This window comes from Lepidochelys kempii, chromosome 6 (assembly GCF_965140265.1).
Source record: "Lepidochelys kempii isolate rLepKem1 chromosome 6, rLepKem1.hap2, whole genome shotgun sequence".
Lineage (NCBI taxonomy): Eukaryota > Metazoa > Chordata > Testudines > Cheloniidae > Lepidochelys > Lepidochelys kempii.
The window spans coordinates 64,319,274-65,461,450 of NC_133261.1; the positions used below are offsets into that span (position 1 = coordinate 64,319,274).

The window sequence follows — 1,142,177 nt, forward strand, 5'->3', positions numbered from 1 at the left end:
ACTGCGGCTCAGCCACTTCTGGTTGCCTCCTTTTCCACCTGCTTGGACAAGATCCGTTTACTCGGCCTCCACTCAATGCAGGTTCACCAGCATTGCACCTTCAGCTGCAGCTCCGCCCAAACGCCCTGAGGCATTTTTGGACACAGCTAGGCAGGCTGGGGAACTCCCCCAACCTAGCAGGCATGTCTGGAGGGCAGACTCTTCTTCTTTGCCTCTTGTATACCGGGAAATAAATCCAGCGTTGGTTCCTTGACTGCACCTAGAATCCCCTCTAAACTCAGCAGCATGAGGTCCCTCGTCCATAAGAGTCACAGATCCCAAACCTGTACTGAAATAGTGAGTGTTCTGCAGCCAATCCCTCCAACCTAAGGAGGAGTTTCTGTGCTGGACCCTGGGTGGTCACAGCAGCTCACTTACCCCATTCAGTTGTGTACACCGTTGCAGCTTGGGCACTAGCCTCCTCCAAACTTCCATGCCCCATCGCAGGTTATGGCAGTAGCAGGGCCCTGGGGTCTAGCAGTGGGGTTGTGGCCTGAGTTCAGGCTGCATTAAGGTGCAGGGAAAGGGGATGCGATTAAGTGGTTGCTGCGTGTTATAGCTGAAGTCTACCTCTGGTTAACAATCCATTAGAGGAACTACCCTCCCCTGCATGCTCAGGCCATCCAGAACAATGGTTATAGAAAGTCTGGGGAACACAAGTTCATGATTTACAAAGTTTTTGGGGGTGTCCACTCTAACATGCCAGATGTTTTACTGGGGGAGATGGGCATTAGCAGCCATCTCTTCAGATCTACAGAACACACTTGCTGGATACTAGGGCAGGCTATATTATTTAAACAGAGCTCGAAGGCTACCTGTCTAGCCTCCCTCAGCAGCTTGCTGAGGTGCGTATGTGTGCGCACGTTGCTTGCTACTGTCCTCTGCTGGAAAGCATATATAACCAGCCTTCCTTGTATGCTTCTAGGGGCTGTTTGCAGAGTAGCTCTTTTAGTTCACTGGAGTCTGGTGTGTATGCAGAAGAGAGTTGGGCCTAAACTTAAAACCAAACTTCCTCAGACTTTGTAGCTTAGGCCACCCATCTCTAGCTTGCAGCAAAAAGATTGTGAATTCTGGTTCAGGTGTTGCACTTCTGTAGCAGTTACCTTAGCAGGATCCAGATGACTTCCACCAATTAGATAGTTTATAATAACAGCAGAAGTTCCCATGGGCATAGCCAGCTGCAAAATAATTTTCCCACATTAAATCACACCAGCTGACATACATGTGCTTTTGAAACCAGGGAGTACAACTTTGTCTCTTGTCTCCAAAGGGGTGTGGTTTGGCAAAAAGAGGGTGTGGCTTGCTGGGGAGTATGTACAAGCACAAAGTAAATTGTAATGTGACTGTAAGGACAATTCCTAAGTTTAGATTGCTGATGAGATCATCCATGTACCACAGAGGCAGAGCTCTGAGACAGTATGAAATAAACAGAGTTTAGACAATAGAACTGATTTAGGGAAGAACAGGGATGAAGAAAGGAGCTAAATCAAATCTTATTACTCTAAGCAACACTGTACATTAAACATACTCAGGTAACATCCTGGTTACAGTTATCCAACCCAGGGATGTCAATCAGTCTACCCAAGTTCAATTGTAGTCTCCCATCTCATGTTTGCAGCACAGTTCTGCCTTCTGCTGGAATCCCAGCAGAGAAGCAACGGGCAGCAAGTCAGGCACTCAGCACTAGTAAAAAGGCTGATCATGTGATGAAATCAGTAACATATTAAAAACAATATTAGAAGATTTTCAAACTTGGGTGCCTAAAGTTAGGCTCCTAAATCCATACTTAGGCACCTAAATAAGTTTGATTTTAAAAGGGGCTGAGAACCCATCAGCTCCCATTGACTTCAGGGAGAGCAGACTCAGGCTTACCACATTTTCTGGATTCCAAGGGGCATTCTGCATGTTAGTTGAATCAGGCAGCCTGTCCTGCTGCATCAGAAAGGCAGACAATGATCCACAGATGCATGAGAAAGGTGGGAAGGAAGCTGGGCTGAGACAGGCAGAGAGCTGGGCAGAGTTTGGAAAGGAACTGGCAAGAGACAGAAGGTGAGGGCAGGAACCTGAGCAGAGATGGACCTGGTAATGGCAACATTACCACTTTCCACCCAAAGAGATTCCCCCAGTGATTCCCACTTCTGCTGCCAACAGTACCCGGAAGAAAGGGACTCTGGTTGCTAACAGTATGTTTATGTTAATCATTATTCCTGTTGGTTAAAGTATTGTAATAAATAACCAGTGTCAAGGTACCTAAGATTTGCCCAAAGGGTTTCCTTTTAGGGGAGAAAGGAACTTATTGTGACTGAGTTATTTATTTTTGTCACCCTGGTCCAGGTTCATAGAGTTTAAGACCAGAAAGAGACCTTTAAGATCATCTAGTCTGGCATTCTGCACAAGACAGGCCATAGAACCTCACCCAGTAATTTCTGCATCAAGCCCATAACTTCTGGTTGAGCTACAGCAATTTGTTCAGCAGTTGGCATTAGTCTGGGATTATTAATTTTTGTTGCTCTTATATTTTATGTCCATTTGATTTTTTTTAAGGGAAGATTTAATGCTAACAATTTGGAGTTGCTGGCTACTGACCCTGTTGTGTGACCGAGGTATTTATATTTGTCACCCTGGCCCAGGTGCATAGAGTTTAAGACCAGAGGGAGACCTTAAAGATCATCTAGTAGTCTGACTTTCTGCACAACACAGGCCACAGAACCTCACCCAGTAATTTCTGAATCAAGCCCATAACTTCTGGTTGAGCTGTAGCATATCTTCCAGAAAGATGTCCAATCTTGACTTAAACACGTCATGTGATGGAGAATCTACCACATCCCTAGGTAAGTTATTCCAGTCATTAATTATCCTCACTGTTAAAAAAAATGCACCTTAGTTCTAACCTGAATTTGTTTAGTTTCAACTTCCAAGCATTGGATTGTATTTTGTTGTGCCTTTTTCTGCTAGATTAAAAAGAAATCTACTGTCAGAAATCACTTCTCCACATAAATACTCATAGGCCGTAATCAAGTCTTACCCTTCTCTTGGATAAACTAAGTAGATGGAGCTTCTTAAATCTCTCCCTATTAGGGTATGTTTTCCAGACTTCAAGTCATTCTTGTCAATGACTTGGTCATAAGACTGGGACCAGGAAATAAAGTCCAGTTTCTTATCAGCACTCCTGTATGTGTCAGACCTTTATTACAGGACTTGTCTTCACTGCTAAATAAGATGTACTTTTTTACTTTGTGGGTAATTAACACATGTGAGCTATCCCAAGGTAAAAGCACAGTGAAGACCAGGCACTTTAGTTTTTACAGGTTAAACTCCCTGAGATCAACCCCTGGCGGGCCTATAGGTCTGTTTACCTCTTGGTTTACCTCATGATAACACTAACATTTTCTAAAGTGCCTAGTTTTTACTGTGTTTTTATCTCAGAATAGGTCACACTCATTAGTTACCCAAAGGGAAAAATGCACCTTTTTTTAGCAGCAAAGACAAGGCTGCAGATGGTAAAGAGGAGTAGGCAATGTGGGAGTAGACAGGCAGAAGAGGAGGAGAATGGTACTTGGTAGCATATTTGTTTTGTATGATCATTGTGTGTCTGGTATTAGGTGGTATGCAGCATATTATGTTTTCACATACCAGAGTACTCCCTGCACCTTTCTCTGAGTCCACAGGCTACAGAGGTAAATGCTGTGTAAGTGATGTCATGCATTATATATCACATGGAAAAACTGTATCAAACTCCATTGCTGTGGGTGTCGAGGTTGCATGTAACCACCCAGAGGGATGAGAAACTCAATGAGGGGATGAGACCAAACTCAGCTGAAGAGGAGTAACAAAAGGTTCTGGTTCAGGGGACTGGAAATAGGATCTAGAACTTTTCATTTCTAGATTGCTGGTTCAAATTCAGACCATCCTGTAGAAAGCAAACACTGTTGTGATCTGATGGCTGTTAGGGGGCTGATATGAAAAGCTGTGGTGGTCTCAGTCCAGTTTTTCATAGCCAGATGTCCACACCACAAAACCTGCAAATACAATTTACACTTCTGACCCTCCCAGTACAGAGGCCAAGGCCTGAGTGGATCCTGGAGACTGAATTCTCCTCTGAACCTGACAGGTGTTTCTTGGAGGTAAGGGGTCGGGTAAGGTGCAGGAGGCACTGTTGCTGTCTATGTACCTGTTTAGAGGATGCATAGAGGATTTCAATTTCCAGAGCTGTCAAGCCAGTACTCTAAACAAGTAAAGAGGAAAGTAGGTCTTGGGGTGCCCTTCTGATCTGTGATTACCTCAGTTCTCAGTGCAAACAGCCTGCAGCAGCACAGTGCTCAGAACAGAATAGGATTTGGAGATGAGCAGAATTCCCTGTTATAGAATCCCTATTTACTGAAGTCTATTTCACTGGAACAAGTAGGTTGGAGTGTTTTGTGTGGGTGAGGGGAGAGAAGAGAAAAGTTTCTAGAACAGATATGGCTGGCTTTGTTGGAAGGGCTTTTGGCTCCCTTCCTGGTCTGACACAGGAGTCAGACATGCAGCTGCCAGATGTTTGCATTCCCTGCTCTGGTATCTTTCAGGCCTGTCAAGGAAATGTGTGATGGGAAGGAATTATCTCACTGGGGGCTTGGGGGAGAGTTTGTATGCAGAGTGCCCCTGCTGTGCTCTCCTCTGCCTGAATCACCCAGGGGAGGTCATTCTCAGGTTTCTTGTAAATAACCATGGAGACAGTGCCAGCTAGAACATTGTCCCAGACAACTGTGCCAAAACAAAGTGGTGATAGAGCAGTTCTTCTTGGGGCTCCCCTGACATGGGACTCCTCTCTCATTAGTTTCCATGGTGACTCACAAAGGGAGCAGGAAGACAAATACTGCTCTCCTAGAAAAGAAGAATAACAAATAGGTTAGTGACTGGCAGTGCTCTTGTTGTGGTGTCCAGCGGAATACCTTAGATTCAGTGCCAGTCCTAGTGCCTTGCTCCCTGACCTGGCCTGGAGAGTTCTACAGTGCCATGCCATGGTGGCAATATTTCTGAAGGCAGCAGTTGATGCTGGCAGGTGGCATTAGGTGGCGCTACTACAATGATGCCAAAGTGGTGTTACTAGGCAGCACTGGCAAATGTAAGCAAGTGGCACAGGCAGGTGGCATTACATGGCAGAGGCAAGTGGTATCCCTGAAAGGTGGCATTAGTTAGCACTGTCAGGGGATACAGGCAGTTGGCATTAGCATATGGCATTGGCAGATGGCACAATAGTGTGTATACATGCACATATTCTGTATAGATTTAGCATGCACTCTCTAGGCTTTCTGATATCTCCAAAAAGGTTTTCATATCAAAATATCTGAGGTTTAATCTTTGTAGTATATGAAAAAGATGTGTGCAAAGAATGGTCCGCTAGAACATCCAGTTCATCAGATCCCAGCAGCCTTCACCCACAGACACTGTCCTGAAGGTCTCACCATGACCTGCTCTCCATTACAAAAGCAGCAGACATTACTCTGCACTGTACCTTTCAGTCCAGCTTGTCAGCTGCTGTCTGCCTCTTACTCTTCAGCCCCTCCATGGAGCAACTTGTGATGCAGCAGTGATCAGACATAGAGCAGGCCTCAAGGGTGAAATGAGACAGAGGAGGTGGGTGAGTGGTGAATTTCTGATCTGTATCTGTTTTGTTTTGTAATGTAAGATTTCCGGGAGAATTCCAGGGAAAGGAGAGGAATAGAGGGGGCTAAAAGGTAAGATGGCTTTTAAACATGGCCAAAAACTTTGGGGGGGAGGGATAGCTCAGTGCTTTGAGCATTAGCCTGCTAAACTCAGGGTTGTGAGTTCAATCCTTGAGGGGGGCGTTTAGGGATCTATCTGGGGCAAAAATTGGGGATTGGTCCTGCTTTGAGCAGGGGGTTGGACTAGATGACCTCATGAGGTCCCTTCCAACCCTGATATTCTATGATTCTAAAAATAGCCACTAATCTGTGGTGCCTCCATTTCTGGCTGACCAATTTGAAACGTGATAGGCCATATTTTAGAGCTGCTGAGCACTCCCATAGGCTTGCTCGGTGTCTGGTTTTTGACTAAAACACCAGGTTGAAAAGGAACCCTGGTGGCTCTGGTCAGCACTGCTAATCGGGCCATTAGAAGTCCAGCTGGCAGGCTCACTGCCCGGCTCCGCACAGCTCCTGGGAAGCGGTCGGCATATCCCTCCGGCTCCTAGGCTGAGGAATGGCTACAGGGGCTCTGCACGCTGCCCCCACTCTGAGCGCTGGCTCCACAGCTCCCATTGGCCAGGAACCACGGCCAGTGGGAGCTGCAGGGGCAATGCCTGTGGACAGGGGCAGTGCGCAGAACCCCTGGCCACCACTCAGCCTATGAGCCAGAGGGACGTGTCGCTGCTTCCTGGGAGCCACCTGAGGTCAGCACCCCGAATCCCTCCCACACCCAAACCCCCTCCCCCAGCCCTGAGCCCCCTCCTATACCCAAACTCCCTCCCGGAGTCCGCACCCCCTCCCGTATGCCAACCCCTAGCCCCAGCCTCAGAGCACCCTCCCGCACTCTGAATCCCTTATTTCTGGCCCCACCCCAGAGCCTGCACTCCCAGCCCAGAGCCCATACCCCTCCCACACCCCAACCCTCTGCCTCAACCCAGAGCCCCCTCCCACACTCTGAACTCCTCAGCCTTATCCCCCAGCTCGGAGCCCCTTCCTGGATCCCAAACCCCTCATCCCCAGCTCCACTCCAGAGCCTGCATTCCCAGCCAGAGCCCTCACCCCCCTCCCACACCGCAACCCCCTGCCCCAGCCCAGTGAAAATGAGCAAGTGAGCAAGGATGGGGGAGAGCGAGCGACGGAGGGAGTGGGGATGGAGTGAGCGGGGACAGGGGCCTCAGAGAAGGGTTGGGGCAGGGCCTCGGGGCAGAGGATAGGGCAAGGGTGTTCAGTTTTCTGCAGTTAGAAAGTTGGCAGTCCTACACTCACAGTTTCAGTGAAGTCAAGGGGAGCTGTGGGGACTGAGCACTTTTGAAAACGGAACTCAAAGTGTTTCCAACAGGTCATGGAAAAATAATGGCACCCCAAATAAATGGCCACTTATAAAGATGTTGACCTAAATATTTAATCATGTAACATTGTGAGCAGGGCAAGCCTCCTCCTCACAGTGGTTAGAGTCTGTGACAATAGCACCACCTCCTAATAAGTGTCTGTGACAGCAGCTTCTCCTAATGGTATAGGGATAGGGTAACCGAGGCCTGGTTCTGCCTGGGTTATGAACCAAGGGCCCTCTTGAGCACTTTAAGGCAAATGTCCACTACCTACAACCCAGTTAACACTCTTCCCTGGAAAAAGAAAAGGAGTACTTGTGGCACCTTAGAGACTAACCAATTTATTTGAGCATGAGCTTTCGTGAGCGACAGCTCACTTCATCAGATGTTTACATCTGATGAAGTGAGCTGTCGCTCACGAAAGCTCATGCTCAAATAAATTGGTTAGTCTCTAAGGTGCCACAAGTACTCCTTTTCTTTTTGCGAATACAGACTAACACGGCTGTTCCTCTGAAACTCTTCCCTGGGTCTCTTCCCAGCACTTGGCCCCTCCTTGGGGTGCTTTCTAGTTCGTGGCTATCCCTGGCAATCTGGTTCATAGGCTTCAGCAGGCTAGGGAGTCCAGTGTTGTGCAGCAGCCCTTTCCTGGGGATGCCCTCCTGGCAGAGTTCCTCCCTAGCAGTGAGCACAGATCTGCCGTCTCTCCGCCCACCACCCTGCTGTGCTGAAGACACTCCCTTTTAAATCTCTCCTCCAGCTGGATCATGCCCACAGCCCCAGGCCTGAGAGGTTGGGGCTCCCAGGGCCCAGAGTTATTTCTGCATCCTTATCTCTCCAGTGTGGGGTTTATCTGCTCCATCACAAACCTCCTTTTGGCAAGTGCCCCGGCTACAGGAGGCATAGGTATGAATTCCAGACCTGTTCTCTCACTCTGCTGGGAAGCTGGGATGAAATTGTTAACTCACTGAAATCAATGGGAGTTTTGTCATTGACACTCCTGATGATTAGTACACTACAGGAGACTCACTTACAAGTTTCAGTCCTCTTTTCTCATTCCTCTGACGAGGGCTGATTTGAGCACCACTGGAAATCTCTGAAAGCCAACTTGTTTGAAGCCCTCTTTCTGGGTCAGTAGTTGCGTCCTGTTCCCCATACCCTACATATTATTATTAACTGTACAATAATTATTAATAATTAATATACAATAACTGTTCACACCCTGAGCACCCACATACCTAGAGAGAATAATTCTAGACAGATGGCCAATAGAAAAGACTCAGACAGCTCCAAGCATAAAAGCAAACTGGGATTCTTTACGAGGCTGTCATATCATAATGCCACATGGCAAGAGGGCAAAATGACAGATTCCAAACAGAAAATGGATAGTTTTAGTCAGGGGGAGATATGAGTTCCAGACTCAGTCCAGATCTCTCACACTTCTGGGAATCTAGTGTCAATGCCAAGTGAGAGTCATATCTGCTTTACTCACAGATATGACTCCTTCAGTAATAGTAAGGAAATAAATCCCTTGGAATTCTCTAGAATGGGGCCAGAAGAAAGAGAGAGAGCTCAACACTAGGAGAATCTCCCAAGGGTGCCCTCCTGGGTGATCCTTCCAGGCTTCAGGGCTCTGAACCAGAGTTTTTCAATGGAGTTTTTCATGCATTGGTTGTAAAAAATCACCTGCTGTATGTAGCTGCAAGTAGGGCTGGGAGAACATTTTCTCCTGAAACTTTTTTGACAGAAAATTAAGTTTGTAACTAAATGAAGATTTTTTTAGAAAGTGTCTGCTTTCCACAAAGAAATTCAATTTTTAGTTGGAAAACCAAAATTTTTTTTGGTTTTTCAGATGAAAAATTTGGGTTTTGATTGCTAAAAAACAGTTCTTCATTTTGTAGGGGTTTTTGACAAAAGTCAGTTTTTATGTGGGGAGAAAAACATTTCCCAAGTAGCTCTAGTTATAAGCATGTTGCTATATCAATCTGAGTAAATCCCTATCTTTCTTTGTCTCAAACACAGATTCTTGTTTTTTATTTTTTTTTAATGTATTCTGGAGTACTTGGAGCTGTGTTTAAAGCTCTCTGCTGAGAGTTCAGAAGCAAGACCTCCTCAAGTAGTTTATTCATTCACCCTCCTCTGCACGATTACTGTGAAGCTGTCTCTTAGTGGCACCTTAGAGACTAACCAATTTATTTGAGCATAAGCTTTCGTGAGCTACAGCTCACTTCATCGGATGCATACTGTTCTACACTTTCCACAGTATGCATCCAATGAAGTGAGCTGTAGCTCACGAAAGCTTATGCTCAAATAAATTGGTTAGTCTCTAAGGTGCCACAAGTACTCCTTTTCTTTTTGCGAATACGGATTAACACGGCTGTTACTCTGAAACCTGTCTCTTAGTGCCATCTAGCTGCTGCAATTATTCATGGTTTCTCCATGGTGCCCCAGTTTCCCACTGTAAGGAGGAATGAGTGTCAGTGCATAACTTCATGCCGGGAAACTTTCTGCCTTATAATAACGGGGATAAGGAATTAAGGAAAAATCTAGGCAAGATTCTATATCAGGCATGGCCAAACTGTGGCTCGTGAGCCGCATGAGCTCTTTTACAGTTAAGGTGCGGCTCATGGAGCCCCCCCCCCCCCTCCTATTCTCTGCCTACCAGACTGTGGGAGGGAGCTTGGGGCTTCTGCCCTGTGTCAGGGTGGTGGGTAGGGGCTTCTGCCCTGCAGGGAGGGGAGTCTCAGGGCTTTCACTCCATGGCAGGGGCACTGGCGCTCAGGGTTTCAGCCAGGTGCATGCCCCAGCAGATGCCACCCCTTGGGGATGAACCCCCGAGCCCTAGCAGGCACCGTCCCATGGGGATGAAGCCCCAAGCCCCATCAGGTGCTGCTCTGTGGGCCAGGGTGTGAGTGTCTTATAGCTCTCAAACTTTTGAATATTATCGAATGCGTCTTGGAAAGTCAGTAAGTTTGGCCACCCCTGTTCTATATTTTACTATTATAAAGATAGATACCTAGATTCCATCATTGGAAGCAATATATCTAGGAATTAAAGCAGAGGATTAGCAATCAGGAAACTTGGGTGCTATCTGGTTCTCCCTCTGACTTCCTGCATGACCTTTGGCATTAGTTAAGTCACAGCCAAATTTTGGCAAGTAGTCTCCACTTTTAGATGCGTCAGTTTTTGGGTGCCATATATGGGTGCCATATATATGGGTGCCATATTTTTGGGTGCCATATATGTCTGCAGTTAGGCACCAAAAATTGAGGTTCGCAAAGTTAGTGGCCACTCTTGTGGTCTTAACCTTTCTGTACGTAGATTTCTCCATTAATAAAATGGGTATGTATTTAGCAATATGTAAGCTGGTGTAATTTCAGTGGAATTGCATCCCTTTATAGCAGGCTGGATGGGGCTCAGGAATGCAGTGTTGTAGCCACGTTAGTCCCAGGATAGAGAGAGACAAGGTGGGTGAGGTAGTATCTTTTATTGAACCAACTTTTGTGGGTGAGAGAAACAAGCTTTAGAGCTAAACTCTGTGTAGCTTGTCTCTTTCACCCACGGAAATTGGTCCAATTAAAGATATTACCTCATCCACCTTGTCTCTCTACCTCTGGAAGGCCCTCTGAGATCTCTGAATGAAAGGCACTGCAGAAGTACAAAGTATGAAAGACTCACTAATTTGCACTTTGCTAAATGGGACATCAAACACTGCAAACCAAACAGAGCTCTCTCTTCACATCTCAGGGCTTGTCTACACCACGCAGCTTTTAGCGACAAGGCTTTGTCAACACAGCCTTGTCGCTAAAAGTCAGCGTGTGTAAATGCACTTTGTCGGTACTTTGTCAGCACTTTTGCTGATGAAATACTTCCAGCCCTGCAAGCGTTGTTAGCTTTGTCGGCAGGAGAGCGCTTCTATCGACAAAGACGTGTTCACACTGCCACTTGTGTCGGCAAAACTTTTGTCTTTCGTGGCGGCGGGGGGGTGGGGGGGGAGCTTTTTTAAGTACCCATGAAAGACAAAAGTTTTGTCTATAGCTTTGCAGTGTAGACATACCCATAGTGTGAAATGTAAGTTCTGCAAAGGAGAGGTGCCCCTGGGGCAGGGAGTCAGTGTTTTGTTTACAAACAGAGGCAGGGTGATTAAGATAAGAAAGGGCTGGTGATTAAATTAAGGATATGGAAGTTTAGCCTGTAAAAGAGGAATCCCTCTGGGGGGGAGGGGGGGTGACTCAGAAAAAATACAGCAAAGCATTGAGCCAAGATTGCATTCAGAAAAAAGGGGAGATTTTGGGGCATAGGTGAAAAGAAAGGGTCAAACCCAGGGAAAGGCTAGCAGTGTATAGAGAAGTTCCCACTCTACCTGAGGTACTTATGTGGCCCCATCACCATAGTATCTGAGGCTGCGCCTCACAATGTCTAACCTATTTCTCCTCCCAGCCCCTCCGTGAGATAGAGCAGTGCTGTTATCCGCATTATACAGATAGGGCACTGAGGCACACACAGACTAAAGGCCAGATTTTCAAAGGTATTTAGGCACCTAGTGAGATTTTCAAATGCACTTAGAAGGTTAGGTGATTTGTAAACCCCACTAGATATGTAGCAGCATCTTTGGGTGCCTAAAAACCTTTGAAATTCTGTCTTTAAAGCACTGGCCTGGGGTCAGACAGGAAATCCATAGGGGGAGTGGAACCCAGGTCTTTCAGGGATAGCTCCCAATCCAGCAGACCAGCCTCTCTCTCTGCTGCATACTGCAAAAAAAGAGGACTCTGATAGCTGGGAGCAAAACCAACGTGGCCAGTTCTCTGAGACTCCAGCAAAGGGTCTCAGGATGGATGTCATGGTTGACAGCATCAAAAGCAGCACAGAGGTTAGGAAGGATGGAGAATGAACTCCCAAGGTTCTGCCCCATGCTGGGTTGTACAACAATGGCTGCTGTGCAATTTTACATTTTAACTGAAAACCATTTTGTTTAGTCTTTTTTTGTTTTGAGTTTGAGAAAAGGAAGGAATGAGAAGTGTTGTATGAAGAAAAGGAGTACTTGTGGCACCCTAGAGACTAGCCAATTTATTTGAGCATGAGCTTTCGTGAGCTACAGCTCACTTCATCAGATGCATATCCACGGTATGCATCCGATGAAGTGAGCTGTAGCTCACGAAAGCTCATGCTCAAATAAATTGGTTAGTCTCTAAGGTGCCACAAGTACTCCTTTTCTTTTTGCGAATACAGACTAACACGGCTGTTACTCTGAAAAGTGTTGTATGAGTATCAGATGTGTTTATGCCTCAAATTCTTAGGGTGTCAGCTGTATTCAGGCCAAATCAAGAACAAAGAACAGAAACTGCATCCACAGAGGCCATAAAGTTGACAATTATTGTCATGATTTGTATTATTCACTGGGCACCATCTGTGTGCTCAGCACTGTTCAGAATATGCCAGAAAATCCAGTCCCTGAGCCAATGCATATAAGATGTGTAACTCTGGATAAGATGGCTCAGATATTTAAATATGAAGTGTATAGTTATTGACCACACATGTTATCACATGTTTACTGTGATGTTTATATCTGTGAGTGGAGGCACAGATGGCAGTAGAAGTTTTACTTGATCAAGGACTAGCAGATTTGACCCTCCAACTTTCTTTCCAGAGGAAGAGCTGCCCAGAGCTCCTGTGCCTGTTTATTTTCCTTTCCTGCCTGCAGTGGCCCTGATATACCTCAGAAGTCGCAGTTTTTTTCTCAACTTTAAAATATAGAATTTTCTTGGTGTTTGGTTTTAAATATTCTCCTGTGAGAACTGCAACTCAGTCACTGTAGTGTTGTGTTTAGAAGCCTTCTGGAAAGTAAGTAGCCTTTAAACAGAAGTAAAAGCACTGTTGCCAACTCTCATGATTCTGTCATGAGTCTCATGATAATTGTTTTCCTTAAAGACCCAGCTCCTGGAGTCAAGTGGATAGGTGATGATTTCAGCCTGCATTCTTAAAGAAAAATCAAGTTTCTAGTCCTCGTGGCTGTGGAGAAAGCTTCAAAATGTGACCCTAGTGCACTCTAAAGGCTCAAAAAGCAGAAGGCAAATAAAAAGAACCCCAAATCTGTTATTTTTACATAATCTCATGATTTTAAAACCAATCTCATGATTTTTGGTGAGCCTGATTCATGATTTTTGCACATTTGGGATTGGCAATTCTGTGAAAGGGACTTGAAAGTGTCAGATTCACTCCTGTTTAAGGTTTAGTTTCTAGTCTATTATTTGTAGTGAGGTAACACCTCTAGAGCCCCAGGCAGATGCAGTATAAACTCATGGGGCCTTGCCCTAGTAGGATGTTTCCAAAGTTAAATGATCTATTCCAAGCTTGTTGAACTGCAAAAAAGTGAGATGAAGTAATCTAGGTTTTTCTATAATTGTTTCAATTGTTGTATTCAAGAGTTAGTAACAAAGAATATACATTAAAATTTTAAACCTAACCAGTGTCCCTTACATGACTTGACACAAGATGTGAGAACATGTTAGTATTAGAGCTGAGTGGGTCTAATATTTATTAAATCCTCTGAAATGGCGCCCCTGTGCACTGGACAGCCTCATATCTACGAGAGGACATTTCAAAGGGTATTGCAGCAGCTGTACTGCCCTGGGATTCCCAGAATCATCCCCTCTGCGGCACAACCTCCAGAATTGCCTGCTGGGGCAATGCCCCTCTACATCACTACTACCACGGGCTGTTGTTTACAGCCATAATTTAGCCCTATGTGTCATCAAGTCACATCTGTTAACTCCATTGTCATAAAAGGTGTTTTCTTCTATTAGCCCTGCAGAAGCCAGTAGAGCTATGGGTCTATTCTACCTCCTACAGAAACAGTAAGATTGCCAGCCAAGTGGCAAATGCTGAATCTTCCATGAGTTTTTGTGCTGTGAACATTATCACCAAAATTGATCATATTTGTGGCACTCACAGTTAAAAAAATAATCTATGGACTCTTAAACTGAGCACAATTAATCTGGACTCACTGAAAAGAAATGTGGGAGCCTGTTGTGTCATTGATTATGCAGACACTTTCCTGAGTGTAACTATAAGTTTGGGCCAGCATGAACATCCTTCTTTAAACAGCAAACATCAGAGTTAAATAGTTACTCTTTGCCTTTGCTGTTTGGCTCTCTTGCATACCAAAGCCTTAGCTCTTAGCAACATGAAAACCCATCCTAATTAGCCTTTGCTTAACAATAACTCTCTGTACCATTCTCAGGATGCCAAGATCCTTTTATTCTGGGGCTACAAAAGTGGGAAACAGTTTATTTAAAGCTCTGGTGCAGAGTTTTATGACTCTTTATGTGAAGTGAATTGCACTGTTGCTGTACTTTGGACCTAGCAGACTCAGCTTGAAAACTAAAAGCAGCACTTGAGATATAAAAGGTGTCAGAGTAGCAGCCATGTTAGTCTGTATTCGCAAAAAGAAAAGGAGGACTTGTGGCACCTTAGAGACTAATCAATTTATTTGAGCATAAGCTTTCGTGAGCTACAGCTCACTTCATCGGATGCATATTGTGGAAAACACAGAAGATGTTTTTGTACACACAAACCATGAAAAAATGGGTGTTTATCACTACAAAAGGTTTTCTCTCACTCCACCCCACTCTCCTGCTGGTAATAGCTTATCTAAAGTGATCACTCTCCTTACAATGTGTGTGATAATCAAGGTGGGCCATTTCCAGCACAAATCCAGGGTTTAACAAGAACATCTGAGGAATGGGGGGGGGAGGAAAAAACAAGGGGAAATAGGAAATAGGTTACCTTGCATAATGACTTAGCCACTCCCAGTCTCTATTCAAGCCTAAGTTAATTGTATCCAATTTGCAAATGAATTCCAATTCAGCAGTCTCTCGCTGGAGTCTGGTTTTGAAGTTTTTCTGTTGTAATATCGCAACTTTCATGTCTGTAATCGCGTGACCAGAGAGATTGAAGTGTTCTCCGACTGGTTTATGAATGTTATAATTCTTGACATCTGATTTGTGTCCATTTATTCTTTTACGTAGAGACTGTCCAGTTTGACTAATGTACATGGCAGAGGGGCATTGCTGGCACATGATGGCATATATCACATTGGTAGATGTGCAGGTGAATGAGCCTCTGATAGTGTGGCTGATGTTATTAGGCCCTGTGATGGTGTCCCCTGAATAGATATGTGGGCACAGTTGGCAACGGGCTTTGTTGCAAGGATAGGTTCCTGGGTTAGTGGTTCTGTTGTGTGGTATGTGGTTGCTGGTGAGTATTCGCTTCAGGTTGGGGTGCTGTCTGTAGGCAAGGACTGGCCTATCTCCCAAGATTTGTGAGAGTGTAGAAGCCCTCTACACCAACATTCCACACAAAGATGGACTACAAGCCGTCAAGAACACTATCCCCGATAATGTTGTTGGGGACACTGGGGCATGGCCACTAGGTAACTCGAGGGGATGGAAGACCACGAGTGTCGATGAAGCCCCCTCGCACTAGGCCCAGGTGTCCTTGGCCCCCCACTCCCGCCTGGAGGCACTCGCAGCAGCTCTGCGTACTGGGCTCAAGTATCCTTGCCCCCGCACCCCCGGAGGCACTCACAGCAGTTATGCTGAGGATCTGCAACAATATGTTGCAGAGTCAGACTGCCTGAAACTAAGCAAGACCGAACAGGGCAGATATGGAAGAACAATGCTGAATAAAGCAGCTTTATGTATAGTTTAACAAATGATACCAAAAACAAGGGAACTAGCTGGTAACTGGATTGGCTGGCTATATGGATACTTAGGGCAGCTTGCTATTGGATAAGTATGCTGGGAAAAAGGATGTATAAAAGCCTGTGTAACTTCCTGTTCTGTGTGCAGGATTTGAGATCTTATTCTCCCTGTACCTTTTTGCAGCTGCAAATAAACTTTTCTGCTTCTCCACCCCATTGTGATTATTGGGTGTAGCACACCGGGTAGCCTCTCGGCACTGGGTGCCGGCAACAATGTCACAGCTAACCTGGTGGCTGAACTTTGTGACTTTGTCCTTACCCATAACTATTTTACATTTGGGGACAATGTATACCTTCAAATTTGCGGCACTGCTATGGGTACCCGCATGGCCCTACAGTATGCCAACATTTTTATGGCTGACTTAGAACAACGGTTCCTCAGCTCTCGTCCCCTAACACCCCTACTCTTCTTGCGCTATATTGATGACATCTTCATCATCTGGACCCATGGAAAAGAAGCCCTTGAGGAATTCCACCATGATTTCAACAATTTCCATCCCACCATCAACCTCAGCCTGGTCCAGTCCACACAAGAGATCCACTTCCTGGACACTACAGTGCTAATAAACGGTGGTCACATGAACACCACCCTATACCGGAAACCTACTGACCGCTATTCCTACCTACATGCCTCCAGTTTTCACCCTGACCACACCACACGATCCATTGTCTACAGCCAAGCTCTGCAATACAACCGCATTTTCTCCAACCCCTCAGACAGAGACAAACACCTACAAGATCTCTATCAAGCATTCTTACAACTACAATACCCACTTGCGGAAGTGAAGAAACAGATTGATAGAGCCAGAAGAGTTCCCAGAAGTCACCTACTACAGGACAGGCCTAACAAAGAAAATAACAGAACACCACTAGCCGTCACCTTCAGCCCCCAACTAAAACCCCTCCAACGTATTATCAAGGATCTACAACCTATCCTGAAGGATGACCCAACACTCTCACAAATCTTGGGAGACAGGCCAGTCCTTGCCTACAGACAGCCCCCCAACCTGAAGCGAATACTCACCAGCAACCACATACCACACAACAGAACCACTAACCCAGGAACCTATCCTTGCAACAAAGCCCGTTGCCAACTGTGCCCACATATCTATTCAGGGGACACCATCACAGGGCCTAATAACATCAGCCACACTATCAGAGGCTCATTCACCTGCACATCTACCAATGTGATATATGCCATCATGTGCCAGCAATGCCCCTCTGCCATGTACATTAGTCAAACTGGACAGTCTCTACGTAAAAGAATAAATGGACACAAATCAGATGTCAAGAATTATAACATTCATAAACCAGTCGGAGAACACTTCAATCTCTCTGGTCACGCGATTACAGACATGAAAGTTGCGATATTACAACAGAAAAACTTCAAAACCAGACTCCAGCGAGAGACTGCTGAATTGGAATTCATTTGCAAATTGGATACAATTAACTTAGGCTTGAATAGAGACTGGGAGTGGCTAAGTCATTATGCAAGGTAACCTATTTCCTATTTCCCTTTGTTTTTTCCTCCCCCCCCCCCCCCATTCCTCAGATGTTCTTGTTAAACCCTGGATTTGTGCTGGAAATGGCCCACCTTGATTATCACACACATTGTAAGGAGAGTGATCACTTTAGATAAGCTATTACCAGCAGGAGAGTGGGGTGGGGTGAAAGAAAATCTTTTGTAGTGATAAACACCCATTTTTTCATGGTTTGTGTGTATAAAAACATCTTCTGTATTTTCTACAGTAAGCATCCGATGAAGTGAGCTGTAGCTCACGAAAGCTTATGCTCAAATAAATTGGTTAGTCTCTAAGGTGCCACAAGTACTCCTTTTTCTTTTTGAGATATAAAAGACTTTGAACCAAATGCAGCCTGGCGCAAGTAGGAAAAACTGCCGTAGGAAATTTTGGGCCAATTTCAACACTGTTGTAAAAGCTGGTATGGATGACACAGAAAGTGTGTAGTAGTCATAAAACTGCTGTAACATAGTATAAGTAGTAAGGCTGTGTAATTTGCTCTAATTTGTCTCCAATTTGAGTGCAAAATGATTGTAACATACTGTACATACTAATGGGACAGGAAAGGTGTGTAAAATCAAACAACCCCTCCATACATACGTACAACCACCACCTCTACTTTAATTTACACCTGTACCATTCCCAACACTTCCCAGAACAAATTTAGCCCTTGTGCATGTTGGTACTACTTCTGTTCACTTCAATAAGAGTTGAGCCTGCTTATGCCAGAGTCCCATGTTATCTATGGTCCCCAGGGGATACTGAATCAATGAAAGTTACACTGCTTTGCATCTTACACCGACTTGCACCTATTTTCTGATCATGATACACCTATTATGTAACTTCCACCAGCAGTTAGGTTTACTGCTGACTTTGACTCACTGGTAAGAAATACACACACACACATACACACACACTCTGTGGATGAGTAGAAACTCAGAGACTTTTTACTGAATCTTCTATCTTGCTGCCCTCAAAGCAGTGGCACAACTGCACTGGCATAACAGAGTAAACACCTGCATTTCTACACCCCAATTTTTCAATAACTTAGGCCTTGTCTACACTGCCACTTTACAGCACTGCAACTTTCTCACTCAAAGGTGTGAAAAACACCCCCCTGAGCTCTGCTAGTTTTAGCGCTGTAAAGTGGCGGTGTAGACAGTGCACCGGAGCCAGGAGCTACTCCCCTCGTGGGGGTGGTTTTTTTACAGTGCTGCAAGAGCCCTCTCCCAGTGCTGGTGCCGGGACTACACAGCCATGTTCAAGTGCTGCCAGGCAGTGCTTTAACGTTGCTAGTGAAGACATACCCTGAGGCACATAACTGCGCTTGCAAAATGCATGCACAATTATGCACCTAATTGGGATAGAAAATTACCATGATTACAAATGCAAATTGGCCACTGAAGATGCCAATGGCCACAGGTCATTTGCATGTGCAGTTGCCCAGGTAGTTCCTCCTTAAGCTACTGTAAACTGTTCCCCTCCCAGGAAAGTCTTTGATCTGCACTCAGCCATAAACATGCAGAGAGTTTCACAGCCATCCTGCTCCACCAGGGAAACCACTTGCAGTCTGTTTCATTCTTTTTTCTCCGAAACTTTGACCTACTTTCCCTCCCACAAATCTCCTCCTCTAATTCAGTTTGCTCTGTGCTAGTGAATAATGCATGATGTCCTTCAAATCATGTCTATCAGCATTTGCATCAAGAGACTTTGTGGTTCACTCAGCCTCACCTCCATCTGACATCTCTCCTCCATCAAGAAGCTATGCAAGCGGCATGTTCACTAAAGGAAGGTTCATGGCTGCCAAATTAAGCAGGAGAGTCCCTTCATGGAATGAGTGTGATACATGTTCTTAAAAGAAAACAGTAGTGTCATAGCACAGTTCTTCTGATCATTGCCACTCATTATAAAGAAGTAGGGCTGTCAAGCGATTAAAAAAATTATTTGTGATTAATTGCACTATTAATAATAGAATACCATTTATTTAAATATTTTTGGATGTTTTCTACATTTTCAAATATATTGATTTCAATTATAACACAGAATACAAAGTGTACAGTACTCACTTTATATTTATTTTTGATTGCAAATATTTGCACTGTAAAAAACAAAAGAAATAGTATTTTTCAATTCACTTCATACAAGTACTATAGTGCAATCTCTTTATTATGAAAGTTAAACTTACAAATGTAGAATTATGTACAAAAAATAACTGCATTCAAAAATAAAACAATGGAAAAATTTAGAGCCTACGAGTCTACTCAGTCCTACTTCTTGTTCAGACAATTGCTCAGACAAACAAGTTTGTTTACATTTGCAGGAGATAATGCTGCCCGCTTCTTGTTTACAATGTCACCTGGAAGTGAGAACTGGCGTTCGCATGGCACTGTTGTATCCAGGGTCACAAGATATTTACATGACAGATGTACTAAAGTAGGGGTTGGCAACCTTTCAGAAGTGGTGTGCCAAGTCTTCATTTATTCACTTTAATTTAAAATTTCGCGTGCCAGTAATACATTTTAACATTTTTAGAAGGTCTCTCTCTATAACATAACTAAACTATTGTTGTATGTAAAGTAAATAAGGTTTTTAAAACATTTAAGAAGCTTCATTTAAAATTAAATTAAAATGCAGATCTTATCAGTTTAGTGTGATCCTTGCCCTTGCTTTTTCCTTGCTGAGTTTTCCAGTGTCTGGCACGTATTTGGATAGTTTAAGCTGCACACAGGCTTCTGAGTGATCAGTTGTTAACCAGTTCCGAGAGGGACAGAGGACAGATTTCATGTGTGAAAATACCTGTTCACACAGGTATGTGGATCTAAATGCTGAAAGCATTGCAAACGCAATTTTCTTCAAACAGTTAAATTTCACTGACAGGGACGCCCCGTCCAGCAGGTCAGACTAGAGGCCCCATGATCTCTCTAGGTAGCTTTAAGTGCACTCCACAGATCTCCAAACTGATGCCCACTATCTGAGCTTTTTAACTGAACGAGCTGCATTTCAAAATCTTCAACACCCATCCACTGAAATACAGATAAATCCAAGTCGCTTTCGTTGAACTTTTCAAGTTTAATTAGAAAAGAAAGCATTGGACCAAATCGCTGGAAATCTTGAAATCTGTCAGAAAATTCTGATTCCAGTTCTTGCATGTACATTCCAATCTCATCGACACTGACAGTGCAACGTGTCGATAGTGCTTTTATGTGTTGGGAGTAGCGGAAAGTCGAAGTTTGAATATCCCGAGAAAAAACTGCTAGTTTTACAACAAATGCCTTCCAGGTTTCACAAAGATCCAGAACCGTTTGCTCTGCACCCTGGAGACAGAGGTTGAGTTTGTTTAGGTGAGCAGTGATGTCAGTTAGAAACATGAACTTACACAGCCATTTGTCATCATCCAGTTTGGGGTAGTTTTATCCTTTTTCAACAAAAAGGCCTTGACAGTTTACAAAGCGCACCAAAACATTCCACGACTTAGCCACCAAATGTTGCTGTGACGTGAAATGAATGGAATCTAACTTTGCTTTCTTAGGAGCTGACATTTTGTCAAATGTACCCCTCAACTTACAGTGGGAAAAAAAATCACGACAGACGGCACGCACAAGGTCAAACACAATGTGCTGCTCCACGTGATGTGATCGTGATGGAAGCAGCAAATCAGGAGTTAAAAATATCCCAGTACAGTGGTGCTGGAACAATTTTTAAGGTGGGGGTGCTCAGCTGTGTCCCCTCTTGCCCCTGTCTGCACCCCTCACTGCCCCAGGCTGAGGCCAATGGGCCACAGCTGGAGGCAGCTGCAGAGCCCCGGGCTCGCGGCCGGGACTCCAGGATGGCAGCAGAGCACCCGGGACCGGTGGCCAGGACCTGGGGCCAGCAGCGGGCTGAGCGGGGGCCGGCGGAAGGGGTCCCGGGTGGCAGGGGGCCGGCGGTAGGACCCCAGGCTGGCAGCAGAGCCCCTGGGTCTGGTGGCCGGGACCCGGGCAGTGTGAGTGCCACTCAAAATCATCTTGTGTGCCGCCTTTGGCACGTGTGCCATAGGTTGTTGACCCCTGTACTAAAAGTTCATATGTCCCTTTATGCTTCAACCACCATTCCAGAGAACATGCGTCCATGCTGATGACGGGCACTGCTTGATAATGATCCAGAGCAGGGCGGACCAACACATGTTCATTTTTATCATCTGAGTCAGATGCCACAAGCAGAAGGTTGATTTTCTTTTTTGGTGGTTCGGGTTCTGTAGTTTCTTTTAAGAGTTCTGAAAGCATGCTCCACGCCTTGTCCCTCTCAAATTTTGGAAGGCACTTCAGGTTCTTAAACCTTGGATCGAGTGCTGAAGCTATTTTTAGAAATCTCACATTGGTACCTTCTTTGTGTTTTGTCAGACCTGCAGTGAAGGTGGTCTTAAAAACAAACATGTGCTGGGTCATCCGAGACTGCTATAACATGAAATATATGGCAGAATGCGGGTAAAACAGAGCAGGGGACATACAATTCTCTCCCAAGCAGTTCAGTCACAAATTTAATTAATGCATTATATTTTTAACGAGTGTCATCAGCATGGAATTATGTCTTCTGGAATGGTGGCCAAAGCATGAAGGGGCATACGAATGTTTAGCATATCTGACATGTAAATATCTTACAATACCGGCTACAAAATTGCCATGCAAACACCTGTTCTCACTTTCAGGTGACTTTGTAAATAAGAAGCAGGCAGCATTATCTCCTGTAAATGTAAACAAATTTGTTTGACTTAGTGATTGGCCGAATAAAAAGTAGGACTGAGTGGACTTCTAGGCTCTAAAGTTTTACATTGTTTTGTTTTTGAATGCAGTTATGTAACAAAAAAAAAATCTACATTTGTAAGTTGCACTTTCATGATAAAGAGAGTACACTACTACAGTACTTGTCTGAGGTGAATTGAAAAATACAATTTCTTTTGGCTATCATTTTTACAGTGCAAATATTTGTAATACAAATAGTATAAAGTGAGCAGTGTACACTTTGTATTCTGTGTTGTAATTGAAATCAATATATTTGAAAATGTAGAAAAACATCAAAAAATATTTAATAAATGTCAATTGGTATTCTATTGTTTGACATCGTGATTAATCACAATTAATTTTTTAATCGCAATTATTTTTTTTTATTTAATCGTTCGAGTTAACTGCGATTAATCAACAGCCCTATAAAGAAATGTAAATTCCCTGCATAAAACACTTTAAGGGGAAGTCATGGTTGCACACGTCTAGAGTGGTTAAATCACTCTACATTTAGTGTTGCAGCCCAGTTCCTATTGTAACCCCTGTTTTTTAATTTCCTCTAAAACTCGCAAATAAAGACCTTGGGGGCTGACAATTAGTAAGTTGCCTCTACAGTCAAGACAGAATTTTGCTAACATATTTCACACAAACTGAACAGGGATTCTGGAGCTACAGAGCCCCCAGAATCTGGCTGGCACTTGCAGTTTAGAAATTCCTATAACTGTTTGGCACAATCATTATTCAAAAAGCATATGGAGTACAGACATGAAACATACATGTGAGTGACACCCAGCTCTGTAAATCTGTTGGATTAGTGTCAGATGGTACAGTTGAAGGACCATGTGTCTAGCTAGGATTTACTGAAGTAAACCTTGACCCACTGGGGGAAGCAATCAGATGACATGGTGGAGATTGTATTAGATCCCCTGACTGAGGGAGCTTACATTTATTACTCAGGTTTGTAATCTAAGGGTCTTTTTGGATCTCTTGTTGATTCTGGATTTCTACACACGAGCAGTGGCTAAGACCATGTTTTTCATCTTTGTTTGGGGTGGGGCTGCAGACTTTCCTTTTGGATGTAGACCTTGTCACTGTGACCCACGCCTTTCATAGAATCATAGAATCATAGAATCATAGAATATCAGGGTTGGAAGGGACCTCAGGAGGTCATCTAGTCCAACCCCCTGCTCAAAAGCAGGACCAATCCCCAATTAAATCATCCCAGCCAGGGCTTTGTCAAGCCTGACCTTAAAAACTTCTAAGGAAGAAGATTCTACCACCTCCCTAGGTAACGCATTCCAGTGCTTCACCACCCTCCTAGTGAAAAAGTTTTTCCTAATATCCAACCTAAACCTCCCCCACTGCAACTTGAGACCGTTACTCCTTGTCCTGTCCTCTTCTACCACTGAGAATAGTCTAGAACCATCCTCTCTGGAACCACCTCTCAGGTAGTTGAAAGCAGCTATCAAATCCCCCCTCATTCTTCTCTTCTGCAGACTAAACAATCCCAGTTCCCTCAGCCTCTCCTCATAAGTCATGTGTTCCAGACCCCTAATCATTTTTGTTGCCCTTCACTGGACTCTTTCCAATTTATCCACATCCTTCTTGTAGTGTGGGGCCCAAAACTGGACACAGTACTCCAGATGAGGCCTCACCAATGTTGAATAGTTACCTCAGGAGTGCCTTTGGGCTCAGAGCTGCAAATGTGGCTGGTGAAGAAAGTGGCCACACACCCACTTAGTGGTAATTCTCAGAGAGAGCACATTGCCCATGCGCTCCAGAGTTTGCACTGTCTTCCACGTGATTTCTGGGTGAAGCCTAAGGTGTTGATTTTGAGTTATGTAGCCCTCAAGTAGTTCTTTCGACCTGAAAGGCTGCTTCTCTCTTCATGTGATGCCACAACACTTGTGTTCAGTATGGTGCTGAAGCTCACAGTTCTGTGATTTAAATTGGAGAAGTTTCCTGGCAGAAGTTTTCCTGTTCTCAGAAAAAGAATCTGGACTTTGAAGTTTACTCATCCCCATGGTCTCACACAGCCTGGATTTGATTATGGTGACAGTCTGCTGCAAAGCTTCGTCTATTGTGCAAGCCTTTCTGAGAGGGAATGTGCTGAGCTGTGGCATGAGTGGGCAGAGAGGTGATAATTTTATCCTGGTTGGCTGACAGTAATATACTGATCTAGTAGTATATTTTTGTATGTATGTGTTTTTATAGATGATCTATAAAAGCCCAGAATTTAGATATATGTTTCTCTGCTCCTGATTATGATGGGCGTCCCACATCCTGCTGGTGGGGCTCTCAGCATGAAAGCACCATTTTTACTTTCTTTGATTGCAGGGATTTCTCTGAATTGAGAAGTCACAGCAGAGCATGGACCACGGTGAGAGAGATCCCACTCTTTGCACAAGAGCTGAAACTCTGGTCAGCGGTAAATCCCACTGCAAACTTTCTTGTGCTGTGACTCTCTGCATAATGAGTGTCTGCACTGCTATTGTCTCACTCAGAGGCTGAGATCGCCTTCTTGGGGGATCCAGGAGTTCTGTTAGGAGGGAGGTGACAACTCTGCCCCTAGCAGCTTTTCTTCATCCATCTGGGGGTTGAAACAGTTCTTCACCCAGATTATTTTTCCTATCAGTTTTTGGCATCTCTAGAATTGTTTCTACAAACAGAAGGTTTCAGGACCCCTTCCAAGAAAAATTATTCTGGCACTGTGAAAATGACTTGAAAGCAGATTTAATTACCACAAGCTGATGGAAGAGCTCTGCTGGAGGATGTCAGCTCTACTGTTAGGCTGTCCATCTGGCAGCACAGCCTTGGTCATTTTTGCTTCCTCAAATCATGGGATGGAGACATTGGGAACAGAGGGGATTTTAAACATTGGGGGAAAGAAGATGACTAGCTGCCCTAGTGCAGAATATAAAGAGAAGAACACACTAAACTGTTAGAGAGCTTTTTATTAACCTCAGCTAGACGAGTGATCTAACAGTCTGAGCACAGGTGTAGGAGCCAGGCACCTCTGGGTTAGTTTTGTACTGATATTTGCAGGTAAGTACACAGCCAAGTATTCATTAAATACATAAGAGGGTATGGAGGTTTGAGGTGTGGTGCAGTGGAGCTATGGCAGGGACTCGAAAGTTAAGCTAGCATGGCCTGATCTGTACGACAAAAAACAGTCTAGCGAGAGCACTTCGTTAGAATAGTTGGCCCCTGACCGTGTTACAGGCTTTGGTCCAATTTCAGAATGTGGTTAAAGCTGTATCTGCAAAGTGGACTCTTTCCAGTTTTTTCACCTCTTTTTTAAACGGTGGTGCTGAAAACTGGACACAGTACTCCAATTGTGACCTCACAGTGCCATGTTTAGTCACTTTTCAGAGTAGACACTTGTTAAGACTTATTTTTAAAGTTCAATGTGCTGTACATGAGCAAGCAGGCATTTGCTAATGTTATATTATTATATTTTCTTATTGAAAATGTCGTGAACTGACATTCCCCAATGCTGTGCAGTCAAGTGACTAGTTTTTACAGCTATTTGTATTCAGGTGGATTTCTTCACAAACAGAAGAGCTACGAACACAAATTTTTGTAATAAAATCTTAGATACTGTGGAAAACATGCCCCTCCCCAAACCACCTTTGCAATCCATGTTGGGGTTATGCCCACTATGCTTTCATTACACAGAGGATATATCAGAATTTGGTGGGAGGTTTTATTTATTCAGTATATCAATAAGAAACTGATATCTTTCTGTACTGACTGGGCCTCAAAGATGGGCTCCCTTTCTCAGTCAAGCAAAAGATTCTGAGAACAATTTGGAAAATCACGCCAAATTGTCTCCTTGCCATCTCTTGAGATCAAGTATTTGGCACACAGACATTGTATGAAGATAATCGAAACAGAAAAGGAAAAGGAAAACTTATTTATATTATGCAGTTTAAAAGGGCCACGACCTTCCTGATTTAGCACTCTTTGACCCATGTATATTTATTTGGGAGACAAGTGGTTAGGTTAGAGAACTGTGAGTCAGGACTCCTGAGTTTTATTCCCAGTTCTGCCTGATTGGCTGTTTGACCTTGGACAAACTTCTCTGTGCCTTTGTCATAAACATACAGCTAAGGGTAGCATAAAATCCCTCCTTTACCTGTAAGAGGTTAAGAAGCTCAAATAACCTGGTTGGTACCTGACCAAAAGGACCAATAAGGGAAGAAGATACTTTCAAATCTGTGGAGAGAGGTTTTGTTTGTGTTCTCTTTGTTGTGTTCTCTCCGGGACAGAGAGGGACCAGGGCAGGAAAAAAACATCTCCTAAAACCCTACCTGAAATAAGCATTTAAGATTACAAAAATTATAAGTAAAGCAAGGAAATGCATTAGATTATCTTTTGTTTTAGATTGTGAATTTTCCCTATGCTAAGAGGGAGGTTTATTCCTGTTTTTTGTAACTTGAAGTTTTGCCTAGAGAAGAATCCTTTGTGTTTTAAATCTTATTACCCTGTAAAATTACCTTCCATCCTGATTTTACAGAGGTGCTTCTTTTACTTTTTTCTGTATAATAAAGTTCTGCGTTTAAGAACTAAATTGGTTTTTAGCATTCTAAAAACCCAAGGGTCTGGTCTGTGCTCACCTTGTTTACCTATTTTCTTGGTGTATTATTCTCAAGCTCCCCAGAAAAGGGGGTGAAGGGGTTTGGGGGGATATTTTGGGGAAACAAGAATTCCAGGTGGTCCTTTTCCTGCATCTTTGTCGAACTCACTTGGTGGTGGCAGCAATACCGTCCAAGGACAAGGAAGAATTTGTGCCTTGGGGAAGTTTTTAACCTAAACTAGTAGAAATAAGCTTAAAGGGTCTTTCATGCGGGTCCCCACATCTGTACCCCAGAGTTCAGAGTCAGGAGGGAACCCTGACAGCCTTGGTTTACTTGTCTGAATAACAGGTATATTAATATATGCCTACTTCACATGGGTGTTGTGAGAATCAGTTCTGATAAAACTTGGGGATGATAACAAAGATTGGGAAGGAGTGGTAAGTAATGATGAGGACAGGGCAGTCATGTGGAGTGATCTGGATTGCTTGCAAAGCTGGGCCCATTCAAACCAAATGCATTTTAATGGAGCCAAAAGCAAGGTCATTCATCTAGGAATAAGGAGTACAGGTCATATTTACAGAATGGGAAACAGTATCCTGGGAAGCAGTGACTCTGAAAAGGATTTAGGGGTTATAGTGGACAAGCTCCTGAACATGAGCTCCCAGTGCAATTCTGTGGCATAAAGGACTAATGTAGAACTGGTTGAAACTCCAAATTTTCATTCTGTGGGAAATTCTGACATTTCAAAAAAGTTTTCATTGTAAATCAGAACAAAACCTAGAAAATCTGAAATTCCTTCAGAGAGAAAATTCTGAAAAAAATTGTTTAGGAAAAATCCAACTGCTTCAATTTTCATTTTGTTTTTGATCCCCAGCTTGAGCTGGAGTTCTCAGGGCTTCCTGGCTCCCAGCTGTAAGTCCAGAGGTCCCATGCTCTGAGATAGTCAGCATGGCACGGCAGGGCTTCCCTGGAGCCATGGACCCTGGGAGCCCTTGGGTTCCTCTCCCCAGGGCTGTCCACATGTTAGGGGCTGCCTTGGGGTCACAGACCCTAGAAGTTCATCCAAGTTCACACTTCCCAGCAGCCAGTTCCTCAAAACCAAAATCCTTCCACAAAACATTTTGGATTAGATAAATCAGTCTTTTCTAATGAAAAAACATTTCTTAAAAAAATTCCTGACCAGCTCCAGGTGACTGCAATCCTTGGGATGTATAAACAAAGGAGTAGTGAGTAGGGAGGTGATTTTACCTCTGTACACTGCATTGGTGAGACCAATACTGGAATACTGAGCACAGCTTTTAAAAAGGATTTTTTTAAAATTGGAAAGGGTGCAGAAAAGAGCCACAAAAATGATTCAAGGGCTGGAGAAAATACTTTACAGTGGGAGTCTTAAAAGAGCTCAATCTGTTTAGCTTAGCAAAAAGAAGATTGAAAGGTGACTTGACTAGGGTGACGAGACATCCTGATACTATCACGATCATCCTGATATTAAGGGCTTTGTCTTATATAGGCAACTATCCCCTTCCGGCCCCCCTACCCCCCGAAAAAAAGTTTCCCAACTTTTCACACTTGCTATCTGGTTACTAGTGTATAAGTAACTTCATAGGTAGAAAAGCACAGCTCTTTAGTGTAGTGGAGAAAAGCCTAACAAAAAGCAATGGCAGAAAGCTGAATCCAAACAAATTCAAATTAGAAATAAGGTACAACATTTTAACAGGGGGGTGACTAACCTTGGAACAAACCACCAAGGGAAGTGGTGGATTCTTCATTTCGTGATGACTTCAAATCAAGACTGGGTGCCTTTTGGGAAGATAAGCTTTAGAGAAACACAAATTATTGGGCTTAATCAGAGGTAAGTGGGTGAAATTTAATGGCCTGTGACTTACAGGAGGTCACACTAGATGATCTAATGGTCCCTTCTGGCCCTAAACTCTATGAATCTCTGAGATCCTTGGATGTATGGTGATGCAGAAGAGAAAGATATTGTTAATTATTAGTATTTAATGAGCTGCAACTAAACATACAACATTCCTTTTGTTCTGTCCTTGAAAGCCATTTAATGATAATAGAATGAATTAAACCTGCCAAGATAACTAATGGAAGGGACCAGAGGACTGAAAATCTCCACAGAGCGATTTTCTGTGTTTACTTAGACACCTCAGCAGATGGTCACCTTGGCTGGTAGATCATTATAATAGACATTGCAATATCAGGGTCATCACACAAGCTGAGACCTGTTCTTCACTGAGTAACTATGCCTCTCCTCTCCCTTGTTCCTCCTTGCAGAGAGATTTCTTTCCTTGGTTGTGACACACACACATACACTGACTTGATCTTGTGTGGAGAAGACTAGATGTGCACAAAATACCAAGAGAAAACTTGCAGAGGTTAGTGTTCGAAAACATGAATGGAAGTTGGTATTCTCACTAGGAATGGAAAATATATTATAGTCATCATGGGCCAGATTTTTAAAGGTAGTTGAGTACCTAAAGATGCAGTTAGGTGCCTAATGGGATATTAGGCTCCTGATTCACATTTATTTCAGTGGGCATTAGGCACCATGGGGCTTTTGAAAATTCCGCTAGGCACCTATCTGCATCTTTAGGCATTTAAGTACCTTTAAAAATCTGGCCCATTACGACTTTCATCCTGAAGGATCCTAAAGCACTTCCATTGTTTCTGTGTACAGGAATCTCTCATTGCACCTGTAGGGTGGAACTGGCAGGTGCTAACAGCATGCAGCAACAGTATATAATAGTTTAAGAAAGAAAGTGAAGAACCTCATCAGCAAGAGAAACTGCAGGATAAATTTAGGGAGGCAAGATGGAGAAGAGATAAGTGAATAATTTGAAACAAATAATTTATTTGATAAATTTAGCTGCTTCAAAATTGTTTGTAAGCAGCTTCCATTTGTCTCAGACGTATTCACTATTCAAATCATTCTTGGTCTGTGGCTTATTCATGAGCAGTTCGTTGCGAGTATTCGATATCAGAAATTCAAGAGTCAAGCTGCAGTACTTAGCTTTGAACAGCCTTCCTATATCTCTTTGCCTCATCAGCTCCCCGTTTCATTTCAAATTTCAGATGAAAAGATTTTTTCTCTTTCACTTATACTACTTATTTTCTCTCCTCTTCCTCCATTATTTTTTCTTTTCCTGTTGTAAACCTTGTCCTCATTCCTCCATCCCTTACCACCATGCATTCAATCATGGTATGTTGTCATCTGTTGTGTACTTTGTCTGAATTACATTGCAAACACTGCGGGGTAAGGACTTGTTGTTTTACTTGTTGTGTAAAGCACGCTGTACACATCTGGTGTTGTATAAATAAAATATACAACAGAGATATAAAATACAGAGATATTAACTCTCTAACCCATTTTGCAATACAGCATGTATAAAAGACACTATAGAGAATAATATTGTACAATATTTACGTATTATAGTTATCTTAGCTCTGCCACCGACACCCTGGGAGACCTTGGGAAACTCACTTTACCTGTCTATGTCTCAGTTTCCTGACCTAGATCAGAGTCATAAATGAATCAATAGAAGAGCCAGATATCCTGATGCCCAGCTTTAACCACAGATTTTACAGATAGGGAAACAGAGGCACAAAAACATGAAGCCAAGGTCACCAGGAGATAGAACCTAGGTCTGCTGAATTCTAGTCTGGTGCCCGATTCACTGGGCCACACCGCCGCTCAGAATAGATAATTGCATTGAATTGAAATTTGGCTTTGCAGAATGACCCTTTCAGCACGCATATCAACTCACCTCAAAAGCAATGTCTGGATTTTGCTAAACTGGTGAAAAATAATAGAAAAGAGAGCTACCACCAATCCTTGCAGTATCTGTCGTTTCCACATATGATATTTTCTTTTCAGCAACGAATCCAGAACAGAAAACATGAGGGAGTCTTTTGTTTTCATTAAAAGTTAAAACAAATGCAGAGACTTTTTTATCCTTGAATAACAGCGAGGAATTGGTTGCAAATCTGAAGGCTGAATGCAGTTTGGATTAAATGACAGATTTCATGAATCAGAGTCGTAAATGAATCAGTAGAAGAGCCAGGTATCCTGATGCCCAGCTCTAACCACTAGACAGCACTGTAGTGATGGGTGCTATAGAAAACCCTCAAATAGATAATAATACCTTGGTCTTATATGGTGCTTTACATCCATAGATCTGAAAGCCCTTTACAAAGGAGAGAAGTCTCATTATTTCCATTTTACGGATAGGGAATCAGAGGCACAAAAACATGAAGCCAAGGAAGGAGTGAGAGCAGCAGAATGAGGATGTTGGACTTCAAAAAAGCCGACTTTAACAAACTCAGAGAACTGGTAGGTAAAGTCCCATGGGAAGAAAATCTAAGAGAAAAAGGAGTTCAGGAGAGCTGGCAGTTTCTCAAAGAGACGATATTAAAGGCATAACAGCAAACTATCCCGATGTGGAGGAAAGATAGGAAGAATAGTGACAGGCCAATATGGCTGCATCAGGAGCTCTTTAATGACTTGAAAATCTAAAAGGAACCCTACAAAAGTGGAAACATGGACGAATTGCTAAGGAGGCATACAAAAGAATAGCACAAGCATGTAAGGACAAATTCAGAAAGTCTAAGTATTGTTACAGAAGGAACTGATTATTATTATTTTCTCAGAAATCTATGACTTAGCTCCCTTAGAAGATTCTTCAAACAATTCAAGAACTAGTAGGATTGTGCAGGTAACTATGGCTGGATCCCCCCTGTAGCTGCCTAGAAGCAGCCATGGAGGGGAATCAGGAGTAGTTAATTCAGCTGCAAACTGTCCCAACCACATTTCTGCATGGAAATCTGACCGCTCTGTTGGAGATAGTGCTGTTGAAAGGCACAGCCAGTCCCATGCTCAGTCCTCCACCACCCCAAGCTCTCAGACCTTCCAGTGCTCTGATCCCATGAAGCATGCACTGTGGGCCAGTGAAAGGGTACAAGTGTGGGGGCAGTACCAGAAGAGTCATCCCTCCATTCCTCATGGTTCGTCCTCCTGCTGTTCCCCCCTCATTATAGCCCTCATCCCATTTATCTTCTCCTCTCCCACTATTGCCTCTAAGTCTAACCCTCCTACCTGGCTCTCCTTCCCTCACTGTGACATTCTCATCTGTACTAATCTTCCCCACACTCACTCTGCCTCCGCCTTCCATTCTCCTCAGTGTAATAGCTCCTTCCTCTGCCCGATCACTGTAACTAGAGGGAAGAATATAGATTTGCATGTTCATCTCTCCTACTTTTTTTTCTTTTACTCTCTTCCATTTCTGTACATTGATTTCCCCTTCCTGCCTGTGGGTGAGTCTTTCTTTCTAACTAGGGAGCATTCTTTTCTTACTTCCTCACTGATCTTTCCCTCATCTCTCACTCCCCGCACAGCATACTCCTTTTCTTCTCACGCTGCAAAATGGTCTTGGATACTTTCCGAAAGATGCAACCCAACAATAAATTGCATTGCACTGTATCACATTGTGGTCCTCTTTCTGACTAATTTATCATCTATTGTATTTGTAAGGGGCATTTCACTGTAATAGCTAAACAGCCTCCTTTTCAGATCTCTTGAAATCTATTCAAAATAATTATTTTTTTTAAATCAACCACCATATCCTAAATGTAGCAATAATAGCCCAGCTTGCAAAGGTCAGCCGCTGAGTTATAACTCAGCCATATGCTACATTTTATTTCCCCATCAAAATGCTCCATGTTTCTGATACTCCTGTTCTTGCAGAGAAATTGGTGTGGTCAGGTGACTCTGTAACAGGCTGGTTTGCTGCATTGTGGCATATTAGGAGGAATCACATTCCTTTGTGCATAGAACTACCTGAGTGAATATTCACTCAGAATGAGATCCTAATAACACAATATTCTTCTCCAGTGTAATCTGGGCTCTGATATCTGCATGGTGCTGAGCACTTACTGGCTCTGCAACTTCTCTTTGATTCCTGACACTTTTATGCTGAAGAAGTTGTCTGTGATAGATAAGAGTATCTATTGTGGCAGAATCCTTTGATGGTCCCTCATTATAGGGCATCCCTTAATTGCCTCTGTCTGGCACAAACCTGATATTGCCTCGCTCCTCTGACATCAGAATGCAGAGACATAAAATTAAAGTTATAAAAGTGTTCTTATTCTCTCAGATACATTAACTTTGTGCTTCCAGCATTGTTCATAGGTCAGAGGGGACCCCAGTCATCTAGTCTGGCCTCCTACGTAACTCAGGCTATAGAGCTCCCTGAAATAATTCCAGTTTGAATTAGAGCATATCCTTTAGAAAAACATCCACTCTTGATTTGTAATATCCTGTGGTGGATAACTCACCACAACCCATGGTAAATAGTTCCAATGATTAATGGCTCTCACTGTAAAAAACATATGCTTTATTTCCAGTTTGAATTTGTCTAGCTTCAGTTTTCAACCATTGGCTCATGGCTTTGTCGGACTGAAGAACCCTTTATCCCATGAAGATACTTACAGACTTATTAACCATAGAAGCCAGGAGAGACACCTGAGGACTATGAAAAAGAAACATGGAATCTGTTGTTCAGATAGTGCTTGAAGGAGAAAGAAAGAGCCACAAAGGGAGTGGCTGATTGGAGAAGAGAGATCATGATTAAAACATGAGACTCAGAAGCAAGTGTTTTAGATTCTATTTCCAGTTCTAGTACAGACAACCTCAGGTGGTGACACAGGAAGTGTCATTTTATCCATCTGTACCTCACTTTCTCTCTCTGTAAAATAACCAAACCTTGTACTTCCCCGCCTTCTATCAGAGGACCTTAAAAACATTTGTGATGGATTTGGTCACAGAAACTCCCTCAAGACTGTCTCTAGATGTGCTGGGAAACCACTGAGAGCAAGCCCCCCTGCCAGAGAAGGCTTCCCTCCACTCCCATCTTGCTGAGTTAGACACTCTAGTCAGCTACAGCACAGACCAAGAGGTTGGGCCACACACCCCCTGCAGTGCACAGAAACTAAGATTCACTTAGCCCAGAGGCATCTCAGGTAACAGGGACTTTTCCAGCACCCAGTATTCAGTCTTTCTGGGAACCTAAACCCCAAATGAATCCGTTTTACTCTGTATAAAGCTTATACAGGGTAAACTCATAAATTGTCCACTTTCTATAACACTGATAGAGAGATATGCACAGCTGTTTGCTCCCATAAGTATTACTTACTCTGGTTTCATTAATAAGCAAAAGTGATGTTATTAAATATAAAAAGTAGGATTTAAGTAGTTCCAAGCAATAACAGACAGAACAAAGCAAGTTACCAAGCAAAATAAAACAAAACGTGCAAGTCTAAGCCTAATACAGTAGGAAACTGAATACAGGTAAATCGCACCCTCAGAGATGTTCCAATAAGCTTCTTTCACAGATTAGACTCCTTCCTAGTCTGGGCCCAGTCCTTTTCAGACCAACGTTGTGGTTTATGGCATGGGTCCAGCAATCACTCACACCCCCGTAGTTAGAGTCCTTTGTCCCAGTTTCTTTCAGGCATCTCTTTGGGGTGAAGAGGCCATCTCTTGAGCCAGCTGAAGACAAAATGGAGAGGCTTCCAGGGCCTTTTATATTCTCCCTCTTGTGGGCAGAAACCCCTTTGTTCTTCTGTGCAAAATTACAGCAACAAGATGGAGTTTGTAGCCACCTGGGCAAGTCACATGTTCATGAATGATTCAGCTTTTTGCAGGCCAACGCCATTGTTTACATGTTAGTTTGAATGTTCCCAGGAAAGCTCAGATGTGGATTGGCATCTCTTAAAGTCCATTGTCAGTTAAGTGTTTCTCGATTGGGCACTTACTCACAATAGTCCTTTTTCAAGAAGCTGACCAAATGCTTTATTGATGCTACTTAGAATCAAACACATCAAGATACAAGTACAAAGCCAATATTCATAACTTCAAATACAAAAATGATACACACATACAGACAGCGTAATCATAACCAGCAAATTACAACCTTTCCATAGACACCTTACTTGACCTCCTTTGTACAAGATTTGGTGCAACTATGGGACCTTGGTTGCCACAATGATCTATGCAGTCAAAGTTCATGTTAATAACATCACAACGTTACCAATGTTAACTAGCTAATCCTCCTCTTTGGAGACTTTCTTTCAGATAGATAGGTATTATTTCCATTTTACAGATGAGGAAACTGAGGTACAGGGAAGTTACATGCTTGCCAAAGGTCACACAGGAATTCTGTGTCAGGAGCCAAATCTCCTGACTTCTAATACAGTGGTTTAATCACAAGAACATTCTTCCACCATGCAAAGAGCAGGCAATTTTGCAGAAGAGTTAACACAGAGAAAGAAGGGAATCTGATTCTGTAACTTTAATTTATTTTCATTATTCTCCATCGGCAAGCTTAGTCAGGGAATAATCTGAAGAGGACTTTCTGGTGGAAATGGAAAAATGGTAAAGAGATTGTTTCAGCATGTAGCAGTGAAGCCTTCAAATATATATTTCTTGCTATGTGTGTCTGATCTCATACACTACAGGGTGTCTGATCTCATACACTACAGGGGTGTCAGTGACAACAAATGAGATTGGGATCTAAGTTCCCTCCAAGCTGCGTGGCTGCCTATTAAGCCCCATACAGTGGCTCAGGGCTGCAGCAGGGAGAGGCTCCCCTCCTTGCCGGCCCCAGCATGGACCTGTCCCGGACTTGCCATGGCTGGGGGAGAGGAGCTGCCAGGAGGTGCCTCTCCCCTGGCCCTGAGCTGCCGAGGTGAGAGAAAGCTGGGGGGAGTCCTCTCTCCCCACCGAAGCCCGCACCTCAAACCCCTTATCCCCAGCCCCACCCCAGAGCCCGTGCCCCCTCCCACATGCCAACCCTCTGCCCCAGCCCTAAGCCCCCTCCCACACTCTAAACTCAGCCCCACCCCCACCACATGAATTTTGTTATGTGCACCAATATGAAGGTGATGTGTCACATATGACCTCCATATTGGTGCACGTAACAAAATTCATTCCGCACATGGACGTAAACAATTAGAGGGAACACTGCTTGGGATTATATTCTTTGACCTTTTTTTTTCTTATGTTTCTTAGGTGTTTTATACATAAATTATTATTAATCAGAAATCATATGTGGAATCTGTCTTGTATCTACATTAAGGAAAAGTATTGAAATGACTGTGCAATGCCTAGTGTCCATTCACAACAGCTGACCCAGGCCTTTGACAAGCATTGGTTACCACGTCTGAGAGCAGGTTTTTAGTTAGAAAACTGAGCGGAAAATATTGACCACTTTACAGAGGTGTGAATGAGTGTTTGCAAAGGACCTTGAGATTGTAACAGGTTGGTTTGCCCCTGGGCTGGAGAGCCTGGGGCTAAACCAGCTGTGATTACAAGATGAGCCAACCTGAGAGGAATCAGAAAATTAAAGTATAAATGGCAGTAGGAAGGTGAGGAGGATAGGGTAGTTGGTTGAGGGAAGTAGTAGAGCCTACTAGAAGTAGGAAGCCCTGAAGTAAGTGAAGGAAGCCCAGGAAACAGGATGCTGCGAGCAGCTGGAACTGGTGAAACACTTTGTGTTTGTTTTCGGATTTTTGAGTTCTGTTTTTGATTAAACTCTGTTGGCCTCCAGGAGCGGCAGGTTTGTAGAAACTTTGGTGATGCCCAGAGGGCCCCCCCCCCCCCAACTAAGGCTCTGTGAGGGAGTTTGGGTGGGGGAAGGAGGTCTGAGATGCAGGTCCTGGGCTGGGGCAGAGGATTGGGGTGTAGGATGGTTGAGAGGTTGGGCTCTGGGATGGAGTCTGGGGTGCAGGTTCTGGGGTGGAGTTTGGGTGCAGGCTCCAGGCTGGGGCAGGGGGTGGGGGTGAGGGTTACAGGCTCTGGGATGGCGTTTGGGAGCCAGAGGGGGTGTGTGGGAAAGGGGTGGGGGTGCAGGCTCTGTGGGGGAGGGTGTGTGTGCAGCGCTTACAGGGAAGGGACTGCCATCACACGTGGCTTCCTTCTTCCCCTGCTGCCTCTCACCATAGCCTCACTGGGGGTGGGGGATGGGGCTGCTCCTTGCCCAGCGTTGGGCAGGGGGGTGGGGGCAGATCACAGGGTCAAACACTCACCAAAGCCCCAGCAGCTGCTCAGGTGAGTGAGGTCCACTCCAGATGTCTCCCACCAGAAGCCCCCTCGGTGTCTCCTCCTGATGCATGCACAGGGAGGGGAGGGCTGCTAAGCATGTGTGCGCCTCTACCTCCTCCTGAGGTGCAGCCGGCTGCCTCAGCCTGCCACCAGCAGGGCTCTTGTGCTGGGCTGTAGCTGTAGGCGGCGGCGGCAGCAGCAGCCGCCAGTGCAGGCAGGCGAGGGAGAGCTGTGCCGCTTTCTTTCAGGCAGGGATGCTCTGGGGCCTGGGTGAGGTGCGCGGGGGTGGGGTGGGGCCGGTGGGGGCCGGGGGCTGCTCCAGGCAGGGCTGGGGGAGAGACCCAGCTCCAAACACTGGTGGAGCAGGGGCCCCAGCCCTGAATATTCCGGGAGCCTGGGCACCACGGGCCCATACAACTCCTTGCCCCTGCCTGGTAAAGAGTGAATTAAAGGATTTTGGATTGAGAAGGTGACTGGAAACTGAGACAGGAGTTCTTAAAGGCGCTCTCATGAGGGGGAAATTGAGGTAGGTGGCAGACACTGTACTAGAGATCATCCAGTAGAAGGTCAAGAGCCTAGGATCTATTCCAGCTAAAGAACCTGAGTAGATAATAAACCAGACTGAGGCAGGAATGATTGAGGCCTGCAAAGATTAGGTGACCCAAGTGCTCTCTTCTAGCTCCTATTTTTGTGTCCTTTGTTTTGGGCCTTTGTCCCATATTTTGGCCTTGGCAAGCAAGGAGGTATGTCATAGCTGGAATACTGATGGGAGGGAGGTGTCTATTTTTCCTGCAACCCCTCATGGCAACTACAGCATGTAACACCAGGATTCTGAAGCATCACCAGGAAGTCAGTTACCTGCCTTGGTGGACCAGCAGTCTGATGGCGCCTAGCAAATCTTAAATTCTCAGGAGCTGGTACCTGAGTTGCTTCTGTGTTTAGCAGCTACAGATGATGCAAAGTCCTTGCGTGTAAATTTACCAGGTAAATTATTAAAAATTGGAAGAACTGCGCAGAGGGGAACGGTGACCTGAATTAACCCTTAGCAAGCCAGAGAGAGTGCGCTGGAAAGCCGATCCTGCTCTATAGGAGCTGCTGTAGGTGCAGGCAGAAGGCCAGGGGGTGGGAGCAGGTGAGCTGAGGCCTGCAGCCAGATGATTTTCCCTGCTAAAGTCCCCTCCACCATCACCTCCCTGTACCGCAGCTGGCTCAGGACAGCAGCGAAGGAGTTAAGGGCTGGTGCGGGAGAAGGCCGGCTGTAAGGAGGGAGCATGTGCAGTTTGCAACCGCATCCATGCTACGGGTTAGTGTCACTGGAACATTTAATCTCCAGCCGCCGCCGCCTCGAGCCATCCATGGAGGCGAGGAAGACAATGCGCGGCTGAGCGGAGGAGGCGGGAGAGGCAGGAGCGAGGCAGAGCGTGGCCGCAGCAGCTGCCCTGGAGCGCTCTCTCCCCATCTCCGCCAGGGTAGGGGCAGTGGGAGCCAGTCCAGGCCTCCCGCAACGGAGCTGGCGGATGCTGGGCTGGGCGGGGGGATGCCGGGCCGGCGTGGGAGCCGGAGGGAGGGCTCTGGAGCCCGGCCTCTGTTGCTTTCGGTTTCTCGCTGCGCGGGCTCCGGCTCCGCTTCCTGCCGCGGGAGAGGAGTTGGAAGGGGGGTGAGGGGGCACCTCGCACCCGGAACAAAGCGGGCTCCGGGGCAGAGGCGGCGGGGGAGGGGGTTGCCCGGGGCAGCGGAAGGCAAACCCAGCGGGAGGGCAGCGCCGGGGGCTGGGAGCCAGCGCAGCTGGAGCGGAGTTGCGGGGGGTTGCGAGAGGGAGCCGGAGCCGGGGCCGGCCGCGAGCGGGGCGCTGGAGCCACACGGACGATCCCGGGTCAGGGTCTGTCGCCCTCTCCCGGGAATCGGCATCCGCGTGGGGCACCTGGCAGGCGCTGAGACCCGGCTCCCAGCGAAGGGAAGGCGCCTCGCCTCGCCTGCCCCGGCAGGCTCCGGCGCTTGCCCGCCCTGGCTGATCAGACGGCAGGGCACAGGCAGGAAAGACCCCTGGCACCTGCAGCGTCCGGGGTGCTGGGGAGGGTGCTGCACCTCTTGGCTTGAAGTGGTTTCTATCATATATATATATATATATATATACACACATACATACAGGGTTTACATTTGATTCAATGGCTCTCAGCACCCACAGTATACAAATTGTCCCAGCCCCCCTGCTTCTGCTCTTTCTCTGCGCCTTCCACGCTGTGCCGGTCTTCCCCTCCTTCCTTTGTCCCCTGTGGCTGTGAAGAGCCGGGGCTGGCATGCACTGTGGCAGGTGGAGGGTAGGCAAAGTTTCTTTGTGTGTTTCACATTCAGCCAGAGCTGATTGAGATGAGGGGCAGGGACCCTCCTGCGGTGTACTGGGGGCTTCCTGGTAGAGCTGGCTGAACAATGTACATTAACCTGGTCCCTTCGGCAAAGCAACGGGTCACCTTTGACACACAGCATTTTCTGTTGATTTGGGGAAATTTTTGTTTTGGGAAACAAATGAAATGGTGTTTGAATAGTGTCCATGTACCCTGATTTTTCTGAACAGCATGGCTCAATTTTTCTCTGCCCAATGCCATTCATTGTTTTGACATGAAACTAGTTTTTCAAAAGGTTGGATTGGGAATCAAATGTTTTGATTTTATTGAAATGAAGAAATTTTCAGAATTTTGTGTTTGCAGAAAACTTCTTTCCTGTTTAGTTTTTTTTCCTTTTTCGGAATGGGGGGGGACGACATTGAAATTCTTGAGGTTCCCACTAAACTGAAAATCTGGCTTCTGCCCATCCCTAGTCCTTGGTACCGGGATTTTTTAAGCTACCCTTAGACATTTGTGATGGCTGGGATATTAAGAGGTTCCCAAGCCCCTGTCCAAGCTCGTGTGTCACACCAGGGCTTCCTTGTCTGGTTTTGGCATCCTCTTGCGCTGGACCTGATAGGAGCCAAGGTTCAGAAGCTGGACCTGCTCTCCTTCCCACCAGAGGCAAGGAAGCTTTCCCAGCTTCAGTATTCCTTTCAGTTTGTTGCATTGCTTAATAACAGGAGGATCCTCTTATTTCCCTCTTGCCCGCTGGAAAAGATGGTCCCTCCAGGAGCTGAAAATATTTATAGGCAGGATGGTGAATTTGATTACCTGAATTATATTTATCCAGTGTCTGTAAAAGAAATAAAGCACTCAGAGTGCAACATCCTTTCATTTTCATGTATGCAAATACATTAATACTTATACTGCATTGATCGGGGACTTGATAGCAATAGATGATTCTATGATAGATAATAAATCCCAAAGGAAAATTTTTCAAAAAATTGAGTGAGCAGAAAAACAGCAATTGTTACAATGAGACCTCTACTGGCAGCAGCCACTGCAGGCTACAAGTCAGGCAAGCCATTCACTATGTACCAAATGTTAAGGACATACTTATGTCCTATTTACATCAATGGGATTTTCACCTCAGCTTAAGTACTTCCCTGAAGTGCGGTCATAATGAGCTGGTCCAACATATTCCACACATAGATGACAGTAGTGAACATGTTCCCAACAATGACACAATTCATTGCTGCTGGGAAAAATGTATTACACTTCAAAGTGGATGGGGTATGGTAGGGAATCTCCTCCCTGAGTTGTGTTGTACATGTTGATGGCCTATTCTGCACTGCTTATGCAGAGGACCCTTCCATTTGAGAGACACTATTACCATTTTGTAAAAGGGGAAACTGAGGCACTGTCAGTAGTAGATCTGGGCCTACAACCCAGGAATTGACTCCCATGCCTTGGTTTAACCATTAGTTAACACTGCCTCTCAACAAAGGATAACAGGGAGAGCAAGGCTCACTTATTATTTTTTGTTGTTATTGTCGGGCCTAGGAGCTCTAGTCATGTGTCAGGACCCTGTTGTGTTACATGCTGTACAGACACAAAATGCTTTGAGATCCTCCTGATACTTTGTACTCTATGTGCATTTTATTAGCTTATCTCCCCCTACCCAGGAAAAGTGGTATACAGGCACTGGAAAAAATATTTACTTTCTCCTTTATTGAGGTTGTCACAGCATGACCAAAAGGGAGGTCAGTATTATTGTATCTGTTCTACACATGGGTGAAAACTCAGGCAGACAGAAAGTGAGTGACTTGCTCAAGGTCACACGGTGAATCAGTGGCAGAGCAAAGAATAGCCTCTAGGAGTCTTGCCTCTTATAGCTACGCTGCAATCAGGCATTGTCATTGTAGCACCTATAGATGTGCCCGAGCTAGCTCAAGTAACAATGGCAATGAAGCCACAGCAATCTGGGCAGCTTCATGGGCTAGCTCTGCCAGTCCAGGAGCCTACATTTCTACTTGCGTGGCTGCTGACTATGCGCTAGTTCCTTGTGCTAGCTTTGACCTAGCTTAGGTCAAAGCTAGCTAAGGTATATCTACACATGCTGCAGTCACATCTCCCAGTTGCACTGCAGACACCCCTCCAGTGGCTTGCCCATGTCACAGTACTACATATAATATAAACTCCAGAACTGACACAACTACGGCCCAGTTATAACAAACAAGCAAAACACCCTAATCAAACAAAAAACAAATAAATCCAGAATAAATGGTTGATCTATTTGATTAATAATGACTTGTCATAGCAGCAGTTCTGCCCGTAAGGGTCAAATCTTGGCATTCTCACAGTACTGCAGATTAGTGTAAAAAAACTCATGGAGGGTCATACAAATGATCCAGGGGCTGGAAAACAAGCCTACAATGTGAGGCTTAAGGAGCTCAACTTATTCATCTTATTGAAGAGAAGGTTGAGAGGTGACTTGATCACTGTGTATAAATGCTTACATGCGGAATGAGAGAGCTGATCACCAGGGATCCTAGTTTTCTGTGATTGAAAAAATACCAAAATTCTCTGATTTAAAAAAAATAAAAATTTGCAGTTTTCCATGATTAAAATGAGACACTGAATTTTAGTTTCCCTAGCCACAATACATACAGGTATCAATAAAACGTTGTATTCAACTGGTATACAGCGGAGCCCCATTTGTCCAATGTAATTGGGATTGGGGCCAGACTGGATAATCAAAAATTCAAATAATCTGGAGAGTTTCATCCCCGGGTGGCAAGGCTCAGGGTGTCAGCCCTGGTTTGTAGGGAGAGCTGGATAATGGAGGTGCAGATAAACAGGGTTCTTATTGTTTTTATTTTTTCACAAAATGTAAAAACTAAAGATTTTATGTAAAAATGCAAAATCTGCGTTTTTCCATGGCAAACGGATTTCTAGGATTCCTGCTGATTACAGAGGGCTTTTCAACCTTGCTGACAAAGGCATAAAAATATCCAGTGGTTGGAAACTGAAGTTAGACAAATTCAGCCTTGAAATAAGACACAGTTTCCTAGCAATGAGGGAAATTAAATATTAGAACAGCTTACCAGGGGTGGGGGGGGGCTCATCATTAAGAAGACATAGGATATCTTTTTTTAAAAGATATACTTTAATCCAGTTTCTGGGAGAAATTCTACAGTCTATGTATGCAGGGGGGCAGGCTGGATGGTTGTGGTAGTTCATTCTGGCCTTGGAATCTGTGACTTTATGAACCATTGTGTCCATTCCCTTCTTTTATGGGCCATGGAGACAATGGGAAGTTCTCCATTTCCCTCAACATGCTCATAATATTTGCAACTCTGCAGTAAGACAATGACAATCTCATGCTTCAAGGGCTTCAGCCATTTGCCTGCTGGGGTCAGGAAGGAATGTTTCTTTTCTCTAATGCACAATTGTCTAGATGTATTCTGAGGGGTTTTCCCCATCTTCTTCTGAAGCATCAGCAATTGGCCACAACTGGATACAGGGTGGACCCGTGCTCTGAAGTGGTACAGCGAATCCTCCGTCTTGATGCCTGGCGGGTGTGTTTTGCTCATCTGCTCAGGTTCAAACTGATCACCAGATTTGAGGGCAGGAAGTAATTCTCCCCCCAGCCCAGATTGGCAGAGACATTGGTAAGGTGCGGGTTTGTCTTCGTCTGCAGCATGGAGCATGGATTGCCTGCTGGATCTTCGGGTCATATCTCACCTAATCATTTCCCTGCCATTGCAGGAACCTTGGGCATCGATGGCATCTTGGTCTCCTGTTTTCTGCCTGTGGTGCACATTATTAGTATTATTAAATGTATTATCATGGCACCCAGTCGGAGACAGGACCCTGTTAGGCTAGGTGCTGTACAAATACAGAGCAGAAAAATACCCCCTGCTCCAAAGACCTTACAATCTATGTATAAGACAAGAGACAACAGTGGGATACAGACAGATGGGGTAGTACAAGGAAACAGTGAAACAATATTGGTCAGCATGATCACCAGCAGTCGAACTGTTGTCAAATTATTTGTAGATATCACAGAAAAAGGAGTGTTTTGAAGGAGGATCATGAGTTAGTTTTGCAGATGTTTACAGGTAGCTTCTCCCATACATGAGCAGCAGCATGGGGGAAAGCAAAAAGGTGCTTGTTTGAAAATTTAACAAATGGGTGATGGAATCCGGCTTCCTGAGCTAATCAGAGGGAAGAGTTGACCTTTCAGTACTGAATGAGAGATGATAGGTAGGGTAGGGATAGGTCATGAAGGGCCTGGAAAATGAAGACAAGCAGCTTACGTTTGATGTGATAGAGAAGGGGGAGGCAGCAGAGGGATATAATGAGAGGGAACATGGTCAAAGTAATGGGCTAGGACAGGGGTTCTCAAACTTCATTGCATTGTGACACACTTCTGACAAGAAAAATTACTACATGACCCCAGGAGTGGGGACGGAAGCCTGAGTCTGCCTGAGTCCCACCGCCCAGGGTGGGGGGCCAAAGCAGAAGCCCAGGCCTGTAACCTGAGCCCTACTACCTAGGGTCAAAGCCCTCGGGCATCAGCTAGGGTTGCCAACTTTCTAATTGCACAAAACTGAACACCCCTGCCCTACCCCTTCCCTTCCCTGAGGCCCCGTCCTTCTTGCTCCATTCCCCCTCCCTCTGTTGCGCACTCTCCCCCATCCTCACTCGCTTTCACCAGGCTGGGGCAGGGGGTTGGAGTGGGGAGAGGGGTGAGGGCTCTGGCTGGAGGTGCAGATTACGGGGTGAGGCCAGGGATGAGGGGTTTGGGGTGCGGGAGAGGGCTCTGGGCTGGGGCAGGGGGAATAGGGTGAGGGGGGGGTGTGGGCTCTGGGTGGGGCCAGAATTGAGGGGTTCAGGGTGCAGGAGAGCGCTCCAGCCTGGGGCGGGGTGGGAGGGGTGAGGGCTCTGGCTGTGGGTGTGGGCTCTGGGGTGGGGTTGGGAATGAGGGGTTTGTGGTGCAGGATGGGGCTCCAGGCTGGGCAGGAGGTTAGGGGGGTGCAGGCTCCGGGAGGGAGTTTAGGTTTGGGAGGGGACTCGGGGTAGGGGGTTGAAGTGTGGGAGAATGGTTGGGGTGTGGGGTCCCTGTGGTGCTTACTACAGCTCCTAGGAAGCAGCCGCCAGGTTCCTGTGGCATGGGTGGCCAGGGGGACTCTGAGTGCTGCCCTCATACTTGCAAGTGCCACCCCCACGCCTGCAGGTGCCACTCCCGCAGCTCCCATTGGTCACAGTTCCCGGCCAATGGGAGCTGCTCAGCCGGCACTTGGGGCGTGGGCAGCACGTAGAGCCTTCCTGCCCGCTCAAGCATCTGGGGCTGCAGGTACTTGGCAGCCACTTCCAGGAGCTGTGTGGAGCTAGGGCTGTCTTAGCGCCGGGCCTCTGCTGCACCGCTGACCAGACTTTTAACGGCTCAGTCAGCGGTGCTGACCAGAACCGCCAGGGTCCCTTTTTGACCAGGTGTTCCAGTCAAAAAACGGACTCCTGGCAACCCTAGTTGCAGCCCTACGCCCCAGTGAGTCTAATGCCTGCCCTGTCACAACCCACTTTGGGGTCCCAACCCACAGTTTGAGAACCGCTGGGCCAGGAAAATGATCTTTGTAGCGGCATGCTGAATGGATATAAGTGGAACGAGATTGCATCTCTACGGACCAGAGAGAAGAATGTTGCAGTACTTCCAACACAAGATAATGGGCGCCTGGATGAACATTTTAGCTGTGTGGATGAATAGGAAGGGCCCTCTCTTAGATATGTTATGCAGAAGGAATCTGCAAGACTTAATCATAGCCTGGATGTGAGGACCTAGAGAATGGTTCAGGTCAAAGATGATAACCAGATTATGGGCCTAAGTGACAGGCAGGATGATGGAGTTGCCTGCAGAGAACAAGAAAGTTTAGTCTCCTGAGTATGGAATGGTTTAGTCTAACCCAAGTTATTGGGTTCAAAACAGGGGTAACTAGGTGAAATTTAATGGCCTGTGATATGCAGGAAGTCAGACTAGATAATCGAATGGTCCCTTCTGGCCTTAAACTCTCTGAAACTATGAAGGCAGAGAAGCAAATTTTTCACGGAAAATGAAAGGAAAGTGTCCTGAAAAGACGGCTACAAAACAGTAAAGATTTGGTAAAGCCTACTATTTGTGAGGAGGTGAAGGCTACAGTGGCATATGTTAGAGAGCTTATTCCTTCACTCTCCCACTTCCCTGGTCCTTCTCGCATGAACAGAGAGCAACAATACCCGAAGTCCGAAGGTGCAAACAATTAGATGTTTATTGGGGTGAACTTCCAGCAAGCTTAAATACAAGTTCCTTTTTCCTTATTTTCGAATCCCAACTTACTTCCTGTTTGCCCCTAATTTATATAGTAATATTCTTAGCTATACCTTAACCAATCATTCTACTGAAATTTAACTAACCAATCCTAACATATTGTAACATGATTAGCTAACCAATTATATCCCACCACAATAATTAGATTACACCCAGCAAAATTAACTATACAGCAGACAGAAACAATCACAGAACCAGACAGAGACCATGCCAATAAACAATAGCAAAGTGGGAACTATAATGACAAAACAATACCGAAGTGGGGATTTCACAACTACATCTATAAAGACATAAGAATTTCCCAGCTGTGTCTATTGATAAGTGAGTTCTTACCAGACAGAAAACTATCAACCTCAATTTCCTTTTACATCTTCTAGGCACTTCCCTTTCTCTGGAGGTGATAGGCACTATCAGGACAGGATTGTATTCCTAACAGCCCAATAGCACCTTCTTTCAATGTGACTAGTTTGGAATGTGAGGATGTGACCGGTCGCTTCCCAGCTTATGGCTGCCTCTGTCGCTTAGCCAAAGGCCTTAGCCTAAGAACAGGGCCTCAGACTGTCGCAGTAAGAGAAGGACCTTACACTGGCAGACAGTGATTTTGATTCTTTCTTTTATACCTCTAACTAGCCAAGTGATAAGAATACACCTAAATTCTTAAAGTACAGGCCTTTGCAGACAGGCCTGAATATCTATATCCTAACAGCATAGAAAAGGGAGCTGTTTGTCATGGCACTAGAGCCATACAAGTAGTAGGGTAGTGGTTATTTCTGTTGATGCTATGTCACCCTCAGGATTTTGTGTGTTTCTGGATTTCATTTAATAAAAGTCATATTTAAATAAATAAAGTGAAGGGGCTTCCAGACATGGCTTTCTGTGCCAAACTGCCTGCCACCCTCAGCAAGATAGACTAGAAAATTTGTAATGCTAATTAAAGGGAAGGAATATTCTTTTCCCCTTGGGTTAATTATTCTGGGGAAACAGGGTCAATTGCTCTGAGTAAACTTGTTGTTTACTAGTGGGAGTCAGATTGAGATATTTTTTCCTTTCTCCACCTTCCCCTACTGGAGAGTTTTGTATATTTAGATATGTTCTGGGGCTCTTGCATCTTTCTTTGCGTAAGGCATTGGCCACAGATGGAGACAGGATCCTGACTAGAAGAATGATTGGTTTGTTCTGCTTTGTCAGCTCCTATGTGGCCTGAGAGTGAAGCAAGACTTTACAAAGGTACTTTTGGTTTTGGTCTAAACTGAAGTGCACTGGGGATGAATTTTAAGCATCCAGCAGTAGGAGTTCCACCTTCCAGAGAAAAACCTATGTGTAACAAGAAGGTGAAAGTGGCTATTTTCTCATTTATTTTCAAAGGAAGATTTAGCACCAAGGGAGCTAAATATACTGGCAATTCCTGTGCTCGTCATAGCCAACAAGTGAATATATAAAAATGGCCCCATTTTGCTTCTCAGATCTGCTTCCCATAAATACCTTTGAGTAAGGTCTGCTGCTTGTATCATCACAAGAAATGTTTCCTCCTGTTAGCCCTGCAAGCCCAATACAGATGTAGTAGAGTGAACTGGAGTCTGTTCTGCATTCTAAGTCAGCAACAGAGTTATCTGGTCAGCTTCTAGTCTCTCCATTATCCATGATGATGTGTAAGGCAAAAAGACCCAGATAGTTTTTCACATCCTAGATGAAGGTTGTGTGCTGGCAGCCAGAAAAAGCACATTCTTTTGAGAACTGAGCGAGCTGGATTTGGAAGTCACACAAGAATGGGCATACTGTGTCAGACCAGTGGTCCATCTAGCCCAGTCTGTTGTCTTCTGACAGTGGCTGGTGCCAGGTGCTTCAGAGGGAATGAACAGAACAGGGCAATGTATCAAGTGATCCATCCCCTGTTGTCATGGAGAGGGGATAAATATGATGTTTTTTACAGCTCCACTTTTCTGCCTATATCTGCACTTTAAGGTACAAATACCATCTGTGCTGGACACTTGTGACATGAAGTTTAGGCGGTGATTCTGTCTGATAGTGAGTAGGAAAGAAAGCAAACTGAGTTGAAGCTCTGGCTCTGCAGCAACAGATACTAGCACCTGTGCCAGTTTGGAATGATGCGCCCCTTTCTGGTTGGTTAGCATGCCACATTCCTGTTAGCTTCTTTGTAAGTGATTGTGGAAGTATAACATTGTATAAGTATAACGTTGTATAAGGGGACATGCTGGATACATTGTATATGAGAGGGCATGCCAAAACATGTTACAAAGTATCTGAGGGAGCACACGTAGGGACATTTAGCTTTTGAATGGAGAAGCAATTAAGATAGAGCCAGCATGTCTAAGAAGCAGACATCAGAATGGAACGTGTGAAGGGCAATTAGTTAAGTTAACTGGAAGTTGTTAAAGGAGATTGTTAAGGGTGGCAGGTAATTGAAGATATGTGACTGGTCTCAGGGATCTCGAGGGGTGGTGACTAAAATCTTTTTCTTCTTTTGTCTAACTTCTCTGTAACTTGTTCTCCAAAAAACTGTATAAATTAAAAGACACAAGCCCCACTCGGGGGGCTCACTTCTAAATGTATTAGCAGAGCAGCTTTGCTAATAAAACAGAGTGGTCTGATAAGTTGTGAGTCTGAGTCAAACTTTGACATGATACACCCATTGATGTCTGTTACAAGTCAAAGGTTGTTCATAAACTCAAAGGCACCTAACTCCTTCCCACCACCCCATCCCACAAAATGCAAAAGATATAGGTAATTTCCGAGGTTGCATGTGTGCATGTTCATAACTGTTTTTAATGTAATATTAGCCTGAAGGGAAGCTGAGCAGCTTTAGAAGTTTCTCTTGTACACTGTAAATTCCACTCTGAGTGGGGAATCGGAACTGGTTCCCGTTAGTGGAGGGCAGGGAAGGATTTATGTCATCCTCTGCTTGCATATTGCCATTAAACGCAGCTAATCAAATCTAGTACAGTAGTTCAGAGCAACCCCACTCCTAAACCTTCTCCTTCTCCACAATCTTCTTTTCAAGCTCTTCATAAAAGTTGGATTAGCATATAAAGAGGCTCTTGTCCATTAAGTCTTCACTATCATGTGTTATCTTTCCTTCAGTTGTACAAGGCTAGAGCATTAGTGCTCATTAGATCAGCATTGATGGGGTAAGCTGGCAAGTCTTGAATGATCAGTGAACTCCTTTCTTGCTGGATCATCCCCCTCAGGCTGATATGTTTGTCTTGAATTAAGGCAGCATCTACCAGAAGTACATATTATAAAGAAGCTCTGAAAATCAAACTTCTGTCCTTGAGTTCTGCTGCTCCATCGCGGCTAGTGGGGGAAAAAAAGGGATTCTAAGTTGCTTTGTGCTGTCAGATGGCTGCAGTGCTCCATTTCGGAGGTGATGCACTTCAGTGGTGCTTGTAGTAATCTCTGTATAGGTGTCCTAGATGTAAAATTCAAGGGGGACAAACTCTAAAAGAGCATAAATGGGCATAGCTCCATAAATCTTGTCCAAGGTATTGATTTAGATCTATAAAAGCCAATATTAGCCTGGGAGCATAACGCAGTAAAATCTCATTCCATGGGCAAGTTAGTGATAGAACGGTAAGGGAGGTGTCATTTGACTCGTAAAATTCTACAGAAGCATAATTTAAATGGTGTCATTCTCTGTAGTGTGGCAGGGGAGATTCAGACCCCCACCTCCCAGCTTCAGGTCCTCCAGTTGGTGGAAATTTTAATAATACGATGTTGTCGGAAATGGGTCAAGTTGGATATCATTCAAAAACCCTTTCTGCATGAACACAATGGTACCAAACCAGACAAACCTACTACAATTATGTAGTTATGTATTTGAGAAAATGTATAAAAATCAACTTTTTAAAATTATACTTTAACACAGTGATGCAATGCTTATATAAAAAAGATATTGATCTTTGGTAATCCAAGGATAGTTAGTCTTGACACGTAGGAGTGAAACCATTTATTTATCAAAGTCATTATACGTGTCCTCTCTGTCTAGGGCACCACTACTAGACCTGTCACACTGATCCTCATCTGCGCCACACTCTCACATCTCTGTGCAAGGCAGGCTGCTGGTCAAACATTTGCAGGACAGTGAACATCCTGGTCTTTGCATACGAGCTTTTGATTACCTGAAGGATTGATTTGGGAGCACGTGATATTTCACACATAACTGGTTTGATCAGTGCATCCCGCAAGACTCATCCATGCCTGATAGTGAGAGTTTCTGGATCCGCTCAATCATCCCGGAGCTATTCCATTGCTTGATAATTTGGCCTCTTGATAGCAGGTATGAATGCATCCCTTGTCAGTGGCAGTTTTTCTCCATTTGTCTATTTCTTGGAAAACATCCACAAGCCTAGCTCTGCAAGTGTCATAATGTTGGTCTTCAAATGGTAAACTCAGTATATGAATGCCTCCAGTGCAGTTATGACCTCATCAGAGAGACTCTCAGCTGTTCTGAGGATCCTGAGAGAGAGGAGAGTCTTTGGAAGCTGAATCAAATGCCTTTCAGTAAGATAATTTGTTCTTCCCTGCCAGCCTTCCAGTAGTGTCACATCCTGAAAGGGTGAAGAAACCTGGCAGTGTGGTGGCTTTTAATGGTGTGAATGATAGGAACACACCTTCTGAGAGAGAGACAACGATTCTATTTCCCAGCAGCAGGCACAAAACCAGAATCTTGCAAAAATCTTGGGTAGTGTCTCACAGAAACACTAGAACATCTGTGTCTTGTGCAAAGATCTGGAGTTTAGTAGCATTGATTTTTCTATGGCATTGATGACATACAAGATAACTTTAGTGTCAGCTTCCTCATGAGAACTATGAAGAAACTCTACCAAACAGTGCAAGGCAGCAGCTTCATTATGCCATCCAGTGTCAAAATTCTTAGAGCAATTCTTCATATGCTGGAGTATTTTTCCTGTAAGGTATGTGGTTAACTCATCCTTTGTGTGAGTATGAGACAGTAACTTCTTCACTGTGACGTTGGAGATGTTCATGAAGTCAGTGATTTTTGTATTGGACAGGTGCAATATCATGGAGTCTCTTCTTTCTGGTAATATTTTTAATTAATTCCTCTGTATATGTATCAAACACCAGGTGGACTTCGCCATAGGGCCAATATTTTCTCTGTAGCCTCATAATGAAGTGTTCAGCCAAATCTCAGCAGGTATTAACAGTTTTTGGTTTGTCAAGAGTTTGTACCTCAGCCATACCAACTATGATTCTATGCTGAAAGGCCTCTGGTTCATAAGATACTGGTCATGTTGTCAGTAGATGCTGGCTTAGGAAGCCATGCAGGATACGTATTAGTTTGCTTTTTGCCCGGCACATATAAATTGTTCTGTCATATTGAAATGTCCATTGTGGCACCACGGAAAACTCATACTTCAAGTCTCACATAGATCAAGCTCATACTGAGATTTGGACACAACCAGGAAATGAGCAAACAACGACCTGTCTGTGGTTAGCCCTGTAACAGTCCTGCCACACCTTCACTTTGACTTTCTTCTTTGCATTCGAGCACAGCTTTAGTCTGTTTTTGATCAGAGCCCATAGATTGATGGAGCCTTGGATAATTCTTTGAATTTTGAAGGTTTCATACATGTGGTGACCTAAAGTATCCATTTGACTGACATCTTTAGCTATCATATCCCTGAAGACTGCTTTCATCATGATATTAATGAGCTCCTGTCTGTCGTACTCGAATAGTTTGCCAGTATGAGTAAACTCATCCTGTAGCTTTAAAATTTCCCCTTCTTGGCATTTAACAATGCCTAATGAGTCTAGATGGTGCTTGCTTACTTCTGGGGACAACATCCCAGCTATACTTAATGTTTTGTTCTAAATTGGATGGACTTCTGCGGTTGACAGGAAACACCAGGAAAGAGTATTTGGATGCTGTGCTACCAACCCCATAATGACTTTCACTGCTTTGTTTTCCTGTTCTAGGTTTTCAGCTGAACCAAGTACACAGAAGGGAACTGGCGACCTTTTTTAACAAGTCAATTTCCTTTTTGAAATTCCTCCCATGTGTCAGGGTCAGACTTTTCTCCACCTGCTATTTCAGTGAGGTATAGGGCAATCATTGCAGAATAGTTGGTTAAATCTAAAGCAAAAAACTATTTCACAAACCGCAATGTTCCCTCTAATTTTTTCCATCAATTTGCGGAATGAATTTTGTTATGTGCAGCACCAATACTGAGGTAATGTGTGGATGTGCACTACCAGTAGAAACAAAAAACCTAAATATAATATATATATTTTTTAAAAGCCCGCTCTCCCTGTCGCAGCCCCGGGACTGGGGGAGAGGCCTCTTTCCCCGCCACAGCTCTGCATGCCCCAAGCTCTCCCATCACTGCCCCCCATCTCACCCCACTGTCCACACCTACCCCGATTCCCCACCTCACCCTACACATCCTCCAGGCCCACCTGTGCCTACGCCCCCTGTGCTGGGTGTGTGCCTGCACTAATCAGGTGTGTGCCCCTTGAAACCTCTTGTGTGGTTGCGCAGGCATGCACCTTAGAGTGAACACAGTCACAAAGTCTTCCAGAGGTGTGAGGTGCAAATTCAAATTAGCCGTCCTGACAGATCAAATAAAGAGCAGCAAACACCTGTCAACAGCTGGCATTTGTCCCGTCATCTTCATGTTTCTCCTGATCCTTGATGAATTTCCTCAACCTGCCTTGCCAAAGCCAATTTATGGGCACACTTCTCATAGCATGTAAGATGCCACTGAGTGCTGTGTTTAAGTAGGTCCTCCACTGTGGTATTCTCCAAAGATTCTGCTACTAGTTGGTACTCTTCATCTCCCCACTGATGCCTAAAAATGATTGAGACAAAAGTAAAAACAAGGATTTTGTAATAAGTTACTTTGAGATTGTAATTAGTTACTTAACATACATTACGTAATTTTGTGCATGCTGTTCGATTCTTGTAATTTTTGGCTTGATGCTGATGTCTTAACCAGTGCCTCATTACAACTCATTTGGCATAATAAACAAAGCTGACAATCAATACCGCTGGTCCCCTTTTTTTTGCTGATGATGGCAAATGAACTTGAAGCCCTCCTTCCATTTATATTAATCTGTCACATTAAAAAAATTAATTGGGTATCATGTTCTGAGCATTAATTGATAGCACAATATTGTTAGTGAAGGACCATAATTTAACTTTTTGTGAGGGCTGCATGTTTGACGTATCTGTGCTAAGATATAATTAAACATTCTTTCAAATATATATCTACATAATTGTTCTAGGTTTGTCATGGTTGGTACCACTGTGTTCCTGAGAGAAGGGACTTTTGAATGAAATCCAGCTCAACGCATTGCCAATGACATTGTGTTATCAACATTTCCATCTACCAGAAGATGTGGTGCTGGGAGCTGGGGAGGAGGTGAGGGAGTATCCCTGCAATGCCGCAGAGGGTGACACCATTGAAATTCTGTAGATGTTTGTGAATCAAATGACTGCTCCCTTACTTTCCTATCATTAACTGGCCCATGGAATAAGACATGCTCCCAGACTTTATTGTGTGTGGTTCTTGGCTACCTCCGAGACTCCCATTCCCTTGTTACTGTATATTTGCTCATAGTGCCTAGGTCTGAATGTCTGGTTGCTGGGCATTCTCAGTGGAGGGTTTGCTATTCTGGAATTCTTGCTAATCTGACAAAGCCCAAGCCAGTTGAGTTTCAGGGCACCCTCTTGGGACCATGTATCGTCTCAGACTTTTGCATGAGCAGGTGATTGTGGGAAAGACATTCCAGGTAAATTCTTGAGGAGGAGGAAGTCTCCTTCTTTGTTTTGTGATTTTGGTGTTATAATGTTGTGTACATTTTCTTGGAGTAGCTTGATGGGTGCAGTGTAAGCAGATCGAAATAAATAAAGGGTCTGATCCCGCAGTCCTCTCAAAGGCACATTATCCAGTGAGGCTTTTAATTGGCAGCCCACTGGAGGGACTACAGGATCTGGTGAATAGTTTGTGAAATACTTTGAAATCTACCAGGATGAGATCAGCTAATATGAGATAGCAAGAGAAGCAAGACAGTAAGGTATGGTAACAATTCCATAGTGATGTAGGACCTCACTGTTGCCACTCTGATGCTCTCCATGGCCATTAAAAACTTCACAAAGACAATAGGGAGAAAATTCAGATTCCCACCACCTTCCAAAAGCGCAAGCCCTTGCTGCTTGGGATAAAGGAGAATATCTGTTATATGTGAACAACATGGGGGCTATCCTATGGAGTTGAGCAGTTCAGATGCCAACCAGTAGAGGGTAGTGGTAGATGTATAAAACAGCCAGTTTATTATAATATTACGATAATATACAGTTTGGAGATAATTACATGTTTTGGAAACAAGGTCTGAGATTTGACTTTGACATTGTGAGGTATTAGTGATCACCATAAAGGTAATAAAAGGCATGATACTTTTGTAGGTTTGTTAGAATTAGATCAGTTTTCAAAGATGAAGTCCATAAGTAGAAGACATCCATTTCTAAAAATGTTGCACAGCTACTGAATTACACCTGTTCATCAGAGGGGGAGCTCCATTAATTTTTGTGATTGCTTTTACTCCAAGTTTAAGTTTGTGTGTTACTCCATTTTTTTGGCTACATCCCAGGGATGGGAATGAGGGAGGGTATCAGATTCCGACCGGAGAGACATACTTTTCATATTTTGGTACTTGAGATACCAGTGAAGGAAAGGTTTCAGAGTGGTAGCCATGTTAGTCTGTATCAGCAAAAAGAACGAGGAGTACTTGTGGCATCTTAGAGCCTAACAAATTTATTTGAGCATAAGCTTATGTGGGCTAAAACCCACTTCATCGGATGCATGCAGTGGAAAATACAGTAGGAAGATAGATAGATAGATACACAGAGAACATGAAAAAATGACGGCTAGTGGCGTTCTGTTACTTTCTTTGTTGGGCCTGTCCTGTAGTAGGTGACTTCTGGGTACCCTTCTGTCAATCTGTTTCTTCACTTCAGCAGGTGGGTATTGTAGTTGTAAGAACGCTTGATAGAGATCTTGTAGGTGTTTGTCTCTGTCTAGGGGTTGGAGCGCTGTCTAAGGGTCTAGGAATCTCAGAAAGCCCAGATTTGTGCTGTAACCACTGATCTCTACTTTATTATCAGTAAAGAGATTAAATGGGTTGGTTACTTGTGGCAGTAATTTTTTTTGATTGGGTAAGGAAACATAAGAATGACAAATGATTATGTGACAATGATATCTAAAAGTGTATGTGACACTTAGGAAAAGGTTATTCAGACAAGTTTCTAGGCAACCGTGTCCTGCCTTTGATTACCAATCAGCCAATGAGAGTTTGTTCTGATGTTGTAATGTTTGTACTCTAATCCTTGATAGAGCATGTGTGGGTCGAGTTTTGTGACAACTGGTCACTTTGTTTAGCGAACACCACAGCTCTCATCCTGCTAAATTAATTTTATTTTAAAGACACACTATTAAGTCAAATTTGACCTCCAATTTAAATTTGGCAACTTAAAAAAGTTTTTATAAAACCTAAGAGCAATAGAAATGTTTCAGTTATTTTAAAATACCGTAATTCAAAAGTAAATTTTTATAAATACATAACCATTCCTTTCTGCAGTGTTTGCAATCCAAACATTTCAATGTTTTGCTGGTGCCTGAGAGCACAAATGTGAAACAAATATGAAACTGACCGGTCTATTATTATTTTCATTGTTGAGCAGAGAAAAATTTAAAAAGTGAATAATATAAACAGCAAAAAAGTAATAAGAATTTAATAATTGAAGGCACTTAGTAGTAATAGCACTTAGGAAAATATGTGTTTGTTTTTAAATGTTGATTTTAACTGGGCTACGTCCTGTGTATGAAAACAGTTGTAGTCAGAATTTTTTTTTTTTTTTACACTTAACTATTACTTGAAACACAGGAAAAGTCAGATTTTGCTCCTGGCAGCAAACTGCCAGGAAAATATTTGAAGACATTATAATTCTTCTGTGATACAGGCATCTCCCCAACATTTGTGACACGCAGGGTGGCAATGAGGCAGTTAAAAAGAAATGTTGTACTCTGAAGTGCTACTATTGTGATTCCCAACTCTTTGCCTCAAGTTTTCACTTGGGCTGCTGTACCTAGTAGCATTTAGGAAAAAGGATAACTCGTGCATAGCACCTACGATTGTTTGCTTTCATCATTTGCATCTAGAAGTTGTCGTCACTGTACAGACTTGGCTTGAAATGTACAGTAGAGCAATTGTTCTCTTTGGTAGGTGGGGAATGTGTGGTAGCAGTATACGGCAGATAACTTGCAGATTCGAATTCAGGGCTTTCATAGGGAAAACTCAGCTGTGAATATGAGCTCATGTTTTGCCTACTAGTCGAAGTTTACAAAAGTTCAGATTCCTGCTGATCGCTATACAAATTTCAAAAGGCATATGAAGAACTTTGGGTGTCTAATACACTGTGACACAGCGCTCTCAACCGTATTTTCATAAGAGACGGGGTTGAGTTTCTGAAAACAGGACTGGGAACCAGGAATTCCTGGTTTCTGTTTCCAGCTTTGTCAGTAACTCACAGAGAAACATTGGGCAAGTCACATAACCTCTCTGTGCCTACATTTCCTATTTGTAAAATGGCACTTAATACTCTCTCATGGAATTGTTGTATGGACTGATTAGTTAATTAGTTTTGCAAAGCACTTTGAAGAAAAGTTCAAAGTAATAAATGAACCAAAATACAGAAAAATACGTGGAAGAAATACAGAAACTCCCACTTTCCAGTCAAGAATTGACTCCCCTTTTTTGTTTGGTTACTGCAGATACTCTTATTTGGTGAACAGAACAAGTGGTTAATCCTACAAATGTGCAATCTCCAGCCTTGTTTACATTGGGAACGTTAGTGCCCATATTACAACAACTGCCAGCAATGGCGCATCAGTGCGAATGGTACAACAGTGTAAGTGCTAGTGGTTCATTGGGTTCCTAATAGATGCCTGAGCCTGGCCTACGCTAGTGGATTTTATTTATTTCTGTCTAGGTATCTTGATGACCCCATCACCATTATCAAAAGATGCCTTCACAAGCATTTCACCTTTTAAGCATTGATATTGCAAACATGTCAGCTTCGTTACAAATTGAACGCAAAAAAAATAAAATAATTTTGGACCCTTACAGTTGCATTACATGCTCCAAGTATGAGGCTGAGCATGCATCCTTGTCCGTTCTACTTTACTCATATGCTTTACGATATACTATTTCTCAAATAATATTTTTCATTCAAATGTAGATACACACATGTGCTTAAGGTAATACAGACTGTATTGTAGTGCAGCTGCATTATTTTAGTGAAAGGAGGTGTCTCTAGCATCATTGTGCCCCCTCATCCCATGATAGGCCACTGGTTACAATTGAGTTGTAGGTAAAAGTGCTCCCTACTGAACCCGAAACACCACTTCCTAGAGCATTGAGTTTTTCCGTGGCAGTGGAGGCTCTCATCTCAGCACTGTCCCAAGATGTCAAATTCCACAAACTTAACAAGGTCAAGATCACTGGTCTAGGTAGTAGAACTGCAGGTTTTTTTATTCCTGGTCTCTCATCCTGAAATATCTAGACCTATCTTTTTTTTTTTTTCTTCATTCTTAAATGGGGATGGGTGGGGTTACAGACACCAAAAATGTCTGTGGAGATCCAAATATATAGAAGAGAGCTGCCTTCTGCTCCCCTCCCACTAACCTAGTTTTCAGAAGATAGACTTCTGACCATGAGTTCTGTCCTTGATTCTAGGGCAGCTCCCAATACTGTTTAAGTAAATAGCAACACTCTTATTGGCTTGAATGGAAGCAGTGACCGTGACAATATGGTGCAAAAATATAAAGAAGAAATTCATGCTATGGCCAAAACTTTCAAAAGTAGCCACTGAATTTGGGTGTCTAAATTGAGACACCTTGGACCTGATTTCAGAAGTGTTGAGCAATGCACAACTGCTGTTTAAGTCAGCTAAAAATCAGGCACAAGGCACCCAAAATAAGTGTCCACTTTTGAAAATGTTGGCCTAAATTTTTCATAAGTTTTGCCCCTGTTTCGTGCTTCAGAACTGGCAGTCAGGAGCTCTAGGCTATTTGTGTGCACAGGAACTGTTTCAACAGTTAAAAGCTATTTCACCTTTAAACGAGAGAGCAAAACTAAGGGAATGAATTGGAGTCATAGCCATTAGTTTAAGTACAGTAGTGCATTTTCCATATGAGAGTGAAAAGTACATTCCCAAACATAGAGGATGGATTTGCGCAGTGAAGGAGTTCTGAATAACTGCAAACCTTTCTGTTCGTATGTTCTTTCTCCTCATTTTTTTACAAAATTAATTATGGACTGATAGATTTGGCTATCTAAAAATGTTCACAATATTCTCATTGTTTTGGGGAGAACAGTTATATGCTTTCTCTGCATCTCAACCATACAAAGTTAAATACAAAACCCTATAGCCAACTGAGACAAGATATGTAAAATTAAATTAACATACAATTAAATTTTTTAAAAGCATTATAAAATATATAACAATATAAACCACAGTTAACCCAGTTACAATAGAAAGGCCTTTTCCATATCTGATCCACTAACACAATCTTACTATAATAGCAATGTTATTCTCAGAAAGAGAAGCCTAATTAGATTTAACTCTATCTAAGTAAATATGAAATGGGTGCCAACTCTGTGTCTCTAATTCCCATGGCACATTGATTTAATTAAATGTTTATACTCTTATTAATTATTGTGTAAATCTTGGTGGGAGGGTTTTTGGAGGGGGAGCTTAGTCATTTAATCTGCATTCATTTTATTGGAATACTTTTTTACATTACTACTGTATAAATTAAAGCTGAAGTTTTTGAAGGAACCTAAGGGGCTTAGGCACACAAATCCAATTCAATTTCAATCCTAAATCGATTAGGCTCCTTTGAAAATCCCAGCCTGTATGTAGTCTGATACGTAGGGCTTGTCTGTACATGTAATTGTTCCTGATTGAACTCCATGTGTGGACAATCTTTTTTCACAGTAAAGTGCCTTGTTCCTGTTTAGCTTAATGCACAAACAAGGCAGTCTTATTCTGGAATAAGTGGGTCCATATGTGGAGTTAATCATGAACATCTCCATGTGTAAACAGGCCCTTAGAAGATCAGGGACCATCCTGTAATGATATGTTTATACTGTGTCTAGCACAATGGGGCTTGGACTGCTAGACACTACATCCGTACAACTGCTATTACTAGGTAACTTAGGACAACATCATTCTTCACATACTGGCTGTTGTCTCTGTTAGTCACCTTTTGGTTGGGTTTACATTCTTCTGGACAATAAAATAGGGGCAGCAGACAACTGTAGGGAAAACTTTGAGTTAGTATGGGAGAGTTTTGTGCTGATTCTAGCTGATTCTGATTGTTTGTTACTTGGTGTAGGGAGGCAGAATGGCCTCATCTAACCTCGCTCTGCCCCCTCTGGAGGAAGTGCAGGGGCAGAGCAGGAAGTATAAGAACAGGGCCCTGCAGTAGGGTTGCCAGGCATCTGATTTTTGACCAGAACACCCAGTTTAAAAAGGACCCTCGCAGCTCCAGTCAGCACCGCTGACTGGACTGTTAAAAGTTCGGTGGTGGCGCAGTGGGGCTAAGGCAGGCTCCCTGCCTGCCTTGGTTCTGTGCAGCTCCTGGACCGGGAGCCTCCTGAGGTAAGGGCTACCAGGCTGGAGCCCACACCCTGAACATCCTCCTGAACCTCAACCCCCTCCCACACCCTAACTTCCTCCCAGACCCCGCATCCCGACCTGCACTCCAACCCCCTGCCCCAGTCCTGAGCTCCTTCCCGCACCCAAACTCCCTCCCAGAGCCTGCACCCTGAATCCCCTTCCGCACCCCTCATTCCCGGCCCCAGCCCTGAGCCTGCTCCCACACTCCAAACCCCTTGGCCCCAGCCTGGAGCCCCCTTCTGCACCTCAAGCCCCTCATCCCCAGCCCCACCCCAGAGCCCACAGGCCCAGCTGGAGCCCACCCCCCCCCACCCCAACACCTTGCCCCAGCCCAGATCTCCCTCCCCCACACTGAACACCTCATTTCTGGCCCTACCCCAGAGCTCGCACCCCCAGCTGGAGCCCTCACCCCCTCCCACACTCCAACCCTCTGTCCTAGCTCAGTGAAAGTGAGTGAGAGTGGGGGAAAGCAAGCGACTGAGGGAGGTGGGCTGGAGTGAGTGGGGATGGGGCCTCAGAGAAGGGGCAGGACCTCAGGGCAGGGACGGGGCAAGGGGTGGGGCAAGGATGTTCAGTTTTGTGCAGTTAGAAAGTTGGCAACCCTACCCTGCGGTGCAGCCCAGATAGGGCCGGACAAGGGAAGGAGATGGATGTCCTTCCAAGGGAGCTGATCCCTCAGCCGAGCCCGTGACTGGGAGCAGAAAAGAAAGGCAAACCACTGCCTCAGGAGACGGAAGGCCCCGGGGGGAGACTAGAGGAAGGACCACCTGATCGTGACACTGAGGGCCAGGTCCCAGTGGTGACGGAGTACTGCCAGCAGGATCCAGTAGAAATTAGCCCAGGGAAAAGAGATTTTGTTCAGGGTGTGCTGCCAGGCAGCGAGGCAACTATCACATATTTCCCTGCTGATCCCGGCTGGGATTGCCTGCCATGTCTAGGGCCCTGGGCTGGGACCTGGTGGAACAGGGTGGGCCTGGATCCTCCTCCCCCCAGCCTCATACAGGGTCTGGTTGCACTCTAATCTTTAGGCCAGAAGGCCGGCAATATATACTGTTTAATTGCTCAGCCCGCATTCAGAGGGCCTGAGCCATAGAGTATTGTTGTTCACCCCACACCAGGAGGCCTGAACTACCAGCCAGCTGGTGGTTTGCTTAATCCTCCTTCAGAGGTTTGAACTGCTATTTGGGCAATTGTGCAGCTGCAGTCCAGGCTGCCTGACAAAACTGCTGGTGGTCGTACTGACTCCTCACCACTGCCGGAGGAGGCACCCTGGCCCTGAGAGATAGGAAGGCTACACTTGGGCTACAAGAACATTGAAAGGCTCCAAACAAGATTGGGACCCCTTTGTGCTAGGTGCTGTACAAACAGTTAGTAAGCTTTCCTGGTCCAAGGAGCTTACTGTGAAGGACGTGGGGCTGTTCTGCAATAATTTATGAATTATTGACTTTCTTGGCTGCAGCCAAGTTACACAGATTACTTACCAAGGCTGGGACCCAAAAGATCAAAGGACAATAAAAATTTAAGACTCTCTGCCCAGAGACGAAGTGAGGGAAAAAGGCCTAAGACCTGTGGGCAGCACTCAGAGAGACCAGAGAAGGGGTCTGAGGTGCAGGTGGCTTGGCAACTGTGGCGCTTAGAATCTAAATAGATGATATAACAGACAAAGGATGGGAGGGGAAACAGAGGCACAGAGTTGAAGTTACTTGCTTAAGGTCACAGTGCAGGTCAGTGGCAGAGCACGGAACAGGATTCAGGTCTCCTGAATTCCAGTCCCATGCCTATCCCACTGGACCATGCTGCCTCTGATTTTCTTTCTTTCCTTTTGGATCACATTGTTCTGGTCACTCATAATTAGTTGCTTAAACAACTGTGATGTTACTATCTCTTTAATGCAGCATAAACAGGTGCACTCAGGGCCAATAAAAATAAGCACAGAAAACAGCAGCTAGGGACTAAAGGAAAACAGCAGGTAAAGAGTAGAAGATCTTGTGGCTAAAGCACAGGGGTGTGTCAGAAGATCTGGATTCTATTCTTGGCTCAGCAAAAAAGTTGATGTATGATTTCAGGGCCTGACTCACCATTGTGTTACTCCAGTTTGACACTAGTATAAATCCACTGGGCTCAATTCACCATTGCTCTGTGCCTTATGTAGTCATTTATACTAATTGCAGAGTGGGCGTAAAATGCTACCGAATCAGAATGGTTGACGGACACAGTCGACTTTATGTACTTGATCCAGGCAGCTGTGGTTGGCATTGCAGGGTAAATGTAACAATCCACAGACTCCACAGTGGTCGCAGAGAGTGCTTGGTGGGGCTGCAGTGTGTTTTGTGCACCTAAAACAGGAGGCCTAGTATGGATGATCTGATCGTTACAGCCTGCAGCAGTTCAAGCACACGGTTATTAGCTGCACCAGTGCAATTCTATAGTGTGGACCAATTTTCATTAATAGCTCCCAGTACTTGCAGTACTTCCTGGTCGTCTTTATCTTACCTTAAAGAAAAGGAGTACTTGTGGCACCTTAGAGACTAACCAATTTATTAGAGCATAAGCTTTCGTGAGCTACAGCTCACTTCATCAGATGAAGTGAGCTGTAGCTCACGAAAGCTTATGCTCTAATAAATTGGTTAGTCTCTAAGGTGCCACAAATACTCCTTTTCTTTTTGCGAATACAGACTAACACGGCTGTTACTCTGAAACCTGTCTTTATCTTACCTTATAACTCTGTTTATAACAAGGCAATCCCCCTAATATCTCGGTGTGGAATATGTGCAACTCACATGGACCCAACTCTCCATTCCTCCTTTGATTTATCCTCTGTCCCAATGGGGCTCATTCTTAGTGGCTCTCTTCAGGAGATCCTTGGCTGTGGCATTCTTCACTTCTACTACTGGGGGAAATCCTGCCCAAAGAGAGACTGTGATATCTCTTAACCTCCCAACCAACCTCTCCCGTACCCCACAGATACTTCTCCTTTAGTTAACAATTGTTTTACATAGCACATCTGAACTGCATTGTGCAGCTGAATTTGCAGTTGGGAACCAGGTGATTCTCACGCATCCCCATCAGCTGGGGAGGGAAAGAGATGAGGTTGATTGCAGAAATGCTGACATGGGTAAGCAATATGAGCCTAGGGCTCCAAATGTGATCTTGCTGCCCTTTACTCAGCTGAAAACAGTGCTTCAGTTGGTAGAAAACTGTCATCCACTGAACTGTAAAGTTCAGGTCAGCACTGTGGCAAGGTTACAATAAACCAGGTGTCAGCAGGGTTCCTCAGAAAGCTGCTGGTGGTCTGAGCTCTTGGAATGAATCCAAGGGTTGTGTCCGTGATGAAGCTGTGAGCATGGTTATTAAAAAAGCTGGTAGGAGTAGTGCAAGTGCTGCTTCTCGCTTGCCCTCAAGAGCCATTAAAGGAAGCACAGACATCTCCCATTACTGTTAAAACAAAAATCAAGCACCCGGGTGGGCATAAAACCCCCCAGAGATGTTGGCAGCTGAACAAGGCTATGAATAATTCATCCCTCAGATGCCTCCTGTGTGTTCCATCCATTTAGGCTGCTCAGAGTTCTAGCCACTGAATATGCAGACAGATCTACTTCCAAAGCTACAGGGACGAAACCCTACAGACTGTGATTGCCGCTTCTGTGAGCTTGTCCTCCAGGAAGCTGTTGCAGTGACGTTTCCCAGGCCAAGAAAGTGATTCTGTGACCTTTGCTCATCCTGCAAGCCGTGCTGTTTTTTGAAGCAGTGTCACTCAGCAAAATTGGGACTAGCCGTTTTCTGGGTGAGTAAATGAGCTGGGGCTGAGCTGGGAAGTAGTAGTCTGATGTTTTCTACAAGAAGGTGTGTGATGGGCTAGTTGGGCAGTGGCTCTTTGCTTTGGGAATTTGCACCTTGAACACTAGTTTATGTGCCAAGCAGTCTCTTGTGAGTCCATGTTTGAAAACAGTCTAGGTGGCCCCTGCTGAAAGTTCCCGAGACACGAGTAAGGATTTTTCCCAGCCCAAACTGTCTCAGTGGAAGAGAAGATGTTAAATGGTTGTGCCACAGCCTATGTGAAGTGAGATAGTTGTTTCAGCTCATTTGCTAGTGAGCGGTTGTAAGCATCATGCTTGGCCACCTTGTTGGCAGCCTAAGCAGGGAGGCTGAAGATTCACTCGACTACAGAGTCTGATTTCCCCTCCCACTCCCACAGAAGTTCCTCTTCGATCAGGAGTGAGTTTTTTTGCCAGGGCAGAATGAGGGAAGGCTGCACTGAAGAGAAAAAAGGGCTTTGCTTTCCAGGGCTGTCAACCTGGTACCTGTTCCTCAGCACAGAATTCACATATTAGGCTGCAGAAACCTTTCTTATAATTTACCCCTTCCCTGCTGCTGGTTTATGTTAAAAATCTCTCCAATCATTCTATTCATTGTCATCATCATCCTCATCCTGTTCCCATTTATGGCTTTGACATTTAGGGCAGCGACGAAAGCACTCTATTAGCTCTGGTCAAAGGATGCTGCCAGTTAGGTTCATCAGCATTCCCCCATCTCTCCTCCACATCCCCCGGAATTCCTGTTGACCCAGAAGGCTTTTTCCCAGCTTGCAGACTCTCAGCTGGCTTTCCCTCACTGTAATCACAGCAGCTACAGAGATGACTGACTGCTTAGGGCAAGAATTTAACCCTTTGCATGTCATGCTTTTTGAGATATCTATCATCTCAAGGACATTTCAACTGACCTGCCTTCCAGAGCTGCCTTCCCCCAAGAAAAGCTTGGGGAGGGGGAAAGGTGGGATGACAAACTGGTAAAGAGAAGACCACCTCTTAGCTGAAAAATATTTCATGATTTCGTTTTGAGCCAGCTGATAGGACGTGTATCCTGGACTTGCCTTGCTCCTCAAGCTAATGAAGGTAATATTCTGGCTTTCTGGGTGGAAGGACTGCAAGTGTTTTCTGGTTTTTCTGTGTAGGCAAGGACAGGAGCCTCCGAAATGGGCATCTGATGGCACGGGAAAAGAGGGATTATTGATGGTACAGCGGGAGAGAGGGCTGGAAGGATTCATAAAAACGGCTGGGGGGACCGGGCGCCAAATTGAAATGGCAGGTGCTTGTGGGTGTCAGGTAGTCTGGAAAGAGGTGAGAAGGAGTGCCATGGAAGAATACAAAAACAACGAGGCATCCTTGTGGCACCTTAGAGACTAACAAATTTATTTGGGCATAAGCTTTCGTGGGCTAGAACCCACTTCATCAGATGCATGGAGTAAAAAATACAGTAAGCAGGTATAAATATACAGCACATGAAAAGATGGGCGGGTCAGTGCTAACTAGGCCAATTCAGTTAGGGTGGATGTGGCTTATTCCCAAGAGTTGACAAGAACGCCACCAGCCATCACCTACAGCCCTCAACTAAAACCTTTCCAGTGCATCATCAAGGATCTACAGCCTATCCTGAAGGACAATCCCTCACTCTGAGACCTTGGGAGGCAGGCCAGTCCTCACTTACAGACAGCGCCCCCCAACCTGAAGCAAATACTCACCAGCAACTACACACCACACAACAGAAACACTAACCCAGGAACCAATCCCTGCAACAAACCCTGCTGCCAACTCTGTCCGCATATCTATTCAAGGGACACCATCATAGTACCTAACCACATCAGCCACACCATCAGGGGCTTGTTCATCTGCATATCTACCAATGTGATGTATACCATCATGTGCCTGCAATGTCCCTCTGCCATATACATTGGCCAAACAGGACAGTCTCAACGCAAAAGAATAAATGGACACAAATCAGACATCAAGAATTGTAACATTCAAAAACCAGTAGGAGAGCACTTCAGTCTCCCTGGACACTGAATAATAGACTTAAAGTGGCCATTCTTCAACAAAAAAACCTTCAAAAACGACTTCAATGAGAAACTGCAGAACTGGAATTAATTTGCAAAGTTGACACCATCAAATTAGGCCTAAATAAAGACTGGGAGTGGATGGGTCACTACAAAAAATAATTTTCCCTCTGTTAATACCCCTTCTTGTTAACTGTTGGGAATGGGCCACATCCACCCTGATTGAATTGGCTTCGTTAGCACTGACTACCCACTTGGTAAGACAACTCCCATCTTTTCATGTGCTGTATATTTATATCTACTTACTGTATTTTTCACTCCATGCATCTGATGAAGTGGGTTCTAGCCCATGAACGCTTATGTCCAGATAAATGTGTTAGTCTCTAAGGTGCCACAAGGACTCCTCATTATTTTTGCTGATACAGACTAACACAACTACCCCTCTGAAACATGGAAGAATACATTACTTATTAGGAGAAGAAATACACAGACAAAGCAAGCCGGGTTTTTCATTTGTGTCTGGGTGGTTTCCATAGCAATGTAGCTGTGGAGCCCTTTGTGCTGCTGGTCTTGAGCCTCACGGCAGTTCCACTTAATAGTTTATAAGTGCTCAACTCTCATACCAAGGGAAATGTATCCAACTCAGAAGTGGGATGGAAATCCCAAGACAGGCAACTGTGGATACTTATGTTTATTGTGTTTGCTGTGTCCCCTGAACAAACTTTAACACCAGAATGTTGGAAACCATGGCTCCTTTGCTTCCAAGTGTGAGGCACTGAAACTTCACATGGATTTTGGGATAATACAGTAGCTTCAGCAGCAGCAATGATATTATAAGCACAAGGTTCTGATGACCCATGACCCATCCCTTGCTCTCACACACACTACAAACCATTAGTACTCACACCTAAAACATTCAGAACACATACACCAATCTCAAACATACACTAATCACAGGCACATACCTAACGCATTCAATACACATTAATTGATCACAGGCATAACCTTTGGACACACATGCTTCTGTCACACACACACATCTATCACCTCACTTGCATATGCGAGTCGTAAGGGCAAGAGTATGATTATGGCTGCAGGTAGGTCATGAAATTGTGGATTCTAGTATTTTCATGGGGGGGTGGGGTTGTTTTTTAATAGCCGTGACTTCTGACATTTGAGGATTTTTGTACAGAGTAGGGTGGATCTGACTGTTAATAATTGAAGGTGAGAACATTTTAAAAATGGCTTTCAGGAGAGGCTCAGAGAGCATCATCTTTCTTTGTTTCAGCTAGTGGTTTGTCAATTGGTCATAGGGATGGAAGGGCACAGAATGTGTGGTTTCTCTGTTTTTCTTTGGGTGTGGGGAAAGTCCTTGAGCTAACATAGCTGGTTTAAGAGGTGACTGTACAATGCTGCTTTTTTCAAAGGCCGAGTTCAGGACGGGGATAGAATCATAGACTTTAAGGTCAGAAGGGACCATTATGATCATCTAGTCTGACCTCCTGCACAACACAGGCCACAGAATCTCACCCACCAACTCCTGTAACAAACCCCTAACGTATGTCTGAGCTACTGAAGTCCTCAAATTGTGGTTTAAAGACTTCAAGATGCAGAAAATCCTCCAGCAAGCGACCTGTGCCCCATGCTGCAGAGGAAGGCAAAAAACCCCCAGGGCCGCTGCCAATCTGCCCTGGGGGAAGATTCCTTCCCGACCCCAAATATGGCGATCAGCTAAACCCTGAGCATGTGGGCAAGACTCACCAGCTAGACACCAGGAAAGAATTCTCTGTAGTAACTCAGATCCCACCCCATCTAACATCCCATCCCATCACAGGCCATTGGGCATATCTATCGCTAATAGTTGAAGATCAATTAATTGCCAAAATTAGGCTATCCTATGTTGAAGAGTGACATTCCTCTGCCTTTCTCACCGGTGCACACCCCACCCCCATTATACACCAGTCACAAACATGCATACACCAGTGGCACCCAGTCATGCACTTCCCTGTGACTGCCACATGAACTAACACAAACAGCACACCCACTTATCACACTGACTTGCACACTACCAGAAGTATCAATCTTGTGCACACAAATCACACACAGAGACACCAGTCAGACATGTCCTGACTATACTCCTATGACTAATGCAGCCATGCCACACAGAGCCTTACATATGCGCTATGCACCTGCCACCTTCTTGTACAACACTTACCCGCACACCAACACCTGACATACATCAACTAATCATATGCCCAGATGTTTACAACAACCAACCACACATGTACCACTCCTCCATATCCACCTGCATGCACTGATCTCTCTGAGCCCCAACATCACTGCACAAGTTGAATTCAGTTTGGATGGCAGCCTCCCATCCTGAGGCCTGTCCATTGTTTTCCTAGGTATGAAACATCGGCATTGTTGTTGGACACTTGTTTTTCCATTTTCCTGAATGGAAGACCCTCTTCTAGGGTCTTTGTTTTGCTTGTTTAGAGCTGATGTAATGAATGTAATGGGTGCGCTGTTCTCTTTGTAGAAATGAATGTTAATTATTTTCAGCACACGAATTACACTGCTAATAAGAAGCTGTACTGCAGTGATAGTCCCTTTAATTACTTGTTCTTAAGTGCTGTACCGAGCTGCTTTTGAACATGCTATTAAATGCAAATGCCTGTGTGTCAGGGTTCCCTCCCTACTCTGAACTCTGGGGTACAGATGTGGGGACCCGCATGAAAGACACCCCGTAAGCTTATTTCTATCAGCTTAGGTTAAAAACTTCCCCAAGGCACAAATCCTTCCTTGTTCTTGGATGGGTACTGCTGCCACCACCAAGTGAGTTAGACAAAGATTCAGGAAAAGGACCACTTGGAGTTCCTGTTTCCCTAAAACATCCCCCCAAGCTCCTTCACTCCCTTTCCTGGGGAGGCTTGAGAATAATGTACCCACCAAATAGCTTAACAAGGTGAGCACAGAACAAATCCCTAGGTTTTTAGGACATTAAAACCAAGCAGATTCTTAAAAAAAACAGAACTTTATTATAAAGAAAAAAAAGTAAAAGAAGCACCTGTGTAAAATCAGGATGGAAGGTAATTTTACAGGGTAATCAGATTCAAAACACAGAGGATTCTCCTCTAGGCAAAACTTTAAAGTTACAAAAAACAGGGATAAACCTCCCTCTAAGTATAGGGAAAATTCACAAGCTAAACCAAAAGATACTCTAACGCATTTCCTTGCTACTACTTACCATTTCTGTAATTTTAGATGTATCATTCAGTAGAAGCTGGATTACTTGCTTGGTCTCTCTCTTTGTCTCCCGAGAGGACAACAACAAAAACCTTCCCCCACAGATTTGAAAGTATCTTCTCCCCTTATTGGTCCTTTTGGTCAGGTGCCAACCAGGTTATCTGAGCTTCTTAACCCTTTACAGGTAAAAAAGGGATTTTATGCTACCCATAGCTGTATGTTTATGACACGCCTCCCAAATCATAAATGGTGCTGGAGAGCCTGCTCCACACTGAATCAGAAAAGATGGCCACATCATCAAGGTAGGCAACTGCAGAGTCTCCCAATCATGCTAGGAGACTATCTACAAGTTTCTGGAAGGTGGCAGGTGCATTTCGCAGCCCGAAAGGGAGCACATTAAATTCATACAGCCCTACATGGGTGATAAAGGCTGACCTTTCCTTGGCGGATTCATCCAGAGGTACTTGCCAGTACCCCTTGGTTAAGGTAGAGATGAACTGGGCACACCCAAGTTTCTCCGATAGCTCATCTGTGCGTGGCATTGGATAGTTGTCTGGGTGAGTTAGAGCATTTAGCTTATGGTAGTCCACGCAAAAGCGTATCTCCCAATCTGGTTTGGGGACTAGAACCACTGGAGACGCCCAGGCACTGTTAGAGGGGTGGATTACACTCATCTGTAGCATGTTTTAGCTTGAGGAGACACCTGGTATTGTTGGGCTCTAATTGGGCGAGCATTACCTGTGTCAATGGAGTGGTATGCCCGTTTGGTCCATCCTGGGGTGGCTGAGAACGTCGGCATGAAGCTAGTGCACAGCTCCTTGATCTGCTGTTGCTGCATACGTCCAAGGGTCATGGAGAGGTTCACCTCTTCCACGCCACCATCACTTTTTTCTTTGTAGTACACACCTTCAGACCACTCAGCGTCATCTCCTCCCTGGGCTGTAAACTGACAAACCTTTAATTCTCTGGAATAAAAGGGCTTTAGAGAATTAACATGGTACACCTTAGGCTTTAGGTTTGAGGTGTGGGATGCTATGAGATAGTTAACAGCTCCCAGGCGCTCTTGGACTGTGAATGGCCCTTCCCACGACACTTCCATCTTATGGGCCTGGAGCATCTTCAAGACCATGACCTGGTCCCCTACTTTGAAGGAACACTCTCTGGCATGTTTACCATACCAGGCTTTTTGCTCTTCCTGAGCATCTTTTAGGTTTTCTCTAGCAAGAGCTAAAGAGGTTCAGAAGGTGTTTTGTAGGTTGGTTACAAAGTCCAGAATGTTAGTTCTTGGAGAAGGCATAAACCCCTCCCGTTGCTGTTTCACCAACTGTAGTGGCCCCTTAACCTCATGGCCATACACAAGTTCAAATGGTGAAAACCCTAAACTGGGATGTGGTACAGCTCTGTAGGCAAAGAGCAACTGCTGTAACACTAGGTCCCAATCATTGGAGTGCTCATTCACGAATTTACGTATCATGGCCCCCAAAGTTCCATTAAACTTCTTCACCAGGCCATTTGTTTGGTGGTGGTAAGGGGTGGCAACCAAGTGATTCATCCCATGAGCTTCCCAAAGGCTTTTCGTGGTCCCTGCCAGGAATTTAGTTCCTGAATCCATAAGGATGTTAGAGGGCCAACCTACCCTGGCAAAAATGTGCGTTAATGCCCGGCACACACTTTTAGCCCTGGTGATGCATAGAGCTACTGATTCTGGCCATCGGGTGGCAAAATCCATGAAAGTCAGTATGTACTGCTTTTCTCTGGGTGTCTTTTTTGGAAAAAGACCCAGAATATCCACAGCTACTCGCTGAAATGGAACCTCAATTACGGGGAGTGGATGGAGAGGGGTTTTAACCCAGTCTTGGGGTTTTCCCACTCTTTGGCACACCTCACAAGATTGCACATAGGTAGAAATGTCCTTGCCCATTCCCTCCCAGTGGAGTGACCCCCCCAAATAGTCTTTGGTCCTGTTCACCCCAGCATGGCCACTAGGATGATCGTGGGCCAAGCTCAAAAGCTTTACTTGGTACTTAGTTGGAACTACCAACTGTCTTTGAGGATGCCAGTCCTCCTGGTGCCCACCAGAAAGAGTTTCCTTGTATAAAAGTCCTCTTTCTAGCACAAACTGGGATCGATTAGAAGAGCTGAGAGACGGTGGGTTGCTCCGTGCCACCGTCTAAGCTCCCTGGAGGCTTTCATCTGCTTCCTGCTTGGCCTGGAACCGTTCCCTTGATGCTGGAGACATGGATTCACTGGATTGTGGACTTGGGCTTGGTCCCTCTGGAAGTGATGTAGGTGATGGGGCTGTTTCTGTTTACCGTGAACCGCTCTCCGCTGGTGCACTATGTTGTGTTTCAGGCTCCAGTTGAGCCTCTTGCACAGGTTTAGCTGCTGCTGTTAGTGCGGGCTTGGGGGTGCCCTCTGGTGTTGGAGTTGCCGATGGATTTGCAAGCTCTAGATTCAGTGCTGGCAATGGTTCTGGTGCTGGTTGATCCACCAGTCCCGGTTCTGGGAGTGGCTCTGGCTGGGTCTCTGCGACTGGATTCACTACTGCTGTCGCAGACGTTGGCATGGGGTCTGGTTCCATCCCCTCACTCTGAGTCTCTGGTAACACAGACTGAGCCCTTGTAGCAATCTCAGGAACAGAGCTAGGTGCGACAGCTTGTTTAGCCTGGCTGCGGGTGACGATTCCCACCTTCTTGGCTAGCTTCACATGGTTGGCCAAGTCTTCCCCCAGCAGCATGGGAATGGGATAATCATCATAGATTGCAAAAGTCCACATTCCTGACCAGCCCTTTTACTGGACAGGCAACTTGGCTATAGGCAAGTCAAAAGAGTTTGACTTGAAGGGTTGAATCGTCACTTGGACCTCTGGGTTGATTAAGATAGGGTTCAGTAAGGATTGGTGGTCCACTTGTGCTCCAGTGTCCTCCATGCTGTAATCTTCTTCTCGTCCACACTCACAGTTTCCCTTCGCTCTGAGAGTATCTGGGAGACATCTGGACCTGAGGACCTTTGGTGTGACCCCAGTACAATGAACTGTAATCTATTGGGGTTCTTGGGAAAGTTGGCCTTTACATGCCTCAGCTCGTTACATTTAAAACATCGCCCAGCTGACTGATCACTGGGGCGAGGTGGGTTGCTGGAGAATGGTATGGTGGGACGATAAGGTGTCTAGGGTTTTCCTTGGGGTGTAGTTGGGGCCTTGGGCTGGTATGGTGTGGTCTCGGGGTGTCCCTTCTGATATCCATCCAAACTGCGACCAGGGTTGTTCCTCTCTGCTACCTCCACCCATTTTGTTCCGATTTTTTCTGCCTCTCTGGCAGTCTGGGACTGCTCGTATTGATCAGCATAAGAAGCAAGACTTTCTGCTGAGTCCATTTTCTTATCCCATAACCACTGTTTTACATCATCATTGGTCATAGTCAGGAACTGCTCCTGTACAACCAAATCACACATTCCTTCAAAGCTAATTACAGCCCTTCCTTTGACCCATTTATCTAAGAGATCCTTCATCTGGTTTACATAAGCCACATTACTTAGTCCAGCCCCTCTCTTAAGGGCTCTAAATTTTACTCTGTAAGTTTCAGGTGTAATTTGAAATAGTTTCAAAACCAAATTCTTAATTTTACCATAGTCAGAAGCATCCTCAATAGGCATCTTGTTGAATATGTCCAGAGCTCTTCCAGTCAATTTTGCTACCAGTGTGGTCATCTTGTGATTGTCAGGAATTGCATGGAGGGTGCACAGTCTCTCAAAGGTGAGGAAATATTCAGCAATATCACTGGATTCATCATACTGTGGACATAGTCGCTCCCATTTGTGGATTTTTGGGGAAGTGGAGCCAGCTGCTGAAGGGTTCCATCGTTTCCACTCCATCACCTCCAGTTCATGCTTCCTCTCTTTTTCCCTCTCCTTCTCAGCATGCTGCCTCTCTCTTTCCCTCTCCCTTTCCCTCTCCTCCCTAGCAGCCTTTCTCTGGCCACTTGTGCATCAATCTCCATCTGTCTGAGTTCTAGCTGTCTTTCATGTTCCTTCTTTCTTTCCTCAGCTTCAAATCTGGCTAATTCCAGTTTTTTCTGGACGTCACTTTCTGTCATCCTAGCTTTTCTGCGCTTATCTTAGCTTAACCTGAGAGCTAGAAAGGGGGGGAAAAACAGCTTGTGAATTCCCTTGCAGGACTTAACTACTCTGCCCTGAGGCAGAGAAAAAAAAAACCTCCAGCTGCTCTCAGCTAATAGGAAAAAAAAAAGTGTCCTTTTTTTAAAAAAAAAACAACTCCCTCCTTTCCAAGCAGACAAAAGAAAGAAAAACAAATCCTTTTAATATCCTGAGGTTTGTGCTTCTGGTTCAAAATGATCCCACTGCTACCACCATGTCAGGGTTCCCTCCCCACTCTGAACTCTGGGGTACAGATGTGGAGACCCGCATGAAAGACACCCCGTAAGCTTATTTCTATCAGCTTAGGTTAAAAACTTCCCCAAGGCACAAATCCTTCCTTGTCCTTGGATGGGTACTGCTGCCACCACCAAGTGAGTTAGACAAAGATTCAGGAAAAGGACCACTTGGAGTTCCTGTTTCCCTAAAACATCCCCCCAAGCCCCTTCACTCCCTTTCCAGGGAGGCTTGAGAATAATATACCCACCAAATAGCTTAACAAGGTGAGCACAGACCAAATCCCTGGGTTTTTAGGACACTAAAACCAAGCAGATTCTTAAAAAAACCAGAACTTTATTATAAAGAAAAAAAGTAAAAGAAGCACCTCTGTAAAATCAGGATGGAAGGTAATTTTACAGGGTAATCAGATTCAAAACACAGAGGATTCTCCTCTAGGCAAAACTTTAAAGTTACAAAAAACAGGGATAAACCTCCCTCTAAGTATAGGGAAAATCACAAGCTAAACCAAAAGATACTCTAACGCATTTCCTTGCTATTACTTACCATTTCTGTAATTTTAGATGTATCATTCAGTGGAAGCTGGATTACTTGCTTGGTCTCTCTCTTTGTCTCCCAAGAGAACAACAACAAAAGCCCAAAACAAAAACCTTCCCCCACAGATTTGAAAGTATCTTCTCCCCTCATTGGTCCTTTTGGTCAGGTGCCAACCAGGTTATCTGAGCTTCTTAACCCTTTACAGGTAAAAAAGGGATTTTATGCTACCCGTAGCTGTATGTTTATGACACTGTTTCTGGCTTGGAGATGTATCTTTGGACTCCCTGGAAGAAATGCTTTGCTAAGTTTTGAGTCCATGTGATACAGGCAATTGAACAAATGGGCATAGTGCTCGGAGCCACCTAGGCAGGAACCCTCCAGAACAACCGTTTGCTTTATTTTCTGTATGAATTCTGTGCTGGTGAAAATGAAGGATTGTTATTTCTATTCCAGTAGTGCCTGGAGGCCTCAACCAAGATCAGGGCTCCACTGTGCTAGGTGCTGTAGTACTATATAACTAGACATGGTCCCTTCACCAAAGAGCTCACAGTCTAATGAAGCAAGACAGGCAAAGGGTGGGTTGGGAAATTGAGGCACAGAGAGAGATGAAATGACTTGCCCACGGTAGTGACAGAGCTGGGAATAGAATCTAGGTCTCATTAGTCTTAGGGTGATCTATCCACTGAACCACATTGCCTCTAACGTTATGCTTATAGCCAGTATGACTAATAGTTTGACTAGAGCCAGCAGACATATTGCACGCTCGTAGTGCAGGTCACCTTCAGCCAACTCCACAAGTACACTTTAGCCCTGATCCCTACGTGTTCCTATGCTTCTCTCCCTGAATCCTGCAGGTCTTCTCCTTATGTCCCCCAAAGTCTTTTCTACCTAAACTGCTGACAAAATGGCATAGTTTATGTCTGTTCTGAGAGAGTCACTGTACTGTAGCTGGTATTCAAGTCCTGGTGCCCTCCCAGCAGCGCTGGTCAGTCTGCATCTGCAGCACCTCCTTTTATCCGAATGCTGGACCACCTCTGCAAAGGTACCTCTTGTTTTTCTGCAGCACCTTCACCTGTTCCAGTCCTGGCCCCTCTCACCATTCTCCCAATGCACCTCAACCCTGACCTATCTGATGCCCATAACTTGAATTGTGAGACTCCGAACACACAGTAAGCTCTGCCAATGCACCTTAGTGTGGTTATTCCAGTCACAGGGGAGACGTGGGAGGGGGTGGTACTGTATTACTGTCACTTGCCAGGGAGGAGGAAATGCTTGTACAATGACCATGTTAGGAGCCAGTGAAAGATGGAGTGTTGATAGGATTCCAAAAGTCCAGTGCATCTCAGAGTTACAACAGGCAACTTCATGTGTAGTTAAAGCAACTAAAAGTCAGGGGATTTTTGGACCTTCAAAAGGAGCAAAGTGGACCCCAGGAGACAGAAAACCCTACCCAGGAGGGCACTTTCAGCATGATGTGCTGAGAGTTGTCCCCAGAACTCTAAATGGCCCAGCGTGTCTTCTGGAATAAATGTGGACACCGGGTATAAAGAGCACCCTCAGAATGGTTGCTCTCCCGAGTGTGGGGCATCCTAGCAAACTGGGCTGATCTCCTTCACGGGGCAGTTCCCACCTTTGTTTGGGTTTTCTGAGAGGCATGTGTCGAAAGCTCAGTTCAGTTTTGTCAGTTTGGCAGGAGAATGCCTTTTCTCTCTCCTGGCAGGCACTGCACCTGCCCCTCATGTTCTCTTTGGAGCAAAGAGGTTGCCGAGCTCTGGGAGGCTGAGTGGGTGGGTAATGAGTTTGAGTCTGCATCGCTGGTATCAGACTTCTGAGGGGACGATAATCCCTGGGGGGGAAATTCTTGAGAATACAAGTAGGTCATTTGTTTGTGCTTCTCGAACTTCCTTTACTTTTTCTTGTCTTCCCCTCCCCCTCCCCCACTGGCTGTTGCTTGGCTGCTCAAAATGCTCTGAAGCAGTTTCACAGTGTTACTTTAAAGCTTGCTGTTGAGATAAAAATTATGGTCCAGGCCCTCCAATGCAGCGCAGTCACTTTGTACCACACTGCTGGCATAAACTGCCCCGACAGCTGGTGGAACAGGCCCAGGCAGGGTCACCCCAGCGCAAGGGTGATCCTCCAGTGGTGCAGAGATGACACAGGAGTTTATGCATCACTTCCTGCTGCTGTGGTCGGAGGGGAAAGAGGTGTGGCCAGAGGAAATGGGCATGGCTAGGACACCCCGTTGCTAAGCCAATCCTTTGTTATGTTTTTGCTCTCTTGATGCTATTTACAAACAGCTGATTAAAGCCGATTGCAAATGGCTCCAATATGTTGAAGGTGGGGAGCTAGGTTGGTCAGAGGTAGTAATAGGATGAGGACAGTGCACAGATGGTCATTTAAGCCACCTTTGGACACAAACCTCTGATGTGGACTCCACAGATCATCTGCTTCCCATATTGAGGTCCACATATATACCATGTAAAGTTCCCTTACCTGCCTGACTAATAACACAATAATATTTTTGATCATTACAGTGGAAAGAATTTTGAAAATCTTTGCCCCACTGAAGCCATTTGTCTATTCTTTGGACTTTACTCATCTCTGACAGTGAAACTAGACAGCTCAGTTTCATCTTGTAGGTTGCAAGCCAGCGCTAGGCTAAGTTTAAAGGGAGTATAAAAACCTACTAAATCTGAATGATAGCCTTTTACATTGACTTTGCACAGGTGTAAATGACTGCACAAGCTCCAATGCAGTGGAGAATCAGGCACTGTGAGGTGTCTGTATGATATGAGGATTGATTGCATATATTTCAAAATTAATGATTTGGGGATCCATAGGTAGCCTGGTACTTGTGGATTTTATCAGCATCACTTCCTTTTAGTGTGGATGGAGCCGAACCGTTGAATTCTTGCTTGTCACTGATAATGCACCTCTTAGAATAGGCAACATAACACAATATATTCATCTAGTGTGTTATACCTACTTGGTTTCATGTAAGCTCCTCCGCACTGTGCACATGCCTACCTGAAGAGAAGAATGGGCAAAATGCCCAATGCCAGCTACTTCAGGGCTGTCAGGGTGCAGTTTGAGAGCCAGGACCTCCAGGACTCAAGGATTCAGGCACTGAAGCTGCAAATCTTTTGTCCTTTGTAAAGAGTGGGACAACACTGGCTCAGTGGCTGGTTCCATTTGTTCTAGGTTAACAGATGTCATGCTTGCTTAACAAGTTTTAAACATGGGCTAAAACTAATTGAGGCTAATTTAGTTTAAACACAATTTGGTTGGCCAGGCTGGACAGGACCAAACTGTGTTTCACTGATGTTTAGAAACTGTATTCTGGTTTAGATAGCTATCAGGAGCCCATCACCATAGCATTTAGGTGCCAGTGTCCCCATGTTCACTCAGTCCCCTGCCCAGAAAGACATTGTGCAAGTTGGTGTGCACCAGGAAAAGAAGAAAAAAGAACAGTCTCATTGTACAGTGAGTGAGTGTTGAAATAAAAGGTTTGCTTAGACTTCGTAAGTCAGTTATGACCTGTCAGGTGAATAAGTGATCAATCAGAATGGTACCAAGGCGTAATATTGATATGTTAGAGACTGAACCTCAGTAAATCTGTCCCTTGGAGATGCAGTTATCAGCATTCCTAAGAGCTATGTGCCTGCATTAAGGAAGGAGCACGGGTCCTTAGTGTTTAGCTACCAACTAAATGTATCTTTTTTAAAATAATGAACGAAGTGGTTATTTAGATGTTGAAGGTATTAATTATGTCCATTGCTAAGTAAAACTCAGGGGCTGAAGACTGAAACCAGCAGTTAAGCTCACTATAACTGCTGTAGGCATATGGATGGCAAGATCAAGGGCAGGAAATACACCTATCTCTGAGACTCCTACTACAGAACAGTGCAGTAATTAACAATACAAGATACCTGTGCCATAGCTGGCTGAGACTATTCTTTCTCTGTATAACAGCTGTTAATTATATGCCACCTGGCTAAGATTTATGTTACAGTTCAACAGGTCAGCTGATCTGGTAGTTCAGTTAAAGGGCCAGGTGTCCTTATATGATTCAAGAGCTTCTCGGTGCTGCAAGCTCAGCACTGTGGTGCGTCCCTTCCTTCCAGTGCAGAGTGTGGCACAGCCATAGCTGCTGCCTTCTCAGGCAGTTAGGGTCTGATTCTGGGAAGAGCTGAGTGCCAGGTGAGGAGGAGACCCCCAGCCTCTCTCAGAGGGCGTCCGCTGAAACTAATAGGAGTTAAAGTTGCTCAATGCTTTTTTTCCTTCTCTTAACAAAACTAATTTTTTTGGGAGGGTGGTAAATTTCCTGAGTGGCCAATTAAATAAAAATGACTTCAGCTGCAGGCAGGAAGTGGCCTTCACACCACTTCCTCTTGGGAGTTACTGTGCAGAATGAGCTGCTATGTAGTACGAGCACTGACAGAACGGGGTTCTTTCTTTCTACCTTCCAGCCAACTGGGAGCAGCCTTTGCAGTGGGATTTAGCCTCCAAGATGCTGTGGGGTGCCTGGAAACTTAGCCTCTCAAGAGAAGTGAGCAAGGTACATTATGTCTCAGTGTGCTGGTGGGTTTTCTGAATGAGAAGATGTTCAGTTTGATACTCTCCCTGAGACGTGACATAGCCTGATACCAAGATGATCAGATTAAAGTAATTGAGCAAACAGTGTAGTTCTCTGGTAGACCTTGGACTTCTTCTCTTTTGCCCCTTATGTCCATGTGTCCAGAGGGCCCCTGGGTGACTATTGTTAATGTTTTTGTAAAGTTAGTTCAGTGTTTGTAAATGGTGTTGGTTTGACAGTCCGGAAGATTCATGTGCTCCGTTTATACAAAAGAAAGCAAAGCACCAGCAATGACTGAGTCTGTTTTCCCTATAGCAGTCTGTCGCAAGGCTGCCCTGGAGAGACCTGCCTTTAGGGGCAGGAGAGGGAACTCAGAACTCCAGTCAACTATGGAGACTGGCTTCTCTGCTGAGGATAACAGTGAGAGCCAAATAGTGTTAACTGTGGCGATGGTTTGATTATAGAAATATGGGGGTGTCAGTCATTGGGACTGAAACGTATACAAGAAAACCAGAGAGAGGGAGTCAAATGTGCTTTGGGATAGGGAGAGGGGCTGACAAGACAAGACACTCTCTCAACAGCCTCACTCAGAAAGCAAACAGGATTCTAATTTTCAAATTCCCCTTTTCTAAAAGGAATCCAACACTGACTAAGAAACGCTATTAGTACAGAAAGCTCTCTGGGACAGGGACAGTCACTTTATGCCTGCACAGTGTTTAGCACAATGGGGCTCCCAAACTGGTTGAGATGTCCAGATGTACTGCAGTATAAATGCTGTAGTAATAATAAGGAGCTTTATGCTTTGCTCTGGAGTATCTGGCACTAGACACAAGCGGAAAGGATAGAAGACACAAGGGAATATTGTTCATTCCTGTGTTTGTTAGGTTTTAGCACACTTTTATTTTGAAAAGGTTTTCTTTTTGGTTGATCTATAATGTTTGTATTCTATCCATCCATTTTAGGAAACAATGGCAATAGCTGTGTTTTTGTGAGCCTCTGCTGGGTGATGGTGCTAAGATTTAAGATCCCAGTTACGCTACAGAAGTCTGAGCTAGAAAATCACTTTTTAAAACTAGCTAGTCTTGAGAGTGGTTTCCAAAAGCTGTTTGAATCAAATTATGCCACATCTATTCAGGTAGCAATGCCAGATTACTGGAAACCATTTTAAAATTGATATTTAAGAACAATTTCCTAGCATAGTCAATTTTGTAGGGTAGAAGGGACTGCGTGAATGATACAATCCTACCTCAGCCATTTTATCTTTTATCTGCACACAGCAGCTGTTGCGCTGTGGACAGAAGGAAGGGTTGCAATAGTCCAGCACAGAAACACTTACCTGAGAAGCTGTAACAAACTTCCTTTCAATAAAGCTGAAACAGTGGCTTGTACCAGGAGAAATTACTGTCTCCTTAACCTCCCTGAGCAGGTCTATTGTCTGTACAGTACTCTTCTCAACCGTGACTTGCCTGAACACCTTTTAAATTGGACTTTTCTGGCTGTCCAATAGTTTATCCAATCAAGGGAAAATGTTCTCCGGTCACAGTGAGATACCCAGTCATCTTCCCACCAGCCTCTGCCTCACTTCCTGTGTTTTCTTCCTGCAGCCTACAGAGCAGAGTGGTGCTGGTCTGCCAAGGAGGAGCCTCAATGGGTAGTTGCCCAGTGGTCCAGTTTGGAATTATACTTCCCATGTTAGCTGTGCAATTGAACAAAATACTCAGATTAAGGTAGTCCTAAACAGGCTTCTAAACACAGCTGTATTCTAATTTAAGGGACTAAATTGCTCAAATGTATCACTTTAAAAATATTTCTTTACTCTCTGTGTTCACCTGTTTGGACATGCAGCAGCTTTGTATCTCTCCTGCTCTCTTCCTTTCAATAGATGCCTGGTTGATACTTGAGCGCAGCTTGCTCTCGGTGATCCATCAGCAGCCCAGGAATGAGAGGAAAATGGCCTTTGCTTTCCAGACCAGTTAAGGTTCTCAGGCAGGTTTGTTTGAAGGATCCTGATAAGAAGAGAGTGGAGTCATGAAACAAGTTGAAATATTCTGGTATTCCCATATTTACCTGGGCCCTGTAATAGCCACAGAAGAGCAATGCATCTTCACTAGCTCCTTCTCACAGAAGGGATCTCCAAAGGTGACTGACTACCTAAGTATAGCAAGGGTGGGGGAGGATTCACTAGCTTGTCTCCCAGATAGCCCACCCCAGGAAGACCTCTACAATAGTAGAGGTTACATTTTTAACAGTGAGGGTAGTTACCCACTGGAACAGCTTACTACGGTTTGTAGTGGCACAGATAATTTTTAAATCATGGCTGGTTGTTTTTCTAAAAGGCATGCTCTAGTTCAAACAGGAACTAATTCAGGGAAGTTCTATGGCCTGTGTTATGCAGGAGGTCAGATTAGATGATCACAATGGTCCTTTCCACTTTATAACCTATGAAACACACCTTCTGTCTCACTCCCTCCAGTGTGTTCCTTCTTGCTCCTCCATTACACAATCACTGCACTTCTCCATCCCACCTCCATTAATCCACTGCCTCAGATCACTCATCTGTTTTGTTCTGCAGCCTTCCCAAAATGGAGGGGGCTTCAGCTCCCCACACTCAGCCTCTCATTTCCTTCTGTGCCTTCTTCTCTGTGGTCATTGAGAAGCTAATAGAATTCTGGGCCTGTAGTTAGCAGGTTGGAGGAATCTAAAGCAGCAGTAAGGAAAGTCTCCCCACCTTCTAGCAAGGATCAGTCCTATGTAACAGGGCTCAAACCCCAGTCTCCATTTCCCACTGCATCCCTGCCTTCATCAGGACTGCGCTAGTCTCCTCCATCGGAGCATGGGTATTGGCTCCTATTTGGAGTGCTAGCTAGTGGGAAGGGAGTGAGAGTTCAGCATGACAGCGTTCCCTGCCCCTCGGGAAAAGAAGGCTTCCATTCAGTGACACCCGTGCTAGCCCACCCTGCAAAAGGCTGAGAGTCGGATTAGAACTAGCAGCCTTGGAAACTTTTGCCCTCTGAGGCACAGTTGTTGTCAGTACTTCAAGGAGAATGTATTGCAGATATTTTGTCATGATTGGTGAAGTTGCATCAGCCCTGAAGTTATTTCAGGACTTTCGATGCCCCAGGAAACTGCAGGATAGTGTCACACAAGGCTGGACGTTCCCATCAAAGATGAATTGCCAGCTAAGCTTCAATTTTAGAATCTTTATTTCTGGAAAGAATATGAAAGGCAGAAAGGCACACCTGGATTCTGCAATACTAGGAGGAGTTCATGGCACCAGAAGCTAGAAAATGATCTTTAGATGCATAGGCAGAGCATGCTGGCTCTAGAAATCACAAAGAGAATCAACATGGGATTCAGTCTAGAGCCAGACTGTTGGCCCAAGCCAAAGTGCAGAGGGTGCAAGTAGGGATGGCAGCATCTGTGCAAAGGTGGCTTAAATCTCACCTTGTGCTCTTCTTCATGCAGGGGCCAGTCCCTTTGCACTTGGAGTAGCATGGAAGGTGCCCTAAGTTACACCAGGCTGCAGTGGCCCCAGTGGATAAAAATGCAGCTAAAGATCAATAGAGGTCAAGTGCAGGGGCATCCCGGGCAGGCCATCTTTCTCCTGCTACGCTGGCAGCAGGGAGGAAGGGTGGTGGGAGAGCCCCTGCAGTGGCTCTATGCCACTAGAGCAGGGGTCGGCAACCTTTCAGAAGTGGTGTGCCGAGTCTTCATTTATTCACTCTAATTTAAGGTTTCACTTGCCAGTAATACATTTTAACCTTTTTAGAAGGTCTCTTTCTAGAAGTCTTTAATATATAACTAAACTATTGTTGTATGTAAAGCAAATAAGGTTTTTAAAATGTTTAAGAAGCTTCATTTAAAATTTAAATTAAAATGCAGAGCCCCCCCGGACCGGTGGCCAGGACTCGGGCAGTGTGAGTGCCACTGAAAATCAGCTCGCGTGCTGCCTTTGGCACATGTGCCATAGGTTGCCTTGCCTACCCCTGCACTAGAGTATCCCCCTTGCACTGGGAGGATCTTCCCCTGGCTAGTTAAGCCAGCTTTAGAGCCACTTTTCACTGACAATGTAGAGCCAAGCAGCTGTCCTTTACTGGGGAATCTGTCCTGTCATTTATACAATGTCTTTTCTGATTTTACCTGCCCCTTCTGTCCCTGTTCTCCACTGTCCTGGTCCTTGTGTACTTGCTTGCATCACGGCACAGTGAATGTGATGTTGGGTAAAATGCAACTACTCTGATTTGGTAGCATTTTATGCCGTCTTTGCAAATGACAGCACAAGGCAGTGGAGAATCCAACTCACTGTGTGGGACTACTCTCCTGGATCTCAAGTTCCCTGCAAGAAGGTCTAAAGTTCCTTGCCCTCCTTATCCTTTGGACAAATGAGCATTGACTGTGTGGTGGGGCCAGCTGTATCTAAGCCATAATAACTGGGGATTCGCGGGTTGCTCATTGTTCTCTATTTTCAAGTGTCTGCATTGAAGAGTGCCTGGATAATAGAGAATAAAACTCCCCACTAATTCCTCTGACTGTACAATATGTTTCCACTGCTAATGATACACTTTGAAAACCACGGAGGCAGTGAACTAATCCTTGTGGTAAGCTAATTGCTGGAAGCCAGCAGGAGAGTGGTTTATTCCCACAGAAACTGCTTAGGGGACCTACGTTTCCCAGTTGTAAACACAGTGGCTCTTTTCAGAAATGTATCCTAACAGTCATGCCCACCAATGGCAAAACTTCAGAGTCAGTTTTTATGTTGCACATTTGTTTGTTTTAAAGTAGAGGTCCTGTGCTCAGTGGTTGTGATGTTTTGTTTTGTTTTTGTTGTTTTTATTAGGGAGAAGGAACCTTTACTGGAATTGGCCAAGTAGCTCCCAATCAGAAAAGGAAGAAGGAATTTTAAGGTCTTTGGGGACAAATTGCAGTAGCAAGGAAAGGACGTATTTTAATGAATAGTCAATAGGTTTTTGAAGTGTATCCTCTCCTCATCCCCATCCAGGAACTATATGATATTTGTATCACCTAGAACCTGTGAACTAGGACCTAAGAACATGGCAGAACTATGTTACTGGAGACTCTCAAGGGACTGTCTGGTCAGAAAGAAACACACAATACTTCGAGGATTATTATGAGGAATTTCAGGAATTTACCAGATTGGTAAATGGCAGCGAATACAAAGGTTCCTGCGCTGGTATTCGGAGGAACTGATTCCGTGGCATCTCAACCTTCATGTGATAGAAGGAAGATGTGCTTTTTGGGGCGTGGGGGAGGGTGGAGGAGCTACCCTTGAAGGGTAATTATACTGTATGAGAGAGCTCTGGAATAAGATAAATATATTTCACAGTGGAAAGGATTTAAAAAAAAAATTTTTTTTATAATGTCTTTGCCTTGGATGTTCAGAAAGGTTTATAAGAGAGAAAGTTCTGGAGAGAAGAAAATTTGTTTCCCTCAGTTGTACCTTTACTTGGAAAGCGGTTTGGAAGCTGTCATTTTGTTCTCCACTAAATAACAGGTACAACTGTAGAAGCCTAATTTGCCTGAGACAAGCTAATAGAGTTTGTCAGTTCAACATTTCTAAAATCAATCTTTTACTCTCTGCTTCTAGCTCCCCAGAAGCTTAACATCCTACCTATTTTACCCTTTTCTATAGCACTTTCTGTCTGAGAATCTCCAGGCATTGTACAAATGTCAATGAAAGGTTTCAGAGTAGCAGCCGTGTTAGTCTGTATTCTCAAAAAGAAAAGAAGGACTTGTGGCACCTTAGAGACTAACAAATTTATTTGAGCATAAGCTTGCGTGACGCAAGCTTATGCTCAAATAAATTTGTTAGTCTCTAAGGTGCCACAAGTACTCCTTTTCTTTTTGAAATGTCAATGAAGTAAGCCTCACAGGACTCCTGAGAGGGAGGGAAGTTGTGTTATCCCCATTCGTCAGGAAACAGGCAGAGACAATTTAAGTGACTTGCATGAGGTCACACTAGCAGAGGTAGCAATTTAGATGCTCCTAATTTTGTGCCTTAGCCATAAGACCCTATTTCCTCTAGAGCACCCTTCCTAAAGCTGGTATGTGTTTTCATTGCCAAATGTGGCTTTCCTCCATTGCACACTGATACTGGTTTTGATTATCACAGTTTGCTCAGAAGAGCTGGGCTGAACATGTTGATTTATTATTGTAGGGTTGCTCCTGAGCGCTGGCTTGCTCACGTTGATCAGTTATTGTAGGGTTGCTCATGAAGGGTGGGCTGGTGGAACTGATTTTCTTTTTGGAAAGAAGATTTGTATCTTTTCTGAACAAATTTCCCACATTTAAAAAGAACTTTGTGGATTTCCAAATGGCTTTAGGAAATCACACAAGATAGGTGACAGTGCCCTGAACTTGATGGTGTCCTCCCTTGAGGTCTGCTAGCTGCAGTGACAGTGCAGAAGGTGATGGGGACTGCAGTGCTTCCTAGGTGGCTGGATGCTGTCAGCTCCAGGATTCACGCATCATTTTGCAAAAACAAACCAATGAGCCGTGATGCACGTAGTACTCAGCTGATTGCTACGCTTGCTGCCATCCACTAATACAATATTTAGGCTCAAACTTTCAGAAGTTGCTACTGATTCTGATTGCACCAATATTTGGGTGCCCTTCTTAACAGACTAGGGGCTTGATTTTTCAGAAGTACTGAGCACCCACTTCTCCAATTAGGAGGTCTGAATGCTCGGCTCCAATGACACAAAACAGCCCTAAAGCTGGCTTGGAAAGCTACTGGAGGATTCCCCTGATGTCAGGGGATCCCTGGGTGCTGTTAAGCCACTATCGCAGCTCCTGGGCCCAACCACCTGCGCCTGACCGCTCGAGCAGGAAGAATAGCATCTGATATTAATTAGAACAGCCCTGGCCCTGAGGGACCTTTCTGGCAGCTGGAGACTACTAGGCTTTCTTCGTACTCCTCCAATGCTCCCTTCCGCTGCCAGTCATACTGGTTTATTGTATGACAGGGGTCAGTCCAGAGGCCGCTGAGCCCCAGCATCGGAGGGGGGCAAATGCCTTTGTACACCCCCCCTTTCAGCTCTGCGGAGTGCTGCTCAGCTGCAGCTGAGGCTTTGGCCTAGGGAGAGCAGAAGTAGGTCCTCAGCTAACATTATCTTTCTTAGGCTTTTTCTACATTTACAGCAGAGTGCAGCGTATATACGCTGTATGCCCCCCAGCATGAGTATAAGTAGCAGTGTAAGTGGGGAGGCACTGCTCAGGCGAACACACCAGAATCTTAGGGTATGTGCCCTACGCAGCTCTCTACGTGCCCCTGCCCACACTGCTATTTTTAGCAGGGCAGTGTCTCACTGTCAGAGCCTTTTACTGCTGCGTGTAGCTACACACTGCAGTGTGGACACAGCCTGCTTCTCACTGTGGCATGTAGCTTCAGGTACCCTCCACGCCTCCACCAGTGTAGGCCAGGCCTTAGACTCTTTGTTCATTGCTGTGCTGTGAATTTTCTCTCCTGGGAATTACACTGGGCCTGTCCCCTGTGAGCACCTGGAGGTAGCCAAGCAGGCAAGCTTTGAATGGCCAACCAGTGATATAAACAGAATCTACTTGTTGAGAAATAGACAGGTGCCACAGCATAACCTATTAAATACAAGAAGTTATCTAAAGCAATGAAAACAGTGACATACATAACTTTTGAAATCCAGTTCACAGCAGAGACTACCACAGACTTTGGGTCGAATGCTTCTTCGTAAAGTTACATCTGTTGTTAGGGAGAGCCAGGGATTATATTTTTATGGGTCTGTAATTCCGATTTTGTGTACATTAGGATCCCAAGGTGGATGGGATTTCAGTTTTTTATGGGTCTTTCATGTGAGTCTGGCACTTGCAGGACTATTAGAAGGTCCTGAAATTCGTAGGCATCCTCCTTGCATAGAGCTACACGCTATGGTCTTTAAGTGTCCCCACTCTTCTTACAGAGACCATGCAATAGTATGCAGGAGTGCCGATAAGAGAGTGAACTTTATTTCCTCTCCCCAGTCACCTGACCCGGGTGAGAGATACAAAGGTTAATACACTTGTGACATAACATGGATCAGTATCCACTGACTCCTGTGGGGGGGCTGTCCCCCACCCTACTGCCAGTGAGTGACCGTCATGAACCCTTGAAAATATTCCAACTTGGCCAGGCCATTCATTAGTGATTAAGAAGCCTTTGGGGACCAGAGTGGAGTGCTGGTAGGAGCCAACCCCTCACTCAGCAGCACTTTGCTTTAAGTAGCACAGAGTTTCTCCTGATAACCCCCGCACATGTGGCCAAAGGATTTAAAACCTTCCTGCTAATACTATGCCTGCAATTCGTCTCCAGAGTAGCCTGGCTGGCTGTGAATGAAATGCCAGTCTCAGCCAAGGAGTCAGTCTGTCCCAACAATTCTTCATAAGCTGCTGGATTGCGTGGACAGGCACACATGCATTATTTAATATGATAGTAGCAATCAGGAGATTAGAATCAACCCCCCATTCTATTAGGCTCTGTACAGATACAAAACCTTGGTCTAAGAATGTATGTGGGCCATGCATGTGTATGACGGATTACATGTGAGCGTGCATAGACCAGGGATGAGCACATGGGTGCAAGTATTCAGAGGTGAAGACATAAATAATTACATATATTTGTGGTTATATTCATGCCTGTCAGTACATGTTGGTGCACATGTCAATGTGGGTGCATGCCTGCTGGTGCATTTATGAACGTAGGGTGCAGGTGTGAGAGTTCATATATGTACTTGAGTGCCTGCAGACATGTGCATGGGATGTGAGTGTGTGCCTACAGTACATATGCCAGACAGTAGAGTTATCTGTATAGTAGCAAGCATCCCTCATCCTATTGTAAACATAGAGCCTCTGTCTTCATGGCTCCCAGGTTAGTGTTGCCATCTGCCAGGCTTAGTTGCAGTTTTCATTCTCTGCCTTACATTTCGTAGCCCCTGCATGAGGGTAATGGGAAAGTGCAAGCTTTATATTCTTCTACTGCCATTCTCCATCGTTAAAGTCAGTAAAATCACTATATTAATGATGATGCCTTCATGTTCTCCCTTTACTCTGGGGGCAATCACCTAGCGAAATGGACTGGGGCTGCCTTACTGCTCCCTTGCAATGAATCGTGCCTTCTGGGCAGCATGAATGGAGGAGTATTACTGTTAAAACCCACAAGGACTCAACTCCTTTGACTTAGCTGGTAATTGGATTCATGTAATCTTCTTTGGTCGTCATTCTTTTTTATTGTATTCATATTCTCTCTGGGAGAGATTTGAGAGATTGGCAGAGATCAGCTGCTGCCACCAGCTACAGGATGTATTGGACAAGACACTAGAAGTGATTGGGAAGGTGTGGGCCCTGGAATGGGAAAGAGGCAGACATTAAGAGGCAATTACACAATGTAGGTTTGGGGTCTTGTTTGTATCTTTAAAAAGTGTATTCTTAAAAACATGAACATATATTATAAAATTTATTCTCACTTATTTTGGTGAACTTCCTTAAAAATTTAAACTTAGTGATGATTGATTTAAAAAGAAATCTTTGAATAAGGAACCAACTTCAGCCTTGTTAAAATTCACCTGAGCCTACATACATACATACATCCCAGCTGGGGGAACTCTCAGCCTCCAGTCCCCCATAAATTTGAAGAAATGTCCCATGAAAAACTTAAATAAATAAATATTGGCAACTCAGAGGTAGGTAAGTTACCCTGAAAAGCATCCAAGGTAAGCTTGCCAGCCCCTGTGGGGGTGCAGGGTGGATACGTAAGATCCAGGAGAACCTTTGGAAGACCGGGCACAGATCAGCTGATTTGGCCTTGCTCTCCTGCTGTGGTGGACCTTCTAGGTAGGAGAACTTTGACAAGTAAGCAGACCATCTTCTCCATTTTTGATCACACATGCACATGACACACATTAGCATGTTCCACAAAGTGCTTATGTGTGGCAAATCTGCCCTGCTCTGTGGGTCCCACATCACCACACTTTCTGATCACTTCTCTACTGCTAGCCTGGATGCAGCTTGGGCAATGGATAGTGTCCAGCATCAGAACAGAATGTCAGCATCATAGTTGTGCTCGCTCTCAGATATGCACACATGCAGAGTGGGCTTCAAAAGGGAAAGTGACTATGACTGCATGATCTCTGCATATAGCTTGCTCTGTGTAAAGGACCACATCTCAGGTTGTTAGACTGCATCGGGGTATTGGCTTGTGTGGTGCAAATATTGGTTGGGAGGGGGCAAGATAACCTTTTCTTTTTCCCAGTGTATTTCTTACGATGGGAGGAAAAGGGAAGAATTAGCTCGCTCCTACTTTTAACTTCCGGAAGCATTTCTCTAGTCGTATGTGAGGCAGAAAGATGCTATCTTCCCCCTGGGAATTCCCCCTGAGGAATTCCACCATCATTTCAACAATTTCCATCCCACCATCAACCTCAGCCTGGTCCAGTCCACACAAGAGATCCACTTCCTGGACACTACAGTGCTAATAAACGATGGTCACATAAACATCACCCTATACCGGAAACCTACTGACCGCTATTCCTACCTACATGCCTCCAGCTTTCATGCTGACCACACCACACGATCCATCGTCTACAGCCAAGCTCTGCGATACAACCGCATTTGCTCCAACCCCTCAGACAGATACAAACACCTACAAGATCTCTATCAAGCATTCTTACAACTACAATACCCACCTGCGGAAGTGAAGAAACAGATTGATAGAGCCAGAAGAGTTCCCAGAAGTCACCTACTACAGGACAGGCCTAACAAAGAAAATAACAGAACGCCACTAGCCGTCACCTTCAGCCCCCAACTAAAACCCCTCCAACGCATTATTAAGGATCTACAACCTATCCTGAAGGATGACCCAACACTCTCACAAATCTTGGGAGACAGGCCAGTCCTTGCCTACAGACAGCCCCCCAACCTGAAGCAAATACTCACCAGCAACCACATACCACACAACAGTACCACTAACCCAGGAACCTATCCTTGCAACAAAGCCTGTTGCCAACTGTGCCCACATATCTATTCAGGGGACACCATCACAGGGCCTAATAACATCAGCCACACTATCAGAGGCTCATTCACCTGCACATCTACCAATGTGATATATGCCATAATGTGCCAGCAATGCCCCTCTGCCATGTACATTGGTCAAACTGGACAGTCTCTACGTAAAAGAATAAATGGACACGAATCAGATGTCAAGAATTATAACATTCATAAACCAGTCGGAGAACACTTCAATCTCTCTGGTCACGCGATTACAGACATGAAAGTTGCTATATTACAACAAAAAAACTTCAAATCCAGACTCCAGCGAGAAACTGTTGAATTGGAATTCATTTGCAAATTGGATACAGTTAACTTAGGCTTGAATAGAGACTGGGAGTGGCTAAGTCATTATGCAAGGTAACCTATTTCCCCTTGTTTTTTCCTCCCCCGCCCTCTTCCCCCCCCCCCAGACATTCTTGTTAAACCCTGGATTTGTGCTGGAAATGGCCCACCTTGATTATCATACACATTGTAAGGAGAGTGATCACTTTAGATAAGCTATTACTAGCAGGAGAGTGGGGTGGGAGGAGGTATTTTTTCATGCTTTGTGTGTATATAAAAAGATCTTCTACACTTTCCACAGTATGCATCCGATGAAGTGAGCTGTAGCTCACGAAAGCTTATGCTCAAATAAATTGGTTAGTCTCTAAGGTGCCACAAGTACTCCTTTTCTTTTTGCGAATACGGACTAACACGGCTGTTACTCTGAAATTGGCAAACTGACATTTGAAGCCTCCATCTCAGTGCCATCTTGCAGTCCTGAGCCAGAAAATCTAGCTCTGATCCTAAAACCAGGTTTCTGTACGGTAACACAGCCCTTTAAATGTAGACTGTCAGGCATTTTGCTTTGAAAGTGCCCTTGTCAACTGCAGATAGAGGTTCTTGGCTTCTGTCCTGTCAACAAATTCTATGATTAACCACAGAGGCCTTGCCAGGCAAGAAAGGGAGTTCGGTACGGTCTGTTCCCAGGTACACAGTGGGGGAGGATGATGTGTAATTTCAATACTTAGACCTTTTCTCTCTCTAATTCTATCAGCAGATTGGGAAGGTAGCTCCTAAAAGGAAAATGGTAGCAAATGCTGCGCTAGGTTAGCCCTGTTCAGACAAAACATAGAAATGTAGGCCTGGAAGGGTCCTCCATGGGTCATCTAGTCCAGTCCCCTGCAATGAGGCAAGACTAAGTATTATCGAGACCATCAATGACAGGTGTTTGTCAAACTTGTTCTTAAAAACCTCCAATAATGGAGATTGCACAACCTCCCTAGGTAACTTGTCCTACTGCTTAACTACCCAGACAGTTAGGAAGATTTTCTCAATGTCTAACCTGAATCTCCCTTGAGGCAATTTAAGCCCATTACTTCTTGTCCTGTCATTAGTGGTTAAGGAGAACAATTCATCACCCTCTTTATAACAACCTTTTTCATACTTGAAGACAATTATGTCCCCCTCAGTCTTCTCTTTTCCAGACTACCCAATTTTTCAATCTTTTCTCATAGATCATGTTTTCTAGACCTTTAATCATTTTTGTTGCTCTTCTCTGAACTTTCTCCAATTTGTCCACATCTTTCCCAAAGTGTGGTGCACAGTACTCCTGCTGTGGTCTTATCAGTGCTGCGTAGAGCGGAAGAATTACTTCTCCTGTCTTGCTTACAACACCCCTGCTAATACATCCCAGAATGATATTAACTGTTTTTGCAACAGTGTTACAGTCTCATATTTAGTTTATGATCCACTGTAATGCCCAGGTCCTTTTCTGCAGTGCTCCTTCCGAGGCAGTCATTTCCCATTTTGTATTTGTGCAATTGATCGTTCCTTCCTAAGGCCAGGTCTACACTATATAAACATCCATCGGTATAACTACATCGCTTAAGGGTGTGGAAACTCCCTCCCCCCGCCCCTGAACAACGCAGTTATACCAACCTAACCCCTGGTGTAGACCGTGCTATGCTGATGGTAGAGGTTCTCCTGTCAACATAGCTACTGCCTCTCATAGATGTGGATTAACTACGTTGACACAAGAAGCTCCCGTCGGCACAGTAGCATCTTCACTAAAGTGTTACAGTTGGAGCTGCGCCAAGGTAGCGTTTTAAGTGCAGACCTGCCCTAAGTGGAGTACTTTGCATTTGGCCGTATTGAATTTCATCCTATTTATTTTAGACCATTTCTCCAGTTGATCAAGATCATTTTGAATTCTAATCCTGTCTTCCAAAGCCCTTGCAAACCTTCTCAACTTGGTGTCATCTGCAAAATGTATAGGTGTACCTAATATACCGTAATGCAGTCATTTATGAAGCTATTGAATAGAACCAGACCCAGGACAGTGAATCATTGATAACTACTATCTGAATATGGTTTTTCAACCAGCTGTGCACCCACCTTATTGTAGGTTTGTCTAGGCCAGGGGTTCTCAAACTGGGGGTTGGGACACCTCAGGGGGTTGCGAGGTTATTACATGGGGGGTTGCAAGCTGTCAACCTCCACCCCAAATTCCACTTTGCCTCCAGCATTTATAATGGTGTTAAATATATTAAAAAGTGTTTTTAATTTATAAGGGGGGTTGCACTCAGAGGCTTGCTATGTGAAAGGGGTCACCAGTAAAAAAAAGTTTGAGAGCCACTGGTCTAGGTTATATTTCCCTGGTTTTCTTATGAGGTCAGGTGAGACAGTATCAAAAACCTTACTAAAGTTGATATATATCACAGCTACTGGTTCCTCCCCACCCCGGGACCACATGGCTTGTAAGGCTTATTATCCTGTCAAAGGAGGTTAGGTTGATTTGACAAGAACAAATCCATGTTGACTATTACTTATTACTTTATTATCTTCTAGCCGTTTACAAATTGATTGTTAGATTATTTGCCCCATTATCTTTCTGGGTAGCAAAATTAAGCTGTCTGGTCTATAATTCCCTCGGCTGTCCTTATTCCCCTTTTTATAGATAGAGTACCTATCTGCCCTTTTCCAGTCCTCTGAGATCTCTCCCATCCTCCATGAGTTCTCAAAGATAATCACTAATGGCTCGGAGAGCTCTTCAGCCAGTTCCTTAAGTATTCTAGGATGTATTTTGTCAGGCCCTGCCAACTTGACATCGAACTCGTCCAGCTTGGTCTATGCTGAAGTGCTACAGTGGCCTAGTTGCAGGGGTGCAGCTGAGCTGCTGTAACATTTTAAGGGTAGACGTATCCTAAGTAATTCTTAACTTTTTCTTTCTCTATTTTAGCCCGAGATCCTACACCATTTACACTGATGTTTCTTGTGTTAGTTGTCCGATGACTGCTAACCTTTTTGGTGAAAACTGAAGCAAAAGAACCTAAAGAAGAGCTCTGTGTAGCTTGAAAGCTTTTCTCTCGCCAAAAGAAGTTGGTTTAATAAAAGATATTACTTCACCTGCCTTGTCTCTCTTATATCCTGGGACCAACAGGGCTTTAACACTGCATGAAACAAAAAAAGGCACTTAACACTTCGGCCATTGCTGCATTTTCATGCTAAGTTTGAAGGTACCTTTTTCACTTTAAACATCTGAAATGTAAAGTGAATCTAGTGCTGGAGAAAGGTGCCAGTTTCACAGCCTTGAATAATTGAAGTCCTCCGTTTTTCCACTCAACTTTCTAGAAAACATCTCATACTGAGAGCTAACTTTAATAGCAGTGGTGGCATCTGGTCAATTAGGAAACAAAAAAATTATAATTAATTCTTATTATAACAATCCATAGCCCACTAACAACCCCCATCCCAACTTCTTATGCTAAACAGACTGTTCCACCTTGTATTTAGCTGTGACACTCTGTGTATATCTACACTGCAATTAAAAACCCAGGACTGGCCTGTGCTAGCTGACTCTGGATCACACGAAGTGGGTATTTAATTGCTGTGTACATGCATGGGCTGGAGCCCGGGCTCTAGGACCCTGTGAGGTGGCAGGGTGCCGGAGCTCAGGATGCAGCCCAAGCCGGAATGTCTACACTCCAGTTAAACAGCCCCTTAGCCCAAGCACTGTGAGCACGAGTCAGCTGGCATGGACCCGCCATGGGTTTTTAATTGCCCTGTAGATGTACATTTCCCAGACCTCGGGAAGAGCTCCTGTGTAACCTTGAAAGCTTGTCTCTCTCACCAACTGAAGTTGGTCCAATAAAATATATTAACTCACCCACCTTGTCTCTAGAACTAATTTATATCAATCTTTGCAGGCAGCTTTCCTAACAAAAAAGTGTCCATATGTGACATCCTGGGAACAGGATGTGGCTAGACAAATTACTCCAGAGGAATGGGGTTTCATCTGGAAGAGGACCAGCAACATCAGTAGGTAGCACAATAAAAGAAAATGTCTTTAAGATACTGTCAATGGCACCTTGCACTAGTCAGGTTAAAATAGAGAGAGGGATTGAATGGGGATAAATGGTGAAGAAATTGTGGTGAAAAAGAAGATTTTAATGCTTATATGGTGGATATGTCCAGTCTTTAAAGAGTATTGGGTTGCAGTCTGTAACAAAATACCACAAATTGTTAGATGTTTATTACCAAATGATCCGCTGGCAATGCACCTTGGGCTTCTTATTGGAAATGGTCAGACACAAAGAGGAAAAAGAATTAATCTCTCATCTTCTAGCAAATGCTCAGCTATTGGTAGCCTTTCACAGGAAAAATAGCTCAACTATAGAGGAATGGCTTAAATAAAAAGGGGGTGGGGTTGTGGTTATGGAAAAATGAACACACCAATTACATACCCAGCAAAATGGACAGAGGACAAATAGATACGTAGATATTTGGTTACCTTTTATTCAATACTCAAAGTGCGTTCACTTTCAAAAACAAAACTACACCTGTCCAGTTTTTTAAATGTTAATATTTGATATTCAACAGACCTAGTATGTCTATGTGTAATCAGAGAGTTCACTCCATTTCATAGAATCACTAGAAACAACTTTGGGGTTTTAATGATGCTAACTCTGTAATTTGGCAACACCCTGTTAAATAGGAAGCTCTGATGATGACTGTAGTCCTGTATAATATCTCTTTAAACAAAAGCTCACTGCCATATAAATATCAGAAACAATCATTACAACAAAGATTTCTAAACATGTGAGAACTTCCTAAATAAATAAAGGGTTGGGTTTTTTTTGTTTTTTTTTTCAGTGCAGCATGAGCAGTAGCAGAACAAGCTTTGCCTATGCTGCCCACTGCCAGGGGGACCTGAAAGGATGACCGCCAGGGGTTGGAGAGGAGTGCAGTCTGTGCCCCATTTACTTTCAGCTGTAAACAATCAGCAATGTGCCATCTGTGGGGCTGGCTTTGGGGAAGTGGACACCTGTCTTGCTGGGAATTGCACTGATATACCCCAACTCATTACCCACCAGTCACAGAACAGCTATCAACTCTTAAAAGCTTTTTGATCACTACTGCTGTCATTTCATTAGGAATCCTGTCATCACCTTCAAGCTTCTCTTTGCCTTTAAGACTGTTCACAAATCTGCTCCTTTGTTCTCATCTCTTATCACATCTAGCTTCCATTTCATAGATTCTAGGGCCAGAAAGAATCACTGTGATCATTTAGTCTGCTTCTTGCACAAATGGCTCCATGCTTTCTTTCAGGATGCCCCTTGTGCATAAAATGCTGTCTTTGAATGAATCTATAAGGCCACTAATCTCTCCTCCTTCCTGTCCCTCCTCCAGAGCCACTTCTGCTGTGATATTTACAAGAAATCAGCAGGGCTAGGGGTGTAGTGCTTGGGGATTAGCTGGTTTTTATAAACACTTAGATGATTTAGAACCACTGTGTTGTGCAATTGCTAATCTGTGTAATTATGTGATTTTATTGTTTCTTACATCTCCCCCTCACATTTCCCTTCTGTTTGTTACTCACATGTCGCATCTTGTATAGAATAGAATGTAAGTACTTCAAGGTAAGCGCTGTGTCTTCCTATACATTTGCACAGTGCCTAGCAGGAGGGGGCCTGATTTCATTTGGGGACATTGGGCATTACCAAAATCCAGGAAAAGAGAAATGCAGGCCTTGTTTTGGAATGTTTTAATCAGCAAGGAATCTCAGGGGTCAGCTGTAGAGCTTGTCGAAAATTTTTCAATGGGCTATTGTCCCATGGGAAAATGCTGATTTACTGCTGTTGAAATGTTCCCTGGGAACATGTGAATTGTTTCAGATCTTCCTCAGAACATAGGCAGGTTTCAAAACCAGCATGGATTTTTGCCATCCTTAGTAGCCTCAGTGGTGGACTGCCCTGGAGTTGAGACTCTTGGGCATCCAGGCCCGATGGCTGCACAGCAAGGCGTCTGGGAGCCAGGGCTGAGCCGAGAGCTTCAGAGCTTTGGCTTCTAAGAAGATTTTGATTAGAAATTTTCTAAATGAAATGTTCAGGTTATTTCAAAATGTTTTTTTCAGAATTACCCTTCTGCAGGAAATTTCAAAGTTGCTACTTTTCATTTTGAAACAGTGACTCTCTCCAAAAATGTTGGAATTTCTCACAGAAAGGGGCATTCTGACTTTCAAACAACTCTGGTTAGGAATTGATGGGGTTGTCACTTGAGGCATATGCATAGGGATAATGTCTCCACAGAATTCGCTGGGAGTTATGTACATAGGTGTGGCTGACACTGCTGTCAGTTGATAAGTGCATGGTTACCTGATTCATTCCCAGCACAGCTGATAATTGTGGGCAGTTGAGTTTTCATTCGTGATTGTCACAAGGCTCAAAAAAGACCAGTTATGGTCTGTCTGGTGAACTAGTTGCCAGTGCAAAGTATGGCCTGCAGGAGGCCTGTGTTCAATTTCTGGCCTCAGTCTCCCATTGTGTGGACTAGATGCCTATTTGGAAAAATGAGAGAGAAGAGAAGAGAGAATGTTGACTTGGCCTTGGGTTAGTCACCTGGATGGATAATTATCTAATAAGTATGGAGTGTATATTATCAGTAAAGAATGACTTTCCTCTGAGAGCACCACAACACAGCTCTGGGAATGCTGGCTGTGCACTGGAAGGGGTGAAGTTTTAGTCTGGACAGCAGTTACAAACCAGATGCACCTGCACAGCAAAGCTGGCCACCAGAAGGGGGCACTGCTAGGTGGACACATCTCCCCAAGTGTTTGATCACCAGTGGGCAGGCATAAGGCAACTGGACTTGAACAGAAGCATTTGTGACTTTGAGAGAAGGTGCTTACTGCATCTTTCAATGCTTCTCTTTCTGAGTTTTATTTCGTAAGGCCCCAGAACATTTTGAAAAGACATTTTGGAACTTACTGGAAAGAAAGACCTGAGTATGCAGACATCACTGGGGGTGTGGGAGTTCTCAACCAACAGAATGCAAACACAGCTCCTACAGAGTGGGGGGAAAGTTAGAAAGGCTTGTGGAAATGACTTTAGAAAAACCTCAGCCCTGGACTGTGTCCTCCCTTCTACTAGGTGGTGAGGACTCCCCGACTCTTCTCCTCTCCAGACAGTGGTAGCTCCCTGTGGCTTGTCTTCCCTGGATAGGAGTAGTTCCTCTAATCCTTCTCATAGCTCCTGTCGTCCCTCAGACACTGTCCTGGCCTCCCCACACTCCATCTCCGACTCCTACCTCTAACTAGTGGGTGTATATATATCTATATATATATATCAGTTTGCTCTTCAAATCATGTGAAAATGGAGGAATGATATGAAAACTTATTGGCCCAGGTGTCTCAGCTGTGCTGAAAAGGAACCAAGTAACAGCACATTGAATAACTGCTGGCAGTTCCCCTGATCACCCTCAGGAACATTAGTGACATGCACTGCATTGAAGCTCTCATGGATGTTACACCTACACATGTCTCAGGCTACAACCCTATTGCCCTCTGATCCTCAGAGTTTCTTGGCTGATTAAATCATTCTTAGGTTGGGGTCTGAATGGCTCAGAGAATTTTCGAATGACTTTGTAGTCCTTCACTTGTAGGTCAACCAGTTTGATATTGACCCAAAGTCTGTAGCACCTGAAGGCTGGTCAGTGGCCTTATGTAAAATGAGTTAGTGGGAGGCACGGTGTGCCTTTGCAGGTATCCTGCCCGCAGCTCCCTCTGGCTTCTTGGAATAATTTGTTCCCATGCCAGAATACTTAAAGTAAGATCCCCCTAGTTGGTATAATTTATTAAGTCTTATTGGCACTTTGTTCACCCAGTTCCAAACCTTGTTCCCTGTAAATCAGGAGTCCTACAGCCATCCTTCTTTGGCTTGTGCTGTGATTAAAGCAGGGGTTTTTCTCCATGACTGAGGAGTCCCACGGCCTTCCTGCTGGGGGCCTATACTGTGATTAGAGCCAGTTTCCAGCTCTACTTCACAAAGCACCTCTTCTCTCCTTTGGTTCCGGGGCCTCACAGCCCTCCTGGGGCTCTGCTTAGCAGACAGGCTGTCTCCTTTCTGAGCTGTCTGTCTTTTCTGCTCCTTTTAGCTTTCTGGGAGCCTCTCTTTTCTCTAGGTCTGGACTGAGTTTTAAGCACATGACCTACCTGTTATGTCGCTACACTAATTTTTCCCACCTGAGGAGGAGGGTTGAATGAGTCATAGGTGAGGCTGGACCCATTACCTCATAAAAGGGCCAGTCACCCTGTGACAGTGAGTCTCAGTTCATTGCCTAGTGGGACAGGTGCGCACTTCACAAAAAACATCATGACAGTGGGCGCTGGTTGGTCATCTTAATGGCTCTCATATAAGAGTGAGTGGGCCATGGGCACTCATCTGTCTTCCATATGTTCAGTACTACCCCGATCCTTCTCCTTTCTCAGAAACAAATAGCAGAATAACCTCCTCTCCCCACAATAATTTTCCTTCCCTTTATGCCATTTTTAGGTAAATCTCTTCCCTCTGTCCATTATTTGGCTGCCTTTTCTCCTTTGGAAGTCTTCCTTCTCTCACTCACCTCCTGTGCAATTTCATACTGTATAGAGAGAGGCATCATGTTACAGAGCAGGGCGGTTTTACGCTCTCTCTCTCTATGGCATTGGTAAGACCACAGCTTATATTCTGCAGTCAGTTCTGGGCATCTTGTACCATAAAGCTGTCCAGTTCAGAGGGCGCCTGAGGAAGGAAGTTAGAAAGCAGCATCTGAACAAGGGACTGGAGAAACTGATTTGTAAGGATTAGACTTTTAAAAACTGAACTGGTAAGATTCATTTCTGGTATAACTCTACTCAAGTCAATGGAGTTACACCAGGATGAACTTAGGACAATGTGTATAGCTTGGCTAAGTAGTGATTAAGACATGATAAATCTCCACAGATATTTGAAGGATGTAATAGTAATTGTTGGGGGGAGGGGTGTTGAACTTGTTCAGGGTGATGAAGAAGTTATTCCCTTTTGAAACCTTTTTCTCCACCCTCATGTCTATTCCTGTAACTTACACTCCAGTATACAGACACAGAGTCCTTGTTCCAAACCCCCACTCAGCATGACTAACTATATCTCTACTCTCAACTTTCCTTTTTATTCTCACCCTTTATGCTTCCTGTCCAGAAGCCAAATCTGAATGTATTTCAGTAGATCTCTTGTGCCTTTTGACTGTAAATCAGGCAATTCTGTATTATATCAAATGCTTCCCTGAATCCCAGATATCTTATGTCTGCCAGTTCCTTAATGTACAGCAACGGTTCAGTTGAACGGGACAGGTGTAACAGCTGAGAACACTCCTCTTTGTTCCTCTCACTAGCCAGTTTACAGAGCACCCTCAAATCCCTGTTTGCTAAACTGAGATTTCTGGGGGCATGAACCATGGAGGGCACCATAAGGGTCTAAGATTATTTCAATACCTTACTTTCCTCATCTGTCCCACATTGCCTGGGATTCAGCAAGGGGGAAGAGGGGTCAGTGCTACTTCTTTCAGAACTAAAGGACTTTTTCCTCCTGTATTTTTCATAGTAATACTTATTTCCAGTAAGCTGATTTGTAGTCACGCTACCCTTCATCTCCCTCATTACCACTGAGCACCAGCTCGATCCAAGTCCTCCTGGTAGGGCAGTGTCCAGGAAACCTGCGGTGCTGCTGCCTGATTGCCAGCCTCTTAGTCACCAATCTGTCAGCTTTCACCAGCTCTGGTTTTGCATCTCTGGTTAATCCTGTCCTCAAAAGGGATATGTCTCATTTCTTGACTTCCCTCTTGTCGATGTTGTTAATTTACTCGTATTCCTCCCAATGAGATGAGACCCAGTGATGTCCTTATTGATTTCAGCCTGTCTTTATTCCTTTCAGAGTTCCGGCTGGGGATTGTGTGGAATGATGGCTGCTGCGGAACCCCTGACTGCCTTCTCACGGTGGTACCTCTATGCCATTCATGGCTATTTCTGTGAGGTGATGTTTACGGCTGCCTGGGAGTTTGTGGTCAACTTTAACTGGAAGTTCCCAGGTGTCACCAGTGTCTGGGCGCTCTTCATCTATGGCACCTCCATCCTCATCGTGGAGAAGATGTACCTGTATCTGAAAGACAAGTGTAACATTTTAGTGCGATGCCTCATTTACACCCTCTGGACATACCTTTGGGAGTTCACCACTGGCTTCATCCTGCGCCAGTTTAATGCCTGCCCTTGGGACTATTCACAGTTTGATTTTGACTTCATGGGCCTGATCACCCTAGAGTATGCCATCCCATGGTTCTGTGCTGCATTCATCATGGAGCAGCTGGTTATCAGGAACACCTTGCGCTTGCGATTTGATGAAAATGCTGAGCCAGGGGACCCCAGCACCACAATCGCCTTGGCCAATGGCCATGTCAAAACCAATTGAACAATAACCCAACGCCACACTTAAAGTGAGAGAGCCCGCCCACATCCCAGACTGGTCTCAAAGACTGATACATCCTGTATGATACACAATCCCCTTTATGATGGGGTCATGCATGGGATATAGCAGAATAAAAATGGAACCAATAGATTTTCTATGGATTTTACATTTTTGGCCACAAGAAGCAGTGTCAGCTACTTCTTGGTTAGGTAGTTTCTGACTTTTAACTTATTATGGGAAAAAAAGGCCTGTAAGCTGCATTTTACTGTATGTGGAGAAATGAGAGAAAATGCTACAGTTGAAATGTATACAAAAAACAAACTAGTGGATGGGCATAGACACTCCGGCTAAATTAGTGATTTGGCTTACTCCATTAGGCAATATTCAGGTGCTTGCTTGCAACCAATACCTCCCATGGGACCTGAGATGCTGCAGGATCAAGGAAAATCCATCTGCTGTTGAGAACGACCCAACAGTGGTGCTCTACTGGGGAGGTAGACAGCGCCCCCTCTTTTGGTTTCCCTGACCTTCCCCTGAGGTTCTTTATTGCACCATGGTATGTTATGGTGCTGGACATCTTGCTGGATTTATATGAAACTTGTACTTTTTGAATTCTCAGTCCTGATACTCACTCGAGAGTTTTCCCCACTCCTTTTTATAAATAAAAGGCCTTTTCTGCCGGGTGAATTCCACCATACTCTGTGCAATCCGAATCACGGCAAAGTGGCCAAAGAGAGAAAAAGCTGAAGTCTTCCCCTCACAGTGGAACTCATCACAAGGGCTGCTCCAGGCTCCAGCTCCATTTCCAACCAGGCAAACCCAATGGAGATGCCACCTGGGGTCTTCTGCCTTCCTTCCCAGGGATTTCTCTGTCACTAAGGATGCTGATGACTTAATTCTGACTGCAGCCCCTTGCACTGCCTGATGTCAGAGTCCTCATTTGACTAAGGCAGCAACCAGGAATCAGTCGGAGTCCTCTGGAACAGACTCTATCGCCTGTGTCTATTTCCTCCTGCACCAGTTGATCTTGTCTCAGCTTGGTCCAGTGTTCTCCTCCGAGTACTGACTTTATTTTTCCTTCCCAGATGCTATTTTAAACTAAGTACAGCAAACCCTCTCCATAAAGCTGATTTGGGGCAGCACAGGATGTGCCTGAGTGCCCAATAACAGGGAGTATGCTAAAAAAGAAAGTTTCTAAGGAGCACAGTAGGACTATTCCTCGATTTCCTCCAGTTGAGGATGGGGTTGGGTTGCGAGAGGGGCAGCAGAGGGGCAGCAGGGAGATGGAAGGGCTGCAAGGTACTGTTGCTCTATTTTAGAGCTATCTCAGCTAGAGAGAGTTTCAAATTTAGCCACTTGGGAACAATCCTGAGGCTGTGGGGGAGGTGGTGGCATGAAAGATGCATAGCTCTGGCAGCCACAGATTAATTGTCCTGAGGACTCTTCTTGGCTGCTGGCATAAGCAACAAGGATGCACTGTACCACATGTTAGTCTTCTCTCACTCAGAGCTTTATGAGGAGGGTGTGCTGTAAATAGGTATATGAGGCCTGATTAATTCCAGGTGTCATTCCACTGAAGTCAGTGGCATTGTACCAGCAATGAATTTGGTTCAAGATGTGAATGTGTGTGTGATTGTGGAATCTAGCTTTTCTGTTGTGTTGGGAATGGCTGAATTATTACCATGTTGGTCCATGACTGTTCTCTTTAGCCAGTACTCAGCTCATAAATCTGCCCATTGGTCTGTGGAATTCCATTCCAGAGGGAAAAGAAACTCTGTTGCTATCAATGGAATTGTTTGTTGGTAATGCTGCTGCTTCTGAACAAGAATCAACACACACAGTGTTAATTTTTTCTGTACTGCACAGAGTGCAATTGTTTTATTCCTCCCTATGCCCCATTTCACATGACATCCTTTGCCGGCAACGGACATGTGAAAGCAGTGGAAACAAGGAGTTAATCAGCTCTGTCCTGTGGTATGCAATGCCTCCGGAAATACCCAGAACATAGAGAGAGGTATTAGTATTCCCTTTTTGTAGTTCATTAAATTAAACCAACAAACAAAAAACAGAAAACAGAAACGTGTTTTCCATGCTCTGATGCCACTACCATGAAATCAAAGAAATAATAGGTTCACTTTATCAGCCAGGTAAATGATGGTTTCAAATATTTAGATCTCGGCAAAATAATCACTTTGGGTATACAAATAGCATACGGGGGCAATTCATAGGCAGTAGAGTCAGATATTAGGGGGTGGGGTGAGGGAGAGGAGGTGCAGACAGGAACTGAGACATGCCTATCCATTGTGACCGTTGCATTCATGAAGAGAATGTGTGAGGGTGACTAACGTCAGTGTCTAAATCCAAGGACCCTTCTCGCTGCCCAGTTGAACTCTGGTGTAGCACTGCCTTCCATGCAGCATGCAATGTCTGCGTCAGGCCACGCCCTCACTTTGGAGCAGGTTGACCTGGAACTGTGCCGTTACAGAAACATTAAGAAGGTTTAAGTGGCTTAGTGAATTGGCAGCACAACCAGTGACCGCACAGTTATGACTCCGTGGTGGGGGCAGCTATCCACGGTGGTGACCAGCACCTCAATCATGTGTTCTTTGGCTTTAGAAACTCCCCAAGTGCAACTGTTCTTGCACAGCCACATAACAATCAGTGGTTCACTTAAGGAACGGTCCCTGAGTGGCCTTTTACATGTGGTTATATCATGCAAATCAGACCCAGTTGCCCCCAAGTTACCACTGTGGCACCTATTCAAGCTTATTTTTCACCAATGACTGACAAATACCGCTCAGCTCGTGCATCCTCATGGGGCTCTAATTTACCCACAGAAGTGCACTTTACTTGCAGTTTGCACAGCAGGAACTGAATTGGACCCAGTACATTATTAAATCACTGTGTAGCATCCACTGGATCACTCTCCCGCTATTACTGGGTACCCTTGCACCTTCCAACAAAGACACCATTGGCCACATTTCCAAAAGTGCTGAGTGCTCTACAGTTCCTGTTTTCAATGGCACCTGCTAGGTGCTGAGCACTTCTGAAAAGCTGGCTATGTATCTGCTGCTACACCATGCAGGTCTCATTTCTCTTTCTGAAGAGCAATGCGGCTGCAGTCAGAGATTTAATCTCCCCTTTAATACAAGTGAATACTACTGATAACATTTTACAACAAGGGCGCCCAAACTGCATGACAGCGAGGCCCACATTAGCAGCTCCTCAGGAACCTGGGAGCTATACCTAATTTGCAGAGACATTTACCAACACCCTCCCCCTCCCCTCCCCCCACAAAGGCCTAATATTTGCTTGTACATGTATCTTCTTCAATAGATTAAAATTGCCTGTTTGAGTTCACCAGCAATAAAAACTTGTGATTTATCAGCTTTGTCCTCACTCTGCAGCTATTGGGAGAGGGTGGCCCAGAGCTGCATTTTTGGATACGATGGGCCACATTTAGCCCTTGGGCTTCACTCTGGGCACCTCTATCTTATCTTTCAAAGCACCTTTCATCCCAAAGAATCCCCAAGCACGTCACAAAATATAGACACTGGTGCCTTGTGCACGTGATCGTTCCTGCTTCCAAGAACTTGCCAGTGCAGAACGGCTGATATTAAAGCCAAGTTAGCTAAACTGTTTAATTTCAGCATTATGATCTAGATGCAGGGATACCAATGTACCAGGTTCTGGTAAGTCTTCCCACTGCTTCTGGTCTAAGTCTGTTTTGTAATTGAAATCCTCCTTGCATAGAGATAATCCTGTCAAGGCTTTGCTTGAACTACAAATAGTTGTTTAAAAATAAAAGTAGGCGAAGAAAGACTGAAAGCTTGAACAGGTTTGGAATTAGCAAACAGGTAACCTGAGACCTGCTGGGTGCAGCAGCACTGGTCGTCAGTAACCAATTTACCAAAACCTGCACTGAGGGAAAAGGGATCTCATATTTAATTTGAACTTCTGCCCTTTCTGCATTATGAATATAGTACACAAGTCACTAGTAAGATGAGACTTTCAGATGAGTTTAAACAAAATGTCCTTTTGTTTCAGCGTGTCCTGGCTTTTCTGAATTGATGCAACATACCATGCAAGAGGTAAGTTTACAGACCACTGCTCTCTGCTTCCCATTCCTCCTGGCTTTTAACCAGGATCTTCTATTAACAAACAAAATGCGTTTTTTTCCCCTTTCCCCCTCACCTGTACAATAGAAGGATACCATTACAATCCCTGCTTTTGAAAACAGAAAGTGTCACTGCTTTCCTGGACTCCCTTCCAAGTCAACTGCTGGTCCTGCAATGCCACACCTCCATCCAATGGCTTTAGCATTCACCCTACAGGGGAAGGTCACGGAGCTGAGGAGAACTCTAAGAGCGTAGTTCAATTTTTAGCAAATAGCTAATTACATTTCTGTCTCTTACTACCCCAAAATGGGCTTTTCATGATCTGGAGCCATTGAGAAGGGGCTTTCCACGATCTTTATGTAACCCACACTTGCAGATTGTGGCATTCTATCACTGTCTGGAGCAGGGGTGGCCAACCTGAGCCTGAGAAGGAGCCAGAATTTACCAACGTACATTGCCAAATAGCCCCAATAATACATCAGCAGCCCCCCCATCAGCTCTCCACCCCCCGCGCCTCCTGATCAGCTGGTTCGTGGTGTGCAGGAGGCTCGGGGGGGGGGGGGAGGTTGAGGAGTGAGGGCATGGCAGGCTCAGGGGCAGGAAGAGGTGGAGTGGGGGCAGGGCCTGTGGCAGACCCAGGGGTTGAGCAGTGAGCACCCCCCGGCACATTGGAAAGTTGGCGCCTGTAGCTCCAGCCCCGAAGTCGGTGCCCATACAAGGAGCCGCATATTAACTTCTGAAGAGCCGCATGCGGCTCCGGAGCCACAGGTTGACCACCCATGTTCTAGAGGGTGGGCCAGGCACAGAGGTGGATAATTCTGTTTTAGCTCAGCCAGTACAGATTCATGCTTTTTGATCCAGTGCTCTCTGCTTCAACCCCCACTGTCAACAACCCATGCAGGAGCATCATGTTATGTGCACATCAGTGGGATTAGCTTCCCTTTTCTCTAAGTTGCCTAGGGCTCAATTCACCCAGAGTCTGCCCTCCTGGCACTGAGTCTTACGGCTATCCAGTTGGAGAGGGATTACAGTGGCACAAGATGCCCTCGGTCCCTGCTCTACCAGGAGCCCACAGGCAGCTAGCACAGCCCCCAAAGTAGGCAATGCTGCTTTGGAAGGGCCAAAGCTAGGGTAGCTGGGGATGCATTGATTAGTTACTGACCTATGGAGCCCCTGCTGCAAATGGAAAGTGGTCCTTCTCTGGTGGAGTGCCCAATGAATATGGCAATGCAAAGGCTACCTGTCCTTCCGCAAGGGCAAAGCCCTCCTAAAATGCCAATACTTGCATTGTCTCAGAGAAGGAGGGGAATCTCACATCTGTTAAGTCTCCTGTTTCCCTGGGAGACTCCTAGTTCTATGAGTTCCCCAGTGAGTGTCTGAACCACCTGGGGAAACAAGGAGGCTTAAACAGGAAGTGGGGGTGAAATGCTCCATCCTCAAACCCTCATCTTTATGGTTTTAGCTAGGTTGCTCTGGTTTATGGATGGAGCAACTTAGCTGAGACCTTAAGGACCAGAGGTGGATGGGGTAGCGTTCACCCTGACCTCATGTCAGACCTCAGAGCTGTTCATTTCCTGTGTGAAGCAGGGAAGGGCTTTCACAGGGTTAGCTGGGGCTGTAGCGAGATGAACAGCAGGAATAGAGCCAGCAGTGATTGCAGAGCAGGGGCTGGAGATAGAGTGACCAGATGTCCCGATTTTATAGGGACAGTCCCGATTTTTGGGTCTTTTCCTTATATAGACTCCTATTACCCCCCACGCCCTATCCCAAATTTTCACACATGCTGTCTGGTCACTCTAGCTGGAGATGGCATCTATGATTCCAGCTGTCAGAGGAGATGGACAAGTGTGTCTGAAACAGCCCATTAGTGATGGAGTCTCCCACTGAAGGAACTTGGCTCCTCCTGCTTGGGGCTTGTTTGGAGTCTAACATTATTAATGGCATTAATGTGGCATTTTTCTTGGTTTAGCTGAAGGAATACAGGTCTCATCCCCTCACCCTGGTGTCTGGGCTCCTCGCTCCCCCTCCATTAGTGGCTGTTGGCATTTCTGATAGGAGACACTCCATCAGACTGCCAGCCAATACTATTTTTAAACAATAAATCCAAATGTTTGACTTCAGTTTTTATTTATGCTTCAGTTTCATTAGGACTTAAAAGACACCTAACTATCTAGTAAAGTTATTTATTTTTACAGATGTTATAACATGCCTATCATGGTTGGGGTGGTGAGCAACTGTTACTGCATGAGGGAGCAGGAGTGGAAAATAAAAACAACTTGTTCATTAAAAAGACTACTTATGCAGATGAGTCCTATGCATATTAAATATGCAAACTGCAACATTGCATTATTTGCATAAAACCTGCAGATAGCTGGGTCATCGGATTTACCAGACACAGGGATATACTTTACACCCAATTCTCCAATGAGGGAAGTGGAACTAATCCCTGGAACAGAATGTTCCCCTCCTACCGTTACCACCTGGGGTGGACTCTCTTTTCCATAATGGCTACCCCATTCCCAGCATAGCCACCATAATCTGAAACAGACTTTCCCTGGTGTTTTGTTTAGAGTAATAATACTACTTAGTCTTTTTGTGGCATCTTCCATTTCAAGGGATCTCACAGTGCTTTTCACACATTAAACCTCATGTCAGCCCTGTGATATAGGTCAGTATTATCCCCATTTAACAGTGAGTGAAATTCAGGCATAGAGAGTATTGCTCACATGTGGGAGCAGGGGCCCTCCAAGCCTCCCAAAGATCTTTTCAGCATTGGAAAAGTGGGCTTATCTCTGCCCATCTCCAAAAGATTCTAGATTTGGAGAACAGACAAATTCCATCCCATGAAAGTCCTGGGATGAGGGAGAAAGGCCACCTGACTTTGGACACATGGAGCTGAGTTGGGAGCAATTTGCTACTCATCTCTCAACTTTTTCCATCTGAAGACTCAGGTAAGGCTGGGTGAGGGCTATTCAAGATACTGCCAATTGTTTTTCATTTATCCAGTACTGCTTATTGGGTAAAATTCTGAAGTACTCACTCAGGGCCAGATTGACTTCAATTAAACTATGCTGATTTACACCAGCTGGGCATCTGGGCCTCAGACTTCAGTGGGGACTTAGCTTGAATAAGGGCTGGGTGAGAACTTCATGTGGTCAACCATTATAATTAAATGTTTCTAAAGAGCCCACCATTGTAATCCCTTGGGCCCCTGCTGAATGTTGATTAACTCTTAACCAGTATACATTTAAACTTCTTAATCCAGTCCAATCTTGCCCACAGAAAGACATTTGTCTCTTGATACAACAATGGTACAATTAGTAGCTGTTCTTGACAGTTCACTTTTACTGGCATTTCCCTAGTATTCCTATCCGCTGTGTGGTATAGTTTGTTTTCTGAACCACAATACTGCATTGTAGCTTACATATTCTGAATTAGCTTTTGTTATATTTTCCCAGTAATGTTTAATTGCTGTCCTATTAACTATTTCCATTTATTTGTATTTAATCTTTATATTATGGTAGTGCCCAAAGACGCCAGTTACGATCAGGGTCACATTGTGTTAGGCACATGAGCACTGGAAGCTCCCTAGAAGTGAGGGGCCACTGGCGCCTGAAGTCCCATCCCCCCTGTTCCCCCAAAGCCCCGCCTTTGCTCCGCCTTTTCCCATGAGGCCCTGCCTCCTGCTTTCTCCTCTCTGACTCTTCCACCTCATTGCTTGCCTTTAAGGCAGGTAATAAGCTGGAGGGCATAGCCTTCCCACTTTTAAAAGTGATGGGACAATGGCCCTCTGCCTGCCGCCCCCAGCTAGGTGCTGTACAGACACATACAAAGACACAGTTGTTGCCCCAAAGATCTTACAGTCTAGTGTTTATGACACTTCATTACCAAGTAGAGTTGTACATACTATGTGGCTAGCTTCAATCCAGGGGTAGGCCAATGTAATCCCAGAAAGAAAGGCTGCTGCAGGGAGATTGTGGCAGTGTGAAGACAGCTAGGATACAAAAAGCACAAAACAGCTGGGATTTAGTGTACTATGTAGGGCAGATGGCACTTATAAAACCTGGGGCTCAGAACATTTTGATGTCTGCTCGTTGAGTTACTGCATGACAAGCCAGGGTGTGAATCTACAACACACCAGTTTGCCGCATACCAAGTCACCAAGTGGACGTTGCTACCGTGCAGTGAAAGTCCCCGAGTGTAGCTAGTTGCTGTGCTGTAAATTTGCTGTGTAGACAAGAGACACGTTCTTGCTGCGAGAGTGGAAGGAAGAGCTTTGTCTTCTATACTAGGTGTCTCTATGAGGTTTTTGTTGTTTTATGAAGGAGCTCTGTATATCCACCTTCACAGTGACCTTCCCTGCATTTAAATGGGTGCTTTCCACTTTTGGACATGGTAACTGCTGCATATAACTTCCTTGTTTCTCTGCAAAGCCTCCTTACTCTAATTCCTGGGCCTGCTTTAGAGGTTGTCTGTACATTTCTGGTTCTGATACTGTGTTAGACACACTAGGCTCCCGGAACAGGATCAGCTATAGGAGGTTGCCCAAGGCCCTGCATAGTTATCAAAGTTTACAACTGAAAACATAGATATCCAGATTCTGCATCAGAAAAGGGCTACACTTGCAGCAAGCTCAACATAATTTGTTGGTCGGCAAAACTGGCAAACAAAGGGGACAGCGAATTTATAGCAGGGCTGTGTCTGATTCAAAACAAGATAGCTGTGCCCATTGTGTCTGCCAGCCCACCTCATCTTCCTCAATGGAGTACTCTCAGGTGAAGATTTTGAGTTGGGGCAACCAGCCAGGTTAGTGGATATACTGTGGTGACCATCTGCTCTATCAATTCATGTTGTTGCTGTTACTGAGCCCACTATATGTCACAGCTTCTGTTGCTGGATCACTCACAATCTGCAAGCAGGAGCTGTTGGTCTGTTTCTCTACCAGCCATACTGGCAGTCTGTCCATTTCCAGACCCTCATTAACCTGGTTTTCAATCATGGGCACTGTGATGGGACATGCTCCCATCCCTAGCAAACTTAACCAGTGTCCCTTCACTCAGGCGGTGCCAATTAGGTGCACCTGCCGAGCATGCGCTGCCCAGAAAAGGGGAGCTTACAAAGGTGAAGCTGGCCAAAGAAAAAGTGGGGAGTTTACACAAGAGGAGAGGCTGGTAGAGCTAGCTCTAGGCAGCAACTGGCCTTCCCGCCAACCGCCATTTAGGGTAGACAGACACTCTAGCCCTGAGAGGGGCTCTCCATCAATGCCCTACAGCTGGACTTGAGGAGCAGCACCAGGGACTGGAGGTAACTGGAGTCAGAAAGGACCCTAGGAGTGAGCTTGCCCAAGAGTGGGGTTCTGGAGAGGATGCAGGGGCAAGAGATGATGGCTGAGCCCTGGCTGACTACAGGCATTTAAAGCTGGATATATAAATCCTTATTTAGGCAGCTAAATAAAAGTGGGCTGCTTGCTGATCAGCTGCAGGTTCCACAGACTTCAGTGGGATTTGGAAGTGCTCATACTTCTGAAAATCAGGGCACAAGACACCCCTATTTAAGAGCCTAAGTTTAGGCACCTGAGTTTGAAATTGTCATCCTGTGTTTGCGTTAGAGTGTCTGAAAAACTGAATGTAAGCAGTTTCCTCTATCCTCTGTGAATCTGTTTGTCCTCCATAATTAGTTTCAGCTGAGTCTGCCTATATGCCTACAGGGTAAGGGTGCTCTGCAGTCTCTGCAATGAAGGAAGACATCTGCTGTATGGTAGTTCTTCCCTCAAAAAAGGAGTTTAACAGTGGGCAGGGCTCATATATGCAGGCCCATTTTTGTACGTGCAAACTGGAGAGAACCTGAATCAAAGCCCAGCATGTAGATCTAGATTAAGATGACAGTTCATAGTTTAAGAGGGTCTGTAACTAGCTGAATCTGAACACATTAGCATTGAGGAAAGCTGCTATTCATATCTGCGTTTGAAATCTCCACATTTGGGGTGTTTGGTTCCTCGTATGCAGTTAGACCCTTGGAAAAAGAGATGTGGTTTGGACACACGGATGGAGTCTGCATCAGGGGCTTTGGTTCAGGCTCCTCTCGGGGGTAAATGTATAATTCTTTTCTGCTTCATCTCTAAAGGAGGAGGAATCTATGCTGCTGGCTTAGGGGCATCTTCCAGTGTCTTTGCTATGGGTTTCATTCCCCTCTTCATGAGCTTAGGGGATGTATACTATCGTTAATGAGAACTATGTGCACTCGCCTAAGGGAGAACAGACCAATCTGAATTCCCAGATTCATTCCTCTTGTTGGACTGTTCTTGGGAGCTTGAATATGGATAGAGTCTTTATACTGACTATCCCACTAGGGATACAACAGTGTATTTTCCACAAAGTCCTATTGCTACTCAACTTCAGCTGGTGTCTTAAATGTGCTAGATGGGGAGATCCTCCAAGGGAATTACTATGAGCACAGGGAACTCAGTTTAACAGGGTAGATAAGACTCTAGCAGGAATATGGTAGGGATACTGCTGCAAAATGTATGGGGCATCAGATTGGATGATCCAAGTGGTCTTTTCTGACCCAATCTGTCTGACTTTAGGAATCCCCATTACAGAAACAGACATGCTAATCAATGAAGCAGGGGTATTATGCTAGTAACATGCAAAACAAGCTTCCTTGAGCTGTAGGGAAACAGCCTTACTACAGAACATGGACCAATGACCTAGCTGCAAAACCAGTTTTTCCTCAGCCTCATTGGCTAGAATAAAGTTTTCCCAGTTATCCTGTCTGTCCTTAAATTCTATGACTCTAAAATGTCTCTCAAAGCCCTTGGTGCCAGAACTAAAAATCCAAACTCAGTTCCATTAACAAAAGAATTTGTCCAGCATTTTCCTGCACGGTAATGAGACATCTCTATCACTTTCCATCTAGCCTCTTCTACCAATGTCACAGCGTAAGGAGAATCTTCTCTGCTAATTTAATCAACTCAGCATGAAAGCAGAGAAGAGAATTCAGCAACAAATACTGTAAACAGACAACAAAACTCATCTACATCTGACAGATGGGTACATGGATTAGCAGATAGCAAGATATTTTAGCTGCAGAGATATTTAACAGCGGGATATTGGTCTGGTTCTTCAGCTAAGGGAGACTGGAACTAGCATGGTAGTCATAATGATGTAGCGTGACACAATGTTGTTCTTAAGCTCACAGGGAAGGCAGCACTGCCCTGGCATTGCACTTTTGATAAAGACAGTGGTGCCTTTGAAGCTTCATGAATGGTGAAGACAGCACTGTCCCTGGCAGCATGCTCTGAGTAATGGCTGTGATTATCCTATCACGGCATTCTCAGCAAAAGCAGTGGTTACTCCTGGTGCCAAAGGCAGTGTGGCTCATGGCGCTACCATGAAGGTAAAATTGCTCCAGCACTGTGTTTTTGGCAAAGGCTGCATGTGAGCTTCTGGCTTCCCACCTCGACCATAAAGCAGTTTTAAATCTTAATTTTGGCTTATGCTGTGTACAGCCAATTAGCCCCCCATTTCCTTTAACCTTCAAACTCGCTGAACAAGCAGTTTACTTTCATAGCTTCAATTCCATTCTTGATCTTCTCTTCACTCAACCAAAATTCCTCTCGACAAGGCTTCTGACCAATTTGTAGCTGGCCTCTGCAACATTCTCATCCTCTGTTTGCCTGTTTTGCTATTAGCTGCCCTTTACAAATAGAATGTCCTTCCTGAGGTGACCCACCAGGAGCTACCCACTCCATATTCAGGTGCTTCAACAAACCAGCTGATTAACTGATCTATTTCACTTATTTATCCTATGAGTGATCTGTTTATTGTGAAGGAGTCAATTGTCACAGGGGAGGGAAATAAGAATACTGGAACTGAAGTGGGGTATGAGTGTGAAGGTATATAAGAACACTGTGTGGGGGTGAATTTTCTGTGTTTAAATTAAATACAAATAACCAAAACAACACAGACAAACATGTAGCAGAGAAGTCGTGTTCCTATCTTGCCCCGGCTCACTCTGCTTGTATGTTGTACCTTTTTCCTCCTTGGTACATTGTGTTCTTTTCCTCTTCGTTATGTCTGTCCCCGTCTTCGGGGCAGGGACTTTGTCTTCCTCTGTGTTTGGAAAGTGCATACCACATTTTGGGCACTGAGGCAATAGAAGGACATACATAAGACACCCCCTTCTTCGGTGACCTCAAAGTTAACGGACATTTTTTTGTCAGACTGATTAATTTGCTATGCTCCATTTGACCTCTTTGCAGCTATGTGACTTCCCCAGTACAGCAGAGAGGCCATGTCTACACTACGAAATGAGGTCAAATTTATAGAAAGTGGTTTTGTAGAAAGCATTTTTATACAGTCGATTGTGTGTGTCCCCACACAAATGCTCTAAGTGCATTTAGTCGGCGGAGTGTGTCCACAGTACCGAGGCAACCATCGACTTCCAGAGTGTTGCACTGTGGGTAGCTATCCCACAGTTCATGCAGTCTCCACCGCCCATTTGAATTCTGGGTAGAAATCCCAATGCCTGATGGGGCAAAAACATTGTCGCGGGTGGTTCTGGCCCCTCCCTCCCTCCCTCCCTCCCTCCATGAAAGCAACAGCAGACAATTGTTTCGTGCCTTTTTTCCTGGGTTACAAGTGCAGACGCCATACCACGGCAAGCATGGAGCCCGCTCAGCTCACCGTCACCATATATCTCCTGGGTGCTGGCAGATGCAGTACTGCATTGCTACACAGCAGCAGCTCATTGCCTTTTGGCAGCAGACAGTACAGTATGACTGGGAGCCATCCTCGTCGTACTCCAGGGTGCTCTTTTAGCCGACCTTGGTAAGGTCGGTCAGGGGCACCTGGGCAAACATGGGAATGACTCAGCCAGGTCATTTCCCTTTTAAGTTTTGTCTCATGGCGATTCAATCCTGCCAGCAGTCCTATTGCACCGTCTTCCACCGAGCACCCAGGAGATGACGATGGCCAGCAGTCGTACTGCACCGTCTGCTGCCAGCAAGATGTATAAAGATAGATGAAGTGAATCAAAACAAGAAATAGACCAGATTTGTTTTGTATTCATTTTCTCCTCCCTCCCTCCGTGAAATCAACGGCCAGCTAAACCCAGGGTTTTGAGTTCTATCCTTGAGGAGGCCATTCTGTTTCTCCTTGATGCAAAGCCACCCCCTTTGTTGATTTTAATTCTCTGTAAGCCAACCCTGTAAGCCATGTTGTCAGTCGCCCCTCCCTCCGTCACAGCAACGGCAGACAATCGTTTCATGCCCTTTTCCCTGGATTGCCTGAGCAGACGCCATAGTACAGCAAACATGGAGCCCGTTCAGCTCTCCGCAGCAGTTATGACCATTGTAAACACCTCGCGCATTATCATGCAGTTTATGCAGAACCAGCACCTGAAAAACCAGGCGAGGAGGCGACAGCAGCTCGGTGATGAGGACATGAACACAGATTTCTCTAAAACCGTGGTTCCCAGCAATTGGGAGATCATGGTGTTACTGGGGCAGGCTCATGCCATGGAATGCCGATTCTGGGCCTGGGAAACAAGCACAGAGTGGTGGGACCGCATAGTGTTGCGGGTTTGGATGATTCCTACTGGCTCCAAAATTTTCACATGTGTAGGGCACTTTTATGGAACTTTGTGACTTGCTTTCCCCTGCCCTGAAGCACAAGAATACCAAGAGGAGAGCAGCCCTCACAGTTCTCAAGCGAGTGGCGATAGCCCTGTGGAAGCTTTCAACGCTAGACAGCTACCGGTCAGTCGGTAATCAATTTGGAGTGGGCAAATCTACTGTGGGGGTTGCTGTGATGCAAGTAGCCAACGCAATCATTGAGCTGCTGCTATCAAAGATAGTAACTCTGGGAAATGTGCAGGTCATACTAGATGGCTTTGCTGCAATGGGATTCCCTAACTGTGGTGCGGCTATAGACGGAACGCATAGCCCTATCTTGGGACTGGACCACCAGGGCAGCCAGTACATAAACCACATGGGGTACTTTTCAGTGGTGCTGCAAGCACTGGTGGATCACAAGAGACGTTTCACCAACATCAACGTGGGATGGCTGGGAAAGGTTCATGATGCTTGCATCTTCAGGAACTCTGGTCTGTTTAAATGGCTGCAGGAAGCTACTTCCCAGTCCAGAAAATAACTGTTGGGGATGTTGAAATGCCTATAGTTATCCTTGGGGACCCAGCCTACCCCTTAATGCCCTGGCTCATGAAGCCGTACACAGGCACCCTGGACAGTAGTAAGGAGCTGTTCAACTATAGGCTGAGCAAGTGCAGAATGGTGGTAGAGTGTGCATTTGGACGTTTAAAGGGTCGCTGGTGCAGTTTACTGACTCACTCAGACCTCGGCGAAACCAATATTCCCATTGTTATTGCTGCTTGCTGTGTGCTCCACAATCTCTGTGAGAGTAAGGGGGTGACATTTATGGCAGGGTGGGAGGTTGAGGCAAATCGCCTGGCTGCTGAATATGCGCAGCCAGACACCAGGACGGTTAGAAGAGCACAGCAGGAAGCGCTGCGCATCAGAGAAGCTTTGAAAACCAGTTTCATGACTGGCCAGGGTACTGTGTGACACTTCTGTTTGTTTCTCCTTGATGAAAACCCACCCCCTTGGTTGTCTCTAAATTCCCTGTAAGCCACCTGTCCTCTCCCCTTCGATCACAGCTTGCTTGCAAAGGAAATAAAGTCACTATCATTTAAAAAACATGTATTCTTTATTAATTGATTATAAAAATAGGGAGATAGCTCACAAGGTAGCCCGGGTGGGATGTGGGAGGAGGGTAGGAGGGAAGGAAAAGGCCACTTTAAAACTTCTTGAATGACAGCCTTCTGTTGCTTGGGCTGTCTACTGGGGTGGAGTGGTTGGGTGCCCGGAGCCTCCCCCACCGTGTTTTTGGGCGTCTGGGTAAGGAGGCTATGGAACTTGGGGAGGAGGGAGGGCGGTTAAACAGGGGCTGCAGTGGCAGTCTGTGATCCTGCTGCCGTTCATGAACCTCCACCAGATACTGGAGCATATCCATTTGATCCCACAGTAGCCCCAGCATTGCCTCATGCCTCCTCTGATCTTCCTGCCACCACCTCTCCTCACGTTCATCGGCCACTTTGCTGTACTCTGCTATTGTATCCCTCCACACATTCTGCTGAGCTCTGTCAGTGCCAGACGACTGCATGAGCTCAGAGAACATTTCATCGTGCGTGTGTTTTTTTTCACCGCCTTACCTGAGATAGCCTTTGGGACGGAGGAGGGAGGCTTGAAACATTTGCAGCTGCTGGAGGAAAAAAAGGGAGTGAAGTATTTTAAAAGATACATTTTACAGAACAATGGCTATACTCTTTCACGGTGAACAACACTATTCACATTACACAGCACATGTGATTTTGGTACAAGGTCGCATTTTGCATCTTATATTGAGTGCCTGCGGCTTTGGTGTTAGAGATCACACACGCAGTGCCAGGCAACAGAATTCGGCTTGCAGGCAGCCATGGTAAGCCACAGTCTTTCGGCTTCTGCAACCTTCATAATAGCAGCGCCCTCTTCTCCCATACCAAGCAAAGCACGTTGAGTTGGCCATTTAGTGCTGAGGTTTTCCTGTTAACGTGCAGCAGCAAAAACCAAACTAACCCCCCCAGATCCAACTCTCTGGGATCATCTGTTTACCCCTCCCTGCACCGTGTGGCTGGTATCAGGGAAGATCCCTGCTAGCCAAACACGAACAGCTCAGCACCAATCCCCCGCCCACCCCCACGTGGCTAACTGTGGGGAGGGTTTCTTTTCAGCCACAGGCAAGTAGGAACGTCCCCTTAATTAAATTCCCCTATTTCAATCAGGTTACCATGAATGATATCACTCTCCTGAGGATAACACAGAGAGATAAAGAATGGATGTTGCTTGAATGCCAGCAAACACCAGGACCATACGCTGCCAGGCTTTGTCATGCAATGATACCAGATTACTTGCTACTAGCATGGCGTGGTAAAGTGTCCTACCATGGAAGACAGAATAAGGCTGCTCTCCCCAGAAACCTTCTGCAAAGGCTTTTAGAGTACCTCCAGGAGAGCTTCATGGAGATGTCCCTGGAAGATTTCCACTCCATCCCCAGACACGTTAACAGACTTTTCCAGTAGCTGTACTGGCCACGAATGCATCCCAAGTCCTCAGGGCTACTTAATCATTAAAAACGCTTGCTTTTATAACGTGTATTATATTTAAAAAGGTACACTCACCAGAGGTCCCTTCTCCGGCTTTGTTGGGTTGGGAGGGTGTTTCAGTCAGGGTAATAAAAAGATCCTGGCTGTCGGGGAGAACAGTGTGCGGTGTGCTCTCCTCAAGCTCGTCATCCTCCTCCTCATCTTCCCCATCCACAAAATCCTGAGGCATGGCGGAGAGTACCCCATCATCAGAGTCCACGGACTGGGGTGGGGTAGTGGTGGCGGCCCCCTCTAGAATTGCATGCAGCTCAGCATAGAAGTGGCATGTCTGGGGCTTTGTCCTGGAGGGTGCGTTTGATTCTCTGGTTTTCTGGTATGCTTGTCTGAGCTCCTTCAGTTTCACGCAGCACTGTGTTGCATCCCTGCTGTAGCCTCTGTCCCTCATGGCCTCAGAGATTTTTTTGAAATGTTTTGGCATTTTGTCTTTTGGAACGTAGTTCTGATAGCATGGATTCCTCTTCCCATACAGTGATCAGATCTAGTACCTCCCGTTCGGTCCATGCTGGAGCTCTTTTTCGATTCCGGGACTGCATGGTCACCTGTGCCGATGAGCTCGCCTGGCCAAACAGGAAATGAGATTCAAAAGTTCCCGGGGCTTTTCCTGTACACCTGGCCAGTGCATCAGAGTTCAGAGTGCTGTCCAGAGCGGTCACAATGGTGCACTGTGGGATAGCTTACGGAGGCCAATACCTTTGAATTGTGTCCACACTAACCCTAATTCGAAATGGCGATGTCGATTTCAGCGCTAATCTCATTGGGGAGGAGTACAGAAATTGGTTTTAAGAGCCCTTTATGTAGAAAAAAATGGCTTAGTTGAGTGGATGGGTGCAGGATTAATTTGATTTAACGCTGCTAAATCCGACATAAACTCGTAGTGTAGACCAGGCCAGAGACTGTGCAGCTCCCAATGGGCAGAAGGATTTGCGTGTAATGTTGTTAGAGTGATTTCCCTAAACTCAGCTCTATTTTCCATCTGTTGTGTGCTATTACTTTCACAGGACACACAAGGAGGTGAGATGTTGGCCGGGCACTACAGAAATCTCTTGGGTCACCATGCTGAGCACTAGATAAAAGAACCCTACTTAGTCCAACAGAAAGATACTGTTTTGTGTGTGAGAACTCTTTTCAAATTGGGTTATTTTTGCCTTAAAGCCCCAGTGATTCATTATAGGATTCTGCAGTGAATGATTTTGGGCTCTGATGGCTGAGCTCCATTCAGATTTAACACAGCACATGCAGCATACACTGCCAAAAGATGACAGTTCTTCATGTACAGTAGGTCTCCTAGGAGATGATACGTACAGGGCCAGCATAGCAGAGGGGTAGCATTGGGCTGCCTCTATGGCTCCCGAGGACGGTGATATACTGTTACAGTGCGAACATCTGTAAAACACAGGGCATTCCTGAGGGGGGGTCAGCAGTTGACTCTCTGATACTGAGAGGTAGGTGAACCCCTCTGATCGCTCAGTGGAATTGTACCTCAAATGCCAGGTGACTTTTATAGTCAAATCATAAGCATTAGTCAAATAGCTTGCATTTCTGTCGTGTCTTTCATCCCCAGCTTTGGGCACAGCCTCACTTAGATGAGCAGCTCTTACTCACGCACACAGCCCCTTAGTCCCCCCCTCCGGATTCCAATGGGACTATACACATGAGTAAAAAGTACTTGCCCCAGCAGAGGTTTGCAGGAGCAGGTGCTTTTTGTACAGTACAGTAGTACGACTCTACTATTGAAATGCAGACATATCTGGTGAAGACGTCCTCATCACCTGGCCAGCATATAATACACTGCGCAATACAGGCAGGAGAGGAAATGCAGCAAACCTCTACTACTGCATGAAATGCCATGGGATCATTAATGCACACACAGAAAGGAGCTCAGTTTTTAAGATGTTCTCAAAAAACTCCAGCTCTGCATGACATTCAATTTATCTGTTTCAGATAATGAAGGATTAAAAGCTGAATAAACCCCACTGGGATATGAGCTTCTGGTTCCACAAAGTCTCAGTATTCCTATCCTCAGCTCAGGCCCTTAAAACACCTTCAGGCTATCACACCTGTTAACCAACCAGGCATCAAGTCGAGACTATGCTATAACATGATCTTGCTTCTAATGCCTTGTTATTGAAAGACATTGCAGGACAAATTCTGGCAATTCTGGCATTCTTCAGGACCAGATTCTCCATTGCCCTGCACCTTATATAGTCATTTACACCAATGGCAAGTGGGCCTAAAAGGCTACCAAATTGGAAAGGTAATAATGATCCATACCTACTTTGCACTAATGTACTTGATGACACATGGGGCAGGGCAACCGAAAACCTAGCCTTCAGTGGCTATTCAGTCCCAACTTTTTGACTTCACTGAGAGTTATGCCTGAATAAGCACAAAGCAAAAACTAAGGCAGGATTTCAGAATTTAATTCAGAGTGCTGAAAACTGAGCCAGAGAAAGAGCTGGTTTCAGCAGGTGCATCTCAAAGCCTGCAAAGCCCTATCCAGAGATCAGTTTTCAAGCATTATGGAGCTATGCGCTGCAGCTGACTCTCACATACAAAATGCCCCATCATCTTTTCCATGTGCACAACTTAATACCAATCAAAGGTAAATGGCAGGAAGCGTTAATATGTAGGGATGTAATAAATATGGTTAGGTAACCTAGTGAGCATTATGGGGGGCTGTAAGGGCTTATATATAAAAAGCTCTAAAAAAGACCACAAAAATACCTAAAATAACCCCATTCCCCCTTCACTGTGCAACAGCAGCCCTGTGCTACAGACACGCTATCCCCCATGTACTGTAAGAGGGTAAAATTAATAATGAATATAGGGTTGGATGTCCTACCTGTGCTATCCTGGCACCTGCCCCCTTATTGGCTAGTAGCAGCATTGCAGTATTCCACATAGGTTTGCCAGACATCATGGGTGGGATGACATGAACCAAACATTTATTTCTAAATTACTGCTAGGTAAAAAAGCAAAACTCCCAATGTTGCAGAAGTCGAGACAGGTCCAAACTGCAGAATTTGGATCCAGATCTGAACTTCTTCAAATTTTGGATGGCTGGGGCTGGGAGTTTAGTTTGAGCCCACCTCTGGGGAGAAGTTTGTTCAGAATCAATCTGATAATATCCTGGTCACTGGTGCCATTGGTCTTCAGACACAAGGTATCACTACTGTTGCCCTTGTTGTACCTTAGCTAAAATAGTGGGGCTAGGAGTGGTGGCAACACCAGATTTTTCTCTCTCTTTTAAATAGGAGGAAGAAGAAAAGTGTTAGACTGGGTGGAGTCTGGGGCAAGTAGGGGTGGGTTCACAGTGAGAACCGCCTGTATGGGAGGATGAAGAAGCTGACCTCCACCACAAGTATGTCTCCTGTTTTCACTAAAGCACGTTACATTTATGTTATTTATAGATTTAGATTTATGACAAAATATACTTAAAATGTGCCTGTCCATTACTCTAGGCACTTTTGGCAGATATTTAGGAGAACAATCCAACTAAGATCCACAGCTAATCCACAACACAACTCAAACCCCAGCCAAAAGCTTCATCCAAGCGAACCAAACATCAGCCTTCCTCAGGCGCTCTGGGCTGATGACAGGGCTCTCAGCCTCTTTAGTGGCTCCAGAATTGCTCTTCAGAGACAGCACGCCTGCTTGCTTACTGATTTTGAAGCAGCTCTGATGTGCTTTGCGGAGGATTTCACAGCTCTTCTTGATGAGAATGGCCCATGGGAAGCAGGGCTGGGAGGATGGGGGAGCTATGGAGCAAAAATGGAAGGGGGAAAAATATGTGTGAGTTACGAAAGGGACATAGATAACAGCTTGGGGAAGGCTGCTATGTCATTTCACAATTGAAAGAAATGAATCTGTTTTTCCTAGCAATTCAGGAAAAGGAGGATGAAAAAATTGTTTAGGTTTATAAAATGTTAACTGGATTGGTGGTATTTATACTGCACTATTTAGCTAATGGTCCCACAAAATACTACAGAGTTTGAGGTTTTCATTCTTTGTAGGAAATCAGTGTTCTGGTTAATGGAGAGATTGTGGCACTTGCTATCTGGGAAGTGCCAAGTCTCTATAAATAAGGCAATAGAAGCCAAAAATGATCAGTAGTACAAGAGGGAAAATCCATTCCTTGCCTTGACTTGAAAACCGCTGCCCCCACACTATTTCAGTCTCTGTTCCCTCCACATCTCAGATGATACATATGAGTCCTGAACTGCAAAGTACCACCCATTTTTCAGTCCTCGGAACATGACCACAGCTCTTTCAATGCACCTCTGTCTTGTCCTACAGCATATTCTACTAGCCAGTCCTTGTTTACGAAGGGAAATTGGGAAGTCTATGATTTTCTTTTCAGTTGACATTCATTTACCCTCCCAGTTTCTTTTCTCTCTGACCACTTGGGAAAAAATGGCTGAAATAAAAGATTAATGTGTTTATCTCCTATATTACTAAGCCCCCAAAGGCTTGAGTCAGTTCACACCAGATGTACATCTGTGTAACTCCATTTATTTCACTGGACTTTCTCCTGATCTACACCAATGTAAGTGGAAAATCAGGCTGTTATATTTTAACATATATTCCTCATTTAAAAAAAACAGTTTCAGGAGTTAAAAATAAACTAGTCTCACCCTCCTCCTTCCATCTCCCAGCCCTGGTGATTTGTATTATAACTTCAGGCCCAAATCATCAACAATTGCCACTGATTTTGCGTGCCTCAATTTTTGGATCCCCAGGTGGGGACATTTTAAAACCTGATTTTCTAAAATTCTGAAGTCAGTGGCAGCTGGACATGCTCAGCACCTCTGAAGAATTAAGCTTAAAACGTCTCAAATGGAGGCACCCCAAAAGAATGGTCCGTTTTGATAACTGGGGCCCTAGTGTCTGGTACCAAGTTCCAGCTGAGAGGAGGGGAATACCCTCAACTACCAATGAAAGCAGCTGAGACCTTCTGCAGCTGCTTTTGTGTGGCTATGGGGGGACAAACACAGCCAAGGGCAGGACTGCCCCTGCAGAAGCCATGCTTGCAGTGGGAAGAAGCAGCCAGAACAGCCACATACAGGAAATCATTTGTGCAGAATGACTAAATCCTCTGTTGACTTGAAAGTGCCTTTCCTTGTAGAAGCCTTTAATCTGTTCCATTTCCCACTCTCTGGTTCCATGTCCCAGTCCCCTAGTCCCATATTCAATTCCAGTCTGCCCTTGGGTCCATGTCCCAGTCCCACACCCTCCTCAGGCTCTTTTTCCCAATGCCCCACCTCACTCCTTTTCCTACTGGCTCCTTGTCCCCTTGCCACCCCCCCAGGCCCAGCTTCTCGCTCCTCTGCATGCCATCCAGCCTCCTTCCTCCTCCTGGCTGTCTGGGCCCCAGCTGGGGTAGCACTGAGAGCATATGTAAGACAGGCTCCCTACTATCAGTTCCTGTGGCCTGTGCCAAAGTGGCCCAGAGCAGCCAGGAGGTACCAGTATATAAAAAAAATCCTGCTCAGCCCCTGCGACCCTGGGATGGAGCATGCTCAGTGCAGAAGGAACCACTGGAGAAAGTTAGCTGCCACACCAGCACGTTTCTACTGAGCGTGTATGAATTGAGAATTTTTGGCAGCTCACAACTTGGTTAAATTTGAGCAGATTTTCACAGAAAGAGCAAAAGGCACAAATAGGACTACATTAATGCAAACTAGGTATCTTTTAGTCCACACTAGGAGTATCTACATGGGGCAGATAAAGCACAAAATGTTAGTGCACACTGCAACTCACACCCCCATGGTCTGCATTATGGGGCTGTGTAGACAAACCCTTAGCTCCCTTTGAAAGAGAATTCCAGAGTTCACAATAAATGCAGAGTCAGTGCACTACAATGAATTGTACAAATCTCAAAGCAGATTAACTCAAAAGGCTGCGAATTAAATCCCAGTGTAGATAAGTCGGAAGCCATCTTTGTCTGTGCATAGCGTTCCTTCCAAGTTTTGTCATGGACTAGTTAGGAGAGGAGGACAGAAGCACACAAAATATCTATTTAAGCTGCAATCCTCCCAGTATTTAAGGGCTGGACACCTCCCCCGTAAAAAATCCGGAGCACTGGATTTTATGTCTAGCACTGCTACTGACTGTGTGACCTTGGGCAAGGCACTTCACTTCTCTGTGTCTCTCAGTCTTCCCATCTGTGAAATGGGGGCCATGATATCTGCCTAACTCACAGGGGATTTACTCGGCTTAATTAACTAATATTTGCAAAGCACTTGGAGGTTATTTGACAGAAGAAGCTATAGAAGGGCACGAAATATCATTTAAGTCCAAGTTCTATTGGCCAGACTTTCCCCCTCCACTTTTCATCTCCAGGAGAACAAAGGCTCTGTGACATGGTGCATGGGCACTGCTTGCTTCCCAGTATACAAGAGGTTAACTCCAGCTTCCCCTGCCCCATTCCTGGTACAGGTATCAGGAGATGGGCTATAAGAAGGGATGCTGGGGAGGCAGAAGAGGGAAGTATCTGTGAGAGAACAGAGTTAGGCTGGTTCTGTTATATTTGTTTTTACATAAAGTAGGTTGTTCTTAATGCACGATTATAAAGATTTTCTCCCTCTCACAAGAAATCCTTGGTGATTATTGTGCTGTCATCCCACCAGTTTACAGCCTCCTCATCTAAGAGGACTTTAATACAGAGCTATAAAAAGCCTGCAGACATAAATAAGGTCTGCTGCTGTCCCTTTAATCAAAAAAACCTAAAGGAAGTAGGAAGAAGCTTTTGGAGGGCAATCTGCTTAGAAGAGTAAAGGCTAAATGTGGAATAATCCTTGAGGCCTCTTATTTAGCCTGTTATGCTTTGGCCAAAGAGTAAACACAACTCTCCCTCTAATCAGTAGTCCTTCAAAGCTGTAACATGTGAGTTGGTCGGTCACCCTGTGTGTACAACGTGCATCTTCTTGTCTAGCAGCGGCAGCTGTTCTGGTTTGCTTTAGCAAAGGGGCAGGAGATACAAAAGTTCTTTTTTAAGAAAGTAGATAACTAATGAGAAATGCAAAACTTATTTTTGGGGGGAGATGCAAGATGCAACTTAATAGTGATGCACTAAACAGTGCACAACCCATACTTCCAGTCCTCTGCACGTTGGGGTGGAAAGCAGGGATTTTGGGAACTGCCCCATCCGGAAAAATCTGTTTCTTTAGGTCCCACTTTGAGAGGCATCCCTATTACTTATTTTTTGTACTACCACAGGGCCTAAGAGCTGTAGTCCTGGACAAGGACCCCATTGTGCTAGGTGCAGTACAAACTCAGAACCAAAAAGATAAGGAGTACTTGTGGCACCTTAGAGACTAACCAATTTATTTGAGCATGAGCTTTTGTGAGCTACAGCTCACTTCATCAGATGCATACCGTGGAAACTGCAGCAGACTTTATATACACACAGAGATCATAAAACAATACCTCCTCCCACCCCACTGTCCTGCTGGTAATAGCTTATCTAAAGTGATTATCAAGTTGGGCCATTTCCAGCACAAATCCAGGTTTTCTCACCCTCCACCCCCCCACACATAAACTCACTCTCCTGTTGGTAATAGCCCATCCAAAGTGACAACTCTCTACACAATGTGCATGATAATCAAGGTGGGCCATTTCCTGCACAAATCCAGGTTCTCTCACCCCCTCACTCCCCTCCAAAAAAAAGGGGGGTGAGGGTGTGAGAGAACCTGGATTTGTGCAGGAAATGGCCCACCTTGATTATCATGCACATTGTGTAGAGAGTTGTCACTTTGGATGGGCTATTACCAGCAGGAGAGTGAGTTTATGTGTGGGGGGGTAGAGGGTGAGAAAACCTGGATTTGTTCTGGAAATGGCCCAACTTGATGATCACTTTAGATAAGCTATTACCAGCAGGACAGTGGGGTGGGAGGAGGTATTGTTTTATGATCTCTGTGTGTATATAAAGTCTGCTGCAGTTTCCACGGTATGCATCCGATGAAGTGAGCTGTAGCTCACGAAAGCTCATGCTCAAATAAATTGGTTAGTCTCTAAGGTGCCACAAGTATTCCTTTTCTTTTTGCGAATACAGACTAACACGGCTGTTACTCTGAAACCAAAAAGATGGTATCCCAGGGACAATTGCAGCCAGCGGAAGCCCTGGTGACATGGCTCTGCTGGAGCTGTACTGCTAGGCAGAGGAGGCGGGATTCAGGGTCTTGTAGCTGGGGTGCAGGTATAGAGCCTCCCTGCACATTACTGGCCTCCTGTGGAGATGTGCAGGACTGGGAATAGATCTGCATCTCATTCAGGAAGTATAGCTGTAGGGAGAATACTACTCTTCCCTCATGGAACAAAGTGGATTCCTTTGTGGAATTTTTCATTCTCGTAGGTAACCTCTGGTGGGTTTTATCCCAGGAAAGCTTGATCTGGCCTGTAACGATTTCCCAGGACAGGAGAATGTATTTTCTCCTCCATAAAAATGTGCTAGGTATCAGTCAAATAGTCTAGTTCTTTGGAGATGTTTATTTCTAGACAGGTTTCAGAGTAACAGCAGTGTTAGTCTGTATTCGCAAAAAGAAAAGGAGTACTTGTGGCACCTTAGAGACTAACCAATTTATTAGAGCATAAGCTTTCGTGAGCTACAGCTCACTTCATCAGATGCATGCATCTGATGAAGTGAGCTGTAGCTCACGAAAGCCTATGCTCTAATAAATTGGTTAGTCTCTAAGGTGCCACAAGTACTCCTTTTCTTATTTCTAGACAGCAAGAATAAACGGGAGAATGATCCATCCTGTGCATTTTGTGACTGAACTGGTTTTGGTCTGTCTACACCAGGTCTGTTTCTGCATTGACATGAATAAACTGAATAGCACTGGTTCGTGCAAAGGCAATGGGAGTACTCTCGTGAACAAGTGCTAGGCAGCAGGAGTCAGAGCTGCAGAACTGGGCACTTAGTAAGCTCTGGGGTAGGGACTGTGGGTCTTCTGAGCATGTGCTTAAGTGTTCTCCTCCCACACTGTATAACTCTAAAGAAATAATGAATAAGTAGAAGATAATCTTGAGAGATCTAATGAATAGAGACTCTGAGATTTACCTTCGTTTTTCAACTGGCTGAATAATCTGAAACTTTTTGCTACTGTGTAAAACTGTTTGCTGAAGATACATGTGGCAGGCTGCCTTGGGTTACCAAGAGAAACTGTTGTGCCGATTCCTGTTCAGGAATTTGCTGAATGGGTCCTGTCCTTTACCTAGCAGGAGTCCAGCAAAGTCATCCAAATGATGAGGGATTTACACTGACAAAAGCTGTTAAGTATTCTATCCTCCACCATTCACATCAGGTTAATTCCCCACTGGTTTGCCCTTAGGCATGCTAATTACTATTAAATTCTTGATGGTAATTGATCTGCTTGACATTAGAACACTTTGCTCCTTCAAAATCTCATTTGTTGTTGCTGTTGTACTTTGTTTCTTTGTGACAATCTTCCTCTGGAGCCTCAGTTTAGTGGAAGCTCCTTGAATGAGTGCAGTGAGACTCGATGTTCATGCAAGTAACTCTCAGCTTTATTATCACCATTTTATTATTTGTATTCCAGTTAGGGTGACCGGACAGCAAGTGTGAAAAATTGAGATGGGGGTGGGGCGTAATAGGCGCCTATATAAGAAAAAGCCCCAAATATTGGGACTGTCCCTATAAAATCGGGACATCTGGTCACCCTAATTCCAATAATAGCACCAAGAGGCCCCAGCCAAGATCAGGGCCCTCTTGTGCCAGGCACTGTATATATACATAGTGAGAGAGAGTCCCTGCCTTGAAGAGTTCACATTCAAATAGACAGGAAAAAAGGTGGGAAGGGAAACATAGGCATGGAGAGATTAAGTTACTTGGCCAAGGTCATACAGCAGGCACAGCTGATATTATCATAGAATCATAGGGTTGGAAGGGACCTCAGGAGGTCATCTAGTCCAACCCCCTGTTCAGAGCAGGACCAACACCCACTAAATCATTAGAACAGGAACAGGCAAACTTTTTGGCCTGAGGGCCCCATCAGGGTATGGAAATTGTATGGCGGGCCATGAATGCTCACGAAATTGGGGGTAGGGGTGCGGGAGGGGGTGAGGGCTCTGGCTGGGGGTGCTGGCTTTGGGTTTGGTCCAGAAATTAGGAGTTCAGGGTGCAGAAGGGGGCTCCGGGGTGTGGTGTGTGTGGGGGTGAGGGCTCCGGGGTGGGGCTGGGGGGTTTGGGTGCAGGAGGGGCTCCAGGCTGGGACCAAGGCATTCGGAGGGTGGGGGGAGATCAGGCTGGGGCAGGGGTACGGGGGAGGGGTGTGGGCTCTGCGGTGGCCAGAGACGAGGTGTTTGGGGTTTGGAGGGGGATAAGGGATGGGGCAGGCTGTTGGGGTACTGGGCGGGCTGAAGGCTCTGACTGCATGTGCAGGTCTGGGGTGGGGCTGGGGATGAGGGGGCTCTGGGCTGGGATTGAGGGGTTCAGAGGGCAGGAGGGGTTCAGAGATCAGGGCTGTGGCAGGGGATTGGGGAGCGGGGGGCGCTCAGGAGTGCAGGCTCCGGGCGGTGCTTACCGCAAGTAGCTCCCAGAAGCATGTCCCCGCTCTGGCTCTGAGGGAACTGCGGCCAACGGGAGCTGCAGGGGCGGCACCTGCGGATGGGGCAGCGCGCAGAGCTGCCTGGCTATGCCTTCGCGTACTACGTAGGAGCCAAAGGGGGGTATTGCTGGCTGCTTCCTGGGAGCCACGTGGTGTGGGGCAAGCCCCTGGCCCCGACCTTGCTCCCTGGCTGGAGTGCGGCAAACTCCCGACCCTGCTCCCCAGCTGGAGCTGAGGGCCAGATTAAATGGTCTGACGGGCCCGATGTAGCCCACCCCTGTATTAGAACCTAGGTCTCCTGACTCCCAAACTGGGCCCCTATTCAAATGTGTGAAACCCCTGGAAAAGGTTAGTGAGTCACTCCTAGGCTTGGTTGAAAGGGCATTTGAAAGCTTTGTTGACCATTAGAAATATGTGGATGTTTAACACTTCTTACTCCTTTTTTTGTTTAATAAATATCTTTTGGAGAGGTAACATCAACTATGTAGTAGTGTATAGGGAAGAAGGAAGATGCGCAGTTACATGTCAGTGTTTGAAAGCTGTAAATAGGGATATCTGGGAAGTAAACAGGGGCATGCCTCTTGATCCGTTTGCTTGGATCTCCTTAACAAAATGGTTCATTCTTCTTTAATACAGAAAGAAAAGTTCAAAGAGCCCCCCAGCTGTCAAAACAGCCAAGCTCACTCTAGTAACATTGCTTCAATAACACATCCTTAAGTTCTCCAAATAACATCCACATAGACTAGGGGCTTCTGCCCTGTAGCATGGTGGTGGGGCTATGGGCTTCTGCCAGGGACAACTGGTGCCTGCTGAGAGTGGGGAGGCACAATTTAAAGGTTTGGACATTCCCCCCCTCCCCTTACTCTCAGCAGCCACTCCCTGCAGCTCCCAACCATTTGCTGCTGCCTTTTCACTGGGAGCTAACAGCTGGGCGCTGGAGGGAGGGGCCACTGCTTTAGCTCTATGGGGAGAGGGAGCAGCAAAAGCAGTGGCTCTCCCTGCAGCTCCCAGCTTGCTGGCTCCAGCAGCTGCCCTGCAGGGAGGGGGCCTGGCAGCTGCCCCATGTGACCTAGTGCGGCCAGCAAACCGTGGCAAAAATCTGGGGGACATGTGGCCCCCACACACATTGTCTCTGGCTCTTCTGCCCAGTGGGAAGGGGCGTATCGGAGCTTTAGTCCTATGGGAGGCGCCTGCCGGGGCTTGGGGCTTCAGCAGGAATGAGGCTGAAGCCACAAGCCCCAACAGAGGTCTTCCACAGGGCTGAAGCTCCGATACCCCCCTTCCCACTGGGCAGAAGCCTCGAGCCGTGGCAAGTGCCTCCTGCAGGGCTGAAGCCTCAAGACCCCTGGCAGGTGCTTCCCATAGGGCTGAAGCCTCAAGATCCCTCTCCCCACAGGGCAGAAGCCCCTAGCCCCACCGTCCTGTTGTGGAACTGAAGCCCTGAGCCTTGGACCAGCAGGGTGCACCTCCTGTGGGGCTGCAGCCCCAAGCCCTCCCCCACTCCAGCAAGGCTGAAGCCTTGAGCCCCAGCATGCGCACCCTGGCTCTTGAACCTCTGAAGATTATATGTGGCTCAGAGGGTCAGTAAGTTTGGCCACCCCTGAGGTAGACAAACACGTGATCTGGTACACAAGGAGACACTGCTGGCCAAAACCAGGCTAGATTTGGCAATTGTAGAATGAATATAAAATAAAAATGGCAAACCTTTTACCTCTTGACAGCCAGGCACCTCTAGCCTACAGGAATATAGCAGCTCTCCTTGACTCATGGGCATATCAGAATTTATTATTCCTTTTGGCTTCTAAATTAAATTATTGTGCATGCCATATTATATGTGGAGCTGGCAGCACTGCCTATTATTACAGTTCCCCAACACTTCCCATTATAAGACCCTCTTTTCAGTTGCTTATAATTTTGCTAAAATTTGGGCTAAAATATTTCATACCAGCTAATTTATAAGCTGATCTCGTGAGTATGATTATGTCTCCCTTTAGTCACTGGTCCTAGCAACTACACAGCCTATTATTGCTACCTCTTAGCCATACCCCTGTCTGCCCCCCCGGATCTGGCAGCCAGGACCAGCGGGTGGGGAGCCAGAGGGCCAGGCCCCAGGGCACTGGAGGCTGGCAGCAGAGCCCTGGCGAAAAGCTGAGGGTGCTGCAGCATGCCCTGCACCCTCATCCCTGCGCCTATGCTTGTAGGTAAAGGAGTTCTCTTTTAGCTTGAGCATTAGGGACCTGTGCTTTTGTTGTTGAAGGCCTGAGGTTCCATACCTACTGATGACCATGGTGTCTGTATGTGTATGTGAACTTAGTTTGTTTTGCACACCCACATAGGGCCAGAATAAGGGAGCCCTAACTGCTGGAGGCATATGATTATGTCAGAATCTTAAGAAAAACTTGAAAATCTGACCCAAATGTAATCAACACAGTGATATCTGCCCACAGCTGCAGATGGCCTGGAATAGTAGCTCTGAGAGGGATGAACTGCCCTATGCATCTTAATGGGGTATTAACTGCAAACTTCACTGCTCTGGGAGAACCCTGCCAACACCACCTTACACTGGTGTGGACAGGAGGAGAAGAGTGCTATAAATCCAGCCCATGCCCCTTGCAGATACCCCTATATACTGGGGGATTTGCTGCTGCTGCTGCAGCTATCCTGCCTTTCTGGAGGAAGAGAGAGAACGCTGCTTCTCCTGAGGTGAGGGGGAACTCTGCATCTGGAGAAGACAAGGAGACCTGTGCTACTGCCACTCTGGGAGAAGTGGGGGGCCCTTGTTATTGCCATGCCAAGTGGGCAATGGGGCTGTGATAGCGCATCCCAGATTGCCTTAATCTGGCCCTGGGTATCTCTATACCCTGCCCACTCCAGTGGAATATGCAAACAGCTTTCCCTCCCTTCTCCAGCCTTTTTCATTGCAAGCCCATCTTAAAGTCCATTTTTGACTGCAGACTTTTTTACTACACTAGGTGGCACTCTTTCTCCATTTCAGAGGAGCAGCCGTGTTCGTCTGTATCCGCAAAAAGAAAAGGAGTACTTGTGGCACCTTAGAGACTAACCAATTTATTTGTGCATGAGCTTTCGTGAGCTACAGCTCACTTCATTGGATGCATGCAAATAAATGCTCAAATAAATTGGTTAGCCTCTAAGGTGCCACAAGTACTCCTTTTCTTTCTCCATTTCATCTCCCATCTCCTTATTCTGCTAGTTACTATCTAAGGCTGTATCTCTGTATTTGACACATTGCGTGCTCTTTTACCTATTCCTTAAATCCTCTGTGGTATTTCTCATTTAAGACAACTCCTTTCTTTCTTAGTGTGAACTCCATGTTCCATTCACTTTTTTTGATTGTATATTTGTTGGCTTTCTCATGGCTAAGGCTACATTTTAGTCACAGGTATTTTTAGTAAGTCATTGACAGGTCACGGGCAGTAAACAAAAATTCACAGCCCGTGACCTGTCAATGACTTGTGCTATACCCCTGATTAAATCTTGGGAGTGGGGCTGTGGGTGCTGCGGGGGCGAGACCTGGGGGGGGGTGTCATGGGTGCTGGGGGAGTGCGGGTGCTTGTGAGGGGCAGCCTGGGGGGCTCCATGAGTGCTGTGGGGGAAGGGCAGTCTAGGGGGCGCTGTAGGTGCTTGGATGGGAGCAACCCAGGACCCCAGCTAGTGCTGTGATGGGGGGAGTTGGTGGAGCTGGCAGGCTCCCTACTCGGCTTCTCGGAAGCAGCGAAGTGGCAACATGTCTCCCCCGAAGCTCCTAGCTCCGTGCGCTGGCAGCTCCACAGCTCCCATTGGCCGGGATCCGCGGCAAATGGGAGCTGTGGGGACATTGCCTGCAGGCAGAGGCAGTGCATGGAGCTAGGAGCTGAGGCAGGGAGGGACATGTTGCCGCTTTTGGGGAGTCCCCCCCAAGGTAAGTGCCGCCCAGTGCCCTCATGCCCTCTTGTGCCCCTAAGTCCTCTCCCACACCCAAACTCCTGCTACTTTTGGCCCGAGACTGCCCCAGCAGTGGGCAGTGAGACGGGCCCAGGGGCTGCCTAAGCTGCTTGGGCAGCCCCGGAGCCAGCCGCGTCGGCTGTTGCAGAAATCACGGAATCCGTGACTAACTCGCAGCCTTACTCATGGCCTCTTGCTATATCATATCTTTCACCATGTTTTTATGACTTGCTGCAGATATGGATTAGGGGTTTGTGGGACCCTGGGCCAGAACAAGTGGGAGCCCTTCCCCACCCCTTCCGCCTGCAGTCCCCCACCCCATCATCCCTCTCTCCCGGCATTCCTGCTGGGAAAATGGGTTGGGGCATGGGGGCTTGCCCCACCCCCCCCACCTGGGGGCGCTCATTTTCAGGAGGCCCCCAATTGGCCAGGGCCCTTGGGCACAGGCCCTGTTGGCACAGCGGCTAATCCACCACTGACTTGCTGGTTTTATAAAGTATTGAACTTGCTATTGTATTTTTTTTCAATTCCACTATATTTTTTTATTGCACTACACACGCATAAACATACAGTTCATGGCATGTATCTCCCTCAATATATATTCCAAATGATGTCAACATATTTTTTCAATCAGCTAGGTTAATCTTTCGGACTAAATATTATGACAATGATTAATACTGTAGATAACACAAATAATACTCTTCACTTTTTAGGTGTCTTCCACCTGACGATTCCAAATTACATTGCAAACATTAATGAATTAAGCCTCACAAAGTAGTTGTTTTAGAGGCGTCACCGAGCAGCTAATGGATTTGTCCTAGGCTGGAGAGGGAGTCTGTGATAGGGCTGGCTGGCCATAGAAATGAAATCTCTTGACTCCAAGTCCTGAGTTTGAGTCAAAAGATAATCCTTCTCTTATTATTCATTATTACCGTAACTTTATATTTTATACTGAATGCTCCCAAATGATTTGTAGACTGTACATACAGGGGTTGTATATGCTAACTTACTCATGGAATGCCCGAACTCTAGGGTAGGGCATGGCAGACACTCTGCCCCAGCAACGATATGAATGTTTTTCAGAGGGACACAGTAAAGACTAACTTTGGCAACTGAACTGCAAGGAGAATTTAAGTCAACAGAATGTGATTATCCAAATGGATTTGAACAGGATATTTTCTAGCTCCCTACTAGATCTTTTTTCATGTTGCTTTTTCTGAACAGAGGATGCCAGTAATACCAAATTGTGCAGTGGCTTTGTGAAATAGACAAATGAGGACTAATTAGAGACCAACCAAATTATTTTTATTTGTGACCTATGTCTGGGTTCTGAATCCTGTTCTCAATCATTTAGGATTTTGACCAAATAATGTGGAACTTAATGGAGATTTCCATCAATTATGTTACCATACTGTTTTTTTATGAGATTCAAATGATGAGAAATAACTTACCTGATTGTGGAGTGAATCTCATTTCTTTTAAAACTTCAGAGAGCTGGACCCCTAGAATGGTTAGTATTTAGTGTAATCTAAAGCATAATTCCTCTTTCTGTTAGCAGTTCTACTTTAATATTGTGTAATCAGTTAGAATCCAACCCTGCCTTGGTCCTTGAAGGCAACCTTTGGCTTTGCCTCCATTACTTGAATAATTTCTTTGTGGGTGTTTCCAGAATTCCCTGCAGGTTGATCTGACAATTTTCTCAAAAGTAGATTAATGTAAAGCTCTTTCCCCTCATGTTGTAATGAATCTGAATGCTTGTGAATAGATTACTCTGCCATTAGGGTCCCCCCCTTCTCAAGAAGGGAACACTCTCTTTAAAATTACCATGCAAGAATTTGCTACAGGTAGAGACAGCTACCTGCTAACTGGTTTGTACCACGATGATTATTTTATATGCATTTATAATTTGAAATTGCACCAGTGGCTCCACTGTCAGTAAACAATCTTTCAAACATTTTTATGGCTGACTGAGAACAACGCTTCCTCAGCTCTCGTCCCCTAACGCCTCTACTCTACTTGCGCTATATTGATGACATCTTCATCATCTGGGCCCATGGAAAAGAAGCCCTTGAGGAATTCCACCATCATTTCAACAATTTCCATCCCACCATCAACCACAGCCTGGACCAGTCCACACAAGAGATCCACTTCCTGGACACTATGGTGCTAATAAGCAATGGTCACATAAACACCACCGTATACCGGAAACCTACTGACCGCTATTCCTACCTACATGCCTCCAGCTTTCACCCAGACCACACCACACGATCCATTGTCTACAGCCAAGCTCTACGATACAACCGCATTTGCTCCAACCCCTCAGACAGAGACAAACACCTACAAGATCTCTATCAAGCATTCTTACAACTACAGTACCCACCTGCGGAAGTGAAGAAACATATTGACAGAGCCAGAAGAGTACCCAGAAGTCACCTACCAGAGGACAGGCCTAACAAAGAAAATAACAGAACGCCACTAGCCATCACCTTCAGCCCCCAACTAAAACCTCTCCAACGCATCATCAAGGATCTACAACCAATCCTGAAGGATGACCCATCACTCTCACAGATCTTGGGAGACAGGCCAGTCCTTGCTTACAGACAGCCCCCAAACTTGAAGCAAATACTCACCAGCAACCACACACCAGAACCGAGGAACCTAACCTTGCAACAAAGCCCGTTGCCAACTGTGTCGACATATCTATTCAGGGGACACCATCATAGGGCCTAATCACATCAGCCACACTATCAGAGGCTCGTTCACCTGCACATCTACCAATGTGATATATGCCATCATGTGCCAGCAATGCCCCTCTGCCATATACATTGGCCAAACCGGACAGTCTCTACGTAAAAGAATAAATGGACACAAATCAGATGTCAAGAATTATAACATTCAAAAACCAGTCGGAGAACACTTCAATCTCTTTGGTCACTCGATTACAGACCTAAAAGTGGAAATCCTCAACAAAAAAATTTCAGAAACAGACTCCAATGAGAGACTGCTGAATTGGAATTAATTTGCAAACTGGATACAATTAACTTAGGCTTGAATAGAGCCTGGGAGTGGATGGGTCATTACACAAAGTAAAAGTCTTTCCCCATATTTATTCCCCCCCCTCCACTCCCCACTGTTCCTAAGTCGTTCTTGTCAACTGCTGGAAATGGCCCACCTTGATTATCACTACAAAAGGTCTCTCGTCCCCCCCCCCACCGCTCTCCTGCTGGTAATAGCTCACCTTAAGTGATCACTCTCTCATTACAGTGTGTATGGTAACACCCACTGTTTCATGTTCTCTATGTACATATATCTCCCCACTGTATTTTCCACTGAATGCATCCGATGAAGTGAGCTGTAGCTCATGAAAGCTCATGCTCAAATAAATGGGTTAGTCTCTAAGGTGCCACAAGTACTCCTTTTCTTTTTGCGAATACAGACTAACACGGCTGCTATTCTGAAACCTTTCAAACTCTGTACATCTCAGTCTCCCCCATCAGAAAATGGGAATAATGCTTACCCACCTTTGTAAATCAATTTGAGATCCTCAGATTAAAGAGGCATATTAATGCTAAGTAACAGTAATCACATTTTAAAAGTACCTCCATTTTCCCAGTGTATGTAGCTTGAGCTCTGCCTTTGGACCAGTCTCTACAAGGAAAGTAACTTTAGTGGTCCCTTGACTTCTAACATTCCGAGCCTCTGGGCAGCTTCAAACCATCATGTACTTGTATATACACAACCACAGCCAAGAAATTATGGGGGAAGAGGAATTCTCTTATCTTCCACCCCTTGAAAACAAGCCGGGGCGGGTACCTTCCACTCTAGATACACTGCAGGGAGCAAAACCTCTGCACACCTCATACCCACACTTCACTGCGCGCGCCTCCCCCAGAGAACTACACTTCCCAGCACGCCCCGCGCTTGGCTAAACCATAACGCTACAGTTGATTGGTCGGTGGCTTAGGGTAACGGGCCAATCGCTACCCTGGATGTTGCTCGGTAGCTCCACCTCTGACTCGGGGAAGTGGGACACTTTGAAAAAGTTGCCAGGTCAGGGCGCGGGGCAGTTGTGGCGGTTGGATGGTGGAGCCCAAGGGGAGGGGCTCGGCGGCCCCAGGGCAGGAGGAGTGGGCTGCAGCCAGCAGTCGCCGGGCGGGGCAGGGGGAGCCTGGCTCGGCGCGGGAAGGCAGTGTGGCTGCCCTGGGGCGCCCTGCACTCCTGCAGTGTGTGTGCGGGGCATCCCCGCACTATCCCACGGGGGAAGCGGAGTCGGGGCAGAGGGAGGGGCGCCCCCCCGCCGCCTGTTCTCTTGGGGGCGCTGGGGTGTGTGCGTGGAGCGACTCGCTCATTACAGCCTTCTGGGCCATGCAAGAAGTGGGGGGTAGGTGGGGAGGCCTCTCCCCCCTCTGGGGGCATTCACAAAGGAGAGGGAACAGCTGGGTGATGCAGTTGCAGGATCCGCGCCATAAACCATGTCGGCACTAGCAGCATTAGGACCTGTAATTCGGTATCGGTGCAGCCCCGCTGGTGGAAACTGGGGTTAAACTGAGGCTATGTATGCACTACAGTTTACCTCGGTATGCGTTATGTCACCCAGGAGTGTGAATAAGACACCCCACGAATGACATAAGTTACATGACCTAAGCGCCGGTGTGGACAGCGCTATGTCTGCAGGAGTGCTTCTCCCACCAACATAGCTACTGCTGCTCTCCGGCTGGAGTAAAGAAGTGGGCGGGAGAACTCTCCGTTTGGCTTAGAGCGTCTGCCCTGACAATGCTACAGTAGCACAGCTGAGTTGCTGTAAACTCTGTAGTGTAGCCATAGCCTCAGGTGTCATTTTTGTACCATAGCATCATCTGAGTAGGGTTAAATAACATGGTGGAAGTAACACTTGAGTCCTGTCTACAGGTTCTACTGTATCCATGATGAATTATGAGTCCTGTAGACAAAACCTTAATGTCACAATGCAAACATGGCAATGAATTTTCAGAGTATCTTGGCTTTCTGGAACTCCCAATCAGTATTTTCCTTCCTTCTTGTCTCCCTGCTAATCTGTTTCATTTTTTTTTCTTCGAGGCTGCTTCGGAAGCAGCTCTTGTCCCTTTGCCTGGTGCAATGTCATGTGCCAAGGGTTATGGGTACCATTCCTGTGACTAATTGTTTTCTTGTCTTCCTGAAACTAAGACAAGTCACAGAATATCTGATCAGACACATGGGTTTTGCAAGAGCAGTGTGAGAGAGACATGAGAGACTGTTGCTACTCTAGAGCTATGCGCTGAGTGTGTGGATGTTATATTAAAATGGAAAAATATTTACTAATTTAATTCTTTTCATGGCTGTCCTTTTAACATCCTACAAATCCTATTCTACGACCAACCTTCTCTTCTCGATCTCCAGGACTTTTACTGCTTTCTCTGGAGGAACCGGAACATGTAAAGATGTATCCTCTGTAGTTGCAGGAGGAATTTAGCTCTTTAATAAAATTTCATGGCAGCCAAATGACAAAGATGTATGTTTTGAGCTCTAAAACCCTATAGTGAGATACATAACAATGAACTCCATTGACAGTTTCTGCACTGCATGAGTCTTCACACAATACTAACATAACCCCAAGGCTTGACCCACCATGCACCAAGATCAGTGGGATACCTGAGGGACGTTCAGAAGAGCCAGTCTCTTTGAAGTCCTTGTTATGAACCCCAGGATATTATGTGTGAAAGAATAAAATGATTGAATATATGTGTAGATAGGAAGACAAATGTGTATAGTTGCTTTAGACGATCTGTGACATCTGCTTTTCAATTGCCAGGCATACTGGTATCTTTTATGCCCTGGTTGAGAGATTAAAGAACATGAAAAATGGTACAATTGTAATATCCCAGCTAATTAATAGATTTAAAGGCCAGAAGGGGCCATTGTTATCTTCATGTCTGAGGTGCAGAACACAGGCCATAGGACTTCCTTGAATTCCTTCTTCGCGTCCAATAGCTGTGGCTGAACTAGATCATATCTTTAAGAAAAACAACTAATCTGGATTTAAAAATTGCAAGCGATAAAGAATCCACCACAACCCCTGGAAAAATGGTCTAATGGTTAATTAGCCTCACTGTTAAAAACATGCACCTTTTTTCTAGCCTGAATTTGTCTAGTTTCAACTTTCAGCTATTGGATTGTGTTATACCTTTGCCTGCAAGATTGAAGAACCCTCTATTATCAAATTTCTGTTCCCCATTTAGGTACTTACAGACTCTGATCAAGTCACCCCTTAACTTTCTCTTAGATAAGCTAAATAGATCAAGCTCCTTAAATCTCTCACTGAGGCATGTTTTCCAATCCTTTAATCATTCTCGTGGCTCTTTTCTGACCTCTAATTTCTCAGCAACCTTGAATTTTGGATACACTATTCCAGTAGTGGTTGCACCAGTGCCAGATACTCTCTACTTCTACTTGGTATTACCCTACTTATACATCCCAGGATTTTATTAGTCCTTTTAGTTACAGCATTGCAGTGGGAACTCATGTTCAGATGATTATCTTCTATGGACCCCCCCCCCAAAATCTCTTTCAGTCACTGCTTCCCAGAATAGAGTCCCTAATCCTGTATGTATGACCTACTTTCTTTGTTCCTAGGTGCATGGCCTTGCATTTGGCTATTTATGGGTAATTGTTATTTAACAGGAGTTGCTCTGTGATCACTTACACACTCCAATAGTACAAAGATTTGTAATGTCTGATATATTTCCATTCTTTAGAGTAGAGAGTGTGTGTTTGTGTGTTGGTATTGTTTGTGTTGGTATTGCAAACTGCTTTTCTAGATTTGTTTTGCTGTACTGTGTGATTGTTTTTCTGTTCACCAGATGTGGGAGCATGGCCACTAAGAAATTAAGAAGAGCAGGGTTATCTCAGGAACTTTGTGACAGGTTGAGTCGGCATCAGATCAATACCTGTCAGGTGAGACTTTCGCTTAATAGATTTATTTTACGTTGGGTTATGTGGCACTTTGACACATGTATGGCCTGCTGCCTTGTAAAAGTGTAGTCTTGAATGTGTGCAGAAATATAACTTCCCCACAAGTTCATACTTTACATTTATATAGAGCCTTTCATCCCAAAGATCCTAAAGTAATGTAGAGATCACTTCTGTCACCAGTGAAATTCAGCTGCCACTTGGGTGGAGCAAGACAATTGTTTAACTACGTACAGCAACACAGTACAAAAGGAAGTGAAGATGGTCAGATTAAACTGAAACTAAAAGTGACGTTTTCGCATTCTCTTCTCAAATCAGAGTTGTTAATCTGGTGTTCTGTGACTTTGTCTGATACAGGATGATTCAGGGCTAGATCCTGCAAGTGTCTGTATGAATGGATCCATAAGCAGATCCAGGGTCTCTGTGCAGAGGCTGCAGTCCTCTGACATGAATCCAATTGTAGGATCTGGCCCTAAGTCTGATAATCAGAAGATGAGACATCATTTGAGGTGGTCTGTGATCATTTTTCAGTTAAGGCAGAGGCTTGTGAGGAAGGCAATATTGTTGTTTCATACCACCCCAAAATGACAATAACTGAATACTTAATTTCTTCCGCCCTCCCCACACCCACTCAGCCCTTTAAAATGTGAGGCAGCATTAATGCCTTCTATAATTCCATTGTCTTCAGTTGAATTGTATCATGGGAGAATTTGGAATATGAACTGATTCTTTATAAATATATTAAATGAATGAAATCTCTTTTCCCCCTTCAGTCCCCAGATTGAACTCTGTTCCTTTTAATCATCTTTCAGGACTTTCTGTGTCTTTCACTCTTGGAGCTAATGAAAGTGACTGGACAAAGTTATTGGAATGTACGGAAGCTTCTTTGCAAAGTCAGCTTAGCTTGTGCTCCCAAAATGCAGACTGTAAGTATCCTTGCGGTGATACTGTTATGAAATCTGACTACAGTCAGTTTTATTTTTACCTAGCAAGGGTATAGTGTAGTATAGGTTTGTTGCAAATAAAATGAGATGGTGTGCCATCCAAGATGTAAACAGTGGGATTCCATTATAAGGATCAAGTCAGGCTATGCCTGTGTTCATTGCTAAATTCAGATCCATAAGACAATGAATTTCTCACTTCAGAAGTGTATAAAAAGAAAATTTTCTTGTCAGAATACAGTGAGTTCAGCTAGGCATTTTAGTGCTTAAGCAGGTTGCTCAGGTTATTACAATAGGATATAAGTAGCACTTCTACAAATGATGTATGTATGCTGAGAGCCACTCAAGAAGATAAGGAATTCTTTCCTACCTTTGAGAATATCAAAGATATTGCTGCTTCCAATCTGAGCCTTACAACTGAAAGTGCCATTGATTAGTGTAGGTGAAGGGTAGGAACATCAGTGCCCATAGAAACTGGTTTTTAGAAAGTAATGTTAGTGCCATAGAGCAGAGTGATCATTAAAGCTATATTCTGCTCATTTTGGAGAATCTCATATTCTCTCATCCTAGGCAAATGGGAATGTGAAGTGGCATGAAGATGATGCATCTGGTGTTAGAGAGTTGGTGAGAGTGGAGGGAAGGAGACAGAAGGTGTGGGCTGCACTCCTGTTGACTGGATTATTTTGGCTACTGTAAGAGAACATGTCTGAATAAGACTGTTGTTGTGTCCTTCCAGCCAGAAAGAAAAGATGCTAATGATGGTAGCCCTCTTGTGGCAGGAGTGGGGAGATAGGGCAGAGAAAACAGGGTGTCAAGATAGTGCAGGTCCAGGTAACTTTTGCTGCAGTTTAAGAATTGGCCAAGAAGCTCTCCAGATAATCAATGTGAATTTTTAATAAATCTTGGGCAACTGGGGAAGTTGCAGAGGACTGGAAGAAAGCCAATGTTGTGCCAGTATTCAAAAGTTAAATGGGCTGACCTGGCTAGCCTGACCTTGATCCGAGGAAAAAATAATGCAGTGGCTGATATGGGATCCTATCAGCAAAGGAAGGAAATATAATTAATGCCAATCTGCATGTATTCTTGAAAAACGGGTCTTGTCAAATGAACATGAAATTGTTCTTTTATCAACCACACTTGCAACCTTGTGAAAGGTAACTACTAATATAATGAACTTTTGTAAGGCATTTAACTTGGTGTCACATAAAATTCAGATTAAAATTAGCACTATACAAAATCTAAATAGCACATATTAAATGGATTAAAACTGGCTGATAAATCTCAATGAGTAACTGTTAACTAGGAATCATCAAGTGGTGAGGGTGTTTCTAGTGGGGTCCCACAGGGATTGGTTTTCAGACCATCCTTATTGAATATTTTTATCAACAAGTCTGGGGTGTATTTTGTCAAACAGTGGTTCTGCAAAGGATTTGGGGTCTTGGTGGATAAGCAACTGAACAGGAACTCATAGTGTGATGCTGTGGCTAGTGTGATCCTTGAATGAAAAAAACAAATACTGAGTATGGGTAAGAAGGTGGTAGTCGTAACAACATTGTTCTATACTGGGGTGGGCAAACTTTTTGGCCCAAGGGCCACATCTGGGTATGGAAATTGTATGGCGGGTCATGAATGCTCATGAAATTGTGGGTTGGGGTGCAGGATGGGGTGAGGGCTCCCGCTGGGAGTGTGGGCTCTGGGGTGGGATCAAGGGGTTCAGGACTGGGGGTTGGGTCGCGGGAGGGGGTCAGGGGTGCAAGCTCCAGGTGGTGCTTACCTCAAGCAGCTCCCAGAAGCAGAAGCATGTCCCCACTCTGGCTGCTACACGTAGGCATGGCCGGGCAGCTCTACGTGCTGCCCTGTCCGTAGGCACTGCCCCTGTAGTTCCCACTGACTGCGGTTCCATGGAACCATTGGTGGTGCTTGGGATGGGAGCAGCATGTGGAGCCCCCTGACTGCCCCTATGCGTAGGAGTCAGAGCAGGGACATGCCGCTGCTTCCAGGAGCCATACGGAGTGCGGCAAGCCCCCGATCCCGCTCCCCGCCTGGAGCGCTGGAGTGGAGCAAGTCCTGGACTCCGCTCCCTGATGGGAGCTCGAGGGCTGGATTAAAACGTCTGAAGGGCTGGATGTGGCCCCTGGGTCGTAGTTTGCTCAACTCTGTTCTATACAGACATACTACTAGAGTTCTGTGCCCAAAGATATTGAAAAATTAGAGAGGATTTAGAAAAGAGTAACAAAAATGGTTTGCGGTCTGGAAAATTCCACTCAGAATGGGAGACTTAAGGAGCTGAATCTATTGAGTTCATCAAAGGAAAAGTTAAGAGGTGATTTGATTGGTGGCCAAGAAGTACCTATAAAGAGAGAAGTTATCTGATATTAGAAAACTCTAATTGAGCCTGCAAAAGCATAACAAGATCCAGTGGTTGGAGTTGAAGTCAAAAAAATTCAAAGGGGAAATAAGATGGAAAATTTTTAACAATGAACAGACTAAGGGATGTGGTAAATTCTCTTTCACTTGGAATCTTTAAATGAAGACTGAATGTCTTTCTAAAAGATATGTTAACAAAGCCACAATTTCTTAGATTCAATACAGGAACTATTGGATGAAATTCTATGGCCTGTGTTATGCAGGAAGTCAGATTAGATTATCATAATGATCCCTTTTGACATTAGAATCTATATGAGGCAGATCCACAGCTAGTGTAAAATGTCATCGTTTAAAAAAAGACAAATTTTGTATTAATGAAAAAATGTGTGCAAATTCCTTATCACTCCATGCATTCCTTTTTCCAATTAACCTGAACCCAAATCCATCAGGACGTCACTGGAGCCAGTTTTGCTTTGTGGTGTTTTGTGCCCTGAAAAGATCAAAACAGATGTTTTTCATGTACTTGGTACAGTTCAACTCTCTAGAACCTTTTGGCTGAGGATCTCCAAGTTCTTTTCAACTATTAACTGGTTAAGCCTGCTGTCCAGTATATGGGGAAACTGAGGCATAAAAAAGGGTGAGTGACTGGCCTCATATCTTAAGTCAGCTGGAAGAAGAACCCAAATTTCCTGCCAGTCCGGTGCCATACTCACTAGATCAGGCTCACAAAACCCAAAAGCTATGCTTGGCTCTGGTATTGACCTAGGCTTGTTCAAACAGTTTACAAATCTTAATGAACCTTTCAGTGAACTCGAATGGTTTTGAGATGCCAAGTTCAAAATCAGCCAAATTCTTGGTTTTGGGTTTCATTGTGAATGCTTTGCACAGCTCTGCTGACCACAGGGTTAGTATTTCCTTGTTCAAAAGTAGTAGTTTGGCAGATCAAAAGCAGCACGTGTTGGCCAGGGGAAAAAAAGCCATCACTTTTGCAAAGTTATTGTAAAGTGCTTTTTATAATTTGACATTGTGATGTGGGAGAAAAGTTCAAAGCTAGAGTGCAAAAGCCTCAGTGTATACAGTAAACTCCTTTAAATCTACTTAGTGGTGTCTGCATTTAAGTGTGGTGGAGACTCAGGTGAAGAAAGAACACAGGGAAGGATGAGAATATAGTTTAGGATTTGAACAGTAAACTTGTGGGCAAGTATTAAATCATGCTAGATTGTTGGGGAGCAAATGCCAGAAATTTCTCTTGTCAGCTGAATAAAACTTTTTGTGTGTGTGTGTGTTAATTTTTGCTGTTATAGGCTTATGAGATGAAAATGAAAAGGGCTATCAATCCATCCTCAGCCTTCTTATCCACTACCCTAGATGGTTTGGATAAAGCCCTGCATGGTGGAGTGGCCTGTGGATCCCTCACAGAGGTAAAATTAATATTTACAGTTTTTACTGCAGTAGCACCTAAATGCCACAACCTTTAGTGGGGGTCCATTTGGGCATTATATAAATGTATAATAAATGACAGTTCTTGACCCAAAGAGCTTTCAGTCTAAAATGTATATGTGGGACTCTTCACTCGTACAGTATGTTAAATATATTTTGCTTCCACTTTTCAAGGTAGGTAGGACAACAATATTTAAGAGATGTTTGTGATTATCTTTTCTGCTTAAAAAATTGCTGTTTGAAAATTCTCCTAATGGTCGTAAATGATAAACACTTCATATTTTTTGTAATATGAATGCACCACTCGCTGACACTTTTGAGTGAGGAAAGTTAAATTTTGTAAACAGCTAGTCAAATGTAATTTTGTAACATGATAGAATAGGACCATAGCATATCTGTTGGTTAGAGCTCAAGACTTGAAATCATGATTTTATTCCTGATCTGACATTGACTTGTCATGTGACCTTGGCAAGTCACTCTTTCTCTGACTACCTTAGTTTACCTATCTAAGTTACTAAAGATATAATGGACCATTACAACAAACAGAAGTGTAAGAATGCAAGGATGAAAATTATTTTTATAAGGAGGATCATGTGTAGCTAAGGCTGTAAAAAAATGTTATAACTTTATTATTTGAAAAATACATATGATAATGTAATTAAAGACTGGATTGTAATGTGTATGCACAACAGGACAGAATTAAAGTTGTATGTAAACCCTTAACTTTGTCACTTTCTGACTTTTAAGTTTAACTTTAAAGTTTTCTTAACAGAGCTTTTGGCATGGCATTTCCTGTGTGTGTGTTAAGATAGAGCTTCATTATCCAGTACTTAGAAACTATGCTGTCTTGCAAAAAGTTGCCAGTAATTGATATACATTCTGTAATTTGCAATTTGCAATGTTGTAGTAATGTGTAATGACAGAATTTGGCAATATAAGGTGCACACAAATTGCTCCCTTAAACTTTTTGTACCTTTTGAATCATTCAGGGGCTGAGGTAAGCACTTCTAGTGACCTTGTTCTCTGAAAACATCCACTCAATGTGCATCGGCAGTCAAAAAAGTGAACAGAATGCTGGGAATAATTAAGAAAGGGATAGATAAGATGACAGAAAATATCATGTTGCCTCTATATAAATCCATTGTACACCCCCACATCTTGAATACTGTGTGCAAATGTGTCTCCCCATCTCAAAAAATATATATTGGAATTGGAAAAGGTTCAGAAAAGGGCAACAAAATGATTAGGGGTATGGAATGGCTTCCGTATGAGGAGAGATTAATAAGACTGGGACTTTTCAGCTTGGAAAAGAGCCGGCTAAGGGGAGATATGATTGAGGTCTATAAAATCATGACTGGTGTAGAGAAAGTAGATAAGAAAGTGTTGTTTACTACTTCTCATAACACAAGAACTAGGGGTCACCAGACGAAGTTAATAGGCAGCAGGTTTAAAACAAATAAAAGGAAGTATTTCTTCAGACAACGCACAGTCAACCTGTGGAACTCCTTGCCAGAGGATGTTGTGAAGGCCAAGATCATAACAGGGTTAAAAAAAGAACTAGATAAATTCATGGAGGATAGGTCCATCAATGGCTGTTAGCCAGGATGGGCAGGAATGGTGTCCTTAGCCTCTGTTTGCCAGAAGGTGGGAATGAGCGACAGGAGATGGATCACTTGATGATTACCTGTTCTGTTCATTCCCTCTGGGGCACCTGGCACTGGCCACTGTCGGAAGACAGGATACTGGGCTAGATGGACCTTTGGTCTGATCCAGTAGGGCCGTTCTTATGTTCTTGTCTCAACCCATAAATATCTTAAATAGATTGATAACAAGTTGCTCAAGATCCATCTACCTTCTTATACTGTGCCCATCACTTAAGTATCCAAATGCCTGCTCTCCTTAACCCCTGCACACCTCACAAAGTATGTAGGAGCCCTCCTTCAACCCTTGCATTTTTTTAAGCTGCCAAGGTGCTAAGGGAGGCCTCCTAAGCACTTTAAATTGCATAGGAACGCACAATATATTTGACTAGATTCTATGCACTTGAAGTAAGTTAAAAACCCTACTACTCGGTATGTAATTTTCAAATGCTCAGAGCTCAATCAAGTCCAAACCAATTTTCTCTGGATCACTGACAGTCACTTCTACTCAGTAAGGGCCATTTCCATGCCAAATTTCAAATTTCAACTCAGACATTGTGGTTGTAGAGCTGTACAAATAAGAAGATTGCAAAAATTCTTTTATCACAGGGGAAAGTATATTTTTCCACTCTTCATAATTCAACATGACTGAACTGTTTTTGCTCAAACTTAAAAAGAAATCACCTTTGAAGCATGAAAGTAATAAGTGAAAATGGGCTGGAATGAAAACAGTATTGCAACTTAAACTGTAGTGGTTTCTGCTTCAGTAAATGCTTATATAACAGCGTTGGGGCTGTGACCTTAGAGACATGAAAGAGACCTGTTTTCTTTCTGCTCCAGGTGTAGACTGATGCACAGATTATCTCCATAGAAGTGCTCAAGAGGGTATCTTGTGAATTTATTTTGTCCCTCATTGAATTAATGAAGGTTTTTTCAGATGTGGGTATTGATACCTGTGTTGATAACTGGCCATAAGGGGGTCATGTTGCACAATCCTGCCTGAAAGTGATCATCACTGTGGCTTAGACTGCATTAGGAAAAAAGAGCATTAGGAAAAAAGAGCAATGTTTCATGGCTGGCTAAAGATGAAACAGCTGCTCTTTGGGCAGATAGAACTAGTACTGAGTCAGATGGGATCTTGAGACTATGCAGATGTCCTCAATAGTGGATGAGCACTTAATTCCTGAAAATACTTCTCTCTGTCTAGCAGTAACTGTGGTTACTCACCTGGGTTAAATCAATGCTTTTCATCCAGATTTTAGTTTCCTCCAGACACTGGGACAGTTGGTGAATTCAACACTATAAATGTTTGAGAAGGAGATTGCAGAGCTACCTTTTATCAGATTATTGATGACACTGGAGCCACTGGTATCTCCCAGGCTCCACTGTGATTATGAATGAGAGGTGACAGGAGTGAGCTATGAAGGATTGTATAAGTGAGCACTCAGGGATAAGGAAAAAATACCTGTCATGGTTCTGGGATCTGTCTAAGAGGAATGAGCAAAACCAGCTTAATGTGGCTCTACATCATGCTGAGTTCCTGTAAGTGAGTTAGAAGTACCTCATGATCAGTATAAAAGGCTGCTGATAGATTTAATAACATTATCTGGGATGCTTGTCTTTTTCCTTCAGCCATAAAGTGACTGTCATTCAGCTTGACCAATACATTCTCCAGGCCATACCTTCACCTGAAGGAGGGCTTTTAGATATTAGCAGAGATTAGGTTTTGCTGGAATTGGCTAGCTACTATCTTTGACCTTGCTTAAGATTAAAGAGATTAAAGACAAGTGGTGGCTACTGAGTCAGTGGGAGTTTTGCTTGAGTTAAGAGACTAAGTTATGAATTCTGCGTCACAGAGTTACAGAATTTAGGACCAGAAGTCATTGATATTCATTTTTGGTCTTTATCTGCATGCACAAAGTGCTGCTGCAGTAGCAAATGATGGGTCCATTTTGTGCCAAAGGCATAAATTTTCTAAGGTGGGCTCAGAGAATGCTCTTTTGGACATGAATACAGATGTACAGTTTTGGAAAATTATTTAAACGTTTTGTAAATCTTTAGGGCCACTTTCCGGTTGGGTTAATTATCACATTGCCTAATGCCCTAATGCAGGTACTTACAGTACATTAAATCTGTGCATTATAGTACTGACTACATGACATGCTGAAGTACATGTCTTCAAAAGAGACACCTATTAGCTTAGACTGGAATTGCACTTGGAATCTGCTCTACAGCAGTAGGCTGGCCTTGGCTGCATTGCTGCTCCAGGGTAATTATATTATATTGTCAGTATTGCACTCCTAAACGTTAAAAAATCACGAGTCGGGCCCCAGAAAATCATGAGACTGGCTTGAAATCATGAAATTTATGAAAGAAAATATAGGGCTCTTTTTATTTGCCTTCTAGGTTTTGAATCTTTAGGGAGCACTTGGGTCACTTTTTCAGGCTTTTCTTCACAAGCATAGTAAAACATTGGTTTTTATTTAAAGTAATCTCCAAAACAGCAAAAGTTGAGATTTTCACTTAATCACTTGACTGCAGGACCCGGGGCTTTAAGAAAAACACCAGATATCATGAGACTTTCAACAAAATCTCAAGAGTTGGCAAGACTGCAACTCTTCTTTGTTTAGTATTAATATAGGTGTTAGTATAAGTCTATCCGCATTCTATTGCTGCTGCTTAATTATGGAGGTGAAGCTTACAAAGAGTTCAGGTCCCAGTCTACAGTACTCTGTATTAAGTCAAGTGATCCTGCAACCTTTAATCTCTCTGATCTGCACCTCCTCTATTAAAATGAGCACCCCGGTGAGCAACATACTAGAAGTTCTTGGGCCGTGGCACAGTTGACCTGAATGTTGCACTTGGGATACTTTTGCTTTTAGACAGTTGGTTCAAGCCTGGGAGAAGTTCTCACAAAGCATGTTTCTTGGAGCATGTTTCTTCCCCGTTGGTGTGGGTAAAGCTTTTACTGTTTTCCTTCCCATTCCTCTTATACTACGCAACAGCAATTGTGGTTTGAAATTTGGAATTTGAATACATGAATCATGAGAGGATGTCAGTGGTATCTTCTACAGCCAAATCTTGTCCTAGCTTTTTGAGTGCCAGAGGCAAATGACTTACACTGTTCTGGCTCTGACATCTTTTTCCAAATCACCAGTGGTGTTTAGGTTAGAAATTAATCATAACTGAAATTTTGTGTTCAAATATCAGAACTTTTGACCAAATCGTTTGAGCAGAAATTTGGTTGTGGCTATTTGAATGTTTAATCCCCTGGGTAACTCTGAAGGAGAATTATCTCCTCAAGACCTTGCCTTCTCCTCCATTAATCTCCCCCCCCTCACAACCCCCCCCCCCAAAACCCTGTTCAGATGTGCCTGGGAAAATAACATATAATGTACTGAAAAAGAAAAGTGCATTTTTTTAAAAGTACAGACACATTAAATACTGTTGTAGTTCTGAAATCTCTATTATCAGGATGGACTCTTGATTTCAAAACCAAGCTTAAAAAAAGACAAACTCATGGACTTTAAGGCCAGAAGGCCATCATAATCATCTAGTTTGACCTCCTGCGTATTGCAGGCCACAGAACCTCACCCACTCACTCCTGTAATAGACCCACAACCTCTGGCTGAGTTACAGAAGTCCTTAAATCATGATTTAAAGATTTCAAGTTACAGAGAATCCGCCATTTACACTAGTTTAAACGTGCAAGTGACCTGTACCCCATGCGGCAAAGGAAGGTGAAAAAACCCCCAAAGTCTCTGCCAATAATCTGGAAAAGAAAAACAAGCTTTCCTGCTTTTTCAGGTCCCAAACAATTTCTCAGTTTGGAATGAATTAGTCCAAAGGAAGAAAATATTCTTTCTACACTGGCAGAAGAAGCTACCGCTGTTAAAAGTGAGATTATCACCTCAACCGTCTCTGAATCCAAGTGCTTAAGTGACTTCCACCAGTTCACTGGTGTGACTTTCTTTAAAACAGCATCAGCAAACATATATTTCTTGAATGGTTCACCCTTAGCTCTGAAGTTTATTATAGTTGGCATTATGGAGGGATGATTGCTGGATGTCCATGTCATAGCCAACTCCTCTTCTTCAGCAGTTAAGGTTTGACCCTGGTACCGAGTATTGAGAATATTTGCAAGAAAACGAGCTGGAGATCGTGTTTGTCCCATTCATTTTTTTAATGCTTGTAATTTAACTCTGTCATTGCATATTTCTCTTTTTGAGATCTCACTCAGTTCCTTCCAGATTTCAACAGGGTCAGCAATAAAACAGCTATTTCCCTTCATTTTGTTCAAGGCTACAGAAATAGGTTTCAGGGTACTCAGCATGGTTCAACATTTCTCTTAAGCCCAGTGCTGAAAACTTTGGCTGTTACAGTGTGTGGCAGGGCAGGGGTAAAACCCCCTTTAAAGCCCTGCCAAAATGCTGGCTGCAGATGGCTGTCTGGTCAAAAGGCCAGGTAGGGAGACATGGGTATGCAGCTGTAAGCCCTAATGAGGGCTAGCTCAGAGCAACAAGCTGGGCCGAGTGGGAACAGCTGGGCTAAGGACTGGGACGGCTATAAAAGCCCTGGGAAAGCCTCAGTGAGGGGGTGGACTGGGAGGAGACAGGAAGGTTGTTTCCCTGTCTTCTTACCTACTGGAAGGAACCTCAAGGGCCAGAAGACCCTGGGAGGGGTCTTGATGTGATTGTTGTTGGGGGAATCCAGGACTGCACAAGAACACTGTAAATAGAGACACAAAGGTGAAACCACTGAAGAAGGTGGTGGGACTCTTTATTGTATGAGCCTAAACACAGGGTGCAGACACAAAAGTGGGAGTGCCGGCACAGACCCTGTGACACAGTGCCATCTATTTTTTCCCGATTTTGTTCACAACTTGTCATCAGATTAGGCCAGTTCTTGATTCAGTGCTCAAAACAGTCCACTGCTGAATTCTATCGCACGTCTTGTGGGAGAGTTAGCTTGGTTCCTCCCACTTTTTTCAGAGCAGCTGCTGCAAAGTGGTTGTTATGGAAGTATTTTGCCATTTCAACAACATTAGCCTTTATTTCTGGAACACTGAAGTCTTTGGCTAGGGGGTGCATCAAATGAGCACTGCAACCATATGTAATTAGCTTGAGACTCTCTTCTAAATTTCTTCTCATCTTGGATACATCTGTAGCATTGTCTGTGACCAAGCTGCATAGTAGTCATATGAATTTTTTTTCACAGTTTGTTATAGCTTTTACTGCTACTTCTTGTAAGTATTCTGCTGTGTGTGCATTTCCTGATGTATCAATTGTTTCTGTAAGGAAGACATTCCTTTCTTCTGTTGACACACACGCACATACAACAGGATCATTGTGGACATTGCTCCACCCATCAAGATTCAGGTTAACAATTTCACCCTCTAGACCTTTTGCACATTGCTCAATTTCTCTTTCATACACTTTATCTAGCAATTTGCCTGCGACATATGCTCTGTTTGGGTGGACTGTATCCTGGTCTTAATGACTGAACCATGTTAATGAAGTGTGGGTTCTCCGTCATATGGAAAGGAGAGTTTGCTGCATAAACAAACTGGGCAATTTTTTCATCAATTACCTCTTTTTGTAATCTACTGCTTCTTATCACAAACTTATCTATGGTTGTTTCTGGATGATGGAGTTTTGCCACAGGTGGTATACTGTGGCTATGTGACCTACATGATGTGACTGAAACACTATAATTGGCAGATAACTCTGAAACTATAGAAAGTGATGGTGATCTTGAAGGTGGATAGTCTTCACAATCCTGTATGTTGAGGATGGATTCTCCTATACAAAATAAGTCAATGCAATTATTTAATTATTATTACCATACTGCTCATTTAGTATTACTCATTGCATTCACTGACACTCAGTACTACTTTAAAGGTCAAATTGTAAAAGGAAGATCTGCTTATTTCAGCTATTTATTTTTTATCACAGCTGCATCTAAAATGATAGTACCATAGAGTAACAACTATATTTTTTGCTCAAACATGAGAATTCAAGAATGGTCCAGAAGGAAGGCAGGCAATCCTTAAGAAAGAAGTATGAAACACAAAAGTTTACCAACCTGAAGATCCTGCATGTTCAGACATGTTCCTTTCATCATCTTCAACGCAGCGTCCTCCTAAGAAGGAACACTTCTCATGATGTTGTTTCATTTGGGCAACCAGGCCTTGCATTTCTTTGTTGCACTGTTTGCATTTTGCATGTATGCCTGTCTTACCCGCAGGTAGAGGAACTTCATTAAAATATTCCCAAACTGGGTCTCTTTTATGGCCTGCTGCCAATATGGGTTTTCCCTTCTAGTGAGAGAATGGTATATAATAGATCTCAAATCAATGAAGACTACACTCAGAAGGACCTCAAGACTTCTGGAATATGCTGCTCAAACAGTTTCACTTTTGTTTCTACTGCCTGTCCCTCCCTTCCCACATTTATCTCCAGGCTTCTTCTCCTTGTCCAGATCTATTCCGCCCCCAACAATCTTTCTATTCATTGAACTTTTTGAAACTTTGCACTTTTAGAGAGAGGTACGGGATTGACTCTGTGTAGACAAATTTGCAGAGGGACAATAGGGTTGATGTCTGTTATTTCTCACCTCTATATATTATTTATTTATTTTAAAACATTTTTGCTGTTAACAAGCACGTTATCTCTGGAGACACAAATCCACAGTTTGAGAACTGCAAAACTAAGCATCTCTGATGGTATCTTCTAGATTGAGCACTGAGTCCCATTGGGTAGATAGAAAGATTAAACTAAATAATCTATACAGAAGCTCCTGGAACCCCATAAGATTGGGTCCCTAATCCATGAACTATTGGAACTCCTTTACAAAACTTCTCTTAAACATTATATGACTATATTGTCTCATTAGAATTTATAATCCCTCTTCCATGATGAGATATCTTTGAGCTATAATGTATCTTAATTAAAACTATCTTTAGATAGGTTTTTTCCACAAAAAGCATTTTATCAAAAAAATCCAGTTTAAATAAAAAAAATCTGATTTTTTTTTAAAACCATTGATTTTTATCCACCCTGATTTTAACCTATTATGCATCCCTATTTCTTTAGACCAGGAGTGTCAAACGTATAGCCCTCTGACCAGATGCAGGCTGCTTGATGTACAGGCTTCCAAAAGTGACCTGAGTGTAACTGATGTAGTGATGTCTGTCTGAAACAGTGACTCGGGTTGTGAACACGTTGACTCCCTTTATAATCTCACTGGAATGTCAGTTCTAAAACTCAGTTATGGAACTTCAGTAACAGCAGTAATTATTTTGTTGCTGATCAATTTAAGAGATGGAAAGACAAAGAGGATAGGAGTGAAGCCCATAGGGGAGAGAACTGGGAGTGGCTGCAGGGAAGGCAATGCAGAGGGAAGAACATAAGAGACTCACGGTGACACAGCAGAGGGAGTGAAATAGAAAAAAGAAGATGGGAAGGAAGTGAAACAAAAGGCAGGAATACCACTAGTCCTGAAGCTGAGTGTATTTTCTCATCGAGTGATACTGAATATGACAATAATGAACAAATAAAAAATGACAAATTTAGTCACCACATAAAGGCCATACCTAACCTTTGTGTAAACTCCTCGCTGATATCAGTGGGAACTGTGTTGTAAATTGAAGAGGGGCGCGTGGAGTCCTAACTGCTTATTCTGACCCAGGGGCTGTAATTAGGCCCTTTTTCCCAATGAGTGTAACACCCCTAGTTTATATGAATACTTTTCTTTTTAGGTAACCGGCCCAGCGGGTTGCGGCAAAACTCAGTTTTGTCTTATGATGAGTGTACTGGCTACTCTGCCTATCAGCATGGGAGGACTAGATGGGGCTGTCATATACATCGACACAGAGTCTGCATTTGGTGCTGAAAGGTAAGAAGTATATGTTCTAAAATAATACTTTCAGTTTCTCTAGCACATTTTATCACACAGCCTTAAAATGTTTTCCAAGCTTTAATTAATTAAGCATCACATCTCTGTGAAGTAGGGAGCTATTTTGCAAATGGGGAAGCTGAACTGCATAGTCTGTGACTTCTGATATATTCACTGTACATTGCCCCATAATATATCATAAAGTTTGCAACTAAAAAACTACATGTCCAATTTTTTTCATTTTGCATATTAGTTTCTGGAGTTAGCAGGGAAATTTTTGGGAGGCAGAGTTTCACAAAATGAATCTTTTGAATACAGGAGAGATCTTAGATCTTCTAGATAAGAGGTTTCAGGAACTTGGCCTGTGTACTGGATGTGCTGCTGTTGATGTATTTCATGTGGCCTGACTCTTCAGCATCTGAAGTATGTGTATTTATGTGACTCAGATCTCCAGCATCTCAAGTTTTCATTTAAAAGAAAAAAGGAAAAAGTGTGACCTAGATACGTCTTGGTGCCAACTGGCAGAAGGCACAGGGAATGCACAGGGGTTTACAGGGATCTATGGGCCAGATATGTGCATAATTGTTCACCAAAGCGTGGTATGTGCAGTCTCTACTGAGAGCCAATAGCCCACTGGTTGACATAATCATTGTGAAATGTATATATAGATAATATTTAAGGCATATGTATCTATATTAAAATCTATGTTCTTAGGATGTTGGCATTAAGGCAGGTCACATACCTCAGAAAATTCCTTTCAGTCAGGAGGCAGCAGTCACCTATCTCCTTGTCTGGTCATTTCTGTGTATTGTATGCATCACAATATAGGCCTAATTGCATATTGAGCCACAGGCAAGAGAGGAGAGTGTGAAATTGATAGGAGAGGAAATTGACAAAGGATTGTTAGGGTCTATGTCTGGGTACAAGGAAACACACAGGATCCTTCACCTAGGAGGCAAGCTGACAGTGTGTCTGTCTCATGAAAGGAGGGTCACAACTAATCTGTCTGTGAAATGTTGCAACGGTATTGGGAGAGTAATATTCTGCAAGACAGGAGAGTATCTTATTAATTAAGTCTAGGTCTAGAATGCATGCTATGATTTTGTTTTATATGTAACTGTTTCCAATGCTCCTACTTACTATTACTTGAATCTCTATGCTTTATTAAATAAACTCATACTTGATTTCACTAAAAAAAAATCTAAGTGGTGTGTGTTAAACGGAGCAGTGATCTGAGGTGGAACTGGTAAGATGGGGTGTACTGGTTTTTTTGGAAGCAGCAAATCTGTGAACACTGCACGTGTCCAGTAGACCTGGGGCTGAACACTCCAGGGAGGCGCTTGGAGGGCTTGAGGATAGGCACACTCTAATCATTAACCTATAGAGAGAGAGCAAGGCCTAGAAGGGAGTGCTCATGTTGCCAGTGGCCAGTGGAGTAAGGAGCTGACCCATGGCAGGGACAGGTGGTAGCAAAGTGCCTCTCAACTCTGGGTACTCCCAGGAAGTGTCACAGTAAAGTTCTATCCCCCATGGTTGTCAGGTTAACCTTGCAGATGTTTGAAATTAGTGCAAACTGATGCAGTGTTGTCTTTCTGAGTTGACAGATGGTCTGAAATAGTTGTACTGAAAAGTATAAATTCCACTGCCTCTATTAATATTAATGTGCTAACTTGGATGATGACCAGTTGCATATAAGCACTGACTTTCATTGCAGATCATCCTGTCGGAGGGTGGGAAATGGGGTGGGAATGAAGCCCAGTGCAGGCTGCAGTTGCTGTAGTGATGCAAATGCAGAATGAAGAAAGGAAAAATGGGACACACATACACACACACACAGATATGGAAGTGGGAAAGAAAGAGAGAGGAGGATGGGGAAGGGAGAGAAACCCTTCAGAAATAGCAGTGTTTCTAAATGTGAGAATATAATTTCCACTCACCAATGCTAAATGTGATTTAACAGAGACTAATGGTATTTAAAAGTTTTGTTTTACTACAGACAGGCCATAATCTACATTTGATCTTTGATCAAACCTCACATTGACATGCATGGAAAATCCACAGAGAGCTGAAGATCATATGTAGTACTGAGTTTAAATATGTACCATCATAACAGTGGAATTCAGTCCTTTCCAAAATTCACTTTAACATAACTGTTCTAGAAATGTCAGGTGAAAAAGGGCAAATATCAAGTGTATTTAATAATAATTTTTAACAAATAGATAAGCAGGGAAAACCTTTCCTGTCATTCTTTATCTAGACAAAAATTCACTGTATCAGAAAGTCAAGGATAATGTTCATAGCCCTGCTGTATTTTAGGAATAGGGGAAATGGAAGTATATACTGCATCTGCTGTGCCACAGGCTTTGGTCCATGCTTCATGAAAAAGACACTCGTAGGCAGTTGGCTAACTCCCCCACCCTCGCCCCTTTGAGACATTCTTTTTGTCTTTCTGGTTAGGAATTGATCAGATGGTGTGAAAGACTTAGTTCAGGCACCGCCCCCACAGTGTTGCAACTTTCTCACAGGGGTGGGAAAAAACACCTCCCTGAGCACTGCAAGTTTCAGTGCTGTAAAGTGGCACTGTAGACAGTGCACCAGCGCTTGGAGCCACTCCCCTTCTGGAGCTCTGTCCCCGTGCTGGTGCCGCGACTACATGGTAGTGCATGGCAGGCTGGGGTGTAAATCTACAGTGCATAGTTTGCTGCCCACAACTGACCATGATGTAGGCCATATTACTATGCAGTAAAAGTTAGTGCACTTTGACTTACTACTGTTTAAACAAAGTGCACTAGGGAGCTTTTAGTGCATGGTAGAAAAGTCCACTTGCAGGTTTGTGGGCTGTAGATTTACACCCCAGCTTGTGGAGTACTAACTCTCTGGGTGGCCAACCCTTAACTTACTCCTGGGGGAATTCTGCGGGACTGTGTGCCTGCAGAAAATGCCCCTCCCACCACACAATTCCTGTGCTTCCCTGCAGAAAATGGCAGGGAAGCAAAGGGAAGCCACGTGGGGGGATGATCATGGGTGCCGTTTTGGGGGGGATTGCCTCCCCCAAACAGAGGTGAGGCTAGGGGGCGTACACAAGGTTATGTGCCACTGTCCCCCCCTCATTTCTGTAAGTGCAGAGCTGCCCAGCTGAAGGAGGCTGAGTCTAAGGGATACTGAACTGGAGCTGAACGCCGCCTCCTGGGTCCTAGTGCCAGTCATACACTTCTTCTGTGTGCTGAGAGCCTTCCTATTTTCTGTGCAACAGTGAGTGACTGTGGTGGGGCTGGATAAGGGAGGGTGGGGGAAATGGGAGAAGTGGGGGTGAGGGGCTCGGGGGAAGAGGCAGTGGGGAAGGAAGGGGAGGTGGAATAGGGAAGGGAAATGTGGGAGTGAGGGGAGGGTGATGGGGCAGTGGGTGAGGGGAATGAAATAGGGAAGAAAAGGGGCTAGGGGGAAGTGGGAGCCTGGCATGCAGCATCCCCTCGGCAGCAGTTGGGGCTCCCCTGTTAAGCAGGCCCATCAAACCCTAACCCTGACAAACCCTACCCCCGTAAATCTGGACCCCTCCCACTAAGCCCCCCACACCCAGACCCTGCTGATGAGCGCCATCTCCCCACATCCAGACTCTCACTGCTGAGCCCCAACCACCTTCACCTGGATCCCCTGCAGAGTTCCATTGCCCTGGCATCCAGGATTGGATACCTAAGCAATGCACTGTTGCAAGCTTCTTCAGCAGTTTGTATAATTTAAAATCATAATTTAAATAATAATAAAATCTTAATAAATAATAAACAATAATAAATCATAATAAAAATCCATATCAATGCAATGGATATACTGCATCTTCATCAACAAGCTGTCACTAGAACAGGTAGGTGAAAACATCTCTGTTAATACAGTAAACTGAAGTTGTTTTCAGTTACGTTCTTATTTTTTTGTAGCAGTTCAGTACAAAAGTAACCAGTTAGTGACTGAGGAATCTGTACTATATTTGTCTACTGAGTGTATGAAAAGCATGTTCTCTGTTTGTTCTTTCTTTATCTATGTTTATGGTTTGTGAAAAACACTGGATAAAATCACTGGAAACCAAAGCCAAAGGCATTGTGAGGTTTTCCACCCTGTCTGGGTAAAATGCCTCAACCCTGGTCTTCAGGGAATACAATTAAGCTCCTTTCAGTCCTTGGCCTCTCATAATGAATAGTAATCCTTAGCTCTTACAGAACTTTGCACCTACACTGTGCTGTGCAAACATTAACTACATCTCCCTGAAATTGCCAGTACAGATGTCATTTTAGATTAATCATACTGGTGTTTTTTGTGATGTGGACACCTGTCCTTTAGGAGGTGGATTGAAGCCAGCAAATCTTTCATCCAGACCACTCACTGAATGGCTGCCATATGATAACATCACTCCTTATGAAGAGTGTCCTATCCAGAGTAAGAAAATAGTGGTGTTTTAGAACCAATGTACATGTTAGCAAATATATTTTAATGTTTGTAGCCATCACTTAACACCTTCTGTCGAAGCGCTGAACACCTTTAAAATGTATTAGGCAATGTGAAAAAAACAATGCTTTTACCCTGCTCTAGACAGGGCCTTGGGTTAATAATGAGTTGAACAAGACCCCGAAGCTCTGTTCCACTTTGACAAACAGAAGAGTGCGGGGAGGGATGCCCTCTCTTGAGAGGGAGGCCAGTATGTCAGGTAGTTGAGTGAAATTTCCCCTTTTGACCAATATTCCTTTGGTCTTCCCTGGGTTGAATTTGAGCTGCTTCTCATCCAGGTGTTGATCTCCTGTTGGCCTTGTGATATCCTTGTTATGGCATGGTTGCATATGTGAAAAATGAGTTGTTCATCCAGGAGTCATGGACATGTTTTTTGCAATGAAGCCTGTGCCTTCTCATCAGCTTTCAAACTGTAAATGAGAGTAACTCATGTGCCGAAGGAGGTGAGGCAGGATGGATAAAAATAAAAAGTATTTGTTTGATTTAAATTGGATATCTTTTATGGATTTGATTGAATTAGATACATTTTAAAAATCTATTTAAAATTAAATTTGAAATTATGATAATTTGTTAAGGTCTAAATTTACTATAATCTTTTAAAACCAAGTAATTGAAATAAAAAAATAGACAAGCAGTACATGTTTGCTGTCCAAGTTGTAAAGAAAGTCAGACCCCTGACTGGTGAAAGTCACTGGCTAAAAACCTGGAACCAGAGTTTGTTGAATGCCAAACCAGCTTTTGACAGCAGTAGCTTTTTTTTTGTAGGTACAAAGAGAATATTTTCTTCGTGCCAGTTTATTCAGCTAGATCAGTTGAATGACTAGTTCATTCAAAGTTCAGAAACCGATTGGGAGCTGAAAAAGCAGGAACGCTTGTTTTCCTCTTCCAGTCTATGAATTAAAATGAGGTGTGAGAGAATGAGATTTACTGGTTCTAAAATCTTGAAAGACATTGTGACTACAATCAATTCAATTCACTAATTACAGATAACGTTATCTTTGTTTAATAAATTAGTTCATTTTAAAAGCAAAACATGTTTTTATAAACTACTTTTTCCCTTAGGTATCCAGCACATCTAAGATAGTTTTAACTAATAAAAATAATTTTACAGTGCTGGTTTTGTGCATTTTTAAATAAATTCATATTTTCAGCCAAAGGCAGCTAATCACAAATCACGAGTAAAAAAAAAATCATTTTGTAAATAAGAAATGAATCAGTCATTGTTTTCTAATATAAAAATTAAGAATCTGAATACATGTACCTTAAGCTATAAAAAAATTAATTAAACATTTATAGATATAGTGTATCCTCCTGGTAAGCAAAAAGAAGTACTAAATTATACCAACCATTGAGAAACAAACTTTCTTTAAGAAAATAACTAAAAAGTACAAATGCAAAATAAGTTAAAATTGATTATTTAAACCAAGGTATCCTGCTTGCTGATTTAAATCATGATTAAAATTGGTGACTTCATTCACTTTGATTTAACTCCATCATACCTAAAATGAACTAGGAAAAGCTAACAGAAGGACTTGCCTTACTTCCTTTTATCTGTTGTTTTTTCACGCTACTTCCCCCTCAGCACTCAGCTTGCATCAATTTGGAGTTCAGTTGTGGTGCAGAGTGAGTAAGTTATTATTGAACATTGTTACAGTGCTCGAAATGTGCTGTGCAATATACTGGGCTTAATTGAAAGACAAGGTCTCTGCCCTGAAGAGTTAGCTCTGATCTTCTAGATGCAGCAAGTAGTCTTAGTAGTACATAGAGGAAGGAGATTAATGAGAAGGTTATGTTAGTAAGATTACACTGTTAGTCAAGATGTGAAAATGCCTAACCTAATGGTTCAATTAAGAGTTTATTTTTAAATAAAGTAAGCACAAATTATAATGAAAAGTAACATACATTTCCAAAATAGCTTCAGTTTTAATAATATTGTGATTTCTTGTAAAACAGAGGAACACATTTTATAATATGATTTTTATCTCAACGGTGCAGTGTTTGGGAAAAAAATATCACCCACCAGATGTCACTCTCTTCATACATACAGTATGGAGTGTAAATACTACCGAGCAAAGTTAAACAGTTTCTCTTCCTTGTTCATTTTGAACATTGCAAAACAATTTACAATAATCATAGGGATAAAAATTTTTAAACACCAGTGCCTAAAGTTAGGCTCCTAAATCCGTATTTAGGTACCTAGATAAATGTGGCCTGATTTTTTTTTCTGTGGCTGATAATAGCCCACCTTAATTAATTGGTCTCCTTACAGTTGGTATGGCAACACCCATTTTTTCATGTTCTCTGTGTGAATCTATATCTTCCTACTGTATTTTCTACTGCATGCATGTGATGAAGTGGGTTTTCGCCCATGAAAGCTTATGCCCAAATAAATTTGTTAGTCTCTAAGGTGCCACAAGTACTCCTCAGTTTTTGTTTTCGTTTTGCTGATACAGACTAACACGGCTACCACTCCGAAAGGTGTTTGAGTCCTTCCAACTTGCACTGACTTCAGTGCAATTTGTGGGAGCTCAGCATTTCTAAAAATCATGCCACTTCCACCTCTGTACCTGAGTAATTTTAAGCACCTGAATTTGAAAATGTTGGCCTTTGAAGACTGAGAATTATTTAGTTTCAGAGTTGTGATTGTGGGTTTTTGTTTTTTTTCCAGACCCTGGGTTTTGAATATAATAATGTTTGGGACCAGGTGAAAAACATTCATTGTGCTCTGGATTTTTTGGTTTGATCCATTAATGAGATGCACTTACTAGCATGGCAATAAGCAACTGCAAATCTTAATAATGACAACTAATGGACTGGATGGGTCAGGGACTTGCTAATGGGGTATAGAATATTTCATCTCTAGGCCACTCATTTAAATCAGTCAGTAGTATCTCAAAGTTGCTGTCATTTAAAAACTGTTAAGTGACCTATATCGGTGTTTCTTAACAACCGGTCCATGGACTGGCACTGCTCCCTGAGATCTCCCTGACACAGGTTAGGAAGGCAGCAAGCCGATCTTGGTATCAGAAAGATTGAAAAACACTGACCTATGTGAAGCGAGGTGATGGTGAAAGACCTGTCTTAGTGACCCATCACAACCTCCTGCCAGCCATCTCGGGTAACCTCTTGGTTGGTTAACTATATTGTGTCTGTTTTGTGGTTAAACGGAATATTTTATTTGCTGGAGCTGTCCATCTAATGATCTTTCACTGTGGCCTGAAAAATAAATTTCCCTTTTCTGCTTTAGGCTTTCACATGTCTTTTTAAAAATTGGGTAAGTGGCAAAATCAGAGAATTGTCCATTTGAGAAATTTTCATGCTGAAGCAAACTTTTAAAACAGCACATAAATGAAAAACCATTTGACTTGGTCAAGAACTCTCTCCTTATCTGTGCTGCTGTTACCAATTTGCATTTGAATCATGATATCTTCCTCCCAGCTCCACCGTTTTGTCCACTGGATGTTGCAGTGATGTCATAAGCCTGTATATATGACATCAGCTTATTGCCAAAGAAATTTCTGTGATGACACAAACTCAGCTTTATGACCTCACTACAGGGTTGAGGCAGAAGAGAAGATGATCTGGGATCATCAATACCCGTATTTAAATGCAAATATCATTGATAATCAGAACTATAGCAATAATACTTTGCACTTTAGTAGTGACTTTTATACAAGAATCTTAAAGTACATTTCATTCAGGCCTGGTCTGCACTACAGAGTTAGGTCGATGCAAGGCAATTAACGTTGACCTAACTATGTAAGTGTCTAAAATTTTGCTCCTGCCAATGTAATTGCCCCACTACACCAACTTAATAACTCCACATCCACGAGAGGTGTAGAGTCAAAGTCGATGTAGTTAGGTCACTGCAGTGTCAGTGTAGACCAGGGGCAGGCAAACTTTTTGGCCTGTGGGCCACATCGGGTTTCCAAAATTGTATGGAGGGCGAGTTAGGGGAGGCTGTGTCTCCCCAAACAGCCAGGCGTGGTCCGGCCCCCGCCTCCTATCTGGGCCCCCCAGGACTCCTGCCCCATCCACCACCCTCTGCTCCCTGTCCCCTGACCACCCCCAGACCTCCCACTCCGACTGTCCCCTGATGCCCCATCCAACCCCCCCCGTCATTCCTGACTGCCTCCCGGGGACCCCTGCCCCATCCAACCCCCCCTGTTCCCTGCCCTCTGACCACCCTGACCCCTATCCACACCCCCAACCCCTGACCACAGCCCCTGAACTCCCCTGTCCTCTATCCAACCCCCCCTGCTCCCTGCCCCCTTACCGTGCTGCCTGGAGCACCGGTGGCTGGTGGTGCTACAGTCACGCCGCCCAGAGCACCGGGTCAGGCCGCGGCTCTGCAGCTGTGCTGTCTGGCTGCCCAGAGCGTTGCGCCGGTGGTGCAGCGCGCTGAGGCTGCAGGGGAGGGGGAACAGCATGGGAGGGACTGGGGACTAGCGTCCCAGGCCAGGAGCTCAGGGGCTGGGCAGGAGTGTCCCACGCGCTGGATGTGGCCCATGGGCCGTAGTTTGCCCACCTCTGGTGTAGACACTAAGTTGCTTACATTGACTGTTACTGACTTTCAGAAGCCATTCCACCATGCCCCTCACTGACAGTACAATCGATTCAAGCGTTTCTGGTGAAGAGACACATCGCTTACACAAGGAGCAAAATCTAAACACGTACCAGTGATATAATTACTGTAGCGGCTGTATGCTGACCTAAGTTAGGTTGACTTATTTTTGTAGTGTAGACATGCCGGTAGTAACTAAACCTTACAATTCCCCTTTGACTTAGGGAAATGTTATTACTTTTATTTTATTCATAGAGGAGCTAACACAGAGAAGTGGTGTCTTGCCTAACTTCACTAACGACTCAGTGGCATAACTGGGAATAGAACTGTCATCCCCTGACTTCTAGCACTCCACTCTGGCCGCTTGAATGTGCTTCCTCCTTGGAAAAGGAAGTCAAATTAGCTTAAAATCTACATCTGCTCACTCTTCCTCTATTTAGTTAATCAAATATCTCTTCCTTTGTGTACTTTGAATTTATGGGGGTGGTGGAAATGGTACAGGAAGGTTGCTGTCTTGTTAGCCCAGAATTTGCTGTGATGTGCCTTTTGAATTTTAACAGGTTGGTTGAGATAGCAGAACACCGTTTCCCTAATTATTTTGGCACAGAAGAAAAGTTGTTTTCAATGACCCGTAGCATTCATCTCTATCGGGAGCTCACCTGTGACAGTGTGCTGAAAAGGTATTGTTTGCTTTGGAGTGCAATGAGAAGCCCATCATTGCTGAATGGACTGTAATGAATGTAATGTTTTACATCTCAAGCTTTATGTACAGTAGTTCACTTCTTTGGCCTTTACATTTCAATAACTAGGCAAGTCTGACTAGATAAAATTAGTGCAAAATGACCAACAACCCTGTATCTTGATGCATGTATTTGATCCCCTTTATTCGGAAGGTTTTGAAAAAGCTTTCTGAGATGTCTCGTTTAGCGTATGACCAATTGATATTAATGTTGCTATTTTTATAATGCAGCAAACTCTAATACACAGCCAGCAAAATGTGGTTTGCAGGAATCCCTTCATAATCCTAGATGTAGCTCTGATGGAGTTTGTGCAGCTGATGGGCTCCTGGCTTTCTCTAGCTCAGATTAGGGTAGAGCAAAATCATCGAAGTGCCTCCTAATTATTCCTCCTGAGTATCTTCCTCCCATCCCCACATTATGAGGGAGGAAGAAAAGAAGATGGTGGGATCGTCCTGCAAATAGAGAGAGGAGCCCCACTCATGACTGTCATCCAGGAAAGCTTTTACATGATGATCCTGTGTTGCCATGTTACTTTGTCAACTTGTGATGATACGTTGTCATGAAGACAGGTTATGATGTGGCAAGGACGTTTTGCCATTCTTCTTGTGTGTATCTGCAAACATGTTAGTAGCAGACTACTTGTGTTGTATACTACCTACAGCCCCATCAGAGAGGATGAACTCTTAGCATATTATTAACCAAATATATTTTGACATGTATATTACATTGCAAGTATGTAGAAAGGGACCTGGCCCAGTGGCTGTGGAGGGGACCCACGGTGGTAGAAATGGGATGTTTCTCCTATGTGAGAAATGAGACAGGGCACAACCTCTGTGTATGCATATCTCCGTGATTACCCCCATGACTGCATGGGACAGAGCAGATCCATATTATGTGTCTCCTCCAACCCTCCACTTTGAAGGGGGGACTTTGGGATACAGGAGCTATGGCAGCCTGAGAGCTGTGGTAGTGGTTACGGAGCGGGATTCCTTCCCCCTTCCACATCTCCTTAACCTAGCAACGGTGACTCTTGACAGAGGGGCTTGGCCATATAGAAAGGTTTTAGTATAATTTGGTGTAACAAATTTATGCTTCTAAAATATTTTTTGTGTGTTAATCATAATATTTATACAACTAACATCCCTCTGTCTGATGTTACTGCTTCACCTAAGTCAATACTTATTATTATTATTATCTTTTTTTTAAGGATTGAGACTTTGGAAGAAGAAATCATTTCTAAGAAGGTTAAGCTTGTAATAATTGACTCTGTTGCTTCAGTGGTCAGAAAGGAGTTTGATACGAAACTTCAAGGCAACCTGATGGAGAGAAGTAACTTTCTGGCTAGAGAAGCATCTTTGTTGAAGTACTTGGCTGAGGAATTTTCAATACCAGTAAGTTTTTCCTTTTTTTTTTTTTTTTTTAAAGTCTCTGGCCCACAGTATCATGTCATAAAATTAGAGAAGCATGAAAATGACAGGAAGATAAAAAACAGATGACCATTTTAACAGGGATGGACAAGCCAGTTACCGTAAGCACATCTGTGGAAAAAAAATCATTCTATTTGGGCAGTTCAGTTGGTGACTTTGTTGTGTTTTCCTTAATATTTATTTCAGACTTTAGAGATGACTTTACAAGATTCTTTCTACCATTTCTTTTCAGTGTTTCATTTTCTTTAGCTTTTTGTAAGGCTGTTATCTGTGTTGCTTCAATTTGACTTGGCTCATTTAGTTCCATAACTTCCTTTTGACACTATCGTCTAAACTAGCAGTATTTCCAGTGCTTTTTGGTGAGTCTTACCTGCTGATGGTCCATTTCCTGTCCCTCCTGTTAAATTTTGTGGCGTCTCAAATGGAGGTTGGCTCTTCCAGGCCCAAGTTCTGTGATTGTGAGTTTGGGATCTGGAGCAGCGACCTTCCTTTATGAGTTGAAGTACTCACAGATTTGTGGGAGGAAGGTAGTGACAGTGCACCAGGACACAGGCTTATCAGTAAGCCTAGAGTACCACTCACAAAAAGCTTCAGAACCATACCAGGATTGGGTGAGGTTGATTAAAGTGGTATTACAAGATGTAATGGCTTTGAATGAAAGAAGGGAAAGTTCAGATATAAAGAAAAGCTTTTAATAGTAAGATCAATTTGAGAACGGAAAAAGTTGCCAAGTGATGTCAGAGAGACTCCACCAACAGAAATAGTCGAAGTATAAGAGAGTAAACTGCTGTAGAGACTTTAGAAATGTGAGGTCTTGTCCATCGGTAACTTCTGTGGTTTGTATAGCTGCCCTCTCAGTCAGAGTTATGCATATGTCAGGGGGAGAATCTATCCCTAGCTTAAGAGGAATTGGATTCTGTTTACTCTGTAAAATATCAAGACATTTGGATATCTTGAGAAAATTAAAAAACCCTGCATCTGTGCCTTTAAAAATTGTGTGCAAATGTAGTGTCCCAAATTCCTGCACCCAATGATATTTATAGAGCTAAAAAGAAGCCAGGAAAAATATGAAGTTTGCAAGAAAGTGTGTATTTAATGACACTTTTATTCATATTTAGGGAAAATGTGAAGCAGTTCCCTGGCAAAGAAGAAGATTATAAAGTTTATACTGGAAGATGTTCGTTTCTCTCTCTCATATTTTTTTAAATTTTGATTTTAGTTGTTAAAATGGTAAATTCGAGCTGGCTGTGAGCCATCCAGAGACCATGCTTATGGCCCTGCTTAGAAACAGGGAGACAGAATATTAATATTCATGGAGCTTCTAATGATTTACAGAGACACTGAATGAATGGAAAAGTTAAGGGTTGTGTGCTTATATTATATATTTCATCCTTTGGACTTGTTTAACCCCATATAAACCATTTACAGTTGGTTAAACGAAAACAAAAGTTCACCATTTAAAGTTCTTCAGTGTATCCAAACTGCAGGGTAGTGTTTTGAGGTACGTATTATACCTGCTGTCTGTTGGTCCTTTCTTGATTTCAGGGTTCTGTCCATGTTTACCCATTAGAAACCTTCTGTGCAGAGGTTTAGAATTCCAGCCATAAATTTCTGCCTCTGAGTTAAACTTGATATTTGCAGCTTTGGACCAGGAGAGAATTTAAGTTCACAATTAAAAAAAAAAAATGTAAATGGAGGGTGTCAGAAGTCTTAGAACTATTAATAAAAAAGTTTGCCAAATTGTCATTTGAGCACTAGTAGTCCTCAATACCAGTATTGACTGATCAGTGGCTAATTTACTATTATAATTGCTTTTGAAATCTTGTAAAGAGAGTTGATTTACGATTGTTGAAATATTTGTCCTTAGAAATGGACTAAGTCAGAAAATACACCTCTTCATTGTTTTTACTCCTTATCATATCAATTATTATTGGCTAGTTTTTTGTATCAGTTCACAAGGTGAATGCAGCTGTCCTTTTATTGTCTGAATATGTACAGCACATGTATGGAGTTGCTGGGTTACATTAAAAATGTTTAAATTTGTATTGCACAACAGACAGGAGGGTCCCCTGTAAATTAGCATATTAAGAAGATTGGGTTTTGGATGAGAGGAAGTAGGAGGGGTCAGTAGCACTGTCTGTTAAGGTTGTCTGACACTTAGCATTACAAGACCCTTTTTTCAGTTGCTTTTAACTTTTCTAACTTTATCTGTTTGGACTAAAATTTTCTATTTTGAATGGTTGCCTCAAGCAGAATTTTTTTGGAAATTTCAGCTAAAAAAAGAAAATAAGCTTTTTGTTCATATTTAAAAAAATCTGGTGACTTTTTTTTTTTTTTTTAAAAACAGCTCCAGGTCCACTATGCTTTGGAGTAGGGGTCTGGAATGGCTCAGAACTGTGAATGCCAGTCTCAGGTCAGACTGTCAGAAAACAGGGCGGACACCACAAACCGGTGGCATATTCTATAGTTAGATTTCACCAAGCCAGTAACAAATGTAATTTCCTGGATCACTATATTAGCCTTACCATGGAGACAAGGACAATCCCCCTTAGACTCTCCAGCCTATCTTACCAGCCAGAAAACTGGACTTTGTGATACTAGGTTACTCCCAACTCCAAAGAATTAGTCACTTACCCCAGGTCAATGAATACTTTTGATCTTACATCAAGACAACGCTTACAACCAATTTCTCTAGTAAACTAACTAAAGGTTCATTAGCTAAGAAAAAGAAATGAGAGTTATCGAGGGATTAAAGCAGATAAAATACATTAACAGATAAGTCTAAATTTGTACATCCACAATGATAGTAGAGATGTAGTAATTTGCTAGTTTTCCGTAAGTCTCTCAGAGTTACCCAAAATAACTTTGAGGATCTCTCTCTTGCATCTGGAACACTTTCATTTGAATGTCCAAATAGTTCAGAGATACTAGATCCTTTTTTGAATTCATATTTATAGCTTTTCCACACAGAAAGCAATCTGATAAGTGTCTTTATTCCTCCATGTCCACTTGCTTTGAAAATAGCATTTCCTGTTACAGCCATTAAGTCCTTCATTAGCATTTCCAGGGTTCCATTCCGATATGAAAAAAGAAAAGGAGTACTTGTGGCACCTTAGAGACTAAATAAATTTGTTAGTCTCTAAGGTGCCACAAGTACTCCTTTACTTTTTGCGGATACAGACTAACATGGCTGCTACTCTGATTCCCATTTGATGAATTAATCACAGGGATATACACAATATAAAATGTAATGTAATAGGAAACAAAAATCCATTAGTTTTCATGAAGTTTACACATCAGGTACATTCTTATCTTAACACACATTTGATCTAGAGTTATTTAATTGTCAGGATATACATACTGTAAATGTAATTATAGGGGTATATGCAATGCAAATGTAATGTAATAAGAGACAATTGCTTACTGATAAGTGAATACAGTAACATTAGCATCTCTCTTTTATCTCTATCAGCATATGAGTGAGCTAGTCTGACCGCATACTTAACACTTCTTTGATATTCAGACACAAGTGAGTTGGCCTATGGCTCTGATCTGAGTTGCCACCCTGGTAGACAGCTTCACACTAAGTATAAAATAAAATCCATCAGATGGACACAGACTGACAGGAAGTACAAGGAAACAATGAATGGTCAGCTTGATAGGCAGTGGAATCAGCACACTCGAGGCCTGATCATGGAAAAGGACAGTTTTAAGGGATTTGAAAGAGGATAATGAGGTAACATTGCAGATGTTTATGGGGAGTGCCTTCCAAGCATAAGGACCAGCATTGAAGAAAGCACAAAGGTGCTTGTTTGAAAAGTTAACAAATGGGTGATGGAGGGTGACATCATGGGGATTGTAGCAAAAGTTGACATCTCAATAGTGAATTCAATAAGAGATGATAGGTAGGGTGGGACTATGCAGTAAAGGGCCTTTAAAGTGAAGATGAAGCTTATGGGGGAGTTAGAGGATGGATTCAGGGAGAGGGTGATGTGGCCAAAGCCATGGGGTAGGAAAATTATTTTTGCAGCAGTATTCTGAATGGATATGTGTGGGGCAAGATCGCATTTGTCAAGGCCAGAGAGAAGAATGCTGAAGTAATCAAGACAAAAGATTATGAGAGCCCAGATGAAACATCTTAGAGATGTCTACATCTTGCAGATTCTTTCTGCATAACATAGCCTGGATTTGAGGACCAAGAGAGAGATCCAAGCTGAACAAGATGCCTAGGTTACAGGCCTGAGTGACGGATGTAATGTAATGTAATGTAATGTAATCCAATCCACAGTGATCAAGAAAGGAGATAGAATGGCAGGCTTGGAGCTCTATTTTAGCCATGCTGACCTGAGGGCTAAAAAACCATGAGGAGATGTCAGAGACAGGCTGAGATTTTAGTTTAGACAGAAGGAGACAATTCTGCAGTAGAAAGGTAGATTTCTGAGTTGTGAGCATAGAGATAACAGCTGAATTTGTTTGCAGATTAGATTACCCAGAGATAACATGTAGAGGGAGAAGAGAAGAGGACCAAGAACAGAACCCTGTAGAACCCTTGCAAAAAGTTGGAGGAGGGTGAGAAAGATCCTCTGAAGGACACACTGAAGAAGCTATTAAAGAGGGAGGAGGAGGAGACACAGGAGGGGGAAGAGTCACAGAAGTCAAGAGAGAGGACAAGATTTCAAGAAGGCCATAATTGATGGTGTCAGAGGTGGCTGACAAGTCAAGGATGGGGATGGAGTACTGGTTATGAACTTTAGCTAAGAAGAGGTCACTGGTGACTAGACTCTGCATGCACCATCCCTTGAGAAACTGAGCATGCTCCTATCAGCTCAGGACTAAAGGGTGAAGCCAGAAGTTCCTTGTAGTTGCTGCTCCTGCACTGGGACTGAGAGCAGGGAGCCTGTCTCTCTTGTGCTCTCAGTGATTTCCCTGCTTGCAGCTAGACAGCATGGAGGAGGCAGCTGTCTGATCTGAATGCAGTGGGGACAAAACCAAACTAGGAAAAGGGAAATGAATAGATTAAGACAAGGACGCTGGTGAGACTGAGATGGGAGGGGAAAGGAGGATGGGTCTGAGAGCCAGAATTGATGGTGGTGGAACTGGGGTTGGGAGCTGGAAATGTGGGTGGATGGGGGAAGGGAATGAAGCAGGAACTGGTTGGGCAAGAAAACTGGGAGCCATGGGGAGGGGGACTGGGTCTGGGAGTCGGGGGGGGGGGAATAGTGATTTAATTGATTGGGGTGGGCGGGGGGAGACGGGCATTGAGATTGGAGGAGGAGAAGGGAAGAGACTTGGCCCAGCTGCATAAGGAGACTGGGAGTAGGAACCAGTGTGGCAGGGAGTGGGGAGACGAATCTGGTAAGGAGTTGTGTGCAGAGGGAGAGCTAGGAATGGCTGGGTAAAGAGACTGGGTCAAAAAGTCAGGGAAGGAGGAGATTGGGTCAAAGAGTCATGAAGCAGAGACAAAGATTATATGAGGAGCCCAATGAGGGAGACTGGGATTGTGAACTAGTGGTGGGGGCAGGTAGGGGAGAGAGAGATTGGATGAGGAGCAGGGAGGGGAGAATGGAGACTGGCTGGTCAAGGAGACTTGGAGTGGGATGAAAAGCGTGAGCAGTGGAGACTGGGACTGGGTAGGCAAGGAGAATGGGAGAAGGACAGGGAGCCAGGGGTGGGGAATAGACAGGACTGGGACAGGTTGGAGGGGATGGGGCGGTCAAGCTTGGAGGAAAATAAGCATAATAGTCTGTGTGCTCACTAAAGTGTGCTCCTTTCCAGAGTTGGGAATGGAACACACAGCAAATATCTGTGAAACCCACTGGCAAAATGTGTGTCATTCCCCTCCAGTGTCATTATCAGGTATTCTTTTAGCTCAAGTGGCAGAGGTCTGTGCAGTGGATCTAAAGATTGCAACCCTGCTGATGAACCGTTTGGATGTCAATATGGCACAGTCTTTAATTACATGACCATATATGATTTTTTTCCACAGGATCCCTGCCTCATTTAGTTCACTGGATGGACCTGCTCTGGGGATGAATTGTGGTTATGTAGTGAAGGAATCTCTTATCTGTAGGACCCTTGCCTCATTTGTTGCAGAAGTTGAAAGGTGTGTAGTGAATGAGGCAGGGGATTGCAGGAAGGGGAAAGATGGTCTCATAATTAAGGCAGTTGAATGCTACCCTGGAGATCTGGATTCTATCCCTACCTCTGCCAGAGTGCTTATGTGATGCTAGGCAAGACAATTAAACTAAATTTTTCACAGGTAGTCATTGAAAGGAATCCTAAGGTGGTTATCGATCCATTACTAAATGGAAATGGTAGAACTGTCAATAATAATATAGAAAAGACAGAAGTGTTCAATAAATATTTTTGTTCTGTATTTGGTAAAATGCAGCATGATCTATTCATATATGATGATGGTGAAACACTTTCCATTCCAACAGTAACTCAGGAGGTTGTTAAACAGCAACTACTAAAGTTAGATATTTTAAAATCAACAGGTCCAGATAATTTGCATCCTAGAATTTTAAGAGTTGGCTGAGGAGCTGGCTGGACTGTTAATGATACCATTCAATAAGTCTTGGAACACTGAGGAAATTTCAGAAGACTGAAAGAAAGCTGATGTGCCAATTTTCAAAAAGGGCAAACGGGATGATTGGGTAATTAGGCCTGTCAGCCTGACATGGATCTTGGGTAAAACAGTGGAAAGGCTGATATGGGACTTGACTGATAAAGAATTAAAGGAAGGTAATATAATTAATGTCAATCAACCGGGGTATAGAGAAAATAGATCTTGTCAAAAGAACTAGATTTTTTTTGGAAGATTAGGAGTTTGGTTGATAAAGATAATAGTATTGATGCAATAGACTTTTGTAAGATGATTGACTCGATACTGCATGATGCTTAGATTAAGAAACTAGAACAATGTACAATCATCATGGCACACATTAAACAGATTAAATGGCAGACTGATAGGTTTCAAAATGTAATTGTAAACAGGGAATCATAATGACATGGCTGTGTTTCTAGATAGGCTCTTCATAGAGTGGTTACTGGCCCTATGCCATTTAGCATTTGTATCAATGACCTGGAAGAAAACATAAAGTCATTACTGATAAAGCTTGCAGATGACACAAAGATTGGTGGAGTGGTAAATAATGAAGAGGACAGGTCACTGATACAAAGCAATCAGTTGGACGCAGGCAAACAGTATGTGTTTCAGAATGGCCCAATGTAAAGTCATACATCTAAGAACAAAGAATGCAAGTCATACTTACAGGATGGGGGACTGCATCCTGGGAAGCAGTGACTTTAAAAGTGTTGGTGCCCACAATAAAAAAATGTTTAAAAATTGGAGCGGGTTCAGAGAAGAGCCACAAGAATAACTAACAGATTGGGACTCCTTGTTGTTTTTGCTGATACACACTAACACGGCTACCACTCTGAAACCTAACAGATTGGAAGACATACTTTATAATAAAAGACTCAAGGAGCTCAATCTTTTTAGTTTATCAAAGAGAAGATTAAGCGGTGATTTGATCAGTTTATAAATACCTATATGGGGAACTGAAACTGGATAAAAAAGGGCACCTCAGTCTAACAGACAAAGGTGTAATGAGATCCAATGGCTGGAAGCTGAAGCTCGACAAATTCGGTCTAGAAATAAGACTGAATTTTTTTAAGTGAGGGTAACTAACCTTTGGAATAGTTTACAAAGGGTTGTGGACGATTTTCTATTGCAAAATTTTAAAATCAAGAATTGAATTTTTTTTTTAAAAAACATGTTTTAGTTTAAACAAGAATTAATTCAGGGAAGTCATATGGCTTGTATTATGTGGGAGGTCAAATTAGATTATGACAATCTAATCTGGTGAAGTGAGCTGTAGCTCACGAAAGCTTATGCTCAAATAAATTGGTTAGTCTCTAAGGTGCCACAAGTACTCCTTTTCTTTAATCTGGCCATATAATTTATAAATTTATGAATTATTGTGTTCTTCATTTTCTGGGTGCCCAAATTGAGTCTCTGGGGTCTGATTTTTTTAAGAAAAAAAAAAGATTTGCAGAATTGCTGAGGACTCACAACTGCAACTGAAGTAAATGGGAGCTGTGCTTTGAATATATAAAGTGCTGTATAATTCTTTGAAAAATCAGTTCCTAGGTCTCCCTAATTGGGCACCTAGAATTAGTGAATACTTTTGACCTTAATCTCCCTGTGTCTCAGTTCTCCTTTTGTCCTCAAAGGTAGGTATGAATTGTGTGCAGTAAGGAATGGGGGCCATACATTAAACAATGAAGTAAAAGTAAAATATTGAATAGCTCAGTGGTTTTCAGTCTGTGGTCTGCAGACCCCTGGGGAGCCTCAGACTATGGGGTCCGCAAAAGGTGGTTGTTACCATAGAACAGTGGTTTTCAACCTGTGGTCCGTGGACCCCTGGGGGTCTGCAGACTGCGTCTAAGATTTCCAAAAGGGCCTGTGCCTCTAAATTTTTTAGAGGTCCCCAAATGAAAAAAAGGTTGAAAATCACTGGAATAGCTTCTTAAATGAGCACTGTATAGTCTGTGCACTGAATGAGGCAGGGGTCCTGTAGAAAAAATAGTATGGGATCATGTAATTTAAAAACTGTATCATAATGTGCACCAGAGGGCTGAATTAATTCTTAACTTTTGAGTGCTTGACTTTATAAACTTAATGTTCTTTCAATGTCTTTTTTTGTTTCTGATATACATATAGATTATCTATCTATCTATGTACACACACACACAAAATTGGTTAAAAATCTATTGTTTGTAGAATACATTGAAGATATAAAACAATATAGAAAGCATTTTTTGTGTTTATAAAAGCTATTAAAAAAAGGGAAATTAATAGCACGGTGCATTAAAGGGCATTTGGATCCAAATGAATGTACCCAATATTGATTCTTTAATAATATACAACAATGATTTAGACTAACTGATCACTAGATTATTAGTATTTTTCATGCTAAAATATTTAAACAATCACCACAGTCTCTCAGATACAAAATTAATTTTTCCCTCATGAAAAAATGGCAGGGCCTAAGCAATTTGAGAGAATCTCTGGATGTATTATTTTGGACTTAACATGGAGTGTGAGTCCTTCTGAGTATATGCCACAGCAAAACATGGTGTTGTATGTATTCTTTGGCTTTTCCATGTTGTACACACTGCTTCAATGTGATTTTGTGTTTTGAAACCATTTTATTAATAAGTCGCATCTTCATCACTCGATGAAGGTGGAAGCCAAAACACATTCTGGATTTACAGATGGGTGAATTTTGTTTGTTTTTATTGTGTGTGTGCATCCCATACTTCACACAGGTATATTGTGCCAAAGTTTGGAGACATTACTAAATCACATCCGAGGAAATGTTCATTCTTGCATTACGTGTTTTCTGAGTAATTTTCCCAGGGAGAGTATGTGGCTGATGAGTTTTACAGCTTAGGTTAATTTTTATATGAAATGCATGTGGTGCTTGTACTGGTCTGGAAACAAGTGATATCACTATTCCAATGAGAGAGAGAGAACTAGACTTGAATATATAGCAAGAATAGTACTGATCATATTGCTTTTCTTGTGTCAGATTTTTAAGTAGTTTTCTGATTACCTGCTCAACTTCTGTAAATATTAATTTCTCTGGGCTAGCCTGCTGATTAGTAGTAACAATTAACAAAATGCATGTGGGTGGCTAGCCCTTCTCTCTAGATAGCATTTTTAAAAATGGTACCTGCAAATGTAAACTATAGGAATAATTCTGTTTAATAAATAAAAGTGGAAAGAAGACTGAGGGAGGCTTAGGATGAAATTCAGCTTTTTGTAATGCCATTGATTTACGGCAGAGATGAATTTGGCTCCTAGTGCTTTGTCCTAAACATTGTGGATGATCTCTTCACAAATCTCAGCAAATGTGTCCTTCTGCATATGTTGAGAACATTGGTCAAAGCTGTTACAAGAAAATGCATATCAGTTTGTTTTTAAAGGGGGGGGGAAGTCCCCCTCCTGCTTCAAAGAGACAAATAGGCTTTGGAAGTGAAATAATTTAATGAGATGGAGAGATTTCCCTTTATCATCTATGAATATAGTGTAAATGAAAGTGGGACATTTTGGGATCAGGCTCTTATGCTGTTTATAATTAACTACTATAATTGTGAGAGTTAAAGGAATGCTCTGGTTAAAAACATGTTTTTTTCACAAATACATTTAATTTCATTTGAGGTTGACACTGTAAAATGGAAAGTTTTAAAAAGGCAATGTACTTATCACTATTTGTTCCTGGTTTATATTTTTATTTCTCTCAGCATGAGTAATTAAAATTTTCTGGTCAGTTTCCCTCTCAGGCTCTCATGCACTTAGCATAGTGCTATATGTTTGCTTTATGAATCCTGTGAGGGAAAATTTAAATGCAATAGGCTGCTTTCATTATAATTTAAAAAGAAAGTCAATGAAAAATTTTCTTTCTTCGTTCTCAGGTTTTGTAAACTCTTGTTTTCAAAAATAATTCAACTTTACATATCATTTTATGCCTGCAGCGACTCTCCTCTGTCCCCTTCTCTGTCTGCATTAACCAAATAAATTTATGGTATCATCTCAGCTTCATACAGCTAAATGTCTCCAGACCAGAAGTGCTTCTATTGGGCAAGAAGAAGATCTTGTATCTTCTTCTTCTCTAAAAAAATAACAGAAGTACTTGTGGCACCTTAGAGACTAACAAATTTATTAGAGCATAAGCTTTCGTGGACTACAGCCCACTTCATCAGATGCATAGAATGGAACATATAGTAAGAAGATATATATAGAGAGAGATATATAGATATATATACACATACATACAGATAAGTTGGAAGTTGCCATACAAACTGTGAGAGTCTAATTATTAAGATGAGCTATTATGAGCAGGAGAAAAAAACTTTTGTAGTGATAATCAAGATGGCCCATTTAGACAGTTGACAAGAAGGTTTGAGGATACTTAACTTAGGGAAGTAGATTCAATATGTGTAATGACCCAGCCACTCCCAGTCTTTATTCAAACCCAAGTTAATGGTATCTAGTTTGCATATTAATTCAAGCTCCGCAGTTTCTCGTTAGAGTCTGTTTTTGAAGCTTTTCTGTTGCAAAATTGCCACCCTTAAATCTTTTACTGAGTGGCTAGAGAGGTTGAAGTGTTCTCCTACCGGTTTTTGAAGTGTTCTACTGGTTTTTGAAAGTTATGATTCCTGATGTCAGATTTGTGTCCATTTATTTTTTTGCATAGAGATTGTCTGGTTTGGCCAATGTACATGGCAGAGGGGCATTGCTGGCACATGCTGGCATATATCACATTGGTAGATGTGCAGGTGAATGAGCCCCTGATGGCATGGTTAATGTGATTAGGTCCTATGATGGTGTCACTTGAATAAATATGTGAACAGAGTTGGCATCGGGGTTAGTTGCAAGGATAGGTTCTTGGGTTAGTGTTTTTGTTGTGTAGTGTGTGGTTGCTGGTGAGTATTTGTTTCAGGTTGGGGGGCTGTCTGTAAGCGAGGACTGGTCTGTCTCCCAAGATCTGTGAGAGTGAGGGATCATTTTTCAGGATAGGTTGTAAATCTTTGTTGATGCGCTGGAGAAGTTTTAGTTGGGGGCTGAAGGTGATGGCTAGTGGCGTTCTGTTATTTTCTTTGTTGGGCCTGTCCTGTAGTAGGTGACTTCTGGGTACTCTTCTGGCTCTGTCAGTCTGTTTCTTCACTTCCGCAGGTGGGTATTGTAGTTGTAAGAATGCTTGATAGAGATCTTGTAGGTGTTTGTCTCTGTCTGAGGGATTGGAGCAAATGCGGTTGTATCATAGAGCTTGGCTGTAGACAATGGATTGTGTGGTGTGGTCAGGGTGAAAGTTGGCGGCATGTAGGTAAGTATAGCAGTCAGTAGGTTTCTGGTATAGGGTGGTGTTTATGTGATCATTGCTTATTAGCACAGTAGTGTCCAGGAAATGGATCGCTTGTGTGGCAGGGGATTGGTCCTGCTTTGAGCAGGGGGTTGGACTAGATGACCTCCTGAGGTCCCTTCCAACTCTGATATTCTATGATTGGTCTAGGCTGAGGTTGATGGTGGGATGGAAATTGTTGAAATCATGGGGGAATTCCTCAAGGGCTTCTTTTCCATGGGTCCAGATGATGAAGATGTCATTAATGTAGCGCAAGTAGAGTAGGGGTGTTAGGGGATGAGAGCTAAGGAAGCGTTGTTCTAAGTCAGCAATAAAAATGTTAGCATACTGTGGGACCATGCGGGTACCTATAGCAGTGCTGCTGACTTGAAGGTATACATTGTCCCCAAATGTGAAATAGTTGTGGGTGAGGACAAAGTCACAAAGGTCAGCCACCAGGTTTGCTGTGACATTATCGGGGATACTGTTCCTGATAGCTTGTAGTCCATCTTTGTGTGGAATGTTGGTGTAGAGGGCTTCTACATCCATAGTGGCCAGGATGGTGTTTTCTGGAAGATCACTGATGGATTCTAGTTTCCTCAGGAAGTCAGTGGTGTCTTGAAGATAGCTGGGAGTGCTGGTAGCATAGGGCCTGATGAGAGAGTCCACATAGCCAGACAATTCTGCTGTCAGGGTGCCAATGCCTGAGATGATGGGGCATCCAGGATTCCCAGGTTTATGGATCTTGGGAAGCAGATAGAATACCCCTGGTCGGGGTTCTAGGCATGTGTCTGCACAGATCTGTTCCTGTGCTTTTTCAGGGAGTTTCTTGAGCAGATGGTGTAGTTTCTTTTGGTAATCCACAGTGGGATCAGAGGATAATGTCCTGTAGAATGTGGAGTTAGAGAGCTGCCTAGCAGCCTCTTGTTCATATTCCAACTTATTCATGATGACGACAACACCTCCTTTGTCAGCCTTTTTGATTATGATGTCAGAGTTGTTCCTGAAGCTGTTGATGGTGTTGTGTTCAGCATGGCTGAGGTTATGGGGCAAGTGATGCTGCTTTTCCACAATTTCAGCCTGTGCACGTTGACGGAAGCAATCTATGTAGAAGTCTGTATCTTCTCTTTCCTTTTATGTTAAGTCCTCCCTTTTATCTCTGTTGTCAGTAACTTTTGTATTATCCTTAACACTGCACTTTCCTTCTCTGTTTGAGTGTGCAGTTCGGTTAACACCTCTGCAAACTCTATCTCTGAACAAATTAGTGTGTTGGGGAGGCCCATATAAAACTGGAAAGAATTTGAGGAAAAAATATGGAAAAAAAACAATGTTACACTGCCACTGGATATGAATATGGGAAAAATTAGGTAGTCTGTCTTTATTGTGGCATTGATAACCTGTATGTTCTGATATTTCAAACAGCATAGAGATATGTTAACAAATTTGAATTTCAAATGGCCTTTAATTGAGCAATGTCTAGATTGTAAGTTATTTGGGGTGGGACCTTGTTTTCATACTTGTCTGTATAGCATCTACTAGAGTACCTTATTGATGTTATACAAATAATCACATTTGCCTGTTGTTGTCTAGTTCAGGGGTTTTCAAACTTCATTGCACCGTGACCCCTTTCTGACAACAAAGAATTACTACATGACCCTGGGATGATGGACTGAAGCCTGAGCCCCGCCACCCTGGGCGGGGGGACCAAAATTAAAGTCCAAGGGTTTCAGCCCCAGACAGGGGGCCTGTAACCTGAGCCCTGGCACCCAGGACTGAAGCTAAAGCCTAAGCCCAGCTGCCCAGGGCTAAAACCCTTGGGCATCAGCCCTGGGCAGTGGAGCTTGGGCTTCGGCCCTCGGCAGTGGGGCTTGGGCTTTGGCCTGAGGCCCCAGCAAGTCTAAGCCAGCCCTGGCGATCCCATTATAATGGGGTCCTGACCCACGGTTGGAGAACCACTGGTAGTTTTTCCTCCACCTTTTTCTTGAACAAACCTATGTCTGTTTTCTAAATGCCTGCCTCACCATGCCCCTTTTGAGTCTGTCTAAACAGTGAGAACTGTTTTTGTATGTTATGTCGTACAAATGTTTGTTTGGTTAATGTGGTGCTGACTAAGAGGGAGAAGCATTTAGAGAAACTTTACTGTCAGTTTGAAAAATGTACCAGCCGTGTTCTAGCCAGAGGACCAGGCCTGTTACCCAGAAATTATTGTGTACAACTTGGCTTCAAACAGATAGTTTCACAGGCAAGATCTCAATGAGAAGTCCACTTCCTCTTCTACCAGCTGCTGGCAAGAAGGACGATGCTGGGATTTTTAGCAGAGTGCTCTCCTTGGACCTTCTAGTGGGTCCGATCTTTTATATCAGTCTCTGGTATGTGTTGTATGAATTTGAAGCCTCTCTTGCACAATTGCTAGAAGGGAGGAGCTTTCTGTCTCTTCTCCCCCACGCTCAGCCTCCTGGCTGCTGCATAAGTAGAGTTTTCTAATCTAGTCCTCATCCAGCCATTTGGTTGCTGCAAAGGAGATGAGGTCTCCTTGATGCTCTATCCCTTCTTCAACCTCTGGTTTTTCAGTCCTTCTCCCCAGTGAATAACTCCAGTGCCTGACTGCGCTGCTGCTGCATGTAGCTTTCTTAATTAAATTGACATGATTTGTGATAAATTCCTTGTAGGGTTCTCAATAGCAGTTGTGAAGCTGATAAGTTTTGTTAATTTTACTCTGCTGCTTCTTGGAAAAGCTAAGGAGCAGCAGCAGAAGTATCTCTTCAGAATCAGGAAGATGAGAAGATACTGTTGCTTTACAAAAAAAGAAAAGGAGTACTTGTGGCACCTTAGAGACTAACAAATTTATTAGAGCATAAGCTTTCATGAGCTACAGCTCACTACAGTCATTGTATTTGGAAGGTTATCTTTGCAACTGTAAGGGCTCGAGATTTGATGTTTATAAATGATAGATTCCTTAGAAGCTGATGAGTCTGAATATTATTCATGTTTATAAACTAAAGCTATATAGATTTTCAATTACCCCGATTTTATATATACATTTTAATTTCTGCGTTGCATACCTATTGTACAGGGAAGAAGGATGGCCTTGTAGTTAAGGTAAAGGATTGGGAAATAGAAGTTTGGATTCTATTCCCAGCTCTTCCATTGCTTCCAGTGTGACCTTTGCAGAGTTACTTAAACTTTGCCAATTTCTCTGTCTATAAAATAGGATAAGAATACTTGCTTGCTTCATAATTGTGTCGTGAGGCTAAATAAATGTCAAGGGCACAAAGATCTTCTGATAGAAGGTGATATATAAATGCAGCGTGTTAAGGCATCTATGATGGTGTTTTGTGTTAATTCTGTGAAAAGACTAATACAAATTAAATCATTAAGAAAGATCACTCACAAAACATGACTTCTGAAAGATTAACACCAACCATACTTGGACCAATAAAAAAAATATTAACTTGAGCATGTGCTTGGATCACGTTTTGGCACTGTCCCCACCAACCAGGGAACCAAACTGTGTTAGAAAACAGGACAACAAGAGCTGTATTTGAACCGTGTTTTAATATGGCTTTCAAATACATTTTTCCTTTGATGTAGATAGACCCCCTTCAATGCACTTCAACAGTTCCTGTAACAAATTCTATAAGAAAACATGTAAAGCATTTTATATTCAACTGCATGATTTTTTTCTTCTACATTATAAACTTGTAGCAGTGTTTTCATTCAGGTAGCTGAGTCCATAGGTTTGTTTTTGGTTAGCCATTTCTAGTGTACTCAAAACAGACATTGTTTTTTCTCTCTCTCTCTCTCTCTCTCTCTCTCTCTCTCTTTTTTTTTAACAAACTGTTGAAGTATAATTGCAGTGAAAATACCTCACTTATGTATAGGATTCACCTTGGGAAAGTATTTTTTGGAATCAGCTTCCAATTGCATTATTATGTACAGTAATAAAAACTAAGAACTTGAGGGAAAATCTGTCAACTGAAGAGCAATGTTCTTACTTTTTCTACATAAATTTTCACTAAATTACTTTTTATTATTGACACAGTGGCCATGTTTAAATTGTGTTCCTCCGCTCCATAGTATTGTGCAAAAACTTTTTAATGAAGGAGAATTATTCTGGTTTACTACTGAATGTGTCAATACAAAGGGAATTGAGATGCTTTTGTATTCCAATGTTGATTGTTAAAAAATTATTCTCAGAAAGCACAACTTTGTGTTAGTTGAAAATGACTAAAATGTAATTATTACTATTTTCAGTACCGATGCAATATGCATTCTTTGTTATAGACCTCTGGAGAATATGCATTTCTGCAGTTTATGGCCTGACACAGTGTTCCTTTTGGAATATCCACACTCATAAAATGTTTAATATTATTGAGAAAAAGGAATGAAAACCACTAGAGCAGTATTTCCTGTTTTCATGGCATGGTGAAATATATAGAAGGAGGTGGTTTAATGTTATAAAATACTGGAAAGTAATTTTTTCTTTGCTTTTAACTTTCACCCCATTATTTTTTCCATTTTACAGTACAAATGACCCTGCCAAAAACTAACATCCTGCATAGATGCAGGTACAGCGTCATGTGGAAGGAAGGAAGCGAATGGCTTTGTGGATAATGTGCAGGCATGGGAGTTGGGAGACTAGGGTTCTATCCCCAGATTTTCCATTGGCTCACTGTGTGATTTTGGGCAAATCTCTTACCCTGGAAGTGTATTGATTTCCCTATCTGTAAAATTAGAATACCTATTTACTTCATGTGGGGGCTATGAGGCTAAATTCATAGGCAGAGTTGGTAGCCTATTCTTAAGGTGGTTGGAACATTAGTATAAAGCCCTGTTTTCAGTTGCTTATAATTTTGCCAGACTTGACTTGTTCAGGGTGAAATTTTCCATGCTAGGTATCTGCCTCAGGCTGAATTTTTTAAAAAAAATTTCAGTAAAAATGGTTCAGCAATTTCCAAGGACAAGATTAGAGAAAAATATGTTTTGTTCAGGATAAAACAATTCTTACAGTTGTTTTTTTGGGAAGCTGTAACGCCTTTCTGCTTTTGAGCAGGGACTTGAAGAGGGGGAGGGGCTTTGTATCAGCTATGTGCCTTTTGCTGTTTCTATGAAAAATTGTCCCAATTTGACCAAGTTATAAGCCTTTAAAAAATCTCAGTTTGCGTGTGCTCAGTAGAGATTTGTTGAAGTTTGACATGAAAATTGCCAAAGATTCCATCTGCACTGAGCAAGCTCCACCCCAGTTGCTGCTGCCAGTTGCTGTGACACTAGGCAGCAGAACTGAACAGTACAGGTGAAAAGAGATGAAGGTATCAGTGGAAATGAAAGTGAGGCAGCACATATGATTGCTGTGGAGCTGTTGTTGATAAGCAGATTTTTCAAAAAGGACCATATCCTCCCAAGGAAGAATGAAAAGAGTAAGCACTTTCTATCATTTCCTGGAAACTGACAGAAGAAAAGAAAGGAAACTAATGTTGCAATATCTCCTCCTTCTGAGTCTACAGAAACCCCTTTATGAGAAAACTACACTAGTAGGAGCTTTGGATATATTGCTGGGGTACAGCTGTTTCATACAGTGTCATCTCCTGACAGCCCCATGGGAGAGTCTCTTTCAGAAGTTAATGCTAACCTGTCAACACTGTCTCTCAGAATTTCTACCGTGTGGGTTCCCTCCCGTGTTTGGGCAGTTGGGTGGGAGTGGTAGTATCTCCAGGGACAGGCAGAGAGACAAAAGGTTGAGGGGAGATATGATTGCTCTCTATAAATATATCAGAGGGATAAATACCAGAGAGGGAGAGGAATTATTTAAACTCAGTACCAATGTGGACACAAGAACAAATGGATATAAACTGGCCACTAGGAAATTTAGATTAGAAATTAGACGAAGGTTTCTAACCATCAGAGGAGTGAAGTTTTGGAATAGCCTTCCGAGGGAAGTAGTGGGGGCAAAAGATCTATCTTGCTTTAAGATTAAACTCGATAAGTTTATGGAGGAGATGGTATGATGGGATAACATGGTTTTGGTAATTAAATATTCATGGTAAATAGGCCCAATGGCCTGTGATGGGTTTTTAGATGGGGTAAGATCCAAGTTACCCGGGAAAGAATTTTCTGTAGTATCTGGCTGATGAATCTTGCCCATATGCTCAGGGTTTAGCTGATCGCCATATTTGGGGTCGGGAAGGAATTTTCCTCCAGGGCAGATTGGAAGGCCCTGGAGGTTTTTCGCCTTCCTCTGTAGCATGGGGCATGGGTCACTTGCTGGAGGATTCTCTGCTCCTTGAGGTCTTCAAACTACAATTTGAGGACTTCAATAGCACAGATATAGGTGTGAGGTCTTTTTTAGGAGTGGTGGGTGAAATTCTGTGGCCTGCATTGTGCAGGAGGTCAGACTAGATGATCATAATGGTCCCTTCTGACCTAAATATCTATGAATCTATGAATGGCAGTACGGTGCTTGAGGGAGCCATACTGCCTTGAGGACAGGAAGGCCTGAATAACAGCATAGATGTTGTTAGCTTCTGTGAATTTACCTTCTGATCTCAAAGATCTTGTGCATGTGAAGAGCCATGAGCCCTGCCCTTATTGGTGGTGCTCCAAACTCAGCCTTGTGATAGGATGATGAGTCAGGAACTGTGAGTTGCAACTTGAGGAGTTTCCTGAGTAATTTCACGCCCGACTTTTTTTTTCTACTGGAGTGTTTGATCTGATCCATACTTTGTATGTCATTTCTTACTTTAATAATAGAGAAACCTATATTTTCATTTTAAACAAAAATATACCTCTCGCTTTTTCTTTGCAGAAATAGGCCTTGTAGTGTAACCCAATTGCGAAGGAGGCTTGTCAATAAAAAGACAGAATTTTTCCCACCAAAAGACTCACAAGGCAGGCTCCTTTTTTCAGTAGAAAATTGGGGTGAAAATATTACACATCTGGGTAGCTGTAACTAAGCATTTCAATACTTTTGGCAATATTCATGTAATCAACCACTACAAAGAAACTTTCTAAATGCACAGTCTCCATCCATAAGTCCATTTGATTTTAACTCCCTTATAAAACATTGTTTGCATTGCTTCTCATTTAGATATGCATAGCATTGTCCCATGTGAGACTTTTGGGTTTTTGTGGTAATATTTTGGGTTATAGGTGCTGACTATGTGGGTGCTCTGGGGCTGGAGCACCCATGGAAAAAAAAGTAGTGGGTACTGAGAACCCACCAGCCACAGCTGTTTGGTGGCTGGGGGAGGGGTTTGGGGGAGGGTGGAGAGCAGCAAGCTGGTGGGGGCCTCGGGGAGGAGGCAGGGCAGGGGCAGTAGGAGGTGAAGTGAATGCAGGGCCTTGGGGGAAGGAAGCAGAACAGGGGTGGTATCTGAGGTCTTGACTTTCTTTTTGGCAGTCTCCAGTATTTTTTTTTCCATCCTATGTTAGTTAGTTAAGTGACTGTTAATATGGGAACCACACACTTTTTTTCTTTTTGGGTCATTAAAAATAACTTTTCATATCCAGAAAAAAAAGACTTAGTTTTCTTTTAATACCTCATGTTTGGGCTCTACCTGCTATCTGGAGGTTCTCAAACTTCAGTGCACTATAATGCCCTTCTGATAACAAAAATTACTACATGACCCCAATTCTGAGCATGCCTGAGCCCTGCCGCCCCGGGCAGAGGGGCCAAAGCCAAAGGACTTCAGCCCCAGGGAGGGGGCCTGTAACCTGAGCCTCACCACCCAGGGCCGAAGTCTGAGCCCCCCTGCCCAGGATTGAAGCCCTCGGCTTCAGCTCTGGGTGGTGGGGATCGGGATTCAGCTTTAGCCCTGGGCCCCAACAAGTCTAATGCCAGCCCTGGCGACCCCATTAAAACAGGGTCGCGACCAATTTTGGAGTCCCTACCCACAGTTTGAGAACTACTGTGCTATACCATACATTCCCTCATGAAAAAACTTGTTTAAGGCTGCTGGCACACATCAGTGGTTTGGTTAAAACAAATAAACCTGTAAATGTTGGAAATCAAGGAAATGCAGAGCTAAAGTTATACTTCTCAGACAAGGCACACAAATTACCTTAATGTAATGTTCCCTGATTAGATTGTGAGCCGTTAGGTACGGGACCATATCTACTTCTGTATTTTGAGGCTTAGAAGGGAAACCTTTGCACCACCTAAGGCTCATTAATGACAGGTTTCAGAGTAGCAACCCCGTTAGTCTGTATTTGCAAAAAGAAAAGGAGTACTAGTGGCACCTTAGAGACTAGCCAATTTATTTGAGCATAAGCTTTCGTGAGCTACATTAGGTGACCTGTGAAAAGAAAAGGAGTACTTGTGGCACCTTAGAGACTAACCAATTTATTTGAGCATAAGCTTTCGTGAGCTACAGCTCACTTCATCAGATGCATCCGATGAAGTGAGCTGTAGCTCACGAAAGCTTATGCTCAAATAAATTGGTTAGTCTCTAAGGTGCCACAAGTACTCCTTTTCTTTTTGCAAATACAGACTAACATGGCTGTTACTCTGAAACCTGTCATTAGGTGACCTGTGATATTAGGTGTTCTCTCTCCAGTAAACCTGAGAAGGTCCAAAGGAAGGTGAGAAATGCCCTCTAATCTCCTTTACTCAATCCACCACCTACATGGATTTCCTAAAGTCTGCAAGAACAGTGTGCTTCATTCTTGTGAACCTCAGGAGGTCAACAAAAATGGGCGGAGAGCCCTTGGGCGGATATCAGAGGTGCATTATCTCCTCTTCCATATCCCAATGGACTTCCTAAGGGCTGCAGGAAGAGATAACACCCATGGAATCTTAAAAGGCTTATCAGCCTGTCTCATGAGCCTTTTGGTGGGAAAAATTCTATATTCTTTTCATTGATGAGTCTCCTTAGTGAGTGGGTTACATTTTGAGGCCTGTCTCTTCAAGGAAAAAAGCCAGAGTATATTTTTGTTTAAAACGAAAAAAATATAGGTTTCCAGAAATCCTCTGCTGTCCTGTACTCACTGTGCTGAAGTTATACTCCCTAACAATGTTACTAAGGAAAATATCAATTACTTTGGTAATCTAACTTTAACTACTGGCCTCTAGATCTCTGCAAGAGGAGCCTAGTAAAGTAGGGAAGTAAGCAGGGAAGGGACATAATAAGAAATCCAGGAGTCTTGTGGACAAATCTGAATTGCTGCTGCTATTTGCTTAAAAAAGAGAGAGAGAGAGGCACAGTGCAGTTGGCTCTGACTAGGGGAGAAGTCAGTCCCAGGAAGGAAATAATCAGGTAGCAATTTTCAAATTTTTGTTTATGGTACATAAAACAGGATTATAATGCTAATTCAGCCGTGCTCATTATTTTTCTGTGATCTACAAGGTGTTGTCTTTCTAACATATTGATATCCAGTGAATTGTTTTGCCCTCCATCTGCAATGTTCACATATGAATCTCTTTAATTTTAAGGAGAGGCATGTCTGGAAGGTAATAATTATAATGAGTACTTATTCAGAACAAGAATTGACAATGTTGTGGTTTTTAGGGCCTGGTTGTGTCAGCAATTGTGTTCCAAGAGGAAATTGTTAAGTCAAAAAACCTTTAAATGTGTGTAATAATAGAATTTCTTATGATGTAATACATGCAGTTCAGGTTGGTGGATGGTGTATCTCACAATAATGAAATGGTGTTCTTTTATAGATACTCTGTATGGCGGGGGCGGGCACACTTTTTGGCCTGAGGGCCACATTGGGTTTCCAAAATTGTATGGAGGGCTCCCCCCCACCCCCCTGGGACTCCTACCCTATCCAACCCCCTTTCCCCAATGGCCCCCCCCCCCGGGAGCCCTGCCCTGCCCCCTGACTGCCCCCTGCCGCCCCATCCAACCCCTCCTCTCATTTCTGACTGCCCCCCCAGGATCCCTGCCCCCATTCAACCCCCCTGTTCCCCACCCTCTGACCGCCCTGCCCCCTCACCACCACCCCTGAACTCCCCTGCCCTTTATACAATGCCGCCCCCCCCCCCCGCTCCCTGCCCCCTTACCGTGCTGCCTGGAGCACTGGTGGCTGGCGCTGCTACAGCTGAACTGCCTGGCTGGAGCCAGCCATGCCACCGCGCAGCACAGAGCACTGGGTCAGACCGGGCTCTGCAGTTGCGCTGCCCCAGGAGCTCACAGCCCCGCCACCCAGAGTATTGCGCTGGCAGCGCAGTTATCTGAGGCTGCGGGGGAAGGGGAAACAGCAGGGGAGGGGCCGGGGACTAGCCTCCCGGGCCAGGAGCTCAGGGGCCGGGCAGGAGTGTCCCGCAGGCCGTAGTTTGCCCACCTCTGCTCTGTGGGTATGTCTACATTGCAATTAGGCACCTGGGGCTCAGACTGCTGGGTTGTTTAATTGTGGTGTAGACATTCCAGCTCAGGCTGCAGCCCAAGCTCTGGGACCTTCCCACCTTGCACGGTCCTAGAGCCTGTGCTCCAGCCTGAGCCTGGAAGTCTACAATGCAATTAAACAGCCCCTTAGCCCAAGCCCCGCGAGTTCCAGTCAGCTGGCCCGGGCCAGCCCCGGGTTTTTAACTGCCGTGTAAATATACCTTAAGTGCTTTACAGACATTAAGTCTCACAGTACCAATGATGAGGGATCGATAAGTAGTGTCCTCATTTTACAGACAGGGAAACATAGACAGGTTAAGTTTCAGAGTAACAGCCGTGTTAGTCTGTATTCGCAAAAAGAAAAGGAGTACTTGTGGCACCTTAGAGACTAACCAGTTTATTTGAGCATAAGCTTTCGTGAGCTACAGCCTCCGATGAAGTGAGCTGTAGCTCACGAAAGCTTATGCTCAAATAAATTGGTTAGTCTGTAAGGTGCCACAAGTACTCCTTTTCTTTTTATAGACAGGTTAAGTGAGTTTCCCAAGGTCAGAGCTTCAACTGGGACAGAAAATTCTTGAATAAAAGGCTTAGTATAATTGAAAGAGACATCTAGGGCATTTTTCAGTGTAAATGGGCAAAAAAAGCTATGCTAAGCATTAGTATGCCTTTTAGAACCATAATAATTTTATGGAGAATTCAATTACATGCATTTCTGTGATGGTTTCTGCCTTTGACAAGAGGCAGTCAAATCTCTGGCTGTACTGTCTGTCCCTGCATCTCAAAAAGGTTTTCTTACCCCTGAGGACAGTTTGTTAATAATTGTAACTCCGATTTAGTATGTATGTACTGGTTTAGAAATGCATCGCAATCTGTTGTGTTTGTAGGCTGTAAGGAATCCATGCATAAAGCATTATAATTGAGGTTAGGGCCGGCCTTAGGGAAAATGGCACCCTGGGCGAACTTGTATTTTGGCACCCACCCTGTCACCTCTGGGCCCCGCTGCTTCTCCCGGTGTTTAATTTATATTGAAAGAGATGCCAGAGGCTAGAGCTCAGCCCTGGCACAAATGAAGCACTGGTAGGGCATCATATACCATGCACCCAGCTCTGAAGGCAACGCTACCGCCACCATCAGCGCAGAAGTAAGGGTGGCATGGTATATGATGTATTGCCCCCTTTCTGTGCTGCTGCTGTGGCTTATGGCGCCTGATGCCTGGCATGTGGCTCAAGGCGGGCTTCATGCTGTCACATGGGGGCTGCATCTTGCCAGAGCCCATGGCCTTCCTGGCTCACCCAGGGCGTCATCTCAGATTTGGGGGTGGGGGAGGGGGAGGGGGAGGAAACTTTAACCATGATTCCATGAAACTTAGGCATCTGAAAACTCTAAGTTTTTGCAGATAATAGCTTAGGAATTAGCTGATGGGAGCACTGTATCTAATTGTTATATAAAGAAAGAAAAATATATACAAACTCCAATTAAAGCCACATTTAAAGTTTATATGTACATTTGGAATGATCAGGAGATAATACAGCAAGATATTCCCAATCCCAAGCCTTGAGGTATCAATTCTAGAGCTTTAACACAGATATCAGAAACACAACATTTGATACTTTGTACACTATCTTTATTAGAGATACATAAAAATAAATAAAATCTGCGTTACTGCCATTATCTACTCTATTTTAGTCAGTTGTTTTTCACTAAAAACATAATTTTGACATATGTGATTAAGGGTTTTTTCTTTTTTATTAAGAAGAGAATTTGTTTTTCTAATTATTTTGGCATTTATGTTTACCAATCACAATCATGTATGTGACTCACTAACATTTTACTCCATCATTGCTATTGGTATCATAAGTGGAACTGCATTTATTTTCATGCAAATTTTAAGTTATTTTACAGATATAACTAAAAATACCATTTGAAAATAAGAAACCTTTCTCTGCCCGGTGTCTAAAGTTATGTGTTTAGCTAATGTTTTTTAAACTGGCATTACTAAGGTTAGTACAAGCTAAAGTTACATTCTAGAAGGAGACAATTATTTGATCGTACCGCTTTAAATAATGAATGACAAAGCACAATATGGTAAAAGTAATAATGATAATTACTCCAGCCAGGACAGGTTAGGCATTTTAGAACTCAATACTCAAAGAATTAAATTTAAGCATGAGAGAGAAATAAAATTGTGAAATGCACAGACCAGTCAAAAAACTAAAATAACAGCACTTTGAAAGAATAAAATTACAGAGAACATATATGCATTGCAGAAAGTACCAACAAGTAACAACAACAATATAAGTATCTGTTGGGAGGGGGGGGTGCCCTGGGCTTTTGTCCAGTTCGCCCTTGTGTAAGGCTGGCCCTGACTGAGGTAAAGAATTTGTGCTGAATAGCAGATTTTCAAACCATGTTATTTCTCCCTATCCTAAAACACAGAATAAAAATGTATAACCATCAGAGAATACATGACTGAATGCATCCGATGAAGTGAGCTGTAGCTCACGAAAGCTTATGCTCAAATAAATTTGTTAGTCTCTGAGGTGCCACAAGTACTTCTTTTCTCACCACAGAATAGCTGATGAGATTGTAACTTGTTTACCTTCCTTCATTATTAATAGTTTATATCCATCTGTCAGCACTCTATGGCTACAAGATTAGCTAAGTTCTTGCAGTAGCTGTTGTAGGAGTCCGGAGAATATGGTTATCTTCTGCTCCTGAGTTTTGTTTACTGGTAAGAATGAAGAGATTTTTCAGGAAACATGTTAAATTGTCCAAGACTGCAAGTTCAGCTACAGGTGGACATTCTGTTATCTTTATAATGCAGCTCAAGCTGCTTTGTGACATTAACATCTTTGTTTGCTGCAACAGCATATGGGTTTTTGCCCTTTGATTTCTTTTGTTTGAACTATACAGGTTGCATCAGTTAGAATCATAGAATATCAGGGTTGAAAGGGACCTCAGGTGGTCATCTAATCCAACCCCCTGTTCAAAGCAGGACCAATCCCCAACTAAATCATCCCAGCCAGGGCTTTGTCAAGCCTGACCTTAAAAACCCCAAAGGAAGGAGATTCCACCATTACCCTAGGTAACTCATTCCAGTGCTTCACCACCCTCCTAGTGAAAAAGTTTTTCCTCATATCCAACCTAAACCTCCCTCACTGCAACTTGAGACCATTACTCCTCGTTCTATCATCTGGTACCACTGAGAACAATCTGGATTCATCCTCTTTGGAACCCCCTTTCAGGTAGTTGAAAGCAGCTATCAAATCCCACCCCATTCTTCTCTTCTTCAGACAAAATAATCCCAGTTCCCTCAGCCTCTCCTCATAAGTCATGTGTTCCAGTCCCCTAATCATTTTTATTGCCCTCCGCTGGACTCTTTCCAATTTTTCCACATCCTTCTTGTAGTGTGGGGCCCAAAACTGGACACAGTACTCCAGATGAGGCCTTACCAATGCCGAATAGAGGGGAATGGTCACGTCCCTTGATCTGCTGGCAACTCTCCTACTTATACATCCCAAAATGCCATTGGCCTTTTTGGCAACAAGGGCACACTGTTGACTCATATCCAGCTTCTCGTTCACCATAACCCATAGGTCCTTTTCTGCAGAACTGCTGCCTGGCCATTTGGTCCCTAGTCTGTAGCAGTGCGTGGGATTCTTCCTTCCTAAGTGAAGGACTCTGCACTTGTCCTTGTTGAACCTCATCAGATTTTTTTTGGCCCAATCCTCTAATTTGTCTTGGGCCTTTTGTATCCTATCCCTACCCTCCAGCGTATCTACCTCTCCTCCCAGTTTAGTGTCATCTGCAAACTTGCTGAGGGTGCAATCCATGCCATCCTCCATATCATTAATGAAGATATTGAACAAAACCGGCCTGAGGACCGACCCTTGGGGCACTCCACTTGATACCTGCTGCCAACTAGACATGGAGCCATTGATCACTACCTGTTTTGCCCGATGATCTAGCCAGCTTTCTATCCACCTTATCGTCCATTCATCCAGCCCATACTTCTTTAACTTGCTGGCAAGAATACTGTGGGGGACCGTATCGAAAGCTTTGCTGAAGTCAAGGAATAACACGTCCGCTGCTTTCCCCTCATCCACAGAGCCAGTTGTCTCATCATAGAAGGCAATTAGGTTAGTCAGGCATTACTTAGTGAATCCATACTGACTGTTCCTGAAGTTCTTCAAAATTGATTCCTTGAGGACCTGCTCCATGATTTTTCCAGGGACGGAGGTGAGGCTGACTGGTCTGTAGTTCCCCAGATCCTCCTCCTTCCCTTTTTTAAAGATGGGCACTACATTAGCCTTTTTCCAGTCATCCGGGATCTCGCCCGATCACCATGAGTTTTCAAAGATAATGGCCAATGACTCTGCAATTGCATCCACCAACTCCTTTAGCACCCTCGGATGCAGTGCATCCGGCCCCATGGACTTGTGCTCATCCTGCTTTTCTAAGTAGTCATGAACCACTTCTTTCTCCACAAAGGGCTGGTCACCTCCTCCCCATACTGTGCTGCCAGGTCCAGTAGTCTGGAAGCTGACCTTGTTCGTGAAGAGAGAGGCGAAAAAAGCATTGAGTACATTAGCTTTTTCCACATCTTCTGCCACTAGGTTGCCTCCCTCATTCAGTAAGGGGCCCACACTTTCCCTGACCTTCTTCTTGTTGCTAACATACCTGTAGAAACCCTTCTTGTTGCTCTTAACATCCCTTGCCAGCTGCAACTCCAACTGTGATTTGGCCTTCCTGCATGCCTGAGCAATATTTTTATAGTCCTCCCTGGTCATTTGTCCAATCTTCCACTTCTTCTAAGCTTCTTTTTTGTGTTTAAGATCAGCAAGGATTTCACTGTTAAGCCAAGCTGGTCACCTCCCATATTTACTATTCTTTCTACACATCGGGATGGTTTGTTCCTGCAACCTCAATAAGGGTTCTTTAAAATACAGCCAGCTCTCCTGGACTCCTTTCCCCCTCATGTTATTCTCCCAGGGAATCCTGCCCATCAGTTCCCTGAAGGAGTCAAAGTCTGCTTTTCTAAAGTCCAGGGTCCGTATTCTGCTGCTCTCCTTTCTACCTCGTGTCAGGATCCTGAGCTCGACCATCTCATGATCACTGCTTCCCAGGTTCCCATCCACTTTTGTTTCCCCTACTAATTCTTCTCTTTTTGTGAGCAGCAGGTCAAGAAGAGCTCTGCCCCTAGTTGGTTCCTCCAGCACTTGCACCAGGGAATTGTCCCCTACACTTTCCAAAAACTTCCTGGATTGTCTGTGCACTGCTATATTGCTTTCCCAGCAGATAGCGGGGTGATTGAAGTGATGAGAGCCAGGGCCTGAAATCTAATAACTTCCGTTAGTGGCCTGAAGAAAGCCTTGTCCATCTCATTCCCCTGGTCTGGTGGTCTATAGCAGATTCCCACCACGACATCACCCTTGTTGCTCACACTTCTAAACTTAATCCAGAGACTCTCAGGTTTTTCTGCAGTTTCATACTGGAGCTCTGAGCAGTCATACTGCTCTCTTTCATACAATTCCCCCACCTTTTCTGTCCTTCCTGAATAGTTTATATCCTTCCATGACAGTACTCCAGTCATGTGAGTTATCCCACCAAGTCTCTGTTATTCCAATCACATGATAATTCCTTGACTGTGCCAGAACTTCCAGTTCTCCCTGCTTGTTTCCCAGGCTTCTTGCATTTGTGTATAGGCACTTAAGATAACTTGCTGATCGTCCCGCTTTCTCGGTATGAGGCAGGAGTCCTCCCCTCTTGTGCTGTCCTGCTTGTGCTTCCTCCTGGTATCCCAGTTCTGCACTTACCTCCGGACTTTGGTCTCCTTCCCCTGGTGAACCTAGTTTAAAGCCCTCCTCATTCAAATTGTTACTCAAACTGTCAGTGGATTGTGTTGTTTATCAAAGCATTTCTTTATAGATTCTGCTCATAGTTTTCATAGTTCTTGAAACATTTTTTTAAGTTAGAATTATGCTTGTGAAAGTTGCCAATTTGACTTTCTAAGGATCCTGACTTGGAAGGCCCACCTCTGGGGAGGGAGGGAGAGAGAGAGAGAAAGGGAGAGAGAGGGGAAAAAAAAAAGCATTTATTCTTTGTGGGCCATTCATTTTTTGATTCCTCTCCACTCAGGCCATTGAGAAGGTTGTAAGTTGTTTGTAATTAAGATATTTGTTCATTAGAAACTGGACTGAGACTCCAAAGTCATCTTGTCCGGGTTGCCGAACAGCTATTGAACAGCAGCAATTTTATTTACCGCTGATGTGTTCTGGATTCAAATCTGTGATCTGAAGGTGACCTATTGCATTCACTTGTGCAGTCCAGTGTAATTTACATACTTCCACTACCATCTAATACACAAGGCACTAGTTGGTATCACTTGGGGACTGATGGATGCTTCCAGCCTCTACCTACCCATTCCCAATAGTGGCACTAGATGAAACCTGTCCAGACATGAATGGAAAGTTTTCAGATGAAGCGGTGTTGCTGTATGGTGTGATGGGTTGGATCACAGAAACCCCTTTGGGGCTGCCAACTGATGTGCAAAGACTGCTACTGCCCCTGATTTCCCTGCCCTCTCAGCTTGGGACTTCAGTGCCCTGCCTGGTTTGAGCCAGACCTGCTAGCCTGCTGCAAACCCAGACCCAGATCTGAACCACATCCCTGAACAGCTGTAGGGTTAAACTGAAAGCAGCTTAAGAAGTGTTCCCGTCTTTAACACTCAGATGCCCAACTCCCAATGGGGTCCAAACCCCAAATAAATCTGTTTTACCCTGCATAAAGCTTATAGAGGGTGAACTCATAAATTGTTCGCCCTCTATAAGACTGATAGAGAGATATGCACAGCTGTTTGCCCCCTCCCATGTATTAATATATACTCTGGGTTAATTAATAAGTAAAAAGTGATATTATTAAATACAAAAAGTAGGTTTTAAGTGGTTTCAAGTAGTAACAGACAGAACAAAGTGAATTACCAAGAAAAATAAAATAGAACATGCTAGTCTATGTCTAATACCCTAAGAAGACTGAATACAGATAAAACCTCACCCTTAGAAGATGTTCCAGTAAGCTTCCTTTTACAGACTAGTCACCTTCTAGTCTGGGTCCAGCAATCACTCACACCCCCTGTAGTTATTGTCCTTTGTTCCAGTTTCTTTCAGGTATCCTTGGGGTGGAGAGGCTATCTCTTGAGCCAGCTGAAGACAAAATGGAGGGGTCTCCCAGGTGTTTAAATAGACTTTCTCTTGTGGGCGGATACCCCTCCTTCCCCCTGTGTAGAATTCCAGCTACAAGATGGAGTTTTGAAGACACATGGGCAAGTCACATGTCCATGCATGACTCAGTTTTTACAGCCAGCAGCCGTTGTCCACATGCTACCTTGAATGTCCTCATGTAGACTTCTTATGTGGATTGGAGCCTTCCAAGATCCATTGTGCTTTAAGTGCTTCTTGACTGGGCACTTAACTTGCAAATTCCTTTCTAAAGAAGCTGACCAAATGCCTTACTAAGGCTATTTAAAGTTAAACAAGTATACAATCAGTATTCATAACTTTGAATACAACAATGACACATGCATACAAATAGGATGAATATATTCAGTAGATCATAACCTTTACATAGATATGTTGCATGGCATATGTAGCATAAAACATATTCCAGTTATGTCATATATACATTCATAAACATATTTCCATAAAGCCTTATGGAGTGCACCATTACATATGTTTAAAAGGTGTTGTGTCCTACCACTGTGTCATTTATGTACGTATACCAGTACCTCAGTAGTCGTGATGAAGTCCTTACTGGGTTATAAAAGGCAGAGCCATGTGGTAAATTACATTTATCATTCACAATTGGCTGTCCCATCTGCATTCAGTCCACTCATGCCTTTATAGCTGGACTACGAGTAACATTCCAAAGCTCTGAGCAGTTTCTTCAAACAGTTGTTGTTTAAAATAAACAGAAACAAGCTCTGTCAAAGAAATGTTTCCATTTTTACTTCCAAAAATTCCAAGGTCCAGAACTCGCCCACGATGAGTAGGTTTTTTGAAGTAGATTTTTTTTGTGCAGGAATGTTCTGTAATATAAATATAATGATAGCTTGAAGGAAGTTCCTATTCAGGTATTTTAATTTCTACCATCCCCTAATTTAATTTCTCTTTTGTAAATTGCCCTTAAATGCTACTATTGTTTACAATAAGATGAAGTTGGTTTCATAGTTACTTATGAGGAAATCACTCTCTAGTAGTAATTAGGAAACAGACATCTGTTCTCTCAAAGGAGACAAAGATAAATGTGTCAGCTGACACAAGGGCCAAAGATTTGTAAAACCTGTGATGTTCCCTCCCAAACTGTATCCCAGAAAGCATGGACACCATTTTGGATGCAATGAGCAAATAGCCTCTGGATATAGGGTACAGTCATGCGGTCATGGAAAAGTACTAATTCCTATATCAATATGCTGTGTATGTTACCCTTGACCTTTACCGGGTGGAAAGTCAGACCTGTTCAACTATGTGTGATCATGTCACTCCCTGTTGGCTGGAGTACACAGATGCTATAAGGCCTAATACTACCACACAAGTGTAACTGTGTCATGGGCTATCACTATTGTTACGAATCACATTTATTATGGTAGCACCTAAGGGCCAACCAAGATGGGCCCCCATTGTGCTAGGCACTGTACAGACAGAGAGTAATAGATGGTCCCTGCTCCGAAGAACTTACAATCTTACTACAGATAGTCAAGACAGACACAGGATGGAGGAAGGGGCAGGACACACAGACAGAGCGAATAATGTGATGATAGCAAATGGCATGTTAGTGCCAGGATTTATTTAATTCAGGGGTTCTCAAACTTCATTGCACTGTGACCCCCTTCTGACAACAAAAATTATTTCATGACCACAGGAAGGGGGACTGAAGCCTGAGCCCACCCAAGTCCCACTGCTCTGGGGGGGGCCAAAACCCAAGCCACACCGCTCCGGACAGGGGGGCCAAATTTGAAGCTCAAGGGCTTCAGCCCCAGGGAGCTGGCCTGCAACCTGAGTGCTGCCGCCCAAGGCTGAAGCCCTCGGTCTTTGGTGTCGGCCCTGAGTAGTGGGGCTCAGGCTTCAGCCCCAGGCTCCAGCAAGTCCAAGCCAGCCCTGGTGACCCCATTCAAAGGGAGTCCCGACCCACAGTTTGAGAACTGCTGATTTAATTTATTTGGGGGAGAATCAGCTAAATAGAAAAGAAAAGAGCAGGGCAGGGCAGAAGGTGAGGTGGACCAGGCAGGGAAGGAATTGGTGAGAGGTGTGGAGTGAAGCTGAGATGAAGAAACTGGGTGGGGGGAAGAAGGAGGGGGACGGTTGGAGTAAACAGCCAATTAGCGGAGAAAGTTCAGTCAACGCTGTAGAAAGTTCTTTGAATGTCCAGAGTCCCTGCTTTGGCCTCTTCTGCCCCTACCAACTGGAGTCGGGCTGGATCCCCTTTGCAGTGGCTGATGCGGGAGTCACCACCGAGTTCCAGTTCCCCGTGTGTTCATGAGGGGGGGTCTTCTCTGCACAGTTCTTGGTACACAGGGGCGTTGGGGAGAGGTGGGCCCAGCTGGTCTCCATTTTATCCCCTTCTCCCTCTCGTGCAGCAGTCCCTGTTTTCGCTGCTTTTTCTCCTGCTGGATGGAGTCTCTAGTCATTACTCTTGAATTATGGAACACAATGAAAACTGTTGAAATATCAGTTAAATGATGCGCTTTCAGTAAGGGCCAATAGCATGTGCAGTACCATTTTTTTATTATTATTATTATTATTATTATGTGGTGTTGGGCTGAGCATGCTGAAGATTAGAACGTTGCTCTTGGTATTATCTAGAGTGGTTGCATTGCTAACCTGCCTTTATTTCTGTATTATAAGTTGTTTTACAATAAAATAGTAATTCTTCCTTTGGAGCTAGAGGCCCTTTTCATCCTTGTTTCAGACACTGGAGAAGCTAGGAGTATCCAGAAATTTTTTAGTGGCCCAGTTACAGTAAATAAAATTGGGTTGACACAAATCTCTGAAAGGAAGGTTGGAAAATCTTGAGTTAAGTCTCATTACATACACACAGAAGCTTATGTAATTGCTGTGGGGGTGAAGGGAAGTATAATGTTTTGGACAGTAGGATCTGAGGTGCTTGCACAATGCTTATAAATGACTAGATGTGGAATTTTGCTTTCTTCCTCCTAGATAATTTCCATGTAATAGAATCATTTTGTTGGACTGAATGATTTACAGCTTGTCTTGTGCTTGTCCCTTACATATGCTACCCTGCTCCCTCTCTTGGATGCATGCAATCTCAGAGGAAATCTGAAAATCTGATGTTCCTGTACAAAGACATTGGGTCTACAGCTATTTAAATATAAAGGCAAATAAGTCCTCCTCTCCCCCACCCCCCAATGAAATAAGGGTTGAATACAGGTGAGCTGGGGAAAGAAGACAGGGCAACAGAGGACTCAGCAGCAGCTGGTGGAATGCTGATATCACCTCTCCTCCAACATAGTGCTTGTGCACTCGGGAGGTGGGCAGGCTAGTATTCCTGGCAAGGAAGCATTACCAGCCAGGAATGGCTCTGGCCACGCTCTGGAGCCCCTGCTGACATCTGTAGGAGGCATAAGGTGTGAAGCACACACCACACCAAGTGTATATGAACAGCTAATGTCTCAGATAACCTCTGCTTGGCTACTACATCTGTAGGTGCTCAGAGCTCCTCAAAGAAGCAAAGTCATGACTGGACCCACTCTGTATTTTTATTTTTGAAAAATGCATACCAAAAAAAAAAAAAAAAAAAGACCGTATGTGAATAGTAAAGGTGAATACTAATAGTCCCTATCCAGGCTCTCATCTTTCTGGCCTCACCACTTTGACAAGTTGCCTAGCTGTCAGTGGAGTATGTTGGCTGCAGATTTGAGTTAGTAATGCAATCTAAATGTTAAGAACTAGTGGAAAGTGTCACCCATAGGTGAACCTGGAACCAGGGCCGTCCTTACCCATATGCAAAGTACACAGCTGCGTAGGGCACCAGGAAATTTGGGACAGCCCTACGCAGCTGCGTGCTGCTCCAGCTCCTGCTCCGCCTATTCCTGCCCAGCCTCTGATCCACCCCAGCTCCGCCCCCACTCCCCTAAGCTCTGCAGCAGGGCTGGGCCTGTACTCACCAGTGGTGGGAAGTGAGTGACCTGGCCCCAGCCGCGCCACTGTTGAGTGCTGCGGGGTGGTTCCCCCCGACCCCTAAGCCAGCCCCGTCCCCCCTGCCGGGGGGCTGCATAAAACCCCAGAATAGCTAGGGCCAGCCCTGCCTGGAACTATAAAATCCAGAGAATACCTTGCAGTTTTGAGCATACATTGTGGAATCTTGTTTGCTCCTGAGTTTGAAGCGTATGCCATCTATGCAAATAGTCTTCTTTGCTTTGCTAAATTAACCTTACATAGTTGCATAAGTAAACTATACGGCACCAAACACTGATAATTTGTATACTAAGTTTAACTGTAAAAAATGCAAATAACTATAGGACATCCCTCAAATGGTCCAGGTATTTCAGTGGTTTGCACGATATACTAGATAACATCCAGTGATCAGTTGGCATCCTGTTAATCTGTCAAGGGCTGACAGCTTTTAACTGGATCAGCATACTCAAATGGGCTCATGTTTTTGATAATTGGATATATGGTCTGTAATTAGGATACTGTTGTATAAAATACACTGTATAACAGTTCTAAGCATTTCATACTCAATAGAATTCTAATTCAGCTTCAGTTCCCATCCTTTATCTCCCATCCCTATTTATACACACATTTTGTTTCAAACCAGTTAGTTTAGCTGCATATAAAAGAAAGAATGGATAAAGAGAAAATAATTTTAAAATATATAATTCACTACATAGCAAAGATGGCTGGTTCATAATATTGTGCTGTGTATTATAGATGGCATTGTATAAGCAAGAGTCACTGCAATGATACAAGTCAATCTTGTTCTACATATATAAACTAGATGATTTTTTTGTCATGCTTCATTGCACGATCAGAAGCTCTAGATGAAATTGTAGCTTCCTAATTTATCACTGGCCCATGCATTTTCCTGTATTCCCTCATAAACATTTATACACTGAAGTCTTTGTGGCAGAATAAATGTCAGACTTTACAGTAAAGTCTGACCAGTGCACAGACGCTATATTCTAAAGTCCTAGATTGTAATTGTCACATCTTTTTGAGGCGCCTCAGTGAAGTCTGTTACCTATTTAGAGTCGGGGGAATTGCTAACAGGCTTTGAAATCTGTATTTGAGGGTCAAGGGACAGAGTACAGACATTAAAGCCTCCAGTGTTTCCTAACCAGAACCCCTGCTTATCTGACGGTTTCTTTTGCTCTCAAATAATTAAGATTATATTGTATATTACAAAATTTTGAACTCTTATTGTAATTTACATGTATATTGCAATCTTTTTGTGCTGGTATAAATGATATCACAAAGTACAAGCCCTTAGTGCCTTCAAAATGTCTCTTTAGTCACTGAAAATGTTTCTCTTACCACCCGTTAGGGAAAGGTAGGTATCCAGTGAAATGATACCTTAAGAGAAGCACAATTACTTAAATGGAAATTACACACCCACTTGTTCCAGGGCTGAATTGCCCCTGGGAGCGGTAGACCAGATGTGGGAGTTAGTTAAAGCACGGATTGAGCCTTCTTGTTAATTATTTTTACCCAGCACCTTTCCATTCCCTCTTTGTACAAATTACTCATTTTGCCCACCTATTGGATGCCAAATTGGTACAAGTTAGACAATTTTTTGGAACTTACATCCACACTCTGACCAAATTTACACCATTTTTTTCAATCACTGAATTTGGTCTGGAGGCTTCCATGGGAGTTTCATATGCTTACTTCAAGGCTGCATTTTGCTGAGTTTGGCCTGGAGAATTTTGCTTTGTTTCCTCATGAAGTGGCATGGAAATGGTGGGTGGGTGGTGAGTACATGGTGTCCATATCAGAGTTAATCAAACATGACACATGAGATATCAAAGATCCTAAGGCTTGCCTATCCTTGTGGTTATTTTTATTTGGATCATGACATATGTATTTTTGATTGCATATGTGATAACTGAATTGAAGTGCATTATATTTCATTTCCGATTTATTTTCCATAAATATAAGTGCATTGATGGATGGGATGGCAATGACTTACAGGAAAATAATTTCATCCAGGGTTTCTGCTTACATCTTAAACTTCAGGAAAGGACTTTAGATCATTAGAACCCTGAGACAGAATGTAACTCATCACAATCCACTTGTTTCTTTTTAATCTATTGATTTTAAACATATTACAACTTCTTAGTGAATCAGTTACACTAGAAACGATTGTATCTATGGAAAAAGTTTCAAGAATAATGAATGTTGGCTTAATTTATTCTCATACATTTTAACTGAAGTTATTTGATCTACACTTCCCAAGATGCTCCAGTAAATGATGTCTGAATATTCTAAAAATGTCAGTTGATTATGTAGCTGATATCAGTGTGGATTTTGATTTTCTGATGTCATGGCAATTGAATTTTTAAAAAGCTATAAACATTTATTGCCACCTTCCATACTGTGAGCCGTAGGTGTATTGATTTCATCAAGGCATATCATGATGTTTAGTTTGCTAGTGTTGAGAGCCCCATTCCATTGTACATCAATATTTCCTTTTTTGAGATATGTTTTCAGTCACTTAATGAGAGTGTGTGTTTTTTAGTAATTAGGATTTCTGGCTCCCAGGCTTTCTCGGAGTCTTGTTCCCAGCTCTGCTGCTAACCCTTCTGTGTTTGTTTACACTTCTATAAAATATGGATATTTACTAACTCATGGGAAAGTTGAGGCTTAATTAAGAAATGTAAGGAAAATGGTCAGAGATGAAAGCTGCTACAGAACTACAAAGTATTGTGGATTTGTTACTGATTTCAATTTGTATAGAAGTAACTGACACATAACTATGTGAGAAAACCTGGATTTGTGCTGGAAATGGCCCACCTGATGATCACTTTAGATAAGCTATTACCAGCTGGACAATGGGGTGGGAGGAGGTATTTTTTCATATTCTCTGTGTATATATAAAGTCTGCTGCAGTTTCCACGGCATGCATCTGATGAAGTGAGCTGTAGCTCACGAAAGCTCATGCTCAAATAAATTGGTTAGTCTCTAAGGTGCCACAAGTACTCCTTTTCTTTTTGCGAATACAGACTAACACGGCTGTTACTCTGAAAACTATGTAAATGTGATCTTAGCAGGTTTCAGAGTGGTAGCCATGTTAGTCTATATCAGCAAAAAGTTAACAGTTAGCCTCATTCTTCCTACCCATTTTCTTCATGTTGTTGTACAAACAGTTGGGAGTATCTTGTTCTAAATTAGATTGTAAATGTTTTGCTGTGGGGATTGTCTATTAATGTGTGTTTGCACAGCATCTAGCATAATGGGGCTGTGATTCTGTTTGTGGCCATTGTGTTATTCTAGCATTTGACAAATAATAGTAGTCCTCAACACCGAAGCAGTAATTGTGAATTAACTTGCAGCATTAGCAACAGTTAATGCTGTTTGTTACAGAAGTGATAAACGTATAGATGGGATGCTGGAGAAGCTTGCTGTCCTATTGTAGGTTAAACAAATTCACATTTTGGGGTATTAGGATAATTGGGTTATTGTGAGGGTTGTTTTTTACTAGCCACTTCTAAATCAAATACATTACAGCCTTAATTATTCACACTTGTTATGCAAAACTTCCTATTATCTGAAACATGCCAAGCCCTCATACTGATAATTTTAATTACTGATAATTTTCTCATTATCCAAAGGTATTTGATGTCCCCAATGACTTCTGGATATTTGGGGTTATGTTGTATTAGAACTGTTTCTGCCCATTGCTGATGCCTCTTTCACAGGGAAAGCAGCCACTAGATGGTGCCTTTTCATCATGCAACTCTTTAAATTCAAGAGGAAAGTGAGCTAAAAGATGTATAAAGGATTGCTGGCTTTTTGCCTGCAGTTTGGCAGAAAGGAAGAATTTAGATAGCAAAGTAATAGTTTTGACCCCTTTCTCTCTAAACAAAAGTTAACACCATCATTCTGTACTGTTTCAAACACTGCTCTGTTGCAGAGGTGTCAGCGTGTGAATGGTTTGAGTTGTGGTACTCAGAGGCCCAGAACTAGAGAATAGGATAGTGACTACTGTAAATCAGGATTGAGCTGAATTTGTAGAGCTATGAAAGAACCAGCCCTGGAATAAGAGAAGTTCTGCAGGTCAGGTTTGAGGTAAATTGCCAGAGCTGTTGGTAAGACCAGGAGTAGAACAGCAAAAGTTGCTGCATGTCAGGATTAAGCTGGTGTATTAATTCAGTGGTGTAAAACCCAAGGATGGAAGATCAAAGGGTGCTGTAGTCCACTGCTGTGGCAGAGGATTCAGAGGGTAGTTGGCATAGTGTCTGTAGGCATATTAAGTCTGATTTAGCCAGCTTGATCAGTCTTTCACTCCAGTGCAGAATAATCAACACTTCACTCCAAAGATTGCCACTTCAGTTACATTTAAGTTTATCTTTAGAAGTTTGACAGGTTTCAGAGGAACAGCCGTGTTAGTCTGTATTCGCAAAAAGAAAAGGAGTACTTGTGGCACCTTAGAGACTAACCAATTTATTTGAGCATGAGCTTTCGTGAGCTACAGAGGCGATACAATTAATAAATTGCATAACATGTTCTCATCTCTTGTTTAGTGAGAATTGAAACTAGGTATTCAAGGGGGGAGTGTTTTTTTTCACTTGACCTATATGTATTTCCCATCTGTGAGCCCCCTGGCAACATGCATAAGAACCAAAACACAACTGATAGGTGAAAGGGGCACTGCCTGAGCTGACAGACCAAACACTTAAATACTCATCTGCTCAGTACTTTAAAAAGAAACTGCATGGCTAAGCAATTATATTTTAAAATCTTTGCAGGATCTTCCTATTAGATGTGCACAGTTTCAGACACCAGTGCTGTCAATGGGGGGAAAAAATCTGTTTCTCTCAGGTATGCGCTGCATTGTATCAATTTTCATTGAAACTAGCAAACCTCAGACTCCTTTCTTACCTCTCTGCAAAATTTCCTGCTATAAATTGGTCATGTGTTTGCTTGTGTGTACCTCATGACCATTGCAGAATATTTGTGGTATTTTAAACCCTGCATTGTGTGCATGATGGTGTTTAGTTTGGAAATGAAATTTAGTTTAATCACACATGTTGAGCTTGGTGTTTATTTTGGAATCCAGAAGTGGGAAGGGTCACTTTTAGTATTTTATAAGTGTAGACACAGTCTGTTACTTGATAACCGTGTGCGAGATTGAACTCAGAAATCAATATTCAGAACAGTGTTGAAATGCTGATGACGTTTGGGTATAGCCTCCCATTCACTACACAATTTCAGTATTTTCAGATCTCTCTCACAAGGAACAAGACACAAAACCCTAGGAGTTAGTGACAAAATGGCTATTTGTTTAATAGAAGATTTTGAAGTATTGTGCTCTACATGCTACTGGAGTGGGATGATTTGGAAACAGTAAAAAGAACGGGAGTACTTGTGGCACCTTAGAGGTTAACAAATTTATTAGAGCATAAGCTTTCGTGGGGTACAGCCCACTTCATCGGATGCGTAGAATGGAACATATAGTAAGAAGATAGATAGATATATACACACGCACATACAGAGAAGGTGGAAGTTGCCATACAAACTGTAAGAGACTAATTAATTAAGTTGAGCTATTATCAGCAGGAGAAAAAAACTTTTGTAGTGATAATCAAGATGGCCCATTTAGACAGTTGACAAGAAGGTATGAGGATACTTAACATAGGGAAATATATTCAATATGTGTAATGACCCAGCCACTCCCAGTCTCTATTCAAACCCAAGTCAATGGTATCTAGTTTGCATATTAATTCAAGTTCAGCAGTTTCTCATTGGACTCTGTTTTTGAATTTTTCTGTTGCAAAATTGCCACCCTTAAATCTTTTACTGAGTGGCCAGAGAGGTTGAAGTGTTCTCCTACCGGTTTTTGAAAGTTATGATTCCTGATGTCAGATTTGTGACCATTTATTCTTTTGTGAAGAGACTGTCTGGTTTTCCCAATGTACATGGCAGAGGGGCATTGCTGGCACATGCTGGCATATATCACATTGGTAGATGTGCAGGTGAACGAGCCCCTGATGGCGTGGCTAATGTGATTAGGTCCTATGATGGTGTCACTTGAATAAATATGTGGACAGAGTTGGCATCAGGGTTTGTTGCAAGGATAGGTTCGTGGGTTAGTGTTTTTGTTGTGTGGTGTGTGGTTGCTGGTGAGTATTTGCTTCAGGTTGGGGGGCTGTCTGTAAGCGGGGACTGGTCTGTCTCCCAAGATCTGTGAGAGTGAGGGATCATTTTTCAGGATAGGTTGTAAATCTTTGATGATGCATCTACTACAGGACAGGCCCATCAAAGAAAATAACAGAATGCCACTAGCTGTCACCTTCAGCCCCCAACTAAAACCTCTCCAGCGCATCCCTCACTCTCACAGATCAAACTGACTCTGATCAGGAGCACTTCCCTACAGAGCCCCCTGCCTGTAACAGGACTAGAGAATTTAAAGTGATACATCACAATTGTAACACAGTTTAATACACCATCACTATCACAATATCAATGTTTGAGATAGGTTTCAGAGTAGCAGCCGTGTAGTCTGTATTCGCAAAAAGAAAAGGAGGACTTGTGGCAGCTTAGAGACTAACACATTTATTTGAGCATAAGCTTTCATGACCTACAGCTCACTTCATTGGATGCATTCAGTGGAAAATACAGTGGGGGAGATATATGTACATAGAGAACATGAAACAATGGGTGTTACCATACACACTGTAACGAGAGCGATCACTTAAGGTGAACTATTACCAGCAGGAGAGCGGAGGGGAAAAACCTTTTGTAGTGATAATCAAGGTGGGCCATTTCCAGCAGTTGACAAGAATGTCTGAGGAACGGGGGTGGGGGTTGTGGGGGGGGAAATAATCATGGGGAAATACTTTTACTTTGTGTAATGACCCATCCACTCCCAGTCTTTATTCAAACCTAAGTTAATTGTATCCAGTTTGCAAATTAATTCCAATTCAGCAGTCTCTCGTTGGAGTCTGTTTTTGAATTTTTTCTGTTGAAGAATTGCAACTTTTAGGTCTGTAATCGAGTGATCAAAGAGATTGAAGTGTTCTCCGACTGGTTTTTGAATGTTATAATTCTTGACGTCTGATTTGTGTCCATTTATTCTTTTACGTAGAGACAGTCCAAAACCAATGTACATGGCAGGGGGGCATTGCTGGCACATTGATGGCATATATCACATTGGTAGATGTGCAGGTGAATGAACCTCTGATAGTGTGGCTGATGTGATTTGGCTGGTGTCCCCTGAATAGATATGTGGATACAGTTGGCAACGGGCTTTGTTGCAAGGATAGGTTCCTGGGTTAGTGTTTTTGTTGTGTGGTGTGTGGTTGCTGGTGAGTATTTGCTTCAGGTTGGGGGACTGTCTTTAAGCAAGGACTGGCCTGTCTCCCAAGATCTGTGAGAGTGATGGATCGTCCTTCAGGATAGGTTGTAGATCCTTGATGATGCATTGGAGAGGTTTTAGTTGGGGGCTGAAGGTGATGGCTAGTGGCGTTCCGTTATTTTCTTTGTTGGGCCTGTCCTGTAGTAGGTGACTTCTGGGTACTCTTCTGGCTCTGTCAGTCTGTTTCTTCACTTCAGCAGGTGGGTATTAGAATCATAGAATATCAGGGTTGGAAGGGACCTCAGGAGGTCATCTAGTCCAACCCCCTGCTCAAAGCAGGACCGATCCCCAATTAAATCATCCCAGGCAGGGCTTTGTCAAGCCTGACCTTAAAAACTTCTAAGGAAGGAGATTCCACCACCTCCCTAGGTAACGCATTCCAATGTTTCACCACCCTCCTAGTGAAAAAGTTTTTCCTCATATCCAACCTAAACCTCCCCCACTGCAACTTGAGACCATTACTCCGTGTTCTGTCATCAGCTACCACTGAGAATAGTCTAGAGCCATCCTCTTTGGAACCCCCTTTCAGGTAGTTGAAAGCAGCTATCAAATCCCCACTCATTCTTCTCTTCCGTAGACTAAACATCCCCAGTTCCCTCAGCCTCTCCTCATAAGTCATGTGTTCCAGTCCCCTAATCATTTTTGTTGCCCTCCGCTGGACTCTTTCCAATTTTTCCACATCCTTCTTGTAGTGTGGGGCCCAAAACTGGACACAGTACTCCAGATGAGGCCTCACCAATGTCGAATAGAGGGGAACGATCACGTCCCTCGATCTGCTGGCAATGCCCCTACTTATACATCCCAAAATGCCATTGGCCTTCTTGGCAACAAGGGCACACTGTTGACTCAGTGTCTTATGGTACTTGTAAGAATGCTTGATAGAGATCTTGTAGGTGTTTGCCTCTGTCTGAGGGGTTGGAGCAAATGCGGTTGTATCATAGAGCTTGGCTGTAGACAATGGTTCGTGTGGTGTGGTCTGGATGAAAGCTGGCGGCATGTAGGTAAGTATAGTGGTCCGTAGGTTTCCGGTATACGGTGCTGTTTATGTGACCATCGCTTATTAGCACTTTGCTCACTTCCTATTCTAAACTTCTGCATAGTGATATCTCCAACAATGTTAGATAGTAACTGTTGACAATTGCTGCCATTTCAATGGTACCACTGTGGGACTTTTCCATCTCTAATTTATGTGATCTCAGGTTGGCAGATGCAAGAGCACTGTGAAAATGGTATCCCCATAGGGGGAAAAAGCTGAATAGCATTCCTCTGAGTGGCTGCAATAGTATGTGATCAACCATACTAGAAGTAGATTGAGGAGGGAGTGAAGCAGAGGAAAATGTTGGGTCAGAAGGAAAGGGCGTGTGAGAGAATCTGAAGATCTGTCTTGGACCAAGATAACTTGAGTTCCCTGCCTGAGAAGGGTGACAGCCTGAGTCTGGTTGGCATATATGCCATGTGTCGGGATAGTGGGTGAGACTGGGCATACTGTATCAAATTTATTTGATATAAAAAGGGCAAATTTCTTCCTGGGTGTAGCTGACATTTGTCAGCAGAAATACTGGACTCCTAAACAGATGCAGTAGATGGCGCTTTAGTTCTGATTTTGAAGATACAGAGGAGATTAAGGCTAACTCAGCTCTTGAAGAAAGAACAGGAGTACTTGTGGCACCTTAGAGACTAACAAATTTATTTGAGCATAAGCTTTCATGAGCTACAGCTGACTTCATCGGATGCATTTTCCACTGAATGCATCCGATAAAGTGAGCTGTAGCTCACGAAAGCTTAAGTTCAAATAAATTTGTTAGTCTCTAAGGTGCCACAAGTACTCCTGTTCTTTTTGTGGATACAGACTAACACTCCTGAAGCTCTTGAAGACTTTTTTTAAACAGGCAATATTTAATCAGAAGAGCAGTTTCAAAGCTTTTGCGTTTGATAAGATAGGCACTCCCTAGAAGATAACAAAAAATCTTTTTCAGTACAAACATGTTTTCTCAGAGTCCTTGATTTTCTTTCCATTTGCCTCTTTGAAAATAAGACATTTTCAGTTTGAACCATAAGTACATAGGGGCTAGTGGTATGCTCATTTTCCTTTTAAATGTTGCCAGCCTTTTTTTAAAATAATCTGTTCCTTCCATCAGTTTCTCCAGTACTCTTTTCTTTTTTTGTTTCCTGATCTCTTTCTCGCTCTACCTCCCCCATCCCCTGCCCATCTGCAGTAGTAACAGAGTTTCAGAAATTTGTTAACGAAGTGGGCTTTTAGGAATAAAACTTTTTAATAAAACAGCCAGATTGTTGCACAACAGATTCCCTTATTCTAGCAGTGCCTGAATGCCAGAGTTTTGTCTTAAGGGTCTGTCAGTGTTTCTGTTAATCGGAATGTAAAATACAGGGATGAGGACACGGGTGGCAGGTTTGTAGAAATTTTGGTGGTGCCCAGAACCTGCCCCCGCCCAAACTCCACCCCCCACCTGCCCAAGGCTCTGGGAGGGAGTTTCGGTGGGGGAGAAGGTCTGGGGTGCAGGCCCTAGGCTGGGGCAGGGGATTGGGGTGCAGGCTTTGGGAGGGAGTGATGGGAGGGGGTGCAGGATGAGGGCTGTGGGGTGTGGCTGCAAATGAGGGGTTTGGGGTATGGGAGGGGCTCAGGGCTGAGGCAGAGGGTTGGAGTGCAGGGGGAGGAGGGCTCTGCCTGGGACTGGGGATAAGGTGTTTGGGGTGTTGGAGGGGCTCAGGGTTAGGGTAGAGGGTTGAGGGTGCGGTGGGGGAGTGAAAGCTCTGGCTGGGGGTTTGGGCTCTGGAGTGGGGCAGGACTAGGGATGAGTTTGGGGTGCAGGCAGGCTGCTCCAGGACAGGGGCCAGAGAGGAGGACTCCCCCCAGCCCTTTCCCTGCCGGCAGCAGCGAGCTCTGGGGGAGGAGCCCCCCTTTCCCGTCCCCCCAGCAGCACACTCACCCCCACCACTGTCACTGCATGTGCTCCTAGGGCCCCTCTCAGGTCCAGGAATCTCCCTCGCCTCCCCTGTGGTGGGTGCTGGGGGTGCTGTGTGCGCCTCCTCCCTTGCTGTTGCCCCTGACTGTAGCCTCACTGGGGGTGAGGGATGGGGCTGCCTCCTTGCCCAGCATGGGGCAGGAGTGGTGACTGCGTGCGGGGGGGCCCCCTGTGCTGGTGGAGGGTCCCGCTGGAAAAGGGAAGGTTCTGAGGTGGAAGGGCAGGCTCAGTCAGTCTCCCCTGGCAGTTGAGATAGGGGGCACTAGGACCCTGCAGCAAGGCAGCATGGAGCTGCAGGGCAGGGGCAGGGGCAGGGGCAGGGACGCTCTGCTCCAGGGCCCCGGGGAGGCGTACGGGGGGCCGGGAGTAGCAAGAGTGGGCTGGGGGACACTCAGGAGAGGCCCGGGCGGGGGCGTGGCAGGTGAGGGCAGGGGGGACACCCGGCCCCAAATATTGGTGGAGCTGGGCCCCTGGGTTTTGAATATTGCTGGTGCTAAGGCACCAGGTGGAGATATAACTCGCTGCCCCTGGATAAGGATATTCTAAGTCAGTGGTTCTCAGCCTGCAGCCCAATTAGCAGAGAGCTGCAGTCCATGTGACATCCTCAGGTCCATAGAGGTAGTATTGGATGCAGTCCACATAACACATTGTGGTAAATAGGTTGAGAACCACTGCTCTAAGTGCTTACCTAGTGCTATCTTCAGTGCTGCCCTCATGGCCAGTACTATCTAGTCTTTTATTTCTTTTCAAATATCCAGTTTTCGGTACTGGTGAAAGGTACTGGACTAACAGCCCTGAAAGCTGAAGTGGCAGTAGACATTTCTCCCATAGAGCTCTGCCACCAGGACTCAACTCTGATCTGCAGGGACCCTTCAGGGAATAAGAGGATAGCTCAATCTCTGTTGCCCATTCATGCCTTTGGCCTTTCTTTCTCCAAGTAGTGTTGGTGTGATGGACACATGCAACCCAGAATGAAGCCCCTAATAATCATAGACTCATAAATTTTAAAGTCAGAAGAGATCATCATGATAATCTAATCTGACCTCCTGCATGTTGCAGGCCACAGAACCTTGCCTACCCACTCCTGTAATAGACCCATGACCTCTGGCTGGGTTAATGAAGTCCTCAAATCATGATTTAAACCTTCAAGTTACAGAGAATTCACCATTTACTGGACTGAAACCACGAAACTCATTTCATATAGATGTCTGTGTTGGTGGTGGTGTTCCGTCATTCTGCCAATTCTAGTCTTTTCTAAGGTGATAGATATCAACTTGTCAAAGCTGAAAGAATGTCTATACAGCAGTCTGTCTGCAGGAGGGCAGAACTTTTCAGCTGTATATCTTTCATTTTATTGATAAAATGGCTCATTAAGTGGAGATGTTTGTATTTGGTTAAAAGCATTTATGTGATAGTTTGTAATTGCATCCTTTGGGGGAATGCTACATATTATAATAGTGTTAAAATAGTAAAGGTCAGTGGCAATTAATATTATTGGGAATATCTTGGTTTGGTTTTTGGACTTGACTACTCCCAGGACAGAGAGGGAAAGCTTCATATCTGTGGGTACTAAAGTGTTCTGGAGGGGAGGGCACCTAGCACTGAAGAAGGAGTGAGAAATTCAGGACACTCTGTGGTGCAGAGCCTAATAAAAACTTTTTTTAGCAGCTTGTTAGTTGTGTACATAAAGTCCTACTTCTTTCTTATTTTGAATGAGGCTTCCAAATGCACCAACAGAAGGTACCTCTTTGCCCAGCCAGTTGGCTAAAATGCACATCCGTATGCAAGGACTGCCTTGGAAAAACACATACATTTCATTTTAATTCCAGGCTGCCTTCCCGCCATGGCTGCCTTCAGAAGCAGAAGAAGTGAACTAATCTGGAATCTTGAAAGTAAAGTACTTAGAGAAGCCCTGGGGTTTACTGTAATTCCAGTTGGCATAATTGAGGAGAGGAACTGTACACCCTGTACCTGATATTTTAAATTAGTCTTCCTTTGATCTGGTCTCTCAGTTAAACTCAGATCCAAATCAACACCCTGCCGCTATATGTTGTTTAGCTTCACTCATTTCTAAAGTCTGATGAGGAGAGGGGAGTTCTTGCCTTCACTTTCTGTTTTTGATAGAGAAAATTATCTTGGCTGCCCTCCCTCCCAACCTGTGATTTTATATTGGAACTTTAACCCTGAATAGCCGCCTCCTTCTTCTAGTGCTTGCTCATGTCCATTCCACATTAGGTGTGTGTGTGCTGAGTGCACTGTTGCCGGAGATTTTTCCCTCAGTGGTATTCATCAGGCCGGCTATAGCGGCCTCTGGTGCCACACACTTATGTGCTGGTATAAGGGATGCTGCTGACCCTCTCAGTTCCTTCTTACTGCCCGTGATCGTTGCTGGAACAACTCCTTTTGCTTTGGCAAGGCATTTTTCAGTGATTTCTTCTCTGTATCCTAATTTATTAGTTTTAGTATAGTTGTAGTGTAAATGTTGTAAATAATACTTGTGTAGGTAGATAGAACCTCTCCTTTATCATTGAGGGGCTCCCTTCGCCCCTGAGATCGGGCATGCCCCGGTCCTGGGCTTCCTTGTGCCTCCTGTGGCAAGCCTATGCCCATAATCGACCCACAGTCCAGTTGTCTGAAATGTTTGGGAGAGGCTCACATAAAACAGCGCTGTCAGATTTGTTGGGACTTTAAGACTTGTACTATGAAAACCAGAGGCTAGACTGAGGGCTATCCTAATGGAAGCCGTTCTTAGTCCAGTTTTGGAGTCAAGCTGCTCGGATTTGGCATCGAGCACTTTATCCTTGGTGCGAAGAGCTCCTCTGGTACCACACACATCCCGGCACTGTTCCCCATCTCCGGTGCTGAGGAAGAAACATAAAAAGCAGCGCTGTGAGAGAGGGCACTTGCTGGTACTGAAGAAAGGCAAGCAAGGAGAAGGCAGTGGAGTGCAACTTGTGTTGGGCTGCTCCTCCTATCCCGGTCCCATGGCGGCACCATTGACTCCACCCAGAAGGTTGAGTGCAGTGCAAGACCCCCTGCTGACACCAGGCAGTCATTGCGGCACCAGCGGAATCACAGTGTCTTCAACCCCAGAGGCTTTTGTTGTAGCAACCAGGAACTTCTTATTGCTCCCAGTACCACCGACTCCGGTGGGCCAACTTCCAGCTCTGATGAGCATAATCAGGAGAGAGCATGGTGCTCTGAGCTCCTTCCCAGCACTGGGACCTTCAGTACCTTCCAGGGCAAGCCAATCCTGCTTTCTTCTGTGAGGTTGTCCCCGGTCTGGCACTGGTCCCCAGACACCCAGCTGATCGGTGGAAGTGAGGGGTACTGGCCCCCCATGGTCACTTCAGGAGAACTCTGTATCGGAGTCCGAGGTGGAGCCCTATACCCATCCCAAGAACTGCCACCAGTACCCATCTTATGTGACACTGGACCCCTGTGTGAGACCCCTGGTACCTGGCCAGATGGACTGTGGTCTATGCAATCCTATGTGGTCTATGTGGTCTCTAGAATCCATGGGGATTTCCCCTGGTACTTGGACCATCTTCTCACTGATCATTCTCAGTTGCTTCTGAGAGGAGGGCCCCTGCATCGCTCTGGTCGGCACCAGACCCTGACTCTGGTACCGAACCCTGTATGGATACACAGAATGTGGGCTGCATGGAGGTAGTTGAGGTTGAAGTAGAGGAAGAAGCCTCACTCTGGTACAGGCCTCTTCCTCCTCTTCCCCAGACAAGGCCGTCTCGGGACTGAGCAGCTCGCTGCCACAAGATGACTTTAGAGCCCATCATGAGCTTCTAAAGAGGTTAGCAGCTAATCTGGGGCTAGAGGTTGAGGAGCTCAAAGAAATGTCCCATAGCCTTACTGACATTTTGGCTACAGCAGCACGATCTAACGTAGCACTACTGATTAACAAGGCTGTAATGGGTCCTGATCTTCTCTCCTTCCCACTTGGAAGAGGTGAAGAAATACTATGTGCCAGCCAAAGGGTACGAGTAACTATACTCTCACTCCCCTGAGAGGGATAGACAGGGCCAAGCAACTGCTACTTCCAAACGGAAGGATGCAAAGAAACTCTAGGAGAAAAATTTATTTTACAGGTGGACTACAGCTATGTATCTCAAACCAGCAAGTCTGGCTGGGGAGATACAATTACAACTTGTGGGACTCATTGTCCAAATTTAAAGACTCTGTGCCTGAGGACTCAAGGCAAGAATTCTCTGCCCTGTTAGAATCCCCAAGCTGCTGCTATTTATTTTGTATAGAGTGCTATTAAGTTAAAATTGATTCTGTGTTGAAAAACAGATTCCTTTTACTATGATGTAGATTATATATATAGTTATATTCCTTGTTCCACCCTTTTTGTATGTTGCTTGTTGTCTTATATTGTAAATTCTGCATTGATTTTTTTTCTGTATGTATTAGCATAGGCGCCGACTCCGTGGGTGCTCCGGGGCTGAAGCACCCATGGGGAAAAATTGATGGGTGCTCTGCACTCACCAGCAGCCAAGCTCCCCGCTTTGCCCCCCCCCCAGCTTGCCTCCGCTCCGCCTCCTCCCCTGAGCGTGCTGTGTCCCCGCTTCTCCTCCCAGTGCTTGCCGCTGCAAAACAGCTGTTTCACGGTGTAACAAGCTGTGGGAGGGAGGGGGGAGGAGCAGGAATGCAGCGTGCTCAGGGGAGGAGGCGGGGAAGAGGCGGGGCCGGGGCGGGAATTTGGGGAAGGAGTCCAATAGGGGCAGGGAGGGGGCGGAGTTGGGGTGGGGACTTTGTGGGAGGGGTTGGAATGGGGGCAGGGCAGGAGCAAAGTCAGGGCGGGGCAGGGGTCGAACACCCACCAGCACCAGGAGAAGTTGGCCCCTATGTGTATTAGGATAGTGCCTACCATAATGGGGCCTTGATCTTCATTGAGGCTTTGGAAAGCTGCTCCAATATAAATACTATATGATAATATTGGTCTTACATTTTAGGAAAACAAGCTTTTGCAAAACCTACATTTTAGGCCACATTTTAGTGTCCATTTAATTTTGAAAAGCATGGAATCACATATAAAGTATTACATGGTCTTTGCATACAGATATCAAAAAAAGAGGAAAGTAGGCCAATTTTGGGGTGTTGCAACCTTCGCTATATTACAAATTAACCATAGAATACCTACTAGTGATACGCAAGCTTCCCCAATTAGAATGAACCATAAGAGGAACATATTTAAAATGTCTCTTTTTTTTTTTACAGGAACATTTTTATGTAAACCATTGTATAATGTTTCTATGTGCTGTTAAACAGTTAGCATACTCTCTCAGAGGTGTCTGCATTTCCTTTCTGACAAGAATGATTCCTATATGCATATGTGTGGAAAGTGCTTTGCATTCCGTAGAGAGGAAGGGCACTCCACTCTATAAAAGTATGCTCTACAAATTGTTCATTGTTTTGATCATTGTACTTCTAGTTTTAATTATTTACATGTAATTGAAAAACATATTTTTTTAAAGTTACATTAAATACAACAAATTGGTTGAGTTAGGATTCAGTCACTTACACTGATGCTGTTTAAATAAGTGAAGTTAACCAATTGTGAACTCTGAGTAAACTCTGCTAAATGCATGTAGAGATCAAATGAAACTGTTAGACAAGCACTGTGGTAAGCATACAAAATGCATCCATCATTGCCTTGCATAAGCAATCAGAGTTTAAATTACAAGTCCATTTCAGTTTGTTGCTTCCTTAAGTGAGCATGAGGAATCTCATCATGATTACTTGACAAACGCAGTCAAGCTTTTTGGCTTTTCCCTAAGTATTGAAAAAACAGATGCTTTCAAACTTGCTGGCTTTTAGAGAATTTGTGGGGAGATGATCAGATATTCTGCTCATGATGCAAGTACATATAATTGGTAGATAGAATTCCTGACACCCAGTGTGCAGTCTGAGTGGTTTGGTTGGACTGAAGATCTCTTAAATGGGATTTGAGCAGTGGAGGGGAATCCTCCCAATTCCTAAAGACTGGGCCACTCAGAACACCCTGGTTGTGACCTGTAGCCAGAGCCGGCGAGGGGCACTGCGCCCCAACCTCGGGGAGGGTACCACACCGAAGGCGCAGGACCCTACCATGGTGGGGAGGGAGCGCTGAGGGGCACGGCTCAGAGAGGCTGTGGCCTCAGACCCAGCCAGTGAGAGGGAACCGGGCCCCATCCCTTCCCCAGGCACTGAGTTCTAGGCCGAGTTGCAGAAAGATCCCTCCTTGCGGAAGCTCAGGGACCTGGCCGACCTCAGTGTGGTTGGTGTGTAAGTGCCTATTGGATCTACATAGCCACAGATTTGCTGGCCCCATTCCCTGCTTCTCACCTATTCTGTTTTCCTCTACCACAAAACTGAGTGTTGAAACACAAGGGACCCACACAGAGCCCCTTTGCAGCAGAACTGCACTGCTTCTGCTGGGCAAGAGCCCTCTGAGGATAGTAATGCACATAGGGGAGAAATTCGGCCCAGATTGCAGTGAATACAATTTAAAACTTGAAATCAAAACAATTAGAGATGATAAAGCCCCAAAGGAGATCTAATCCATCACCTACCAAGGGCCAGTGCAGAATGATTCCTAATTGTATATTCTCCAGAGTTTTGTCCTGCCATTTTAAATGTATGTAGCAAAATGCAATTTAAAAACCTGGATTTAAATTCTGCCCTGACTTTCAACCTGTGATGCCCTAGTTAAAAATCAGTAGGATTGCACAGGATGTGAATCAGGGCAAAATTGTCTTGGGTTTGATTGAATCAAAATTGGCCCAAACGTGTCAGGAAGTGAGAGATTCGGTGGAAGTAAAGGCTAAATGGACTCTCTATCTATTGTAGGTCAATATATACTACCAGTGTTTAATTTGTGCGAGGGCTGAGCATTTCATAGCCCCAGCACCTCTGGGCTTGCTGCATCAGTTATGAATATAAAAAAAAATTCTCGAGCCCAGCACCCTTTTCACTACTGACTCAATGCCTTGTCAAAACCAGCTCTTGGATGAAGAGCAGCTGTCTAAACCTGTACCTGGGCAAGCCTAAGGTTATGTTTGTCAGTCAGAGCCACTGTAAATAACTCAATTCTTTTGAACACCGCTGCCCCTCCTAATATAGATGCCATTTGTTCTCAGATTGGTCAATTGGTTGTCTGGGGTTCTCTTGGGCTTCTCAGTGCTACTGGTTGTCCAGGTAATTATAGTGGTTTCACAAAGTGGCTGTCCCCAGTAAAAGAAGTAGGTCCAGCTCCCTGTGCCAGAACAGGTGCTCCAATTTGGCCAATTAAGAGGGCAGGGCCACACCTGGGGGCCATAAAGGCCTGAGGAGAATCTAAGGGAGGAGACCCACTTAGAGAGTGACCTGGTGAATCAGAACTGCCTGCGTTGGGGTCAAGGACAGGTGTTTTCCCTGCCCATTCTTAAAAATGTCCAAGGATGGGGTTTCATAATCTCAGTTCATAACTAGTTCCAGTGCTTTCCTATCCCTATAGTTAGAAAGTTTTCCATAATATAGTAGAACCTCAGAGTTACGAATGGAGGTTGTTCGTAACTCTGAAATGTTCGTAACTCTGAACAAAATGTTATGGTTGTTCTTTCAATAGTTTACAGCTGAACATTGTCTTAATACAGCTTTGAAACTTTATTATGCAGAAGAAAAATGCTGCTTTTAACCATCTTAATTTAAATTAAACAAGCACAGAAACAGTTTCCTTACCTGGTCCAATCTTTTTCTTTAAACTTTCCTTTTATTTGTTAGTAATTTACATTTCATACAGTACTGTGCTGTACAATATTTGCTTTTTTTTGTCTCTGCTGCCAGACTGTGTTCTTCCAATTCCAAATGAGGTGTGTGGCTCAACTGTATCTGAGGCTCTACTGTATCTAACCTAAATCTCCCTTGCTGCAGATTAAGCCTGATTACTTCTTGTCCTAGCTTCAGTTGCTGCGGAGGACAATTGATCACTGTCCTCTTTATAACAGCTCTTAACATATTTGAAGACCGTTATCAGATCCCTCCCTAAATGTTCTTTCCTCATAGGTCAGGTTTTCTAAATGTTTTATCAATTTTACTGCTGTCCTCTGGACTCTGTGCAATTTGTCCACATCTTTCCTAAAGTGTGGTGCTCAAAACTGGACATAATACTCCAACTGAGAACTCATCAATACTAAGGTAAAGTGGGATAATTACTTCATGTGATTTACATACGAGGCACCTGTTAATACACCCCAGAATATTAGTCTTTTTTGCAACTGCATCATGTTGGCTCATAAATTCAAGTCATGATCCTTTTCAGCTGTACTACTGCCCCGCCTGTTATTCCCCATTTTGTAGTTGTGCATTTGATTGTTTGCTTTCTAAATATAGTACATTGCACTTCTCTTGGTTGAATTTAATCTTATTTCAGACCAATTCTCCAATTTGTGAAAGTCATTTTGAATTCTAATTCTGTCTTCCAAAGTGTTTGCAACCCCTCCCAGCTTGATGTTATCTGTACATTTTATATGCATACTGTCCATTCCATTATCAACACCATTAACAAAAATATTGAATAGTATCAGCTCCAGGACAGACTCCTGCAAAATCCCACTAGATGTGTCCTCCCACTTTGACAGCTAACCATTGATGCTAACTCTCTGACTTCAGTTTTTCAACCAGTTGTGCACCCACCTTGTAGTAACTTCATCTAGACCACTTTTCCCTAGTTTGCTTATGAGAATGTCATATGGGACTGTGTCAAAAGTCTTATTAAAATCAAGATCAATGTCTACAGCTTTCCCCTTATCCACTAGGCCAGTAATCCTGTTAAAGAAGGACATTCAGTTGGTTTGGGGGTGATTTGTTCTTAACAAATCCATTTTGGCGATTACTTATTACCCTATTGTCCTCTAGATATTTACAAATTAATTGTTTAATAATTTTTCCAGTATCTTTCCAGGCATTGAAGTGTGGCTGACTATAATTTACTAGGTCCTTTCCCTCCCGCCTCCTTTTAAAGATAGGTACTCTATTTGCCCTTTGTGAGTCCTCTAGGACCTTATACATCCTCTGAGATCTTGAAGATAATTTCTAATGGTCCCAAGATTGCTTCAGCTAGTTCCTTAAGTACCCTAGTGTGAATTTTGTCAGGCCCTGCCAACTTGAATATTTATCTAAATATTCTTTAGCCTGTTCTTTCCCTATTCTGACTCGTGTTCCTTCCCCCTTGTTACTATTAATCGTGGTAAACATCTGATCACAATTAGCCTTTTTAGTGAAGACTGAAGCAAAATAGGCATTAAACACCTTAGCTTTCTTGATGCCATCCATTATTAGCTCTCCTTCACCACTAAGTAGTGGACCTACACTTTCCTTCCTTATATACTTAGTGTCTTGTTTTGAAATGCAAATATGGAAGGCAAGTATAATTACATCTTATTTATGCTGTTTCTCTTCTTTACTGAAAACAAAATCCTTAGTACTATCAGATTTTGAGCTCTGGAGACTCAGAGGCTGATTTTTTTCTATTTTTTTTTGGAGGTGGGCTTGGTGGTAAATGGGGAATCGAGAGTGTGTGTATTTACTTGTCAAAGAACTGAAATTCACAGCAATTACAGAGATTAAAATAGAATTGGCTAAGGATTAAAAACTTAAGCAACACAAGTTTATATGCTTCTTTGGGAAGACACCGTTTTCCCTGTAGGCGCCTGGGTGCGGGTTTCAGAGATTGTTTCTTTGTGTTGTCTGAAATGATTTATTTAGTTATGATTTCAACATGCCCCCAGGGCTAAACCCCGAAAATGTTTCATAACAAAGTTAACCAGAACAAATGGTGTATGGCTTCTTTATTCATTTGCAAACTGTGAACCTGAAAGGAAGCAGCACTGTTTTTCATGAATGTTTAAGTGATATCTAGTGTGTTTGACTTTTGGGTGTTGCAAGTTCCAGTCATTAAAGCAGTGGGACAGGTTTCAAAGAGAATAACAGTAAGTGAAAACACTAGTCTGTCCAGTTAGATTTTGGAACACTCTCTGTAGGCCTGATCCAAAGCCATTAAAGTCAATAGCTGAGTGCTCATCACATTTGAAAATCAGGCCACTTATTTGGGTGGCTAAATATGGATTTAGGAATTGAAATTTAAGCAGCCATTTAAAAAAATCTTAGCCTCAAAGTTTTAAAACAAGCCCAAACTGAAGAGGTTTCTTACACAATTTATCATTGTTTTTAGTACTACAAGGGGGATGAGGGTGCAGAGAAGAGGGGGAATGGAAATTTACGCAATCAAAACAAACGTGGTTTTAAAATCTAAAACAAAGATAAGATATTCAGAATTAAAACGGAAATATTACATGGGATATTGAACAGAGAACTCTCAGTAACACAAGGTATACACTGCAATATTAAGGCACAATGGGACAAGGAGAGGCTGCATGTTACTTCTCAGCATTTCTGGGTATAATTCAGATCTTTAATTTGCTTTGTACTTATTGCTTTGCTTGTTGTATTTCAGTACTCTGTATTATGCTTGTAAATGTGCACCAGCTTCTTTAGTTTACTTGTAATTTGATCACTAAAAGGGAGACTGCTCCTCCTTCGTTAAAACAACATAACCTGGTTTTATGACACTGAACTTCAGGCTGTAATATTGCATTTTACATTGAAATACTTGTTTGATCATAATCATTTGAGACTTTTTATTTACTGTTATAAGCACATTTTCAATTGACATTGATATATTTTACAAAAGCTACAGAAAGGGAGGCTATTTTTTAACCTCATAAATCTAACTTGGGTCATCTGGTTACAAGCTCCGCATCAGTTTTGAGATGACAAAGATAACAAATGTCTTGTTGACCTTTAAAGCACCTTGGATGCTTAACACACACTGTCAAGACTTGAAAGGCCCTAAATTTTACCTTTTTTTTTTTAATCAGTTGGTAAAGCCTATGTAATTATGTACCTGTATCTTTCAAAACAAATGGTTCTTTACATTTTTTTCTTAAAATAAATAAAAGGCCTGTAAACTAGAGCAGCAATATCATACAGCACAATTTGTTATAATAGGGTTTGGGACATCGGTTGTCCCAATCTGTGTTCAGTTTGGACAGTTGGAATACCATACCCATGTCTTAATCTCATATTTTAGAATCAGAAAAATGTAGGTCTGAAAAGGGACCTTGAGAAGTTATCAAGTCTAGCACCCTGCACTAAGACAGAACCACATAAACCTAGTCCATCCCTAAAAGATGTTTGTCCAACCTGTTCTTAAAAACTTCCAGGGATGGGGATTCTGTACCCTCCCTTGGAAACCTATTCCAGAGCTTAACTTCTCTTATAGTTAGAAAATTTTTCCTCATAACTAACCTAAATCTCCCCTGCTGCACATTAAGCCCATTACTTCTTGTCCAACTTTCAGTGGACATGGAGAACAATTGATCACAGTCCTCTTTATAACAGCCCTTAACATGTTTGAATCCTGTGATCAGGTTCCCCCTCAGTCTTCTTTTCTCAAGACTAAACATGCCCAGTTTTTTTTAACCTTTCCTCATAGGTCAGGTTTTCTAAACCTATTTTCATTTTTATTGCTGCCCTCTGGACTTTCTGCAATTTGTCCACATCTTTCCTAAAGTGTAGTGCACAGAACTGGACACAATACTCCAGACAAGGCCTCACCAGTGCTCAGAAGAGTGGGACAGTTGCCTCCCATATCTTACATATGACTCTCCTTTTAATACACCAAAGAATATTAGTCTTTTTTGCATCATATTGTTGACTCATTGTGATGCATGGCCAGAGAGAGTTAAACATCCTGTAGAATAAATGACTCAAATTTAACTTTAAAGATATATGGGGAGATAATGTTTGTGTTTTTGTATATGGGTAGTGGTCAGCAATGTAAACAACAGTCCCTGTCTATGCTGTATTCTGTTAATTCAAAGATCAAAAGAACAACCTAGCATTTAAATGAATTGTAAAAACGCGATATCGCTGTATTCATCTCTCTTTGAACTGTATAGCAAATCACCTGTGAATGGAAAAACAGGCCATTGCCTTATGTTAATCTGTGAATAATTAGCAAAGATGCTTAGGAAATGAGGGCCTATTGTTCCCTGAGGGACTCCAATTTGTCAAAGAAGGCCTGAAATTGTATAAAAGATCCTTTGGACCTGATCCTTTTTATCTCAGATCTGCTTAAGCTTCATCAGGGGAAGTTTGCGTACCACAATTGAGGTCCCAGTTTTGCTGGTACTCTCTGAAGGTGACATTGGACTATAACCTATGAACTAAATTCTAAAATAACTCTTTGCAACTACAAAGCTCACCATCTCTGCTATGTATTTGAACCTCAAGAATTGAACTCATGTCTTTTGTATGTATATTGATCTTTTTGCCATACTCTCTCTCTTTTCTTTTTTAATACATTTTAGTTTAGTTAATAAGTCTTGGCCTAGATTACACAATAAATCAGTGGCAGAGAAGGTAATGGAATTCACTAACTACCCATAAACCCAGTCTGTTGCTCTGTGCCCTACTTTTAACTATTTACGTGCACTACAGTAGTTATCAGAGGCCCCGATTCTGACTCTACCCTGAACAAGACCTGAGTGTTCAAAAGGGGTGAATTAACCTTGTGACAGGCTGATAAGGTCTAATTGATGATGAAACCCAGCTGGGCAGGGGCAGGCTGAGCTAGTATAAAATCAGGAAGTTGGTGGCAGAAGATGGGCTGCAGGGAGGAACACTCTAGTTGCTCCCTAGATAGGAGGGGAGTTGGCAAGAGACAAGGAGGAGTTCTAGGGGGTAGTAAGCTCTGGCATCCTGCCTGGGAATACAGACACTGGCAAGAACCTGAGAGGCAGTGGAATAGCTACATGGAGTAGAGGAAGCTCCACAGGTAACCTGGGGGGAGGCAGAGCTAGAGAAGAAAGGTAGGAAGGAGCTCAGGGTAACAGCAATAGGGTCTGGGATTGCTTAGTCCATGGTTGCTAGTCATAGGGTCCTTGGGCTGGAATGTGGAGTAATGGGTGGGACTGGGTTCCCCTACCAGCCACTGGATAAGTGGCACAGTCTGGGTAGTGGATCAGAAGACTGCCTGAGATGTTTGTCCAGAGGGACTTTGATACCCCCGAAGGGGAAAACTAATGATCTGGCTGCAGAGCCCAGGTCCAAAGAGGGAGCACCCTGAGTCACGAAGATGGAGTAACCTGATTCCAGGGTAGGAGAGAGACCATGGGGCAAGCCACTGAAGGAGGAGGCATCAGACTGGTTGGGAGCTAATCTCCAGACAATGTAAGAAGGAGGTGCCATAGCAGTTAGTAGTATACCCCATGACGGTGCTGTACAAACATAAACTAAGAGGTTAACCCTGTCCAAAGAGCTTATCATCTAAAAATAGTTAAACGGAAGCGGTTTTAGTGTAATGAAAAAATCAATAGAAAATCACCATCTTGACAGCAGATTGTGGAGATAGACTTCTTTGTGCAAGGAACCGCACCATATTTTGTAAAAGAGCAGAAGCCTTGTGAATAGATGCCTGGTAAATGGATAGAAGGGAACTGGGCAGAATCTGGCTAATTGAGCTAGGGGCCTATGGTTTCCAAAACTTTTGGCTAGTCCGTTTCATGTTTGCCTTTTTAGGATCAACTTTGGAAGTGGGGAAATTTCCAAAGACTTATTCCTGTACTTGGGTTTTTGTTCCAATTTGCACTGAAAGCTTTTTTTTAATTGCTTGCTCTTTTTCTCTCCACGTTGCTCAACACCATGAAGTAAAGATTTATAGCCTTCACCTGCTGCAAGAACCAAGCACGAGGTCACCCTGACTGACTAGTTTTCTCAATCGCTATTGTTAAATTTTGTTTTTCCAGGTACATTTTTGTTCAAAACCTTGTCTTTTGTCACGAGCGTTTCAGCATCAACTGACAGTCATTTTTGTTTTCACAAAGAAAAATAGAGTTGAAATCTGCCACTAGTATTTTGTTGGGGCTGGTAGTGCACGAAAACTGTGTTCTTCCACTCTCTGCTGACTGAAGTCTTTCTTGCCAAGGATCTTTTTACTGAAATCTGCAGTCGTAATCCTTCCTGTGATGTGTCACTTTTTTCATAAATTAATTCATCTTTCAGTAGGTTGGGGTGCTTGCTGGGCCCACACTAACACTCTGGATATAAACACCTGCAGGCTTCCAAGTGTTCAAAATCCAGATCTGAATTTTACACACCACAGCTGTACTTTTTCTTCAAAAATAAATAAATAAAAGCCCACACCACCAAACATAACAGTTGCTGGGAAGAAAAGTGAGGCCCTGTCCATGCTGAGCTCAGAGTCCTACAATTTGTAACTGCCTCCACTTAGGGCTTGTCTATAGGAGAACATTTTTCCAGTTATACTAGTATAATCATCCTAGAATAGTTATAGCGCTGGAACTCCCCCATGTGAAAAATCTTTTTCTGTAATAAGTAGCTTTTTTTAGCATGGCTTAAACCAGTCTCAAAGTGACATAAACTAAACTGGAAAAAGGCATTATCATTCTAAGTGTCTGCTTGGGGAGGTATACTTCATAACCATCTCTGAAATTAATGTATGCTGAAATTAGGGGATGCCCTATTCACCAACTCCAGTGGCTCATAAACTGTTATCTATCAAACTCGTGAAGTTGTATCTACCAAATTCAGTATATTCAATGTTTGGAGTGGGACACATACAGCAGTATCTGAGTACATTTCACTTGCTCTGTATCTAAAATCCCCATTTATGTAAATAGACAGTTTCACTGCAAGTTTAGTTTTGTATATATCTCTAAAGCAGTAAGGAATATTCAGCCAGTTCTCAATTAGCTATACATTCCGCACCTCATTAAACTATAAATAGAGAGGCTACAGTTGTAGTCCCTTCCCTAATAGCAAAATCTCATATTGCTTGCGATGGGGTTGGGAAACCCCATAATGGGCCAGGACAGGAATGGATTAATGGAGTGCCATGGAGAAAGGAGTTTAAATCAGGTGATGAAACACCTGTGAAGCATGAAGTACAGACCCATCAGCTATGGTTGGTAATCAGGTAGTGCATCAAACTTAAGAATAGGAGTACTTGTGGCATCTTAGAGACTAACCAATTTATTTGAGCATGAGCTTTCGTGAGCTACAGCTCACTTCATCGGATGCATACTGTGGAAAGTGTAGAAGATCTTTTTATATACACACAAAGCATGAAAAATACCTCCTCCCATCCCACTCTCCTGCTGGTAATAGCTTATCTAAAGTGATCATTCTCCTTACAATTCTACACTTTCCACAGTATGCATCCGATGAAGTGAGCTGTAGCTCACGAAAGCTTATGCTCAAATAAATTGGTTAGTCTCTAAGGTGCCACAAGTACTCCTTTTCTTTTTGCAAATACAGACTAACACGGCTGTTACTCTGAAACTTAAGAATGTATATCAGGACCTACAGGCAGAATACAAAGGTGAACAAATGGGAGAGATGATTTGTTTACATTATTACAGTAAAAAAGCAATCGCAACATGACACAAAGGGGTCCAGCACAGGTTGTGTGGTGTCCTGTTTTCAGTAAAAGCAACCATTTGACAAGATTCAGAGTGGTAGCCATGTTAGTTTGTATCAACAAAAATAACAAGGAGTCCTTGTGGCACCTTAGAGACTAACAAATTATTTGTTAGTCTCTAAGGTGCCACAAGGACTCCTTGTTATTTTTTCATTTGACAAGAGTGTCACAAATTGCCAAAAAATGCATAATACATTAATGAAGATACAACTGGAGGACAAAGCTCTGGTGATAATATAAAGTTTTGTTGGGTCTAAAAAAGCTAAGTCATACAAGCTTCAGTTTGTGACACTGGAGATAAATGAATAAAAAAGTTAATTTCAGAATAGAAGCTCGAGATTAGTGTGGTGTCCTCACAGTTGGTAGGTTGGGCCTTCATTGCTGTGACACCTGCATAGTGATAAATATTGAAAAGCTTATGAGGCATATGCATGCTTCATCCAGTTAAAAGTTATCAGGAGTGGATTTGGAGCATGAGAAGGTTGTTAAAAGAAATCAGTTAACTAAGTAAAATCTCCTATATTTCAAAATGTTTCTGAATGTTGTCTGTGTAAAGGCATACATGAGGTTCTGCTGACAGTGACTATGAAGGAATAGCAGACTTCACGCATGTTCTGTTTTGCAGGGAGCTGCTTATCTTTGTTATCTCTAACCGATGGCCAGAATATTCAGAAAGCACCTTATAATTAAGCGGTAAGGACCAAGAGGCAGCATCTTCCTGGGCAATTTATAGCATGGCTCTGGTGTTGTCATAAAGCATGGTGTCAAAGGCTGGCTATCTATAGCCATTCAGTGTAAAAAATAGTCTAAGAATGCAACACCTGATGTATCCAATTGCTATTCATACCAAAAATAAGATGGAAAAAGTCAGACTTGTGTACTTAATGTGGGCATAACTAACAAAGGTATGATGCCACTGATGGCCAATCATAATAATAATTTGCTCCAGTTTTTTCCACTGAATGTATCCAATGAAGTGAGCTGTAGCTCACGAAAGCTTATGCTCAAATAAATTGGTTAGTCTCTAAGGTGCCACAAGTACTCCTTTTCTTTTTGCGAATACAGACTAACACGGCTGCTACTCTGAAACTTGCTCCAGTTGTGTCTGCAGTCCTGAATTTGATTCTAAGCCCTTTTTGAAACCCAATAGTAAAACAGAAGAAGGATTGGGTCCTGATGTGCTGTTCACCCACAATTCCCATTGAAGTCATTGGAGTTGAGTGGTCAGTATATTTCATAATTGAGCCCAAGATTATCACCCATCCAAATAAGCATGGTTTGGTTGCCAGATTTGATACTGATGGGTTGAGTGTTCTTTCATGAATTTTGGATTATGAAACCATGAAGGTCAAGTCATCTCTTTGATTTAGTCAACCTTGATTATGATGTGGACATGTCTGCTTTTTTCCCTCGATAATCCATTCTTTGCCTGTTTAGGGGCTGAAATTCTCACTCTCTGGACTGGCACAGAGGGATAGTTTAACTTCTTAATTGTTAATTGGCATCTGCATGTCTCTGTCTTGTAGCCCAGACATGTCACTCAATTTTAGTTGTTTTGGTGAAGTATGGATCTTCTTTTCAGAAAAAATCTTAAGTATTTCTTTAGAAATAACAGAAATGTTATCACTTTGAAAGTCTAAGTGAGCAGATGCAGTCAGCTCCCTTCATATGGGGAGTGATAGCAAGTGAGTTCCCTTTTTTTATCTCCATCTGCTGGTAAGAGAACTTAAACCGACTCTCTTGAAATAGAGGATCTTGGAAAAATTCAAGTTTACAGGTAAGAAATTGCCATCATCCTTCTCCTTGCCATAAAAACTTTATATAAGGTAGAGATGCATCTTTCCATGGTTACTGAAACAGAAATACAGACAATCAGATTTTAGTGATCTGGTAAAAGAAAGGAGAATGTCACAAGCAGTAGACAAAGCTTTTAAAATCACCTTTGTTAAAAGCCCTCTGGCGAATGCTGTGTAAGTAATATTAAACGCTTACAGATGTGTACTTTCTCCACAATAACAAATGAGGATGAACTTGGTCTCCAGGGAAAATCTGGGAGCAGTGTTTTATTGTCTTGATGGGGAGTAATGCCATATGAAACGATTTATCCCAGAAATGTTCCCTCCGGCTAGCTTGCAGCACTGGCTTTAAGCCTTAAACTATCAAAGCAGAAAGTGTCAGAATCTCAGAGTATTACAGGTATTAAATAATGAACAATTCACGTGGTCTGATCCTTACTGTGCCTCAAAGCTATGCTTATGGCCAAACATTTTGACAGAGGTATAAAGATAAGGAATACATGTCTATATCTTTTGTGGGTGAGGTGTTTAACAGAACGGAGATGTGTAATTTTTCAGTAATGGCTTACCATTTGTAAATGGAAAATACCGGTCATGAAATGTTAGAGTTAAGTACTGAAATGCATTCAAGACAGGAAATCAAAGTTAAGGTTCTTATAGCAATCTAAAATTGTCCTTGTGTGTGTATAGCATTTTCTATTGATGTATTGTACATAATATTGAATATATGTTGCTTACTACAGAAATAAAATGTAGTCAGGTAACAGTTTTTCTGAATCTATAACTTGGAATTACTTGATGTCTGTGTAGTCTTCAGTCACTTTCTCTAACTGTTGTGTAGTGTTGAAGTGTGCTGTTAAGCAGTATCTGCATTCTACCACAAAGGCGGTTGTGTTTCATTTATATGGATCCCTAAACTCTTTACAAACTTGAATAACTGTTTGTACTAGCTACACACCCTTTCACCCACCAATGAAAGAAGCTGTATAAATGTAAAATTGCTGTTTTATCTGACCAAATTCTGTGGTATTTTATGATATGTAAACCTACATTTTCTTGGATAAGTCATCTACCCACACTCTTCTAAGAAAAATAAGGAAGAGGATCAAGCTTCTGTACTGCAGAGCAAGGGCTCGGAGAATGGAAAATTAGAAGGCGCCTTGTATATTTACTTGGATTATTTGGGGGATTTAAAATTTGAACTGTTGAACCGATACTTGTCTGGTTTTGTAGCCTATACTGTTAACTTACTTCAGATTTTTCTTGCAAATAACTACTGTTTCTATCTGATTTTGAAGTCAGATTTGTGTATGTATTTTTGTCCTAGAATCTAATTCTGTGAGCCAGACACATTTGTTCTCTTTTGTGTAAAAGGGGCACTGTTAAAGTAAAAATTATGGTCTTAATCCTCTGGTCTGGTTGAACAGTGCATGGCATAGGACACAGAAAAATTGGGAGGTAAAGTTTGATGTATGTGAATTAATATTCTCGTGATCTCAAGGGCTGCTGGAAGCTGATTTGGCCCCTAGCATGTTAGAGCAACATCAGGGATTCTCTAATCTATGGGCACCTGCACTTAACCCCTTGGGAGAGGGGTGTTGTAGAATTGGCTTTGTCAGCTCTTCACCACCCCAGTGATTCCTCTAAACTATGGGATTCCTCAGATTGCCACAAAGATTACCTTAAGGGAGCTTTTGGTAATGCTGGTGTGATGCAAAGCAGCCTTATTAGGGCTGAGAATCTGGCCCCATATCTAAAAATAATTATCACAGAATCATAGAATATCAGGGTTGGAAGGGACCTCAGGAGGTCATCTAGTCCAACCACCTGCTCAAAGCAGGACCAGTCCCCACCTAACTCATACCAGCCAGTGCTTTGTCAAGCTGGGCCTTAAAAACCTCTTAAGGAAGGAGATTCTACCACCTCCTTAGGTAACCCATTCCAGTGTTTCACCACCCTCCTAGTGAAAAAGTCTTTCCTAATATCCAACCTAAACCTCCCCCACAGCAACTTGAGACCGTTACTCCTTGTTCTGTCATCTGCTGCCACTGAGAACAGTCTAGATCTATCCCCTTTGGAACCCGCTTTCAGGTAGTTGAAAGCAGCTATCAAATCCCCCCTCATTCTTCTCCTCTGCAGACTAAATAATCCCAGTTCCTTCAGCATCTCCTCATAAGTCATGTGTTCCAGCCCCCTAATCATTTTTGTTGCCCTCCGCTGGACTCTCTTCAATTTTTCCACATCCTTCTTGTAGTGTGGGGCCCCAAACTGGACAGATTACTCCAGATGAGGCCTCACCAATGCCGAATAGAGGGGAATGATCACATCCCTCGATCTGCTGGCAATGCTCCTATTTATACAGAACAAAATACCATTAGCCTTCTTGGCAACAAGGGCACACTGTTGACTCATAATTCCTTATTTTACCAACTGATCTTATTAAATCTGAAGTAATTTTAAAATACAGCTTGTCTTTCACCATTTATTCAGTTCATTTTAACATGTCATTCACCTTGGATAGTGATAATACATGTGTCTGATTCCCTTTCAGTTAATAGTCAGATGTTTAACTTCCTTATTGCGGGGAGCTAATATAATGCTGTTTTATTTTGGGTTTCCACAGTGTTTAAAAACGGAACAAAAACAGTTTTTATTTAATTTAAATTATAATCACCAAAATCTTGTACTGTAGGTTTTTTAAACTAATCCTAAATTTTTGGTCTAAACTTCTTGAAAAAGTCCTATGTATTGAATATCCTATTTCATTAAGCACATTACTTGTGAACATAAATTATTTTCAAATTCATATTTTTTTCATTTGAAATTACAAGAGTACACACATAAAATTAGAGCTGAAGGATGACATTCTATATAGATGAGTTTTTCACCTTCTGTAATTTCCATAAAGTTCACACAAGAACATAGAGTGACTAAATTGAGGAGTCAGTGCTAATGTTTCATACTCTACAAATCTAAAAAGACTTATTAATCAATAAGAAATACACAGCAATATATATGAAAGAAAATAATCATTTGTCTTCCATAGGCTGGAACATTAGATTTTGTCTCAAACAGGCATAATAATGGAGGTAAATCTGAAGTATACACATCAAACAGACTGAAAGTCTGGAATAACAGAATTCTTCTTCATTGAAATGTGATGAAAGGCCTATAGTTGATATATGTTCCATTCACTTCAGTGGGAATATTGCCTATATAGGGAATACAGAACTGGTCTTTCATTAGATTTAGATGAATTGATGAGAAATTCTATCTATGACAAGAAAATCCCAAATATCCAAAACCTGGGTGTGGCGGTGCGCTGGGCAACAGCAGCTGAGCACGCGCTCTGGTCACTGCAACACTAATTGATGGGCTGAGGAGAGAACTAAGAGGCTAATAGGCTGATGATACAAAAAGTACAAGAAGGAAGTGGGAAAGGGAGGAAGTAGAATGCTCTTTTCTGCTTGCCTCAAGAGATGGGGGCTCTAGGGCTAAGGCTTTATAGTGTATAAAGGTGGTGGAAATTAATATTATAAATAAATTGCACCAGGTGTTTTACTAGCAAAAAAGGTCTCTGAACTGTTTGTGGACTTGCCCAGAAGCAGGAGCAAGTGGGCCCTTTCACACTAGGTTATCCTACATTTATCCCTTGAATCTGAAATTTGTTTGACACTTAATTCAGTACTGGCTCAGGGAACAGTTGGGTTGTGAGTCATTTTCCCTGCCTCTTCTCTTCATTGAATCATAAGTGTTAGGAAAAGATGGGACCATTATGATCGTCTAGTAGTTTAACCTGCATAAAAGTGTGACAGGTTGGACCACCTGGGATGTCACCTGATGTGCTGGGACGCCACTGAGTCAGACTATTCTGCCAGCCTGGGCCCCCTTTTACCTGGTCTTGCTGGGCTAGGCTCCCCAGCCTTTTCCAGCCAAGCACACACGCAGGGCCACACCAGGCTGCACAGAGAGACAGAGCTCTGTTCTGAGAAGGCTTAGTTTAAGGGGCTTGCCAAGGCACCCAGATGTCCACCCTCCCTTGGGGTACAAACCCAAAATTATATGACATTCACCTCTCCCCTCAATGCAGAGGAGCGTGTGCACAACTTCCCGCCCCTCTAGTTAGAAATTACATAAACTGGGTTATATTATAAACCAGAAATAAATGTATTAACTATACTAGGTGTATTTTAAGTAGTTAAGGATTTAGCAGACAGAACAAGGCAGATTACTAAGAAAATAAAACAGAGCACACAAACTAAGCTTAATACACTAAAGAAACCTGTTTACATGTAAATTCTCACTGAAAATGAGGTTCTAATAATCTTCTTCACAGGCTAGACGTGCTTCCAGCCTGGGTCCAGTTCTTTTCCCCAGTTCAGTCTTATGGTTAGTCTACTTCGGCAATGCTAAAGCGCTGCCGCTGCAGCGCTTTAACATGGCTTGTGATCGCAGCAGAGCTTTTGTGGTCTCTCCCAGCACTCTAAAAAACCCACCTCCATGAGGGGCGCAGCTCCCAGCGCTGGTGCACTGTCTACACTGGCGCTTTACAGCTCTGAAAGTTGTTGCGCTTGGGGGTGTTTTTTCACACCCCCAAGCGAGAAAGTTGCAGCGCTGTAAGTTGCCAGTGTAGACAAGCCCTTAGTTGTTTTCAGCCCTTAGCGTGACCAGACAGCAAATGTGAAAAATCAGGCCAGGGGGTGGGGGGTAATAGGAGCCTATTTTAGAAAAAGACCCCCAAATCAGGACTGTCCCTATAAAATCAGGACATAGGTCACCCTACCAGCAGTCATCTTGGTTGGGGTAGCAGGGGAGAACTGACGACCTAGATTACCTCACTCCCTGCCCTTAAATAGGATTTGCATAAGGCGGGAGTCCTTTGTTTCCTAGTTTGACGCCCCCCATCTCCTCCCCCAGCTTCTCGTGGAAAAGTACAGAATTCAAGATGGATTTCAGTATCAGGTGACATGGTCTCATGCCTCTGTAGGGCCCCTGTAACCATTCTTCACAGGCTGACCCACACATTCACAGGAAGATTAAGCTCTTTTACAGTCCATTGTCTCTTGTTGATGGGCCATCAGCACTGTCCGGCTTTTTCATTGTTGTACCTGAAGTGCTAGCAGGGGGCATCTCCCAAAGTAACAAAGTTGAAATCTAGATACATAGTAAATATTCCTAATTTCAGATACAGAAATGATACATGCATACAAATAGGATAATCATAGTAAATTATAACCTTTCCAATGATACCTTACAAGAGTTATCTTGCATAAAGCATATCTTAGTTTTGTCATATTCCTACCACAAGCATATTTTCAGAAAGAATATGGACTACGTCACACACAGGCCATGGGACTTGCTTGAGGCACCTTAAGGAAATCTGATTTTCAGGTGATTGGTACTCAGCAGTTTCTGAAATTGAGGCCCAAAATGTGTCAAGTTATAAACTGAACACAGAGCAGGAGGAACAGATGTAAACATGGCTAATGGATAGTACTGCTGAATTTATCCTTCATGCATATAAAATCAAAGATCCATATCTCTACCCCAAATCTGTAGGTAGTTATTACAGTTCACTGCATTAAAATGGTGGGAAATTATGGAAGTAAAAGCATGAGACAGGAAAAGCTTAATTCAGAATGTCAGTTTTTAAAAGACCTACACTCCTGTCCAGCATCGATCGATGTGTGTTTTTAGCATGTGTAGTTGATTTTGTTTTAACTTGTAATAGGCAAAGTGTTTGAAAAAAAATCGGTAAACATGCATCTAAGTGCAGAAACAAGTGGTAAGGCTAGACTGGGAACCTGAATATAGTGTTCTTAGGTTTTCTGAGGCCCTCCTCTGATGACACCTTGCTCCCGGGTGTAGAAATCTAGGTGCAATACAATGTTAATGAAAGCATACATAACTCCAAGCAGTTCTGTCAGAAAAAGTCTTAATAAATAGAGAAGATTTACAGGGAACTGTGGTCCCATCAGATTGAGGAATCAAGGTATGGGTCTCAGAATTGAGGTCCTCTTTCCAGAACACCTTGCCTCCAGATGTATAAATCTAAATGCTCAGATATTACAGCAAGGTCAGAACCAAGGTAGACACTGTTATCTCAAGAGTAAATCTGATCTTAGCTGCAAGTTAAAATGTGAATTATAGCTGTTTCTAAGTAATACAGAACCCAAACCATTATTAAATTATCTAGACAATCTAGTCAATGGCTACAGAAAAATTAAACTTATGTTTTTCTATAGTAGGGATAGCAGGTCTTTGAAGACATGCCTTGTAGAAGTATTACTAGAAAATGTCATATGAGAGAATGATTAATTTCATTTAGAGGATATTGGTGCCAAATGGGGAGAAACATTGAATTACCTAAATAATTAACAGATTTCAAAGAAGTTTTGGAACTGTTTGTCTTCTTGATAGAATAAACACCGTCAGGGGAGTCCAGTATAAGGGTTTTACAGTAGGTCCCTTAACTAACTACTGTCTGGAACAATTTATCTTGTATGATTATTTACCTTGGAGCACCAAGTTAGAATCCACATCACAGTCCCTTTATTTAAACCTAAAACAAAACTTTTGCTTACTCAGCATATACTTTAGTGAAGACTTTGTTAGGAGTAAAAAGAAAAGGAGTACTTGTGGCACCTTAGAGACTAACAGATTTATTTGAGCATAAGCTTTCGTGAGCTACAGCTCACTTCATGATATTCTCCACAGTGTGGTATTGTGCGTGTGTGTCTTTGAATAACTTGGCAATTATATTCTGTGTGAAATAACGTTAAGGGGTAGTTCAGCCAAAGTTTATTCAATGGAACGATTGAAATTGGAACATTTTTATAACACTGTGTAGGTAACATCTATGGTACACTCACAGCTTTCCATTAAATAGCCAAATTATGATTAAACACCATGATAGTTTGGATAAAAGGCAGCAAAAATCAAGAAATGCAAAGGTAAGTCCAACAAAAGCTGCTGTTCACATATGTTATTGTATTAATCTTAAAATTCCAACCTTACCTCAAATGCGTTTTTACATTTTTAAATTCACAAAAAAGTAATTTAAACCAGTACTCTTCTGAAGAGTTTCTCTGTACAGACCTTTGAGGAAAATTGCAGTGACTAGATATAATTAAAGCTGTGCAAATAAAACATAGTAAAACATAGTAAAACAATTTGTTAAATGTAGCCCCTTCTCTGTTTGCAAATTGGCCACAAAAGACATTACATTTTCTATACATTTGTTCAGTGTTTGCATTTACTTGATGACTCCTTGGTGGGGTATATTTCTATTTATGGATTCTTTTGCACACTGCTGCAAGTACTGTATTGCTGTTAGCCCAAATATTGAATGTGAATATCAAATACTGAGGTTTGCCACCTAAGTCATGTGCTACCATTTCAGTTCCCTGATTGAATTACTTTTGTAAGAAGGAGAGGGCCTGAATAAGTTTTGATACTCATTTTTCCTTCAGTATGTGTGGTCTGTTTGGAAAAAGTACAGCTAAGGCTCCCAATGGAGTCATAAGAGTAAAATCTTATATCGATGCAATATTTTTTACTACTTCACCTAATCTGTTGTGTAGTTCATTGAAAGTGTTGTGTTTTTTGAGTGCTTGCTCATGTCCATTCCAATGTAGGTGTATTCTTTCCCCAAGCAGTGCCTATGGAAAGTTTTCCCTCAGTGGTGTCCGTCAGGTTGGCTTTGTTGCCCCCTGGAGTTGCACCCTCATAGTGCCAATATATAGGGCCCACGGTGCCTTCAGTTCCTTCTTAACACCCATGACAGTCGCTGGAACTTCTGCTCGTTCTTGCATTTTTCCTGCAAGTACCTTCTCTCAGTGGACTTGTATTGTAGATTGTAAATAGTTACCTTTTTAGAGTTAAGTTTTAGTTAGTTAATTAGCTAGTTAGTAGTATAGTCAGCAGCATACCCTGCTTAGTAGGGCTAGTCCTTCCCCAGCACCGAGATATGCCTTGGTCCCTGAGGTTCAAACCATGTGCATTGTGCCATAAACCAATGCTGGTTAATGACCCACACTCTAGCTGCCTTAAGTGTCTGGGGGAAGCTAATGTGTAGGAGTGTTGCAGGAGCTTCAGACCCAGAACAAAAAAAGACAGGGACACCAGACTGAAGTTCCTCCTCATGAAGGCAGCGCTCCATCCCCCTTCAGAGCTGAGTCATTTAGACTCGGCACCAAGCACTTCGATTTCTGTAAGAAGCGCCCCGCTGTCTCTGAGGGAGGCGCAGCGGCGTTCTGCCTCCCTGGCACTGAGGAGGGACTCTGTGTCTACGGCCTTGGACTCCTGACACTGACACACATTCCTGGTGCTGAGGAAGTCAATTCAGGCATGGGACTCTCGGCACCACTCTCTATCACCGATGGTGAGAGAGGCTCGCCAGGGGCATTCTCCATCCTCAAGGTCCATGGGCCATAGAGATGCCAATAGAGTGAGACTTGTGCCAGGCCACTCGGAGACACCAGCGGGGCATGCGGTACTATAGACTCTGGCTCTGGGAAGGGCGTCATTGAGTCCAGTACCATTAGACTCTCTGCCAAGTGAAGCCATTGGGGTTTGACAGTCCTGGCACTACCATCGATGCTGGAGGCATTTGCGGCAACGAGTAACTTACTGTCCCTCCCAGTACCACTATATGTGGCCATTCGGGAAATGACAGTGGCAGCACCAGGAACGAGGACCACCGTGGCACAAAGGCAGGTGCTGTCAAAGGGTAAGATGATCAAGTCGACGCAGTGCCAATCTCCTCCCCCCAGCACTGTTCTCCAGCACCAGTCGGTACTCCGCCCTGGTTGCCAAGAACTGACTCCTTGGACTCCAGTTCTGAAGCGGAGTCCTACACTTCATGCAGGATCAGACACCATTTTGATCGGCGATATCCTATGGCTGACATGAGCTAGGGCATGCTGCCAATAGCCTGGCCATTGAACAATGCCATCCTGAGGCCTATAAAAGCTCTATGGCAGACTCCTGCATCACTCCAACATCCTGCAAAGAGGATGGAGAAGAAGTACTTTGTCCCTCCCAAGGGGTATGAATTTTTGTATTCCACCACCACCACCACCACCACACACACACAGACTAGGTTTAATGGTTGTTTCAGTGGCAAACAAAAAGCAGAGACAAGGTCAACAGGGGCCGACTCCCAAGGCTAAAGATGCAAAAAAACTCTACCTTTTTGGTAGAAAGTTCTGTTCAACAGGTGGTCTCCAGTTCAGGATTGCTAACCATCAGGTGCTCCTGGGCTGGTATGATTTCAACTCCTGGAGCACAATGGTGAAATTTAGGGAGCTTTTTTTCCCTAGCTGAGGAGGAGAAATTAGTGGCTAAGGCGTCCTGCCATGTAGCTCTGGATGTGGCAGACTCTGCAACTCATTCCCTGTCTTCAGCGGTGGTCATGAGGTGAAGCTTGTGGCTTCAGTCTTTGGGGTTGCCCTATGAGGTCTAGCAGACACTTCAGGACCTTCTGTTTGAATGCAAGTCACTCTTCTTGGGGCAGACAGACTTGAAGCTGCATAGCTTAAAGGACTGTAGAGCCAGCCTTAAATCCCTGGGGCTGCATACACCAGCCCCCACCAGGAAGAATTACAAGCCTCAACCCAATGGCCTGCTTCTGTCCATCAAAGCAGAGACAGGAGTACAGCAGGAGAAGGAACAGAGGCTACAAGAGGAGGCCTCCACCCCAATCCTCATCTGCCCCAGTGCTTCCCTCCTCCTCCCCCCTGTACCGAGACACTTGGCGGGGTCTAAGCAGGCCTGTTGATGGGACACTCAGGGACGACATACCAGGACACTGTAGGGATCTGATTCCCCTACATTTGTGGACTGGTTTTCCCACTTCTATCAGGCATGGGTCCGCATTACCTCAGACCAATGGGTGCTACGCATGATAGAAGTGGGATACATCCTTCAATTCAGTTGTTCCTCTCCCTTTCCGTCCCTCTTCAGAGACCATCTCATGAGACACTTGTAACGTAGGTGGTGCAGTCGCTCCTATGGGTGTGAGCAGTGGAAGAGGTTGCACTAGAACAAAGGGGCCGGGAGTTCTATTCCTGCTACTTCCTAATCCCAAAGGCCAATGGTGACCTCAGACCGATCTTGGATCTGTGAAACCTCAACAGATTCATGAAGAAACTGAAGTTTCACACGATCTCCTTGGTCTCCATTATCCTTTCTCTGGATCCAGGGAATTGGTATGCTGCCCTCAACTTGAAGGACATGTATTTCCATATTGTTATCTTTCGGGGACCCAAAAGGTTCCTACGATTCGTTGTAAACCACAGGCACTACCAATTTGCAGTACTCCTATTTGAGTGTCAGTGGCTTCTTGTGTGTTCACGAAGTGCATGGTAGTTGTTGCAGCCTTTCTAAGGAGATAAGGAGTTCAGGTCAGCCAGTTGTCTAGATAAGGGTAGATCAGAGGTCAATCCAAGGCCCGGGTGAGGGCAAACATAAAGCTAGTACAGTCAACTTTCCAGGACTTGGGGTTGTTGATAAACATGCAGAAATCTACCCTTTGCCTGGTTCAAAGGATAGAATTCATCGGGTCCTCTACTCGACCCATGCCAGAGCCTTTCTCCCAGAAAACTGGCTCAGAGCTCTAGGGGTTCATAGAGAGAGCCTGAGGAGTCACCCCATCACCACAGCAAGAAACTGCTTAAATCTTCTGGGGCATATAGCATCATACACCTATGTGGTGCAACATGCAAGACTGCAACTCAGACCTCTCCAATCTTGGCTAGTGTCGGTATACATACCAGGTCAACACTATCTGAACAAGGCGGTCTTAATGCCCCTGTCAGTGATTTCCACCCTCCTTTGGTGGCTGGACCTGGGGACAGTATGTATAGGAGTCCCATTCTCAAGATCCCAACCATCAATGTCTCTTGTCACAGATGTGTCCTCGTTGGAATGGGGGGCTCACTAGGGGACCCTCAGAACTCAAGGCTTCAGGTCCCCGGAGGAGCTTTCATTATACATCAGTGTGAGGGAACTGAGATCCCACTGGTGGACACTTGGGTGCATCTGTTGTCAACCTTCAAGGCAGAGGCAAGGCAGGGGTAGCCCAGAGGAGAGAGTTTGAGTGGCTAAGAGGCTGGTGGTCTTAGGGAGCTAACACCCATCTAGTACAGGCAAGACTCCCTTGTGCTGGAGGCTGATGGCAACAAAGTGAATCACAGCCCTGGGAGCCCCAAGAAGTGTCGCTGGTTAGTGAGCTCTGATCCATACGCCTTTGAGATACACAGTATAGTTCACCCATACATCCCATCCTTACATATCAGCCACTTAAAAAAAACCCCAAACAATTAAAAATAAGGCATAAAAAGCCAACAGGCTGAGAACTAGGCTATGGAAGATGGCCTGGTTCAGTCAATGTTGGGGATGAAGAGGAATTTGCATGGATCCTGGAGGAACTCCATGTAGGTAGGCAGTGCTGATGGCAGAAATAAGGGAATCTAGCAACAAGAAGCTGTTGGTCAGCTAGCAAGGATATGGGGGTGACAGCTGGTGCTTAGCAGAAGGCTTGAGGTGGATTAGGAAGAGGAAGGGGTCTTACCCAAAAGGGAGGGAGTAGAGTAGAGTGTGGAAGGAGGTAATGGGGAGGCAGAGAAGGAAAGGATCTGGAGTTTGTTTACTTTGCTCCTATAGATGCACCAGAATGCATTTACTCCTTCTTAGGGGTCTATGAGCTAAAGAAAAATAACACTGAAAAGTGAATTCTTGACCATATGCAGTAGCTAGTTGGCCAGGTTTTATATCTGAGGTTTTATTTAATTTCAACTTGTATTTTTATTTCAATAACTCATATTTCACAGTGTGTAGGCAAGAAGATATATCACACTGTACAACTGATACATTGCAGAACAGATACTTAGCAGACAATATCCAGAGACAAAAGGGTTTTAGCATCTTACATAAGAGTGCTGTAGTGATTTATCTTTTGGTTTAGGTGTAAAATCGTAGTCCTTACCATTTGTGGCCATTAAGCATTCCCTGTCAACTTCTGCAAGAGTTTAGAGATGTTAGCCCTGGTATCTAAACTGCAACTTTGGTAACCACAGTCTGCCTTCCTAAATCCCATCACAGTAGTTTGTTAAATATTGCTGCTGTGCTATTAAATAGCTGTCAGTCTATCCCAGGTGTGATTGCATTTCAGTGGTGGTTATCAAATTCTCTCTACTCACACATTTAAAAATTCAGCTATTTCCATTAAAAGAAGAAATGCTTACAGGCTGCAAATGTGTAACTCTGTCTGGTCTCACCTGCTCTCCTGTATGGGGTTAGCGTAGTTATGGAGATTTGGTTTTAAATTGCAAATTATAGGTAGAAAAATAAATGTAAAAATGAGATTGTGGGGTTCCCAGTTTTCATTATTAATGATTTTGAAACCCTCTTTTCCCTCCCAGATCACCTGGGAGCAGGCTCAACACTTTTCTAGGGACCTGATGTTCTTGAGGATAATGGAGATTCTGGGAAGGTCCCTGTGGTAGTGTTGGATAGTTGGAAATCTTCTATCCACCCATCTGCAGCAGCTCTCTACTCATAGGAAGAATAACAGTTGGTGGTGCCTCCACCTGGATATATACTGCATACCTTTGTTAGAGTACCTTGGTAGCTTCCAGGAAATACTCTGGCCTAGCAGATAAGGGCAAATAATACTTACTGCTCTAAGGCAGGGGTTCTCAAACTTCATTGCACTGCGACCCCCTTCTGACAACAAAAACTACTTCATGACTCCAGGATGGGGAGCTGAAGCCTGAACCCACCCGAGCTCCGTCGCCCGTTGGAGGCCCAAGCCCAAGGGCTTTAGCCCTGGGCAAGGGGCCTATAACCTTAGCCCTGCTGCCCAGGGCTAAAGTCCTCAGGCTTGGGCCCTGGGCGGTGGGGCTTGGGCCCTGGGCGGTGGGGCTCAGGCTTTGGCACAAGTCTAAGCCAGCCCTGGCGACCTCATTAAAACGGGGATGCGACCCACTTTGGGGTCCCAACCCACAGTTTGAGAACCGCTGCTCTAGGGAGATCGTTAAACACATAAGTTGGAGCCAGGATCAGCTTTACTTTGAAGTAATATAGCAACATACAATGATAATACAATAGAAAAAAGAGTACCTACTGTAATGACTGACAAGTAAACAAATGGCATTGTAATGGTTCAGCTAATGGTGACTGCTTATAAACATTAAAGTAAACATATCTACTACTCACTACATCTGAGGCTTATGTTACACAAGAACATTCACCATTACACTGTGCAAACCCTGAGTGTGCACTCCCCTGTAGTTTTAAAATCCCAGACACATTCTTGTGATGGCATGCTTAACGGACAGGAGTTCAAGGGCGGCACTAGGTATTCCTGAATTTCCAGAGGTTGTCCAGATAATAGGAGTGAGACACTCTTGCATAGAGCAGATTAAAATTGACACAGCAGTAGCTGGTAATAATCCTGGTTATTAAACACGAGCTACCAACGCTAAGCAGGCAGTCACTTTTCTTACAAGCTTCTTGGTCTTCACCTCAGCTAACCTGTGATGAGACACTGTCCCTAGCACAAAGACTTTCACTCCAAACCACCACGGCGACTGACAGGGTCTCCCCAAACAAGGATAGTCTCTGGAGTACTCACACTTTCCACAATTGCCTGTGGGCACACCTCAGGATCTGCCTGCAGCTTTCAGTGGTCAGCTGCTGAGAACGAGGAAATGTGATGGAGCTTGTTGCTAGTAGGCCTGTGGGTGCAACATTGCCTTAATACCGATTGTGTGGTCTCAGCCGGGACAACTTGACAGCAGAGTCTCCTAAATCTCTACTTCTAAACATAGGCAACTGCTAATAGTTCCTATTCTGCCAGATGCCTAAACCTGGTAAATTAGCACAGCTAGCTCCAGGTCTAGACTTCCTTTCTCATGAAACTTCTGACATTCTTTTTCAGGTACTTGATATCCCCTGCCCTCTCAGCCTTATCTGTCTTCCAGCTTCCCTTTTCTAACTAATGGTACCACAGACTCCACCCAGACTCTGAAAAACCAGCTAGCTTTCTTTTGCCTCGCATCATCAGAAGTAATACAATTTAGCAATCAGAATGTAGACTTCACAAATTCTCTTGCTGATGTGCAAAGTGGAGTAGAATTCAGGTCATTTCGCCAAAGCTGTACTGATTGCAGCTGCAGTGCTGAGGAATAAAATTATATCAGTGTGACCTGGACACAGAGCCAAATCCTGTTCACTGTATCAAACTCTCCCATGGTGAGCAGTTTTGGCCCATGTGGAGCAGACATATGAAGTAAAAAGCTGCCATTTTAATAGCCATTTTATTGATTAAAACTGTGCTTTGATTGTAACTGCTAACAGTGACACTTTAACACTTTTTATTGTTAAAGGCTTGGGATTGGCACTGTTCTACTCTGGTGTGTGTGAGTTTGGGGTGGGATATGTGTTGTAAACACTTTATCCAAAATAATATAACCCATTTAAGCTCTTCCTTTATTCTAAAGTAATTACAGTACTACAAGTAAAATTAAAATCCTTAAAATGTTTCTTTGCTGAAATGAGTATACATAGGACTAAAAGAAAAGGAGTACTTGTGGCACCTTAGAGACTAACCAATTTATTAGAGCATAAGCTTTCGTGAGCTACAGCTCACTTCCTGCATCTGAGGAAGTGAGCTGTAGCTCACGAAAGCTTATGCTCTAATAAATTGGTTAGTCTCTAAGGTGCCACAAGTACTCCTTTTCTTTTTGCGAATACAGACTAACACGGCTGTTACTCTGAAACCTATACATAGGACTGTTACTTCTCTGAAACCCAGATTGGTGGGCATTCCTTAACAATGAGACTGTCAAAAGCTCTCTTCACAAGACGACCCCCTCTTCCCCATGGAGTAAAGCAGTTATCTTAACTTCTAATGTCTTTGTGTCATTAGCACACAATTGGAAACAATCACTAACACAGATGTTTGCCTCCTGCATACATATGTAAAAGACACCACAGATCTATGAAGCCACTTCAGTCACAACTGCAACTTCCACTGCTATTCCAGTACTAAAGTTCAGCTCCATAGTGACTGACAATTATGCAAAAGTATACAAAATGGTGTGGCTCTATGGCAGGGATTAGATACAAGGGTTAGACTAGCTAAAACTCATTTCATTTATATTCATATGTATTTCACAGATCTCTGGAGCAAAGATAATATTTTAATTCAATAAAGGCATGCCAGAGTGTAATGCATTGAGAAGTGTGTAAATGCTCACCCTTTTATTAAAAATGTATTTCCTCTACCCTTCCAATAATTCACAGCATGAAATAAATTCTGTACTTTAACATCTCTCCATTTTAGTTGGAGCTCTATAAGTGGCACAGTGCTTATCCTCACAATTGCTATGGCAGACTTTCAGGATTGCTGACTTTATAGGTTTGACTAAACTCTGCACATCTGTGACAGGATACCCCCTTGTGTTGCTTAAGCCCACCCGTTGCATCTACATGGCTATTTTTAGCCATGCTAGCCTGGGTAAAGCTAATACAGATATGTCTAACTGAGCTGCAATCACATCTTGACTTGCAATATACCTGTACCCTGAGTGATTGCCTACGGTATGCCTGTGTGGCTGGCTGAAACAATCATATGTCCGGTTTCAGAGTAACAGCCGTGTTAGTCTGTATTCGCAAAAAGAAAAGGAGTACTTGTGGCACCTTAGAGACTAACCAATTTATTTGAGCATAAGCTTTCGTGAGCTACAGCTCACTTCATCGGATGCATACTGTGGAAACTGCAGAAGACATTATATACACAGAGACCATGAAACAATACCTCCTCCCACCCCACTCTCCTGCTGGTAATAGCTTATCTAAAGTGATCACTCTCCTTACAATGTGTATGATAATCAAGTTGGGCCATTTCCAGCACAAATCCAGGTTTTCTCACTCTCCGCCCCTCTCCCCTCCCAAACTCACTCTCCTGCTGGTAATAGCCCATCCAAAGTGACCACTCTCTTTACAATGTGTATGATAATCAAGATGGGCCATTTCCAGCACAAATCCAGGTTTTCTCACCCCCCCCCCCCCTTTTTCCAAAAACCACACACACAAACTCACTCTCCTGCTGGTAATAGCTTATCCAAAGTGACCACTCTCCTTAATCAAGGTGGGCCATTTCCAGCACAAATCCAGGTTTTCTCACCCCCCAGCTCCATACACACACAAACTCACTCTCCTGCTGGTAATAGTTCATCCAAAGTGACCACTCTCCCTACAATGTGTATGATAATCAAGGTGGGCCATTTCCAGCACAAATCCAGGTTTTCTCTCCCCCCCCCCCCCCACAAACTCACTCTCCTGCTGGTAATAGCTCATCCAAACTGACCACTCTCCTTACAATGTATATAATAATCAAGGTGGGCCATTTCCAGCATAAATCCAAGTTTAACCAGAACGTCTGGGGGGGGGGAGGGTAGGAAAAAACAAGGGGAAATAGGCTACCTTGCATAATGACTTAGCCACTCCCAGTCTCTATTTAAGCCTAAATTAATAGTATCCAATTGGCAAATGAATTCCAATTCAGCAGTTTCTCGCTGGAGTCTGGATTTGAAGTTTTTTTGTTTTAAGATAGCGACCTTCATGTCTGTAATTGCATGACCAGAGAGATTGAAGTGTTCTCCGACTGGTTTATGAATGTTATAATTCTTGACATCTGATTTGTGTCCATTTATTCTTTTACGTAGAGACTGTCCAGTTTGACCAATGTACATGGTAGAGGGGCATTGCTGGCACATGATGGCATATATCACATTGGTGGATGTGCCGGTGAACGAGCCTCTGATAGTGTGGCTGATGTTATTAGGCCCTGTGATGGTGTCCCCTGAATAGATATGTGGGCACAGTTGGCAATGGGCTTTGTTGCAAGGATAGGTTCCTGGGTTAGTGGTTCTGTTGCGTGGTATGTGGTTGCTGGTGAGTATTTGCTTCAGGTTGGGGGGCTGTCTGTAGGCAAGGACTAGCCTGTCTCCCAAGATTTGTGAGAGTGTTGGGTCATCCTTCAGGATAGGTTGTAGATCCTTAGTAATGCGTTGGAGGGGTTTTAGTTGGGGGCTGAAGGTGACGGCTAGTGGCGTTCTGTTATTTTCTTTGTTAGGCCTGTCCTGTAGTAAGTGACTTCTGGGAACTCTTCTGGCTCTATCAATCTGTTTCTTCACTTCCACAGGTGGGTATTGTAGTTGTAAGAATGCTTGATGGAGATCTTGTAGGTGTTTGTCTCTGTCTGGTTGGAGCAAATGCGGTTGTATCGCAGAGCTTGGCTGTAGACGATGGATCGTGTGATGTGGTCAGCGTGAAAGCTGGAGGCATGTAGGTAGGAATAGCAGTCAGTAGGTTTCCGGTATAGGGTGGTGTTTATGTGACCATTGTTTATTAGCACTGTAGTGTCCAGGAAGTGGATCTTTTGTGTGGACTGGACCAGGCTGAGGTTGATGGTGGGATGGAAATTGTTGAAATGATGGTGGAATTCCTCAAGGGCTTCTTTTCCATGGGTCCAGATGATGAAGATGTCATCAATATAGCGCAAGTAGAGTAGGGGCTTTAGGGGATGAGAGCTAAGGAAGCGTTGTTCTAAGTCAGCCATAAAAATGTTAGCATACTGTGAGACCATGCGGGTACCTATAGCAGTGCTGCTGACTTGAAGGTATACATTGTCCCCAAATGTGAAATAGTTGTGGGTGAGGACAAAGTCACAAAGGTCAGCCACCAGGTTTGCTGTGACATTATCGGGGATACTGTTCCTGATAGCTTGTAGTCCATCTTTGTGTGGAATGTTGGTGTAGAGGGCTTCTACATCCATAGTGGCCAGGATGGTGTTTTCTGGAAGATCACTGATGGATTCTAGTTTCCTCAGGAAGTCAGTGGTGTCTCAAAGGTAGCTGGGAGTGCTGGTAGCGTAGGGCCTGAGGAGGGAGTCTACATAGCCAGACAATCCTGCTGTCAGGGTGCCAATGCCTGAGATGATGGGGCGCCCAGGATTTCCAGGTTTATGGATCTTAGGTAGTAGATAGAATATCCCAGGTCGGGGTTCCAGGGGTGTGTCTGTGCGGATTTGATCATATGTCCACGAGCCCCAAAATAACTAAATGCAAAGAGAAAAGGAGTACTTGTGGCACCTTAGAGACTAACCAATTTATTAGAGCATAAGCTTTCATGAGCTACAGCTCACTTCATCGGATGCAATAATGCAAAGATCTTACCTACTCTTAAGAGTTTATTGGTTATCGTTGATTTACTGAAATACAAGAAGAGTCTGTGGCCTTGTCTACACATTAACTTGCCTAGGTTTAGCTAAAGATGTTTTTCCAAGCACACTTAATTAAACCAGTGCAAGTTTGTGTGTAAATATTTTTTATTTCAGTTCATCTTAATCCATCTTGTTTACAGGATCAAGATATATTGAAGTTAGACACGCTTAAACGGAAATCAGTGCATTTACAGCCTGTATAATGTTTGAGGTGTCCTCCCACTTTAGACATCCAAGTGAAAATTTTGGCGATTGTAGGTTTTACAATAGCATTGGGAAAATTGTTGAGTGTTGGGGTGTGCATGTCAGTGAACTAGGATAGGGAATAATCAGTTTTCGAATTATTAACCAATGTAAATTAGCTACTATCCTATAGCTTTGGAGAAGAGACACCTACTGCATCTTTTACTTCATGAGATGGAGTGAGATAAAAAGCAACATAAGAGAAAAGGTTTGTTCCAATGGAAATTATTTGAACCTATTTTCTTTACAAGTCTAGTTGTGAAAGCATTCTGCCTGCTGTTTCCAAGCAGTTCTCTGTGAAACAGTTAAACATCAACAAAGGAAGCCACTATTGCCATGTAAGCAGTTTTCATCATTTGTTTTAAATGCCTCCAGGTGAGAGAAACTGTTTCTCAGCATAACTGTCTCTGACAACTATATGAAAACGACTCACCTGGTGATAAAAATAACCTACAAACATTAGCTGTGTTTGTTTAGAGACAAATGCTTGGGTGTTTTTGGTCAGGTGGCTCTGTAATCACTATTTCCTTTGTTGACATATGCTAATACAATATGTCACTCTGACTGCACCCAAATGCTATTTATAAAACTGTATAGACTTTACAAATGTCTGTTAGTTAGGGGCTTCTGGCCTTGTCTACACTTAAAAATTTGTGGCTTTATCTATGCTGCCAGCATAATTTAAAGCGTCCAAAAAGCCCACCCTTGTAGATGTAGTTGTACTAGTATAAAAATTCTTATAGCTATTCCTGCTTGGTGAAGCGAATTAAGCCATATGGGTATTAAATGTACTGTACTGGTACAACTGTGTCTACAGTAAGGATTTAGCTGACATAACTTTGCTGTTAAAAATTATACACCTTACTGGCATAGTTATGTGGCAGAACTTAAGTGTAGACCAGGCCTCTGTCTCTGAGTCTGTGTAGTGGCACTAATTCTGTGGAGGGTCTCTGTAGAAGATTGCTTCATTGGATTTTGGTTTTAAATGAAACTCATGCTGAGTAAATTCATTTGACAGCTGTTTTTTGCTAAGTGATTACATCACTCTAATTGCCTTATTGGGCTCGATTCAGTGATTATGAAAAGGTTGGTTCAGTGATTTAAGCAAAGGGAAAATAGTCACCTAGGATATGTGAGAGAGAAGTGTTATTTGCACATTGGGGCAGTTCAGTGGTAATAAAACTGTGGTCTAAATTCCCTTAGTCAGAGTTGGGGTGGTGAATGCAGTGTGAGAAAGGAAAAAGGAGGTTCATGGCGTCTGTTCATCCTTTCTGGTAGTGTTGCTCCATATACACTGTTTCACCAGCTCAGACATCCAGATTTGAACTTGATTACACTGGAACACCGTTTTCAACAGCAGTTGCAGAGGCATAATAGAATGCAATTTGTTTTTCTTAAAGCAAGTTGACAATGTGTACAATAGACTCAGGCCTAGTTTACACTTAAAAGTTTTGCTGTGATCAGGGCCGTTCCTAGGGCAGTTCAGGGCCCCAGTACACCCCCCATTGCCCCTATACTCCAGCCCAGGCTCCGTCACCACTCCACCTTTCCCCCGAACACCCTGCCCCGCTTCTTTCTGGCTTCTGCCCCCTCCCCCAAGAGATGCTGTGAGCTGGTGGAGTGGGGCGGGGTAGGCTAGGACCAGGTCACTTATTGCTGCTGGTGCCAGGCCCCCTGCTAACTGCACAGGGTGCCCTGTACCCCACGTCACAAAGCACCGGGTCCCCCAAAGCACGGGGCTTGGGGCAGTTGCCCTGGTCTGTCCTACAGACAGGACGGCTCAGGCTGTGATACCTATGTTGGTTAGGAGTGTAAAAAAAATCGCACCTTTATCAGACCTAGCTATGCCAACTAAAGCCCTAGTATAGATGCAGTTATACTGAGATTTTTTTTTTTCCAGTAGAGCTCGTAATTCTTGGGAAACTGGTATAGACTACATTGGCAAAAGATGTGAAAATGGAACATGAAAACTGAAGCAAAAATGTACCTGCAGTTGTCAAGAGCAACAGTTTTTCTTACTTTTTCATAAAAGTTTTAAATTTTTAATATTTGCTTCCCTTTTTATGTGGGAAGGGGAAATCTTCTGCCTGATAGTCCCATTATTTTCTGGCAACTCATTTGGGAGGAAGAGCCTTAGGGCCATGTGAACTCTGTAAGGTTCCTTCTGTTTAACTGTTGGTCAACCAGGGAAGAACTTGCATCCATACTGGGCTATCAGGGAGACTTCCTCTGATGTAATTCTCTAGCACCTGACTTTTAAGGCATTTGGATGGGATAAAGGCATGGTTTCTGCTTCGGGAAGTCAGGAGTGGGGAACGGCGTAGGATGTTATGTAAGAGGTAGGCAGTAGTCCCAATAGGGAGGTGATCCTATGTTGTTGGCCTCAGGAGAACAGAGTGGGGCAGAGAGTGAAGAATGCATGCAGCTGCTCAGCCCAGGGCTGCAGCTAGGCAGGAATCTCCAAGATGGAGAGAGCAGAGTAGGGACAATGGGAGAGGGTAATAGCTGGGCATACGTGATTGGGGATAGAGTGGGGTTACAAGCAGAGGGTAGTGTAGGGCTATGTGTGGGAGAGTGATTATGCTCTTCCAGTGAAGCCAACCAATGGCTGTCCTCTGCAAGAATGCACTGCAGGGCTCCCTGCACCACCTTCTCCCTCAAGCACAGGGCCATCTCTAATTAAATTCTTTAAACATTAAACACAAAGTTCTTGAGATTGTTTAAGAGTAATATGTATGAAGTATGTATTAATAATTAAGAGGCAGTGTGGTGTAGAACAGTCAGATGACCTAGTTTGCATTCCCAGCTCTGCCCTGACATGCAGTGATATCAGGCATATGACTTGCCATCTCTCTGTGCCACTGTTTCCTGTGCCACTCCTTCTCTGTTTAGATTGTAAACTTGTTGGGTTATGTGCTGTCTCTGACTATGGACATGTACAGTGCCTGGCACAAATGTGGCACTCGTCTTGGTTGGGGTTTCTAAGCATTACTGCAATGCAAATAATAATAAAAAGGAAAAATATTTAATCCAGAAATTCCTGTTGAAATTGAACATAATTACTTCCATGGATATCCTGGGATTTAAAGCAGATGGAAACCAGTTTACAGTTTTACTTTAGGTACTTCCCAGAGAATAGTGGTGTCACAGATGAGGTTGGTTTTTCAACAAGATGTACAATGCCAGCAGACAGCTTGGTGATGCCAGTGTTAAGCAGAGACTCTAAATTCAAATATACTTTAAACCTTTTACTCAACAGGAGTGCTCCTTGCTGTGTGAACTTTCAGAACTCTGCAGGGGGCAAAATTGGATGCATCTTTCCATATAGATTCGTTAAGCTTTTATTTCCCGTTCTCATGTCTTTTCATTTTATTTAACACTTTTTTAAGATGCCTGTCATTCAGCATCTAAATGCTATGCAATAAAATGAAACATAAAGATCCAACTAGCCTGTATGGATTAACAGCCAGAAGTCGATGTTTGCATGGGCAAACACAGTAGGCCTCAGGCAAAAGCATCTTGCCAAAAAGGAGGAACATAAAAAGGGAGCGTTAAAAAAAAATAAAGAAAGAAAGCGATTGGCATATAGAAAAAGGAAAAATGTGAACAAGGAAAATGGGTCCCAAATAAACAGTCCAAAGCAAGCTTGCTGAAATTGCATTGTTTATAAGGACATGTGCATTTTATTCCATTAATGGCTATGGTAGTTTTTCCTGTGTTTTGACATAGTGCCTTAAACAGGTATCCGTTTTTCAGATTTAGTTGGCGTTAGAATGAGTTGGAGCATATTTTTCCTGAGATCAAGAAACCTATGCTATAGCTGTTGTCTCCACTGTAAGCATGTGTACAGAGCAGAGTACAACTATCTTATGGCATTCATGTGAACACAGTTTTAGAGCCTGGAGGAAGGTAGTTTTCCTGCAGCTGGCACAAGATTGTAATTTTCTTTTGATGGTTAATTTCATTACAGTTATGCATTTTCTGTACAAAGTCCAGTTTAAAACAACTGGATTCTGAACCCACTTCTGTACTGATTAAGAAGTTTATTTATATGGTGTGGGATATGGAGGCACAACCTGTTAACAGCTGCAAATTTTGTTGATTAAACTAGGTGCAGACAAATTTACAAGGGAAACTGTTCCCTGAAACATTCCAGTTCACTGACATATGAAGGTATCCTGGCCATTTCTTACCAGTTTCCACAGTCTCTTGCCAAGAATAATAAAGGGTTTCTTGCGAAGTGTTGACACCAGAGGTTTTAAATGCTAAATGTTTTATCGATCATTGTGGGTTGTCTTGAATCCCGATAAACAAACAGACGTATCTATGTAGACACCTGGAGATGCTCTTAGTCTGTGAAGATCGTATTCTTTTTAGGCAGACATTCAGATCCCTATGTGGCCATAGTGCTAAGTAAGTTTGTGTCGACTGCTGAGAGGCACCAAATAGTAATGGAAATTACAGAACACTGGCCTATATTTTGTTTGTTACACAGTCAGTGAAACTCTTGAATGGTAATATTCACAATGAATTTGGCCTGCAGGTAGTACAAATCCTATAATTTATTAAGCTGTGTTATATATTCTGAAATCTTGATATGTGATTATTTGTGTAGTGTCTTTCACCTATGGGTCTCAAAGCACATTGCAAACAATTAAATCTCTCAAAACCCCTATGAGATAGGAAAGAATTACGAACCCCATTTTATGGATGAGTCACTGAGGCACAGAGAGGTTAAATGACTAGCCCAAGAATAGAGTGAGTCCATGGTAGAACCAGGACTAAGACCCAACTCTTCTGATTCCCTGTCCTTTTATCTAACACTAAACTGTTTCCTCTTTGAATCCAAAGTTAAAAGGACAGTGTCAAGTTTGTCATGCCCAAAATGTTGATCTGCTTTTTTTCATGTATGTAATTTAAAAGCTCATGCTCATCTTTCAATGTATTTTTTCTTACTCAAACCAGATGTTTAGAAACTTTTTAAAACAAACAGTCCAGTGCTCATGATTTCCTTTAACAGACCAGTGTGTACATCCCAGTTTGCAGTAACAAACCAGTGTGTGAATACAGTGGAAGTATATCTTCATAAGGAAATGGATTGTAGTTTGTAGCTTTCAGGATGTTGTTATAAAGGAGTAAAGAACAAAAGAAAAAAAGACACCCTCCTCCCGCCCAATCTGATGAAATATTTTGTTCCATTTAAATTAAAATCTGTGTGTGTGTGAGAGAAGATTGTATAGAGCCAAGGTGACGGACAATTCTGAGTAGGATGTCAAAATAGAACTGTAGCTCTTCCATACAAATTCTTTATTGTGAATTACAGATGGGACTTTTATTATTTGGGTATTTTGAAAAGAAACATAGTCTGCTATTGCATGTGAAACACATCTGCTTTATCAGAAACACATTATTTCCTTGTTCACCTATATTCTTGACTAAAATAGTTCTCTAGATATATAGATTTTTTTTCTTTTGTTCTGAGACAGTAACTTTAGACAGCTAAAGATTAAGGAAAGTGAGCTCATTTAGCAGAATAATCCAACAGGTGCCAAGCATATTTGCTGATAGCCAGATTTTAATGCCTTGTGGGAGGGCAAGCTAAATGATAGAAAACACTGAAGACTATTTCATGAAAAGACGCAAGTCTGTTTAGGTCACCTAGCAAAGAAACATAGCAGAGAACAAACAGTATACTATTTTAAAATCTTCTTAATCCGGGGACTGACCATCTCTGCAGATTGGTAATATGATATCAAGCTTTTTACCTGGAAGTCAGCAATTCACATCGAGACCAGTTGATCAGGTACCACAATGATGGGGTGCTGTATAAAAACCAAAGCATAATATTACACACACACACAAAACTACTTTGAAAGAACATTATTAAGGCTGCAAAGTCAAGCACTGAAAAATTAGGAAATGCCAGAATTAAGGTTGCCTATGCCCCTGTATGAATTTACATTATGATATAGTCTAATTACAGGATCTCATACAGTTTTTTCTACAGGGCTTCTGCCTCACTCAGTGCACAGGATGGATGACTCTCCCTTAATGAACATCCATTCAATATTTTGTTCTTCTTCAGTGTGTGGTCCAGTGCTTTATTTACTGTTCACTATTCAAACCTTGCTCTGAGGACAGAATTATTAATTTCCTTGTGGGCTTTTGTATTCACTTCTCACTATAGTGTCTGAGTGCTTCACAAATATTAAATTTACCATCACAACACCTCTGTGTGATGAGGGGGTATTATTATCCTCATTTTACAAACGGGGAACTGAGGCACAGAGTAATTGAAGTCAAAGGTTTTCACTAATGTTGCGTGCCCAATTTGAAACACCTAGAACTTGATTTTTCAGAGTACATAGCACTTAATACATTTAAAGTGCAGCTGCCGTTGATTTCAGTTTCAGTTGTAAGCGTCCAGCAAGTCTGCATATCAGAACCCAGGATGAAGTCAGGCACCCAGAAAATGAAAAATGCACAACTAGTGAACACTTATGAAAAGTTTTGGTTTAACCTAGCATCACATAAGAACACTGTGGCAGAGGCAGAGATAGGATCCAGTTCTCCATGGCAGGATTCAACTGTTTTAACTAGGAGTCTGTCCTTTTTCTTGCTGCAGTCCCCTGCCTCATTCACTACACGCTCTTCAGATTTTTGCAACAAAAGATGCAGGACTCCTACAGTCAAGTCTATTTCATTACACAACCCTGATTCATCCCCAGAGTACCATCCATCCTGTGCAGCAAATGAGGTGGGGACGGGGAGAACTAGTATGTGATCAGTAATTAAAGACTATATCATAATGCATATGCATGGGAGGGGGAGGAATTAAGGTTGCACAGACAACCTTAATTCTGGTTTCAGAGTAACAGCCGTGTTAGTCTGTATTCACAAAAAGAAAAGGAGTACTTGTGGCACCTTAGAGACTAACCAATTTATTTGAGCATGAGCTTTCGTGAAGTGAAGTGATGAAGTGAGCTGTAGCTCACGAAAGCTCATGCTCAAATAAATTGGTTAGTCTCTAAGGTGCCACAAGTACTCCTTTTCTTTTTGCGAACCTTAATTCTGGTATTTCCTAATTCCTGAGTGCTTGACTTTGCAACCATAATGTTAGGCTTTTTGTGTAATTTGCTAGATTTTAAAAAAGCAAACTGAAAAGACAAATTCCATCATGCAGCATCATAATGACAGGTATGTGGGTCATCAGTAAGGTTGGGAACTTCTAGCTCAATGGCTCTCAACCTTTCCAGACCACTGTACCCCTTTCAAGAGTCTGATTTTGTCTTGTGTACCCCCAATTTTCACCTAACTTAAAAACTACTTGCTCACAAAATCAGACATAAAAATACAAAAGTGTCACAGCACACTATGACTGAAAAATTGCTTATTTTCTCATTTTTATCATATAGTTATAAAATCAATTGGAATATAAATATTGTACTAACATTTTAGTGTATAGTATATAGAGCAGTCTGAACAAGGAATTGTCTAGCTGAAATTGTAGTTTGTACCGACTTCACTAGTGCTTTTTATGTAGCCTGTTGTAAAACTTGGCAAATATCTAGATGAGTTGATGTATAACCCTGGAAGACCTCTGTGTACCCCCAGGGGTACGCATACCCCTGATTGAGAACCACTGTTTTAGAATAACCTCAAAGATCTCTGACACTGCTAATCAAGTAAATGATAGCAGTAGTAGGTTATAATCCTCTATGTGAACCTGTCCTAAAGGGGATGGGACTCTTTACCAGAGAGCTTCACAGATACTTGCTGACAGCAGAGGAATAGTGAGACAGGAATCCTGGACTCCATTCCAGGTTCTGGAAGGGAGTGTGCTCTAGATGGCACAGACTCTTCTGCCCATTGCTCCAAAGTGTAAGCCTTTCTGACCCTTCCCCTCCAACCTGTTCATGTCCCAGTTCTATTTCTACTGCACGCCTGGCTCCTCATCCTATTCCATTCTCATTTAGCCAGTCTCACTCTCCACTTCTTGGGCTTCCCATCTCAGTTCTAATCTCCTTCCCCAGCAAGTTTTAGCCTCCCCATTCCTTGTCCAATGTATCTTTCCTGCACCCCTGACCTCCAGTCATTCTCTCATCCATGTTCCCTGTCCCCACTGGCTCTCAGTTATGGTCTCTCTCCCTGGGGTCCTCATCGAAGCTCAGTATCTCATTTACCCCACCCACATCCTAGCTCATTGTCCTTGACTCTTTGCCCAGCCAAGTTCTCCCCCCACACCTCGATTCCTCATCAGATCTGTTTCCCCTCACATTATTTTTCCCTAGCCACCTTCTTGGAAGTTGTTGGGAAGAAAAAAATCAGCTAGAAGTAGACACCCAACATGGAAGGTTCCAGCCCGGAAGGTAAAGTTTGGCAATATAATGAACAACTGAAAACAGGATCTTATAATGGGAAGTGTCAGCCGACGTTATTAGGCGGTGCTACCAACACAACTATAATTACAGAGCATGTTGGCTAATAATGATAAAATATGATGGCTGCTCATAATTTCGGTTAAATGAATCTTAGGCCTTGTCTACATTGCCACTTTACAGCACTGAAATTTTCTCGCTTAGGGGTGTGAAAACACCCCCCCCCGAGTGATGCAAGTTTCAGTGGTGTAAAGTGGCAGTGTAGACAGTGCACCAGTGCTGGGAGCCGTGCTCGTGATGCTGATAACTACTCCCCTCATGGAGTAGTCATGCTGGTGCCGCGACTGCACAGACGTGTTAAAGCACTGCTGCGGCAGTGCTGCCATGGCAGTGCTTTAACGTTGGTAGTGAAGACATACCCTTAGAGCCTCAGCCCAGTTTATAATGAACAGGTGTGCCCTTTACAACCACTACTGCCATGTTTAGCACTCTTGACACTCTTGCTAAAAGGCCGGACTAAGTGGTCACAGAGGCTGAATTGTCTCCTAAAATACACAGACTACCTGTTGGTGTCATGTGCGATAAAGTTTTTGTGGTACTTATTTGGGATTACCTGCAGGTTGTTCTCACAGGCAAAGACTTTCAAAACTGGGTGCCTAAATTAGGCTCCTACTACATATTCAGACACTTACATTTGTGGCCTGATTTTCTAAAGTTCTGAATATGCAGCAGCCCGCATTTACTTCAGTTGAAACCGTGGCATGCTAACTACTTTGGTAAATCAGGCTTGTTGGGTGTCTAAATAAGAACTCAGGAGCCTAACTTTAACTATGCAGTTTTGAAAATGTTGCACAAGAACTGGGAATGAGTTGTACCAGTATAAGAATGTGTAGAGTGATCTCTTCATCTGACAACTTTCCGCTTGTGCCTAGTAGTCAGAGTCTAAACTAGGCATAGAATTCTGACATTGGTGAGAAACTTGAATTTAAGCCTAAAATGTAAATGCTGGTGAAGAGTAATGTATGGGATTGATTGCCCGCCGCAGAAAGCAGAGATATAGAGTGGTTTTATGTTTAATGTTGGAAAGAGGTTACAGAAGGACTTCTGAAAACAGTATGATGTACTCAAACTCTTCTATGAGGAGTCTTAGTTTTTCCCAGGTTTTTTCCCCCACTTCAAAGGGTTTACACTACAGGTGGGCAAACTACGGCCCAGGGGCCGCATCTGGCCCTTCAGACGTTTTAATCCAGCCCTTGAGCTCCCAACGGGGAGCGGGGTCCGGGGCTTGCCCTGCTCAGTGCGTGCCATGGCTCGGTGCAGCTCCCGGAAGCAGTGGCATGTCCCTGCTCCGGCTCCTAAGCGGAGGTGCAGGCAGGCGCCTCCACAGGCTGCCCCGACCCAAGTGCCACCCCTGCAGCTCCCATTGGCCGAGAACCATGGCCAATGGGAGCTACAGGGGCGGTGCCTGCAGATAGGGCAGTGTGCTGAGCTGTCTGGCTGTGCCTCCATTTAGGAGCCGAAGTGGGGACATGCTGTTGCTTCCAGGAGCTGCTTGAGGTAAGCACCACCTGGAGCCTGCACCCCTGAGACCCTCTCGCATCCCAACCCCCTGCCCCAGGCCTGATCCCCCTCCCGACCTCCAAACCCCTCAGGCCCAGCCCGGAGCACCCTCCTGCACCCCCAAGACCTCATCCCCAGCCCCACCCCAGAGCCCTCACCCCAACCTCCTACCCTACCCGGAGCCCCCTCCTGCACCCTGAACTCCTCATTTCTGGCCCCACCCCTGAGCCCACACCTCCAGCCAGAGCCCTCACCCCCTCCCGCACCCCAACCCCTAGTTTCGTGAGCATTCATGGCCCGCCATACAATTTTCATACCCAGATGTGGCCCTCGGGCCAAAAAGTTTGCCCACCCAAAAAGTTTACACTGTTGAAGCCTTGTGTTGCAATTGCTTTGATTTTCTTGTGATTGGATCTTTAAAATAGTTTAGAAAGAATCCTAATCTCTTCCCCCCACTGAAGACAGAAGATTCTGATCTTTGGGGAGGACTAAACAAGGAGAGCAGACATGGGGACTGGAAACTAATCAACTTGCAGTTTTGCATTGGGAATACAGGAGAGGTAGAACAGAACCATGTTTGCCTCTGGAAACACTTAACTTTGGCACCTAGCAAGAATCACTTTGCAAGCATGTTCCTTCTATAGGCTATGTCCCAGGTGATTCATTACATCACAGTGCAAGTTTCTTCAGAGGAAATCCCACAGTAACTTTGCCTTTCTGATTGTCTGATATTAACCTATCACTATCTGGAGGAAAGTGGGGAGAGGTTATTGTTTAAATCTTATTTTTGCTTTATTTTCCCTCCCCAGGTTATTTAAATCTGTTTTGGAAGAAAAGTTTAAATGTTAATTATCCAATAGAAAAGACATGAATTACGTAAATGTATCACTTTCATCATCATTATGGGGGCATCAGTCTTAGCTCTGTAGCTAAAGTTGATTTCATATTGCGCTTAAAGCAAGGACTCAGCCTCTTTTTTATATGAATGGTATAGTGTATCCTCCCCAAGTGATCAGCACTTACTTTTCGAGTATAGAATGATTTTTTTTGAGCATTTAATTGTAGATCTGTAAATTAGTTTGTTAAAATTTGTAAAAATAACTTTACAAGAGTAACACACACTCATTATACTTTCCATATAGTCAAAATGAATTGAAATTATATGCATAGGCTATATTTGAAGAAATTAAGTTGTAATTAAATTATTAATGTTTGTATCTAAATATAGACTACAGACAGGGTCAGGATCAACTCTGCATTTCTTGATATGCTTTGTTGTGGAGTAATAATAACAGTCCTTTAATATTTTTTACCTTTTTAAAGGTGTGTCTTCACTACAGAGTTTCCCTAGATATGGGAACCAGGGTTAGCCAAGCCCAGGTTCCCATATCCACACAACTAGGTCACGCTTGGGTCATATCCATTAAGCTGCGTCCACACTGGCACTGCACTAACCCAGATTAGGTGCTAGGATTTCCAGGGAGATATCCTGTAGCTCTTAGTGCTGCACTAAGCTGCACTGCTTTATTAATTGTTTTGTGGCATATTGTGGGAGAACTTGTCTGTCTTTCCCAAGTCCCTGTGTGGAAATTTTATCAGCTCACCAATTCAGTGAATGAAAGTGCTTTCAACTGGGCATGCTCTTTACTTCTGTCCACAGCCCGCATTGCAGACAGTAGCAAGATGTTCATCCAGCTCAGGACAGTGACCTGTTCCAGCTGTTGTCACTGTTAATGCAATGCTTACTTGGCAACAGAAGACAGCATCATGCCTTGGTGAGGAGATCACACGGGCTGCCAGCAGACATGGTATAGTGCAGAAGTTGATGCAGGTTTTAACAGCTGTGAAATCCTTCTGTGCTGATTGGTGGTTCTGGCAGAGCACCACAGGTACAGAGTGGCAGGACTACCTCCTCATCCAGATCTGGGATGGCCATCGGCGGCTCAAGAACTTCCATATGAAGGAGGACATCTTCATGCAGCTGTGTGAGGAGCTTGCCTTGAACCTTCAGTGGCAGGACATGCTTCTATACTCTATAGCCTCCCTTATCTGCAGGTTGCTACCTTAGGCTATGTCTACACTACCTCAGTAAAACGACCTAAATTATGGTACTCCAGCTACGTGAATAACATAGCTGGAGTCGACATAGCTTAGGTCAACTTACTGTGGTGTCCACACTGCGCTGAGTCGACAGGAGACACTCTCCCGTCGACTTACCTTACTCTTCTCATTCGGGGTGGAGTACTGGGGTCAACCAGAGAGCGATCTGCAGTCAATTTGGTGGGTCTTCACTAGACTGTCTTTATTTAGTAGCGGTGCCTCATGGTCTCGGACACCATCCGATGGTCCAGGGATATCTATATCGAGCACATCACCAGCCACCGACAGTACCAGGAGGAGTGAGCCGGTACGACGTGCACACACTGTGGGAAAGAGACTGAGAGGCCTTCCCCATCAGACCGTATGAACTGGAACCGTAAACCCACTGAACATTAAACCCCACCAAATGAGGGTAGACCCATCCCCACCCCCGTATTCACTCACTATACCAAGCATACTGAACATAGCCGTTGTGTGGATAACTTACCCCATATCTCGATGTCTGTACTCTGACCGGTTAAACTTTTCCCCCAGTCGGGGAGATTGCAGATTATTATGTGATCCTTGCTCCACTAGCTCCTAAATCAAATTTTGCACCCCTTGATAATCTGTACCTTATCCCCTGACAACCAGAAACTTTTATGCTTGAACTCTGTACCGTTCCTTATTTCAACATTATCTTAATTAATCTGTTCTTTGGTTAGCTGTGTTGATCACAGCCATGCACTTTGTGCCTCACTCTAGGAATTTTATTTGCATTTCTTTATGTTCTGCTGCTTTGCATGTGAATGATGCCTTTTCAAGTATAAGGTGTGTGTCACTAAGGATATGTCTACACTGCAATTAGACACCTGTGGCTGACCTGGGCTTGTGTGGCTCCAGCTAAGGGTTCTGGGTTGGGCTGCAGGCCAAGCTCTGGGGCTCTCCCACCTCTCAGGGTCCTAAAGCCCGTGCTCCAGCCTGAGCCCAAACATCTACACCACAATTAAACCTCCCCTACTTAACCCAAGCCCCACGAGCCCAGACAGCTGGCATGGTCAGCCACAGGTTTTTAATTGCAGTGTAAATGTACCCTTTGTAGCTTTTCTTGTACTTTTATACTGATATTTAATGAAGGGAGTCTTCTGATATTCCAGATTCATAAGACTCTGGAAAATATATTTTTCATAGGTAACACAGGAACTAGAGTTGGCTGAAATTTTTTCAACGAGTAATAACTTTGCAGAGAAATGCATTATCAGGACACCAAAACTATTACTGAATTTGGGTTGAATATGGCAAATAGTTTTGGCTGGGGGGAAAAAGACGTTTAGTTTTTACACTTCATTTCAAAACAACATTTTTGAAATGGTTCGTTCCACCTGAATGAATTTTTGTTGTTTGTTTCAGCCATCAAACCAAAAAATCTATTATATGCTCAGCTCTACTAGGGACACACTAACAGTCACAGATTTTCATTGCTCTCTTTTCTTTCATTTCAGACTGACTGCATTGTAAATATGTAGATCTTCTCCATCAGCTACCATCAACAGCAGTGCAGTTTTTAGCCCAACTTCCATTTTACTACCATCTACATCTTAAATTGCAGTTTGAATCTTTTCCAAGTTTCAGAATTCTCCATGAGATTTATGATCGGTGGATTTACATGTTGCAGTTGTACAAGCTCAACAGTAGCTATTTTTTGTTGCTTTTCAACCTATTAGTAGGCAACATGATTTTCCTCAAGCATTTGCAATCTGGCTGTTTTTCTTCTGGATTTTCTAGGAATCTGCGTCTTCTATTTCTGGAACCATGGAGTATTTCAGTAGTGATCTAGGCAGCACTTAGGGTAACTTATTTAAATAGCAGCAAGAAATACAGCAAACAGTTATGCTGCTGCTGTAATCTCTCCCGACTATGTTCACTGTCTCCATCTCTATCATTGTTTCTTCTGTGTCTGTGGGAGTCAGCAAGAAATGAGTCACTGGATAGTGTCCCGCAGGCTATGTGTCAACTCTGAACTTCCTTTGGAAGCCTAACCATTAATAGCACATGGCCCTTTATCTTTGCAGTATATGGTCTCTATCAGATTCATACTGCACATGTCAGCATCAAAAAGACCCATTACAGTTGGCACTAATTGGCTCCCATGTTGGCAACTTTGCCAAAGGCTGACTTGATCATAAACTCTGAACTCTCTTCTTACCTCTATAGTTGGTCCTCTTAGGGTAGGGTTGAGAGATTGTAGCAGGGCAGTGCCAAGTAGTTTTCAGTAGAACTGCCTCTACTGTACCAAATCTGTGGAAAAACATAGGACTTTAGTCTCCAGGGGTGTCCATCTGGCAACTAAATTCTCTTTTTAAGGATCCAGCTGAGAATTTTCTTTTTTGATCTTGTTTATGTAACGTAGCACTGGATCTGACAACTCCTAAGGGTGGTCACTGTAAACAAGTACAGAAATACTTGAAAAATGCTTTTTGATAACTGCAATGGTATAAGCAAATCTCCTCTGGCTCATAAATGTGACCTTATTATCTTAAGTGGATTTATTAGATTTTCCATAAACAAGCAACATGATAAAATAAAACAAAGGTAAATATAGGAAGAAATATATTGTTGCAACTATTCAAATACAGGTTTCAGAGTAGCAGCCGTGTTAGTCTGTATCCGCAAAAAGAAAAGGAGTACTTGTGGCACCTTAGAGACTAACAAATTTATTTGAGCATAAGCTTTCGTGAGCTATAGCTCGCTTCATCGGATGCATGCAGTGGAAAATACAGTGGGGAGATTTATATACACAGAGAACATGAAACAATGGGTGTTACCATACACACTGTAACAAGAGTGATCAGGTAAGGTGAGCTCTTACCAGCAGGAGAGTGGCTCACCTTGATTATCACTACAAAAGGTTCGCCCCCCCCCCACTCTCCTGCTGGTAAGAGCTCACTTTACCTAATCACTCTTGTTATACTGTGAATGGTAACACCAATTGTTTCATGTTCTCTGTGTATATAAATCTCCCCACTGTATTTTCCACTGCATGCATCCGATGAAGTGAGCTGTAGCTCACGAAAGCTTATGCTCAGTTAAATTTGTTAGTCTCTAAGGTGCCACAAGTACTCCTTTTCTTTATTCAAATACACTGTCCTCAACAGGATATGAAGTAAGCTTCAGCTTTACTGGATCCATGGTACATTGTGATTACATTTAAAAGTCATAATTTCGTGAGGGAACCCAACATCTTGTCCCAGAACAGGCTGCCAGTGTAAAATGAGGAATACAAACTCATTGTATTCTGTGCTATTGCAGTAAAGCAATGCGCACATCCCCAAAACACATCAGAGAGGAGGAGTACAGTAAAAGCTGTGTTATCCAGCACTTTACCAGCTGAAAAGCTCTATAAACCAGCATTTCTGATCTTCATTGAAAATCCGGTTAATAGTCCAGTTGATGTGGGGCCAGCAGGCTCCCTTCCTGGCTCCTCATGGCTCCCCAGAAGTGGCGACATGTCCCTGTTGCTCCTAGGCAGAGGAATGGCCACGAGGGGTTCGGAGTGTGGGAGGCAGTGCAGGAAGCGGGCTCTGAGAGGGAATTTGGGTGCAGAAGAGGGCTTGGAGCAGAGGTGCAGGAGAGGGTGTGGGGTGCCAGATCTGGGCAGAGCTCACCTCTGACAGCTCCCCTCAAGCACCGACCTATCTCTGGTGCTCCTAGGTGGAGGCGCGACTAGGCGGCTCTGAGCGCTGCCCCGTCCCTGTCCTGAGTGCTGGTTCCGCAGCTCCCACTGGCTGGGAACCAGAGGTCTTACAGTATATCTACACTACAATTAAAAGCTCATGTCTGGCCCATGCCAGACTCGGGCTCGTGGAGCTCAGGCTAAGGGGCTGATCAATTGCAGTATAGATGTTTGGGCTTGCGCTGGAGGACCCTGCGAGGTGGGAGGTGCCAGAGCCCAGGCTGTAGCCCAAGCCCAACATCTACACTGCAGTTAAACAGGCCCTGAGCCCAAGTCTGAGCCAGCTGGCATGAGCACACCGCAGGTGTCTAATTGTGGTGTAGATATATCCTAAAAGACCTGTTGATGTCTCCTGGCGGGAACGTACAGGTTATACATTATTTAGATAGGTTTCAGAGTAGCAGCCGTGTTAGTCTGTATTTGCAAAAAGAAAAGGAATACTTGTGGCACCTTAGAGACAAACAAATTTATTTATCCACTGAATGCATCCGATGAAGTGAGCTGTAGCTCACGAAAGCTTATGCTCAAATAAATTTGTTAGTCTCTAAGTTGCCACAAGTATTCCTTTTCTTTTTATTATTTAGATACTTTTTTATATATATTGTTATCTATATTCCTTTTCCTATCTTCTTGTTGTTGGAACATTTGCCTGAAAATAGGTTATTTCTTCAGGTTCATAAACTCTTGTAACTTACTCGTCACCAGAAAACCATAATCCACTGTGATGGTATAATTGGTTGTCATGGAAATAATTATAGGTTGAGTTCTTATTGATGATATTTATATTGCTCCAGGCAGGGGTGCTGGAACAATTTGTATGATGGGGGTTCTGAGAGCCATTGAAGCAAAATGAAAACCCTGTATATGATGGAAACCACTTCAAACCAGGGAGTGCGGTAGCACCCCTAGTTTCAGCACCTGTGGCTCCAGGATCAAGGAGCATCCTCATTTTTAAAATGAAAGAATCACCTCTGATATTTCATAGGAAAGACTAGAACACCCATAATGGATCTAATGAAGCAAGACTGTAGTATACTATATCATGTAGGGAGATGATACCCTCAAAAAATAGATTGGTGAAGTATGATTTCTTAGAGCAATTGCTCATGTGCATTCCATAATAGGTTGCAAGTTGCAATGGGGGAGGTTTAGATTGGATATTAGGAAAAACTTTTTCACTAAGAGGGTGGTGAAACACTGGAATGCGTTACCTAGGGAGGTGGTAGAATCTCCTTCCTTAGAGGTTTTTAAGGTCAGGCTTGACAAAGCCCTGGCTGGGATGATTTAACTGGGACTTGGTCCTGCTTCGAGCAGGGGGTTGGACTAGATGACCTTCTGGGGTCCCTTCCAACCCTGATATTCTATGATTCTATGATTCTATGACTTCCTGGCTGAAGCCAAAGATAAACTTAGGCCTAGAAGCATGAGACTTTAGAACCCTTGTAAATTCCATGTCTTCAAGCAGGTCTTTGGGATTCAATTGTTATTCCTTGTTTACAGGATATGTCTGGGATGATTTGTGTAACTTCCAAATCCTATTTGGTATTGCTTGGGTGTGTCTGCATCCAGAAACTGCCTTTCAGAAGTAAAAACACAAATTAGAAGAGGCAATATGGACAAAATTCATGTAAGAACAATAAGAGGAGAATATTTTGAGGTTTGATCCAACTGCTCTACTATAAAATAATCTGAGACATATTGAATATTCTAGCGATAATATAGATGCAGGTCAAGACAACAAATAGTAGAGATGGGAAGAGATCTAACACACAGCCCCTTGACTTGTCCAAAAGTTTGTAAAAAGAACAGGAGTACTTGTGGCACCTTAGAGACTAACACATTTGTTAGTCTCTAAGGTGCCACAAGTACTCCTGTTCTTTTTGCTGATACAGACTAACACGGCTGCTACTCTGAAACCAAAAGTTTGTGGGTCTGGGAGTAGCAGTATATCACAGACAATATTGATACTTCGCACTTATATAATGCCTTTCATCCAAGAAACTCAAAGCATTTTACAAAGTTAGGTGTGCAATGTTGTCTCCATTTTACAAATGGGGGTACTGAAGCACTGAGTTGATAAGTGGCTGGCACCAAGGTCAAACAGTGCTTCCGTGGTGGACGTAAGAACAGAATCTTGTGACTCAATAATATTCTGTTCTAACTACTTGACACACTGCCTTCCGATAGGATTTGGAGCCATTTGTTATGGAGAGTTCAATTTATCCTTCTACATATTTGCTCAGTAAGGGCAAAACCTTGCTGCCCACATGGACAAGCAAGGTTATGAACACAGCAGAACCAATGTGAGAGGGCAGGAAGGAATCAGTACAGTTGTCACTCTTCCCAAATATGCTGGAAGAAATGTGCCAAAGGAGGAGTAGGGATGGGGCAGATGGGTCTGCCATTTTACCCCACAGTGTGTATGTGTATGTTTGTGCTTCATTTGTGGGAGTTATGGCTTCAACAACAACCTGGAAGTGATTAGCGGCATGAGGATTCAATCACCCCTGCTAGTTCCCTTGAAGGGCTTCTTTGGGCACAGCCCAAGTACTTAACCTGTGTGTTATAAGGTGGATAGAAAGTTGGCTAGATTGTTGGGCTCAATGGGTAGTGATCAATGGCTCCATGTCTAGCTGGCAGCCGGTATCAAGTGGAGTGCCCCAAGGGTCGGTCCTGGGTCCGGTTTTGTTCAATATCTTCATAAATGATCTGGAGGATGGTATGGATTGCACCCTCAGCAAGTTTGCAGATGACACTAAACTGGGAGGAGAGTCAGATACGCTGGAGGGTGGAGATAGGATACAGAGGGCCCTAGACAAATTAGAGGATTGGGCCAAAAGAAATCTGATGAGGTTGAACAAGGACAAGTGCAGAGTCCTGCACTTAGGACGGAAGAATCCCAGGCACCGCTACAGATTAGGGACCGAATGGCTCGGCAGCAGTTGTGTAGAAAAGGACCTAGGGGTTACAGTGGACGAGAAGCTGGATATGAGTCAACAGTGTGCCCTTGTTGCAAGAAGGCCAATGTTATTTTGGGCTCTATAAGTAGGGGTATTGCCAGCAGATCGAGGGACGTGATTGTTCCCCTCTATTCGACATTGTTGAGGCCTCATCTGGAGTACTGTGTCCAGTTTTGGGCCCCACACTACAAGAAGGATGTGGAAAAATTGGAAAGAGTCCAGCGGAGGGCAACAAAAATGATTAGGGGTCTGGAACACATGACTTATGAGGAGAGGCTGAGGGAACTGGGATTGTTTAGTCTACGGAAGAGAAGAATGAGGGGGGATTTGATAGCTGCTTTCAGCTACCTGAAAGGGGGTTCCAAAGTGGATGGCTCTAGACTGTTCTCAGTGCTAGCAGATGACAGAACAAGGAGTAATAGTCTCAAGTTGCAGTGGGGGAGGTTTAGGTTGGATATTAGGAAAAACTTTTTCACTAGGAGGGTGGTGAAACACTGGAATGCGTTACCTAGGGAGGTGGTGGAATCTCCTTCCTTAGAAGTTGTTAAGGTCAGGCTTGACAAAGTCCTGGCTGGGATGATTTAGTTGGGGATTGGTCCTGCTTTGAGCAGGGGGTTGGACTAGATGACCTCCTGAGGTCCCTTCCAACCCTGAGATTCTATGATTCTAGGCTCCCTGATATGCTCCAGTTGAAGAATCTGCAATTAGAGAGTTGTATTATCATGTGGTTAGCAGATAGTTGAATCTTGTCTGTTTTTGTATTTGGCATCTGGGCCACCACAAGGTAGAAAAACAGTTTTAAAAGGCATCACATCACTCACTCATTCTCAGCAGAAATCCCTCTCTGCACTCCTGCAGAACTGGGCCATGAAGTTTAACTTTATATACATGCACATGCATACACACACACTACAGACTGTCGTGATTTTTAACTGTGTATCTGTAACATGGCATTAACTGGACCCAGTGATGATGATGATGTACCATTTGTTGATGCTGTATAGCAGGGGTCGGCAACCTTTGAGAACTGGCGTGTCAAGTCTTCATTAATTTAAGGTTTGGCATGCCAATAATACATTTTACATTTACACAGGCCAACGGACGGAACCCCAGACTGGCAGCAGGGTGAGCGGGGGCTGGTGGCCAGGACCCCAGGCTGGCAGTGGGCTGAGCCGCTCAACCCGCTGCCAGTCTGGGGTTCCGTCCGCCTACCCCTGCCAGTCGGGGTCCCGGTCGCCAGCCCCGCTCAGCCTGCTGCCGGCCCGGAGTTCCGTTCATCCAGGCCAGCAGCGGGGCCTGGCGACCGGAACCCTGGCTGGCAGCAGCGTGCCACCAAAAATCAGCTCGCGTACTGCCTTTGGCATGCGTGCTGCAGGTTGCTGATCCCTGCTCTATAGAAATGTACATATTTCACAGGTTTAAATTTTGAAATAGTTTTGTTGTGATGCCTGCACAAAATCAGCCATACAACAAGGTTGAAGGATGTAGCTGATACTATTTTTTAATTATTAAAGAAACAATCAAATCCAGTGTCACACACTTTCAAATGATTTGGACCCATTAAGTTGCATATATAGCTCACCTACATAACCACATGATCTTGTTGCCTGCCACTTTCATTCTCCTTTCTCTTTCCCTCCTATTGTGTGTTTCATTCATTTGTTGCATGTTGGTTTAAATCAGATTGTAAACATTTTCAGGGCAGGGATCGTGTCTTCCCATATCTTTGTACAGCATCTAGCACAATGGGACTCCAATGTTGTTAATAAAGCCCTGTGTACATTAAAACAGTAATAACATTAAGAATCAATTTTTCACCATATATGTTGTTTAACTTTTTGCATTCCTCTTGCTTTGACCGTGAAAATAGACGGATCTGTTTCACTTTTCCTACTCACTATCTCTTTGGGTTTCTTCTTCTGTGCTAACACAGTGCTATTGTGTTTAGGTTTACAGTATTGCAATGGAATGTTTAAATTAAAAAAAAGTATAAACTTCACACTGTTTAAATTGAGCAGGAACAGCTGAATATATTATAGACAATGTGTAAATAAAACAAACAAATTCCAAACCCTTCCACCTTGCTCATGTACACATAATTCTTTAAATGCTTGTGTGAATCCAGCATTATAACATAGATTCATAGATATTAAGGTCAGAAGGGACCATTATGATCATCTAGTCTGACCTCCTGCACAACGCAGGCCACTGAATCTCACCCACCCACTCCTGCAATAAACCTTTCACCTATGTCTGAGCTATTGAAGTCCTCAAATCATGGTTTAAAGACTTCAAGGTGCAGAGAATCCTCTAGCAAGTGACCCGTGCCCCATGCTGCAGAGGAAGGCATAGGAAACATCCACACGTTTTTTGTGTACTATGGTAAAACTTGACAGTCTAAATTTTTCTGTAAGCGATATCTTGCATTGATAATGTGATGTTCACTTTCCCAATCTAAAAACTTTTATTTAGTAACAAACATTTCCATGCGGTACTTTGGAAAGGCAATCACTCAGTTTTGTTCTCCATGCTGGAAAGGTATCTAAATATAACTAAATACATCTAAATATATTACATGTCAGATATGAATCAATATAACTCTTCTAATATTTAAGGGACTAACAGTAGGGTATCTCTTTTTTTAAATAGTGCATTCCGAAGCTGTTAAGCAATGTTTGAAAGTGATGGGGTTTGTGTACAGTGGAGTAGAGAGAAGGGTTGAACCTTGGAATAAATCAAGTTTTGTAACTCTTTGAGGTATACCTTTGTGTGAAGAGGTTGGTAAAAACAACATTTGGTTCTGTTTTTCACTTCTGTTGTCCTGTACAAGTCCCTAAAGACAAGGTTCAGATTGTAGAACTTCTATCCATGTTACTGTGGTTCAGAGAAATCTTGAAAAGGTCATGTAATTTTTTTTTTAATGCAAGAGCAAATAAATCTGAAAGGAAACACAATCTTTACAGTTTGTTCCTCTCTCATTGTTAGTTTTATAAACTGAACCTACACTGCATGTTTTGTAGGTTGGGGAAGGGGACAAATTGTCTGTAAGCCTTCCAATAAAGTGATCACTTCTGATTGTCCATGGACAACTTTTTCCCCTATCAAAGCAATCTGGATGTGCCATACATCAGTCAAAATGACATAATCCATATATGTCAAACATGGCTTTTCCTTTTTGAATAGGTCAGCTGAATGCCAATGTGTACAACCAATGGTTCATACATGTCTTACCAGTTAAGACAGTTTACTATGCACAATTTGTGGAGCACAAGTTCCTTCAGCAAAATCAGAGCGACTGGTGTTTAGGCAATGGAGTTTTCAGTTGGGTTCCTTATGTTAAATCTTTCTTCTGTCTGAAACAATATAATTTTTTAGAAGTTTAATATGACCTGCGTTTAACAATAAATCTGATGGAAAGGTACATTAAAAACACAAGTACTGTCACAGTCTGAAAGCTGAAATATATTGAAGAAATATGACTTGACATGCTGACTATGTTGAACTATCATATGACTTGTTGGTTATAATGTCATATGATGGGTCTTCTGCTAGTGAAATTGTGTAATTGAGTGAAAATGATTACATTCAATAATTAGGACTCACAAACAAAAGTGCCCAAGTGTTTATCTTTTACAGTGGTAGTGTCAATTGCTGACACTTTTCTCAGTTGGTATAAATAGATCTTATTCAGAGGTCAGTGCTTCATGACCCAAAACATTTTAGCCTCAGCTGTTTTTGAAAGTGCTCTATAGTCATTCAGATTCTAGTTTACATTGTTCATCTGCTACAGTTCTATACATGTATGCACACATTTTCTCACAAAATTGGCTATGTCAACATAGAAAGGAAAGAGTCCCACTTTGTGAATGAGGGTAAACGTTTCTTTAAGAGGCATGACTTCTGTTGTTTGGGAAAGCTCAGTGTTATCAATGTGTGTCTAATGAGAAAGGTGAGTAAATTTCCCAGGGTGTGCCAAGTCAGCAGTTTGTGCATGTTGAGGCCAAGGAGTGAATTAAATAGACTGCAAAAGTTTTTAACAAGTCAGAACGTTTTCACTATTTCCATATTTATCAAACATGTCACGGAATGTGGTCACAAGGCTTCCAGGGATTAACTGCTCTAGTACTTTGATTGTTTTTGTTACTGTGAAGGAAGCCAAGTTCTCAATGTGCTACAGTACTTTCATATCCTCAAGTCTGAAAATGAAGACGATTGGGTGTTGTTGGAGATCCTTTCTAAACAGCAGGCAGATTTCTCTTAATGCTAATTCATTTACCCCTTGAAATTCATGTTGACCTATGATATGGGAGATGACTAATATTTTGGCACATCTCCCAGGACCAAAAGGGTGGAATGAATTGTCTGAAGTGTCTGCAAATGCTTTTCCTTGGATCAACCAGTGGAGGATATTTTAAAACACACACCACCACCCCAGTGGATGAGCAAGTTACGATTTATAGCCTCGGCAGTGAACTTTAATCTCCACGAGCTTGCAAAACCATTCTGAATATCTGACCATCAGTTCATACAAGATTTTGAAAATCAGGAAGAACAATTTCACTTCCTCCAAAAAGATAGAGAAGACTCACCAGAAGAGAACAAGAAATGAAGAAAGCAAACACAAGATTGGGTCTAGAAAATATTGATTCAATTAAAGCAAAACATTTTGCAAAAACATGTCAATTTTGATGAAATTTCTTTTCAAAGGAAAAATTGAGAAAAAGTGTTTCAATAATGTCAAAACATTGTTTCAACACTTTTGGAATGGAACATTTCAATTTTCCATTTTGACCTAAGTTTCCATTTAATTTTTCTTTTATATTATAATAATAAAAAAGTTGAAATCAGAATGAAACAGTGTGACTTTATCAGAATGAAATGCTTTGTTCAAAATAATTTTTTGGTGGGGGTGGAGGGAAAGATTTCATTTTGTGGGAAATCTAGAAATTTTCTGTTTTTGAAATGGAAATTTCAAAATCATGGATTTCCCTGCAAAAAGAAAAACCTGGGTCCTGCCCAGTTCTAATATGGACAAAAAGAGATTTGTGGCATAGAGTTGGCTTGTGGGCACTGTGATGGACAATTACGTGCTTGATATAGGAATCACATGGTGAAATTCTATAGCCTGTATTATGCAGGTCAGACTAGATGATTGTAATGTTGTCATCTGGCCTTAAAATCTGTGAAAGGTCAAGAATGAACCTCTAGTTTTAGAGTTTTATATCATTCTCCAGAGCAATATTGAGAGATAAGTGGTGCCTTTATTATTATTGTGGAAACATCTCTGTCAGCAGAAACAAGAAGAATAGAATAAATCTGACTTATTTCTTTACAGAATCTAAAGAAATGAGAAATCTAAGGATTCTAGTGGTGACCCAAATTTTGCTTGGGTGTAACTTCAGAGTAACACTGGAATTACTTCAAGTTTACATTGGTGTAATTTAGCATAATTTGGCTCCAGTATTTTCTGAAGTATACCAGGGACAATACCTTTCTTTTTGTGTGTGTTGTCTTCAGGTGACGGTGTTTATGCCCTTAAAATTGGTTTTTGATCTCAATGAAACTTTGTCTAGAAAATTGTAAAATACTGTGTATTGATAGTCAGTTTAAAATTTCATTTATGTGCTTCTTGGAGCAAACATGGATTATGTCTTTTCTACTTGTATGCTTTGGCAGTGTGAATGTGGAAATATATATTGGCAATGCTGGATGAGGTTGGTCTTATTTAGTGATAGCTTCAGTAGAAATAAGGGTTTCAATAGAATCTCTTCAAGTTTTCTTGGTGTTAAGTCCTGTCTGTATTACAGTTCTTATAGTGTTAGGCAGTTCCATATTTAATGCAAGAAAGGTGCTAAAATGTTTTTTCTGGCCAGTATGGGAAGACATAAGCATGCTATAGATTGCTGGGAACAGGTAAATCTGTCTGTAGTGTTTTTTTGTTTTGTTTTTGTTTTAAAACTCCTTATAACATAGTTAGGGCTTGTCTGTCCTGGATAGGAGAAGCATTTTAGCACCTTTCTAGCAAAACCTGTATTTTAACACAGTTCTGGCTAACAGCGTTAGAACTGTAGTGTATGCAGGGCATGAGGTTTAAAGAAATATTTACTAATAAAAGTCTGCTAGAGGAAGTAGATAGTAGTAATAATACTTTCCCCTCTATAGTACCTTTCACCTGAAGATTTCAAAGTACTTTATGCCTCACGCTTCTGTGTGATGGGTATGTTCCTGTTTTACAGATAGGGAAAATAACTATCAAATGCAGTACAAAATGTCACAAGAATCTTAAATCTCAGTTGCTGCTCTATGCTCAGATCCTGCAAACAAACAGCTGCTTAACTCTGGCACTACTCAGTGCTCAAAGTTAAGCACTTGCAAGTTCCTGGCCTTAATTATTCGGCAGTATTATGTTTGTTTATGCTGAAAAGGATAAAAATGCCAAACTTTTTTCAGGCTGCTCATGGGCTTCCGGTTCTGAGAACATAAATATTTTAATTGTGTTGAATAATGCCTGTAAAATTGTACTGTACAACATTGCATTTGTTTCCTCCAAAAACCCCCCTCCTTACACAAAGAAATAAAAATGGAAACACAGACACCCTAAATATGTTGCACAGAACACAATTGTTCTGAAGTTTGGTAACTCTGAATTGAAGGATGTTGAAAAATTGTTCAGATTGCTAGTGAAAATGGTTCAAAAATTCCTCTCCATTTTATATTTTTCTTTTTTGTTACACTTTATTTATTAAAAATGTTCCATGCATACTTCCAACTGAGGAACTATTGATAGTATACTACTGTAAGGAGGTTTGAGTTCCTATACTGCATTAGTCTTATGTGCTTTCAAAATAAGACAAGTTCATAAGCTATTTCAGTTGTGTGTTCACTTAACTTTTCATAAAATCAATGGAGCAGATCTCTAGTTGGTGGAAATTCTCATAGCTCCATTAGTGGCCAATGTACATAAAATGAAGATCTGCCCCAATAATTTTAATAATTTTAGCTTTAATAATTTTAAAGTCTTGGACCCGTATCATGAGCCATGGCTGAGGAACACTGAGTGCATTTCATGGGTCTGTGCAAAAGTAGCCTTTAGCCATATTTGTGCTACCCTAATCCTGTGGCTGTTCTGAGCTAAGGTGCTTCCTGTCATAAATTAGAGCGGACTGAAGGTCGTTCTAATATATGCAAGCTACCAAGCGCCCCATAGGGCTACTTTGGCAGCTGGGGATTAGCCAAATAAAAGGGACTTTTGCCTGCCCACACTACATTGGTGGCCAGGAGGAGTGGTGGTGAAGGAGACCTGCAGGGGATCTGTGCTGTCCAAGGATCCTTCTGTGCTGAGGGAATCCTCCAATGCCTTTATTAGCTGGTTTTTGGGCAACTTTGCAACAGTGGAGAAGTGATAAGCTGATGCTGTTTAAAAAAAAAGGACTTAAAATCCCAGTATTTTCCCAGTGAGTTGGTTAACTGATTTGAACGTACTACAATGTTTATATTGTAACTACAGCTAATGTTAGATAATTGAGAATTATAGCTAGTTACAGCTTAGATGTTAGTAAAGCACTTTGCATATGAAAAGCACTAAATTTTATTAACACTATTGATGTGAGGATAGGGATTGAATGATCAGTTGCTGTATGTACATGCATTAGTGTTACTGCTGAAAAGACTTGGATTTTTCCTTTCAAAATGAATAAATAAGCCATAAATATGAGAAAGGAAGAGAGAAGTGGTTGGGGGGGAAAATCATGTTATTGTTGGATCAACAAAAAGCAAAAATTTCTTAATCACAAGACCAGAGATTGGTAGTAATTATATGAATTGTTTATTCCAGTTCCAAAGTCAATAATTATAGATGCAGGAATATCATTTACTGTACTAAAATTATTAAAATTTTGTTTTCATGGTTGAGGTAACAAGCAAACTGATAGAGGGATCACTTTTTCTGGTTCTGCCACCATGAAGAATCACTTTACCCAGTGTCTCTAGGCAAAAAGGGTGCTGCATGTAGCCAGAAATAATCCTATGTCTTTGACAAATCATTCAGCTTTTTAAACGTCATTGTTCTGCTTTTGTCCATGGGCATGTAACATTGGATTCACAGACGCTGCAGTGAATATATAGGACAAGTGCCTAAGTAGCTTATATCTGTTTATGACACAACTTGCAAGCTAAAAGCAGAGAGAATTTTTAATTTGTGTTCATTTGAGAAATACAAGAATGGGTGGAAGCAGCCACAATAAGCAACGTATTTGGTTTAGATTTACAGCAGTAAAGAGACTGGTTAAAACTAAAAATAATTATTATAAAACAAATTCTCTTACCTGTGTTACTGATACATGTTGGATTATTAAACCTGAGAGAATTTTTAAAATCTGATTTATTTTTTACTATTTTATCTACTCTTTTGCATTTTTCTCAGCTTGGTCAGTGGAAATAGATTGATTAAAAATGACCCGTTTCATTTTCACTCTCATTCAAAAAAAAGCATAGTGGTTCAATGTTTAGGTTGCAAATATGGCTGGGGCAGCCCTGCCAAATGTCATGCACTTAGCATGGCAATTGCACTTGCAACACCATCCATTTTTATTCCTGTAGCTCGGCTAGAACCTCATGGATCCTACTGAGCTGCAAGTTTTAATCAAAAGTACTCCTTCTAGCTACCGGGGTGGTTGTGGCATCAGATATGAAGGCAGCTGGGCTCTTTGGAGCCACTGTTGACTTGCAGCCTTCAAGGAACTTTCAGTCTTGAAGCATCCCTAGACAGCAGGGAGGAGGAAGAGGAGAACATGGCAAAAGCCCGCTGCTTCAGTGCGCTGCTCTCAGGGGAAATAAGATGGGTAGATTGGAGACAAAGGCTAAAGGGCTCACAGTGATTTTGGCAAACAGAATAGAGTGGAGGCTAATGGAGTGGCTGGGCCTGCCAAGGCCGTATTGTATGACAAAGACCCACAATGAGGGACACTAAAATTATTCATGCAGGAAATTTAAAATGCAGATTTATGCCTGTAGTGTAAATAACTCTTTCCATAATCAGTTACCTGATTCCTTATTTCTGATTTAAATAATTTTTAATGATAAAAGTGAGGGGGACACCAAATTTGTGTGGAATGTAGGGGCAACTTTGGGGCTAAAATGAGCAACATCCCTCAAAGTAAGGGACTTTACAGGGGCATGGCTGGCTTGGAGAATAGGATGGGGTCCAAAGTTGAACTGAGTGGGTTAGGAGCTGAAAGCATCAGGAACAAAATATAGCTAGCTTAATAGGGTGCAGGAGTACAATGGGGGAGCCTCCCACAATTCTCCCTCCTAGCCCCAGCATTCCAGGCTCCTTCTCTCGCTCTGAACAATCTTTAATGTGCTCCTCTCTCTCCCTGCCCCCCCCCCCCGATTCCTGACACCACTTCTGGTGGTTTACTCAAAAAAACCCACAGACTCCCTCCTGGCCAGAACATCCTTATTCAGATTCACACAGTTACCTCTGGTTTTCTGCAAGCTGCCTCTGCTCCCCCACCCCAAGCTTCCTGACACCATTTCAGCAGGGTATAGAGAATAAACTCCTGTTTCCCCATTCACTGCCTATTATGGAAATAAGTAACTTGTCATCAGTGAGAAATGTCACACATGGAACTGCACAAAACTTGGCAGTTCTTCCGGCAAAGCAGTTGTTTCTAAAAACTTTTTATTTGATTTTTTAAAAAAAGCGTGGAAACATAGTTCTGTTGGCCTTGTGAAACCAAGCTCATAATAAGTCCGCCATTTTGGATGGCAACAGTGGAAGTTGTAAATTTTCTCAGTAAATGACTCAGTGTGAGAAATCACTGATTCAGTAGAAGTAAGGGAATGAGACTCCTCAGGCACTGTTTACGTAGATTTTCCACATGGGGTGGGTCCAGCAAGACTGATCTCAGTTTCCTCTCTTCTCCCAGGAGCAGCATAAAGGAAAACACATAAGCACTGGAATCACAGGCAAGTATACAGACAGGAGGTTGCTGAGGTGGCAAAGTGTTTTCATCATATGAATTAGTAATTTCAATTAAACTAGCCACAGATTCTCCTTGTCTCTGCCTTCCCAAGCTGATTGAGCATCCTGTGCTGCTATGAGCCTTCTGTTTGCACCAGTAACCAACTACCTCACTCAGAAGAAATTCCCTCTTCAGCAGCAGGACCTGCCCCTAGTTGCCATGGTGGATCTTCTTATAGGAAATTACAAGCAGATCTGTCTGTGATGCCAGCAAGAACTGAAAGGGGCGGGGGCAGTTGTTCTTTTGGCTGAATAACTAAGAAAAAGGTATTAAGTGGGAGTCTAACATGGAGGAACTTCTAAAATGGTAATAAATTAGAGCCTTGATGGTGCTATGCTTAAGGTTAAGCTGAGTTTTTTTGTTTGAAATGGGGTACTATTCCACCTTTTACTGAATATTCAAATAACGTGGTCACATAAGTATTTGCTCTCACAGTAGTAGGATATTGTTGTTTTATTACTTTCTTTGTATTATAGTAGTGCCTAGAGGGACCCCTGAGATCAGGGCCCCATTGTGCTAGGTGCTGTCCATATATACATAGGAAGAGAAATTTTCCCTGCTCTGAAAATCTACAGTTTAAATGAACCAGACAGCCCCACTGAATTTCAATGGGAATTGGGTGCCTAACTACCATGGATTCCTTTTGAAATCCCAGTGCATATGGATAGGGTGAACATCTGCAGTTACAGCAGTAAGAATTAAAAGAAGTCCTTAGAATTAAACACTTGTACTTCAGGACATAAACCATCCCACTAACTGCTGGGAGTTAGGAAGGAACTTTTTTCTAAGAACTGGTTATTTCATAACTGACTACTGCAGGGTTTCTTATACCTTCCTCTGAAGCATCTGGTACCAGCCACTGTCATAAACCTGTTACTGGACTAGGTTGACCATTGGTCTGATTTGGTATGACACATTCTATGTTCTTATGTTTGTGTTGTAGCAAAACCAATCCGAGGTCTCTTCTGGTAGCTCATTATTTAATAAAAATGGTACATATAATTCACCTTGTGTTTCATATTATGTACTGTGGCGGGATAGATTGCAGTTTACCTCAATCTATCCTTCCCAAGGAATATTGGCCCCATTCCCTTCTCAAAGGTCAAGATTCCCCTCCACTCCTAGTAATTCAGTAAATGTTTGCTTTTGCACAGGGGGTAAACAAATGCCTTTTCATCTAGTTTAGATTTAGGAGACTCACTTGGGCATGTGATTCTCACAATGCACTTTTCAGAGTAACAGCCGTGTTAGTCTGTATTTGCAAAAAGAAAAGGAGTACTTGTGGCACCTTAGAGACTAACCAATTTATTTGAGCATGAGCTTTCGTGAGCTACAGCTGTAAGTGAGCTGTAGCACAAGTGAGCTGTAGCACAAGTGAGCTGTAGCTCACGAAAGCTCATGCTCAAATAAATTGGTTAGTCTCTAAGGTGCCACAAGTACTCCTTTTCTTTTCACAATGCACTGTCTTTGCTTTATCTAAGTACCATGCATCTAGACATATATCTCCAATTAGCTATGCTCTCCGGTTGTGGTTCCAAAGTAGTTGGGTTTTTTTTTGAAGGCTTGTTATTTATGGATCTGAAATATTTCTTTCTAATAATGGTTAGTAGGTTAGAGTTGATCCCATTGTTTGGATTACTTTGATTGTATGGTCACTATCTGTGACCTGTTTTTGCCACTACTTGTTTCCCAATTCCTGTGTTCAGTTCCTCATTTTGCACCCTGCTGTATCCAGTATTTTACTGTCACATAGATGATGGTGGTTGCAGCAACCTTTTGGACGCTCCCCGAGTACAATAGTGGTAACGCTATCTTTCCCTGGTCTTTTGAATTTTCCCCATAAATTCCCTTGCAGCAAATATTTGACCTGGGCTCATCTTTACCAGTGAAGCCACATGAATGGCTAGCTCTTAATATAATTGTTGTTGTCTTCCCATTTCTGAAACAGTTTTCTTCCTTGTTGACTTTCAGATCTGCCAAATATTGTCTCAAATATTGGCTAATTTCAGCCCAGATATGATCACTGCATGTCCTTGTCATTGTTCGTTAGCATTGGCTCTAGACCTGTTTTAGATGATAGTTCTCATCTGCTTGGCTTCGTCAAGTGCAGAGATAATGCACGGCAGCAGATCTATCAGGTAAACAGCCTTAAGAACGAGGAGTACTTGTGGCACCTTAGAGACTAACAAATCTATTTGAGCATAAGGTGCCACAAGTACTCCTCGTTCTTTTTGCTGATACAGACTAACACGGCTACCACGCTGAAACCTGCAAATAGCCTTGTGCACCAAATCTGCTGCAGGAGGATGAGGAAGTTTCCCCGCTAGTTACTACCCAGTTCCAGTCATAGGTTTATAGACTTTATTAGAGCATAAATTTGTTAGTCTCTAAGGTGCCACAAGTCCTTTTCTTTTTGCAGATACAGACTAACACGGCTGCTACTCTGAAACCTATGCAATGTTAGTCTTTCCATAATACTTTTGTATCTTGGTCTAATTTAGTGCTCCAGATTACTTACTGTAGCTGATCCAATCTTTTGACAAGTTTTTCCAATTTGTTCAACAATTACGATCTGCTTAGGGAACATTTGGTACCATAATTGTTGTATTTGTGTTTTTAAAATTCAGCTTCCGATACCTTAGTCTTAGATTTATAGAATTTTGGGGGGAATAATATTCACCTCTCTTAAAGTAATCACAACTATTTATATAGGAATACCTTATTTCTATTAATAGTTCTAGAGGGTTCAAAAAAGGCTTTTAATGGACCTTCTGCTTTCAAACTTAAATATGGAGTTGTGTATATGGTTGCATATAATTTCTATAAAAGTTTATAAATTATAAATGTTATAAATTATAAAATTAATTTTTAATATTACAAGTCCATATAACCATAATTTTTCAAAATGAATCATGGAGACTGCTTTTATTTATTATTGAATACCTCCTGTACTTTGAATACCTCCTGTACTTTGGTTTGAAAAAGTATGAGAAATGTTTCTGGCTCACATCAGAGTTCACATCTCATTTTCCTCTCTTTCCCCTTCCCCCATCATTGTGTTGGAAATGTTTGACAAGAGATTATGAAGTGAAAGAAATAGGACTGACATGTAGGTGCAGAGTGCTTGGCTTAGATGTATTAATGGTTCCTTTCCCCACCTAGGGAGGAAGAAAAAGGGGGTCAGTGGGTCATTTGCAAGAGGAGTGCATGTTTAAACCTTGTCAAGTTAATTAGCTGACTTGGACTGAAAATTCCTTGTATGTTTTACAAAAGGATTTATCCGGGTTTGTTATTTGGGGGAGGGAGAAATATTCCAAAACAAAGGGGCCTATATTTTTGTTCTCCAACATGCACATGTCGTAAGAGAAAGCATGTGCAAGGTATTTATTGTTGACATTCTTTTCTGTGGAAAAAGGTTATCATGAATTCCTTTAAGTTGTGTGACATTATGACGAGATAACTGGTTCTGTGGATGAAGGGAAAGCAGTGGACGTGTTGTTCCTTGACTTTAGCAAAGCTTTTGACACTGTCTCCCACAGTATTCTTGCCAGCAAGTTAAAGAAGTATGAGCTGGATGAATGGACTATAAGGTGGATAGAAAGCTGGCTAGATTGTCAGGCTCAATGGGTAGTGATCAATGGCTCCATGTCTAGTTGGCAGCCAGTATCAAGTGGAGTGCCCCAAGGGTCGGTCCCCGGTTTTGTTCAATATCTTCATAAATGATCTGGAGGATGGTGTGGATTGCACCCTCAGCAAGTTTGCAGATGACACTAAACTGGGAGGAGAGGTGGATACGCTGGAGGGTAGGGATAGGATACAGAGGGTCCTAGACAAATTGGAGGATTGGGCCAAAAGAAATCTGATGAGGTTCAACAAGGACAAGTGCAGAGTCCTGCACTTAGGACGGAAGAATCCCATGCACCGCTACAGACTCGGGACCGAATGGCTCGGCAGCAGTTGTGTAGAAAAGGACCTAGGGGTTACAGTGGACGAGAAGCTGGATATGAGTCAACAGTGTGCCCTTGTTGCCAAGAAGGCCAATGGCATTTTAGGATGTATAAGTAGGGGCACTGCCAGCAGATCGAGGGACATGATCATTCCCCTCTATTCGACACTGGTGAGGCCTCATCTGGAGTACTGTGTCCAGTTTTGGGCCCCACACTACAAGAAGGATGTGGAAAAATTGGAAAGAGTCCAGCGGAGGGCAATAAAAATGATTAGGGGACTGGAACACATGACTTATGAGGAGAGGCTGAGGGAACTGGGGATGTTTAGTCTACGGAAGAGAAGAATGAGGGGGGATTTGATAGCTGCTTTCAACTACCTGAAAGGGGGTTCCAAAGTGGATGGCTCTAGACTGTGCTCAGTGCTAGCAGATGACAGAACAAGGAGTAATGGTCTCAAGTTACAGTGGGGGAGGTTTAGTTTGGATATTAGGAAAAACTTTTTCACTAGGAGGGTGGTGAAACACTGTAATGCATTACCTAGGGAGGTGGTGGAATCTCCTTCCTTAGAAATTTTTAAGGTCAGGCTTGACAAAGCCCTGGCTGGGATGATTTAGTTGGGGATTGGTCCTGCTTTGAGCAGGGGGTTGGACTAGATGACCTCCTGAGGTCCCTTCCAACCCTGAGATTCTATGATTCTATGAAATCTGTAGAAGGAATTAACATCCTTACCTGTTGTTTTCATTGAGGTAGTATCCCACTACCAGCTTGAATTCAGAGAGAGATTGTAAAGAAGTATTAACTCCAAAAGGTTGGTCTGGTTTGTTGTTCTTCATGTAGTCAAGGGAATATTACTCTTTAGGATAGGACTCTCCTAAATGCAGTCAGTAGAATGTGTGTTTATGGCATATCTCTATTATAAAATGTCCTGGTTCATGATTTTATTTATTATTTACTAGGCACAGGTGAATTAAATAATAAATGTACCAAATGGCATAAATATCAGCCATATTCATGAAGACAAATATTAAAAAAAGAAAACTATTTGCCTGAAAGGCATGTGAGAGAGTACACATAAGGAAAAAATGGGAGGTAAATTTCCCAGTTTCAGTATAACATTCCAAGCAATCCGAGGCCAGATTTAGATTATAGTGCCGACATTTTCAAACTTCAGGCCTACTTAAAGCTGCTCAACAAATACTTACATTGTGAATAAAGATATTTTTTCTTTACTGTCTTCATTCTCCTTTTTTTAAAAATAAAAAAAATCCTCTTTCAAGCAGAGACACCACCTGGAAAATTTGTTAAAGTTTTACATGACTGAAAAAAGGCCTGAGGAATGGAAATGGTTCGTTCAATGGCTCTCAACCTTTCCAGACCACTCTACCCCTTTCAGGAGTTTGATTTGTCTTGTGTACCCCGAAGTTTTACCTCACTTGAAAACTACTTGCTTACAAAATCAGACATAAAAATAGAAAAGTGTCACAGCGCAGTGTTGCTGAAAAATTGCTTACTTTCTCATTTTTACCATATAATTATAAATCAATTGGAATATAAATTTTGTACTTACATTTCAGCGTATGGTATATAGAGCAGTATAAACAAGTCATTGTATGAAATTTTAGTTTGTACTGACTTCGTTAGTGCTTTTATGTAGCCTGTTGTAAAACTAGGCAAATATCTAGATGAGCTGATGTATCCCCTGGAAAACTTCTGAGTACCCTTAGGGATATGCATACCCCTTGTGGAGAACCACCAATGCAGGTAACCTTATCGGTAGGTATTACTATTTACTCCAGCTGTGACACACTTCATCATTGTCATGATAATGATCTTGTTGTTCTGTTCAATACTTCTCAACCAATTATGTTGAAAAGAAAGGAGCACTCAAAACCAAAATAATAAAATTATTGTGAAATATGTATTCATTTTACTGATACAAGTGACAGCACTTGGTAAATATGCAGCATCTTTCATCAGTGGATCTCAAATCATTTTCCAAATACTTTAATTAGGCAATTATTTCACTTAATTTAAAGATAAATAACGGAAGACAGGGGCTAAGTGACTGGTACAATATAATACAGTAAATCAGTAACAATCTGAAATGGAATCCAGGAGTTTCGGCTCCCAGTTCCCTGGTGTCACCAGATAATGGCAGTGGAGTGCCTCATTTTGCATCTGTATAGCATAACGTTGCATAAAACAATGAATAATTGCAGAGCTTAAGTTTTCAGAACTGTATTGAAGCTGATAATTTCTTATACTTTCTCTACACTGGTGTCACAGAGTTCGTTTGAAGTTCTGGAAGCAGAGTACGTCTGCTTCTCCATCCTCCACAGAATGAAGTAATGCCACTGTCATATAGGCTTTGGCAAAAACTGGGAGGGCCAATGTATTATTGTAACAAAGTGAAAACTGCAACTCTTTTAAATGGAGTCCTTCCTGGGAACAGTCTCTATTAAATAAACATTGACTCTGATGGGTTCCTGTAACTCAGTGGATTTCTCATTATTTGAGGTTATATACATTTTTGTCTGATATATATTATTTTAAAAGATCTTTTGAAGATTACATTGGCCCTGAATTCTTGGTGTTTATCCCTTCCAATGTTTAGTTATACAACATTATAACAATTTTTCCTCTTTTTATTCAATAGAGGAATGGACTAGAAGTGGTAGTAAAGTATCCGGCAAGAGGAACACCACTGAGCATGATTTGTTACCCTTCTTTTGTACTGTTCCCTTTGGGGCTGAGTAGGAACAATAGTATAGATCTTCTGTTGTATCTGGTGTATTTAACCTTTACCTTTTTGCTCTCCCTAGTAAAGAATAATCTCTTATTTCCTGGAAGCATGCATGTATCTGTTGGCAGCCTAACAAAGGCTAGAATCTGTAAAGCCTATTCCTTAGAGTGCCTGCAACACCTGCTTCCAAGGTTGTGGCATATAGATCCTGCTACCAAATAGCCAAAAGGCATTAATGTGACATAGTACATACACAAACCCTCCAGAGGGAAAGCTACTGTAAGACTCTTTGTTCTCTTTTGGACCCATTCTTGGGACTAACCTTTTTGAAGGTTCTGAAATATTTCTTTCTTCCATCTTACTCCTGGTTATTTTCTTATGACTTCTGGGGTCTATTTGGAAGTGTCAAGATACAATGAGAGAGGTTGTTACTAGCCCTCTTGTGAGAGAGCTGCTTCTTCGGAAGTTGTGGTCAAATAGTGCAGATTCAGGAGGTTTGGAGAGCTCAGACAAACTTTGGGTAAACATTTAAAGCTTCTGAGCTCTTATTTGAACAGAGTAAACTTTGATATTTGATCTTTTAAAAGACTGCACTTAGCACATCATAAATCTGGATGCATTGGAACTTTGGCATTTATGTGCAAGAAAATGTCTAGGCATGTCCGCCATTTGTTATGAAGGACTAATGCATCAGAATGAGGGGTTGGCCATATGGAGACTTTGAGGTCAAAGCACACTACAGAAGTGCTAGCAAGGTCCACATGACATCTAGTGTGCATCAGACTAGAGTGCTGTAGATTTACACTGGCTTGCCATGCACTAAATCTCTGGGTAAAGAAGCCCTTAGAAGACAAACCTTTTGTATTATTTTCCTCTTACATGCAGTGTTAGTTTCATTTTCCTGAAGGTGACTAATAACATAGAATCTCAGGGTTGGAAGGGACCTCAGGAGGTCATCTAGTCCAACCCCCTGTTCAAAGCAGGACCAATCCCCAACTAAATCATCCCAGCCAGGGCTTTGTCAAGCCTGACCTTAACAACTTCTAAGGAAGGAGATTCCACCACATCCCTAGGTAACGCATTCCAGTGTTTCACCACCCTCCTAGTGAAAAAGTTTTTCCTAATATCCAAACTAAACCTCCCCCACTGCAACTTGAGACCATTATTCCTTGTTCTGTCATCTGCTAGCACTGAGAACAGTCTAGAGCCATCCTCTTTGGAACCCCCTTTCAGGTAGTTGAAAGCAGCTATCAAATCCCCCCTCATTCTTCTCTTCCGCAGACTAAACAATCCCAGTTCCCTCAGCCTCTCCTCATAAGTCATGTGTTCCAGTCCCCTAATCATTTTTGTTGCCCTCCGCTGGATGTTTTCCAATTTTTCCACATCCTTCCTGTAGTGTGGGGCCCAAAACTGGACACAGTACTCCAGATGAGGCCTCACCAGTGTCGAATAGAGGGGAATGATCATGTCCCTCGATCTGCTGGCAGTGCCCCTACTTATACATCCCAAAATGCCATTGGCCTTCTTGGCAACAAGGGCACACTGTTGACTCATATCCAGCTTCTCGTCCACTGTAACCCCTAGGTCCTTTTCTGCACAACTGCTGCCGAGCCATTCGGTCCCTAGTCTGTAGCGGTGCATGGGATTCTTCCGTCCTAAGTGCAGGACTCTGCACTTGTCCTTGTTGAACCTCATCAGATTTCTTTTGGCCCAATCCTCTAATTTGTCTAGGGCCCTCTGTATCCTATCCCTACCCTCCAGCGTATCTACCTCTCCTCCCAGTTTAGTGTCATCTGCAAACTTGCTGAGGGTGTAATCCACACCATCCTCCAGATCATTTATGAAGATATTGAACAAAACCGGCCCGAGGACCGACCCTTGGGGCACTCCACTTGATACCGGCTGCCAACTAGACATGGAGCCATTGATCACTACCCATTGAGCCCGACAATCTAGCCAACTTTCTATCCACCTTATCATTCATTCATCCAGCCCATACTTCTTTAACTTGCTGGCAAGAATACTGTGGGAGACCGTGTCAAAAGCTTTGCTAAAGTCAAGGAATAACCACGTCCACTGCTTTCCCCTCATCCACAGAGCCAGTTGTCTCGTCATAGAAGGCAATTAGATTAGTCAGGCATGACTTGCCCTTGGTGAATCCATGCTGACTGTTCCTGATCACTTTCCTCTCCTCTAAGTGCTTCAGAATTGATTCCTTGAGGACCTGCTCCATGATTTTTCCAGGGACTGAAGTGAGGCTGACTGGCCTGTAGTTCCCAGGATCCTCCTTCTTCCCTTTTTTAAAGATGGGCACTACATTAGCCTTTTTCCAGTCGTCCAGGACCTCCCCCGATCGCCATGAGTTTTCAACGATAATGGCCAATGGCTCTGCAATCACATCCACCAACTCCTTTAGCACTCTCGGATGCAGCGCATCCGGCCCCATGGACTTGTGCTCGTCCAGCTTTTCTAAATCGTGCTGAACCTCTTCTTTCTCCACAGAGGGCTGGTCACCTCCTCCCCATGCTGTGCTGCCCAGTGCAGTAGTTTGGGAGCTGAGCTTGTTCGTGAAGACAGAGGTGAAAAACATGAGAAAAGCTTTCTTGAAAATTTCACTGCAACAATTTTAATTGTTTTTTTAATTAATGGGAGTTACCTGGTTTGCATAAGAAAGTTAACAGAGTTACTTGGCAGGATTACTCCTTTTCTTATTGCATTGTTGTTCATGTAGAAATAGAAAGCCAACTGAATTTCTCATGGGAAAAGTCACACTGATGGAAATACGTAGCAAATCAGGACATTAACTTGAACTATGCTGAAATTAACTTACCTGCAGGACAAGGCAACATGAATCATGATAAAGTGTGATGAGTTAGTAAGGAAAGTTAAAGAAGATTGTGGCCTGATCAGAAAAGTTACCCTAAAAATAGTTACAAATTATTGAACACCGCTGCATTATATGGATTACTATTATACATTTTGGTGCTTAAATAATAAGCATCTTACACATGATCTATGAATGCATATTTGTTCATTGAAGACAGATTTGCTGCTTTTACACTGAATAGTACCATACTTTGCAATAAACCACCTTAGTTTCAGTGGTGCTGCTCACAGCGAAAGGTACTAATTAACATCAGTAAAGATGGCACAATATAGCTCTCTGTAGTTTCAGAGTGAGAGGCTCAATGTGTTGACAAAATAAATCTATACTTCTTTTGGGCCTGCAGAGCCAGTGTATCTGCTAAAGATTGAGCTGGATTGTACTGTCTCTCACACATCAACAAAATAACTGAGTTCTGATTTTGGACTCATTGTGTGTGGTGAAGTACTGGGCTTAATTTGCAGAGATATTGCTGAGCTTGTAATGCTCTCACAGCTAGAAAAATCTGTTTTTAACTTGTAAAATGAGCAAATTTGCTCAGGAGTGAGAGGGAAGAATAATGTGAAACCAGAAGATGTCATTTTACAAAGTCACTTTTTGAACCCACTTTAATTCAAACACATTGTGTAAAATATGTGTTTACTTGAGTTAAGATTGGTCTTTGTTCTGATGATTTGGCTTGATTTGCAAAGGTCTGTTCCCTTGTAAATTGGTAACCTAACTGATGAAGTCCCAGGAGAGCTGTTTGGAAGGAAGGCAGGAGACCTGTTTAGTCCATTGAGTACAGAAAATGGACAGGCTTTTATCTCTTCTTTTTAATGCCTCCCTACTTCATTTCTATCTAGTGCAGATCACTCTCTTCTCAGGAAGAAGCATGTATTTTAATTCAGAGGGATTAAACTCTGAATTAAACTGGTCTGTGCTTCAGTTTCCCTATCCATAAAATGCTTACCTAACAGCAGGATTGTGAGCCTCAGTTCATTAATGTTTGTAAAGAAGGAAGGTGCTGTAGAAGTGCAAAGTATTATCAAAGTATTATCATTTTAGCTCTGTTTGCATTTCTTCTTAGTTCTGGATTTCCAGTGTGAATGAAAGCAAATATTTTCCTTATCATTCAGACCCATTTGGATCATAAGTGCCACAGCTGGAAAGTAGTTTTCTTTCTCACCCAAAACTTTTAATTTTCCCTCCTTCCTCTTTACGTATTTTGGAAACATTCTCATGTTGCTGCTTCTGCCTCTGTTGGTTATGCCAGGACAACTATTTGCATGCCAACACTTTTGTTTATGTTTAATGTAATAGTTTTTTCCGCTTCAGACAGTCCTGAATGTCTTCAGGGCTCAGCTTTGGCTGCCCTGTGTATGTAACAGTAGAAGAAGGGGGCAATTAAAAACCTGAACAAATTGACTAACAGCAACAGGTTCTTTACTGTTCCTAATAAAATTGTGAAGATGCGGAAAATATCTGTTAGTGTCATTTTCCTCCCTGTATTCATGCTCTTCAGGGAGCTCTGACCCAACAGATCCTTCTTTCAATAAATCTAGCTGAAACTAAGAATGGCTTTTTATTGTGCAACATTTTTGTGTGTTTGAAAGATCTCCTAAACCAAAGCCTGCCCTTTTTACTTCTTTTCACTGAAATGTTGTTCGTTTTTCTCTTGCAACCTCTCTACCTGCCTCTTACCTGGTCAGTACCTCAGTTCTGCCTTCCTTTTGTATACTCTGCTTTGTGTAACCACTGGAAAGCAAGGTGACTAAATGGTCCCCAAATACAGACATGCTAGTTGTCGTTTTTATTCCTGTTTGATTATTTAACGTACTGTGTTTGTTCCCATATAATCTTTTATTACTCTTATTTATGGAAAAGATTGCTCCTGTTAGGTTAAAAAAGTGAGGCAGGAGGTGAATCCTTTTAACATGTTTCATTTTAGCACTCAGTCTTCATTAATAGCTCATTTTGGGGGCTGGCGCCATGCTGGGGGTGACTGTTAGCCCTCTTATGGTGCATTGAAGACTTAAACACTTGATACTCTGCTATAAAGATAGAACAATAACTCAGCTTCAAACAAGCTCTTGATGGAACAAATCCATGCAGCCACCTCAATACAGCGCTATTCAATTACTGGCCTTGCTAATGGTATTTCATATTTTTTTCTGATTGTGGCTCTTTTGATGGCTTGGAAGAACCATTTGATTACAGATTAACATGCTCTGCAGATGTGAAAAATACCACAATTCTGATTCCTACTTGGGTGTTCAGATTACAGCACCGGATTACTTGGTAAGGGTTTCAAACAACAAACATATATCAATAATGTTATGTTGTTTGGTTCCAATGGCAGCTTTATAGAACATCTGCTATCTGTGAGAGTATTGTCAACACACGCTATTAGAAGACAAACAGCTGCAATTTACTTGCTATCAATTAGAACCTACTTATTATCAGAAAATAGGATTATTTTTGGTCAGTCTAAGAGAAAGGAAGATTAATTTTGGTAGATGGGTAGATGGTACCTTTGTAGATGGGATCAGTTCTTGTTTTCAGTGTCCATATTATGTAATTATCCTTTAAAGTCCTGGAAATACCAGGAAAGTAGCACAGTTTGGTAATCTTGTGCTGCCTCCTCTGCAGTGATGCCAGACTTTGCCTGTTCATCAACTTTTTGCGCCTATGTTATCTTGACTTCTGCCACGCTGCCTTTTATATGTGGACATTCTCCCTGACATAGTCCGTAATGCCATTATCCGTTCCTTTTTCAAAACCCTCCTCAAGAACCATGTATATTGTGACCTATAAAAATCAGCCAAATAATGATGACTAGGTAGAAGCCAATGGCGTTAATTCACACGTTATTAATAATTATTGGGGAACAGCACTTGTAATGTGATTGAACGGAGGTGAACTGCATTCCTGACAGTGTATGGAAAAGAGAATGCCAAGTACCTTTGATCATAATCTGTCTGACTTCTTTCATTACCATTTATTATTTTTAATTCTGATCATCTTTGGTGGAAAAATGGACTTTCTTCTTAACTAAAAGTATAGAACAAACATAAAAAGAACCAATAAAGCAAAATTATTGATTCCTATCAACTGCGGCTCCTTTTAGACAATTTTTCAAGTTCCTTATGAAATTAAACCCATAACACAGTTGTCCTGATTCACATATGGTGTCTGGTTTGCCAGATATGATCCTCCAACTGAGACCATATCTACACTGCAGAGCCTATGTTGGATCGCTATGCTGGCATGGCTGTCTTCTGTTGCAATAGCTGCATGTACACCGGGGGTTTTGTTGACGTAAATATCTCAAGGCACAGTGTGTTTTCACACCCCTGACTGACATAGCTATTCCAAATTTTAAGCCTAGACCAGGCTTAACTTTTAGTTCATGAGGGCACTGAAGAATCTAAAGTTGGTTAGTATTTCATCTGCTTTTTCTGTTTAGCATCAAGAAAGTAAGATATCTACTCTTCAACAGACCAGCCATTACCCAGCAAGTATCATTAAAAGACAAGGATTTATGGATGGTTGAGGAATCAGGATCAAGGAAGATAGTTTGGATTTCTTGTTTTCAGCTACTGAAAATGGGAAGATCCACCTCACCTGCTCTTCCTTCCCCAAGTCAAGATTCAGGGACTGGAATTTTTTAAAAATCCTTCTGTCTGTTAATTTGGGATTGTATATAGCAAGATTATGTTCCAACATGAGGGAAGATCTTTAGACTATCCCTGTAAGCAGGTGTGTGGATGAACTAGTTCAACAAGTACATAAAAGATTGTTACAAGGAAGAGGGAGAAAAATTGTTCTCCTTATCCTCTGAGGATAGGACAAGAAGCAATAGGCTTAAATTGCAGCAAGGGCGGTTTAAGTTGGACATAAGGAAAAACATTCCTACCTGTCAGGGTAGTTAAGCACTGGAATAAATTGTCTAAGGAGGTTGTGAGATCTCCATGATTAGAGGTTTTTAAGAGCAGGTTAGACAAACACCTGTCAGGATGGTCTAGATTATACTTAGTCCTGCCATGAGTGCAGAGGACTGGACTAGATGACCTCCTGAGGTCCCTTCCAGTCCTATGATACTACGAACAATGATAGATCAGTCCTTCATTCAGCAAGTTTTCCTCCTGAAGGTTTTATTCCTGAGGCTGTAGAGTGCAGGGATTACAACAGGAGAAGCACAATTTTTTTTTTAACATATTAAACAGAAAAAGAAACCTGGCCTTGACTACAACCTAGCTCTGAAACAAAGTGGGTGTTAGAGCTCCACCTTCTGAAAGTCCTTTCCCTTATAATTTTCAAATGGCTTTTTTAGCTTATCTGTACAGACACCCAGATTAGGCCTTTGGTCTTCTTCCATACTCTGCCCATATGGCTGTGTCAAAGCAGGGAGTTAATTTTGCCTTCTAGTTTGCTGAAAAACAAGCAAGTCATCTGGACCCTGTCACAAGCATGCACACTCAATGTTGTTAGATCAGATGTGACCTAGTTTGACAACGGCAAGTATGTCCCCACTGATGAAAGTAATTGAAAAGCTGTTCTAGCTGATGTTTGCTTTAATGATGATGATTAATTTTCACTTGTTCCAGTTCTTTCATTCAGGGATCAGTTTTGTTCCTGATTTTATTTTCAGTTGCTTTGTATTCAGTTGAGAACTCATTGATAATTCAACACTAAAAATTTAACCTGTTTCCTAATTAGCCATGTGCAAAAAGATATCCTTATGTACAAAGACACAAAGAGTTTTCATTCTTATTTTACTTAAAACTGGTTCTAATGATTTGGTTGAAGGTTTTTTTAAATCACCTTTGTGTTAAAACTGAGCATAAGACATTTCATTGTAAAGTTAGAACGTTAGGAAATGTTACGAAGGAACAAAAATGAAGGTTTAGAAGGGAAGCGATGTCTCTTCCTAAGGCTGGGAGGTTGTGAGGTCATATCCTTTCCACAAGAAGACTGCAGCTGAGATTCCTCCACATGTAAAGGTGGGAATGATTCTAATATTTGATTAAAATACAGCACTGCTAATTTCATTTTGTAGAGGTACCTGTAGACTGTTTTCCTTTTGGGAGTCTTACCCCACGTGGTTGCTAAATTTTGTAAGAAACCCTTTGTAGTTCACCTTTAAGTGTATTGGTCTGTAATTTCTTGTTTAAGTTTTTGAACCTTTTTAAAATTAATGGAGTTATGTTTGCTGCTTTCCCAAGCCTTGAGAATTTTGCCTGAATCTCAGGAATTTCTAAAAAGGTTTGTTAATTTCCCTGAACACTTGGGGCTAAATTGTGTCAGTTAATCTTTGGCCTGCCTTGTCAGATAGTGTGGAGTTGCGCTGCCTGAGTGTAGCTCAGGGAGGAATTGTGGCTGAGGTTATGTGCAGAGAGGGTACATAGACTCTACTGTCTTTTAGAATGGTGTAGCCTGGTGCTGAGTGGCAAAGTGAAGGATTGTAGTCCTCTCTCCTTTTTCCCTGCATTGGGGTGATGTGTGTCCCTGGGGACAAATAGAGGGAGCAGTCCCTGCACTGCCTTGAGTGGTACAGAGGGGAAAGCCCCTTGTGCCCTTTATCCCCTCTATGCATCCACATTGAGAGCCAGTTGCAATCTTGTCTTTGGTATATGCACATGATGCTGTCAGTCACTATTTGAGGGACTGCTTCATTTACAGAATTACCATGACACCGCCTCTGGTGTATCTTAGGAACATCAGAACACACTTCTGTTAAATATAATGGTACAGTTATGGTCTACGATTTCAGCCAGCAGAGCAAACAAGGGAAGTCAAGTCAGGATGTAAACTTGTGGAGTTTACCTCTGTTTCAATCTGATTAAGCTCATTTTACAGCAATGGAATTTATTCCCAGTGTGAACCAGGCCTTTGTTTTTAGAGGAAGGGTCAGAGAGTCAGGGTTCCTGAATTCAGTTCTCAGCTTTTCTGCTTTGTCACTGTATGACCTTGAGCAGGGCACTTATTCTCTCTGAGCCCTGGTATCCTCAGCTGTACAATGGCAATAATAATACTGACTTGCCTCACGCATTGTGTGGGCTGGGGAATTGGGATGCTAAATTAATTAATGATTGTAAAGTGCCCTGACATGCTCGGATGCTGATTGCTTTAAAAGGCCAGTGTCTTATTATTTCTCTTGGATTTTGTCTGGAAGAAAACCATTCCTAGGAAGTCTGGGTAAATTTGCCTTTCTGTTGAGGCATTTGACAGGTGGACTGACAGCACCACGTAACACTGGTGCTGTTGTCAGAAGTGAACCTGATATTGTTATTGTTCCACTTAAATGAAATTGTGTGAAGAAATGCCAGCTCTTCTATTGAGAGAACGCAATCAAGTAGAAGAGTTTTCAGTTTCTTGCATTAGGAGCTGCCAAACAAATGGGGAGAACTAATTAAATCTGAATATGGCAGCTAACTTGACAAGCCTCTGAAGGAGTGGAACGTAAATAAATTTTGCACGTTGCAGGGGAGGTTCCTGGCATGTAAACCACAGGTGGGAAACATTCCTATTCAGCTGGTTGATTTTCTTTGTGTGTGTTACAAAAGCCCCTTATTTTTTAAAAAATGATTAAATCATTGCAGGGTGTTGAGAATTAGACAACACAAAATTTCACTATAACTGTCAAGAGAAGGGGAAGACAAGGCTGTTCAGACCAATTAAGGATCATACAATGGAAATTAAAATAAGTGTTTTCTTATACAGTGTAATCTTCTCTTACTACTCCTGCAACTAACCATACTGCTCACACGCTCTACCGGCGAAACTTCAGGATTCAGGCTTGTTGTTTTCTTGTGGGACTTGGGGGCTCCCCCAATGTCTTTATTTGTGAAGACCAAGACTTTCCAAAATGGGTGCTTAAAGTTAAACTCCTAAATCTGTATCTATGCTCCTAAATGAATTGTCTTATTTCCAGCAATGGTGAGCATTCAGCAGCTTTCATTGACATCAGTGCTCAGCAGTTCCGGAAATCAGGCCACTTATTTAAACATAAATGTAGGGGATTAACTCAAGGCACCCACTCCTGGAAATTTTGGATGAAATTTCTAGGGAGCTGAGAAGCCTCTTGAAGTTGCAGACCAAGTTTTATAGTACGTCATAGCATAGTTAAAAGAAAATAATGCAAACTACAGAAAAAGGAAGACATGAAGAGGGAACAAGTACAAGTTACTGTTTAGAGTCAGGAAGAAAGAGGGTGTTTTGGGAGGTTGGAGAAAATGCTGGTTTCAAGGGCTTCTGCCCTTTGAAAAAATTATTGGGCTAGTGCTATATAAAATCCTGCTACCAATACTGCTTTGCACTATTATAGGACCTTCCAATGTGAATCATAATTAACTTTACAGGCATTAATGAGTTAAGCCTCATAATACCCAATGAGGAAGGTAACTATATTAGACCATTTTACAGTTGGTTAAACTGATACACAGAGAAGTGAAGTGTCTTGCTTGAGATTATACAGGAAGTCTGTAGTAGTGCGGGGAATAGAACTAATCTTTCCTGGCTCTGTCCTGTTTTTGTAACCACAAGACCATCCTTCCTCTTCTCTGAAATGTTGCAACAAAATTCAAAATCTTGTCAAACTCATTGTTCAGAATTTTTTACACATATTTTAAACTAGCTCAGATTAGTGAAAAGGTCCACTACTGTTCCCAAACGATTTGATAGAACCTGGAACTATTCTGAGCAAATCTGGATTGATATGAATCAGTTACTTTCACAGAATTTTGCTTTGAGTTTTAAGATTCCAAGTGAAACTCAGCAGTGGTAACTGAAACAAAGAAATAGTTCACAAAAATCTCTGCAGTCTAAACTGCAGAATTTCACACACCTATATCTGAAGGGTAGTGTATCTTCGATTTGATCTGGTTCTTCTCCTGATTTGGAAACTGCCTCTGAAAATTAGAAGTGTTGTAAAATTTTAGTTCAGGGTTTAGATCCAAATATAAACTTTCCCAGAGTGGGTTGATGTTTTGACTTAGCCCATTTTAGAGAGAAATCTGAGTCACAAAGTTTGGTTCTAGGTCTCAGTTTTCTGAAGTTTTAAGTTCATGCCCATCTTTAACAATTGATGTGAATAGCTTCCCTCTGAAACCAGATTTTATGGGTTGAAATGATCATGGGCAAGTCGTCTTTTCCCACTTATGTGTATTTGCACATGATCAAAAACTTTTGAAAGATAGGCATGAGTAAAGTAACGAAAGGGAAGAAAGGAGAGCAGCAGAATACAGATCCTGGACTTCAGAAAAGCAGACTTCGACAACCTCAGGGAACTGGTGGACAGGATCCCCTGGGAGGTTGGGGAAAGGAGGATGAGGGGGAAAGGAGTCCAGGAGAGCTGGCTGTATTTTAAAGAATCCTTATTGAGGTTACAGGGACAAACCATCCTGATGTGTAGAAAGAATAGTAAATATAGCAGGCGACCAGCTTGGCTTAACAGTGAAATCCTTGCTGGTCTTAAACACAAAAAAGAAGCTTAGAAGAAGTAGAAGATTGGACAAATGACCAGGGAAGAGTATAAAAATATTGCTCGGGCATGCAGGAGTGAAATCAGGAAGGTCAAATCACACCTGGAGTTGCAGCTAGCAAGAGATGTTAAGAGTAACAAGAAGGGTTTCTTCAGGTATGTTAGCACCAAGAAGGAAGTCAAGGAATGTATGGGCCCCTTACTGAATGAGGGAGGCAACCTAGTGACAGAAGATGAGGAAAAAGCTATTGTACTCAATGCTTTTTTTGCCTCTGTCTTCACGAACAAGGTCAGCTCCTAGACTGCTGCACTGGGCAGCACAGCATGGGGAGGAGGTGACCAGCTCTCTGTGAAGAAAGAAGTGGTTCGGGACGGTTCGGGACTATTTAGAAAAGCTGGACGAGCACAAGTCCATGGGGCCGGATGCGCTGCATCCGAGAGTGCTAAAGGAGTTGGCAGATGTGATTGCAGAGCCATTGGCCATTATCTTTGAAAACTCATGGCAATCGGGGGAGGTCCCGGACGACTGGAAAAAGGCTAATGTAGTGCCCATCTTTAAAAAAGGGAAGAAAAAGGATCCTGGGAACTACAGGCCAGTCAGCCTCACCTCAGTCCCTGGAAGAATCATGGAGCAGGTCCTCAAGGAATCAATTCTGAAGCACTTAGAGGAGAGGAAAGTGATCAGGAACAGTCAGCATGGATTCACCAAAGGCAAGTCATGCCTGACTAATCTAATTGCCTTCTATGACGAGATAACTGGCTCTGTGGATGAGGAGAAAGCAGTGGACGTGGTTATTCCTTGACTTTAGCAAAGCTTTTGACACGGTCTCCCACAGTATTCTTGCCAGCAAGTTAAAGAAGTATGGGCTGGATGAATGGACGATAAGGTGGATAGAAAGCTGGCTAGATCGTCGGGCTCAACGGGTAGTGATCAATGCCTCCATGTCTAGTTGGCAGCGAGTATCAAGTGGAGAGCCCCAAGTGTCGGTCCTCCGGCCGGTTTTGTTCAATATCTTCATAAATGATCTGAAGGATGGTGTGGATTACACCCTCAGCAAGTTTGCAGATGACACTAAAGTGGGAGGAGAGGTAGATACGTTGGAGGGTAGGGATAGGATACAGAGGGCCCTAGACAAATTAGAGGATTGGGCCAAAAGAAATCTGATGAGGTTCAACAAGGACAAGTGCAGAGTCCTGCACTTAGGTCGGAAGAATCCCATGCACCACTACCGATTAGGGACCGAATGGCTCGGCAGCAGTTGAGTAGAAAAGGACCTAGGGGTTACAGTGGACGAGAAGCTGGATATGAGTCAACAGTGTGCCCTTATTGCCAAGAAGACCAATGGCATTTTGAGGTGTATAAGTAGGGGCATTGCCAGCAGATCGAGGGACATGATCGTTCCTCTCTATTCGACATTGGTGAGGCCTCATCTGGAGTACTGTGTCCAGTTTTGGGCCCCACACTACAAGAAGGATGTGGAAAAATTGGAAAGAGTCCAGTGGAGGGCAACAAAAATGATTAGGGGACTGGAACACATGACTTATGAGGAGAGGCTGAGGGAACTGGGGATGTTTAGTCTGCGGAAGAGAAGAATGAGGGGGTATTTGATAGCTGCTTTCAACTACCTGAAAGGGGGTTCCAAAGAGGATGGATCTAGACTGTTCTCTGTGGTAGCAGATGATAGAACAAGGAGTAATGGTCTCAAGTTACAGTGGGGGACGTTTAGTTTGGATATTAGGAAAAACTTTTTCACTAGGAGGGTGGTGAAACACTGGAATGCGTTACCTAGGGATGTGGTGGAATCTCCTTCCTTAGAAGTTTTTAAGGTCAGGCTTGACAAAGCCCTGGCTGGGATGATTTAGTTCGGGATTGGTCCTGCTTTGAGCAGGGGGTTGGACTAGATGACTTCCTGAGGTCCCTTCCAACCCTGAGATTCTATGATTCTAAGTCCTTCATTCATTTAAAAAAATCTGTGTCCAATATTTTTAAAATGTGTTTGTCTTAAAGTTAGACACCTAAACAAAAAATGGTCTGATTTTCAGAGGTGCTGAGCAGCCACGCCTTCTAGTGACTTCCATGGCACTTGTAGATTATAAAGGTAGGATACTAACCATTTGTGGTCAATAGAAAATGATTCGAGTTTTTTGGTTTTTGTTTGGTTTTTTTTGTAAGATCAGCAGTTTTCTCTCTGGTATTCTGGCCAGATTTGAACTCAGGAAACTTTTTTATGCTTCCTTAAATTTCTGCTTCAGTTTCATTTGACTATATTTATCTTCAGTTATTTTTTTCACATCCTAAATTGCTGCGTAGCATTGCTTTATGCTATTCAGTAATGGGTGACGTGATTCCTATTTGCATAGCACTTTGGGATCCCTTAGCATGACAGGTGCTATAGAAATTGATGGTAACATTTTATTTAGTTTAGAATATTAAGAAACTTGGGATTGCCTTATATATTAGCAGTTAATTGTTTGAAATACACAGTACAGCTAAAGTAAATATGCTGCTGATGTTACATATATTTGACTGTGCTGAGGGTAGAAAAGAGAAATGCAACAAAACAAATGGTATTTTAAAACTCTAAATTTGAATATTTATTTTAAACAACAGCAATCCCCATGGTGTAGAGCAGGGGTGGGCAAACTTTTTCGCCCGAGGGCCGCATTGGGGTTGAAAAACTGTATGGAGGGCCTGGTAGGGAAGGCTGTGCCTCCCCAAACAGCCTGGCCCCTGTCCCCTATCTGGCCCCTCCTACTTCCCGCCCCCTGACTGCCCCCCTCAGAACTCCCACCCCATCCAACCCCCTCCCACTCCTTGTCCCCTGACCGCCCCCTCCCGGGACCTCTGTCTCTAACCGCCCCCTGGGACCCCACCCCCTATCCAATGCCCCCTGTCCCCTGACTGCCCCAACCCCTATCCACACCCCCGCCCCTGACAGCTCCCCCCGGGACTCCCACCCCCTATCCAACCGCCCTCTGCTCCTTGTCGCCTGACTGCTCTCTCCACTCCTAACTGCCCCCTGAAATCCCACCCCCTTATCCAACCCCCCTGCTCCCTGTCCCCTGACTGCCCTTCCCAACCCCTATTCACACCCCTGCCTCCTGACAGGCCCCCCGGGAATCCCACTCCCAACCCTCCCTGTTCCCCGTCCCCTGACTGCCCCCCCCAGAATCTCCACCCCATCCAACAGCCCTCTGCTCCCTGACTGACCCCCGGGACCTCCCCACCCCCTTACCATGCTGCTCAGAGCAGCAGGAGCATGCCACCCGGCCGGAGCCAGCTGCGTTCCCTGCGCTGCCCGGTAGGAGCTGCGGACCAGAGTGCTGCCTGCACAGCGGCGTCGCTGCGGAGGGTCAGGGGCAAGCCTTCCCGGCTGGGAGCTCAGGGGCCGGGCAGGATGGTCCCGCTGGCCGGATGTGGCCCCCTCTGGTCTAGAGAATGTCCTGTGGATCAAGGAACAGCTGGGATTAATTGGCCCCTCCCAGATGCTCATTAATCTCCAGGAAGTACTATGCATTTTGAGCGCCAGGATTAGTTTACAGTTTTCAGCTTGTTTTCTCTAATGTGGGATTGATTTTAAGGTTTTAGTTTGGTTTCAGTGATTATACCTTTCAGTCTCATAGGATTCCATGGTCTCATATTATATGGCAAGTTATCAAAGTCCTACCCAGGAAAGTTTCCTTAACAGTCCATGATATCAACAATATTGATTATCTCCTAGTATCTCATCTACAGTTAGATCTCAGCAACTCATCAAGCAACCTGTAGGCTGTTACCTATTTTCCAGAAAAAAATATTTCTTTCCCGTGATTTTTAAGTTGTGGTGTGAAATGACTGTTGATGGGTTAATTGGAAGTACAAGTCATGGAGGTTCTTCAGTGTTGGACAGGACAGAAACCATGTGGATCTGTGTGATTAGTATATGTGCATATTATATTATCCCTTCTGTTCTTAAACCCATAGTCTGAAAAAATATTAATCTGATATTCTACTGGATGGTACAGGGACTCAAAATTACACGGGTCCAAGATTTGCTATATTCAGTCCTATGAAAGTATTTGTGGGGGTGTGGGGGAAGCAGTGCTTAGATAGAGGGAGGAGAGGGGGCACTTAAAGCTTAGCATACTTTTAATTAAATTGCCTGATAAGTAGCAAGAACCTGGCCTTAAAATCATATTATTCCTGCTGTTATCTGAAAAGTGTGAGATTCCCCACTAGGTGATTTGTAGGATCCTGCATGCTTCTACAAGATTTTTTCAGGATTTCTCATCTGATTATTTAGGAGAGCCCCTCATGCTGCAAATTCCAACAGTGTATGCAAGTTGGATATGCTTATCAGCCTTGTATCACTGTACTTTGAACTTTGACAACTTATGGTCCATTGAAGTATATGTATTTTTATATTAGCAAACATACAACTAGAGGGAAAAATATGCCCACATTTTTCCTAAGACTGTATTACAAGATATTGTGATGTATTAAGGTGGAATTACGATGCCATATCTTGATACACATCACCAAGATGACTGCTGTTATTTTAAGGACATAAGAACTGTTATATTGGTACAGACCAGAGGTTCATCTGGTCCAATAGCCTGTCTCCAAATATAGGCAATGCTGGATTCTTCAGAGAAAAGAGTAAAACCGGAGTAATGCTGCTAATTAGTTAATATGTGGGTTTTATATAGTTTCCTCCTGTCCTCAGCTGGTGGTAGTTGATGCCCTGCAACATGAGGGTTAAAGAGCTCTTGCAATTTTAATCACCATGTAGTCTAGTCCCACTGTAGATGTTCTTTCCTGTGTCAGCATTGTATTCATTTTTTTAAACATTCTAAGATGTTTCAATAAGAGCTTGGGACAGTGGGTTCCCTGCAGATTGCATAAACACATATTTAGCTTTATTTGTTTGTTTTTTAATTAAATCATAGTTTAAAAATAGACTCAAAACAATTTAGTTTTGCAACAAAATTGGCCTATGTTAACACATACTCTTATTACTATTTACTTCATCCTCCCTCACTTACCTATTCCTAATGTTTGTTGTGTCTTGTCTTGAATCAGATGGCAAGCTCTTCAAGTCAGGGACAGAACATCTCTTTGATGTGGACATAGCAGCAAAATGAGGACAGAAACATACATGGAATTAAGTGGCAGGCCACAACTTTTATTAAACTTTAACACAGGGGAGGGTGCTACCTGCCAATCACCCATACTCTCCTATACTAGGCATTTAATTGGTTCCAGGGGTGTTACAGGGCTCCTTACCATATAACCCATAACTGGTGCCAGGGTTACATGGTTTCTTACCATATAACCAATAACATGAGGTAGGCTTTCCTCAGCCTACCCCACAGGACTCAGCTCTCTCTGTGAGAGGGGAGAGAGAGTGCAGCGAGTGGCTACCTCGGCCTGCGAGGGCCACAAGGCCTGACCCTATCACATGAGCCCAAAACCCAATGCCCAAAACCCAACACCAAAATCCCAAGTATTTTACCTCTGAGAACCATTCATTTTATTCTCTTAACCCACTGGAAACTGGCTGCAGGTTGTGATGAATGAACTACTACGCCCCAGTACCTCAGTTAGGTACTAAGCCTGTTCCTACTCAACCCACTGTGGCTTGCAGGTTCTGCGAGGAAGGCAAAAAAACTTCTCTGGTTCTCTGCCAATTGGCCCATGGGAGGAAAAAATTCTTTCCTGCCCCCATAAAGAGATGATTGGCTAGACTTGCAGCATCTGTCAGGCTGGGTTCCATTCCTACTTTGGGTGGGTAGAGTGGGCTGCTGGAACAGAGCCGAAAGAGACTCCGCATGGCCCTGTGCTGGGCTAAATCCTGAGAGCTGGGGGATGCTGGCCAATCAGAACCTCTCTTCCTCAGCTGGCTAATGGGTGCCAGAGACTTCCAGGGGGAGGAGCTACTTTTTGGCCCTTGGTGAGTGTCTCCTTCTGTTGGTATTGGGACTGTCCCCCTTTCACCGCTGGCCCCATCCATTTCCCCCACCTGTTGATGCAGGTGGATGTCATGTATTTATACAGTGCCCAGCACATGGGGACCTGATGTTGCGTGCTGATTTCATTGTGTGTCCCCTCGTTCTGTACAAGGAATGGATTCCTCCCTACCCTGTATTAAAGTGTAATGAGTCATCCATGGCTTCCAAAACCACTGACACGCCATGGATCATTTAGACACTCACACTATTAAAGCTGGAGACAAATCCCAGAAACACAAGCTAATAACATCTGCTTAATGGGTTCATGAGACTTTTTTATTTGGTGTTTTTTACAGCCAAAAAAGCACTGAGGTTCCAGAGTTACATTCCAGGTCAATTTTAAAGGGCTGCTTCCTTTTCTGTATGCATGGCTTCCAATGCCTTCATTGACATTGGGCCAAATTCATCCCTGCTATAACTCAGATGAAAGGAGGGAATTACACCAGTGATATATTTGGTCCTCTTGCTTCTTCATAACCCTAAGTCTAAGTGTGTTCGTTAAGATTATTATTTATATTATGGTAGGATGTGGAATATTCAAGTTGCCTTGAAGGGGATACAGTCCAAAAGGACAAGGACAGAAAAAGGGTAGGGGAAAAGGGGTACAATGTTTAAGTCGAGTGATCAGTGTAATAATAGTCACATGACTTGCTTGTTACAAGCGTCAAGGGGAAACTGTTCCATGGAGCAGCACTAGTTTCTGGAGCTGGGACTTCTGGGTGGAGCTCTTCCTTTCTGTTGCTCAGAACTCCCATGCCACATTCTGGTCTGCCTCCCCACACTGTCTCATCTCCCTTTAATTGTCAGGTCCTGCTGCTTGCTTGGGCAGCTGCAGCAAGGGGCAGAGAAATCCTTATCTGGAGCCCAGATAAATTCTGTGCTAAGGAGACAATGGTCAGGTGGGCAAGGTTTAAGAGGCTCTCTACCTACTCAGGGGGCACCTTTCAAATGCCTTGCCTGGGCAAAGAAATGTGAGGGGTATCACTGAGAAGCTGGAAGAGGGTGAGAGGCTGGGGAAGGAGAGAGGAAACTGAGTTACCTCTGCTCCCCTTCCTCATTATAACCAGATGTGTTCCAAAGTTGCTGTATTTTTCAGAGCAACAAGACTGTTACCCAACTAAACAGGAATAGTGTAATCTCTCACGGTTCCCATCATGGCGTAACTTCATCAATGATGTAAGCCAATGCAACACCACTGACTTTAAAGAAGCTGCAGATGTTATCGCCAGCAATGAATTTGTCTCCAAGTTTCCACTCAGACACTAGCTGGCTAAATAATGGTACACAAAGTTCTTATAAGTGGATTGCAGCAAAGTTACAATGGGTTTTATACAGTCTTGACAGACACAAATGGCTTCATTTTGGAGGCTGATAATGAGATTTTCAAACACACTGAGGATTCAGGTCTGAACCTGTTACAACTTTATAAGGTGGTATTGCTCCACTTGTATACCTAGCTGAATTTATAAGATAAATATTTTCAGTCTGTTCATTTGTGAGGTATTTAACCCATGTAGATTAGATTTAGGACCAGATAATTAGGGTAAGGACTGGAGCTTCTGGTGTCCTAAACGGGACTAAACTAAGTGCTGTCAAACCAACATCTTTCACCAGCACATAATGTTTATGGGGAAAAATAAAATAACAAATTCTGATCTCTGAGTATGTCCCCTCTGCCTTGGCGCTTACTCTTATTTTGTAGGTGTGAAAGGCTAGCCCTGCATGCAGTTCCCATAGTCTGTACATGTGTTTATATGAGGCTGAGCTTTACCCCAGCCTGTCTTTCCCAGGCTCTGTATACATGCATTTTGGTTACTTTATTTGTATTACAGGGTCAAATGTGACCTTGGTGCACAGGGGTCTGTCTTAAGCAGAAATCCCCTTGATTTTTATTGAGATTGCCCCTGTCCTTCCCCCAACCCCAAGTCATTTTTTGACAACTGATATGATTGGAAATGGGCAGAATCTGGCATGAAATGCTATTATGTCATTTTTGTTTTTATTTCCTACCACTCATTCGTTTTTATTTAATGTTATATTAATTTTTCAACAGAGAGTGACATATTGTTATAATTACATCATTTGGAAATGTGTTTATCCCTAAGAGCCCAGATTTGATTTAGGAACTGTTTTTCCTGCTTTCAGTCTGTTATTCATGGCATGGCATGACCAGCAGGCTTCTGCAGCAGGACTTGACACTTACACCACTTTAAATGACTGCAAGCCAAAACACAAGAGTCTATTGATGCATATTGCGGGTGGGGTTGATTTAAGGTTTGATAAAACCCCTGCTGGTTGAATAAACTTTAATAACATCTTGGTGGTTCAGTGTAGACTATTAATTCATTCGTATCTCTTTGCTTTTTGAACAGGAATGTGTTTTTATGAGTGTTTTTACGTGTTTATATAGGTTGCTTATATGGGGTTGAATGTCCGGCCCTCAATCTTGTGCAGCAGGAAGCAATATCTCTTGAGGTTATTTGTTAAAGGAAAACTGCAGTGAATTTTAGAACTGCTTTAGGTGGCTACAAAAAAGCCATTTAATTTGAGTATGTATGGTAAGGACATTTCAAAACAGTATTTAAAAATACAACAAAATATGCCAAAATCTACGAATTTATGAATTAAGCAGCTGTGTAAACCCTGGGAGCTGCCTTTTTAGTGATAATTACAACAGGAAGCACAGCTGGATGATATCTATCCGGGCAGGAAGATAAGAACTGCAGCTAGAGACACAAGAGAGAGCAGGAATTTTCTGAGGTATAGAGTTCAGAGGCAGTCAGCATTTTCTGGTATCTCTGGACTCCTTGCTCTGATAATAGGTATAAGTATCATATGCATACTGAATACACATGAAACAGAAAATCCCAGAAAAAGATACAGAATGTGCCCAAACAGAGAGAGAAACTCTTGCTCCTCTTTGAGGGTCTGTCCACTGTCCACTTGGCCTGATAGATTGTCAAAATGACAATATGGCAGCTTAATTAGTAGTTACATTTTATAGAGAGAATATTTGAAACAAATTATTAATAATTTAGGGCCCAATCCTGCAATCTCTTAGTTTGTAAATAGTTCCTGAGATTATTCATCTGTAAGGAGGTTTTCAGGCTTGTGCCCTCAACCATGTTGTACATTAGATCAGATGATTAGAAATTAATTTTTATGCCAGTCGCCTTTTCCTAGAAGAAAGAAACAAGTTTTTATTCTGGGTAAGGTCAGGGCCTAGAGGTCATGTAACAGAGAATTAAGGCTCTGCTCAGTATCAGCCTGTGCACAGTGTGTCTAAGAATGGAACTTCAAAAAGTGATTGTTAGTGTGTTGGAGGGAGGGGTTATTGCCTTGCTGTAATGCACAATTGGTTTTCACATGCATCCTTCTATATGCTTTATATCCCTCTTTTCAAATGAATTTGTATGCTTTTGCCAGATGGAATGCAAAATCTCTTACTATTCACATTGGGTGAATAAAAGAATTTTGAATCATAGCTTCAGCTTTATCACAATTTAAGATGTTAATTTTAACCAGTTGGTTTACATTGCCAATGACTCCCAGTCTCCTGGACACATTGATTTCCCCATGCACTGATTGCTCAGCTTACAAAATGAATTCAAGTAAAAGCAGCAATGGGACACATAGTAAAACTGATCTTTATTTCTCAGCCCTGCTCACATAATATGTGTGATGGGTACAAAAGATTATACCCTTCTCACTTGGCTGGAGTCAGTATCCACTTACTACATTGGGACTGTGACATCTTTTCTTTAAAAAAAATCAAATGCAAATAAAACATAATGTAAACTAAAACTATAAACCACAAAGGAATACAGACATTTAATAAAACATGCAGCTAGGATAGTGAACAGAGCAAATGTCCTGAATACCTATGCACTGATGAGATTATGCTCTGCGTTATTGGACACCTGTTAATAATTAACTGTTAACCTCAGTAGTTTTGTGATCGCACATCCAATAGTTGTTCTCAGAGAAGTTCCTCCTGGAGTGGCCTGCTTGACTGCTGCAGTGTGTGTTTTTCATTGTCAGTGAATGGGTGGGCATGTATTATTCTGACAAGGATTGTCAGCAGCATTCTGGATGTTCTCAAGTATCAGAAAGCCAGTCTGTTACAGTAGCAGATTACTTTCCCCACTTCTCATAATGTTATTGTTCATCTTTACTCTAGATCAGCATAGCAACAATATTTACTTCCCCCACCGATCCTGATCCTCAACGATGTGGGTCATGATGCTTTGGTACACCTCACATGATGAGGCAGACTCACAGGGAAGTTGCTTGAAAAGCAGGAGTTGCACGGTTTGGCATTTCCTGTTCCAGATTCTGTCCTGGACCAGAATACAGTGAGCATTGGCTTGGGGAGAGGGGGAATATCAGGGAGCCAGTTATGCCCTCCTGATTCTTAAGGTGCCCTAACCCTGATGTAAATAAGAACAACCTGTGGGCTCTTTTATTAACACACCTCTAGTCTTCTAGAAATGCTCAGTGTGCTCTTGACTGGAGTGAAGGCTACTGTCATGGCTTGCCTTAGACATATTTCCATATTAGAAATCTCATGAGCTACTGCTTGGAGCTCGATTAATGTTCTGACAAAACAGTACTCCTAGATCAGATGCATAATTGGTAAGCAGTATTAAAATAACTTTTATTTAATTATTCTTTGTCCCAGCACCCAGAGGGAGGAGTACTGCTTGCCAGAGTCCCAAGGGTGGGAATGTACAGAGGCCACTCGAAGAAATGAAGTTCCTCAAGATAACCTCCTCTGCACATTCACACTCCCCACCATCCTTTCGCTCTTCCTCAGAGTCCTAATTTCAGTTTTGGACTGGAGAAAGCATTGGAAAGAACTGAGGCGTTTGGCATGCCACACTGTCTTTGATAGCCCCACCCTCTGAGCATCTGGAGCTACAATGGGAGGGGCCGGAGGCACAAAAGCGCTCCATTGGGCAAAGCTACTAGAAGGTTCCATTGGTCCAAGCTATGCTGCTGTTGTATCCCAAGAGTGTGAATGTATAGAGGTCATCTTGAAGAACTCCAGTTATCGGTGAGTAACCTTCATTTCCTGATGCATCCCAATTCATTAAGCTCTCCAGAAAGTTCTTTAAGACTACGTTATGCATCCTGTTTGGTGGATAGTTTATAATTCTATTTGATCATCTACATTTGCAGACTGCTCTTCAACCCGTGAACACATTGGGCTTCCTGTTCCACTGTATCAAAACCCACTTAGCATCAATCATGACAGCTATGCAACATAGATTAATTTTGTCCCTATTATATGAAATAAATTTAATTCTGTATTTTCCCATTGTATGATCGCTAACCTTTTTATATGTTTGCTGAGATTGTATTGCACTCACTTCCAGTGATCTATCCTGAAATAATTTTTTTGGTCAAGTTTTTCATGTAACAAACCAATATTTTGGAGAACTTGGCTTTATAAATGTATTAAAAGAGCCAACAAATAACTTTGTTTCTGTATTATCAGGAGATGTTTGTCCAGCTCTATGGTTATGAATGTGTTTTGCTTTTTCACTTCTTTGCAGTATGTGCAAAATGTTACCCAGAAGGTTAACAAGATAGTTGCTTTTACTTCACTCGTTGTATTGGGCATTTTTGGTGTGGGTTGTGATACCCTCCACTTTTATTGCAAACAAATCACATCTGATGTTTACCCATGTATTCAGTTTTGAGGTCTTGGTTTGTTATGATTTCATTTGATTAGCTCAGTGTTTACTAGATGCTTCAAAGAACTAGACATTTGCAGAGGAGATCAGTTTCTTGCTATAATCTTCCTTTGACCTGGTTTACACTTAGACAAATTAGAGACCCAGTTTGTGGTATATCTGTGAATTCTTTACATTCACCTGACTTAGCTTTATTATGTAGGTCTGTAAAACAATGGTCAGTGATCTCACTTGGCAGCTGCTCTCAAATGAAGAAAATGTGCCTTTTCCAAATCACATTCTTCCATGGATCAAAGTGTTCTTGAATGTTTTTAATGAACGTGTTTAGCAATTTGTAGCTCCCAAGGAATGTACCACTGCTCTGCAATTGCTTTGGCCTGCTGTATGTAGTAGCATGGAAAATTTCACCTTCTCTGATTTCTCTTCAATATCACTTTCTTCCAAGAAAACCTGGAAGTACTGCAACTACCTCCCAGATTCCCTTCCAGAATGAAGGATTAAGGTGGCTTCATTTGGTCCATTTTTGCCGCAGTTTTCTTGTGACCCCAGGTAACAACAATGTGATATGGGAATGCCAGTAAAAGAGACTGATCTTAATTTTTTGGCCCCAAGTCACCTGACATGGGTGAATGAGAGTCAGAAAAGGTTTATACTTTTTAAAAACATGCAGGAGTCAGCATTCACTGATTTCAGTGGCTGCCATTACAGTAATACTTGCCTAGTGCCTGATCCTGTGAAATTCTGGACATCCTCAACTACTATTGACGTAAATGGGAATTGAGGGCACTCTGCACTTCACAGGATCAGGTTCATAATATTCCCTACCAATTTTACCACAAGCAGAATTTATTCACTCGTGTTTTCCCTATCCCCCCATTTGTTCTTTCTGTTTTCCACTATAATTTTGAAATGACACTGTAAGTTATATGTGTTTCCTAAGCTAAAACTGATTATTTTCTCTTTTGGGGGTGGGTACGGTTGAGGGGCGAGACAGTTTTCAGAGTGATGCTTGACATATGTTTTGAACTTTTACTGTCTCTCTGAGAACAGAGAAAATGAATTATTCACAGTTGATTAAATAGGAACTTGAAATGATTTTATAAATTACATACAATAAAATGCAACACAGCTGATTGAGAAAGAGTTGGTCAGAAGTTGATTTTACTAATGCAGATGTGCTGGATAAAAAACACACATGGTGCTTGATTAACAAACTTGGACTGATATTCTGTCAAATAATATCAGAAGATAAGAATGTTAAAGGGCCACTGTCAAAATTAAAGTTATATATTTTTAAAAAAAATCCTTGCTAATAGTATATCACTAATTATAATGTTAGATAATAAAACTGAAAGACTTTAAAGATCTAAAGTACTCTTCATCACTTATGCAGGTTGTTTATCTTTTGTAGCTCATTGATCTTGGAGGGGAAAATTAGGATGGTGAATTTCACTTTTCTTTAAAGAAAGCTCAATTTATTGGTCTCCACACACTAGCACAATGCTACTATGTTTGGGTTTCCAGTGCTAGTGGGGAACATTTTTGAATGCCAAAATCCTGCTTTCTTTTAAATAAAAAGTATTTAAAACCCCTAAAAATGTTTTTATCCTCTTAAAATGTATAGTCGCACCCTTTTTAAAAGAACGTAAGTTTCAGACCTACTGGAAGTTGTCTCTCTTTAAAGAATATATTTGCTTCCTGAGGTTTGTACAGTATGTCTCAGCATATCCATCATTTTGTCATTAACTTCTAAATTAGAGTCAATCCTATACCTAATTGTGTGTAGCCTAGAGTTTAGACCTGAGGACTGGGAGAACTTCTGAATTCAATTTACAGTTTGGCCAGAAACCTTGAGCAAATCACCACCTCTTTGTGCCTGAATTTCCCCTATCAGTAAAATGGGATAAGACCCACCTCTTCCAAAGAAGGTATGCTTAATACTATTAAAGAGAAAGCACTTTTATTATGGTGAAGAAACATTTTGTGTAAATCTGTGTACTGTTTGTCATTGTTACCTCATTTCTGCTCTGCCTGTCTGTGAAAGAATATTCTGGAAAGTCATTATCTGGAGACAGCTTAAATGAGAGGAATGGTCAGAATAGGTCAATGAGTGTTTTTGTGTGTCAGATCTTTAGTGTGTGGAGCATTTATATAGAGTGAAGACTAGTCCTAACTGGGGCATGATTAAAGGGAAAGCAAATCTATACAGCAAAATTCCTATTTGAATGTGAAGAAATGTTCAGATCACATGATGAGTTAGTGAACTGATGTCTGGATCTTGAGTTACTGAGGTAGGAGCAAACACGTTTTTGCTGTGATCTGACAAAAAGGCTATCAAATACTAAAAGTAATGCGTGAAATTCTGTGATAACAAGAACTTACATAGGTAGACAAATTCATCCTTTGTGAACTCTGTTGAAGTAAACAGGGTAGCTCTAGATCTGAATTTGGCCTGCTGTGCCTAGTTGATAACTACCCACCTCCTCAGAGTGAAAGAGTGGTTAAAACCCACAGAACTTCTACGTTTTTCCTGAATGATCCTTCATACTGTCACGGCTGCCTGTTTGCAATAAACTTTCTTCATAGTGTTTTCCTAATGCAAAACACAAGTTTACTGGGTGACAGAAGTGAAAGATGCAAACTACTTTCAGTTCACTTGTTATTTCAGAAACCTACAGCTTTGAATTAAGGATAACACTTCCAGCTGTGTTATAGTTTGCTAGAAATTGAATTTCAGCACCTTTCAAAATCAGGCCACCCTAAGCCTCAGTTCCCACTTCTGTAAAATAGATATAATCATACCTACTTCATAGGGATATTTTGAGTTTTATTCATTGTTTGCAAAGTGCTTTGAGGACCTTGGCTGGGAGGCACTAAGGATGTGCAAAATATTATTGTTACTAAAATCTGTAGGAGAAGTGTACTGCATTAGTAGATGTATATAATCCCAAGCTCTTCAAGCTTGTGTTTATTGTTATCCTCAAGCTCTTGGCTAATTTTTAATTGTGTGTAATGTCTCAAACCTAGAATTCTGTAATTCAGAGGAAATTATCATGTGATTGAACTGTAGTTGTTTTAGTGCAGACTTGGGAAATAAAAACTGACAGCTGTGTTCCAGCTGCATTCCAGCTGTACTCCATTAAGAGGAAGCATGGAGAGGCAGCAGCAGCTTTGGGGTTATTTTTCCATCATTGCTGAGAAAACTGAGTTGCCTTATCTGGTTGACCTGTGAAATATTTGCCAGGTGATTTAAGGCCAAAATAATAAGAATGGGAAAAGAAATGCAGTAAATAGATGGAAATATAGTAATAACAAACAACACGCAAATACAAGTACGTGCCTGTGGCTATTCTGAATATATGAATGATCAGCTTTAAACTCCTTGAAGAGCATGGGAAAGATTGTGTCAGAGATGATAGGAAATTTGTAATAAAGGTTGTAATAAAAGCTCAAATTTAGCATTTAGTGACCTCCATGTCACTACTTATTAATTATTGCCAGACATCTGATATATAGGAAAACAAATAGTTGACTGTTGGTGCCTTTACTAGAGTTTAATTTACAAGGATAAAGTTGATTAGTAAATCTCCTTTATTTCTAAAATTGAATACCCCTGTTCCTTAGGCAAGGAGAAGCTCCACTAAGAAATACATATTAATACTGGTACTTTTAACTATAAAGTGATGTTTCCATGTTTGTTCCTACTATGGTGTCTTGAGATAGATGTAAAAGTAAAGCAACTCTGTAAATCTGAATGTCAGATCAGAGGCTGCCTGTTCAAGGAAAATCCAGGACTAGAAAGGGGAGGTGATGCAAATCAGAGCTGAATTGCACGATGAATGATTTAAAGCTACTTATTTAAAGATATTCGGTTTTACTTCTACCCTTAGAAGTATTGGATGTATTGGGTCAAATTTTCAAAAGTGTTGAAGAGGCTTAGGAGTTGAAATCCCACTGGTGTTAAGTCAATGCAATTTAGGCTCCTAAGTCACTTTGGTTTTGAAAAGTTGTCTGTTTTGGTTTTATGATTTTTATGTTAAGGCAACATGAAGTCTGTGAACATCTATATACTTTGTAACCTCATAAGAAAAAGACATAATCATCCTTATCTCATAAAGGGCATATCAGAAATAGAAAAGGTTCAAAGAGGATACAAAATATTACTTTGTTCTTTATTGGCGGGTCTCAACTATTTAGGATTACAAATGTTAATGAAGTAAGCCTCATGACAATATGTAAGATAAGTTATTCTTAACCACGTTTTTGAGATCAGGTAAGTGACTTGCTCATGGTTACATGGTGAGTCTGAGGCACAGCCAGGAATAAAACCCAGATCTCATGATTCTCAGTCCTGTGCTATAGCTAATGGACTGTTCATGCCTCACAAAGACCACCTATGCCAAAAATGAGTAGAGAGACAAGGTGGCTGAGGTAGTATCTTTTATTGGATCAACTTCTGTTAGTGAAAGAGACAAGCTTTCGAGCTTACACAGAGACCTGAAGAAGAGCACTGTGTAAGCTCGAAAGCCAAGTTCTGACAATTTAAATAGTTACATTAACTGTTTGCACTGCTGATATGCATTCTAGCAGAAACATTACATTAGTGTGTTTCATCACACATCTGAAGGTCCTGACTCAAGAAGGCACTTGAATGGGGAGGAATTTAAGCATGCATTTAAGACAATATGTAAGGGTGTGCTTAACTCCCATTTATTTAAACACGTGCTTAGAGTAATCACGTTTAAGTGCTGTCCTGAATTAGGGCCATTTTTTGTGTCTTCTCTTGTGCCAGAAACATCAACTGTCCCCTAGTCGGCTAGCCAAATCCCTAGATTTCCCCCTGAGAACCTTCCAGTGCAAGAGATTCTGCCTTCTTATAAACAGAAGTGCAGCATTCCTCTGGGCTTCATCTATGCTGACAGAGGATTTCAGAAGTGGCATGGGCGCCAGGAGAAATTCTGGAATACAGTGGGAGAACTGATGGATGTTGTCCCCCAACTTCCCTATTTCCTCTGAAACCCAGGAAGATATTTCATACTACCCTGTGAAAATTGCCCAGAATGTAGCGAAGCTGGAATCCATGTAAAGGACCCTAAAATAGCTACCTGCACTGTATTTAATTAGCTGCAGTGTAGTGTTGTGTGGACGCAAGGTTTGGAATGTGCACACTATCAGTTTTGCTGGATCAGTTTAACATATAGACATGGCTTTTGAACGAAGTGTGGTCAACACAAAAATAAAATAAAATTAGTTTGATATCAAAATAATTAATCTAATAAACTAAAGGGCTGCAGATTTTGGGTCCAGCTTGTTGCAGGGTACATGTTCTTCCAAGACTGTTCAATGTGTACTGAACCATGGTTTGCAATCCAAGTTAATGTGGACATTGCCTTCAGTATTTCTCAAATGTAAATTCTTTCCATTAACAGATCTCAAAGCCTTGAAAACTCTCTGCCTGCTGGTTTTCTATAAGGTCAGGAATTCTTTCAGCTGTGATATGTGTTTCAGATGTGACAGCTTGTTGCTATGGAGTTCTGAACAAGCTTTCTGATCTGAAATAAGAAAAACTCTAGCAATCTGAGCGTCTGAGTTCTTAGACTAGATTTGCAAGTGACCTATCAGTCTGTCTCTCTCTCTTGCTGGTTATTCACCGCATAAAAGAATAATTAACCTACTACAGGCAACATTGTGCTGAACTGTGATTTACTTACTACAATGAAAACTTTGTTCTGATGCTGTGTGAGCAAATATTTTACCAGTTTGCCTATTTTTTACATTGGGACAGTGGAGTATTGCATGAAAATAGCATTGGTTTGCATCTGGAATCAGTGCAATGCCTGGCACCCTATAGAAACTGCCTTTTGAATGCCAACCAAAGGGCAATGATTAGAAATTTCATGTGCTCTCCAGAGTGAAGACTTAAAGAGTGGATGTGGTTTTCTGGACAGAGTATACTAGCATCATCAGCTACACAATGAAAACAGATCATAAAAACAACTAGAGATGGAAAAGGCCTATTAGATCATTTAGTTCATCCTCCTCCCCACTCACCTCCGGCCAGTTTAGGATTACTCCCAACATGTGCTGCAAGCCAAACCAGTGGTCACCCATTTATTTGGCTTGTAATAAAATTTCATCCCAGTTTTTGATTGTTATGGAAACCTTTCCAATTGAGAGATTATAAAAGGGAGCCAACAAAATGATTATAGCTGAAAGGTTAGAGACACCAAGAGAGGAAAGTCAGCCCAGTGTTCTTTTGAGTTTGAGTTTGGGTGGAGACAGTAATGTGTATTTGACAGCCCAGTGTTCTTTTGAGTTTGAGACTTTGGAGAATGGCCTCTGTGTGGTGTGTAAATGCCAAATAACTTAAAGCCTGGTAACTTATGCAAAGTCTGCCAAAGTTGGAATCCAAGCCCACCCTGTGATGCTCCGTTCTAGAAAGCACTTTTAGTGACTAACTAGTAACACCAGACTATAATCCAGTATCCTTATTTCTCAATCCAAGGCTCAAATTCATGGGACACTGTGCTTCTTGGAACTTTTTCTCTTTGTATTAGTTTATTTGAGTAGAAGGAGTACTGTGTGTCACTGCAACACACTCCTCATTGTTACAGGAACATGATGTGTGAGTTCTAAAGGAATCCCACATAGACTTCTTTGGTGAGGGGAAAGTTCAGGAGAGCACGAGGCTTCACTGTGGGTAGTGTGGAGTTCTAAATCAGAGGAAATTGGCGGGTTCTTCAGGGCTGCAGGAGGGATGTAGAGGACACTTCCTAAACCCCCAAAATGCTGTTGATGTACTATACAGATAAATAGCTCTGTGGAAGTCCTTGTAATGTAACTTGGAGACACTGCCCCAGGAAAGCTTAAACTCCAGCTGCCTCAGTGTATCTGCTACATTGGACATTGTTAGTCACATCTTCCTCCTTTCTATTTGATGGTCTTACATGACTGGGTGCTTGAATAATTCTCCTCTTACTTTCTTACCCGCTCCATCGTCACCCTTCTTGGTTCCACCTTCTCCCTTGATGTCCATCAAGGCTCTTCCTTGGCCTCCTCCCCTCCACCCTTTATATTATGTTCCCGGGTGAGCGCCTCATCTAACATGAATTTAACTTCCATTTCTAGACTGGCAACTTCTAAATCAACTGCCTTTGACCTCTCTTTTTCTGTTTAGTCTTGGATCTGAAACTGTCCATCTGTTGTGGGGACAGTTTGACCGTGTGCTCGATTGGGAGATGCTGCAGCAGGGAGGCTTCCTTGATGGGACTCCTATGTGATGGGATTTATGTGATATAAGCTCCCCCACCTTGCTAGGGACCACCGTCTGATGCTTGCTGACCCTGTCAGTGAGAGCTAAACAGAAAACTGTCCATCTGACATCTGATCCTGGACATCATGCCACAAACTCAGCATCATCATGGCAGAAACAGAAACAGAAATCCTTATCTCCACTATCTTCTCCTGATTCCTGAGTAGAGGAAGATGGGGACTTGGCAGCAAGGGGAGAGTAGCTCTCACTGACAGGGTCAGCAAGCATCAGACGGTGGTCCCTAGCAAGGTGGGGGAGCTTATATCACATAAATCCCATCACATAGGAGTCCCATCAAGGAAGCCTCCTTGCTGCAGCATCTCCCAGTGGTCTCACCACATCCATCTGGGATCTTCATGGTTTCCTAATGGTTAATGTTGTAAGCTGGTAGTTTGGATCTGGAAGTGCAAACCTACAATAACTAATATGTTTGGAGAACAGACAGCTGTGGGATATGCAGTAGCTCTTTAATTCCTTTAGACCCACCTTCCCACATCAAATTCAACATATGTTCCAAGAGTAGAGGGAACAGTTCATTTTGAAACATAAGCTGAGAATTCTGAAAATTTACTAAAGCAAAATACAATTCAGAGCTCCACTTAGGCTTTATATATGACTTCTGAAAGAGCCCAATCTGCCTCCCAGTTTTGTTGCTATGATACAATAACCTTATGTTGTATTAAAGGAAAATGGTCTGTGTGTGATCAGTTTATAGTGGTGCCACCTGAAAGTGCTGTTTCTCTTCAGACCCTATGGGGAATCAAAGAAAAACTGACATGACAGGCCCTGAACAGTTTCCCTGTACTGCTCTTCCCAGAAGTCTTCACTTTGATACACTATTATTGTTATTTATTATTAAAAAGCCAAGGCCATGGAGCAGTGTCATAGTCCCTCAATGTTAGGTGATGAAATTATTGGTTGCCTATACATGTACATGGTACTTTACAGTCAAAAATGGCAGGTCCCCGTTCTAAGAAGCCTGCAATCGAAACTCTCAGTAATCTGCATGGTAGTAGAAAAGTGTATTTCTAGGGTTTATCATTTCAGGTGGTAGAAACTTTGCATAGGGCATTTGGTAATTGTCCCATATGTACCCCTCTTCCACTTCTATTTACCAGTTAAAGCTGCAGTTCCCAACAGAAAATATATGTACATGAATTGGCACATCATGCTTTTGCCAGTGGTAGTTTGCTGGATATCTGTTGCCCTCTGCAATACACTTTCCTACCTTAAATATAACTTACACATTGAATTGTGGTATGGCATTGCTTCCCATCTCCAGTTCATTTTGACATTATTCTGATGCACAATGAAGTTTGGGCTGCTGCAACCCAAAATTCATGCTGTCTGGAAGGCTCTAGGACTTGGGTCTCCCCAAGGTCCATGATGCATATGGGAGTGTACAAATGGATGGACAGGAGTGGCCCAGAAGCTGAACTTCGAAATCACCACTAATGGGATATAGGGGAAAGAGACTGCTGACAGCAGTATTCTTTCTCACTTCCTATCTAAACTGTTGTGTGTTGTTACTGTGAACTGCTGAACAGCTGTCATGTTCCACCCTAGAAGTGGTTGTATTTCAGTGGGTGAAATGTTTTTGGACCCATTGGGATGAAAGATACTATTGAAATAAGAGTTGCTATTGTTACTTTCACCTTCTGCATAATTAATTCCTCTTTAGGGAGGTAGAGCAAGTTAAAAAAATAATTTAACCTCATCAGAACTGAGGCACAGGACCATATGTCCCAGTAGTCTGTGTTATCCCAGACACAAATATTCCAACAGAGAGGGGAAAAGTAAAGTAATAGCAAATGGACTGTGCCATTCGTCCCTCCTCTGCCTGAGAGCAGGTAATGTATTTATTTAAGGAAATGGTTCTGTTGAACTAGTCCTGATGCTGATCCAAGTCAATTGGTGATTGCCTTTTCCATGGGGAAGTGAAGTGAATGTGTTATGTTCTAAAGTAAGCTCTTTAGCTGCTGCTGTTCACAGGTTCAGTCTATTAGTTGTTTGTTCAGCTGGGCATGACAAACTTCTGTCTTAACTGCACAGAGAGAGCTTAGCTCAGCTTCTTCCCCCACTTTTATTTTCTCTTCGTCCTCAGGCTGCTGTGATTAATTTTCAGGATTTCTTTCTAAATTATGTATCCATGTCTGAGATCTGTTCCTCAACTCTGTACTGTACACTGTATCTATAAATAGAAAAGGAGTACTTGTGGCACCTTAGAGACTAACCAATTTATTTAAATTGGTTAAATAAATTGGTTAGTCTCTAAGGTGCCACAAGTACTCCTTTTCTTTTTGCGAATACAGACTAACACGGCTGTTACTCTGAAACCTGTATCTATAAATGTTACTTTCTCACTTAAAAATGAAAGGTCATTCAAATACTGTTTAGTCTCAATGGCTCTGAATGGAATGGTACAGTAATTAGTTAGATTAAGGAAGATGTTATTTGCTGAAGCCAAATAGTGGGAAGGGAGGGAGAAACAACAGATGTAACTACCATTTTTTTTATTGTAATTGACCTACAGTTGGGCCTAAATTGCCTAGCTCAGATATGGAATCTGTCCCAAATCTGAATTTGTCCAACGTGTGGGGGATATTTGGCTCTAGGAATCTATTCTGAGAGAAGACTGGACTCTGAAAATGGAGGCCAATGTCTCAAAGTCAGAGCTGCCCAGAGGGGTGGTGGGGGCAAGTGGGGCAATTTGCCCCAGGCCCCAGGGCAATATACTAGAGTATTGCAACTTTTTTTTATGGAAGAGGCCCCCGAAATTGCTTTGCCCCAGGCCCCCTGAATCCTCTGGGCGGCACTGCTCAAGGTTCAGAATTGGAATCAGAATCAGATGTAGAGTTGCTAAAAGTATGAAGTGAAATATTAAGGCACTTGATCTCATTTTCTGGTTCATGCATATCTCTTACTTGACCTGCTAATATAACAGGTTGTTTGTCATAAAAAACAATAGTCAGTTAGATGTTGAGTTAGTTAAGTTAAATGTTGGCTTTTCCTATCCCATTTTGTTAATTACTTGTTATTGTGATCCTTGCATATTATGAAAAACCCACTGCAGATAGAATAGCTACTTTTGATTCAACAGGCATTCAGTACCAAATCCCTAATCACAGTAAAAGGTGGTTATTTCTGTTTTCTGTTAAAACATTTTGGCAATTAAATCTGTTTAGATTTAATTTAATTTAGATTTAGAAAAAAATGTACTTTTCTTTTATAAAATTAATAGTTTTCTTTCTAAAAAGTAATAAAGTGGGCTCAATGCACTCTGGTAAGATTAAAGATTGTAAAAAGTCATTCTTGGCAGTGTCATTGGTGCCCACATGGAGAAGCAGGAAGGGGTAGCGATCCGAGGGCTTGATGAGTCTCGGCAGTCTCTCTGTCACATCGTGAATTCTAGCTCCTGGCAAGCAGCAGACTTCTCGGTTTTCCCGGTCAGAGCGGCAGATAAATGACTCAGTCCCCCTGAGGAGAGAGTCCCCAACCACCACCACCTGCCTCCTTCTCTTGGAAGCGGTGGTCGTGGAACCCCCAACCCTAGGACAGTGCATCTCATGCCTTCCAATCAGTGGAGTCTCCTTCTGTTCCCTTCCCTCAGATGTATCATCTAGTCCACTCTCTGCATTAGTACCTGTGGAGAGAACATGAAAACGGTTACTTACCTGTATCTGCATTGCTGGTACATGGACGCTCCCCTTTCTTCTTCTGGAGGTCACATGCTGCCAAATTTCTTCACCATCCTCCTGTCCCCTCAGTGCAGCCTGCTCTGAATCTTCAGAACATTGTGTCCGTAGAAGCATATCCTGATGTCTGTCCAGGAAATCTTCAGTTTCTCTTATGCAAGGCAGGGTCAGAGCTCCAGACCTTGAACCTTCTCTTCCAATATGGAGACCAGCTTGCACTTTGTACAGACAAAGTTGCTTCTGTCCTGTGGAAGAAAGACAAACATGGCACATCCAGTGCAGGTCACAACAACTGAACACTCCCCATCCATATTACCTTCCTTCTACAAGCTTCCTCAGGAGTTGTAGTAACTACTCAGAGAAGCCGGCAAGATGTAAGCTTCAGTGGGCTCTCCCCAGGCGAACTCCCAGGCAAACTCCCTCTGTTAACCTGTCTGCTGTTCGCTGCTCAGCTGGTTCGCAGCTGACTGGCTTTTTATAACAGTCAGGCCCACTCAAGGCTCACCTGGAACAAAGCACTCCCAATTCACACTTTTCAAACAACCAATCGAGCACACGGTCAAACTTTTTAAACTGTCCCCACAACAGACACTCACCAACACAGCCTCCTTAATGCAGCCCTTAGCGTACCTCCTCTCAGGCAGATCCCAGGCAAACTCCCTCTGTTAGCCTCTCTGCTGTTCACTGCTCAGCTGGTTCACAGCACTTAGAGGACAGGAAAGTGATCAGGAACAGTCAGTATGGATTCACCAAGGGCAAGTCATGCCTGACTAATCTAATTGCCTTCTATGACGAGATAACTGGCTCTGTGGATGAGGGGAAAGCAGTGGACGTGTTATTCCTTGACTTTAGCAAAGCTTTTGACACGGTCTCCCACAATATTCTTGCCAGCAAGTTAAAGAAGTATGGGCTGGATGAATGGACAATAAGGTGGATAGAAAGTTGGCTAGATTGTCAGGCTCAATGGGTAGTGATCAATGGCTCCATGTCTAGTTGGCAGCCGGTATCAAGTGGAGTGCCCCAAGGGTTGGTCCTCAGGCCGGTTTTGTTCAATATCTTCATAAATGATCTGGAGGATGGTGTGGATTGCACCCTCAGCAAGTTTGCAGATGACACTAAAGTGGGAGGAGAGGTAGATACGCTGGAGGGTAGGGATAGGATACAGAGGGCCCTAGACAAATTAGAGGATTGGGCCAAAAGAAATCTGATGAGGTTGAACAAGGACAAGTGCAGAGTCTTGCACTTAGGACGGAAGAATCCCATGCACCGCTACAGACTAGGGACCGAATGGCTCAGCAGCAGTTGTGCAGAAAAGGACCTAGGGGTCACCGTGGACGAGAAGCTGGATATGAGTCAACAGTGTGCCCTTATTGCCAAGAAGGCCAATGGCATTTTGGGGTGTATAAGTAGGGGCATTGCCAGCAGATTGAGGGACATGATCGTTCCCCTCTATTCGACATTGTTGAGGCCTCATCTGGAGTACTGTGTCCAGTTTTGGGCCCCACACTATAAGAAGGATGTGGAAAAATTGGAAAGAGTCCAGTGGAGGGCAACAAAAATGATTAGGGGACTGGAACACATGACTTATGAGGAGAGGCTGAGGGAACTGGGATTGTTTAGTCTACGGAAGAGAAGAATGAGGGGGGATTTGATAGCTGCTTTCAACGACCTGAAAGGAGGTTCCAAAGAGGATGGCTCTAGACTGTTCTCAGTGGTCAGCAGATGACAGAACAAGGAGTAATGGTCTCAAGTTGCAGTGGGGGAGGTTTAGTTTGGATATTAGGAAAAACTTTTTCACTAGGAGGGTGGTGAAACACTGGGAGGTGGTGGAATCTCCTTCCTTAGAAGTTTTTATGGTCAGGCTTGACAAAGCCCTGGCTGGGATGATTTAGTTGGGGATTTGTCCTGCTTTGAGCAGGGGGTTGGACTAGATGACCTCCTGAGGTCCCTTCCAACCCTGAGATTCTATGTTATTAGTCACCTTCAGGAAAATGAAACTAACACTGCATGTAAGAGGAAAATAATACAAAAGGTTTGTCTTCTGAGGGCTTCTTTACCCAGAGATTTAGTGCATGGCAAGCCAGTATAAATCTACAGCACTCTAGTCTGATGCACACTAGATGTTATGTGGACCTTGCTAGCACTTTGGAATTTAGAATGAGGAGGAGTCTTGACGGTGAGATCGATATTTACCTCCTATCTACCAAAATTTGTTGGTAATGGCAAAAATGTAGTTTAAAATACAAGTTGTAAGAGTGAGGCAAGGGCTGGGGACTTGCAAACGGCACAGAATGGTGGAGGGATGGAAGGTTACTTACGCCTCTCTCCTGCTGAATGTCCCTGCAAGAGCCATGGGGCAGGATCAGAGAGAACAGTTATTGGAAGCAGTATATACATAAACATGTAGAAATGAAATATCCTCTCCCTAATTGCCCTGGAACAATTTTCCAGATTGGTTGGGTTGCATTGTATTGTGCTGAGCTGGCCTGCATGAATGGTACATGTCATTTGAAAAAATATGGCTTGCAAATTGTTCTGAAGTCAGGTGGCTACAGATATTGTTTTTTCAAAGAGCTTTGTTATAAGTGGGTTATAAAACTTTGCCATGGAGTGATTGTGTAGCGCAATTGGTCTGACGCACCTTTTGGTGGAAAATGTCTATTCATGATGGCCAAGAAAACCTGGCAACAACTGTGTTTCAGCCATGGTGTTGACAGGTGGCTAGTGTTTTGGTTTTTTGACTGGTTATGAGTAAGAAAAGATTCACTGTTATATGTAGGGGGACAGAACTTAGTGAAAATGTTGGTCAGATTATAGAAAAGGAAAATCCCCTTCTTCTCTCTCCTGCAGGGAAGAGTAGAACAATGTGATAGCAGAACTCCATGGACACTCTGGAAGATGAAAAAATTAAACTCCAATTTTCTGCCCCCCTGCTTGGGTGTAACATGCACAGGGATGTGCAGAGCCTTGAACTAGTTAAATTAAAGGGGAGGTGATGCAGATTTCAAGATGAGTATTTTTGCTACAGTTTTGATTGTACTGATCACTGACCCATCAAATGAGATTGTAAAACAACTCTGTAAGAAGGACCTCAGCTATTCAGTAGTCACCATGCTTTCTTCTGAGTTACCTCTCAGTCAGTGCCTGCCCCACAATGATGGAAGCTTAGTCACTGGGTGGTGTGTAACCACAGCTACCCATTAATGGAAGGCTGAAGGAACAGGTCTCAAGCATAGTCAAAGCCCACAAAACTAACAGCTTTAAAAAAAAAAGTGCCAGTTTAAAATCAACGCACAACTTTCTTGGCAGACAGTGTATACCAAGCAAGGTATAAAATTATCTTCATAAATTACATGAGTGAATAGTTATTCCACTTGAAGATACTGCAAGCAACAGGGCAGCCATACTGAGGGCCCTGTATAAAGGGAATTTTACAATTGTTGAGTCTCATCGTCACTGGGGCCTTTGTACTTGGTGCCAAGATAGCAGTACCTGAGATCAATGCCCAGTATCATTAGATTCCCAGTGGAAGATCACAAGCATCCTTTATTTTGTGGGACTGAGTATCAGCCTTAAAATAAAAAGATATTGCTTATCAAACTGGATTGACTGCCAGTTTTAGGAAGTGAACAAATTAGGAATTCTTGCATTTTACAATTTAATAAGCAGAGGCAGGGTTCCCTTGGAGTCCTGGCCTTCTCCATGCGACCAGTGGAGTTGCATTTTGGAGGAGGCAGGCACCATTCCACTTGCTAGATTAATTAAAAAATAAAGCTCTCCCATGTTCTTCACAGAAGGCCAAGAATTATTTTACCCATTTTACAGATAGGTAAACTGAGACAGGGAGAGGTTACATTTTGTCCAAAAGCATGCCTTGAGTCAGAGACAAACTCATGTGGAGATTCCAATCACTTGTAGAGCGCGGTGCCAACAGGAGTACTTCATTTCAGAAAGAAATAAATTATATTAATATATTCTAACACTTGGTGGCTCAAATCTCTTAATGCTACTTATGTGTTATTTTTGTTTCACAATAGATAATTTGAAATTTAAAGTTTCCTGTATGAAGAGTACAATACTGATCTTGGTGACAGTGGTAATTAGAAATAGATCTTTGGAAAATGAAATTTGGTTTGCATTTCCATTGTGCAAATATAGCACACTAACGAATATTTGTTTTCTCCATTATTTGTATCTTTTACGTAATACTGGTTCTATTGAGCTTACATAAGCAAAGCAAATAACTTAACAAAACAAGCCCATTTTAAATTACTTGGATTGTAGTTATTTGCACATATCAGTCACTCTTGGTATTATGCATGTCCCTGCATGTTTACATTTAACTTGTCTGACTCCAGATTCTTTACGTGCTTATTCCATATTGTAAGATATTTGTTGGGTGAAAACGTTTCCTCTGTTGTGGCATTTTCTACTAAGACCTTGAAGCAACTTTGTGGCTAGATAAGGTATTCTGCATCAGAAGCTGAGGTTGCGTGTGCTGTGGTGCAGTGGTTCCCACACTTTTTCACATAAGGCAAAGATCCTTTCATAAACCACCTGTCTTCCTAATCCCCACCCCACCCCTTCTTTGCAGTAACTCTAGTTTTGTATACTTGAAAAAGTGTTACTGGGACATTATCCAGAAAACAAAGAGATGACATGAAAATAAACTAGTTGTAATGCGACTGGTGCCCCTCCTGATTTGTATCTTTGCTGTTTATTTCCTCTCCCTCTGTGTATGTGGGAGTCAATATCCCCTTTCTGCTTGCAGTCCCTATTTCATGTCACTGTGACCTTCTCTATTTTTGGCTCTGATCCTTGGCTCTGGCTGAGTCTACAAAAACAGCCTTAAGCCACATCTATGTATCTCTGACCCTGAGCCGGTTGTTGCCAAGCCAGTCTCCCAGCATCAGTTAGAGTAGACTGAAGACTTCTTTGAGTTATTCCAGCTGTCCATGTCCCTAAGAGGTTGATGTGACATCAGGATCATCAAGTTGCCACATCGCCTTTCTCCAGTCACCACCTCTGCAGGGCTAAGAGTGACATATGAGCTGTGGTGCTGTCTCTATACTGCCTGAGGCTCCCTGTGTGCTGAGGTTATCTTCTTGTGGCTGATTCAGGTGGCTTCCGGGCCACTTTGTATTGGTAGTGTGATGCAAAGCAGCCATTAAACGTGGGAAAAGCTGGGTCTTAGTCATATGCTTAAATTGGTTTGTGCTTGAATTTACACCAGAGAAACACCCAACAAAGAAATACATTGAGTTCCATTGCTCTGGTCTGGATTTGGGCCCCAGACCTGAGAGCAGGAAGCCTGTGTCTCCTGTGCTCAGTGTCCCCGCTGGGCCCAGACAGTGTGGAGGAGGAAACTGCCTAAGTCACATCCAGAGAGGACAACCTCCAGATCTGGGGAGTAGAGTGGGAAAAGGAGCTAGGGGATGGGGAGAAGATTGGGACTGGAGGCTGGCATGGAGGAGGGAAAGGGAAACTAGAATTGGGAGTTGTGGGTAGACTGGGAGGAAAGAGACTGAGACTTGGAGCCAGGGAGGTGAAGCGGGGAATGGACTAATATCTGAATAGCAGATGGGGTGCAAGTTGTCCTGGCTGGGAAAGGAGAGTGGATTCAGGAACCGGAGGGAGGGGGTGGTGGGGGAGAGAGGAGGAGGAGGATGATAAGAAGGGGCAGGGGGACACCTTTGATGAGAAGCCTGGTATGGGCTGAGAACTGGGATTGGGCTGGGGAAAGAAAATGGGACTAAGATCTTGTGGAGAAGTATTGGACTCTGAGATTGTAAGGGGACTCTGGGGAGCGTGTTTGGGACCAGAAGTCAGTGGGAGTCGGAGTGACTGGAGGCTAGTGATGGGAGAAAAGACAGTTTATCCGAGGAGATAGGAAATGGGGACTGGGACTGGCTGGGCAAGAAGACTGGGGACAGGAGTCGGGGGACTCAGAATGGGTGGGTGTCACAGTTACAGGGTAATAGGCAAATCTGATTCTTTTTTGGTCATTCCTGAGTGTAATCTTAAGTGACAGGCCCTGTGCATTCACTCATCTCAGAGTGGAATCCTGTGATTCTCCTGCTCACAGACCCAGGTTCCTGGGCTGCAGCACTCTTGTTTACTAACAGTGTTTTCTCAACAGGTCTGGCTGGGTTTGACGCTTTCCAGAGACTTCCTTTTGGGAGATGTGACCAGTACGTTAATGCAGTGACTCAGAACAGTGTCTTCAAAACAAAGTATTTATTTAACCATAGGAACATAGCATTCAGAGGGAAAAGAGTTAAAACAACAAAAGACTCATGGGACCTAACACATCTTAGCTAAACATTAGCATTTCCCTCAAAGCTTAGGCAGGCTCTGTCTCTGGGGACTGAGTTTCATTCTGCTTCCCTGCAGATGCTACATCCGTGTCACCATCTACCCTGAGCTTCAGAAAGTGTCTTTTTATAATAGGCTGGCCACTTTGTTCTCTGTGTTCTTGGGCTGGGACCAACTTCCCTTCCCTGATGAGCACACCAAGGGTGGAGGTAGACCATCAAAGAGGACAGTCCAGTCATTGTTTCGTGTTGGTTAGATGTCTGGCTTTCTTTTCTGGGGACTGCTTTCCTGTGGACATGTAAGTAATTCCTGCAGGAATTAAACTCCTTGTCACTGTATGGCAGACCACATCATAACAATCAAATCTCATATATACACAAAATATTCATAAAAATAATACACATCTCCCATGATCTTCACACAGACTAGGATAAAAAGAATAGAGAGTGGCCTGAAGAGGAGAATGGAACTGGGACGAGGAGCCGTTAGTGAGGAGAGTCAGGACTGGAACAGGGACAGGTTAGGGGTAGAGGGGTCGAGCTTGGGGGAACAGGTAGAAGAGTCTGTGCCCACTCTCTTTGGGACAAGGATTATCTGCTACTCTCTGTACAGTGCCTAGCATAATGGGGCCCCATGCGTGGTTGGTCTTTAGGAACTACTATAATAAACATGATTAATAGTGAGGTTGAATCAGGATTTGTAGGGAAGGAGACTCACTCTGTCTGATTGCTTCATTTGTTGCAGAAGTTGGAAGGTGTGTAGTGAATGAGGCAGGAGTTTGAAGGAAGAGAAAGGATGGTCTTGTGGTTGAGGCAGTTGCCCTGGAAAATTGAATTCTATCCCTGCCTCTATCACAGAATTCCTCTGTGATGCTGGGCAAGTCAAATAAACCAGGATTTTCATAGGCTATGACTAACTGTGCATTCCTCATTTTCTGGGTGCTTGACTTGAGACACTGGGGACTGATTTGCAGATTTGCACAGTTGCAAGTGCAGTCAATGGGACCTGTGCTTTGAACATACAAAGTGCTATGTAATGCTAAATTCTTTGAAAAATCAGGTCCTAGACACCTCAGATTGGGCAACCAAAATTAGTGGATATTTCTGACATTAATCTCTCTTCCTCATTTCCCCATCTGTAAAATGGTGATGATAATGCCACCTGACCTCACATGGTTTTTGTGAAAATAAATTAATGTTCAAGAAACATTCAGGTACTATAGTGATGAGCATCATAGAAAAGCCCACCAGGAAATTATATTTCTGTGTTCAGAGCAGGGTTTCGATAGGGCACAATAAATTCGTACTGGGGGCACACACTGAACAATAAGAAGAGAGCAAAATACTGAACAGCTTCTCATTCAGTGAGCACCATGTATCTTGTGCAAAGAATGAGTCAAGGATCCTGTGGAAAAATAGTATATGATTTTGTAATGAAGGACTGTTTTATAATGCATATGCACAAGAAGGCATGGGCAACCTTAATTCTAGCATTTCCTAACTTTTGAGTGCTGAACTTTGCAACCTTAATAATGTTCTTTTAACATTTCGTGTGTGTATGTGTTTGTAATATTTACATATACAAAACCATATAAGAGCATTAAAACATTGATTTAAAGAAAAAAGGGATAATAATACTATATGATGGAGACATAGCTATTGTTGCCCAAGACACCAGAGCAAAATTTATTCCTGGTATAACGCCATTGAAATTCAATGAGTTTGTCTCAATAATTGTAATATCAGTAATTGAAGCATCCCACCGGATATAATAGGTCTTTACACAGATCTGTATCACTTAGAAGTTTTCAAGATTTGTGTTTTGACCACTGCAAATTGAAACAAAAGAGCCAAGGAAGAAAAAGAAAAGTTTTGCTTTTCATTTTTATTATTCATTAGGAATCAAGTCAGAAATCACATGTAATCCATCTGACTCCTTGATTTTTCTTCTGCTCAGCTGGGCTGCAGGTGTTGTGAATTTTGGCTGAGTTTTCAGTATTGGGAGGTTACAGTCATTACTAAAATTCACTGGCACAGCATCCCCTTGGAATGCTGCTGATGTCATGGAAAGACGGGACCTGAGTGGTAACCCCTAACAACCAGAGCTGCAGTAAACAGAAAATGTTACCTCCACCAAGATGCTGGTTTTTAAAGAGATTTAACAGGATGATGTTTGCCTGCCAAGCATCATAAAAATTGTACTTATAATTTTATCATAATGTTCCTAAAAACACCAGCACGTTGCTGGAGTTTAGCCATGTTATTTGTATGCCTAGTAAAAGTAGAAATAATTCTGTTTGTCTTCAATAGAAGTATTTGATTCTTCCACCACCTAAAACTTTCTTGGCTTTTCAAATTGTAGAACAGTGTTAGTGTGTTAGTTACAAGGTAATTAGTAAGGTAGTTTTCATAATTTTAAAAACATAATTTCTTGCCAAAATATATTTTTCCTGTAATCAGATGAGTGCATTAGTTTGTTACTGTAGGGTTAAGAAAAAGCACTGCACCGCACATATTTTTGTTTGTGCTTTTGTAGGTTCCATTCTCAGCCTTGAGCTTTGTTTTGTATGGTCACTCCTGAACGTTGAGCTGTGCCTCGTGGTTTGTTGTTCATGAAGCATAAATACATTTGAACTGCTTGCATTGATTTGGTTTTCCTTTCTTGGAAATATGGCAATGCAGCATTTGTGAACACTGCACCACTCTGACTCCTTCCCCCATATAATATTTACTTGGACTTTGTAAGTAAATAATAGTGTGGGGGAAAAGACTGACTAGTTTAAAATATACCTGGAAAGGGTCCTTTTGATAATACGTTCATATTTCTCATGGTGCTTTCTAATGATAGGACTTAATTGACTATGGTTCTGTTTGATGCCATGTTCACATTCTGTGTTCTTTGGCCTAGATTATGTGCTGCAGTTCAGTTACTTTGTGCTTCTAACGGGTGCATATCCATCTATGGGAAGATCACAGTTTAGAGGGATGCTAGTATAGTGTTTCCTACCCTACTTGCCAGCAGAGGGCGATTATTGCTCTTCTGCAGACCCATAATTAAGCAGTGATGTCCTTGGGCATATCTGGGGATCTGAGCCCTTGATTTCCTGTGTGCAAAAGCAGGTCTGAATTTGTGTAAGCTCAAGAGCTTGTCTCTCCCACCGACAGAAGTTGGTCCAATAAAAGATATTACCTCACCCACCCACTTTGTATCTCTAATATTCTGGGAGCAAGACGGCTACAACAACAGTGCATATAAATGTATAGCATAAGAAAAGAAACTGCAGTGACAAGATTTTGTTCCTTAGGTGCATACAGGTTTCTGCATTTCCATGTGCCGTCCTGCTGCCATTTGTATTTCATCCACATTTGGAAAAGCTCTGAAGAAGAGTAAAAGCTGGGGCACAATTTTAGGGGCCATCCTGAATGTATAGATGGCTTGGAAATCTTGGCTACTACACTTACAGGCATTATCTAACAAGATTAGGTCCCAGGAAGAGCAAACCCCATGACTAGCACAAAACAGCATAATTGTCATGATTTAAGGTCTGATATCTGGGGACCTGCCATTTTAGCAACTACTGATATATGTCCAGTTGAAAATCTAGAAATCTCCCCTTTCCAATAGTCTAAAATTCTATTTCTAGTTATTGTAGAATTTGGACCCTAAAAGTGTGTCTGGCCCTGGACTGACTATTTCGTCTCTTGGACCATGGAACAGAACATAGTGAGAGTTTAGGGAAAAAGTAGACACTTGTGGGCAGAGCAGGGATGGAAAAGGAACCATTTCTGTGGTTGAGGTATTTTTTAAATGGTGGCTGTTCAAATTGTTCAGAAAGTTGAAATATTAGAAATGCTCCTGGTGTAGATACAATGGGCAAATTTGCAGGGGAGCCTGTCAAATTGCATAATAAATGCAATGTCACTTGACTTTCTAACTGCTACCATTAAAATAAAAATTGATCTGCTAATTTAAAAATATCCCCCTGACCCCCCAAATTATACCGATGTGAAATGTCGCACACACAATGTTCAGTTGTGGAAAAATGTTTTATTTAAAGTCCAATGTCTCATCACCCTGCAGAAAGGGCAGACAGAAACTTGATTAATTTTTTGTCACTTTTTAAAGCATTTTCTGTTAAAATCATTGGGCACCTAGGAAACAGCGATGAGTCTGTTGCCCCACTCCAGAGAGTTGGCTGGTGTGCTTGCCCTTCCCTGAAACTCCTGCAAATAGAGCCTGCAGTTTTTGTTGTTCTTTTTACAAGTTTGTATCTGCATTCTTTTGCTTTTTGTTTACAAATGTCCTGTGGGATATTTGGTTTCTTTCAGATTGTTTGCCAGACAGCTTTTTCCACATAAAACATTTTCATACATGTAGACACAGCAAGATGGATGAACTTAGCTCAGTCAGAATCATAGAATTTCTTTTCCTACTACCTTTCGTCTTCCCATTTTGATATATTCTCACCAGTTTTTCCCTGCCTCAGTACCAGTGAAGGCCTCTGGTCAAGTTCACTATCACAGTACCTAAACTGGCTATCAGTGAAAGTGACGAGACAGGCACCCAGGCCGTGTAGGTTTAAGAAGCGAAAGGTTGTGTATAAAAATCAAGAACAGTTCTCTTATTGTGGACTCCTAGAATAGCACTGCTGGAAAAGTCACCAGTCAGTGTCTTCATTTTTAATGGTACTGCTAGTATGACAATTTCAGATTTCCTGATCCCTCGTTTGGAAGTCGTGATAGTAATAAATCAGTTGTTTCATAGTGTACTACCCAACTGTCCACTGTTCCTTTTATTACAAAATTCCTCAGCTTTCCTTTTTTTAAGGGATACTGTTGTGAATATCTTTTCAAGTTGAATGATGGCATGTCAAATTACTTTCTTGACAATCCCAGTGTATCCACTTTTGAATGTTGTTCTTTGTTTCTGAATAGTTTTAGGGAAAAATATGGCCAAGATATTAAAAATAGGAGCCTAAAGGTAGGTTCCTAAATTGATATTTATGCAACTGATTTATGGGGGAACTCACAAAAAGAGAATATTAGTTTTACCAGCTTTTCAAATAGAACCTGTAAAACTACATATGTGGATATGATCAGGAGAACATTTACAAAAGATGAAAATGTCCCTGTGCAGAAGGCTGGCACATGGCTCTATGTACCATTTCAGCATCTCTTAAGGACATAAGTGGGACTTTAATAGTGCAGAGGATTTTCAACAGTGTCTTTGTGTTAGGATGAATTTGTCCCAAATGGAATAGGTAACTCTATATTTTAAAGAAATGTGGAATTTGGGAGTTCAAACTGCTTAACAGCATCAACTGGGTGAGAGAAGGATCAGAAGGTTAAAAAGTATTTATTGCATTATATTTGCCTTCAGTGTGGTGCTGGTGCAAAGAAGCAGGCTGTATTTAGAAACTGTTTCTGCCCTTCTTTTCTTGCCATTTGCATCTGAGCCTGGCTGAATTCTTTGCTTGTTTTTCTTTGTATATCAGTCAGGAAGTTTTCAAAACATGAATCCACCATAGAAAACTGCCTGAAGTACCCCTTTGATTTGAGCTCTGGTTTTCAGCTTGTTTAGCAGAATGTTTATAAAGCCAAAGCTTCACTTCAGGGAATTCTAAACACTATGATAATTTAAAAAAAACAACCAAAATTACTGTCATGTTCTTTTTAAAATCATATTTCCTTTATCATTAGTTTAGATTACCAGGGAATTTTTATGTAAATAAAATCTCTTTATTGTCATCCTGGAAATGATTGTATTGTTCACTAATTAAATTATATTTTGCCATTACTACAGCAATTTTTAACTGGGCTTTTTAAAAACCTTAATGAATTAAATTGAGACTCCTGCCTTATCCCATGAGGCAGTTAATTAGTATTTCCATTTTACAGATAGATAGTGCAAGTAGATGTGAAAAGACATGCCCACCATGAACCATGTCAGTAGCAGAGACAGAAATAGAACCTAAGACTTTTGAATCCCAGTGCCTTGCAACATGCTTGCCTAGTTTTTCGGAGATACTCAGCAGCAATGGTGAATGATATCACTTAATTATCAGGGCAATTTAGAAACTAATGCTCCTGTTTAAAAACTAACAAACAAAAACCCTTGGTCACTTACCAAATGAGTGTGTGTGAGGGGGAGAGACAGTTAAATGGAAAGTCCAATAAAATATTAAATTCAGTGCTATTTGCCAGAGTCCCAACAAAAGCTCTCTCGGGGCCTGATCTGCAAGCACTTATGCATGGGAGTGACATTACTCTCCTATTGAATTTATTAAGGTTACTCACCTGAGTAAAGTTGCTCACATGCATAAGTGTTGCAGGCTTGGGCCTTAAAATAGAAAACATCACTATACCAGCTGTATAGAAAATTGTGATACACTATCAGAATACATTAAGGGGTGCTAACACTTTATGGTAGTTCCATCATCTTTGTTAATAGATGCTGGATAAGAAAGAAACAGAAAATAGTTAAAAAAAAATTTTTTTTAAAGCATTGGAATTTTTCCATACATGGAACAGGAGGGAATAAGGATTTGGTATCTGAAATGAGTGATTAATATGCAATCAGTGTTGTTAATCCACCGTTTCAGCAAAGCGTGACCTGCCATGCATTGAATTAAAAAAAAAAAGGGAGGAAAAAAAAGATGGAGAAAAATTGTTCTCCCTTGCCACGGAGGGCAAGACAAGAGGCAATGAGTTCAAACTACAGCATAGCAGATTTAGGCCATGACTACACTACCACTTATGTCAGCAAAATTTAAGTTGCTCAGGGGTGTGAAAACACCCCCCCCTGTGCAACATAAGTTTCCTGCATCATCACATTTTTCTGAGCCAAATGTTTTGAGGTTTCATGTTGTTGGCCTAGGAGGCATTAAGGAATGGTAATAAATGTGTTTAATTTGTTGTTTCTTGTATTTGTGTGTTTATCATCATGGAATAATTTCCAGTCGCGCGGCAGGATATGTGCTGCTGTCTTGCACTAGAGTGACTAGTTACTGCTCCTGCTGACCTTATCTCCTGAATTGGGGGGAGAGTTCTCACATTTTGGCACTGAGACAGCACTTTCAAGCACAGTATCTCAAGGGGCTTAACACAGCACAGGTCTGCATACCTAAGATACTTTATTGAAGTCTAATGCCTACTTGGCAGTTTTCAAAGGCCTCTGTCAAGTCATATTTATTTTTACTCAGTTTATTATACATTCATAGATAATCATTACAAGCCAAATATCACTTAGCAATCTATTCTGTAGATGAACAGTAATCAAACAGAAAAGGAGTACTTGTGGCACCTTAGAGACTAACCAATTTATTTGAGCTAAGGTGCCACAAGTACTCCTTTTCTTTTTGCGAATACAGACTAACACGGCTGTTAGTCTGAAAATAATCAAACACTGGACCTTTAAGTGACTCCCACCTCAGAAATGCTAGAAGTGAACAAAAGGAAAATTCAGTGTAGAGTTTCATTTGTAAAGTTTTAATCGAAAGCCATTTATGAACTGAGCTCCAGATCAGCATCTCCCACAGTCAGAGAGCAATGTGGAAGGGAACCTTTGCTAGGATCCCATTGTGGAGGTTCTCCCACATCTCTCTGTCACAGGTGTGGGGTGGAATTTAACTCTCTGACCCTGTCATGGCACAAGTGTGGGACCTCTCTCAAAGATCTTGGGTTTTGAAGGTTCCACTGAAGGCCAGGCTCCTGGATTGAGATTTTCAAGAAGATGACTAGAGAAACCCCCTGTAGTTGCTGTGGGGCTAAATTTTAGTCCTTTGAAAATCTCAACTCTGGTCCCCACTGGTTTCTGTGGCACCCTGGCTGTATGTTTCCCCATTGGAAATGTGCTACCAAGGACTCACCGTAACCTTCTGGGGGCTGCATGAAAAATATAAAACACCTTCAGTTTGTATTTTCTTTTCCAGGGAGTCCCTGTGGGGTCAGAGTGAGTGTTACTTTCTACCGCAGTCCGCCCACACCTGCACACAGCCTATGCAGTCTCTTAATACTCCCCCAGTGTAGATCCTAGACACATACAGTGCCCTCTGTGCAATCTGGAGGGAGATAAGAGGGAATGGTGCCATGGAGGAAGCAGAGTGTTTTTCTGTGAAGGAAGAGGAAGGCAGTGGGAAGGGGAGCTTTACAGAGTCCATATATGCTCAAGGAAGGGTGAACAATGAAGGTCCTAATTCTGAACAACCAACTTTAGATCAGTATATCTGATAGTTGTGGGGAAGGTTGAGGTTCCTGAATGAAGGCATGGAAAGGAACTTTTTTTCTGTTTGGTTGTTCAGTGCTTCTGGCGAGCTGAGTCTATGCTGCTCATATGAATGTTCAGGGCTGGTGGGTCATTATGATGTTTTTGTAAGATTCATTATTAGGATACCTAGAACTCTTTGTGTAGGCTTTTCTAAAACTATTGTTTAAATGTAAATAAATAAGGAGCCAAAATGTATTAAAACTCTGCAGACAAGGCATTTTAAAAAATAGTTTGTATTCGGTTAAATTCTCAAAGCTCCCTTGTTAATTTGGCCTTTTTAATTTGGATATTTGTTTCCTGTGCCTAAAATAAGGGAAGAGCATATGCTACACAATTTAGTAATGAAAAATAAAACAAGTGGTGGAATGTGGAGGTAGTAGTGGGCTCATAAATCTGTGTACATGGGCTAACCACTAGATGGGGACAAAGAGTAATACTGTGTTAATGTAGTTTTACGCAGGCATATAATATGACCTGTTTCTTCCGGAAAACAACTGGTAAAGTGACTTGGGTTTCTCATATTAGAAGGAGGAGTTCAATTCTCAGCTCTGCTTGAAATGACTTTGTCTAATCTCTCAGTTATTTTATCTGTGGAATGAGGGAAGGACAGCTGCCAGTCCTAAGGCCCTGTGAAGTGCACAGAAATATTAACAGCAGTCAAAGGCCTGGAACTAGAACTAATGGTCTCTTGGTTTACAGCTCATTATGCATTCCCCTAAACTACAGATATTGTGTGGGGTATGTCTGTCCTTTTAAAAAAGTTAGAAAACGTGAGCATCATGTGAGATGTGTGACACTAGCCAGTTCTGTATTAGTTTTTTAAAAAGTAGAACATTCCTTACTTAAGTTTCTAATAACCCAACAGTTTATCAAAATTGAAAGAGCTGAAAATTCTAATTGATTTTTCATTATCTGAAAGTCTGTTTGTTTTTTACTTCATTCAACTGGGACAGTAAGGGCCAGATCCTTGGCTGCTTTGTGTCACTCTATTGGTACAGAGGTGCCCTAACTCTGGGTTTCCTGGTCACTTTATGATTACCCTTGGGGATCCTCTCTATCATTTGCTGTGGATGGAATTTGGGATTTCAGAGAGTTGCAAGAAAGATAGAGTGACGGACAGATCTTGGTGGAACATCAACTTAAGTTTCCCCTCTATGTTCAGGACAATTCCATGGATATCTTCCCAAAAATCAGACCTGGTAAGATAGCTGTTGTCTCTGGACCCTGCTATCTTAGTGTTCCCCTGCTGTTTGAATGTCTTTAAAAATTTCTTTATTTTTAAAGGTTCAGAATCCATTTGTGTGCTCTGCATAGCCAATGTGTGGCAGAGGCCTTGTCTTACTTACAGGCCTCTCATTTTTCTCCTCATTTTCATTAGCTCCTTAAAAAGGACAAAAACAAATTGAGAGCCCACAGAACACTGCAGATGAAGAGAGAGTTTTCAGACACACAATATCAAGTGACAAAATAAACTGAAGTGAGTCAGAAGTTTGAGCAATTTATGCTCTCCTTCTCTATTTCAGTCTCACCTAATAAAGTATTCTCCTTAAGGATATTAAATACTTGTGGGTTTTTAAAACCTGATCTTCACTCTGCATCTCAATATTGAAAATAACAATCACTAAAATTAAAATTACAGTTGGTTGCTTCCTGTGGATCTAGTGGTCTTTCTTGAAATGATGGGTGCTCCTCTAGTGATCTATATACTAAGTACAGTGCCGCTCCGATTTCTTCCAACATTTTGTGAGAAATCTAACTTGGAATATCTCCGGAATAATAAAATAGCTAGAGTAGACTTACAAAGTGCTCCTGTTCCCAGTGATTTATTTATGAAATGTATAGAGGGTTTGGATGGGGAATCACAGTCATAAGAGAATGAAAAGGCTTATTAGATCAATTATTCTATTGTGGAGCCCAGTGCAAGATTGTTTCCTACCATATAGTTTTCAGTGCTTTCTTCAGGCCAGTATTAAATAACCCAAACAATGAGGCTTCCACAACTTTTCCTGGTAAAGTATTCAATAGTTTAATAGGTCTCACTGCTGTGAAGTTTTTTCTGATTATACATCTACATTTTACTTGGTTTTAATTCATCCTTTTACTCCTGGTCATGCCTCATGTTATCACAGCACTGCCAACCCCAGGCATTCAAAAATCATGAGACTGGTTTAAAAATGAGATTTCTGAAAGTAATAAAATTTGGGGTTCTTTTTATTTACCTTCTGGTTTTTGAGTCTTTAGGAGTTCCCATTTTCCAACTTTTCTCTGCAACCACAAGGGCTGGAGCCTTACTCTCTCTCTCTCTCCCCTCCCTCCCCCATGCACACACCTTTTTCTTCCTTTAATGAAAAGTGGGGCTTCAAGCGAAATACTAAATATTGGTGACTCCTAAAATCACGAGAGCTGGCAATATCGGTACCAATCTAAACAATTCTTTCCCATCATTGATGTTTACAACCTCAAAATACTTATAGGCTGTTATCGTGTCCTCTCCTAGTAATTGTTTAGCCAAGTTACTCATATTTAGCTTTTTTTATTCATTCTTCCAGTTCCCAGATCATTCTTTGCTCCTTTCAGAACTCTCTCCAATTTGTCTCCATTTTTTTTGTTTTGAAGTATCCAGAGTTAAATGCAGCCCACTAACACTGTATAGGCAAAAAGAAAAGGAGTACTTGTGGCACCTTAGAGACTAACCAATTTATTTGAGCATAAGCTTTCGTGAGCTCAAATAAATTGGTTAGTCTCTAAGGTGCCACAAGTCCTCCTTTTCTTTTTGCGAATACAGACTAACACAGCTGTTACTCTGAAAACTGTATAGACAGTTGTTTCCCGCTCTGATTCCTCTGGATATACAGCGCCAAATTGTATTGGCCTTTCTGCTACCCTGCTGCTTTGCTGAGAAACAGAGCTCATCATAAAATATACTGCAAGCATAGAAAACTATGTAGTGAACTAGAGTGTCTCGTTAGGAAGTTATTGAACATCATACGCCAGAGAACTGTTTATTTTCAGACGGTGGCTGGGGCTGAAATTAGCCTGGCTTTTCCCCCTTCTCCTCAGAAGTAAATTTCTGTCTGTTCCCTAAATATGTTAAGATGAGAGTTAAAATTCCATATATCTCTTTTGCAAATTAGGATCCTGATCCTGCAACTACTTTACACTTGAGTAACTTTACACACATGACAGGTATTTTCCACTGAATGCATCCGATGAAGTGAGCTGTAGCTCACGAAAGCTTATGCTCAAATAAATTTGTTAGTCTCTAAGGTGCCACAAGTACTCCTTTTCTTTTTACACACATGGGTAGTCTTATTGTACTCATTGGGGTTGTACTTGTATGTAAAGTGATTTGTGTGTTTGCAGAATTGGGACCTAGGCTTTTAATAGTGGTACTATCTAATGATATAACACACGAGTGTTTTCCTTCCCTATTGTCAATCCTATGCTGCAGATCTTTCCTAAATGTCTGCTCTTCTCTCTAAGCATCTTCAAAATGGCATTTTGATCCTTTGGTTTTATGAGCTACAACAGAAAGACAGATTCCATATTTGACTGCCTCTTTAACTCACATTTTAACATTAATAAGTCATGTGTTTGGGGTTCCTGGTTAAACAGAAGAACTTGCCTTCCCAGATAAATTACTATAGAAGGCAAATTTCAAGAAAATCTGACATCCTAAACAGGTTGTTTTGAAATACGTCCAGCTGGGAATTTTATTATTTAGATTTAGGCCAATTGTCTAATATCTTCTTTTCACATCAAATGTATGTCAATAATAATTTTATACCATATCTCACAATTGCTATACTTTAAACAAAAATTTATGTAATCACATTTAGATGTGTTAACAACACACAATGGGTCCAATAGAGAGTTTATATAATTTTATTTTCATGTGTGCACTAAAAATATTGAACGTATCAAAATAAAGAGAGAACTATTCAGAGGAGGTTAAAGAACAAATGACATTTTCTGCTTCATGTTTTTCTACAACATTAACCAAACATATTTTTGTCCCTTTGGCCCAAGTGGGTAGCCAGTATCCAGGGCCATGCAGTTATGATGAGAAATTTGTGGTACAAGTAAAGTGTATTTTTAGTGTAATCTTGTTTATTCACAAAAATGTGCACATGGTGCTTTTTCTCTGAATTACAGTAGAAACAATAGCAGGAAGTTTCTATGCTCAGAATTTCCCACATCTGCCACTATAGCAATCTCTGTGCCCAATAAGTCATACCCTCTGCTTCCACTTTGTGTCACATTTGCAACTCTGTGTTTTAGCTTTCTGCCTCCAGTACATACAACCTATGTCTTAGCCCTGCCTTTATAACCAAGGAAATGCCCCAGTCCACAAGGTTAGCTCTAACCTTTCATGTGACCTATTGTCTTCAGTTGTTGCCACCATGGTCTGCAGCTGTCTTTACTACATAAAGAGGCTTTATTGCTCCTTCTGTGGAGCCTGAGAGTGTGCTTGGCTCATTGGCTTTAATGAGTGCTGTGATTATCTTTATAACTAAGGCTGGGTCTACACTAGAAACTTTTGTCTGTATATAAGCTGCATCTACACTAGGAGGTTTGCTGTCATATATGTAAAATCAGCAAACCTTTTCTAATGTAGACTAGATCTAAGACTCACCTGCCATCAGCCATTAGCATCTTTCAGCACAACAGTATAACTCATTGGGTAATATGCACCTTTCCAAAGCTCATGCTGGAACATATTTAAATGTGAATGACCTGTACAAATTAATACGTTATCTGATCATGATTGCAGGTTTAACCATTAGGTAGATCCTTATGGATTTATAACAAATGTCCTGTTTTTCTGCACTGGATGCAAGTTGCTAATTTATTATGTAATAAGGATGAGAAAATGCTTTTAAATTCCCAGATCTCAAATTCCTTTACCCCATAAACAGGTTTGTGATATACCATGTTCTACACCATCACTCCAGAAGATGGTGACTTCTTTTTCATACCTGTACTTCAGAAAGAACTGCAGATTTTACATGTTCTTATGCTTTTATGTGGATGTTAGAGCCAAAGTATCCAAACATTTTGTGTGACCCCAAAGAAAAAAAAATACAGAAAGATACCACTTCAAAACAAAGAGTTGTCAGTAACACAAGTTTCCGAAATTCATGGATGCTTTCTTCTGAGTAGGGGAGGAGAGGATATAATATGTATAACCGATATTGCATTAGAAAGCAGTTAAAGCCAGAAAAAAGGAGATTGTGGGGGTCTCATATTCATTCTCTTTTGGTGAATCTCAGATTATATGCAGAGAGACGAGGTGGGTGAGGTAATATTTTTATTGGACCAACTTCTGTTGGTGAGACAGACAACATTTTGAGCCACACAGAGCTCTTCAGATCTGAGAAAGGTACTCCCAGTGTCACAGCAAAATGCAAGGTGGAACAGATTGTTTAGCATAAGTAGTTAGCACATATTGTGAGGGACCATTCAAGGTAGAGGGGCCCATTAATACCTCTGCAGTCATAGGACAAAAAGGGGGGGTTAGTGGGTTACAGATTGCTGTAATAAGTCCTATGATTTAGGCTATGTCTACGCTGGCAATTGAATGACAAAAATTTTGTCTTTCAGAGGTGTTAAACCACACGCCCCGCAAAGACAAAAGGTTTGCTGCAACAAGTGCCAGTGTGAACAGCGCCTGCTGACAAAGCTAACCCTGCTCGTTGGGGGTGGAAGTTTTTTGTCTGCAGGAGAGCCGACAAACAGCAGCTACACTGTGTCGGCTCTGTCGCTAAAAGCTGTGAAGTGTAGACAAAGCCTAAGTAACTTTCAGCACCAGAACTATCCCCCAGTCCAGCTATGCTATTTCTGCTTCCCTCACCAGGAAGAAAAATTCTGCAATCAGAACTTGGCTGACAACTCTTATGCTGATACATGATGCAAATAGAGTCCAGTTCACTCTCCCACAGCTATATCGGCTAGTTCTGCAAGGCTAACAGGAGGAAACATCATTATGTCAGCAGGAGCAGCCCTATCCATGTTGGCAGCCAGGGCAAAAAATGTTTTTGGGCTCTCCCCCCACCTCCAAAACCAAGAAAACCCACAGTCAGCCAATCAGTATGAAGTAAAAATGTCTGGACAATCAAAGCAGAGCAAAAAAACCAAAAAACCTTATCTAGTAGCACAATGATACAGCACCCCCGTGGAATTTGGTGCTCAGAGCAACTGCCCTGCTCTCTCACCTGCACATGCTTGCTAGCTTGTGCTTGCTCTCTCTCACCCACCAACCCCCCAAAACAGCCCTGTGTGTCAGTAAAGTGAGCAGATCTGATTTGACGATTGTAGGGAGCAGATAGGTTGATTAAGAACTCTGTAATTTTACATTATCAGTTTTTGGACCATAACTGCTGGGGGTAAGAGATAATTGCAGTGGATAGGTACTTGCTTTGAAGCTCCCAATGGTGCTGCAAGAGCATGAATGCCAACCTCAGGGCAAACTGTTAAAAACCAGGGCACAAACCTCCAAATGGTTGTGAGTTCTAAATTAGGATTTCACCAACAAGATAGATAAAAGTTGTTCTCTTTTGCTATAGAGGGCAGCACAAAAGGTAATGGGTTCAAACTACAACATAGCAGATTTAGATTAAATCTCAGGAAAAGCTTACCATCTGTAAGAATAGTAGGACAGTGGCACAGACTGTCTAGGGAAGTTGTGGAAGTTCCTTCACTGGATGTTTTCAAAAAAGGAGGCTGGATAGCCATCTGTCTTTGGATGATTAGGCACAACAAATCCTGCATTTTAGCAAGGGGTTAGACTAGATGATCTTTGTGGTCCACGATTCTAAGTGCAAACTCTTTGTGCATTCTAACAGCCTTCTGTAGCTCACGAAAGCTCATGCTCAAATAAATTGGTTAGTCGCTAAGGTGCCACAAGTACTCCTTTTCTTTTTGCAAATACAGACTAACACGGCTGTTACTCTGGAACCAGCCTGAATACGGAGTCACAGACAGTCCCCTGAGGGTATTCTGGTCTGTCTTGCCTCCCTGGTATGTGTATCTTTGTGATAGAGGGCCCCTTACAGTAAGAATCACAGCAATATTCAGGTTATTCCTAATCCCAAAGGACCAGTCACTTACCCCAGGTCAATTGCGCTTTAGATCTCAGGCCAATTGTAACTATTTCTGAAGAAGTGCAGTTCTTCACACTAATTAATATAGATTCATACAGCCACAGAGGCTTGCAATACAACTGCTCAAATATTACATTACAGAATAGAATACAGATATTACAAGTAACATTAAAGTATGCAGCAATTCAAAAGCAATCAATAGAGACTAAACACTTTCTTATAACTCGAATGCCTGGCTTATCAATAGTAACCCAAAAGTGAGTCAGACAGATTCTAGCTATGTATCTGTGAATGTCCAGTTGAGACATGGGGCCCATGGCATGAGCTTGCATGGCTGGGGCTAATGTTCTTTGACTTTCATGAACATTATGTTTGCTTAGGGCTTATTAACGCCCTTCCCTTCCCATTCCCTCCCACCCCAAGTCCTGCAAGTGCATTTTGGTTGGTGACTGTAGTGTAGCTGAACTAAACTGTAAAATAGTAGTTCTTGCAAGGTTTGGTATTCCAGATTTTGTGGAATGTCCCTCAGGAGAAAAGGAATAACATCCAGAGGATGTTATGAATATGCGTGGGATAGGCTGTCAAATTTCTCCTACAAAATGGGGACTTTGTGATACAGGAAGAGTGCCTGCTTCTCTCTCCCTGTGGAATGCGTTTCATATCCTACAGCTGCTGGTTATTTGGTCTGACACCTCAGAGAAATCAAACTTTTTTTAAAAAAAAAATTATACGGTTGATCTGACAGGGTTTGATCCCATTCGTTACTCCAAGTACATGCGGTTTCTGAATGCACTGCAGCTGTTCTGCATTCAGAAAGCTGTTGGGCTACTGTGTTCAATCAAAAAAAAAGTAAAGTGGTAAAAATATTACTTTGAAGTTGTGGAATGACAGCAGTTTCTTTCTATGGGTGTTATGAAATTTCAGTTACATAAAGTGGTGGTTTTGTTCTATTTTTTAGTCATAATGTTGAGTATAACACATTGATGACTGAGATTTATTACTGGACAAAGCAAGTATTTTTGTTTGGTTGTTTTTTTAAACTTTTTAGGCAAACCGAATTCCCATGAACTGAGGGACTATTAATACTGTACTGGCTAGTGGCAGATATAACTTAGATAATTTATTCACTTCAAGGTCCAAGAGACACAAACAAGGATTTCATCTCAAGGCCAAAAGACCAAAAACATCAAGACACTTGATCACAGCCTTTGATAGGCCAAGAGACTACTTACACTTGATCTTTAGTGTATGTGTTCCCAGTGGACTTCTCTCATGAACAGCTTTGCCATCAAGCTTTGGTCCAAACCTGTAACACCTGCTGCTTCAGTTCTGAGCCTACTCCAGGTCTTTCAATATAATTAGGTACTGATCTAAACTATCCTTTGCTGTTCTTATCCTGAACCTGTTCTGACTGAGATTGATAGTGTTGTGTCAGAGATCCATTAAGGACAAGACCTGTTCCAGAATTTGAACTCAGATCTCCAAGGGTGAAAGGTTAATGATCTCATTCCCTCTCGGTTAAAGAAAAGTTTACCAGTAGGATCACTATGCATTCTGTGAGATGAAGAGGTAACATGCTGGAAAATGGGTAGTAATGTGTATAATCTGGACTGTCGGACTGTTCTTGATTCTAATGTAGCCATGTATACTTACCTTAGTAAATGCAATTCTGGTATAGGTTTCTGGTCAACCTAGTATGGTACTTTGTCTCTGATTGGCAGCTGCTTTACAAGAAGTTTAAAATCCCACACTGCACCTGATAGTGTAGTATAATTCCATAAACAATTCTTCAATTAGAAGGACTCAGGGTTGGTTAAATATGACATACCTAAGTGTAAATTAAACAGCAAGAAAATCCGTATTATGGGGCATCTCTTAACCCTAATACCCACAAAACCTTTCAATTGAATACGTCAAAGACTCCATATCTTCACAAGAAACTTTATTCAGCCACCAACAGAACACAGTAATCTCTCTTACAGTAAAAATGGAAAACCTTAATTACGTCCTCAGCAGCATTGGCGGGTGTTCATGTTTAACATACATGCACAGGTTAAGTATACAATGTGTTATGTGTTTATGGTAGAAGTGTGAAGTTTTAAATAAGGTTTTGGATAGATGAAAGGTGAAGGAGAAAAGCAATATTGGTATTTAGGTGGTTGCACTTAAATTATTTTACTTGTTTCATTGGTAGATAAGATATTACTGGTTGGAGCAAATGGCATCTGTTTAGCACACACATACCAGCTTTAACCAGATCTGTAATTCAATCAATCAAAGAACTAGTTCAGTGGTTTTCAAACAGGGTGCACATACCCCTGGGGGTACGGAGAGGGTACATCAAGTCATCAGGATATATACCTAGTTTTATGACAGGCTACACAAAAAGTCTAGCAAAGTTAGTATAAACTAAAATTTAATACAGACAAAATGAGAAAGTTAGCAATTTTTCAGTTATCGTGTCCTATGACACTTTTGTATTTTTATGTCTGATTTTGTAAGCAAGTAGTTTTTAAGTGAGGTGAAACTTGGGGTATGCAAGACAAATCAGACTCCTGAAAGGGGTACAGTAGTCTGGAAAGGCTGAGACCCGCTGAACTAGTTGATGTCAAGCATTAATACTTTCCATCATAACAACACTCTCCAACTCCGCTCTACCCATCTTTCTAGTTTAACATTTTTACACCCTGAATAACTTATGTCCCAGATAGAAAAGAAATAATAATGGTGGGTGAAAGGGAAGAATGGGGAGCACACAGAGTCGATAGAGAGGGAGAGGGAGGGGACACACAGGGCCCTGGGCATGTGGAGAAGGGAGGAATGGGGGCACACAGAATCCTTGGCATGAGGGGAGAATATGAGACAATGGTAGGGAGTGGAGGAAGACATGGGGGACACATACAGCCTCTGACATGTGGCAGAGGAAGGATTGGGGACACGCATACAACTTCTAGCATTGGGGAGAAGACAGATGTAACAGATATTGCAATTCCATGCAATATCTTTGGGAACGATGTTGTATTATGTTTATGTATCATTGTGGGCCAAGGATTATATGCAACTCCAGGGGGGAGGACTACAACAGTTCCTCCAGGAACCAAAAACAGTGGGGGGGAGATTAAGATGAATCACTTAGTTTGTAAACACCTCCAGAGAAGTACCACACCTTGTGATGTTTGCATATAATGGTTCACACTGGGTTATTCAGAGACTCAGACAAAGAAAGGGATTTTGGTATGCAAAGGCTGACTTTGAACTGGCTCAGGGCTCTCTTTCTAATCCAGCAAGCAGACGGGATCTTCTGTCCAGAAGAGGCCCTAAACATTACAGAAGGGTTAGAAAGACTTTGGCCAACTAGGGCCCCATAAGAGTGGTGGTGATTCCTGGTATGTTTAGTATGTGTTTAAATCTGTTTTTTAAAATATGTTTTCTCTGTAATGCTTTTACCTTAAGAATAAATGAGCTTGCTAAGAAAGAACTGAGTGGTAACTTTTAACTGCTGGCAATGCACTGGTCAGAGCCCCTGAGAGAAAGCAAAGCTAGCCTTTTGGGGAGACTGGCTTGCTGGGTATATCACAGTGTAAGGCAGGGATGGATAAAAGCCCTGGTCACAAGGCTCCCTGTCCGGGCTGGATGGCTGGAGACCTGAGACCTGATTGGGGACTATTGGAGTGAACCATGGAGGGGAATACATGTGCAATTACCTTGAAACGGTGACAGCAGGAATGGAGGGCGATGGGAGTGGGGGGTGGGAGGTGGGAGGTGCACAGAGCCCCTAGTGTGAGGGAGAAGGTCGGGGTGTTGCAGGGAGTCCCTGAAATAGAGCGGGATGGGACGGTTGCACACAGACCTTATGGGGCACAGTGGATGAATGCAAGAAGCCCCTGGTGTGCAGAGAGCTCAGCTTACAGAAGCAGAAACAAAGGGCATGGCTACACTTGCAGATGTAGAGCGCTGTGAGTTAAACCAGCCTTCAGAGACCACAGCAGGGAAAGTACTGCTGTGTGTTCACACTGTCAGCTGAAAGCGCACTGGCGTGGCCACATTTGTGGCACTTGCAGCAGCATTGGGAGCGGTGCATTATGGGCAGTTATCCCACAGAGCACCTCTTCCCATTCTGGTGCTGTGGATTGTGGGAAGGGGGCGAAGGGGGATGGGACATTCTGGGTTCTGTCCCAATGCCCCGTGATGCATCGCTTCACATCTCAGCATTCCCTGTGCTTACGTCCACATTTGGCGCCATCTTTCAACGTATTTTTGTACTGCGTGCTCTGTCTTCCCTTTCAGTCCGTGGGAATGTATCCTGAACTGCTGAGGAATATGCTGATGGGTCTCGCCAGCACATCACAAATTGTAGTCGAGTTACTCCTTAAGCTACAAACTGATGGTGAGGAGTCTGACGATGATGTCGACTTGCAAAATGCATATGACATGAGATTCTTGTGGCATTCACGGACATGCTCACCACAGTGGAACACTGCTTTTGGCTTGGGAAACAAGCACTGAATGGTGGGATCACATCGTCATGAAAGTCTGGGATGACCAGCAGTGGCTGCAGAACTTTCGGATGAGAAAAGCCACTTTCATGGGACTGTGTGTGGAGCTCGCCCCCACCCTGCGGTGCAAGGACAGGAGATTGAGAGCTGCCCTGACGGTGGAGAAGCAGGTGGCTATTGCAATCTGGAAGCTGGCAACTCCAGACAGCTGTCTATCAGTTGCTAACCAGTTTGGAGTGGGAAAGTTGACCGTTGGAATAGTGTTGATGCAAGTTTGCAGGGCCATAAATCGCATCCTGCTCAGAAGAACCATGACTCTGGGTAACGTGCATGACATTGTGGCTGGCTTTGCACAAATGGGTTTCCCTAACTGCGAAGGGGTGATAGATGGGACGCATATTCCAATTCTGGCACCAGCTCACTTAGCCTCCGAGTACATAAATTGGAAGGAGTATTTCAAGGAATCCCTGTTGAGGTTACAGGGACAAACCATCCCGATGAGTCGAAAGAATAGTAAATATGGCAGGCGACCAGCTTGGCTTAATGGTGAAATCCTAGCGGATCTTAAACATAAAAAAGAAGCTTACAAGAAGTGGAAGGTTGGACATATGACCAGGGAAGAGTATACAAATATTGCTCGGGCATGTAGGAATGATATCAGGAGGGCCAAATCGCACCTGGAGCTGCAGCTAGCAAGAGATGTCAAGAGTAACAAGAAGGGTTTCTTCAGGTATGTTGGCAACAAGAAGAAAGCCAAGGAAAGTGTGGGCCCCTTACTGAATGAGGGAGGCAACCTAGTGACAGAGGATGTGGAAAAAGCTAATGTACTCAATGCTTTTTTTCCCTCTGTCTTCACTAACAAAGTCAGCTCCCAGACTGCTGCGCTGGGCATCACAAAATGGGGAAGAGATGGCCAGCCCTCTGTGGAGATAGAGGTGGTTAGGGACTATTTAGAAAAGCTGGACATGCACAAGTCCATGGGGCCGGACGAGTTGCATCCGAGAGTGCTGAAGGAATTGGCGGCTGTGATTGCAGAGCCATTGGCCATTATCTTTGAAAACTCGTGGCGAACGGGGGAAGTCCCGGATGACTGGAAAAAGGCTAATGTAGTGCCAATCTTTAAAAAAGGGAAGAAGGAAGATCCTGGGAACTACAGGCCAGTCAGCCTCACCTCAGTCCCTGGAAAAATCATGGAGCAGGTCCTCAAAGAATCAATCCTGAAGCACTTGCATGAGAGGAAAGTGATCAGGAACAGCCAGCATGGATTCACCAAGGGAAGGTCATGCCTGACTAATCTAATCGCCTTTTATGATGAGATTACTGGTTCTGTGGATGAAGGGAAAGCAGTGGATGTATTGTTTCTTGACTTTAGCAAAGCTTTTGACACGGTTTCCCACAGTATTCTTGTCAGCAAGTTAAAGAAGTATGGGCTGCATGAATGCACTATAAGGTGGGTAGAAAGCTGGCTAGATTGTCGGGCTCAACGGGTAGTGATCAATGGCTCCATGTCTAGTTGGCAGCCGGTGTCAAGTGGAGTGCCCCAGGGGTCGGTCCTGGGGCCGGTTTTGTTCAATATCTTCATAAATGATCTGGAGGATGGTGTAGATTGCACTCTCAGCAAATTTGCGGATGATACTAAACTGGGAGGAGTGGTAGATACGCTGGAGGGGAGGGATAGGATACAGAAGGACCTAGACAAATTGGAGGATTGGGCCAAAAGAAATCTGATGAGGTTCAATAAGGATAAGTGCAGGGTCCTGCACTTAGGACGGAAGAATCCAATGCACCGCTACAGACTAGGGGCCGAATGGCTAGGCAGCAGTTCTGCGGAAAAGGACCTAGGGGTGACAGTGGATGAGAAGCTGGATATGAGTCAGCAGTGTGCCCTTGTTGCCAAGAAGGCCAATGGCATTTTGAGGTGTATAAGTAGGGGCATAGCGAGCAGATCTAGGGACGTGATCGTTCCCCTCTATTCGACATTGGTGAGGCCTCATCTGGAGTACTGTGTCCAGTTTTGGGCCCCACACTACAAGAAGGATGTGGATAAATTGGAGAGAGTCCAGCGAAGGGCAACAAAAATGATTAGGGGTCTAGAACACATGAGTTATGAGGAGAGGCTGAGGGAGCTGGGATTGTTTAGCCTGCAGAAGAGAAGAATGAGGGGGGATTTGATAGCTGCTTTCAACTACCTGAAAGGAGGTTCCAAAGAGGATGGCTCTAGACTGTTCTCAATGGTAGCAGATGACAGAACGAGGAGTAATGGTCTCAAGTTGCAGTGGGGGAGGTTTAGATTGGATATTAGGAAAAACTTTTTCACTAAGAGGGTGGTGAAACACTGGAATGCGTTACCTAGGGAGGTGGTAGAATCTCCTTCCTTAGAGGTTTTTAAGGTCAGGCTTGACAAAGCCCTGGCTGGGATGATTTAACTGGGAATTGGTCCTGCTTCGAGCAGGGGGTTGGACTAGATGACCTTCTGGGGTCCCTTCCAACCCTGATATTCTATGATTTCTCTGTGGTTCTCCAGGTGCTTGTGGATCACCGTGGGCGTTTCATTTACATTAAAGCAGGCTGGTCTGGAAAGGTGCATGATGCACGCATCTTTCGGAACACTGGCCTGTTCAGGAAGCTGCAAGCCGGGACTTTCTTCCCAGACTAAAAGATCACCATAGGGGAAGTCAAAATGCCCATTGTGATCCTTGGAGACCCTGCTTACCCTTTAATGCCATGGCTCATGAAACCCTACACAGGGAGCCTTGACAGCAGCAAGGAGTGGTTCAAAAATAGGCTAAGTTGGTGTAGAATGACTGTGGAGTGTGCTTTTGGCTGTTTAAAGGGCCGCTGGTGCTGTCTGTATGGGAAGCTGGACCTGGCCAATGACAGCATCCCCACAGTTATATCTTCATGCTGTACCCTCCATAACATTTGTGAAGAGAAGGGTGAAAGATTCACTCAGGCATGGACCTCGGAGGTTCAACACCTGGAGGCTGAATTTGAACAGTCAGAGAGCAAGTCTATTAGAGGGGCCCAGTGTGGGGCTGCAAGGATTAGGGATTCCTTGAGGGAGCAATTTGAGGCTGAAAGCCACCAGTAATGTTTGGTGCCCTGCACGAGAGTGAAGTGCAGTGGTTCCAATGTTAGTAGGAATCTGTGTTTGCTACGTATGATGCACTGACTTGCAGTGCCTGTTGCTTTCCTGGGCTACGGTATCTTTTACTTAATGCAATAATAAAGAATGTTTTCAAAGCCAAAAAATTCATTTATTGAAAAGAAACACAACTGCTTGGGAAACAGAAAGGGCATGACACATCTGTGCTGTGTGGGACGAGGGAAGGGGGTGGGGTGGGGAATGGGACAATCACAGATTTGCGTATGTCCTGTTATCATACTCAGCCTTCCTGTTTGGAGTGCCATGCAGTGAGTGCTGCACTTCAGGCTGGCTAAAGTGCATGGTGGTGGGGGTTGAGTGCAGTGGGTAAGAGTTGTAGTTTGCAGGGCTGGGTGGTGAAGCTACAAGTGCTAAAGGCAGCTGGTGGCGATAAAAACCCAGATGTTGGGGAAAGTGGTTGGCAGTGACATGGGGGCACAAGGGAAAGAGTTTTGGGACAAGGGCTGCTGTGGGGGCAGGCACAGAAGTGCTCCGCCTGCTTTGCTATGAGCGCCTGTATTGAGTCCGCTTAGAGCTCCATGATGCTTAGCAGCTGCTCCGTGCTTTGGTGCCGGTGATCCGCATTCTGCTGGCGGACCCTCCTTTCACTCTCCTGCACTTTTTGATTTTCATTAAGGGACTGCTGCATGACTTTATGCAGCATGTCCTCTTTGCTTCTTCGTGGATGCTTCCTGATTCTTTGAAGTCTTTTGGCTGTTGATAACAAGGATGTCTGGGATCTCAAAGTTGCATCTGTAAAGCCAAAATGCAACACTTAACGGAGGCAGCATTGTTCACACCAGACAGAGCAATGATTCAGCCATACTTAAAGACAAGCACAGTGTACACAATAGCAGAAATTGCCCCTCCCAGAGCGAGCGCACATAACCCACAGGAGCCCCAAAATGGTGAGTGAGCACAGGGGTAAGGGGGACTGAATGTTTCACGGCCATACTGTCCTCTGGGGTTCTGTGCCTTGGGGAAAGCCAACAGCTGCTGGGGGCCCCTATACTGAACACTGTCCCCACATTTTCCACAGGAGTTCGTCCTGGAAGATATCTCGCTGCAGAGGGTGACCTGGGAAGCAAGGGAGGGTCTTCTACTACAATTCGGCTTCCACCCTGGCCCATATGCAGCTTGCCTGTGTGCAGCAATGGTCCTCCCGCCCGTCACGGCACAGTGGTGCGGACATGGTAGCCTTACTGGGACAAGGAGCACAGTACCTCTGCCAAGGAACCTGCGCAAGCGGATTGCCTAGTTTCTGCATGAGACTTTTGAAGAGATCACTGAGGCTGATTACCACAATGTGAGAGAGCACATCAACGCCCTATTCCGTATCTAGGCATGCAGGCAGCCCTAACCCTCCTTGCTCCAAGAGCCTGCACCGAACAACTTCCTTCCCAAAATAAAAGCCACTTACCGGGCACCTCCTCTGCTGTTTGTTCTTTCCCAAGCACTGTTTGCTGCGACTGGCTACCTTCCTCCTGGCTCGAAAACAGCTCCTGGCTGCATGCATCTCAGGATTCCAGGCTATCCCCCTCCTCCTCAGCACCCTCACTCCCGCTTTCCTCTTCCTGCCTTGTTGAACTGGGCTCTGAAGTGTCCATGGTGGTCTTCAGGCTGGAGGTGGGATCGCCCCCAAGTATTGCGTCAAGCTCTTAATAGAAATGGCAGGTTGTGGGGGCAGCACCAGAGTGTTGGTTTGCTTCCCGCTCTTTGTGGTAGGCATTCCACAGCTCCTTCACTTTAACCCTGCACTGCTCTGCGTCTGGTCACGGCCCCTTTCCATCATGTCCCTTGATATCTGCCCAAAGGTATAGTAATTCCTATGGCTGGAGCGCAGCTGGGACTGGACAGCTTCCTCCCCCAAAACACTGATGAGGTCCAGCACCTCGCTATTGCTCCATACTGGGGATCACCTGGCGCATGGAGGCATGGTCACCTGGAAAGGTTTGCTGAGAGCACTCCACGCCTGGCTGAGCAAACGGGAAGGGGATTTTCAGAATTCCCAGAGAATTTAAAGGACGGGTCTGACTGTTGGTCACCTGATGGCAGGGCAGTAGAGTTCAAAGTGATGATGAGAGTGGCTAGAACAGGCATTGTGGGGCACTTCTGGAGGCCGATCAGAGCGCATTAATAGACCAGGGAGTCCACACTGGTGCCACAGTGCTCCAGCCGGGGTGCAGCAAGCTTTAGGTTCTCGTGCAGGTGGATTACCAGGAGTACTCCAGCCGCGGAGTCCGGGCACTCTATGTGCCTTGCCAGTGTGGACGTGTCAGGAGTTAGGGTGCCCGGGGCTGCTTTAATGCGCTCTAACTTGCAAGTGTAGCCAAGCCCAAAGTGTGTGACCCCTTAGGATTCCCCATTACAAGTATAAGGATTACCTGCTGAAAATGCTAAAACCTTACCTAATGGTAAACAGCTAAAAGAAAACTGTTCAATGTGACCTAATGTGTTTTTAATTACAGGAACTGACATTCATTTTGTAAAAAATGCTCAATTTGCTGACCGAGAACAATCTCATTTATCACATGTGCTTGGATGCTGCATAATTACAAAACATACATTGGCACTTAGGAATGTACTTCCATCTCCTAAATGATTTACATAAAAATGTAAATTAGAATCTATCATTTCCTGGAAACTGACAGAAGAAAAGAAAGGAAACTAATGTTGCAATATCTCCTCCTTCTGAGTCTACAGAAACCCCTTTATGAGAAAACTACACTAGTAGGAGCTTTGGATATATTGCTGGGGTACAGCTGTTTCATACAGTGTCATCTCCTGACAGCCCCATGGGAGAGTCTCTTTCAGAAGTTAATGCTAACCTGTCAACACTGTCTCTCAGAATTTCTACCGTGTGGGTTCCCTCCCGTGTTTGGGCAGTTGGGTGGGAGTGGTAGTATCTCCAGGGACAGGCAGAGAGACAAAAGGTTGAGGGGAGATATGATTGCTCTCTATAAATATATCAGAGGGATAAATACCAGAGAGGGAGAGGAATTATTTAAACTCAGTACCAATGTGGACACAAGAACAAATGGATATAAACTGGCCACTAGGAAATTTAGATTAGAAATTAGACGAAGGTTTCTAACCATCAGAGGAGTGAAGTTTTGGAATAGCCTTCCGAGGGAAGTAGTGGGGGCAAAAGATCTATCTTGCTTTAAGATTAAACTCGATAAGTTTATGGAGGAGATGGTATGATGGGATAACATGGTTTTGGTAATTAAATATTCATGGTAAATAGGCCCAATGGCCTGTGATGGGTTTTTAGATGGGGTAAGATCCAAGTTACCCGGGAAAGAATTTTCTGTAGTATCTGGCTGATGAATCTTGCCCATATGCTCAGGGTTTAGCTGATCGCCATATTTGGGGTCGGGAAGGAATTTTCCTCCAGGGGAGATTGGAAGGCCCTGGAGGTTTTTCGCCTTCCTCTGTAGCATGGGGCACGGGTCACTTGCTGGAGGATTCTCTGCTCCTTGAGGTCTTCAAACTACAATTTGAGGACTTCAATAGCACAGATATAGGTGTGAGGTCTTTTTTAGGAGTGGTGGGTGAAATTCTGTGGCCTGCATTGTGCAGGAGGTCAGACTAGATGATCATAATGGTCCCTTCTGACCTAAATATCTATGAATCTATGAATCTATGAATTAAGTTCAAGCCACAAAATTCTGATTAGGAGCCACATTTCAGATATCCCAAAATTCAGGATCCTAAGTTTTGATTAGAGTCCATCTCCAATTTAAATGTTAGTACAAAATGAAACACTCAGAAAAAAATACATTGATGTGGCTTAATATACTTGCAGTATGTGAGTATGATTCAGAATCTGGATTGCATTCTGATGGCAATCTGAAGGTGATGCTAATGGACTGAGAGACAGCCCTCTTTAACACTTGCCATAGCATTTTTACTAACATATACCAGATGTGGGTAGTTAATTGTTCTCAGATGTGATAAGTACCTACCAGTGCTAATTTTGTTTTTGGTAAACAGTGGCCAAAGGCTCTTGCTGTTCATTTGATAAGCTTGTGACTGTTTACACTTTATCTATTAATAAAAGTGTGACACTCCTTTAGTTTTCCTTTCCCAGGGCCACTCAAGGTACCTGTCTTAAGTACTCAGACAAAGTAAATAAATGAGGCAGGTTAACTTTGTAACCTGGTTCAGTGTTACCTTTGGAGTTCAGCTCAGTGCCATAAAAACTGCATTAACTACATGCCATTTTAAATAAACCTTATAGCATGAACCCTTCTTTCTTTTATGGATTTAGTACATTTCACAAGTTCTTTCAGCTTTCGAGCAGTCATAGTACCTTTCACTGTGTTCCTGGTGCAAGAAAAATAATGTTTAAGATGACTGATTTGATTCAGGTTTCGTTTGTTTTTGTGAGTTTTGAGAGATTTTTTTTAAGTGCTGGTGAAAGTGCTAAATTGACAGCTGTGGAGACTGAAGTTCTCTATTCACAGAACAGGTACAACATTGGCAGTAACCCCATGCTGCTGCTTGACATTTTTGCCCCAGCCAGAACTTGGAAGGATCAGCTATTGGTATGACTTGAGAGCAGAATTGTCTCAATTGCTCATTTAGTCTCTGTCCTTTGTTGAGACTGCTAGCAATTTGTACTTGTCCTGTCCCCTAGGAACTAGACCAAGACATGCACAGTATATATACAGTGTATATGAGGCATCATGGTCTTGTAGTTTCAGAAAACGACTTGGAGTTCTGTTTCTGGTTACATAGTAAGAATATGGTGAGGATTAGAACCAAGAATTCCAGAGTATAGGATGGCCCAGTGGCTGTAGCATGGCGTAGTAGTATGTTAGAGAGGGAGAGGAAGAGGAATCAGTTGTGTTTGGGATGGGCTGCAGCAAAGAACTATTTGATAAACCTGCCCAAAAAATGCAAAGACCTACTTTACAAACACGAGTCAGAACAGTAGAAAAAAGAGACAGTGCTTGTTAGCATTGCCACCCACAAATCTCAGAACAATTGTATGTTCCTGTTAAACAGTCCACAGAAATATACTTCAATGGAAAGGTTTCAGAGTAGCAGCCGTGTTAGTCTGTATCCTCAAAAAGAACAGGAGTACTTGTGGCACCTTAGAGACTAACAAATTTATTAGAGCACAAGCTTTCATGGGCTACAGCCCACTTCATCGGATTCATAGAATGAAACATATAGTAAGAAGATATATATATATATACACACATACAGAGAAGGTGGAAGTTGCCATACAAACTGTAAGAGGCTAATTAATTAAGGTGAGCTATTATCAGCAGGCAAAAAAAAACTTTCGTAGTGATAATCAAGATGGCCCATTTAGACAGTTGACAACAAGAATTATTCCCCTAAGTTAAGTATCCTCACACCTTCTTGTCAACTGTCTAAATGGGCCATCTTGATTATCACTACAAAAGTTTTTTTCTCCTGCTGATAATAGCTCATCTTAATTAATTAGCCTCTTACAGTTTGTATGGCAACTTCCACCTTCTCTGTATGTGTATATATATATCTTCTTACGATATGTTCCATTCTATGAATCCGATGAAGTGGGCTGTAGCCCACGAAAGCTTATGCTCTAATAAATTTGTTAGTCTCCAAGGTGCCACAAGTACTTCTGTCATTTTTTCAATGGAAACGTTATTAAGTAGTCACCATTAGGATTCCGAGTTAACACCACATCAGCATGAGGGCTGCTCACAACTCTTGGAACTCTTGTTCAGCCTATCAGAGTTGCTGAGGCAGACTTTCACATGGTCACATTTAGATGGTTTTCTTTGCAACCATAAGACTGCTAGAAATTTAACTTAAAAAAAAAAAAGCTTCAGTTCTTCAGAAATGGATGAAGCTGCCTGTAAAATGCTGGGACAGCATAGTACCACGTAACAGAACAATCTTATCCCTGAGGGCAAAAGGACAGAATCCCAGGAAGGGTCTCAGTGGTGCCGTTTCTGACTGTAGGCCATACAGGATATTACAAGTGCAAAGGCTGTATAATGTTCTAGCCAGTTGCATGTCAGTCTCAAAAATAAAATGAAAAGCTCAGGGAAGCAATGACACAGTGATTGCTCCCCAGTCCCTCCAGAGTATAAACCTGTTTCCTCAAGTGTAATACTCAAAATATCACACTTATGGTCGTTGTTAAACACATCTATCCTCTTTCAGGAGAGAATGTATTCTCGCAAATGTAGGTCAGCTATAATGATAAAGCAGGTGAGGTGTCAGTTTCCTAAATGTCAAGGATTACAATTTGTGTGTCTGTGGAGCGGGGGCTGATGTTGTGATGGAAGAGAGATAACAGCAGGTGTCTCGGGACTCACCTGAAAGGGGTAAGAAAAAACAACTGTTGCAATGTAAACTGCAAATAAAAATAAAATGCCACCCACTCTGAGTCTCAGTCCCCTACTGAGCCATGCAGGTGCTTTCTACAGCCTCTTGCTAGGTCTCTGATGCTTATCATTAGGACATTTCCTTTAGATTTATCTTAGGTCACACAGGGGTCAAAGTGCTCTACCTAAAATCACGGTTTATGCCCACCTCCTCTGGCTGTTTGATTTGGGTGGCCTTCCATTGTCTCTTGACAGATTTGTACTGCGTAATGTGACGAACCTGGTGTGATTGATACACAGCCATCATATCACTGAAATAAATACAACTGCATAAAGGTTTTAAATGAGTACATTGTTCTGTCCACTGACTCCTGGGGCTATTTATATGTCCCGTTCACTGGCAGTGGCAGTATGATTACCTTCTGTAGGGAGCATAATTAGTGATGGAGATACTGCCTCAATGTCTCTCTTATGCATACAGAATTGGTTTAAAATTTCAAATTATCCTAAATCTCCAGAAGGTCTCCATGATGATGTACCTCTGATTTAGAATGGTTGAACACTCTTCCTCCATCTTCCTTAAAATTCATGTGTTCATGAAATTTACAAACCTGATACCTGGAGATATTAGTGGTACATCTCGTAATGTGTTCCTATTGGGCGGCCATTTAGAAGTACAGCATGGTGTTTATGGAATTCACGTTTCAATTACCTCGTAATAAAGGACAGGAGAGGCAAATTTAAAAATAGCTCCCCCTTTCTGCCATTAAGAACCCCAATACTGTAGACACACCACTGTTGTTTTTTGAAACATGTTGGCCAAAATTGTGTAAGATCTTGCAACAAAGGAATAAAATATATATAGACTGTAGCAGAACTATGTGACTACCCCCAGCTGCATGATTTAGATGAGAATTTTAGCTGTGTCATGTGCATATCGGGGGGGAAAAGCAGGGCCTAAATACTCCTCTTTTCTATGGGATCTATATGTCTTCAGTAACTGCTCCAGATTCTAAAAAGGGATTAAGGTACCCTGATATATTTGTGACAGCTCCTAATTAGCTGGCCAGTTGTGAAGTGCTGAATATGGGATAAGGAAGGAATTTGTTCCCCATGTAGGGCACTGCACAACAGGCCCTAGATTGTTAAGTGTTTTATCCTTCCTCTGAATCTTGACATATTTGTCACTGTTAGAGGCAAGACAGCAGATTAGATGGACCAATGATCTGGTTTATCCTCTGTCTGTGATGATAAGGATAATGAGGGAATATTGGCGACAGCCAGGAGTAGCAGGGTTTGAAGGGCTGCTCTTTGCTTACAAATCTAGACTCCACCTAACTAAGTTCTCCCTAGCCAGCATTCTACCTCTTAGTCATTTGTACTGTATACCAAGGAGCAATAAATAACCTGGAAATGGTTACTGCTGCATGGCAGCAGTTTCTAATTTTAGATACTTTGCTTCATTTTAAAACCCAGAAACAAATATATTTCATAGGCATCAAATACAGATTCCCTTTTCTAGACTGTTTGCAGCGGTCTAAGTGGAACATTATTACATATCAGTTGAGGAATTCATATTAAACAGCATTCATTCTCAAAATCTTACCACATCATCCAAACATTGTTATAAATAAGCTGATTGATGGGGACTGAATCGCTTGTGGCCTTGTGCTACATGCCTTTCGCTTACCCGGTGTTTAAACCAGACTTTATAACAGACACACAGTAAAAGGGCTCATGAATCTTAATAATCTAAGTCAGTTTTTTAGAAGTGGTTCATTTGGATGGGTCATATCTACTTAAGTGATCAATCCATATACTTTTCCAAAATAGGTCAATTAGCTTAATAGAAATAATGGGATGCTATAATATTGGCATGCAGTTAGCACAAAAGAAGTTTTTTAGGTAGTGAATTTGGTGCTCATGACATGGAAGGATTAATAACATTTATTTCAATCAAGCCTAGTGCAGGAAGGCATTGTTCAAGCTTTTCCCACCCAGCTCCAGCAACATGTTATTCCTGTTTAACTATTCCACTTCCAAAGCTAATTTGGAATAAGACACTTTTATTCCAGAACAAGAGCATCCACACATGGAGTTAATCTGTTTTAAATTTACACCTCCTGAATCTGGATTAATTATTATTAGGGCTGTCAAGCTATTAAAAAAATCAATCGTGATTGTGTGATTAATCGCACTGCTAATAATAGAATACCATTTATTTAAATATTTTGGATGTTTTCTACATTGTCCAATATATTGATTTCAATAACAACATAGAATATAAAGTGTACAGTGCTCACTTTGTATATGATTACAAATATTTGCACTGTAAAAAAATTGTATTTTTTAATTCACCTGATACAAGTACTGTAGTTCAACCGCTCTTTATCATGAAAGTTGAACTTACAAATGTAGAATTATGTAAAAAAAAACCTGCATTCAAAAATAAAACAATGTAAAACTTTAGAACCTACAAGTCCACTCAGTCCTATTTCTTGTTCATCCAATCGCTCAGACAAACAAGTTTGTTTACCTTTGCAGGAGATAATGCTGCCTGCTTCTTGTTCACAATGCCACCTGAAAGTGAGAACAGGCATTCGCATGGCACTGTTGCAGCCGGCATCTCAAGATATTTACGTGCCAGATGCACTAAAGATTCATATGTCCCTTCATGCTTCATCCACCATTCCAGAGGACATGCGTCCATGCTGATGATGGGTTCTGCTCGATAACAATCCAAAGCAGTGCTGACCGACGCATGTTCATTTTCATTATCTGAGTCACATGCCATCAGCAGAAGGTTGGGATTTTCTTTTTTGGTGGTTCGAGTTCTGTAGTTTCTGCATTGGAGTGTTGCTCTCTTAAGAGTTCTGAAAGCATGCTCCACACCTCATCCTGCTCAGATTTTGGAAGGCACTTCAGATTCTTAAATCTTTAGTGGAGTGCTGTAGCTATCTTTAGAAATCTCACATTGGTACCTTCTTTGCGTTTTGTCAAATCTGCAGTGAAAGTGTTCTTAAAATGAACAACATGGCTGAGTCATCATCCAAGACTACTATAACATGAAATATGTGGCAGAATGTGGGTAAAACAGCCAGAGACATACAATTTTCCTGCAAGGAGTTCAGTCACAAATTGAATTAATGCATTATTTTTTTAACGAGCATCATCGGCATGGTAGCATGTCCTCTGGAATGGTGGCCGAAGCATGAAGAGGCATATGAATATTTAGCATATCTGGCACGTAAATACCTTGCAATGCCAGCTACAAAAGTTCTATGCAAATCATAGAATATCAGGGTTGGAAGGGACCTCAGGAAGTCATCTAGTCCAACCCCCTGCTCAAAGCAGGACCTAATCCCCAACTAAATGGCCATTCTCACTTTCTAGTGACATTGTAAATAAGAAGTGGGCAACATTATCACCCGCAATGTAAACAAACTTGTTTGTCCAAGCAATTGGCTGAACAAGAAGTACCACTGAATGGACTTGTACACTCTAAAGTTTTGCATTGTTTTGTTTTAGGGTGCAGTTATGTAACAAAAAAATCCACATTTGTAAGTTGCATTTTCACGATAAAGAGATTGTACTACAGTACTTGTGTGAGGTGAATTGAAAAATACTATTTCTTTTGTTTGTAATCAAAAATAATAATATAAAGTGAGCACTGTGCACTTTGTATTCTATGTTGTAATTGAAATCAATATGTTTGAAAATGTATAAAAACATCCAAAAATAGTTAATACATTTCACTTGGTTTTATTGTTTAACAGTGCAATTAAAACTGCGATTAATCATGATTAATTTTTTTGAGTTAATCGTGTGAGTCAACTGGGATTAATTGACAGCCCTAATTTTTGTGAGTGAACGATCTCTGTTTTGAACTGTAGAACCCCCAGCTATTTAAGCCTTGGCTTCTTTTACACAACTCTGCCAATATGCCTCAACCTTTTCCTGCTTTGCTTAACTCCTTGCTGTTTTAGTATGGGGCCCACATAGCTCTGCCAATGCATCTGTATCCTGACCTTCAGCAGCACTGACTTTTGCTAGCAGCAAACCCTGTGTAGCTTTGCTAGTTTTTTACGGCAGTCATTCCTGAGTATGAGAACCCCTGGCTATTTCAGTAATGAGTCCATATGACACTCGGTCAATGCACCTCAGGTTTCACCTGCAGCACTCTTCTCATAGCCAACCTGAGCCTCTCATGAGCAGACATTATCAATTATGCTAAATGCTGCAGTGGGTCTGGGACCAGTAATTTAAGGTGTAGGGAAGGCTGCAGGCTAACATAAAGAACTTGAGAGATTTGAACTCTTGGGAATACATCCCTATTCCTTTCTTCTTTCTGCAGTGGCTGACACGTTTTTTTGCTTGCCGGGTGTGTTCACAAGTAATGAGACCTGCATTGTGAAAGAGAAATTAGACACTTATCCTGTTAATTATTAACCTCTGTGGCCTCATTCACTTCCTCTGTCATGCCTTTATTGTAGCTTATTTGCTCTGTTCTAAAAAAAAGGCTCAGTGGCATTTTATCATAGTTTTCAGACATCTGAGTACATGGGGAATGAAACTATCAGGTTCAGCAGATGTGGGAGCTGGGTTTCTTTTTCTGAGAAGTCACCTGTATAAACATCTATCAAGAATATGTGGAATCCATTAGTGAGAGTGGTGGTGGTGTGGAATCATAAATAGTTTTCCTATACATTGCTTGATAAAAGAGCCTGTATATCCTCTAATCCAAAGATTCTCAACCTTCTTCTTTCTGAGGCCCCCCCAACATGCTATAGAAACTCCATGGCCCAGCTGTGCCACAACAACTGTTTTTCTGTATATAAAAGCCAGACCCAGAATTAGAGGGTGGCAAGCAGGGCAATTTTCTGGGGCCCTACACCACAGGGGGTCCCACAAAGCTAAGTTGCTCAGGCTTTGGAGTCAGCCCTGGGTGACGGTGCTCGGGGCCCTGGGCTGCAGTCCGCTTTCTGCCCTGGGCCCTAGCCAGTCTACCACCAGCCATGCTTGGAGGACCCCTGAAACCTGCTCACAGCCCCACAAGGAGCCCCGGAACCCTGGTTGAGAACCACTGCTCTAATTTCTAATTGTATATCCCTGATAGGTGCCCTTGTTTCCTCCAGCCGGGCAAGGAATGGATGAAATGCCCATCCATACAGTTGTTTAATCAGTTCTGGGCCTGGAGCAATAGAAATGGGATGTCAGATCTCCCATTTGGACAATTAAGGACCATAAGAATGGCCATAGTAGTTCAGACCAAAGGTCCATCTAGCCAACCATCCTGTCTTCCAATGGTGGCCAATGCCAGGTGCCCCAGAGGGAATGAATAGAACAGGTAATCATCAAGTGATCCATCCCCTGTCACCCATTCCCAGCTTCTGGCAAACAGAGGCTAGGGACACCATCCCTGCCTATCCTGGCTAATAGCCATTGATGGACCTATCGTCCATGAACTTATCTAGTTCTTTTTTGAACCCTGTTATAGTCTTAGCCTTCACAACATCCTCTGTCAAGGAGTTCCACAGGTTGACTGTGTGTTGTGTGAAGTACTTCCTTTTGTTTGTTTTAAGCCTACTGCCTATTGATTTCATTTGGTGCCCCCTAGTTCTTGTATGAGAGGAGTAAATAACACTTCCTTATGTACTTTCTCCACACCAGTCATGATTTTATAGACCTCTGTCATATCCCCCCTTAGTCATCTCTTTTTCAAGCTGAAAAGTCCCAGTCTTATTAATCTCTCTCCTCATATGGAAGCTGTGCCATACCTCTAATAATTTGTATTGCCCTTTTCTGAACCTTTTCAAATTCCAATATATCGTGTTTGAGAAGGGGGGACCACATCTGCATGCAGTATTTCTAGTAATTGAAAGGTGCCAAATAGACAGATACTGAAATCCTCTTTATCAACAGAATGGGGAGTGCAGCATGGGCAGCATTAATGAGAGTTTCCCCAGAATGTCCTATCAATATGTCTCAAGGCAATTCAGAACAATTTAGTCTTTGTGGCCCAATCAATTCTTGGCTTCTCTGCTGATGCTGCCACCAAGGGTGCTGACTGATTTTTGTGGTCTTAACACTTCTCCTAGGAAGTGGATTGCAACCAGCAACTCATCTTGAATAGGTCACCAAATCATCTGCAAAGAATAAAGATAAATGATTAATACCAACCTCATTTTATTGGAAGCACTAATCTGCTATCTGATCTTTTTGTGTGTTTTGAATAAACTTATCACCATGGTACCATATATGGTGATGTACGGATCCACGTCTCACCAACATTTTGGTCCGCCCAGTCCCCCTCTTTTGTGTTAGGTTTATTGTCATGGTCTCTAAGCATTAGTTCAGATTGTTTTTGTAATCTCTGTAGCAAAGACAACTACTGGGTGAAAATTTTTTAAAAAGACATTCTTAGTACTAGATTGAGACTGTGCAGATGGATCCACCCAAACTATAGATTAGTACAGTAAATATAATAGAATTCATATTTATAATGATCACTTAGCTAAATGAATTAAATCTTACTTTCCAGAAGTCATCTCCTATTGTGCCTGATGTGTTTTCTCCTGACATATAGTATAACTGAGGATTTGGTTTAATATGTCATATAAACTTAACTACCTTCTTCCCTCCACCTCACACCCTTTCCCACACTAGTGGGTTATTTAGCAGGGAAAGTTTTCACAACAGTTACCTGTTTACCTCTTCTGCGGATAATTGGTGGAATCTGGGGTCATGTCTCACAAAATAATTTTATGAGCCCTAGTGTAGGTAAGACTCCAAAAGCAGAGGAGCATCTTTAATTGGGATGGTGATAAAAATGCCAGAAGCCATCAGAACTTGTTTTGTCTTCATTAGAGCTGCCATTGATGCTTGCACTGTTTCAGCTGAATCAGTGTGACTCAGCTATGGTGTGAATTTGTTTTGTAAAATCCTCTAGTGTAGAGGAGGTCTACTAGGACTAGAAATCCAGCCTTCTTCACTTGTTCTAAATTCATGTTTAAAAGAGAAAGAGAGCTGTGTTGTTTTGTACCTGCCATGGGCACCACTTCAAAAAAGTGACACAGAGTTAAAATATTTCTCCCACGTCGTCATGTCTGGCCAAGGAGTGACCTCAACCCTCTCCTTTTTGCTTTGAGTCATTTCTAAGTTACCTGGGTGCCCAAAACAGACTCTGAGGTAAATTGCAGTGCCAGAAATTGTTTGTTTTTTTTGAGTGTCTTGGATGGCTACATGCACACAACCTTGGCATTGTTAGTAAGGGCACTGTTACACCCAGGAACTGTAGGTGTAGTAGCAGATTAACTACTCCAACTACTTTCATGTTTGTAATCTTTCTAATCTTGATCTGGTAGCCATGTTGTTTGTCTCCTTCTGCACGTAGGCAGAACCTGGCCGTGGGATTGTTCCCCAGGCTGTTTTTTATAGTGGCAGGTACAAACTAAAATACACATTTATTCTAAAGAGTGCAGATGCCGCATGAAATGTTATGCTAACACTTACATAGGAGCTGAATCTGAAAATCCCTGCTCTACGGCATATTCAAGTAACCAAAATACATTATTAAAATGACCCTTTTAGGAAACATAGAGGATAAGTGCTGTTCATACAATTGAAAGTAAAGCTTTAAACTTCTGTTCTCCACTGCCCTAAAATAGCATATGTACATTTGTTCATCAGGCTATTGATGTGTCATACCCAACACACTGCCTCCAGCAGTGGTCAAACTGGTGTTTCAGAAGAAGGGGGAAAAAAAAAAAAAGCCAACAATTGTATAGTGTTGGCTGCATACGAGGCAAAAAAGGATTATTTCCTGATCATTGCAGCATTCAGTTTATGCCCTGCAGCATGAGATTTGATTACACTTATTTTAGCTTGCCTAACTACAAATGTTACTAATCATAAAACTAGACCTGAAGTAGAGCTCTGTGTAAGCTTGAAAGCTTGTCTCTCTCACCAACAGAAGTTGGTCTAATAAAAGATATTACCTCCCCCACCTTGTCTTTCAAATAAAAACTATCCAAGCTTTTTTAAAATCTAGTCTCAGTATTAGACTTTAAAGTGTGAACAAGAATTTTTTTTCTTTCAGGAGCCAAAAAGGGAGCTGTTTTTAGACCTTGTATCAATGTGAATTACACTATTTCCAGCAAGGCTGTTTTGGTTTGCCAAGGTTTCTACTGCAGCGTGGAGAGAGGAACCCTTTTTTCCCTTGGAGCTTTTAAATGGTGATGGACAGTGACACCCTTCTAGTGGCATTATTCGTATGTTCCTTTACACATCTTTATGAGAGAACCTCTGGAGTGGCAATGATGTCTTTGAATGACAACAGCAGAATTCATTGAACTTCCTTGTTTTCCCTAGGTGGCAGCCCCTGAACTTTTGGGGATTTTTTTGTGATAGGATTTTGCCCACTCTCGTTCTTCTCTGAGATATTTTCCTCTACCTGGAGGGCACTGACTTGATAGAAGAATTAGTTTGATAAATGGAGACACATTCCATGGCACCCAACTAAAATGTAGTCATGCCTTCTGACCTTCAGGCCAGTTAACAAGGACAGGGTCTGCAGCAAGAATAACATTATGGTGCAATGTAGTTACACAGCCTTGTACTATGTTAACATCATGGCAGTATAAATAGTGTGGTAGCTGTACCTTACTTGTATTCCGAGACACACAAACTTAAGGTGGAGAGTACCTATCATCTGGGTTTAAATTGGGAAAAATACAGTGATGATTGTCACAGAAGCTCTGCCCACAGTCTATGTTCCACTTAGAGTTCTTCCTGCCATATGGCACATCTACCCTATACTAGTCTATATAGGTTCTAACACTGCACTCATCACTATTATATCTGACAGATTTCAGAGTAGTAGCCATGATAGTCTGTATTCGCAAAAAGAACAGGAGTACTTGTGGCACCTTAGAGACTAACAAATTTATTTGAGCATAAGCTTTCGTGAGTTACAGCTCACTTCATCGGATGCACTCAGTGGAAAATACAGTGGGGAGATTTATATACATAGAGAACATGAAACAATGGGTGTTACCGTACACACTGTAACCAGAGTGATCACTTAAGGTGAGCTATTACCAGCAGGAGAGCCGGGGCGGGGGGGGGACCTTTTGTAGTTATAATCAAGGTGGGCCATTTCCAGCAGTTGACAAGAACCTCTGAGGAACAGTGGGGGGTGGGGGTGGGGGATAAACATGGGGAAATAGTTTTACTTTGTCTAATGACCCATCCACGTGACCCCCTTCAACCCCCCCGCTTTCCTGCTAGTAATAGCTCACCTTAAGTGATCACTCTGGTTACAGTGTGTACGGTAACACCCATTGTTTCATGTTCTCTATGTATATAAATCTCCCCACTGTATTTTCCACTGAATGCATCCGATGAAGTGAGCTGTAGCTCACGAAAGCTTATGCTCAAATAAATTTGTTAGTCTCTAAGGTGCCACAAGTACTCCTTTTCTTATTATATCTGAGTACCTTAAAGCCCTGGTCTGCACTGGGGGGGAATTGATCTAAGTTACACAACTTCAGCTACGTGAATAACGTAGCTGAAGTTGATGTACGTAGATCGACTTACCGTGTTGTCTTCACCACAGTGAGTTGACTGCTGCCACTCCCCCGTTGACTCTGCCTGCACCTCTTGTGGTGCTGGAATACAGGAGTCGACAGGAGAACACTCGGGGGTTGATTTATCGCGTCTAGACTAGATGCGATAAATCGATCCCCGCTGGATCGATCGCTGCCCGCCGATCCAGCAGGTAGTGAAGACATACCCCTAGTAGTGGATTGAGTGACATGACTAGCATCTATCATGTGTCATTTACTCTCTCATCCTCTTCCCAGGGGGAAAATTGCGTGTGCAGTAGTGTTTTGTTTTGTTTCGGTGTGTGTGTGTTGGGTTTTATATGCACATGCCGCTTTGTGTTTATATTGGAGAAGGTAAGTCAAAGAAATGTGCCTTGCACTTGGAGTGGAAGGGGGTGAAGTTTGTGATGGTCCTTAATTCCTGTGGGAGTTCATGCCACAGTCTCAGACAGTGGCCATGCTCTTTTGACCATATCCCTGTCTGCATTGACGTGCTCTCCAGCTTATTTTCCAGTGGTCATCTCCATCATTTCTGAGATGAATTAAGAGAGTGAAAAAGAGAAACCGTGAGAGTTTGGAGGATTGGGTGGGCAGAGAGGGGAAAATCATAAGGGAGGGATGCCCTTTCCTTTTGTTAGCCATGCAGATTTTAGAGCATTTAAAGTCCAGCTTCAAACACAAAGCTCATTTAACCATTAACTGTAGTAGACCTGCCAATCCTCTATAATATAGCTGTTGGGGAACATCTAACGCCAGTCAGAAGTACAGTGTTAGAAAGAGAACATGCCACAAGCTTCAGCCTGGTGCGTTTGTGCTGGTGCACTTACTGCATTTTGTATCATGCAAGCCTGGGGCACCAGTTAGTCATACCCAGAGGAGGCGCTCTTTGAGAGAGCGTCAATATGAAAGCGAATAAGGTGGATTGTGAAAAGATTTTGCCACCTGTTCTAAAACCAAATCAGACACTGCATTTTGTGCCAGAGGTAGTAAAGATTAAAGTTGAATGTTTACAGAGATGATCTGGGTTTATCCTGGGACTCTTGAAGGTAATCAGCGTGATCAGTATTTTGGGAACACTGCACCATGTATCTAAGCTGCTAAATAACTGTGAGTTTTTGTAGGGAGACATTGTGAGAGGCTTGTAGGTAAAATTCTTTACTTCTTACTTCTCAAATAGTAGCTCTCTTTAATGCATTCCAGGAGTTTAGCCTGCTTGGCTTAAAGTAGAGCTTTCATACTCGGGAAGGTAATTATTCCCAAATAATAATACTTTGCACTTCAATACCAAGATGTGTATATAAAGTCAGCTGGTCAGAACTTTGCATAAGGAGGGGCTATAATATTTCACAAACTTATTTTTATGTTAATGTTTGGTTTGTTTCCAATATTCTTACTCACTCAGTGACCCAAACACCTTCTTTGTGTATACAGTGCATGAATGGAAACCTGAACAGGACCAAAAGCAGGTGTTCATGGCACAGAGGGGAGCTTTAGAACAATATTTATAGGCTATTCAATTTGTTTTCTTTATTTAATTTATATGTAGTTCTTGCATAAGGTTGAAATTGAAACAGAAAACAGAGTAAAAGTTCAGCTATATCCACAGAGCCAAATTTAACCCTGGTGTAACTTTGCTGAAGCCAGAGGACTTTCACCAGGAACTAATCTGAATTTGGCCCTTTCCACTGGCTGACTGATATGTTTGCTTAGGGCCTGATTCTGCCACGTGTACTCACATTACATAGTACCTTACTCTAGGATTAGAAATCATTGTGACTACTCTCCATGAGCAGTCCTGTTGAAGCCAGTGGGACTACTTATGAAATAAGGCAGGTCTTTATATGTGGAGCGGTGGCAGAATCAGGCCCTTTGAAAATAGAGTAGGAAGCATACAAATCCCAAGCTTCTGTGTTTAAATCTCTTTCCATCCCCTGCCTGATTCCATCTGTATGTCAGTCCTTTAATTGTGATTGTACATTAAAACTCAGGGCCATGAGAAAATGGAAAAGTTTGGCTGACGTTGAACATCCTGAAGGAAAGCATGCCTTGTGGGTGGTGTTCAGCGCTGCTGTGTGCACAAATCAGGTTTGATGGTTTGTTCTGGTCTCTCCTTCCCTGTGCTAACAGGAACTGGAAGTGCTATGGATACTGCTCATTTGTCCCTTTGGAAATAATATTTTAAGTTGCTCAATAGCAGTCCTTTGAGCTGATTTTGGAGTAGTGGAGGTGCATGCCAAGGGGATAGAAAGATGGTGGCTGAGAGGAGGGACACCTCTGATTGGAAGTTTAATTGCTATATGGGGAAGGACGGGGTAAGAACTCTATTAGGCATACATAATTCTGTTTCAAGTAACAGTCAAATATCCTTACATTTTTGTAGTAAGAGTTGTGAGTTTAAAGTGTTGATTTGGTCAGAAAAGTGACTTATCTTGTAAGTTAGATATGCTGGTTTTACTCACAATTATACATTTTCCTCCTATTAGCCCTGCAGATCCCATACAATTATGAGAGAGCAACCAAGCTGGAATATATTCTGCCCCATTCATCATCTGTTAAATTCCAGATGATGAATCTCTATTACCGGAGTGGATGTCAGAGACAGAGGGCCCAGGTAGGGTTTGTAGCAGCACTAGTATTTAGAAATATCATATGTTAATTTGTAAACTGAGTATGTTCTGTCCAGAGTCATTGAGAGAGAGAATGTGGAGTCTTTCCCTGTCATTTATCCAGAGTCAGTTTTCTGATGGAAACCACAACTTTAAGTTGTAGTCAGATTCATGAGAGGAAGTATTAGCATTCTTCTCTTAAGATGGTATTGAAACCCATTTAATTTAAATGAAAGATATGATGAAGGTATGTATAATCCCATTTCACCCATTTAATATCCGGTCAGCATGGATTTCCTTTTAAAGAGCTGCCCTGCAAAAGCCGGGTAACACCGTTTGTGACAAGTAATTTATTGAAATCCATTCCTAAATGTTCTGGTTTCCATGATGCCATGCTTTAGGGGCAGCAGACCTCTTATGGGAGACTTAATTTCTTTCCCTTCCAAAGATTTGAGTCTCTGAAACTTCCATTGGCTGGTATCCAGAAAGAAAAAAAGATTTGTTGGTACAGCCTAGTGTCTGCAAATGTGTGGTGATATAAATATCCACTCAGCTGTTTTCATTGTGGTGAGAGCTGATAAAACACTTGTGGCTAGAGGTGAACAGAGTCAAATTCTGCCCTTAGAAACGTGCACTTATTCCACTGAATTTTGATGGTTAGGATTCTATATGGGAGGTCATTTCACTTGTACACGAACTCCCCTAGTGGGAAAAATGAATAGCTTTTTTTAAGGGAGGAAGAAAACAACTTAAATCTTTTTTCAAAAAAAGTTTTAATGTTATAGTTGGTATGGAGTGAGTGCAGAGCAAGTGAGGGTTTATGCTGCGGCAAGAAAAGGATTGTTACTCTTGGAGCTCTTTAATGAAAACCCAGTTCACTCTACATAGTTGTACAGGGTTGAAAGCCCTCCATGTCCAGAACAGTTTGTAGACAACTCTGCCACCTCAATCCTATGTACTTTTAAACTTTTTATGACAGCAGAGAGGAGAGCAAACACATTTCACTTGCATGCAAAACCCAGCCAATCTGTGGCAAAAACATGCTCAGTGAAGATTTATCTGCTGACTCTGAAAAGTGTCCCTAAGCATAAAACTGACAAATACCTGCTTAATTTATGTTCATATAATCCAGTTTTTGCTTAAATAGATATTATTTCACTCTATCAACTCCCCTGAAAGTACATTTCACCTCTTCACCACTCCATATATGGTCTATTGTAGTGGTTCTCAACCTTTTCCCTAGTGTGACCTCATCTTACAATGCAAAAAAATTTTGGCTCCCTGCCCCATCTAGCAATAAAGAAAGGAAGTGTAAGGTCCTGCAGGTCTAGAACCCAGGGCTGCAGAACAGTCAGGCAGCTGACATCTCCAGGCTGTGCATGACCCACTGTGAACACAGACTATGGGAAGTCCCACCTCACAGAGTTTGACAGGCAGCAGCCTCATAGCTCCTGATTGGCTCTGCACCCTGTATAAATGCAAGGGGCATTCCAGGAAGTATCCCGGCAACAGAATGGATTTCTTGTAGCTGCCACAACCATTTCTGTCCTTGCTCTTGAACTCTTGGCTTTGACCTCAGTTTGATTTGGACTTCGCCTTCTGACCCAGACCCTGAAACGTGACTTGGTCTCTGACACTTGGTATCAGCCCTGGCCTGGAACCTGACTACAGACGCCTTTGCTACTCTCTTACCGTTGGTCCTGACTGTCTTTGTTAGGATCCTGACAGGAAGGGTGGTCACTGCCCTTTGAAACCTGTTTGTGACCCCTGGTGATCACAACCCTCATATTGAAAACATGTGGTGTAATTGCTAGGATAGGGAACTGTGAGAGTTCAGAGACATGAATTTTGTTCCTGGCTGTGCCGCACACTTTCTTTGTAACCTTGGATAATGTACTCAGTCTTTCTGGTCTCAGTTTCCTGATCTGTAAAATGGGGTAATACCACTTCACAGTGACTGTTAAGGAACTTAATTTATTAAAGTTAGTAAAGTGCTTGGAGCTCCTTGGCTGGAAGACCCTTTGAGATTCCAAGTACGTTTAACACTTTATTTTTACACACATTCCATACTAACTTAAACTCTTAACATATTTTAATGATTTTAGATTTAGAAACTTTCTATTGGATGAAACACATATGACATGGAGCTTTTTGTCCCAGTGCTAATGCTTGCAAATCTATCATGCTAAAGGTCCCAGCTTCCAGGAACTCTTAAAAGCCTTATAATTTGAGACTTTAAGAACTAGACTAGACAAAGTACTAGAAAAATGTACTACAGAGAACAGTTCTGCATTGTTAGGGAGATGGACTGGATGATCCTATAGGTCTTGCCCATTTATTTTTAATGCAATTCTAAGTGTTCAAGATTTTAGTTCAGCTCCTTTGTCCAGTATTGTCAGGTTGTACTGGACCTGGCGCACAAAAGCTGACTTTGCTAATTCGGAGAATGAAACTTCAAGGGTGTAGTTTAAGAAAATATTGATTCATTTTTTCTTCCAGATAACAACAAGCAGGCATTTGCCCAGTAGGGTGGGGTAGTAAAATTATCTTGACTCTGTAGTAATAACTTCAGTCTTTGGCTCTGAAACCTTGAGAACACTTGGACAACATTTGACAGGTGTTTGCCGTCAGCCAGATAGAATTGTTGTTTCTAGACTTGTACCATAGATTGACTTTTGCACAAACCAATAGCACGGGGATTTCCTACACTTGCAACATCACTGGTTTTCCAGAAGTATGACATACCTTGTGTGCAGAAGAGTTAAATTTCAACCCAAGTGCCTCTTACTAACCCCAGTTACTCATCCGTTGGACAAAGCCATGTTCGTTACTCAAGCCAGCAGAATATCTTTCTCAGTGTAAGTAAGCACTATATAGCTATCCCATTTTGAAATACTACATCACATATAAGTTACAGGTGTTATGTTCTTTTAGCTATGTGTTCTTAACCAGCTGAATTCTAGTTCAGTGTTTTAAACGTTTTCCTAGTGTGGATGTGGCAGAGTAATCACCTGAGAGCTAAAGGAACAGAGGGCCTGGTCTGAAGTCAACAGAAACACACCCATAGATTAAATTGGACTTTGGATTAGGCCTTGAGAGAGCTACTGAGTACATAGTATATAACAAATCTTGTTGGTCTTGATTGGAGTGGAGCATTTGGAGGCCTAGTCCACCTGTGGCTCTTTGGGCTCCGCCTCCACTTCTAAAATCCTCAGTTTGGGAGCTTTCTGAGGGGCATACCCTAGAGATGTTTCCCCAGGAGGGGTTTGCTTTCCAACAGGGGGTTTTCTACCAATGGTTTTGTCTCAGAGCTTGAAGCTAGAGGAGGGTTTTTCTTGGTAGTGGCCAGGAAAGAATTGATGTTTTTGAGTTGGGGTTTGGGAATTGATTTAACCCAGTTAAATCTCCTAGGGAATTTGCTGAGTTTGGAAATGTCCCTTTTACTTGAGGATATGGATTAAATGGCCTGTAAGTAAGGAAATTTTAGGACCTGACCACTTCCCATTGAAGTAAATTTCAATGGGCATCATCCAAGTCCAGTTTTTCCAGTGCAATATCTGAGTTTTAAAGTCTTACCCTATTTTGGTGTTACTGATTAAAAGCTTGTTCTGGTGTGTAAAGATCACTTCTTCATGGAATTAATGTTGGGGGCAAATTAGTTTACCTCCAAGCAATAGTGTACCACTTCATAATAAATAAATTGTTCACATGTTATCAGTGAGGAAGCTGAGGCATAGAATGATTTAAAACAAAATTTCCAGTGCCCAGTAATTTTTGGTGCCCAACAGTAGACTCCTTTAGCTTGATGTAACCCAGTAGGTTTCAGAGTTGCTGAGTACCCACTGCTTCCCCTGAAATCTGTCCATTTGGATTGCACCAGAGTTGAGCAGTAATTTAGCATTTTTTTTCAGTTTGAAGCAACACAAACTTATTGCATTCAAGACAGATTTGTTTTGTAATGTGCACGTCCTTGGATGATTACAAACTGTTAACCACTGAGTGAATGAGAGTGTTTTCTTTGGAGGGATATGGTTAAGAGAACTGTGCGCTGTGAAGAGCCATTGAGTAATTTGTACTTTTAAGAGGTAGATATCTTCTCTTACATTCTCTATTGTAACTCCCTTCTTGCTGACCTCTTCAAGTGCCGGCTCTCCAGACTCCATTTTGTGCAGAATGCAGCTGTGTGAGATAACGATCATTTATGGCTAGGTTTTTCATGCCCTTCCCACCAAAGGATCAGAAAGTTCTCTGGTAATTTTGTAGATGCTATAGCTTTGGAAAATATCTCGGTGCCACAGAAGGGAGTAATCTCTGCTCTTTGATGTTTATACTGGCTGTTTTTCCTTTTTAATAATCAGAACAGGAGGAAATGTGGTGAATTAGCCGCATGACAGAAGCAGAGGAATTCATTAAAGAAACTAAAATGAATTCTACTCAAGTTTCAGGCTTTAGGGTTGGAGTCACAAAGCAGTAATCGTCTTTCAGTTGTTTTTAATGATTTCTTTTGTGGTACCTTCCTTGTCCATGAAACTGATATTTACCTTGGTGTGGGTGAGCCTGAGAAAATGAGCAGTATAGTGGAAGCTTTGAACAGGGATTTTTAGCAGCATTAATATTAACCAGTTCCTTTCAACTGTGTTCTCTGATGTGGGTCAGGACTATTGACAGTGTAAAGGGAAAGAGAAATTGGATGGTTGAGGGGATTATATGGGATTAAGTAGCCCTTCATTTGTAGCCCAGGTTGGTAGTGATTGGAACTTTTTACCATCTGATGGCAGTTTTGTGGCCTATGTGAAATGAGTTAGTGATTTTATAATGAACAGGTTTCCCCATCATGTCTGGCACTAAGCAGGCCTCTTGTTGGGCTGTCTCAGCAGAATACTGAGTACAGTACAGAATACAGCAGTGGATGTATTGTTTCTTGACTTTAGCAAAGCTTTTGACACGGTCTCCCACAGTATTCTTGTCAGCAAGTTAAGGAAGTATGGGCTGGATGAATGCACTATAAGGTGGGTAGAAAGCTGGCTAGATTGTTGGGCTCAACGGGTAGTGATCAATGGCTCCATGTCTAGTTGGCAGCCGGTATCAAGTGGAGTGCCCCAAGGGTCGGTCCTGGGGCCGGTTTTGTTCAATATCTTCATAAATGATCTGGAGGATGGTGTGGATTGCACTCTCAGCAAATTTGCGGATGATACTAAACTGGGAGGAGTGGTAGATACGCTGGAGGGGAGGGATAGGATACAGAAGGACCTAGACAAATTGGAGGATTGGGCCAAAAGAAATCTGATGAGGTTCAATAAGGATAAGTGCAGGGTCCTGCACTTAGGACGGAAGAACCCAATGCACAGCTACAGACTAGGGACCGAATGGCTAGGCAGCAGTTCTGCGGAAAAGGACCTAGGGGTGACAGTGGACGAGAAGCTGGATATGAGTCAGCAGTGTGTCCTTGTTGCCAAGAAGGCCAATGGCATTTTGGGATGTATAAGTAGGGGCATAGCAAGCAGATTGAGGGACGTGATCGTTCCCCTCTATTCGACATTGGTGAGGCCTCATCTGGAGTACTGTGTCCAGTTTTGGGCCCCACACTACAAGAAGGATGTGGATAAATTGGAGAGAGTCCAGCGAAGGGCAACAAAAATGATTAGGGGTCTAGAACACATGAGTTATGAGGAGAGGCTGAGGGAGCTGGGATTGTTTAGTCTGCAGAAGAGAAGAATGAGGGGGGATTTGATAGCTACTTTCAACTACCTGAAAGGGGGTTCCAAAGAGGATGGCTCTAGACTGTTCTCAATGGTAGCAGATGACAGAACGAGGAGTAATGGTCTCAAGTTGCAGTGGGGGAGGTTTAGATTGGATATTAGGAAAAACTTTTTCACTAAGAGGGTGGTGAAACACTGGAATGCGTTACCTAGGGAGGTGGTAGAATCTCCTTCCTTAGAGGTTTTTAAGGTCAGGCTTGACAAAGCCCTGGCTGGGATGATTTAACTGGGAATTGGTCCTGCTTTGAGCAGGGGGTTGGACTAGATGACCTTCTGGGGTCCCTTCCAACCCTGATATTCTATGATTCTATGATTCTAATACTGTAGCTAAGGATTGAATGGGCTCTGGAGACTAAACTGCTCTCTCATCCCTAGAAGTTGTCCCTCTAGGTCAGGGTTGCATCACATTGGTGGGGGTGTGTGTGGAAAAGCTTGCAAGTGGGCTTCACTCTTCAGGACTCAGAGACATTTTAACATCACTAAATATTTTGTTTGGGTTAGAGCCAGCTAAGCAACAAACTTCTGTGAACCAAACTTGAGCTCTAGACTTGGAGGGCTGCATATCTTGAGCTATCAATGAGAGACACAAATATTTTCTTATTACCTGCTAGTTAATTAGAGGCTCTCCTTTCTCAGCAGCTATGTTGCCATATTCTAGACCTGATTCAAATTGCCTGCACAAACTGGTCATCCATTTCTACAAAAGGTAAAGATATATGGGAAAGAACATTATAGAAATATAAGGCCAAATTTCTAATGTTACATGCATGTTGTTGTGGACACACATTTTCACATGCTTAACTTGTGAGTCCGAGAATTATGTACATGCACAGTCAGCTAATTTACACACGCACGCATGCAATAATCAAGCAGTCAGTTTCTGTACATAAATTGTGAAAGAGGTACTGTTGTCCAGTGGTTAGGACACTAGCTTAGGACTTGAGAGACCTAGGTTCAAGACCCTACTCTGCCACAGGTTCTCCTGTGTGACATGGGTAAGTCATTTAGCCTTTCTATGCCTCAGCTTCCCATCTATAAAATGGGGATGACAGTACTTCCCTATCTCATGGCTTGTTGTGAGGATGAATATTTTAATTAAAGATTTGGAAATGCTACAGTAATAGGAGGGGCCATGTAAGTATCCAAGATAACTAAATTGTGGATCGGATTTTTGAAAGACAGTTGTATGCCATGATATATAGATACATTTGTGTACACCAAAACTCATATGTGCAAAACCCCAATATACATGTGTACGGGACATTATATTTATTTTCCTGGAAATAATGACACATATGTAGCCCCACCCCTGTTTTTATTGAACAAAGCAAGCATCACACTGCAATACAATGTGATGAATCAGCTGAGCTGCAGGGCTGACTCGTCCTGTTCCAGCTTTATTGGCTCTGTTATCTTTACTCTGGCACCCATCGCTATATGAACTTCATTCAGAGAAGAGTTAAAGTAGATGTTCCCCAGTTCCCAACTGATTCTATTATGTGTAAGCTTTCTCCACAGCTTTTTCTTTTGAGTTGAAAATTTGGACAGGTTAAGTCTCGTTCAAGAGAAACTGGTAGTCTAGTAGGAAAAGGGGAAGGAAAGACTTGTGCCACTGATTACTGTTGTTGCTCTTCTCTTAACTACAGGAGTATTACCAGGAAAGTCCTTAATACTGGATTTTCTGTCCATTACTGAGAATGAAAAAAGCCTCAGATTCATATATTTGACAATAGAGGTGCTATTACTGCAATCCTACACACAAACATCCTGCTACATGTGCAGAGGTCCACAGCAGAATCAATACAGTTCTGCTGCATGGGGAGAGGGGACCAATTTCTGGGGAACTTGTGCAGAGCTTCTGCACCCACTGAGTGCCATGGATCTATAGGACTGCAGACTCCAGTTTGCCGGAAAATTTTGGAGTAGGTTCTCAAGAGTGTGCAGGGGGTTCATCACAGGATCAGTAGATTCATTATTATGGAGATCCACCTCTTACTCACCCACGAAGAGCAGGTGTGGCAGAAGTTTGGCTGAGTGTAACCATGAGGTAAGGGTGCAGATCAGCTCCACTGCCACTCCATGGCCAAGGATATTCCTTCCTTCCATAGGTCCTGAGGGTTTCATCAACACACAGCTCAGCTTCTCAATTTGTATACAGAGACCATGATTTGTCCTTTATAACGTACCAGTTTTTCAGTTCTTTTTGTCTTCAAAGTGCTTCAAAGTAACTAATACTCACAACATCCCTGTAAGATGGGCAAATAAATATGGTACAAATAATTAAGTACACTTTTCTGTATAATACAAGCTTTATTTGGAAGTTGGTAGAGTGGCTTTCCCCCAGAGATGGCATATATTTAGTTGTATGTTCCGAATTAAGTTCTGTTTTCCTACTGGCAGGACCGTCCTTAGGCATACGCAGCTGCATAGGGCACCTGAAAATTTGGGGCACCACTCCCCTCGCTGGCCATGCCTGGTATTCTCTCTTCTCTGGCCCTTTCCCCCGTGCTGGGCCAGCGGGCTTCTCGCTGCCCCCAATCCCGCCCCCTCCCTCACTCGCTCCTCAGCTGGCTGACTGAGGGCTCCAGCCTCCGGCTCTGCAGTCCCAGCCCCAGGGAGCCCAGAGCAGCGTGGCTGGTCACTGGCGGCCCAGCCCACTGCTGCCTGGAGCAGAGTCCATCCCTGGATCCTGCCTGCCTGTGCCACTTGGTCTCCAGTGGGGGCTGGGCCGGGGCCAGGACAGGAGAAGCGAAACCGCCACGTGAATCAGTGGGGGGGAGGCGGGGACTTAAAGTCACAGTGCGCTGACTGTCTCTCACACTTCCCTAACACACACACACACACACACACAGGCTCTCACAGCCACATATACTCTGCCTCTCACGAGTCACAGTCCCCCAACACACAGTCACATACACACACACTGGCTCTCTCTCTGTCTCTCTCAAACGCATTGGCTCTCTCTCATACACACTCATGCACACACACACACTTCTATTATTATTGTTGTTATTACTGCTTGTTACTTCCCGTCAAAATGCTCATGGTGAGGCAGGAGTGGCAAGGGATTGCAGGAGGGCTGTGGGCTCTAGCAAGATGCCGCCCCCATGTGACAGTGCGAAGCCTGCCTTGAGCCACTGCCGATACGAAGTTTGGTGTGTGTCAGCAATGAGTGGGGAGGTGGCTGTGCCCTCTCGACACACTGGGGTCAGCCGCGCCGGCTGGGGACTGCCTTCAGTGGAACATAGGGGCACCAGTTTAATAATACTGCGTAGGGCCCCATATATCCTAAGGACAGCCCTGCCTACTGGTGCTGGTAATAGCAAATAGCTAGTAAAATGACTTAACTGCAATGCTTGACCAGATTATAATCTATTTCCCAGTGTAGGTCTAGAGTATCTCTACTGGCCTAAGTGTAGTTAATCCAGATTTATATGAGTGTAAATGCAATCAGAATCTGGTTCCACCATGGCTAGTTGTATTTGAGCCTTCCTCTAGTTGACATAAATATAAAAATTGAGAAGGAATCTGTCTGTAGAAATAGAATCTATCTACACAGAGATCTTAGGTTTCAGAGTAGCAGCCATGTTAGTCTGTGTCTGCAAAAAGAACAGGAGTACTTGTGGCACCTTAGAGACTAACAAATTTTTTAGAGCATAAGCTTTCGTGGGCTACAGCCCACTTCATCAAATTCATAGAATGGAACATATAGTAAGAAGATATATATACACATACTGATAAGTTGGAAGTTACCATAGAAACCGTGAGAGGCTAATCAGTTAAGATGAGCTATTATCAGCAGGAGAAAAAAACTTTTGTAGCGATAATCAAGATGGCCCATTTAGACAGTTGATAAGAAGGTGTGAGGATACTTAATTTAGGGAAATAGATTCAATATGTGTAATGACCCACATTTTAGGTTTTAGGTACTTCTGTGGTCCCCATTATAGTAGTATCTGAGAACCCCAAATCTTTTAACGTATTTATTGTCAAAGGGCCCATTTGATGTAAGGAAGTACTATAATCGCCATTGTACAGATGGGAACCTGGGGCCCAGAGAGACTAAGGCATAGATTCACAAAGGTACTTAGGCACCTAAATCCCAATTTTAGGCTCCACTGTGATTCACAAAACTCCTGCTGAACCCTGTAGGTACCTAAACTCACTCAGCACTTTTTGCAGTTAAAAAGTTCCCTTGGTACTTTTTTCCTGCATCTGGGCATGTGCACTGCTGCCTCAATCTAGTCATAAGTGATGTATTCAAAGTCTATGGTGGAGCAGGCAAGTGAACCCAGATTTCTTGAGTCTCTGGTTAATGCCCTGACCACTGGCCCATCCTACACACTGCTAATATTGATTAAAATATTGTTGGTACATTTGTGTATTGTGCAACCAGTTTAAAAAAATGAACTTGAACCAAAAAATCAGCTGCCTTTTATAGCAACACTGTAAATAGAAGTCAAATTAGTTATAAATATATACAAATTTGCAAAGTTTTCCTTGAGGTGCCAGCAGCTCATTAATTAGAAATTTGGTAGTTTTGATGGAAGATGATTGTAATAGCCTGCCAAAGCTGTACCAGAAAAACGCTTTGTACTTGATACTAGTTACTCCTGAGTAAGTTAAAGAGGCTTCCTTTATGGATGGTGCAGAACTACAGCAATATCTTGAGCACACAGGGTGTTAGAGGTTATATAATTTTATAGAATTATATAAAAAGAAAGTGAAAGAAAGTGTTCTTTATTCAAAATGGAAAGATATATGAACTACTATCAATATTTTTTCATCAGTACCTTCATAGAAGTTGTGGGACTAGAAGTAACAAGAAAAACATCTCAACAGCTAGTAAATATTTCTTTTCCATATTAGCTTCCAGAATTCAAATAAAGTTATTTTAACCTGATATAATTTACAGTTAGAAAGCATTTTCGAACATGCATATGCCCAGCGAAGAATGGTAGTGGTAGGATGGCTTTATAGTCTATGCATCAGGTTTGAAATACTCACACTTCCTGGAACTACTGGCTGAAATCCTGGCATCGTCAACTCAACCGTACATCCTTCCATGGTAGCTTGAGTATTGTACAGTCAACTAGGTGTCTGTCATTTCAATGAGCCCTTAAAAACTGAGGTCAGGTATGCCCTGAGTGGATTTTAATGATCCCATGACACTCTTATAAATGTATGATGGGGAGAGTTTCCAGGAATCCTTGGCCAAATTGTCCCCTTCCTAATCCCCTGTTGTGCAACATTGTGTGCTCCAGTTGTTTGTTCCCCTCCACCCTGTTTCAGTGATCCAGGTGATATGTACAGCTATCTGGTATTCTTTGGAATGAAAGGCACTTGATATTCAGTCCCAAAAGAACATTGCTTTTAATATTGCTAATATTTTAAATTTGTCCTTATAGTAGCCATTTCCTATTGGAATTGTGAAATTGCCAAATTCTACAGCAAGTACAGTACTGTAGCTTGTATGTGACATTGTATATGTTGCACTTAGTGACCTGTGCATACTAACATAGATAGTACATTCCCCCGGGAACTAGTGTTTCATACAACACTGTGGGAAGTACTACGCAAGGAAACTCGAACTAGAGAAGATCAATTAGATTTCTAGTCCATCACCCTGCTGTTCTATAGTACATTTTTTAGTGCATGGATTGGTTTAATTTTTAAGTGCACGTTATGGTGTTAATACAGCCTAATGCATTTAGTTGTCAGAACGTGTTTCCTGATATATTTTCTCTTTCTTAGTTTTATCCATTGTTCCTAGTTCTAATTCTTTTTATTGCCCGAAATAATTCCTTTGACTGTTGGCTGCTTGCACACTTCAAATATATCTAATCTGTTCTTCTTCGAGTACTTGCTCATGTCGATTCCATTATAGATACATGCACTCCCACGTGCACGGTCATCGGAGATTTTTGCCTTAGCGTTATCTGTAGGGCCAGCTGTGGTGCCCCCTAGAGTGCTGTGCTCATGCTGTGGTATAGTTCCTTCTCACCGCCCGTGGTGGCCAGTCAAAGCGTCTCTGTCCCTTGCTTCGCAAGTGGCCAGCGGTTCCTTTTCCTGTCTCAGCCTCGTCAACACTGGTTTGCCAAGTTGCTGAGTCGGTCAGCAGCCACCCTCCTGCAGCTGCCTCTTCTGCTATCTCAGAACCACGGCAATCTGCTGCATCCGAACTGGCTGGCGCTGCACTTGACAGCCTGGCTGCTGCATGGCTAAGTGAAGAGGAATGACAGTATTCCAACAGTGTCCAGCAAGTTCTGCTGGGCAGCAGGAAGCCTTCCACCCAAGCTACTTATGCGGCAAAGTGGAAGCAATTTATGTGTTGGGCCTCGGATCGTCACATCTGTGCAGAAGAGGCCCTGCTGCAAGACATCCTGGACTATTTGCTGCACCTCAAGCTCCAGGGCCTATCACTTTCTTCAGTCACGGTGCACTTGGCAGCCATTTTGGCATTCCATACTCCGTTTCAAGGCAGGTCGGTCTTCGCCCACCCTATGACAGCACGATTTCTGAAAGGCCTGGAGCGCCTTTACCTGCATGCCTGGGATCCAGGACACCCTTGGGACCTGAATCTTGTGCTGTCAAGGTTCATAGGTCCCCTTTGAACTCCTAGCTTCCAGCTCCCTCCTGCTTCTCTCCTGGAAGGTCTTCTTTCTAGTCGCCATAACTTTGGCCCATCGGGTGTCCAAAATCAAAGTGCTAACATGTGAACCACCTTACAGGGTCTTCTATAAGGACAAGATTCAGCTGCGTCTGCACCCAGCCTTTCTGCCCAAGGTCATCTCCCAGTTCCATACTGGTCAAGCCATATACCTGCCAGTCGTTTGTCCCAAGCCCCATGCGACGGATGAGGAATGCAAATTGCATACCCTGGATGTCAGACGGGCTCTGGCCTTCAACATAGACAGAATGAAACCGTTCTGTAAGTCGACGCAGTTGTTCGTCTGCCCAGTGTCTGCCCAAAGAATATCATTGTGGATCATAGAATCATAGAATATCAGGGTTGGAAGGGACCCCAGAAGGTCATCTAGTCCAACCCCCTGCTCGAAGCAGGACCAATTCCCAGTTAAATCATCCCAGCCAGGGCTTTGTCAAGCCTGACCTTAAAAACCTCTAAGGAAGGAGATTCTACCACTTCCCTAGGTAACGCATTCCAGTGTTTCACCACCCTCTTAGTGAAAAAGTTTTTCCTAATATCCAATCTAAACCTCCCCCACTGCAACTTGAGACCATTACTCCTCGTTCTGTCATCTGCTACCATTGAGAACAGTCTAGAGCCATCCTCTTTGGAACCCCCTTTCAGGTAGTTGAAAGCAGCTATCAAATCCCCCCTCATTCTTCTCTTCTGCAGGCTAAACAATCCCAGCTCCCTCAGCCTCTCCTCATAACTCATGTGTTCCAGTCCCCTAATCATTTTTGTTGCCCTTCGCTGGACTCTCTCCAATTTATCCACATCCTTCTTGAAGTGTGGGGCCCAAAACTGGACACAGTACTCCAGATGAGGCCTCACCAATGTCGAATAGAGGGGAACGATCACGTCCCTCGATCTGCTCGCTATGCCCCTACTTATACATCCCAAAATGCCATTGGCCTTCTTGGCAACAAGGACACACTGCTGACTCATATCCAGCTTCTCGTCCACTGTCACCCCTAGGTCCTTTTCTGCAGAACTGCTGCCTAGCCATTCGGTCCCTAGTCTGTAGCTGTGCATTGGGTTCTTCCGTCCTAAGTGCAGGACCCTGCACTTATCCTTATTGAACCTCATCAGATTTCTTTTGGCCCAATCCTCCAATTTGTCTAGGTCTTTCTGTATCCTATCCCTCCCCTCCAGCGTATCGACCACTCCTCCCAGTTTAGTATCATCCGCAAATTTGCTGAGAGTGCAATCCACACCATCCTCCAGATCATTTATGAAGATATTGAACAAAACTGGCCCCAGGACCGACCCTTGGGGTACTCCACTTGATACCGGCTGCCAACTAGATATGGAGCCATTGATCACTACCCGTTGAGCCCGACAATCTAGCCAGCTTTCTACCCACCTTGTAGTGCATTCATCCAGCCCATACTTCCTTAACTTGCTGACAAGAATACTGTGGGAGACCGTGTCAAAAGCTTTGCTAAAGTCAAGAAACAATACATCCACTGCTTTCCCTTCATCCACAGAACCAGTAATCTCATCATAAAAGGCGATTAGATTAGTCAGGCATGACCTTCCCTTGGTGAATCCATGCTGGCTGTTCCTGATCACTTTCCTCTCATGCAAGTGCTTCAGGATTGATTCTTTGAGGACCTGCTCCATGATTTTTCCAGGGACTGAAGTGAGGCTGACTGGCCTGTAGTTCCCAGGATCCTCCTTCTTCCCTTTTTTAAAGATTGGCACTACATTAGCCTTTTTCCAGTCATCCGGGACTTCCCCGGTTCGCCACGAGTTTTCAAAGATAATGGCCAATGGCTCTGCAATCACAGCCGCCAATTCCTTCAGCACTCTCGGATGCAACTCGTCCGGCCCCATGGACTTGTGCACGTCCAGCTTTTCTAAATAGTCCCTAACCACCTCTATCTCCACAGAGGGCTGGCCATCTCTTCCCCATTTTGTGATGCCCAGCGCAGCAGTCTGGGAGCTGACCTTGTTAGTGAAAACAGAGGCAAAAAAAGCATTGAGTACATTAGCTTTTTCCACATCCTCTGTCACTAGGTTGCCTCCCTCATTCAGTAAGGGGCCCACACATTCCTTGGCTTTCTTCTTGTTGCCAACATACCTGAAGAAACCCTTCTTGTTACTCTTAACATCTCTGGCTAGCTGCAGCTCCAGGTGCGATTTGGCCCTCCTGATATCATTCCTACATGCCCGAGCAATATTTGTATACTCTTCCCTGGTCATATGTCCAACCTTCCACTTCTTGTAAGCTTCTTTTTTATGTTTAAGATCCGCTAGGATTTCACCATTAAGCCAAGCTGGTCGCCTGCCATATTTACTATTCTTTCGACTCATTGGGATGGTTTGTCCCTGTAACCTCAACAGGGATTCCTTGAAATACAGCCAGCTCTCCTGGACTCCTTTCCCCTTCAAGTTAGTCCCCCAGGGGATCCTGGCCATCCGTTCCCTGAGGGAGTCGAAGTCTGCTTTCCTGAAGTCCAGGGTCCGTATCCTGCTGCTTACCTTTCTTCCCTGCGTCAGGATCCTGAACTCAACCAACTCATGGTCACTGCCTCCCAGATTCCCATCCACTTTTGCTTCCCCCACTAATTCTACCCGGTTTGTGAGCAGCAGGTCAAGAAAAGCGCCCCCCCTAGTTGGCTCCTCTAGCACTTGCGCCAGGAAATTGTCCCCTACGCTTTCCAAAAACTTCCTGGATTGTCTATGCACCGCTGTATTGCTCTCCCAGCAGATATCAGGAAAATTAAAGTCACCCATGAGAATCAGGGCATGCGATCTAGTAGCTTCCGCGAGCTGCCGGAAGAAAGCCTCATCTACCTCATCCCCCTGGTCCGGTGGTCTATAGCAGACTCCCACCACTACATCACTCTTGTTGCACACACTTCTAAACTTAATCCAGAGACACTCAGGTTTTTCTGCAGTTTCGTACCGGAGCTCTGAGCAGTCATAGTGCTCCCTTACATACAGTGCTACTCCCCCACCTTTTCTGCCCTGCCTGTCCTTCCTGAACAGTTTATAACCATCCATGACAGTACTCCAGTCATGTGTGTTATCCCACCAAGTCTCTGTTATTCCGATCACGTCATAGTTCCTTGACATCACCAGGACCTCCAGTTCTCCCTGCTTGTTTCCAAGGCTTTGTGCATTTGTATATAAGCACTTGAGATAACCTGTTGATCGCCCCTCATTCCCAGTATGAGGCAGGAGCCCTCCCCTCACAGACATTCCTGCCTGTGCTTCCTCCCGGTATCCTGCTTTCCCACTTACCTCAGGGCTTTGGTCTCCTTCCCCTGGTGAACCTAGTTTAAAGCCCTCCTCACTAGGTTAGCCAGCCTGCTGGCAAAGATGCTCTTCCCTCTCTTCGTAAGATGGAGCCCGTCTCTGCCCAGCACTCCTCCTTCATGGAACACCATCCCGTGGTCAAAGAAACCAAAGCCTTCTCTCCGACACCACCTGCGTAGCCATTTGTTGACTTCCACGATTCGACGCTCCCTACCTAGGCCTTTTCCTTCCACGGGGAGGATGGACGAGAACACCACCTGCGCCTCAAACTCCTTTATCCTTCTTCCTAGAGCCACATAGTCCGCAGTGATCCGCTCAAGGTCATTCTTGGCAGTATCATTGGTGCCCACGTGGAGAAGCAGGAAGGGGTAGCGATCCGAGGGCTTGATGAGTCTCGGCAGTCTCTCCGTCACATCGCGAATCTTAGCCCCTGGCAAGCAGCAGACTTCTCGGTTTTCCCGGTCAGGGCGGCAGATAGATGACTCAGTCCCCCGGAGGAGAGAGTCCCCGACCACCACCACCCGCCTTCTCCTCTTGGGAGTGGTGGTCGTGGAACCCCCAACCTCAGGACAGCGCATCTCATGCCTTCCAACCAGCGGAGTCTCCTTCTGCTTTCTCGCCCCAGACATATCATCTGGTCCACTCTCCGCAACGATACCTGTGGAGAGAACATGAAAGCGGTTAGTTACCTGTGTCTGTGTTACTGGAACCCGGACATTCCGCTTAACTCTTCTGGAGGTCACATGTTGCCAAGCTTCTTCACTGGCCTCTTGGCTCCTCTGTGCAACCTGCTCTATATCTGTAGAGCTTTGTGCCCCTAGAAGCCTATCCTGAGTTTTGTCCAGGAAATCCTCAGTTTCCCGTATGCAACGCAGGGTTGTTATCTGTTGCTCCAGACCTTCAATCTTCTCTTCCAATATGGAGACCAGCTTGCACTTTGCCTGTATCCGCTACTGTTATGAGGTGGCGAAGGTCCCCCCATGGCAATCATGACAGCTCACTCAACTAGGGCACAGGCATCCTCGGCAGCCTTCCTCACTCAGGTGTCGACCCAAGAAATCTGTTGGGCCGTGACCTGGTCGTCCATCCACACATTTGCTTCACGCTATGCACTGACCCAGCAAACTCAAGATGACGTTGGCTTCGGCAGAGCAGTGCTCCAATCTGCAAGTCTGTGAACTCCGAGCTCACTTCCAAGGATTCTGCTTGTGAGTCACCTACAGTGGAATCGACATGAACAAGCATTCAAAGAAGAAAAAATGTTACTTACCTTTCGTAACTGTTCTTTGGGTTGTGTTGCTTATGTCCGTTCCATTCCCTGCCCTCTTACCCTTCTGTCGGAGTTGTCGGCAAGAAGGAACTGAGAGGGCATAGGGCTGGCAGCGCCTAATATACTGCAGCATGAGCGTGGCACTCCAGGGGCCCCATGGATACTGCTAAGGCAAAAATCTCCAATGGACACACACATGGGCACACACACACCTACAGTGAATGCACATGAACAACACATCTTGAAGAACAACAAGTACGAATGTTAGGTAACTGTTTTTTTCATGTCTCTCCCCCTATGTCCTAAGTTATCATTTAGATAAGCTATACATATTTAGCTCTTTAAATCTTTCCCCATAAATAAACTAGGGCTGTCAAACGATTAAAAAAATTAATCGCGATTAATCACGCGATTCGTCACACTGTTAAACAATAATAGAATACCATTTATTTAAATATTTTTGGATGTTTTCTACATTTACAAATATATTGATTTCAATTACAAGAGAGAATACGAAGTGTACAGTGCTCACTTTATATTTATTTTTATTACAAGTATTTGTACTGTAAAAAAAATAGTATTTTTCAATTCACCTAATACAAGTAATGTAGTACAGTCTCTTTATCATGAAAGTTGAACTTACAAACGTAGAACTGTGTATAGAAAAAACTGTATTCAAAAATAAAACAATGTAAAATTTTAGAGCCTACAAGCCCACTCAGTCCTCCGTCTTGTTCAGCGAATCACTCAGACAAACAAGTTTGTTTACATTTGCAGGAAGTAATGCTGCCCACTTCTTGTTTACAACGTCACCTGAAAGCGAGAACAGGCATTCTTACAGCACTGTTGTAGCCAGTGTTGCAAGATATTTACGTGCCAGATGCGCTAAAGATTCATATGTCCCTTTGTGCTTCAACTACCATTCCAGAAGACATGCATCCATGCTGATGCTGGGTTCTGTTCAATAAAATCGAAAGCAGTGCGGACTGACTCATGTTCGTTTTCATTATCTGAGTCAGATGTCACCAGCAGAAAGTTGATTTTCTTTTTTGGTGGTTCAGTTTCTGCATTGGAGTGTTGCTCTTTTAAGACTACAGAAAGCATGCTCAACGCCTCGTCCCTCTCAGATTTTGGAAGGCACTTCAGATTCTTAAGAATGCTGTAGCTATCTTTAGAAATCTCACATTGCTATCTTCTTTGCTTTTTGTCAAATCTGCAGTGAAAGTGTTCTTAAAATAAACAACATGTGCTGGGTCATCATCCAAGACTGTTATAACATGATAATATAATAATATACAGTGATTTCAATTACAACACAGAATACAATATATATGAAAATGTAGAAAAACATCCAAAATATTTATTAAATTTCAATTGGTAGTCTGTTGTTTAACAGTGTGATTAAAACTGTGATTAATTGTGATTCATTTTTTCATCACGATTCACTTTTTTGAGTTAATCGCGTGAGTTAACTGCAATTAATCAACAGACCTAAAATAAACCCCTTCAGCCCTCTAACTGGGGGTTTTGGCTCTAGTTTGAACTCCCTCCCATCACTACCTTTTATTTGCCCAGAATCAAATGCAATATTCTATGTGTGGTCTCTTTTTAAAAACAAACATTTCCCGCCTCCACTCCCTCCCAGATAGTCAAAGCTGCCTGCAAGCACAGGATTCCTGGTTTTCACCCAGGTGGCCTGGGTTCCACTCCCAGTGTGGGAATAGTGCAGAGCACACAACCTCAGGCTTTGATCTCGCCAAATCTCACAAGCTGAAGAGGACAGGTCAGGTTAGTACTTGGAAGGGACTAAGAGAGATCTCCAAAGAAACACTTGGGTGCTGCAGGAAATAGCATTAGTGAGTCAATAGACTGGGAATCAGTAGTATAGCATGGTAATAGAGAACCCCAAATAGTTTACATGCTGTCATTGTGGGGTGTGTTATGAAATCAAGGACCAGAGCAGTTATTGTAATTAAAATACTCACTGAATTTCTCCCATAACTGGAGGTGTTAGCTAAATTGTTTCCGTGGCTAAATTCCAGGTGGAAACTATGCTGCATTTTGCCTACTTATATTCTCCTTGCAGTTTCAGTTGAATACAGTATTTTTTTTTACTTTCTCCCCTAAATTATTGTGTAATGTTGTATGCTGTTTAAGAGCGACTTCCCTCAAACCCAGAGGTTGCTATATTTCATTGGAGGCTGAAAACTTTCATGTGCATACTGGTTTCATATAGATTCTCATAGTATTACAAACATCCATTGTTAGCTCAAATGCAGGTCTCTTGTCACAGCACAAGACTCAGTTCTCTGTTCTCTACTCAGGCAAATATCCATTGATGTCGTTGGGTGTTTTCTCTGTGTGAGGACTGCGGAACTGAGCCCACAGTATCTAAAGCACTTTGTGATTCTACAGGATGAGAGGCCTTGTACATTTGTATGAATACTGTCAGCTTGTCATATTATAAAATCCAAAGCACTTTCCTTTTCAGCAATATATGTAACACCTGTGATGAATTGAAACTGAAAGAATTTTTAAAATCTAATTTAATTTTCACCATTTTATAAACCATATGGTCTCCAAAGGCTCAACCCAAGTTCCACTAAAGTAGCTAGAAAGATTCCCATTGTCTTGAATGGGAGCTGGATCAGATCCTGATACCATGTTTTTTTTATATTCGTCTAGCACTAGTTTTGCTTAATTTTAGCACATGTGCCTTAAAGGGAGAACATATCCCTTTGTAGGAAGTTAGATGATGTAGAGTAGTTTACATTTATGGAAAATAATGCTGCCAGCTTCTTATTTACAAAGTCACCTGAAAGTGAGAACGGACGTTTGCATGGCACTTGTAGCTGGCATTGCAAGATATTATGTGCCAGATATGCTAAATATTCGTATGCCCCTTCATGCTTTGGCCACCATTCCAGAGGACATGCTTCCATGCTGATGACACTTGTTAAAAAAATAATGCACTAATTAAATTTGTGACTGAACTCCTTGGGGGAGAATTGTATGTCTCCTGCTCTGTGTTTTACCTGCATTCTGCCATATATTTCATGTTATAGCAGTCTCGGATGATGACCCGGAATGTTGTTCATTTTAAGAACACTTCCTTTGCGTTTTTGATGGTACCAATGCGAGATTTCTAAAGATAGCTAGAGCACTCGACCCAAGATTTAAGTATCTGAAGTACCTTCCAAAATCTGAGAGGGATAGGGAGCATGCTTTCAAAAGTCTTAAAAGAGTGACACTTTGATGCGGAAACTACAGAACCCGAATCACCAAAAAAGAAAATCAACTTCTGCTGGTGACATCTGACTCAGATGACGAAAATGAATATGTGCTGGTCTGCACTGCTTTGGGTTGTTATTGAGCAGAACCTGTCATCAGCATGGACGCATGTCCTCTGGAATGGTGGTTGAAACATGAAGCGCATCTGGCACATATATACCTTGCTACGCTGGCTACAACAGTGCCATGCGAATGCCTGTTCTTACTTTCAGGTGACATTGTAAACAAGAAGCGGGCAGTATTATCTCCTGTAAATGGAAACAAACTTGTCTGAGCGATTCACTGAACAAGAAGTAGGACTGGGTGGGCTTGTAGGCGCTAAAGTTTTACACTGTTTTATTTTTGAATGCAGTTATTTTTTGTACATAACTCTACATTTGTAAGTTCAACTTTCATGATAAAGAAATTGCACTATAGTACTTGTATTAAGTGAATTGAAAAATACAATTTTTTTATTTTTACAGTGCAAATATTTATTAAAAAAAATATAAAGTAAGCACTGTACACTTTATATTCTGTCTCGTAATTGAAATCAGTATACTGAAAATGTGGAAAACATCCAAAAATATTTATATATTATTGTTTAAGAGCGCAGTTAATTTCTTTAATCGCATGACATCCCTAATCATTAGCTACCAAAATGTGATCAGATTTTGTGATAACTCTGCTGTTTTGCTCTTCTCTACCTGCTGTGCCCACGTAGTTTAAAAATGCTATAGTATCTTTCATCCGAGGATTTCTTAAGTGCTTGACATACCATAACAAATTAAGCACACCTACACGTATTTTTGTTATACACTTGAGAAAAATAACAGCTCATCACTGACCAAACACAGTCATGTGGCTAGTGAATAAGCTTCTATCTTTTACCTCCTAAGAGGTTTGGAAATAATTTTAATCAGAAAAAATATACGCAAATTAGTGACTTCTGACTTTCTGTATTGAAATCAGATAAATCTATCATCTCCCAGGAGGCAAGTGATGTTTTTTACCAAACCCTTTAATTTCATCTCTATTTTAGCATATTAGTTTAAATGAAGAAAACTATACTTTTGAAATACACAGCCATAACACAGTAATTATCAGATATTTCTGATGAAGACATTTAGAATGTATGAAACAATACATGGTAATATTGATATCTGGTTTTGGTGAACAGAAGTTTTAGTGTCCATCAAGGAAAACATTCCCTCTACTTTTACATAAGTCAGTATTTCCCCCTTGCTCAGTATCCCTCGATAGGCATCTTAAAAAATAAAAAAGGTGTTATATACTTGTTCATGTTTCTACATGTGAAATTAAAGCACAGAGAGTCAAGGTATGTCTATGGTGGAGCTGGACGTGTTATTTCCAGCTCTGGTAGACGTTCTTGTGCTAGCTCTGATCAAGCTAGCCTTCCAAAAGTACCATTGTAGCCTCCACAGCGTGGACAAAAGGGAGAGCTAACTGCCCGAGTACGTATAGAGGGTCTCAGAAGGGATTGTATTTGGGGCAGCTAGCCCATCCTGCTGCCCACGCTGTGTCAGCTTTATACTGCATCAGCTTTACACTGCAAGTATTTTTAGCACAATAGCTCTATCAAAGCTAGCAGGCACACATCTGTCTGAGCTGGAAATTACAACTACAGCTGCAGTGCAGACATACTTGAAGGGTATGTCTACACTGCAGATAAAAACCCGTGGCTAGACCAGGCCAGCAGACTCGGGCTGGCAGCGCTCAGGCTAAAGGGCTGTTTAATTGCAGTGTAGATGTTCGGGCTCAGGCTGGAGTCTGGGCTCTAGGACCCTGTGAGGTGGGAGAGTCCAAGAGCTCTGGCTGCAGCCTGAACCCGGACATCTACGCTAGAATTAAACAGCCCCTTAGCCCGAGCCCTGTGAGCCCAAATCTGCTGGCTCGGGCTCAGGCCAGCCGCAGGTGTTTAAGTGCAGCATAGACATACCCTAAGAGAATTGCAGTGAGTCAGTAATGAAGCTGAGAATTGCATATAGATCTCCTCTATCGACAAGACTAATATGGGTCAACCGTATGAATAGTTACAATAGTAGCCTTTGTATTTTGTGCACTTGCAATATCACATGCCTTCTGTAAAGCCTCATTCTTGATTTATAGCCGTCACTGGTGCAAAATAATTCCCTTGGATATAGCCCTAGCTGTAGTGCAATGTCTAAGCACAGCAAGGCCGATTTAAGAATACTGTAGCCGTGATAGCTGAAGATGTCCTTGCCTTTGTTAATTTAACTTTAAAAGGTCACTGTTGAGATAAATACCATTTCCTGACTTTACAATTCTATTTGGATTTAACTGTTCTGCTGTGCCATTAACTTTTCTTCCAGACAGTGCATAGAATTCTTCAATACACTTTTAGTATGTTCTACTTCAAAATTCACATGATAGGGTCCCATATGCATTTACTTTCAACCTTCTGCAATGTGCTCAATCAAGTCAGAAAATGTTTCTTCTTTCTGCCAGCACCACAAGCTCCCCTGGGACCCTGAGAATCCAGCTGCATCTTTCTGTCTCATTAAGAGATCTTCATAAACTTCAAAAAAAACCATATTTCTGTCTCAAAATGTTTTCCCAACTATAGTTACAAATTGTACCTAAGATTCGTGTAATAGAAAGAGGTTAGAGGAAAATGATTTTTCATTTCACTTTGTGCATTTGACAGCACTTTGTGTACAGTTAGTTTCAGTGTTTCATCTGAGTAGTCAGACACTCTCCCCAGTTATTTATGTTGTCTTTCACAGGGAATCAGGGGAGAGACATTTAAAAACCAGAAAAATATGATTGAAACCCACAAAAATTCTCTTTAAACCCATTGTTTGAAAATGATGAGATTTCAGGTGAGTCCCTTTCATAGTCAACAATTGGTACTTAGCTGAGAATGCTTTCCCTAATATTGGAGACAGAACAGAATCCAGCTTGCTTTTCTGTAGATCTATGGGACACAGCTGAGTTAACAGAACCAAACACTTGTTCTCATTCATATACTGCTATTGAGCAATGACATGAAGACACACTCTAAGCAGATATTGTATATTGAGTAAAAAGGTTTTCATAGTTAAAGGGTGACATTTCAGACCATATCCACATTTTAAGTGAATATGTTTTTTAACATATTTTGCATAATCTACAAATCCAATTTTGAACCGTCTGTAAATTTAGATTCAGACTGAAAGCATTCCATGCTGTTAAGGAAAGGGTAAGACTCTGCCTTCACCATATGGTTTCCTTTAAAGGTATTTGTGTTTTAAAAGTCTGCATTATATTAAGTTTGAAACCAAACTTAAAAATGCTGGAGTATTTGGCTTTCATTCAGAAGAATAACCTTTGAAACGCAATTCCCTAATGTAGAAAATCTGTTTTTAAGCATTGTTTTCATCTATAAATAAAGTTTTATGAAAATATTTCACTCTCCAAAGCTTTTTATTAAAACAAATTTTAACATAGCAACAATACCATAGTGTGTGTCATATGTTGAAATGCTTATTCCCTCCTCTAGTGAATGTGTTGCACTAATACTCTAGTGCAGAGGCTGAGCTTTTTCCAAACCATGATCCACATAACAGCAGAATAAGGTTTCAGGTTCTCTTTCCCATCTAACTATAAAGAAAAGGAGGATTATTGTGAGCCCTGGACCTTTTCTTGTTACCCTAATGCCTATGGCCCCCAAGTTGAGAACTGATGTTGTATTGAATCTAGTTCAGATGATAGGTATTGGATTGGTAGCCCAGAGATGGAAGTTCTCTATTTTTATCCACAGATCAGGTACAGCACAAACAGTGGGTTCCTCCCTTCACACACGATCTTGCCAATATACTTCACCCTGAAATAGTGACCAGTTCTGTAGGGATGGCAGGGAGTTCGGTCTTGAAATTTGTTCAGTCCTTCATCTCTTTCCCTAAAAAGGGCAGCAGTTTGTTGCCAATTGCAACGAGTTTTGGATTTTTTTGTGATACAGAAATATGTCTGCTAGGAACTAGACCATGACCACCCACTCATTTCACATAAGCCATGGATCACTTGTCAGTTGGCAAAGGCTAAGGAAGTAAGATTTAACATACCAGATCAGACTCTTAATTTTGTATCCCCCTCGTCTCAGAGTAAGGCAACATCCTCTCACCTGCCTTTCTTGCTATGTTCATGTGCATCAGAACAATGTGCAATGCTATGCATGGATGAATGAATGGGTGGGTAGACATGCACCCCTCATGGCTTTGACGATCATTTACACTATGAGGCATGAGGTTTGATTACCCTTTTCTCAGTTTGCCTAACTACAATGTTGTTTTTGGTCATAAAGTTGTGTGGCCCTTTCTTAATTTGGCCCTAGCTTCAAGTTTTGTAAAAATATTCATTTGCAAAACCTGAAACCAATAGAAATATTTCCATCTTGTTTAAAAAAAATTATGTTTGAAATGTTTTTCTCTAAACATATAGGCATTCTTCTTAAGTGTTTGCCACCCCGATGTTGTTACATTGTGATAGTATGTGAAAGTGAATTGACGAGAAATTGCTGGAAAATTAACTAGAGTAGAACTGATCAGCTTGCCATTATCCAAGCTAAGTGAAATGCAAAAAATAATAAGTAAATTGATCGTTAAATCTTCTGGGTTTGAATATCCTAATATACTTAAATAAGCCGATCTGTGATGTTTTTTATTTTAATACACAATGGTGCTGATCCAGGAAAGCACTTACTCACGTGCTTCACTTTAAACAAGTGAATAGTTCCACTGAAGTCAATGAGACATAATCACATGTTTTAACCATATGTTATGTTCTTTTAAATCTAGCTCTTTTGTGCTACTTCATTACTTATGATTCTGGTCTATACAAGTTGGAAAAGCAGAGGCAGCACAAATAGTGAAAAATAAATTTAAAATAATGTACATCTTTTAAACGCCAAAAGTTTCAGTTCAAGTTTGTGTCAAAGATTCAAGATATGGTCCTCTAATATGTCTATCACTATGCAGTCTTGCTGCCAAATACAAAAATTAAAGGAAGCATTAAGTTTATTAAAAAAGGACCCTGTTCTGCCTCACTCTTTCACTCAGCAACTGCTACTGAAAGCTTTTTTGTTTGAAGAAAGATGCAGATTCATTCTTGAGCTCTCTTGATTAAGAGGAGGCTCTTGTGAAAAAGATGGGCTTTGCCGTGCATTCTGAAAGCAGTCAAACTTGCAGCAGAAGATCTATGTCTGGGGCCCCACTGCAGAAAATGTTGGTGATCTCAGACCAATATCAACATTGCAAGAACTATCATTACCACAATTCATCCCTTCCGCAGAATGCCGAATTACTATGGAAAATGAACTCCTCCCTCAACCCTAGAAGTGGCTTCTCCAGAATAGGGTTTGGCAAACAATGCTAAAGTAATGTGGGGGAAGCTTCCACAGCTACTGCCCATGCTATAATTATTCTCTATATTTCAGACTTCATTTTCTAAGGTAGTCATGGGGCGGCTTTGTGATGTTTCCCTGGTGTTACCTGGATCAGTGATCTGCTAGGTCTAATCCTCGACTCTGGGAGCCACCTGCTCTGCTGTGAGAACGCTCACTCTCGGGCTGTTCATGCACAGCCTCTAGCATGTAAGCTGCTCCCAGTTACGTGAGTGAGCACATTTGGCCAGCCGCTGCTTGGATTGTACAACCAAATGACACTAGCCAATATCTCCAGTCCCAGATACAACCTAGAAACCTCCGTCTTGCAGTGTCCAGTTATGCCTGCTCAACGCTGCAAGCTTATATGAGTTTGTCAATTTAACAAAGAAATTGATATGTACCAGGCTTGTTATCCCAAGGGGAGTCTCTGGCACGCTTCAAACCAAAAGCACTGCTTCAGGTAGAATAAACAAACTAATTTATTAACTACAAAAGATAGTTTTTATGTGATTATAAGTCAAAGCATAAGAAGTCAGATTTTGTTAAATGAAATAAAACTAAAGTGCATTCTAAGCTGATCTTAACACTTTCAGTGCCCTTACAAACTTAGATGCTTCTCACCACAGGCTGGCTGGTTGCCCTTCAGCCAGGCTCTCCCCTTTGATCAGCGCTTCAGTCGCTTGGTGGTGGTGTATGTAGATGGAGGTGGGAGACAGAGAGCATGGCAAACGTCTCTCCCTTTTATCGTGTTCTTTCTTCCCTCTTGGCTTTGCCCCCCCTCTTCAGAGTCAGGTGAGCATTACCTCATCATAGTCCCAAACTGGCCAAAGGAAGGGGGGGGGCGACTCACTGGAGAGTCCAACAGATCCTTTGTTGCTGCCTAGGTCAGCATCCTTTGTTCCTGTAAGGCTGGGCTGGGTTTGTCCCATACATGCCCTGATGAGGTGTGAACTGCCCCTGTGCTCCTGGAGAGTTTTTCCTGGGCCTCTGCTCCTGGAGAGTTTTTGCCTGGGCTTGTTTTAAGCCATGAGGACACATTTTCATCCTCATAACTATATCCATGAAATTACAACCTTTATAACATTACTATAACAATAAGGCTCAGTGCCTTCCAAAGACACCCGGAATGACAAACTTTGCATTGGATTTCACACAATCATATTATAAGGATGAACATGGGGGTGCAGGGTGTTCCCCCAAGGTACAGAGCATCACAAGCTTTCACAAACACTAAACTCACTTTAAAAAAAGATTAGGAAAAATGTGATACATAGAGATATATTCATAGGTCTCCCTCTACATATATATCCTTCCTATTGTCTATATAACTTATACAACAAGAGGGATTGACAGCAAGTACTCTCATCTGAGAGAATGCAGTAGCCCAATAAAAGAAAAGGCTTTTTATTGATGATGGAGCACATTTCTCCAGCTGCGTGTACTTATTCCTAAATATTTTGCCTTTTGTCCATGTTTTCCCTATGGAGTGAATAGCTAAATGTCCACTAGTGTGCTCTCTTTGGTTTTCAGAGTTTGTGTCACATTGGATAGTCTATAGACAGACAAGGTATTTAACAAATTTACTGTTTAAAAAAACCTGCTAAAACAAGACAGTCCACTGCACATGCTTCTCCCTCTGGGGGAGGATAAGAGAACAAACAACACATAACAAATATTGCTTAGAGCACTATTGGAAGGTGCTTAGATATTACGGGGATAAGCGTGCTATAAAAATGTTTATACTGTAAAAGGTAATATTTGCCTCTTACTCAAGCCTACCTACAGCACCCCTATGGGCGACGGGTGGAGCCCCCCTCTGGGGAGGCTAGCCCTGGCTCTGCCCCTTCCACCCACACCCTCCCCATGGCTGGAGCCCCGAGACCCCCTGTCCCCATCGACAGAGCCAGAGCCACAAGTCCCACCCTGGCTGGAGAGCCCCCCCCCCACCAAACCACCACCCCTGCTTGGAGGAGACCCAGGCTGGCTGATGCCCCAAGTCTCCCTCCCTCCCCTGCCTGGATGAGGCTGGGTTGGCCGAAGCCCCGAGCCTCCTACCTCCGCCCATAGGAGCCCAGGGCTGGCCGCAGCCATGCTATGCCTCCCCTCTCTGGACACAACCCGCCCAGGGGAAAAGCGTCTGTTGTTAGAAGACACTTTTGATATACCCCATGCCGGTTCCGGGGCAGCTGAGGAGGCAGTATGTTCCTTCTCAGCCGCCCTGGAACTTACATGGGGCATAATAAAGCAAAAACTTCACTGCCAAACCCCACAACCAGGGCTCCAGCGGCCACTGCAGTGCTGTGGAAGGCAGAGCCTCCCCTGGCCTATTATACTCGCTGCCTATGGCACCCCCTGCTATTCCAGCCCCAGGCTCCTCACACAGCTTTTTCAGTCATAACATGTAACGAGCTCCTGTGAGAAAACTGTAATGTGGTACAAAGGCTTTGAGGCTGGGATTCTTGGTATAGTCTGTGGAGCTTATTTCACTGAAACCTTGTTAAAGAAATAATTCTGTAACATAGAATATGTTTTCATTCTGTCGCTCTGCTATAATACCAGATAGAGAAGCCTTAAGAAATGGATCCCTGACAAAGGACTAGAGATGTGACCTGAAGAAAACTCTAAGGTCCCAAATGGTAAAATGTAGAAAAACATAAGAATAGCCCTACTGGATCAGACCGAAGATCCATCTAGTCCAGTATCCTGTCTTCTGACAGTGGGCAATGCCCAGTGCCCCAGAGGGAATGAACAGAACAGGTAATCGTCAAGTGTTCCATCCCATCACCCATTCCCAGCTTCTGGCAAACAGAGACTAGGGAAACCATCCTTGCCCATCCTGGCTAATAGTCATTGATGGACCTATCCTCCATGAATTTATCTAGTTCTTTTTTGAACCCTGTTATAATCTTGACCTTCACAACATCCTCTGGCAAAGAATTCCGTACGCTGACTGTGTGTTGTGTGAAGAAATACTTCCTTTTGTGTGTTTAAAACCTGCTCCTATTTATTTCATTTGGTGACCCCCTAGTTCTTGTGTTCTGAGGAGTAAATAACACTTACTTACTTTCTCCACACCAGTCATGATTTTATAGACCTCTATCATATCCCCCCTTAGTTGTCTCTTTTCCAAGCTGAAAAGTCCCAATCTTATTAATTAATCTCTCCTCATACGTAAGCTGTTCCATACCCCTAATCAACCTTAATACCCCGGACTATGCAAGCCCTGGGTCTCTTCTGAAATAACATGGTTAATAATACAAATTTTACAAAAAAGAAAGTATTTAAGGACATAGATATAAATGGTAATTGGGATAAAACACAACATGGTTTCACAAATGGTAGATTGTGCCAGACCAACCTGATCTCTTTCTTTGAGAAGATAACTCTTTTTATTTTTTTTAGACAAAGGAAATGCAGTAGGTCTAAGCTACCTGGATTTCAGTAAAGCATTTGATATAGTTCCACACAGGAAATTATTAAGTAAATTGGAGAAGATGGGGATTAATATGAGAATTGAAAGGTGGATAAGGAACTGGTTAAAGGGGAGACTACAATGTGTCATATTGAAAGGTGAACTCTCATGCAAGAGACCAATCTTATTAAACATTTTTATTAATGACCTTACCTAAAAGTGGGGTGTGCTAATAAAATTTGCAAATGACACAAAGTTGGGAGATATTGCCAATACAGAGGACTGGAATACCATACAAGAATATGGACAATCTTGAAAACTGTAGTAATAGAAATGGGACAAAATTTAATAGTGCAAAGAGCAACGTCATGTTCTTAGGAGTTAACAAGAATTTTTGCTATCAGTTGGAAGCAACAGAGGAGGAGAAAGACCTGGGTGTATTGGTTGATCACTGGCAGTTCATAGTCATGCTATGTGATACAGCCATGAAAAAGGCTAATGCAATCTTAGGATGCATCAGGCGAGGTATTTCCAGTAGAGATAGGGAAGTGTTAGTACCATTATACAAGGCACTGGTGAGACTTCATTTGGAATACTCAAAAAGAAAAGGAGTACTTGTGGCACCTTAGAGACTAACCAATTTATTGTTATGCATCCGATGAAGTGAGCTGTAGCTCACGAAAGCTTATGCTCAAATAAATTGGTTAGTCTCTAAGGTGCCACAAGTACTCCTTTTCTTTTTGCGAATACAGATTAACACGGCTGTTACTCTGAAACCTGACATTTGGAATACTGTCTGCAGTTTTGGTCTCCCATATTTAAGAAAGATTAATTCAAACTGGAACAGGTACAGAGAAGGGGTACTAGGATGATCAGAGGAATGGAAAACCTACTTTGAGAGAAGACTCAAAGAGCTTGTCTTGTCTAGCCTAACCAAAAGAAGTCTGAGGGGAGATATGATTGCTCTCTGTAAATACAGAGGGATAAATGCCAGGGACGGAAAGGAGTTATTTAAGTTAAGCACCAATGTTGGCACAAAAACAAATGGATAGAAACTGGCCATCAATAAATTTAGACTTGAAATTAGATGAAGATTTCTAACCATCAGAGGAGTGAAGTTCTGGAACAGCCTTCCAAGGGGAGCAGTGGGGGCAAAAAAACCTAACTGGCTTCAAGACTAAGCTTGATACATTTATGGAGGGGGTGGTATGATGAAACTGCCTACAATATCATGTAGCTGATCTGCAACTACTAGCCACAAATTATCTCCAATGGCTGATTATGGCACACTAGATGGGGAAGGCTCTGAATTACTACAGAGCATTCTTTCCCGAGTGTCTGGCTGGTGGAACTTACGAAATGCTCAGGGTTCAACTGATCTCCATATTTGGGTTTGGGAAGAAATTTTTACAGAGGCTATATTGGCAGAGACCCTGTTTTGCTTTGTTTTTTGCCTTCCTCTGCAGCATGGGGCATGGCTGTCTTGCAAGTTTAAACTAGTGTAAATGGTGGATTCTCTGTAACTTGAAGTCTTTAAATCATGTTTTGAGGACTTCAGTAACTCAGCCAGAGGTTATGGGTCTATTACAGGAATGGGTGGGTGAGGTTCCGTCACCTGCAATGTGCAGGAAGTAAGACTAGATGATAATGATGGTCCCTTCTGGCCTTAAAATCTATGAGTCTGTGTTTGGTGATTTGCACAAATGAGCGCTAGAATGAGATCACTATTCTTGTTTTCATCTGGAGTCTAAGCCTGTGCATAATTTGGATCTCCAGAAATAATGGCAGAAAGGTGGCAGTACACTACTGCTCTTGCTCATGACAAATATCCCAAGAGCTCAGCAGGTGAGGCTGGTACAAGGAGATAGAATTTACACCTCTTTGCACCAGCAAGAGTTAATCTGGTTCAGTAGCTTGATTTCTGCTCTCTTTGGCTGCTCACTATATGCATCTCAAAGCAAATGTGTTGTCAAAGTTAAATAATCATTGTGGGTCTTTTCTGCTTTGTCATAAGGTCAAGGGTTAAATAAGAAGGGGTCCAAGTGTTTTTAGTCAGCGGAAAACCCCTGAGTTTCCAAATGTTGCAATCCTCCTTTCACATGGGCCTTAGTCAGAGTTCAGCACTCTTGTAACTCTTTAAACTCTGTGTTGATTAATCATTTGCATGCCCTGACTCATTCAAGTCTTGAGGAAATAGCTTCAGATTCTGGCTGCATCTCACTATAGATCAGGCTGGTTAGATAATAAATAGGCTTATTGTTGGTGTCTGGAGAAATGGGATGTATTGCCAAAAGTGTATAGGCATGCTGTGCTGAGATGTTAGTGGGCTCTTGCCAGAGGCTGCTGCAGATCAGTCATGTATTCAAAACAGGATGTTAATTGAAAAGCCTTTTCATATGTATTATGAAATGTTAGTTTATTTTGAAAGTATTTAGGTCCTTCAAGATGCATTCATTAAAGAGTTACTCCATTTACTTTCTTTTTATGACTTTGTTACAAATAATAACAAATAAATATGTGTATCATGTACTAAATATGCAACCATGCCACCTCAGGCTGTGATTTTTCTCACAATTCACAGGCTAAACAAGGTTGGGCTTGGTCAATAAATGGATAGGAGACCACCAAGGAAACAGGAACTGGTGTTGGTAGGTGGGTAGGTGACTCAGGACTGACCCAGAGACAGGGTTTCCAGTATCCCTGCATAAAGGGGCCCTGTGGTACCGGAAGTGCCATCTGTCTGATGAGATGCAAAACAATGGTCGTCTCTTATGCTCTTTGAAAAGCCTCTTGAATTTTTCACAAGATTTCGGTGTCTTGGACAAATTCCAATTCAGTACCTGCATTCCACCTTCCTAAAATACCCCCTGCAATTTAATTTTGCAAGGGTATTCTTCTCTTCCTCTTTAAAACTGTAGTGACGGGTTGCTGTTTACTGTTTAATAGCTGTCATATTCAACTATAGAGGTGGCTGCAATTCACTGGTGGATAAAGTAGTCCCTTTACTATATATCGTTTGTAAAGCATACTGCAATCTGTCTGTATGAAAGAAACTATATAATAAATGTAAGATACTACTATTACTATATAATTTTAAAATCTGAGTCAAATTACCTTTTCTGCTTTTCCATTAACCTCTTTTGCTTTATGTGCAAATGCTGTTGCATTCCTACAGTGAATAAGCTATTGTATCAGAGTTCCTGTGCAAAGAAGCCTGTCTTGGACATATGAGCTAATAGCTATGCTCTATTACAGCCAAACCACCAAAAATAGAAAACCCTGGAAAGACAGTCTAGGCCTTTTCTCTGGTGAGGGTGTGTTATAGAATATCTCACAGGGTTTTGAAATTGTAGAGGGTTCTTAATTAAGTGATCTCTTGAAGTATTGGATTTCCGTTTTTCCTTCAGTCCCACTTCTAGTAGCAGACTAAGCTGAAGTGAATGTTCTCCAGAGGTACCTTCACGTCTGTCCCATAGAGATCTAGCATATGGGGCTCATGTCACTAGCACATTCAAGACAATGAATATTTGAAATCACTAGGCTAATTCAGTAATGATATAAATCTGCTAATTTCAGTGGATTGGCCTCTACTTACATGAGGTCTGAATTTGGTCTTGTCTTTTTTTCAAAGGTAAAATGAACTTCCCCCTGTGGTTTAAAAACATCAGTTTGATTGGTCCAGGGTCAGAGAACAAATTAATCAAATCACAGGGTGAGACCTGCCCGGAGATCCATTGGTAATTCTGTTAATTCTACCAATAAATAAACCAGCATTTCCGAGAAATAGGGTCCAGTTATCTCTCTTGTTGACAGCAGCAAGGATTATATAACTGGGTAGTGGAAGAAAATAGTACTCTTTTGCATTGTCACATGGTATAACAAAATATGGGATATAGCTGTGCTGAAAAACGACCCCATCAAGTTCGAATCCAAGGTAGATAAAAATCAATGGCATTTGGCTTCCATTTATTGATTTTTAAGTCAGGGAACATTCATGTACTGTGAAAAGGAAAATGTCTTGCATGATTACTTTGAGTAACAACTACAAATATTTATGCAGCAGGAAAACAAAATTCAGGAGTGAAAAAAGATACTAGGTTTGTACATGAGGACATTCCATTAAAACTTCTGAAGAGTAGACAGGCCTTCATTAAATTCAAGACTATTACAATGCATTGTTCTATGAAATTAAACTTTTTATAAATGCATGAAAATAATGTTTTGCTAGCTTGTTAATGTTAATTATGAAGGAAGGATAGACTTGTTGTCAAGGTATTGGATTGGAACTATGGAGTTTTGGATTAGAGCCCATTCTGCTACAGGCATCCTTGGTGACCTTGGGCAAGATGCCTCAATTCCCTATCTGTAAAAACAAGAACAGTAATGCTTTCCCAACTCATTGAAGTGTGGAATTAATTATTTTGAGGCTCTTTGATACTGTGGTTATGGGGCTTATATAAATACCCAGATATCTAGCTAAAATATTATTGTCCATAATATAGAAACTGTTGGTATCATTTTAAAATCTGAAATTAAAAGCTCTAATCAAAAATACAAATTTGGGCATCAGACTCAGTAATGAGTCCAATCTGCTGGAAGAAAAGGAAACAAAAGACAATAAAAGTTGTAAATCCAGCCAGTAAATCCATCACTGCATTCCCACTGTACCATAGATATTGCTGAAAACGCTTCCAGTCACATTACATATTGAAGAGTTGGCTGGCTTCTCCTCTGGCATTCCCTTCCATAGATTTCCTAGAATACCTCCTGGAGAAATTCTGTAGGTGGGATGCAGAGGTGCTGTCTTGATAATTAATCTATGCTTGACTGAAACAAAAACAAAAATACCCTCTTCCAAGCCCTCAATCGTAGGAGTGTAAAGCTGCTAAAAATGTTTCACTTGGAGAAGGCAATGTTAGTTTGTCTAATGTATACTAGGCAGTTGGAAATGAAAGGCCTAGAGGACCCAAAGGAGGGAGTGTATGTTTATTGTAGATGGCAATGGATAGCCACCAAAACTAACAAGGTATAACAAGCCTTCAGTGGAGCTTTAAATGAAGGATAGACAGAATATGTCGGTTTAATACAAAGAGCAGTTAACCATACTACCTTGTGCTGTGATCCCCGTAAGTACAACATTAGTCCAGGGTAGTATTTGATCAGGAGGCCACCCATGACTGTAATGGCCCAATAATGTAGGTAAACTTCTGATAGGACGTTACGGGGAGAGGAGTTCCTAGTTCATTGAAGGCATTCTTCTCTCTGAGGAAATGCTTTCCCACTGCCTATATGTGGAGATAGGGTCTTTTTCCTCCTAGAAGTACTGAGTTTTGGATGAAATGTAAAACAGGAATCCTGACCACTTGTGATAATTAAGAATCCCATGGAACTTTTCCGCATGAGTTTTGGATTTCTGACGCATCTACTTATGGCCTGGCTCTCTAATTTCCCTCTGCAGTTTCAGTTGGATAGCATATTCTTTTTCACTGCTTTCCATTTCACTGTTGTGATGTTACTGTTAGCTGTTCTGTTCCATTCCAAAGACAGATATTCAGCAGTGGCGAAGTGGTACTTGTGCATAGTTTACATTTGTAAAGTGCCAAGAGGTCCTTTGGTGTGAATGGTGCCATAGAGCACAAATGAAAGATCTAATTTTTTTGTTATTAGATCTCAAAACAGTAAGGCATGGTGAGAACTCCATGATTAATTTAATTCATTTTTGGGGAGTAGGGAGAGGGAGTCTTCTAATTTCCTCTCCATTTCTTCCTTTATTTGTCAGAGTGGTCTCTAAAGGCATTTCTCAGCCCTCTCTTCTCTCCTACTCGGTGAATTCCAGCTCCTGCTGGGATAGTATTCTGGGTTAGACTCCGCACATATCTAAGTGTTCTACTGCCACTAGCCAGTTGGGCTGGCCCATGAACTAATTGAATTAATATATTGTGTATAGGACATAAATAAGAGGGAAGAGGATTTCTCCTTTAAAGAGACAAATCCTGTCCTGGCGAGTGCTGTAAGAGAGAGTGGAGATGCTGTTAGATGCTCTGCAGTAGGAATCCTTACACTTTCCAGGCTACCAGGTTACATGCTGGAGTCACCTTTATGTTGCTCTGCTGAAAATGAACAGTGTGTTCTCTTGGCTAATGTGGGCAGATGATGGCAACTTACACTAGAGGTTGCTGGGGATTGAATACTCTCCTACCCAACTGGTAGACTGTACCCTTTTGTAATTTGCCAGTTATAAAAGGACTTTGTCAGTCATGATAAATCCTTAGTTATGTTGCTAGTAACACCTGAGATTCTTATAATCGAAAGGGTTTGAAAAATGTAGTTTAACTTTCCCTATTAATGCAGTTTCTCTACATTTACACTTCAGCAGCTGGGACAGTGAATTTAGATTAGTCAGTTTCACTTTTTAAAAAATCAGGCTACTGTCTTTCATAGCATCATCTGGAAGTGTTTGGATTCACAACCACACAGGGAAATGATTTTTCCTAAAGAACTATTTTCTGTGAGACAATATGAGCATAATCCTGAAAATATTTTTCATTATTATTATGTTTGTATTTTTCTAAATGTTGGACTTTATTGTTGCTGACCTTGGCAGTGGATCACTTTTAAAATTATAAGTGGAAAGGGAGGTAGGAAGGGAAAAGGAGTGTATCATATAGATTACTGTAGTGTTAATGGCTTTGTCTCTGATAAAAGTGAGTAGCTGTTATTTTTACAGACAGTGTGAAATATCTGTATTTTATATTGGCATCTATAGAAAAATTGAATTTGTTTTTATTAGGGTTATTGTTTTAAATTTGCAAAGACTTGCATTAAAATTTCTAACGTATCCATAAGAACAAACAGTAGGTGGCAGAATAACTGCATCCAAAGATCAAGTTCCTTAGCTTAGCCCACCCTTCCCTATGTGAATTTACACATTAGAGAAAAACAGATGTACCCATATGAGATTTAACCAATTGGTACCCCAGACAATTTTTTAACAGAGAATGCACTGAGGGAATTCCAAAACAGATGCTGCAAGATTTTCTTTACTTATCTTTTTTAAGATTCTCTGCTCCTTGATTCTGTGCAACAGCTATGTATTTTATTTTCTAGAATGTTTTCAAAGAGAGCTCATACCTATGGTTTACTGCTGCAGAATACACTTTTGTTAGCAACATGCTTAACTTAGAATAAATGCTATTTTAGAAGGTTTGTGTGTCTATGTAAATACACACACAATTCTTTTTTTTTTAAGGGTATGTAATTATGTTACCAACAAATGCATGTTCTGCACCAGTAAGCCACAGACTAATACTGCTGTCAGTTTTATAAATATATGAAAGATCATTGAAAACATTCTAGTAAATAAAGACTACAATTTTTTGACAATTGAAGAGTAAAGAATCTAAATAAGTTATTGAGGGGGTTGGGAGGGGGGGAGGAGAGTGTGACAGCCATGAGACAAATAAGATTTATCATGCACTTCATACCAACCCTTCTACATTCTGCCCACTAATCCATCTCCCCGGGACAACTTCTCACGTTCCAAAACTCTGAGCAGCTTCAAAGAGTGCCATTTAAAATAAAGACAGGTTTCAGAGTAACAGCCGTGTTAGTCTGTATTCGCAAAAAGAAAACAAGCACTTGTGGCACCTTAGAGACTAACCAATTTATTTGAGCATGAGCTTTCGTGAGCTACAGCTCACTTCATCGGATGCAAAGTGAGCTGTAGCTCATGAAAGCTCATGCTCAAATAAATTGGTTAGTCTCTAAGGTGCCACGAATACTCCTTTTCTATTTAAAATAAATAAAACAGTCTACTAGCTGATTGTTTCCTTCCCCTCTCCATCCAAAAATTACATTGCTTTAAGGTGTACAATAGGCCTTGTTCAGTCCTGCAGCAGTGACTAGTCTCTGAACTCTTCAGATCCATCAGGGCTAGAAACAGAGGGCCTGATTCTTTTCTATACTAAGGCCCCTTTACACCATGCTAGCATGAGGGTAACTTTAAGGCCATTTTACACTGCAAGAGACATGACAGTTAGGCCTAGGATCATTGTACCATTGGGAAGGGGAGATTCTCAGCACTTGCTTCTAGCCCTGCTTGATCCCTTCATATAGGACCCAATCTTGGATTTTGTGCTATTTAGAAAAAATAACAGAGGTAACTTTTAGAGCTTTCTAACATTTTCAGGGTATATTTTTCTTCCTTGGATGCCTACACAGTTGGACTCACGAGAGAAGTGGAGGGATATGAAAAATAGTACCAAGACTGTTTTCATATTGTCTAAAATATTTCTAAACTAATTTTTCTGTAAAAAACATTCCTTATACAAAAAGAAAGGAGTACTTGTGGCACCCTAGAGACTAACCAATTTATTTGATGCATACGATGAAGTGAGCTGTAGCTCACGAAAGTTTATGCTCAAATAAATTGGTTAGTCTCTAAGGTGCCACAAGTACTCCTTTTCTTTTTGCAAATACAGACTAACACGGCTGTTACTCTGAAACCTGTCATTCCATATACAAACTACATGAGGGTGCAGTGGGGTCGAAAGAATTTATCAGCATTGGTTTGGGATGCCAGCATCACATGTGAGTAACTGCACCACTCATGAGTGATACAGCCATTCCAAACTCAAATTGATAAAACTTTTATAACATCAAATATTCATATATTTATATGGACACATGGAGTAAAACTTCACATAATGCAACAAGTAGTACGAAAAGCAATGATAGATTGGTATTGGGCTGTGACATTTTATCTGGATCTGAAGAGGAGGTAAGTAGTAGTTTTGCCTTCATTGCTCTACTGAATTCCAACATGGTGGTTGCTGTAACATCCTCCGACTGACTCCTTTGTGTTGAATGCTACATCACAAGATGGCCATCTGCTGCTCTGTTCTAAACTAAGCCTAAGAGCAGTAGTACTGTAGATGACTCTGCTATGCACACAAATATGAGAAACAAAAAATATTGTATGCTGTAAAACCAGGCCACAGATGAGTGCAGAGGAAGGGAAGACAGCCACGCTATAAACAGCAACACTATGTGAACAAACACTACACTAATTGAATAGAACAATGGTGGGGACTTTGGGTATCATCAGACACATGAAAATGATGTGGTGGGCCAGGCAATTTAAAGTGGGGCTTTTAATGCTCCTCAAAATGAAATTCACTAAAAAAATCCATTCAGAGGTGAAATTTTGTAGAGAGAGCTCTTTTATTAGTATTATACTGCTACTAGGAATTGCCATATAAGATTTGACTAGAGGGTTATCTAGTCCAGTTTGGATTTTTACTTGCTGTTCCACATTGAGCAGGGGTCTTCATTGAACTGTCCACAGTTAGGCCCAGATTTTGAATTAACCTCTCACAGTTAAGTTACAACCTAGAAGTTTGTGTGAGTAGTTCAAATTATTCCTTCCGTCTGTCTACACTGAATTTCATCTGCCGCTGTTGCCAATTCATCTAGCTATACTAGGTCCCACTGACTTTCATCACAATTCACACTGGCCTTGACTATGCTAAATAATTTTGTGTGTGATCTGAAAATTTTGCCACCATGATGTTCAACTCATTTCCCAGATTGTTAATAAATAGGCAATTTGGGTGAAAGTGATCATGAAAGGGTAGAGTTCATGATTCTAAGGAAAGTAAGGAGTGAGAGCAACAGCCACCACACAACAGAACCGCTAACCCAATAACCTATCCTTGCAACAAAGTCCGTTGCCAACTGTGTCCACATATCTATTCAGGGGACACCATCATAGGGCCTAATCACATCAGCCACACTATCAGAGGCTCGTTCACCTGCACTTCTACCAACATGATATATGCCATCATGTGCCAGCAATGCCCCTCTGCCATGTACATTGGTCAAACTGGACAGTCTCTACGTAAAAGAATAAATGGACACAAATCAGATGTCAAGAATTATAACATTCAAAAACCAGTTGGAGAACACTTCAATCTCTTTGGTCACTCGATTACAGACCTAAAAGTTGCAATTCTTCAACAAAAAAACTTCAAAAACAGATTCCAACGAGAGACTGCTGAATTGGAATTAATTTGCAAACTGGATACAATTAACTTAGGCTTGAATAGAGACTGGGAGTGGATGGGTCTTACACAAAGTAAAACTATTTCCCCATGTTTATTCCCCCCCTCAACCCTCCACTGTTCCTCAGACGTTCTTGTCAACTGCTGGAAACGGCCCACCTTGATTATCACTACAAAAGGTTCCCCCCCCCCAGCCCTGCTCTCCTGCTGGTAAGAGTTCACCTTAAGTTATTGCTCTCGTTACAGTGTGTATGGTAACACCCGTTGTTTCATGTTCTCTATGTATATAAATGTCCCCACTGTATTTTCCACTGCATGCATCCGATGAAGTGAGCTGTAGCTCATGAAAGCTTATGCTCAAATAAATTTGTTAGTCTCTAAGGTGCCATAAGTACTCCTTTTCTTTTTGAGAATAAGGACACTGGCCTTCAAAGAAGGCTCAGTTTACCTTTGCAGAAAAGGTACACTCATTGGTGAGTGTTTCAACCAATTCCGTTGGTACTGAGTAAGACTGGCTAGTCTGCATTATCATTATGATCTCTACTGCTTTTTCCTTCTTTTTTTTAAGTGCAGCATTTCTACCCTCCAGTTCTCCAGCACAGTAATTGATTTTTATGAGCAAGTGCATAATTTTTTTAGCTGTTTAGCCATTTGACATAAGTTTTGTCACTGTTCTTGGGTGTCTGCCATCCAGTCCTGGTAGCTTGTTGCTCCTTCACATATCCATTTGGTCTAGCATCTTTCCCTTCAATTACTAGTTGCTGGTATTATGTCATCTTTGTTACCCAGAAAGAGTAGGTCCAGGTCAGGTATTTCCCCAGCGTTCTCCATGGTGAAGACTGATGCAAAGAAATCACTTAGTTTCTCCTCATGGTCCTTATCCTCCTTAATTGCTACTTTTTCTCCCTTGTGATCCAGCAGACTCATGGATTCTCACTCAGGCTTCTTCCATTCAATGTATTTTAATAATTTCTTGTTTGTTTTTATGCCTTTGGCTATTTGCTTTTCAAGTTCCATCATAGCCTTCCAAATTTCCTTCTTACATATTGACTGCTGAAGTTTATTCTCCTTTCCATTGACTACACTAGATCTGGATTTCAATTTTTTGAAAATTACTTGTCTAGCTCAAATAACTTCTTCACGTTTGCCATTTAGCTCTACTGGCTTACCTCTTGCCTTTCTGTTTCCTTTTATGTTCAGGGGCATGCATGCCATCTGAGACTGTTACAGTACGCTTTTAGGTAGCCTCTATGTCAAAACTACAGGGTTTGGGTTTGTTTGTTCTTTACTTTTAATTTTAGAGCCTTTTTCACTAGCTTCCTCTCTCTCTCTCTTTTTAAATCCCCCTTTCTTTGAAATTCCTCTTTCTAAAGTTTAAAGCAACTAGGCTAGTTTTTGATATGTTTTCCCTCCCCAGATGATGTGGGATTGTGGGCCACTTATCTAGTGGCACAACTATAGTGACTCAACTTCTCTGAGTTTCTTAGGACTGAGTAGAGGAAGAACCTCTTGTGCTCTAGCTATTCCAGAAAGGCAAGATCTTGAGAAATTGCTTCTCGAAACCTTGTCCTGGTTGACTTTTGACCAGTTTATGTATGGTAAGATGAGAAGTCACTCATAATTACCATTGTGTTAGACTTACTTTCCTCTTTGATCTTCCTCAATGTTGTGCACTCAACATCCTTTTCCTGAGCTGAAGACCAGTTGTATATTTGTATTCTAATTACTTGGATTTATGTTAATAAAGATTCTACTGTGATATCTTCGACTTACACTCTGTATATCAATAGGTTATATGGAATCATTTAGGTATAGTGCTACTCTACCACCTCTGAGACCTTGTCTGTCCTTCCTTTATAGTTCATAGCAAGGCATTGTCATATGATATTGACTTTTGTTATTCTACTGTTTCTCAGTAATGTCTATTATGTAAAAGTCCCCTTCTGTTGCCAAGTGTTGTAGTTTGATAATTTGTTGCTTTTGAGCTTTTCACATTGGTATACAGACATTTATAATATTTATTTTTGACAATATGCCTATTTTAATTTAACTGCTTATCTCATACCCTCTTAATTATCAGAAATAATTTCTGTGGTCTACATATGTCCCCATTACAGTTCAGCTGTTATTTTATTTTTATGTATTATTTGCAATCCAGGAGGGTTCTTAATATGTTATGTGCAATCTACGCATACAGGAAGATTCAATCTCTGCCCACAGTATTTTGTTTTCTAATAGTCCCTTCACTATTGCAGGTATTAAGTAAAGCTATGTGAATACTGCCAAAAATTTACTGTTAACACCCATTTGAATTTCTAAGAAAACTCATGCTGGCCCTGATTCAGGAAAGCACTTAAGCCCATTGAAGTCAATTGTTCTTAAGCAAATGCTTAAAATTAAGCATGTGCCTGCTTTCCAGAATAGTGGTGCTTTCCTGAATCAGAGTATTTGGCCGTGTTTTCATCCCTTATGATGTTTGTTTTTTAGAGATATTTATAAATCTTGCAGGTCAAACGTGCTTAACAATGTCCATTGTATTGGTCAAAGTCTTAGAACAGTCCGTTGTTAGATACTTTCTTTGATCTATCCTGGTGCTTGTGGAAAAGAATGTGGTTCCCTTTTCATTTCTGAAGTTTGAGATGAAAAATTGTATTTGAGGTGATTTTTCTGGAGGAGGGAGGCCCTGGTTTGGTCTTTGCTTTGAATGTTATATAAATAATGTATTAACTTGTCAGCCAAAATTGATTTTAAAGATTTTTTTCCCAGTCTTGGTTGCATGCCCTGAAAGTAGATGCAGTCAGATGAATTACTGAAAAGAATAAAATATACACATTTATGGAGTAAAGTGCTATACAGAGGAAAGAAATACCTTGTTTCACTTCCCCCACTGGTTACCTTGCAGTTGTATCATTCTTTAGGTCTGCACAAAATTCTTGGGGGTTAAATCTGGAGAGACAGATCTGAACTTCATGGCTCAGGCCTATCTCTACTCAGCAATATCTAGAGTTCTCAAAGTACAATGGATTCCTGAGCCGCCCCCCCCCGAGCATGTTATTTACCTGGATTTGGATTCAGGAACATTCCTGCCAGGAAGGAAAATGGCAGGTAGAAAGGTAGCCTGAATAGAGCTACTTGTTAGTTCTACTTTAAACTTGCACAGTAATATCTTCTGGGGACCCAGAGAAGCAAAGGAGGTTGAGTAAACAAGTCAAAGGCTTTTTGCATCACACTCTCTCCCATTCTGCGTAGATATCACAACTCTTTGAAGACATTAAAGACAGAGTTGAAAGACACTGATTGGGACTATCTCCTTCTTTTCCATGTGAGACCTAACAAAGAATTTCTAAACCCAAGTATTCAAAAGTCATGATGCAGGCCCCCAAAGTCATGAAACTCTCTTAAAGATGAGATTTTTAAAATACATTTGGAGGTATTTTATTTGCCTTCCAGTTAGAGTCTCAAGAGTTCACATTTTCCTGCTCTTCTCTGCCACCAGGAGAACTAGAGACTTTTTTTTTTAAAGGAAAGCTGAGATTCTCACATAATCAAATATTTTTAGGAGCTGGGCCTCAAGAAAACCACCAGATATCACGAGATTCACTGTAAAATCATTCAACTTGACAGCACTGCACCATACCACTTAATGTAGGTAAAGTTAGTCTGCTGCAATTAGGCCTGTTTGCGCTACAAATTCAGCAGTATTGGGGGCTTAGTTACAACACACTTCCATTTTGCAGCCCTTTCCCTTATGTCAGGGGTGGGCAAACTTTTTGGCCTGAGGGCCACATCGGGGTGTGAAACTGTATGGTGGGACATGTAGGGAAGGCTGTGTCCCCCAAACAGCCTGGCCCCCGCCACCTTTTCACCCCCTCCCACTTCCCACCCCCTGACTGTCCCCCTCAAAACCCCTGACCCATCCAACCCTCCCCGCTCCTTTCCCCTGACTGCCCCCTCCTGGGACCCCCCTGCTCCAAACCGCCCCCTGGATCCCACCCCCTATCCACCCCCCTGCTCCCTATCCCCTGACTGTCCCGACCTATCCACACCCCTGCCCCCTGACAGGCCCCCCAGGACTCCCATGCCCTATCCAACCCCCCCATTCCCCGACCCCTGACTGCCCCGGAGGACCCCCTACCCAACCTCCTCACCGCTGTGCACGCACCGTTGCGCCCCCTTACCATGCCGCTCAGAGTGGCAGGAGCTCACAGCCCTGCTGCCCACACAGCGGTGTGGCTGCATGGGAGGGGGAACAGTGGGGAAGGGGCTGGGGGTGAGTCTCCTGGGCCAGGAACTCAGGGGCCGGGCAGGACGGTCCCGCGGGCAGGATGTGGCCCGCGGGCCATAGTTTGCCCACCTCTGTCTTATGTAATTGATTCCTCGAATAGGATTAGTCTGCAACCCTGCTATGTCTGATGAAAAAAAGCACACACATTCCTCCCCCCCAAAGCACCATTGGTCCTAAATTGAAACAGCTGACACCACCTATTAGCTAAGATTTAGAGACAGCATGCAAACAGCCATGACTGAGCCTAAACCTTTTTCCTAATTGTCTTACAAGAGTGACAAGAAATACAAGGAGTATAATAATGTACGTCAACATTGCAACCACACAAAGACAGCATAGCCATTCAAAAATGATAAAAAGGTTTGTATCCTTGCGTAGTAGAGGAAGGACAGTTGCAGTTAAACTTACTCTGTCTGAAGGCCTCCTTGTAAACATGGTTCTGGTCATGTTTTGATTTGGTTATCAAAACATACACAAAATAACTGTGGTGAACCTGAAGAAAACATGATGATAATACTTGTCCTACTAGCCCATCTTTCATCAGAAGTTCTCAAGGTAGGAATTATTATATCTGCCTTACAGACTGGGAAACTGAGGCACAGGGATGTTAAATTACCTCCTTCACGTTACAAGACACCACTTTCTAGGGCACCCTCACCAGTGGCAATGGAGAGGCAGTAAACCCAGGGAATAGAAGACTGTATCCCAGTTACACTGAAGAGTGATGTTGGAGATAAACTGCCTGCTTCTCAGATTATGTTTATGAGGAATGTGTGGGGAGTTGAAGGACCTATCAGCTGAACACCCAACATGCCAGTGGGAGGAAAGAGCTACTTGATTGTCCCCCAAAGACATCAAAGGTGGGGGAAGGTTGCAGTTTACCCCCAAAAGACATAAAAGGGTATGGCATGGTGTGCTAAAGATTGTTTGGCGGAAGAAGGGTTTTGTCTGTTCTGTTCCAAAATTTTCTGATATATAGTCTCAGCCCAAAACCAGGCAAAACCTTAGTTTTGGCTGAATTTTCCAGCTTCATTTAATGGAACTCTTAGAGAAATCCAGAGGGTGCAAAGCAACACAGACTAAAATCAAGGAAAAGTTTGCCAGGTGAACTGAAACATCTGAGCTTTGCACTATCCTAGCCCCAATTCCCTGTCCCCAGCTCTCTCCTTACATGGGAAAGGGACAGTTAAACACCACCTCGTCCCCATATGGGGAAGAAGTTGTTATCTCTTAGCTGACAGCTCTGGATTAAAATGAAGAGAGTTTATAGAGGAAAACATCCCAACTCAGCTGACCTAAGTTGTTCTGGCTGTCTGAATAGCACAGTCAGACTTGAGACTTTATGTGGCTGTGCTGGAAGAAAAGGGCTGTTAGAAAAGAATGCATTCCTTTCCCAACATGATCTGGGGAATAGGAAATAAGACTAATACAGTATCATTGTATTTGAGTAATTCAAAAATTGACCTGTCAAATAATTATTTTACACGATGCAATACAAATAAAAAGATGCCTTAGATAGACAATTGGCTTGTGTTCTGTTCTTACTCAGTTTATAAGTTATTCAGAATTGATGGTATCTTATGGGGGATTTTTTAGTCCAGTAAATTTTCTGGAATAATCCTCTGTCACAAACCATGTGACAATGCTCCATGTTAAACTTATCCTCATGTCAGCAGTCGCAAGCTGGCAAGAACTAATGGAGCTGTATACATTTCTTTGGTACGGCTCATTAAAATGTTTTGGTTGTGGATTAACTTTTCTTTGCCCATTGTTTATTATTACAGGCTAACGGGAATGTTGAGAGACAATTAACATAATCTGGCTAATGTACAAGGCATTAATGCTCAAGAAATACCTTGTATACACCAGCTGAAAATACAGCAGCATTAATACAATCCATGTAATTTTCATCTTATAACAGCAATAAAATCACATTTTAGGGAAGGTGTACAGCATGCAATTCCTTGATTTAGGAGAGGTTTGTAACAGCAGTGTTTGTTTTGTTCTTTCTCATAGGGAATTACAAGACAGTCCTCTCTAATGTACAGGGACATGCTATTACTCAGCACTTGGTATAGGGACATGCTATTACTCAGCACTTGCTTACCACACAGGAGTGTTCTGAAGTAAGCATTAGTCCTATTTTACAGATACACAGACTGAGGCACTGAGAGACTAAGTACCAAGATCTCAGAGGGTGTCAAGGACATAATTAGAACTCCTGAGTTTTTGGCTTCCATTTCTGTGCTCAGACCTGAGAGCCTTTGCCACTGTAACAGTTTGATTAGTGGGGGAGCATGTACTGTAAATTATACAACAGTGTTTAAGCAGAGGCACTTGCAAAAGAGACAGTGAAACTGAACAGATGCATTCAGGTAGTCAAAGTGCCCTCAGTTTCTTTTTCAGACAAAGGAAACAATTAAGGAACATTCAATTAAATGCATGATATTCCTTGGGAATATATGACTAGTTGGGAGGAGGAGGATGCCCTGAGGGGCAGCCAAGGGACCCACAGATTGTCATTTATTATCCAGAAATTATGTACACTTCAGATATCATCACTAATTGTTTCATCTGCCTCAGATTGGAAACTGCAGCTGTTATAAGATGATAGAACAGTTATCTAGTTTCACTTATCATACCTAGTCTTTGATAAAACACAGTTTAACTTAAAACAAAAATTCCTCAGTCAAATATAATGGATACATTTAGAAGACAATGCCAAGCAGGACTGTTTTCATCTCTCTCATACAGTGGAAGAACTTTACAGTCTCAAATCTTTACTAAATGAGAGCCAAACTTCCTGCAAGTTCAAGGACATTTAGATAATTGATTTGGGCCCAGATCTATTCTTGGTGCTTTTCTCAGTAGCTTTAAGTTTACCATACTTTGAAATTCTTCATAATCCTGTTGGTGACTGTTACACAGTCATTCATAGACCTCTGTGGTGGCCTCATGCCATGCTATTTTACTGCCCATAACAGGCACACTTTCATCAAGTTCAACAGATTGGTATTTTGGGAGAAATGGCTTCTTGCAGAGAACAAATCTTTTATTTATTGCCATGTTACTCACAGTGTAAGGAGGATAGTAAGTCTCTGGAACTCCATGCACTTTCTGTGGCTCCAGCAATAGGGCCTGATGACCCATCTTGTCCTAGAAGTGCTCTATTAATTGAAGTGAGGTCTGCTCATTCTGCTGTTCCCATTTATGTTTGGCACCAGTCTTCCTGAACAGCAGAACATATTTTCTGAAACAACCAGATTGTAGTAGGGATTTGTAAATGGGTGCTAACATGCTTCCCTGCATCTCTTATCCTAGGCTGCAGTGGTCTCTTAGCATTGTAAATTCTGTCTTTACAAGATATAACAGCTGGTCTCTTTTCAGGTATGACATGTTCATGTTTCCAGGTGATCAGGCTCCACTGGCTTCCTGTCCATTTAACAGTCCAGTGCAAAGCCTCCCTCCTAGCTTTCAGGATCTTCCTTAAACTAGGCCCCCAATTGCCTCAATTTCTGCATCAATATTCCCTACACTTCTCAAAATGCTTATAAGGAAGCTCCAAGCCACAGAGTTTAGATCTTGATTCAAACATCCAAACTTTGGGAAAGTTGAGTTATGAGGAGAGGCTGAGGGAGCTGGGATTGTTTAGCCTGCAGAAGAGAAGAATGAGGGGGGATTTGATAGCTGCTTTCAACTACCTGAAAGGGGGTTCCAAAGAGGATGGCTCTAAACTGTTCTCAATGGTAGCAGATGACAGAACGAGGAGTAATGGTCTCAAGTTGCAGTGGGGGAGGTTTAGATTGGATATTAGGAAAAACTTTTTCACTAAGAGGGTGGTGAAACACTGGAATGCGTTACCTAGGGAGGTGGTAGAATCTCCTTCCTTAGAGGTTTTTAAGGTCAGGCTTGACAAAGCCCTGGCTGGGATGATTTAACTGGGAATTGGTCCTGCTTTGAGCAGGGGGTTGGACTAGATGACCTTCTGGGGTCCCTTCCAACCCTGATATTCTATGATTCTATGATTCTCCTCTGACATTTTGGTTCAGCCTATTAAAGAGGTCAGCTAGAATTCACATCTGAATCTGAGCTTCCTCAAGCCTTCCAGGGTGTTTTGGTCTGGTGTTGTGATTTGGGCTTTTCTCTCTGGAATACCAGATTTTTTTTCCCCCTCTCTCTGCAATGGGATGCAGTCTTCTCCCACACTGCCCCCACCATCTGCAACTGATTCCTTAACTAGCCTGATAGCTATAAAACTGCTGTGAGGTCAAAATCAGGCCCATTTCAGTCTTCAGGACCCTGGAAGATAGGTAACTATTGTCTGCATTTTACAAGTAAGTGAATCGTGGCACAGAAAAGATATGACTTTCACAGGGTCACACAATAAATCAGTGACAGAGCTAAGACTAGAAACCAGGAATTGTGCCTCTCTGCCCTACTCACTCAGTTCTTCTAGCTATTATGCCTCACACTGGTTCTGGTTATTTCATAACCTTCACCACCCTGGAACTCCCAAATTCCTCCCTGCCTTGCGAAACAGTTAACGCTTCTCCAAAACACCCTCCACAAGAGAACCACAGAAGGAATTCACCAAGTCAGAACCACAAGCTAAAACTTACATTAAAAAAACCCTAATATTATTTTAATAAGGAACTAACATTTCACAGCCATGTGCCCATGCTAGAGCAGAAAGGTACAAAGCCAAAGGCAAATTTTCTCCATTTTCCCTTCCCAACCCCCAATACATGCAGTGGTGGTACTGAGTCTATGCTGCACATTTCAGGGAGTGGGGAAAGATGTTAAGAACTTCTGTTACAGTGCTTAAAGGCCTGCAGCTACACCCACAGAACATACAGTACTGGGATACTATTGCTTAAACTACAAAAAACACCTCCACATCAACCATGTTGAGGGGATTACAAGAGTAATTTCTCCTTTGTGACAGGGTTGGGCCAGATGGCTACAAGAGAGTGATAGACGGCAGATATATTAGCCCCAGGTTAAGTAGGTTCCTTTTCCCTGGGTAAGGTAACAGGGAAGGTTCCAGAACAATCAGGAAATTTCTGGAAACAATTAAGGCAGACAGGCTGATTAGAACACCCACAGCCAATCGAGAAGATGCTAGAGTCAATTAAGGCAGGCTAATCAGGGCACCTGGGTTTTAAAAAGAGCTCACTTCAGTTTGTGGTGCACGTATGAGGAGCTGGGAGCAAGAGGCACTAGGAGCTGAGAGTGAGAAGGCGTACTGCTGGAGAACTGAGGGGTACAAGCATTATCAGACACCAGGAGGAAGGTCCTATGGTGGGGATAAAGAAGGCGTTGGGAGGAGACCATGGGAAAGTAGCCCAGGGAGTTGTAGCTGTTGTACAGCTGTTCCAGGAGGCACTCAAGACAGCTGCATTCCACAGGGCCCTGGGCTGGAACCCGAAATAGAGGGCAGGCCCAAGTTCACCCCAAACCTCCCAACTCCTGATCAGACACAGGAGGAGTTGATCTGGACTGTGGGTTCACGAAAACGGCCAAACTGAGGGCTGCCGTGAATCTCCGAGGTGAGCAAATCCTCCAATAAGCGCAAGACCCACACAGGTAGAGGAGGAACTTTGTCACAACTGGTGTCAAAAGTGGGATTTGGTGTGCACAGCGCGGCGGAAGAAGGAGGGTGATTTTAAAAAAACAAAACAAAAAAAAAACACAAAAAAAAGGAGGAGAGGGTTTATTTTTTTCCCCCACCACAATGGAGGACATAGTGTGGGCACTGATACAAGCCACGGCTGCCCAGCAGGAGGCTATCCGTGTCCAGGCAGCTGCCCAACAGGAGGCAGTGCGGCTGCAGCAAGAGACTAATCGCCTGCTGATGGACCAGGCTGCTCAAGACTGGGAACTGATAAACCAGGTAAAGGCCCTTACAGAGGTGAAGTGTGGCCATGATGGAACGCAGGTCATGCAGGCCAGCAATTGGTTGCAGAAAATGACGTGGGAGGATGATATAGAGGCGTACCTCCTGGCCTTTGAGAGGACAGCCCTGCGGGAGGCTTGGCCCCAAGAACAGTGGTCTGGCATCCTCGCTCCATTCCTGTGTGGGGAGGCCCAGAAGGCCTACTATGATTTACCTGAAGAGGCTGCGGCAGACTACCCCCAGCTGAAAACAGAGATCCTGGCCAGATCTGGGGTAACAACCGCAGTGCGGGCCCAGCGATATCATGAGTGGAGGTACCAGGAAAACAAAACCCCTCAGTCCCAATTATATGACCTCATCCATCTCACACAAAAGTGGTTACGAACTGAGTTCCAGAGTCCGGAGGAGAAACTAAAGGTTCTTGTCATCGACCGGTACATGAGAGGACTACCGCCAGACCTTCGCGCCTGGGTAAGCCAGAACGACCCCTCCACCTACGACGAGGTTGTCACACTGGTAGAGTGGCGAAGGATGGTGAGGGAGCTGACCCGACCATTTAGGGAAGAAGCACCCCAGGTTAAACGAGCAGCACCAAGCCCCAGAGCTCAGGTGACTGGGCCACCAGGAGAGCCCAGGTGGAAAACGAGAGGGGCTGAAGGCCCACCAGAAGCCACAAAGAGTCAGAGCACTGAGGGGGAAGAGGATCATGATGTTAGACTGCCCAAACTAAGAGTCCGGGGAACGTCTAGGGCTCCATACAGATGTTACGCCTCTGGGGAGTGGGGACACATAGCTGCACAGTGTCCCAATGCTGAGGAGCCTATGCATTGTAACCTGGGGAACTGGGCAGACTCATGCTCCCTAATCCACCTTGTGCGGGTCTCACTAACCCCACATATGTTCACCAGATCAGTGAAGCTAAATGGGGTAGAGACCACAGCACTGGTTGATTCGGGGAGTGCTATCATGCCTGTCTCGGGGAAGCTCGTGAAGCGTAGTCAGCTGCTGTGGGCTAAGTGTACGGGGATAACATGTGTCCATGGGACAGTTGGTTATTTCCCAACATCCCAGTAAAAATCGAGATTCAGGGGAACACTACTGAGGTAGCAGCAGGGGTAGTCCCTAAACTCCCATACCCAGTGCTCATAGGGAGGGACTTCCCAGGGTTTGGAGACTTACTCCCGGTAGGGGAATTGGAGAAAGGGGGAAACCCTGAAGTTAGTGAGGCATCCACAGTAGACTGTCAACCCCCAATCTTCTCTGAAATATCCCCAGATTTGTTCTCCACTCCCAGACAGGGTAGGAAGTCGAAAAGGGAAAGGAGGGCAGCTAAGGCATTGGGAACCTGAATACTGACCCAAAGCCAGAGGGTCACTCTCATAGGTAGGTGGACCCGAGCAGCTGAAAAGGAGGCCACCCAGGAGGGAGAAGCACCCGAGTCTGACTCACAGCCGAATGCCTCTGAACCAGAAGAGGCAACAGAGACTGGCCCCCTAGATCTCGGGCAGATTAGCCCCGGGAGAGGAAATTTTGGACGGGACCAGGCTGAAGACCCAAGGTACGACCACATTAGGAAGGAGGTGACCGAAATAGATGGGGTCCCCGTGGAAGGGAAAACCCATGGACCAGGACCCTACTTCATAATGAAGAAGAATCTCTTATACCGGGTTGCACCAGTACAGGGGCAGAAGGTACAGCAGATGCTAGTACCTCAAAAACACCAGAATGCAGTATTAAGTCTTTCCCATAGTCATCTTTTTTTGGGGGGGGGGGCATTTTGGGGTAGAGAAGACCCTGGCACAGGTCCTGTGATGATTCTTCTGGCCCGGAGTACATGAAGGTACTCATGCATCCTGCCCAGAGTGTCAGCTGCACAGTCCCTGTCCCCACTTGATGGCACCTTTAGTACCCCTTCCCATCATAGAGGTCCCCTTGGAGCAAATAGCCATGGACTTAATGGGACCCCTGGAGAAGACTTGTCGTTCTGGATTATGCTACTCGCTACCCAGAAGCCGTCCCCTTGTGGAACATGGCCTCTAAAACGATAGCTAAAGAGTTGGTGGGCATCTTTGCTCGAGTGGGGCTACCAAAGGAGATATTAACAGAGAAAGGTACCCCATTTATGTCGAAGTGAATGAAGGACCTCTGTATGCTGCTCTATATGCATATCCTGAAAACTTCAGTCTATCATCCTGCAGACCATTGGGCTGGTAGAAAGGTTTAAGCAAACCCTCAAGGCAATGACAAGGAAAGTGGTAAGTCGAGACGGGAAGGATTGGGACACCCTACTACCCTACCTTATGTTTGCAATCTGGGAGGTACCTCAGGCCTAAACTGGGTTTTCCCCCTTTGAGTTATTATACGGACGCCACCCCCACGGCATATTAGATATCGTGAAAGAAATCTGGGAAGAGGAACCCAATGAGGGGAGAAATATAATTGATCATGTGTTGCAGATGCAAGAACAGATAGCCTGGGTCACCCCTATTGTACAGGAACATTTGGAAAAGGCACAGGAGGCCCAGGGAACCCATTACAATTGCCAGGCAAAAGTCCGACAGTTCCAATGAGGTGTTCGGGTGATGATGTTGGTATCCACGGCAGAAAGCATGCTTTTGGCCCAATGGCAGGCACCCTATGAGGTGGTTGAACCCGTGGGGGAAGTAATGTACAAAGTGCGGCAGCCAGGACGCCAGGAACAAGAACAAATGAATCACATTAACCTCTTAAAGCCTTGGCACCAACGAGAGGCATACGTAGTGGCCCAAGAGACCCCGATCCAGGGAAATAACATGCAGGAGCAGATCAGGATATTCACTGATCTGACACCAAACCAGAAGAAGGAGGTAACTGAGATGATCAACCGATACCAGGATGTGTTTTCAACCAAACCAGGCACTCTAGACAGGTGCATTCCACAGGGCCCTGGGCTGGAACCCGGTTAGAGGGCAGGCCCGAGTTCCCCCCAAACCTCCCAACTCCTGATCAGACAACAGGAGGACTTGACCTGAACTGTGGGTTCACGAAAACAGCCCAACTGAGGGCTGCCATGAATCTCTGAGGCGAGCAAATCCGCCAATAAGCACAAGACCCACCAAGGTAGAGGATGAACTTTGTCACACCATGTACAGGCCTTTTCTCCCAAAGATTTCAAAGTACTTTGAAAACATCAACTGTTAAGCCTCACAATACTCCTGTGTGGTAAGTATTAGCCCTGCTTGGAAAACTGAGGCACAAAATTTAAGTGACTTGCTCATGGTGCTACAGCTGCTCAAGGTCAGAACCAGAATTAGAACCAGGAGTTCTGACTCCCAGACTGCTCCTATCACTACTAGATTATGGCTTCAGGTGAAGAATCAGGAATAGGAGAAGATGAACTCTAACCAAAGATTCTCTTTTTTTGCAAATGTCTTTAATAATAAAGAATGAAAGCAGAGAGAGACAAGCAATGGATCAAACATTTCCTTGGGTTAACTCCCTTCAAGTCCATGGAGTAAGAGCTAGGATTAACCTGGCTCATTATGAAATATAAACTGAGTAATTTTAAAAAAGAATATCAAAATGTTTTCCCCAGCACATCAGCTCTTCTGTTTATCCTGGCCTAAATTCTATAGCCAGATACATATCAAATGTTCTTCTGGATAGGTGTGTTAAAGATGAAATAGCAAACTTCCCTCTCTGTTTCCATGTGCTTATAAATTTACATACATCTTTTTGATCGCTACATACACAGTTACTATGCAGGTCAGGTTTGTACAAAACGCAACAAAATGTGGCAATGTTTGCAGGAAAAAGGTAAAACAAACTACAGTAGGTTGGTTGTCCTTAATAATCCTGGGGAGTAACCAATGGCTAAAGGGATTTTTCAGTGTTATTAATTCCAACAAACAGTTTTCTAGTTGATTCTTGTTTTGATGATCTCAGGAAAACAGACAGGATAGCTTGAAGCATCTATTGCAATTGCCATTATGCTTGCAGAAATTGCAATGCTTATATCATACAAGGCATTTTGCAAAATTAGCACATAGCTAAACATTTGATGTGAATGTAGTTTTCATGATAAACTTTAGCTAGACTCAGATGTAGTCAGGCAGCTGCTGTTCAAGCTGTTACACACACTGCTCTGCTAATGCACCCCACTAAACTCTCAGCACTTCCTTTATTCCAGTGCTGATGACTTGTATCTGTCTGCCCATACATCTCAGTCCTGACCTGCAGCTCCCCCTTACTATTCCAGTGTTGGATTCCTACACCTCTCTGCCAGTATGCCTCAAACCTGACCTGTGGCACCCTCTTCTGTCCCACTGCTGGGTTTCCACACATCTTTGTCAATACACTACATTCCTCCTGGCAGGTAGCACAACTTGCTGTTCCAGTCATGGGGGCTACATGAAGGTCTACCAGTGCACTTCAATTCTCCTGATTTACAGGATAATTTACTTTTCTACTCCTGCACCCCCACAAAACTTAACCAATGGACCTGAGTGGTAACAGGCAGCATCTCTTGCTAGTCCAGTGCTGGGCCTCTTCTGAGCGGAGACTGCCAATTGAATCTAACTGTGTTGTGATTTTGTGAGGAAGACCTTGGAGTAAGCAAATGCAGTGGAGGCCAATGAAAAGCGCTATCCTGTCAAATTTGCAGCAAACAAAAGAAATTATATAATACACTGCTAGCAGCCTTGAGCAGTCAATCCTGCAACTCTGCAAAAGCCTAGTCTATTAACAAGGAAATGCCAGACATTTTTTACTGCTGCCATTAAACATAGTTAGTAAGATATGCAGCAAGAGAGTCAATAGGTGACGTTCTGCTCTGATGTTTACCCTGTGCAACCCCATTAGAGCCAGAGCAGAACTTGGCCCTATAAATTTAATTCCCAGTGCACATTCCCTTTGGAATTCTGAAATATCCTATATCTAGCACTATCACAAAATGTTACCCTAAAGCAGTGGTTCTCAAACAAATGTACTGGTGACCCCTTTCACATAGCAAGCCTCTAAGTGCAACCCTCCTTATAAATTAAAAACAGTTGTTTATATATTCCATACCATTATAAATGCTGGAGGCAAAGCGGGGTTTGTGGTGGAGGCTGACAGCTCGCAACCCCCCCATGTAATAATCTCGCAACCCACTAAGGGTTCCCGACCCCGAGTTTGAGAACACCTGCTCTAAAGGATAGCATCCCTAAAACTGCAGCAACATAGTTACTTTACCAGAGCTCATGACCCAAACTTGCTGTAGTTTCAGTGTCTTAAAAGAAAAGACAAGAAAAAAAGACATGCAGGTATGTATTCAGAGAGGTATATGTTGTACTAAATAAAGGTGATAAGGTTTATGTTCTTTTCAGTCATTATATATTAGTTCTTAATATGTCAGTTGAACAGACTAATCATTCCTATAGACCCCTCTTCTGAAAGTCAGAGGAGTGACTCCCATTAACTTCAGTGGAATCTGAATCAAGTTCTTTCTGTATATTTCACTGTTAGCAACCTTTCAATTGAATTTAACATGGTCCAGTGAAATGTTGGTCCAAACAGCCCTGCAGTGTGCAGTCCTCTGGGTGTCCTGCAGGCGACCAGCTTGGCTTAATGGTGAAATCCTAGCGGATCTTAAACATAAAAAAGAAGCTTACAAGAAGTGGAAGGTTGGACATATGACCAGGGAAGAGTATAAAAATATTGCTCGGGCATGTAGGAATGTTATCAGGAGGGCCAAATCGCACCTGGAGCTGCAGCTAGCCAGAGATGTCAAGAGTAACAAGAAGGGTTTCTTCAGGTATGTTGGCAACAAGAAGAAAGCCAAGGAATGTGTGGGCCCCTTACTGAATGAGGGAGGCAACCTAGTGACAGAGGATGTGGAAAAAGCTAATGTACTCAATGCTTTTTTTGCCTCTGTTTTCACTAACAAGGTCAGCTCTCAGACTGCTGCGCTGGGCATCACAAAATGCGGAAGAGATGGCCAGCCCTCTGTGGAGATAGAGGCGGTTAGGGACTATTTAGAAAAGCTGGACGTGCACAAGTCCATGGGGCCGGACGAGTTGCATCCGAGAGTGCTGAAGGAATTAGCGGCTGTGATTGCAGAGCCACTGGCCATTATCTTTGAAAACTCGTGGCGAACGGGGGAAGTCCCGGATGACTGGAAAAAGGCTAATGTAGTGCCAATCTTTAAAAAAGGGAAGAAGGAAGATCCTGAGAACTACAGGCCAGTCAGCCTCACCTCAGTCCCTGGAAAAATCATGGAGCAGGTCCTCAAAGAATCAATCCTGAAGCACTTGCATGAGCGGAAAGTGATCAGGAACAGCCAGCATGGATTCACCAAGGGAAGGTCATGCCTGACTAATCTAATCGCCTTTTATGATGAGATTACTGGTTCTGTGGATGAAGGGAAAGCAGTGGATGTATTGTTTCTTGACTTTAGCAAAGCTTTTGACACGGTCTCCCATAGTATTCTTGTCAGCAAGTTAAGGAAGTATGGGCTGGATGAATGCACTATAAGGTGGGTAGAAAGCTGGCTAGATTGTCGGGCTCAACGGGTAGTGATCAATGGCTCCATGTCTAGTTGGCAGCCGGTATCAAGTGGAGTGCCCCAAGGGTCGGTCCTGGGGCCGGTTTTATTCAATATCTTCATAAATGATCTGGAGGATGGTGTGGATTGCACTCTCAGCAAATTTGCGGATGATACTAAACTGGGAGGAGTGGTAGATACACTGGAGGGGAGGGATAGGATACAGAAGGACCTAGACCAATTGGAAGATTGGGCCAAAAGGAATCTGATGAGGTTCAATAAGGATAAGTGCAGGGTCCTGCACTTAGGACGGAAGAACCCAATGCACAGCTACAGACTAGGGACCGAATGGCTAGGCAGCAGTTCTGCGGAAAAGGACCTAGGGGTGACAGTGGACAAGAAGCTGGATATGAGTCAGCAGTGTGCCCTTGTTGCCAAGAAGGCCAATGGCATTTTGGGATGTATAAGTAGGGGCATAGCGAGCAGATCGAGGGACGTGATCGTTCCCCTCTATTCGACATTGGTGAGGCCTCATCTGGAGTACTGTGTCCAGTTTTGGGCCCCACACTTCAAGAAGGATGTGGATAAATTGGAGAGAGTCCAGCGAAGGGCAACAAAAATGATTAGGGGACTGGAACACATGAGTTATGAGGAGAGGCTGAGGGAGCTGGGATTGTTTAGCCTGCAGAAGAGAAGAATGAGGGGGGATTTGATAGCTGCTTTCAACTACCTGAAAGGGGGTTCCAAAGAGGATGGCTCTAGACTGTTCTCAATGGTAGCAGATGACAGAACGAGGAGTAATGGTCTCAAGTTGCAGTGGGGGAGGTTTAGATTGGATATTAGGAAAAACTTTTTCACTAAGAGGGTGGTGAAACACTGGAATGCGTTACCTAGGGAGGTGGTAGAATCTCCTTCCTTAGAGGTTTTTAAGGTCAGGCTTGACAAAGCCCTGGCTGGGATGATTTAACTGGGAATTGGTCCTGCTTTGAGCAGGGGGTTGGACTAGATGACCTTCTGGGGTCCCTTCCAACCCTGATATTCTATGATTCTATGATTCCTTCAGGTTCAGTACAGGCAGTGGCCATGCATGCTTCACCCACACTGCTCTTCATGCATATATTACTGCAGTGACTGTAGAGGTCACCTCTAGGGGTGAGAAGGTAGCTAGTGCACATCTTTTTTATGGTTCTGAACTGTTTCTCAGACAATCTCAAATGCTATTTTTATTTTATTATGCAAGAGGAAAACCAAAAGGGGAAATGTCATGCTGCATTCTGAGCACAAAAATGACACTCTGCATTTTTCTAAGTTCACTTTCCATCCTAAGCTCTAAATTTCAGAGGTCTGGGGTAATTTACATTTCCAGAGTAAGGACTAGCTATCTGCTTGGCGAGTTAATTAATAGAAGGTTGTCATTTTTAAAAAAAACATAAGCCCCAGTGTTATTGGGAAAGCACTAACTAACTGTGATTCTTAATAATGGAGTTAGAAATAAGCCAAAGAACCTCAAGAAAATGCCTCTGATGAAACCCCAGAATAGCTTAACCAGCAAGACCATTTTTTTGTTTCTGTCAGGAAAGGAAACTTAGAATCATAGAATATCAGGGTTGGAAGGGACCCCAGAAGGTCATCTAGTCCAACCCCCTGCTCGAAGCAGGACCAATTCCCAGTTAAATCATCCCAGCCAGGGCTTTGTCAAGCCTGACCTTAAAAACCTCTAAGGAAGGAGATTCTACCACCTCCCTAGGTAACGCATTCCAGTGTTTCACCACCCTCTTAGTGAAAAAGTTTTTCCTAATATCCAATCTAAACCTCCCCCACTGCAACTTGAGACCATTACTCCTCGTTCTGTCATCTGCTACCATTGAGAACAGTCTAGAGCCATCCTCTTTGGAACCCCCTTTCAGGTAGTTGAAAGCAGCTATCAAATCCTCCCTCATTCTTCTCTTCTGCAGGCTAAACAATCCCAGCTCCCTCAGCCTCTCCTCATAACTCATGTGTTCCAGTCCCCTAATCATTTTTGTTGCCCTTCGCTGGACTCTCTCCAATTTATCCACATCCTTCTTGAAGTGTGGGGCCCAAAACTGGACACAGTACTCCAGATGAGGCCTCACCAATGTCGAATAGAGGGGAACGATCACGTCCCTCGATCTGCTCGCTATGCCCCTACTTATACATCCCAAAATGCCATTGGCCTTCTTGGCAACAAGGGCACACTGCTGACTCATATCCAGCTTCTCGTCCACTGTCACCCCTAGGTCCTTTTCCGCAGAACTGCTGCCTAGCCATTCGGTCCCTAGTCTGTAGCTGTGCATTGGGTTCTTCCGTCCTAAGTGCAGGACCCTGCACTTATCCTTATTGAACCTCATCAGATTTCTTTTGGCCCAATCCTCCAATTTGTCCACTTGGCCACTTCTGTTTTCCCTCTGGGTAATATCATAGAAGACATGCTTGTCAAGCAATCACGTATACTCAAGTCTGTCTTCTGCTTTTTTATGAGCTGTCCAGCTATATACCTCTGTTTGTGTTATATGCAGCATATAGCGCATGTGGTGGTGCAGTTGCAATGGGTTGGGGGTTTTTAGGGGGTTTGGGATGGACACATTATGTATAAATGGGGGAGCTAGTCATGTCACACAAGTGAAACTAAAATCTTCACCCCACACCCCACATCAGCACACGTTCTGTATATGACACACATTTTGCAGGACAAGAGCTTTTAGGAATTCTTTATAGGGTTTTAAAAATTGTATTGAGACTCTACATTTTAATATTTTTCTGCTTACAAAGCTAGCTGTCTTAGTTATCACCATCCAACTGTAGAAACTTTGGAAGCAGTGAAAAAAATACCTAAACAACTTTTCTTTGCACAAAAATATTGCAACTTTATATTATAGGGACTTTGATATCTAGGCTGGAAGTAATGCGAGTTATCTCAGTGGAAAGTTTAAGAAATTCTCTGTTCCAGTGGTATAAAGTTCCCATTCCCAGCCCCAATAGATCACGTGGTATTGGACATGTCAGTGGTGCTGGACTGAACATTGCCTGGCCTTTGCACCACTGATATTTGGAGTGGGGTGGGGAATTTCATATTTTGAGGAAGTGACGGAAACATCTTGTAAGTTAATTTTTTTTTAATGGTGACTGAAGCTCCTGAGAGGTCTGGAATAATGTAAGTAGTTCTGGCAGAGATGGAATAGTGGTCAGAGTGACAAAGGTGCACGATAAATGCAATGCAGCGCATAGATATCAGCACATTAGGATCATAGAAATATAGGGCTGGAAGGGAACCTCAAGGTCATCAAATCCGGCTCCCTGTGCTGAGGCAGGACCAAGTAAACTTAGACCATCCCTGGCAGGTGTTTGTCCAACCTGTTCTTAAAAACCTTCAGTGATGGGGATTCCACAACATCCACTGGAAGCCCATTCCAGAGTTTAACTGCCCTTATAGTTAAAAGATTTTCCTAATATCTAACTTAATCTCCTTTGTTGAAGATTATAAACCCATTGCTGCTTGTTTTAACTGAGCATGGACATGGAGAACAATTGATTTCCCCATCCTCCTATATAATAGTCCTGAACATATTTGAAGACTGTTATCTGGCCTCCCTCAGTCTTCTTTTCTCAGGACTCTACATGCCCAATTTTTTTTGACCTTTCCTTCTATGACAAGTTTTTTAAACCTTTTGTCATGCCTGGGAAAGTCATGCCTGACTAATCTAATTGCCTTCTATGATGAGATAACTGGTTCTGTGGATGAAGGGAAAGCAGTGGACGTGTTATTCCTCGACTTTAGCAAAGCTTTTGACATGGTCTCCCACAGTAGTCTTGTCAGCAAGTTAAAGAAGTATGGGCTGGATGGATGCACTACAAGGTGGGTAGAAAGTTGGCTAGATTGTCGGGCTCAACGGGTAGTGATCAATGGCTCCATGTCTAGTTGGCAGCCGGTATCTAGTGGAGTGCCCCAAGGGTCGGTCCTGGGGCCGGTTTTGTTCAATATCTTCATTAATGATCTGGAGGATGGTGTGGATTGCACCCTCAGCAAGTTTGCATTTGACACTAAACTGGGAGGAGTGGTAGATACGCTGGAGGGGAGGGATAGGATACAGAGGGCCCTAGACAAATTGGAGGATTGGGCCAAAAGAAATCTGATGAGGTTCAACAAGGACAAGTGCAGAGTCCTGCACTTAGGAAGGAAGAATCCAATGCACCGCTACAGACTAGGGACCGAATGGCTAGGCAGCAGTTGTGCAGAGAAGGACCTAGGGGTGACAGTGAACAAGAAGCTGGATATGAGTCGACAGTGTGTCCTTGTTGCCAAGAAGGCTAATGGCATTTTGGGCTGTATAAGTAGGGGCATTGCCAGCAGATTGAGGGACGTGATCGTTCCCCTCTATTCGACATTGGTGAGGCCTCATCTGGAGTACTGTGTCCAGTTTTGGGCCCCACAGTACAAGAAGGATGTGGAAAAATTGGAGAGAGTCCAGTGGAGGGCAACAAAAATGATTAGGGGACTGGAACACATGAGTTATGAGGAGAGGCTGAAGGAACTGGGATTATTTAGTCTATAGAAGAGAAGAATGAGGGGGGATTTGATAGCTGCTTTTAACTACCTGAAAGGTGGATCCAAAGAGGATGGATCTAGACTATTCTCAGTGATAGCAAATGACAGGACAAGGAGTAATGGTCTCAAGTTGCAGTGAGGGAGGTTTAGGTTGGATATTAGGAAAAACCTTTTTCACTAGGAGGGTGGTGAAACACTGGAATGCGTTACCTAGGGAGGTGGTGGAATCCCCTTCCTTAGAAGTTTTTAAGGTCAGGCTTGACAAAGCCCTGGCTGGGATGATTTAGCTGGGATTGGTCCTGCTCTGGGCAGGGGGTTGGACTAGATGGCCTCCAGAGGTCCCTTCCAACTCTGTTATTCTATGATTCATTTTTGTTGCTCTCCTCTGGACTCTCTCCAATGTATCCACATCTTTCCTCAAGTGTGGCATCCAGAAATGAACACTGTACAAGAGCTGAGGCCTCACCAGTGACGAACAGAGCAGGACAATTATCTCTCATGTCTTATCTAAGACATCCTGTTAATACATCTGAGAATGATATTTTCCTTTTTTGCAACTGCAACAGATTATTGAGTCTGATTCAATTTGTGATCCACTGTAACCCCCAGATCCTTTTCAACAATATTGCCAGTATTCCCCATTTTGTAGTTGTGCATTTTATTTTTCCTTCCTAAATGTAGTGCTTTATAGTTGCCTTTATTGAATTTCAGCTTGTTGATTTCAAACCAGTTATCCAATTTGTCAAGGTTGTTTTGCATTCTAATCCTGTCGTCCAGAGTGCTTGCAGCCCCGCTTCCCACTAGCTTGGCATCATCCAGAAATTTTATAAGCATACTCTCCACTGCATTATCCAAATCATTAATAAAAATATTGGCTAGGGTCTGACCCAAGACTGACTCCTGCAGGGCCCCACTAGGTGCTCATGAGAATGGTATGTGAAAGTATGTCAAAAGACTTATCATGTCTATTGCTTTCCCCCATTCACTAGGCCAGTTACTAGGGTGGTACACACATATGGCATATACACAATACAAATGATTGACTGTTATTCCTTCTCATTTCCTTCCATGTGTATTTCTGAGCATGAGAATAGAGAGAGGCAAAACTGACAGTGGTTTTGGATAGAATATGTTTATTCAACAACTAACTATTACTGAATGAGGTAAACCCTCCATCCTTTCCAGCTGATGGTGGCTGAAGTGTTTGCAACACTTTGGGGTTACCAGAGAGAGACACTGTTTCTCCAGATGGGCCTGATTATACTGACTGATGCTGTATTCACTTGTACAGCTCTTATTTTGTTAGTAACTTTCTTTGCGTTTTGTGGAAATCATTGGTGTTTTGATGGGATAATCATACTTTTATACAGTGCCTTTCACCCCAATGGATTCTCAAAAGGCTAGAGAGATGTGGTAATCTTACCTTAAATAAATAGAGAGGGGGTTTGCAGAATTCCCTGTTCTTCCCTATATTTAATGTAGGGAATACTACAAATGTTGAAGTCATGTTACTTAGCTGTTTAGGGCAACTGGCAAGTTTTTATGGGTAACCACTTTATATACATACAGAACTCCATTCTCTCACCCCTGAAATGCGTTCAGTTTTCAATGCAGGGCAGCAGGTACAGTAGTATAGTGGGAGAGGAAGGAGAAACCTCCATCAAGGACATTATGGAAAGCCCCTATTATGAAAAGCACCCTGGAAGCCGTAACATCATTTGTAGACTAAATAGAACTTAACTACTGTACTTCAGGGAGGCTATGAGGACACGTTAATAGTAAAACAATGTGAACTTTTGCAGAACAATGAAGTATTTATTGATATTACAGTTGGTGCCCACTTCAGCTTGGAGGAGCAGAGAGCAGTACTGGGTAGGGGAGAACAAACATCCCTACAGTTATCTGAGTTCTGCTGCCTATCACAAAAACTTGGAGAACCCCAACCCAGCAGACTCAGGACACAAAAAGAGGGGTTGAATGGTAGTAGAAGCTTTATTGGGAGTACGGGGTGGTGCATACTTTGTCATGAGATTCATTTAATTGTCTAAGTCTGGATCCAAGCAGGGAGAGTTGCTAGTCAGCTGTTCATCTATCACTTCCCTCATATTGTACAACAGCTTGTATGCGGTTTGTGAATTTTGGAAACTGCACATGCACCGTGTGACATCCTGCCAGAAGATGAGACTGTGCTAGCCCTGCCCACTCCTCTGCCAAGTTTCCTACCCCAAAGCTGACCTGATGAGTGTGCTCACATGTACCGTACAAGGTTACGCATCTCAAAACTAGTCCCTGGGCCAGAGTTGAACACCTTCTTTACACTGCTCCAGTAGCAAACACTGACTGTAAATGGGTGTGGGTTGTCTATGAGGAGGATGCCCACAGCACAGGGGCAGCTAAGTCCAGTGTATATAACTGTACACTGTCCCCCTGGCATTCCCTGGCGTAGGAGAATGCTGAGGGACAATGAGGCATAAGGAGAAGTTGTCGATAGGCAGTTGAGTAAAGCTGCTGTAAATCAGAGTACCCCAAAGGCTGCTCTGACTTATACCAGAGACCTTATTGATCCCCAGAGTAGCCCAGAATCTGGGAGGTACAGAGGTGAATCAAGCCATTCTAATTCTGGGCCATACCATTTGTGCTCTACCTCTCTGATCCTGTGTGTGTGTGTATTGTGATAGGAAGTGTCTTTCCCACGCACTTCTCAGAGTCAAATAAGAATGCCAGTACATTGTGTATCAGTTTTGCAATAAGCCAGATGCTCATGATAGAAGCTAATTAAGTATTTTAGGAAAAAGTGTGAAAGTGGCCACCAACAAGTAGACTGCCTAGAGCTACTCCAGCCTGGCCAATATCAGTTGCCTTATTGTAGTCCCAAAAATGCAAAGGAAAGAGCTCCATTCAGAAAGCTGTGTCCTTCTGCAGAGATTTCTAGAGGGGAGGGAAGGCCTGTTCAAACTAACCCAGAGCTCTGGGAGACTGGCAGGGTGTAAAAGCAGGTTGGCAACCTGAGCCACCCTGGCCCTTGGGGGAATGTCTTGCGTATGTCTCTGCAAACAGGTCTGTACAGGCTGCAGAAGCATGGCGTGTTGGATGTGACACCTGTCCAGGCACATAGATCTTTTTGAGAAGCACAATGAAGGGGTGCCAGAGCCTAGATTTGGAAGGTTACATTTGTGTTGGCTGCGTTCCTTGCTCAGAGAAGAGGAAAGGCAAAAGACCTTGGGCTATCTCTGGGTGGTAGTTGTTTCAGCTTGAAGACATGTAGCTGCCTGACAACCACACATTTTTGTGTTTTGTTTTGTTTTTTTCTTCCTGTGGAACTTTTATTAATTTTTTGTGATTATTTTTAAGCACTTGGCACAGACTTGCAGCCAGTCTCTGCCTCTCCAGCCGTCTTTTGGAATGGAATTGCATAACTCTGTACTTTTCCTGTATAAAACAGAATAAATTGGAGCTAATATACAGTGGCCATTTGGGTGTTTTGTTTCTGAAAAGTTCCTTGTTTTCTTCCCTATCCTATTTATACCCAATGAAGTCCAGTGGCTCTAAGTAGCCTGTGCCATTATGAATTACCCTGCTGAAGGAGAAGAGCAGAGGAACTTGAGTGGATGAGAGGTGGTAGCAAAGTAGGAGTTCAACTTCCATCACAGAAGTCTAATAAGATCAGTTTCCCCCAGCAGCCTTGGGCAAAGTGCCCTGAATGCTAGATTTCCACTGTGTCAGTACAATTCCTTTAGAAGTTACTCATTATGCATTGTTTCTCAACTATTGGACTGTCTAATCAACATTTTTTATCTTGATGAGACACAGCTGAAAACACACACAGATAAAACTCAGCTCAGACAAGACGGGTGGTGCTCACGGGGAGAGGAAGCAATTGAGTTGGTTTTTGTTGGTTTGTGGGTGCCTGCAATTCAGGGAATTATACCCATTTCTAGGGAGACAGCTTTGAAATTTGAGGGTTACTCTCTTGTCAGCTTTCAGCATGGAGGCCCCAGCTTTTTCAATGGTTTCAATTGTTTGTCACGTCTAAAATATCCACCCACTTACCTCAGATGTGTGCCTCGTGCCTTTGTCACATCTAGGTAAAACTGCTGTAATGCATTGTTTATCAGACTTTCCTTTAAACTCATCTGGCAACTGCAACAGTTGCAGAACATGGCAGCTTGTCTGCTCCTTAGGACAGGAGCAAAGGACCCCTGTCACTTCCCTCTGTGATCTACATTGACTGTCAATACAGCACTTAAAAGCATTGCTGTATAAAGCCCTTTCTAACCTGGGCCTTGATTAAGCAAAGCACTAACGCACATGCTTAATTTTGAATATGTGATTAGACCCATTGACTTCAAGGGCTTGCCCTTCAGTCTAGTTCTCTAGTTCTGGCTGATGATCTGCCTGGGCTGGTTGTTCTTATTTTTTTATTTTTTGTGTAATGTCTAGATGGTTGCTCCTATAATTGCACCAGGGCACTATGCCATCACAGTAGTATAGTGTCAAGATCCAGAGATACAAAGTTATCTCATGAAAATTCAGTACCAAGTCATAAAAAGTGGGATTGTCCTTTGAATTTCAAGATTGGTGGTGATACTGTTTGGGTATGGTAACCAGTTTATGGTAATCCCTCTCGAAAAGCTAGTGGGGCTGGCCAGAGATTAGATATGAGACCAGATGGACACCTGGGAGAAGAGAACTGAGCTGTTGTGGTGAAACAAAGTCTTTTTGTTGCTTTGGGTTTGGACAGGGTAATAATCTGCTTTTTCATGTGTATTTGATTCATATGAGCCAAGAGAGATTTTAAATTTCCTGAGAATATGAAGGACATAAAATCCTATTTCTGTAAGTGCACATGCATTTGGCCTGATTCCCTAGAACAGTTCTGCCCCAAACACACTTCCTCTGAGATATCTAAACTCTACCGTAAGGGTAGAGGCTGAAGAAGACGAACTCGGTGTAAGCTCAAAAACTTCTTTCTTTCACCAACAGAAGTTGGTCCAATAAAATATATTACCTCACCCACATAGTCTTTCTAATGGGAGGGGCTGTTGGTCACATAAACCTGGGTTCCCCTGTGGCAGCATGACTTGCCATCATCACAACTCTGAGCCCTTGAGTTCTTTCAGGAAAACTCTGGTATTGCTTGGTTGTTCTGATACTTCAACTCCAACTTCTCTCTTTCTATGTCCCTTACACCTTCATTCCACAGAAGGTACTGATTTTTTTTTGTTTTTTTGGAAAGGCTGCTAATATGGTGATTTACAGTAAGTCTCTCTGAGGTCATGGGCAACTTTTCAACAGTCTCTATGGCTACTAATCCTGACTCTACCTGAAGAGAGACTGGAGCTGAAGGAAATGCTAATCCAGTGTCTAGTCTGAGTTCTGTGTCGTCAGTAAGTATCCCCTTTCTCCAATGCCTGTGCTAGCTGGGATACAACGGCTCCCCTTGTACAGAGGCTGAGGCTAGTCATCATCACAGTGAAAAAAAGCTGTAACAGGTTCCCACAGGAGGGCTGAAGTTCTCATCAGTCTTTGAACTGTGTCCCACCTCAGTGTTGTCACCACTCCATCTTTCCATTTGTAACCCCAGTGCTGCTCCCATCTGGCACTATGCTGTTTCCTTTCCTGCTTTGTGCACATTCTCCACCAGAACCTAGACAATGGTCATCATTGTTTAAGTCCATTATAAACAGTACTGACTATACTTGAATGCGGCATATTAAAAGCTGTCTGCTCTAGGGCAAGGGAGAGGTGCCTCTTTAGTGACAGGAATGGAGAATGTTAAACTCGGATCTGCTCGATAGGGACAACATTGAAATGTTGGGGATTAAAAAAGCTTGTGTCCCCCTTCTCCAGCATGCTAAGTCAGCATCCTACCTTTGCAGACTGACTGTCACTTATACCGCTTTATCTCTGACTGCACTGCCAGAGTGCAGTAAAAAAACACAAAGAACATGCGTTAATGAAGGACAGAGTCGTTTTGGATTTTTGTTTGTGTTTTTGTGCTTGCTCTTCCAGCTCGACAGGAAGCCTTTAATAAGAGTTTTCCTAAATGATGCTGCATGTCAAATGGCAAATTTTACTCTGTTCTCTTAACAAACAGCCATTTCATGAGACAGTTTTTCTGCCCCTCTCAGTACATTCCAAAAGGCTTTATACCTCTTCTGGTTACTGATTGATGGCTCTGTGCTGAACTCCCTTTAATTTTGCAATAAACCAACTAGGAGGCTGAGACCACAAGTTTACAGAGAATGACTTATTTACTTAACTGCATTTACAAGGATGACAAAGTCAGATTTAGTAGTTTCAGTGTGGTCCTTGGGAGGGCAGGAGGAGTACTTGAGGAATTATACTGTATAAATAACCAAACAAAAAATTGCTTGCTTATTCTTCCATGTAAAAGCAGTCATATTTCAGTTCCTAGGCCAACTCACTCCGAGGCTCTGCAGGGGCTTTACACTTACAAAGGCTGTTCACTGAGGCAAGCAATTTCAAACTTGGGTGCCTGAGCTTAGGCACCTAAAAAAGTCTTCCGATTTTTCTGACGTGCTCCCAGACCATCAGCCACTGCTGAAGTCAGTTAATTTGGGGAAGATTCTGTTGGCATGATGAGCTGTACAAGTGTTGCCAAAGCATAAAAAAGAGATGTGCACTTCAGGTATCTCTTACAGGTAGGTAAGATCCATCCAGGCTATGGCTACATTTTGGGGGGCTTAATCCCCTATGTTCCTGTTTACAGTGGCAGCACCTCTGAAAAGCAGGCAAATGATTTAGAAGCCTTAATATTTCTTAAATGCCTTACTTTAGGCACCCAAGATTGAAAATTTTGCCCTTTCTGTCCCTCAGTTTCCCTATCTGTAATAGAGGATTGTTATTTCTGTAACACCTTAGTTGTTCATAGTGCTTTACAGATAAGAGCAGGAAGGAAGATGTGGATCATTTCCCAAGGAGCTTAGACTCTAACGTTAATATGCTGCTACTAATACTTAGCTTTCTTATGGGAGAAACTAATTGCAAAGTATTTTAAGATATTAAGAAGTTCAAACTTTTCCAATAAATGGCTCTGACATTTGAATAGATCTAAATAAACTTTTAAATAGTATTTGCAATCTAATCATGTTTTGCAGCCTCTGGACTGTTAAACTGTTAGCCGTACTGGTCAAAATTGGCCATGCTCAAAGGTTAAGGGGCAGTGGTTCACTGAACTCAGCAGGAAAGTGAGACAAGTTTCTAGCAGCATTGACCTATACAACTGACCTTTTTAGTTTAGTTGCAGAGGGTGTTTTCTATTCATGTACAGTCATTGGCTGGGGAAGCCCCTCATATTGATTTTACCATGAACAGGGAACAGAAAACTGTAACACAGCCCACTGCCTATTGCAGATGTTTGGGGTTAGCTGGGGCTGGAGGAGGGAAGGTGGTGTTTCCTGTTCCCTTGCTCTGTAATGATTACTCTAATAAGAATGAGACAGAGCTTTGTTGGGTTAATTGATACCAGACAATAGGATTGGTCATGCGTTAAAATGTTGCGTAACAGAATTCTCACCGTTGAAAGCTCTGTTGGAAGATAATGGACTAGTAATTTGAGTTGTGCCTCTTAAGTTGAAGCCAGGGCTGCATGGTCTGAAGTCTATTATGTGTTAGGAGAGCCCACAACAGAAGGGACTGACTCTTTCTTTACTCACTTGGGCTGGGATCCTGGCAAGTCTCATGAACTAAACAGAGTAAAATATGGTCAATACTTGGATGGGAGATCGCCAAGGAAGATTGCAGAAAGTTGCATGGTGACTCGATTGAAGGCACTTCCCCCCACTAAATCAGTTCTGGATCAATGCTCCAGCATGTTATTAGGAAGCACTGCATAGTTAGAGATGACATCTTTCAGGCAAGAGATATAAGAGATGAAAGATGGATATCCTAACCTTTCCAGCTTTCTCTGTATATACAGCCCTTATGTTTATCCCTGGTGATTTGTGAGATATTGGACCTTAAAGTCAGGCCAGCACTAGGTTTTGTGGGTCCTGTCTGAAGTACTATGTGTGTCCCTCCCTATCTGTAAGTGTGGCACCCTACCGGGAAATCGCATGGCCATGTCTCACCACCCTTCCTTTGTCTATCTGAATCTCTCCTTCCTCTCAGGCTGTGGTGACTCCCTCACGCACCTGTTTGTGAGGCTCAGCACCTGCTGGTCAGCCATTTATATGTATCAGGAGGTGAAGATGAAGTGCACTTCTAAAGCTGGTGATGAAGACATTGAAGGAATATAATACTTGTGGCCTGCTGACACCAGAGTAAAGTGGGGGTGGCATTCTGGTTGGTGAATTGAATGTGTCTGTATGCTGAGGGACCCCGGGAGATGTGGGGCCTCATGTGCTGCTGCTGTTTACAAATGGGATGTTCTGCTGTACCAAAATCTTATTTTAGAAATGCAAAAAACTCTAATAAACTCATGAGTCCATATTTGAAGCCCTACATTTTCAGAAATGTCTTCATTTTTTTTGCTGCCCAGCATGAGACTCTTTGGGCCTGGTTGCCACCCTTTGCTGAGTACCCAAAATTCCAATTTAAGCCAAGAAGAGCTGAGGGTACTCAACAATCTTGAAAATCAGGCTCAAACTGGGGAGGCTGGGGACCTGGAAATGTATTACCGGTTGATGACATTGGAGATACGCAGCTATAACTGGGGGTAGACGTTGCAGGCAATGGGGTTGCACAAGTGTAACTGAAGCAGAATTTGGCGCTACATTTGGTACTTAATTACCAATTGTGTTAATTTATGCTTGAATGTCGCTTCCAGCTCTGTTAGGCCAAGAGGAGTAAAGAATAGCGTCACTTTATTTTTTTCACAGAAATAAGCTTTCTGAATACTCATGGGGCTCCAGTTTCAAAAAGCATCCTTACTCAGGGCACTACTTAAGCACTTGCTCAACTACCACTGAAGCCAATGGAACTTGAGCACATGCTTAGTTGCCATCCTGAATCAGGGCCAGAGTAGCTGAGTAAAAGTGTGCCATTTTTACAGTCACTTTACAGACGTTTAAGTAGGGAATGATCCGTGATGATCTATTCAGAGATAAACTGAGCTTTAGTCCCATGGAAGATAAGAATCAGAGGTATGGCTGGTTTATAAAGTGAAGGGTGAAGAGGATTACAATCCTCCATCCAGACCAGTGCCACAAGGTTCCCTGACATGGGGAGAGCTGACCAACCTGAAAGGTACAGAGTCCAGTTATGCAATTTCTAGTTTTCTCTCAGTTTGAAGCCTGTAGAGTCCACTGGAAGGGGAAGAATATGAAATATGGTACCTCTAGGGTTTTTTAAAAAAATCTTAAATACAGTAGCTTTTCTCTCAGATGTATGACATAAACTTTATACTCTGCCATCATATTTTGTTTATCTTGGCCCAGGGTTGGGTTGACTGTATCACTCATGGGTGCCTTTGACTCTTATGAGTAATGTGGTCAGTGCAAACTTGTGCCAATAAAAACATCGTACCATACCAGAATGCATATATACATATAGCAAATATTTATTTAATTTTAGGTATTACAACTAATCACTGAAGTTTCTCTTTCAAACTGTATAATGATGTGAATTCTATTCTAACCCTCCTTTTACATCTGCCTCTGTTTACTTGGAGTTTTCTATAAGCTTCTATCAGGCTTGTGCCTTGGGCTCTACCTTATCATTTGAATCGAGGTTTGTCCTATTATAATCATAAAACTGGTTTCCAAGCGCCTGACTCTTCCACCCCCTTGAATAGCTTATTTTCTATTGGTATCTGAGGTACATGCTCTGTGCTGAGGTTCTTGTGATGATAGTGATATTAATGGTGTGTACCAGATTGTTACTTGAAAACCTGAATTCTGGGGTTTCTCTTTTGTAATAAACTTTCACGATGAGCCTGTCACAGAGGCACCAGGCAAACGTGCTGGACCTGCTATGTATGAAGCCAGTCAGGACTCTGGTGTAGCATGCTTCACACTGTCATCAGGGCAAGAAGCTTACATAGTTTCAGCCTTCCTGGGTCTGACCTCAGAGCATTCAGCATCCCTTTTCACACCGTGCGCTTCCTCCAGCGAGTCCACCTGGGCGGGGCTCCTGGGGAAGCCAAAGGACCCTGCACCTCAACTCTGCAGTCAGCCGGGACTCTCAGCCAGTAAAATGAAAGGTTTCTTAATTGACAGGAACACAGTGTAGAACAGAACTTGTTAGCACAGAAATCAGTGACTTTCAGCCAAGTCCATCTTGGGGGAACTCCGGGCCAGACACCCTGGACTACCCCCATCCTTGAGTCCCCTCAGCAGACTGAACTCAACGCTTCTGGCTGGCCTCTGACATGCCCGTTGCTCCTTCTCTGGTCTTTGTCTCACTTCCTGGGCAAAGTGTCACTGCTTGCATCCCGCTCCTGGTTCTCAGGTTACGAAAGGCACTGTCCATAGTTTACAAGCAGGGAGCTGGAGCAGCCTCACCAGTCCCTGAGGGTCTCAGCAAAAGTCACACACCCTTATCCCCATCACCTAGGCATTGGTGCAATACACAAGGAAACGGAGGCACACATAGTATTCATGCAAAACAGTAAGACTCACATATGCTTACATACAATATAACAAGGGGAAAACCCCACTTTGTCACAGCTTTAACACCCAGTCCTGCAAACACACAGGCATTACTTTCATGATTATTCCCATTGGAGAAGATCCACAGTTCCCTCTATGCCATTTTGCTGGATGCCATTCTGGTGATACAAAGCAGTCAGCATGCTGACATAACTGGCTATCTGGGAATTCCCCTAGTGTAAGGAGCCAGCTCTTTGCCAATCCACCTTTTAGTACCCAGCACAGGGAGCATGTTGTTGTGGTGGTGTCATTGCCCTATGGTGATGCCCAGCTACCAGAAGAGGCTCATGGGGTCCATTGCACTTGGGTGCAACTTAGGCCACCTTTGTGCCCTCCTTCACTGTGTCAGGTAGAGCTGAAGCTCTGGTCCAATAACTTCAGTGGGAGTATGCATGGAGTCGGGTTACTTACACGTGCAACCATTAGCAGATTTGACCCCTTAGACCCATGCCTATAGCTTTGCTCAGTCTCCAAGAGTGGGGATCAATTATCATTGGTAATTCTGGGGAAATGGTAATCACTTACATTGCCACCAAATGATTACACTGCAATAGATCCACACTTACCCAGTCAGTCTCACTGTATAGTTGGCATTATGCATTTGTACTAGTTTGTTTCTATCTCTCATTAGAAAAAATAACTGAGCTTTGAATTTATACTGCTAATGGTTCATCCCCTCAGCAAGAGGAATTAATATTTGTATAGTACTAGATAAGTGCTAAGTTGTATTATTATTACTAAAACCTCTTGAATCAGTAAAACATGGCAGGAAACCTTGTGAAAACAGGTTACCTTGTGAGATCTGGAGTTCTGCCTACCTCTGGTCAATGTGGAAATATGATGACAACAGCTTTTCTCATGGTGCTGTACTTCAGCATTTCTGCTCCTGGTCTCCGTCAGAACTAGGGAGTGCAGAAGGCCACATGCAAATATATAGGGTGGCAGAGGGATACCTACTAGGAGGAAAAGAGCCTCCAGGAGGAGAGTCTTAGGTGGCAATGCTCAGCTGCAGGAGCAAAGAAGAACTCTGCAGGGCTCAGGAGTAAGGGTGAAGAGCAGGGAGCTTCAGCATAGCCCAAGATGGGGAGAAGGATCATTTGTTTGGATTTTCAGTTGGGCTTTTGTTACCCCAAAAGGGGACTGAACTTGAAAGGAGACCTGGCTGGATCACAGAGTGACATGCAATATGGGGTGCTAGAGCGGAAAGATCCCTGCAACACCACTTCTATGCACAGGGGGCGCTCTCTGGGGCAGGATCCCATTACAGTCTCTCTTGAAAAAAGGCAGTATGGATGTACAGGGTAGGTAATATTTTGTCTTTGACTAACTTCGAAAGTCTCCTCAGTTTGCTGTACTTTTTACAATATCCCTTTGACGAGTTATTGCAAGTAGCTCCAAATTTTCCAGGAGAAATGAACTTGATGAAGGTCAGAGTGTGGAGTTGTCTGTCTGTCTTTGTATGTTCTAGTTCTCGTCTGGGCTGCTACCTGCCCTCCAGTAGCTATAATAATTAATTTTTCCTCCTGTTTGCAGGTTATCTTGACAAATCAGATTACCACACGGCTGAGTAATGGCCTTGATATCCAGGCAGACCTGGTGTCTCCAGCTGATGACATGTCCCCGTCTGAAGGTAGGAGCTCCATTTTATCACAGCTGAAACTTGATACTGTCACAAATCCTCACTATCACTTGCAGTCTCCTGTTGATATTCGGGGGCACATGGGATTGGGGTTATCAAGCTTAGCATAAAATATAGCTGGAGTTCAAAAACATTTTAAAACTTCTTCGTAACTTTCATCATTTAAGGGGGAAGATCACCCATGTTAATCAAAAGACTACCTTTCCTAGGGGCCACAAAGAAATTTTCAATGTCCAGTTCTATAGTATTTTCCTCCGTAGTATCTCTGACGCATAATTAGCCATGTGCACTAGGGGGTTTTCCCCCTTCCTCTGATGCCATTGTGAGAGGCAAGATACTGACTAGACACTGGCTTGATCTGATATGGTAAATCCTATGCGCCTGTTCATTGATTGTAATTATCAGCAATTCAAAAGAGAAACACCTTGCCACAAATCAAAGAGGATAACCTTTCATTTGTGTCCACTGGACTATACACCAATCATACTTCAAGTACAGTGGCTCAAACTGCAGATCTCAATATTACATTCATGCTACACAAATGTACCGTGCCTTGTAACACCTTTCTCATAATACTGCATTTTCTTTCTGTGCTAATTTCAGGGTATTGTATTTTCCATAGAAATTGAAGCAATAATTACACATTTTCATGCAATAATAAGAGAGTTAACTTCTCAGTGTATCTATCAGTGAGCAGAAAAGGTAACTCCGAGTAAGAATTCAAAGCCGATCACCACCTTGTATGGTAACTGCAGTGTCTAGTGTGACAGACCCAGTGGATCAGTGGGATACAGAGTCTGGTAGAAGGCAAATATATTGGCCACTGGATGAACAGTTTTCTGTTCCCTGAGTGACCAGAGCAGGGGCTGCCCTAGAGCAATCAAGAGCCTGCCAGAACCAATTAAGACAGGCAAGCTAATCAAGACACCTGGAGCCAATTAAGAACTTTCTAGATTCTTTTATGGCAGGCAGGCTAATCAGGATACCTGGTTTAAAAAGGACCTCCCATCAGTTAGTAGGGGGGTGTGCCAGGAGCAGGGAGTGAGAAGGCGTGCTGCTGGAGGAGTGAAGAGTTCAAGCATGATCAGGCTTCAGGAGGAAGTTCCTGCAGTGAGGATAAAGAAGGTACTGGGAGGAAGGCAATGGGGAAGTAGCCCAGGGAGTTGTAGCTGTCATGCAGCTGATACAGGGAACATTGTGGACAGCTGCTATCCACAGGGCCCTGGGCTGAAACCCGGTGTAGGGTGTGGGCCTGGGCTCCCCCCCATCCTCCCCAACATTTGATCGGACACAGGAGGAGTTGACCTGGTCTGTGAGAAACACCAGAAGGGAAGGTCTAAATTGGAAAGGGATCTGCCCTGTCCCCGACCCACTAGGTGGGACACAGAGACTGCGGGGATTGTTCTCTGTTTTTCCCCATGCTGGCCAGTGATGAGGTTAGCTGAGTGGACGGCAGGTTTGAGCTGCTAGTAAGAGTGGCCAAACTGAGGGCTGCCATGAATCTCTGAGGCAAGCAAATCCGCCAATAAGTGCAGGACCCACTAAGGCAGAGGAGGAACTTTGTCACACTAGCTATTCCAAGAATAGTTGGGCCCATGCTACATGCTGCAGACAACTGTAGAGAAGTTCCCTATTTAGAGTTCAGTTGTGTCAGAGGCCCCACTCTACTGTGGTAAGCAAGGTTTTTCCTCTAGTGGGTTCCTCAAAGAGTATTGCTGACCTGATGTCAAATTTGCAACTTGGCAGGATATAGTAAGTAAGGTGGTTTTCACTCTTCTTCTTTGTTGCACCTTTCTGGTGGGTCTTATCAGCTACTCTCTTACACCAGTTCTCACACTGATCACAGGAGATTTCTCCATCCTGTATGACACATCCAAAGGGGTATTGCTAAAGAGAAAACAGAACCAGGCTAGAGTTCATACTTGTAGCCCAGTGTGGGCCTATCAGCACTGGTTCTCCACTTTCCTGGTGCTGTCAGTGAAACCCCAATTTCATTTCCACTAGACTCAGAGCTAATCTCCCGGGATCACGGTTGCCTACCCACCCAAGCCTACAATCCCTTCAGTTAACTGCATGAATGCTCCATGGCTAGACACGCAAGAGCAGGCTTGCTCAAAAGATGTTCAAAAGATCCTACTAAATAGTAGAAAGTTTTCTACAAGAACTTACCTTGCTAAATTGAGGCATTTTTCCACCTGGTCTTGGCAGTAAGGCTATCACCAACCAGTTCTTCAGTTCAACATTTCTGGACTACTTATTATTCCTGAAATACAAAGATTTGGTGGTTAGTTCCATCAAAATACATCTGGCTGCTATTTCAGCATTCCATTCTAAAGTTGACAATTGCTCTGTTTTTTCCAATGATATGTCCATGCGATTTTTAAAGAGCTTAATCAAATTATACCCTCAAATGCAAGACCCCATTGCTCTGTGGGATCTAAACTTACTATTGTCAAGACTTATGGATCCCCCGTTTGAACCGTTGGCTACCTGCTTGCTGTTGCATCTATCAATGAAGGTGGTATTTTTGGTGGCCATTACCTTGGTCTGAAGAGTAGGGGAGCTGTGGGCATTAATGTCAGTGTCTCCATGTCCAGTCTTTTTTTAAGGACAAGGTTTACCTGCATCCTCATTCAAAGTTCATCCCAAAGGTGGTTTCCTTTTTCCATATCAATCAGCCAATTTATTCGCCTGAATTTTACCCAAAGCACACACGACCAGGGAGGAAGAGCATTTGCGTATGTTTGATGTCAGAAGAGCATCGGCATTTGTGACACTCTGTACCTCGGGGAAACACCCTGCACCCCCATGTTCATCCTTATAATATGATTGTGTGGTATCCAATGCAAAGTTTGTCATGTTGGGTGTCTTTGGAAGGCTCATGATGTACTGAGCATTGTTGTTATAGTAATGTTATAGGTTGTAATTTCATGTATATAGTTATGAGGCTGAAAATCTGTCCTCATGGCTTAAAACAAGCCCATGCAAAAACTCTCCACGAGCAGAGGCCCAGCAAAAACTCTCCAGGAGCACAGGGGCAGTTCACACCTCATCAGGGCATGTATGGGACAAACCCATCCCAGCCTCACAGGAACAAAGGACACTGGCCTAGGCAGCAACAAAGGATCTGTTGGACTCTCCAGTGAGTCACCTCCCTTCCCGTGGTCAGTTTGGAACTACGATGAGGTAATGCTCACTTGACTCTGAAGAGGGGGGGCAAAGCCAAGAGGAAAGAAAAGACATGATAAAAAAGAGAGACGTTTGCCATGCTCTCTCTCTCTCTTCCACCTCCATCTACAGACACCACCACCAAGCGACTGAAGCGCTGATCAAAGGGGAGAGCCTGGCTGAAGGGCAACCAGCCAGCCTGTAGTGAGATGCATTCAAGTTTGTAAGGGCACTGAAAGTGTTAAGATCAGCTTAGAATGCATTTTAGTTTTATTTCATTTGACCAAATCTGACTTGTGCTTTGACTTATAATCACAAAAAACCTATCTTTTGTAGTTAATAAATTCATTTGTTTATTCTACCTGAAGCAATGCATTTGGTTTGAAGCATGCCAGAGACTCCCCTTGGGATAACAAGCCTGGTACATATCAATTTCTTTGTTAAATTGCTGAACTGATATAAGCTTGCAGCGTCGAGCAGGCATAACTGGATACTGCAAGACGGAGGTTCCTAGGGTTGTGTCTGGGACCGGAGATATTGGCTAGTGTCATTTGGTTGTACAATCCAAGCAGCGGCTGGCCAAAAGTGCTCACTCACGTATCTGGGAGCAGCTTACATGCTAGAGGCTGTGCATGAACAGCCCAAGAGTGGGGGTTCTCACAGCAGAGCTGGGTAACGGTGGCTCCCAGAGTCGAGAATTAGAGTGCCCTAGCAGATCACCAGTCAAGATAACACCGGTCACAGCATTTTACCTGGACAGAATCAGACACTTTAGTAAATCCTCACAGCTGTTTGTAGCAGTTGCAGACAGAGTAAGTGGTCAATCAGTCTCCACTTAGAGCCTTTCTTCCTGGATCACATCTGGAATATGCATGAGCTATGACTTGGCTAATGTTGCTCCATCCAACAGAGTCATCACTCATTCAGCGAGGTCTCAATCTGCCTCAGTGCCCTTTCTGGCACAAGTTCCAATTGCAGATACTTGTAGAGCGGCAACCTGGTCCACACGTTTGCTCCCACTATGCTGTGGCTCAAGACTCCAGAGATGATGCTAGAGTGGGAAGAAGAAAAAATGGTTACAAGCCTGTTCCGTAACAGTTGTTCTTTGAGATATGTTGGATATATCCATTCCACAACCCATCCTCCTAACCCCTTCATTGGAGTTGCAACAAGAAGGAGCTGAGAGGGTTAGGGGCAGCTCTGCCCTTTATATCTGCACTATAGGGAGCCAGGGTGGCTTCCTTCCGAACCAGAGAGTAAAGAGCCACCCTCTCAGCCTGAGTGGGCGGGGCCATACCAAGCATACTCCAATCCCCGGAAGGGGAGGGGTGGAACAGGAAGTACAAAGGGCGGGGCCCTTTGCCAAGTGAGGGCAGCACCAGGGAGGGAGACAGACACAGGCTGCTGGCTGTTCCCTCCAGACCCTGCTGCCGACCCAGGGGAGGCCCTGGGCCAGGCGAAACCTGATCTGGAGGAAGGACTGAGGCGACCAGGACTGCCAGCCGCCGAGTACCCGGAGGACCTGGAGGGGCCAGGCTGTAACCCGGGCCAGCATGAGCCTGACACAGAGCGGGAGCTGGAGCTGCCAGCAACTGAATACCCGGACGAGCTGGAGGGACCGGAAAGGCCCTCTTGAGCGATCGGGTAGGAAGTAGCCCAAGGGCAGAACTGCACAGTGTGGTGGGTGTATTTGGTCAGCGTGGCGTGGACGGTTCCCTGGTGACCCAGCGGCGGGACCCTCTCGTCCCACCACTGTCAGGGCCCTGGGCTGGAATGCAGTGGAGTTGGGTGGGCCTGCGTTCCCCTACTCCGGCCAACCTGCCTTGGGTAGCAGAATCTCGAACACCACTGACTCGTGCCAGCACTCCCCTGCCTCAGGGGCACGCCGCAAACTCGGGCTGGCACACCTTCTCCGCTAATTCCCCAGTGACTGAAACGGGTGACTAAGGCCTGCCAGTGGGACAGTAGCTCTCCATCGCCCCCTAGAGGCTCGGTGGACCGATTGAAACCTGTCACATGCACACAATGGTGTGTGGCAGCAGGGGAAACTTGTGCTGCCCAATGGGTACTGTTGAGGGGAAACGTTTCCAACAGCCGTTGGAACGCACTGACACCGAGAGGAATGGACATGTGCAATGCGTCTGAAGAACAACAGTTACAGAACAGGTTCATAACTGGTTTTTCTCTGTTAAATGTAATTTGTGGCTTTGGTTAATGTCAAAAAGTCCTGAAAAAAATGCTGAAATGCTGAATTGTTAGATAGTATTGGATTCCCTGTACATGAAAAATTGTGTTAGTGGCTCATGCAAGCAAAGATGATGGTATTCTAAAATCAGGACTCTGGAAGATGGCATAGGTTTAATTTTTTGTAGTGATTACGCTAAGTTGTTCATGCAGCTATTGTGGATAGTAATGGGAGTTAGTTGTGTGTCTAAATTTTCTGGTGCCATTGTTTCGAACTTTTGCCCTGGAGCGCCCTGAATGAGGTGGGATTTGTTGACCTTTGTATGTGAATTTTTTTTAATTAGGTGAATTCATGCTGGTGAAAGGTGCTGGAGTGATAGTCGTGGGATTTTGAAGATCTCTATTTATCTCCAGAACAAGAAAAAACAGGCAGCAGAGGTGCAAGTTTTTCCTAGAAATTCTCCCACTAAATGCTTCAATCCTCACCTATACTAACCACCTCTGTGAGTGAAGGTGGAATTCAGACCCATTCAGTACTTTTCCTATCTGCCAGCAAGGGGCTCAGCTGTCATGATGGTTTTTGCACTGTGGACACTGGTTCACTAGGAATTGGACTGAGACATCCTCCAAACTCATTTGATACTACCACCAAACAACCTGCAGATAATAATAATACTTTGCAATTTTATTTCTCTTATCAGCTGAGTAGCTCAAATGACTTTAAAAACATTCATGAACTAGCCTACCAACACCCCTGTGATGCAGGTAATTATCATTCCCATTTTACAGTGGTCAGAGCTTAGGCCCTTCAACATGCAGAGGGGGCTTTTGGTAGGGGAGCCTGATCCTTCCCACTCCACTGAGATCCGGCCCAGGGCCCTGTGAGGGTGACACAAGGGTCTGATGCTCAGGAGCACCTTAAGACTGTCCTCCCATGGCCACTTTCTACCAGCCCGCTATTGTCCAAAGTTTGCAGTCTGTCCCAGGAGGCTGTTAAGGGAGGCTCACTGCTTGGCATCTCTTTGCAGCCGGGCGTGGTGTGGTAGCTGTCTTCCTCCTGGGGTGGTGGCTGCCTTCTGCCATGCCTTGGCCCTCCGTGCAGGTCAGTTTCAAGTCTCTCCCCTTCAGGGGTAGTCCATAAACAAAACACAGGGAATCAACACAAATAAACTGGGTTAGTAAATTGTGGTGGTGAATGCCTCCCTCTCTGGATATAACAGAAACAGGTCTTCCCTTCCCTCAGGGAGTGACCTTCAGGCAGTTGTTGAGGGAAAGATCTTGCCTTCCCTTAGCGCTTTTCTCAGGACCTACAAGGCAGAGGTTCTTTTCTCTTCCTTGGTCTGCCCACAAGTGAGCTGTTTTGCTCCCTTTTAACTCCTCTTCCAGACTGTACATCTCTTGCAGGTGTGGCGGACCAGGACTGGTTGAGCCCAGAGCAGCTCCATAACCCCTTGTTGTCCAGTGTGGGGTTTCTATACCCCATCACATAAAGTCAGGAATATAATCTGGAACTCATGACCATGTTCTTATCATAAGATCATCATTCCTTTCATTCATCACCAACTTGAGCTGGATTTGAGCTTGTAACCTAGTTGTGAAGGGATCCATAATACAATATTAGTCCCACAAGGAATTAATTCTGCTGGATTATATATATCTAAAACCTTATGTTAGCCACGTCAAAGTCATGTTTCTGTAAACTGTTTGGCGTATGGATAATCTTTTAGAAAAACATCCAGAAATGAACCTTTCACTATTCTAAATATGCTATTAGGAAGAAACAAAATGCTACAGTGGCTTTTATTCTTTGCTCCTGTGTTTGACTGTGCATTAGAAAGGAATTTGTTGGGCCATTATCATGTGTTGGATCAGGCCCAATCCCCACCTCATTTCTACCCTGGAGCAGTTGCAGGGTTGGGTCCTAAAAGGTTGCATAAGAAAAGGTAATATTTTCCTACAACAGTAGAGATCTTTAGGGCTGAATTAATAGTGGTGTAACTGGTTTAAATCAGTGGCATTTCAGAAGGGCTGAATTTGGCTTTTGGTGAGGAGGTGATACAGGCAGAAATAAAGTGAGCAAGATCCTGGGCTCTGTTAAATCTGCTTTGTACCACTCCTCAGACGCAATGCAAATGTAGTTAGTTTAATTGGCCAGCTGAAGATTCCTCATGCATAGAGGAATCCTCCAATGGTGTATAGCCAGCATAGCTGGCCCTACACCAACCCTCTTGCAGCTCCCAACATAGAGGTTGTGTTGGGGCATGTTCAGAGTGTTGCTGCACTTCAGTGAATCTTGGTTTATAGAATAATCCCCTTTTGGGCTGTTGCAACCAGATGTAACTTAGAGCAGCTTCATGGCTGCTCTGAGTTGCAGTGAGGGCCAAACCGGCTCTCAGCTGTCACCAGGCTCAAAAGCATTACCTGAGGAGCTAGCCCTCAGTATACCAATGTGTTACAATGAGGACAAACTCAAAATATCCTTGTTAGTAATGGAAAGACCCAGAAGAAATAGATTTAAGCTGTGTCAGGTTAAACAAATATTAGAAGTAGAGCTTAACAACTATTGCAAAACACTTTCTGTGAATATGCATTCAGATACTTAAACAAATTCACTGTGGCCATGGTTGTGCCCTTTCATTTTGCTTTTGCAATCATTTACATGATCGGGTTATGCCAGCATGTGCACTCATGGAAAAAGTGAATTGTAGGCTTGCGTGTTTGAATCCTAGTGGAAAGTAAGTTTTAAATTAATTTTCCTTGAGCGTTTGTCCCAGAAATCTGTTTTTTAAGGGAAATGCACATCCATTCACGGAACAGAAACAATATCAATTCACTAATCACTTTCCATCTATCTAGGTACCCCACACCACATTATCTCATAGTTGCCGCAAAGCTTGAATAGCAATGTGTAGCGTAAGCAACATTTTAAAAAAATGTACTTTAATAGTTTTGCACAAAGAATAAATTAGAAAAAATGCCGTCTGTTTCCACAGATATTCTTTGAACAGAAGAGGAAGTAACATACGTAGGATAATTTATTTGTTACTAATTATTTACTCTGTGAGGTGCAAAGGAAGGCTCTGTATTGCCATCAGTGGGGATGCTCAGGATTAAGAATAAACATCCCAGATTTAGGAAAAATTAAGCCACTCCTACTTTGGTGTTGGGGGATGTGATGGCATAACCCACTCAAGGACCCTTCTAAACCAAAAGACTCTATGATATTAATATATATTCGAGCCACAGTACCAAAAGCTGCCACTTACAGCGATCAAACAAATGCCCTATCTCACTTGGGCAAAGGTCATGACCATGTTGCTGTGGCCAAGAGCAGAGCCCTGCCCTCTCTGGCAGGCACTGCGGTATAAGAAAAGGGAGGCAGGGAGGGAGGGAACTCTTAGATTTCTTTAATCTCAGCTAACTAGCTGCTGTCTTGAAATGTTTGTTTGGAAAAGTTAGAGATATTCTTTGACTTGACTTGGTCTGTAGGTTTCTGCTAGGTCTGGAAAGGCTGGTGTTCCCTTTCATTCTCTTTAAAACAAGTACAGATTGCTGGACAGTACTTTTTAATTCATAAGTGTAACAGTGGGTTTAGCGTGTCCTTTCAATCTTGCTCATCATTGTCATCTTAAATTGTATTAGACTTTGGAGCAAGGGTGGCCTTCCAATTTGTGGGGATGAAAGGTTGGAAGGTGCCACACAGCCCTCCCCTCTCCTTCCTTCTTTGGTCTAAATTTAGTCTAGTGGACAAGGCAAGGGACTCGGTGGGAGGCCTGGATTCTGTTCCTTACTTTACCTTTGATTCATTGAGACCTTCAGAGAGTCACTTCACTACTCTGTGCCTTAGTTTCCCTATTTTTAAAATGGGGATAATCTCTCCTACTTTGTGACTGATTTGTTTTAAAGCACTTCAAAATCCTGTGGAAAAAGCCTGAGTCCCACTACCGGAGAGGGTAGCTACGCAGGCAAGTACTATAATTTACTCCCCTTCAGGCCTGCTGCTGAATGGAGAGAGGAAATCAGGCAGGGAATTAATAAGATGACCAAGGGCCCCCAAACTTCACAGTTCCTATTTTTAAGGCTAGCCCTACCGGTAATCTTATCTCAGTCACAAAGATTGTTAATCCCTGTGAAAACACAAACACCTCTGTCTTGCAGAGGCTTAGAGCTGATGAGACAGCCATTAAACATGCTTTTTAATCAGTGCTGTTCCTCTTTGTAGTTTTATAAGCCACATGAAACTGTGCTTGTTCCTGTGAAGTGCTCCAGCACTTCATATTGAAAAACATTAGAAAGAATCATAACATTTTGACATATATTAGATTACTCTCTTTAGTGTTATGGCCGCAAGCTCCTTAAAACCTTTACAGGCTGGTTTACACAAGTTCTGTCTGACAGAAGAGATGTTTTGTCTTGACATCTTGTGAAATACTGAGGATTTGTCAGATACCCAGTTTAACTAGAGTACTTTTTTTTAAAAGGACAATTCATAAACAAATAGTCTATCTTTTAGAATACAAATCCACGGAATTAGCTTTCTGGGGTTTGTATGTATTTGGATGATAAGCAAAACCCAGGTCTTTCTTTCATTATAATTGACAGTACTGTATCTTTCCTAATGATTGAGATATTACATTTCAGTCTTGTGCAGTGCTATGCAATCATCAAAGATGTCTTGATTATATTCCTTCTTGAAAAGGCCCCTGTAATATTAGTGGAATTTATGTACCTGCATTTGTCGGGGAGAAGAGAGTATGTCCTATTAATTTCATGGAATTTGCATACCCAACTCTTAGGCTTTGTCTACACTGCCAGTTGAACAATAAAAGTTTTGTCATTGACAAGTGCTTAAAAAGCCTTCCCTCCCATCCCCCCACCCCCGCCCCAAAAGACAAACGTTTTGCCAAAGCATGGCTCCTTGTCAGCAGGAGTGCTCTCCTGTCAACAACATGAACCCCGCTCCTAGGTCGTGGAAGTATTTTGTCTGCAAAAGTGCCCACGAACTGCATTTACACTGCCTGAACAGCATTTACACGGCCATGTCGCTGAAAGCTGTGTAGTGTAGACAAAGCCTTACAGAGGTGGGGTTGGAAAGAGCCCAAAACAATTCAGATATGCACATGGAGAAGGAAAGACCCCACCTAATATTGAGTTGCATATGAGCACCAGAGAGGGAATAGTCCCCAATTTTGTTAATGGATATTAGTGCCTTTATTAAGTAGTATAGGTAGGCTTGGAAGAATTAGATTTTTATCTGTAGATAACATAAACATCAATTTCACTGTACACACACAAACCGATGATTAAATATTTCCATTTATGATAATTGAAATTTATGGATGGCAAAGAAAAATGGTGCTTGAGAACTTAGAGTTTGAATTAAGGATATTTACTTTGTATATTTTGAACCATTCAAAATCAGTTCAGAAGGACTCATGAGTGGCAAGGCAAATCGAACTGGGTAAATGCATGATGGGGCCAGTTATAATAGACTGGTTGCTGATGTCAGCTGCAGACCATTCTTCACACCATGTTGATGTTGCAGAGAAATCTGAGCAGGGCAAGCAAGTCCACAATGGGTGCCTCAATGACAAGCATGCTCTTGGGTGGTCAAAGAGGTGTGTGTTTGCCCTGATCTTCTCAACCATTCTTTAGTGTCATCATGATGGATGTGTGGAGGAGTGATGTTGCTTAACTCTAGGATCCAGAGTATTGGTGTGGGTAGAAGCATCCCAATTATGATGCGCATGGTTGAGTACAGTTGTGTGTCAACCGATTTGACATGGGACGAATGGAGCCAGACTGGAGCATAGTATTCTGATGCAGAGTAACAGAGGTCTAAACTGAATAATTAAAGAGTTTGAGCGTTTGCTCCCCACAAACTGATGGCCCATTTGCTTAGAAGGTTATGTGACCTCACCTTAGTCACAGTTTTACGAAGATATGTGAGAGATCTATCTAGGGTTACTCCAAGGTAGACAGGGTGGGAATCCTGTTTCAAGAAATGTCCACTGAGAAAGATAGTCAGTTCTTGGGTTGCTCTGGCACAGTAAAGATGGAATACAGTCAAAACTGTTTTGGTCACACTTGGTTGTAAATACCACTGACTACTGTATTTGGCCATCTTAATCAAGTGACCTTTTAGGGAGTCTTCAAGTTCTGCAAATGACCGTGCTTGGACGTCTAAACAAATGTAATTTGTGTATGTGAATTTGCAGAATTGGGTAAGTGGAAAGTCATTTTGTGTACATGTTGGAAAAACATGGGTGCCAGCACAGACCCTTGCGATAGACTGTTGGTTTGTCTTTTCCATGCCCTAGCTCTGTCTCCCATGTGCATTTGGAAACACCTGTTGCAGAGGAGAAGTTCAATGACATTGACTACTCATGCTGGGAGTGCTCTTGACAATTTGACTAGAGCCCCATGGCCAGACCATGCCATGTGCTGCTGTCAAATCCACAAATATGCTTCCCGTCTTCAGACTTTTCTGAAAACCATTTTCAATAACTGTTGTCAAAACCAGCACATGATCACAGGTGCTCTCACCTCTCCAAAAGCCTGCTTGCTCTATGCTGTGTATTGACTCCACTTCTGGAGAGGTGCGCTGGCTTCCTTGATGTCAGTGGGTGGTAGTAATGGGCATCCAAAGGGATCGAACCTTTTGTTTATGTTAGTGGAGCTTATAATTACACACTGAGAGGGAGTTTACAGGGTTATGGCATGGATTTTGAACAGAGTTAAATTATGGTTCGCTCCTTTATATACCATGCTTTAACCATGTCAGGGCATTGCCATGCTAATCCCTCAACATACTTAATAAATGAAGATGGAACCCTAGGTCCGGATACATTTTCTAAACTCAGTTTGGCTCACACTGTGACTAGCTTTGTATATACATTGGGTAAGGGAAATAGAAGTAAAATTGAGACTTTGTGTTTCACTAGCATGCAGCCCTGTGTTCTGTGGAGTTATATAGCACTAACAACTGATCTCTTTTCATTAGGAAAGTAGAGTTTGGGGGATGTATATGCATGGGAAAACATCCCTGTGAAGGGATGGCTGTTGACCTGCAGAAATATGTACAGCATATGACTCACTCTCCAAAATGAGATCATGCAAGAGTGGCCCAGGGTTGATGGGTATGTGTGTGTGAGGGAGAGGGAACAGACTTCAAAGTCTCATGCCTATATTCTAGTTCCACTTACATGTCTGCTTTCCAGCTGGATTTGCTCTGGATTTACTGCAGGATGTTTGAAAATTGGACTCCTTGTTAATTCTAGGCAGACTGTATGATTAATGGCTCCCCTTATTTGTAATAAAAATGAATGTATTGGTGTTTCTGCTTAAATTGTGTGTATTTCCTGCTTTAGTATTGTAATTGTGATTTATTGTCCTAAATCATGCAAGTTTAGAATTGGTTAACTTTCTTTGGAGGTTGGAGCTGGGGGGGTGCTGGCATGTGAGTGAACTTCTTTCCGGGGATGGGCTGCTCCTAAAAGGATAAATTCAAGCCCCCTCCCCCCAAAAAATCAACAAAATGGCTTATCTCTGAATATAATCAAAATAGGGAGATTTTCTGAGCTCCTCTTTTGGTTGTGAAGCAGCAGATTTTACACACTGAACAGGGGGTGCATCACATTTGGCTGCTGCTTGTCTTTCTGCAGTAGAAATATGTCAAACAATTGAAGAGCATTCAGAGAAGAGCAACCAAAGTGATCAGAGTGCTGGACAGATTGATATATGAAGAAGATTAAAATAACTTAATCTGCATAGCTTGGCTAGACTAAGGCTTTGTCTACACTAGCCTTTTTTCTCTCTGAAATTTCCCTCTGTAGCACTGTTCCCATAGTAGCAATGATCCAACTCTAGGAAAGACAAGGACCCAGCATCGGCTGCTGTTTTAACCATAGCATTACCTAGATCTGTTTTGTGCAGAATTAGATGACATGGTGGTTAAAATACTGAAGGCTGCTCTGTGCTAGTGTTCCGACCATTAATGATGGGAAATTTGAAGGAAAAAAGGCTAGTGTAGACACTCACTGAGTAAGTGGGGACTTGGTAACTCTTGGCAAGTACCTGAAGAGGGAGAGGGGTTAATGTAGGGCAGGATATGAATGAAATGTAGCTGAACAAAAGAATATTTGAGCTGAATATCAGGAAAAATCTGTTGGACTCTATGGAAAAAATATATGGAATCTGTTGGACTGATGAATAGTCGCTCAAGGGAAGTGGCAGAAGCCCTCTTCCAGGGCAGGATCAACCCAGTGAGTGCCTTTAAGTCCACTTTGAAAATGTAATCTGTTAGATCTGGCACACCACTTTGGTAGTGCATCAGGAACAGCACAGAGATCAAGGGGTTGTAATCCTGCACACCCTGCTACATCCCTTTTTCATGGAATTGTTTCTTTATCCCACTTTCCCACCAACTGGCTGGCAGCAGATGCAGCTCCTCACCTAGGATGTCTGGCACAGTCACAACTGCTCAATGTGTACCAACTGACCATTAATAACTCATGCATCCCCTGCTTGCCCTTCTGTCTGTGTGGCTTGCCTTGCGTCTGCCTCTCAAAACAGCTCCCCCATAACAGCTGCACCTTTAACTCATGACTGGATAGCCCTGGCTCCATTGTTGAAGTCATTTAAAACTATACCGGACAAAATACAATACCAAAGGGCAGAATTCTGCATTAGTAGGGGGTGGACTAGATCTTTTCTTTCTGTAGCTTTTGTAAGTCTGTGGCTGGATTCATACATCTGTGCATACTCCTGTGGATGTTAGCAGTGATCTTACAATCTTGGGATATAAATGAAGAAGTAAACAAAAAGCATTTTCATTGTGGCTATGATGCTGGAAGGGCAGATGCCAGCTCTTGCCCAGGCTGCAGGCATTAGCTAAGAACTGAGAAACTCATAGCTGGAGACCAGACCAGTTTACCTGTATGGTAAGATTTGCTCAAAATAGGTATTAGTCTTATAAGGATGTATGTTGTGTTTAGATTCTATGAAATGCTTGTAAGTCACTGCATGTGTTAATATCACTTGTAATGTTGATATTCTGTCCTATAAGAAAATATGGAAGTTTTGCTTAATAACTTTGAGAGTGTTTGCTCTGAACTTGTGAACCCAACCATGCGAATCATTCTCCCACCAGCAATGCTCAATACCAATGAGATATTTGGATGTAAAACAGAAAATTGCCCATTTAATAAGCACCTTCCACAAGCCTGCCCATATTGTTTACCGATTTCATAATTTAGTGTCCATGACATCATCATTCACAGTCATGGTAGTGAAAACAAAGGATTGAAACAGCAAAATCAGGAAGGAGGCGGAGCCTGACTGGAAAGGAGAATTTATTCTGTTTATATACATACAAAGATTCTGGTAACTGCTAATGATGTGGGGGGGGCATGCGGGGGAGGGAGGGAGCGCCAAGAGAATATGACAATTACTCATAGTTTAGATAAAATGCTGTAATTTATAAAATTTGCCTGAGTTTGGCAGTCTGTGCAAGTCTGGGTTTCCAAAGCTCTATACAGGGCTCTTTGTTTAGGGATGTTGCTGGACTGGTTTTCTGTCAGGCAGGTGTAGAGAGCATTCAGGCTGAAACACAAACACCAAAGTCAACTCCTTATGGTGGCAATCTCCAGGGTGACTCAAGGAAATAAAGTCAGCAGTGTCTCTTTCTACAAGCTGGTACTGTACATGCTACTCCTGAATTATTTTTCTTAACTTTGTATCCGTAACTTAATAGTCTCTTAAAAACTAATTGTATGTCAGAAAATGGAGCACAAAGGCTCCTCCATCTGTCCAGGTTGGATATGGTGCACAACGGAGCATATCCAATTTGCAGTACCTCTTAGGTAATCAGATTAATATCTCCCGAATTGAATTTACCCTTTTGATACAGAACCTTTCATGTGCCTCCCTTCACATCTCACGTTTTGATGAAGCTCCATGAACTTTTAGTAATTTCCCTGAAATCTATATGGAGGACGTCTGCACTCGTTTGAGGAGTTCTTGGGACTTGTATAATTAAATATGTTTCTGGCACTCTCTTAATGGCATACTCTCTCCCCTGAGTGAAAAACTGCTCCAAATTCTGAGGTCATTTGTTTAATTTAAAGCAAAGGTTATGGAACAACAATTTCAGGCTTCACCAGCCAAGCCCCCGTGGTTTTGAAGGAAAAAAAATCTAATAAATTTGATGTCCTACGCACAGAATAAATTAACTATTGTGTCACATTTAAAATGATATCAGATTTCAGGCAGGTTTCCCCTCCCACTCTGTCCCCTGCTCTTCTTTTCATTTTAATTCTTTCTCCACTTATTACGTTTTCGACTTCTTGCCTGGCTTTGTTGCTCGTTGTTCTTGCATAGCAAACATCTGGATGGTATTTTGTCAGCTGGATTTGTCGAAGAACTGTAAATGATGCAGGTTTTTTTTAAAAAAATTAAATTTATTCATAGCAAGTCTGAAGTCAGAATCATGTTTTAAATGGTTTTTGCTTCTGGCTGTTGGTTCCCTAGGAATGCACAGCGTAAGATGGTTTGCTGCTGTTTTCTCAAGGATACTTAGGGTGGAATTATGTAATTCCCCATTCTTCTTCATGTGGTGGTCCCTATATGTATTCCACACATGCATGTGTGCCATGCTCTTGAGGCCAGAAAACCCTGCAATTAATGTCCATTGGCCTGCACTCTGGAGCTCCTTTTGCTCAGTACCAAATGTATAAGAGGAGGTGTAGATTGACCGCCTCTCCAGTTCCTTCTTACCACCACATGGCCTGAGTCAGCATCATCTATGTCTTAAGCTTCTTATCTGTAAATATAATTTTATATAATTCTTAGTGTTTTAGTGTGTTTGGTAGTCTGTTATAGTTAGTGTAGATTAATTTTTCCCCATCTTGGGAACCCTGTCCATTTCCCCCACCCCTTGGGTAAGGACTGTGCCCAGAGTTCCAAGGTTTAAGAACTGTGTCTCCTGTCCTCGCTCTTTCTTAATCAGTGATGAACACCAGCACTGTCTCTGCTGGCTTGGGGAGGCACATATCCCAATCACTCTAGTATCTGCCTCTCCTTCTCTCCCTGGATCCAAGAGGGACAAGCCTCGATTGAGGAAGTACCTCATAGAGAAAGCCAGGAGACCCCAGTCGGCCCATATCCTCTTCTACATTGGCCTCAGTTCTTTAGCAGCACCCCTCTGAGCATGAGCTCCAGAGCAGAGGTCAGATCTGATAAACCCAAAGACCATGGTCTCAGGCTTCTCTTGAGAGTAAGGGACAGTCTCACAGGTACAAGAACAGATTACACCCCAGATCCCTCCCCAACTCCCTCCAGATCAGGTGAGTTCTCGCACTCATGTCTTAAAGATTTATATCTGCTTAAGCCTCCTGACCACAAGGGTAAAGTAGCAGAAGCAAGCATCCAAGGGTACCAACTCTGGTACCAGCTAGTAAGCCAATGAATCAACCTCTGCCAGCACTGACCAAGAGCTTCAGGTGGGACTCTTCTCTGACTGTTCTGTCGTGATTATGTAAGGACCTGCTGAATACTAAAACCATGGATGTGCCGGATTCAATGATATCAGTTAACTACTGGGACCCAGTGACCTCTAGGACTGAGACTTATGCCTCCCTGGGGGATATTTTTGTCCTCCCATGCCCACACAATCCCAACTATACATATAAAATGATGGCGTCTAAATTAGCTGCTACCACTCAAGAAAGAGATCTTGGAGTCATTGTGGATAGTTCTCTGAAAACATCCATTCAATGTGCAGCAGCAGTCAAAAAAGCTAACAGAATGTTGGGAATCATTAAGAAAGGGATTGATAATAAAACAGAAAATATCAGATTGCCTCTATATAAATCCATGGTATGCCCACATCTTGAATACTGTGTGCAGATGTGTTCGCCCCATCTCAAAAAAATATATTGGAATTGGAAAAGGTTCAGAAAAGAGCAACAAAAATGATTAGGGATATGGAACAGCTTCCGTATGAGGAGAGATTAATAAGATTGGGACTTTTCAGCTTGGAAAAGAGACGACTAAGGGGATATGATAGAGGTCTATAAAATCATGACTGGTGTGGAGAAAGTACATAAGGAAGTGTTATTTACTCCTTCTCATAACATAAGAACTAGGGGTCACCAAATGAAATTAGTCGTCAGCAGGTTTAAAACAAACAAAAGGAAGTATTTCTTCACACAACGCACAGTCAGTCTGTGAGACTCTTTGCCAGAGGATGTTGTGAAGGCCAAGATTATAACAGGGTTCAAAAAAGAACTAGATAAGTTCATGGAGGATAGGTCCACCAATGGCTATTAGCCTGGATGGGCAGGGATGGTGTCCCTAGCCTCTGTTTGCCAGAAGCTGGGAATGGGTGACGGGATGGATCACTTGATGATTACCTGTTCTGTTCATTCCCTCTGGGGCACATGGCATTGGCCACCATTGGAAGACAGGATGGTTGGCTAGATGGACCTTTGGTCTGAACCACTATGGCTGTTCTTATGTTCTTAATCTCATTTGCTTTCGGGTCCAATCGTTCTGAGGAACATTTTGACACCAGAAGAGGAAACCACTTTGAGGAGAGAAAGCTACTTTCCCACTCTGTCCATGAGCTGGAGCCTCCATCCACCATTACTGACACTACCACCAGTGGATCTGGTTCCAACCTTCTTGTCATCTGAATGTGACATCCAGAATGAACCATCGACTCAACAAAGAGAGATTAGCCTGGACAGGGCTTCTAGACTATCTTGGACCTATCCTCCGCCCAGACAAGATTACCTTCCAAGATAGCTCTGGTACCCAATGCCCTTGGGGTCTTCCAGCCTTTGAACGATCATACTGGCCCTGTGGGGTTCATGGGATCCCTGTACACAGCACCTTGGATCTGTGTCAGAGTCTCACTGGCCCTCTTTCCCTAGGCAACAGCAACCAGCTCTGCCAGAATATGTGGAGGGGGAAGACATGGAGCCAGATCCAGTGGTACCGATGGTACCGACAGACGTATCATCCTCATCTGATGATGCAATTGCCCCAACTTTGTCATTGCTCTCTAATGACCATAGGCAATGAGTAGGTGGGGAGTAATGAGGGGTCAAGTGCACCCCCACCCCTCAGATTTCAGCTTGGCCTGCCAGTGTAGGGAGAGGAGCTCCCTTCTCTCGCAGCACCTGCCCCCTGGCATGCTTGACCCCTGTACCTGGCAGCTGGGCCTGGGCAGGGAGCGGAAGGGGCAGGACCAGCCACTTCTCATGCCAGCCATTTCTCAGGCATACAAGAGCCCGGCTGGGGAGGTGGCAGCAGCCTTCCCTGTCTGCTCCCAACCTGGGACTGGCTGCCGGGGTCAGGGACTGAGAGAGCCGGAACCCACCCTCCAGCCCAGCATGTTTCCAGCCTGCTCGGCTCCTGTCCCTGGTATCTGGGCCAGGGTGAGAGGCAGGCCACTGCCAGCTGGGTTCTCGTAGGCAGCCTCCACGCTGCACAGGGCAGTGACCTGGTATGGCCAGTTTCAGCTGTCATGAGAAGTAGCTCCGTCCCACTCCCCGCCTGGGCCCGGCTGCCAGGAAGAGCAGCCGAGCGAGCTGGAAACGTGCCGGGGGAGGCACAGTGTGAGAAGACAGAGCCCCTCCACCTCCACAGGTAACTCTGGTGGGGTGGGGAGAGTGTGGTAGCCCAGGACTGGGCACCAGGGCAGGAAGTTGCTGGGGAAGGTGCCAGGAGCAGTTTCCATGGTCTCCGCTCAGCCAGAAGTAGGGTCATTGCCTGCACCCTGCGCCTCCCCGCTGAGGTGTCTGCGAGTGGGCTGGCCCCAGCCGGGCACAGAGTCACATGCTCCCTGTTTCCGTGGCCCCAGCTCCCCAGGAGCTGGCGGGATTGATGGCCTGGCTTAGGGATGTGAGTCCGGGAGCTCCGCTCAGAGGAGAAACGTGGGGCAGTCGGTGTCCTTCCCTTTATATTATGCCCCTCCAGTATCAGGAGGTGCAAGTCGTCTATGCCAAGTACTCTTGCAGAGGGTGACTGCTGAACCTGAAATCCCACTTCAGGAAGTTCATGATTACTGATACATAAGCTCCTGGACATCCTATAGCCCACTCGACCCAATCAAGTAGCTCTCCCAGTAAACAAGGCCATTATGGAACCAGCCAGAGTGGTATGGCACACACCTCATGCACCCCAGTCCCCAAAAGAGATGAAACACAATTCTTCATTCCTGCAAAAGGGGCAGAATTTTTGTTCACCCACCCTAGCCCCAACTCCCTAGTAGTATAATAAGCCGCAGAAAGATCCACGCAACAACACCCCAAGACCACCCCTATGAACAGGGCACCTAATGACTTGACCTTATAGGAAGCAAGATGTTCATATCCACCAGCCTCCAGTTTAAAATTGCTAACTACCAGGCCCTGTTAGTGAAGTATGATTTTATGAGCTAGTCAAATTCCTCGAGTGCAAAGTTAAACTCCACCAGGAGGACAGGGCCCAATTCAAAGCCCTTGTTGATAAAGGTAGACTTATGGCAAAAACTTCACTCTAACCCGCAGTGGACTCAGCTGTTTCCGTATCTGGAGTATAGCAACTGCAATAGTAGTGTGGCGAAAATTGTGGCTTCACACTTTGGGATTCTCCAGTGAGATTCAGAACACCATCAAGGATTTGCCCTTTGACGAAACTAATCTCTTTGCAAAGACACATCTGTCTTCTAGTTAGTTATTAATACTCCAGGACAACTCTCTGATGCTTGGGCTTGTATACCCTGGCCCAGAAAAGGAAGCAGCATAAACTGATGTATAAACCAAGCCCTCTTTCTCAGCCTTTCTACCACCTATAACCATACGAACCATGATGCAAGCATCAAAAGTTGGAAAGGCCAAGATATGCAGCCCCATCCACCTTGCCATTAGTGAAAGGTTACTTTCAACAGGACATTCAAGGGTTGCAAACTATCACTTATGCCACCCCACCTGTTTCCCAAATGTTTAGAGGCCAGCTAGTATATTTCACCCACTACAGAACAAGTGGGTACGAAGTATCATCCACTTCGGCTACACCATTGAGTTTCTTTCTTTTCCTCCCCACAAACCCACTTCTTGTCCCCTCTTCAGGAACCACACTCATGAAGTGATCCTCCGACAGAAGGGAGAGCCTGTTCTCAAAAGAGAGGGCACCTCAGTGCCAAGGAAAGGGTTCTACTCCAACTATTTAATAGTTCCCAAGAAAAAGCATGCACAGAGGCCTAACTTGTGTCAGCAAAATATTTGTATTCGCCCATTAAAATTTCTCATGGTTATGTTGGCATTGATAATTCCATCCCTGGAAAAAGACACATGGTTTGGGGCTCTCAACATGAAAATGCTTACTTTCATATGGATGTTCACCTGACCCACAGAAGGTTCCTTAGGTTTCTGGTAGGACAAGAACATTATAAGTTCAGGATACTCCTGTTCAGTATGGCAACAGCACCCAGAGTCTTCACAAAGGTCTTTTAGGTGGAGCAGCACAGATTAAATGAAACAGCTACACCGTCTTCCTGTACTTGGATGACTGGCTCCTAACAGGCAGGTTCAGCCAGGAAGTTCAGTTGGCAATCTTATCTTTGCTCCACCTCCTGGCAACTCTGGGGATCTGCGTAAATATGGAATAGTCTACTCTTGACTCCCATGCAGACCATAGATTTTATAGGAGCAATCCTAGACTCAACCTCAGCAAGGGCCTACCTTCAAATGTACAGATTCCTGGTCTTGTGCAGCTGATAAAACAAATCACTCACAGACCTTGAACGACAGTCAAAGTCTGTCTTTCCCTACTAGGCCACATGGCTTTTTGTACTTATGTAATGCCCTTCCCAGGCTTCACCTCTGTTTACGGGCCTGGCTTCAATCAGTGTGCTTGCCAGACAGAGAGAACATGAATAACAAAATGACAATCCCCACCAATGTCAGGGCTTCTGTCGCCTGTTAGACAAACCCAAGGCAAGTGCACAATGGAGTCTCTTTCCTTCCTCCCACATCCAAAACAACCATAATCACAGATACATTCCTCCTAGGCTAGGAAGCCCACATGGGCAACCAAACAACACAAGATACATGGACACCTTTGGAGGCCAGGATGCATATCGATCTCCTGGAACCAAGAGAAGTCAGATGGGCCTACAGTGCATTCCTTCCACTTATACAGTCCCAACACGTCTGGATAATGTCGAGCAACATGATGCCTGTCTTTTACATAAACAAACTGGCAGGTATGAAATCCCTTAATCTCTGCATAGTGGTGGTCCACTTATAGAACTGGTGTATCTGAAACTACATCCCGCTCTTGGTGATGTACCTCTGAGGTGAACAAAATTTGCTGGCGGACAATTTCAGCAGACACTTCTCCACTGACCACAAGTGGGAGATACACAATTCAGTGCTAAACATAATCTTCACTCTGTGAGGAGTGTCATCTTGGGACCTGTTCACCTCTCAGGTTAACAGGAAGTTCAACATATACAGCTCCAGAGCAGTGCTAGGTTTGGAATCCAAGGGTAATATCCCTCTACTATCCTGGATAGATCACTGAGGTATGCCTTTCCTCCCAGACCTCTTCTACCCCATGTTCTGTGGAAGATTTGTCATGACAATGTGTGAGTCATTCTCACTGCACCCAACTGACACAGGTAGTTCTGGTTTCCAGACGTTCTGCAAATATTAACCTATCCTCCCATTAGTATCCAACCTTTCCCGGATCTGCTAACTCAGGATAACGGTGGAATCAGACATCCCAACCTGGACTCTTCACTTCATAGCTTGGTGTTTGGATAGGTGGCAGACCTAGAGCATTCATATTCGGAGGCTTATTGAGGTTCAATAAGGATAAGTGCAGGGTCCTGCACTTAGGACGGAAGAACCCAATGCACAGCTACAGACTAGGGACTGAATGGCTAGGCAGCAGTTCTGCGGAAAAGGACCTAGGGGTGACAGTGGATGAGAAGCTGGATATGAGTCAGCAGTGTGCCCTTGTTGCCAAGAAGGCCAATGGCATTTTGGGATGTATAAGTAGGGGCATAGCGAGCAGATCAAGGGACGTGATCGTCCCCCTCTATTCGACATTGGTGAGGCCTCATCTGGAGTACTGTGTCCAGTTTTGGGCCCCACACTACAAGAAGGATGTGGATAAATTGGAGAGAGTCCAGCAAAGGGCAACAAAAATGATTAGGGGTCTGGAACACATGAGTTATGAGGAGAGGCTGAGGGAACTGGGATTATTTAGTCTGCGGAAGAGAAGAATGAGGGGGGATTTGATAGCTGCTTTCAACTACCTGAGAGGTAGTTCCAGAGAGGATGGTTCTAGACTATTCTCAGTGGTGGAAGAGGACAGGACAAGGAGTAATGGTCTCAAGTTGCAGTGGGGGAGGTTTAGGTTGGATATTAGGAAAAACTTTTTCACTAGGAGGGTGGTGAAACACTGGAATGCGTTGCCTAGGGAGGTGGTGGAATCTCCTTCCTTAGAAGTTTTTAAGGTCAGGCTTGACAAAGCCCTGGCTGGGATGATTGAATTGGGGATGGGTCCTGCTTTTGAGCAGGGGGTTGGACTAGATGACCTCCTGAGGTCCCTTCCAACCCTGATATTCTATGATTCTATTCAAACTGTTCTCCATCACAGCAGAAAGGACTCCATCAGAAAAAGCTTTCTAGCTAGAGGCATCTCTTTCCACCTGGGTACAACAGAAACAATTATCCCCAGAGACAGCAAGTATTCCTGCTATTCTAGGTTACTCCCTTACTCTCAAGACATCAGGCCTTTCTGTTAGCTCACTGGGGTACACCTAGCAGCAGTGAGTGCCTTCCACCTTTGGATAGAGGGCTATTCTATTTTTACTCACCCAATTGTTACAAGATTGCTGAAGGACCTCACCAGGACCTTTGCACCAATAGTGAGGCTAACACTAAAAAGGGACCTCAGACTTGTAGTCTCAATACTTACCAGGCCACCTTTTGAACAAGTGGCCATGTGCTTGAAGTCCCACCTGTTTATGAAGATCATCTTCCTTGTCATCATCACATTGCCTAGTAGAGTGAGTGCGCGAGGGGGCACTCATGACCAACTCCTCATATGCTAAAGAGAAGGTATCCCTTTGAGTCCACCTGAAATGTATTCCTAAAATAATTTCAGAATTCCAAAAATCAATCAGTTCACCACTGGTATTCTTCCTGAAGTCTCATACTTCCAGTCAGAAGCAGAGGCTTCATTCTTTCAACATCAAATGAGCTTTGGCCTTCTACCTGCAAAGAGAAAAATCTATTAGAAAAACAGCTAGACTGTTTGTTGCTATAGCAGAATGAACATTGGTTCAAGTGATATCTGCTCAGAGATTCTCTCAGTGGATTTCTGGCTGTATCCTTCTTTGCTAACAGTTGCTGCATCTCCTTCCTGCAGATGAGGTGAGGGCCCATTCCACTAGAGCACAGGCAACCTCAGTAACATCTCTTCAACAAGTGGTTATGCTGGACATTTGTAAGTTGGCAACCTGATGTCCATATGCACCTTCACAAAGCATTACACTTTAGTCCAAGTCTCTTCTGAAGACACAGCTTTTGGGATGGCAGTGTTACAGGCATCTATAAGACCTACATCCTCACACCTTCCTCCTATTTGACTACTGCTTACCAGTCACCCACATGTGGAATACACACAGAGACCAGCAATCCCTGGGAGGAATGGAGGTTACTTATACCTGTAAGTGGAGGTTCTTTGACCTCCTGATCTGTAGTCCACTATCTACCCTCCTTTCACTCTGCTTCAAATCATGACTGGGTTCACAGTAGAGAAGGAACTGGAGAGGTAGTTGGTCCGCACTACCCCTTACACCCTCCATGCTGAGCATGAGGAAATTCAGAGTGCAGGCATGGACCAACAGACACTACATGCAGGATTTTCTGGTCTCGGGTGCATGCTGCTCATGGGTAGCCAAGTGTGGAATACAGACCACATGTGGACCACATATCTTGAAAATCCTCAGTTACAGGTAAGTAACCTCCATTTTTCCACAGGACCCCTTAATTATGCACTCAAACATCTTTGTACAATTGTGCTTCAATCAATTTATAATGTCAATATGTTACACGGAGAAACACCTGAAAACATCTAACATAAGTTAGGCACTACATTTCTGGGTGCAGTATGTGGCAGTATGTCTAATGATTAATGGAAAGGACTGAGTGTCAGTATTCCTGGGCTCTGTTCATTCCCAGCTTATACCACCAAATTACTCTGACTTTTGGCAAGTCTCTTATCCCCTCTAAAATTCAGGTTCCCTAACTGAAAGTTGTGGATGCTAATATTTCCTTACCTCTCAGCAGGTGGGATGGGGGTTGCCATGTTGTATTTTGAGGCTTAATTAACATTTCTGAAGCTCTTTGACAAGCTCAGCTGAAAAGTGCTATAGAAACCTACTTTGCTACTTGAGGCAGGCACCGGGCTGGAAGAGGAGTGACTCTCGACAGAAATATTTCTCGGTGTCCAGCACTTACAGAAAACTATGCAGTGAGCATGTTCCTGCTAGAGCTCAGTGCAAATGGAGGCCATAAGTGAAGCTGGAATTTAGGATAAACCTCAATGCATTCAAGCTATGTAGTATCAGGCAGTGAGAGGCAGGGGCAGGGCGAGAGCATAAGCTGCTGGAGAGAGAGTTCACAGTATGCCCAGGTTACGTGCAGAACACCCACCAACCATTGTTTGGGGTTCCTAGTTTATTTTACAGTGTCTGTTGCTTAGCCAGAATAACACAAACCTGCAAAGCCTCTGACCATATTCTCTCCACAGTTTAACATTCTGTAAACTCCTAACAAAACAACATCAACAGGGGATGCTTTATGTCTCATGGGCTGCCTGCCTTGGGTTCTGGTCAACAAATCCCCATCTCACCTCTTCCTGAGAACAGCTTGGCCACTTGTGGAATTGGAATAATGGACTTGATGAAACAACAGTCTAATCTGGACTAGCAAATCCTGTGGCTCATGTCCTGGCTCTATCCCTTTTGTGCCACTCTGGCATTGCAAAGGAGATGGGATATTCATTTAAAAAGTCAGCTGGGGACGCCTCTTATGTAACATGTAGGGGAACCCCCTGAGTGGTGTAAAGTCATAAGCGCTCTATGTGCTCCAGTCCTGCCCCTTCCCTCCATGAGGGGCATATTAGGGGCAGCAGAGGGAATTGCAGGACCTCTAACAATCCTGAACCAGCAGAATGGCCCTTAGCAGGCCAATCTCAGCCAAGTTAGATGCTGCTGCTGTAGTTTGTGGCTGGGGTTTAACTGCTTTCCTCCACTCTCCCGCATTGAGGATTTGAGAGGAAGACAGGTGGCAGAAATCCACCATTAATGTGAAAAGAGAAGGAAACAGCAAATAAGATTTGCTGCAGTTCCTATAAAGCAATGGAGTTTCAGCTGAATGCAACATTATAAATCTTTCTTAGTTCCCTCTGAAATTATGTGACACCTGATTTGCTTTTTATGCGGATATATCTGGTAGTGGAGAACAATACTGTAGTTTCTCTGTTTTATTAGGGCCTGCTTGTGACACCCCCCCCTTACTCACATTGGTGAACACTTACTCTTGTGAGTAGTCCCTTTGAAAACCTTTGAGAACTTGTTTAGTGTCAGTTGTTTAATCTCTAAAGCAATGTTGTTGCTTTAAAATTTAGTAGCAGTGATAGGCGTGAAAACCTGCAACCTCTTTAAACTGAGTTCACTGTTTCCTCTCTATAGTGTGGTTTCCTCCTTTGGCACCTTCAGAGTGGAGCGGTACTGGGTGTTAGTGAGATCACATGCCCTATTTACACTTAGATGGAAAAGACTGCGTCACAAGCGTTTGAAGCAGTGTTGGGTTTTCTTACCTCAGCCACCTAAATCAGACTTCCTGTGAGCACCTGATTACCTATTTTGAACACTAAAATGATCTTTCTAGCTTTGATGCTGCCCTTTGTTTTAAACTTCCTATTCTGCACTTGAGCATTTTAATACAGCCCCTGTTCATTGTCTGTAATAGAGAATTTCTGGTAACACTGATGCACAAAGGATCAAAGAATAAATATTAAGTTCATAATGATGGTCCATTCATTCCTACTAGCTATAATTAGCTTCTGAAGAAAACAACTCCCCGACCTTGTCTGCTTCTTCTTTTTATCTCTGTCTTCTCTCCATATCTCCAGGATCATCACATTCATGCAGCTTCTCCACATTCAGATCCTCACAGAGAGACCCACAGATGCTAACTCATGAGTGTAAGAGCTATCACAACACCATAAAGGAAAATCTTCTAACCTGTCATCTTTTTCTGGGTCTTCTAGTGAAGTGTTTCTCAATGACTGGGCCATCTCCCTGACACAGTTGAGGAAGGCAGCAAGCGAGTCCCTGATATGAAAAAGGTCAAACACTGTTCTAGTGCATTCCTGTTTTGGCTGCAAGTGTAGATTGTAAGTTCCTGAAGGCACGGACTGTGCCTTCTTTTATGGTTTTTGTAGGCCTGAGCCCACTGTTGGCATTTAATTTGTAAACTGAATATTAATGTAGTACATCACGGTTTTGTTTGTTAGTATGGTGCCTAGCATTCTCTTGGCATGCCCTTTCACATGTCACTCAGACATATTTTGGAAACAGAGCTATTGTGTAGTTATCAGTAGCCACTTCTTTTCCCCCCCTCTTACTATATCGGAATTTCTTTTGTGCTGGAAGTTTCTGAAGTCTCGATGGAGATCAGATTTAGTTAGGGCCCCATATTCCTTTCACACCACAGGCTGGCTGTGACTGAGCAACTGCACCACCAAGTAAAGCTTGAAAGATTTATCTGCTAGTCCAAGGACTAAGTCTACTAGCTGTTGTTGGATCATATTAAAGAAGTTCTGTATTAAAATCACAAATGAGTTTGATTCCCCAGAGTTTAAATTCCAGGGTATTACTAATTAAGAGGTCTCTTGGTTTTTGGTACTGTTTCTCTCCCTCTATGTGTGAAACTTGCAAGCTGCTAACTGTGTTAGTACATTCTAAGACAGAGTCTGTTCTCAAAGCAATTCACAAGAGAGAGAGACTCAAAGCAATACTCTAACAACAGAAACAGCACCCAGAGACTCCCCACCCTTTTGTTGTATTAACCATTGTGATTAAAATAGAGATAGAGGATGTATGTGGATGGATGCTTGGTGTGGATAATAACTGAATGATCAGGGAGGTGCCAGCCTAAGAATCCAGTGTCCATCGGCTGAAGAAGGTGTCAAGTGGAAATAATGAGAGGACCCCACCCGGAGGGCAGACTGGAATCCACCCAACAGCCTCAAGAATGGGAGAACCAAAGAACAAGATAACATCTTGGAGCCGTCAGGAATGTGCTATCTGCTGATTGATTCAGCAACAGCATGATGAAGCAATTCCCATAGACTGGCATAGGAAGAAATTCCTATAAAAATAGACTCTAAAAAGTGAGAACTTTGGGGTCTGATTCTGCAAACCAACTTCCAGGAGCATCAGATGAGCATCTGACAAGGCCCTGCTCCCTCCTCATGTCCAGGCCACCTGGCCAGTGGCTTGGCATGAGCAACTCTAAGGCTGGTAACTATGATAACAACCTTGCAGAACCTGTGTGTGTGTGTGTGTGTGTGTTTGTATGAATGAATGTGAGAATAAATATGAGATTGAATGGAATGTTATAGCTATAACTAACTGCTTACTATGATTCTTCCTGTATTCACAATAAATGTGGTATTTTGCCTTTTTCCCTTTAATAAGATCCTGCTGGTTATTTTTTTATTGGTACAACACTGTGACAATCAGGGTCCAGTCATCCAAATGGGAGAACAGGGGTCTGAATCCCAAAGAGTAAGCAGTTGCATTAACTGATTGTATGCAGTGTTACTGTGCTATAAAATATGTCAAGTAAGGTCTTCTATCAAAGTTTGTAATATTCTAAACTTAACAATCGTCATGATATGTATAGCAGGAGAGGCTATGGTTATGAATTTGTCTATCTGATGTATTAATTGATGTGTATATATAGAATGGGGTTCATAAGCTTTGACCCCATCTCACAGCAGGACACTAAGTAATCAGAGAGGGAGGGGCACCTCCCAAGCCAGATGTTTACTCCTAACCGGCTCCAAGTAAATGATCCATTGTCCACCCCTGGAATAGACAAGGATGGACCATTAGAGTTAGTGGAAAGACTTTGAGATATCCTGCCCCTCAATTCAAGAGGGGTTTTCCACCACTCTGAATAAACATAGATTGAGGGGATGGGGGGCGGTGGAGGAAAAAAGTTTTAAAAGCAGACTTGGGTCTGAGGTTTTTCATCCAGAAACTGAGGGACAGCCTCTAAATTGGAAGCTGTCTGGGAAATGCTGGATCCCCCCTATACCTAGGAGGGTAAGCTGGGAAATTTTAAAAAGGCAATAGGTAGCCTGTATTGGAAAAGGGATTTTATCCAAAATAGAAGTGTAAAGTCTGAGTTGCATCTTTGTTTATTTACTGAGTAACTTCTATATGTTTGCTCTCCTTACCATTTCATCTTTGAATCTTTGTTTTTTCTATTAAATAAACCTTCTGGTGTCCCCCCACCATGTAGGTCTCTGGTGTGCAGACTGTGTAGAGTGTATTTGCCAAAGTAAGCTGATATCTGGGGGGGCTGGTTTCATTCCTTTGGGGGATGAACTAGAGTGGGAAAGTCTGAATGTCTATTAGTTAAGGACTTGGGAAGGATGGATTTGGGGAAACTCAGGACTAGGAGAGTCGTTGGAGGTCACTCTCCAAGGATCACTAGGCTGATGGAAGACAGGGTGAGATTTTGTGCTTGTGGGCAGGCTACTGGTGTCTGGGATCTGAAGGCACCCCAAGGTTACAGGGCAGGTGGTAACAGAACCCGTTACTGGTTCATGTCATACTAGCCATTGGAAATACCTTTCCTAACAGTCCCCAGAGTCCCTGCAAGTTAAAGGAATAAAATAGTTGTATGTGTTCATTGTGTACCATGTTTAATTGTGGCGGTGTGGATCCACTTTCTATATAGCATGTTTTTAAAATGTAACTTATTACTACAGCTGGTTGAATAGCAGGGGAAAATGAGCTAAATATTATTCAGTGAATTTCACAGGGATTTACTGAGTATATATTAGTATATAGTCATAGGCCAATATTTGATGAGAATAAAGCTAATTGAAACCTGCAAAAATAGTTTTATGGATTGGGTCAAACACTGTTGTGGATCAGACATGACTACTGCCTTCCATTCAGAATAAATGTAAAGAAGCCATTGTAATTAGTTGGCTGAAACAATGGCAGTAGCACCCATAACCACAGATAAACGAAAAGCTGAATCACATAATCCAGGAGTTTTAAAATGCATGGGCTGTGGCTTTGATTGATGGAACTATGGTGTGTGTGTGAGAGAGAGAGAGTGATTGGGAGAGACAGAGACAGGACAAGTGGGAGCAAGACAGACTGAGACAGACAGAGGGACAGCCTGAACAAACATGGTGTATGATCCTGGGAGAAGATAGAGAGGAGACTTCTAGGCCTGGTGCTGCCTAAAGAGACTTGGGGCTATAAACAAGCTATTCCCTGTGTTCTTGTTTTGTTTTGTTTTTGTTTGTTCCTCCTGCATTTGGAAAAGCAGGACTTCCTCCATTCCTTGTAAGTAAACAAGACTGCATCAAAGAAAATACCTGATTTCATCATCAATTTCTACTCCCAACTGGAATACCCTCGGGGGCTCCTACCTTTGACTAGTTGCTCAGATCAAAAAGGCGCAATAACAGTTAAAAGAGAAATTCATTAATTAATTTCTGACACAAAAACTGTTCAACTCGCAGCCTAAGTTTTCAAAACTGGCTAGTGATTATGGGTGCCTCTGTTTTTGGATTACTAACTTGAGATGTCTTAAACGGGCCTGGCTTTCAAAAAGTGCTGAGCCCTTTAGTAATCAAGCCCCTCATGTTGGGCAACGAAGATAACTAGTGAATTTTGAAAACGTAATCTGGCATCTTTTAAAGAAAGATGTTCTTTGCTTTCCTGCCTTCACACCACTTTTTAATTTTATTTCCTGTAATGGATCATGGGACCTCTTTCTCAGAGTTGTTTTCAGTCTGCTTCCTCTTTTTCTTCTCTCCATTCACCTGCTTCTCTCTCTTCCATTCTCTTGCCCTACATTGTGATCTCTACCGCCTCCTATGTATTTTATTTCTCCTTTCTTCCCAATACCTTGAGAACTAACCCTACTAGTCACAGACCATTATGAAAGACAGAAGTCCCTCTGTCCTAGGGTAATGCCAGGACACCGACCCTTATCCATCTCAGGCTGCTAAGGATGCTGGCTCCTGGATGGTGGGAGATTTTGCTACTCTACCCCTCCTTCTGACTCTGTGGGGTTTGATGGAGCTTGTAAATAAAGAGTTTCTCATTTTTGTTTTTATTTTCTTCCTGGTGTTTTCCTCCAGTTGAAGGCACTGTAGATATATTAACACATCTCATTTTGGTAGCTCAAGTGGGCAGCGCTTGGAAGAGTACTACTGTCTTCCCAAACCCTGGACATAGCAGATAAGAAAATTCAGTCCCTCTTTAAATGAGCAGTTGCTTGTATAGTGGAAAAACTAGCTTTTTTGGTATGAAATCTGGCAACAGATAGTGGTTAATTGCAGATATATAGACCTAGGACATCCCCAAAGCTTGGCTTAACAAGTATCCTGCAGTGTCTCTAAAGAGTGTATCCAGTTCTATTGCAGTACTGATTCCCTCTTAAATCTCAGTTTTCTCCTCTGATATTAATCCCAGGGTAACATTAAAGCTACCAATAAGTCATTGCCCTCAAATGTTGACATTCCTTATAAAGGTAACTGTAACTGGATAAAATATCAGTGCTGACTGTACTGTAACTAAATGGATCCAACCACAGCGTAAAACAAATAAAAACCCACTGGTAGTCAACATTCTCATTCTTCTAACACCTAATATGTGATAGCCAAAATAATATTTATCTGTGTTAGAATATTGGTGTGAATGTCTTTACTTTCTACTTACATCTGCAGTGAAGAAAATATTTACTATAAAAGGAATGTACTTTTAAAAACGGATTTAGGGTACAGCACAGGCAGCAACCATACAGACTTTCCCGCACCGCCTCACTAATATGTTTCTGCTTTGATCTGGAGACTCCACTTTCAATAGTAAGAGGCCCATTCAATCTTCTGCCTTTCTTCTAAGATGATCGTCAAGGAGGTTTGTTGTGATGTAGCAATATTAGGAACTGCAGTCAGGCTACAAATTCATTTTGCATTGGGCACTCAACAGCTGTCATATGGTAACATTTGGTTACTACTGATCTGTACTGGATTCAGATCAGTGACCTAAAGGTGAAATATACTGTCTCTCAGAACCATCCAGTCTCTTGACTTGAATCGGATTTGAACTAGTGACCTAGAGGTGAAAGGCTCTGTATCCCATTACCAATCCTTTGAGCCAAAAGACTGTATTACTTCAGAGACTGTGAGTAACTCAAGTCTAGTCTTAGGTCTGGCTTGTTCTTTACTGCATTCATAGAACAGATGCTTGAAAAAACACAGCTAAACACTGGCAAATGTTTTCAAACCTAGGGCTTGATTTTCAAAAGTGCCAATCACACATAGCTCCCATTGGCTTCAAATGGAGTAGTGGGTGCCCTGCTGTTCTGAAAATTAGGCCCCAAACATTTGCCTCTATTAAACTGTCCTGTAATTTTAATGTTTTCTTTCTCCTAATTGCTGGCTAACAAGGAACGTGTGTGTAAACAACAGCTTTCTTTTATCCACCCAGCCTATCCTCCTGTCTGTCTTATTCAATGATACAGCAATTTAGTGTCTGAAATTACAGTCACTTCTGACGATGTCACAAGAACTGGACAGTGATGTGTCTGAATTAATCATGCAGGAGACAGGAAAACGACGATAAGGGAGAACGATGTTACAATCACATATGCACGCTCTCTCCCCTTGGCAATCAACAGCTGTGAAAGGAAATAATGAAAAAGAAAGTTTAATGTAGTTTTAGGAAAAATATTGTTGTCCTTTGCTCTTTACACAACAAACATAATATGAAGGAACCACACAGGCACGGTGGGGTCAAAATAATCATGGTTACTTAGTATACACAACATTCAAGACCTAGCTACACACATGCTGCTGCTCTGGTTGGGTTCTGGTGGCTGCTAAGGTATAACAAACGTGGTGCCAGTGTTCCACAAGTGGATGATCCCCAGTCTGTTGTATTGGACCCAACCTTTGGATCTCACCTGCTGTCAAGCCTGCTGTATTTGGGCAGAATCCAGACAGTCTTTCGTTCTGGCCTCTCAGGGTGCAGACTCCCTGTTTGTCCCCTACCCCCTTGGCATATGCAAGTCTGCAATCCAGTTGCCCTGGGCCCTGAACTGGCTCCCACAATCTAGACTGAAAGTTACCATCGTAAATGCTATTAATAAAAGAAAAACGAATTCATAAATTGGCATAGACTTATTCCCAAACTGTCACAATCAGTTCTTTAAAAGAAATAATCATTGTGAGGGGTCTGTCATTGGGATAAGTATATCCTCGATGTAGTATGAACTTATTGTTTGCATTAATAATACTCTAGTGAGGGTGAGGTGGCCTTTCCATTTTAAACTACTACAATGCTTAGTCGCTTGTTCAAATATATATTTTCTCTATATGAATTTAGTGCTGATGAGAGGCGCAGCTTAATTCCCCAAGATAGTGAAGTCCTGTTTTTCCACAGGAGAATTCCAGTATGGGCAATGAGAGTGCAAACTTCCCCTTCCATTGACCCAGCAATCTGCATCAACACTAGTCTTGTGGGCCACCTTTAGGGGTAAGATGATTGTTCACTATCTGTAACTACACAGTTTTGACTCCCCGTTGAGATGGCCAGTGCTTTCCATGTCCAAAGCACGATACAGACACAAATCCTGATGACACTTCTGAGAGGCGGCTGAATAAGATACTATTTCAGTTTTATAGATTGGGAAACTGAGGCAGCTTGCCCAGTAAATGCAAACCACTTGGTATAATTTTTATGGGAAGGGACAAAGCTTGCTACAGCAGGGGCATGCGGTTCCTGAAACACCTTGCCAGAGCCATGGCAAAGAGGTAGGTAAGTGAGGGAGACTTTGTATTGTCACATATACACTCACTGTATGTGAACACGATAGAAAAATTAAATTCTGCATTGAGCCACTAAAACTGACACTAGACTAACTTTTCTAGGAATTATGCCTCAGGAATAGCCTGTGAATATACATTCCCTAGTGTTGATGTAAATATACATTTCTGGTATAGGTACACAGTACAAAAAAATTTATGTCTCACTAGAAATCTCTGTTTAGGAGCTGGTTCTAGTGGTTTGAAAGTGCAACTGGAGGTGGGCCTGAGATATTTCTAGTCTATTCTTTTACCACACTAATAGACATGTATCAACCTACAGTGCAGTACCTAACATAATAGAAGTACAGTACTATCTGAGAGCCATACCACACCCATTGAAGCCAATGGAAATCAGTCTTAAACCCCTTGCCACTCTGAAAATGTACCCATGATGTTGGGTAGCGTTCCATTGCTGATATAAAGATTCTTGGAACAATTATCCTCAGGAAATGGAAACTTTCAAATGAAGCCCTGAATATAGCAAGCATACAACAAAGAAGAGAAAACAAGAGACCCTCCAGATGTATCTTTTTGGAGTGACTGAATTTCATGTATTTTGGATTAGGGAGATGAGGCCCAAGGGAGGGTGCGGAGAGCAAGAGAGAAGAAATTCTGAGGCTGCTTCTCCTTGTTTGCTCTTTTATGTGATAGCACAACACAGTCTTTATGATTCCTGCAGCAGAGCTATTTATACCTGATGACTTGCCTAAGGACAGCTTCCTGTGTTAGTGTTTTTCCACTTTGAGTCAAAATTAAAACAGGTTTCAGAGTAGCAGCCGTATTAGTCTGTATTCACAAAAAGAAAAGGAGTACTTGTAGCACCTTAGAGACTGACAAATTTATTTGAGCATAAGTTTTTGTGAGCTACAGCTCACTTCATCGGATGCAACTTAAAACAGTAGCTTTTCCACTAAGCTACTGTTAATAAATTTCAAACATTATTTGAATGATGAAGTAGAAAACAGAACAAAAATCTCCTATTCATCTGTTTTTCTGAGTTTTCTTCTGTTCAAAAGTGGCTTGTAGTGAAGGAAAGATCTGTCTTATGCGACAGGAGGAAGTAAGGCTCGTGAATGAGGAGGGAGACAGAGGGATTATTCTATCTACAGAGTGGGGAACCTGGGTACGAGTGGTTTCCTTCCCAATATGCCCAAACCTGCTATCTTTGAAAATAGGATTCAGATTAGCAGTGACCTTCACCTATGACTCTGCTGCCTTCAGAGGGAAGATATATCTGTCCCACAAATGGCATGCTTCGTGATCTTGTTGCATCTGGAGGGAGGGAGAGTCAGTGAACAGTGGCTCTCGTGTGTATCTCATTGTAATTGGCATCTCATTTTTGGATTTGGTTTCCTGTCATCTGTCAAAACTCTCTTGGATACTTTCAGTTCCTGTAAAAATAACTGCCTCTCCAAAGAACCTCTCACAGTGAAGTGGTGATTTCAACTTCCTTTTGACTGAGTTCCAATTCATGGGATAATGGATCTTTTTTTCTCTTGGGTTGCTGCTTTCCCTGCTCATCTTTATAATCTTTTCTTAATGAGCTTGGCAAAAGTGGATGTATGTCCCATTGCAGATAGTTTCTGTGATTATTCATGTCAGGGAGAATGGTTTCAAGTATTTCAGCTACCAGTGTGACAATCATGCTATTTTAATTCAGGGTCTGTGGAAATCCAAGTCTCATGATTATCATCATTATTTGATTCTGCTAGTGTCCAAGACGTGCTAGGCATTTTCCAAATAGAAATAAGTCACAGTCCCTGCCTGCAAGGAGTTTACAATCCAAAGTCAGACAAACGGATGTTAGGGTAGTGGCATGCCATCTGTGCATGCCCCAGAAATTAAAAAAACATGGTTTAACTGGTGGCCCACAGGTCAGATACAACCTTCAAGATGATTCTGTCCAGCTCCCAAACATGCATTGTAGAACAAAATGGTGTGCTCCACACAGCATAATCTCACACATACAGTGCATGCGAGATCACATTGTGTGGAGGACGCCATTTTGGACCACCTAAGGCATTCACATATATAACTGCATGCCTTACTAAAAATATCACAGTATGCCACTAGGTTGGGGTAAAGAATATAAAGTATAAGTAGAGAGATGAAGATGGTGCTTGGCGGTCTCTTAGGATAGATTATGGCTTCCCAAACCTCTGAAAGCTGAAGGCCCATTCAGGAAAATGAAACCAGTCATATCCTTCCCTCCTTGTCTAGCCTGGGACGGCACATTACACTCTTTGAGAGAGGCTGAGCTTCTCAATATAAGTCAGCTAAATTCCTCCTTGCAACTGCAAAAGTGAGTCTTTAAGAAAGACTCAAATGCTGAGAGTGTAGGGATGAGTTCAGGAAGGGTGTACTTTACCTAGGGGACGGCATGGAAGAAGGCACAGGAGATATTTATTTGAGAAGTTACTAAATGGCAGGTGAAGTTGACATTTGTGCAGCAGAGGTGGATGGAATTAGATGAAATGATAAAAGATTAGCTGGGAGAAGTGGAGTTATGTTGGACTTTAAAGATGCTGCTAAGAAGCTTGAATTTGATGCAATAATGGAGGGGAAACTAGTGGAGGGTTTCAACAGAGGAAGGGGTGACATGGTTAAAATGATGAGGAATAAAAATGATTTTAGCAGTGAAATTTTGTATGGACTGGAGAGGTACAACATGGGACTTTGGAAAAGGTGATCTTTTTCATGTTCATCTTTTTCATCTTCCTTTTTGTCCTCTCAAAATATTATTTATATTTGTACTATATGTTCAAAACTAGAGCCAGCCTTCAACCAAAATGTGGATCCAAACACCTATAGTGCAACAGAAATAATAATAATAAACTCTTTTAGCCTTTCTTAGGCCATTTCTGCCTAGCATGCAAACATCTTTGTTAACCCTCCCCAAATGGATGCTCTTCAGTTTGATGACTTTCTTCTATATACATGAAAGCAGACAGGCATATATGATGTGCAGATAAAATATGCAGTAATAAGGGGACATACATGGGGAAGCTCACATCTGTATCCATACTTCCCCAAAGTTCAAGGGAGATAAGATCATAGGTTTAAGTTCAGCCTACTAAAGAGTTAAGGACTAGTCCTAAAATTCTGATTTTCATTGATTCATACATTCCAAGGCCAGAACAGACTACTGTGATCATCTAGTCTTGACCTCCTATAACGGGCCATAGAATTTCACCCAATATTTCCTGCACAAAGCCCAATAACTTGTGGTTGAAGAGGAATAGCCAGTTTTCCTCCTCCCTGATACAGTGCCTTCCAGTGGCATATCAAACCCTCAGAAAACTCAACTGTCCTCCTCACCTCTTGAGGTGCTCTTTCCACAACAATTGTGAGGGGAAAGCTTTCACTGGTGCTACTCATTCTGTACCTGTTCTGTGGGTTAGAGGGAGTTTTGTCTCCAGGGTTGTTAATGTAAGACTTTTCCCCTACTGTGAAATCACATGAAAACTTTTTAAAGGGATTCATTTTATAACATTCAAATGACCTGCCAGATAGCGTTTGCATAGGTCTTTGCTTAGCTTCTTGTGTTGATCTAGAAACCTAGTGCTCAGTTTTAACTTTGTTTCCATACTTGCCCCTACTAAGTTAGTTTCTTCAAAAGACAAGAGTATCAAATTCTATGCCACGGTTTCCTCTCAAAAGAACTTTTTTTCTCTCAGAGATGAATGTCTGTAACAGCTGTGACTTTCATTCTCCATAAATGCATTCTGCATAGGCACATACCAGACCTCATATATAACAGATTAGGTACCTGTGTGGGTGGATTTACTGTTAAAGCTTTTTAATTAAGGTTGTTGATAAAAGCCTATTTTTTTTATAGTAAAAGTCTGGATTCAACAGAGGTGTCATTTCAGGATAACTCAAGGAAGTGAGGGATCAAGCCCTAGTCTCTTTTTCTTGAGCCCTGTTTTGATTTCTAAGCGCCTTTTCACCCACAAGGGAGAATATTTACCTTTTGGAGACTGCAGATTAGAATCAGGTCAAATGTTCATAATAAAGAGTTTGGGGTCACAAAACTTACAAATTCTGAAGAGGATATAACAGGAATCCTACATGTATGCAGAGTGGGATTTCTGGGATAACATGGGGATGGAGACCACCTAGCTGTGATAAGGGTGAATGTGTGTTAAAGTGCCTGAAAATTAGGAGCATGGAAACTTGAGCATTAGTCAAATTGTCATTACACGTTGGTACAGTTTGCTGAGCCTTTAACTAGAGTCCAACCATCTCATCTGATTCACATCTGCAGTTCATGGAACACTGACATTAAAATATCAAGTTACCCAACAGCATATTAATGTTAACATTTCAGAAGTCTTGTTAACTTCATAACTCCCTTACCTCCCCTCATTCCTATCCCACTGATCTCACAATATCTTGCTCATACTGATACAGAACAAAAGCCAGTAGCAAACTGTAACTTATTGTCACTATAGAAATACCTCTGAGTGTACCTGTCTTTGCATTGAAGCCCACATTTGTCCCATCAAAGCAATGTGAGAAATTACAATTGTCCCTTTACAGGAACAAACATTCATGAAATTTTAAAGGTAAAAATTGGTTCCCTTGGTTTTGTCCCATTAAAGTGGCTATCAAATTATCTGTATCATGTTTTATTATTTAGAAATCTAATACTAATTCCTTATTTCTTTTGAAGATTAGACATCTCCTAAAAATAAATATCCACAAATTACAATATCCTTTCCCTTCCATGTACATCGCAAAGGATTCACTGCATATCACTGCAGTATATTCCCCCAGAATGTATTTTAGTGTCTCAAAAGACTGGCATGAGTAAAGATCACATATCCTAAAAGTTATCTTTTTTTTGAGAGAGAGAGAGGAGAGCTTTCATGAACTCCTGCATGGAGCTCATCCAATTTCCTGCACCTGTGGCATAATCTGTGAAAGATTGTGGCGGGGATCATAGAAGAGAGAGAGGTGGAAAAGATCATCTGGTGCATTCCTTTGCCCAATGTAAAATTGATCCCTTCATACCTATTGTCCTGTGCTTTGTCTAGTCAGATATTAAATATCTCTAGTAATAGGTATTCCACCACATCCATATTCTAATCCAACAATTCTCAATGATAGATAATATTCATTGCAATTAAGCCTACACATTTATCCTTTCTTCCTTTTATCCTGTGACCCTGTACCCCACATTTTACAGTGTTTCTCCCCAATATTTTATTGCAATTCTTAGAGCCCTGGCTTGTACCTAGTTTCGTAAACTTTTTTTTCCTGCTCAGTATGTGGGAGCTGGTGGTGTCTAGCACTTTTTGAAGAGCCGCTTATTTCAGTTTAGCAGCCAGTTTTGAAAATGTACTCCTGAGGTAATGCAAAATGCTTTAGTTCAGTATCAGTTTGTTTCACAGACTCAACCCTTCAGATCACAATAAGTCCCACGTTATATTCAAATGACTAACTTTAAAACTACTTGTTTAGGCCCTGATTCAGCAAGTCACTTATGCACACGCTTACAGGTAAATGGCTTGGGGTTGAAAGGTCAAACCCAGAAAAGTGACTGACACACAGTATTCTAAATATTAGGTTTGGAATAACCAAGCATTAGTGCCATGTGCGGCAACACACTGGATTCCTCTTAAAAATATCCATCTAAGTACTAACCATGGCCTGGTATTGCTTAAATTTGTGAAAACTGATAAGATTACACCCTAAGATAGTAATGGCTGCAAGATAGTTTCATTATGGATGCACAAGACAATGCAGCACTCTGTGATAATAATGTTTGGGTTTATGAAATAAATATCCAGTAAGTGTAAAGCTTAGCTCATGCTGGCAGTGGTTTTCTCTCAGCAGAATTGGTGTCTTAAACATGTCTGGTGGCACACATTAAATAAAATTAGTCGTGGGTTTGTTTATTTGTTCTGAATGTTAATCCTGAAAAACAAAATGCTAAAACTCCTTTCAGATTTTTGGGCTGGCGCATGTATATTTTTTTCTTGCCAAAATTAGCATTTTTTTCTTCTTGCCAGAATGAGAAGTTGACAGATTTAATATCTAAATAACAAAGCAAAACACACCATCTCCTCTGAAAACCTGGAGGATAACTAACTTTGTTGACAGTCAGATGTCACAAATGAGTGTGCTACTGCTTCTGATTAACACACAATCTTTGTAGATTTTGTATCCCAGCCATGCTTGTGTATAGGAAAATGAAATAGAGACCATTAATGTCCTAGTTAAAAAGTAACTATAAAAAGATGTATATATTCCTCAGAGTTCAACGTGTAGTCAGCAAAAAAAGAATATATGCTGTGAATTGGAAAGAAACCAGTGACTTTGAAATTGTATCCCCCTCTCTGCCATTGGCATATCCATGCTCTCAACCTGACTGCAGCTTTTAGCTTCCACCACATGTTTACGTTAGAAATCTGTCTGTGCACATATAGAGTTTGTTCTCTTATGAAATCATGTCTCGGGGGAAGGATAATTTAAAGCCATTTCCTTTTGTTATGTCTGAGCTGAACTAGACTATTAGGGCTTGTTAACGCAGGATAAACTCAAGACCTATAACTGCCTTCATCTGTGGATTATAGAATCTGTCCAACAAATTGCATTCTGATATTACCAGAATAAGGAACAGGGGGGCATTTTGTATCCAACGCCACGGCCACCCAATAGTCACAGGCATGGAGACCATGTCATTTTGGGGCAGTGGAGACTGAGATTTTAAAAGTCAAGTCAGGCTATAGCTAATATACATTCAGATTTATAGCCTGCGTCCCTCCTGCTGCATAATGGTATGACAAAACCTGCAGTGGTTATTTGTAATACCAGAACTGGTTTAAGAGTCTCTGTCAAAGCTACTTTAGACTACAAGGGCTAGATTCAGACTTTAGGCATAGCCCTGAGCAAGCTGCGAGACATAAGGTGCATAAGTAGCCCTAGGAGATACTTAGAGGCACATCTCTAAGGCGATATTTGTCCCCTGCTTCCTCCTTGCTTTTGCAGGGTAGGAGGATGATGGTATAGCACTTTAATATTGGCCTATTCTAGCAGTAAATGTTATCCCTTGCACTGGCACAGACACTGTTCAGTGAGTAGGGTAGATGGGACCAAGTCTCGACCCACTCCCTACCTCTTTCTTTTCCCTCCCTGCCCACCTCCCCCAGGGTGGAAGTAAGATCTACTCCTTTGTGATTTAGCCCAAGGTCCAGATAACCCAGGTAGGGATTCAAGGCAGACCATTACTTCTTTGCAAATCAGAACCTAGCCAAAAATCTAGCCCAATCCCAAGTTTAGATATTAATTATTGGTTATTTATAGACAGGATAAACTTAAAAGTAGGGCTGTCAAGTGATTTAAAAATTAATTGTGATTAATTGCATGATTACAAAATTAATAACAATCACACACTTAAACAATAATAGAATACCATTTATTTAAATATTTTGGGATGTTTTCTACGTTTTCAAATATATTGATTTCAATTACAACACAGAATACAAAGTGTACCGTGCTCACTTTATATTTAGATTACAAATGTTTGCACTGCAAAAAAACAAAAGAAATAGTATTTTTCAATTCACCTAATACAATACTGTAGTGCAGTCTCTTTATCATGAAAGATGAGCTTACAAATGTAGAATTATGTACAAAAAAACTGGATTCAAAAATAAAACAATGTAAAATTTTAGAGTCTGCAAGTCCACTCAGTCCTACATCTTGTTCAGCCAGTCACTCAGACAAACAAGTTTGTTTATATTTGCAGGAGATAATGCTGCTTGCTTCTTGTTTACAATGTCACCTGAAAGTGAGAACTGGTGTTCTCATGGCACTGTTGCAGCCAGCGTCACAAGATATTTACATGCCAGATGCGCTAGATTCATATGTCCCTTCATGCTTCAGCCACCATTCCAGGGGACATGTGTCCATGCTAATGATTGGTTCTGCTCAATAACGATCCAAAGTAGTGCGGATGGACGCATGTTCATTTTCATTATCTGAGTTAGATGCCACCAGCAGAAGGTTGATTTTCTTTTTCGGTGGTTCAGGTTCTGTAGTTTCTGCATCAGAATGTTGCTCTTTTAAGACTTCTGAAAGCATGCTCCACACCTCCTCCCTCTCAGATTTTGGAAGGCACTTCTGATTCTTTAACTTTGGGTCGAGTGCTGTCGCTATCTTTAGAAATCTCACATTGGTACCTTCTTTGCGTTTTGTCAAATCTGCAGGGAAAGTGTTCTTAAAATGAACATATGCTGGGTCATCATCCGAGACTGCTATAACATGAAATATATGGCAGAATGCGGGTAAAACAGAGCAGGGGGCATACAATTCTCCCCCAAGGAGTTCAGTCACAAATGTAATTAATGCATTTTTTTTTTAATGAGCATTATCAGCATGGAAGCATGTCCTCTGGAATAGTGGCTGAAGCATGAAGGGGCATACGAATGTTTAGCATATCTGGCACGTAAATACCTTGCAATGCTGGCTACAAAAGTGCCATGCAAATGCCTGTTCTCACTTTCTGGTGACATTGTAAATAAGAAGAGGGCAGCATTATCTCCTGTAAATATAAACAAACTTGTTTGTCTTAGCAATTGGCTGAACAAGTAGGACTGAGTGGACTTCTAGGCTCTGAAGTTTTACATTGTTTTGTTTTTTGAGGGCAGTTATGTAACACAAAAAAAATCTACATTTGTAAATTGCACTTTCATGAGAAAGATTGCACTACAGTACTTGTATGAGGGGAACTGAAAAATACTATTTCTTTTGTTTATCAATTTTACAGTGAAAATGTTTGTAATAAAAATAATATACACATTGATTTCAATTACAACACAGAATCAATATATATGAAAATGTAAAAAAAATCCAAAATATTTAATACATTTAAATTGGTATTCTATTGTTTAATAGTGCAATTAAAACTGCAATGAATTGTGATTAATTTTTTTAATCATGATTAATTTTTTTTTAGTTTATCGCGTGAGTTAACTGCAATTAATTGACAGCCCTACTTAAAAGGTTTAGAGGCTTGTTTCAGATAAATAGTCCTAAGTGTGGATGCTTATCTGAACCTCTTGTCTACAAAATTGGGCTGTAAATCTCACAAAAATATATTTTCTGGTGAGATTTTTAGTATTTCTTGCTTCTGTTTGAGGTGGAAAAAGAAAGCACTCTTTCTCTGTGGTAGCACCCAGATTCAACTAGGAAGTGTGGCAATGCACAGAAATGAAATATAAAAACAAGAAGTTAAAGCAACCCCCCAGTACATTATAACGTGTTCTAATTACATACTTGCTAAAAAAAATTCACTGTTTTTAACACTGCCTGAAGCTACTGTGTCCCCTCCACACTCTGGCCCTAATTTTTAGAAGAGACTGTTGATTTTGGATACCCAATTTGAGAAACCTTAAATGGGCTTGAGATTGGGTGTGTGTATTTGGCATTTTCTGAAAACCAACCTCCTTTTAAGGTGTCAAGTTGGGCATCCAAAATCACTTGTCACTTTTTAATATCTTTGCCTGTGTTTTTTCATTAGTAATCCATAAAAAAACAGATTGAGAATATTCCAGTACTAACTTGGAGGGATTCAGTTGTACTACTTTTCATTCTCCACTGGCATAATCCATGAGAGAGAGGGAGCAGAATCATTCACTGGTCTTTTTTACAGACACTAGGGATAATTCAAACAGAGGCCATACCCCTGTATTCCTTGCCTTCATCTTGGAGTCTTGAGGAGGCAAGATATGCAAGATTAAGCTTAAAGTGTCTTGTTTCAAAATGGACTCTTGTTGAACTTTACTCTACTGCCCGATTCATATTGTTTACCTAATTTTCATGAGAACTTATAATAAAAAGAGTCAAATTAATCTCTGGTGTAATTTTTACTTCAAATGGCCTTACACCAGGACTGAATTTAGTCCAGGATTTGCTGAATAATGTGGCTCTGCTTTTTGTGACCTCACCTTTTGTTCTCTCTTCTTTCCAAAGCTACTTACAATTCATATGTAATGTGTTCTATACTTAACTTCACCATGAGAAATTTAAAATATTTTGTGGTGTTTTTAATGCAGAAAGCACAAATCAATGTAACTTAAACTTTAGATCACAGAGTGCAGGGTCAGCTGAGTAATCAGTGAACAGGAACTTCACATCAGTGAAGAAAAGAAATGGAGTTACATACTACGATCTCCTCGTGTGCCTGGAGAGAGGCTAACTTAAAACACAGACACTACAGAATTCTTCAGAGTATATATTGGTTGCCAGCTAGACTAAAACTATCTGGTGTAGGATGTCACAGTTGTTGGAGACATAAAGGAATTACTGTGGTGTTGGATATAGACTTTGACCTCATCCTCACTTGAGAACTTTGAGCATGATAGCAGGATCTGAATACTTTATGTGAACAGTTGAGTGCCCTTGTCGCTCATTGACTGTATGGGAGTTGTGAATGTTCATTTTCTTGCAGGATCTAGCCCATTATGAGTTAGTAGCGTTAGAACAAAATAAAATACATCCGTTACTATTATTTCTTGGCTAACAGTGCCCCACGTTAAGGAGTTGTAATCCTAGGTGCATCCAAACGGACAGCCCATAACCCATCCAAGTAGTCCTGTTATAATCACTGTGGTTACCTGTGTGTGTAAAGCAGGCAGGATTTGGTCCTTCTCCTTGTGCACGATTCCAGAAATATACTATATGTGGCATGCCTTACAGAAGATGAAGTGAGACATCATTCTTATGCGCAAAATATATTTTCCAGCATAGATGGGGAAAAATCCTTTGCCGTTTACCTTGGATGACTGATTTTTGACTATTGGGCACAGCTATTTATTCTTTACTCAACTTGCAATGGGTATGTATTTGTTGGGTGAGCCTCTCTTGTTTGCTTTCTGTCCTTCTTCTGTTGCTTAGAACTAGATTGTCTTGGGACTTATTTGACTGCACATGAGAGTAAGAGATAATGTGACCCCACTTGCTTCTCTTTCCTGTTCAGATTGCAACTCTGGCTGTGGTGGGGCAGAGCTGGAGCTGCTTGGCCAATACCCGCCACTGTGCGCAAGAGTGGGGAGAGGGAGAGTGTGACATCCCCTAGGGTACAGTCTGGACTGTTGAACCGCTGTGTCCCTTTAACTCTCCAGCCCAGGGTGCCTTTTACACTGCTTTGCTAGTGGTCTCTCCAAGCAGTCTCTCCAAGCTCTGCTCACGCATGGCCATTAGCATGGAAAGTCACTCCTAGCAAAGTTACATGAATGCTCTCCCAGCTACTCATGAACTACATACAGGGAAACACCTGCAACTTCCCCAGTCTTGCACCTCAGGAATGTGCATCTTATACTGTTCAGTAGACTCCTGTGCAGTATAAGTTCATATTAGTTTGACATTGCAACAAAGGGTAATGTTGATATGCCCCAGCCTTGTTGTCTCAAGTGGAGTCCCCAAGCACTTCAATCCAAATACACACTGGATTAGGTAAAACTGTGAAACAAGTTTACTAACTAGAGAAAGATCAAATTTAAATTATTTACAAGTGGAAGATATAAAGGTCAGAATTGGTTACAAAAGATATAAAGAGATAAAATCACAATCTAATTCCTAACCTTTATCAAGCTAGATGAGATTTGAAAGCAAAATGGTTTCTCTCACCCCAAACTTTCAGCAGTCCATACTAACTGGAAAGTCTTCCCCCCACTCCCCCCAGTCCAATGATGCGCCTATTGTCTTTCCAGTGATCTTGCTGCAATAAGTAGAAATGGGAGAGGAGAGGTGGCCAGAGGCCTTTTTTTCTCCTCCTTATATCCTGACCCTTTTCACTGGAAACGTCCTTGCTGGGTCATGCAGTTCCATTGGGTAAGTGATCTGCCAGCTGTCCTTCAGGTGAATTACAAATACCCTGTTCACAACTCCCCTGCTGGTGAATCTCTGATTAAACAAGTAACGGTCCACCCTTAATGATGTGTCTTGATAACTTTTCAACGCAAGTAACTAATTCAGAGTTACCAATGTGCTTAAATTTGCTTGACATGTTAACTCTCTTTTAAGATCTGTATTTCCATGTACATTGCTAGCTTTTAATGTTGGAAGGTCTTTTTAATATCTTGTAATAATGATTGAATTGTCAGTTGATCTCCATTATTCTGTGTTTGTGGTTACTTTATGTTACCAGCATTTTGAACAAAATTCTTTAAACCGTTTTTAGGTGTCTTAAATATAATTTGAAAAGAATAATTTACAATCAAAAAAGAAAACCACCCACCACTTTGAAAATTTGAGGACTGGAAGAATGTAATATAATCTAGGACTGGAAGTACCAGTGTCAACATTAAAAAACTGGAAATTTTCCCAATTCTTGTAATATATGTTCTTTAATATTTATATTACATTTTCGGTTAACTTATTCAAATGTTGTAACCAAAACATGATCCTAAGGTAAATTCAAACTGTCTGAATTCCTTCCAATGGCAAAGCAAGTCAATTCAGTCCAACTTTGCATCAAACAGGGCCCCAGTCAAGAAGAAGAAATTGCGGTAGCATTCCTTGGTAAAATACACATCAGCAACATTCACTTAAACAGAGACAGTGATTTGTAAGAACTTTTTTTTAAATGTATTTTTCAGTCATTTGTTTCAATGGGTTTGTCTGGAGTGTATAAATTAGCACAGAAGTTGGTCTATTTAACAGGACTTTCTGAAACTCTGGAAAGGTTGGAAATTTAAGCTTGGTGCAATTGTTGCACAAGGCTCAGATTGAATCGAATTGCTTTGCCCATCTATGGTCACTTATGGTTTTGAAAAGAGAACAGAGAGTATGTTTATTTTTGTTTATTTGCCTGACTCCTGGAAGTGTATTATTCCAGTGTTAAAACATGCAAGGATTGCCTTACTCTCAGGTCCTGTTCTCTCCAGAATCAGTTTTGTTTACTATTTTCATTCATCCATCTCCAGAAGTGCTGTAGTTTTCTGTAACCCCACACAATCAACAGCTGCCACTCCCTCTGTATTAAACCCCATACAAACCAGGAGAAGCCATCCTGGTCATGAAAGCTGGGACTTGCTTTTTCCTTTTATATCAAGTTGCAGGGTGAAATCTTCAACTTTCTATTTTCAAAGTGAAAAACATAGGAAACAATATATTGATGAGGAGAGAGAAATCACCAATATGCGTTCTTGTCATGGTTGGAGCTCCTGACTCCCAAGATTTGACAGGATTGGAAGAAGGATCCTCACTGTTGAGTAAGTGGTTGAAATGCTCTTATCCTCCATAAAGGTAGAAGCTAATCTATAGTAGGGGTTCTCAAACTGTGGGTTGGGACTCCAAAGTGGGTCGCAACCCCATTTTAATGCGGGCCCCGGGGCTGGCTTAAGACTTGCTGGGGCCCAGGGCCAAAGCTGAAACGTGAGGGCTTCAGCCATGGGTGGCAGAGCTCAGGTTGCAGGTCCCCTGTCTGGGGTTGAAGCCCTGGGGCTTCAGTTTTGGCCCCCTGTCAAGGGCAAAGGGGCTCGGGCTTTGGTCCCAGCCTCCCCACCCAGGACAGCGGGACTCGGGCAGGCTCAGGCTTCGGGCCCCCCTCCTAGAGTCTTGTCGTAATTTTTGTTGTCAGAAGGGGGTTGCAGTGCAATGAAATTTGAGAAACCCTGATCTATAACATCCTTCTGATTTAAACTCAAGACATTTTAGTTTTCTGTTTAGTTTGTGGCTGAGTGGTTCCTTTTTTCACTTGTGGATAGTTTGTTTATTCTGTGTTAAGGGTTATTATTTTCCCCTTGCTGTCTTGGGAATTGCTTGAGCAATGCTGTTTTATTAAAACTTATTATGTCCTACTGTAGATGCCAGCAGGTGCCATATAAAATAAAAACGTTATCATTTTCAGTTTGCCACGGACTCTGAATGACCAGTGATGGTCTGTTTAAACTAGGAGCCTTTCTTGGGATACCTGATCTGTGAAGGTCCTTAGTGTGTACAGGACCATCCTTCTCATGAGAACTTTTAAGAGACTGAGGGCTTGTCTACATGAACACTTAGTTTGTGGCAAGCTGGGGTATGATTCTACCCTGCACTCGCCTGCCATACACTTACTGCCCCTGTGGACCCTACTGCTGTGCATTAACAGATTGTTCATGTGATTTGATCTAATCCCGTTTCAAAGCAGGCTAGATCAAAGTGCACTAACAAAGTGCTAATGCATGGCAGCAGGGTCCACACGGACAGTTAGTGTGTGGCACGGTAGTGGGGGTCGATTCACATCCCAACTTGCCATGAACTAAGTGTTTATGTAGACAAGCCCTGAATGCCATCAGTGTGGAGTCCCTCTATGTGGAACCATTTGTGGTCACCACAGCTTGGATAGGGAATGTTTGGAAGTCCATTCCTGGTTGCCTCTGAACTGCCATTAGGTGAGCAAGGCTTGGAAGTCATCCATTACCTAGAGGCAATGTGAGAGTCCCTGTGATCCTCACTTCTACTGCAATCGTAGGGTCCAGTGAATTAGACTGGAGACATGTCATGGAGTACTATTAAGACATCCAAGCAGTCACTTGCTACCTTATACATATCCTTTTTGCCAAACTAGTGAGTCCCTCTAACCTCTCCTAGGGCAGGATATCTTTTGTTTGAGCCATGTGTGTACTCCAGTGGGGACAAGCTGGGAATTTCAGTAGTTTATCATGAACCTTAGTGATTCCAGTTCCCTAGTGGTGACACTGATTTATTTTTTGACACACTTCAGAGTGAATTCCTCAATCAGGCAGTCATCCAATGGGGAGTGCATATGCTCCCAGTGTGGTTTTTGCCTTCTATATCAAGACCTCCACCTGCTTTACAAACAACTTCTCTAGGGTGTAAGATAGGTCCTTCATCCAAAAGAATCCCAGAGTAACAGCTCAGGGTTTTGAGGCACACTACTGGAAATACAGCCAATCTCCCTCTAGCTATGGACATCACCAGCACCAAGCTCTTATGGAGAGGGTGGAAGACATAGCCAGCAGCATCCTCAGGGAGGATATGCTTTTTCTAGACAGCTTCTGAGACAGGGCAGCCGTGTGAAACTTATGCTACATTCTTCGTCATTAGGTCCAAAATAGGATGCAAGAGCACACAGCCTTATTGAATGAGGGTTCCTGGCCTAGGTAACTCCCAGCTGTGGCTCTTGTAGATTCTTTGACTGCTTTCAGTTCAAAATAAAACTGTCTTATACTTCTTCTGTAAGAACTAGGCAAAGGTGGGATCCTCTCCTGCAGAGTCACTGTCCTGGTGTTTGTCTTAAATAAATCCACCACAGGAGAACCAGCAGCTAAATTGGTCTGTCATGAGTGATGTGTGACAGCAGGCCTGTCTTAGCCACTAATGGACATTTGTCTATATAATAAAAGTCTTGTTGTAATTGTTAGTGCCAGCTCTGAATATGGTAGCAGTGGGATAATACTAGAGCCTTTGCAAAGTTTAATTGAAGTGCATGGGCAGCATTTCATTGGAGAAGCTTTCACAGCCTGTTTGGGCTCTAAGCAATCTTGTCACATTAGCGTTCACACTGGAAACATCCCTAAATTCACAGATGAGATGCTCATGCTCTCCTGAATTGCTGGTCTGTAAATTTTATAGTGGGAATGAATTGATGTTTTACTCTGTTCCTGCTCATGCCCTGCAGTAACGAAGATAGAAGAAAGAAAACTGACCCATACCTTTTTGAGGATTGTAGGCTTGCTGCTCAGTGCGGTATATTGGCATGTGATAGAGACAGGTACAGAGACTGTAAACCTTGCTTCTCCGAAAACACACCTCTCTAATCCCTTCTGTCCACCAGGAGCCCCCAACCCTGCTGTAAAAAGTCTGTTTTTTAGAGTGATTTGATTCTCACAGCCATGGATAAAGGCACCCAAGCAGTTCTTGTGCGATTAAAAAGTGGAAACTTTTGCTAGAGGCTGTAAACACAAAGGGCTGCTTTCTGAAACCACACAAAGATGGGAGCCAGATTGGGGCTTCTGCTCTTGTGCGGAGTTATGGGATTTTTAAGGAAATCATTAACTCTCTGGAAAGTATTGCTCTTTGGAGAGTCATTGTGCTAGATTCTAGGGTTCAGCTCAAATGCAAAGTGCAGGTCGTGTGTGTGAGTGAGTATGACAATGGTTTAAAGATCACTTTCACCTTCCCTTGATCATTGGGCTGCTCTGTGCACTTTAGGGGCTGTTCCAACTTATTTCAGAGAGACAAGGTAGGTGGTAATATCTTTTATTGGACCAGCTTCTATTGGTGAGAGACACAAACTTTTGAGCTTCACAGAGCAAGTTGGAACTGATTATTACGCATAAGGGGTTCACACATGCTTTAGGAGACCTTTTAAAATGAAGTGGGCAATTAAGGGTTAGCAGACAGTGGGGTATGTTACTAATTGTTGTAATGAGCCATGAAGCCGGTGTCATGTTAAGTCCACGGTTTTTAGTATCTAGCAGAGTTATGAACGTAAATTTCCAGGCTCGTCTTTTGAAGGTGTTGTGCAGGTTTCCTTTGAGAATGAGGGCTGAGGGGTCCTAACTTATTTCAGGCAGTAACTGCTAAAGAGATCTGAAAATGTGACCAGGGATAAGCATATCACTGAGGCTGCTCAGCCATGCCCACTTTCCACAACATCATCCCCTTTCACTGCTATGCCAGCAACAGAGAGGGAGATTGTATTGGAGCCTCTGCATTGGCTGTGTGCCACCCAAGTCTCACCCTTGTCCTGGCGTAATCCTTCCAGGGCCAATTGTGCCAGTTTTCAGTTCACATTCATTTAGTTATAGGACCAGAAGTTCTCAAAGTGGCTGCCCCGCATCAAGGGATCTGAGCCATTGTCTTTTGAAGACTGTGTTTAGTTAGCGGATTATTTAATATAAAATGCTATTTTAAAGGTTCTGAGTTTCCTCTCCTGCACCAGGTATTCCTATTTTCATCAACAACCATTGTTTTATAGATTGTACAATAATTTTGATTCTCTTTCTTTTCCACTCATACTTTCTTATTTAAATGACCATTGGCAAAATAAAAATGAAACAGAACAGTTTCTTTAACCTGTTCCTGATGATATCTGAGGTTATTAAGACTGAAAGATTTTGAAACATCTTCTTTACTTTTGCCTTTGTGTTGTTTGTTTTTTCATTTCACTCTGACTGGAGAGTGAAACTCAATTGTTTAATTATTGTTTGCAAAGAACAAAGATGATGAAGAGTGCAGTATAAATGCCAAATATTATGATCAGTTTCACTTCCCCAGGCTGAGACACTAACTCAGTGCTGTTTGCAGTGTTTGGGTTTCCAACACTGCATGTAAACTTGATATACATAAATACACGCACACACACATGTTCACACACTTTCAGTAGTGTTCTGAAATTACAGCACTGGGCATCTGGAGATCTGGAAAAATCATGGAGCAGGTCCTCAAGGAATCAATTCTGAAGCACTTAGAGGAGAGGAAAGTGATCAGGAACAGTCAGCATGGATTCACCAAGGGCAAGTCATGCCTGACTAATCTAATTGCCTTCTATGACGAGATAACTGGCTCTGTGGATGAAGGGAAAGCAGTGGATGTATTGTTTCTTGACTTTAGCAAAGCTTTTGACACTGTCTCCCACAGTAGTCTTGCCAGCAAGTTAAAGAAGTATGGGCTGGATGAATGGACTATAAGGTGGATAGAAAGTTGGCTAGATTGTCGGGCTCAACGGGTAGTGATCAATGGCTCCATGTCTAGTTGGCAGCCAGTATCAAGTGGAGTTCCCCAAGGGTTGGTCCTGGGGCCGGTTTTGTTCAATATCTTCATAAATGATCTGGAGGATGGTGTGGATTGCACCCTCAGCAAGTTTGCAGATGACACTAAACTGGGAGGAGAGGTAGATACACTGGAGGGTAGGGATAGGATACAGAGGGCCCTAGACAAATTGGAGGATTGGGCCAAAAGAAATCTGATGAGGTTCAACAAGGACAAGTGCAGAGTCCTGCACTTAGGACGGAAGAATCCAATGCACCACTACAGACTAGGGACCGAATGGCTCGGCAGCAGTTGTGCAGAAAAGGACCTAGGGGTTACAGTGGACGAGAAGCTGGATATAAGTCAACAGTGTGCCCTTGTTGCCAAGAAGGCCAATGGCATTTTGGGCTGTATAAGTAGGGGCATTGCCAGCAGATCGGGGGACGTGTTCGTTCCCCTCTATTCGACATTGGTGAGGCCTCATCTGGAGTACTATGTCCAGTTTTGGGCCCCACACTACAAGAAGGATGTGGAAAAATTGGAAAGAGTCCAGCGGAGGGCAACAAAAATGATTAGGGGTCTGGAACACATGACTTATGAGGAGAGGCTGAGGGAACTGGGGACGTTTAGTCTCAGAAGAGAAGAATGAGGGGGGATTTGATAGCTGCTTTCAACTACCTGAAAGGGGGTTCCAAAGAGGATGGCTCTAGACTGTTCTCAGTAGTAGCAGATGACAGAACAAGGAGTAATGGTCTCAAGTTGCAGTGGGGGAGATTTAGGTTGGATATTAGGAAAAACTTTTTCACTGTGAGTGTGGTGAAACACTGGAATGCATTACCTAGGGAGGTGGTGGAATCTCCTTCCCTAGAAGTTTTTAAGGTCAGGCTTGACAAAGCCCTGGCTGGGATGATTTAGTTGGGGATTGGTCCTGCTTTGAGCAGGGGGTTGGACTAGATGACCTCCTGAGGTCCCTTCCAACCCTGATATTCTATGATTCTATGATCTGGCTTTGACATAAACTTCCTGAGGGACCTTGTGTAAGTTTGAACCTGTTCGAGAAACTGGCACAATACTGCATTGGGGGCAGTACAAGCTGTGCTGTCCCAGAAGAAAACTGGAGCCCTTATAGAGCTCTGTGGTGCACTGTAGGGACCACAAACTGCTACAGCCTTTCAAAGAATGCTGCATATTTTCCTGTGCTGGATTGTGGAGGATAAAGGGAGCTATGGCTCTGCCTACTCCCCAATTCTGCTTGCCCCTTTTGGGGTACTGTGCACCCCCTAGGGATCATCTTGGTAGCAGCCCTGCAGTCCCTGGAGTGCAGGGGCTTATATTCTGTACAGCTCTTACATGGTCATACAGAGCGGGAGGCTTCTTACTCCTCACTCCACATTGCATGGCCACATGAATGCAGGGCAGGATCTAGCCCAAACCTCTCCGTTCTCAATTTCCTAAGCCTATGCAATGGAGATGATTGTGCATATCACACAGAGAGACTGTAAGCCACTACCTCATCAAATCAGGATTCTACAGGGAAGAAGGAAAAAAGATTACTTAGAAGACTGGTAGAATTTTTTGGAGTTTGTTGGAAGAAGACATCATTGCCTGCTATCAAAACTGATAGTTTGAGAACTTTTCTTGGAATACTAAGGAAGGGAGAAATCTCTTCAACAATAGTCAAAAATAAACTCAAAATTAAGATATTAAAATAAGGAAAATAGATTAGGGGAAATGACAAAATCTTAATATTATGTAGAGTTTTGATAGGACAACTATTAAATAGGTGATGCCTCTAAATGTAAGAAAAACAGAACTTACGGACCTAAACATGAGATAGTGAAAGACTTTAACGGACGCTATCAACTGATGAGACAGAAGAGGAAGATAAAGAATAGAAAAGCATCAACCATAATATGTGATCAGTACCACAAAGTTTAAGAAAGTGACTGGTAGCAGGTCTTGTCAATATACCTTTAAAGTCTTCTATAGGCCAATTGATAATTGTGTGTATATACACATTTATCTCTTTTCAAGTTGCAAAACAAGTTTTATAAGATTTCTGTTATAAAAGAATGGATCTGTTAACAAATAAAATAAAAATTGTAACAAGCTTTGAAATCCTCTAATGGTAGGTGCTATAGAAGTGGAATATTTTTAATTCATTGACATTTGACAGGGAGGTGCTGTAGTTTGCACTCCAGATGCAGGTTTTGTGTGTATTAAATAAAAAAAGGTTAAAGAACCTACTCATCAGATTAATGTTTTCATGAACTTAAAAATGAAATAATTGAAGACCATTTTTGTTTAGATTTAAGCATTTTCTGAATGTGTTTGTAGATATTATAGTGCTGTGCCTGAAAGTGAAACTGATTCCAAATTAAGTCAAATATAAAAAGCAATCAAAGAGCATCCATCATTAAAAGTACATTAGATTTTGAAAATGCAGTTTGAATAATCTGATGTTATTTCTAACACAGCTAAGTATTGTTTTAAAATATATGATTTTTCACCTTACAGTTGTCTTCTTAAAAATTCTCTCTCTCCCAAGATACATATGCCTCCCAGCACCAGAGTATCTGAGTGCCTCCTAAATCTTGAAATTTAGAAATAGCAATCTCTCTCTCCCTTTCCAGCCTGTAGGAGATATAGCTTGAGTAGTTCATAGGTTTTTTGCTTGTCTTGGTTTGTGGGTGTTGTGCTTGTGGTTGTGATGAAATGTGACGAAATGAGTTTTGCCTTTGGCTCTGAAGGCAGCTAGTTTGTGCCATTCTTTATCTGTTCGTGGAGTGAGTTCCAGAGTTTGTGAACTGTCTGCCTCCTGCTGAACTCTGAAGCTTCTCCCATTAGTCAACAGTTTAATGGTTCTAATAGAATGCAGCAGCTGTTGGGGTGCAGAGGGCATGGAGGGAGCGGCTATCACTTGGGTAGCGATGTCCAGTCCATAGAGGGCTTTGGATATCAGGGCAGAGACCTTGAACTGAACTCTGTATTCTGTGGGGAGCCAGTGCAAGCACTGAGATGAACATTTATTGGGGTTTATCTATACGAAGACTTAGTGCGCAGCAGGCTGGGGTGTGAATCTATAGTACACCAGCCTGCCACACACTCAGTGGCCATATGGACCCTGCTACCGCCCACTAAAAGTTCTGTAGTGTGCTTGACGCTACAGGAGGGTGTGAGGAGCGAGCAATCAAAGAAATGAGGAATGAGAAGACCAGAGAAGAGCAAGCAAGAAGTGTGTGTGCAAAGTGATCCCGCAAGACGCAAGGAGTGAACTCAGGGCCCTCTTGTTACTTCCCCTTCACTCACTCTTCCTAGATCCCAAGCCCTTTGACTCTGCTGGGCTCTGGATCAGTTTCACTTAGTTACTTTTCCTTTGTTCATTCACATCTAACACAGCTCATTTGCTTACGCACTGCTCCCTGCTCCTCTTTTGCTCCTTCCCCTCCTCTCCTCTCCTTGCTCGTGAAACAGGAGATACATTTTCTTATCAATTATATGTTTAAATAAAAATTAAAAATGGCAGTGACTGGAGCACTTCTTCAGTGGTTAAGTTTGAGCAGTCACTAAGTCTGGCCAGGTAGAAGAGCTATTAGTTAGTAGAGAGAGAGTCTCGGGAAGAGCAGAGAAGTATACTTTGCTTTCGCAGGAGCTGTGACTGTGATCCTACCTCTGACTAGCCTGCAATTGAAGATTCTAGAACATGTGAGACAAATGCCTGCTGTGATGGGGATGACCCAGTAGGGTTAGCATTGGGAGACAGGACAGCAAGGACTTAGGCCCTCCTGCAGATCTGCCTCCCCACCCCCTCTCTTTTCTTTTGCAGTTACACACAGTGCTGTGGCTCAGGGGTCATTTGTTTCCCACAGCTTCACAGAACACTGTAGCAGAAAGGGGGACAATGATCTCTCACAAGGGGCAATGTGAGTCCTCCTTTCATCTAAAATAAACCCCTTCACTAGTGCTGGGAGGCCTGTTGTGTGTGGGTTTTGTTCTGTTTTTTTTTAATCCTTTTGCACATAGTTCCAGCGTGAAACACTCTGCGGCTTCAATTGATATAAAGCATCTAGGGTTTTTTTTTTAATGGCCGACTTTTGGCGTGTTGCAGCCTGAGGTGGATTTTCTATTCAGCTTGAGCACATCAGGAAACGTCCCTTCTCCTTTTCACACAGCTATTAGAATCCAGAGTCCATCTGGTCGACGTCGTCAGAAAGGCTGCATTGAGAAAGCAAGGAGGGGAGGGGGCAACTATCTTTAGCTCCCCTCTGCCAAGCACAGACTTCTCGCTGTACGCTGCTTAGCAGAGTCTGCTCACTGAACATGTCAGGAGGATGCCGATTCAGTGAATTCACTATCCTAACAGTTGCTTGAAAACCCCGGGGGCAGCTATTTATGGACTCAATAGTCAAAGAATAAATAATAACAGGTGGTGTCTCCCCAATCTGAAGATGTAGTGGAATTAAAATTCTATACCTGCCCTCTAGAGCCTGAGAGCCAAATTGTTGGGGCCTTTGACTATGACAGAAAAGGTTGTTCTAAAAGTTGGGGTTCCACACTCGGTGCACATCTATCTTTCTGTGCTTGCTGACTTGGGCACTAGAGGGACACTGATTCACTCTTAGGATCACTTGAAAACAAAGGTATAACTCTCTCTTCCCTCAGACATCTCTTTGTGCCATCTCTATATGTTACTTCTACTCACTTGCCCTCTCACCCTTTCTTCACACAGCCATCCTTTACCCCGTCATCCCACTGGCCAGGTATCCCGCTGCTGCCATGTCCTGCCATAATTCGCCCTGCCACCTTCTGTCCAGCCACCCTGCTGCTCTGCCAGCCTCCACTCACCACCCTGCTACTCTCCCCAGATGGTTCTGGAGAAGCTGGATGTCAGAGTCCTGCAGAAACATCTTTCTGAAAATGAGAGAGCTGTAAATTAGCTGAAAAGGCAAACTTGTGACCTAAGGGCACCAGATGTGACATTAAACTCTCAAGGCAGATCTGTGTGTTCATTAGTTACTAAGTTGGCAGGGCAGCAGGCTTTCAGGTAACATAATTTGCCATCAGAGGCACTTTTTGCTATCTTTTTTTGTAGTTCCCTGCTCCGGGTGAATGGGCCTTGGTGTGTTTTTAGCAAAATTCTTTACCCAGCCCTTTCTTATGATGAAAATTCATTGACCAGTGACCCTCTAGGAAGGGTTGCTTATTACAAATTAAATCAATGGTCAGAATATGAGAGGAATAAAAACATTATGAAATACTAAGATACAAATTGTTATACCAGTTTGGATCAGTGGTCCGTCAAATGTGGTATCCTGCATTCAGTAGTGGCCTGTGCCTGATGCTTCAGAGGGAAGCAACCATAATCCTTCCCACTCTGCTTCCAAAATCTCACTCCATAAAGCACCTCACCACTGTGCAGTGCTTTCCTTTGGTGTGGGGGAGACTCCTACCTGGCCTCTGCAGCAATGAGTTTATACTCTGGAGCATGAAAATTGATTCCTCTTATCTTAGCACACACTGTTACTACACATGTTGCTATTGGTCATGAAATGATCCACCCACCCTTTCAAAGCCAGCATTTAACTTGGTGGCCTCGTGTTGTAGTGAATTCTGATGGCTAACAACACACTGCATGTACACCCCTTTATTTGTTTTCAATTTAAATCTTCCGTTCATTTCACCAAGTGACCTGTTATATTTATGGAATTATTCTCTTCATAATCTTAAGTACCTCATCTAAATTACTTCTAACTCATTCCCCTTGCAGCTGAGTAATCCTAGTATTTGCATATGTCAATCCCACGGTAACTCTGTCTTTATTAACTTTACGTGGATCTCTTCAGTGTCAGTGCATGTATGTCTTAGTAAATGGCTGTGTTGTCTGGACACAGAGGACTGTTCTGTGTGGCTGTCATCATGTTAAACTGATGCCTGTAGTATACAACGAATGTTCAATCTTGAATTCTTTTTCTAAATCAGTTCCAGCAACAATCAGAAAACCCACCTACCAAGGATCACTTTTCTGGTTGACTATTGTTCTTCTCACATAGTTGAGATCACTCAGCCTCATTCCATTCCAGCATCTGAGGCAGGGTGTACTGGCCTTGAAATGCACCGCCTGTTCTTCTTGTGGTCTGATCCTATATTCCATACTAACACGCCACAGCCTGAAAAGGCCGTTAAATAGCTTGGTGAAATGGTTAAGCAAGAGTTAATACATATAGCTTTGGTGCCAGTTGCACCCCACTGCATGTTTGTGTTTGTAAAATGTACTACATTTTCTTTTGCCTGATGTAAAAATATAAGGTAAATATACAGTGTTACCATGTGATGTGCATTTCACTGACCATGGCTCTGTCTCGTGAGAATCTCACTGGTAGTTTGAAGCCAAGTTAGTGAAAGAGCCACTATCATTATTTTCTGTACAAGACCTAACCTGGTGAGGAAACTGAGCTGTCACCCTGACAATACCAAGTACTGCAACTCTTTAGTTTGGGTTCATTTGTGGCAGTTATGTCCTGGCCTGCATTAGGGTCAGTGAAAAGCCCCACCTCCTTCTGTAGTGATCCAGGTGGGATTGTATCTCCCTCCTGGAGCTTTCGGGGTATGCAAGACAGGTCAAGGGGGGTTTAAATTATCCTCCTGGGAATGTTTAGCTCACTTAACTTGCATGTGCATTGCACTTGCATCTGCCTGACAGGTGCACTAGGATTCCACAGCATTTTGGACCACAGAGGACAGGGAGTGCTGGAAGGAAGACAATTTTAGACTTCAGAGAAAGAGGAGAGAAAGAGAGACAGTTCTTGGGACAGGCCATCTTCCTGCCACCTAGTACAAAGTTATGTGAAGTACTAGAGGCAGAGGCAAGGTGCCAATAGGTGGGTGAATAGCAGGAGATGGGGCCACGGTGGGGAAGAGATGTGTGGTGGGGTGGCAGGTAGTCAGAATAGTTAATGGGGCTGTATTGATGTTCTTTGGTAATTTTTAAAAATGAAATTGCTCTGTATGCCAATTCACTTTCTCTACTCAACACTACCTTGGATGGTGAACTCTGAATGCTTTGGTAACTGGATTGTGAGGTTGTTAGTTTCACTGTAATGTGTGTAAATTCCTCTCTCAAATGTGCTCAAATGCTGTTGTATTACTGTGTGCAGCAAACACTTTCCAAACATACAAGACATCCCTTTGCTTTCTAGACAGGGGTGATGTAGCCTTCTGATTCAACAGGTGCATTACACTTCACTCTTCTTGGATGTGATTTTGAGTTGTAGTCAAGAGGGGAACTGTCGACCTGTAGAAGCACCCTCTGCCCCAGCAACCCTAATCGTGGCCCAGTGCAAAGGGAGAGGGCCTGGAGAGCGAGCCCACCCTGCACTCATCCCACAGCAGTGGCTCCTGTCTTGTGGGTCTGGGTACAGCTCCCTACTCTGGGCATTGTGACCTGGCACCCGGAGTAACAGCACCACTCAGGTTTGGCACTCATACTTTCATGATTTCTGTGGGTTCAGCTGAACCAGGGATCTGTTTTTCCCCTCTTTGCCCAGTGCTAGAACCCCCCAGTGTTACTAAATGCTAATGTTATGGTTGGCCTCTAATTGTCTCCACAGTTAGATTGCTTGTGCACTTCAAGCACAGACCTGTGCCGTGGCAAGGGAAAAAAAAGACAATGATAAAATAAAACAAATCCCTTAACTCCATCAATAACTCAGCTTGTAGAGCTCAATATAAACAAGGTATAAAATTGTTACAGTTACACCATCAGCCTACTTCAAATGCAAAGACCCAAAGAACCTTCCATTAGGTAAACCTTGAGCATCTCCTCTGAGGCCATGGGCATGTCAATATATCCCACCCATGTCTTTGAGACACACAGTGAAGCACTTGACTAAATTCAACGTGGTGACCAAAAATGTGGAACAGCAAAAAATCTAGCAGTGGTGGGCTGTGGAGCTGGTAAATAATGAGCTTGTTGTCTCACACCCCAGTTAGAGCTCTCAAGAGGTTCTTATGTTGCTTGCATTTAGCAAGAGTGTAAATGAAACCCCTGTTGGCCTTGCCAGATATTGGCCTCTTCCATGACCTTGTTTGAATGAAACAAAAAGTCATTGGTGGAACAAAATTTCATAGCTAGGAACTTGTTTGAAAGAAAAGGGCAATTCTCTCAATTGGGTAATTGGATCACCATCCCAAGTGCCTTTGGGCTTATATCAAATACAGAAGAAGGGGATTAATAACTTCAGTGTGTAAACGGACTTCAGGCAGGTTCCAACTGTAACATTTCACTCAAAGAAACTCTGGGGCATAAAAACAGGTCTCTTCTGAGTGCTTGAAGTGTTCTTTATGAAATGCAGGAAGGGCTGTAAACGAGAATCCTTGTGATTGTGCAGTGTCAGGTTTGAACTGTGTAGTTAATGGAATATGTGAGCTCCTCCTTGATGGAGAAAGGGGCGGAGTTTGTGAGCTGTGCATTAGCAGGGCCAACTGGAATGGACTAAAATGAGATAAATTGTACTTTCCTTTCAAATCCTGGTTATTGCTTTGTTGTGCAGCAAATTGACAAGGCTTGTGGAAGGGTCTTCTCAGTGGAAGGCTAAGCTTTGCTTTGTGCACAAAATGGGGAAGTGAATCTCTGAGTCAAAGGCTCTGCACTAAGAGCACCTGCCCCTGTACAGAGAAATCTGGGGACCCTCAGATAAGGCTCCCAGCTCATGTCAGCTCAGATTGAAGCACAAGGGAAACAACGATCTCTGAAATCCAAAGCCCAAACTATAAAACCATAAAGGGCTTTGCAGATCAAATCCAACACTGAATTGCACCCACCCAGGAGAGAATTGGAAACTAGTGCAGTCTGAATGAATTGAAACCCAGACCCCCACTACACAGTCTTCTGACTTGCTCCAGAGACCTCTCAGGACTCGGGTCTGTGGACTTGCCCAGGGTATGGGTCCAAGCCTGCGTCCTATTGTGGCATGGATCCAAGCTAACTCATTTTCTAGTGTGGATGTTGTTGAAGACTGGATCACCAGGCTTATGTCTGGAGAGTCCTCCAACACTACCCCACACCTTCCAAAACCCACCAGCCGGTCTGGGGTCAAAATCGACCTCTTGCATGAATCCATTCATAACAGTTTTACTTGAAACTTGATCCAAGCACTAACTACGATACACTGATTTACATTCACTTCTGATTTACACCAACATAAACCAGGAAGCTGAAAGGTTCCTCTCAGCTACCATGGGGGACAGACCAGCCTGAAAAGCAGGTATGTTGGCCATAATCAGGCCTTGGCCTGGACTACTGGAGTATGTGCGGATCGCTACTGCAGTCTCTGAGGAGCCCTTGATGGAAAGCTGCTATCCATTAGTGGAGACCCCAGCAGAGAGCAACAATGGAGACATCTCCGTCCTTCTGTTGGGGCACTGCCATTTTTGCTGGTGCAGGGAGGTGCTATTTGCCCGTGCATTTACTGGTCAAGGTTTATCTGGCACAATGAGTTTGCCCTACCGAACATGTGGCTAAATGATTCAAATTCCAGTGCTTAGAACGCAAAAACAGAGAATTAAAGACGAAGCCACCACGCTTCTCCCACCTTCAGTATCTATCTATAGAGAGCTGAGCTAGCGCTGACATAGCAGAAATAGGACAGCAATTGTCATCTACGCAAAAGAATAAGAGGGGCTAACAGTCAGTCTGACAAATATACGGTACTGATGACTTTCATCTTTCCTAGAGTTAGGCCTGAACATAAATCTCAAGTCCAAGCACCCCTGAACGATGAGCCGATTCAGAGCCACACACCACATGAACTGGGCAGCTTTCCTTTGACTGTTTGGAAGTAAAGTCTTCATTACCCCATTTTCTCTTGTACTTATAAAAACTGTGGAGCATACAGAAGTTCCAGGCAGTTGAGAAATAATGGAGCCTTTCATTGGATCTTCCTGGTGGCTGCAATTTACCAGTGAGATAACCCAGCTCATCTGATAGCCCAATACAGAGAAGGCTCCTCGGAATTCTAAAAACTTACTCACCACCTCTTTCCATGAAGCTAAGGGTTTTTCTTTTAAAAGTGATTTACTAGTGTAGTTTATAAACATCTCCTTAGAATAAAACTGTATCCATTTAGTTGGCAGTCTGAAAGTTCAAAATAATACCACTCTGCCCTTCTTAAGCCATAGTTCATCCAAGGATCTCAAGGCATTTTAAAGACATTAACAAATGAAGCCTCAAAGCAACCCTGTGTGATACTTCAAGGAAGTATTATTATCCCCATTTTATAGAGGGATAAACTGAGACACACAGTGTTCATGCCTTGCAAAGGGCCACGTGTAAATCAGTGGTAGACATTACAATAGAACTCAGGAGTCCTTGGTCCTAGTTTCTCTTCCTTAACCAATAAACTATCATCTTTTGATCCCAGGAATAAACTGAAAGCTATTTGAGACGGTCCATAAATTACATAGGCTCTTCTCTGAGATATCTGGTACTTTCTTCTACAGGTGGGTCAGAAATGAGAGATGCAATGAAGTACTGATTGGTGTTCAATCCATGCACACATTCTAGTATTTTGACAGTATTGATAATTGATCAATTAAAAAAATACACAAATTTCAAGTACTTATAATGGCCTCTGTCTCAGGGTGGTAGACACATAAACTGTGCTGCAAAGGTTACTCTGTGTCTTTCCTACATGACTCAGAGTACTGTACACTCATTACCTTTCATTGTCCTGTCTGCTTCCTACCACCCTTTATTAGTTCCAGCCAGTCTTTTGCCACTATTCCACAGTCTAGCTTGACCCTCAAACTTCATCTGTAGTGCAGAGATGCACTCCCTTTCACTTCCTCCCACTGACCTGCCTTACCCCCACCACCCCTCCCTCAACTGCAATATTCCCCCTCTGTCCTACCCCATACACTCCTTTCTACAGGCTTGGCTCCTTCCCTTAACCCAGGAGTGGGCAAACTTTTTGGCCTGAGGGCCATATCTGGGTATGGAAATCATATGGTGGGCCATGAATGCTCATGGAATTGGGGGTTGGAGGGGGTGAGGGCTCCAGCTGGGGGTGCAGGCTCTGGGGTGGGGCCAGAAATGAGGAGTTCAGTGTGCGGGAGGGGAGAGGTTCCTGTCCGATGGGAGCTGCAGCGGCGGCGCTTGTGGCGAGGGCAGTGTGTGGAGCCCCCTGGCTGTCCCTATGGGTAGGAGCCCCCTGGCTGCCCCTACGCATAGGAGTTGGAGTGGAGACATGCTGCTGCTTCTGGGAGCCGTGCAGAGCAGGGCAAGCCCTGGATCCTGCTCCCCAGCAGGAGCTCAAGAGCCAGATTAAAACATTTGAAGGGCCAGATGTGGTCCCCAGGCCGTAGTTTGCCCATACTTGCCTTAACCCTTCCAGAAGTCAAAACAACTGATGATTGTGCAAAATGCACACTTTAGAGTATTGACTGGACTTTCAATGCAACAGAAAGGAATCAGATGTTTATGATGCTAAAATCCGTGGTAATCTACATGCTTGAAAAACTGAATTGCCGGGGAGAGGGGGTGGAAAGAGCTGAATTTATTGCTCTTGAGTTAGGTTGGGACATACTTAGGTCAGCAGTTAAATCTCAGTGCAGCCACTTATCATCCTTTTTCACCCCTCCCTACCCCGCCCTACACGCATTGGGTTGGCAACTACAGATTAACAATATCGTCTTGTTAGGGGATTTTCCATAGACTCTGTCAGTCCCCCTTTCACCCAACCTCTTTTTACCCAGGAGATGTTTGGTCTGAACAGGGTACATGATTCACCGTCCCTCAAGGAGGAGGCATGGTTTGCTGCTGATCTCATGCAGTTTATCTTTCACTGGGCATATCTTGTTTTACTGGATTGTTTGAGGTAATTTTGTACTCAGAAATTACATCACTGGTAAAATTGCTTAAGGAGAATGTCCTTTGTACTGCAGGACACAAAATAATATGGAACTTTTGCTGCAGGTTGGATACTAAAGCAGAGCTAAGTGACTCATTTAATCAACTACAAAAGCGATTTAGAACAAAAGGATGTCTGGCTCCATGGATGTTATGCAGTATCATCTTGGGTTGAGACTCCTTTGGATCTAACAAAATGAGTAGGTTTGGGCTCAGCCATTGTTTTGAATGGGAAACCTCTAAGGAAAAGCAGGATATTGCAGAAAATGATGTATGTGAATGCAGAGCCAGCCTTTGGGCCCTCTGAAGCCTGCAACTGGAGGCCCCATTTATTTGTGGGAACTAGAATTGTAAAGAAGAATCGCAGCTTTCATTTTTTGAAAAAATATGTGGCCCTTTACCTTACAAAGAGAGCTTTGAAAACTTAACTAATAAAAACTGATTGCTATGGTATAAAGATGCAAACAGCTGGTCTCCACTACTACAACAGGCAGCTAGTGGGACCTAAAGATACCTCAGATGCATATTTTATGTGAAATAAATCAGTAAAATTTGGGGTGTATCTGAAAAAAATCGTCTCATTAACTACTTCCAAAAACTATAAGCCAGCTCTGTGTCTGGCAGTGTGATAATTGTACACAGGAACTGGTTATGTTTGGGTTGGTGGAATGGCAAAAAATTGTTCCATGGGCCTGGCCAAATGTACCGAGGCTGTCTTTATGTGCATCCATGAGTAGCACTCTTCTCTCTGAGTCAGTACTGAGCTAGCATCTGTCCTCAGTATGGAGTCGGGGCAGCATTGCTGCTGGGGATGCCATCTTTTGGAAGAGAAGCAAAACTGAAGTCCTAAACCTTTCTGGTCATTAAAGAATCTGTGGCACTTACTACAGGAATAGAGTAGAGAGGTATTAGCCCCAGAGCCCTGGCCCCTGGTTTGGGTAATTGAGCTGTGTGAAATGTTTGCCAGAAAACCCAAAGGCACACAAAACTTGTCTGTATTTGGAGTTCATTACAAATACAGACCAAGTTCATCAGAAGGCTCATTTAAACGTCACAGACATTTCAAGAATACTTGGGCCAGTTTGTGGTTTCTTAGTTTTATATGGTTTTAATTCAGTCAAGGTGAAACTCATTTTTTTCCAGAGCATTCAAACCTGAAACTCTGGGGGTGTAAACCCTGCAGGATCAAAAGAACAACAGAAAATGTGCACAAACCCTGCAAAATAGGATTGCCAGGTTTTGTCTAGCAATGAGCCAGCAAAGGGACTTCTACCACTCGGCATTACTCATAATTGTAGTGTTGGTATGGTGGAAATCTTGCTTTAACCAAAATTTTATTTGCTAGGCAGGTGTTCACAGTTAGGGAGTGACCATTAGCAGAGATTTTCACTGTCCATTTTGCTGACATAAATTCTTCCTGTTATTTCAACTGGATACAATATGATATGTCACTTCCCATCTCAAACTGCTAAGTAGTGTTGCTCTAAGTTAAACTGCTGCATTCCAGCCTAGAATACAGTATCTACATTTCTATGAAGGACAATTGATTGCAATGCATAGTTTATAAAATGCTTAAGGATCTTTAACAAGGAAAGATGTTACAGTATATGAATGTTCGGTTTTGTATTATTTTTATTCTCACCATTCCTGTTTGACAAGGAAACTTCAAGTCAGCCTATCACACACCCAAAAATATCCTTCTGCTTGGGGGCTGGGCAAGGATGGAGTTAAGAGAGCCAGTGATCCAAAGAAATAATTGCAATTCCATTAAATTAGAGATTTTAGTAAAAGCATTTGCGCAGTTCACAGGCAAAAAACTACAAAAAAGGACTGGGTAGTTATTAAATATTAATTATTGGTATTCAAGAATAATTACTTGAATACCAGTGCTATGTCAGGGGGGAAATAAGATGAGCTTCATAACAATTATGATGATCCTAGCTCATATGCACAGAGTTGAATCAGACATCAAATATAGGATGGGAAGGAACATGCCCCACAGCACATTGGTAATGTCCCCATTTTTTCCACAGTCCTTCAGTGAGTATCTCTGGGTTCTCTCATCATGAAAGAATTAGATATGTTAATATAAATATTTAACATGATGCATTTTGTATGTTACTGTATTTTAACTATCCTTGATATGCTGCTAGGTTTGGTTGGCCTGTTAAGGGCTCATTTTTTTACAAGAGTTCCTTAAATTGTTCTTTGTGTCTGACTGCACAGTTACATGTTGTAAATTAGCTCATATTTTTCGTTTATTGTTCCTGAAGGTGATGAGCTCTAGCTGACCTGAATTAGAGACAATGAAACAGTCACTCCTTAGCTCACTGGGGTTCTGTTAAAATAACTATGGCTTTCCAGAGATTTCTTCTTCTATTTGGAAAAAACTGACAAAGTGAAATGCAACTAGAATACTGAAGATTAGCAGCCAATACATAGCTTAATCTCAAACCAGAAATTTCAGGATGACCACTAAACGATGTGTGATTTTCCTATTGAGCCTTGGGCAAGGTAAAGCATCACTGGTCTAATTAAAAAGAAAAGGAGTACTTGTGGCACCTTAGAGACTAACCAATTTATTTGAGCATAAGCTTTCGTGAGCTACAGCTCACTTCATCAGATGCATGCTGTGGAAAGTGTAGAAGACCTTTTTATATACACACAAAGCATGAAAAAATATCTCCTCCCACCCCACTCTCCTGCTGGTAATAGCTTATCTAAAGTGAAAAGAAAGGGAGTACTTGTGGCACCTTAGAGACTAACCAATTTATTTGAGCATAAGCTTTAAATTGGTTAGTCTCTAAGGTGCCACAGGTACTCCTTTTCTTTTTGCGAATACAGACTAACACGGCTGTTACTCTGAAACTGGTCTAATTAAAGTCTATCACATCCAGTACTTACTAGTCCCACCCTGACGTGAGAAAATATCATATAAGCATAGTACCCAAACCCAGTAGTACCCAGCATTTATATACCCTCTGCAGTATTCTGAGGTTCTCATGTATGGTTCTAGGTCACTTGTAGGTACTCAGAGTAGCAGCCATGTTAGTCTGTATTTGCAAGAAGAAAAGGAGTACTTGTGGCACCTTAGAGACTAACCAATTTATATGAGCATAAGCTTTCATGAGCTACAGCTCACTTCATCGGATGCATGCAGTGGAAAATGCAGTGGGGAGATTTATATACATAGAGAACATGAAACAATGGGTGTTACCGTACACACTGTTAACAAGAGAGTGATCACTTAAGGTGAGCTATTACCAGCAGGAGAGAGGGGGCGGGGGGAAGAGGGCAAGTTGCAGTACTTGGCAAAGCAGCTGAAGTTTTTTTTTTCTCTTGGGCTGTGATTCATTTTGACTGAATCTGTTGCACTATAGCATATACACAGAGAGCACCTAATGCCATACATTTGTACAGAGCAGCAAACTGGGGGAATTTTAGGAGACAGAGCTTGGCCAGTGATAGTTATGCCAGTTTAGAATCAAAAGTGATATGACAAATGGTATGATTTCAAATGTTCTTAAGAGTTTAAATTTGGTGAGGGAAAAAAGGTCTCTCGGTCTGGAACGAATAACCGGTTGGGGTAGAAAGAGACAAAAATCCCCAGTTGACTAATTAACTATAACACATGGGTCCATCATGGTTCAATCATTGTGGGTTGTGTTCTGCCTGGGCCATACATGGGTGTGCAGTAAAAGGCCAAGGCATAAATAGCTTTCTCCACTCCTTTTGCATTGCTGGCATAAATTCCATGCACAATTTCAGTCCCAGTGCTCAGGTGAGCACAGAGATTGCTCTGTCCTAATTCTGCAGGGCTGCATGGTGTCCCAAAGACAACTTGGGCTTGAATAGAGACTGGGAGTGGCTGGGTCATTACACAAATTGAATCTATTTTCCCATGTTAAGTATTCTCACAGCTTCTTGTCAACTGTCTGAAATGGGCCATCTTGGTTATCACTACAAAAGTTTTTTTTTCCCCTGCTGATATTAGCTCATCTTAATTAACTAGCCTCTTAGAGTTGGTATGGCAACTTCCACCTTTTCATGTTCTCTGTATGTATATATATCTTCTTACTATATGTTCCATTCTATGCATCTGATGAAGTGGGCTGTAGCCCACGAAAGCTTATGCTCAAACAAATTTGTTAGTCTCTAAGTTACCACAAGTACTCCTGTTCTTTTTACAATAGGAAGAAATATTATGGACCTGAAGGGAGGATGTTTTGTGTGTGCCTAGTCACGTAGCTGCTGCAGAGAGACTCCCAGAAAATATAACTGTTAGTTCTTCCGTCTTTCAAATGAGATTTAAAACCCAAGCAGTCCTAACCACATATGGTCATTAAAGATCCCATGGTACTTAAAAAAAAAAAAAAAAAGTGTGTTAATCCTGGTGTTGTGGCCAAATTCCCACTGAGGTAATTACATACTGACTTCTTTACTTCCCCTACCAGTTTCAGTGAGATACAATGTTCTTCATTCCCTGTCCTATTGCTAATTATTATTTGTTTTAAAACAATGCCTGGAGCCCCTGTTATGCTGGCACAGTATAAACGTAGAGGAAAGGTGGTAGTGTTACTGTGGACTGCTAAACAGCTGCTGTGTTCCACCCATTGTTAAAGGCCAAAGTTTGTGATAATTTATTAGGTGATGACATTGCAACAGGAGTTAATCTACTGTAGTCAGGGAAAAACCCCTCTTGGGGTCCATTGGAGGGGCGTTAGGGAGGGAAATGTTGGGTTGCTTGTGGTCCCTCTGTCCCTTTGGGTGTATTTTGTGTGACCATAAAATATTTTGCTACAAAGGTTTTCTGGTTGTTGTGAAGTTTTTTTGTTGGGGGGAGAGAGAATCATCTTTGGTTTTGGGGTTGAGGAAAACAATGGCCTCAGATTCTGCAATGTTTAGGAGGACCCCAAGTTATTTCAGAGCTGGGGGTGGGGGGACAGTGTAATCCATGCTGTTACTGATGGCACCAAAGGAGCCATAAACTTCCTTTCAGCTGTCTGCATGTAGCTGAAACCTGAGCCCTGTTGCCTAGTGCTGAAGTCCCCAGTGGTGGGGCTCAGGTTTTGGCTTTGGCCCTGGGCCCTAGCAAGTCTAAGCCAGCCTGTTACCTGCACAAAATTCTCTGTTACTCGCACACTCTAGGGGCACCCACTCTTACCTCGTTCCTAGGGCTCAGGGCATAACCTTCTGCGGGTTTGCAGCATCTTTTACCAGTGAATAAGCCTTACACAGTAATATCCTACTTAACCTCTATTTATTAACAATTACCAAAACAGGATGCACACGTTATGCATAAAATGCTCACCACTCCCAATAAAGCAAATGAACTTTTCCCTGCCGGCCAGTCAGGATCAGGCCATCGGGGGACTCCAGCTTCTGCACGGTGTGCTTGGCAGGATGTTGAGGTCTGGCAGCTCTGATCTTGGGGCTGTGTGCCTGTGTCCTGGAGTTGGTTCCCAAGAACTTCCTTTTGGACCGCAATTTATACAGTGAAACTTGAGTCCTGCTTAGTTGTACCTTAACCAATCATTTTACTAAATATTTACTAACCAATCCTAATATATTGTAACAAAATTCTGTAACCAATCCTACCCCACCACTTCAATTGATTTACACCTAGCAAAATTAATTATGTAACAGACACAAACAATGAAAGAAGCAGACAGAGACCATTCAGACAAACAATAGAGAAGTGGGGACCATTTAGACAAAACAATAAAGAAATGGGGATTTTACAACCTCAACTATTGATAAGTGATTTCTTGCCAGACAGGATGCTATCAAACTAAGTTTTCTTTAACCACCTTAAGATCTGTTTCTTTATCTGGTGATGGTGGGTGCTATTAGGACAGGAACCTTCTTAACAGCCTGATATTACATTGTTTTAATGTCATTTAGATGGAATGTGAGTATGTGACTTTTTGCTTCTTAGCTCATGGCTGCTGCTCTCCTAATATGGCTGCAGACAAAGGCCTTAGGCCTTAATGTGGCTACAGGAAAAGGCCTTATCCTTATAAGCCCTAGCGACCCCATTAAAATGGGATCGCAACCCACTTTGGGGTCCCGGCCCACAGGTTGAGAATCGCTACACTAATATATCCCCACGACTCCTGTTGCACTCTGATAACTGTGTATGCATGTCTGTCTGAGGGCAGAAATGGGACCATTGTATTGTAAGGATACATTTAACATCATAATTTGTAATCCAAAACATCCCACCTGTGCCGAGTAAGCAAGGTAAGAATTATATTTTCCGACTTTTGATAGTTTGAAATTGTAACTTTAGTTGTAAATTGTGCTTGATTTCCTTTGGGCTTTTGTTGTTTTAAAAGACAAGTTAAAAGTGATTAGCATTTTAATCTCTTCAGTGATTCTGCTGTTTATTTCCATAGTTGCATCATTTCTTGAATATGCAACTGTGAAAGTTAATAGTGAACTAGTTATCTAGCTATAGCTTTATGCTAACTTCAGTATTATAGGCTAAATTTTACCATTGTTAGGGATGTGAGTGAGGACAGAATTTAGCATTGTGTATTTGTTTATCCATGATCCCAAAATGTGGCCCGGTGGATATTTCATACAGATCATTTGCAAAACCAATTTTTCAATCCTATATGTGACTCTTTTAATATTTTTACAAATTGGTCCAGAGACTAGTCTTCAGTGAGAAGTAGATTACCAGATTTTAAGGCCAGAATGGACCATTGTGATCATCTCGTCTGACCTGCCTAATACAGGCCATAGAACCTCACCCAGTAATTTCTGTATTGGGCTTGTAACTTCTGGCTGAACTATAGCATCTTTTTAGAAAAAAATCCAGTCTTGTTTTAAAGATTTCAAGCAACAGAGAATCCACCACGTCCCTAGGTAAATTGTTCCAATAGAACCAGACACCTGGAAAGTCCCTGCTTCCAGCATAAGGGACTAATTCCGGAAATAATTACTACCACACATAATGCTTTCTCCCATGAATAGTCCCTCTGTAGTTAATGAGGTTATTCACAGCAGTAGGCACTATGCCAGGTAGCAATTTTCTCAGTCTGGGCCTAAGACTGTCAAGATGGCAGCTTCCAATTTAATGGCTAATTTTTACAATTGTATTTAAGGTACCTTAGAAATTAATGAATTTACTTTAATTTAGAATTACAGTAGTTGTAGCGATTAGAGTATACTTTATATTACACGTTTGTATCTCTATGTGGTGTGGAACTGACTGCACTGTGGGAGAAATCTTCCCTGGGGAAGCTATAGTCGGAGGGAGTGCAGTGGAGAAGTATGTAATGACTGCATTGCAATAAATAAACTGCAGAGATACTGCATTGCCATCTGTCTTTGTTTTGTTAACTTGCTTGATCAGACACCACATTTTGCTAATCCCTAATAATGAATGTGAGCCAAACCTAGAGAGGAAAGCATCTGCATCTCTAGGTTAACAGACCATTCGGTCTGCATGCCAGTTAAACCGTAGCTTTTTCCAGAGCAGAAGCTACCAGCTGTGCCATGTTGGACTTTTTGCCATTCTTGTGGAGCCAGGTTCTGTTCTGCCTGCTGAAGACAGAGGTGGCGCTGCTCAAATGATCTCTATGAATGAGGAAATGCCAAAGAGGGTGAACAGTTTGGATGTTCAAAAATTCCCTCTGCAAGGCTCTCCTTGGTACGTTGCTGTGCTGTAGCTACGACTTTGCCACGAGGCCACTCTCACATTCTTTCCTTCTACAGGTAGTGTCATTTTATAGTTGACAGCTGTTTCTTTGGGTCTCGTTAGGAGCAGTTGGCTCCTGCATAGGACCCCAGTCACTTTAAAGATGGCGTCTCTCTGCCTTGCTCTGTTACCAAGAGAGGTGTTGTAGACAGGCACATTCCCTTTCATGTCTGGGAGGGGCTTGAACACAAACTGGCCTACTCTGGACCATCAAAAATCTGAGCTCCAACATACAATCAAATTTGCATGGTCAAAGCCTATAGGAAATGGTATGTTTTCTTCCATGTGCTGTCTAAAGCATCACCAAATCCAGTTTCTTTATTATAATTTCCAGGTCTTCTAGGGCCAGATGGTAAGTACCTGTCCCCTTTACCCAGCATCTTCAGAAAGCAGTTCCACCACAACACTGCCGCTCATACTTTCCCAGCAGGCCAATGGGCATCTCTCTCCCTTTCCCTTCCCATGGCACATCTCTTCTGGTAGTTGGTTGACAACCTCAGGGACATCCTAATACTGCCACTGGGTGCTGTGGACTAGCTGATTCCTCTCTCCTTCCCTAGCAGGCTCTTCTTTTGCGCTGCCATCAGACAGTGATGTATAGAACTGGGGACAGCAGGGAAAGAGAGCAGGTCTGTTGAAGAGGGAGAAAAGCTATCTGCCACCTGCCTGATACTCTGTGATGATGCTGGTGAGAAACCCAAAGACACTTGCAGAAATCAGGAAGATGGGGGGGAGTGGGGGGTCTAGTTAAATGCTTCAGATGAGCAGTGAAGATTAAAATGAGAGCTTCCCAGTTGAGGCTTGTTGGGGTTCCCCTGAGACCTCTTCCACGTGGTTCTCCAAGAACTCAATTTGACTCCAGTTTCATCAGATTCCTTATGCCCAGGCCTATATGGCTAGAGTGACCAGATGTCCCGATTTTATAGGGACAGTCCTGATATTTGGGTTGGTTTTTTATATGGGCTCCTATTACTCCCCACCCCCTGTCCCGATTTTTCACACTTGCTATCTGGTCACTCTATATATGGCTGAGAAGAGGTGAGAGAGTTGGTTGAGAAGGAGGCTAGGAGAAACTTGGGGAGGGGGAGTTTGGGGCCAAAATGTGGCCCTTGATAAAAGGAAGTGATGGGTTTATACCATTTTCTGATACTTTGACACATTACAATCAAGGAGGAGAAAGCACTTTTTAAAGCCCTCTTTAGCTACATGACTGAAACTCCCAATGAACAAATGAAGAACACTTCACCAGTGGCTGTGGGTTACAGCCATTGTTCCAGGACTGAGTTCCAGCGAGTATAGTCACATGCTGCACGCTCTCTTCAATTCACAAGGTAAATGAATGACAGATCGGAAATACTTAGGCCCTAGCAGACTGAAAAAATAAATCCTTCCAATGGGATGTCGGTCTTTCCTTCCAGGCCTGTTGCTGCTGCCATCATTCTGGTGTTACTGATATTCCCACAACTATCTTAATGCTCTGATCTAACTTTATATTATTGTTATTTGTTTAACAGTAATGACTAATAGTTCCAACTGATACTAGGGCACCATTGTGCCAGGCACTGTGCAAACACATCATAAGAGACAATAGACAAGACAGATAAAAGATAGGAGGGCAAACAGAGGCAGAGAAGTGTAAGACTGGAAGAATTCAAACCTTGGCCTCTTTGTTGAGACTGCCAACACGAAGCTATGCGTGGTGGTAGTTTTTGCAATGTGGACATATGCCTCCAGGAAGCAGTCTGAAACCCCAAACTCATCTCACCTAAGCCACCTCACAGCTGTTAAATGTAACTGTCAATTTTAATAGCTTTTTTGAGAGCTTTGATCAGGGCAAGATTTGAAATCGGGTCCCTCAAAGGGAAAACTAAGATATATCCCTCATCCATAGTAATACTTTGCTCATACATCTGAAGTTGGTATTACCTTTATCCCTCAGTTGGCTTTATGCCAATGGAGTAAATATTAGAGTTCTACTTTTTATCTGTGATTTTTCTCAAGTACTTTCTCATTTAATTGGCTCAGTGCCATGCCATGAGGTCCACTTGGAAAGCATACTTGGGATTCCACTGGACTGCGCCACTCCCTTTTTTGCTCAAGTTATTTCATTATACAGTTCTGGCCAGAAGAATGTTGAGTGTTTTTGCAGAACGTACTGCATAAGGCAGGTCAGATAGCTACAAAGGTAGTATAGCAGTACCGGCGCACTGAAGTTACCCATTCTGACCATGTCTAATATGTGTTCTTGCCATTGTGTTACTGTTTAGGCACAGCACACAACATGAGCTTGGCCACAGTGCTCCTTTGTAGAAACAAGAAGTCAGATGGTGTTATTCATGCCAAGAAAGAATAATGAGGTCACTGTGCTTCTACTAAGCATTTGGGGGTGAGTGAGATGCTGCTTTCTCCAATGAGTAGAATGCCCCATATTACACCAGCAGTCCGTGATTACACTTCTGGCCATCATCTCATTCTGGAGAACTCCCTACTTTAGTTGCCTCAGGCTATCACATATACAGCTCAGCTTGTCAACTCTGTTTTCTGCTCTTGAAACCTTACCAGGAATATGTAGAATATCAGTATTGTAAAGATAGAGGCATGTCATGCTATTAGGAAATGGTCCTGGACAACAGCAACTTAAGCAACAACCTTTTCAGGGTACTACTGAAATCAGGGGTGGCCAAGTAGCCATTCTAATTCTTGGAGTAGTATAATAAAACAGTGTATTATGTTGTCAAGGGCCTCACATTGCAATTGCTCTAGGTTAGAATGGCATAATGCAATGTTTCCTGGCAGCCTCAGTTGTCACCCTTCATTTACCTAAACCAAACACTTTTCAACACACTCCATAGCTTCCAGATAGGTTAGTTTGATTTGACAGAACAAGGAGTAATGGTCTCAAGTTGCAGTGGGGGAGATTTAGGTTGGATATTAGGAAAAACTTTTTCACTAGGAGGGTGGTGAAGCACTGAAATGCGTTACCTAGGGAGGTGGTGGAATCTCCTTCCTTTGAGGTTTGTAAGGTCAGGCTTGACAAAGCCCTGGCTGGGATGATTTAGTTGGGGATTGGTCCTGCTTTGAGCAGGGGATTGGACTAGATGACCTCCTGAGGTCTTTTCCAACCCTGATATTCTATGATTCTATGATTCTTTAGCTTAATTAGTAGAGGCCACTTTTTGTATCAAAGGTCACAGATTCAATCCTCACAGATGAGCTCAGTGCAAAAACTCCCTTAGACTATGGTAGTGCTGATATTCTATGATTTGATTCTATTTGATAGGCTTCCTATCCCATCCCATCCCATCCCATCCTCATTGCATAGCATCTGGATGTATCTGAATGCAATTAAACAAAGTGACTAACGTCTGTCATGTGTGGTTCATTCTCTCTCTCACCCTTTCCCCGGAGGAGAATTGTGGGTGGAGTGTGGTGTTTTATTTTGTGTTTTAAATGTACACTTTTCTCTGTTCTTGTTAGAGAAATGCTCCTTCCACTTGGTGCAGAAGGTGATGAGGTTTGTGAAGGTCCTTAGTTCTTGTATGAGTTGTTTCACAGTCTTGGACTCGCCTCCTGGAAAGCTCTGTCTCCTGCACAGATGAGATTTACCCTCATGGTAGAAAGTTCTGCTATGCCTGAGAAGCAGAGGAACATTCACATTCTTACAGCCTGTCTACAGAGGGCTATTTTTTTTAAATACAGGATTGGGGACTTTAAAATAATAGTACTAGCCTTGTACCTCTGGGACTCTCCTCCTCACACCCTCTGTTAAAATGTAGTCCCTAATAACATGAGAACAGATCTCAGAATTTCAGAGTCTCACCCTTCGCAAGCTTTAAGACGGAATCCTCACAAAAGCGTCACATACAGCATGTCACATTTGCCAGCTCCAGGAACTGAGCTAAGCCTAGAAACTGCATAACATCTCACCTCCCGGAGAGAATGTCCCCCAGATCAGGGGCAAAATCTTTGGCAGAGCAAGCACAAGGAAACTCACTTCAGAGCTGCCTGCGCCACATCTGGCCTGTGGATAAATAGGATGTGGCTTCTCAATAGTGCCAATTGTCTGACATACAGGAGCACAAATGTTCACTTACCTGACCTTCCACCTACACCCCACTGTCCCTCTCATCGTTTTTTAAAATATGTGCCGATCATTGGTAAGGGGTAAGTGAGCGTATCCACTTGGTTACCATAGAAAATCCAGGAGAGAATAGACCAAAGGGAAGAGTATAAAAATATTGCTCGGGCATGTAGGAATGTTATCAGGAGGGCCAAATCGCACCTGGAGCTGCAGCTAGCCAGAGATGTCAAGAGTAACAAGAAGGGTTTCTTCAGGTATGTTGGCAACAAGAAGAAAGCCAAGGAATGTGTGGGCCCCTTACTGAATGAGGGAGGCAACCTAGTGACAGAGGATGTGGAAAAAGCTAATGTACTCAATGCTTTTTTTGCCTCTGTTTTCACTAACAAGGTCAGCTCTCAGACTTCTGCGCTGGGCATCACAAAATGCGGAAGAGATGGCCAGCCCTCTGTGGAGATAGAGGCGGTTAGGGACTATTTAGAAAAGCTGGACATGCACAAGTCCATGGGGCCGGACGAGTTGCATCCGAGAGTGCTGAAGGAATTGGCGGCTGTGATTGCAGAGCCACTGGCCATTATCTTTGAAAACTCGTGGCGAACCGGGGAAGTCCCGGATGACTGGAAAAAGGCTAATGTAGTGCCAATCTTTAAAAAAGGGAAGAAGGAAGATCCTGGGAACTACAGGCCAGTCAGCCTCACCTCAGTCCCTGGAAAAATCATGGAGCAGGTCCTCAAAGAATCAATCCTGAAGCACTTGCATGAGAGGAAAGTGATCAGGAACAGCCAGCATGGATTCACCAAGGGAAGGTCATGCCTGACTAATCTAATCGCCTTTTATGATGAGATTACTGGTTCTGTGGATGAAGGGAAAGCAGTGGATGTATTGTTTCTTGACTTTAGCAAAGCTTTTGACACGGTCTCCCATAGTATTCTTGTCAGCAAGTTAAGGAAGTATGGGCTGGATGAATGCACTATAAGGTGGGTAGAAAGCTGGCTAGATTGTCGGGCTCAACGGGTAGTGATCAATGGCTCCATGTCTAGTTGGCAGCCGGTATCAAGTGGAGTGCCCCAAGGGTCGGTCCTGGGGCCGGTTTTATTCAATATCTTCATAAATGATCTGGAGGATGGTGTGGATTGCACTCTCAGCAAATTTGCGGATGATACTAAACTGGGAGGAGTGGTAGATACGCTGGAGGGGAGGGATAGGATACAGAAGGACCTAGACCAATTGGAAGATTGGGCCAAAAGGAATCTGATGAGGTTCAATAAGGATAAGTGCAGGGTCCTGCACTTAGGACGGAAGAACCCAATGCACAGCTACAGACTAGGGACTGAATGGCTAGGCAGCAGTTCTGCGGAAAAGGACCTAGGGGTGACAGTGGACGAGAAGCTGGATATGAGTCAGCAGTGTGCCCTTGTTGCCAAGAAGGCCAATGGCATTTTGGGATGTATAAGTAGGGGCATAGCGAGCAGATCGAGGGACGTGATCGTTCCCCTCTATTCGACATTGGTGAGGCCTCATCTGGAGTACTGTGTCCAGTTTTGGGCCCCACACTTCAAGAAGGATGTGGATAAATTGGAGAGAGTCCAGCGAAGGGCAACAAAAATGATTAGGGGACTGGAACACATGAGTTATGAGGAGAGGCTGAGGGAGCTGGGATTGTTTAGCCTGCAGAAGAGAAGAATGAGGGGGGATTTGATAGCTGCTTTCAACTACCTGAAAGGGGGTTCCAAAGAGGATGGCTCTAGACTGTTCTCAATGGTAGCAGATGACAGAACGAGGAGTAATGGTCTCAAGTTGCAGTGGGGGAGGTTTAGATTGGATATTAGGAAAAACTTTTTCACTAAGAGGGTGGTGAAACACTGGAATGCGTTACCTAGGGAGGTGGTAGAATCTCCTTCCTTAGAGGTTTTTAAGGTCAGGCTTGACAAAGCCCTGGCTGGGATTATTTAACTGGGAATTGGTCCTGCTTTGAGCAGGGGGTTGGACTAGATGACCTTCTGGGGTCCCTTCCAACCCTGATATTCTATGATTCTATGATTCTATGATTCTATGACTGCCAAAATATTACAAATGTGTGATGTTCTCTGATAGCTGCACAGACAGTCCTTTTTATCCACTAACCTTTGTTTGCCCAGTCATCTAAAACAGACTGAGAGTATAATAAGCCCAGCTCTGAGCAAACTCTCTCTAACCAAATGTTGATTTTTCCTTTTTAAAAAAAGAGTCTGTTTTGGTTGCATGGTTGTGAGGGTTTTCTGTTTTTAAGGAAAAATCAACATTTGGTTAGCGAGAGTTTGCTCAGAGCTGGGACTACTTCAAAAGCACCAGTTTTGGGGGTGTAGAGGAGAATGACAAAATACAATATTTTAAAAGGATTTTTCAAGCCAGAACTTTTCAAACAACCTGCATGTTCTTTCCTAGGTATTGTGACAACCCCCACAAAAAACACACCTTTCTTGTAAAATGGGTACTTATCTCATTCTTAACCAACAGCTCCCTCATGTCCCCCTCTGCCTCTGAACAGAGTGTAGCAGAACTCAGTGGATCTAGACTGGGGTAGTACACACTCTATGGCTTACCCTCCTCTTCTGCTTGAATCCTCAGAAGTCCTTTTTGGACATTCTGTTATTGTTCCCACACCCAACACACAGGGCAACTCAGTCTGAGTCGCTGCAGCCCCACAGGCTGAATCTACAGCTACATGTAGGTAACTGCTGTTCATCTGTTGTAAAGGTTGGAGAATTGAGCCTTTATCCATGTTCCCTCTTTATACTGCGAATGCTCCCACCTGCAAGGGTAGTGAGTGGCAGTGAAGTAATTGGTAAAGTGGTTTCCTCTGAGCTGTGCTTCCTTGGGTGCTGGAAGAGCAGTGTGGAAGTTCAGGGCCTCCTGCCTCTGGCAGCAGCCCTGAGAGCCTCAGGATTGACGGCTTAAACCCACTGCTATTTCTGCAGTAGTGGAAACTTCAGGAGAAGGGGATGTCTGAAATTCTGCAGGTTTCCAGCCCTTACAAGGGAATCACCCATGGAAAGGCATGTCAGGTCCAGGGTTACCTTTTGCTACATCTGACATGGTTGCAATTTACAGAAATATGTCAACAGAAATTAATTTAGCATACTGTTGCCTGCAAGCACTCTCTGCTGTGATCCGTGCACATCAGCCAATCTAAAAAAATCTTCTCTTCAGTACATAGACATGCCCAATATATAACAGAAAATATTTATATTCTGGTAGCACCAAAAGGCCTGAAAATCAGGATTTGGGCACCGTTGTGCTGGGTGCTATACAAACACAGATCTAAAGAAATAACAAGTATGTGTATAAAATGTTGCAGATTGTACTATAATGAACGTAGGTCAGTTTGAAGGCCTAGCATTCTCGCCAGTGTCTGTTTAAATCCTGCATCAGTTCATTAATATTGTATATACACAAATCATGCACATACAGATTCTGAAAAACACTCCATGACTTTCCTCATATTAATTTATACAGCAGAGGAGTCAGAAGGATGTTTTCTCCCATGAAAAGATACTAAGTTTTATCTAAGTATATCTTTAAAAAATTACAATTACAGTTCAAAGGTCTGGAAAATATACTCGCATGTCCAAGATTTTAGTAGCAGGAGCTTGACTGGAACCCACAGTTTGAGTTCCTTTGAATGTACTATATTTTCCCTCAAAAAATTATTTAAGGCTGGTAAACTACTGTGTAGAACAAAATGTGAACAAATAGCAGTTGAATATATTTGAAAGTAATTGTGCATGTGACTTTTAGTGGCCCTTGAGTCTTTAATAGCTTGGAAGCTCTGCACTAGCTTTCTGTGCAGCAGCATCCTGTGTGGACCCTGTTGCAGTGCAGTGAAATTCCCAGAGTGCGGCTTAACGCTGCTTCAGCACAATGAAAATCCCAGGACTTTGTGTGCTGTAGCAGTGTCCACCTGGTGAGTTTCTGCACAGCAACATAGTGCGCTGTAGAGTCACACCCTAGTTTGCTGTGCAGTAACTTGCTGTGTAGACAAACCCTGTGAGCCAAGCTTGGGTCACTCACCCAGAACCCCAAGATAATGTTTCCGTGTAGCACATAAGTTGCATGATTCTGTGTTATAAAAATAGTTAGAATGTTTGTTTGAAATGTCTGTCCATATTGCATAACCACAGACATAATCTTAGTGTTGCTAATCCATCATAGAACTGGATGTCAGATCTCACAAGCTAAGTAGGTTGTCAGACTGGTAAAGTACTTGGTTGGGAGCCCTTCATGGAAAATCCAGTGTACTGCAGGAAAAGGTGTTGGTTATTGTAAATGATGGCACTCTTCCCTCTGAATCTGTACTGAACCCATAAAACAGTGGTATTGGAGGAGAAGCTTTCTCTAGTGAGCCATAAAACCAAGGTCCTGATCACTTCTGACACTGTTTACATGGGTAGAAGTGTTAGCCCTCACACTTTAGCCCAGTTCCAGCTTGGGCAGTTGTGTTCCATCTCCTCCTATTAGGCTAGCAGTTCAAATAGACCTGGTACTCTTGGTGAGTGAAGGGGTGTGTGTGTGTGTGTTACCATTGACTTTAATGGGGACAGAGTTAGACCAACACTGAGTATCTTTGAAAAATCTCACCCAGAACATGTAGATACTTACACATACAGTAGTTTGTTCAGTCAGTAAAGTTTGTAAAGCACTTTGTATAGCATATATAAATTTCTAAAAATTTCAAAAGAGAAGCAGACAACATAAAAAGTCATCTTATGACAGGGATCATCGATATATATATGATCATTGTCATAAGGTGACCTATGCTGTCTGCTGCTCTGTAGGAATTTTCAGTAACCATACAGCATAATAAATGATGCGTGAGCTCTTTTATGATATCTGTCTTCTTGTGGAAATGACAGAGAACTCATGTGTGGCGTAAGAGGTCATTTAACATGTTATATATATCTTACATTTTTATCTCCCACGGTTCTTGCAGAGAACTTAAATTGTTTTAGACAACAGATGTGGAACATTTAAAAATACTTGGAATGTGTGGGAATATACCGGGGAGCCACCTGTCCTGACATTTGAAAGACAGATCCAATTTGTGAACGTTGGTCTCCGCATCAGCATGAGTAAAACAAAGACACAAACACACAACCAAAATAAAACAATGAGAGCTATTGAATACATCCATTACCCAGAGAACCACAGGGAAGGCTGGCAAATTAACTGATCAACTATTCATACTTAGCCAGTCAGTATTTGAAATGATCATTTAATAATCATGCTCTTGGACGTTGCATTCTAAAGAAACTAATGATTAAAAAATTGATTGGATTTTGTTTGATTTAATCTAAATAACATATATTTTTACTTTTAATGTTTGACGGTTTTACCAAATAACATCTATTCAGAGTCACACATTAGTAACTGATCAATCTATCACTTCTAGCAAAGTGAATGTAGCACTGTGCAGATAGCCTGCAGACAAACATAATTTAAACAATAATTTGGTTTTCTATATTGCTGTACAACCAAGGATCTCAAAGTGCTTTATATACTTTATTGAAGTATCCCTTTCCACACCCCTTTAATGTATAGTAAATATTATAATTCCCATTTCACAGCTGGAGAGACAGGATAAGTGATTTGTGCAGCACTTGCAGTCCTTTGCTGTGACATTTGGTATATGATCACCCATAATTTCTCTATTATCTTTTCACTTTATTTATTATTGCAAAGAAGGAAATTTAAATTGGGATGATGCTTACTTACTTCCCTGCCTCAGCAGTCAATCATGAGGATTTATTGGTTAATATTTATACACTGCTTTGAAAAATATCAGATGTTATATAAATTAGAGAGAAGTTCATATTAGAAATCCAGATCCACCCTACACCCCCCTCAAACTTTGGGGAAGTTCAAGTCTGCATATGGATTTAAACTTCATGGCTTAAGCCTCTCTCTGAATTTTTGGTGTGGATGTGAGCTGAATTTCCCAGCTCAAGTCACTCTCTAATATTAAATGTGCAATGTCATTAAATGAAAGCAACTGCTGGTGCAATATTGTAATTAAGAATTTCCACATACAAAGGACAGGACATTATTAGCTATGTTTCCCACAGTGAGTGTAACTCTGCTTTTTTATATGATGGCGCAATTGCTGAGTGCTATGAAAGCAAATTCCACTCGCTGAGAAAGGGATGCAGTTACACTTAGTGTGGGAGCCACTACTTGAAATTTTCCATCATTTTTGCATGCAAGACTTAAGCATTAACATTATTGCTTTGCACTTAAATATTTATAAAGTTGCTGTAAATTAGCTGGAGGGGAGGGCCTTGTGATTAAAGGAAGCAGGTTTCATTGAGCAAAACAAGTTCTGATCTGTCCTTTTTTTCACCTCGAATCAGGGCAAAGACCAGCAGCTTGAAGCTGACCTCTCCAAAAAATCTTGCTCTGAAAAGGAAGATGAGAAAAGCTGGAAATGTTTCTTCTAATGCTCTGCACTGGAGCCAGGAAAAGGCAGCTGTTTCTAGTCCTTCTGGGGTTTTTTGTTTGTTTTTTGTTTCTTGGATTTTTTTTTCTTGTGGCTGAAACCTGGGCTTGTTGCCATATCTGTTTGTCTGTCTCCCCCTCTCTCGTGTTGTTTTTCTCAGAGAGCTTCAGAGGCCAGTTGCCCATAGCGAGTTGCTGGGAACAGAGGTCGTTCCTTGTATCGTCTTAACTCTCCATGCCAGAGTGTTCATGCTTGAATGGGAAACAGCAAGATCTGTCAATATAGCCCTTTTCTTCAGAGCTTTGAGGCTGCATTCTCTATGGCCATCTGTTCCCTTTCACCCCTTTGGACAATGTTGCTATTTGAAACCAGCAATTCTTTACTCTCTGGCTCTCTCTCCCTCTCTCTGCCTCCTCCCCTCTTCTGTTTGGGGGTGGGGGAGTTTTTCTGGCTCAGACTGACCTCTTGGGGCTTCAGCCCTTCTATGATTCAAGTTTTAAAAGTGACATTTTGTAACTTTTTATTTCACTGACTTTTAAAAAATAATACACCTCAGGAGAGGAGTTCAGTGCAGTCAAATGAGCAGTTTGGGTTCATACTGAGACGAATTGCTCTCTTCCGAGCAGCCATGGGTCTTTCTTTGGTGTATGCTGCAGAGTGCAGTTAAATACTTGCCATGCCCTGGGATACTTTTCATTATAACCGGAATGGAAATTAAGGCCATATCAGCGTTTTCATTCTAGCTCTCTGTGGTCAGTCAGTGAAACACTCACCTTTTCAGGTTGAAAATTTCCACGCTTAGGCTCTGTCCAAAGATGAATTTATGTGGTAGGTTTGAGATAAAAGTGATTAATCTGTTTTTGAGAATGACTGTTTTTATAATGCCTAGTGCCCCCTGCCAAGATCAAGACTCCATTGTGCTAGGTGTTGTACATATAGTAAGAGACCACCCCTGCACTGACCAGCTTGCAGTCTATACAAACAAGACAGGATGGGAAAAGGCAGTACTATGATCCCCATTTTATAGATGGGGACCTAAGTCACAGAGAGATGAGGTGATTTGTTCAAGTTCTCCTGGCAAGTCTGTGATAGGAATTGAGTCCAGAACCCCTTAGTCCCAGTCTATCTTAACTATAAGGCCATCCTTCTTCATCTTTCTTTTGAAAAAATACACATTCTGCTTTGTAAATGAGTGAATTAAGGCCCACGAGTCATTATAGTCTGTACATATGTAATACATTTTGCAGTGTTTTCTTACTGATCTTGTAAAGTATGCAGCTAAAGGAGGCGATATATGTGTGACTACATAGCTATGCAATAAAAAATTTAGTTAGGGTGCTCAGTGAATGAGACAAAGTTCTGCAGGGACTCATTGCGTCCCTTAATGTGTATCCCATAAGATAAAAACTGCCCAGCTGCCAAGGTTTGCAGGTTCCTTCCTTCAGACCTCATACAATGCATGGGCTAGGGCATTAATGTAGTGCCTAAACAAATAGTTCTGCATTTTGAATTTTTTCTGTCATTTTTTTAAACCTAGGACATTCTGTCAAAAACTGTGTTGAGAATATTTATGTTCAGGATTAAATACTCAAAAGATAGTAAATTCTACAATTAAGGTTGATGTTAGTCTTTATTTCTCAAAAAAAGTATCATTCTGCATACACACAAGGGGCATATTTAAGATGACACATGTAACCTTCCCTTTAATGTTTCCTAATTTTTAAGTTCCTAATTGTGCAACCATAACATTCTCTTAATATAGTTTTTGTGATGGTTATTATTGAAAGATTCCAAATTCCAAAGGTGAAGACCTCCTAATTTGCAAGCATACTACTCTGGACCCAAAATGTCTGGCTTACTCCTACTTTCAGGGTATGGACTAGAGAGAAACTCCAGGTCAAATCAACCCTTATTTTGGGAAGAGTTTGGATATTGTTCCAAACTTTACAGTTCATTCTGATCTGTGATTATTTAAGCCCAGCAGTAATTGTTCTAATTCTGAATTATGTGGGTAGTTCTGAAAACATTTAGGGCTGCACTTTCTGAGGTGTGTGTGAGGTCATAATGCACAAAGAGGCACTTTGCCTGCTTTGCATAGAGAACTGCACATCTTTCATGTGCAATTTACGCTTGTCTTTTAAAATAATTGAGCCTTTGTTGTTAAGAGTAGTGTTGTGTTTTATTAGAGAATGTTTCAACTTAGGCTATCACAAATTGTTGCTCATTGAGATTTGAAAGTAATTACAAAGGTAGAACAGTGCTGAAATATTCCCAAATTTGGGGTGAATGGATGATTTAAATTGCAGATTCAACTCCAGCTCAGTTAACAATAATCAGAAATTGTACTAGCTGATGACTTTTTGTTACCCTATGTTAAATGAGTTGACGAAGTCTCAGTCTGCTCCCAAGGAGACAGATGGCCGGGTCAGAAATCCTTATCGCGGTTGGCACTAATTGGTCCTCTTGTAGGGCATCTTGACAGAGAAGCCAAGGATTCCACATACAATGGAGACTGGACTCCACTCACAGCCTTTCATATGAAACTTGAGTTTCAATGGCAGCTTGATGCATGGGAAGTTTGCACTGCCACTGTCTGCGCTGTACCAGTTCTGTGGATAAACAGAGGACTTTGGACTCTAGGGTTCCCAAACCATCACCTTTTCACCAGGATATAATTCATGAAAAATATAAATCTAGGAGTTATCGTAAATCCTATACTGTGGCTTCATGAGATGCCCATGGAGTAGTGAGCAGCATCCTGTAGGACTCCTTAAGGTTACTGCTATTTCAAAATGTATCTCTCTCCCTCTTTTTCCAATTCCCCCCCGGGCGAGGTTTTGATTTTGGCCATCTCTCCTTCTTTTCCACTTTACTGGGACAATAGACACATAGGCTTCCAAATTTCAAGCTGCTTTTTTTCCTTGTCAGGGGGGAGAGTTGCAGCAGGCTCTTTTGGTTTTAGCTTGGGAAGTTTAGAAGAGGGGCATCCAGATGACAGGTAAGCGCTAGCAGAGGTTGACACAGTTGAGCAGCTGAGATTAATCAGCATGGAAAAATAAAATGCTGTACACTGCGGTTCTTCAAGACACTGTGCCAGGGAGCTTGCAGTTGTCTTGACAGAGCAGTACTAAATCTCCCTTCTTTATTCTAGCTTTAAGGGACATGAAAACATTAATTCTAGCATTCTGTGCTCTCACCCCTATGTGCACTCTGATTATTATCATGATCTATCCACTTCCCTCGGGGGCGGTGGGGGGGATTTAAAAAAAATAAGTAATTTGTAGTATGATTGATTAGATGATAATTAAAAGCATTCTCCAGTTCACAGGGCCTTAGTGTTGCCAAATGCCCTGCTTGGACAAGGATCATTTTGGACCTGTGTGCCCTGGATATGTGTAAACAAGACAAAATTCTGACTCTTTCTGAAGAGTGTGCACACTTGGGAAATGTTTTTGCTGCTAGAATGATTTGCTATTGGAAAGACAGGGTTAAATGATGGGACAGGAGAGGGGGGTTGTTTTGTAGGGGGCAGGATGATGTCAGGAAGATCTGGGCAGCAACAAAGAAAAGGACGGAAAAAGTTACAGTGTGGGAGGATCAGCAGTGGTCATTGAGGAGATATGTTGCAAATCAGTGGAATAGTAGAAAAAAAGAGAGAATTTCTCAAGCCTATTCATAGAAAGGCCAGGAGGGAGGGTGAGTTAGTGTGTAAACAGTTTATCCTTGGTTATAGGGAGGAATCCATTTGTGACCACTCTACTGTGTCCTCTTGTACTCACCTTCACCACATCACCTTCCCAAGTACTTCTGATTGCAAGCATCCATTAGAAATATGGGAATATTGGCGTGCTGGAAGCTGATCAGTTTGTGATTTATTGCCAAACTACAGAAGCAAAAGGTTTGAAGTGGTGAAAAGAAACCATCAGCTTCCTAGGATCATGACTCTCTGCACTCCCCAGATCTGGGCCTGTTTCAGGTGCTGTAAACCACCAGTTGTCTTTCCTCCACAGAGCTCCTGAGAGCTGACCATTTTGTTCAGGGCTGGTGGATTGTCTGGCAAGAAGTCAGACCAGCTGGATTCTCTTGTTTCTTAACGTCAATTCCATTTTTAAGTCAGCAGACAGGAGCCTCAGTACTGGCTTGAGCATTTGCTCTTTCACTGACTTTCAGAATAAAATGGAATCAACATGAACTCATTGATGCCAGGAGTTGAGATTCCCTAATTCAAAACATATTGATGATAATGGACATGCTGGCCAGCATCGAGAAGCATGAAATTAACAACAAAACCGCATTTGTCTTATTCTCTGGAAGACCCATCCCACATCCTGATACTGAATGGAGGTCCCAACTTATTTCTAAAGATCTCCAGATGTCTTATAGAAAATATTGAAATATATTCTACTCATAAACAATTCTGCTGGCCTATCACTTATTTGCTTCTCTTTTCTTGTTCTTTAAAGAGGATTATGACTTTAGGTGGGCAATAATCAGCAAGAGCAGACAGAGTCTGAAACCTCAGTAAAGGGCAATGTCTACACTATGAGCTAGGGGTGTGAATTCCCTTTCTGGTGTACACGTACTTGCACTAGCTCTCATCAAGCTAGCGTGAGTATAAATGGCAATGTTGCCGTGGTAACATGGGTAGTACCACCAGAGGCCATGCCGAGTACGTGTCCACCATTTTCAGGCAGATTTGTACTCAGGTTCAGCTGTGCTTCCGCTTCCACTGCCACTACCAGTGCTACCATGGCTACACTGCTAGTTTCATACTCATGCCAGCTCTTTGAGAGTTAGCATGAGTATGTGTACACGAGCAGGGAAATCAGCACCCCTAGCTCGTAGTGTGGACATAGCCATACTCACGACAGTGACTGTAAAGTCGGGGGGGGGGCAGGAACCATCTTTTTATTATATGTTTTGTACAGTGCCTTGCACAATGTAGCTGAGGACTCTAGGAGCTGCCACAATACAAAAAAATAAATGAGAATAAAATAGAGTGTAAAAATGACATTAGAGTCACTTACTCTCTCTCTGTGATCCCAGATGACTTGGACTGGCACTGCAAATGCCACCCAGGATATAGGAATCCAGCTTTGTCTTGTTCCCTTCATTATCATCAGTAGTAAACATTCTGCAACTGGAACATAGCTGACAATTTTCTTTCTCTTGACAATACATTAGGTAGAATAGACTGCAGCACACTCTCCTGTAGCTGTGTAGCTTCTGCGGTGCTAAGATGCCTGATAATTTGGGCTGCTCAACATTTTTTCCTTGAAACGGGTTTTGAATAGAACTTTCTGCAAAGTGTCTGCTTCCTGTGGAAAATGTTGACTTTTCATCAAAAACCTGAAATCCTGGAAACCAAAATGTTTTCAGCCAAAAGCTGAAAACTTCTGGCTGCAAAATGTTTAGTTCTCAATGAAAAGCAGAAATTTTCTGCAGAAAAAATTTCTTTCTGACCCGCTCTCAAACTCGCTTGCTTTTGTCAGTAAAGTTGGCAGGTCTGACTTGCGCACTCACAGGGAGAAAATGTATTTAGTAAGAAGGTGCATGTTTCTCACCAGTTATTTTCATGGCCAAACTTAACTTGCAACAACAAACATCCAGTTTTCATGAAAATGTCCTTAATAATAAAAGAACAAATGGTGAAAAATACAGAAAATATGTTGTACTCTCGATCTCCCCATCAAAAAAACTGAGCCACATTCTGCCCTTCCCTACAGCTGTATAACCCATTGACTCTAATAGGGCATAATGAAGGATAACATTTGCCTCTATATTTTTCATAAGGCATCAGCATTTCATGCTTGGCAATTACTTAGATCTTGATAGTGCCCTTGTGTACCTCCCACAGTGTTTTGCCCTGTGTAAGTAATTTTAAATGGTGAAAAGGGTAGGTTTTTTTATTGTTGTGTTTGTGATTTATGCTTACAGGGCTGGCACGTGAGTTTGTCCGTCTTTGCCTCCCACCCACTGCCTATTAGTTCCGTGTGGACTGGCAGAGGAGGGTATGTCACATAAAGGGTACGGAATGCACCTTGGCCAGCCAACTCAGAGAATGAGATCATCACGACTGAACGGCAAGGCAGTCAAGCTCCTGTCCTGACTAATGAACATACTGCAAAGGAAAGAGCTTAAAATGGCAGAGGACGGGAAGTGGGTGGTAGAAGGGCACTGTGGTTAGTGACTTCATATAGAAGTTTGTCCTGTGGCTTTTTATTGGGTAATGGGTTTTTCCACCATTAGATATTTTTATACCTATACTTTTTGAATAGGGTCAAACTGCGGGGGTGATAGCTTCTTCTGGTGTCATTAGAGACCTGCTCAAAAAAGCCAGGCTAAGTAAAGTACAGGTGAAGAGCAGTGGTCTTTCTATGCTCTGCCAATGAACCACAGCTCCTGCCCTGAGAAACCCACACTGTCTGAGCACAGAGGGAAAGTACTTTCATTCTTATTTAAGAACATGCCCTTTTTGTTGAGCTCAGAATATTAATTCATTTATAAATATTTTCTCTGTGCTTTTCAAAGTTTTTATTTTTAGTGAACATGTTGTTGCTGAAAGATGACAGAGTTGACTACTTTGGAGACCATTTTCCTCTGTTTACTTCAGTGTGATGTTGTGTGTAGACCCCTTGCCATGTATGGTGGGGAAATATTTTAAACCCAGTTGCTGAGGGTTTGGGAGGGTGATTTCACAAACCATGCCAAGTTACACCAGTCTGCAACATATACCTGTTGTGTAGGGAAGTGAGAGATGCTTGTGGGTTTGGTTTTTTTTTTTTAGTTTAGTTGATAGAAAAAGCAAAACTCCTAAGTACATCTTGGGCTTGGGTTATAACTAGCACCAGGTGTCATTGCATGAAGACTGATGCATGCACAACTGACACTTTTTAGGACAACAAAGCCTCATCTTATTTCAGCTGTACATGGCTCATCTTCTTGCTGGAAGTAGCATTTTGGATTGCACATTGAATTTATTCCTTTCTTTAGTTTTTCCTCTGGCTGTGGAAAGCCATTAACTTTGTATTTGACTTTAGCCACAGAAGGCTTTACTTTCATTTGTGGCAGCAGTCAAGTGTGACCCAGCCAGTTTTTCTGTGGACAGAAATTGGCCTACCATGCACTTGTACTCCAAAACAGTTACAGCCCCTTGTCAATGTTACTCCTGACCAGAGGGACCATCTTTTGTGGAGGAGAAGATAGAACATTCTTTATTCTCATTCAGTCCTTGGCCTTCCTGTTGATGTTGCGAACAAGGTGGTCAATTAGTGCCAGTTGCCAATGGGATTTTGTGATATGGACTGAGACCTCCAACTCATTTCATATACTTTACTGATCAGCCAATAGACAGGAACTTGACCTGGATTGGAATCAGTAACCTTGAGTCCAAATGGCAACCTGTGTTCTATTACGTGTCTCTTGTTTATGAGCTTGATGCTGTCTTTGAGCCCAGCTGCAGGGTGATCTGGTACAAAAAATCTGCAGATATGAAACTACTAGAAATGGGAGGGAGAGGCAGAGAGTGCAGGGAAGGGATGTTTTTATGAACATAGTAACATTTGTTCACCTCCTTTCATGAGCTCATTAATGATCAAATAGCTTTTGAGATAATAGAAAAGATACGAATTTTTTTAACAGTGCATTTTAATTTTAATCCATTTTCCTTCCATTTCCTCTTTCCTGCCTCTGAAACATCTGCTGTCTTCTGGTGTTTGGTACAGGGAGGAGGGGAAAGAATATCTATTCTCACCATCCTTGAACTTTCCTGCAAAGTTCCCCACTTGCTAGTTTTTCCTCTTGTTTGTTGCCTAATATATAAGTCTGCAGCAGACCTACAGTATCTCTTTAAAATGGAAACCTTTTCTGCAAAGCATTCCTTTTCACCCTGTAAAAGTTCTGCACTGTAAATTTGCTCCAGCTTTAATAACCATTTTGCACCAGAGTCATAAATTTGAATAACTTCATGGAAGAAGATTTGCTGGAAAGTGGGTCACACAAACAGTCTTCTTCCTGACAGGTGCTGACACAGCCTGGTACAACAGCATTTTTCCTTTAAAAAATGAAGAGGCTACAGCAATTAACTTGCCTGCCTTCTTTTAAACTGCCGTGAGCCTGGTCCTGCCCTCCTTGCACCTTCAGAATTCCTGTTGGCATCAGTGGGAGTTTTGGATCTGCAAGAAATGCAGGATCAGGAAGAGTAACGGTGTGTTTTCTCCTCAACTCAGACCCTAGACATTTAACTATTTCATTGCCCAGCTCAGCCTTCCTGTCTACATTGAAATGTCAAGATGGTCTATCAAATAAGGGCTAATATCAGAGGCACAGAATTTTGGAGGGTTCATCTCTGAACTTCATGGGTAGCCCCTTGCACTCTAACAGGCCAATCTAAAACTCACATGTGACCCCCACCTTTACTTTGTGATCCTTGCCCATTTCTAGCTGTGATTAAAAAAAAAAAAAGGACAATACAGTTTGGATGTAGGCCTCCACTTTATGCCACATGGCTATGAGTGGGCTGGAAAATCTTAAGGCTCCCTCCTTTTACTCTCATTCTCATCAAGTCTGTTCTAATAATAATGTAATACATTTTGGCCTAATATAGAGTGTTCTGTCCAATGATGTCGAGTCTGAGCACTTTGCAAACCTTAATGAATTGCAGTAAATAACTTGCTCGGTGTCACCAGAAGGATCAGTGAGTGGCATAGCTGGGAGTTATTTTCAGCACATCTGCCTTTTCAATACAGATTGGTTAGACTAACCGAACAGCATTCCTGACATTGCAACTTCCCATTTGCTGTTGCTGCTGCTGCTTCTGGAGGTATTTATCCATGTGAAAGCTTGACATGTATCAACATAAAGAAAAGCGATCCTCAGAGCAGGATAGTGCTAGTGTGGATTGTCTTCAAACCAGATCACATAATGTTCTGGAAAAGTGCTTGCATGTGGGAATAAGGTGTAGCGTTTGGATACAATGAAAGAAGTAATTCAAAGTAACACAGAGTATAAGTTCATACTTAAGCACTACCTTTGATAAGAAATGTTATAAATTTCATGTGTGGTTTCAAATGTTTTAGAGTCTGATTCAAAACCCCCGATATCAATAGCGTATCAACTTATGCCATTGATTTACATGGAGCGTGGATTAGCTAGGATGGACTCCATATCTTTCTGGCTCAGAGTGTGCTTAGTGCATGACAAACACTATATATTTACCATCATTTGCAAGTTACCAACCTTACTGGCAACTATACAAGTTACTGGCAATTACTCTTTATTAATACTTTTCTGGTGGCCTCACCAATTTTTCCAAAGCACAAGTTCTAAATTAAAAAAAAACCAACAACAATATTTCTGTCCTATATAGTTGTGAAGAAAGCCTTCCACATGTGTAAGTGCTGATGGCTCTGGTCCTAAGTCTACAGACAGCCTGAAACAGTAGTTCTAGTTGAGGTATGAACTTCCCTTTTCACCTCAGTGAGGTATTTTTTCAGAACCCTACTGGTTACAAATTCAGTGTCCACATTAACTATTTCACTGTTGATCGTTTTAACAGAAGCATCCAGCTATTCTGGACTCTTGGGTGGAGAGCAAGTAAAGAACCCCCTCTTTTTTCTCAATCCAACTTCTGTTTCCCAGTTTGAAATATGTCATGCTGCATGGCCACGTGAAGTAGCTCTTCCTGCTCCATGCTTGCGAACACCTTTAAACGCTAAGAAGGTTTTAACTCTTTGTTTATACCAGCCTAGAAGCTGAAGAAAGAAAAGACTTTGATAATGTGGCCTGATGGCAAGGGTAGGATTTCTCCCTACAGTATATTCTCCAGAGTTTTGCTCAGTCTTGTTTTAATTGGCTCAAGTGATCAGGATTTCATGGTGTCCTTGGGAAACTCTTCCACCGTGTAATAAATCTGTCAGGAAGTTTCCTGACATTCAATATAATTTTCCTTTTTACTCATCCTCAGTCCAATACTCTTAGTTATACTCTCTTGTACTATCTCAGAAATTCACCTCTCTACTCATACATCAGTCTCTTCCTACCCCCTTTAATCATTTTTGTTGCATTTCTCTGAATTCTCTCCTATTTCTCCCTATTTTTCTTTTGTTGAGGTACCACTTGGAGTAAAAACAGATCAACCATCTATCTCTCCATCTTGTATGGAACATGTGGTATTCAAAAGAAAAAGAGCTAGGGCTTCTGCCAGCATTATAGATGGATCGGTCTCCTATTTTAGGATTAGAAAAATCAAGTGAAATGGTAGGTTAGCAAGCCAGGTCACGCTGCATTATTAGAAATGCCTTCCCCTGTGTCATCATAGCTGACCAGCGCAGAGTATGCTGAACGCATTTTCCCCAAGGCTTGTACAGAGTTCACACAAATGAAAGATTCCAAAATCTAACTTCCAATTAGGCGGGGGGAGGGGGCAGTTTCATCCCAGATGTAACTCCATTAACTTCATTAGTATTACTGGTATCTGAGGCTGGATTTGGCTCAGTTTTTGGAGACATCTGATATTAACTCAAGTTTTACAGAATCTGTGAAATTTCTAGTAGTGTGGGGTCGAGTTTAACTTTGAGATCAGAGGCATGACTGATCTCTTTCCTGGCTCCACAGTTATGCCCCATAAAACTCCTCCTTCATGATTTCTTTTAATAACTTCTCTTTCCTGGCCCTCTCCCTTGTCTCCAGACCTCCAGAAGATGGAACTGCATGGAAGCAATAGGCTTAAAGAGAAAAGTGGGTTGAGGGGTGAGCAAGAGAATGAGCATGGTTCTGTTCTGATGAACACATAATAAACAGAATTTTGGATCTCGATATTGTTCTCAAATTTCTTTCCCAGTACCTGAAAGTGCTTCTCCTGCATGGTGCAACACCAGGTACTTAGAAAAGCATGGTAATATGCATTGGAAGTTAGACTCTGCTTTGCGATATAATGATAGTCCATGGTAGTACTCTGCAAGAGGAGGACTTACAGCAGACCCATGCCTACAAGATAGGGAATGCTTAAGAAAAAGTGGAGAGTTCCTGCAACTGAAAGTGTAAGCCAAGCATTCATATGAATGCTTAGTTTGTGGAATGAGCTGACACACATGGCAAAGATTCCTCAGTGAAACACATCCTTGGTGCAGGCATGACACACTGAACTCAGAAGTTGTATTGTTTTTAGTTTCAGGAACATCTGGGAGCAAGGACAGGGAACCCAGCTATGTGACAGCAGCACTGGGGAACACATGGAGTCACAGCGTCAACACCAGGCTCATACTACAGTATCATGACTTGCACACAAGACAGGTGAGGAACTTATCAGGAAAAAACAGTAAAAATTGAGTGCTCAGAGCCTCATAACCTGTGCTCTAGGGGATGGGCTCACTGTGAGCTGGCTCAGAGAGGGCTCTGTGAGAACGCTGGCCCCTTATGCTTGGGGTTATGGTTTATGGAGTGCATTGGCACCATGTTCTTTTGGATAGGGGCCATTCCTTGAGTGCTCTGATACTGTGTGTTCTGGAGCAGGGATGTCGTTTTCTATGTGACTTGATACCTGATGTTCTGGAGGGTTGTCCTTTGAGAACCTTCCCACTCAGTGATCTTTGGGGCAGTTCTCCATGTGCCCTGAACTCTGTATACTATCTGAAACTCCTATAGTTTTTGCACCAATCTGCAAGTGAAATTTTCCTATCTCCACCTGCAGTAATAGCTTTTGACTGCAAATACGGTGAAAATTTTCCAGGAGTATTTTTGCAATAGCGAGAGAACTCTCCATTTTTGCTGAGAAATGTTATGATGTGCAGTGAAGTGCGGTAGAATTTTTTGCTTGCAAAAATCACCTTTTTCATTTTTGAAAAAAACAATGAAAAATTGAGATTCAAGACATAATAGGTTTGTTTTTTGAGAGGCCAGCACAAGTCATGATGTAATTTATTCCCTTTGGATGTCTGTGTGGTTGGACTTTCTTGGTTTTGCATGTTTCATTATTACGCACTGTAACTCTTTCCAAAGATCCTGCTACTCTTTCTAATGTTACTGATTTCCTGTTCCTTAAAGTCAGGGTGTTGTCGGAAAAATGACTATGTAAAACTTGCACCTTCTTATTTCTCATATTTGCTCCCTATATGTCTGCCAGTCAGAGCTTCTGATTTTACAGCCACAAACCAATGGTTCCTTCTGCTAGCTGACCAGGGCCCATACAGCTATAGGAGAGTGATTCTACCATGCACATAATCAGTGAAGTTCTCATTTCAGCATCCTTATTCCTGGGGATGATGTACAGTGTGAGGCAGAAAATTCATCTGGATTCTCACATCTCAAGTTGAATTTGTATCAAAGACAGGTAGAAAAAGAATCTTTTGACATATAGAGTGGACAAATTTACTTTGGAGTCATTGAAAAGTAAATTTGGAACCCAAAATGTCATTTGTACAGAAACACATTTCTGAATACAGCTGCTCTTTAAGTTCTCCCTAGTTCTGCTTTACATTCTGTGCTACAGGGAGTTCTGGTCCCTCTAGACATGTGAAAGGTAGAAAGAAGCCAATTGTGTCCTGGATCATTTTAAATGAGATTTGCAGCGGGCTGGGGTGACTGGGTTTAGTACTGCTTTATAATGTACAAAGCAGGCTAAGTAGGCTAAACATTCTGCTGTTTTCACCTGAGAGAAATTCAGGGTATCAAGTCAGGTCTTCCCTGACTTTGCTGGAGAACTCATGGAAATGTGTAGAAGGTGTTTCCTTAGCCCTTAATTGAACCTTTAACAAAGAGCTTTTCTCCTGAGTGCTTTAGTTGAATAGATGTTTAACAAAAACAAAACATTTGAACCAGTTTGAATTGTTAATTATAATTATTAATAATTATTATCATCATCGTGCCAATAAGTCCCAGCCATGGATAATCATTCCCCATCTCAGTTAATTATGTGTCATCTCCTTGGTACTTATGATGTCATATCCTCGTATTCCTCCAGCCACACCCTGACAAGAACTGAATTTATGTGTAAAAATCAAAAATCCATAAAACACATCCATGAGGGGAGAAGGTCCCATAGCCCAGGCTCCAACCCAAGCCTGAACGTCTACACTGCAACTTCATAGCCTCACGGCCCAAGCCTTGCAAGCCTGAGTCAGCTGACCCTGGCCGGCTGTGGGTGTGTTTTTGCAGTGTAGACATAGCCGAAGAGCACAGCCTGACTTTCAGATGCCACGTGGAGCTTGCCGTTAGGAAAAATCTTGGTTCTTGTGACCTGAACAGATTTGTTATCAACATTAGTGAGACAAAAATGCAATTTGTAGAGACGCTTTTCAGATTAGGACCACACTTTAAGTATTGATTTCCACTACAATCCTGGGACCAAACAAATCTCATGCTAAACGTGGGGCCAGAGTATCCCTACAAGGGTTCCAGATTAAATCTTGGATTTCTGCTGCTGTAGCTGGAACAGGCTGTCGGTTAGTGATATTGACAAGCATTGCTGTTCTGTTAGATCAGTTTACCTTAGCTTTAGCCATGAAAGTAAGTAGTGTTATGGCAAAGGTTTGAAAGTAACAGATATGATAGGGTTAGTTTGAAGAAATAACTCTTAATCCTCTTCATCACAAGTATCACACTTTTTTCTTTTGCAGTTAGATATGTTTAAAATTAGAAAGTTTTGTGAAACACCCTTAGTGCATACTGGAAGCTGTAGTCCAGTACACAGCAGCCGCATCACTGGGCAGACCTCCAGCTAGATCACCATGGCATACCACATCATCTCCCTAAAAAGATGGAGGGCATGTGGGGTTTCCAAAGTGCCAAAGTAGGACCTGGGCATCAGATAGAGGGTTTGCTACCCTGGGAAGGTGGCATGATGACCTGTGGCTGGACCCGGTTCAAAATCCCTCCTGCAAACAACAGGAGATCCTTTCTGGCATAGAAGAAAAACCCTGTTTGGGGGAAAAAGTCCTGGTTATTTATTTTAGAGCACCAACCCAGGGTAAAAATGTCTTCATAAAGGCTCTCAGATCCTCAGTTTACCTATTGAAAGTGCATACGGTTATAGTCGTGCCTCAAGAAGTGAAAAGTAATTTTCTTTTGGCAGCCAACTTCCTATGATACTGTCCTCTGTATAAGTGCTCTTTGAAAATTAGAGGCATCTGTCCTGCATCGGTCCCTTGAGTTCACTCAGACAAGGGAAAAATCAGCACCTGAAAGGCAGAGGACTCTATGGCCAGATTCTATCAACTCAGCAAAGGAGTGGTGTCCTTCCTAGTATGAAGCTAGCATAAGTGAGAGAGGATCCATAACTAGGACAAAGAGATTTCCTAAAGCATAGTAAAGAGGCTGTGTTTTGGATTGAGGTAGGACTTTCACAGCCTAGACCAGGTGACAGATTGCAGTTTTCCTGATTCAGGTAAAAGTGTTGCAATTCCACAAATCCATTGTGACTCATAAAAACAAGCACAAGACTTCCCTTAATCAAAGTGATACCAGACATAACTTTCAGGGTGTCCTTGGTTACAGACCAGCTGTTCTTTTGCTGGTTTGCTTAGTACTGTATGAATAACATTCCAATCTTGTGACTATCAGACAACCATTATCTTTGGTGGAGGGGTGGAGATATATAATGAAAAAATGACTTTCAAAAAATTTTGGGGGCGAGTCTTCCAGACTGTATATATGTTTGTCTACATGCCGTGTGGTTGTAGCCATGTCAGTCCCAGGATATTAGCGAGACAAGGTGGGTGAGGTAATATCTTTTATTGGACCAACTTCTCGTCAGATATTACGTCACGCACCTTGTCTCTTTATATGTTTGTCTGTCATTCCACCGATGACTAAGGAATGATCATTAAACATACTGCAGAACCTACAGTATTTTTATTCTACAGCCACTGGAGCAAAAGTTAATTAACTCAATTCTAAGGAATTTGCTGATAGCAAATGAGGGGATTGAGATAAATTAGTGTCAGGCTGGCTTTTTCTCAATAAGAAGGAGAGAAAGCAAATAAACCACATTGTATTTGCAGAGAGGAGAGGAAATAAGTGCTAATCACAGGGGGGAAATGTGTGGTTAATACTTTTTTAAAATCTGCATTAGTAAACTGGAGTATAATGAATATAGTGATTATATTTTCAAATGGTGTCAAATTTAAGCAGGTGTGCAAACAGAGTGGAGGATTATTGCCCCAAATTACAGAGGATTCTGGATATTTTAGAGAGGTGGACATATTTATTGCAAGTTATGGAATGTTGAGATTTAATCTAAAGAAATTGAGTATATTGAATTTACTGTGGGTGGGGATCATGACCAGCACAAGTACAATATAAACAATATAGTTGTGTATTCTAGTGTCTCCCCTATAAACTGGATCCCCAAATGCTTTATGGAGTTGCTATAACTAACAGTTACAAAGTTAATGATAAAAGCAAATGAAGTCATAGACAGGGATAGAAGATATTCACGGATGAGTCTTAAAATTAGTTTAGGGGATGTCTGTACAGCAAAGAAAAATCTGCGGTTGGCCCATGCCAGCAGCTACAGGTTCACAGGGTGTGGGCTGGGGGGCTGTTTTGTTGCTGGGTAGACTTCTAGGGTTGGGCTGGAATCTGGGCTCTAGGATACTGTGGGGTGGGAAGGTTCTAGAGCTCAGGCTCCAGCCCAAGCCCGGAAGTCTGCACAGCAGTGAAACAGCCCCATGCAACCTGAGCCCTGTGAGCCCAAGTCAGCTGGCCTAGGCGGGTTCTTCTTTGCTGTGTAGACATACCTTTAGGACAAATCAGAAACACATAAAGCTATTCTAGATGGCAGGATCTGCAGTGGTAAGACAGAGAAGAAGCCAGGTCTGTTTAAGTGAGGGGAGTAGAGAGAGAGCCAAGAGCTTTGAGGTGGGCATGGGCAAGCCCTTGGAGAGTTTCAAACACAACAGCAGATTTGAACTGGATTCTGGACTAGAACTTGAGCCAACGAAGGTGTTTAAGTACATGGGGACTATGGTTGTGTCTCTTTGCATGTGTGAGGCAGGAAGTATCATTCTGCTCATGCTGCAGTCTGGTAAGCTGGGATTTGGGGAAGCCACAGAGAAGGAAATTTCAATAGTCCAGGCAAGAGGAGATGAAGCCCAGGATGAGGATTGCAGCAGAAGTGTAATTCAAAGCATTGACATGCCCAAGTGTACATGTACAGACTAAGTGTCTTCTAGTGGCCTAGATCTGTGTGGGAAATCCCAGCTGACATCCACCTGAGTACCATATACTGATCGAGGACAACATATGGCCCAGTAGAGTGCTGCTTTTGGGGCAGTAATGCAGGAAAAAATTGGGAGATGATATTGAATAATGTGTTGACCGTTAGCTCAATGCAAAGTAGTGGCAAAAAAGGATATTACTATTCCAGATAATTGAATGTGGAACGTAAATAATACCTCTCTAGGGCAGAGGGCTGGGTGTTGAAGTAGAAGTGGAATTCACTTAGAAGGTTGCCTGTTATAGACATCCATCTATATTGTGCCATGCCATTATATACCATACCTACAATATAGAACATGAGCCTTCTGAAGATAACACCAGGTAAAAAATAGATTTCTTCCCAAGACAAAGAGAAATGACTGTTTGAATGAGTCATTTGAAGGGATGAATGTATTGCCAGAGAGTACATTTTCCAGGTGGGGATTATACTTTAATGGTTCAGTGTTATGAAGAACATAGCTTCCAAGTACGTCAATGCACTTTAACACAGGCTTGTTCCCAGACCACAATGCAGGTTTAGGTAACCAGATGTACAATCTCATTAACCCAGACTCTGTATCACACAGTTTATGGGAGGAGGCGTTCTCCGAGAAGATTAGTTTACCCAAGCTTGTAGAATTTGCACAATTACATAACTGGAAAAGAAATCTCCTTAATACAGCACAGCAAGATAAATCGTTTTTGTTTGCCAAACCCTCAAAAAAGGCTGGAAATACTTTTTCTCATCATTTTTAGTCTATATCTATTTGAGAATCATGCTATTTCCCTTGATGTCCCCATTTTCCTTGTGTTTCCAATGGAGTTAAAATTGTAGCGTGACTGATTCTATTTAACCTTACTTCACTGTTTATTCTCAAATGCACTTTCCTGGTGTGTAATGTCTTTCTGCATCAGCATCATCAATAGTATCTTTCTAGGAACTGTATTTGTGGGGTGAAGTGAAGCTGTGGGCACCGCACATGTCTCTTGCAGGTTAGGTGGTAGCCTATCTCTCATTACTCATTGGATTTGTTTGCTCTCTCTTAATTTATCCTAGGTTTCCTTTTTCTCAGATACTCATCAAAATCATTGCTCCCAGGGAGAAAAGAACAGTGAAGTGACTTTCCAATACCCCTGAAGCAGTGCCGGATTAATGATTTTGCCGCCCCTATGCCCTGAAATAATTGCCGCACCCCCCACCCCAGCTCACCTCCGCTCTGCCTCCGCCTCCTCCCCTGAGCGTGCTGCCGGATCCTGCTTCTTCCCACTCCCTGCCAGTGCTTGTGCGCGAAACAGGTTCGCGAAGGAGGAGAAAAGGGGGGAACGTGGCGCACTCAGGAGAGGAGGCGGGGCTGGGGCAGGGATTTGGGGAAGGGGACCAATAGGGGCAGGGAGGGGGTGGGGAAGGGGTGGAGTTGGGGCGGGGGCGGGGGCGGAGGGCGCGAATCGGCACTGGGGGAAGCAGCCTCTGGCTGCTATTATAAATTTGCCACCCTAGGCCTAGGCCTTGTCGGCCAAGGCGTTAATACGCCGCTGCCCTGAAGAAGAGCTCTGTGTAAGCTCGAAAGCTTGTCTCTGTCACCAACAGAAGTTGGTCCAATAAAAGATATCACCTCACCTACTTTCTTTCTCTCGTGTCTCCAGCTGGCTCTTTTTTATTTTTCTCATTTTGCTTTTTGTGTGGCAGGATCTTTCTCTTGGTCTTGGAGTTTGAAAGAATGGCAAGTGTGGAGACATTGAGGAAACTTTGATCAGAATTCTGTGAACTCTACTACCTTCTGTCTTTTGTGGATCCTTTCTTTAGGATAGCTGGGCTACTGCTGTGTCCTGTCTCCTCTTGACTTTTTTTATTTAGACTTAAGGCCTAATGATAAAATTTTGGTAATAAAATTGCACAGTATGTGACAGGTTCAAATTTTTGTGCATTTTAAACAATTCGCATGTCTTTAAAAAAAGAAAAAAAAGGTCAGATGAGCATGGGTGAAAGGTTCTTGACTGATAGCCCTGTAGACTAAAGTCTTCCACTTATCCACAGGGCAGATACAGTCACAGGCAGTGGCAATGCAAGCTTAGTGACTTGTATGAGAGCAGGGTGAGGCTGCACATATTAACATACTGTGTAATGATTACATAAATATGGTTAATATAACAAATCTGGTGCAGTGTTAAACTAGCTAATGCTCTCAATGCAAATGATGCAATAAAGTAGAGGGAAAAGCACAATAACAAGTTTCTAAAGGTGACATATCATCAGGCCACTTTGCTGACTTATGTGTTTGTTTATGCTTCTGCTGTTTGCAGTGAGCTATCCCTGCTAATGGACTTGTGTGGGATGTGTGCACAACATAAATACTGCCTGAGTACTGTCTACACTAAATGGGGCTGGATTTATGGACCACTCCTCTTATCGAGGAGCTTTTACACAGGAAAAATGTTTACATTATATCAGTCTTAACCATGGACCATTTACTCAGGGGCTCAGAGACTGCATTGATGTATAAGAACCTAAAGAGCAAGGAAAGAACCCTCAAAAGAATGGAGTAGAACAGAATGGAATCATGTGTTTCACTCAATCTTTCATTTAATCAGCTTTTTTAAAATGTTAAGTGATTTTTATGCTGGTGAAGGGTGCCAGATTGAGAGCCCTGGAAACTGTTTATTCCCAGAAGAGATAAAGCATAAGCAGCAGCTGTGCAAACTTCTCAGCTCCTGCTTCTACTGATGTTGGGCATTCCAGACAAGGAGTGGGAACAGCTCTAGGGATGTGAGGCAAATTCAGTCCTGAGCCTTTTTGCTGAAACCTGCCAACAAAGGGGGGCAGCTGTGTTTTGGACACTTGTCTACTAGTAACTGAACTGCAACATCCAAGTTATTTCTCACAGACCAATCAGGCTGCTTTCAGATGGTAATTCCTTTTGGTCACTGCCAACTTGGCTGGATCACTTAATAATCATACTAGTTCTTATACAGGGCATCACATTTTCAAATTACTGTACAACCATGAATACTTAATCCCCACAACACCCCGCGACACAGGTCAATATTATTCCCAGGAAACTGAGTCACAGAGAACTGAAACACAATGACTAGAACCATTTTCTAATCCCTCTCTTTAAATTTCTTCACAGCTTTCCTCTACTCCATTACTTGAAATTTTAGGTTCTTGTCTTGTCTTTCTAAGGTCCTGCATAAGTCTGCCCCTCCATTCTTATCCAACCGTATTTCTTATCCCACTGTCAGAAGGGAGGGGGTCAAGGGCAGTGATAGGCTCTTCAATCCTCATTGTCCATCTCCAGGCTTTTTTCCATGCTGTCCCTTTATATATGGAATCCTTTTTAAAAGATGGTCTGTAAGGTCCCTGTCTTCTCACTAAGAAAAGGAGTACTTGTGGCACCTTAGAGACTAACCAATTTATTTGAGCATAAGTTTTCGTGAGCTACAGCTCACTTCATCGGATGCATACTGTGGAAAGTGTAGAAGATCTTTTTATATACACACAAAGAATGAATACACTTCTACACTTTCCACAGTATGCATCCGATGAAGTGAGCTGTAGCTCATGAAAGCTTGTGCTCAAATAAATTGGTTAGTCTCTAAGGTGCCACAAGTACTCCTTTTCTTTTTGCGAATACAGACTAACACAGCTGTTACTCTGAAACCTGTCTTCTCACTAATATCCCTTCAAAAGACTGACTTCTGCCACCAAGACTACAAAAATGAGCCAACAGTGGCATTAGTATATTGTTGTTGAAATTTTTATATCAACAAAAAAGAAACTCTTTACTTTTCCATGCTGTGTACTAGCGTTTGCTAAGTAACCATAATCTTATTGTCTTGCCTTTCCTCCCCCAAATCTTCCCTACTGTTTTTTTACCTTATCCCCTTCATTGCATGATCTGTGAAATTAATTTGTAAACTCTTAGGAGCAGGGACTGTCTTCTAGTCTGTATTATGAGGCATCTACCATGTGTTTGGTCCCAGCAGGACAGGATTGGAACACATTGCCAGGGTAGGGTGAGGAAGTTTACTTATAATACAGCAATTCTGATGATAAACAGAGGACTTTGGCCTCCAGGCTGTCAATCTAGCACCTTTTACAAAAACTAAACTCACAATTCATTAAAACAACATTTTTTAAAAGGAGAGGAGAGGGGGAAAGGCAGAGGGGAACCCAATTTGATTTTCAGACATTGGCTGAGTTTTTAGTTAGAGAAATCATTTCATGGCTTGTACGCTGAGCTTGTTTGCATTGAGAGAGAATAAATATGGAACACTGTCGTTTTTTATAGAGAAGCACTTTTCTGACTTGAACTGTACTTCAGTGTCATGCTTCCCCCAGACTGGAATTAGCCTAGGGGAAAATTTCCCCTCAATAACTGGAACACCATCACTCCTGACACCAGAAGTATAATATCAAGAAGTGTTTACCCTTGGAATACCTTGACAGATTTCACTGCCTCCTGTCCCTTACCAGAACCTTTGTACCTCTCACTTGATTAAAAAAAACCAAACCTGAACAAGAGTGAATTATTTTTTAAAAGTTCTGCTAAATCAATCTGTTCTCTGACATAGGCTGACACTGAAGTACAGGTAAAGTAAAAAAAGTGATTCTGTGTAAACAAGATGACGGGACTTCCCATCTATTCTCGCTCCTCATACGTGCTTAGTTTATAACCCAGAAGACAGTTTTTCTAACTGCAGACTCAACCCAGGTCTAAAAACTTAACTGTGTGGATTTTCTGCTTGATCACTAGATTATTTGACATTTCTTCTTAGGTCAGGTCTATGTAAGAAAATGTTTTCCATTTTGTTGTATCTGTATAGAGTCCTTTTGCCAGTATAGCTTATACTGATTCACCAAGCAAAATAAGCTGTTCTGGCAAATGTGCTTTATGCTGATATAACTTGGATACATTAGGGCTTTGCTAGCATAGAAAAGTTGTAAACAATATCATACTCCCTAGCTGACATTACTATACCAGCAAAAGTTTCTGGCATAGACCTGGCCTTTGGCAAGCATCTGAAATACGAAATATTTCAGGTTTCAGAGTAACAGCCATGTTAGTCTGTATTCTCAAAAAGAAAAGGAGTACTTGTGGCACCTTAGAGACTAACCAAGTCTCTTCTTGTCTAGAAAGAAAGAGACTAACCAAGTCTCTTTCTTTTTGAGAATGTACAGATTACAGTACATATGGGATATGAAAGTAGCTAATTTCAGCAGGGAGTACAAAAGTAATAACCTGTAGACTCCCTGTGTAGGTGCATACACATCATCCTGGCATCAGTCCGTTTGGATACAGAAAAGAGAATTGTAGTGTTGGTGTACTGATACCAGCCCTTTTGATCTTTTGAGAGGTTACTATCAATGCTGGTTCCTGCTGACAGTCTCCTGTTCTGTTAGGAGCCTGAGAACATGTGAAGGATTCTAGAGGTGAACTGTAAGGTTCTTGGTTGTGCTACGTCAGCTACATTACAGTAAGTGCTCAGACTTTATGCAGATACCCTGACCCCTGCCAACCCTTCTATATTAAGTGCACTGGCACATAGGGTCTAGTTTCTTCCCCAGCTCTTACCACAAACAGGTCTGATATCAAGAAGATCTGGGGCAATGTCTACACTATCAAGCTTAGAACGGCACAGCTGTACTGATGCAGCTGTGCAGCTGTAAGATTGCTTGTGTAGCCGCTCTATGCTGACAGAAGAGACTGCTCCCATTGACCTAATAAAACCACCCCCACGAACAGTGGTAGCTATGTTGGCAGGAGAGCATCTCCTACCAACATAGCACTGTCCATTCCGGTGCTTCTGTTGGTATAACTTGATGTCGCTCGGGGGGGAGGTGTTTTATTCACACCTCTGAGCAACATAAGTTATACCAACAAAAGTGGTGGTGTGGACATGGCCTTCCCATTGTCACATGGTTAATCTAGCTACCACTCAAAAGCAAACATCTCATGCAGCATTTTCCTAATGGTTTTTGAGAAAAGGAGCTCAGTTGGCACTATCTACATCCTGTGGTATTTGCGAAAACCTTTCAGATGTGTCAAAGCTAAGAGAACATTTTAACACCAGACAAGTTTTGAAATACTGTCTTCAGTGGGCAAAATATACTGTACCTTTCATAAAAAGAGCTGGAGTCAGGCATGCCAGATTCAGGCAATGCAAACTTTCACCGTGCTCTGAGCACATTAGCAGCACATCTTCTAATGCACTCAGTCATCTCGAGATTTCACTTGAAGTAATGTTTTTTAAAGTGATACCAATGCAAGGGAAAGATGCTGGATTGACAGCCCTAGTGACTGAGGGCCAGTGTGTGTCCTTAGAATGGGTACCGCACAGGCAGTACCAAGTTCTCTTCATAAGAACCCTACAAATATACCCAGCCCTTGACCTCATGGGGACATCTCTAGGGGTGCAAGGAGTTCATTCTTTGTAGCCTGTTCCATACTTGGTGTCTGTTTAGAATTCCCATCAGTGATGTCAGTTTGTGCCTTTAGTGGTGATTTTTTAAAAATCTGTTTCCTTGAAACTGAATTGAGGCCACTAGCTCACTTCACACAGGCCTTTCACAGGGTGACTGGCCCTTTAAGGGGTAATGGCTCCAGCCTCACCTGACTGACTCAGGTTTCCTCCCAAAGTGGGGGCAATTATCATAGCTATATGACAGGTAGGTCATGTGGTTAAATGAGTCTAGGCTTGCCGATAAAAAATAAGCCTCCAGAGTGGTAAAGGAAGGAGAGAAGGAGGCTGGCCTGCCCACCTGCCCCTGGCCTTCCCCCCACTCCAAGCCTACGGCGGGAACCTACCTCAGGACTGGCCCAGAAGGAGGGCTGTGGGATCCTTGGAACAAGGGTTGGATTTGAGCAAAGAAGTAAGTTGATGTGCTGTAGGACAGTGATGCCCAACCTTGTGTGGGCCAAACAGATTCTACATATTTTAATAAGATTTAAAGTCACTTGTATTGATTTATATTTTAAGTCCAGCTTGTTTCATAAGTATTTAGATAGGTTGTTTTTATGTACAGTATTGTCTATGTACACACTTGTGTAAACTAAAATGATATAAACCTGATGATAAAATGTTAATGAATTGGCCATTAGTATATTGTGTTGAAGCAGGCAACGGCCCTTATGAAATGCTCTGGTGGGCTGTGTATGGTCCGCGGGCTGTAAATTGGGCACTCCTGCTGTAGGAGATTTAATAAATTAGACTCCACAAAGGGGGGATATTAGTTTAAGTATTCTGGCTTGGGAGGTAAGTTCTTATAAGAGCCAAGAGGGAGCTATGGGTAGCGAACCAGCAGGGCTATGTCATGCCACATAGAGGCTCCCTGAGATGGCTTCCTGTTACAAGGCCACTAAACAGTCTTATACGATAGTAACAGCCTTTGATATCCAGTCCCTCCTGATCTGGGCGGGGGGTTGGGGGGAAGCGAGAGAGGAAAAGGAGCAAGCTGCTGGGGAAGGGGGGGAAGAGGAGTGAATGGGAGGAGGTGGGGCCTTGGGGGAGGAAGAGGTGGGACAGAGGTGGGGTCATGGGGGGAAGAGGCGGGTTGGGGGAGGTTCTGGTACTCCTGCTGGAATGTTTGGTTTTTAAATACTACAAAGTTGGCAACTCTAATCACCAGAGGTCTGGGCTGGACTTAAAACAGTGACTTAGAGCAGTGCTTTCCAAACTGTAGTCTGCAGCAGGGGTTCTCAACCTTTTTCTTTCTGAGGCCCCCACAACATGCCATAAAAATTCCACAGCCCACCTTTGCCACTACAACTGTTTTTTCTGCATATCCAGTAGATTAAAAGACAGGGCCAGCATTAGGGAGTAGCAAGCAGGGGAATGGCCTGGGACCCGACACAACAGGCAGCACTGTGAAGCTAAATTGCTCAGGCTTCAGCTTGAGCCCTGGACAGCAAGGCTTGGGCTTGGGCTTGAGCCTGGGCATCAGGGCTCGGACTTCAGCTTTCTGCCCTGAGCCCCAACAAGTCTAACGTCAGCCCTGCTCTCTGGTTTATTTTGGCAGAACCCGTGAAACCTGTTCAGGGGCCCCCGGACCCGTTGTTGAGAACCCCTGGTCTACAAGTTCTTGTGGTGGCCTATGGAGAGCTTGGTTGGTTATGATGCTAGGTCATCATCATAATTTCCACTAACTACATTGCATTAAAAAAAAAGCTAAAAATATATTATTTTCCTGGGATTACGTTTCCATGTACTAATTGCTGTAGTTGTCATTCGGGTGTTATGTGATTGTAAACGGGAAGACAATTGCCTGCACACTCATGAACGGGTGAGAAATCCCGGGAGGTCTATGAGACAGTCTTTCTATTAAGATGTGGCCCACACTGTCAAAAGATTTGAGATTACTTGGCCTAAATTTAAAAGGCCCTGTCCTATAATCAGTCATCTGAGCCTTCCAGTCCGCCAGCTTGCACTCATGTTATTTTTGCCTGCACTTTTGGCTCCAGCAGATTTGGCTCCTGCGTACATATTCAGAATAATATCATATGCTTCAGTCAAGATGGACTTCATTGTTTCCAGATGGATATGCTTTCGATGTAACACACTGGATTACTGCAGCCGTTCAGCCTCTCCTTGTTTGGGTGGTGGGAGAAAGGAGGGGGAAATGTGGCTTTCCTTGTATTTTGGCATATTATGATGATTACTACTACTAACCAGATTCTTCTCCAGTATGTCCTCAGGAGAAACATCCTATTCATTGGCCAAGGACAGGCTGCCATTGGACTTGATGCAGCTTGATCTGTTTTTAAATCAGTCCAGAGTGAGACAAAAGTTCAGGTGGATTTAGAAAATCAGCTAAATTCCCTTTCAGCAGCCGTTCGTTTCTCATATTAGATGTGATCCAACTCCCATTAAAAGTCAATGGATGCTGGATTATGCTATTTTTTCTTTATATTATTCTTACCTTGCGCTGAGACAGTGGTGATCTAAATCTTTGTTTAGATCTATTTGAAACCACTGGAAAGACCAAAACTAGGGGACAGAGGTGAAAATTAAGAGGGAAGAAAAATGTAAGAAAGTATTATTTTATGAAGAGAAGTGAATAGATAGGATGGGCTTCCAATTCAATTGCATTGTAAGCATTTGATAGCTATATGGAACTTCGTACATAAACACTTTGTGTTGGAACTCACTATCTGCCTTTTGGGTACAGGGTGGGAGAGGGAAGGTTAGAAGAGAATTTTTCACTTATGTTTTCCCCCCCCCCAAGTTGCATAGCTTTCGGGGGCTTTTTGGCATGGCAGTATTTATATCTGATATACCTATCTGAATTTCTAAAGCATCAGTCACCATAGTACAGTATCTGGGCATTGTAGACATAAATACAACTCCCAATAATTCTGTGACAGGAAGGATCCAAACGCTTCACCTCTCCCTTGATTTACCCAATGACAAGAGAGGGTTCATTTTTGATGAATGTTCTCCATGGCACATTTGTTATCAAAACATTCCAGACACAATGAATCTAAGGTGCTGCTTCTGGTCCTACATGACTATGTAACTGTCTGTATCATGCATAAAAGAATTCAGTGAAACAGAACATGTTTTCCTTTATCTCAAATAACAAAATTATAAAGTAATTCAACAAAAATGTATTAATCAGAAGCCTCCAAAATTTAGACCAACTCTCCTTAAGCTCTTCTTGTTTATTAAAGAAATGGTTTGCCAATGTTATTCAACCAGTGTAGAACATTCAGCAGTACAGATGTTTTCCATTTTTGTAAGGCCACTAAACTTGCCCTTAACACAATATTTTCTTCTGCCTTGGTAACATCGCTGCTGTTAATATTTCTCATGACAGAAAAGCTGGGTACCATAAAAAGTTTTAAATTTAATATTAAATTAAAGACTGCCTATCACCCTTTCCCAAAATGTATAAACATGAGGGCACTCCCAAAGGGTGTATTTCATTTACTTTTATCAGACTGACAAATCCAACATCTATTATCATTTTTGTTCATGTCCTCCAGGGGGACCTGAAGTATATTCTACTGAATATACTAATGGTTTTTCTACTGGGCTATACTGCAGGTATATTCTACTGAATATTCTGCTGAATATACCTGAAGTATATTCTACTGAAGCCTAGGAAGATATGATGAAATTAGTGTCTCATTCCTAATATGAGTTCGCAATTGTTATTGTTAGATCTTCTCCAAGAACTTTACTTTTTGGAAAAGGATGGAGTGAGCTCAAAAACAGTTGGAAAACTTTTTTTGTTGCATGCTTAAAGCTTTTTGCAGCCAATACTGTGGGTGAAAATATTTATGTTGTGGTCTAGGGTTTGGTTGAATCCCATTTCTTCCTGGCCAGTGTCTGGGAACTTTAGTTTGTGGCTTCACATCAAGAAACCATGAGGGACATTGTTGGTTTTAGTAGTGTCTAGAGATGGTGAGTGTGTGTGAGGGAGAGAGAGAGTCACTTACATGCCAAAAGAAAGCAAAATGCTGACAATACGTGAGAAAGGGCAATGTGTTGGCTGCATGAAGATTTGTGAGGGATTAAAAATCACGGAATCAGAGATTGCATTGGCTTTATCTATCTATCTGTCTGTCTGTCTATCTATGCAATTATATAACATTTTCTTCCAGTAGAAACCACTTGGGAGATATGTTACAAAGGGACTTATTAATGAGGTTCACCAAGATGAGGAAAGAAAGAAGCCCAGACACAGCAGCGGTGAATGTTAACTTTACCTACCGATGCATACCTATGCCCATATATAAAACGTATGTGTTTGTGTACTTGTTATGATACAATCATTAATTACATAGTTTCATTAATATTTCCACACTAGTCCTGCCTTATTCAGTGCACAAGTTCAATGTGATACGGTAGTGTTTGTGAAATCAGAACATAAAGCCGGATTGAACAGTTTGGTAAACATAGAACCCTTTTCTTGTTTCTAGAACCAAACTCAAACCAAATATTTCTGAAGGCTCTGAAAAACTACATTAACTTACATGGTCTATGTGTATATAAATCTCCTCACTGTATTTTCCACTTTATGCATCTGATGAAGTGAGCTGTAGCTCACGAAAGCTTATGCTCAAATAAATTGGTTAGTCTCTAAGGTGCCACAAGTACTCCTTTTCTTTTTACATTAACTTTGTGATTTTCATTTTTCTCTGTGCCAGTGGAGACCTTAGGCCTGTGCAAGCTACAGTATTCAGCCACGTAGGGGCATGCGCTCCCAGGAGCTTCACACCACATGCACACACTCCTGACCTGCCAGTCAGAGCAGATTCCCCCTTTTCATATTCCTGTTTCACTTTGATACCAGAGACCTGGGGCCGACTGAATTCCCTAAGTGTCCTTCCCCACTTGGTAAATTGTAATGGCTTTATCTCCTGAATTCCCCCTCCATGTAGGAGGCTCACCAGAGGCTATGGAGCTTCAAACATATTACAGCATAAGGGGTTGCCATAATCAATCTTTCTGTGAGGTTTTTGGCCTCTTGAGACTTCTTATATTGACTGGAAAGCCAGGAAAAGGTCAACATGCAATTTACGTCGACTGGGAAGCCAGGAAAAGACATCAACCTGCAATTTACGAAGTAGAGTGATAAGGGATGTTGCAAAGAGACAGGAAGTGGCCGTGGAAAGGGGAATTTCATGAAAATTGGGTGATTTATCCAGTCATAGAATTGGATAGAGCTGCATGGCTTTCCTCACACATTATTTTATAAAGAGCCACGGAAACCCTAGATCTGAGCCTACTCTGTGATTCTGGATGAGATCGGAACAAGTCTTTCTGGTCTGAATGAGAGAAAGTACCCTCAGGACAGACTGCTTTTATGAGATTTCCAGCCCAGTTTCAAAAGTTGGGGTATTTAAGACATGATTTGGATGAACACCTAGAATGTTGTATGCTTATCTGAACATAACCTCAGAGCATGTAATGTTTACGATCACTAAGAACAATTTCCTGCCAACAAAGTGTTTGTGAATCTCTGAGTACATCAGGCTGGCGAAAGGCAGACTGTGAAGGTTAAAGCTTCTATTTGCAATCTGGGATAGTAAATGAAGAAAACAGGACAGTTAGGACAATTTTTATGGATTTGGATTTGGCCCATTATACAGAGTGCTGTGAGGCTTTGGGGCATGTCACAGTATTGAATGGGTGGTCACCTTCTTGGAAAGTTTTGTTTTTCTGTGGGCATGTGTCAAAGCTAATTCCCCACTCTGGCATTTTGAGTACAGAAGTTGGGGGCCCGCAAGGATTCTAAAAATTAATACTCGCCACTCCAGGCTTGTATTAAACTCCCAAGGTTACAGCTTTTCTCTGACCTTGGATGGGTAGATGCTGCCATCACCCAAGTGCAAAAACCACTTTGAGAACCCAGGAAGGTACACTTCGGAATTTCTTCCTGTGGAGTACCCTCAAGCCCTTTCACCTCTCCGTGCCCCCCCCCACATCCCCTGGGGAAGAGCTGAGAAAGAAAAACAAGGAAATCAGCTGGTGCCACCAGCTAATTAAACAACATGTGCACAAACCTCTTAGGACATAAAAATCTAAACCTGTTCTTAAAAAAGGTAAATTTTATTAAAACAAAAAGACAGAAAATACATCTGAAAACTCAGACTATTGCTAGATTTAAAAAGAACCACTTATAAGGATTAAGCATCAAAATAACTTTCTTGATGTCCATCTTAAAAGTTACAAGCAAAACAAAAGCATTTGGGTTTAGCACAGAGGAATTCACAAGCCATAAAGAAATAAAAGAAATAAACCTAATCGCGTCTTCCTAGATGTTTCCTGATCTACTTACATATCGGGGGTTTCAAATGAATAGTTTCTAGATATGATCTGATGCTTTTTCATACCTGGCCCAAGTTTTTTACAGCATAGTTCTGCCCTGTTCCCTCTCTCCCCGAGAACAACACAGACGGACAAAGGGGAAATTTTTTCTCAATTTTTAAAAGTTCTAGCCTTCACATTGGCTCTTGTGGTCAGGTGCCCACTCCCTTTCTTTTACCTATCCAGGAAGACTTTTTAACCCTTTACATGTAAAGCAAGTAGAGAACAACTACTAAGAGGGATCCCATAGCTAACTGGCTGGCTGGGTGTCCATAAAAGGGAGCTACCCCCCGCCTTCTTTTATCAGACCATATTTGTTATTCATTAGAGCTTTTGCTGGTTTCTTTCCAGTGAAGTTGGGTTTGCAGAATCCAGGGATATCTAGAGGTCATTTTATAGTGACTGAAGCCAAAACCATGTCAAAATGGCAGGACATTTTCTCATGTTAAGGCTCTCTCACTAGATGTCTACGGTCAAATCAATGCATACACACCACAAGAGCTGGAACAATATAGAGACGTTTGCTCATCCAATGCCATCAGTTATGTGGACAAAATAGATTCAAGATGTGGTAGGTCTGGAGAATTAGATTCCTTTACATCAGTGTCTAATGATAGCATCCTGATGATGGGAAATATCTGCATGGAGCCATTTGGCGATGGTGGAGAATCCAGGTGCCAAAATGTGTGCCCTTGTTTCTTCTATGGGGGAAAGAGGTGATCGACCCAACTGGATTTGGAGAAAAATGAACGCTAGAGTTGTTGCTCTTTAACCTTTTCATTGCAGCCTCTATGTGGGGAAGAATGTGGTGTGGTGGGATATATAGCCCCTAGCATTTTAGTTGGCTGATAGAAGATTAACACCCTGTCACTAAGCAATGAAGTTACTGGAGGTTTCTGTCCCCATTCCAGAGTTTGCTATGGACCCTAGGCAGTGGCACAGCGGTTTAGTGATTTACCAAGTGTCACACAGTGAATTGGTGGCAGAGCTAGGAACAGAACTCAGTAATCCTGACTCCCAGCTCCCTGTGATCAGCAAGATTTCTTTTGCATATTCCTCTCTAGGAGCAGGAGCCTAGGCAGCCATGTATGGCAAGACTTGAGATTTACAATGTATCTTCTCTCCAGGAGTTGGTCCTCTTGTTCATGAGGAGGCTTGTTTTTCATTTCTATCTCCTTCTTTTGTGTGTTTTTTTCTATCCTTTGTGAGCATTGACTGGCTCTTCTGGGAGTAAGCCTAAGCACATGTGTGTGCAGGAATCATTTATTTTAGTAGAGTCATTGCCTATGATGTTATTCATTATTATGGGAAGAGCTGGACTAGCAAAGTGCTTTTGATAACTTTTTTTGTGTGTGCTTTTGCTTTCATCTTTGTAATATTAAGTTTTGTTTCATAGATGACCAATTAGAGACTAACTGCGGTTGCGGTCTAATGGTTTGAGAACTGGACTTGATTTAATTCTTGTGGGGTGGGGTTTAGTTCAGTTCTTTATCCTCCAATGATTCCATCTCATGTTTCCCCTTTGCCCTCATGAGTTCACTCACTTATTCAAACCTTTGTCCACCCACTGTTGCTCCTGCTATAATATTTTCTTAAATTTGTCCTGACTTCTCCATCCCTAACACCTTTCCACATCTCTCAACTTGACTGTAATAAACTCTTCTCTTGCCTCCCATATTTCACATAGATGCCCTGTCCCAGTCTGTACAAAATGCTGCTGCTAAAATCATCTTTCTTTTCCACCTTTCTGACCAAATCGCTCCTCTCTTTGAATCCCTTCACTGGCTATCTCTCACCTACCACCTCACATCACCTTGTTGTGTGTGAATGTATTGGAATAATACTATCAGTGTCCATTTAAGATTGCAAGTTCTTTGGGGCACAAACTGTGTCTTCTGCCATGTTTGGTGAGTTTTGAGCATGTGATGGACACTTGATACATAATAGTAATAATAATAATAATAAAGGAAGGAGTTATGGTCTTGGATTTCTCATTGGCTTACTGTGTGAACAGGAACATGTCGCTTAAAGACTTTGTGCTCCAATTTCCCCCCCTGCAAGAAGGCAATAATGTTTTTTATTAATTATAGTGTATTAGTGCCTGGAAATCAAAGATCCAGGGCCCCATTGCATTAGGGACTGAGGGTAGAATTTTCTAAATCATCTAAGTACCATTTTCAAAAGTGACTTCAGCATGTAGAAGTCTAGGCCCCATTGACTTTCACTTAAAATTAGGCTTCTAGGTGTCTAAGTCATTCTGAAAAGTAGGATTTAGGTGCTTTTGAAATTTTTATAAGGCAACAATGAATACAATCTAGGTGTCAGGCAGGGCACAAAACTGGACAAAACAGAGCTGGGATATGTAGAAGGATATTGAGACTGGCTGGGCAAAGAAACTAGGACTGGGAGGTGGGGAAGGAAAGGAGGAGGGGCTGGGGAGCCAGTGAATGATTGTGGGGAGAGTGATATCAGACGAGGAGCTGGAAGGAAAAGACTGACTGGATTAGGAGTCTAGGCCTGGGAAACAGTGGGGCAGGGGGAAGGAAGTGGTGGGAGAGGGGAGACAGATCTGATGAGGAGCCAGGGTGCCAAGGGAGAACTGGAATTGCTGGTTAAAACTGACTGGGACAAGGTGCCAAGTCAAGGGGACACTGAACTGAGGGAGACTGGGACTGGAAGCCATTGAGAATGAGGAATGTAGATACGGGGATGTCTGGAGCAAGGGGGAGTTGGGGACAGACAACTCTGGTGAGGAGACAGGGGAGGGGAACTGAAAATGGCTGGTCAAAGACAGAGCGCAAAGAGTTGCGGGTGGAGGGACATTATACAGGAAACCAACAAGGAGTCCAATGGCACCTTGAAGACTAACAGATTTATTTCGGCACAATAATGCCCAAATAAATCTGTTAGTCTTTAAGGTGCCACCAGATTCCTTGTTCTTTTGTGGATACAGACTAACACAGCTACCCCCTGATACTTGACACTATATAGGAAACCTTAATTCTGACATTTCCTAACTTCTGAGTGCATGACTTTGCTACCTTAATAATATTCTTTCAACTTAAGCTGTGTGTACACTACAAGAACTATTGTGGCATAGCTATGGCACCATAGCTATGCTGATATAACCCTGTAGTGAAGATGCATCCTACAGAGATGGAAGGGGGTTTTCGGTCACTGTAGGAACTCCACCTCCTTGAGCAACAGTAGTAGGTCAGTGGAAGCATTCTTCCATCGACCTAGTTACGTCTACACCAGAGGTTAGGTCAGCATAGCCACAGTGTTTAGGGTTGTGTCCACACCACTGAGCACACTATAGCTATGTTAACCTAAGTTTTAAGTGTAGACCAGGCCATAGGGTTTTTTTTGTGTAATAGAGTATATACATTGTTCTTCGAATAGTGGCCCTACGGGTGCTCCACTTCCAAGTGTGCATGTGCCTCTTAATCCCTTGATTGGAGAATTTCCATTAGCAGTGTCTATTCAGCCCATGCATGTTCCCTATCCCTCCTCATCCTGGACACTGAGGCTACATAAGATTGCACAGGTGAACCACCTCTGTTCTTTCTCAATCGCCTCGGCCTGAGATGGAGCCTTAGTGTGTCTGTCTTGAGCACATATCGGCTTTCTTGTATACAGTTTTCCTATAGTAGTTTGTTTAGGATTAGTTAGTTGTTTGTGATAGTTATAGTTGGTTGGTTGGTTAGGTAGTTAGCTAGGTATAATTAGAGAGAGGATTGTTTTGTTTCTCTCCCATCCCTTTGGGAGCCTTATTCTCCTAGCAGGGCATGCCTGGCTCACCAGTCTTAAATGGTGCCAGTCCTGCTCTAAGAGTGTCCATTGCTTGGGGGAGTCCCATGTCTCCCAGAAGTGCAACTTCTGCCTGGCTCTCAAATCCAGGGTAAGGAAGAACAGGGATATTAAACTCAGATGGTTAAGGATGGAATGCTCCCTTAATCAGCTTCTGAGTCAGGTCAGGAGCCCCCTGCCCAAACGTCAGGCTCCACGGGTAGTGATCAATGGCTCCCTGTCTAGTTGGCAACCGGTATCAAGCAGAGTGCCCCAAGGGTCGGACCTGGGGCCAGTTTTGTTCAATATCTTTATTAATGATCTGGAGGATTGCCCCCTCAGCAAGTTTGCAGATGACACTAAACTGGGAGGAGTGGTAGATACGCTGGAGGGTAGGGATAGGATACAGAAGGACCTAGACAAATTAGAGGATTGGGCCAAAAGAAATCTGATGAGGTTCAACAAGGACAAGTGCAGAGTCCTGCACTTAGGACAGAAGAATCCCATGCACTGCTACAGACTAGGGACCCAGTGGCTGAAAGGGGGTTCCAAAGAGGATGGATCTAGATTGTTCTCAGTGGTACCAGATGATAGAACAAGGAGTAATGGTCTCAAGTTGCAGTGGGGGAGGTTTAGGTTGGATATTAGGAAAAACTTTTTCACTAGGAGGGTGGTGAAGCACGGGAATGGGTTACCTAGGAAGGTGGTGGAATCTCCTTCCTTAGAGGTTTTTAAGGTCAGGCTTGACAAAGCCCTGGCTGGGATGATTTAGTTGGGGATCTGCTGGCAATGCTCCTATTTATACAGCCCAAAAATGCCGTTAGCCTTCTTGGCAACAAGGGCACACTGTTGACTCATATCCAGCTTCTCGTCCACTGTAACCCAGAACTGCTGCCTAGCCCCTCGGTCCCTAGTCTGTAGCAGTGCATGGGATTCTTCCATCCTAAGTGCAGGACTCTGCACTTATCCTTGTTGAACCTCATCAGATTTCTTTTGGCCCAATCCTCTAATTTATCTAGGTCCCTCTGTATTCTGTCCTTTTCTACCACTCCTCCCAGTTTAGTGTCATCTGCAAACTTGCTGAGGGTGCAATACACGCCATCCTCCAGATCATTAATGAAGATATTGAACAAAACCAGCCGCAGGACTAACCCTTGGGGCACTCCACTTGATACTGGCTGCCAACTAGATATGGAGCCATTGATCACTACCGGTTGAGCCCCATGATCTAGCCAGCTTTCTATCCTTGTGCTAATGGACTTGTGTAGGATATACACACAGCACAAATATTGCTCATGTACTGTCTACCCTAATTAGATTGAATTTATGGTCCACTTCTCATAAAATACTTCAAGCAGCTATTGCACTGTTATATAAAAAAAAGTAGAAAAGAAACCCATTTCTAAACAGTTTCTGCTGGAAGGTTTTTCTTGTGTGGGAAGGGGAGATATGATGCATTTAAACTGCCCTATAAATAATTTTATTGGCCCATTAACCTGGTCTTAATGAAACCCAATTTCTCCATTGAAGTGCAGAGACAAATTAGACATGACATTTTTCTAGGGAATCATTTTAGGCTAGATTGTGCCTTGATGCTTCATGGGTGCACAAGGTGGGGGAAGATATTCCAGGAGCCCATGCCCCTTCAGAGCAGTAGGGCACAACTGAAGTCCTGTCATCCCCACTCTGTGCGCTCCATGGTGCTCAAGACATCTTAGAGGATGTAGGGTCATGTCTCGCTACCTTGCCCCAGGGGGTCATGTCAGAGACTTTCATATCGTGACCCCTGTTAATCTCTCATGGCACCTAACCATGGGAGGGACCAAATCTGACAATACATCCTGAGACTGCAATAGAAGACATAGCTGTCAATATAAACAGACCCTTTCAGCCAAAATTGGCACATAAAATCATCAGTTTTTATGTGGAGAGATTCTCTGCAGAGAAGGTTTACATGAAAGCAGACGTTATGTGCTTGCAAGAGACACATAGAGAGACAACAGGACCAAGCATCCCTGGTGTGCATTTTGCTGTGAATTTCAAAAGCAACATCTATGGCAGCACAATACTTTTATGTGACAAAAGACTGGTGGAAACTGCTGCTGCGAAACACCATGGTACAATAGAACTTATCATGGTTGAACTTAATCAAATAGTAGTAGTTTCTGTTTACAAAATACCAGGTGAAAAGTTTGGATGGCCAACCAAATTTCCACTGCCAGAAAAACTGTCTTGTCATAGGTGACGTCAGTCACACCACCATCTGGGGAGACCCCAACAATGTGGAAGAAGTTGAGAAGTGGGCAGGAACAAGCAACTTGACCTTGCTCTACAGCTTCAAGGACACATGCACCTTCCAAAGCGCACAATGGAACAAGGTGTACAGTTCTGACCTAGTCTTTATCACCTCAGAAAATGTAGGCAATTTCAGAGGGGGGCAGCTGTGATAGCAAGCCCAAGATTGCAGCATTGACCAGTGCAAGTGACAATAGAGGCTGCACTACAACGCAGGGAAACAAAGTACTTGCTGAGATTGAACTTCAGAAGGGCTGACTGAGAAGAGTTTACCTTTGAATTGGATGGATCCATTTATAATATTACTCCGACAAACAAGCACAATGGAGAATTTGTCTTCTGGGTGTGGAAAACTGCCCCAAAGCTCATCCCTAGGGGATGCTGGACACTCTATATAGCTGGGCTTTCAGAACAGACAAGCCAACAACATGAGAGATATTCAGAACTGTTTGACCTGGATCCCTTTGGTGAAGAAACCACTGGGCTCAGGGAAATGCTTATTAAAGAGATTGGGAAGGAGCGATCCCATCTCTGGAGGGAGCTGATAGAAACAACAAATCTGTGCCATAATGCAAAAAAAATGTCAGGATCACCATTTGCAAACTGAATCCTGATCAACAAAAACCATAGCTCATCACTGCAGTCTCTCCCAACCATGCTGTGTACCAATTATCCTAAATTGAAAACCAACCCATGAAACAAGTCAAGCCGCAACTTTTCTCACTCTTTCGAGAGAGCAGAATTTTCAGTGAGGAGCTCAACATTGAGGAGTGACAAGAGCCATGACAATGCTGAAATGTGGAAAGGCAGGTGGACTCAATGGTATCAACTAATCAACTATTACTACACTTCGGGATGAGAGTACAGAAGTAGCTGCTTGACTTCTTTAAGTCTTGCATGGAGACAATGCAGATACCTAAGCTGAGGAGACAGGCCAAAGTGTTTGCACTACTCAAAAAGCTCCTGCCTCTGCAAAGAGTTACCACCCTGTATACTCAGTCTGCTCAACTTACAAGCTATATAAGCAGATGATAATGGGCAGAATAGTGCCAGTAATGGAGGGGCAGCTGACTGATAACCAAGCCGGTTTCCACCCAGGACATTCATGCTGTGGCCAAGATGTAAACCTAACTCCATACACTGAAGTTGGCTTCGAAACCTGTAAAATTATAGAGGCTGTGTTTGTTGATCTGTTAGTTTGTTGATCCATTGTGCACTTCTTCTGAAATTGGCAAGAATTTTGAGAAATAGCATGTTGGTCTCTTCCCTGCTCAAGAATTGAAGTTTCCTTGTAGATATGGATGGTCAGAAAAGTCGATGGCATACTCAGCAGAATGGATGGTCCCAAGATTCAGTGCTATCTCACTGGCTGTTTAATGTCTACACGAACGACCAACCAGAATTCCCCAATGTGCAAAGATTCATTTATGAAAGATTTGAGGACACTGAGCACATTTTAACTGATTCCGAGTGTACTTGAAAAATACTATCACACATCGTTCCTGAATGCCAACCATAACAAGACACAAACATGTACCTTTCACCTGAAACGCCACCAGGCAAGCAAAAACTCCAGATACTGTAGGATGCTACAATCCTTTAGCATTATGAACAGCTTGTACTTTGGGGTCATATTGGACCAAAAGCTGACATTCAAAGAGCACATTAAGAAGCTGAAAAAAAAGTGAACTCCAGGAATTGTGTACTCTAGAAATTGGCCAACACAAAATGGAGAGCTGTCCCCAAAACACTTTGAAGAACCAGTCTTGCCCTCTGTTACTTAGCTGTGGGGCACTGTGTCCCGGTGAGGCCATGCTTGAGCCAGGCACACAAAATTGACACTGAACTCAATCAATCCTGTAGGATTATCAAAGGGCCTTTAAAACTGACTCCCACCTTATTGCTATACAGCCTCACGGGGATTGCACCACCATCAGTAACATGGGATACCTTCAGTAAAAAGCAGAGACAGAAAACAGGCACGTGATCCAAGACACCCACTGTATGGACACATTCCATTACCTAAGAGGCTTACCTCTGTGGAAGGCTACAAAGTAATAAAATGGCAGGTAATGCAGATGAACTTGAAGAACTTGGTTCCTTCAAAACAACTCCCCCCAGGCACTGACTTCAAATGAAAAAAATGACATAATCTAAATCAAGTGACAGCTGGGGTGGCAAAGACTGGTGACAATAACACCAAGTGGAAGCTGAGGAGTGACCCCAAATGTGCCTAGGCAAACAATGGAAAACTACCTGACATGATTCCCCTGTCAACATGCTATTCTCCCAAGGAACTGTTTGAAATAAGTGACAGTATCAGGTCTTTGCTTAGGTTTTGGAGTGACAAGCTATGATGATGATGAGTTGTCAGACTGCGGAGGATGGAAGGATCTTGCAGTCCCTTCAGGGGCATATCAGCAATAACACTCCCCATACACACTGAGAGACCCAGGGAGGCAGAATTAATGTCAGAGCTCCTTGTAGGGTGATGTGCCTCCGTACTTCACAGTGCAGGGCTGTGCCTTAAAGTCACATTTGAGATCTTTGTAATTATAAGGACTAAGGACTTATCCACCTTATGGTTCTATGATTAGTTCAGTATACCATGCTGTTTCATTCTTTATTCAGAGGTGCAGATCGTACCTTCAGGCAGAAAAAATGCAGGAAGAGATTCTGGGGCAAAAAAGCTCTGTGAGCATCCCTTCTTGTGATCCTCCCACATCATCCCATCCAGGGAGTGATGTTTGCTGCCTCTCTGCAGAAAAGGCTGGAGGGCCTTCTCCCAAAACTTGTACATTCTAGGGGATCTAATGGAGATTAGGACCACCTAGGCAAGGGCCCTGTGCCTCTGCACTGGGTTCTGGTCACCAGCTCCCTGACAGAGTGGCACCATTACAGTAATTTACCAAGGACTCCCTTTAGCTGTGGAAGCTTCCAGGACCCTCAGGGAGGCTACGTGGAAAAGATAACACAGTGGAGGTGTCACAGATCCTACCAAGTACCGCCTCCCTGAACATCCACTAGGTCTGCTGAGTGGAGAATCCAAGTATTTGTGCTCTAAGACTCACAGGGACTCTGGTGCTGGGTAAAGATCTGGCAGCACACCGTGCACTGTGCCTTCTCCTATCTTGGAAACAGTCCCACTCCCTCCTTAAACATGCTCCCTGTGTAGAAGAGAATGGGAAGTAGATGGCATACAGCTGTCTGTGCTGCCTCTATGCCATTCTAGGATTCCCCTCTCTCGGGGAATCCTTGGTTGCTCCTGTAAGACACCTTTCCGATTGCGCTGGGGCAGCACAAAGCAGCTAGGGTTAAGAATTGAAGCTGTCATGATCCTGAGAAAAATATAGACCACCCCCAAAATAACAACTGCTGCTTTAATTGTTTCATTCCAGCCTCAGGATTTGCATTTCTAGAATGTATCAAGTCCCTACACATTGGCATTAAAGCGGTAGGTGAACCCCAACAAGGGACAGAAGATTCAAGCAGCAAGAAAGAAAAAAAATGGTGTCTGTTGAGTTATTTGGTGCAAAATCAACTTGGTTGTTTTCCTCACTCTTTTACTAGGCTCTGAAGCAGCTGAAAAAACATCTCTTCTAAAGCTACTCTAAGCGAAATTCTGGCATGAGAATTGTCTGTCCTAGACATTTGGCACAATCAGAGGAAAGATTTGTTTTGTTTAGCACTGGTTTTATTAGTACATGCATCTAATTGAACCTTCAAAGATAATCACTTCCCTGTTGAATGACGTTGCCAGTTCAATGGGTTTCCTTCTCAGTTCTCAGCTACGCTCTTCCAGGCAAATGTAGTTGTCAGTAATGCAGTTGAGAGTTCTGTTGGGAATTCATGGCTAACAAAACAGACTAATTTTTCTGAGGTCATTTCAGAAGAAATAACTGCAGTGGTGGGAGATAGACTCATTTTGGAAATCTACTACATTTGGTGGTTTATCCATGCATTTTAGACATACAACCTCCAAAATACATGTTGGAGTGGTCATAGCCATAGTTTTGTTATTAATTAAAAATCCTTTGTATATGTATGTGTGTGTGTCACTTGGGTATTCCCCCTTCCTTCCTGTTACCCCTCAGTCACTGACAACAAAAGATGAGATGGGGTAAATCCACCAGAAAAGAAAAAAAGAAAAAAGAGAAACTTTGTCCTTTTGATCAGGAGCAGAATTTCTTTCCAAGGAAATAAAAACAACTAAGAAAACGTAGCATAAAGGGGGAGGAGGGTGGGTAGGTTAAGGCAACCTGCGGGGAAGCCTAACATGAAGCTTTCTTTCCTTCGGCTGGAATGTGCTACAATAATATTTACCCCAGCTCTTTAGAAAGAAAAAAAAAGCAAGTGCTGTCAAAACCCTGTTATTCTATGATATCTACCGGGCCAGTGCATTAATACTGATGTGTTATTTAAGAGGACATGCAAAGGAATAAAATGCTATTGACAAAGTCAGTTTTTGGTTTCCAAGCTGTAATATTGTATAGCAAGTATTGACAGGTTTAGTTGACTGGAAGGCAAAAGGGACAAAAGACTAGAAGGGTCTGTTTTGTGAGGCATCAACTCTCAATGTAACTGATTTGTCTGGCCAAAATAATGCAAAACAGGAACTCGCATTAAAAGTTCCTTTAGCTTTTGCAGTGTTTGAGGGTATCTCACTTTCTGTAGCTATACAGGCCCAAGTTTTTAAAGGAATTTAAGCATCGCTTGACTCAGTGTCGCAACACCCAACTGACTTACGAACTTAAATCTCATTTTCAGAAATGATTCAGGCACTTAGGAGTCTAAGTCCCATTGACTTTCAAGTTGAGCAACACACTATGAATGTGTGATTTCTAAAGCACACTAACATGTTGGTCCACATAAGCACCAGCAGGGTCTACATGGATCAATTAATGCTCAATGCATTAGTCTGTATTAGAAATCACACCTCTCTAATGCACATTGCCGCACCATGTAGGCAAGCCCTTAGACTCCTAAATCAGTTAGGCATTGCAGCGGGGAGCAGAGCAAGGCCTAAATACCTTTTAAAAAATTGGGCCTACAACTTTTTGGAACCCTTTTGGTGGGGTAGTTTCTATGAACATTTGTGGCAGGAATTTGGAAAAGCACATGGCCATTCTTAGGAATCTCTGTCATTCTTATTAATTTTGACGTCCTAGTATTTTCAAAGGAGTCTCTAGCATTATCTGGTTTTGGTTAATAAATTATTCAAATATTCTAGCTCCAGTGTTGCTATATGGCATTTTCTTTTATTACATTTTTCAACTTTTTTCCTGCCACGGTCAGAACTTTCTTTGAACAAATTTCACATTCTTCTCTGGTTTGGCCCTAAACCAGGATGTGAGTACCACTGGGATCTCCATACTGCCATCTTGTTGAATACTTTTCATACACATTGAGATGCTAAAAGGTGGCTCTTGGAAACAATATCTGCCATGTGGTATGGTGCATGTGGTATATCTAGGTGTCATCCACGGGTGTTTCCCAAAATCCTCTGGATACGTCCAAAACACTGAAGGGTTTAGTTCCACTCAGTCTGCTACTTACTTCTTTCATATTTGGGAGCTGAAAATGCTCTCCATTTGTAGCTTTGTTCAGTTCCTTGGGATCTAGGCATATTTTTGGGGACTTGTTTTGTTTTTCTAATAGTGCTATTGAATTTATTGAGTCAGTTGCTTCACTGTTTCTTTTTTTGTTAAGCTGCCCTGAGCCATCTTAGCCAGCCACTGGAGGATAGTCCCACTGTAGAGGGATCCTACAGTGGAACAGAGTAGCAAGAGCACCTCCTGCACCACCCCTTCCTTCCAGGCTACCAGCACAGCAAGTATGGTTAGGTAAAAGGGGGCAGAAGTAGATACCTCTGGACATCGTCAATCCCAATTGCTGTAATGGCTGCTTGGAGACTTTGGTAGCTGACATAAATTAGAGGAGCCTTCAGACTGTTCTAATTTATGCTATAGATTGGCCTGGTGCCCGGACAACTCCAGGATTGATGAATGCAAAAGTAGGCTTAAAACCATTTTTGCATCCATTCCGTCTGCAGCTGCAGCCGCAACTAGTGTTCCTTAACCACTGCTGAGAATCTAGGCTTCAAGTGGTTTACCTTCTTTAGAATTCAATTTCTCAATGTGCCGGGGAGGGGGGGAGGAGAATACTGGGGTTTCATCATGGTTTGAACAGAAATGAAGTATTATCCTTAAGGCAACTCATTTAATCAAATACTTCATCAAATTCTCCTAGTTTGTGATTTCATTAATATCTTTAGACTTCCATTGTGAAATCTTATTTCTTCACAAACTTTAGTCCCTTTTACAGGCTGAGGTTCCATAGCTACAATCAAAATAATCTCACAGACTCCAGACTTGTCCCAACTATTGGTGATTTAACTCCACTGTATTTTGATAATTTTACCTTTGGTAGCAGATTTATTCCTGATTTTCTTTGTTTTCTGACAGCACTTGGGCTCTGGTATCAAGTTTGATTGTACTGACGTGTCCATTCAGTTCACTGTCCATTCACCATATTCCTTGATATTGTCATGGATTTATATAGCTCTGCAGTTACACCACTGACTTCTGCAATTCACTTCTTCCGCAAAGCTCACAAACGGTAACCTGTGTTAAAAAGAATGCTTTCACGAATTAAACAAAACTCCATTAAGACACCTTTTTTCTCTTGTTGTCATTAGGCCTCCCAGCATCTTGTACGTTGGGATTGTGCTATCTATCTTCTCTTATCTAATCTAACCATATCTATCTAGTTACTAGCCATAGTCATCAATGCAATATTTGAGCTCCTACATGGTATCTCTGTATCTTTGTAATCTCCTCAAGGCAGGAACCATATTTTCTTCTGTGGCTTATATAGCACCTATCACACCTTGTTAGTAAATAATAATCATTACAAGCCTGTCTAGAGTAAATCTGTGACACTGAAATGAAAAGTAACTGAAAAAAGATTTGACGGTTCTTGCCAAGTCAGGGCTTTGGCATGACTTTGTTTCCAACTTCTGCTATCATCCAACTCTACCATTTGCTTTCAAGAGTGACTATTGTATAATGAATAACCAGCTTACGTTTTTATGGGCCACTCCACCCACCTTAAAATGTATACTCTTGAGGTGAAACCTTGGCTGCAGTGAAGTCAATGGGAGTTTTGCCATTGACTTCTATGGGGACACGTTCTCATCCTTGGTGTATTGATTAAATAGATTAAGAAGTTTGTAAAAAGAAAAAGAGTACTTGTGGCACCTTAGAGACTAACAAATACAGACTAACACGGCTGCTACTCTGAAACCTAAGAAGTTTGTGTAGCTTAACTCATGTCATTGCCTTTGTATCCTTTTCAGAAATACTGTTGTGTAACTTCCTACACTGAAGTTTCTTTTCACTGAATCACCTCAATTAGTATTATATGTCACCAACCAACAGGACACTACACTTTCACCATGCCCAACAGGACACCAGTGCTTAAATAGTGCTGCGAGATGTCAGGACTGTAGACATGTACACCTACAGAGGATTAGAGGATTTGTGTAGTAGTTTTTCTCCATGAAACCAAACAAATGGCTGGGAAAAACCCTCCTTTATATAAGAGCGGGGTGCAAATGTCAGAGATGGATTTTGAACTCTCAGAGTTTGGGGCTGTTTGATTTTTTTTTTTTATTTTGTTTTAGCCTGTTATAAAGTTAGGCATCATATGCAGAATTTGGATTTCAATTCCAGTTCAGATTACAAAACCCCTCAAATTTGGGGTGGGAATGACTAAAGCTGGGGTAACATCTATAGTTAACATTACCTGGGCATTTCTAAGGCACGTTTTCTCCATTAGATCTGTCTGCTCAAATGTTCCTGAACCTTTGTTGTACTGGAAACCTTATCTAGTTGGCCAAAACCCTTCAGCTGGCCACCTGAACATTCTACCTCCGGTGAGAGAAACCGGTGCTAGCTACAAGTATTCCTGAGCAAGGTGGTAATGAGAGCCATTTACCCATAAATTAACTTCTGGAAAATAGCAAGCTTCCCTCTTCCTCCTTTTACTCCATCATCCGGCAAATCCTTAATCACATGAGGGATATCAAGGAGGTTGCTGGTTTGGGTGGTCCCAGTCCGTTGGGCCCTGTGTGTATGAGATGGGCTGGGAGGGTTGTACTCCCCACCTCCCTTCAGGGACATGGAATGCTGTGTACTGCCTCAAACTCAGGGATAGTCCTGGGTGCTATTCTGTATTCCTGTCCTCTGTTCTCCTAATCTGGTGGTTGAATAGGTACATATATGCATATCAATCAGGAACACTTTGCAAAACTATGTTCATGTAAAATTTAAGATTTCATTTGAAAAAAATGAATATCTAGCCTTTCTGGTTGGAAAGATAACCTTTAAAATAAGACTGTGCAAAGCTGTCTTTCTGAATCTGCAGAAATGTAAAATTAAACAAAAGCTTTGCCTGGCATGAATTGCCCCCATTCTTCTGAATGGAATGTTAACTCTGAACCCAAATGATAATTTATGGCAAATTTTTCAAAGGAGACTTGTGGTGTACCTTTGAAAGTGTGCACGCATATGCAGATTTACACTTATTTATGCACATACCAAGACTGTGCATAAAACTATGGTAACTGAATGCACAAATGGTCATTTGGATGTCTGTCCATTTGTGCATGCAATTAATGTGCATGCAAATATAGATTAGCAATTGTGCCCCCTATTTTGCACAGAGTACTGATAATTTGACCTTAAATGTCAAATTTCTAAACTATTTATCTGTAGATCTGTTTAACAGAAACATCCTGCAGTTCTGGGGGAGACTGTAGTAGAGCATCATTACTGTTTTTTTGTCTCAGTTTGACCCCAGATGAATAAGAATGAACACTGTTTTCAGACTATAGTAGTATGCAACAAGCATGGTAAGGACAAATATGGTGGCACCTTTTTTTTTTTATTATTTCTATGGCTTCTCTCCCTCCCCACATTCAATTGAGAAGAGCTGGAACATTGAAGTGAAAGATGGGGGGTGGGAAGTACAGGAAAGGAAATTCTGATACTGTCAGGATGAATCACAGACACGATCTCTAACACACTTCTTTCTCCAGCAGCTTGTTACAGTAAGAACAATAATTAATGTGCAGGAGGGGAAAGTGCTTGCTTTGCGGGGTGTTCCTGCATGGAGCAGGTCACAAAGGTTACATTGCATCCTGAGATGGCTTTGCTGACTTCTCATGGCTCAAGCAAAACATTGATGCTGGTGACTGACCCGATGTTCTTTGGCTGTACGTGCTGTATTTGTGTGTCCGCCTTTATTTCATACCTTACTAGTGAGGGTAAATTGCCAGGCCAACAAACATTACATATAAATTCTGAAGACCATAAGATTGAATCTAGTTTTGAAGTAGAGAAAATGTGGATCATCCTGGTTAGGTTTAAAGACCAGATGTCAGGAGGGTTTGTTTTTTTTTTTGCTGCCTTTATCAGAATAATATGAGACTGGGTCACAAGAAATCTGAATATGATCTGTGTGCTGACCTATAAGACAAATAGAGCATAGCTACTGTATAGATCTCCTTGGCTTTTACTGTGCCATGCAACACCGTGACCCTAAGAGCACCCCAGTGCCAGATGGCAAGGGACTCCCTGGTACAGAGCAGTGGGTTTCAGATGGTCTGACCAGCCCAGTGTACCCCAACTCACTGTTGTCATAATGTATATCTAAAATGGATCATGTAAGGTATCATACGCAAACTGGTGACACATTCATGATTAATTTCATTGTGAAATGTATGTATTAACACTATGTGAGGAATTATGGATACTCACTAATATTATGCTTTAAAGTCTGTGACCAAACAAAGATGGAAACAGGTTTTCCCCCAGAGAGGAGGGAAGGCAGCTATCTATCTGTCTCCAGTGAAATTAAGGAAGGTGGGACCAGAAAAAATGGAAGCCCCATTAACATATACAAATCAGCAGAGGGGTGGGAAGTCCACAGGAAGATAAGAATAGTATCCTGAGTCTGGGGACAATACAGTGAATACAAGAAGAAGCCATCTTGACATCCATCACAGGACAGACACAAGGAGCCAGAGCTCTTGCAAGCTGAGAAAGATGGGCCCTTCGTCCAAAGGGGTTGAAGTCCCTGGGAACTGAATATATGTGAGAAACCTGCTTAGGCAAAGATCTTTCACCTAGGAAGACCAGGGAAACCAGCACCTTGTACTTATGAAGGTCCTGACTCAGAGAAAGTCGGCCACGATTGGATGTAAAAAGATTAGCGAGAAATCTACCTTGAACCAAGGCTGTAGTTTGTTGAGTCTTCACCACTAGAAAACATATTTTATTTTTATGTGCTTGTAACCATTTTGTCTGTATTCTTTGCACTTGATCTCACTGAAAACCTATCTCTTTTTGTTAAGTAAACCATTTTACTTTTAATCTAAACCAACCCAGTGCTGTGTTTGAACTGAAGTGATTGTTAACTCCACTTAAAGTAATAAGCTGTGCTTATATCTCTTTAGAGGAGCAATGACCTTTATTTGCTTCTCTGGGTATTCCAGGAGAGGGCTGAGCCACTTCAGGGCAGATGATTTTGGGAGAATTCGGGACTGGGGGTGTGTTGGGGTCACCCTAAAAGTAGTAACCAAAGACTGGTGGAGACAAGAGTGGGGCTATTGTGTTGTAGGCAGGCTGCTGGGGTCAGAGCATTGAATCAGGGTTGCTCAACACACAGACACTTGGTGCGTACTTGTATGCTAGCTGGGAGCATCCAGACATGAAGCTACATCTTCAGAGCATTTTAAGATATTTGGGATTACAGGACAAGTGGTGATACCACCTCTAACTGGTCTTAATCACACTCCAAATTGTGACAAACACTTGTTGGAAGGTTAAGTGTCGTATGATTCTTCAGCTGCACAATCCACCTCTTGCTGCCGAGTTGTGCTCCAGAATATAAGCCTTCATTGCTGATATTGTTAAACTCCTAGCCCTTGCATTTGTGAAGAAACTTTCCAAACACATATGAGTGTAAAATGATGCAGTCTTGTCTGCCCAAGTTTGCAGTCAAATCTTAAATAAGAGTTCTGAGTGGGGTGAACTTCCCTCATTACCCATGGAATGTTGTCTTTGAAATCTGGTGGCATAAAAATGGTTAAATATTTTCCTTCTGATCATTTTAGCAAAAACATCCAGCTAAATTGCTTGTCCAGCAATCCCCAACTTAGTTAACTTAAAGTTAAATCCATGCTTGTATGTTTTGCTGAATTGGGTCCTGACTTTCAGAAGTATTCAGCACTCGCAACTCCAGTTGAAATCAGTGGGAGCTGTATCTCTTTGCATCAAGCCATTATTGTATGAACTGTAATAAAAATGCAGATTTCAAGGGATAACTCTGCACCTGGCTGTGTTATTTAACAGGCATTGAGAAATGACAGAGCTTTTTGCACATCCTGGAGCAGAGGGAGATGTGGGGTTTTATAAGACACATGGCTTCAGGACTTTAATCCCTAAGAAGAATGGCCCTAAAACATGCTGCTAGGAGGGCCTTATAGTTGTTGCTGAAAGGAATTTATACATAAAGAAATAGACAAAGCAGTCAGACCCGGTATAATAGACACATGGGCATGACATCGCTGCATTTAAAGCATGTGCTTTGGATCAGCAGCCTACTTAAATGGAGCCCTTTGAGTTGTGAGGCTGGGAACACTGCTCTGAAAACCAAAGGCTGGTAACCTGATTTCCAGTTTCTTTCCTTTCTTGGGAGGAAGAAAAGCAGTGAGCATTCAAGTGTTTACCAACAACTGTCAGTGTCACCTTCTCCTGCAGTGTCCATGCAGGAATCATTGGTTCAGGATTTGGGCTGATTACCCTTCATGCAGTGCTTGGCACGTTTCAGAGAGGTGATAGAGATCTCTCTTTTTTCAGCGTATGTTGTAAGTCAGTGATCCTCAACCTGTGGTACAAAAAGCCAGTGATACATCAGGCTTTGGTGACTGGTACATTAAGCTACAACTCTCTACCTTAATGATAAGCCTGTCTCTTGTGTATCAGAGCTATGGCACAGCCCATCTCCTCTTCAGTGGTGTGTGGTCAAACCTGTAATGGAGCTAAGGCAGCTCTAAGACTGGGCTTTGGAGCATCCTAGACCTGATTGCAGATTAGAGCTCACACAGTCGAATACTAGGCTAAATTCAAGTGCCCTGCTGTCAGGGAACACACAGCAGAGCAGCACAGCCTTAAAGGTGAGTGCCACTGGGATGGAATAGAGAGTGGCCAGGATGTGCATCTCTGGAGCCGTCAGTGGAGATTAAAGCAGTTCTTACTCAGAAAACCCTCCAGGAAAGTCAGGCACTGGTGGTGCCACCAGCCTTCACTCAGCTGAAGCCCTCTGGGTACAACTGACTGCACCAGCAAGAGAGTTCATGATATTTGACCAGGGTTAATAAACACTTGTGAGAAGTAGAGAAATGGGGGGAGAGTGTGCAGTTTCCATGAACTGCACACTTCCATGAAGTTCTTGCAAGACCCATGAATCCTTTTAAAATGCCAGCATGATCTGTACTTGTTTTTCATAAGAATCTCGGATACTTTAGAACTGAAGAGACGTAATCAATGGCCATTTTATAGTCCCTCTGCAGCATACTGTACCTTGTACTTTAACTCATGGTAGTAGTTTCAGAAAAGTAAATCTACAAAGATTAATCCACAAACTTGAGTTGTAATCAATACATTTTAGGGATTTCTTGTTGTTGTTCTGCAGGTCCTGGTTGCTAAATCTCCCGTTGCTCCATTCTCAGCTTTCTTCTACACCATTGAAAATTCTGGTCTGGTTCTTCAAGGTAAGATCACAAATTGTTTTACCAATGGGTGTTTTAAGTAGGCTGAAGGCAGGAAACACTGTGATTGTTTAAAATAGTGCCTTGATAACTAATTAAAATAATGTATTAGAGCAAGCTGGCTGACAAACACACTCCCACTGCTCCTTTCGTTGTACTGTCTTGAATTATACTGAATTGGGTTGCTGCGTATTTCCATATATCTGAGAGCAAATGAGCCGTGAAGCAATTAATCAAGTCTCCCAGTTTTCATTCAAGGTAAAACCAAATTATTCTGGTAGCATCTCTCCAGTAGGTATACTTCTCCTGGAGAAACATACATGTCTTGAAATATGATAAAAATATGCAATATTATATTGTCCCCTCGTAGCCATTAGACTGAGACCAATAAAAACACAGGAAATCATTATCACTCTCCTTTCTTATACATGTCTTGTTGTGATTACCTTAAGGTGAAGACCATCTGGCCATAAATACACCTATGATTCTGTATAATAGGGAGTGGTCTACTCATTTGTTGATATGTTTAAAAAAGTGGACTCACCGTACTGAATCCATGTTTTGGTGAACTGGTCTTGGTTGATTTCCACCCATTTTCCTAATTGATCCAAATTACCAGAATAAATTCTTAAGGTAGACCTATCGGTGCCTGCCCCTCCCATTCAGATGTATGCAATCTGACCTGCTATGGAGCAGATATTGTTTAAAAACCTCAGTCTCACAATTCCTCAGTCTTCAGTGGCTGGGAAATCACTGGTCTAGCTGATCCTATGAAACAGTGTAAGCCTTGTATTTAACTACATACCAAAAAGCCATACTCCCAGACTCAATGGTGTGTTTATCTATGGCTGGATTCTGCTAGGATAGGCTTGGATCTGTGGCAACTTAAATTGTAAGCTCTTTGGAGAAGGGGCTATCTTTTTGTTTGGTCTTTTTACAGAACCTCGCACTGTGTTTTCCTGGTCCATGACTGGGGCTTGTAGGTTCTACTTATGTTAATACAAATAATAATAGCAATTTACAATGGTCAGAGAAAAAGGGTACTCAGATGATTTTCAATGCAATGTATCCATTTTTGTTTGTTTGACTCAGTTGTGTGCTTGTTTGTGGGGTCCACTAGTTGCTCTCTAAACAGTTGGACACTATATCCAATGCATTCTTACTGATGTTGAAAGCTTAATCTGCCTCATTTGGTATCAGTAACCTAAACAGGCTACAGAAGTCAGGAACAATTTTCTTTACTTTAAGTGGAGTAGGCTAGTAGGGGTGGGTATGGATATTTTTAGATGCAGCCCAGAGTAAAAGAAAGGGCTATTTTATGTCTGTCCCAAACATCTTCATAGTTCTGGAGGATCATTCTAACCATAATTAGCCAAGTGGACCCATCTCCTGATGTATCTATCCCCAGACACTAACACTGAAAATCATTCCTTCCCAAAGGTCTCTTCTGTCAGAACATGGAAGTGTTTGTCTGATGAATATTTTTGTTTGTTTGAGTCCACTTTCTTCAACCGGGAGTACAGGTTCCCCATTGATTGGATTCTGCCCTTTCAGAGGAACAAATTGGCTTGGTCATTTACCATGATCGTGGAGTAGGAGCCTCTTATAGCTGGCTTTTAGACTGCATTGTTGCAGGGAGATGGTAGTTGCTTTTTGCACTTTATTGTTTGTCTCCAGGTGTACAATGTTAAATCACTTTTTTTTTTAAAGGAGGATAAAAGATAAACCCAGATTAATCTAAACAAATCCTTTGTCATACATTCTTTACACATCTCAAAAGCAGTTTGAAACTCATATTTATTTTATCCACATATTAGATTTTGACCAGGCAGTTATAATTTCAGATCCTTGTTTGTTTGTTTGTTATTTTCCCTTTCTTATTGCTGTGGAAAGTTGACTTTAATTAAAGATAGGGAGGAAAACAAGGTCCTGTTTTCCCTAGTAATTTGCCACAGTCTATTCCATTTAGTAGTTAACCTCCTAACCAGAGACCAGACTCCAGTGTCTGAACCTTAGATGTCACAGGACTCAATCTGAGTCTGTGCTTTTATGTAATCCACCTCTGTTCTTCTCGGTTCTTTTTAATGAGTTCAGTGTTATTGAGAAATGGCGTCTAAGCACTAAGGCCCTGTTTACACTTACTTACACTTGTGAGCACTTTCTCAGATGAGTAGAGTCTCATTTACTTGAATGGGGTTACTCCTGTGAGTGAGTGTTCTACATTCAGCCCCCAAATTACTATTATTATTGTTGTTGTTTCGTTTATTCTGTTCTGAGCACCAAAAATGGGCTTGTTACTGCTCAAAACACAGAGGAAGGAGTGTAACAAAACATTTGGAAATGCTGAGTGTCAGATAGGAGGATACCTAACCTGCTAGCCAAGAGGTAACTGGGTATCTAGTACAAGGGGAGACCAGGTTTCTGCCTGAAAAGTGCCTGGAAACTATGGGAGAGGTAGAACCTGTGCTTCTTTCTGAAGAGAGGCCAGATGCTGAGTAATGGGTGACAGGCAGCTAACTGAGGCATGTCTGGCGAGAGATGGTACCTGTGCTGCTGGCTGAAAGGCAACTTACTGCTAACAAATGGAATCTATCCCATAGGCTGATAGCAGAGGCAGCTTTTCCATTTAGTCTTTGTTGTGCACGGCAGTCGGTGTCAGGAAGGGGAGCACATTCAGGGCGTCTGACAAGAGAACAAGGGGATGAGTGTGGGAACTGGTGAGAAACAGCAGCTGTCTGAAATGAAATGCCCAGGATTCTTTCCTCTAACTGTGGGGGTCCCATCATTAGTCTATTAACCAAGAGGCCATAAACAAATTGACATTGAAAATGTACCTGGAAACTCCTTGATTATAAAGGAGGAGGGGGGAATAAAAGACAAAGTGAAAGTTTGATTTAACAGCTCCACAAGCAATTCCCATTGCCGCCTCTGAGGGATTAGGATATGTGAAACGGGCTAAAAGCAGGAGGAGCTTTTCCCCGCTTTGTTCCATGGACCAGAGGATAATAAATAGCAGGAGAGGCGGTGCAGCTAGTTAGGGATTTCACAGGCTGCTATTTGATGCAGTTTAAGGATCTCTTCTGCTATTGTTGCAATTAAAATGGAAAGCGGAACTGTTCTCCATTTGCAAAAGTCTCCAGCGTCCTTAGGAAAAGAGGGCTGAGAGCAAATGGCTATTAACATGGTAATGCTGCCCATTCGGAGGAGTGCATCAAAATCCTCTTTGTTGATGTAAATTGCTGCTCTGTTTGCCCGGTCTCTTTGGATCTCATGGCCTCAGTATAAGCACAGAAAATTGTTCAGAGAGACTCTAATGAAGGAAAAACCACACCTCTTATATCATTTGAGAAGAGCTCCAAGCTGCCCAAGGTCACTGCAGAGAGAAACTTCGCTGCCTTTGTAAACTTGAAGCATTCAGGTTTGAAAAGAATCCAGTTATTCTCTCCTTTTATTCCTGTTTTCAATCTAAAGAAATGCAACTTGACAATTGGAAAACAAGGATGACTAGTCAGAGGCTTAACCAAGGAAGCCAGTCTTCAGCCATCCTCATCCTCAACTTAAAATATGGTGTGTAGGTGTGGATGTGTGTGTGCATTGGGGGGGCGGGGGACTCAGAAAAACCCTATTAGTTTTATGATATAATGTAATGTAGATCCCTCATGAGTCTGAACTTTGACTCCAAAATCCAGTCCTAGCTGCAGATCAAACAGCCTTTACTTAAATAATCAGACAAACCAAAAACCTGGATCTGAACATCCCAAAAATGTTCAAGTTTTTGAAATCTGGATCCAAATTGTATTGCTTGCGTCCCTCTACCACCTCTCCACCCCCACCCCGCCCAAATGCAACATAAAATTGCAGTTAAAGTGAGGAAAGTGACTCACTTAAAAAGAAAAATAACAGTAATAATAATGACACAAGATTCCTTATTTATATGTATTCCCTGCCAATGATTTCAGATCTACTAGACTAAGTATGTAAGTCAAAAGATTATTTTTCTAACCGTTAGTGGGATAAACTCCTCCTGGCATCAGAAAATTGAGTTCTTTCAGAGTGACACGCCAGTTCTGGTAACTATTGCAGTCAGTGATTACCTGACAATTCTGTTTCTGATGCCTGAGTCAGAATAGACTCCAGCTCGCTCTCCCATAGTTGTGAGGTTTCAATGGCGCTAAATGGAACAAACATTTGTTTATGTCTGTAAAGTTGGTAGATGTGACTCAGCCACATGTACACAACCAGGAAGAAGATAAGTTGAATCAGAGGATGTCAGTTTTAGGTTGTATACTGTATACATCTCTGACTATAATTATTTGAGAACAACATTCTGAGAGATATGTTGGACTCTCTATTATGGTAGCGTTAGTACAGATTCTACTGCCTGTGAAATTGTCTCTCTCCTCCCACCTCAACCAAGTATCCTCTCTGTTAGTGAGAGGACAGTACTTAAAAGAATGACTGGGCAGAACGATGGCCATTTGCACAAACACCTTCTTTCTTCATCCCCAAAGGATAAACCTACTGTGATTTTTCACTGAATCCTAGTACCAGGTGATTTACCCCAGTACTTAGTGAAATAATTCACTCTTTATAAGAGGTACCAAAACACAAAGCAATAATATTTATGCGTGAAATGGGAGTTGGTATGAGAAATTACTTCTTTGGGGTTTTTTAGATTCATAGAGTTTAAGGCCAGAAGGGACCGTTAGATCATCTAGTCTGACTCCTGTATAAAACAAGCCATAGAATTTCACTCAGTAACCCCCGTATTGAGCCCAATAACTTGTGCTTGGCTAAAGCATCTCTTCTAGAAAAGCATCTAGTCTTGATTTGAAGACATCAAGAAATGGAGAATCCACCACTTCCCTGGGCCATGTATTCCAATAGTGAATCACACTCACGGTTAAACACTTGTGTTTTATTTCTCATTTGAATTTGTCTGGCTTCAGCTTCCAGCCATTGGCTGTGCCTTTGTCCACTAGATTAAAAAGCCATTTAGAGTTACTGCAGAGTTGCTCAGGTGTACATGAGATCACTGAGTCTATGTTTTATTCTTTAATTTTAAAAAGCTGTAATTTTACTGCGATTGGGGGTCAACACTCTCCCCCTCGTGCAGACTGATTCCCCTCACTCCCTGATACTGAATACACTGATAAGGTTCCCTGTACTGCCATGTGACAGGTTTTGACTTCTGGGACCACAGGAGTGCGGAGCATTGTAGAAGTGATGATTGATTCTTGAGGGGATTGTAACATCCTGACTTCCCCCTCCACCCCACTCGCCCATCCTTTTAGCAGGTGTTGTGGAACGTTAAGTATGTTGTGTGTCACGAGTTACTGGGACAGGTGACTTGTGGCTTGTAGAGATAAGGGATGTGTGATTCTCTTGGGAGGGAGAATTTAGGGTACAGGTTGAACAGATCGGAGGGAGTGCAGGGTGGCAGTTTTCCACAGGTGGAACAATGATTGACACCGATAAATAAAATAAAGGGGATATGCAAAGTATGGAAATATTGGGCATCAGAAAGAAATGTGGAGGAGCCTACAAGCAAGGAACTAGATTCTGATTGCATTTCAGAGCCATTGTTTTTCCTACAGCAATGCCTCCAGCTTTTGCATCTGGGGAATCAAGTGTTAGCACTGAAAACAGTTTTCATCTTCCTCCACTACCCTGCTCCCTAAAGAACTCACCAGAAGGCAGAGGTGAAAGTAAGCCAGTACACCTCGGTATGGCGTACCGGCAAGAGCCAGTGCACTGTACTGGGGTAGCCCGGCTTCCCCAGGGGGCAGTTTAAAGGGCCTGGGGCTCTCAGCCGTGGCTGGAGCCCCAGGCCCTTTAAATTGCCTCCAGAGCCCCGCGGCTGGAGCCCTGGGATAGCGGCTGCGGGGCTCCGGCAGCTATTTAAAGGACCTGGGGCTCCCCTGCTTCTACCACCCCGGCCCTTTAAATAGCTGCTGGAGCCCCACCGCCGCTGCTCCAGGGGCTATTTAAAGGATCGGGGCAGTAGAAGCAGGGGAGCCGCAGGCCCTTTAAATAGCCCCCAGAGCCCTGAGGTAGTGGGGGCTCCAGGGGCTATTTAAAGGGCCAGGGCTCCAGCTGCCTCTGCCACCCCGGTCCTTTAAATAGCCGCTGGAGCCCCGCTACTTTCCCAGGGCCCCAGCGGCTAATTAAAGGACCGGGGCAGTAGAAGCAGGGGAGCCCCGTGCTGCTGCTGCTACCCCGGTGGGGGAGGGGCGAAAGGAGGAGGAGAAGGTGGGGGCACTTACCTTACAGGGTGGGCTGGGGCTGGTTCTGACCCCCTCAGCCCCGCCCCTTCCACCCTAGGCCCCACCCTTCCGAGGGCCAGAGCTGGCCCCAACATACCGGTAAGTCACTCGACTTACTTTCACCCCTGCCAGAAGGCCACCCACTCAGCCATGGCATTCTGTGGCACATAGGTCACACCAGGATGCCTGTTCATCTTGGCATGCTGTGAGAGACTGATTGAAATAGCAGGGAAAGTTGTAAGGGAGAAGGTACGTTAACAGAGCTGTTGTGGGGACTTCAGGACTGGCCTAACTGGGCTGTTGCAAGTCAGGACTGAGATGTTTGGCAGTACCAGAAGCTTGTACAGCCCCTGTCTACACGCTAGCCAGTACTTTTTTTCATTACTGCCAAATACTCGTACTTTATTCTTAAGTATCTAGAGATACTTCATGGTGAAGAATCCCAGAGGCTTCTGGAGAAAAGGGAATAAAGAAACTGAAATTATGGCTTGGGTTTAAAATGTAATGCTTCACTGGCTGGGGAATCATTAATGAACATTCACTAAAAGCACATTTTAAAATGTCTTGGAAATGTGTCCTCAGTGATAGACAGAATATGTCTGTGTCTGTTTATCAGTGTTCTTAAATGTGGGTTTTTTTTAGTTCATACATGTAAAGCTATATCTAGGAAAGGTGCTTTTGTATTGGTCTAATAGAGTAGACTCTAGTAGAGTGTATGAGTTCCTCTCTTTGTCATTCAGCACATGGTGCAAAATAAGATGCTTTTTTAAAAGGAAACTTTTCATTAATGTTACCAGACTTTCCTTGTGCTTCTCCTGTCCTTTCTCAGAGATGACCACCTTACTGTCTTCTCAGATACAAAATGTCTATGAGCACCTCTAGACTTCTTCCTTAGAATTCTAACCTTTCCCCTTGGAACTATGTTATAGGGGCCATCCATTATTTCCCATAACATTTTCTAAATATAGAGCTAGTAACTTGCAAGACCCTTTTGAATCAGTCAGCAGAGCCCATGAAAACTTGGATTAGGTATAAGTAGTGGAGCAGAATTCCTGGAGAATACCTTTAAGAGGACAGTATGCGTATTAAACAGAGGGATATATCAGGCCTGTGTCTCCATTCCATTTTTTGTTCTGTTTTGTATTTTTAATGTGTAGGTGGCTGAAGTGCTCATAAAGTGAGGGACTGACTGCTGTCAACTCCAAACCTGTCCTGGAGTACTCACTCTTAATCCAATCATGCAGCCCCACATTGTTCTGACAATGGACTTCATTCCTGATCTTCAGCATCCCAGGTTTATCCCAGTCCTGACCCTCCCATTTATCTTTGCTAATATACCTATGTCCTATGCTTCAGTGCACCACTTGCTGTGCCAGGCCTCCGAGGGCTCCACACAATCCTACCAGTGATCTCAAACCTGACCTTCAGCAGCCCATATTTATACCAGTACTGCACTCCCGCTCTCACAGCTCTGCCAATGCACATCAGTCCCAGCCTACAGCATCTTCTGCTTACTCCAGTCCTAGGACCTCAGATACTACTTCAGTCTGAACTTCAGTCTGACTCTGCAGCAAACTAAAAAAAATGTCAAATGATTTGGAACTGTCAACTTTTGCCGCAACCTTTGTATCATGTGTTCTTTATCAGGTATGTGTCAGTGTGGCTCATGCTGTAGGTGCACATGTTCCTCATGTATGCAAGACTAGAATTTTTTTTGAATAACAGTATCCATGCCACCCTCCTTCATAGAATCATAGAATCTCAGGGTTGGAAGGGACCTCAGGAGGTCATCTAGTCCAACCCCCTGCTCGAAGCAGGACCTAATCCCCAACTAAATCATCCCAGCCAGGGCTTTATCAAGCCTGACCTTAAAAACCGCTAAGGAAGGAGATTTCACCACCTCCCTCGGTAACCCATTCCAGTGCTTCACCACCCTCCTAGTGAAAAAGTTTTTCCTAATATCCAACCTAAACCTCCCCCACTGCAGCTTGAGACCATTACTCCTTGTTCTGTCATCTGGTACTACTGAGAACAGTCTAGATCCATCCTCTTTGGAACCTCCTTTCAGGTAGTTGAAAGCAACTATCAAATCCCCCCTCATTCTTCTCTTCTGCAGACTAAATAATCCCAGTTCCCTCAGCCTCTCCTCATAAATCATGTGCTCCAGCCCCCTAATCACTTTTGTTGCCCTCCGCTGCCCTCCTTCCCTGTCCCCTCTTCCAGCACCCTTCGCACAAGAGTCTGTTGCAAACAGAAGTGGCCTTCTTGCTTTGTCTAGGAGCTATAGGAGAGGTTCCATCAGAGTTCAGGGGAAGAGGTGTCTATTCCCAGCATTTCCTCATTCCAAAGAAGAAAGAGGGTCTTTGTCCTATCCTACACCTGAGGAGACTCAACAAATACATATACCATCTCTGGTTCAGAATGGTAACAGTTCCCTCCATCCTTCCATGTCTCCAAACTCAAGACTGGTTCACAGCTCTTGACTTATGCATACTTCCATATAGCCATGTACGTGACCCATAAGAAACCCCTGTGATTCACAGTGGAGCCCAAATATTGCCACAATAGGATTCTGCTCTTTGGGTGCTCCATGGCACGGAGAGTATTCAGAAAATGCCAAGCCACAGTGGCATTGTAGTTAAGGAGGCAGGGAATTCCATGTCTAGTTGTACCTGAAAGACTGACTGATCAGGGGCAGGTCCCAAAAGGAGACTGCAACAGCTTTGGAATAGGTCCTTTCCCTGTTCCCTCAACTTGAATCCCTTCTGAATTACATATAACCATCCCTTACACCCTCTCATAGATAAAGTTCATAGGCGCTATGATTGACTCAAAATCCACCAGAGCCTGTCTGCCACAGGACAGATTCTGATCTCAATGGCAAACAGACTAAAATCAAATTCAATGAATTCATGCATATGTATCTGGGACTTTTAGGCCACATGTCAGCATGTACATACATGGCACTGCTTACCAGACTTCACCATCAGCCCTCACAATTATATATATGCTCTGTCCAGACACCGTATGAACAGTCATACGTAGTGGAAGTCAATGAATGGCTACGCAGGTGGTGTCGGAGAGAAGGCTTTGGATTCTTCAACCATGGGATGGTGTTCCAAGAAGGAGGAGTGCTAGGCAGAGATGGGCTCCACTTAACGAAGAGAGGGAAGAGCATCTTCGCGAGCAGGCTGGCTAACCTAGTGAGGAGGGCTTTAAACTAGGTTCACCGGGGGAAGGAGACCAAAGCCCTGAGGTAAGTGGGAAAGCGGGATACCGGGAGGAAGCACAGGCAGGAATGTCTGTGAGGGGAGGGCTCCTGCCTCATACTGGGAATGAGGGGCGATCAACAGGTTATCTCAAGTGCTTATATACAAATGCACAAAGCCTTGGAAACAAGCAGGGAGAACTGGAGGTCCTGGTGATGTCAAGGAACTATGACGTGATCGGAATAACAGAGACTTGGTGGGATAACTCACATGACTGGAGTACTGTCATGGATGGTTATAAACTGTTCAGGAAGGACAGGCAGGGCAGAAAAGGTGGGGGAGTAGCACTGAATGTAAGGGAGCAGTATGACTGCTCAGAGCTCCGGTACGAAACTGCAGAAAAACCTGAGTGTCTCTGGATTAAGTTTAGAAGTGTGTGCAACAAGAGTGATGTAGTGGTGGGAGTCTGCTATAGACCACCGGACCAGGGGGATGAGGTAGATGAGGCTTTCTTCCGGCAGCTCGCGGAAGCTACTAGATCGCATGCCCTGATTCTCATGGGTGACTTGAATTTTCCTGATATCTGCTGGGAGAGCAATACAGCGGTGCATAGACAATCCAGGAAGTTTTTGGAAAGCGTAGGGGACAATTTCCTGGCGCAAGTGCTAGAGGAGTCAACTAGGGGGGGCGCTTTTCTTGACCTGCTGCTCACAAACCGGGTAGAATTAGTGGGGGAAGCAAAAGTGGATGGGAATCTGGGAGGCAGTGACCATGAGTTGGTTGAGTTCAGGATCCTGACGCAGGGAAGAAAGGTAAGCAGCAGGATACGGACCCTGGACTTCAGGAAAGCAGACTTCGACTCCCTCAGGGAACGGATGGCCAGGATCCCCTGGGGGACTAACTTGAAGGGGAAAGGAGTCCAGGAGAGCTGGCTGTATTTCAAGGAATCCCTGTTGAGGTTACAGGGACAAACCATCCCAATGAGTCGAAAGAATAGTAAATATGGCAGGCGACCAGCTTGGCTTAATGGTGAAATCCTAGCGGATCTTAAACATAAAAAAGAAGCTTACAAGAAGTGGAAGGTTGGACATATGACCAGGGAAGAGTATACAAATATTGCTCGGGCATGTAGGAATGATATCAGGAGGGCCAAATCGCACCTGGAGCTGCAGCTAGCCAGAGATGTTAAGAGTAACAAGAAGGGTTTCTTCAGGTATGTTGGCAACAAGAAGAAAGCCAAGGAATGTGTGGGCCCCTTACTGAATGAGGGAGGCAACCTAGTGACAGAGGATGTGGAAAAAGCTAATGTACTCAATGCTTTTTTTGCCTCTGTTTTCACTAACAAGGTCAGCTCCCAGACTGCTGCGCTGGGCATCACAAAATGGGGAAGAGATGGCCAGCCCTCTGTGGAGATAGAGGTGGTTAGGGACTATTTAGAAAAGCTGGACATGCACAAGTCCATGGGGCCGGACGAGTTGCATCCGAGAGTGCTGAAGGAATTGGCGGCTGTGATTGCAGAGCCATTGGCCATTATCTTTGAAAACTCGTGGCGAACGGGGGAAGTCCCGGATGACTGGAAAAAGGCTAATGTAGTGCCAATCTTTAAAAAAGGGAAGAAGGAGGATCCTGGGAACTACAGGCCAGTCAGCCTCACTTCAGTCCCTGGAAAAATCATGGAGCAGGTCCTCAAAGAATCAATCCTGAAGCACTTGCATGAGAGGAAAGTGATCAGGAACAGCCAGCATGGATTCACCAAGGGAAGGTCATGCCTGACTAATCTAATCGCCTTTTATGATGAGATTACTGGTTCTGTGGATGAAGGGAAAGCAGTGGATGTATTGTTTCTTGACTTTAGCAAAGCTTTTGACACGGTCTCCCACAGTATTCTTGTCAGCAAGTTAAGGAAGTATGGGCTGGATGAATGCACTACAAGGTGGGTAGAAAGCTGGCTAGATTGTCGGGCTCAACGGGTAGTGATCAATGGCTCCATATCTAGTTGGCAGCCGGTATCAAGTGGAGTACCCTAAGGGTCGGTCCTGGGGCCAGTTTTGTTCAATATCTTCATAAATGATCTGGAGGATGGTGTGGATTGCACTCTCAGCAAATTTGCGGATGATACTAAACTGGGAGGAGTGGTTGATACGCTGGAGGGGAGGGATAGGATACAGAAAGACCTAGACAAATTGGAGGATTGGGCCAAAAGAAATCTGATGAGGTTCAATAAGGATAAGTGCAGGGTCCTGCATTTAGGACGGAAGAACCCAACGCACAGCTACAGACTAGGGACCGAATGGCTAGGCAGCAGTTCTGCGGAAAAGGACCTACGGGTGACAGTGGACGAGAAGCTGGATATGAGTCAGCAGTGTGCCCTTGTTGCCAAGAAGGCCAATGGCATTTTGGGATGTATAAGTAGGGGCACAGCGAGCAGATCTAGGGACGTGATCGTTCCCCTCTATTCGACATTGGTGAGGCCTCATCTGGAGTACTGTGTCCAGTTTTGGGCCCCACACTTCAAGAAGGATGTGGATAAATTGGAGAGAGTCCAGCGAAGGGCAACAAAAATGATTAGGGGACTGGAACACATGAGTTATGAGGAGAGGCTGAGGGAGCTGGGATTGTTTAGCCTGCAGAAGAGAAGAATGAGGGGGGATTTGATAGCAGCTTTCAACTACCTGAAAGGGGGTTCCAAAGAGGATGGCTCTAGACTGTTCTCAATGGTAGCAGATGACAGAACGAGGAGTAATGGTCTCAAGTTGCAGTGGGGGAGGTTTAGATTGGATATTAGGAAAAACTTTTTCACTAAGAGGGTGGTGAAACACTGGAATGCGTTACCTAGGGAGGTGGTAGAATCTCCTTCCTTAGAGGTTTTTAAGGTCAGGCTTGACAAAGCCCTGGCTGGGATGATTTAACTGGGAATTGGTCCTGCTTTGAGCAGGGGGTTGGACTAGATGACCTTCTGGGGTCCCTTCCAACCCTGATATTCTATGATTCTAAAAGGATCACTGTCCCACTTCAAATCCTGCAAAAGCGTGCTTGGCAGCTACATACAGTAAATGGAAAAGTGTTCCCATTCCTTACCTCCTTCCCAACTATGACATTTATCACAGATGCTTCAGGGACAGGCTGGGGTGCCCACCTCAGCCATCTGCAGATGCAACGGACATGCGCAGGCCTACTTAAACTACATATGAACATCCTGGAGCTGAGATCCATCACAGTGTTTCTGCCTGTTCTGTGGAACTCCTTGTTGCAGATCTTGAGGGAGAACACGTCTGCAGTGTACTACATAAACAAGCAAGGAGATGTTTGATCATCCAATCTGCCCCAAGAAACCATCAGGCCCTGGATGTGGCATTATAAACATGGGATAAGTCAACAGGCTCTGCACCTCCAGGGCCAGCAACAACCTAGTAGACTTCTTGAGCAAGCATACAGTGACCAACCACAAGTGGTTGCTGGAGAAGCCTGGAGATGATATTCCCTCCATGGAGGACTACCATACTGGACTGATTTGCAATAGAGACAATACCAAATGCCTGAATTTCTGCCTCAGGGGGACCTGAGCCCGGGCTTATTATCAGATGCCTTTCTCTGCCTGTGGTCTCAAAGACTCCTATATGCCTTCCCGCCAATTCCCCTGATTCCCAGGATAGTATCCAAGATCAGACAGTAAAAGGCTATGGTCTTCTTTTAGCCTCTTACTAGGCAAGGCAGTTTTGGTTGACAGACCTGCTGAAGGTGTCCCAGCAACCTCCCATACATCTCCCGACTTGTCCAGATGTAATATCTCAGAACCAAGTTCAAGAGGGCAGTACTGCAATTATTGCTTGACTGATACAGTTGAAGCTCCGCATTCCTACCATGCAGTGAGGATACTGCTTGCCTGTCACCTACGGTGGGATCCACACTGACACATAGGAAAAGAAGAGAGAGAGCGAGAGCGGTTACTTATCCTACAGTGACAATAGGTCAAGATGTTGCTGTCAGTGTTGATCCCATGACCCGCCCTCCATCTCTGCCTTGTGTGTCCTTGCATGGCAGTATGAGGAGACACAGGGCACAATAGACACTGCTGTTCAAAGCAACTTTTGGTCTCATCCACATGAGGCATACTGTGCACCTACAGTGGGATCTACACTGACTACAACATATCAAAGAACTAGTTACTGCAGAGCAAATAACCATTCTCTATGGTTACTGTTGCTCTTGACCTTCTCTTCTGTTATTTGTTCCACTCACTACTGCATCTTGCGTCAGCTTAGACTATAAAAGGGACATTGTCTTTCTGGTGGTATTATTTGTCAGATCCTGTCATCTTTAGTTTTCCATATACTGGCCTTGGAGTGGCAGAAAAAAATATTGTTCGATTTTTTAACACCAGAAAGTGACTCAATATATTCTAGTTTTAACATCTAGTATTGGGACCTCCCTTTTGCTCTCTTGGTCCTCTGGATCCTAGATTGGAAGACCTTCAGGACATGCTGTAAAGTCTATCTGTATTCCCAGGCTTTGGGGCGGCGAGAGTGTTGAGTGTGGGCTTGGAATAGATGGTTGGAGTGAGCTTTCAGCTGGCATTATGGTCATTTGTAATTTTTTGTTTAGTTATTCTAAATTTCTCTCCATATGCTAAAAGATTATTGATTAGTGAGGGAGAAAGAGCATCCTGAAAGAAAGAGAAGCATTATCTGCACCGTATTGTGTGAGTTTGAACGAGACACAATAGTTTACTGCATCAAAAGATTTTATTCAATTGAAGAACAGTTACTATTTAGTGACCTTTGTCCAGAGCAGAGTGGACATGATCTACAAAATGAAGCAGAATTGTACTTGTTGACTGGAGGGGATGGAAGACAGATTAATGGGAATTAAGGTGTTTGTTGCTATTGAGCTGGTAACAGATTTGTGCATGGTTCAGTCAGTGATTTCAGACACAAGTGGGTAGATGAAGATGGATCTAACACTGTTAGGGTCTCTGTGGAGTGGAATGAGTTTTGCTACATTCACCATTGGACACTGAGAACTTGATGATATTTGTGAAAGATCTGCAGTATCAGGACCAGAAAGCATTAACAATTGTTAGTCTAAAAAATCAAAGGCTCTTGAGGAGCAGAGGGATCTAACTGTTTTCATTACAGAGGTATAACTAACTACAAATGGCAATGAGAGGATGAGGAGGAGTCACCTCTTTGAATTTTGAAGAAAGACTGGTGACATTTTGGACTTGATGAGTTTAGATCAAATAGAAATAAGAAAAACCGTCAATACAAGGTAGTAAAATATTTCCCTCTAAAAAGAGAAAACCTTTATAGTGGTACACTAGTTAGGTGATAGGCTTGTTTCGACTCTGACTGCACTTTTGGCTAGTAATATAACTTTCGGCAACTTGAGGGAACATATTAAGTAGTTTTAGCCCCAATCCAGCAAAGTACTTAAGCACTTGCTTAACTTTAAGCATGTAAGCAATCCCACTGAAGCTCCTGGAACTACTCGTGTACCGAAAGTTAAACATATCCTTAAGTGCTGTGCTCAGTCATGGCCAATGTCCCAACATTTAGATTTTTTAAAGTCTTACAAAATCTAATGTGAAAGATCCTAATATGTTTTAATGGTTCTTACTACCTTCAGTGAAAAAACATAAATGTGTATGTTTATTTAATATAAACTTTCAGCTGCAGTTCTGGAAACCACTCAGGCTTGAATACTGAAAATGAACCGAAGTAGGAAGTCCTGCTGTTCACCATGGGTAGAGCCTCCTGCACCAGCACTGTCCCTGGTGACCCTTCTTTAAGAGGGATCATGCAGTGTAGAGAATGACCAGGCTTTGGGGCCAGGGGAAAAGAATGGATTCCCCCCTCTCACCCCCACCGACACACACACACACTTCTCCCTTTCTTCATGCACAGATCCTCCATTTCAAATCTATTGAGCTACTTCGCAAGATCCAGGCCAGGAGGACAGCTAACCTGGATGTAGCCAACCTTTCCTAATGTATGACAAGGGCAGATCTTTGTAGAGGAAGCATGATTTGACCTTAAGTTTCTAGGTTATTTTGATTCTGTTTCTCTGCTGGCCCCACTCAGCTCTATAGACTTTTCAGTACTTGCATGTCATAAAACTGAAGACCAAATCCGTTCTCATTTACAACATTGTAACATTGAACTAAATGTGATTACTCCTGGTTTACAATGATGAAAATGACAGCAGAGTTTGGTCTTAATTTTGCAAATTCCTTCACTCCCCCGCCTTCCCCCCAAATACAAGACATGATTCACATGCCCTGCAAACGTTCCAGAACAAAAGTATTCTCACAACCTCAGATTAGAGAGAAACTTTCCCTTATTATTCTATTGGTAATGAATTCCTGATCCAAGTAAGCTGTTTCCATGTGTTTTCAGTAAAAAGCTGAAGCAAATGCTGCCATAGTATACTTCCAAGAGGCTTTGGACATAACGGATGAAGTCTCTAATAGATGACAGCTAATATCTGTGATTTGTGTCAGTGCATCCTCCTGGGAACTGAAATATGAGATGGAGAATGATTTCAAGATCTAGTGGTCCCATATGGCTACATCAGCAGTTTTTTGCTTTTAACATAGAAGATGTTACATTTTTACAGCTTTCGTGCTACAGATTTGTAAAATATCATCAAATGGACTTAATGGCTGTAACATTCTCAAGATAGCACGGTCCTGAATATGAAGCCAGGAAACTGCAAATCCGAAAACATCCTTTTCAGCCAGGATAGACTCATGTGTTTTTGTACCATAAGATCATGAAAGTAAGAGGTAGAAAAGACTGTCATCTAATCCAGGGGTTCTCAACCTTTTTCTTTCTGAGGCCCCCGCAACCTGCCACGGCTGAAATATGAGACAACAGTTGTTTTTCTGCATATAAAAGCCAGGGCCAGCATAACGGGGTAGCAAGCATGGCAATTCCCCGGGGCCACACACCACAGGGGGCACTGCGAAGCAAAGTTGCTGAGGCTTCGGCTGCAGTCCTGTGCGATCAGGCTTTGGCTTTCTGCTTTGGGCCATAGCAAGTCTAATGCTGGCCATGCTTGGCAGACCCACTGAAACTTGCTTACAGCCCCCCAGGAGGCCCCAGATCCCTGGTTGAGGACCACTCATCTGGTCTTTTCCCTCATGGATACAGTAGAATTGCTACCAATATGTTCCAATGTTTGTTCAGTCCACCATTTTTGTGCTGCTGCTTAAACACTAAGTTAGCTCATGTTGTCATTTCACCTTGACTGCTAACCATAAGCTCTCCTGTCCTGAAGAATGATTTACATTTCAGTTCTATGCACAACATCTCTTTAGCTTTAGGGATACTGGTGAAAGTTCATTGGATGACCCTGTTTTGAGTTGTAGTTTTTCCCTGATATTGTTTGGGACTGTAACACCCTGGAAAGAGTAGGATTGAAGTGTGCATTGTTCAGAGGACTAAAGCACCCCTACATTGTGAGAGACAGCGGCAAACCAACAAGAACCCCATGGCCAGGTGAGTCAGACCATGGTGGCCATGAGGGGGAATCATAGAGGCCAACCCACTTACAAAAACACTTTGTTAATAAAATACCGACATCGTACCAGAGCTTTGGTAATGTTAGTACTTAAAAAATCCCTGCCTTTAAAGTATGATTCTGTGGCCCCTTTCATGGTTCTGAGCTGCTTGCAAACATTAATAAATGTATCCGCACAGGTAAGAAAATGTTATCCTCGTTTACAGATTGGGAGCTAAGGCACAGAGAAATGAATATGGACCAAAGTTAGAGAAATGTCTCTGGAAAGTGACATTGTGGAATTCAGTATTTCTCTTTTTGGCTTCCAGATCAATGGGCTCAATTGTAGAATTAAAAGGTGATTTTATAATTATCACTGCTATAAATTCCACCTAGGATCACAGACTCCAGCTGGGCTCTTTCTAGCACTGACAACATCCCCAATCTAAAGATACTGCAATTAGAACATAGCTAACAATTTGGTTGATGGTGCATGATGCAAATAGACTTCAGCTCACAATCCTATAGCTGTATAGGCTCTGTAGAGTGAATAGGAACATAGAAGTGTTTGTTAATTATTTACTACATTTTATACATTTATTTACTGGTATCAGTGAAATCTGACTTTAAGACACATAAGAAGAGAATATATTGAGTAAGAAGGTGCCATTTGACATAATCCTGTTTCTGATCATAACCACCCTTTAAGGATCAGAAGGGTAGCCTTGTTAGTCTGGATCTGTAAAAGCAGAGTCCTGTTATGCTCCAATACGTCCGTTAGTCTATAAGGTAACACAGGACTCTTTGCCGCTTTCACCCTTTAAGGGTTACAGTGGACTCCATTTAAACTGGATTCAGATTCTCTAGGCAAACCAAACTGACTCTCTCTTTAGACTCTGGCATAGGGAACACAGAAACATAGCTTTTCTGGATATTTTCTAGCTCCTAGCTTTGTCCTGCTGTTTCATTTCTTCATCTGCACCCTCTGTTCCTCTCCAATTTAAGCCTCAGTATCTCTTCTCATTTAAGGCCTAATCCAAAGTCCAATGAAAGCAGTGGACTTCAGATCAAGCCCTACGAGCAAGTCTTTCCTCCAATCTGCATTGCAGATCTTTGGTGCATATATTGCACTCATTCTTCTGGTGGAATGCCCATCAGTGATTGGTTCTCTTCACCATTGCCTCAACGTGGTCATTACAGCTCCCCTAACACTTTTCATAACGATATGGGTTGTTAGTTTCTGTGTGCTGGCTAAATTTTTACTCACACAACTATATTCTACCTCCCTAAATTCTCCCCAGTTTCACTTGGATATGTTTTTTTTTATTTTCTGACTTAACTGTTGTTTAGTTTTGTTGTGCTCTGCTAAACAGCTGCCACATTCCACCCATGGACATGGCCACATTTCAGCAGTTGGGTGAAGTTATCCTTGTATATAGTTTTTATATGAGTTAGTAAAACATTTGGGGATCCATAAGGATGAAAGGTGTTACCGAAATGTAAGACAGTAAGAGGGCCACATCCTCAAATGGTATTAATTGGCATAGCTCCATTGAAATCAATGAAGTTATATCAATTTTCACCACCTAAGGATCTTGTGACAATGAGAGTTCTTTCCGTGAACTGACTGGAGAATACGCAGTTGAGATCCCCAGTCTGGATCACAGAGGAGAATTTTGCCATTAGTGTGGACATTAGGTAAGATGGAAAAATCCATTTTAAAAGGATTCGATTGACATTTTCAAAGCACAGTATTAGTCAAAAAGGTGCTTCCTCCCTTTTCCTATTGAACACCCATGTAGCTGCCTTATCCAACACACAGGGTGAAATCCTGGCCCCACTGAAGTCAATGGGAATTTTGCCATTGATTTCAATGGGAACAGAATGTCACCAACAATGTCTTGTTCCTTTTTTGTGTATTGTTTAAAACAGATAAAGGTATCAGAGAATCCTCTCAGGCTGCCGCTGTAAGTAATGAAGCAATCTTCAAATTCTTAAGTCTTAATCAGGTATTTGCCCTGGAAGCCTGATTCTAAGAGTTATATTTATCCAATCAAAAAATATACTATGAGACCTATGTATCATATTAAAATAGTTTGAAATTTGAATAACAAATACTTGCAACTGCTCACCAATAAGCTACAAAATTATACAAAAAAAATTATTCAGCAGTTAACTCATCTTCCTTGTGGGCCTGATTCTGATCTTGATTACATAGCTCCATTGACTTCTGTGGAGTTATTCCACATTTTCACTGATGTAACTCAGATACTGGCCCTCTATGATACAACGCCATTGGGACCTTGAAAAATTCTTGAGATTAACTGCAGGTCTGGATCAGGGTAGTGAATAATTATGTGAATGCTGGCGTTAATAGGCTAAGTCAAGATACCAGGGTTAGAGCACACTGAGCTGGCTAGCTCTTGGGGTTGCCATTTGTTTGAATCCCTTCCAGAGGGACCTGCTCTTAGGCTTTCTGCAGGTGGTAGGGAGGTGAAATTGCACCTTGCTGCAAAGATGAAGAGGGAATACAAATGGATGATGCTCACAGGGATCAAAGGAATCAAGTCTTCACCAAGATATTTTATCTTTGGGAGTATTTTGTTCTTATATCCATTTTCCACTGAATCTATGTTTTCATTTAAACAAAGAAATAAGTTTCTTTACTTTCTATTGAAGAAATAACTCCCACACATAATCCAATGCTCTGTGAATGTGGCCTCATAGAAAACTCTCCCCTAGCAAGCAGAAGGAAAGATGTGAAGAAGTGACCTTCAAAATCTAGTTGGATTATTTAAATTGTAACATTATTAAGCAATCTGCAATATAAGAAACAATATCTGACAGCTTTAGGTAGGACACACAAAATCTCAGCCAAGATTTTTACAGTGGGGTCATGCAAGTCAAAATATGTGGCCTGATTTTCCAACTGCTGAGCATCCAGCACTTCACTCCTAGAAATGTTTCCTGCTTGTTAGGGGTGAGACTCATTGGCTGGGCAATGCAGGGGAAGCTCACATATCTTCTGCCCAGGCTCTTCGTATTCTATGGATAAACACAGGACTTCTATTGCCAGAGATGTCAGGCTGGAACTTTACTTAATTAATTTTCAAGGGGAAAGATCTTAAATAGCAAGTTGTCTTCCCTTTTGCTTTTTCCATTCAGTATTTGTGCTGTGAACAGAACAGTTTCAGCAAGCAGACAGTGAGATATGCGCACATATTGTAGCCATTTATTTGTGGCCCATATCCTGTCTGCCTTGGTCACTTAGTGAAATTCACATCCTGTTTGTTTAGTTTCCTTTTGTCTACCCTGTAGCAGTACAGGGAGAATATTCCTACATACATCTTTTCTCTTCTGCTCTGAAATTGGATAACAGTGCAAATGATTGTGCTCAATAGCTGGAAATGCTGAGGATGTCCGATTGCTGAGGTCTCTTATTTTAAACTCCACATGTCAGGAAGGGTGAATTGGATCCCACCAGCTTAGCACTGTAGGGTGCAGGATGCATCAACAGGAAAACCAAACAAAACATGAAGTGAAATTCATTTGAAAAGGGAAGGGACTGGTGTACCACCCATTAGCAGTGTTTAAACTGTTCGTACTCTCACACAATAGGCTTTTTATTTTCCTTCAGCTCTTCCCAATATGCAAAGCTCTCTTGACCTGACTTTCAGAGATGCAGTCTCATTGAAGTCAGTAGGAGCTACAGCCGCTCAACACCTTTGAAAATCAAGCCAATATAATCCTAGACAGTAACGAAATCCAGAGATTAGAATTGTTAAAGTGTGGATCATGTATTTCTATAACATGGCCAGTGGCCAGTATAAAGATGTGCCTGAGGAGATCACAGGCTCCAGCATACAGGGCATCATTTTAGCTGAAGGCTGCAACACCTTTCCAGACTTTGAGGTCCACTTCTTTGTGGCCTTGTTTCATGGCTACAATCCTTCCAATTGAGTGACAAAATAGGACTCCTTTTGGAATCTGTGAAAGAGGCTTTTTAATCACCCAGAAGGATTGTTTCTTGAGAAACAAGTTTCTTGCTCTCCTTCTCCCCTGGGTAGCATTCAGAGACTGATGGCCTGGGCAGTGAGGGACCAGCAATTGAAACTGAGCTTTCCACCACCATAGCAGTATGGAGCACTAACTATGGAGCCACTTTCATTACATCCTGGTGGGAAACAGTCACAAGCAGTGGCCAGGAGTAGGAACAACTCCACACTCCTCCCTTAGCTCTGTGTGCAGAATCAATTAATTAAATTTCACCACCAAGTCTGAACATGAGTCGGGGAGACAGCCTGCTGGCTGGTCACCGCTCTCTGGGCTCTGCACAGGAACCACCGCTTGCTGTATCTCCCAAATGCACCAGAAACTCCAGCACACAAACTAAATCTGTATAAATCAAATCCTTCCATGGCAGAAGGCTTAAATGGCTTTATCTAGATCTGGGGTTGCAACTAACAATATTGCACTAACAGATTTCAGCTTCCTTTGCATTCTTGTTTCAGTTTCCGCCTTGCACAGGTAGATCTTGCAGAGGGAGACCTGATTGAGTGAGCTGTAGCTCACGAAAGCTTATGCTCTAATAAATTGGTTAGTCTCTAAGGTGCCACAAGTACTCCTTTTCTTTTTAGGAAAAACCTGTTTGCCTCTCATTAGAACCCTGCCTCTCCCACATGTCAGTATCCATTGCTTTCTAATCTGTCTGCTAAACAGAGGACTTCAGTCTGTAGTGTCAGTTTGGCACCCTCTCTTTAACATGTAGGGGGGCAAGGGGATGGTGGGGAATCCTATTTATCACCAGCTCTGCAGAATGTACATATTCCCTGGTAGCTCTTTAAGTGCTGAGGAAGCTACCTTAACTGGTGAACTGATCCTCACAGTAACCCTGTGTCATGTGAATTGGAGTTAGTAGAGGAGGTAACTTGATGATGCCTGTGATCAATAGAGCTTCCACTTGCTGAGGGAGTGATAGGTTGTGGTTTGCCTCTGAAGGTGATTTCTTCAAAAAAGGGAGCAAGGAGAAAATGTAAGGAGAGTATGGATCCCCGTCTCCTGACTGCCTGAGGCTTTGCTTACACTGTTATAGCTGTACCAGCAAACCAGCTGAGTGGAGACACAACTTAGACTGGCAAAAGGGTTCTTTTGCCAGTTTATCTATACCAATTCCTCAAATGAAAATTCACTCTACCAGCAAAAGGATTTTTTTGCCCTCATAACTGCATCTATACTAGGGCTTTTGCTCATAGTTTCAGAGTAACAGCCGTGTTAGTCTGTATTCGCAAAATCGGATCCGATGAAGTGAGCTGTAGCTCACGAAAGCTCATGTTCAAATAAATTGGTTAGTCTCCAAGGTGCCACAAGTACTCCTTTCCTTTTTGCTCATAGTTGTGTCAGCTAGGGTGGTTTTTTGTTTTGTCTTAACACCCCTACCTGGCATATCTATGCTGGCAAATCTTTTAAATGTAGGCCCTGGTCTGAATTAAAGCAGAAAATGCCAGTGTAATGGTTAGTGTTCACTCCATTCTGGACAGCCATATGTAGCAACTGCAACAGAAGGTGCTTGGGGTTGGGAGTAGTGCCTGGGGCAACTGTGGCCTAGTGGATTGAGCATAAAACAAAGAATTAGGAGACTTGGTTTCTGTACCCACTTCTGGCAGCGATTTGCTAAGTGACCATAGGCACTTAAGTAAATTGTTTAATCACTATGTGTCTCAGTTTACCTGTCTGTTACATGGGAGTGATATTGTTTAATCACATTTCTAAAGTGCTTTGAAATGAAAAGTCGCATATCCATTCTATGTATTATTATTTATCTTGATCCATAAAAACAAATGAAACACTTTGAAGCAGTACCTCACTGAAGTACATTTTGCAGCATGTCACTAGGCACTCTATTTAAAGTGATCTGCAATAAACCTCTGAAATAATAAATGCTTGTGTGTAACAATTCAACTGTAGCTTGGCAAGTGTCTGGTACAAGAATGGAATAGAATGTTGTTGCTGAATACATAGACTATGACAGATATTTAGGATCAGAGAGGAATATTCCAGATGTTCATAAGCAATGATGTACAGCATCAGATGGGAGGGTGTAGGACTGGGAGTCAGCTGATTAGGAGCAGGCTAGCTCTGCTTGGATCAGACAGAACTAGTGGAGAGCCAGACAGCACGCTCCAGCCTCTGCAGTTTTGAAGCCTCCTCTTAACCATGCATACATGGGTTGGTGGGAAGGGAGAAATTATAACTCACTAGCACAGTCGTGCAAAACTGTCATGAAAATTTACGGGCTCAGGCACAAAATATACTCACCTGCCCTTACTATGATGACCAATGATAATGAAAAATTGAATATCTTACTCGCCAAAATAACTGCTTGTCCAAGGCAAGTAGAATTTTTCAAGAATGTACAAACACGAAGGCCATGAGATGAAGGCTGTGCCACGAGCCAGGCATAGATCAGAGGATGATGATTTTGCTCCCAATCCTTATGGAGAGAGAATGAGAGAAAGAGAAGGAAAATGACCTGAAGGTCCTTTCATCCACCAAGGAGTAGATGTGGTGGGAAAGGACCTAGTGCTAGTACTGACTTGAGAGAGAGAAACCTGACAGCAAAATACCTCTATGTGTTATGTGTACCAAATCTGTACTTAATTGTTTGGTAGGAAACAGAAAGCTTCTGTTTCTTTTAAGTGCCTGGTGTCTAGATGCAGCAGCTGAGCCAGTTTAGAGACAACTAGGATATAAACTGTCTTTTATTCTGATTTGCACCTTAAACTGGCAGTTTGCCTTCATGCCTGCTCCTGGAACCCTCAGGCACAAGACCTTGGCTGACTGGCCCTGTGTAACCCAACCTTTCCGTAATAGCACGTACTTTTGGTAAAAGGATTATTTTTTTTAAATAAAGGAAGTAGAGGTAATGTTGACCCTGAAACACCAACAACTCAAAGGGCCATTCTCGATTTCCTTCAAAACAAAACCAAGTGCAAGATAATACTAACCACGGCTCTGTTCCTAAGAGAGCATCATAATAAAGCACCCACTATTATTGTTTGAACAGTGTTTGTTCTTAATGTGAACAAAAGGAAGGAAGAGAACTCTGCTATCAGGCTGGAGAGGAAGGATGCTGTCTTTGTGGCCCTTGGCTACCCTAACTTTAAATGCAAGGAAGTACAGGGCACTGCAGCATAACCTTTCTGCAGTAATAGATGGCAAAAATTGATAGTTCAGGGCATAAACTGTGCACACTATTAATCTGGAGAGCAGGCCTCACATCAAAGCTCTAATTCAGGTACCTGAGTGCTAGTGGTTTATCCAGGGCTGGATTGAGGCAATCTGGGGGTTTAAGCCCCCACATTGCTCTGCCCTATGCCCCCTACCTCCCAGAATGTGGCCCCATCCCACCTCCATAACCTGTTCACTACTTGTAATGGCAGGAGACATACCTTCCTACCCAGAGTGCCAGGAGCTGTAAGAGTCTCCCAGTCTTTATCCCAGCATCAGGAGTATATCTACTTGGATGAGTGAGACAGGCCCACTGCACTCTTCTCCTCCTGTCATACACATTGAGTCCTCTGCTGGAGTGCAGTGGCAGGCCCCAGAGCAGTGAGTCTTGGAGTTAACACACCATCATGATTGATGATTGAGGCAGTTCATTGGTCTCAGAGCTGTTGTTTCATGCTCTCTGCAGACTCAGAAAGTAGTTGCACCATCAGTTACACTAAGTCATGATTTCAAGATTTTCTTTGCAGCCATGAAGGGAAGATACTTACTTTTTTATTAAATGAAATCAGAGATTCTGATGTCATCACATGACTCCAGGAGCTGGGGCATTGCCCTATGGTACATATCCCCTAATCTGGCCTTGGGTTTATCTAATCCTGTTACCCTCTCTTTGATAGTGGCCAGAGGTTTAGAGAATGGTGTAGAAGCCTTGTTATTCCCCAAAGTATGCAATCCTATGTCACAGGGTGTTTGAACAGGCTGTATCCTCATGGTACTTTCAGTACAACACACACTATCTTAATTCCTGAGCATAAAATGCTTTGAGACCCTTGGATGTAAAATGCTAGAGACACTGGAAGTGTAATTCTTTATTTTATTTGTCTTGATAACCAGCTGCACTGGCCCATGGATTAACTTCCTTGCATTTTTTACCTGCCAGATATATGGGCTATAAAATTGCACTGTTTTATGTCTGTGATACATCAGTATCAAGGGTCAGAAGCTGTGTGTGCTCACAGCTCAATCCCACTGTGTAGTTGGGCTCAGGGATGCACATGCTTGAGCCTCTGAGTCACATACATGGGTTTGGGGAGTTTGCTTGCTAAAGCTCATAACTCAGTGGTTTAGCAAGTTGCTTGTTACATTAGGATTCTGCGGATGTTTCAGTAGCCAGGTGAATAGCAAACACATGTCAAAAACACGCAAACTGAAGAGCATATCAGCATCCTTCAGCTAATGTGGGTGTTTAAGTGCAAACAGATTGAGCTAATCAATTAAAAAAAACAAAATAAGGTAGTATGCTACCATCAAAGTGGAAAGCATTATCAAGAGAGGATGGGGAGATTCCCATGAAACAATTAAGAGAGTCAATCTTATGATTTCCACTTAAGGAATATTTTAAAAATGGGTCAGGATATCCTTATAGTATACAAAACTGATCAAACCATAAGGATTGTAGCTGAGCTCAAATTATATGTCTAGATTATACTTCTAATGTGTTAAAAGCACATTATGTACTATAATGTGTATATGTGATTGATCTACCTAAAGGCCATGTTTAAGACTATTGGAAAAATTAAACAAATGTACCATGTTATAGTCTGGGCATTGTGGTTCTAAAATAAAACCACAAAGTTCAACACAGAACATGGAAAGAAAACTCTTACTGCCCTGGAAAATAAAATTAAAGAATAAATTGAACTGAGACCACCCACCTAAGGAGTTAGCCTTCTGGAAACAAATTATTCTTTGCTTCAAAATGTTAGATTTGAAAGTGCAAGTAGGACATGGAAAATCTAGATGGAGAAGTGGAGACAGAAGGTCCGTCCAGACTCATCTTTTTTACATTACTGGAACTTAAAATGTGATTGTTTACTGAAAAGTAACTGAAAAATGACATTGTGCTCAATATACAAATGTGCTCAATTTACAAGTGATTTTTTTTTAATTGGCAACTCTGCACACCCTCTTGGTCTCTGAGAGTGAAGGTGGGCTCTTTCCTTCTTCTATACCATCACCAATAATAAAGTTTCTGCAGGCCAAATTATGCCCACAGTATCAGGTATGCAATTCCATTGTCTTTCACTTATGCCCTCAGTAATGCCTTTGCTTTAAATTCACACTTTCCTGGTTTGTTTTTTGATTGGGACTTAATAAACAGTTCTGTTGAAGATGCTCAATAGAGATCAAACCCAGTTTTGATCTCTCTTAGCTGTGTTGGCTTTGTAGAGCGAACAGGAGTAATTAGTAGCACAAACTGATCATCACTGAAGTCAGTAGATAAAATTCTGACTACATTCAGAGAACAGATTTGTTGAGGAAAGAGGTGCCATTTTGGCATTGTTACTTCTCAGAGTAGAACTGCTCTTCAGTGTTCTATACTTACTGGTATTTGCAGCCTTTTGTTGAAATGCTGCCTCCATGCATTTTTCTGAAGGAGCTTCAGGGGGAAGCAACAACACTGTGACTTTCTTTCTAGAGACCAATTTTATCACTTTTCTACTGAATTAGACTTATCACAGACAGACATTTCTGTGCAGCTATATAACATACCAGATGACCAGAGATTGCAAGGTCCAATTTCAAAACAGAGTCAAGTGGGAGATTATTTTGATCCTTTCATTTCTTTGGTGGAATACCATTGAAAGGCTTCTGGGGAGAGTCTTGCAGAGGGATTTAAATGAAGAGAGAGGGTAGTTGTATGGAACAGAAGAAGAGGAAGACTGAGCCAAGCACCATTTTAAATACAAATTAATAGGCATTTCTGCCCAAAAGCACACACTGTGCTCTCAGATACAGACTTTACTCAGTCTGCAGCGTGGTGCTGTGATCCACTCTTTACATGTAGATGAAGGCACAATGGAGGAATTCTCAAGGGCCTCTCCTGTATGTGCTGAAACCAGCACAAATTTGGTTTTCATCCTCACATAAAACATGAATACAGCACAAGGCTACTTTAATTGGGGTTCTTATAAAGGAACCAGGCCTGTTCACAGAATATCATGCTCTGGGGCACCCTCCTGAAACCTGCCTGAAGATACAGAGAAGCCTTTTTTAAATGAATCCCAGATCAAAGAATAAACTGGTTGCCAGGAGGAAACTTTTCAAGGTGCATTGTAAAATGATGATGACAGCAAACTGATCTCATGGAAAAAACAATCTAATAAATGACACTTTCCTTCAAACCATATAACGATTCCTGAAGGAACAGTGGTTTTTGTATCCACAGGCTAGTTATAAGGACATTGCTACAGGAGAAATTTGGTTACAACAGATTCACAGGTTTCTGCTATGTAATGTTGGGGATATACTAATGGAATCAGTAGAATACTCCATAGAGAGAGGACAGGAGAGATTCACTACATGTAATTTACATTCTCCCTCCAACAAAAATCACATTCAGGAAAGCCACAGAAAATCCTTATCTCAGTTTATTATTAGATGTTGAGATATGCATTTATTACAAGAAAGTAGAAACAGCTCACTCTAGCAAACGTATCTGAACTTAGTCCTTCCCTCATGTTATCCAAAAAAAGCACACAAAAATATAGCTTTGTTTTATAGCCAAGCACTTAGAATCCAACACAGCTACAGTGGAGGCAGCATAATAAAAATCTCAAGACAGGCTGACAACACTTCCACTGCTGAGGTGCCCCTTGTTACAGACAAGACAACAGATGAAGAAATCTTGAGAATGACCCAGAACAACACTCATTAGTGAATGAAACACAGGCAGGAAATGGGACAAGATTCCTTTTGTCATAGACTTTCACCCAGCTGTCCACCCTTCCCACAGCCACCCACACACAAAAATATTCCCTAGCAGTCAAACTCAGAAAAAGCTACACAAATAAAATGTACAGTGATCTCCTACAACGGCTTTCTAGTTACATATACCTTGCTAGAACAGAGTGAAAATTTACTGCTGCACATCCATGCATGTTAGCACTCTGACAGACAGACATTAAAAGTTTGTATATGACAGAGTTGAAGTAACTGATTGTAGTCCAGGCAAACTTGACAGGATAACATAATTCCTGCACGTAAATCTACTAATGTATTTATTATTCAGTACCAATACCTTTATTATATTATGCAGATATCTGTTGCAGCTCCATTGTTAAGGTAGAGATGAGGTTTGCACTTAAAGTATCCAACGTCTTTGTTGTGTGGGAAAATACAGCATATTCACTCCAAAATTACAGCACTTACTCTAAGTACAGAATGAACTTCCTGGAATTCACTAGTGAATCTGTTAATCAGTTTGACTTATAATTAATTTTTAAATGGATCCTTTAAAAAAAATTAGCATCCAATGTCAGATTTTTTAAATAATGTTAATAATAGACTCTTGATATCTCCTGCATATAATTAAAATTCACTGAAATCTTTATGCATAGGCTACATTTGACATTTTTAATGGATGAAAAGTCATTTTTGCCAGTTTTCTTGGTGAAAGTTTCTCCTACAGCAGAGACTGAAGAATAATGTTCTATTACAAAGAATTCCATAAAGAACTGTCCTCTTTCAGAATGGTTGCCATCCTTTTGTTCTCATTGGGACTGAGATCACAGGTTGTTCTTAGCAAACATGACCACCATCACTATTCACTGCTCTTCACAGTGTTATTCTCAGTCTCCTGGCAACTTGGCTTCACTCTGGTTGTGAAGGTAGTGGCCATTTGGAAAGAGGGCAATTCTTCATAAATTTCTCTGAAGGAGGACCTTTTATACAACAGCCACTACTGACAGATAAACGTTACATTATGAAAAATAATGGCAAAAATTACCATCAATCCTAAATATTTATTTTTTTAAAAAATGCATTGCACTCACTCTATTCAACAAGGGAGGGCAGGTGAATGAGGGAAACTAGCACTGTATATGCACACAGAAGAATGAGGGGGGAAATGGGGATGTGTATTTTCAAGGGAATGGAGGTGGAATTTGGTGTGTGTGTGTGTGCAGGGGAATATAGGGGGTAAAGAAGGAATAAGGCATTTAGGGGTGGGTCTGAGCAGGAGAATGTGAAAGACACGAGGGAAAGGTAAACTGACCTTGACACTGGCTGTTTTGTGCTTAACCACCCAGTATGCTATGGTTGCTTAGTGTTTCTCCAGAATGGCATAAAGCAGCAGAGCATACTGGTGAATCTGGTCTTAAAAATTATAAATTTTAAAAAGATAATTTAAGGTTTATATTACCAACCTTCAGATCATTAGAAGTGTCACCTGATAGCATTCTTTTACTGGTTAGGTATGATATCGTTAAATAAAAATATACAATGACATTTCTAGACAAAATCTATGTTAAGAGAGTGTTAAGTTTCAGAGTATGTATGAGTCATTTAGGGTAAAATACATTACAGGGTTGTTGTAATTATCCCAGAAACAAGCAAGATTAAACCCAGGCAATTCAGAGTTATGGTTAAACTTAAAAGAAATCCAGACATGTTAAGATATAGAAATGCCCAGTTAGGGCACCCAGGTAACCTTAACTCTGTCCTGCAGTGACACCATGAGAAAAAGAAAAAATTGAATGTGTCTTTAAAAAAACCAATTGAATCTAATTTGGGGCCATAAATACTAAAATACTTTTATCATAATTATATAATGAGTGTGTGATGGTTATGTGTATCAGGATCTACATATAACATTAGCATATGGCTGTAATAATGAGGAACTGTGGTAGAAGTGACTCTGTCATTCTTTTCCATTGTCATCTAACAGTTGTCCCATAGCCTCTGTGCACCTTATATCAGCTGGCACATTACCAAAAAATAGGTTTCAGAGTAACAGCCGTGTTAGTCTGTATTTGCAAAAAGAAAAGGAGTACTTGTGGCACCTTAGAGACTAACCAATTTATTTGAGCATAAGCTTTCGTGAGCTACAGCTCACTTCATCGGATGCATCCGATGAAGTGAAGTGAGCTTTAGCTCACGAAAGCTTATGCTCAAATAAATTGGTTAGTCTCTAAGGTGCCACAAGTACTCCTTTTCTTATTACCAAAAAAGAAGATTCTCTTGTATACCTCTTTCAGTGTGCTAGTTTGCTTTTTCTATTCAATACTCATTAGAGCTGTTCCATATTGGCTTCCTTGGAGAGAAGGAGAGGAAAGGTTATATATAACGGCTAGCAGCATTTCAATAGATGCATTATGATGTTTGGTTTTGGTTGTGTTTTGCTTCTTCTGTACTATCTGGCACCGGCCTTTGTGGTTTACAGTTTAACTCTCTCCAGGGTATGCAGTAGTTGTGAAGCAGTCAACACACACACTCACTCTCTCACACACACACACACACACACACACATTTTGTTTAATCTATTAACTTTATGCTTTTTACTTAACAGGTAAAGCACAGGAGAATATAGATCATATAAAACATCATAAACACTATGTCCCTCACTAGGTCAGGCCAGGTTCTCCACCCACTTGCCTACCCTTCCTCTTTTGCCTGCGTAATCTTAATCTGGTGCTGAATGGCTCTCTCTCCCATTCCTTCCAAGAGTCCCTTTATAGACTCCTGTCCTGTTGGGGTCACCTGTTTCTTCTGTTCTGTTTCTTAGTAATTTTCCATTACTTCCAAACTCCCCTCCCTTCAGGCAAGAGGAGGAAATGTCTTCTTCCAAGTAGAACAAATCCATTGTTCCAACATGTTTTACTTTGAATAGAGGATAGTTAAATGCTGATTATGCACCATTGTCTCTGACCTGCCAGAGACATGACTCAACCTTACTAACTCCTGGGAGATCCATATCCGTATAGGCTTTCCATGACATAGTAATTTCATGATAAAATTTCATAAAATCAACCAGGATTCAGAAGTGGTACTGACAGAACCCCCAATTTGTCAGAGTGGATTACATCTAGGTAGTTTAGTCTCCCTCTTCAAAGGACATGTCTGTCTCCTGAGGTTGCCTGCAAGGAAGACAGCTCCAGTAATAATGGCAGCTTTTTTATATTGACACCTATCCACTAGGAGGTAGTCTAATACCACAAACACACTTCACTTTGGCCACCAAATAGACATCAGAGGATAAAAGCTTTCAGTCACTACCAACCGAGTCTGAATTTAACCAACCAGAAGATGAAAAACTCTCAAACCAGTCTTTGGGTCATCCAGTTCCCCATCTTTGGAATCTTTTTAACATCTGTCATTTTGGTTGTTATTGTCAGTCATTACTACAGTTCCCATCACCAGAGCATTTGGGCATAGTATCACTAGAATATTTGGTTGTTTGTATGTTTTCTTCTCCCCCCACAACTCCCATTCCTCAGCTGCACTTGGATAATGGGCTTGTTCAGCAAGTTGGCTAATGAAGAGCAGATTTCTTACTCTTTCGGGTATCTTTTTTCATTTTCCCCTATTTATATAATACGCAATTTTTAATCTTTTTAAAACCAAAGGGGAGAGAAGGCTTGAGTTCATCTAGATTAAAATCAGCTGCAGTCTATTAATGGACTGAACCCAAGATTGAGACTTTAGGAAACAAAAACACTGGACTAAATTAGACTGAACTGGCCTCTGTCTCCTGGTGGGGGATACGGGGAGGGGGGCGGGGGGGAGAGGGAGTGGATCTCCATGTGGTTTTAATTAATTTTGATTCTCTTCCTGAAACTAATTTACCCAACACAAAGCATGTGTAGTGCTGTGCGAGCCAGCTTTTAGAGGCTTGGCTCTCACCGATAAACAACTGGATTCCTATTCTGGAGGTCTGAGTGAGTTTGCTGTGTATAATTAACAGGTTTAAAGTGATTGTTTTGGAATAGAGAATTTCAATTGCATGGTAAAGTCTTTTCATCATCTGCCAGACAGCATCCCAAGGACTTTTACATAAATTTGTCAAACTCCTGTGCTCTCTCACTCTGGAAAGGTTCAGGCGGGAGAAAACCAGGGAGTGACTGGGGTTTGCAATGTGATTACTGATATTTACATGTACAGACCAGTCAGGTAATGGCCCAGTGATAACATGCCAAACTGCATCATCTTTAATATTTTGAGAAACATCCTGCAGGGTGAGAGGGAGGAATTGGGACTGTGTGCAGCAGGCCTCAGTTTGGAGGAGGAGAGTTGTGGTAAGCATGAAAGGAATTGGGTGGAGCCCCGGCCCTGGAAGGCAGGGTCAGTGTGCGGCCGTCCCCAGGCCTGAGCAGGCTTGAGAAGGATTGGGACAATATCTGGGAGGGCAGATTGGGATGGTGCCAGATTCCAGTGGATCCAGTGGGAGGAGCTGGTTCTCAGTGCCATAGGCAAATAGTTTGTTACTGCAACCACTAAAACATATACCTATCACTAGTTCTGGTTTAATTTTGTTTTTAAAAGCCTCAAAATTCAGCATTAACCATGAAAAACTCCTCCTTGAATGTGCCCCAGCTATGATCAGTAGTAGAGGAAGGATGGTCTTGTGGTTAAATCCTAAGAACATCTGGCTTCAGTTTCCATCTCTGCCACAGATTTTGTGTGTGACCCTAGACAGGTCATTTCACTTCTCTGTGCCCCATTTTTCATATCTATGAAATGTGAGTAATACCTCCCTGGCTCACAGAGGTGTTGTGAGTATATTCAGTTGTGTATGTGAGTTGCTTAGGTTCTACAATGATCAGAGCCATGTAAGTAGATACATAGATAAGCCAGGTGTTGGCGAATCTTCAAGAGAACCTGGAGGGTGATCTGGCCATAGCATACAGGATTGGACTTGCAACTGACGTCTTTTGTGGTTTAAGCCCCAATTCAGCAAAGCATTTAAACATTTGCATAAATCCCATTTGCTTCAAAGGACTTGAATGACTTCCCACACAGGCTAAAAAAGGAGAGGAAGTTGCCAATCCTTTCGGAGGCTGGATGGAACAGGACTGGTTCCCTCAAGGAATCTTGACTCTTTTCTCCGTGGCCCCAGGCCACATCTTCTTTCTGTAACCCTTCTGCCAGGCCAAGTTGATAGCAGCAAGGGCCGGGTTCAGTACACAGGGGCTCCCTCTCATCAAAACAAATGCAAAATTGGCTCGAGCCCCCACCCAGTGACCTGGGAAAATCTTACACACCCCCTGGGTGCCTCAAAGAGGCAATACTTCCCCTCTCGCAAGCACAGAGTCTCGGTGTAGTAGAGAATCTTTAATAACATGAGGTAAACAACATCAGTATTAAATTGGGGAAACACCACAACTAGTGTTCATTAACCAAACCATGAGCAAAGACCCACCCCAGAAAATTGGGCCACATCCTTTCCCTCGGGTTCTTGAGTCCCAGACCCCAAACGTCTCTTGAGTCCAGCAATCCACAAATCACCCAAAGTCCAAAAAAGTCCAGCCCCAGAGTTCAAAAGTTCATCTGCAGAGTGTTACTCCCCAGTCTGGCTAAAATGTGCCTGTGGGGGGGGGAAAGAGGTAAGGGGCACCTTACGTGTCCTGAAGCTGACTGCCCCACAGGGCTCTGCTCTGCTATGCTGTCTCACGAACGGCTCTGCTCCACCACGACTGGCTCCGCTCTGCACAGCTCGCCGTCTCATGAACACACCGCTGTCTCACGAACAGCTCTGCTCAGCTCGCCGTCTCACGAACACACCGCTGTCTCATGAACAGCTCCGCTCCACCACGACTGGCTCCGCTCTGCACAGCTCACCGTCTCACGAACCGCTCTGCTCACCTCGCCGTCTCACGAACACTCCGCCAGCCTATCCACGAACAGCACCGCTGCACTCTAGATCTTCCGGCTCCCCACTACTTGACACAGTGCTCAGTGACTTCAGTTCTCAGTGATTTCAGCTCATAGTAGTGGGAGCCTTAGTGCTGGGGCACCATAAGCCCAAAGTGAATGCAGCACAGTACCTGTAGCAAGACTCTTAATAGACACAAAATTAGCTCTGACATTCCACAGTGGAGAGAGACAGAGGTGCAATGGGTGCTTCAGGCCCTCACAAAGGGACCCACACCACCAGGTACTAATACCTATCTCAAGTCTCTCTCGATTCACAGAGTTTTGGAACCCATGTCCCTTGCCTAGCGAGTGCTACTCAGTTGATGGTGAGTCCCTCCATCATAACAAAAGGCCAAGTACAGTTCCAAGCACAGTTCCCATAATCAGGGTAATAACAATTTATTCTTCCCACCCCAATAACAGAGACACTGGGGATCCCACAACAGCCAAAGTGACCATTTGGGCAGTTATGGCCTCATTCTAGGCGGGGTGGGTGTGCCTATGCAAATGAGATCAGCCCCTGAAGTTCTTTTCCACAACTTGCCACACCTCACCACCAGATGTCAGGGTGGAGCCCATCCTGACTCTGCTTACATTTCCAACACAAAAGGAGTACTTGTGGCACCTTAGAGACTAACCAATTTATTTGAGCATGAGCTTTCGTGAGCTACAGCTCACTTCATCGGATGCATACCGTGGAAACTGCAGAAGACATTATATACACACAGAGACCATGAAACAATACCTCCTCCCACCCCACTGTCCTGCTGGTAATAGCTTATCTAAAGTGATCATCAAGTTGGGCCATTTCCAGCACAAATCCAGGTTTTCTCACCCTCCGCCCCCTACCCCCCCCCCCCAACTCACTCTCCTGCTGGTACTAGCCCATCCAAAGTGACCACTCTCCCTACAATGTGCATGATAATCAAGGTGGGCCATTTCCAGCACAAATCCAGGTTCTCTCACCCCCCCACCCCCATACACACACAAACTCACTCTCCTGCTGGTAATAGCTCATCCAAAGTGACCGCTCTCCCTACAATGTACATGGTAATCAAGGTGGGCCATGTCCAGCACAAATCCAGGCTTTCTAACCCCCCCCCCCCCCGGGGAAACGCACACACACACACACAAACTCACTCTCCTGCTGGCAATAGCTCATCCAAACTGACCACTCTCCAAGTTTAAATCCAAGTTTAACCAGAATGTCTGGGGGGGAGGAGGGGTTAGGAAAAAACAAGGGGAAATAGGCTACCTTGCATAATGACTTAGCCACTCCCAGTCTCTATTTAAGCCTAAATTAATAGTATCCAATTTGCAAATGAATTCCAATTCAGCAGTTTCTCGCTGGAGTCTGGATTTGAAGTTTTTTTGTTGTAAGATAGCGACCTTCATGTCTGTGATTGCGTGACCAGAGAGATTGAAGTGTTCTCCGACTGGTTTATGAATATTATAATTCTTGACATCTGATTTGTGTCCATTTATTCTTTTATGTAGAGACTGTCCAGTTTGACCAATGTACATGGCAGAGGGGCATTGCTGGCACATGATGGCATATATCACATTAGTGGATGAGCAGGTGAACGAGCCTCTGATAGTGTGGCTGATGTTATTAGGCCCTGTGATGGTGTCCCCTGAATAGATATGTGGGCACAGTTGGCAACGGGCTTTGTTGCAAGGATAGGTTCCTGGGTTAGTGGTACTGTTGTGTGGTATGTGGTTGCTGGTGAGTATTTGCTTCAGGTTGCGGGGCTGTCTGTAAGCAAGGACTGGCCTGTCTCCCAAGATTTGTGAAAGTGTTGGGTCATCCTTCAGGATAGGTTGTAGATCCTTAATAATGCGTTGGAGGGGTTTTAGTTGGGGGCTGAAGGTGACGGCTAGTGGCGTTCTGTTATTTTCTTTGTTAGGCCTGTCCTGTAGTAGGTGACTTCTGGGAACTCTTCTGGCTCTATCAATCTGTTTCTTCACTTCCGCAGGTGGGTATTGTAGTTGTAAGAAAGCTTGACAGAGATCTTGTAGGTGTTTGTCTCTGTCTGAGGGGTTGGAGCAAATGCGGTTGTATCGCAGAGCTTGGCTGTAGAGGATGGATCGTGTGGTATGGTCAGGGTGAAAGCTCGAGGCATGTAGGTAGGAATAGCGGTCAGTAGGTTTCCGGTATAGGTGGTGTTTATGTTAATTTAGGCTTAAATAGAGACTGGGAGTGGCTAAGTCATTATACAAGGTAGCCTATTTCCCCTTGTTTTTTCCTAACCCCTCCTCCCCCCCAGACGGTCTGGTTAAACTTGGATTTAAACTTGGAGAGTGGTCAGTTTGGATGAACTATTGCCAGCAGGAGAGTGAGTTTGTGTGTGTGTGTGTTTCCCGGGGGGGGGTGAGAAAGCCTGGATTTGTGCTGGAAATGGCCCACCTTGATTACCATGCACATCGTAGGGAAAGTGGTCACTTTGGATGAGCTATTACCAGCAGGAGAGTGAGTTTGTGTGTGTATGGGGGTGGGGGGGTGAGAAAACCTGGATTTGTGCTGGAAATGGCCCACCTTGATTATCATGCACATTGTAGGGAGATTTCAGAGTAACAGCCGTGTTAGTCTGTATTCGCAAAAAGAAAAGGAGTACTTGTGGCACCTTAGAGACTAACCAATTTATTAGAGCATAAGCTTTCGTGAGCTACAGCTCACTTCCTCAGATGCATATCGTGGAAACACTGTACAAGTTTTTTCATGCAGTTGATAGATTTCCACTCCATACGGCTAAATGCAGTGCCTTGCATAATGACAGGTTTCCACGATATGCATCTGAGGAAGTGAGCTGTAGCTCACGAAAGCTTATGCTCTAATAAATTGGTTAGTCTCTAAGGTGCCACAAGTACTCCTTTTCTTATTGTAGGGAGAGTGGTCACTTTGGATAAGCTATTACCAGCAGGAGAGTGAGTTTGTGTGTGTGGTTTTTGGAGGGGAGTGAGGGGGTGAGAGAACCTGGATTTGTGCAGGAAATGGCCCACCTTGATTATCATACACATTGTGAAGAGAGTGGTCACTTTGGATGGGCTATTACCAGCAGGAGAGTGAGTTTGTGGGGGGGTGGGGGCGCGGAGGGTGAGAAAACCTGGATTTGTGCTGGAAATGGCCCAACTTGATGATCACTTTAGATAAGCTATTACCAGCAGGAGAGTGAGTCTGTGTGTGTATGGGGGTGGGGGGGGTGGGGTGAGAAAACCTGGATTTGTTCTGGAAATGGCCTACCTTGATTATCATGCACATTGTAGGGAGAGTGATCACTTTGGATAAGCTATTATGAGCAGGAGAGTGAGTTTGTGTTTGTGGTTTTTGGAGGGGGGTGAGGGAGTGAGAGAACCTGGATTTGTACAGGAAATGGCCCACCTTGATTATCATACACATTATGCAGAGAGTGGTCACTTTGGATGAGCTATTACCAGAAGGAGAGTGAGTTTGTGTGTGTGGGGGGGGGGGGGGGGGAGGGTGAAAAAACCTGGATTTGTGCTGGAAATGGCCCAACTTGATGATCACTTTAGATAAGCTATTACCAGCAGGACAGTGGGGTGGGAGGAGGTATTGTTTCATGGTCTCTGTGTGTATATAATGTCTTCTGCAGTTTCCACGGTATGCATCCGATGAAGTGAGCTGTAGCTCACGAAAGCTCATGCTCAAATAAATTGGTTAGTCTGTAAGGTGCCACAAGTACTCCTTTTCTTTTTGCGAATACAGACTAACACGGCTGTTACTCTGAAACATTTCCAACACAGAAGCAGCATTCCACAAGCCCCTTGAAAGCTTATCAGACCTGATGGTGCAGAACATTTGAGGATTGGGCAGTCTCTTATGAGTAAACATCATTTATTGTGACTGTACAATAGTGAAAGATAGGTGTGTTGGGAACAGAGGTGAAGGACCTGAAGTGCTTTCAGCAACTTCCACCTTTTCCAGTTGGTTTTTGCCAAAATTTAAAGCAGTAATTTTGTTAATCTGCCTGATTTCAGGTATGCCTGAAATAAAATATGCCCAGGAGTGTTGAAGTGACCATTCCACATATTTCTCTAGGCTTTCCTCTGAAACAGATAGAAACAATAAGCTAGGGACGCATCAACTAGAAGTAACGGAGGAGGAAAAGGACCTTGGAGTATTGGTTGATCATAGGTTGACTATGAGCTGCCAATGTGATATGGCTGTGAAAAAAGCTAATGTCGTCTTGGGATGCATCAGGAGAGGTATTTCCAGTAGGGATAAGGAGGTTTTAGTACCGTTATATAAGGCACTGGTGAGACCTCACCTGGAATACTGTGTGCAGTTCTGGTCTCCCATGTTTAAGAAGGATGAATTCAAACTGGAACAGGTACAGAGAAGGGCTACTAGGATGATCCGAGGAATGGAAAACTTGTCTTATGAAAGGAGACTCAGGGAGCTTGGCTTGTTTAGCCTAACTAAAAGAAGGTTGAGGGGAGATATGATTGCTCTCTATAAATATATCAGAGGGATAAATACCAGAGAGGGAGAGGAATTATTTAAACTCAGTACCAATGTGGACACAAGAACAAATGGATATAAACTGGCCACTAGGAAATTTAGATTAGAAATTAGACGAAGGTTTCTAACCATCAGAGGAGTGAAGTTTTGGAATAGCCTTCCGAGGGAAGTAGTGGGGGCAAAAGATCTATCTTGCTTTAAGATTAAACTCGATAAGTTTATGGAGGAGATGGTATGATGGGATAACATGGTTTTGGTAATTAAATATTCATGGTAAATAGGCCCAATGGCCTGTGATGGGTTTTTAGATGGGGTAAGATCCAAGTTACCCGGGAAAGAATTTTCTGTAGTATCTGGCTGATGAATCTTGCCCATATGCTCAGGGTTTAGCTGATCGCCATATTTGGGGTCGGGAAGGAATTTTCCTCCAGGGCAGATTGGAAGGCCCTGGAGGTTTTTCGCCTTCCTCTGTAGCATGGGGCATGGGTCACTTGCTGGAGGATTCTCTGCTCCTTGAGGTCTTCAAACTACAATTTGAGGACTTCAATAGCACAGATATAGGTGTGAGGTCTTTTTTAGGAGTGGTGGGTGAAGTTCTGTGGCCTGCATTGTGCAGGAGGTCAGACTAGATGATCATAATGGTCCCTTCTGACCTAAATATCTATGAATCTATGAATAAACTTCCCTCCCTGTCTCCTAGCCTTTTTTTGTTTTTGATTTTGTTTTATATTAATGCTCAGTAAAACTATTCCTTGTCCAAAACTCAGACACACCCTATTATTTTCCTTTTAAGGTATATTAAATACAGGTGGGTCTGATGGAGGAAGTTGGGGCTTAGTTGATGACTAGTAGGAAGTCATTAGCTAGGGCCAAGATAAGGTGTGGGTAAAAGATGAAGCTGAAATCCCACTCACCTGCTTAATATGTTTCAGAGATTTATTTTAAGCCTCCAAATTGACTATCAGGATTTCAAGATAGTAAATCCATTTTGAATGGCTTCCTTTCAGGAATCACCAAGTAAGATATAGTCTCTGAGAACCCTGTTTTGGGCATTCTTTTAACAAACCAGGACAGTGATTTTATTTAGTATCTTTTATTGCCTCCAGTATCCCAGCATGATTTACATGGCAGTCATTCTGTCTTTAGCAATGACTTATAGACAGCCTTTCCTGTCTTAGCTGGTTTTGAATGTTGGCTAGAATACTGTATTCATCCTCAACTCTTTGTAAATTGCCCTGGGATCTTTAAGTTCCACCCAGACCATCAATTTGAGAAAAGCAGAAAGGAATGTCTGTTTAGTATCAGCTGTGATGGATGGCACCCCTGGCAGTACAGCACTGCATAATACAATAGTGCCTTGCATTGTCAGCATTAGGCACCCATAAGCAAAGCGGATCTCTGTTTTCTCTTTGACAGAATAATAAGGCAACAATGCCACAACCTCCATAGTATTGCAATGCAACATCAGAAATGAGTGAGGGTCCTATTCTTGGTGTGGTCTGGAACCCAACTGAGCCTTATTAGCACCAAAATAACCCAACTGAACATTATGTGCTACATATCAAGAATGAGAACTGGAGGTGTGATGTGAACATTAGTATCACGAAGGCAGCTCCAGAAAACCCGCTCATCATTGCCCCCACTGGTACTCATGACACAATCAGCAGCTTATTGAAAAGAATCGTAGACGACTTCAGAGATCTGGACCAAGAATGAGATAAAAGCACAGGTGTGACCTTTGAGAAATTGCCAGATCCAACGGCAAAGAAATGAAGCAAGAAGCAGGATTATGGAGGAAGATATCTGGCTGAAGGTAGAGAGACCTGGATTTTCAGAGCAGTTCTATTGTGTCTATGGAGAGAGGAGCTGTAGGTATTGGATGGCCTGCACTTGAACAGCAAGAGAACCAATCTGCATAGTAGTAGGGGCTTGATCCAAAGCCCAGCAAAGTCAGTGAAAAGACTCCCATTGATTCAGTGGGCTTTAGAGGAAACCTTAGGAGAGCAGAACAACTTTTAAAAAGCTTTAAGTTTGGAAGAAAGGGAGAGTAGCATGGCAGGGAAATAAAAGCCAAACAAATAGGGAGAATATTACGGAAAGCTGCCACAAGGGGATCAAATTGGGATGTAGAAGCCAGTTTGGGGGAACTTGTTTCCGGCCATCTACAGACTCTGGCAGGCATCACTGGGTTGGTTGCACTCAGTTCACAGTGTCATTGCAAGCATAGGGCTAGAAACCTTTTTTTTTTTTAATGAAAGCTGAAATTTGAGAGCACAATTTGCAAGCACCATGAAAAAGTACCATTTCACCATGCTGCCATGAGCCAGCCCACCTTGACCTCTGGCTGTAGTATAAAGTAGGGGGTGCTAGAGAATCCTGGGGCTGTGATAGAACAGATGGGATGTGATTATGTGTCAGTGCTGGTAGCTCCTGTGGGCTTCCGTGGAGACTGAACTCCTATTACCCCAGAGGTCAGTGATGAGGTGGATTGGCTGGACCTGATGTGATGGAAGCTTGCACAGCTGTTGTCCATACTGTACCTATTCTGACGATAAATAATGGATTTCAGTATCCAAAATCCACAATCTGCCATTTTTCACAAACACAAAACTATCTTTAAAAAGAAAAATTAGAGCAAAAGGGAGAGAGAAATTATACTTTCATGTACTCAATCTCTTAGATAGGCATACGTGAGCATGTGCACATACCACCCCTCCAGTTAAATGCGCTCATGCACACATGCACTTATGTGACTGAGAGTGAGTGCCACTCTTCTGGTTTGGTGACTGTTAACAGAACAGGAAGTGGGGACTTTTGGGAGGATTTATTTTAAGATTCTGAAGCGTAATATTTTTTTCTTTAGGCAGAAATATCCATTGCGAACAGATGGACGTTCTCCTGGGGATGCTCTGAATGAGCTGCAAATCAGGTCACCTGTGGTTTTTGTTTGTCTTGTTGCAGCCTACAGTTAAGCGTAATTCAGAACAAACTGGTGGGCTATCAACTTGAGCTCTTTGCATGTTGTTTCACTGACTGTAACAGACAGTTAAGGCTGGCTGCTTCCAAATATATTCCTGTTTGTGTCTTTAAGATTATTTCTGATGGTTTCAGTAGTATATTCATATTTTAACCTTAGATACAAACTCTTCCAGGGGCTTCTGCAGTGTAGTATACTTGTATGTTTTGGGGAGAGGAATACCTTTAGGTTGTCATGGGGGGAAGCTGCTGTGTGATGCATATGTAAACACCCACAGTATTATACTAACTTTATTAATGGCAAACAGGAAGAACAGTACACAAGAGAATTCCATAATTTGCTGTATCTACAGAATTCCATTGGGGGAGGAGCTCCATCACCCACTTCAGTATCTTGTACGTTACATTTTTGTAAGTCTTTCTTAAAAGCAGCCTGCTTGGGGTGGCTTGATGATTTACAGGGCTCTAAACAGTGAAGCTACTGCAAGGCCCCTAGAGTGTGAAGGCTTTCCCATGGGTGCTGGTGCTGGATGTGGGGAACAGACCATGAATTGTCCCGCTCCTCTAGTACCCCACTGTTTGACTGGCATAGAGGATTGCACAATGAGATTTTTTCCCCCCATCTCTGATCCTGCTGCTGGACAAGGGGTTGGTTGGAGCCTGAGGAAGAAGAAATCAGCAACGTGGTGAATCATGTGAACAAATGATCCCTTTCTTCTGTTGTTCAACTGAAGTTGCAAGGAAACTGAGTTGGCAGACCAGGCTTCGTTTTCACTTGGTTGATTTTATCTGTCAGTCATTGCTTCCAAGATTTATGTGTAGGTCAGTTCTTATCTCTTGGGTTTTTTTATTCTCCTAGTTGCCAGACAATAGAGATTTCCTAGCCTGGGTTGAAGTCAATTAGTCCTTCTGTCTTGTATCTTATAACACTTTCCAAGAGGAGACTGCTGTAAATACTCAGCTCTTTGGGGAGTTGGTTGGTTGGTTTACTTAGCTGCTGTGCGTTTTAGTATCAGTCTTAGTGTGCTGTACAGACAAATATGGACAAGTCAGAAAAGCAGAAGTTGCTGAACCATCTGCCCTTTCAATAGTATCTGAATCATAGCATGAGTTTAAGGCCAGAAGAGATTATTAGATCTAGTCTGACCTCCTGCATATCAAAGGCCACCAACACCACCCAGGACCCCGACACTAAACCCAACAACCAAAATTAGACCAAAGTTATACAGCCCTCAAAAGACTAAACAATTATGTACTAGTCAGTCATCAGTTTTCTGAACACATTTAGCACTAAAGTCTGGTTCTGCGGGTCCCGAATAGTGATGGGCTAACATTGGAAGGTCTGAAGGTTCTGTTTGGTTAATCACCCAAAAGTCTGGATGCCTGTAACATCTTATCTGAACCTCTCGAATCTGCAAAACTGTTATTACCATAGCGAAGATGGCCCTACTCCAAAGGGTTGAAATCAAACAAGCCTTCTTGTGAGATTTTTACTTCCAGTTGGGCTGGAATTAGGCCGAGAGTCGCATGTGTCATGTTATTTGTCATTTCCCAATCCGCATCCCTGTGGGAAACAGATTTTCTGAAGCCCAGAGGCAGCACAAATATGAAAAATAGTAAGAAAAACAATAATTTGAACATATTCATGCATGCAAAAAGGTTCAGAGTTCAGGTTTTTGGACAAGTTTAAACAGAAGTTTGGGGTGGCTATTTTATCCAAACCCACTTATCTATTCCTAATTACCTACCAGGGAGCTATTCACACAGCCATATTCCCGACATACAAAGTACCAGACACATAACGTACACAGCAGCCACACACATGGATACATGTGCCAACCATCAGGTACACCAAAATGCTCAGGAATGTGCTTTCCCAGGCTTCTGAGTAATGCACCTCTACCGCCCCTCCCTCACAAAGTGGGGCCAGGCCAAGCGGCAGGCTAGTTTCAGCCAGGAGAGTAACATGCTTGATACCAGAGGTGACGTTGAGGGGAGCATGTGGGATCATGTGCCCCGCCAGATTTCTGCTAGGGTTTGCCAGTTCCGCTCAGTCACATGGTGCGGCCAGGCCCCCTCCCTGCGCAGCAGCTGCCAGAGCCCACAAGCTGCATCCCACCTGGAGAGGCAGGAGCAACAGCTGGGAGCTGCAGGGAGGGGCCTCTGCTTTCTGGGAAGGGAGACTGAGGGTAAGCGGGGGAGCCCTGTCTGGGGGAAGGCCATGACCTGAGCTGTTCTGGGGGCTGCTGAATTAAATCGTGCCAACCCCCTACTATCAACAGGTACAAGTCATCTGCTTCACACAAAACAAATCACTAGGAATAATTTTTTCCCCTCTTTCTTCCCCCTAATTCCCCTGGTTCCTCTGTCTTTTCCCAATAGTGTGTGTGTGTGTGTGAGAGAGAGAGAGAGACCAACCGTTTATTTCATTTCCTCTTTCTTAACTGTACAAGAAAACAAGACCTTTTGGGAAATAAGAATCAAATGTAGATTTCCACTCCCACTCCCCACAACCTTCATAATCTGTTGCTTTTAGTGATTCCCAACCCCTGCCTCCCCCCCCCCCACCTTGCTGTTAACTAATGGACTTCGTTAGTAAGCTAGCCTTTCAATACATGCCACCATGCCAACAAGTGTGTGTATAGCCATTCTGTCTGCTTTGGAAGGCCTCATTTGCAGCCAGAGCGAGAACAATCCCTGTATTGATCCTGCGCTTGTCAGTTAATCTGTCATAAGGCATGGGAATCCTAGCCCCTTCCACATCTGTTTGCATAACTGCAGGGGGAAAAGCAACTCCCTGAAGCTTTTGCAGGGAAACAAGAAAGAGAAGAAATGGAAACTTGCAGGGAAAGAGGGCCTTACACTGGTGGGCCAGTGGGTCATGTGATCATCTGAGTGCTCCACCCCTCTTCCCCCCAATTCTTTTCATCCTTCTTCAGGTCAGCAGGATCAGGTTTATGTTAGCGAACTATGAGGCTTATCAAATAAATGCTGCAGCAGCAGATGTTTGAATCTGGCTGTCTCCACAGACCAAGCCTAACAAGGTTGACATTGTGGCTGAGGCCAAGGTAACGCAGTAATTACTTTTTCTGAGTTTGGAGCCCCCAAGAGGTTTCTGGGAACCAGTTAGAAAAACAAATGTTGCTAAGAGCAGAGGATTTAAAAAAAAGAACAGTAGTCCCCTCTGTGCCAGACTGTGAGGACAAGCTTTTCAAGTGCAGCATCCAGCTCAGTGCCCAGTTTCCCTTTAACACGCCTCATGTTACTGTGGGGGTGGGGGAGGCACTGTGTTTGTGTCTGGGTGTTCTCATCTGGAGGGGCAGCTTATTTTGGCCCTAGCCAGCATGTGGAAAGGCAGCTGTTTTCTTTAAAGACATTAATATGCTACCAGGAGAAGAAAGAAGCAGGGTTGGGGGGCCCTCAAGTGTTTGCAATTCCACCTACATAATTAAATTTGGTTTACAACTCAGGAGTTAGATTACATGGCATCTTCCACTGCTGGGTGTTTCTCTTGAACTGCTCTCATGTAAAGTGCCCGTGAAGAAGCTGAATTTTTGAATTGTGATAAACACTAAGGACCCAATTTAAGCAAAAGGGAATATGATTGCAGAAATGGGCTCCCATCTACCATACATACTCTTGTATCTTGGGTAATTTGCTTTGGAGGGAAAGGAAATGATACTTCACCGGGAGTTTGTTAAAACTGGCCTGTGTAGTGTTGTTGGCTCTTTAATCAGGCTGCTGACACTATGCAGCAAGAAACTTGCACACTTACGCATGTTTTAAAATGATGGTGAGCCATGAACACTGTCCCCCTTTTGGAAAGATTAAAGAGAGATGATTAATTTATTTTAGGCCAAAGAGGTTTTTAAAAAAACTATTAATATAAGTATTTGTATGGACTTTTTAAAATGACAATTAAAACAGCTTTTAAGGTTTTAAAACTTTTCCTGAAGTATTAGAAACTCAACCACAACACCTTTGTGGTGTTTCATGAGACCAGAATGTGAAAGTGACAAGAAAAGAAAGCAAAACTGACTATCATAGAATTATACATCAAATTAATCTTTGGGCTGCCTGCCTGTCTTTGTAAAAATAGCATGTCTCAAAAGGTATGTTTATTCAGAAAGAGCCAATAGAATTCTTATCAGCTTTGGGTTCTTTAAAAATACGTCTCTGCTTTTGAAGCAAGCCACACAGTAATGGCTGGCCCATGCTGTCCTTATGTGGTAAGGGAATCTATGAGATGAGTAAATGTTGCTATTTGTTTAAATTAGTCTAATAAGGCTTTTTTAATCCCTACTGTGTATTTGTCAGACCCTGGGAAATGAAACTTTGCCTCCCTGTGTTACATTGCAAGGATCTATTGCTGGGGTGAGACTCAGTTCAGACATGCCTCCCATTCTCTCTGCTGCTGTCCTGACAATTAGTGCAGCCATGGATTTTACCACCTGTGCATATAGAAATTCCTCTAGTTTCTTTTGCAGTGAACGTTGCCCTACAAACAAACCTGTGCTTTGTGTCACTGTACAGAATATATTGTCAATGACTTCACTTTCAGGAGTTGCTGAGAGTGCTACAGTACGCCAACCCCCAGATGTTTAATAGCATGACATGCCTGCACTTCCTGAATGATAAGTCAGGTGTTGCTCCTCTTCTGTCCACACAGAAGAACCTCTAACCTAGGCACAACTGATTTAAAGCCTAGTCTACACTAGAATAGGTTTTCTGGTATAGCTATATCGGGAAACCCTCCTAGCGTAGACACAGCTTATACTGGCAAAAGTGATTTGCTGGTATAGCTGATTACTAAGGCTACGATTTAGTCACTAGTATTTTTAGTAAAAGTCATGGACAGGGCATGGGCAATAAACAAAAATTCACAGCCTGTGATCAGTCCATGACTTATACTAAAAGTACCTGTGATTAAATCTTGGGGGAACGGGGGGCGGGGGAGTTGGGGAGGGTTGCTGCTGGGGGGAGCATCCGGGGGGACCACTGCTGGGGGGTGCATGGGGCCAGTGGCAACAGGTGCTGGGGGCTGTGGACCGCAGCTGCTCCTGCCGGCAGGGGACCATTGCCTGGAGCTGCCAGAGCAGCAGCTGGTGTGGCTGTCCCTGGGGCCACCTGAACAGCTGGCCCCAGAGCCAGCTGCTTGAACGGCTGTGGGGTCATCCACATTGGCTGCTGCAGAAGTCACGGAGGTCGCGGAAATTCCGTGACTTCTGCAACCTCTGTGACAGACACAAAACCCTACTTATTACACCAGTTTCCCAAGCAAAATAAGCTATAATGGCAAATACACTTTTCTGCCAGTATCACTGCATTTACACTAAGGCTTTTGCCAGCATAGAAATGTCATGAAATTTCACACTTCTAACTGACATCACTATCTCCACAAAAGTTTCTTGTGTAGACCTGGCCATAGTTATAAACAAAAATGGCAAACACAACACACAAGTCCCTACCCAGCCCGTAAGGGGCAGTCCAGTACTGGAATGTGAAGGTGGGGCTCCCCCAGCTGGTGCCAGGGATACTCACTCCTGGCAACCCCTCTCCTGGAGGGTACTACACACTGGCCTGCAGATCTCCCTCTTAGGTATGTCTACACTGGAATTAAAACCCTGTGGCTGGCCCATGCCAGCTGACTCGGGGTCTGGCTAAGGGGCTATTTAATTGCAGTGTAGACATTGGGGCTCAGGCTAGAGCCTGGGCTCTCGGATCTCACAAGGTGGGAGGGTCCCAGAGTGTGGGCTGCAGCCTGAGCCCGAACATCTGCACCACAGTTAAACAGCCCCTTAGCCTGAGCCAGCAGCAAGTTTTTAATTGCAGTGTAGATATACTCCCAAAGTCCAATCCTTTTGTTCAGTAACTCATTTTGTGCAGCCTCATCTCCCTGCTTCCCCCTCTGTTTGCTGGCCACTCCTGGCTGTACACCTATCACAGCTACCAGTGGCCTTTTATCAAGAACAGACTGTTGATATCCTGGCTTTCAGTCCTCCAGTCCCAGCTCCTAATCTGCCTGACCTTCTCTCTGCAGCCAGCTTCAGGCTTCTGCCTCCAGCCTACTATCCTGCTAGCTCCTTCCCAAGCCAAGTCCCCTCTGACCTCAGGCAGTACACTCCTTTTCTGTGCTGGAGGGAGTATGGAGCCCTTTACTGGATGGATATTGCACTGGGGGTTAACACAGTGTTCATTAAGGAGCCAGCAGGTTCATTATAGTATTTTGCACCATGTTCTCTTTAGGGATCCAGTGTTGACCCTTGAGATTCTGCCTGACCCCTCAGAGTACCAAATGGATTTCAAACTTGCTGTCACCCTTAGTATTAATAACTATGTAAATTCTGGTAGACTGTTGACTGGTGCTGGGAGGTGCGCTCCCACTTCACTTGTGTCTTGACATGATGTTAGATTAATGTCAGTGAGTTCTGTCCTTGACACTAAGCTATTTTATGAGGCTAGGTGTAAAACTGATGTTTGTGCTGCTGTCTGCTTCAGTAAAGGGCAGGGTTTTGAATTAGTGGCATTCACATGTTAGTTGTGATGGGTCGGGGTAAGTTTGCATTTCCTAGTATGGCAAGAGTTATGCTTGATGAAATGATTAATTGCAAATTTGTGCAGCTTGTTGCTGCTGACAAGAAAAATATGAAAGCCCATACTAACATAGACATTTGTTATTCTATAGCCACGGATCTGTTTACCACGACCCTTTCATTTGATTTTTGCAATTTGTACTCGCAAACCATTGCTTAATGTAATTGTTATCTTTCACTCCACCGTTTTACTATTCAGCACGCCACTGTTTGCTTTTTCACGCTTGGAATCCAAGTGTGATGCCTGGAGCTTGGAAAAGCCAAGAGCTGTCTCTGCACTCTTTGTGAGGAAATATAGAAAGCCCTCATCCCAACACTACCTGACTTGACTAATCATCCAGCCCCACCACGTCCCTGTCTTTATTGTGGAGTTTTGGGCTTCTCCTAGGACTCAGATGAAATGGGGACAGCAGTTCAAGCAATTCTGGGAAGGTGTTGGCAGTGGTGGATTAAAGACTCTGATATTCCAGGTCTATCTTGAGATGTATGGTTGTGATGACAGGAGCTGAGCACACATGAGAAAAGCTGAGTGTCACCTCAGGATACATACAAAGCCCTCAAGCTCACTTGAGAGAAAATATCCATAGGCCTCCTTAGCAACAGCAAAGCTTCCAAAGACTGAGTTTAGGGTCTGGGGAAAGGAAAACTGTTGTTGACTGGTGCTATGTGTAAAACAGGGAAAGAAGAGTGGACAAGTTGATTTGCACAAGGGGGGTTTGCTTATTGTGCAATTTGCAAACTTCAGCAGCTGCAAGTGAATTTATCATTTAGAGGCAGAAGGGAGGATTGAGCTGATTTGGGTTTGCAATCCTCATCACAAATTAAAATAAGTTTGGGAATCTTTTCCTAATTCTAATTTGTGTATAGCACAAAACTACTGCAAAATTGGGCACAATTGGTTGTTTCTGCTTAGGAAAGACCCTGAGCCTCTGCAGGTCAGAAATGAGATGTCTATTTAGATTGTAAGATCTTTTAGGCAAAGACCTATTTATATTTGTCTGTAAAAGGCATGCCCATCTGTGGCTGATTAGAATAAGAGTAAGTCATGTGTATTGATAGAGCTGGGAGGTGAGGGGTGCAGGATTGGAACAGTGGGAATGTTGCAGGTCAGGATCAACTAGAACTTTATGGGAGTCCAGTACCAAAATATCAAAGGGAACCTGATGTACATCAGAACTGATGTGCTGATGCAGAGCTGGGTGTACGACCCTCATGGAGCACTTAACACTATACCTGACTTGAGCCAGTCTATTTATTTTCTATTATTAATGTAGTTACGATTTTAAGAAACTGTGTGATTGGAGGAAAGTGCTAGCTTTTGAGTATGTGCAACGAGTGACAGTGTTCTGGAACTGGGAAGCGGTAATTGTTTATGTTGTCATATGAAAGCAGGAACGTTTCTTCTTTAGGCCCAAAACAGTTACTGAAGCACCACCTGAATCTCAAGAAATAATAATGGAGAGGAAAACAAATGACAGCAGAATAGAGCAAAATATTTTATATACTGTGACATTTTGTGTAGTAGTCTGAAAAAAGAAACAAAAGGGAACTTTTGGGGGTCATTGTTTGGAAACAATTTTTGCAGCTGATCAAGTTCATCTTTGCCAAGAGAACCATTAATAAGTGTCTTTTCAAGTGGTTCAAAGAACTGCCCTGATACATCAGCTGTTAAAAGGATCATTTAATTAGATAAGAGAGTTGGAATCTATTTGAAGTTAGCATAGAGTCCATTGACATCCTTTCCTACGTACCATATGAAATCTCTCCATCTGCAGTCTAGACAAACACACCTCCAATGCAGGATTTTTATGTCATTTGTGTGTTCGTTAAGGTTTGTGTGTGTGTGTGTGTGTGTTTACTATTCCCTTTTTTCAATAGAGGGGGTCAGTCCTGGCTATAAAAATAATGAAAATGTTTGAGGCTTTCAGGGATTGGTTGGTTTGGGGACTTGGTAATTGGTTAGAGCCATCACCTAAGGTCTGAATTCAGCCCACAGCAATAGGGATCAAAAGTCATTGTTCAGTGCCCAATGTTAAGTGAGTTGGTCTCATCCCAGTCTTTAGTAGAACAGTCTTCTTTCTGATCCCACAACACAAAAACCACCATCACAAGAGCAATAGTTGGATCCCTACCTACCAGAAAAACCAAGGACCGAATAGACCACCCACATTGAGTTTCCCCTCTCACCTCAAAGAAGAATCTTTCTTTTGTTCAAGTTTGAGGTACATAGGTAGAGACATATGGCATTGTCATCCATCCTGATATTTCCAGAACAGTTTTGAAGGTGTGATCCAGCTGTCTGGATGTTAAAGCTAGGCATGGATATTTCCCTGGGTCTATAAAATTAAATAATTCATTGCCCTAAACAAAGTGTACCTATTCTTCGTTTGTCTTTGTGGACCTGAATCCAGCACTTACTTCTCTACCAGCCCATTGACACTATAACCGAGCTATGACTGAGACAAATATCTCATAAAGAGGCAGTGCTGAAATTGCTTTCTTGATCCATATGCTGTTTACATAGAATCACCTCTAAGGAGCTTCTCAGTCTTGAGATCTACTCCATCTATGTGTTGAATAACTGAATAATACTGATAAATAAAGAGATCCGATTATTATTAGGGATTACACTTCAACAGAAAATAAATATATATTGAGTATATACACAAATATATATTTGAGTATATACACAAAATTGTACACTGTGTTAACTATGTATAATACAACACTTCATCAGACCTTGACTTCAGTATTCCTGTATCTTTACATTCAGACTAAATACCTGAAAGTTTCTTCCTAGATAGAGTCGTTTGCCATGGATCTTCTCATACAATCCACAAAATTCTACTCATTTAATCCAGCAGTTCACCTGGAATGATGAAGGGATTTTTCACAAGTCAAGTTTCAGAGCATCAGCAGTTTTACAAAAGAGCAACTAATGCCAGCAATCTAGCTGGGAATACTAGAAAGCTTTCTCTTCGGATGCACTATGCAGAGTTGAGAATGTAAGAAATGTTCAGATACAGGAAAAAGTCCAACATGTCAGCCTGTTTAAATTGTAGTTTAAACCTATCTTCCTTTTGTTTATTTTTCTTTTTTAGAGACACAATACTGCTCAAATTCCCTGTTTAGTCCTTGCTTCCACACTGTTAGATTATATCCTCTAGTTTTTGAGGCCATCACCGGTATTCAGAAAAAACATTATCAAGACTTCATTGTATTAATTATTTTGAACAAAGCTATTAGGTCACTTTGGTAACTCTTGTTTTCCAATCATTGTAATACATTAAATTTATATAGGACCAGATCTTCAGTTTATGTAAATTGATGTATTAATGAAATTAATGAAGTTGTACCAGTTTACAGCAGCTGAAGATCTGGCCCATATTGATTTTCAGGAGGATCCCAAAGCAACTTAGTAACTAAATAGATGGGGTCACTCACCCACCCTTGAAATGCAGTAGCCCTTCCACCCTGGCAGCAACAATAGACAATGATTTTGTAGGTTGGGGATAATGTTTCCAGTTGAAACTGCAGGGGGAATGTTAGGCATGCTGAATGTAATTACTCAGGTTGGGTTTTTTTTAAAATTCTCAAAACCTGTGTTAGCCCAATCTGCTAAACTGTACTAAAGTATATTTTTAATTTTTTAGAAGTTTGGCCCTGTCCATGCAGGCTGGCCAAATCATCTTATAATTAGATCAGCCACAATCAGATTTAACTGTTGTAAAATTTTGTCATTTGGCTATGTAGATAGGGCTTAACATTCAACAGCCAGTGACTTCATTGGCATCACAGAGACTTGATGGGATAAATCTCATGACTGGAACATTGGTATAGAGGGGTATAGCTTGTTCAGGAAGGACAGGCAGGGTAAAATAGAGGAGGTGTTGTGTTATACATCAGTAATGTATACACTTGTTCTGAGGTCCAGAAGGAGGTGAGAGACAGACCAGTCGAAGTCTCTGGGTAAAGATAAAAAGGGAAAAATAGGAATGACGTCATGGTAGGTATCTACTGTAGACCACCAAATCAGGAAGAGGATGTGGGTGAGGCATTTCTAGAACAAGTAACAGAAATATCCAAAATATAAGACCTGGTAGTACTGGGGGACTTTAACTACTCAGACATCTGTTGAAAAACTAATATAGCAAAACAAATTTCTAATGAGTTCTTGAAATGCGTTAGGGACAATTTTCTGTTTCAGAAAGCAGAGAAAGGGACAGCCATTTTAGACTTGATTCTGACCAACAGGGAGGAATTGGTTCCTAATCTGCAGTTGGATGGCAATTTAAGTGAAAGTGATCATGAAATGATAGATTTCATTCTAAGGAAAGAAAGATTGAGAGCAGCAGAATAAGGACAATGGACTTCCAAACAGCCGACTCTAACAAACTCAGAGAACTCATAAGTAAGGTCCCATGGGAAGAAAATCTAAGGGATAAAGGAGTTCAGGAGAACTGGCAGTTACTCAAGGAGCTAATATTAAATGCACAACTGCCAATTTTCTCAATGTAAAGGAAATCAAGAACAGTAAGAGGCCAGTATGGCTCCATCAGGAGCTCTTGAATGACCTGAAAATCAAAAATCCCTGTGTCCAATTCTGGGAGCCATGCTTTAGGAAAGATGTGAATAAATCGGAGAGTCCAGAAGAGAGCAACAAAAATGATAAAAGGTTTAGAAAACCTTATCTATAAGAATAGTTTTACAAAACTGGGGACGTTTCGTCTTGAGAAAAGTCTGTGAGGGTCACTTGATAACAGTTTTCAAATATGTTAAGGGCTATTATAAAGGGAATGGTGATCAGTTGGTCTTCATGTCCACAGAAGGTAGGACAAGAAGTAATGGGCTTAATTTGCAGAAGGGAGACTTAGATTAGATATTCGGAAAAAAAAACTTTCTAACTATAAAAGTAGTTAAGTTCTGTGTGACGGGTTCGGTCACAGAGACCCCCTTGGGACTGTCACCTGATGTGCTGAGACTACCTCTGAGCCCGTTTTCCCTGCCAGCTTGGGATTCCAGAACCCTGTCTTGTTGAGCCAGACATGCTAGCCTGCTGCAACACAGACACAGGTCTAGTCCACGCCCCCAAAGCTGCAGGCTTTAACCAAAAACTGCTCAGCAAGTACTCCTGTCTCCAGCACCCAGACATCCAGGTCCCAATGGGATCCAAACCCTAAATAAATCCATTTTACTCTGTATAAAGCTTATACAGGATAAACTCATAAAATGTCTGCCCTCTATAACACTGATAGAGAGATATACACAAATGTTCGCTCCCCCAGATATTAATCACTTACTCTGGGTTAATTAATAAACAAAAGTTATTTTATTAAGTATAAAAAGTAGGATTTAAGTGGTTTCAAGTAATAACAGACAGAACAAAGTAAGTTACTAAGCAAAATAAAACAAAACACGCAAGTCTAAGCCTAATACATTAAGAAACTGAACACAGGTAAATCTCACCCTCAGAGATGTTCCAATAAGTTTCTTTCACAGACTAGACTCCTTCCTAGTTTGGGCCCAATCCTTCCTCTGGTGCAGTCCTTATTAGCTCCAGCTCAGATGGTAACTAAGGGATTTCTCATGATTGGCAGCCCCCTTTGTTCTGTTCCACCCCCTTTTATATCTTTGGCACAAGGCGGGAATCTTTTGTCTCTCTCTGGGTTCCCACCCTTTCTTCTAAATGGAAAGCACCAGGTTTAAGATGGATTCCAGTATCATGTGACATGTTCACATATCCTGTGAGACTTCATTATTCATTGACTGGCACCCACCTGTACAGGAAGGCTTACAAGTAAACAGAGCCATTTACAACCAGTTGTCCTAGTTAATGGGAACCATCAAGATTCCAAGCCACCACTAATGGCCCACTCTTTGCATAGTTACAATAGGACTTCAGAGTAATACTTCATATTTCTAGCTTCAGATAGAAGAATGATACTGTGATGGGTTGGATCATAGAAACCCCCTGGGGGTTGCCAACTGATGTGCCAAGACTACTTCTACCACTGCTTTCCCTGCCAGCTTGGGACTCCAGCACCCTGTCTTGCTGATCCAGACATGCCCATCTGCTCCAACACAGACCCAGGGTCTGAACCATGTGCCCTAAAGCTCCAGACTTAACTGAAAGCAACTTAAGAAGTGTTCCTGTCTTTAACACTCAGATGCCCAACTCCCAATGGGATCCAAACCCCAAATAAATCCATTTTACCCTTATACAGGGTAAACTCATAAATTGATGGCCCTCTATAACACTGGTAGAGAGATATGCACAGCTGTTTCCCTCCCACCACCCCCCCCAGTATTAATACATACTCTGGGTTAATTAATAAGTAAAAAGTGATTTTATTAAATACAGAAAGTAGGATTTAAGTGGTTCCAAGTAACAGACAGAACAAAGTGAATTACCAAGAAAAATAAAATAGAACACACAAGTCTATGTTTAAGAAAACTGAATACAGATAAAAACCTCACCCTTAGAGGAATGTCAGTAAGCTTCCTTTTACAGACTAGTCTCCTTCTAGTCTGGTTTCAGAGTAACAGCCGTGTTAGTCTGTATTCGCAAAAAGAAAAGGAGTACTTGTGGCACCTTAGAGACTAACCAATTTATTTGAGCATGAGCTTTCGTGAGCTACAGCTCACTTCATCGGATGCATACCGTGGAAACTGCAGCAGACTTTATATACACACAGAGATCATGAAACAATACCTCCTCCCACCCCACTGTCCTGCTGGTAATAGCTTATCTAAAGTGATCATCAAGTTGGGCCATTTCCAGCACAAATCCAGGTTTTCTCACCCTCCACCCCCCCACACACAAACTCACTCTCCTGCTGGTAATAGCCCATCCAAAGTGACAACTCTCTACACAATGTGCATGATAATCAAGGTGGGCCATTTCCTGCACAAATCCAGGTTCTCTCACCCCCTCACCCCCCTCCAAAAAACACACACACAAACTCACTCTCCTGCTGGTAATAGCTCATCCAAAGTGACCACTCTCCCTACAATGTGCATGATAATCAAGGTGGGCCATTTCCAGCACAAATCCAGGTTTTCTCACACCCCCCCCACCCCCATACACACACAAACTCACTCTCCTGCTGGCAATAGCTCATCCAAACTGACCACTCTCCAAGTTTAAATCCAAGTTTAACCAGAACGTCGGGGGAGGAGGTAGGAAAAAACAAGGAGAAATAGGCTACCTTGCATAATGACTTAGCCACTCCCAGTCTCTATTTAAGCCTAAATTAATAGTATCCAATTTGCAAATGAATTCCAATTCGGCAGTTTCTTGCTGGAGTCTGGATTTGAAGATTTTTTGTTTTAAGATAGCGACCTTCATGTCTGTGATTGCGTGACCAGAGAGATTGAAGTGTTCTCCGACTGGTTTATGAATGTTATAATTCTTGACATCTGATTTGTGTCCATTTATTCTTTTACGTAGAGACTGTCCAGTTTGACCAATGTAAATGGCAGAGGGGCATTGCTGGCACATGATGGCATATATCACATTGGTGGATGTGCAGGTGAATGAGCCTCTGATAGTGTGGCTGATGTTATTAGGCCCTGTGATGGTGTCCCCTGAATAGATATGTGGGCACAGTTGGCAGCGGGCTTTGTTGCAAGGATAAGTTCCTGGGTTAGTGGTTCTGTTGTGTGGTATGTGGTTGTTGGTGAGTATTTGCTTCAGGTTGTGGGGCTGTCTGTAGGCAAGGACTGGCCTGTCTCCCAAGATTTGTGAGAGTGTTGGGTCATCCTTTAGGATAGGTTGTAGATCCTTAATAATGCGTTGGAGGGGTTTTAGTTGGGGGCTGAAGGTGACGGCTAGTGGCGTTCTGTTATTTTCTTTGTTAGGCCTGTCCTGTAGTAGGTAACTTCTGGGAACTCTTCTGGCTCTATCAATCTGTCCAGCGAGAAACTGCTGAATTGGAATTCATTTGCAAATTGGATACTATTAATTTAGGCTTAAATAGAGACTGGAAGTGGCTAAGTCATTATGCAAGGTAGCCTATTTCCCCTTGTTTTTTCCTACCCCCCCCCAGACGTTCTGATTAAACTTGGATTTAAACTTGGAGAGTGGTCAGTTTGGATGAGCTATTGCCAGCAGGAGAGTGAGTTTGTGTGTGTGTGTGTGTGTGTGTGTCCCCGGGAAAAAAGGTGGGGGGGGGTGAGAAAGCCTGGATTTGTGCTGGATATGACCCACCTTGATTACCATGCACATTGTAGGGAGAGTGGTCACTTTGGATGAGCTATTACCAGCAGGAGAGTGAGTTTGTGTGTGTATGAGGGTGGGGGGGGTGAGAAAACCTGGATTTGTGCTGGAAATGGCCCACCTTGATTATCATGCACATTGTAGGGAGAGTGGTCACTTTGGATGAGCTATTACCAGCAGGAGAGTGAGTTTGTGTGTGTGTTTTTTGGAGGGGGTGAGAGAACCTGGATTTGTGCAGGAAATGGCCCACCTTGATTATCATGCACATTGTGTAGAGAGTTGTCACTTTGGATGGGCTATTACCAGCAGGAGAGTGAGTTTGTGTGTGGGGGGGTGGAGGGTGAGAAAACCTGGATTTGTGCTGGAAATGGCCCAACTTGATGATCACTTTAGATAAGCTATTACCAGCAGGACAGTGGGGTGGGAGGAGGTATTGTTTCATGATCTCTGTGTGTATATAAAGTCTGCTGCAGTTTCCACGGTATGCATCCGATGAAGTGAGCTGTAGCTCACGAAAGCTCATGCTCAAATAAATTGGTTAGTCTCTAAGGTGCCACAAGTACTCCTTTTCTTCTAGTCTGGGTCCAGCAATCACTCATACCCCCTGTAGTTACTGTCCTTTGTTCCAGTTTCTTTCAGGTATCCTTGCGGGTGGAGAAGCTATCTCTTTAGCCAGCTGAAGAAAAAATGGAGGGGTGTCTCAGGGGTTTAAATAAACTTTCTCTTGTGGGTGGATACCCCTCCCTCCCCCTGTGTAGAAGTCCAGCTACAAGATGGAGTTTTGGAGTCACATGGGCAAGTCACATGTCCATGCATGTCTCAGAACTTACAGGTAGCAGCCATGGTTTACATGCTACCTTGAACATTCTCATGTAGACTTCTTATGTGGATTGGGGCCTTCCAAGATCCATTGTGCGTTAAGTGCTTCTTGACTGGGAACTTAACTTGCAAATTCCTTTCTAAAGAAGCTGACCAAACGCTTTACTGAGGCTACTTAAAAATCAGGCAAGTACACAGCCAATATTCATAACTTCGAATACAAAAATGATACCATAGGATTAATAGATTCAGTAGATCATAACCTTTACATAGATATGTCACATGGCATATGTAGCATAAAACATATTCCGGTTATGTAATATGTACATTCATAAGCATATTTCCATAAAGCCTTATGGGGGCACCATCACAGGTACATTCATACAAATAGGATGAACACACTCAGTAGATTATAAGCTTTGTAATGATAGCTTACAAGAGACCTTTTGCATAAAGCGTATTTCAGTTACATTACATTTACACTCAGAAGCATTTATTTCCATAAACATATGGCGTGCAATGTCACATTCTGGAATAGGCTTCCAGGGAGGTTGTGGAATCCCCATCGTTGAAGGTTTTTAAGAACAGGTTGGACGAACACCTATCACAAATGGTCTCTGTTCACTTGGTCCTGCTTTAGTGCAGGGGGCTGGACTGGATGACCTCTGGAGGTCCCTTCAAGCCCTACATGTCTGTGTTTCTATGATCCCTTCCCTGCTTAGTGTAGGGGGTAGGGAGAGCTGCAGCTCAGGTTTCAGCATCCTGTGATAGCACTCTGTCTACCAAGCATTGGTCAAGGCCTCTAGCAAAAAGAAAGATCACTCAGGGCCACATAATCATAGAATCATAGAAGTGTAGGACTGGAAGGGACCTTGAGAGGTCTTCTAGTCCAGTTCCCTGCACTCAAGGCAGGATTAAGTATTATCTAGGGCAGTAGTCACCAACCTTTTTAGGCCCAAGATCACTGTCTGACTCTAAGGGCAACCCAGGATCTACCCCGCCCCTTCCCCAAAGCTCCGCCCCGCTCACTCCATCCCCCCCCCGCTCTCTGTCGCTCGCTCTCCAGCAACCTCACTCACTTTCACTGGGCTGGGGCAGGAGGTTGGCGTTCAGGAGGGGGTGCAGGCTCTGGGGTGGGGCCAAGGGGTTGCAGTGTGGGAAAGGGCTCTGGGATGAACTTGGGGCAGGGGGGATGAGGGGTGCAAGCTCTAGGAGGGAGTTTGGGCGCAGGAGGGGGTGCAGGGTGTGGGCTCTGGGAGGGAGTTTGGGTGCAGGAGAGGGCTCCTGGCTGGGGCAGAGTGTTGGGGTGCAGAACGGGGTAAAGGGTGCTGGCTCTGGGAGGGGGGGTCAGGGCTGGGGCAGAGTGTTAGGATGCAGGAAGGGGTACAGGGTGCTGGCTCTGGGAGGGGGGTCCAGGCTGGGGGTTGGGGTGCAGGAGGGGTTTGGGTTGCTGGCTCTGGGAGGGGGTTTAGGAGGGGGTTTGGGGTGCAGGAGGAGGTTTGGGGTGCTGGCTCCGGGAGGGGGTTTGGGGTGCATCCTCCTACTGGGTAACACTTACCTCTGGTAGCTCACGGTGGGCGCAGGAGGACTAAGGCAGGCTCCATTCCTACCCCGGCCTCACACTGCTCCTGGAAGGGGCCAATGCACCCCTGCAGCCCCTGGCGGGGGGGTGGCTCCGCACGCTGCCCCTCTCTGCAAGCACGACCCCTGCAGCTCTCCTGGCCAATGGGAGCTGTGGGGGTGGTGCTTGCAGGCAGGAGTAGCGCGCAGAGGGAGACCCCTGCCCTCCTGGGGCTGTGGGGTTGTGCTGGCCGCTTCTGGGAGCAGTTGGGGGCCGGGGTAGACAAGGAGTGTGCCTTAGCTGCAGCCACACTATGCCGCCGGAGATTGCGATCAACTGGGAGATCCTCTAGTATAGACCAGTCGATCGCGATCGATGGGTTGCTGACCACTGATCTAGACCGTCCCTGACAGGTGTTTGTTCTAACCTGCTCTTAAAAATCTCCAATGATGGAGATTTCACAACCTCCCTAGGCAGTTTATTCCAGTGCTTAGCCACCCTGACAGTCAGGAAGTTTTTACTAATGTCCAACCTAAACTGCCCTTGCTGCAATTTAATCCCATTGCTTCTTGACCTATCCTCAGAGGTTAAAGAAAACAATTTTTCTCCCTGCTCCTGGTAATAACCGTTTATTTACGTGAAAACTGCTATTGTATCGCTCCTCAGTCTTTTTTCCTCAAGACTAAACAAACCCAATTTTTTCAATCTTCCCTCATAGGTCATGTTTTCTAGACCTTTAATCATTTTTGTTGCTCTTCTCTGGACTTTCTCCAATTTGTCCACATCTTTCCTGAAATGTGGTGCCCAGAACTGGACATAATACTCCAGTTGAGGCCTAATCAATGCGGAGCAGAGCAGAAGAATTACTTCTCATGTCTTGCTTTCAACACTCCTGCTAATACATCCCAGAATGATGTTTGCTTTTTTTGCAACAGTGTTACACTGTTGACTCATATTTAGCTTGTGATGCACTATGACCCCCAGGTCCCTTTCCTCAGTACTCCTTCCTAGGCAGTCATTTCCCATTTTGTATATGTGCAACTGATTTTTACATTCAGTATAAAAGTCAAGGAGACAAAAATGCCTGGAGTAATCTATACATCACCAGGTGTCAGGAATGAGGTTGTGCAACAGAGCCAGTCTGGAAACAGGGCCCTGCAGCAGACCCAGTTTCCAGTGATCCTAACAAGCACTGCTGGTCTGTAGTAGGCTGCCTGATTGGTAGGAAGAGTCAGCAGACCTGCTTTTAAGCCCAAGAACAGCAGTAGTTCAGTGGCTGCTCAAAGCATTTACCCCTTGCTCCACTGGCTGCTGTGCTTGCCTGTTCCCAGTTGTGCTTCTGCCTTGTTCCAGCCCTGTTCCTGTTTTTACCTCACCCCAGGTAACCTGATCATGACCCTTGAGTTCAATTTCTGACTTTTTACTTTGGCTCTGACCTTTGGCTCTGGTGCCCTGGCTTATGATTTCAGTTCTGACCCTGAATGCAAGTTCCTAACTACTGACTGGTGTTCTAACCACTAGGAATGACTCCTGCTCTAACCTTTGGGCATGATGACCCACATCCCTGTCTCTGACACCAGGGAACAGGAAAGGGCATGAACACTCTTTATGTATGTGATTGCTTTACAGCTGTGTAGTGTGCATTTGGCTCCATTTTAGAAAAATTGGGGGCGAAACTTCAGTGGTCTGGGTCCTCCGCTGCATCAGAGCTAGGGAGACGGGCGGGCAAAAGCTGCTTAACACCACCTTTGTCTTCTCCTGATCCCCAGGGGCTAAACTGGCCTTGGGACTGCTCTAAATTGTGCTGCCTTGTAACAGCCCTCAAGGGGCCATTAGATCAGGGGGATCAGCAGAGTGCTGTAAGCTCTGGTGGCCGTGACCCCAGCAAACCCCCTGCACCGGGAGGAGTAGCACAGAGCTGGCAATGCCAAAAGAAAATCCCCCTTAGCTGCCTGTTTATGGCAGTTTTATGGCCCCTTTGCAGTTAGGGTGATGGAAAGAAGCAATAGCACAGGCCAGGAAATGGCCCAGTGTTTATTCCCTTTACGAAGAGGGGGACAAGATAATTTTTAGATGCTTTTACCAAAAGGAGACTTAAAAAAAATCCCCAAAACAATATTAAACAAAAGATGACAGGACAATATTGTGTGAATTCTAGTGCTTGCAAACATGCTTTTAACATTACGTTCCCCCAAACGATGTCTAAACCTCGCACTGCTTCCACTTGACAGAATGTTGGAGCTTGAACCTGTTTGTTTTAGTTAAGCTGACAAAAAACCAGACTCATAAATGCCAATCTAACTCCTTTGAAGTCAGTTCCAGTAATGCAGAGAGGCTAATAATAAGAGACCTGGTTTAGGGACTTAAGCCACATTTCTAATGTCCAGTGTCTCCTTTCACAAGACTGCCTTTGAGGCCTGCCAGTGCCACATGGGGTGGGGGATGGGGTAAGTTAAGAAAGAAATTTTCAAGCGTGGCCTCTGTTTTAGAGTGCATTGATTTTTGGTTACTCGACTTAAGAGATCTTAGACCTTGACACTGTATTACTCCAGTTTTATGCTGCTATGACTCCACTGATTTCAGTGGAGCTACATGAGTATGAAACTGGAGTAACAGTGTTGAGTCAGACCTCTTGAGCCTGATTTTCAGAGGGAAGAGCACTTGCAGATTTTGTTATTTATTATTTGTGTTGTGGTAGCACGTAGGAGCCCACTGTTGGACCAGGACCCCATTGTGGTAGGCACTGTACAAACTCAAAATAAAAAGATGGTCCCTGCCCTATTGACTTCAAATAGTTTATGGGTATTCCACATTTCAAGTAGTCTCAAGTTAGGCATGTGAGAATTAGGGCAAATAAAATCAGTGGCCACTTTTCATAGGCTAAAAAAATTTAGACCATGTTAATCAGCATCTAGCCATGTACCATTGGACACTGGAAGCAGATTTCTGCCCTCTGATTGGCATGTCAACCATTCTCACAAGCAACATCATGTGGTGGAGGGCTATCACAGCATCCATGTCTCCTAAGGTCCAGGAGTGGGATCACGCTTCTTTGAAGGAACTAAGAAAGGCAAGGCATATTTTTTAATGACTGCCTTGGCAAAAGGCAAGGGCAGCTGGGAAAAAAGAGAAACAACATATTCTGATGTGGCAAGTGCTCATGACCAGGCCATGAATACCAAGGCCTCATGAAAGAGCCCTGTAACATGTTTGACTAGTTTTGTTTAAAGATCTTCTAGATAGAAAAGATCCCCACAGTAGTGACCAGTGGCCTCTGTAAAGCAAAGGCAAGGCCATTAGGCTTTCATTGCTGTGTTCCATTCTGTGTTTGCAGTAGTTTTGCACTGTAGTGTTTGTAGGCATTCATTCCATTTTCAGCAGTGGCCCCAGTCAGCAATAGGACCTTTAAATCCCAGTGAGGAAAGAAAAACCTGCTTGTTTTGTTGGAACGAGCAAGCAAAGGACATGCTGAGCCAAAATAGAAATAGGAGCAGGGGCAGGGCAGGGCAAGGCCCTTCATTTCATTAGCCGGGCTTGGCTATGGGTGATTAAATACATACAAGAGACTCTGAATAGGGCCATGGAGGGAGAAAGACATTGTGGAATACAGAAAAGTCATTCTTTGCCACCCTCAGCTGGCTGAATATGGGATGGGACTTAATTACAAAGATAAAAGGAATTTATTTTAATTTTGGAGAGGAGTGAGCTCTTTTCCATTTAGCATTTTTTATCTGTGGGCCAGGGGGAAGCCTCCAACTAAATGAGCTAAAACGAATCCAGATAGCCCCAAGGTGCATGTTGGCCTCGCCTGTAATTTTTGCTGGAATAATTGTATCAAGGCACAATAAAAAGGACAAAATTATACAAAGCCCTGTTAGACTTTGGGGGGGCAGTTCAGATTTGAAATTGACCTTCTGGCCTGTTTCACACCAGGCATTTGAGGGGAAAGGGCATGTAAAGAATGGGGCTTTGACGCAGAACAGGGTATTATTTTTACTGGGGCTCTGGCCATCTAGCACAACTTTGCTATGGGGCTTTACTGACTCATTTAGCTTTTAAATTGCTGTATGATAATTTTTATATTATGTTTATTGTAGTTTAGGCAGCCAGGGCTATTGAATGGGCACTTTTTGTAATACCTGTAGCCCCTGATCCTGGCCTGGGATATTTGCTCCCAGCCGGTTAGAAACTGGAATAAATTTAAATTTGGCCTGAACACCAAAGTTAACTTAACCTTTGCAAACCTTTCATGAGGTCTTTAGTGATCCCAAGCATCTGGATCTCAATGTTATGTCTCTGATAAAAGATGGCACCTCCAGCAGCGCAGCACTCCATAGTGTCATGGTGGGGGGTAGATCGGAATCAGCTCAGCGCTGTTCTGTCTATGCTTAACTTTTGCACTGATTTAACTAAATTGGTAGAATAAACAATCCTACCTCTCTGATACTTGGTACCATGCAAAGAATAAACAATGTAGTTAAACTGGTGCAATCCCCCTGTGTGGACACCACTATTCTAGTATAAAGGTGTTTCTGTCAGTATCGCCTCACTGGTGTGTGTGTGTCCTTCTCTACTCAACACATCTTGAATACACAATAATTCTCTCCTTGGACAGTTTTGCACACCCTGTCTGCTCTGATACAATAAATATAGTCTGTTCACACAGAGAAATCTTTTGCTCTTTTGAAACTCATTTAGCAGTGGAGATAATATTGAAGTCCAATTCATTGGCTGAGGATCATGGTTTGATTTGTATGTTTTTCTGCTGGTGAAAGGTGTGGGATACACAGTCCTGGAGACTAAAATCACCAGAACAGCAGCATATTGCAAGCTTCTCCCATATTTCTCTGTGCTTCTACTCTGATCCCAAGGGAGGCGAGCATATTAAGCAGCCACGGGCCACCCAGTCCTTAGCCTGTGTGTTGAAATTGTAAGCAAGGGGCCCCATTCAGTGCTACCTGTGTGGTGTGATCATGAATTTATTGAGATGGTCAGTAACCATCAATATTTCATATTCGTTATTGGACATTCAATCAAGTGGAACGAGGAGTCTAGCCAATTCCGAGAGCCCCAGATCCAATCAGGAGTCCTGGGACTGGCTTAGACTCTGCTGGAGAGCAAGGGCACCTAACAGCCCCCAAGGACCTGTCTCCAGCCAGGGTTCCTAAGGCTGCCAGGCTTTCTGCTGGCGGGCTGCCTGTGTTTCAGCAAAAGATTGGTCGAATCTGCAGTAGATTTGACAAAACATTGTGGCCCAACAAACTGACATTTTCTGATAAAATTTAGTTTTGTTAGAAAATTTCCAGCCGGCTCTACTCAACTACCAATAGTTCGGTCCAGTCCTCTTCCCCCAATTAGTCCACCACCAAGTATTGCCTAAAATGGGCTTGGAGGTTGTGTGTGTTTAAAGACTTTCTAACAACTAGCATTAACATAAATTTTAAGTTTCTGAGTTTTGGTTGACCCCAGTGTTTCTCAGTATATGGTTGCTGAATCAACACTGCTGTTTCAGTTTACCAGTCACTACAGATTTTAACTGCAAATTGATTGTGATACTCTATCCTAATTCTTTCATTCACCTTCTTCCTACCTACCCCTCTTCTTCTCTTTTTCCCACTGTTTTCCCTTTCTCCTCATCTCCCTCACCCATCTACTTCCACATTTTCCCAATTCACCTTGCATTTTCCCCTTGCCTTCTCTCTATCTCTTCCTTTCTCCCACTTTACTTTCTCCCCTACTTCTGTTGATCCCCCATGCCATCAACGTTCTCTTCTCTCTCCCTCATCACCTTTTCCCTTCTTCCAGCCAAGCAGCTGCTCTCTCCATTCTGATTCCCATCCTCCTCTTCCCAGCCTAACTTATCAACTCCTCCGATTATTTCTTGAGGACAGGAGAGTGCATCAGGACTGTGGAGCATTAGTAACGTCATATAAACATACCCAAAAGACTCCATCTCTGTTTCCTTCCCTCCCTTCTAACTTCTTCAATGAATAAATACTAGCAACTGCAGGTCCAAATCGTGCATTGATTGATTTCACAGATTTTATTCCTTTACTTCCTTTTCACTGTGAACATTTTTCTTTAGAAATCTAGGATTGAGAGAAAGAGGGAGATGCACAATTCTGTTCTTTTGTCCCCACATGGATCAAGAAGATTTCACTGTGGCCTTTTCCTTTATACATGGTACACTAACAGGGTGCCCTGCCTTGGAGAACTTTGTTTTTTCTTCCCCTGAGGTTTTCTTATAGACCTTTTCTTAAGTGAATGAAGAGGAGTGAGTTTCTTGTATCACAGCATTCTTTTCTTTCCCTCCTCCCTTCAGTGCAGTCACATCCCTAATTAATTGAATTCCCTACTAGCCCTTTTGTGAGTCATTTCAATTGCCCATTAGCAGAGGAGCCTGGGATTTGTGCTATGTTTTCAGTCATCTTACTGGAATTTTTCCTCTCCTTCCTCTCCCCCCTCTCTTTTTTTGTTATTGCTTTGGTCTGTGAAAGGCATTAGATGAGCTTTAGTACAGAGTGCCTATATTGTTCACAGACCCAGCTGCATACTTTTACACACTGCCTTGTGCGTCACAGCTATTCATCTTGTTTTGTACTTGGCTTGGCTGCAGACGTTGTAAATATGGTAATTTTAGATTCCCTGATTGGAAAGAGTTGCAGGGTGGGTCCGGTGGTAAGAACAATGTTTGATTTACTCTAGTTTGTACTAGTTTCACAGAGTTCTGGGGGTTTAAGGTTACAGCTGAAGTTAGACATGTTTTTTAATGCAAACTCTTTTTTTAGCGCTGTGAGACTGATGCAAGTGATGTCAGCTCTCTGTATGTATGTGCACAATTGCTGTTCTCTGAATATTCACAGTAGACTGTAGAGAAACTAAACTCAAGCAGGAGATACTGCCTTAATCCCAGGTACTGGAAGGATGAAATGGCAGTATTATAGAATTTAAATGCACTTGCATAGGATGCTTTTATAAATGCAGTTATCAGCAAAACACATGGATGGAAAAACTCGTGGGTATGGAGTGGCCACGGACAAACTGAATTTCTTAGATAACCCTCAGGTACAGAGACAGTTTAAACTCAGGACAATCCCTGAATAAAGCACAATGAGTAATGCATTTCTAGAGTTTTTTTGGACTCTTTGGGTAGGATAGTAAAGGCTGATGTACAGGGTTTCTGGAGGATATTAGCACATCTTGGGCAGTGATAAAAGACATCTTTTGATGGATGCAGTGATGGCCTTGAAACACGCTGCCTGGAGAGCCTTACTTCTATTTTGAAGTCATATTTTTACAGCATGTAAAATAAGGGAAGTACTTATATCCAGGATATTCCCTGGTATTCCCAGGCAATGTAGACATGGCTATGGCATCACTGGACACCAATCAGAAAGGCTTCCCTTATGTCCCAAGTTCCAAAACTGATTCACGACACTCACATTACTCTGCCACCTTCCGTATTGCTTGGTCCTGTGAGGTTGGAGTAAGCTGCAGTTTATGACATGAGTGATTTGGCATGTGGTGATATTTGCTGTGAGACCTAAAGAAATGATTTTTTTCTCATAGATTTCAAAGTGATCTTGTCAATCTCTGAACTGACAAGGAAGACTTTTATTGAGGGTCCCTTGACATTTGTGCTTGCATATGCAGAATTTTTTCCTTCTTGGTCTCTACCCCTTTAAGGAAAGGAGGAAAGTAATGGTAGGAAAACAGTAATGGAAAAAAATAAAGGCTTGCATGGACTGTCAAGAGCATTCTATGAGACCTATTTGGGAATTATTTTGTTATGCCTTGAAATTTTGAATCCCTTCCAGTAACTTTATTCAGGGGTAAATTTCAGGTCAGACTGTGATAAGACCAGCTTTTCCACACAGATCAGAGACATGGGTGACCAAGGAGAGGCATTTGAGAATATTTTAAGTCATTGAAATGAGATGTTTGAGTACAGTGATGGGATGACATTGCTGGACTATATGAGGAATGATGTCATCAGGAACATGAGACCAAGGTCTGTAGTATCAGAGAGAAACTGCAAGAGAGGAGCCTTGAGGTGGTATAGACAAGTACAACCGATGAAGGAAATTCCATTAGGGAAGCACTTGAGATAAGAGTATGTGGGCCAAGAACAAGAGGATGGCTTAGAAAATGGCAGACAAACTGCATCTGGGAAGATGGAGTAGATATGCAGCTAGCATTGGACCAGGAAGCCTGAAAAAGAGTGATCTGTGACCCAACCCCAGCTGGCTGGGAAAAGGGAAAGAATAAATTTCAGGGGGCTTATTAGGCTATTCTAGTGCTTTGTGTATCACAGGGTTGCATTGCTCAAGCCTAAATACATTAATTTTAAGAGAGAAACTGGCTGATGAAAGGTGTCATATATGAGCCCTGGCAAGTAGCCATTCCCTATATATTCACAGGACATGCAGCAGCAGTGCAAACTGGGCCCATATAATGTAATTGCAGCATCTCAGACATTGACTCTTGGCAGCACATTATCTAGTTAGTTCTTGTCTTCTGGGTTTTCTTGCAGGCATGCCATGCCTGGTAGCACATTACAAGCTGCTTTTTTTTAAAAAAAAAATCTCAGCCAAGCTTTGTGCTTTTTTTGGATCATGCGTACAATCAAAGGGTACGTCTCCTCTGAAGAGTTAACCTGGGCTCTTAGCCAGGTGTTACCCAATAACCCCCTCCCATCCACACACAAAACCCGCTGATAGCCAGGTTTGCTGGTGTTTTCAAACTGGGCTAGTTGACAAAGACTTGGGGTATGGGTTGGAGCCTGGGTGCTGATAACCCACCCTCTTCGTTTTGAGGACACAAGATAAATTACTCGAGTGCTGCTAGTGCTCCAGTGCCTTCCCACAGTTCCTCCTGCGCCGCCAGAAAGACGGATAAGTTCTCTCACATTCTCTAGAAAGAACCATAGAGTGGTTGAGCTTACTGCAGCACGAAGAACCATGGGATATGCCCTGAAGTTCTAGGGTGTGTCTACACAAGTGCTGGAAGGTACCAGCTCCAACTGTACTAGAGCACCAAAAATAGAAGTCTAGCCATGGTGGTGGGACAGGCTGCTGCCCCAAGTACATGCCTCGGGTCTCGGATGGGATCATACTTGGGTGGCTAGCCTGTCCCATTACTTGCCCCACTGCAGTTATGCTTCTATTTTGCTAGCTCGATCAGAGCTAGCATGGGTATGTCTACTTGCACTGGAAATTGCACTTTCTGGCTCTAGTGTAGACACAACCAAAGTGGCAAACACAGAGATGGATTGTACTAGAAGTGGCTACAGCACCAGTGAACACAGAGTGACTCAAGTTTCAGAGTAACAGCCGTGTTAGTCTGTCTTTGCAAAAAGAAAAGGAGTACTTGTGGCACCTTAGAGACTAACCAATTTATTTGAGCATGAGCTTTCGTGAGCTACAGCTCACGTGAGCTGTAGCTCACGAAAGCTCATGCTCAAATAAATTGGTTAGTCTCTAAGGTGCCACAAGTACTCCTTTTCTTTTTGCAGAGTAACTCAAGTAAGATTTTCAGTATTGCTGATCGCACACAGGCTAGGTTAACCCGGGTGCCAATCACCCAGGCTAACTGCAATATGGACGTACCCACAGATATTATAGATGGAAAACCCTGTTAGATAGGCTAAGTCATACCCTCCAGCTAACTCAGAATGGTTCTTTGAAGTATGTTTTCCAGGGCTTTGTCCATTCTATTGATTGACACCAATAAGAAGTTTTTATTGATATTAACCTACAGTTTTCCCTTAGCCCAGTTTTATCCTATTATCCTGATTACATTCATCCCATGAAGTTAACTTCATTTACCTTTTGGGGTTTAAATGTTTCAGATACTGATACTTGTAAATGGATATACTCCAGCCCTTTCCCCACTGTCTTCCCCCTTAGTTATTGTTTAGATAAGCTACCTATATTTTGCTCTTTTAATTTTAATAAAATTCCATTTGGTGCCTAGAATCTATGTTGCCCCATGTCCCTACAAGTCCTAAATCCACCCTGAACAGTGGATTCTAATGCACCAGGTGAATCCTTGTGTAGCCAGCTGGGCTGGCTTTAAAGCCTGCACACAGCAGAGGCCAGAATCTGTCTCTTAGTATCTAGAAGTGCTAGCTTTGTTTTCTTCCAAGCAAATGTGATAGGAGGAAAAATTATTACTATTTAATATTCATAATATGGAATAACTCAAGAGGTGTCGCTCAGGAAGGGATTCCATTGTTTTTACTATCTAAGAAGACAAGCAGCATATGAAAGGCTGGGAAGATGGAAACAATCAGATGTATATGTTTCTTACAAATGTATTTATATTTGCTGTTTTGTATCAGTTGAATGTGTAAATATCAGTTTTCCTCAACTGCTCCTCAGCTCTACTGTCACGTTAGCCAGTTTTTTGTAGAAGTCATGGCACAAGTGTTTCTTGAGAAGAGATCTGAAAGAGGAGAAGGTAGCAGCTTTACAGATCAGTTCATCCGATGAAGTGAGTTGTAGCTCACGAAAGCGTATGCTCAAATAAATTGGTTAGTCTCTAAGGTGCCACAAGTACTCCTTTTCTTTTTGTGAATACAGACTAACACGGCTGTTACTCTGAAACAGTTCAAAGAGAGTACCCCAACCATACAGAGCAGCCTGGAAGACAATGTGGCGCTTATGGGAGGAATGGTCAGATGGGTGGTTGAGGCTGGCACTCATGGTGGAAGAGTGGGACAAGAAAGTGATGTTTTAAGAGACAAGAGTGAATAAATAGGGAGAGGCAGAATAGTGAAAGGCCCTGAAGGTCAAGACTGAAAGCTTGAATGAGAAGAGGGATTCAAAAGTGGGGTGATGTGATGGGAAGGGGCGGGGCGGGACAGCTAGCCAGCAGCCCAGGACTTGGACCAGCTGGGGCAGAGTGGCCTGGGGCAGCTAGGGCGGTTTGGCTGGCAGCTCAGGGCTCCGGCACGGAAAAGGGGCGGAAGGGCCGGGGCCTCAGGGTAAAGGGGCAGGGCCACAGGCTAGCCTCCCCAAACGGGGGCTTCATGTGCCGCCCATGCAGTTCATAATAATAGTTAGCATGCATGTAGCACCTTTTCACGTTCAAAAACACTTTGCAAACATTGGACCTAATCTTGTACTGATTGCTCTCAACTCTCCTTGTATTCAGGATATGAGTCAACAGTGTGCCCTTGTTGCCAAGAAGGCTAACGGCATTTTGGGCTGTATAAGTAGGGGCATTGCCAGCAGATCAAGGGACGTGATTGTTCCCCTCTATTCGACACTGGTGAGGCCTCATCTGGTGTCCAGTTTTGGGCCCCACACTACAAGAAGGATGTGGAAAAATTGGAAAGCATCCAGTAGAGGGCAACAAAAATGATTAGGGGGCTGGAACACGTGACTTATGAGGAGAGGCTGAGGGAACTGGAATTGTTTAGTCTGCAGAAGAGAAGAATGAGGGGGGATTTGATAGCTGCTTTCAACTGCCTGAAAGGAGGTTCCAAAGAGGATGGATCTAGACTTTTCTCAGTGGTAGAGAATGCTGGAACAAGGAGTAATGGTTTCAAGTTGCAGTGGGGGAGGTTTAGGTTGGATATTAGGAAAAACTTTTTCACTAGGAGGGTGGTGAAGCACTGGAATGCGTTACCTAGGGAGGTGGTGGAATTTCCTTCCTTAGAGGTTTTTAAGGTCAGGCTTGACAAAGCCCTGGCTGGGATGATTTAGTTGGGGATTGGTCCTGCTTTGAGCTGGGGGTTGGACTAGATGACCTCCCAAGATCCCTTCCAATCCTGATATTCTATGATTCTATGATACTCAGTGGGAATTTAGGGCACTTAAGTGTCTGTCAGGAACTACTCCATACCTTTATAGAATCGGGCCCATTATCTGGTTAATCCTGAAGTAAAGTATTATTATTCCCATTTTACAGAGGGGGATTAAGGCTGAGAGGTGAAGTGTCTTGCTCCAGTCACAAAGTGAGTCTGTATCAGAGCCAGGATTAGATCCAGAATTTCCTGATTCCCAATCCTGCATCTAATCCTTTTAGAGATCACGTCTAATCTAATCCTTCTTTCCGTAGGACTACACTTACTATAGATGGAGAGATGAGATTGTCTTTATGATATATAGATAATAATGATGTAGTGTCTATTGTATTGAAAGAAAATTTGGAAAGATTCCTTTTGTTGCCCCTGTGAAGAACTTGTAAATCAGCATTTATATATATATATATATATATATATATATATATATATATATAAAATGCACCTTCGTTTTGTCTGTCAGAGGCATCTGTAGGTTCTTTGCCGTGGATTGGGGCAAAGCAATTCATAACTCTCTCTCTCTCTCTGTATGCCCCCCACTGGCTAGCTTGATGGCAAAGCCACAGCCCAAACCCATCTATTTTCTCTCTGATCAGGAGAGGATTTGTATTTGATTTTACAAAGAGAGGGTGCTTACTGTACCAAGGAAGATTTCCTCCCTGCCCAGTACTTGGAGTGGGTTGGTGTGCTTTTCTGCATCCTTGATCTCTTACACTGGAAAAGGGTTGGGTGCTCTGCTCTGGATTCTCAGAGTGGGCTGTCATGCTTGCCCTCCATGAACCCCTAGATCTGGCATCTTACCCCATCCACAAGCCCTCCAGCAGCTGGAGAGGTTAAGCTAAAAGCAACATCCATAATAGCTAAACTCCCAATTTGAAATGTGTCCATTGTATCTGATGTGTGTGTGCTCAATTCAAAAACAACATATCCAGGCAAGTTCAGCCCTTACAAGTAGTACCCCTGGGCTTTTTTTATGCCAAAGCAGAGATATTTACCCAAGGAAAACAGGGAAGTGACGAGGTAACAGAGTACACATGTTATGAAAATATGCATGCAGGGACTGAAGAAAAAATAACATTCTGCCATAAGTAGCTGCCTTGTTCCCTCACTTTTTTTTCCTCGAGATTAGAACCAGCCATTTCTTGTGCTCTTTCGAGCACCTTCTGTGGTTTCCTGACAGCTGGCTGGAAAGGATTGAAATTTGGCTTGAAAAATGGGCCATGGGTCGTGTAATTTTCAGGAGGGGAGAAACTGAAATTCTCAGATTGGTCAAAATTCACAGTTTCTCTTTCTTTTTTTATTGGGAGCCAGAACACTAAGGCAAAACCTTATTTCCAGTCTCAAATGATGGATTAATAAAAAATAGCTACAGAATCAACGCTCCACCCACATCCTCTCTCAACCAGAAATCAATTTATAATGGTAGACAAATGTCTGCTATTCAGTGTTGAGTATCTGCCCATTCTGTTACTCTCAGGAGTCAGATTTTGAGAAGAAAAATGTTCAATCTACTATAAGAATGTGTTGAGGGTTTTTAATGATGTGCCAACACTTATTTTCCAAAACCTGTTTCATTAACAAATGGACAACTCCGAGCCATAGTCTCCAATTTTTTGTATGCTAGCTACTGATTGTGCAATGTCAGAATTAGCAACATCAGTATACCCAGACTTATGGTCAGGCAAACATTTTCTGTCTGGGGGTTTGAATTTTCTTTTAAGCCTCTCCATTCCTTCGTGTTATGGAGAACATGTTGTTTCCAAACTTTTTAAAGTGAATATGTAGCTCATGAATGAAAGTGCTGGCGTAATTGACCTCCATTTTAGGGAGGGAAGCTCCTCCCTCAGAAACAGAATTGTCCTCCTCCCCCTTCCACAAAGGTACTACTGTCAATTGAGTTTAACAAAAGAAAACAGGTGTAGGGTCAGAGATGCAAGGGGAGAATGTCAATAGGAGACAACAAGCAGAGAATCCCAGTCAGCAGCCACTGCTCCATGAAAAAATGTAGGGAGCCCAGTGGAATTCCAGCTATATGTGGGAATGGTCAAGGGTAAAGAAAAATGACAGTACTGGTTTAAGAGCCCTGGAAGTCCTATCTTAACCCCAGAACAGTTATAGCATAGGCAGTAGTAGGGAAACTTTTTCACTCTGCCTTAATAGTATCGTATGCCTCAATCCTGCCTGTGAAAGGACCAGCTATAATGATGAAAGGGGGGGTTCAACTCTATGGTCCAGTCAATCCTTGGCACCTCTGCTCAGACTACCAACAAGCAGTCCAATTAATAATTGTAGTGATGACTTTGTGATGTGAACTTTGGTTCACTAGGACCTCAACTGACATATTCCCACCCATTTTACACAGGCCTCTGAATAGTGAGTCCTTTATGGATGAATCTGTTAAAAAGTGAATGCATCATACAACAGCTGGTTTTAAATGAGTACAGCATGGTATATTCACTAGAATAGATGACATGACTAAAGACCTGGAGCTCCTGAATTTTTATCTTAACTCTGTTACCAATTCATTGAGTGGCCTTGGACAAATCATTTAACCTCTCTGACTCACTTTGGAAATAATAATATCTTCTCCAGAGGGATTGGGGAGGTAAATTAGCTAGTTTAAAAGTAGGTAATTTTTATTAATAGGCAAAAAGCAACCTACAAAATATGGGAAAACAGGCCAAATGAATGAATCTGTTCAGCCTATTTATGTCTATGCTCCAAATGACAAAATTTGACTCAAATACTTGATAAAAGATTAAATTTACTGGACCACATTTACCTCTTGCATAAGTGAGTTACATTGACTTCTTTGGAGCTGTGCCCACTAGCACCAATGGTGAATTTAGCTCACTGTCTTCAGTGTGTAACTAAACCAAATTGTCTAAAACAGAAGAGTCAAACTCATTCTGAGGTGATGGCTGAATTACACTTTTAGTTGTGGCCTGTGGGCCAGAGAAACAAAAATCCGTGGTAAGAGGTATATTTCACAATCTTCAATTGCAGAATGTGCCTTTTTAGTGGTAGTAACTCTTTCTCCCCCACACCCTTAGCAGAAAGTCAGCAGGAAAGTAGATTGGCTGGTGGAGGCCAGAGCAGGTCATTCCCATAAGCCTTGTGTCACTAGTCTCCATCTACTTTTTGGATATAGTCCAGGCACTCAAGTTTAATTAAGGAATATTTAATGAGGAAGGCAACACAATTGAATGGTTAGAGAAGAGCAGTGGGAGGCAGGATTTCTGAGTTCTAATCTCAGCTACGCCTTGGAGACATTGGCCAGCTGCTTCAACCCTCTGTGATTCACTTTCTCCTTCAGCAAAATGGGTATAATAATATTTATGAACTTCACAGGCTTAATTAATTAATGTTTGTAGAACTGTTAGAGTCTCTGACAACATTTGCTTTTAGAACTGCAAAGTATTCTTATTATATCATAACTTTGAAGAAAACTGCTATCTACTTTTTGGTGGTGTTTATATGAGCTGGTCACAGTAGCAGTGGCAGTTCCATTCTTCAAACCCTTATTTTCCATACAGTATATTTCATTCTCTATTGTTCGAAATCCCCTTTAGAACACTTAACAATAAGGTTTCTCTCCTAACTAGTTTTGTCCTTTTTCATTTGGCAAACAGCTATTTGATTTTTTTCTTCTTTCCTGTTTATCTAAAGTAGCTGAAGGAAAGGGACACATTGCGTCAAGGCTGACAGGGCAAGAATTAGACCTACTGTATGTACCAGTTATATTCTAGATCACAGGCACTTCCTTTCTCCTCCTCCACACCCGCAGCCAGCTCCGCTCCATTCTTTCCAGCAGGCAGGGTATTGAAATGTACAAGACTCCTGCTCTTTGAAGTGCTGGGAGACCAAGGTTCTTGTAAATTTCCTTAAACTGCCAGTTCACAAGCATGAAGAGAACAGGTACAGTGGAGAGGGAGGAGGGAATGCTTCCTGTGCACTGCTGCCAACGGATTTGCCTTTGGAATGGTTGCCTAGTACTACAAGAGTTTTTGTAGATGTTTGGTATTTTAAGGTCTGCTATGCCAATTTAGATTCACCCTACGCTTCCTTGTGTAGAGGCAAATTCTTTTCAGGTTTATATCTCCTGCATACTTGTTGACTTCCATGGAGATACACAGCATGTATATTAATACAAAATTTGGCCTCCTGGAGTCACAAAGGCCTTGTCTACATGGAAAATTTGCACCAATTAACCTACTGTGTGGACACACTTATTTTGGTTTAGTTTTAACATGTCCCAGAATAAAAGTGTCTACACTGGGATTTGCACCAGTTAAAATATCACTTTTAGTTAAACTTTCATAAGCCTTACATTCAGTTAGACTCCCTTAGACTAACTTACACCCACTCTACTGATGCCTATAAAGGAGTCTAAATTGATTTAATGTATATGCCATGGAGCAGTGTTACTATATCCTCCACTGTGTCAACTATTTTGTGTCTTATCATATGTCACCTGTAGATGTGGGCACTACACATCTAATTCCATTTCCCAGTCAATGTTGAACACTAGACAGAGCAGGTTTCAGCTCTAAACCCTATATGGTACCTCACTTATCACTTCTCTCTGCAGCAGTTTACTGCCATTAATTATGATTCTTTGGGTGCTCCCTACAAACCAGCTTTTAGCCATTTCTCTGTTGTTTTTCTACCTTGTTCACCAAAGGCATGATCCAATGTCCCATGAAGGCAGTGCAAGTTTTTCCACTGACTTAAATGGGCATTGGATCAGACCACAACTGCCTGTGTTGTCATGAAGGAAAGACAAGAAAAAGGGAACAACCTTCTATGCAAACCAGGAAACCCATTTTAGAAATAAGAAACAAATATGTAGGATTCCATGAGCCAAGCTCAGAGATGATGTATAAGATGGTGTAGGTTAGACAACATCCCCCTCTACAGACACTCACACTAACTTTCATTCTCCATTATGCTCTGTTAGACTCCCTTAGATGGACTTGTATCTCCTTTACCCGTGTGTAAGGGATTATAAATTAGTGTTGCAGATCCAACTTAAGCCACTTTATACATTTCCTCTGCATTTTGCCCTTTGTATTTTACACTTGATGCACAGATGTAACTCCCCACTTGGAGTTACATTGTACATCAGATACTCTTTTTAAAGGGATCTTAAAAATAGGCTGCTTAACAGGGAAGAGATTTTAGTGGAATAGCAGATGAGAGCAGAGATTGTGCACCCACTTTAGCCCTATACTATCTAGACTGTTTCATGCCCAAGCTTGCTCTAAAACTTGTAGGTATCGCCAACCTCTCTCATTGTGTTAAAATTAAGGTGATAAAAAAAGGACTGATCCTTTAAAGGAACTAGGTCCTGTGACTCCGTCGCTTTTAGGAGGGAGGAGGACTCAGCTAGAGAAAAAAACAGACCTCCAACTGCGGCGCACTCTCTTTTCCATCTTAGTAAGTGGACCAAGGTGAACAATTGGTACTCCAAAGTGGGGTTGCTCATCTAGATCACTTCATTGTATAGGAACCAACCCAGCCCTGCCATATGTGACTAGACAGCTGTGAAATGGCTACTAAAGACTGTCAAGTATAGAACCTAGAACTCTGTTTCTGTGTCTCATTAGAACTGAAAGTAACAGACTGAATGATTCCTAACTAATGACTCCACACCAATGTGAAGAATAAGATCATTACAATAAAATACAGTTCCAATTCTGCACAAGATTCACAACTGTCCAGGCTGTCCAGTAGCTAAGGTGAAATTAATTAGGGGATCTCACTCCAGCTCTTAGTGGTCAAGAGGCCACAGCACAAATATACACCACCACAGTTAGTACTGATGTCCTATTTGTCAGTCTCAGTAGTGAGGTCAGGGAGTGAATGGGTCATGGAGACTGCCTTTCCCTCCCACCTGAAGCCCTGGTTCCTCTGGGGTGACACACATTGGTACAGCAACGTTTTGGGGAAGCTGGTGCTGCTGGTCTATCCATGTTGTACCTGTTCTTTGGATAACGAGAGGAGCTCTGTCTCCAGGGCTGTCAGAGCTGCACCTTTCACCTTCTCTAAATTAACTTTAAAACAGATTTAAAATTTTTCATTAAAGCTAATGTTTAGAATCAGATTTACACAAGTTAAAGAGGAAGGTACTGTACATCTGGGGTCAGGTTTGAGTTATGAGAGATGACAAGTATCGATTACAAGGTTTACAAGATACATACATATTACATAACCAGCATAGACCCGGATTGGGGTGCAGGAGTTTTTAAAGTGTCAGTGGATAAGTGGCCTCGGGTACGCCACCCATGGAATGTTTTTCAGAGTCCAAGTCAGTGTTGGTGTAATGAAGAGGTACATGGGTGGGGTGCGTCCCTTGGTTCGTCAGGGGAGGAAGTGGGTTATTTCCCTGACGGGCAGTCTTGTTTACTCACCCTAGTACTGATGGTGGCCAGTGATGTGCTCCATGTAAATGTCTCTGGACCACCTGATGATGTCGGACATAGTAAAACAAAGATTTGCCCAAGTAATCCTGCTTTTATTGTGCTTTGTTTTCCCTATGCTAAGTGATCCTTTGCAAAAGGAGAGACCTCAGAGGAGGGGTATTTGAGGAAGGAAACAGGAATCTTTATCTTTACACCTGCAAAGACAAAAACAGTGCTTAGGGCAAGGGTATTGTTAGTCTGTAAAATCCGAGGCAATGACCTGCAAAGGAAACCTGAAGATTGAGCCAAGCAGAGAAAGATGTGCAGAACTGCCCCCACTATCCAGGCTTCAGGGGACATTTAGCACATAAATAAGTCTACAGTAATCTTTTAAGAAGTTCTCTACAGCTCCCACAGACTCCTCTGGGCAGTTCTGTGTTTGCTGCTGCTGTCACTGATACCAGAAATGGAATGGTAGTTTATTATAGGCAGAGCTGGTAGCTATAGTCAAGTATTCCTATCTCTTTCTGATACTACATAGAATATCAGAGTTGGAAGGGACCTCAGGAGGTCATCTAGTCCAACCCCCTGCTCAAAGCAGGACCAGTCCCCAATGTTTGCCCCAGATCTCTTAATGGCCCCCTCAAGGATTGAACTCACAACCCTGGGTTTAGCAGGCCAGTGCTCAAACCCCTGAGCTATCCCTCATTATATGACCCAGTTTTCAGCTGCTTATAACTTGCCAAGCTTCAACCACTTGAGCTGCAGGTTTCCATGCCATGTGTCTGTTCCAGATTGTGTGTGTTGGGGTGGGGGGCTGTTTTGTTTTATTTTTAGTTTCTGCAAAAACAGTTCATCAATTTCTGAGAATGAGTTTAGGGAAAATATGTTGTTTTGCCAGTGATAAATTCTTAGTGACATTTTCTTTACAATTTCTAGTCCCTCCATGCTTGGAGCACGGATTTGGAATTTGGCTTGGGGAGAGGATCTCCTTCCTCCCAGAGAGGAGCTTTTTCTTGTCCTCGTGAAAACCCACCCAACTTTGGCCAAATTATAAGACTCTGAAGATTTTCCTGCAATTGTTCCTCCCAGCTTCTAGGGACAGCTGTGGCATTGGGTGCCAGAACTGATAGCAGAAAGTTTCTCTCTCCTGTTTTCCCAGTACTCCCCGTGCTGGCACCCTGGCAGCTGGAGAAGGAGGGAGCTGCCTGAATTGAATGCAAAGGGGCTGGTTTCCCAACTTATGCAGGTTTTGTTTTTGATTTTTTCTGATTGGGCTATTTTTGAAAGGCCTTGCTGACAAAAAGTCTTGAATCAGTAACAGGTGACATTTGGGGCTACAGATCACCCAAATCTTGCCACAAGAAAGTGACATTACTGTCCCCCCACCCCTTTTGCTCCCCAGTCCTTGTCTCTTTGCTGCTACCTGGTGGCCTCTTGAATGAGGTGCTGTCATTGAGGCGCATGCGCAGCTGGACCAAATCTTCCTCCCTTGGCCATCGGAAGCCACATGGTGTATGCACAGTAGGGAACAGAGCCCCACTGGTCCCTGTATAGCTGGGCTTCCTATTGGCTGCAGGATGTATGGAGCCAGGCAGGGAGGCAGCCAGTGGGGAGACAGGGTTGGGGTATCAAACCAGAAGCAGCCCATGTGTGAGTGAGATGTGGCTATTACAATGTGGCCAACCTCAGTGACTTTCTTTTGAAATGGCAAAAATTGGAGGGGGGGAAGGGGGGGATGTGAAGCAAATTGTTGTTTGGTGATTTTTAGGCTACACTTTGCATGCAATCAGCAAAAACTCAAGCTTTGAGGTTGGCAACACTGTGTGAGGAGTAGACCAGGGACAGGCTAGGAGCAGTGGGAGTAGAGGGGGAGAGCCAGTAGCTGAGGGAGACAAGAACAGGCTGGGGGGACAGGGCAGAAGGCTCTGTATAACCAGTAAAGAACACACTGGCCTCCAGAAACTCAAACTGATGCCAGGATTTTTGGTGCTCAGCATTCCTCTGCCATCTGGCAATAGTATGTTTCATTGCCCTCAAGTGACTGGTCCATAGAGAGGATAACGTCCTTCTACTTCTATCATTTACTCCATTAGTGCAGGCACTAGTGGTCTGTGCTGTGACTCTCTAAAGGTCTCAACCCTTCAGATGACCCAGGTTAGTGTCAATATAGTTCCATAGGATGGAATTTCTGGGGGGTTGGTTTATTGGTTTGTTTGTTTGGGGGGGTTATTTTCAATTTGTTTGTTTTTTTAAACTTAGGAAGTTCTGTACAAAACCATGTGCTTTGTGTATATATACTAAAATAATTTAATAAAGGGGAATTTTGAAAACCATGCAATATACAGCAACAAAACAATCCAAACTCCTGTGACTAATCTGATCCCCAATGGGCCTTTTCCGTGCAATCACTGAGGCCTTGTCTACACTGCCACTTCACAGCGCTGCAACTTTCTCGCTCAGGGGTGTGAAAAAACACCCCCCTGAGTGATGCAAGTTTCATCACTGTAAAGTGGCAGTGTAGACAGTGCACCAAGTGCTGGTAGCTACTCACCTCGTGGGGGTGCTTTAACGTTGCTAGTGAAGACATACCCTGAGTTTTCTTGTATCTTTGACGTCCCAGAACAGTGCATTTTGAGGGATCAGGCACATAAAAAGTAGGAAGACTTTGTGTGAGCCAGAAATAATTTTAAAGGTTAATTTAGACTTATTTCTGTGTGAAATCAACCTTCAGTTTTTGTGTTTCCTCTGTAAGATCATGTCTGTCTCTCTGAGTATGTCTACACTGCAGCTGGGACCAAGCCTCCCACTGGTTGTAGATAATCTCATTCTGGTGAGGCTTGAGCTAGTGCACTAAAAATAGCAGTGTGGACTTAATGGTTTGGGTGGGAGCTTGGGCTCTGAAGCCCACCTGAGCCCCCTTGGCTTGTGCTCAGGTGGCTAACCCGAGTCTCCTCTGGAGCCACAATACCCACACTGCTACTTTTAGCACACTAGCTCCAGCCCCATTAGTGTGAGTCTGTCTGCCTGAGCTGGGAGGCTTGCTCCTAGCTGCAGTTTAGATATACCCACAAAGGATAGCTCATCTGTTTAAGAAACATGGTAGCAGTAGTAAACATACAGTTTTTGGCTGGGAGCATCTGTTTCCTTGGTGATGACTAGATTTGTGCCCCAGCCTAGATCTAAGTTTCTCTAAAGTTTGGGATGCTCAGATGTAGCATTTGGTTTGGGCCCATTTCTAGTGATAATAGTAGTCAAGCTTGCTCCAAACTCCTGTTATTTTAAGGTTTTGTGTTAAGATAATGGCAGCTTTTAAACTCTTCTCATCTTCCTACTTTTTCATCAGAAAGTGAAAGTGTCTTGATTTGTGTGGGTGGGAACTCTTTTAAATGACAACTGTGAAATCTTAGGAGACTGTAAAACCTATCCCAAAGCTCAGACCCATTAGCATGTTAGATTTACCTTGGCATGGCTGTCTAAAAGTTTACCAGAATGTACACAAATAGTTACTGGTTCTAAGAACTGTGCAGACCTCAGTTTTGCATATGGCAGTGTCTCTAAACCACAACTCACAAAAGAATGTCAGTATGATGTTTGGCTAGGTAAAGGAGGGCAGCACTGCTGAAGCAAGCTTGTGGTTTGACATGCATGCAGTAAGAGTCCTGAATATTAGATTATTTTTCTCAAACATGTGATCATTTATTTTTTCCTCAGCTTGAAGCAGCAGCACCTGTGTAACCTTGTTTAACTGGCTTCAAGCGCCTTCCTGCTCTCAGCTAATATTCTGCCAACTTGACAAACATTTTCCTCTCTAACTACAAAATACTCTGAAAGCTGTATTCTCGGTGATTTAATAAAAGGAAAACTGCAATGGTTAGTTGCAATATTGTGTGCGTGTGAGAGAAAGAGATGATTTTTTCAAAACTGTTTTAGAAACGCTTGTCTCATAACTGAATGTCACCTAGGTTTCTCTTAATGAGAGCTGCCATTTTACTGATAAAGTGGATGCACTTAAAATGTTTCTCCTGGTCTGAGAGAAATTATCAGTTCAACTGCTATTCCCCATTTTCAGCATAGGGCATATCTCTCAGGCTAGCAGAACCTTTCAAAACAGAAGAAACTTTTAAAAGGCAATCACAGTACTTTACTCCAAAAAAAAGGAGGCAGGAGAGAAGTGGCATGTCCATATTGGTTACTGAATGGCATTGTACTTCCCACTTGCCCTCTTTTGGCATCTAGCCCTGCCTCCCTGCACAGAGTTGCTTTGGCTTTCATGCTACTTCTTACCCACTACAAGCTGAACTGATTTTACACTCCTCAGTTTATAATCTTGGGGAGGGATCAAGAACTGATAGCAGAGGAAGTCACCCCAGGAGAAGCACAAGTTCCTGGCAAGAGGAGGTGAGACAAGGCTGGATTTGCTCCTCCCAAGAGTCCCAAATGTTTTGCCCCCTCAGTGACCACAGAACCTTGTTTCAGTGGTGAAAAGTCAGTTAGGTCTTTAATCAGCTAAGGGGTCACTAGTAACACGTGTGAAGGAAATTGTAAAAATTTTCGGCCCACCTTGATTATCATGCACATTGTAGGGAGTGGTCACTTTGGATGAGCTATTACCAGCAGGAGAGTGAGTTTGTGTGTGTCTGTTGGGAATGCGGGTGGGGGGGTGAGAAAACCTGGATTTGTGCTGGAAATGGCCCACCTTGATTTTCATACACATTGTAAGGAGAGTGGTCACTTTGGATAAGCTATTACCAGCAGGAGAGTGAGTTTGTGTGTGTGGTTTTTGGAGGGGGGGTGTGAGAGAACCTGGATTTGTGCTGGAAATGGCCCACCTTGATTATCATACACATTGTAAAGAGAGTGGTCACTTTGGATGGGCTATTACCAGCAGGAGAGTGAGTTTGTGTGGGGAGGGGGCGGAGGGTGAGAAAACCTGGATTTGTGCTGGAAATGGCCCAACTTGATTATCATACACATTGTAAGGAGAGTGATCACTTTAGATAAGCTATTACCAGCAGGAGAGTGGCGTGGGAGGAGGTATTGTTTCATGGTCTCTGTGTATATAAAGTCTTCTGCAGTTTCCACAGTATGCATCCGATGAAGTGAGCTGTAGCTCACGAAAGCTTATGCTCAAATAAATTGGTTAGTCTCTAAGGTGCCACAAGTACTCCTTTTCATCTCAACACTGTCCCTTTAAACATTTGTCATCAATGTGCAGTATATAACTCCGTATCAACAAGTGAAACAATGAGGATCAAGAAATACTTTAAAAAAATTAAACCACCAAGGCGGGGTTTGTATTTCCTTTCCTGTAGAACATATTTGGAGCTTCCCTGTCTCCAGTTGGTTGTGGGAATAGAGCCAGCCCATAATGGTTGCAGAGCACAGTATGTGCACAGGGAAAAGGGCTTTCACCTGATTGATGACTCTGGAAAAGTTTGCAGCATGAGGAGTGCTGAAGCTGGTAGCACTGAAGTTTGTTTGGAGGGTGAAGATGGATGTTTTTTTCAAAACCTGGCAGTTATTCCCTGTGAGGCACAATAAATGGTGCGTGAAGGGTCTTGTTTCATCTCCTTGTGAGCGCTCCGCTCCATGAAACCTTTTGAAGTGGTTGCCAGAGGATATAGCTGAGATTGGTTGAGCTTCCTCAGGGTTCTCTCCCCTGGTAGTGCAGCATCCTTTTGATTTGGCTCTAGAATGTTCTATTGGCAGGGCTGCCTGGCAGGACTTTGCTGTCATGGAGAGCCCGGAATAGGTGATGACGATAAGCCCCCTACCTTGATATATGTGGTGATCTGAGAGTTTGAAGAATCTACGGTAAAGTGTGCAATCTTATTTGAAATCCATGAAGCATCTTCCACAGTTTCAGAATCCTCCCCCTCCCCCCCACTCACGCCTATTTGCTCCTTCATTGGCACTACAGTGCCCCAATTTTAGCACAGATTCCTCAGAGTCCATGTCTCTCTCTGTTTCTACCTGACCTGATATAAACTGATCCTGCCCTCATTTTCATCTGATATTGCAAATATCTTATTGTTCCAAGTGACTTAAGCTTTGCATAAGGATTTTGAAGTCCCTTGTAGCATCTTCCTCAAGAAGGCTGCATGAGGAGAGTGAGTTTGTGTGTGTATGGGGGTGGGGGTGTGTGTGAGAAAACCTGGATTTGTGCTGGAAATGGCCCACCTTGATTATCATGCACATTGTAGGGAGAGTGGTCACTTTGGATGAGCTATTACCAGCAGGAGAGTGAGTTTGTGTGTGTGGTTTTTGGGAGGGGGGTGAGGGGGTGAGAGAACCTGGATTTGTGCAGGAAATGGCCCAACTTGATTATCATGCACATTGTGTAAAGAGTTGTCACTTTGGATGGGCTATCACCAGCAGGAGAGTGAATTTGTGTGGGGGGGTGGAGGGTGAGAAAACCTGGATTTGTGCTGGAAATGGCCCAACCTGATGATCACTTTAGATAAGCTATTACCAGCAGGACAGTGGGGTGGGAGGAGGTATTGTTTCATATTCTCTGTGTGTATATAAAGTCTGCTGCAGTTTCCACGGTATGCATCCGATGAAGTGAGCTGTAGCTCACGAAAGCTCATGCTCAAATAAATTGCTTAGTCTCTAAGGTGCCACAAGTACTCCTCTTCTTTCAAACATGGCGATTGTTATTCTGGAAGAGTCTGCATGCAGCTGGGCTGGGAGGATGTAGGTGTCATAGGTTAGCTGAAGATTTACAGATTAGAGATGCAAAAAAAGCAACAGCGTGTTAGGCAGGATATCAGGGAATGTGGAGTTAGCCTCAGAATAGCACTTTAAAGCTTCATTGTTTTGGGAGGGAGGGGCATTTAAAAGTATCCAGGAGGTGGTAGGAGAGAGGAGATGAAGGGAAGGTGGCACAGACCTTGCGTATCTAACTCTGTTTCATCTGCAGAAGTGAGACCAGAAATCTCATGAGAATAGGGTTTCCTGTAAGATTTCAGGTTCTTCTTGCCTCTGACCAGCTCAGAAATACTGTGAGTGTGGCCTGTTTTGTGGTATATTGGTGCTTCCCTTTGGAATCTGAAAGTGCAGAGATGCTTGAAAATGAGGCAGGGGGGATTTATCTTAAATGTCAAAAGCAAAAAAAAAAAAAAAAAAATTGGAAATTTTGGAGCTGGGTTTGATTTCTGGGCAGATACTCAGGACAAATCTTATTTTGTTTGACCACTTCCCCCTACTAACGGGTGACATTTTCAGCAGTGATATGATGGGCAAAGCCCAGGGAGATTCCACAGCATTGCCTTGTTTTGCAGCTGGCTGTGAATAGAACACATCAGCTACAGTCCAAGGCTCACTCCAGTTCAAAAGGGGATATGGTGATCCTTTGTGCGCACATACACACATGCCAGATTAAACCAGTTCTCTCCTGCTTGCTGGGAAGTCTCAGTTACACTATCTGAAGCCAGAGTTTGGTTTAAGCTATTCTAACTCCTGATTGCTGTCTCCCTGCCTCCCTCTCTCAGCACAGAGCCTGCAAAATACTCCCCCCTTCCAACATGAATGGCACAAAAAGTAAATTGGACTCAAGCTTCCCTTTGCAGTTGGTACTTATCAGTCAGAACACACACACACAGGTCATACGTGGGAACTCACCAAAGCGCTAGATCAGTGAGAATTGGTCAGGGGATGGTAGCAGGAGGAATAGGGCTGGATTTTTTTTTTATCATCATTATTATTGTTGTTGTTGTTGTTGTCTGCAGTTTAAGAAGAGAAAAGGAAGAAAGATTACAGCAGCTTTGCTATTAAATGAAAAGATTAGCATGCCTTGGATGCTTTGCTGGGGCGTGATGAGATTTGCAGCAGATGAGTTGGTTGCTAGGTGATGCTAATGAAAAGCAGGCCCTGAAAACTGCTGTGCGGTGAAGGCCCCAAAGTTATCTTGCCTCCCTCCCCCATCCCCCACGCAACCTTCCAAATATTTATAAAATCCTCACCAGAAACAAAAAAGCCAGACACAGAGCTGGGCTTTTGACAGCTCTCTTTTCCTGAGCTGCTTGTATGAGACACACACACAGTCAGCTTTTTTCTTACAACTTTTTTTTTTTTTTAAAGCACTGGCTCCTCAACCCAGCCCAGTCTTGGATTTTGGAGTTCACTCGGAGTTTAAGGGCTGGCTGGCTGTGTGTGTGTGTGTGTGTGTTGGAGGGGGATGATGTGTGTTTGTTTTCTGTTTAATTCCATCCTCAAGCTGAGATCTAACTCTTCTCTCTCCCTGCTTCCCTTCAACAAGCCTCCTTTCCCTTTCAAGGCCCTCAGACACAATGGGCTTATTTTCCCATGCTCCCTAGGAAAGCTTGGGATAGGCAAATGAAAGCTGCCACCTCTGAGGACCCTTTTAAACTGAAAAATTGAGTATTGCTCAAGCTACAGACATAATTCTGGCTATTTTTACAAACGACCCAAGTCTCACTTCCCTTCTCAGGAGTATCAGCATTCTTAGATTTCCTACCATCTGTCCCTTTTAATTTTTTTAAGTAACTTTAGTGCTGGTGTGACCACCTTGAAGGCTGATGTATTCTTCTGTTTATCAACAGAACAGCAGAGCAAGCTTCTCCTCATTGCCCTGTTAACTTATCTCGATCCTAAAGTGTGAAGGGACCACATCTAGGAGTGAGAGGTAATGTCTCCATGGCCCAGTCAGTCCAGAAACTGCTATTAAGGGGGACAGTTAGTGCCAGTTGTGGTGGTAATGATCTGATGATGTACACATCTGTCCAAGTTAAAAAACACCCAGATCATTTCATATAGGCTGCCTAACAGTCATCAAGTAGTAACACCTTTTTGTTACTATGCTGGCCTGGTCTAGATTTAAACCAATGACCTACTGTAGTGATTAAAGACTCCATATCTGACTATCAGTCTGTCTCATCCATGTGTTACCATGTCTTATTCTAAGGGGTCCATTCTCTCCTCAGTGTATATGTGTATTTCCCATGAATGCTACTAGGGAGTTGTGAGCATGAATCAGTGAGAGAAGAGAACTGAAAATTATTACAAAGACTTAGCTGAGGGTCTCAGTCAAAACAATACATACCTCAGTTTGTCAGAACCTGGGAATTACCTGTTCTGTTCATTCCCTCTGGAGCACCTGGCAACAGCCACTATTAGAAAACAAGATACTGGGCTAGATGGACCTTTGGTCTGACCCAGTATGGTCGTTCTTATGTAGAGCACCAACAATACATGAAGAGCCTAGAGAAGCTACTGGCACTTTGGGAAATGGAAACAAGGGTCTGTTTTTATTATTTGTTTTGTTTTTTAACTACACTGGTTTTCCATACACCTTTCTCCGTGACTCCAGTATAAATTGCTCAGGTGTTCAGAGTTTGTGGTGCCAGGCACAATCTTGCGAAGACTATGCTTTGGATGGCACAGGCCCATCTATTCTCTTCCTCCTTTGTCTGCATTGTGTTGGGGCCACTGGGTGGATGGAGGTGTCATGTTTCAGATGAGCTATTAAACCAGGGTCTTGATCACATGTGGTGATTAAAGATCCCATAGCACTTCCCCAAACTGTTAACCGTTCAGATATAAGTTTGGAGAATTACCTTCTACACTATGACAGGTTTCAGAGTAGCAGCCGTGTTAGTCTGTATTCGCAAAACGAAAAGGAGTACTTGTGGCACAAATCCCACATGCGATTTTCAGTTGGATACACTATTCTTTTTCACTTCCTATCCTAAACTGTTGTGTAGTGTTGCTGTGCACTATTAAATAGCCATTGCATTCCACCAAAGAAATGGCTGCATTTCAGTGATGGATGTAGTGATTCCTTTATGTAGTTTGTAAACTGCTTTGGAATGCTCCAAGAAAAAGTGCTATACCGTATAAATGTAAAATAGTATCATCTCTTTAGATAATCATTTGGTGTTCTATGTTGTTCCCACATTAGCAACCATCACCCCACCTTGCCCTGTATATAGGAGGGCTTTGATTACCAGCAGAGCTGTGTTGCCCAAAAAATCCATCTGTATGGGCACATATTAAAATACCAAGTGTACTTAAGCTGTGACATTGTTTGCAGAAAAGACCTTATCTCCACAGCTCCCATTAGTCAGTGTGTTCAGGAAACATTGCTTTAGGGTGCTACTTTGGGAACTACATAAAAAAAACATGTGCAGATACTGCACAACATTTTCTATTAATAGTTAATTAGCTTAATAAAAACAGCTGAGTAATCAAGTTTTATTGCCATGACTGCCCATAGAAAACAAATGTCACATTCACATGCATGATCATCTGTGGAAACTGTATTTTATAGTTCCATGTGTGAGAATTCACACTGGAATTCTTATATGGTCATCCAATCAGGAAAGAGAAGCAATACTATGTGATTTACCTGACCAGTCACAACAATACACCCAGCTCAAAAAGCAACTGTTATTAAATAATCATATTTTTGATCAGTCCAAGCTTATTAAGTCACACACAAATTAATTGAATAAGTTTGAATAATTAATATTTTTGAGGGCATTTTAATTTTCAGCTGACCTTCATTTAATACCTCCTTTGGCAAAGATAAAAGAATGAAATGCCCCCTACCTTCAAGGAGGTCTTGGCAGTTGTACCACAATGTTTGGGCTTATTTAGGGTTAACGTTTGCAGCTGTTTGTTCTTCAGAATAAATCCATTATGTCATCTCATCTCACCATGGTGTCATGGCAAAATTGTCATCATACTGTTGTGCAATATCACAGTGACATCATATCACAATCCAGAATGACTGCATCAAGACATAAGGTTATCATGTCACTATATGATGTCATAAGGTGCCAATATTATGTTGTCATGAAATAGTTTTGGGAATCGTTGCAACTTGCAGGATATGAAATTAGGACAAATCTGTTGCAATCAGGATGATCCTACAAAGTTCAGAATGATTGGCATCTGTAAGTAGCTAAATTATTTCAAACTTGTTACGATAAATTGCTCATCTCATTAGCAAGTCTTTGGCTCAATTGCTTCAAAGTGAAAAGTTCCAGACAGTAATCCTCCCCTTCTCTCATCCAGGGCTTGATCCTGTGCCCGTTGAAGGGAATGGTAATGCTCCTATTAACTTCAGTGGGGAAAGATCAGGCACATAGTAATCTTTTGGGGTGAATGCTAGTGGATATGTGCAAGCAAAACAGCATTTGCTAGGCCTAGTTTATCGAGTTATTTCACTTGTACCTCAAAGTAACATTTCCTGTTCCACAACTGCTGTTGCCAGTACCACACGTTGTTTAGAGAAGGTCCTCCCTAGATTCACACACACACTCAATTGATCATGAATGAACCTCAGAGCAGTTATTAATCTTATTGCCCTGATGCACTCTAAACCCTCTTCTAATCCAGCTTCTGTTCTCATGGACAATGAATGCAGTGAGATGAAGGCAGGATCAGTGCCAATGTGGAGCTGCCCTTTTTACTAGCCACTACAGCAGGGGTTTGTACATCAACAGCAGTGCTTCTTCCTTCAGCATATTAAGGGAGCGGGGAGTGAAGGGGAATTAAAGGGGTCAGAAGTTATGCTCTAGGAGGGATGATAGTCTCACCCTGGCTTTTGGTGCCTGGTGAATTTCTGGACTGGGCTCCTTGTATTTAATGACTAACCTAACAAGACGTTGCAGCCCTCCTGCCATTTGGAGAGCAATGAAGAGCTCAACAAGAATTAAGAAAGAGTGCATTGTGCCTTTGATCCAATGGACAGTATTAAATCTGCCAGGCTGTGAAATAAAATCTCAGTGGAGCCTCAGTTCACTTTCTAAGAGGCTTAACACTGAGTTATAAGTTCCCTTTCCTCTGCCATTGGTTGTAGACTATTCTTCCTTATGTACTGCCAGTGGTGCTGTGGAGAAATAAGGCCTTCATGAGCCTAAATTGGTTATAAGCAGCTGGTTGAGACCAGTTAGAGGCCTGCAGTTGGAATAGCAGGAAGCTAGATGCTGCTTGAGTCTTTTTGTTCTTTCTTGTGCTTCGAAGTGTCCCTCTGCCTCACACACAATGCTAAAGCCTTGCTGCAGGCCCACAGAGGAAAGCCAAAACTGATGGTGGTGCTTTTTTGTCAATGTTTTGAGCAGCATTTGCATGACAGGGCTGGGTCCAGTGCCATTACTTTATGCCTTCTGGAACCATGGGTGTTGGAACAGTTTTTATAGTGGGGGTGCTGATAATGGAAACCATGGAGACAATGTATTTGGTGTATGTTATTATTACTTCAAGGCGGGGGATGCGTTAGCACCCCCGGCACCCCAAAGTTCCAGCACCACCGTCTGAAACCTTATCCAAATCCCAGTCAGTAGTGCATGCAAATAGTCGACTCCAAAGCTGGTAGAGTGAAGAAGTCCACTGCCATGCAATCATCCCTTGAGATAGTTTTACTTAGATCAGGAGATGGTCAGAGAACAAAGTTAAGTATAGGGAAGATTTTACAGCAATTAATCAAGGGAGCTTCAAGCAGTGACCATCCCTTCCTCTTCAAAGCAGCCTCTCTAACAAAAAAGTAAAGTGTTGGAGGGAGTGTAGCACTGGACAAGCTGGCAAATAGCCACCTTGGGAGCGACCACTTTCTTGAATACTCAATACTGAGGCAACTTAGCACTCAGGTCTGAAAATGAAGTACTAAGCTCCAATTGGGATTTTGGGATGCAGAATCTAAACAAGTCCAAATATGAAAATCCATAGATTTGTGCCTAAAGAGTTGTTTGTTTGAACATCTGATCACTTTAGCCACACTCCTCCAGCTTTGTCTGCTCCCTCTCTGCTGCTGTTGTGGAGGAGCTGGTTGTGTCTCCATGGTTAATGTTGCAGTGAGAATTCCGATCGAAGCCATATGTTGCCCCCCCCCCCCGCCCCACTCTAACTTTCTGTAGAAAGGCAATTGATATGAAAATGACTGTGCTTAGTTTAAGGAAGGGGAAGGATTTTACTGAGATTTTTTTCAAACTTGCAAGATGAATACTCAAACCTTAGCCCTTTTTGAAATGTAAAATAAAGATCTTGTGATTTTTTTCCAGCCACCACTAACTGAAACAGAATACTCTGTAAAATCAAACATTCATTCCTAGATTGTTTCTCACTCCCATGCATAGTATGGGCTGTTGGAATGTTGGTTTTGAAACAAAAATGGTGTTTTATGGATTATTCATAGATATTAAGGTCAGAAGGGACCATTATGATCATCTAGTCTGACCTCCTGCACAACACAGGTCACAGAATCTCACCCACCCACTCCTGCGATTAGATCTCTACCTGCCACTTAGTGGTAAAAATTTTAATTACCATTAATTAAAGTTTTAATGAATGAAGTTTTAATTGCTTGGTGAATAAAGTTTTCTTTACTAAGCATGTAGCAACTGAAGTTTTAACATGGCACAGTAAGTGACTAATTGTCAGCTACTGGGGTTCAGGGAGTACTGTGTGGGTTTGGAGGGATTAGGAAAGGCTTCAGTCTCTGGTGTGCAGGGACTTTAGCACCCAGCAGACCTGATGAGGTGCAGTGGTTAGAACCTCCATTTCAGGGGACCTTATATGACCCAGCAGAGCTGGGATCCCCTCCTGTAGGCCTCAGCAGAGGGACACCGATACTGTAATTTACACAGTACTTTAAATATAGGAGTGGGAGGGGAAGAGCTGCATTCAGGAAGGCCAAACTGTTGTTTGGAACTGAGGTGTACAGGGGTAGTGGTGACTGTCAAAAGGGATAAAGAAAACAAAGTGAAATAACATGAAGGGAGAAGGGAAGCAGTCATGCAGAAGGCAATGAAGATTTGTGAGACTTTTGGAATAGTCTGCCAAGGGGGACCAGAGAAAGCACTATTACCTGAGATTTAAAATTAGACCAGACAAAACAATGGAAAATCCACTGCACTAGCCCCGTTGGGAGAGACTAGATAAACCACCAGGTCTCCTTTTGCCCTCTGCAAGTTTACTTACTCTTTTGCAACTATCCCTGAACATTTCCATTCCAAATAATCATTTGCCCTCCCTGAATATGAGAATTCTTCCCCTCCCCCTCTGCCTTCCCTTTTAAGAAAGGAGCTGTATTTGATGCATTGTGTAAGTTGTCTCTGAAGCTGTATATTGATCCCAGGGGTGCGAGCTCACAGTACTGATGAGGGTACGAGTGATCAACTACAGGAGTTCCTGTTGCTGGGTTTGCTGATGGCCTGACCGTTTTTAAGACTTCAACAGATGTTTCTGTTTAGAAACTATTGGCATCTTTATGGACTGTTTTTTCCATTCTTCCCTCTCCCCCTGTGTCCCAGCAGCAATGAATTTATGTAAGACTACATTCCAACCTTTTCCTTATTAATATTTCGGTAGACACATCCCTAAGAAGTGGATCCATGTTTTCCTCTCATACTTCTGAGGGCATGGACATTTTCTTGCATGTGTGTGCATGCACATTCACCCAGAGACTGTTAAAACACATACACACGTGCTCTCTCACATCCTCACAAGTTTATTTGCTTCTTTAATTCATTCAAAACTCCAGAAAGCAGACACTAAACATGTCCCATGGATAGTTTCAAGTTTTCCCTTGGTCTTCATATTGCAGTCCTACTTGCTATGCTCTGTGCATAGTCCCTACACCAAGGAGCTAAGTTCTATCTGCATTTGTATCTTCGCACAACTGACTACACTGCTGGTGCTTAACAAATAGCAATAAATAATAATAAGCAATGGAAATAGATGTAGCAGTTGCTGTTTCTGTTTGCAGCCAGACTTGCAACTGCACTAATAAACGTGATCCCAGGTTTAGTGATTTAGCTGACGGTTATTAAAAAATAAATCATTCAGACAATTGTGTGTGGGCTACATGCACTAAACCAGTTTATTTGCATTCTTGATAAGGTAATCCCGAAAAGTACACTGTGTAATGTGTACAGGCCAAACTGGTGCTGTCTGGTTATACTTAACCAGTTTACATTTTTCTGAAAAACTTAAAATCTGGCAATTGGTTGGATTAAATTTTGAAAAAGATTATGTAAGTAGTGTGTGCAGAGCCATATGCAAAACATTTTACCTGTTGATTCATGAATTGGACGCATTTTCCTCTTCAGGAAACTTGGGGCGGCACAACCATTTTTCATACTCACTATTTGTCTATCATCTCCTCCTCCTCCTTTCCCTTTTTTATAAATCTGATTTAAGCCTTCAGTTTTTTAAATTTACTTCAGGTAACTAACTAAGATTGCTGGAGGCGTGCCTACTCTGCTATGTTTAGATTTCCCTCTGGATTTGAACATACCAGGATTTTTTGATCTGGGATTTTGGACTGGCCCAGTTTAAAGACATTGCAGACACTGAGAGCAGAAGCAGATCCAAGCATTACCATAGTCTAAGGGAGTTTTTGCACTGAGCTCATCTGTGAGGATTGAATCTGTGACCTTTGATACAAAAAGTGGCCTCTACTAATTAAGCTAAAGAATCATAGAATCATAGAATATCAGGGTTGGAAGAGACCTCAGGAGGTCATCTAGTCCAACCCCCTGCTCAAATCAGGACCAATCCCCAACTAAATCATCCCAGCCAGGGCTTTGTCAAGCCTGACCTTAAAAACCTCAAAGGAAGGAGATTCTACCACCTCCCTAGGTAACGCATTCCAGTGCTTCACCACCCTCCTAGTGAAAAAGTTTTTCCTAATATCCAAGCTAAACCTCCCCCACTGCAACTTGAGACCATTACTCCTTGTTCTGTCATCTGCTACCACTGAGAAAAGTCTAGAGCCATCCTCTTTGGAACCCCCTTTCAGGTAGTTGAAAGCAGCTATCAAATCCCCCCTCATTCTTCTCTTCTGCAGACTAAACAATCCCAGTTCCCTCAGCCTCTCCTCATAAGTCATGTGTTCCAGACCCCTAATCATTTTTGTTGCCCTTCGCTGGACTCTCTCCAGTTTATCCACATCCTTCTTGTAGTGTGGGGCCCAAAACTGGACACAGTACTCCAGATGAGACCTCACCAATGTCGAATAGAGGGGAACGAACACGTCCCTCGATTTGCTGGCAATGCCCCTACTTATACAGCCCAAAATGCCGTTAGCCTTCTTGGCAACAAGGGCACACTGTTGACTTATATCCAGCTTCTCGTCCACTGTAACCCCTAGGTCCTTTTCTGCAGAACTGCTGCCTAGCCATTCGGTCCCTAGTCTGTAGCAGTGCATGGGATTCTTCCGTCCTAAGTGCAGGACTCTGCACTTGTCCTTGTTGAACCTCATCAGATTTCTTTTGGCCCAATCCTCTAATTTGTTTAGGTCCCTCTGTATCCTGTCCCTACCCTCCAGCGTATCTACCACTCCTCCCAGTTTAGTGTCATCTGCAAACTTGCTGAGGGTGCAGTCCACTCCATCCTCCAGATCATTAATGAAGATATTGAACAAAACCAGCCCCAGGACCGACCCTTGGGACACTCCGCTTGATACCAGCTGCCAACTAGACATGGAGCCATTGATCACTACCCATTGAGCCTGACGATCTAGCCAATTTTCTATCCACCTTATAGTCCATTCATCCAGCCCATACTTCTTTAACTTGCTGGCAAGAATACTGTGGGAGACCGTGTCAAAAACTTTGCTAAAGTCAAGGAATAACACATCCAGTGGTTTCCCCTCATCCACAGAGCCAGTTATCGCATCATAGAAGGCAATTAGATTAGTCAGGCATGACCTGCCCTTGGTGAATCCATGCTGACTGTTCCTGATCACTTTCCTCTCCTCTAAATGCTTCAGAATTGATTCCTGAAGGACCTGCTCAATGATTTTTCCAGGGACTGAGGTGAGGCTGACTGGCCTGTAGTCCCCGGATCCTCCTCCTTCCCTTTTTTAAAGATGGGCACTACATTAGCCTTTTTCCAGTCATCCAGGACCTCCCCTGATCGCCATGAGTTTTCAAAGATAATGGCCAATGGCTCTGCAATCACATCCACCAACTCCTTTAGCACTCTCGGATGCAGTGCATCCGGAACCATGGACTTTGATTTAGTTGGGGATTGGTCCTGCTTTGAGCAGGGGGTTGGACTAGATGACCTTCTGAGGTCCCTTCCAACCCTGATAGTCTATGATTTGTGCTCATCCAGCTTTTCTAAATAGTCCCTGTCAAGATTCCTCCCCCACTCTGAACTCTAGGGTACAGATGTGGGGACCTGCATGAAAAACCTCCTAAGCTTATCTTTACCAGCTTAGGTCAAAACTTCCCCAAGGTACAAAATATTCCACCCTTTGTCCTTGGATTGGCCGCTACCAACACCAAACTAATACTGGTTACTGGTGAAGAGCTGTTTGGACGCGTCTTTCCCCCCAAAATACTTCCCAAAACCTTGTACCCCACTTCCTGGACAAAGTTTGGTAAAAAGCCTCACCAATTTGCCTAGGTGACTACAGACCCAGACCCTTGGATCTTAAGAACAATGAACAATCCTCCCAACACTTGCACCCCCCCTTTCCTGGGAAATGTTGGATAAAAAGCCTCACCAATTTGCATAGGTGACCACAGACCCAAACCCTTGGATCTGAGAACAATGAAAAAGCATTCAGTTTTCTTACAAGAAGACTTTTAATAAAAATAGAAGTAAATAGAAATAAAGAAATCCCCCCTGTAAAATCAGGATGGTAGATACCTTACAGGGTAATTAGATTCAAAAACATAGAGAACCCCTCTAGGCAAAACCTTAAGTTACAAAAAAGATACACAGACAGAAATAGTTATTCTATTCAGCACAGTTCTTTTCTCAGCCATTTAAAGAAATCATAATCTAACACGTACCTAGCTAGATTACTTACTAAAAGTTCTAAGACTCCATTCTTGGTCTATCCCCAGCAAAGACAGAATATAGACAGACACACAGACCCTTTGTTTCTCTCCCTCCTCCCAGCTTTTGAAAGTATCTTGTCTCCTCATTGGTCATTTTGATCAGGTGCCAGCGAGGTTACCTTTAGCTTCTTAACCCTTTACAGGTGAGAGGAGCTTTTCCCTGGCCAGGAGGGATTTCAAAGGGGTTTACCCTTCCCTTTATATTTATGACAGTCCCAAACCACTTCTTTCTCCACAGAGGGCTGGTCACCTCCTCCCCATGCTGTGCTGCCCAGTGCAGTAGTCTGGGAGCTTACCTTGTTCATGAAGACAGAGGCAAAAGGAGTGACTTCATTACTGGGTAGCTACAGTAGGCTCTTACTTTCCCTGTGGACTATCTAGTAGAAAAGGACATGATGCTCTTAGCCAGTTTGTTAACTGTGGGTGGGGGGGTTGGTTCAGGCCCTTTTGTAGTTATTGCAGCAAACCTGCTCTGTAAATCCTCCTTGTATCCTTCTGCTACAGAAGTACATTTTAAGAAATGTAATTTGTTGTCCATCACTGTGAATGTGAATATCTTGTCCTAATTGAATAGGGTTCAATATTTCCAGCTATGTTTGAAATGAGCTTTTTGGCTTTTTAATTTTTTTGTGAATCTGCTGTAGCTGAAAGGTGCTGAATGGACAGCCTTGAGGGCTAACATCTTCCATGTATCTATATTGTAGGTACAGCTCAGGCAGCAATTGAGCAAAACCCCAGACCCCTCACATTACCTTACCAATGTGCCTCAGCCCTGACCTGAAGGGATCACTGCTAGAGTACAAAACTGAGTCCATAGTCCATTTATTTCTTGGCCTCTCAACTGAGACTGCCCAACAAGGGAACCAGTAGCAATGATGGTTTTAATGATGTGGCCTCGTACAGCTGGTGAAAAGATTCTAGCAGTTAGAGTCTTCTGCCTGTGAAGAGTTACAGAGTAACAGCCGTGTTAGTCTGTATTCATAGAATCATAGAATCATAGAATATCAGGGTTGGAAGGGACCCCAGAAGGTCATCTAGTCCAACCCCCTGCTCGAAGCAGGACCAATTCCCAGTTAAATCATCCCAGCCAGGGCTTTGTCAAGCCTGACCTTAAAAACCTCTAAGGAAGGAGATTCTACCACCTCCCTAGGTAACGCATTCCAGTGTTTCACCACCCTCTTAGTGAAAAAGTTTTTCCTAATATCCAATCTAAACCTCCCCCACTGCAACTTGAGTTGCAAGCTCATGCTCAAATAAAACTTGAAAGCTCATGCTCAAATAAATTGGTTAGTCTCTAAGGTGCCAAAAGTACTCCTTTTCTTTTTGCCTGTGAAGAGTTAGAGCATGGCATTGGCAGTGCAAGCATTCCTTATGCTATCCTGCTTTTAGGCCTTTTTAAAGTCCATCTCTACCCATAAAGAAGATAGAGACACAGTGGGGAATATCTTTTATTAGACCAACTTCTGTCCTTTTATTAGACACAGAAAGCTTGTCTCTCTCACCAACAGAAGTTGGTCCAATAAAGATATTCCCTCACCCACCTTGTCTCTCTAATATCCTGGGACCAACAGGGCTACAACACTGAAAACATAAAGAAGATAGTCTATGATATATTCTACTTTTAAGATGGACCAAATTCATACGCTAGCATGAGGTGGGTACAACTGCCATTGAAGTCAGTGAAGTAGCCCACTGACACCTACCTTCTCCTAGGAGTGGGTCTTTTTCTGGACAGAATTGAGAAATTTCTCAGTAGGCTAGGATGGGTGACGCTTCCTTTGTCACTGCCTGTGCTGTACCTGGTCTGTTGACAGAGGGCTCTAGTTTCATAGTTCATAGGCAAGCACCTTTCACCAATAATGTATTCACTTAAAAACTTTGTACAATAGACGGTTTGGTTCGGCTTTGCATTTTTTAACTCTTATCCAGTAGATAAGCTATTACTGTTTGAGTGGTTATTCTCTACACTTTTAATGGGGAATACCACTGGAACTGGTAATATTTTTCTTACGATACAAAGGAAAAAAATGTTGTGACTGTACCCCCATGCTTCACAGAGCTTGATGTTTTATTAACACCTTAGAAATATTAGTGGTACAAATCCTAACCACAACATGTTTTTGTTATTACCATTATTTTTAGGAAATAGTATTTTACAAATAGTCATACAGCAAGCTAGTGGAGAGCTAGGATTAGAACTCAGGAATTCCTGGCTCCCAGTCCTGTTCTTACTCCACTATACCACACTGTTTTCTCCTTTTCCTATGGAGAGTTAACTTCACTTCAGGTTCTAGCAGAAGATGCCAAGTTATGAGCCCTTATCCAAGAACAAAGATCTGAAAAAACACCAAATGGAGCACATAAACAGACTTGCCAAGGAACTTGATACTCTCTTTTCCCAGAGATCTTGGTGCTGAAGGTCTGCTCAGACCTCTCCCCGTTAAAAATCAACTCTCCCAGCTACCTGGACCTGTGGCTCACTGGCTGAAGGCTTTTGGCAAGCCCTGTTTTGTATGGTTGTATGGCTGATGATGCATTTTTATAGGTTTATTATATTTCCCCATATTCTGAGAACTGATCATTCCACTGTCAACAAACAAATCTCTTTGCCCAATGAACAATTTTCCTTTAGCAACTCAGTGCTCCCATACTATAGGGAGCTGTAAAAAACAGTGTTTACACTTTCTGCGATTATAAGAACATTAACATATAAACAGAGGGGAGATTTAAACAGGCTAAAACAACCCCAGCCTGGCCTGTTGGGAAGGGGTGACAAGCTGCTTTTTCAGAGTGCTCACCAAGGATGTCAACTTTTCTGTAGGTTTATTGCACGAATGAAAGGCTTAAGGGGATGGAAAGCTTTTGTCTGACAAAAGGAGGATCCATCAGGCTTAGAAATGGACTGAATGATGTCTTGCCTATAGAGAGTTCCCTATGAGCATGTTGCCGGGGGGGGGGGGGGCAAAGGCAGGGGGTATTCCATTAGAAATCACTGGTGAGACCTTGGAAAGAATTCTCATACAATACTAGATCTGCCCAAGTGCTAAGAATGTGATTATTGCACATGGAACAAGCATGTGGCCTTAGGAAAAGAAGTACAAAATAACCTTGGTTTTGTGTAGTATCATTAATACACACTGCATCTCGAATGCTTTACAGTAAAATAATAAAGAAAATCATTTACCTCTCCTATCTTACCTATATATGCTATCCATCCACCCATCGTATTTCAAAGGTGCGCATCACCAGTGAGCAATAAGTACCAATATTGGGGTTACTACCAAATGACCCATCTTTCCTCTTATCATTAATGCAATTTCAAAACTGCGTGTGTTTTATTATAAATAAAATATTGAAAATAGAATAAACAATAGCGCAAAAGAGAGAAATGAAGAGAACGAGGCAAGGGAGTTCTCACCACCAGGGGTGAGACTATGTGAAGTAACAGGCCGGAGATCAGTACCAGATGAAAAGGGGGAGAGGAGTAATGAGAGATGAGAGTAGGCTGGTGCAAATCTCTGTAGCATTTTAAAAACAAAGAGGGCAGTTCTGAAGTGGGTTATTCTGAAGTGAACGAAAGAAACCAATAGATGCAAAGTACTGTATTTTATACACTTTTTTTTTTTGTTACCTTCCCTTATTTTGCTGAGGGATGAAACCCATCTTGTCCTGGTGCAGTGCCGTCATGTCATAGATCAATAGATAGCATAGCCTGAGCAAGCCGCTTGGTATTCCAATATGACCCTGATATTTCACAGGACACCTCCCAATTTTAACTGGTTTAAATATCAGCTAGTGCAGATGCCTTAAACCTCCCTTGGAGTCCTAAAGCAATTTCTCACCCACTAGACAAATGCAGGGCTCTCATAAATATCCTTCCAATGGGATAAAGAATTCTGACTCCTAAAATTTCAAGACTTCATTTAAAATTATACTACATTGAACAGGATGGCTCAGTATTGGCCAATGGGATATGGAGACTCTCATTTCTAGGTGTCAGTTTGAATCTGATCTAAGTTGACAGTCCCTCTTAAATTATCATCTGATGTTTGTTCTAGTAACCATGTGAAATGAGAGGTTTTTTGTAAGGGATGCGTGGAGGCTCTTATGAAGTCCCAAAGGACAGGTGTCAGAATTACCAAACCCCCCACCATAGCTGGTACAAATCACTACCTTAGTTGGCAGGCTGATCAGAGTGGGTCATGGACTGAATAGGCGATGGAGAGTTAACTCCCCACTCACTCCTAGAGGTGTGAGGCACAGAAACAGTGAGTGTGAAGAGAAACATGCCCTGCTGCTGTTTTTGCTGTACCCGTTCTGTGGGTAGAAGGTTTCAGGCTCCAGGGCTGTTGATCCATCATCTTGCATGAGCAAAAGCAGCCCATTTATTACAAGTAGGTTGGTAAATTATGGTGGAAGCCAGTACAGGGATAGAGTGGAGGCAAACTAAAGTGCTGAACTGGCCTTGGGACTGGATTTGGGTCCACCCGCTGTGCCTTCCCTCCACTGGGGGTTGATAAATATCCTCCTTCCCCCAGCCCCATTTTCCACTGCAAAGAGCAGAGACAAGGGGACCCTTTCATCTTGGCACAGCCTTCTGCTGATTAATGTGATGCAATGTTCCCATGTAGGCAGAGGCAGCAGTATGTCCGCCGTGTAATTAGGAGCGAGATAATGAATGCTTTAGAGGCTATTCAAGCACTGCTGCCCGCCTCCCTGCAGAACGAGGCTCTTTCTCAGCAGTTAAGCCAAGTGGAAGGAAGGGCGGCAGAAATCTCATTGGCTCCCTGCTTAATTGTACTGGAAACTGGGGCCTCACACTACAGAAAAGAAGAGTAAGGGTTGGTAGGGGAGAGATGGCTAGTGGGTTTCCTCTAACATTACAGGACCAAAGTTTTGTTGTTATTTTTAATGTGTTTGACCTTGTGGCAGAAGAAGCTTTAAACATACACATCTTGGCTTTGTGTATGCGTGCCTTTTTTGTTTCAAATCATATGAGAAAGCCATCATTTAATAAGCATAAGACTTTGCCTTCTCAGTAACCCAGGGGCAAAGATGCTGCTGCTGCTGCTTCATGGCCTTTGAAATGTGGGAAACAAGCCAGAGACACAATAGGTTTATTCTTTATTGTGAGACTTTACAGTTACAGCACCATTGTCTAGTTAATAGTTGCAAAAAGGACACTCCCCTTCTCCTGACCCCTATGCACACACAGGGAAAACAACCCATTGGTTCTAAACACTGCTACCCAAACTTCCCCAGATTCATATGAGAATCAAATGAGAAAGAAGCTGAAAGTTTGCCTGATCAGCTTGAAGCCAGTGAATCCATCCTTTTTATTAGAAATTAAGCTTACTCCCCATATGGTTTCCTAGATTATTTCTGATGTTTGCTAATGAAAAATCATTTTAAACTTCATAACTGAACACACAGCAGGCTAAATTCAGCTAAATGCAGTCAGATGTTAGCAGGTATAACTCCCAGAAGAACCAAATTCACTGGTAATATAAATGTGGTGTAAATTTGGTAGTGGGTGTAAATTAGTCAGAATACAGCTTTGAACTAGATGGTAAAGTGAAGAAATTTGCAATGATTTGGTATTGTCGGTGTGCAAACTGAGTGCAACTTTCGCAGCAAGGGGCCAATGGAGGATTGGGAATAAAATAAAGCAATGCTCACACATGTTCAGATTTATGCCTGATCCACCCCAACAATCTCTAGAATAAAGTTCAAGACTAGTATAAATAGGTACATTCCCATTAGCTTCAGTGATAAAATTGATCCCCACAGAATACCAAAATGGGGTAAGGCACACTTTATTTTGCACACACCCTGGTGCCAAATGGATGCAAGTTACATTACTACATCACTTGCTCTCATTTTTAATCAACCCAATATGTAATTGAAACCACCATTCACGGCTGGTTTTCACCCAGTTATCTGACAGTGGAAGCTCCCTGTGTAATTTTCAGGCTTTTCTTGCATATATAGAGCCAAAGGAAGAGATGGAATTGGATATGTAACATGATGATGCAGTTATGACAAGATCAGATTTTCCCCCCACCAGAAATGTATATTCATAACCACATACCACGTGCAACTGGAGTTAGTGGCAGGGAAGGCAGCTGTACAAAACAATCAAAGCCACCATTCCGTTGCTATCTCCCGGAAATCCCACAGAGCTATCCAGTCGTACACAGACACACATTAACTGATATACTTGCACACACACTTGTTACACCTCATTTTGGTCACGCTGTACCAATGCACAAAATACCACTCACACATGCTCGCTATGGCACTTGGATTTCCTGGGCCTCTCACCTGTGCCCTTTATTTTTATTCTTTTTCTCTCTCTCTCTCATGCCTGAGATCCGGAGAGAAAAAGTTGAGGAGTGGATAGTGGAAATAAAGTCAAGATAGCCCTGTCCAAGCTGAGGGACGCACAGAAAGTAAATAACATAAAGGAGAAACACCAGAACCCCATTCCTAAAGCAGATTAAAATGGTTTCCAGAGTCTCCTCCTATTGATGAAGCTGGCTGGCAGGAAGTGATGCCACATGATGTAAGTGTTTCTTCTTCTAGAAGAAATACAGAATGTCCTCCAGAGAGTGTAAAGTCATTGATGGCATTGACTGTAGGTCTATAAACCATAGTATCTCTAAATATATCATAGGCAAACCTGCTGATGAAAAAACATTTGGTGATCTAACTGATGACTTCAAGTTTCATTCCTGTGCCAGTGAGCAGATTCTATCTATGACTGATACTAAAAGAAATATGCACAAGAAAGAGCTAGACAAGAACCAGGATTAATTTGGTGTGTTGTAGAAGGCTGCAACGTATCCCTATGCTACAACTTACCTGATGATGAAAACAAACCTCACCAGATTTTTATTTGAAGAGCTACTTGTTCAGCATCTACCGTCCATCATCTGGAGGATTTCCAAGTGAGTAAGGCATTCATTTACCACAAAGTTCCACTGATGTGACCTCTCTCAGGGCAACACACGAAGACACTGACACTTCTATAGTCACATAACTTTAATGGCATTTGCAATTTAGTTGTGTCTGCAAGAACACAGATGTTCTGTCCCTGCTAGTCACCGACTCCTCCCACACCCGTGTTTATTGTTCAAAACGCTGAGTAAAGTTGGTTACAGCCACGAAATGAAAATATATTCCCATGGAAACTGTCTTGCAGAAGCTGCCATGTGAATCTCAGACATCTCTGCTGCCTTCCGTGTCCTGACAGGATGAGATACTAGGTCAGATCTGCAGGTGTGGTGCAGTTTTTTTTTAGCGAAACTGCCAGTATACTGTGGCTGCAAAACTGGTCCGAATTTCCTAGGGAGGATCGCTGCAGCACAAGTGTAATCCTGAGGATGCATAGAGTCAACATTGGGATTTATATGCCATATACTCTCTTTGCTGCCACCATCGCAAGGGAAAGGGAGGTTGGACTGGGCCACTTCTATGCTATACCAATCCCAGCCTACGTTTTCTGCCTCTTATGGCTCTTACAGGCCAGTGTAAATCAGAGCAGTCCTCAGGCTGCTCTAGGACAGCCTGGGGAGGAAGAGGTACTCAGAATAGCACCAGGATCAGAGCAGTGTAAGGGTGAGTTTTAATAACTACCTTTGAACACCACTTGGCCTGGTTCTTCACTGCCCTGTGCATCTTGGCATGCAAAGTGAGTTCAAATTGGGTGCAAAATGCTATCAGATCAGAATGGTAACAGTTTATATTCACTTTGCATTCACTATGCACAGGTGTAAATGAATACACAAGATGCAAGGCACTGGAGAAGCAGTCCCTTCCTCTGACTTGTTCTCTGCAGGCCAGAATCTGACCTATCATATAGTGTTCTGGAGGGGCAAAGGGGCTATAAAGCTGTCTTACTCAACCATCTGTGGACTGCCCCAGTGTGGAGGAATCCCCAGGTGGCATGGAGCTAGCGTGGCTGGCTCTGTGCCACTCCCTTCCCTGCCCATAGCACAAGGGATAGAGCCAAGGAAAAGGGGCATGGCAAGAGTTCTGTTGCACTCCAGCAATCACCAGCAGCCAGAATGGCCTTTGGCACAACTCAGAGCAGCCCTCAGAGGGCTGTTAGTTGTGTCAGGCAAAGAAAACTCCCAAAATTATGTTAAACTAAAACTTCCCCAAAATCCCACCCACACAATATGTATTTGGTCAGCTACTCCTTCCCACCAGGAGTCACATAACACATTGGTTCCTTCCCTGCGGGGCTGGGGTCAGTTTTAAATGGGCATTCCAGGTGATGGGCATTTCACCATTTCCACTGGAATATGATCTACAGTCTCATAGTATGGCAGATGAGGAGCTACTATGTAATAATCTAAGAATAGGGAGATATGATAATTTTATGAATACTATGTGTAACCTTGTCAGTGAGGTAGTTACTGTATTACTGAGTTATTTTACTTTCCTGTGTGACTGTATTGGTTTATTTTAATAGAGGTGCTGTTGGAAAAACAAGCAGGAAAGCAACAGAGTGGCTCTAGATCAGTGGTCTCCAACCTTTTTCAACCCAAGATAACTTTTTAAATTTAAGTGCAAACCAGGATCTTCCCTGCCCCTTCCCCAAGGTCCCACCCTGCTCACTCCATCCCCACTCTCTCCGTCGTTCGCTCTCCCCCACCCTCACTCACTTTCACTGGGCTGGGGCAGGGAGTTGGGGTGCGGGAGGGGGTACAGGCTCTGGGCTGGGGCCAAGGGGTTTGGAGTGTGGGAGAGGCTCTGGGCTGAGCCTGGTGCAGGGAGTTGGGGTGCAGGAGAGGGTGAGGGGTGCAAGCTCTGGGAGGGAGTTTGGTTGCAGGAGGTGGCTCTGGTCTGGGGCAAGGTTTTGGGCTACAGAAGGGGATACAGGGTGCTGGCTCTGGGAGGGGGCTCAGGGCTGGGGCAGGGGGTTGGGGGTGTAGGAGGGGATTTGGGCTGCAGGCTCAGGGCTGGGGCAGGTGGTTGGGGTGCAGGAGGTGGTATGGGGTGCTGGCTCCAGGAGGGGGCTCAGGGCTAGGGCTTGGGTAGGATGTTGGAGTGTGGGAGGGGTGTGGACTTCCACTGGGCAGCACTGACCTCAGGTGGCTCCCAGTCAGTGTCGCAGCAGGGCTAAGGCAGGCTTCCTGCCTGTCCCAGCCCTGCACCGCTCCCTGCTCACAGGGATTTGCTGGCCGATTCCGGGTGCGGTGCGGGGCCAGGGCAGGCAGGGAATTGCCGGACTTTTAGCAACTGGAGATGGACTGTCAGAGGCTCCAGGATCAACCAGTCGATCGCGATCCACTGGTTGGTGACCACTGCTCTAGATGAGCAACCTCCCAACACTTGGGGGTCAGTTACAAGATAATGGCCTATTTCCAGGCTCCATCCCAAAGTTACAAAGCAGTTTTGCCAAGCTGAGAGCCTAGACATCAAAGGGACACTAAACAATTCAAAAGACCCTCTGGAAAGAGTGAGGGAATCGTGAATGTGCTATTCCTGGGCATGGAACACAGACACGTACCCTGCAGGATGTCTGAAAGCAACTCGGGCCTTCTCCAACTTCCAGGGACCAGTAAACCTTAGAGAAAGCAGGTTATTATTTTAAGGTCTGTTTTCTCTGGGATGTTTGAGTTTTAAATAAACAAATCTTTGCTTTAAGAAGGCTGTCTGGTGACTGGACACCACTTGTCATAGCTCCTGGAAGGGAAAGGACTAAAGGTACTGAACCTAGCTAGAACCTGCTGAGGTTATCACAGCTAGCTGCTGGGGACTGCAGCCAAGTCTTGTTCTAAAAGTGAGAGAATCACATAATTCCATCGCAAGAGAGGAAATATTTCAAGGCCTGAGACCTCAGAGGGGGTGCGTTCAAGTAGACCAGGAGGGGTCAGAGGTTCAGTAAGCGCAGTAACTGACACATAGATCCACTGTTCCCCAATAGCCTACATTTCCTTTCCTTAGTTTCATCGTTTACCCAAAGATATACCCCAGTGCCTTTGTTTTGCTAATGAAATGGCAGCACTCTTGGGATATCAACTTGTTGGAATTACCAGGGCATATTAAAAAAGAACAGCAAAAAGCATGTTCTTTATTATTGCAGTATAATGCCAGGCCCAGTGATGCTTCCAGAAGGCGAGAGAGAGAGCAGAGCATAACGTGTCCCCGACCTGTCCAGAGGGACATAACAGAAGAGGTTTTATTTTATTTGTTTATACAGTGACTCAGTCTGTAGTAACTGGGCTAAAGTCCACTTAGAAATAAAGAGAACAAAATGCCTCCTGTTAGTACTGGACATTTTCCTCTTAAGATATCACAGAAAGGATTTAAAAAAAAAAGAAAGAAAAGAAAAACTCCAGCAGGATACAGGAAGCCACAGGCTTATAGGAATGTAGCAGCACTTCGGAAAGGAAAACACAGCCTCAGACTTTCATCTGCAGATTTTTTTCTTCATTTTTCCTTAGCTTCTCTACAGCCCATTGTAACTGAAAGCATTAGCAAGGCCAGATCTCCAAAGACTACAGGGCACCTACACAGAGGGCAAGCACATGGGTGGGGGCAGATCACTGGATCCAGTGTTCCCCAGACAGAGAGGAAATACACTGGACTGTGCCAATCACTGGAGTTTAGCCTTCCAGGGGCTTCTGCAGAGAGAGAAATTGCACTGGTGTGGCTGTATCCCACAGCCACTTGATCCCATAGTCCTTTGTCAGATTGACAATCCTTCAATGGTCAGAATCCTGGATCCTAGAGAACCTGCTAGAGAGAATATATAGGGCATTGATTATTATTATTTTATTTTGCACATATAATCACCTCCTTTATACAGGTATCTGAAAACACTATCTAAACATTAATTAAGCGACACTGTCCCCTGTGTGGTATCAAGAAGTGTCTGAAATGTTTGCAGTGAAAGTATTTGAACTGGGAGGGAGCATGGAGCTGCATTTTATTATAAATGCAAACACTGTCTTAATATCAGTAAACTAAAATTTCATGAATTTTTTTTCAGATTTTTTTGAATGGAAATTGAGTAATTTTCAAGTGAAGGTGACTAGGCAGGAGAAGCATGCCAAAATGAAGTTCTGAATATAAAGATAACCATTTCATTGAATTTTGCAAACATACAAAATTGAAGGAGTTGGCAAGTGCCTCAGATGAAATGATGGCAAATTTCATGACTAATTTGTCACTCTTTTATACAGTTCTAGTTAGTAGTAGTATCCCCATTTTAGATTGGAGTAAACAGAGGTGATAAACTGTGAGGTGACTTGCCTAAGGCTACACAGCAAGTCTGTAGTTCAGCTGTTTGGTCAGAAGACTGTCAAAAATATTCCCAGTTAATTTATAGAAGTTTGAGACTTTTTTGTGTTCCAAATAACTCCTGAACAGCTTTCTTCACACCCTCATGACTTCGTTATGCTGCCTTCATTGGGGACCCCTACCTAACATTATTCAGTAGATTTCAATCTTTTACACTGACAAAAAAAAACAATCATTCTTAAAAATGAGGATCTGGGGGACTAGATGGTTTAAGGGATTGGTAATGAGATACAGAATCATTCTCCTCTAGTTTACTGATTCAAATCTAACTAAAGTCACTGGTAACCAACAGCAATTAATATTGAAGACTTGTTTATATTTTATGTGAAATGAGTTGGTGGCCTGGGTCCAGATCCTAAGGACAATTGCTCCTGTCAGTAAAATCACCATAGTTGTCACTGACTTCGATACGTGGAAAAATACTGGAACAAATTATTAAACAATCAATTTGTAAGCAATTAGAGGATAATAGGGTGAAAAGTAATAGCCAACATGGATTTTTCAAGAACAAATCATGCCAAAGCAACCTTTTTTCCTTCTTTGACAGGGTAACTGGCCTAGTGGATGGGGGGAAGCTGTAAACATGATTTACTTTGATTTTAGTACACTTTTGCCACAGTCCCACATGACATTCTCATGACCAAACTAGGGAAAAGTGGTCTACATTAAATTACTATAAAGTGAGTACACAACTTCTTGTAAGACCTACTCAGAGTAGTTATCAATGGTTCTATGCCAAACTGGTATGACATATCTAGTGGGGTCCCACAGGGGTTTATCCTGGGTCTGGTAGTGTTCAGTATTTTCATTTAATTACTTTAATAATAGAGTGGAGAATATGCTCATAAAATTTTCAGATGACATCAATTTGGGAGTGACTGCAAGCACTTTGGAGGACAGGATTAGAAGTCAAAATGACCTTGACAAATTATAGAATTGGTCTGAAATCAACAAGATTAAATTCAATAAGAAAAGTGCAAAGTACTACATTTAGAAAGGAAAAGTCAAAGGCACAACGACAAAATGGAGATAACTGGGTAGGCAGCAGTGTTGCTGAAAAGGATCTGGGGGTTATAGTGGATCACAAATTGAATATGAGTCAACAATGTGATGAAGCTGGAAAAAAGGCTAACGTCATTCTTGGGTGTATTAATAGGAATGTCATATGTAAGACACAAGAGGTAATGGGCAAGTTGAGCTGGAGTATTGTGTCCAATTTAGGGTGCCACACTTCGAGGAAGAGGGGTGCATAGACTTGGGAGAGTCTAGAGGAAAGCAACAAAAATGAAAAAAGGTTTAGAAACCCTGACCGATGAGGAAAGGTTAAGAAAGGCTTGTTTAGTCTTGAGAGAAGAAGACTGAGAAGAGACCTGATAAGTATTCAAATATATTAAATGCTGTTATAAAGAGGACAGTAACCAATTGTTCTCCATGTCTGCTGAAGGTAGGACAAGAAATAATGGGCTTAATCTGCAGCGAGGGAGATTTAGATTAGATATTAGAAAAAACTTTCTATCTATAAATTAAGTTCTGGAATAGGTTAGCAAGGGAGATTATGGAATCGCTATCATTGGATGTTTTAAAGAAGAGGTGAGAAAAACATCTGTCAGAGATTGTCTAGGTATACTTGGTTCTGCCTCAGCGTGGGGGTCTGGACTTGATGACCTCTCAAGGTTCATTTCAGCCCTACATTTCTCTGATTCCACAACTGTCTTTTTTATTGGCATTTCCAGCAAAAAGTCCTAGAACTAAAATCCCTACTCATTCTGTGACCTCATAGGAGGCTTGTCTATAATGGGAGAAATCATCATATTAGAAAACGTATTAACTAAGGGTATGTCTATGCTGCAGCTTCCTGCCAGCCTGGATAAATAAACTTGTGGTAGCAGAGCACATGCTAGCATGCTAAAAATAGCTGAAGGCTTACACTAGGCACCCAAGTTCATCCCAGAAAAGTTCTCCCAAAATTTTCTACCCTGTTGCAGTGCAGATAACCATGGGATATACTCCCAGAAGTTTTTGTGCCATAAACAGGTGAATGCAGCTCCAGTGCAGACACAGCAGCTCTAGTGTTACTTTGCAGTGTGGCCTCTCTCAGCTGAGCTAGGCTAACTTGAGAGAAGTAACGTGAGAGTAGAGATGCTACACACGGCTCATGCGGCACCTCATGGTCTCGGACACCATCCGATGGTCCAGGGACATCTACATCGAACACATCACCGGCCACCGACAGTACCAGGAGGTGTGAGCCGATACGACATTGTACATCAACTATGGGAAAGGGACTGAGAGACTTTTTCCATTGGATCATATGAACTGGAACCATAAACTCACCAAACATTAAATCCCACCAAATGAGGGTAAATCCATCCTCATCATGGTATCCACTCATTATACTCCACACCTGAACACAGCCATTATATGAACAAAATGCCCCCATATCTCAATCTCTGTACTTTGACCCGTTAAACCTTTACCCCCAATGGGAGAGACTGCAGATTATGTATTCCTTACGCCACCTGTTCCTAAACCGAATTTTGCACCCCTTGATAATCTGTACGTTATTCCCTGATAACCAGAAACTTCTATGCTTAAACTCTGTACCGTTTTCTTTTTACTTCAACATCATCTTAATAAAATTATTATATCTTGCATGAGCTCTGCAGTGAAGACGTATGCAACACCTATGAACTAACACAGTGTTAAACACTACTTTGTTTTTAGTGTGGCCAGTGATAATCATGTTTAAAAACATATTAGCCTGATCATGGTTATCTCTAGAGAGGATAGTGTTAACCACTCAGCACGTTTAAACTTGTCTAGAGTTATCCACCCTGACATACTACATTATGTTAGAACACATGTTAACTAACACTATGCTAAGCACTCAGTGTAGGAAGTATAGTCTCACTTAAAATTATGTCAGCTAGTCTCCTTAACATTTGGGATAACCACAGCAATTTGATATGGTTTTAAACATGACAGTCCTTGTAGTTAACCATGATCAGGTGCTGTGGTTTTAAACACAGTAGTCCCTGTCTATACTGTGTGCTGAGTTATATTTAAGATCACTATGGAGTAAGGGATAACATTCCTCTGCAGTCAGAGGCCTGGAATTGGCCTGGCTGCCTGATTAGCCCACCACCCCCTGCACCTGAGGAAAGAGGTGGACCTTAATTATCTGACCCTTAGAAAAGAGGGCAGCAGGAATAAGGGGGGGGGAGAGGGGACTTCAGGAAGTTGTAAGTGCCAGTGCTTCAAATGGATTGCTCTTGGAGTTACTGATGAGAAAAACTGCTTCAGAAAACCAAATGGACAAGAGAGAAACTGTTTGGGGAGTCCTGGAGTGTTGAGGCAGTGAGGTAAGGGCCAGAAAATCTTGCTATGGGAATTACTGGTGCAAAAGACTGATTTGGGGAAGGGACTGTTATGCTTGCATAGACTTTGAAGTAAGAATCTGTAAAAGGTGGGTTTGTGTTTAAGAAGGCTCAGTTATAGAAATTACCCAGCTGACAATTGCTTCTTAAGGAATTGAAGGAAACTCAGTTGAAGGGAGTGAGCAGCTGGCCCAGCAGAATAAAGCTTGGCCTGACAGGAGGAGGGTGCTCTAAGATCGTCCCAATTTATTACAGTCACATTAATTAATGTGTATTCTAACATAATAAAATTTTTTAGCTCAGACAAGTCCACGGAGGGCAAAATTGTGTTTAATGCCATGTTAATTACTGTGTGTTGGAGAAGGAGAATGTTCATTGAACCTTTGCTTCAGACTCCACCTTTCTAGGCCTCGGGAGATGCATTCTCCTCTAACCCATCTGGTAAGGCACTCTGGAAAACCTCAGCTTGGCCCACACCCTCCTCAGCCCCTGAACTGTGTAGTTCATATGCTGCCAGAATCACTAACTACCCAGTTTCACATATCTCCAAATATCTGCAGTGGAACTAGAGAGCATATATATGAGAGAGAGGACATTTTGCGGCTTTTAATTGTACCCAGAAACTTGCCTTTCACTCTTCTTTCTCCCCTGCCATTTCTGGCAGGACCATGTGAGGAGTGAGGGAGGGGAAGAAGAGGAGGAATATAATTTGGAGGGATGTATGAGACTTCTCAAAAAGGGCTGGAAATTCTGTCTGCCGTGAGGGTAGGGTTGAGTTTGCTTTTGAAATCCCCTTCTTTTTGGAAGGGATCCTACCTAAATTTCTGGTTTTAGGATGTGATATTTGATAAGTGCAAATGCACCAAAAATATTTTGAGATTTTTTTTTTCCAATTCTGCATGTCTGCTGCCTGCTCTAGGAGGCCGAGTCTGATTTGTAACAGCAGTTGCCAATGTCTGTACAGCCAAATGGGGCCAGCAGTTTTCCCTGACCCCAGCTTACAGCTTCCCAAATGAACTTGCTGCGCCTGAGCTTCTACTGCCAAGGAGAGCAAATGGACAGGCAGCTTCTGTAGCATTTCAGCAGTGGTAATGGAGAACAGAGTCTGCAAATGGTGAACACGTAAAAAGAGTTCAAGGGCAGGAGGGCTAGTGTTCCCAAAACCTTCCCACACCAAACTATCATATCTGTTTGTTTGCAAAGGCCAAGTGATTCTTTGTATTTGCAAATGAAATGCAATGGCCCTTTCTGGTGGGGAGGAATTAGGATCAGCACTATAATTAGGATGTGTAACCCAGCTAGTCGGGGACAAATCCACACTAAAATAGTGGGCATAGACCTGCCAATGAGACCTACACAAATGTAGGGAGAGAGAGGCAGGAGGGGAAAGAGATGCACATTAACAGAGCAGAAGTGAGGGACTATAGAAGGAAACCTATGAAAACAAAATAAACCAGGAGTAGCAGACTGCTGTTGTGCACCCAGGCAGTCCAAAGCAAACCTTTCCTTGTACTTCCCATGACACCCAGAATTACATGCCCAAGAAATTAATTTAAAAACTCGTTCCAGGCCATTCATCTGCTAACTGATGAGGCAGAAGCTAGTGTCAGCTTGAAACAAGGCTAAAACTGCAGGAATGCAAAGAGACTACTTCACACAGCATTCAGGCTCTGGCTACATTCATTTTCTTTCTGAAAAACAGTTCCTTGATACTAATACTATGGCAATGCCACTGGTGACACAAATAGTGGCAGCTCTCATGCAAGCAAGGCTCTAGGCAGCTGCTGGTTTTAGCTGCTGTGTCATTCAGACCTGTGCAGAGCAAGTCTGAATTGCATGGTGGTTAAACTCGTGGCTGCTGGCACTTGGTGTACAGTAGCGCTTCCACTACCAGCAGTGGAGTTGCTCCAGTGGCAGCAACAGTGAGTTCTTTCTGCCACCCCTGCGGGACCCTGCAGTGCACAGTTTGACCCCTATAGGATGAACTTGCTCTGAGTGTATTTAGTATTTAAAGCCATTACTAATTTAGGATGATCTGCAGCAACTTCATTCAGTGGGGCTGGAACTGCTGACCACTCTGCATTATATAATTCCAAGAGGGAAGGGTTGGGGACTGTACACAGAACACCCGGTACTGTGGAATTCTCTGTATTTCAACAGGCAGGGAGTATATCCTAGTGGATAGGGCACTGGACAGGGCCTCAGGAGACCTGGGTTCTGTTCCCAGTTCTGTTATTACCCATGACCCCCAGAAGGGCAAGTCACTTTGCCCTCTTGTGCCTCAGTTTCCACATCTGTAAAACAGAGATAATGATACAGCCCTCCTTTGTAAAGCACTTGTATCTAAAGATTAAGAGCTGGGTGTTAGTATTATACACCAATGTACTTCAGTGGCTCGTCATCTCTTTTATGGTTGCGGGGAGGTTTGGAAGGAGTTATTTTTACCCCAGTTTTTAGATCTTGTTTTGTTATCGGGCTGTATTCCCATATAGAAATTTCTGCAGCCATAAGGTCTTTGGGTTTGAACAAATTAAATGTAGTGTTGTTGAAATAAAATGTGATGGCAGTCCTAGTTGGCCCCTATCTCTTCCCTTGGACTGTGCAGAGCTTTGATCAGCTGTTGGGTTTCCAGTTGTAACCTGAGCCCCTCACTCAGTCCTGTTAGGAGCATATTGTAACCAGTCCGAGGGCAGGAGTCCAGACACAGAATGTTCTAATGGGGGTGACGAGACTGGAGTTTATACCCAAGGTCAGGGACAAAAGAACAGCCCCTCTTCAGCTTGGGCAATTAAATGGCCAATGAGTTCAAACTCAGTAGAAAGGGACAGGATAGTGGAAACGGAAATTACTCCTTTGTTTTTCTTTTTCTTTCAGTGTTGGTTTAAAAGGCTGAGTAACTTCAATCTAAGTGCACACTGAACCATGTACAGTCCAGTCTGGGTGATATAGGCCTGGACAGAAATGTTGCTCATGTGGAAATGGGTGGGGACCTTGTATTGACATGTTAAAAACCTTTTCTCTGAGATCAGAGTCAGGCTGTGTACCGGAACAGAACTACTCCTCAGGAATCCTGATGGGCTGAGGACTCCAGAGCTTAGCAAATTCTTTATGGCCTTCCTGTGTGTCAGTATCTTTCTTTGTCTTGCTAAATTCTTCCTTTTTTAGTTATATCAAAAGAGCAGAGGTATTTGTGAGGGAGCTGGTGGGAAGAAGTGAAGGGGAGGGGAAGCCATTACATTCGCTGTTGCGTGCACATCCAGAACTATTCCAAAGGCAGGAAAGCTGTAAGAAATGTAAGGATTCTGTGCTGGCAGCTTGGCATCTCCATGGTAGCAAAGGACAGGGTAGATTTGCGTCCCTGTGGCTGCTCAAGAGAGAGGAGCCCAGTGTACTTGCTGTGCCGTAGAATGGGGCAGTTCTGATGTCTGAAAGGGAGGTCCCTGTGGTGGTGAGGGACAGAGCAGCTCTGTTATCCAGTCAGTTGGGAGGACTGGAACAGCTCTGTGTCCCTCTGTGGCAGCTCAGCATCCCAAACACCACACACAATGCTTCATCTCCAAGTGAAGAACCTGCCAAAAGAGTGATCCAAAGCCAGAAACCAGTTTACAACTCTTGACCCTGGCTCAGAGGGTGTGTGTGTGTGGGGGGATAAGCAATATAAACTGACACAGCAAATAATCCCAGCATGGAGGAAAAGGTAACGTTGTGACCCAGTTTCAACAAAAAGCCCATGAATTATGCAGAGAAGTAATTAAAAAACACGCTGGCTTCAAATCCAAGCCATTCATGCACAAAAATGAAGCTGTGCCTGTGTGCTAGAATTTTAGCACCAGGTGTTTTCCTCTTCTAACCTGTTCAACCTTTTGGTCGAGAGATGACAACCAGTCTCTTCCCTTTCAAAAGGGTTAGTCTCAGGTCTGATGATTTGTAGGGAGGAGGAAGAGGAAAGTCTTTGTTCAGAAGCCAAATATCGATAAGGAGAGACTCTCTCAGTACATTATCTGTAACAGGAATAAAGTCTTTCTCTCTCTCTTTCTCTCCTCTCTCCCCATTCCCCCTTCCTTTCATACGTGGGATTAGCTCCTTCATAACCAGAATCTATGTAGTCACAAGTAGGAAGGATTTTGAAACTGGAGATGGCACCTTCTCCTGGGAGTTAAGAGCTTTGTTGCAGGGTGTCTTTTCTTTACTTCCCTGTTTTGTGGTGTGGTGTTCTGTTTGTTGTTCCCCCACTCTACCAGAGATGAACATGAACCCAGAATTCAAGGGTTTGGATCTTTGGAAGTGTAGATCTGAATCCAGACTTTGCGTCTGACTATCTCACTAATGGGTTAAACCAAAACCCCTGATTCAAACAATTCTAAACTTTAAGAAAGTTTGGTTCCAGAGCCAAACATCAGTTTTTGCCTGATTTTGCTAGATTCAGCTTTGTTTCCCAATTACTGGCCAGAAACCATGGTGAGATAACTGAGATCAGATGGGAGAAAAGGAGGCCTACATTTGTGGGAGAAAAGTTCTGAATATAAGTTGGCTGTGTTGGTGTCCAAGGCGGAAGGAAGGAATCTCTCCTTCTATCCCCATTTGCCCCCTTTTTTAAACCTCCTTCTGAACTGCTATAGACAGGATATTAGACTGGATAGACCTGATCTAGTATGGCAAATCCTCTGTTCCTTTCTAGCTGTTCTCTCCTCTGGCAGGTTCAGAAGTGTGTATTTAAGATAAGACACCTGGAGTTTTCTCTGGCGCTTTTTTGTGTGTGTGCGCACCTCTTAATTATTTTGTTTTGTGGGAATGTAGGTGTAGAAGGACTGAAGCCCTATAATGGGTTGGGCAAGCTCACTTTGCTTAATTTCAAATCAGTTGGATGTTGTAACCTTGAAAATTCAACTCATGTGGTATTTGGATTCAAGTGAAGGGCAGGGGAGAGAATTTAATGACCAGTAAGGAAGTGTAATGTCTTTCATGGTGGAGAAGAAACAGGATTGTTGTAAAGATTTAAAGGGGATTCTTTTTTGAGGTTTCTAGATGCAGGCAGGACTCTGTAGTCTGGGAACAAGAGGGCCAGAAAGAACTATCTAAACGAAACTTCTTCTTTACACACAGGTTCACCCTAACTCGTGCATTGACTCAGCAGTCATGGGGAGGCACTTTCAGCTCTATTACTGGAAGTATTATCTCCCTTTTACAGATGGGGAAATTGCCACAAAAAGAAGAGAATTAGGCCCAGTTTTATAGTGGTGTGACTCAGTTGACTTCAGTAGAGCTAATCTTGAATGACATTTGTGTAAGAGAGAAGAATCAAGCTGAGTAAGTCAATGGCAGAGCTGGGAATAGAACTGAAGAGGCCTGACTGACTGCTAGTCCCTTTCTCTAATTGCTGTGCATTGTTCTTTCTCCTGGATTGGAAAAACATGTTTGTGGGTTAAATGAGAGTTCCTTTTAATTTGCTCATTTTCCCCTTCATTGTGTCATTCATCCAGGGTCTCTCCTCTGCTTATCTAAACACAATTCTTACACACACAGCCCTTGCTACAGAAGAAGCCAGTATGTTTCCTTTTCTTCCCAATGCATTTGGACTTGTCCATCACACACAGAACAGAACGCAATCAAACCAGTCAACATAATACATTATCCTATTCCCCCCCTCCCCCCCCCGCTTCCTCCACCCCTACACTCGGGACCATGGGACAGATGCGTCTCCTGCCTGCTACTCCACGTTACTGTGATCTAGCTTGCGCCCTAAGTGCATCTTAAGTTTCTAATGGGGGTTTGTAGGAGACTGAAAAAGACCTTTCACCCGCTCCACTGGCTCACAGCTCTGGGTGCCTAGGGTAGGGTTGACCTGCCCTGCCCTCTGACCCCTGACTCTTCCTCTGACCTTGCTGGATTATTCCTGCTGTGCTTTCTGCAAGAGAAGACCCCTTAGCTCTGCAGACGAAAGAAAAATACCCTTCTCTCCTCCTCTTTCTCTCCCCCCTTCTCCCCCCCCCCCCATGATGACTTGCTATTGTTTGAAGGGAGTAATCTATACTCTGGGCACCAAGCTGAAGCGGCAGAGGGAAGGCTCTTTAACTCTCCCTGTGCTGAACTTTCTCTGGGCTCTTTGCCCTCCTCACAGCCAAGCTCAGCTGCCTTTGGTTTGACTGGCTGCACAATGCTGATTAAGAAAACTGTCTGTCATAACTGTAGTCTGTGTGGAGGAGAGGGAGAAGGGACTGGACAGAGCAGCAAGTGTGCCTTGCAGGAACTTCTCTTGGACACTTGTCTCATCTCATTACTCCCCAGGGGCCCTCTCTCAATCCTTGGAGGTATCCCCTCATCTCTTCCCTGATGTTTAATAACCTCTAATCTGTCACATTTACCATCCTTCCCAGAAAGGAGGACTGGAAGCAGGATTTCCATTAGAGTTTGTCACCACCTCTCCCTCATCAGCCAGAAGAGTTTGCTGTAAATATCATAAGGTGTTGCTCTCAAGCCCACTGTGCAGTAACCAAGGAAGCATTATGGTGGGGCTTCTGGTTCTTTACTTTGTTTTGTTTGCCTTCCTCTAAGGCACAAAGCATTGGCTTCTGCTTAAGACAGACTTGATGGGCCTGTTTTGGTTTTGCAAATTCTTTTTCCCCTGAGCATGTGACCACTGAAACACTCAGACCCTGCCAGCTGGGGAGAGAGAAACTAGGCCCAAGAATTGAATCTGGAAGGCCAGCCCTATTTCAGCCAGGTATAGTTAACAAATACTCTAAACTCGAGAAACTGTTTTCTCTCCTCTCCTTCCCTCTCCCCCCCCCCCCCCGGTCATTTCTGCTGGGCCAGACCAGCTAAGTTAGCATTTAGATATTGAACGAGAATCCTCTAGTGGTGAGAGCAAGAGCACAAGGACTGGAGACTACCTCATCGCTGCCTTTGACATTTGGTGGGAGATTGGCCAATTTAACTTGCTGTGTCTCTCACTAGGTATAAAATGAGGACCATGATATACTTTGAAGTGGTGGTGTGAGGCTCAATTAATTAATGGAAGTAAAGAGATCCTTTGAGGAGAAACACTACAGATGTGCAAAACTGCAGGATTCTCTCTCACTGGACTTTGTGGGCTCCACATCACATCAGAGTGGAATCTGTTACATCAAATGCTTGCTTGCTCTGTTGAATTTCTGTTCTTCATCCTTTGCAACAGGAACAGGGTATGGCATGTGTTCTGTACAGTAGGTTGGACACAGACCTGAGCAGGATTTCAGATCCAAGGCGTGCCTTGTTTCATCACAGGGATTAGTAGTGAGGTGTGACTGGAGATAGCAGCCACCCATGCAAGTCTCGCCTCTTTATCATTGCACTTTGGCACAAGGATAAAAGAGTCTTAGTTCACTTGTTCACAGCCCTGGCATTTCTTAGATGTCTGTAAAGTAGTGTCAGGCTCTGCTTTATGTGAAAGCAGAAGGAGTCTTTGCTGGAGCGACTGTCGCTCTTTGGCAAGCTTAAAATGAGTGTACAGCAGCACAACTGGCAAATCTTTAATTGTGTTCAGACTGCTGCACTGTATTAAAATTTTGCATACTGCTTGCAGCTAGGTTAGTGTGTAAATGACTGGAGCTTTGCTCAGGATCACAGGCAGAGTTAGCAGAACACCTATCTCAGGAGCATTTTCTGCTTTGTATGTTTGATCACAGGAAAGTTGTCCTCTTCCCATCTACAAAAACAAGGGGGTGTAGCTCCCTCTAGCCTTTTCCTTATCCCATACAGAAAGACACTTTAACAGGAGGAACCACTTCCGCTCCCAGCAGCCAGAAGGGAAGAGGCAAACACCAGCCCCCACACACGGATACAATTAACTTAGGCTTGAATAAAGACTATTTCCCCATGTTTATCCCCACCCCCACCCCCAGACGTTCTTGTCAACTGCTGGAAATGGCCCACCTTAATTTATTACTACAAAAGGTTCCTCTCCCACCCCCTGCTCTCCTGCTGGTAATAGCTCACCTTACCTGATCACTCTTGTTACAGTGTGTATGGTAACACCCATTGTTTCATGTTCTCTGTGGGTATAAATTTCCCCACTGTATTTTCCACTGAATGCATCCGATGAAGTGAGCTGTAGCTCACAAAACCTTATGCTCAAATAAATATGTTAGTCTCTAAGGTGCCACATGTACTCATTTTCTTTTTACTTTTAAGGTCTTACAAAAACATGTATCTTGGGAATAGAGAGAAGCATTTCTGACTGGTTTAAACAGTAAGACAGGATGTCTGGGTTCTGTTCCGGGCCTGTCATTGACTCACTGGATGACCCTAGGCAAATCACTTTGTTCATTAATGTTTGTAAAGCACTTTAAGATCCTTAGATAGAAGGGCAACGTATCATTATACTAGTGGGTGATGGGTAATAGTAATAGTGTGCCTCTAATGTACGATGTAGCCAAAATCTGTGGCAAAGCAAATAGCATCATCCGTTGCCTATGTTGTGTTGAAGATATGTTAGAATAAGTTAATTGCCCATCCTCTCCTCCCTCCTGCAGGACTTTGCACAGATGAAATTCTTCTGTGTTTTGTGACCTGCAATATGTTTCCATGGAAGTCACAATGTGGATTAGAGATGCAGCATTATGACTTCAAAGTGAGATCAAGCAGGGGTGGGAAACTCTTGTTTGAAAACAAGGAAAATGTCAGAAAATACTTGATGGGTGAATGGATTTTGATTTTTAAACTTGTCTTTAGATCAGAAACCTGGATCCTTTACTTCAGTGGTTCTCAGCAAGGGGTCTGGGGCCCCCTGGGGTCTGTGAGCAAGTTTCAGGGGGGCCACCAAGCATAGCTGGCATTAGACTTGCTAGGGCCCAGGGCAAAAAGCCAAAGGCCCACCATTTGGGGTTGAAGCAGAAGCCTGAGGAAGTTGGCTTCGCAGGGCCCTCTGTGGTGTGGAGCTCCAGGCAATTGCCCGGTTAGTATCCCTTAACGCCAGCCCTGGCTTTTACATGTAGAAAAACAATTGTGGCACAGGTGGGCTGTAGAGTGTTTATAGCATGTTGAGGGGGCCCCAGAAAGAAAAAGGTTGAGAACCCCTGCTTTACCTCACATAAAGGAGCATAATCTGCGTTCTGTTTTGTAGCTTTGGGCGAGTCAATTAACTCCTCTGAGCTTTGGTTTCTCCAGCTGCGAAATGAGAATATCCTACTGGTGGGGTGTGAAGTGTAGGTAGTTAATATCTGTAAAACCATGTTAAGATTCTCATCTGAAAAGTGCAATATACATTCAGTGATAGAGTGGGAGTGACAATCAGATGGAGGAACCCTGTGGGGATTCCCAGCATCTTCAAACTGGGCAGAAATCTTTTGAGTTGTCTCAAGGTTGACTTTTTTTTTTTCATTTTATTTTTCTCTCAGCCTGCTTTCCAGCTTTACTGTAACTTGTGATCATTGCTTTATCTTTCATAGGACGTGTAAGATGGTTTTTCCTTTTTTTTTTTTTAACCTGGGAAATTGTAAATGTGTTGGTATCAAAGGTGGCTTTTGTTGAGATGAGATTGACAAGAAAACATAAGCTTTCACCCTCCTTATCTGCAAACTATTAACAAAAATACTAATTAGTAGAAGAATGAGAGAGAGGAAAAGGAATCTTATGCACCTGTACCATCCAGGTTTCAGAGTAACAGCCGTGTTAGTCTGTATTCGCAAAAAGAAAAGGAGTACTTGTAGCACCTTAGAGACTAACCAATTTATTTGAGCATGAGCTTTCGTGAGCTGTAGCTCACGAAAGCTCATACTCAAATTGGTTAGTCTCTAAGGTGCCACAAGTACTCCTTTTCTCTGTACCATCCAGTTACTCTTAAATTAATCCTCTGAATATTCCAACATGCCTTTTAATAGAAGCCTCCGTGAAAATGAACAATACTTTCCCTTCTAAAGTGCCTTTCACCTAAAGTTCTTGGAGCACTTTAGAAACATCAGTTAAACCGCACAATTTCCCCATAAGGTTAGTAAATATCACTAAACATATTTTACAGATGGGAAAACTGAAGCACTGAGTTTGTGGCAGAACCAGATGCTGTATGAATCAATAAATTCACAGCGAGCATAGAACCTTTAAAAGACTTTTTTTTCTTTTTAAATCTTTCTATGGTAACATTTATTTGATACCTCAAATCAGAGATTTCCTCCAAGATTCCTTTAAAATCAAGAGGCTAAATCTGTGTGATTGGGGTCAAAGAGATAGACATTGGACACAGCCAATTCATATTAACTCAGTGAGAGTAGCACATGGACCTCTTTCTGCATTAAGCCCAGTATGAGGTACAAAAGTAGCCTGAAAGTCTTGTTTCCTATTTCAGTGTTCCTCATACTTTTTAATGACCGATTTGGGAAGTTCCTCAAATTCTTTGTCTAGAAGGATGCTGTCACGTTTTAAAGTCGAGACTACCTACTTTAAAGTTTTATCTGATGGAAAAATTCCTCTCTCACTGCGTACTTGTATGGCCCTTATCACCATGGTATCTGAACATCTCCAAAGTATCTAAAAATAGAAATAACAATCTCTCTCCTCCTTCCCAACCTGGAGGAGCAATAACTTGATTAGTTCAAAAGATTTTTTTCCCCCAACCCACCCACCCCCCATGGGTTCTAAATAACAGTGTTTTATCAAGGGGTGGAGGAGCTATCCGCCATCGCTTGTATAAAGCCCTCAAAGCTGTAAGGTTTTATGCTCCCTCTGCTGATTCCACTCCAGCCATTAACCAACAAACCCTATTCCAGGGTTTGTTAATGCTCAAACACGAGATGTCTTGGAAGGATCCAGTGTTACCTAAGTTGTTGATGTTTAGGGAAAACTGCTATGTATGTTAATTTCAGCTTCAGTTGAAATGTGGGGCTGAAGGAATCAGTGCTTGCCAAATGGAAAGTGATTAAGAAAATATTCTATTGCCACATGAAGGCAGTTGTTCAGTGTGTCAATTAAACAAGCGTCACTTTTCCTTTTTTTCCTTCTGTCTGTCCTACCCTCATTATGGTGGTACAGAACACATTATAGTAATCAACATTGATGATCTCTCCTCTGACCTCTTCCCTTTTCTATTGGGCAATAGACTGAGCAGCTTATGTTGTGTTTTTACGTTAATTATTGTGGAGAGCCATTGCAAAAGGGTGGGTGGAACTGGTCTGAAGACCATAAATTTGTCTAAGGGAGTGCTGAAGCTCTGTCCCCCTGGCCCACTTTGTGAGATACTTCAGATCCATCCCACTGAAAGCTCTGAAGATCAGAATTAGGGGGGTGGTTGTTTTTTTGTTTTGTTCTGTTTTGATTGGGTGTTTTATGGGGAGTCAGTAGTGCTGGGGTGAAGTGGTCATGATGATTCATTATTTAATAGGCAAGCTGCTACATGTAGGACCAACTGGAGACTCTTCAAGTCTTCCCATGTACAGTGCATTACAGTAATCCAATCTGGAGGTCATGAAAGCTCAGTACTCGGATCACTGTGGCCAGATCCTCCTCACAAACTGAGCCCTTTGGAACTCTACAAATGAAAGTTATCATGTCAGAGAGCAACTTCCCACCATCATCCTCTGGGACTGGATAAAGAGGAGGGATATGATGCAACTCAGGGGCTTTCCGTTTACCCTGACAGACCTTTAAGCCAAGACAGCACTGTTTCATGATCAATGGTGCTGAGTAGTAGAGTGCTAGATCTCTTAAAAAGTATAGGTATTGAACAACTTACAAAAAATGGATAATACTTCAATTTGGGAATTTATAAAGTTACGTATAAGAGATGATCCAGTTACAGAACAGCAGAAAGAAGAAATTAAGAAGAATAAGCAATAGTGGGGGCTTGTCTCTATAATACATTTTTATGAAGCATGACTTTTCCACCTGGATTCCTATGTTTCAGCCAAAGAAAAGACCCCCTTGTATAATTTTTTTTAAAAAAGCATTTCCTTATGATGTCTCTATAAGGATCTCACAGCTAATAAACTTTTAAAGAACTATCAGTGGTTTGTGGGGGAAAACTCTGAAAACCACTCTTTTTAGAGACAATTTTGTAAATATATCTTTTTCTGCAGTTCTCACTTTTTATTGCTGGCAGCATTAGCTTGGAAACCAGATCTGTCTGAGTGTTCATGCAAAGTTCTTGCTTGCTGTTCACCTGACATCATTGTCTGCTTGTGATATCTGGCTTTGGAGATGAGTGTGAAGGCACAAGCCCAGGATGAGGAATAAGCAGCAGGTCTAACTTCAGAACTCCTCACAAACCAGAGAGTTGGTGTTCAACAAGTTAGCTTTAGAGGGGAATTTGTAAATGAAGAGGGTCTTGGCGCCTTGCACTCTGTAGTGATTTACACCTCTAACATTGAGGGCAAAGACCATATTGGTTAAAAACCAACCTTGTTTGCAGGGGAAGTGAAAGTATCTGTAAAACAAAATACATAAACAAATGGAAAAGGGGGAAGTTGCTAGTGATGATAAATCAGGAGCTAGGAATTGTAGAAAATTGATAAGGGAAGTCAAGGGGCACAAGGAGAAATCTGTAGCCAGCAAAGTTAAAGACAATAAGGAATTTAAGTATATTAAGGACCAAAAGAATTCTAACAATGGTATTGATCCATTACCCTATGGAAATAGTAGAATTATCCATAATAATGCAAAAAAGGCAGATGTATTCAATAAATATTTCTAGTCTATATTTGTGGGGGGAAAAATAGATCTAATCCACCATATGATTATAACACTTTCAATTCTACTAGTATTTCAGGAGGATGTTAAACAGCAGCTAAAAAAGTCAGACATTTTTTTAAATCAGCAGATCTAGATAACGTCTATCCAAGAGTTGTAAAAGAGCTGGTTGGGGAGCTTGCTGGACCATTGTTGTCCATTTTCAATAAGTCTTGGAACACTGAAGTTCCCAGAAGACTGGGGGGGAAAGCTAATGTACCAATATTTTAAAAGGATAAATAGGCTGACCCACATATTTATAGGTCTGTCCGTCTGACATTGATCCTGGGCAAGATAGTGGAGCGACTGATGTGGGACTCTATTACCCACCTTTATTTATTAATATAATTAATGCCAATCAACATGGGTTCAAGGAAAACAGAACCTGTTACTGATATTTTTAATAGATTACCAGTTTGGTTGATAAAGGTAATATATTTGGACTTCTGTAAGTCCTTTGACTTGATACCACACAACATTTTATTTAACCAGAATGCTATATTTTTTTTTAACATGGCACATATTAAATGGACTAAAAATGGCTAACTGATAGGTCTCAAAATGCAAAGGGAATCATCTAGTGGGTGTGTTTCTAGGGGAATCTAGCAAGGATCGGTTCTTGGTCCTATACTATTAACACTTTTTTCTTTCAGGTCATTGATTTTAAAAAACACAATAATCACTGATTATACAAAAATTAGGGGAGTAGTAAATGATGAGGAGGACAAGTCACTACTACAGAGCTATCTGGATCGCTTGGTAAAATGGGTGCAAGCAAACAATGCATTTTAAATCCGCTAAATATAACCCTATACATCTAGGAACAAAAAAATGTAGGCCATATTTACACCATGGGGGACTCTATCCTGGAAAGATGCAACTCTGTGCGGGGGAGGGGGGAATTTGGAGTGGATAATCGGCTGAATAGAAGCTCCCAGTGCATCACTATAGCCAAAAGGGCTAATGTGATGCATGCATGCATACATCTTAAGTAGGAGGAGAGGAGTTATTTTACCTTTGTATTTGGCACTGGTGTGACCACTGCTGGAATCTTGTGTTCAATTCTGATGTAAACAATTCAAGAAGGATGTTTAAAAAAAAAAAAAATTGTAGGGCTCAGAAGAGCCACAATTAAACTATTAAAAAACATGCCTTATAGTAGACTCAAGGAGCTCAGTCTATTTAGATTAACAAAGAAAAAGGTGACTTGGTTATAGTCTATAAGTACCTACAGGGGAACAAATATTTGAAAATGGGTTCTTCAGTCTAGCAGAGACAGGTGTAACATGCTCTAAGGGCTGGAAGTCGAAGCTAGACAAATTCAGACTGGAAATCAGGCATAAATTTTTAACAGTGAGAGTGGTTAACAATTGGAACAATCAACCAAGAGTCATGGTGAGTTCTCCATCACTGACAACTTTTAAATTGATTGGAAACTTTTCTTAAAGCTCTAGTAGTTATTTTGAGGAAGTCCTATCTTCTATAGGAGGTCAGACTATATAGATCACAATGGTCCCTTCTGGCCCTAGAATCTATGAAAGTGGGTATAAATCATACACCCTTATCTGATAGCTTTTACATCCAATTTTTACTGGGCTAAATGACTGCACAAGATGCAAGGAAATGATGAATTGGTCCCAAAACCCCTGTAAGAAAAGATTGGCTAACAAACATTTGGCTCTTTTGGAGAGAGAAGCTTCACTATTTAGTAATAGTACTAGTTAGTATTACCAGAAAAACTATTCATAAAGGGGTAAATCCTGAGCTCTGAGGCCAGAAACCTGTGTTGCCACTGGTTCCAATTCCATTTCCTCTGAAATCTTCAGCCAGCCCGACCTCTCACTCTGTACAGTGTCTAGCATGTGCAGAATATTCCAGCGAGTGCCTGACTGTTCATGTGTACAAAGAAGCCAGACGACTACTTCGCCTATTCTCAAGCACTGCCACCTACTCCCCACTTATTTCAGGACCCAGTTCAAAATCACCTCCCTATTATATAAACCCTCCAATGGCTTGCAAAATCTGAGCTCAATGACTCTTTACTACTACCACCACAATACACTCATCTAACACCGGCCTCCCTCTACAAGCACTCAACAGCCTTCCAGTCTCTCTCTCCATCTGATTTCAAATATTGGCCATAATCATATATTTTCTGTCAAGGAGATAAGCTTTGTTTAGGTAGTTTCAGCATGGGAATAGAAATCAAGAATTCCTGAATTCTAATCCTATCTCCGACACAGAGGTCTTCACACCTATGCCTATGATATGTTTCTCCATATGTTAAATATGGAAATAATTCCTACTCACAGCGCTCTTAGGAGGTTAGATATTGTTCCAACCACCAGATGGAACATAGAAACACTACATACAGGTGCTAAGAATTTCTGATTTGTAAAATGTTGGTTTATGAAAGACACTACAGTGAACTGAAGTAATTAAAATTTTATTATTTTATCATCATCATGGGTTAGAAATTTACCATTGTTTGTGGGTTAATGCATCAGGGAGAGCAATTATACTTTACTTTTTCTTAAACTGCCATTCAACGATTCAAAGTATTTTACAACATTAGGGCTCTTTCCTGCAAAGAAACTTACATGTGCTTCACTTTGGATACATGAGTAATCCCATTGATTTTTGGTGCATAATACCACCTAGCTCTTATTACACACTCTTCATCCACAGATCTCAAAGCACCTTACAGAGGAGGGTATCATTATCCCCATTTTACAGATAAGGAAACTGAGGCACAGAGAAATGTAGTGACTTGCCCAAAGTCCTATAACTAACCACTGGTGGGCACAAAACCCACGTCTCCTGGATTCCACTCCTGTGCTTTAACAACAAGGGGGTCTAATGCTGGATATACTTGGTAACCACCCCCCCACCCCCAGAGCTTACCTAGACTCCTGGGGCTCTGTGTGTTGGTAGCTCAGGGAGAGGCACACTGTCTTTGGTACAGAGTGGGAGCCGAGGGTAGACTCGGTGCCTGCTTGGAAACCAATAGAGAGTGAGATGCCCTTCCTTAGGAGCTCAGGAGAGGGGAGAAGCCATTTTGGAGCAGTCTGGGGCTAGCCATGGAAAGGGCAGGACTGGCTGTGTGGGGGACTGGTGAGTCCTAGGCTTGCATGCAGAGTTCCCCCTGAGAACTGGCCTCTGGGGACCTAGAACATAAGAACGGCCATACTGGGTCAGAGCAAAGGTCCATCTAGCCCAGTAGCTTGTCTTCTGACAGTGGCCAGTGCGAGGTGCCCTAGAGGTAATGAACAGAACAGGTAATCAAGTGATCCATCCCCTGTCACTCACTTCTGGCAAACAGAGGCTAGGGACACCATTCCCGCCCATCCTGGCTAATAGCCATTGATAGACCTATCCTCCATGAACTTATCTAGTTCGCTGTGGTGTGGTGTTTTTAACAAAAAAACCTAAAAGCAAGATCCCTCAGCTTGGCCCTTTCCCTCTCCAAGGTAACTCCAAGTTTGTAAAGTTTTGTTGAGAAAACTTCACCAAGCCAGGTTGAGTTAGCCCTCCAGCTCCCTAGGTGAGATCAGGCACCACTGTTCTGGCTGCTAGTCTGGGGCTGGCTGCCTGCCTGCTGTGAGTGTGTCTGAGCACTGTGGTGAGAGACTAAAATTTGGGTTTTAGTATAGTTTTGTAATCTTCATAAAGGGGTGCAGGGCTCAGAGTGGTGAGGGGAAATCCTGGCACCAGAAGCAGCCTGACACCAGCCCCTCTGCAGTGCCTGAGGAGTTCAAACTCAGGATAAACCTGAGGATCTGTCACAGAGTTGTGAGTGCACCATCTTTTAGTTAGCTACTCAGAGAAATTGGTTGGGAGACCCCTTACTCCCTGAACTGTGTTCTCAAGCCAGGGAGTAAGTGTTTTGGGATTTTGTTATCTGCTGCCTATTAAATCTGCAGAGGGATTTACCACCTTATCCTGCTTGTGAGTCTTTTGGGCTGTACTGAACAGCCCCATTGCTAACTGCTGCACAGAAGATATTGTGGTCACGGGTCATCAAGGGCCCCTACAAGGTGTATGTACCCACAGGATGCTAATTTTACATTTGCCATAGCAGATCACATGAGTGGAGAAATTCATGGGTATTCTCTTCCTGGTGACCCTTAGAATAGTGTTTTACCCTGTTATGTTATGTTTATCTCCTGTTCAATACAATGACTGTGTTTATTTCTTGGAAGTCTCCAACTATCTGGCAAGTAAGGGGGAGGGGGTTTACCCTGTAATTTAGAATTTTCCTCCCAAGCTGCCCTGGTGACCCTGCCAGGAAGGAGCAAGGGGGTGGAGGCACCGCCAAATAAATTCATATGGGAAGAAAACAGTTACACCTGCTGAGTGGGTGGCGTTCAAAAGAACCCAGGCCTGTACATAGAATCATAGAATATCAGGGTTGGGAGGGACCCCAGAAGGTCATCTAGTCCAACCCCCTGCTCAAAGCAGGACCAATTCCCAGTTAAATCATCCCAGCCAGGGCTTTGTCAAGCCTGACCTTAAAAACCTCTAAGGAAGGAGATTCTACCACCTCCCTAGGTAACGCATTCCAGTGTTTCACCACCCTCTTAGTGAAAAAGTTTTTCCTAATATCCAATCTAAACCTCCCCCACTGCAACTTGAGACCATTACTCCTCGTTCTGTCATCTGCTACCATTGAGAACAGTCTAGAGCCATCCTCTTTGGAACCCCCTTTCAGGTAGTTGAAAGCAGCTATCAAATCCCCCCTCATTCTTCTCTTCTGCAGGCTAAACAATCCCAGCTCCCTCAGCCTCTCCTCATAACTCATGTGTTCCAGTCCCCTAATCATTTTTGTTGCCCTTCGCTGGACTCTCTCCAATTTATCCACATCCTTCTTGAAGTGTGGGGCCCAAAACTGGACACAGTACTCCAGATGAGGCCTCACCAATGTCGAATAGAGGGGAACGATCACGTCCCTCGATCTGCTCGCTATGCCCCTACTTATACATCCCAAAATGCCATTGGCCTTCTTGGCAACAAGGGCACACTGCTGACTCATATCCAGCTTCTCGTCCACTGTCACCCCTAGGTCCTTTTCCGCAGAACTGCTGCCTAGCCATTCGGTCCCTAGTCTGTAGCTGTGCATTGGGTTCTTCCGTCCTAAGTGCAGGACCCTGCACTTATCCTTATTGAACCTCATCAGATTCCTTTTGGCCCAATCTTCCAATTGGTCTAGGTCCTTCTGTATCCTATCCCTCCCCTCCAGCGTATCTACCACTCCTCCCAGTTTAGTATCATCCGCAAATTTGCTGAGAGTGCAATCCACACCATCCTCCAGATCATTTATGAAGATATTGAATAAAACCGACCCTTGGGGCACTCCACTTGATACTGGCTGCCAACTAGACATGGAGCCATTGATCACTACCCGTTGAGCCCGACAATTTAGCCAGCTTTCTACCCACCTTATAGTGCATTCATCCAGCCCATACTTCCTTAACTTGCTGACAAGAATACTATGGGAGACAGTGTCAAAAGCTTTGCTAAAGTCAAGAAACAATACATCCACTGCTTTCCCTTCATCCACAGAACCAGTAATCTCATCATAAAAGGTGATTAGATTAGTCAGGCATGACCTTCCCTTGGTGAATCCATGCTGGCTGTTCCTGATCACTTTCCTCTCATGCAAGTGCTTCAGGATTGATTCTTTGAGGACCTGCTCCATGATTTTTCCAGGGACTGAGGTGAGGCTGACTGGCCTGTAGTTCCCAGGATCTTCCTTCTTCCCTTTTTTAAAGATTGGCACTACATTAGCCTTTTTCCAGTCATCCGGGACTTCCCCGGTTCGCCACGAGTTTTCAAAGATAATGGCCAGTGGCTCTGCAATCACAGCCGCCAATTCCTTCAGCACTCTCGGATGCAACTCGTCCGGCCCCATGGACTTGTGCACGTCCAGCTTTTCTAAATAGTCTCTAACCGCCTCTATCTCCACAGAGGGCTGGCCATCTCTTCCGCATTTGTGATGCCCAGCGCAGCAGTCTGGGAGCTGACCTTGTTAGTGAAAACAGAGGCAAAAAAAGCATTGAGTACATTAGCTTTTTCCACATCCTCTGTCACTAGGTTGCCTCCCTCATTCAGTAAGGGGCCCACACATTCCTTGGCTTTCTTCTTGTTGCCAACATACCTGAAGAAACCCTTCTTGTTACTCTTGACATCTCTGGCTAGCTGCAGCTCCAGGTGCGATTTGGCCCTCCTGATAACATTCCTACATGCCCAAGCAATATTTTTATACTCTTCCCTGGTCATATGTCCAACCTTCCACTTCTTGTAAGCTTCTTTTTTATGTTTAAGATCCACTAGGATTTCACCATTAAGCCAAGCTGGTCGCCTGCCATATTTACTATTCTTTCGACTCATCGGGATGGTTTGTCCCTGTAACCTCAACAGGGATTCCTTGAAATACATCAAAACCTGTAAGGAGATTGGCGCTAAAGGAGGCTACTGGGTGGAAAGGGGGTGCTACATACTGAATTTGTAGGTTCTGCGTTTTAGGTTGTGGAGGAGGAGATTAAATGATCTTCTCCCCCCCCCCCCAAAAAAAACAAAAAAAACAAAACAACCCCACCACAGCTCCTCTACTGCCTAAAACCAGTAAAATGCAGGAAATAAACATCAGTGGTGAAAATAATAGATTTTTAAAATTTTAATGTACATGTTTAATGCTCAGTTGTTAGCATCATAGATCACTTTTTAAAAATGTGGCCAAATTCTGGTGTCCACTAGACATGCATGGTCCCTTTGATTGTAATTTAGTGTGTGTATAGTAGAGGGCAGAAATGACCCTGCACTTTTTGTGTCTCTGATGTTCCTTCAAGACTTGTACTACAGCAGTGAAAGGGTTAATAAAAATTCCCCATGTACCTGGTGTATAAAACTGTCATGTAATCAAATGAGAGGAATGTACTCTAGCAAACGCTCCATGCAAGGGGGCTGGCTGTGGCACACAGTTTTCAGTGTTGCCTTGCACAACAAAGCCCTTCTTTGTTCTCTTGGCTCTGTTTGAAATATCTGCTGACTATTCCACACCATGTCAGTGCCAAATCCTCCAGCTTTGCTGCAAAGTCTGTGCAACAGCACATTGTGGGCAGATTGGGTGGGGATGGACTGCTGGCATGTTGGTATCTCCCATTTCCTTGCCTCTCAGGCAGGTCCTCTTATTGACTCTTCCATCTCCCTGTTTCTATAACCCCTGGCATCCACCTTGATACACTTCAAAGCCAAAGAAAATAACGGAGTGATGAGCCAAGTTTGGTTCCTGACATGGCAGCTCCACTCTTGAGTATGGGCCAAGGTGGGTGTAGTCATTATCGAGTCGAGGCAAGGCAAATAATTTAAAGTGCATTCTTCTTGCAAGGAATACCTTTGTTGAAACTTGTTGCACTCATACTGTCTCTGACTATGATCTTGTCCAATATTGATAGCTATGCAGCCCTGGGCCTTGAAAATAAATAGGAGTTTATCTGGGAACAGCTAGGTGCTATAGAAAGAGGGGATGGTGACTCAGTTGGTGGTGGTCCTCCCCTTGATTCAGTATTGAACCAATACCCAGGAAGGCATTAGAACCTCCAGCAGCACAGCACTCCTGTCTTTCTGATGAGATGTTTAAAGCAGGGTCTTGACCACATGTACTCATTAAAAATGCCAGTATGCTATTTGCTTTTTAGAGTGTATACTGGACACATTCTAGTTTGGGTGACTGTCCTGTCTGTTCGGATTTCTCCTGTAGTTTGAAATGTTTCACTTCCTTTTGGGTGTAGCATTACTGTACCCATTCAGTTGCTGCTGTGTTCCACTCAAACGATGGCTGCACTTCAGTATGGGTGAGTGATCCTGTATTGCTTTGGGATCCTTCACTATGAAAATGTCATTAAGATCATGAAATAGTCTCCTTGATGGGCCTAAATCTGGTACCTCTGACCAGGAGGTACTTCTAATTACTATAGCAGAGACTTTCTGGATAAACCAGAAGTTAATGATGTTTCCTGAAAAATTCTAAAAAGCCCACGAAAAGAGACTCTGCCTCTTCTGGGTGAATGAAATAAGCAATACTGTGAGTAAAGAGGAAAGAAGAAAATCTGAGAGATGCTTAGCCCATGGTTGGCAACTCAATTTTGTGACTAACTCATATGGAACACAGACTGCTCAGTTTTAGAGCTGGAAGAAATTTTAGGGGCTAAACTTTTTCTCCACTGAAAAATGCAGATTTGGATTCATCAAAGTACTTAGTGAATTTGTGTTTTTGTCTGGAAGAAAAGTTTTTGGAAATGTCAAAACAAACTGTTTCCACACTTCTGACACAAAACATTTTTACTTTTTTCAGGCTAGATTCACAAGGGAATGTAGGTGTCATTCACAAAAAGGAGAAGGAATTGGGCTATTGGGTATAAAGGGATGTAAGTGCACTTATGTAGGAGATCCAACCAAGTTGGGGAGGGGGGGGTGATGTAGGTCTGTCCCTTCTAGATGGGTGGTGTGCTTCTGAACCACGCAGTTCTATTTGTAATGCTAGCAGGGACTTGGAGCAGTCGTATTCAACGCAAGTTGTGTGAGTCCCATAATCTCTCTAGTGTCCCCCACCACAATTACAAGCTCTGTATCCGAACTCCCCCATCCCCTTCCAGCTTCCAAACCCACTGGCACCCAACCTCCCTGGCCTTCTCTCAGCTGTCAAACCTTTTAACACAATCCTCCTTCCTCTCTGCTGCACTCCTGTCCCCAAGCCATCATTTGGCATAACGTTGCATGAGGCAGGCTCTCTCCGTGCCGTTGCATACTGCCCTTTTCTCCAAACATGATATGAGCATGGATCTCTTATTAAACCCATGATGATGATTGAGGTAATCAGATATACACACACCAATGAAATCTCACCCCAGAACTCAAGTTGGTCCATTGAATTAGTGTGGATGATATGGGGGAGTCCCTCTCCTGACCATCACCTCCTCCCTCCAGCTGTCATGGTTTTATGAGGACCATTGTATATGGATGACTTGGAGCAGGGGCCATGTGTTAGAATGTGAGCTAAGAAAATGCAACACTGGCGGTGCTCTAAAGAAGAAAAAATATCTTGTGTTCTTTCTCCACTGTGTGGGCAAGTCAGCCCCTGTATCTCCAGTGATGATAGCAATGGCTGATGCACTGAACAAATCGGTCTTGAAGGATGTGAGGAAAGGTGCTATAATCTGACTTCCTTTCTTGCTACAGCATGAGGGCTCAAAATGATATTTAATTCCTTGTTAGACAATGTAAATATTTGGCTCTGCAAAAATACTAAACTTCTCTTCTTCTTTCCCTCCTCTTCCAGTCCATTTATCTTAATAAAAACAAAATCCAAGTCGTCCATCAAACAGATTTTTCTCTATGGAACTGACTTGAATAGGCCGGGCACCATTCAAAAGTTCCTGACATGATGAGGTCAAGAGTGACTGACTGTTTTTCTAAATCAGTCAGCTGGTGACAAACTGGACACTCATGCAGATCTTTAACGAGGAAGGCCATTTCCTTCCTTCATACTACTCACCTTAGCATTTGTTTATTTGGGAAATCAAAGGTGATGGTAGGTGGAAGTTTTCCATTGACTCCCTGACTACATTTAATTATTTTGTCGGAAACACGGTGAATTTGATAATCTACACAATGACTAGAAATATGACATGTAGAATAACCATAATTGGTATAAAGAAAAGGAGTACTTGTGCCACCTTAGAGACTAACCAATTTATTTGAGTATGAGCTTTCGTGAGCTACAGCTCACTTCATCGGATGCTCACGAAAGCTCATACTCAAATTGGTTAGTCTCTAAGGTGCCACAAGTACTCCTTTTCTTTTTGCGAATACAGACTAACATGGCTGTTACTCTGAAACCTGTCATAATTGGTATATGACTTAGGGTTTGCACCCTGGCTCTGTTGACGGGATCTCAGCTAGTTAATAAATATAACTTGGGTGTACTGCCAGTATTTTCACAAGGGACTCCCATAAAAATGTTCTCTACCCTCTCTGCCTATGAAACTCCAGTGCCCCAGGGCTGCACATGCTCATAGAACGGGGGAGGGGAATTATTAATTAATTTCCCTAATTAAACAAAAATGCTCTTCATTTTTTTTTTTTTTTTAAAAAGGCAGTGCTATTTGGCAAACAAACTTGTGTAAAGCTGCCCCTTTTCTAGAAGGGCTTATGCTTTGTTCCTGGAACATCTACCAAGTATATTGCTAATTTAGACTCAATGGGCCCTGCATTATGTTTGTAAAGGGGGTGGGGCTGAAGGCTTGGGGAAGGGAGTCTGCAGGTGTCTTCCCCTGGGAAATGTTTAATACCTGCTACTTGGTACAATCTGGCCCACTTCAAAGGCAAAAAAAATTGCTCTTCTAAAGAATTGTTGTGAGCCTCTGGTGGGGATGATTTAGAAGTATTCAGGGAGGGGGTGAATTCCATCAGAGCCCAACCTTCCCTTTATTTTTGGGTGGTACAGTTTTAGTCAGAGGCTCTCAGGATCCCTTTTCAGCACCTTGGTGCTATAATGCTATTCAACCTCAATAACCAAATAAACAAAGACTATATACATTTTTCTGTTTAAAGTGAATTTGGGGCTGGTGAAAGGTATTCAACTGACAGCACTGAAGCCTTGAGTCCTCTATCCACAAAACAGATGGAGCGCAGACCGCTGACTGATGCAGTGGCAGGAACCTGACCACACGTCTTCCTTGCTCCTTTTGAGACGACTAGCACTTACTGAGGCAGTCCGGAGGCAGGCCCTGTGTACGTGGAATTACAGTCATTGCTGTGCCCTAGCTGGTACTGGCGGAGAAGATGGCTTGCATGCCAACAAAAGGCAGCCACAACCTGGCTCTTTTTGTTGTTGTATAGACATAAAATAAATTGACAGGTTTCAGAGTAGCAGCCATGTTAGTCTGTATTCGCAAAAAGAACATTCCACTGAATGCATCCGATGAAGTGAGCTGTAGCTCACGAAAGCTTATGCTCAAATAAATGTGTTAGTCTCGAAGGTGCCACAAGTACTCCTGTTCTTTTCATAAAATTATTTCACATTAAAAAAAAAAACAAAAAAAACCTGCAACAGATACCCTTATAGCCAAAGTATAGGAAAACCCTTATTAAGCTTCTCACATGAATGGTAAAGAAGCAAAACATGCAGTAAATTTTAAGTCTGATTAGCATGGGATTTGTCAGGCATGAAACAGGCCTGGCATGAACAAAGAGATCCACTTTGTTTGACTATTCAGGGCCAAATTCATCTTTAAGCGAACTGCAATGAAGTCAGTGGAGTTGCCCTAGGGATGAACTTGGCCCTTTGCCTTTGAGTCAATTATTTATAGCCATCCTCTCTTTCTGTTACATTAATGAAAAATATCTAGTCTGCCAGTAATCCCTCCGGAGCTGGAGAGAGGCATGCTGGGGGGTATATGGTGTCTGTGCTGTACCTGCTCTTGGAATAAACAGAGGACTTTGGGCTGCAGAGCTGTCAAGCCAGCACCTCCTACCACCATTAAAACACGCCCCCATAAATGGCATCACACCATTACAGATCCCAGCTCTGTAGAAGGGAAAGGAAAACAGTATCCTTATGATACAGCCACCCCCCTTGGCATTTACAATACAGTATATAAAAGGATACAGTAGATGGCCCCAAAATGAATAGAAGGCTGTAATTCACTTGAAGAGCTCTGCTGACATCCCAAACCGTGAGAGCGCAGCTGGAGCAGTTTATGAACAGCAGTCAAGTTCCAAGAGGGAAGTCAGGCCTTTATTATTCACACTACAGTCACCTATTGTTTTGCGGCTTGTTTTTCTCAACATGTTTAGATGTCTGGCATGCAGGAAAGTGAAAGATTGGGAGTGTTGGCTGTAGCCAGCTACAACCTCTGCAGATACTGTGCAAACTTCCTCCAAACACAGCTCTGCTACTGCTGCTTTAATACCAAGCTGCAGCTCCCTCCTGCTCCTTCAGTTCTGGGTCCCCACGCCACTTAGCCAGTGCACCTTGGTCCTGACCTGCATCCCCTCTGCTATTTCTGTCTGGAATCCCACATACCCAACTTTGAGGTGCAGTGGTTGAGCTAGCAGCAGTCCCTGCTACCCAGTTCTGGGTCTTGAGAGGAAACTGCAAATGATGCTCAATTATGTCGCATTCTGTAGTGATTTTGTGATTAGAGCTAAGGACCAGGGTGAACCCTGTTAACCTCATTTCAGTTATGACCTCAGACCGGGTGAATCCTGCTCTCCAGTGGCAAAAGGCCTTAATCATTAATTGTTTGTGGGTCAATTCAAAGTATAATATAAAATATTTCAATTTCTTTGCATAAACATCTAACATTTGTTGGCTGAATAAAAACGTTGGGATAGGATTCTCCAGTCCACTAGCGCCATTGTAAAAGCATAAAATGACCTTAAAGCAGCCAGAGATAGCTAGTGGAGAATTCCTCCTGCACAGGTGAACATGAACCACCAGCTGCCTACTTTTCCCCCAACAGAAGGGAGGGAGCAGAGCTCAGTGTGCTCTGATCTCCATTGGCATAAGGTCCCTGCTTCTCTGTAGTTCTCAGTTGGACCAGAGCTGGGCCATTAAGGGTCCAAGAGCTACAACTAGCTCCCTGCTGTCCTCCCAGTCCATCCAAGTGGAGCTCAGACAGAGTGGAGAATTGAGCCCACTTAAATTACTATAAATCATCTTAGCTATTTCGTTATCACCATTTTCTTGACAGTCCCATCGCTGTCCAGAAGTTGATGTGCTATAAAAACACATGGGGCCAATTTTCATCACTGGTGTAACTCCCAGGGATGAATGTGGCCGATAGTTGGTCCTCTGTGTTTTAAGGAATCTTGACTGCAGTATAGGATGATGCAACGAGGCTAGGGGAGTTTCCCCTGTAAAATACACAGAAGGACGCCCTGTTCAGTGTCCCAGACTGCTTAGGACAGATGGTTTGCAGGCATTCAGACTTGTGTACTCGGAGCATGGCATGCCAAATAGCTGGAAAAAACAAACCATTCTGAGGATAGGGGCGAGGGATGCATGCTATTTACGTGGGACACACAATAAAGGAAGAACATTTTTTTTAAACATGTTGGATTAATGTCTCCAACACTCTAAATATAACCCAGCTGCAGCAAGCTGCTTTTTAGCCTTAACCAGATCCCCACATTCACCTCACTCCTTTAGTCCAAAAAATTATTTGCAAAAGATCAGAATTTGGCTCTTCAGAAGAGGCATGAGTTGTTCAGACACACTGTCTGGTGTCAATGGGGTGGGTGCATGTAGATGGGTTTCTGTTTTTCTTCCCACTTATCCCTGCTGGAATAGAAATGCCTGGGGCTGGCAGTAAGGACAAATGAGCCTCTTTAGGATGTAAAGTTGTCTTGTCTCTGAGGTAAAGTTATTCTCTTTTTAAATTCACCCAAGTCTTCTCTACATTAGGAAAATTACCCATTACAGACAATGGATGTCAGTAACTGGCACGGATATGAGGCAGTGGTGAAGAGGGGTTTCGGTTAGGGTTAGTAGGGCTAGGGTTAGGGTTTAACAGAACAAAGTCTGGTCAGCACCATTTGAGAAACCATGGTTAACACTCCAAGGTGGCAGTTAAATCGTGGCCAGCACCTGAATGTGTTGTTGGCAAGAGGTAAGTGTACTACTATACAGAAGGCTCTAGCTGTACCAGATCAGGGGTTCTCCAGCCTTGCTTTTCTGGCCAGCACTAACTAAACATAGTTGCTTTCTGAGTGTGTTTTATATTAGGGAACATGTAGCATATGAAAGGAGCAGATTAACTGACCTGGGGACTAATGTCCACTAGCTACAGAACAGGAAGAGACTCAGCAATTTAGGCTTCCCCACAAGGCCCTAAACACCAGCCTGATTTTCCATTCTCTTCCATCTTGTGTATTTGTTTATACCTGTGTAAAGGGCTCCCAGACCAGCATGGTTGGATTTTGCAAAGGTGTCAGTGATGATATAAAGGTGCCAGGTAGCTGGAGAATAATCCATAAAGTGCTTCATCTCTGGCCCAAAGAAAACACATACAGAGATGAAAGAAGAATCCTGTATCCATGAGCTGCTCAGTTGGCCCATATGCACAGTCAGTGCTGATTGCAGTGGTGGTTTTCTTATTTGAAGGTCCAGCAGCATGCCAACCATAGTACTACTGTCACTGCTGGTTCACAGAGTGCGTGTGGAATTCATAGTGCTGTTGCCAATGAACTTTGATGGTTTTACTATTGTCTACTTCTTGTATTTATTTTCCCTTTTTGACGGACCACTTAATGATCTTTCCAAATGTTGTTTGTATCGTTCTCTAACTGTTGTAAAGTGCTTTTGATAAAAGCACTATATTTAAAAAAAACTTAATAATAATTAATGTTTTGGGGTTCTATAAATAAAAGCACACGACTCATATTTTAATATCAGTAGTCTTAACTTTCTAATGTGATGGATGTGGCCTCTCTCCCTCGCCACGGCAGCCCCCGAGTTGGGGCTGGGAAGGAATGGGGGGTCTCTCCCCCGCCATGGCCCTGGCGTTGGGAAAAGTCACCTCTTTCTATGGCCGCCACAGCCCTGCACTTCCCAAATTCCCCCCACCCCCTCTTCTCACCCCACTGCCCCCTCCCACCTACTCCCTATTCCCCCCCCCCCCAAGGCCACCACCTCACCTTACATGTGCGTCTTCTCCTGGGTCCATGCACTTAATTAGTGGAGCCCCGCCTGCACGGCTCCACTAATTGGGTGGGTGTACCTTCATTCTGTCATGTGTGGCTGCCCAGGTGCACACCTTAGAGGGAACTATCCGCGGACCACCTGAATGGAGCTCGCGGACCACTGTTTGAGAACCTCTGATCTAGAACACTTGAGCATGGGGACAACCTAAGGTTATTTACCCAGAAAAGTTGTGTTAAAATGAGATGGTTCACTTTACAAAGGTGACATAGACTTCTCTTCTCTTATTTCTGTCCTCTTCATGTTGTTAGCACCTCAGTAAAGTACAATCTGCTAATTGGGGATTTTGCTTCTTCCACATCCACTCTAGCTAGCTGTCTACCTATGTACCTTCCTTCCATTCCATCAGGCCACTGACACGATGGCTGAACACTTAAAATCCAAACTTGTAGCAAAATAATTTGAAGTGGAGCTCAGACCCATAATAAAGAGGCTGCCTAATTCATAAGAGCTGGAGAAGCCCTGCTAGAGCCTACTGCAAGATGCTTCCTGGTGCTCAATCTAGGATTACTCCCTACAGTGCATTCTCCAGTGTTTTGGCCAGGACTATCTTAAATATCCCAAGCAATGTGGCTTTTACCTCCTCCCCAGCAAAGGGGGTTTTGTCCTTGTGACCATGCTCTGGCTGCTGGCTGCGGGTGGTATTTGCTCACTCACACCTGGGTGAAGTATACAAAGCAAAATGCTCTTAATTGATTCTGGAACAGTACAGAGAATTGTTTTAGACTAAATTTGCTGCTCTGATTTGTGGCTTTCAACTAAGTGTGCTAAGAGACAGAGCTGACCTCTGCCAGAACTACAAAGAGCACCCAGCTGAGGCTGGATACATCTCTTAGGAAACAGTTTGGGAGCAAGCCTGACTCACTGACGAATGTTGCAGCACTGATTACAGTAAATCCTCATCTTCTGCTGACTTCAGCAGACTATTTTCAGACAGGAGTCCTGGTTCTAACAGTACCTCAGAGGTTAAAACAAGAAGCCTATGATGCCAGAAATCAACTCAATTGTAATTGTCCCTCTCTTTAGCAGCCTTAATTTACAATACTTGAAGTTTGGGTCTTATTTACTTTGGAGTTTGGGATTAGAGCTCCCCCAGCCCAGTCAGCTTGTCTCTGCCGGTCCACTGAGAGAATAAGTGGGGAGGGGAGTGGGCTACGTTAAAGAGCTTCAGGACAGGGGCACTGATATGGAAAGAAAACGGGGGCTTTTGGGACTTAAGTCTCTGGAGTGGTAAAGAGTTTCCCTAGTAGGGCAAGACATTAACCCATTCACTCTTTAGCTTCTGGGGGCTGGGCACCATGCCAGTCACTTCCATGACTCCAGTCCCTCACTCTTCCCACAGGGGTTACAGATTTATACACTGCCCCAATTCCTCTACCTTCCTACTGGCCCTTCCTCCCTGTCCTAATCCCTGTGTCTACTCTGCGGCTTGGTCACTGCTCCTAACATCTCCCTCGCCCGCTGCAGTATAGGCATTGCCCCAACCTCTCCATCTGTTTGTAAGGCCCAGCAACTGGCCCAGCCCCATCCTTTTCTTATCTGGCATGGTTCTCCCCTTGCCTGGGGAGTCCAATGTGCTGCCCTGGTCCCTTCCAAACACTGAGGTAGAGGCACTACCTTAATTCCTGCACCCCATCCCCATTGCTTCAGGATAGTTATAGCTCTAAAGATGGGCATCTTGTTATCTTTTACCTATTTGTCTCCGTCTGTTCACTATCCCTGTGTGTGTTGTGTTGGGGGCATACAGGGGCATTTCAGATCATTGGCAACATAACACAAGACACATACCTTAGCTACTGTTTTTGTGGCTTCTGTGAAGTGGGTTGGTTTGGTCTCCCTCCACTTCCTAGCAAATATACATGCACATAGCAAATGCTGGTTGGCAGACTCAGCAGAGAAGCCAAGAATTAAATGGGCCATGGAGATAGAACTCCCCTTTCAGTCCTAGAGGCAGGCCTACAGGTCAGGGCTGAGGGCATTGGCAGGGCAGCATGTGTAATTCTGCTACCTAAGCAGTATTTGTTCTGTGCATAAACAGAAGGCGTCCATGTTCAGAGGTGTCAGTCCTGCACCTTTCACCAGCTTGAAATTCATATAAAAACATTAAAGAAAATAAAAAGAATGCAAATATCAAATTGGGGTAAATAAGTGAATATTCAAGTTCCTCCAAATTTTAAACTGGTATGGAAGCCAGATGGACAGTGCCAGTCTCTGCTCCATTTCCACACTTACCGTCTCATAAGAGTACACAATAGAAAAAGCTGACAAACCAGGATGGACATTTGGGCGGGGGGGAATATTTTGAAGTAAATTTTATTAAAGCTAATGTTTAAAATCAAGTTTACACAAGTTTAAGAAGGAAGGTACTGTACATCTCAGGTCAGGCTTGAGTTATGGGACAAGTGTTGATTTACAAGATACATACATCCATATACATAACCAGCACGGACCCAGATTGGGGTTTGGGAGTTTTAAAGTGTCAGTGAATAAGTGATCTTGGGTATGCCACTCATAGAATTACTACAGGCTAAAGCAGCCAAACCTGCTACGTTCTTCTTGCCCTACCACTAACTGGCTGCTGTACTCACCTGCACTTCAGAGGCAACACTTTTCGCTTTCACTGGTGTTCAAGAAGGTATCACACTCCTCTACATTTACCACCCCTGATTCTCTGCTGCCTTGTACCTTGTGCAGTCACTTATACCTGTGCAATGCAGTTATAGGGGGAAGCATTTATACTGGTGTAAATTACATAAATGACATGGTCAATTAGCTTAATTTGAACACCAGATGGGTCATTAAATAAGAATCAGACCCACAAAACGTACAGTAAGACCCCTTTACACTGTTGTGGCTATAATGTAATTTACTTCCACATTACTACCCTTTTACACTGCCTAAGTGTAAATGAGAAATTGTTGTAGAGAGTGAGTTACACAGAAAACCCAAAGGAATAAGTATTATTTAATGACTTTTTTTTCTGTCCAGTGAAAAAAGTTCTCATTTTTTATTTAAACTTTTCCATTCAGTGTTTGGAGACAGGGACCAGAGAACTGGAAAGTGAAACTGACTAGAAATAGGATGAAACTGACTTATGCAGTTATCCTGTCCAAGTTCAGTGAAACATGAAAAGTAAACAAACTGCATAAATGGTGGAAATGAGAACTTGATTTTAAAATTCTCTGGTTTAATCATTCAGGAGTTTACAAGTACTATGAGTAAGGACTTCAGAAAATATTTAGGCCATTTTCATCTTGAGTATCTCTCTATAAAAGGCAGTCTGTAACTTCATTAGTAATCTATTTATAAGTATGCCCAGGAGAGTGCACAGTAATATATACATACTTAACAAAGAATTTCCAAAGCATTCTCAGCTCCATATAATATTCCCATGCAGAATCCCTGCAGATGCAGTTACTTTATGGGAAAAGTTTCCCATGTCTGAGTGAAGGAACACATTTAGGCAATTTCTACCAGATAAAGGAGAAATACATGTGCATCACAGATCAATGCGCTAACTGTTCTGTGCTTGGAATGCTTTGAACATTCTTTTAGGGTGGTATTTATACTGAACTATGCATTATCTGTAGAGTGTTTATAAATATGTCTGCTAACTCTATACCGTGACTCTCTCTCCAGCGGCCTTTATAACAACATGTCACCCTTGGTTTTATTTATTCCTTTGCCAGGCCGGTGGTTCTCCCCCCCCCCCCCAACCCATTAGAATTTCTTTAGATGCCTAACACTGCCAACTTCAAATTTGCTTCTCTCCCCACCCCTCCCACCCCCCACAAATTATTGCAAGTCACTATAGTCCTCATATCTGTTTTCCAGATGCTGAGATCTTGGCATACATCCTTAAAACATTCCAAGCTAATTCATTTCTCTCTCTCTCTCTCTCTCTCTCACACACACACATGGACTTACACACATGCACAGAATTATTCAAAAGAAAGTTACTGGGTTGTATTCAGTGCAGTGAGAAAAGAACAGTATTTCCCTTTGCAGAATGGAGGCTATTTAAGTATTTATTCTCCTCATTCATGTAGCATCTTGGCTGTTTTTTTTCCTCCTTGGTTACTGACACCATTTCATTGTCATAATGGTACAGTATATCTTTATTGATGTAGGCATTTTAGCTAAGTTTTTGTCTCCTTACAATGTGTGGTTTGATAATTTAAGTCCAAATCTTGCAATCTGATCCATGTAGGCAGATCTTACTCCTACTGCCTCTCGTACAGACTGGAGGATCTGGGCCTAAATCTCAAATATTTCAGCACTCAATATGAAAGTTTCAGACTGAAAATGGGATTAGAATAGAAACACTTATACAGGCTTGAACTATAGCAGTAGGTTTGTTTTGGATAAGACTCCCACAGTTTGAAGGCTTATTTAAAGCTTATCCCAATAACCAGATCTGCAGCACTGGGCTGGAAATCTGATGAACAGAAATATCCTTCTTCACTTCCTGCCCCATATCTGTTTGTGTGATGAGGTTCATACCATTGTAATGTCTCTCTTACCAGTCAAGCGACTATTTTGATACTGAGTGAAGTGAACCTTGTACAGGGTATTTAATACTTCTACCCTGTAAAGTAGCTTGAGCTTGCCAAAGGCACAATATAAATCTATTATTTTTATCATTTGTCAATGAATTCCATGAATTCTATGGTATTTTTCAACACAAAGGATCCCAAAGTGATTTACACCAATACTCAGAACAAACAATGTATTGGGATTACTTTATCCACCACTGAAGTGCAGTCACCTCTGCACTGCAGTATGGCAGCTGTTTAGGGCAGGAAGTGAAGAATCTTGTATCTAATCAAAATTGTAGGGGGGAATTTAGGTTGGCAGAATGTAGTAGGGACTGACTTTTCTGTGTGTGTGTGTGTGTGTTTGTAGGTGCACATACAGAGCCTAGCTTATTGGGGCCTCTGTATGCTACCACAATACAAATAATAAATACTAATAATACTGGACAACAGGGTTAAATTCTGTCATAATATTTTGTGAATTGCACATGGATTTATATTGACTATAAGTGATGAGGGCCTCAATCTCACCCAGAGGACAGTATCTCCAGCCTCCTACCATCAATGATTCATTATTGTCTCAGAAGTGTGACTCCTACTAAACCACTAACCCCACTTCTTGCAGCACCTGGTCCCAAGAATTGGCCCAGACCTGCATGGCTTGTGAGGCCTGATAGGAATAACAGAGGGGTGTGGATGGATGCATTCAGTTATTTGAATAATAATTATTTAATGACACAATGCAGAATATCTAAAAACAACAGGAGAATTCTGCAGCCAGATCGCGTCTGGTTTCCAGGAGTTGTGCAGCTTCTTGATGTGCTGAGTACCCTGCTGAGCTGATGGAAACCAGCTTCCTGGGAGGCTTCCAAGTCCTTGGGACTCCAGAAGTAACAGTGGTTCCAGGTGCTGCTGCCATGCCTCTCCTATAGCAGCTTGTAAATATCAGTATCAATGACTGGTTTGCTGCTCTTATACCTCCAAAGAAGTTATAACAAGCCCTACACCATGTATTTCACAACACAGCGTGTCATTCAAAACAGAAGATAGCTGCCGTTCAAAGCAGGGTTGGCGGGAAAGGATCACTCTGGGTGTGTTATGTAAGCCCTCCCAAGCATTGTGCAAGCTGGTTTGGTAGGGAAAGAAGGGGGGCTGAGGCTGTAACAAGGCAAACATTGTTTGCCTGCCTATCAGTTGGTTTCTGATTCACCCACAGCCAGTGCTTCATGATCAGATCACAGCTGGCCCAAGGATATGCTTTCCAGTGCCTTTAGTATTTGGAACAGCCCCAGATTTCAAGAACACATGGTGGGAGGAGGGGACAGCTGTGATATTGGGAAGAGAGCTGATTTTTTTTGTCTTCTTTCAAGATTGGTGCTCTTTTCATAATTTTGGTAGCATTAGCAGCATTTGAGTAGTATGAATTACAAACCTGTCCAGGTCAGGGAGAAGGGCAGACAGAGAAGGGATGGAGGATCATATGGGCAGCTGGGTATATGTACTGCCACATGTCCCGCTCCCATTACATTGAAGCTCTGCCTGTCAGTGATCTGTTATGCCAGTTCTGGTAGCAGCTCTCAAATAGATCCCATGTGTTTAACTTCTTTCTCCATTCAGCTAGGAGATTTTGAAACACACTAGTTTGGCTCTAATTTGGGGGATATCTGCCTCATTAGTCCACCAGAATATAATCTATGGCAAAAGCTGATCTTTGTGTTTGGAAGTTGTCCATTCTGAGGTCAATTGGACAGTGGAGAGGAATGTAATGGCTGTGGGAGGGGAGTGAAGTCTAGATTTGAACTTGAGTTCTGCTTTGGCCTTTTAATTTATCTTTAAAATTCAGGGTTTAGGGACTGCTGAGCTTTCTTGCTCAGGTTTCCTGTAAATCATTAAACCTGCTATTCTTCTTCACCTCCTAGCCTAAACTACAAGGTAGTGTTTCTGTGTGCTGTAAACAGCTACCACCTTCCAACCGAGAGGTGGCTGCAATTCAGTGATGAATGAGGGAGTTCCTATCCACGGGGCCAGTTGCAGGCTATGGAAGTAAGCTTGGAATCTGGGACCATCCACAGAATCCCCCATCAGCAGCAGTGGATCCAGAAATGGTTCCATCTCTCCTTCCCTCCTTCTGCAGCTGATCCCACAAAGTCAGAGCAACTGATGGTGTCTAGGTTACTGAGCGTGGCAGATTCCACTGAAACCTAGCACAGAAATTAATGACCGCTTGCCAGGGAAAACTACAGGTCCTGCCTATGCATTATAACCTACAGATCTGTAAAGCACTTTAATGCTTGAGGCAATATATAAATCAGTAATCATAATAAACCGGCTTTTTTCTCTTCTCTCTAAGAAACCCCAATCCTATGGAGCGTCATAGAAGCTAAACATAGAAAAGACCTACCTTATCATCAAGCCCATCTCCTGCTAGTGCAGGGTGGTTCTGTTGTACTATTTTTTAGTGTTGTCCCCAGTGTAGTTTTAAATGTCCCAAGTGATGGGGTTTCTGCCATTTCCTATGGGAGATTATGCCCAGCCTAACACAGCTCACTGCCTGGAAGATGAAAAGGACGACTTGTGGCACCTTTGAGACTAACAAATGTATTTGAGCATAAGCTTTCGTGAGCTACAGCTCACTTCATCGGAAGCAAGATGTTTCCAATAGTCCTCTAAATTGGCCTTTATGCTAATTAATTCTGTAACTCCTAGCCACACCCCTGCAGTCCCTGCAAGATAGTGCATGCCACTAGCAAAACAATCCCATTTTCCCTTAATGAGGTAGGTGAGGCAGCAGTCTATTTGGCCTGGCCTGCCTGCATTCAGATCTAATTTCCTTTACCCTTCAGTGGGGTGGGAGGAGCCCTCTTCATATTTTCCCTTGAAGCTGAGCAATGAAAAGTAGTTTTTTGCCAAAATCTTTCACCTTCAGCAGATACACTAACAGATGTTTTCTACAATATAAACAAAGAAGCAAAGAATGTTCATGATTGGGGGAGGAGAGGTAGTTGGGAGGAAGGGAGGGATTATGCGGGAGAAATACAGCTTGAAATACTTGACTGCGGTTTGATCCCTTTCTGAAATTTAAAAGAGCTGCTCCCACTACTATGAGGAGCAGTGCCAGCTGCAAAATCACGAGCAGCTTAATATAACGTACACATTCAAGCAGTCTGTCTTTTTGTCTAGGCATTTTTATGCACCTATCATCACAGTATCTAGATGCCATATGTACAAATTAAGAAGAGTAACAAAACTGGCTGATAAGACCAAGTCTCAACCCTCCATCATTGACATATTTTTCTAAATAGAACTGCTCTTGTTCGTCTCCAGGAGACGCTCTGCCATTCATTATTACTGAGAGCAGTCCTTCAGGAAGAGATGTGTCTAAGGATAACAAGACTTGCGTGTATCCTGATCTCTAGATTATAGGGCACTCCATAGCTGAGAGCCTGCCACTGAAAATGTCCAGCATCTGAGAATTTCACCATGGACTCTGGTAGCCACATCATCTCTGTTGAATGCAGTTGTTTCAACTGATCAAAGTGGTCATCTCTGAGACAGCCTGGTTTATCTCATTGCAGCCTTTAAAGATTAGCTGTAGGACCTTGGAGAGCATATGGAATTGCTTGGGGACCAAATGTGGGGTCCTGAGCACTGGTGTGGGGTGATGTCATATGGTTCCGGCTGCCGCAGTTTGAACCAACTGATGCTTCAACATGGCTTTCACAGTGAATTCTAGATAGAGTATATTGCAGTGGTATAATTTGGAGGTGAAGAAAGCATGAATCACTGTGTCTATGTCCCTATCTGTAAGGAAACAACACAGTGTTCCAACCACCTAACAGTAGGAAAAGGTATTTTTGGCTATTGCTGCTGTTTGAGTGTCAAGTAATAGCCATGCGTCCATGATGAGACTCTGACAACTGGAGGCACTTCTGATCCGGAGGGTGTTCACATAAGCCCCTTTGTTAAAACAATGGTGCTTTTGGTCCAGTGGAAGAGAAGTTCAACTTTCATATTAAACAAGAGTGAGTTTCTAGCCCGTTTCCTTGTGAAACGAGCCTTGAAAACAACAGATTAAAAAAAAACTGGTACAAACCAATTGCTGTAGATGAAAGAGTCAAGCATGTGGGTTCCACTTAAGCAACAGGAGGCTTGGGTGGGAACCTAAAGATCTCTCATGCACTCACACATACATTATATAGAATGAATCAGGTAGATTTGGGATGTAGCCACTCATTAACCCTTCCTCAAACCCTGTGGGGGGAGCAGGGGGTGGTGAGAGGTGCTGAGCCAGAGGTGGTGATAGTGGAAGGATTAAGAATATGAAATTTAGTGTATTATGGATGGAACTGATGGTTTGTGAGGGGGGTAAGAATACAGAATGGAGGGAGTTTTGATGAGTAGGCATTTGTATGTAATGGATGCTTTTTAAGGGAACAGGGATAAGAGAGTGTGGGACTGCAGTTGAGGTTATCCCCTTGCAAGGGAGATGTGTGCAAGAAACCTTTCCCCCTTTACTCATTTGAGGACTGGCCACAATTTGACCTCAAATCCTTGCTAGGAAAGAGCTAGGAAAGTGGGGAAAGAGCTTTGATTTTGTGTTTGTATGGAGTGTGGGGAGTAACAAGATTTTACTCTCTCGCATACAAAAATATGAAGAAATATATTTTGAGCTTTGCTGTTTTGTGAGGTTGTTGACTGAAGGACAATCATAGTTGCAGGGTATCTTTGTTAACTCTAAACACCATGTTCCATTGAAAATATCTATCTGGGCTTCCCTACTATGCAGTGATTTCCCACTTTTAAAAGGGAAATGTATTACTAAGAAACCCTTGTCGCTATCAAAAACATATCACACTGTGAATAAAAACTCAGGTTGATTGTAGTAGTTAAGATTGAGTCTTGCTTTCTGTCTAAAAGTGAACTATTCTAAGTGCTCTAAAATCTACATGCTACCTTGGATTTTCTTGAAATTTGCTGTGCCTTCTGGGGGGTGCAATGTCCGTGGTCCAAATTTGGGGCCATCTGAGCTAATGGTTAATGAAATACAGCCCCCTCCCATAAAGCATTTTACAAATCTCATTCATCTGACTTTTTGGGCATACCTGGGGTTCAAACTATAGCACTGATCCTCCCCAAACTGATCATAGCCAGTCAGGGTTTATCTCAGCTACTGCACAGCACTCACTCTCACTTGCAAGAACAAATATTGAAAAAATTAAAGGTAGTTTGTGATTCAAGGTCAGCACATGCCAAACTGATGTGCCTAAAGAACAGAAATGTGCATGGGCAACAAGAGTAGGACTCTGTTGAAGCAAGAGAGTTTCCAGGCAGTAGGGTGGCTCAAGGTGACATACTGTGGTCATTCAGAGAATGTGTGTTGTGCATGTTCCTTGCTCTCCGCCTGTGCTCTGCAGAGGCTCCTTTGGGAACTTTTGTCATGAGGCCAAAATTTCTGTTTTAAGAACAACATTTTAAAATGCTCTAAAATCCATGTGCAGATTCTGATTTTAACTTTAATCAATACCGATTTCCTTGAAAACTCTTCTAAGTAGAGGGAAGATGAAAGAGTCTAGTAGGCAATTAGAATAATGTAATCAGGCTTTCTGAACAATGGAAATGAATGTGATCAAAGGAAAGCAAGTTGCTGGGTCATTTGCTCAAACTGATACACATCCCTACCCCCCAACATGACCTGCTCATACACTTTCAGATTATTTTAATTTTTTGGTGGAGAGATAGGGAATGGTGGGAGTCAGAGCAGTGAGGGGGGGAATGTGTGGGAACATTGGAGCTGTGCTGGGTGTGGGCGGGGGAGACAGGGTTGGGAGAGTGCAGAAATCTGACTGAAATCATTGGAGTTCTGTAAAGCTGAGACACCTCCACACATTCAAGCAGTGCCCCCTGCAAGAAGCTCTGTCGAAATCAAAAGAGCACCAAAGGATGCAAATTCTTCCTTTGCAGTTTTATGTTTCTTCTAGTTAGTTTGTCTTGAGGACTGATAATGGCATATGGAATTTTTCATCGCTTGATCACCTGTCTAACTCCAATTGATAGTGAATGAAAGTTATTATCATCTGATGGTTGTTTTGTGGACACTGTGAAATGAGGTGGTGGTCTGTCTAGTTCTTAAAAGTCAGGTGTTCTCACCATTATCCACCCCACCCAATTTGTCCCCGTTAGTATTTTCAGCAGAGATCCAGAGTTAGAAATGTCCTATTCTCTAGCCACTAGAGCTTGTTTCTCCAGAAGAGATTTGAGAAACATTTTCAAGATGATCCCCGGCTGAGTCATCAGTACCACATCCTGCTGCACCTTCATTTTCTGTGGAATTCTCCCAGCCTAGTACCTGGCCTGACCCTGTTTAGTTTGTGAGAGCTGGAAAGTTCACAGCCCAAGATGGGCTGGCTGCTGGCCAAAGTGGTAGGCCAGGTAGGCAGGGTTCTCCCTGCCTGGTACTGTAATTGTTGTGAAATCGTGTTTGAAGCACAGGCAGATTTTTTGAACAAATCTCTTGGAAATGTGCTGCCTTTGAAGACTGGAGCTCAGAGACCTGACTCTCTCAACGATAGATTTATGGATTCATGTCATTCTGTAAGGGTGAGGGGAGGGACCCCAGCCTCTTCAAGTTGCTGTTTGCATGGCTGAGAGCCAAAGGGGGTCAAGAGCATCATCTGTTTCCAAGAACATATTTTTAAGAATCACTTCTTGACCTGCTTTTCCAAGAGCCCTCATTATTTTCAGACTTCTATATATGGCTCTTTTCTATGCAGCACAACAGAGCCTTTGTTAGTCCCTCCACAGAGTAGCTAAGAGGGTAAGGACTGCTTCCTCTGTTGGGCGTTATTCCACCCAAATGAGGGGCCAGTCCTGCAATCCTGACTCCCATGACTAGTCCTTATTTGAATAGTCCCATTGACTTCCATGGGGCTACTCTTTTCAGCAAGGATTGCAGGATTGGGCCCTGCTCTTTATGCAGCCAAAAGAAGCACTGCTGTCATGGAGGAACCTTCCTATCTTCATGGGAGGTATGTAGTGGACAACAAGCAGCCTTTCCCCCCACACCCACTCCACTCTTACTCCCATGTACCACAATCCTGCTTTGTACAAAGGGTAGAACAGCAGAGCTCGGTGGCATATGCCACTTCATTTGTATCTTGTTTATATATAAACTATATTTTTTTTACTCCATCTTCCCTTTCCTCTCTTCTTCCCTCTTTAACAGCCCTGTAACTGTCCCAAGGAATGCATTATTCAACGGTAAAGGTGTCCATTTGTTTGCAGGGATATCGGATGCACCCTAATCTTCTCTCCCCTGCATCACCAGTTTGAATATTTTTCCAAATTTTGGAGGGGCAGGGAGGGAGAATTCAGTGCTCACACAGTGAGTGACTAATATACGGGGCAGCTCTAGACACCAGGAAAACAAGCAGGTGCTTGGGGCGGCACATTTCTAGGGGTGGTGTTCCGGCACCGGCCAGGCCACCCCTAGAAATGTGCCCCTGCTGCCCCAGCTCACCTCCGCTCCGCCTCCACAAGATCCCCTGGGAGAATAACATGAGGGGGAAAGGAGTCCAGGAGAGCTGGCTGTATTTTAAAGAATCCTTATTGAGGTTACAGGGACAAACCATCCCGATGTGTAGAAAGAATAGTAAATATGGCAGGCGACCAGCTTGGCTTAACAGTGAAATCCTTGCTGATCTTAAACACAAAAAAGAGGCTTACAAAGTGTGGAAGATTGGACAAATGACCAGGGATGAGTATATAAATATTGCTTGGGCATGTAGGAATGGAATCAGGAGGCTAAATCACACCTGGAGTTGCAGCTAGCGAGGGATGTTAAGAGTAACAAGAAGAGTTTCTTCAGGTATGTTGGCAATAAGAAGAAAGCCAAGCAAAGTGTGGGCCCCTTACTAAATGAGGGAGGCAACCTAGTGACAGAGGATGTGGAAAAAGCTAACGTACTCAATGCTGCTTTTGCCTCTGTCTTCACGAACAAGGTCAGCTCCCACACTACTGCACTGGGCAGCACAGCATGGGGAGGAGTTGGCCAGCCCTCTGTGAAGGAAGAAGTGGTTCGGGACTATTTAGAAAAACTGGGTGTGCACAAGTCCATGGGGCCGGATGCGTTGCATCCGAGCGTGCTAAAGGAATTGGAATTCTCAGTGATAGCAGATGACAGGACAAGGAGTAATGGTCTCAAGTTCAGTGGGGGAGGCTTAGGTTGGATATTAGGAAAAACTTTTTCACTAGGAGGGTGGTGAAACACTGGAATGCGTTACCTAGGGAGGTGGTGGAATCCCCTTCCTTAGAAGTTTTTAAGGTCAGGCTTGACAAAGCCCTGGCTGGGATGATTTAGTTGGGATTGGTCCTGCTCTGGGCAGGGGGTTGGACTAGATGGCCTCCAGAGGTCCCTTCCAACTCTGTTATTCTATGATTCCACCTGCTCCCCGAGTGCGCCACCGCCGCTCCGCTTCTCCCCCCTCCTTCCCTTCGTGCAGCAAGCCTGGGAGGGAGGGAGGAGGCGGCGGTGGTGGTGGAGCGGAGGTGAGAGGGGGCGGGGAGTGGTTCCTCTACCCTCCCCCTTACTTCCTGCGCTCCCCCCCACCTCCGCTCTGCCTGGTCCCCTGAACCTGAGAGGGAGGGGGGAGAAGCAGAGCGGCAGCGTGTTCAGGGGAGCAGGCGGAGCGGAAGTGAGCTAGGGCAGGGGATTGCAGGTGGGGAGCCGCAGGAAGCAATGGGGGGGGGAATTCAGCATGCCCAGGAGAGGAGGCGGGGCCGGGGATTTGGGGAAGGGGTTGGGAAGGGGCAGTGTTGGGGCAGAGCCGGGGCAGGGGGAGCACGAAAAAAAAGCGGAGGTGGCCAAAAACTTTTTTGCTTGGGTTGGCAAAAATCCTAGAGCCGGCCCTGCTAATGCACCAGCCAGAGCCAGGCGGAGTGTGGATAGGCTTTGCACAAGATTCTCCTGTGTAGCTCTACCAGTTCAACCTGCAATCCTCTTCTAGTCCTGGGCTCTCACACACACAGCTCTACTAATGCATCTTAATCCTGACCTGCAGCATCCCTGCTATTCCAGCCCTAGCATCCTGTCAAGCAAGTGCCCAGTCCGCAAACACACCTGCTTAAATCTCCTGCACCTTGGTACCCAATCTTCCCGCCCAACTTCAGAATCTGCTGGAATCTCACTCTCCCAGCTGTCAAACCTTCCATTGACCAATCCCTTACCCAGGAAACCAGAGATGTCCCATGAATTTTACGATGGCTCATTTTGATTATTTGCCTGGAAGTTGTGCTTTGAAAAATGTACTGCTCCAGACAGTGTTTGTACTAGCCTATAAACTGTAAGCACATTTTCCCCACGTGATTTTTAGCAAGTGATCTCCCACAAGAATCTGTAGTTAGAGATTAAGAGCCAGATCCTCATGTAGTTCCATTGACTTCTGTAGAACTACAGTAATTTAAATAAGCGGACAATCTGGCCTATAGCCTTGATTCCTCTCTTGTTTACACTGGTTTTATCCCACAGACTTCAGCTAAATTACTCCAGATTTACACTGGTGTAACTAGGAGCAAAATCAGTCCCTTATTCAGCTGGTTTCTGACTGCATGGGCTCTCAAGATAGACATTCTAAAATTGTCAGAATTCAGATGCAGGAAAAGCAAGCTGGTAATCAAAATGGCATGTTAAGGTCTGGAATCTCAAAACCTACCAAAACTAATAATGGAATATATGAAGCATATATGCCATGACTGAATTTTCAAGATGGAGGACTAGGTGCTGGCTCAAGCCTTTAATCCAATCCAATGGCAAAATTCAGATTTAGCAGAAATGAGCACAATTCCCATTGAGTCAGTGGGAGTTGTATCCACAACAGGGCTGAATTTAGCCCTAAAGGTTCAATGATCTTTAGCAAAGTGCCTACTGTCCTCAAACTAACAAGCAGTATTGGTTAAATTCTATATCACAGCTGTGCAATTGACATGAGAGAATGGGAATTATTGTAAAATTATAGTCTGGCTAATCCCTGCAAATGAGAGAGGGCTTGAACAGTTTAGGGGGTATAATGGGAGGCAGAAGCTATCAGATGTAAGTCACCAATTTGCATCTCACCCAGGCTGATAGTCACTAAAAGTTGTTGGCAGCTGATGGCAATTTAGACCCCACTGTAAAATGAGTGGATTCAGTCAAGTTCCTAAGGAAAAGGCATCCACATCACGAGAAAATTTACATGCAGTGGGCACCTGTGTTGGCCCTCAACAGAAAGACCAAGGACTGAACTATAATGGAAACTGAACTTACCTGCTCACCTTTAGAGTTGATTCCTTGTTGGTGTGAGTTGAGGGGAGAGGTTTGCACTGTTACTGCGCTTCCCATACCAATTCTCTATGAACAGAGGATGTCAGTCTCCAGGACTTACCATCTGGCACTTTTCATCAGCACTAAATTCACTTGAAATTGAAACGAAAAGATCTCTTTGAAAAGTCTTCAGTTCTAAAAATGGAGACCCAGCTGTTTCTTATCTCTTTGTAACTTAACATTTGTTCAACATGAAAAGTTCGGAAGGCAGATTCAGCCTTTCAAGATCCATAAACGTGATCAGTATTTTTATACCCCAGGAAACAGTGGCCTTGTTTATCTCAAAATGTCGAAGATTAAGCTGATTTTGTTATTGTTAATCGATCCGGAAATAAGCAGAGAGGCTTAATTGCAAACAGTCTGAACTTTATGTAGGAAATATGTATGCCCTTTGGGGGCACCTAGAAAGTGAAGGTCTGAAATTAAAACCCTATCCCCTTCTCCCTTTCTCCCTGAAGCATGTAGGCCTGAAATGAGAGAGCCTGCTGTGTGCTAGCATCATATCTCAGTAGTTCCTATCCAGTGTAATACTCCAGCCATCTCAGTACTGGATTAACAGATGTTTCCTGGCATGTAAGAACTTCAGGTAACTAGAGATGCATGTGTTTGTAGTGAAAGTATTTATTTAAAGAGTCTAGAGATAAATTAGAAAAATTAACAGCTGCTATACTAGCAACCTAATTCAACTACATGAGCACGGGGTGAAGCAGGAATGTTCTGCCTGATTTGAGAGCTTCACCCACACGTTTCCCAGCAAAATGCCAGCACACTCAACAAATGAAACAGAAGATAAAAAAACAGAATTACATTGTCAGAACAACTCCTGATCAATGATCCTGAGGACAGGACATACCTGTCTATAAACCTCCAAGAGCCACACTGTGTAGTGGATAACACATACCCTGCAGCAGGTTTCAGAGTTGTAGCCGTGTTAGTCTGCATCAGCAAAAACAACGAGGAGTCCTTGTGGCACTTTAGAGACTAACAGATTTATTTGGGCATGCTCGGTGGTCACATAACTCGGGGGTCGCATGCCCAAATAAATGTGTTAGTCTCTAAAGTGCCACAAGGACTCCTTGTTGTTTTTGCACATACACTATAGGACAGAGCAAATGGATTCAGCTTAAATAAAAGCCCCACACAAACTTGCAGGAAAAATTTGAAATGAACCCAGAAAAAAGGGGGTGGGTGATGTGTTCCAGTGTCAGTCAGCCTCCAGTCTCAATTCTAACACTGACTCCTTATGGGACCTTGAGCAAATCCCATCTTAAGCTCTCTTTCTCAGTTTACAGAGAGGGAAAATGGGGCTAATGTGCTGCTTCCCTTGTTTGGAAAAGTATTTCCTACTCTACACATGTAAAGCCCACCACAAATGCTTAGTGTTATCACAATAAATTTGGTTTTAAAAAATAGATTTAGTTCATGTTAGCGACTGCTTCTGAACTCCAGGTTCAACCAGGGCCCAGGCGCACCGAAATGTTGCATGAAAAATTGCTCTCATGAGATTTCCTTCCCCCCAGGTTTGGAGAACCAAGAAGTTTGTGTGAGTTTCAGCACACGCCAACCTTTCGTCTTCTTCCCTACAAAGCCTCTCAGGCTTTTGAAACCCCCCTGTTTTTAAGTCTGATTTATTGACACACAAGCAGCAAAGCCTCCTATTTTTATCTTGAAATTTCTGTAAAAGAAAAGTTTTGGGGGTTGCAGAGAACAGGGCCCATCCCTCCTCCTACCTCACTGGTGCATCCGATGAAGTGAGCTGTAGCTCACGAAAGCTTATGCTCAAATACATTTGTTAGTCTCTAAGGTGCCACAAGTCCTCCTTTTCTTTCTACCTCACGCTGTTCATCCTACTGAAGGATTCTTCAGAGCAGCATAAAGAATCCATATCTGGGTCTGGCTCAGGAAGAGTGCTGCACACCATGCACCTTCCCTTTGTTCAGTACTCTCTCCTCTTAGCACACCTTTTGGACAGAAGCTAAAATAGGAGCTGAGCGAAGCAAGCCCTGGTAAGTCGCCAGTCACAAACTGACTGGAGATGGCATAGGACTGCCATGCCTAAAGCTCAGGGCTATCCAAAGATACAGGCTAAATCCCAGGTGCAGATGCCTGGAGAACCTGACCGATATGCTACAGTAAATGTTTATATCCAGCTGCTCCCTGCAAATCTCCTAGCATTTTGGTTCTCACTTCTGAGCTAAAATTCTATCCAGGCTGGACATGAGAAATGAAGAGCCTATGCCCCAGGACATGTCTCAGGAATAAGGGAGTTGGAGGAAAGTGTTAGTCTCCTGTAGACTGTGCTGTTTTTGAAGGTTGCAGCCACTGCACTCTTGTAGACTGAAAATCAGTACCATATGCCTGCAAGGCTACACCATGCTCTGTCAGACTGTATCACATTCCTGCAGGCTGGAGCCCGTGCTATGCACCTCCAGGCAATGCTGTGCTTCTGGAGGTCATGCCACACTTTTGCGTTTAGTGCCAAGTTCCTACAGCCTCCAGGCTATGCCATGCCAGTCTCCTACTGACTGTGCCATAGTCCTGAAAACTGCAATTACTGTCATGCTCCCTGCAGTCAGCAATCATTGCTACGCTCCCTGGTGCCACGCTATTCCTTCTGTCTGAATCCCAAGCCCAGTGGTCCATATCCTAATTCCTGTCTGGTAGGCTCTAACTTCTGAATAGCTGCTGGCAAGAGCGTGCACAGGAGACCAGAGATCCTTAGATTTATTGCTTGTAAACCAAAAAGTATATTAAAAACAGGGAGAGATAAAAATAGATGGGGAGCGTAGGGCCCGGAAAGGCAGCCAGTGGAGATTAGAAGCACTGCTGGTTGACTCACCCAACTTGTTTTATTGTTCTAATAGTTCTAATAACGGCTGTATGATTCCAGCTTACATACAGTGAGGAGACATTTGTTAGCGCTTTTGCACACGAACATTGTACGTATTTCATCTCTGCCAGTTTCTCAAAATGTGGGCTTGTGATTGCAAACAGGAGGGGGGGTGGCTCCAAAAGACAGCCAGCCAAATCCTTAGCTGGTGCTAATCTGCAAAGCTCCATTAGCTTCAGTGGAGCTATGCTAACTTACACCAGCTGAAGATCTGTCCCAATGTCTATCGTAAGATGTGTTCCACACTATATGACAAGGTTTAAGAGAGCCTCAGAAAAACAATTTTCTTCAGTAGTGAATTTAGTGCTGGTGAAAGTACTGACTTGTCTGTCAGCTCTGGGAAACGAAGTCTTTTGCTTAGGCACAGAACAGGTACAAGATACACTGTAATTGTCTAAGCTTCCCAACGTGTTTGGCTCAGCCTGTTCAATCCATGGCTTCTTTAGAGCCTGCCAAGGGGAGCAATTAGTGCCAGTTGTGGTATGGACACCTGTCCATTGGGAACTGGACTGAGACCACCCACTCATTTCACAAAGGCCGCCAACTACCTACTGCATGATGATTTTTGGTCATTATCAACTCGGGCTGCATTCAGACTTGGCCTAGAAGCAGGAGTTCATATCTCATTACGAATCCTTGAGCCATCCAGTTTCTATCGTGTTAGCAATTTAATGCTGTATTGCTATTTGTTTTCATTTGATTTTGTTGTGATTTTAATTGAAAAGTTTATTTACATTTTGGCTTCATCTGTTGTTCCTTAGAAATTATGAAAGGAACAAATGCTCTGAATTGTGGAGCTGTTTTAACTCTTAGAAGTGCTATAATCTTCCCTCTTTTGCTTTGGATAAGAAAAAAAAAACACCCCACAACAGTGACTTTATTTCACTCTGCCCCCCTATTGTGGGAGTTGTGTTATAACTGGCTTTAACATAGGGCCAGACTGTGGATGGCATATATAGCTCTGTCCTTCCACACCACAAATGTGGCTCACGGACTCTTTCTTGAAATGTGACAAACACCCAGTCAGCGACACAACCAAACAAATAACACAAGAAAGGGCTCAAATTGACAGATGCTTTTATAGAAATGAACTATAAGGTGAAATTCATCCCTGGGGGTAACTCTACTACTGGCAGTGAGTTTCCACCAGAGATGAATTTGGCTCTTACTTTTTTCCATAACCTTTTCAAGCTTTTGCATTTCTGATGGTAGTAATTTACAGGAATAAACAGTGAGGTAACAGCAATTTTGTGTGGGAGAGGTACATTTTGGTTTGAAATAAGTGATGCAGACCATAAAGAGGAAGAGTCAAGAGGTAAAGCATGTGGGAAAATGGAACATTTCTGCAGCTGAGTGAGAATGCAGTAGGGAAAAGGAAGCCACAGTACAAATTAAAGATTGCAAATAACAGGGCCAGATGCCAAGAGCCTTAGGAAAAAAAAAAACTTGATTAGACCAACTGTTTGCTTTACTATATAAAAACTGACCTCTTTGAGGAACTCATAGCCTTGGCCTCTTGGGCGTTTGAGTACGTGCAGCTGAACCTCACAGTTCTTAGCCTTAAAATGGCAAGACCACGTCCATCATAATAGAGCAAAAATATACAAGAAGAATCTTCTGCCCAGTAGATTTCCAGTTGGACCAGCTGCAAATGCCTTTCCTGGAAAGAACTCTTGCCACATCAAGATGATAGCACCTTGTGCTTTATCCAACTTAGCAACACATGCCAATGTTTTTGTTGCTGAATTACTGTAATAATCCAACTTTGATTGCGTGGGCAGACAGGGTCGCTACTGCCAACTCTGACCATCCATAACTAGCGGACCTGGCTTGCCTCATGGGAAGTAGTACCTGGACTGATGAATCTAGAGGCAATGTGCCAAACTCATCCCTGCACTTAAGATGAGCTCAGCACAGGAACTGAGGGAAGAACAGAAGTGGCTTTACACCTCTCCTATGCTGAAGCTTCTAGAAGTTAGTTCAATCCTCAGCACCTATTACAGCAACTCAGGGGTTGCCCAACCTTGCTCAGCTGCAAACTGCCCTTATGGCCCATCCTGGTAGCTGGGATTAGAGGGGGGTGTAAAAATATCCAAGTAGTGCCTCCTTCCTCCCAGGAATGCCTCCTGCCTCGGGAACTTCTATGGAGGGTGACGTAGAGTCAGCTATGCCAACTGTATATCTGCTGGGGACTTGGTACACCAGGGAAATTCTCCAGCACAAAGCCACCATAGGACTACTGTGAATGAGGCCAAATATACTTTGTCCTAATGAAAATGATTGTTCACTGCAATGTTTTCCACCATCTGCCACTCTTCACTAACTTGTTCTTCCTCTGATCATTTCATGAGGCCTTTACTGGGTGGTGTCTTTCTGCCACCATGTTTCACTGAAAGGGAGAGGGAAATTCAAGAGCTACACTCAGTATGCATGGCCACCATGTCTTGCATGTGCTTTAAGGTCTTCTCCATTTGTGAAGCTGAGGAGTTGTACCCTGGACGCTACATTGTGAATGAGGAGAACCATCACAGAGATACAAAGCTGCTCTGAGTAAGCAGGCAGACAGCATTTGTATATAACACATATATTCCAAAGCTTCCAACAGCACTTTTTCCTACTTTTATTTGCCTAGCTGTTACCTGCTTTCCAAACCCCCATCCTCCATTCCATAACTGTAAAGTAGCAGCAGGGGAGCTCTGTGCATGAATTCTGCTTATGCAATGTAATTAACTAGCACAAAGGTTACCAGAAAGGAGCTCTAGCTCTTGCTAACTGCACAGAATAGCAACACATCAGGAACTCCAGAGCACCCTATCTCTTCCCACTTGCAATGAAATAGCAAAGCGCATGACACTTAATACTTAGCACGGGCAAACCTTTTAGAAACGTTGAGGAACGGATTGTAACCAAAAGCCCTGTGAAACAGGAAAGTATCGGTATTCCCATTTTACAGATGAGGGGTTGTTTTCCCAAGACCACTGAGGTATCTTGGTTTAGAACTCAAGAATTTGCTGCTCCAAGCTTTGTGCTTTGAGCGCTGGACCATGCCTCTTTGTAATGAACTCAAAAGTTCTCTTTTGTGCCCCTCCACTGTAAACCTGCAATAGCACAATCCAAGTGCAATTATTTCCATCGCCTGGGACACCTAATCTGCAAAATTATTCTATATGCTGAAATATGTTTAGTGGTCAGTATGGCCAAAAGACTTTTTATAGATATATATTAAAGAAATACCAAAACATCCATGTATAAAACACTTGTAACCTTCCTCCCTATATGTACTAGACAGCTGGGGAGGAGGGTCAGGTGAAGGTAATTGCAACTGCCTCAGGCCCAAGCTGTATGAATATTTGAGATTTGCTATGTTTAAAGGTGCATTCCAGCATCTTTTCTAAGGAAGCAAACAATGATTTTAAACTAAAATGGAATAAAATCCCTCGAGCAAGCTTAATTCAGGAATGTGAGGGTACAGTACCAGCGGCAAGGGGGAGTCACTAAAAAAGGAAGGAAGGGCATAGACTACTTTGCAGTAATATTGTACCTTTCATCCAAGGATCTCAAAGGTCTTCACAAACATTAATGAACCCTCACAACTCCCCATGAGATGGCTATTACTGTTCCCATGCTACAGATGGGGAAACTGAGGTACAGATGACCACTCCTCCCCCATGTAATTCAGTGGAGTCACACCAAGGGTGCACTTGTCTCAGAGAAGGTAAATGACTCTCACAAGGTCAAACAGCAAGTCCGTGACATCTAATTTAGGCCTGATGCAACTGTTGATTTCAATGCAGTTGCGGTAAAACTAAAATCATAGCATTGGTGACTCAGTGGTAAAATTCTTGCTTTCCACACAGGAGACATGGGTTCAATTCCTGGCCAAAGCAATATATGCAGGAAAGCTAAAATTGTCTCCAACAGTCCTGATTCCCCACTTTAACCACAGGGCAACACAATGAGTCATTTTACTTCTGCTTAATTGAGTAATCAGGGTTTTAAAGAGGGGAAGGGAGCAAATCAACAAATGGTCTCGAAGTCCTCGGATATCATATGGGAGAAATTTAGAGGTGTTAACATGCAGGTTGCTTCTGCTTGAATTTCTTTAGTTAAAGTTAAAGATGGGGAGAGATGTTTTAGGGAAGAGAATGTGTGGTAGTAGAAATGAAAGCAGAGGGGTCTGAAGTCCTAGAAACACTCTCTCTACTGTCCAATGGACCGCAGCACATGGAAAATGCTACTTAACTAGTGAAACTCATGAACCCGAGTTCAAAACCATGTTAATGTAGCCAAAATACTGGCAGCCATATATTAACCAGTCAGAGAGAAGTGGAACATGAGTACTTTGTGAAAATGGTCATACTTAGTGTGCACTGTAACTGTTTTCATCCTAAGATTTTTATTCTGCTGGCTTTTCTGAAAACAGTCTGCCATGTTCCAACACAATCTGAAAGGAGACACCTAAGGCTGCCAACTTTCCATTTGTAGAAAACCAAACACTCTTGCCCCTGATCTGAGGCTACACCCCCACTCGCTCTCCCCCACACTGTCTCACTTGCTCATTTTCATCAGGCTGGGACTGGGAGTTGGGGTGCGAGGGGGGTGAGGGCTCCGTCTGGGGGTGTGGGCTCCGGGCTGGGGCTGGAGATGAGGGGTTTGGGGTGCAGGAGGGGGCTCTGGGCTGGGGCTGAGGGTTTCGGAGTGTGGGAGGGGGCTCCAGGCTTGGACAGGGGGTTAGGGTAAGGGGGGGGGTGAGGGCTCCATCTGGAGGTGTGGGCTCTGGGGTGGGGCCAGGGATGAGGATTTTGGAGTGCAGGAGGGGGCTGAGGGGTTGGGATGCAGGAGGGAATTCAGGGTGTGGGCTCTGGCTTGGCAGTGCTTACCTCAGGCAGCTCCCGGAAGCAGCCGGCATGTCTGGCTCCTAGGCAAAGGGGTGGCCAGGCCAGCTCCCTGGAGCTGCCCCTGCCTGCAGGCACCGCCCCCGCAGTTCCCATTGGCCGCGGTTCCTGGCCAATGGGAGCTTGAAGAGCCGGCGCTAAAGGCAGGGGCAGCACGTGGAGCCCCCGTGGCCACCCCTGGGCCTAGGAGCCAGAGGGAGATTCCGGGAGCTGCGCAGAGCCAAGCAGGGAGCCTGCCTGCCCCACTGTGCTACCAAGTGGACTTTTAACGCCTGGTCAGCAGTGCTGAATGGAGCTGCAAGGCTTCCTTTTCGACCAGGCATTCCCAATGCCTGGCAACCCTAGAGACACCTGCAATTGCAGTCTGCTTAGAGCAACAAGTCCAAACAAAGATTAAAGGGAGATGGGAATTTCTATACAGTTCAGGTAGAATATATTAACCTGCCTCTTTCATCTTCAAGGATCCCAGAGCACTTTATAAATGTCTGCACAGGGGTCGTTTTCCCAATGCTGAAATGCAGCCACCCCGGGCTAGAATGTAGTGGCTACCCAGGCCTCATCCACAACAGTGTGGGGTCCTTTACAGGAGGGAACAGGAGGAATAATGTGTCCAGTTGAAACTACAGGGGAAATGGTGGCTGTATGTGTGCAGTATCATTGGTGTTAGGGTTTGGTGCCATAAGTCACTCAGTCCATCCCTCTGAAGAACAGCAATCCACCACCATTTGATAAACTCTCTCTCGTTACAAAAACAACAAGGAGTCCCTGTGGCACCTTAGAAACTAACAATATAAATAATAATAATTATATATTATATATATTAATAATATATAATATAAATTATATAGTATTATATTGTTAGTCTCTAAGGTGCCCCAAGGACTCCTCGTTGTTTTTGCTGATACAGACTAATACGGCTACAACTCTGAAACCTATCTCTTGTTACAATCAGACTTAGGGCCAAATCCTGCTTGCTTTACTCATGCAGAAAAAGAAGGAAAAGGCCAGTGCACTTGTGACTCAGCAGATGATCTGGATTTGGCTTAAAAGATAGGCCCTGTATGGGAGGGAGACCTGTTGAATCAGAGCTGCCTTAGAGTTCAGATGGAGTCAGTCAGAAAACACGGGCAGGTGAGAGCTACCTCAGAGGTCCCTGAAAGAGGACAGGAAGGGATAGGTGAGAGTTTCCTGAGCACATGAGAGAGACAGAAGGAGCAACAGAGTGGTGCCCTGGAGGGGGGACCTGAAGTGAGCAGAAGGCTCTGCAGGCCCTACATGGTAAGAAGGAGGAATTGCCCGGAAGCCAGTAGAGGGACAGGCAGGCTTGCTCATCTTCCTGAGCCAGAGAGACAAGGCCAGAGAAGGCAGAAGAGGGCTGAAGGCTAAAAGCAGCAGAGGGAGATGCCTGCTGGCTCTTTGAGCTGGCCAGAGAGAACTGAAGGCTGGGGTGGGGGATAATATGTGGGAGGTGAGTGGGGTGACAGATGCTGGAGCTGCAGAGAACCTGAGTGGATGAGGGATGTTGGAGCTGTATGTTGATGGCATAGGCAGTTGGTGATCTGGCTACTGGGGGAGGCGAGCCCCTGGCCCCTCCTCTTCTGCCCGAGGCTCTCCCCCTCCGCCACAGGAGGCCCCAGCGCCAGGCAGCACGGCCAGGATGGCCCCTGCCCCGGAGCGCCTTGCGGCGCAGCAGCAGCACCCCCAGCACCAGGCAGCCGGGTGGTGCGGTCCCAGTGCCAGCCGCCCCAAGTCCTCCCGACAAGCCGTCCAGCCCCTGGGAATGGCAGGAGAGGGACTGGGGGAAGAGTATGTGCGTGGCCACACTAGGCTGTTTGGGTGGGCACAGCCTGTCCCAGTCTGATACCTGCCACCCATGGTTGATGGACTCTTTGGGAGGTTTATTTGTTATGGTTTATATGCACAACACTTTCTGCTGTAATAAATGAACCTGCAAGGGCTATTTATACTCAGAATGGCCGTTTGGACTCTTTTTAGGGAACCACTGAAGGGGAAACTGAGGCAGGCACTTGATGCAGGAGGGTGCCCTGGTCAAGGGCTGCCATAGGACTCCCAGTGAAGTCAACAGGGCAATTCTAATGAGTAAGGCAAGCAGGAAGATCCCTTGGGAAAAATCCTGGCCCCACTGAAGTCAGTGGCAAAACTCCCATTGATTTCAGTGGGGTTAGGATTGCACCAGTTATTCTCTTACCTGCATGTAAAGTGCCTTGCACAACAGTTCTGCCTTTCAGCAGTGCCCCACACAAATGAGCAAATTGTCCAGAAATAGTTCACTGGAGTTCAAAAGGGGCATGTCAAGCAGGCAGACTGAGTTATCTCACACACGCTCTCTATTACATGGTTCTACTCCTTGCAGGGTCTAATACTGCAGTCCTTTAACACATGCAGCTCCCCTTTCTGTCTCTGTGTGACAGCAAGATCCCACTTGTTTACCCTTCAGCATCAAAGGACGCTCATAATTTACTGTTAGAGAGTGGCCGGGATGTTAGTTCAGCCGTTACAAAGATAAGGGCCTGTGGGGAAGTTGTGATCTATATCTAACCTCCCCCTAAGGTTCAAGGGGGTTCCGATCTGCAGTTCAGTTTCTGACCCACCTCTAGTTACTTAGGAAGCCCAATAATGCAGATTTCCAACCCAGACCAAATTTAAACAACTTTTAAAGCTATGTGCTCCCCTTTTCATGGGAGCACAGAGTCTCATGTCTCACAAGAGCTTGTTTACAGCAAAGTCATTATGGATTATGAGTGTACAATGGCCTTTTTTTTTTAAAAAAAAAAGCAAGAATCTGAGGAGGCCCCTGGATTCCTTACTGGAATTAGCCCTTCCTTTTTGAATTCCAGAGTTAAATGTTGTAAATGTGATTCTCATACTCCTTCCCCGCACTCAAGAAGAGAGATCTGCTGAGCAGAGCAAGGGAAGATGTGGTGTGAGTCAGGAGCCTGGAAGGCTGAAAAGAATAGATGGGAGAGAGCTATGCAGCCTTCAGTCTTTGTAAGATTTACTGCCTTTGCCTCTTGCAAAGACCCTGTGTGCGTGTGCATGTGTCCGTGTCCAGAGCAGGCAGTAAACAAGAACTTGGAAGGGGGAAGGAAGCCAAGAGAAAGTCAGGCATATTAGTCACACAGCTGCATTTCCTGTCAATGGACCCCAGTTGAGTAATCACTCAAGATATGCTGGTTGGTTTTCCCCCTATTTTAGTTTATTTGAGCCTGCCAATATCTTTTGTAATTTTTTTAAGTCAGCCTGAAAGGGAAAATGAAGAAGCCGACACAACTTTTCAGATTTTCTTTCTCTTTTAATTAACTGAATGCTCTTCAGTCACTTTTCAAGAATGTGAGCAGTGCATAGTAGATCTGGGCCAAAGCATACTCCACATGAGACAGATCTGATGTTTCCAGGGTATATATTTACAGCAGGGGCTGGGCATCAGGACTCCTGCATTCTGTTTCCAGCTGCTGCCACTGACTCACTCTGAAACCTTGTTCAAGCCATATATCGGCTTCTCCATAACTCAGTTTAGCCATAGGTAAAATGCAGCTAATACCTAACTCATAATGGTGGTGTGAGTCTTAATTAATTAATGCTTCTAAAGAACATTGGGGTCTTTTGATGAAAGGTGCTGTAGAAGTGCACGTATTTTTCTAAGGGAAAATTGAAAGAAGAGTCCAGTGGGTGGTTAGTAGAGATTGCAATGAGACCCCAGTTCCACTTCATGGATTTTAATTAAACAGTAGAGCATTTCTGTGAACAGATTTTAAGAGACGTGGTTAAGTGGCAGAAGAGTAATGGCATCAGATTAAGGAAAGGAAAACTTGCTGACGTTTAGTGCCATTAAACTGTGGAATAATGTCCTAAAGGAAGTGATGGAAGCATGATCTCTTGAGACATTCAAAATTAGACAAAACACTAGCAGACATACGATAGGGGACACTCATGTAATATTAAGAAAGAGATTAGATCTAATACTGTAAGGCTTTTCCATTGCTAGATTCTGTGATACAAAGGTACTGGCTCTAGCTATGTGATACCCGTCAGGAAGATGTATCCACAAAGCCGATGAAGAAATGAATGCCTAAAATGTTGCATTTTTCCTCGTGTTTGCAAAGAGAGTGCCTCATTTCTCAACAAATATAACACCAGAATGATAAAGCCCACATTATACAGGCCACCTATGAAGAATACCATGAGCCTACTTAAAGACCTATGCCAGCCAATGGCTTCTACCCCTGGCTGTAGGTCTGACTAGGTGACCCTTTGAAAAGGACTGTGAAGGGGAAAAAAATCTGTTTGGGTGGCTATATAAACATAGAGTTGATCATTGTAACTTAAAATGTATAACACAGCTTCATACGCTGCATGAGGAATGAAATTTACATTTGTGTGTAAATTAGTGGTAATGTCATCTAATTCTCCAGTTTGGTATCTCAGATGTGTAATGTTTCCAAACCACAGTTTGAGTAAACGTGATGTAAACAGCTTTCTCAGCCAGTAAAATTGTATAAACTCAACTGAATGTCAGGTTTATACAGATTTACTTTTAAAGGAAGGTTGAAAGGTTGTTTACATACATTTTATAAAGTGATCTAAAATTTTCATTTGTACATATTTATACTACACTGAAAATGAGACACTTCTTAATCATGGCCCAAATATTGACAATTCCCCCATTTAAATTGTGCAAAATCTGCACTCTCAACTTTTCTGTGAGCAAACTCTAAAAGAGGCAGTATGTTCACTTTATTTACATCTGTAATAACTTGTTTTGTGAGGGCAAATGGCCTTTTCACCCTCACAGTGGATATGTATGTGTATTTTGTAGGCAAAGTTTAGGTGCACATTTTCGAATATTTGGCTCCATGTGTGAATTAACATAAATCACCAGTTTGCTAGTGCCATATAAACTTTGTAAATTTTCCTTTTTTTATGCAGTGTGATGTGTGAATCTTTCTTGTTTTCTTATGTTAGTTATATGTACTTATAAGGTTCAAATAACTGTAATACCTAATATACCAGAATCAAGTATAGTAATAGTATGAAATTAATACTTAGCATTTTCAAATCAGCATATAAACAATAACTAATTCTGCCTATCTGCTAACCTACCTATTTATCTTAGGTACTTACGTGGCTCCCATCACCATAGTGTCTGAGCATCTCACCTTAATGTATTTTATCTTCACAATACCCCTATGGGGCAGGGAAGCGCTATTATCCCTATTTTACAAATGGGGCACTGAGTCATTGGGCAACTGAGTGACTTGCCCACAGTCCCACAGGAAATATGTGGTCTCCTAACTCACCTGTGAGACTGGCAAGAATTACCCTCCCAATTTTACAGATGGAGAAACTGAGACGCGGAGAAATTAAGTGATGTGCCTAAGGTCAAATAGCGTCAGAAGCAGAATTAGGACTCAGGACTTAAACTCCTAACCCCTCTCTCAAAGTAGTAGACTGCTCTCTCGCTCTCTCCATCAGTGAAATAATCACATCTGGTATAGTGAGCAGCAGTCAACACTGTGTTAATATAGGTTTCAGAGTAACAGCCGTGTTAGTCTGTATTCGCAAAAAGAAAAGGAGGACTTGTGGCACCTTAGAGACTAACCAATTTATTAGAGCATAAGCTTTCGTGAGCTACAGCTCACTTCTTCAGATGCATATCGTGGAAACTGCAGCAGGCTTTATATATACACAGAGAATATGAAACAATACCTATTCCCACCCCACTGGCCTGCTGCAGTTTCCACGATATGCATCTGAAGAAGTGAGCTGTAGCTCACGAAAGCTTATGCTCTAATAAATTGGTTAGTCTCTAAGGTGCCACAAGTCCTCCTTTTCTTTTTGTGTTAATATAGTGGTTATGTGATGTGCAGAGAGGTGAATTAGAAAAATAAGTGTTTTATTGAGAAGCTAAATCAACTGGGGAAGCAGCATGGTGGGCAGTGGATTTGGACTCTTGGGACCTTCCCAGCCCTTCAATTGGCCTACTATGTGAAATCTGACAAGTTACTTCACTTCTATATACCTCAGTTTCCCCATCTGTAAAATAAGGATGACCCTAATACTGACGTGCTTTGAGATCTGTGGATAAAAATTGCTATATTGTTCTGCTTCAACTCCCATTAAAAACAATGGAATGATTCTCAACAAATTTACTGGATCGGGCCCTATAAAATTAAGTATTATTATTATTATTATTATTAGCTCCCTGAGCAAGAGCGCTAGAGTGTTGTCATCAGAATGGTTTCTGAAATTCTAGACATGCAACTCTCCAGCCAGCATATCAAGTGAAAGCACACAAGCCGTGAAACACAAGTTAGACACCGTACTTCATCAGAACAATCTGTGAGTGGCTAATCAGTGACTCTAGAGGAAGGAAACTATTGCCTAGAAAGTCAAATAGCTGGACATTTCTTTCATGGATATCAAACACACCACAATCCACGCCTGCCAATGCACAACCAAACATACTGGCATTTCAAAGATGTGAAGACATAATTTTTATAGTGGGTGGGGAGGAAAAGGGAACCAAATTACTTAAGAACACTAGAGTCTGATAGCTCTTATACAACTCAGAATAGAACTAGATGAAATAAAAACTCCAAGAGGGTCTTAAATCTCTTAACTTTTCAGTCATCACATCCTTTAAACTGCGAGACAGGAAATGGGGAGAGCCATTAGAGTTTTCTCATTTTATTGTTTCTACTTTCTGTGATAAAATTGGGAACTTTCCCTCTTGAACTAGGAGTGGTTGGTAAGAAAATTCCACACTGGTGAGAGCCATATGCTGGCAGGGAATTTTCGATAGAACCACTACTACAGGCATGGGAAGTAGTGGTGGAAGGGGTGCTGCAACACCCCCGGTGTTGTGCACGCAGGGTCCTAGCTGCCGGCCCCACTCCCAGCTGTGCATGTGGGGTCCTGACTGCTGGCCCCGCGCCCAGGGTTCTGTTCCCGGCGCCGCATGTGGGGTCCTGGCTTCCGGCCCCGCACTTGGGGTTCCATTACTGTCCATGCACGTGGGATCCTGGCTCCCGGCCCCACGCCTGGGGTTCCACTCCCGGCCCTGCGCCTGGGGTTCCACTCCCGGCCCCGCGCCTGGGGTTCCATTTTTGGCCATGCACATGGGGTCCTGGCTGCTGGACCTGTGCCTGGGGTTCCGTTCCCGGCTGCGCACATGGGGTCCCAGCCCCCTTATCCCTCCTGGAGACATGGCCCTGCTCCCAGCCTCAGCTTGGGGGGGAGGGGGTAAAACGTTTGGGGATAGTTTTGCTGGGTTTCAGCACCCCTACTATAGAAAGCGTTCCAGCGCCACTGACCACTATAGTGCTCCTGTGCAAGAGGGCACTGGGGTTGCAGCTAGGCACTGGATGTTCTGCACCCCTTCTACATTAAAGACAGGCCCCACACCAGTACTGGATATGCCCATATGGAGGGGAGGATAGGAAACTGAATGGGGAATTTGGGTGTTGATCCTACAAGCTACTTGATGTAGACTGGCAGCTGCAAAGAGGCCTCAGAACTGGGGTTCCTCTCCTCCAAAATCAGTGTTGGATTGCCACATAAGGTCAGATTACGCACAGGCTTCAAGAATTTCACTTCCAGAGCAAATATGACTGGCAAAGGGTTAACTTGACTAATGGCAACACATCTGTGAAAATGGAGAGGGTTGAATGCAGCTCCTGAGCCTTAATAAAATGCAGGTGGTTTTATAGTTAGTTTAAAAAGCCCCAGCCTCCTACTGCAGCAAGCATGTAAAAACAAGCACCTAATACTGTGGAAAAAATGTGCTATTGGGTAATGAGAGAGCAGTTTGGAAAGGCAGCAATGGGTTGTGCTAGGAATGCAGCAGTCACTAGTTGAGGTCTACCTTAAAGTTCACAGAGAAAAAAACACATAAATCTTAAAAGACACATAAAAAACACATAAAAGAACAGCTCCTCTGACCACATGAATTTGGCCTCCAGTGTATTATACCAGGGATTAATTTTTGACATTCTCCTCACAGTCATTGTGGTCCCTGTCTCTCAATCTCTCCCTCCAGATTATTTGAGACATAGTTTATTTTATTTTTTCCTTCCTCTGTTTTCTACTCTATGTTAATGGAACTCACAAGGAACACACATAGCATGTAGACGCATCCTATATGCACAAATACTGTGTACACACATATCCTCTTGTCTGTTGGTGTAAGGCTGCCTTGAGGGAGCAAGTGTTATTAAAATTATAGGACAAACTAGTTAAAAACTTTAAAAATACATATTTTTTTCTCTGTTTGTGCCCACCTCAATTCCTCCACTCCCAGGAAAACACTGTGGAGAACATTTATGAAACACACAGGTTTGAATGTCTACAGTTTTATTAGAGGAGATGGGTCTGGTCTGAGGGACTGAACCTTGTGTTTCACCCGATTATCAGTCAAATCAAAAAGAGAAAATTATTATTTATTTATTCATTTATCTTACTGTAGCATCTAGAAGCCCTAGTTATAGACCAGCACCCATTGTGCGAGGTGCTGTACAAACACAGAAAAGAGTTTACAATCTAAGTATGAGACAACAAATGGATACAGACAGGGTAGTATAAGTAAACAATGAGACAGTATTAGTCAGCATGATAGGCAATTGTCTCTGCACACCAGCAGCCTCATCATTGTCAGGTTTTTTGCAGTCTGTGATCACAGCAAGGGACAGTTTTGAGAAGGGATTTGAACTCAGATAATAAGGTGACTTTGCAGGAAGTAGAACACAAAGACTTGGGAAAGCAAGGATTCATTCATAGTGCCTGCCCCTTGGTACTGAGGGTTGGTGGAAGCAGGGCTTTTACAATACTGTCATCCTCACGTAGTAGTTCCATGATTAGTACCATTGAGACGGCTATGGATTTTTTGGTACCTGTATAATGAAAGTTACTGCACAATGTAACAGCCTCCATGAAAACTCAGCCTCTTGGAGAGAAAAGGTACAATGATCAGATTGAGCACAGCTTTTAAGATACTGGTGTCCTTCCACTTGTGGAACAGAAGGAAATAACTATTCTCCTTTTTGTGTTACTACAGCAGGGAGAGGAATACCTTTTACGATATTTGGTGTAAGAAGTTACACAACAGCATTTTAGCAGAGGATATAAAAGCACCAGTGAAACTAGACAACCTGCCAATCCATTCATCACAGGGCCTGCAGCTACCATTTCAAGGAAGATGAAGCAGTAATAAATACTGAACAAAGCAAATTAATCTGTGCCCAGAAACATTTAAAAAGTAAAGTAAAACAAAATAAGAGCAACTGCATTAGCTTTTATGCCAGCTCGTGTTAAAATGGGAGCAGAATTCTCCCTTATGACAGTATGAGCCAAAAAAAAAAAAAAACCCCTCCCAAAAATCACACCCAAACTATCCTATTCTTGACATGTTATCACTGTGTAGTGTGCTTCTTTGCATCCATTACCTCATTCCAACAGGTCTAGGATAGTCCCAACCTGAGGCATCAACAATGATGGACAGGAATATAAGGCTGTGGATGAAGAAGGGGGATGCTTTCTTTCCTTGCTTTGACCTATCTATCATCTTCTCCACACTCACTAAAACGTCTCCCTCCCTGACTTCCCACCACCATCAAAAACTAAATGAACTTTAAGAAGCCTTTTCTCCTGATGCAGATTTAAAAATAAAGGTCTATACTGCAATAGGTGGCTCAGTGGTAGAGCCCTTCATTAAAAGTACCTCAAAGATTCCCATCAAGACCCTGATCCAAAGCCCAGTAATGTCACTGCGAGTCTTTCCACTGACTTCAGCGAGTGTTGGGTCAGACCCCATTTGAAGGGCCTAACACAGAGACAGCTCAGTAAGCATCTGCCCCTGCCCTTCTCCTCTCCTCCAGCACTCCCTGGGATTCTGCCTTTTCTCTGGATTCTACTCTCAGGTATGGCTAATTTGTGCAGCTCTGTTCAGGTTTTGTCTAAGTAAGGACATCAGGATTTGGTTTATGGTCATAAAGGAGGAAATATTCTCTAAGATTGCAAGTGGGACAAAGTGCTTGAATGCTTAACAGGTATCCAAGTGCACAATAGGATCAATATGCTATGAGTGTGGAACAGTTATCACACTTCTCCCAGTGTTCACCTTGCAATGGTTTGAGCATAGCTGAATTGGGTAAACAGGAGCACTGCTGCAGAGGTCTTCACCCCACAGCAGGGCTGAGAAAGGATGGCTGGATAGGAATGAACATGGTTCTGTTTGCTTTCCCTATCCCGTGCATTACTGTGAGCTGTTTCCAAACATTTAATTAAAGCTCAACACAGAGATAGCTGTGTTTTCTTGAAAGAACAACATAGGAGCACCAAAGAAAATACAAGGGTGTCACAGAAGGAGCCAGGAAAAGACAAATGAATAAAAAAGCATATCAATTGAAGAATACATTTCCCAGAATACAGCACTCAAAGGTCATGAGGTCACAGATGCTCAGCTGCTCATGCATATCCTCTGTTCTCTCCGCTTGCATGCCTGCCCCAGTGAAGACAAAGATTTAATGAGACTAGGGTTCGCTTTTGTAGTTCTCACCCTTCCTCAGCCCCTACATCCCAAAACCCCTTTGAAGATGGACTAGACACACATTGAACTAACCCAGTGCACAAGCACAATCTGGGTTTTTCTGAGCAGGTACAAAAGTACAAGGTAGCTGTTGTCCTCAAACTGCCCTTGATATGAACAAAACCATAGAATTGAAGACTCCTCACATTTAGGAATGAAAAGGACTTTACTGCATTAGGATGTCTTGTCTGCCACTTCCTCCATCCACTGCCTCCTGGGCAATGCACTTGCAGGCAAACTTAAATTCTCAGATTTTGAAACAGGTTTTGATTGAAAGTACATCTGCAGTAAAGTATGCATTAATGCCATAATTTTAATGGATCTATGCACCCTGAATGGGAGAAAGAAGGCTTAACGTTAGCCAGTCTCACTCTAAAGTTAATTAAAGTTGTCTGTGCACAGAAGATATTTCAGTTTGTTTTGGATCATTGGGGACAATTTTTAGGTCTTAATTTGGAAATAGAAATATCAACTGCCTTTACGGTCAAAAACATTCTGTGGGGAGGGAAAGGCCTTCATGCCAAGCCTAGGTTTTACCTAATGTTCAAAGGCACCCTAGTAATTGGAGCCAAAGATAAAATACTATGATACAGTCTTCTGTAGAGTGAGAAGTATTACACTTCCTGCTCCCAGGAGTCATTCCATCACACAGAGTTCTATTTTGCATCTGTTCCCGCACTATCCAGAATCTGATCAGTAGCTACCCACGTGAGAGTTTATAACAATTTCTGTTAGCCAGTACATTGCTCCTAAGATATCACAAAGAAATCCCAATCAGTCACAACAGCAGACTATTTAGAGATTTGTTAGAATCAAAAAGTGACTGTAAAACCAGTCCTATAGTAGTGCACACACAGTGTCTGTTTTGTGTGGGTGTGATTTAGGATTCAACAGTCTCTGATTGCTGTGTGCTCGTGTCTTCATAGTCAGATTTGTTTGGTTTAGAGACAAAAAACAAACTCTGTCAGCCCTTCAGAGCTGATATAGTTTCTTCAGGACCACCCAATCTACCTTGAATTCCAACCCCCCTCAGCTACTTAGTCACTTCCTGTCTTTGAATTTCACCGTAAAGCCTCTTTTCCAAGTTAGCCCCTGATTGACATTAAATCCTAGTCAAAGTTTCCTTCCCCCAACTTTCATTACTGCTACCTCCCACTCTTCCCTCACCATAACGCTCATCCCTACTCACCTTTGCCTCACCCTAAACTCGTGGGTGCATAAACTATAGGCTGGTAAATCCATGTTCATCTTCTTTCTGGATGACCTTGTAAACTAGAGTAATAGTAATAGTAATAGGATGAAATTTAATAGTGAAAAGTGCAAGGTCATGCATTTAGGGATTAATAACAAGAATTTTTGTTATAAACTGGGGACGCATCACTTGGAAGTAACAGAGGAGAAGGACCTCAGAGTATTGGTTGATCACAGGATGACTATGAGCCGCCAGTGTGATATGGCTGTGAAAAAAGCTAATGCGGTCTTGGGATGTATCAGGTGAGGTATTTCCAGTAGAGATAAGGAGGTGTTAGTACCATTATACAAGGCACCAGTGAGACCTCATCTTGGAATACTGTGTGCAGTTCTGGTCTCCCATGTTTAGAAAAGATTAATTCAAACTGGAACAGGTACAGAGAAGGGCTGCTAGGATGATCTGAGGAATGGAAAACCTGTCTTATGAAAGGAGACTCAAAGAGCTTGGCTTGTTTAGCCTAACCAAAAGAAGGCTGAGAGGAGATACGATTGCTCTCTATAACTATATCAGAGGGATAAATACCACGGAGGGAGAAGAATTATTTAAGCTCAGTACCAATGTGGACACAAGAACAAATGGATATAAACTGGCCATCAGGAAGTTTAGACTTGAAATTAGACGAAGGTTTCTAACCATCAGAGGAGTGAAGTTCTGGAACACCCTTCCAAGGGAAGCAGTGGGGGCAAAAGGCATATCTGGCTTCAAGACTAAACTTGATAAGTTTATGGAGGGGATGATATGATGGGATAGCCTAATTTTGGCAATTAATTGATCTTCAACTATTAGCGGTAGCTATGCCCAATGGCCTGTGATGGGATGTTAGATGGGGTGGGATCTGAGTTACTACAGAGAATTCTTTCCTGGGTGGCTGGCTGGTGAGTCTTGCCCACAAGCTTGGGGTTTAGCTGATAGCCATATTTGGGGTCGGGAAGGAATTTTCCTCCAGGGCAGATTGGCAGAGGCCCTGGGGTTTTTTTGCCTTCCTCTGCAGCGTGGGTCACGGGTCACTTGCTGGAGGATTCTCTGCACCTCGAAGTCTTTAAACCACGATTTGAGGACTTCAATAGCGCAGACATAGGTTAGTGGTTTGTTACAGGAGTGGCTGGGTGAGATTCTGTGGCCTGCGTTCTGCAGGAGGTCAGACTAGATGATCATAATGGTCCCTTCTGACCTTAAAGTCTATGATTCTATTATCTTTTATTCTAGTGCAGGGGTCAACCACCTTTCAGAAGTGGTGTGCCGAGTCTTCATTTATTCACTCTAATTTAAGGTTTCGTGTGCTAGTAATATATTTTAACGTTTTTGGAAGGTCTCTTTCTATAAGTCTATAATATATAACTAAACTATTGTTGTATGTAAAGTAAATAAGGTTTTTAAAGTGTTTAAGAAGCTTCATTTAAAATTAAATTAAATTAAAATGCAGATCTTATCAGTTTAGTGTGATTCTTACCCTTGCTTTTCCTTGCTGAGTTTTCCAATGTCTGGCACGTATTTGGATACTTTAAGCTGTACACAGGCCTATGAGTGATCAGTTGTTAACTGGCTCTGAGAGGGACAGAGGACAGATTTCATGTGTGAAAATACCTGTTCACGCAGGTATGTGGATCCAAATGCTGAAAGCATTGCAAACGCAATTTTCTTCAAACAGTTAAATTTCACTGGCATGGACGTCCAGGAGGTCAGAATAGAGGCCCCATGGTCTCTCTCGGTAGCTTCAAGTGCACTCCGGATGCCCACAATTCTGAGCTTTTTAACTGAATGAGCTGCATTTCGAAATCTTCAACACCCATCCACTGAAATACAGACAAATCCAAGTCGCTTTCGTTGAACTTTTCAGGTTTAATTAGAAAAGAAAGCATTGGGCCAAATCGCTGGAAATCTTGAAATCTGTCAGAAAATTCTGATTCCAGTTCTTGCATGTACATTCCAATCTCAACGTCAAACGCAGTGCGCTGTTCCACGTGGCGTGATAGTGATGTAAGCAGCAAATCAGGACTTAAAAATATCCCAGTACAGTGACACTGGAACAATTTTTAAGGTGGGGGTGCTGAGCTGCACACCTTCTTGCCCCTGTCTGCACCCGCAGTAGGCCACAGCTGGGGGCGGCTGCAGAGCCCTGGGCTGGCAGCCGGGACCCCGGGTCAGCAGCAGAGCCCCCTGGACCGGTGGCCGGGACCTGAGGCCGGCAGTGGGCTGAGTGGGGCTGGCGGATGGAACCCCGGTTGGCAGGGGGCTGGCAGCCAGTACCCCAGGCTGGCAGCAGAGCCCCCGGGACCGGTGACCAGGACCCAGGGCCAGCAGTGGGCTGAGCAGGACTGGCGGACGGAACCCCAGCTGGCAGGGTGCCGGCGGCTGGTACCCCAGGCCAGCACCAGTGCCCCCGGGACCAGTGGCCAGGACCCAGGCACTGTGAGTGCCACTGAAAATCAGCTCGCATGCTGCTTTTGGCTCACGTGTCATAGGTTGACTACCCCTGTTCTAGTGTATCTCCATACCTTGCTGTGTCCTGCCTATGAGAGTTGCTCTCCCCAAGACACCACCTTATGCTTTCTATTCCCCCTCTCAGTGAGAAAAGCATGGCATAATACAGTGGCACAAAAGTTACTATATATAAATTTACTGTACGGATGTGACAAATATCAGATTTGAATTCAGTCTGTACATAGATACCATGTACAACTCTCCAAAATAGAACTGACACAAACACCAAGTACTTGCAATGGCCACTGCTGCATGGTGGCAGCCATTTTAGATGAGTTGTCTCCTGACACCAGATCTGATGACATAAAACCCTCTCCTTGTTTCTTCCCAACACAGCACAACCCTTATAGTCAATATCTCCCAGTGGAGCATGTGTACTTTGTAGTACAAGTAGGCTACAGAGATGCTATGGTGATTGGCACCAATATGAAAATTAGATAGATCTTCTCTTTCATGCCCTTACCGCACAATGACATGGCTTGGAAATAGACATAGCCACTTCCCTCTTGAGACCTATGAAGGATTCCGACTCAAAGGTCTTGACTCTATGTCACCTGGTGATTCCAACCTATTTCAGTGTGATTCCCAGCTGACCAGATCCACAGCTTTATAGTCCATTTGCACCACCATACCAAACCCAAGAAGCAGACCTACATTCGCTGAATACCATTCAGAAGGGTATTTTATATTTAGCAAATCTAAAATGAGTGGATTTGTCCCATCCCTGCTGAACTGTATAGTCTCTACCAGCAATTTTTTTTTTTTTATGTAGCCAGTTGCCACCATCTCTTTCTCCTTCTGCCTGGCTTCCCACTTTTCCTGCTTCGTGCCCACCTGCCTCTCTGTCACTCTGTTTAGACATTTGGATTTCTGCGTTCTCTTGTTGCTTTCACTTATAGAAACAGATTATAATGCAAATAAAACCCGAAGACTTCCTATCAAGCACAGGGGGCTGGGAACCAACTGTATCAGGAGGCAGGAGGTACAAGACATTCTCATTAAGAATCTCCTTTAATTTACCTTAGACCAAATTATATTTTTGCAATACAATCACTGCCACTCTATACCAGTCCCACCTCTGCATGTAAGATGAAAACAGCCACTTGAGCTCCTTCTAGCATGCTTTTGAGTGGGCCTGGTACTAGGCACAGAGTAGAGATCAGCAATGCATGGAAGTTATAGTATCATTGAGACGGAGGGGTCAAGCAATGGATAGAAACAAACCATCCGTCTGGCACAGCCTTTTTCCTGAATAGAGGGTAGATCAAGGAGCTCAGATTCAAGTGTGTGACTGGAGTCAGTGGCCTCTCAGCTGATGACAGATTAGACTCTGGGCCTAGTGAAAATACAGTGATTAGCTCTGAGTGGCATCCTGTGTTTGTCTCCAGTGCTAGAGGAATTACTGCTACAGGCTGTGGTTTTTCCCAGCAAACTGTAATTATGTCAGGGACCCTCGTTCCTGTAATTTTTCTTGACAACCAAAGTGTAAAAGAATAAGAGAGAGAGTAGGTAGGTAAGGGTGGTGGGAAGCAAGAAATGGACAAGGAAGCAGGGGAGATACATTTTGTCCTATTTCAGTTCAACTAGCAAAAACTCAATTAACCTCTCTTTGTTCCCCAGATTCAGATTGCTCCTATGCAATTTTTCACAACAGTCATTGTGTGGTTTGAGCATTGGCCTGCTAAACCCAGGGTTGTGATCTGGAGCAAAAATTGGGGATTGGTCCTGCTTCAAGCAGGGGGTTGGACTAGATGACCTCCTGAGGTCCTTTCCAACCCTAACCTTCTATGAATCTATGAATCTATGAATCTAAGTTTTGAGTCCCCAAAAGTGCCATACAGTCAAGCTAAATCTGATGGGCTGAGTCTGGGTCTTCAAATGTTCTAGCATTGATTAAATGAATGTAGTGCCTATGGAAGGTGCCAGTCAGACCCCTGTGAAGGAGGGGCCGCATTGAAAGGTGTCAGATTGACATTGCTGGAAACCAAACGTAATTGTTTATCCACAGCGCAGGAATGGGTACAGCATGGGTATAAGTGCAGAGTGGTGCTTTGTGTTGTGGACTGCTGCCCACTAGAGACTGACCAGGGTGAACTAGATTTGTACCCTGGTCCCAGAAGCCTTTTCTAGACTAGGATTTAAGGGGTTGACGTTAGAAGGGATTAGGTTGCACATCCTAACTAGCATGTTTGAAAAGACTAGAGTAGACAAAGCATTGTCACCTTTAACACACAGTAAGGACTGATCTACACTTAAAAATTTTTCCAGTGTAGCAATTAGAGCAGTGGTTCTCAACCAGGGTACGTGTACCGCTGGGGGTATTCAGAGGTCTTCCAAGGGGTACATCAACTCACCCTGTTGTAAAACTAGGCAAAAAAAAAAGCACTAGCGAAGTCAGTACAAACTAAATAGACAATGATTTGTTTACATTGCTCTGTATACTATACACTGAAATGTAAGTACAATATTTATATTCCAATTGATTTATTTTGTAATTCTAAAGTAAAAATGAGAAAGTAAGCTATTTTTCAGTAATAGTGCGCTGTGACACTTGTATTTTTATGTCTGATTTTGTAAGTTTTTAAGTGAGGTGAAACTTGGGGGTACACAAGACAAATCAGATTCTTGAAAGGGGTACAGTAGCCTGGAAAGGTTGAGAGTCACTGGATTAGAGGGTTTGATATTTTTGTGACATTTCTGCACCGGCAACTGGCGTAGTGTCGATGCAGTTATATCAGCAAAAAAGGGCTTTTGCTAGGAACGTTTATTTCATTTGGGAATCTGGTATAAGCTATACTAGCAAAAGGACATTTTTTGCTGGAATAAACTGCATTTATACAAGGCCTAAATTGGTGAAGTTAAAGCCTAGACTTCCCCTAGGTTTTATTTTGATCAGTTTAGCATATGTTAAAGGCAAGGGTCCTTTGCCTACACTTGACTTTTAGAATCTGTTAGCACATGTTAGCAAAACACATTCTAACATTGGACCTTTTAATCCTCGCTGAGACAAGGTCAGAATTGTTACTGTCGAGACACGTCACCCGTCTAAATCAGCCAGCAGACCTGGCTGGCATTGGAGGGAAATGTGTACTGTAGTCCCTGGAGAAGTGCAGCAGCAGGCATGCTCCCCCTTGTGCCTGAGAGCTCCAGGAGACATTGTGTTGACTATTGGATCCCCTTCAAGCTCCTGAGCCAAGACTCACACTGAATTCTAAGCCTGGTCTACACTTAAAAACGTAGGTCAACATAGCTATAGCACTCAGGGATGTGAAAATTCCACCCCCAAGTGTTGCAGTTATGCAGACCTAGCCCTGGGTGTAAACACAGCTAGATGCACGGAATAATACTTCAAGCAACCTAGCTACCGTACCATCATTTGCACAGGTGGTATTCCTACAGCAATGGAAAAACCCTTCAGTCACTAGTCTGCATCTCTGCTGCAGCATTACAGTGGCATAGCTACGGCACCACAGATATACCACTATAGCACCCTCAGTGTAGACATGGCTTTACAGATACACAGCTCCTTTCACCTGACAGCAGATGCCAGCAACTTGCTTGGCTGGAATTAGCAGAAAGGACACTGTGAGTAAGAGGAGGGAATGGAAGGGGTTGAAAGAATTCTTATATACTTCTTCATTTCCTTTCCCAACTGTTGTGTGATGTTGCTGTGAGTTATTGAACAGCTGCTGTGTTCTATCCCAGAGGAAACTGCATTTCAGTAGTGAGTGAGCCTGACTGCTAAAGTAAGTGCTGTGGAATGAAAGGGGCTACAGAAATGGTTCTCTGTAATTCATTATTATGTTAAATACATTTGGGACCACAGCACCTGAGGCCTTATCCAGAGATGCCATTCTAGCTCCTCACATCTACAGCCTCTGACACTCACTGGGTTTTTCTGACTTATCACTTGTGCAGTAGGAGGATCTCTTTTTTTTCCCCTTCCAGGCAGCTCCTTGCAATACTCCACTGGCTGGTTCTGCAATTCTGAGGAGGCCAGATTACTCAGGCAAAAGGTGTTTGCAGCCTTCAAGGCTTTATGACTTCGGGGCTTCTGGAGATAAGGGTAGTGTGTGGAGGAGAAGTGGGTGTATTGAGACTGCCCAAGGGCTGAGAGGGAGAGCATTCTTTTGCATCCATTCAGACACTCAGCTATTTCCTGCTTTGCTCCTGCAGTCAGCATGCTCCACTTGCTCTTACTTAACCATTTCCTGTTTACTGTTTTCAGAAACCCTGTAGTGCAGTTGCTAGGCTAATCTGTTGCTGGGTTAGTCTATATACACAACCCTTTTCAGACAGGCCTTCACTCAGAATTCCTTCACTCTAGTATTATCTGTATGTGAGTCTTCCAGAGAGATCCAGCAAGTGTGTGCGTGTGCGCACATGTAATTGTTACTCAGGGCAAAGTTCATCTTCAATGTAATTCCACTGAAGTTGACTTTGCCCCTTAGTCTCTGTCACTTTCTGTCTCTGTCTCTTTTGTTCTTATGGGGCTTTCTGTTTGTTTCTGTGGACTTGACCCAAGAGATGAGCAGTACGTTGGAGGCAAATTCCCCTTTCTTTAGAAAAGAAGCTACTGAGATGTTTTGAACAGAGTCACCCTGTTGCTTTCTAAATAGCTTTAAAACTGTCCTGTCCCAAGAATGAGGGATTTGTCTGCATGGTTTTCCCCAACTCCAAAATATTTTCTAGCTTTCTTCCAATTTCCCACCCCCTCCTGCTTCTCTTGCATGTAAGGTAAGAGGCAAGGAGCAAGGAAGAAAATTATCCGTGCAATAGGTCTGTTTACAGTGTTGAAGTGTAGACGGTTCCTAAGACAATATTTCTCATGAGGCAAAATTAATTTTAAAGGAACACAGGCTCAAAATCATTTTTTCTTGTCCATGTTACCAGTAACTCCTTTAAGTTTACAATGTATTGAGCTTTTCAAAATCCCTTTTTCTCTTTGCCCTTTGTGCTGGGTTGGGTTCTCCCCCCATTTTTGCGTTTGGTCTGCTTGGTCAGTGAAAATAGATTATTCATTTTCACTCTCTGACTCTCAAACTCTAGCACAGTGCTGGAATGTTTGGGTTGTGGTGAACCCTTTAGGGGAATGTTTATTTGTGAAAAAGCAAACAAAACCAACCTGTTCCCACTGCCAGTCTGTAAAAAGAAGTAATGGAAACATTTCATTTGAAATTAGGTTTGTTTTACAAAAACAATCTGGGGCCAGCTTTGACCTGACAGTATCCCAAAGGTATCTGCTGTATGCCAGTGTTATACTGGTATATATGAGAATTGCAATTACCTTCTAAGAATGCTGCAGATTTAGGTCCCATCTACATTAGAGGAATCTGCACTACAAATCCCTAATATAGACACACTGTGCCAGTGTAAAGCATGGCACTTACCACTGTGGCTTGCTCTGCTAACTTAGCCGAGCAAGTCAGACCTGCATAAACCTGGTTTTGTATGGGGGCAGCACGTCTACATTAAGGATTCACTCTCATGTAACTGCATCGATGTAGTTACACCAGTGTGTATTTTTTAAAATGTTCCTAGTATAGATGGAGCCTTGTTGTGATTGTAACATGGATTTTCACTCTTAGGTGTTATAGATGCAAACAGGACATCCCAAACAGATATCAGCTGCAGGAATAACATAATTACAGTTACGTCAGGGTTTTCTGGAGTGCCTATCAACTCATCCTTGAGGAGCTTCTGATGCTTCTTTTTAATCAGGAAGGCAAGCAGTTGTTTTCTGTACATCAGTGCTTTCAGACTGGATCACATATATGAAATAGTTATTTTGGTTACTCTTACTGTTAGGGTACCTGTCATCAACAGCACTAGCCCTGAATGAGTCACACCCCATGCCATGATTTGCTTAAGCCAGCAAATCTCTACTTTCCCCCACTTTTTACAGGGTACACGCCTGTTACATTCATAATCTTATTGCACCATACAGTTCTTCCTACAGCAGGCCCTTGCCCTCTAAACAGTCTGTGGATCCAAGAGCTCAGCTGCTTCAAGACATTTTGGTTCATTGCCTGTCTTCATTTACCAGGTGTGTTCTTTTGCCACTTTGGTTTCCTGTTGAATATCAAATTTGGAAATTTCTTCTTACTAGAAATAATTAGATGTAATTAAGAGAAAATGTAGGCAGGGTAGTGAGAAAATGTAATGATGTTGAGGTCAATTGTACTGTAGAATACTCTTTTCTTTAAATCTAAGATGAGCAAAGCCCAGGAAAATATACTGTAGGAATGATACTTCACAGGCCTCTGGTGCAGGGAAAGAGACTAGTTGGGATCATATAGGTATTTTCTATCTTAACTTACATGATTGTTAGTAACATGTTAATTTCTCTATTGGCAATTCATTCATAAGGGCATTTCTGTGTGGGGTAGAGGGGAGGTTTAGTGTCCAGAAAACATTAATCCTCATTTTAGCAGGTACAGGGTGAAGTGTGTTCCCTTGTACTCCACTGTAACTGTAAGCCTTGCCAAGCCCTTACATTCTTTTCTGAGTATGTAAAAGATAAGATAAAACATGAACGCTTAGAGCTCATCCTACCCTAAGCGTCTCTATCTATCTTTCTTCCCTTTACCCTCCGCACCCCACAACTTGGAATTGGCGGAACAGACCCAATACTTGACATGTTTGGGCCTTTTCTTTCTTATTGCTGCTAACCATGCAAATGAAAGTAACGAGGGCTGGGAGCCTTTCAGAGGCAGTTTGAAGTCCTGTACAGATGCAGAAAGGGAGGAGAGTAAGGGTATGTCTAAACAGCTGACGTTAAAGCAGTGCCATGACAGCGCTTTAACGTGGCTGTGTAGTCATGGCTTCAGCACTGAGAGAGAGCTCTCCCAGCGCTGTAATAAAACCACCTCTGCAAGGGGAATAGCTCCCAGCGCTGGGAGCGCGGCTCCCAGGGCTGGTGCACTGTCTACACTGCCACTTTACAGCGCTGAAAGTTGCATCGCTCGGGGGGGGGTGTTTTTTCACACCCCTGAGCGAAGAAAGTCTCAGCACTATAAGTGGCCATGTAGACAAGGCCTAAGACAGAGCTGTAGCACACAAGCACCATCCTAATCAGCTCATAATCATTTTTAGACATCAACAAACACTAGAGGCAAAGAAGAGATGAAGAAAAAAAGGTCTAATCCTAAAGTGCTTTTTTCTGTTGCTATCCCCCTCCTTCTGCCCCCACATAGTGACCCAAAACACTGACAATAAACAATGGCAAGACCCAAAGTTTGGATTTCAGTGCAGGTTCAAAGGATAGGGTCGCCTCAGGAGCATTGTCTACACTAGGACTCCCACCACTGCTATCACCAGTGGAGCTGAACTAGGGTTAGCAACAGTGCAAAATGTTTGCATAATTAGTCTTGTGTAGACAAGGTCTAAGATTCCCCCAAACTACTCCCAGTTCCCACCTTGACAAATCTGACCTAAAGCATATAAAGGTTCATTATCAGCTCTCTGTCTTATGACGCTGTTTACATAAGATCTTTCATTTGGGTCCCAATAAAATCATGGTATGTTTCTAGGCAAACCACTAGTTTTAGATTATAGAAATTAGGGATGGAAAAGAGAGATCATTCAGGGCTTGTCTTCACATACCCAGAGAAGTGGTAGCCAGGTTGACAGGAGAAGCTCTCCCGTCAATTTAGTGCTATCTATGTGGGGGGAGGAGGGGAGGACGGGAGGAGGTATGACTATGTTGCTCAGGAGTGTGGATTTTTGACACACCTGAGTGACAAAGTTATACCAATATAGGTCTATAGTGTAGACCCGGCCTCAGTCCATCCTACTGCAAGATCACAATATCGCCCCCCTGGTAGAGGCATTACAGGTATCCAGTTGATAAGAACAGAGAATATAGCTACTCTTAGCCAAAAGGCCAAGAGCTCTCTTAGAATCATGGAAATTAAAGATGAATAAAATCTACTAGGCCATCCAGTGCTCTTCTCCCTCCCGGGGCTAGCACAAGATTGTTCCTTACACTGTAGTTGCTAGTGCTTTGAACTGTTTAGTTTTAAATGTTTCAAACAACGGGAGTCTCAACTGCAAAACTGTTCAGCAGTCCTGAGAGCCAGCCTTTTCTTAATTTAACCCCCCTGCTACTCCTAGTTGAAGGTGACCCACCAAGGATTTAGTTTTATTTTTGTTTTGGTAATTATCTGTGTGCCCTTCTTTTGAACAATTTTTTTAACAATTGAAGAAGGCCTGGGAGGTTGCTTTTGGTCTTTCTTTGTTTTTTACCTTAGAAATACTAGGAATAATAATGCACAGTGCTTCTCATCAGTAGAAGCTCAAAACACTTCTCAAAGGAGGTCAGTATTATTATCATCCCCATTTTACAGATGGGGAAACTGAGGCACAGAGCGGTGACATGACTGGCCTAAGGTCACCCAGCAGGCCAGTAGGACAGCCACAAATTGAACACAGAGTTTCTGAGTCCCAGGCCAATCCTCTATCCATTAGGCTATACTGCCTTCCTTGGCAGGGTTAATTTCCCTTGGCTTTTTTTTGGAGAACCTGTGGGGACCCTTCACTGAAGTTTATTCAGACCTTTCATATCTTCACTGAAAGGGCAGTGTGTTGGCTATTTAATAAAGATATCCTGTCTGCCACATGCTTGTTATGCATTGGCGTTAAACAGGCATGAATAAAGGCCAAAAAAAAAAAAAGAGTTTTAAACAGACTGAGTCAGTTCTTCCAGCCTCCTGATCATTTTCTGAATTCCCTCCAGTTTGCCTGCATCTTCCTGGTAGTGAGTTGTCCAGAACTGAACACAGTATATCAGCTGTAGTCTTACCCATGCAGTGCAGATCACTCCCAATCAGTGGCATGATGCTTCCCTTGCTTGCTTCATTTACATTTAAATGCAATTTTAGGTAATGGTGCCTTGTTTCTTACAATCTGTGTGGCTGTTGGAGTTACTTATGTTCCACTGGGGACTTTAACACTAAAGGTTAATGCTGTCCAGTCTACCAGTTGAATAGACACTGACTGCAGGACTTCATCTAGTTTAGATTACAAATGAAAGTGGCTTTGTTTTCATCCAAGCCTGCATTTGTGAATGTCCATTGTGACTTCAGCATGACTCATAGTATTTATTCAGGAGAAGTCCCAGGACTGCAAAAAGGACCGAGAGACTTTTTCCATTGGACCATATAAACTGGAACCATAAATTCACTGAACATTAAATCTCACCAAATGAGGGTAAATCCATCCTCATCATCGTATCCACTCATTATGCTCCACACCTGAACATAGCCATTATATGAACAACATACCCTCATATCTCAATGTCTGTACTTTGTCCCATTAACCTTTTACTCCCAATTGGGGATATTGCAGATTATGTATTCGTTACGCCATCCGATCTTAAACCGAACTTCGCACCCATCGATAATCTGTACGTTATTCCCTGATAACCAGAAACTTCTACGCTTAAACTCTGTTCCATTTTCTTTTTCTTTTAACACCATCTTAATAAAATTCTTAAATTTGTTCAGGAGAAGTCCCAGGACTGGAACCAGAAAGACACTGCAAGTCATGCTTGAGGTGTACTGACAGAACTGTGTGGGAACTTGGAATGCTAAGAACAGGTGGTGTGGAGGTCAGGGTTGAGATGCTTTGGCAAAGTTGTATTTGGGGGCTGGCATGTACATATCTTCTTGGCTGCCAAGCTCTTCTGCAGTATCCCAGCACATAAACCAATCCTCTATCCCACTTCCTCCAGCTGCCAAACCCTTCTCATTTCCAAGTGTTATCCACCTGGAATGGGATGATCTGAAAGCTGCAAGATTGTTGTAGGTCACTGAGCAATCATCATCATTGCTTTCTGAGAGAATTTGAGAAATACCAGCAGGGGCGTGCTTGCTCTTTTGCCTCCTGGCTATGCTAATAGAGGAAGTTGAGAAGCAGCAATAGATTACATAAAGTAGGGAAATTCCCGAAGACCTCACCCAGCCAATCTTAAACTGAAGTTGTTTTGCATACACAACAGATAACCCTGCAATTGCCTGTAGCTCCAAGAGAGGGTTACATAGTCATACCCTTGTCCTGTAATCATTCAGTCCGGTTAAACCAGCTGAACCATAGAGACAAAGTAAAAATCCCTGAAACAGATTTTTTTACCTTTTCCAGGTCACAGCTACATGGAACTCCAAAGGAGCTTAAATTGCAGCAAGGGCAGTTTAGGTTGGACATTAGGAAAAACTTCCTAAGTCTCAGAGTAGTTAAGCACTGCAATAAATTGCCTAGGGAGGTTGTGGAATCTCCATCATTGGGGATTTTTAACCAGAAAAGCAGGTTAGACAAAGACCTGTCTGGGATGGTCTGGATAATACTTAGTCCTGCCTTGAGTGCAGGGGACTGGACTAGATGACCTCTTGAGGTCCCTTCCAGTCCTATGATTCTATGATTACACATAGCATCAGTCTCTCCCACACCAGAATACACACTTTGATAATTATATTTCCATAGAAATAACAGCTCCCTACCTCAGGTATCAGTTGCTGTGAAAGCCAGTGTTGCTTCTAAAAATGTGCCACATTTTGCATATGTGTGATTATGGAATAGTAATACTCACTCCACAGTTAAAGTTGCAGATGAGTCCATTAGAAAACCAGTTTGGCAGAGAGTGGATGCTTATGGAATTCACAAAGAAGTCATGGCAGCTTCAAGTGGTAGGTTAAGTCTCGGGCTAAGGCAGAAATTTTTTTGCAATATTTGAAATGAATTATGCATGACATTCTGAAGTCTAAAATTCTAAAAGCAGTGAATGTTGTTAAACATGGTTCCAAAACTCTTCTAACTCTTTTGGCCCTTTGTAGCAAACCTCCAGAGAGATGGAGACAGAAAAACCTTCCTTTACTGGATTATCCTACTTGAGATATAATACCCAGGACCAAGATGAAGTTCATTCGTGTACAATTACAAGTTATTAATGTTTTCTTTAATGGCATTGCTGAGGAATGTTGGTACAAGTTCATTAAAAAAATACTACATCTCTAGCCTCTTTCTTGCAGAGACAGACATCAATGTAGTACCAGTTACTAGGGAAGTTTATCAATGGAAAAATTAACTTTTTTCCAGCAAAAGTCTTGTTATTTTATTGAGTTTCAGTGCTGTAACTTGTAAATGGGCCAAGAATATGAAGTAGAATGGCTTAGAGTAGCAGTTGTTAAGGGGTTGTTAGCAGCTGTCTTTGGGGAAAGGGAGAGGGAGGCCACAATCCTGTAAGGCTTCTGTTCCCTTCCACAGCCTGCTGTTGCAGTAAATTTCAGTGTTGTTGGAGCCATGTTGATCCCAGGGTTTTAGAGAGAGAAGGTGGGTGAAGTAATATCTTTTACTGGACCAACTTCTGTTGGTGAGAGAGACAAGCTTTTGCACTTGCACAGAGCTCTTCTTCAGGTTTGGAAAATGTACTCAGTACGTCACAGCAAAATTTCTGGCCTTCAAACAACCCAACTTTGCCAAGCTCATCATCAGAAGCAAGCTCCCCACAGACCAGGACATGCCAACTCAAAGCAGCACCAGACCCTGCCAGAACAACAGATGCAAAACTATAGACGTATCTCCACTGGTACGATGATCAACACCCCCTACAACACACATTTTAAGATCCATGTCTATCACATGCAGTGAGCCTCATAGGTGCCTGACTGGTGGGTGCTCGACACCCCCCGCCTGTGGCCCTGCCCCCATTCTACCCTTTCCCCAAAATCTCTGCCCCCTTACCGCCCCCATTCCACCCCCTTCCCCCAAGTCCCGGCCCCTGCCCTGCCTCCTCCCCTGCGCGCTCCGCATCCCTGTTCCTCCCTCTCCCTCCCAGAAAGTCCTAAACGCTGCCAAACAGCTGTTAGGCGGCGGGGTGGTGGGAAGCACTGAGAGGGAGGGGGAGGAGCAGGCACATGGCACACTGAGTGGGGAGAAGGAGGTGAGGAGGCGGGATGCGGTGTGCTGCTGGTGGGTGCGGCACACCCACTAATTTTTCCCCATGTGTGCTTCAGCCCCAGAGCACCCACGGAGTCAGCGCCTATGGTGAGCCTCATCCAATGCAACAAATGCCCTCAATAACAACTAGGTGGATGAAATCAGAGAATCACTGCACTCTCAAATGAACTCACACAGAAAAATGATCACTCAAGTGGTCACTCCATGTCTGATCTCTCGGTCCTCATCCTCAAAGGAACCCTGCACAACACCTTAAAAAGACCGAGCCTGGGAGCTTAAATTCATAACTTTGCTGGTTTCAGAGTAGCATGAATTTAATACAGACACTGGATTTATGGCTTATTACAACAATCTGTAACCCACTAACCCCCCATTTTTGGTACTATGTCTGCAGATGGGTGAACTAGCCACTTTACCTTGTATAGTCTCTTACAATATGTGTTAACCACTTATGCTAAATAATCCATTCCATCTTGTATTTAGCTGTGACACTGAGGGTATGTCTACACTACAAAATTATGTCGGCCTAAGTTACGACAATGTACAGCTGCCACAGTAATTAAATCGCATGTCCACATTACGCTCCTTGTGTCCTCATTAGGAGTGCGAGCAACAATTTAATTGTCAGCATGGGGCATTGTGGGATGGCTTCTGAAAGCCAGTAACAGTCAATGTAAGTAATGCAGTGTCTACACCGGCACTGCATCAACCTAACTACATTGACCTACCTAAGTGTTACCCCTCTCATGGAGGTGGAGTTAAGTCGGCGTAGCGGGTGAGTTACATCAGCAGGAGCAACATTTTAGGTTGATGTAAGCTGCCTTGCGTCAACATAACTCTGTAGTGTAGACCAGGGCTGAGTACCTTTACCAGACCTGAAGAAGAGCTCTGTGCAAGCTCAAAAGCTTGTCTCTTTCACCAGCAGAAGTTGATCCAATACAATATATTACCTCACCCACCTTCTCTCTCTATATTTGCTATCATTTGCAACTAGTCCTCTTCCAAAGCTAGAAATGGTCATTAAACCACTGCACTGATTCCTGAGGCACATCCCATGAAGCCGTGCAAAGGACGCTGCGCATTTGCAGAGGACTCATTACAAGTATCTTAGGCTGAGTCTCCACTAAAATATTTTGCCAGTATAGTAACGTTGAGGTGTGATTTTTTTTATGAGATTTCTATATTGGCAACACACCTAGTGTAGACTACTCAATTATACTGACAAAAAAGTGCTTTTGTGGTAGAGCTTATACTGATCTACTGGCAAAAACACTTATTTGCTGGTGTAAACTGTATCTACACTAGAAGGGTTTGCTGTGGATAGTTATACCAGCAAACCTTTTCTAGTGTAGACTGAGGCTTATTATGGGTATCACACAGCATCAGGCAGACTGAGAGAGGAGAAAGACAGCATTAGACAGGAGAGAGAGTGGCAAGTCTCTTCACTTCAAAACTCCAAATAAACCATAAGAAAGGACTTCTTTCCTACCTGGCACATTGTCCCTTCTGAACTGCCACCTCTGCTAATGCTGGTATTATCCTGGCCCCTTTCAGTCCATCAACCTACCTCCTTTCACTCAGCTTTATTGACTTTCTTCAAAGCTTTGATAGCGAACAATAGCAATTGGCCCATGCAGGTGTTGACTGCTCTGCAGGGTCCTTGAGGGAACTGTACTTTTCTGTCCTACAATGGAGCTTGTCTGAATGATCAGAAGTACATATTTGCCTAGGACTATGGCAACTTGCAGTGCAATTACTGGCAGCAAACAGGTCTTTTCAGTCTAATTCCTCTGTCAAACAGGAGGACGTGCTCTGACTGGTGATTCATTATTACCTGGGATATTTTGGTTCTGATAATTGCTGGGTGCTCTTTCAGTTCATTATCTCACCTCTTCATCTGCCTACAGCATAGATCAAGATGATCTTAAAGAGTACTCTTATTATGGTTATCTCCTCCCAATAGATAACAGTGCATCTGCTACATGCTGTAGTTAATCATAATAATATAACATCTCTACATTTATATAGCATGTTTATTCTCCAAGCACTTCACACACTATATATGTCTAGCACCGCTGAAATGGGATTGAGTCTGAGGTGGGGGGCAGCAGCCAGGCAGAACACTGAGGGGAGTGGAAGTTTTAGCCAAGTACATGAGGCAAAGTCCTAATTGGCCACAAAGATTCCTGTGTGGAAGTCTAGTTTTCTAAGACCCCAATTAAGAGCAGAAGTAGCAAACTGTAGCTCCCTAGGGGAGAAAGAAGTTGAGCTTTGAAGAGATTCAACCACCCTGTGAATAAGAGCAGAGTGTTCTCCAGAGAGGAAAGAGTATCCCATATTGTTCGACAGAGACCGTTCAGATAGGCTATGAGTCAGCACTGTCTTACTGGGAAGGCAGTCGCAGATAGCTCTCAGCCCAATGGATTGTAAGGGGGCATAGGATGGAACACAGACAGCCTTCATTGCCTATATAAATTCACCTCCACTGTTTAAAATCTAATAGTTAGTCTTCAAAGTCTAATGTAAAACTTTGGATCTGGATACCAGTGCAGAGGGATGTAAATCACAGAAGGGAGCAGAGGAATATCCTAGGATGACAACAAAAGAGTCCATTTTGCTTACTGATGTATTTAGTGCCTAGATGCTATGGTGACCAGAGCGTATAACACCATAGATTGGTCTGATAGACAAGCCATGAGGTGTTCTGGCTATTGGCATGACCTGACAAAGGATTCTGTGACACTGATGTGCTTTACCACTGGAGAGAGAAAGGGAGTGGGAGGAATCCCCCTAGCTGACTCCAGCTGGGTGAGGAGGCATTAGGGATAGTGATTCAGTGGGGAGTATGTACTGTGAGAAGTTAAATATTTCATTGTATTTCAGTAGATGATATAGAGGTACTTAAGGAAAGTACATTTAGACAAGTCTATCAGTCCATTTATTAACATGCCCACTCTTATTGTTTCAAGAGGGATGAAACACTGAAGGTATTGGTGAGCAACAATACTTGGTCTGTATTCACAGCAGTTTGATTAAAAGTTGGAAAATAATTTGCAAGCCCTGAAGGTACCATCTAACCCTCGGACATTTTTTTAAAAGCACTTTTACCTTTAGACTATAACCTGTAATATGGAAATTGGGTAGATGAGTGGAGTAGGTTACATCCCTATCAGCTGGAGGTCTCTGCAAGGACAGCCTAAATGTGGACCTTGACTGATACACATAGGGCCAGATCCTCAGCAGGTGCAAATTGGCATAGCTTCACTGACTTCAATGAAGATATGCCAGTTTACACCATCTTAGGAGCTGGCCCTTAGTGTGATCTAGTGAAGAATGATTGAAGGGATTGGATCAGGCTAAGGTTTGGTTTATAGACAAAGGGATTGATCGGGGGAATCAGAGAAGGGGCAGTTTGACCCTATCACTTAGATGCCCAGTGTGGGAGTTTGCCTCTGTGAGGAGCATCATAAACTCTGAAAAAGCCAATCAGACAAACTAGAAAAAGGAGCTAGACCTACAGTACTTTTGCATGTGTTGTTCCAAGCCAAACAATCCAGTGACTGCAAGGCCCCAAGACAGCCAATCAGGCTGCTGGAGACATGATCATTATTCACTGATTAAAAGTTAAAAATCAAATAAGTAAATTCAGCTTCAGCCAGTCAGAAACTGGCTTACACTGAAAAGTTTAATGTGCTTTGCTTTCAGGGGTAAACCAGATTTCTGACTGGCTGAAGCACACAATATGTCTTGTCTCTGCACTAGGGGAAATGCTACCATTTGGTCATGATCCAAGTGCATTCCATGATTCATTGGCCTTCTTGATTGTGTGTTTCAGATGGAAAGGACCACCCAGATGCCAGCTGGGAAGGCTCCAGTCCTGTACTGCAGGCCATAAGAGTGAGAACCAATATCTTGAAAGATGGCTTCCCCAGTTCCACTGCTGAAAGCCTCAAGCTAGCACAACCCATATGAAGAAGAATGTGTCTCAGCTGGAGAGAGGCATGGCACAGATATTTTGCCTAATGTGATTTCTTTAAATTCCTGTGAAGCACTTTGTGGAATTGCTGCTTCTTTTACCTCTGAACAGAGTGACTTTGAATGTGGTTCTTGTTCTTTGTACATGAGTAGCCATATTATATTTAGTGATATAAAAGTTCTGTGTTAGTTCTGGTTAATTTAGGTGACATGCTGAAGAAAGATGCAGGATTGGTGCTCTAAAATAGATACAGCTCAGGCTGTGGCATCACATGCATCCTCATCTTACCATGGCCTTGCCAATGGGCTTCCTGACCTGGAAGACCCACTTCCAAGAGTGAGAGGGGAATTCAATTAGTCCTGAAATGTCAGTTCACAATCTCCAGGGAAATGTTGAACCAACCAGTTGGTTTGACTAAAGCACAGCAGTTCAGTGGCTCTTGAGTCTATGATGTACTTTAGAATAATCTTAGCCTATATTTTCCACTGAATGCATCCAATGAAGTGAGCTGTAGCTCACGAAAGCTTATGCTCAAATAAATGTGTTAGTCTCTAAGGTGCCACAAGTACTCCTTTTCTTTTAGCCTGTTGTGTATCACAGTGAAATCTAATCATAGGCTTATGGCAATTCAGGGTTGAGGGAGAAAGTGTAGCAATGATTGCAGTCTCGTCCTTCTCGTGGCTAAATTCTAGAAGATTAGTGTGTATGTCCACAGGTCAGCTTTTTCTGTCTTCAAAACACTTCACATTCACAACACCACTGCAAGGAAGGAAAGCAATTGTTACCCATTTTACAGGTGGGAAAATGTGACCTATTCAAGATCACACCTGGTCTACACCTAAAAATTAGGTCGATCTAGCTACAGCACTCAGGGAAGTAAAAACGTTTCCAGCCTATGCAACACGGTTAGAGCAACGTAACCCTCACTGTAGACGCAGCTAGGTTGATGGAAGAGAGATGGATGTATTACAGCAATGGTGAAAGCCCTTCTGTCAATGTAAGAAGTGTTTTCACTACAGTGGAACAGCTGCAGCATTGTAACTGCGCCGCTGTAGCATAGACATGGCCTGAGCTGGGATTACAAATTCCTGGCTCCTAATTTTCTGCAAGCACAAACCATGCCCATCTCTCCATAACTAGGGAGATCACTCATCTGGTTTTGGCCTCTTTTGGGGTGGTTTGTCCACTATCCAGTACTGGGACAAAAACCAGACATGATATTGTCCGGTATCGGATGGGGGCCACTATTTTTCAGAGTGCTTTGCTCTGCCCGCTCTGGCGTGACATTGAACACACCATGCATTGATCAAAAAGAGAAAACCAAGTGATGAAATGCAAAATGAGGAATCCAGAAAAATGCTACATGGCTGAAGAGAGGTTTTCCCTTTAGGGCCATTCCACTCCAGCCAATGTTGATAGTGAGTGAAAGTCATTATCATTTGCTGGCTGTTGGGTGGTCTTCGTGAAGTGAGCCAATAGCAGAGGTGGATTAAGGTCTCTTTGGGCCCTGGGCCAAAGCAAGGGTGGGGGGGCACGCTGATGCCAGAACTGTGGCCCTGCCCCACCCCTTCCTCCTGCTGCTCCGCCCCTTCTACCTGTGGCCTCGCCCATGGCCCCACCCTATTCTCCCCCTTCCCCCATGGCCCCTCCCCATTCTACCCATAGCCCTGCCCCTCTCCACCCCGTGAACCCCACTCCCATTCCACCCCTTCCACTGCATCCCCGTTCCCCACTCACTCCTTTCTGCCACCCCCCGCTGCAGCCCCAAGACCGGAGAAGCTCTGGCAGCAGCGGGGTGCGAGAGCTCCTCCATCCCCAGGGCCGCTGTGGGAACCCCTAGGCATGGCCCCATAGGCCTGTGCAGTAATCCTCTATTGGCAATAGCCTCAATCCAGTTCCTAGTGGACAATTGCTCGCATCTCAAAAACGCCATGACATGTGTCACTTACTGACACTCACGTTGGCAGTCCCAGCAGAGAGGTTAAGCATGGGATGGGGCACAGAAAATAATCTTCCTTCTTACTTAGTAAGTTGGGAGAGCAACCTGGAGAAGAGTGCTCTGCATACACACACTCTCTCTCTCACATTCCTCTCTCTGGAATTGTTATAGTTGCCAAGCATGTTATTCCATTTCAATAGGCTACTTCATAAAATTTCCAAAATGCTTCTTGGGGAAGAGAAACTCCCTGGCTGTCGTGTTATTGTTGGGTACTTTGAGGAGGCTTTTTTTATTTTTAAACCAAAGTCGAAGTTTTCAGCTTGACAATGTTGTCTGCCATGGCCGCTTTTTAATAAGGTCCCGCTGCGCTAGTATGTACCAATTTCACGTGAGTAGCTTATAGATGTTTGGTAGCACACTCAGACGCAGAAGTGTCTCTGCTCTTACCGGAGGCGGTGTTAGCCACTGGGGGCCCTAAGCAGGAATATTACACACACACACAGCAAATAGGGCCCCCCCCTCGAGCTGCTCAGGGTCCTAAGCAATTGCTTAGTCTGCTTATGCCTAACGCCAGCTCTGGCTCTTACAGTCACATGCCTGAGTCCAGGACCTTTCAGAACTACAAAAGGCTGAAGGGCAGGGAAAATTCCATCGAGAAGCATTCAGGTCACCAAGAAACAGCCAGGATCTGTTTAGACTTAAAACGCCTTGTTGTTTTGGGGGGGAGGTAGAGGAGGGGAGCACATAGTTTTTAAATGTTAAAATGCAAGGATTGTTTAACTGATTTATCCTGCATTATAGGAATGTTATGCTTGGGGGGGGGCACTAAGCTTTTTAATATTTCTAAGGAGTTAGAGTGTTTTTTGAACATTATTGTATGCAGTGATGTTGTAGCTGTGCCGTTCGCAGGCTATTAACGAGACAAGGGGTGTGAATAAAAGATATTACTTCACCCACCTTGTCTCTCTAACATCCCCCACATTTTCAAACCTTAATAATTATACTTCCCCTTCTGTGATGTGACGGCCTCAGCACACCCTGAATAACAGCCCCTGTACTCCTTGTTCATCCCCTGGGAAGCACAGAGACCTGCTGACTACTGCTCCCCCTTGGGATTAAGATGACGAAAATGGATGGTGGGGAGCCAAGGTCAGAGCTCTATCCCCCTCTACACTAGCTCCCAGGGTGGGGCTGGTGCACCAGTGAGAGCAATCTGAGGCACAATCTCTCCAGTGTTTCTGCTGGGCCTGGCCAGTTCTGCTCCACCACCGCACAGACAGTCACAGACAGTCACCGCATAAATGTCACAACCAAGCCCAGATTACCAGAGAAGCCTGCTTTTGCAAGGAAATTAACCAGATGAACCAATAATTCTCTTCTGTTCCTATTCCTGTGATTCCATGGCCCTACAAACACATGATGTACTCAATTCCTGCTGCATCCCATGCTATGAATCTTGCAACTAGACTGCTGCAGCCGTCTCCTTTCTCCTCTCTAAGGACAATAGTAAAATCCACCAGCCACTTCCTGCACTAATTGGATCAGGCTCTCTCTAAGAAATTAATTGCCAGTTGAACAGATTTGTTTCCACTATGGGTGAGCAAAAAAAGAGCATGAACATGATTTATTGTGTGAAAGGGACCACTACAGGTTTGTAGTTCAAAAGGCCTGGACTGATTTCTTTTCTCTTTTCCTCCCCTATCCAAATTCCTCTGTAAGCAGATATGCAAAAGGGCACATACTGAGTTAAACTGACTTTTTGAAGGCTTCTCACACTGTACAAACAACTTCTGAGGCCAGTCAGGAGCCAAACCAGCATGTAGCAGTTCATTCCAGCACTTGCAGAGGAAAGAGGGTGAGAGAAAATTAGATCACTCAAGGACAGCTTCCTCCTGTTTCTTCTATGTCCCACTACGCCCCCAGGCCTATGACCTGCGAATGTCCTTTTCCTCTTTGTGACGTCATGCCCCAGTTAAGATAATGGCATGTTTGTACATTTCCATAGCACCTTCCACTGTAAAGGATCCAAAGTGCTTTGAAAATTCTTTTCACAGCACTCACTTCGTCCATCACTGAAATGCAGCCAGGTCTGAGTTGCAACATGGCAGCCACTTAACAGTGCCTAGCAACGCTACACAGCTGTTGAAGACAAGAAGGGAAGATGTCTATACACAAATGCAGCTACAGGGACAATTTTACATAGGGAGGATATAAATAGCAGAGTTGAAATTTGGCCAGAATGCTGGGGTTAACAAACCAACTCTTGCTGGTAATGCGTTGGGTTCTGTAATAACCACAAACTAGTGAGTGCCTCTGATTTTCATCTCATCTGAATGACATCAGAATAGTGCCCCCTATTAATGTGCTTGGGCATTGCTTCAACACAGATTCAAAAGGAAGCATGCCTGACTCCACTGTACCACCCAGCTGCTGCCCAATGCCAACAGCAGCAGACAGGCTCATAGCCCAAAAGGGATATGGCATGGATTGTATAACACTTTTACAGTAAAATAATCCACCTCACACATGCACTCCGGGAGCCTGGCTGCTCAGCTGGCCTGTAACTAGGGGGCTGCACACTTTGTGGCTTTGATAGGCCAAGCGCATTGCACACAACAAGGACTCCTTGCACTGCTCCATTACCTCCCACAAGCTCCCTGTGTGCCACCCTCTCCCTATATTTCTGGGATTCCCTGCAATGCCCACCACACCTCCTCACCAGTGGTGGATTTCCCATAAAACAGACCGTGCGGTGGCATGGGGCCCCCAGCGACAGGGGGCCCCAAAATGCAGGACAAATCTGACAAATGACTGAATTTAATAAGTGTTGCAAGTCGCGAAGCTGTCAAGGCTTTCTGCATTCTGCGACCTGTGCTCCAAACTTGTTTTTTTGAAGTAGTCTAGCAAAGAATTTTGCTTTGCCATTTTTTTCGCTGTCTCAGCAATAGCATAACAGCAACTAAGGGAAATTGTCATTTGCCAATCAAAGTCTGTCTGCTTGACCAATTATCCAATTGAACAAAAGCACCCTCCCCCACACTTTGCAACAATGCTTGTGATTTGTCACTAAAAACGCGGGATTAACTGCATTAAACCTAATTGGGTGGTCCACGGCCCACCGAAGCCCATCCGTGGCTATGCCCCTGCTCTTTCAGACATTTTTGATCTACCTAAAATCAAGGTCAGTTTTTTAGCAACAATGAAGCAACACTGAGTCTGGCAGTCAAAAACGCAAAAAAATGAAGGTGAGACAAGAAGATTAAGCTAAACACAAAGACAGTTTGTCATCTTATTTTAAAAAGCTTGAAGTATTGACTAGTGGACATGCATCAGAAAGTATGGGCGAGGAAACATTTGAAGTATCTGATCACTTGCTGAGTTGTGGGGATACCACAATGATTGCAAAAGTTGAATAAGTGGACTCTGAAGTGACAATGGAACTACAAAATATTGGTAATTTTGTCAGAGTAAGGGAAGAAACCTACTCTGAAGATATTGCATTATGGCCAAAATCTGTTTCATTGGATATGATAGAATATTTCTTAGTAAATAAACCGAAAAATGTAGGTAATATGGAAAATTTGAGAAATGAGTATGAGGTTGCAGAACAAAAGCAATTTATAGGTCTTCATGAGTCCTGTTTTCTGAGGATGAAGAAAAATGGGACGACAGACATGAGAATTTGGTTGATTTTTTTTTCCAGAAACAACTAAGGCAGTCTACTGTTATGTTTGCAGATTATTCCCTGACCATAGTAAAGGAAAACAAACATTTGTTGACGGGCACTCTAATTGGAGAAATGTTGCAAGACATATTGCTGATCATGAAACTTCCAAAGCTCATATTAATGCTGTGTGTAAGTTCGTTTAAAGGTGTAAAGTATCTGGAAGAATTTATTCTGTGTTATCGGCTCAGTTTAAAAAGGAGTGTGCTTATTGGAGGAAAGTGCTGAGACGTGTTCTTGCCACGGTCAAACTGCTGTCTTCTTTGGGACTAAGAGGACATGATGAGTCATCATTGTCAAATCAAAAAGGTAATTTTTAACCTGCCTTGAGTATCTTAGTGAATTTGATGATTTTCTCAGAGACCATTTGAAAAATTATCAGTATTGTGGCTCAGGGAAGACCAACTTTTTAATGCACCAAACCTACGATGAATTCATCACTATAATGGCAGAGCAGCTCAGAAACCAATTCACTGATGAAGTAAAAGATGCCAAGTACTATTCCATAATAGTTGATTCAACACCAGATGTGAATCATGTAGACGAATTAACACTAATTTTAAAATATGTGACCGACAATGGTGATGTTGTAGAGCGTTTTCTTTGTTTTGTCCCACTAAAATCCCACACTTCTGAATGTCTAGAGACAACTGTTTTGGAAATCATTGCAAATTTAGATTTGGGCATCAAAAATTGTCATGGGCAGAGCTTTGATAATGCTGCAAATATGGCAGGAAAATAATCAGGTCTATAGGCAAGACTGAACAATGCAAGCCCCTCTGCTTTATTCATACCATGTTCCAGACAGTCCTTAAATTTAATCTGCAAAGTTGCAGCCAAATCTTGTGAGGGAGCTACACATTTTTTTGACTTTGTTCAAAATGTATATGCCTTTTTTTTCCGTTTCCATGCATCGGTGGAGTATGCTACAATCACGTCTGGAGCAGGCAAATACAAAACATTAGATAATCAAAAGACTATGTGATACCTGGTGGTCTGCTTGTGCAGATGCTCTTTTGCTTTGAAAATGAGCTGCTATTATATAAAGAAAACCTTATTGGACATAGCCACATCAAAATCTGAAAAACCGTGTGCGAAAACTGAAGCAAAATCCTGAGTAGAAAAGTTTGAAAAGTACAGTATTGCTGTTTTTACTCTTTTGTGGAACCATTTACTTCAAAGAATTAATGCCATTAGGAAGTCACTGCAAAAGGTTGATACAAATGTATTGAATGCTGCACAATTGTTAGCCTCAGTTAAAAGTTTTGTCATGGAAGTTCGAAATGACTATAGCTCGGGGGAAGCAAAGGCACTAACATTAACAGAAAATATAGGTTCCCCTGATATATCTGATGAGAAATGTAAAAAAAGCAGGAAGTTATTTTTTCATGAAACTAGAGACAATGAAATCAATTTAAAAGGGAAAAAGATTATTGTTGAGACTGTCAATGTTATTTGTGACACAATAATAGTGCAATTGCAGAGTAGAGGTGAATCTCTAAAGAAAACTGTTGATTTATTTTGCGTGTTTTTTGACAAAAGTATAGATGAAAATGCTAAAAGCCACTCCAGTAAGAAATTAAGTGAATTCTACTGAGGACATAGACACAAATCTTTTTGAAGATGAAGTGAAACATTTCATTCATTTTATCAAAAATTATGAGGTCTGTGCTTCGAGATCACCAGTTGATTTGTGTAGACTTGTACGTGACGGTTTGCAGGCAACCTTTCCAAATGTAGAAACCATTCTGAAAATATTTTTAACAATACCTGTCCTTCTGGTGAATGTTCTTTTTCTGTATTGAAACGAGTTAAAAATTATTTGTGAAATACGATGAGTCAGGAACATTTGATAAGTTTGGCAATATAGACAATTGAAAGTGCCTCTTTACAAAATATTACTTACAATGACTTAATTGATGATTTTGTAAAGAAAAAGTGTAGAAAAAAAGTCAGGGGGTTGGATAAGGAGCAGGGAGTCCCGGGGGGGCAGTTAGGGGACAGGGGGCAGTTGGATGGGGTGGAGGTTTGGGAGGGGGTGGTCAAGGGATGGGGAACAGGGGGCAGTTGGATAGGGCAGAGGTTCTGGGGGGGGGCAGTCAGGGGACGGCGAGCGGGGGGGTTAGATGGGGGTTGGGTTCCCAGGGGGCCATTGGGGCGGGGGTCCCGGGAGGGGGCAGTCAGGGGACAAGGAGCGGGGGGGGGGGGGTTGGATGGGTCAAGGGTCTTGAGCGGGGCAGGCAGGGGGCAGGAAGTGGGAGGGGGCAGATAGGGGGCAGGGGCCAGGCTGTTTGGGGAGGCACAGCCTTCCCTACCTGGCCCTCCATACCCTTTCACACCCCGATATGGCCCTCTGACCAAAACGTTTGCCCACCCCTGAGATAAGGCAATCCAGGTGTCAACATGTTAAACTCTGTTGGGAGGATAGGCAGAGATTAAATGGGGTATTATGAGGCTGAAAGGCATTAATGGGTGTCATCAACTAGTTTGATGCAATGGCAGAGGTGCTTGAAGCTGTGACAATGCTAAAGAGCTGGGCGTCATGAGTTCCCTATTACCTCCCTCCCTCTTTTGGTTTTCTAGTCCTGTTCTTCCCCCCTCCGCCCCCATAACCAGTATGGTTTTGACCACATATGCTTAGAACATTCCCTGAAATTTTGGCATTGAGCGGCTGTGGCATTCAAAAATTATTCCACTACACAAAGACAGGGCAATGCCAGAAAACTGGGTGAAAGGCCTGTGCAAGCTTAGCCACTAACTTTCATTAGTCAGCACCCAGGCCCCAAAACTTTAACCAACTGTAAAGAAAACTGTGGAAAAATAGGGTAGCCCACACTAATCTGTTATTACTCCAGTGGAAACAGAACCAGGAGCCCCACCCCAGGCCTCATTCTCTGCTGCCTGGCACCATGGCCGTGTAAAATTCTACCAAATCAGAATGGCAGTGGTTGACTGCATTTGCGCTGGCATAAATGACCATGTAAGCTGCAGGATCATGACCAATTAGGCCTTTCATCTCTGCCCAAACACATACAAGAATGTTTCCCAAACTGGTCTGTGAGCTGCTGACTGGCAGTGTGCAGCAAGCTGGCTGGTTGCACAGTGCTGGCTCCTCCACTTTGCTTCCAGCTACTAAATCACATTCAAAGAAGCTAAGCGACATAAATATTTGCCCAATATTACTTTCCATATAAGCAATTGCTGCATTTACCACAGGGATGTTATATGACCACAAACAGGCAAGGAAGTGGTTCAGACAATCACAAATGGGAAGGGAGGTCTAAAAGGCAATCTCTCTACCAATACATGCCCCACACTACGAAGAAAAGTAAGAATCCCTGGCTTACAGGAAAGCAGTGATCCACAAACAGTGGGCTACAGAGCACAGCTATATAGTGTACAGAGCTGACAGCCTCCCAATGGTGAAGAATGTGCAATGGAAACAAGAGGGTTTCCTGCCATCCTAGAAAGTGTAATTTGTGCATAAGCAATTCCTTATGCAGACTTTCCTTCTATGCCAACTGGGGCTCTCTGTATGCTTCTGACTGGCTGGGCTGCAGCACAAGCATTGAAATCCATTAATGAGTCTCTTTTTTGTTAGGTGTTCCTTTAGTGTAACCTCACCAGTGACGAAATTTGCTAACAGTATCTAAGTCAGAGGGATAACAAATGTACAGGACAGACTCAACGTGATTTGCAGAGTAAACCAGCAGCCGCTGCAGGCACCAGGAAATCCAGTCCTAATAAATAAAAATTCTGACAGCCAAGGAGAAGAAATAAATGGCACCAATGCAAAATGAGGTGAGGAATCCTGCATAGTTGTCAGCCAGTCATTGCCTTACACTGAGCTGATTTTCATTTACTAGTGTGCTAACTTCTTCTGTGAACATGCATTCTCACTGCTGCAAGGAAAGTGTGGGAGTGGGAGGCTATGTGGTCAAAGAGCTGGTGTCTATCAGACATTGTCAACAAGCACTTCAGTTAAGGAAGCCAGCAGAACACACGTATCCAGACCTGCCCCTAAAGTGAAATAAAAATATTTTTTGTTTCTAGCCTTAGCCCTGGATGATGATAAAAGATGATTCTACAGGGCAGTGTGAAGAATTGTAGAGTCATGCTTCCCAATGGCAAATGCCCTGCTCCCATCACTGATAATGTTTACAGATAACACAAAAATCAGGGAGGCATAAGAGGACATAGCACCGATTTAGAGCAATCTGGATTACTTGGTAGATTGGGTGCAAGCAAACAATATGTGTTTTAATATGGTTAAATGTAAAGGTATACATGGAGGAACAAAGAATGTAGGCTGTACTTACACAATGGGAAGCAGACACTGAAAACAATATGGTGGTCATGGTGGCTAATCAGCCGAACATCAGCTCCCAGACTTGATACTGTGGTCAAAAGACTATTTGAATAGGAATAAAGAGGTTATTTTACCTCTGTATTTGGAACTGGTGTGACCACTGCTGGAATCCTGGGTCCAGTTCTGATGTCCACAATTCAAGAAGGATAATAAATTGGAGAGGGTTCAGAGAAAAGCCATGAGAACGATACAAGCATTAAAAACCCCACACATTCTAGTGATAGGTTTAAAGAGCTCAATGTATTTAGCTTAACAAAGAAAAAATTAACAGGTGATTTGATTGCAGTCTATAAGTGCCTACCTGGGGAATAAATATTTAATAAAGGGCTCTTCAATCTAGCAAAGAAAAGTATAACATGATTCAGTGCCTCAAAGTTGAAGCTAGACAAATTCAGACTGGAAATAAGATGTTAATTTTTAACAGGGAAGGTAATTCATCATTGGACCTTTACCTACAGTCATGGTGGATTCGCCATCACTGACAATTTTTTTAAGTTGGATGTTTTTCTAAAAGCTATGCTCTAGGCCAAACTTTAGAAACCTGAGGACCCCCATTTTGATTAGGGTTGCCAGGTGTCCGGTTTTCGACCGGAATGCACAGTCAAAAAGGGACCCTGGCTTCTCCGGTCAGCACCACTGTCCGGGCTGTTAAAAGTCCAGTTGGCAGTACAGCAGGGCTCAGGCAGGTTCCCTGCCTGCCATAGTTCTGCATGGCTCCTGGAAGCAACAGCATGTTCCCCCTCTGGCTCCTATGCTTAGGGGAAGCCAGGGGGCTTGGCACGCTGCCCCCACCCCAAGCGCCAGCTCCACAGCTCCCATTGGCCAGAAACCATGGCCAATGGGAGGTGCAGGGGTGGTGCCTGCAGACAGGGCGGCGCCTGCAGATGGGACAGTGTGCAGAGCTGCCTTGACGTGCCTCCATGTAGAAGCTGGACTGGGGACATGCTGCTGCTTCCAGGAGCTGCTTGAGGTCAGCACCACCCACTCCTGCACCCCAACCTCCTGCCCCAGCCCTGATCCCCCCTCCCACCCTCCGAACCCCTCTAACCCAGCCCAGAGCACCCTTCTACACCCAAAACCTCTCATCCTCAGCCCCAACCAAGAACCCGCACCCCCAGCCGGAGCCCTCACACACCCCCACACCTCAACCCCCTACTGCAGCCCAGAGCCCGCTCTCGCACTCCAAACCCCTCAGCCCCAGCCTGGAGCCCCTTCTACACCCCAAATCCCTCATCCTGACCCCACACCAGAGCCTGCACCCCCAGCCAGAGCCCTCCCCCCTCCCTGCATTGCAACCCGCTGTCCCAGCTCGGAGCCCCCTCCTGCATCCTGAACCATGTATAGTTTGTCCCACTGTAGTTTGTCCACCCCTGCTCCAGGCATTATTTTGGGGGAAGTTCTGAGGCCTGTGTTATGAAGGCCAAACTAGATGACCACCGTGGTCCCGTCTGGCCTTGGAATCTATGAATCAATTAATGAATCCCCCCAAGATTTGACATTTGGGATGGTCAGCTGTTACTTCCACTACATGTCCTCTAGTCCTATATTATTTCACTATGTGACTTTTGCCTTCTGACTCTGCACCAACCTCTAGGTAATTGATCCTAGGTTCCTTAATTAATGACCATTAGTTTTTCCCATCACATATGCAGATAGGCCAAGAGTGAAATGTCTCATTTAAAAAGCTGTCTCCTCATTACTGTATTCAAGACCTAATCATGTTGGATCCTTTTATTATGCAAGACATAGAATTATAGAATCATAGACGATTAGGGTTGGAAGAGACCTCAGGTGGTCATCTAGTCCAACCCCCTGCTCAAAACAGGACCAACCCCAACTAAATCATCCCAGCCAGGGTTTTGTCAAGCCGGGCCTTAAAAACCTCTAAGGAAGGAGATTCTACCACCTCGCTAGGTAACGCATTCCAGTGCTTCATCACCCTCCTAGTGAAACAGTTTTTCCTAATATCCAACCTAGACTGCCCACCGCCTGCAACTTGAGACCATTGCTCCTTGTTCTATCATCTGCCACCACTGAGAACAGCCTAGCTCCATCTTCTTTGGAACCCCCCTTCAGGTAGTTGAAGGGCTATCAAATCCCCTCTCACTCTTCTCTTCTGCAGACTAAATAAGCCCTGTTCCCTCAGCCTTTCCTCATAAGTGATGTGCCCCAGCCCCCTAATCATTTTTGTTGCCCTCCGTTGGACTCTCTCCAATTTGTCCACATCCTTTCTGTAGTGGGGGACCAAAACTGGATGCAGTACTACAGATGTGGCCTCACCAGTGCCAAAAAGAGGGGAATAATCACTTTCCCCGATCTGCTGGCTATGCTCCTACTAATGCAGCCCAATATGCCATTAGCCTTCTTCACAACAAGGGCACACTGTTGACTCATATCCAGCTTCTCATCCACTGTAATCCCCAGGTCCTTTTCTGCAGAACTGCCACTTAGCCAGTTGGTCCCCAACCTGTAGCAGTACATGGGATTCTTCTGTCCTAAGTGCAGGACTCTGCACTTGTCCTTGTTGAACCTCATCAGATTTCTTTTGGTCCAATCCTCCTATTTGTGTAGTTCACTCTGGACCCTATCCCTACAGCACATCTACCTCCCCCCCCCCCCAGCTTCGTGGCATCTGTGAACTTGCTGAGTGTGCAATCTATCCCATCACCCAGATTATTATTGAAGATGCTGAATAAAACTGGCCCCAGGACCGACCCGTGGGGAACTCTGCTTGATTCCGGCAGCCAACTAGACATTGAGCTGTTGATCACTACCCATTGAGCTCAACAATCTAGCCAGCTTTCTATCCACCTTATAGTCCATTCATCCAATCCATACTTCTTTAACTTGCTGGCAAGAATACTGTGGGAGACTATATCAAAAGCTTTGCTAAAGTGAAGGTATATCACAGCCACCGCTTTCCCCGTATCCTCAGAGCCAGTTATCTCATCATAGAAGGCAATCAGGTTGACCAGGCATGACTTGCTCTTGGTGATTCCTTGTTGACTGTTCCTGATCACCTTCCTCTCTTCCAAATGGATTCAAAATGGAACATAAGTTTCCCACAAATACAATAATTTGTCACACCAAAGGTTGTGGTGTACTCCCAAACAGAACATTGCCTTATTCTGCTTATTACAATCAGAATGCTGTTTTATGTTCTTGTTGTGGTAATTTTTAAGAGGCTTGATGTCACATTACCAGTCCTCAGGATGTTGAAGCTCTACTTTGTTTTCATTGTTATGAAACACTTAATGCCCTATCCTTTCTTCTGTGTTGCAGAACCATCTGCAGAAACCAAGCAATGTGCAGTGAGTTACTCCAGGGTGGCAAATGTCTCCATGGACAATTGGCAAGCAGAGCTGGAAGCTGAATGGCATCAGCCTTCTTAATCATAGGATACTGTTGTAGAGCGTGAGTTGGCAGGTTAAGCAAAGCGGAAAAGTCATTCACAAATTGCATGCATACATCTTACTTCATTCATCACGTTGTGTTTCCCTTTCATCCACATCCCTGAGCCCCATACACATTGCTGGCATTATCGCTCCATCCCATAGAAGTACAAGGTTGCCACAGCCACTGCTTCCCAAAGACATCTGCAGTCATTGAACAGCCAGCTCAGTCACATGCAGTGTTATGTGCTAGAGTTTAAGCTTTTTCTACTGACCCTTTTTTATTTCTTCGTCTCTTGAATCCGCTGCAATGTTTCCTGATCCAGTACCAGAAAAACTTTGGAGGGAGCAGGGTGTTACAAAAGTAATCACTCAGCCCCTCAATGCCGGCTCCCTTGAGCTATGTTCCAAGGTCTAAATGCCAGCCATAGAGCAAGCTTTGAAAACAGTGCATCTCTGACAATTCTGTATAAGGTCCTGAAAGACCAAATTGGAGTTTCCAAAACTGCATTGTTTCCCTTCAGCTCTTCTCCTGCACCGTAAGAACAATTATAGTTCATAGCCACATAAAGATCCTTAAATAACTACTTAACTCCTTATGTGAAAAAGAAAACTCCCCATAGCCTCTAAAATTATCTTCATTATAATTCACCACAGTAAGTTATATAATCAACAAAGCAGATACAGTCCTTGCCCCAGATGTTTTAAGTAACAAATTACACATCAGAGTTCAGATGTAATACACAATATGACCAGAAGATAACCTAATATCTCCCCCTACCCTTCAATATTTTGGGAGATTAACAGTGCAAGGCTACACAGAAGAGATATGGGTTTGGAAAGGCTTGAATGAGGGGCTGGCAATGACTGGATTCCTTAATGTACATGGAAAACAGAATTTTTCCGCCACTGACCCACTCACTAGCTGGGTAATTGCAAAGGGTGCTGGGGTCTCATTCAGAAGAAGCTGCTGATGGACTGATACTTCCCAGCAAAAACACCACTCCAGTAAGTACGCAAGTGTACATGCACTTTTGTGGTTATAAGTTTAAAGGTCATGCCAGACAATTGACTCGCAAAGTTGTAAGGTAAATTCTGTTTTCTTTTGTGTTTAGTCTGTTCAGTCATTATCCCCATCCTCACCAAAATAAAGAATTCAAGTAAATAATAGAACTCACATCACTTTTGGAGGTCTCTGCTATTCAAATGTGTTTCCTTTGTCTCAAATTACATCATCAGACTGTCAAGAGGGTGGCTTCTTGTTTATGTATGAATTCCTTTTTCTCTATTTTAATACAATTTTTAAAAAAAATCTCACTACTCTACCCTTCATCCAGGCCTAAAACCAGCTCTAAGAAAGACTGCCTAAAGCCAAATGTAGCCAGTTAGAACCAACTTCTCCAACTTTAATTATGGTACCTGTACTTACGATTTTTCTTTAGTATTAGAAATGTGAGAGACTCTATCTTGCTTCAACTGAAAATTTTCAAACTCAGTGCATGTATGAGACTTGGAAAATCCTGTCCCGCCCAGAAAAATCTTCATGTAAATAACATAGGAGTGACTTCTCCCAGCGAGCGAAGGGAATATTAAAAGAATCAGTGTTTATGTACTGAGTTGTAATCACCCAACACTGCTGGTCTGTCTGAGGGGGAAACAGCCACCAATTAGGCAGAATGAATTCTAATGACCAATCAGTAGGAATGACCTGACATAGCAATGGCCGACTTTCTGTGGCAGTTGGCAGTAGACAAATGGCTGCATGACTGTTCAAAGGGAACAAGTCATTCATAAATGCAATGCACACTTTGTACTTAATCCATTGGTGTCAGAAGGAGTTACACGCACACACGAGTCACTGAGAACATCAGAGTGGAGGCACTTTCCCTCGATAAGGGGTGCTGGGAAATGGATGGTTCCCATCATCCTGACCAGAAAAATCAAGACGTTAAAAAAATAGTTTCAAGAAAAAATTGTATTAAGGAAATTGTGTGACATTTAGTCAGGCATTTATTTTAACAGTGTGAATAAACAAGCAGACAAAGTCCATGTTTTTCAACTTCAGTGGGGGCTCTTGGCCAAGAAGAATAAGTAAACTAGATGGGCTGTGTCGTTTTAAACTTTTTTTACTGAGAACACATGCAATATTTCTCAATCAGTTCAGGAGTTGTCATTTCCGGTATGGTAAGACTGCTCCTGTCCCCCCTCCCCCCTCCAACCCTCTCCCTGGTGTTGGGGGGAAAAGCCAAAGTCATTGTAAGCTACAGTACTGCTATCTGCTCACAGAATGGCAGGCACTTTTGAGTTTGTGTACAGTTATGAATAACAATCTATTTGTAAGCAATGTCAAAGAATACTGAGCACATGCATTCGCACATATATACAGTGGCAATGATCCAAGTATTCTGCCTTGCTCCTTGCAGCCTTACAACCATCCTGTCCCAAGCAGGGTTGGATTATGCCACTACTTGGCATGTTGGAGAGACATAAGTATCTCTTCGGGCATGTCTTCATTGCAGAGCTAACTGGGGTGACTGGCATCTGGGTCTGAGTATCCAAGTTGGCCTCTCTTGGCTCAGTGGCCACACTGCAAAACCATATTTGAGTGTGTCCACTTGACTGCACCCACATTGGTGCTGCATTCACTTGTGTGAGGCACTGAGACTTCTGGGTGTCAGATTCCAGGGTTCCGAGTGCTGCAGTAAGCTGAGCCACTCTATGGCTTTCCTAGTGAATTGTGGGAGAACTTGTCTGTCCTTCTAGGCACATGGGGTGGGGGGAATTGTAGGAAGGCAATGGAGGGCTAGCTGCACTTTAGTGGTGTAGCATTTGTATCCCCACTGCAAAGTGGGCTGGATATCAGGTCAAGTGCAAGCAGCACTCTGGCTTTAGCCTATAACCCAGCACCGGCCTGCTTGCTGAGGTGTAAAGCACCACCACTTGAGAGCAGAGGGCATGGCTAAAGGGGCAGTTTGCCCTAGGCCAGCAGTTCTCAAACTATGGGTTGGGAGCCCAAAGTGCGTCACAACCTCTTTTTAATGGGGTCGCCAGGGCTGGCTTAGACTTGCTGGGGCCCAGGGCCAAAGCCAAAGGCGAGGGCTTCAGCCATGGGTGGTGGGGTTCAGGTTACAGGCCCCCTGCCTGGGGCTGAAGCGCTTCAGCTTTGGCCCCCCAACCAGGGTAGCAGGGCTCAGACTTTGGCTTTGCCCCCCCTCCAGAGTAGCGGGGTTCAGACTTTGGCTCCGGACAGTGGGACTCTGGTGGGCTCAGGCTCTAGTCCCCCGTCCTGGGGCTATGTAGTAATTGTTGTTGTCAGAAGGGGGTCGCGGTGCAATGAAGTTTGAGAACCCCTGCCCTAGGCCATCTGAGAGGGCTCCCAAATTGAGTGATGCTGTGACTCCACACACTGGGTCGCAGTGCTATTCACTGAAATTTTGCCAGCAGCCCTCCATCATGATGGGCCAGACCTGAGTGGTATTGTACCCCTGCACGCCATTTTGCAATGCTTGGAGCAGGAGCCGGGCCCAGGACAGGAGCAGCCGCTGCAGGGTGATTGTAGTCTGGGCTCACGCTCCAACACACACACAGAAAGTCATCTCCCCTCAGCAATAATTTTATTTAGAAGAGTGCAGGTAGGGGGTGGGGTCCTCAGATTTTGCCCTGGGCCCCCTCAAAAACCTCAGTGAGGCCTTGCATTCATGTAAGGGGTTGGGGAGGGGGGGAGTGAGAGAGAAAGCCAGGTTGGGGCAATGCCTTCTCTGCAGTGAAGAGAGAAGGTAGTGTTGATGATTTAGTTGTTGGCATGCTTTCCTTGTAAGTAATTACTGCACCAGTGCCCCAGCATATTGAGGGAGGTGGGGCGCTGTGTTGATGGGGGTATCACTTTCCAATGAACTCAAAACTAAGGTGTTGATCATTTGTGGTCATTAAAAATTTAATTTGCCTACGGGTAAACTGGACAAATTCAAGTTCAGTTCATTGCATTTTATCTTCTTAAAACTGACTTGCCGTTTCAATCATATATAGTATTCTTGTTCTAAATTGTTAGACAGTGTTGCTATGCACCATTAAAGAGGTGCTGTGTTCTGCTCCAGAGCTGGCTGCATTTCAGCCCTGGCTCTTGTTGCAGACCAATAGTTTGTATGTTTAACATCTAAAGTGCACTGGGATCCTTCAGGCTGAAAGGCACTGAAGAACTATACTATTGTTATTTGATGGAAGACTGAAATAAATGTTTCACTTGTTTTGTGATCTACATTTGCCTCTGCAAAAACACATATCGGTTACCTGCATAATCTGTGTAAATGCCTAGCAATTCTGATCACACTAAAAATGATTGATGACTATGGTTAAATGTCTGATGTAAAATTTGCAGCTGAAAATCTGCTCACATGATTCTAATTACTACAAATAAGTTCAGGGCTGTTGAGATTTTTGCAGCTTTGTGTGAAAGTCCAGGCCAGGAGTCATCCCCTTGAGGTTAGAAAAGGTTTCATCTGTCTGTGGTTAGAAAAGGCTCAACCACTTAGTTATCCAGAAATGCATAACAAATGATGGCTATAGCCAGAAGCACATTTTGGGAGCCACAACAGGCTGTGAAGCAGTCACCGAAATCAATCCCATTTAGAACTGGTTCAGACACCTTAATGATATTTTTCCCTTTCAATTGCTGGGGTTCAGTGTAATGGAAGTAGATTCAGATTTCCGGCCTGAATGTGACCTCAGGCAGTCGCTGAAGACATAGCATGGACTCTCCACTTTTTGTTGACAGCAAACCCCCTTTTCATTTCAGATTGTATCTACCTAGGGGCTCCCAGTTCCATCTAGGCAAAGAGGGGGAGACTCAACTGCCAGTGGCTTATGATACACACAAGGGTAGCCATCTTCATCTCCAGGTGTGTCTTGGGGCATGGCTACACTTGCAGATGTAGAGTGCTTTAGTTAAACCAGCCTTCGCAGAGCTCAGTAGGGAAAGCGCTGCAGTCTGTCCACACTGACAGCTTCAAGCACACTGGCGTGGCCACATTTGCGGCACTTGCAGCAGCATTGGGAGCGGTGCATTCTGGGCAGCTATCCCAGCATGCAAGTGATTGCAACGTGCTTTTCAAATGGGGGGGGGTGGAGTGTGATAGGGAGTGTGTTGTGTGTATGTGGGGGGAGAGAGAGTGGGTTTTGGGGGGGCTGAGAGCATGTCAGCGTGCTGTCTTCTAAGTTCAGACAGCAGCAGGCCCCCCGCTCCCGCTTCTCTCTCTCACACACAGCATTCCACACTAATGGCTTGCTTTGTCTCAATCTGCTCCGGCTGTCAGAAATGGAGCTTTCAAAGGGCATATCCGCATTCCTGCAGGGATTCAAAAACAATGACAAGAGTGGCCACTTGACTTAAAAAGAAAAGGAGTACTTGTGGCACCTTAGAGACTAACAAATTTATTTGAGCATAAGCTTTCGTGAGCTACAGCTCACTTCATCGGTTTCATCTGATGAAGTGAGCTGTAGCTCACGAAAGCTTATGCTCAAATAAATTTGTTAGTCTCTAAGGTGCCACAAGTACTCCTTTACTTTTTGCAAATACAGACTAACATGGCTGCTACTCTGAAACCTGCCACTTGACTTAAGGGGATTATGGGATGTTTCCAGAGGCTGATCAGAGCACAGTAATGCAACACCTCATCCACACTGGTGCTCCAGCAGGGGCACAGCAAACATTATTCCACTCACCGAGGTGGAGTACCAGCAGTGCTGTAGCCGCAGAGTCAGAGCACTCTACGTGCCTTGCCGGTGTGGACGGGGAGTGAGCTAGTGCACCTGGGGCTCCTTTATTGCGCTGTAACTCGCAAGTGTAGCCAAGCCCTTGGACAACCCGAACAAAAGACTCGCTTTGTTCTTGTGATCCTGTATGCTGCCACATAAGCGAACTGGTGAGGCGAATCTGCAGAAGGTCCTATCATGTCACTGGCAGCATATTTAACCATAGCAAGGTTATTAAAATAAAGTCCTGCTGTTGAATAGACTCAGGGCAGGGGAAGGGAACAAATGTTTAACCATGTAATTGCTGACTAATGTACCTGGTATATCTCCAGTATATGCACAGTCTCCATGCTTCCAAACGGAACAGATATTGTGTGTCTCCAATATATACACTTTCCATGCCACCAACTGGGTCTGGTACAACTTGGTATATGCCTGTATCCTGCCCTAGTAAATGGATAGTGCACATCCTATGCTGTGAATGAAGTGTGTCAATGTAGCCACAGCGCTTTACTGCAAACCTGGTACAGCCATGCCTCACTCTCAAGGGATTTCACTGAGCTTGGATTGTGAGCTCCTTGGGCCATGACCTATGTCTTCCTACTTCTTCAAACAGCACCTAGCACAATGGATTGGATGCAGTGTGGGTGGATCCTCTGGGCACTGCCATAATATAAATAAAATAATTTATATAAACTGACAGCACTCAAGTCGTGTGCAAATCTCCATCAGCAAAGGCATTATAATATTTATTGGTATGCAGAATTTTACGGTGTGGTTGCTCACCACTAGACAATTGGTAGACAATTGACTAGCAATGGCATTGTGGTTATCCATGTTTCTAAACTTTACTTGGGTTTCAGTGTAGTAGACCTTTATAATTGGGAAGGTTTGTTCGCCATTTTTCATCAGGCGCTGCAATGATTTCTTTTACCTTTGGTTTATTCTCTTTCTCTATGAATCCTGAGATGTATTTAGCAATGACTTCTGCCCAGAAATAGGTAGATTAGTGGTAGAAGATGCTGGTACAAAACCACTATATGTGGGAAAATGTTAAACAAAATTGCTATTGGAAAGACTCAACGCTGTATTAAAAGGCAGAATAATTAGACTGAAAACATGGTGGGAACTGAAACAAAAAAGCTGATAAAAGTTTTATAAATTAATTTGAAAAATATCAGTAGGCGCAGGAGATAAAGGAATATCTGAATCTCTTCTTAATATTGAGATCACTGCCTCCTATACCAGAGTTATCCACTATGCTAAACATTAAAATTGAACACGTCAGATATGCTAAACAAATGTAGTCTGCATATGTCACCAAAGCAAGCCAATCAATTAAGGGCCACATCCAACTCCCATTGAAGTCAACAGGAAACTTTCCATTAAGGTTAATAGGAGTTGGATTGGGTTGTGAGGAACAAACGGGCACCCAGAGTGGTAAGACATTCTAAAATATTCCAAAGGGAATTATTGCTGCAGCACTGACCAAAAGGTAAATGCAGGCGGGTGGAGAGGCTTGGATCAGAGCCATAGCATATCAAAATTCAGAATATGCTTCAACTGAGCATTAGGCATTTTTGGAGCCATAATCATGGTCTATAGTGATGTGATCTGAGTGGAAAGGCCAGTTTTTAAAAAGGAAAAAAATTGATACTCTCCTAATTGTAGTTGCTGAAAGAGCCTCTCCCACCGTCTGTTGGGGAATGTTCCTGCCCCATCATCGCAGGGACTGCCCAGTCCTAATTTTAGAAAACACTTGTTGGGCAAAACAGGTTATTTTAAGATGCCTCCTTTTTGTAACTGGAATCTTTCTATTGATCCCAGAAGCTCTAGTTGTGCATATCTTATTGAGGGGGTGGCTATCAACCACAGCCCCTCTCAGGTGCCCCATAGGCCACCCCTCTATACTACCATCCCACTATAAATAACTCACTGCACATTTTAGCATGGGGATTACTCAACACACTGAAGTGTGAAATAATCCCCATTTCAAAGAAAGCGGCTGTCCATCCTACAGTCTCCCGCTGGGGGAGGCCTGATGCCTAGATGGTGATCTGCATAGATCAATTCATCCCTGTTTCAAATACTTGTAGTGTTCCTTATTAGGCATCAAAGAAGCAGCTGCGTTAGTCTGTATTCGCAAAAAGAAAAGGAGTACTGGTGGCACCTTAGAGACTAACAAATTTATTTGTGCTCAGATAAATTTGTCAGTCTCTAAGATGCCACAAGTACTCCTTTTCTCCTTATTAGGCAGGCGCAGAAGAAACCCCTGCATCAAAGTAACCTTGGGAAACCAGCCTGCAAGTTTCAAGATTCAGCTGTTTAAGGAAATACATTATAGACTGGTGCAGCAAAATGGCTTTATGTTTGCATATGAGCATGTTAGGTATATAGAAGCTTATGCATTGGTGTAGATAGGTGTGAGCATGTTTATTAGGTGGGTCTGCATGGGAGCATACATATCTAATTACATGGGTACTAGCTATGGATGGAGAAGAGTACATGTCTGCATGTGTGTATTAGGTATGTATGGGAGTATACATGTGTGTATATCAGGTGTTTAAGCAAGGGAGTAGATGTCTGCAGGTGTGTACTCTAGTAGGCATGCGTGGGAGCATATGTGGCTGAGTGTATGTACCTGTACAAATGATACGTATATATGGATGAGGTGAATGCAGCTATGCAGGAGAGCATAAAGATACATCCTCCTGCATGAGATTACCTCTGCAGTCAGTGCCATTCTGTAGGAGGTTGCATTGGCTCAGAATTGTAGTTACTTTTACCTAACCTCCTGTCTTCAGGAGGATGTAGGATGTAGCAATGGGGAGACCTCTCTGGATGAGTCATCCTCCTTTCCCACATCTACCCTGAATTAGTGAGAAATAGGCAGTACAATTGCAGTGTTGTTGGTTTGTCACCTGCTGTGGGTATAGGCTGAAGGGCGGAGGAGAAGCACTCTAGTCCATAATCCTCCCCTCAGTCCTTCAAATCATGCCATGAGGTTACCTCAGAAGAGGGGGGCCTACACATCTGGGAGTTCTATAACTCCCATTTGGCCAGCATGCAGGACACATTGGATGTGCATGTTGATATGGACCAGGGACCAAAGTTTTAGATATTCCAGGCCAATTATAATCTGACTGCATGCATGTTTGTGTGTGTGTTTCTGAGCCTGTCCCCTGCCTTCTATCAATTGGAGAGGATGTGAAAGTAGCCCCACTCTGGCTGCACCTTCACCTCCAGCACACAGAAAAACAAACACAGCCATTCTTCTGTTTGTTGTTTTAGTGCAGGGCGCTCCTTCCATAACAAAACCATTTCCCTGCAGGCAGCAGGCTGAGACCTGTTTGCTTATTATTCTGCAAAGGAAAATGAGGGTTTTGGGAGGGGCACAGTCTTCAAGTATCTATATCCTGTTGATAAACAGAGAGAATGGAAGGAGAGAGCCCTTCCAGCTGCCTCCTGCAAATATCCTTCTGAGGCTGTGGTATGTTTCCTCCTCATTCATGATTTCATGTGTTCTGTCTCACAGGCTAGGCCCATTTGGTGTGTGAACATTTCCCCTTGTCCCCTGCATCAGATGTGAACCTGGAAAGGGAAAACCTTGTTGCAAAGAAAGTTAATCCTTCACTGTACCAGAGACATATATAACAGAGATGGATATGAACTCAGGAATGTGGAGTCCAGATCTGCATTTCACAGCTGACCCTTGCCTCTACAATGTTCAGAACCAATCCCACCCCCACCTCCCTCAATCCAAACACCCTCAAATGCTGGGAAAGTTTAGTTCTGGATCTCAACTTGGTGGCTCAATCCCATCACTAATTTAAACATCCTCCTAGCTTTTAAGGGGTCAGGGCATATTTGGACCCCAAGAGTGAAGTATTGCCTTGTTGCAAGAGAACCAAATGGACACAGACTCAGGACAATCTTTGCTAGTCTATTTTTAATGTACAAAATGCACAAGACAACAGTTCCTGTCATTGATTTGAGCAAGAATGGATAAAAATAGTGAGAAGACCAGCAAAGTTTACCCAGAGGTAGCATTATTTTTTCACTACTGCAGTGAAATAGCTCTGTTGTTGCATCCCCCAGCAGACTGCAGTTTCTCTTTGTGAGACAAGGTGGGTGAGGTAACATCTTTTATTGGAACAACTTCTGTTGGTAAGAGAGCCATGCTTTTGAGCCACACAGAGCTCAAAAGCTTGTCTCTCTCACCAACAGAAGTTGGTCCAATAAACGATATTACCTCACGCACCTTGTCTCTCTAAGATCCTGAGACGGACACAGCAACTACACCGTTTGTGTTATAATTCCTCCCCAAATAATGAAAATCCTTTGTTCCTTCATTGTCTGACAAAATCACAACTCTTTTGGCTAGTAGGATGTGTCACTTAGATACCCTGGGCCTTATTCTCCTCTCACAGTAATGTAAATCAGGAGTAACTGCATTAAAGTCAATGGAGTTACATCAGAGTAAATCAGGAGTATGTAAAATCAGACCCCATATACCTGCTGCTGTTGAGAAAGTGGGTTATTGTCCAACTGTTCTGCAACACAAAAGAAGCCCAGCAGAATTAAATTAACCTCCTTAAACACAGGGTTGGAGTGGGCCACTAACTTCCCATCAGCTGTTGTTCTCACTGAGGTAATGAACTAACTAACTAACTGTATCTGTGGTGGCTGTCAGTCCCTTCCACGGGGTCCAACATCAGAAGTTGATTTCAGTAACTATAATGCCTTCATGGCTTTATAGTTTTGTTACAGTCCATGGCATAATTAACCTAGCGCTTTCTCTTACTGAGCTGTTTGCAGATAAGAATCACTTCACTGACCACTGAAGTGCATCCACCTCTGGGATGGAATGTGGCACAGGAACACAGGAATTGCCATACCAGGTCTGTCTAGTTAAGTATCCTGTCTCTGACAGTGGTCAGCACTAGATGTGTCAGAGGAAGGTGTAAGAACTCTGCAGTAGGCACATGTAGGATAATCTGCCTGTGATGTTGCACTCCATATGATTTTATGAAAATATGCTAGTAAGTGTGAATATAATATAACTGGAATATGCTTCCTGCGAAAGGTCTTTTGTAAGGTATCATTACAAAGTTTATAATCTACTGAGTATGGTCATCCCATTTGTATAAATGTATCGTTCTTGTATCTGATACTAGAAATATGAAATATAACTCTGAGGTCCTATCGTAATTATGCAAAGTGTGCGCCATTAATGGTGGTTTGGAATCTTGATGGCTCCCATCAACTAGGACAATTTGTTGTAAATGGCTCTGTTTACTTGCAAGCCTTCCTCTGAGTCAGGCCAGGAAAAATGAAGGCTTGGGGTCTCACAGGACATGTGACCATGTCACCTGGTATTGGAATCAATCTTAAACCTGGTACTTTTCCATTTAGAAGGAGGGATGGGGACACAGAGAGACAAAAGATTCCCGCTTTGTGCCAAAGCTATATAAGGGGGTGGAACAGAACAACGGAGGTTCCAGTAATGAGAAATCCCCTAGTTAACACCTAATCTGGAGCTAACAAGAACTGTACTGGGGAAAGGATTAGGCCCAGACTAGGAAGGAGTCCATTCTGTGAAAGAAGCTTATTGAAACATCTCTGACGGTGAGATTTCATCTGTAATCAGTTTCTTAATGTATTAGGCTTAGATTTGCGTGTTTTGTTTTATTTTGCTTGGTAACTTACTTTGTTCTGTCTGTTATTACTTGGAACCACTTAAATCCCACTTTTTATATTTAATAAAATCACTTTTGCTTATTAATTAACCCAGAGTAAGTAATTAATACCTGGGAGAGCAAACAGCTGTGCATATCTCTCTATCAGAGTTATGGAGGGCAGACAATTTATGAGTTTACCCTGTATAAGCTTTATACAGAGTAAAATGGATTTATCTGGGGTTTAGATCCCATTGGGAGCTGAGTGTCTGGGTGCTAGAGACAGGAGCACTTATTAAGCTGTTTTCAGTTAAGTCTGCAGCTTTGGGCCATGTGGTTCAGACCCTGGGTCTGTGTTGGAGCAGACTGGTGTGTCTGGCTCAACAAGGCAGGGTTCTGGAGGCCCAAACTGGAAGAGAAAATGGGCTCAGAGGTAGTCTCAGCACATCAGGTGACAGTCCCAAGGGGGTCTCTGTGACCAAACCCATCACACTGCCCTACATATTAGATCTTATCCTGGTCTCTAATAGTTAGAGACTGGCTTAAACCCTGAAGCATGAGGTTTAATATCCCTTCCAAAATTCTATCAGTACTTATGATAAGTCTGGATATTCTTAATATCCAGAATATGTCCAGTCCTTTTCTGAATCCTACTAAATTTTTGGCTTCAACAACTTCATGTGGCAATGAGTGCCACAGTATAAATATTCATCATGTGAAAAAGTATTTCCTTTTATCCATTTTGAATTTGAATTTATAGTTTAAAGCTAACAGTTCAGATCAATGCTATGTAACAGTTTAGGAGAGGTGCTTAGCTACTACAGCTATAGACGCCTTAGAAATACCTGATGGAGATAGGTAAGATAAAAGAGAAGACTATTACATACAATTGACATTTCAAGGAAAATTTAAGTTTTCAAACTGTAATTACACAAGTTTGAATCTGACCAAGACATATGTGATAATGGGACTAATACACCTAGTCTTGTAAAAAGTGCCAAGAGATCTTTAAAGATCATTAGTGGTCAGGACCAGAGATGCACAGAACACGGCACCTGCAGCAGCACAGCAGCCCCTAAAACCATGCTGGGCTACCGGTTTAGTACTAATCCAAAGGGAAGAATGGCAGCGACTGAATCACTTACTGCCACTACAACAAGTGGGTTTTCTTTTGCAGTTTCCCACCTTAGTGTTGCCTAGGCCTAATTTGGTTTAATTTATAAGAGCTGAGATGAGAGCACCAGCCCAAAATAGCATGGCCACAATTTCTTGGTTTGGTTTGGTAGACATGTGGGTTGATCCTAACAGCTTACTATTTCTTACCTTATCAGGTAGAATCATAGACTCATTGGGTTAGAAGGGACCACAAGGGTCTAGTCCAAGGGCGGGCAAACTTTTTGGCCTGAGGGCTGCATCGGGTTTCAGAAATTGTCTGGAGGGCCCGTTAGGGGAGGCACTGCCTCCCCAAACAGCCAGGCATGGCCCAACCCCCCCTGCTTCTCACCTCCTGATGGCCCCCCCGGGACTCCTGCCCCATCCAACCCGCCCTGTTCCCTGATGGCCCCCCCAGGACTCCTGCGCCAACTACCCCCCTGCTCTCTGTCCCCTGACCGCCCCCAGATCCCTGCCCCTAACTGCCCCCTGCCGCCCCATCCAACCCCCCCTCTCCTTCCTGACTGCCCCCCAGGATCCCTGCCCTATCCAACCACCCCTTCTCCCTGACTTCCCCTGGAACCCCTGCCCCCATTCAAAATGCACCTGGCCCAGCTGGAGCCAGCCATGCACTGCGCAGCACAGAGCACCTGGTCAGGCCGGCCTCTGGAGCAAAATGCTGCGCTGCCCCAGGAGCTTGCAGCCCCACCACCCAGTGCATTGCGCCAGCGGTGCAGTGAGCTGAGGCTGCGGGGGAGTGGGGATGACAGGGGAGGGGCCAGGAGCTAGCCTCCTGAGCCAGGAGCTCAGGGGCTGGGCAGAATGAGCCCGTGGGCCGGATGTGGCCCGTGGGCCGTAGTTTGCCCACCTCTGATCTAGTCTAACCCCCTGTCAAGATGCAAATTTGTATCAAATGTGTATGAAGTATTGCTCAGTGCATGCCCATCTCTATATATTCCATTGGCCAAATCCTGGCCCCACAAAACAGTCCAAATAAACCACCTACTTAGGAGAGTTCTATGGGACCTGGGTTGTGGATGACAGCCCAAATCCTTCCCACACAGGGTATTTACTTTTTTAACATGTCTTCACTGATGAAAATGTCAGTTTCTCAGAGCAGTTGTTTTATTGCCTCATTTTCCTGTTGCCTTTCACCTGGCAGTGCTCTGGAGGTTGGGAATGGGTTAATTCCTTTTACAGGAATTCATTTCTAAGGGCTGCCATAAGGATTCAATATGAGGCAGTCAGTGGCTGCCTACTAAACTGTTTAGACTGTCGCTGCACGTAATAGAAAATGAAATGCTGATTCTAGGCAGCAAGACAAGAACATCAGGGGTTTGTTTAACTTTCATTGCATATACTCCTAAAAAGTCAATGCACGTCTCTACAGTTTCACAGCATGTCCATGCATCACTACACATTTTCTTAAGCCCTGGCTTCAGTGCATGAAGACTGTTGTCGTGTAAACAGGTCTGTTTCTTTTTAGGCCTTGACAGGGGGCTGAACCACTGACGTTCAATTTGAAATTATCCACTGTTGTGTCTTTAATTCAAAATAGGGTTCGGTAGATCTAACACACACACAAACTTTCTCTATGAACAGTCTTGCTATCTGGGAAGTGCTGAAATACCCTAAGAAGAAATGATGAAGGTGAGATCTAGGCCAGGTTTACAAATTCAGTGGGTTTGGCTCAAATTATGAACTTCTGGGTACCTATCACAAACAATCTTCTGCCAGTTGCTCATTTGTAGATACTGTAATATTTGTTAGAATCTGGTGGCCAGAGGTCCCAGGATGGGCTGTGAGGTTTTGCCACCTCATGACATGACCAGGGGCTTCCTACACTTACAGCACTGCAGCGCCGCTGTAGCTGTTAGTGAAGACACTGCCTACGCCAGCATGAGAGCTTCTCCTTTTGGCATAGGTATTCCACCTCCCCAAGAGGCAGTAGTTATGTTGATGGAAGAGGCCTTCGCATCAACATAGCGCTGTTCACATCGGGGGTTAGGTCGGTATAACTAAACCAGTATAATTTATACTGACCAAAGTTTGTAATATAGACCAAGCCTAAGAGAAGCTGAATAAGCAGACACAGCTCTCTGGTAATCATGTATTACAAGCAAGATCCATCACACATCAGGGTTACATGCAGATAGGGAGGATTTATTTAACTATACCCAATGCACTTTGAAGTACTATCAGAGTATTAATATATGTCTTATTCCAAGTGCTGCACAAACATTAACTTTCTATTCCATACTGTATCCTGGTAAGGGCTGTACTATTATTATACATACCTAATAGATCAGGACACTAAGGAAGAGAACTACAGGCCCCAGCTACACCAAACTATCACCAAGTCATGGGCCCTTGTTACAATATAGTTGTTCCCTGACTATGTTAAAAGCAGTATTGAAAACATGTGTAATGGTGTCCCTGTCACCTGGTTAAAGCCTTGGTCTATCAGGGATTTTAAACTGATTAAGTTCCAGCTACATTATAACTTTAACCCTGGTATTCCCAGGTTGGGGACAGCTGTCTTGCACATGGGTCCTCCTAAATAGTTATAGTTGTAGGATGGGGATCTTAAAAGCACCTGACTTTCACTGGGACTTGTGCTCCTAAATCACTTAGGTACTTTTGAAAATCCTACCCATAGTGCATATAGAGTGACTTGCCCAAGGCCACACAACAAGTCAGTGGCAGAGCCAAGATTTGAAGAGGTCAGACTTCCTGGCTCCTAGTCCCATCTTATTCCTATATACTACACTGTCTTCTAGTACTAGTTCTTCATTCTCCACAGTAATAGATACCTTAGCCAGGGGGATCTGGAGTATCTCTGTATGCACCAGTTTCCTCTAAGAAGCATAGAGTACTGACTGGTACACAAATGCAAAATGGCCTCCTCTCTTCTGTGTCTGAGAGCAAGGGACACCGTTGGGCTAACCTTGAACTGCAACCGTGCCATCACTGAAAGGCAAATCCTTTTGACTCTAAAAACAGCCCTTTTATGGGGCAAAAGGGGGGATGGGAATTCTAAAGCATTCGCAAGTAAAATACCTTGAGACCACCTCTGTGTGTGCTTCCCAGAGGCTTGGCTCCCAAGTCTGCAGTCTCTGGATAACTTCCATCCCAAATGTATGTCACATTTCCTTCCAATAAAAGCAAAATATTTACACTAATCCGGGGTCACCCAGAGGCCATCCTGCTATCGCAAGTTGGAAGCAGCTGTGATACTGTAAATCAAGGGGAGTGAGGGCGGATAGGATTAACAGAGGCCTCCAGAATAAATGATGGGATTCGCTCTCAGCTTCTGCCGGGAGGTGTCAGAAATGGGGAGAGTCACTGCCTCCTTGGTGGGTAATCTTGAGCTGGGACAATGAGGTGCGGGCAGCAGAACCATGCTTGAGTCTTCAACACGGCATGATGAGCACAAAGAAACTGAATTGGGAGGATTGTGTGACAGCCATGTACTGTAGCTGGTAGAATGCAGAGGGAAAGGGAACCCATAGTAAAGCCATGCCCTGTCCGCTGGTGATCAATACATAATGGCATTGACAGCCAAATAGGAAGTTCTGGAAGATGTAGGGAGAGGAAGCTACCAAATGAAGGGGAGGTAAGGTTAAAGGAAATCACCCTTTTGCATTTTTAGAGAAGGGCTGAGCAATTCATTAGCTAATCTGCCTGGAGAGAATTTTCTGAGCCAACCCTGAAGAAAAGAAACATGAAAGTTCATATCATCCGGATGATCCCAAACCAGATGTTAACGTCTTGTATGGGGTGGAGTTTGCAAAATACTTTGGGATTTTCCATCATCTGGTTCTCCTGGTCCCACTGACCAACCTTTCTGGCAGAACTGTATAATGCTGTTCATTTCTGTAGTTTGGTAGAACACCAAGGGCTCTCTCCTGCCAGATTTCTGTGAAAAGAGATGCTTTTGGCCAGCATGTATGGCTATGGCCATGACATAACTTCTCTGCCCACCTTCCAGAACCTGTTTGGAAAGATGTCTTTAGTCCTGGACGGATGCTGTAAATACAGGGCACGTCCATGATAGAGGGGAACTTTCTGTTTGGGTGGGAACAGTGTGACAGGGTTATTCAGTCACTTTTGGAGACAAATCTCCTCCACTATAGATAATGCCCTTGATATACAGCCAATCATTTCTGCATCTTTCCTGTATATGGATAATATAAGCCAAATTCTGCATATATCTACTGAAGTCAATGACTCAGAGTCTCGTCTGCATTTGGACTGTTTTGTACCATACCTTCAGGGCAATGTGACCCTAAAATCAGTATAGCCAGCCACAGGTAGATCACCCCAGTGTAAGGGTTCCTCTGGTGGCACAGAGCTGGCATAGAAATGCCAATATGGGGGCCTCCCTGTGAGTGAGGTTGGGGCTATGGGGGGAAGGGCAGGTGCCTGATCTTCAGCTACTGTAACAGCTCCTTGAGGCCACTGGCAGTGGGATATCTTACAATATCATGAAGTCAGTATTTCTAATTTATACTTAGACGCCTGCCCAGTTCACAGCTGACCCAGGATCAGGAGCATACAAACATTGCTTAAAGTCACTTTTACACCATTCCCTCCTGAGCTGCATTGGGCTTTTTTCAAATGCAAACGAGGTTCAGGCCCAACACGGTTGCATGTGCAGAATTTAGCCCTACTGTTGGATGATTTTTGGAAAGTTTTGTGTGCATTGAAAGGTCTGATCCTCATTCTCTGGTTAGGAAGCAGAGCTGGCAGTGGAGTTGCAATGCTTGATGCCAATGATGTAGTAGAAGTAGATTTCAAGATGCAAACAATCTTCTTGAATGTGAAGGGCTGCCTAAAAGTAGAGTAGATATCAGTCATTTAAAGGTAAAAATAATTACTAGAACATTGCAGTTCGCAAAAAACAATCAGAACTCCACGCCACGCCACCACTGCCCCCAAGGAGTCAGAGTTCAATGAAACTTAAACCCAATCATTTAAAATTATGATTATTCACAGTTTAGGTACCCGCTCTGCCTTAACTCTGCCCTTCACCATGATCCCCCTGAGAAACTTGCTTGTACTTCATTATCCCTCCACAACAGTTCCCTCTTATCAGTGACCACAAATACAAGAATGCTTTAATCTTGCTCACGCAATGATTATGCCAACTACATACTTCATTAAGGTCATATTAAGTCCACAGGAAAAAAATGTATTTAAAAAATTCCTGACTAGACAAATGGCATTGGATGGCAATTATTCCCCGTTCCTCCTTCTTAACGGCCTGCTCAGCCGCTCGCAGGAGCGGGTGCTATGAGTTTTATGTGCCAGCCAATTATCAAAGTGTCATTAAACAAGAAGCTACCATGAGTCCACACCCTCCCAGGTTGTGAAACTGACACTTACATGAAATAGGTCACACTTAGTACTGGCAACACGTGTGCATGAATCCAGTTCTAAAGCCCGTGTTTTCAGAAACACACTTTCTGTACTCCACCACACAAAACGGCAAATGGGAGACTGCTTGCTTCTTAACGTTCAAAGGCATTTCTCCGTCAGGTCACGGATATGTACTTTCAGTCTTAACTCCAGGTTGATAAAGTTTTTTGTCTAGGGGCATTTTGAACTTTAGTTGGACACGCTAATAACTTCTGAAGTGTAGTGAGGGCTGAAGGTATCTATTCAAACAGAATGTGTTGCAATGACAGCAGTGGGAGCAGGAGGTGATACTGTAGCAAAAAACCCAAACCACTAAACCCGTCTTCCTCAGCACTAATGTCAATGGTGCACTTCACCTTACATATAGTCCTGGAGGCACCTCCTGACTGACAGTTACTGCCTGCCTCCAACTGCCATAGAATCTTGACCCTATTCAAATAAGCATGAGCACTCTGCTGAACATGGTCATTCTAATATGAGCGTACAAGTGGGTCTCTTCCGGTACAGCTCAACAGAGGGAAGTGATACACATAAAATTTTAAAAGATCTGTCTAGCAGTGTGTTAGCAAAATGGCTGTATGCCTGCTAAATGCCATGAAAACTCTAAGCTCCCCCCGCCCCAAGGAAATTTAAAAGTATGTAAAAAGAAAAGGAGTACTAGTGGCACCTTACAGACTAACCAATTTATTTGAGCATAAGCTTTCGTGAGCTACAGCTCACTTCACAAGATAAGCCCAATATTGATGTCAATTGAGTTTTGCCACTGATTTTAAATGGGAACAGGAGCAGGCCTGACATATTCCCATGACTGCCTGTGTTCTGGCAGTGCAGTGTGGACCCTTCCAGTAAAAGCAGACATTGAATACTCCAATGTAAAGGCTTCTTTAGAGCCCAAATCAGAGTTCTTGTTCACAAACTGCAGCACTTCTTCTTTCCAATCTGTAGGCAGAATGTGTTCTTCCTGTAGCAATGGCTCATCCTTTCTCGCCTTCCTCTTTCAGTGGAAGCTCACATAAGGAGAGACAGTGTATGTGAGTTTTAGAATGTGTGCTTATGAGTGGGCCCATGTGCAAGGCATGTGTGTGTGTGTGTGCGTGTGCGCGCGTTGAGGAAGGCACTACAGCAAAGTCACATACAGCGTTTCCAGTGATTCCATATTTGTGCACAGTAAGAAAATATAAGGTGAAAAGCCCTTTTAAGAAGCAGTTGGAATGTTGGCGGCTGAAATTTCTATGGCAGGCAGTTGGAAGGTGATACTTAGAGACCAAAGAAGGGACAGCCTATGGCGCTGAAAGGAGAGATGAAGCCCAGGCTACCCTACATTATGTCCCGTGTTAGGAAACAATTTTTAAACAGTGGATTTTTAAAAGGTTTTCTGTAAACACGGATATGCCACCTAGTGTGGACAAGACCATAGCAACATACCATTTTTACTTAGTTCTCCAAACAAGGTAGTGCCTATTTTGAAAGTGTGGTAGAAGTGTCTGTGTTTTGCAAGAGCGGAATTTTAGCTCTTAGCTTGAATCCATTTTGCCTGATCAAAAATCCTTGCTGCAGTGTCAAGTGACATGAGGGCAGCTTCAGCCCTGATGTAAGGAGCTGCAACACCATTAAAGTCAGTGGAATTGCAGTTCCGTACACCAGGGCCAAGGATGGCCAGTGGTTGGAAAATGTTTTTAAATAATAGCTTCAGCAAAGTTCTGCTCTGTTCACATGGGCTGGTATAACTATGTTTGCAGAAACCACTGCAAGGCCCCTGTCTTAAAAATGGTTTCCCAATGCAGGGGAAAGTGTAAGGCAAGCTAGATGAGAAGCATGTGAAAAGCAAACAAAAAACATACAGAGCAAAAAAGGAATGTGATTTGTAAAGTGATTTCTGCTTTAATACTCTGAGGTGTAGTTAGTTACAGAGGTAAAGAAACAGGGTAAATGATATAGGTGAAATTCTGTCCTCGTTGAAGTCAATGGGAGTTTTGCCATTGACTTCAATGGAGCCAGAATTTCACCCTATATTTTATAAACAGATGTCCCTATGACAACATGAAATTAATGTAATTCATCTGAACTCTGCAGAATCACATAATATTTTGCTTCATAAACAGTGCTTGCGCATGCTTCTATATATTTCCCATACGTGTGCAATAGATTTATGACAGATATGTAAGCAAGTTTCCATTTTTCCCCCTTTCCTTTCCTAATGGCCCCCGTAGACATCTGCCATTTCTAGATATCCATCAAGGTCAAAGATGACTAAAGTGGAACAGATCAAGTAAAGAAAACAAACTTCCCCCTTCTCCTCCTCCTCCCCTAGAGCGGTAAGCGTTTCACTCACAAACAGTTCTTAACTCCTTAGTCTCCTCCCTCCAAGATTACTGGTGTGGTGAAAGTGGAAAGCATTTTAAAGGAAAGATCTTCTCTGACGCTGTCACTCATCAAATAACCAGACCTCTGTGTGACACAAAAATGTAAATATGGGGTCTCACAACACTTCACGGCAGTGATTAATGAAACCTCATCAAACCCAGTGAAGTACCATTCACATTTTACAGAGCACTAAACTGAGTTTGAGTGGCTCAGCAACTCAGCCAAGATCACATGAGTCAGTGACAGAGCTGAACAAAACGCAAGAGCCCTGATGCCCAGTCTCTTGCCCTAGCCACTCAAGCACGCTGTCTCCAAAAAGGTATTTGGCTATTTTTCCTGTCCATTCTATACTAGGATTTTTTTATTTTTTTTGGTCACTGCTGAATAGTTCTTGGACCTTCCCAGTGATTTCATTCCCCTCTGCTCCTCTGAGGTATTGGTTGTAGCCAGAGAAGGGAAAAACAGTTCAGACAAAATAAGAACTGCTCTGAACTTTCCATCAGAGCTCTAATTGAAGCCAAGCCCTGAAATGTTCCCTTCATTTTTTCATTCTTTGTGCAGCAGCCTTTGCCTTCTGATTGTGACGGGGAGTGGAAGTTCTGAATTCTGTGGTAGACTGTTCTCATAGCACTTCCGTCCTGAGCGGAATCAGGAAGTATGGTGAATCTACCAAGAGAGTTGCTCCTCGCAAGCTGTCAGCCCAGTTTTCCAGAGCTGCGTGGTTCATATGTGCAGCCAAACTTGGCTGGTTAGTCAAATGCCAGGCTTTCTGAGGTTCATTCATCACTAGTTGTAGCTGACATTTACTTTTTATCTCCCCTTTTTGCCTTCTGAGTGAAGAAAAACAAATGCAAGTTGAAGCTATGGTACCTCTGCCCTTGTGATTGACACCTTCCCTCTGCTGCTGGGTTAAGACCTTTGCAAGTGGGAATTCCTTCTACTGAATTAATTAACTATAGTATTGTTATTACCCTTGATCTACTGCCATAGGAACGGGAGTGGGTGCTATAAAAACTCCACTTGTGTACATTTGTTACACGCACAGCTCCGAACAGAATATTGAAGGGCTCATTTATAAGACAGCGGAGCAGAAATATCCACACACACCCCCCATATGCCCTTGGGACTCACGCCTCACTGCAGACACTGTGCAGAATTGATTACAGACCTCTAGTGGCCTTATTTATATGACTTGTTTAGCCTCATAATTGCTCACCAGTATAATATCTTGGAACACTGTATGCAGTTTTCCCATAGGGATTACAACATGGTGTCATTTCATCTCCTCTACATTTCCCATCGTGTTGTCTGTTTGTTTTATTTTCCTTGCCATAACATCTGTCCCACATTGCTGAGAGGTTTCACAATTTGGAACCTGCAATAAATTATGACGCAGAGTCAACAGGCTTCAGAGTTTCACTGTTTGCGTTCTGCTTTTTTTTCAAGGGAGGCTTGGTCAGCCACCCCTTTTAAATGGGCTTCAGTTTTTTCAGTTTTTATTCTGTTGGTTGTAAAAACTGCCTTTAGACGCTGAAAAATTACAGTTCTGTCCCTCCTACTTGTGCCCTTTTCCACGTGGTGCACTGGTTTTCCTTCAGATTGTGCATGGAACTCAAATTGAACTGCTTTAAAAGGCTTGCAAAAAGAGCAATAACACGGTCTGTACCAAACGACCTGGCAGAAAATTCAGATCTAGACCAGCACAGCCACTCGTTTTTCTATTTGCCCGTGGCTGGGAAAGAGCCTGTGGTAGTCTTAGCTCAGTCAGCAACTGCCTGCCTCCATACCCCACAGCCACAAATTGATCTGGGGTCCCTACCAAACGAGAAGGCAGCACCTCCCTGGATTACATGGGCCACAGAGACCAGCCCTGGATGGCTGTGTGGGAGACTGTAGGTAACATCTGAATTTTGGGACGAATCACAGTGGCAAACTTTGAACACTAGGGACTGGTTCACACTGATTTACTTTGTCAAGATTACGATAGCGTATCTCCACCACAGAAAGGGCCAGACACTTTTTAAAAAAAATGGAATCTAAGATTAGCCTTACTTTCCTTTGGCAGTATAGGTCTATACCACCACAAAGCAGGGGTGTGCCTACAACTGACCCCTTGGTACCTTCCCTTGCCATTCAAACCTCTCTTCTCCAGAACAGACAGCAGCTTGCAATTCCTTATGAAGGGAGTAGCCTTCATTCATTTGTCTTCATTCGAACAGGGAAACTGCAAATGCTCCACAACCACCAGCCTTGGTTCCTTCAGGAGCCATTCCATGATAGAAGCTGTTGCTTCTTTCTTCAGGATTGCAGTTGTTTTGTTGGAATCTACTGGTATTAGTTTCAAAGCTTCTGCTTCCCCAAAAAAGGGGCCTGATACTGAGTTTGCACCATTTTTACACCAGTATAACTCCTCTGATTTCAGTGTTAATCGGGGTAATTCCACCATCGTAAGGAAGATCAGAATCAGACCCTCTCACTCACTGTTTGGCTACATATGTGACTAGTCTATATTTATCAACGTCCACCTCTGCTGGTCAGTATCTGTTTAATACATAGTCCTTCACAGCAATCTAACACAGATATAAGAACGAGGAGTCCTTGTGGCACCTTAGAGACTAACACATTTATTTGAGCATAAGCTTTCGTGGGCTAAAACACACTTCATCAGACGCATGCAGTGGAAAGTACATATATATATATATATATATAATAGCTCACCTTAACTGATCACTCTTGTTATAGTGGGTATGGCAACACCCATTTTTTCATATTCTCTGTGTATATATATATATCTTCCTACTGTATTTTCCACTGCATGAATCCAATGAAGTGGGTGTTAGCCCATGAAAGCTTATGCTCAGATAAATTTGTTAGTCTCCAAGGTGCCACAAGTCCTCCTCATTCTTTTTACTGATATAGACTATCAAGGCTACCACTCGGTAACCCAGACATGGATTTCAGACATCCCAAAGTTCAGGAGTGTTCAGATTGTTTTTCTTCTGGCTTTTTCCTTGGACTCACTGTTGCTGACTCCGTTCTCAGTGGGCCAACAGTGCAAAGTGGATATTGGTGGAATTGGGAGCATTGTTTGGTTTTATGTCTTCGGGGAGCTCAGCTTAAATCATTTATGGCTCCCTTTTCATGAGAGGTATAGTCATCCAGACTCAAGCCAATAGAAATCCTAGCACTTCTTACTCTATCACATTTTCTCTAGCTGCACAGAGATACCAATAGCCTACTGCTTACTAATGAAGATGCTGTCATAATTCACAGCTACAACAGCAAATCTGTATTTCATTGCTGTGGTGATATCACAATGGTGTTCTTTTTAAAGAGTCTGATGAGCCTGTGAGATATGTAGACATTAAGTCTATCTTTCTGTTGCCAAGGAGGAGGTGAATTTGAGAGGGTGCTGCAGTTCCTTACAATCAGGCATGATTCACTTCACATTAACTGCTGTAACATCAGATGATACTGAAGGCATGCAACCAGGAGTGGATTCTCAAAGGAAAAGCAGAAGTACCTAGTCTTCTTCCTTCCCATTCAATTTCTTTTCTTCTTAGAATTCCTGAGTCTTTTGCAATGTCAGCCATTTCAATCACAGATTAAATGATGACAGAGACGCAGGAACATTCTTAAATTTTCATCCATCTTGGTCAAAGACTGACCATACCCAGTGAAGCCAAAGATTGCAACATGTGCCCACAGTTATTGACACCTCTTGAAAATAAGCTAGTGAGCTAAATAGTATGGTATGTAGGGAGGGCAGTGGGATAGGAAGGGAGGTACTGACACTTGACCAGGGAGGAGCTGTCTCTGGGTTGGGAAGGAGGGTCTTGGGGGTTCCTACCTGCTCTCCAACCTGTTCAAGCACCTCTGGGTCCCACTCCCTGGCCCAGTCCTGGGCCTGGTCCCTGCTCCCCAGCACAATCCCAGGCCCCACGGGAGCTGCTCCAGCTGGTCTAACCTTCTGCTTAACACAGGCCATAGAATTTCACACAGCAATTACTGCATCAAAGTCAGTACTTCTGGTTGAGGTATAGCTTATCTTTTAGAAAGATATCCATTCTTGATTCAAAGACTTCAAGTGATGGAGAATCCACCACACCCATAGGTACATTGTTCCAATGGCTAATTACCTTCACTTTAAAAAAATTGCGCCTTATTTCTAGACTGCTTTTGTCTAGCTTCTGCTTCCAACACTAGGTTTTATTATGTTTTTCCTAGATTAAAGAGCCATCTACTACAAAAAAAATCTCTTCCTCAGATCGGCACTGACAGACCATGATCAAGTCACCTCTGAATCCCCTCTTGGATAAATTAAGTGGATTGAGCTTCTTTAGTCTCTCACTATAACACGGGTTTTCCAGACTTCGAGTTATTATCATAGCGTTTTTCTGAGCCAGTGTCAATTTGTCAACATTCTTTTTAAAGTGCGGATAGCAGAAATGGACAGAGTATTCCAGTAAGGGTCTCACTAATATAGCAATAGCACTCGTAGCAACACCGCCGCACTCCTACTCCTACTCCTACTTGATATTCCCCTGCTCACACACTAAAGAGCCAATCCTGTATCATTGACATTTGTGGGAATGTTGCTATTGACTGCCGTGAGAGCAAGATTGGGCCACTAACTTTCAAAATCCTGTTCCAGTACATACTGAGTTCAGAATAAAACTGGGAGGGATTCCCTGGGGACAGCTTCTTCTCTGGTTGTTCTAAAGTGCTGAGCACCCAGCTCTCATGGAAGTCAACTAAGGTACTGAAATCAGTAGGAGCTATTGGGTACTCAGTACTTTTGAATATCAGAACATTGATTTAGGTGCCTGCCTGCTACTCTGCTAGGCATCACAAATCCTGAAGATCTCATTCTGGCTATATTTTTCTTGACCTTAATGAGAAGGCTACCAGATTAAGGGTGGAGTACAGAACACATCTTCAGATCAGAGGGAGAGCGAGCACTCCTTCAGGAAGCCAGAGGCTCAGAGTTCTGAGTGGCCTGATATCATGCTTCAGCATCATGAAGTTGCAGTATGATTATTGTGTCCTGCACAACATTCAAATAGATGGCTATCCTATGGATAATGAGAGCAAGCTTTTTCATCCAAAAGGTCAGCAGTGTGTGGGACATGTGGCCATGTATCATGGTAGGAGCTGGAAGTGAAAATGAATATAAGAGCAGACCATCTCCTCTGCTTGTGTGTGAGCAAAGCACAAAAGCCTGAAGGCTGCAGAGTAGGATATAAGAAAAGGAAGAGTAGTGCCACCCCTTCCCTGAAACTCCATGGAAGCACTTCTACTGGGATTGATGCTCCATGGTACAATACTCTGGGGCCAGCTTACTCCCCAGATTGCCACTTGGAAATCCAAGGAGAAGTAAGTGTTGCCTGAAGTGGCATTAGCTGTTTCTGATTCCAGATGCCCCTACTTGGCTGCCGGCTGGACACTAGCTGCTAACAGGAGACAAAAAGCTGGTACTTTTGTTTGCTCTACAATAAAAATATTGATTAGACAAAGCTCTCACTTCCACTTATGATTGCCAGTGAACATTGGGCGTGCATGTGCCTGCAGGCCTTCTGTCATAATGCAACCACTAGAGAGATAAAACCACCCTCCCCAATAAAACTCCTGCTAAAGCTATTGGACAATACAATCCAATGCCATTCTACTAAAGTGAAGCCTGAGGCCCAACTTTAACAGATGATTACTCTGATTGGAATAAAACCCCAGCAGAAACTCTACTTGGCTTGGCCTAGCATTAAAAGTTTTGCTAGCATAGCTGCGTCAGTTAAGAGTGTGAAAAAAATCAACCACTGGAAAAAACCCTAGTGTAGCCACAATTATACCAGCAAAAAGTCCCAGAGGTTATTTCATTTGCGGAACTGATATCAGCTAGATCAGCAAAAGCACTCTTTTGCTGATATAAGCTGCGTCTCCGCTGGGTGGATTTATCAGCAAACTCTTTCTAGTGTAGACAAGGCTGTTCCGCCCAGGAATTCGAGCAACAACAATGGCTGCAGAACAGGTTCCCCCGCTAATCACCATACAAAAAAGAATATTCAGTTTCTGGTGCCATTCCAACCAAAGCTACCGATGTTCCCTCTGCCACTAAGCACCAGTAGATCAAAAACTAAATTTGAACAAAAATGTGTTCCACTTCTAGGCATCATTGTTCCTCTTCAGGCCCAACAACTGTAAACTGCCAATAAGTGAGGCGAACTGCCCTGCTTACAGCTGAAAGGTGCTTGAGGTGCTAGACCAGCACCAAAAATACCAAATCACTGAGAAGACTATTAATCCCTACACAGAATTATCACACTAGTAGCCTCCTTACAGCAACAAAATGTGCCAAGCTACGGCAGACTCTCACCAAATACAGAAGCAGTGATTATAAACTGTAAGTGGAAGCTGGGAGGCACAATGCACATATGAAACCTCGAGAGGAGTGACTGTGCAACCAATGTACCAAGAGAGATTGGGGTGTAAAGTGCCTCTCAGCCTCAATGTCTGAAATGTGAGGGAGCGCATGAAAGATATTTTCTCAGGATCACAGGACTCACAAAAGGCTTGTCATCAAAAAGTGATGAAGAAAGAGTATGCCTGGGCCTGGAAGAAAGCAGAGATGGCTTTGCACTATGTAGCAACCTATCATTGCATCAGGAACTTACAAATGAACATAAGGGATCAAACCTCAAATACAGCGAGTCTGCTTCTCCATTGCTCTGCATCTTGTGTTATTTGCCCCAGTGGAGAGTAGAGTACAAAGTGGGTGTGAAACACACCCAAAGCAGACTGGGTGCATTTTACATGCACGTTGCACTAGTGTAAATGACTACACTTGGTGAATGCAGAGCAATGGCAATTCAGGACCACTGGGTAGCCCTGGCATGGTAGCTCAGACCTATCTCTGAGATACCTTAGTGGTCCCACTCTATTATAAGTTTTTATCTCAGTAAGCAAATAAAATCTCATTGAGCTTGAATTTGCCTAGGCAGTATGAAACTGAGCATGAGTGTGTGTTTAATGAATGTGCTAGTGTCTATGCCCACACATACATACATGTGTGTATATGTCTGAGAAGGAGCAACACTAATTAAAGGGTCCCTAGTGAGCAGAATCTCTCCCTACTGGTATTTCCAGCTGAAGCACTTTGCTGGAATACAGTGTGGACACAGCTTACACCAGCTAAGCTGCACATTGGCCGGCATGGCTCATTCCAGCCCCACTCCCCGGCCAAGTAAAATAAGCTATCCCAGCAAAAGTGCAGCTATGTTAGTCACAAATCACACCCCGGACTGACACAGCTATGCTGACAAAAGCTTGTAGTGTAGACTTGGCCCAAGTCAGAAAGCGTTAAGAGCCGATGGCTTGCTTTTTAGAACCCCTGATCCCTCTTCAGAGGAAAGCCCTCAACTGGAAAGGATTGTCTTACACCAGCCTGCAGAAGGATCTTCTGACACCTGAAAGAGATCAAACAGTAAGGCTCTGTTCTCAGGCTGAGCTGCCATGTGGCAAATGCTCTCCTCCTCATGCAACAAGGGAACCTGCTTGTTCCTATGGCAGGGGAGGAACTACACAAAGTGGGAGGGGCAAGGAATTAACCAAAAAGGATTTGCACATTGAAAAACTACAGAAAAAACATCGGTGTGAAATAAATAACTGTATATGTCCTAGGCGAAGCCAGATGTCTGTGTGTCTCACCTGCCCAAATGGCTGGGTGGCTGCACAGTTTGAGTTGAGAATGGAATTCTTGGCAGGGGTGGAAGTATTAAGGGAAGAGGGCATTGCGCAGGCGATATGGTGGCTTTTAAACCACAAGCTCCATTGGGGGCAGGAAGGGGGAGGATGCAGCGATGCTGCTCAGCGGCAGGAGTCCTTGGAGACATTCTAGCAAAGGGCAACAGAATTCTTCTGGGGAGTACATGCCAGAGTGGGAGGTGCTCTCTTACTGTCTTCTTGCCCTAGGGCCCTCTTTTAATGGCCCCTTGCCCTAGGCAGCACCCTCTTTTAATGCACAGATCTTTTCACCTCCTTAAACCTGAGTGAAATTAGAGATGGATGAACTAGGTCAAATTAAAAAGAAACACTCTCCCCAAAACCTGAAACTTTTGCTTTTGAATTCAGACTTGACCCTAAACTTCACTGCAGTTCGAATAGTTTAGTTAACTTTTTTTATACTGCTGTTATCTTTCCTGGGACATTGGCTGGCTTGGTTGGCAAGAACTGGTGAAGGGTTATGGTACCTCTGACTGTTAATTCCTTTCCTGGGAGTAAACCCAAGACCTGCAGTCTCCAGTGCTGTCAATCTGGTATCTTTTACCAGGATTTCGACTCACTTTTTCAAAAATGTTTAAACGGACGATTTATGGAAAACCCTCAGGAAAATAATTACTTTTTTGTACAAAGCGTTTAATCAAGGAGGTATCCAGCTCCCCCACTTTGATAAAAGAGCCTTCCGTGCTGCAGGGGGACGGAATAAGATAAGTCAGCTCAGCTTGCCTCAATTTAATGAGCTCTTTTAGGCCTTATCATTCACCAGGGGCTTTCCCCCATTGTGAACTTTACAGCCTCACCAAAAAGGGCTGGCTTTTTTTTTAACTCAGACTCTGTTTGATCAGCGCTTTCTCTCCACAATCCCCCACATCACGCTGGACCTAGTACCACTGGTGCATGTCAGCGTGCCCTAGCAACAGAGAGCTTAAGGGAACTACCAGCTCCAGACAACGTGCTGGCTGGGACTTACTAATTAGCTGCAGAGAAAGAAATGGGTGAGAACAACACTTTAGCTGGGGCAGAGAAAGCACCATGGATGGGTGATGTAGTTCTGCTGAAAGAAGATTCCCCTCCCGCAAAACCTGGGCTTATGACTCAGGCCAAGCCATTTTTTAAAAGTCTTTGTGTACAAGTGAAGCTAGCGCTGGTGAGAAAGGCTGGAGACTAATACACAGGAAGAATGTAGACTAAGGCAGTGCAAGTTCCCCAGCCCCTGCCCCCCACCCTGCCCATTCTGCCATGTGCCTCAACTCTGCCCTATAGGCAACAGCTCCAGGATGGAAAGAGGAGTTCAGGCTCCATGGCCCATTCAATCTTAAGCCTCTCTGCTGAGATCAGCAGTCTTCACCTTGAAATCACTCTGGGGTCAATTACTGCCCAGTGCAGTGACCACTAGTGGAATGAAATCTGCAAGCTCCGTTCAAACCAGATCGGTGTAGAGCATACCCACCTTCAGTCATCCATGACTTCAACATCTACATCTTTTGTGAAATTTTGAAGACATTCTGCTATGTCCCCCCCGCCTCCCTTCGTTCATTTTCTTGCTGCCGCTGCACTTCTTGGTTCTGTCTGTAAGTGGAAGTGAAAGGGCTTAAAGAGAAGTTTTTCTGGTGATATTTCTGGCCTGACCAGGAAGTACCAGAAATGTTGAGAAACAGCATGTTCTTGAGATTTCCAGCCCAGTTTTGCAAACTCAAGAGGTTTAGATAATATGGGTATGATTTTAGAAGCATCCCAATTTCTAGTGTTTATCCAAACTGAACTGCCACCTTAGGGATGAGCACCAGCGGAAGTTAATGTCCAAACTTCCCTAAGCATTAGTTCATGGTGTTACCACAAGCCCTGAGAAAGGGCCAAGCATGGTTGTGCTGCCCCAGGAGCAAATCTGGGACAGTATTATGATGAGAGTCACAATTTGGTCCCTGATGCCCTCTTTCTTTGGGCGGGGAAGTTGCACAAACCCTTTACTGTGCAGGCTGGAATACTGGGAGGAGGGGGACAGAGTCAATTTGAGGTATAGGCGAGGAATAGTGTCCTATGGAGACTGCACGTGCACACGCACACGCACACACACACACACACACACATACACATTCATTGCAGGAGAGTAAGGGAGTGCCTTATAAACCCATACTCCCCTGTGTGGGTGCATCCTGCAAGTCACAATATGGCCCTAAACGTTGAGCGTGTGCAGGCTGGGTGCAGAGGAAAGGTTATAGAGGGACCAATTTGCAGGAGGGAGAAGGGGGTTCAGATTGGGGATTTGATCTATGTCCATTTCTAATCCAGTCCTTTTGCACTTCACTATAAAGCACCGGGCTGGAACCAGTGGATTGAAGGGGTACAACACAGCAGTGACAACAAGTTTCTACATACCACCACGACTGGATGTGGTGGGAGACAGGGAGAAAAAAGTCTTGTGGAACAGTAGTTTGGAAGGAAGAGATTTTGGGGATCCAGGTGCAGAAAGATCAAGGGCTGGGAGGAAATATCTCTTTGTGCTGGGGGGAAATGATTTTTGGGCGGTGTCACATTTATGCCCCCAGAAAGCACATAGGTTTCAAGTGCATGCCTAAACGTAACTATTTCCCTACGAGCTCGAGTTCTGGTGTTACGCCCACAAGTCAGGTGGGTAAACTGTGACTTCTAGCCTGGTCCACCTAAACATTTTTCATGCTTGTTTCTTGGGCCCACTCTATTTGGTGTCACTGCTTTCTGCAGGCATGGCTGTCAGTGACCCAAGAGAGATGATGGTTTTCCTAAGTTGGGGGGAGGAGTGGGCAGAGGGCAGGTTTTGTGCCCATCTGGGTACCTCATGCTGTCACCAAGAGTAGATGCACTACTGAGGCCAGTCTTGCCTCGTAACATCAGTGTTGTCATCTGTCAAAGGAACGGCAACAGAAAGGACACTTCTCTCTTTCTTTTTGGAGCCCACTTGGCCCGGGAGCCCAGCATAGTAGGTCTGGCTCTCCACATGTTTCACCTTATATAGTCATTTACGTCTGTGCAAAGAGATTGCAAAATGCTGCCCAATCAGAACAGCAGTGTTTTACATGCACTTCAGGGGGATTTGGAACCAGGGATTTGGCTCAGGCCCATAGTTGTTTGGGGCATTAAATGTTGAAAGCATTAAATAAAGAAGTGAGTTGAATACAGCTAGCATATCTGGGACAGGTGTCTCATTGAGCTAAATAGCTCCTGAATTTCTGTACGTGCATGTGATCACAATCTAATGCTGGCACAGGAGCAAAACACAAGAGCAGACATTTAAAATTCAGCCAGATTAAGGTGAAGGCTAAGCATTTCAATGTGCTTTACAAATGTTATCTAAGGCTTGCCTACATGAACATTTAGTTTGCAGCAAGAGGGTGGGGGTGCAAATGTACCCCATACTAATCTACCACACACTACATGCTTGTGTGGACTCTGCTGCCACACACTAAAAGTTCCCTAGTGCACTTTGATCTACTCCCACTTCAAAGCAGGGTAGCTCAAAGTGAACTATGGAACTTTTAGATGTTATACACGTTAAACTTGTAAATATTTGTAGACAATCCCTAATTGTTCCTCTCAACAAGCCTGGGTAGGTAGGTAAGTTTTATGATCTCCCGTTCCCAGATGGAACACTGGGGCAGACAGATCAAGTGGTCTTGCTTAAAGACCAGAGGACAGCAGTGTCAGAGAACAGGGCTAGAACACAGTACAGCCTGATTTCTAGTCTCTGTCTAAATGGGACTGCACATCTTTCAACTTAAAGAACTATGAACTATAATGGAGGGAACAATATGTCACTGACATGGGAGGAAGCATTAGATTAATAGAATTTAAGGCCAGAAGGGAACACCAAGATCATCTAGTCTGACCTGCATGTCGCAGGCCACAGAACTCACTCATGTAACACACACACACACACACACACACACACACCCTCCCCCCCCCCAGGGTCTCTGCCAATCTGTCTTGGGGGAAAATTTCTTCCTGAGCCCAAATATGGTGATTAGATAGATTTGTGAACATGTGGGCAAAACCCACCAGCCAGACACCTGGGAAAGAATTCTCTGTAGTACCTCATAGCCATCCCCACCTACTGTTCCATCTCAGGCCATTGGAGATATTTACTAATAGCAGCTGTGGATGGGCCATATGCAACTGTAGACAATCTCATCATACCGTCCCCTCCATAAACTCATCAAGCTCAGTCTTGAAACAAGTTAGTTTTTTTGCCCCCGCTGCTCCCCTTGGAAGGCTGTTCCAGAACTTCACTCCTCTGACAGTTAGAAACCTTTGTCTAATTTCAAGTCTAAACTTATTGATGGCCAGTTTATATCCATTTGTTCTTGTACCAACACTGGCCCTTAAATAACTCCTTTCCCTCCCTGGTGTTTATCCCTCTGATGTATTTAAACAGCGCAAACATATCTACTCTCAGCCTTTGTTCTGTTAGGCTAAACAATCCAAGCTCCTTAACTCTCTTCTCCTAAGGTAGGGTCTCCATTCCTCTGATCACCCTGGTAGCCATTCTCTGCACCTGTTCCAATTTGAATTTATCTTTCTTAAACATGGGAGATCAGAACTGCACATAATAATCCAGATGAGGTCTCACCAGTTCTTTGTATAATGGCAATAACACTTCCCTATCGCTACTGGAAATACCTCGCCTGATGCATCCTAGGATTGCTATAGCCTTTTTCATGGCCTCATCACATTGGTTGTTCATAGTCATCCTGTGATTGATCAATACACCCAGGTCTGTCTTCTCCTCTGTCGCTTCCAACTAATACATCCCCAGCTTACAGCAAAAATTCTTGCTGTTAGTGCTTAGGGCAATGTGCAAGGTCATGCACTTATTAAATTTCATCCCATTTCTATTAGTCCAGTTTTCAAGGTTGTCCAAATCTTCTTGTATGAGATTTGGGTCCTCCTCCGTATTGGCAAGACTACCCATCTTTGTGTCATCTGCAAATTTTAGTAGCACCCTTTTTGTGCCAACGTCACTAATGAAAATCTTAAATAAGACTAGGCCCAAGACTGAGCCTTGAGGAACTCCACTAGTAACCTCTCTCCAGCCTGACAGGTCACCTTTCAGGGTTAGATGACAAATTAGTTCTTTTCCATCAGTAATGTCTATGACACTATGATAACCATCCATTCCCCCAAACATGCTGTAATTATCAACATTTAAAACTACTTTTCAAACAAAATACCACTAAAAAGGAAACAAGAATGTCTTGAGCCTCACCCTGAAAGTGTGGTTTTACTTTTAAAATATAGGATTGAAAAATGGCACCAACTCACTCAAAACATCTGCTCTTGGCACATATTTACACTCACATCTGTTGACATTAGTGACAAAAAGCAGTTTTTACTGTTTTATACTCCCGTTAGCGCCGCAGAGCCAACAGCAGCAGCAGCAGCAGAGAGAGTGAGCTGCAGAGTCCATTTTTTATTGAACATCATCATTGAAGTCCTTTACTAAATTCCTATCAGCTACACTTGTACAACCTCACTGAAAACAGTACACAGAATTTTGTGGGAGATTTCGTAAAACCTCTAGAATTGGTATGATTCTCTATTCAATCCTATCACTTTCAAGAGTAATTTCTATAGAATCCTATTAAGTGTCTCTAGCATTCCATTGATTTCATATCTCTGACTTTTTATGGGACCTTTGCCATAAGTGTTTTAACAGAACCACTTTTCCAAGCAGAACTGCACTTGTTAATGTGCTCTGTCTGTGGAGGGAGAGAACATTCCAGAGTTGCAGGTTCCCAATGGAAAAGGCTTTGCTTTCTGTCCCCAAATGCTTGGCAGGGACAGGAGGCAACAGTCCCCTAGAAAATTAGGCAAAGGTAGGGAGAAAACAACTTTAAAATATTTTGTGGTAACTGTTACAGCATGGCCTTTCTTACTGTGGCTTGGAAGAATAGCATTTCTGGCAGCTTCCCAGCCCGGGGGATCATTACACCACAAATATGCCATTATGTTTATATGTGAATTGGGCAACCTAAGACAATGCTAAGGGTTAAAAAGCATTTCCATGGATCCCAGACCAAGATAACCCTCCACCTCTGTCAGAGGTGATTGTGATGTTTACACAAGAGCTTATGTAAATAAGGCAGCCAGTCCCTCCAGCACTTCAGAAAATGGGAGAGCCTCTCTGTTCCCTCTCTCCTGTATTCATCTTTTATATGGAAATGAATCTGCAGCAGCAGTGTTCATTAGTCAATGCTTTCTCTTTTTCCATCCTTCCCTTTTCTGCTATTTACTACCCGCCCTGCATGTAAATATCTTCTCATCTTGCAGCCTCCAGTCTTGAAGCTGGAGATGACATCAAACCCAGAAGCTCCCAGGACTAAATGAGACTGAGCATAGCGTGTGAGTGAAGCACCCATCCCACCCTGGAAGCCGCTGAAATTCTTCTTGAGGGGGTCCTCTAGTTTGGTTCCCCTGAGCCAGAAAGGCTCCCAAGATCCCCAGGCAAAACTACAGCATATGTATGTTACACTTGGTTAAACATCATTTAGCTCCTACTTGGCATTAGCCAAATTCATCCCCAGTCACTGGAATGTATGTGAATTAAGCAGGAGTCACTATCATCCATTCATATGGAACATATGTATATATTTTACTCTCAGACATGGCTGATAAGTGTCTACAGAAACTTTCTAAAAAAATGAATATGGGCTTAAGACCTAATGTGGAAAAATTCCGCCCAGAAGAATTTTATTTAAGAAAGTTAACTGAATAAGGGGCGTTATGCTGGACATTACACTTCAGTTATAGCGTTGCTACTGCTACAATATACAGACATAACTGAATCACTTTAAATACACCCCTAGTCAATGAGAGAAATGAGTGACCTCTGCGATGGAACACAGCAGCTGCAACTCTGCAAAACAGTAACACTAGCAAACAGGTGAGGACAGGAAGTGAATAATTTTCTATCAGACTGAAATTTTAGAGGGAATTTAGAGGGGCATAGTATAATTACATGCGTTGGAATTTGGACAAAACAACCAGGGGAACTCCACTACTCTTGTGAAAAAAGTGCCAGCAAATTTTAAATGATCACAGGGGCTCAGGGTCTAGGTTTTATATTCCATTCAGAAGATGTAATATGTAATAGACCCATTACAAAATTTAAGCCACTTCCTCCGTGAAGAACAAGCTGATTCCTGCTTCCATCTTCTCCTATTTCCTCATAACCCACAGGCAAAATGGAATTATTTGATTTCAAAAAGTAGAACGTTCCTCTGCGGCACTAAACAGACAGATACAGTTTGTGGTTACTGCCATATATATACACAGAGGGCCATTTCTAGCTAGCGGCCTTGGAACTGACTGTGTGTATACTTGCCCCTGCCTGCTCTGCTCATCAGCACACAGAGGCAGAGGTATGCGCTGCCTTTAAACTAACATTACATCATCTGGAATACTGGAAGTCTGCTGCCTGGTTCTTCACATGGGGGATGTGAGTCTTCAGCCAAGCTCCATGGGCATTACTTTTCTTTCTTCCTCATCTCATGTTACTTTTCTCTTTCAATATTTGCTTCCAAGATGTGACTAAGTGAGATGGATGAGAGATGGTTCACACTGGAGCTGCTGGGTGAAGGCAACCTGTCCACAGGAGAAATGTGGATTACTTATAAGCAGTTCTCATAATTCCAGAGATCCCAAAGCAATGAGTTAGAGACCAGAAGTGCAGTGACTATACGGCACTATCGTGCACTCAACAACGGAATACACCCAGCTTTCAATATCAAAATCACTGCTGGAGTAGCCACTGGTTTGACATCTCCAGTGGCTGGTATTTCGCACAGTGCTAAGTACACACACAGTACTACACTGCAGTGTCAGCACTGGGTGTGAGATCAAGTCCCTGCATGAAATTCAGACCCATTAACTTCCAGCCTGAAGTGCTACTGACTTCCTTCAGGTTGAACCACCGCAGTGCATCATGGGAGATGTAGTCCACTCAGGAGTCTGGACTACAGAATAGAATAGGGATAATAATGCCTCTAACCTGCAACTCCCATGAGGCAGCAGCTAAAGCACACACGGATTAATGTTGAATCAATCTGCAATGAAATGTTTAGATTCTGTTCAGCAAACTGAAATATTTCAGTCTGAGTCTGTACAACCAGAAATAAAATATTTCATGTTGATTTTCCCTACAAAAATTAAAAAAAAAACTTCAGCAAGATCAAAATTGTCCTGTGGAACATTCATAGTCTGCAGAAACTGGAAATTTTTCTTTGAAACTTTTCTTGATGGAAAATGCAATCAGCTCTAGTCTCTTGCTATGTACTGGGGGGAAAAGGGTCCAGCTCACTGCCCAGGGCTGTGTTGGCTCAGCAGGGTTTATAGGAGTAAACAGTTGTAAAACCTTGTTTTTGTCACTAAGCTCAGCTGCTGTGCTTGAATATACACTTGCTTCGCCTTTCACTGACACTAGTTTTACACCAGTGTAACTCCACTGACTTCATTGGGGCTACTCCAGATTTACACTAGTGTGAGAGGCGAATCAGGCCTAAGGAGCAGATCTGCTGAGTAGAATGATGGCTTTTTTTTTTCCCCCCACATTTCAGAGTAAAGCATTGAAGACTAAGCTGCTTTTGATTAAATGTTTGCTCCTTTGCTATCAAATTTTGTTTGTCTTTTGGAAGTTCCTAATATCTCTGTGTGCCAAGCCAAAATATTGTGTCATGCTGTTTGTTGGTGTTGCTTGCCTAACATATTAAGATATCAAAACAATAAATAATTGAGTTGTAATGACTGATGCAGATCGGTGGCAAGAATGACAGTTTTCTGACCTGGATTTAGAGCTGCCATCTGTGCAGGTCTGAAATGCAAAAGAATCTGTGCAGGGTAGGTAGGTGTCAGAGAACCTCAACCTGGAGAGGGCTGAGTCAGGTAGGACATTAGATTCTCAGTGTGAGCCAAGCATCCTCTTTGCAGTTACTTTGGGAAATCCACCTGTTCCATGAGGCCTATGGCAATAATGACTGCAGGTCCCTCTTTGTTTCTTAACAGAGTCTATGGATTTGTCTAATTAGTTCCCAGCAGGCTGGGGTGTAAACAGGGTGGATTTGATTTAAATCAAATTGATTTAAACCACTAGTCAGGAAGACTCGATTTAGCCATAGTTTTCTACATAAAAGTGCATTCTTGTTGGTTATTATAACCTTCATACATATTCTTCACAACTCAGAGATAGATGTAGGTTTCATTTTTAGAAGGCACACATTATACATTTTTAAACAGTGATTTATTTTGAAAACCTCAGATTAGTTTTACAGCTATATCAGAAAATGAATGATTGATTGTTTGGTAATTGAAAGGTAATTGAAGCAGATATTTATGAAGTCATTGGGAGGTGCACTATCTCCAATTCAACAGGTTAATCATTAATATTTGGAGGATTTTCTTGCCATGTTCTATTAAGAGGAGAACATCACCAGACAGAGATTTAAATTGTTTTATTTAACTAAAACAACAAGTTAAGTATTCTGGATTTTTTTCTTCAACAACAACAAACATATAATATTTTAACAAAACAAGCATATGTCCCTTGCTTCTCACTTTTATCTCCAGACCTCTTCTCCTTGTCCAGATTTATTCCATTCCCCCCCCCCATCTTCTATTCATTGAACTTTTTGAAACTTTGCACTTTTAGAGCGAGGTAAGAGACTGACTCTGTGTACACAAATTTGCAGAGGGACAATAGAGTTGAGGTCTGTTATTTCTCACCTCTATATATTATTTAGTTATTTAAAAATATTTTTGCTGTTAACAAGCATGTTACCTCTGGAGACACAAATCCACAGTTTGAGAACTGCAAAACTAAGCATTTCTAATGGTATCTTCTAGACTGATCACTTGGGTAGATAGAAAGATTAACCTAAATAATCTATACAGAAGCCTGTGGAACCCCATAAGCTTGGGTCCCTAATCCATGAACTACTGGAAGTCATTTACAAATCTTTTCTTAAACATTACATGGCTATATTGTCTCAGACTATAGAATTAGAATTTATAATCCCTATTCCATGATGAGATATCTTTGAGCTATAATGTATCTTAATTAAAACTATCTTTAGATAGGTTTTTTTCCTCAAAAAGCATTTTATCAAAAAAAAATCCTATTTGAATAAAAAAATCTAATTTATTTTATTTTTTAAAAAAGAATTTATTTTTATACACCCTGGGTGTAAATCTACCCCGCACTAAGTGTCTGCGTGGACCCTGCTGCCATGCACTAAAAGTTCCCTAGTGCTCTTTGATCTACTCCCATTTCAAAGGGAGTAGATGAAAGCACATTACAGAACTTTTAGTGTGCAGTGGCAGGGTCCACACAGACACTGGTGCCTCGCAGGCTACTGTGAGGTAGATTTACATGCCAGCCTGCCATAAACTAAGTGTTCGTGTAGACAGGCCCTGTTCCTTTAGAGCAGGGATGGCCTAAAGGTTTCTGCTACCCTGGGCAAAAAAATACTCTGTAGTTCACAGGAATCTGAGTGACAGCAGTACATTCTTACCTTAACATGCTTGAGAATCTGTTCTTGTTCCCCAGTGCCCCTTCTATTTCTTTATTCCTTGTTTTTTCTTTCCTCTCAAATTTCATTCTTCTCTTTTCTCTCCACTTTATTTTCACTTTTATCCTCCTTTCTTTCTATTTTCTCTCGCTTCCTTCTTCCATTGGCTCTTCTCTTCCTCTTACTCCATTCTCTTCCCTCCCAGTCCATGGTGATCTGTTTTCTTCCCAGTACCCCCAATATCCTTCTGTGACCCATTTCGTTCTCCGGGCCCCATCAGGGCTGTCGTTAGGATTTATGGGGCCCCACGCAGTATTATTAAACTGGTGCCCCTATGCCCGACTTGCTCTTAGCAACACAAACATAAGCTTACAGTATTGGAAAACTTGCCACATGCTCTTTATTAAAAACAATTTAATTGTGCCACCTTCACCCCTAACCTCTGCACAGTGTCACCTTCACCCCTACACTTCCCTCCCACCTACACTCCTAACTGCGCGCTGCCAGCTTGCCCTGCCATACCACCCCCCTGCCCAGCAATCCCCCATGCCCAGTGGTCCCTCACCCAGAGAACTCCACCACAGATCCCTATGCCCAGCAATCTCCCTCCAACAGCCACCCCCCCGCACTGCCCAGCACCCCATATTCCTGAGGGAATTCAGCACCAAAAAATTAAATTCTCTGCACAATATTTTAAAATTCTGCAAATTTTGTCAATAAATAAATGTGGAAGCTCCAGCATGGTAGTGACAAACATAGGCCACTGGCTGCATGGAGGTGGGAGATCACCCTGCAGCCTTCCGCCTTCCCCCTCCCCCCTCCCCTTCTGTCCTAGGATAGGGACTTACCTCTGTGTGCATGTCCACAGGGAAGCATTTTACATGATGGCTGGGATGTCAGCCATGACCCAAAATCCATTTGAATAACAAAAAGGAAATAGCTGATACCAATGGGTGAGTCCAGCCCCCATCCAGGCCCTTGCCTGCCACTGCTCTGGGCCATCAACTTCCAAATGGCCTTTCATTCTCCCTAAACTAAAGCATTTCCTACTAATTCTGAAAAGTAAAGAGGGGCTTGGGATGTGCACTTTAATAAGAAAAGGAATTATATTCAGGCACCAGTCTTTTTTTCTGCCCTGATTTACACACCTGGTTGCCACACACGGCTCAGTGGGATTCTACTGGGGATAACTCAGGGCTAGAGTACACCGGCAATGCTAAAGTGCTGCCGTGGCAGGACTTGAATGTGGCTTGTGCAGTAGCGGCAGAGAGCTCTCCCAGCGCTCTAAAAAACCCACCCCCACGAGGGGCGCAGCTCCCAGCGCTGGGGCACTGGCTACACTGGCGCTTTACCGCACTGAAACGTGCTACGCTCAGGGGTGTGGTTTTTCACACCCCTGAGCGAGAAAGTTGCAGCGCTGTAAATTGCTGGTGTAGACAAGCCCACAGCACATAGTTTCAACAATGCTTCAACGGAGGAGCTGGAGCCATAACCAGCCAAGTCTCATTTGAACAGGGGCTCTTGTTTTGCATTATTTAAGGCTGTTTTTAAAGGTCTTTCCCATGGGTGAGGAAGAAGGTGCTGCATTTTTGAAGGGCCCTTTAAAATCCCACTCAACTCCACACTAGTTAGAACTCTTCCTCTTTCAAAATGTAACCAGCTTGAGAGACAGTCTTGGAGATACTTGGATCCACAAGAAAAAAAAAACATGTCCCTTTTCCCGAAATAAAAGTTTTCAGCTACTCCAGCCTTGTCAAGTGCGAATCCATCTTCCTCCCCAGCTAAGAGGTCGCTCCCTCCCTTGCATTCTGCAGCCCTGGTCCCTGCTTTTCTGCTCTGGGTGCACCATCCCCCCCCCCCCACACACACACACACTCCTTTTGTTTTAGTGTCAGTTTCCTCCTGTTGACACCGGGATATTGTGAATGAGCAGGAAAAGCAAACGCCACCTTCTTTTATTTTCCTTTAACTTTCCCTCCTCCCCAGCCTGGTTGTGTCTGTGCCTCTCCCTCCTCCCAGCCCCGTCTGCTGCTGATCCCTGCTGGGGAAGGGAGGAGAGGAAAAGGTGACGTCCAAAGGCCATCTGGGCTTAAACTTCAGAGAAAAGGGAGGTGGAGTGAAAAGGAGACTAGGAGAGAGATTGCAGGGAGTTGCCGGCGGGGCAAGGCACATGGGCAGAAAAGGGGAGAGGTTCAGGTACAGTGTGGGGCTGCTCTCCCCCCAGGGCCACCAGCCTGCTCCCCATGAGGCCCGAGCGTGTTCGCTGCTTGCTCACTGAGCCAGACAAAGAATCCCCCCTCTGCTCTTTTCCCTTCCCAGCCTGGCTCCCCCCAGCCATCCCCAGCCCAGTTCCTCCTCCGCCCTCCCGCTCCCCAAAGTCCCGTGCCCAGCTCTACTCCCTGAGCTTGGCTCCCCCCCTCCTCTTCCCAGCCTCTGGGTGTCCCCCCTGCTCTATTTCCAGCCTGGCCCGCCCCAGCTCCCCCAGCTCACTCACAGGCAACCTTTCACTCCTGGCCCTGTGAGGCCCTGCCTGACTGAGAGCCCTCAGCAGTGGGCTAAGAAATGAGTGGGTGACGGGGAGGGGACAGGGGGTCGTGGAGAAGCGTGGTGGCCCAGCGCGGGGGAGCGGCCGGAGAGTCAAGGAGCCCACACAACAGCCAGTGAGGGTGGTGCACCAAATTTTCGGGTGCCCTGTCCAGCCGCGTATCCTGCATACGCCTAAGGAAGGCCCTGGGCCCCATACTTTCCCTCCCTTGCAACCTCTTCCTCTTTCTGCTCTCCATTCTGGGTTCTCTTACCTTTTTTCTATTGCCCCAGTTTCACCCTCTCATACTATTTCTTCATTCTCCAGTGGGTGCAGGGAGATCGTAAGATACCGTTGCCATTAACCACATACTTCTGGAATTGAGATCCTGGAGGGCACAGGCATCTCAGGCTCAAATGAGCCTCAGTCACCTCTTCTGATGGAATGTTCACCTGATCTGATGCAGAACAGACTCTGGGACACCTCAAATCCCAGAGTACCAACTTGTGTGTGTACTGGAGAGATGGGCAGAAGCAGACAGGGTGGGTCCTGTGTGCTCTGAGAACAGGGGGATGGAACCTTCTATTTTAACTGATATTGCAGCCTGCAATCTGAGCACGGGCAGCGACCGATCTTCAGGCCAAGAGATTTTAACATCTCCTGCAGTGTGGTGCCCAAAGAGACTGTCTAGTCAGTCTGTGCCTAAAGCCGTCACTGTTTTAGGCTACTGCATACATACAGCTACATTAAAAGAACATTAGGGTTAAAAAGTCAATTTAGAATATACCAGAACTAACGTTGCTGGTGAAATTCAGACCCCTTGCACGAATGTGTTATGATACAGTCTTGCCCAACAACAGAAACAGCAGGAAGTTTGCAGTTTGCAGAGCCAAGAATGGAATCCTGCTCTCCTGGGTCCCAGTCCAGTACATTAAAGACAAGAGAATATCATTTCTGTTGTGCCACCCTCTGCCTCATTTACTGTCCATCCTGTGCACTGAATGAGGGAGGTGTCTTGTAGACCAAATAGTATGTGACCAGAGTCAGAATGCATACTCACAAAGGCCCTGAATTAAGATGGCACAGGCAGTTAAAAGCAGTACATCATTAGCCAAATATCTCCTTGGCTGATCATAACCGGCTACATCCTGCTCGGAGTGGAGTCAAAGACCAGAGGCCCATTGACTTCAGTTGGAGCGGGATTGGGCCTATGCTGAGGTCAGTACATTGTTGCTAGCTGCTAGTGGAAGCGGTACCCTTAAATGACAGCCTTTTCATGCGTAACATATACACCACACCTAGCACTTACACTTACTGTTCAAGTAGAGATATTAGTCCCCAAGGCCCAGGGGAGGTGTTGTAAAAGGAAACTTGCTTTGCCTTTGCAGTGCCTGTTCTTACTGTTATTTGTTAATCACTGTCAATGTACTCAGCACTGAACAAAAGACACAGAAAGAATTGGTTCCTACCCCACAGATCCTGCCAGCCAAACAGTACGGACAATAAGTACGACCAGAGGAAGGTTAATAGATAATAGGCATTTCTAAGCAATGTGGGTCTATGGGTAAAAATGGGGACATCAGTTACCAGGCTCTAAAATAAACAAACAAACAAGACTCAGATTTTACAAACACATCCTAGAGATACTTTAGCCAGAGCCCTGCCGCTGGTGTGGGGAGTGATTAAATGAAATAAGTCCTTTCCAGCACACATGTTTCTAGGAGGCTATCATTCCTTCACTATTGCCAAACAGTGGGATATGCTGCCGCTTCTCCTCACTTTGGTGTTTGGCAGAATTGAGCCCTTCTTCCTGAGCTGAACTTAACTTATTACTATTAATATATGCTTATTCCTACTTGTATTACAATAGCACCTAGAGGCCCCAACCAAGATCAGAGCCCAGTACGTTAGGCATTGCTCCTAAGTATAAAAAGGCACAGTCCCAAAGAGCTTACAATCTCAATTTAAGACAAGATGGGAGAGAGGAAGTATCCTCGTTTTACTGTTGGGGGACTGAGGCACAGAAAGATTAAGGGGACATTCTGTGCTGTACCTCTTTGGGTTACTGAGTTTGCATTCCAGTCTACCCAAAGAGGCCCTGGGTTTAACTTAGACAGCCCTAAGGCCCATGACAGCTGTCTTCTGCAGTGCCTGGGGAATCCTCCCCAAATCAGATATGAGACAGTTAGGACCTCTATGTCAGTGGTCTCCAAACTGGGGTGCGCGCACCCCAGGGGGTGCACAAGATGATCCCAGGGTTTTTTTTTTCTTTGGCAGCAGCTCTGCATATCCACGGCTGGTGTTCCGCTCCAGCGGTGCGCCTGTGGCAGGTCTTCTGGTCCTGTTCCGTCGGTGGCATGTCTGCGGTAGGTCTTCCGGTCTTCACCCTGGAGGTGCGCAAGCCAAAAAGTTTGGAGACCACTGCTCTATATTGTTCCAGCCCCCCTTTTGTATACAGGGCCAGAGCAAGGTGAGAATCTCACCCGAGGAGTTGCCTAAGGTCTCACAGAATTTTGTGGTAGATACAGGAACTAAATCCAAATCTCCTGAGTCCTTGTCCAGTGCCTTAACCACAAGGCCATTTTCTTCAGTGTAAACTTCTGCTCTATTAGACCGTGGACTATTCTTCCAAAGGCAGACCTCCTGTCCAGCAACCTTGTCCAACTTTGCCCACAGCACACTTGAGTAAATCTATGTGCACTTCCTCCACTGCTGTGTTTTTCATATTAAACTCAAATTACATTTGTAAAGCATTTTTTAAAAGGAATTATTCCTGTAGAATCTGGAGGAAAGCTCCCATCTGGTGATGAACTAAAGGTAGGCCACCTTTGAAACCAAAACTCTACTTGACTTCATTGGTTGGTTTGTTTCTGTTCTTACGTACTTCATGGAATCTTCCTTCATACCAACCTTACAAGCAACATTTTTTCCATCTTCAGCAAACTTCTGACCCATCTTTGAGATCATCTTCTTCTCTATCACTGTGGGTTACCTCCTACTGAGTAAAGAATCATACTAATTATAATGACAAAGACCTACTTGACTCACTTAAAGAAAAGGAGTACTTGTGGCACCTTAGAGACTAACAAATTTATTTGAGCATAAGCTTTCGTGAGCTACAGCTCACTTCATCGGCTGCATTCAGTGGATGTATTTGAGCATAAGCTTTCGTGAGCTACAGCTCACTTCATCGGCTGCATTCAGTGGAAAATACTTTCCACAGTATGCATCCGATGAAGTGAGCTGTAGCTCACAAAAGCTTATGCTCAAATAAATTTGTTAGTTTCTAAGGTGCCACAAGTACTCCTTTTCTTTTTGCGAATACAGACTAACATGGCTGCTACTCTGAAACTTGACTCACTTAGTCTCTTGTCTGTGGAGTCGGTGCAGGATTGTCACTATAATACATTAAAGAGCAAAACATCTGCCTAGTTTTAAAATACCATGTGACAGAGTTCAACCACTTCCCTTGAGAAACTAATTATTCCCCAGCCTAACAAAACTCAGTGAGGATGTTTTCTGCTATTCAATCTAATGTTTTCTTTGTTTAATTTACTCTCATCTCACCTCATTCTATTCTCTTGTACAACGCAAAACAATTCCATCAACTACTTTGCGTTTGTACATTGGTGAGTTTGTTTTGAACCCCCTCTACTCTGTGGATTTGAAAGTTGGACTTGAATGCAAATGTTACTGGGTTTGCATTCCAGGTAGGGGAAATGATGATGAAATGGGCAGAGAGAGGGGCAGAGTGAAATAATCCATCAGGCAAAGAAGGGTAAAAAAATGGAGCCGCGAGTGTGGTGAGTACAAAACATCACAAGGGACTGTGAAAAAAGGCTTGCAGAGAGGGAAAGAGAGACAGGTTGAGAGATTCTAATAAAACAACAAATGGAGCATATATACCATATGTAGGACACCAGCCTGGTTTTGAGGAGGTTGTTTATCTCTAACACATAGTGCAGACTTCTCTTTAGCTAGAAAAACATTATATTTTAACAGTGAGTCAGCCTTGAGAAAAACGTGGGTTTACTTTGCTAGAGGAAAAAGGTTTTGTGAACTCTAATTTTGCAAAACCCCAAATAAGAAGGTTCACAAAATCTTACACTTCACAAACCATGTGTCCATCCTAACCTCCCATACATGGGGCTAACAATCAAGCCCCACTGACAGCTTGATATGTACCATTTAGGCATAGTCCTGTGCTGGAGCTGCGCTGCTCTGGGAGACCTCCTGGAGATGCACTTCAGGGAGGCATAATGTGTCTGGGAGCTCCCCCGTTCACAGGGGAAACATACCCACTGCAACACCCTTAGCAGGGTACTTCATGTGCTCCCCAATTGTTCAGAGGAAAGGAGTGGGAATATGGCCCTGCTGTCTGCCCCTGCTCGTGCCTAGTGGGCGTTAGCAGGGACCAGGGCCTCTTCCTGGCTCCGGTGTGAAGTGTGAAGGAGGGAAGGCCCCCTTGCACCTTCCTTCACTGTCACAGGCATAATCAAGAATCATGTTTCGCTTCTCTCATACACTGGTTTTACACTGGTGTCATTCCATTTACTTCTGGGGAGATACTTCTGTTTTATACAAACATAAGTGAGAGGAGATTCAGGCTCTTAGGGCCAAATTCTGCTTTTAGTCACACCCCGATTTAAATTTAGAGTAACTCAGATTTACACCAGGTCACATCCAGTCCTTAGTTTTCAATCTTCCAGCCCCTTAATCAATTCAAACACCAAGCGTGTTCTCTGGGCATCACCTATTGTTCTAGCATAGCTGTAGCCAGACACCACTGAGGCTGGGAGCAGTAAATATTTATTTTGTCAGGTTGTGAAATGTCTAGTGATTCCACAAGGAAGTGAACACCATGGGAGGAAGGATGATCATGCAGTTATAGCTTAGGACTGACAGAAGATCAAGATCCCTTTCTTGGCTCTGCTGCAGTCTTCCTGCATGAACTTAACCTCTCTGTGTCTCAGGTTTCCCACCAGTAAAACAGATAATAATATAGAACAATATTCTCCCACCTCCCATGATGCTTGTGAGGTTAGATTAATTAATGTTTGCTAAGCCCTTCGAGACCCACAGATCTACAGAAGAGCAAAATATTATTATTAAATGTTACTTAGGGTGAACCTAGCGGGATGGCTAGGAATAACAAGATAAAGCCAAACAAAGGAAAACTTAGGATGAATATCAGGAAAGAAACCCTAATTGTAAATCTGTTATTAGGCAGGAAAATAGTCTTCTAAGGAAGAGGTGAAAACTCAGTCTCTTAGGACATTTAAAAATAAATGGAGTGAAAGAATATTCTGTAGCTAACAGACCTGTACTAGCGCTTTTCAATGGACACTAGCTGGTCTCTAATGCCTTACAGGCCAAATTCTGCTCTGTTTATACTGGTGTGTATTTGGAACAGTACCACTGAAGTAAGTGGACTTGCTCCAGATTTACACTAGTAAAAGTGAGAGAAGATTTGTGTCAAGGTCTTTTCCATCTGTTAAGTTCCATGGTTTATGATTCATGTGCAAAAAAAACAAGGGTGGTTAAAAAAAAAGTTGTTTTCAGTTGTGTGGTGATGAAATACAGTAACTGAAAATGCTGTGGGTTTTGAGGTTGGATTTTGTGATTAAAATATTGTTAGGTTAGGGACAGGATTGGTTGGCATGCTCTATAAGGCATTATGCTTTCACCTCTGGAGAGCTGAGTTCAAACCTGGTTTAAGATCACAAAACCAGTAAATAGACTGATTAACAGTTTTTAGAGGGTGCTGAAGATCATGATCATGACTGATGTCCATGCATTAGCAGTACAGGATGGGGACCCAGGACTGGAATAAGAGGGGGCAGAGAGAGTGAAAATAGAGCTGCATTGGCAGAAATATGGAGGGAGCCAAAGATCAGAATAACAGGAGATGATGCAGATCAGTATTAAAATGTTCTGGCAGAGCTGTGTGGGTTCAGGACTGGAGTAGCAGGTTGTACTGCAGCCATGGACTGAGGTGCCTTTGCAGAATTGTGTTGGGTCAGTGCATCTTTGCAGCTCCTGAAATTCTAATAAAGGTAAGTTTATAGTCAGTTATGTGCCAAACACTCCTTGTTATTTCAGGCGTTCAGCACCATCTTTAAAATTATCTCTCATTTCTCAAAAACATTTTGCAGTTATATTGAAATTCAGAGTCACATGTTCCTGTTACAGACAAAGCACAGCTGTAAGAACAATGCTGGCTGCCAGCTTGGACTAACATTTTGAAAATGGTTCTCCCCCAAACCCCCTCTTTCATTTTCAAATGCAGCTTTTCTTAAAAGGAGGTACTCTGCCAGCATGCACATACCCAGCCGAGACAGTTGTAATCTGCTTCAATGCACTGGTAACTGCTAAATGCAAACCAGTGGACTAGACATGAGATTCACACCTGTGTAGAGGGCCAGCCCGAGGCCTATGCAATAGTTAGGTCCCATTTAAGCTCCAAAGATAAGGCTTAAGTAAGACATGAGTGATGCATAGTCCTTTTGCTGCTCCTTTGCCCTACCGTTAACAAAAAGCAGCAGATTTGCTCATGAGTTAATAGCCATTTTAATATTCTCTTGATCTAGTCAGCTGGAAACCAAATTTAGCTTTTTCTCTCTGTATTCTTGGGTACCTCCAGCTGCTTCTGGAAGGTTTTAAAAATAATTTTATATCCTTATTTTTTCTACACTTTCCCATAATTTAACTGATGCCTAAAATGCAGCAGAAGTGTGATGTACCTTTACCTTAGATACTGTAGGTCTTTTTTTGCAGAAAAGATATTCTCTCCTGGGGCTCCTGAAGGTTAGCTCATGTGGGGAGTTAAATAAGCAATAGTAATAGTTAAAAAATACCATGCTTTGAGGTTCTATTACACCTTTCAAGTAAGAATCTCCATGTGCTTTGCAGAGGGGGAGTATCATTGCCCCCCATTTTAGAGTGGGAATAGAGGTCAGTGGCACAATGTGGAACAGAACCCATGGCTAGTCCTTTACTCTAACCACTACACCACACTACTATTCATGTGCTCTTGTCTCAGCTTATGATGAGCCAGTCAGTAGTTCTAACAGACTAGATATATGTATGTATTCATTTATTTATTTCTATTTTAAATAACTAAAAAAAAAAAAAAAAGAGGCTACCCAAGGTTCTAGGAGCCTTTAACAATGCACCTGAATCTCAGCAGCATTTCAATTCAACAGGAACCCAGCTAGCCAGACACCACCAGAAACTCCTTTCCACCTGTTCACTGCTCTGGGAAGCTTGCCCATAGCCCTCTACAAAAACCCTCTCAGATATTTGTCTTCTGCAGGTTGCCCAGAAGGTCACCTATTGTGGGCCATTTTGGACCAAAAGGGGTGTGGGAAATGAGTTCCAGAGTCCCGCAACTTCTCCCGACGGTTTTAAAGTGTAACCCCATGTAGAACGCATTGCAGCAGTCTGATTGGGAGGTTACAGAAGCATGGATAATATCCTATGGGTGGGCAATACTGCAAAACTTTTACATCCCATGACCATCTCAGCCAATTAGATGGCAGGCGGTAATTCACTATACTGTATAAACAATAATTTCATCTGGAAAAAAAGTTGATGCAAAGTTTGTTTTCTCAGCCCTCCCCATGGGATAATATTGTACAACAAGAGACTCTGTGGAGGTTTACAAGCCTCCTGGGAAGCACCCAATATTGGCCACTTTTGGAGGCAGGAGACCCAAATTAGGTGGACAGTTTGTCTTTTCTGGTCTATCAGTACCTGTGTATGGTAAAGAAGCTCCAAATTCCTCTTGAATAGCTCCAGCTTAGCCTTGGTCTACACTAGCAATTTATGACAGGTTTCAGAGTACCAGCCGTATCCGCAAAAAGAAAAGGAGGACTTGTGGCACCTTAGTCTCTAAGGTGCCACAAGTACTCCTTTTCTACTAGCAGTTTATGTTGGTACAATCCACACCCCTGAGTGACGCACTTATACTGAACTAACTCCCGGTGTAGACAGGGCTATGCTGACGGGAGGGCTTCCCTGTTGACCTAGCTACTGCATCTCGGGGAGGTGGAGTACCTACACTGACAGGAAAAGCCCTCCTGTCAGAGTAGGCAGCGTCTTCACTGAAGCGTGACAACAGTGCAGTTGCATCAGTGCAGCTGGGCCCTCCAGCCTTTTAAATGTAGACAAGCTCTTAGACTAGACATAAAGAAACAGTGTGTTGAACGCTGAGCCAGCAAAGCCACCTCGCCTGCCCAAAGCTGTAGTGTGTTAGTCAGCGCCACAACCCCCTCTCCCACCTCCAGCACCGCCAGCCAAGCCTCCGTTCCAGCACAGAAACAAAGTAAACCAACAGGGGAAGTGTGGTTAATAACACCCAGGACATGCAGTTCTCGACAGCCTTCGTGGCTTTGTGATGCAGTGCTGTAAGGGAAGGAGGGTGAGCTTAACCTGTGGGAACAGGGCATGCTGCAGCAGGCAAGTGTTTGTACTTTGCTGCCAGGCCCCACCTGGCGCTGACGTACCAAGTGTCTTCTCTGACAAACAGAACAAGCTTTGGGTGAGCCTCCCTCCTACCAACTGGCTGAAGGGCACCAAGAGGCAAAGCACTGAGCTCCACCCACCGCCTTTATTCTTCTCACCTCCTCTCCTGTTATCCCCAGGGCCTTCTAGCTGGGGTGTAGCACGGTGAGGTTGCTGCTTGCAAAACCGCGCTGGAGAGTTTGGGTCTGAGGGAATGCTACTGGGGTGGGAGAGTGCTTCGAATTTATCCCGCAAAGGTATTTCTCTGGCCCCTGCTGTGGTGCTCTACTAGTACCATACACAGTATTGGGATTCAGGGCGGAAATGGACAGTTACTGTGATATCAACAGACTCTCACATTACAAATGGGCTTAGTTACATAACCACATTGACTTCTCCTCATGTGCCCAGAGCTAAACTGATCACCAATAGGCATATCCCATTAGTGAAAACTGTCAGTGGTTTCTCCCTTGTTTTAAGAGCACTGAGCAGTGACCATACATTAAGATCAGGTTCCGGGAGCTTCCACAGTCTACTGCCCATAATTTGTCTGCTTCCTGTGCTTACATGGAGGGAGGTATTAGGCATGTGGGGGACCTCAGTCCTTCCTATTGTATCTTCTACTGTTTGTTTAATTAACTGCATGAATGCAGCCAAACCTACCAGGTACATGAGGCAAAAACTCCCCTCTGGTGCTGCATCACAATGATAAATTGGCACTTCAGAGGATACCATCAGATTCTTCCACAGAGACTATGGCAGAATACAGCGCTGAAGCATTTAACAATCAGTCAAGAGATGTAGAGGTCTGCAATAAATTGAGCCATATCAATCTAAGCCACTGCAACTCACGATTTACCAAAACTCTCACTAGCAAATGTCTTAGCAGGAAACTGAAGGAAAAGCAGCACCCGAAGGCATAATTTCTGGGGAGATATATGTTGTGGTGCTCTCACCAGTGAGACTGGCAATGACACTCACAGGGAGAGAGGAGGTAGGGAGGCAAGCCACTTGCTTGGTCAGTATCCTGCCAACATGTAAAGCTGATTCTGTCCAGGGGGCCTTATCTAGGGCTTGTCTACACTGGCACTTCACAGCGCTGCAACTTTCTCGCTCAAGGTGTGTGGAAGAAAACAAACCCTGAGCGCTGCAAGTTTCAGCTGCGCTCCCAGCACTGGGAGCTATTCCCCTCGTGGAGGACCGTTTGTTAGAGCTCTCTCCCAGTGCTATGCTGCGATTACAGTGAAGATGTGCCCAAAGAATGTGTTTACTTTCTCATCCATAAAGTGCTAACACAAGAAAATGAGATGGGGTGTTCCTCTGTGGTGAAGGGATGGGGTTGGAGCAAGAATTCTTTTTTATGGGACCTACTACCAGTGCAGTAGTGTAGGTGACAGAGAAATACCTTTTTGAAAACATTTAATTTAATTTTCAATTCAATTCAGAGTTTTGTCTTTTTTTTTTTTTTAATTACAGGAATTGCCTCAGGGGAATTCTGAAACTAAGAAGGAAGGCCACTAGTTATATCTAGCAGCCTGGATTTTTGTAAAGGGATCACTCAGTTCAACAAAAAACATTTCACACACTGGACTGCAGGCTGGAAACTTGCTGCTTTGTTCAGCTGCGTCACAACAGAGTGGTGGAGAAAAACATCCCCTGATTAAATATGCAGTAAGGGAAGAGTGGAGCAAGGCTCCATCCCATAATGCTCTGGGTAATCCAGTTAACCCTATCACGACCACTTTACTATATTAACAATGTTCTTTCACTGTATCACCATTTCATACATTTAGTGCTGGAAAAGGATGCTGGGTTGACATCCCTGAGGACGTCGTATCCTTTGTCTACAGAATATGTACAGCATGTGAAGCAGCAGTGCAAGCTTCTTTCCTCCACCTTTACCAGCTGGACCTGAAGAGCCACCTCAGTGGTGAAAGAGGAATTGAATCTTCATGACCCATTCATTCCTTGGCTTCTCAGCGGAGACAGTCAGCAGGAGGTCAATCAGCAGTGATTGTCAAGGGGAGTGTTGGGATGTGGACACTAAGGGTATGTCTACAAGTGAAACACAACAGCGGCACAGCTGCACCACTGCAGTGGCAACGCTGTAGCACTTCAGTGTAGACACTACCTATACCAATGGGAGGCTTCTCCCATCCGCATAGGTAATCCACCTCCCAGAGAGGCAGTAGGGGGCCTACAAAAGAATTCTTCCATCCACCTGGCACTGGCTATGCTGGAGGTGAGGCTGGCTTAACTACACTGCTGAGGGGTATGGATTTTTCACACCTGAGCGATGTAGTTAAACTGACTTAATTTTCATGTAGATCAGGCCCTAGACATCAACACCACTTCACAAAGGTCACTGAATAGCCTCCATATACCTGGGCAGGATTGGAGCCTGGCTCAGAGGTGAAAAGCTCTCTAATATCTTACCAATCACTTGAGTCATCCAGTCTCCCACTGTCTCATTATTTAAAATTGATATTTTTTAGTAATGGGGAATAGCAACAGTAAACAGCAAACCAACTAATGTATCATCACTTAGATACCAACATGGGAAGCACTCTAGAACTATCGCAAGTAGGCAGAGAGATACCAACGTCTCTTAAGAATGGAGTATTTTGGAGAGCACTCTTAGGTGAGGACTTTTGAAATTAGTCACATTGTTTACCAAAGCTTCCTTTAAGCCTCCCCTCCGCACAGCACCTCGGATTCTCATTGCTGCTTACACCTAGGTCAGGTTCCACACAGATTAAGAAACACGTCCATCTCGGTGCAAGGCAGCAGTGAATTTGCAGTACACCCCAACAGGACTTTGAACTCTCTGGGTCAGAATCATCAGCCTGTGAAGTCTTCTCTGCATGGTTCTAAGGGCACAAAACAGATGTGCACAAACCCAGCTTAACCAGGGGTGCCTATCCAGGTTTTCCCAGGATTGTCCTGTTTTAGAACTAGCTGTGCTGGTAAATCTCTGGGGGGCTCAGTACTCACTGCCAGCTGTCCAGTTTTATGGGCTCAGGATCATCCTGGGTGTCTGGGGTTTTTTGTACCTCAGAGGTGGCAACCCAAAGCTGAACTAGCTACCTGGGATTCCCCCAGTGTAGGGCAATTTCCAGTCTGCCTAGGACGGGGCCAGTGAAGCAGCTGTTATGCCACCTGTCCCTCCCAAACCCAGCACTGGGGATATGTCCAGGGAAAAATGTGTCTGGCTGGGGATCTACCACTAAGTGCACTTGATTTCCAGCTACTGTAAGGCCACTTTGGCCCATAGATAGCTGCTGTAAAATAGAACCGCCCTGAGGATGCTTTAAATTGTGTGAAGGACCAGAAGTTTGTGTGCTGACTCCCAGCTCAGGGAGCCAGAAATAAGGCTCAAAGTCACCTTGCTGAACTCCCTCTGGATTTGCACCAAGCACAGCTCAGCCAGCCCAGTGAGTCTTGGCCCTTTTAGCCATGTCTAAACTGACAAAGGGCTAGGCAATGAAGACACTGCCTTTTGTTCCCGTCACCCTCACAGAAGCTCTGCACTGAACTCTTTTGGGGCCTACCGGCACATCCCCTAAAAGCTCCAGCTACTTACAGCCTAATACTCCACTGCCTGACACCTTGTGCACATGAGGAAGGGGAGAGCCAAGTGGATGAGAAATGCTACCAGTTGTGTAGGTGAATGGTTAATTCTGCTTGGTTGTGTTTTATATCCACTTTGCACTGACTCTGTACAGGTACAAATGACTACACAAGGTGCTAGGCAGAGCAGAGTAAGATCCTTATAGTCTCTGGCTCATCAGTTGTCCCTGTAGGTTCCAGCTTTGCTTAGGCCTCTTGGAGGCTGGTGACATTTGAAAGTTGGTAGAAAAACCTCATACGCATTGGAATGGGTCAAAACTATGGATGTGGCCATCAAAAACAGTGCTGAATTTTAGTGCATTCATTCTCTGAAAAAGTGGACATGGGTCAAGCAATTTTCATATGCAGAGGCTGCAAAATCATTCTAGGCACATACTGTTAAAAAAAAACCAACAAAACCATTACATATATGCTGGGCTGGTTTTAATAGCCTCCTCTCTTACTCTGCCTGTCCAACCAAACTGTCTACACTTCTGTTGGAGACAGGCAGAGTTGGGGGAGTAAATGAGAAGCTCTGTGCATAGTCAGGGCTCACCAGTCATTACTGCAATATGTTTTCACTGAAGTGGGGGAACGGATGCCTCCCTCAAGGAGTGCAGAGTTAGTAGATTACTCCTCTGGTCTTTCAGATGATGGCCTGAATTCCAAGGTGAAGTGCAATGATTAAAATTGATTTAAATGCAGATTTCTGTGCTGAATGTCCCAAGGGACCAGATTGGGTTGGGGCTGGGGAGTGAAGGGCATTCAACACAGCAATCAGTTTTAACCCACCTTTCAAAAATTATTTTTCCATCTGAGGGAATCCTCTTTGTTCTTGCTGGCTCACTGAGGAGATCCCAGAATGCAATATCACAATTCACAAAAGTCTCATTACAACCCATGATATTTGTGATCTGCCACAGAATGATGCATTCTGGGACTCTCTTTGGTGAAGCAAGAAGAACCAAGATTTCGTAGCAGGGGAAAATATTTGTAAAAGGTCAATTAAAATGCATTTATGTGCTTAATTATCCTCTCTCTATAGCCTGATTAATGAGTATGTTCAGCACAGAAGTCGAACCTTATCTCCATATTAATGTTTGCCTTGCACTTTCAAATTCTACTTAAGGAATTTTTAATCAATTCTTTTTTTACAGTATTATTAGTTTTATGGCAGCCTTCAGAGGCTCAAGCCGGTAGACCACAAGTGAAAATGAATTCGATCTAATATGGTCTCCTTTTGTCTCAGCCACAAAACTGCAACACAACATAACATGACTGGCAGTCTCTTTCCAGAGGAATAGCCAGGACTAGAATATTTGGGGTATTGCATGTCTAGACTAAGTGCATCATAGCAGAGCTATTTTAGGGAGCCTGTGATAAGAAGAGCAGGTCATAGAACTAGCTGGAGAACTTCGTATAGCAATGGCCTGCACTCTTTATTGCTGTATCCAGTTTCCCATTTCCCTGAGCCCTAAAATTCACCCCGATTAAATTAGACAAAACCAGTCAGAGCCAGCTGCTAGGTTTGTCCACAGGAACCAATACTGCAGTCAAACACACTGATTGACAAGGACTCCTGTGCCTTGCAGTTAGAAATGACCCTGAACCAACTAACTACCTCACCCTCCCAAGCATCCATACCTAACCTTGGGAAGTTGGGATTCGGATCCAGAGCTGAATTTGGCAACTAGATTCTCTCTTTGAACCCAAATCCTAGAACCCAAACCCTGTGAACTTGGGGGAATTTTGGATCTGAACATTGTGTCAGATCTCAACCAGTACTTTTTCTCTCCTCCTTCAGCCAAGTAAAACAAGAGTTTTTCCCTTTTTTAATGGGCAAAGACTCAACCCACCTCCACCTGCTCTGTGATCATTTGCCGAATGGCAGAAAACATAGAAAACAAAAAAAGCCACTTGAGCTAATTCTTATTATTTCTCCTCCTCTAGGAAAATGCCTGAAAGTTCAGTACAGCCAGTTCAACCCAGTCAGGCATGGCTGCTGGCGTAGGAAGATACTTCAGGCTCTACCCTAAACTAGTGAGTTTGTGAATGATGTCAGTTTGGTCTCTTGATGGCTGCTGTTCTCATCAGCCAGGGCTGATAAGATGTGTGTTATAATAAGGCATGCTGCGGGGTTTAACCATATTATCATGTATGAAGTGTCCAAGGAAATACTGAGTTTCCTGGTTCAGTACCCTTGCTGAGGCTAGCTGTATTTCACAGGTATTGCAGTGACATTCTCTGACACATTTCGCACACATGAAAGAATGCTGACTAGTTTAAAGGCCAGACATGATCACAAGTGTTTCAAAATCCAGCCCTTCCCCCAAAATACGTTTGGGGGTCTTTTTCTGTTTCTTTTCCTCCTCTCACTTGCTGTCTCTCTTTCCTCTTCTTCTTTAATATTCTACCCAGTGGATGAAACCAGGGACTGGTACAACTGTCTAGAGCTAGGTATGGTGTTGGCAAGGTTCCCCCGACCGCTCTGCTGGTGTACCACAATAAAAATCTGCAGCACCTTCTGCTATTTAAATTCTGGGGCACCCATGATATTTGGCTTGCACATTTCTGTACAGCCCAGCTCTGCTGAGCCCAAAGGCACTCAGAACTGATATGGAGCACCCCCTGGTTTTCAAGCACTAAGACACCACCTGCCACGTCACATCACTCCTGAAGTACTCTTTTCTAGTCAAAACTGGGCCTACGTACAGCGCTGCCACGGCTTCTCAGTCCCAGCTGGATTGGGTTCTAGTGGCCCAATTCTCTCCTCCCTATAAGCACCTGAAGAAGCTGAGGGAAGAACCATTTGTGGGTCCCCAATCATGAGGCTGGTTCTACGCCATCCCCATCCCCCGAATAGTTTAGAGCAATCTTGGGGCTGCTGTACACTATGGCAGCTGGCTGTGGCCCCAACAGGCCAGTGCCCTACTTGGGGAATCACTGGAGTACAGTAGCACTCCAGCCAATCCCTTCCTCCTCGCCATATCCCCTACACTAGGGGCTGGGGGAAGGTAGCATAGGAGAGGTTATGCTTGCTTTCTGGCCTTTTCATGCCACTGGAGTGGAGAATCTGGCCCTCCATGTTCAAGATGTAGCAATCCATCTGATAGTGAAAAAGTAAAGAACTGCTAATAAAAGTACAACTTTAAAGGGACACTTAAGCTCAAAATCCTTCTTTTAAAATGCTTGTTCCTCCTCTACTAATAAATAACACTTCTGATAGGTAAGACATAATGTTTCTACTTAGATCAGTGGTCCCTCCTTACCCTTGTCCTCATCCTCCTCCCTGTCCCCCGGGAGCTTTGATCAGGAGCCAGGGCTGGAGTAAGGCTATAGCTCTGGTGTGGGGGGTGAATAGGGGGCTGAGGCTGGGGCTGGAGCTGGAGCCATGGCTGAGTCAGGAACCAGGGGTCAAGGCCAGGGGCGGGTCTGGGGCCAGGACTGGGAGTGGAGCTGTGGTCAGGCCACAGTCAGAGCCAGCAGCCGTGGCCGGGTTTGAGGCCATAGCTGGGCTGGGAGCCAGGGACTTAGTCTGGGGCCACAGCTGGGGGTGGGGCCGGGGCCAAGGCCAGGAGTGGAGCTGTGGCTGGGGCCAGAGCAGAGCTTGGAGCAGAGTGGGGCAGGGTGGCACTCCCTCCCTGCCCCCCCAAACATTCCTCCGTGCCCCGTTAGGGGGGCACGCCACAAAGTTTGGGGACCACTGACTTAGATATTTTTTGCTGTTTGAGGCAGGGAAGGTCATTTTGTTTTCCGTGTTTGTACAGCACCTAGCACAATGGAGTCCCGCTCCATGACTAGGGCTCCTAGGTGCTACAGTAATACAAATAAATAAATAATAATTAAATATAATGATTTTAGATCCCAATTTACTTTTTGCCATTCATGGGGTTTGTTTACATTTTGTATTTTGATGCCTCCCCCACTTCACTGTGCAGGATGGAGTTCAGACACAGGAGAGAATCGGGCTCAGAAACCCTGAGATCCTCATCCATTCATAACAAAGTCTGATCTAATCAGTGACCACAAATACTAGAATTTCTAACTCCTAAGTATTCAGTGATTGTGCCAACTCCGGCCTTTTTACTTGCTGGCCACAGGAAAAAAAAAAAAAAAAGGATTTGCACTATTTCCCATTCTTCATTAAAGCTCCATGTGACAACAGTTAAACAATTATCAGTAAATACAGTGCTAATGTGTTTATATGTACAAACCTGCTCTGCCCACCTAGGGAATTATTGCACCTATATGAAAAGAGCAAAGGTTAATGTGGTGACAAAACTTCACACTTCCAATGCCTGTCAGTACAAGCTGTACAAGTGCAATGTCCTCTCCAAATGTAGATTTCTCCAAAAACTATATGTTTCTTATTAGAGACCTTGTGAGAAAGTTGAAGAAGGGAAGTGGGATAGGAAATACAGTGGCTTTTCCAAACAAGATGACCTCAGCCTTAGTCTTTGAACTGAGAACAGGTAATTGGTTAAAAAATAACACAATGCCTGATCCTGCAAACTCACATGAGTAAGATCAGGCCCTAGGTATAAAAGGAACACAGAAGGCAAGGGCAGAGTCTGCCATCAGTCAGGTGAAGAATTAAGGCTGTATAGGGGCCTTAACTGTGTATTTTCATGCATCCATGTTTGACATTCTTTTCAATTCAATCTTGACTCTGAGTTTCCTGGATTTCTAATGTTTGGAGTTTATTAAAGCTGTTTCTTTGTTTCTTTGCTGATGAGTGATGACTACAACATTCAAAAGTGATTTTTCCTTCCTTGGTATTCTACTATTGAGAACAGCCCACTTCCACTTTAATTGAATTGTCTCGTTAGCACTGACCCCCCACTTGGTAAGGCAACTCCCATCTTTTCATGTAGTGTGTATATATATGTACCTACTGTATTTTCCACTTCATGAATCTGATGAAGTGGGTTTTAGCCAGTGATGAGCTGCCAAAATCTTAACAATGGGTTCCCTCCTCACTCCATGAGGGGGTCGTTGCCCACCCCCACCCCGCAGGACTCCTGCCCCATCCAACCCCCTGTGTTCCTTGATGCACCTCCCCAGGACCCCTGCCCCATCCACCCTCCTCCCCTGTCCCATGACTGCCCCCAGAACCGGGCAGGAGGGTCTCGTGGGCCACCGTAGTGGGTGCCCACCCTGCCCCTAAGAGCCAGAGAGACCTGCCGGGGGGCGAGGTGGGGAGTCCTGGCGGTGCTTACCTGGGGCAGCTCCCAGAAAGCATACGGCAGGTCCCTCTGGCTCCTAGGGGTGGGGGAGTGTAGCTGGGGGGGAGCAGGGGGAGCGGCTGCTCCCCCACTGATCACATCAAAAGTGGCGACTTAGGTGCTGACTCCCTGGGTGCTCCATGGCTGGAGCCCCCACAGGGAAAATTTGGTGGGTGCAGAGCACCCACTGGCAGCTCCCCACCCCGCGCGTGGCCCCAGCTCACCTCACCTCCGCTCCGCCTCCTCCGCTGAACGCGCTGCCCCGCTCTGCTTCTGCCCCCCAGCTTCCCACGAATCAGCTGTTCGGCAGGAAGCCTGGGAGGGCTGAGAAGCAGGCCGCGGCTTCCCGCTCAGGCCGAGGTGAGCTGGGGCAGGGAGCGGTTCCCCTGCGCGCCCCCCCCCCCCCCGGGGGGTTACCTGCTGTGGCGCGGGCAGCCCTGCTCGTGCCCCCCTGCCCCAGTTCACCTCCGCCTCCCTGGGCCTGAGCGGGAAGCCGTGGCCTGCTTCTCAGCCTGCCCCAGCTTCCCGTGGGAGTAGCTGATTCGCAGGAAGCCTCGGGGGGCGGAGAAGCAGAGCGGGGCGGTGCGTTCAGGGGAGGAGCTGGAAGCGGAGCGAAGGTGAGCTGGGGCCGGGGGTGGGGTGGGGAGCTGCCGGTGGGTGCTCTGCACCCACCAAATTTTCCCCTTGGGTGCTCCAGGGCTGGGTGCATTTGGTGCCGAAGGTGGGTGCCTAATTTTCCCCTTGGGTGCTCCAGGTGCCTAAGGCCGGTTAAATTTAGAAGCGGAACAACTGGTTCTACAAGGGCTTCTAAATTTAACAACCGGTTCTAGCAAACCAGTGCGAACTGGCTCCAGCTCACCACTGGTTTTAGCCCACAAAAGCTTATTCCCAAATAAATGTATTAGTCTCTAAGGTGCCACAACTACTCCTCGTTGTTTTTACAACATTCTTGTAATTTTTTTTAGCCTTAAGTTATTGATACGTGATCACTACCTTAGCTCCAACTTAACAATGCAATTTGTCTGTGACTGACTATTACAGCATCACTGGTGTGCCTGATGCTGTCTATAGACATGTCAAAAGACATTTCCTTGTCCTACGGAGTTTCCAGCTTACAGCTGAGAATTGTAGCATTTGGCCCTAAGAAATCAAAAATCACATGTACAGTTTTCTTGGAAAATTTTGTTCATCTGTGTGCTTTTGTGGGGGAGAGTTGGCTCGGAGTGAATTGGGCCAGTTAAGAAGAAGGAGGAATGATAGGGTGAGTTAATTGAAATAGCCATGCTTAATATGGGGGCCCAGAGGAAAATGAAGGACAGTCCAAACTCCACTACCGCATGTGCAGCTGAGCTAGGTGGTCAGCAGGCATGTTATGAGATAGAAGAGCTTGATGTGCATCCTATACTACCCAAAGGCTGGGTGTACCTGCCACAAGAAATGCACACAGACCTCGAATGCTAGCAGAGGGCCTTGGAATTAGTCTCCAGACAAGATTTGGTTCCAAAAATATAAATCCACGTGGCATCTGAGGAGGAACCAGAGGGATACAGGAGAAATCTTTTGGTGTAGTACACCACTCAGTCTCTTCCCCCAGGAAGCTATTATTTTGAGAAGTGAGGGCAGGAAAAGGAGGCCACTCAGACACTGGACACCACTTCATAGTCATACAGTTCGTGGCAGCAATTCTGACAAAGGACCCACACATGATGCCAATAAGGACATTTGTCCCTAACAGCTTTTACCGTAGTGATGGTGAGCAAAGACACAGTTATCTAAATGTCACACCCAGCCCAACTAGCATTGTCCAAGCTGCTGAAATTCCAGAAAAGCCCTTCAACTGGATGGGCAGGAAGAGCAACACCAAACCGGCTTTTGCTCTGCAGTGGGGCTGAGAATGGTGGAGATGGATGAATGGGCAGAAGCAATGCTGGAGAGACCTGTCCCAGCAGCAGGGCTACAAATAGCTGCTACAGATGGATGAACAGGAGAACAGTGCTGAAGGGCCTGCAGTGAGCTGAGAGTGGCCGACGTGGGTGGACGGACAGGAAAGGCCTTTGCCCTACAGTAAGAATGAGAACAACTAATGGAGATGGATTATCAGGAGCAGAGATGATAGTAGACTTTGCCCTGCCTTGGGCAGAGAATACCTGCTAGGTACACTGGAGGACAGGAGAGAAGCAGGGGAAATAAAAACACAGTTAGGAAAAGAGAGCGAGTGTCTGATTATTGTTTGCCAGTAGTTTGCCACATGCTGTGGAAGTTTAGGGCCGTAGCCCAGGAACACATTACCTCAACATATTCTCCCAGCTTTAATGCAGGGTCTGTTCTCTGCTTGTGAAATCCTAAGCAGATGTGGCCAGACTCCGGTGCACCCAGAGATGGATCCATCATGGCTTGCTCTGCAGATGACAATGAGGACTTAAATTAGCAACAACAACAACCAAAAAAAAAAAAAAAGAGGAGTCCTTGTGGCACCTTAAAGACTAACAAATTTATTTGGGCATAAGCTTTCGCAAGCAACCCACATCCTTTCATATATTTATACCTGCTTCTGTATTTTCCACTAGATGCATCTGATGAAGTGGGTTCTAGCCCATGAAAGCTTATGCCCAAATAAACTTGTTAGTCTCTAAGGTGCCACAAGGACTCCTCGTTTTTTTGCTGATACCACTGAGACTTAAATTAGCTTCAGAAAATGGACACTATTTCTTCCTCCCCCTTCTCCTAAGCACTCTCTATAATAAGGTAACTAAACTGAATCAGCTCCTTCTGCCTCCTGCAGAACTTGCTGATTAGGGAGGGCTGGGGGGGGCGGGGGAAGGGAGGAGAGTGGCCTCTCTCTCTTCAGCAGACCTCTGCAACTTCCTGTCAGCTGAACTACCACACAGCAAGCACAACATACGCTTTGTGCTTGAACTGAATCCAAAGAGAACGCGGCCCATATGCTGCCTGCACTCATTCCTGTCCTTTACTACACACCTACTCTGACTCACTTTCCAACCATGTTCTCACCGTAACCCCTTCTGGGGTGCAGGGATAAAGTTTTATCACACTGCGTGGTTTCAGTTGCTAATCATTTTGCATGTGAGAATACAGCCATAGTCTGCATTAGAAAGGCAACTGAAAGAGCAGATAAGGGTGACCCAATAAACAGACTGTGGTCCCATGAATTTTCAAACACCTTTTGATAAAGGTCTCTTAGAAACAACTATAACAGAAAATAAATAATCAGAGGTCAAGGGGCAAAGTTTTTCATGCATTAAAAGTCAGTTAAGTAATAGGAAACAAAGTTAACGGCTACTCTTCAGAGTCAAGAGCTGTCCGTGGACGTCCCAGGGACTGGTATAAAGATCGATACGATTTTCCATATGGAGGAAGAGGCAGACAGTGGGTGCTAGTTGCTGGTAATATTAAAGCGTGGTTCCACTCTGTCAGGAATCAGGGCCCGCAGCAGAGCTAATCTCCAGGCAGCTTCATTAGTACAGTTGGCCAACAGCAGGCTGCCTGATTAGCCAGACCACCTAATTGGCTGGAGGGGCCAGCAGGCCAGCTCTTAAGTCAGCAGCAGCAGCACCTTGCTGGATGCTCAGTGCTCATGTTCACCCCGTGCTACCTTGTTCCTGCTGCTCCTGCCCTGCCCCGAGCAGTTCTGTTATGTTGATGTGCAACCTGCCTCTCGTGGGGTCCATGTGCCTTGTGCAGTGCGGTTGTTCAGGTGAGCACCCCAACCCAGAAGGGAAGTGATGATGGCAGTGGGGATAGGAGTGTTGAAGGGAACACCCACTCTCACGCTCTCCAGGTTCAACCACCAGGCAAGAAAGGCGATGGCTCTGGCAGGAACAGACACCCTGAAATTGATGTGATCTTTGGAATGTAGACAGACCAGAACAAAGCCTGCAGACATCATAAATGAAGCTTGGTGAACGGCATCTCACAAGCACACATAGCCATGTGGCCTAAAAGGCACGTTCTGACTGTAGTTCTTGGTCTGCGAGTAATCCAGACTATCTCTGCTGCTCATTAACTGAAATCTTTCTGTGGGAAGGAAAGCTTTCATGGAAACAGAGTCCAGTGTCATGCCGAATAAGTTTATTTTCTGTGTGGGTGATAAAATAAACTTTTCTTTGTTTAGGCAGATGTCCAGAGTTGCTAGAAGATGGAGCAGAAAACCCATTGCCACTCTTGGCACGAGTGACCTACTGAGAGCCAATCGTCCAGATATGGGGAAACTGTGTAACTCTGATATCTCATTTGGAGTGGCACCACAGAAAAAACTTTTGTAAACACTCTGGGTGCTGTTGCTAACCCAAAGGGAAGGACTCTGAACTAAAATATTCTTGGCCCACCACAAGCTGCAGAAACCTTCTGTGGGAAGGAGGTATGTCTACATGAAAGTATGCATCCTTCATGTCGAGAGCCATGAACTACATCTCCTCCCATAGGGAGGGAATTATCGATGATAATGTAAGCATCCTGAATTTCGACTTTCTGATAAAGATGGTTAGTTGTTGAAGGTCCAGAATGGGTATCCATCCTCCATTTTTTTGGAGGACTAGGAAATACTGGGAATAGAACCCTCTCCTTTGATACTGAGGTGAGATGTGCTCTATTGCCACTTGTTGTAGAAAGGAGTCCACCTCTTGATGAAGAATCACCTTGAGAGAGTGGTCCCTGAAGGGCGAAGGGAGAGGAACTCCATGGAGTATTCTTGACAGATAATATCCAAGACCCAACTGTCTGTCATGATCAAGTCCCAACTGTGGGTGAAGACTGCAGGATGGTCTCTGAATATAATGGGGGAAGAGGTTGTGGCATCTTTGGTAGAAGGCGGGTAAAAAACGAGATGCAAAAACAGCCCTTTGCAGATGGCTGGGAATGAGTAGAGGTCATGGTGGTAAAGGGGGCCAAGAATCAAGGCCTCTGGCCCTTTGATATTTCTGTGGAGATGTGGCTGAATGCTGGGGGTAGAACACTCAAGGATAGGGGAGAGGCATGCCTATCCACTTTTTAACATGGGCATAATTTGGGAGGCAGGGAGGTTGCGTTGCTCCCCCCAAACTGCAAGTCTCGGGCAAGCGTGAAGCGGTACCACCAGCCACTGCTGGCAGTGCCAGCCTCTTCTTGGTGGGGGACTGAGATGGGCTTTAGTCCCCCCTTGCCACGAGGCTCAGCCCCTCTCAATGGCCCCACCTCTGCTCCTCCTGTTCCCCCCCAAGGCCCCACCCCCAGCCAGGCCAGAAGCCAGAGCCCTAGACCACAGGTAGGGAGTCCCCAGGATGGGGAAAAACAAGCTATACTAACTAAACTATACTAATATAAAAGCTATGAAGTATAAAAATTATTTACAAATCTATGTACAGTTTCTATCTGGCCATGGTCAGAGACAGGATATTGAACTGGATGGACTGTGGGTCTGATCTAGTATGGCAACTCCTGTGAACCTAAATATGAATTTAGGAGTCTGATTTTAAGAACTCGGGTTTGAAAATCTTGACCTTCATTAATAGTTAAATCAAGTAGCCTGTCCAATACAGAGAAGCAGCTTAAAAATTAGATGGTACTCCTGGCTGCATTAAAAGTGATTTTAAATGTTCTGACAGTTATGATGAACTCTTTTGGAAGTGTGTGTGTCTAATTTTGGTTGCCTCTTTCTTTGCCCTGATTGGCTTTTCACAAGCCTTTGCTGACTGGCAGCTGGTCTGCACAGCCTTTCTGGCCTGTTCCAGCCTTTTCTCTCATGGAGTGGGGCAGCTGCCCCATTACAAAGAGGTTAAAAAATATCCATAGAAAAGCAATAAAGTTGTTAGAGGTCTAGGTGGGATTTACATTTGACGAGAGATTATATAAACTAGGATTATTTGGGATAAAAAGGTAAAATAGCAAAGGAGACTTGATTGGTGTATTCAAAATTATGAAGGACACAGCGAAAAGTGAAACATCCCTCTCTCTTATTCTGGCCAATAATATGAGCCCAAAAGAATCGGTCGATAACCCTAAAGGGCAGTACACTCAGAGCAAACAAAAGGTACTACGTCTTTACATAGTGTATGGTCACCCTTCGGAACTCAGCTGATAGTACTGGACCTTGTGACCTCCCCTATGGGTGATTTTTTTAAGAGGCTGGATAATTTTATGACCATTATGACAGTTATAACTATGCGAATTCATGGTAAGAGGGATTAAACTGGCTCTTATGTTCAGGGTTTGAGCACCCCAGAGACAAGAAGTATTTTTTTCCTTCAAGAGGAGGACTGTACAAGTGACCAGGTGCTATGGGGCTCAGAGGTGCAACCTACACTGAAGCATCAAGTATTATCCACTGCCACAGTACATTACCCAAACCTTCAGCAGGTGGGCTGCTTGGAGGGTTCCAAATACTTTGAAGGATAGTAGTACAATCAGAGCAGGCTCTTAATAGAGCGGAAAAGAAAAATGAAATTCAGCAAAGGAATAATCATCACACAAACATGACATGGGCGAGCACTGGCTAGGCAGGAGTGCTACAGAGAAGTGTCACAGGCCTCAGAAGATAACAAACTGAAGAAAAATCAGCAATGTGATGCTGTGATCAAGGTTAAATGCTGTATCTGGTTGTATTAGTAGAAGGATAGTATCTATCTCCATCTTGGCAGTTATTCTGCTCTTCTTAACCCAGGTTAGGGATGTAAAGAGATGTTATCAAGAGGGTAGTGTTCTATTTTGATTAGCCAAAAAGGACAGGGCAAGAAATAAATGGACTTAAACTACAACAGGATAAATTCAAGGTAAATATTAGGATAAATATGTAAACATTAGGACAGCTTGAGCAATGGAACATGCCGCTGAGGGAATTCTGTGGGCTTGTCGGGAGTGGAAGCATTCAAGGTTAACACTAGACAGCTATCTGTATCCGAGGTGGTTTCGGGATAATGAAATCAATCCTGCCGTAGTCAGAGGGATGGTCTAGATGACTCACTAGAAGTCCTTGCCAACCCTAATGATATGATAACCCAGCAGGCCTCCTGCCTCCCATTTCCATCACGATGCTCACTCCTCCAACTGCCTGTTTTAAAGTTATCACAAACTGTTTTTGTTTTTTAAAAAGACAACTTTTCCAGCTGTTCACACCCATCATAAAGTGCTGTTATTGTCAGAAAAGTGACCGTAACAATGGCAGATCTCTCATTCGACAGATCTGTTCCCAGTGTGCGCTCAGCTGACTATTGGCTGAACTTAGTGAACAAAGTTATTACTGGTTTTCTACTGCTGTGAGACATGCTGGGCTAGCAGAGGTAAGAGGGAGCAAGCTGGAGTCAGTCTTTACTTTTAGATCCAGGATGAATTTTTAGGGCTGGCAGAAAAAAAAAAAAAAAGCTTGATTTACAAACTGAACATATCAGATCTGGAGGTGATGAGAGAAAACGAGAATGGAATTTTTCAGGGAACTACTGCACTTCTTAAAGGACATGACTACTCTATTGTTGACATGACTACTCCATGACATTCCATGGTCACATGACTGCAGAGTCATGCCGAAACCAGGATTCGTATAGCCTCCTTAACTAAAAGCGGGAACGGCAGTGGAATCTCACTCTCCCCAGTCATTAGGAGGGTAAATGCTGATATCTTCCAAGCATGTCTTCCAAGAAATTCCTTAAAAGCACATATATCAAAAGCATTTAAAAATAACTTTGCTTGCTTTTGTTCCATGTACTCTAGTCTCTTTTTCAGGGTCTGTGACTATAGACCTAAGCAGTACTGGCATTTCTATTACTTGTGTTCCACATCCTTGTCCTGTGAATCAACATTGGCATCTGTACAGGAAATATTTGCCATGGTCTAAAGATTAAAACAGAAAGGTAGAAGTCAGAAGTCCTTTTCCTAGCTCTTCTGCTGACAGACTGTGTAACTTGATCAAGTCACTTGATTTAACTGCTTTGTAGTTCAGTTTCTGCATCTATGAAATAGGTACAGTGATATTTGCCTACCTTAAGAAATGCTCAGCATTTTAGTAAAGTGCTTCCAGATCCACATGTGAAAGGAAACCTAAAGAAGCGCTAAGTATTACTTCTACCTGGGCAGTACAATATATCCCAATTGTATCCCCCCTCCTTTTCCATGTAGGATATAAAACTCCAGAGAGATGGCAAGACACATGGCTAAACTTCCCCATGACTCTCACATCTAGGATGGTGGGCTGTTGAAAGCCCAGTGCTATCACGGTGGGCATTCCAGTTTCAAAGCATTTTTGCCCGATGCCACCAAAGAGGGGCAATAGGATTTGAAAAGCTAAGAAATATAAATTTGTTTCCACTGGTTCCCATTCTTCTTTTTACAACATACCAACATCCATTTAGAAACTGGGAGGGAAACACCACCTCACAGGCTCTGACCTCTGTGACAGTTGTGTAGCTGGAGCCATGTGCTACACAGACAGTTATAAAGCCTGGAGAACGTTAAATGGAGAAGTTTCACTTCCATGTGTTGAGCAAGTGGTAGTGGTGGGTGGGTGGGTGGAGGAGGAGGACATAAAAATAAAACCGTAAAAAGATTAATTTGCAGAAGGAACGAGAGCTCCAAGCTCATCCTTTGCATCCCTGTAAAGCAGCACAGTTTTGATTAAAGCCATGTCACCAAGAAGAGGTGCAGAGAATGCTAACAACAAAACGACATTAAAAATCTTTGGAAAATTAGAATTCCAAACATTTGCAGTATAATAAACCCCACCCAGCCCAGAAAGCTGTGCTAACCAAACAGGAGTTCTGGTCTCCCCATGAGGAAACATAAGAAACTGTCACACCTGGCAGCCACCCACCCACATTCCCATTTCCTCCCTGGTTTACTGCAGAATTGTATTCCTCAATGCCCTTGCCTATGCTTAATGTGTCTGTTTCCAGCAGAACCCCCCTTCATTCAGAAGGGGAGGTTATAAATTAGCTACAATGCTGCCTGAGGGGCTTAGTCTCAGCACAGCAGGTATTGATTTAGGGTGTTTTAAAGAACTTTTTTTAATTGGAAGTTTTCTAGAGAAAACATACAGGCTTTGTGAAAAGCAGACATGGAGCCACAGAGTCTCAGAACAAAGGATAACGTACACCACTGCACAGTATCATCTTCTAATGATCCGGATTAAATTGGCCCTTTTCAAAGTTCGAAGTGAAGTTCCATTCCCAAATCTTTGCTGACAGGATTCTCATGTTACTAGGGTGCCTACCTGAACTCCCATTTCTTGAGGAAAGACAGGAGCTGTCTCAATTCCTCCTTCCTTACCTCAGTGCAGCCTTTGGCATCATGGAGCACTCCTTCTCCCTAGACTTAGCCCCCCAACCAATGCAATGATTCCTGCACTTCCCTCCTATTCTGGCTCTGTTCTTACCAAACTGTCTCCAGTATGGGCTCCTCCTCTGGACCCAGTTCTCTGTTGTCCCAACAAGACTCCATTCTTGGCCCTCAGTTGTTTTTCCATCTACTTTTCACTCCACTCGTCTTTTCACTGCGTATAATAACCATAGCTACTGCTGTTACTCCTCAGACCATTTTTCGACTTCTGTGACTTGTCCCCGACCCACATTGTCTGGCTTTCCATTTCCTGCAACTTTCAAAAACAGACAGAGTAAGGAGAGTGGTCAGTTTGGATGAGCTATTACCAGCAGGAGAGTGAGTTTGTGTGTGGGGGGTGGTAGTGAGAAGACCTGCATTTGAGCTGGAAATGACCCACCTTGATTATCCTGCGCATTGTGGGGAAAGTGGTCACTTTGGATGGGCTGTTACCAGCAGGAGAGTGAGTCTGTGTGTGTATGGGGGTGGGGGTGGGGGTGAGAAAACCTGGATTTGTGCTGGAAATGGCCCATCTTGATTATCATGCACATTGTAGGGAGAGTGGTCACTTTGGATAAGCTATTACCAGCAGGAGAGTGAGTTTGTGTGTGTGTTTTTTGGAGGGGGGTGAGGGGGTGAGAGAACCTGGATTTGTGCAGGAAATGGCCCACCTTGATTATCATGCACATTGTGTAGAGAGTTGTCACTTTGGATGGGCTATTAGCAGCAGGAGAGTGAGTTTGTGTGGGTGGGGGTGGAGGGTGAGAAAACCTGGATTTGTGCTGGAAATGGCCCAACTTGATGATCACTTTAGATAAGCTATTACCAGCAGGACAGTGGGGTGGGAGGAGGTATTGTTTCATGATCTCTGTGTGTATATAAAGTCTGCTGCAGTTTCCACGGTATGCATCCGATGAAGTGAGCTGTAGCTCACGAAAGCTCATGCTCAAATAAATTGGTTAGTCTCTAAGGTGCCACAAGTACTCCTTTTCTTTTTGCGAATACAGACTAACACGGCCGTCACTCTGAAACCTGTCAAAAACAGACATGGTTCTTTGGGCATGAGGCGCCTCCCCAAGCAGAATTTCATCTCAACTCAGCCCTTCCATTGGCTTCCATGGTTTGCAACCTGAGCATTGTCTTTTGCTCTGGACTCCCTCTCCTCACCCATGTGCGTCTGTCCATCCACACCTCTGCAACACTACTCCTTTACATCAGCGTTGGAAACCAACCCCTCCCCCAATTTTCTCTCACTGTTGCAGCTCCTCTCTCTATAGGTTCCCCAAGCCCCTGCTCTCCAGACTCAGATTCAAAGGCTCCTGGTATTCTTCCCACCCCAGATCCTCCTCACAACACTCCACCCGTTCTTGAGGCATTTCTGGAGAGCCAGTTCATTGCTGCTTGTAGCACCCGCAACAGCAACGGAAAGTTAGTACTGTGTGAACACAAGAAGGCCCGATCCCTGCTCCAACCTCTGTTTATAAAGTGTTGTATGGATTTGCTCTACCCACCCACATCATTTAGCAGCAACCTCCTACATGTCCTTTTGCACATGCGCATTCTGCTTTCTAAGACAGCCTTACCTGGGCAGCTCATTGCATTCTCTGTTTATATTGTGGTAGCAGCTAGAGGCCCCGTCATAGACCAGGGTCCCATTGGGGTAGGCACTGTACAGACAGAGAGTCCAGGTGCTTGAGGAGCTTGTAACAACCTTCCTGTTTTACTCCGAGTTCTTAAATCACAGCTGGAGACAGTTTTCCTTTTATTCATCTCTTAACTATACTGCACTGACAGAGCAAAATAGAAGCAGGAAGAGAGAAACGCAAGAGTTTGCAGGATGTTGTTTTTAAACGTGTTTTGCTTTATCACTCCCCTTTCATATTCCAGGCACATTACATCTATTTAAAACAGACTAAACCCAGCACATCAAAAAATAGACAGCAGAGAGACCGGTTTCCCACCCCCGTGAAGAACCCACCTCACTCTGCATGCCTCACGTCCAGAGGAGGTTGGGCAAATAGATGAGTCAATTTGCATGTTTTGCCAGAGAGGTTGGATTTGGTGTCTGTCACACCAAGATGCCTCAGTATGGGGAGAGGAAAGCATTTCAGAGCTCCATCTTGTTTATTCCAAGTCCTGGGGCTTGTTTTGTTCAATATCTTCATAAATGATCTGGAGGATGGTGTAGATTGCACTCTCAGCAAATTTGCGGATGATACTAAACTGGGAGGAGTGGTAGATACGCTGGAGGGGAGGGATAGGATACAGAAGGACCTAGACAAATTGGAGGATTGGGCCAAAAGAAATCTGATGAGGTTCAATAAGGATAAGTGCAGGGTCCTGCACTTAGGATGGAAGAATCCAATGCACCGCTACAGACTAGGAGCCGAATGGCTAGGCAGCAGTTCTGCGGAAAAGGACCTAGGGGTGACAGTGGATGAGAAGCTGGATATGAGTCAGCAGTGTGCCATTGTTGCCAAGAAGGCCAATGGCATTTTGGGATGTATAAGTAGGGGCATAGCGAGCAGATCGAGGGACGTGATCGTTCCCCTCTATTCGACATTGGTGAGGCCTCATCTGGAGTACTGTGTCCAGTTTTGGGCCCCACACTACAAGAAGGATGTGGATAAATTGGAGAGAGTCCAGCGAAGGGCAACAAAATGATTAGGGGTCTAGAACACGAGTTATGAGGAGAGGCTGAGGGAGCTGGAATTGTTTAGTCTGCAGAAGAGAAGAATGAGGGGGGATTTGATAGCTGCTTTCAACTACCTGAAAGGGGGTTCCAAAGAGGATGGCTCTAGACTGTTCTCAATGGTAGCAGATGACAGAACGAGGAGTAATGGTCTCAAGTTGCAGTGGGGGAGGTTTAGATTGGATATTAGGAAAAACTTGTTCACTAGGAGTGTGGTGAAACACTGGAATGCATTACCTAGGGAGGTGGTAGAATCTCCTTCCTTAGAGGTTTTTAAGGTCAGGCTTGACAAAGCCCTGGCTGGGATGATTTAACTGGGAATTGGTCCTGCTTCGAGCAGGGGGTTGGACTAGATGACCTTCTGGGGTCCCTTCCAACCCTGATATTCTATGATTCTAACTACAAGCTAGAGTTCCTCAGCTATTACAACTGCTATACCATCACAGAGGGGGAGAGGCAGTCACTCAAACAGGTTGGGCCTAAACCATGTAGAACTTTGCAGATCAAAATCTGCCCTTAACACGCCAGACATCAGGTAGCCAATGCAGAGCATGGAGAGAAGTATCACTGCTCAGCAAGCTGCTTTATTCTAACTAGCTGCAATTTCTGGGATGGTTTGAAGGTTGAGCACATTATAGACAGTAACCTCAAGGCAACAGAGGTAGGGAACAAGTGAGGCCTGGGGCTGAAAGAAATGGATGCAATCTTGTCAAGCAGAGACGGCAAGCAGCAGTCTTTTGAACAGCTACTTAAACTTCAAGTAGCGACCTCAGGACCACCAAAAGCCCTGGGTGGAGAACCTTAGAAGCGAACAGCAGGCAAACCCCACCAATATGGGTTGCTGAGGTAGGTTCTGCCATCTAAGTTTGTTTCCCCTCAACCTGTAAGCATTCATCTTAGCTGTCCTGAGTCTGAGGCAGCTGGCTCTCATCCATGTGTCAGTCTGCATGTTAGGACACTGACCAAGTCAGAAGAGATTGAGTGGGCTATTAGCATACTGAAGACACTATTGCCCATACTTCATTACCCACCTTGACAACTGCATATAGTAATTGAAGAGAGGCAACAATACTAGACAAGGCCCTTTAGATCAGATGAGCAATTGCCCAAGACTATCCTCCAGCACTTCTCAGAAAAGGAGCAATGAAGCCACTTGGTGACTCAATTTCATCTTCCTAACATTGATGACACATCACCCTCATCTCATGATTTAACAGTTTTGGATTTGTCAGCTGCTATCTAGAAGGATCAATATGGATAACTGAGCTTCATCCACTTCCAGGAGAATAGCAGCACCATTAAGATAGGCCTGGCTATAGCATAGCAGCTAACTCAAAGTAACTGGTGTCAGAGACCAGGAGCCTCCCATTATTAAAGAGGTCATACAAAATAAATGTGCAGTGTGGCCTGCTCTGAGAGGTTACAGAGTGTTTCCTTCCCCTCCCCTGTCCACCCAGGGCTCAAGTTTAGTCTATTTAACTATTGCAAAACACCCCCACAAAAACCAACTGTCAAAGGTGTGTCATCAAGACAGACAGAACCATCCAAAGACAAATGGTGGCCTGTTTCCAAAGGCTGGCACGCTAGGGCCCTGCACAGCGAGGGGAGCCGCTCAAGTACTACACCCAAAGGTCTGCTTTTAAAGCACAGCATCCTAATTATTCCTCAGCGAGCAGCATGCAAGTAGCACAGCTATTTCCTTCATCAATTATTAACAGGGCAAAGCACATTCATTCAAAGAACTCTGCAGAATGGTGAGCAGCTTCCAGCTCCATGCTCACGCCCTGGAATATGCCAAAGGATCCTTTGCCGCTCAAAGCATTTATCTTTTTTTAAACCAAACCGCCATTAAACATTCAGGGGAGACAGTTAAGCAGTTACTGCTGCAAAGCACCTTATGGTAGATACCACAGTCTTTCAGGCTTGAATAGTTTTGCATAACTGAGAATGTGCAAACATAAAGCAGAAGATCGCTGCAACCTGTGCAGTATGTTTGAAGGACATTTGTCAAATATTAGTAGAATGGTGACTGGGCCTGGAGCTCTTCCCTCATGGGCAGTGTGTACTGCATACCAGTTAGGTGAAGTTCTGCTGGATAAAATTCCATATGGCTTTTACATGATCCAATGTAACCCATCTCTCAACCAGCCACCTCCCACTCCACCTTTACCTCTTAAATTGGCCCTATACAGTGCAGTTTGGCAGAAACAGAAATGCTAGGTCCAAAGGGCCTCCAATATCACAGGTGGAAGTTTAGCATAGGCCCTGAGGTGTCCTGCAGGTTTTATGTTAGGAAGATGTTCTTCTACAGTAAGCATGGAAAGATTTTCTCCTGAACTTCCTTGATATGGGGCAAGAGAGAGCATGGATGTTTTTGTAGGTTTTCCCACCCCCAACAACTTGGGAAGATGCTGAAACATGTTCAGATGGGTAGAGGAGCCTCAAGCAAGTCTGAGTACAAGAGTTACACTGTAAGCATCACTAGGGAGAAAGCGCCCCAAGACTATATGCTTTCAGCAGTCCCTGTGAGTGCCAGTGAAATTTTGCATTGAAGGAGTAGGTGAGGGTTCGGCTATGATTTGGGATGAGATTTATTTATGCATTTTGACTCAACTGCTTTTAGTTGGTGTTTTCACCTTGTAAAATATGTAGTCCCTCTAAAAGCCTAACTAGAACACAGTTACTATGTACAAACTCTGAAATCTTAAAGTAATTAGAATAATTTAATCAGAAACTTCAGTTTACCAGAGAGTCTAGTTCAAAACATAGCTCATACTCTCCTGGTGCAAGAAAGGTCCATCCCTTAGAGCAGGAGTGGAAGCCAGGCCAGGAGATCCAGATACAAATATGAGGAGAGGAAGTTTGTGGGAAAAGCCTGAGTGACTTTGAAAGTTAAGACAAGAGGAAGAACCCAGTGTAAACATGAAGATCAACAAAGCCTGATCGAATAAGCCACTGCATGAGTCTTCAAGGAACTACACACATTTACTTGTTTAACAGCTTGATCAGCATATTCTCATCTCAGAGAAGGAGAGATGGTGTATCAAAGCCCCCTGTGCAGACTGTGGGTTAGGAGGAGCAAGTATTCTATATTTAAGTGGCTATCTTAAAAAAACAGCATCTTGTTTTTGCAAGAAAAACCAATTTCACTGTCAGTTTCTTGAAAAAACTTGGGGTTTATTGATTTAAACTGCAAACAGTCGTTACAAAAGAGATTCTTTTAAATAAACTCAAAGAGGAAAAAAAGCAATGTAGTGAACAGTAACAGGGGGAAAAAATTACATTCATTGTTTTCTTTGTGCCAGTCCCGTTCACCTCAACAAGGAAAACTCCAAACTTGGAATACAGAAAGGCAAAGACAAACTGCATTTGGAATGTCTTCAAATAGGCACTTTAAGCCAAAGGCTTTTGTCTCCTTTAAGAAGCTATCAAAAAAAAGGAAGTAAAATGTCTTCCTTCCATACTGTCTCACAACAGAGCTTATACACATACATTCTAAAGCCCAGGTGTGTATGACCTAGGGGGGAGGGGAAGGAGGAAGAGGAGGAGGAAGAGAAAAGGCAAAGGAGCACACATTAACTCAATTTGCAGTCCAACACAAAAAAAAGAGGGGAAATTCTAAAATAAATAATCCAAACACAGTTTTTGCATTTTTTTAAATTAATTTTTCATTTTTTAAAATAAAATAACCAAAAAAGTGTAAAGTTACAAAAATGTCATTGTAGTATAATATATTAAACTGTGGGGGGAAAAAAGGAAAAAAGACACTTCACAATCTTAAGATTAATATGGAAGATCATAATTTAAACATAAAAGAATATATTCTATGGATTCATCATCCCGATAAATATGAACAAAATTAACAAAAAGCATAGGTTTCGGCAATAAATACGTTTTGATAAGTTAAATAAGCTTTTTTTATATTGTTGTGCAGTGACAAGCAAAATTTGCTCTCCAATTTCTGAAAAGTTATACAAAATTAAAAACCCAGAAAAAAATAATAAAAAGCTTGGCGTGAGTGCTCTAAGATAGATCTAATGTACTCTAGAGCAAAACCATTAAAGCTATGTCTACTGGAACTTGGAATACACGGAACTTGCGTGTGTGGAATGAATTCCATTTGCCCACCCCCTCTGGTTTGATTTATTGTTTGTAAAGATGTCACATGTATACATGGGGAACTTTTAGCACCAAAATCAAGTCTTTCATAGTCCATCTGGCTTTTTCCCCCAATCACAAGTTCCACTCATGTTACAATCTTTGTCCACTCTCAGCTTTTCTTCCTGCAGACCTGAGCAGACCCAGGCAAGATTAGTCTTTAAACGGGAAAAGGGTTGGATGTTAAGCGCTGTCCACATGCCATAAGTCTAGCAGAAACTGGCCAATGGAAAGGGAGGGGAGAAGGAACAATGCATTATTGTGGCCAGTGGAGGGAGCAGTTGGTTCTGGATATTCCCTGCACATCTGGAAGTGCACAGAGCTTTAAGGAGGCTGCTGGTGCCCTCTGCAGCCAGAGAGGTAATACAGTCACAGTGAAAATGTTCAAAGGCACTAATTTTGTAAACGGTTATTGCTTTTTACTGTAATTTGGCACTTAAGGTGTAAGCCAGTGAGTCAGCTACAGGCAAGTGGACAGCCTTTATGTTAACATCTAACCCTTAGATTGGGGGGCATTAAGGAGGGGGGTTCAGCTTAACATTGTAATAAAGGTGGGAGGAGGGCAAGAGGAAACCCCAGTTTAGTCATCAGAGATGGAGAGTCTGCTGAAGATGGGAAGACGTCTCGAGTTATCCAGGATGGGTGAATCTGAGCCACTGTGGCTGCTGCTGGAGCTGCTCAGATAGCCTTCCTGATCAGAGAGGGAGTCCTGAGGACTGGGGGGTGAGTCAAACATGTTGGGGGACTCAGACATGGGCCTGAAGAGGAAAGCAGTGGGTGAACCCCCACTGGACACCTGCACCCCTATGCTGGGGGCAAAGAGAGTGGCCAGCTCCTGGCTGGAGAAAGTGAAGGGGTTGCTGGCACAATCTGGCAAGGTGGGCGAGCCCAGAAGGTCATCAGCGCTCAGCATGGGTGGTGGGGTGACTGAAGTGGGGCTGTCCAGCAGCCCATTGGCAGCGGCACTGGGGAAGCCAGCAAAGCTGAAGCTGTGTTGGAGGCGGGGTCTGTCAGCGATGGTGGGGTCCCGGCCCCCAGCCACAGCACGGCGCTCCTCGGCATTGTGGATGAAGTGACAACGAGGCCCATAAGGGCAGAAGCCGATGGTGTGGAAAGTGCGACACAGCTCCGTCTTGTACTTGGGGTGGCGGGTTAGGCTCCGCAGCTCATGGATGCCGTGGGCAAACTGGCACTTGTCACCGTATTTGCAGGCACCGTTCTCCTCGAAGGGGCGGCACAGCTCTGTCTTGTAGCGGCTCGAGTTGATTTGTCCCCCGGGCTGCTTCTGCTGTAGCAGGCGCTCGCCACCTTCGGAGAAGGAGCGGTCCCGAAAACGGCTTTCCCTGGGACCCAGCACAGGGGCCGGCTCCCCCTTGAGGCTGCTTAGGAGCTGGTTCTGGTGAAACTTGGAGTTGGGCAAGGTGACCGAGTGCCTCCTGGGGAAACCCCCGCCAGCTGGGGTGCCCACTGCCTTCCTATCCAACAGACACCCTCCAACACCTGAAGGGCTGTAGTTCAACATCTTGTTACTCTGCGGAGAGAAAGCAAGAGACAGTCAGTCACCCAGCCTGCTCCAGCTCCCCCCTGCAGCCTATTCCCAATGCAACGCATCAGTCAATGCCCTGATCACATCCAGCCCCATCATATCAAACCTAGCCTCTATCTTCACCAGCCACATCTCTCTGCAAAATAACCCTGCTTCTAATATCCCACCCTGTAGGACAGCAAATCATCCTGTTACATGGCACCCCCTTGCCCTAGGCAAGGGCCAGGAGCCCCACCTACCCACACAGTGACCCTGCAATACATATAACCTCCCCAGCCCTAGGCAGTAACTTGGGTGCCCCACCTACCCACACCTAGCGCTGCCTACAAGAGCCAAACCCACTATTCTTCCTTCCTAAGTTACACAGTCCTCCCCTGCTGCAAGCAACTGCCCACCCTGCTCCACCTCCAGTCCCACAGCCACATCTCCCCCAGGTTCAGGACCCCTTCCATACCCAAGAACCAGTACTTCCTTTTTTGAATTATTCCATCCTGTTCATAGACCCCTCTAGTGTCCGAGACTACTGTAGAAACCTTTGAGAATTGTAAATTTTCTGTACTATAGAAAAGTACAGAAGCATTATCTGGGACAGTCCTACTTCAGGAACAGGGCGTATGTGTGAGAAACTGGTGGGGGCATGAGACTTTTTGGAAATGCATTAATTACTGATCTAAATTAATCCCATTTCTCTTGCTCTTCCAGCACAGCAATAGCATTTCATCTGATCCAGGCCAGTCTTCACCCCTAACCACAAGAGGATTCCTTTGCAATTAGCCTTTGGGCTGCAAGGAAAGTCTGGAAGGGATCAGGAACCAGTTACTTCATCTGCAAACTCTGTTTTAAATATTAAAAACACTCGTTTGGGGAGAAAAGTGACACAGGTTTGCTACAGCCACAGTTACTTTGAAAAGCAGAGCTTTTTAAAGCTCTTCACCTGTCCAGATTAAACAGGTTGTTTTTTTTTTTTTTAAAAGGGGGAGGCACAGCCCTTGTTCATGCTCATAGCCCTGTTTTAGTAGTGCAGCTTCATTGTCAACTCTCAAGAAAGTAAAGAGACAAAACTGAGTCAGTCTAGAATTTCTATTTGTAATCATTCTACACTGATCCTTTCAAAACAAGGAAAAGTCTCAGGAGTAGGAGGAAAAGTACTTTCTTGACTCTCAGCATGTTGGGGGTAGAGAACTCTGCTTTTGTTTCCCTTTTAAAACCAGCTCTATTAGAAACTAAGAAAAAGTGTCTGTAGACAGAATTTCGCTAAACAAAGGATAAATCCACGGGGGGGCGGGAAGGAACAAAGCTGATCTGGAGGGGAGGAAGAAAATAAGAAAAGTAAAACTGCATTGAGTGAATGGAAGCAGCTGTGAGTGCAGCACACTGGCCTGCAAAGGTTATTAAAGGAACCTCACCACCAAATAGTTTGGCCCCTAAAGTAAATTTGCAGCTGTAGGAGCAGAAGCAGAACTAACTTGGGAAAATCATAGCAACAAGACCAGGCGTGTTACAGCAGCCTAACACTTGAGCAATTAAAAGTGGCCGAGCAACAACTCGGAAGAAAAAGCTTTCCAATTCCTTCTACCAACTCCCCACGTCAAACAGCTCTATAAAGCCAGGCACATGCAGCCACAGAAAGGAAGGTTTCCGTTTCCAATGCTTTTCGAATCCTCCCACTTGAAAAGCACAGAACTCAGGGAGAAGGGAAACGTCCTGAACAAGTTGAACAGGACTCCCTGGATTCTTGGGATTTCATACCCGAAATCATTAAAACCAGACATCTCCGCGAAAGTCAGCGATTAACACATTAGAAAGGCCACCCTCCCAGAGGCTGGGGGGGGGGGGGAAGAAGAGAAAGAAAGAGGAGGCAGTGAAAAAGGGAACAACTCACAAACAGTTTGGCCACATTCACGAGTTCTCTTTACAACTTCACTGGGCTCCAGAAGGCTATTTGCAAAAAAAACCAAACCAACCAACAAACCCGCAGCCCCGAAAAGGCGCTCAAAACATTTAGCGAGGTCGCTTGGCTGGGCTCGGTCCTTCCTAGGGGCAAGGAGCGGCAGGAAAGCCAGCCCCCGGCGGGCAGGAGAGAGGTGAAACAAGCCAGCCGCAGCTCAGGAGGGAGACGAGCAGAAGGATGTTTACGGCAAGCCGCAACTGACTGACGATCGTCGAGGCAGCACAGCCGCCCCTCGCCGCACGAGGCGAGCGCCAGGGAGGGCTGGCGACCAGGTTTAGTCCCAGTCCAAGCAGGCACCGAACTTCGCTCCAGAACGAAGAAACAAGGACCCACCCAAGCTCCGTTCCCTAAAGCGAGCCGGGCCGAGGGGCCCGGTCAGCCCCGCGCGCGCCGCCCAGGCGAGCCCCGGCTTTACCTTGCACAGAACTTCGCTCAGGTCGAAGATGGTCGGGGACACCAGCGCCGTGGACATGGTGGGCGATGGCCGGAGGGCGGCAGAGCAGCACGAGCCCGGCGCAAGGGATCACAGGGTGGGAAGTCAGGCACAGCCTCCAGCGCCCTGCTCCGCGTCCTTCCCCCCCTGCTCCGCCGCCACGCCGCGCTCTGCCTCCGGCCGGCCGCTCGCTTTCCCCCGCCGCGCTGCCTAAACTCAATTTATAAAGTTTGCAAGCTCCCGGCCCGGCCCGGGGAGGAGCTCGCGGCTCATTGCCAGCCGGGGAAGGAGGAGGAGGAGGGAGATGATTGACAGCGCGCTTGACTCACCCCGCCGGCCGGGCCCGAGAAAACTTTCAAGAGGAGGGAGCGGGAGGGGGAGGGGAGGCAAAGCCCGTTCGGAGCCTGCGCTGGGCTCTGGGTACGAGGAGGAAAGTTTTTCAAAGCTCCCCTCCCCCCCCCCCGACGTGCATGTGCAACTTGGTTGTGATTAGAAGGAGGGGGAAGGGCCCGCGCTCCTTTGTGAGTGCTGGAATTATGCAATGGGTGGTGACATCACTCGCTGCACCCACTTTGGGCTGCTTCCCCCCCAGCTCAGCTTGCACTGAACTTTTGCAAAACGGCCCAGGCGAGAGCTGTGTCTTTGCAGCAGGCTCTGCGAGTGCCCAGATCCCCCGCCCCCCAGGTAGTTTCCCCGCTTTCCTTCTCGTGTGCAGGAAAGAAACGGCAACTTCAGCTGTTTGTAAAGGCAGGCAGGGTGTGCGCGCAAGAGTAGGTGCGTAGTTGTGGTCTGGTCGGGGGTAGCAGAAAAACAAAACAAAACTGATCTTTGCAGAGACTCATTTTCCGAAATTTCTCCCAGCTGTAATTACCGTGAAACTAAAGAGGAAGGACTGTTTGTGTTTGTTTGCATGATATTGATTCTGTGAGCTAGGTCGTAACGTTTGCTTTTTTCGATTGAAGCTTTTTCCTCTCTGCTGGACACCAGTTGCATGCTTACGTGTTGGAGATTTTTTTTCCCCAAGGAGATCTATTTCATCAGGAAAACAGGGGCCCAGTTTTCATCTGCTTAGCTTTTCTTCTGCCTGACCAACACATTCGCAGATTTTTATTTAAGATGGTGTCTGCGAAGGCGATCAGATAGCAAGTGACACTGACAAAAAACAAGAGGCCCTCTCGATTTCCCCCCTTTGCTCGATCGAAAGCTGGAGTACTATTTGGTGTGTTTGCACGGGGTGCGCTTTCTGCATGAGTACCCGTTGCATTCTGTGCTCCCCGCCCTTGCCCTCTTTGAATGGAACAGATGGTTTTTCAGTCCATCCAGGTTTCATTTCACTCTTGTTATTAATTTTTTTCTTCTTTTGGCGGGATGACAAAGGAGCGGGGCACATGGGTTGAAACATGACAGACTGACTAAAAAAAACAACCCATAAACTTGTTTATCTGCTGTTTGCATCAGGAAAGCAACACGTTTGCAAAAGCTGATCAGTTTCCCCTCTGCCCCTCTGAAGTTCTGAAATGGAAGACTAGACTGAAGTGGAAATATTAAACTCTTAATTTCTTTCCTACATATTTCCATTTGTCCTTTGTCACCTCCTCGTCCTTTTTACAGTAAGTGTCACCCACTCCAGCCCTCAGATATTTATTCCATAACACTTTTAACTCCTCGATCTGTTATGAAACAATGTGTGTGTTTAGTGCATTTTCCATTGCAATATAATTAGGTCACCTAATTATAAGCACGTTTCTTTAGAAAGGCAAAATTAGAGTATGAATGGGCTGGCTCTCCTCCTCCTGACAAATTTTAACAGGAATTTATTTAATCAATGTAAAATAAAATATCAGAGCGCACACAAACTTTAGACTTTACTTCTTTACGCTTTAAGGGCTGCAGCTGAGCTGTGCGTTGCATTTCACAACTATAAAGAGTTATTTCCAGTTTGGGCTGGCTTGGATTTGTCTACTTTGATTTAAATTGATTGAATCCATTTTTAACATTGCTGCTGTCTTTGCATTTTTGGAGGCTTACTGTCTTCAAGTTGATTCACATCTCCCACCCCCTTAGTCTTACGGCCTTTTTCCAATTTTGATTGAAACCTGGCAGGCTCTGCTAAAGGAAATAACTCACATCCATATTAATTTAAATAATTAAAATGTGTTTAGTTCTTAAAGTGGTGTTCGCTAATTTCTGCCTTTGCTCTCCATTCTTCCCCCAGTCCCCAAAGGGCACTTTTTAGCAATTTGAAATAATAAAGCTTGGGGGTGTGGGGAGGAGTAAAGTTTCTTAGCAAATAATCTGTTCCAGATTTTAGTACACAAAGAATTATGTATACTGATATTGATGGAAGGAGGGGGGAGTGGTTTCTTTGTAACAAGCTTGTTTCAAGGCTTCTAATGTGGGGCTCCTTAAATGTGAAACTTGTTGGGTCAAACCCTGCAGTCCTTACTCGGGCAAAACTTTGACTGAAGTTAGCGGGAGTGAGAGTATTGCCAGAGGAAGGCCTGTGGGATTTGGCCCCTTGTTATTAATCCATCCAGACTGAGACTTGAACTATAAACTCCTTCTTAAAATGCATCTCACGATTGTACTGAATATTCTGCTTCCTCACATAGCCCAGACTTCCAAGGAGAACTGAAACCCTAACTGCAGAGTCCAGAATGCAAGCCCAGCTAAGAGCGCATTTAAAACAAACGATCCCTGTTCCCACTTCCTCTTCTGTTTGCTTCAGTCTCAGGAACTGGGTTTTAAACTTGTCTTCCTGACTTTCCCCTCCTTCGATATCCAAGAACAGCCAAAATAACGAATCGAGAGCAAACACCCACAGAGTCTGTCCCTTCCATATTTCCTTTTTTATTCTTTATTTAAGGATAGAACCCTAGTTCCACTCATTTTCCTTCTCTTTCTAGATACATTTTTGTTTAGTTTTTTGCCAGAATTGAAAAGCAACCAGCAGAGAGAGCAGCTTGAACATGTTATTTTCTGCAGTTGTTTACTGGCTCTGTGGATGGTGCTTGTTCCCAGAGCTCTGAGCCTCTCTATAATTAAACCTTTTTTAATTGTTAGGTTGGAAACATCATTCCAGGGACTTTCCAAGGGTTACCAAGTCCAAATGAGGAAGCCAGTACAGATAACTATTTCATGACTGACTTGCTTGGAGCCTGGCTTTTTCATTGAATCTGATCTCCTGTACTCTGATTACTCAAAGGTCTCAGAACGAGAGTGGAGTCTGTGCCACAGTGGGCACAATCCTGCATTCCTTGCACACCCAACCCACGTGGATTTGAATGTGAGTTTTGGTTGCACAAGGAATGCAGGATTGGACTCTCTGTTACATGCCCCATATCAATCAACTCACCAAATTGTATGTATGTTATGTTTAATATTGTTGCACATATTTTGTGCCTTATATTAAATGTATGCAATAGGATACACATACACTTACTATGGGAACTGTAGCTTTCTGTTTCAAAACCTCTTTGCATTTAGGGTCAAATGCTGGTCATACTGCTGTCCAGTGAGAATTTTGATGGAATCTGGATTTAGGCTGTAAGAGCCTGACTTTCAGCCACGAGGTATGTCTGGATTTGTACACAAGCAAATCCCTCCTTTGAGCACGTGCCTGGATAAATATAAGCCAGACTTTTGCCACATGCATGCACAGAATGGGAATTTGTGTGTGCACCTATGCACGCCTCTCTGGGGGCTGAAAAATCAGACAGGTCCATTCTCAAATATAACATTACAATCACATTTTTGCACTGAGTTTAATTGCGACGTTTGTTTTTTTAAAAGAAAGAAAAAACTATTTCTAGCCACCACACACTTGAGTAAACACATGGGTGGGTTTATCTGAATGTAATGTCATGTACTCTGGGGTTTGTACAGTAGCTCTTTAGTGCAGTGCACCTACTTTGCAGCTTGGATGGTGCAAATGGACTTGGGGGTCAGCAGTAAGGCTGCCAAATTTGTTGAGCCTCTTCTGCAGCCATCTGTAGGCTTCTTTTGTAGGTGCTGCTTCTTGAGTGCCATCACATAAGCCTTCATCATCAGATTCAGGTACAGGCCAACTGGTTGACTGGGCCTCCCTTCACTCCTTATTGGCCAAGCTCACCCAGTGACATGGTTTTAAAAAGAGGGGGAGATGAGTCTTATCCAGTCCACATAAACATAGAGGAACATGGAAATTGCCAGAGTGGATCAGACCTATGGTCCCTGTAGTCTAGTATCCTGTGTCTGATAGTGGTCAGTACAAGATGCTTCAGAGGAAAGGATGAAAAACCCCGCATTAAGCAGATATGGGATAATTACTCCCCCACCTCCTCCAGTAGGTCTCCTCCTAATAATCCCTAATAGTTAAAGTTGGCATATCAACGGCTCCACCAAGTCTGGTAACCTCGCTCCTGAATTACCTTTATCTTTTCATGGGACATGATGACATCAATGGGAGTTTTACCATTGTCTTCAAGGGGAGCAGCATATATTGCCCATGGCTGTTAATTTCCAATTCTGTGCACTTTTTTTCAGATTTCAATGCAGAGACCCACAGTTTGAAAAATTGGAATTGGACATGTACTGTCATATTGTTTGGGCCAGGTGGCGAAGACTCCAGCACAGGGAAATTTAAACTGATCTCTAACTGGTCTCATAACCAGTGAACACTTTATTTCAACGTGCTTGCCTCAGATGGATCCACAAGAACTACAAGCCTCAGTACATTGTTAAAAGATAGAGGAATAATCCTTAGTCTTTACTCTGATTAACTCCCAGTGACTATAATGAGTGGTTAGACTAAGGGCCAAGTTTAAACCAAATAAAGATTCAGGATTTGGAGCATGCATAGTCTGTGATTTTATAATTCTTACAACCATGGAGAGATTTGGTTTTCTGCAGAAATACCAAAATTACCAGAGACACCTGTTCTCAGCTGAGAAGGTTATAAGCCCTTGAAAATAGGGGTTTCCTGTGTAATAAATGTGGCTTCTCAGTCATAATGCTTTAGTGTACACTGAGTTTAAACAGGTTTCAGAGTAACAGCTGTGTTAGTCTGTATTCGCAAAAAGAAAAGGAGTACTTGTGGCACCTTAGAGACTAACCAATTTATTTGAGCTTATTTGATCATAAGCTCAAATAAATTGGTTAGTCTCTAAGGTGCCACAAGTACTCCTTTTCTTTTTGAGTTTAAACAGGCATAGTAACCTTCCTGTATCTGTTTCAGCTGGTTCCCTGGAGTATTAATATCTTCTGGGTCACAGTGCTATTTGTGTGTGTTTTGGGGAATGGGTAAAGGTAGATTTCTTTTAGTCTCATGTACCCCCAATGTCTTTTTTACACATTTTCCCCATTCCATGTACCAGTTCTTCAGCAGCCTTTACAAATATTGTGCATGGATAGGTGAGTACAGGCATGCCTCTTTCTTTTTTTTCCCCTTATAATGTGTCCTTAAGGGTTGTTTGTTTTTTTAAAGTCTGTTATTTTGGTCTTGTGATCCCTATATGTAACACTTCTCTGTATCCATTGGGAAGTATGAATGGCCCAAGTTGGAAACCATTGCTTTTAGGTACACCCTCTGCTGGGCACTGCTGGCTCCTTGGGAAATGCCTAGCTTTCTGGTCAAAAGCAAAAAGGTATATTTGCAGCTGCTTGGTAAGAAAACAAACTCCCAAAGATACAGGAAAGTGCGTGGAGGTGGTAGGAAGCGACGGGAGTGCAATTCCTGGCAGCTTGGGTGTGTAAACATTTATAAAAGAGAGAGAGAGAGAGAGAGTGTGTGTCTACTTTGCGGTAGCAGGAAACCTAAGTTGCCAACACCATTATTTTTGCAGGAGTTGGAAGATCCAGCACCAGGCAAATATTAAAAACTCTTAATCCTCCCGACTTTACACCTGTAAATAACATAAAGAACATCCAGCATGAGATAAATTACATGATATCTTTGCTAATCATTTCTGGGTTTTAGGATCTGAGTTTGCTGGTCACAAGAGGGTCTCATAGTTTCTTAGTAGCTCAGATATTTGAACCTGGTTGGTGTGGGGCGGGGGAAGGCAGAAGGTGAGGATAGAATTTGCTCTCTGCAGAAAAGATCAAAAATATTTGAGTAACTTGTGACAAACTTAGCACTGGTGGCCTTGACAAGATAGTGCTGTGGAAAATGCAGAGGTGTCATTTTGGCAGGCTATCGAGTAAGGAAACTTAATGGACCTAAGTTATAATTTCCAGTAGCAATACTAATGCCATTAATATATTTCCACATAACAGGACACCGAGCCTATACTTACGTTTGCTTTCTATGATTAGTTTTCTTGTGGCCAATATATTGCCACTGTTAAGTAGCTGTGAAGAGGGATCCAAACATGCTGGAGGGAGGGAAGAGCAGGCACTAACTGCACAGCAATGGAAAAACAGTGGATGATACAAGAAAAGAGTTAAAATCTGTCAGGAGCCCCTGCTGCCCATCTGTGTAAAATAAATGTGCTCCAGATGTCATCTTGGTCTTACATCTCTGCTCTTCCTTTTCCACTGTTTGCAGCATGCTTGCCTTCATTTTTTTCTGGCTGTGTGCCTTCTACTATACTGCCCCCTATAGGCCAAGTTCACCATTGTCTTGCATCCTGTTGTAGCTGTTTACGTGAGTACAAAGTGGGTGTAGAAATCACTACCATTCTGATTTGGTAGCAGTTTACATGCACTTTGCACTGGTGTACATAACTGCACAAGGTACAGGGCTGCAGTGAATGAGGCTGTTTGTCTGTAATAGGCCATGTATCCTCACCTCATAGCCACCCTCTCAGCTCTTCAAAACCCACGTTTTCAAAACAATTCCTTCTTTCTTCTCATTAATACCATTACCACCCACCCACTTGCTTGTACTATTGTCCTGTGTCTTATCTTGTGTTTGTTCTGTCTAGCTTAGAGTGTAAACTCTTCAAGGGAGGGAGCATGTCTTATCACTGTTTGCAAAATGCTAGCAAGTTAACTAGGCCATATAAATGTTTTTAATATTCATAACAACATGGAAAGTAGGCCAGTTTAGTAAAAGAAACAGTGCAACCATATGAAGGTGTGGGAACAATTTCTCCACTGCAGATTGATGTTGCACCATTGGTGAATTATGGCCCTAGAGCCAGCCTAGTTAGCCAGGGTTAGAGCACCCACACATAGGGGGAATCTAGTGGCATAGAGCTGGCATAGTGACTCCTACACCACTATCTCCCACCACAGCCAACACAGCTTCCCTATGCCCCATGAACTCCCAGCCGCACTATCAACCCTTGCTGTTGGCAGCCAGCATCAACTTTCAAGCTGCTGTAGGTTGTATCTGAGGATCGGCCTGGCACACAAAAGAAGTTTTCCACCCCCCCACCCCCCACTTCATTAGCTTTGCTCTGTGCTCACTGGCTGAAGCCAAGGATCTGGGCCAGGGGTCGGCAACCTTTCAGAAGTGGTGTGCCGAGTCTTCATTTATTCCGCCTAAGTTAAGGTTTCGCATGCCAGTAATACATTTTAACGTTTTTAGAAGGTCTCTCTCTATAAGTCTATAATATATAACTAAACTATTGTTGTATGTAAAGTAAATAAGGTTTTAAAAATGTTTACGAAGCTTCATTTAAAATTAAATTAAAATGCAGATCTTATCAGTTTACTGTGATCGTTGCCCTTGCTTTTCCTTGCTGAGTTTTCCAATGTCTGGCACGTATTTGGATAGTTTAAGCTGCACACAGGCTTCTGAGTGATCAGTTGTTAACCAGCTCTGAGAGGGACAGAGGACAGATTTCATGTGTGAAAATACCTGTTCACACAGGTATGTGGATCCAAATGCTGAAAGCATTGCAAACGCAATTTTCTTCAAACAGTTAAATTTCACTAGCAGGGACGTCCAGCAGGTCAAACTAGAGGCCCCATGATCTCTCTCCGTAGCTTCAAGTGCACTCCGCAGATCTCCAAACTTTGATGCCCAAAATTCTGAGCTTTTTAACTGAATGAGCTGCATTTTGAAATCTTCAACACCCATCCACTGAAATACAGACAAATCCAAGTTGCTTTCATTGAACTTTTCAGGTTTAATTAGAAAAGAAAGCATTGGGCCAAATAGCTGGAAATCTTGAAATCTGTCAGAAAATTCTGATTCCAGTTCTTGCATGTACATTCTAAGCTCAGCATCAGATGCAGTGCGCTGCTCCACGTGGCGTGATCGTGATGTAAGCAGCAAATCAGGACTTAAAAATTCCCCAGTACAGTGGCGCTGGAACAATTTTTAAGCTGGGGGTGCTGAGCTGCACCCCTCTTGCCCCTGTCTGCACCCCTCACTGCCCCAGGCTGGGGCCAGTGAGCCCCGGGCTGGCGGCCAGGACCCCAGGATGGCAGCAGAGCCCCCAGGACCAGTAGCTGGGACCCGGGGCTGAGTGGGGCTGGTGGACAGAACCCTGGCTGGCAGGGGGCCGGCAGCTGGTACCCCAGGCTGGCAGCGGAGCCCCCGGAACTGGTGGCAAGGACCCGGGGCCGGCAGCGGGCTGAGTGGGGCTGGTGGACGGAACCCCAACTGTCAGGGGGCCGGCGGCTGGTACCCCAGGCCAGCAGCGGAGCTCCCGGGACCGGTGGCCAGGACCCAGGCATTGTGAGTGCCACTGAAAATCAGCTCGCATGCCACCTTTGGCACGCGTGCCATAGGTTTCCTACCCCTGATCTGGGCTGTGGTGCAGAGCATAACAGCCACATTAGAAAAGGAAAAGCCATTTTAATAGTTTAGCTTCAACCTAGCCTGATTAGAGCTACCTTTGTTTTGGTCAGTGCACAAAGGGCAGTCAAAGACTCTCAGGTACAGGGCTTTTATTTTAGATCAATGGAAACTACAACAACCCAAGAAAGAACTACAGTAAAGTCTCCGTGAGAGAGCAAGTGGTACCTGCTGCAAATCTGAACAGAAACTGCTCTCCAAAATGGAGGGCCTCACAGAAGCTTAAAGGTGCAGTACACAGAAAATAGCACAAATTCCAGACTTTTTTCCAAAATCTCACTCCAGATTTATAAACCCATGAATGTTGTTCTATACAAATCTAAATTATTTAGATTTGTATAGAACCTCCCATCCAGAAGGAATATAAAGCAATTCAGTCACTATGTGCCAATATCTGCTCAATTACATTGGTGCAATTCCAACTGTGTCTGACAAATTTTGACCCGTGCAATTTTCCATGCTTGGTCTTTGCCGGAGGTTGAATGTGCTAATGAATTTTTGCCAGTGTTAAATATTTGTCTAGGTATTTTGTTGTTATTTGTTTGAAACAACTCTAGTGCCTCCAGGGTTTGGAGTGGGATTTTGCTACTTGGCAGGGGTGTAGCACAGAGGTCAGGGTGCTGCCTTTTTCTACCTGCTTGCAAATCCATCCAGATTTCGCCAATTTATAATCTGGGGAGGGGGGAGGGAGGATTGCATATCCATGATGGAACTTATTCTGCACTTGTTCCATAATTTTCTGAACATTCCCATTACACTGCATATGCTTCTAAACCTCAGTGAGGTGTTTGCACCAGCCAGTCAGGTTGCTTTCCTGCCCATCCCATCAAAATGCCCTTTAGCCTGGGGGAAGGTACAGTGGGCAGGGAGCCAAGTTCAAGTCTTGTCTCTTCTGATGAACCTCATGCCTGTGCATTTTGATGCAATCTTAAAATACATGATCACATATTTTTTTTCACAGGATGGAGAGTGTTAATCTATGCCATTTGGGGATTACTGGAGTGCACCATGCTCCAGCCATGTTTCTGACACACCTCCTACATCAGGAGCTGTAAGAGGAGCTGCTACACTGGCTCCTCTAACCATTGGGTAGATACAGGGATTTTCCTTTCCGTTTGTTTCACAGAAGTGGTTCAGAGAGAGTAGAACTGGGGCAGATAACAAAAGAGCCAATGGCAATCCCTCATCTGGAATACTGGGCCAGGTTAAGATTTACCACAAAAGTAAATTATTGCCAGTTGTGGTGGTAGTTTTGTGATGTGAACCTCATCCACTGGGAGCCTGTTTGTTTTCATTAGCAGAGAATGATGATGAATGCAGGTTAAGTTGAACACATAAAACTTCATGAAACTCTGTGGACTGCTCTGTCCACATGGCTAGCTTGCTTCCAGCCTAACTCCCTTCATTCCCTGTTCCACTGGTGTCCCATCAATAAAGGTCCCCCACACCCAGAACATGGGCCCTCTGACTCCAGTTCCACTGATCATGATACAGTGCGAGATCACCAACCCATTTCACTTAAGCCAATAAATAACCACCAGATGGTAATAAATTTCAGTCACGGGAGCTGGATTTGAACTGTCAGCCTGGAAAGGCTCCAAATCACATTACTAGACTAAACTAAATATTTATTAAACTCCTGGGGGGCAGGGTCCATGTCTTACTATGTGTTTGCATATCACCTAGCCCAATGAGGCCCCAATCCTCCCCAGGGCCTTTGGGCACTGCTGCAGTACAAACCAAAAATTCTATTAGTAATGTATTAATCTGCAAGCCTTGATGAAATGCAGCTGGGAATTTTAAAAGAACTCAAGGGACATTGAGAAATAAGCACCGGTGAATCATGAGAGTCAGGAGAAGTTACTAATGTGTGGGAAAAGGCAAATGTGCTAACTATTCTCAAGCATATAATAAAGCTCTATGTAATAATAATTATTGTTATGGTAATGAAGGCTGTGTGACTGTTTGGGAGAAAGATGTCTAATAACTGACAAACAACGTGGCTTGGATTGTTTTGATCTGAGATTTAAACAATGGTTACGTAGGTAAGACAATATTACACAGGGCACAGAACCCTGGCATAAGACCAACTATGTGCATGACAATTTGGTTTTATATAGGTCATGCCAAAGAAATAATAGTTTTCTTCAGCATAATTACTGATTCATTAGGTAGAGGGAATATAATGGAAAGACTCTGGGTTTCAGGGAGGCATTCGATATACTAAACGTATACATTTAGGCCTCGTCTACACGGCCACTTCACAGCACTGCAACTTTCTCGCTCGGGGTGTGAAAAAACACCCCCCTGAGCGCTGCAAGTTCCAGCACTGTAAAGTGGCCGTGTAGACAGTGCATCAGCCCTGGGAGCCACGCTCCGAGCACTAGTAGCTACTACCCTCATGGGGGTGGGGGGTTTTCTCCCAGTGCTGGTGCCGCAACTACACAGCCACATTAAAGCACTGCAGGGGCAGCACTCTAGTGTTGCCAGTGAAGACATACCCTAATGGAGCTTCCAGACCATCCAACATGGACCTAACTCTGCTCCCACAGCAGTCAATGGTAAAATTGCCATTGACTCCAATGGGAGAAGAGCTAAGACAACATTAAACACTTTTGAAAAACCTGCCATTAAAGTTTAATAATCAGTGGTACTTCTATAATGCTTTTACCAATCATCTCTTAAATCCCTATATAACAACATTTTATAGGTAGATTGGGAAACTGAGCCACAAAGAGATTAAGTAACTTGCTCTTGACCACACAGCAAGTCCAGGGCAGAGCCAGAGATAGAGCCCGTACTTCCTGTGTCTCAATCCACTGGTGTAATTAGCACTCTACATGCCTTCTCTGAACAAGGAAAAGAACCCACGTGTCCTGAACCCCATTCCTCTCCAATGACTAGAGAGCACTCTTTCTATTATAAAGAAGTTAATAAATAACTACATTTTTTTTAAAAAAGGATTTTTTTAAAAAGAATGGATAAAAATGGATTAAAACCATGGATTAAAAATTAGTTTTTCTCAAACTCAAGAGCAATTGGGCAGTAGACTAGACTTCTGAGGTAAATGGTTGAGGCACCATCATGGCAGATGTTCAAGAGGAAATGCTGTACAAACATGCTCCCACTCACCCTGAAATCAAAGTCAAAACTCCCATTGACTCCAGTGGTGCAGGCTGAAACCCTTGGTGAGTAGCCTTACAAAATGTCTAGCTCTGATATTGTCTATGTTATGAAAACTGGAAGGTGCCAATCTTCAAAAAGGAGCTCATGCAGATACCAGAATGTATAGACCTCCTAACCCTGACCTTTGTTTTGAGAAAAACTGAGCAAAATCATAAAACAGCTGAAGGAAATGAGTAAGATTTGGTAGCTTTTTGTAAGGCTGAATCATGCTTCTCTAATCAGCTGACTTCTCCAAGTTACTAAAACAGCTGATCAAGAACAAGGATGGACTACAGTAAATGTAGTTTCAAAAGACTTCTTGATAAAGATCTTCCTGAGAGTCTAATAAAGAAACTTGATAACGAGAGGATGACAGGGGAAGCCTTGTCATGGATTAAAACCTGTGTCTGAAAGAGGAAGAAAAGAAGTGGAAAACTGGCCGTTTATTTCTACATCGAAAGAGGTTAATTCAGGGGAAGAGGACGAAAATAGTATTCTGAACGATATTAATGGAAATGGGTAATGGAAATGGGCAAGTAACAAGGCAGCAAAATTTGCTGACAATGCTAAATTATTTACTGCAGCTGCAAATTAGTCAAGGCTAGTGAGGATTGTGGGACACTAGAAAATCCTAACAAAACTAGGAGATTGGACTCCAGGATGCTAGATAAAGTTCAACATAGGCAAATGCAAGATAATACATTTTGGAAGAAATCATCTAAACCACTCATACACACCTGCATGCTCCAAATTAGTGGTTAACTTCTCAAGAGAAGGATATAGGTGTCATCGTGTCAACAGGGCAATGAAACCATTTACTCAAGATTCAGAGTAGCAGCCATGTTAGTCTGTATTCGCAAAAAGAACAGGAGGACTTGTGGCACCTTAGAGACTAACAAATTTATCTGACCATAAGCTTTCGTGAGCTACAGCTCACTTCATCGGATGCATTTACTCAAGAGTGGTTAGTAGAAGGGATAAGATAGTAAGCTTGAACTAAGAAGGAGCTAAAGATCAATATGAAAAATATTATAACATGGTATAAACTAGTGGTACATAGTCACTTATTGTATGTCACTTGGTCTCAGAAAGGACATAGTAGAAACAGAGAAGGCCCAGAGAAAACAAACACAACAGAATAGAGCTGCATAGGCTTAAGTCAAAGATGACTAGGATGGTGAGGGGAGGTATAGAAGTCTAGTACTACTTAGTTTAAGGGAGAAGCACAATGACAGAAGCATCTAAAACAATAAATATAATTAATAGTGCCGTCTGGATGTTCCTTTTTATTATCCAACTTTAAACTGTCCAAGGGGAAGATAAAGCTTCAGAGGCATCGTTTTGGGGGGGGAAGAGGGCGGGAAGTTGAAGGTAAAGCGGGTGTTCTGGTTAACATTCTGTCTCTCAGTATTGTTCCAGCTGGTGTGAGATTTACTGATTGGATTACTGTAATTGCCACATTCCCTAATACAATTACTGTGCTAACAATGTCTAACTCAGTGCTCTCAGATATCTACCATCGGCATTTAGACTGTGCCCGTTAAAATCGTATCTGAATGCCATAGAGTCTGAACAGTACTATAGAGAAACAATATGCACTGCAGCATATTGTAAGATAAGACCCCTGTAATAAGAAAGAGAGAGAAATATATAAGTAATTTAGGTTTCAGAGTAGCAGTTGTGTTAGTCTGTATTCGCAAAAAGAAAAGGAGTACTTGTGGCACCTTAGAGACTAACCAATTTATTTGAGCATAAGCTTTCATGAGCTACAGCTCACTTCATCGGATGCAAAGCTTATGCTCTAATAAATTGGTTAGTCTCTAAGGTGCCACAAGTACTCCTTTTCTTTTTATAAGTAATTTAGTCTGCTATAATCTAAATGCTGCCAGACTTCACTATATTTTTTTGCGTCCGGTAGACACTGACACAAAATAGAAATGCTGAATTTTTGGAGACTAGATTGAGCTGGTGAATGGGCTTTACAGGGAAAGCAAACTGAACTCTGCCATGAAGACTGGCATCTGTGATAAATGAATACACTGCAGCACACATCAGACCTTGTGGTTGGTTTACCTCTAGCCCCTGTAATCAGTGGATACTAAAACCTCAAATGGAGCAAACTAGTCCTCCTGAATCCTTTATTCCAAAAGGGAGCCTGGCTGGGAAATGGAGGAGATGATTGCAGAGCGTCTACATTTTCCTGGAAGCAAGTGACATTGCAGAAAAATTGGAGAGGGTGGAGTCCTCCACATTGCAACACACGGAAGGCCCAGAGACATTGGACAGCTACCATACATTCCAGTGGGAGCATGAAGGGGGCTGCAAATTGCTAGATAATAGCATTCAAAAGTTTCAAGCATACTTTGATCCACACAAGTATGTCACTTGGGAAAAACACATTTTTTCTACAAGCTGGCTGCCAGGTGAGACTATTGATCAGCATGTTACAGCCATATGTAATAAAGCCAAGGTATGTGAATTTGATGAGCTAACAGACGAATAAATTAGAGACTGAATTATTTGTGGTATATAACTGATAAGGAGGTCAAAGCAAAGTCAGGATAAGTGGGAGGAGAGGAAAAACTTTTGAAAAGGTAGTCCTTCCTTCTTAGTAGTTGTTTATTAGGTGATTTTACCGTCTTTGAAGTTGACTCAGAAGATGAAGTGAGCTGTAGCTCACGAAAGCTTATGCTCATATAAATGTGTTAGTCTCTAAGGTCCCACAAGTACTCCTGTTCTTTTTGCGGATACAGACTAACACGGCTGCTACTCTGAAACTCAGAAGAGTAGCTCACAAACCTTACAAGATAAGCCAAGCTGAACTTTTCAGTACTAAGATGGGCGAGCTCACCCCCCTACAAAGAAAATCCAGAGCATTGCAGTGGTGCTGGTGATTTAGTAGATGATGTTCCTCCCTCTTAATCGATACTGAGACAGAGGTTTAGCAGCGTGCTAGGGGTGCAGTGCTGCTGGAGGGACAGTCATTTGGATGGGAAATAAAACTGAGGCTCAGATCACTTGCCATTTAAAAATCTATTCCTACTTGTTACAAGAGTAGAAATGTTAGCCCTGGAGTCCTAGCTAAATTCCAACTTAGGGCATTACTATCTGCTACCTAAATAGTCACAGCACTTTCAGCTGCACACAGCATTCTCCACTTGCTGTCCTCATCTGTTGTGTAGTTTTAGGGGATGCCACTATGCAGCTTCTGTGCTGTACCTGTCTGTGAGCTGCATTTCATTGGTAGGGTATTTCCTCTATACTCTGTCTCTGCTTTGTAAAGTTGGGATAAACTATGTTGCATAAATAGAATTTATTTTTTTAGGCTGCCTGGTGAAAGCCGTTAGTGCTGCTGCTGCATGGGAAGGAAGGCCAGGTCTCACATTTTTAATGTGAGTCTCACAAGATTTGCTGTTTTTCTTAAAAGACCCAGCCCTGGGAGTCATGTGATTATGTGAGACTCTCGGTTTTCATTTTAAAAAAAATGTTTTTAGCTCTTCTGGTTGCAAAGGAAAGCTTGAAAATGTAACCTCTGGAGATGCACAAACCAAAACGCCCATATAGAAAGAATCCAAATTGATTATATTTTAAAATTGCTTGATTTTTAAGCCACTCATGCTATTTTGGATAGAGCAGTTCTATCTCCTGGTCTGTAGATCCAGCCCTTAAATTCACATAGTCACTTAAAGTTCCTTTTACTAAGAGCATGCCTGCTGATTGTCACCAAACTTAAATTGGAAGATAGTGTAGAAACCTTAGCAGCAGTTAGGTGATCATACAGCAGCAGTGATCAGGATGGAGGAAGTGTGCTGCTCTTTACAAGTTCAGAGATATCATGAACTGTGGGTCAAAGATGAACATCTCCCTCACCTTTAGTGCCCTTGATGGCTTAAGCAAACACAAACTCCAGTTGTGGTGGTGATGAATAGTGGCGTGCTGGGTGAATAATTGATTTTTTGGTTTGCTGGCAGTTCTGGGGCGGGTGTGAGGGAAACTCAATTTGGGTGAACTCTAAATCGAAAAGTTGGGGGGAAAATCCTTTAGTGTTAAACAAAATGTTTTGTTTCAATTTTGGGCATTTTTAGCCATTTTTTTTTTCAATAAAAGGAAATGATGGGTTAGAGTCACAGAACCAAGGAGAAGGAAAAGGTGGTGCTGCCCCCTTTATGCCAATAACCCACTGGTTAGGGCAGTCACCTGGGATGTGGGAGATTCAGGTTCATCCATCTGGCTACTGGCTTTTCTGGGGTCTCTCAGACTCTCCTATTGAAGCTGCTCCGTTTTGTGTAAATAATTCAATGTTCATTGGAACAGGCATTCAATCAGGATCTCGGACATCCCAGGTGAGTGTCCTAACCAATGGCGTAATGGGTATAAGGAGGGGCATCTCCACCACCTTCTCTTCTTCTGCCTCGGTTTTGTGAATGGTACCTAAATCCCCTTGTGAATCTAGACCAACAAATTGAAACATTTAGTTTTGGAAATGTCAAAACAGTTCATTTTGACATTTCCCCCAAAAATCTTTTTTTAAGACCAAAACAATGTGCTTAAATCAGCACAAATTCACAAGATGTTTCAGTTGACCTGAATCTGCATATTTTGACAAAAAAAGTTTATCAAAAAACTTCACCCAGCAGCAGTGATGAATGTGTCTTGTTGCAACTGTTTCCAAAATAACACTGCCTAGTTATCAGTGCCAATCAAATGGTTGAAGAACAGAAATTCATTACGAAGAATGGATAGATAGCAGAGCCTTCCTGTGTGAAAACTGTTAAGATGAGTAAACCTGTTACTAACAGAAAAAGTGCTATCATCACCTAGGGTGTCATACTCAAAATAATAATAATTAATACTAAACCAGCAAGGCATCAGAAGTTGAAAAGCAAAAAAGAAATTAAGCCAGCAGAAAGAGTTGTTCTGGTCAATGAAAATACTTCCAATACACCAAACCAAGCTGCAGCCAAGCTCTCTGACCCCCAGGCCAGTCACAGGGAGAAACTCTGCTGAGGTAATAACACTATGGAACAGTAATGAGGTTATACCCAACTCACATGCTTCAGCTGTATAAAATTGTAGTCCATTTTCATTTGTGGAACTCTTATTTTCTCTCTGGTTGGCTTATACCAAGGTGTTTGTGTTTTGTGGATGGGTGTCTGTGAGTGATAGATTACGTAGGGAGTGGGTGTGGGTGTGTGTGTGTGTGCGAGACTATGCAAGAGGTGGGTGTGTGTGGGAAAGAGACCATTATTTAAAAATTGTGGTCCTGAAAGAGTGGGGTAAGACAGATTTTTTCTTGGTGTTTATGTAGCATGTGGCTTAGTAAAGAGTTAAATTGGTAAAGAAGATTCTAGAGAGACTCCTATCAGCTATAAACAGAATGATCAGCATACACAGGATGTGGCAAGCAGCTAAAGCCATCCAATTATTAACTTCACTTTTATTTCAAGGGGATTCACTTCTCTGTTCTGTTTCCCATTGAGGATGTGAAACTCAAGCTCTCAGTGCCATGTTTAAATTGTTTGGTCACAGCTCATTTATTCTTCTTCTCTTAAAAAGAAAAAAAAGATTTTGCTTTCCCTTTAATGGGGAGTGCATCAATTTATCAGGTAATATAGTCTCAAGTCTTCTCTGTTTCTCTCCTGAGGAATTTTCTCAAGTACTTTCATTTACAACTATTAACTTTGAAGTAAGTATTTTCAGGAACACATCTAGCTGAGGAATTTGGTGGAGTCAGCACAGTGAAATGACATTAAAGACTATGGGTGAAATCCTGGCCCCACTGAAGTTGATGAGACTACCTTATGGGTTCTTTTTAGTAGAGCAGAATTCTGCACTGCAGTCCTACCTTCCATTCAGCCCACTCAAAGTGCTTTGTAAAGATTAATTAAGCTTCACAAACCCCTCTGTAAGGTAGGGTAATAGTATTATCCCCATTTTACAGATGGAAAAACTGAGATACAGATAGGTTAAGTGACTGCCCAAGTTACACAGCATGTAAGTGGCAGAGCCAGGAACAGAATCTAGGCTCTTGGTTCCCAATCTCCTGCTCTGACTATTAGTCCACATTCCCTCCCAGAACATTCTATGAAAGTAATGCCAACCCCATATGATTGCTGCCTGCTTGTCCTGTGGAGGAATAATCATGTAATGATATGTCAGTGTTAACAACTTGACATCACAATGTTGTGCTAATGCAGGGTGACAGTGTCATCATGTCATGAGACATTGCTATGGTTTCATGATGTCACTATGCCTAAATAAACGCAGGACTCTCTCAGTACCCTGCAGGATGCAGGGCAGAACCCTGGAAATCAGTAATGCTGCATCCACAAGCCATGCTAACTTGCACCAAGACACAATTTGATTCAACTGAGCTGCAGCTTGCCACCTAAAAAACCTGCCCCTCTCATGTTTTTCCCCTCTACCTTTCTATTGCCCCCATTTTAGACCTGAATTGACTTCTGTCCTACATAATCCTGATGCAAACGACAGAGATCAGAAATGTAGATTCATGAGGTTATGAAAAATGTTTCTATGTCCTATGGAATTTGCTCCAAAGAACACTGTCAAACTGAAAAATTGTGGCCTACATGTTCAAAAGGGCCTAGTGATTTTGGGTACTTATCACTTTCTGAAAATCAGGACCTGTTAAGGAGCCGCAAGTTAAACACCCAAGAATTGATTGTTAAAATTACTAGTCACTGGCACTGCTGAACATTTAGGTCCATATGTTTTTTAGCCTTTTACTTGTATTATCATCATCCCACCCCAGTATAGAGCTAAAACATAAAAAACAATTGTATTCACCTAATTTGATTTTCAGGCTGTTTACATTGTTCATGATTTCCATTATCTTGAACTCATTGTAGGCTAGTCAGATTCACTCTGTGAATCCAGCCAGTCTCAATGTGTAGTTCTCATGCACTAACAGGATGCCACTGTAATGAGATTCATAACACGTCCCAATGAGTAACTTTCTATACAACTTTTTTATAAAGTTCCCATTAAGGTCTGTTATGCTCTTAAATTTTAACCTTTGCAGATCTGGGTCCGTTCATTGCGTTGATTTGTAGGGTGGCTACATCTCTACACATGTAGGGCCTGAACCAAAGCCTACAATTAAGTCAGTGGAAAGAATCCCACAGATTTCAGTCAGCTTTGGATCAGGCCCTTAGGGCCCAATTCTGCAGCCATTGAAAGTAATGGCAAAACTCCCACTGATTTAAAGGAGTGCAGGATCGATAAAGCCCTCAGAAAGAATTTGGTGGCCCGAGGAAGGCGTGATACTTGCAATGTAAGTCCCTCAGTACACAGCCATAGCGTACAGACAATTCAAGAGCTGTATTGATGATTTCACAGAGTGCCCATCCACACCTTCTCAGCTGCAGAGTGTGTTTTGGGGTGGTGATGGCGGGGGAAGGGCGAGGGGAAGATCTGCAATTGGAGAAAAATGGGGTTAGGGAAATTTTAGAGCGCTATTAGTAATGCGGAAGAGACTGCCTTGGAGAACAAGTATAATCTAAATTATATTAATCCACAGACGGCCTTAACTGTGGCCAGATTGCATCTGAAACCTTGAGAGGCTCAGCAGAGGCACAGTGGCAGACTGCTGGGTTTCTCCTGTGGAATATAAACGTCCAATCAATGCTGAACATTAAACTGGATCCTCACAGGGAGGTCACCAACTGGGGAGGGGGTGTAGGCTAGTACTGCCTGACTGCCACAAAGCTGGAGGGACTGCAGCTGGTACTGGGGGGAGTGCGGGACGGTGTATGGCAGGTACTCTAGTCAGCACCTTTCATCCAAAAGAACAGCAGAGTCTCTGTTCTTGTTGAACTGGAGTAGAGTTAATCTCATAGTTAAAATGTTACTGGACTTTACCTGCCCTTATCCTTCCACAGTGCAAGGGGCAAGGGGTTTAACAGGTCATCTGGCTAGTGTCTGACAACAATTAAAGGGACATGGTCAAGGCACATAATGTGACCTACACCTTTTCTCTTAGCCCTGGTCTACACTAGGAGTTGAGGTCGAATTTAGCAGCGTTAAATCAATTTAACCCTGCATCCATCCACACGACGAAGCCCCTTTTTAAGACTTAAAGGGCTCTTAAAATCGATTTCCTTACTCCACCCCCGACAAGGGGATTAGTGCTGAAATTGGCCTTGCTGGGTCGAATTTGGATGCAATTAGACGGTATTGGCCTCTGGGAGCTATTCCAGAGTGCTCCATTGTGACCGCACTGGACAGCACTCTCAACTGAGATGCACTGGCCAGGTAGACAGGAAAAGGCCCACGAACTTTTGAATTTCAATTTCCTGTTTGTCCAGCGTGGCACACTGCAGGTGACCATGCAGAGCTCATCAGCAGAGGTGACCATGCAGAGCTCATCAGCAGAGGTGACCATGATGGAGTCCCAGAATCGCAAAAGAGCTGCAGCATGGACCAAACAGGAGGTACGGGATCTGATCGCTGTATGGGGAGAGGAATCCGTGCTATCCGAACTATGTTCCGGTTTTCGAAATGCCAAAGCATTTGTCAAAATCTCCCAGGGCATGAAGGACAGAGGCCATAACAGGGACCCGAAGCAGTGCCACGTGAAACTTAAGGAGCTGAGGCAAGCCTACCAGAAAACCAGAGAGGTGAATGGCCGCTCTGGGTCAGAGCCCAAAACATGTCGCTTCTATGATGAGCTGCATGCCATTTTAGGGGGTTCGGCCACCACTACCCCAGCCGTGTTGTTTGACTCCTTCAATGGACATGGAGGCAACATGGAAGCAGGTTTTGGGGACGAGGAAGATGATGATGATGAAGTTGTAGGTAGCTCACAGCAAGCAAGCGGAGAAACCGGTTTTCCTTACAGCCAGGAACTGTTTCTCACCCTGGACCTGGAGCCAGTACGCCCCGAACCCACCCAAGGCTGCCTCCCGGACCCTCCAGGCAGAGAAGGGACCTCTGGTGAGTGTACCTTTTAAAATACTATATGTGGTTTAAAAGCAAGCATGTTTAATGGTTAATTTGCCCAGGCATTCGTGGTTCTCCTGGATATACTCCCAAAGCCTTTGCAAAAGGTTTCTGGGGAGGACAGCCTTATTCCATCCACCATGGTAGGACACTTTACCACTCCAGGCCAGTAGCACGTACTTGGGAATCATTGTAGAACAAAGCATTGCAGTGTATGTTTGCTGGCATTCAAAAACATCCGTTCTTTATCTCTCTGTGTTATCCTCAGGAAAGTGATATCATTTATGGTCACCTGGTTAAAATAGGGTGCTTTTCTTAAGGGGACATTCAGAGGTGCCCATTCCTGCTGGGCTGTTTGCCTGTGGCTGAACAGAAATCTTCCCTGCTGTTAGCCACAGGGAGGAGGGAGGGGCTAGCCACACGCTGGGGGGAGGCAAAATGCGACCTTGGAACGAAAGCACATGTGCTATGTATGTAATGTTAACAGCAAGGTTTACTGTGAAAGAGTGTACCCATTGTTCTATAAAATGTGTCTTTTTAAATACCACTGTCCCTTTTTTTTCCTCCACCAGCTACATGTGTTTCAAGGATCACAGGATCTTCTCCTTCCCAGAGGCTAGCAAAGATTAGAAGGCGGAAAAAACGCACTTGCGATGAAATGTTCTCTGAGCTCATGCTGTCCTCCCACACTGACAGAGCACCGACGAATGCGTGGAGGCAGACAATGTCAGAGTGCAGGAAAGCACAAAATGACCGGGAGGAGAGGTGGTGGGCTGAAGCTGAAAGGTGGCAGCAGCGTGATGAGAGGAGGCAGGATTCAATGCTGAGGCTGCTGGAGGATCAAACTAATATGCTCCAGTGTATGGTTGAGCTGCAGGAAAGACAGCAGGAGCACAGACCACTGCTACAGCCCCTGCATAACCTACCGCCCTCCTCCCCAAGTTCCATAGCCTCCTCACCCAGACGCCCGGTTAAAAGTGCTATGTGCTATGTGGCCTTGTCCTTCTCTCCTCCACCACCCCTCCTGGGCTACCTTGGTAGTTATCCCCCTATCTGTGTGATTAATTAAAAAAGAATGCATGAATGTGAAGCAACAATGACTTTATTGCCTCTGCAAGCAGTGATTGAAGGGAGGAGGGGAGGGTGGTTAGCTTACAGGGAAGTAGAGTGAACCAAGGGGCGGGGGGTTTCATCAAGGAGAAACCAACAGAACTTTCACACCGTAGCCTGTCCAGTCATGAAACTGGTTTTCAAAGCTTCTCTGATGCGCACCACACCCTCCTGTGCTCTTCTAACTGCCCTGGTGTCTGGCTGTGCATAACCAGCAGCCAGGCGATTTGCCTCAACCTCCCATCCTGCCATAAACATCTCCCCCTTACTCTCACAGATATTGTGGAGCGCACAGCAAGCAGTAATAACAGTGGGAATATTGGTTTTGCTGAGGTCTAACCGAGTCGGTAAACTCCACCAGCACGCTTTTAAACATCCAAATGCACATTCTACCACCATTCTGCACTTGCTCAGCCTGTAGTTGAAAAGCTCCTGACTACTGTCCAGGCTGCCTGTGTACGGCTTCATGAGCCATGGCATTAAGGTGTAGGCTGGGTCCCCAAGGATAACTATAGGCATTTCAACATCCCCAGTGGTTATTTTCTGGTCTGGGAATAAAGTCCCTTCCTGCAGCTTTTGAAACAGACCAGAGTTCCTGAAGATGCGAGCGTCATGTACCTTTCCTGGCCATCCCACGTTGATGTTGGTGAAACGTCCCTTGTGATCCACCAGTGCTTGCAGCACTATTGAAAAGTGTTCCGGTGCCAAGATAGGGATATGGGTTCCGTCTATGGCCCCACCACAGTTAGGGAATCCCATTGCAGTAAAGCCATCCACTATGACCTGCACATTTCCCAGGGTCACTACCCTTGATATGAGCAGATCTTTGATTGCGTTGGCTACTTGCATCACAGTAGACCCCACAGTAGATTTGCCCACTCCAAATTGATTCCCGACTGACCGGTAGCTGTCTGGCGTTGCAAGCTTCCACAGGGATATTGCAACTCGCTTCTCAACTGTGCGGGCTGCTCTCATCTTGGTATTCTTGCGCCTCAGGGCAGGGGAAAGCAAGTCACAAAGTTCCATGAAAGTGCCCTTACGCATGCAAAAGTTTCGCAACCACTGGGAATCATCCCAGACCTGCAACACTATGCGGTCCCAACTGTGCTTGTTTCCCGAGCCCAGAATCGGCTTTCCACCGCATGAGCCTGCCCCATTAGCACCATGATGCCCACATTGCCAGGGCCCATGCTTTGAGAGAAGTCTGTGTCCATGTCCTCATCACTCTCGTCATGGCGCTGATGTCACCTACTCGCCCGGTATTGCTTTGCCAGGTTCTGGAGCTGCATATACTGCTGGATAATGTATGTGGTGTTTAATGTGCTCCTAATTGTCAAAGTGATCTGAGTGGGCTCCATGCTTGCCGTGATATGGCGTCTGCACAGAAAAAAGGCATGGAACGACTGTCTGCCGTTGTCCTGACGGAGGGAGGGGCGACTGACGACATGGCTTACAGGGTTGGCTTACAGGGAATTAAAACCAAAAAAGGGGGTGGCTTTGCGAGAAACTAAATGGCCCCCTCAAGGATAGAACTCAAAACCTCAAGGATAGAACTCAAAACTGGGTTTAGCAGGCTGTTGATTTCACAGAGGGAGGGAGGGAGGAGAAAATGAATACAAAACAAATCTGGTCTATTTCTTGTTTTGAGCCACTTCATGTATCTTTATACATCTTGCTGGCAGCAGACTGTGCAGTACGACCACTAGCCATCGTCATCTCCTGGGTGCTCGGCAGAAGACAGTGCAGTATGACTACTGGTCATCGTCTTCTGCTAGCTGCAGATTAAAAGACAGTGCACTGCCAGTAGGACTCAATCACCATGAGACGAAACAAGGGAAATGACCTGGCTGAGTCACTCCCATGTTTGTCCAGGCACCCGGTTAAAAGAGCACCCAGGACTATGTCAATGACGGCTACCAGTCATACTGCACTGTCTGCTGCCAAAAGGCAATTAACTGCTGCTGTGTAGCAATGCAGTACCACGTCTGCCAGCACCCAGGAGACATACGGTGACGGTGAGCTGAGTGGGCTCCATGCTTGCCGTGGTATGGCGTCTACACAGGTAACTCAAGAAAAAAAGGCACAGAATGATTGTCTGCCCTTGCTTTCACGGAGGGAGGGGAGAGAGGGAACGGGGGCCTGACGATATGTACCCAGAACCACCCGCGACAATGTTTTAACCCCATCAGGCACTGGGATTTCTATGCAGAATTCAAATGGGCGGCGGAGACTGCGGGAACTGTGGGATAGCCACCCACAGTGCAACGCTCCGGAAGTCGACGGTTGCCTCGGTACTGTGGACACACTCCGCCGACTACAGGCACTTAGAGCATTTGTGTGGGGACACACCCAATCGACTGTATAAAAACGCTTTCTACAAAACCAACTTCTATAAATTCGACCTAATTTTGTAGTGTAGACATACCCTTAGATACATTTCTAAAGTTCATCTCATTCTTTTAAAGTGTTTTTCATGCCTCGGTGCTATATTCACTCAACAAAACAAACAACTAAAGACGCTCACATCCAAGCTAGTGTGTGTAGCACAACACTTGTGAACTGCCTTACAACAACACAGTAGTGCACACAGTGCTCATGAACAACCCTACCATAACAAATCACTAAACGGAAGTCCAAGCCCATAACCAGTGCTGCAATTACAACGCACAGTGCTCAAGATGGAGGAAATAAAGTCTGTGAGAACACATATTCCAGGTTCAGGATTCCAGGAGACAAACAACAGGGAGTAAAAAACAAAAAGGGGATTTTTAAAAAATAGGGTAACTCCTTGCCACTATCACATACTCCCACAGGATCCCTATAGACAAAACCACATTGCAATTGCAGTCAGGGCCCTGTGTATTCTGGGATTCTGTGACTACAGAATGTCATCACAGAATCCTCCGAGCCAAAGAGTTTTGCTCTAGAATCTAAACTTTCATTTCTGAAAATTACATTTTTGCTATTATGGTTGTGATGGAAACTGTTCAAATGTGAACAGAGTGTAAACAGTGTTGACGTCCTGGGTACCTGGTGGAGACATATATGCTGCACACATTCATCTAAATGAGCAGTGAACTCTGAAACCTAATGATGAGGATGTAAACCACCATTATGCAGCTAATTTACTTACCCACAATCCCAAAGATGCTAAAAAAACCCAACCCAGCTGCCAAAATCTCCATCTTCTCTGCTGACAACTTCTATAATGCAGTTCAGCTTCATCAATACTGAAACTCTGGGCACGTTGCAAACATAGGGAGACAGGAAAATAAATTGAATTTCATATCAAAACTAATGACACAGGATAGAGTCAAACTAATGACTGCACTTTTCATTGTCATTGAATTCAGTAAGCACCTTTAAAAAAAAATGTTCCTGAAACTGGTGCAGAATTTCCAGTCTGCAGCAGAAAGCCACAGATTCCATGTGTGAGCGGAACATAGGTACAGCTTGCTGCAGACTACACAGGGCATTATCTTTCCTCCAAGGCTCTCAAAGCACTTTACAAAGATTAATTAATCCTTTGAAGTAGGCCGGAATCATCTCTATTTTATAGGCAAGGAAAATGAAGCACAAAGAGGTGAAATGACTTGCCCAAAGGAAAATAGCTTACTTGAGGGCAGAGGAATAATTGAAGGGAGTGCAGTGGTTTATAGATATCAGCAATGCCAAAGATGAAGAGCTTGATTTCCACCCCCTTCTTTCTCACCAATGGAAATTCTCTAAAAAGATATTGAGCTTGATTCATCTTTTCACCAAGGTAAATTAGTATCTTTCTATCTATGGTGCTTATCTGGTCCTCATTATAGTATTGTCTGAGCACATCACAATCCTTAGTGTATCTAGCCTCGCAACAGCTATGTGAAGTAGAGAAGTACTATTATCCCCGTTTTACAAATGGGAAACTGAGGTCCACACAGAGTAAGTGACTTGCCCAAAATCACACAGGAAGCCTGTGACAGAGTAGGGAAATGAACCCAGCTCTCACAAATTCCATGCTAATACTTTAAGCACTGGACTGTACTTCTACTCCTTCATGTCAATGGAATTATGCTGGTGTACAATGGGTGTGACCCATAAATTGCAATGCATTCACACAACTCGTATTATAATATTGTCCATCCAGATATATTCATGTTTTGCAAATTTCTTTAGCAACAGAAAAGCCAGATGAGCTAGACAATCCAAGTCTAGGCCATCAGTCATTTTTCTTTTCTCATTGTCTTTGGAATAACTCTCTGCTTTCCAGAACTAGCAGAACTTTAGGAGAAACTTCCTGATGGTGAGATGTATCGAGGTGGATGGAAACCCTGTAGCTTGAGACATTTAAAAGTAGATTGTACAATACCCTAGAAAATTAAAAGAGGGAATAATTGCCTGGACTAGAAGATGGACAGGAGGAGCAAATGGTTTTCTCCATCTCTAACATCTCTGATTCTAGGGACTTCTATGTATTGTAGTCAGCGCATGAGAAGCTTGCTGACTGCAGCTATGGATCTGCTGTTTCAGCTCCACTGACACGTCATTCCCTCTGAACACCCAGTGACCAGGTTAATCTAGTTCCTCACTTCTGATTTGTCCCTGTAAATGATTTATGAACTGGCGAGGATCCCTGTTTGCTTAAGGAGGCACACCACGACCTCTGGCAGGCCTTCTGCACAAAGATACAAGCCACATTTGTCACCTGTCTCTTAGTCTTAGCTCGTGACTGTCAGTGTAGGGAGCAGGAGGCCAGCGCTCTGGTGGAGGCTTGCGTCGAGAGTCAATAAGGGGAATTGTGGGTAATGTTTACAGGGCTCTGTGGATTGAAGCTAGTAATTGTGCTTTGTTAGCTCTACAGCAAAAGCACTTTCCTACGGCCTACCTGGGCCTCTTCTGATCTCAGTCACAACACCTCGCCTGTAAGCGACCATACTGACTGGTACATAGAGAAGTGGATACAGAGCAAGGCTATTATCTAATGTGAAAAGAATTCATGGCCAGACTTAAGTGTTCCAGGTACCCCAAGTAAAAATAACGTTGGTATCCACCATCTCACCCCTCTCCACCAACAGGAAAATAGTGTCAGCAGTAATTATATTTGTATTCATAGAATCATAGAATATCAGGATTGGAAGGGACCTCAGGAGGTCACCTAGTCCAACCCCCTGCTCAAAGCAGGACCAATCCCCAACTAAATCAGATTGCATAGGTGCTGGTTGTAGCTCTGTAGTTACTGTGAAGTTGAGCTTTGCATTTAAAGAAGGGATTTGCCTCTTTGTTATGTGTATACATAATTATAAGCATAGTGTATATACTATTACATACCAAAAACTACATGAAAAGGTTGTTTCGGTTGTAAAGTCAAGCACTCAAAAGTTAGGCAGTGCCAGAATTAAGGTTGCCCATGCAACTTTAAATAGCCCCCTTTGTGCATATGCTTACATGAGCACATACTATTTTTTCCAGAGGATCCCTGCCTCATTCAGTGCAGAAGACAGAAGGTGCTCACTTAATGAGCAGCTAATCAATATATAAGAATCAGGGGTCACCCAATGAAATTAATAGGCAGCAGTTTTAAAATAAACATGGGTGAAGTAGTACTTCACACAACACACTGTTAACCTGTGGAACTCATTGCCAAGGGATGTTGTGAAGGCCAAAAGTATAACTGTGTTAAAAAAAGAACTAGATAAGTTCATGGAGGCTAGGTCCATCAATGGCTATTAGCCAAGATGGTCAAGGATGCAACCCCAACTCTGGGTGTCCCTAAACCCCTGACTGCCAGAAGCTGGCACTGGATAACAGGGGATGGATCGCTCAATAATTGTCCTGCTCTGTTCATTCCACCAGAAGCATCTGGCACTGATCACTGTCAGAAGACAGGATACTGGGCTAGGATGGACCATGGATCTGACCCAGTATGGCCATTGTTATGTTCTTCTGTAATATTTTGTTTTATCCTCCTCATTCAGTGTGTGGCTCCATCTCTTATTTACTGCTCACTACACACTCTTCAAACCCTGCTCTGAATACAGAAGTATTCATTTCATCATAGGCTTTTCTATGGCATTCATCATTACTATGATATCTGCATGCTTCACAGCCATTAATGATATTTTTCTTCACAACCTCCTTGTGAGATGAGGGCTGTTATTATCCTGATTTTGCAGATGGGAAAGCTGAGGCACAGAGACACTAATGTCAAAGGTGTCCACTAATTTGGAGTACCTAATTTGAGACACCTAGGATCTGATTTTTCAGATAATTTAGCATTATGTAGCCCTTTAATATGTTCACAGCACAGCTCCCATTGACTTCAGTTGCAAATCAGTCCCCTTGTGTCTCAAGTTGAGCACCCAGAGAATGAGGAACACACTAGTAATGGCCACCTGGGAAAAGTTTGATTTAAGTGACTTGCCCAGCACCACACAGAAACTCTGTGGCAGAGGTAGAGAAAGAATCCAATTCTCTAGGGCAACATTTCATATCATAGGACTGCCTAAACTATAAGACCATCCCTTCTCTTCCTGCCATCCCCTGCCTCATTCGCCACACCTTCCAACACCTTCCAACTTCTGCAACAAATGAAGTAAGAGTCTTACATACAACAGTCTCTTTACTACTCAAAGCTAATTCATTCCCTGAGCACCATCCATACTGTGCACAGAATGAGGCCAGGCTCCTGTGGAAAACATAGCATGTGATCATGTAATTAAAGACAGTATCATAATGCAAAAGCGTAGAGGGTCTGAATTAAGGCTGTCCAGGCAAACTGTAATTCACACATTTCCTAACTGTCAAGAGTTAAGCTTTGCAACCTGAATAATATTAATTTAATACAAGTTCTTAAGTGCAATTTTCTAGCTTTTAAAAACAGCAAACTGGAAAAGCAGAAATTTCATAAATATTGCATCATATTGACAGCCATATGGTTCATCATCATCAGGGCTGGAATCTTTAGACCTACAGCACACACCTCTGCCACTGGAAGTGACAGAGCAGCAGCTGATAGAAGTCTCATGCTGTACTCCACTATGTGCACCCGCCATTTGTGACGAAGTGGGGTTTTATTCATCTTGTTATGTTGCCTGTGAGTCTTACTGCCCTGTACTAATACGGTGTGTACCTTGGTTTCCCAGTGCACTGCACCAATACTTCGGTGGTGGGAATTGGGTGTGTGATTTTGCTGAGGCCCTCAGGGCAGGTGAGACTGCCCAGCTATTTGCACCTATGTAACCTAAGACCCAGGATGGGGGTGTGACCAGGTGACACCTTTGGCCAGGGAAGCGAGACAAAGAGAAGGAGGAGGGGCATCAAGGGGGGCATCAGAGGCCGGGTGGCTGGAGGCTGACACTCTGTGTGGGGGGACTGGAGGAGGGGGAATCCAGGGGCCTGGCCCAGGATTCCCAAGATGGACTGGGCTGAAAGTCACTGATGTCTGTAATAGCCAGGTCTGTTCTACACAGTGTTCCTGTCGACAAATAAACTTTCTGTTTTACGCTGGCTGAGAGTCACATCTGACTGCAGAGTGGGGATGCAGGGCCCTCTGGCTTCCCCAGGAGCCCTGCCTGTGCAGACTCGCTGGGGGAAGCGCACGGTGTGAAAAGGGATGCTGAATGCTCCAAGGTCAGACCCAGGAAGGTCGAAGCTGTGTAAGCTTCTTGCCCTGGAGACAGTATGCTCAGAGAGAGGAGGCATGCTCCCCCGGAGTCATAGAATCATAGAATATCAGGGTTGGAAGGGACCCCAGAAGGTCATCTAGTCCAACCCCCTGCTCAAAGCAGGACCAATTCCCAGTTAAACCATCCCAGCCAGGGTTTTGTCAAGCCTGACCTTAAAAACCTCTAAGGAAGGAGATTCTACCACCTCCCTAGGTAACGCATTCCAGTGTTTCACCACCCTCTTAGTGAAAAAGTTTTTCCTAATATCCAATCTAAACCTCCCCCACTGCAACTTGAATCCTGACTGGCTTCCTATGCACTAGTTCCAGAGCATTGCCCGGTGACTCCGTGATACCATTAGAAGGGGTGGAGGCATACATTTTCATAGCTATTTGCTAACAGCAGAGGAAAGGTGAAGCTCAGGAATCTTTGAGTTCTATTCCAAGTTCCAAGGGGAGTTTACTGTAATGGACACAGAGTCTTCTTCCGCTGTCCCTCCCAAGCCTGACCCCATCTACTGCTGGCCTTTCCAGCCTGTTCATGCCCCCTTTTGAGTCTCCTCTCCCACCCCCTTTGGCTCCTCATCCCAATCCCAGTTCTACCCAACCCCTTGGCTCCTTGTCTCAGTCCTCCATCCCCACTTCCCTGTCCCAGTCCCCTTTAACTCCTCCTCCCAGTTCCCCACCCGCCCCTCAGTGCCTTGTCCTGATCTTCCCGTTTGCCATCACCTCAGGCTTGGCTCCTTGCTAATGTAGCCAGATACATCTGCATAGGAAGCTTAAGGAGACAGAATGTAATTACCCACAATGCAAAATGGCCAGGACAGCTGGTCTGACACCCATACTCTTACAAAAAGTGCTATATGATCTTTAAGGCCTACAGTTGGTCAGGCAGGGCTGGTTCAGAAAATGTTGAGAGACCTGTAGCCACAGGAGAACCATAGTCATGGGCCCTCCTCCCCACCTGACATTGGTTGAATGCTAGGGGAGTGTTTACTTCTCACCCCAGGCCCCCTGGCATGAATCACAAATGCCTTTGTGCTGACTAAGAACTTAGTGGTGATAATTATTTGAGCCCTCTGAGGAATAAGGCTGCACAGCCCTTTACCCTTTCTAGACACACCACAGGGTTTCCTCACTTCTGTTTCAGAGGAGCAGCCGTGTTAGTCTGTATCCGCCAAAAGAACAGGAGGACTTGTGGCACCTTAGAGACTAACAAATGTATTTGAGCATAAGCTTTCGTGAGCTACAGCTCACTTCATATGCTCAAATAAATTTGTTAGTCTCTAAGGTGCCACAAGTCCTCCTTTTCTTTCTATTTAACAGGAAACCTCAGTTCACCATTTCCTTATCTCCCTCTACAAACTAACACACTGGTTCTGAATACATTGGGCCTGAGTCGCTTATGATTTGTCCCCCTGTACACCACTCTGGCATTGTACAGGAGGCTGGTAGAGATGTACTGGCAGTATTCCCCATAGCCAAGAGTCTGCCCAGGTCACCATGGAGCTGCCATAGTCACACAATGAAGTAAAAAAAGTGTGTCCTTAAAAATTAATATAATCTGGGATCACAAACACTGTTATGTACTAATCATAAATATACGACTATGGTAAAGCATCACTACAGGGCAGAGTTAAGGGTGTTTGGGTGTCCTAACTGTGCATTTCCATGCTCCAGTACGTTTGGACTTCTTTTAAGTTTTACCTTAACTTTGAATTTCCTGGATTTGTAATGCTTGGTTTGGAGACGATTACTTCCCCCTTGTGATGTGTTTTACCCTAAATTACTAATCCATATGTTCTGTCTTAAGTACTTCTATGGCTTCTATTACTATCGTATCTGAGCACCTCACAATCTTCAATGAATGTATTTTCCTCACAACCTCCCCGACAGGTAGGTAGGTGTTGTTATCCCCATTTCGTAGATGGGGATGTGAGGCACAGACTAGAATCCAGATTTTCAAAAGAACTCGCCACCCATGAAGGCACTTAAATAAAAGACCTCCTTGTGCTGGGTGCAGAGCTCTTCTGAAAACCTGTCATATGGGACTGGCCCACGCTCGCACAGTGGCAGAACGGGGAAGTGAACCCGATTTTCCCAAATCCCAGGTTAACACCCTACCTACTGAATGCTCTTTCCTAACTCTCAGCCTTAATTTAGTTTTCATCATGGTATTAGAATATTCCCAGTGGTATTTTCTGTCCTGTTCTTTATATAACCTAAGGCTGTTGGGTTACTTTTTTGACCACCACTGTAAATTGAGCAGTTGGTTGCACTGAATTGAAACCATCTTGTTGCTCCCCTCTACCTTTAGGAGGCTGAAGTCCCCCAGCTGACATGGCAGAGCCTTTAGAAGAGGTCAGACAGAGGTCACATGCTGCCTATTGGTTCTTACAGAGGGGAATCCCAATTGAGTGGCTTTCCAAGGGGACCGAGATTTGATTGAACGAGCCCTGTGGTCAAGGCTACAGTCTCATTCAGAGGATGGCAACCCCCTCCAGTAGCAGCCTGTTCCTCACTCTGATTTTGGGACACTGGCTCAGATGGAAGAGTCATCAGCACCACTTGCTACAAGCATCTGTTTTTTAACTTTGTTCTCCCAGCCAAACACTGATCAGGCTCAAACCTGAATCATGTGCAGTGTGGGGTGTGGCTGCAGACAGTAAGTGAAGGAGATAATAACCTGTTCTTCTTGGGCCTGATCCAATACCCGTTGAAGTGAACACAAAGGCTCCCATTGACTTAAATAGACTTTCAATCAGGCCCTAAATTACTCATACTCTTTTTTGTGTTTTCCTAAAATGAAAAAGCTGTTTTCTGTATTCCATCCATATTCATCTACCCTACCCCTCAAACTTCCCGAGCAGTAGGAAGTGCACCCATATACAGTGCTCATCACCTTAGGATTAGAGAATTACATGATAGGCGATCCACAGCCTTGTTCACTATGGAAATCAAACTGATTTTAAAAAGTTATAAGCTGTATTTGTCCAAATGTACAGGATTTCCATTAAATGTTCCAGTTTAGTGCTTGTAGTTTTAAAGGTGCAAGATAAAATCACAGGCTAAACAAAAATCTCTTCCATTATCAACTCCCGAGGTTATCAATTTAAAAATCATGTTTACTTTTCCCTATTGACACTGTTTGCTTGCTTTGTGCACTTTGCTCACTCTGGACTGTGACAATTGGTGGGTCAGTTCAAGAGAGGAACGATGGTCCAGTGGTTAGGGCAGGCAACTGGGACTAGATAGACAAGGGTTCAATTTTCTCCTCTGTCACAGACTTCCTGTGTGACCTTGGGCTAGTCACATAGTGCCAGATTTTTAAAGGCATCTAAAGATGCAGCTGTGTGCCCAGTGGGATTTTCAAAAGAGCCTAAGTACCTACTTCCCATTGTTGCATCCAACACAAGGGAATTATATATTAGACTTCATCTTGACAGATAAAGAGGAACTGATCACAGAACTAAAAATTAATGGTAACATAGATACAAGTGGTCATGACTGGATCAGACTTATAATGTGCAAAAGGAATAAAGTCCAAACCAGTGATATATATACTTGGTGCTTTTAAAGGGCCAATTTCACAAAGCTGAAAACAATTATGATCCAAATGCACTGAGAGGAAGAATTTAAGCAGAGAAATGTGAATGATAATTGGGAATTGTTTAAGAATGCTTTACTAGATGCATAAAAAGCCACAACCAAAAAAGGTGGCCATATTGATTAAAAACCAACTTCGTTTAGAGGGGAAGTGAAGGCAATCATAAATTTTTTTAAAAAAATCTATAAACAAATGGAAGATAATGGAAATTGATAATAATGAATATAAATCAGAAGCTAGGAATTGTAAAAAATTGATAAGGGAAGCAAAGAGGCACAAGGCAAAATCTATGGCCAGCAGAGTTATAGTAGGAACAAAAAGAATCCTAACAATGGTATTGGTCCATTACTAGACAGAAAGGGTAAAATTATCAATAATAATGCAGAAAAGGCAGACATGTTCAATAAATGTTCTGTTCTGGTAGGGGCGGAAGACGATGTAGTCATATCATATGATACCTTTCTTTCCATTCCACTAGTATCTCAGGAGGATGTTAAACAGCAGCTATTAAAGTTAGACAGTTTTAAATCAACAGGTCTGGATAACTTGTACCCAAGAGAGTTGCCTCTCACTGAACTGTTACTGTTGCTTTTCAAGAAGTCTTGGGACAGTGGGGAAGTTCCAGAAGGCTGGACAAAAGCTAATGTTGTGCCAATATTTAAAAGGGGTAAACAGGTTAATCTGGATAATTACAGGTCTGTCAGTCTGACATCAATCCCCAGCAAAATAATGGAGCAACTGATATTTACAAGATGGGGGACTCTATCCTGGGAAACAGTGACTCCGAGAGATTTGGTGGTCAAGGTAGATAATCAGCTGAACATGAGCTCCCAGTGTACTGCTACGCCAAAAGGGCTAATGTAATCCTTGGATGCATAAATAGGGGACTCTTGAGTAGGCATAGAAAGGTTATTTTACCTCTATATTTGGCACTGGTGTGACCAGTGCTGGAATACTGTGTCCAGTTCTGGTGTCCACAATTCAAGAAAGATGTTGATAAATTGGAGAGAGTTCAAAGAAGAGCCATGAGAACGATTACATTGAATCTACCTGTTTAGCTTAAAAAAGAGAAGGTTACGGGGTGACTTGATTACAGTCTGTAAGTATCTACACAGGAACAAATATTTAATAATGGGCTCTTTAATCTATCCAATGGTTATAAGTTGAAACTAGACAAGCTGGAAATAAGGTGTAAAATTTTAACAGTGAGGATAATTAATCATTGTAACAACTTACCAAGAGTCATGGTTGATTCTCCTTCACTGGCAATTTTTAAATCAAGATTGTGTATATTTCTGCTCTAGGAATTATGTTGGGGAAGCTTTATGGTCTGTTATACAGGAGATCAGTCTAGGGGATCACAATGGTCTCTTCTGCCTCTGGAATCTATGAATCAATGAGTCAGAATCATAAATCCCACAATGCACCTATCTGCATTTTTAGGCATCTAAATACCTTTAAAAATGTGGTCCTTAATCTCTCTGTCTCAGTTCCCCATCTCTAAAACAGGGTTGATAGTACTTCCTTACCTCACAGAGGTGTTGTGACGATGAATATATTAAGGACTGTGAGGCACTCAGATACTACAGTAATGTGGCCCACATAAGTACCTTAGGAGTAAATTAGATCAATAGCCTCATTTCTGCCCATAGTCAGCTTCACTGTGGTTCCATGATCACTTCTGTTAGTATTTACAACACGGTAGGGGAACATTTACATCACTCCCCCCAGAGCCTGCTCTCTTTCATTTTAAATATAGAAAGAGATCATAAAAACATTTCTAAACATTCTGAGATTTGGTGGATTTCCCCTTTCCCCCATACACACACTTTAAAAAACGGTTTGCAAATCTACATTTGGATCCTAAATTAGTGTCCATAAACCACAGACAGGGAACCTTTGATCTATTAGGTATAATTTTTTAAAAAATAGTAAGAATTGCAGAGAAATTTACTCTGCAAGCACCTTGAGCAAAGTGTGCATTTGCTGCTGTTGAAGTCTTATTCGCTTAAAGCTAAATTATTTTATCTACCTAATTGTGGAACACAGTTAGCAGGAAAGATTAGGGCTTCAGTTCCACAAAGATTTAGGCATGTGCTTAACTTACTCAACAGGACTGTGTCAGAGAGCAAAGGGAGTGAGGGAACTGTCTGCAGGAGACTTGAAGCCTGGAGCAGGCTTGTTAAATGAGCCAACCAGAAACATCTGGTGTGGGGAGGGAACTTGAAGCAACTGGTTCCTTATAAGAGAGGTATAGTATCTCTTGAAGAGGGGAGCGGATTCTAGGAAGTTTGTAGGGGAATCACCCCTGAGCAGGGTAGTTGCAAGCCAAACCCCATAAGGGAGCACCTCCTAAGAACTGATAAAAGGCCCTGGTAAAGGAGGCCCCCTTGCTCACCCAGGCTCTGAGGTAAGAGCCAGGCCCTGGGACAGCCTTTTGGGACTTTTGCTTTTTCAGTTCATTTGTCTGAATGAACCCAGACCCAATAAAGGTGGTGACTGGATGAGCAAGCATGTGGAGTCTGTTTAAAAGGACCTGCAAGAAGGAGGATACAGAGCAGGGTGGCGCAGAGACATCCTGGCCCTGAAGGGGCACCCAACTTGTTTACATATGGCACCTACCCACATACTTAGGGTATCTGGTGGGAAACAGGTAAGTACACAACCCTTGGTTGGCAGAGTGGAAGCCCCAGCTAACTTACTCATTCTGAAAACAAAAAATCAAGTTTGGGCATTTCTTGGGCTGGCAGGGTATTATAGGCAATTTGTACCCAAGTTTGCCTCCCTTGTAGCTCCCCTTAGTGATCTCATTTTAAAAAAAAACAAAAAACAGTTCCTTGCCAGGTCAGTAGGTCTCCCCAGTATGATCAGGCATTCTGAGAAATTAAATGGATTCTTTTTAACAAACCAGTACTGTATAGCCCTGATTTTCCCCATGAATTTGTTTTACACACAGACCTCTCACACCCGGCCCTGGGAGCGGCACTCTCACAGAAGTTCTATGGTCAGGAACATCCTATCTTGTACATGAGTAGGAAACCCGTGGACCGTGAAACATGGTATTCAGTCCTCAGGAAGGAGTGTCTAGCAATACACTGGCCGGTGAAAGCCCTGCAATATTATTTGTTTGGGACTCTCTTTCTTCTCATTCCTGACCACTCGGCACTCTGAAGGCTTCAGACAATGAAAGATTCACGTGCCCGGTTACCCATTAGTACCTCACCTTACAGGTCTTTAATTTTCATACAGAGCATCGTTCTGGCTAGAACCATCAGAATGTGGCCTTTCTGTCCAGGATGGATGAACAGAGCGAGCCACACAGCGAGTGTCTTCACAGGCACAGTTACAGGGGAGGCGGGGTATGTGAGAGAGCAAAGGAGTCTGTTTAAAAGGACCTGGAAGAGGGTATCTAAGGAGCAAGGCAGTGCAGAGGCACCCCCAGGCACAAGGGACACCTGGGGGCAGCCAACTCATTTACAGACTGCTCCCTAAATCTGTGCCTACAGGAACTATCAGGCTGACCATAGCAAACACTGCTCTTTTTCATTGGAAACTCATATATTCATATAATCATTCATGCTCATTTGCAGGTAAATATGAAGCCAAAAGGTAGGGAAATCCTTATTTCTGTGTGCTTATTAGTGGTTGGGGGGAGGGTTAAGAAGAAGGAAAAAAGCAAACCCAGTTTGTTTTTTGTGAAATATTGACTGCATGTAGCTCTAGGGCTGAACTAGCAAACTCTAAATCCAGCGTTCCATTCTATTTTTAAAATTAAGTTTTCTATGCAGTATTTTGATTATGTTCATGGAATAATATGGGTGCCCTCTAGAGGCCAAAATAATATACCTGAAAATACCTATGGATGTGAAGTATATTCTGTTTATCTGTTTCCTAATTGGTGTTCATAGATAACATCCCCTGCGGTGGTATCAGAGTGCTTTACAAATACATTAAAAAGTGACCACAGGATGCTCTCTCTCCTTCCCCTGTTGTGCAGAGATTTTTTTTTTTTAAATGTGTGATTTTGGTGGAGTTATAGCAGGAAGACTAAGTGTGGGGCAGAGGCTTTGTGTTGCTCTACCTGTCAAAACTGGCCCTACAGCCAGCCTAATTTCTGATTTAGGACCATCCCAGCCAACGGGGATCCTCCAATGGAGTAGAGTCCTGTACCTCTCCCCGCACTGCTGTCAATAGTGGAAAAAGGCTGTGATTGGAATGCCCAGCACCATATTGATCTTTGGCTGCGATATTTGTTCCTTGTGCCCAAATGGCATAAATGAGAGCAGCCCTCAGTCTTCTCTACATAGAGCAGGGGACGAGCCCTGCCCAGAGGAGCAGCAGGATCAGACAAGTACAAAGGTACCATGCAAATCAGCCATCTCCACTCCCCCCAGATCTGGTCCCAACTCTCAGTATGGAGCGTAGAGTCTGGGCCTTGCTTTTGTTGGTACAGCCTGTACTGGGAGATCACATTTAATTTGTCATTCACCTTCCACTCCCAGATCATCTTCTGCACTGCTATTGTCTAACCACGTTCTCCCAGTATGCATTTTTATTTAGTACTTGTCTTCCCCCAGTATTTCCCTGTGTGTGGTGCAAGAGCTACTTCATACTGACTGAGAACTCTGCGGGGATAACATCTTGAGCATCATGGGGAATCAGATAGGGGTTACTCACTGCTACCGAAAAGCCCTCCATAGTCCTACACGCTACTTGTGGATACATTATCTAATCTCCCCTCCCCCACATAGAACTGAGCCCCTACACCCACCCCAGCTAGCAAGGCAGAGCAGTTTGAAGTGAAGCATGGAGGGGAGGGTTCTATACGGAATTCTGGGTCTTGCAGCCTGAGAGGCCCAATCAAATGGCTTTGCAGAGGGCCTGAGGTTGGTTTAAGCACACCCTGACCTCTGCACGGGCTGTATTATAAAGCTCCCCATCATGTCCCCTATTCCTCTAGGCCTCCAGCCTCAGCACCAATTGCACTTTTGCAGTCCATCAGCCATGAAGGTGAAAGTGGAGGCCTCGACACAATCCGTTCTCCCTAACTAGGAGTCTCTTGCCCCTGGTATTGCCTTGTCCAAGGGGCTCGTGGGAGTGCTCTCCCTTTTACTCAAGACAAAAGGATTAGAAGTTAAATTGAAAGCAGGCCCAAACTAAAGCAGGCACGCTTACATCAGAAACAGGGGAAACAGCTATTTCATGACAGCCGACACCAGCAAAGTTCTGCAGATGTGTCTAAAAATAGGGCTGCCCTCCTCTGCCCCCGCAACCCTTCCGTCCTGACCCTGAAACACGACACACAGCTTTTGCCTCCTGCAGGCCCTGTCCTCTCCTTGTTGCTCACTTGTCTTATGCCCTAGCCTTGCAGTGCAGCAGCTTCCTTTCTATAAATAATGTCAGGAGCTTTGAAATGCAATCTACTCCACTGCACTGCCATTTCCCCCAGCCCTCCTTGTCTATTATGAATAGCGCTCATGTCTTAGAGGAACAGTGGTGTGTGGTTTAGGCCCAAAATACAGCTTCCGTTAATAAGAAACTAAAAACAGTAGAGTGTAACAACAGCAGCTTTTACAAAACCTAGCCAACAGAAATCTTTTCAAGAATGTTGTTTAAGTAAATGAAAAGGAGGTTTGCTTTTTAAATAATTGTGATTTAGGATAGCAGTTTCAAAAGCACTTCTGTCCCACTTTCAAAAGAGACTTAAGTACTTAAAAGCCTAAAATCTCTCTGAAAGTCAGTGGGATTTAGGCTCATAAGTCACCTAGGTGCCTTTGAAAATGTTACCCCGGGCCATGAAATGTTGGGTGCTTTAACTCAAATCTAACAGCTTGGCACCTCATACATGAGATCTAGGAAGTGCAAGTGAGTCCCATTTCACCGTCCAAGCTGAGTGAAAGGAGAAAAGCAAACAGCAACAGTGATGGAAAGTGAACACTATTTGGAAAGTTCCTTCAGTTTTAATAGAGGAGGAGATCCACAGGGCATGACTTAAGCGGGATACCGGGAGGAAGCACAGGCAGGAATGTCTGTGAGGGGAGGGCTCCTGCCTCATACTGGGAATGAGGGGCGATCAACAGGTTATCTCAAGTGCTTATATACAAATGCACAAAGCCTTGGAAACAACAAGGGAGAACTGGAGGTCCTGGTGATGTCAAGGAACTATGACGTGATCGGAATAACAGAGACTTGGTGGGATAACTCACATGACTGGAGTACTGTCATGGATAGTTATAAACTGTTCAGGAAGGACAGGCAGGGCAGAAAAGGTGGGGGAGTAGCACTGTATGTAAGGGAGCAGTATGACTACTCAGAGCTCCGGTACAAAACTGCAGAAAAACCTGAGTGTCTCTGGATTAAGTTTAGAAGTGTGTGCAACAAGAGTGATGTAGTGGTGGGAGTCTGCTATAGACCACCGGACCAGGGGGATGAGGTAGATGAGGCTTTCTTCCGGCAGCTCACGGAAGCTACTAGATCGCATGCCCTGATTCTCATGGGTGACTTTAATTTTCCTGATATCTGCTGGGAGAGCAATACAGCGGTGCATAGACAATCCAGGAAGTTTTTGGAAAGCGTAGGGGACAATTTCCTGGCACAAGTGCTAGAGGAGCCAACTGGGGGGGCGCTTTTCTTGACCTGCTGCTCACAAACCGGGTAGAATTAGTGGGGGAAGCAAAAGTGGATGGGAATCTGGGAGGCAGTGACCATGAGTTGGTTGAGTTCAGGATCCTGACGCAGGGAAGAAAGGTAAGCAGCAGGATACGGACCCTGGACTTCAGGAAAGCAGACTTCGACTCCCTCAGGGAACGGATGGCCAGGATCCCCTGGGGGACTAACTTGAAGGGGAAAGGAGTCCAGGAGAGCTGGCTGTATTTCAAGGAATCCCTGTTGAGGTTACAGGGACAAACCATCCCGATGAGTCGAAAGAATAGTAAATATGGCAGGCGACCAGCTTGGCTTAATGGTGAAATCCTAGCGGATCTTAAACATAAAAAAGAAGCTTACAAGAAGTGGAAGGTTGGACATATGACCAGGGAAGAGTATAAAAATATTGCTCGGGCATGTAGGAATGATATCAGGAGGGCCAAATCGCACCTGGAGCTGCAGCTAGCCAGAGATGTCAAGAGTAACAAGAAGGGTTTCTTCAGGTATGTTGGCAACAAGAAGAAAGCCAAGGAATGTGTGGGCCCCTTACTGAATGAGGGAGGCAACCTAGTGACAGAGGATGTGGAAAAAGCTAATGTACTCAATGCTTTTTTTGCCTCTGTCTTCACTAACAAGGTCAGCTCCCAGACTGCTGCGCTGGGCATCACAAAATGGGGAAGAGATGGCCAGCCCTCTGTGGAGATAGAGGTGGTTAGGGACTATTTAGAAAAGCTGGACGTGCACAAGTCCATGGGGCCGGACGAGTTGCATCCGAGAGTGCTGAAGGAATTGGCGGCTGTGATTGCAGAGCCATTGGCCATTATCTTTGAAAACTCGTGGCGAACCGGGGAAGTCCCGGATGACTGGAAAAAGGCTAATGTAGTGCCAATCTTTAAAAAAGGGAAGAAGGAGGATCCTGGGAACTACAGGCCAGTCAGCCTCACCTCAGTCCCTGGAAAAATCATGGAGCAGGTCCTCAAAGAATCAATCCTGAAGCACTTGCATGAGAGGAAAGTGATCAGGAACAGCCAGCATGGATTCACCAAGGGAAGGTCATGCCTGACTAATCTAATCGCCTTTTATGATGAGATTACTGGTTCTGTGGATGAAGGGAAAGCAGTGGATGTATTGTTTCTTGACTTTAGCAAAGCTTTTGACACGGTCTCCCACAGTATTCTTGTCAGCAAGTTAAGGAAGTATGGGCTGGATGAATGCACTCTAAGGTGGGTAGAAAGCTGGCTAGATTGTCGGGCTCAACGGGTAGTGATCAATGGCTCCATGTCTAGTTGGCAGCCGGTATCAAGTGGAGTACCCCAAGGGTCGGTCCTGGGGCCGGTTTTGTTCAATATCTTCATAAATGATCTGGAGGATGGTGTGGATTGCACTCTCAGCAAATTTGCGGATGATACTAAACTGGGAGGAGTGGTAGATACGCTGGAGGGGAGGGATAGGATACAGAAGGACCTAGACCAATTGGAGGATTGGGCCAAAAGAAATCTGATGAGGTTCAACAAGGATAAATGCAGGGTCCTGCACTTAGGATGGAAGAACCCAATGCACAGCTACAGAGTAGGGACCGAATGGCTAGGCAGCAGTTCTGCGGAAAAGGACCTAGGGGTGACAGTGGACGAGAAGCTGGATATGAGTCAGCAGTGTGCCCTTGTTGCCAAGAAGGCCAATGGCATTTTGGGATGTATAAGTAGGGGCATAGCGAGCAGATCGAGGGATGTGATCGTTCCCCTCTATTCGACATTGGTGAGGCCTCATCTGGAGTACTGTGTCCAGTTTTGGGCCCCACACTTCAAGAAGGATGTGGATAAATTGGAGAGAGTCCAGCGAAGGGCAACAAAAATGATTAGGGGACTGGAACACATGAGTTATGAGGAGAGGCTGAGGGAGCTGGGATTGTTTAGCCTGCAGAAGAGAAGAATGAGGGGGGATTTGATAGCTGCTTTCAACTACCTGAAAGGGGGTTCCAAAGAGGATGGCTCTAGGCTGTTCTCAATGGTAGCAGATGACAGAATGAGGAGTAATGGTCTCAAGTTGCAGTGGGGGAGGTTTAGATTGGATATTAGGAAAAACTTTTTCACTAAGAGGGTGGTGAAACACTGGAATGCGTTACCTAGGGAGGTGGTAGAATCTCCTTCCTTAGAGGTTTTTAAGGTCAGGCTTGACAAAGCCCTGGCTGGGATGATTTAACTGGGAATTGGTCCTGCTTCGAGCAGGGGGTTGGACTAGATGACCTTCTGGGGTCCCTTCCAACCCTGATATTCTATGATTCTATGATTCTAAGTGCAGTGAGCTGGCAGAGCTGCTGGACAGAGAGGGCCAGAACCCAGAAGCAGAGTGGCATGGATCTTACATGTCAGGACTGAGGTATAGTAAAACCTGCAGGCAATGTAGGACCAGAATAGCAAGAGGAGGGAACAGCCAGCACTGGAATGCATTGGCAGAGCTGCATGATAGTTCAGGACTGGAACACAAGGGATTTGCAGCTCAGGGTTGAGGAGCATCAACAGTCTTGTGTGAGAAGAAAAGGAGTACTTGTGGCACCTTAGTGAGCTTTTCATAGCTCACGAAAGCTTATGCTCAAATAAATTGGTTAGTCTCTAAGGTGCCACAAGTCCTCCTTTTCTTTTTTCAGGATTTTATGGTTTCTGTCACATGGGAGGTGACATTTTCAGGGACGGAGAAGGGATCTTCTGAAAAGTGTTAGTGCTAATGGGTTCCCCCAAAGGTAAGTGGTGAAAAGACAGTGAGGGGAGACCAATTAAACTAATCCCTTTTTTCACATTCCAAACCCATGCACACATGCAGAACCACAGGGAACCACCCCTCTCTGTTCCATGGGCCAGCAAGTACTGGGAATGTTGTAGATCGAGGCAGCGTGTGCTGAGCTCCTGGTGGGAAGAATGGTGCCAGACTTAAGCACAAGCAGAGCAAGAGGCCAGCTGGGATACTGTGTCATGTGCAACTCACAGGCCCTGGCCTTATTTCCTTCTACGACAACAGGACCAGAAGAGGAGGAAGCAACCCACCACCTCAGGAGCAGAGATACTGGCAGCTCTTGGCCTGATCCTCTCCTCCAGCAACTTGGGTGTCCAGCTGCTCGTGCCTAGAGCCCTAGAAACTGAGAAGTCCAGCCCTGGAGAAGGAACACCTCACATTATACTTGGAGCAGCAGCCCCAGGGGCCTGATGCTGCTTCCACTTAACTTCAGGATAAATCGGGAGAAATTATTAAAGTCAGTGGGATAACACTGCTGTAAAACTGGTGTAAGCAAGAGAGAATCAGGCGCTCGATTAAAGATAGGCCAAGTAGTCCCAAGATGCCCAGTCAGCAGGCCCAACGTCTAGTCAGCACAAAGCATTTCCCCAAACCAAGCCAAAAGATATTTCCTGAATCCCCTTAGTCATCAGATCCACCTGGCAAATATTACAGAGAGGTCTGCTGCAGGAACAATGCTATAGTGCAGCAATGACTGGCAGGTTCTACTACACAACAGGTACCCACAAAGGACCCAGAGAGAGAAGAACATGCTGGATACTCCCTGAGATGAACTTCCTCTGAAGGCGAGGGATTCCTGTCCCCATGAATGGGGTTTCGAGCACAGCCAGGTTCTGTCTCTGGAAATCTCAGAGCAGGCATAACGGGAGCTGGCTTTTCTACATTACCTCTTGGACCCTGTTCCCCTGAGGGACTCTTGCAGTGTTAGGATCTCCTGACCCAGGCCTATGCCTTAACACCTCTCAAGAACAGGGGAAAGGGAGCAGGGCCAGCTCCAGCTTTTTTGCCGCCCCAAGCGGCGAAGAAAAAAAAGAAACACCCGATTGAGCTGACGCCCAAGTGCCGCCGAAGAGGAAGGGAGGGAATGAAGGGCTCACTGCTGAATTGCCACTGAAGACCTGGACATGGCGCCCCAATAACGGACGGAGTGCCACCCCTTTCTATTGGCCGCCCCAGGCACCTGCTTCCTTCGCTGGTGGCTGGAGCCGGCCCTGAAAGGGAGTGACTGCCACTCAGAGAAACATTGAAATCTGCTCGAGTTCAACCAGACACCAGTGGATCTCAATGGCTGCCCCTTCCTAGGGCCTGGTACGCTAGGAAATTCCTTACCCATTTTTCATCAAGGGTGCTGCTACCAATAGCTGGAGGATTCACTTGCTGGAGGATTCTCTACACCTTGAAGTCTTTAAACCACGATTTGAGGACTTCAATAACTCAGACGTAGGTTGGGGTTTGTTACATGAGTGGGTGGGTGAGATTCTGTGGCCTGCGTTGTGCAGGAGGTCAGACTAGACTATCTTAATGGTCCCTTCTGACCTTAAAGTCTATGAATAGGGGGCAGATGTTGTCAGCACCATGGTAGGGAAACCTGCTCAGAACAGGGTTAGGTGACGTGGTGGTAAAAACACCGGCTCACAATCTACACTACAATGCTACTGAAAAACAGATAAGGAAAGTCATAGTACGGATGAGGCCCTAGGTTTCATTAAATCTACCTAGGTACTCTGCTGAGCCCACATTCAGTCTTCTTCAGACTGGCTATTTAAACAGCTATTCCCTTCTCTCATATGGCTATTTTTCTAGCTCCCTCATATTTCTGTGACTTTTTCCTAACTTGACTTTATTTGGCACATGAAAAGAGGTGGCTCAGATCATTTTGAAAATTGCTTTAGAAGAGTGGCAATAATAAATCTACAATCACACTGTTGGGATGAGCTGGACCAGATATACAGCCCAGGCAGGACAGAGATGCCACACTCGCTCCCTTTTCCTGGCTAGTTGTGTGGGTATTTTGGGGCTGGCTCCCCTTCAGATATGTTGATTTCTTTCTCTAATTCAGAGGTGAAGCCCGTGTAGCTTTTTCTACTTACAAGTCCTGCTAATTGTTCTCCCCACAATGAAAGCCAATAAAAGGCTCCCTGGCTGGTTGCTTTGTGTTTAAATTTGTAATTTAAGTATCTAGATCCCAGATCATCTCCTCAGTCAATTTGTGCAAATGAAAGCACTAGAACTCCCCTGCCAGTGGCCACACAGGAGAGAAGCAGAGGCCTTTATGAAATTGTTACCTGCTTCCTCTGCAGGGTTGAGAGTCTGCACTTGGGTAGAGACTGGGCTGGGGGACAGATGCACATCAACCCTGCTGGGATTCCCCACAACACTGAGCCACACAGCTGAGCGGAATACATCACAGGGCGGACTCCAGAGACAGATGCCAATGAGAGACTGACTCCAAAGGAGCCATTTTTCCAGGGAGCCAGAGGGTCGGTGTGGGAACCGGGAACCAGTATGCGAGCACAGGACCTCTGCACACACAGTCTGGGCTCCTAGCAGAGCCTTCAAGAACTGCACACATCTTGGGTGATCTGCTGATTTTGGGGGGCAACACTCCTGCTTCCTTCAGAGGAGTATGTGCAGGACCCTGTGCAAGAGTTTCCAGACCCCTTTTTCTACAGAGAAGATGGTTTGAGTCATGATTACTGTTCTAAAAGTCGTCTGTCGTAAAATGCTCACTTGTGTAATGCAGTGTGGCAGCACCATCTGGTGGCTATGATAGGTAGCAGGTATGTTTTCTTTAGGGATGACCCTTTCACAGAACTCACAGATGACAGGTTAGAGATTGGGGTAGTGTCCAATGGGCTCCTTAAAATTAGGATTAATTGTGCTCTATTAAATGTCCCAGGTAACACAAACTAGCCCTTACACTGCATGAGCAAGGTTCCCCTGAGCAAAATCAGACTGCGATGCCAGGTAAAAGGGGAACATTTTAGAATGGGTTGGAGAACTCGTAACAACAATACATGGCTCTAACGTGCCCATCAGCAGAGCACCTACCAGGCATTAATAATTGTCCCTCATACCACTCCTTTCTGTATTATTAACACCACTGAGCAGAGGGGGAAGCTGAGGTGTAGAGATTAAGCAACTTGACAAAGTCTCAGGAGTGACAGAACTACAGACTGATCACAGCAGGTCTGACTTGCAGTCCCATGCTGGGTCATACACGCTGATAGAGCTCTCCACCCACAACTGCCTTTCCTCAATCCTTAGGACACGGGTAGTCCAAAAGTAATAAACACATCAGGGTTATGTGGGAGTTACCAGGGAGAGGATGCTGTGGAAAGAGGAAGAGTTTCTGGCTTCTGGGAGACAGCACCAGGCCATGACACTAGGCTGAAGTGAGTCCATATTAGCCCTGTCCTCCAATCTGCCAGAAATCTCCCTCTCTTGTTAGTGTTTTTGACACCATGTCATATTTTTGTTCACTTTATGTGGGTATATGCGATAGTCAGAGAAACTCAGGGGGAGAGAACAAACTTTTACTAGTTTCCGCAAAAAGTTTCCCTACAGAGCTGCACTACAACTAACAACATGCATTTCTCCAAGATCCAACTGCCTGTATACTAGGGTTTCCCCTCCCACCATTGCTATTACCAATGGCATTGCCAAAACATTCTAGTGTAGAGAAGGGTAGCATAGAGGGCAGCACAGCTAGGGTGACCAGATGTCCCAATTTTATAGGGACTGTCCTAAAAATAAAGGGAAGGGTAACCACCTTTCTGTATACAGAACTATAAAATCCCTCCTGGCCAGAGGCAAAACCCCTTCACCTGTAAAGGGTTAAGAAGCTAAGATAACCTCACTGGCACCTGACCCAAATGATCAGTCAGCGTTAAGATACTTTCAAAGTGTGTGTGTGGGGGGGGGGACACAAAGGGTCTGTCTGTCTGTGTGATGCTTTTGCCGGGACCAGGTCAGGAATGCTTTTCAGAATTCCTGTAAAAAGTTAGTAAGCAATCTAGCTAGAAATGCGTTAGATTTTCTTCTGTTTAAATGGCTGGTAAATAAGCTGTGCTGAATGGAATGGATATTCCTGTTTTTGTGTCTTTTTGTAACTTAAGGTTTTGCCTAGAGGGATTCTCTATGTTTTGAATCTGATTACCCTGTAAGGTATTTACCATTCTGATTTTACAGAGGTGATTCTTTTACTTTTTCTTTAATTAAAATTCTTCTTCTAAGATCCTGATTGCTTTTTCATTGTTCTTAAGATCCAAGGGTTTGGGTCTGTGTTCACCTATGCAAATCGGTGAGGATTTTTATCAAGCCTTCCCCAGGAAAGGGGGTGTAGGGCTTGGGAGGATATTTTGGGGGGAAGACATCTCCAAGTGGGCTCTTTCCCTGTTCTTTGTTTAACACGCTTGGTGGTGGCAGCATAGGGTTCAAGGACAAGGCAAAGTTTGTACCTTGAGGAAGTTTTTAACCTAAGCTGGTAAGAATAAGCTTGGGAGGGGGTCTTTCATGCAGGTCCCCACATCTGTACCCTAGAGTTCAGAGTGGGGAAGGAACCTTGACAGGGACAGTCCTGATTTTTGGGTCTTTTTCTTATATAGGCTCCTATTACTCCCCACCCCCGTCCCGATTTTTCACACTTGCTGTCTGGTCACCCTAAGCACAGCCCAGGGCTTAGACATTTCAGTGGATTTACCCAACTATGTAAGGTCAACTGACCCATCATTTGTGAAGTTTGTTGAGAATTTTGGAGTCTTTGTATGAAAGTTGATTTCTAAATATCAGCTACCGTTAGAGGATATGGTATGCAATGTGAGGACCTTGGGGAGTGGAGGGGCAGCAGGAGGTGTCAGCTATTTGAATAACTGAGACATGTTTTCTGCACTATGACCAGATATGGCTTTTAGGATGTCCCAATATAGATCTTACAAGAGGGAAAAGCAAATGAATGCAGAAGGAGGTGGGATGCGGGCAGGGAGTCTGCAGAAAGAAAGGCAGAATCACTCTAGCAAGCCCGGAAGACCAATAAATGTAGTCAGAAGTGATTCCTGGATTTTGTTAGAAATGGCCTTGGCAGTTAGAGGAAAGGAGTTCAGGAAACATTTTAACAGATAAGAGGCTAGAATTTTGATCACACAGCTTTTTAATTATACATTCATTGGAAATAACAGCTATGTGGAAAACAAGGAGAGGGACATGTCTTTGAGATATGGCAGGACTATTATCTTATGCTTTTTGTCAAACATCCAGGATCTGAAGTTTTTCCGGACTAAACCTTAGGAAAGAAAGAAGCCAAATATGACAAAAACAAACACTTTGAACTAGAAAGTACATGGGTGTGGGGTTTAACCCTGGTTCCTCTGGAGCACAGCATACATCCATGGCCACAAATCTATAGGGCCAGGTGTGAAAAGAGCTCAAAAGGAGATTTTCAAGCACTCACAATTGGGGCAGATTTTCAAATGAGCTTAAGTCCCACTTTGCCCCCTCCAGAAGAGCCAGATTTTTAAAAGTGCTCAGCATTCCACAGCTCCCATGGTGGCCAGATTTTCAAAAGAGCTCAAAACCCAAGGTGCACCCAGCATGTTGAGCCCTTTGGAAAACGATGGCCACAAAGGCTGGGTTGTTCAAAGGTGCCCACATGCCACTGAGTTTCAGTGGGAGTTGGGCATCTTACCCTCTGAGGCTCCTCTGAAAATCCCAGAGAAATCATGGCTTTCAGTAGGGACTGGGCCCAAGGCCTTTGGCACCAAAGCGCAGGTCCTTGCCACTATAGTTCAAGGAATAACTCTTAACCGTAGCTGTGACATGCAAATCCTTCAGGGAAATCAGCCTCTTCTCCTTGGTATTTCTTCTGCCTCTCGCTTCCTTTCCCCATTTCATTCTGTATCAGTGAGGTGCCAGTGTCTACTTCAATCCCCACCATTGCATGGACATCTTAAAACAACTTCTTTTCCCCCAGCTCTTGTTGATTTCAGTAGGTGGAAGTGGAACTCCTGTACTTCCAACATTACCTGCACAGCACCCGCAGCAGTGTCCCCTACTCCTCTCTCTCCCGATCTCCCATGGGCTCAGTCTAGAACCCCGAGTCTGGCCAAAATTGTCAAAACTGATTTGAGGTGCCTGCATTTTGGGATGCCCACATTATGAGCCCCCTTTTCAGAGGTACTGAGCACCTGTAGAGCTTACTGGCTTCAGTTAGAGCTGTGGGTGCTCAGCACTTTTAAAAATGGGGCGGAAGATGGCTCAAGTTGGGTACTTAAAAACTGAGGCACCCAAAATTGAGTGGGTCCTGTATCTGGAAAGGGCAAATCATCTCCCTCCCACCAGGGAGCACTGGCTGTATATTGAAGGGCATGCAAAGGAGCTAGCCCTTGTGACTGTTGGGCTTAGTCTGAACTCAAGACTCCCACCTTGGAGTCCCTAATTATGCACTCCCTCCACCTCTGTCTGTGTGTGCACACAGACACAGAGAGCAGGGCTGGTTCTTCGAACCTGGGGCCTCTGGAGCTAAAGGCATGAGCCTCTACTGCATGAGCTAAAAGCCATATGGCCCTTAGCTAAGGCTGTAGAGCAGACTCATTAATCTCTCTCTCTCTCAGGGGTCTCGGTGCCACTAGCGGGGACAGAACGGCGCACCCAGAAGGTGTGTGGGTTACACGCCTAACACTGCCCGCCCCAGCAGGGCACTGGAGCAGAGGCTCCAAGCTGCCACCTGTTCTCTTCCGCTCTCCCCACCCCCACCCCCACCCCCACCCCCCCTTTTCCTAATTTGCTCTTTTATCTTGAGCTGCTCTCAAAACACCCTCCTACACTGGGACAACACTTGGAACCGGATCCAGATCTCAGCTTTGCAGCTCAGGCCCAACTCAGCTAAGATCCAATATGGGGCAACTTATGTTGAGTAACAAAGTTGAGAACAAGGGGAAATATTTGATCGTGTTTGTGGTAAGCAGCCATTACATGATACAAAATCATTATTCAACTCCTATGAAACTCTTTATCTTTTTATTTAAAACCCTTCATTACTCCTGAAGAGTGGGTTTCCCCTTACTCTTTCTCTTTCCCTATCACTAGCTCATTCTTCTAAGCCGCGCAATAGTAGTGATTGTCCTTTAGAAATCTTGAGCATATCCAGACATATGCAGCTGCTATTACCCAGCATTTCAATACAGCATATAATTTGCCTTAGTTTATATTTCGGGCCACAGGCTAACTAACCCTTTCACTTCACTCTTAATGCTGCCTCTTTGTGGTGACTGAATAGTTCTGTTGTCTGGAGTCGATATATCTGCTCTGTCCCATCCGTTACATTGACACGTGTATGGTACACTGATTGCACCACCATCTCTAACTGTTCCAATCAGTGTTACACTCCTGGTAAATTGCCCCTAGGTGAAAGAGGACCGGCTCTCCTGTAGGTCTGTAATGACGGCAGGAGGAGAAGAAACTGATTGCACGGTTGATAGGAAGGGAATTGTGCCCTCAGGTACCTTACACAGAGCCTTCAGTCTCAAAACAAAGAATGACAAAAAAGGAGAGGGAGGAGGAAACATGCCTGAAATGAAATGATGCTTGTCATTACAACATATCTGAAGCCACCGAAGGAACTACTTTATGCTCCGTGGTCTCTCAGAACATTATGGCAGCTGCAAGAGCAGACAGACCAGAGAGCTTCTGGCTCCAAAAAGCACAGTTCAGCTAGCTGAACGTTTCTGCCAGTGTATTATCATTGTAATTACTGGAGCTGCCCACTACATCAACCCCCCTAAGGTGCCAGTACCATGCTTGGAGGCAACACTGTAGGTGCTTCAGCAGCTAGGCCTTGTAGGTCCTAATAGCCACTCAGACACATGGCTGAGACGTTTGTATTAAGGCTGGCAGGAAAAGGAAAGTTTGCAGTTACCGTAGGTGCAGAGGCTTACACAGCTGCAGTTCAAAGTGACTGTGTAAGCCTCTTGTTTGAATCCCTGGAGCACTGCACCTGAGAGTTAGGGCTCTGTGGACTTACTACTTGGAGTGTCCTTTCCAGTCCAGTCTCTCTATTCAAGCAACCCTTGTGGGTTTCCAGGCAAAGCTCAGACAGTGTCTCTCTTTGGGGCCCTGTTGCACCGGTTCCCTGCCCACCTGCTGTTACGGCCCCAAAAATCCTACATAGACCTGCACCCAAGCTGTGATGTCTGGCAGTCACAGCCTGTTCCAAATGCAGCTTTGTCCACAGTTCCTGGGGCTTCTCTCTAGCTCCCTACTGCTGCCATGCAACTCCTCCTTGCCATGCAGTCACCACTCCCAAAACAGAGCCCACCCGCTTCCTGGTTCACGACCCTTCCCCTTCCCTGGCCTGGGCAAAGTGCTGTCGGGAGGGGGCAGATGGGAGTTGTAATCCCTTGCTTTGCAGGTGCATCACATTATAGGGTCTATGACACACAGTTGAGTGGTAGAAGGCAGTGCTACTGACCAACAGTTCATTACAGAGTTATTGCCATACTGTTGAGCAGAATGATTGTCAGGCAAAATGAAACATGTGACTTTACCACGCATCAAGGTCAACAGAGATCAGAATTTAATTTCAGTTCAGGTCAAAGTGAGGCTTAGAGTTTATTGGCTCGTGAACTATAAGGTCCCATTGCCTGCTGCAGAAGCCTGTCTAAGGGTATGTCTACGCAGCAATCACAGGGTATAATTGCAGTTCATGTAGACATACCTGAGCTAGCTTTAAGTTAGCTAGCACAGGTCTCAGAGTGGTGAAGCCACATCAGCACAGCTTCAGTGTGAGCCAGCCACCCACGTAATTACCCAGGGTCACGGGTAGGCATCTACAGCCCACACTAAAACCTGTGCTACCATAGCATTGTTGCTTCAGTACCCAAGCTAGCTAGATTAAAGCTAATGTGGGTGTTATGGGTTCCTTGGGGTGCAACCTGGAACTGGGGTATTGCTGAGCCCTCTGTCTCACCAGCCTAGGCTCCCTCTCACACTGTGATGCTGTGACAAGCTGCAAACCCCTCCAGGTCCTGCGCTTGCACAGATATCTACAGGCAGCGACACACCCAGCTGAATTACATGAATGCTTCTCCTAGCCACTCATAAACCAACAACAGAGAGGCTCCAGCCAATTACCCCAATTCCCCAGCCTAGGACCCCAGAGCTGTACCATCTTGCCCTGGTCAGAAGCCTAACCAGTGTAAGTTTATTATGTGGTCTGCCACTTCTACAAAGGAAAGTGGACGTTCACCAGCTTTTGTACACTGAGCAGATTCCCCAAGCACTTCAAGCAACATACTGTTTTAGGTAAAATATAAAACAGATTAATTAACTACAGAAAGAAAGATTTTAAGTGATTATAACTAGTAAGCCTACAGATCAAAGTTGTTACCTAAGAAATAAAAGTAAAATCGCAACTTGAGTTCTATAAACTAGACAGAATTTGAATCAAGCAGTGTCTCACCCGGATGGTATAGTTCCTTCCTATGCAGGCTGGGATTCTCCTTTCCAGCCTGGGACCACCTACCCAGCTCAGGCTTTGTCCTCCAGACATGTTCCCAGGTCTTGTGTTGCTGGGGTGGGGGAAGGAAGAGGCCAAATGATGATGTCATTTCTCCTCCTTTATAGGTTCCTCCAGCTTGCTGGAAAGATCTTTTTCTATGTGTCAAGCGGTGTCCATTGTTTACATGCTATCTCTGAGAAGTCTTCATTGTACATAGATCCTGTGATAGTCCTTGATACTGTGAATTCCCCTTAATGGGCCATCAACACAGTCTGGCTTCTTCACTGTTGTACCTGAATGGCTGGTTGTGGGTGTTTCCAGCTTCACACCATATTTCAGTAACATACACATAGCAAAACTTCATAACTCCACATACAATCCAACAGTGTGTTAGTGTTCAACAGATCACAACTTTTAGAAGGATGCCTCACAAGGCATACTTTGTGCAAAACATATCATAATCATATCACCATGGTACATATGGGGGTGCCAGGGTGTTGCTTTGGGATATAGAGTGTCACAGAATATCTACATGAGCTGCAATCACACTCTCTGATTACAGTGTGGACATACCCTAAGTGTTGGCCTCAGGGGACTGTGGAGGCAGAGGGCTCAGAGCAGGAATACAAGCACATTTGGGAGCCCATAAAGGGCAGTGATGTTCTTTGTAGGAGTGAGAAGAATATGACAAATTCTTGTCTGTTTCTAATTGGACAAATATATTTTATAAACCTTGAAATTAAAGTGACATTTTTCAGAGAAAGGGCTGGAATAGATTTCAATGAATTTTATAAGAATTTGTTAATAGATAGTCATGGTTTTAGGGATATAAAATAATGTCTGGTTTAGTGAAGATAAATCCAAAGCTCCTATTTACCCTCCTTCTCATTTGCTGTGGACACATTAATTTTGGAAAGAAGTCCTGAAGGAACAAAAAGGTACTCCATCCCTGTAGCTGTGTTTGAGGTTTGAAAGAGAAATGCATTGTCTTTGTCTAATGGATACAAATATCTTCAGACCTTGTGTGACCCCAAGGCCCATTGGTGGTTCAGTACTCTGCAGGCAGCTGCAGGAGGCAATATTTGAAATGGCTTGGCCACCAGCCATCCTCTCTCACTGTACACTTCTAAATGCACTGCCAGCAACACAACTATGTCCAATTTAGAAAAGGTACTCGGGTTCATAAATGGTTATCACAGATTGTCACCTCATGTGGAGTTGCTGCCACTAGCACCCAGATTACAAAGTCGGTGTTATGTCTCAGAGATAGTTTTGGGGTCAGGGAAAATGCAAGATAAAGATGTCTTCCTTTCTGTACATCGCTAGAACGTATGGGTGGGGAAAGGGTTAATATCCATTCCCTGAAAACACTGATTCAAGATGCAGTGATAACTTTTGACCCCTATTTTTGACACTCCAGTATGCTCTGAATTATGCTGTTGTTTCATCTTTATTCTTGAAAGTGAGAAGTTTTCCACATAAGTCTATGAAAATTAAATTCCCTCCATGTCATCCCTCCAAAGGCAGTGATTGCAAGTACAGTCATACACCACTAGATGGTGCGAGACAGACACTAATCCAGGGGTGGGCAAAATCCGGCCTGCCAGCTGTTTTAAGCCACCCCTTGAGCTCCTGCTCAGGCGCTCTTAATTTAGGCAATTGCTGCAGTTCTAATCTGCATCTCTCTCTCTTTTAGCTGCTGTGTCCTCCAAATAGACCTTTGTGATTCTGAACCTTAATTCACTGAGCAGGGAACAAAGGGAAGATGGGACTGGAGAAGATTATATTGACCACCCTGTATATTGATTGCTTGAGACCAAAATGGAGATATCAGACCAAGAATAGGAGGAAGGCATGGGTATGTGAGATATGTTGATCAGTATGGAGTTATACCCCTAGGACATGGTTCTGCTTCCGCCTTCTTCCTGGATTTTCCAGGTACAGGAGACCTGAACTGGACAAGACGCAACAAGGGGAGATGGGAGACCCAGACCCAGTTTATGTGCTGGTCAAGACTGAGCCCTTCAGCTATGCCGGAGGACTAGCTAGCCCCACCTCCAAGCCAATTAATGAGCTCAGAGGGTTTGCATAACACTGTGATGGTCAGGGGCTTCTGAACTTGCTTTAGTCATAGAAGGAACAGTAGGAGTTTCAACACCACCTGGAAGTTTCTAACCAAACCTCTCCACCTTGCCAGTGGCCCAGACCCTGCCAGATTACCCAATGACCTCAGATATTAAGGAGATCTGAAAAAACAGACTCTCTGGGAGTTTATGCTGAGGCTGGATTCCAGCATCAGGATGCATGGTGCAGCTTCATGCATCGGATGTCAGTAATTGCTACTGGGAAGAGCAGTTCTGTCTGGGACTGTAATGAGGGATGCCCTTGCCCCTGGGGAGAGAGGAATCAAGTGAGAAGGAAGTCTAATCTCAGGCTTGTGGAAATTAGTCCTATGACTGAACTGCAGCACATATGGAGATGGCAACCTATGGCCTTTAAAATGCTGCCCTTATGAAAGAGTGCTCTAACTTAATAGGGCTGATGGCACTAGGGCCCTGTCAAATAGGGCCCTACACAGATGATTTCGGGCCTATAGAATTTAAGAGAGATCATAGCACTGGTACAGAATTCTAGAGATTGGCTTCAAAATCACACTCTGTTAAATTCCATAGGAAACTTCCATAAAGCATGGAGCAGATAAGAGAGATGGAAAGGGTCAGTGGGGAATGGAATGGGGCCATTCTACCTCAAATTTTGCATTACAATTCACATAACATGTCATTGGATAGTTTGAGGCATTTGTATTGTTTCTTGTTTTTATTTTGAAAATCACACCTTCCTAAATCCCTTCCCAGACCCTCTGTCACATTCTGCCTTTTGGCTCTGTCTTTCCACCTACGGTACTTATGTGGCCCACCTTACTGTAATATTTGAGTGACTCACCATTTTTAATGTATTTATCTTCACAGCACCCATAAGATAGGAAAGTGCCATTAGCCTCATTTTACAGTAGATGAACTGAGGCAGAAAGAGTAAGTGAATTGCTAATATCACACAAGGATTCTGCAGTGAAGCTAGGAAATGAACCTGATCTCCCAAATCACAGGCTAGCACCCTAACCACCAAACCATCCTTCCTCTCTGGACCACTTTCTCTCTGTCTTTCTGCATCCTTGGGGAAAGATGCAGAAACAAACAATTGAGAGAGAACTGGTGCTGATACAACCCTTGGACCTGGATTCTGCCCTTGGCGTTGGGAGGGCTTTTAACATTGCAGGCTCAATTGAGACTGAATAGTGGGTTTGCCTATCTTGGATGTTGATGGAGACTAGAGACTGTTGGAATTAGGACTACATAACAGTGAAATATGAGCAATTCAGAGCTGGAAGAGCCTTTTAGTCAGATTGAATTCTTTTGTTTTTCAAACATTTAACACAAACTTGAGAAGAAGTTTGTTAAAGATTTCACACTTCTCTTTAAATTCCAAATCCACAGTTGGGACCCATTAATCTTCCAGAAGAAACAGAAAACCAGATACGATATTCCTAGTATTTCTAAAGATAGCCCTTCCACTCCCCCAAAACACCTTCCAGTTCTTTATGCATCATAAAGGGGCAAAATATGCATTTTTAACAACTCATTGCAGATCACCTATAACCCTACTCCCCACAAGTATAAAACAGTCTGAATTTAAAACCCCACATTCGGTCTCATGTAATTAGTTTACACTTTAATGGTACCCACAGCTGAGGTATTGCAATCCTACTAGTTCTCCAGTCAGCCATCAGTATAAAGTGGTATAAACCCTCCAGTGACGAAGCAATTACATTGGTATGAAGATGCTTACATAGCACAGCTATTCATGTGTGGGAAGGAGAGTAAGCTATAACTATACATAGTTATATTGTTATAACTGTGTCCACACTAGGGATTGCATTGGTGTAACTAAATTCCCCCACCCTTTTTTTTTTTTTTTTTAAAGTTATGCTACCTCTAACCAAAATAAGTTATATAGGTTCACAATCTGTGGGTAGACCAAGCCTTGGACTCAAAATTATAGAAACGCGGTCTTTATGTATCTAGGGCTGCAAACACTACACAAGGACCCTGAAGCCTATTTATAGGTTTGTCCGTATAGGATTCCACCCCACCTAACATTTCTTATTGTTGCTACCACTGGTAGCAATGGTGGGAAATTTTGGGGGAAGAAACCTAGTGTGGGTCAAGGACCAAAAAAATTATTGATAACAAGGATTAAGGGTGGGTGAACTTTAGTTTTAACTCAATATTTAATTCAGGTGCAAGCCTAATGTGGCATGGTCAGAGGCTTGGCAAGACATATTTCATATTATATTTACCTACCTTATAGAAACTAGGCCAGGAAAAGGGTTAAGTGTGTGCAAACAGAGCTTGTCTTGCACAAATTGAAGTAATATTAACACTAACATTTTAATTTTAAAGATGGGGATGAAGTTAGTGTTTACAAAAGCATGAGACTGACAAACAACAGAGTCAAACATGGCCAGGGCAGGCACTTTTCAAGATTTCCTACATAGCTCTGACATTTGACAATTTTATTTTTCGAAGTTCTGGGCCTCTTCTGAGCAGACTTCCAATGTTGCATGCTGGTGTCACAATATGAATTGCTTAGGGGCTCAAGTCAGACTATGCAACTCTGTTTTGTTTGTTAAGTGATCTACATTTGTTCCCTACACCTGAGTGAAGTGCTAATGTATTAAAAGCACACTGAGCCCTTACAAGCCCAGAGTCCAAAAACAAGATTAGAAGCGATAGTTATGCTTATGAAAGGTGCCAACTTTGAAGACTAGGATCCTGTATCCACAGAGCAGAAATAGCATAGGCAAGGCAAGTTTCTCCCACTTTTTTCAGAAAATGTACTTCAGTCCTTATGGTGGGACCCCCGCTGGGGTGATGGGGTAATTCAGCGGCTATGGCCTTTCTGCTGAGATTGATAGTCATCGGACATGGGTAAGAACCATACTTACACTGCCATTTGCCTTTAACTCATTTCACATAGGCTACTGAACAGCCATCAGATGGCCATGACAGTAAAACCCTAAGGCCTACTTTCCTCACATCACAAAGGGTCTAATGACAAAAATGTAACACTTCATTTCTAGTTTGTGTTTTGTTAGCTTTCATGAGAACGTATGTTTTTATAAAAGCAAATGATTTTGTGACAGAACAAAAGCCTCACAAAGGCTTTACAAAATGAGCAGTACCAGCACTAAGGTGTCAAACTCCTCCACTCAGTGAGCTAAGCAGGTAAAGACACTTGTTTATTGTACTAAGACTGGTACATTTAACATAAGTATGCCTTGGGGTTTGATTTACAAACTTTTTCCAACAAGATTCCCCTTCTTTTAACTATTCAAAAGCCAGAAAAATACTAATCACAATAAACTAAAAGAACCTACAATACTATTTGCAGTAGAAATACCTATTAATCAAAACTATTGCACATTCAGTAAATTTAAAGAAGATACCCTCTCTTTACTCTCAGACATTACCAAATTTTCCTGTCATAACCTTAACTAAACTTTTACTGGGAATTTTTGCTGCTGTCATGTTCTAAAATAAACTTCCCCTTCATCAGCCATTTTGATTATCACTAGTCACACGTGTTCATGGTATTTAGCATCATATTCTTGTTGTGGATATGAAAGCTATGCTGCCTTTATAAACATATTAAAAACCAGGAAATACATAGAGAGACTTGTGTATCTGATGCAATTTCTCTAATGGATTCATCTGTCAAACGAGGGCCTCCTCACTCTTTCCTACACCATCATATTGGAAATCTCACTAACTGGAAGAAAATCCTGATAATCCTTTGTCATCTGGTCATGGTATGTCCCACTGTAACAGGAAATTCTGACTCCTTCACCAAGGGGTTAACATATTGATTCACTAACTACCTAAACAGCCAGTAGTGTGCTGACAAGTAGTAAAGAACACCTATATACTGCAAATGTTATCTGAGACCTCTTAAAGCTGGAATTTAATAGCCAGTTCAGCCCAGCAATGGGGGTGAACCAAATATTAAGCCACTAAAAGAATTCAGTTATCTACTTACAAAAAAGAAATACAGCCATAGGAGTCTGACTAATGAATAAAATCTACACTTCAGGTTCTATAGATTCAATATCAACAAAAGCTAATACAAATATGCTGTTCTGAAAAAAATGCAATGTATGGCCTCAACCTGAAACCTAACATTATGTGTACGTGGTACAACTAGGTGAGAAACATTGTTTACTGACAAAACAAAATATTGTATTATTAATTGGCAACCCCGCCCCCACGTCCCCTCCCACAACTTCACTCCTCACAGAGACAGAGAAGGCCTGTTATATGTGCTGCAGTCTATTTGATGACATGCATTTTGGTAATGAAAAAGGTGTTAACTCATCATGTTAACTCTTCCCCCCACCCCCCTTGTTTGTAATTTGTCTCAAGCTTTTAGGGAAATACGACTCAGAAATTAAACACACTGGCACATCTTTTGGAATACACTAACTACGGCTCTCAGCAGAGCTCGACCGAGAACGAGATTTTTTCTTGGAGGAACGGGGAGATGGAGAAGAAGGCTGCACACTAGAATGGTGACTCTTCTGAGAGTATTTTTTGTCAGGCGTACGACTGCGAGAGCGAGACCTACTGGTTGACCTGGAAGATCTTGCAGACTTGGACTTGCTGCGAGATCTTGAGTAGCTTCTTGAACGAGACCTGCTTCTGGGAAAAAATATAAAAGGTCTTACTCTGGAATATTTTTAAATTAAGAATTTAAATGGATGTTAACTATTTTTAAAAAAGCTATTTTGCACCCATAACATTTCCATCTACAGAACTCAAAGCACTGCACAAAACATTCAATCACTTCAGGTATTGCGTTTCTTTTTTACTCTCCATCATTTAGGGGGGCAGAGATAGCTCAGTGGTTTGAGCCTTGGCCTGCTAAACTCAGCGTTGTGAGTTCAATCCTTGAGGGGGCCATTTAGGAATTGGGGCAAAAATTGGAGATTGGCCCTGCTTTGAGCAGGGGGTTGGACTAGATGACCTCCTGAGGTCCCTTCCAACCCTGATATTCTATGATTTGTAAGATCCTTGTCAACTAAAACTTGGGATATGCAAGCAATTTTTACTCATCTATCACGAAAAAAGGAAGCACAAGATCACACTAGTCATTCTTTCCCCCTAGAAAAGCGTATGTAAATTAGGTACAATTCTTGGGACCCCAGTAAGATATTAAAATGTCTGAGTATCACAAGAGCTCTGCAAGCTCAAAGATTTGAAAATTGCATCCCTTGTTCTGCTGTCAATCTTTTTGCATTTAACAAGACAGATCTTTGTATAGATTATGATGGAGCTGAAGTTAACATACATTTTTATTACTTTTAAAAATTTAAAAGTCAGAACAGCTTTAAAAACATACATTAATTAGTTGCTTTTTACTGGGTCTCACCAGAAAGGCAGTTTTGCAAAATTCCTGAAGATTGAATAATGGAAAGAATCTGAAAAGATTTGGAGGAAATTTTCTAATAAATTATAACCATTTTAATGTGGGCCAAATTTTGGATGGAATCTCTTTCATTTTGCCCATTTAGAGAAACATCAGATTTTTATTATCTCTCCACCAAAAATATGGCAAATAAAACTCAAATCTGCACTAAAAATCCATCTTTTCTGAATTAAAATTTTGTCTGAAACACTTTATAGTATATCTACTGCTGGAAACTGGTTTTGTACTGTGGTATTGCAAATGACAGCAAAGGAGTTAAATACTTCAACAGCATGGCACAGTTCTTGGCAGTGCTGATACCAACCTACAGAACTGTCAGGGCAGACGACATACCTGTGTGATTTGCGATCTTCAATTAATTTAATTTTGCGCCCATTGAGCTCAGTGCCATCCAACTTGTCCAATGCACTCTTCATATCATCATATGATGCAAACTCCACAACACTACGGATCATCAGGAAGTCACAAAAATTAAGTTATGGGAGAGAATGGAGGAAAGCAGAGGAAAAAAGATTTTGTATTCATTAGAGTGGGTGGTTTGTGTTTTTTTAGATCTATATGCTCAGGTTTTAACTCCTTAAAACTGATTTTCTAGCTTAATGACAGGACTGACACTGACAAAACAATCCTAACCACCTCCAATGCCCACACTCATCTTAAATCACATTGAATGATAAAAGGAAAACTCCTGAAGTCATCACTTGCGGGCAGATCTCAGCTGCTGTACATCAGCTGGGAGTTAATGAAGCTATGACAATGTACGGCACACCTGAAGATCTGCCTGCCCTTCATTCCTTATTTGGGCAAAATTCTGAAGGATTTCAAGATCTAGCTTAAGCTTTTCCGGGAAGAAGAAATACAAATGGGCCAAGTCTGCCCCCTCCTTAGAACTTTAGCAGTAAATATAATTCCTTTCTTTAGTTGGCCTCATTTACACCTCTCTTCCCCAAACATGTTATCAAGGCTGCTTTAAGTTGCACCTGTCTGCAATGGGCCTCAAGGAGTTATTCTGGCAATAGAGATTCACCAGAGAATAATAATGTTCCCGCCATGCTTCCTTTTCCCTGGGCTACCCACAACAAGTCCCTTAGCATATGTTTATGGACAGTCAAAATTTGCACAAAAGTTCCCTAAAAGGAAATTCGTGAACAAGAACAGTACCTTAGCTCTAAGTATGGTGATTTTTACACTTTGAAATAGCAGGAAGATTGGATCATCATTATCCTGGTATTGCCCAGATTTATACACAAATATGGATTTACCCTTCATTCCTGTTGTTTCTGTGCGCATCCACATAAGTCACCTCTCCTGCCTTTCTCATGACATCTTTCAAGTCCTGCAGTAAAAATTACAATTCAGCTTAAACACGAAATACACTAACAAGCTATCTGTAAGTCAAAAAAGTAAAGTTCTCTGTTAGACAGGTTATAATTTTTGCATTTAGACTTCTTTTGAAACTCAGCCTACTTAGTAACAATTACAATAATAAAAACAAATTATTGCTTTTAAATTAAGCCCATATCCCAAAAGCAGCTCTTATGAAAACATGGTGCAGCAATTAAAGCATTAATTAACATTGTAACTATACCAGATAAGGAGTTATAGGATATTAAATGCAAACTTTTACAACTGACCATAAAGGCTATTTTGGAAAACCTCATTTAAATGAGAATCTTGCATATTTAAAATTGCCTACATGCATATTCTCCTCCACCCCCACTTAAAGCTACACACACAAAAATTAAATGAAAAATGTCTATGTTTAATTAATGCTAAGATTGTAACAAACTGACAAACGGCAGAATATTCAGAGTTACAAGAGGAGAATCTGTCTTAACTCTGATTTTTCTGGCTTTCACCAGTCTGTGTCACAACCTCAGTGTTATTTCAAAAGAGATACTTGTATTTAATGTCAACAGAGACTGAACATACACTATAGCATGTTTACTTGCCCCGCAATGTGATAAAACGAAGTGAACAAATAATGTTACAGGTGATTAAAAAGATAAGTACAATTATATTTAAAAGTTATTTGCAAACTTAAAAACAATATATTCTCCAAATAATATTGCGCATTTTATAGCCCAAGGCTACTTACCGCAACATACCACAAGTGGTCAGATGATATAAGCAGGTACCTTAAGTAAACAGTCGCTTGTCCAATACCTAGCTGGCCAAGAGGAACTGCCTTACATGAGAAGGGCAGAGGAATGGCTCATAGCAATATGCTTCAGGGGGATGTACCAGAGACCCTGAAAATACTTGACAACATCCGGAAGTGGATACAGAACCTGCGGCTGACCTGTGCTAGCCAAATCGAGCTCAAACCTGGACAAACCAAGATCTAGATCGCCAAAACAGGAGTGTCATAGGAACCAAAAGGAAAATTCAGAACAGGCCAAGCCCTAGAATTTCAGCCACTAGAAACCCCAAACTCTTGGGCTCTCTCTCCTCCACACAAGAGAAACGAGGGTTAACCCAAAGCAAGGCTGTTAAAAGAGGTTCAAAATGCACTTGGTTAGAAATATGTTTGAGAAAAAAATACAAACAAAAAGCTAAGAAATAAACTTTAGAACATTTGCTACAGCATACGGAAGACTCAGTTTAATGCTTAATAAAGCTCAACAATTTAGTTCTAAAAGTGAGCATCCGAATTACACATTAGGCTGCAAAACAGTGAATACTTTTTCTTGTTTAAAATGCTTAAAAACCCAAACACTCTCATTCAGTTACCACATTTAATATATGATCCATAGCCACATTTAAAAACCATTACTGCAAACTAAACACATGTACAGTAATTCAGAGATAAAGGGTGAAACCCTGACCTTACTGAAGTCAATGGGAGTTTTGTCATGGACTTCAGTGGGGCGAGGATTTCACCCAACAAGTTTAAAACTATACATTTGTTATTAATAAATCAAAGGTTTTCTTGATCTAGAACAAAATGCTCTAATTTAGAAGTGCTGCTAAGAAAAGAAATTAAGTAAGGCAATCACACAGACTTGCATTCTAAGTTAAGTTGTTTTAGGTTCTAAAATTTTGAGCCATCTTAACATTTAAACTCTGATTTGCTAAGGATCATGGCCATAAAAAGCTGTGTAACAGAACAAGAAGATACGATTGAGACACTAAGAATATTAATTTGAAGAGAGAAGAAATATGTTCGTGTGTGTGTGTGGGTGGGTGTATATATATACACCCACACACACACATATATATGTAGGAAGTTTAGGACGCTGCTCTCCTTCAACCAACAGAAGGTCTTAAAACTACCTAAACTAATCTCTTATATTAAAAAAAAAAAAAAAAAAAACAGCAATGAAATCTGACCATTCATGAGGGTTAATGTTTGGTTTCACCTCACTCACAAAAATATATCATTGTGTTCCTCAGCAATTAAAGATTTAATAGACCATGTATTTTTTAAAAAACAGAAAATTGTGAAAAAGAATAAATGTACACATTAAAACTGTCCTAAGAAGACATGGCTTTTACTTTTCTTTTAGCAATCACAGATCTATTATCAGATCAACTATCAACTTCAACTATCATTTATTTTTGGGAGAACTGGTAGTGTTGATGGGAAGCCATTTGTAACAAATTTGCACTGTCATAACCACAGGTAATTAAAATTACTGGTTGTTTGGCTTTAAACACACTTGGAGCCATAAAATGGGCCGGGGGAGGGGGTGGAGAGAATGATCTGGACACACATTTTAACTATTTCTAGCATCTGAATGTGCTGGCTTTAAAAGCAGACAAATATAGTCCTGTCTCAAATTTTGGGAAGCTACACATCCAGATGCCCACAAGTTTTGAAGGCAAGGTATTATATCTATTTCATTCAGGATAGCTAGTTTCTCAAAGGGAGATGAAGACCAGAACTTGTCCTGGGATAATCTAGAATCCAGTATTTTAGTGACTATCATATTTCTAGTCTCATCAATCATATTAATAGTATACTACTACTTAATGTTTAATAGCTAACAAATTCTGATGTATTATGGCTTCAAAATTAAACTACATTTGTACAGGGAATTTTACTTTAAATTGTAACATTTTATAGAGAAGCAATTGTCTTAAAACAGTTTTGCTATAATTTGTTACACATTTAGCTTACCAAGCACTTTAAATGTATACCTCCACAAATCTAGAAGAAATGGCACATTGTCCTCCTTAAACCATCTCTAATGGACTAGTGTCAAGATTCACAGTAATTTCACACTAAGCCTACAAAGTGCAAAGCTGGTCAGGAGTGCTTAGTGCTAGTGTACTTAGCACTTGCAAAATGTGTCAGAATATTCTCAACTTTCATGTTAAGCATTCAAGAAATTTTGCCGCGAACTTTTAGGTATGGATATGTTCACGTGCTCAGGTAACCACAAAAGATTTATTATGGTGAATCTGAATTAAGATGATGTAAATCTAACATGTAATTACTAGGAATAAAGCCATTATAAATATTCAAAAGTAAAAGTGATTGCAAGATCCAATTTCCAAGCTGTGAATTAATTTTAATGTAAACACCTCCATTAAATTATGGCTTTCCTCAAGACTCCATTATAGCTTTTACCCCTTCCTCAATGTTACCTCTACAAGATCAGTGATTTTTAGAGCTTCATATACAGAGTAAAAAGAAAAGGAGTACTTGTGGCACCTTAGAGACTAACCAATTTATTTGAGCATGAGCTTTCGTGAGCTACAGCTCACTTCATCGAAATTGGTTAGTCTCTAAGGTGCCACAAGTACTCCTTTTCTTTTTGCGAATACAGACTAACACGGCTGTTACTCTGAAACATATACAGAGTAGTTGTGTAGTATATACTAGAGGGATTTAGATGAAGTCCACTTGTCTGCTGAATCAAAAGTTTAAAACTGATCAGAGGTTTATTTAATAATAGAATCATATAATCAAATACTGTGCTTTCCATATGAAAGGATGGCACAAAGCTTTGCAGACTTAAGCCCTAATTCTGCCACCAGATCCACATGGGTGGACCCCTGCACCCTCATGAAGCATCATTAACATCAGTGAAGCTCCAGACAGGCACAGAATGTTTGCCCTTGCAGATCTTGTTGCAGGGACCAGAGCCTTAAACTAACACAATCTATCCATGTCCGTCTCTTCAATATACAAACAAAATCCATCTATGATCATTAACGTAGTGTCTTTTTTAAAAAAAAAATAAACCTCACTTGTTGATTCTACCTTTTGTAAGTAGTATGGGCTTAGCAATAGATATTTCTGTTGCAAGGCCCACAAAGAAAAGTGAATTCCTTATAATGGGTATATTAGAAACAACACACACATTAATATAAAAACAGTGATCATGTGGTCATTCTTTTTAAGTCAGCTAAAGATTAGAAAAAGTTGTAGACATCACAAATCCAGTGATATAGCTTTAAAAAGAATTTTTAAAAGAGTTTATCTGAACCCCTGCAGTAAGTACACTATGTCTAAGTGGCTTTCTTGGAATTTGCTTTATTCATGCAGTATTAATGAATTCTTAATCATGGTCCACCTCAAAAAAATGTTTAGCGCAATTAAAAAAGACTACAAGTTTCATTCAGAACAAAAATGGAAACTCAAAGGTGTGGAAATCTCAAATATTCCATCCTAGTAAACTGATTAATGATTTAGAGGTTACAAATGTAACGCCAAATTAAAAGATAATCCAAAGTATCACCAGCTGAAAATCATAAGGCAAGAACCACTAGCCTCCCAACTACAAAATGTCAGCTATGATACCTATTTGTACAGTTTTGAAAATTAGTTACTCTTAAATGTTGGAGTATATAATTCAAGCACTTTTTTTAACTTTTAATAAAAATTAAATATTTATTATGGCTTTAATACAAGATTAGATTGCAAACTGCCTCCTTAAGGGCAGGAAAATAAAATGCACTGAATAAAATCATGTATTAAAGATAAAAAAGACTGAAATCTAACTCACCTGCCAGCTGATCCGTGAAGAAAGGTTTTCAACTATAATTCTGTGTTCAGTACGAACAGGAGGTCCATACCAGCTATAAGAATTCAGAGACAATAAAATACATTTCCCCAAAGCAGAGTATTTAAACACACAAACTCATGTGTTCTGACAGTTTGCTGATGGAGTTAAATACTAATTACTTTCCTTACATATGGATTGCAGATTAGATTCTCCCTGGTTAACTCTTATACTATATTTAAAAGCATATACCCACTATAAGAGTGGAAGTGCTGACATAAGCAATAAATTAGTATTTTGCTGGAAGAACTTTACACCCAGGCAGTCAATATAGATGTCATTTTCAGATCTATTGAAGACTAATTTATTTTCATTAAATTAGTTCAGACCAAAAAAGTATAATCTAAGTACTCTAATGGCTTTGGTCAAACATATTGCCTCTGGAGGCCACTCCTACTGAAGGTGTAATTACTTCTTTGCTGACAAGGGGCTAAATTCTGTCTTTTGAAGTCAAAGAGACACATGCAAACATCTTAAGACAATTTAGCCCAATGGTTCTCAATTCCCAAGCACTTGCTAATATTTGGATATGCCAATGTGCCCCTATGGCAGTTTCTTATGGGTCAGAATATTCTGACTTCAAGAAACACAACATGAAGCCAACGGGTTGCATATAAGTGGCAGTGGCACTTTGATTGTGAATAAAAAGTGTTCATACCATGAAACGTTACTGAAAGGAATGACTATAATTATAATAAGGTCTGATGGCGAGTTATGGGGGATTGAGGGAGGGGAGAGTGGGAGAGGAAGTCCCTAACAGGCAATTAGTGCTCCCAATCCCAACAACTCTATTAGAGGGTTTGAGAACCATTGGGGAGTTTGGAAAAAGCACACTGGCTTTTGAAAAAATAATGTACAATTCTATTAATGGTGTTATATTGGACTTCTATCAGAATGGTGGGAGAACAGTACCCTGAGAAGATAAATGTTTTCCACCTATTCTTCTTCCACCCAGCTGTTTCTGGTAAGGGTTATCAAGATAGTTACAAAGCACTGATAGCAATTTAAGCCAATCAGATGACTTAGAACATTTTTTTCATCCCTTCAAATTAATGTCTCACACAACCACAATTCAAATAGGTTGTACTGCTACTGTGGGCATCCTTGTATTTAGTTATAGTTTTCAAATGAAACAGACTTGGATGCTTACTGTAGTACTAAGTACACCCAATGACACCATTTTATGCACTCTCAGTTTTGGATAGATAAACCAATTGTCATTGCTTCCTAGTCTGTCCTTTCATTCTCACACGAGGTGCATATGAAATGACATTAATACAGAGAAGAACTGTCTAGTGTGCGCGCGCGCATGTGTGTAAAATTTTACTTGCCCTGGCACAAAAACCTGCTTACTGTTATGAAAAAATTATGATTGATAGAAAATTAATACACATCATTGGGGTCACACCTTAAGTTAATTTGTTCAGTCTAGATGTCGGAATTACTCAGTCTTATGGTTCTTTCAACACCACACCTCATCCCATAAAATGTAACCCTAATGGTGTGTACTGATTTGTACACTGAAGCATAGGTAATTTGATTTCAGCGCATACCTCAAAGTGTCCCAATTTTTTTCAGAACATCCAGATCTTCAGAGCATTTAAGCAGAAGTCCCAGAGTCCCAAAACTGGCAGGCTGAGTCCCATTTTTTCATTATTTCAAACGGTAGTCTCTTCCTGTCTGGCACCGGGTGTCTGACGTCATGAACATGGCCACAACGTCAGATGCCCACGACCTTCAATCACACTTCCTACTTTAAAAGTTCACTTTTAGCCTGGACCTCGGATCAATCCTACTGCATCAAGGTCACTGCCACTAAAGAAAAAAGAATCTAATTAGCATACTTGCATATGCAAATTAGATGCCCCAGATTTTACTGGTCTGTGGTTGGAAGGAACTCTGCCTCTGAAACAACTGCAGAGAGGTTAAGAATTATATTTCAGTGAAATGTTTATCCTTCTTTCAAAAACTACTCTGCATAGTCCACAGTTACTAATTCTATTACAGAATACATCAGTTCAAATGGTTTACTTTAGAAACAACAATTTAAAGTAAAAAACAAAGTGTTGCTCTGTCATTTAACTAACTCTGCAAAATTTACCATTTAAGAAAATCCATTAAAATATATAAAGATCATTATCTCATTAAATAATTCAAAGTAATACTTTTTCACACATACTGTATATCCAGCATATGTAATAGATACATGTAGTCTGTACCATAACTGTTTTTAGATTCCATCCATGGACAGAGATTGTCCTTTAGGGGGGGTCACTTTCTTTTCAATCAGCAACCTTTGCCTTTTTGTACTTTTATACTGATGGGTGTTATGCTAGCACTTTGTTCCTACGATAGCGGTTCTTACCATGATCTGTGAGACCCCATCCCAGTGCTTACTGAATTAAACTTTTTAGAACCCAACAATGGGAAATTTGGAACCTTGGTAGGTTAGATGGTCCACCAGAGAAACTTTCAAGTAAAATGGTTCACAGAATTTATGCTGAAGAACCATTGCTGTACAGTAATATTAAACCCATGACACATTGCTTAGGTAGAGAGATGCCCCAGTTGAGAAACACATGATCTTAATATTAAAAAATGAATAACCTTCCCAGGGTTTTTTAATCACAATATTTTTTAAAATATAGAGTTGGTTTTCCAATATGAATCACAAAAGGTTTTGCGACAGAAACATACTGGGCAGTATTTATGACTTCTTTCCTTGCTGACTCATGCAACTTTGTATTGGCACTTTCAGACAATGTCAATTAACACTTAAGATTTTCTATTGGTTTCAAAAGAAGTCATTATACTGACTTGACATCTGTAATTAGCTACCTAGTTATGTTAGGAAAAAGCCCAAAAAAGAACAGGCCAACCCAGTGGCACACTGTTAGTACTCAGCATCACACAGGCCAGTATGGAGTGCAAGCACAGTACCGTGTGTTCACTAGCAGTGGGATACAGAGGGACCACTCAAGTTGCTAACAGCAAATCCCTCAAGTCGATTAAGGAGCAGCACTGATTGGCTCAAAGGTGTCCCATCTTGTCCTCCTCAGCCAGAAAAATAATGGCTACGAGGTACAGGGGTGTCAGTACTGGGTTCCTCAATGGCAGTGGTTCTCAAACTTTTGTACTGGTGACCCCTTTCACATAGCAAGCTTCTGAGTGCGACACCCCTTATACATTAAAAAGGCTTTTTTTTATATATTTAACACCATTATAAATGCTGGTGGCAAAGCAGGGGTTTGGGGTAGAGGCTGACAGCTTGTGACCCCCCATGTAATAACCTCACGACCCCCCGATGGGTCCCGACCCCTAGTTTGAGAAGCCCTGCTCAATGGTATGTAAGGACGTGGAGCTTCCCTTCTCCACCAACAGGAAGAAGAAAAAACAATGCTTTAAGCACAGTGCATCCCCAGTTATTTTATATGCAGTAAATTGAGATCAATTCACTCACCTAGGTCCACTGCTACGTGACTGGTAATAATTGAACCGCTGTGGAAATCTGCCTCTGCCTCCCCCTCTTCGTGCCCTGGCATGTTCAATTGTAACCCTTAAACATGAGAGAAAAAAATCCATAACTACTTAAGTCACTTCAATCCTTTGCAATAGAAAGTACACATGCAGAATCAAGAGAGGTCCTGCTCTTAGGTTTTTATTTGACACAGCATAGCAGAATCTATGGCAGATATTTCATAAGCATCCAAAACATTAACTTATAATGTTTCCATGAAATTTACTTCAGGTCTGCTGTTTAGATTTAATGGTCAGAAAGGAAGAACAAGAGTATAGGGCCGTGAAAAGAAAAGGCCCACACTGATGGTTTAAGATAAATATGCAAGTTGTTTTTTGGCTCATTAAGATAACTTATTGGTTTCTTATGTACAATGACTGTTTGGCACTCTTATAAGCCATACATATGGTAAGAGGTTCTGATTAATTTCTAGAAGTGACAGATGGACTAATGAGGAGAAGAGTGAAATGAATGGATTTGACATTTCTGGTAAGATTGCATCTGTTCATCTGGGGAAGAGCCATATAACATATATTGGAGGGAAAACACAAATTCCTAACATCTCTAGCCAAAAAAAAAAAGGCAGTTGAATTCTATGCTACAATACAAACTAAGGCCCCCAGTCTTGCATCAGGACATAACAGACACCTCCACTTACATAGAGATCGGTCAGAGATCCACCCGACCCAGATGTTGGAGCAGAGCCTAGTGCATCATATTTGGGGTATAAAACGTATTTAGTGTTTTAGAAAAAGCGTATTTGAAGTTTACCTTTCATTGCACAGTTCTTTACCATTCAGTTCATAAACTGCATCATCAGCATCTCTATGGTCTTCAAACTCCTAGGAAAGAAACAGGAATAAGCATCACAGATTTATAATGATGCAATCACATTTCCCACTAGAGCAGGGGTCAGCAACCTTCCAGAAGTGGTGTGCCAAGTCTTCATTTATTCACTCTAATTTAAGGTTTCACTTGCCAGTAATACATTTTAATGTTTTTTAGAAGGTTTCTTTCTATAAGTCTTTAATATATAACTAAACTATTGTTGCATGCAAAGTAAATACGTTTTTTAAAATGTTTAAGAAGCTTCATTTAAAATTAAATTAAAATGCAGAGCCCCCTGGACTGTTGGTCAGGACCCAGGCAGTGTAAGTGCCATTGAAAATCAGCTCGCATGCTGCCTTTGGCACGTGTGCCATAGGTTTCTTACCCCTGCACTAGAGTATTCTTTTCCACACCCTCTTAAAAATGTGTGTATTTAAGAACTATGCAGTGCAGCAAGCATCAACTAGCAGATCTATATCCTTAAAGCAGAACGCAGTGAAAACTGATGAACATATATGGACTTTTACACTGAGAATTATTCTCCTTCTCAATTACACTAATGTATCTCCATTAATTACAGTGAGTTAGTCCCAAGATCACTACAGTGAGTTAGTCCCAAGCACCAGGTCCTGTATACGGATATGTGATGAGCTAACAAGTCCCTTATTCCGTGTATTCTTATCAGAGGACGAAGGATAGTCTTGGGTTTAGGGTATAGGATTGGCAGTCTGATTCCTATTCATACCCCTGTTACAGATTACCTTGGGGAATTCACTTAGGCCAACATTTTAAAGTTTCCCTAGAGCTGGGTACCTAAATAAGAATGTTCCTGAGTTTCTGCAGTGCTTAGCACTCACATCTCCCATTGACTTCAGTTAGAACTGTAGGTGCAAGGACATTCAGAAACAAATACCAGGCCACTTATTTAGGTACCTAACTTTAGGTCACTATGGTTTGAAAAATTGTGTCTTTATCCTCTTTCTTTACTGTATTCTATAAAATTTAATCTAAAAAAAAAAATCTATGAAATGATCTCAAAAATGATTAATCAGTTCTTTTGTCTTGTACTTAAGCAATAAATACACAATGAAATGTGTTTTAACAGTATTAAGAATGCTTTAGCTCTTTAGTACCTCCTGTTGCATTGCTCATTGACACCACAGCAGAAAGCAAGACCAGCAGCACTTGCATTTTGAATGCTTAACACAAAATCTGCTTTCATAACAATAGATAAAATAACTGAACATCTTGTGGAAGAAAATAATTTAGAGACAATATGAACGCCTTACTCACACTACTTAGCACCTTACATTATGAATAGTCCACTGAAATCCTTCACACATTAAGATGCTACACACTGAGTAAGAATACTAGAATCTGGCCCTTAATGGTTAAAGCAGAAGACCAAGAGTCAGGTGTTATGGATTCTATTCATAGCTCTACTACAGACTTGCCGTGTGACTTCAGCCAAGTTACTTAATCTCTGTTACTCAGTTCACCAGTATGTAAAATGAGAATATTACTTATCTAACAGAGAATACCAAGGTGTTTGTTAGTACATTAAAGTGCTTTAAAGTCCCTGATGAAAAGTGCTCTTATAGAGCTAAATTTTATAATTTGCTAGTAGCTTGATGGCTATTGAAGAGGGAGTGCAACAACTACGGAATTCCATTCATTTGTGGGGTTTCAATAGAAAAATACTTTTAAAACTATTTTTGGCAACAACTGGTATCAAGCCATTCTTTAGAGCAGTGATACTCAGACTGAGGCTCGAGAGCCGCAAGTGGCTCTTTAATGTGTCTCCTGCAGCTCTCTGCAGCACATGATATTAAAAAAACTGAGAGATTTATTTATTAACCAATCTAAGTTATTAGCCAATCAGGATGCTTTTACTATTTTATTTTATCAACTACAATTGATTCGTAACACTTGGTTAGTCATTTCACTGTGAGAATAATATATATAAAACCTAAATATTTACCATTGTACTGTTTAAATATATAGTACTATAGTAACTGAAACAATGAATTCACACTACTGTGGCTCTTTTGGGTAATGTTGATCACTAATTTGGCTCCTGAAACACTGAGGTCTAAGTATCACTGCTTTAGAGATATGGCCAAAGATACTGGAAACACTAAAATAATGTAAAAACTGCAGTATAAACTTTTTTTCTTTCAATTCCTTTTAAAACCCCATCTTTTTTCCCCAGGACAAAAGTCCGCTGAGTTTTACATTTAAGTGAATGGTTACAGGGTAGTTAGTGTCCTCAAAAATAAGGAGTGATATCCTGATCCTCACTGAAGGCAATGGCAAAACTCCCACTGAATTCAGAGCCAGGATTTTATCCAGTTTTAAATGAAAACATGGAAAAAATTGCAGCTGAACAAAAACTAACCTAGAGTGGGAAAAATCTGAATTAAGCTCATATGAAAAGCAATTTAAAGCACAAACATTTTCCATTTCACCATTGGAACTATTATAGTCTCAAACATTTCTTCCCTAAGTGATGTCCCCTGCCTGCTATTAAGCTAACTGAGCCTGTAATTGCATAAAAGAGGAAGCATGAGGATACACTTACCACAAACCCAAAACCATTTTTCAGATTGATTTCACGTATATGTCCATATCCTTTGAAGAATTTCTCCACATCCCGCTCCCGGGCATGTGGGCTCAAACGTCCAACGAAGACACGACAGCCACTCATTTTAGTTTAAAGGTGAAACTGTAAAACAACAGTTAATTAGCATTATTCATCAGAGTAATTAACTAAAAATAGCTTAATCAGAGTCCTTTCTAAATGAGGCCCCAGAAATCCCGGTTATTGGTCAAATCAGATAACAAATCGAGACAACAAAATCCAAACCATGTTAGAAATATGATTCCTCTTTATAGTGAGAGGAGTTCTCTATTACAGTTTTAAGTTGAATGTACATGGAATAACTCTTAGCTAGTTTTTTAAAGTATAAAAAATATTTCTTGATATCTGCCCTTTGATAAAGGAATTATTTCAGCATCAGGCAATGCACTTGGGCATCACAGAAATGTGAAAACTAACTACAGAGTAAGATTATTCACTCTTGGAGAAGTACTCTTCTGCTACAGAGAAACAAAGGACTAGTTTTCTGTTTGGGGGCATCAGCTCCAACTAGCACAGCCTGTGAAATTTAAGCACACTAATAAATTACAAAGCTTTAATATATTTTGTATATAAAATATTGCAAGAGCATTGGACATACAGCATTAATTATGTATTTCAATGGCTGCATAGTTCACTGATCAGACAATGTTATACTAATTTTATCTCCTCTTTGAACAGTGGATATGATCTGAAGTTACCAAAAAGGAATCCTGTTACCCAGTAGATCTGCACCTTCTGTGTATGCAGAATCATTTTTGGTTACTTTTCTGAAAAGAAGAGCTTTTCTGTTTGTTTACTGGTTTTGTTCCTGCAGAGCCAACCCAGCTATTTGGTAGTGATCTAAAGCCTAATCTGGCTCATGCATCATTAACAGAATTGTTAACCAAGTTCCAACTGCAGAGTCTTTGGATCCCAGAAAAAAGCCCAAGTGAATTTAAAACTCAGGACTAGTAATGAGAAGAAAAAGCTTTCTATTTGTAAACTAAACAAAATGGCTATAGAAGTCATTGATACAAACATGGAACCCAAAGGTGCATTTTACCACACAGCCACATTACAGTAATATGACGTATCATCTGACAGACATATTTTATAACTCTTAGCCCAGTTAGTATTACTTCATTCTGAAGATCACAATACTTAAGGTTACACTTTAATCAAATGAGTCCAAATATCAATAAAGCACTTTCACCTTAAAAGAAGGATGCAAGCATTTCGCTGTGAGCAGCATTCTACCAGACCACAGAGTTAGATGTGATTTCTCATCATGAGATAACTATTTGAATAGTGGCAGAAAGGAGGTCTAACATCAGGGACCAAGATTTTCAAAACTGACTAGTGATTTTGGGTATCTAATTTGAGACACCTTGCAGAAAAAGCTTTGGGGAGTGCATTTTCCCATCACTACTACCACTAGACCTTTCACTTGTGGATTTCCACAAGAATGAATTCTCTCTCCAGGCCATTCTCCTCCTGCTTTAACATTGGTTTAACAATCCAAACAACTTTATTATTAAAAACTGAAATGCTGTTGTTCTGAACAAAGTATGAGTGCATCTGTTTAAATTTAGGTGACTGTGTAAAGTTTAACCCAAGATTATTTTGCACCAATATTCTCAACATCATAAAAACAGACAGTCTCTGCCCTGAGGACCTTGAAATAATAGGGTTCTATCTTGTAGACCTTTTGTATATGAAAGTGTTACAGGACTAGGCCCTAAAGTAGACAGATAATACCACTTGGACAGTATACCAGATGAACCACGTGGGGTGAAATCTAAGGGCAATTCAGATGTAATTTTTGTTATGTTAATGTAATTTACCACTTACATCTCACACAGAGTAGCACTGACAGGCTTCAACAACCAGCACATTTATAAGGAAAGATTTAAAGGAAGAGAAGGATTCCATTTTTTGAATTTTAATTAAATGGCAAGTACTTTTTTCAAATGTCCAAAATACATTTCTTGATTCAGAACTAGGAATTTTAAGGAATCTGATCAACCCAAATTAAAAAAATAAAATAAAACAGATTAACAGTGAAATGTGCCTAGGTAGATCAAACAATGTCTAAAGGGAGTGACAGAGGTCTGCCCCTGCAGAGGTTTGCCTGCGCTAGGCTTATGGTAGTATCAAGGCCTATTCTGGCTTGGAACTGTCTTGGCCATCCTTCTCTGGAAAAGGTAGAAAACCTCCAGAAAAAGTCACAATTGTTTATTAACTATTTGTTTCTGTACCTGAAATCTTTTAACTAAAAACATTTACACAAGGCAACAAACCTCAAACAGGTAAACAAAACATCCCTCCCATACACACCTATGCTAAAGAAAAGGCTTGAGTCTTGCCTCCAAAGATTCTATGTATGTTCAGGTTTCAGAGTAACAGCCGTGTTAGTCTGTATTCGCAAAAAGAAAAGGAGTACTTGTGGTACTTGTGCCACCTTGTGGCAACCAATTTATTTGAGCATGAGCTTTCGTGAGCTACAGCTCACTTCATTGGATGCATACCGTGGAAACTGCAGCAGATATTATATACAGAGAGACCATGAAACAATACCTCCTCCCACCCAACTGTCCTGCTGGTAATAGCTTATCTAAAGTGATCATCAAGTTGGGCCATTTCTAGCACAAATCCAGGTTTTCTCACCCTCCACCCTCCTACACACAAACTCACTCTCCTGCTGGTAATAGCCCATCCAAAGTGACAACTCTCTTCACAATGTGCATGATAATCAAGGTGGGCCATTTCCTGCACAAATCCAGGTTCTCTCACCCCCCTCCAAAAACCACACACACAAACTCACTCTCCTGCTGGTAACAGCTCATCCAAAGTGACCACTCTCCCTATAATGTGCATGATAATCAAGGTGGGCTATGTCCAGCACAAATCCAGGCTCTCTCACACACACCCCCCACCCCCCGGGGACACACACACACAAACTCACTCTCCTGCTGGCAATAGCTCATCCAAACTGACCACTCTCCAAGTTTAAATCCAAGTTTAACCAGAACGTCGGGGGGGGGGGGGTAGGAAAAAACAAGGGGAAATAGGCTACCTTGCATAATGACTTAGCCACTCCCAGTCTCTATTTAAGCCTAAATTAATAGTATCCAATTTGCAAATGAATTCCAATTCAGCAGTTTCTCGCTGGAGTCTGGATTTGAAGTTTTTTTGTTTTAAGATAGCGACCTTCATGTTTGTGATTGCGTGACCAGAGAGATTGAAGTGTTCTCCGACTGGTTTATGAATGTTATAATTCTTGACATCTGATTTGTGTCCATTTATTCTTTTACGTAGAGACTGTCCAGTTTGACCAATGTACATGGCAGAGGGGCATTGCTGGCACATGATGGCATATATCACATTGGTGGATGTGCAGGTGAACGAGCCTCTGATAGTGTGGCTGATGTTATTAGGCCCTGTGATGGTGTCCCCTGAATAGATATGTGGGCACAGCTGGCAACGGGCTTTGTTGCAAGGATAAGTTCCTGGGTTAGTGGTTCTGTTGTGTGGTATGTGGTTGTTGGTGAGTATTTGCTTCAGGTTGCGGGGCTGTCTGTAGGCAAGGACTGGCCTGTCTCCCAAGATTTGTGAGAGTGTTGGGTCATCCTTCAGGATAGGTTGTAGATCCTTAATAATGCGTTGGAGGGGTTTTAGTTGGGGGCTGAAGGTGACGGCTAGTGGCATTCTGTTATTTTCTTTGTTAGGTCTGTCCTCTGGTAGGTAACTTCTGGGAACTCTTCTGGCTCTATCAATCTGTTTCTTCACTTCCGCAGGTGGGTATTGTAGTTGTAAGAAAGCTTGACAGAGATCTTGTAGGTGTTTGTCTCTGTCTGAGGGGTTGGAGCAAATGCGGTTGCTCACCCCCCCCCCCCCAAGACGTTCTGGTTAAACTTGGATTTAAAACTTGGAGAGTGGTCAGTTTGGATGAGCTATTGCCAGCAGGAGAGTGAGTTTGTGGGGGTGTGTGTGTCCCCGGGGGGGCGGGGAAGGGGTGTGTGTGTGAGAGAGCCTGGATTTGTGCTGGACATGGCCCACCTTGATTACCATGCACATTGTAGGGAGAGTGGTCATTTTGGATGAGCTATTACCAGCAGGAGAGTGAGTTTGTGTGTGTATGGGGGTGTGTGTGTGAGAAAACCTGGATTTGTGCTGGAAATGGCGCACCTTGATTACCATGCACATTGTAGGGAGAGTGGTCACTTTGGATGAGCTATTGCCAGCAGGAGAGTGAGTTTGTGTGTGTGGTTTTTGGAGGGGGGTGAGGGAACCTGGATTTGTGCAGGAAATGGCCCACCTTGATTATCATGCACACTGTGAAGAGAGTTGTCACTTTGGATGGGCTATTACCAGCAGGAGAGAGAGTTTGTGTGTAGGAGGGTGGAGGGTGAGAAAACCTGGATTTGTGCTGGAAATGGCCCAACTTGATGATCACTTTAGATAAGCTATTACCAGCAGGACAGTGGGGTGGGAGGAGGTATTGTTTCATGATCTCTGTGTGTATATAATATCTGCTGCAGTTTCCACGGTATGCATCCAATGAAGTGAGCTGTAGCTCACGAAAGCTCATGCTCAAATAAATTGGTTAGTCTCTAAGGTGCCACAAGTACTCCTTTTCTTTTTATGTATGCTCAGCCATATACACAAAGGGAGATAGCAGTCAGGAATTATAAACCAGGAGTGGAAGGGCCCCTTTCTCACCCTCTTGAGAATGTAAAACGGGACAATGAGCACTTCCAAACCTTTCAACAAGCAAAAGGGAAGATAGACCCACAGATTGCTATTGCCAGGCATCTTTGCCCTGCTTTCAGTCCCTTGCAGGTACATTTTCTTGCATACTCCTCCTCTCCCTTAGATAGCTCTCGCTTACAGTAGCAAGTTTTCAACTTTGCCAGTCACCTTAAACAACAACTTCCACAGAAAACTACTAGCTCTCAGACATCATGCTGGCTGTGCGTCTACTATCATTAGGTGTTAACTTTCTGATAACAAGGTATGTGTCTTCTTTTAAAACTCAGCAACAGAAAATCATAAGATCTTATATGAACACGTGAATATGGTGAGTTTTAATTGTTGAGATATTCCTCATTTGTGTATTTGCATTCCTCTTGGTACAGAGTATTGGTATATACTTGCAGAGGCCTTTCTAGCTCTAGGCAAGCTAGGGGGTTGCTTGGGGTGGCAGATTTCTGGGCAGCAGCCTAGACTAGCATATTAGCCCATACCTTGCCCTGGTCACAATAAAATGGTGGCTGGGCCAAACCCAAGCTGCGTGTGCACGCCCAAGGCCATTTACTCAAATTTGGCCCTGCCAACCACCCCTCTGTCACGATGGGAGGGGAGGCCAGGCCAAGTCCAAATTGGAGTGACATGGGGGGAGGGTTTCAGAGTAGCAGCCACGTTAGTCTGTATCCGCAAAAAGAAAAGGAGTACTTGTGGCATCCACTGCATGCATCCGATGAAGAGAGCTGTAGCTCAGGTAAGCTTATGCTCAAATAAATTTGTTAGTCTCTAAGGTGCCACAAGTCCTCCTTTTCTTTTTATGGTGGGAGGCGGAGACACTAAAGTGTTGTCTAGGGAGACTGACAGATTGCCTTGTGCCGCGGCTACATACTTCCTCTCTAACATGGTGAAAGAGAGGTTAATAAACTGAAATAGAGCGGATGCTACTATTTCTTGAAGAGTGAACAGGTCAAGAACTGAAATATCAAAGATTAATGTTTCCCAGCCACAGATAAAAGCCATACAGACCAAACTTGCTTGCTAACACACAAAAAGAGGTTTAAAAAAACAACCCCAAACAGATCGCCACACTGCTGACTTACAGAGCCCCGGAGGGCAGGCCCCGCACAGCAGGCTCAGGGAAATGGGGCGCTGCGATGTGCTTAGCAAGTAATAACTAGAGAGAGAAGGAACAACCGTCTAGCCCCGCGGAGAGCAGAGCCGGCGGGACGAGCGGCAATGGCCGGGGGGGGGGGGGGGGGAGACCGGAACGGCGGATTCCTGGGCGGGTCCGAGCGAGGCAGGTAGGGCCGGTGGCGCTGGGCGGGAAGCACGAGGCGGAGGAGGAGGGGCAGGGTCTCTCCTGCCCGAGGTGGCAGAGGCTTCTCGGTGCGTCACGCCGGGACTCGTGAGTCGCTCCGTTTGCGCAACTTCGCAACACACAAATCAGGTACCGCCCCTCCCCCCCAACCGTGATCTCCGGCTCCCTCCCAAATCCCTTCTCCCCCATCCCCATCCATCCCATCCCATCCCCACCGCCCCTTCCCCGGCTCCCTCAGGCTCGCGGGGAGGGGATATTCACCCGTGGGGGCCGCTGGGTCCAGCCAGACCCTGGGAGCGCAGCGCACGGTGCCTCTCTCCTCCGCCGCAATATGGCGGCGCCAGTCCCGAGAGGAAGGAGGCAACCACAGAACCCTGCTATTGGCGCGCCGCCGCCAGACTACACCTCCCAGTACGCAAGGCGCCGGATTGCCCCGCCCCCACGGCCGCCTGGACGTGCCGCTGCGGACCGGCCGGCGCACTGCACGCTGGGAGTTGTAGGACCGAGGCGAAGAGGAGCTGCGCGCTGGAGCCTGGGAGCTCCCTCTGCTGGTCGAGTTCCTTCTGTGGCGGCTGACGTGGAAGTGACGCAAAAACAAGGCGGAGCTGTTCCTCGTCCAGTTTAAGCACGGTGGGCTCCGGTAGGGCGGACGTAGCTCCAGAGACAAGGTTTCCAGCTGCTCCCTCTGCTTTGGGTGTCCTGGGACTGGGCTGTACCTGGAGCAGAGCGTTCCTGACATAAGAGAGGTGGAGAGACAGGGTGAGTGAGGTAATTTCTTTTATTGGCCCAACTTGTGTGGGTGAGAGAGACAAGTTTTTGAGCTACAAGCTCTTCTTCAGGTCTGGGAAAGGCAGGTCTATACTTACAGTTTTACAGCTGTGGTGCTTCAGTGAAGATGTTACTATGCCGACAGGAGACTTCCTCACATGGGTGTAGTTAACTCGCCTCCATGAGTGCTGGTAGCTATGTCGATGGGAGAAGGTCTCCCATGGGCATAGTGCTGTCTACACCAGGTTAGTATAACTGCATTGCTCAAGGGTGTGGATTTTTCACACCCCTAAGAGGCGTATTTATACTGATTTAAGAGTATAGGGTAGACCTGGCTTTATAGTGTCCTGAATGCAAGGTGGACAGATTGTTTACCATAAATGATACATATTTCAAGGGACCACTCAAAGTGACATGGCCTGTTAGCACCCATCCAGTCATAGGGGGGAGGGAAGGGGAATGGAGAACTTGTTATAGTTTGTTGTAATAAATTATAAATTATTCAGTCAATGATTTTTAGTGTCTTTAGTGTTTTTTAGCAAAGTTATGAATTTAAGCTCTCAGGCTTGTCTTTTGAAAGTGGTGTGCAGGTTTCCTTTGAGCAGTGGTCCTCAAGCTTTCTGTGGGAATAGCATATTCCTATTCCCAGAAGACTGGCGGGCGCCAGACACCCCGCCGCTGAAATGCCACTGAGAAGAGGCAGCGGCAAGAAGCGTCGCCACCGAAATGCGGCCGAGAAACGGCAACGCTTCTCGGCGGCATTTCGGCAGGTGGTTCTCCGGTGGCCGTGCTTGGCGGCGGCATTTCAGCGGCGCGGTGTCTTGTGGACGCACACAACTGCCCCAGCGGGCACCATTGCACCCGCAGGCATCACACTGGGGACCCCTGCCTTTGAGAATGAGGATTGATAGGTCAGCTATATGATTGATCTGTTAAAAGTGTTCACCCAAGGTGATCTGGTGTTCTTGTCTTTTATCGTTTTCCCGTGTGAGTTCATTTGAGAGCATAGTGATTGTCTAGTTTCACCCATGTAGTTGTTATTGGGGCATTTAGTGCACTGCGTGAGGTACACCACCTGTTGTGATAGGCACATGTAGGACTTGGAAAGGTGTGTCATGTGGGGTGTTGCTCACTGAAGCAGAGGAGGTATGTCTATTTGCATCCGTTGTTCTGGCAGGGTCTGGTGCTACTTTGAGTTGATGTGTCCTGGTCTGTGGGCAGCTTACTTCTGATGAGCTTGGCAAAGTTGGGGGGTTGTTTGAAGGATAGAAGAGGGGGTTCAGGAAAGATTTCTTTCAGGATGGGGTCCCTATTGAGTATGGGTTGTAGTTGTTTGATGATACTCCATAGGGGTTCCAGAGTGGGATGGTAGATGACAATTAAGGGTGTGCGGTTGGAGGGTGTTCTATTTCTGTATTGTACTCTTGGGATATTTGGGTGGTCTGCTCCATGATGTCATCTACTTCTCTGATGGAATGTCCTTTTTTGGGGAAGGCAGTTCCAAGTGTGTTAAGGTGTATATCGTGGACTTTCTCCTTGGAGCATATTGTCTTGTATCTGGTACTGGCTGTAGGGAATAGATTTCTCTGTGTGTTTTGAGGTGGTGACTGGATCTCTGAATGCAGGTGTGGTGATCTGTGGGTTTATTTTATATAGTTGTCTGTAGGGTTCTATTGGTGAAGCTGATCATGATGTCCAGCAAGTTGATTGTTGGTCTGGGAGTGTTTCAGTGAGAGTTTAATGGACAGGTGGTGGTTGCTGAAGTAGTGGTGGAAATCTAAAAGGACGTTTAAGTCATCTGTCCAGAGGATAAAGATATCAATGATGTATCTCAGGTATATCTCGGGTTTTGTGATGCATGTGATTTTGTCCACTAGTGTAGTCAAGTGCTTAAAATACCGGACAGGGAGTCAGGACTCATGGTACTAGAGCTGGAGATAGAACCCAGAATTGCCAAAAGACCTATGGCAGAAGGAGGTCCTGTTCCCAGTGTTGGTGTCTGCAGAGTACAGACATGGCCTAGCAGTATGCCTAGAACTGTGATAATGTGAAGTTCTTTTCAATGGTAGTTTGAATCAACAGTTTTTTCAATGGAAGTTTTTTTCACATGGGAGGTGTAATTCCAAACTGGACCTTTTGGGGAGCTATTCATTGTATCTTCTCCATGGCAGACCAGCACTACTCTGTGACAAAGGTAAAGGGGATGGAGCAGGAAAGACGATGCAGGGAGAAAAACACAGGGAGAGGCAGAGTCCGGTAAGGGTATCTCACTGTGACTAGAGGACTTCTCTCCTTGATTGCCTAAACTATTAGACAGCTAGGGAAACCCATTTCAAAGAGGATTCAGGACAAATCAAGGCTGAGAAGAGTTCTGTACAGAAAAGAGAACCCTGCCCAGGGAGATTAAGAAGGCATCAGAAGTCACTGTAAGGGGACAGTTATGATCTACTGAAATTATGTTCTTTTCAGAATAGAGTGCTGCTGTGCCTGTATGTTCCTATCAATCTTCCCTCTGTTCGTAGTACACCACTAATATAATTAATAATAATAATACTTGGAAATCTGCAGGAGTTAAGTATTTTACAAATGCAGCAAGTATTTTTCTCTTTATCCACATTTTACAGATGGAAAAACTAAGGCATAGAGATTTGCTCAAGGTCATTCAGCAGGTCATCACTGGCTTGAGTCCTAGTGTAGACAAAGTGCTAACGATATGTGCTTAGCAGAATTAAACAATACAGCAACTAGGCCTGTTCTACATACTATAGAGTCAGGTCGATGCAAAGGTTGATTGCAATCGATGCAATGTCAGTGCAAACCTGCACTGTTTACGTCTACTTTAGTGGCTTCTTGGAGATGTCCCACAGTGCCCCACCGTGACTGCTCTGGTCCCTGCTGCCCGGCAACCATGTACACAAGAACATGACCCTCCCTTTTAAAGCTCCACAAATTTTAAATTCCATTTTCTGTTTGCTCGGCCCAGAGCATTCACATAGCAGCTGACCAGGCGGACTCCATGCTGCAAACGCTCTCCTGCCTGGAGTACACAGGAGGTGATGGATCTCCTGGGTCTGTGGGGAGAAGAGGCTGTGCAGGCACTGCTCTGATCCAGCCATAGAAATGTGGACACTGATGAGCAGATCACTCGGGGGATGTGGGAGAAGGGCTACAGGAGGGGATATGCAGCAGAGCCACGTGAAAATCAAGGAGCTGCAGCAGGCGTACCGGAAGGCAAACAGTCATGTTGGTGCAGAGCCACAGACATGCCGCTTCTCTAAGGAGCTATATGTCATCCTCAGTGACAACACCCGCACCACCCCAAGGGCCCTGTGGATACTTCAGGGGAGTTGAAGGCACAGGCCACCATAGTGAACCCTGAGGATGAGGTGTTGGAAGAGGAGGCAGCGAGCTTGGTGCAGGGGAAGGAACCTCTGGTAAGTATGCAGTTTGCTTTGATATTGCTGGGACACATCTGTTCATTTACTCATTTTTAATCATGCTTTAAGAGGTAGTGAAATAACCAATAGAGGTAGATTTGCTGTCTGCTTGCCAACAGTTAGGCAGAGGGGCCCTTGAAAAACAGATTGTTTATGTGCATTGGGATGGCCCTTGAATATTCCATAGAGATCTCAAGGAAGCTTTCCTGGAGGTAGTCTGCAATCCTCTGACAAAAGGCTGCCTTATTTCTTCTGGCACAGTAGGACACTTTCCCATACCAGGCATCATTGGAGCACACAGGCTAGCAATATACGGATCCAGTCTGCAGCCAGATGCATGCAGGAGCTGTTCCCTTTCAGCCTCTGTTATCTTCAGGAATGAGATATCAGCTAAAGTCACCATTGTCTGTGGAAAATGCTACCAATATTCAGTTCAGTGGCTCTATCTGCATATATTTATGCCCATGAGGTCCACTCCAGTGTCCAGCTGTCCCCTCTACCTCCCGGCTGTCCTCACCATGACTGGGAATTCTGCTGTGTTCTATGAATCCCAAGCAGAAGTGAGAAAGTAGTGCTTGTTACTTGTGTGGATAAAGGGGGGAGTGAACGCACTCACAAAAGTATCTCTGTCTATTGTTTCTTTTGCAGCTGCAGGTGCGGTCTTGAGGTTCTCTCCATCCACACCAGTGGAGTGGCTTAGTTAGGTAAGGAGAAGACAGAAGAGGACAAAGGAAGACATGTCCCAGGAGATCCTGCAAGCCTCTGGTGCTTTGGATACCAAGCAGAGGGCCTGGAGGATGACACTTGAGGACAGAATGGACAGGGATAGTGAGGACAGGAGAAACGGACAGCAAGAGATGATAGTGCTTCTCAGGGAGTAAACAGACATGCTGTGGTCTCTGACTGACCTACAAGCTCAACAGATCTATGCTCACCTCCCCCTGCAGCCAATAGAGAACTGCATTCTGGTACCTCTCTAAATGCCCTCTCCCGCAATCCACATGGTGTCCGGGGCCTGTGCAATACCCCTACCACTCCACCTGGGGGAGAGTGTTGTGAAATGGAAGTGACTGTTCTTTCCCCTTCAAAGGTTCTTTTCCCTGTATTTATAAAGTTTTGTTCAGCTTTAAATATCTCTATTTGCATGGGTTCAGAGTAAAAGTCTATTTATGGAAACTTAATTAATCTTTATTAGTTCACAAGATATGGTGGCTGGGGTTGGCATCATTCACAGATACTAGCAATAGGTGCATTCACAGTATTATATTACTACACAGAGAGTTCTCATTACAAGGTTCAAACTGGGGTGCAAACTAAAAAAATGCCAGGTGCAGCACACTAGAGCAATACGCATTTCTGTGGCTCATTGTTATAATGGTCCTTAAGTCTCCCTGAGCTGTATAGGCCCCCAGTGTGATCTTCTTATAGCTCTGGTGTCTGGCTGCTCAAAATCAGCAGACAGCCATTCCGCCCCTGTGGAAACCTCTCCCCCTTTGCTTCACAAATATTATGAAGCACAAAGCAGGCAGCTATGACCGTGGGAATATTTTTTTTCACTGAGGTCTAATGTCATGAGTAGACAGCGACAGTGGCCTTTCAAATGGCCAAAGACACATTCAACTGTCATTCTGCACCTGCTGAGCCTATTGTTGAAGCATTCCTTGTTGCTGTCAGGGTAGCTGGTGTAAGGTTTCATTAACCTTGGGAGCCAAGGGTAGGCTGGATCTCCCAAGATCACTGTTGGCATTTCAACATCCCTTTTGGTAATCCTCTGGTCTGGAAAGAAAGTCCCTGCTTGCAGCTATTTGTACAGGCCTGTGTTCTTAAAGATGCATGTGTCATGCACCTTCCCTGACCTGCTCACATTGATGTAGGTGAAATGACCCTGGTGATCCACCAGCACTTACAATGCTATAGAAAAGTAGCTCTTTCTGTTGATGTACTCCATGGCAAGGTGGTTTGGTGCCAAAATAGGGATATATGTGCCATCTGTCACGCCACCGCAGTTAGGGAACCCCATTGCTGCAAAACCATCCACTATTTCTCAAACATTGCCCAGAGTCACCGTCCTTTTTAGCAGGACACAATTAATGGCCCTCCACTCTTGCATCACCACAACCCCCACAATGGATTTTTCAACTCCAAATTGGTTCCTGACTGATTGATAGCAATCGGGCATTGTAAGCTTCCACACAGCAATCACCACGCGCTTCTCCACGGTGAGTGCAGATCTTAATTCAGTGTCATGGTGTTGGGGGGAGCTCTGCACACAGTTCCAGGAATATGGTCTTCTGCATGTGAAAGCTCTGCAGCTGCTGCTCGTCATCCCATACCTGCATAACGATGTGATTCCACCAGTCAGTGCTTGTTTCCACCATGTGAATGCTAACAACCATGAATTGTTTCTTTCCATGGCACACAACAGGACAGCCTGCAAGGAATCATATTATTCCGTCTCACGACTCTGGAAATACTTCAGGATCAGGTGTCTTGTGTTCGTATCACTCCTCACAATACTGTGCAGGATCCATGGTTCTCCCAGAGATGATGGACATGTGGGTTTGCAGGGCTTTTGGAAAGTGACATGAAACTTAATAGGATGGCCCTGGAATGATGGGATGGAGAAAACTGCATCATGGGATGTTGAACCCATGTTCCCAGTCTCCCCTGCATGACTCATTTGCCCCGATGAAGCATTGCAAACCCTTTCCAAAACACCCTGCACTACATGGTGGTGAGTTGTACAGTAGGATAGCTATCATGATGCACTGCACTGATGCAAGTGCTGCACACTGCCAACACAAGGAGCGTAGTGTGGGCATGCAAAAGCGATTTAATTACTGCGGTGGCTGTATGTTGGCATAACTTCAGTTTACTTAATTTTGTAGTGTAGACATGGCCTAAATGTTGACAGCCTTGTTGAGCCATAGGTAGTTGACCTGGCCATGCTCTGGTAAATTACATGGTAACTACAGTGAGACAAGGTGGGAGATAATGTCTTTTATCTTGGACCAACTTCTGTTGGTGGAAGGGCCAAGCTTTTGAGCATCACAGAACTCTTCCTCAGATTTAGAGAAGGAAACAAATGTCCAAGCAAAATACAAGGTAGCATAGATTGTAGAGCATAACGGGTTTCCAGCCTGTTGTACTTAATATGAATGGCAAGTAACACCTTTACTGTCATAGGACAATGGAGGCTTATTCAGCTCATTGACATACTGAGTCAAATGCTAATGGTGGGATGTGAAATTAACATGAAAGAAGCACATAGGAAAAAACAGAACTGGAAAAAACTAAAACTATGGTTTGGGGGACTGTTTCTACAGGGTGCAGATGAACTCAAGAGTTATTCCTCAGTCTATGAGGACAAGCTGCCAACAGGCTTGGTCTTAGTGAGAAGTGATATCAACCAAACTGGTTGAAAATGGGGGGGGAGGGGGAAGAACTTGGGGTAAATTTTCTTCTAGGAAACAGAAGAATGCTTTGTTAGTTAAGTTGATGCTCTAGAATCATCATGTTCCTATTACGCCTCTGGCGTTTAGGGCAGTGACGAAGCTCCTCTACTGTCTGTTTCTGGCAAGGCTTTCAATGGTTCCCCAGCTGTGCCTCAGGTTTTTCAGCTCAGCTTCCACAGCTCTTCACTATCTTGTTTTCAGACAGCCTTGTTTTTGCTTGCCTTCAGGTGTCCATCTTATTGCTACTCTGGTGATGGAATCAGTTTCCATCTGAAGCGCATGACCGATCCATCTCCAGCACCTCTTGGCAATGATGGTGCTCAGATCCACTTGGCTGTGCTGTATCAATAGATCGTGGGTTTGAGATTGTTCTGGGCCAAAAGATACGGAGGATTTTTCTGAGGCAGGGTGTATGGAATGAAGACAGTTTGGACATGTCATATTTTCTCATTCCCCAGCATTCTGCACTATAAAGTAGTATTGAAAGTACGCAGCTCTGATAAATCTTGTTTGGTTTTGTTTTTTGATGATTTCCAGACAGTGTTTAAGCTCCTGAAGGTGTTCCTGGCTTTACTGATTTTGTTCCAGATGTCCTGGCTTGTTCCACCGTCTTGGCTGATGGTGCTGCCCAACTATGTGAATGTTTCTACATTGGTGAGAACATAATCCTCTAACCGTACTGGTGACGGTGAGGCAATATTAAAGGTCATGATATGTCTTATTGCGGTTGATTTTCAGTCCAATTTGCTGGCTGAATGCGTTGACTCAAGTTGTTTTTTCTTGTATATGGTGTTGGGTATGTGATAGGAGAGTGACATCATCTGCAAAGTTCAGGTCTTCAAGGAATGAGACGAGTATCCATTTAATGTCTCTTGGCGTGTCTTCTGTTGTACACCGCATTATCCAGTGGATGGCAATGTTGAAGAGGATTGCAGACATGACACACCCCTGATGTACTCCTGTTTTGACTTCAAAACTGAGCTCACTGTGATCAACACTGCATGTAAAGTTGAAATAGAAGCTTTTGATTATGTTGATTATACGGAAAGGAATTCCATATGCCCGCAGAATGTGCTATGGCTGGTCCTTTGAATGCTGTCAAAAGTTTATGAAATTTATGTAGAGTTGCCGTTGCCATTCTAAGCCCTGTTCTGTTATGTTTCGTAGAGCGAAGATCTGATCTGTGCATCCACGCCCTTTCTGAAAACTAGCTTGCTCTTTTCTGAGAATGCTATCAACTGCCTCTGATATACGTTGGACTATGATCTGACACAGTACTTTGCTTGGCACATATAAAAGTGTGATACCACACCAGTTATTACAATCACTGAGAGTTTCTTTCTTTGGCATCTTCACTATAATCCCATTGGTCCGCTCATCAACGGGCACTTTTTCCTGTTCCCAGACTGATGTAAATAGAGGGGCCAGAATAGATGCTGCTAATTTAGGATTTACCTTGAAAGAGTCTTCATTCAAGTTATCCTTGCCAAGAGCTTTCCCATTTTTTAAGGATTTGATGTCTTGAATGATCTCTTCCTTAGCTGGGGTGTGTGTTGATATCAAGATCTTCTGCCTCCTGGATGTTTGCTTCCTCGTTAAGTGGCTCCCTGTTCAGCAATTCTTTGAAATGCTCTGTCCAGTGCATTTCTTGCTCTTTTTTGGTTTTTAGTAGGTGGCTTTGTTTGTTCCTGATGAGTGTTTGTTGGTGTCTGCCGTTTACCACTGATAAGCCACTTTGTAGACTGTTCCTTTTTCACCATGAGCAGCTGAATTCTCTGCTTGTGTTGCCAGATCATCAATATAATGCCGTTTGTCTGCTCTCACAAGGCATTTGACCTCCCGGTGTGCCTTGCTATACTGCTCGTGGTATTTTTCCTTTAGCTTTTGGGATTTTGTGCCTAAAACTTTTTTTTTTTTTTCAGGGCTCGTCTGTTCCTATGGCATTCCGTGTGCTGAGTGTAATCCACCCCTTCCTTCTCTTCTGCCTGTAGCCTAGACAGGCTTCACTGCTCTGTTTATAAATTGCTGTTACTTTGTCCCACTTCCTGCTGATCTCATCTACATTCCCCTCCTCTTCATAAAGGTCTGCAAGTCCTTGAAACCTGTTCTTTAACTGCAGAATGAAGGCTTTCTGTGCTCTAGAAAGCATGTTATAATTGTATTTGTTCCCAATATTCTTACTCATCGCTTGAATCTCTGTTCTTTGATAATAAACGTTCTTGTTTTCACTATATCTACGTGCTGCATGTTCAGTGAAGCTATGTTCTAAGGTAAGTAAGCTGCAGTGTTTGTTTGGGAACACAGGACTGGTGTCGCTATGAGTGTTCAGTAGTTAAGGGGCTAGACACTACACTGAACACGGAGGACTCTGCTGTTGGTGCATATCTATTGTTAACTTGTATGGAGAGAGGCTGCGAAGGCCTGGAAGGTAGTTCTTGAATTGATAGAGGCTAGTGTTTTCAGGGAGCTGATCCACAGCAGGCAGAGACAAAATTTCCTCACACGAAGAGCAGGTGGTGGTGAGGTACCTCACAACCCTTGGTACCTTTGGGGAATGTCACAGAGCCCCAAACACAAGATTATTCCCTGCTTGAAGTCATAAGCACCAGGAGCCGAAGACAAACAATATTAGTGTCATTTGAATATGCTTAGTAATAAAGGGATAAAATGTTTTGACAAAGTTTTTCCCTGTGCCGCAGCACCTTTTTCAGGTAGTTCTTGGGTTTAGACAAAACTGTACAACAAAGCCAAGGTAATTCATAAAAAAGCAACAACAGAAATTAAAGGACTGGAGGAAATGGTTTATGGAGAATGAGAAAACAATGGTCATGTGATTAAAGCACTGGATTGAAATTGGGGAGAACTGGTACTTCCCTACCTCACAGGCTATAGTACAGTGGTTCTCAAACTGCTGACCCCTTTCACTCAGCTAGTATGAGTGTGACCCCCCCCCTTATAAATTAATAAATACTTTTTTTATATATTTAACACTATTATAAATGTTGGATGCAAAGTGGGGTTTGGAGTGGAGGCTGACAGCTCGCAACCCCCCTAGTAATAACCTTGTGACCCCCCTGAGGGGTCAGGACCCCCAGTTTGAGAACCCCTGCTGTAGTTCTTCCTACCTCTCGGCCTCACAGGGGTATTGTAAGGCTAAATTAAATATTTTAGAGAAACCCAGATACTACAGGGTTGGGGAGTCTAATAGCTAGATCTAATTATAGATTGGCCAAACTGACCAGTGGGGTGGTCAATAATATGCAAACTGTTGACAAGTATTGGGAGGGGCTGAATGGCAAGGATGGAATCATTTAGGGTGGTGCAAGGGGTTCAAACTACAAATAGAATAAAAATAAGTAAGGAAATACTTCTTGATCATGGTTTTAGTTTTCAGAGTTGGCGAAGCCATTATAACATTTGACTGGAGAATATTCTGTGGGAAACCATTTTGCACTGGCCCACAGGGCATGGTCTAGATCACTGGCTCGCAACCTTTCCAGAGGAGGATACTGTCCCCCTTTCAGGAGTCTGATTTGTCTTGGGTATGCTCAAGTTTCACCTCACTTATAAACTACTTGCTTACAAAATCAGCACATTTGCATAAAAATACAAAAGTGTCAAAGCACATTACTGAAAAATTGCTAATTTTCTTTTACCATATAAATATAAATCAATTGGAATAGAAATATTATAATTACATTTCAGTATATAGAGGAGCATAAACAAGTCATTGTATGAAATTTTAGTTTGTACTGACTTCACTGGTGCTTTTTATGTAGCCTATTGTAAAATGAGGAAAATAGCTAGATAAGTTGATGTACCCCCAGGAAGACCTCCACATACCCCTGGTTGAGAACCACAGGACTAGATCATTTAACAGGTCTTCCTTTAGTTTTGGTTTTAGCTGGAGGAGATTCAAGCCAATCTGGACATGATTAAAGCACTCATCTCTACAGTATCGCCTCACCAATCTCTACCTTTACTTATGGATAACTTCTCTGCTCAGGAATCGATGCACAAAAGCTCAAAGCATCAGGCCCTTGACTGTTATTTTGTCAGAAAAGTAAATATGGATCTCTTTGAAAGATGTAGATCAGAGCTAGCTCCTTTGGGCATGATGGGGAGAATCTAGGGTAGCTAACAGGCCAGGCAACATAGGTCTGTTAATTTAGGTTTATGTTAAATTCTTCTAATAGTTGAGCTAATGGATTTTAAGGCTTATATAACAGTAGCTCTTTTGAAAGCAAAGATTCCCTTAGTTCAATAGGATTGAGTTTTAATATTTGGCTACCACAACAGAAAGCTGTCCCATTCCACTGTCTACAAGAGTGATTTTTTTGCTAGTCTGAAACAATCACACCTGCATTCCGACTTCTAAAAAAGTCATTTTAGTTCAAATTGGTTCTTTCCCAGCAATTATAAATAGTTAGCCTCCTTTATTCATGACTTCCAGTGTGGTAATTTGGCTGAAATAAGCAAGCAGTCGCTAAGATTAAATTGGATGGGTACAATACAGAGGAATAAGCGCTTTTCTAAACTAAGCTCATTAGAGGTAGCACTCTAAGGTGTCTTCTTTCTCCCTAATGTGCAAGCATGCATTGCATCTACTGTCTCCTGCTCTATTCATTTAGTATTAAATGCAGCCTTCTCCCCATTTCCCAACTTGCCATAACCCACATGATCTAAAGCCTTTGACTGAAATAAAGAAAAAAAAACCCAGTTGAGGAGGAATCACAATGGCAGTTTAAATAACCTCAGTGCTATGACTCAGCCATTTCTGTTGTAAATCTGCTACAGCAGTGATGGCCAACATAGGCACATGTGCCACCTTTGGGTTAATGACTTGATTGTTGCCCACTTCACTGAACATTTTGGCAAAACTAAAATTGAGGATAAGAGATGACAGCGGACAACATGTTTGAAAGCAAAGCTTATGAAAGAAGTTGGAACTATTTAAGGAAGATGCAAACATCTGCAACTAAGAGTTCCTATCATTGCAGAATACCTGGAATATTCATTCACTTACAAGGACACTGCTGGCACCATTGAAATAGTGTGCCAATTATTTTAAAAAAACAAAAACTATCTGGGAAGCTGTTGGAAATCTTCAGTTTAAGTTTTGGCAGCTAAAACATAGTTACAATCTACATATGTTTGCAGCATTGTTGTAGCTGGCCCCAGGATATGAGACAAGGTAGGGGAGGTAATATCTTTTATTGGACCAACTTCTGTTGGTGAGAAACATACAAGCTTGTCTCTCTCACCAACAGAAGTTGGTCCAATAAAAGATACTTCCTCACTCCATCTTCTCTCTCTAAGTATTAATATTGCCCTTGTCACTCTATCATTAGAAAGTCACACCGTGTCAGGTATGAAGACCTCAAATGGCTAGATGTCAACATTAAGATTGTTGAATTCTCAGAGACCTATCTGGAAAATCATTTTAAAAAAAAAATCACAGTTCACATCTGGAAAATACTGAGCATGGCAGGACTGAAGAAAATCCCCTTGAAAAGGAGATTTTGTGAGTAGAGACCACATTGTCCAATTGGTTCCCCCCCCAGTGAAAAAACTAGCCCTAGCTTTGAAAACCTGTGGATCAACATTCTCATACAAATAACCATTTCCATCGGTTAATTTAATCAGTACTGACTGCAGCTAATTTATTGTTGGAAACTAAAAATATTAGCTTAAAATAAAAAGCTGCTGCTTCACTCCACAGAAAATCGCTGCTGGTGGTTGTGCTCCCCACCTTATAACTTTCCTGGAATGTGGGAGACTTAGAGTCATTGGGTCAGAGAGAAAGAAAATGACTCCATAGCTCAATGATTAGAGCACACACCTGGGAAATGGGAGACCCAGGATCCAGTGCCCCTACTCCAATGACTAAATATTTATACAGAGTGGAACATCTTCAGTAGGACAGATTGATAAGCCCCACATAAGGATGTGTCATATGTCTGTGGTTAGAGTACTGGCCTAAGAGGCAGGAAACCCCTGTTCAAATCCTGTCTCCTCTTCAGGCAGAGAGGGCAGGGGAATGGAGCCTGGGTCTCCCACATTCCTGGCAAGTACTCTTAACAAGTGGGCTAAGAGTTGTAAGGTAGACAGCACTCCCTCAAACCGTGGCTGGGACCTGATCTGGTACACAGCCTGGTGCGTACCTAGCAGATTGGACTGCCCCATTCAAGTTAGGCAGACAAATGCCTCTTTCCCAGATAATGGATCACTCTAAGGCTTAGGCGTGAGATAGGCATCCAGAGCTGCCTAGAGGCAGAAACTTAGCCACAGAGGGAACTTTGACCCTGAAGACTTAGGCACTGAGTGAGTTTAGGCACCTACAGGAGTTTCACCGGAGTTCTGTGGATCACATTGGTGCCTAAAACTGGGATTTAGGCACCGAAGTATATTTGTGGATCAGGGCCAAACTGCTTTGCTCCTAATGCACAATATCTGAAACGGGGGTGTATCACCAGATGCAGTTTTGAAGAACAGGGAACCAGACATGTAAACTCTGGCCAGGCTACCCAAGGCCAGCCACCTAAGCTGAAAGGGGAGCCCAAGATACAGTAGATGCAGCTAAGATTTTAAATTCAAACCACCTACCACTGTTGCCGATATGAGGCTGTTTTTAACTACACAGAACCAGGGCACCCATGAGAATGTTGTTAACATCTTAACCCAGAGGATGCAGTGTTGTATAGTGATTAGTGTACACAACTGAGTCAGGACTCATGTATAACAGCTACCAGTCTAACACTGCCACTGATGTGCTGAGTGAGCTGGGGAAAAATCACCGAATCTCTCTCTACGTAAGACAGGGATATTACTACTTTTCTGCTTCACAGGGTGTTGTGAAGCAGTGTAGAGTGTCTAGCACAATGGAATCATGGTCTGTAGGCACTACTGTAAAACAGAATAAATAATTAACATTTGTGAAGTACACTGAGATCAGAGTAAGAGTGGACATTGCTAAGTACTATTAGCAATTTCCCCCCCAAAAGGGTCATTCTAAATCCAAAGAGCCCTCTGGCTCCATTTTAGGTACAGTAAACTAGTCTGGTTTGGGACATATAGCTAATTCAATCATACCATGTACATAAAAAGACTGAATAGCCATGAAAAGTTAAAATCTCTCTTCCCAAAATTCGCAGTGGAATAAGGAGGAAGGGCTCCTTTTTCCCCCTACATCCAGGAGTCAAGAGTCCCCAGAGCATGTATGCTTTCTTTTTCTAGCATTTTTTTAATTTGAAGCAAAAATAAAGTTAGTAGGAACTGCACTGCATGTCCTTTACAAGAACATTTCCTTTTCCTGTAAAGCATAGTAATTACGTGCTGTGAATTGCAAGTCATATAGATGAGCTTGCCAGGGAAGAAGATGATGATCCAGCTACACATTTTAAAAAATTACTGGTGTATTATATAGGGTCCTGCAAAGTTTTAAGTAGGGAGAAGTATGGTCTAATTGTTTAAAGTGCAGGTCTGGCAGTTAGGAGACCTTGATTCTAATCCAGTTCTGACAGTGACTTGCTGTGCAACCTGGGGTAAGTCACATAACCTCTCTGTGCCCCTCAGCTGCTCAAGATGAACTGTGCTTAGTACAGTTTGGTCTTGTAACTAAACTGTGTTCAGCTGTACCCTTTGGTGACAAGTTACCACCTCTGGTAGGCCGGAGGAAGGGACAACAGGCAGTTTAAGAATTTTTTAAGCACATCAGCAGAATTTGTTCTCCCCTTTCCCAGATACTGCAGGCAGGTTTTGTCAGGTTGGGATTACATGACAGCCCAGTGATTTCTACTACAGGTCACACACTATATTAAGAATAAGAACATAAATTTGTATTCAGTTGAAGGATTTAAAAAAAAAAGTCTATTCTTGCTCAGAAACCAGCCTAACCCCAGGAAATCAGAACTGACTCTGCTGGGCAACAGCACTGAAAGTAGCAGGTGTTCCTTGTCACTTTGTGAATTAATGTTGCACTCCTGCAATCTATTAGTCTAAGAACAAACTGGCTGAAAGTGCTAAGAGTCCCTGACATCTGATCATGGTGAAAAAGACATGTGAAGAAATCTTTACTGGAGAAAACTCCTTCGTTTCCATTAAGGTTGCAGAAGGGATGAAGACTAGGGAAGGTTAAAGGTTACCTGCAAAGTGAGGAGGGATAGGAAGGTTTAAATGCCCTTTTTTTGCTTTCTTATGATAATTAAAGAAGGCCTGTAGAGAGTTTTGTCAGTGGGCAGTTGGTTTGTTTAAACATGTTAGAAACATGAAAAACACTATGGTGACTGAAGTGATAACATCACAAATACTAAGATACTTACTGTTAAGCTTCGACGGGGGGAGGAATGTTAATCAGACCATTTAAAACTTTGGGTTTATTTAACTCCAGACACACATTCTGAGCTGGTCTTGTAGCAATAAAAAAAAAAGATGCTATTTTGCAGTGATAAGACTTCTCATTTGAAGCTGTTTGTAAGTATCTACCAGCTATGTAAATTTCATCATCATTCAACACAAAGGAAAAGCTTCTAAGGAAATGGAGTTAAACATTTAACCTCAGGTATTATGAAGATTTTTTTTTAAAAGCTATCAAATTGATTTTGAAAGAATCTACTTGTGTTCAGGGTTTTGATTAAATGGAATTAAACAAATCCACTAGACAAATGAAGGAAGTCTAGATTTGTTATCACAAGAAATTTTTAATATGGTTTGTGACAAGCAATATATCAAAGTTACCAACTCTCAAGCTTCATATTCTGAAACCAGACAACTCTCAGCAACAACAAAAAGTTGTGCACTGAAACATAGGAGGCATATTGAAAATTTTTAATTAAATATGAAAACATGAGCTGTGTACATTATTTTTTCCCTAGAAAACACAGCAATTTCAAAAGTTTATCATAAAATATTTTCATGAAATGAGTGAACCAGCAAACACATGCACTTGCGTGTCTGACCCCCCCTTCCCCATCCCAAGATAAACATGATAAAAAGACATATGAAAATGGAAAAGTTAACAGTACAGGTGGCTTCCTTTTTTTTCCCCCTTTCTATTTAATTTTTGTAAAGGAGAATGGAATGTAACACTGTGCTCAATTTCCTATGTCACAACACAAAACATTTGGTGCAATATTTTTAAATTTTCTCTTTACGTTTTAATTTGATGGAGAAAAATACCTGTTTTTCTATAATAAAATATGTCTATTTTTAAATGTAACTTTTTTTTTTTGCAGAAAATAATTTTGTAAACTGTCATTTCAGGGGCAAGGTAGACGGTCATTTGAGTGTCCCCCCTTATAAACATGATCTGTTATCTGAAGCAAAAACGGAGACACAAAATAAAAGAAGGCGGAGCAGAGGCTGCTTTGCATACAGAAAGAAGAGTGCGCTTGGACGGGAGAGAGGGTGGGAAATATGTTGTGTGGAGAAAGGAAGAGGTTAAAGGTCACTTTCGCCATAGAGCGCTGTGGAGAAGGACATATAGTCCAGGGCACCAGGTACAGCATCAGGCCCACTGTATGGTGCCATCCTAGCAATGCAATATTCAGCTTGATCAGGAGGCAGTTCCCGTCGTAATTCATCCACAGTGATGTAGTTCTGCGAAAACAACAAGAGACAAATAATTATTTCCAGCAAGTGGTGCTACTTAGAAAGTACTCTACAAATCAGTCCTGATGCTCAGGGGTGCAGTGGGGCAACTGTGCTACAGTTTAAGACAGTATATTAAGAATACTGTATCCCATTGAAGGCACACTGGGTATGCAGGAAGGCAGAATGCAATACTCTAGTTGGAATTTGGCCAGGGACCAGCAATGGAGAGAGAGATTATATTGGGAGAAAAGTCCTGGAAGGCCCGGAGTGGTTGTGTGGGAGAGAAAGGAGGTTGTCAGTGTCAGACTGCCTGTTGTCTTGCTGATGGTGTGGTTCTTGTTTAAGGTGAATGGGAAGAAGCAGAAATTGTTCATTACCTCCAGTCCCTTGTTAACAAGCACTGAAAAGATGAGTGCCCTATTGCATCCTAGAAGTTGATTTTAAGGCTTCAAAATGTGGCCTCAGTGACTCATTCTCCAGAGAAACATGGCATCCACAAGGCAACGAATTAGTTCCTACCGGTGCTGGTAAATTATATCAGCACAGGCAGCAGACAACATTGTCTACCAAAGAATTTTTATTTTTTTCATCGTTTTCTCCCTCCACTCTCCTTGCTTTTCCTACGCCCCACTACTCCTATGGACATTTCTCAAAAGGAAGTAAACCTCCAGCTAGGTTTGGCTATTGGAAATGTAAACACACTGAAGCTAGTCTGGCCCATCACCAATTCACATTCTGGATAGAAGATATCAGTTTGTTGAATGTGAGCTAAGCAGGGAGCTTCCTGTTTCCTGCTGCTTCCCTGAACCCACTTGAGGAGAACAGGCAGTCAACTGAAGTAGTAGGAGCCAGTTAGGCCCTTAAGTTCTCTGTAGCTAACAGACTCATGGACAATTTTATTTAGAAGCATCTAAAAGATATTTAGATGTCAGAGGTTTTCTGTCCTTTGACTTCCCAATTCGTTCATTAAGTGTTCTGCTTTTATGTTCATGAATGGAGTTTGAGGGAGGATTACCTTCTTAGTGCAATGTGAATCAAAAAGTATTTTAGTATAACTTTTAAAACAAATTAATATTGATAATTATCCTTTTTTGGAACTACACAGTAATCAAGTTTAAATTTAATACTCTATCGCAAAACTACAGATAATGTTATTTACATTGTAATTTTCATCCTGTGGAAATAATTAGGAATTTACTACACAACTGTTGAGACAGGAGATATACCCTGATCACAGAGAATGTGTAACAAAAGATGGATGAAATAGGAGATTATAGTTAAGTCATTAACGAAACATGAAAAATGTACTCAAACTAGGATAATTCATTAAAATCTGAGATTTCAATTCACATGGTATTCCAATATTTTTACTACATATTGTCATATTTCAAAACAGATCACCAAAATTATTAGAAATTATTGGGATATATTAAGATTAAATTTATTTCATTAGCTAATTAAGGAATTGCCAGTGATTTTATGCAAGAAAAATTTATGATTTGTTGGTACATTCATTCCCCTGATTAACCAAATCTAGAGAAGTTATAATCTATTCTGGTTCTGGGAGTCAGGGCTGGCCTTACCAGGAGGCAAACTGAGGGGGCTGCCTCAGGTGCCAGACTGTGGAGGGGTGCCGCTAGGACCCAGAGAGCAAATCACCAGAGAGCACTCCATAGGTGGAAAGAGTTTGAGATGAGACTAAGGTTAAAGGCCACCATAGATGATCAGCACCAAGAGAAGATTGCATCAGAGTCTTTATTGGCAAAATGTTCTGAAAAGGCTCATTGCCATTGTGAGAATGCTTGCTACCCAAAACCTAGCACTGCGTGGCACTTTGGATCAGCTGTATGTGCCAAACAATGGAAACTTCCTTAAAATTATGGCGCTGATGGCTGAGTTTGATGCTGTACTCTAGGAGCATCTAAGAAGAGTCACCACCCAAGAAATGTACACACACCACTACCTAAGAAAAACAATTCAAAATGAGATCACAGAGTTACTGGCAACAAAAGTCAAACAGAAGATTGTGGCAGATCTGAAATCAGCAAGATATTGCTCTGTTATTCTGCACTGGACACCTGACATCAGCTATACGGAACAAATGACTTTAATGGTGCGTTTTGTGACAACAAAAGAACCTAGGGAAAATGTCCCTACAATGGGTGACTGTCAGAGCATTTTCTAGAATTTATTGACATTGATGATACTACAGGAGCTGGTATGACAAATGTGCTTCTTAAAAAGCTGGAAGATATGGGAATTGCAATAGCTGACATGAGAGGTCAGGGCTACAATAATGGTGCCAACATGAGAGGAAAGAACAGAGGAGTGCAGACACGGACCCGAGAGTTAAACCCTCAAGCTTTTTGTGTCCCATGCAGTTCTCATTCATTGAGGTTGGTGGTCAGTGATGCAGCATCAGCTTCTAGTAAGGCTGCTGAATTTTTTAACGCAATTCAAAGAATCTGTGTATTTCTCTCTGAATCAACATCTGGGAACATCCTTCTGACACTGAAAACACTAAGTGCCACACGATGGGAAAGTCGAGTGGAGGCGATAAAGCCTATCAAACACCAAATTGGGAAGATAGATGATGTCCTAGTTGCCATTATGGAGGACAATGCTATGACAGGAACTATTCATGGGAGAACAGTGGCAGAAGGGAATGGAATCACCAGAAACATACATAACTTCAAATTTCTGTGTGGCTTAGTGTTGTGGCATGACATACTGTTTGAAATAAATGTTGTGAGCAAGAGACTCCAAGGTGTTGACCTTGATATATCTGGAGCAACGGAACAACTGGACAAAGCAAAGTCATACCTACAGTCTTTCCGGTCAGATGAGGGATTTCAAAACATTCTGAAGAGTGCACAGAAGTTGGCAGAGGAACTTCACACTGAAACTATTTTCCCACCCATTCAAGAATACAAGAGTCACTGAAGAGGTCATTTTGATTATGAGGCCCGGGATAATCCCATAAGAGACCCCAAACAACAATTCCAAGTTGAATTCTTTAACCAAGTGCTAGGTTGTGCAATACAGTCAGTTGAAGAACGTTTCATGCAGCTCAAGGAACACAGCAGTATATTTGGGATGTTGTATGATACTCCAAAACGCCTCACTATACCTGAAGAAGACCTACACCAGCAATGCAGGGCACTAGAGACAGTGTTGACACATGATGACATGTGCGATATTGATGCGAGTGATTTAGGTGATGAACTGAAAGCCCTTTCAAGATACATTTCAGCAGGATCAACTCCAAAGGCTGTTCTGGAATATATGTGCATAAATAAGATGACCGCCCTCTTTCCAAATGCTTTTGTTGCTCTGCGCATACTTCTAACACTTCCTGTAACAGTTGCCAGTGGAGAACGCAGCTTCTCCAAGCTGAAGTTAATAAAAACACATCTACGCTCCACAAGGACACAGGAGAGGCTGGTCGGCCTTCCAACCATCTCAATAGAGCATGAGCTGGCCCAGACTGTGGACCTTCAGCAGGAAGCAGTTCCAATCTTTGCAACCAAGAAGGCACGGAAAGCACCACTTTGATTATTCAAACAGATTAAAAAGCCAGTGTTTACTATGCAGACAAGAAAAGTTACATTTGCTGTTGAAAGTTAAGTGTTACTTAACATTTTTGAACAAGGCATTTCAAGTTGTTAGTTCTCCTTTATTGGGTTAGGTAGCAGAGCAGTACCATGAGAGGAGTAGAACAGGAATATCAGGAAGAAGGCAGAATTGGGACCTTTCAAAGTTTTGGCCCAAGTGAGGGGGCATGGGGGCGTCATTTGAGCTCCCCGCCTCAGGTGCCAAAATGAGAGAGTTTTCCTGTCTATCATATAGTATTTGTAATAATATGGTTAAAAGGTAGATATTTGAAAATCGTTTGTTAACTGATAGAGGTTATCCTCAAATCAATGAAAATCTGATACTGATTACGTAAGACACACACTTACATGTCATTGTAAATTGTCACATGTGAAAAAACTACTTGAATTTGTATATGTCCAGTAATTCAGCTTTTTCAAGATTAATCAAAACACAATTGATCAGTACTGTGTTTATTGAATTTAATCATGCACTTTAGTTACTTTAGTATCATGGCTCCAAACTGTTTAAGTTAAGATAAGGAAATTGCGCTGCTAATTTGTAGTGATTGTGTGTATAAGAAACATCAGCTGACATCAGTGATTGATACTGGTTCCTTTTCTGTCCATGACTTCCAACTTTTGTAGAAATGTGTTTTACTTCAAGGTAGTAAACATTTTTGGCTCCAAGAGACACTTGTGTTGAAATATTAGCTACATTGGTTTCTTGTTTAATATTTACTTTGTGCATTAGAGTTGGTCGGGAAGCAGAGATTTACACATGACTGCAGAGTGTTTCATTGTTCACCTCTGAGGAATTATACTGCTTGTCTCTTCACATCAGTTCGGGCACTCCTGAGCCAGAGTTTTCTTTTTTATGTAAAAGTAGCATTAGTTTCCCTTCGAAAGTCTAAACTCACCTTGTCTCCAGCCAGAATCTTGAAGGAAGCCATGACCTGGTCAGCAGTATCAGTATCTGCTGTTTCCCGGGACATGAAGTCGATAAAGGCCTGGAATGTCACTACACCCAAGCGGTTGGGATCTACAATGCTCATGATGCGGGCAAACTCTGCTTCTCCCTAGATAACAAGAGAGTCAGCAACAGGTCAACAGACTATTGATAAGAATGACCAGAATGTAAATCCAGTTCGCACAAATGATGGCATCTAGGAGGTAAAATAATGAGACTGGAATGTTTCTAAATGATCCCAATCTCATAGCAAAGAAAATAAAGCTTCAAATCAATCTCACAAACACATTCACCAACAAGCTCTCCTAGCTGATCTTTTTTAAAAAATGTTCATTTTCCCCTTGGTGTTAGGTATTTTCAACAATGCTCTGGAACAATGCCATCCTAGTGCCACAAAACTGCTACCCTACATTAGCTGTCAAACCAGAACAGAGCAGTAGTCTTTCTAGTTTAGTATGATGTCTCCAACAGCGGCTAATAGTATGGATGCTTCAAGATATAAAGGTCCTTATAATGCACAGAATGATGCAATTCTATATAACAGGGCCCTCTGAAAATCAGATAATTTATTTAGGAACCGAAACATGGATTCAGAACCTAATTTTGGGCAGCCAGATTTGAAATTGGCCTTAGTCTTTAATTTCTTCTCTGGAATCTCTTACTTCCCTTTTACTTCTCATCATACCTGTTGCCCTTCTCTAGGATCTTAATAGTTTTAAGCTCATCCTTACCAAAAAGGCATCAGAAATCAGAGACTTATATGCTTTGGAGAGGCCTGACAGAGCAGCACCCCCGGGTAGTGCCTTTAGACCCATGGGTTCTTTCACTGTATATTATTTTGACATGGAAGCTAAGACCTTATGCTTCTTAAATTTTCTCTGTTGTTCTTAAGAGCATCTATTCTGATCTCTTGTACCATTTTTCCCCCCTGTATGAGGATGAAGGGGTATATCCCAATCTCTGTCTGGGAGCAAGAGTGAAACCTTCAGGCAACTCAGTGCAAATCAACATGAAATAGTAACATACCCAATCTTTAAAGCATTTGGTCAAAGGTTAACTGATGTGGCCTTGTACACCAGACTAAAGGAGTTTGTATTTATACTGGGCTGAGAAGTAGGTTACACTGGAAAATTGCTTTGCCTAACATTTGCGGCAGCAAGGTTATTAAGGGCATTATTTAAACTTCTTGTGTGATTCTCTTCTCCTCTTAGAGAAGATTAGTACCAATAGGTTTTGCCTGCAGAAGTTCTCCCCATTATGATTCTTCTGTCAACAAAGTCAGCCTAAATGCTGTGTTGTCCTGAACACTAATCTATTTACTATGGAAAAAGCTATGAGAAAGCCACAAACAGGACTCTAGCCTGCATGAACAGGCAGCAGGGGACTGGAATAAAGGAGTATTTCACTGATCATAGTGGGAAGGGTTAAGACAGGAGAGGAAAGGGAGACAGCTACCAGGAACGCATTCTAATTGCACTGTTTCTAGTCTAAATATCTTTCGTTGGTTGGAAAAAGCTGATCTCAGTAATGTTATCAAAGGAGATTAAGATTTACATCTGCTGAAAGACTTGCTTCCACATTAACACTGAAAGCTTTACAAAGGGATATCAGGATCCCAGAGTCATAACTGGCCTTAGGAAGAAGATTGAAGCAAATATCCTTGTAGCACACCCAGGTGTGTGGGGGGCGTGGACACAGTTTACGGACTGTCCATTCTAGTCTCACTTTTGGGCACTAGAAGCTTAAAGCCTGAATTTTAGTTGGATTTATTTATTTGTAAGTGGTACAGTATTTTACAGAGAGTGTGTACACACCTACATACGTACGTACACGGATATGCACGTTGAGAATTTAGCAAAAACACTTCCCGTATAAACAGTTTTGTTTCAATATTTATTGGTAACAGCATTCACTCATTCATCAGGCTGTCATGAAGACTTCCATTGGAATCCCACTGTTACTTATTGCTGGAGAGGTTACATGTTGCTGTTTGCAAACAGTGAACACATCAACATGAGCTGGTTCTTGCTTCTTCCAGTTTATAAGCCATGCAGTTTTCCAAATCAATTCTCACTCTACACAGATCAGAATTGGACATAACCCTCCCATTCTTCCCTCCAGCTAGAGCTGTAAGATGAAGATTTAAACGCACGCATACACACAATCATTTCAACATTTAGTTTCCATTTCTGAGAGTCCTAGGAATTAAGGTAGCTTTTACCTTGACTCATTACAAATGTGTGCCCTTTGCAGAAGGTCATATGAATCATTGTGAACATGAGTGACAGAAGGGCTCTACGTTACCATATTGTAACCCATGGAGATAAGGCAGGCTCTGAAATCTTCAGAATCCATCATGCCAGTCTTCTTCTACAGGGAGTGATGCAAGGATAGAAGAAACCAAGAGAGAAAATGGAAACCAGTCGAGGAAGAGATGAACCCACAGGAGATATTACAAAGAATGGATTTGGGAAAAAGGGACAGGAATTATTGGACAATGAAAAATAATACAATAAAGGTGGTTTGAAAAACCATGAAGCAGCAATGATTCAGTTGGAAATGAAGTAGTTTTTATATAGGACACGAATATTAAAAAAACAATGAAGCATGAAGATATCAAGTGAGACAAATACACAAAGAGAAGACGACAGGGAAATTTAAGTGAAACAAGTAAATGGAATAGGTAGGTATAAAAAGAATTCTCCCAAGACAATAAATGAAGGTAATTAAAAGGGCAGATATGAAAATTAAGTAAAAGAGCAAATGTGGGATGGAACAGAGATACATGAACAGTAAAACATGAGAACAACAATGACAGAAGGATTAAAACAAAAAAAAGAAAAGAAAGGAGAAAACTGTTATTTCCTTATAGTTCAACTTCTCGCTGCATTCACCACTAGCATTCAGTACCTGTGCATCGTTTCCAATATCGTAACCCAAGCTGATGAGGCAGGCTTTGAATTCCTCAGGGCCAAGTGTGCCGGAGTGATCCTGGTTATGCGGTGTGCCAGGCAACAGGACATGCAGTGCCAGCAGGGTGGTAGTGTGGGGCAGGTAAAAGAGAGGTAAAGAGAAGATCAAGGGCAGGTGAAAAGACAACAAACAGATGCACCATGCAGTGGGTGAGGAGAGGAGAGAGGTAGAGAAAGAATGACATGCAGATAAAAAGACAGGGAAGAAAAATAAAAAGTGCACAAAGTTAGATACCACAATGACATTTCAGGATGTGCTAAAAATGCTCTCAAAACAGTAGCTTCTTAGAGAACTTGATCACATCTTGACAGCGTTTGAACAAGAATTGTTAACACTAGCAAGCTTTAAAATCTACTTTTTCCAGATCAGTCTCTGACATAGCTATTCTTTTACCCAGTAATGCCAGAAGTCCTGCATTTCAACAGTAACCCAGAGTGCAGGGAAGCAGACAGACACAGTGGGTAGCAAACACTATCACCTTTCTGTTCTTGCTGTCAAAAGTCAGATACCCCAATAAAGTGGTAGGCTAGGGTAGGTATGCCTGGCAATGATTCCGTGAAGCTTAGCTGGTGGAGTATCTTGTGTGCTCCTGAACAGTCCTGGCATTCCAAGAACACATCAGGAAAAAACAGCTGAAGCTCAGGGAAGTGCTGCCACCCCTATATTTCTGAGCTCTGTATATGAAAGCAGAGCTGTGACTGGCTGAGCTCTCTGAAGTGCACCCCTGACTTTATATAGCCGCTATCTTTGCTATTACACAGAGGGATCTACCAACGATGGATACAGTATTCATTTATAACACCCCCTTTTCTCTGTGTTTTGAGAGGACCTCATGGTAAACGTGAACTTCCTGACAAGAGAGCCTACTGGAGGCCAGCCACAAAGCCCAGCAGAACATTTCACCACAGCTGCACTCCTTTTAGCTCAGAATCACTAAACACTGTGGGGTGGGAAGTGTTCATCACCAAGGTTTACACACAAAATTGAGAATCCCAATTTGAAAAGCAGAACTTAGCTGCAGGGCAGCACTGAGGGCTTCCTGCCTGCAGTCCTCATCATTTTGACATGCCACACTGGCAGGAGAAGGAAACTCAGGGTAGGCGTGCAGGGCCAGCTTCAGCTGACTCCCTCTTTAAAAAAAAAAGTCAATTTTTTTTCAGTCTGGTGTTTACAATCAGTATTAAAGCTTCCCAACAGAAGAAATAATTGAGGATGAGGCAACCATATTTTCCCTGTTACCACTGTAACCTCCCTCTCTTGCATCTCAGATGTAAATGGAAGGTCTGTTTATGTGGATGGAAAGCTAGGATGTACACGGTACACTTGGGAACACTAGAAAGGAGAGAGGGTCATTATCTGAATGCACCTTCGACAACGTGAGAGGAGTCAGCATGGCCATTATTTGGTCATCTGGAGATGGCTTCTCCTTGAAATTAGACTGCAGTAATGGGGTTTTATCTTGCGACCACTCAGAAACTGAATCTAGCACAGAATGCTGTCACAGGCTTAGCAAGTGTCAGGCGCATACGTATACACCATTGCTCTGGGATCTGTATTGCTCACCAGTAGGTCTATGGGTGGCATTCAAGGTGTTAGCGTGGAACCTACAGAACCCTAAATGGTTTTGGGAGTGCCTCTCTCCGGGTGACAGTGTGGCTGTTCAGATTCATGGAAGCACGCCAGCTGATCTCCCCTAGATGTAAGTGAGAGAGCTGTTGGCAGGATGATGGTTGAGTTTATCATGGGCTTATTTTATAATTGTATTTGCTGTTGGCTCTGCATTTATTTATGTTTTGTTATACTGTATGTAGCACTTAAGTGAGGGACCTCCAGAGGAAAGGGGATGGGTGCCTATAGTCTATTTTCTAAATATGTTGGCTGACTTTCCCGTGTCTTAGCTCAGTCAGGAAACTTGCATTCCAGACAAACTTCCTGTCTCGGCATGACAAACAGACTAGCCTAATGTGGACAGGATTACCTGACAGTCTCCACAGAGCTGGCAGCTCATGAGGCCTGGTCCTCTAAGCACAAGAATGAAAAGTCTACTCTGTGGCTAGTTCTACTGCAGGGGCTGTTTGGTTTCTAATGCTATGCCAAGCCTATGAAGAAGCAGGTGGCCCACTGAGCTGCGGGGGACACAGACTTACCCTGTCAAAATGGTTAAAGGAGGCCCGGAATTCATTCATCTGCTCCTGGCTGATCCCTTTGGCATCACGGGTCAGAATCTGATTTTCCACTTCATTGATGGTTCTAGCAATTGTTGTAAGCAACTGCTCCCATCCCACTCGGATATGCTGAAGAAGAAAGGACAAGACTTTTCTTTTAAAAAGTGGCACCTTCTGCATCTGGAGCCCTTGGTTCGACTGGGTTAATCATTACAAATGAAGTGATCCTGATGGTCATGGCCTGGGAAATCCACTTGCTCAGAAAAATCCCTCTCACTCTGGGCAAGTGCCATCAATTTCTTCAAAATCTGAACCTTCATTTAAAAAAAAAATAAAAGGTCAGATTCTCATCTAAACTAAGGCATTACATTAGCTTTAAGGTCACTTTACTCTGCCAGAGTTGTGTACAGCGGCCTTAGAGTAAATGAGAATCAAGTCCAAAGTTTTTAGCTCTCAGTCATGCAGAAAACTTTCAAATGTGAACTGAGTGTAAAGTGATGCACAGATGTCTTCCTAGATCTGACACCCACTTCTCCAGTGCCTCTATTATAGCACAGATTTTCACAAGATTCAGTAATGAGAAGTGACCAGAATCTGTTGCCAAAGTGAAACTGACAGGAATCTGGTTAGTTTTAGTGTACTGTTGCTTGGGAGAGTTTCCAGCAGCAGCACTGAAACTATTAACTAGGAAGAAGGAGCAAAAGAATGGAGTCTGTGAAAGGCATGGAGTAGCAGACACCTCACCATCCCCATATTCTTGCAGCACCCAGGAGGATGTAGAGGAGAAGCAGAGATTCCTTGGTTGAGGCCTCTAGGCACTGGTGCACTTTGGTCCCCCCTACTCTTTGCCTGTGGCAGATAATAGTGTAGCCTTCCAGGAGGCTTAATACTTTGGTCTCATTTTGGTTGTTGGGTTCAGTGTGTGGATGCTGGGTGGTGCGGATGGCCTGTCATACACAGGCCACCACACTAGATAATGTGGTGGATTCTGGCCTTAAACCCCATGACTCTAAATTTATGAACATCTACTAGCCAGAGATTGATACAGAAGATTAAGGCCCTCACTGCCCCCAAATAGAGTCCAGGGATCGTACCCTGGTATGGATCCCAGCAGTCTGGCAAATAGTGCGGCACTCATCTGTGCATTGGCCCTGGACAGTGGACCCTACATGTTTCATATCAGGCTTTGGCTACTAAATACGTGTAGTCCTCTGGCTGTTAAGTATCTGGCACAATTTCCCAGGTCTATGTATGGGTGGGTGGATTTGGAAGGAGAAGACTGATAGAATAAGTACAGAATAGCTATAAAGAGAGGAATAGGAGAGAGAGACAATATGGGGAGGAGGCAGAGAACAGAGAGAGAAAGGGAAATTAGGGAACACTCTGAAGACAGCTCAAGCAAAGATGCACCATAAATAATTATAGCAAAGTGAAAAGAAGCCAGGAAAGGAAAGTCAATGCTAAAGAGAGAAATTTAGTGATTAGAGCTGGTTGAATAGTATTTGGGGAATTTCTCCCATATGTGTCAAACAATTTATTCAAAAATACTTTGTGGAACTCAACTAGCTCTATAGCTGGTCAAATACTCGTCAGCTAATACCAGTGAAGTTAATTGCATAATATATTCAGGTGTATTCTTTTTTCTGTTATTTGTCCAGCCCTAGTAGTAAGTAACTTTTTAAAAAAAAATCATCAGCTAGGGAGTTGATTTGCAATGTTACAATGAAATATGGAGCACAACAATACACAGCTGTCTTATTCCTTGAAACTCTAGGGAGCATTACTTGGGGTGGGGGTCAGAGAGGGGACTGCCTGTATGTTGCATTCTCTCCCCTCATACATTGTATGTCTTGTCAATTTAGATGTTAAATTGTTTGAGGCAAGAGTCTCTTACTATATTTGTATAGACCCTAACACAGCAAGGTCCTGTTCCTGGTTGTGGTCTCTAGGCATTATCATAGTACAAATAATGCATAACATATCCACACCACCACTATCACCAGTATCTTCACCCTGGCTATTAGGATTAGGCATCCAGCTATAAAGTAGTCGGCTAATAAGTCTCAGGTAAACATTTGAGATGCATTGGTGTTCTTAACTGGTCCCCATCTACCACCTGCTGAAGTCGCAACTACTCAGGGAGGACTCAGAACTGGATTAGCCTATAGAGCTGCAGGTCTGAACTGAGGTGTCCTGGCAGGGCTCTGTGGGTGAAGCAGTGCTGTTAGTTCCTCACTTTCATGAGTGAAAAGTTTAGCCAAGCATTTTGGAAAAGAATCTGGGTGATATGGGGATGCTCATCTTAACTACATCTGGCCAATACAACTTAGGTTGTTTTGTATGCTGGGGCTAAAACACAACAGGCTGAAGGCTTCTCCAGGCATTTACCTCCATGGTGTAGTTGGTGTGCTTGTTGTCAAAGATGAGTGCCTCCTGAATCTGCTGGTGGTCTCCCTCCAGCTGGTCAATCTTTGGTTTGTAATTAATAATGCTCTTCTCGTACTGCCGGAGGTGGTTGAGCTGGTCCTCCAGGGTCCCATGCATCTCTATGGAAATGCGGCCGATCTCCTGCATAAACAAACCCAAGGGAGTTGGGCCCATTAGAGGGACAAGCCTAAACACACACAGTATCTACCTGTTCCCTGTATGGGACAAAATGCTTCAAGAAGAAGACATATAGACTATACAGACCATGGCTTTAAAGAGAGGAGATAAACATATGAGGTCAGACACCCTTATGTTACAAACCACTGTAGCTCTACTGAAGTCAGTGGAACTACACCAGCTTACATCAGCTGAAGTTCTGGCTTTTACTAAAAATACCTGTGATTACATCTGGGGGGCGCCCCCTGGGGCTGGCCAGGGACCGCTGCTCGGGGCTGCTGGAGCAGCAGCTGGTGTGGCTGTCTTGGGGGCCACCTGAGCAGCTGGCTCCAGAGCCAACTGCTTGGGCTGTTGTGGGGTCAGCCACCCGGGCCCCTGCAGAAGTCAACAGAAGTCTTGGAAATCACAGAATCAGGGACTTCCGCGACCTTTATAACAGATACGTAGCCCTAGTTATGAGCCTACAGGTTGCAGTTTCCCTTTCTCCCTAACCCGTTTGTGTGCTCACCATATCAGACACATGCTATGCTCTCACACATGCCAAGTTCCAATCATCAGGCTATTTGGCGCTCTGTGGAAAACCTCGTCAACACCTTCCTTTAAGTAAACTGATCAAGGGTAACTACTGAGTGAGGAGGTTTACCCTCCTTACCTTCCACCCTCTGCCAGAGGATGACAGAAGATGGAAAAGCAATGATGCTGGGAACAGTTGGAGCTAAGAGGAGAAACTGCATTATGTGTTACCACCTCCAACTGTGCCACTGACCCAAAAAACAGTAACAGAATTGGCGTTTCCTCAGGGCAGAAAAGCAGCCTACACTGAGGGGATCCAATGAAGTGGAATCACTAGTTGGGCAACATCTGATGATAAATGAAGGCACAGCTGATTGCTCTGGGAGCTCTCTCAGTATGTCTATGGCAATAGTAATTTAAAAGGACAGGGAATAAGCTGGCCAGCACTTTTCTTTTCCTCAGCTAGGAGAGAGATCAAAATGCTTTCTTCACACTATATCTGCTGTCCTTACTTAGTGCTCTTTATCTCTGTGCTCCTTCTCTCATGGCTTTTTTCTCCTCACATCTCTGCATATCTAGCACTGACTCCCTTCTTAAATGTTTTCCTTGAAGAGCCTCCCCCACCTCTTGCACATCCTGCCATCAGCACTAGCCTTCTTGTATTCTTTTATCTTTAACTCAACTTACCTTAATTCAAACCTTAGCTAAAAAGTTCACCCTTAAAAATTCTCTCTCCTGCTGCTGCTTTACCACATAATTGTGTTTATTTTTTAGTACATTTTGAAACAGATGGTATGAAAGTGGTTATACAAAATAAACTTCTGCTGTATTTGTATAAAGCAAGTGAGAAACCCTTTGAATGTATTCAAGTGCCAGCATCCCTTTCTCGAGGCCACATTTTTGTATTTGCTGAAAAGAGCGGGGATAAAAAAGTGTCTCTGGCGAATCAGATGCATGGTAATCTCAGCACACACTGTCCATTGACTTTCTGTGAAAGCCTCTCTTATTGAAGCATGAAGGGAGGATTGCCCAAAGGCTGAAGGAAGAGGCAATACAGAATGCCCGCTGTGATTGTGGAGGAGAGGAAAAAAAGATTGTTTCAAAATTACTGAGATGCTACCTCCATCTTGGTTTGGATCCAGGGCCCAATGACATTAGCCTGTGCGCCAAACTGTTTCCGGAGTCGTTCATTTTGTTGCTGGCGTGTGTGCTCTTCCAGCAGGGCTTGATCCCTTCGAGGAACTAACTGCCGCACCTGCAGCAAAACATAGCAAGGCACAGCCTGTGTTTCATGCGCAGTAAGCTAGACACAATGCATTCAGAAACTGATATAGCAAAGGGGTGTGCACAAATAGGAAAGCATAAACGTCTGGCCTGGGCTGGCTAGCTTAGGGGACGGGACATAAAACCTGTCTTCTCTACAGGGGATGGTTAAATACAGCCCAAGTTATACATAACCAAAAGAAGTTAACATCCCAGGACTCTATGATGGCCTGTGTTAAATGAGTTGAAGGGCTCTATTCAATTGCCATTCGCCCACAAAGACCATCACCACAACTGGTATTAGGGATAGCATCTTTCATCAGCGCAAGAAGGGAATAAAAGAAAATTCAAGTTCTCCTCTTTAGCCTGCACATTCTGCACTTTGAAGCACATTAAGCCCCCATACGTGTGCTGGAAAAAAATCATGCGAGACGGCAGGGCCTGTGCTCTGAGATGATCCTGAGAGCTCTGTCTCTCAGGTGTTTGGCTGGTGGATCTCGTCTCCTTCTCAGTCTAATTGATCACCGCATGTGGGGTCAGGAAGGAATTTTCCCACAAGGTCAGACTGGCAGTGACCTTGGAACATTTCACCTTCCCCTGCAGCATGGAGTGTGGATCACTTGCTGGAATTAACTGGGTATATCTCACTTAATCATTTCGCTGCCATTGCAGAGACCTCGGGCACTGGGGCCCTCCTGTTCTCTGCCTGTGACCTGTAATAGTTTAGTCTGTGAGCTGTAATACTTCAGTTGTTGGGGTTAGTGTGTGGGTGCTAGGTGATGTTGGTGGCCTGTGATATACGGTAAGATGATGATCCGGTGATCCCTTCTGGCCTTAAACTCTATGTTTCTAGCTGAGCACTGTGCATTGGACAGGAGAATTTAGAAAGGGAATAATTCGCTTCCTGGGGTGATACCCCTTATAGAAAAGTGCAAGGCTCGAAGCACTCACGTGGTCCCATTTGCCATTGATTTCCTGTGGGGTGATGGTCGTGTAGGGATTGGTTCCTGCCATGTTGACATGGTAGGTCTGGACAATCTTTGAGACTTCATTGTGGATTCCCAGGATGGCCTGTCGCTCCTTGTCGGCATCTGGCAAAGTGGCCTTGAACTGTTCATGGGCTGTGGTCAATCCCTGGAAAACAGAGGCGCCAGCAGAGGAGAGATAAGAAGAGCATTAGTCAAAGGACAGCCTCCATGTTAAGGTGTTACTAAAAACAGTGCAGTTTGGAAACTCCTCTGCTGCTACAGCAGAGCAATCGATCTCTGAGGGTGCAGAAAAGGCCATTCCACAGCAGGTAAAAGCCACTTTTATGGCACTCAAACATTTTTCAGACCTTCATAGTTGGATTAAAGCAGGCAGTTATGAGGCAAGTTATTTTTGCTGTCTTTGGTTGTATCCCATATTGACTAGCTACAGAGATAACATCACAAAACCTGTCAAATACATCTTGCTTTAGACTCTGGTGGGCTGATTTTTGCAGAGTGCTTGATCCCTGCAATGAGGGTTGTGAGCACTCAATGACTTTGGAAAAAAGAGATCAGACCACTAGTGTTACTTTATAGCAGCTGGGTGACTAAGAGTGCTAGCACAGATAGGCATTAGTTTTCTCCAGGTAGGGCTGTACCAGATCCAGTATGGTTACAGTGGAATCAATAGAAGCAGGCCTAGGCTGTTCAGGGATCGCAACTAGGTGAACATCTTCCAGCCCAGAGAAATTGGCAAATTCCCATTGGCAGAGTGCTCTGTAGCTGGAAATGGCACCCTCTCCATGACCACAACTCATCCTTTCTATTACTCTTAATGCTGCGATTCCCAAACTATAATCTAAGGTGGTCTGGTGAACACTGGCTGATGGTTTGTGAACAGCTGGCAAGTCATTTGGGACTGGCTCATTTCCAGCCATTTCTAGGTTTGTAATTGTAGAGCACATGGAAGCCTGTAAAAGAGGAGAAAGACCAGGGAAACAAGTGCAGGGGGAGAGGTGGCAAAAGGGACCAGGAAGCAGAGGCACATGGAGTAGGGATAGAGAGGTGAACAGTACAGATAGACGGGGAAGAGGAAATGAAGAATGAAAGCAGAATGTGTGCCTGATAACCTACTTATGTTATACACAGTTAAACTCAGTAAATAATTTCCTATGTAAGCAACTATTGTGGTGATCACAGGGGTGTAGCTGAAGTATGACTGGAAGGGGAGTTTAATCCATGAAGTTATGAATGGGAGAAGGCAGTGTTCATCAAATGCACTCGCTATTCAGATTTGATCTACAGTATGGAAGAGTTAAAACAACTCACTGGTCTAAGACAGGGGTTCTCAAATTTCATTGCACCATGACCCCCTTCTACCAACAAAAATTACTACACAGCCCCAGGAGGGGACTGAAGCCTGAGCTTAAGGGCTTCAGCCCCAGGCAGTGGGCTTTGGCCCAGGCGGGGGGGCTTCGCCTTCAGCCCTGGGCCCCAGAAAGTCTAAGCCAGCCCTGGCGAACCCATTAAAATGAGGTTGTGACCCACTTTGGGGTCCCGACCGACCCACAGTTTGAGAACTGCTGGTCATGGGGAAGCACTTTAGCAAACGGCAGGTCTCTAGCTCAGTAATAGGGCTCATGCTGCGTCAGTACCATTTATGACATCTCCACCCAGTAGCTCATGGTCAGTGCTAGTGCTACAGAGCCCACACCCAAAAGCCCACCAGCATTCTATGCATTCTCTCTCATGTACAGTGTTGCTGTCAGACAGCCCCACAATGACCTAACCTGGAAATGAGTCTCCTAGCCTGATGGCCAACAAATCAGTTGCTACCATGAAGCAACAGCTGAAGAGAAGACAAGCCTGTTTCTTCAGCTCAGCCAGCCTAATCCAAGCAAATACATGTACTGTCTGCTGTCTTCACAAGTGCTAGTCAAGCAGGAGAAATAGCAAGGCCTTTCAGACCCAGAAGGGCACCTGGAACACTGAGGACTATGGGGAGCTACTATAAGCTCTTTCCACAGCAGCCTTGTGGGAGGAGAGGGGAAGATGAAATGTTGCCTCCAATGACGTCAAGGAGGTTTGAAAGCTTTGACCCTTAATAGTAACTCAGCAGCAAACGGGAGAGCACAATATTCAGCAGTGTAGCTGTGCAGCACAGGACTACAGAAGCCATCAAAGAAACAAGAGGAGTAGAGGAACTGGGGGTGGGGAATTATGGGACTGTTGGCATAGCACACAGAGCCTGAGAGTAGCTTTAAGCCCTCTCATTAGGATAAGAATGCACAATCCTCTCGACTCTCAGTCATTTTTAAGCAAGACCCTCAAATCTCCTTGAAAAATCCACATTCAAGTCTTGGTATCCAGTTAGACTGGAGTAAACTTGGCTCATATCCATTTGGATCCAGATCTTCTGAAGAATTTGAGAAAAACTCATTTTTTCCCCCAAAGATCACGAGATTAAGCAGAAGCACCAGAACACCAAAAAGCACACCACCTGCCATAATCAAGTGAAAAGTATTGTCTGATTGCACACAAACACATCTTAGGGGAAGGACTTGCATATACCTGGATCTCCTCTATGGTATGAACAATGAAGGTGTCCTGCAGATCCTCCATGGCCCCCTCCATCCAGTTATTAAAAGGAGCGGCTCGTTTTGCATATTCCAGGTATAGCTGGTCAATTGTCTCCAGCAGCTTCTCTGTCCTCTGGAATTCCCCAAAAGAAGAAAAAGGATTAGAGAACAGTCACCGGACAGCACGCTTTGTAATTGGCTAAGCAGAGCCTTCCTCCTGTGTTTATCTTGCCATGGCCCTGCTCCCTCAGTGTTCTCAGAAGGAAGTTACTTTAAAAGCGTTCCTGAAATTAGGGTCTGGAACTGGAAAGACCGACTTCTTAAATATTTTTGATTTGCATATACTTAAATCAGCTACATGAACCATAACATTCTGTTATGTAATCATGTCATTACACAAGATTGATTTTCCCTTCTTTTTACTTACTTTATTTTTTTCAGAATGATTTTTCAAAAGAGCGAAGTTATAAAATACAGGAATGCCAATAACAGCTCATGCAATGCAGAGGTGCCAATTCTGGTGGTACAGCTAGGCTAGAAGGGTATATGTAGGGCTGGAAGTAAAAATATGAGACTCGTTTACTAGTTGGGATACCCAAGCTTTGGGAAATAGTTTGAAGAACTGAAGCTTAATGCTAGTTTGCATTGCAGCTGGTGTGGGAATCCATGCTAGGAAAGGAGGCTGCTGGCTGTCCTGCATTTATGGCATCCTATTGCTGAATTGATGAATCCACGGAATGGTCCTAGAAGTTCTCTAGGTCAGCAGCAAATGATACGAGAAAGAAAGAGAAGACCATATGTCTGTGTTAATCACGCTCCTCAACTTCAAGTTTCTTATAAGCAAGGAACAACAGAGGGCCTGAAAGGTTCTCTCTGCTGGATGGCCTTGTAATCCCAAGGGCAAGGACCTGCAAGGTTTCAACCTTTTTCTGAAACAATGGGCAGGCATGGGGCTGGTGAACTTCTGTTACAAGGGGTGCACAAGTTACACATGATCAGTTTTCTGCAGTGGGGGAAGGAAGCATTGGTAGACTTCCACAAAACCATTTATCTGGGAGAGATCATAGGTATCACCCGTTTTGAACTTGCATCATCCTTTGTGCATTGTGTTATCTGAATTGCATTGCTTTTGTTTAAATTGGATCATAAGCTCCTTGGGCCATGGGAATGTCTTCTAGAATAGGAAGTGAGATAACAGACTAGATTCCTGAGTGAGTGTAACACTTGATAGTGCTGGCAGTCAGCCCTGGAGAGTTAAACTCTCCAATATCTCTTGAGCAAGCCCAGCACAATCAGCAGCAGTGTAAGGTTCCTCCAGACTGCCAGGCCAATGTGACTCAAGACTGATCTTCATGAGCACATCTTACCTCCAAGGCCTCTCTACGTTTCTGGGTTAAAGCACCCAGATTGTCCCATTGGTCACATATCTTCTGGCACCTGGCGTTGACACTTGGTGAGTCATAATAATCCAGCTCACTAACAAGCAACAACAAAAATGGAAAAATTAAACAAAAACACCCAGGGGAGGAACAATCAACAATTCCCCATCAATCTCAGAGAACAGAAATAATAAAAATACCCCCACCCCCTCTAATGAGGGGACTGTAGAGATCAACAGTACCCAGCTTTGGAGTCATTGCACATGATGTTACAGAGTGGTATCATGTATCACACTCAGAACGTGACTACATGGAGATTATAAAATAGAAAAAAAAACCCACCATTGATTTCCCATGACTATTTTCCAATTCATGGTGCAGGTTGGGAAGATTTGGGCAAATGGGCTTGGAGAGAAAAGCTGAGAGACTTCAGTCCAAGTTGGGAGATGGTGGTTTTCGAGAACAACCATGCCAAATGCATTCCATTTCAGAACACCATGCTGCCTAAATACCTGCTTCTTGTATATAGGGAAAGGGGGATGAGAAGGTCCTCATTGTGGATTCAAAGAGCGAGAAACCATGCTAAGGGATGTAGAATTCTGCAGGCACCCTTTGGGCAAAGAGGAACATACAGGAGCAGCTGAGCTGCACAGAACATTAACTTATTTAAAATAACCTCAGCATTGAAACGTGAATTGATTTGCCGTATCCCCTGCTCTAGAGCACACTGCCTGTAATGCTCATACTCATGGGGCAATGTTCTGTAAGAGTGAGGAGACAGAGAAATGCACACACATCTCTCTCTTGGTTCTGCATTTAGCAGGAAAGGAAAAGAGTAGCTTGATGACACCCAGCCTGAGAAGTGTCTGGGGCAGGAGGCAGGCCACGCAGCAGAGAATCCTGAATGCCAGGTAGGATAACTGACTTGACTGAGTGAATATAACACTTGAAAGTGCTGGATAGTGAAACTCTCCTATAGCCTCTGAACAAGCCCAGCACAGACAGCAGCAGGGCAGGCTTCCTCCAGACCACACAACCAAAATGTCTCAACCTTGACTTATTAGAATATCTCCAAGAGAGAGGGTAGATCAGCATCCATGCTCTGTTACTTGGCCCCTTTTTGCTGAGGCTGCTAACAAAGAGCAATTGATGCCAATCCCGAGGCTGTTTTTTGGGATGCGAACTGAGTCCTCTGTTCCCTCCTGCATTTCATACAGCTTGAAAGGGGATGATCTCTTCCATTCCAGGACCAGTGATCTCCAATCTCTCTCTCTCTGCTGCAATCAGAGATTTGGCTGCTTGACTAACATGCAGCATGCACTCTGGAAGTGGAGGGTCACTTTAATTCCTATTGCCTAGCTGGCCTTTGTTCTAATCTTCGCTCATAGGGATTGAGAAGTAACTTGGTTCTCCTCCCCTTCTGAGGTACCTCCTGAAGGGGACAAGGGCGCAATTCCTGAAATCTCTGCTGGTGAAGGACTGATCCAATAAGCCTGATATTGTAAAGAAAACAGCTGCACACCCTCAAAAATGCTGATGTTACCCCAGTCATGCTGTTCTGGTCAAGATAGGGTGGATAATTATTCTTCAATAATAAAGAACTGAAGCCAACACCAAGTTGTGCTGGTCCTTATGCAGCCCCAGCGAATTCTCTTCCTCACATGCTATTGACCAGCTCTTGCCTGCCTACAAACTGCCCTCAAACAGTGGCCACCACACACCCCAGCTTCCCCAAATGATGAGGCTCCACTTCCCTTGTGACCCCTGCATCAAGTAGAGCTGAAGTGCAGCATTCCAAGCAGGGACAAGGGAAGGCAGTCAAGGAATTCAGTCTGTGCTGGGACTCACTGGCCCTGGAGTCAGTTAGGAGTGTGGACCGTGCTCTAGCTGCCAGGCCAGGCATATAGTGCAAGACACCTGGAAGTGTGGGGCCTTATCACCTGCATAGGCCCCAGGGGCCTAACATCACCTGCTTGAAATCATACAAGTCAGCTCAAACAAATCTGTGATTGATGGGTCCATCTCTCCTCCCTGGCAGACGAAGCAGGGCTTGATATACGAGGGGGACGGAAAAGAATTATAGGGTAGCTTCCTGGTTGCCCTTTCTTAGCTAGCAAGAAGAGAACAGAAATCACCATCACCACCACCAAAGCTATTCCTCATCCTGAAAAACTGCAATAGCCTACAGCAACTGTTCTGAAATCCGCAAGAGCAGGAAGAAGACCAGGCTATTTAGGGAAGAGTTAATGGCAGCACACTGAGGTGGAAGAGGGTGGGAATCCCCTCTCAGAATCAAGCATGTGCTCCTATCTTACCACTACTAATCTTCCCCACATAGAGAGTTTCCTAACCTGTACCTCTCATGTGTTTCAACCCCTCCTGCCGCCTGATCAGAAGACAGTGTCCTCTCTCATCAGAAATATTGGGATTTTCCTACATTCCTGCACTCTAAATCTTAACAGGGATTGTTTTATGATTGTGCTGGGCAGGACGGCAAAGCTGATTAGCCTTCAAGGTCCCCATTCTAGCTCCTAAAAAGGCAAATGCACCAGGCAGCAGCCGTACTTGAGTTCTTGTGCAATAGCAGCAATCTGCTCCACACGGTCCTGGTGAGCAGCTAGGTCGCTCTCAAAGGCCTCATGTTTCTTCAGCAGGGCCTTTATCTCTGACAGCGTAGCAGTTTCATAATCCTTCTGCTGCAGCATTGCCTCCTTACCTATAGAGGGACCCAAAAGACAGGAGAATGAAACCAGTAAGTCCGCATGGATTCTTGATGCCCACGTTCAGGCCAACTAGCTTACACTACAATGGTGGACCCACCACTACTCCAAATGTAACCCTTTGAACACTCCGTAATCAAGACAGGCCAGTTTGGAGATTCACACTTTTCAGTCTGAGACGAGTCTCTTGGATTGTAAGTATTAAGTGTTAACTGCCAACAGAGCTGCTCAACCGAGTGTCCGTCACACTGGGACCCAGATTGAGGTCTCTAGCTTGGAAGGGCAAGCAGGACATGTGGCCACAAGGAAGAGATGTCTACACAATTAGAATGTGGCCATGCTAATATATTTTAGTTAGAGAATATATTTTAATGGAATATAGTTATAATCACTCTGTCAGAGAGGTTCTGGAAGGGTAATAAAGCAGGTGAGTTAGCAACGATATATATTTCGGGCATAACATTAAAAGCATATATTTGCACAGGCCAACCAGTAGTTTTCCAGCTCAGATGATAGAGATGTACTGACACTCATGTTCTGTATGGTGGCCATTCTGACTATATTGTTTGTTTGTACAAGACTTATTTCGATGGGGCCCTGAATATAGTCCTTAGGGGCTACTTCATTACATTATTATTTTCCTATACCTGAATCTCTTCTCAATACTAACATTCCAAATTATTTTTTCCTCCTTAAAAATGTGAGTGGAGTTGGTGCTCATGAAAGTTACTCTCTCTCTCTCTCACACCATAAACACACCCACTCCTACACCTGGCATGACCCAATAACAGTTTTGCCAGCTGTAATAAGCACCTCCCTCCAGGTCTGCCAATCGATCTACATTTCCACATGCAGCACTCTCTACCCTTATAGTCTTGGACCTGTCTAGTTTAATAAATGAAATTGTGCCAAACTAGGCTCAAGGATGGAGACCAAACTAATAAAAAATAAATAAACCAACCCAGGTATCTAGATTAGAGCCGGGTGATTGATTGATTATTATTATTATTATTGGCAAATAGTAAATTAGCTGAAAATGCATTTTTCAGGACACCGAAACTATTCACAAATTCAGGTTGAATTCAGCAATTTCCTTCAGCTGGGCAATCGTAAACATTTCAGCTTTTCTTTTCAAAGTGACACTTTCAAAATGAAATGTCAATCCGAATCAATATTTTGTTTAGAAACTGCCCCTTTGGATCGCCATTTAAAGTATTTTGTTTGATTTAAAATTAAAATTTTTCTGTCCCCCTCCCCCCCCAGCAAGAAAAAAAAATTCAATTTCAATTCAAAACTAACCAAAAAATTATTGGTTTGGCTACCGAACCAATTATTTGCTCAGCTCTAATCTAGATGTGAAAGACCAGTACAATTACTCCCGTGACACCCAGCCCTCTGTATCTTCAGATAGGCAATGGCATGTTTTCAGAGGCAAAATGCTTTCGAAAGGAAGCATTAGGATTGGCATTACCATCTGTCCAGGACTCGTGAATGGAAGCTTTCTGCCGGAACTTCTCAGCCAGGTGATCCAGCCTCTCTAGCCTTCGGATCTCATTCAACAGCCATTCCTCATAACCCTTCTCAGCCTGTTCTAGGCCTCCCCATGCATTGTTTATGTCCTGCAGTGATGTAAAAGGTACAGCAGCATGAGAGGAAGAGATTGGTTCAGAAGATGGGGAACATTCTTCAGCATCATGCTTTGAGCATTCATCCAAGTGGGCCATAGGCTTCCAATCACTCTGTAGCAACAGGAGGCTGTAGTTTGCCTCCACAGTCATGAGACGTAGATTTGCAGCAGGCTGATGAGCTGACAGGATGGAGTGCATTTAGCAGGTCAGAACCACAGAACTCAAAAGAGATACCCTGTGAAGCACTTCCACTCACAGCATGTTGTTATCTATGAATGCAGTGAAATGTCATGAAACGCAGTCACATGCCTCCTAGTACGAAAAAACCTCTTTGATCACTCCTTCATCCAAGAGGTCAATAAAAATTAGTTTGTGGCCTCAAAACAGATGGACCCAGTGTTTACGCAATCACAGGTTTCACTGGAAGCTAGCCAGAAGCCTGAGGGCTGGACCTAATTTGTACACAGAGAAGCAGAGGCTGGACCACCACTCTGACCTTAATGTGGAGGAAACGTCTGTGTGAGGACAACAGGTCCCAGTGAGCAAATATCCCATCCTGATCCAACTGTTCTGATCAGGATGGAGTCTTGCATACAGCAACCAGTAGTTCATATTGAAAATGAGGGTGGCATGGCCACACTTCTCTCATGCCTGTCTCTGTCTCATCTTCTACTCAAGAACTGTAAACTCTCTGGGGCAGGGACCATTTTTTTCTTCTGTATTTGCACAATGGGGTCCTCATCCACGACTAGGGCTCCTAAGTGCTATGGTAATACAAATAATATGGTCTAAAGTAGTAAGCTTGATTCGGAAGGGTAGACAGATGCCTTGTGCTCTCAGCACGTCAACTCACCGAGACCATTTTCCCCTCTGAAGGCATGAATGCTGGCCTGTTGCTGAGCCGCAGCTTGGTCTGCAGGGTATTGAAATTGATTTCAAGCTGGCACTTCTCCTGGACCTTGGGGGGCTTGTGCAGGCGGCGGTAGTCCCGGAAATCCTCCAGTTTCTGCTGCATGGCTTGCATAGTGTTCTCAGGCGCCCGATTCTCCAGCCAAGGAATGGTGCGGCGGATCCATTCCAGCAGCTGAAAACAGCAAGGACGAGAGGGAAGAGTCAGAATAGCTGCAAAATCATTAAAAATTAAGCCCCAACTTTAGATTTTGTTAAAACTGCTTGTGTCCTCAGAACTTAGTAGGGACTGTCCACTTTATGTTTGAAACTGGGTGTTGCCAGCAGGATTGTGCCAAAGACAGGGAATTGGTTTAAGAAAAGGCTGTCCACCACTTCATAGAAGTATGGTCTTATGGTATCTACCCTGTATAGAACACCATGTTGAGGCATAGTATTACAGCACAGAATGCCTTGATGTGGTTAATTCATAGTTCAGTTCTGCAGAATCAAGACCAAACTCTGTTCTCAGATCATGCTAGACCTTAATAGGGCTGTTGCTTGGTTCAAAAATATTGCAAGCCTGTCAGTGTTCTAGCTCTGTTGGAGCTACCCTGTTGTAACTGATTTGCCCTCTCTGACACAGAAGGGTCTATGATGTAGAAATGAAGTTACTGCCTCCATTTTCATCTTTCCACTCTAACTTCTTTGAAGTCAGCACAGCTCTGAGAATAGTCTTCCACAGCAAACAGCTGCTAGGCAGCCAGCAGGAAGATAAAAAATTGGCAGCTCCCAGTGGAGCAGAAAGCTGCCACATGCTTTCCTACAATGCAGTGGGATCTCATCACATCCATCCCAAAACAACTCTGGTGGCTCCCAGTTCATTTCAGGATCAATTTTACAACTGTCCTCTTTGTACTCAAAGTTCTTTATTATCTTCCTCCAATCCTGCTTATAGACCTTGTCCCTTTGCTCTCCCCCTTGCTTCCTCTACTTGTCTACCACAGGCTTCCTATGATCATTTCTCCAGTTTCATAACTGTCTATGTGTGAGCCTTCTCCTTGCAGCTGCTGCTATCTGGAACAGTCTTCAGTTTCTATCATATATAGACTCTTTCCAAATGTTAGTGAATACTTATTTTTTCCCTTGCCTAGACCTTTAACTTCTCTTCCCCAGTATGATTTACTTAACTCTTAACGCATGAAAGACGGTACATAATAAAGTTGCACAATATTGCACATCTTTTCTTAAAATGACTCTCTCTCTCTTTAGTTTTAGTGATACAATGATTTCTTTCAATAAAATTGAGACTCTGAAGGCTGTTCCACTCCAGATGGCCACCATTTTGAAGTAGATTACATTTGCCACCTGAGTTCAGAGTCTTTCATTTTTACCTATTGGAAGAAAACATTTTCTAAGGAAACATGGGATGGCGTATATTCTACAGTACTAGAGATCTGGCTGTAGGTTTAGAAACACAGTACTGTGTTTGTACAGAGCCTAGCACAATAGTGTCCTGGTCCAGGACCTAGGCTCCACAGTAATACATGTAATACACACAATGCTGCCCAGGAATTGACAGCACCATTAATACTTACATCACTGGCCAGCTTTTCATAGTCTTCCATGAGCTGTTCATTCTCCTGATTGACTGCCAACACCTTGCAGATACGATTGGCTGCTGTCTCCGCCTGTCAAACAAGAGAGAAAACAGGAAGGGGAAAAAGTGTCAAAACACCATAACCCAAAACTTGTGGTTTAGTCTCCTGCTACATACCTGTGGTGAAGAGTAAAAGTCTCCCATCCCTGGCTCTAGCAGCCCATCTCTGGTCTGAAAGCATGTCCAGGAAACTTAGTTTTTCATTTGACTTTCTACCATAACTTGATTTTTCTCCTCCCCAGTAAAGCATCTCTCTGCGATGCATTCAAGTGGATTCAGCCTCCATGCTCAATTGATGTAGCAGTCTAGGCTTGTCTGCTATGGGACAATCAGAATTCTGGGTCTTTTCTGAAATTATTCATACAAGTGGCCTGAGACACCCTCTCCATGCCACAAGCAGACGCTCAAAGCCACAACTCCAATAATTGATCTGTGATGCCTGGGTACTACTATGGCAGGTGTCAAACTGGGGGAATCTTCCTTAAACGCTTTTAACCTTAAGAAAGTGCTGTTTATTTGTATTTGATACAGACACTGGACTCTGGGTGAGTCTTTACCTAGTTTCTAAGAAAATACTTGAGTTTGTTCTTTCCTTTCCCCCAAAATCTGTCTAACAGTTGAGCTATCTTCTAGCTCTCCCTACAATATACAGTCTTTGATACCCTTTACGTGCAATTCCATCTTAAGGCACAGAAATATCCGATGGATGGAGGAACCTTTCCTTCCTTCCCCACCGGCTATTGAGACCTACATTTATTTGGATTTTCATGATCCAGGTGAGACTTTCCTTCCATCTAACTGGGATTTGTTTGGTAATCTCTCTGCCTCCTTCCCTAAATCAAGTCTCTTGAGCCATGGTGTATCATTATTACAGTGGCGTTCTGCAGGAAGACTAGACATGTTGAAACTTGGATCAAGGAATGGAAATCCCAGCTGCAAACTAAGGTCTGAACAGTCCACCCTGAGTGCCACATTATTAGCAAGAGCACGTGCTTAACACTTGAAATATATAAAAAGGCTTGTTCTTGGGGCATTACTTGCCCATGTATCTGCACAGCTCCTGTGAACACGAAGGAGAATTAGATCCTTCTCCAGAGGCGGACAGAGTCCTTGGAACAACATCTGCTGTGCAGACAACTTGAAAGGCCATTTTCTTTCTGGCACAGATAGCGTGCTAGAGGCCATCATCATCATCCTTATCTCCTCTTTCCACCGAAGCCCTAAAGATACTATCACCATTCTACCTCCACAATGTGGATATCTCCAGGTGGCTGAGGAAGCTGGGATAGGGAGTCAATCCCAACTCCTTACATCACTCACCGGTGGCCAACAGGAGCCTGTTGTTGAGCAATGCAAGGAGTGAACGCACATGGTGTCTCTACAGCTTACATGTTCTGTAAGTTACACAGTGCTCTAGATCTGCAAGTGGAACTGACATCAGAAGTGGTTGTATGTGAGAGAGATTCTGGAGCAGTAAATAGCCCACCATTTAAAGAGCTCATGACTGGCAAGTTTAAACGTACATCTATTTTTAAAAGGCATTTTATATTTGTTTATTCAGCCTCTGATGTCATTGGAGAAAAATCCTCCAGTTATTGCAGCTGATGTGAGGTAGCAAGAATAGCAATAAAAATCATAAGCTTCAAAATGACATACGAGTCGTACAGTCCCAAAGGAACTGGTGATCTTAGTCGTTGGGAAGAGGCTCAAAAAAGCGTGTGTTCAGTCATCTCTCCCATAGCTAAACTAGGCCAGCTAGCGGGTATACAAATATTAACTACATTAATAAGAACATGTAGAAATGGTCTTTAAAGGGGAAAGAGCCATTTTGGTAAAAAGTATAAACGAGAAGTGCTCAGGACAGTTTAAAATGTCAGAAAGCATGCTCTTGTTTTGATTTTAACTTCCTCTTGGTTGGTCCCAAAGGCTCATTTTTGCCATCCAGGTGGACTTTACAGAGAGAATATCAAATGATATCTCAAAAAGACATACCCAGTGTCCCTACATCCAATGTGACTTGAGAGAGAGAGAGAGAGAGAGAGAGAGAGAGATCCACCTCAAACTTTATAGTACCCAGGGCCAGGGTGGTGGGGATTTTTTTTGGGGGGGGGAGGGTGTTAATTCTCCAACCCTGTTATTCACATGTGGCTGTGGCAGCAGCCAACTAAGCAGTAGGGATTCCATTTTAAACAGGTATATTTACATGTGTTTGATGGCAGATTTCCTCCAGTCCCCCCACATTTTGGGTGCCCGTGTGTCCAAACAAAAAAAATTCCCCAATTGCCGATGTTTAGCTTGTTTGGAAGTCAGTCTCTCTCTCTCTCCCCTACACCAACTCCTGCTTCTCAGTGTTCCTGCCTACACTGGACTTCTTGCTAACTCGTCCTGTTACTACAAGAACAGTAGGAGGATTACAGTAGACATGGTGCTACAACTACTAGAGTTGCAGGCAATGTGTTGTGCTGACCTGCTGTGATTAGGATTAAACAGAATGTTCCATGTGATCTCCATTTGTGCTCCCACCAGTGCTCCCAGGAGAGGAGCAGCAGCAGTGATGGCAGAAGCAGAATGTTTAAGGAAAGGAGTGGAATGTAGACACACTCTCCGTAACGTCTAGATGGCTCACCACATGTTCCTTTATTAAAGGAATGTTTATGGACGATTTGCTGCTCCTGAAAGGTTCTGGACTGACAGTCCCAGAGACTCTAGCTACAGAAGAGATACAACACAGGCAATGACACGATAAGCTTTGCCCACATTATCTTGCCCATGTGTCTCAATCCTGGCCTTGAGGAGCTACCCCTCTAGGGATGAAAGGGGAGTGGTCTCCATGGCCTATTCAACCCTGGGTCTCCCTGCGTCTCCCTGCTTAGTATGTCAATAAAGCGATCTAGGACCATAATGGTTTCTGTGATGTGGCCACCTGTCTATGACTAATACATATTCCCAAGAGCACCCCAGAACACTGCATACCAAACAAACACATTATAAAATGGCAAGAAGTTATTCAGAAAATTTCACTGCAGAAGTGAAGTTTTACAATATATTAAAACATTGAACCCAACCAGTAGTTAAACACCCATGCAGTTTAGTGTTGTGAAAGTTAGAAGCAGTTAGAAAACAAGCAAACCAACCAAAGCAAGTATAGACATATATTTTTATATATAAATCATTTAAAGGAAAAGTAGCAATCCACACAAATGTCACGTCAGGCTGGGGCCCCTGTACCTTTAAAGACTCAGTATAAGAGAATGAAAGAAGCAGAAAGCTGATCATGTGACCTCCCCTTCAGGGCTGGTAGCAGTAATGAGAAATCTGAATGAAAAATGGAGCGACACCACAGTAACTCACCTAATCAAGTAAGAGACGGCAGTGCTTAAAAAGACACACTGTGCTCCTAGACCTAGTGAGAACCATGCTCAGTAATCACTTTGTATTAGCCCGAGATTTTAAACTTGTCACTCAATAGCTGGATAATGTAGGACTGGCCCTGGGAGAGCTTCAAAAAGGAGCTACACCCTACCCTCCAGTCGTAGTTAAATTGCTGGCAAATTGACAATTTAATCAATTTTTTTTAATCCTCCCTATAAGCCAGTTAGACTACATGGATTCAAACCTTAATAGCTAAGAAGCAAATTCTCTGATTCTTACTCCAATTACTTGGTTCAGACATTGTGGCAGTAGACAATGTTTCTGTTTACAGTATCAATAGAAGCCCTGGCACCAGCACTAATTGGTGAAATGGGCACAGGAGCTGCTGCAAATATTTTCAAAGGATGGACTGGGACGGGAGAAGAAGAACAACATAGGATTGACGGGCAGCACCTTTAACGCCATCAGAAACCTAGCCAGCTCTTTCACCTTCTACCCACATTTTAGGTTTGCCATCAACCTAAACTGAAGAACTGTGTGTGTGGCAACTGGAAAATACTGCGGCTGGTGGTTAGTCTGGCATGGGCTCTGGGAGAATGGTCTTTATGGGAAAGCATCAGATGGCTTGTATTCCACTTAGCCTGCTGTGAAGAGTTTCAAATAATTTACTAGCCAGGATTCTCATGGCAAAGCCACCACCAAACCCATATATGTGAAGTAGGTGAACCTACTTCAGCACTGTCCAAATGGAGTACCACATTTGCAATTTACTAGGAACCAGAGCTGCACCTATTTTGCATAAAACAGAGCAGGTCCCAGCATGCAATGTTCCAGCTTGATCTAAATAAAAAATAAAAATAAAAAAAATAAACTTATGGTTCAAGCTAGCTCTTTATATGTGGAACCTGTAACCTGTGGGTGGCATCTTGGTATTAAAACTGATGCTGGCTACCATCAGCACTGATTTGTATAAACCACGTGTAGCCCTGAGGTGCTTAGTATGCTGCCAACATGACTCTCCCTTGGGAAGAATGTGGACTGTGCATCCTTTATAGAAAGTAGTTGTGAGAAAGAAGGGAAATTTTTGTCCTGTTTGTAATATGTTAATTAGAGATGGGTCTAAGTCTCAGGCTTTGGACCATATATCCAAAGCCCCTGGTCTGAATCCCCTTGAGCTTGGAGGGGGAGGGGAGGAGGAGAATGCACACCTACACTTAACAGTGCACAGAGCTTTCCTCCTATAAAAAGTACTACTAGAAAATTGGCATTTTAGAAAACTGTTGCCCAGTGGGAGGCAGGGATCTCTGAGCTGGCTAATCCACTCCTTTGGGGGTAGGCCACCCAGTGCCAGGCAAAGGGGCTTGGAATAAAAGCAGAGAAAGAACCAAAGAAAATATTGCGGAAGATAAAGCTGACAGAAGGAGGGAAAAACAGGTGGTTGGTGAAGGGAGGCGAATGAGTGGGAAGGAAAGAACAAAAGGAGAGGAGCCAGGAGAGGAGAAATGGGTAAGAGAAGGGAAGTTCAGGTGGTTCAGCTAAGACTAATTAGGGATGAAACTCGCAGCTGGAGCACTGTCTAGGGGTAGAAAATTATGGGCTACTTCCTCCTAGGCAGCTCACATATCGTTGGAAATTGGCCCAGGAAGAGGCCACTGACCCAGTGGGAGCTCACTAGGGAGGGAAGCTGGCAGCTACAAAATGAGACCCTCAACAGCCCCATCTTAATCAGCTTTCAGAACAAGACTATGCTTGACAAGGCGGAAATTAAGCTTGTTGCTTTGATATACACATCATCCAGTCAAGAGTGATGGAGTCCAAAGGTCAATTTCTTCCTTTTGGCTTCGTCAGTGGGGTCGTGCCCACCTTGGACAGGAATCTTGTATCCACCACATGGGAGTGGATGCAGAGAGAGGCACAAAGGGAAGAGCTGAAGTATGTTTAAAGAACACTTTCTGAATCCATAGTTTCCTCATATAACTTCTTCAGCCAGGTTAAAGATCATACATCCCAGAACAGCTATGTATGTGGTTAGATCGCTCAGTGCAGCGACAGCATGGGATTCCCTGCCTCTATGTTCATGGACCAAAGGTTTGAGATGTTTCCCAGAGAGTTAACTGTTGGGAGGGCACGGAAGAGAAGAGGGAGGGTTTTGTTAGGAGTAATGTCTCACCTTCTGCGCACCTGAGAAGGCGTGGTAGTAACATGAAACATAGGTCATAATGGCCTTCTCATCCGGCCTTAGCGGGCCTATAATATCTGTGCAAAGAAGGAAAAGAGGTTGAAAGGATAAAGTAAGAAGCAGCACATAGAATAAAATAAACAGTCATGGGTGGCGTGAGAGAGGGGGAGAAAACTTCCCATCATGCATTGCAGGACAGGCCAAATAGATTTCCATGCGGAGAGCTGGGAATTCGGATCAGAAAGTGACCAGCAGGGTTGGCTCTGTGGATCAAAGTGGTACCACCCCTTTCTCCTCCCAGCATCCAGTTCTTCTTCCGAGCCAACCTCCAAATTACATATTTTCACAGCCCCACAGTCAGTGGGCCTGACCCAGCCATGAGAATGAATAAAATTTATTTATTGCTTTAGCATTTTGAGAGTCTTCTCTTGAAAGGCTTGTGAGTCTTAAGTGGCCAGGCCATTGCAGAGATCAGACTGCCTTCTTACAGAGTATTTCCGACTCTGCTTCAGTGTGTACTGGATAATCCTATGGCACTGAAGCAGTTACAGTGTGTTTGATTTTTGAGGGAGATTTATCAGGTCTCACTTAGCAATACTTTCTTTAAGTAACTACATAACGGCAGGCAATTGCTTGGCAAAATACAGCCAGGACACATCTGTCCAACCTCCACCATGGGGGACGAAAGGGAGGAAAGAAAAAGGGAAAAGCGGGTGTCTCAGATGCAATATGTGATCCCCTCTATTTTGAGAGCCACAGCACTAGAGGGTATGTCAGATAAACTCTTCAAAGGCAAGCTGAAGCTGGGCTGAGTTCACTGTGTAAAAGGAATAGGTGTTATGCTGAACTCTGCAACGAGAGTGGCAGCTTAGTATTTGGGATGATCCCTCCAGTGGCTCAGTTAGTCTAAGAAATACTTCCACAGATGCCCAAGGAGTAAGGGAAGAGAATCAGGATCGATGCATCAGCAGTTGATTTAACGGGTCTAGTGAAGACCTGCTAAATTGCCCGCAGATCGCTCTCCTGTCGACTCCTGTACTCCATCGGATCGAGAAGAGTACGGGGAGTTGACAGGAGTGCGTCTCCCATCAACATCGTGTAGTGTGGACCTGGTGGTAAGTAGATCTAAGCTACATCGATTTAAGTTACATTACTCACGTACCTAAAATTGCATAGCTTAGATCGAATTTCCCCTGTAGTGTAGGCCAGGCCTTAGAGACCCTATAGCTCAGGTGTAGTGAATGTGTATAAGGGCGAGTGAATGTGTTAGCTTTGCCACTCTGTGCTCTTTCTGAAACCTCCTGCCCAGCCACATTCCCCACCCTCGCCAAAAAGTGGATTCATCAGAAATAAACTCCAGTGGTGGTATGCTGTAGTGTCTGAACATAAGGGAACCACAGCAACTGCACAGCAAGTTCGGTGGCCTACCGGAAAAGCACTGCAACACTGTGTTAAAGATTTAGGTTTGATTTCCAATTCTAGTCTTACTGGTGTGACAGGAGCTGGTGCCAACTAGCTCAGCTAGTCGAGAGGGAATCTTGATGGCAGAGCTCCCAGTACCATAGGATTAATGTGCACTCAGCAGTCCTGTGGCTTTATTGTACACTGACTGTAGGGATATGCTCTCCCAATCCCTGCCCCCCAAATTCTTATGTTTGGGACACCACTTTGAACCAACAGCCAACTCTACCAAAAAATAATATAAAGATGCCCGTAGCTAGAGAGGAGAGAGAGAAAGAAAAAAGGTTTGGACATTAGCAACAGGACCAGGTGCGCTGTGTGGAGGGAGCTTGGAATCCTGCGATACCTTCTGTGCTCCTGAGAAGGCGTGGTAGAAGCTAGAAACATAGGTCATGATGGCTTTCTCGTCAGGGCGGGCAGTTCCAACAATGTCTGTCAAAAAAAACCTGAAGTTAAGAGCATATCGACTGATGGGAGAAGAGCAAGGGAGGAGAGCCAGAACGGTCCAGGACACCTGGTGTGGGGCATGTACATGTCACAGGAAAGTCCTACTCTGCACACTCTTTATGCAGGACTCCCTGACCCTCTCCAGCAACCCTTCCCTTATCAACAAAACTCCCAAGAGGAGGTGTAATCTAGCCCCTGGAAAACCTAATGGGATCACAGTATGTTTCATGTTGAAACATTTCATCCCTCTCTAGATGGATCCAGCCAAGGCAGAGCTGTCAGTTGAATCGGTGGGATGAACCCAGCAAAGCACCAATAGGCTGTTGTGTTTATAGTTTTAGCATAATTCAACTCCTCCGTCCCCTAAAAGTTCTTGAGGTGAGTTTTTTCCTCCCCCTCAAATCACCCCAACATATGGACGGTCTGATTTTCAAAAGGTGCCAAGTGTTCCAAGTCCCATTACTGTCGGTGGGAACTCAACACCTCTTAAGATCAGGCCATCGGTATTTACACTGCAGAGGTACACACATTTGTTCTATTCCTTTAGGAAGGAGAGCTACTCTGACAAAGCAGGAGAAATCCTGCATGGCCTTAACCATCTGTTTCTATCATTCCCAAAACTAGACCCAGTTATTTCTGGGGTAGATTTCTTTGGGAGCACCTGGAGGAGACAGTCTAATAAAATCTATCCCAGAAACATGGCAATTCCTTGGGATCACAACAATGAGGAGCGGGCAAGGGCAGGAGGAAGCATGACTGGTTACTGAGGCTGGGAACCCTGCATCAAAAAAGTGTGCACAGTAAATTGCTAGTTGTCCAAACGCTGGTTAACCAGTTTTAATTGTGTGTATCCCCACCACAGAGATATGTTATTTTACACAGGTCTTCACTTCCCAAACCAAGCCTGAAACAAAGCCTCCCTCTTCAGAGTCAGCTGGCCTTGGGCAAATACCCACTGTACAAATGAAGACCTGGCCAGCAGACTGAAGTGCAAATGAGAGAGTTGGAGCCTTCCAAACGGGACCCTTCATGTTTCTAAAAGGTAATCCCTGCTGCCCCAAATGCCTTCAGATAACCAGTTACCCACTTTTTCAGAAGTGCCTCTTATAGAAAGTATCTCCCTTTGCTTCCAGAACTGGTCAGTGCTGTATTCTCATGCCTAATATGACTGAGCAGTTCAGAGGGAAGCAGTTTACAGTACCAGACATGGTAAAAGAGTGGGTTGGAGAAATCTAGAGAAAACTGGCAGAGTTGTTCTTGCCAAATTCGTTCTCCACACCCTCCTCTAATCCTCAACAAATGGCTTCATTTAAATGGCAGCAACCAACTACACCAAAAAAGGGTCCAGGATACAAATCCTCGATCGAAGGAAGAGTATGTCCTGCACTGGACTGTCTCTTGAACCACTAAATCTAGATCTTGAAAGGATATGGGGAAACCAAGATCTTAGGTAAATTTTAGATTCATGGCAAGAGAATGGAAACCTTTACAAACGGCAGTAATGACAGTGCAGGCTTCTGACTACAGAGATGACAAATTAGTATTAGGTACAAGCAAACTCTTGTAGTCAGGAGTCTGGCTTGTGGGAACTGAAGACTAGATCCAACCCAAATTGGAGCCTTTACTGTAACTAATAGGGAGCTATGGGCCAGAGATGGGATGCCAACATGTATCAAGCACAGTACGATGGGGACAATGATACCATGACAATATTTAGGAAATAACTGAAGTTGGTCTGTTTTGATATTTTCTCCCATTCATTATATGTAGGGCCACCACATAATGTGGTGTTGGTTCACAAATCAGTTTGGTATCCAGTATGGAGCACCACCCCAGTCAGATAGATATATCCAAGTATTACGTGTCTCTGCCCACTGTATCAGCCCCAGATTAAAAACTACTGAGCAGACATGGGAGAATGAGGGGCACAGGAGAAAGAGAGAAATAGAACAAGAGATTCATTTTTCTGTTGTAACCTTTATTCTGTTTGTTTGGGGTGTAGTGATGGAGGGGGCATTCAAGATTAGGAAGATCTGGAATAATACGTGTCCAACTAGAAGAGGCGGGGAATATCTTGGGAAAAACCAAAATCAAAAACAAAAATTGGATTCTACTTTACCTTCTGCATCCAACATTTTGGGGATGTCCAGATACTTCTCAGCCACATCGAAGGCTGTGTTTAGGTTAGTAAGAGGATCATCCTAGGAAAGGAAGAGCCAGAGTGTTAGCATCAAAATGCAGCAAGAGAAACAATATTTCTCTGAAACCAGAGAGCATCGTTGTTTGGTTTGCTTCAGATAACTAAGTTGGACTGACAGAAATACAAATATGAAACCACTGATGCAGCAGGCACCACAGCAGATTAAATAACTGGGTTCATTTTAAAAGCAGTGCCTGGGGACTCAGCCACGTGACTGATGGCATTAACAGGAATCACAAGTGTATGCATTTGATTGGTTAGGAGTCGACTTTGCAAACAGATTTAACAAAAGAATCTAAAGGGTGTGGGGATTCCCAGCTTTTAAGGCCAGAAGAGACCATTATGATCATCTAGCCTGACCTCCTGCCGGTCATAGAATTCCACTCAATAGCTCAGAGGTGGGCAAACTATGGCCAACAGGCAATAGGGACTGTCCTGCCCAGCCCCACAGCTCCCGGCCAGGGAGGCTAGCCCCCAGCCCCTCCCCCGCAACCTCAGCTCGCTGTGCTGCCAGCGCTCTGGACAGTGGGCTGCAAGCTCCTGCCAGGCAGCGCTGCTCTAGACTGTGTGGCTGGCTCTGGCTGGGTGGCGCAGCTGCCAGTCGTGGTGCTCTGAGCGGCATGGTAAGGGGGCAGGGAGTCCCGGGGGGCAGTCAGGGGACAGGGGAGATTGGATGGGGCTGAGGATAGGGGTCGTGGCAGTTAGGGGACGGGGAGGGGATTGGAGTGGGAGGTCCCGGGAGGGGGCAGTCAGGAGACAAGGAGCAGAGGGGTTGGATGGGTCAGGGGTTCTGAGGGGGACAGTCAGGGTGCGGGAAGTGGGAGGGGGTGGGGGCCAGGCTGTTTGGGGAGGCACAGCCTTCCCTACCCGGGCCTCCATACAGTTTCGGAACCCCAATGTGGCCCTCAGACCAAAAAAACTTGCCCACCCCTGCAACTGCTCCTGCATCAAGCCCATAGCTTCCGCTTGATTTACAGCAGGGGTTCTCATACTGGGGGCCGTGACCGCTTAGGAGGTCATGAGGTTATTACGTGGGGATCATGAGCTGTCAGCTGCCACCCCAAACCCTGCTTTGCCTCCAGCATTTATAATAGTGTTAACTATTTAAAAAAGGTTTTTTTAATTTATAAGGGGCGAGGGGGTGTCACACTCGGAGGCATATTCTGTGAAAGGGGTCACCAGTACAAATGTTTGAGAACCACCAAGGTAGAGCATATATTTTAGAAAGACACTCAATCTTGATATAAAGATGCAACAATAGGAAAAGTTATGCATATCTCACAGCCTAATTAAAAGATTTAATTTGCCCTACTATAGATGCAATGTCATATTGATAGTAACAATGGTATTTTACATTTAAACAGCATTTATCCCCAAAAAATTTCAAAATGCTTCACCAACTATTTACATCTAGCAACACTATGATGGCAGCTACTTCTGGGCTTGAGTACGGTTACCAGCCGGTGTACAGTTCATTGCATACAGTTGAGTGGGAGGAAAAGGCAGTTTCCCAGGACACCCAGAACAAATCCTTACTCTACAAGACCTTTTTTTTTCGTTTTTTTTTTTTTTAAATGTCTTTTGTATGTGTATTAAACCTCCATCCAAGGTATTCCCACTTACCAGACACTACCTGGCCCTTGAAAACATATAGCATATTTTAATTAATTTCTATTATACCTATTGCCAGGGCAGAAATGCACTTCAGTTACAGAGCTTAAAAGGTAGTCAGTCAAATCCTAAAGAAAGTAAGTGTGCCTTGACCATACCATGAAGATAACTAGACTCTAAAGGACCAAACAAGGGATTAGCATTCCAAAGGCAGGAGTCATCAGAAAAAAAAGCCCTGAGAAATCATTAAGTGTTCAAACATAGATACCAACTATCTAATGCCTCCCAACCAGTCTGAGAACTCTCGGACTACAGATTATTCAGCTTTGCATCAAACAGCTATGGAAATGAGATTTAGTCTTATTCTGTGAAAATATTGCAATAGCCACACAATCATGGTGGTTATGCTCCCAAAAATCATTCCATTTGTGTGAAATAAGCTGCCAAAGAGACTAAATAACATGCATACCATCAATTTTTATGTTGTTGGCACTAGAACCAGTAGCTTCTATTGGTGGACAGTCTACATGGCAGTTGGTAGTGTTTAACTAGTGTTTAACACTAACAGGTTTTCAGGATAGTGTGAAGACTCTCTCTCTCAGCACATTCTCATCAATATAAGAGTGGTCTAGCCCTGATCCTCCCCAGTGCTAGGAGATGAAGAAATTCCATGCAGTTTATCCTTCATATTTGGCTTTTCTGTGCCCCTTAACTCCCAAACTTAAGGCTTGGTGCAGTTGCTTATTGCAGTGACCTAGGAGATGCAGCTTCAAGTGAAATTGGATTAACAAGCCACCTCTCTTGGACCAAGCAAAGCAGGAGGGTGTAAGCTAAATGTGATTGGATAGAAGCAATTATGAAAGAAAAAGAGCCTGGTCTCGCACCTGTGGGCCCTTTGCAGCACTGGTCATTGTGCAGTCCCCACACTAAAGTCTTATCTAGGTTAGAACATTGAAACATCTACAGTTTTCAGAAACAATTCCCCCTAAACCAATATGTGTAATATTTTGGCACCATGTAGCAATTTTTTGTTTCTTTGCGTAGGTATAACCTGTAGGCACTAACTCTGTGCCTTACAAAATAAGTAGATTTATAGATTCCAAGGCCAGAAGGGGCCATAGTGTGCATCTAGTCTGACTCCTGTATAGCACAGGCCAGAGAACTTCCCCAAAATAGTTCCTAGAGCAGAGCTTTTAGAGAAACGCATCCAATCTTGATTTTAAAATTGCCAGTATCAAGAATCAATCATGATCCTTGGTAAATTCATCCAATGGTTAATTACTCTCACTGTTAAAAATTTAGGCCTTATTTCCAGTCTGAATTTGTCTAGCTTCAACTTGCAGCCATTGGACTGTTATACCTTTCTCTGCTAGATCGTAATCAAAGTCACCCCTTAACCGTCTCTTGTTAAACTTAACAGATTGAGCTCCTTGAGTCTATCACTATAAGGCAAGTTTTCTAATCCTTTAATCATTCTCATGGCTCTTTTCTAAGCCCTGTTCAACTTTTCAAAGTCTTTCTTGACTTGTGGACCTCAGAACTGGACACAGTATTCTAGCAGTGGTGGTACCAGTGCCAAATATAGGGTAAAATAACCTCTCTACTTCTACTCGAGATTCCCCTATTTATCATCCAAAGGTTACATCAGCCCTTTGGGCCACAGTGACGCACTGTGAATTCATGTTCAGCTCACTGTGCATCTCCTACCCCAAAAATCTTTTTCGGTCGCTGCTTTTAGGATCGAATCCTCCATCATGTAACTATGGCCTACACTGTTTGTTTCTAGATGTATACGTTTTCATTTAGTTGTATTAAAACATGTATTGTTTGCTTGTTCCCCCATCTTACTAAGCAGTCTAGATCACTCTGTATTACTGACTGACCCCCAGTTTGTGTGTCATCTGCAAACTTTATCAGTGAAACGGACACATACAGAGACACCGGCAAAAATACTCTGTTGGCAATACAGTCAACATCTAAAAAGGAGTGCATCACAATTAACAATAAGCACTTCAAGCTCTAACTCCTACACATTCAGATAGACAGAGCCAAGAAGGCCATCTGTAATAGCACCATCTGGAGAGTCCCAGTACTGTTACAGTACTGAACACAGTCTAAGTATCAGTGTAGACCAAACCAAAATGCGTTCAGTGGCATTTCAAAAAGTATGACGACCTGGTGGAACATGGTACTACTGGTCACTTTTTCTATGCTGATTTTAAAGTGCCTTGTCTACATTTGCAGATAATGATTTTCAACACCAGATGAGGAGGAGCAAGGGAGGCCAGTTGCAGTTCTGTTTTTTGTTGCACTGGTTTTTGTTGCAGACAACTATTGCCAGCAATAGGTCATTTTCTAGTGTTGCTAGACTACAGAGATGCAATCTGTGCATTTCCCTGGTATGTTCTGCTGCTATAAGTTAGAGAGATATTTCTCTAACATCTCCAATTCCTTCTAGGGCCGTGCACCCCAAAGAACACACAAGACTGATGTTTAAAGGGGTATGGCCCAGCAGAAGCACTTTGATACCGATTTGCCTCAGATAAGCTTTAAAGTAGATGAGGGAAGAAGAGAGGAACAGCTCGCTAGAGTCTGTCTGAGCCAAGGAAGCTCAGGAAAAGCTGTATTTTACTTGTTTAAAGATTCCACTATTTAAGCTGTGATCGTTGGTAAACCTGGCCAGCTATCTTGTGCACTCTGCTTTTGCTGACTGGAGACATTCATGTTAGATTCTCCCACAGCTTCCACCTTCCCCCACCACCCCACAACCCTGACTCATACACTCAGATGTCTCTCCTCCTCCAGTAAGCTTGAAGTCCCCATATCACAAGATGTTACCATGGTAATTATTGCAATGTCACCAATACAAAAATTCCTCTATCAACCAGCAATCTGGAAGGAGTTGGAGGGGGGTGGGAGTGGAGAGACAGAGCACTTACTGTATCTGTCAGAGCAGCAGAAGCTGAAAAAAATCCAATTAGTATGACTTATGTTTTCAGGAGTTGTCTTAAACAAATTAGGAAGCATCCAATATGGCAATATGAATCTTATACTGGCCAAGTTTATGGACTGATTATAGCACTGGAGGAGTGATTATGCCATCATTCAATCTTCATGCTGAATGAAGAGATCAGAAATGTGGTTTGCAATTGGGCTAAAGATAGGGGAGAGATGGGGGAAGGGAAAACCCAACTCCTGACAAACTGCTCCCTGTCAGCATGCCAAGAGAATTCACCCCATCTTCCTTACCATTAACCAGAGCCATGAAGAGCAATCACTTGTCCAAAACAAGTAGCTGCAATATCAAGTAGTTGCTGCCATCCAAGCCTATTAAGGCTCAGATGTGTTCCAGAACTGCTGAGCCCTTTTGCAGCTTTTAGTGATGCAGCTCAATAGGACATCAGGTATGAACATTTCATTGAAGAGATGTCAGTTTTTCCTGCTGCCTCTTAAACCCATTATAATACTAGTCTGAGCTTCACTGAAAGAGCACAATCCCCATCTTATCTCAAAGATTCCTTTATGTGGACAATTGTGTCTCCCTTCAGCTGTATCTGTCCAGAACATGCCCAATTCCCTTCATTTTATCTACAAAGATAAACTGTGTCTTTTACTCTGCTACCCAGCTGCTCTCCTCCTCCTTACTGATCCAAAAGCTCTAGCACAGGGGTGGCCAACCTGTGGCTCTGGAGCCACGTGCGGCTCTTCAGAAGTTAATATGCGGCTCCTTGTATAGGCACCGACTCCGGGGCTGGAGCTACAGGCGCCAACTTTCCAGTGTGCCAAGGGGGGCTCAATGCTCAAGCCCTGGCTCTGCCACAGGCTCTGCCCCCACTCCACCCCTTCCTGCCTCCTCCCCTGAGCCTGCTGTGGCCTCGCTCCTCCCTCTCCCCCCAGAGCCTCCTGCACACCATGAACCAGCTGATTGGAAGATGAGGGGAAGGAGGGGGAGGTGCTGATCAGTGGGGCTGCTGGTGGGTAGGAGGCGCTAGGAATGGGGGGGTGAAGCTGATGGGGGGCTGTTGATGTATTACTGTGGCTCTTTGGCAATGTATGTTGCTAAATTCTGGCTCTTTCTCAGGCTCAGGTTGGCCACCCCGCTCTAGCAGGAATGAAGCAGAACCAGGGGAAAGGCTCCAAACTCTGGTAGGAAACAGCAGTCTCCAGGGGGCAGGTGGAGAAAATTAAAGTGAGCTGAACTGAAGAGACAAAAGGCAAGGATCTGAGGAGGGAGAAATGGCTTTGCCGAGACTAGGATTTAAAAAGAGCCACGTTAGCAACATCCTAGATCAGTGGTCTCCAAATTTTTTGGCTCGCACACCCCCAGGGTGAAGACTGGAAGACCTGCCGCAGATGCGCCACCGGCAGAAGATGACCAGAAGACCTGGGAGAAGGAAAAAAAAAAAAAAAAAAAAAACCCCGCCAGAGCGGGGACAAACCGTGCATCGGTCGGGACGCGGGACAAAGAACTACAAATTTTTATCGGGACGTCTGGTCACCCTACGAACACCAGCCGTGGACGGGCAGAGCTGCCGCCAAAGAATAAAAGCAGCAGAGTGCTGTCTGGCGGCGCTTCTGCTGCCGCGCACTCCCTGGGATCATCTTGCGCACCCCAGTTTGGAGACCACTGTCCTAGATGACATGTTGTAAAAGTGTAGCGTGGAGAAGGCCCCCTGTGGTCTTCAACATGAGCTAAACTGGTAGAGTTAGAGCTAGGCCACCTGCTACACTCTTCCTAGGCTTTAGCTCAACCAGTTTAGCGTGTGTTAAAGACAGTGTCCCTCAGCCAACCCCTTTGCTGTAGGCAACATGCTAACAAGACACCTTTAACTTCTAGTCTAGGCAAAGCCAAAACGAGCAAGGGGAAGAGGCAGAGGAACAACAGTGGTGAGAAAAGTGCACAGGGAAGGGAAAACAACCATGAGAAAGAGGACAAGAAGCAGTAGAAAAGGTCTGATGAGTTTCTCTCATTAGAAGGTTTCTTTTTAACCTTCTTCAAGAAGGCAGGAGACAGGGGAAGAGCAGGGGTTGTCAATCTCTCCTCAGACCAAATTCTTGCCCTCCATCTGGACAGGACAACCACTCGTTTTCATTCTGAAAAGCTGTCAGGCTACGTGAGCAGCTAAACTTCCTTTCCCTTTCCTCACAGCAGGGTGATTTGGCTTTGACTTTTGTTTCTAGTATGGGAACTCAGTGGTTTCCCTGCTAGATTTTTCATTTTCAAAGACCCCTTGTTTAGCTGCCTTATTTTTCCAAAAGGGGGAAAAAAAAATGAAAACGTGGTTGACTTTAACCTGTTTTCTTTTGTTGCTGCTGTTTGTATAAACAGATGGGGTCCACCTCCACTGTTTATTCATCAAGTGCTGATCCCAAGATGCTAAAACCGATAGAAAATAAAATTGACTGCTCTGCAAGACAGTGAACACCTCGGAAGTTATTGATTGTATGGAGTATTAGGCATTGTGCAGTTAGCATCTCACACAGACAGCTGATTTAATTAACTCTTTTGCACTCTACTTATTTGCATACTGGTCCCATCCACTTGCCGCCACCATTACAAGAACTGAGATCCATTAACGATGGGGTTCTAGGCTTATGATCCCAATGATTTCTATATTTAACATGCTCAGTTTCCAAGTATCACAAATTCTTGCCCTCAGTGACACTTGTGCCCTCAGTGACACTTGACACTCATTTCCTTCAACGAGTAGGCACAGGCGTAAATACTTGGAACTTAGTACACTGTTCTGTTGACAATGCAGAAGTAGGCATAGAATCCAGCTCATGCTTTCATACTGTGCTGGCTCAGGAGAGCTAACAGGTATACAAAGCAATAAACACTCTCATCACCAAGTCATCCGATCTGCCTCAAGTACACCAGGGAGCTGATCTTTTGAGCAGGAAGATCCCATTTTAATAGAATTGTTTTTCAAAGTAGAATCAAACTTTCCTATAAACACTTTTCAATTGCTTAATGCGCCAATCCAAGTGCTAGGAAGAGCCCAACACTACAGCAGAGATGACTAACCACACTAGGGAGGCAGCGCATTACAAGATTTCAAGTGATGGCAAAGAATGCACATATGCCTGTCTCACTCTAGTTCTGTGAAAAGAAACCTCATAGCCAGGTAACCTGCCCCATCCTTTTTGCTCCAGACCTAACATTGACTTGACTGGCTAGTTCATGTAATTTGCACACAAGGTTAGCATAAAAGAACTGGCATCGCTGAGTTAACAGATTTTGCCACATTGGACCTCGGCACACGTGATCCATACTTCCTACAGACCACACCCTCCTCTTATCTGCCAATAAATCATTGTGAAAACAGGGAATGGCAGTAGGCAATTCATAAAGCTTTTTTCAGTGAGGCTGAATTTATTGATCTCTCCCCTCTTTCCTCCCCTAGGCAAGATATTTTCAGCTTCAGTGGCAAGTTTAAGTTTTCCTCCTGGTTTGTCAAGCTAGCTCAAGTCTCTCTTAATTTCAACAAACCCAGGGTCTCTGTTCCTTAACTTAAATCAAATTAAGCTAGTACCTTTCGCAGCTTCCCATAGTCGATGAGCTCTGGGCGATGTCTGTGAATCAAAGCACAGAAGCCAAGGCCATCCTTCCAGCTGCGAAAGAGATGGAAGAGAGCACAATTAACAGCGTTCAGTCAGGAAGACACATGGGGGGGGCGGGGGGGCATGACAGATGGGGACAAGATTCTGGGAGCCTAGATCTTTACCCTTGGGCTCATTAGCTTATAGCAACTTCTGTAAGTACTCAACTGTGGACAAGGCTCTCCTCTGCTTTAGACCCCCACCCTGCTCTCACTGACTTGGTGTAGGACCAGGTTCTTAGTGCAGCCGCCTCCTTAATGCCAATTCTCACTCACCACAGAACTTTCATTGTTAAATAGAGTGCCCAGGCACTCAAGGGCAGAAACAGAGCTTAGGGATGAAAAAAGTCTTGATATGCAAGATCTTCTAGGAGAGGATAGATCAAGAATGAGGAGGAGCAATTGCTATTGGCTATGATCAGCTCTATATTTGACCTCCCTCATCTCCCCCCCCCACCCCACCCCAGTCCTCAGCATAGAATCCAAAGCTGGTAGGAGAAGGGAGGACAAAAAACAGACCAAAATCAGGGTGGATAAAAATGGATTTTTTATTCTATTATTTAAATTATAAAAAAGTCTTAAAAAATAAACCCATTTAAAATGAAATCTCAATTTAATACAAAATATGTTAAGGCCTAAATTTATTATAATCTCTTAAAATATTTAAATAAAAAATATGCTGAATCCATGAGTCTATCAGAGAAACTTTAGGTAAAGGCTGCTTTTCTATATAAGGAAAGAATCCGGGGAAAAATATCCAACATTTGAGGTCACGCTTTGTAAATATGGCACAATAGCTCACGTACTATATTAAGGGCTTGATCCTGTGGGGGACCCTGGGGCTGTGCTACTAGGTGCAAGAGACTGGCAAAGTCATCACAGGCGTTGGGACCCGGCCTCTGACTCCAGGAGATACCATCATCTACCTCAGAGGTGGGCAAACTATGGCCTGTGGGACCCTCTTGCCCGGCCCCTGTGCTCCTGGCCCGGGAGGTTAGCCCCCCGCACCTCCCTCGCAGCCTCAGCGCACTGCGCTGCCTGTGCAACGCTCTGGTGCTCTAGGCACTGATGCTTCAGGCAGCGCGATAAAGAGGCGGGGGGGGGTGGGTGGATAGAGGGCAGGGGAGTTGGGGGTTGTGGTCAGGGGGCAGGGCAGTCAGAGGGTAGAGAACAGGGGGGTTGGATGGGGCAGGGGTCCCGGGGGGAGAGTAGGAAGAAGAAGGGGTTGGATGGGGCAGCAGGGGACAGGGAGAAGAGGTGGTTGGATGAGGCAGGGGTCCTGGGGAGCAAGTCAGGAATTGGGGGGAGTGGGGGGGGTTGGATGGGGCAGCAGGGGTGGGATGTCCGGGGGTGGTCAGGGGACAGGGACAGGTTGATAGGGCAGGAGTCCCCAGGGAGCCATCAGGGGAGGGGGGGGGGGGGTCAGATAGTAGGCAGGGGCTGGGCCACGCCTGGCTATTTGGGTAGACACAGCCTCCCCTAACCAGCCCTCCATACAATTTTGGAAACCTGATGTGGCCCTCAGGCCAAAAAGTTTGCCCGCCCTGATCAACCTCATTGGGATCACCCACTGAGCCCATCTGGGTGGTCTCATACTCCTATTTTATAGCTTTTCCCTTCCTGAGCTCTGATTGGCTCAGTTCTCAAAATTATGTATATTCTTATGACTCCACCCATCATTCACCATTTTCTAACATGCTAAAAACGTACAATTAAAATGAATCTGAAAATATTTATGCTGTATAATTGCTTAAATAAATGTATACCAATAGTGTACCCTACTACATAGCAAAAAGTAGTACCCAATCTAGTGTGAAGGCTCTGTTTTAGTTGTAAATCAAACACATTTTAATGGTTATATCAACCAATAAGAATTCATCTTTCTTTAAAAAATAAAACTGAAGTACAAATGGAAAAGTTAATTAATACTGATTATTTAAATGAAGGCTTCACACTTGATGATTTAAATCAATCTACCCTGATCGGTGTAATGTCAGATTAATACAAAAGATTACCTATATTTTGCCTGTGGAGAGGGATGGGCTTTTATTTAGTAGAACTCAAAAGGTGGAGGAAAAGGAAAAAAACAAAAAACAAACAAAACTGGCAATCCTAGTCAATTTGTCCTCCTCTCCCGTCCAACTATGACAGGATCATTCCGCACCATTATGCTTTTTGTAAGGATTTGTTTAACGTTAACTTTATACCATCACCCCCACTAGCAGGGTCCCCCCATGGTGATACTTGCATAGCTTAACAGATCCCAAACTTAGACCCCCCTAGAAAAGTTTTGCTGAGGTAGCTCTACTGGGACAGGCAAAAAAGTGCTTTTACAGGTATAGCTTAAACAGGCTCTCCAAGCAAAGTGTGCTGTAATAGCAAAATCACTCTTATACCAGTATAGCTTCGTCTACGTGAGTGCTTTTACCTGTACAGAAATATTGTTTAAAAAATAAACAAAAAAAAACCAACCAAAAAAATCACCTCCCTAACCAACATTACTATACAGATACAAGTTTCTAATATAGACGTGACCTTAAGAAATTTCTCCCAAAAATGTTTGTAGCTTCACTCAGGAAGTACTATTTCATAAGCAGCCTACAAACACCGATAGAGTCGTCAGTGGGCTTAATGCTCCAAAGTATTTGACAAAGGCAGCATTTGTAGTCAGAGAAAGGGACTGGGAGGCAGGGAAACTGGGTCCTGTTGTGGGGTTTGCCACTGATTTGCTGTGGAACATTGGGCAAATCAGTAGGTGCTACTTTTCTCCTACAGAATATCAGAACAACAACTAGTCTCAGAACTTCTTTGAGAGGTTAGTTACACCAGATGCTGAATAGTGTCAAAAGCCCTATGAACATACGAGGATCAGAAAGCCAAATACTATTTAAAAAAAAACAAAAACAACCAACCTTACCTGATATGGAAATTCTGGATGTTCACATTTTTGTAGGGAGCTGTCTTCCTCTGACACCATAACAAAAGCCCTTCCTTAGCAGATGTCTCTAGAGAGAAAGCAAAAGAGACACAGATTAACCTATTTTTTCCTGGAATTTTCTGATCCCTTGCATAGGCTGTAAAACAGTGTTTCCAATTCATTCTGACCCAGTGTCTTTGTTCGAACCAGCAGTGAGGCATACCTCTGTTTCTCATTTAACTTCCTTCTTCTAGGATGAATCTCTTATGCAGGTTTCTGATTTCTTACCATTATTTCTCTCAGGGTAGGTCTACCTGGCATTTTGGAGCTAGCTGCCTAGCACGGGTCGATATTTCCATGCAATACCATAGATCAGCCAGCAGGAAATGTCCTAGAGTCCAAGATCCACTGCACATTGCCAGGTTTAACCTTTCCCCTTTCCTTCCCGACTTCTCTGAAATACACTCCAAGGAGCAGCATATGAAGACTCCCAGGATATCCATATCAAGCCATGAACTGGCCAGCAAGGATGGTCAGAGTTCAGGGCAGGTTGGATCTCAGGGCCCCATTGTGTCATCCAGGGTATGTCCTCTGCTGATTCAGTTACCCCTGAAACTGGATCTCCTTTGCGGCAAGGCACACAGCTATTTGTTCCCCAACCAAAGCCACCTTCGCTCATTCTTGAACAGCAGATGGAGGCTCTGAGATTTACCTTCCACAGAGATATCCTGAATGGCAAAGCGAAGGATGATGGTCCAGATCATTCCAAGTGTCATTTTAACATTTCCATCCACAATTTCTGCAGAAAAAAACAAAATCATTATGTCGTGTGCGCAAACCCCAGTGGAAGCCTGACCAAGGAAACACAGGGAGCTTTATCTTTTACAGATCTAAGAGCTGGACTTCCATCTGATGAATGTTTCCAGCAGGGTAAGGTTCTCAAGTTAAATTTATACAGCCCGGCAGGCTCTCCACAAACTCCATTGATATATCTCAATCCTACTACGGAGCTTTTAAGTAGAAGCTGACAATACAACAGCTTATCTACATGGGAAAGTTATATTGGTATCTGGTAAGGAGTGCATTCAAACCACTATAGCTATACTGGTGTAACTTCCCAAGTGGACACTCTTATTTCAGTATAAGAATGCCTTTTTCTGGTTTCGCTTATGTCATTTAGAGCTTGGTCTATGCTACAAAGTTTTGCCAGCACAACAATGGTGACGAGGAGTCTGGTCCAAAAATCTCCCTTGCTGACATAGCTATGCCAGCAAAAGCCACAGCGTAAATTCAACTATGTCGACAGGGAAGTGCCTCTGTCAGCACAGCTAATGTCATTTGAGGAGCTGGCTTAGCTAGCAGAACTATGCTTTTGGCCAACATATACATTACATCTCCACTAAGGGGGTTTGCTAGCATAGCTATAATGGCCAGGGCTCTGTAGAGTAAACAAGCCTTTAGAATCTGTTTAAGCTAAACTGAAAAAGTTTATCTTAAAAGTTACTCATATCCCAGAACAAGAGTGTCCACGCAGAGGAGTTATATACCTGATGCAACTACAGCAGTTTAAAATACCAGTATAATTATACCAGTGTATGTGGTGAATCTTTACCGTGTAACTAAACCCTAAGAGCTAGTGTTGTGGACAAATACCCACCAAGATTATAAATGAAACATGGCTAGTTCCTGGGTAAGTGCAGGTCTTCAGACTGCATCTATGTAGGGCTACTTTCAGATATATAATTGCCAAAAACCATCAGAAGCATGTCGCCATCAAAGTGCATACACCTTGCATACACATCTGGCTGCAGATGCAGCAAAAGGCACATGTTATACTCCACTCAAGCAGAATATTAACTTAAGATGTGAAGCAGATTGTACTTTATTGCTCACTGGACCCTTTTGCAATGCAAATCGGCAAGTGATCAACAACTCATGGGCTTTAGAAACAGACCCCATGCATGCATGAGACATAATCCGTTTAGAATTTGGGATAAAGTTCTGGAGAGTAGCAGCTGGTTCAGAAAGAGTTTGCAATTGCTTCTGGATTAGTGCCAAGTAATACAAATGACGTACCACATAGCTGTTTCTAATGCTCTGACCCTTGACAGGGAAAAAGATTCCACACCATTTAAGAGGAAAACATTGTCAACGTTTTTAAAAAGCCACTTTAGGATACCTAGCCTCTGGCACTAGCACTAGACATTACAAAACTGAAAGAATCACATATAATGTATGCCACCAACTATTTTTGGACAGTGAAACTAAACTAGTCAGTTTCTCCTTTTTGTTCTACTGCTATTTCCTGCATTGCATGGGAAATGTTTGAGACGCAATCAACTTTAAAATGACTAGAAACGTCTTTCTAATTTAAGGTTTCAGAGTGGTAGCTGTGTTAGTCTGTATCAGCAAAAACAATGAGGAGTCCTTATGGTACCTTAGAGACTAATAAATGTATTTGGGCTAGAACCCACTTCATCTGCCCACGAAAGCTTATGCCCAAATAAATTTGTTAGTCTCTAAGGTACGACAAGGACTCCTCATTGTTTTTTCTAATTTAAGACGTCTAAAGAAAAGGGTTGGATAAACCTATTGTTTTGGGCCTAAGCCTAACAAAAGAGCTGGCAGAGTTAGTCTTTGCCCCGTGCAAACCCCTTGTGTAGCTGTCTCACACTGGTGCAAGCGAAGCTCGCATTGGTTGCGGCTGCTAACCCTCCTGATTTTATTGTGAGACCCACAATACTTGGCTTTTCTCTCGTAGCCAGCTACTGGAGTCATGGGATTGCATGGGAATCTTGGCTTTCATTTTAAAGAAAGAAAAAAAAAAAGTAAGCCCGTGCGGTTGCAGATAAAAGTTGGAAAGCATGATCTTTAAAGGTTCCAAAACCAGAAGGCAAATAAAAAGAACCCCAAATCCATTATTTTGGAAGGCTCATGATTTCAAACCAATCTTGTGATTTTTGAATGCATGAGATTGGCAATTCTGCTGATATGACAATCCCTTGTACTTTACAAGGGTAAACCTCATGGATGCAATCCCTATTTTGCAATGGAGAAGCAGGTCTACAATAAGGGTTTGTACTGATAGAGATTTCCCAATTTTTGACAAATCCTAAAACAGATATGCTGTCACATTCCCCTCCACCCCTCTTCCCCACACATCTCCCCACTCACAATACATTAATGGACTATGGTGCCGATCTAGGATGGAATCTTTCTAGTAGTAGACTCTCAATGCCCAGGAAAAATATGCATAGAACTTTGTTATAGCACAAAAGAGCATGACCATGTGTTGTATTCACACTCCTGACCAGTTTCCACAAGCAAGTTTGCTCATTGCTAGATTTCCTTGCAAATTAAATTCCTGTAGGATTGTTTTAGTTGGTTGGTTGGGGTTGGGTTTTGTTTTTTTTGGGGGGGGGGAGGTGCAGGGGGAAGAGAGAGGAGGAACATAAGAATGGCCATACTGGGACAGATCAATGGTCCAACTAGCCCAGTATCCTGTCTTCCGACAGTGGCCAATGACAAACGCTTCAAAGGGCATGAACAGAAAAAGGCAGTCATCAAGTAATCCATCCCGTCATTCAGTCCCAGCATCTGGCAGTCAGAGGCCTAGGAACACCCGGAACATGGGGATAGCATCCCTGAACATCCTGGCTAATAGCCATTGATGGACCTATCCTCCATGAACTTATCTAATTCTATTTTGAACCCAGTTATACTTTTGGCCTTCACAACATCCCCTGGCAATGAATTCTGCAGACTGACTGTCCGTTGTGTGAAGAATTATTTCCTTTTGTTTGTATTAATTTTATTGGGTGACCCCTGGTTCTTGTGTTATATGAAGGAATAAATAACACTGCCTTATTCACTTCTCCACACCATTCAGGGTGTTATAGACCTCTATCATTACCCCCCCACCCCCGTCATCTCTTATTGGCCTGTAATTGTCAGGATCACCTCTAGCATCACATTATTTATCCTCCAGTCATCCAGTAAAGAAGCTTATTTAAGTGATAGGTTACATACCACAGTTATTAGTTCTGCAATTTCACATTTGAGTTCCTTCAGAACACTCGGGTGAATACCATCTGGTCCTGGTGACTTATTACTGTTTAATTTATCAATTTGTTCCAAAGCCTCCTCTATTGACACCTCACTTGGGACAGTTCCTCAGATTTGTCATCTAAAAAGAATGGCTCAGGTTTGGGAATTGCCCTCACATCCTCTCAGTGAAGACCAATACAAAGAATTCATTTAGCTTCTCCGCAGTGGCCTTATCATCCTTGACTGCTTCTTTAGCACCTCAATTGTCCAGCAGCCCCACTGATTGGTTGGCTGGCTTCCTGCTTCTGGTTTACTTAAATAATTTTTTGCTGTTTGAAATTTTTCAGTCTTTTGTTAGTTGCTCTTCAAATTCTTTTTTGACCTGCCTAATTATACTGTTACACTTCACTTGCCAGAGTTTAGGCCCCTTTCTATTTTCCTCAGTAGGATTTGACTTCCAGTTTTTAAAGGATGCCTTTTTGCCTGTAACTGCTTCTTTTACTTTGTTGTTTAGCCATGGCAGCTTATTTTTGGTCTTCTTGCTATTCTTTTTAATGTGGGATATACATTTAAATTTGAGCCTCTATTGTGGCGTTTTAAAAAAATTTCCAAGCAGCTTAGAGGCATTTCACTCTTGTAACTGTTCCTTTTAATTTCCATTTAACTAGCTTCCTCATTTTTGTGTAGTTCCCCTTTTTGAAGTTAAGTGCTACTCTGGTGGGCTTCTTTGTTATCCGCCCCCTCCAAGGATGTTTAATTTAATTATAGTATAGTCACTATGACCAAGCAGCTTAGCCATATTCACCTCTTGGACCAGATCCCGTGCTCCACTTAGGACTAAATCAAGAAAGCCCTCTCCTCTTGTGGATTCCAGGACTAGCTGCTCCAAAAAGCAGTCATTAGTGGCGTCAAGAAACTTTATCTCAGCATCCCGTCCTGAGGTGACACGTACCCAATCAACATGGGGATAGTTGAAATTCTCCATTATTGCCGATTTTCCATTTTTATAGCCTTTCTAATCTCCCTGAGCATTTCACAATCACCATCAACATCCCCGTCAGCTAGTTGGTAGCATATCACTACTGCTATACTCTTATTATTCAAGCATGGAATTTCCATCTAGAGAGATTTTATGATACAGTTTGATTCATATAAAATTGTTACGATATTTGACTCTATGCTTTCTTTCACATATAGTGCCACTCTCAGGAAGTGCAGGGAGAGGGGGGGAAAGAATAAAAAATATGATGTGAAATAGTTTACAGCAAGTTTTTCCAGTCATAAGATATTAGTATTTTGAAGAGCTCCAGGACACAGTCAATTTAACACACTTCCCTTTGAGTATTTTTGTACTTTTGTTACAAACGATGTCTACAACCTGAGATGCCTGCAGTTCAGAAAGAATGAAGGAAAATAGCACCATTGTGTTCAGTTTGTTTATCTGATACATCTGACAGCATTTTCTGTGGGTTTTTCCAAAACAAGAGGAGAGAAACATTTGGGGAAAAAACACAACTAAGAGTGTAAAGACCACAGGAGTTGGCAGGAGGACACAGGAGAAGGTTTAAGACCTGAAACTCCTGCTAGTTTTTTATTTTAGTTGACTCCAGTTCAACATATGGCATCTTTTAATCCTGAAAGTGCTTTACAAACACTAACAAAATCAATCAAAACCATGAGGTAGGTAATTAATATTACCATTTTAAAGACTTTCTGATACAATTTACATAATTGCTGCTCTGAGCAAAGAGCGGGCAGGCAGACACCCTTCCCTTCTAGAGCACAAGTACATCCTCCAGCACCTTGGGTACAAATTTGGCCAGCTTACTGAAAGAAGCCAGTGGTCACACCTACTCCAATGAAGCTATCTGATCCTAGCCCATTCACTCTCCTACAGCTTTCAGAGTGGTAGCCGTGTTAGTCTGTATCAGCAAAAACAACAAGGAGTACTTGTGGCACCTTAGAGACTAACAGGAGCTCTCTCTCTATCAAGCATTCTTAAAACTGCAATACCCACCTGCTGAAGTGAAGAAACAGACTGTCAGAGCCAGAAGAGTACCCAGAAGTCACCTACTACAGGACAGGCCCAACAAAGAAAGTAACAGAACGCCACTAGCCGTCACCTTCAGCCCCCAACTAAAACCTCTCCAGTGCACCAAGGATCTACAACCTATCCTGAAGGACGATCCCTCACTCTCACAGATCTTGGGAGACAGACCAGTCCTCGCTTACAGACAGCCCCTCAACCTGAAGCAAATACTCCCCAGCAGCCACACACCACACAACAAAAACACTAACCCAGGAACCGATCCTTGCAACAAAGCCCGTTGCCAACTCTGTCCACATATCTATTCAAGGGACACCATCATAGGACCTAATCACATCAGCCACACCATCAGGGACTTGTTCACCTGCACATCTACCAATGTGATATATGCCATCATGTGCCAGCAATGCCCCTCTGCCATGTACATTGGTCAAACTGGACCGTCTCTACGCAAAAGAATAAATGGACACAAAGCAGACGTCAAGAATGATAACATTCAAAAACCAGTCGGAGAACACTTCAACCACCCTGGACACTCAATTACAGACCTAAAAGTCACAATTCTTCAACAAAAAAACTTCAAAAACAGACTCCAATGAGAAACTGCAGAACTGGAATTAATTTGCAAACTGGACACCATTAAATTAGGCTTGAATAAAGACTGGAAGTGTTTACATTACACAAACTAAAAACTCTTTCCCCATGCTTATTTTTCCCCTACAGTTACTCACACCTTCTTGTCAACTGTTTGAAACGGGCCATCCTGATTATCACTACAAACGTTTTTTTTTCTCCTGCTGATAATAGCCCACCTTAAGTGATTAGTCTCATTAAAGTTGGTATGGCAACCCCCATTTTTTCCATGTTCTCTGTACAAGATATATAGATATAGATATATTCCTACTGTATTTTCCACTGCATGCATCTAATGAAGTAGGTGTTGGCTTATGCCCAAATAAATTTGTTAAGTCTCTAAGGTGCCACAAGTACTCCTTGTTCTCTCTCCTACAGCTGTGTTCCTAGTGCCCAGGGTACGCTGCAAGTTCATTCCACTATAGGATTCATGTGGTGCCCTTGGACTATCGCTGTTTCTAACATAAGGGAGCAAAGCTCACAGTGCAGCATGGAGTTGCTGGTTCCACACTACAAAGAGAGAATCTTTGACACCATAGAAGTGACAAAGGAGTTAAATGTAATCATTCAGAGCAACCTCACACTTGTTTAATTAAAGGCTCTGGATGTTTGCTCCCCATCAGCCCAGCTAACACGGAACAGTTTGAGAGCAGTTTCTATGGGACATTATAAAAAGAAAAGGAGTACTTGTGGCACCTTAGAGACTAACCAATTTATTTGAGCATGAGCTTTCGTGAGCTACAGCTCACTTCGCTCATGCTCAAATAAATTGGTTAGTCTCTAAGGTGCCACAAGTACTCCTTTTCTTTTTGCAAAGACAGACTAACACGGCTGTTACTCTGAAACCTGTGGGATATTATAGGGCTCATGATCAGATCAGAGAGTGCCTCCTGCTGTGTAACCAATTGCCTGATTAGGCTTTGTAACGCTTTTCTGAGGTGTGAGTGCTATAAGAATTATTTGCGCACTTCCGCTAGTAACACCAAGCGGCTGTTCTAAACCGTAACCGCAAGTGCATGTTATTCATGTGATTTAAACTGATCTATACCCATATTGAATGTGAGACTAAAACAGATGAGGCATTGCTGCTAATGGCAGGAAATGTTTTGCACCAGTAAATGCACTTCCATTTGACCCCCATTATTACACCATGCACTCTTAACAAGATATGCAAAAATTACAGCACCTCCATCCATTTGTTTGGCAGCCAATTAAAGGCTGACAAATAGTCACTCTTCAGGAATAAGACTGGCTGGCTCTGGAGATCTGGAGTTTGAAATGCCATCACCCTTTTCATATGCATAATCCAGGAATCCTGACCCTCTGGATAACATAGGTACCATGCTCTCTTCTTCTCTCCTAACCTCAGTGGTAAGAAGCAGGGTCAAAATAATTAATTTTCCCTCCTGGCCATTTATACGAGTCACCTGCCAGAACACAGCCACTGCAAAAGCAGTTTGCTGCTGTCTGGATAATTGGCAGGATAGGATATGATACAATTAGGAAGTTAAATAGACACCACTCTGACAAGTGTCCATCAACATGCCAGCATTGATCAAAATGAGGCACATTAAAAGGCAACGAGCCCTGAGGTCACTCCCACGTTTTATTAATCTTAACAGGACAAATAAAAAATATAGAACAGCCTTCAAGCAGAGGTCTATAGGAGGCACACTACTACTGATGGACTGGTGACAGATCAATTCCGAGGACAGACCATTGGGCATCAGCCATGTGGGTATGCATGCCACACAGCCCTTTCACATGCTCACCCAGTTCCCCAACTGCGGCGGGCAGGAGGTGGAGATAGATAACCTGTTTTGTAAATGCTGAAGTGCAGAGGTCTCCTTGCTTTCTCTTTCCGCTGCTCATGAACTGACACAAACCCTTACTCTGCTTTCTGTCTGCAGGTCTGTGCTGTCCAGGATTTAAGCAGACATCTTGCTCAGATGGCACCTTTTATATTGTTGCATTCCTTGAGCCGGATTTTCATCTCTCTTACACTGATTTAAATCAGGAGTAATTCCACTGAAGCCAGAGTTACACTGGGTTACACAAAAGAAGAATCAAGCCTCGCATGTTTAAGAAATGGATTGTTTTCTGTCTACACTGGAGATGCAAGTACAGTAATGCAAGTAGTGAGGAGTTAAAGTTGGCCCTCTTGAACTTGACTGAATCCTGATATCATACCCAATGTGGAATCTATTACATCAAAGAAAGACCTCTGCAGAATGAGATTTTTAATGTCAAAGAAAGAAACATTTGGAAGTCACTCCTGGCTACAACACCCTTGACCCAGATTTTTACAGCTGTCTTGTACTGCGAGTGCCCCAATCAGACAGCCTCCAATTAAGTCATTTTTAAAGGTTAACAGTGATGCTTGAGGTTACCAGTTGAAGATAGTTGTAAAAGCTGTGGTTAGGTTTCACTGGTTATTCCTTTTGCTTACAATGCATTTCATTCAGCTTCGACAAGGAAAAGCAGCCAGCTCTGTTACTGTTTATAAAGAAGTCAATTCCATTTTCTGGTTCATGTGCACCAACACAATGCTTTGTTTGGCTTGTAAATACCAGAGAATATTTGTTGGAATGTAAGAAAAATATCATGGAAAATATTACCATTGGCCTTGTGTCTGATAAAACCAAGACTGCCCCCCTGCCCCCTCCCCCCTGCCGATTCCCACCCCCCAGGATTTCACATCTGCACAGTCCTGAGAATCAGCGTGGGGTGGGCTCAATATCCAAGCCTGCTCTCCCTCTTGCCCCCCCGGACCTCCCCACCATGTGGGGCCAGGAATCAGTGTGGGGCGGATTCAATATCCAAGCCTGCTCCCTCTCTTCCACCCCCAGACCTCCCCACCATGTGGGGCCAGGAATCAGTGTGGGGAGGGCTCCTTCTCCAATGCTTGCTCCCTCCCGCACCTAGAGCGCCAGGCCAGGAATCAGTGTGGGGCTCAGCCGTCACCAAAGAATATTTTCATCATTTGCCCATGCTTGACCGTTTCCCATGGATTTCTTCCTGGGCTTGCTTTTTTGGAAGGGGGTGGGAAACAATTCTGTCTAATTTAATAAATAGGTTTAGACACAGATAAGGGCAATAACAAACTGCTGCTTAATACAGATATACAGAGAGAGAGCATGCATGCCTGGTATCAGGTCCTTTGGATGCCACATGGCAGCCTTACTCTGAGACTGGCAGGACTGTTTTAGGGTGAGAAATGCACTTGCCTGGCCAAAGTTTCCCCCCCTTTTGTAGTAAGCTACTTGGATAACTTCCTAGCTCAGTCCCACCTGCTTGAGGAGTTTATGGTTTGTTTTCCTGAGCTGTGTTAGTTGCATTTTGACTGCCTCATGGTTTTTATTTTCTAGTTTGCTGATGTGTTGACTTTTTGAAGTCTTAATTTAGGCTATTAAAATACCTGCACCGGAAAGCTCATAATCCCTTCAGTGGGCAGAGTTACTGTCACACCAGGGACATTAACAGCAGAGGCCCATTTTTAATGCTGATGTATATGCATTTCACTTAGCACCTAGACCTTCTTACTCCATGAACTGCAGTCCTTTGGGCTAAGCCTCACCACATATTCAGTGGCAAAAAACTACTTTACTGTAGTTTTTAGGTTGCTTGGTGGTTACAGCAAAACTCAAATATCTGAAAACCAGGAAGTTAAGGCAGCCCATAAATCTTAACTCTGCGTTTCTTGATTTTCAGAAGTTTGAGTGTCTCTCGACTCAGCGTTCTGCAAGGGGACGACCTACCTACCACCAAGCAGCCCTAACTCTGCATGGACGCAGGGCTGGTCTACGCCTACAATGCTACAGTGGCGCAGCTGCACCGCTGCTGCTGTTGCACTTCAGCGAAGGAACTACCTACGCCAAAGGGAGGGCTTCTCCCATGTAGCTGGGTCAGCTGGAAAATTCACCCATTGGCCTTGTGCTGTCTTCAGAGCACCTCCCAAACCATGCGGCTGACCCATTCAAAGCATCCCCTTCTCCAACCTAGCCCCCTCCCGTACTATACCCTCCGCTTCCCACTGCAAGCCCTAAAGTCTTCACTCCCTGCTCTGCAAACGTTTCTATGCGAGTTACCTCCCATTTCTGTAACCACATTCACCTCCAGGGCCTGGAGTGAAGGGTAATTATGTTACCATGGAATAGTGTTGTGATACAGGAAGGCTGGGGTGCAGGGTGGTTGGAATCCACTGGCAAAGCTGGAGGTGCAGGGGATGGAGTACCCTGGCAGAGCTAAAGGTGCCATACCCCTCCTCACCTGAGCCCCCAACCTCTCTCACTTCCCTACCATCCATCCCCCTCCCCTCACTGCAGCCCCAAACCCCTCTCCTCCTATTCCCCCACTTCTCAGCCCCCAATATCCCGGCTCCTCCCAGGAATCTTTCATATGTCTATTTTTTCCCCAAACACTTTGATTACATTCCTCCAGTACAAAACTGCCACCATGACTCACAAAACTGTAACTGATGTCAGGTTGCATCTACAACTCGTTTTATCTTAGGTGGGGGTCTGATTAACTTATCCTTAGATATATTAAATGAAGGTTGAGTTCACAGCCATCAAGAGGTCTGTGATTCATCCAGTAATTAGTGCCTTTCAGTTTAAGAGTACAAGGTAGCAGAAGGAAACCTTTCCTGGGGTGGGGGCACCTGGCCTGTAATTTAGGAACCCATTGGTCAAATTACCCCAAATCTGGATTACTAACCCTGTGCAAAAACACATACTGAGAAACTTTTTTTAAAATAGCTACTGGGGGGAGGGGCTTATAAGCTCCAGAATCCCTGGCTCAAAGGATTCCAAATTTGGGTCACTAATCCTATTCTGAACCCTCCTGAGGCACACCAACATTCAAAGAAATCTAACTCAGCATGTCAATTTTAGAGGCCTTAGGTCAACTTTTAAACAGATATCAGGATGCAACCCTAAGTACGGCGGTGCTCCCTCACCACTATAAATAGTTAAATTATTGTGGCATAGCTGAAATACAACTCCATGCTCATGCAGTGATCACTTAGGCTTGGTTATAGCTTGTGCTGTCGTTAAAGAACACGTACCAGCTTTCTGGATAGAGATCAGCCAATCTTCAGTCCTAACTTTCAGCACCCCCTGCTACCTTAGTCCCAGCCTCCCCACAGATTCAGATACTGGCACATATAGACCAAGGAAGAATTTAAATTAGTACGTCAGCTAGTCCCACACTGGTTTTGAATTGATCTCTGTTTTCTGCACCTGCTTCACCTGAGGAGAGGATCTGACAATCACAGGTTTCAGAGTAACAGCCGTGTTAGTCTGTATTCGCAAAAAGAAAAGGAGGACTTGTGGCACCTTAGAGACTAACCAATTTATTAGAGCATAAGCTTTCGTGAGCTACAGCTCACTTCCTCAGATGCATATCGTGGAAACTGCAGCAGGCTTTATATATACACAGAGAATATGAAACAATACCTCCTCCCACCCCACTGTCCTGCTGGTAATAGCTTATCTAAAGTGATCATCAGGTGGGCCATTTCCAGCACAAATCCAGGTTTTCTCACCCTCCACCCCCCACACACAAATTCACTCTCCTGCTGGTGATAGCCCATCCAAAGTGACAACTCTTTACACAATGTGCATGACAATCAAGTTGTGCATGACAATCCAGGTTTTCTCACATTCCCCCCCACCCCCATACTCAGAGTGAGTTTGTGTGTGTATGGGGGTGGGGGGATGTGAGAAAACCTGGATTTGTGCAGGAAATAGCCCAACTTGATTGTCATGCACATTGTGTAAAGAGTTGTCACTTTGGATGGGCTATCACCAGCAGGAGAGTGAATTTGATCACCTGATGATCACTTTAGATAAGCTATTACCAGCAGGACAGTGGGGTGGGAGGAGGTATTGTTTCATATTCTCTGTGTATATATAAAGCCTGCTGCAGTTTCCACGATATGCATCTGAGGAAGTGAGCTGTAGCTCACGAAAGCTTATGCTCTAATAAATTGGTTAGTCTCTAAGGTGCCACAAGTACTCCTTTTCTTTTGACAATCACAGGCTTTCCACAGTCCTGTACCAGATAGTTTTATCTGCACCTCATTTCTTCAGAGTATAAGCAGGAACAGCTCTTTTGATTATCATAAGCAAGGCCATTCCCTTGATGACATCAATGGCCAGATATTGGTTGGGTCAGTAATTCGGCCAGCTGCAATCGTCACCCTATTGGTTAAGCAAACAAAATGGAACAAATGCAACTACTTAGCTGCCAAGCAGAAAGGGAGGAGGATGCAGATATCTTTCGAAGAAATAAAGAGATGAAGGAAATGCCCCACCTAAAGAGGAAGGATGGATTGTGGCCAAACCAATGGAGAAGGCAATTGAGGAGATCTGGGTGTGACAGTTTTGGGAAACTGCCTATATGAACTTACGAATTCCTGTATGATTTTATGAACTCTATTTTCTTATATGTCTTCCACTAATGATGGTCATATTAGATTACATCATCCCCATTGTGTTGGGGGGGAGGGGAGGGGGGAGTGTGACACATCTAAGCATCTAGAAAAGGAGTACTTGTGGCACCTTAGAGACTAACCAATTTATTTGAGCATAAGCTTTCGTGAGCTACAGCTCACTTCATCAGATGCATACTGTGGAAAATCATCTGTCCCTGAATTCAAGTGTCATTAAAGGCCATCAGTAATTGATTAACCTTGCCTTAACAGAACAATGGGGACTACTGGCCAAAGACTCTTCACTTGCTAATGACAACTACTGTAGCAAACAGAGGATGCTGGCAGCTGCAGCTCAGAGGTCAGATCAGAGAATGGAAAAACCCCAGGGAGGAGACAAGGTGTTAGAATCTGCTATTAAAAGGAGATACTCCCACTAACAAGGAGAGACCAGAAGAGAAGACCTGGCAGGAGGAGAAGCTGTGGTACAGAAGGATCCTGGATTCCCTGTAGGACACTAATACCCAAAGGACTCTCGGGAGAAAACTGAGGGCGGGACTTGAGTGCGTGTATTTCTTATCCTTCCATAGATCTGTATATCTCTATGAGCCAAGTGTGCGGGCTTAGAGGTGCTTTTGCAAAGTCTCTGTGTTACTTGCTTTAACTGTCACAAAGTCCCCAAAGGGTGAAACTGTAAAGTAGAGTACACCACCTCTGCTGATGGAGTTCTGGAGAGGGTATGAGAGATCTACCAATGAGACTTGGGTGGGGGGTCCACCCTGATCTTGGGGCCTAGGGCTGCTGGGTCCACACCAAGGAGGGGTACTAGTATTGGGTACACGTACTCCAGGGACGTGCCTGAAAGGCCAGACTCTCAGACAGCATCTGGATGTTGCTCAGAGTCACTAATCTTAAAACACATGGGATACAAGGTTTGGGTCCAAAACAGTAGCCTGGTGACAGTCCACAAGGGGGAGTCCATCCTGGGCTCCAGTACTGGGTTTAATTCCTGGCTCTATCACATGCTTTCTCTGGGCACTATGGCTAAATAATTTAGTCTCATCTGGTAAATTGGGATAATCAACCTTGATAACCTCACATAGGCATGTGAGGATAAATCCATAAATGCTTTGGATATGCTCAAATACTACAGTAACAGTGGCAATATAGATGGAATCTAAATACAGGACCGGTAAGGAGGGACAACCATGCAGAGGTGAAAGTAAGCCGGTACGTCCCGGCTTCTCCAGGCAGCAATTGAAAGGGCCTGGGGCTCCCAGCAGCGGCTGGAGCCCCAGGCCCTTTCAATTGCCGCCAGAGCACCACTGCTGGAGCCCTGGGGTAGCGGCAGCGGGGCTCCGGGGGCTATTTAAAGGGCCGAGGCTCCTGCTGCTTTCACTGCCCCAGGCCCTTTAAATAGCTGCCAGCGCCCTGCTGCCGCTACCCCAGGGCTCCAGGGGCTATTTAAAGGGCCAGGGCAGTGGAAGCAGGGGAGTCCTGGGCCCTTTAAATAGTCCCCAGAGCCCTGGCTTAGCGGCAGGGCTCTGGCAGCTATTTAAAGGGCCCGAGGCAGTAGAGCCCCAGGCCCTTTAAATGGCCCCCGGAGCCCTGCTGCCGGAGCCCTGGGGTAGCAGCGGCAGCCCAGGGCTCCAGCAGCGGTTTAAAGGGCCCAGGGCGGTAGCAACGGCCGAGCCCTGGGCTCTTTAAACTGCTGCTGGAGCCCTCAGCTGCCGCTGCTACCCTGGCAGGGGAGGGGAAGGGCACTTATTGGTACAGCGTGGGCCTGGGCTGGCTCTGACCCCCCCATCCCAGCCCCTTCTGCCCAAGGCCCCGCCCCTTCCGCCCAAGGCCCCGCCCCTTCCAGAGGCCAGAGCTGGTCCCAACCCAGCCCCGTACCGGTAAGTCCCTATTTCTACTTTCACCCCCGCAACCATGTCATGCAGTTGGAATCCAGATCAGCAGACAAGTTGTTTAGTTTTGCAGTAATCAGACCACACATCCCCAACTGAGACCTGAAGGGGTCACTGGTTAATAACATGTACTGCAGAATCCTTGGAAGAAGGGTGCCCTAAGAACAAAAACTCCCTTGAAGTGCAGGAGGTTGACATTATACCCATTTTTACAGATTGCTAAAAACTGAGACAGACTTAAGGCCACAGTTTTCAAAATGTATTCTTGTTTTGGGTGCCTCCATTTTTGGCCACTCAGTTTTTGATCTTTAAGACCCAATTTTTGGAGCTAAGAACATCGGAATGGCCAGATTGAGTCAGACTAATGGTCCATCTAGCCCAGTATCCTGTCTTGACAGTGGCCAGTGCCCCAGAAGGAATGAACAGAACAGGGCAATCATCAAGTGACCCATCCCTTGCAATCCAGTCCCAACATCTGTCAGAGGCCTAGGGATATGTAGCCTAGAGAAGGGGGTTGCATCCCTGACCATCTTGGCTAATAGCCACTGATGGATCTATCCTCCATGAACTTCTCTTTTTTGAATCCAGTTACAGTTTTGGCCTTCACAACATCCCCTGGCAATGAGTTCCATAGGTTGACTGTGTGTTGTGTAGAGAAATATTTTTTCTTGTTTGTTTTAAACCTGCTTCCTATTCATTTCATTGGGTGACCCCTGGTTTTTGTATTATGTGAAGGAGTAAATAACACTTCCTTATTCTCTTTCTCCACACCAGTCATGATTTTATAGACCTCTATCATATTTCCCCTTAGTTGTCTCTTTTCCAAGATGAACAGTCCCAGTCTTTTTAATCTCTCCTCGTACGGAAGCTGTTCCATACCCTTCATCATTTTTGTTGCCCTTCTCTGTACCTTTCCCATTTCTAATATATCATCTTTTTGAGGGAGCTGCTGGTGCTCAGCACTTCTGAGGGGGGTGGGGGAAAAAAGAACAACTTTTGACAACTCAAACTGAGCATCCACAAGAGTGGACATTTGGGCTAAATAACTTTCCCAGCTCTGCAACAGGTTTGTTGCAGAGTCTCTGGCAATGTACCCAGGAGTCTGGCTTCTCGCCTTATGAATTAAACCAGAGGGTATTACTTCATATAGTAGAATAGACAATAGAGCAACAAAAATGAAAAAAACTGGGGGAAAACTATAGAGAAAAATTGTTCCTCCCCAGTAGAAAAATGAATGATCCATTTCTTATTTAACATAATAAAAATGTAAACATTAAGAATCTGACTAAATAAGTAAAACTATATACTTGCTTAAATAAATGTGTATCTTCCTGATTAGCAAAAAGAAGCACCAAATTTAGTGTAAAGGCTGTATTAAGTGGCAAACCAATGCCTTTTAATTGTTACCAACCAATGAGAATCAGCCTCTCTTTAGGAAAAATAACAAAAGTACAAATGCAAAACACAATTACAACTGATTATTTAAATCAAGGTTTCCTGCTCGCTGATTTAAATTGTGATTAAAATTGGTAATTAAAAAAAAATTCACTCCACTCTGGCCTCTGCATAACCTCACCACCATTAGACCAAGCCCCTTCTCCACAGACCGTACTGTCTAAAACAGCTTCCTTGTCTTTCCACTTTTACAAATCTCAGCTGAAGGAATCTTTTCTCCCTCACCCACTTCTTACTCTTGCTCCCCTTGTATTTAACTCCATATTCCAAATATACATGGAACAGTTTTATTTTATACAACATCTTTCATACATGAAATATTTATAGCCTCTCTAAACATTGCCACTGAGTCAGAGCAGGAGAGTTAGAATAAGTGTATGGCAAGAAAAGCACAGACCTCTCAACTGTGCTTGCCAGGGAAAAGAATGTGGTGTCGATTGGGGGAAATAGCATATTTAGACTGGGTCTAAAATGGAGGGAGCTGCCAGTCCACCCATCATCACCCGCCCCCCTCCAGATTTTGAGCGTTAGAAGTATGCACTGGCTCCCTTACCTTCTGCTCCAATAGACACCAGCTTCACTCCTTTGCTAGCAATGAAATCCAGGGCCTTGTTCACATTGGAGATTTTGTGCACTCGCATTTTGCCTCTTTCAGGCTTAGCCAAACGTTCACCTAGCCAGAAAGAGGGGGGAAAAAACAACACAAAACAAATTCGGAACTGCTCCATTCCACTCTCCCCACCAACAGTCCAAGTAGGCAGATCTAATAAGATAACCCCGATGCTTGATCCAAATTACACATGTTATTGCCCTCAGCAGTGAAGATACAGCACACAATCTTTTTGGTCACTTTTTGGGAATTCTAATAATTGATGCACTTTGCTGAACCCTCCCCCCAACAAAACCCCAGCAAATACGAAGAGCACCTTTGAAGATACTGTTTGAGGCGAGGGGAGTATTACCATTACCACACCTCAGACAGTTATTGGACTAGGCCACTCCCCATAATCTTTGATGCATGCTCTGGAGAGCCTATCAGCCATAAGTTACAGTAACTGGTCTGTGCCCCAAAACTTGGAGCCTGGGTGGGACCCTGGAGTAGTGTGTGGGCCTGGGTTCCCCTCCTAGCCACAGATAAAGTGTCAAACCCCTACAGGGGGTAGGGCTTATTTGGGAGCCTGAACAAAGGGCTGAATTTAAAGGGCGCAGACCAGGCGCTGAAGACCCTAGCAAGAGCAAATAGACTGTTTATTGGACTCCAATACCCTGGAAAGGGTTCATTTGGACTTTGACTTGGCTGGAGGGGCAAACCGCTAAGACCCGCCAAGGTTGGCTGGAAGCCTACAGGAGGCACCAGGGGTGAGAGGACTACAATACTGCACCCAGCTGCAAGGAGGTGCTCAAGTGGTGACTGCCCTTTCACAGGAAGCAACACAGCTCTTTGACAAGAGCAAGTAATCACTACTTGGATGGGGCTGGATCTCACAGCAAACACCAAATTCTGACTTGAGTAGAACTTGGAGAATAGTTTGCTTCCGGTACATTTGTGGCCCTTTTGATTGGCTTCCTGTAAATATTCGCACGATCCAGTTTAACTGGCATTCATAGAAAACAAAAAGCTTGCACAAACTCAAATTGAATTTTAATATATATCCTATAAGCATTCACACCAGAAACCTAATTAGATAGGCACATGTCACCAGTCACCTAAGCAGAATCATCCAAATGTCAAAGAGAGTTACAGAGTTCAAAAAATTGCAAGAGGTTTTACATTCAGAACTAGTTTTAACAAGTTGTGGAACATCCACAAAGAGATAAAAGTGCAAATTTGGTTAAGTTATTTGTTAGTGGTTATTCACTCAGTTTATTTCTCGTTCCAAAGTCTATTCCTAAGGCCCAATCCTGCATCATTTAACTCAGTGGGAGCAGGATCAGACTCAATATCACTAGGTTTAATTGGGAAGAGACATTTTTTCCATGAACTCTTCTGCCCCACTAAAGAAAGATATGTTGTTTCTTTAACAAAAGTTTGGAAAGGTGAAGGGGGAAAAAGTAGCAGATTACTTCAATGGGCATTCTCTCCCTCCCACAGAGAGAAAAAATTATTTTATCTCCAATTATAATAATTGTTTCCATTATTTATTGCAGGCCTGTTTCTTTTTACCTGACAATCAAGAAGAGAGACACTCATCTTAACCCTACGGTGTAAACAATTTTATTTACCGAAATTACTACTGCCAGCTTAGATTTTAAAAAATTCTCTCACTTTAATAGTCTACAACAGTGGTACTCAACCTGGGGTACATGTACTCAACCTGGGGTACATGTATCCCTGGGGATACACATAGGTCTTCAAGAGGGTACATCAACTCCTCTAGATATTTGCCTAGTTTTACAACAGGCTACATAAAAAGCACTAGCAAAGTCAGTACAAACTAAAATTTCATACAATGACTTATTTATACTGCTCTATATACTATACACTGAAATGTAAGTATACTATTTATATTTCAATTGATTTATTTTAGAATTATAAGGCAAAAGTGATAAAGTAAGCAATTTTTCAGCAACACTGCGCTGTGACACTTTGTATGTCTGATTTTGTAAGTAAGCAGTTTTTAAGTGAGGTGACACTTGGGGTACACAAATCAAGAAAAGGGTACTGTAGTCTAGAAATGTTGAGAGCCACTGGTCTAAAGTACATGACACACTGCTGCTTTCATTTTGCATTTCTCCAAGCTTGCATAATGAAAGTCATTGCAAACAAAAGTGAAGCTGGCTTCAATCAGTTTCAGCATGAGGTTCTCAGTGTTTCAGACATTACAGCAAGATATTTATTTATTTAAAAATAACTTTGCAGTGGAAAAAATTGAAGAACTGAGGACCTTTCCATTAGACTGGAATCATTTTTAACAAATATTATTTCAGAGCAAAGTGTCAAATGACTGTGTGCCTGTAAAATTTTTTCCCTCATAGGTTATTAGAGCTAAACCATGTGAGAAGTGTTTTGGGTTTCCCCCGCCTTCGCTTTCTACTGTTTGCATTGCTGCTTTACTTTTCTGTACTACGCTCAGCCAATTAAAATAATCTAGTCACTTCCACTTTCTGGTTCTCATGTATAAGACCAAGCCTGTAGTTTGGGGGCCAAAAAATGCAAGGAACTGTTGGCTTAAAAGCTGCTTACAGTGGAATTTGTTTGATTAAAAAATGCTATTGGTCAGCTGCTTTGTAAAGGGGGCGGGGAAGGAAGCTGTTTTTCAGGCCAAACCTTGTAATAGGGCCAGATCATCATCACCTAATGTAAAAGCAAAAGGAAGGGGCTTTCCTTGTGGAAATCTTCCCATAATACCCTGTTTGGAAGGGGAACCGTACCTGCCTGCCCCATTTGCACCCTAGTCTGGTGGATCCATGGGACGCTAGGGCAATCTGCACAGGAACCCTATCTCACCACAGCACTTCTAGCAGCACCCTCCCTCTTGCTCTCTGGCAGTTGTGCTACCAGGGATTCTATCCCACCCCGTGATCAGTTCCGACAAGGGTGACCAAACATCCCAATTTTATAAGGAGAGTCCTAATTTGTGTGTGTATTACCACCTCCCACTTGCTATCTGGTCACGCTAGTTCTTACTAGCGCATGGAGAGGCTCAGATCTGCTCATGGATCTCAGCAGAGCTGACATGGCCCATTATTATTGTACTGAGCCTGCTGCCTCATTACTGGGGCACCTTCTTCCCAGTCCCTGTGGGCTCAAAGGAACAGATCTAGCCAGTGGAGGGCACTGTTACCCAATTCAAAATCTAGCCAGTAGAGAGCTCCACCATCCCCAGAGGACAGGAAGAGGAAGGATACTCTGGAGGTCAGAGGCGGCTCTGGAGAGAGCCAGGGTTGTAAAAGAAGAGGGACAGCAGATAGAGGCAGTAGCCTGGAGGCTGAGACTGGAAGGCTGTGAGCCAGGCAGACACACCCAGTTGGCAGGGGACTTGGAGTAACTGCAGCAGGAATATGCAAGGCATCAGCCTACATGCAAGGTAGTGGCTGGGATCCACATCCACACTGAGACCCTACCCTTTATATCCCTGTACTGGATTGCCCCTAGGAGCTGGGTTACTGTAACTGTGCCTAAGTAACCATGCCTTTTAGTGTCTGGTATTCCTAGTAAAGGAATCCTCCCGTACTCAAAAAGTAATAGTGTTTATGGGAACTTTCTAGGGCCTGAACTTTTAGAGCAGAGTGCTTGGAGCACATGCCACACCCAGCTGCATTCTGGGTACGTCTACACTGCAGCTGGGAGCATGCTTCCTGGGCAGCTAGCCTGAGCTTCCACCCATGCTACTCTGAGCTACACTGCTATTCTTAGCACTCTAGCACACTGCTGCAGTGTAGACTTGCCGTTAGAGGCAGACTGGTGCATCACATCACTCAAACACACTGCTATAGACCGGACCACTTACAATATTTAGAACGCCACAGTGCTCAGAATGGGTTCCAGCATATATGGGAACCCACTGTCCTTGCCCTAAACCAGGGGTAGTCAATTATATTTTGTCAAGGTCCAAATTTCCTGGTTAAGGTACAGTCAAGGTCCAGACTCCGGAGAAAAACAAACAAACAAACAAACAAACAAACAAACAAACAAACAAACAAACAAACAAACAAACAAACAAACAAACAAACAAACAAACAAACAAACAAACAAACAAACAAACAAACAAACAAACAAACAAACAAACAAACAAACAAACAAACAAACAAACAAACAAACAAACAAACAAACAAACAAACAAACAAACAAACAAACTTTGGGATCCGTTCAAAAATGTCTGGCCATCTAGATTTGGTCCACGGTCCACCTATTGACTACCCCTGCCCTAAACGGACAAAACCAGATGATTGACGGGAGACAAGGATGTAACAAACAGGGGTGGTGATAGCTATAAGTCATATTGGTTACTTTTAAGTTAAATGCACTGAGTTCCCCAACACATTCTCCCTCCATCTTCCAATCCCCTCATCTTCCCTTTAGCCTCAGCAAGCTGCAACTTCAATACCAACATTGGTTCACATCTACCTCCCCACCTTCAACTCCTCCCCCGCATGTGAACAAGGGTTCACTAAAAATGTAAATAAATGAAATAAGCAGAGGACTCTGTCAGCTAGTTTCTTACCAAAAAGGAGTATGTGCTGTGGAACTCCTATCCCTAACTTCAAAGTCAGAAGCACTTTGAACTCCAAACCCTCTAAAACTAGCAGCCTGAGGAAAAGAAAGGAACTTGAGGTTTTGTTGTGTCCTCAATTTCTGCAGAGCACAAAAACTGACACTCTAGATAGGGAGTTAGGGTTTGAGTGTCCCTGCTGAGGCATCTCTATTGGTAAGTACAAGAGGTGGGGAAGGGAGCAAACCAAACAGAGGGCCATTATTGCTGGCATGGAAAGCCTGCTGAAGGAGCCATCAAAAGAAAGCCTAAGCATAAAAACCCCAGTTTTATATAAAATTGTACATCTCTCTCTCTCACATACACACACACGTGCAAACAGATTTTTTTGGTTCAGTGGCTGAAATGGGTGATGGAAGGGAGAAAAGTTAGTTTCGGGCCAAATAAAATGTTTTTAAAAAAAAATTAAAAAATGTTTTGTTTTGAAAAGTATCAAAACATTTTGATTTTTTTTTAAACTTATTTCTGGGAGGGCTGGGGGGTTATTTTTGTTTTTACAAAAACAATTCAGCAAATTCAATCCAATTCCTTGCTGACAGGAAGGGGTGGAGAGAGAAGAGCAAAAGCACTGGATAGTGGGCAGAGGCCATAAAACCTGAGCTTCGCTCTCAGTACACTGCAGATCAGGAACAGGCACAGACAAAGCTTCCACCATCACTGCCCATGCTGTCCTGAATGTATTTAGTAGTGGGTGAGCAACATTAATGACACTTAAACCCACACAAAACCCCTCTCACCTGAAATGACTTCCAGAAGTAACATGAGTTTAAGACCATCCCTGAAATCTTCCTCTATGTTCTCAATCTGTGTGCCGGCCTTGCGGAGGTGAGAGTTACACCATGCTGTGAATGTCTAGAAACAGGAGGGAAGAAAAGAAAAGAAAAGAGCAGTTGGTAATCTTCCCAGGGCCATATTACAGTTCCGAAAGGAAATACAGACAACCAAAGAACGGATGCTAGGATACAGGGGGTTACCTTCAAGCCACAATTAGACTGAACAACACTTGATGCATTGACCCTGCACAGCACTAGAGCCAGCACCTGAAGACACAAAGGGCCTGCAAAGCCCTTCCATGTGTAAGTACAATACTAATAAGAGTCTGGTAGAAACAACTACTCCATCCAGGGCTCCAGGATGATAAATTCTCCTGATCGCCCCCTAATTTTGGGTGCTCAGCTTGAGAAACCTGAATCTGATTTTCAGAAATGTTAGGCATTCACAGCTCCCATTTACTTCCCTTGGCTGCAGGTGACTCAGTCACACAGTATGTCAGAGGGGGAAATAATCCAGGTCTACCTATTTCAAGGTGGGTGTTTGAACCAGAGGACCATTCTTTTACCCACCTTTTTCCTTCTTCAATAAAGCATTAGGAAGTACTAAGGCTACATATTACAAAGTGTGAGAGCAACATCTTAAAAGGGATGGTCTTGTGGCCTACCTCCTCTCTGCTTCATAGTAACAAGCCACCTCACCTCACCTTCGTGGTCATTTAACATCTTTACGGCAGCTGCTTAAGTGGAAGAATAAATGCTTGCCAAGTAACTGTGGTATTTGCTGCCTTTAATGCAATATAGTAGCTGGAAAAGAGAAAAATTAAGAATCTGATGACAAGCCACCACAAAGTGTTCTGTGGTCTGCTGATTGTCCATGGACCATTGTTTGGGAGCCAGTGCAGCCACCTCTAAAATAGAATACAGCCTCCATTCGATAAACTAGCAATTCTGTGCAGCAAAAGGAATTTAGGCCCCCAGAGCACATATATCCAAATTCCAGTTGTGCCTGGACACTAACACCCACATACTTTTGGGAAATGCCCTGGGTCTTAAATAATCCCAGGTGGTCAGAACGTAGGATTTCTCAAGGGGATGAGCATAACCACAGAAAAGATTTTTCAGGAGTTGTGGTGAAATTTGTCTCTCTCATAACTGACCAAACAGTCATGACCACAGATTGCAGGATGACAGAGACCTAAATTAAGATTAACATTTTGAACATATGGTAATATAGATTGCCTGGATATCTCTTCCTTATCAGCTGGTAGGCTGCTATGGGGAAGCGCCATATATGTAAGGCCAGAAATGTGGCGTGCCTATTGTTCACTTAGAAATGAAAATAATAAATACCTCAAGTTCAAAGTGTGACAGTGTGCTAACTAGTTGAATAAAAGGATCTTGGGTGGAGTAGCGGGGGATAACTGAGGACCTGGATTACCTTACTCTCCATCCTTAAATAGGATTTGCATATGCCAGATCCTTTGTTTCCTAGTTTGAACCTCCCACCCCCAGCTTCTCGTGGAAAAGTACAGAATTCAGGATGGGTTCTAGTATCCGGTGGCATGGTCACATGCCTCTGTAGGGCCCCTGTAGCCATTCTTTATAGGCTGACCCACACATTCACAGGAAGACTGAGCTCTTTTACAGTCCATTGTCTCTTGCTGATGGGCCATCAGCACTGTCTGGGCTTTTTAATTGTTGTACCTGAAATGTTAGCAGGGGGCATCACCCAAAGTAACACAGTTGAAATATAGTCAATATTCCTAATTTCAAATACAGAAAGGATACGTGCATACAAATAGGACAGTCATATTCAGTAAATTATAACCTTTCCAATGATATTTCACGAGCCATCTTGCATAAAGTATATCTCAGTTATATCATATCCATATCATAAGCATATTTTCATAAAGAATATGGAATGACATCACATGGACAATAACTGCATATCTGAGATTGGAAGGCACCTGAGCCTACTTCAATGCTATTGCAAGCCTTTCTTGAGAATGAACCATACGTAAGAACCCCAGTTCTGACATGCCTAGGTCTCTCCTATAATCATACTCACCAATATCACAGACCCTCTGATGCCAATTAACTCTGCAAAACCTGGAAATTCAGTCAGAAATCAGCTTGCAAAGCAAACAGCTGACATCTCAGCTCCTCCTGGGTGAGCTCCATGCTGGTTTAATACAGAAAGTAGTGACAATTCCCAAGGGTACTGGGATGTCCATAGCCGTTTCCCAGCTCACCCTTCAGGTCCTACAAAAGTTCACAAGTTGCCATGCAGCCCCACAGCACACTGATGTAGCAACAGTTGGGAGCCCTGTAGGTGGATGCACTGTTTGCCATAAAGTTGTAGCTATGTTGGTCCCAGGATATGAGAGAGACAAGGTGAATGAGGTAATATCTTTCATATCAACAGAAGTTGGTCTAATAAGAGAGAGAGAGAGAGAGAGACACACACGCTTACAACCTACACAGACTTCAGGTCTAAAGAACAATTTGGTGTAGCTCAAAAGCTTGCCTCTCTCACCAAAAGTTTGTTCAATAAACAATATTACCCCACCCACCTTGTCCGAGGATGCGCTGGACCATTTTACAAAGGGCAGGCTGATGAATAATAAATGCAGTCTCACTGAACTCTCTCACAAACAGCAGCCATCTTGATGTGACTCACAGGAAGCATTCTCGCAAACTGTGGGGTGCACTTTATTGAAAACATTTAGTACATAGAAAGCAGATTTACAATTACATTAGCTACATATGCTGTGTAGGGTAAAGTACCCTGTACTCTTGAAGTAGAGGGTTAGAAAGATGTGTGACGGGCAGATGAGAGGCCAGAGGTGAGAGAATGTGGTAAGATGGTGGGGTCCTGGAAATTTTACTGTTGTGTAGGGCTAGATATCTTAGCAGCCTTGGCTCAAACCATTTTTACTGACTTCGCTGCACAGAGAATCTGTCTCACGCACCCCTCTCCAATTTTTTCGGTTAAGAAAACAGAGCCCCCCGCCCCGGTCACAGCTAACTGTACCCATCAGCAGCTGGCAGCCGTTACAGCAGCTGTACTTCCTGTCAGGAGGGGAAAAAAGCTTTTGAAAGAGGAAAAGGTTGTTGAAAGCAGCCAACCTCATTTCCCATGCAGGCCCAGCCCAGGGACCAGCCAGACCAAAAAAAAAACCACCTGTGTTTTCTGAGGTGGCATGAGGCAGCTGGCAATTCTGCAGGACATTAATAGTTCTTGGGGTATGGAACCTGTGAGGTCTTGGAATCCCCATTTAGTTATTCACTAGCTAAAATTACTCCTCTAAAGCGACAGATGTGTATTTCCTAGACATCTACAAAGGCAAGAGCCTGGACATTGTTTCACTCGCTATTTTGTTCAATATCTTCATAAATGATCTGGAGGATGGTGTGGATTGCACTCTCAGCAAATTTGCGGATGATACTAAACTGGGAGGAGTGGTAGATACGCTGGAGGGGAGGGATAGGATACAGAAGGACCTAGACAAATTGGAGGATTGGGCCAAAAGAAATCTGATGAGGTTCAATAAGGATAAGTGCAGGGTCCTGCACTTAGGATGGAAGAATCCAATGCACCGCTACAGACTAGGGACCGAATGGCTAGGCAGCAGTTCTGCGGAAAAGGACCTAGGGGTGACAGTGGACGAGAAGCTGGATATGAGTCAGCAGTGTGCCCTTGTTGCCAAGAAGGCCAATGGCATTTTGGGATGTATAAGTAGGGGCATAGCGAGCAGATTGAGGGACGTGATCGTTCCCCTCTATTCAACATTGGTGAGGCCTCATCTTGAGTACTGTGTCCATTTTTGGGCCTCACACTACAAGAAGGATGTGGATAAATTGGAGAGAGTCCAGCGAAGGGCAACAAAAATAATTAGGGGTCTGGAACACATGACTTATGAGGAGAGGCTGAGGGAGCTGGGATTGTTTAGCCTGCAGAAGAGAAGAATGAGGGGGGATTTGATAGCTGCTTTCAACTACCTGAAAGGGGGTTCCAAAGAGGATGGCTCTAGACTGTTCTCAATGGTAGCAGATGACAGAACGAGGAGTAATGGTCTCAAGTTGCAGTGGGGGAGGTTTAGATTGGATATTAGGAAAAACTTTTTCACTAAGAGGGTGGTGAAACACTGGAATGCGTTACCTAGGGAGGTGGTAGAATCTCCTTCCTTAGAGGTTTTTAAGGTCAGGCTTGACAAAGCCCTAGCTGGGATGATTTAACTGGGAATTGGTCCTGCTTCGAGCAGGGGGTTGGACTAGATGACCTTCAGGGGTCCCTTCCAACCCTGATATTCTATGATTCTATGATTCCACTTTAGGACAAGGAGATGGAGGTAAAGGGAAACAAGAAGTACATTTTTAATCTCAAAGGTTTAAATTTTTTTTTTTTTTTTTTTTTTTTTTTTTGGCTAAACTGGATACAGTAGTGGCACAAAAAAGGTACTACCAGTTGGGCTTCCTCCACAAAAATCCATGACAGTGCCCCTGTATTATTTACACAGTACTATACATATATATGGATGGCACTTGAACAAAAATATCCCAAACACAGCCATGCTCCCTGACCCAAAGACCTTAACGTATGTTGTAATCTTAATTTCACCCTTGAATACCACAACTCTTCAATTCCCCCCTCAAGGCCCACTTCTGTGATACCTACGAGTTATGAGCCAACTAAGGGTGGCTAGGTTGAAGGGTAGTTGGCAATAGCCAATGGGTGTTCATTAGAAGCTCTAAATGATTCAGAACCATTATGTTGTGCACTTAGCTAGCTCATATAAATGTGTGATTTTATCATCATTATGCTCAGCCTCCCTCTTTTTGCACCTTAATTGTAAGGCCTTTGGGACTGGGATTGTCTCCTCCCACATGTGCTAGCTGCTGTTTAAACATTAGGGTCCCCACCTCGACTGAGGCCTTTGAATACTATTGCAACATAACTACTCAGATAATAAGATCAATTACAAAAAAAATAAAAAAAGTAAAAACTATTAACACTTCTACTGTTCTGGATCAGCTGTTCTTCTTTGGAGAGCAAATATTGTCCTCACTACAAAACTGGAGCAGAGTAAGTGTCCACCAGCTCAGCCATTTCACTTGTGAAGTAAATAGAATATGAATTCAGGTCTCTCTCTTGGTAGCAGACACTCATTTACCATAGTCATTTTCTTAGTACGTTTCTTTGGAACCCAACTAACCATATCTCAACCCAACTAACTAGATATATATTACTTTGGCATACACTTAATTGCTACTCACATGCTACAGAAGTAGATGCATGTTCTCCGGAGAGGCAAGGGGTAAACCAGCCTACAGCAGCTATATGCTGGAAGTAAAATAGATGTGGGCAGACGCCTGTCTGAGGATTTCCATAAAGGCTAAAATGAAGCTCTGAGTCATGTCATGAGGATAATACAACATCCCGGTTTGACTGCCAAGGTACAGTCTATGGCTCCAGGGGACTAGATTGAGAAGCTTATGGAGAGGTGTGTTGCCTCCACACAGTCTTCCTAACAAAAAGATAAAGGCAACAGAATACTTGGAAGGAGTAGACTCATTAAGAACCTGTTGATAAGGGAAGAGCATCTGTCTCTCACTAACCCAGGAAGACTCAATTTTGTGACCTACAAATGGAGCCCCCACCTGCTTTTACAGAGTGAGTCAATGATAATAGTGACTGCTGCTGCAGGCAGTAGAGACCAGAGCACTAGCCCCCACTCCAACAACTCCAAGGCCTTCAGACATTTCACATCCAATTATCTAGGGTACTCCTTCCCCAACTCTCCTCCCAGGTGTTGTTGTCGTCGCACAACTAGTTTTGTAGAGAAGATTACAGGGGAACGACTGCTTAAATAGGTAAGCACAGTCCACATGAACTAGTCTCTTTGCTGAGAGAGGAGGAGGAAGAGGAGTTTCAAGAAACAGTGAGATTACTTCAGAAAAATATTAAATATAAAAATACGAAACAAAATGCAATGCAAGCTTCTGCTCAGTTACTTTATGTTGTGTCCCTTCCTTCTACCCTTTGACTCTGGGTTGTCTGGTTAGATTGTAAATTCCTTGGGACAAGGAAGGGCCTGACTTCATACATGTATAAAGCAAATACACCCTTTTTGGCCCACACACACACCCCCCACCAGATTTCCACCCCAATCCACCACCAAAGTCAGTTGGTCTGGCCTTTGGGAAAGGATGATGAGATGAGCATCTCACACTTCTCTTTGTATCAACAACTCTTATGAGACATCCTGCAATTCAGGGGGAAGTCAATATATGTCCACTGTCAGATTCTAAAGAATGTGGCAAAGTCTCAGAGCCAGTACTGACAGAGAGGGTGCACCATTGGGACAGAGACATCCATTATTACTTGGACAGGTGCTGTGACAGCTCCAATATGTTGCACAAGGCAAAACACAGAAGTGACATTGCTGCAAGAAGCGAAAGAGCTCTCTGCAACAGGAAAACACACAAGGCATGATGCACTTCACCCCCTCAAGCAATTTTTGCAATCTAAGATGTCAGTGCCACCACAATCATAGAAGTGACAGATATTAATAAAATCAAACGGGCAGTTTTATCTTCTGGCTGTGACATACCAGCTTTATCTGACCTTTTCAGCTGCTCTTTATTCTTTCAAGCCCTACTAAAATCCTTCTTCCACCCTAGCCCCTCCTACTGTTGAGTATAAAACTTCCTACCATGGCAGAGAGGCTGCACCCTAGTTGTACAGTAGCTGCAGAGACATTGTATCTAAGCCAAGAAAGTCCTGTTTGCTACTCTCCCATTTCGGGGACTTAAGTCTAGCAGCAAGCAGCTCAAAGGAGCATAAGCTGTGCTAGAACAAGACAGTGTTAACCCCCATCAAAAGCTACCCAATTCCCTATCTTCATTAAATATAACTTATGATGCAATGTTATTAACACATACACACAATTTTGAGGCCGAGTAAGTTTCCATAAAGGTTTAGTCTGTGTATAGAAGAAGGGAGACCTTCGGACAGCCAATCCCCTGTGCACTAACACAGTTACACTATCTACTTTACAAACCAGGTCAGATGTACTTTGCAGTGTGAAATCTTGGGCAAACTATAGCTACTGGGTACTATCCCACAATTCTCAACTGCCACATCTTGAATTAGGGGAAGTCCCTCCCTCACCACAAAATAAAGGCTGTAGGGGCAACACTGCTTCAGAAGTACATGTCATACATGTCTAGAAAACAAAATCAATTCACCCAGCCACGGGCGCTTATGTTTGGAGAGCCACGTGTTTGAATAGCTGCACCTGTATGTTTCTGAGTGCACAACACAGCCTGCTCTTCCTACCTGGTTTGGAAGTAGGCACTTTGCATTGGTTCTTGACATGATGCTGTGCATTATGGGATTGCCTAGAAGGACCCACTAACTTCTGAAGCAAACTGTAATGTCCTGTCCATGCTACAATTAGGTTTAAAATCATCTAGACCCCCATTTGAGCCCCTCAGCCATGGTTCTGTAATACAGTAACTCCTCACTTAAAGTTGTCCTGGTTAACCTTGTTTTGTTGCTGATCAATTAGGGAACATGTTCATTTAAAGTTGTGCAATGCTCCCTTATAAAGTTGTTCGGCAACGCCTGCTTTGTCCACTGCTTGCACGAAGAGCAGCCCTTTGCAGCTAGCTGGTGGGGGCTTGGAACCAGGGGGGACTGGCAGCCCCCCTATCCGCTACCCTAAGTTCCCTGTGCAGTGGCAGCCACTCAGCAGGCTATCAATTGCTCGCAGTTCAGCTGTCCCTCCCCCCACTTCCATGTGCTGCTGCTGCCCTCTGCCTTGGAGCTGCTCCAGGGAGCCTCCTGCCTGCTGGGGTGGGAGGGGGAAGAGGAGGAGAGAGAGAGAGAGAGAAAATAGGGAGGCTAATGTCAGGGTGTCCTCCTCCCCCCCGGCTCCTGCCCCCCCATTTACCCCATCTCCATAGAGCGGGGCGATGATGGGACATGACACGGCTCAGGACAGAGGGAGCTTGCTAGCTAGCAGCAACTTGTGTCTCAACTTGCTGAGATCTACTTAAAAAGGCAGTGTATTTAGAGTGGGGTCAGTGTACTAAAAGGGAAAATGCACACACCTCTCTCTCACACACACACACACACACACACACACAGAGTGTGTTTCTCTGTCTGCCATTCTGTCTCGGCTCCCTCCATTCGTGCTGCCTTGTGAGGCTACATTAACAACCATGTGTTAACCCTTGAGAGCTCAGCCGAGAACTGGTTCATCATTTAGCAGCAAGGCATTCCCTGGGAAATATCCCACCCTCTAACTTCACCACCTCAACCAAGCTTCAGAATCATCATTGCCGTGTACAGTATTAAATTGCTTGTTTAAAACTTATAGTGTGTGTGTGTGTGTGTGTGTGTGTGTGTGTGTGTGTGTAACTAATATCCTGCTTCAAGCAGGGAACCCTAGTCAACCGTTTCTACAAGCCTACATAACCTTCTCCTTGAACATGCTAACTGGGTCATAACTAGCTTATTAAACAGAACATTTTGACTGAATGGCTGAGCAGGCCATGGAAGTTCTTTCTAATATCAAATCTGAATTTCCTCTCACTCAGCACTGGCTCATTATCCGTTTCAACCCCAATGACTCTAGTATGATTTTTTCTTTCCTTGCGCTGTTACCCTTCAACTGTTACTTTGGAGTTCTCTTATACAAAAGTTAAGGAGAGAAAGTGGGGAGGGGAGAGGAGTTGATTCTTTATCTGCTTAGTCTCTCAAGAACTTGCGGTATCTTGGCTGCTTTTTCCCCACCCCATCACAATTCATGATCAATGAAATAAAAATACACAAATGGGAAACATGAACACAACCTGCCACAGCGCAGAAACTGGGCTAACAGCTGGACAGATATTTAGATAGGTTACAAACAAATCACAAATCTTGCCAGCAACTTAGTAGCAAAGCCAGTGCAGTGACTGAACACAATGGGACACACATGCAACTACAACAAAAACTATGCACCTCCACAGTGGTCATTGTTAGACTACAACTTTACCAGGTAAGCCAAAATGGAATATCCAGTCGAAAAGGAGAATAAGTCATATGGCTTTAAGAGCTGTATCTTACACCCCTTCCTACACGTACACTCATGCACGTGTTTAGAACTATGAGCCAAAGTCCAAAACAGTCAACTCTTGGCTGACTACACCACACAACTGCTGTTTCCACAGGACTTCCGGAGACGCGGGCTGAGCTTCTCGCAAACAAGCCTGTCCCCATGCATCAAAATTCCAGAGAGAGATTTTTCAGATATATTATTGGACTAAAACTGAATTAAGTAGTCAGAGTCATTTACCCAACTACTGAGTTTCCTCTTCTAGTCAGAAATGTAATTGATTCCATTTTTTTTTTTTTTAATTTAAAGCCACACAACAATTTCCAAGGGATCAGGGCGCCAGCAAGCACTCTGTGTTTACTTTTAGAGCCTACACTGTAGAAAGTTTGGATGGTGCACATGGCTTGTGTTGCAGATTTTACATTTATGTCTTCAATGATTGATCTATATCTATGCCTGCTTCTAGATACACAGCAATAAGGGCAAGTTGATCTGGGCAACAAAACTACTTTAAATTTTTATAGCATCTTTTGAAAGCAAAATTGCACTGACTAGGTAAGTCACCAAGTTAAAAAAAAATAATCAAGAAATATATTAAGTGGATTTTGAGACAGAACCATTTTAGAAACTTATCAGTGTTTTGCTAGCTCTGTAATAGAGCTTAGCATCAGTTCTGACTACAGATGCCCAGGACTAAGGCTAAGATTTTGTCACGGAATCCGTGACTTCCAGAGACCTCTGAGACATTTTAAGCTTCAGCCCTGGTGCTCCCAGCCACCGTGTGCAGCGGGGGAAATCTCAGAGCCTAAGCAGTGGTACATGCTGGACCGTCCACCCTCCCCATTTTGTCAGAGTTATTTTTAGTAAAAGTCAAGAACGGGTCACAGGCTTCCGTGAACTTTTGTTTATTGCCCGTGACCTGTCCCAGACTTTTACTAAAAATATCCATGACAAAATCTTAGCCTTACCTATGACAGATATAGCTGAATCAGTGCTGAACCCTGCTTGGCTGCAAGCGTAGACAAAGGCAAACCACGTTCAGCACTGTTTCTGTAGCCACAGTTATTGAAACCTGCCTCTTCAGATACTACAGACATCCTCCCACCTCAGACATTTGGTAGTAGTCTAAGGAATGACAGAGGGTGAAAGTGTAAAACACATGTACACCTACATCTCTCAGGTCCAGGCAATACCCCCAGAAACTCACCAGAGACCAACTCCCTCTATTACACCTCTGTTGCTGCTGAATATACTTTTGTCTCAGGCCTGGTCTACACTACAATGATTTGCTGGCATAGGAGTGTGAAGCTACGACAGCAAACCCCCAGCGTAGGTGCAACTATCCTGACAGAAGAGTGCTTCTGTTGGCCTAGACAACATTTGGGGAGGTGGTGTAGCTAAACCAGCAGAACTCCTGCCAGCTTAGGCTGCATCTACACTATGTAGCTCTGACAGCATAGCTATACTGACCAGAGCTCTGTGGCGTACACAAGCCCTTAGCGACCCACTAGAACTTAGCTGTGCAGCTCATAAGGAAGTAAAGGAGTAAGCAGAAGCCCATTTAGTCTAGGGCTATCTCTACACTAGAACTTTTATTGATATAGGCATCGGTACACTATACCACCAAAGCTTTCCTGGTGTGGATACAGCAATGTCAGCAAAGCTGCACTTTGTACCAGTCCCCACAAGTGAACAAACTATACCAGTGATAGATGCAGTTACACTGGCAAAACTGCACAGCGAGACTAGGGCTTCTGCCACCACAGCTCTGTCAGTCAGGGATCACCAGTCTTCATCCCCCCGACAGACATACTATACCGACAGAAGTCTGTAGTATAGTGGCCAAGGTAAGCAAGAATCAGTCTATTTTTTTCCTGGGATTTCACAGGTATGAGATGTTTCTGACAGTAAATCAACACTGCTGGCAAAGAGGTGGGGGCAGGGGAGAAGACCTCATCCCCTGCAATCCAGTCGTTCTCTGGGATGGTAAAAACTGAATTAGCAAACCACCTTCTCACATACACCAGTCTCAGGTGAGTCTGGCATTGGAGTTTCCCATGTATGCTCAGTAGAATCTAATTTTATATGGGATGGGAAAGAAAAGCTGGGATCCTTGCTGAACTGCTTTTCCCCCACAGGATATTGCAAAATGCTGTGAAGTGAGTGTACCTTTTATTAGCCAATGACAGGCTAAAGTAGTAAGAGAAAAGCAACCCAGCATGCGCCTCCATAAATACATGGTAAATATTTGCTCTTCTGCCAAGCATATGAGCCTCATGAATCCTGTGTCTCCATTACCATTACAGCACTGTGCAGCCAGAGAAAGAATCTGCTGCTGCCATTTTAATGCCTATTAACCATTAAATCAGTGAGTCAGATGGCATTTCAGATTGGTAAAGTACCAGCAATGCTTACTTCTGCAGGACCAGAACAGTAATAACATTAGTAAGTCACCAGAAAGGCTTACCATCTCAGTCCTTTCCTCTGAGAAGCAGAAGGAAGTCCTGGCAAAAATAAATAATAAAACTGGCTATGTTGGGAACATTAAATGTATGCCCTTAATATTATTTTAAAGTGAAATTCTGATTAGCAAGACTCTTCATTTGGGCTTGAATAGCAATTGTTTCGGTCCTTAGACATCAGCTCACAAGAAAATATAGAACTGTGTTGCAGGCTGTCTGAAGGCAATATCACACGGCGTTACGGCTTGCATTACATGTTTTGCGAGTCCCCAAAAAACACTTTACAGTACTTTAAGCTATATTGAAAGGACTAAGATGCAGCCCCTTCTTGGGTGGAAAATAGCAACAAGCCACCAAAGACAGGAATTAAAAATCAAATCAATTTATGGAGGCAGAAACTCAACTACCCAGATATGGGTTTGGCCAGGATACCAGAACTAAAACCACTACAAAGAGCCATGCAGTTTGGATGACCAAAATTTTCCCAAACTTCCATTTTAAATCTCTCCAGTGCTGCTGGAGATGCCCATATCATGCTGGATCTCTGTGATGAGTCTAAGGGAAGAGTGTCATCTATTGAGGCATCAACAGCTCTTCCTGCACCCTTCTGGATTTTCCTTGGAGGTCTCCTGTCCACATACTGACTGGACCTAATTCTGGTTTGCTTGAGATCACAGCAAAAGTTTTCAGTTAGGTGAAAACTAAGCAGGGCAGAGAAGTGTCCTTGCAGCAGCCTAAACGTGGTTCCAACGAAGGTCCACTAAGAGGATACCCCTGTCAAGATGTGTGTTGTGTTCCCCATACGTAGCTGTACTGCTGCAGCTTTGTACAGTAGAACCTCAGAGTTACATACACCTCGGGAATGGAGGTTGTTCATAACTCTGAAATGTTCGTAACTTTGAACAAAACGTTATGGTTGTTCTTTCAAAAGTTTACAGCTGAACATTGAGTCAATACTGCTTTGAAACTTTACTATGCAGAAGAAAAATGCTGCTTTCCCTTTATTTTTTAGTAGTTTACATTTAACATGTACTGTATTTGCTGGGGGGGAGAATGGGGGAGGAGGGAGAAGAGGTGTCATCTCTGCTGCTGCGTGATTGTGTACTTCTAGTTCCAAATGAGGTGTGTGGTCAACTCATCAGTTCGTATCTCTGGTGTTCTACTGTAGTTTGGTTTTGCTTTTAGGACACTCGTGGACTTTGCATATAGTTCAGAGTATTTCTGCTCTCTGTCAAAGCCCTTATTGTTATCAAGAATGTTGCCAACTACAGCAGCTCTGTCTGCTCACATTTCATGAGAGGACTCACAGGTGTTGCCTTTTCTACGGTGTTTCCTGTGCTGCTTATTTTGCTGTGGGAGGAGAGGTACAGTTGTCTCTCTGGGCTTTCTAAAGACAATGCTACTGTAGAGAGAGTGAATAATTAAAAGAGCGTAACCCAGCTCCCTGCTGCTCTGCACAAAAGACTGTGCCAATTGAGTCATTCACCTGTTCTAGACAGTTGGCCCACTTTCAATCACCAGAGCTGGAGCAATTTATCAGTTCCTTGTTCTGTTAGGCAGATGGACCTTGAAATCTTGATTTTTAAAGGAGAGAACTGCTTATCAGGAAAAGCTTTTTCCACTGGTGAAGCTTATTTTTCCCTCCCTCTGTCTCCCCCAAAAATACAGCCTCTCAATAGGGTCCCTGAGCAGCCAAGTTTAATTTCCTTGCCTGAAGCATACTAGCCTGAATGCAGGGACTGCACTCTGTTATTGAGAGCCAGAGCCCCTCACCATGAGCAGGGATGGGGAGGAAAACCTTCTCTAAACCAAAGCTGGAGGACCTCACTTCAGTCATCTGGTAGCAGGAAGGTAGCAGTCCAAAGTGCAGCTCCGTACCTCTTCCTGGCAGCTTTCACACCCACACCACAAGATCCCATAGTTACTTTTCCGATGAGAAAGGACCACAAGATACCATAGTTAGTTTCTGGTGAGAAAGGGAATCTGAGCCAGTCATTGGCACTGAGCCTGACAGCTTGGTAACAAAGAGCAAGGAGTTGGAAGGAATACCTGCAGCCAAGAGATTTCCTGATGGCTTAGCATAATGGATTTACTATGTATTCAGCCTTCATCCTCATCCCCTGTGACTCAAACCAACAGCTAAATTTGCAGGAGAAAAATAAACTAAACTGTAACCCTCAAGTCTTTCCCTCCAGATCTCCCACATTTGTAGATTTGTTCATCAGCACCTCTGCAAGAGCCCTGTTATCCCACTACCTTTGCTCTCCTATGCTGAATTCTTTTCCATTGCCTTCACTTCTTCTTGTCTTTACTGACTGATGTTCCCTTTGCTATGGCCTTTGTAAATCCCAGATTGTCAGGCTTTAGCATGTGCAGAATGCTGCAGCCTTTCCTCAGGTGTACTAAGAGCATCAACATCATCATCTGTAAGGTGGCAGAATATGGCTACAGATTCCCAGACTGTAACTCCAACCATAACGAAATGCAGAATGTGAACACTGATTCATGGTTGTAGGAACACTTTCTTCAGACATCCCAATAGCCTCCTCCTCTGTGCAATGACAGTCATTTTAATGACTAACTTGGTTTTGAATGGTTATAATTGACAAAGTGATTCCTGGATTAAGCATGACCCACAGATCTATTATTATTAATTATAATTATTTGTATTGCTATAGTGCCTAGAAGCACTGTGCTCAGTGCTGTACAAACACAAAACAAAAATGATGGTCCCCAAGGAGCTCAGAGTCTAAAAGTAAGAGACAACAGGGGACTAGTCAGAATGATGGGAAGGAAAACCAATGAGACAATGGTCAGCACCACAGACTGCGGTTTCAACACTCCAGCTGCATATAAAAACCTTAACAGTTTTTTAGCAATGTAGTGACTGGAAGAAAAGTTCAGTGTGGCTTGAAAGCCTGTCTCTATCACCAAGAGAAGTTGTTCCAAAAAAAGATATTATCTCACCCACCTTATCTCTCTAAGGTTTTTGTAGGCATCATGGCAAAGGAGAGTAGTCAGGAAGATAAGGTAGCTTTGTGGATGTTTATAGGGAGCGCCTCCCAAGCATGAGGGGCAACATGGGAGAAAGTGCTTAGTTGAAAATTTGGCAAGTAGGCGATGGAAGCGGGCATCTCTGGCATATTGGACGTGGGAGTCTCTCTCAATAGTGAATGACTGATGATAGGTAGGGTGGGGATAGCCCCTGAAGGGCCTTGAAAGCGAAGACAAGTAGTTTACATTTGAGGTGACCGAGAAAGGAGAGCCAACGAAGAAATGCAAAGAAAGAGGAAAAGGGGTGACACGCTCAAAATAACGAGCTAAGAAAATTATCTTGGCAGCATTATTCTGTATGAATATGAGTGGGACAAGACTGCAGTTGTCAAAGCCTGAAGAGAGGATAGTGCAGTAATCAAGACATGAGATAATGAGAATCTGAACGAGAGTTCAGATCCTTTGGCAGTTGTGGAAGGAAATGAAAATTCACTCCCTGATCTGACATATAATCACATCTATTGCCAAATGACCAGATTTCATTGATCTGGATGGAATTAAGGTTTTGCATACATATAAAATGAGTACGGGGGGAGGAGGGGAATCTACTACAGGAACAGAACAATGTAGCCTCAAAAGTAAAATATATATCTGAACCCCAAGGAATTCAGAGGTAGCTTTCCTCAAACCCCCCACTCGCAAGTAAGAAATTATTGAAAGGCAGAATGAAAAATGTGGTTTTAATCTGAGAAGTGACTGAAAGAGGAACCTTCTCACTCAGCAGAACTGATCCATACACTTAATAAAAATAAAAATAAAAAACAAAAAACACCCACCAAAACAGGTAGCTACTTTTTACTTCTGTTATCTCTGCTATGGCAGCCCAGCTAAGATAGAGTGAGCTGGATTTAGCTACTTTTTGTGTATGAACAGAACTGATCACTAAATTTCAGTCAGACATTCACCTGTAGTCCAAGTCAGTGGGGTTTCACAGTGGTCACTGGAGGGTCTAGTTTGAGCTGCAAATCTTTATTCTTGAAGATGTAGGTTAGGACTCCAATACTGCAAGTTACAACATGCAGAGCTGCACTGACTTCAGTGGGGCCCTACATAGGTGCAGGGGTCTTCCTAGATGTTGTAGGTGCTGAGGCCCAAGTTTGTACAGCTATAATTTAGGTTACAAGTAAAAATGTTCTAAGTACCTTGGATACGGAGCCATTGTGACAAACACACAATGCCACCAGTGAGTAGAGGGAAGGAGGTTTTAATTTAAAAAAAAAAAAAAAAAGAAGAGGAAAGGAATATTCAGATTCTAGACTTTGACTACTTTAACTGTACCCCAGAACCTCAATGCTGCCTTGGGTGGCAGATTTACAAGACACCCTCTGTATAAGGCAGATGCAAATCTGTGGCAATTCTCAATTATTCAGGATACCTTGGAGGTTTATCCAAGAATGCTGGTATCTGGAAGCATCTGAACCCACATCCACCATGCTTTATTTAGTAGAGTACATACAGCCTACTTGCAAGAATATACAGGATTTAACCTGTCCACAGCTGCAAGGAGCCTCGCCATTGGATAGTAAACTATTTCCCATTGTCCACCGCAGGGAGAGGTGATATCTGCCAATGCTTAGTCTTATTACCTTGCACCTTGGGAGCCCAAAGGCTGCAACTCTTCCTACTCTCCAAGTGTTGGTTATAACAAAGCCTTACCACCACATATCTTGTAAGTCAGGGGTGGGCAAACTTTTTGGCCTGAGGATCACATCTGGGTATGGAAATTGTATGCATGGTGGGCCACGAATGCTCACAAAATTGGGGGTGGAAATGAGAAGTTAGGAGTGCAGGAGGATGCTCCGGACTGGGACCGAGGGATTCAGAGGGGGAGGGGGGATCAGGGCTGGGGCAAGGAGGAGGGCAGGTGTGCAGGCTCTGGAGGGCGCTCACCTCAAGCAGCTCCCAGAAGCAGCAGCATATCCCCCACTCTGGCTCCTACACAGAGACGCAGTCAGGAGACTCTGCACACTGCCCCATCCACAGGTGCCACCCCTGCAGCTCCCGCTGGCTGTGGTTCCTGGCCAATGGGAGCTCCAGGTGTGGCTCTTGGGGCGGGGGCAGCGTGCAGAGCTCCCTGGCTGCCCCCATGCATAGGAGCTGGAGTGGGGAGGGGCGGGTCATGCTGCTGCTTCTGGGAGCCGCGCAAAGCGGGGCAAGCCCCCGACCCCGCTCCCTAGCGGGAGCTTGAGGACCAGATTACAATGTCTGGAGGGCCGGATGTAGCTCCCGAGCCGTACTTTGCCCACCCCTGCTGTAAGCGATGCCATACTATATTCTGAGCCAGCCTGTCCCCGACAGACACTCAGCTGTGCTTTAGGTGACTTGTGTCAAATCCTTCAGACTAAGTTGCACTGATCGAATGGATTTCCTCCCTCTACAGAGATTACAAAGCGAACGACACAAGAAAAAGCTATTTAGCTAGCATCTGAGGGGAGGAAAAACGCTGGTCAGGTCAGTCCAGCCCATTCCAGTTCCTAGGAAGCCCTGCCCAGAACGTTTGCTCCCATGCAGTGCTGATAGTCCTAAGTGAGATTTTAAAAAAGGAAAGCAGAGGCAAGTTAAAAGTTGTGTGTGATCAGTTACAGCAGTTCTTTCCAGCCTGTTGTGGTTCAATGTTTCAGACATCCTGTTTTGTGAGAAACAGCAGTGCCTGGTTTAAGAGAGATGAAAGCAATTTTGGCTCATCCTGTGTAATACAGTTGAGGACAGTATGGCTGATTCTCCTTTTCCTCCCTCAACTCATACTCTCTGTTCTGGTACACTGTCCCCTCAGCAGCCAAGCCTCAGACTGGGGACCTAACCAGAAAAGGATTCACATTAAATGGACCGTTAAAGGGAGCTGTTTAAAAATTCTTTACACTTTTGAGACTAAACACCTCCGAATTTTATGTATTTTGACAGTCATTATCTAGTTTATTTTTCACTCTGTAACAGGAAACAGTCTCACTGACAGACATGTCAGACATTGAACTAATACTAGGGGATTTTCTTCCATGCCTTTGCTCGACTTGGACTACTAAACTGACCAGTTTCACTTCTTGGTAACACAGTCACATTGCATCAGCACAAGGGACCCAAACTCAACAAAGGAACATTTACAGGTTAAAAAGCTTCATATTGACAATTTTTAAAATCATCTTATTCAGTTCTGAAACCTTTTATAAAAAACCCCCACCCCTCTCCACTTAGTTTTAGGGCCATTAAAATATATTCAATTCTATGGGAGAGAGGGGCCAGCTGAGGGGTTTGAGGATTTATATTAAATTGATATAAAAGTGAGGTTTAAACACAGCTACATTAGGGGTTTGCACTGGTGTAACTAGTTGGATTTAAAAACCAAGTTAGTTAGAAAAGTTGCCTGAATGTAAAAGTCTCCATCCCTTAGTGTAGCTGTGCTTACAAAACCTGGGAAGTGATGTCAGCATGCCCTGTGGGCCTGCTCCAAAGGCCACTGAAGTCAATGGGAGTGTTCCCCTGGCCTTCAGTGGGGTATGGATCAGGCCCTGTCTGCACCGTGGAAGGAAATGATGGAAAATCTGGTGACTCATAGTTCCAAACAAGCCATGAGATGCTGCTGCATTATTTGAAAGTAACATACAGATAACGCTTTGCCAGAGATCATTGGGAAGAATTTGCACCACTCCATTTAATCCAGCAACTAAGTCTTGATCTCAGGAAAGCCTCTGTGAACAGAGGGGAAAAACACTGCAGAAACAGCTTCAAGGAAAACTCCTTTCTTGATCAGTTCAGCCCTTCAGGAAATGTTTGAAGTTTCTACTTTTCTAATTCAAAGAGCTGGAGGCTTCAAAACAACATTCTCTGTTCATCTGAGCATTTGGAGGACAGGGAGACAGGCAAACAAAGTGGTTTACCAGGAGGTGAAGTTTTCTCACTAATATAAAATAGTAGTCTGTGCAGCATCATTGCCCCATGAAAGTTGGAGTTCTCATTAGCTCACATAGGCTTAGAAGTTTCCCAGCCCAAGCTTTGCTTATATAAAACCACACTGCTTTCAATCACTCCTTCCTCTTGCAAAGACATGACAAGCCTAACCCTAGCTAGATTATCAACACTATGCTACTGTATCAGGATGGGGAAATTAATTTCAACATATGGGGACAGCAGAGGAAGCTGATGAATGTTTGGAGGGCAAGAGTTTGAGCTACAATGGCTAAAATATTGGAGACAGCAAAAATTTAAGCCCTAGGCACACTTGGGATAAATCTGTATATTCCTTAATTTGCCCGTTTTAGGAAGCAGTGTTCAGGAATTTGCAAAAATAAAGGAGACTGCAAAGAGAGTTGGCAATGTAAACTGAGAAAGGTTAGATGCTGAAGCCGTGATCTCAAAAGTTTTTTTCCAGCTTTTGACCAAAAGGGGTCAAAATCTTCTTTCACGGAGTTATTTTCAATAAATCAAAAATCTTGAAGAATGTATTTGGTCGAAAGCTGGAAAAACTGAGATCCTAGATCTTTATTAAAAGCAACTAATCCACTATACAGTCTTTGGTTTCATTCATTTTTCTTGATTAATCTTTCTTTTGTGTTCGGTTCCCTTAGACCAGTAGCTCTCAACCAGGGATACGCAGAGGTCTTCTTGGGGGTACATCACCTCATCTAGTTTTAGAACAGGCTACATCAGTGGCTCCCAAACTTGTTTCGCCGCTTGTGCAGGGAAAGCCCCTGGTGGGCCAGGCCGGTCTGTTTACCTGTCGCATCCACAGGTTCGGCTGATTGCAGCTCCCAGTGGCCGCGGTTTGCTGCTCCAGGCCAATGGAAGCTGCTGGAAGTGGCGCGGGCTGAGGGACGTACTGGCCACCGCTTCCAGCAGCTCCCATTGGCCTGGAGCAGCGAACCGCTGCCACCGGGAGCCACGATCGGCCGAACCTGTGGACGCAGCGGGTAAACAAACCGGCCCGGCCTGCCAGGGGTTCTCCCTGCACAAGCAGCGGAACAAGTCTGGGAACCACTGGGCTACATAAAAAGCTCTAGCAAAGTCAGTACAAACTAAAATTTCATACAATGCTTTTTTAATATTGCTCTATTTGCTTACACTGAAATGTAAATACAATATTTATATTCCAATTGATTTATGTTAGGACTATATGGTAAAAATGAGAAAGTAAGCAATGTTTCAGTAATACTGTATGTGACACTTTTGTATTTTTATGTCTGATTTTGAAAGAAAGTAGTTTTTAAGTGAGGTAAAACTTGGTGTAGGGAATCTATTTTGATTTCTCTTGGGGTGAGGGACATTGCAAAGATTGTGGGCAGGAATTTATTTGGGTTATGAATCTTGGTCCCAGGCTGGAGGTGGTGACAGCAGGTTTTGGTCCAGCAGCAGCAGTTGGGGAGGCTGCCCATATTATAGAGAATTTCAGGAAATCCCTGCTATACTCCAATATAAATTTGGAATTGTCCACTTTTCCCCAGAGGATGTATAGCATTTGTTCCTAGTGGTCAGATATATCTGACACTAAAATGATTCATAGATATTAAGGTCAGAAGGGACCAAGATGATCATCTAGACCGACCTCCTGCACAACGCAGGCCACAGAATCTCACCCACCCATTCCTGCAAAAAGCCTCTCACCTATGTCCAAGCTATTGAAGTCCTCAAATCGTGGTTTAAAGACTTCAAGGAGCAAAGATTACTAACCCCTCAGACCAGATATTATTTTGTCACGGATACAGGACTTAAAATGCATCTTTATTTTATCCCTGCATATGATGAAGCTTTGAAGAAGGTTTGTCTTGGATCTAAACAAGACATTTAAGCTCAGGGGAATTTTTAAGTCCTTACTCATAGGGAAAGTGCTGGAGCTCAGCAATAGGCCTGCCACAGCTTGGGATTAATAGCACGCATGGCTTACAGTACAATCAGTTCCTGATGAGACATGTTGGAGGATCACACAAGATCCTAGTGGAGGGCAATATTTATGCCGGTCACAACTGTATTGTGCAAGACGTTACCTGGAATTTTTTTTTAAGAGTTCTGGTGCAACTAATATCAATGTCCAGGTTTCTTTTCAAAACCTGGGTCTATTGAAATTGCTTGGAAATAACAAATCACACACCACAACAATACATTTGTTCATTCACCCCTCCTCCCCACTCCTGCCTTGAAGCACAGACTTAGAGCAACTCAGAAGTGACCATCTGTAATCAAAGGGTTAGAAGAAGCTAGGATTAGATTGCACCATTAAGCAGTTTTATAGCACCATTGGGAAGCTCAGGACACTGGAGACATGTTCAGATGAAGCCATATGCAAATGACTCTTTGCCTCCCATTTCTAAGCTGAACAAAATGAGAAGCAGCCAGCACAATTTTCCTAAACAGACCTAGGAGATTGACAACTACGTCTAGTTTGTTAAGAAACAACTGTGACCAAGAGGCCACACCACATGGCAAAGCCTTGTTGGATAGCAGATAACAGGAACTATTTAAGGAGTACAATGGAAGGACACTGGAGCAGTTGTAAGGCTGACCACAAGCCACAGAAGCTCTCAGAAGCTAACAGCATCAGAACTCCCCTTGCTAGGCACCAGAGCTCTTCAGTGTAAACACACCCTTTTCTGAAGCAGAGAGCTGTAATACAAACCAGATGCTAGAGGGAATTTTCTTCCCAGTCTGCACTAAATTTAAATACTGAGCTCCTCTGTTGCCAAAATTGCCTAGATCTTAAAGGGTCTCTACACCACTCATCTCTCCTCCTCCCGCCCCCCACTTACCCAAGCTTAACTGAGTACTGAGACCCTATTAAGGCCCAACAACCACCTTCATTTATCTTTGTGGTGCAAGTGTGCTTCATGAGGTCTTGAAGAGTAGCACCTAGGACTCTAAATTAATTGGTGCTGAGAGCAGAGCTTGCTTCACACCTTCAAAACTCAGTTTCATTGGCGTGTCACTTAAATGCCAAGAAACCCACCGCAGGTAGAGATTGAGAAATGCACGGTAGGATCATCTAGCAGGGGAGGGAAGGTGAAAGGTGATTCTTCTTCTTCCCCACTCCCCTGAATGGTGGAAGATGGTGCTTCTCCTGAGACATTGACTGCTCCAACCAAATAGATATAGATGTAGATAATAGGTTATTAACTCATGGGGCAATTTACATGTGGTCTTATGCCCTAATGCAGAAGAAATATACAGGTCTCTGGTATAGTTGCACACTTGGTCATATCACCTGCCAAGAATACCACCTACCGTTAACTAGAAAGGTTACCTTTAAGTTTCTAATTTTTTCTACTTCGAGGTACATCCCCCTCCACCCCTATTACACATCAGGTTTTGGAGGGAAAAAGACTGGAACCAAGTTCAGTTTGAGGCCTACACATTCTCACTCAGGGATAACAAAGAATTGGGCCTCTTTGGAAGAGTTTTACTATTAAAATAGACCAGGACTGATCCTTAAAGGGAAATCCTAAGTGTTTTTGACCAACAAGTCAACCTGGGCACGCTGTCAGAAACAGTTCAAGAGCCATCCCAGATGAACTGACCCAGAGGTTACTCAATTGGTATCATACCATAGGATATGCTTTACAAGCAAATTACTGAGTATCCAAAAGTTGGCAGAATTCTAAAAGGAAACATGAACCTCTTAAATGTCAGGAAAGAAAGACACCCTGTGATGGGGTAGACTCCCCACACTAGCCCTGCAAGAGCTGAATTAGGCCAAGTGAGCCCAATCAGCTAATTAGGCTGCAGGGAAGATTTAGGCTGGAGTAAGCTAATTAAGGACAGGCTCACCTGTGCAGAAACAGGCAGGGCCTGTATAAAGCCAAGTAGTTGGCTGTAGACAGGGGGGCTGCTGCTGGGAAAGACTGCAAGGAAGTAGGCTGCAGTTACTTCATGAGTGGAGGGAGGCAAACCCAGAGATGGGGGAAGCCAGATATGTAGGAAGATGCCCAGGGCAACAGTAGCAAGAGGTAGGCCTGTGGCTGCTTGTTGTAGGGTCCCTGGGTTGGAACCCAGTATACAGATTCCCCTAACAGCCACTGGAGCTTGGCAAAGGTGTTTGAGGCACCAGACAGACAGGAAGTCTCAAAAAACTGAATTCCCCAGAAGAGGAGGACCTTAGTGATCTGGCCTGAGGGCCAAGCCATGAAAAGGAGACTGCAGTTCTTGGAGTGACCAGGGCAGCAGAGGGAGACATGACAGAAGACGACAACCCTCACTTAAGGGAGAGTGCAAGCTGGCAGAGCTAATCCCCAGGACGGCCAGCAGGAGGCACCGCTAGCAGCGAATGGAGCTAGTGACACACCCACAAATAACTAGCTTTTAAGTGTAAGGGCTTGTTTACACGATACGGTAATGCACCCTATGGGGTTAGGATTTCAAAGTGCACGAACATGCATTAAATTGGTCTGTGTTAGGGTGACCAGATAGCAAGTGTGAAAAATCGAGGGGGCGGGGGGAGAATAGGCACCTATATAAGACAAAGACCCAAATATCTGGACAGTCCCTATAAAATCGGGACACCTGGTCACTCTAGTCTGTGTAGACCCTGCTAGCATGCACTAAAGGTTCCCTAGCATGCTCTAACATATCATTGTTTGAAACAGCACTACAGTAGTGTTTATGTGGACCGGTTAATGAACACATTAGTGCACTTTAGCAATCACACCTCTGTAGTGCGCACTGCTGCTCTGTATAGACAAGCCCTAAGATTATCATTGCATGCCTGTGGTTGCAGAAGCGTAGTGATATAACGGAACCGAACAAATCCAAAGGTTATGCTAAGTCAGCAGCTCTCCCCACAGCAGAGGTAGAACAGTGCTCTTAGAAATTCATAGGCCTTGCGCACACACACTGCTCCATGGACCAAACAAGACTGAAAATTATAGTGCATCAGACTTTTGATTCACTAAATTTATCCCTCTCCCATTCACCATGTGTCAAACCCCATTTTTCAATACTTTGCATATGCGTCCTGATTCCATTAAAAATTGGCCATCCTTCTCTACAATCGATAAAATTAAGTCACTAAGAACATTATGGGTAATATGAAATTTCAGAAAACTGCATCAATGTTTGCACATTTTCTTACATACACTTCTATTAAACTCCTACTTTATCCCAGTCCTTATTGAAATTCATACCTCACCACCAAAGCCAATTCAACCAATTTACTGCTTTGAGAAAAATAGAGGAAGACTTTCGAAGGCACAAATGGGAATTCGTTGCCCAACTTCCAGTGAAAGTTGGATGCCTAACTGCCCTGTGTGCACCTTTGAAAGCCTCCCTCCTAAACACCATGATTCTTCCTAGTCTGATATTTCTGTGCCATTGCTCAGAGTATAATTAGTATTAAGTAGGGCTGTCAAGCGATTAAAACAATTAATCATGATTAATCGCACTGCTAAACAATAGAATACCATTTATTTTTGGATGTCTTCTACATTTTCAAATATATTGATTTCAATTACAACACAGAATACAAAGTGTACAGTGTTCACTGTATATTTTTATTTGGGATTACAAATATTTGCACTGTAAAAAAAGAAATAGTATTTTTCAATTCACCTAATACAAGTAATTTAGTGCAATCTCTTTGTCATGAAAGTTGAACTTACAAATGTAGAATTAGGTATAAAAAACTGCATTCAAAGATAAAACAATGTAAAAGATTAGAGCCTGCAAGTCCACTCAATCCTACTTCTTGTTCAGCCAATCACTCAGACAAACAAGTTTATTTACATTTGCAGGAGATAATGCTGCCCAGCTTCTTGTTTACAGTGTCACCTGAAAGCAAGAACAGGCATTCTCATGGCACTGTTGTAGCCGGCGTCAGAAGATATTTACATGCCCGATGCGCTGAAGATTCATATGTCCCTTCATGCTTCAAATCACCATTCCAGAGGACAAGCGTCTATGCTGATGACAGATTCTGCTTGATAACAATCTAAAGCAGTGCGGACCAACACGTTCATTTTCATTATCTGAGTCAGATGCCACCAGCAGAAGGTTGATTTTCTTTTTTGGTGGCTTGGGTTCTGTAGTTTAAGAATCCTGAAAGCATGTGCCACATCCCATCCCTCTCAGATTTTGAAAGGCACTTCAGATTCTTTAACCTTGAGTCAAATGCTGTAGTTATCTTTAGCAATCTCACATTGGTACCTCTTTGCGTTTTGTCAAATCTGCAGTGAAAGCGTTCTTCAAATGAACAACATGTGCCGGGTCATCATCCGAGACTGCTATAACATGAAATATATGGCAGAATGCAGGTAAAACAGAGCAGCAGGGGACAGACAATTCTCCCCCAAGGAGTTCAGTGTCAAATTTAATTAACGCATTATTTTTTTTAATGAGCATCATCAGCATGGAAGCATGTCCTCTGGAATGGTGGCCAAAGCATGAAGGGGCATAGGAATCTTCAGTGTATCTGACACGTAAATACCTTGCAATGCCGGCTTTAAAAGTGCCATGCAAATGCATGTTCTCACTTTCTGGTGACACTGTAAATAAAAAGGAGGGCCGCATCATCTGCTGTAAAGGTAAACAAATTTGTTTGTCTTAGTGATTGGCTGAACAAGAAGTAGGACTCAGTGGACTTGTAGCCTCTGAACTTTTACATTGTTACATAACTGCACTCAAAAACAAAAAAAACCAAGAACAATTTACATTTGTAAGTTGCACTTTCACGATAAAGAGACTGCATTATGGTACTTGTATGAGGTGAATTGGAAAATACTATTTCTTTTGTTTATCATTTTTACAGTGCAAATATTTGTAATAAAAAATAATATACACTTTGATTTCAATTACAACACAGAATGCAATATATATATGAAAACATAGAAAAACATCCAAAACATTTAATAAATTTAAATTGCTAGTCTACTGTTTAACTGTGTGATTAAAACCATGTGATTAAAAAAATTTTTAATCAGGATTAATTTTTTTGAGTTAATCACATGAGTTAACTTCAAGTGACAGCCCTAGAGTTAAGACACAACCTGTTACCACTCGGGTTGCCAGGCGTCTGGTTTTCTATCAGAACGCCCAGTCGAAAAGGCGACCTGGCGGTGCCAACTGAGCCATTAAAAGTCCAATCAGCGGTACAGCCGGGCTAAGGTAGGCTCCCCCTACCTGTCCTAGCTCCGCATGGCTCCTGGAAGCAGCCACCAGGTCCTTGAGGCCCCTAGGTGCATGGGCAGCCAGGGAGGCTCCGCATGCGGCCCCTGCCCAAATGCCTGCTCCACAGCTCCCATTGGCCGGGAACCACAACCAATGGGAGCTTCTGGGGCAGTGCCTGCAGGCGCGGAGCCTGCCTAGGTACCACAGGGATCTGGCAGCCACAGTATGTGCCGCTGGGACCCTGCACTCCAAAGACCCCCCACACCCTAACCCCAAGCACCCTCCCCCACCCCAAACACCTCATTCCCAGCCCCACCCCAGAGCACGCACCCCCAGCTGGAGCCCTCACCCCCCACACACACTCCAACCCTCTGCCCCAGCCCATAGTCCTCTCCCACACCCAAACTCCCTCCCAGAGCTCGCAACTGCACACCCCAACCCTGAGCCCCGTCCTGCATCCCAAACCCCTCATCCCCAACCCCACCCCAGAGCCAACATCCCCTGCCAGAGCCCTGAGCCTCTCCTCCTGGACCCCAACCCCCTGTCCGGTGAAAGTGAGCGTGGGGGTCAGTGAGCGGCGGAGGGAGGGGCGGGAGATGAAGTGAGCGGGGGGGGGGGGTTCAGTTTTATGGTAACCCTAGTTACCACCAAAGTCTGGCAGAGACTTCACCACTGTAGTTATTACTTAGAGAGTTTTAATAAAGCAAGACATGATCTGCCTGAATTGCATCCATTTTCACCACAGAGGATGTTGGGGAGAGATCTGTCCCCATCATCTTCTTTTAGGTAATGAAGAGAGCACTGCCAGGGATGGAGGTATCAAAAACAAAAAACAAACAAGTGGTGCTGGAGTACAAGATAAGTTACTTCAGACCTGCTGGGTGTAAACTAAGGCCATGTCTACACTATGGGCACTACAGTGGCACAGCTAGAGTACTGTGGCTATGCTGCAGTAGCACCATAGTTCAGGCACTTCCTGGAGCAACGGAAGGAGTTTTTCCATCACTGTAGGAACTCTACCTCCCTGAGCAATGGTAGCTAGGTCAATGGAAGCATTCTTCTGTTTCTACACCAGGGGATAGGTTGGCATAGCTATGGTGCTGAGGGGTGTGGAAAAATTCACACACCCCGAGCACTGTAGCTATGTCAACCTAACTTTTAAGTGCAGGCCAGGCCTCAAATGGCTAAGCCTATCATACCAGAGGCTTGGAGTGTAACAAGTGTTGTAGCTTTTTTTTTTTTTTTTTTTAAATGCAGCATGCCCTACGGATCATCCCAGGGAAATAAAAGTCAGCAAGCCTTACTTCCATAGCAAGTAAAACACCTCAACAAACGTGATGTGATGGTCATATATTCTGTAAAGGGGAATTGTGCCTCACTACTATTAGCTATTCATATTGCAGTAGCATTTGTAACAGCATTATTCACACTACAAAGCTCCATTGCATTAGGATCTGATCAAACATACGGGAGGGGAGAGAAAAGAGTCATTGCCCCAAAGAGCTTTGGGTACTTCAACCAATCAGTGGATAAGTGAGAGTCAGATGCCAGTAGACTTGGGGTGTTGAAGAGCCTTTGACTAAGTTACTCACTAGAGATTATCAAATAACTCAAGTACTCAGGGAAACAAGCAATGTCCTCTTTTGGACTAGAAACTGGATAAGATAGAAAACAAGAGGAGGAATAAATGGTCAATTTCCATTATGGCAAAAGGTTAAACAGTTGGGAACTTTGGGCACACATTGCATGACACTGGTCCTTGTGTATTTATTCATGACCTGGAACAGGGTGAACAGCATCGTGGCAACACTATTTAGGTTCGTAAAGCCTAGATAATTCCTACTGAACTTCCTCAGTTATCAAAACTTGGTAATTAGGCAACACCATGACAAATGAAATTCACTGCTGATCAATGCGTAGTGATGCACATCTGCAAGAAAATTTTGATACATCTTGTTGGATTCTAAATTAACTGTGGCCCCTCAAGAAGAGAGATCTGGGTATCAGTATGGACAGCTTACCAATTCCTCCGCTTAACATGCACTAACCATCAGAAAGGCAGACAAGATGTCAGGACTCATAAGAAATGGGCTGAAAAATATCACCAGCAATATTATAATGTAATTGTGTAAAATCAAGGATCCACCCTCAGTTGAAGGAACGGTGTTCAGTACGAACCTCAAAGAACAGAGCAGAAATCAAGCGTTCATTGGGCCCATTGAGATACCAGCATTATCAATGCCTAGTAGTGTCATGGGGAAAGAGTACAGTCATGTGGCATTTGTTCAATATTTCAAGAGGGACAGTTTTATTATTGTTATTATTAAGTTCAGGCTCTTGTATTAACCCTGAGCAAACTGCAGCAATGGTTGACATTACAGTTTACAATATTACCACTGCAGTGTTTCTAGACCATTATCCCATTTGCAGTATTTGATTTACATGAAGGTCAACTTTACATTAGGCAACTTGCAGTTGGGTTTATATTTGCTGTTTAAGGCAACACAAAGCAACTCCTCCCCTCCCCCCCACCCCTTTCTAAAGAGACGTCAGGGTTCAAGCAACAGCTACTGAAATCCATGTTTTCTGTGGAGATTCCGGTTGTATATTAACTACAGGTGGACTTGCTGCCAACAACGGGAGCCTCAAAGCCATCTAAGGGAGGTGCCCCCTCTCTCCCACAAATCAAATAGAAATGTTTACTGAATAGCTCACTTTTCTTCACCTTGTACACCACAACTTTACAAGTTTTAAAAAGTTCTCTCACAAGTGCAGTTACCATGTTGGGGTGCCAACATGCATTGCTCCTAAACATACATTACCACAGCATTGTCTTTTAATGAAATAATACTTGTATTACACTGCATTTTAAAAAACCTCTTTGAACCATCAAGACACATTATTTGACAGAACTGAGTAACAACATCTATGACCCATGTGCTTCCCTACTCTTTCTGATTTTTGTTTTATTCAGTGTTAGCTGTCATGTTCGTTATTGAGATTGTGAGCTCTTCAGGGACTGATTGTTTTCTTTGAAGCAGCAAGCACACTTATGAGTACTATAAAAACATTTCATAGCACACAGCAACAATGATATTATATCCAACTGAAATGGCATCTAAACTCCTTCTTAATAAGCCTGTTCTATGTAAATAAAGCTACAGACCTGTTCAAGATGGCTATAACCTAGCTTTCCATCCTGGATGAAGGATGAATAAGGCAACCCCAACCCACAAAGTGACTGTGGGGAGCAAAAAAGACCCCAATGAAATGGTGAATATTACAGCCTTAGAATCCAGAGAGACAGCCCAGCCTGTTCAAGTTGTTCAGCTGCCAGGGCTAGATTAATGCATCGCTGGGCCCTAGGCAAAACATACCATTTCTGGGCCCCTACCTTTTCATGAACTAGCTGCCATACAGTATACTCATCGCGGCTGGACTAGCCATGCTCTGGATCTGCCAGGGCAGGCTGCTCATCCTGCCACTGCTCACCGTGATGGAGTGGCAGCTGGGCCAAATCGGAATGAGTGGCATTGTGATCTGGTGCACAGGATCACAGTGCCATCAAATTTAGCCTGGATACCCCTCTGTCACAGTGAGCGGTGCCCTGAGCAGGATGAACTCTCCCTCCCGGTGGATCCACAGCACGGCCCCAGTGAGTGCACTGTATGGCTGGGGAGGGGCCTCCCCCCACAAATTTGGGCCCTTGGCACATGCCTCGTTTGCCTATGCATTAATCCAGCCTGTTAGCTGCAGCCTGGTCACTGAATATAAAATGATAAAAAGGTACTGTCCAGTTTCTCCTCATACTGTGTCACTTATGAGACCGAACCATCAATGATTAAGAGCGATTAGGAACCCCATCATCACAGAGAAGTCTCCCACCCTAAAGCCCAAGGGGAAGATAGTATGCAATCACAGCTATTCATTTAACATCCATCTCTCAGGTTAAGGAACCACATGGGGCATCTGCTCAGGCACCTCCCAGGCTATAATTCATTGCCCTGGGGGGAAGGGAGAAGGTTCCAAAGCTGCACCAAGATGTCAGAGAGGCACCTGCACTTCAGTGAACAGCTCAGCAGCCGAGCACATGAGCCGAGGACACTTTCAAAAGAGGTCACAGCTAAGCAGGGCTACAGAGCCTTTGTAGCTGCAGCAACCATTGTGGACAGCACTACCGAGAAGGACCCGGGACCTGGCAGGACTAAAATGGAAAGGTGGGACTGACTGCTATTAAGAGAAAATATTTCGATTTTACCATCCAAGCAGCACCTTCCCTATACAGCCTTGTGCAGGCAACCTAAGTACATATCATTGTCTGACTAAATCAAGAGATGTGTTTGCAAACTGCTCCTATCTGCCTGCATCCAAACTGCACAAGTCATTCAGAGAGACGAGGTGGGTAAAGAGATCTTTTACTGGACCAACTTCTACTGGACAGAGAGAGACAAGCTTTTGAGCCACACAGAGCTCTTCTTCGGGTCTGGGAAAGGTACTCCCAGCATCACAACTAAATGCAAGGTGGAACAGATTGTTTAATGTATGTAGTTAGTACATAGTGTAAGGGCAGCCTTCAAGTGGCCTGTTGTAAACCTCCTTAGCTGAGCAAGTGAAAACACTTTTCTTAGCTAGCAAACTGGAGGACCAGGTTTACCACTGCTCCCACCTAATTGCTCCCTTCCCTTCTCCTCTCCCCCTAAGTCTGTCTAGTCCCAGGGAAGAAACCTGTCACCTGGTGGTTGCTCAGTCCTACAGCACATTGCCATGTGAGCTCCCTAAAGATGCAGGCATTATCTCAACATCCATAATGTTACATCAAGTGGCTATATTTAAAAAAGAAAAACATGAGCTAACTCTTGATAAGGAGCTCCCTTTATAAATCTGAATGTGTGCTATGGTAGCGGCCTCAAAACACTGCGAAAGTGCTGTGGCACACTGGTGCTTTGAACTGTTTCAGGGGAATAGTGTACTTCTTTCCCCTTGAGGCAGGGAAAAGTTTGTTTGCAGAATTGTTCTCCTCTGAAGCCTGGGATAAGTAAGTGCTCCTTAAGGTGGATATTTTAGTCCCATGAATTGCATTTCTCAAAGCAAGATCAGTTTCTGTGGCGTGCAGAGAAAGGCCTGCTAGACTTTACTCAACCCACCTGTGTGCTGCATTAGGAGGTTCTGAAAAAAGCCTGTTGGTTCCAAGAGTCCCATTGGCAGGAGAGTGAAGTGAACATGTAACTTCAGTTTCGGGATCTGAAGAAGTGCCACAAGTACTCCTTTTCTTTTTGCGAATACAGACTAACACGGCTGTTCCTCTGAAACCTGCCATTCCATTGTGAGACTTCACATGCTCTGTTGCTGTGATATGATGTACCACATTCCATCCTGCCAAGTACAGATGACTGAGTCTGTTCCATCTGCCAAACTCTAGTTAGTGGCAACTCTGCTGAAAAGGAATAAAGGCTCTATACTCAGGGCTGATAAACCCACATACCAAAGGCATGGCAACCTTCCCCTTAAGACAGGAAGAAACTGTCCTCCAATACAAGCCTATAACTGCAAAGAAAGTCAGATGGTTACCACCATCACACACCAACAGAAGGATATAAAGTTCCACTTCTGAGGGAACATCGATAGATGGAAATCAGCAAGCAGTGCATATATTCATCAAGAGATTGACAGAGGTGAATCACTGCTTCTGATTGGGGTGGGAGGCAGCAAAGTTGCGAGCACACTGGATATATCTTCAGCAGTTGTACACCTTTAGAAACAGACCAAAACTTTGTGAAAGAGATGGGGGCATGGAACTAGTTCTTACAGACTGCTTTGCCACGCAGAGAGACCAGCGCTAGAATAAAGACGACAGTGCCAAGGAGGCACAAGCCAAAATGAGAACTGACTGCAACACAGCTGGTGTCCAGGAGACAGAGAGAACCTTGAACTTACACTTTGTCTGCATCTTGGCAACCAGGTGCCATGATGGCCTGCACTATTTGACAGGCCAATCAACAAAGATACGCCTGAGGTGAGGTCTCCGTTCCCTCATCAAAAAAGCCCCCAGTTTCCACTATTCAAGTTCCATAAAAGCATGTGCATTGAGAGTGAGATGAATTTTTTCTGGAACAGAGAATCGAACACAGCATACAGGATAGAGCTAGCTAGTAACCATGGCACAAGTTTCCTCTATAATTATGTTGGCAGTACTGCTGCCCTCCCTCCTCCAGCAGAATCCTGTAACATTCCAAAGGGCTTTGTTTCATTACCACACTAGTCAGTATAGCGATGAGGGTGGAGAAGGAAAGGAAAACAATGATTACAGTAGTAGCCACTACACTGCATGCTTGTACCAGTCCCAGCACAGACAGTTCACCAGCATTGAGAGTTCCCAGGTGTTGTGCTGGGCTGTTACTAGTCCATCCAGGGGATGGGCAGGAGGAGAAATTCAGAATGGGATTTACCTAGATTTTCTTGTAACCATATGAACAAAGAGGGACCCTAGATTTGTTTGGGAACAATGGTGACTTGCAAGAAGCAAGATTTCTGAGGAAAAGAATGATCTACAAAAACACACATTTAAATCCAGGAGGGCCAATGCCCAAGTTGCAATCATCCCAATACACCAAACTTAAAAATCTTCTTTACCATCTTCAACCCACCTCTTCAGGGATCAGGCCCTAACAAGCATCAGTCACTGTCAGACTAAGGTGGGAAAGCAAGTTCCAGAGAAAAGGTCCCCTCACTCAAAATGCCCTCTCTGCTAGCTGTTTCTTGTTCACTGTAAGAGTGCCTTCACAGGAGCTCTGTCTCAGTAACCAAGTGCTGATCTGGATTTTTCAGGTTGAGAGCTGGGCGCAGGGGAAAGGTATGCAGTTAGGACTGGGGCTCTGGTTCAGGCTGATCTCTAGATTAGAGACTTAACACATGTAGACTCCATTATAAGGCCTAATCAAACATCAGCTAGCCACACGGAGAACATAAAAATCTCACTCTTGGGACTATGAAACCAGTGGGTTGTTTTCCTTTATGTAACTTACATTTTAAGCTTTGTTTCCACTGAATTTCATAATAAATTAAACAAGTTCCTATCATCTTCAGAACACTAATGTTGTGGCATAAAGTGTCACTCAGTAGATCCTCCACGGGTTCACACTACACTTGCAAGACTGCTAAAGAAGCCCCTTCAACTAGAATGATGTTTGCTCGTCATGAGTGGTTGTTTAATGCAGGTTCCAATACCTTATATCAGGTCTTCCAAAGATGAATGAGCCATAGCCATGTTTCCCTCTCCAAGGCTGAAACTGCTCTTAATCTTCAGCTAATTGCTCAATTGGCTCAGTGTGTACAGTCATACACATTCTATGTGATAAAATGGTTCCATATTCAGGCAACAATATAAATGGTGGGGTAGGTATGTGGAAGAAGAAAGATTTAGTAAAATTAGAGTTTCAATTTATTGCTTGGCTTAGCTCACTCTTTTATATTTCAGTTCTTCAGCTCCAGTGACCCATGCAATTTTTACTATGCTGCTCTCCATTAGGTATCCATTTTCTGCCTTGCAATTTAAAGCCTTGTCTACTCTAGTCTTATTTCCCCCTCATGTTTCCCTACCTGCAGCACTAACGTAGACAAGGTGCTAGCATTTTAACCACTGCATTGTCTAACTCTGCCCAGACCCAGACTAGATGACATGATGGAAGATACACCAGTGCCTTGTCTACAGTAGAGAAGGCACTGGTGGGAAATTTTGGGAAAGTGGTGTCTAGTGTAGACTTATCTATGGAGGTTCACTAAACCCACCACCGCCTTTTTGGCCAACAAGGGCTGGATGGAACTTCCTTCAAAGTTCATCAATGCTGCTCCTTGAGTAACCACAAGAATCACTGCAGAGTAAAGCGCTCCTGCCCTACAGCACCACAACGAGGTGCTATGTACAGACGCCCCCCCTACTTACGCAATCGTTCCATTCCGGAAAGCCTTGCATAACTCGAATATTGCGTAAGTCGGAAACATATCTGTATGTTACGCTAAAATTTCCGCAACTCGAAAATCCTATTTCTGGCTTATGGAACTTTTTCCATGTGTATGAATTTACGTAAGTCGGGTCTTGCGTAATCCGGGGAGCATCTGTACTACAAATAATGACATCTAACAGAAAAGGCACCATACATGTAAGGCTGCTAGGAATCTTCACCCAACCATGCTGTTTCAACTCTCCTTAATGCATAAATGTTCATACTCCCACACACATATATAAGCATATTTTAAATCAGTCAGTCATGGACAGCAAGTCACAATACAGCTCATCTGTTTGAAGAGGAGCACCTCACAAAGACATCATCAACTTAATACACTATGGGTTCTGAACTTCGCTTTAACCTGCAGATTCTCCTTGGCAACAGTAGCTAAGCAAAACATTGAGATACAGTTTACAGTCACAATTGGTAGCAGATAACAATTTGGAATATTTGCCAAGCAAAATGTATTGCTGTTGGGTCTTGCTCACTTTGCACATCTCCCCAAACTCTCTAGACCTTCCGCTTGCTGTATTTCCTCATCAGTGTCACTCAATTTTTTGTTCTTTACTCAAGTGGACTCCTAATAGCATTTCTATTGCAGAAATATCCATGTGTGGGTGTAACTAGAACAAAAAGGAAAACCAGCAAATCCTAGATTCCACCTCATATTTAAAAAAAGAAATAGATAACCCAAATGATAGCATGTTCAATTGATCAGTTACCTGATCCAGCTCTTATGTTTTGGCAGCTGCTTTCCTGACACGGGAAACTAGCTGAATGAGACAAAAACCTATCAAGGAAGGGGAAAATTAAGATAGTGGATAACTAAGCTTTAGTTACCATTTGGAAGTCAAAGATGCGATGGTGTGTGGAACTAAGAAGCTTTTTTGCCACTTGTTTAGGAAGACTTACAAATTCACCCCTTAGATAGAGGTCATCCTAAGCTTCTCACAATAAAAAATTAAAAGATTGCTTTATAGTGCTCCACAACATTCATCATGGATTTGTTAAATACAGGAACTTCTGATAGTTTCCATAAGCCCATATGGTTATGTACTTCTCCTGTAATAACTTGATCTGGTATAGGTCTACTTCATTACACTGGACTTACAGATTTTCAAGTTGCTACATTTTTAAAATGTGTATAGTATGACAAGCTGTGTCATGGGTTAGTAGTCAGAGCAGAGGAATGGAAGCCAGGAACTCCCATGTTGTCATCCTGGCGATGCCAATTCCTTAAGTTGATGTAGGAAAAATTATGATGTGCCAACCATTTTAAGTGTCTTACAAGATGTCGTAACGTTTCGGTTAGTTTAAAAACAAACAGAACAAAACAAAACAGGCAGTTTTAATAGAACCGATAGTCACACAGACAGAGGAGGATTTCAAATACGTGCTAAGGGCAGAAGCCATCTCCAGTTCCCCACTCCCTCAGTTCTGAAAGCTTGCTACACTCCACTAACTAATAAGGTGAGGGAAAGCTGTGCCCATTGGCTCATACCTTTCAGAATGGGGGTCCAATGAAAGCAAAGCTACAGTGAAGATAAAGGACAAGAGGAGGATGTAGGCCTCAATGTAAAGTTAAACCTCTTTCAGCCCTTCTTGGTCTCCAAAACTGGATCTCCACACCTAATGCCAGTTTTTAAAGCCAGTTGTTTTCTACCTCTGCTGGCTGTCTTTGTGCTGCAGTGTGTGAAAGCAGTTTAGACACAGTGAAGCACAATGACAGGTTTCAGAGTAACAGCCGTGTTAGTCTGTATTTGCAAAAAGAAAAGGAGGACTTGTGGCACCTTAGAGACTAACCAATTTATTTGCATCCGATGAAGTGAGCTGTAGCTCACAAAAGCTTATGCTCAAATAAATTGGTTAGTCTCTAAGGTGCCACAAGTCCTCCTTTTCTTTTTGAAGCACAATGGTTTGACTTTATAGTGAGGCCTACACATCCTCCTTTTGTAGTTATGTGGAGTTTTTAGGGACTGTAATACCCTTCTCCACAGATACCATTGGACTGCCTCCACCACTCTCCCGCCTCAGTGATACAGCTACTTCACAAGAGATCAGACTGACTCCGATTACCCCTTATATTTTAAATTAGTCAGTTATGGAATGCTCTCTCTTCATTGTAGCTTTGTCTTCATTAGGCCTCCATTTCTCGGAGAGACAGACCATCCCTGTAAATTGGTATTTCATTCTGCAGTTGTCTTAGAACAGTGTCTCAGCCATCAAGTCTTAAAACTGCCTTTGAAACAAAGCTGGATAATGTGGATCAAGTTCATTCACATTGCAACTCACTGGCTTCAGTTCTTTCCTGGTATAAACTGGCTTCAGATATACAGCTGGGATGAATTTGGCCCACAGCATTTTATCGCTCCTAGTAGCCTCCAGAAACATCCATTTTCTACTGTGCTGGTTACTCCCTCTAAGAGGCCAGGGAAAGGAGCTGGTCTCTACAGTAGAGCTGGTAGTATAGGGTATGGACTAATGGGAGCACCAACATGGAATTCACACATTGTTTCAGGGGCTCTAATCTGTTTCTGGATTTGGATGCCAACCCTGATTACAAGAGAAGTACGCAATAAACAGAACCTTGTTGCATAATATATGCACTTAACCCTCTTTGTGTTCGCAGAGTTGTACCACTGAGGGACTGCACAGGAAGTAGCAAAACAGCATTTGTACACGCCAACCAGTCTACGGTCCTCTGTTTGCCATCTCCTGTGGAAGAAAACTGCCATGTGAGAGAACTGCAAATAAAGCCTTCACTCACAATTGCTCCCCACAAAGACTGCTTATTCTGTGGCATATTCCACTCTGGGCTCATGCCTAGGGATCTGCACCAGCCATCACCACATTAGAGGACAACACAAATGCTAATGTGCAGATTCAAAGGTGCAAGAGTGAGAAAATCAGATAAGAGTAATTAAATCTCATACCTGTCAGGTTACTGGCTAGGTGCTTTGGGAGCAAGAGCCACAATGGTCATGGCTTTTCTCTAAAAGCAACAGGCAGGATTGCATGCAACAAGGATAGATAAGTAGTGGCCACTACCCAGGGCTGGTTCTAGGGGTGGGTGAACAGGGCAGTTACCCTGGCACCAACTTCCAGGGAGCGCAATACTGCTTAGCTTTTCCCCCACACCTCCTAGCTCAGTATCCTGTTCTGGGGTGCAATCCAGACTCGTGAGGGGTTGTCATCACCTGCCCTGCAAGCCTGGCTGCCTCATGATTTGTGGCTGTAGGGCCCAACATGGGCCCCATGCAAACAGAATGCAGGTTAACACCCTGTCTGTGTATAGCTGCAACCTGTCAGCAACACACTGGCTTTCACCAGCCTTGGTTACCACTTGCAGGGTGACCCCCATGCACTCCCACTCCCGGATTTTCCTCAAAAGCACGTGTTCTGCACTGTCCAGCCCGCTCCTGGACAGTTCAGATATTATAGATCCATTGCCCCTGTAAAGGGTCAATACACAACAGTTTGCTACCTTAGTTGGAGTTACCAAACAATTCAGTTTAAATACAACACTGGATTAGTTTTGATTAAAGAATAAAACAAGTTTATTGAACTATACAGAGATATACCTGTACTCAAAATCTAAGGCATTGAAGTCAGAAATGGTTACAAGATACAACGCTTCCTAGTAGCTAAGACTTAAACTAGACTTGGTTCAGGGTGAAATCCTTAACACATGTTCCCAGCAACATAGCTGACCAAATTCTCAAGTCAGGATCTGCCCCTAAAGTCCAGGTTTCCTTTGTCTTCTCTGGTGAAAGAGCGAGAGAGATCTGCTTAACCACACCTACCTAATCAGGACTATGTGGGTCTGAATATGTGCTACCAACATAGTTCAGGGGGAATTCATAACTGTACATTTAATATTGCTACATACATTTCACCATGAGTTTAAGTGATAACTCACAAGGCAGATTTTGTACAAAGATTATCACAATAGCATGTACGGTGTGAATACGGTGCATTTGGTCTCAATAGGCCACGGGCGGGGAGTGCATGCCAAAAATGGTTTCCTGGGCGGAAAACAGCTAAGGATGTACCTGCCACTCCCTGAGACACGGCATCTGTCAGTCATACCAGAAGTCTGATCCAGTGCAGCAAATCCTATGTTAATTTCTACAGTTACAGAAAGGGGTCATAAGTATTTGTAGTTGTATGCCCACACGCACCAGAAGCTAAGCAAAGAAACTGCCTCAAACCAGCAGGATAGGACCCAGGTAATGCGTCCTCCCCCTTCCACTGTATGGTACAGCCTGCCACCCTGCTATTTGTAGTATCCAACACCGGTTCACAGGACCGTTTTCTTCCTGTGCACTTCGCCAGCTATACAGCATTGCATATGAAGGGTAAAATTTTCCTTTCTAAATAAGCCAGTCAGTTTATGCCAGGAAGCCTGAGGCTTCACAGCACTAAGTACTGCACAGTACTTAGCTTGCCTAATTACAATTTTTAATGGTCTGAGTTATCCACAGTCTTTTAAAATCCTGTCTCAGTATCAGACCTCCTGCTGCAGGTGATTCCACATTTATGTATTGGCAGCAGTTGAACAAGGTTAGCCATTTCCACACGAGAACTAAAGTCATGAACTAGCCAGTCTATTTCTATAAAAAGGTACGGTATTGTTAAACTCTTTAGAGTTTATTCCTTCTCTCCCGCAGTGGAGGTTGCCATAGCTGTTAAGTTTCTGGATTTGGCCTGCAAGTTCCTGTCTTCAGCAGTTTTCTGAACTGCTCCTGCCTAGGAGATCTTAGTCGGAGAACTAGAGACACTCCAGCCTGCTTCTCTATTGTAAAGGTTGTTTTTTCCTAGGATCTACCCAAGAAGACTGAGCCTTGATCATGCTGCCCCAATGCACTTTTGGCTATAGACTTGGAGCGGTATTCAGATCTCTTCCCAGCCACACAGGCCTGTGAGCAGTAACTAGTAGGCTCCACCTACCAAGGAGCAGCCATAGCAGTGCACCCAGCCAGGGGCTAGCCCAGTCAGAGCATCCCCAAAATGATGGCAGGAAGCTGTCATAACCCCCTCAAAGCCCAGAGCAAGCATCAGCCAGCACCAGGGGCTACCAACCCAGCCATAACCCAGCAAGACCCTCAAGGAATCAATCACTAGTTACCTGCACACCATCCTAGGCAGAAGCAAGAGCCAACCCAGAGCACAGTAATTCTTATATATCCAAAGTTTATTCCATGCTGCAATCTTGTTGTTCTTAAAATTATGGTATTCAGGACATTTGCTGAATAAGGCAGTGCATATTCAAATTCAGGATATCAGATCATTTGCATAAAGCCTCCAGATTTTGGAACCTTCGGCCTTAACAAGTATGGAGGTTGCACAGATTGCGTGCAATTGTTAGGCTATGAGCCAATGTCCAACTTGGTACCTAAGTGTAGGTCTGAGCTCAGAAGATCACCAGTGGGACTAGAAGGAGTTAGCAGAAGCTTCTTTGTAGGCAACAGAAGCCATGCCTTTGCCCAGCGCTGCCTTCAGGGTTCCCAGCAGATGCAGAGTTATTTTGACTATCTGCTTTAACATTCTTTTCTAAAATGCAGGAGGCTCTGTTAGGACAACAAAAGGAGGCAGAATGCCAAATTCAAACTATAGGCCAAGTCAGTAGAGTACCCAGGAGAATGGCATGGTCAGAGTTAAGCTCACAACACTGCGTCCTGTGACAGTTACTTGAATATAGACAGTTTGCTGTAAATTACAGACCTGACAACATTTGCATCCTGCTGAACCTTACTGGAATGGCCAGTCTGCAGTTCCTGGCTGAGCAGTATTCAAACCAGCCAAGGCTTCCCATTGCCTGCCTCCCATGCTTGAATTCAGATGAATTGCTTAGTGAAAGGTTGTTTAAACTTTGTTCTATTCCTACCAATGGAACATTGAAGCAGAGTTTATTCTTTTCACATACAGAGTAACACTATTACTGGGCCTCCCTGCAAAAACTCAGGATGGCTGGGCAAGGCTTGACCAGAGGAAGAGTGAGTTTCTCCCCCCCCCCCCCCAAGCAGTAGATGGTACAACAGTAAAAAAGCAATTGCCACTGGAATCCTGGGATGGGGTGCAGCCCTCAGTCTCTCTCGGCTATATCAGGGCTAGATCCCACCTGCAATTTGTCTGTGGTTCCACATACCACTCTGCAAAATGAGCCCTTCCCCAACTAAAGGAGGGAGAGGAGTTCATTTTGGATATACAAAAGTTAAACCAGAAGCAAGATACAAGAGGTTTCTAACAGATCTTACGTTTGAAAGTCAGCAAAAAAAACCCAAGAGACTGCCAATTTGAGGGGATCTTTATGGAGGTCTCCCGGCAAATTATCCAGAGTTGGGATCAACAGTACAAACCTAATCCCTCTTTTTAAGGCTTTTTTCTAGTTACAGAACTACCAAGTTGCACCAGTTCCATAATAGATTTAACTCTATATAACAAGCCTATGAACAGTCTCAGAGGGGAGAGCTGTACCAGACCCATACATCTAGAAAACTCTGTACTTTATAAGACTTTCTCAGAATTTCAGAAGTGCGTTACAAAGGACAATTAATTAAGCTTCAATCCACTTTTGAAGCGAGTAGGTACATATTTATGGCCAGTACTTACCTAATATCTACCCTCCTGGGTAGGGTTGCCAAGCGTCTGGTTTTTGACGGGAATGCCCGGTCGAAAAGGGACCCTGGTGGTTCTGGTCAGCCCCACTGACCAGGCCGTTAAAAGTCCAGTCTGCGGCGCATTGGGACTAAGGCAGGCTCTCTCCTGCCCTGGCACTGCATGGCTCCCAGAAGCGGCCTGCATGTCCTTCCAGCTCCTAGGCGCAGGGGCAGCCAGGGAGGCTCCGTGCGTTGCCCCCGCCCAGAGCACTGGCTCCACAGCTCCAATTGGCCGGAAACCACAGCCAATGAGAGCTGTGAGGGCAGCGCCTGCAGGTATGGGCAGTGTGCAGAGCCTCCTGGCCCCTCCGCCTAGGAGCTGGACATGCCGGCCACTTCCAGGAGCTGGCTGAGGCAAGCGCCACCCAGAGCCCACACCCCTCACCCCTTCCCATACCCCAGCCCTCTGCCCCCCTCCCACACTCAAACTCCCTCCTGGAGCCCGCACCTGCTCCTGCACTCCAACCCCCAGCCTGGAGCCCCCTCCTGCACCCCAAATCCCTCATCCCCAGCCCCACCCCAGAGCCCGCACCCCCACCTGGATCCCTCACCCCCTCCCGCACCTCAATTCCCTGCCCCAGCCCAGTGAAAATGAGTGAATGAGCGATGGAGGGAGGGGGGATGGAGTGAATGGTGGCGGGGCCTTGGAGAAGGGGCAGGGCAGGGCAGGGCAGGGCAGGGGTGTTTCGTTTTCTGCAATCAGAAAGTTGGCAACTCTACTACTGGGGTTGGGAGTGGATTGAAGCTTAATTAAATTGTCCTTTGTAACGCACTTCTGAAATTCTGAGAAAGTCTTATAAAGTACAGAGTTTTCTAGATGTATGGGTCTGGTACAGCTGATATTGTGAGGCACTCAGATATTATGATAATATCTGAAAAAGCCTATAAATAAAAATGGTCCTCATTTTACCAATGAAGAAACCAAGGCACAGCAAGACTGTGATTTGCCCAAGGTCACACAGGAAATTCATGGCAGAGCCAGGAATAAAATCAAGGTCTCCTAGCTCTTAGTTCTTTGCTTTAAACTCAAGACCATCCTTCCGCATCCACTTAAGAATGTTTATACAGAGGACATCCTTGGCTATGTACTGTACACAAAGTTCTAGGTGAAGGACTTTGTTGTGCACCACAAGAGATGTTTCCTTGCATGCACTGTGTAAATTACATTCCCATCTCAGATTCCCATAATCGGATTGTAAACAAACTTTACTATTTCAATCTTGTCTGTTACTGCCATACACAGACGCAGGGTGGGGGTTTAGATAGCTAGTGGCTGCCAGAATTCATTGCCAACAGGAGATTTCAGAATAAAAACTTTTAAAATGGCACAAGTAAAATAGCCTACAAAGGAAGAAGCTGAAGAATATAATTGCTGATAATTTCCACGATTGTCTCAGTTTATTAACATAATCAGACCATGAGAGCCAGCAGCCCATCTAAGCAGAACAGCAAACTTCAACCCAAACCACGGGGAACCAGCAAAGACAACAGCAGATTACAGTGAGAGCAGGGATTTAGCTTCACAGCTCCCACTGATAATGGTGAGGAAAGGCAAGGAAGAGAAGAGAGCAGGAAGGACAATTTGATATCAGAAAAAAAACCTCATGGGTTAAATCAATTCAATAGCCCTAGATGAAAGATATTAAAGGGATGCTGTCCAAGAGTTTATACTCAAACTAGAGATTTAAAAATAAATAAGATGGGGGTTTGTAAGACCCCGTATAACTGGAAATGTTTGTGAGCTTTTTTAGCTCAAAAAAGAGAAAAGGAGTACTTGTGGCACCTCAGAGACTAACAAATTTATTTGAGCATAAGCTCACTTCATCAGAGGCATACAGTGGAAAATACAGTGGGGAGATTTTATATACACAGAGAACATGAAACAATGGGTGTTACCATACAGACTGTAACAAGAGTGATCAGGAAAGGTGAGCTATTACCAGCAGGAGAGTGGGGGGACGGCGACAGGGGGGACAGGACTTGGGACCTTTTGTAGTGATAATCAAGGGGGGCCATTTCCAGCAGTTGACAAGAACGTGTGAGGAACAGTAGGGAGAGAAATAGTTTTTACTTTGTGTAATGACCCATCCACTCCCAGTCTCTATTCAAGCCTAAGTTAATTGTATCCAGTTTGTAAATTAATTCCAATTCAGCAGTCTCTCGTTGGAGTCTGTTTTTGAAGTTTTTTTGTAGAAGAATTGCCACTTTTAGGTCTGTAATTGAGAGACCAGAGAGACTGAAGTGTTCTCTGACTGGCTTTTGAAGGTTATAATTCCTGACGTCTGATTTGTGTCCATTTATTCTTTTGCGTAGAGACTGTCTGGTTTGGCCATATATCACATTGGTAGATGCGCAGGTGAACGTTTTGATTTAATCTATTCCCTGCAGCAATGGACTAGGATGGTCAGTGATTGGGGCACTACTCCAGGACTCTGGAGTTGCCTGTTAAATTCCCTGCTCCACCACAGACTTCCTACAAATCACTTAGTCTCTCTGTGCCTCAATTCCCCCACCCGTAACATAAGGATAATAGCACTTATTCACCTCACATTAAAGATTGTGAGGTGATCCAATACTGTGGTAAGAGGGCCACATCAGTACCTAAGACAGATGGAAACTCAAACACCTTGTGCTAGAGAAGAAGAATAAGGAACTGAAACTGATGGAGCTACTTTCATGGCTCAAGCCAAGTAAGATGCAAACAGGCACCAAAAATGGGGAAGCAAATTCCACTTGCAATCATCAATATAAAAGGCTGTATGGAAAAAAGTTAAAAGGACATTGTCAAAATTTACCTTCAGCGCAGGCTGTTTCATGAACTAGTTTTGTCTCATGGATACTCTTTGGACTTGGCAGACCCACTCCCGTCTTGAGGCCAACTGTATTCCAGAAACCCGCCTCGCTACCTTGTGAGAAGACTTGGTGCCAGAGGAAGTGCCTGTACAATAAATCTGTTTTACAGTCTGGGTCATACTCCATATTCCACATGGTGTACCGGTGACATCAGGGCCTCTGAAGCGATAACGCGATCAACGCTGTGGGACTGTGATGTCAAAGGTGGTTGGCTGTTACCTGGTTTCAAACAAAAGTCTGGCCATTTCCAGAGGCAAAAGCCAGTGCCTGGGTCAGGCCAACTCCCACCCACAGTTCTTTAAATTCCTTCTTTCCTCCTCACTTTAAATGGCAGAGCCATGATTCAAACGGCATACATCCCTACTGCTCCACACCAGTCAAGAGTGGAGTCTTTGAAAGCAGTGAAATAGGCTTCCTCGTAACCAAACTGAAAATTCTGTGGTGGGGCGTTTTCCCTTTCCCGAAGCCAGACTGAATACCTTTTTCGCTCCCTGATCCTGTATCACAGGCCAATGCACACTATAACAGACCAACTCAACCACTTGGCACATCCAGCCTGTGAACAGAGGGAGGGAGGGAGAGAGCGAGCGCATGCTGGCAGCTGGATACACCAGTATTTCAAGGTCAGATCTTTTATGTTCTGTAGCTCTCCCTCCACACCCATCCACTTTCTTCCTCCCTCAGCCGGCATTGTCCTCTGCTTTTTGAGCTTCCCAAATGCCACTCCTCAGCCCCTCTCCTACACAAGACAAGAGTTAGCCTGTCTGTAGTACAACATGCTTGATACAGGACGGTATGAGAATCACAGATACCACCGTGATGGGAGCCATGTAAGCTCCCAGATAAATATGTGGGGGAAGTGATAGAAGAGCAGGAAAAGCCTTTGGGTTAGTCACCTCACTGGTCCTAAAAAGACAAAGGCAAGGAGGGTTTGTCTGCTTGGAAACTCTGAGCCCTAGGCAGAAGGGTGAATCAGCAGAGACAGGAGATTAGCTCACCACAGGCCCACTGGGGGGAAGGGGGGGAGTTATTATTTGGAGTAGGAAAAGCATATATTATACTGGGGGGGGGGGGTGTTACTCCCACTGGGGGAGGAGAGGGGATTGTTTTTACCATGCAAAAACTAGGCATTATACCACCTTATGCCCTGAAAATCAACCTCTAGCTGCCACTTGGCTTCATCTTACACTGTCTCCTGTGACTTTGACTCCTTGTGGCCTTGTGCAAGTAAGCATGTCATTTCTGACAGAGGAGTGCCCGAAACTGGCACATGGCATTTGTGAAGACGTGGAGTGTTGGGACAGGATGGGATTGTCCCCACACCAATAAGAGTCAAAATTAGTGACAAGAACTGCCTTGCCCATTGGTGCAACATATAGCTCCGTGTTTTCTATTGCCCTTCAAGCAAAGCAGGGAGCCCAGCACTAAATAGGTATCCCCTTCCTTTTGGTGTGGGAAGGGAAAAATGAACAATGGCCCACTGAGACCCCCATCCACAGGCAAGTGGATGTATGTAGTGGGTAAGGGTAGGGGAACTTTAATGCCTTCTTTGAAGTGAGAGAACCCTCTTCTCCAGCAGACAGGAGGGGGGTTGGGCATGAATCACTCCAGAATTTGCCAGACACAAGCTGGTGCCAAGAGGTGTGGATCCTTGCGGCGGGTTCCTGAGGTGGCACCCCAGTCCAAAGCTCAGGCATCTTCCCAAAGCATGCCTGGAGGAGAGGTGTTCTGGGCTTCGCAACAGAAGCTGACCAGTGGCCTCCCTCTCTTAGCAGCAGCCTTGGATAGTAATTGTCAGGTAGAAGTTTTTCCAAATCCTGAATATATCGATGGTATTAACCTTCAAGTATTACTACTGTAATTAACAGAATGATTACAGTAACTAGGGAGTGACTGGATTGGATTACAGCCAGCTAACAGCCTTAAACAAACCACGACAGAAGGAATAGGAGAAAAAATTGCTAAGGTTCTAAAATGGAAACCTCTTATCAGATTTCAGAGCCCCTCTTAGGAAGCTGTCAGTAGCTGGCAGGCTCAGAGCATTTGCAGAGACTGGCACAGCAAGAAGTGCAATGCAATGTGTCACAAAATGATACATTGTTGCATGAAAATTACAGTCTTGGTGGAGGAATGGTTGCATGAACAGGAGGGCTCCTATTCATAAGCTAGCCTCCCAAATTACAAAGCCTGTACGCCATTTGAACTATAAGCTCTGCTGTAGACAGGCATGCACATGTCAAGTTATCTACATGCCATCATGTTCATAACAGTTTGTTACAGGCATGTAACAGCATGTAATGATTTGTAAACAAACATTTTGGAAACTCTTAACACAAGCCTGCTAGTTCTGACCGATTAGCCAGGCGTGAACACTGACAGCATCCTGAGTCAAAGGCCATGTCATCTGAAACAGTGGAAAAGCAGTATTTTCCCTGAGTAGCAACCTTTAGTGATAATGCAAGGGCCTCAAGCATCAGTCATTAACCCAGAAGTTTCCAACCTGGTGTGGCTTAGTCTCAGTGGGTACCTCCTGCAGCCTCTGGCCCTGTTGATTCCATCTCTCCTTTTTCCCCTAAGGAGTGTTCCTTGGAGGCAGAATGCCAAGAGAAAGTTGGGCCAATGGGCTTCTGCCTGAACTCAAAGCCCTCTGTGTACAAGAAGCAATGCTACCAGGCAGTTTCATGGAGCCACTCCATGCTGTACCTGTGGCCAAGCATTTTCTGTGGGGTGAAACAGATCATGGTCACATATGAACAATATGAACAAGAGGCTACTCGGCAGCTCTCCAACATCACTTTCTACAAGCCATTACCCTCTGATCCCACTGAGGGTTACCAAAAGAAACTACAGAATTTGCTCAAGAAACTCCCTGAAAAAGCACAAGATCAAATCTGCACAGACACACCCCTGGAACCCCGACCTGGGATATTCTATCTACTACCCAAGATTCATAAACCTGGAAATCCTGGGCGCCCCATCATCTCAGGCATTGGCACCCTGACAGTCTGACTATGTAGACTCCCTCCTCAGGCCCTATGCTACCAGCACTCCCAGCAATCTTTGAGACACCACTGACTTCCTAAGGAAACTACAATCCATCGGTGATCTTCCTAATAACACCATCCTGGCCACTACGGATATAGAAGCCCTCTACACCAACATTCCACACAAAGATGGACTACAAGCCGTCAGGAACACTATCCCCGATAATGTCACGGCAAACCTGGTGGCTGAACTTTGTGACTTTGTCCTCACCCATAACTATTTCACATTTGGAGACAATGTATACCTTCAAATCAGCAGCACTGCTATGGGTACCCGCATGGCCCCACAGTATGCCAACATTTTTATGGCTGAATTAGAACAACGCTTCCTCAGCTCTCGTCCCCTAATACTCCCACTCTACTTTCACTTTATCGATGACATCTTCATCATCTGGACCCATGGAAAAGAAGCCCTTGAGGAATTCCACCATGATTTCAACAATTTCCATGCCACCATCAACCTCAGCCTGGACCAGTCCACACAAGAGATCCACTTCCTGGACACTACAGTGCTAATAAGCGATGGTCACATCACCACCACCCTATACGGGAAACCTACTGACCGCTATTCCTACCTACATGCCTCCAGCTTTCACCCAGACCACACCACACGGTCCATTGTCTACAGCCAAGCTCTACGATACAACCGCATTTGCTCCAACCCCTCAGACAGAGACAAACACCTACAAGATCTCTATCAAGCATTCTTACAGCTACAATACCCACCTGCTGAAGTGAAGAAACAGATTGATAGAGCCAGAAGAGTTCCCAGAAGTCACCTACTACAGGACAGGCCTAACAAAGAAAATAACAGAACGCCACTAGCTGTCACCTTCAGCCTGCAACTAAAACCTCTCCAATGCATTATCAAGGATCTACAATCTATCCTGAAGGACAACCCATCACTCTCAGAAACCTTGGGAGACAGGCCAGTCCTTGCCTACAGACAGCCCCGCAACCTGAAGCAAATACTCACCAGCAACCACATACCACACAACAGAACCGCTATCCTTGCAACAAAGCCCGTTGCCAATTGTGCCCACATATCTATTCAGGGGACACCATCACAGGGCCTAATAACATCAGCCACACTATCAGAGGCTCGTTCACCTGCACATCCACCAATGTGATATATGCCATCATGTGCCAGCAATGCCCCTCTGCCATGTACATTGGTCAAACTGGACAGTCTCTACGTAAAAGAATAAATGGACACAAATCAGATGTCAAGAATTATAACATTCATAAACCAGTCGGAGAACACTTCAATCTCTCTGGTCACGCGATTACAGACATGAAAGTTGCAATATTACAATAAAAAAACTTCAAAACTAGACTCCAGCGAGAGACTGTTGAATTGGAATTCATTTGCAAATTGGATACAATTAACTTAGGCTTGAATAGAGACTGGGAGTGGCTAAGTCATTATGCAAGGTAACCTATTTCCCCTTGTTTTCCTAACCCACCTCCCCCCTAAGACATTCTTGTTAAGCACTGGATTTGTGCTGGAAATGGCGCACCTTGATTATCATACACATTGTAAGGAGAGTGATCACTTTACATAAGCTATTACCAGCAGGAGAGTGGGGTGGGGGGAGAGAAAACCTTTTGTAGTGATAAACACCCATTTTTTCATGATTTGTGTGTATAAAAACAAACATCTTCTGTATTTTCCACAGTATGCATCCAATGAAGTGAGCTGTAGCTCACGAAAGCTTATTGTAAGGAGAGTGATCAATTTAGATAAGCTATTACCAGCAGGAGAGTGGGGGGGGGGGAGAGAAAACCTTTTGAAGTGATGAACACCCATTTTTTCCATGGTCTGTGTGTATAAAAATATCCTCACTGCATTTTCCACTTTTATGCATCTGATGAAGTGAGCTGTAGCTCACGAAAGCTTATGCTCAAATAAATTGGTTAGTCTCTAAGGTGCCACAAGTACTCCTTTTCTTTTTGCGAATACAGACTAACACGGCTGCTACTCTGAAACCTGTCATGGTCACACAGCTTTTCCTGCTCCAGCAACATACCACCTCTGTCCTGTACCACTCAGGATGAGAAAGAAAATGGAGCTTTCCTATCCAATAGAAGGGGAAAGGAACATCCAATGTGCCAGAGCCACAGTGAAGGGGAAAAAATTCCAATTCCCAGAGGGCTCCCCAATGCTGCCCAATATGCTTGGGAGGTACTCCACGTAAACGTCTCCAGAGCCACCTCATTATTCATCATTTTCAAACCCCCTCTCAAAAACCTTCTCCTTTGCCATGATGCCTACCCCAAAAAAAAAACAAAACCACACACACACCTTGATAACAGTTGGGTTGCTGGTGTGCAGAGACCACTGTCTATCATGCTGACTAGTACTGTCTCACTGTTTACTTGGACCGCCCTGTCTGTGTTCATCTCGTCTTATACTTAGTCCCCGCACCAGAGGGCTTACAATCTATCTTTTTGTTCTGTGTTTGTACAGCGCCTAGCACAATGGAGTAGTGATCTACGACCCAGGCCCACAGGTGCTATAACACAAATAAAGAACATTGCTCCTCTGTGGGAGCTATTTACTCCTACGCTCCCTCCATCCCCAATTGTCTCATATATGCTGTCAGCCTACCTCACCACTAAGATTTAAAGCATGTGAGCCCCCATACCACACAATGATGCCCTTTCTGTGTGGCCTACCTCTCCAAGTCACTTCCACTACCAGTTCTCAGCTCAAACGTGGGCAGAGAAAAGTTTGATCAAGTCAGGAATGCAGGCTGGTGATGAGGATTTCTGACCAGGAAAGCCAAGGAGTTGGGACTACAGCCCAGAGTGAGTTCAGAGTTGGCTCCCCACAGCTGGAGCCAGTTTTAGTCCTGCCTTGAGCTCCCCAGTGCTTAACAAAGCCCTTGGGAAACAGCTAGTGTCCATGAGTTAGCCACCTCGAAATAGACTGGTTCTTATTAATGAAGCATTTATAAAGAGGACCCTCTTCCTTCCCTTTCCCACCCCAACCTCCAGGCAATTCAACTGTCTGAACTTGTTTGCTGGTGAATGGTGCCAGACAAACAGTGCTAGAGAGATTGATGTTCTTGCTGTATCCACAGTGCACGTACAGCACAGACAGCAGCCACTCACAAAAACACCATCATGATTTGGAGTAGAAGTGAAGCCAGTAGCTTGAAACATGTGCACACACACACGCCTAGCTATTGTTCTCTTCTCCACAGAATATCAAAATCTCCCAAGCCAGGTAGGACATAGATAGATAGATAGATAGATCTCCCTGGCACAAAAGGTACAGTTGGGGACACCTACTAGGGTATTAAGACAACGAAAAAATAGACAGATGTTATTGGCTACAATGAACGTTACCCCAAGGAAATTAACATACTTATACCAAGCTTGGATAAATACTTAAGAGAATAGTTCTCACTACAGCATCAATCAATTAATTAAAAGGGGACAGGGGCTTTTTAGGGGTGGCAGTGGGACTCAATTTTGTTTAATATCTTTCTTAGGCGATAACAAATTAAGTAGCAGAAGTTACTTACCAACTGCCTTGTGCATTTGCTGGGAAGTGCATTCACACCAATAAAGGTGCCACAGGTAACAGCACTGAGAATTTCAGGAAACCCTGTGAGACATATACTCACTTTCTATAGTGAAGAAGAGAGTGAACAGTTCGGACATGGACCATACCTGGATCTCTCTGCATGTCCCAGAAATCTTGAGAGCTTAATTCCCAGGTCTGTATTCAAGAGTTTAACACAACCTACATTACAGCAGTAATTAAGATAAACACACTTTACACCTACTGAAGAGTAGCAAGAACCCTTGGTGCCTGATCCAAAGCTCACTGAAGTCATTGGGTGTCTTTCTGTGGCTTTCAACAGGTCTTGGATCAATCCCCTCTGAGAGCTAAGCCTGATACTAAAAGAACCTGATAGCAATGTGTGTGTGTTCTCCGCCGACCTCACACAATAGTGAACCTGTTTATAAGGCAAGTAGAATGAAAGCTCCTGAGCTGTTTTACTACACAGGTACCCTGCTTTGCCTGGATACAGATTATTGCAAAAGGGTTGCTCCACTAACTGGAATTAAGTAAATGCAAAGTAAAGTAAACCCTATACTAGAATGAAGGATGGGCCTTCTGATCATCCCCAGCAATCAGTTCTGCCTATCTACTCTGATGATTTAGTACAGTTAGTTATTAAAGCAGAGATTACGTTTCCTAGCCAGTTTCAGGCTCTGCTGACTTGAGCTGCTTTTGAACCCATAATCACTAAAGTTAGGCAAGTCAATAAGGAGCTTGCAACACAGCACCTATAGGGTAAGATCAAGGCATGGGCTACCTCCACTCCATTTTATATTATAAAACTTTTTATTTCAGGGTGGTACGTGACCAGCATCATAGTAATCTGGAGTCACTACAAAATTAAGCAGATTTAGAATTATTGCTGATTCTGCTCCGAGTCAGCCCCCCTTCCACTGACCAATGAAGCCTTCCAAACTAGTTTGAATGATTTCCTTAAAGAAATCTCTTCTCCACCTCCCACATCTTTTCATTAATCACATTGGTTTGTTTTTGTAGGGTTGCTCATAAAAACTAGCCTGCTGGCCTTTAGAGCCCAGTCACTTACATGAACCTCCCAGATCTGAGAAGAGACACAAGTTAACTAGAGTCTCACACCTCAATAGTGTGCACTTAAAACTATACTAATGACCAGAACATAGTTTTGTCACCTGCCAGCATCTCCCACTCAGAACAGTGCCCCGTGGCTCCAATACAATGGAACAGCAGGTTTTGGTGTCGGTTCCCACTCTGCAGACTGGAATGCATTTCCAGGAGGCATTCTCTCTGTGTAGATTGATTCATAGTTGTAAGACTCAGCTGGGTAAATGGCCATATGCCACGCTACGTTTATCCATACACCTCAGACTCACACCAATGGGAGTTGTACTCATGCATTGAGGAAGCCCTTTGAATGAGATTTCTGGGCCTGGTTTTCCAGAGATGCTGAACAACTGCAGCTCCCATTGACTTCAGCGGGAGTTGTGGATGATCAGTACCTGTAAAAGTCAGGCCCTAGGGGGACAGAAGACACCAACATACCATCAGAGAAGGCATCTCAGCCAGAATTCTTCTTGCCCCACCCCAGCTATGCAGCAAACTGTAGTCACTGGTTGGCTACTGCCTCCCACCCAGAAGGCAGTTGCATTTCAATGTTTTTCATCACACTTGGCAATATTTTCAGGTAAGGGGGTGCAACACAATCGTAGGACCTGGATTTGCAATCATAAAACCTTCTTGAATTCAGCTCTCAGTACTTCCAGGCATGCGTGAGAGATTGGGACAGAGAGAGAAAGAACAGGAGATGGCAAGCAGGAGAAGAAGAAGAAATGAGGAAAGACATAAGGCAGACAGATTTGAGTCCATACACCACTGAGGTGTGAGGCAGTGGTAACACTGGTACAGCCCTGGAAGAGCTTGCTTACAGTAGTCATAGCCCATCCAGTCACATGTCCATTACCAGTATGGCAGGAAAGATAAAAAGAATGGGAAATTAACATGGAAAGAAAAAGGAAAAGGGAAAAAAAAAGAAGTGCTGTTTTATTGCCTAATAGGGAGCGAAGAGGCTTGTCTGGCTCCAGGCCACACCACAAACATCCTATGGCTGGGTTCTGTTATAATGAAGGGGAAGGGAAGGAAAAAAAAAAAAAAAAAAAGACAGCAGTAGAGAAACAGGAAGCTAGCTAGCTCTTTGCTAATCTTATTAATGCTTGCGGTTTCACTCAGTTAATACAGTTTGTTGCTTAGAGTCCCAAGGAGTCCCTTCCATTTCTCCCCACTCTGAACCCCCCATTCAAGAGATTCCCCACAGTCACCAACAGGTTCCTTTCAGGATGAGTCAGTCAATCTTGCTTCAAGAGGACAAAATGCAGTTGGAAGTATCCCTGAGAAGGTTAACTGGACTTGACATTTGAGTGATGGCTACTCTCAGATTGGAGGCCCCATGGTGAATAGTCAAGGCTCACAAATCATCCTCTCCCCATCTACAAAATTGATCAAGGCTCTGGATATCTGTCTCCAGCACTGAAATCCTGGAGGTGGGCATTCTTCATGAAAGTCACTCCCTCTCCCAAAGCTCACATTTGGCAATTTTTAAGGGGGGGGGGGGAAGAAACACTCTTGCATTTTATATATTTATTTTACACACATACACAAATTCAGGCCTTTTATTAAATGCCCTGTATTTTGGTGGGGGCAGGTGAGTACTTATTTCCCTGTCTTGAGGTGGGAGAGGCTATGGTGGATTTTTTCCTAACATACCCACATGACAAAGTTTTTAAGTAACTACAGTGGAGATCCCTCCCCCCTCCAAAATTGGTGCTTGGCCCTTATGAGATAATTTTTTTAAAAACAGCAACACAACCACTAGGCCTATGGGCCAGAGACAACTCGGCCTTTTCGTGGCTCTGATAGGCACCTTAGGAAGACTTCATAAAGTGTTTCCTAAGGTAGCGTCTCCATCCCTTTCTCCAGTCTAATTTCAGATAGAGCAAGCTGTCTCATAGCAATGCAACCAAACTCCAGAGAATGTCCTAAGTGTTAGACACAACAGTGATAAACCACAGGCACAGGACTTCACAGACAATGCTATAAAATAAAATTAGCTGCAATGTAGTGACAGCGCCCAAGCCTTCTTAAGCAAAGCTGTGTTAGCTTTTGCTGTCCCTATCACCAAACTTGTGCCACCAACCAGGAGGACTCCAGTCCAATTTCATGGGTGGATTCCAAAGATATTGCAATGAGCAGTACACAATCCTACATCCCCATTGGTGAAGATGGCTTACAACCTCTAGTATATAAAATGTATTACACGTGAGGCTGTGGAATTGTATATCGCATGCAGTGAAGCACTAGTTCAAGAGCAAAGTGCCTAGGACAAAAATAGCTGCACAACCACCCCCACCCTCCAGGATACATTACTGCATTTTTATTATGGTGATCTAATGGCCAAAAAAAAAAAAAAGAGTGTGCGCGCTCTAATTAAGACACAATAGATGTCATTTTAATCTGAGCCAGCTGCTCTTCCAATCCTAGGTATTTTAATAACATCGTTAGACCCATACTCCCAAACCTGTAATTTAGCTACATTTAATTTCTGAATCAGGACAAGGCCATCTCAAAACATGCCATTTTTAAAAAAAAGAAGACGACCAATTCTCACTACACAGCCTAAAAAAAAGTGTTTATACAACTTTCTGGACAGTTTCTGTTCAAATTTCCCCACTTATTGGGTTAGCAGTAAGCACAAAATACATACCAAGTTACACTCTGAAAATCAGTAATGAGGTTAGGGAGGCTGGTTAATGGTATCACCTTTGCCTTGTGTAGTTCTGTACAGTAAGATAGTGATAACCAAATCACAGACCCAAGAATTTAAACTGGTTGCCTGAAACAGTCAAGGAATTCCCCAGAACCATACATTCACACCGCTGGGCTAATAGCTTGCTTCCTTTTGGGTGTTTCCCCCCCTCCTGTAAGGGGTTAGTAGGATGGATCTCAGAGTAGATGGACAGATGGTTTGACCCAGTACATTAAATCTTGTGTTTTTCCAATTGCTGTCCACACTTCTGTAACATCCCTCACAAATCTGCACACAGACCATTTTCCTGTCCATCCCCACCTCCTCCTTAGTTCTTCCACTAACAAGCTGCTGTGTGGATGAAAAAGTCACTACAAAGCCCAGATGCCTCACTCATCTCACAATATAAAGAAGTTACAATGAATAATAATGTTCTTGGTAAAAAAAAAAATGAACAGAGAGAGAAAGTGAGCCACCTCCCACTGCTCTACAATGAATTGCCTTACAAAGCCAGTGATTTAGCCATTGTTTGCAGCAATACTTCAGGGATGCTTTTTAGTTAAACGTCTTTAAAGAACTAATAAATGATAAGGTGGGTGATGTAATATATTTTATTGAACCAACTTCTGTGGTTCAATCCATTGGACTGAATGGAACGGAGAGTCAGGCAGACAGCACCCATTCCAGAGCTTTCTGGCCATACAAACCATCATTTATGTTCATAACTATCTTTACATATGGCATATTATACACTGCTTGCTAGACTCAGAGGATTATCATGGGATGGTGCCATTTCTAACAGATAATTTCAGTGATTTATAGATACCGTATTTAGTCAATATTTACCTATAAACAGGAAGTGTTCAGCACAGTTTAGCTACTGCTGTCACTGTTCCACCAATTCCAAAAATCGGAATGGTTTAAGATTTCTCAGCAAGAAGTGCATTCTATTGCAGTTTCCTAGTAGGCAGTCCTGTGTGGTAATGGGACTGGAGAAAACAGGCAATGCTATTTTTTTTTTTTTAATAAAAATGAAGTGTTTGAATCATTTACATTGAATCAATATTTTTAAATAATGTTAATGTAACCCCTTAACAGTAGACAAAAATACAACTTCTGTTGGTTTTTAATTTCTGTTCACTAGTTACAAATGGATTCTTCACCCTACTCTGCTTCATATTGTCAAGATGGCAGCTGTCTGGTCAGACAGGGAGCACTGTATCGCCATTAGCATACCGGGCTGGGAATCAGAAGATTTTTCTTCTCTAGGTTATGCAACCTTGGACAAGTCGCTTACAGACAATGACCAGTGTCTGAAATTAGAGGGAACCATTTGAAAAAACATGAGCCTGATTTTCAGAGATGCCAAGTGCTCAGCATCTCTAAGACTCAGATCTATGGTATTTCGGATGGAGGCACCGCAAGAGTCACTGGCCCCACAAACCTTTTAGCTTTAACTGCCACTGCATCCTCAGGGGCTGGTGTTCTCACTGGGGATTGCTTGTCTTCAGCTGCGGACTTTCTTCCATCACCAGTCAGATGAAGCCCAAGCTTGCTGATCTGCAGGGAGCTCATCTATTCACTCAGGGCCTGATCTAGCCCTCACTGAAGTCAGCGGGCGTCTCTTCATTGACCTATGGAGCTGGATCAAGGCCTCAGGATTTTTCTGATAAAGAGGCAGAAATTCTTGTGGGCTGTGAAGTTCTATTTCACAGCGGCTTTTACAATTGTAACAACAAATTGGCCAGTATTTCAAAACTAGTAAATGCCCACAGAAAGGCAATAATTGGCACATTTTACAAGACTATATAGATTTCCCAACAGCCTGCAGTGATGAGAGCATTTTGAGAGTGATCTTCTGACAGTGACTTTCAAAAAGTTTCACTGGGTAACAGAGAAGCAGTAGTATCAGTCTGTTAGGCCTTAGCAAGTGTTTTGGGAAGCCCATTTCCTGTATTTTCTTGAGAATAATGGGTAAGAGTATAATAGATGGTAATTTCTTCTAACTGAAAGATTTCACCAAGAGCTTTAATCCCCAAGAGACCCCTGCTGTTGTACAAATGGGCGCTGCAGAAGCTTATTAAAAGTCAGATTGAGCAGAATTCGTTCTGTTCATTATTTTCCACCCCTTAAGTGAATATCACTGCTGGGATGAGCTCTTGAAAGCCTCTTAAAAACCCTTCTGAAAACATGACATCCCCAAAAGCCTCTTACGGAAAAGCAATACAGCTGGAAAAGCTGGTTTTTCCAAGCAGTGGCAGTGCCCCCTGAATTCTAAACTGACAACTTCCTGCTCCTCACCTAGCAAGCTCCTGCAGGGAGTTAGTTACTCAATGGAGTCGGAAATGAGAGGATAAGATGATGTGAGGGAACGGAGGCATCTTCCAGCTATCAGGTTTAAAATGCCTATAATCATTCATAAGGACTTCTAGAGGCTTTTCCTCCACAGATCTCAAAGTGATTTATAGGAGACATTAATCCCAATTTCACTACTCACCTATGAGGAACACTACATCAATCTCTTTGTACAGAAGGAGAAATACAAGCACACGGAACGTGTGGAAACTACCTGAAAACTAACTTTGTACAAATATCTCCTTGCACACTGGGTGCAGATCTGCTCAGCATTCAGAGTCAGTTACTTAAAATCAGCAGATCTAAATTCTTACTACTTTTTAGTCCTGCGTTCGCTCTGCTGAGCCAGCGCAACAAAGAGATTCTAGTCCTTTTGTGTGTCAACAGAACTGTTTACAAAGTTTCAATTAGTTACAACTGTGCAAATCCACTGAAGACAATGGGATTGCAGAGTTACCACCCAGGGCCTAGTTTGGTCTATACAACAGTGGTTTTCAACCATGGGTATGTTGAGGGCACACAGAGGTCTTCCAGGGGGTACATCAACTCATCTAGATATTTACCTAGTTTTACAGCAGGCTACATAAAGAACACAGTGAGTACAAACTAAAATTTCATACAATGACTTGTTTATATGGCTCTGTATACTATACACTGAAAAGTAAATACAATATTTATATTCCAATTGATTTTATAATTATATGGTAAAAATGATAAAGCAAGCAATTTTTCAGTAATAGCCTCCTATGACACTTTGTACTTTTATGTCTGATTTTGTAAGCAAGTAGTTTTTAAGTGAGGTGAAACTTGAGGGTACACAAGACAAACTAGACTCATGAAAGGGGTACAGTAGTCTGGAAAGGTTGAGACCCACTGCTATAGAGCACTACTGAGAATGGCTATCTGGGAGCAGGGATGTCTATTCTCAAATTGTGCTGTGGAGCAGGCCACGCTTCTGGGACAGTGCGGTGCGGGCTCTGCAGCACCGAACTCTCCTCGTCCTGCCACCCCTCAGCCCTGCGGAGATGCTGCACATCTACATCAGGTGCCTCAGCTACCATGTCCAGGAAGAGGACATCCAGCACTTCTTTAGCAGCTATGGCCGCCTGTTCAAGGTCAATCTCAAGAACGGCTATGGGTTTGTGGAGTTCAAGGACTCCCACGACGATGCCGTTTACGAACTGAATGGCAAAGACCTGTGCAGGGAGCGGGTGATAGTGGAGCATGCCCAGGGCCCCCGCCAGGATGCAGCAGCTACAGCAGCTGCAGTGGGGGTGGTGGAGGCCGTGGATATAGCAGTCGGAGACAACCAGGAAGAGATAAATATGGACCACCTGTTCATACAGAATACAGACTGATTGTTGAAAACCTTTCCAGTCGTTGTAGTTGGCAGGATTTGAAAGATTTCATAAGGCAATCTGGTTTCTCAAATTGGGGGTCCTGACCCAAAAAGGGATTGCAGGGGGGGGGCAGTCACAAGGTTATTTTAGGGGGTTATGGTATTGCCACCCTTACTTCTGCACTGCTGCCTTCTGAGCCTGGTGACCAGAGAGCAGTGGCTGGTGGCTGGGCACCCAGCTCTGAAAGCGGTGCCCTGCCAGCAGCAGCGCAGAAGTAAGGATGGCATGGTATGGTATTGCCACCCTGACTTCTGTGCTGCTGCCTTCAGAGCTGGGCGGCTGGAGAGTGGCGGCTTCTGACTGAGGGAGTCAGTGCAGCAGTAAAGGTGGCAATACCATACCATGCCAATCTTACTTCTGCACTGCTGCTGGCAGCAGCTCTGCCTTCAGAGGTGGGCTCCTGGCCAGCAGCCGCCACTCTCCAGCTGCCCAGCTCTGAAGGCAGCGCCACGGCCAGCAGCAAGGCAGAAGTACGAAAGAACGGCCATACTGGGTCAGACCAAAGGTCCATCAAGCCCAGTATCCTGCCCCAAAGGGAATGAACAGGTAGGTTATCATCAAGTGATCCATGCCCTGTCACCCAACCCCAGCTTCTGGCAAACAGAGGCTAGGGACACCATTCCTGCCCATCCTGGCTAATAGCCATTGATGGATCTATCTTCCATGAATCAGTCTAGCTCCCTTTTGAACCCTTTATAGTATTGGCCTTCACAACACCCTCTGGCAAGGGGTTCCAGAGGCTGACAGTGGGTTGCGTGAAAAAAATACTTTCTTGTGTTTGTTACCTATTAATGTCATTTGGTGGCCCCTTGTTCTTGTATTATGAGAAGGAGTAAATAACACTTCCTTATTTACTTTCTCTATACCACTCATGATTTTATAAGTAAGGGTAGCAGTACCACAACCCCCTCTACAATAACCTTGTGATCCCCACCTCCCACAATTCCTTTTTGGGTCAGGACCTCTACAATTTCAACACCATAAAATTTCAGATTTAAATAGATGAAATCACTAAATTTATTATTTTAAAAATCCTATGATCATGAAATGGACCAAAATGAATTTGGTAGGGCCCTACCTATATCCACTATGTGTGACAAGAAAGTAGTTCCATTTTCTATTCAGAATTCAGGCATGGCAAGATGTGATACAAACTGCAAGCGTAAAATTAACAAGTGATTCACTCTAGTGACTTGACAGTTGTAGGAGGTGCCCTGCCATGCTTCTTTTTAAAGAAAATATATATATTTTTTTTATTGTCTGATGAAGTGACTAAAAGGGAAATGTTTCAAGGATTAGGATTCCAGTGATCTAATACAGGATGCCACTGGCTTAGACAAAAAGAAAAAGCAGCAGCTAGAACTCCTCCTAAACTCCCCCCCACCCCACCCCACCCCAGTTTAAAAAAGGGATGAATGTTACCATTTTTGGACATAAGTTCTGCACAAGCCCAACCCTAAACCACACCACTCAAATGAGAAGCGAGCTATCATCCTGCTTGTGAGCACATGGAATTGGGGACCATTCAAAAAGGGAGAATAAGGTGGTGGGAATGGAAAAGGTAATTTACTAACAACAGATTGCTAGTCAGTCAGTCAATCTGATCTCCTGAATAGCTGTAGTGCTCCTGCCTCCCCACTATACAGGGAAACAAGTCTAGCCTACAAAGGTCATCTGCAGCTGAAGGAGCCTGCACCCTGGGGAACAAGCCAATTTTACATTCACATTCTGATTTCCTCCTTAATCAGCGTCTGCTGCCTCCAAAGAGAGCGTTCCTTTGTGTGCCACTGTCCTCTGGGGGCAACGCAGACGTGTGCAGAGCTTTGCAATGGGAGTGACACTTCGTAGCAAACAGACATGTACCTGCACAGTCCTCCCTTCCCCCAGGGCACCACCAGCCGCCCAAATCAGCTCTTCAACAGCTTCCTGAGGAGCAGCTAGGCGGCCCCTAATAGCACGCACAGCATCGCTATCAAAAAAAACCCAGAAAGTGAGGAGTGTTTGTTGCCTGGTAAATTGCATTGCGAAATGTGAGGGGAGGGAGCTAGGGCTCCCGTCTGCATGGCTCCTGGCGCTGACAGGGGAAACATCTGTTGCTTTAGGGGGGGAAAGGAACTTCTGCGCTGCTACATTGGGCGATAAAACGGCCCCATTTCTTTGCTTACCCACCCCCCTCATAGGTCGCACTACTTCAGCGCCCACCCACCTCCCTCACACACAGGTAGGAAAGACAACCGCCTAATGTGTGCCCGTTACACGTTGTTTCTTTAAATCACACAAGCCCTCCATAGGCGATTAATACACAATCTCCAAACGCTGTTTCCACGGGGATCTGTGAGCCACCAGATAACACCTTGGTTTAAACTCAGTTAAAATCACTGTTCTAGACCGAATTAAAGGAGAGGCGTGGGGCGCGCTATTTGCTACATTATTCGAGCTCTGCATCTCAACAGGTCCTGTGCAGAGCTGGGTCCATTGCAACCTCTGACCATATGGGGAAAATCGGAGGGAGGAGGAGAGAGGCGGCTATGCATATACAAATCCATAATTAGGTTGATGTTGCAGCTCGTCCCACCCCCAACCCCCTTCTTCACACGAGGCTCCATTATTTAATTAAATAAAACGAGAGGGTGATGCAGGGATCCGGCTGCCAACAGGAAACCTCCCAGCTATCAATCAGACCAGCTCTCTGCCCTGGACCCTCAGCAAACGTGGAAAATACCCCAGCGTTAAACAGGGAGGGACTGAACGTGCGCAGGTAGCCACACAGAGCCCCAATACAACTAATCTCCAGCAAATCCAAGGAAACCTTTCCCCCACCCCCATCCTGCTAAATGCCTGTAACACAACACTCCTCTCTAATGGAGCTACTGCAGCCTCTACTAATATCTCTCCCCCCCCCACCCCCCGGCTCCAGGATCTTTACTAGGATGCGGGGGGGGGGGGGGGAAGAAAGGGGTAAGGTGAGGGTGAAAGGGGGGGGAGAATTTACCTTTCTCTGCTGTTTTTCCCAAGCTGGATCCAAAAGCATGTCCCTGTCCCAGTCCTCCTCCGGCTGCATGTAGTCATTGGTTTGCTGAGAGTCATAGTAATCCATGGCTGTGCGTGTCCCCTTCGGTCTGCTTTTGTTTTTCCTCCCCGGCTGCTGCCGCCACAGCTCGCGCTCCCCGGCGGTCTCGAGAGCGCCCTGCTGAAGGACAGCTGGAGCGGAGCGGAGCGGAGCGGAGCGCAGACAGAGAGAGAGAGAGACGGGGGGGAGGTAGCGGCGCGCAGCAGCTCCGCTTACACCAGAGCGCAACCTAGTCTTCGCACGCACAGAAGGGAAGGGGGCAGCGGGGGAAAGAGCCCTGCCTCCTAGTTAATCTCATTGGCTAGGTGGAGTTGCCAGAAGTCCATTTTCCGAGGCTACCATCGCTCTCATTGAGGCCCCCTTGTGTCACTCAGGGCTTCCAGCGGTTGCTATAGGTTGATTTAAGCTCCCTCCTCCCCCCTTACTCATGTGACATCTGAGTTTAATCTGCGGTGGACTCAGTTTGGTGACGTCTCCCCTTACCTTGGGGGTTTATAGTAATATCAGGAGCTACTGAACAGACGGAATATAGTGAGCTACCTGTCGCGCAATGCAAAAAATGCAACAACAACAACAAAAAGAAAAGGAGGACTTGTGGCACCTTAGAGACTAACCAATTTATATGAGCATAAGCTTTCGTGAGCTACAGCTCACTTCATCGGATGCATGAAGTGAGCTGTAGCTCACGAAAGCTCATGCTCAAATAAATTGGTTAGTCTCTAAGGTGCCACAAGTCCTCCTTTTCCTTTTGCGAATACAGACTAACACGGCTGCTACTCTGAAACAACAACAAAGTATATCTGCTTATTATGTTTGATAGGGGGACAAGGTGGGTGAGATAATATCATTTATCAACTTTTGTTATATTACCTCACCCACCTTGTCTTTCTAATAGCCTGCGACTAAGCTTCTACAATATGCAGGTCAGTGTGAAAGAAACATTGTCAGGTTGACAATATACAATATTCAAACAAACAGTCCTTACCTGGATTACTAGAAAAACACCTTATTAAAAACTGAAAAAAATGTTAAACATCTTATTGACTTGTCAGTGGGAATGCACTTTATTTAAGCCAGGATCCTGCAAATCTTTATATACATATACCTGACATGTCTGTAGTCTCCTTAAATTTAATGGGAGGAATGGAAAGTTAAGCATGTGTACGAATTCACAGGATAGAAGCCGGAGTCTGTGCATATCTGTCAAGTTGGACAGTCAGTTACAATGTTTCCAGTTATTTCATTTCCTGATTCCACTAGCACTGTGCTACAATGTTTGGGTTGCAAACTTTATAGTGGAAAGTTTATTGGTTAGAATTCAAATTATATTGAAAGTTTGAAGAGGAGAGTAAAATGCATATTAAGCCAGAGGGAGACAAAGAAACACTCACCTTAAAAACTTAAAGCTACAGTAATTTTCTGGCTCAGATCCTCCAAATCCTTATGCACATGCTTAACTTTATGCATGCCAATCGCCTCATTGAGTTCAGTGGGACGCGTCACATGCTTGAAGTTAAGCCCATGTGTGTCCCAGAACTGGGGCCTTAAGCTATAGAGTGCTGTACAAATTTTCTTCAGAGTTTCCAAAAACATTCCCTAAGTAATTCTGAGTAAATTCCTTCAGAGTAAGTCTGGAAACTTTCCAAACCAAAATTAAAGCACTCAGGAACATGCTTAAAGGTTAGTGCATAGATAAGTGTTTTGCTGAATTGGAGCTATGGCTCTGATCCTATAATAGGGTCTGCCTAGATAGACCCCTGCATCTTCACAGAACCCCAATGAAGTCAGTAGAGCTCTGTATGACCACAAGGATCAACCAAGGTGGAACAGGGTGATTGCCCCCTTGGCTGGCTGGAGCCCAGAAAGAACATAATGGTGTTTGTCTATCTGATAGTTAATAGAGATTTTCATTTAACCACAAGTGTTTGGAGGCCTATGTTTTTGGAGCTGAAGGACCAGGATCCTTGGCTCTACAGTTATATGTTGTTTTATTATGGAGCAGCAATAGCTTCGCCGTAGCTAATGTTGCTACCACACTCCCATTATATTATTGTAAATAAAATAAACCAAAGTTCTCATGCTTTCACATTTTTAGGGTTAAATTTCATCAGCTGGAGCATTTTCTGATAATTTTGCTCAAAGTAAGTAATGAAAAGCCTGAAATTTGTTCTTTTAAAAATATTTTTTTTTTACAAGTGTTCAGTGTTTCTTGGTGTCCTTCTCTCTATCCAACAAAATCACACTACACTAGAATACTTTAAACCCCGATAGATTTGGAACTTGGATCATCCAGCAAGAGGTAGTTTTTCAAAGACAGGCAGAGTAAAATATTTAAGAAGCTGCTGCTGTTTGAGAACTTGACATGATTCTCTGTCAATGAAGCGGACGAAGAAAAAACATGGCAACAGCAAATATTTTCCGCAACCATCTTTGAGCTAGCCAAGGCTACTTTGTGAAACTGAAAGGAAATTCCCAGTTCTTGTTAAAATAGCTCCCCCACAGGCATTACACACAAGTATTCCTTTTCGTTTTGCGGATACAGACTAACATGGCTGCTACTCACGAAAGCTTATGGTCAAATATATTTGTTAGTCTCTAAGGTGCCACAAGTCCTCCTCGTTCTTTTTGCAAAATACAACCCTGGCCCAGGGAGAGTATACACAAGTCCAGTTTTCAGATTGCTTAAGGAATAGAGAGTATGTGACACATGAACCGTTATATTGAACACACATGATAGAGCTCAGAGCAGACCCAGCTCCGATCTGCTAGAGACCATGGTGATTCTCAGACACATTAGTTCAGATCTCTGTATAAAGGCCACCTGTAAAATGGGGGATAATAATACTTACCCATTTTTGTAAAATGCTTTGAGATCTAAAATGAGAAAGCACTAGGTAATTGTAAAGTACGTTATGAGTCATATTTTTCAAATGAAATAACTACAGCACAGGAAATTGCAATTATCTGCCAGATATGAGGTAATGACTCTTTGCCTTTTTAAAATTCTCTCTGAAGTTTGAATTGGCTATAGTCTTCTTCACCGCTTGTCTTAAACTGCTGTGCAGGGTATATTAGATATAAGCTCTTTGGGCCTCAACTTTTTATCAGCACTCCAAGGCATGTAGCACACATTTGGACATTATAAACCCATAAATAATAATTATAGAGTTGTTCTGTACTATTTAACAGTTGTCATGTTCCACCCCAGAATCAGCTGCATTTCAGTGGAAGATAAAATCACCTTTGTATTTGTGGTGCATAACGTCCAAGATTTTCAGACATGACCAGTGATTTGTGGTGCCTCAGTTTTTGGGTGCCCAGCTAGAGGCACATTAAAGAAGCCTGATGTTCAGAGGCTGCTTACTTAGCACTTTCCAAATCAGGCCCCTTCAAGGTGCCTCAGGCTGGACAACCCAGAACCAAGGCATCCAAAATTATAAGGCATTTTAAAAAATCTTGACCAAAATGTTTCAGAAATGAAAGAAATGTTATAAAATGTCAGGTGATATTGTAGAGAGATTGTTGAGCTCAGTAGGAAGGAAGATGACGGTGGTGACAGTTTTTTGAAGCTCTAAAGTTCAAAATGCAGGGTTAAATTGGGAAAAAATAGGGGAATCATCAGGACTTCAACAGAGAAGGCCCCAAAAAGAAATTCAATTTATCAATACATTTACATTTATTTTCCATAAACATTTGATGAATGTTTGGTAACATGCTGTTCTGCTGTCTCAGCTGCAAGTCATTTTGCATCACTTATCTTTGAGACTATGTACATCTTTAGGATATCACAGGATGGATTAAAGACCATACAAATACCATGTAATATTCACCTTTTAATTATTCCTCTCTTATCAGCTCAGGATTTCCAACCTTAGGATGTTTGACTCACTGAGACCTGGGGAAACAAAAAACAGGTTCTAAAACATTCCTTGAGATGAGATCAATACAGTGTTTTCAAACAAACAGACTTGCTTTGTATTTGAATATCCTCAGGCCCTGATTTTATTTCCTTCCCACATTTAATGGCCCAGTACCTCCCAGATGGTGTCGCTGTACCACATACCTCCCAGATGTTGCTGGGAGCCCTCATCTCCTGCTGAAATTAATGAGTTGAGGGCACTCCACATCTTCCAGGAGGCACTCACCACCTCATAGGTTTGATCCCTAAAACTTGCAGTTAATATCCCAGACATTTAATCTTCTGGATGCTGTCTGCTCTCTGTGAGCACAAAGTTAGTTGCTGCAGAGGGTCACAGAGTATATGCAAAAAGAAAAGGAGTACTTGTGGCACCTTAGAGACTAACCAATTTATTTGAGCATGAGCTTTCGTGAGCTACAGCTCGAAAGCTCATGCTCAAATAAATTGGTTAGTCTCTAAGGTGCCACAAGTACTCCTTTTCTTTTTGCGAATACAGACTAACACGGCTGTTCCTCTGAAACAGAGTATATGTTCTCCATTCTCATTATGTTGCTTGGTTCTTTTTAACTGGTGCAGAGTGTACCTAGATGTCACTGTGATGTGGTGCCTTACAAATACTTGTAATATTATAAAAATCAGTTGTATCATTAATAAAATAATATATTAGAGATCCCATCCATTTAATCCATTGCTGCAATAGCTGGAGATGGACTACCTGACCTAAAATAAGAGTGAATTAAGACTGAAGTAGCCCAGATCTAACAAAATAGTTGAGGCCTAAAATACCAGTATCCTCTCTGCAGATTCTTGCTTTCAAGCCCCCAACCCGCAATTCCTTGACATTCACGCCTCAAACAGATTCTCCCTCCTCCCCGCCCCGAACCCTGATGGACCCCTTGATTTTGTACTCCTAGCCCCTTGGACAGGTACTTGATTTCTCAATGACTCAGTGCTGTCTTGTCTCCTTAGACTGCCAGGTCCTTATGTGACAAACCCTGTCTTGTCTAACCCTGCTTATAGATGACCTCTCCCATCTCTGTTCCATCTTCTACCTCGGTACAATACTGTAACAGGGGAGTCTGCCCTTTTAGTGTCCTGGAGCCAGTCAGCTCTGTTTGGAGGCAGAACCTCTTTAAGGACAGGTATTTGGGCCTGGTAGAGGGGATTATCAGGTTGGGCTAGGGGTCAGCTGATTCCTATAAAGGGCTGAAAGACTTTAACTGAAGGAGGGCTGTAAGTAGTTATATGTGGTTGGGTCCTGGAGGTGGGGGGGAATGATTCAAGGGGAAAGGCCTGGAGGCCCCTGCAGCCTGCCTTGTCAGGGGAACAGCTTTGTTTGTGTCACTTTCTAAGTTTTGTGCTTGCAGAGTAAACTGTGCACTGAAGGAAGGGCCTGAACAGAGTTGGGGTGTGGTGTTTGATCATTACTGGCAGAGGCGTGGGAACTAGGAGTGTGGGGAGTGCTGCAGCACCCCCAGTTATTGTGTGGGGTCCCGGCTGTTGGCCCTGCACCCAGGCTGCTGCCGGACCCCTGCCTGGGACTCTGCTGCCTGGTCCCACACATGACTGCTGCAGGACCCACACGTAGGGTCCCGTCTGCCTCGGGACCTGCGCACAGGGCTCTGCTCCCGCCCCCAGTTGTGGTCCCAGCCTCAGTCCTCTTACCCCTGTCGCGTCCTGCCACAGGGCTGGCAGAGGAGACAGGTCAGCAGCCCTACAAATTCTTTCAATGAGCATGCATTGTAGAGGACTTGTAGGCTGTGGTTTTTGCCTACAGACACCTTCCTATTGTGGCAGATGATAAATGGTGGATGAGAGCTCAGTCCCAACCACCCCAAGTAGTAATCCAGGGTGAACCCTGCCCATTTTATGAGATTAGAGGGGATCACCCAAAGAGCCTGACATGAGAGAAAAAACAATGAGGAGTCCTTATGGCACCTTAGAGACTAACAAATGTATTTGGGCATAAGTTTTCATGGGCAAGAACCCACTTCATCAGATGCATGGAGTGGAAAATACAGGTGTCCAGATTGCAAATTAATTCCAGTTCTGCAGTTTCACGTTGGAGTCTGTTTCTGAAATTTTTTGGTTGAAGAATTGCCACTTTTAGGTCTGTTATTGAGTGACCAGGGAGATTGAAGTGTTCTCCTACTGGTTGAATGCTATAATTTGAATGCTATAATTCCTGTCAGATTTGTGTCCATTTATTCTTTTGCATAGAGACTGTCTGGTTTGGCCAATGTACATGGCAGAGGGGCACTGCTTGCACATGATGGCATATATCACATTGGTAGATGTGCAGGTGAACGAGCCCCTGGTGTGGCTGATGTGGTTAGGTCCTATGATGGTGTCCCTTGAATAGATATGTGGACAGATGATGGTGTCCCTTGAATAGATATGTGGACAGAGTTGGCACCGGGGTTTGTGGCAGGGTTTGGTTGGTGTTTTTTTTGTGTGGTGTATAGTTCCTTGGTAAGGCAATTTACATCTTTTCATGTATTTATACCTGCTCCTGTATTTTCCACTCCATGCATCTGATGAAGTGGGTTCTAGCCCACCAAAGCTTATGCCCAAATAAATTGTTTAGTCTCTAAGGTGCCACAAGGACTCTTCCTTGTTTTTGCTGACACAGACTAACACGTCTACCCCTCTGAAACCTGACATGAGAGAGAGCTTTATTCTGTTTTCATTTGTGCCCCCACAGCCCTACTGTCTCAGCACACAAGACACAGATAACTGCCGTTGACTTCCATGGGAGTTACTCCCATCCTGCAGGGGCTGAATACAGCCCCGGCCCCCTAGGCTGTGAAACCTTCTCAGGCCAGTGAAGTGAGCAGTTTTTTTTTCAGTGCTGTGGGCAGAGCCGTCCCATGAGAAGGGCTGGGTCACACCCTGTTCTTTGGGCTGCATCAGACAAAAGAAGGAAGCTAAGCCAAGGGCATGTGGGTATTTTGGGGAATTCCTTGCTGCTCATTCTGCTTTTGCTCAGAATACTAGCAATGAGTAGCTCACTCTCCTGGGGAGCCACCCATAGGGGGCCTGCCCAGGGGCATTCAGATTTTTTTGTAAGGATGCCTGTCTGCTTGGCAGGTGTGCTTTGTTGATCCATAAGGACATTCAAAACCCTATTCAAATAGCACTTGCCTTTTGTCCTAGGGCTTTAGAGCAAATCTCACAAGAAGCCCTTTGCAGCTTGTATGCCTCAGGGGCATATAGGAAAAAGAGCTCTTTGTAACTTGAAAGGTTGTCTCACCAACAGAAGTTGGTCCAATAAAAGATATTACCTCACCTACCTTGTCTCTCAGGTGCATAAAAGCGATAATACTTTACATTTATTCAGATATATACAATATTGAAAACAACACAGCATCTTTCATATCAAAGGAGCCCAAAGCACTTTACAAAGTAGGTATACACAGCACCACTGACATACAGCCATTTTCAGGGTAGAGGTAGCAGCATTCTCCATAAGAGTGGAGGGAGGGGGAAGTTTTGGCCACAGGTCAAAAGCCTCTGCTCACAAAGAAAAGTAGTTAATGCCAACAATCAGATGGAAGTCTAGTTTCTAAGGGCTCATCCAAATACCTTTTCTGCAATAAACTGCAGTGAACTCCCTATTGGAAGAATAAAGGGTTTAACTGACCCTCCCTAGATTTACTGGGTATTTAAGGGTCCAATTGTTCTGTCACACAGTAAATGAGGAACAAGGCCTTGTCTACACAAGGAATTTCAGCCATTGGTGACTAATCACGAGTGTAACTGCAACAGTGAAGACCCTATTGTAGGCAGGCAGCTGCTATAGGCATGATTTACACCTGTAAAAATTTACCCCTACTTGAACCTGGCAAGCTGCACTAGTGATGCAGTCATTCACCCTGTCTCCACTAGGAGTTTGTACTGGTTTAGCTGCAACGGTGGCTGGTCACTGCAATCCCCAGTGTAGACAAGGCCTAAGACAATTGAAGCCACAGTGGTGTAAAACCAGTTTAAGTTAGCACTGAACCAGGACCCAAAGGCCAGGCTGATCATTGCCCTGCACTGTACATAGGCATTTACGCTGCTGCCAAGTGGATGTAAACACTGGACTCACTTTGCATTGTTGTAAATGACTCCACAAAGGGCAGGGCAACAGTAAACCACACCTAAGTGTATAGAAACCAGAGAGCTAGACCTCTAAGCCATCCCCTGCAGCTTGTACATTTATAAACCCTTGACCCATTGCTGATAGACTCCAAGGGCAATATTCCTTGTCAGGCGGAAGACGGGTTTTAGTGGCAGCAGCAGGGGTAGCTCAAGGATGAGGGCAGGAGGGAATGTGAAGTGGGAGGAGAAATTGAGAGAGCTGCAGGAGGCCACACAGTAAGTCCCAGGGGAAATAAAAATGAAGAAAATAATCACTCGAGTCAAAATGATTTACAATCATCATTACTAAATATGGTTGAAACGTCTGATAACAATGTTTTACTTGTGCTACTGAATGAATAATTCTGGGAGCAGAAATATTTTGATCCTCCTGTAAATACAACACTGCAGTTTACTTTCCAAGTAGAATTTATCACAGATAGCTCCCTTTGCCTTTAGAGTGTTGTTTGTTTGTTAATACTGAATTTATAATTAACTGTTACTATTCGTAATTATCCATTCTGTTTCTATAATTACTTTAATCTGGAATGATCACAGAGCGCTTTACAAACTTTGTTTACACAATTCACTTTACCTCCCCACTGAAATGCAGTCACCTCTCAGGTGAAAGGTGGCAGCTGTTTAACTATGCACAGGAACACCATACAGCAGTGCAAGACAGGAAGTGAAGAACACTGTATTCAACTGAAACTACAGGGTTAATGTTATAGAGAGAGGCAGAATGTAATTATCCACAGAGGAATTTGACCCGATTAATGGGGCCAGAACCCCACTGAAAATACTAAGAGAGTTTTAATGACTCGTGATCAGGACCTTGTTTTTTGTGTCTGGCCTGACAGATATTGCCTCCAATAGCTCAGCACCCTATAACAGCATTCTGGGACAGGTTTGTTTCCCAGGTTCTCTCTGAACCAGCAGAGGTTACCAAGACAGCCTGACTCTGCCCTTCAGATGGATGAGGGACTCTGCTGCCTCACTCAGCAGCAACCCTCCTAGCTGCTTATGGAGCAATTGTGACAGACTTTAGAGGCAAGTTTTGCCAAGTCTCCTTGGAAGGATGGCAATGGCAACATGGTGGGGGGAAAGCAAAGTAGGGGGGTTATTCAGTCTTTAACAGAGATGTTCTTCCCAAAGCCCCCCTCCACACACACACAGACGATCTTCACTTGTGAGAGAAATACCAAACTTTCAGATCGGGCACTTCTCACCCCTTCTTAAAAATCCCTCCCTTGTCAACTGTTTGAAATGGGCTATCCTGATTATCACTACAAAAGTTTTTTTTCTCCTGCTGATAATAGCCCACCTTAATTGATTAGTCTCAATAAGAGTTGGCAATCCCCATTTTTTCATGTTCTCTGTATATATATATATATATATATATATATATATATATCTTCCTACTGTATTTTTCACTGCATGCATCTGATGAAGTGGGCTTTAGCCCATGAAAGCTTATGCTCAAATAAATTTGTTAGTCTCTAACGTGCCACAAGTACTCCTCGTTTTTTCCCTTGACTCTGATGTTCTCTCTAATTTACAGGTGTTATGTTTCTCAGCACGACGCTTGCAAAACTAGCCTTCTCCCATTACCTCTCACACAACACTATCCTCTACTCTTTGCATTCAGGGTTTCACCCTGGCCATAGCATGGGAGTCTTTCCATGCTTGAAGTTAAACTCTTTATTTCTACTGAGGAAGTCTCCTTCTTCATCATACTCCTAGACCTAAGTGGACCAGTGGTTCATAGTTATGCCAGTGTCCTGTCACGGTTCCTCCTCCTCTTTATGAAACTCACATTGGTCGGTCCCATCTACACAACAGACATAACCATGCTGACATGCTCATCTGTTATGATTACAGCTTTAGTTCATCCACAAAGTTACAATTTCCCCTGCACAATAGAGTGTCAACATCACTGGTTTGTCCAAACTTAGCAGGCTGTACAATTGTGTTTGCATTAGGGCACTCCGGAAAATCTGGGCAGCTGTCCCATACCGCCTCAATTGTTGGTACCAGTGGCAGAGGATTATGGGTGTTTTTCACACACTGCAATGGATTTCAGCATGCTCTCCTTCACAGCAAGTTACGCCCCGTCCATGTACACAGCAGAATCATGCTAGAACCTACATCCAGCCTGACAATTGTTTGCTTATGAACAGAGTCTAAACACAAAACAAGCAAGTTGTTAGACTCTCTCACCTCAACTCTCTGTCCCTTTCAACTCTCATATGAAATACAATCTTATACTATAAACCTTGTAGATTCCCCCTCTCTCTGCTATGTATTGTTACATTCTGTAAAGTGGTTGGGGACATAGGTCCAGATTCTGTCCTTGCACAAGGGCGATGTTTGCACAAGATCTGTTTTTGCACAAGGGCGATGTCAGGGAGTCAGTTAAAGATCCCTGATCATCTGGACTGATCTGCATCAACCTTGACCTCAGCACATGGGGCTGCACCAAGACACCCCAGATGGTTATGTTCTCCAAGGGACTTTACTCTGGCCAATGATTGCCAGAGTGTGCCATGCGCTGGCCATATCCCCAACATGGGAATTGCAAGGACCTGATTTTGCTGGCACCACACTTGCTCAGGACTGCCCCGTGCAAGGTGATCCCAGGCTTGGGAGAACTGGAGGCTTTCCTCTCCCTTTTTTGTTGCAGCCCACAGAATGGAACCTTAGCCCTTATGGGAGCAGGGGGAGTTTGGGGAAGGGCATGCTGGAAGTCTTGTATTCCGGGGTGGGGGGGGGGGAAGAGTTAAAGCTGCGACGTTGTGGTCTGTGGTGTATGGTGGTTGTGCTCTTAGTGAAATCTGTCTCTAGCTGGAGGAGCACAGGGTACATGCTCTTAGATGGCTAAACTTTTCATTGCTTTGGTGCTGAGGTTCTCTTAGATTGCTTATGTGTCGACCAACCTTAACGGATACATGTTTTTTGTGTATGAATAGATGTAAATACACATCTGTATAGAACCATCAGTCCATCCACCATGGAAATACAGCCAGCTCTAGGATGGAAGGCGGCAGCTGGTTAACAACATACAGAAACACTACACAACAGGTTAGTGACAACAACGGGGTCAGAAAAGCACATGCAGCGACAAGGGGAATTTAGGGAGGGAATTTGACCAGGGCAATAGGTTAAATACCCATGTGAAAAGGCTCATGACTTTGTCATGTCACAATAACCATAATAGGTCAGGGCCCTGATTTTATGTCTCAGAAGTTAGACATAATTCAGGGAATATCTACACACCAGCTGGGAGCGTGCATCCCAGTGCAGGTCGCCAGATATGCTATGCTAAAAATAGCAGTGTGGCCACAGCAGCACAGGGTCTCGGGCTAGTCACCTGACTACATACCCAGGGGGTCAGGTCAGATTGTACTCTGGGGCTAGCCCAAGTCATTACCTGTGTTGCCTCAGCCACACTACTATTGTTAGTTTGCCAGCTCAAGCAGAGTAATGCGTCTGTCTATCCATGCTGGGAAGCATGATTCTAGCTGCTGTCTAGACATAAAGTAATAGCGGAGATAGAGGAATTACAGAACTCATAGCCATATTTCTGCAGTATGTTTATCTGGACATAAGTTGCATAAAATCCTTTTGCTAATGTAAAGGAGGATGCTATTTTCTGTTGCTATGCCGCCAACATCAGAATAGGGGTCAATATTCAAAATGCAGTGAGATGCTTTCCTCCTAGCTCTATCAGATGTATCTCACAGTCGCCCCCATCTCCACACTTTCTTAGCATAAACTATTTATTTCAGTGGTGACATTTGTCACAGTGACATCTGACCAGCAGCTGTGAGGTGTCCAGACAATCAGTGAAGGCCAGGACAGCAGACAGCCAGGTCACAGAAAGCTGAGAACAGACCCACCTAACTCAAACTAAACCCCAGCAGCCTACCCCCAAACTCATTGGACAAACAGGACATTATCTCCCTTGAAAAGATTTGATTTTTACCTGTTACCCACAGCTTTCAGGAGATTAATCTTGGTTCTGCCCCTTGTGATGTCAGGCCACCATAGCCAGCAACAGATCAGCTGTAGGTACACACAGGACAGGTGAGCGTGGGCTAGCTTTTGGATTTTGGCTCTCCCCCCAATGAGGTTGGTCTTGCACATCCCACAGCCTGACCCACCTCTGTCTCCACATACTGAAGCTGCGTTGCTGTGCAGTCAGGAGGGGATGGTGTCATCAGCTCACAATGCAATGTTTTCATGTAAAGAGAAAAGGAGGACTTGTGGCACCTTAGAGACTAACCAATTTATTTGAGCATGAGCTTTCGTGAGCTACAGCTCACTTCATCGGATGCATATCGTGGAAACTGCAGCAGACTTAATATATACACAGAGAATATGAAACAATACCTATTCCCACCCCACTGTCCTGCTGGTAATAGCTTATCTAAAGTGATCATCAGGTGGGCCATTTCCAGCACAAATCCAGGTTTTCTCACCCTCCACCCCCCCACACAAATTCACTCTCCTGCTGGTGATAGCCCATCCAAAGTGACAACTCTTTACACAATGTGCATGACAATCAAGTTGGGCTATTTCCTGCACAAATCCAGGTTTTCTCACATCCCCCCCACCCCCATACACACACAAACTCACTCTCCTGCTGGCAATAGCTCATCCAAACTGACTACTCTTCAAGTTTAAATCCAAGTTAAACCAGAACATCTGGGGGGGGGCTAGGAAAAAACAAGAGGAAACAGGCTACCTTGCATAATGACTTAGCCACTCCCAGTCTCTATTTAAGCCTAAATTAATAGTATCCAATTTGCAAATGAATTCCAATTCAGCAGTTTCTCGCTGGAGTCTGGATTTGAAGTTTTTTTGTTTTAAGATAGCGACCTTCATGTCTGTGATTGCGTGACCAGAGAGATTGAAGTGTTCTCCGACTGGTTTATGAATGTTATAATTCTTGACATCTGATTTGTGTCCATTTATTCTTTTACGTAGAGACTGTCCAGTTTGACCAATGTACATGGCAGAGGGGCATTGCTGGCACATGATGGCATATATCACATTGGTGGATGTGCAGGTGAACGAGCCTCTGATAGTGTGGCTGATGTTATTAGGCCCTATGATGGTGTCCCCTGAATAGATATGTGGGCACAATTGGCAACGGGCTTTGTTGTGACACAACTGCATTGGAGGGTGCCAAGTTATATAAATTGGGTCTGGATCCAAACTCAGACTCACCTGCTGAAGCAGAACGAAACCCATGGGGCAGCTTCAGATCCTCCATGCTCCATTAAGTCTGCCTCATGGTTGTAGAGTTAATGGAGCCCAGCCCAGACCCATCAAGCCTTCTCAGGGCTTGTCTATACTCCACCTCCACCACTCCATAGTGCTGTCTACACTGGGAGTTCGGGTGGCGGAACTGCATCACTCAGGGGTGTGGATTCTGTACTGTAGACCAGGGCTCAATCTATTAGAACTGGAGGTTTTTGGGCTGTGCAAGCTGGCCCTCAATGACCCTCAGTTCTCACACTAATTCATGGGAGGGGATCACAGGTCACTTGGCAGCTGCTCACTGCCTATGCCACACACACAGTCCCAAGTCCTTCAGTACACCTGACCCAGGGCAAGGTATTCTCTCTCTCTCTCTCTCCCCTCCCCTGAGGCAGGGAGCTGTCTCTGAGCTTTCTCTTTTGGCTTCTGTATTGGAAGTTCACCATTGGCAGCAGAGGTTGGTCCTGGCAGAAGTCACCAGAGTCAGAGACCTCCTGGACTACGACCAGGGAGACTGGCTTTATCCCCTGTTGCTCTCTCAGAGAATGGGGCTCTGCAGACCTCATACTCCCCAGGGCATACTTCAGGAGGTGAGGGCTGCTTTGCCACCCGCTGCTCGGGTTTACCTCGACCGGGTCCTTCTCCAGACCTTTTCATTGGGCCCCTGCCGCGTGGACCTGATGGCAGATAACCTGATGGCACAGAGGGGTCAACTCTGGATTCCTTATGCAAACAATACTGTATAAAAAAAGCCATTGGCTGGTAATTTTGTGCGTGTTCCCCTGCTATTGCTTTGTGTTCAGATACATTCCCCTACCCAGCTCATTCTTCTTCTTGTTTATCCTGCGGTAACGCTTAGGAGCTCAGTTATGGACCAGAGGCTCTGCCTCAACAACCTTACAGCCCACTCTTCTGCGTGAGCCTGCAGCAGGCAATCAGTCCTCTGGGCCTGTGGCAACACCATCTGCAGCCATGCAGTGTGACACCTGCAGCATGGTGACATCATTTACATCAGAAGATGAGCTACAAGTGAATAAACCCGGGCTGAAAACACAAATAGCTTCTGTAGGCGGAGGGGGAAATGTGGCAACAAACACACCCCAGATTCAGATTTATCACTAGAACTGTATGTTTTCCCCAGCATGGCAGGGGGCAGCCAGACAGCAGTTTGATCCCTCACAAACCTGTCCTGTAGGAGGGCTTTTCCTTCCCCTGCTCATGTGCTCTGTGCCTGCAGTTTTGCAGGCAATGTGGGAGGTTGGCAGGTTTCAAACCACGAGCGTCATCTATTTGTTCCATTGTGTGCCTTGCCTCTGCCAAGTTTTCTGAACAATGTTTAGCTGCTTTTTTGTACTTCCTCTGATTCTACAATAAAAGCTGCTTTGAAAGTACTAAACTAGAGGGGTATGAGTAAGGAAACACAGACTATGGTCTGTGCGAATCAGAGAGGTGATGCACCAGGAAAGGTGAGCGCTCAGTACTGCGCAGTCATGAAATCTCTGGAATAGTCAAAGCTGAGGCAGCGGCAGGGTTTTGAAGATTTTGTTGCCCCTCTGAGCACTCCGGCTGCCGTGGCTCAATCGCTGCAGCTGCACCCCCCCGCCTTCAGGATTTACAGCAAGCACCTGTCAGTGGAAACCATGGTACCCAGCCATTGCTGTGCCTGCTTGTTGCCTAAGAGCAGAGTTCCCTACATTGCTCTGGGCCCCAGCAGGAAGCCATGCTGGACGTATGCAGTGACACTGGCTTAAGTTAAAGAGGGAAAGGAGGAACTGAAGGCCATCCAGAAACCATGCCACACATGAATAAACTTGTAATAGTTTGGCTCTTTGGTGGCTGTTGGGAGTTTGTTGCTCTCAGAGTCCTGCCATACATGAAGAAAACAATCTAGGGGAAGGCCTTGAGTATTCTGCAATTCTGCAGCTGTGGCATTTGCTGAGGCTTCAGCCCTTGCTTCAGAACTGTGATCCTGAGTCTATGACCACATACGCTGGCTGTTAGCTAAGGCTGTAGAACAGACTCATTAGTCTCTCTCTCTAAGTGGTCTCGGTGCCACTACACGGGACAGAACACCACACCCAAGAGGGTGTGTGGGTTACATAAAATAAGGGTTGTGAAGAAGCCTTACAAACAAGAACCAAGCATAACCAATGCACACCATCTTCCAGGCTCCACAGAGAGCCCCACACATCGGCTCTTAGTGGTGCAACCTGCCTCGTTCAGCTCGCTGAAAACTGTTACCTTTTAAATATCGTGCTAATGATGGCAGTTCAATTATTAACAATTGTTTGAGCAGTAACATCAAGCGGACAAGACCAATTTGCAGTTCCACCAAGGAGTGGCATAAAGGGGCTTTAAAGGGTCTGGAAATGGGCCCCAGGAAATTCTTAAGGGGGCGTCTCTGCTGTGGTAGAGCTGCTGGAGCTCTCCCAGCAGCCTGGCACAGGGGGGCTTGGCAGGGGAAGAGGAGTATGGCCAGAGTCCATAACTCAGAGCGGCCCCCTACCCAGCTGTTAAAACCTTTAGTTTCCCCCGATACCATCTATGACTCACTTATGTGGTGCTGATACAGGAATCTGAGACATACTGGAAAATGTGGGGGCAGCGTCAAATAAACTGAATTTAATGTAAAAAGTAACATGGGGCTATTGCACTGACTTTATTTTTTACATTGAATTCCGCAGTGCGTCCATTGTAAATCTAAATGGAATCGCCACAGAGTCCTCAGCCTGCTGAGTAAGAGCATGGGAGAAGGTAGGTCCCGTTTGCTATGGAGTACATGGGCCATGCCTGTAGAAATGGCTAAAATGACACATGGTCCAGAGAAGTTAAAAAGTGTGGGCCCCCAAAGCAAGGTTTGAGAAAGTCCATGAGCAGGGGAAGGAAGCATGCTAACTTGCAGCCCACTGTACTGTATCCTGCGGACCTTTGCAGGGATGCAGAATAGCAGAGCATAGATTCTCTCCAACCACTCCCCTCCCCTGCCTTAGGGCTTGGTTACACTTGTGAGTGACAGCTCAATAAAGGAGCCCTGGGCGCCCTAGCTCACTTCCCGTCCACACTGGCAAGGCACGGGCAACGCTCTGTCTCTGCAGCTACAGCGTTGCTGCTACTCCACCTCGGCGTGTGGAATAACGTTTGCTGTGCCCCCGCTGGAGTGCTGCAGTGCCAGTGTGGACACCCTGGTCTGTTACTGCGTTGTGATCGGCCTCCAGAAGTGCCCCACAATGCCTGTTCTAGCCACTCTGGTCATCACTTTGAACTCTACTGCCCTGCGCTCAGGTGACCAACCGTCAGAGCCGCCCTTTAAATTCTCTGGGAATTTTGAAAATCCCCTGGGAATTTTGAAAATCCCCTTCCTATTTGCTCAGCCAGGCATGGAGTGCTTTCAGCGACTCTTTCCAGGTGACCATGCCTCCACGCACCAGGTGATCCCCAGTATGGCGCAACGGCGAGGTGCTGGACCTCATCCGTATTTGGGGGGAGGAAGCCGTTCAGTCCCAGCTGCGCTCCACCCGCAGGTATTACAATATCTTTGAGCAAATATCAAGGGCCATTCTGGAAAGGGGCCATGCACTGCAGTGCAGGGTTAAAGTGAAGGAGCTGCGGAATGCCTAATGCAAAGCCCGCGAGGCAAACAGCTGCTGCGGTAGTGCCCCCATGACCTGCCGTTTTTACAAAGAGCTGGACGTGACCCCACCTCCACTCCGAGTACCACCATGGACACCTCAGAGGCCAGTACGAAAAGGCAGGAGGAGGAGGAGGACGAGCAGCAAAGCGGGAGCGAGGGTGCTCCGGTGGAGGAAGACACCCCAGAGTCCCTAGATGCATGCAGCCAGGAGCAGTTCTCAAGCCAGGAGGAAGGTAGCCAGTTACAGCAGCCCGTGCTTGGGGAAGGACAAACACCAGAGGAGGTTCCCAGTAAGCGGCTTTTATTTTGGGAAGGAAGTTATTCTTGGGACGAGGAGGGCTGGGCTCTTGGGGCAAGGAGGGCTAGGACTGCATGCATGCCTAGATGCGGAATAGGGGGTTGATGTGCTCTCTCACATCACGGCAATCGACCTCAATGATCTCTTCAAAGGTCTCATCCAGAACTTGGGCAATGCACTTGAGCAAGTTTTTCGGAAGAGCCACTGTTGTCCTCGTCCCAGTCAGGCTAACATGTCTGCGCCACTGTGCTGTGAAGGGTGGGGGGACCATTGCTGCACACAGGCAAGCTGCATATGGGCCAGAGCGGAAGCCAGATTGCAGTAGAAGACCCTCCCTTGTTTCCCTGGTCACCCTCAGCAGCAAGATATCTTCCAGGATGAACTCCTGTGGAAAATGTGGGGACAGTGTTCAGTATAGGGGTCCCCTGCCACTGTTGGCTCTCCCCGAGGCACAGAAACCCAGAGGACAGTACAGCCATGAAACAATCAGTCACGCTTGACCCTGTGCTTACTTACCATTTTGGGACTCGCTTTGGGACAGGCAAATTATGCTATTGTATAGACTGTGCTTGCCCTTGAGTATGGGGGAATCATTGCTCCGTCTGGTGTGAACAATGCTGCCTCTGTTAAGTGTTGCATTTTGCCTTTACAGATGCAACCTTGAGATCTCAGCCGTCTGTGTTATCAACGGCCGAGAGGCTGCAAAGAATCAGGAAGAGGCCACGTAGAAGCAAAGAGGACATGCAGCATGAAGTCATGTAGCATTCAACTACTGAAAATAAAAAAGTGCAGGAGTGGTGGGAGAGTGAAAGGAGGGTCTGCCAGGAGAATGCAGATCGCTGGCACCAAAGCACAGAGTGGCTGATAAGCATCATGGACTGCCAAATGGACTTGATCCAGGCGCTCGTAGCCATGCAGGCGAAGCACTACTGCCCCCCGCCCCCAGCAGCCCTTGTCCCAAAACTCTTTCCCTTGTACCACCATGTCACCTCCAAACCACTTTCCCCAACATCCAGGTTCTTACCGCCACCCTCTGCCTCCAACACCTGTAGCTTCACCACCCAACCCTGAAAACTACGACCCTTACCCACTGCACTCAACCCCCATCACCATGCAGTATAGCCATCCTGAAGTGCAGCATGCATTGCACAGCACAGCACTCCAGACAGGACATACACAAACCTCTGATTGTGCCATTCCCCATGCCACCTCACCCCCTTGCCCTTTGTGTTTCCCAAGCAGTTGTGTTGTGTTTCTTTTCAATAAATTGATTTTTTGGCTTTATTATTGCATAATGTAAAAGAAACCTTAGCCCAGGAAAGCAACAGGCACTGCAAGTCAGTGTATCATATGTAGTAACACAGATTCCTACCACACTTCACTCCCTTGCAGGGCACCACACTAGGCATTGCTGTTGGCTTTCAGCCTCAAAGTGCTCCCTCAAGGCATCCCTAATCCTTGGGGCCCGCGCTGGGCCCCTCTAATAGCCCTGCTCTCTGGCTGTTGAAATTCAGCCTCCAGGTGTTGAACCTCTGGGTTCCATGCCTAAGTGAATCTTTCACCCTTCCCTTCACAAGTGTTATGGAGGGTACAGCACGCAGATATAACCATGGGCTGTTATCGGCCAGGTCCAGTTTCCCATACAGAGAGCACCAGCGACCCTTTAAACGGCTAAAAGAACACTCCACAGTCATTCTGCACTGGCTCAGCCTGTTGTTGAACTGCTCCTTGCTGCTGTCAAGGCTCCCTATGTAGGGTTTCATGAGCCACGGCATCAAAGGGTAAGTGGGGTCTCCAAAGATCACAACGGGCATTTCGACTTCCCCTATGGTGATCTTCTGGTCTGGGAAAAAAGTCCGGGCTTGCAGCTTCCTGAACAGGCCAGTGTTCCGAAAGATGCGTTCGTCATGCACCTTTCCGGGCCAGCCTGCATTAATGTCAGTGAAACAACCACGGTGATCCACAAGCTCCTGGAGAACCATAGAGAAATAACCCTTCCGATTAACATACTCAGAGGCTAGGTGCGCTGGTGCCAGAATTGGAATATGCGACTCATCTATCGTCCCTCCGCAGTTAGGGAAACCCATTTGTGAAAAGCCAGCCATAATGTCATTCATGTTGCCCAGAGTCACGGTTCTTCTGAGCAGGATGCGATTAATGGCCCTGCAAACTTGCATCAACACGATCCAACAGTTGACTTCCCCACTCCAAACTGGTTAGCGACCGATCGGTAGCTGTCTGGAGTTGCCAGCTTCCAGATTGCAATAGCCACCCACTTCTCCACCGTCAGGGCAGCTCTCAATCTCGTGTCCTTGCACCGCAGGGTGGGGACGAGCTCTCACACAGTCCCATGTAAGTGGCTTTTCTCATCCGAAAGTTCTGCAGCCACTGCTTGTCATCCCAGACTTGCATGACGATGTGATCTCACCACTCAGTGCTTGTTTCCCGAGCCCAAAAGTGGCATTCCACGGTGGTGAGCATGTCCGTGAATGCCACAAGCAAACTCGTGTCGTTTGCATTACTCAAGTCGACATCATCGTCGGAGCCCTCACTGTCACTTTGGATCTTAAGGAGTAACTCGACTGCAATTCGTGATATACCCATCAGCATATTCCTCAGCACTTCGGGCTCCATTCCCACAGACCGAAAGGGAAGACAGAGCATGCAGTACAAAAACCGTTGAAAGACTGTGCCAAATGTGGACGGAAGCAAAGGGATTGGTGGGGTGTGGGGCACTGGGACAGGACCCAGAATGACCCGCACTCCCTGCCCCCTTCCCACAAGCCACAGCACCAGAATGGGAAAAGGTGCTCTATGGGATAGCTGCCCACAATGCATTGCTCCCAATGCCACTGCAAGTGCCGCAAATGTGGCCATGCCAGTGCGCTGTCAGTGTGGACATACTGCAGCACTTTTCCTACTGCGCTGTACGAAGGTGGGTTTAACTCACAGCGCTCTACATCTGCAAGTGTAGCCATGCCCTTATCTAGTCTGCCCACACCGCACCTCTGCCTGGCCCAGCCTGCCCTGGGGGTCCTGCTGGCAGATCTAGCTCAGCACCGGCACATAGGAGTTTCCTGGGCTGGGAACACTGCCTGTGGGGAGGCCTACCTGCTCTGTGCCCTTTCACAGCTGCCTAGCTGAGGTAAAAGGGCCACAGGAAAATGATTAACTGGGCCATTTGGGTCAAATTCAGAGCTGATGTAAGTTGGGTATGAGTGCAAATCCTCCACTGGCATCACACTCCAGGTTTGGATTTGATCCTCCAGGTCTCACTTTACCCTATCTATAAAAATGGGCATTATTATTTATTATCTGTATTACTGGACCAGAACCCCATTGTGCTAGGTGCTGTACAAACACAGAGAAGGGAGGACAGTTCCCACACCACCTAAGGCTATCATTGCCGACAGATGGGATTTGAAAAGCCAAAGCAAAGAAAGGGTGTCTGTTCCCCTTTAAGCCAAAGCAGGCAGGGCTGCAAGGAGATGCATTCCAGGAATGGCTGCTCCCTGCCAGGCTCTGGGTTTTCCTTCCCGTTACACACTAAGGAGGAATGTGCAGAGCCGCTTGCTGCCACCCACTGCTGCCTGGAGGGCTGCAGCTAACTTCGAAATGCCATGCAAAGAGGCCAGAGGTTTTCATAGCCATCTAAGGTAAGGCTGGCTCCCGCTAGGCTGGCCCACCCCCCTGCAGTACAAAGATGGGATGGGGAAAGGTGAAAGCCTGACTGCCTTATATGGACAAACTTGCATACTTGAGGCATGTGGGAAAGTGACATCATGAAGCTAGATGAGGAGGGAAAAGGGGGTCCCACTGGAGTCCCCTTAAAGAGGCATCAGCCTATTGGTACAAGTTTCACAAGGCTCCTTCTCTCTCTCCCTTGGAACTGTAATTGTTGGCACTGTACCAGTCAGTCACACACATTTAGGGACTCAACTCTCTCCTAATTTACATGGGTGCAGATCCTGTTGACTGCAATCAGAGTGGCACCTGAGTAACTGAGGGCAGAACTGGACCCCAGATTGTACCTTTGTTTTTTCTCCCCCCCCCCCCCCCCCGCCCCACTCTCCCTCAGCTAGCTTCTAGCTTTAAAGCGGGTTTGTGCTTGCTGTTCTAGACAACTAGTTGAATGCATGGTGAAAGGTAGCAGGAGAAAGGTATGAATGGTATTGACAGATGTAGGGCCAATACGTGGCTGCTCCAGGCACCTGTGCTATTTAAATAGATAAAAGATACTTCCTCCCTACAAACTATGTAAGCAGAACCCCCACAACCCTCCCCCACTACACACACACACACACACACACACACACACAAAACAGACACCTCCTTTTCCCCTTGTGGAAAATGAAGCCAATCCTTCAATCTCCCCTGCACCCTCCTCTCCTGAAAAATGTGATTAATCTTTCCAACAGCCCCTGGAATTCTTTACAGAACACAAGTAGTCTGGGGTTAAGGGCTCACACTTTCAGCTGATCAAAGCCCTATTCATAGATTCCAAGGCTGGAAGGGACAATTGTGATAATCTACTGTGACCTCCTGTATAACACAGGCCATTCCCCACAATAATGCCCAGTGCAGAGCTTTTTTAGAAAAATGTCCAATCTTGATTTAAAAATTGCCAGTGGTGGGGAATCCACCAGGACCCATGGGAAATTGTTCCAATGGTTAATTACTTTCATGGTTAAAAAAATGTACACCTTATTTCCAGTCTGAATTTGCCTAGTTTCAACTTCCAGCCCTTGGCTTATGTTATATCTTTCTCTGCTAGATTGAAGAGTTCACTATTAAATATTTGTTCCTCATGTAGACACTTACAGACTATAATCAAGTCACCTGTTAATCTTTTCTTTGTTAAGCTAAATAGATTGAGCTCTTTGAGCCTACCAGTATAAGGAGTATTTTCTAATATTTTAGTCATTCTCATGGCTGTTCTCTGAACCCTCACCAATTAATCAACATCCTTCTTGAATTGTGGGCCCCAGAACTGGACAGAGTATTCTGGGAGCAGTCACACCAGTGCCAAATATAGAGATAAAATAACCTCTTTGCTCCTACTCAAGATCCCCCTGTTTATGCCTCCCAGGATTATGAGTTATTTTAGCCACAGCATCACATTGGGAGCTCATGTTCAGGTGATTATCCACCATGACTCCCAAATCTCATTCAGAGTCACGGCTTCCCAAGATAGAGTCCCCCATCATGTAAGTACAGCCTATGTTCTTTGTTCCTAGATGTACACATTTACATTCAGCCATACTAAAACACTTATTGTTTACTTGCACCCAGTTTACCAAGTGATTGAGATCACTCTGGATTAATGACTTGTCCTCTTCAATATTTGCCACTCCCCCAATTTCTGTGTCATCTACAAACTTTATCAGTGATGACTTTACGTTTTCTTCCAGATCACTGATTAAAATGCTAAATAGTGTAGGGCCAAGAACTGATCACTGTGGGTATGTCTACATAGGGATAAAAGACCCACAGCCTGGCCGTGGCTGGCCCAGGTCAGCTGACTCGGGCTCACCATAAAGTCCTGTGTTCCAGGGAGCAGGGAAAGGGAGCTGATTCTGAGAAGCTGCAAGAGAGTCAACTTGGGCAGGGCAGCTGGAAGCAGATAAGAGAGATTCTGTGAAGGAACCTTTTTCACTTGCCCAGGCTCTGAGGTAAGAGCCATGCCATGGGACAGATTTCTGGGACTTTGTGAGTGATTGGGGCAATTCCTTTTTTTAAGAGTGTGTTTTGGGAGCCACCCCAGAAAGAAGCCCGAACAGGTTGTTTGTTGATGAGACAAGCTGTCATTAAAGTTTCTTGGACCATTATTAAAGAAAACCACCTCCCCAGATCATTCCAGCAGGGGAGGTAGGGTAAGAGAAAGGTCATCCCTCCCTGACTCTTCTCCAGTTATGTCAACTGTATTACCTTCAGCAACCAAATGTGATCTCTACCAAAAAAAGCTACCCAGTTACTTTGACAGAATCTATTTTACATAAACCCATGTTGATTTGCATTAATTACATTACGTTCCTTTAATTCCTTATTAATCAGTCCCAGAACAGCTGCTCCATTATTTTTCCCAGGATCAATGTCAGCTGACAGGCCTATACTTAGCCCGCTCATCTTGTTTGAACTTTTCAAAAATTGGCACAGCTTTGGATTGGATAGCTTTCTTCAAGTCTTCTGGAACTTCCCCAGTGCTCCAAGACTTGTAGAAAAACATCCTTAAGGGTGCAATGAGCTCCTCGGACAGCTCTTTTAAAACTCTTGGATACAAGATATCTGGACTTGCTGATTTTTAAAATGTCTAACTTTATTAGCTTCTGTGTAACATCCTCCAGAGTGGAATGGAAACAGTGTTATCACCACCATATAATGAGACTACATCATCTATTTCCCCCCCAAATACAGAACATGTTTAACCATGGTACATCCCTGATAACTTCCCAGTGCTGCTGCACAGACAGTGGAGTGATACTGATAAGTAGTTCAATTGCTTTCAGAAGCTGATTTAGAAAAGTTTGCATCTGGGTTAGCTGGTTCGATTTCTTCTTTGTCCTTCATGCCTCACTTCAATCCTGTTACAGAGATGACTGGGCCTTATGACCAAGGCAGAAATGTTTTATGTGGAGGGGAGGGGAGGCAAGGTTTGCTTCTCAATCCTGGCCTCTCATTCATGGGCTGGCAGAGGCTGGGAAAGTGGTGCATTCCAATCTGGGGAATGAGTGTCTTGCAGCCCTCAGTGGCTCCTACTCCTGCAGCTGATTAAAGAGATTGAGGTCTCAGGGTTGTGAATGGATACAGAAAGTCATTACCCCCCGGTGGGTCTTTGAGGGCTTATGGGAAGTGAGTTGGAGGTCTCGGTCCAGTGCCCAGAGAACAACAGATCCACATGAGAAAAAAACCATCATTACCTTTGGCAATATTTGATATAGGAGCCACAGTCTAGGACTGACTGTCCATTGAAAGTGAGCTTCCTTGTCCTCCATAGAGGTGGTCCCTCCAGGTCAAGGGTTGGGGCACATTTGCAGGGCCGCATAAGGAAGCTTGGATGGCTGCTGCCCACATTGTATAATGGGGTCTTTGTGCATGTTCATGAATATGGATAAGTTGAATGCACTGTTAGAGCTGGGCAGGATTCAGGCCTGGAATAGGTACCAAACAGCTCTCGAATGGCAACAATGTTCAGGCGCTACAATCCTCACCTGCATGTAAGCCCGTGCCCTAGAGAGGAACAGGCTCTGCATCTTGTTACCAGTCACTAAAACCACGCAAGCCTCCTTCCGGAGATTTCATTTCTTTCCCCCAAGCATCCTCCCAGAACTGACCACAGGTGCATGGATCTCTCCTTCCATTTCACCCGTAATATGTCCTCAGAGAATAGGTACCAACCAGCTTCCTCGCCCCCTTCTTCCAAATGAGGTTCAGGTGGAGTCCTAATGTGAGCCACGTATCTGAGTTCTTCTAATAAAACACAAAGATTTACCACCTTGGTAGCTGTAAAAGTCTCTGTTGCATCATCCAATCGCTGCCCATTTGCCATCTTCCCATTTCCTAAAGAAAGCTCTGCTGCATTTTAGGCCCTGTAATGTAGGGTGAGCAGATGGCAGATCTATAAGCTGCCCCTCCCTCTTTCTACAGATAATGAAATCTCCTCCCCCTCCTAGAGCATGTCTTGTAGGGTTCTGCCCTCCATTTGCTCTGCTGTCTCTGTGTTCATACTACAACAGCAAGCAGGAGAAGGAGGAAGAGATCTGGCCATGAGCAAGTATACCTGCGATCCACACACCCAAACCCAGAGCAAGGAGAGCTCAGTAGGCACCGGGGGGCTGTTATACACAGAGGGGCAGAGTAAGGAGCCTGGCTTGGGTGGGGCGGGAGCCCTCAGGAAAGCACAGATCACGCAGCCACTAGAAAGAGAAAATAACCTTGCATGGTCCATGCATGAACAAACTAGCTTTATTAGCATTAAACAAACTAAAACTATTAAACTGCACTGAAACAATAGTAAAGAATAAAATTGTCAGACAACTAGAAGAACATAAATTATTGCGCAAAAGTCAACATGGTTTCTGTAAAGGGAGATCATGTCTTACTAATCTATTAGAGTTCTTTGAGGGGGTCAACAAACATGTGGACAAGGGGGATTCAGTGGGCATAGTGTTCTTAGATTTCCAGAAAGCCTTTGACAAGGTCCCTCACCAAAGGCTCTTGCATAAATTAAGCCATCATGGGATAAGAGGGAAGATCCTTTCATGGATTGAGAACTGGTTAAAAGACAGGGAACAAATTGTAGGAATAAATGGTAAATTTTCAGAATGGAGAGGGGTAACTAGTGGCGTTCCCCAAGGGTCAGTCCTAGGATCAATCCGATTCAACTTATTCATAAATGATCTGGAGAAAGGGGTAAACAGTGAGGTGGCAAAGTTTGCAGAGGATACTAAACTGCTCAGAATAGTTAAGACCAAAGCAGACTGTGAAGAACTTCAAAAAGATCTCACAAAACTAAGTGATTGGGCAACAAAATGGCAAATGAAATTTAATGTGGATAAATGTAAAGTAATGCACATTGGAAAAAATAACCTCAACTATACATACAATATGATGGAGGCTAATTTAGCTACAACTAATCAGGAGAAAGATCTTGGAGTCAGCGTGGATAGTTCTCTGAAGACATCCACGCAGTGTGCAGCGGCTGTCAAAAAAAGCAAACAGGATATTAGGAATCATTAAAAAAGGGATAGAGAATAAGATGGAGAATCTTATTGCCCTTATATAAATCCATGGTAAGCCCACATCTTGAATACTGCATACAGATGTGGTCCCCTCTTCTCAAAAAAAGATATACAGGCATTAGAAAAGGTTCAGAAAAGGGCAACTAAAATGATTAGGGGTTTGGAATGGGTCCCATATGAGTAGAGATTAAAGAGGCTAGGACTTTTCAGCTTGGAAAAAAGGAGACTAAGGGGGGATATGATAGAGGTATATAAAATCATGAGTGGTATGGAGAAAGTGAATAAGGAAAAGTTATTTACTTGTTCCCATAATATAAGAACTAGGGGCCACCAATGAAATTAATGGGTAGCAGGTTTAAAACAAATAAAAGGAAGTTCTTCACTCAATGCAGAGTTAACCTGTGGAACTCCTTGCCTGAGGAGGTTGTGAAGGCTAGGATTATAACAGGGTTTAAAAGAGAACTGGATAAATTCATGGAGGTTAAGTCTATTAATGGCTGTTAGCCAGGATGGGTAAGGAATGGTGTCCCTACCCTCTGTTTGTCAGAGGGTGGAGATGGATGGCAGGAGAGAGATCACTAGATCATTACCTGTTAGGTTCACTCCCTCTGGGGCACCTGGCATTGGCCACTGTTGGCAGACAGGATACTGGGCTGGATGGACCTTTGGTCTGACCCAGTATGGCCTTTCTTATGTTCTTAGGTTTATGAACATAGGAACTGCCATATCACATCAGACTATTGCTCCATCTAGGCCAATATCCTGCTCCTGACTTATGAGAACAGCTAATGCTGGCTGCTTCTGAGAAAGGTAGAGCAGACCCGCTCCATTGTGCTGTGCCAGACTTCAGGTCCTTCTGACCCATGGCTTCCTTCCTGATTACTACAGTGATCATCTTATCCCCTGAAGTATGAGCTTTGATTACCATCATCACAATAGAGCTGGCTCTGAGTCTGCTGAAATTCACAGATAGTATCCCAGATAGATTTTCATCACCTGCATATCTGAGGTGTGGAAAGGAAGGGTATCTAATCTGGCCCACACATGTTATGGGGTTGATGATGTGGGAAGGTTTAGCAGCTGTGATGGGTGTGGCTGGGGTCCTTGTCCCAGGCAGGGAGGTTTTGACTACTGAGTTTGTGCACTGGGACCCTCTTTTCTGCCCAAACTGCAGAGACAGAGTCCTGGAAAGGGAGAGGTGTGTGTGAAAGTGACGAGGTTTTTGATCCTTGTTTTTTCTCTCTTGCAATGGTTGCACCCTATGCATTGTGGGAATGAGAGAATGGTGGCATGTCCAATGCAACTCCACTATTTTTTCCAGGGATGGGCTAAGGAGGTAGTCTTACCATCTGTATCTACACATGTCCACGCTCAGCAGAAGTCATTTCTGAAGCCAGAGAGCTGGGGCTCCTCTCTCTCTCTCCTTCCAGTTCAGCCATTTGGTGATGTGGAATTCCAGTGCCTCTTGTGATCAGCTCATCCTCCAGGAAACCGTGGTTCTGAGCACGCACCCACATTCCAGAATCATTCCACAAGTCAGTACAATGAGAGAGGATGGAGAGGGGCTGCCACAGGGATGTGCCATTGCTGTCCTTTTTTCTAAGCATTTGTTTCTGCCTTTAACATCTAATCTCTCTAGGCATTTTTACTGCACTCATTCCTGTGGTATCTGAGCTCCCTGGTTGGGAATTTTTCAGTTAAACGTTTTTCCATCAGAAAATGCTGATCTGTCAAAAACAGAATTTTTTTAAAAAAATTCTGATCTGAATACTGTCAAATACCTGCTATGTGATCGCATTGTTATGACATCACTACTTACAAGTCTGCAGTCTGGCACGGAAGAAAGAAATGAGAGGGGTTTGGAGGGTTTTTTGTCCAAAGTCTCCTATGAGAGGGTGTTTCAGGAGGTTCAACCAACACAGGCACTCAGCTGGTTCTCAGGCTTTTCTATGGGTGACAGCATTATTTCATAGTAACTTCTCTTTTCCCAGGGCAGCTCCCATATAGAAGAGGAAATGCTGTGGTTTTTAATTTGACTGTCTCATCTGTAAGTTAAGTGACTTCTAGAGGGGGGGCCCTAGTGAGAAAATGTAAGAGGGCTGCTGTTTGTGCAAGCCCCTAATTGGAAGTATTTTTTATTTGTGAACAGTCCTCTTCTATCCTGAATGGAAACAAATGAAAACATTGTAATTGCCTAACACACTCCGACCTGCATTCTGGAACGTGTGTGACCCAACTCAGGGATGGAGCCAGAAATCCTAGAAAATTAGGGTTGGAAGAGTCCTCAGGAGGTCATCTAGTCCAACCCCCTGCTCAAATCAACAACTTGCTTTCAGGGAAGCAGTGCTAGTCTTCTCATTGATACACCTACACCTACAGCCCACAAAGCATATTTTAATCTTCCCATATGTTTCCTTAAGTTCTGTGTGTACTTAGTGCTTTACATTAAAAAAAATAAATAACTGTGAGCATTTATTGCTGATTAAAACCCAAGGTGAATTTATATGCTAATTGCAGGTGCACAAGTTGCCTCCTAGTGAGATTCTAATTCAGCCCTCTTAACTACAGAGATTGTGCACTGCTGGCTAAGGGCTCAAGTTGGGAATGGTTAAATCATGATCTTATGACACCCTTCTAAGACTGCTTTTTATTCTTTCACTCTCAGCAGATGCTATAGTTAAAGTTGTGAAACATTTTCCATTATAATCCCCCATTTTCACATGCTCATAACTGTTTGAAACATTCATCATTGGGACTAAAATTTTTCATGCTTGGTCTCTACTCCAAGTTGTTTGTTTTTAAAGCTTGAGCTAAATTACCATTATATCAATTCTTGAGTTATGGGGGTAGTATGAAAAAATACACAGTTCATACTATAGAAGATCATGCTACACCCATTTTTGCTATTGTTGCTTTAAACAAGATTCCAGTTTGAACTGTGAAACTTGCACAGCCATATTGCTTACTGAGGACTAGGGCCTTGCTTGGTTCAATGGGGAATATTAAAATAAAAAAGGTCTAGGCAATTGACATACTTTGTAGCATGCTCAGAAGGCATCTGCTAATAAATGAGGATAACCTAGTGAATACCCCCTTTGTGACACCACAATGCACATGCTCTCTGAGCAGGGGCTTGGGCAGGGATCCAAGAAGCCCCTGGGATACTTTGTGTGGGTCTCATGGAATCACACAGACAAAAATTCCCCTAATCCTTTTCTCTTTAAAATAGCAAAAAAAGCAGCCTTAAAGGCACATCATTAACTCAGAGAAATCACACTGGACTGGGACACAAATTGTATGTCTGTACGTACATCTTGTACCTGCTGTTGTTACTTGTCATACCTGAGATCACTATAGATGAAGATTAGAGAACAAGTCTCCTCCGCACACACATTTCCTGCATTTGTTTACCTTGTACATATGGCAGTACTGTGTGTCTGGTCAGTTTTACAGTTTCCCCATTGTTTGTGTGGGTCTTTCAGACAGCACATGGGAAACAAAAAAGGCAAATTCATCTCTACACCAGAACAGGGAGGTAAAATTACATCTCACATAGGCAAGGGCTTCTGAGGGCTAATTTGGACCTCAGTGAAGGGCTCCCAGGGCTGCCATAATCTGCAGACCTGTTGCAGGGGCCTCTATGGGCCACTGTGAGGGTGCAGGTCTACCCTAGCCATGCCCCTGCTTGTCTTGCATCGCCCCCCTCCAGGTGCGCTGCAGAGCCGGCTCTGTGCCTGCTGAAGGGCTCTGTTTCTCCAAGGGGAATTCACCATACAGTCCCTTTGGCTTAGCTGGTGCAAAGTGGCTGCAGCAGGGGGTGAATTCTTCCCTCGGTGTTTTGCTGTGAGATCTGCTTTTGCAGCGCAGTGACATCCTATCCCTCGGGCACTGCATGGGAGAGACATCTATGTGCATCACTGCCTTTACGTTCAACTCTAATGAAAGCCTTCACTGGGAAAAAAACCCAGTAATAATGGCAATTTAAAAAGAGCAATTAAAAGAAGAGTCTGGGCCCAATCCAACTCCTGCTGAAGTTAATGGCAAAACTACCACAGACTTTAATAGGAACAAGTGCTGGCCTGCTTTTTATTTGTCCCCATAATAAAGGTACAGCACAGACACCTTCAACTCCCACGGCAGAATCTATTGCATGCTACGTAGCTCTATTCTAGAAATCAGGCCTCCTTCCCAAATCTTCCTCCCCAGTCCCAGGTAAAAGAGATGAGCTTTCTGGAGCTGTACAAGGCCTAACAGACTCTGGTTCTGCCAGATCAATGATGGGAGCGAATTAGAGACAAGGGCCCTCTGCTGAGCGAGCCCTGCCTCCACCCTTTTAAACCAAGGGAGCGTTAGCTGGCCTCAGTTCTGCCATTGCTCTGCTTCCAAGTGGTCTTTGAGAACGGCCCTTAGCAGAGCATGTAAATACTACTCTTTCAGTTGTGTAGCACCTTTCCTTCCAAAGGCTCCTGTGGGGGAGGGTAGGGGGTGTTGGAATTCAAGGGAGAAGGGCAGGGCAGGGGCAAGGCCTCGGGGAAGGGGCAGGACAAGGGTATTTGATTTTGTGCAATTAGAAAGTTGGTAACCCTACCTCTAGGTCACTACTGAATCATACCACAGCCTGGTGTTCAGGGACTCTGAAAATTTTTAACTGTGTAGAGAGCTTAGCCCTAGTGCCATGGCCAAATTCAAACTTGAAGAACTGTCTTTCCAACTTCCCTCTGTAGTGTCTACTGGAAACTGAATGCTTCGCTTGCTTCCTTAAATGTATGCTGTGTTGTTGTGCACGGAGCTACTAGAGGTGGCTGAACTTCACTGATAACAGAAATGATCGCTGCACATGCGGTTAGTACAGGGCTTTGACCTTTGGAGTTTGTTGTGGGTCATCCACCTGGGAGATATGCATGGGAAATATTCTTTCAGATTTCTCGCTTCCTTTAAGCAGGGAGGAGGTTGTAATCCTGCAGCAATGTTCTTCATAAATTTTATCCTTTCCTCCAAAAATTTCATCCCCAGCTGTTACTGAAACAAGCTGAAAATCAAATCAAAACAGAACACTATGAATGGTCTTGGGGTCAAAGTAATTTGCAAACAGTCATCAGGTTTTGTTCTCAGAGGGCCTGATCCTTAGAAAGAATGACTGGTGCTATGGTTAAAAGCATTAGACTAGGACTCAGGAGACCCAGGTTCAATTTCTAGCTCTGCCAGAGACTCCTTATGCAAATCACTTAATGCTTTTTGCTGCAGTTCTTAGGGTTGCTACCTCAGAGGTACAAAAAAAAAAAAAAAAAAAAATCAAGATCTCCACAGTGATCCTGAACCCATAAAACTGGATAGCTGGTAGCATATACTGAACTCCCAGGATAGCTACCAAAAAAAGGATGATCCTGGGAAAACCTGGACAAATGGCAACCCTAAGTTGTACCATTGCTCAGGAATTCACTGAGCCACAAACATGGAAACCCATTTTATTGAACCCATTGTCTTAAATTCAGTTTAAATGGTGTTTAGTAAAACAATATCTAAGAGCTTAAATATCTATAACACCTGTCATTCTGAAGGATCCCAAATTACCTTGCCAACCACACACACACACACACCTCTGCACCCTACGTTGCAATGAGCTCACTTGTAGGCTGGAACATGGCCACTGTTTAAAAGTGCCCAGCAATAGTACCTAACAGGCTAACACAGAAAGTGAAGAAGACAGAGCCTAGTTGAAAACTGCAGGAAGAATTTAGAAAGGCAGAATGTAATTACCAAATTTGTAATAATGTTCCCCCTCCAAAGATCATAAGAGAGTACCTGTCCCAGAGAATCTGTTATTAGAGATGATAGCTTGCAATTCCACATATAACAACCTATCATTTTAAGAATGGGGGGATTTCTGGGTCCCACTTGCAGGCTACAGCACTCTGTAGCAAAACATGTAACAGCCAACCAGTCTGAAATGAGCCAGCTTAATGCAATGTGAGGCGATTTGTGCCTCACTCCCTTAGGGAGCATCCTGTTTTGTCTCTCTCTGTTTGTGGAGTCTTATGTGTCATCATTTTGAATTCTAAGAAATAAAGAAGTGCTACGCTCCAACCTTCCCACAAGAATATTTGTATTTTTGATCTAATTACTGTGAATATATTAAGAACATAATACTATAGGACAGCCCAGCAAAGTTCTGGCCCTGAGTGGGGCTGCAACTCCCATTGACCTTCAGATTCCCACTGACTTGGGAGTTGTGGGTGCTCAGTATGTCTTTATATTACAATAGCTCATAAAGGCCCCAATCAAAATCAGGTCCCCCTGGTGCTAGGTGCTGTATAAACACATAGCACAAGACAGTTCCTGCATCAGAGAGCTTACAATCTTTATAGATAAAATAAAGGCAGCATTATTAGCTTCATTTTACAAATGGAGAACTGCTAGGGTTGCCAGGCATCCAGTTTTCGACTGGAATGCCCGGTGAAAAAGGGACCCTGGCAGCTCAGATCAGCACTGCTGACCAGGCCATTAAAAGTCCGGTTGGCCTCCCCCAGCAGGGCAGGCAGGGTGCCTGCATGACTCCCGGGAAGCTGCCCGCATCTTTCTCTGGCTCCTAGGCGCAGGGGTGGCCACGAGGGCTCCACACACTGCCCCTGCCCCGAGTGCTGGCTCCGCAGCTCCCACTGGCCAGGAGCTGTGGGGGCAACGCCTGCAGGCAGGGGCAGCACACAGATGTGCCTGGCCACGCCTCTGCCTAAGAGCCAGAGGGACATGTCGCTGCTTCCCAGGAGCTGCCTGAAGTGAGCGCCGCCCACAGCCTAAGCCCCCTCCGACACCTCTGTGCCAGCCCTAAGCTCCCTCCTGCACTCCAAACCCCTTTGCCCCAGCCCGAAGCCCCCTTCTGCATCCCAAACCCCTCATCCCGGCCCCACCCCAGAACCCACACCCCCAGCCAGAGCCCTCACCCCTACTTGCACCTCAGATCCCTGCCCCAACCCAGCGAAAATGAGCAAGTGAATGTGTGTGTGGGGGGAGCGAGTGATGGAGGGATGGAGTGGGCGCGGGTGAGGCCTCAGAAAAAGGGCAAGGCAGGGGTGTTCAGTTTTCTGTGAATAGAAAGTTGGCAATCGCAGGCCTGACCCTGCTTTGCTTAAGAGAGCTGTCAAGATTACAGTCCCTACCTGCCAACTGCCTTGTTTTGGTCAAAGACTGCACTGGGTTTTTAACCCCTGTCTTTGGTATCTGCAGCCCCAGCCATAGAAAGAAAGAATAATTTGGCCTCCTGCCATTCAGGCTGTGGATAGGGAGCAGGAGTTTCTGTGAAATTCAGACACCAGTGGAAAGGCTGGGATGGATGGCAGGGTGAAGGTGGGGCAGGAACTGAAGAAAGAGAAAGAGGAGGGACGTATTCAGTGTGACCAACTCTTGTGATTTTATTGCGAGTTTCATGGTATTTGGTAGGTTTTTTTAGAAAGCCCCAGCTCCTGGAACCCTGGGATTATGTGAGAATTTCAGCTTTCATTTTAAAAAAAAGTTGCTAACCCCCATGGTTGTGGCAAAAAACTTGAAAACATGGCCTGACTGCTCCCTAAAGGCTCATATAGGCAAATATAAAGAAACATATAATTTAAAATCTTCATGTCTTCTCAGCTCTGGACTCAGGTTTTGCAAATGCCTGGGGTTGGCAATGCTGCTTATGCTGGCGTGAGACCAAAGGCTAAAGGGCCTGGGGGCTGCATCCGATGAAGTGAGCTGTAGCTCACGAAAGCTTATGCTCAAATAAATTGGTTAGTCTCTAAGGTGCCACAAGTCCTCCTTTTCTTTTAGTAAAGCCTCAGTGCCTCACACCGGCCTCCTAGATTGTTTAATAGACGAGTGCGTCTCATCCCCTGCCTGTTGAGTGCATCTCAGCGCTAATTAGATCAGGAGGGTGGCAGGCAGGCAGGCAGCCAGCCAGCTGGTAGCCTCCTGCTCCCTCCACCCAGCAGGAGAATAGACTGCCCTGGCTTCCCTGTGCATGCTATTGAGGGAAAGCACAGGCAGCTGGGGGGTAGGAGGGAGGGGACAGACAGAAAGGGGGCACCAGTAGGGATGAGTCAGAAAAGAATTGGAGAGACAGAAAGGCAAAAATGAAGAGAGGGATAAGGAGGATTTCAGTAACTAGAGGCACTGTGGGGCAAGCTGGGAGAGAGAGCTGTGACCTGTAGGTGAGAATCCCCCTGCCCCAACCCCCACCTCAGCAGAAAAAATAAGGCAAAATTCCTAAGTCCTTCCACAGAGTGAGAAAGGGAAGGAGCCCCACACATCCTCCCTCTTGGGAAGGGAGATGGGAAGGTGCCTCTTGACAATTACCTGGGTTTTTATGTTTTCAGATTATTCTGAAACATTCACCCTGGGAGCTGAACTTGCCCATGTTTTGGGGGGCGGAAGCTCCCTGTGAATGGGGGTGGGGGGGCAGAGGGATAGGAAGGGGAGGGAAGGGAGTTCCTGAGACTTAGGATCAGGGAGCCAGCTCCTAGTGCCCCGGGCACTGATGCCCCCTACCCCATGCTAGGTGCTGGTGCCCTGTCTCATCTCCCATCCCACCCTGGGGGCTGGCACATGTGCTTCTGTCCCTCCCTCTGGGGACCTGTGGTGGCTGGAAGGCAGGACCAGGCTGGTCCAGAGAGTCCTCCCTGCTACCCGGAGGCCAGTCCAATATTGTGCGCCATAGCAACTGCTCAAGTCCCTCTAGGTCACACTCTGGTCTCTGCCTCTTCCTCCCCCTTTCCCCATGCAGAACACAGTGGGTCCCATCTCTCCTCTAGAAGATATTGTGGGAGGGAGGGGAGACACAAATCCACCCCCCGCCCCAATATTTCCATTGCAGGGCTGCTATCGGCCCCTTTCTCTCCCTGTATCTGTCTCAGTCAGTCTCCAGTCAGCCAGAAGGGGATGTTTTGGGAATGTCTGAGGAAAATCTTTCCAGGTGCCGGTGTTAAGTGATGGGACAAAATACACTTTTCCCAACTGTACAGAATATGTCTAGCCACACTTTGAGAAAGGAGGCTACAAGAGCAACAGCTGGTGTTTAAAACTCAGCAAGGAGAGAGTTAAAACTGAGGACTGGCATCGTTCCTTGGTTTGCAGGGGAAACATGTTCTTTTCAAATAAAGGTATTAGTGACTGAGCAAACTGTGTGGGTGTCTGCTCAGACGCATGAAGCCCTTTTGATTTCACTGCATTATTCTCTCTCCCTGTTTTAATAGGCACGGGGACTGCTGCTCTCCGGAAAACTTGCACGAGGGAAATTGCAAATAACTCACTAAAACACACACAGCAAAATCCTACCCCTTCAAAACTCAATTGAATGTCAAAGACAAGTCAAAATTGTGGATGTGATCAAGACCAGAATGCCATAAGGCTAGGGTCTCTAAAGAATTTTTACTGCATTCTTCTAGTCTACAAATGCTAAGCATTCATACAGGTTTTAAATGTACGTTGTATTGATTTCAGTACACCCATACAGTGAATAACACAAGGTATGGACAACCAATGGCCACATTACAAAGCAATCTCCTGGACTTCTATACCCCTGGCTCCCCATGTCTAGCCCTCTCATGCATCGTAACTTTTTCTTGCACATCTCTGGCTTCCTTTAGACAAGAGAGAAATTCTTTCCATAGCACATGAAATTCTTCACTTTTATCACGGATCTGATAGACAAGCGGCTTGTATGAAGCAATCCCTGCAGTGCCAACATTCCAGTCTTCAGAAGTGGGACACAAGCTTTTCCACCTTATAAGGATCAGTCTCTTTGCACGTACAAAGGGAATTGCAATCAGCTCAGTACAAAACTTCTTAGTTCCATGTACTGATGAAAATGTATCCAGTGGGGGAAAGGCTTGTTCTGTTTGTGTGATGCCTCTGCCGGGGACAGATCAAAAAAGCAAGCAAAGTTAACTCCTATAGAGTTAGTAAGTAATTTAGCTAGAAAATGCGTTAGATTTTCTTTTGTTTTTGGCTTGTGAAATTCGCTGTGCTGGAGGGAAGGTGTAGCCCTGTTTTTGTGTCTTTTTGTAACTTAAGGTTTTGCCTAGAGGGATTCTCTATGTATTGAATCTGACTGCCTATGAGGTTATCTTCCATTCTAATCTTATAGAGTGTTTCTTTTATCTCTTTTTGTTCTTCTAATAAAGTTCTGTTTTTTAAGAATCTGACTGGGTTTTTAGGGTCCTAAAAACCAAAGCCTGGTCTGTGCTCATCTTGGTTATTCTCAAGAGATTCCCCCGCCCCCCGAGATTTAAAAGTATCTTGTCCCCTTATTGGTCATTTTGGTCAGGTGCCAGCCAGGTTACTTAAGCTTCTTAACCCTTTACAGGTAAAAGGATTTTATAGTACTGTATCAAAGCTTCTTCACCCCTTCCCTTTATATTTGTAACACATGTATTGATGAAAATGTATCCAGCTAATGTCATCTCAGTCAGCTGGTGGTTTATATGATAACTGTTCCGATAATATTGTTTTTACACTGGACCAAAATTACTTTACTCCTGGTCAAAAGAAACCTCTCTTTTTCTTTTGTCAAGTTACCGTCATCACAACATACATTGAGGGTACTGCTGAACTGTTAACCCAGCCTTGCAGAAAGAGTCTCCAACCTAACAGCAGCAGTTGTGAAGGAAGGAACTTGTCTGCCTCTAGACCTCATTCACCTCAGTGAAGTCTGAACTCCAGGGCTTAGCAGGGTCCATTTAAATGTTACAAGCTTAAGATTTATGCTAATAATCGTGCTTAAAGTGTGTCCGCGGGGGGAAGGGTGTGTGGGGGCAGACAAGGGGTGACAGACCCAGAGGGAAAAAAAATAAAAATTGAGCTGGGTCTTTCAGGAGTGCACTTTCAGCACTACCTTACCAAAGCTGCTCCTCCAAGATTATAATAGACACCCCACTTTTTTTGGACCAGTTTAAGCACTGCTGTTAATAAATGGATGAAGAGGCATTCCTGGAGTTGTCTGTTTGTATGATTTTATTCTTGCTGCCTGTCAAGGAACACCTAGAGCAAAGGGTACACGCGATAGGAGATTAAAAACCGAAATAAATGCATTAAATAAATAAGCACAGGTATTTAAAATGAACCAAGGAAATTAAATGCACCCTCCTTAATGCAAAGGGTAAGACTGCAATTAAGTCACCTGAAGTCAAGAAATGTGTTCAACAGCAACAGTGAGTGAACTATGTCCACATATATGCTATGCTTTGCCCACATTCTGCTTTTCTGCTTAAATGTGGTACTTTTGTATTGCTGTTTATGTTATAAAACATAAATTGAGCAATATACAGAATGTGCAAAGTGGCTCAGGACGTCTCATCGTGGTCCCACGTCGCTGTGGTCCCACACCATTCCCGGAAGCAGCCAGCTGCTGGCACCTCTCTGTGGCCCCTGGGGAGGGGGGAGGTAGCTCTGGGCACTGCCCCTACCCCCAGCACCGTTCCTGCAGCTTCCATTGGCTGGGAACCGGCTGGACCCTACACCTCACACCCCTTTCTGCACCCCAATCCCCTGCCCCAGGTCAGAATCCCCACGTGCACCAAACTCCTTCCCAGAGCCCGCACCCCATCACTCTGCCCCAGCTTGGAGCCCCCTCCTGCACCCTAATTCTCTCCCAGAAAGAAACTAATATAACAGCTGTTCTAAGGTAAGAAATCGGCTATTTTGAATTAACTTTACTATAGTCTACATGTTTTAAGACTGAAATGTAACCACAGAATGGCTTTATGTTTATTAAAAGGCAAGTTTAGTATAGCATTAATAGCTTCGATGCCATAATTGTGATCATTTTGTTTTTAAAAAGACTTGTATACAAGGGCCCCACAAAATCTAACTGGGCCCACAGGAGAGTTAATCTGGCCCTGCCAGCCCACATATACATGGTATCAGTACACTTAAGATAGTGCAGTGAAAATAGGATCTGAGTTCCCCTGCTTTCTTCAGATTATCTCACTGGCCAAAGTCAGGCTATTCCAACTCTTCAAGCAGTGGTACAGTGAAGAAGGCTGAGTTGATGAATATTTATTGTTTAAACTATATGGATCAATCCTGTTGCAGAAGCAGGATGGACTAAATGACCTGTTAGATCTTTTCCATCTCTAATGTATGCAGTAGCTCACCGGTCAGGCCTGAGAATAGGCCCTTTGATATCCAGACAAGCTACCCCGGAGGAGGAGGAAGAGGAAGGCAGAGGTGGAGTGCTGTGAAAAAGTCTTCAGTACACTTTGCCCTTTGATCAGCACTGTGCATTACCAAAGAGCCCTTGTCTCTACATCCCACTCGCAACTATTCTTCAAAGCGTGCTAAAGAATCAGTGTCAACATTCGTAAAAAGGAGCCGGTTATGAGAACACCATGGAATCACCAGCACTACCCTTTTCCCTTTTGCATGGTTCACTGGGGATTGACAAGACGCACACATGGTCCCTTTACACTATGTTGGAACCTTTGACCCTCTACCCCAATAAAAAGAAAGCTAATCAAGCTCTAGTTCAGCTTGAGGGATAAGTTACCACCTCATAGTTCCTGCTAGTCTTCCTTGAACCATCCAAAAAAGTACTTCACTCTGACAGCTATCGCAGCATAATAAATCAGAGCCGAGAGGCTGCATCTCACACGTCTCAGTTTATAGTGCCTTTCATAAAGCAACTTGCAAACTATACAAACGTTTAGATTTCTAAAAGCCGGCAACTCTGGAGTTTGTAGTTTTTATGGCCAGGCAGAAGAAAACTCTCTTCATGGCATAAAAATATAATAATTTTCTCTGATGCGATTCAATTTGACATGGAGTGAGTGTTTCCCCACCGATGCTCCAGTTCATATAGCCGCTTCTGTCTCAAGTCCTCTGGAAATTGTGGTAACTTGCAGATATGATGAACTCAACAGACATGCTTATGAAGTTCTAGTAGACCTCACCAGATTGGCCCAGTGACTCAGCAGTAAAATACCCCCAAAGCATTTTGGAACCACCCTGGATCCAGTAGTCCCAAGTATGGCTATAGACAGGAGGACACAAGGATCCTGATTTCAGCATAGAGATGATACTCTGATCATGGCACCACTGTATTTTAACAACCCCTATTTCCAGTCCCATCCAAAACTCAGATTCAGAGTATAGCCAAAGGCATAAGATGAGTAAGGAACTACTTGAGATCCTCCCATAGGTACCCCCCATGCTATGAGATCTCATGTTAACACAAAAGAAACGCTGTCAATGTAAACACTGGTTATACAGAAATGACTTCATCTACCACTGGAGTGCATACTTCTCTGGGGTGGAAGATGGCAGCTGTTTGACAGTGCACAGTGACACTCCATCACACTCCAGCAATGCTAAGTAGTCATAAACCTGGTTTAACTGTTTGTTTGGTTTTTTTTGGGCAAATTAAATTGCCTGTGTGTAAGCTCCTTCGTTTTCAGTTTAAACCAATTTTTACTGAAAAATTCCTAGGTTTTACAAAAAGTGTTATTCATTTTTTTCTGGTTTTCATCCTACTTTTGTATCATTCAAATATATAAAAAATAACTTGTTTTATAAGGACAATATAATACATTGCATGAGATAGATGTATGACGAGAATACATGAGTGTGTATGTATATACGCAAAGCTGCCTGTTGAAGTAAGGCTATGGATTAGTCTAGAAGATACAATAAACAAGCAGGCACGTATGCAAGCTCTGAAGCGCGTGCGCATCTGAACATACTGATGACTCTCATGCCCACCACATACACATTTCAAGCTGTTAGCAGATAACGGTTTAAAGATTTGACAGACTAAAATGGGAAGAAAATGAAAATTTGTATCAGAGTACGTTTCAGAACACCAGAAGTATTCAAAAGTTTAAAAAAACCAAAAACAGGAGAAAAGGATGGAGTTGAGTGTATGCGGTACAAATGGTGTGGCCCAATTATAAAATGTAAATAATTATAGGCTAATAGTTCTAAGTCTACAACAGTAAACTGTTTATTCAAATGAAAAGTTTTATTTGGGGATTAGAGATGTATTGTTTTCTTAAACTCAGAGGAGGCATTGTGTTTTGAGTTCTGTTTCAGTTCTGCAGCAAACCACACTGCTGAAGGGAATTCAAAGCATTAATCTACTGAATACTTTTTTCCTCTGGCTTTCTGTCCACCAAAATAAACCCCGATATTTACACAGAAAAATTATTACTGTAATATTTTTTGCACTGATTTTCATCTATTTTTGTTGTGGTGGTAATAAACACTGATAAATTCCCAGGAAAAATTAAATAAAAACTGAAAATGAAGGGCCACACCTGAGTGCATTTTTGGCCATCTCCATTCCTGGTACACTGGTAATATGTATAAATGTCATAAACAATTGAATTACACTAGACAATACCCAGCAGCTGTGCTGCCAATTCTACTTCCAAGATGAAACCAACCCCCTGCAAAGCTCAAAATCTGCTCCCACTTAGCAAAGGGTGGATATTTTAAAAACCACTGAAAACCCAGAAACTGGGGAAGGGAAGGTATTTTGTTTCAAATATATATTTTCCTCCTGTTGCCCCTGCTGTCCAATGGCTTGGAATACTTTCATGCGCAGGCGTACATATTCTGCATGGAGGGCATGAACCCAGCAAGGGACTTTCCCACTTCCGTATAGTACAATATGGAAGCCGAGCCTCATAGGCTCTTGCTACCATTACAACAGTTCTTCACCTTCTACATTTATCCTTCATGAAAGGCTCGAGGATAACCAAACCCTTTTGGTAACTAAACCTTATTCACAAATGGAAAGGGACAGCATTGGTATTGGCCCCAAGCACTGCAACATTCTAGACCATTACCACAAAGCGCAGTGTCTGGCTGAGGACAGCTTAGCATGGTCCATTTTAGCTCACCTGGCTGAGATTCTACACTATTTACCAATGATGAAAGTCCAGGGTCAAAAATCTCCACTGCGATAATGTAGAGACTGTAGCGGGGGCAAGGCCATTAATTGGCTAGAGGAACGGGCTAATTAGAGAGTTTGACTGGAATGTCCCACTCAACAGATACAGCAGAGATTGATGCCAGGGTCTTGAGGAAGGTTATTTTTAACTAAACCACAACAGAGAAGGAACCACAATATTGTTCTTGACTCAGATCTATTTAAAGGAATAACCATCACTATGGCAACAGGGAACGTTGCCAGAGAGAGGCAAGAATTGAAGTTCACTGAGAGGTACCTGAGGAGTTTTCAATATGATAAAATTGTCAGCACCGCAATATTGCTGTAGCATCTTTCATCCAGGAGGATCCCAAACCACTTTATAACCTCATTTATCTGAGGGTCATTTGACCAGCACTGAAGTGCTGCCACCTCTGGTAGGATGTAGCAGCTGTTTAACACTGCACAGCAACACTACAGTGTTTGGGATGGAAAGTCAGGAAGAATACAGCATGCAATTGAAACTACAAGGAGAATTTAGGTAGGTGAAATAATGAAATCTCCTGAACTGGTATTAGAATCAGAACTGGAAGGAACCTCGAGAGGTCATCTAGTCTAGTCCCCTGCACTCAAGGCAGGACTAAGTATTATCTAGACCATCCCTGACAGGTCTGTGTCCAACCTGCTCTTAAAAGTCCCTGACGATGGAGATTCCACAACCTCTCTAGGCAATTTATTGGCAATTTCTAGGCAAGTTAGGAAGTTTTTCCTAATGTCCCACCTAAACTGCCCTTACTGCAATTTAAGCCCATAGCCTCAGAGGATAGGACAAGAAGCAAAGAAGAACAATTTTTCTCCCTCCTCCTTGTAACGACCTTTTATGTACTTAAAAACTGATATGTCCCCACTCAGTCTTCTCTTCTCCAGACTAAATAAACCCAATTTTTTCAATCTTCCCTCATAGGTCATGTTTTCTAGACCTTTAATAATTTTTGTTGCTCTTCTCTGGACTTTCTCCAATTTGTCCACATCTTTCCTGAAATGTGGTGCCCAGAACTGGACATAATACTCCAGTTGAGGCCTAATCAGCATGGAATAGAGCGAAAGAATTACTTCTCATGTCTTGCTTACAATACTCCTGCTAATAAATCCCAGAAAGATGTTTGCTTTTTTGCAACAGTGTTACGTTGTTGACTCATATTTAGCTTGTGATCCATAATCCACTATGACCCGCAGATCCCTTTCCGCAGTACTCCTTTCTAGGCAGTCATTTCCCATTTTGTATGCGTGCAACTGATTGTTCCTCCCTAAGTGGAGAACTTTGCATTTATCCTTATTGAATTTCATCCTATTTACTTCAGACCATTTCTCCAGTTTGTCCAGATCATTTTGTATTTTAATCCTATCCTCCAAAGCACTTGCAATCCCTCCCAGCTTGGTATCATCCGCAAACTTTATAAGTGTACTACTCTCTATGCCATTATCTAAATCATTGATGAAGATATTGAACAGAACCAGACCCAGAACCGATCCCTATGGGACCCCACTTGTTATGCCCTTCCAGTATGACTGTGAAGCACTGATAACTAGTCTCTGGGAATGATTTTCCACCCAGTTATGCACCCACCCTATAGTAGTTCCATCTAGGTTGTATTTCCCCAGCTTGTTTATGAGAAAGTCATGTGAGACAGTATCAAAAGCCTTACTAAAGTCAAGATATACCACATCTACTGCTTCCTCCCTATCCACAAGGCTGGTTACCCTGTCAAAGAAAGCTATCAGGTTGGTTTGACACAATTTGTTCTTGACAAATCCATGCTGACTGTTACTTATCACCTCATTATCTGCTAGGTGTTTGCAAATTGATTTTTTAATTATTTGCTCCATTATCTTTCTGGGTACAGAAATTAAGCTGAGTGGTCTGTAATTCCCCGGGTTGTCCTTATTTCCCTTTTTATAGATGGGCACTGTATTTGCCCTTTTCCAGTCTTCTGGAATGTCTCCCGTCTTCCACGACTTTTCAAAGATAAGTGCTAAAGGCTCAGATATCTCCTCAGTCAGCATCTTGAGTATTCTAGGATGCATTTCATCAGGCCATGATGATTTGAAGACATCTAACTTGTCTAAATAATTTTTGACTTGTTCTTTCCCTATTTTAAACTCTAATCCTACCTCATTTTCAATGGCATTTATAACATTAGATGTCCAATTGCCACCAACCTTCTTGGTGAAAACAGAAACAAAGAAGTCATTAAGCACCCCTGCCATTTCCACATTTTCTGTTATTGTCTTTCCCCCCTCATTGAGTAATGGGTCTACTCTGTCCTTGGTCTTCCTCTTGCTTCTAATGTATTTGTAGAATGTTTTCTTGTTACCCTTTATGTCTCTAGCTAGTTTGATCTCATTTTGTGCCTTGGCCTTTCTAATTTTGTCCCTACAAACTTGTGTTATTTGTTTAGATTCATCCTTTGTAATTTGACCGAGTTTCCACTTTTGGTAGGACTCTTTTTTGAGTTTTAGATCATTGAAGATCTCCTGGTTAAGCCAGGGTGGCCTCTTGCCATACTTCCTATCTTTCCTATGCAGTGGGATAGTTTGCTCTTGTGCCCTTAATAATGTCTCTTTGAAAAACTGCCAAACTGTCTTCTACTTTCAAAGGACCTCGCTTTCTCAAAGACAATCACTCTCTACACCCAACTGTGATAAACATCAGCCCTTTACACACAAGCACACCCCACCCTATCAAGAAAATGAGGACACATCTCTGCCTAGTTCTTCCAGTTGGTTTACTGAAAAATAATTCACCTTTTTGCGTATACAGATTTATATGGCCATCAGCATTTCTTCATGATTTCAGTGCATCACCATCAACAGCAGACTTCCCCCACCTTATTGCCAGGGAGGAAGAAGTCCATGTTCTTCGACAGGTCCATTCATTAAGTGAGATTTTTGTGACCAGTTTCCATGTTCAATATTACATGATGGACTCCAGCACTGAAAGGTCACACTTCCTTCACAGCACTTTAACAAACAGCCCGGATGCACAGCTGCTTCGTTTCTGTCCTTGTCGAGTGCTTCTTTGGTGCAATTCTAACCATGATCAAATGTGCAGTCAAATGCAAAATTGGAGGGGTAGAAAATATATAGGAAGTGAACCCAACTGTAAAGTGACCTGGAGAAGTTAGAGCCGAGGGGCTGCAGGTAATGAGATGGGATCTGACACCAGTAAAGGAAACACAAAAGAGCAGTACAGATACAAAATTAAGGGAGGTACCCGGCAGCTGTAGCCTTTACATCAAAGTGAGTTTATTTTTATCTTGTCTTCATAACACTATCCTAATATTTCTTTTTAATGCATACAAGATCTATAGCTACTGCAGGTAAGGCAAGGACTTGGAAGGTTAAGAATGGCTCTAGGGCCCATGAGAGGGTCTCTGTCTTAAGGAGGAGTCGAAAATGTGGAAGATTTAGTGTGGAAGTGTGATATAATTCATTAATGCTTGTGAAGCACTTGGGCTAAGCAATAATATTTCCTCAGGGTGGTGGAAAACATACCTGGAGGTCAACATTTTAAGCTTGAGGGCTTGCTGTTAAGCACTTAAATCTATATCAAGGTAGCTGGGTCAGTCTCCTGCTCTGCAGAAGTGATGGAGACTGTGTTTCTGACTGAAGACAATGGAAGCTCAGCGCTTCTGAAGAGCAGGCCAGTTATTTACATCCTTAACATTAGGCAGTCAAATCAGAAACTTTGGGCCTCCCTGTGGATACGGAGAACTGCCCCACAAGGCCCCTGGAGTGCATTCCATATCACAAAGCCTGTTGGTTGTACTGAAGCAATTGAGCCGAAATGACCAAACTCGGCTCACTAAAGGCACCGAACCAGACAGAGACTTGTATTACCCTTCCCAGAGGTTCAATAGGTCATTGCTTCATCCTGTGAGTTACTCTACATTTTAGGGCAGTGAGGGAATTGTTTACATTGGCCACTTGTAAGAGTCCCGGGGGGGGAAAAAAGGCTTATGGCACTTCTGTTCTTTAACTCTGGGAAAAAGAAAAAAAAAACAACCCAAACATGTCTAGACTGCTGCATGCATGTGGCTTTCTTCCAGGCTTCTCCCACCTGTAGCAATAAACAGATTGGAAACTCTCCAGTCAGGGGTTTTCAACACCCATTTAAAACCACTTTTGCCCCATGCACACTGGTTGGTATCAACCAGAAAAATCCTATTATGCGGTAACATCAGGTGTGGAAAATTATTTTAGGACAGGGCAAAGTTCACCAAGAGCCTCAGTCTTTTCCCCCCTTCCTTCCAAGGGATATAGACAATCTCCTGGGTGGTTCTTCATGGACTAAGCTCCTCCAGCACATCAGGCACTGCAGTGGGGTTCCACTTGGACAGTGTGTCCTATAGTGAAATGGCCACCTAGATTTCAGTGAGGTTCTAGCAGCAGCTAGTATAGGGGCCAAAGACCTGCAGTCCTCCAGTCTCACAGCAGCTGCACCTTGAGGAACCTGTGTCGAGGATCAGTGTGAGGCTGGGGGTGTGGCAGCTGAAAAGTTTTTTGGAGTCTCTGTAGTGCATTTAAAAGTGGTGCCAAACTGGCAGATTGGTGAGCGATTGGAGGTTGAAGTCCTTTGTTTGGGCACAAAACAAATGCAGCACTGGCAGTAGCAGCGCAGCCTTCTTCCTATGCTCTCACCAGCGTATCTTAGGCTGACCACTTGTAGGGGTAGATGGGGAATTCAATCTCTTTGGCTTATTCAGTCTTTGTCGACACTGCCAACAAAACGGGTTAATTAATGCCAGTGGTGGCCATTTCTGTTAAGAACTCAGGAATTGCCTCACTCAGTCACATCTGAGCTCCGTCTAGGCCAGCACCAGCTGCTTCAGAGGAAGCTGTAAGAACTCTACAGTAGGCAAATATGAGATCATCTGCCCTGCACATTAGGTCTCACCCTGATGTCTAATAATTAGAGACTGGTTTAAGCCCTGAACAGAAGGTTTAATAGCCCTTCTGAAATGTATGTTATACTTAATTATGACAACTCTGGATATTTGTGCTAGACATGTAAATGTTCCATCCCTTTTTGAATCTTGTTCAGTACTTAGCCTCAGTGACTTTCTGTGGCAATGAGTTCCACAGTCTAATTACACATTGTGTAGAAAAAGTATTTCCATTGATCAGTTTTGAATTTCCCACCTTTTAATGACAGGTTTCAGAGTAACAGCCGTGTTAGTCTGTATTCGCAAAAAGAAAAGGAGTACTTGTGGCACCTTAGAGACTAACCAATTTATTAGAGCATAAGCTTTATATGTCTGCTGCAGTTTCCACGATATGCATCTGAGGAAGTGAGCTGTAGCTCATGAAAGCTTATGCTCTAATAAATTGGTTAGTCTCTAAGGTGCCACAAGTACTCCTTTTCTTTTTGCCACCTTTTAATTTCATTGACTGTTAGGACACAGGGAGAACAGACACTCCTGCTCTACCATTCATTATTTTTATATACTGAGGTCATGTCCCTTCTTACTCATCTCCTTTCTAAGGCCAATTCTCTTCACTGTGTCTTCAGAAGAGAGTTTTTCCAGGCCCCTTGCCATTTTCCTCACCCTTTCCTGAACCCTCCTTAAGTCTGCGATATGGACACCAGAAACGGAACTGAGACACCAAACTCATTCCACATGTTACCAGTCAATCAGCAAATGGTAACCACTTCTGGTAGCTACTGTCATTACCAAACAGCGTAAGGTTTTATTCACTTCCTCTTCCTAGACTATCTAAAAGTAAAACTTTTAACCCTTTTCCTTGCCAAGCCTTGCTTCCCCAGAGACGTTGCAATCGTCATTCATGCTTTACTCCAGTTTAGTTTGAAATGCACCCTACAGCGATCTAGGTGCATATGGGCAGCTTCACCCAAGAGATGTAATTCACATCCATGAAACGTGAGGATATCCACCTGGTGCGGTATACGGGGTGTCTGACAGTAGGTAGCAGTTAACTGTCAGAATTTTACAAGCATACTGAAGAAATCCATATAAATACCTAGTAGCAGCCTGGAGTTCATTACACTCAGCTTCAATACCACTTCATAAGGACACCTGTTTTCCTTTATCTGATTTTTTTTTATTTACTTGATTCACACACTTTCTTAGCCACAAAAGATGGTGGTAATAAACCACTGGGGCGGGGGGGGTGTGTGTTGGGGGGGTTGGATTAGGTTGTGCCCTCAGTAGGTTTCACCAGCTAACCAGCTAGTGAGCGTTGTAGACTCATGTGGACCTTGGTGAGAGCAGACAGGGCTGCCTACTTTTGCCTCAGAGAGGTCTCAACTCATAGTTATGGGCAATTGTTCCTATTCCTGAAGAGATCTCAAGCAAGGCGGTCCTGCCAGTGCCAATATGTATGGAGGGCCAGGAGGAGGGTCAGTAAGGAGGCGGCATGGGTCTGGTGTCTTCAGTGTGCTGATGACATTCAGTTGTATGTCTGCCTGGTTGGACTCGACTTTAGTGTCTCCAGATCAGATTGCTGCAATGCTCTCTACGTGGGGTTACATGTTAAAGCCATTTGGAGATTGAAGCTGGTGCAGAGCACAGTGCCTTGCTTATTTTAGCAGGGCATCTCTTGAAACCAGTGCTCTGGGATCTGACCTATTGGTCTCGGGGTGGAGTTGAAGGTGTTGGTAAAGCTTGAGTGGCCTATCTGAGGGACCGCATGCCATCCTGCCACAGCTGAGGTCAGCACAGGTGCCTCAGCTGGATCCCTTTCATGATAAAAGAGTGGGAGTGGCTGGCCAGGTGTTCTCTGTGGTGGCTGTGGGACTCTGGAAATCACTCCCTGCCCTCTTGATCTGAAATGGCTCAAATCTGGTGACCTTCTGGGCCTCTGCAAAGATGAATAGCTGAGACGGTTTTTGGAGAGGGTTGAGGGTTTGCTTCCCAGAGTAGTGAAGAGGCAGAGAGGGACTGTGCTGGGACTTTATTGTATTATGAATTGTGTGTTACGGTGCCTAGACTATTGGATAGGCATCCTTTTATTACTTAATATCTGAAATAAAGAAAGATACAACCAAGGTTAGATCTGGTCAGTCCTTTGGAAGGTGATCCCCAAGAAAAGCTCTGAGGCTTTAGGAAGCTGTGCTGACTGACTCAGCAGGTGGAATTCTCTGTCTCTGAGCTAACATGGAACAAGTGAGCTAGCATACTAGAGGTGCCATAGTTTGGATGGGACATAAAACCAATGTCATGAAGGTTAATGGTCATTAGAAATTCTATGACACTTTTCACAAGAGCTAGGGGTAGGAAATATTTTTGTTTTGCTTTTTGTCTAGGAAAAAGGACAGGAGGTAACCAGAAATAGTAGGAAAATACTCCTAATTATATGCCCGTTGAATGGACCTTCTTTCCATGAAGGGTATTCCTTGTATCTTGTTTACAATAAATATGTTTTTAAAGGGAATAGAAGGATTTAGATGTTGTGTCCAAAATTGCATCTTGACTTTCTATTTACCTGAAAGGTCCATTGCACTTAGAATTGGATGCAGGATGTTTCACTTCATGTCTTAAAGTGTTCTGAGTCATTACAGCTCATTGTTAAAATACCTCCTGCTTTCCAGCCCAGAGGTAGCTACATTCTAACAGCGGCTGAAGTTACGGTAGCACGTAGCCTCCAAAGGGCTTTGGGAACCTTTGGGGATAAAAGATGCCATGCAAACGTGAGGCAGAACCAGCCTGAATGCTAACACAACTGTCCTTAGAGCAGGAGGCAGCCGGGTATCACTTCCGGCAGCTGCTCTGTTGTCCAGAGGAAAGGAAAAAGTATTTGCTGTGTTGCCATACATTATTAATTAGAGGCTTCAGCTTGTGTGAGCTCTGCCTCACTACTAAGTGGGGCCCTTTAAAGCCTTATCTCAAGAACTGCTCAGTACAATGAAACTCCAAGTGACTTCACTGAGAGTTCAGGTGGCTCAGTTTGTCTCAGGAGCAGGTCATCTGGTTGGTTCAGTGCAGGGCTTAATTTCTCAAAGAGTATTTCACTGAGCCCCCTGAGGCAGGCATCGGGGCTCAGGGCGTCAGCCCCGTGGGTTTCAAAATATTGACTGGAGCTCCACTCTGGACAGCTCTGGCTGAATTTAAGCGCTGGTTCAGTGACCGTAATCAAGTCAAGCTGGCAATAGGACAGAGGAATCAGAAACAGGTCAACGAGGGACAAGTTTGCTATCACAACCTGTTTGCGATAATCCACATACAGCTCTTGCAGTGGGACCAGTTAATCCCAGCTTTCTCATCACAGGCAACAGCTCATTTCATTGTCAGAGCACACAACCTTCCCTACCAGTGGAGGGGTGGTGCTCCTGGGACTCATGCTCCAGTGCATGCTGGGATTGAGCAAGAACAATTTAAGAAGAGAGGGAGAATGTTACTCTGGTCTACCCCCTCCCTTAGGTCCTCCCCCAGCTCTCTGACACATCACGCTGTGAAGTTAGGAAGGAACCGAGCCTCCCACATGTCCTGAAAATCATTTTTATAAAGCATGGTTAGGTGCTGTTTAATTCCTAGCGACAGGTCTCCTGCCCTCTCCTGGGTTTGAGCTGGAAACAAATGCCAGAAGAGGGAAGAGTGACAAACATGACATGAGAGACTTCTCTCCAGCCAACGTGCTGCTTCTGCTCCTGGCAGCCAGCGAGGGGAGAATGCTCATTCCTTCCTCCCAGCAAGCACTCGGTGGGCTCCTTTAATGAAAGGCAAAAGTTTTTTCTGCACTTCCTAGGTATTCATCTTTTTAAAGCTTTTTCTGCAGGCGCCCAGCCACCAGTGCCAAGGCTCTGTGTACAATTAACTCTCCACTCTCCTGTACAGCAGGGAAACAGGACAGTGGCCAGGAGTGAGATATTCCTAGAGGCCGAGGTGGTGTCTCGTTTTTGAGCCATGTGTATATTATACATCCATTTGTAGAGAATAGAGAAAAGAAAGTATAGACCAGGCTGTCAAATAACCCATGATCAATAATGCATCTCAACTGTGCAAGAGTGAGTGAAGGGGTTTGGCACAACTCCTAGGTGTGATCAAACTCCAACTGTGTGACCAGCTCAGCTGGTTGACTCTATGTTTCACTCCGTTTGGTCATTGGTTGAAAAAACCCACACTAAACAATTGCAGTATTTTCACCCAAACATGTGGCAATTTCTGGTAAAGATGCTAAAGGGTGTCATGAGCAGGGATCATCATAATCTGAAGTTGTACAAATCCTACCTAATCCACTGCTCCCCCGCAACTCTGGTCTCCTCAGTCACCCCGAGCACAGCTGCCATTGAGCCCAGTGGGATCCCTAACACAGCAGGTGCGGCCAGACAGGCACAGCCGGCAGTGCGTTAATTAAAACCTGGTGGGGGAGTGGATGGTTTAGAAGATTAGGAACAGGAGGGAGCCTTTTACCTTCCTTAGGTCTCATAGCTGCCAACATCCTCAAAGCAAAAAACCAGTAAGTTGGCACAAGAATGAGAAAAAGCAGAGGGAGGACCAGGAAGATGGAGTGAGACCCCAGCTTTCCCTCTGCCCCACCCCCCATAGCCATTTTGGGCCCCAATCCTGCAAACATTTAAGCATGAGTTTAATGTTAAGCACAGAAGGAACCCCATTGATTTCAATGTTTAAAAGACTTGCACAAGTTTTTGCAGAATCAAGGCCTAATTCTCTTCCTCCTGTCCCATCAATCATGACATTTTGTCTCCCTCTCTTCACCTTTAGAAGCCAAGAGGATTCCTCCCCCTTTCCAGCCCCGGAGAGGGGCAGAGCATGGGCGGCAGGGTGGGGGTGCTGCAGAAGTAGCAAGAAGTGGCAGGACACCAGCTCGTGCTCAGTACAGTTACAGGGCTGCCTGCAGAACTCCAGCAGCCTGCTGCCCCTCCTTAACTCAGGGAGGGAGGCACCAACCTGTCCCTCAGCACCTCTGATTGGCCGCCCCTCCCCCAAGCGCTTAGGGAAGTACAGCCACCAGATGGGGATTTCCCCATAGGGAAAATCCATAGGAGTTTACCTCTGAGATCCCTCTGATCTAAGGCCAAGCCAGCAACTTTACCAGCACTAAATTCACTTGAAAAAACTGTATGGCATTACTAACCTTTTGTAGGTAGACCATCTTGGAAGTGGCCTGATATCTGGGCACAGTAGATCACAATAGGAGGAGCAGAATAATGGAAAGTTAGGACATAGATGGTTATCACATTCTGGGGTGCAGTCCAGACCAGTGTGCAGGGTGTGAATACATTGTCTTATTAACATTACATGAATCATAAAGAGATGAATGGTTGATGCTGATAATTTCATCCACACAGTTTCTGATGTTGAAAATATAATTAGATTTATTTAAAGAATATGAACATTGGAGGCATTCACCACAGAGGGCTCTGGTGGGGATCGTTTTACAAATGGAGGAGAAAAAGCCAAAGCCTCCAACTCATGATCCGGCTAATGTAATAGAACGTCTCTGTGAACGTTCACAGATCTCCTGCTAGTTGGAGTTCAGTCTGTGTTTTCCATTTATGCAATGACTGATTTTCTGGATGATTACAATAGCTCCCCATCATGCTCTTTGTGAGAAAGGAATTAAGTCTAACTCAGTTCACCTAAAGCTAGTAAATCAGATGTACCTGAAATAAAAGCTGGCTTGGGGATGGGGGATAGGGAGATGGGAAGAATGCTCAAGCGGCTAGTTATTTAAAATGAGCAAATAATTCATATGAATAATGTATTAAATTCATTTTACCTTGTCTATGTTGTGACTTGGTTTACTTGGGCTCAAGAAATTGGGTGTGAGAAGGTGTGCAGGGTGTTGTAGACACACAACAGTACACAGGAGACACATTCAGTAGTCAAAACATCAATGTGTCTCACCCCATTGCATGTCTTGATTACTGCAACAGCCTTCTCTCTGGCCTTGACAAATGCAATCTTGCCCTGCTCTTAATCCATTCAGAATGCCAATGTAAAAATAATTTTTCTAGCCTGTGGCCTTGACCACATCCCCACTCTTTGCATCCCTCTACTGGCTACCTCTTCATGGCATCAAACGTAAATGGCTTGTCCTGACTTTCAAGGCCCTTCACAGTCAATCCTCACCCTACCTATCATTGCTCATTCATTATTGAGCTGTCAGTGCTCACCTCCAAGCAGCCCATGATTCCAGTGTGTTAAGTTTTCAAACAAGCATTCTTGTGATTTTTCCCATGGAAAATTGCTGCTCACGCTTCCGTAGAGGCTGGCTCCCCATAAATATCCAGAAAGCTACCTCATTATCCACCTTCAAATCCCTCCTCTGCCATGATGCTTGCCAAAAAACCTGGCAACAGTTAAGCTTTGGGTATGTAGAGACCACTGCCGCTCATCAGTGGACTATGGATCTGTTTCCTTGTACTCCCCCATCGGTCTGTCTGTATCCATTGCTTGGATCTTGTCTTATACTAAGATTGTAAGATCCTTGGGGCAGGGATCATCTTTGTGCTTTGTGTTTGTACAGCACCTAGCACAATGAGTCTGGTCCATGACTAAAACTTCTAGATGCTACAGTAATACAAATAATAATCCCTTCCAAGCAGCTGCCATATATAACCCCAAGCCCAAACGGATACATCTAGAGAGAGATCTCTGAAGATCTGACTCTGAACGCTCTGATTAAAGACGAGTAACAAACAATACAATCATTAAGAGATAAATTTATTAGATGCAGTGCGCTAAGTAGCTCCTTCAAGAGAGAGTTTAATGATACTGCAGTCAAATCTTCACTGGTATGTCTAATTACAGTCGCAATCCAGATCTCCACTATCTTGAAATAAACGTTCACTAACTACATTAATTGAAAATATGAAGTCTCACTCAGTGGAACATTCAGAAATCCCCAAAATCTTGAGCAGGCTGCTTACTTCCTCCATTGCCAGTGGCTCTTCCTGCCCAGTCAGCCTCTCTGTTACTTCCCGGTGTGCTCACTGGTTAGCATTGGCAATGCACAACAATAGCCAAGCCACCATGCCAGCTCCATTCCCTGCATCCCTTGTAATCCTAGTATGCCAGGCAGCTGGAATGGGTGCAGGAGCTTGTTTTGTTTACTTGGTGACCAGGTGGTTGTGGACATGCTGAAGTTGGGGGACATGACTGCACAGCTAATCGTTCCTCTCAAAGCATTTTACCATGCAGAGCCAGCTACTCCACTCCTGGTGCTTTTTGACCTCAGGTAATCTGGTATAGTGTTGAAAAGATACCTTAAAGTTTAAATCGGTCTTGAAAGGCTGCTGGGCCTGGCGTGCCCCATCTCCTGCTTTCCATAAAACATAGCCCTCTGTAGCTATTTCTGAGATACACTTGTTAAAGCACAAAACTCTTTGGGGAAAAAGGTGTTCTTCAAAAGTAATTCTTTCCAGTTGTGTTCCCCCACCCATCCCTGCCTCGGATGTTGTAATTAGACTTTTAAATGATTGCAGATGTATGTTGACCATTTCTAATACTAACCAGCTCTCTGCCCCATGCTTTAGATGTCCGTGTTGTTTTGGTGATTTAGTGTATTCCTCGTTTGCAAAATACTCTGTTGAGGGGTGTGGATACAGCACTGCAAGTTAAAGAGGAATAATGGAAAGGAACTGTAAAGGGGAATAATCATGACCTGCCTTAATGCAACAAGTGGGATGCGGCACACTGTTTGTATTTTGTGGTAACTGAGTCAGCTTTCAAATTAATCTTGCTGGGGAAATTGCAGTGATTAGTTCTAGTATTTGATAGCTATATGCATAGCAATGGTAGCTATTTTATATTAGATACACACATCATCTATTAAATGTTTTTAGAAATCTCCAGCCCCTTTTCACTCTCTCAATACCCAGGAATGGTGCTGGTTTCTCTCACTGGGAGCTGCCATTTCACAGCTAGTTCCAGACCTCAGGTCTGTTAACAGAGAAGCCAAAGAGGCCCTTCAGTGGGCAAAGGTTTGCAATAACCAGGTCATCGTTTCTGTCTATGACCAACAGGCATGTTCCTTTGTGCCACAGCAGGCCAGTTAATCCGAGTGTTGCAATGAACACAGGAATGATTTTAAATAGTCTGGAATCTGGGTTCATTTTCAAGTTTCTAAAAGGTGTTAACAAAATTAAAAAATAAACACCAACTTACTTTCCTAGACTGGAAGTTGGGCTGAAATACAAAGTCTGGGCTCTATTAGCCAGAGCCACTAAACATGCTTGTGCTACCTTGATACTTGATTCAATACTCAGGTGGGTTATCTCAACAGAAATACAAGCACCAGTCTTAGAGGCTCTTGACCCAAAAAGTGGAAACTATATTCATGCTTTGTAATTTGATCTAACCAAATAACACAAGTATGTAGGGACAAAATTAGAAAGGCCAAGGCATAAAACAAGATTAAACTAGCTAGAGACATGACGGATAACAAGAAAACATTCTACAAATACATCAGAAGCAAGAGGAAGCCCAAGAACAGAGTAGGGCAGTTACTCAATGGGGGCAGATGGGGGAAACAATAACAGAAAACGTGGAAATGGCTGAAGTGCTAAATGACTATTTTGTTTCAATTTTCACCAAAAGGTTAGTAGTGATTGGATGTCTAACATAGCGAATGCCAGCAAAAATGAGGTAGGATCAGAGGCTAAAATAGGGAAAGAACAAGTTAAAAATTATTTAGACAAGTTAGAGGTCTTCAAGTCACCAGGACCTGATGAAATACATCCCAGAATACTCAAGGAGCTGACCGAGCCATTAGCGATTATCTTTGAAAAGTCATGGAAGACGGGAGAGATTCCAGAGGATTGGAAAAGGGCAAATATTGCGCCCATCTATAAAAAGGGAAATACGGACAACCTGGGGAATTACAGACCAGACATCTTAACTTCAGTACCTGGAAAGATAATGGAGCAAATAATTAAGTAATCAATTTGCAAACAGCTAGAAAATAATAAGGTGACAAGTAACATTCAACATGGATTTGTGAAGAACAAATTATGTAAAACAACCTAATAGCTTACGAGCCTGGGTAAGGAGCATGGTGGACAGTGAGGAGCAGTAGATGTGGTGGTGTATCTTGCCTTTAGAAAGGCTTTGATACGGTCTCGCATGACCACCTCGCAAACAAACTAGGGAAATACAACCTAGAAAGTGGGTGCAAAACTGGTTGGAAAACTGTTCCCAGAGAGTAGCTATCAGTACTTCACAGTCAAGCTGGAAGGGCATAATGAGGGGGGTCCTGCAGGGATCAGTTCTGGGTCTGGTTTTGTTCAATATCTCCCTCAGTGATTTAGATAATGGTATATAGAGTACACTTATAAAGTTTGCAGAGGGGTTGCAAGTGCTTTGCTTTGGAGGATAGGAGTAAAATTCAAAATGATCTGGACAAACTGGAGAAATGGTCTGAAATAATTAGGATGAAATTCAATAAGGACAAATGCAGAGTACTCCACTTAGGAAGGAGCAATCAGTTGTACACATACAAAATGGGAAATGACTGCCTAGAAAGGAGTAATGCGGAAAGGGATCTGGGGTCTCATAGAGGATCACATTCTAAAATAGGAGTCAACAGTAACACTGTTGCAAAAAAACCCAAACATCGTTCTGGGATGTATTAGCAGGAGCGTTGTAAGTAAGACACGAGAAGTAATTCTTCCACTCTACTCTGTGCTGATTAGGCCTCAACTGAAGTATTGTGTCCAGTTCTGGGTGCCACATTTCAGGAAAGATGTGGCTAAATTGGAAAAAGTCCAGAGAAGAGCAACAAAAATGATTAGAGGTCTAGAAAACATGACTTATGAGGAAAGATTGAAAAAATGGGTTTGTTTAGTCTTGAAAAGAGAAGACTAAGAGGGGACATAACAGTTTTCAAGTACATAAAAGAAAGAACATAAGAACGGCCATACTGGGTCAGACCAAAGGTCCATCAAGCCCAGTATCCTGTCCTCTGACAGTGGCTAATGGCAGGTGCCCCAAAGGGAATGAACAGACAGGTTATCATCAAGTGATCCATGCCCTGTCACCCAACCCCAGCTTCTGGCAAACAGAGGCTAGGGACGCCATTGATGGACCTATCCTCCATGAATCTGCCTAGCTCCCTTTTGAACCCTGTTATAGTCTTGGCCTTCACAACACCCTCTGGCAAGGAGTTCCAGAGGTTGACAGTGCGTTGTGTGAAAAAAATACTTCTCTGGGTTTGTTTTAAACCTGCTACCTATTAATTTCATTTGGTGGCCCCTTGTTCTTGTATTATGAGAAGGAGTAAATAACACTTCCTTATTTACTTTCTCTATACCACTCAATTTTATAGACCTCTATCATACCCCCCTCAGTTGCCTCTTTTCCAAGCTGAAAAGTCCCATCCTTATTAATCTCTCCTCATACAGAAGCCATTCTATACTCCTAGTAATTTTTGTTGCCCTTTTCTGAACCTTTTCCCATTCCAATATATCTTTTTTGAGATGTGGCGACCATATCTGCATTCAGTATTCAAGGTGTGGGCGTACTATGCATTTGTAGAGAGGCAATATGATATTTTCTTATTATCTATCCCTTTCTTGAGGATTCCCAACATTGTTCACTTTTTTGACTGCAGCTGCACATTGACTGGATGATTTCGGAGAACTATCCACAATGACTCCAAGATCTTTCTTGAGTGGTAACAGCTAATTTAGACCCCATCATTTTATATGTATAGTTAGGATTATGTTTTCCAATGTGCATTACTTTGCATTTATCAACATTAAATTTCATCTGCCATTTTGTTGCCCAGTCACCCAGTTTTGTGAGATCCTTTTGTAGCTCTTCGCAGTCTGCCTGGGTTGTTACAAGGAGGAGGGAGAAAAATTGTTCTCCCTAATCTCAGAGGTTAGGACAAGAAGCAATGGACTTAAATTGTGGCAAGGGCAGTTTAGGTTGGACATTAGGAAAAACTTCCTATCAGGGTGGTTAAGCTCTGGAATAAATTGCCTTTGTGGAGTTTGTGGAATCTCCACCATTGGAGGTTGTTAAGAGCAGGTTAGACAATCACTTGTCAGGGATGGTCTAGAGATAATAATTAGTTCTGCCGTGAGTGCAGGGGACTGGACTGGACTCTCAAGGTTCCTTCCAGTTCTACGATTCTATGATTCTCGCAGCCTTGAAGCATGCTCTAACACCAACGTCCAGAGAAGCCTTCCCATTCCAGTGTGTGCAGTCAGAAGCAATGAGGGTGTACACTGCATAGTATTAGAACCGGCCTTTTTATGTACAGAATTTTCCGTGCAAGCCATAACATTGCAACATGGGCTGGGTGTGTGTGTGTGTGTGTGTGTGTGTGTGTGTGTGTGACAACAACTGAGAAACAATTTTTTTTTCTCTGATATTTACAGATGTCCCTTAAAGCACTGAATTGTTTACCCATTTTCTGCCCCTCTCACTCTACACGTTCCCACCTCCTCCACCTGCTATCTCCCTCAAAAATGGAGCCCACCTACCACCTACCTATCCCTCCATCCTGTCAAACACCTACCTCAATAGGTTGGCAGATTTATACTCCCCAACTGCTTCTATTTAACCACCTGCCCGGCCTTTCTGCATGAAGCCACTCTGGCATTCATTTTTGTCCACAAGGTGCTCCTGGCCTGAACTCCTGCCAGGACCCAGGAGAATTCCCAGCCTGGGGGAGGGGACAAGAATTAGAAGTGGGGAGAGGATGTCCGTGCCATGTGCACACACTGAGGCAGGGGAGAGTTTTCTCTAGCAGATAGAAGATGGGGAAGGAGGAGGGCTCTAGTCCTAACTTGGACTGTTTATTAATCACAGTTAACTCATGCGATTAACTAAAAAAAATTAATCGCGATTAATCAGTTTTAATCGCACTGTTAAACAATAGAATACCAAGTGAAATTTATTAAAGATTTAGGATGTTTTTCTACATTTACATATATATTGATTTAAATTACAACACAGAATACAAAAGGTATATTATTTTTTATTACAAATATTTGCACTGTAAAAATGATAAAAGAAATAGTATTTTTCAATTCACCTCATCCAAGTACTGTAGTGCAATCTTTTTGTCGTGAAAGTGCAACTTACAAATGTATATTTTATTTTGTTACATAACTGCACTCAAAAACAAAACAATGTAAAACTTTAGAGCCTACAAGTCCATTCAGTCCTACTTCTTGTGCAGCCAAACGCTAAAACAAACAAGTCTGTTTACATTCACAGGAGATAATGCTGCCCTCTTCTTATTTACAATGTCACCAGAAAGTGAAAACAGGCATTTGCATGGTACTTTTAAAGCTGGCATTGCAAGGTATTTATGTGCCGGATACGCTAACCATTCGTATGCCCCTTCATGCTTTGGCCACCATTCCAGGGGACATGCTTCCATGCTGATGATGCTCATTAAAAAAATAATGCGTTAATTAAATTTGTGACTGAACTCCTTGGGGGAGAATTGTATGTCCCTGCTGCTCTGTTTTACCTGCATTCTGCCATATATTTCATGTTATAGCAGTCTCGGATGATGACCCAGCACGTGTTCATTTTAAGAACACTCTCGCTGCAGATTTGACAAAACGCAAAGAAGGTACCAATGTGAGATTGCTAAAGATGCTACAGCACTCGACCCAAGGTTTAAGAATCTGAAGTGCCTTCCAAAATCTGAGAGGGATGAGGTGTGGAGCATGGTTTCAGAAGTCTTAAAAGAGGAACATGCTGATGTAGAAACTACAGAACCCGAACCACCATAAAAGAAAATCAACCTTCTGCTGGTGGCATCTGACTCAGATGATGAAAATGAACATGCGTTAGTCCGTACTGCTTTGAATTGTTATTGAGCAGAACCCGTCATCAGCATGGATGCAGGTCCTCTGGAATGGTGGTTGAAGCATAAAGGGACATATGAATCTTTAGGGTATCTGGCATGTAAATATCTTGCGACACCGGCTACAATAATGTCATGCGAACACCTGTTCTCACTTTCAGGTAACCTTGTAAAGCAGACAGCATTATCTCCAGCAAATGTAAACAAACTAGTTTGTTTGAGCGATTGGCTGAACAAGACGTAGGACTGAGTGGACTTGCAGACTTTAAAATTTGACATTGTTTTATTTTTGAATGCAGGTGGGTTGTTTTTTTTTGACATAATTCTACATTTGTAAGTTCAACTTTCATGACAAAGATTGCACTACAGTACTTGTATTAAGCGAATTGAAAAATACTATTTCTTTTGGTTTTTTACAGTGCAAATATTTGTAATAAAAATAAATATAAAATGAGCACTCTACACTTTGTATTCTGTGTTGTAATAGAAATCAATATATTTGAAAATGTGGAAAATATAAACAAATATTTAAATAAATGGTATTCTATTATTGTTTAACAGTGCGATTAATCGCACAATTAATTTTTTTAATGACTTGACAGAGCTAGTCCTAACACAGCCCAGCCTCTCAGCAACCAGAAATCATCTTATCTCCCCTGTAGTTCACCTCTCCATGGCAACCCCAAATCCTAGGAAGTTAGCCAGTGCTCACATAACATATACCTGGGGATGAATTAATACATATATGTCATCACTGCTCTCTATTGGATAGAAGGCCTGGCCTGATCAAGTGGGTGTGATTGTCTCCCTCCAGTGTCCAGCCCACAAAGAGTTTATAAGCCTGAACATTATTACGGGTCACCCATTCTTCATTAGCTCAAGCAATAGGGGTCTGGAGAAAGGGGCTTCCTGCGTTCAAGGCTCACAGTGTGTGATACAGCTGAAAAATACTGTTTTGAAGAGGCTGGGTTGGACAGAACAGTTTTTTCTACAAAATAATTTCCCTTGCTTCTTTTGTTATTTTAGAAATTCTACAGTTCAAGCAGATCTTCAGAATTTCCCTCCCTCTCCCCCACCCCATACCATTGCTGAGGCATTGAGTCGGGATCTTCCATTAGGATCTGGAAGGTGCATCACACTCACTGTATGTCCTAGTACTGCAGTAACGCTGGCGTTGGTGGAGCTTGGTCCTTTCTGGGTTTGGTTTGGTTTTTAAAAACGACCCACGCTATTCAACTTCAGCACCCAGCAAGGCTAGATTTTCTTTTAGAACATTTTCATGTGCCCTAGCTGCACCATAAATGGAAACACACCAAAAGGGAAATTCAGAGTTGATTCAGATTTCAGAGTGGCAGCCGTGTTCGTCTGTATCAGCAAAAAGAACAGGAGGACTTGTGGCACCTTAGAGACTAACCAATTTATTTGAGCAAAAGCTTTTGTGGGCTAAAACCCACTTCATCAGATGCATGGAGTGGAAAATACAATAGGAAGATATAGATATACACACACACACACAGAACATGAAAAAATGGGTGTTGCCATACACACGATGACAAGAGTGATAGATTAAGGTGAGCTATTATCAGCAGGAGAAAAAAACCTTTTGGTATTTGGCTAGCAAGCTTTCAAACCCTAGTTAGCCTTCACAACTCCCTGGGAACTGAGGAAGTGTTAGCCCTGTTTAACTGGCAAAAAAAGCAAGGCAGAGGGAGATTAAGTGACATGCTTAAACTGCAAAAAGTCAATAGTAGAACTCAGCGGTCCCCAACTGCCAGCCTCATGGACAATCCACTAGCCCACACTGTCTCTCCGAGCCGGATAAATAATCTTGGGCCTTTGAACACTCATTAGTTGTATTTACTCCCATAGTAAAATGAGTAACACCTGCAGAAGTAGTTCCTGCGATGAGAGCCCACATGGCTAGCCTACAGCCTTGACTGTCAACAAGCCAACCCAAAAGGATATTTTTAAAGTGCTCTTATATTTTAGTTATTTATACTACAGCTCATTCTTCTCTTCAAGAACCAATGCCCAGACTTTGCTCAGCTCCTGTACTTGGTTGGTTCACAATAATAGGGGACATCAGATTCAAGAGATCAAAGATGCTGATGTCAGCATATTCACTGTAGACACATATTGCCATTCTCCATGTTTTTCCCTTTGTCAAATCAGCCTGAGACACCCGGAGAGGCAGTTATTGTTTGAGACGCCTTGAGAGTTATTGCAACCTCTGACAGCCCAGCTGTGTAATATTAACAGACAAGCTTTGCAAGCATAAAGCCCCTTTTATCAGGTCTGTGATGTAAAAGATATGGGGCTCCTGAACTCTGCAAGGTAGCCTGTAAATTCAGCAGGAAAGCTCTCCCACATGCTTTAATTTAGTGCACCAGTACAGTTAGTGCTTGCATTTTTTGAACAGCCGCAGTTATAGGATAGCATCTGCTACAGCAATGACAAGCCAGGGAAAGTACAATCGACTATATAAAAATAATAGTCAATTTGAATAGTCAGTCCCAGGTTTGCCTACCCTTTGAACAAAAGCCAAGACGTTTAATTTGGTGGCACTTGGGCCATAGCAATGAAACACATTACACAACATAATGCACAGTGGTATAAAGACTCAGCCCGGTATGGTCAAAACAGAGCAATAGAATAGAGTACCACCTGCCGCCACAGAATGGTGTCTTCAGGAAGACAAGTTCATATAAGACTTTTGTGATAGTATGGGATTCATACAGGACATTCACTTCACCTTCTGTCTTCATGTTGGCAAATAACTGGACACCATTTTGCTGCATATGCAGAAGAGGCACTAGTTCTGTTGAGCACAACCCTGTGCAATGCTGTATTTGACTACCAATCACAGCAACAGTTCCCTGTGAGAGGACGGATGGTCCTGGGGTCTAGGCACTGGCCAGAAACTCAGCAGAATTAGATTCAGTTCTCAGCCGTGCCCCAGACTTCGTGTTGATCTCAGGCAAGTCATTTAATCTCTTTGCTTCCATTACACGTGTGTAAAATGGGGATACTACTACTTCCTGTCTCCTCACCCTTTGTCTATTTTGTTTATAAGCTCTAGGGTCCCCTTTTTTTACATATATTATTTTCTTATTAGGGTGACCAGACAACAAGTGTGAAAAATCAGGATGGGGGTGGGGGGTAATAGGAGCCTATATAAAGAAAAAGACCCAAAAATCGGAACTGTCCCTATAAAATCAGGACATCTGGTCACCCTATTTCTTATTGTTGCGTTAACTTCCCCTTTAAACCAGCCTGGCTTTATAACCAGAAAAACTGGGGCTTTTTAGGTATCTAGTAAATACTTCCTCAAATAATTCCCAATTATCATTCACATTTTTCCATTTAAATTCTACCAGCTGCTTTGTTTCATAATTGTTTTAAGCTTTGTGAAACAGGCGCTTTTAAAGCAGCAGGCATATATTGCTGGTTTGGACTTTATTCCGTTTGCACAGAACAAATGTGATCAAGTCATGAGCACTTCTACCTAGCCACCACTAACTTTTTGTTCTGGGATTAATTCCTCTTTAACTGCCAAAATGAGTCTGAATACAGAATTTTCCCCATGTGGGACGCAACACTTTTTGCAGTAGGAAGTTGTCCTGTATAATTTTTAGAAATCCCAAGGATGGTTTAAGATTGGCAACATGAGACTTGCAGCATATGTCACTGTCATAATGTACATTTTTTGCTACCCATTATGGATAGATGCTTAAGCAGCATCCTGTTCTCACATGTGATTGGACGGTTTGTAGCAGGTACCAACTAATCCCCCCAATTATGTTGTAATTTGTTAGAACAATAACCCAAGAGCGTTCAAGATCATTTGCTTCCTGGGGGTTAGTGGCTCAGAAATGAGTAATGCTATTTTTGACAAAAGTGCCACTGCCCTGTCCCCTATTGACCCATCCGAAAGCCTTATTTAAGCCCCAGACATTTCCCCCTGTCCTACAAAGAGAAGCTCTGGGCACCCACCATGTCTAGTATAATTATTTCCCCCCCATCTACAGGAGCTTCCATCTGCAGATAAAGCCAATTACAAATATGAACTAAGTGCCACAGCCCTGCAAGATGCAGGTATTATCCCCACTTTGCAATGGGGAAACTGTGGCAAAAAGCAGAGAAGTGACTTGCCCAGGGTCACACAGCCAAACAATACATCCAGGAACAGAACCCAGAATCTGTGCTCTAACCACTGGAGAATACTTCCTCTACCTCTTTGAACTCTAGCATTTTGCAGACTGTAAGCCACAGGAGAGCTGAGGAGCCTTGTGTGGCTGGTAATGTGGTAAAAATGTGTGTGTAAATAAATCAGAACATCAGCATAGGCTTTAATTACTCCTACTGTTTCAGATATAGAATCATAGGACTGGAAGGGACCTCAAGAGGTCATCTAGTCCAGTCCCCTGTACTCCATGGCAGGACTAAGTATTATCTAGACCAGGAGTTCTCAAACTGGGGGTCGGGACTCCTCAGGGGGTCACGAGGTTATTACCTGGGGGCGGGGGGTCGCAAGCTGTCAGCCCCCACCCCAAACCCCGCTTTGCCTCCAGCTTTTATAATGGTGTTAAATGAATAAAAAAGTGTTTTTAATTTATAAGGGGAGTCGCACTCAGAGGCTTGTTATGTGAAAGGGGTCACCAGTACAAAAGTTTGAGAACCACTGATCTAGACCATCCCTGACAGGGGTTTGTCTAACCTGCTTTTAAATATCTCCAGTGTTGGAGATATGGATTATCCCCCACTCAGTAAGTGATCTGTGAATTCAAAACATTACTGTAGACATTCCTGGCTTCTTAAGGCTTTTATGGTATCAGAAATGCATCAGACTTGAGAAAAATACCTTAGTCCTGGAGAGCTGCTCTGTGGGACATGCTGAATCCATTCTCAGCTTGTCAGCTAATTTTATGATAAAAGTGAAAACAAGCCAGACTTAAGAATGCACAGAAGCTCCCAGAAGTATTATCAATCATGGGCTGGAAATGAAAGGCTGCTGGTGTGCTGTATTACTGCTCTGTACAGTAACATTAACATTCATAACAGAGAGAAGTGTCAGCTGTTAAGAAACAAACATTGATTAATCAATGGTTTAAGTAGACCTGTGAAGACCTTGTGTACAGTAGGTACCTAACTTTATTCATAGAGTGGGTCAGATGCTAGGTCACCTTCCCACTGGTCTCCAAAAGGCCAAATGGCTGATGAGTCTTTTCTCATCCTATGGTGAGCTCCAGGTCTAAGAATTTGGCCATCCAAAGCAGCAACTCATGAAATTAGATATAGTCAGCAGGAGGTACCAGAGAGGCAGATGTCATGATAGCGTAGCACCAAAGAGAAGCAGTTACTTGCTCAGTAGCAAAGGACTGGTTAACACCAACACCTGTTTCCATTCCATCCATCTAAATACAGTAAGTGTTTGTAGACGCCAGCCAGAGGTGGAGAAAGAGATATGGTTCCACAACTGGATGTTGCAAGGAAAAGGTAGAGTTTACACCATAGCCCCCTAGAAGAGGAAGAAGATTGAGATAAAGGATCAGGCTTTTCACATTGCCTCCTATGGTCCCCTGGCAGGGGAAGGAGGTTCTTGGAAATGCATCCACCTCACTATGGGTTAAATGGTAGATGAGGAAAAAGTCTGCAGAAAAGTTACTCTGGTGGCAGAGGGCTCAGACACCCTGAGAATAATCTTCTATCAGGGTTAAAGGACAAACATGAACTCCTTTATACCAGGGACTTGCAACTACAAACATAGGTGTTCCCAAGCCCACACTTGCGCATCCACAGTGCATTGGAAACTTGGGCTCCTCAACCGTGCTGATGTATCCATACTGCACCACGAAGCACTGAGTCAGAACTTCAGCTTCTGTGGGCACATGCTATCACATCCCAGGGTTCCTAGCACTCTCACGGGCTTAACCTGCTCCAGAGCTTGGTTCATAGTGGGTTTTGGGAGAATTGGTTTGTCTGTCTGTCCCGGGGCACTTGCCTGGAAATGTTTTCGATGGTTTTGGCCTACCGCCACATCCAACTGAGCTGTTTCGTGTTTCGTGCATGCTCCCTGCAGCCAGAACCATCAACGTGGAGCCCAACCCAGTAGACAAACTTTGCCTCATGTTCTGAGTCCTATTTCAGGAAACAGGTGGAGCATCTGCAACATGCTGATGAACATTTCGACGGCAGTGCTAGCCGTACTAATTCACGAGGGTTAAATGTATTCCCAGTGTGGAAATGGGGGGTTAAACACCAAGCAGCTGCATTTGAACCAGGAGGTTGCTTCCATTACCCGGGAAGCAAGTGGGAAGTTTTGGCAAGTTTTCAGAAGCTGGGAATGGGTGACAGGGGATGGATCACTAGATGATGACCTGTTCTGTTCATTCCCTTTGGGGCACCTGGCATTGGCCACTGTCAGAAGACAGGATACTGGGTTAGATGGACCTTTGGCCTGACCCAGTATGGCCATTCTTAAGGGCTGGGAAAGAGTCTCAGGGGATTTTGGGATAGCTTTGGCAGACTCTCCTGACTCAGGTTCTGACCCACTCTCCCCAGCAGAGTGATTTCAGTGTGGAGGGAAGGTGGACTTGGGCTTAAACCTAAATCAGAGCCCAGGCTTATGGTGCTTTGTAGACATATCCTTATTGTTCCAGGAGGTAGGTTGGCTGACTTTCTCCCTCTCTCTCAGGCATCCAGTCTGGGAAGGAGCAGCTTAACCCAGCTGATAATGCTCTTACCTCAGAGCCTTGAGTCAAAGCAACCAAACTTAAAATCAGAAAATTTTTTAAAGGCCCAGATCACACTAGTCACCTGCAACCCACAGCAGCATAGGTAGCTTTTGGTTCCTTCTGCCAGGCAAGCTGGCATCTCCATGGTGCCACTCAGCAGCAGTGATAACACAGTGGCACTCCACTGCTGACAACATGCTGTGGACACAAACCTTGGGAAGTCCCACCTCAAAGGGTCTGTCAGGCAGCAGCTGCATGGCTCCTGATTGGCTCCCTGCCCTATATAAACCCAAGGGGCATTCCAGAAAGTGTCCAAGCAACAGCATGGAGCTCCTGGAGCTGTCATGATCATTCCTGCTCCTGAACATTTGACTTTGGCCTTGGCTTGATTTGTAATTCCCTCCCCTGCTGACCCAGACCCTGAAACCTGCTTGGGCTCTGCCCCTTGGTATTGACCCTGGCATGGAAGTGAACTATGGACTCCTCCACTAGTCCCAGCTTCAGGTTTGACCCTGATCTGACCACTGGTCCCAACTGCCTGTTAGGATCCGGACACTCGCTCTTGCTCAGCTTCCCTTTCCTGTTTCTGTTTCTGTCCCTGGGCTGTTTTGGCCATAAGGGCCAGACTGTCCCTCAAGAGCTAGTACACCCTACCTCGGAGACATTGCTAAATGCAACAGTGACTTCTGCAGAGACATTACTGAAAGCATGTGAAAAAGGTCTTCAGAGGCCATGGCTAGCACATACCTAGTGATGGTGTCAAGATAGAAATGCCAGTTCTCATACCATATTCACATATGGACAAAATTAGAGGTTTAAATTTGGATTCAGAGCTAGCAGAGGAGCTTTTAAGTGTTTAAAACCAGAATGTACTTGAAATATTTCTCAAAGATTAAATTGCTTCCTTCACCCCTTGCCCCACTTAGTTACTATTCCATTTAGACGACTGCAGTTCAAATTGTTTCAGCGTCTCCATTGTAAATCTACATTTCAGAATTCAGCCATAAAAATGCTCCTTGGGCTGAAACTCAGCATTTAAAGGCCAAATACTGTTTCCTTGAAGTCACTTTTCTGGTTTCCAAGGGCAGAATTTGGCCCAGAAAATCTTAGTTCTGGGAGTTGAAGGAAATTTAACACACAAAATTTGCCCACAAAACACATGGTTTGGTCATCTTCAAGTTCCTGGAATGCAAAGTGTATACATACATAAGAGTCAGTGCTTTCAGATGTTAATTCTGCTACAAGCCAGTAAACAGCTTTGATTTGTAAAGTGAAATCCTGCAGACCTTTAAACCATAGCAACATGATCTCAGAAGTAAGTTTGCTTATGGATGAATGACTTCTGTGAGGCCTGCACAATGGCAGAAGGCAGAATCTAGCATTTGAGAGCCTGTTCACTCACTAAATGAGAAAATATTTATGCATACATACTTGTAGGAATACGCAGGTATATCTGCACTAATTGACTCCACATACCTACAAACATAGTTTGTACATGCTTAGTTTCATTGGGTGTTTTGCAAAACAATAAACAAAGAACAGCTCAAACCTGCTCACAAAAGTAGTGACAGATTTATGCAGCATGTAGAGTAACCTAAGTGTGGTTTGCGCTTGGGACAGGCGGCTTGTTGAGGATGCTATTTGGTACCACAGGACATCACAGAAGCGAGGACATTATAGCAACTTATGGTTGGATGGCTGGAACTCAGCTATTGCATGCATGTTCTTCTACTGCTGAGCTGAAGAGCTTGTGCTCACCTATACACAGAGCGCATAAAGGGGGTTCCAATAGAGGATGTGATTAGTTGGGTTTTTGTTCTTTACACTTAACCAGACCACTTTCAGGGTGACCATGTCCATATTAACATACCTCTGCAATAACATGCAAACTGTGCCCATGCTTGATTCTGTGATTAGCTGTGCAAGAGCATTTGTAAACAAACAGAGAGAATGGCTTTCACACTCCAAGTGACTATTTGTATTTAGCCCTTGCGTGAAGTCCACTTTTGGGGCAAACTTTGCCCCAGATGTTTAGGAACAGGAAAAAATACAGACAGTTACATTACTTATTACAAAAGTGGCCAGCCTATGCACAGTTGTTATTCTCATAGTTTTTTTTAGTATGTTATCTCTGTTGATCTACAAACATATCCATTTTATAAGCCTCCCAATTTGGGTCATTAATCTGCATTTTAAATTGCCTCTAGCACAGAAAATATTCTGATGCGTCAGATCACGTCCCATGCCCTTTGATCAGATACGTGGGTCCTGCCCCCCATCTTTTTTGCTTTTTTAAAAGAACATGCAACACAGATGTGTGAAGGGGAGATACAGCTGCCCCTTCTTACACAATTCTATGGTGAAATAAAATTAACATTGATACTTACCATAGCACAGGGGGAAAAAAACCAAAAACAACCCAAAACTGAAGGCTGTCACTCCATTAGTTTCCCACTCCAATAGAGGAGGAAATTGTCCATCCTGGTACTTACCCAGGATGCTGAGGGTAATACCATAACCCTTTGAAAAAGCATCATAGGATCTGGAATGGCCAGAACCTCAGGCATTATCTGAATCTAAGGGTATGTCTATACATACAGTGCTGCAGCAGCCCAGCTGTACTGATGCCGCTGCAGTGCATCTGGTGAAGACGCTCGATGTGGACGGGAGAGAGCTCTCCCATTGGCATAAATAAACCCACCTCTGCGAGTGGCAGAAGCTGTGTCAGCGGCAGAAGCTGTCCTGCTGACATAGCACAGTACACACGAGCGCTTATATCATTGTAACTTATGTCGCTCAGTGGGATGGAATATTCATACCCGTGAGCGACGTAAGTTTTGCTGGCATAGGCTGTAGTGTAGACATAGACTAAGTGTGCTTGTGAGAGGAACACTTGTGACTAGTTAGAGAAACATATGATTTCCATTCTTTAAAACCCAACACACCTTTCCTATTGTGTGAATTGTGGGACCACCATTGCATGTCCACCTGGGTCCCCATTTTAAACACTCCACAGGGACGTGGGTGTGCATTTTGCACATGCAAAAGTTATAACTGTATTACAGCAGGCTTGGGGAAAAACAACAACCAAAAAAGTTCTCCAAAGACTACCTTTGGCAATTCAATTATTATGCTAAGATTATCCACAGCAATCTATAAGTACCCTGCATGTTCTGCAAAAAAGGAAACATTTTGAGACTCAGTAAATGGAAAATTGGGAGCCTGGGAGGAAAGGTTGGCGAACATAAGGGTCTCCCTCTGATGAGGCTGACTGCCGATAGAGTTGGAGAACCATTAACAGGCAGAATATTAATCTAGCAAAGAAACTCAAATACCTGTCCCTTTCTTGATGGCAAGTGAAGTGCTATAACTAGGCCATGCAAAAATAAAAAAAAAGTTTCAAAGATCTTCATGGGAGGGGGCAGCATTAACTTTTGATGGTCGTGATGAATAAAAGTTTTCTATATATACATTATACCAACTTTTGTAAGAAAACAAGGTTTAAGCCCATGACTGTAGGGTGTCCAGAATCACACTCAGATAGTATCCTTAACCGACAAAATCTTGTGATGGGATCTAGAGTATTTTAAATACATTTCCTTAAATTTATGAACAGTGTCTTCCTAGTTATCAAGTAATGTGGCTTACGAATAGGCAGAAAAGCCAGGTTTAAAGTAGTAAGGAATGCGAGATTTCAGGAAACATACTTTCCACCCATACACTGTATTTTGGGAAAAACTGACTCTGAAATAACTTGGGAATCTCATCTGAAATTTCTCCATTCACACACCCGGCCCCCCAATTACACACATCATCAAGATATCCTGGAATTAACAAATGCCTTGCCCATTTGCTAAATCTGCAGTCAAAATCCATGCCGCTGGCTTCTGGAGGTAGGTATATGCATCTGTGCATGCTGTGTCTGAAAAACCGCCGTTGCAGAAAGCTGAACAGCTTCCACAACTCATTATTGGCTTAGAAGAAACTCCCCACAAGTCATTGTCCTTGAAAAAGGGCTTCTCCAAGTTCTCCACACTCTGAATCTCTTCCCTTGGAGTGGGAAAACAGCCACAGAATTTTGCTTGATGACCCTTAAGGCCCACTTGTGGAAATGAAAGAAGGTCCCCAAACCAGTGAGGCTGCTTTTGTAGTGCTTATCCCTGTTTGACCGAGACCTGGTCTACACTACAAAGTTAGATAGACGTAAGCTGCCTTGCACTGACCTAGTTGTATGTGTATCTACACTTAAATTTGTCTCCCACCGACGTAAGCACCCCCTTGCAGCAATGCAGTAACCCACCTCCCCATGCAGCAGTGAGCCATGGTCAATATACTGAGGTCGATGCACTGAGAGTGTAGACACTGCGTTTGTCCTCCCAGCAGCTGTCCCACAACGCAGTTTACATATACGGAGGTGTCCCTTGAATCCTCCTGACTCCTCTTGATGAAAAACGTTCATGGTAGTGATCTGCATTTCCCTTCCAAAGGTTTCTAGGGATGGCCGCCTTATTTCTTCATCCATGGTAGAATACTTTCCCGTGTCAGTCGGCAATAGCTATGGCAGAAACATTGTAGTAAACATGCTAGTGGCATTCAGGCCTGGGCAGCTTTGGAACACCAGCAGCAGCTGTGCTCTGTGTCTTTGTTACCCTCAGGAGACAACATCTAAAATCACCTGTCTGGTGCCAGCATTCATTGCCATTGCCTCCTGCTCAGTTTCATGCAACTCAGCAATTCCCTCCTCATTTCCCTTGTGGGCAATACTCATTCTGGCTGGTGCTGTGAGTGGTGCTGTGCACAAGCATGCCAAAGCAAACATGGCAATAAGCAGGGCTTGTTTAAAACTATCAGGGAGCAAGGAAATCTGAATCTTAAGTTTCATGTTCTGATTTGACTATACTGACAACAGTATGTTTGTTCTATTTGGAGTTGCTGCTGTTGCAGCCTTAAGGGGTTTCCCCTCCACTCCCACAGAACACCTGAGCGGAGAAAGAAGAAGACTTGGGATGACATGTTCAGTGAGATCCTTCAAGCCAGTGCTGCATCAGACCATGAGCAGAAGTCCTGGAGGATGAATACTGCATACTGTATAGAGAAGGAAAAAGCAGACAGGCGAAAGGCCCAGGAGTCCCAGCAGAAAAAGGAAAGGGAGATGCACCAGGACATAATGGGGCTTCTCCAGCAGCAAAACCAGATGCTGCAGACTCTTGCGGACTTACTGGTTCAACAATCACAGCTTGGACGACTCCATTTTAGCACCTCCCTGTATCTTGCCCCGCCCCCAACATTCCAGATGGTTTCAGGGACCGCATTCCTACCCCTACTATACCATACCAAAGGACAGAAATGACAACCAGACAGAAAGAACAACCAGAACTTCACATATGCTGACCTATGAGAGCCACTGTTGCTGTATATGTAGCCAAAATTTATGTGAATGTTCTTTCCCTTTAAGTTCTGTTCCACTAGTTTTTAATGTATTTGCTTTTAACTTGCACAGAACCTTTTTTTTTTTGTAGTGGTTTCTATTTTTTGGAAAATAATCTTTGGAGTTCTCAACATATACTGCAGAATACCTAGCGGTACTGAAAGCACCCACTTATTTGCTATTGTATAGTGTGACAACTCTCAGGATCAGTGACCAAAAAAAGAGTAATAATCAAATATACAGCAAGCACCACAAAATTAATAGGGGCACTGTCAGTGTTTTATTTAAACATATACACCTAGCACTGCACAATTCTTAACAGGCCCCAAAACTGTAGGGCCAGGTAGAGTACAGTCCACCACAATGCATTACTGTGGCTCACTGTTACAGTGATCTTTCAGGGCATCCCTGAGTCATATAGCTCTGTGTTGAGCTCTTCTGATAGTCCTTGAGTCAGTCTGTCTCAGCAGACAGCCACGGCAACTTTTCCCCCTTTGCTTTACAGATATTATGCAGGACACCGCAGGCAATTATAACTATTGGGATGTTTTTTTTCACCGATATCCAATCTTGTGAGTAAACAACGCCAGCATCCCTTCAATCTACCAAAAGAGCATTCAACAATCATTCTACACCTGCAGAGCCAGTAGTTGAATCTTTCCTTGGTGCTGCTGAGGTGGCTAATGTTCAGCATCATGAGCCAGAGGAGCCAGGGATAGGCTGGGTCCCCCAGGATCACTATCAGCATTTCAACATCACCAATGATAATCCACTGGTTCGGAAAGAAAGTCCCTGCTTGTAGCTTTCTGAACAGTCCTGTGTTCTTAAATGTGACATTATCATGTATCTTCCCAGACCAGTCACCATTATTGTTGGTGAAGCATCTCTGGTGATCCATCAATGCTTGAATAGCCATAGAAAAATAGGCCTTTTAGTGCTGTACTCTGGGGCGACGTGGGTTGGTGCCAAATTAGGAATATGCATACCATCTATCACTCCACCACAGTTTGGGAACCCATTGCCAAGAGCCACAGTCCTGTGTAGCAGAAGACAATTAATGGCTCTGCACATTTACATGACAATGGCCCCTCACAGTGGATTTTCCAACTCTAAAATGATTTCTCGTTGCAGATTTCCTCCATGCGATCACCACTTACTTCTTTCACTGTCAGTGCAGCTCTCAGGGGTGAACTCGGTACACTGATCCAAGAACACAGCCTTGCACATCTGAAATTTCTGCAGCCACTGCTCGTTGTTCCAAACCTGTAGTATGATGCAATTCCACGAGTCAGTGCTTGGGTCCAGAAGCAGCGCTCCACCACCAGAAGCTACTCTGTGAATGCCGCCAAGAACCTTGAATTCAATTTGCCTGCATCCCACAGCAATCTATCCTTCACAAAATCATCATGTTCCCCCTGAGTTGGTTCTTCATGTGACTCTGTAAATACCAGAGGATCATGAGTCCTGTGCTTGCATCACTCATGAACATATTGCAGAGCTGTGCAAGTTCCATGCTTCCATCAGAGATGGCAGACTGTGAGCAGGGCGGCACGAGTTCATGTTTTTTTTAAAAAGATGTGAAAATGATGGAATATGGATGATATTATGGGGATGGAGAAAGTTGCATGCTGGGAAGTTGACTCCTTGTTCCCAGTCACCCAGGTACAACTCGTTCTTCCCTACTCGGCCTTGCCAAAACTTCCCAAAATACAGTGCCCTGGATGGTGGTGAACTGCACACGGGGATACCAACCCATGGTGCACCACACCATGCATCGACAGAAGCACTCCATGGTGAGTAAGTGCAGCAGCTTTATGAAAATGTAATTTGCATCAACCAAATTTGGTAGACATGGCCTTAGAGAAAGTTAAACTTCATTGGTACTTTTCTTTTTGTTAGTTTGACAACTAGGTTAGCTTTGGCACTAAAGCTGTGAAATGGGAAGTCTGAAGATGGCAAATGTACCCTGTGGATTCATAGACGAGTGTCAGGAGGTGAACCCATTAAAGAAGATTACACTATGAGGAGACAGAAAAGGGGATTCCTCTTTTCTATCCCCCATGAAGTTTCTTGGGGACAAAATGCAGTTAAATGAATAGCAAAGGTGAAGGGTCGTAGTTGCTAACAAGGT

The 1,142,177-nt window shown here is 43.4% G+C and overlaps 6 protein-coding genes and 3 long non-coding RNA genes across 30 annotated transcripts; 5 read left to right on the forward strand and 4 right to left on the reverse strand.

Moving 5' to 3' along the window:
• Nucleotides 1-37,688: 37,688 nt before the first annotated feature.
• On the forward strand, nt 37,689-754,203 carry RAD51B (RAD51 paralog B). Of its 8 annotated transcripts, none has more exons than XM_073348429.1 (13): nt 37,689-37,761; nt 103,617-103,660; nt 137,271-137,364; nt 138,192-138,305; nt 141,992-142,108; nt 151,527-151,663; nt 161,282-161,401; nt 162,669-162,852; nt 432,428-432,524; nt 479,186-479,308; nt 525,125-525,249; nt 561,808-561,886; nt 751,408-754,203. In XM_073348429.1, exons 3-13 carry the CDS (start codon nt 137,281-137,283, stop codon nt 751,542-751,544), a joined length of 1,317 nt encoding a protein of 438 aa, XP_073204530.1. In that variant the 5' UTR covers nt 37,689-37,761; nt 103,617-103,660; nt 137,271-137,280; the 3' UTR covers nt 751,545-754,203. The 8 variants fall into 8 exon arrangements, with proteins under 8 accessions (XP_073204530.1, XP_073204527.1, XP_073204531.1 ...); XM_073348426.1 differs by lacking the exon at nt 37,689-37,761 and adding an exon at nt 38,168-38,246; XM_073348427.1 differs by lacking the exon at nt 37,689-37,761 and adding an exon at nt 62,908-62,972.
• On the forward strand, nt 38,068-115,783 carry TMEM229B (transmembrane protein 229B). Of its 3 annotated transcripts, XM_073348433.1 has the most exons (6): nt 38,068-38,246; nt 77,660-77,748; nt 99,042-103,261; nt 103,617-103,660; nt 106,497-106,638; nt 115,526-115,783. In XM_073348433.1, the coding sequence occupies exons 1-3, from the start codon at nt 38,072-38,074 to the stop codon at nt 99,570-99,572; spliced, it is 795 nt and encodes a 264-aa protein (XP_073204534.1). In that variant the 5' UTR covers nt 38,068-38,071; the 3' UTR covers nt 99,573-103,261; nt 103,617-103,660; nt 106,497-106,638; nt 115,526-115,783. The 3 variants fall into 3 exon arrangements, with proteins under 3 accessions (XP_073204534.1, XP_073204536.1, XP_073204537.1); XM_073348435.1 differs by lacking the exons at nt 77,660-77,748; nt 115,526-115,783 and having other exon boundaries at nt 38,166-38,246; nt 106,497-106,705; XM_073348436.1 differs by lacking the exons at nt 38,068-38,246; nt 77,660-77,748; nt 115,526-115,783 and adding an exon at nt 62,900-62,972 and having other exon boundaries at nt 106,497-106,705.
• An 84,448-nt stretch (nt 754,204-838,651) lies between the features above and the next one.
• ZFP36L1 (ZFP36 ring finger protein like 1) lies at nt 838,652-843,844 on the reverse strand. The gene is made up of 2 exons (XM_073348437.1): nt 843,566-843,844; nt 838,652-841,184 (listed from the first exon to the last, which is right to left on the reverse strand). The coding sequence occupies exons 1-2, from the start codon at nt 843,620-843,622 to the stop codon at nt 840,234-840,236; spliced, it is 1,008 nt and encodes a 335-aa protein (XP_073204538.1). The 5' UTR covers nt 843,623-843,844; the 3' UTR covers nt 838,652-840,233.
• On the forward strand, nt 842,648-848,414 carry LOC140912957 (uncharacterized). The gene is made up of 2 exons (XR_012159420.1): nt 842,648-847,155; nt 848,108-848,414. It is a non-coding gene; the product is annotated as an uncharacterized lncRNA (long non-coding RNA).
• An 890-nt stretch (nt 848,415-849,304) lies between these two features.
• On the reverse strand, nt 849,305-860,677 carry LOC140912959 (uncharacterized). The gene is made up of 2 exons (XR_012159421.1): nt 860,531-860,677; nt 849,305-851,594 (listed from the first exon to the last, which is right to left on the reverse strand). It is a non-coding gene; the product is annotated as an uncharacterized lncRNA (long non-coding RNA).
• LOC140912958 (uncharacterized) lies at nt 857,542-865,516 on the forward strand. Its single transcript, XM_073348438.1, has 3 exons — nt 857,542-857,902; nt 863,807-864,434; nt 865,013-865,516. The coding sequence occupies exons 1-3, from the start codon at nt 857,858-857,860 to the stop codon at nt 865,507-865,509; spliced, it is 1,170 nt and encodes a 389-aa protein (XP_073204539.1). The 5' UTR covers nt 857,542-857,857; the 3' UTR covers nt 865,510-865,516.
• Nucleotides 865,517-901,005: 35,489 nt separating this feature from the next.
• Nucleotides 901,006-922,681, reverse strand: LOC140912960 (serine/arginine-rich splicing factor 5-like). Of its 2 annotated transcripts, none has more exons than XM_073348440.1 (8): nt 922,574-922,681; nt 916,210-916,353; nt 913,572-913,642; nt 912,744-912,839; nt 909,227-909,299; nt 904,532-904,605; nt 903,603-903,713; nt 901,006-902,479 (listed from the first exon to the last, which is right to left on the reverse strand). In XM_073348440.1, the coding sequence occupies exons 2-8, from the start codon at nt 916,333-916,335 to the stop codon at nt 902,263-902,265; spliced, it is 768 nt and encodes a 255-aa protein (XP_073204541.1). In that variant the 5' UTR covers nt 916,336-916,353; nt 922,574-922,681; the 3' UTR covers nt 901,006-902,262. The 2 variants fall into 2 exon arrangements, with proteins under 2 accessions (XP_073204541.1, XP_073204540.1); XM_073348439.1 differs by having other exon boundaries at nt 901,006-902,482.
• On the forward strand, nt 922,292-935,171 carry LOC140912961 (uncharacterized). 6 transcript variants are annotated; one of them, XR_012159426.1, is made up of 3 exons: nt 922,292-922,441; nt 926,380-926,514; nt 927,166-927,656. It is a non-coding gene; the product is annotated as an uncharacterized lncRNA (long non-coding RNA). The 6 variants fall into 6 exon arrangements; XR_012159424.1 differs by lacking the exon at nt 922,292-922,441 and adding an exon at nt 922,496-923,080; XR_012159423.1 differs by lacking the exon at nt 922,292-922,441 and adding an exon at nt 922,498-923,071.
• A 3,480-nt stretch (nt 935,172-938,651) lies between these two features.
• On the reverse strand, nt 938,652-1,069,463 carry ACTN1 (actinin alpha 1). 7 transcript variants are annotated; one of them, XM_073348450.1, is made up of 22 exons: nt 1,069,124-1,069,463; nt 1,008,731-1,008,845; nt 1,003,334-1,003,453; nt 986,968-987,054; nt 986,256-986,343; nt 983,273-983,351; nt 975,045-975,126; nt 972,825-972,910; nt 965,405-965,497; nt 963,772-964,002; nt 962,762-962,909; nt 961,136-961,286; nt 958,559-958,667; nt 957,184-957,324; nt 954,596-954,778; nt 953,502-953,636; nt 951,653-951,832; nt 949,247-949,393; nt 947,037-947,117; nt 946,431-946,496; nt 944,077-944,235; nt 938,652-939,569 (listed from the first exon to the last, which is right to left on the reverse strand). In XM_073348450.1, the coding sequence occupies exons 1-22, from the start codon at nt 1,069,226-1,069,228 to the stop codon at nt 939,411-939,413; spliced, it is 2,745 nt and encodes a 914-aa protein (XP_073204551.1). In that variant the 5' UTR covers nt 1,069,229-1,069,463; the 3' UTR covers nt 938,652-939,410. The 7 variants fall into 7 exon arrangements, with proteins under 7 accessions (XP_073204551.1, XP_073204547.1, XP_073204546.1 ...); XM_073348446.1 differs by lacking the exons at nt 947,037-947,117; nt 972,825-972,910 and adding an exon at nt 971,009-971,094; XM_073348445.1 differs by lacking the exon at nt 947,037-947,117.
• Nucleotides 1,069,464-1,142,177: the final 72,714 nt, after the last annotated feature.

Bases quoted from the DNA above. Each gene is read 5' to 3' on its own strand.
- RAD51B (XM_073348429.1), top strand. From the start codon at position 137,281: ATGGCCACTAAGAAATTAAGAAGAGCAGGGTTATCTCAGGAACTTTGT. The intron at 432,525-479,185 runs GTAGGAGCTCCA...CTATTTTCAAAG, and splicing joins TGACATGTCCCCGTCTGAAG to TGAAAAACATAGGAAACAAT. The intron at 479,309-525,124 runs GTAAGTGGTTGA...TATTGTTTTTAG, and splicing joins AGAAGGATCCTCACTGTTGA to TTTCAGGAACATCTGGGAGC.
- LOC140912958 (XM_073348438.1), top strand. From the start codon at position 857,858: ATGTCACTTGGGAAAAACACATTTTTTCTACAAGCTGGCTGCCAG. The intron at 857,903-863,806 runs GTGAGACTATTG...CTGTTTGTCCAG, and splicing joins TTCTACAAGCTGGCTGCCAG to CGTGGCACACTGCAGGTGAC. The intron at 864,435-865,012 runs GTGAGTGTACCT...TTCCTCCACCAG, and splicing joins AGGCAGAGAAGGGACCTCTG to CTACATGTGTTTCAAGGATC.
- LOC140912960 (XM_073348439.1), bottom strand. From the start codon at position 916,335: ATGAGTGGCTGTCGTGTCTTCGTTGGACGTTTGAGCCCACATGCCCGG. The intron at 913,643-916,209 runs GTAAGTGTATCC...TTTCTTTCCTAG, and splicing joins AAAATGGTTTTGGGTTTGTG to GAGTTTGAAGACCATAGAGA. The intron at 904,606-909,226 runs GTGAGTTAGATT...TTTTTACTGCAG, and splicing joins CTTCACGGATCAGCTGGCAG to GACTTGAAAGATGTCATGAG.
- ACTN1 (XM_073348450.1), bottom strand. From the start codon at position 1,069,228: ATGGATTACTATGACTCTCAGCAAACCAATGACTACATGCAGCCGGAG. The intron at 1,003,454-1,008,730 runs GTGAGAGGGGTT...CTTTCTGGCTAG, and splicing joins ACTTCTGGAAGTCATTTCAG to GTGAACGTTTGGCTAAGCCT. The intron at 972,911-975,044 runs GTAAAGTAGAAT...TTTTTTTGACAG, and splicing joins CAAAATGTTGGATGCAGAAG to ACATTGTTGGAACTGCCCGC.
- ZFP36L1 (XM_073348437.1), bottom strand. From the start codon at position 843,622: ATGTCCACGGCGCTGGTGTCCCCGACCATCTTCGACCTGAGCGAAGTT. The intron at 841,185-843,565 runs GTAAAGCCGGGG...TTCTCTCCGCAG, and splicing joins TGAGCGAAGTTCTGTGCAAG to AGTAACAAGATGTTGAACTA.
- TMEM229B (XM_073348433.1), top strand. From the start codon at position 38,072: ATGCTACGGGTTAGTGTCACTGGAACATTTAATCTCCAGCCGCCGCCG. The intron at 38,247-77,659 runs GTAGGGGCAGTG...TCTACCTTCCAG, and splicing joins CTCTCCCCATCTCCGCCAGG to CCAACTGGGAGCAGCCTTTG. The intron at 77,749-99,041 runs GTACATTATGTC...TATTCCTTTCAG, and splicing joins TCTCAAGAGAAGTGAGCAAG to AGTTCCGGCTGGGGATTGTG.